Source organism: Musca autumnalis, unplaced genomic scaffold (assembly GCF_047663935.1).
Source record: "Musca autumnalis isolate F117 unplaced genomic scaffold, ASM4766393v1 scaffold_3, whole genome shotgun sequence".
In the NCBI taxonomy this organism is placed as follows: Eukaryota; Metazoa; Arthropoda; class Insecta; order Diptera; family Muscidae; genus Musca; species Musca autumnalis.
Window position 1 is genome coordinate 74,991,051 of NW_027411866.1, and position 1,141,397 is coordinate 76,132,447.

Here is a 1,141,397-nt window from a genome sequence, read left to right on the forward strand (position 1 = left end):
AAACCGTTAAAATATATTGAACAGGGTGATCCCATTGTATGAGGTCTAAACTAAAACCTTGACCTATATTTATCATTTTTGGTGCGAAGGGTTCATATCTGTTAAGAAATCAAAATGCAAAATTACAGCTAAATCGGCTTAAAAATATGGCTAAAATAGTCAAATTACCTTAAATAGGAGGTACCCTTATATGGGGGCTATACCCCAACGTGGACCTATGTCAACAATTTTTGATCGAAATATTCTCTGGACTCTCAAAATAAAAATACCAATTTTTCAGGAAAATCGGTTCAAAATTGTGTTTCTTAGAATTAATTTTGTACCAGCCGAATATGAAATATTTCGGAATTTGATGTAGCCTGAAAAAAATTCTGCATCATTTATCGCAACGAATCGCACCTTGAAATGATTTTTTTATTAAAGTATACACATCAAAGTATTTTTGATTTTTTTCTAACATCGAACACAAGCCATCAAAATTATTTCGGTCCATAACAATTTTACCATTGAAACAAAATGTAAAAATTGAAGAGTGTTCCAGAAATATCTTGATAGCTTTGTTCTTAGACCGAATTTTTCTTCTGTTCTTTTTGGAAAATAATTCTATTTACATCCTTCTTTCTTCTCCATATTTTAGTTTTACCTTTACACTTTTACTAATTGCGATTTTATAACCCAAAATACTGAGGGCACCTTTCAGGTGCATGTGATACATTTCAGCTTTTTAAATATATAGAAGAGACATTGTGCGGTTTAGTTATATGTAAAATTCAGCCATTTTGATTTATTATTACGGCTAGAACCCTAAAAATACCTAATATTAGGCGGTACCGATTTATGGGGACAACATCAAAGGCGGGACCAACATTAATCGACAATTTTCTGGGGGTAACCTATCTCCAGGAAGGATTAAGTGGCATTTCGTCCATTTCGAATTAATAACTTTGCAAGAAGGTTTTCTAACACTAGGGAATACCGATAGCCAAAGTGTAGCCAATTTCATTGAAAGATATGGTCAAGACCCCCAAAATGCCAGAAATCAGGGGTTCCGTTCTATGGGGGCCATACCTAAAGTTGGACCTATGTTGCATTTTTTGCTTCTTTTTATTTGTGTTGCTAAACTAGCCTTTACTGAAATTTTTGTATTGATACCTGCTCAGGAAATATTTTTGACCGCTCTTCCCATACAAATTCGACCACAGTGCAATGCTACATCTTCGCGTCAAAATTATGTTTCGAAAAATATATACACATTAAAAGATATGATCTTTTTGTACATGAAAATAACATGCGGGCAAAATGATTTTGATAATCACGCGAATTACATTTATGCATATAAATTAAAATGGTTTATTTGACCTCTATTTCCATTTAAGAAGCCTTGAGATATATCCTCAGCAATCCAATTATCTTCCTTAATGGGAAAATATGAATGTCTATAAAGCAAAATCCGTCTATTTTATTGGGAGATTTAAGCAAAAAGAAGGAAGTATTCCTATAGATTTTTCCAATATTTTCTACTACATAATGCATGTGAAAAAATATTTTTTTAAACAAAGAATTATTTTTTTTTGGCTGTAGCATTGAAACTATAATACCAATTTGTATGATTTTAGTCTCATTTGATTAGCCGTGAAGTTTTGATCCACAACAAATTTTGTATGTAATTTTATGACCCGTAAATGAACCTTTATTTTGAAAAAAAGTTTACTTATATTCAATAATTTAGCAATTTTATGTATATTCCGATATACACGAACAGCCACATGTTACTGGCTTATGCCGACGACATTGACATCATGGGTCGATCGGTAAAGGAAGTAACTGACACCTTTGCAAAAGTCGAAAGAGAATCTGCTAAAGTTGGTCTGGCAGTAAACGGCGTAAAAACCAAGTTGATGGTATCGACGCGTAATATGTCCATAAACACCGCAAATTCTTCGAAAGATCTACGGGCCAATCTGTGTTGACGGCGAATATCGGCGTCGTATGAACATCGAGCTGTATCAACTATACAATGACATCAATATAGTTGAACGAATCGAGATACAACGATTGCGATGGCTAGGCCATGTTATAAGAATGAGTGATGATGAACCCGCTAAAAAGGCGTATAAATACGGGCCGCATGGAGGTTCTCGCAGATCTGGAAGGCCAAAGCTTCGTTGGAGCGAACAAGTGAAACGAGATATCACAAAGCTACATATCCCAGATTGGGAAAATACAGCAGAAACAGAGAGGATTGGAGATTTTTTCTTAGTTCGGCTTATGGAACAAATGTTCTGTAAAAGGCCAGCTAAGTAAGTAAGTAAGTAAGTAAGTATATTCCGCGTTTTCTGAGTAACATTTTACATGTATTATGCAATATACTCGCTGAAGTTGCTTCGAGAGAAGTTTATAGTAACAATTGTGCTCATTAAAATAATTAGCGTTTTTATACCCTCAGCATTTATACTATCGAGGGAGTATACACTTTCATACGGGCAAAATGTGCCTCATCGAAATAATGTTTTTAGAACCTAATGCCTTGTTCAGACTGACGGTAATTCGCTCTCTATTCGTTGTTCGACCCCAAATTACGATGTAATTACTTCATTTCCCATACAAAATTTTGAGAACGAACAACAATTTGTGTACATTGTTCAATTTAAATTATTCTCAGAACGACGATAAAATATGTCCCATCTCTAACAAATGAGAGAATTTATCGAAATAAATTAATTATGACAGGAAAAATACAAAATTTAAAAATTTATTAAAAACCCAAAACATTTTAGAAAAACTGCAAAACGTTAATGAAAAGTAAGCAGTTTAAAGGCTAGTGCACATTCAAATCATAGCAAATTTTGTCTTCTCTTTCATTGCAGTTGCATTTCTTGTCCATCGTTTCAAATTCGCGTACAAATTTAGAAACAAAAATCAAATGCCTGCCAGAAAGTCTGTATACCAAAAAGTTTTTTTTGGCAGGCCTCTCTCTCGTTAATTTTGAAAATAGAAAAATAAAAATGTTCTGAAAACACCAAAATTGTGAGAAAAAATAGAAAACATGAATGAAAATAATATAATTTAATATTAAATAGATATCCGAAAGAAGGGAAAATATTTTTTCAGTTCATATTAATAAATTTTTCTCATCTTTTGGCTGAAACTTTCTTTAGAATCAGTAAACAAAAACTATGAAAATATGAATCATGTTGCTATGAATTGTGTACCATGTCGTATGAACGGGATAATTCGTGTACGTAATTATGAGAACGAACGACGTTATTCAAATGCTGGTATGAACATGGTATAAGTATGTGTGGACGAAATCCGTTTCAGACAATTTGGAGTCGATTTAGCAATGTGTCTGTCTGGTGCGCACCAAATTTTGGGTATCGTAAAATTTTGCCCAAATTTAGTTGAAATTCGAAGATGGGCCATATCGGTTCACTCCTTCGGGTACCTCCCCCACAAAAGTACGAAAATGTTCGGAAAATTTGTGCGCACGATAACTCTTGAAGGGAGTAACCGATTTAGTCCATACTTTGCACATCGTGAAATTTCTGCCAGACTTAATCGGTCCACTCCTTCGGGTACCTCCCACACAAAATTTCGGAAAAGTTTAATTTAGAACCAGCTCACGAATCGCTTTGATTTTTGTTGTATCAACTTGTATTCACTGGCCCCCATACAACGGTATAAGTTTCATCAAGGGCAAGTCCATACTTCCTGAGAAAATAGCCTGACAGGTACAAAAAACCCTTATGGAAGCGTGTGTAGTTGTTGGAGCGCAAGATAACTCTCGAACGGATCTGCCGATTCGGTCCAACATTTGGCCTTCGTAATAGTTTGTCCAAACTTAGTTTAAGTTCGAAGATAAGCCATATCGGTCCACTCCTTCAGGTGCCTCCCCCAAAAAGGTTCAAAAATGTTCGGAAAAATGGTGTGCACGATAACTCTTGAAGGGAGTGACCGATTTAGTCCATACTTTACACATCCTAATATATCTACCAGGTATAAATCAGGTTCGAATGTGGACTATATTTGTCCACTCCTTCGGGTACATCCCACACAAAATTTCGGATAAGTTCATTTTAAGACCTGATCTCGAATCAATTTGATTTTTGTAGAAGCTACTTAAATTCACTGACCCCCTTTACGATGGTATAAATTTTTTTCAGAGGCAAGTAAATACTTCCTGAGAAAATAGCCCGAAAGTTGTAAAAATACATATGGCACCATGTGAAATGGCTGGAGCGCACTCGAACTAGTCAACCAATTTCATCCAAATTTGGCCTTCGTAATATTTTGTCCAAACTTAGTTCAGTTAGAAGATGCGCAATACCGGTCCACAACTTTCAGTGCTTCAAACCCCCCCCCCAAAATTAAAAAAAAATCACTAAAATGGTATGCACGATACAATTTCTTGAACAAGGTATCTAATTTGGTCCAAACTTGAAATCTTCTAATATTTTGTCCAAATTTAGTTTAACTTCTAAAATGGCCCATATTGGTCCTCTCCTTAAGGTACCTCCCCAGCAAAACATCAAAATTTTTGTTTAAGTGCAGTTTAGGGTCTGTTCGAAGATCCTTTGGGAATGTATACCGATGCTATTGGCTGTGGTCCTGTTTACAGCGATATTATGTTTTCCGTCGACAAGTTCATGCTTCCTGGCATACTGGTCCAAATGTTATACTATGACCCACTGAAATTACTAGTGGGTGCGATATCTATCGAAAAGATATGACACTCAAAATAAGATCCAATTCCATAATGGACTATGTCGGTCCATTCCTTCAAGTAGAACTTTAATCCTAATCCACATTTTGTCTGTAAGTTCAAACGTTCAAAAAGGGCCACAAAATTCTAAAAAAAACCCTAAATATATTGATCTGCCCTTATATGAAAGGTTCAATTCACATAGGCTGAGTGTATATCTCTGTCGGCAAAGCCGACTGATACTTTTTTACTTGTTATAATACTTTCTTTCTTAAAGCCGAAATAAAACCGCCATAATTTTTGCCAGCAAGAGTCAAAAATTGGCTAGCGAGCAGATTCGTACTGGGTTATTTTTTCTTAACCTGTATACCGAACGTCTTTAATGTAGCGCGAAAAAATGTATCCTTTTTGTTGAATTGGAATATGAAATAATTGATATACACTTATATATTTGTGATATACACTTTCATACGGGCAAAATGTACCTCATCAAAATAATGGTTTTACAGCCCAAGTATGCTTGGACGAAATGTGTTTCAGACAATTTGGAGTCGGTTTAGCCGTGTCCATCCTTCTGTCGGATGAACCGATTTGGTCCAAAATTTGGCGTTAGTAATATTTTATCCAAAGTTTAGTTTTTCAAGATGAGCCATATCGGTCCACTCCTTCAGATACCTCCCCCACAAAAGTTCGAAAATGTTCGGACAAATTGTGCGCACGATAACCGATTTGATCCACACTTTGCACAATGTGAAATTTCTACCAGACATAGATGAAATTCTAATATGGAATCTATCGCTCCACTCCTTCGGTACCTCCCACGCAAAATTTCGGAAAATTTCAGTGTAGGACCTGCTCTCGAATCGCTTTGATGTTTGTAACAACTTGTATTCGTTGCCCCCATTACACCGGTACAAGTTTTATCAGGGGCAAGTCCATACTTCCAGTGAATAGCTTTAAAATACCCCTATGGCACCATGTGTAGTGGTTGGAGCTCACGATAACTCTCAAAGAAATCAGCCGATTCGTTCTAAAATGTGGCGTTCATAATAGTTTGTCCAAACTTAATTTAAGTTCGAACAAAGATTATATCGGTCCACTTCTTCAGGTACCACCCCACTAAAGTTTGAAAATGTTCGGAAAAATTGTGCGCACGATAATTCATGACAGGAGTAACCGATTAGCTCCATATCGTAATATCTCTATGGGACATAGATGAGATTCCAACATGGACTCTATCGGTCCACTCCTTCGGTACCTCCCACACAAAATTTGTGAACAGTGCAGTTTAATGTCTGCTCTCAAATCGTTTTGCTTTTTTTGTAACAACTTGTATTCGCTGCCTCCATTACGACAGTACACGTTTTCCAAGAGGAAAGTCTATACTTCCTGAGAAAGTTTTCGAAAGTTTTAAAATACCCCTATGACACCATGTGTATTGTGTGTTACTTCTTTTCTTTAGGTCCGAGCCTAAGGCATATCTCTGTCAGGCAAGCCGACTGATACTTTTTTACACGTTAAATAATTTTTTTCTACAAAATTAGTCATGTTTGTAAGCATTTTTCTCCCTCAGAACCGCTAAAAATGCCAAAACAAGTTGAGTGTCGAAAATTTTGGAATGTTTACAAACGATTTGCATCTTTAAAGTCTTAAAATTAATTCCAAATTTCAGGATAAAACCTCTATCCGTTCACCCAAATCCAAATTTAGTACCATTTAGTACTTTTCATACCCATTAGTACGAATCCAAAACTTCCTCAATCTTGCACTCCAAAAATAATCTAAATTCGAAATTTCAGGATTCCACCTCTATCTGTTCATCCAAATCCAAATTGTACCAAATTTAGTACCATTTAGTACTCTTCATACCCATAAGTACTAATTTCCAAAACTAACTCAATCCTACAGTCTAACAGTAATCATAGTTCCAAATTGCATGATTTCAGCTCTATCCGTTCACCCAAATCCAAATTGTTCCAATTTAGTACCACTTAGTAGTTTTCGTATCCATAAGTACGAATTCCCAAAACTTCACTCCATCAGTAATTTTAATTACAAATTTCAGGTTTCCAGGTCTATCCGTTCATCCAATTCCAAATTTAGTACCATTTAGTACTTTTCGTACACATAAGTACAACATTTTAAAATCATTTCCTTATATTAACACCACAACCCCAACTTGATTTCCATACCAAATTTTAAAATTCTAGCTATAACCGTCCCAAATATACAATTTGTACCAAATTTAGTACCATTTAATACTTTTCGTACACATAAGTATAAATTCCCAAAAAATACCTTCATATTTCAATCCTACACTTTAACAGTAATGTTAATTACGAATTTGAGTTTTCCAGCTCTATCCGTTCACCCAAATTCAAATTGCACCAAATTTAGTACCATTTAGCACTTCTCGTACACATAAGTACAAATCTCCAAAATCATTTCTTTATATTAGCACCCCACCTCCCAACCTTGATTCCCATACTAAATTTCAAAATTCTAGCTATAAACGTTCAAAATATACAATTAGTACCAAATTTAGTAACTTTTAGTACTTTTCGTACACTTATAGGGTGAATTTCCAAAAACGCTTTGGTACATCTTTCCAACTCTCCATCAGTGACCCTCATTTCAAATTTCAGAATTCTAGCTCTTCCCGTTTGCCTAATAAAAAGGGTACCATATTTAATACCTTTTAGTACTTTTCGTACCCTTAAAGGTCGAATTTCCAAAAACCCAGCCTTATCTCACCCCTACGTACCGACAGCAACCCACAGTCAAAATTTCAGCTTTCTAGCTTCAGCGGTTTCGTCTGGGCGATGATACACATGTCACTCACTCACTCACTCACTCAGTCATCACTAAGCTCTTTTATATATATATATATATATATATATATATATATATATTTTTTTTTTTCTTTCAAAATATGGTGGCATGAATCATATTTTTTCTCTGCGTGTGGTCACGCTGCAATTGAACGACGATCTTGTATTGCTTGTATATCACAACAGCTGAAGTTCGACTAAATTACATACCTTACAAGGACGTCTGGATCCGCAAATCCCCATCTCTACTCAGGAATAGAGGTACGAGTAGTTGCCAATGGTTCCAATATGTAAACGGGAACAGACAGTGACTCCCTGAACTTACGGCTCTCGTACAAGTTGAACGAACATTTTTATTTTTTTCGATAAAATAAAGGAACAATTGTTATCGTAGTAAAAATCTGTAGATTTTTGCACAATATGACAAGTAAGAAAGTATCAGTCAGCTGTGTCGACAGAGATATCGCTAGACGGGAAGAAAAGAAGTAAACACATTTGGTCTGTTCCTTTACTTTTGAAAATGGTTAAACCGACAAAAGTAGTAAAAGTTGTAAACTGTTCCCATATGAAGTGCATGGTGTCAGAAGTAAAGGAACGCTTTACGAGTAAAAAGTGGTAAAACTTGAAGATTCTTCCACGTAAAGGAACAGAGCTATTACTTCTCACGTCCGTAGGGTTCTTCTGAGTAAACGAGCCAACAAGCCTGCTTCTTTCTACATCGTGTATTAGTAAGACCAGGGTTTCGGAGTCGAGGTATTTTTGGCTCGACTCCGACTCCGACTCCAGACCAATTTTTTTTCACGACTCCGGCTCCGACTCCGGCTCCGGCTCGACTCCGAGTGTAAATTCCTATACCGCTAAAATTAATTAAATGTGCACAAATTTTTAACTTTTTCGTATATTTGGGCCCATACCAGTTAATCTGTTGATTTTTCTTAACATATTATTTAGAAAGGGCATCCGTTCGAATATAATACTCAACTGCAGAACATTAATATGAAATAAAATTCATATCTATATTGTTTCTGCTGAATCTTACATTGGAAAATAGCAACAAAATACATGTTAGAAAGTATTTGTCGGTTTTTCCTGTTTTTTGCACGAGAATATTATCCGTCAGAAAATATGTGAAAATGAAGGGGCAATACAAATCATGAGGACTACACGCAGTAAAAATTATAAGCAATTCATGACCCGGTTTTAAAATGTATATAAACCAACAGTTTAGAGTTCTTCGAGAGCCTTAAGCCCAAAAATAGCCCAATAAAAATCCTTTTTCATGATTTTTTTCGAAGAATACCACGAACATTTTGTGGTAGATTTTTTCCTTCATCTGAAAGACTTACTAACTTAATCTGCTTTCTGATTTTTTGTTGAAAAATATTAAGGGCCTGTTTATGTATGTATGTAGATAAGAAAATGAATGAGTAAGAAACACTAACAAATTTGAGTGTGTTTTTCAAATTAGTTTTTAGTTTTGAAGCAAAGGAACCAAAATTTGGAAAACTTAAGTTTGGGTGCGTTTCATGCGCACACATTTTTGTTTCGAAATACATAAACAGGCTGTAAGAAGTTTCGTGGCAAATGACCGTCTACGAAACACTGTTTCTATTAAAGCGTTTTGCAGTGCCAACTCTAGCTCGAAAATTAATAATGCGATTGTTATACATTTTTGTGGGCTTATCAAGGACATTAAATTCTAGGCTTTCATCGATCGAATTTGTAAAAACTATTAGATTTTACGGAAATGGAGGACCGAAAAAGACATCATTTCAATTTTTGGCTTTACAAAAATGACGTTTTTGGCCATAAAACGGGCAAAAAGATTTGAAAAATAAAATGGTACATTTCTGTACAAATTTTTAATTATACCCTACACCACTATGTGGGGAGGGTATTATAAGTTGGTTTTGGCCAAAAAGTTTGTAACGCATCGAAATAATGGTCGTAGACCCATACTTATATATACCAAAATGAATGTCTCGACGAGCTGAGTCGATCTGGCTATGTGTGTCCGTCCGTCAGTCCGTCCGTCCGTCCGTCTGTCCATCTAAACCTTGTAATCACGCTACAGGTCGCAATTTTGATCGGATCATCACCAAATTTTGGATGTTGATGAGGGTCCCGGAGGGGAAGAAGCCTATTGTTTTTGGTGATGGTCGGATAATATTTAAGGTTCGAAATGGGCAAAAAACTTATTTGCGGAAAAAGTCAACGTTTTATTTCAAAGCGAATATCTCCGTATCTATAAGGGGTATATTAAAGGCAAAGCCTGCTAATGAAAGCAGAAAATATCACCTTTACAGCGATGTATGGTAGGTTGTCGTAGGTGATCAAACAACGAAGATATCGCAATAGTCGCTTATAGACCCCAACTTTTCATTTATTCGATTTTAATTCTAATGACGAATAACACAGCTTTTGTTGGATACTTTCCAAAAACAAAACCTGGCTATGAAATGTCTTTACAATGATGCAAAGTAGGTTAGCGTAGGTGGCCAAATAATGGAGATATCACAATAGTCGGTAATACATCCCATTTTTCCACTTTTAAAGAAATCACGCTACAGGTCGTAATTTTGATCGGATCGTCACGAAATTTTGGGGGTTAATGGGAGTCCTATATAGGAAGAAGCCTATTGATTTTGGTGATGGTCGGATAATATTCAGGGGTCGGAATGGGCAAACAACTTATTTGGAGAAAAAGTCAACGTTTTATTTCAAAGCGAATATCTCGGTATAAGAGGTATATCAAAAGCAAAACCTGCTGATGAAAGTAGAAAATATCGCCTTTGCAACGATGTAACGTAGGTGGTAAAACAATGAAGATATCGCAATAGCCGCTATTGAAACACAACTTCTCATTTTTGCGATTTTAATAATAATGACGAATAGCTCGGCATTGGTTGGGGACCTTCCAAAAGCAAAGTCCGACTTTGAAAGTAGAAAATCCCATCTTTACATGTTGCATGTTGGCGTATGTGGTTAAATAACGGAGATATAGCAATAGTCGGTAATACGTCCAATTTTTTAATTTTTTGTAATCACGCTACACGTCGTAATTTTGATTGGATCGTCACGAAATTTTGGGTGTTAATGGGGGTCCCACAAAGGAATAAACCTATTGATTTTGGTAATGGTCGGATATTATTCAGGGGTCGGAATGTGATGGTTGATGGTTGGCATACATCCCACTTTTCTATTTTTTTATTTGAGTTATTCTGACGATGCACTTAAACGCGTTTCAATAAAATTGACCTGTGTCAATGAAGACATTCAGAGCAAAGGCGCTAAGCTATCCCAATTTTAATATTTTGAATTTTACCAGTCCAAAGCTTATGCACAGGGGAAGTGGTGTAGGGTATCACATAGTCGGCCCCGACCCGACTATAGCCTTGGCTCACTTGTTTTTTAATTCTATTTATCTAAAAACATTTCATCTCAAAATGATGAATCAATATCGCCAAACAAAGATATAAAGCTACTTACTCAAGCATTATTTTGGGTCAATAAAAAGTAGAATTTCCCATAGCGAACACATTGTCCTTCATGGGAGTCCAACATAAAAGACGTTAAATGTCCAATTATAATTAGATTGTCATAGAACTTTACTTTTGCTTAATTCTTTAATGGGTCAATTGGACCAAAAATTATTCTGGACATGCATTTTGTAATCAAAATAGAGATGAAAAGAATATACTTCAAAGGACAGTTAATATCCTGTGAATTGTCCTCTAAATTTGTATAGTAGTCCTTTTTAGAATAAATAATGATTAAGTCATTTTTAAAATAAATAATGATTTTTGAAAAAAATTGTGGAAAAAGTTGCCCGGAGTCGGAGTCGAATTATTTTTTTTTCGACTCAGACTCCGGCTCCGACTCCAGCAAAATTGCTCGACTCCGACTCGTACACTCCGACTCCGAAACCCTGGGTAAGACACTCTCCCCATTGCACTATAGGTAATCTGCCCAGTTTTTGAGTCAAATTTGCAACATTTAATAATAATAATTTTTTAGTTGGCATTGAAAATAGAACATGTCAAAGTTTATTAATATGAATGATATTTTTCAAAATAGCGCCATTATCGCGGTTTAAATTGTCGTCAAAGTGAGAATTTCGAAGAAAAACTAAAAAAATATATTTTGTAAGACATATTTCAATGTATTTAAAATCGCGGAAAAATAAACCAAATATAAATATATGTAAAATGGAATAGATTGGCAATTGCGAGAGGAATTTATTTAATATATAATATAGCTTAAACATATTGGGTAGCGACCAAAAAACACAAAAAGGTAGAAATAAATATTTTATTTTTCTTAAACTCACTTCATATAGACTTATACTAAATTGGCAGTGTTTGGCCGTGATTTTGCCACCTAGAAAACATTATTGAAAGTCTCCTGTAATGGTATTACTAGGTTTCAAAACCCGATTTTGCCCGTTTTTTGATATTTATGAGATTTTATTAGGTTACTTCTCAATAAAAAGTCCTAAACTTGTGAAAGTTTGGATTGAGGAAATAAACAATAAATGTAAAAATGTTGTTGTTTACAATTTCATTGCAAGTAAAATAAGTAATGGCGACAAATTGTTCGGCATATCCGTGGTTTTCTATAAACGGTGAGGCAGTAGTAAGCTTTATTTTATCTCTCTATTACATATTAATCATTGATACGGTTTAAGGGAGTACTAAACTCGTCTTTATTAGCGTATATTCAAAATATATACAAAACTGTTAGTAACAATTCATTGGAAAACCTACTCGCGGGGACAAAATTTCAACAGTTTGTTGTGTATAAGAAAACTAATAAAAATTGCATTGGAAAAAATAGCTTTGTTCGTTATATACGTAGTTGCTTATAACCGTTGTTCGTTATATCCGAATTTATCTGTAAAAATCTTTCTTTTATCTCACTTTTACACATAAATAATTTAAAAAGTTAAAAAATCCTTTAATTCCGCTGTTATTAATTTTTGTCTCAAAAACAGGGCAAATTACCTATAGTGCATTGCTAAGCAATGACAAATCAGAAATAAAGAGAGAATACACGTGGTTTGTTTTTACGCTACCGTAAGGAAGCGAGCACCAATGTTGTACATATGTACATATGTACATATGTAATTACAGATAACATAAAGGAAAAAATCGTAGTAAGAATTAGTAGTTTCTTGCAGGTTCTGGAACAGAGTACAGAGAAATATTCCTTCTCTTGTCAGTAATTTTTTTTTTCTGAAATAGAGAACCTTGCTAAACCATCAACCGACACACATATCGCTCATTTACTCAAAGAGTGACACATCTCGAAAAATCAAGTTTCGAGAAAAACGCGTTTTAAGTTGGCGATTGAAATTTGACTTCCCAATTTAAAAAGATTATTACACTAAAACTAAAATAACTACTTGGGCCATATTTTGCAACCAGAGAGCCAGATGTCAGTTCTAATTTTCTGTGCATGATCAAGCATGATATAAAGTGTTTTAGTGCTTCAGAAACTCAAAAAACTTTTGTGTTGAATTTCGCGAAACTCGTATTAAATGAGCTGTAACTCGTCTAGTTTTAGAGATATCAGCATGAAAATTTGACACAAAATGAAGTATAAGTCGTAGAAAAAATAGAAATTGCTAACTCAGAAAACGCATTTTTTGAGTTATGTCACTCTTTGTGTAAATGAGCGATATGTACACACCTTAGCATACATTTTAGTAGGTGGAATAAATATAAATTGGATAAAAGTAGTTTCAACACTAAAATGAAACGTTGACTTGTATGCAACAACACAGTACGTAGTATATGTGACCACATTAGGTATTCCGCTTATCTATTTCTGTTGGTGCATGAAATATAAATATTTTTGAGGAAAAGTTGTTTTGTAGTTTATATAAAATGACAATGAACTCAACGAATTCGTATCAGTTTCAGTTTTAACAAAACACAAAAACAACCATAAAGGAAATTCTTCAACCCCCCATTAAAACTAAGCAAGCAGTAGTGCGATTCTCTAACTCATTTTTTGAGTAACCAACAAATGTCGGTAAAATTAAAACGCAAAATTATGAATGAAAAGTTCCAAAAAAAGTTGACAACACTGTTGCTATCGGTAGAACTTTACGACTACTTTCTTTTGGTCGCTAACTTACCGAAAAATATCGTTAATTACCGAATTTATAAGCATTTTAATTTTACCAATTTTTGTCGGTAACTCAAAAAATGTGTTAGAGAATCGCACTACAGAATCCTAAAATGAAGGTAAGGATTACTGGGGAAACATCGAATATTCCAAATGGGTGGTCATGGCCGTGGCGGTCATCATGGTGGTGATGTTAAAACTATTAAAGTTATTCATGCCGATGGTGGTCACCAATCTCACGCTCCTGAAGTCAAAACCATTAAAGTTGTTCACCAACAAGCCGCTACTGTCAATGCTGAAGGAAAAATCATTAAGGTAGTTCACCAACAAGCTGCTCCAGTTCATGCCCATGTTGAAGAAAAAATCATTAAAGTAGTCCATGAACAAGCTGCTCACGGAAGACACGGTCATGGCGGTGCCGATGAAGTCAAAACCATTCAAGTCATCCATGAACAAGGTGGTGCTGCTGCTGGCGGTCATGGTGGTTACTCTCATGGCGGTGGTGCTGAACAAGTAAAAACCATCCAAATTGTCCATGAACAAGGTGGTTATGCCGAAGAAGGTTATGGCAGTGATTACTCAACCGGTGGTTATGGCGGTGGTGCTGCTGCTGGTGGTGTCGATGATGCATTTGAAACATTCAAATCCCTTAAGGTTATCGGTGCATTGGGAGGTAGTGTAGGTACTGCTGGTGGATATAATGGTGGTCACTCCGGCGGCTGGCAATAAATTTATCCACCTTTAAACCATATGTAGCTTTAAGACACACTCAAAATGCCAATATTTTACTTTAACTAGTTTTAAGTAGTCCAAATTGAATTTAGTTAAGATCCACTGTAAATAAAACATTAAAATATTAAAAAAAACGACTACATTTTTTATCTAGCTGCGCAAATCTTTCAGAAGCACAAGGGTGGACTTTTTAAAGGACGTTCTGAACCAAAAGCGTGGACTTTTAAAGGAAATTCTGAAATAAACTAATTAAAATGTGGACTTTTATTAATATTTTTAGAGGACTTTCTCAATCATAAGCGTGGATTATATTTTTGAAGGACATTCTGATCCATAAGCGTTGATTTTTTATTAATATTTTTAAAGGACGTTCTGAGCCATAAGCGTGGACTTTTTGTTAATACTTTTTAAAGGACGTTCTGAACCATATGCGTGCATTTTTTATTAATATTTTTTTTAAAGGACGTTCTGAACCATAGGCCTGATTTTTTGTTAATATTTTTTAAAGGACGTTCTGACCCATAGGCGTGGAGTTTTTATTAACATTTTTAAAAGACGTTCTGAACCATAGGCTTGGATTTTTTATTAATATTTGTTAAAGGACGTTCTGAACCATAGCCTTGGATTTTTTATTAATATTTTTAAAGGACATTCTGAACCATAGGTGTGGATTTCTTATCAATATCTTTTAATAACGTTCTGAACAATAAACATGGATTCCACATGCGTCAGTTATCATTTGAGGTGCCCACTGAATATCTTCTCAGATCAAATAAGACTAATACATTTTCTAGTAATATTCAAATGGTTTATTTACAATGGATCTTACAAAACTATAATGAATTGAAACTACTTAGTAACTAATTAGAGAATGATGTTGGCGTTTTGTTAGAGTATCCTAATACTATGACTTAAATTAGCATGGATCTATTGCCAGCCGCCAGCAAGGCCACCATCATAACCACCAGCAGCACCTTCATTACCACCCAAAGCTCCTATGACTTTAAGGGATTTGAATGTTTCAAATGCATCATCCACACCACCAGCAGCAGCACCACCATAGCCTCCAGCTGAGTAACCGCCGCCATAACCACCTTCGGCATAACCACCTTGTTCATGGACAACTTGGATGGTTTTTACTTCTTCAGCACCACCGCCATGAGAGTAACCACCATGACCGCCGGCAGCAGCTCCACCTTGTTCATGGATTACTTGAATGGTTTTGACTTCTTCAGCACCACCATGGCCGTGTCCGCCGTGGGCAGCTTGTTCATGAACAACTTGGATAGTTTTGACTTCTTCAGCACCACCACCATGACCGTGTTGTGGGGCTTGTTCATGGACAACCTTAATGATTTTTTCTTCAACATGGGCATGAACTGGAACAGCTTGTTGGTGAACTACCTTGATGATTTTTTCTTCAGCGTGAGCATGGATAGGAGAGGCTTGTTGGTGGACAACTTTAATGGTTTTGACTTCAGGAGCGTGAGATTGGTGACCACCATCGGCATGAATAACTTTAATAGTTTTAACATCACCACCATGATGACCGCCATGGCCATGACCACCAACAGAACCACCTTCAACATGCACAACTTTTATAGTTTGGGCAGCACCTTGACCACCTCCATAACCTCCATGTCCACCACCATAACCTCCCTGACCACCGCCATAACCACCATCTGAATGAATTACATTAACGGTTTGAACTGATCCGCCATGACCATGACCACCGCCGCCATATCCTCCGTGACCACCGCTATAACCGCCACCAACACCCCCTCCACCAATAAATCCAGCAGAGCAGGTTGCTACCAAAACTGCCAACACACAAACGAAAGCCTACAATTCAAAACCAACAAATTAAAATCCATTTGGAATATTATTTTTTCTCTTTAGCAATACATACCTTCATTTTAGGAATCTTCTTGCTTAGTTTTAATGGGGAATTGAAGATATTCCTTTACGGTTGTCTTTGTGTTTCGTTAAAACTGAAACTGATACCAATTCGCTAAGTTTATTGTCATTTTATATAAAATGCTAAATACGAATTTTTCTTAAATATTTAAATTTGATGCATTCGCAATTAATGTTCGCAATACCTAATGCCATTTGCCATTAGCTACATTGTTGTTGTCTAAAGGTCAGCGTTTTAGTTTTTATTTAATTTTTCTTAATTCATAAGTGGGTGAATTAATATAATGTGTATCGTTTTAGATATATTGGCTAATGAAATTAAATATAAATTAAAAAACAAAATAAATATGTATTAATGAATACAAAAATTAAATACAAAATTTGTTTGGCTATATATACATACATACATGTTTTTTTTTCAAAAATTAACACTTTTATAAAGAAAGAAATATCAAAAAACATTTAGAAGCAGTTTTCTCTGATTATTACCCAAACATCCAATTAAAACACCAAAAATGTTTTAGGTATTACATTAATTTTAAAATTTTACATTAAAATTAAAATTTTGACCAAAGGTAGCACAAAAATTTCAAGACTAGTATATCATTGCAATTTGCATCAATTTAAATTGTGGGAATTTCGCTCGACATTTTGTGGCATTGCAACTAAATGTGGTTCGTTACAAGCAAACCAAAACAATAAAGAAACCCATTTATATGTTAGACAGTGCTTCCGTTATCTAACCGCTACATTGATATATATTTCATGAAGAGAGAGGTCACGAGCTGGTTTTCTAGTTTCGTTTTCGTAATATGTCTGAATATGTCCCCCAGAAATTGAAATGTTGAGCCAAAATTAAATTTTTATATCTTTCTCACAAAAGTTTTGGCTAATTTTACCAGCTAAATATTATCCGATCATTATCCAAAATTATTGACATCTTCCTTCACCAAAACTCTTATCTCGTGAATAAATTTGTCAGTATTGAACTATAACTGCGATTTTTAGCATGAATATAATTACACTGCATACAATTAAAAATTTTAGGTCCTTCTATATAATAGAGTGCAACTGTGTTATCTGTTAATGGAAAGGTTAAAGGCTCGTCTTCCAAATGTAACTCACGTTATCATTCAGGATATAATACAAATTTTTCACAAAAGTTTTGGTAACCCGCTAAATATTATATGATCATCATGTTAAATTGCAAGCTTCTTCTTCGTCGTAAACCCAAACCTTACTTAAAATTTCGCGCCGATCAGATTATTATTGCAAATTTGTAGCATCGGAGGAAAATATGGTTCTATACACAAAACCCATTATATAATAGGCAGTACGCCCGATATGTAGCACACACATTATTTGCAATTTGCATCAGGGGAAAGATCAGTAGTTCTTTTTACCTATGTAGGCTACTTTGCCGGTATATGCCAACCAGGAATTAAAATATGGACCAAAAATAATGATATTTTTCAAACCAAAGTAATGGTCCAATTCATCCGCTAAATAATATCAGATCATTATCCAAAATTGCAGGCATCTTCTTCGACCTAAACTCTTACCTCGTGCAAAATTTCGTGACTATTGAGCTATAACTGCCACCGCTAGCGCAAACAAATAACTGGATATATTAGGTTGTAACTCTGTTATCTAATCATGTACACCAGCACAATTGGCATCAATAGAAAGGTCAACAGTTCCTTTTCCATACATAGATTACTTGCGCGGAGAACACCATCTCAAATTGCAAACTTTTTCTTTGTACTCTTATACTCTTACCTTATTTAAAATTGCGAGGCGATCGGACTATTATTGCGACCTACAGAGCAGCAACAAAATCGGTTAAAAATTTGTTTTTGGTCCATTTCATCCGCTAAATATTTCACGATCATCACCAATAACAATAGGTGTCTATTCTGGTCTGAATCCGAAATCCATGTAAAATTTCGTGACGATCGGTCCATAATTGCGGCCTGGAGTTTGATTATAATTTATAATAGACAGACGGAAGGACGGACACACATCTCAAAATCGCTTTATCTCATCGAGATATGAAGATTGGTATACCACATTGGGGGTCTCTGACGAATATTTCGCGGTGTTACATGTATTTTTTCCAAAACAAACCTATAATACCCTTTCCACATAGTGGTGTAGGGCATAAATAGCTCACTTCGTGTAAACGCAACGGTAATTTAATAAAATTAATTAATTACAAAAACAATGAACACAATATCTGTAATAGTTTCCGAGAAATAGCTATTTCCTTCTCCAGAAATTTGCAAAAATTACTTATTTTCCGAAATTGGGAACAAATTGCCTTAAGGAGCACATCCGCGCCTTGTCGATTTCACGCAAAATCGTGAAAACCTAAAATAAACCTAAAAATGTGAACTTTGACTTTAAAATTTTTTTTTTTAAAAATCCCTCCAGCGATTTTTTCTTGTTTTTGGATTTTTCTCATCTATGAACATTGTTGTTTCAGAATCCGCAAAAACTTCCCAGGTGTAAGCGGATTTTATTTAAAGTTAGTTAGGGCGTACCGTACAAGACATTGTTTTATAAGGAGGCGATGCAGTCAGTGCATTGTCCCAACTTGAACTTCTATTGGTCTGTTCCAGTACTGCAAGAATCTACTAATTTTTATTATTTTTATTTTTCAATAACATAAAGGAAAAAATGTTATCGTAGTAGAAAATAGTAGCCTCTTGCAGGTGTTGGAACAGATCAAATATCTCAAAATTGGTAAAACCTACTAAAATATCGTAAAAATCAATCTTATAGAGAAGTTTCCAATTGTTGGACTGCAGAATTTTACATCTTTGTGTTTATTTCAGCTTTAGTCCATATTTTGTTGTATTCAAGTATTTGAATAACAACAAAATGTTTTACAGTGGATATGAAATTGATTAGTTGCGGGCGGAGGGTAGGGAATACTATAGTTTCAGTTGTCACCAAACAACTTCATCAGTTCCCTTTTCCGCCGACTCTGTATCGATAAACAGGTCAATAAGCCCATCCAGCAAATTAAACAAAATGAGAAATTTGCTATATGGCCCTAAAACTGATTACCCTACAATTTGAGTCGAACTAAAGAATTTCATATCCACCACTGTTTTTATGTCGTCTTTGCTTTGCAAAGAATACGAACATAGGAGTGTTGCTTCAATAAGCGGGGGTAAAACAACGAGAAAGTTGTTGTTTTTGCATTACGCATTGATCAACAAGGCCGTGCTGATGCCTATTATTGTTGTTGGCGTTTTTTATTGTTGGACTGCAGAATTTTACATCTTTGTGTTTATTTCAGCTTTAGTCCATATTTTGTTGTATTCAAGTATTTGAATAACAACAAAATGTTTTACAGTGGATATGAAATTGATTAGTTGCGGGCGGAGGGTAGGGAATACTATAGTTTCAGTTGTCACCAAACAACTTCATCAGTTCCCTTTTCCGCCGACTCTGTATCGATAAACAGGTCAATAAGCCCATCCAGCAAATTAAACAAAATGAGAAATTTGCTATATGGCCCTAAAACTGATTACCCTACAATTTGAGTCGAACTAAAGAATTTCATATCCACCACTGTTTTTATGTCGTCTTTGCTTTGCAAAGAATACGAACATAGGAGTGTTGCTTCAATAAGCGGGGGTAAAACAACGAGAAAGTTGTTGTTTTTGCATTACGCATTGATCAACAAGGCCGTGCTGATGCCTATTATTGTTGTTGGCGTTTTTTATTGTTGGACTGCAGAATTTTACATCTTTGTGTTTATTTCAGCTTTAGTCCATATTTTGTTGTATTCAAGTATTTGAATAACAACAAAATGTTTTACAGTGGATATGAAATTGATTAGTTGCGGGCGGAGGGTAGGGAATACTATAGTTTCAGTTGTCACCAAACAACTTCATCAGTTCCCTTTTCCGCCGACTCTGTATCGATAAACAGGTCAATAAGCCCATCCAGAAAATTAAACAAAATGAGAAATTTGCTATATGGCCCTAAAACTGATTACCCTACAATTTGAGTCGAACTAAAGAATTTCATATCCACCACTGTTTTTATGTCGTCTTTGCTTTGCAAAGAATACGAACATAGGAGTGTTGCTTCAATAAGCGGGGGTAAAACAACGAGAAAGTTGTTGTTTTTGCATTACGCATTGATCAACAAGGCCGTGCTGATGCCTATTATTGTTGTTGGCGTTTTTTATTGTTGGACTGCAGAATTTTACATCTTTGTGTTTATTTCAGCTTTAGTCCATATTTTGTTGTATTCAAGTATTTGAATAACAACAAAATGTTTTACAGTGGATATGAAATTGATTAGTTGCGGGCGGAGGGTAGGGAATACTATAGTTTCAGTTGTCACCAAACAACTTCATCAGTTCCCTTTTCCGCCGACTCTGTATCGATAAACAGGTCAATAAGCCCATCCAGCAAATTAAACAAAATGAGAAATTTGCTATATGGCCCTAAAACTGATTACCCTACAATTTGAGTCGAACTAAAAAATATGGACTAAAGCTGAAATAAACACAAAGATGTAGAAGTTTCCAAGCTAAATCGTGAAAACCTAAAAACCCCTAAAAATGTGAACTTTGACCGCGATTTATTTATTTATAAAAGTGAGTTTTATGCTTCTTTTTGAAACTGGTACCAGATCTAACATTTTTTCGTTCCTTTACTTTTATTGTAAAACTGGTTAGAGAGAGCAATTTTGACAGTGCAGCGGCAGAGACAAGTCCATAGTTCCTGAGATTATGGTCTAGTAGCTGTAAAAGCCCCATAAGGTCACCATGTGTAGTGGCTGTGGTTTACGACAAATAGCAATATTTCTGCGAATCTTACATAAAGTTCGAAGATGGCGCTTATCGGTCCACTCCATCCGGTACTTCGCTAAAATGGTACGCGCGATATTTCTTGAACGAAGCAACCGATTCGATCCAAACTGTGAATCTTTTGTCCAAACTCCACTCCTTAGACACCTCACTCACAAAAGTTCTAACAAAAATGACTGGGGGTGCCTATATCTATTGGACGGTTTGGTATCTATAGACCGGAACCCGAGAATGAAAAATAAACATTTAGAATTTTTCCAAAACGTGGACCTATAGCAACAATTTTTGGTGGAGACGTTTTTTAACTTCTCGGAAATATAAATGTCAAATAATATCGAAATTGGGCAGAAAATGGCTTTAAAAGCTACAAAATACCTGAAAATCGGGCGATACTGCCCATATAGGGGCTATATAAAGTTTTTGTGAAAATATTTTCTTACCGTTGGAAACACATAATCCCAAATTACATCAAATTTAATGGTAAAAGGGTTCAAGTACATAATACTCACACGGTGGGTAAATACTGGGTAAATACCCATTTGTGGGTATTTATTTTGGTATTTACTATATTGAATCGACAATACAACATCTTACACCTTATTTCTGGGTTTAGGTTGTGAAATCGTTTCAAAATGGATAGTTTTACAATACTTTATACAAGTGGGTAAATACTTGTGTAAATACCCGAGTATTTACCCAAATGTCTTTAACTGCGAACCACTTGACGTAAGCTGACGAAATTTGGCTCAAATCTTACTTATGTCAAGAGAACATCTGGTATTGAAAATGGGTCCATGTTTTGATATAGCCCCCATATAACCGTACCTCCCGATTTAATGTATTTTTTACCTATTAGCCACATTTTACTATCATATTGGTTGTAAGATGTTGTATTGGCGATTCATTATAGTAAATACCCAAATAAATACCCACAAATGGGTATTTATCCGGTTTTTACATACACAGGGCTTTCGAGTCAGTTGTCACAGGGCCTTCGGGTCAGCTGTTCCACAGGGCCTTCGGATCAGCTGTTCCACTGATCATTCGGGTCAGCAGTTCCACAGGGCCTTCGGGTCAACTGTTCTTAGTTAGAAACCTAAAGCGCATGGTAGAAATTAGACTAACTAGACACTGCCGAGGATGTTGATCTGGTTGGCTGGGATGACATGGCAGATAGGATGTCAGCACGAACTGTCAGCAACAAATTATGCCTGACAGCATCCTGGTCTCCTCATGAACTGCTTAATTCGCTCACCAGCTGGGTTTTAAGCACGAAATTGTTCGCGTAGTTGTGCCAATGCACGATGGAGCCAATAGCAGGTTTTCGAGGCAAAAAGTCAATTTTTGAAGTTAACAATTTGAAAAAAATAATAACGGATTTCGATTGCCAACACTCTGAATCACTAAAAATAAAAAAATAAATCAATCTGGTAACATCACATAGCGACATACTGATCTGGCAATGGTGACATATTTTCTTATGCATCATTTTCCGACATTCATTATAAATAAGTAGTGAAAGCATTTTAGGCGCCAAAAGGAACATTTCAACATTTTTATATTTTTTAAACATGGAAAGCTCTTCAATGGGTATGTAAAATAAGATAGTGTTAACAAATAATAAAAATGTTATGCGTGGTAAATGTATTTTTGAGTTAAGATGTTATGTCTTTTTTGGAGTATTTTGCTTTGTTATCCATGTGTTCTCTGGAGTATAACTTTTGAGATCTAGGTAGATCTAGGATATTATATATATGTGGTGAAATGTATTAATGTGTACTATCATTTTGTGAAAAAATTAGCTGCGCCCAGCTGCGCCCTTTAATAAAAAGCTGATTTCAGATGTCGTAATAGTTAAAAATGTGGACATTTTTATTTTTTGGTTGGAGAATAATCGGAAACCCATTAATGTTATCAATTGGATTTCGGAAAAATTTAATAGATGTATATAATAATAATATATAATTTGCAAGATATCGCAGACAAACTTTGGCTTTTGTAGCGGAATCTTAGCCGATTTTTACTAAATTTGGAACCTTGTTTTATTAACTTATAACAAACCACAGACAAAACCATGAAATTTGAACATATGTATATAGGGGAGCTATTTCTATATCTGAACCGATTTCAATATAACTTGAAAAACTTATTTGTAGTCCGAATTCAGTAACATTTTCCAAATTTTATTGTAATTTGATGGAATTTGCATGCTTGGTCAATCATTTGCCTGAAATCGGGCGAACATATATATGGGAGCTATATCCAATTCTGAACCGATTTCAATATGATATGCCAAAAATGTTTCTATATCAAAATCCGTCACACATTTCAAATTTCATCAAGATTGGACATACATAGCGGGATTGGTGACCAAATACCTGAAATCGGGCGAAAATATATATGGGAGCAATATCAAAATCTGAACCGATTTCAATATAACTTGGCAAACTTATTTGTAGTCCTAATTCCGTGGTATTTCCCAAATCGCATAAAAATTGGGCAGAATTTGCGTGTTTGGTCCATCAATTGCTTGAAATCGGACGAACATATATACGGGAGCTATATGTATATATGAACCGATATGAACCAAATTTGGCATATTAGTTTCTAAGCCCATTATAAACATCTGTACAAAATTTGGAAGGTCTAGCTTGCCCCAGTGATTTGTTGCCTCGAAAACCTGTCATTGGCCCCATCGTGCAATGGATGGAAAATTGATGGTCTCATAGGAGGAATTGTGCCGCTGGAATGGAGCGCTTAAGCGCTTTGAGAACTGTTTTCCTGAATATTAGCACACCCCTTTTTGGTGCATGAGGGTGGCGGCAATGGGTTCAGGTTGTCCTTAATGAATTTTGTGAAGCCATGCCAATACAGCCATTATAATTCATAAAGGCCTCAACGAAATCGCAGAGTTTATCTGTAGTGACCAGGATTGGAATAGGGCCTTAATTTAATGCGACGTTTGTTTGCCAGGAAGGAGCGATGGATTGACGATGAAATGTCTGGGGATCTCTAACATCAGGCAGTAACTCTTGTAGAGAAATCCTCACTGATGGATGCGTAATCGGATTCATATATCTGGTTCACAATAAACACATCACGTGGATCGTAGAATAACTGGCTGGTCTACTATCATGGACACTAGCTCTAGATGGAACACTAGACGGAATACAAGTTATAGTACTGGATGGAAAGCTTGTAGAATAACTAACTGGACTATTAGCATGGACACTAGCAGTCGCACTACCCAATGGTAAACTAGAAGGAATGCCAGTTGTAGTACTGGAAAAATGGCTAGATGAAATACTGAAAGTTTCTTCTTTTTTGTTGTTAATTACTATATATGTTTTTTATTTACAATAAAATATACAAATGAATCTTAAACATCTAAATTGGCTTACTTAGCACGGCTAATGTTGTGAAGTTTGGTAGTGCAATGACAATTGGTCTATATTAAATGAAAGGTGTGGGTTTATTTTTTATCACAGATCCTAAGTGACTTATTGCCAGCCATGAGAGTAAGAAGCACCAGCATAACCGCCGGTACTTCCATAACCGCCATGACCTCCTAAAGCACCGATAACCTTAAGTGACTTCAAAGTTTCCAAAGAATCGTCAATACCACCAGCACCATCATGGCCATAACTACCAGCAGAGTAACTGCCGGCATAACCGCCATGGACAGCACCTTGTTCATGAACAACCTGAATAGTTTTAACTTCTTCCGGACCGCCACCATAGGAGTAACCTCCATGACCTCCGACTGCTGCTGCACCACCTTGTTCATGAATAACTTGGATGGTTTTGATTTCTTCGGCACCACCGTGACCGTAATGACCGTGACCATGTCCCCCGTGGGCTTGAGCTTGTTCATGTACGACTTGGATGGTCCTTACTTCTTCAACACCGCCTTGGCCATGTTCGACATGACCTCCTTGTTGATGTACAACTTGAATTGTCTTTACCTCTTCAACGTCGCCATGACTATGATGACCATGCTCGACTTGACCAGCTTGTTCGTGCACAACTTGGATGGTCCTTACTTCTTCAACGCCGCCATGACCATGATGACCATGCTCGACATGACCAGCTTGTTCGTGCACAACTTGGATGGTCCTTACTTCTTCGACACCGCCATGACCATGATGACCATGTTCGACATGACCTCCTTGTTCATGTACAACTTGAATTGTCTTTACTTCTTCAACGTCGCCATGACCATGATGACCATGCTCGACATGACCAGCTTGTTCGTGTACAACTTGGATGGTCTTTACTTCTTGAATACCGCCATAACCATGATGACCATGTTCGACATGACCAGCTTGTTCGTGCACAACTTGGATGGTCTTTACATCTTTAACACCGCCATAACCATGATGACCATTTTCGACATGACCATGTTCGACATGACCACCTTGTTCATGTACAACTTTTATTGTTTTGACAGCAGCACCGTGATCATGACCACCATGTCCAGCATAGCCTCCGGCTTCACCTGCAGCATGAATAACTTTAACGGTTTTGACAGCAGCACCATGATCATGACCACCATGTCCAGCATAACCTCCTGCACCACCTTGTGCATGGATAACTTTAACAGTTTGTACTGAACCGCCATGATTATGAGCATGACCACCACTATAACCACCGTGTCCAGCAGAACCACCGGCAACTTGAATTACCTTAACAGTTTGAGCGGAGCCACCATGATGATGACCACCACTATAAACGCCACCACCACCGCTGCCGCCAATGAAACCGGCGGAGCATGTTGCTACCAAAACTGCCAACACACAAACGAAAGCCTAAAATCCAAATAAAATGTTATTAGTATTCTCCTCCATTTGTTCCTTGCACTTGAAATTACCTTCATTTTAGGATTCTTCCTGCTTAATTTAATGTGGAGATCGAAGAAATTTCTCTAAGTTGATTAGCGTTTCGTTGAAACTTGAAACTGATGTCGTTTCTTCAGGTTCATCGCAGTTTTATATGAAATAAAGTCATTAAATTCAATGCATCCACAACTATGCAAGGCAACAATATCCAATATACAATTTTGGTTTTACTTTACACGAACTCAACCGGGGGAGTGGTATCCCATCAATTGTTGGTGTGAACATTACTGAAATTTGCCTAAAATATTCATCATAAAATTTTATATCTTCAACTTGTGCGTTGAGAATGCAAATGTGTATCGGCTTTGGCATCAACATGATTTGTAACACAAACGGCAACTTCTTATTTTAATTGGATCAACGCGATCATGATTTGTGGGTTCATCGCGAAATTGTGTTCCAACGTATAATGTTTATATGGAAAATAAATATTACATGTCCATTGTATCACGTTGGTTCAGATAGAATAATAATCCTTTCGGAGGATAGGAAATAATTCAACAAAAAATTATTAAGATCTTTTGAAAGGTAATTACCGATTTGTATTAGAAGACCAGGGCCCTATTCCACGAAACAACTTATCAACTTTTCATTTTGCACTTATCAATATTTTTGACAAAGTTAAGTGTTCCACAGAACCATTATTTTTTGATAAATGATAAGTTGTAAATTATAAAGTGAGTTTGCTTACTTTTCAAAATAATGTAGCTCTTTTTTTGATTTCTGTTCCACAAACGTTATTTCTGCTAAGTGAAAAGTTGTAACGGCAAAGCGTATTTTGCTAAGATTTTGCAAAAAAAAATTTTCTCTTTCGTTCCACAGAAAGCTCTGCATTTTGATTTTGCAGATCAAATTTTGATAAGTTTGCCTTAAATTTGCGAGGTAAACGTTCTCTTTGCCAATGTACATTGTTAAAGCGAGATTTTGTTCGGAAATACTGAAAACACGGTTATGACAAGAAATTGTAAAGATTTTTCCGAACTTCTACCCTCTGAATCAACCATCCTACTTCCACCCTGCGAACATCCTCACAAATCGATGTTTCTCGATTTTACATATAGACTAAACTCTATTTGAGAGACTATTTTTATTTATTACTATACCCTCCACCATAATATTTCATTTGTAACTCATCGAAATAATCATTTGCGACCCTATAAGGTATATACATATATTTTTGATCAGCGTAAAATTCTAAGTTGATTTAACCACATCCGTCCGTCTGTTGTAATCACGCTATCTTCCGAACGAGTTGAGATAGGGGGATGAAATCCTGTTCACACGTGTCTTAAATCAAGTTGGAAGTTGAGCTTTTTTATAGCCCCCATATAGCAGTGCCGTCGATTTCAGCTATTTTAAGGCTTTTAGCTACATTTTCAGAACGAATTAGTTTTAATATGCTTCCAAAACTTACCGACATAGGCCCATCTTTTATTGTAGCCCCCATATACCGCCCTATTTCAGCTAATTTGTGGTTATTAGCTACATTTCCAGGCCGAATTAGGTATAATTCAGTCAATCCACAAAAAATTATGGATATAGGTCTACGTTTTTTTATAGCCTCCATATAGCAGTACCGTCCGATTTCAGCTATTTTAAGGTTTTTAGATACATTTCTAGAACGAATTAGTTATAATTTGACAAGTAATGGGTACCTTACACGATATGTTTTTTACATATGAGTTGTCACTTCTCCCGTAGTAAATGTATATGAAAAGTGACAACTCATATGTAAAAAACATATCGTGTAAAGTACCCATAACTTCTCTACTTTGTGGAGGAAGAAAACTAATTACTCTATGCCGAACATAACGCTTTTTACTTGTTTGATTTCGCTTAATTTTATTGTATTTTATTTGTATTTCCCTTCATTTTATTTTAGATTATTTTATTTCACTTAATTTTATTTTACTTTATTTTATTTATTTTTTAACTTTAATTTTATTTAATTTTATTTTATTTCACTTCATTTTATATTGTTTTATTTTTTATTTTATTTCATTTTATTTTTTATTTTATTTTACTTCATTTGATTTATTTTGATCTTATTTTAATTTATTTCGTTTAATTATTATTTAATCTTTATTAAAATTATTTTATTTTATTTTTATTTCATATTAATTTATTTTGTTTTATTTTATTTTTTTTTAAATTTTATTTAATTTTACTTTATTTCATTTTATTTTACTTCATTTCACTTAATTTTATTTTATTTTTTTTCACTTTATTTTGTTTTTTTTTTTAATTTATTTTATTCTATTTTATTTTACTTCATTTTATTTTATTTGATCTTATTTTACTTTATTTTAATTTAATTTTATTTCGTTTAATTTTATTTTATATTATTTTATTTTATTTTATTTTATTTTATTTTATTTTATTTTATTTTATTTTATTTTATTTCATTTCATTTCATTTCATTTCATTTTATTTTATTTTATTTTATTTTATTTTATTTTATTTTATTTTATTTTATTTTATTTTATTTTATTTTATTTTATTTTATTTTATTTTATTTTATTTTATTTTATTTTATTTTATTTTATTTTATTTTATTTTATTTTATTTTATTTTATTTTATTTTATTTTATTTTATTTTATTTTATTTTATTTTATTTTATTTTATTTTATTTTATTTTATTTTATTTTATTTTATTTTATTTTATTTTATTTTATTTTATTTTATTTTATTTTATTTTATTTTATTTTATTTTATTTTATTTTATTTTATTTTATTTTATTTTATTTTATTTTATTTTATTTTATTTTATTTTATTTTATTTTATTTTATTTTATTTTATTTTATTTTATTTTATTTTATTTTATTTTATTTTATTTTATTTTATTTTATTTTATTTTATTTTATTTTATTTTATTTTATTTTATTTTATTTTATTTTATTTTATTTTATTTTATTTTATTTTATTTTATTTTATTTTATTTTATTTTATTTTATTTTATTTTATTTTATTTTATTTTATTTTATATTATTTTATTTTATTTTATTTTATATTATTTTATTTTAGTTTGTTTCATTTTATTTCAGTTTAATTTAATTTATTTTATTTACTTTTAATAATATCAGTTTCATTTCATTTTTTCGCTGGTCTCAATTTTACATGTCTTATTTATTATTGCCAAAAATAATGCAAAGATGATAAAACGTTCTGTGGAACAAATATCATTCACACTTTGCAAGAGAACTGAGAGACTTACCAATATGGCGGAAAAATTGAGCAAGAGAGCACAACAACTGTGCTAAAAGAACAGTGATAGACAAATTTGCTAAGTGCAAGCGAAATTGAAAAGTAATTTTGTAGAACAAAAAAAAGGTTATCATTTTTCAAAATAACTACTTTTTGATAAATGCAAAATGAAAAGCGATAAGTTGTTTCGAGGAATAGGGCCCAGATATAACCATCGTTTCACCTGATCTGAAAAATGACGTCACCTGACAACCCGTCGTTTTTCTTGGGTCTGATAATCTCCTCACCTATGAACGCCACAATTTGATCAATCCTGCAAAGCTAATTGGCCGAGTTTTAGAGAGTTCACAAATTACCGCTTCAGAGATCTGCCCAATCCTTCTGATGCTCGGGTAGCAGAATGGACGTTCTGCTACATCATCGCTGCTGCAGAAGTTCGCCATTTACCTGCTGGTCGAATACCAGAAGTGAGAGCAATTTTAACAGATGATGCGACGGGATTACCAAAAGGGCGTAATTACCAGAGCCTCAGAGTTAGGCAACTGGCACTAGAAGTGAACATAAGAGGAACAAGTGGGTAAATCATCTGAAGAGTTACAACATTGGAGCCTGAATAAGTGATCGGTTAAGTCACTCTAAGTCTACAATGAGACAGTCACATTTGGCGACGTTACGATGACTAATTCGATCTTTGACCATTTTAGCGACTGCAATATCCCTAGCGTAGTTGAGCCAAAACTACACTGGTTTGTCGTGGCAGCTGACGCTCCTCAGCTGCGATAGATGGGGGATGTACTCCGAGGACTTTATTTACACTATATTTGCTTATGACTTTAGCAACTGCGTCTTGTAACGCTGGACCTATCTTTTTAGATTATGAAGATCTCTCCTGACATGCCTGGGTGGGGGAGGTCCTATCCACCATATGATGATGAGGGTGCTTCTTACGGTAACACCCAAGCAAGTCCTAATGTAGATGATCCACTGAAGACTTGAGGAGGCACCCTGTTGCTGTTCTCAGGGCGGCATCTGACAGGTTTGAATCTTTTTCCAATTCGTATCACATAACTCCGGAGACCAAACTGGAGCCGCATGGCTTATCACCGACCGACCAATCGCGTTATATGTGGTCAACAAGGTTTCTTTATCTGCACCCCGAGTGCTGCCGGCTGGAGACTTGAGGATCTTGTTTCTACTTTTCAGTTTGTCGCAGATAGCGGTCGCGCACGGCATGAACGTGGTGTCGAATGTGACCACTAAAATTATGGGACAGTTTGTGGTCGAAATTCTGCTACCGTCGACCTAAACATTCGACTCTGTTCCAAACTGCGCTGTCCATGTGGTGAACAGAGTGGCTGTAGATTTTGTGGCGGAAATCTGCATATTCCTCGCGTGGAAAAAGGTGGTGAGATCGGTTAAATAGGAGTTCAGTCACGCCAGGATCGTGCAATCATGAGCAGACGTTACGATCTCGATGCCGTCGGGAGGGCATATCACCCCACCTTGGGGAACTTCCTGTTTCACTCTACGGGGTTTGGACTTATTGTTCCTGAATTCCACGTACGACTGGCGTCCACACAACGTTTCAAACTTGGCCGGAGGGTTGTCTGCTCAATGTCCTCCAACAACGTGGAGTGCCCGACTGTATCAAAGGCTTTTGATAAGTCAAGCGCCACCATCGGCCTGCGCTATTTACTTTTGCTGACATCCTTGCCTGACTTCAGTAGCGGGAACGCCCCTTTTTCCAGACTTCGGCAACAATAAGAATGACTAGGGACACGTTGAGAACTTTAGTGAGATACTCCACTCCCGGCTCATCCAACTGCTTCAGCGTTACCATGGAGATTCCATCCTGATGGCATTCGCAACATCATCCATTGTAAACTGTGGTGGTTCATCCTCGTAATACTCTTTTTTTCGCCCTGTAATTCTCGGGGTGCTCGACAAACTGTCGATTGAAATAGCTTGCGCATCTCTTCGCGTCAGTCAATGTAACGTCGCCAAACGTGACTGAGGTCCTATCTTCCTTCCTTCCGGGGTTCAAGAGTGCCTTAACCGTTGCCCACAATTCACTTCTACCGGCTCCAATGTTGCAAATTTTCAGATGATTTAATCACTTGTTCTGCATATGCTCGCCGACCAGCCTATTAACTTCCAGTGTCAGATCCCTGACTCTGGGGTCATTGGGGTTGGCTCGACGTAGTTCATCACGTTCATTTCCAAATCACGTTGCCTCTGCTGGGAAGTTTGGTTTTATTTCGGGTATTCGACAAGCAGGGACATGGCGAGCGTATCCATAAGTACGAGTTTCCAAAACTATCTCAATCCTCCACTCCAACAGCAGCTTTAATTCCAAATTTCAGGGTTTCAGCTTTATTCGCTCACCCAAATCCAAATTGTACCAAATGTAGTACCATTTAGTACTCTTCGTACACATAAGTACGAATTTCTAAAACTACTTCAATCCCACACTCCAACAGTAATCTTAATTCCAAATCTCATGGTTTCCAGCTCTATCCGTTTACATAAAATTGTACCAAATTTGGTACCATTTAGTACTTTTTGTACCCATAAGTACGAATTTCCATAACTACCTCAGTCCTACACTCCACAGTAATCTAATTTCCAATTTTCATCATTATAGCTGTATCCGATCACCCAAATCCACATTGTACCATATTTTTGTACCATTTAGTACCTTTCGTACCCATAAGTACGATTTTTCGAAAATATCTCAATCCTCCACTCCAACAGCAGTCTTTGTTCCAATTTTCAAGTTTCTAAATGTATCCGATCACCTAAGACCAAATTGTACCGTATTTGGTACCACTTAGACTACCTCAATCCCACACTCCAACACTAATCTTAATTCCAAATTTAATGATTCCAGCTCTATCCGTTCATCCATATCCGTATTGTACCAAATTTAGTACAATTTAGTACTATTCGTACACATAAGTACAAATTTCCAAAATTACCTCCATATCTCAATCTTATGCTTCAACAGTAATCTTACATCCAAATTTCAGGATTTCAATTCTATGCGTTTACTCAAATTCAAGTTGTGCAAACTTTAGTACCATTTAGTATATTTCATACACATAAGTACGAATTTTCAAAACTACATCCATAGCTCAATTCTACACTCCAACAGGAATCTTAACTCCAAAATGCAGATTTCCAGCTGTATCCGTTCACCCAAAACCACATTGTACCAAATTTAGTACAACTTAGTACTTTTCGTACACATACATCGACACCTCCAAATAATAGTATGCTAAGTCTAAAAAGTGAGTTTTGCAGGAGAAGCTCTCAAAGTTAGGAAATTTTTTTGAACTTCAGTACTATGCTAAGTCAATATTTGTTTATAACTTCTGTTCGGATTGACCGATCAATACCAAAATTAGGCAGAATTTAAGTTAAAGGACGTTCGACACCTCCAAATAATAGTTTGCTAATTCTGAAAAGCGAGTTTTGCAGGACAAGCTCTAAAAGTTTGGAAATTTCTTTGACCTTCAGTACCATGCTAAGGAAATAATTGTTTATAACTTCTGTTCGGATTGTCCGATCATTACCAAAATTTGACAGAATTTAAGTTAAAGGACGCTAAATATAAAAATGCAAAGAGCTTGAAAACATGCTAAGTCGACTTAGCATACTATTGTTTGGAGGCGTCGACATATGTACGAATTTTAAAAAATGCCTCCATATGTCAATCTTACATTTCAACAGTAATCTTAAATTTAAATTTCAGGTTTATAGCTCGAATTTCCAAAAACCCTCTGGTACACCTTTCTAACTCCCCAACAGTGATCCTCATTCCCAGTTGCAGAATTCTAGCTCTACCGGTTAGCAAAATACAAATGGTACCATATTTAGTACTTTTCGTACCGTTCTAGTTCGAATTTCCAAAAACCCAGCCTTATCTGACACCCTCTCCATGAGTGACCCTCTCCCAAAATTTCACGATTCTAGCTCCAGCGGTTTAGGCTCGGCGTTGATTATCAGTCAGTCAGTGAATCATTACTCAACTCTTTTATAAGTATAGATAGATAAACATCCAATGGATTATCTGTGTCAGACCTCACTTCCTTTCAATGGATTTCTTGCAGGAATGTATTGTTATTAGCCCTCTTTGGGCTTATTTCGCGACATTTATTTTCCACGTTAATTTGTAGTTCCAAATTATGCCGAGGCACTTGGTTTCAAGAGAGATCAGCATTGATAAGGTGAATGGTTTGATGTCGCTCTTCTTTGTGAATAGAATCAGTTCTGTCCTTGATGGGATCACCCCAAGATTATTATGGCGTTTCAATCTCGATAGTTTGAAAGTTTGAAATTAATGAACGCCTTCCCGGTGAAATGCGAGAGCGGTCCCGGGGTGGTGGTTCCTGTGTAGGACAACTATTGATAGTGTGCTATCATTAAATCCATAAAAAATAAAAAATGTCGAAAGTGTTTGTAGGAACTTTCCTCTAATCATGACGACTATGTCTTCAGCATATGGGATGGTTTTAATTCGTAGTTTATCATATTCCTCAACTAGTCCAGGTGACAGATTTCAAAATCGAATTCTCACCGATGAAGGCACATTCTATGTCATGATTTACAGCAGTATTCAACAGCTTTGATCTTATTTTAAGGTGAAACAACCTTTCTAGAGGTGACATAGTTGTGCCCGGAAAACTTATTAAAAACCCAAAAAATTGGAATGTAAATATAATTTATTTTCTTAAATAACTAAAGTGACTTTAGAACTACAGTGACAAAATGAAGAGACGGTTAAGGAATGTGTTATCGGAATATTCGATTTATTCCCAACCATTCCAACCACCATGGCCACCAACAGATCCTGCGTTGATTACTTTTACAATTTTAACTTCAGCACCACCATGATGTCCATGGGCGTAACCTCCATGAGCATAACTTCCATGGCCATAACCACCATGTCCTCCTGATTGACGAATAACCTTAATGGTTTTTACTTCCTCAATGGCGTGACCATGGCCATGACCATATCCGTGGTCAATGGGATGATCTTCGTGAATAAGTTTAATATTGTGAACATGATGACCTACATGACCATGTCCGTATCCATGATTATGTCCTTGATCGTGCGCTTTAATAACTTTGACAATTTTAACTTCAGGCTGGGGTTCTTCGTGAATGACTTTCACCGTTTTTACATGAACATCACCATGTCCGTGATCGTGGCCATAGCCGTGACCATGTCCATGACCACCATCAGCCTGAATAACCTTCACAGTTTTGACATCAACATCACCATGGTAGTGACCATGTCCACCGCCACCATATCCACCAAAGTCACCACCAACAGCTCCACTACCTAAGCCAATAAAGCCAGCTGAGCATGTAGCCACAAACAATGCCAAAATGCAGACAAAGGACTGTAGAAGAAAGGCACATTAGTTATCTTTAAGGACTTCTACGCTTATCCAAATGGTAAAATTGATACTCACCTTCATGTTAGGAATCTTCTTGCTTAGTTTCTTCTGAAGTTTATTGGAAATTCCTAAAGATGTGTTGTTTCGTTAAACAGAAACTGATGCTCTCCCCAATGGATCATTGTCTTTATATATTGAAATCAAATATGACATCGAAAGTCAATTTTGAAACAAATCAATAAAAATAAATATATTCACATAATTGTTTATTATTCCAAATCAGTGAATCTATTCCAATTTCCAACAACAAAATGTTTAGTGGGTGTGCGAGGTGATACCTTTTTCACACTAAGTTGAATGAATTTTTGGCAAAATTTACATATAAATAGTTTAATGTGAATTGGGCGGGTGTTTAAATGGTATATTTAAAATTACATTGTTTATGGGTTAATCGTCCTATTAAACAGAAACCATAATGTTATGTAGTTTTTGGGCAAAGTTAATTTAATGTCGATCAGTGTTCAGTTCAGAAAGATGATAATACATACATATGTAGTCCGTTAGACATGCATATAAGGGGAAAATAGCAAAAATGCCCACAAAATTGAAATTTGGCGGAGAGCTAGGGTGTGTCATTGGAAGCAATGTTCTAAGATCGGGAGGTGCCGTTATATGGAAGCAAAACCAAAACATAGTCCATGTTAAAAATTTTTGGCGGAAAAGTTTCGTAACCACTGGGAACCTCAAATCTCAAATAGCAGGCAGTTCATAAAAAATAGTTAAAATTCTCGAAATACCTATAGGTATTTATTCCTATTATATATAATAGGAAGGTACCGTTATATGGGGGCAATACCAAAACAAGAGCCCATGTTGACATTTATTGGTGGATACATTTTGTGACCACTGAGAACGTCAAATGGCAAATTACAGCTAGTTCGGTTAACAATTTTAGCTAAAATCCCAAAAAACAGCGAAAATCGGGAGGTACCGCTATGTGGGGTCTATACCAAAACATGGACTATGTTGACAATTTTTGGTGGAGATGTTTTATGAGGTTTGGGGACCTCAAATGTTAAAGTGCAGATAATTCGATGACAAAATGTAGCTAAAACCCACAAAATATCGAAAATCGGGAGGTACCGTTATGTGGAGGCTATGCCGTTGCATGGACCTATGTTGAACAATTTTGGTTGGAGATGTTTTGTGACCTCTGGGAACCTTAAACGTCAAATTACAGGTAGTTCGGTAAAAAGAGGAAACTAAAATACTCAAAATACCGAAAACCGGTAGGTAAGTTATATGGGGGCTATACCAAAACCTATGTTGACAATATTTGGTGGAGATGGTTTGTAACCTCTGGGAACCTCAAACGACGAATTACAGGTTGTTCGGTCAGAAAATGTAGCTAAAATCATCAAAATACCCAAAATCGGGAGGTACCGTTATATGGGGGCTATACCGAAACATGGACCAATATTCACAATGTTTGGTGGAGATGTTTTGTGACTTCTGAGAATTTCTAACGTTAAATAACAGGTTGTTCGGTCAACAAATGTAGTTAATATCATCAAAATACCGAAAATTGGGAGGTTCCGTTATATGGGGGCTATAGCGAAACATAGACCTGTGTAAAAATTTTGGTGGAGTTGCTTTGTGATCACTGGGAACCTCAAATGTTAAATTACAGGTAGTTCTGCCAAAAACTGCAGCTAAGACCATCAAAATACCGAAAATCGGGAGGTGCCATTACATGGGGGCTACACCGAAATGTGGATCTATGTTAATTTTCATGTAGCGTAGTTTTGTGACAACTGGGAGCCTCAAACGTCAAATTACAAGTACTTTTATCAAAAAGGTAGCTAAAATCCTCAAAATACAGAAAATCCGGAGGTACCATAATATGGGGGCTACGCCAAAACATGGACTCATGTTGAAATTTTTTGGAGAAGATAATTTGTGACTTTTTGAACTTCTAACGTCAAATTGAAAGTAGTGCGATGCGGTCAACATTTTTTGATAAAACCTTTAAAACACCGAAAATGGGGAGGTATCGTTATACGGGGGCTATACCTAAACATGGACCTATGTTGACAGTTTTTGGTGTTGTGATCCCTAGGATCCTTAAATGTCAAATTACAAGCAGTTCGGTCAAAAAATGTAGCTAAAATCATCAAAATACCGAATATCGGGAGGTACGGGGGCTATACCAAAACTTTGACCGATATAGCCCATCTTCGAACTTGACATGCCTATAGAAAAAATATACCCGGTGCAAAAATATAGAGCTCTAGCGCAATTTTTTGCGGACGCTTGAGTGATTACAACAGACAGACGGACGGACGGACAGACTGACGGACATGCATAAATCGACTCAGAAAGTGATTCTATGTATATCCCTCAAAGGATCTATATGTCTATCTCGCTTCCTTTTGCACGTTACATACAAATTCACAAAGACATAATACCCCTTACCACATAGTGGTGTAGGGTATGAAAATGGAAAAGTGGGATAAAGTGAATTTCGAAATTCGGATAAAGTGAATTTTAAGAACACCTCGGATCGTGTTGAAATTTTATTCAGTTGGTTGAGCTTGCGGCTCCCTTTACGACGGTACATGAAACTCTGACGGCACCAACCAAAATGTCAAATCCGCAAGATAATTCTCGCAGAGATATTCTGATTGATACATACTTTGCAAATCATATTACATATTTCATCTAGTGCACTCCTTCGGGTACCTCCCACACAAAATTCGGAAGCAGTGAAGCTTAAGAGCTCCTTTCGCATCGTTTTGATTATTTTTTCAGTTGGATATTCTAGCAGCCTCATTTACAATGGTACAATTTTTTCCAGGGTAAGTCAATACTTCCTGAGATAATGGCCCAGAAGCTCCAAAACCCTGCCTGCACATACTAAATGGCTATTGCGCAAGATAACTCTAAATCTTTTTCAAAAATTTCTTCCAAACTTAGTTTAACATTATTTAATATTTCCAGTCCTTTATGAAAATGGTTGTTTACTAAAAATATATTTTACATACGGGTTGTTTTTTTTTTGTCATTGGCTGAGGGTTTATCTCCGTCAGCACAGCTGATAGCTCAGTCAAAATAGACATTGAAATAGCAAAAATTCCCACAGAGCTGAATTTTGGTGGAGAGCTAGGGTTTGCCATTAGAAGTAACAGTTATTCTGGATCAAAGGTCAAATTTTAAGGGTTTTTAGGTTTTGGTATTTATTTTTTGAAAACGGTTTATCTAATCAAAAAGTGACTAAAGTAAATATTGTAGACAGAAAAATTGTCTACAAGTTTGATTTTTATAATTTTTTTCCTAGAAGGAACCATTCTTGAGATATAGCTGTTCTAAAAAAACACATGATTTTTATGCACTTATAAGGGAAATATGCACATGTTCAGACGAACCGGCTAAAATAAGCGAAGTAATCGGGTCTGTCTCCCCAAAAATATATATTTTCTTGAAGAGCGAAATTATACCTATCTTTAAAAAAATCCAACAAAATCGGAGCGTGTTTAATAGAGTTATTCAATGTTAGAGTAATTTTATGCAAAAATAGCCCATGTAACCCACATATGTAATCGAAAGCCTAACGGGAACGACCCCAACGAAAACTTTCCGATTTTTATACCCTCAGCATTTATGCTAACGAGGGCATATACACTTTCATACGGCCAAAATGTGCCTCATCGAAATAATGGTTTTAGACCCCAAGTATGTTTGGACGAAATGTGTTTCAGACAATTTGGAGTTGATTTAGCCATGTCCGTCCGTCTGTCTGTCTGGCTGGCTGGTGCGCACGATAACTCTCGAACGGAGCAACCGATTCGGTTCAAAATTTGACTTTCGTAATATTTTGCCCAAACTTAGTTTAAGTTCGAAGATGGGTTATATCGGTCCACTCCTTCCGGTACCTCCCCCACAAAAGTTCGAAAATGTTCGGAAAATTTGTGTGCACGATAACTCTTGAAGGGAGTATTCGATTTGGCCCACACTTTGTACATCGTGAAATTTCTACCAGACTTAGATGAAGTTTAAATATGGACTCAATCGGTCCACTTCTTCGGGTACCTCTAACACAAAATTTCGGAAAAGTTCAGTTTAGGACCTGCTCTCGAATCGCTTTGATTTTTGTTGTAGCAACTTGTATTCGCCGTCCCCCATACGACGGTACAAGTTTCATAAGGGGCAAGTCTTCCTGAGAAAATAGCCTGAAAGGTGCAAAAAAACCCCTATGACACCGGGTGTAGTAGTTGGAGCGCAAGATAAATCTCGAACGGATCTGCCAATTCGGTCCAAAATTTGGCCTTCGTAATATTTTGTCCAAACATAGTTTAAGTTCGAAGATAAAACATGTCAGTCCACTCCTTCAGGTACCTCCCTCACAAAAATTCAAAAATCTTCGGTAAAAATATGCGCACGATAACCCTTGAAGGGAGTGACTGATGTAATCCATACTCTGCACATCCTAATATATCTACCAGATATAGATCAGGTTCGAATATGGACTATATTTGTTCACTTCTTTGGGTACCTCCCACAAAAATTCCGGATAAGTTCAGTTTAAGACCTGCTCTCGAATCACTTTGATTTTTGTTGAAGCGATTTGCATTCGCTACATCCATTACAACGGTGAAAGTTTTTTTCAGGAGCAGGTCCATATTTCTTGGTGAAAGGTGTAAAAAGCCCTATGTCACCATATGTGGCACTCGAACTGTTCTACCGATTTGGTGCAACATTTGGTCTTCGTCATATTTTATCCAAACTTAGTTTCATGGGGCAATACCGGTCCCCAACTTCCGGTACTTCTCCCCAATATTTAAAAAAAATGTCACTAAAATGTTAGCAAGATATCACTTGAATGGTGCAACCAATTTGGTCCAAACTTTGGATCTCCTAATATTTTGTCAAAATTTAGTTTAACTTCCATAATGACACATATCGGTCCTCCCTAAGTACCTCCCCCACAAAAGTTCAATACATTCTATCTGTCCGTAGATGAAAGTTTCAATTCACATTAGCTGAGGGTATACCTCTGTCGGCAAAGCCGACTGACACTTTTTTACTTGTTTTTTTTTTCAATTTTTGTCCGAAGGTAGGGTTTGTTGCGCTGATTATGTATAATTTTCAAGGTTGGCGGATCCGGTTCGCCGGTTATTCGACCCGAAAGCAAAATTTAAAAACCGGTTAGACCCGGTTCTACTGTACCGATTATAGCAAAGTGGACATCGTTTGAAATCTTATAGAAGTACCTAACACATAGTGTCGTTACTTTAACCGGTTCGCCTCATAATGTACTTACGCGGCTAATTTTTAATTTGACCTTTAGATCCCGACATCTCGAAAATGGTAAAGTCCTTTTAAAAATCATAAAGGCCATTCTTGTAGACAATTATTAAGTCTACAACTTTTACTTTAGGCGGCTTTTGCTAAGTCTTACCGTCTTAAACTGAATAATGCCTCCAAAAATGACCTTTACCCCGAATATCTTGTTTTGCACACATGGGATCGATGGTGACTTTTAGGACGTTACTTCTAATGGTGAACCCTAGCTCTCCACCAAAATTAAGCTCAGTGGGAATTTTTGCTATTTCCTCCTTATACGCATGTCTATTTTGACTGGGCTATGACTGATACTTTCTTACTTTTTTTATATAGTAACGATTTTCACAACTTTTGTAGGATTCGTTTTTTAACCATAGCAATGAACTGGTAAAAAATGTTTACCGATTGGACCTTAAATGTAGGTTTTAGAGAATTTTCGTGAAAATAGACCTACAAACTACTATGGAAACTAAAGAAACAAGGATCGCCCTTAACCGATCGTCATAAATTATTAAGTTTTTGTGTCAAATAGAAAAAGTTTAGGGGGTAGGAGTTTTAATCAAAAAAATTTGTTTTTGGATGGGTTTATTTATTGTACACCCACCCATTGGCCCAATGGAATGACTGTAACTTGGTATTTCGGTCTTCTTACTTGTTATACCCTATTATAAGTTTGTTTTGGTAAAAATTCATGTAACACCGCGAAATATTCGTCGGAGACCCCCAATGTGGTATACCAATCTTCATATCTCGACGAGATAAAGCAATTTTGAGATGTGTGTCCGTCCGTCTGTCCATTATAAATTGTAATCAAACTCCAGGCCGCAATTATGGACCGATTGTCACGAAGTTTTGTATGGAGGTCGTGTTCATACCAGAATATATCCCTAGTTTTATCGGTGATGATCGTGAAATATTTAGCGGGTGAAATGGACCAAAAACATAATATTTATCCAATTTTGTAGTGGCGAAATTTTAAATAAGGTAAGAGTATACGACAAAGATGAAGCTTGCAATTTGAGATGACGATCACATAATATTTAAAGGGTTAAATGGACCACAACTTTTGTGTGAAAATTGTGAACATTTTTAAAATACAGCTTATATCTTTATTCCTGGAATAGACATTCCGGGTAAGTAGGCTATACCTGGGAGAGGAACGCTTGACCTTTCTATTGGTGTCAATTGTGTTAGTGTACATGATAAGATAACAGAGTTACAGCCTAATATACCCAGTTATTTGTTTGTAGTGTAATCATAAAAACGCTAGAGGTCGCAATTACAGCTCAATAATCCGAAATTTTGCACGAGGTAAGAGTTTAGGTGGAAGAAGATGCCTACAATTTTGGATGATGATCTGATATTATTTAGCGGGTGATATGGACCATTACTTTTGTATGAAAAAAATAATATATATTTTTGGTCTATATTTTATTTCCTGGAGGGCATATACCGGCAAAATAGCCTACATATGGAACAGGAACTACTGGCTACTGCAGATTGCAACAACGTGCTAGATAACGGACCTACTGCCTAATATATAATGGGTTTTGTGTAGAGAACCACATTTTCCCATTCCCAGTTTTTGCATTATTGCAAATTACATGGTGCCCTAGCGTACAAATTGTCCAATTGGATTTTTATACATACATTGCAGTATGGGTCGCTTTGCCACCTATTTTTCAAAAGGATTCCCCAGCCAGGCAACATCAAATTTTCAACGGTGGCAAAATACCCTTCAGTAATGTTGGCGATATTTTCGGAGTATTTTAGTATGTATGTATGTAAAACTTCTCTACAAGCGGTGTCTTAGGACACACCGTTCGGACTCGGAGATAAGCTGTGGGTCCCATATCATTGAGCGAATGTGAATCGGGCTACACTCACTCATTGATATGAGAGAAGTCCCCTTGTCCCTTCCGGGATGTTTGTGAAACAATTATTACATTATTACTTTGGCTTGGTGTGATACGGTGCCAGAATCCAGAAAGTTATTTCTTACACACGGTGCGCCTTAACTAACTTTAAATTAAAGGTACTTACACCTGGAAAGTTTTTGCCAATTCTGAAACTACAATGTTCATAGATGAGAAAAATCAAACAACAACAAAAATCCTTCCTGGAATTTTTAAATATATCGCGGTCAAAGTTCACATTTTTAGGTTTATTTTACACGCAGAGAATATATATTGTAGGAGCAATCATATTTTAAGTACAAAATAGTGTATTTTAAAAATCTCAAAATATGTATTGTTGTTTCAACAATATATTTTGTGTCAGGAAATATAATGACATTAAGTATATTGTTGCTTCAACAATATATATTGTCAGATTTTTAAAATACAGTCGAACTTCTCTATAAGAGAAAATTCGTTATGGAGAAACCAAGGCGAAATGGTTAATTTGGCCTACATACATGAGTTATAAAGAAACAAAAGTGTGTATATGAATAAACATAAATTGAAATTGTATTTATGAGCGAAATAAGAAGTGATTTTCAAAGTCTGTACAAGTTGCAATGGAAGAAAAAATATGATCGGGTACAATGTTGCGAGACTCCCAAAAAGGGATAATTAAAAGTTAAACTATCGCAATCGACATTAACATGGAAATATTATTTTCTTCAATATCAGCAGCTACTTTAACTGTACTATGAAAACCAGCCTTTATAAAACAATGGTCAGTTATTTCCCTTTAGATGTATGATTTCAGAGCAAATAGACACTCTAGTAATTAAGAATTTAACTTATTTTGGGGAGCAACTTTCATTCTAAAAGCGCTGATACTCATTAATCAGTTTGCATCTCTTTTTTAGTGTACACTTCAATAAAAAGAGCGTTATGAATGTGTTTTGTTTCTCATTTATTTTGCTAACATCAATGCGAAATAGTTTGACAAAAATTCGTTATAGGGAGGTTATTTTCAGTGATAATTTCCAATTGTGCAATAAAAACACTTCGTTATAGAAAAATATTCGTTATAGGAAAGTTCGTTCAAAAGGTTAAAATAGATGAAAATGGGCTAAAAAAGTTGTTTTCAAATTTTCTTCGTTAAAAATTGTACACTATATTGTTCTTAGAATATGATTGCTGCTACTTCTCTGCGCGTTGGTTTTCAAGATTTTGCTTGAAAACGAAAAGTCCTATCGAAATGCCACTAAAGAGAATGCTGTAGACGATTTTCAGCACTATAACATTTTCTCTAAGCCGTTTCCAAGCAAAATTCTGAAAACCTAAAATAAACCTAAAAATGTGAACTTTGAACTTTATATTTATGAACATTGATGTTTCAGATTCCGTAAAAAACTTCCCAGGTGTAAGCGGTTTTCATTTGAAGTTAGTTAAGGGCACCTTACATGACATTGATGCAGTCAGTGCATTGTCCCAATTTGAACTTCTATGTTCAAAAATGGAAAAACTTCGAAAATATCATAAAGTCCAATCTTGTAGATAATTTGCTCTAATCTAATTTAGATAGAAATTGCGGTTTCCAAGCCAAAACGTGAAAATCATTAAAAAACTCTAAAAATGTGAACTTTGACTGCGATTTATTTGAAAATCCCTCCGGCGATTTATTTACTTTACTCATCCACGAACATTGTGGTTTTAAAGTCCTCAAAAAAATCCTAGGTTTAAGCACCTTTCATTTAAAGTTAGTTCAGTCGCAACATGTGCAATAAGTTTATTTGTTGCATAAAGAAATTTTGATTTGTGGAAAGCTACTTCCCAGGGGTAGTGGTGTAGGGTATCACAGCTTACTTGTTTTTTATTATCCGAGAAATATTCACTTTATTTTGTACATAAGGTGAATGACGGATTTTATATGCGTTACCTTTTTCAGACGAATATTTCAGTACAACATTCATTCATTTTCAATCTGTGTGGCCTTTTCCAATTTTTAAATAAATGCCTTATATTGATGTATAAAAATTCGGATTTATATATTTAAGAATTAGAATTTACAACGAAAGGTACATAAGGACATTTAACTACACTATACTATACTTAACCCCGGTTCACGGTAACTAAATTTAGGCTTTAATGTGAATTCTGGAGACCACTGGCAAAAGCGCCACCAAAGGCACTAAAGAAAATCTTAAATTGCTTTAGGAACTGAGCATGGGGATCATCCTCAGAATCAACTGCATTTGCTGTCCTTCCTTCCTCATCGACAGCATCCTTATCGAAATCAATATAGCCACCAGAATATGTCGAGGGTTTAACACCAGCATAGAAACCAATCTGTTTTTTGCCATGAATGCCGTTTTTCTTGGCATAAATACCAAAATATTTCTGGGGAAGTGGTCGAAATTGGGGCACCTGCACTTGTTGTTTCGGTTGCTGTTGTTGTTGTTGCTGCGGATGATGTGCAGCGTGATGTATTTGGTGTAGTTGATGGAAAAGATTATGAGGATGTTGATAAAGTGGTGCAGATGTAGTTGGCACAACTGCCTGTTGCGTGGGATAACCTCCATATGAATAACCATTATTGTAATGAGATCCATAACCATCAGCGGCGGCTTGTCGATTATCTCCCTCGTGAAGCACATTGACAAAATTCAATTGCTCATTTGGTTGCACAGGGTGTGGTTGTTGTTGATGTATAACCTTGATTAGATTGGGCTGCACCGGTTGTTGTTGTGGTTGTTGTTGCTGCTGATGTATAACCTTGATTACATTTGGCTGGGCTTGCTGAGCGACATGCGATGGTTCTGGTACTACCTTGATAATTTTGTAGTTATTTTGATGGTTAACCGGCGTCCCATAATGACTTCCTTGAGGTTCATGATAAACACGAAACGTATAAGCCTTTGGATTATTATCAACGGTTGCAGTACTGAACGGCTGTTGTGGTTCACTGTCGTAGTTATGCACATCTCCCAAAAAACCTGCTGAACATTTTGACACCAAAGCGGCAAATAAAACGAAGAGCAGCTAGAAAATGTTATGAGTTATAAGAGATTTTTGCGAATGAAAGAATTAATTTTAATTTACCTTCATTTTTCTGGGCATTCCCATGTGTCTTCTTCAACGTCTGCACAGAAAGATTACCTTCCGCTCCTAACAATGTTACCAAAATAAAACTAAAATTAGTTTGATGATCCCATCGCCACTATACCTATAGGTGGTAACTAATATAAATTTCAAATTTTATTTGGGATGACCGGCTAACCACAATCGCATCATCTTTAACATCATCAACAACCTTCAAACATTCAAATAATGCAACTGACTGTCTGTCTGTCGCGCCATAGCCGCCGATTCAATTTGTTTTTTTGTGTTTTGAGGTCGATTTTATGGTCGCATTTTGTAAATGGGTCCAAACGGGCATTGTTAATGAAATACATGTTTTGTGTTTTATGTTTGAGCATCAAATACCGCTCTCTGAATATGCGATTGTGTTATTTATCTTTTTTGAGATGGCCATTTACTATCGATTTCGTAGTAGACAAGAAAAAACTGGAATTTCTTCTAGCTGTTTTGTTGGGCCAAACCAACAACAGCAGATTATATTTTGTTATTTATTTATGATATTCAATTTGGTAGTTTGGGGTAGGTTAGTTTTGTTTGGTCATCGCAGTCTAAATTTAGACCAATATGGAAATTGTTTAACAAGCAAAATCTAGGTATATAAACAAATATTGTTGTTACGATTTGTATGGTGGAAGTAAAAACCGTAATTTTAATTGTTGTCATCATTAAGAGATTTAGATATTCTTTAATTTTAATTTGACTTGAGACCTTTAATGAGCCGAGAACAGTGCTTTTGGAAGCGATTTGTTTACTACCATGGCACAATAAGTAAGGAAGATGCCTAGGCGAATTTCTACAACAAAGCAAGGTATTAAATTCAATTTGGTAACAAAGTGGATTTTAATCAATTGAAATAAATATTTATGGTGTCTAAACGCTAAAACAATTTTTTATTTGTTCATTAGATACCATTAAAAGTCTAATTTGCAATAATTTTCGACATGGAACAATAAAGTTCAAATTCGCGAATGTTGTTTGCGAATAATTCAAATTACAACAACTTGTTTTGACAGTTCCTGTTCGACCAACTGGGCTGATGCATCTACCTTGTTAACCGATTTTTTTTTGAAAATGTATTTTTTTATTGAATACAGTTTAATTTTCATTTTTTATAAAGTAATTTTTTTTTCTTAAAACTTATAGTGTTCCTGGATGTTCTTTTAAACGGACCGTGGCAAAACCACTACCGTACATTTGTATGGGAAATTGGTGTTTTTATACCCTACACCACACTGTGGTGAGGGGATATTATGTTTTTGTACATTAGTGTGTAACATGGAAATGGAAACGAAATAGATCCATAGTTCCTTTTGATGATTTGCATAGAATCACTTTCTGAGTCGATTTACGCATATCCGTCCGTCTGTCCATATATGTATTTGTGTAAACAAAGTACAGGTAGCATTTATTATTCGATTAGCATAAAAATTAAGGAACTTAATTTTTTGCACCAAGGACGAACTTTATTTAATTTGGTAAGAATCATCAATCCATTCTTGATGAAATGTGGAATGTGTGACGGAATTTGGTCTAGAAATAAATGTACCAAGTTATATGGAAATCGGAACAGATTTGGATATAGTTCTAATATATATTTTACGTATTCAGGGTGTTGTAGGGTATCATATAGTTGGCCATGCCCGACTTTGATCCTTTTCTTATTGGTTTACAATTATGGATAAGGTAAACTTCATGTTTAGTCGTACCTACAATGACAAAGATACCCTCTATCTCTTTTATCCTATAAAATATTTTTCATCATTGACACGATTAAATTGTAAGTTGAAAATAGTAAGTAAAGGCTATAGTCGGGAGGGCGCCGACTATGTGATACCCACATCACTACCCCTAAACATAAGCTTTTTACTGGTAAACATTTATTTTATAAAGACACTAGCCCAGCAAGAAAATCCTCCCTAAATATTGGGTTTTTATAGTACTTTTTGGTAGTCGAAACCACCCTAGTAACACGTAACTACTTACGAAACCCCCTACTAACCCATTATTTTAACAAGGGCATGTCGCACTGAATATCTAGTTCTGTGGTTTTCTTGGAAAATGACAATATTTTTTTGTACTTGGCGATGATTTTGTTTTGGTTTTTTGTTACATATTCCCAATGTGAAATGTATTTAACAAATTATTACCCAATCTCCATAGAAGTAAAAAACATTGGATAAAAATGTAAAGAACAATTTTTTAACAAAATCAAAATATTCTTCGTACCAATGTTATTTAGAAATAGTAAATTATTCATTATAATAATTGTTCCACAAACATCCCGGAAGGGACAAGGGAGACTTCTCTCATATCAATGAGGGCACCCCGATTCATATTAGCTCAATGATATGGGACCAACAGTTTATCGCCGAGTCCGAACGGCGTGTCCTAAGACACCACTTACAGAGAAGTTTTACATGGCTGAAAAACTCAGGAAATGTCGCCAACATTACTGAGGGGTATTTTGCCACCGTTGAAAAATGTTTGTGTTGCCTCGCCGGGGAATCGAACCCACGACCTTCAGCATGCAAGGCGGGTGTTCATACCATTGCACCACGGTGGCATACAAATTACGTAAGGAGGCTTGTGTTAGAGAGTAAACTACATAAAAACAGAAAAGTAATATAAAATAGCATGCAAAAGAGCACATTTAGTTTTACGTCGTTTTCACTTAAAAGAGAATGAATAAATATTTTATTTTTATCCAAAATGACCTAAGTCTGTTTTCATTCCTGTGCCCTCAAAAGTACTTGTGCAAACATTAATCAACCTAGGTCAACGTTAAAACTGAACAGGGGCCTGAGGCAATATCCCATGTTAAATTCGAATTGAAAATTGAACGATTTATAGCAAAATCGGGGAAAGATATATATGGGAGCTATATCCAAATCTGAATTTTTACGAAAATCAGACCAAAATTGATATTTTTCATTCCTGTGCTCTCATAAGTACTTTTGCAAAAATTCTTTAACCCTGGTCAATGCCTTCTATTTTTGTCCACTTTTGTATGGAAGCGGCAACACTGTGCCGCGCTCAGTGGTTCAGGAATCGATTTTCCTGGCCAAACCCCCAATTTTTTCTAGTCACCGATTGTAAATTTCTATAAAGGATTCGATAGTAAACAAATTGAAACTAAGGAAACCAAAAAATTAGGTCAAAATATTGGAAGGTGTGGGCGTGGCGTGCTCCTAAAGACGACCATTTTTCGCAATTTTGAAAAATAAGTAATTTTTACACTTTTCTGGAAAAAGAAATAACTATTTCTCGGAAACTATAACAAATATAGTGTTCATTGTTTGTTGTTTCGTAGGTAGGTAGAACTGTTGCCTTTAGTAAATTACCGTAGCGTTTTTCTCAGGTACTAAACTTTAGTGAAATTTCAAATTTAGTGGACTACAACTTTTAGGGAACAGCTTGGAACAAAATTCCGTTGTCACATAATGATTCCCGAAAGTGTCCTCTTTAACACTTTTTTTTCAAAATTTTTGAAATTACATGGGTAAATATGTCTGTGTTTTTCCATACCGTTTCTCATATAAATTATAGCTTTTTTACACAAATGGACATTTTTTAATATATGAGTTTTTTGACAGTTATATCGGACTTTTTGTAGAAAATGTACTTATGTTGAAACTGAGGTATGGGGTATTGTAACTCCCGAATTTTTGTAATATACCATAACTTTTGAACGCATTTAGGTAAAATAAATAAATAAAATAGGAAAAACCGTTGACGGAAACTAGTTTTTTTAAGTCAATTTTCAATTAGTGGCTTTACAATACAATACAGAGTATAATGTTCAAAGAAGAAGTTAAAGAATACACATCAGAGATGAAGTTTTGAAAACTGAAAAATGTGGTTTTTTGAATTTTTGCTCTAATCGGGACGCGCAACTGTACTCGTTTAAAAACTGATTATGAGATTGTAGTACTTGCTATTACGCATTTTTTGATGTATAACTCGAATTTTTTTATGTATAACTCGAAATTTTTGTGCGTAAATTTTTATAAAAACCCTGTTTTTTTATTCAAAATTTGCAACTGCCATTAAATTGTCGGTGAAACCCGCGTGAACTATGTTTTTTTACGTTCTGAATATAATAAGCCATTACGTGTCCAAATCCGTCCACTAGATCGGCGGATATGATACCCGTCAAATTTCGAAAACCTGCAAAAATGTTTTTGAAAATTGCGCGCATTGAAACGCGTTTTGGAAGTGTACTTTTTACTGAAATAAATAGAGCTATATGCCTGTTTATAATGTGCGAAAACATATATTTCAAAACTATCCTAATTCGGAGATACAATTGATTTTTTCTAAAAATTAAGTGCGATGCTACATCCACGGTTCTTGATGGATTGCAATAAAACGACATCAAATGATGTATTTTTTAAAGGTTATCATCGAAATCGAATGCGCATAAAATGTAAATGAACTTCGAGGAAATTATGATCATCTCGGATGCGCATCATATCATTTTCACTATTACGCGGTTTATATGGGTTTTAAATGTTGTAATATTCAATATAACATTATTTTAATATTATGCCACAATTGGAATTCCTTGTGATTTAATATAATGTTCTAAAAATATTCGCCAATAGGAAAACTATAAGCGAAAAATTTTTTGCAACGGAATATCTTCATTATTGCGTGAAATCTGGACGAAAATGACGAAGAACTCAAACATTTTTCTTCAACCTTTCGTATAAAACCACAAAAAAAATTAGAATAACATGATTTTTATTTTTTTTTCGTCATATTTTCTTTGTATTTTTGCAAATAACATGAAAACTATTGCTCCAAACTTCACGACTTAGGTTTCATTTTATTCCTCACAATGTCTGAATGCTGCTATAATTTGTTTATATATTTTTTTGTAAGTATAAGCGATATTGTTTCAAAAATATGTTTGTAAATACGTGAAATTATTTAACAAATTTAATATTTCGCGAATCCATTGAAACTTTTCGAATTTTTTTTTTGCATATTCGCAAAGGGTGCGAATTCAGTTAACGATAATAGGATATAACAGCTTATTATATTAAGCCGTGATTTTTTTTAGAATTTTTTCTAATTAGCATAATTAAAAGGTCATATCTTTTGCGCCCAACGATCAAAGTTGGTAACGAAATCAGATTTGGAATGACGAGTTTTTTTCTTAATCTATGTACCAAAAATCATAGATGTAGTATCAATTTTTTTTGATTTTTTTGAAATGGAAAAGACGATTTTCGACATTTTTTATGTCGGTAATTACCGAAAATCATCGATCAGTTACCGACGAAAAAAAGCAGTCCTAAAGTCTACCAACATAAAAAAAAATCATATTTTAAACAAAAAATCTATGAAAGTCAGATTTTTTAATTGCAAATAAAAAAGTAAGCAGAGATACATTTCTGTACATATAAAAAAGAAAATTCTGCGACATATGGATGATTCTTTCGATCTAAGTGATAGTAAGTTTATGCCACTTTGCAAATTGGAGATGGATACATTTGTAAAATAATGGATGAAATCGGGGGAAATTTGGAAACCACCAGAATTGCGTGTATGAACGAAATATTTTTAAAACGCCTGTTAGACTATACCCTTATAACATGTTTAGCTGCATGTTCTACATTTATGTCACATATATTGTATGAAAATGACAGCTTAATCGACTGGATCTGCAAATCCACCATAAACGTACTATTATAGTAGGATACATTTCGCAACAGTTAAATTAAATTTTATAGGCAAGGGTCATTCGTGCAACAGGAAATATTTTTTTGAGATTTTTTTCAGTTCATAGTATTTTTTCAAAAAAAAAAAAAAAAAAAAAAAAAAAAACATTTTTAAGTGGAATGAACGTGATTTATGGCATTAATAGGCGAAAGTTCATTCATTCTCACTGCAGGAAATCATTTTTTGAGAACTAGCGTCAAAAAGTCATAACCCTACTACCCGTATAAAACGGTATTGGTGGTATCGAATGTACGCAATACTAGCAGCAACAACAAAAGAAGTAAGAATATCACCATGATCGTCATATTCCCTGATAATACCTACTTCTGAAATGACTGATCCATATACCCTACGAGGGTCACTAAAAAACCGTCTGGCCTAGGCAACGCGCAGTGTCGTCAGACGTCATTTGACATTTTTTTTGAAAGTTTGACACTATTTAGCCTAAGCGTACTCAGGACAGTTTCACATACGACCATGTGCAGAGTTGACTTACAGTGTCATGAGTTTGAGTTTACAGTGACTTGAAAAAATCACATTGCAAAACAATGGAATTTAGTTGTGAACATTTTCGTCCGATAATTTTTCACAACTTTCGACGTGGATAATCACGGCAAGAGTGCATCGATCAAATTAAATCTTTGTATGTCAATAAAGGACCATTCTATAGCACTATGAAAAACTGGTTTAATGAATTCAAATGGCCGATGTGCCAGAAAAAATTAAGCCGTGTGTGAACGGATAATGCAAGAACGCAGTGAGATAGAGGCATCCTTGGGCATTTATTCCATCAAATAACATTTGATATTGCATGAACACTTGGCGGCAAACATGGGATTTTTCTCGTTGGTTTCACAGTCGATCTGTGCATGAAATTTCGAAAAATACGAGCTCGGCGCTTCAAAAGACGTTTATAAGATGAATCCAGGTGACGAATCATGGAACTAGGACTGGCCTAGGCCAGAAGGTTTTTAGTGACCCTCGTATACACACATATATTCGACCGAATAGAAAATATCCCCTATCGTATCTTTCCCCTCCACATCATCAAAATTCTAAAAAAACAATTCAACCATATTTACATTATACCTTTTTAGGGTTTGCCGGCTTATCCTCCTTAATCAGAATATACACGTATACGCAATTCACAAAAACAATCATATGTAAACGTAAATTTATAGTTATAGGCTTGTCATTTTGAAATAACGTGCATCTTCTTTACATTCTTTGAGTTACAGAAGAGCATTTTCGGTATTTCAACCGAATATTTTCGTTAATTAACGATATCGTTTCGGTAGAAAAATAAATCGATTCACTCCCTCCTGTACCTTCCCACAAAAGTTCAACAATTTTCGCTAAAACTTTCGCCACAACTCTCGAAGGGAGTATCGATTTGGTTCCTACTTTGCGCATTGTAATATTTCTTTGAGACATAGATATGATTCGATAGATATGATTCGTCTTGTCCATCGATAGATATGATTCGTCTTGTCCACACACACACACAAAATTTCAAATTTTTTCGCAAAAGTGCAGTTTAAGGACATATGTATCTTGGATCGTTGTGTATTTTTCAACATGTTGTATTCGCGGCCCCTAATACGAGGATATTTTTCAGGGGCAAGTATTTACATCGCGAGAAAATTGGCCCAAAAGTTCTATGCCTGATGAACAGGAAAATTTTATTTCAAACGTACATCAAGGTTCAAGAAGGTCCGTATAGGAAAACATCTTCGGGTACTTCCCTCACAAAATTTAAAAATTTATCCTTAAGTGCTGTTTATTGGCTGTTCAAGGATCGTTTGGAAATGTCAACCTTGTGGTCCTGTGAACAACGATAACATATCTTTTCGTGGGAAATTTCATAATGGTCCAAAATAGTGATTGACACCGGTTCAACATTTGCCCATGCAATATTTCTCTCACACTGAAATCAAGTTCGAATATGGACCACCTTCGAGTGCCTTCCGCACAAAATTTTTTAGCAAATGTGAATTTTCATGACATATCTAAGATTGTTTTGACATTTTTACCGTAGGTTTTGCTCGCAGCTCATATTACGGCAGTATATATTTTTAGGGTAAGTCCGCACTTCCTGAGATAATATATAATTGTTCCACAAACATTCCAGACGGGACAATGGAGACCTCCTCATATCAATGAGTACACCCCGACTCATATTAGCTCAATGATATGGGACCTACTGTTTATCGGTGAGTCCGAACGGCGTGTCTTACGACACCACTTGTAGAGAAGTTTTACGTGGCTGAAATAATCAGGAAATGTCGCCAACATTACTGAGGGATATTTTGCCACCGTTGAAAATTTGATGTTGACTGGCCGAGTAATAGAACTCCAGTCCTTCTGAGTGCAATGCGGGTGTGCATACCACTGTACCACGGTGGAGCCCAAGAGATAATTACCCTACATTTTTTGACGGAACACCCACTATTTGACATTTGAGGTTCGCTGCAGTCACCAAACCTCCATCAGGTAGGGCAACTTATGATGAAGCGAATATTGAACGAATTGAAAAGTTTTTTATGAAAGGAGCTTTGAATTTTATGGACAGAGCACAAAACCTTGAGAATGATCTGGTTTATGATTGTCCGTATCACGCAGAGGCACTACGTTCCAAAAAAAAAAAAAAACATCTCCCACCTGGGTCTCTATTGAAATTGCTAGATCAAGGGCTATTATATGATGATGATAACCTGTTATTTTACCACAGAAGGTATAACACAATGAATATTGCAAACAAGGTATATATCACTACACAGTAAACATTATATTACTTGTTTAAGTGCCTTAGTTTTAATATTTAGTCTTTAATTTTGATTGTAAACAGAACGCGCCTTTTTATATTGATTTTTATGGGCGTATAGACGTATGTTTATTTATTTGTTTATTAGCAGTAAGTCATGCTGTTAAATTGTAGATATTCTATCAATAAAAATGGCCACAGCCAAAATGTTTATGTTAAATGTCCAACAAAAATTGTCAATATAGGACCATGTTTTGGTATAGCCCCAATATAGAGCTATATACCGATTTTAGGTATTTAGAGGATTTTATCTTTATTTATTTATTAACCGAACTGGCTGATATTTAACATTTGAGGTACCTTGTAGACACAATACCTCTTCACCAAGATATATTTTGATATAGCTTCATATAACGGTACCTCCCGATTTTCAGTATTTTGAATATTTTAGCAAAACCAGATCTAATTTGACATTTGAGGTTCTCAGTGGTCACAAAACTTTTCCAATACAAATTGTCAATATAAGTCCATGTTTTGGTATAGGCACCACATAACAGTACCTCCAGATTTTCGGTATTTTGAAGATTTTAGCCAAATTTTTTAACCGAACTAGTTGTAATTTGCATTGGAGGTTCTGTGTGGTCACAACACTTCTGAAAAAAAATTTTCAATACAGGTCCATGTCTTGGAATAAACCCCATATAACGATACTAGCTGTTATTTGACATTTCAGTTTCTTAGTGGTAGCGACACTTCTCCACCAAAAATTGCCCATGTTTTGGCAGAGGCCCCATATAATGATACCACCCAATTTTCGATATATTGAGAATGTTAGCTACAATTTTTAACCGAACTATCTTTAATTCGTCAGTTGAGGTTCTAAGTGGTCACAACACTTCTTCACCAACAGTTTTACAGTTAGAACTCCCACTGATCCAAAAACGTCTGCACCATAAATTGTGAACATAGACCCAGGTAATACGGTAACTCTCGATTGCAAGTATTATGAAGTTTTCAGACCAAAGTAGCTATTGCTTGGTATTTGGGGTTTTGAGTGGTCAAAAACGTCCGATTCCGCCCGATTTCAGGTATTTTTAAGGTTTTATCTAAATTTCGGACCAAATTTGGTGTAATTGGTAATTAGTATTCCCAGAGGTCGGAAACTTCCTATTTATTTTAGTTCATAATATTTCATAGTGTAGGGTATAAAAAGTTCGATCCGGCCGAACTTTACACTTTTTACTTGTTAATGTTTAGATACATTTCATTTCAATATTTTTTCTCGAATTTGAAATGGAAAATTATTTGCCCAAATACTCATAATATTCTATTTATATGGAATTCTGTAGCCATAAATAAGCAGAAAATTACATCCCGAAATATTACATGAACCTTGAATGTTTATGATCTTGATCTGCTACTGGAATTTTTGTTTATTATTGTATGCAATTTTTAGGCACATAACAGACATGGGTGACAAATAAAACGTGTATCTCTTGAAAAAATAATAAAAACAATATGGGGACAATGACATTTTGATGGAGATCAGCTTAAGGCAAAAATTCTGTTTATTTAAATTGAGATGCGATGACATTCAATATTCGTTTCTTTTTACGAAATGTGGACCAAGTGAAAGGCCCGGTATTAATTACACATTGTGTAAAAATCGAAAACGTCAGTCGATTGTTGACTCTGTCGTTGTTGAGGTGGACGGTGGTATTGCCAATATTTAAATATAAACAGTTTTTTAGTGGCAAAAATCAACTAAAAGTGAATTTTTGTGTTTTATAAAAGTATATTTTAAGATCATAAAAAAGCATAAAATGAAGGTAAGTTATTTCGATCAGTAGGTTATTTTTCCACAAGACATCAGAAACGTAAGACATTTCAAAGCAGATATAGTGAATTTCCCTGGTAAGATTAATTGGGGTTTCACAGCATTTTCTTTATCTGACGCCATTATATGACATGACATGTGTAGACTAAAAAGAAAAAACTTTTTAAGAATAAAATAAACAATTATAAAAAAAATTTAATTTAATTTATTATACAAGTTTGAGTCAATTTATTTTGCTACACTAACATATTTTTGCTAATTTCGTTGCAGGTCTTTCTCGGTCTGTTGACAATCTTCATTGCAATAGCATCTATCAATGTTTGTGGAATAAATTGCCAAGACGTGCCATCAGATGATCAACACAAAAATATCGATGTTCTACAGCAATTTGAAGCACTTCCAGTTGCCGATGAACATCCAATTGATCAATACAGCACGGTTCGAAGAGCTCGCAATGACGCTGATAATTTCGTAGGCTATATTGGTGGCGGTAATGGCGAGGGTTTTGAAGAAGGTGCTGGTTCTCATGATGCTCTAAAAATCATCGATGGGTTTGATAGAAATCAAGGTCTATTTGACAGTTACGGAGTTCCAATTGCAGTGTAATAATAATTCTAATGTAATTTTAATATAATAATTGTAGTTTCTAAATTAAAATAAATTAGGTAATAAAAATTAAAAAAAAAAATAATAAATTGTTAAGCTGAGATACATTGTACGAATGAATGAAGGTTTATATTAATTCATTTCAACAATGACTGACTCGTTACCTATTTACGTTGGTCGATACAGAACCTTTCCTAAATTTCCAGTCGCAACCATCATTTGCTTTTTTAGGTTTTTAGGCTGACTATACGCCCAAAATTTGTCTCATTGAAATAATGGATTTGGACCCCAAGTATATTAGGACGAAATCCGTTTCAGACAATTTGGAATCGATTTGGCCATGTCTGTCGGTCTGTAAAGCGGATCAAGATCCAAAATTCGTTTACTTCTTCCGATACCTCCCACACAAATTATCAACATTTTTGGAACAAGTTCAATTTAGATACCCTTGTCGGATCGGCATGAAATTGAACAGGTTGTGCTCGCAGAAAAACGGTGCATTTTTTCGGGGACAATTCCATACTATCTGACTTATTGTCCCAAATATGATGTCCAAAAAACACGGTTTTCAGAACAAAACGGTTTTGGGTTAACCGAAATTTTCAACTTACTACTAAAATTTTCAAAAACCGGTTAACCCGGTATTCTAATATGTACAAAATTGTTTATACTTGATAAATATTTTTTTTAAATGGGCGGCAAGGCGTAGAATAAGTATAACGACTTTGTGCCTACACGCAGAGAAAAAATATGATTAATCCAACAATATTCGAAGAACAAAATATGTATTGTAAAGATATTGTTTGAGTCCGTATGCAGTATTGTGAATCCAACAATCGTTTTTGTTAATTTCAACAATTGTTTTTGTTAAATCCAAAAATAGTTTTTTTTCAACTGGACAATATTTTTTTCTTTCCTTCGACAATTTGTTTTTCTCTTCTGTCAGTATTCGATGCCGTGGTGAAAAACCCATTGTGCAGAGTCTTGTTTGTATGACAGGATGACTTTATCTTGTTTTTTTTTTTTTTGTGTATGTATGAGATTCTTGTTTTAATTTGTTTCGGCCTAGTAAACCAATCGTACCGACATCGCACATACATAGGTTTCAATCAGGAAATTTTTGGCCAAAACCCTATTTTTGAAGTTTCGAAATTTTAATTTTTTTTTGCACAGAATAATAAAAAACACATCAAGTCATCTGAAAATAATTAGTTTTTGTAAATAACGTTCGTATTCGTTGATTGGCGCAGTACCAAAGTTGACACTTTTTTTATGTAAAAATAAAACAGACTTTGTGCTGTAAAATATACAATTTTTGTTGTATTGCGTCGCTGCATAAATATACTGAAGTGAGACCAGAGTTATTATGAATCAGGAAGCTGTTAATGAGTACTTTCATAATATTTACAAAAAGAACGATGAAATTTGTAAAATTAGCGTAATAAAATCAATGTTTTTATATATATTAAAAATGATTTTTTACAAATATATTTTAAATATACTTAAACTTTAAAAAAAAATGTCCAAATATGTCCACCTCCAAATCGAATTTGTAAGATAGCGGGGGGTCTGTACTAATAAATTCAGAAGTCAAATCGTGCTCAAATTTGCCACAGTTAAAATAAAGTGGATTTTTCTATTTTAAGATGGGAGAATTTTTTGTAAATACCTGTTGTGACTGTTCGTAGTATCCAATTGAAATAGAACGGTAATACGCACATCTATCAACCGATTTTCCTTAAAATTCATATTGAAGGGTTTCAGGATGTAGAAAACAAGTATGTACATTTTTTTGAAAATAGGTCCATTTTTGCCATAGCCCCCACATAAAAGTACCGTCCGATTTTAGATATTTTGTGCATTTTAGCGACACTTTATGACCGATTCGGCTGAAATTTGGTATTTTGACCTCTTGGAAGATATGAATCCTTCGTACCAAAAATTATTAACATAGGTCAATGTTTTGGTTTAGACCCCACACAACGGGGCCACCCTGTTCAACAAATTTTGGCAGTTTTTGGTCATTTTGGTCGATAAAACGTACGAATTAGTGTTTGTACATATTTATTATAAATAATAATTAATTTCAATACAAAATGGACGATGAAATAGTTTTGGCCAGAAAATTTCGATTTGGGACCATTGTGCATCGTAACGACATCGGAACAAAATTCGGACGTTACGTCCGGTTTCGGATCCGAAATCGTAACGAAATTTCGGAGCGAAATCGGATCGGTTTCGTTTAGAATTCGGAAGAAACTCCTTGGGAAATTCGGAATGCGAATTTTTTGCTCCGAATTTTCGTACAGATTTCTGAACGATTTCGGAATAATCTCGTATGAAAATCTGAGTGACCTTCCGAATGTTCGTAAAGATTTCTAAACGATTTTTTAATATTGTCATATGAATATCGAAGGAAAAAATTTTTCTCTGACGCCTCTCTTTTTTTTATTGATCAATTTTTCTTTGTTATGTTTTTTTATTGGAATATTGTAATTTCAAACGTATCTAATGATTTTCGCTGTTGGTATCATTTTGTAATTATAGTAGAACAATGTAAACTTTGTGTACGAATATGTTGAGTCTATCAGCACTAGCTTGAATTATTATATGTTGCACTTATATTTAAAATATTTAAAAATTGTTTATGCGAATTTTATAACCAACTGTTTTGTTTTTCGATAACAAACTAAAATGTTTCTTGTTAGATATATACCGTACCGATAGATATATATTCGTACCGAAATCGGAAGAAAAACATTAGCATATTCGAAGGGAAATTTACTTCCGACATTCTCTCCGAAATCTGATCCATTTCCTCTCCGAAGGCATCGTTTAGATATCAGAACGAAATCTGAACGATTTTGCATCCGAAATTGTTCAGATGTGTCGGACATCCAATATTTGGTTTGATGGGTGCTTTGTTTCATTCTTCTTTGTGTTTTGATGGTTGAGTTATACCGGCACAATCTGAGAAGTGGTCGTAATTTGGGTTTCCTCTTTTCATGTTTGTTATGGTTTTTAATTATTCTTTATGTTGTGGTGGCAAGTTGTTTTTTTTTTTTTCTATGTTTGGAGCAAAAGGTGGTATTTTTGGATTTGCATTACAATGCTTGGACAAAACAATTTTTGGAACAAAAATAGATATTTTTGTCCCAACAAAAGCGAAAAATATTTTTTCTCTGTGTGTAAACTATCTTTAAATGGGAAGTTTTTGTGGATTCTGAAACTACGATGTCCATAAATGAGAAACATAAAAAAAACGCTGGAGGAGTTTATAAATAAATCGCCGCCAAAAATTCATATTTTTAGGGGTTTTGCTTGAAAATGACAAGTTGTATCAAAATGGGGCAAACGAAAATGTTGTAGCTGTGAAAATTCTTTGCAGGATGACCTCTATAATTTTTTAAAAAACAATGTCATGACTACAATGTCCCAATTTAAACTTTGGTCTGTTCCAGTACTGCAAGAATCTCCTAATTTTTACTATTTTTTTTCGATAACATAAAGGAAAAAATGTTATCGTAGTAAAGAATAGTAGCTTCATTCAGGTTCTGGAACAGAGCACTTATATATCTCAAAAATGGTACAACCTAGGAAAAATGACAACAGCGAATCTTGTAGAAAATGTTCACAACTATAAGCCCCATTTCGATGTTTCCATATATTTATTCCTTTAAACTCTTCCAACAATTATATGTTTGGATTCAAACAAATATGCAAAATCCAAAATTCTTTTGAAATTCCATTTGAACAAATTTAAAAATTTTTTTGCGAGCAAATCGTTTCGCTTTCACAAAATTGGCCGATTCGTGCAAAAGTTATAGCGGTTTTTATTCTCATTTAAATAAAAGATTTAAAAAAGTCTTATTTATTTTTATGAGAAAATATATACATAAATCACTAACAGCACTCCATATCTATTCGTAGATGTTTATATATTTACTAAATTTATTTTGATTTTCGCGAAAAGTCAACAAATAATAAAAAATCTTGAAGTAAATCCGAATTATCCTGCCTCAGAGTCCGTACAAACCTCTAAACAATAAATTAAAAATATCTACGGAATCTAGACAATGCATAGACAAGTATAAACCCGAAGTTATAGATATTGGGTATATAAATTGCATACATATTATAGCAAAAATAAACTAGAAAAACTTATTGTTAAAATATTATTCGAAATATATTTTTTGGTTCGATTAGAAAAAAATATATGGGAGTTCTCCAACTATTTCGCTAAAATCCCATACAATAATTTATGTATACTGCTAAAACTTAATCAAGAAATATGGTTTACCATTGCGAAAGCTCAACTGCTTACGGTGATGGTGATAATTTATAAGGATAGGAAATTAAGAGAATTATTCATCTTACAATCATTCCAAAAATTATGGAAATCAGTTGATGCACATCCGCTTTGGGATACAGCGAATCAATCACTTTCAATATTTTCTCATATTTCGATGTTTCACTCAGTGGCCAAAGTGTGCAGTCAGCTGCATCACACAATGCATACGATTTTGAGGCGCATCCAAATATTCTTCAAAAATGTTGCTCAGAAGATTTTAGGTACTGTTCTCTTTGGCAACTAATCAATATTTTCCCGTTTCCATTGTCCTTTTTGATGTTTACTCGGTCTTTGTTCAGAAAAAAAACTATGTTTGGTTTTTCTGTATATTCGATATTGGTTATTTATTAGAATGTAGATTTATCAATTGGTTATTGCTTATATAGACATCTGGGGTGCTTTTGAAATATTTACCAAAACAGCTCATGTAATGAAGAACATGTTAATAACAAATTTTCGTAGAGGACAGATCCGGTTATCTCAATTTTTGAACCGGATATTGCGACATTTATTAGAATGTAGATTTATCAATTGGTTATTGCTTATGTAGACATCCGGGGTGCTTTTGAAATATTTACTAAAAAAGCTCCTGTAATGAAGAACATGTTAATAACAAATTTTCATGGAGGGAAGATCCGGTTATCTCAATTTTTGAACAGGATATTGCGACATTAAAACCTATTAACCGATTAAGTTTATATGCATACCATTACAAAGCTTGTAGAGTTGTCAATCAAACGAAATTAATTCGCTGATTGAAACATTGCTAGTTGCAGTGCTAGAACAAAAAACGCGTTTTATTGAACCGATTTTAAGGTTAAAAAATCGGTTTTAATGTCGCAATATCCGGTTCAAAAATTGAGATAACCGGATCTGCCCTCCATAAAAATTTGTTATTAACATGTTCTTCATTACAGGACCTTTTAGTGGTAAATATTTCAGAACAACTCTAGATATCTAGCAGTAACCAATTGGCAAGTCTACACACCAATAAATTTTTTCTGAACCAAGACGAGTAAATATCAAAAAGGACAATGAAAACGGGAAAATATTGATTAGTTGCCAACGAGAACCGTACCTTAAATCTTCTGAGCAACATTTTTGTAGAATATTTGGATGTTGAAAAATCTCATCTTGTGGTACATCTACTACGGTTCAAGAAATTAAGGACGAAAAGGATATGAAAGGAATTGAGTTAAAAGAATGAAATATTCTACAAAAAGATTCGCCAATCGATTTGATTGAAGACATGTATTTTCAAAACGAAGCTATAATAACGCCAATGAGAGATATGAAGCTATTTCCCAAGTATTATAGGAAAAAAAATTCATCACGCGATATCTCAGAAACTTGACCTATGGCGAAAATATCCTTTTTGGTTCTTAATATACTCACCAAGGGTTTTCATCTCCAAAAGGAATTTTCCACCCCCCCAGACTTTGAGTTCCATGAGATATACATTAAACGACATAAATTCGCGGGTTATATAATCTTATTATGAGTTTTGGATATTATAAAAAAAACCCGAAATTCCGGATTCAAAATGCCAGCATCAATTTTAGTTGGATGCAGTAAGTATATCGAAAAATCTTTCACCCGAAAGGGAGACGCTCGAATTCATCGATTGTAAAACATTTTTGGTTTTTACCATATATGTTTGCAACATTTTGTAACATATCTCAATTTTATATGTTTGGGTTCAATATATTTTTATACCCTACACCACTATGTGGGGGGGGGGGGGGGGGGGGGTATTATAAGTTGGTTTTGGCCAAAAAGTTTGTAACAGATCGAAATAATGGTCGTAGACCCATACTTATGTATACCAAAATGAATGTCTCGACGAGCTGAGTCGATCTGGCTATGTGTGTCCGTCCGTCTGTCCATCAAAACCTTGTAATCACGCTACAGGTCGCAATTTTGATCGGATCGTCACCAAATTGTGGTTGTTGGTTTTTCCGCAGGGGAAGAAGCCTATTGATTTTAGTGATGGTCGGATAATATTCAGGGGTCGGAATGGGCAAAAAACTTATTTGGAGAAAAAGTCAACGTTTTTGTCAAAGCGAATATCTCCGCATCTATAAGGGGTATATCAAAAGCAAAACCTGGTAACGAAAGTAGAAAATATGGCCTTTACAACGATGTTTAATAGGTTGTCGTAGGTGACCATACAACGATGATATCGCAATAGTCGCTAATACAACCCAACTTTTCATTTTTGAATGGTTGGGGAGCTTCCAAAAGCAAAGCCTGACTATGAAAGTATAATATCCCACCTTTAAAATGACGCAATGTAGGTTGGCGTAGGTGGCAAAATAACGGATATATAGCAATAGTCAGTAATACATCCCATTTTTCATTTTTTCAAAATCGCGCTACAGGTCGCAATTTTGATCAGATCGTCACGAAATTTTTTGTTTTAGTGTGGTCCCTCATAGAAAGAAGCCTATTGATTTTGATGATGGTCGGATAATATTCAAGGAAAGCAGAAAATATCACCTTTACAACGATGTAAAGTAGGTTATCGTAGGTGGTCAAGCAATAGAGATATCACAATAGTCGGTAATGCATCCCATTTTCCGAGTATTTTGTAATCACACTACAGATCGGGAGTTGATGCGGGTCCCTCTGAGGAAGAAGCCTATTAATTTGGTGATAGTCGGATAATATTCTGGAGTCCGAATAAGCAAAAAGCTTATGTGGAGAAAAGTCAACGTTTTTTCTTGTGCGAATATCTCCGCTTCTGGTAGGAGTATTCCAAATGGAAAGCCCGTCCATGGAAGAAGAAAAGATCTCCTTTATATTGATGCAAAGTATGTTGGCGTAAGTGGGCAAACAACCGAGATATCGCAAAAGTCAGTAATATATCCAATTTTTCCATTTTTTGTAATCAAGCTACAGGGTGAAATTTTGATCGGATGAAATGTTGGAGTTTGATGGAGGCCCCACAGAGGAAGAAGCCTATTGATTTTGGTGATAGTCGGATAATATTTTGGGGTCGGAATGGGGAAAAACTCATGTGGAGACAAATTCAATGTTTTATTCTTCGGGAATATATCGGCTTCTAGTAGGGGTATTCCAACGGCAAAGCCTGTCAATGGAAGAAGAAAATATTACCTTTACATTGCACAGTGGATCCACATATATGGAGAAAGTGGAAAAAATATTTCCAGTGCAAATATCGAGCTAATGCACTGGTTACAGCTTTGCGAATATTGTTTTAATAACCATGGGCGTAGCATTCTCCACTCTTTCCCCTCTGGAGGGGGTATAAGGTATGAATTGTTTTATGCCGTTAATACAAAATGTCATGAACAAAAGTAGAGATTATCTTATGATCAAAAATAGGCATGGGAAAAAAGAATAAAAACCCATAAAATAGCATAAAAACCCACCAATATAGCGGTTTAAAAAGACCGATATTTTTGTCTGAAAAATTGTAATTTTTTAATGTAGATGTTACAGCGTTTTTCCTAGAGGACATATACCGTAAGTCATATTTGAAAGAAAAATTCTTGACCTTTCAATTGATGCCAGTTATATTAATATACGTGTTCATATAACAGAGTTATACCCTAATATATCCGTAGAAACCATATTCTAGGGCAGCCTTAGTCTGCACTGGTACTAGATGGCAGCTCATATTAATACTGGAGAATCTTAAACCGATGACCTACATTGGAAAATTATTTCCGAGGTGGGCACTAGTGGGTATCATGGTTAAAACCTTAGGTCTAATTTAAGAATATGAGAAATATGATCGAAGTTGCATTAGAAAATACAATAAGAAAACATACAGCTCACTGGAATTCCACAAGAAGTAAAATCGTTTTTTTAATTAAGCTCTTACTTCCTTCTTCAAAATCCATTATAATATTTTGCAATACGTATTAATTTCGGGATATTATGAATATATTTACATGCATGTATAATGTAAGTTGTACTCACTACAAAAAATATTAATCAAATGTTCCGACTTTTGTAGCTATTCGAATAAAACAAAAACTAATATATTTTTAAAGAGGTCCATGTCCTAGGTTTCGGGTTTGCCAGATGTTTTACCAACAATTTGATATTCATTTTTTTATTTTTGGCCAATGTGCATTGGTGTAAAGTAGATACCACAATAGTCGGTAATGCATCCAATTCGTCCATTATTTTTGTAATCACGCTACCGGTCGCAATTTTGATCGGATGGTCACGAAAGAGGCATACTATGTTTAGTGGTAGTCAGTTTATATTCCCTAAAAGAAATGTTTACCAGTAAAAATCTTATGCACAGGGGTAGTGGTGTAGGGTATCACATGGTCGGCCCCGTCCCGACTATAGCCTTTGCTCACTTGTTACAAATATAGAACCCTTTATGCGAGATTATAATATTTGCGAAAAAGCATGTCATCGATTACAGAGATACGCGAGTAATATAGGTATTTTACCAAAAATAGAATGTGGAGGCACATCCGCGGTTTTTGAAGAATCTATTTAAAATAGGTGAATATATTGACGTATTTTTGATGGGTGCTACTGAAATCGGATGCGCATCCAAATCGTATGTACATTGGGCGAATTTTACCCTCTTTAATATTTTTTTTCATTGTGTGATGCAACTGACGGCACACTTTAACCGCTGAGTGAAACATCAAAATATGGGTAAATATTGAAAGAGATTAATTCGCTGTATCCAAAAGCCGATACGCAAAACAAAAATATATTTGGAATAATATTTTAGCAATAAGTTTTTTCACTTTTGTTGTTGCTATAATATGCAATTTATATACCCAATCTCTATAAATTCGGTTTCATACTTGTCTAATCATTGTCTAGATTCTGTAGATATGTATTTTTAATTTATTTTTTAGAGGTTTGTACGGACTCAGGGGCAGGATAATTTTGATTTACTTCAAGATTTGTTAAATATTTGCTAATTTTTCGCGACAATAAAAATAAATTTAGTAAATATTTAAACATCTATGAATAGATAGGGAATACTGTTAGCGATTTATGCATAGATTTTCTCATAAAATTAAACAAGAAATTTTGAAATATTTTTTTCTTTAAATAAGAATAAAAAGCGCAATATCTTTTCCGCGCATCGGCCAATTTTGTGAACGCGAACGAATTTGAAACCAACAATTTTTCTAATCTCTACCTAAAATCGTAGATGTGCTCGCAATTTTTATACCCTCCACCATATGGAGGGTATAATTAAATTTGTCATTCCGTTTGTAACACATCGAAATATTCGTCGGAGACCCTATAAAGTATATATATTATTGATCAGCATAAAATTCTATGTCGATTTGACCATGTCCGTCTGTCCGTCCGTCCGTCCGTCCGTCAGTCCGTCCGTCTGTCTGTCTGTTGAAATCAAGATACAGCTCGCAATTTTAAAGATAGAGAGTCAAAATTTGGTACAGAAGTTTTTATTACTTGCAGGATGGTTGGTATTGAAAATGGGATATATCGGTCTACACCTTCATATAGCCCCCATACAACGGTACCTCCCGATTTTCGGTATTTTTAAGGTTTTAGCTTCATTATCCTACCAAAATGGCTGAAATTTGGTACGTAGTCTTCTTTATGGGTATAAAACTTTCCCCCAGAATTTTGTCGGTATCGGTCCACACCTTTATATAGCCCCCATAGAACGGTACCTCCCGATTTTCGGTATTTTTAAGGTTTTAGCTTCATTATCCTACCAAAATGGCTGAAATTTGGTACTTAGTATACGTTGGTGGTATAAAACTTCCCCCAGAACTTTGTCGGTATCGGTCCATGCCTTCAGATAGCCCCCATAGAACGGTACCTCCCGATTTTCGGTATTTTGAACGCTTTGGCCTCAATATTCCACCGAAATGGCTGAAATTCGTTATTTCGTCTTCGAAGAGTTATAAAATATTCCAGAAGAGTATTATCAGTATAGGTCCACATCTTCCTATATTCCCATAGAAGCGTACTTCTTGACTTTCGGTATTTTTTAAGTTTTAGTCACATTCTCTTACCGAAATATAGGAAATTTAGTATTTAGTCTTCATTGAGCCTAAAAACTTTCCGTCAGAAATTTGTCGGTATAGATCGACATTTTGAAATAGCCCCTATAGAATGGTGCCTCACATTGTTTTACCTAAATTGCTGAAATTTAGTATTAAGTCTTCTTCATACACGAAAGGAAACTAATTATTCCAATTTACTTCAATACAACTTGTGGTGGAGGGTATAACAAGTTCGGCCCGGCCGAACTTAACGCCGTTCTTACTTGTTTTTTTTTTTCAAATGGAATTGCAAAACAAATTTGGTTTTTACCATAAACTCAAAATGTCCCTAAAAATTAATTTAATGTGAAATAGGTATCTGAGTTGCAAATGTTTTGATCAACACTGTATGTCTTAAAATTTCGAATACATACGTCAATGATCAATTCGAGAAGAGACAAACATCGTGGCCATACAAAAATAAATAAAAAATGATTTATTTACAAAATGTTGTAATAATTTAGTGAAAATAATAATTTAAACAATTTAGTAATAATCCTATGAAATTTATACATATATTAAGATTTTTGCCAACTTTTGGCAATGGGCTTGCCATAACTATCCACTAAACTAATATGGCCGTTAAAGGCGCCAAATGCTTGAAGCGATTTGAAAGTTTCAAATGCATCTCCAAAACTGGGGTAACCGGCATCAGTGACACCATCGCCGATACGAATTGTTTGCAATGTTTTAATACGTTCTGCCTTATGTTCACGTATTACATTTATCGTTGCAGGTAGTTGTCTCTCTTCAGATTGCTGGTGAAGTAGTTGCATTTGAACGACTGGTGAGGAGGAGGGTTGTTGATGAATAACCTTATATGTAGAAGTAGTAGACGAAGAAGAACTGGCATGTGGACTGTAGGCGTAATTTTGATGGTTATCATTTGAATGTTCAAAAACTCGAAATGTTTTCAATGCTGTATTGAAATTTGGTGATGCTGCAGATGATGGCAGTTGATGAATTACTTTGACCGTGTGAACTGGAACATCATTAAGTGTTTGAGTGAAATAAACGCCAGCCGAACAGGTTGTTGGTGTTGTCAGCATCAGCATTATTAGAAAAGTAAACAACAACATTAAAACAACCTATAAAATAAATAATAAAATAAATTATGTTAAGTCGTGTTGCGTGTTTTTCTTTTTTACGATTACATTACCTTGTTTATGACGAATTTCATATTTGTTGTTTTATTTGCTTTTAAAAGAGGAGATCGCAGGAAACTCCTACCAACCAGCTGCCGTCGTATTGCTTGTTACTCTAAACTGAAGCTGATTTAAAGTTTCAACGTTGTTTTATATGTCTCACATTTAATTGACAGTCAACTCTGGATAACTGTAATGGGTAAAATTGAGTTGTTTGATTAGGAGGAATGGACGGAGAAATATGTTAACTACCCCCGTATGAATTCTGTAGATTGTTATACTAAAATTTTATTTTATGTGTATATAGTGTGAATCTGCCGAGATGTAGTTGTTTTCCAGGAATAAATAGCAGTCTTGTAGTACGAATCTGTAATGACAATGATCAGAATTGTATAACATCATTCGTAAGAACATCTCCACCTCTCCATCAGTATAACGCTCGAACAGGTAATCTCTGAACGTAGAACTTTGATCTATCATGGGAAATTAACTGGCAAATATCTTGGGACGTGATTTCTATTGAGAGATACCAGTTCAAGATGGATGTTGTTATAAATGCAATTCTAAACGAAAGTAAAAAAAACCTTTAGTTCGGCCAGGTCGAACATTTCATACCCTCCAACATGAATATCCTGAACTAATATAAAATAATAAGTTTGTTTCCACCTTAAGTGCCAAATTTAAGCTAATTTGGTCTAAAAATGTAACCAAAATACCTGAAATTATATTATATTCGGTCTGAAAATGTAACTAAAACCATCAAAATACCCAAAATCGGATGGTATCGCTATGTGGGGGGGTTATTCCCAAACGTGAACCTCTGTTCACAATGTTTTGTGGAGAACCTTAATGGCAAATTATAGGCTGTGCGTTTAAAAAATTTACCTAAATTTCTCAAAATAACGAAAATTGTCAGGTGCCGTTATATCAGACCTATACCAAACACAACAGATAGCCACAGCATATTCCACTCAACTGGCCCAATTTCTTAATCAAAGCACTCCTCGTCCCGATAACATATCAGCAAAGGGCAAATTATTGCCCACTCGAGGCAAACAGCCGCAAAATCCATACTTGGATTTCAGAGACCTCCATGGAACCCATGGTATGACTAGGAGTGTTGTGGTGCTACTGAAGGGAAAAATGCAGCATATAGGGCTACTCTACAATTAACCGCAACGCGTATCGCTCGAGAGAGGTATCAGGAGAAAAGGAGAGATGAGAAACCTTTTTCCGCAGGAAAAAAAGAGAGATTGAAAAACGGGAGTGTGAAAAATCGAGATGTGCAGGAGCCAAAATGAAGTCCGTAAATTCTACCAAAGAGTGAAACATCAAACTGATGGCTTTGGTACAGGCTCATCCTCCTGTGGCGACACGCTAATAAGGTATATGCATCAGCTAGTTAGCAGCATCTGGCAGGAAGAACGCGTACCCGACGATTGGAACCTGAGCATCCTGTGTCCTGTCCACAAGAAAGGAGCTAAGATTGTATGCTCTATCTATAGGGGCATAAGTCCTCTTCCTTTTGCCTACAAGATAGTGTCAGGGATATTGTACGAACGACTAAATCCTATGGTCAATGAAATAATTGGACCATACCAATGCGGCTTTAGACTTGGCAAGTCCACCATTGACCAGATATTTACTCTGCGGCAAATCCTAGAGAAGATGCAAGAGATGCAGATCGACACCTAACACCTTTTTGTCGTTTATAAAGCAGCCTTCGACAGCCCCCTATGTTCAAAGGTATTCCATACCATGTCAGAATTTGGTATCCCCGCAAAGCTCATACGGCTTTGTAAAATGACCTTATCTGACACAGGTTAAGGCGGTAACGAACCCTGGCAAAAAGATTGATCGGACTTCTGTTATGTTAAGCGGCGTGGTTGTGACAAATCCGAAGTGATGATTTCGATAACTTTTGGAGCACCCCGATGGCAACTGGGTGAAGAGAGTTGCATTGTGACGTTTGTGAATTTTTCCAATCGAGAAGGTTTCCTAGTCGCAAAATCGAAAGCTGTATAGTACCACAACAGCACTGCACGTCATTTCCACATATATTGACCAGGGCACATCAATGAGTACTAGTACTACCCTCTAACATTGGGTCAGCATCTATGCAGTCATACGTGGCATTCAGGAACAAGAAGTCCAAACCTTCAGATCTCTACAGGCACAATATCTGCAGCCACATTATGCGGAGATGAAGCTCCCACTGAACGCACAGGTCAAATGTAATACACTCCCACCTTGCACGCTGAATGCCCCGGTTCGATTCCCTGGCAAGGTAATATCGAATCTTCAACGGTGACAAAATACCCTTCAGTGTAATGTTGACACCATTTCTTGAGAAATTCGTTCATGTAAAACTTCTCTACAAGTGGTGTCGTAAGTCATTCCGTTCGGACTCAGCGGCAAACAGTAGCTAATGCGAATCGGAATGCACCCATTGATATGAGAGAAGTCTCCCTTTTCTCTTCTGGGATGTTTGGGAAACATATATATGTATATACCTATATACCTGCTATAAAATGAGATATAGAAACAAGGTTTTCAGGCATGTTAGGAAAGATCTTCATGATCTAGAGAGAGAGAGAGAGGTGTAAAGATAAAAAAGGGAACCTCTAGATCAGCAGGTTTAAGTAGTATTGGAACCATATGAACACCGTCCTCGGAGATCACCCACCATCCCGGCAACGGATGGACAACAGATGCCTCTACAAATGTAAGTAGTTTGGTGCCACTAAGATTCCGCTGGTGCAGCAGCCCCAATTCCTATTGCGCCACGATTAATGGTGTAATGCAGCAACTTGCTCAACATACAATAACCTATCCTCGTTATTGAACTTGGATTTGGAAGCAGAACAAGTAAAATCGCTGAGTTCGACCGGGCCAAAGTTTTATACCCTGCACCTTTATATGGGGCCTATATCAAAGTGTGGATCTATGTTGAAAATTTTTGGTGGAGCACTTTTGTGACCACTGGGAAACTCAAACGTCAAATTACAGATAGTTCGCTCCTCAAAATACCGAAAACTCGGAGGTACCGTTATGTGGGGGCTATACCAGAACATGAACCTATTATGACAATTTTTGGTGAAGAAGTTTTGTGACCACTGGGAATATCAAGTGCCAAATTACTGATAGTTCGGTCAACAAATGTAATTAAACTCCTAGAAACACCTAAAATTCTGAGGTATCGTTATATAGGGGCTATGCTAAAACATGGAGCTATGTTGGAAAGTTTTGGTGGAGAAGTTTCGCGACTGCAGGGAACCTCATATAGCCAATTGCAGCTAGTACTTTAAAAAATGTAGCTAAAATTTTTAAAATACCGAAAATATGGGGTATACCAAAACATGGACCTGAAAATACCGAAAATCTGGAGGTTCCGTTAAATGGGGACTATAACAAACCATAGAACTATGTTGACAATTTTTGATGAAGAAGTTGTGTGACCACTGGGAACCTCAAATGTCAAACTATAACTTGTTCGGTTAAAATTTGTAGCTAAAATCCTAGAAATATAGAAAATCGGGAGGTGCCGTTATATGGGGGATATGTCAAAACGTGGGCCGATATAGTGCATTTTTTAACTTGACCTGTCTATGGAAACTTCACCTACCGGTTGTTCTATCTGCGATAAAAAAAGAAGTAGGAATAAAGTCTTTAAATTCCAATCCGAGGTATAAGTAAATCTCTTATTATGTGATAGGCCACCACAACGCCACCTTGGGAACTATAACTGTGATGGCTTAGGCGTGTCAGGAAGGAACTGAATGATGTAGAGCGGTGTAGGACACTAAGCAGGGCCAGTGTTAGTGGCTTCCTAACAGTTAAGCAGCTAATTGGCTCCATGAACATCTAAACACCTCATGTTCCCAATCGTTGTAATGCTCGGCTGCTTCCGCTCATAAGCAATTATGTCTTCGACTGCGATGGAGGCAACATTTTACACTTTTGAAAATTGTCATCCGATATTAGGACTAATTTCCACCTAACCCACACTACCTTGAGTATCACAGAGGTAAACACTATATCTCACTTGCTGATGATTAAATTGCGAACAAAAATAACCAGTATGAAAACTTACTTAAACTTATTGCAATTACCCGGAGTCGACTGTAGTATGGATTTAATTCGAATGTTCCAAATTTTTTGACAGATTAGAGAGGAGCAGCTTCTAATTGCATATTAAATTATGTTTTGGATAAAAAATTCCGTTCGTCGAAAAATTTCGAAATTATTTTTTATTAGAATGCTTAGCTAAAATCTTTCTCGATACATTTATTTGTATGTTTAACTTAAGCCGTTGTTTATTTATTTACTTCTTCTCGACATATCCATGGCAGATGTGTTTAATTAATCGTCAATTCGATTTGCATTGTAATCGTTCGTTAAGATTTTATTTTTGACCTTCCTTTTGCGTTTTTTATTTTTTTTTATTTTGCGAACTGACCTTTTCTGCGCGAGCTTATGTAGCTGACTAAAGTGTAGGCAAATAAACTCGAGTGCTACGCAATATATTTTTCCACGAATTGTATGATGTTTTTGATGAAACATTGTCGAAGCATCTTCAATTTTGATCCCCTTAGCTTGAAGCAATTATAACACGAGTTTATAATTTGAAACGCACATCTTGTAATGTTATTATTTTTGTTTGAAGACACTATCACCTACAGCTGTAGGTACTTGATATAAAGTGTTTTTTGTTTGGTTTTTGGAACGATTGCAAACTTATGTGGTAATGGTATCAGGGGTTTCCCCTGAAACCACAAACAAATTTTTGAAGCAAGGCAAATAACGAAAAGCGGATAATGTTATCTAATAGGCAAATATTAATATTTATTTATTGTTGTTGGCGTTTTTTATTGTTGGACTGCAGAATTTTACATCTTTGTGTTTATTTCAGCTTGAGTCCATATTTTGTTGTATTCAAGTATTTGAATAACAACAAAATGTTTTACAGTGGATATGAAATTGATTAGTTGAGGGCGGAGGGTAGGGAATACTATAGTTTCAGTTGTCACCAAACAACTTCATCAGTTCCCTTTTCCGCCGACTCTGTATCGATAAACAGGTCAATAAGCCCATCCAGCAAATTAAACAAAATGAGAAATTTGCTGTATGGCCCTAAAGCTGATTACCCTACAATTTGAGTCGAACTAAAGAATTTCATATCCACCACTGTTTTTATGTCGTCTTTGCTTTGCAAAGAATACGAACATAGTAATGTTGCTTCAATAAGCGGGAGTAAAACAACGAGAAAGTTGTTGTTGTACCCCCGTAAACATCGTTGACAACGCCTTTTTTCTTGATATGCTGGAATCAAATAAGGTCAATGGATTCCCAGTCAGGGCTGTACGTTGGATGACCATCAATTCCACGTTTTGTCCGGTCAAACAGGCGCTGGTTTGAATCGGTGTGTGAGAGCTCGCATTGCCATGATGCAGAATGATTCGTCTTCTCTTGTTCGTTTTTCAAATTTCTCAGGAGACTTCTGGCAAACAAATTGTAGTGTACCACTCAGATTTAACCGTCCTACATTTCTGAAGCAGTATTGTCGCCAAATGGACAGTTTTGCCAAAGAAACAGGTGACGATTTGCTTCAAAGTGCTTCTTACGCGAACAACCTTCGTTGGATTTGACTCGCTCTCGAAGACCTAAACGGTCGATTCCTGTTTTGTTTCGGGCTCCTAAGTATAGATCCAAGATTCGTCGCCTGTGACGATCTTATAAACGACATTTGAGGCACAACGATCGTTTTTATTCACAATTTCTTTGCACCAATCCATAAGAGTCTCTTTTTGAGGGATTGTCAAAATGTTCTGGACATACGAGAATAATCCATTTTTGCGGCCAGGCGTTCATGCAATATCAAATGTTAGTTGGTGGAAGAAATGACCAAGAATGCCTCTATCTCACGGAATATAACATGGCGATCTTGCATTATCTGTTCATGCACGGCTTCATTTTTTTCTGTCACAACGGCCGATTTTGGTCGAACCTCACTACCTACCTCTTTTTGGCTAGTGTCGGCCACGATTGAATTCATTAAACCAGTTTTTCATACTGCTATAGGATGGCCCTTTATCTACATACAAAGATTTAATTTGATCTGTGCACTCTCGCCGTGATTATTCACGTCAGGGACGTACATAAATACCACGATGGGGCCAATAGCAGGTTTTCGAGGCAAAAAGTCAATTTTTGAAATGAACAATTTGAAAAAACAATAATAACAGATTTCGATTGCCAACACTCTGAATCACTAAAGCTCTGTTCCTTTACGTTCAAGAATCTTCAAGTTTTACCACTTTTTACTCGAAAAGCGTTCCTTTACTTCAGACACAATACAATTCATATGGGAGCAGTTTACAACTTTAACTACTTTTGCCGGTTTTACCATTTTCAGAAGTAAAGGAACAGACCATAAAAATTAAAAAATAAATCAATCTGGTAACATCACATAGCGACATACTGATCTGGCAATGGTGATATATTTTCTTATGCATCATTTTCCTACATTCATTATAAATAAGTAGTGAAAGCATTTTAGGCGCCAAAAAGAACATTTCAACATTTTTATATTTTTTAAACATGGAAAGCTCTTCAATGGGTATGTAAAATAAGATAGTGTTAACAAATAATAAAAATGTTATGTTATATGGTAAATGTATTTTTGAGTTAAGATGTTATGTCTTTTTTGGAGTATTTTGCTTTGTTATCCATGTGTTCTCTGGAGTATAACTTTTGAGATTTAGGTAGATCTAGGATATTATATATATGTGGTGAAAGGTATTAATGTGTACTATCATTTAATGAAAAAATTAGCTGCGCCCAGCTGCGCCTTTTCATAAAAATCTGATTTCAGATGTCGTAATAGTTAAAAATATGAAAATTTTTATGTTTTGGTTGGAGAATAATCGGAAACCCAATAATGTTATCAATTGGATTTCGGAATAAGATGTATATAATAATATATAATTTCCAAGATATCGCAGACAAACTTTGGCTTTTGTGGCGGAATCTTAGCCGATTTTTACTAAATTTGGAACCTTGTTTTATTAACTTATAACAAACCACAGACAAAACCATGAAATTTGAACATATGTATATAGGGGAGCTATTTCTATATCTGAACCGATTTCAATATAACTTGAAAAGCTTATTTGTAGCCCGAATTCCGTAACATTTTCCAAATTTTATTTTAATTTGATGGAATTTGCATGCTTGGTCAATCATTTGCCTGAAATCGGGCGAACATATATATGGGAGCTATATCCAATTCTGAACCGATTTCAATATGATTTGCCAAAAATGTTTCTATACCAAAATCCGTCACACATTACAAATTTCATCAAGATTGGACATACATAGCGGGATTGGTGACCAAATACCTGAAATCGGGCGAAAATATATATGGGAACCGATTTCAGTATAACTTGGCAAACTTATTTGTAGTCCTAATTCCGTGGTATTTCCCAAATCGCATAAAAATTGGGCAGAATTTGCGTGTTTGGTCCATCAATTGCTTGAAATCGGACGAACATATATACGGGAGCTATATGTATATATGAACCGATATGAACCAAATTTGGAATATTAGTTTCTAGGCCCATTATAAACATCTGTACAAAATTTGGAAGGTCTAGCTTGCCCCAGTGATTTGTTGCCTCGAAAACCTGTCATTTGCCCCATCGTGCATACGCAGGATTTCATTTCGGGGGACCCAATTTGACCAAAAATTATGAAATTTTAAAATATTGTGTAGCGTCACGTACTGCTATTTTAAGGTGTAGTTAGTTGATTTTATATGAATTATTGATACAATGTATATAAAGTCAATAACGAAAGATCACAATATTTAAGATACAAATTTGAAAATTAGTACATAGTAGAAAATGAACCATATCGGACCACGGTACACTATGTCGCGAGTTCATATAAACGGTGGCCAAAAATAGAAGGAATTTTGTTACAAGTGCTTGTTGTTGGCTTGCAATGTCGAAGCAAAAAATTGGAACGGTCTGTCGAAGTTTTTGTATAACCCCCATATAACGGTACTTTCAAATTTTCAATATGTTTAATTTTTTAGCTACATTTATCGACCAAATTGGCCGAATTTTGAGGTGCAGGGTTCCCAGTTGACAAAAAAACTTTCCTGATAAAAATTATGGATATAGGTCCACTTTTTGATATAGACCCCATAAAACGGTATCACCGATTTTCTGTATTTTTAAGATTTTACCTATGTTTTTCGACCAAATTGGCTGAATTTTTACATTAAGGGTTCCCAGTGGACAAAAAACTTTTCTCATAAAAATAATTGCTATCGGTCCCCGTTTTAATATAACGCCCATAGAACGGTATCGCCAATTTTCGATATTATTAACGTTTAAGCCACATTATCCAACCGAAGTAGCTGATAATTGGTACTTAGTCTTCGCCAGGGCTGCGAAATATTCCTATAGAATTTTTTTGTTATTGGTCCTCGTTTTGATATAACCCCTATAGAACGGTACCACCCGATTTCCGGTATTTTAAAGGTTTTAGCCAAATTTCAGTCATTATCAATTCGGAATGACTGAAATTTGGTGTTCAGTCTTCATATGTTTTTGTGGGCTTATTGTTTACAACAAAGTACACGGTGTAACTTAACCAAATTTAAATGGAAGGTGCTTACACCTGGGAAGTTTTCGCAGATTCTGAAACTACATTGCTCATAGCTGAGAAATATCAAGAAACAAAAAAAAAAAAAAAATGCCGGAGGGATTTTCAAATAAATCGCAATTTAAGTTCACATTTTGAGGGGTTCTTTAGGTTTTAGTCCTATGTAAATGGGCCTAAAGAAAATGTAGCTGTGAAAATTCTCCACAAGATTGACCTTTATGATTTCGCGGATTCTGAAACAGCAATGTTCATAGATAAGAAAAATAAACAACTAAGAAAGGCGTTAAGTTCGGCCGGGCCGAACTTGTTATACCCTCCACCACGATTTATATTGTAAAATGGAACAATTTCCCTTCGTGTATGAAGAAGACAAAATTTCAAATTTCAGCAATTTCCGTAAAAAATGTGGCTAATTTTCACAATAACCACATTCGGGAGGTACCGCTCTATGGAGGCTATAATAAAATATGGACTTGTACCGACAAATTTCTGGGGGAAAGTTTTATATATCCAACGAAGACTAAGTACCAAATTTCAACCATTTCGGTGGATTATTTAAAATACCGAAAATCAGGAGGTACCGTTCTATGAAGGCTATATGAAAGAGTGGAGCTATACCGACAAATTCCTGGGAGAAAGTTATATACCCCCAACGAAGACTAAGTACCTAATTTCAGCCATTTTACTGGATTATTGTTGCCACAACCTTCAAAATACTGAAAATCGGGAGGTACCGTTCTATGGGGGCTATATGAAGGCGTGGACCTATACCGACAAATTTCTGGGGGGAAAGTTTTATACCACCAATGTTATACTAAGTACTAAATTTCAGCCATTTTGGCGGATTATTGTGGCCACAACCTTCAAAATACCGAAAATCGGGAGGTACCGTTCTATGGGGGCTATGTGAAAGCGTGGACCTATACCAACAAATTTCAGGTGGAAAGTTTTATACACCCAACGATGACTAAATACCAAATTTCTGCCATTTTGGTGGGATAATGAAGCTAAAACCTCAAAAAATACCGAAAATCGGTAGGTACCGTTCTATGGGGGCTATATCAAAACGTGGACCGATGTATCCCATTTGCAATACCAACCATCCTGGAAGTAAAAAAAACTTCTGTACCAAATTTTGACGCTCTATCTTAACAATTGCGAGCTGTATCTTGATTTGGCGTGTTTAGATCGACTTAGATTATTTCGATGTGTTACAAACGGAATGACAAATTTAATTATACCCTCCATATGGTGGAGGGTATAAAAAACCGAAAACATCGCCGGAGGGATTCTTAAATAAATGGCGATCAAAATTCACAATTTTAGGGTTTTTTAGGTTTTCACGATTTTGCTTGGAAACCGCAAGTCGTATCAAAATGAGTCTAAAAAAATGTTTTAGCTGTGAAAATTCTCTAAAGACTGACGTTTAGGTTCTTTCGTAGGTTTTACCATTTTGGAGATATAGAGGTTCAGTTCAAATTTTTAGGTTTTTATCTTAAGTCTTCAAGATTTTGATTGGAAATCGCAAGTCATTAAAAACGGGACTAAAGAAAATGTTGAAGCTATAAAAATTCTCTACAAGATTAGATGATTAATTTTTTCCTAGGTTGTCTTATTTTCAAGCCATATAAGTTTAATTTGGGACATTGATTTAAAAGGAGGCGATACAGTCAGTGCATTGTCTCAATTTGAACTTCTATATCTCAAAAACGGTAAAATCTACGAAAATATTATAAAGGTCAATCTACAACATTTTCTTTAGGCCCATATATGTACATAGGACTCGCAGTTTCCAAGCAAAATCGTGAAAACCTATAGAACCCTTCAAAATGTGAACTTTGACCGCGATTTATTTGAAAATCCCTCCGGGATCATCTATGAACATTGTAGTTTCATAATCTGCAGAAACTTTCCAGGTGTAAGCACCTTCCATTTAAAATTAGTTAAGGCGCACCGTGAGTACTGTATTTAAATGAGAGAATTAAATAAAGAGTTTTTTGATTGATTAATGGACAAAAACGGCACTTCATTCGTTTAAAGACAAGATTATTAGTTACTTGATAAGCATAAACAAATATATGATGGTCGGTCCATTCTCGAGCTTCAGTCGACACCGCAAAACGCTTTGTTTAAAAAGGGGTAAACCCTTAATGATGTGGTCACTGAAAAAGATATTTAACATGTTCGTTTGCAAACCTCTGCAGCTGGTACTTTTATACATTTAAAGTAATCACTTTTCACAACACAAACAGCAAATAATATCGATATACACTTTTATACAATATATTCCACTCCACTAATTTTAAAATTTGCTTCACAAAGTTGCTGAACTAGGAACTGCCGGCCTGGGTAACTTTAAACAAACAAATGTGAAGCCACGTTTATTACATCAAAGCAGCCTAAAAAATCAGTTGCCCGTTACTATAAGTATTCAAATATTTGAAGATAATAAATATTTTATTTTTGCCTTATTAAGGCGAGGGTCATTTATAGTGAATTTTTTATTTAATTAATTAATTCTCTTTCGAGCTGAGCTTTCACGACCTAAGACATACATTGAAAACTTAGGAGTCTACCGAAGTCCCACGCATCCAACCATTACGCTAAGTTTCACGGGTGGTTAAGTCGACCTTCAGGCGTATTAGGATGTTGTTTTTGTGGCAGACGAAGTCAAAGCTTGGTAACTAGTATATATATCGCACTTCATTAGAAAAATGCATATATATACTAGTTACCAAGCTTTGCCTTCGTCTGCCACAAAAACAACATCCTAAAGTCGACTTTGCTGACAAAGATTTGCTCTCAGCATGTGTGTGAATTAGGACCTTAATCAATGTCAAATCGATACTTTGGATATATGTATTTTTTCGATATTTATAAGGCCCACCAGCCACTTTATTTGGTCACTTAGAGTTTTTTACCATTATGCCAGGAAGTATGGACTTGACGGCGAAAACTAGAATATCCCTGTAAACAAGACTACAAGGAGTACTTTGTTCAAAATGCCCAAAGCATCCTCGAACAGCACTTAAACTGCAGTGATGTTGCAATTGTGTGTGTGAGGTACTTGAAGGAATGGGCCGATATAATCTACATTCGAAACTAAATTTTGAACCTGAAGGAGTGAACCGATAGGACTTAAACTAAATTTGGACAAAACATTGCGAAATTCAAAATTTGGACTAAATTGGTTGATTCGCACGAGGATTTGCTAAATGCCACCAAATTGTCTGAAACGGATTTCACCTACTCTTTAACAAAAAATTTGTCAAAAATACGACTACAAAATGTTGGCGAAGGCAGTGAAAGAAATTTCTAATTGGTTTTCGAGATATACTCCACGAATAACTGATATATGGTACATTTTGTCCAATAGACATTTCATTTCATGCACGTCCATTGATAAAAGGAAAGTATAAAGCATCGACACCTCTATAACGATCGAATATAGTATATCAAATATGAAGAATATATTTCTTGGGAATTCCGCGTTCCATTATTAATTGGAAATGGAATAAAATGTCATAAAAATGTAATTCAGATTTTATTGGCAGTTTCTCTCCAGTTTACTGGTCCCCTATCCCCCTCCTTCGTACGTCCCTGATCCACGTCGAAATTTGTGAAAAATTATCGGACAAAAATATTCATAAATAAATCCAATTTTTTTGCAAAGTGATTTTTTCAAGTCACTGTAAAAAATACAACACCCCGTTGGATGACAAACTGTTCTGAGTACGTATAGTCTAAAAACTGTCGAATTGTCCAAAAAATATATCAAATGACGCCTTGCAACACGGAGTTTTGCCTAGGCCAGATAGTTTTCGTGCAGCCCGAACTGATCCCTGTCGTAATTTTGCCACGTTCTTTTATAGTATATCCAATTGTATGTTGATGTTTGTTGTTTACTTCGCCGGAATGTACTAAGTTTCCCTGTGCATGCATCGTGTTGTTGGACGTTTACAAGCAAGTGGAGCTCAAAATTTGAATATAAAGGTTACTTTACGCTGAACAATGAACGGAAACAAACAAAACGATTCCCGTACCAATCACACAAAGCCACAAACTTTTCAGCTTCTCTGAATCGTTTCATTCTCACAACCAAAACAAAAACACAAACTTTTCAATGTAAAAAGATAGAAACCGTACGATTGCTGTATTGTAACTTCGGCTATGCTTTGCCGAGTTGTTTCATTCTCCACCGAAACAAAAAGTATTTTTGGGAAACGTTTCCCGTGCGTATTGTCAATGACACACTCAGCCACACGCACATGTGATTGCTTAACAACCCTATAAGTTAGCATCAGCATACCACAGTGAATTTTATCAACCACCAAACGTTTTTGATTTATTCACATGTGTTTAGTACTATTCCGTTTTCTATCTGCTCTTGTGGAGTTGAGTACTTTTCGCTTTTCGTTTTGTTTGCACTCACGAATGTAATCAAAACAAAACTAAACAGCGAGCTCGACCAACGTGGGTTATGTTTCGTTTTGTATTGTTCCTATGGAAAATACGAAACGAAACGATTGGAAATGTTATTTAAAGTATTTTTACGTACGCTGGCGCTGAAGCTATGATCGGAAGGTACCGTCCTATGGGGGCTATATCGAAACGTGGACCTATACCGACGAATTTAAGTCGGAAAGGTTTTTACCTCCAACGTAGACTAAATACGAAATTTGAGCTGGCTTATTTTCGGTATTTTGAAGGTTGTGGCCAAACCTACAAAATACTGAAAATACCAAATTTCAGCCATTTCTGTGGAAGTTCAAAATATCGAAACTTGGGATGTACCGTTTTATGGGCTATATGAAGGCACTGGACCTATGCCGACAAATTTAGAGAGGAAAGTTGAATATTCCCAACGAAGACCAAATACCAAATTTAAGCCATTTCGATGGATCGGTGGTCACAAAAATACCGAAAATCCCTTCTATGGGGGCAATATTAAGGCGTGCACCAGTACCGAAAAATTTCTTGGGGAAAGATTTATACCCCCAACGAAGACAAAATACCAAATTTCAGCCATTTAGGAGAAGGCCACAACCTTCAAAATACCGAAAATAGGGAGGTATTGTTCTATGGGGGCCATATGAAGGCTCAGAGGTTAAGTTTTATACTCCAAATAAAGACTAAATACCAAATTTCAACAATTTCGGTGGAATATTGGTGCCAAAAACTTCAAAATACCGGAAATCCAGAGGTATATTATATGCGGTTATATGAAGGCGTGGACCTATACCCACAAATTTCATATGGAAAGTTTGATACCCCAAATGAAGGCTAAGTACCAAATGTCAGCCATTTCATAGGAATATTGAGGCCACAACCTTCAAAATACGGAAAATCGGGAGGTGCCATTCTATGGGGGCTATATGAAGGCGTGGACTTATACCGACAAAATGCTGGAGAAAGTTTTGTACCAAATTACAAAGCTTAGACTAAGAATTTTTTCCTGCTCAAGAATATACATACTTTATAGGGTCTCCGATGAATATTTCGATGTGTTACAAACGGAATGACAAATTTAAATATACCCTCCCTATTATGGCGGAGGGTATAAAAATAGATTGTGAAATTTGAAATCGAGTTTTTATGGTTGCGCATAAAAAGTGTAAATTATAAGTGTCATACATTTTTTTGATCAATTAACTTCAGATGATGCTACATAATAGACCCCAAAATAAATCTTGGTAAATGTATACAACCAGTAAGGAAAGGATCAAAGTCGGACGGGGCCGACATATGATACCCTACACCACTGTGAATATGTAAAATATAAATCGGAGCTATATCCAGATCTTAACCGATTTCGATATAATTTAGCACATTTATTTTCAGACCGAATTCAGTCACACATTTCAAATATCACTGAAATCTGACTTTTATAGCGTGTTTGGTGCAGCAAATACGCGAAATCGGCTGAAAATATATATGGGAGCTATATCCAAATCTGAACCGATTTCGATATAATTAGGCACATTTAATTCTAGACCGAATTCAGTCACAAATTTCATCGAAATCGGAAATATATAGCGTGTTTGGTACAGAAAATACGTGAAATCGGCCAAAAATATATGTATGTATATGGGAGCTATATCCAAATCTGAACCGATTTCGATATAATTTTGGACACATATTTCTAGACCGAATTCAGTCAAACATTCCAAATTTCATCAAAATCGGACGTATATAGCGTGTTTGGTGCAGCAAATACGTGAAATCGGGCGAAAATATATATGGGAGCTATATCCATGTCTGAACCGATTTCGATATAATTTGGCACATTTATTTCTAGACCGAATTCAGTCACACATTCCAAATTTCATCGAAATCGGACATATATAGCATGTGTTGTACAGAAAATACGTGAAATCGGCCGATAATATATATGGGAGCTTTATCCAAATCTAAACCGATTTCGATATAATTTGGCTCACTTATTTGTAGACGGAGTTCAATCACACATTCAAAATTTCATCAAAATTGGACGTATATAGAGTGTATGGTGTGTAACGCTCCAAAAGTCGTGATCTCGGATCACTCGTTTTTGGCTACAGGAATTTGATTATGTTCTAAAAAAATTAAATTTAATTCAAACGACTTTTGAATTAAATTTTAAATTAACGGCCGAACGGCATATACTAGTGCCAACTGGTATGACTACAGCAATGAACCCCCCTAGTGGGAACAGTGTTTTAACCTGAAGTTGGTCGCACTTGGTTGGCGCAGCCACCAACGCCACGCTATAAAAGGAGATGCCTGGCCGTCACTCGGGACAGTTGTCTGTTGACCGCTGTTGAGTTAACTGGGGTATGATAAGTACCAATCTTTTAACTCTGTGGGATAGTAGTGAGTTAACTGGGGTATGATAAGTACCGATCTTTTAACTCTGTAGTGTAGTTATTGTAGTGAGTTAATTGGGGTACTGAGAGCAATCGACGTACCAATCTCTTAACTCTTTGGTGTTGTGTGTGAGTCATAGATGGGCTTTCTTGCACGCCAGCGTTGCTATGTTTTGTTTCTCTTTTTCGTTGTTACAACATAAATAAACATTTACGAGTAATTTTGCAAATTTGTTTTTAATATAATATTTTTTGGACTTGTTAAGATACCGTCTGTGTTTAAAAAATATTAAAAAGGCAAAGAAATTTTAACAAAAACCCCGTTCTAATTTTCCCTTAAATTCTATTTAAGAGATATTTTGCCCATCTATGGTGTGAGTTAATTGGGGTACTGAGAGCAATCGATGTACCAATCTCTTAACTCTTTTGTGTGGTGTGTGAGTTAATTGGGGTGCTGAGATCAATCGACGTACCAATCTCTTAACGCTTTAGTGTGGTGTGTGAGTTAATTGGGGTACTGAGAGCAATCGACGTACCAATCTCTTAGCTCTTTAGTGTGGTGTGTGAGTTAATTGGGGTACTGAGAGCAATCGATGTACCAATCTCTTAACGCTTTAGTGTGGTGTGTGAGTTAATTGGGGTACTGAGAGCAATCGACGTACCAATCTCTTAGCTCTTTAGTGTGGTGTGTGAATTAATTGGGGTACTGAGAGCAATCGATGTACCAATCTCTTTTGTGTGGTGTGTGAGTTAATTGGGGTACTGAGCGCATTCAACGTACCGATCTCTTAACTTTGTGCAGCGGTTAATTGGGGTACTGAGAGCAATCAACGTACCGATCTCTTAACCTACTTCGACAGTTGGAGATATTGATGTCATCGCCCTCACGAATGATTATTAAGCCATCAGCATATGATACTGAACAGAGATAGTGATTCGCCAAACCACGAGTTACCGTCGGAAAATAAGAATGATTCGCAGAACTGTGAACAATTAAAACTACGATTGAACAAATGTGCTGCCGAAGATTCCGGAACTGTACCTAAACGAAACCAAATAATAAGATTTCGATAAAGTGTTTAATGAAATGTAATGTGAAGTGTTTTTGTATTAAAGATTATAACGTTTATGAAAAAAAATTAAACTTGTGTTTTCTCTCTCTCTAAAGTTCCCAACAAATAAATTCTTGTGACGACCCTGGCCCCCACTGAACTACCCCAGCTTCAAAGTGAAAACACGTCGTCACAGGTGCAGCAAATACGAGAAATCGGGCGAAAATATATATGGGAGCTATATCGAAATCTGAACCGATTTTCACCAAAAGCAATAGCGTTCTTCCTATGAATAAAAAATTGTAGTCCCCCATTTTCTATTTCGTTTCCTTTGGATGTTACATACAAATGCACAAAGACATAATACCCCTTACCACAGTGTGGTGTAGGATATAAAAAGAATTCGATGTATTGGTAGACCGGGTGCGCATCATATGATTTTGAGGATTTCGCGACTTGCACGCATTTTATGATGTGTATTATCCGACCCATTTTTATACCCTCAGCATTTATGCTAACGAGGGTATATCAGGAATATTGCCAATTATTTCATATTCCATTTCAGAAAAAAAGGATAAATTTTTTTCGCGCTACATCAACGATTTTTGATATGTAGTTTAAGAAAAAGATTCCCAGTACGAATCTGGTCGCGAGCCAATTTTTGGTTGTTGCGGACAAAAGTTATGGCGCTTTTATTTCGCTTTTTAAGAAAGAAAATATTATAAAAACGCTAATTATTTTAATGAGCACAATTGTTACAAAAAAGTTCTCTCGAAGTGACTTCAGCGAGTAGATTGCATAATACCTGCAAAATATTACACAGAATTCGCGGAATGTACATAAAATTGATAAATTATTGAATATAAGTCAATTTTTTTCAAAATTAAGGCCCATTTAGTGGTCATAAAATTACATAAAAATTTGTTCTAGATCAAAACTTCACGGCGAATCAAATGAGACTACAATCATACAGACTGGTGTTATAGTTTCGATGTTACAGCCAAAATAAGCACATATTTTGGTCAAAAAAATTATATTTTGTTTGAAAAAATATTTTTTCACATGCATTATGTAGTAGAAAAAATTGTAAAAATCTATAGGAATACTTCCTTCATTTTGCTTAAATCTCCCAATAAAATAGACGGATTTTGCTTTACTGACATTCATATTAAAGCTTTTCCATTAGGGAAGGTAATTGGGTTGATGAGGATGTATCTCAAAGCTTCTGAAATGGAAATAGAGGTCAAATAACCCATTTTAATTTATATGCATTTTAAAATACGTGTAAATCGCGTAATTATCAAAATCATTTTGTCCGCATGTGATTTTCGTGTACAGCAAGACCATATCTATTAAGTTGTATATATTTTTCGAAATATAATTTGGACTCTAAGATGTAGCATCGGCTGCATCTTAGCATTAAAAAACCTATAAAATATCGCTAATTTGCGCAAAGTGCATACAATTTTTGTCCGCATCCGATTTCAATGTCAACCATGAAAATCTACATCGATATATATTTATTTGAAGGCGATCAATCAAGAACCGCGGATGTAGCATCGCACACTATTTTTTGGGATAAAATGAATGTAGCTTCCTTATCAGTAAAGTTTTCAAATCTCTGTTTCCGCTAAAACGAAGATGTTGCACTAGTTTTTTCATTGCAGTGGAAACGATGCGCAGAAAACGCGATAAAATACGCGATATTTTCAAAAACAATTTTAGGTGATTTTTCTACTTTGGAATTTCTCGTAACTCGCGTTTTAGTAGATAGATTTTCACGAGGAATGATTTATTGGATCCGAAACGTAAAAAACTAAAATGTGCAATGGAGTACGAAGTATTCTAGAGACAATTGCAAATATTAGACCCGAAAAATATGATTTTTAGAAAAACGTTCACACAAAATTTCCGCATTTGGATGCAGATTTCTATGAAGCTGTGCAGACTACATTCACAATATACATATCAAATAACTCAGAATCGCAAGTATTACAATTCTATATATGATTTTTTGAAAAACCTGTTTGCGGAATGATATTAGAAGAAAATTTCAAAAAACACTGTAAATCTGGCTTCAAAATGTCAGCATCTTTTAATGGTAGAAGCAGACGAAATTTTGAAAAGTAATACATTAGTGAGATGATCCTTATTTAGTTTGCTTCTGCTTTTACTTTGACAGGAAACTCGAGAGAAGTGTGGTTTACTCACAAATCGAGATATAACAAAAAAAGACATGGTGGCTTCAACCCATTTTCACCAATTTTTTAACATAAATGTAGCCACAGCTTCCACGCAAATTATCTTTTAAGGCTAATATTTTTTGCCACGACCAAAAATATTTCATTTTATCCAAAAGTATTTAATTTGTATAATATACAATCACGAGTCGCGTTTTCTAAAAGGGTAAACCTTGGCTTCAGCTATGTTAAATTTTCAAAAATATTGGTGATATACACTTTCATACGGGCAAAATGTGTCTCAACGAAGTAATGGTTTTAGACCCCAAGTATGTTTGGACGATATGTGTTTGAGACAATTTGATTTAGCCATGTCGACCCATATTACTCGCGCATCTCTGTAATTTATGATGTGCTTTTTCGCAATTATTATAATCGCGCATTTAGGTTTCCATATATCTAAAAATTTGCAAAGAAAATCGCTGCATAGGACGCGGATTTGACAAAATATATTTTTGCAGATTTTCCTATTTTCAAGGAATGTGTATGGATTCGAACGCGGAAGGGCTCATTAGATCCGTCGCGTAAAAAAACTAAATTCACCCGGGGTTCAATGAAAATTTTAATGACACTTGTAAATTTTACACGCAAAAAATTGGTTTTTTAAGAAAATTCAAGCATCAAATTTTGGCCTTTAACTCCAGTTGCTAAGAAGCACACTCATGAGATATATATTAAACGACGTAAAAACACGAGTACTATAGTCCGGATTATAAAAAAAACCGAAATTCTGGCTTCAAAATGTCAGCATCAATTTTGGATTGATGCAGTGGATATATCGAAAAATGATACACTAGTACCATGTTGCCAATGGAGTCTTCTTTGAATCTTGCTTTGGGCATAGATCTACAAAATGTAAGGACAAGCCAGAAATCCGAAGGGAGCATAAAAAACTTGTTGGCTTCAACCCATGTTTACCCATTTTTCTACATTGATGCCGACATAGCTTCCATGTAAATTAATTTTAATGATCGACATTATGGAATCACTCCTAAAACACTTCATTTTAATATAGAATATGTGAACTGTTCGCGAATTCTGAAAGGGTGAAACTCAGATTCATCGATTGTAAAACATTTTTGGTTTTTACCACATACACTTGGACGAAATCCGTTTCAGACAATTTGAGGTCGATTTAGCAATGTCGGTCCGTCCGTATGTCTATCTGGCTGGTTAGAGCGCACGATAACTCTCGAACAGATGAACCGAATTGGTCCAAAATTTGTCCTCAGTAATATTTTGTCCAAACATAGTTCCAGTTCGAAGATGAGCCATATCGGTACACACCTTCAGGTACCTCCCCCTCAAAAATTCGGAAAAATTATGCGCACGTTAACACAGGAAGGGATAACAGAATTGGTCCATACTTTGCACATCGTGAACTTTGTACCAGACATGTGAACTCTCTCTCTTTGTCCACGCTTTCGGGTTTTTCCCACACAAAATTTCGGAAAAGTTCAGTTTAGGACCTGCTCTTAAATTGTTTAGATTTTTGTTGTAACACCTTGTATTTGCTGCCCCCATTAAAAGTTTTACCAGGGGCAAGTCCATAGAAAATATTTCAAAAGGTTTAAAAAATACCTATGGCACCATGTGTAGTTGCTGGAGCGCATCGTAATGTTTTCTCCAAACTTAGTGTAAGTTCGAAGATGAGCCATATTGGTCCACTCCTTTAGGTACCATCCCCACAAAAGTTCGAAACTTTTGACCAAAATGGTGCACAAGATAACTTTCGAAGGCAGTGACCGAGTTGCTCCATACGTTGCTCATCGTAATATTTCTGCGAATCTTAGATAAATTTCGAATATGGACTATTTCCGTCCACTCCTTAGAAATGTGTACAGATGTTACTCCTTGCAGTCCTGTTTACAGCGATATTATGTTTTGGGCATGCGTAATAACATAGTGATCCAAACGGTGACCAACTGAAATGACCTTAGGATGCACTATCTATAGAAAAGAAAGCAGTAGAGGAGCATAATTCAACAGGCATTGCAAGATGCTTCGTTATAAACTCAAAGCTGTCGTCCCACCAAGCACCAACGGTATGCCACCAGTTATCCGCTGAGGGCATTCAAATCCCAACACCATTTTAGTCAGGAATCCACAAGGAATATGCTCGGGTGAAGGTGTACTTTTTAAGCACACTTTATCTGGAGAAGGGGAGTATGTATATTGACGACAACAACTTGAGAGCTTTGAATATCAGATCGTGGTCCAAAAGAATGAATATATAGAAATTAAGTTGGCTGCACTGAAATTGAAAGATGGATGATAGATGAGTCCAACTTCTAGAGATTAATTTTGATGATTGTTGCCGATACAATAATGGCTGGCGTTGTAGTTCAACTACTGCAAATGTTCCAAGAAAAAGATTACCCCACACCCAAGTGCTGGATCGCGTTCTTCGCGATGCTATGGAAGATTAGAAAAAGCATGCATTTTCAATGACTGGCAAAAATAAAGGGTCGCACTGTTGGTGTGTACCACGCTAAAACCATAACGATATATGTATGCATTTTTTGATATATGATTTTTTGGTGTAATTTTCCAATTTAAAGAATTAAATTCTTTTTTTTTCTAAAATTCTATTTACATTTATTAGACGGATGCAAATGCAACCAATAAATTCATGTAAGGCTTACAAAACTAGCGAAAAATTCTGGTCTACTTATAAAACTAATAACAACAGATTTTGGAGCAATCATACCAAAGCGATGGGGCAATGTGGGTAAATAACGATGAGTTGTGGTATGATTGAAAGATCACAGATTGCTAGGCGCGAGAGCTTATTGCCAACCACCAGCTGAGGCAGCGCCAGCGTAGGCACCGGCGCTACTGCCACCATAACCACCGGCAGCACCACCATCAGCACTTAAAGCACCGATAACTTTGAGAGATTTTAAAGTTTCAAGTGCATCGTCGAAGCCACCAGAGCCAGCAGAAGCAGAAGCGCCAGCATCAGCATAACCGCCATAACCACCAGCAGAGTAACCTCCAGCAGATTGTTCTTCATGAATAACTTTAATAGTTTGTTCAGCAGCGGCGCTAGCACCGCCGGCCGAGTAACCACCAGCTGAGTATCCCCCGGCTGAGAAACCCCCAGCCGAGTAACCCCCGGCCGAAGCACCACCTTGTTCATGGATAACTTGAATGGTTTTGACATCTTGAGCAGCACCAGCACTGGCACCACCATATGAATAACCACCTTGAGCACCACCGGCAGCAGCACCGCCTTGTTCATGGATTACTTGGATGGTCTTTACTTCTTCAGCAGCACCACCATGTCCGTGACCGCCAGCAGAGTATCCTCCGGAGTAGCCGCCAGCTGAAGCACCAGCACTTTGTTCATGGACAACCTTAATAGTTTTTACTTCTTCAGCGGCACCACCATGGGCATGGCCACCGCCATGAGCAAAACCTCCAGCTGATGCACCACCTTGTTCATGGACAATTTGAATGGTTTTGACTTCTTCAGCCCCGGCAGAAGCACCAGCACCGCCATAGGAATAACCACCATGACCCCCAGCAGAAGCACCTCCTTGTTCGTGGACAACTTTGATGGTTTTAACGTGTTCAGCACCGCCATGACCTCCAGCAGAGTAACCGTGACCACCTTGCTGTTGTTGTTGTTGATGGATAACTTTAATGGTTTTGACTTCTTGGGCACCAGCGGAAGCAGCAGCACCACCATAAGAATATCCTCCTTGTTGTTGTTGTTGCTGATGGATCACCTTAATTGTTTTGACTTCTTGGGCACCACCAGAGTAGCCACCATGAGCAGCGCCACCAGAGAAGCCACCATGTTGTTGTTCCTGTTGTTGATGGATAACCTTAATAGTTTTGACTTCTTGGGCACCACCATAACCTCCAGCAGAAACACCACCATAACCACCGGCAGAAGCACCGCCATAACTACCAGCTTGTTGTTGATGGATAACCTTAACAGTCTTTACTTCTTGGGCACCACCATAACCACCAGCAGAAGCACCGCCATAACCACCAGCTTGTTGTTGATGAATAACCTTAATGGTTTTGACAGCAGCAGCACCACCTCCAACGGCAGCACCATGACCGCCACCATAACCTCCACCGTATCCACCTTGAGCGCCACCACTTTGTTGGTGGATTACTTTAACTGTTACGGCGCCACCAGCTGCAGCACCGCCTCCATAAGAGCCACCATGTCCACCGTGACCGCCACTGTAACCGCCAGAGGCATGTCCACCACCGGAGCTACCACCCAAGAAACCGGCTGAGCATGAAGCTACCAAAACTGTTAAAACGCAAACGAAAACCTATAAACAAACAACAATCCATTAGTTTTCCAGATGTTATGCCATTATGAATCTCCTCTCACTACCCACCTTCATGTTAGGAATCTTCTTGCGTAGGTAAAAATTGAAGGGTGATTCCTATGAGTTGCTGTCTCCAAATGAAATGAGACTGATGATGTTTCGCCGATGCATTGTCGTTTTATATGAAAATTGAAAACAACAGATTTTTACGATTTCTATTGCAGCAATCCATTCATTCGTGGGCAGCCCGTTTTTTCGAGAGCTGCAGAGGCAAAAGTTCAGTAATTAAATTACATATCATCTTCAGCTTTCGTTTTCATTGGTCTTCTTCTATTTTTGGCCATAATCAACACCTAAAGGTAAACCCCCAAAAAATGGATAATTGCTGTTTGTCCAACAAAGCTACGAGCAACAACAACAAAGTTTGATTAAGTGGATACCACTTTGTGCATTACCTACCTCAAACTCAAACAAACAGCAACAACAGGCATCTTCGTTCCAATCAGAACTTGTTTTCATCTGCTTAAACGATTTGATATTCATGTTTTGCATGAAGCCAATCTCTCGAGTGGCATCTTGACCCCCAATTTCTCATTAGAGAGCAAAGATTGTTTAGCAATATCTTTTCAGCTACCTGAGGTATTCCAATGTCTGTATTAGAAATAATATCCACTAATTTATTTTTTTCATCTACTGTCTGACGCCAAATGTTTGGTGTCTATACCCCTAGAGACTTCCCTTTGGTTATTACTTAATTTCCATATTTTATTGCCTACATTATAAATAAGCCTATGGAATGATGAATATTCACATTTTGATTTGGGCAAAAATGTTAATATTTCGAAAGATGAAAGTGACCTTTATAGGATCAATATAAGTTTTGTAAATTCCTAGAAAAGCGAGTTGAATCAAAATTAGAAAGAAATTTCAGCCTTCGTGCATTTTAAAGACAAATCAACAACTGAATAATAAACATGTGTGAAACTGATTCAGTGATGGGAATACCAGTAATTGATTTTTTGTGCATTTGGGGATCTTAGAAGCGAAGAAGTCTTTTCATTTCGATGAATACCAGGATAGTATCCCTCGAAGTTTCTGTCCTAGACTCCACCTTTTATTGTCAGGCGCCATTTGACATTTCCATCGAAAAGTTTGAAACGTACTCAGTACGGTTTGAAGAACGATCATGTGCTGTGTTGTTTACAGTGGCGTGAAAAAATTAATTTGCCAAAAAATGGAATTTACTTGTGAACATTTTCTTCGGATCAATTTTCACAGCATTCGGCGTGAATAATTACGGCGAGAGTGCATCGATCAAATTAAATCTTTGTATGTCGATAAAGGACCATCCTATAGCACTATGTTATCATGGTTTCAAACGACGTCGGGCGTTTGCGCCCGAAACAAAACACCCATCGACCGTGGGGGTCTTCGGAGGCGAGCCAAACACAACGAATGTTGCTCATGGAAGAAGCACATCGGAGCAAATGGTCGCCTGCTTCTTCGGCAAAACTGACCAATTGGCTACTATACATCTTGAGCAACGTAGGATGGTTGGATTCTGAGTGGTGCACTTTATTTTTTTTCTGAAGTCTCCCGAGAAATTCAAAAAAATGAACAAAGGAAGACGAATCATTGTGCACCATGACAACGTGAACTCTCTCACATCGTTTCAAACCAGCGCTTTTTTTGACCAGACAAAACGTGGAATTGTTGGGTCATCTGCCGTACAGCCCCGAATTGGCACCCAATGACCTCATTATATTCTCGCACAGCAGGAAAAAGGTGTAGTCAATGATTTTCGTCGCCAGAAGATGCTGTTTTGGATGTGTATCAATCGGAGTGGAAAAATTGCTTCAACAATTGGTCTGAGCTCATGCTAGAGAATACTTACCCAGCAAAAATTTGGATCCGGTAGTCATTACGTAACCCTTTACAAAGTAATGTAAACAAGCTTCTTTTCGCATTACAAGTAATCTGAAAAGTAATGGGTTACTTCTTAAAAAATTTACAAGGTAAACATACTTCCTTTACTCCTCACTAAGTAATGACGACGACGGCACAGTGAGTGTGTGTCCGACTATAAATCCTAGGGTTGTGTGTTCAACGCTCACTGTCGGCACGCGAGTTTTTTTTAATTAAAAAATAACAGTTCGTGGTATACATGTGCACTGCACATTTAAGTTCTTAAGCAACCCTTAATATTCGTGTGCGTGGCATATTGTGTAGTGTCTTTGGCTAGAAATCAGAGGGTTCGTGGGTTCAATTCGGGCAGACAGCGAAAAAAATAAAGTAAAATAAAAATAAGAAGTGTGATGAAATTAAAAGCAAATTCTCTACATCAACTGTTCTAAATATAGAATTTTTTCACCTTACTTTTCAACATCTAGTTGCCACAGAATAACTAGTTATTCTAGTGGTCATAAAATAACTATAAACTGAGTGTGACATGCCCTTGTAAAAATAATGGGGAAGAAAGGGGGTTTGAGAGTAGTTACGGCTGCCAAAAATCCCTTACGAAACCCATTATTTTGGGTGGAATTTTTTTGCTGGGTAAGAATACAATAAACCTATTTTTGATCGGAAATATTCGAGTTTTCATTTTATTTCATTCCAGAAAGTTATCGTATTTTCAGATAGATCGATTATTTTTGAACTAAACAAAATAATAAAGTTTAAGCAGTTGCAAAATTTCTTATGGATCTGATGGGAACATTTATTATGATTCTGCTCATAATCAGGTCCTTAAATAAAAACAAAATATAATGGTTATCACAGAATATTGCTCGATATTCAAATATGCTGCGAACAAAAGATACGTAAAGATGTTTGGTGACTAGATTGCCCACATCGTTTCATAAATCCCAGTTGAAGGTGTGGCAATAATAATACTAAATAATATATCGAACAGAAAACTGTTTATCAATTGGTCATAGTGATCTAAAAATACTGTAACAAAAATATTGCAGTCCTAGGTCCAAAGTTTCGCGTGGTCCCCATGTGACGAGTCTTTTCGAATTAAAGTATTCTACTGTTACCAACATATTATTCAACCGTATTTGCTGTAATTCGGTACCAAGATTTCTTATTACCTAGTAAACATCCCCGAGAAAAATTGTTCCTATATGATTTATATCTTACAGGTATGTATTTTATATTAGGGAGTTATCCCTACTTGTCAATTTCAAAAAACCGAAAAAATGTTATTGGCTTATTTTGAAGTACAGGTAGTATAGAGTGTGCCGCAAATTTCAAGTCGATCGGAACAAAATTGGCTGAGATATCACCTTTCAAAGTGGAGAACCCGTAGTGGTTTGTGTGTTTAGGCGTACTTTATTGGTTTATTATACCACTTCTTTTTGCATAATTTTAATGTACCTCACAATGACTACCTGTTGGGAATTTCCAGAAATGAATTCACTTGTAACCTATGAATGAAACATGTGGAGGTCATTCATTCATTTCCAGGTACAGGTATAGAACTATTGTATCTGTGAATGGGCGTTTTCATATTATAAAGCCACTCATTCATTATTTTTTGACAGGAAAATTTATTGACAGGCTCACTGTCCACTATGGACTTGCAATTCGACGCCATTCGAATTCAATTCACGATATGCATGAGGCAATATGAGCGACATTTGATCACTACAGTTCAAGCGATACAAATCCACGTCACGAGAGATGTCCAACCGGTGAAGACTAGTGGTGTTCATATCAACAGGCTGGGGCAAGAAAAGAGGCTTTCATACACGACTACAGACCACTTCCATCAAATGTTTTGGATGCTTTTAGACCTATATACAACGATCTAAGTAAATAGTCTTTACTCGAAAGATGCGTCGGCGGCTACAATCAAAATAGCAATGGAAGCTTCAATCAACTTATTTGGAAAATTTGCGAATAAGTTCAGAGTCCAAAACTTGACCATATAAAGAAAGAAAGTCCAGTTTTGGCTACAGCCTCCATATATCATCCACTTTCTTTACTTTATAAGATTTGCTGCAGAATTTCCTGTGTTTCTGGTTCTCCGGGCGAAGAAAACCCAAAAAAGGAGATACCCCCGCAATCGCTAATAGAATCCAAAGTATAATTATTAAAATATAATAAACACAAAACACACTTTAGTCACATACATATGCGGATTTCTGAGTGAAATCGGACACTTTTTCAAAATGACGTTTTTGATTTCCTTTATTTTTTGTATGGTGATGCTGCTCATCAGCAAAACATTTTAGTATATTTTCAGATTGTCTTTGACTAAAAGTTCTAGAGATATCGCGCGTTGCAAAAGTCGAATTCGTTTTTTTAATCACTTAGGCAGTTTTTTTGAGATGTGTTTACTTATTATTTGTAAATGCAAATGTAAATTTATGTAAATTAAAATAGAATAAATTAGCCATTACGATTGGAATTTATTTAATATATAATTAAATATGCCATAAACATTTTGTGTAGCGACCAAGAAGCACAAAAAGGAAAACAAAATTAATTTTCCCAAAACTCACTTCATATATACTTTTACTAAATTGGCCGTGATTTTGCCACCTGAAACACATTACTGAAAGTCTTCCGCATTGATTATAATAGGTTTCAGAACCCGAATTCGCCCCTTTTGTATGGGTCACTTCTGCAGAAAAAACTCGTAAAATTGTCGAATTTTGATTTGTTGGAATAAATAACAAACATAAAATTGTTTATGTTTACAATTTCATTGTAAGTAAAATAAGAAATAGTAACGGTTCGTCAGTAGTGAGCTTTAGTTTATCTCTCTTTAACATATTAATCATTGATACGGTTGAGTACTGAACTCGTCTTTATTAACGTACTATATTTCAAAAATATACAAAATTATAATTAGATTCACTTTGGCAGTTTTGTTGAGATGTGTGTTTTACTTACTATTTGTAGGTAAGTCAAGCTTAATCTTATATTTGTTGGTTTCAAATCACTGTTGGGCAGAAATGCTCGGCCTCATACACAAAAGTGTAAAAAATACATGAGTCTCTCGCAATTTGCCCACCATTGTTTCAAATTTAAAAACAACAAGTTTAAAATGGGATGTAGTTAAAATTTATTACTTTAGGGCACAGACGCGCTTCTTTGCAAAGAAGTATAGTGGGGGCGCCCACTGAGTTGTTTTTGCATTTGCTTCTCTCTCTCACTTACAGTGTACGCGAATAAAAACAAACGATAAACATAATGTGGTTGTTTTCTTCACACATACATGCACACATACTAAAACATTGATGGGAATTCTTGGGCGACGCTGCTTTAGGGCAGCATCCGGCAAAAAGGGGCACACGTGCCCTTGATGAGAATAACAACAGAACAACCACCACTCAGTCTTCATTCAGAAGTCAATGAAGAAGGTTCTGCTGTCGGTTGTTTCAATGATTTTTAGTTTTAGCAATGCATTAACGCACACGCTGTTTGTGGAGAGAGAGAGAGTCGTATGCGTGACGCCGCAAACAATGCGTTTGTATTGGTGCCGATACCTGCTTTAGGGCATGTGTGACCAAGAAGAGAACAAGCCAAAATGAGAAAGTATTCAAACTATTGGCAACTTATGACTGTGTTAGTGTGTTTTAATCAATGATCGGCTCACAACAACAACAATTTGCGCAAACACTGTTGTTAGTGCATGGTTTTTCCAGCCAAGATCACCCATATACGTTAACGTGACTGCAACAACAACATATGTTCACTCTATTCTCATCTGTCGTGTTTTAGCAAAGGGAAGACTCGCTCAGAGAGACTAATGCACAAAATATTTTGAGCACCACCGATGGTTTTTCAATTAGTGAGTGGAGAGAGAAGCTCTCTTTGCTTGCTCGCGAGTAAAGGGCTGCGGAATGTTGGTTTTAATGCACGCACGCTACAAAACAAAAACAAATCAAAACATTATCTCTCTTTCGTACGCTCTTTCTATGCATTCGGGTCGTATGTGTGTAAATTGGTGAAAAACTTCGGCACCGCCGTGCCAAAGAAGAACACATTTGCTTTAGGGGATGGCAGAGAAGACTAGTCACTTGGACTCATCAGATCTCTTAGTTCTTTGTATTGAAACAAATAACCATTTCCAATTGTATGACGACTCGAGGTCAAGAATAAGTGTGACTGATGAATTCGTTTAAATGCGAATTCAACCAAAACACTCTCGTAGCTGCATTTGTAAACCAAATTAACTACTCCCACTGCCATGTGTCTCCACATTGCAGAGAATGCACATAACTATTTTGATAGTTGTCGAAACATAGCAACAATCAATCGTCCACTGTGCTTTGTGTGTCTATTTTTTTTTTAGATTCACTATGGCAGTTTTGTTGAGATGTGTGTTTTATTTACTATTTGTAGGCAAATCAAGCTTAATCTCATATACATATGTTGTTTTCAAATTTAAAAACAACAAGTTTAAAGTGGGATGTAGTTAAATTTGATTGGGGATGGCAGAGAAGAGGATTGTGGATGGGTTCTTTGTTTCAATACATATAACTAATAGTAAGCAAAATTATAATAACAATTCATAAAGAAGCCTATTCGCGGGGTCAGCATCATTGTTACTTACGACCGTGGCGGTTTTCAATAGTTTGTTGTGCATAAAAAACTAATAAAAATTTCATTGGAAAATATAGCTGTGATTGCTATATACGTAGTTGCTTATAATCGTTGTTCTTTATATCCGAATTTATTTGTAGAAATCTTTGTTTTATCTCACTTTTACACATGAATAATTTATAATATAATTGTTCCACAAACATCCCAGGCTGGACAAGGGAGGCATAAATAATTTAAAAAGTTAAAAGATTCTTGAATTCGCCCGTTACTAATTTTTGTCTCAAAACAGGGCAAATTACCTATAGTGCAAAGTGGAACATTTGTTATTTTACAAAAAATTAAAAAATATATATTTTTTAACATTTGTTTTTTTTGTTTTATTTAGAAATTTATCTTAAACATCTTAAAAACTGAGTTATTTTTCGATTTTGAAAATATATTACCAATTATTGTACCAGTCGGACAATAAATTAACTAAACTGATGATCGAATAACTACAGCTCGGGAATTATATGACTGGGTATCCCAGCCAAATAATCTAACAAATTTTAAAGTGATATTTTCTTCAGAAGATGATTATTTACATACGAAAAAGATTAAACCTATCGCGGACACAAAAAACTTCATTCAATAATAGCCATTAATGATGGTACACTAAGTGCTAAACCATTCTTAAAATCGCTAAATAAAGATGTTTTAGGATGTAGATAAATTCCTAAATAAAACAAGAAAACAAATGTTAAAGAATGTAATTTTGTATTTTTTTAAAGGAAAATTGGTATTGAAGATTTTTAAAAAATTAAGAAAAAATAGTAATCATTCGAATCCCACTACCAAATAGAACTTAAAAAAACTCATAGTAAATGGCCTATAACTCGTTGAGTTTTGGAGATATCAACATTTAAATTTGAATAAAGATAGAGTAGAAGGGAGCCACCGTAGTGCAATTCGATTCCCCGGCCAGGCAACATCAAAAATTTCAGAGGTGGTAAAATACCCCTCAGCAATGTTTGCGACATTTTCTGAGTATTTCAGCCATGTAAAACTTCTCTACAAGTGGTGTCTTAGGACACGTCGCACACAGTCGCGAGTTCACATAAACTGTGGCCAAAAATAGAAGGAGTTGTCGTAGGTGAATCAATTTTGGTACACGTACCTATTATTGACTTACAATCTTCAGGACAAAAAATTGGGATGGTCGGTCCACGTTTTGATATAGCCCCAATAGAACCGTACCTCCCGATTTTCGGTATTTTGAAAGTTTTAGACACAATGACCAACCGAAAGTATTCAAATTTGCTGGTTAGTCTTCGGCAGAGGTATCAAACATTCCAACAGAGGACTGTGGGTGTAGGTCCACGTTTTAATATAGCACCCACACAGCGGTACCTCCCGATTATCGGTATTTTGAAGATTTTAGCCTCTTTATTACACCGAAATTGCTGAAATTTGGTATTTAGTCTTCGTTGGGGGCATAATACGTTCACCTTGAAATTTGTCTGCATAGTCCACGCCTTCCTATGGCCCCCATATGACGGTACCTCCCGATTTTCGGTGTTTTAGAGGTTTTAGACTGATTACCACACCGAAATGGCGGAAAGTTGGTATTAAGTCTTCGTTGGGGGCTTATAACCTTCCACCAGAAATCTGTCGGTATTGTTCCCCGTCTTCCTATAGCCCCATAGAACCGTGCCTCCTCATAAATCTTCATATTGTTTGTGTGCATATTAAATATATCAAACTCTTGTCTTTAAATATGAGAAATTTCCTTTAAAATTTTTTTTTACCGATTAGTGGTCAAAAACGCTATTTTTTTTTTTAAATCGAATTTTGAATTTTTCTGTTCACCATTTTTTTTTTAAATTGGTATTTTTAAAATTCTATCATTTTAAAGCAAGATTATTAGGTACTTAATAAGCCCACAAAAATATATGATGATCGGTTCATTCGTTTTTGCGCTATAGCCAACACTGCAAAACGCTTTGTTAAACAAGGGGTATCCTCTGAGTGAGGTGGTCGCTGAAAAAGAGAAATGACATGTTCGTCTGCAAACCTCTACAGCTGGAATCTTTATACGTTCGAAGTATGGGATGTTTGTGGAACAATTATATTATTAGTGTTATTATTATTATTATTATTATTATTATTATTATTATTATTATTATTATTATTATCATTATTATTGTTATTATTATTATTATTATTATTATTATTATTATTATTATTATGATTATTATGATTATTATTATTATTATTATTATTATTATTATTATTATTATTATTATTATTATTATTATTATTATTATTATTATTATTATTATTATTATTAATATTATTATTATTATTATGATTATTATGATTATTATTATTATTATTATTACTATTATTATTATTATTATTATCCTAGGGCTTCATGCTCAGAGTTACTATGGTGGGTCAGTCAGTGGCGGATAACTGAATGGCCTACATTTATGTAGGTTAGCTGCGAATTAAATAAGCAGTCCCAGACCACTGAGCGGTGATAGCTGAGGATATGTTACAAATGAACATCAACGTCCGATAAGGCTTATCACGACATGGCGAACGGAAGCCGCCATCTAACTAAGCATCCACCCACACGGGGTGCTCTAATGATAGAGCAAACAGGAGAGTGATGCCTCCGTGGTTCCCCTAATCAAAACAACGGCACGCTGACAACATTGCTACGAATATGGAAAACGATCCGGATACATTACGACATGATTGCTTCGGGCCGGCAGGCACGGCATTCTGTTACCTCAGTAAGTGAAAGTGACATTTTACCGAAATGGCTTTCAGGCTAATGTCGTGTCTGTCTTCCGTCCCAATAAAACCTTGGCTAGGATTCAGAGAACGCTCCTTATCTTCGCGTCATTAAATTGGCCTTGCAGGTTCAGTTGATTTAATCCTGAACACTCTGAACACAAGTGCTCATAAGGCCTTGTGTCAACCCTCGCGAGGACCTCACTGCTCGCAAAGGCACCCTCGGGGTCAAAGAAGGACAACTGCATAACGAGTAAGGATAACGGCTCTGACTTGGGACCCACCAACCTAATGATGAATCTAGAAACCCCCAAAACCGCAGAAGAAGTAGAACTTGCGTTCCGCAAGAGTTCTAAAACCAGGCGCATACCAGTGAGTTCGCATGCAGTAGCAGTAGAAGCAGTGGAATGTTCACAGAGTCGCGAACAAACCCCGCAGCAAAACACAGCAGTACCACCAACAGCAGCAACCTATAACTCACCTAAACAGGAGTTCATCCTTCAGATGAGAGCATCAGAGGAGGAAGCCCTCGCAAAATGCCATATTGTGCTCCGGAAAATGAGAGAGGCAATTGGCAAACAACGGAACATCAGCAGAGACTTCCAAAATGGAGTATCGGAACTAGACGAGCTCCTAGACGTAATCTCCAATTATCGACGAAATTGGAAAACAGCTGAAACAGAGCGACAATCGAGCAAGCCCAAAACAGCAGACGACGTGTGTTTAATTACACCAACACCTCAAACGTCACAACACAAAAGAAGCGCGTCTAGCCCAGCTGAGACTAACCCGGGGAAGAAACATAAAAAGAAGGCAGCAGAAGCCCGCCTGGAAGTGGCACCGGTTATACCACAAACAGCAGAAAAGTCAAAATGGCATACTGTAGTCAAAAAGAAGAAGAGACCGAAGAACCGCCCAGATGCTGTAATATCAAACCTAGTGAAGGTACATAATGGTCCTTCACTAGGTTTGATATTACAGCTGAACACGGCTGGAAAACTTTATGAGAGGTTACTTAAACAGCGAATAGAAGATGCTATAAACCTGAAAGGCGGGCTTTCAGCCAGGCAACATGGTTTCAGACCTGGAAAATCCACCATTGGGGCAATAAAGGAAGTGGTTGATGTGTTCGCCGCCGCCCAGCGGCGAAACAACTATAGTAGGCCTGTGGTTTTATTAGCCACCCTTGATGTTAAAAATGCCATGGAGGCAAATTTTGATGTCCCAGCATACCTCATGAAAATAATCAGGAGCTATTTCAGCGAAAGAGTACTAATGTACAAAACCAGCGAAGGCACACGGAATGTACAAATAACATCTGGCGCCGCACAGGGTTCTATCTTAGGCCCTGATCTTTGGAACATCAGTTATGATGCGATTCTCAAAATAGACATGCCTAAGAACACATTCCTAGTGGGGTACGCAGATGATATAGCCGCAATTATCCAGGCCAGAAGCACAGATGAAGCTAGACGCAAACTCAGCCAAGTAATGATACGAACCAGAGCGTGGCTGGAATCACACGGACTGGAGCTGGCCAAGCACAAACCCGAGCTGGAACTCCTGTCAAGGAGGCATATTCCAGCAGTTGTCGACATGAATGTAAATGACATAGTCATTCGCACACAGGAAGCTGTCACATACTTGGGAATACGACTGGACACTAAAATGTCATTCTCTGCGCAGATGAAATATGCAACTGAAAAAGCTACGCATATCACAGCCCAACTCAGCAAATTGATGGCAAATGTCGGAGGACCTCTACCCAATAAAAGGAAGCTACTGATGGAGGCGTGCAACAGCATTCTCCTATATGGATGCGAAATATGGGCCCGGAGTCTGTTAACTGCACAAAAAGCCAAGAAATTACTAGCAGTACAAAGAACAGCGGCATTGCGAGTTGCTTCTGCATATCGCACGGTATCAGGACCAGCTGTTAAAATAATAACGGGCATGATACCCATCGACCTGGTAGCAGAAGAACGGTCGAAACTGTTTGAGGCAAAACTCTCACATAATGCATATGCGAACGCAGAACAAGTGCGAGAAGAGACATATGCAAAATGGCAAAGGCGCTGGGATGAAGAAACCTATGGACGATGGACTGCGAAGCTTATTCCGAACATAAGAAGATGGGTGAATAGAAGACACGGATATGTGAACTATTACATCACACAGATGCTCTCCGGTCATGGATATTTCCGAAAATATTTGTTTAAACGAGGAAAGTGTAGTTCCGCATTTTGCCTGTACGAGGAAGAAGAAACAATAGACGATGCGGAGCACACGTTCTTTTCGTGCAATCGATGGCTCGAACTCCGAGTAGAAATTGGCGATATATCTGTCGAAAATATAGTGGAGAAAATGGTAACAGATCGAGAGCAGTGGAATGCAATCGCAAGATACTGCGAAGAGCTGTTAAGAAAGAAAAAGGTAGACCTAGATAACGCTTAGAGTAAGCAAACAGCGGTGCTTGGACACAAGCAAACAAGGAGAAGAAGGCCACAAGGGCCTGGGAGCCACCTCGAAGTAATACGAAAGTGGTGCCGAGGTGGACGCAGCTCCCAGAGGTGATCAGGTGGGTTTTTAGTCGGTATAAAGATCGAGCCCGACATACCACGATGAGTGACGACTCGCCGTGAATGCGCAAAAGCATTTTCCCATCTGAGCCGCAAAAAAAAAAAAATATTATTATTAGTGTTATTATTATTATTATGCATGTCATTTACACCATACACCAAGCATGTCATTTACATCACTGCTTTGACATGTCATTTTCACCAATGCTTTGGCATGTCATTTTCACCAACCCTTTGAATGACATTGTCATTACAACGAGAGTTTTAACAACTTGGTTGTGATTTCGAGTCTCCGACAACATCAATCCTATTGTAAATAATTAATCTTATATATTTAGAAAAAAATTATAAATAAAAACACAAAATTCATCTATATTGGATCGATGGAATGTTGATGAAAAGATCTGATCTTTCACGACTTCCTTTGCATTGGTTCAAATGCTAATGAAAAGATCGGATCTTTCACGACTTCGTTTGAACCAACGCAAAAGATGCCATGAAATCACGTCATCGCATGGAAGCCCTTCCTTCAAATTTTGCTGGGACGTAGACAAAGTAACAATTGCTAGCACAGAGAATGCATTTTTTGTGTTATGCCACTCGTTGAGTAAATGATCGAAAATCTCAATGGTTTGGCCGGTATGGTATGCCAAAATATGCAAAAACGTGGATAAAAACTTCAAGGCTCAATTTTCACCGTAGACATATGGTGGACGTTTTTACTCGGTACAATCCCAGCAATCAGAATCGCGACGCGCCCGTTGAGGTTTTTTCGTTCCATACAAATCGCCGCTCCCTATTGGAGACCCATATAATTGATATTGAACATTCATAAGTTACTGAATCTGCATTCAAACAATTTTTAACAAAAGTCCATGTTTTTGCCCTCCCCACTCACGAGACCTATGTTTTTATGTTTTATCACATAATGACTTAATTGACCTATACAATTTGATCTTTCAGCCTACCATCAACATCATCATCAGTTAATCAAAATTAATCTTCATAAAAAAATAAGCAATACGAATATATGGCTACTGTTGTCATAATACCCATCGAATAAATAACAACCACTAATTTAACAATACGAAGATGTTAATTTTTCATAATTAATGATTTTTGATGTAAAAACCAGTTGGATTAATAACATCTTCGGATAACATGTCTACTTAAGTATTGGTTAATCTAACAAACACAATAATAGCAGCAATGCAATCGAAATGATTTTCATTCGAAATACTCGGAATACATTAACACCGTTTATATAAATCATTAAAAAATCAAAGTGTTGAATAAACCAATAATAAGAAATTTACATATCGTCACCATAAATGCCCGAAGTCGTATTTCCAAAAAAGTCAAAATTAGTTTTTGATTGAATCTAATACATACGACTAAAATACATTCTCTTGCAAAATTTCAAGCTTCTACGTTAAAAAATAACGATCCTATTCAAGAAAAGGCATTTCGGAAAATGGGATAAAATTGCAGATATTGTTGTAATGACGGATTCCAAAATCAAGCGTTTCCGCGGTTTTGGTTTCATTACTTACTCCCATTCGTATATGATTGATAATATCCCATATACTCGCCTTCATAAGATTAATTTTCCATAAAACTGTTTTTCATTTTATGACGTTTTTTGCTTCTCCTGTAAAATTATTATTTTGTTAGTTACGACTTTTGGCATTTGTGGTGATGACATGCAATTAATTTTTTTTTGAAAAATATGGTAGTATATTTTTGTATCTTGTTATGTACCTTTTTTTCTATTCGAGAAAAAATGGTGTGTTGTTTGTATGCTGTCTGGAGTACAGTGGTTAAGAAATTATAGGCAGCAAGAGTAAAACTTATGAACTGTAAAATATAACCTAGGAGAGTTATGAGTCTTTTAGAAAAATTATAGTTAGGAATAATCGTCTAAAACTCAACGCTGTAAATTTTCCGAAAGACCAGTAAATTAATTTATAATATTTGATAACTCGTTTAAACCGGGTTATAACCGAAGTCGTGCATTACTTTGTTCCATTATGGTTTAATATATAATTTGGAAAAAAAATATTTTAACACACTGTTGTTGATGTTGTGAATAAATTGACAAAATCAAAAGTTTTTTGCAATGTTAATATTCAGTTGAATTTTAACCACAAAAGACGAAGGATCAAAACAGCAAAATATAAACCTAGACAATAAAAATAGTTGTTCAATAAAATTATTTTACCATGGGAAAGGCATAGCAAAAATAGTGAGAAAAGGAGCTATATTCCGCGATGTCGAACTTTTGACACGTTCCATAATTAATAAAACGTAAAAGTGTTGAGTTATTTTCAATTCCGGAAGCAGTTTTCTCAAGCAGCTCTTCCGTTTTTGAGATATAGCTGTTATAATTTCTAACAAGATTTTCTTAAAATGTGGTCACCAACAAGTTTTTGGTTGTTTTTTTTTTTTAACAGCGTGTGCTCGTTCTATACAGTTTTTGCTATTTATACCCTCAGCCTTTAGGCTAGAAGGGGTACATATATATACACTTTGATACGACCAAAAATATGACTCATCAAATATCCGTTTTAGACCCCAAGTATGTTTGGACGAAATTCGTTTCAGACAATTTGGAGTCGATTTAGCCATGTCCGTCCGTCTGTCTGTCTGGCTGGTGCGCACGATAACTCTCGAACGGATCAACTGATTCGAACCAATTTTTGGGTATCGAAATGTTTTATCCAAACTTAGTTTAAGATCGAAGATGAGCCATATCGGTCCACTGCTTCGGCTACCCACCCCACAAAAGATCAAAATTTATCTGTAAAATGGTGTGAACGATAACTCTCAAAGGGAGCAATCGATTTTGTCCAAACTTTGCACATAGTATTATTCTTTTCAGATATAGATCGGGTTCGAATATCGGTCCACTCCTTCGGGTACTTCCCACACAAAATTCGGATAAAGTGAAGTTTAAGAGCATCTCTCGGGTGCACAGAGTGCCTCATATTGTATGGCAAACTGCATGGGATGTCTAGGCATATCGTCCACTGAAAATAATGGTTTTTCGAGGGTTTTGAAAGTACAATGATAAATGCCACATCTACGTTGAGAAATGTTAAATAATTAAGACAGATCGACAAACGATATCAATGTCTTCGGCGTAAGCATGTAACATGTGGCTATTGGTGTATATTGTGTCATTTCTTCTCCCCTTGTTAGGTGGTGCTAACTAGCTGATGCATACACCTTATCAGCGTGACACTTCCGATCTTGAACAGCATTAGCCCTTGGCGCGTTATTATTCTTCAACCGGTTTATTGCTGTCTTTATCTGATGTTTGGGAAAATGTTCTTTCTGTAACCTGAGCACTAGGGCTATAACCAAAAAAAAAAAAAATAAAAAAAAATATGGTCCTTATAACGAAAACGCGAGTTTTAGTTCGATTCGGTGAAAAAAGTTTCTGCACCGACAGAGATTTTTTAAGCCCCTTTGATATTTTTTCTATTTACAAATTTAAATCAGCACCACACTCCTGAAAATAACATGGGTTCCTTGGTAAAGGTCTCTTGTATCCAAGTATTGATTCTGCGGCTGCTTGCATGAATGGGTAATACATTGCCACTGTGCAGATATGTTACAAGTGTTCTTAGAGAAGTTTCTGGCCTAGGCAATACTGCGTGCTGCCAGGTGCCATTTGACATTTCCATTGGAAATTTTGACATTTTTAGCATAAACATACACAGGACAGTTTTACATTCCACCCCGTGTTCTGTTGTTTACTGTGGCTTGAAAAAATTATTTCGCAAAAAAACCAAGTAAGAAAAAACCAAACCAAACCATACCGTATACTAACTATATCGATTTTGAATGAATAGTCCGCTTTCAAATCTGCAGGTACCGTTATGTGGGGCTATACCAAATCACTGACATATACCAAACATTTTTAGTATCCAAACTTCTTCATAAAGGACTAGAAATATTAAATTAGTTTTAGAGTTATCTTGCACAATATCCATTTTAGTATGTGCCGGCAGGGTTTTGGAGCTTTTGGACCATAATCCGAGGAAGTATTGACTTACTCTAGAAAAAAATTTACTGTTGTAAATGAGGCCGCTAAAACAACCTTCTGAAAAAAGAATGAAAACGATGCGAGAGGAAATCTTAAACATCACTTTTTCCTAGGGAGGTACCCGAAGGAGTGGACCGATATATTCCATATTCTAACCTGATACAGGACTGGATGAAATAATACGATGTGCAAAGTCTGCACCAATCAAAAACTCCCTGCGAGAATTATCTTGCGGATTTGCATTTTGGTTGGTGCCGTCACGGTTTCTTGGAGCTTTTAGTCCAATATCTCAGGAAGTATGGACTTTCGCAAGAAACAAATTGTACCGTCGTAAAGGGAGCCGCAAGGACAACCTACAGAACGATCCGAGAGGAGCCCTTAAACTTCACTTTATCCGAATTTTGTGTGGGAGGTATCCGAGAAGAGTGGACCGATAGAGTCCACATTCGAACCCGATATATATCTGGAAGGAATAATACGATACCCTCGAGAGTTATCGTTAACACTATTTTAAGGAAAATTTTGAAGTTTTGTGGACAGATATGGCTCACCTTCGAACTTAAACTAAGTTTGAAAAAAATACTACCATACCCAATATTTGGGTATGGGTTGATCCGTTCGAGAGTTATCGTGCGCACCAGCCAGCCAGACATACAGGCAGACGGACGGACATGACTAAATCGACTCTAAATTGTCTGAAACTAATTTCGTCCAAACATACTTGGGGTCTAATACCGTTATTTCGATGAGGCACATTTTTGGTCGTATCAAAGTGTATATGACGAAAAGTCAAAAAAATTAATATTGATGAAGCCACGGTCTGCAATATTATAATACGCGAGATATTGGAATGTACCATGAAATATGACGATAGTTGGACCAAACGGAGTGTTTTTCATCAAAGCTCAAAAATGTGCCTAAAAACGTTAATTTGCGCGGAGGGTATGACCGCGTAAATGAATAAAAATAGGTAAAAACACGTTGAAGCAAACGGGCTTTTTTACGTTTTTATTCATATGCCGGTCAAACCTTTTATATTACGGTTATCTGCCCAAAGTAAAAGTCGAAGAATACAAAGTGAACATTACACTTTTAATGTATCATTTTTGAAAATCTCCACTACATCCACCTTTTATGGATGCTGACATTTTGAAGCCATATTTTAGATGTTTTTTTGTTTTTTGATCTAACTGCGACGCAAATTCTTGTACTCAAAAAAAAAAATAATAATAGTATTAAAGTAATTGCGATTGCGCATAATTTGATGTGAATATTGACTATGTAGCCCCCACAGCATCAAAGTAATCTACTGCCAAAGGCCAAAACTTAGTACGATGTTTTTTCTAAAAACCCTATTTTTTGGGTACATTATTTAGAAAATCCTATTCAGTGTGCTGGGACCCCAAGATATTTTAGTTTTATGACGGCCCGGATCATATAAATCATAGATCGTGAAAATCCATCCACTAGAACGGCGGAAACGGAGAAATGAGTTTAGATCGATGTATTTTTCATGTTTGATAGTGAAATCGGTTGCGCATAAAAAGTGTATGCACTTTGTGCAAATTATAAGCGTTATACTGTTTTTGCACAATAAACTGTAGACGATGCTACACCTTAGCGGCCAAAGTAAATCCTAGCAAATGTGTACAAATTAAAAGAAAAGAATTCGCTCTATTGGTAAACTGCATGCACATCAAGTGATTTTGAAGATTTCGCGACTTACAAGCATTTCAAAATGAACATTACCCGATATAGTTTTATTTCAAGATTATACCCCATTTATAGCAACCCAAAATTTGTGCGAATGTTCTCTATATCTTCCGCTAGATGTTAGCGTGTATTCGAGAAGTGATTAGAATAAAAATACCAATATTTTATAAATGAGTGACATAGGGGATGGAAGTTACCAAGGAACGGTGCTGACCGGCTTTAACATGGCATAGCCCAGGATTTATCTCAAGTGGACACTGACCTCCCCGTGGTGTCACCTGGGGAGCTGCCTTTAACACCCGTTAAAGGTAGAGAGCTAACATGTAGTTGTTCGGAGATTAAAACATCTGGTCTCCAGCTTCACCCCAGTGAATGAAAGACTCGCTGCAATTCGAATAAAAGCAAAACTCTTCACCATCAGCTTTATTTGCGCTCATGCTCCCACTGAAGACATGGACGAACACACCAAAGATATATTTTACGAGCGCTTAGAAGAAACTTATTACCGTTGCCCTCACCACTATGTGGAAAGGATATTATAAATGTGTTTTTCAGAAAATTCATGTAACACCGCGAAATTTCGTCGTAGACCCCACATGTGGTACACCAAAATTCATATCTCAATGAGATAAAGCGGTTTTGAGATGTGTATTGTAGTTTCAGAATCTGCAAAAACTTCCCAGGTGTAAGCACCTTCCATTTAAATTTGGTTAAGGCACACCGTGAACAGAGATGGAAGTTTCCAAAACACTTAACTTTTTTCTGTTTATACCGCGCTTTGTGTGCTAGGCTAAGAGGTTTCCGAACTGCCCTCGTATGTAAGTATGACTTGAGGGCTAAAATATGTATGTAGCAATCGTGAATTTTCACAGCTATAAGATTTTCTCAGGTCCCATATCGATAAGACTTACCGTATTCAAGCAAAATCGCGAACCCCTAACAAAAAACCTAAAAATGTAAACTGAGCTTCTTTATCTCAAAAATGGTACAGGCTGGGAACAAGTGGTAAACGTCAATCCTCTAGAGAATTTTCACAGGACTTGCGGTTTCCAAGCAAAATCGTGAAAAGTTAAAAAACACCTAAAAATTTGAATTTTGACCGCGATTTATTTAAAAATCCCCACAGCGATTTTTTCTTGTTTTTGGATTTTTCTCATCTATGAACACTGCTGTTTCAGAATTCACAAAAACTTTCCCTGTGTAAGCGGTTTTCATCAAAAGTTAGTTAAGGCGCACGCTTCATGACATTGTTTTATAAGGGGGCGATACAGTCAGTGCATTGTCCCAATTTGAACTTCTATATCTCAAAAATGGTAAAAACTACGAAAATACCACACAGGTCGATCTTGAAGAAAATTTTCATAGCTACAACATTTTTTTGTAGTCCCATTTTGATAGGACTTGCGTTTTCTAAGCAAAATCGTGAAAGCCTAAACATTCCCTAAAAATGTCAACTTAAATCGTGATTTATTTAAAAAGCGCTCCAGCAATTTTTTTGTTTTTTGATTTTTCTCATCTATGAACATTGTTGTTTCAGAATCCGCTAAAACTTCCAAGGTGTAAGCACCTTCCATTTAAAATTGTTTCAAGAGCACCGTGATAGCTGATAAAAAATACACAATTTTTTTCCTTTTTGATCAATATTAAAGAAGTTATGAGTATTTCTTTGCATATAGTTTTTACAGAATTCTACTTTCACCACAGCAAAAAATAAAGGGAATCAAACCCACATTTTGAAAAAGTGTCCGATTTCACTCAAAAATCCCCGTATATTGTTTTAATAAATAAATATATATTTTTTTTATAAAAAAGTTGTCGTGCGTGAGTGTGGGTGTTCATGTCTCCTCGAAGAACACAGTGTTTGTGCGTGAATGTGCATAATCATTTTGGTCCGTGTTTGTGCATGTTCGTGCCTAATTTTTTAGGCACGCGCCCATTTATGTTAAAATAATCTCTTAAAATATTGCGATTTCACGAAATTTAAGTATTGGACGTATGTATGTAGAATTTTCCGATATTGAAGATTATATTCAATTTCAATAATAAATATAATAATATAATGGAAAATATATAAGAAAAAACTGCAACTTTTTAACGGTAGGGGAAAAGTGTTAATGCATTTGTTAATATTTTTCCATGCTCTATACTGCTATGTGGTGGTATTTTTGATATTTGCATAAAATGCAAAAAAGTTATCAACCTAGTGTGCATGTTTAATGGAATTAATAAAATGAGAAAAGAGAAGGAAAATCTATATATACTAATATTGATTTCTTGAATGTGTTATCGAATCAGATGATGATTATTCTAATGTAGGAAAATAAAAGTAATGAGAACTAAAAGCCTTTTCAACTTTTTTTTTAAATTCGCCGTAAATATTTGTCTTGTTTTCATAATCAATATATAAAATCTGAGGATTGAGGGATCTCGAAATCGCCGTATTCTATCGACCTTTTCGCCACAACTGTCAAACACATGTTTTTACATGGATGCTACCGAAATCTCAATTTCGATCTTTGTCCAGTTATTTTGAAATAAAAATGCATATATAAGCTTATTTTTTATACATAATTCTTATTTATTTCATTATGCAATGTTTATATTTATATCATTCTTTTTTATTTGTGTGGATTACATAATATTACTTATTGTTAAATATTTTGTTTTCAATTTTTGTATATATAATTTTGTTAATGCTAATTTTTTCTGTTTCATTTATATAATAAACTCTAAGCAATATCAATAAATTGTTTATTTGTTCTGTTCTTTGTTCAATATATATTTTTTTATTAGTACTTTTTTCGGTTTACTGCATTGTTTTATATAATATTTTTTTTTTAATTTCAATTAATGTATTTGCGTAACTAGCGTGTTTTTTTTGGTTTTTATTGTTTATTCGGTTTCATGTTTAACCATTGATAAATAGTCAAAGATTATTACATGTTTTTGTCTAGATTTAATATTTAAAATTTGGATCTCAAAGTGATTAAAAAAAAGAATATCATTGGATTAGGACTTGGTATTATTAAAAAATAGGAGACATATTTTTCTTAAATTTTCAATGGATTTTTTTTTATTAAGTTTGTAAAAGTTTTGACATATGCGAATTCGAATATGCCCAAAATGTCATTCGGTTACTTTATGGGAGTTACGAGAATATGTAGGCCAATTATAGTTTTATTTTTTCCAAATGTTTGCAGCATACACTTACAATCATTTCGATATCTCTCTTTGGACTCTGCTATAATATGTCATGTCATTGCGATAAAAATTTAATCAAAGTGTACTTTTTAATATAAGAAAAGTTCTCTTAGAAAACTCTCTCCTTGCCCTTTCTGCGAAACAGTCTTTCATGACTTCTAACCCACAAACATCTAAAAATTTTAAATGGGAACTTCTTTTGTGAAAACTTCTTTAGCGAACTACGAAAATGCTATTTATTTTTAAAATTATCGATCTTTTCAAAGTACTTTTAGATCTACCACTCCATAATTGTTTTGTACAGTTATAGGCTGAACACCTTTTGAAATGGTCTCCAGGAATGTTTTTTTTTTTCGAATTCAATACCTTAACTGTATTATTTGAGTTCAAGTCCTGTATCTAATGTAAATACTTTCATTATTGTAATGAAATTGTTTCATAGCATTAATGAAACCGTTTCATAGCAATACTGAAACACTTTCATTAATTTAGTTTTAGTACTTTATTACTTTAACGAAAACATTTCATATTTCTTAATTTTACATTAATAAAAGCCAAGAAAACATTTTCATTAATGCAATGAAGATCTAACTTGGTTCAAAATCAATGAAAAATTTCATTAATATCACGTAAAATTTCATTTATGCTATGAAGCTTTTTGCTTCAATGCGAGCGTATTATTGTTTCTTACTTCTTGTGGCTACTTTTACAAAGAGTTCTATACTTGGAAAATTTCTAAAATTCTAGATATTAGGGTGCAGGGTGTTCTGATGGTACTTAGTTGGGTATTAGGACAGCTGTTAATTTTTATGAAATGAATTTTAATTATCATTTAAATGTCTTTATTTTTTATAATGAAATGCAGTGCATGGTTTACAAGGCGGAAGATTTTTTAATTCAATATGTCGAAATTGGAAAGAAAAGTAATACGTTATCCGCATTTATATCTAGTTTTTCTATAAATATATATTTTACACATTTCAAGTCCCTCTAAGTTTGTATTGTATTTAAGTAACAATTATTATTAGTTTTTTGGTTTATTAATTTTTTTTTACTTTTATATTTTAAATAATATATAGAAAAAGCTTTTAAAAAATAGTTTATTTTATTGATTATTATTATTAGTTTTAACGTTTTGTGTTTCTTTAATTTTTGTTTTATATTAATAAATTTTAATGTTAAACAACATTGACATTTTATAATACAGGCGACTTATTATTGAAATTTATACATGTTCTTTTTAATATTTGTTATGTATTTGTGTGTATGTGGTGTCAAAAAGGTTTATAGAACATACTTTTTTCAAAGTAGAAATAAGTGATTTTTTCGAGAATTCTACAGGGAACCAGAAATGTATCATAGCCATTGGAAATAACATTTTGGTGAATCATGCCATTCCTAATATGTATTAACTGTTATATAAATTTTTTTAAAAGTTAAAAAACAAATTTGAGACATCGACCATAGTGTTACTATTGATTTTTAGGCTTGAATCTAGCTAGTCCACAATGTGGACTAAGTCAACATTTGCTCTGCTCCAGAACCTGCAAGAATCTACAAATTTTTACTACGACAAAAAATTTTCTTTTATATTCAAGATCTAAACGATGTCATCTAGTTTTAAACCTACGATAAACACCAACAAGAGTTCTGGTTTCAATATTCACAGTGATAATATGTGGTCTAATGTATATCAAAGTCTGAAAACCATGTTATGATTGTCGTTAATCATCCGACATCTACTTTTCAACCGGTCATGCCAAATAGTTTACCCTTTTAGCCATATGCCAATAAACTTGACCTATATTTTTTCACTTAAAAATTTATGGAATTTTTAATGAAACCAAAAGTAATTAAAAACAATAATAAATCAGCATTAGAAAAAAAACCGGTAATTTGATAGTTCAAATTGTTGGCGTGATTTAAGACTTTTAGATATTGATTTTTAAAATGCATGTCTCAGGAAAGTATCTTAGTATGTGTGAGAGTTGAAGTCATTGTGTGGCGTCATATCCGGTATGTTTTAGCATCATCGTATTGTTGAAGAAGAGGTTAGTAACTTGTATCAAATATCGATAATGTAATTATTGTAAAATTAATAAAAAGTATCAGTCGTGTTTGTCAAGTATCACGGAATCGAGGTCGACTGACTAACACGTCTCTAACATAGTCGACTACTAACATAGATTTTCTCTTTGCAGAGGTGTTGATCCACTGATCGAGCCACTAAACTTCTGCGATTAAGGCGGGCAGGGCATATGCAGGGATGAAGTGAATCCTGCCTTTCATTCAGGAGGACTTGCGTTTGAGCCTTCCTCCAGAAAATATTAATTTTTCATCGCTACTCTACAATCAATAGTGCAAGAGAAAAGTAGCTTGAGATATGAAGAAGAACGAAATGAAACAAAGTGGGAATGGAAAAATTATATTTATATTTATAAGATTCAAAGTGAAATTTATGGCATCCTCCTATACCTGACAAATCCTCAATCAAATCCTTCATAATCGTCGAACCTCAGTACCAAACAAACCAAGTTGATATTTTCAACATCCCATTGTAGGTTATGCGGAAGTATTTAGAAGTAAAACACCGTACACAAACCAACGCAGATTGTGACCAAATTCAATATTTAGTGAAAAGGTGATACATTTTGTTTTCAAAAATTCCCAAATATGTTACATGAAGTGACATTAAACAAATTTGGTAAAAAATAACGGTTTAAATTTCCTTATTTCGTCTTTTTAAAAGTAACAAAGTCTAAAACGCGATCCTTTTCCATTCAAAAAATAATAAAATTACATGCAAATTTGTCGATTTTGTTTGGACTATTTTAATATTTTGATATTCCTTTTTTGCTATCAAGCTTTTTCATAGTTACATTATTTTTATAAAAAGAACGCAACGGGACGGAACCCCGTGATACCTACACTGCCTACTGTACCTTTTTAGAGATTTCATTTATCATGGTAACTTGGAACCGCTCTGAAAACTCGTGTTAGAAAATATTTTGGAAGTTTTCACTTTAATAAAAAAGTTCACTATTAAATCTTATTTAGTTTGAATATTTGGTTAATATCTGCAAATACCTTAAATCGAAATACATATATCATATACCAAATCATGGACTAATATGGAATATTTTTTGCGGGGAGGTTTACTATGCTATAAGAACTCATGGTAACGGATTACAACAAATTCGGTTGAACAATGTGTTGGTAGCAGTAAAATACCTCAATTCATGATAATTCGTTATATGGGAATCACGCGAAAAATTGGACCTAGTATTTCAATAATTCTGTACGAGTATTTTCAGGTCACTAGGCCCCATTGATAACAATTGGATATATTATCTAGAATTATTTTTGTCACACCTTCCCATGTAAGTGCCACTACTGTGCAATGGGAATATCACCACTGACTGGAAATTCACCTTAGGTCCAATCCTGAAAACCCCGCATTAGAAATAGGTCGATACTTACCACACCTTTGTCAATAAAAAGTCCAACATTAAAGAGATTATCATTGTTATAAATGCATTATTCTACAACTAACTACAAATTGGTTGAAAAGTCATCTATAGATCAACCAGATTGAAAATTAAAAAAAAGGAGAACTGACTATCTCTGCATTACTTTTCAACTAGTTATTAACCAGCTGGAAAATAGTCGGTTACAAAGCAATTTTTCAATCAACTATAAATTAGTTGAATAGTGTGTTTCGACGCAAATATATGCAACTATACAATTATATAAGCTAATTTTGATAGACTCGACATACCAAAAGAGGAACAACAAGGGAACACAAATGAGAAACATCTGGTGTCAAAATGAAAAGTCAAAGATAAAAGCAAAAGAAAGAATTAAAAGAAATAAAATATAATAAATAAAAAAATACTTTTTTCTCTCTCTTTAAGACAAAAACAAAATTTTTAAACTGACTATAAAAAGTCAAAAAATAGTTAGATATAAATTAGTTAAAAATAGTTGGTTTATAACTAGTTAAAAGTAATGTAGAGATCGACAATTGTCCACTGCCTAGCATAGTTAGTTCGCGTAATGGAAAATAATCGAAAAATAACCGCTTGTAGTTATTTTTAAACTAGTTATAAACTATTTTTAAACTAATTTATTTCCCCGCAGGGAAGTAAGGAAGTAATTAGTTATGTGTAAACCATTATATATGTACTGTCTGATAATGCGGAGTGTAATGAACACTCATTACTCGGTAATGCATGAAGTAATGACATGTGCTTACCAAATTTTTGCTGGGTATTATACGTCCGAGCAACTCTAACAAGAAATGATCGCTACAAAAGCGGAGCAAGCATAGGGATTGGCAGTTGAGGGTTACACAGAGATCTAGTAAAATTAAACAATTTTGTTAAATACAGTGGGGTTTGCCTTTTTAAAGCATTTATAAAACAGGAATTCCGATCGCAGATTTATAAAATCTCGAAAAATGCAGCCAAGAAATCCAGTGTAACATGTTGTCTAGGAATAGACATGAAATCAAATGAATAAATGAACCTTAAATATAGTCTGAAGCTTCTCCACAATATAGCCAAATGTCCCTGAAAAAAAAACTTCAACACTATATAGGATCACTTACATTATTAAAGCCCGAGCAATGTATTCCTTCATTAGCAGCGAAAGAGAAAACACAGTGTTATATATATTTATAGCCGGCCCGCTATTTAGTTGATACAATAAAGATCAGGTTAGGGAACACTATTTCCCTTCACATGTTGCTTATTGTTGCATTTATATTTCTCTCTCACACACATGGTATGTGAACAAAGCAAAGGTTTAGTCTAACACAATACGGAAACTTGAAGTCGGATATTGCGACGTAAAGAATAAACCTGCTCTCAGTAGGTGTGTACTATTTTAAAGATTACCGGTCTAAATCATTGCCGACCAAGAAGAGTGCAGACAAAAATGTGAATGTATTAAAAACATTGGCAATTTATGACAGTGTGTTGGTATGTTTGCATGCAACATAGTTATTTTTTTTTAATCAGGCGATCCCTGTGGTCCTTACTACAACGGTGTATGTTTTATTGAGGAAAAGCCATACTTCAACCACATAATTTCGAGAAAACGCTGATTGATATATCAGACGAATATTTAAATGATCAAATTATGAATTTACAATACAACATGAGAATTAGGGTTATGACTGTTTTACAACATCATATCCCTGTATGATATTTTGATGAGTTTTTACCTAAGATTGCATAAAATCTTAAATATAAAGTGATTCGATGAAAAAAGCTTCCACACAAAAAGATTTTAAAGTTGTTATTTTTCAAAACTTTTCACAATAAGTCACTGTAAGTAGATGTTAAACTGAAAATAAGGTATAGGGGCACACGGCATAACCAAAATGACTTGATCGTTTGTTTCTCACTTCATATATATCATTTTATATTATATAAAACTTTATTTCATATATCATACAAATTAAAGTGGTTTGTGCGGGACCTTTTTAAAATTTAAATGGAATAAATGTTATTTTAGTCATTAATAGTCAAAAGTTCATTCATCCTCACTACAGGAAATCATTTTTATGGAAGAATAAAAAAACAAAAAAAAAAGCAATTGGAAATCATTTTTGAGAAAAAAGGTCAAAAAATTATAACCCTAATGAGAATGCATTAAAACTTCATTATTTAAACAAATAAAAAAATTATAATATTTGAATATACAGACAAGATCTACTGTACTCTTGTCTGTATATTCAGAGATGGTATTTATCCGGTAAATACCCACACGGTGGGTAAATACCAGGTAATTACCCATTTGTGGGTATTTATTTGGGTATTTACTATATTGAATCGCTAATACAACATCTTACACCCTATTCCTGGGTTTAGGTTGTGAATCGCTTTACAAAAATTTTAAGTCCTATTTGGTAGTATAATTACTAATAATTAAAATTTTTTCTTAATTTTTTTTAAAATTTGTCAATACACTTTTTCCTTTAAACCAATGTGAAACATTTGTTATTTACCAAAAAATTATTTTTTTTTAACATTTGTTGTTTTAGTTAGGAATTAATCTTAAACATCGTAAAAACGGAGTTATTTTTCAATTTTGAAAATGGATTAGCAATTATTCTACCAGCCGGGCAATGAATTAATTAAACTGATGATCAAATAAATACAGCTCGGGAATTATATGACTGGGCATCCGAGCCAAATAATATACCAACGGTGTATGCTTTATTGGGGAAAGGGCATACTTCTGAGATATGGGCCCGAAATATCCCAAAAGGTCTAAGCCACCAACCGCATAAATTCTAGAAAATGCTGTTTGCTATAATAGACGAATATTTAAATGATCAAATTATGAATTTACAATACAGCTTGATAATGCATTAAAACTTCATTATTTAAAACAAATAAAAAATTATAATATTTGAATATACAGACAAGATCTACTGTCATCCGAGCCAAATAATATACCAAATATTTAAGTGATATTTTTTCAGAATGTGATTATTTAAATACGAAAGAGGATTTCATTCATTCAGTAATACCCACTAATGCTGGTGTACTAATTGCTAAACCATTCTTAAAAGTATTTTTAAGATGTTTAGGAAAAATTCCTAAATAAAACAATAAAACAAATGTTAATAAATGCAAGGTATTATTTTTTTTGTAAAATAACATATGTTGCGCTGTGGTATATATCAAAAACTTTGACAAATTAAAAAAAAAAGAAAAATAGTAATTATTCGAATCCCACTACCAAATAGGACTTAAATTTTTTAATTAATCATTGTTTAATTCAAATTAACTTCAATTAAATCGAAGAGTACAATCATTGATAACAATTGATTTTAAATATTAAATCGCGAAAATTGGATCCAAGACCACTGTGCAATATTTTTCTATTTTTTATTAGATAACTGATAGAAAAGTAAAAAATACAAAAAAAAAATTCTATTTGGAGCAATATAAAATAAGTTATGAGTATTTCTTTGCATATGATTTTTACAGAATTCGACTTTCTCAAGGCGCGATATCTCTGCGACCTTTAGTCAAAAAATCTGAAAATATACTAAAATGTTTGGCTGATGAGCAGCATCGCCACAGCAAAAAATAAAGGACATCAAAAACCTCACTTTTTAGAAAAAGTGTCTGATTTCACTCAGAAATCCCCATATACATATATCGTTCTAATCAGATTCACATGAAAATTTCATAACAAAATTTCGAACAGCCCTTAAATGCACATGAGCTAAAAGAAAAAATGACAAACACTAGGCTGACTTTGATGGAAAAAAGGCATCAAAAATACTTCATACCCAGCAACAATTTGGGAGCCACAGAGCCGAATAACCCATTACCAAGTAATGTAAACGAGCTACTTTCTGTAGGCTAAAAAGTAATCGTTTATTTCATAAAAAAACTACAAGGCAAAAAATCATGTACTTGCTTTACTCATTACTAAGGCATAGAGCGAATATGTCCGACTACAAAACAGAGAGTTGTGTGTTCTACTCTCACTGTCGGCACAGCAGTCTTTTATTAGCAAAATTGCGAAAAGATGTTAATGTGCATGCACGTGTTCAAACAACAACCAATGTTCGTGCGCATGGCATGGCATACCAATCAGAAGTTCAAAACCAGCATAGAGAAACCTCAACTGTTCTAAAAATAGAATTTTTAACTTTCGACTATCGATGTGTGGTTAAATACATGTACTTAAAAACATCTTTTGGAAGTACTTCCTTCCTATGGGTACCCCATGCAAAAATAACGACTTTGACTGTCGTCGTGTAAGTAGTAGTAGTAAAATATGGAACAAAACTAAATTTTGGATTTTCTACACAAAAGCTATGGTCAACTTCAACCACCAAATACTATCCGATCATCATCCAAAATTATTGGCAACTTCCTCGACCTTAACTCTTACGTCGTGCAAAATTTTGTTAGCATTGACCTATATCTACGACATTTTCGGGATTATAATACACTACGTTGTGAGATCCCTTTATACATTAGGCTGTAACTCTGCCATCTGACCACCTACGTCCACATTATTGAAATCAATGGAAATGTCAAGAGCTCCTCTTCCAAATATCAATTAGTGGACCGAAATTGGTCTTCCAAGAATGAATATACATTCTGTACATTACAATTTTTTACAAATTTCACACAAAAGTTTTGGTCCATTTAACCTGCTAAATATTTTCTGATTATCTTCTAAGATTGCTAGCTTCTTCTTTGTCGTGAACTCAAACCTAATTTAAAATTTTTTTTTTATATTATGTTTTATCGACCTTTCAATTATTTATTTGTATGTATCAGACTTTGTCTTCTTGGGCTATAAGGTCTATTATTGATCAATGAAAATAAGAAACGTCGTGTAGAAAAATGGAAAAAAAGGGTAGAAAAATGGAATAAATAGTCTTATTTTCATTGATCAATAATAGACCTTATAGCCCAAGAAGACAAAGTCTGATACATACAATAATTTAAAATTTCCCGTCCATTTAACCCGCTAAATACTTCACGATAATTAAGAATTAAAATAGCGATCTATTCTGATGTGAAACTGACCTCCATACCAAATTTCGTGACGATCGGTCCATAATTGCGGCCTAGAGTTTGATTACAATTTATAATGGACACACGAACGGACGGACGAGCACACATCGCTGTATCGCTTTATCTCGTCGAGATATGAAAAATGGTATACCACATTGGGGGTCTAAGACGAATATTTCGCGGTGTTACATGCATTTTTAGCAAAAAAAAATTATAATATTAATTAATTAAAAATTTTGATCGTGTGTGAGGGAGGTACCCGACGGTGTTGTCCGATAGGAGAAATTTTATGATATGTAAAGTTCCGGCCAAATCGAATATTCAATTGGGCCATTATCTGTCCACAAAAAATTGCACCGTTGCACTGTGGGGCCAAAGTCAGGGTTTTGAGGCAAAAAATCACAGGGGCAAGCTAGACCTTCAAAATTTTGTGCAAATGTTTATAATCGGCCTAGAAACGAATCTGCCAAATTTGATCTCATATATATGTTCGCCCGATTTCAAGTAATTAATGGACTAAACACGCAAATTCTGTCCAATTATGATGAAATTTGGACAATGCTACCGAATTGTGACTATAAATAAGTTTACCAAGTTATATTGAATTCAGTTCAGTTCAGTTCGGTTCAGAATTGGATATAGCTACCATATACATATATATTCGCCCGATTTTAGGTATTGGGTCCACCTATCACGCTATGTCTGTCCAATTTTGATGAAATTTGGAATGTATGACGGAATTTGCATTAGAAAAAATTTTGCCAAATTAAACTAAAATCGGTTCAGATTTGGATATAGCTCCCACATATATATTCGCCCAATGCACCAAATGCTCAAATTCTGTCTAATTTTGATGCAAATTGGAAAATGTCGCGGAATTCGGACAATAAATAAGTTTTCCATGTTATATCTTAATCCGTTCAGATTTGAATATATCTCCCATATAATTGTTTCATCCGAATTGATGTGTACAATAACTAAATTCGTAAAATAAGTCCGATCCGGATTAAATTCGGTACTTCTGACCGAAATCAGCCAATAGTAGAGTCGGTTTTTGTTATATTCAGTTCAGAGTTAACTATAGCCCGCTTATATATTTTCATCCTATTAATTGTTAAGTTGATAAGATGGGGTATCACATAGTCGGCCCCGTCCGACTTTGGTCTTTTCCTGCGCACAGAAGTTTTTTATTTGGTTAAGGCGTTCACAAATATTATTAATTTGTTGTTTAACTCCCGTCATGCAGTTGTCTATAACGCCTCTATTAAATTTCGCAGAAATCCAGTCTATAACATGTTTAGGTTTTCGCTGGTTTTCCAACCAAAAATGAAAAATATCCAAAATGTTAAGTTTTACGAAATCTGGAAATTGATTTCTTTTTAATTCGCAAGTATACCCAAAATTTCTTTTCAAAAACTGTTAGCTGATATCGTCACCTTTCACCAAATATATATATTTACGAGAATACGCCCCTATACCGAAATTTCTACTCTAAAGAAAACATGGACGATACAGAGCTCCGATTTGCTCGTTTTTACTCGCGAGTGGGAGGTCTCATTGAGTGCGAGCAAAAAGTCCGATTTGCTCATTTTTACTCGCCCCTAACCACAACTTGCCCCCCCCCCCCCCCCCTCCCTCAGCTTACCACACCCCACAACTTACCCAAATTTTTTTTTTGGTTTTGGAGGTTTGGAATTGTTAAGAACTTAATTCCGTTATTTTTGATTTCAATCACGGACTTAAAAAAATGACTTTTTGCCTCAAAAACCTGTCATTGACCCCATAGTGCGTTGTCTGATGCAAAAAATATCAAAACGATCCAAAACATGTCCTAAAACTGCACTTGCGCGAAAATTTTAGTATTTTTTTGTGTAAGGTGCAGGAAAGAGTAAATTAAATTTGAACACACCATTTTGTGGGGGAGATACCGGAAGGTATATCTTCTCTCTTAATCTAAATGTGGACAATATGTTATTTATTTTGGACCAAATCGGTTGATCCGTTCAAGAGTTATTGTGCGCTCCAGCTAGCTAGACAAACAGACGGACATGGTTAAATCGATTCCAAATTGTTTGAAATGGATTTTGTCCAAGCATACTTGCGGTCTAGAAACATCTTTTTGACGCGATTCGTATCAAAGTGTATTTACCCTCTTTAACCTTAAGCAGGGACGAGCTTCTTTGCAAAGACAGTATAGTTAAGGCGTCCACTGAGTTGTTTTTGCATTTGTTTTTCTCTCCACAGTGTAAATGAATGAAAACAAGCAATAAACATCATGTTGTTGTTGTTTTCTTCACTCTACATATACACATACTAAAACATCGATGGCAATTCTTGGGCTACGCTGGCCTAAAGGCTGAGGTTGTAAAAAAATCTTCGTTTTCAGGGTTAAAAAATTCGGAAATGTGGAAAATTCACATTTGTTCACTTTTTTTGAAAATAAGTCAAAATTTTAAATAGTTTGCTAGCGAAAAATTTCTATATATTTTTTCACTGTATTAAAATTATTATTGTTGTAAATTCTCCAACAACGCACAGTGCGAAATATGGGCACTTTACTCATAACTTTTAATGTGAAGAACGTAGGTTACTAAAACTTTCCCCATTGAACGGTACCGGCCAATATAACATATTTTGAAGATTCCAAGCACATTTACCAATCTATTTGTTTGCATTTTGGTATTTTATGTTCTCCGTAGGTAGAAAACCGTTTTGCGAAATATTAGCAACATATTTTCTTGTTTTGCTATAGCCCCAATATGAGGGGGGCACCCCATTTGGGATATTTAAATCGTGTTAGGTAACTGCCAACCGAGTTTGGTTTACTTTAAAATTTGTCTTAATTGAATTGAAAATATTCTAAAAAACAATTCAGAGCATAGATCCTTGCTTTGGCCCTTCCCCTGAAGCATCCACATACGTTAGTAAATGAAAAAAAATTTATTTTTAGTATAAAGTCATTGATATAATATAAATTTTACAAATTGAACGTTTCGACTGAGGATATGTTTATCTTATTACACGGTTCTGCATATGAGTATATCACCTAAAAGCATCTGGTGCAACTATGCTTTGTTTTAGGTACTTAACGACGTCCTGAGAAAACTGCTCAAATTTGACCATTTTGTCTATAAAATGTGAATGAAATTCGCAAGAATTGCCATAAAACTATTAAAAACAACATTTCTTAGTAATGGTGAACCCATTTTGGGATAAACGAAACCAACATTGACGTCTAATGCCGGTTCTTCTATCAAATTTTCAAAAATATAGGTATAGAAAAGGTCGCTTATCTCGCAAACCTGCGAGAACCTGCAGCTAATTTTTGGTTTGTCTATAGAAAAATATCCTACATCTCAGAAAATGTGCGATTTATTCTGCAATTCACCACAATACATTAAAAAAACCTCCAAAACTTATAAAAAATATATAATTTAGTAGACTTTTAAAAGAGCACATTTTCGAGGAACGAATAGCAACCAATTTAAATTAGATATTACAAATGGTGCCGTGACATAACTCCCAACGGACATAACTCCCAAAACGATTTTGGGAGTTATGTCCGCCTTGGTTTGCGGACATAACTCCCAAATTTTTTGGGAGCTATGTCCGACCCCCCTTAGCGGACATAAGTCCCAATGGGAGTTATGTCCGTTTTTAAAATTTAAGTGATTTTTATTTAAATACAATTTTTATTTCAAATGTATAAGGAAAAAATTAACTTTAAGTTCATATGCATTTTTCATTTCATAAAATAATTTATAATTGATTTAAAATTTTTAAGACAATTAAGTACAATATAAGTAGTAGCCATCTCAAATCGAACTATATTCAAAATTTGCCTTCCAACATAAACGAAAAATGCTGCCTACAGGAACATAAAAAGTTTTTGTTAAAATTCGCAGATACTTTATGGAAAAAAGATAAGCGCCGCAGGCGAAAATATATTTGAAAAAAAAAATCGCGCGATTTTTTACAAAAATAATTTCACAACTTAAGAAAATAAAAAGTTTTTGCAAAAATATTCAAACACTTTCTGAAAAACGGAAAGCGCCGCAGGCGAAAATATTTTTGAAAAAAATCGCGCGATTTTTTACAAAAATATTTTCACAATTTAAGAAAATAAAAGGTTTTTGTAAAAATATTCAAACACTTTCTTAAAAACGAAAAGCGCCGCAGGCGAAAATATTTTTGAAAAAATCGCGCGATTTTTTACAAAAATATTTTCCCAACTTAAGAAAATAATTTTTTTTTGCAAAAATATTCAAATAATTTCTGAAAAACGAAAAGCGCCGCAGGCGAAAATATTTTTGAAAAAATCGCGCGATTTTTTACAAAAATATTTTCACAGTTTAAGAAGATAAAAAGTTTTTGTAAAAAATATTCAAATACTTTCTGGAAAACGAAAAGCGCCGCAACCGAAAATATTTTTGAAAAAATCGCGCGATTTTTACAAAAATATTTTCACAATTTAAGAAGATAAAAAGTTTTTGCAGGAATATTCAAATACTTTCTGAAAAATGAAAAGCGCCGCAGTCAAAAATATTAAAAAAATTGCGCGAGTTTTTACAAAAATATTTTCACAATTTAAGAAGATGAAAAGTTTTTGTAAAAATATTCGTGATTTTTTATAAAAATAAATTCACAATTTAAGAAAAAGTTTTTGTAAAAGTAATTTAAAAAGATAAAAAGTGTTTGTACAAATATTCAAATACTTTCTGAAAAACAAAAATATTTTTTAATAAATAGCGCGATTTTCTTATCGAGTATTTGTTCAATCATTTCGGGCATAATTTCGTTTTTAACTAATTTTATGAAATCAGGAGGATTTTGTGAATACTTCGGTATTGTTTGGCACTTAGGTCTTCTCAAATGTATAATTCCGCTTACATTCTAACTTCTGCTCTAAAATTGAAAAAATGTATAACTATAAATTTCAAAATTAAGCAAAGAAATAATTTATAAATTAAGAAAAAATCGTTGGGAGTTATGTCCGCATTTTTTTTGGGTGTTATGTCCGCTTTGCTTTACGGACATAACTCCCAACGAATTTTGGGAGTTATGTCCGCAAAGGGCAGCGGACATAACGCCCAAAATCATTTTGGGAGTTATGTCCGTGGGAGTTATGTCCGTGGGAGTTATGTCCGGGCACCATTACAAATCTATAAACGCCAAATAATCAAAAAATTGTCGAGAATTTTAACAGCTACAAAAATTATAGTCAACTAACGTACAATTCGTTTGTATCACTATATTACTTAAGCAAAGCTAGAAGCAATTTTTTAAGTGCATTTCTAGTTGTTTCGCGGGGTAAATCGCAAAACCGAATATGAGGCATTAGTCATGGGATACTTAGCAATAGAATTCAACAAGAATCTCATTAGTTTTATGTACTTCAATTTTTTAGTAAAGTTCCACTAAAGTTCCCATATTTCGCACTGTGCAGCGTAAAGAAAGTTTTGACATAAAATATTCCAAATATGCCGATGTCACTACCTATTTAGAATTCCTTTGACCCAATGTACATTAAAAATTACCGTCACTAACCACACGAAGAAAATGATATATCAGTCAAATATTCAAGGTATCTACTCCGATACATCCCGCACAAATATCGAATGATTTTAAAGTTTGCACCCTGCTACAGTGGTATAATTTTATTACAGGGGAAGACAATTCTTCCGCAATCGAGCGAAGTGTCAGTTTATAAGTCTAAAAGCATTTGCATGTTAAACAGACGAATATCCAATGACTTCTACACTAGCGGTCATCTGAATAGGTTTGAATTTTTTTCTTTTTATATGTTAAGGTATCTTCTGATGTGTTCGTGTTGCAGATCCATACTATTTAGTTTTTGAGAGTCCTATACTATGCCAACATTCCCAAGAAAAAACTTGACGGTGTTGCCATATTTTCGGAAAATATCTCAATTATAATAAAAAATGTACAAAAAAGTGACCAATTTTTGCGATCATCAGAATAGGTTTGAATCAAATAAAATTGAAAAATTGTACTATCCAAGCAAATATTGCGCAGTTTTTTGGTTTAGTTTAGTAAAATGGAACATTCTGATAAATCCTACAACAAATTTGACCCGCTTTATTTGGAACGTGGGTTCAATTCTCAACATTGAAAAGTTACCAGGAACTTTCAGATAAAATCAAGAAATATTCAAACCAAAACGTTTTATATACTTGCTTTAAATGACTTTTTGATTTCGTTAGATCTCTTCTGAGCTTCGAAAATTGTCTGAAAGCAAATACCAAGTGTAGCCATATTATTAGGATCGATAGAATAGAAAGGTCATTGCAAATAGTTGGTATTTTAGTACAAGTTTCATTTTTTAAATATCCTTGCAGTACAAATTTAAGTATTATTATGCTCACAAATCCACCATAGTTGACCACATGTATCATAACTGTTTGAAAATTGGTCTGGAAGAATGTTTTATCGACGACAATAAAGTAGAAAATTGTAATTCAAATTTAAGTCAAAGGGGCATGATATCACCGACTGTTATAGTGCTGTATAACCTCAGTAGTCCATTCTTTTGTACTTATTCGTGTTTGTTTTATGATTTGTGAACAGAAAAAAACTTTTTGACCTGACTATATAGGTATTACAGCACTATAACAGTCGGTGATATCATGCCCCTTTGACTTAAATTTGAATTACAATTTTCTACTTTATTGTCGTCGATGAAACATTCTTCCAGACCAATTTTCAAACAGTTATGATACATGTGGTCAACTATGGTGGATTTGTGAGCATAATAATACTTAAATTTGTACTGCAAGGATATTTAAAAAATGAAACTTGTACTAAAGTACCAACTATTTTCAATGACCTTTATATTCTATCGATCCTAATAATATGGCTACACTTGGTATTTGCTTTCAGACAATTTTCGAAGCTCAGAAGAGATCTAACGAAATCAAAAAGTCATTTAAAGCAAGTATATAAAACGTTTTGGTTTGAATATTTCTTGATTTTATCTGAAAGTTCCTGGTAACTTTTCAATGTTGAGAATTGAACCCACGTTCCAAATAAAGCGGGTCAAATTTGTTGTAGGATTTATCAGAATGTTCCATTTTACTAAACTAAACCAAAAAACTGCGCAATATTTGCTTGGATAGTACAATTTTTCAATTTTATTTGATTCAAACCTATTCTGATGATCGCAAAAATTGGTCACTTTTTTGTACATTTTTTATTATAATTGAGATATTTTCCGAAAATATGGCAACACCGTCAAGTTTTTTCTTGGGAATGTTGGCATAGTATAGGACTCTCAAAAACTAAATAGTATGGATCTGCAATACGAACACATCAGGAGATACCGTAACATATAAAAAGAAAAAAAATCAAACCTATTCAGATGACCGCTAGTGTATATTTATTATTGCATCCGTTGATTCTTATCAAGCTATGAATTAACAATACAGCTTAGGAATGAATAAAAACTGTAATCTTTGGAGAAAATAACAGCAATCGAATATACATAAATGGTAATAGATGTAGTAGTATTCCGATAATTCAAAAGCTTCATAAAACTTGTAATAAACTGACGATCCCTTGAAGCCGTTACCTACTTATTTTTATGCGCTAAATTGAAAATCGTCATAATTTGTGAGAATTCCCTCTCAACTAAGAATTATTATTCAAAAAATATTTTTTTTTTCGGAATATATAGACAATGTTAATATATTTAGTTAAACGTGGGATTCGGATTATATGGTGTGGAAATACTAATAATATACATATTTATTTTTGTAGTTTATGCAAATTTTTGTAACTAAATAACTAAGCTAAGCTTTCAGTTTTGTTGTTGTAAAGGACGCTAAAATTTTCCATTTGCAAAAGGTCATCTTTATTGGTTGGGGTTTGTTTTTTTTTTGTTTTGTTTAAGTGTTGTGGCGGATTTGATTTATGTTCAATAAATTGTAAAGTTGTTGTAAATTTTTGTTGTAAATATAGATATTTTGGTATAAATGCTAAATTGATCATTTAAACGATAGATAGATAAATATAGTATATGTTTAGTTGTTTGTCATGGTAAAGAGTTTAGCCCCTTCATGAAGGCTAACGGAACACAAATAAAACAAGGATGAAACTAAATGTATTTTTTTGTTAAATATTTATTTATTAATTTTTAATATAATTAATTATTTATATATAATTATAATCAAGCGAGTGTTTATTTGGTTGGATTTTGTTTGATATTTAGTTTATAGTTTTTTTCTTTTAGTTGAATACAAGTTTAGTTGTGTGTGTGGGTGTGTTGAAGTCAATTTTAAGACAAAATAAATTTCCATTTGTTTATCTCTTTTTCTCTTGTGGGGGAGGTGTAGTTAAGTTTGCTGCTGTGTTGTGTGTGGAATATAGAACCGGAACTACCTAATAATAAATCGTTTACATTTTAAATTTGTTACTAAAGCATATTCAATCAATTCGGTTTTTGTTGTTATTTTGGGGGGAGAAGGAGGGTTTTTGTTATATAGTTTTGTGTTATTCTAGCTCTATTTATGGACGTCTAGGTATTTAGATTTTCTTTTTAATACATAGTGTCCAAAATGTATGAAAGTTAACTTTTTAAATTTCGAAGATATTCAATAATGTTTAAAATCTAATTTCTTTAATAATATCTGTACGATGTTACTATTTGATTTATTAACATCCATACATTTTGAGACACCGTGTACATATTTTCTTAAATATTTTTAATATATATTTTTTTAAATTTGAAATTGTTTTTCCTTCATCTTCTTTGTAATATGCTGGTGATTTTTCAACACAAGAATATATTTTTACATAAAGAAAGGACAATATAAGGAGATAAGAGAGCTTCGTATGCAAATAAACACACATAACGCTCCGTTAAAGTTTGCAATACAATTTTTAATTTGGTAATACTAAAGGGGTGGTTATTCAATTTCCAATCTGCAATTGATTTTAATCAATTTCTTTTAATAGTTAACAGTTTTTGTTTAATTTTTTTGTTTTATTTTTCTGCATATGTATATATAGTATATAATTATTTATATAAATTTATAATTTCTTTGTGTATATATACTCGTAATATATAAATCATATATAATTTTTTATATATTTTTAAGATTTACAATTTTTTTTATTATTTTTAAATCCTTTTTCTTTAATTTGTTAATAATATTATATGTCTTCTAAAGAAAGTGGTTTTTAGCAAATCATAAATAGTTCTTTTTGTTTGTTTTAAGACAGTTACTATAGTTGTTTGTTTAATTATATATATAAATTATATTTATTTTTTTTTTGGTTAAGACTAGTTATAGATTCGAGATACATTTGTTTTGGTTGTGTTTTTTACGCTTTAGGTTTTTTTTGGTATTTTCGCTTATTTGTTTTATAGTTATATATGTTTTTTTTTTCGCTTAATATTAATTATTTAATTTGTTACGTTTCTAAATGTCTTCTTATAATCTTATTTATATATAAATTGGATTCTCCTGACCGGTTAACAGGCGGAACATTGATGTAGGCATTGTTTTCATTAGAATCTGAAATAGAAATACAAAAATTAATATTAAAATTTGTGGGCAAAAGAACATAGATTTGTATGTATCTGCGAATAAGCTCCGGGAATGTTGGGACCCTTTACAGTTTATACACCAGCGTATGTACTTGGGAAATGATAACGAAGTCTGGTGTCGATAAAATAGAACACACGTGCTCTCAAAGAGGGGTTCTCTCTCCACACAAGCAATTTATTTCATTGAAAAACACAATAAAAGTTAGTTAAGATATGAGCGTTAGAAAGAAAAAATTCATTGTGATTTGGAAGTAACATCGAGGTTGTAAACACGGTTTTCTCGAAATGAAATTTTTGAATGCGGTGCCTACTGTAGCTCGAAAAATTTCCGAAAGTAGCTCAAGGTCTGATCTATCAGATAAAAACAAAACTTCTAAAAAATTTGGTAGATTTCTTATAAACAAAGAAAAAAGTAACAGTCGGCATTGCCGAGAGAGGTATACCCTCAGCCTATGTGAATTGAAACTTTTCAGAATTTTGTGGCCCTTTTTGGACATTTGAACTTGCCGACAAAACTGTAAATTAGGATTAATGTTCAAAAGTGTTGTGGAGGAGGTACCTGAAGGAACGCATCGGCATAGTAAATTTTGGCAGTTGATCTTATTATTGGACTCATATCTTTTCGATAGATATCGCGCCCACTAGTCATTTCAATGCGTCATCGTATAACTTTTGGACCAGGAAGCATGGAAAACATAATGTGAACGGAAAACATAATATCGCTGTAAACAGGACCATAACGAACAGCCTCGGTATACATTTCTAAAGGATCTTCGAACAGACTCAAACTGCACTTAGACACAAATGTTGAACTTTTGTGTGGGAGGTACCCTAAGAAGAGAACCGATATGGGCCATTTTATAAGTTAAACTAAATCTGGACAACATATTAGGAGATCAAAAGTATGGACTAAATTTGTTGCCCCGTTCAACCTTCGTTCAATATCGTGCCACGTTTAGTGAAATTTTTAGATATTGGGGGGAAATACCGGAAGTTGTGGACCGGTATTGTTCATCTTCGAACTGAAACTAAATTTGAACAAAATATGACGAAGGCCAAATTTTGGACCAAACTGGTTGAGCAGTTCGAGCGTCATCGCCGTGTCATAAGGTGCCATAGGGATTTTTACACCTTTCGATTCGTTTTCTCAAGACGTATGGACTTGTACCTGAAAAACCTTTAACGTCGTAAATGAGGCATCGTATGCAAGTTGCTTCAACAAAAATCAAAGTGATTCGAGAACAGGTCTTAAAGTGAATTTATTCGAAATTTTGTGTAGGAGGTACCCGAAGAAGTGGAACTATTGAGTCAATATTCTACTGAACCTGATATATACCTTGTATATATATTAGGATGTGTAATGTATGGACTTAATCGGTCACTCCCTTCAAGAGTTATCGTGCACACAATTTTTCCGAACATTTTTGAACTTTTGTGTGCGAGGTTCCTGATGGAGTGGACCGACAAGGCTTCGAACTTAAACTTTTCCGAACATTTTCGAACTTTTGTGGGGGAGGTACCGGAAGGAGGGGACCGATATAACCCATCTTCGAATTTAAACTAAATTTGGACAAAATATTACGAAAGCCAAAGTTTGGACCGAAACGGAAGATCCGTTCGAGAGTTATCGTGCGCTCCAGCCAGACAGACAGACAGACAGAAAGGCGGACGTAAATGGCTAAATCAACTCCAAATTGACGGATTTCGTCCAAACATACTTGGGGCCTAAAACCATTAGTTCGGTGGGGCACATTTTGCCCGTATAAAAGTACCCTCGTTATCATTAATGCTGAGGGTATAAAAATGTAAAAAAGTGTTATATGTACGTCTGCTTAACACTTTTTTACATTTTTATTTCTTTTATGACCTAAAAGAGGACACACTTAGGCATCTTTTTGCGAAAACGAAACTTTGTTCCATTCTGTTCCATAAAAGTTCTAGTCCACTAATGTTGGAATTTCAACAAAATTTAGTACCTGAGGAAAAATAAAATAGCCCACTTTGGGTAAACGCTACGGTAATTTATTAAAACGTTTCTTAAGAACAGCAATCCTACCTTCCAAACAAAAAAACATTCAACACGATATCTTTTATAGGAATAGGGAGAAATAGCTATTTATTTCCAAAGGAATTTTTAAAAATTACGTATTTTCAAAAATGAGGTAAAAATGGTCGACCCCAAGCCAAAGGCAAAAAGAACGCAACAAATGGCGTACTGCATATTAACTAAATTTGTCATTCCTTTTGTAACACATAGAAATATTCGTCTTAAACCCTATAAAGTATATAAATTTTTGATCAGAATAAACTTCTATTTCAAAATAGTCATGTTCGTCTGTCCATCTGTCTGCTGAAATCAAGATACAGGTCGCCATTTTTAAGATAGAGCTTTACAATTTTGTATAAATGTTTCTATTAATCATAGGATGTTTGGTATTGAAAATGCTATATCGGTCCACGGTTTCATGTAGCCCCCGTAGAACGGTACCTCCCGGTTTTCTGTATTTTCAAGGTTTTAGCCCCAATATCCACCGAAATGGCTGAAATTTGGTATTCAGTCCCCATTGAGGGCATAAAACATAATGCCTGCCGCAATAACAAGGTTATGATTTGTATCTTATTGAAACATGTCGACATAAGGACAAGGATTTTTGTGGCTGCTTTGATGGGTTGTAATCACATAGCAGCTGGAGTTAGTTGAATTGGTTTAGCAGGGCTGTTGAAAAGATGTAGTTTTTCGTAAAAGCCTGTACAACATGCTGGGTAGATGTTTTGCCGGGTGTTAAGAATTCTTGTCGACCTTCTAAGTCGCTTCCTTCAATGTCCTTTTCGTCCCTTATTTTAAGAACCGCTATAAAGTCACTTCCTTCAATGTCATTTTCGTCCCTTATTTTAAGAACCGCTATAAAAGTACCACATGATGACGTTTTTCAGCTTCGAAATATTCTGCAAAAATGTCACTCAGAAAATTTTAGGTACGGCTTTCATTGACAACTAATCGATTTTGTCGCGTTTTCATGGTCATTTTTGACATTTACCCTCATAAATAAGCTAAAACAACAGTTAACAAAGATATAACGTTAATTTCAGATGCCTTACAGGGTCTTCTTCAGAAACTACAGCACGCCATAACTCGGAAGTTCGACTCACGGCGGATCTGCCTTTCGGGATTCCTAATATACTCACCAAGGGCTTTCATCCCCAAAAGCAATTATCTCTGCCCCAAAATTTCAATTCACAGTGTAATAGAACGCATATTTTATCTACAAAATTCTACAGTTGGTCTGTATTTAATTGGTCCATCAGGAAAGATAGTCCCCTACCTCAACTTTTGGCGAGATCCTTCCTCAGTGCGTTATTATCATAAATACGACGTAAGCTGCAGTTGTTGGTTTCCTGCACAGCAGACCATGATATTTTTCCGACTTATAAAGACCACTTTTCCTTACCTCGGATTCCTTTGGAATTAAATTGCAAAGGACATGCATTTTCAGGGATTGGTACACAACGGCAGTTTTTAAGTGATGCGTATGTGGTTGCTGTGTGGAGGACTGCAAGTGAGTCAGTTGGTGCCGCGACAAAACTCCCAACGGACTTAACTCCCAAAATGATTTTGGGAATTATGTCCTTCTTGGTTTGCGGACATAACACCAAAATTTGTTGGGAGCTATGTCCTATGTTATGTTTTTAAAATTTAAGTGATTTTTATTTAAATTAATAACACTGTGTGACATTTTTTTGAGTCATGATTTATTAACCACATTCTGACACCACAGCGTGATAGAAAACCAAAAATAAGAAGACACGTGTCTCGGTGGTTTTCCCTATCACTTCAACTTTCGCGGTTATGGGCCCACAAAAACCTGAGACTTTGATGTCAAAAGGGATCACTTTGTCAGGCACATATCTTCTAAACCGCTTGGAATTTGGAATTACTCGTGGAGGCAAAGTTGTACCTCTCGTCCTAAAGAATAATAATTAAGAACCGTTTATAGACATTTCGTATGTTCTAGAAAGTTGTTTGCTGATATCTTGGCTACATTATTGTTGTTAATTGTTTTCTTGAATTTTGAAAGGTTTAGTATTTATGGAGCGGATAGCCGGAAGAGAGGATATAAATCAGATTTGTTTTTTGCTATTTTGGCCATTAAGAACCGTATCTACAGAGTTCGTATGTTTATTGAGATTTAAGGAACATTTGACTAGTAGGTTGTTTGCTTCAATTTTGATCGGTTTGATATCTGCAGACTAAAATCCGAGAAAAAAAATGTAATGGAAATTTGACCTTGACAATTTTGACCTTGATGATGAAATTGAACGGATTTTATGTGTTCACAATTATTATTCTTTAGGACGAAGGCTACAACGTTGCCTCCACGAGTAATCCCAAATTCCAATCGGTTTAGAAGATATGTGCCTGACAAAATTATCCCTTTTGACATCAAGGCCTCAGGTATTTGGGGGCCCATAACCGCGAAAGTTGAAGTGATAGGGTATAACGCCGGGACACGTGTCTTCTTATTTTTGGTCTTCTATCACGCTGCTGTGTCAAGATATGGTTAATAATTGTCGTGTCGCATAGTGTAATTAATAAAATTAATTAATTAAATTAATTTGAAAATACTTTCTGAAAAACAAAAAGCACCGCAGGCGAAAATATTTGTAAAAAATCCTGCCATTTTTATTTAAGAATATAAATAATTTTTTTTTTAAATGTTCAAATATTTTCTAAAAAGCTAAAAGCGCATTAGGCGAAAATATTTCTGAAAAAATCGCGTTTTTTTAAAAAATATTTTCACAATTTAAGAAGATAAAATGTTTTTTGTAAAAATATTGAAATACTTTCTGAAAAATGAAATGCGCAGCAGGCGAATATATTTTTGAAAAATTCGAGTGATTTTTACAAAAATATTTTCACAATTTAAGAAGATAAAAGTGTTCAAATACTTTCTGAAAAGCGAAAAGCACCGCAGGATTAAATATTTTGAAAAAAATTGCCGGATTTTCTTAATAAATATATCAAAATTTAGAAATACCGTAGTATGGTGAAACTTCTTCGAACCTACGTAATTTCGGGCATTATTTTGTTTTTAAATAATTTTATAAAATCAGGAGGATTTTGTGGTTACTTCGGCATTGGTTGGCACTCAGGCCTTCTCAAATGTATAACTCCGTTTACATTCTAACTTCTACTCTAATTTTTTTTTTAAATTATAACTATAAATTTCAAATTTAAGGAAAGCAATAATTTTGAAATTAAGAAAAACTCGTTGGGAATTATGTCCGCGATTTTTTTGGGTGTTATGTTCGCTTTGCTTCCGGGCACCGAGTCAGGTATTCTAATGACGATGAAGACGACCCACTGAGGGTTGGGTTCACGCAGCAACAGGGCCCTGGTCGAAGTACCCACTTGGACAAGTCAGTCCAAGCCCTGAAATGCATCACACCGAAGCTTGAGTGTATTGGATGTGACAAACCAAACACATTCATAATGGCCCTGCGTTTCCCTCCGTCCCGGCACAGACCATAATAATTCGCAGCAGACATTTCGGGATATGCTGCTCGCAACACAGAAAACGGTATAAGGACAAACATATGTACGCTGAGGTGGCAGTCGATGGCGAGAACAGGGATATTGTGGGGTTCCTGGTCAATCCGGTGTCGAAGAACCCGTCCGCCCGCTTGTTATGGTTGAGTACCAAAACCAGCAAGAGCCTGAATGAAGTCCAAACATTTTACTTGAGAGTAAAATGTTGATTTATCGGTGAAGGTACATTCACTTCCAAAGATAATGAAGGGAATCTGGTACCTGATACAAATAGTGTACTGAGGTTCTGGAAAAGAGTATTCTAACAAGCTCTTTTCATCAAATAACGGTCCAAGGGTCAATTATAAACGTCGATATGTTTTGCATACCTGTTGTATTTAATTGGCTTAATCACAATGAGGTTGCAGGACTTAGACGTGTCTATATATCCCAACAAAATATGGTCTACCAACTCACCACTCATTTACGCTTAAAGTGCGATACGAATACATACATATATGGATTACTTATATGAATTACTTACCTCACCAACAGATGTGGCTAAAAGATTAACAATTTTCTCATGAGGTACTGCCACTACACTTTGGTTATTTATTTCAATGATTCGATGGCCAACTCTGACGCCACCTCTTTCAGCTATACCGCCTCTTAGTAAACTACAAATCTGCAAAAACAAAGGAAATGAAATTTATGTTCCGAATGGTTTTCATCGTCCTTCAGATACATACCACACCATTTTGTACACTGAAACCAAGCTGATATTTAGTTTCGGGTCTCTTGATTTTCACCTCCACCACTGGGGGACATGGCACCACGGTGAATTTGACAACAGTCTGATTTTTGGTATTTTTGATATAAGTCTGACACGTGGACAGTGGCAAACCGACCAAACTTAAACCATTAATGGCAATCAACTGATCGCCAATATTCAATTGGCCACAACGGGCCGCTGCACCCGAGGACATTAGATTTGCTATAACAACGGTCGGCAACATTGAACCCCAACCCGATTCGACAATGACCACACCCAGTATTTCACCTTTCGCCTTGGGTACGACCACTTCTTTTTGCAATTCTTTTTTGGCAAAAATTTCCAGCTCATCACCGAAAATCTCTTGACTATTCAACACCTCCTGGTAGTCCATTTCCTTAACAAAACGATGATCTTCAATTCCATTCGCTTTAAGGAACTCCATGTAGGCCACCTGGAAGGCTTGCCCAATCGATTGGGCTATAAATTGGGCTTCGTCACTTTCGAAAACGTGACAAATCATTTTGGGTGTTCGATTCGGTTTGGGGGCATCATCGATGTCCTGAGGCACAAATCTGCGGCGGGCCATTAAAACGACTAAATCTCCGATATCGGCTATATAGGAAATTGTGCGTAGTGCATGATCCATCATGATCTCTTTGAGGTCGGTGTTCAAGACCATAATTTTTTCAGTGGATATAAATAGATCCACCTCAGTGCTGGGTTGTACGTCGCCATCGGGGGCCTAAAAGAATAAATGTGCAACAGGTTATAGCAGATGGATAAAGAAGAAATAAAATAATATTTAATATACTTTTTTCGGAACCAAAAACAAAGCGTATGCACAGTGATTCAAACAGAAAATAAAACGTTATGCATACAAAATGAAAAAAAAGAATAAATAAATCCCCCAGTTTCATCATCCCGGTTATGGTTTATATCCACATGATTTGAGACATAACCGAAGATGCGGAAAATGGAGTTTAATGTGAAATAACTTCTTTGTTTACTTACCAGAGCCTATACAAAAGTATGTGTGGGCATTTCAATAAGTTATGGGCCAGGGAGTTTAGTTCCAAGTTTTCATTTAGAAAAAGAGTATTAAAAAGAGATATTTGGAAATTGTTTATTTGTTTTAAAACATTGCAAGTGTTATTTATTTAACAAAAAATATATTAAAAAGAAAAATCTACAGACATTTATTGGGTTCGGACAGTATAACATTTTTCAAAGAGGAGTAATGCCATTGAAGAGATGGAATTGAGAGGGACAATTTTTATTTACATATGTTAGTTATCTATATTGGATATGGTTGTGGATGGTTAGCATAAGCGCCTTACAGGGAGAAAATGTTGGGTTCGAGCTACTGGCCAGACATAATATTTTTCACGGTGACAAAGCCCTTCAATGATGTTTTGGCTAACGTTCAGACATGTTAATTTTTTCACTAAGTGATACATGCCGATAAGCAGGAGGTGTCATATTATTGTCATAATTGAATTTAGATTCAGCCTTTTATATCCCCTTGTCCGTTTGTGTTTATTACAAGAAATTGAGTTTAACGCAGATGCTATCGAATCGTGATTGATTCCGGACGTATCTATATTGGATGGCGACATATAGCTCTCTATCTACATAGAAGAAATACCGAGCATATAGTTTTCTGTTGAAACTGAGAAACTCATAGGGACGTTCAATCTCTAGTTGCCTCACAAAGTGATGTTGGCTCAGACTCTAAAGCATAGAGTAGAAACGTAACTTAAACAGAAACAAGTTTAGTTCGGCCCGCCCGAACATGTTATACCCTCCTCCTTTCCTTTCGTTTATGAAGAAGTCTAAATGCCAAATTCCAGCCATTTCGGTAAAACATTGTGGCCAACTTTCAACATACCGAAATGCGGTAGGTACCGTTCTATGGGGGCTATATGAAGGCGTGGACCTGTACAGACAACTTTTTGTCTCAGAAACCTGCGATTGAACCCATAGTGCAAGGGCTTGGATCAATTTCAATCATCAGCATTAAGGTTAAGCCATAAGATTCAGGGTGATGGGTGATCAATAGGCCATGTTGTATCAGACGGGATCTCCGAAAGACAGGATCGATGAAACCTTAGGAAAAATTCCCTCTAGAAACCAAGGCAGGACAATTAAAAACAGTATTGGATAGGAGACGAAGCGTTCAAATATTTTCTCTGTAATTTCTCCTGGAAAACGACACAATTAAGGAACTAGGGATAATCGATATTTCGACTTTTTGATTTTGGTCTAAAACCGAAAATGCGATTTTTCGAACTGACATCAAAAACGTATAGGTATAAAGACTAGAAGAAATGCATTTTCCAAAAACATATGCTAATAGTTCCACATTTTGGTTGCAGATGGCTACACAACTCACTGGAATTGATAACAGCAATGTCAATCGCTTTTGACTCCCATTTTTCTCGACAGAAAACATAAACGTCGTGTTTTGTGGCTGAAATTTATTTCTTTACTTGTTTATTGTTTATTTAATAAAAAAATCAAAAGCGAATGCCGTCAAACTTGAGTTTTATTGTCAATATTCCAATGAGTAACAGTTTTCGTTTAACAGAATGTTGTTATGATATCGTAGCAACAGAGGTTAACTCCCTCTACAGTTAATTTTTAACAATTGACTTTTCCTATCTTATAATATTGACATCTTTGCTGACATTTGTTTCAGTTGTCCTAAAACTTGACTTTCGACTTTTTGGTAAACGCTTCTTTTGGTCCTTTTCACAGATGATTTTGTTGTTATGAGATAAACGTAAAACCGTCAAAGTACCTTATCTTAAATAAACTAAACCACATTATATGATATAGGCCCATAAACGGTACCTCCCGATTTTCCGTAATTTAAAGGTTGTGACCTCACTGTGGCTCTGAAATGGCTGAAATTAGTTATTTAGTTTTCGTTGGGGTAAGAGACATTCAACCTGAAATTTGTCGGTATAGGTCCATGTCTTCATATACCTCCCGATTTTCGGTATTTTTAAGATTGTGGCCTCATTATTCCACGAAAATTTCGTATTTAGTCTTCGTTGGGGGTATACATTTTTCCACCTGAAATTTGTCGGTATAGGCCCCCAAAGAACGGCACCTCCCGATTTTCGGTATTTTAAAGGTTGTGACCTCACTATCGCACCGAAATGGCTATGAAAGGTTCTGGCCTCATTATTCCACCAAAATTTGGTATTTAGTGTTCGTAAGGGGTAGATAATTTTTAATCAGAAATTTGTCGATATAGTTCCGCGTCTTCATATAGCCCTCAATTTTAGATATTTTAAAGATTGTGACCTCACTATCGTACTGAAATTTGGTTTTTACAGGCTCAAGTTTTGATACCGCCCCCACACAACAGTACTTCCGATTTTCGGTATTTTGGAGGGTTTTACCCTCATTAATTAACCAAAATTACTGAAATTATGTATTTAGTCTTCGCTAATGGTACAAAAAATTATAACAGGCGACATTTCTTAAGTATTTCAGCCATGTAAAACTTCTCTACAAATGGTGTCTTTGGACACGCCGTTCGGACTCGGCGATATACAGTAGGTCCCATATCATTGGGCTAATAGGAATCGCGGTGCACTCATTGATATGAGAGAAGTCTCCCTTGTCCCTTCTGGGATGTTTGTGGAATAATTATATACATCTATATGTATATTATATTTGCTTCAATACAGTTCGTGGTAGCGAGTATAAAAAGTTTGGCCCGGTCGAACTTAATGGCGTTCCTACGTGTTAAATTTAGTATTTAAAAAAAATTGATATTGAAAGAAGAAACGTTCGGTGACAGAGAAGCCGCTCCACAGCTGATATGTCTGAAGAGACTCTACCAATGTCGAAACATGCATGTCACATAGTGGTGGTTGTGTGGGTTCGAATCTTCGGCTTTCCTTTTTCACTTGCAAAAGTAAACGGTCATTAAGCTCGATTCCAAAGGGAAATTTAATATTCATGTTTCAATCCAATTCTATTTTTATGGTGACCAATCTACTAATGTTCACTATTTTTCCGATATCATAAAGGAAAATTATTATTGTATTAAAATTTTGTATTTGTATTTATTAGAGATTAGGAAGTCTGTTGGAAATAATATTAATCTTGTATTTTTTTCTCTTCATACTTTAATATATTTAAATTAATGTACATAAATACAATGTAATTTTAAATTTTCATTAATAAAAACTGTTGCACAAGGCCAACAAAATTATTTTCTAGAATAACCAAAATAAAAAACCAATATAAAACAAAACAGTAATGAAGGTGAAAGAAATATAAAATTTCTTAAGCAACAAATGAAGTGACCTTTTTTTAGAACAACAAAACACATTTCTATCCTAAATAGATAAAAATACTAACCTTAATTCTCGAGACTGCTTCTTCCGCTTGCATCATACGAGTGGATTTTGTGGGCTGACCCTCGCACACCAATTGGGTAGAGCCTAAATATTTGGCTCGAAATAGGACACCTTCGATAAGCACTGCACCGCCTGTTGATTTCAAATTGAAGATTGTATTGAGTGGGTTGTAAAAGAAAGATAATCGCAAATTAGTAAATGGTTTTGATTGCATCGTGTAGCGTGTTGGGGGGTGAAAAGACATTGAAAACCAAAGAAAAAACCCAAATTACTACAAATGAAAAATGTTTTTGTTTTTATTTGATTTTTTGTTTTTTTGAATATGAATTTAAATACAATTTTAGCTAGTTACTACAAATTAAAAAAGTTACGAATTTTATTCAACCAAACAAAAACGAAGAACTAATGAAATGTAATGTTGTTGTGTTTGTATTTAAAATATGGAGTGGTTGTTGTTGTTATATTAAAAAAGAATTTGTAGCTTACAAAGTATAAACGAACGAACGAACGTAGACATCGAGATGGAGTAGTTAAGCGATTACACATTTAATTGTTTTGATTAAATATTGGATTTGGTTTTTTTATTATTTGAACGCAAAACGTAACGTAACGGAATGCATGCAAAAGTAAATATATATTTCATAAAGAAAAAAAAAACAACATATTATTTGCAAATTAGTTCACATATTTCATCTAAAGTTCATATATGTATGTATATTAATGGGATGCAGTCGAATGAACGGTTAGGAGGAAATTTTCAAGATATGTATATACTAAACACCAATGTAGATCTTTAAATGTAGTTCTTTAGTTTGTTTATAACCGCATTCAACTGCATGTACTATATTGTATATTAAGTATACAACACTTTCAAATATATAATTCGAATTAATATTCATCTGTAATATTACAAATTATAATTTGAAACAACATCTAAAATTACTTTTTACTTTAAAACGCTATTGACGAAGAGAAGTTAATGGAAATTTGCCACCCCTACTTTGAATTGACGTTTGTTTCAAAAGGGCAATAGTAAAATTGTAAATATCCCAACAGCTGTTTTCGGAGCCTCAACCGTTTAAAAAATGAGTGATAAATAAGAAAATCCAGAGGAGAAATTTGAAAACAATAACGAAGTGAAATAATGTTAAGTTCAAAGCCGAGCAAATAAGAAAGGATCGAAGTTGTTCCGATGGACGATTTATTATGTTTCTTACTGTAAGAAAATGGTTACAAAAATTTACGTAAAACTCGGGTATTTCCGCATATTTTTGGTTTTTTGCAGTTTCTTATAGTATTGTCTGTTGTCTATCATTCCACGCTTATAAAGTTTCATTTGGCCTACGCATTGCCACGCATTTGGTCAAAAAGGCAAGCAATATAAAAAATCGACTTTCTTGTAATTTTCGAATTTTGATGAAAAATTTAAATATACGATAAAAATTTAATCATAAATGTTACATTCACATAAATTCAGGTATTTGTTAAGGGGAGTACACACTAACAGTCAAAACTGACAGTCAACGTACTTTAAGGACAATTTTCCGGCAAATAACAACTTTTATTTCGCTAAAAACGTTTGAAATACAATATTTACGGTATTATTTAGAGAATATAAAAGAAATTTTTAAATTAGGCTTTGATATTCACGAAATAGACCTCGATGACTGTCAGTTTTGCTTGTCAATGTGTACTATACTTTAGGAATGTAGTAAGAGTTCTTTCCCAATCAAAAATTAAGGGATTGTCCTGTAAGAACACACCTATATTACTCTTTTTGGCATTTTTAAAAGAAAACCCGATTGCAGGAAAACTATTCGTTTTTGAGCAAAAAGTTATTTTTATGAAATGCTTAAAAAATCTCAGAAATATCATTTTCATATAAAATTTTAAGTTTTCTCGCAAAAAAATTCTCGGCTCTGAGTGGGTTAAAACAAATAGCTTTAGCAAACGTCATAAACTATAACTATATAAACTTCCTGTTATAAAGGTTTCGCGGTTTTAGTTGGGGATGAGGTGAACACAAAGGGAGCATTTGTATGGTGAATCGTACGAAAACGTAAAGACGAGTGCTCATCGTGTTCATCTATGCCTTAGGTCCAACCATATAATGAGGTGATTAGACTAAACCAATGTATACTCCATCAGTGCAACACTCTCTTAGATTCCATAATGAATTCCAAAAACAGGTAGAAACTTCGACTAAGAATTTGAAGCCTCATTCCGTTCCTACGATATTTAGAGTCAGCCAGGTAGTAAATATAGCATTGTTGGTTGCAACGGGGAGTTCCTTGTTTTTTTTTCAGATTTTCTGATACTCGTAGTGTGATTGTGCACCGAAATACTATTACCATCTGGAACTGGGGGTGTCAATGGTCATTAGAAATGGCTAGAACTGAGTGGCTGAGCACATTGAATACTCGAATTTTAGCACGGCCAATAAGGATGTCCCATAATTATGGATGTTTTCTATAAGTTGCCAGACACCACTTTGACGTGACATTGCAATGCACAATGTCGCTTGGATTCCATATCCATAAATCCAACTGAAATTAAGGAACTGCTACCAGAAAGCTCTTGTCAACGAATAAATCGCTTTCTAATCCTGATAGATGGAATGTTTGGCGGCCACATTATGACACATATGAGGAATTTCACTTGCTTTTTATACCCTCAGCCTAATGAAGGTATATACACTTTGGTACGTTGAAAATGTGCCTCATCGAAAAAATGGTTTTAGATCCCAAGTACGTTTGGACAAAATCTGTTTCAGACAATTTGGAGTCAATTTTGCAATATCCGTTCGGCTGTCTTTTATACCCTCAGCCTAATGAGGGTATATACACTTTGGTACGTTGAAAATGTGCCTCATCGAAAAAATGGTTTTAGATCCCAAGTACGTTTGTGCAAAATCCGTTTCAGACAATTTGGAGTCAATTTTGCAATATCCGTTCGGCTGTCTGACTGGCCAGAGCGTACGATCACTGTCGAACGGATCAACCGATTTGCTCCAAAGTTTGGTTCTCGTAACATTTTGTCCAAATTTAATAATATTCGAAGATGAACCATATCGGTCCACTCTTTTGGGTATCTCCCTAACAGAAGTCCACAAAATACCCCTCAGTAATGTTGTCAACATTTCCTGAGTATTTCAGCCTTGTAAAACTTCTCTACAAGTGGTGTCGTAGACACGCCGTTCGGACTCGGCGATATACAGTAGGTCCCATATCATTGGGCTAATAGGAATCGGGGTGCACTCATTGATATGAGAGAAGTCTCCCTTGTCCCTTCTGGGATGTTTGTGGAACAATTATTATTATGGCTTCTAAAGGGAGATCTCGATTTTGTCCAATCTTTGTACATCATTATCGTCGTTCCAAACTTACGTCAAATTCGAAGATGAACTATATCGGTTCACTTCTTCCGCTAACTCCCCCAAAAAAGTTCAAACATGTAGGCTTAAGAACAGGTTCTGATATGTTAGCGGATAAAACGACCCTTATTTGGTTTGTTTCATTCATAATGTCACAGGTTGGGGGAATATTTCTGTCGGCAAAGTCGTCTGACACTTTTGACTTGCTAAAATGGCATTTGTCGAGTAACAGAAACAGGACACAAAAGCGATGGGACAAAAAAATAGTCTTACGTCGCATACTTGGCTAACACAAGCGAAACCAATAGCTACAACTGCAGCTAAAGTACTGGAAGAGGAAGCTGTGATCAATGGTTAAATCACACGCCATGTTCCTGACCTCTAATACAAACATAGGTGACATTTCGACACGCATGATTCTTGACTTGTCGAACATTTGCGAACATTAACAACATGTTTGAAACGTTTGATTTTAAATATTCAGGAAAGTGATGTCAAAACCACGTAGAGTCATATCGGAATTTGCCATTGGTGGTGCGATATCTTTTCAATCTCTAACTCTATGGACTCCCAGAAACCTCCGGACCGACAGACGACATTTTCTGACTAATTCGGACATGTAAAACTTTTCTACACGTGGTGTTTTACACGTCGTTCGGACTCGGCAATAAAAAGAAGGTATCATATCAGTGAGGGAATATGAATCGAGAGCACTCATTGATATAAGAGAAGTCTCCTTTGAACCCTCTGGGATGTTTTTGGGAATATTCGTATTTATTCGTTAGCCTGAATAGTTCGTTAGTTCATCTGACTCAAGGAATTTCGGTTCTTCGACGCCGGATTGATCCGGAACAACACTAAATCAGCGTTTCGGTCAGCGAGTGGCACCTCAGTGTAAATATGTTTGTGCTTGTGTCGTTTTTCTATGGAGCATATCCCGGAATATGTGCTCCGGATTCCTTTGGCCGGGACTGAGGAAAACCCAGGTCCAATATGGATGTGCTCGCTATATTACATCCGCTTCCATCATACGCAGCGATCTTTGACTATGCCTGATCTAGGAACACAAGTTTGAAAATACGAAAAAATACGACGAGACCTTATTATTCTGCATGTAACAATTTTACAAATTTTCCCCAAAACAATTCTAAAACTTCCTTAAAAAATTTCCATTAACTTTAATCCTCGTCACAACTACAAATAAAATACAAATATATATGTTTATATATATTTTCTCAGATATATATGTATATAAATAGTTTATATATAATTAATTAATTTGTACTAAAATTGGTTTTACGACTTTTCAAACGACAACACTGAATGTTTGCCACGAAGATAAACCCAATAATTTACCTTCTTTGTTCTTACTCTTTTTAACTTTTTTCTCGCCGGTTGTACTGCCGGTGGAACCGACACTGCTGCCCGTACCACCACCTCCACCTGCATTGCCACCTGTTCCGCTATTGACAATATTACCGCTAGCTGTACTGCTGTTACCACTCGCAGGACCACCACCACCAATACCATTGTCCAGATCCTTTTTCATGCAACCGGAACCTTCTGAGCCACCTGGTGAACCCAAAGTTAAGCCACAATCTTGTATGTCAATTGATTTGATTGGTGATTTATCACTATGTTCCGGCGAGGACATTGACCCACCTATGTCCAGCAATTTATTGGAGGAATTTTTCGGCGGTACTGGCGGTGGGATTTCCGGTGTTGAGGATAACAGGGCATTATAACCGTTACGTGTTTTGGTGCTTGGCACCTGTTTGGGAGAGATTTTCGAGAGCAAAGATCTCGCGGGTTTACGGTCCCATGTCTTATTTTCATCATAATAACCCTGGTCATCGAGTCGTTGATGACCTAGCAAACGATCTGTTTCCAAATCGGTATCAACATCATCTTCATCGGCACTTAGATTTTTGGAGTGGTTGGCCGAAGGCGATTCCAGCAGGCCCTTTTGGGAATTTACTTCCAAGTGACGTGTTAGCCATACTGGAGAATTCATCACAGGCGATGGAGAACGTGCCGGTGCATTACGTTCTGGCAATGGTGGTGGTTGCTGTTGTTGTTGTTGTGCTGCCCTTTTTATACTTTGAGCTTGTTGGGTCGGCGAGGTATTCGATTGCAGTGCAACACCACTGCCATTACTGCTGCTGCCATTGTTCAATTGTGTGGTGGTGGTGTTGTTGGCTTTTGTAGGTGAACCTAGGTTATTGGAACCTGAACGCCCATCCCTATAAGGTGTGGGTTGTAAAATATCCGGCTCCGCTGAAAGGACATTGGGTTTACGGTGTGGAGCCGGAGCTGGGGGTGGTGGTGTCATTTGCACCATGTCATTGCGATGGAAAACACCTGCAAAAGAATGAATCTTTTAAGAAAAACTTCTCTGCTTAAATAATGTAAACTTACTTATCGAATAAAGTGAATCAAGATCCGGATCAATATTCTTGAAAACTTTATTATTGCTTATGGCATTGGGACTTTGTCCAATTATTTCCCTGGCATCACGAATTTCATTTTTGGTTCTTACAGTTGTTGTTGTTATTGGCTCTCGCATACCTTCATCCACCATTAGACCATTAATGGGGCTCTCATTTTTCCTTAAATACGAATCATGTAATAGATTCGGGGACATGGTTGTATTACGTTTATCATTTACAACACTTCCACCGCCACTAATACTACCGCCGCCAACACCATCTGTTGTTGAAATTGTGGTATTATTCATGCTATTGATGCTGTTGTTGGTGGAGACACGTTTCATGTCCATCAACATGGAGATGCCACCACCCAGCGGAGTGTGATGAATACCAGAATTTTGTTGATTCAATAAACTATTTTGGTTATTATTTTCCGTATCGGATGTGTGACCCGACGATAGGCCATCCTCCAGAACTGGCATGCTGGATGCATAGTATTTAGCATAGTTGGAGCATGATGTTGAAACACCGCCATTCATTTCACCCGAGAGACCTGCAAAGGAGAAATAGAAATTGGAAATAAGGATATGCTGCTCAATGGTGGAGGAGTCCTTAAGGTATCCCGCAAAACTGACGACCCAAGTATGCAGAAGAAAATGAAAATGACTAATTATTCAATCCAAGGTGAACGGACGCAGCGCACTTTGATTGTAGAGGTAGCTAAAGTATAAGCCTAATCAAATAGTCTACCGTAAAAAGTCATAGTTCTTTTTATCTCGTAAGAATACCGCTTGGGCGGGGCTTTCGGAACATTGCCGAGAGAATATGGGGAATAAAATTATAGCGTTGTAACAAAGACTACTACTCTTTAGTACGAGGGACATTTTGTGGCTCATATCTCAGTAAGCAATGGGGAAGGCCATAGCAAAAAAAAAAAAATAAAACAAATAAAAAAGTATCAGTCAGCTTTGCCGACAGAGATTTTCCTCAGACTTTGTGAATTTAACTTTCATCTACGGACAGATCGAATGTATTTAGGGTCTTTTCCGAAGTTTCCAGCAAAGTTTGAAGCAAGGGGTTCCATGCGATGACGTGATTTCATGGCATCTTTTGCATTGGTTCAAACGAAGTCGTGAAAGATCCGATCTTTTCATTAGCATTTGAACTAATGCAAAGGAAATCGTGAAAGATCCGATCTTTTCATCAGCATTCGAACCCACGCAAAGGCCGTCGTGAAAGATCCGATATTTTCATCATGGGAATGGGTACAAATCATTCCATCGATCCAATAGAGATGAATTTTGTGTTTTTATTTATACACATTTTTCTAAATATATCAGATTAATTATTTACAATAGGCTTGATGTTGTCGGAGACTCGAAATCACAACCAACGTTGTTAAAACTCTCGCGTAATGATAATGTCATTGCAAAGGGTTGGTGAAAATGACATTGGTGGAAATGACATGTCAAAGCATTTGTAAAAATGACATGTCAAAGCATTGGTGTAAAGGACATGCTTTGGATCCAAAAATGAATAGCATCTTTTGGGGTCCACGCTCATATGAAATTCATCGACGAAGATGCTAAAAAGATGACACGCCAGATCACTTGCACCCATGATTGAATGGCAACATTGGCATCGAATATTTTGCTGGGTTGTTGTTCTTTTTGGACATTTTAACTTGCCGACAAAAAATGTGTATTGAAGGAATGTACCGACATTGTCCATTATGGAAGTGGATCTTATTTTGGGAGTCATATCTTTTCGATATCTATCGCGCCCACTAGTCATTTCAGAGGGTATTTGTACAAATGTTGAACCAATATGCCACGAAGCATGGACTTGTCCACGGAAAATATAATATCGCTGTAAACAGGACCACAACGAACAGCATTGGTATACATTTTCAAAGGATCTTCGAACAGACCCTAAACTGTAATTACACACAAATGTTGAGAACTTTTGTGGGAGAGGTACCCTAACGAGAGGACAGATATGGGCTATTTTAGAAGTTAAACTAAATTTGCACAAAATATTAGGATATCCAAAGTTTTAACCAAATTGGTTGCCCCGTTCAAAAGATATACCATTTTTTAAATATTAGGGGAAGGACCGGAAGTTGTGGACCGGTACTACCCATCTTCGTACTGAAACTAATTTTGGACAAAATATGACGAAGATCAAATTTTGGACCAAATCGGTTGAAATCGGACCAAATCCGTTCGAGAGTTATCGTGCTCTCCAGCCACTACATATGGTGACATAGGGCTGTTTTCTCAAGAAGTATGGACTTGCCCCTGAAAAAACTTTTACCGTCGTAATTGAGGCAGCGAATGCGAGTTGCTTCAACAAATATCAAAGGGATTCGAGAGCAGGCCTTAATGTGAATGTATCCGAAATTTTGTGTGGGAGGTACCCGTGGGAGTGGACAAATATACTCCACACTCGAACCTGATTTATATCTGGTAGATATATTACGATGTGTAAAGTATAAACCAAATCGGTTTTCCGAAATTTTTTTAACTTTTGTGGGGGAGGTACCTGAAGGAGTGGACCGATATGGCTTATCTTCAAACTTAAAGTAAGTTTGGACAAAGTATTACGAACCCAAATTTTGGACTAAAACGTTAGATCCGTTCGAGAGTTATATTGCCTACAACCACTACACACGGTTTCATAGGGTTTTTTGCAACTTTCAGGCTAATTTCTCAAAAAGTATGGACTTGCCCCTGATTGAACTTGTACCGTTGTATGGAGGGCAGTAATTTTTACAACAAAGATCAAAGCGATTCGCTAACAGGTCCTAAACTGAACTTTTCCGAAATTTTGTGTGGGAGGTACCCGAAGTAGTAAATCGATTGAGTCCATATTGGAACCTCATCTAAGTCTGGCAGAAATTTCACGATTTCCAAAGTATGGACCCAATCGGTTACTCCCTTCAACATCAAAAATGTTCAACGGTGGCAAAATATCCCCCAGTAATGTTGGAGACATTTCTTTAGTATTTCAGTCATGTAAAACTTCTCTACAAGTGGTGTCTTAATACACGCCGTTCGGACTCTGTGATAAACCGTAGGTCCCATATTATTGAGCTAATGTGAATCTGGGTGCACTAATTAATATGACAGAATTCGCCCTTTTCCCGTATGGCATGTTTATAGAACAATTATAATTATAGAAAAAAATTGCCCTGATTAGGAGTCGAGTTATTTTTTTTTTGATCAGACTCCGACTCCAGCGAAATTGCTCATCTCCCACTCGTAGACTCTGACACCTGCTCCGAAACCTTGGTTGTAATAGCCGTTCGGACTCAGCGATAAACAGTAGGTCCCATATCATTGAGCTAATGTGAATCGGAGTGAGAGAAGTCTCCCTTGTCCCATCTGGGATGTTTGTAGAACAATTATATTATATTGTTGTTGTAGCAACGCTTATATGCTTTCAGTTATCTGGTTCCTGTTCTTTTGTGCCCAGACCAAAAACTCTGCAAAGTGGACTGGCTGCGTACAAAAAGAATTAGGAGACATGTGAGTGAGATTAGCCGGGAAGTTAAACAGTTGTAGGCGTTTCGTGCGGTCCAATCCAAATGCAGGGGGTGTGCTCGATATCGTGCCATCAATTCGGGCCCAATATGAATTGTGGTGGCTGCCCAATTTTTAAATGGGCTAAAACCGCTCGTGTTTGCATTGACAGCTGGCGGGGGCAGTGTTGGTCTACCGGTTCTCGCCTGCACCTTTGGACCTCTTTCTCTAGATCATGAAAGGCACTCCTGACGAGCATGGGTGGGAGATGAAGATGATCCACTGGTGTCATGTATTAACACCACAGGCTTTGAGGACCTTGTTACTGGCTGTCGAACCGAATATTTTGGATAGATTGTGGGCACCACTGAACAATATGTTCTGGGGAGCCTCATTTCAATCGTCCAATAGGGTGAATAATGTGGCGGTGGATTTAGAGGCGAATACTTTCCTATTCCTCAGATGAAAGACCTGCACTAAGCCAGTTATGTAGATTTTTAACCTATAACATATGTAATCGACGATAGGACCCGCCGTTAAGATCGCACAAGCATCTCCCTACATTACGATATCTCTATGCCGTCTGGAGGTTGTAGAATTTTAGAAAGGTAAAGCTTAAACAGCTCCGGAGATATCAACTCGCCTTGGAAAACTCCCTGTTTCACTCTACAGGTCTTGGACTTCCTATTTCTGAATTCTTATCAGGTTCAGTCCTCGACTGATATGTGTGGATATGTCATGTAATGCTGCAGGAAGTCGTCCTGATTTTGGGAAACTGCTTCTCTTCATGAGAAGGGCTAGTGTCTCTAAAATATTCGCTACAGTCGACAGAAGGGAGATCTGTCTTTACGATTCGCCTCTACTGACATCCTGGTTTCAGTAGCGGGACAATCCTACCAACTTTCCAGGCTTTGGTAAAATATGTGTGGCTAACGGTAGATTGGGAACACTTGCCAAGTACTCCGGGTTCATCCAGTTGCTTAAGCATTACCATTGCGGGCCCAACGCTTTTCGCGTTTCAGATGACATCTGCAACATCGATCATCGCAAATTGTGGTGATGTCTGCTCTGCTGGAGGGTCCTTATACAGCGTATCTCTTCATCGCCTATCACTCTCGAGGTGTTCTTTAAATTATCGGTTAAAATAAAACCTCCTCGGATCTGTCACGCCATTGAAGGCTACAGGCGTTCTATCATCTTTCTTTTCCGAATTTGAGAGTGATTTAACCGTTGCCCACAATTTACTTATTCCTGTACAACTTTTTAGGTAGTCTAGCCAATCTTTCCGCTTATGTTCACCTACTTACCTCTTGACTTCAAGACTAAGTTTCCTTACTCTTGGGTCCTTAGGAAGCTCATCGCGCAAATTTGCTAGTCCCGTACCTCTGCTGGGAAATTTGTTCTAATTTCGTGTATTCGACCAGCAGGTATGTAGCAAGCGGCTGCAGCATTATGAAGTCACTAAAAGTTCTCTCAGCTACCCGAGGATCTGAGAGAATGAGCAGCTCTCTAATTGGTAAATTCTCTGAACACTTTCCAATCGGCTTGAACCAGAGGGTATGAAGCCTGATGTTCTGTTAACGGAGACGATGATAGGGTGGTGGTCTGAGTCAAGTGAAATGAAATGGCTGTCAGGGCACGTCAGTTATCAGACAGGGAGCCGCAATGGTGATATCTGGTGAGCTGTGGCACCGTGCAAAATATAAATTTATTCGGCCAGCGATACTCCCTCTGGTCATTCCCCATTACGGAATGTCAAAGTCCTTGATGAGCATTGAATTTCTCTAGCACCAGATGGTTATCCCTTCCTAAAGCGGACTAATATCTGGCATATAACGAAGGGTACAGCTATGTATCGGCGGTATGTAAGCAGTCCCACACTTTACAGCTAGCCCCATGTATTCCAGCCATGAGTCACTAGAGTCAAGCTCAAGTGAGATAGGTCTGTACAGGACTGAATTGTGTATAAAGAAGGCAAAAACCTCCGCACCTCCTCCTCCGCTGCTTGTACGATCCTTCCCCAAAACTTTGTAAGCTACGGGTGACGGTGAGCTTTGTTTTCTGGATCGCAGCTTCGTTGGGAAACCGTTGCTAATGAAATGCAGGAATGATGCATTTCCGGGGCGTTGAACAACGACATCTATCCTGGTCGATGATTCCTCCGAGTCAATCTGGTGCTCAAGACCGGTCGCCATGTCGAAGTTGCGTTCCAATATAGACCTTCATGGACCATAATGTATGTTTGGAAGAAATTTAATGATTTCGAAAGATATCATTTTATTTCTTGCCGGGAGGTGTTTAGAGCATTATTAAATTATTTTGGACCATTATTAAAATAAGTTATTCTACAAGCATAACCTGTTAAAAATTTTAAATTGAAATTTTGCGATTTTTTTTAAGTTTGTGTGGGAGTTACCCGAAGAAGTGGACCGATGTAGTCCATATTCGGACCTGACCTGTTTCTTAAAGAGTTATTATAAAGTGGAAATAGTTTTCAAATGGGTTGTAGTTGTCTTCGCGGACCATAATGGTGGCAAATATCTGCTCTCGGCAAGAAACTTGTGGTGTTTGTTTCTACTTCTCAGCTCAGACGAATTGTCGGAATTGTTTTAAAGTTGAACTATAATGCCATTGAATAACACTGTGCAACACTGAAAATGAAAACAACTTATAATGGGAATTTTAAGACTACAAAAACCCTAGTTGGGTTTTGCATTGTTAGATCGGGTTTGGATTTTACAGCTTCATCTAAAGTGGGCTAAAACGACCCTTTTTTCCATTGTTCGAGGTTTTATCTCAAAAACAGATAAGATAATTTTGCTTTGTGGTCTTCAGCAATATTATAGCCCTAAAGTAGTAGAACTTATGTGTCGAACAGTTGAACTAGGGAAAACAGCATCTAGCGGGTGAAAATCGATAAAATATATGAATGTCTACATAATTTCTGGAACTCTGGTCAGTATCAGCTAAACTATTGGGAGTCGAACCAACTAACCTTTCGCAAACAGTTTCCAAATAATGTTCTCAGCATTTCTCCAGAACATTCTGAAACTCTAAAATACTTATTTCATGATCTTTAGTCGGTATTTCATGTTATACTTTCAACAAAATATATTTCAAACAATGTTCACATTGTCTGTTTATTTTCATATTTGGGATTTCAATGCATTGTTGATATATTTATTTGAAAGAGGCATTTTACAAGAATGGAATTTTCTGAAGACTTGTGAATAACATTCCAACGGCGAAATTTTCCAAAGATAAGTCAACGAATAATATAACAGTTTTGGAGATATTGTGCGAAATATACAAAATAATGGAGTTTTCAGATATATAATGCATTTTGAGGCAATAAATGCAGTTTTTCGAGTTAATTATTTCTTCAAATATTTTAGTCATTCTCTTATCTACAATTTTGCTTCGGAGGTTTTAACAAGATTCGAATTGGTTTCAGAGATATTGCCTCGATTTGCTGTAAAAAGTCAATATTTAGCCATGTTTAGATGAGGCCATAAAATCTAAACCCGATCTAGCAACACAAACCCCAAATATGGTTTTTGTCAATTGGGTCTGTACTTTCATAAAATCCGTATTAGAAGTTGTTTGCACACAATTATCTTCTTAGGTAATATTTCTTTTTAAGTTCCGGATATATTACATCCACCAGTTTCATTATACCCTACACCACGTTGTGGTAAGGGGTATTATGTCTTTGTGCATTTGTATGTAACATACAAAAGGAAACGAAATAGACCCATAGTTCTTTTTGGGGGTATACATATAATCACTTTCTGAGTCGATTTATGCATGTCCGTCCGTCTGTCCATGTATTTTTGTTCGCAACGTACAGGTCGCATTTTTTGTCTGATTCAGCTGAAAATTGGAAAGTACAGTTTTTTAGCCATAGGAAGAACGCTATTGCTTTTGGTGAAAATCGGTTCAGAATTGGATATAGCTCCCATATATATTTTCTGCCGATTTGACGTATTTGCTGCACCAAGCACGCTATATACGTCCCATTTTGATGAAATTTTGAATGTGTGACTGAATTCTGTCTAGAAATATATGTGCCAAATTATATCGAAATCGGTTCAGATTTGGATATAGCCCCCATATATATTTTCACCCGATTTCACGTATTTGCTGCACCAAACACGCTATACATGTCCGATTTTAATGAAATTTGGAATATTTGACTGAATTCGGTCTAGAAATAAGTGTGCCAAATTGTATCGAAATCGGTTCAGATTTTGATATAGCTCCCATATATATTTTCGGCTGATTTCACGTATTTTCTGTACCAAACACGCTATATATGTCTGAGATCGATGAAATTTGGTATATGTGACTGAATTCGGTCTACACGCTGAGAAAAAAATATGATTGATCCAACAATATTCGAAGAGCAAAATATGTATTGTAAAGATATTGTTAAATTCCAAATGTAGTATAGTGATTCCAACAATTGGGTTTTGTTAAATCCAAAAATTGTTTTTGTCAACTGGACAATAGTTCTCTCTTTTCTTCGACAATTTTTTCTCTTCTCTCGCTATTCGATGCCGTGTTGAAAAAGACAATTATGGTGAGGAGTTTTGTTTGTATGACATGATGCATTTATCTTTGTTTTTGTGTGTATGTATACCAACAAGGAGACTCTTGTTTTTATTTGTTTCTGTTTTGTTTCATTCTTCTATCTTCATTGTGCTTTGAGGTTTGGTGTTATACCGGAGTTTGTTATGGTGTTTAATTATTCCTTATGTTGTGGTGGGTGCTTGTGGCTTTTTGTTTGTCTTTGTTGTCAGCCAATGCAGCAAACCATGTATTGTGTTCATCAATGATGGCAATATTATACGCTACATTTATATCCAAGTTATGCGAAAAGTGTATATGAGAAGTATATACACTCAAATCAAAAATTTCTGGGCTGGTTTTCTGGGTTTACAATACTTTTTGTAAACAAAATTAGATTATGATAGTTCCTACAATCGGTATTGTTAACGATTTTTACAATATTGCGGAAATTCGAAAGTTGTTTTTGTTTTCTATGTTTGGAACAAAAGATGGTATTTTTCGATTTGGATTACAATGTTTGAACAAAACAAATACGTTTTTGGAACCAAAACAGATATTTTTGTTCCAACAAAAGCGAAAAATATTTTTTTTCTGCGTGTAGAAATTAGTGTGCCAAATTGTATCGAAATCGATTCATTTAGTTACAAAATACAGTTTAAAATCATCTTTGGAAATGCAAAACTCTATAAATTTACAGTATTTCTTTTGAAAATTTATGTTAGTATCATTTATGTAGCGAAACGCTCTCATTAATGGGCTATGGATGGCATAATTTACGCGATGAATAGGGATGTTAAAAATATTAATATACCTCATCTGCCTCGGAGGAACATATAATGGAATGTGTGAAAGTAATTCATCAGAATCTATTGTATTGTTAATCAAGTCGAAGACAAAAAGAGCAGACTGCATTAGCCGACGATGCTCAAGGGTTTGCAGACCCAAAAGTAAACATTTAAAATCATATGTGTGAGAACCGGATATAGGAAAAGATCTTAGAGCGTAATTCACAAACTGTCGTTGGACTCTTTGTACGCGTGACGCATGAATTTTGCTGGGCGGATCCCAAATAATGGACGCATATTCGACCTTAGAACGAACAAAAGCATTAAAAAGAGTCGTTAGGGTATGAAAATTGGAAAAATCTTTGCCATTCCTTTTAAGAAAAGAAAGCCTTTTATATGTTTTAGGTAGAATATAATCAATATGGGGTATGAACGACATACCAGCATCAAAAATTATTCCAAAGTCTCGAATTGAACCAACAGTTTTCAGAGCATATTCTCCCAAATAGAAATTACATTGAATAGGATGATAGGATTTGTAAAATGATAAATGGAAACATTTAGATAAATTGAGAGATAGTTTGTTATTAATGCACCAGTTTAAAACATTATCCAAATCTGATTGCAAGTTTGCCACATCTGCTAAAGAATCGACTTTAGAAAAAATCTTAAGATCGTCAGCATACAGTAAAAATTTAGATTTATAAAAACAGAATGATATGTCATTGATGAAAAGATTAAAGAGCAAGGGCCCTAACACACTCCCTTGTGGAACACCTGAAGTTTGTAGATATTGATGGGATATGAAACTCCCTATCCTTACTCTACAATATCTCTGAGATAAATACGAAGATATCCAACGTAGGATGTTTGAATGCAGACCAAGACGTTGCACTTTGTATAGCAATATGGAATGTGATACTTTATCAAACGCTTTCGAGAAATCTGTGTATACTGACTCCACTTGACTTCCTTGTTTTATTGCAGATATACAATATTCGCTAAATGTTACTAAGTTAATGACTGTAGATCTCCCAGCAAAAAATCCATGTTGTTGGGTAGAAATAATTGATTTTGTTTAAAAAAATAGATTCTTAGATATTATATGTTCACAAATTTTAGATACCCACGGTAATTTAGATATAGGTCTGTAACATGTCACGTCATCTTTTCTCCCATCTTTAAAAATTGGTGTAATATAAGCGGACTTCCAACCAGGGTTTCGGAATCGGAGTCTACGAGTCGGAGTCGAGCAATTTTGCTGGAGTCGGAGTCGGAGTCTGAGTCGAAAAAAATAACTCGACTCCGACTCCGGGCAAAATGTTTTCCACGTTATAGAAATATAACATTAAATTTGGAACAAGAATATTTTTTTAAAAATCATTATTTCTTTGAAAAGGAATATTATTTCTTTGAAAATAATATGCAAACGGTATATGGAGTCTCAGTCTGATTGCTTTGCTATTCGGTTGTGTGCTATGGATCCTCCGCCAAAAAATCTGTGCGCGAAATGTTTCAATGCGCTTAATAACAAATTTATCTCATGTCATTTATGTAGAGCCAGATATCATCTTTTCTGTGCCAGAGTTGATGAAAAATATGGTGAACTATTCTTATCGAATCCGAATATCGTTTTTAATTGCAAAGATTGTTTACAAGTAACATCTAATTTAATTTCCCATGTCTCTTCTTTAACTGTTGAAGTGAGAGAGCTTAGAGAGCTTATTAAATCAACAATCTCTGTTCAGTTGCTTGAATTGCAACAACATATTGTGGATAATGGCAAACAAGAGAATCAAAGAAATGTCAATAAAAAAGACACTCATCAAAATAGTGCTCAATCATCAAAAGATAGCGATGCTTTTGTTGTACCACAAACAACAAAAAAACCTCAAGCTAAGTCTGGTGAACAAGACAGGAGAGTTATTATACCTGCTTTGTCGTGTTCTTCTTTGTCGTCAACGCATACTGAAGGAAACAATGCAAATCACGTGGGTGAAGAAATGTTTGATGCTCGTGATGTTCAGAATGACATGTTTGATACTGTCTCTCACCAAACTGACGGATTTACCCAAGTGCAGAGACGACGCACACGTAGAAGGCGCAACGTTGTTTTTGGTTCGAGCTCGGAGCCGACAGAGCTGGAAATCATAAAGTCTAAAAAATGGGTGCATTTATCATCTTTCAAGCCAAGTGTTTCTGGTGAACAAATAATTAATTATGTTGCAAATAAATCAAAAATTGCTAAAGAACACATGCAATGTTTCATGCTCATAAAGAAAGATGTTGATACAGCTAATTTAAAAAAAGTGAACTTTAAATTTGGAATCTCCGCCTGCTTTTATAATAAAATTTTGGATCCAAGTCTTTGGCCTATTGACATCAAGGTGCGGCCTTTCGTAAATTTTCAGAAGAATCCAATGCAACAGCAGCAAACATAGTTAATGCCAATCAAGGAATATCAATATACTATCAAAATGTATCTGGTATGCGCACAAAATCAAAAGATATTTTTGAGTTTTCATCACAAGTCGATTATGATGTCATTGTTTTGGTTGAAACGTGGCTAAATCCTGATTTTTTCACTGCTGAATTTTTTGATGTCAATCTATACAATGTTTATCGAAAGGACAGAAATGCTTATATTACTGGTTGTTCAAGAGGAGGTGGAGTTCTTATAGCTGTAAAACGCAATTATACGTCTTCCCTTCAAGCATTGGATACTGATGACGGTTTACTCGACCAGCTGATTGTATGTATTTGTGGAGCTAATATCAAGTTTTATTTATGTGTTTCGTATATTCCACCTGGTAGTCCAGGAAGTATTTATGATAAACATGTTTTAAATATCTCGGCATTGGATGGGGATATTCATCAGAAATCTTTTATATGCGTTTTAGGGGATTTCAACCTGCCTAATGTTAGTTGGACTCAATTCGATAATAGTAATTTTTTATCTTCTATTAATATAACCAAAGAGCATGAAATTAATCTCATAGACACATTTCTTGGCATGAACTTAGTTCAAATAAATTACATTTTTAATCAATTGCACAGACTTCTTGATCTTGTTTTTGTTTCTATTGATTGCAAATATAAACTTGTTGAGCCATTAATTATGATCTCCCCACCTAATGCCCATCATAACCCACTTGCTATTGAAATTGATTCTTTTGAATATCTACAATTTACCTCTTCATGTAATTCTCCAAATTTCAATTTTAAGAACTGTAATTTTGACATGCTAAACACTATATTAGATTCTCTTAATTGGGATTCATTATTCGCTGATTATCCTTTGGAACAGTGTTATAATATCTTTTTAAATACAACAGTGAATATTCTTTCTCAATACGTGCCTTTAATGGAATGTAAGAAGTACAGACAGCCGTGGTACAACAAAAATCTTAAGAAATTGAAAAATCTCCGAAACAAATTTCAAAAGAGATTTAAAAAGTTCAATGACCCTCGGGATAGGGATATGTTTGTTCACTATCAGCGTGAATTTAAATTCCTGAACAATTTTCTTTATAAGCAATTCCTTCTTAATAAGGAAAATGAAATCAAATCAAATCCTAAATCATTCTGGTCTTTTATAAAGTCAAAACTTCAACATACTGATATTCCAGCGAGTGTTAACTTCAACGGAAAAACTTCGCAGTCGGGTGTAGATACAGTGAATTTTTTTGCAGAATTTTTTAAATCCAACTTTGAGCCTCCTTCGTCAAATTATGATGAAGGTCATATAATTGAACCTAATATTAACTTAGGTTGCATGCAGATTTACAAAGATGAGGTCCTTGATGCAATAAATGAAATTAAGTGCAGTTTTAAATCTGATTCTGACGGTTTATGTTCTTATTTTTTAAAAAATTGTTCTAATAGTATTAGCTATGCTATTACTCATATATTTAATCTTTCGCTTAAAGATGGTTTATTTTTATCATGTTGGAAAACATCACTAATAACACCAGTTTTCAAAGATGGGGAAAAAAGTGATGTCACTTGCTATAGGCCAATATCAAAATTGCCTTGCATTTCTAAAGTTTTTGAGCATATTATTTACAAAAAAATATTTTTCTTAACTAAAGCTATTATTACGCCTAATCAGCATGGTTTTTACTCTGGTAGATCTACAGTTACTAACCTTACAGTGTTCAGTGAGCATTGTATTTCTTCACTGGAGCAAGGTAGTCAATTGGATACAATATACACGGATTTTTCAAAAGCTTTTGATAAAGTGCCGCATTCTATATTAATATCTAAATTAAAATGTTTAGGGTTTCACTCGACATTCCTACGTTGGGTTTCATCATATTTATCCGGCAGAATTTGTAGAGTTGATGTTGGTGGATTTATATCTAATCCTTATCTACAAACATCAGGAGTGCCTCAAGGAAGTATTCTGGGGCCTCTGTTGTTTAATTTATTTATTAATGATATTGCACTATGTTTCCAAAATTCCAAATTTCTACTATATGCTGATGACCTTAAGATTTTTCGTCAAATAAATTCTCTGTCTGATGCTGTTGGTTTACAACTAGACTTAGATAATCTTGTTTTATGGTGCCGGAATAATAAATTATCGCTTAATATTACAAAATGCTTCCACATTTCCTTTCATAAAATTAGTCATCCTATTCAGTGTAAGTTTACATTGGGTAATTATACTTTGGCAACAGTTACATCAATTCGAGATCTGGGTGTTGTTTTTGATTCGTGCATGTCTTTCCAACCTCATATAGACTATATTCTGCCGAAGGCCTATAGAATGTTGGCCTTTTTTAAAAGAAACTGCTATAACTTTTCAGATCCATATACTCTGAAAGTTATTTATACATCTTATGTTAGATCTAAAGTTGAATACGCCTCTATTATATGGGATCCACTGTTTAAAACTCAAATATCTCGAATTGAAAGATTGCAACGTGTTTTTATCAAATTTGCTCTAAGAACATTTACGTTTAATGATCATGAAGCATATGCATCAAAATGTTTACTGCTGGGCTTGCAAACGTTGGAGCAGCGACGGAACTTGCATTCTGCTCTTTTTGTTTTTGATATAATTAACAACGCTATTGACTCGCCTGATTTGTTGTCGCTTATACCGCTGTATGTACCTCCTAGGCAAATGAGATACATCAATGTATTTAATGTTCCACTTCATCGCGTTAACTATGCTCTTCACAGTCCACTGACAAGAGCTTTTTGTTATATTAATGCTATTGGCATAAATTTTCAAAAGAAATATAAACAATATATAGAGTTTAGCATTTCAAAAGAATCTTTCAAATTATATTTTGCTACAAAATTTGATTAAATTTATTTCTCTACTAAATTTTAATTAAATGTATATAACACTTAATATATTCAGGCATAGTCTGTAAGGAATAATTTTATAATATTCTTAAGACTGAAATAAATAAATAAATAAATATTATACTAAGTTAAAGGACAATTCACAGGATATTATTTTCTTGATCCAATTGATCCTTTTACATTTTTGCAACCTCTTTCGTCAGAAGTCTTACTGGTCTTCTCACAAAGGTCTATTGGTATTCTCATCTTGGTTTTTATGAGAAGTTATCCTTATCTTCTATTAAAGACATGTCCTTTTTGTTCTTGAACTCAAAAAGTAAAACAATATGAAATTTTCTACAAAAATGTTCCACCGAAAATTATATGGTAGGTTTCCCATATCCAAGAAATCTATATTGTCACGTTGTTATTGTCCTTTATCAGTTTTACCCGGTACTTTCTCAAAAAAAAAACCGTATGTTTATGTATTTCGGTAAATTTCGCATAATTTATTAACTACATATGTATGAAATTCGGATGATTACGCTTTCAAATTAGGGATTCATCCCACCATAACTCAGACAAATGGCGAATCTTTCTCCTAGGATTCATCATATACTTAATGAGGGTTTAGATGTAGACATTCAAATAACCGGATCTGTCCGCTAGGAACAGATATAGTTCATGTGTATCCGAGTTTTCTACACAATCATCGGGTAAAAGTGATAAAGGACACTGAAAACATTACAATATCGATTTCTTGCCCTAGTGGACCGACCCTACATAAAGTTTTCCTAGCAACATTTTTGTAGAATATTTTCACGCACGAAATCTCCTCGTGGTGGTCAAACAACAGAAACATTGCAGTAGTCGGTAATGCATACCTTTTTCCATTTTTTGTGCAATCACATCACAGGTCGGAATTTTGATCGGATCCTCACCAAATTTTGGGGGTTGATGGGGGTCTCACAGAGAAAGAAGTCTATTGATGGTTGGCGTACATCCCACTTTTCCATTTTTTATTTGAGTTGTACTGACGATGCACTTAAATGCGTTTCAACAAAATTGACCTGTATTAATGTTTAATTTTAATATTTTGAATTTTACCAGTCAAAAGCTTATGCACATGTGTAGTGGTGTAGGGTATCACATTGTCGACCCCGACCTGACTATAGCCTTGGCTCACTTGTTTTCTCTTTTTGAAGAAAAAAATCTGCCAAAAAGTTACGTAGTTTTCTCGGAAAAAATCATGAAAAATGGCTTTTATTGAGCTTTACAACTGGTGGTCTCTTTTTAAGACTACGCACACTGAAATGTTGGCTTACATCCAGTTTGAAACTTGGTCATGAATTGCTTATAATTTTTATTGCATGTTGTCCTTATGATTTGTATTGCCCCTTCATTTTCACATATTTTGAAAGCTTAAAGATTTTCTCACGCGGGAGAATTCCGTCCAGAAAACACTCGTGCAACAAAAAAAACGACAAAGTTTGCTATTTTTCAATGTAAGATTCGGCAGAAACAATATTAATATGTTCGAATGTATTCGAATGAATGTCCTTTCTAATGAATATGTAAGGAAAAACAAACACATTCGCCTATATGGGCCAAAATATAGGAAAAAGTTACAAATTTTTGCACATTTTATTCATTTTGAGTGATATAGGAATTCACTCTCGGAGTCGACCCGGAGTCGGAGTCGGAGCCGGAGTCGTGAAAAAATCTCTTCTGGAGTCGGAGTCGAGCCAAAAATACCTCGACTCCGAAACCCTGCTTCCAACAATTCAAGAATACTCCCTCTTTTAGAGACATATTAAATATGTGAGATATAGCACAAACAATGCTTTTAGAACACTTTTTTAGAAAAAAAGCGCATATACCATCAGAATCACATTTAATATCATATTTTAGCTCATTAATGGCTTCTAACACTTCCTGTGTACTAATCATAATATTGCCAATGTTCAAGTTTGTTTCTGGTGTATTAATTGCAACATTATTAATTGATGGAATTTCAAAATTAGACTTAAAATAATCTGCAAAAAAGTTTACGGCTTCCGCGCCCGATAGTGAAGTTCTTCCATTGAACCTAACAATGGATGGAATATCGCTTTGTTGCTTCTTTGATTTAATGAAGGACCAGAATGCCTTAGGATTTGATTTAATTTCATTCTCCTTATTGTGTAAAAATTGTTTGTATAGAAAGCTGTTAAGAAAATTGAACTCACGCTGATACTGTATAAACATTTGTTTATCCTCTTGACATTTAGATTTATTAAATTTTTTATGAAATTTGTTGCGAAGATTTTTTAATTTTGTAAGATTGCTATTGTACCAAGGTTTCTTATACATTCTAGATTTCTTTTTTGGTACATTTTCAATGAGAACATTGGAAATTGTGTTTAGGAATATATCATAACAATGACTAGTCGAAAAATTAGCAAATAATGACATCCAGTTCACCGCATCAAATATAGAGTTTAGCATTTCAAAGTTACATGCATAAAAATTGAAATTTGCAAAATCATTATGCGAATTATTTTCAATATATTCGAATGAATCAATTTGTACAGCCAGTGGCTTAGATATAGTGGATATAGATCCCATATATTTTTTCGTCCGGCTTCGCGTATTTGCTGAACCAAACATGCTATATATGTCCGAGATCGATGAAATTTGGAATGTGTGACTGAATTCGGCCTGGAAATAAATGTGCCAAATTATATCGAAATCGGTTAAGATTTGGATATAGCTCCCATATATATTTTACATATTTACAGTGGTGTAGGGTATCATATAGTCGGCCCCGACCGACTTTGATGCTTTCCTTACTGGTTTTTAACTATATATGGTTTAATCCATTCGAATTGGTCCACAGATATTTCTACGATTTTTGATTCTAGTTGGAAACATTCTTACTATGTCTCTCAGAGTAATGAAAACACTCTTAAGAAAAGGACCTTACAACACTGTGACCTACGCGTTTTTACTCCACAAAGATTTAAATTTGATTTAATAATTCATTTTCCACACTTTTCTTTTTTTCCTTCTTATTCAATAAATGGGTCACTATCAATAACCAAGAAATTGTCTAATTGACCCGATTGCCCCCAAAAACAATTTTACGTCGACAGAATGTCATTGAAATTGAAATGCAGCATTTTAATCATTTCACGACAATGGTCAATTAAATTATACACTCCAATTGCGGCTGTGGTGGGGCTGTTGACAATCTATCATTGGATCGTTTTCTTCCTTCATCTTTCGCCTTTTTGTTTTGTTTTTGACACTTAATTAAACTCTAACTTTCGATTTGTGTGTCTTCTAGTTTTCTTCGTTTTATTTCGTTTCGTTGTGGGAAATTTCACTTTAAATGCTATTAAACCAACAGACTGACCTAAAAATTTCAACCACAGCAATTCAACCCTTCTCCATTACACCAACAACTGCTTGCCATAGTTATTGGAAATATTGAAAAAGAGTCAAAGAATAAAGGGAGAAAGAAAAGCCCGAATAGGTAACATTACGAAGAAAAGGTAACACGTAAGTAACGTAAGTGTTAGGGCGGGAAACGAGGTAGAAAAGTTTGAGAGCAAAGTTAATGAAAGAAATCATAAATGCCAACCATTTGAAAGCACAAAGAAAGAAGGAATCTTTCTTTCATTAGACAAGACATTACAATATTTTGTTTTGAAGTTTTCTTGCGGAATCAAATGTGAATTCATTTTTAAATTTTAAACCATCGATTCATTGTAAAATAGATAGTATACTTTTAGGCGGAAATATAGATAACATATATCAGTTTGGGAACAGTAAAGTCGAAAACCATTACTCTTTAAAGTTAAGAACTAGGGAATAACTAGAGAGAATAAGATAAGATAAATCGATTTTCATGTTGGACGTCCGCTAATTCTTTAACTATTAAACCAATAAGACAAAAACTATGATGTTTGGGGTTTCTAAAATAATTTATCCACCCATAAATATAGTTCTACTTAATAATGATGTAGAATTTGTTACACACCATAAGTGCTTAGGTCTTGTTATTGATAATGAACTATCTTTTAAAAACCATATGGATATTTTATCTGGTAAGGTATGGTCTTCTCTTCGAAGAATACACTCAGCAAACTTCATATCCCTCTCAATATCTGGAAAAAACTTGCCCATGCCTTATTGATGTCCATGGTATTATATGGTATTGAGATAGTTTCAGGATCAGCTGGAGTAAACATCACGCGACTAAAAAGAATAGTAAACTCAATTGTGCGATTTGTTTATAATGTCCGAAGAAGAGATCATATTTCGAATTATGTGAAGCAATTTATTGGCTGCTCTTTTGATAGTTTTATCTCCTATCGAACCCTTTTGTGATTTTATAGCAATGGTGGGCAAATTGCGAGAGACTCATGTATTTTTTACACTTTTGTGTATGAGGCCGAGCATTTCTGCCCAACAGTGTTTTATAGTATAATTAATATATCCTTTGAGGAGAATATTTAGTTTCTCGCATTCATCAAGAAACCCACAAATCATTATACCGAGAATCTTTAAGGATTGTTCTCATTCCAATAATGTGTTTAGGCTTAAACTTCTCCGACATTTTGCTCAGTTATAGTTCTTATGCCCGTAATTTCAACGTCTGGGTAAACGGGTAGGTAGCTATCTATTAGTTATCTTTACCTACGCGTTTGTTAATTTCTACATACCATTTACCACGGCGTGTAAATTTTGAAATCATGTGGTAATATTGGTGACTTTCATTCATGATTTCGCAAAATCATTGCCACATAGAAGTGTTTTACAACTTTGAACACATTGGCAACGATTAACCAGGTAAAATCCTTGGTGTAAGTAACACGGCCGTTTTTGACTCGGTAACGTTACCTATGCGTTGAAATTATAAAATGTTGCTTACACGGGAGATATCTGTGAACTCATAGATAACTACGCGTTGAAATTACGGACATTATTTTACTGATATTTTCTTCTTTTGTCTCTTTTGAAGTGTTTTTATTATTATTTATTTTTTGGACTATTGCTAACCGGGACGTGTTGTAATAATAATTATAATCATTTGCAAATATATTGATGGCTGGGGAGCCCAGGAATATTTTACAATGAATGTTTCATTTAGTTTGTAAGATTTTATTACTACTCAGATTTGAAGAGCTGTGTAATACTTATATATGGTCATTAGGTCTTGTTATTACAGAAGATAATGAAAAAATAAATAAATAAATGTGTAGACAGAGAAATTCTCTCAGTGAGTATGTTCGAATTGAGTCTGCTTAATATGCACTCAATTTTTAAAATGGCAACAACTATACATTCTTAAACTATTTATTTTGGTAAAATACAATATTTGGGTAGTCTTTGGCCTGATCTGTATCCTCATATAAAAATTATGAAAAATATCTTGCAATTAACCCGCAAAACTTGTCTTCGAAAAATTATGAGTTATTTGGTTTGATTCACAATGCCGCGTATAACTATAGACTAATAAATGTATTGACAGAGAAATACTCATGTTATACGCGGTGTTGTGACTCAAGCCAAATAACTCATCATTGATGTTCTACAGTCTCAAAATTTTTGTAATTAATCGTAGTTTAATACAAAAAAATTTCAAGAAAATCGAAGAGTACAATCATTGATTAAAAATTGATTTTAAATTTTAAATCGCGAAAATTCCGTCCAAGCCCACTGTGCAAATTTTTTTTATATTTTTTGTTAGACAGCTGATAAAAAGACAACAAAATAGAATAAAAAAGATAAAAAAAAAGATTTTTTTCTATTTGGACCAATATTAAAGAAGTTATGAATATTTCTTTGCACATAGTTTTCACAGAATTTGACATTTTCAAGACGCGATATCTCTGGAACCGTTAGTCAAAAACATTTTGAAAATGTACTAAAATATTTTGTGGATGAGCAGTATCACAACAGCAAAAAATAAAGGAAATCCAAAAGCTCATCTTGACTGTGTCCGATTTCACTCAGAAATCCCCATATGTACTTGGTACCTAAAACTATTATTTCGATGAGGCAAATTTTTGGTCGTATTAAATTGTATATATCCTCTTTAGCCTAAAAGCTGACGGTATAAAGATAAATAATTAAATTTTAGTCAACACTGTGTCTGTTATCGATGCAATGAAACATATTTTTCAATAACACACAGTGGTTCATAATATTTTCTTTCCTGGCTAAAATTCTATAACTTTGAAAAATATAATTAATATTTTAATTGTTCCATAGGTAACGCCTTTTAATTAAAATTTCATCGAAATCAGACAAAATGTTCCTAATATTCTTTTGATTTTTTTTAAATTTTTGCATTATAGTGTTGCGTTGTGTTAGTGATAACACTGCTCAACAAAATTGAAAAAGTTGAATGTTTCAGACGAAGTTGCAGTTGTTTCTAGATGAAATCGGCGAGATATTTTCAAATCCGGTCCCGGGTTTTCTCCATCAGCTCTTGTTTTTGAGATATAGCTCAAAATCGGTTTTTACGAGTTTTACCCAGACTTTCGTTATTTTCGGATACAAACAAATATTTTTTGTGGGTTTTTCTATATATATATATATATATATATATATATTAAGGAGATGTTGTACGCTCGATACAAATCGTTTTTGAAATAATTATGGTGAGTATATATCAAAAAATATAGAAAATATACGACGGACCTTGTAAAAATTGCATATTTTGAGTACTTTAAGCTGTAATTACGTCATCAGGGGAAGTCATAGGATCTTCATATGGTACTCCGGATATGCTTAGGGTGTTTACTATATAATCCGGTATTCAAATGTATAATATAAAGTTCATAGCGCCCATGATTCCGCCATAACCTATAAACCATCAAATTTCCTCAAATTTCAAAATATATGCAAAAATTCCACAATTTTTATACATTTCGCCCCGTATCTCCAAAACCGTTTTTCTGAATACTTTCTTTTTGTAAAATATACCCTGGAATGTAATACACAACTCTTCAGAACATGTCATTGTTGTAAAATGCCTCTATGCCGTTTTTTTCTGTAAATTTTTCAACGACAATTTAATAAAAATGTAAATAATGTAGTGAAATCCGAAATGCGAGAATAAACTGTTGGTGTAAAGAGTGTTTGAAATACATGTTGTAAGATATACACGGTGCTCTTGAAACAATTTTAAATGGAAGGTGCTTACACCTTGGAAGTTTTTGCGGATTCTGAAACTAAAATGTTCATAGATGAGAAAAATCAAAAAACCATTTTTGAGATATAGAAGTTAAAATTGGGACAATTCAAATTCAATTCAATTCTGTATCGCCCCCTTATAAAACAATGTCATGAAGGATGCGCCTTAACTAACTTTTGATGAAAACCGCTTACACAGGGGAAGTTTTTGTGAATTCTGAAACAGCAATGTTCATAGATGAGAAAAATCCAAAAACAAGAAAAAATCGCTGTAGGGATTTTTAAATAAATCGCGGTCAAAATTCAAATTTTTAGGTGTTTTATAGGTTTTCACGATTTTGCTTGGAAACCGTAAGTCCAATCGAAATGGAGCTAAAAAAAATGTTGTAGCTGTGAAAATTCTCTAGAGGATTGACGTTTATAATTTGTTCCCAGCCTGTACCGTTTTTGAGATAAAGAAGCTCAGTTTAAATTTTTAGATTTTTGTTAGGGTTTCGCGATTTTGCTTGAATACGGTAAGTCTTATCGACACGGGACCTGAGAAAATCTTAAAGCTGTGAAAATTCTCTACAAGACTGGCTTTAGTAACTTATCCTAAGTTGTACCATTTTTTTAGATATATGAGTTTAAGTTGGGAATTTGCAGTCATCACATTGTTTTATAAGGGGGCGATACAGAATTGAATTGAATTTGAATTGTCCCAATTTGAACTTCTATATCTCAAAAACGGTAATACCGACGAGAATACCATAAAAGTCAATCTTGTAGAGAATTTTCATAGCTGCAACATTTTCTTTAGTCCCATTTTGATAGGACTTGCGGTTTCTAAGCAAAATCGTGAAAACCTAAACAACACCTAAAAATGTCAACTTAAATCGCGATTTATTTAAAAAGCGCTCCGGCGATTTTTTTTGTTTTTTGACTTTTCTCATCTATAAACATTGTAGTTTCAGATTCCGCAAAAACTTCCGAGGTGTAAGCACCTTCCATTTAAAATTATTTCAAGAGCACCGTGTATATGATGCAAAATTCCGCTGAAACAACATGAAGTAAGCATTTTAGAGTTTCAGAATGTTCTAAATAATTGTTGAGAACTTCATTTGGAAGATTTTTGCAAAATGTTAATTGGTTCAACTCCCAATAGTTTAGCCGACCGATACTGACCAGAATTTCAGCAATTATGTAAAATGTTCTATATTTTATAGATTTTGATGCCCTAGATGGAGTTTTTCTTATGTGGTTTTTTAAAAAGATAAGTTCTACTAGTTTAGGGCTACAATATTGCTAAAGACAGCAAGGCCAAATTTCTATTCGTTTCTGAGATAAAGGTCTGATAAATGCAAAAAAGTGTAGATTTAGCCCGGTTTAGATGAGGCCATAAAATCCGAACTGGATCTGACAGGACAAAACCCTACTAGGGTTTTTGTAGTATAAATGTGTACTTTCAAAACATAGATAGTAAAAGTTGTTTGCATTTTGCGGCGCGAACGTCAAAAAATTGAACTATAAAATTGCGAAATATTTTCCATTGTATCGATTACAGACACTTTGCAGACAAAAATTTTGTTTTTTCATTTTTGTTGTTGTAAATATTCACTCAGTTATTCACTATCAATTACAAGAGTTTTTGTTGCATCAGATTTTAAACAATTTTTGCAAAAAAATTAACTTCATATTTGTTTAAATGTTAAATAAATTCGTAATGAAACTGGACAAGATTTATTTTTAATTAATAGCAGAGGGTGTGATTTAAATTATAAAAATTAGTTTGGGGTCTGGAGGTACTTAATTATATAGCAATAAATATTCAAAAAATTCAATTTTTAGTGTTTTTATGGGTTGTACGCGCTTGTTCCATAGAGTGCATCTTGTAAACTTGGCCGAACTTAGGTTCGATTATTTTTTAGGGAATGAGATTGGACTCTCTGGATACGGAATAACCACATTTGGGCTGCAAATATTTGCAAATCTTCTGATGACTGCACTTTTAAAATAAGGGATTTTGCACGAAATTAACATAAATTTAGCGGTGCATTTGTATGGGAGCTATATCAAAATATGCACCTATCTTGAGAAATGTTTGCCAGGAGGAGTTTAACCCCCGGAGACACTAAAATACCATATTATACCTAAATATGGTTAAAAATATTGGATAACAAGTAAAAATTCAACGAATCGGGGGTACCATAAAAGGGGCTACATCGAAACATAAATCTGTGTTGAAAATATTTTGTAACGCAGTGAGAACACGGAATGCAAATTTACAGCCAAGTTGGTTTAAAAATGTGGTCATGATATTCAAAATACCTTAAATTGGGAGGTACGGTTACATGGGGGCTATATCAAAAAGTACACCTATGTCCATAATTTTTGGTGAAAATATTTTGTGACCACTAGGAACCCTAAGTACCAAATTACAGGTAATTTGCTACGAAATTGTGGCTTAAATCATCAAAATACCGAAAATCTTAAGGAACCGTTATATGGGGGCTATACCAAAACATCAGCCGATATAGTTCATATTTGGCCCATTATTACCCACAGGTACAAGTTAAGTTTGTGCCAAATTTCAGTGACGTATCTCAATTCGTTTGCAAGTTATTAATTTTGCGCCGCTAGATCAGTGCTTTCGACTACCGTGCACACTGGTCGAAACCACTGATCTAGCGGCGCGAAAGTCAAAAAATCGAACTATAAAATGGCGAAATATTTTCCATTGTATCGATTACAGACACTTTGCAGACAAAGATTTTGTTTTTTCATTGTTGTTGTTGTAAATATTCACTCAGTTTTTTGTTGCAAAAAATTAACTTCATATTTGTTTAAATGTTAAATAAATTCGTAATGAAAATGGACAAGATATATTTTTAATTAATAGCAGAGGGTGTGATTTAAATTATAAAAATTAGTTTGGGGTCTGGAGGTACTTAGTTACATAGCAATAAATTTTCAAAAATTCAATTTTTTAGTGTTTTTATGGGTTGTACGCGCTTGTTCCATAGAGTGCATCTTGTAAACTTAGCCGAACTTAGGTCCGATTATTTTTTTGGGAATGAAATTGGACTCTCTGGATACTGAATAACCACATTCGGGCTGCAAATATTTGCAAATCTTTTGATGACTGCTCTTTTAAAATAAGCGATTTTGCATGAAATTCATACAAATTTAGCTGTGCATTTGTATGGGAGCTAAATCAAAATATGGACCTATCTTGAGAAATGTTTGAAAGGAGGAGTTCTACCCACGGAGACACTATAATACCATATTATAGCTAAATATGTTATTAAATATGGGAAAACAAGTGAAAATTCAACGAATCGGGGGTACCATAAAAGGGGCTACATCGAAACATAAATCCTTATTGAAAATGTTTTGCAAGAAGATTTTATACGCAATGAGAACACGGAATGCAAAACTACAGCCAAGTTGGTTTAAAAATGTGGTCACGATATTCAAAATACCTTAAATTGGGAGGTACGGTTACATGGGGGCTATATCAAAATGTGGACCTATGTTCGTAATTTTTGGTGGAAATATTTTGTGACCACTAGGAACCCTAAGTACCAAATTACAGCTAATTTGCTACGAAATTGTGGTTTAAATCCTCAAAATACCGAAAATCGGAAGGTACCGTTATATGGGGGCTATACCAAAACATTAGCCGATATTGTTCATATTTGGCCCATTATTACCCACAGGTACAAGCTGAGTTTGTGCAAAATTTCAGTGACGTATCTCAATTCGTTTGCAAGTTATGAATTTCGCGCCGCTAGATCAGTGCTTTCGACCACCGTGCTATGGTTACGTTTGACAGACAAGTATGCCGAAAACAAGACATGTCTAATTTTTTTTTTGCTAAAATGGTTTATTTTTGAAAATGGTGGATCCAAAGAGGTCCAAAAATACACATAGGAACAGCGCAATATCTAAAGCAGTGTTGGATACACCTTAAATAACTAAAATCGCCATAAGATGGGAAGCAGGTGTAAGGACAACAACATCTCCTGCAGGGTATGATCAAATAATTATACGAATTTTTAAGCAAATCTCTCAGAGGTCCTAAGAGAGGTTAAACATTCCTAGGAGTAGTTAAATATGCTAACAGAAGAATATCACTTTCTCTTAAACAAGCCCAGCAAAATTTGACGGAAGGGGTTCTTTGCAATGACGTGATTTCATGTCATCTTTTGCATTGGTTCAAAGGAAGTCGTGAAAGATCCGATCTTTTCATTAGGACTTGAACCAATGCAAAGGAAGTCGTGAAAGATCCGATCTTTTCATCAGCATTTGTACCCATTCCATCGATCCAATAGAGATGATGTTTGTGTTTTTATTTACACACCTGTTTATTTTCATTTTGGTATGTTTCAGTACTGCAAAAATCTACTAATTTTTACTATTTTTTTCCGATAACATAAAGGAAAAATTGTCATCGTAGTAAAAATAAGTACATTCTTGCAGTTTCTGGAACAGACCAAAGTTGTTAGAACTGTCGTCGTGATGTTGTCTTACATTTCCTGCATATCAAACAACTAAAATTTCTAAACAATTGGTATTATATCGACGCCTCCAAACGATAGTATGCTAAGTCGACTTAGCATGTTTTCAAGTTCTTTACATTTTTACATTTTACGTCCTTTAACTTAAATTCTGTCAAATTTTGGTAATGATCGGTCAATCCGAACAGAAGTTATAAACAAATGTTTACTTAGCATTGTAAAGAAGGTCAAAGAAAACTGTAAACTTTGAGAGCTTCTCCTGCAAAACTCACTTTTCAGACTTAGCATACTATTATTTGGAGGTGTCGATATGAAGTCCCAACCATCGAGCTAAAAATAGAATCGGACTGCACACATTGCTATTTTAAAAGTTCCCTTGTCTGTTCTAAATCTGACATAGAATGAAATCAATCAAATCTCGCTTCGTGGAATTTGAAAAAAAAGTCCGAAACGAAAAGGAACAAGAATCTGAAAATAAAGAAGAAACTACTTTTGGAAAGAAACAATTAAAAATAAATTAATTAAGCATAAATGGTATTTTCCATAAAAAGTCTCCTCCCCGTTCGTTACATTTTGTTCTTAGAGATCCCTAAAGCAAGCCGGGTTGTAGATCCCTACATATTTCCGTCACTAAACAAAAGAGTATAAATTACCAAAATGTTGTTATAAAATAACAAAATTATAAAATAAAAGTAATTTACGAAATAAAAATACTTAAAGGAGTGCATTTGGAGTCCATGTTGAAATCTGAACTGGTGATGGGAAGATAATTGAAAAAACCTTTTGTAAGATGAAAGAATATCAGTTGCGGAGAACGGAGGAAGTAATCTTTTTCGTTGCAGCGGTGGTGATTACATTGCAATTTTGGATGTAAACTTTTGAAAAACTAAACTTATAAATAAATTGTAGCTATTTCATGAATTCGTTTGCATTAATAAAGAGTTTTGTTTTTCATGAAAACCATATTTCAATACAGCATTTCCATTTTCCAAACAAGACATGAAAATTTCATGCCAAGGGGTTGGTGAAAATGACATGCCAAAGCATTGGTTAAAATGACATGTCAAATCATTGGTGGAAATGACATGCCAAAGCATTCGTGGAAATGACATGTCAACGCATTGGTTAAAATGACATGCTTAGGATCCAGAAAAGAACGTCATCTTTTGGGGTCCACGCTCATATAAAATTCATCGATGAAGATGCTAAAAAGATGACATGCTAGATTACTTGCACCCATGATTGTATGTCATCTTTGGCATCGAACATTTTGCTGGGAGGTTTCATTTCAATTCAATTTCAGAATTCAAGATACCATGTTAGCGTAATTCAATTTGAACTATGTGTGTATAATTAAGCGACCCAACAAAAAAACAATTTTTTTATTGTATTTCCTACCCCGTAAAATTTGTTTCATTTGACCCAAAAACCTTGTATTCTTGTGGCTAAAAAACGATTTCTCCAAAAATATATGACGATCGGTTTTTTTCCATAGTGCTTTTTATGGGGCCAATTCCCACGACAGGAAACTATTTTTTTCCATTTTACTTCAATACAACTTGTGTTTAATGGTGTAAAAACTTAACGCTGTTTTTACTTGTTAGCATTTAAAAATATCCCATAAAACATAAAAAAATCAACATCATACTTACTATCCAAATCACCACAATTAGAATCATAATCGGTTGTCTCCGGTGAATAACGATAGTTTTGCCTATTCGCGGCATTCATTTGATTATGATTGATGCCATCAATTTGTTGATCAATTTGTTCACAACTGCTGCGACTTGCCGAATCCAAAAAGAAATCAAAATCTCGCATTAATGGACTGCCGGTAAAATGACGCCTTGAATTGTGTTGGCGAGTGTTGCTGCTGGTGGCGTGACGATTGTTTAACAAAGAGAAATTATGATGATTTTCTTGTTGTTCCTGGTGATGTTGCTGCTGCTGTTGATGTTGATGTTGTTCGTAATGGTGTTGCATTTCATTGTGCCGAGCCTCATTGTCCAAATCCATGTCGTCATCTTCATCTTCGTTATATGGGCGATACGTAAATTGGGTGGGTGACTGTAAGTGATTGCGAAAATTGGAATGATGATTTAGGCCATGATGGTTGTTTTGTGTTTGCATAGAAAGTTGCTGTTGTTGCTGATGCATTTGATGTTGCCCCAGATGTGTTGGCGGCTGATGGTGTTGTGGCGTTTCAACATCCTCATCGTCATCATCCACATCGTTATCAATATCCTCATCATTGTCACCATCCAATTGTATTTCATCGTCATCATCATCGCCTTCGATATCACCATCACCCTCATCCTCTTCAATGTCACCACGATTCAGATTGGTATGGAATTCGTATTGTATATCCTGTTCATAGAAAGAAATAAAAGAAAACAATAGAGGAAGGAAAAGAGAAAATGTATCAATAGCTTCTAGTGTTTTCCTTTTTAGTGTTGTATTTGTAAAATTGTGGCTAAGAGGCAATATGAGGAGCAATTCAGAAAGGCATTGTGGTGATGTGATACATTACCAGGGGCTTTGTTTATCCTATGTTAGTTGTCAGTCGGTCAGGACTTAATCATATAGAGTCTAGGTATACCCCAGTCGGTACAAATGTCCCGAATATTTTTTAAATAATAGATTTCTTAGATGGCATGCAGGCGATGGTTGCATGGGTCAGACCTTTGACGAACACATTAACATTTTAAGGGATGTTCTCCAGCATCTACCGTCTTCAGGCCAAAAGCTGAACCCAAAAAAAGTGTAGCCTCTTGTAGCGAGAAATAAAGTTCTTGGGACACCATCTGACAATGGAGGGCATATCGACGGGTAGCGAGAAAATCAAAGCCGTCAGAGACTGGCCACAGCCACGAAATCTTCATGAGTTTTCTTGTTCTCTGCATCTACTACCGTCGATATGTGCCAAATTTTGCCAGCAAAGCCGCAAGCCTTTACTGATTAACGAAGAGGGTTCAGTGGAGCAAAGACCAGAAAGAGGCATTAAAAAATTCAAGGAAATGTTATAAACAGCCCTCTTTTGGCCCTATACCAGATGGGAAATTTTTCGAGACAAAGACGCTAGTGAATACGATATCGGTGGTGTCCTTTCCCAAGAAATCGACCTTCAGCCGAACGATGTCGAAAAATGAGAAAAATTGCGTATATCGTCATACACCATCACAAATACCTGTATGGTCAGCATTTCCTCTTAAGGACCGATCATTCAGCTCTGCGATGGTTGCTTCGATCCACCGACGTAGCCAGGGGGGGGGGCCCGGGGGGCCCGGGCCCCCCCCGAAATGATTTTCGTTCCCATATTAGCTTATGTGTCACATTTTTTTAATTTTTGAGTAAAATTTTAAAATGTTTTAGATTTTTAAAGAAATATGTAAAGTATTTGGGTCCACTACATTGGTTTACTTATTGAAAGTATGAAATAATGAAGAAGTTAGGTTTTTTGAGCAATTTTCTGCTTAGTTGTTGGTAAGTTTTAAGGTGTTGTTTAAGCGTTTAATAGTAATTTTAGGCTGACTCTAAGTGTTGTTGAGTTCAGAACAAGATGTTTACTGGCTTGTAAACAATATATAGAAAACAAGTGAGCCAAGGCTATAGTCGGGTCGGGGCCGACTATGTGATACCCTACACCACTACCCCTGTTCATAAGCTTTTGACTAATAAAATTCAAAATATTAAAATTGGGATAGCCTTTGGTCTGAATGTCTTCATTAACACAGGTCAATTTTTTTTGAAACGCATTTAGGTGCATCAACAGTACAACCCAAATAAAAAATGGAAAAGTGGGATGTCTGCCAACCATCAATAGGCTTCTTTCTCTGTTAGACCCCCATCAGCCCAAAAAGTTCGTGAGGATCCGATCAAAATTTCGCAGTGTGATTGCACAAAAATGGAAAAAGGGATGCATTACCGACTATTGAGATATCTCTGTTATATGACCACCTAAGACAACCTACTTCACATCGTTGTAAAGGTGAGATTTTCTACTTTTATTAGCAGGTTTTGCTTTTGATATGCCCCTTTTAGAAGCGAAGATATTCGCTTTGAAATAAAACGTTGACTTTTTCTCCAAATAAGTTTTTTGCCCATTCCGACCCCTGAATATTATCCGACCATCGCCAAAATCAATAGGCTTCTTTCCCTGTAGGATCCCCATTAGCCCCCAAAATTTCGTGACGATCCGATCAAAATTGCGACCTGTTGCGTGATTACAAACAAATGAAAAAATGGGATGTATTGCCGACTATTGTGATATCTCCGTTATGTGGCCACCTACGTCAACCTACTTTGCATCACTGTAAAGATGGGATTTTCTACTTTCATAGTCAGACTTTGTTTTTGGAAGATCCCCAACCGAAGCTGTGATATTCGTCATTATTATTAAAATTGCAAAAATAAAAAGTTGGGTTCTATTAGCGGCTATTGCGATATATTCCTTGTTTGATCACCAACGAGAACCTACTTTACATCATTAGAAAGGCGATATTTTCTACTTTCATAGCCTGGTTCCGCTTTTGGTATACCCCATACTGAAGCTGAGATATTCGCTTAGGAAAAAAACGTTGTCTTTTTCTCAAAATATGTTTTTTGCCCATTACGACCCCTAAATATTATCCGACCATCACCAAAATCAATAGGCTTCTTCATCTGTGTGACCTCCATTAACCCTCAAAATTTCGTGACGATCCGATCAAAATTGCGACCTGTAGCGTGATTTCCAAAAAAGTGGAAAAATGGGATGTATTATCGACTATTGCGATATCTCCGTTATTTGGTCACCTGCGCCGAACTAGTTTACATCATTGTAAAGATGGGATCTTCTACTTTCATAGCCAGGCTTTGCTTTTGGAAAGTCCCCAACCAAAGCTGTGATATTCGTCATTATAATTAAAATCGCAAAAATTAAAATTTGGGTTTTATTTGCGACTATTGTGATATCTTCGTTGTTTGACCACCTACGAGAACCTACTTTACATCATTAGAAAGGTGATATTTTCTACTTTTATTGTCAGGCTTTGCTTTTGGTATACCCTGTATAGAAGCTGAGATATTCGCTTTGAAAAAAAACGTTGTCTTTTTATCCACATAAGTTTTTTGTCCATTCCGACCCCTAAATATTATCCGACCATCACCAAAATCAATAGGCTTCTTCCCCTCCGGGACCCCCATCAATATCCAAAATTTCGTGACGATCCGATCAAAATTGCGACCTGTAGCGTGATTACAAGGTTTAGATGGACAGACGGACAGACGGACGGACGGACGGACTGACGGACGGACACACATAGCCAGATCGACTCAGCTCGTCGAGACATTCATTTTGGTATATATAAGTATGGGTCTACGACCATTATTTCGATGCGTTACAAACTTTTTGGCCAAAACCAACTTATAATACCCTCCCCACATAGTGGTGTAGGGTATAAAAAAACATTCTTGTGGTCCTTACTCTTTATTATGTTTCAAATTTGCAAAAAAAGAACTATACCAACCATTTTTTATGATAAAACTTCTGTTCCACCGCAGTCTCGTTCGTTGAGATTATTAGAAACTGGTCTCTTGTTACAAATTAGTAAATGTCTATTGTACAAAAAAGGATTTTTCTGTCGTACTTTTATGTTTTGTTCTACCTTCCAAATGTTAATAAAACAAAGATTAATGAACTTGAGGTCAATATTTATATTTTATTTATTGCATATTATTTCCAATATTTCGAATTTACATTGAATTTCAACTTCAGAGATTTTTTTCTGTCGATTACACTGTGCAACATTTTGAATGTGATCTTGTGCAAACAATTAGAACTGATGATTTTTTGAAAGTACAGACCCAAACGACAAGAAACCTTAGTTGGGTTTTGTTGTGCGAGATCCAGCTCGGATTTTATGGCCCCATCTAAACATGGTTAAATATTGAGTTTTTAAAGAAATTCGGAGATATATCTCTGAAACCAATGCGAATCTTCTTCTGACTGAGAATAAAATATTTGGAGAAATAATGAACTCGAAAAACTGCATTTATTTCAAAATATATGCAAAAATTTCACAATTTTAATACATTTCGCACCGTATCTCCACAACCGTTAATTTTCCTGAATATTTTCTTTTGGAAAAATATTCCCTGGAATGTAATACATAATTCTTCAGAACATGTCATTGTTGTAAAATGCCTCTATGCTGTTGTCTTCAGTACATTTTTCAAACGACGATTTAATAAAAATATCAATAATATAGTGAAATCCGAAATGCGAGAATAAACTGTTGGTGTGAACTTTGTTTGAAATACGTGTTGTAAAAGATATGATGCAAAATACTGATGAAACAACATGAAGTAAGCATTTTAGAGTTTCAGAATATTCTAAAGAGTTGTTGAGAACCTAACTTATTTGGAAGATTTTTGCAAAAGGTTACTTGCAGTTATGTAAAATTTTCTATATTTTATAGATTTTGATGCCGTAGATGGAGTTTTTCTTATGTGTTTTTTTCAGAAGATAAGTTCTACTAGTACAGGGCTACAATATTGCTAAAGACAGCAAGGCCAAATTCCTATTCGTTTCTGAGAAAAAGGCCTGATAAATGAAAAAACGTGTAGTTTTAGCCCGGTTTAGATGAGGCCTTAAAATCCGAACTGTAACTGTAAATATGTATTTTCAAAAAATTCATACTAGAAGTTGTTTGCATTTTCAGTGTTGCATAGTGTTACTCTTTGAACTGTATTTTGGGAATTATGGATGCACATTTGTAGAAATGTTCCTTTTTCCTGCTTTGACAAAGGACTTTGTGACGACAAACGAAATAAAAAAAAAACTGACCGGAAACAGATTCTCTTCTTCGTCAAAATCTCAACAAGAATCAGTCGGCTTTGCGGACAGGTTTCCAGAGAGGTCTTTTTGCTTATTAATTTATTTATATCATATTTTTACTTATAACTAAATTATTAGCAAAAAGGAAGTGAAGCCATGACTACTTAGGTCTTCAGCTTACACGTATCCACTTATTTATTGTCAAGAGAGGTCTTAAACTGCACATCTCTGAACATTTTTGAAATACTCTGTGGAAGGTTACCGAAAGAATGGATTGATATTGTCCATCTTCGAAGTTGATCAAAATTTGGACAAAATAAAACGAAGCCCAAATTTTGGACCGATCTGTTCGAGACGGACGAACATAGCTAAGTCGACTTCAAGTTTTCTGAAACTGATTTCTTTCAAACATACTTTGGCCCTAAAACCATTTTTTCGATGAGGTTTATTTTGACTAAAGGCTGAGAGTATAAAAAATGTAGATTGGGAAACATTTTGTTCATGGATTTTTGCTAAAAGAATGTATGCATGTATTGATCTTGGATTGGACGCCAGAATTTCATTTTAAAAGAATTCAAGACTGGTTGCCAGTGTTTTCCTAGTTCCTGGCCAACTTATGAGAAGATCCACGATCGGAAACCAGAATTTCTATAAGAGAAGTCCGACGATTGGACGCCAAAATAGTTTATTTACATGCACGATTGGGCAATAGAATTCGTCATTTACATACCCGCGATTAGGTGCTAGAATTTCATGATTGATAGACTCACTATTGCTCAGAATATTTTTTTTATCAAGAAAACCGCTATCGGCCTTCAGAAATTCTTTGTGATAAGATCTACGATTGGACACCAAAATATCTTTAGGGAAATAACGATAGTTGGTTTCTTTATGACAATAAAAACGATTGGACACCTGAACTTCCGACCATACCATGACCATACTCTGGAGTGGAAAATTGAAGCCTGAAACAAGGGGAAATTGGCCAAGAAATCTTACGCCATTTTAATTAAAAAATAGTAATGAAAATTATTTCATCAGTAAAATAAGCCTAAAATAAAGTTTAAATCATTGCTAAATAATAAATTTTCGCTAACATTAACTTTAAAAATTTTGGTCAGGTAGGCCCCCCCCCGAAATGAAATCCTGGCTACGTCCCTGCTTCGATCGAAAGGCTTCAGAGTTATGTCTTCAGCATCGAGGAAAGGTGGAAAACACGATTTGTTATTATGCAAACAGCATTTAAACTGCATTTAACCTAAAAATGTTGAACTTTTTTGAAAGAGGTACCAAAGGGGATTGACCGATATAGACCATTTTTAAACTTAGTGTTATCTTCATACCTTAAATCGGGAGATAGCGTTATGTGGGGCTATACCAAAACGTGGACCTATCTTGACAATTTTTAGTGAAAAAGTTTATAGTCCATTAAGAACGTCAAATATCAAATTTCAGCTAGTTTGGTCAAAAATGTGAAAAAAAAACACTCGGTTGCAAAATTTTACCGTTCTATCTCAATTATTAAGGACAGAGTGATTACAACAGACGCACATGGCTAGATCGTCATAGAAGTTTATCCTGATCAAGAATATATATACTTTAAAGGGTCGCAAATGATTAGTTCGATGTGTTACAAACATAAACACAAACTTAATATACCCTCCATACTATAGTGGAGGGTATTAAAATAGAGTGCAAAGACCGCATTGGTTACTCCAGCGGCAAACCTACTGGTGCCAATACCATCCACCCAACTTACATGTACCTGTTTGTTCCGAAAGTAGCACGGCCTTATCCAACAGTAGTGCAAATAGACCTTGGGAGGATGACAATGCTACATTGTGCAAAACGTGCAAAAGGAATATTAACTCCCCGGACATTACAAGATGGTTTGTCATGTCAGTCGGGAATCCACAGGGATATCTACAAGGAAGCTTCTCGGGTGAAAGAGTACTTGGGAAGCAAGCATTAAGTAACTCACAACATGCTTATGTTATTTATTTATTTACTTGTTCCTTACATTGTGTGTAAATCGAATATTTTCAAAAGTTTTTGGCTATTTTCACATTTAAGAACCGATCAAAGACATTTCGTATATTCCAGAAGTTGTTTGCTGATATCTTTGCCACATTATTGTAGTCCATTGTTTTCTTGAATTTTCAACGGTTTAGTATCTAGCAGCAGTAGGAACCGAGAAAAGAGGATAAACATCACATTTGATTTGCTATTTTGACCATTTAGAACCGTTTCTACAGAGTTCGTATGTTCTAGAAAGTTGTTTACTAAGATCTAGGGTATATTGTTCTAGTTGGTTGTTTGCTTCAATTTTGCTTCCCCACAGGGAGGAGTCTTATCTCCTTTGCGATGGCTTCTGTTGTTGAATGTGATACTTAAGGAATTCGATAGACTAGGAACTAGGGCAGTTGCCTTTGAAGTAATCAGAGGAAAATCCTTGTCTACTCTGCCTGAATTGATGAAAGATGCATTAGTAAAAAACACACTTTATCAATTCACACCAGCACAGGCAGAATTGGTTCTACGAGGGCAGTTCGGAAACTTCTTAGCCTAGCACAAAAAGCGCGGTATAAACAGAAAAAAGTTAAGTGTTTTGGAAACTTCCATCTCTGTTATGAACACATGTTGTTTCGATCTGGCAACTCTTTCATATAGAAACAGGTGTTCAAAAAAGACGCATCCGCAATTTTTTTACGATGGAAAAATTAGAAATGCGTGCTGTCATTAAATATTTACATAAAAAAGGTTTATCGGGACAAGAAATTCATAATGATATGGTGAATGTGTTAGGTGAAAGTGCTCCTTCATATGCAACAGTAAAAAATTGGGTTACTGAATTTAAACGTGGTCGTACAAGCATTGAAGTACATGATATGGTATTAAATGATCGACGAATAAAAGTGCGTGAAATTGCTAACATCATGGGCATCTCAAATGATCGAGTCCATTTAATTTTGCATGAAGAACTACAGATGAAAAAGCTTTCTGCAAGATGGGTGCCGCATTTGTTAACAGTCGATCAAAAACGCATAAAAATGAACATTTCTCAAGCTTGTTTGGATCGTTTTAAGCGAAATAAAATGGATTTTAAGCGTCGTTTTATAACTGTTGATGAGAAATGGATCCACCACTATACTCCAGGGACGAAAGAACAATCCAAACAATGGACTGAAGCTGGAGGAAGTGCCCCAAAGAAGGCAAAAACAATTCAATCGGCTGGTAAGGTTATGGCAACGGTTTTTTGGGACTTCAAAGGTATTTTATTGATTGACTATCTACAAAAGGGTAAAACAATAAATTCAGAGTACTATTGCAACCTTTTGGATCAATTAAATGTACAAATTCGAGAAAAACGTCCTGGCTTACAACACAAACAAATAATAATTAGCGGCTATTGCGATATATTCGTTGTTTGATCACCAACGAGAACCTACTTTACATCATTAGAAAGGCGATATTTTCTACTTTCATAGCCTGGTTCCGCTTTTGGTATACCCCATACTGAAGCTGAGATATTCGCTTAGGAAAAAAACGTTGTCTTTTTCTCAAAATATGTTTTTTGCCCATTACGACCCCTAAATATTATCCGACCATCACCAAAATCAATAGGCTTCTTCATCTGTGTGACCTCCATTAACCCTCAAAATTTCGTGACGATCCGATCAAAATTGCGACCTGTAGCGTGATTTCCAAAAAAGTGGAAAAATGGGATGTATTATCGACTATTGCGATATCTCCGTTATTTGGTCACCTGCGCCGAACTAGTTTACATCATTGTAAAGATGGGATCTTCTACTTTCATAGCCAGGCTTTGCTTTTGGAAAGTCCCCAACCAAAGCTGTGATATTCGTCATTATAATTAAAATCGCAAAAATTAAAATTTGGGTTTTATTTGCGACTATTGTGATATCTTCGTTGTTTGACCACCTACGAGAACCTACTTTACATCATTAAAAAGGTGATATTTTCTACTTTTATTGTCAGGCTTTGCTTTTGGTATACCCTGTATAGAAGCTGAGATATTCGCTTTGAAAAAAAACGTTGTCTTTTTATCCACATAAGTTTTTTGTCCATTCCGACCCCTAAATATTATCCGACCATCACCAAAATCAATAGGCTTCTTCCCCTCCGGGACCCCCATCAATATCCAAAATTTCGTGACGATCCGATCAAAATTGCGACCTGTAGCGTGATTACAAGGTTTAGATGGACAGACGGACAGACGGACGGACGGACGGACTGACGGACGGACACACATAGCCAGATCGACTCAGCTCGTCGAGACATTCATTTTGGTATATATAAGTATGGGTCTACGACCATTATTTCGATGCGTTACAAACTTTTTGGCCAAAACCAACTTATAATACCCTCCCCACATAGTGGTGTAGGGTATAAAAAAACATTCTTGTGGTCCTTACTCTTTATTATGTTTCAAATTTGCAAAAAAAGAACTATACCAACCATTTTTTATGATAAAACTTCTGTTCCACCGCAGTCTCGTTCGTTGAGATTATTAGAAACTGGTCTCTTGTTACAAATTAGTAAATGTCTATTGTACAAAAAAGGATTTTTCTGTCGTACTTTTATGTTTTGTTCTACCTTCCAAATGTTAATAAAACAAAGATTAATGAACTTGAGGTCAATATTTATATTTTATTTATTGCATATTATTTCCAATATTTCGAATTTACATTGAATTTCAACTTCAGAGATTTTTTTCTGTCGATTACACTGTGCAACATTTTGAATGTGATCTTGTGCAAACAATTAGAACTGATGATTTTTTGAAAGTACAGACCCAAACGACAAGAAACCTTAGTTGGGTTTTGTTGTGCGAGATCCAGCTCGGATTTTATGGCCCCATCTAAACATGGTTAAATATTGAGTTTTTAAAGAAATTCGGAGATATATCTCTGAAACCAATGCGAATCTTCTTCTGACTGAGAATAAAATATTTGGAGAAATAATGAACTCGAAAAACTGCATTTATTTCAAAATATATGCAAAAATTTCACAATTTTAATACATTTCGCACCGTATCTCCACAACCGTTAATTTTCCTGAATATTTTCTTTTGGAAAAATATTCCCTGGAATGTAATACATAATTCTTCAGAACATGTCATTGTTGTAAAATGCCTCTATGCTGTTGTCTTCAGTACATTTTTCAAACGACGATTTAATAAAAATATCAATAATATAGTGAAATCCGAAATGCGAGAATAAACTGTTGGTGTGAACTTTGTTTGAAATACGTGTTGTAAAAGATATGATGCAAAATACTGATGAAACAACATGAAGTAAGCATTTTAGAGTTTCAGAATATTCTAAAGAGTTGTTGAGAACCTAACTTATTTGGAAGATTTTTGCAAAAGGTTACTTGCAGTTATGTAAAATTTTCTATATTTTATAGATTTTGATGCCGTAGATGGAGTTTTTCTTATGTGTTTTTTTCAGAAGATAAGTTCTACTAGTACAGGGCTACAATATTGCTAAAGACAGCAAGGCCAAATTCCTATTCGTTTCTGAGAAAAAGGCCTGATAAATGAAAAAACGTGTAGTTTTAGCCCGGTTTAGATGAGGCCTTAAAATCCGAACTGTAACTGTAAATATGTATTTTCAAAAAATTCATACTAGAAGTTGTTTGCATTTTCAGTGTTGCATAGTGTTACTCTTTGAACTGTATTTTGGGAATTATGGATGCACATTTGTAGAAATGTTCCTTTTTCCTGCTTTGACAAAGGACTTTGTGACGACAAACGAAATAAAAAAAAAACTGACCGGAAACAGATTCTCTTCTTCGTCAAAATCTCAACAAGAATCAGTCGGCTTTGCGGACAGGTTTCCAGAGAGGTCTTTTTGCTTATTAATTTATTTATATCATATTTTTACTTATAACTAAATTATTAGCAAAAAGGAAGTGAAGCCATGACTACTTAGGTCTTCAGCTTACACGTATCCACTTATTTATTGTCAAGAGAGGTCTTAAACTGCACATCTCTGAACATTTTTGAAATACTCTGTGGAAGGTTACCGAAAGAATGGATTGATATTGTCCATCTTCGAAGTTGATCAAAATTTGGACAAAATAAAACGAAGCCCAAATTTTGGACCGATCTGTTCGAGAATCATCGTGTCCTCCACCAAGACGGACGAACATAGCTAAGTCGACTTCAAGTTTTCTGAAACAGATTTCTTTCAAACATACTTTGGCCCTAAAACCATTTTTTCGATGATGTTTATTTTGACTAAAGGCTGAGAGTATAAAAAATGTAGATTGGGAAACATTTTGTTCATGGATTTTTGCTAAAAGAATGTATGCATGTATTGATCTTGGATTGGACGCCAGAATTTCATTTTAAAAGAATTCAAGACTGGTTGCCAGTGTTTTCCTAGTTCCTGGCCAACTTATGAGAAGATCCACGATCGGAAACCAGAATTTCTATAAGAGAAGTCCGACGATTGGACGCCAAAATAGTTTATTTACATGCACGATTGGGCAATAGAATTCGTCATTTACATACCCGCGATTAGGTGCTAGAATTTCATGATTGATAGACTCACTATTGCTCAGAATATTTTTTTTATCAAGAAAACCGCTATCGGCCTTCAGAAATTCTTTGTGATAAGATCTACGATTGGACACCAAAATATCTTTAGGGAAATAACGATAGTTGGTTTCTTTATGACAATAAAAACGATTGGACACCTGAACTTCCGACCATACCATGACCATACTCTGGAGTGGAAAATTGAAGCCTGAAACAAGGGGAAATTGGCCAAGAAATCTTACGCCATTTTAATTAAAAAATAGTAATGAAAATTATTTCATCAGTAAAATAAGCCTAAAATAAAGTTTAAATCATTGCTAAATAATAAATTTTCGCTAACATTAACTTTAAAAATTTTGGTCAGGTAGGCCCCCCCCCCGAAATGAAATCCTGGCTACGTCCCTGCTTCGATCGAAAGGCTTCAGAGTTATGTCTTCAGCATCGAGGAAAGGTGGAAAACACGATTTGTTATTATGCAAACAGCATTTAAACTGCATTTAACCTAAAAATGTTGAACTTTTTTGAAAGAGGTACCAAAGGGGATTGACCGATATAGACCATTTTTAAACTTAGTGTTATCTTCATACCTTAAATCGGGAGATAGCGTTATGTGGGGCTATACCAAAACGTGGACCTATCTTGACAATTTTTAGTGAAAAAGTTTATAGTCCATTAAGAACGTCAAATATCAAATTTCAGCTAGTTTGGTCAAAAATGTGAAAAAAAACACTCGGTTGCAAAATTTTACCGTTCTATCTCAATTATTAAGGACAGAGTGATTACAACAGACGCACATGGCTAGATCGTCATAGAAGTTTATCCTGATCAAGAATATATATACTTTAAAGGGTCGCAAATGATTAGTTCGATGTGTTACAAACATAAACACAAACTTAATATACCCTCCATACTATAGTGGAGGGTATTAAAATAGAGTGCAAAGACCGCATTGGTTACTCCAGCGGCAAACCTACTGGTGCCAATACCATCCACCCAACTTACATGTACCTGTTTGTTCCGAAAGTAGCACGGCCTTATCCAACAGTAGTGCAAATAGACCTTGGGAGGATGACAATGCTACATTGTGCAAAACGTGCAAAAGGAATATTAACTCCCCGGACATTACAAGATGGTTTGTCATGTCAGTCGGGAATCCACAGGGATATCTACAAGGAAGCTTCTCGGGTGAAAGAGTACTTGGGAAGCAAGCATTAAGTAACTCACAACATGCTTATGTTATTTATTTATTTACTTGTTCCTTACATTGTGTGTAAATCGAATATTTTCAAAAGTTTTTGGCTATTTTCACATTTAAGAACCGATCAAAGACATTTCGTATATTCCAGAAGTTGTTTGCTGATATCTTTGCCACATTATTGTAGTCCATTGTTTTCTTGAATTTTCAACGGTTTAGTATCTAGCAGCAGTAGGAACCGAGAAAAGAGGATAAACATCACATTTGATTTGCTATTTTGACCATTTAGAACCGTTTCTACAGAGTTCGTATGTTCTAGAAAGTTGTTTACTAAGATCTAGGGTATATTGTTCTAGTTGGTTGTTTGCTTCAATTTTGCTTCCCCACAGGGAGGAGTCTTATCTCCTTTGCGATGGCTTCTGTTGGTGAATGTGATACTTAAGGAATTCGATAGACTAGGAACTAGGGCAGTTGCCTTTGAAGTAATCAGAGGAAAATCCTTGTCTACTCTGCCTGAATTGATGAAAGATGCATTAGTAAAAAACACACTTTATCAATTCACACCAGCACAGGCAGAATTGGTTCTACGAGGGCAGTTCGGAAACTTCTTAGCCTAGCACAAAAAGCGCGGTATAAACAGAAAAAAGTTAAGTGTTTTGGAAACTTCCCTCTCTGTTATGAACACATGTTGTTTCGATCTGGCAACTCTTTCATATAGAAACAGGTGTTCAAAAAAGACGCATCCGCAATTTTTTTACGATGGAAAAATTAGAAATGCGTGCTGTCATTAAATATTTACATAAAAAAGGTTTATCGGGACAAGAAATTCATAATGATATGGTGAATGTGTTAAGTGAAAGTGCTCCTTCATATGCAACAGTAAAAAATTGGGTTACTGAATTTAAACGTGGTCGTACAAGCATTGAAGTACATGATATGGTATTAAATGATCGACGAATAAAAGTGCGTGAAATTGCTAACATCATGGGCATCTCAAATGATCGAGTCCATTTAATTTTGCATGAAGAACTACAGATGAAAAAGCTTTCTGCAAGATGGGTGCCGCATTTGTTAACAGTCGATCAAAAACGCATAAAAATGAACATTTCTCAAGCTTGTTTGGATCGTTTTAAGCGAAATAAAATGGATTTTAAGCGTCGTTTTATAACTGTTGATGAGAAATGGATCCACCACTATACTCCAGGGACGAAAGAACAATCCAAACAATGGACTGAAGCTGGAGGAAGTGCCCCAAAGAAGGCAAAAACAATTCAATCGGCTGGTAAGGTTATGGCAACGGTTTTTTGGGACTTCAAAGGTATTTTATTGATTGACTATCTACAAAAGGGTAAAACAATAAATTCAGAGTACTATTGCAACCTTTTGGATCAATTAAATGTACAAATTCGAGAAAAACGTCCTGGCTTACAACACAAACAAATAATTTTTCATCAAGACAACGCACCAGCGCACTAGAGTGTTTTAACAATGGCTAAAATCAACGAATTAAAGTACGAGTTGCTTGACCACCCACCTTATTCTCCTGATTTAGCTCCCAGTGACTTTTACTTGTTCCCAAATCTAAAAAAATTCCTTGCTGGCAAGCGTTTTACCTCAAATGAAGATGCAATTACAGTTGTAAACCACTATTTTGAAGACCTTGAGGAAAAATATTTTAATCAAGGGATAGAATTGCTAGAAACTTTGACACAGCTGAGGTAATAATCCCTGATAGGAGCGAGTAGTCCATCCATCCTCACAGATGGGTCGAGGATGGAAGAATGCGCAGGAGCTGGTGTGTATTTTGAAGAATTGAACATTAGTGCTCGTACAAACTTAACGACAATTGCCGAGTTTTTAAAGCAGAAGTTTTTACAGAAAACTCGATAAGCTCTTGGCAGAGAAAACAGTAAGGATTTGACAGAACGTACCAGGTTGTAAGGCATCGAAGTCAATTAGACCGTAAAACTGCCGCCCTTCTCTCACTACGTAAATCAGAGATCATAATCACTGTATGTGTCATTATAAGAGATTGATTGCAGTATTAGATCTATGACAAGCAAGTGAGAGGACAACCACATGGAATACTGCAGGATATGTGCCGATGAAGAAGAAGGTCCTAATATGACCTGTCAAAAGACAAAGGCTGTTTTGGGTGCATTAGACGGTATCACATTCTTATTTTACGCAGTGCTCTTAAATAATTGCAGGAGCCTTGAGGGCCTAGACTCAGTAAGTTCTATTAACATGGAAGTGTCTTACAGCGGATAGTTAGTCAGATAGATCTAAGTGACAGGGGGTGGTAGTGAAATCTACTACATTTCGCCAATCCCGGACTTGGACACAGTTGGGCTAATAATCCCTGATGGGAGCAATTGGGCGTCCTTAAGGTTGAGGCAGGGCACTGAAATGTTGAGGGAAATGATACAGTTGCTGAATTGAATCCTAGTCCGCTGACCTATGGGTGGAGGAATGGTCAAACCACCGCATTGCTTCTTCCGCAATGGTAAGCTATAGCCCGTAAGGATTTGGCAAGACGTACCTGTTTACAAGGTATCGAAGCCAATCTGGCCGGTAATCTCAGGGTGTAGAATTACGTAAATCTGAGATCAGAATCTCTGTAGGGTAATGACCCCTACAAATATATGACAGGTATATTCTTGATCGGGGTAAACTTCTGAGTCGAACTATGCATGTCCATCCGCCCGTCGGTTGTAAACACTCTAGCATCCAAAATAATGGAGATAGGACGGTGAAAGATGCATCACATTTTGGTATAGCCCCCATATAACGGTACCTCCCGATTTCAGGTATTTTGACGTTCTTAGTCACATTTTTAGACCGAATTAGATATAATTTGACATTTAGGGTTCCTAGTGACCAAAAAGTTTATATTCCAAAAATTATGAACATAGGTCCATGTTTTGATATATGCCCCCTTTAACGATATTTCCCGATTTGCTGTATTTTGAGGATTTTAGTTATAATTTTTAATTGAACTAGATTTTTTACTTTTAGAGTTCTCAATGGTCACAAAACTTCTCCACCAAAAAATCGTCAACATAGATCTATGTTTTGATACAGCCCCCATATAACGGAACCTCCCTACTTTTGGTATTTTAAGGATTTTAGCTACAAATTTTAACCGAACTAGCTGTAATTTGACATTTGAGGTTCTCAATGATTGAAAACAATTTTAGAGTAGATAATTTAGGCATATGGGGTATCCGTGGTCGAAAAATTTTTGCAAGTAAAATTGTAGACAGGAAAGGAAACTAATTATTCCACTTTAGTTAAGAATATTTTTATGGTGTAGGGTATAAAAAGTTCGGCCCAGCCGAACTTAACGACTTTTTACTTGTTTCAGGATGAGCATAATGGACCGCTGGTCACCGAGAGAAGTGGCTGCCAAAATCAGCGGCAGCTGTGCATATTATAACCTAACCTAACTATACCTAAGCACATTTTATCTGAAGATACTGAGATCAAGTGAGCGTAACAACATGGGTCCTCCAACAAATCTTAAACTGCACTTAAACGAAAATGTTGAAACTTTGTGAGGGAGCTACCCTAAAAGAATAACCCTCTCCATACTTCCGAGGTTATAGAGCATAACAGGTATACGCTGGCTTAAGTGTATGTACATACGGACATGTGGCGCTCTAACACTTGGACAAAACATCCAAAGTTGGGCCAAATCGGTGGCTACGTTTAAGAGATATCGCCCGTAACATTTATGCGAATGTTTTTGAACTTTTGTGGAGGAGGCACTGTAAGGCGTGGACCCTAACTTCGAACTTAATCTGAGATTCGCAGAATTATTACAGTATGTAAAGTGCGGACCAACGCAGTATACGGTTCGAGAGTTTTCATGCGCACCAGCACTACATATGGTAGCCATAATGTTTTTTTTACCATTTTCTCATTTTGTCCCTTAAAAAACTTGTACCGCAGTAGTAGGTGCACCTAGGACTGGACTTTTCTGTGTGAACCACCCGAAGTAGTGGACCCATATAGTCTATATTCGAACCTGATCAATGTCTGGTAGAAATATTGCGATGTGGAAAGTATGGACCAAATCGGTTATTCCTTCGAGAGTGGTTATGCCAGAAAATAACTACAAACACATTTCTGGCAACATACTTTTGTTAAAATAATGGGTTAGTAAAGAGATTTGTAATGAGTTTTTTTGATGGGTTCAATAAAATATTTCACTTACATATGCAATCTAAGCCAAAATGGATAGGTTTCTCATTAAGGATACTTTCATCCTCTTTCATGTCTCGCGCTTTTTGCATTCTTCCTTTAAACCTTAGACAATAAATATCTGTCCGGATTTTTTCAAATTGTTATGTTACGTACATACATCTATGTATATAAAAATAAACTCTCATATTTTCAATTTATCTGTAGATCCCTTTTAAAAAAGATCTTCTCCATCACCACAATCCTTGTAATAATACGCATTTAGTCGTATTGGAAAAGCGAAGAAAAATACATATAAATAATTTCATTTCTTTGTTCTTCGCCAGAAATACATAAGGAAAAACAACAACAAGAAGAACGACATAAAAACTTACAATGCTATCAACGTCACTGCTATTCTCAATGATGGGCTTGTCATCGCTGGAGGGACACTTGAAAAACTCTTCGAGCACCTTGCGTGTTTCTGAGAACTCATAGAGGTAATCAAAGGTTGATGACTTGGTCGGTATAGTCAAGGGATTGCTGCTGACAATATTTGATGGCAGCAATATGGACGAGGATGGTGTTGTTATTGTTGTTGCTGATGGTGGTGACACTGTCGCCGCTGCTGCTGTCGATACATTGACACCAGTTGTCGGCGACGACGTTGATGCGGCCAGATTATTTAGCGATGTCATTGTTGTAGCCGATGTATTGGGTGGCGTTGTTGGTGTACTACATTTGGAACTAACTGTCATAGATGTTGTAGCAGTTGGTGCTGCTGTTGTAGTGGCTGATGCCGATATTGATGTGCCTGCTGTTGTCTCCATGTCCAGATTGGCAGAAGAAGGCAGTAGTGGTGGCGATGGGGATGTGGTGGCACGACTATCACAGGTAGCACGACTACCGCTGCCAGTTCCCGTGACTATGCCAGCTGTCCCGGCTGGATGGATAATAGCCTCTGGCGTTGTCAGGTCAGAGATTGTGCCAATTTCCGATACATCATTGCTGGTATCTTCGGCATTGTTGTCTCTAGTTGGAGACTGTTGTTGTGAACTCAATTGTTGTTGATGGTGTTGTTGTTGCTGCTGCTGTTGTTGACTTTTGCCATTGTAATTTAGCAGCATAATCGGTGGTGTTGTCTCACGTTGTGGAGATATGATACGCTGCGTGATTGTATATTTCCGAACAGGACAATGGCATCACAAAAAGGAGAAAGAGAGCGAAAGAACAGAAAGAAGAAAGAAGAAAATGGAAATAATATTTATTTTTAATCTTATGCTAGTGTCATCAAACGGCAGAATACAAAATATTGAATTTATTTCTTTGTGGCTTTCTAACTTAAGCTGCCCATTGTCAATGCATTTGGTTTGATTGCAAAAAGGATTTTCAAACGTTGAAAATGACTTTCTTACCTGTGGAAACCCTGGTCTTGCTGTATAATGTTGTTTTGGAGAATTATTTGAGATATTAGCAGCTGCTCCAACACCGCCACCACCTCCGCCACTGACAACTGTCGTCGACGTTGTGGTGTTATTGCTGCTCGAGATAGCATCCCTGTGATGATTGGTTTTATTTGTGGCATTCCCTTGAATTTTGTTGCTGTTTGTCCGATGATGTTGCTGATGATGATGATGGTCTTCATCGTTGTTGCTATTGTTGCCCATTTGTCCAATGCGTCGTGGTGAACCTTCATATTCTGCAACAAAAAGGTAGAGAAATGTAAATAAATTTGTTGTAATGTAAACAAGAGAATGTGTCGTCAATCAATAATCGGAATTAATGCAAAGTGTGGTTAAGGATTTCTGTTGACAAAAAGTGCTCTGGGGGGTTTTGTTATTGTAAATAAAGGAATAATAATAAAAAATTGGTAAAAAAAACTTTTTAAGTTAAACGGTTTTATGTTAAACATACATTGCAATGTTTAAGATAAATGTACTAAAAACCAAAAAATAATAAAATAGATACAGTCGTGGGAATTATAAACATATGCATAGACTAGACTAAAATAAAACCGTGGGGCACGTCAATTGTCTACAAATTATCGACTTAATGTGCGATAGATGAATCGTTTAATTCGTCGTTAGGCAGTTAGCCCGCAGACGGTGAGGAAATTACTTACTATTTTCTTGCTCATGGAAATTCCAATAGTTATACACTCCATGTAAATAAAAGAGATGTTTCAACTAGTTTATCACCACTATGAAACCCTAAAACTCGCTTATAATCGAGCTTGCTAGCTTGTTTCCACATTCTAGCCCTACTTATCACACGTCCATCGTTGTCGGTTGAACAACTGCCTAATTATAGTGTAACATTACAAAACAAACATTTTAATTTTAATCAACGACTGTAGACAATTGACGTGCCCCACGGTTTTATTTTAGTCTAGTCTATGCATATGTTTATAATTCCCACGACTGTATCTATTTTATTATTTTTTGGTTTTTAGTACATTTATCTTAAACATTGCAATGTATGTTTAACATAAAACCGTTTAACTTAAAAAGTTTTTTTACCAATTTTTATTTTCTAGTTTTTAGTTTTTATTTCGCATTCTGTTTAATTCATTTAGTGTTTCATTATTGCAAGGTTTCTTATCCGTTAGTTTATTGCAGTCCAACTCCTCTATGCGTAGTCCCTGCAAAGATCTTACTCTACTAAGAGCCACGTAGGCTTGACCTTCTTCAAACTGTTTCGCACCTAAGTATACGACTGCGTGATCCACAGTGCTGCCCTGCATTTTGTGTATTGTAGAAGCCCATGATAGTATTAAAGGCAACATTGTTCTTTCAGCCGTCCCGTAATTGTACTTAGCTGGAAACTGTATGGCTTTCGGGTGTATAAGATGTACTCCGTCTCTTGCGAAATCAATTCGGACGGAAGGTACATCTGTTGCATACATCTGAGTTCGACGAAATTGAGGTTGAGGTTGTATAGTGCACTGTATTCTTCTTGTCAAGCCCTTTTATTTCATACCCATATTGGTGGGATTGATAAAAAATTGTTATCAGCCATTTGGTAGCGGCGACCATCTTAGATTTCAATTTTTCATAGTAAATTGTATTCTACTTGTTGAGACCTTTCATTTGATACCCATAGTGATGGGATTGATAAAACCTACGTTATCCGCCATTTTGTAGCGGCCGCCATCTTGGATTTAAATTTTTTATAGTATATTGTATTCTGCTTTTTGAGCCCTTTCATTTGATACCCATATTGATGGGATTGATAAAACCTACGTTATCCGCCATTTTGTAGCGGCCGCCATCTTGGATTTCAATTTTTTATAGTATATTGTATTTTGCTTTTTGAGCCCTTTCATTTGATACCCATATTGATGGGATTGATAAAACCTACGTTATCCGCCATTTTGTAGCGGCCCCCATCTTGGATTTCAATTTTTTATAGTATTTTGTATTCTGCTTGTTGAGCCCTTTCATTTGATACCCATATTGATGGGATTGATAAAATCTACGTTATCCGCCATTTTGTAGCGGCCCCCATCTTGGATTTCAATTTTTTATAGTATTTTGTATTCTGCTTGTTGAGCCCTTTCATTTGATACCCATATTGATGGGATTAATAAAACATAAATTTTCCGCCATTTTGTAGCGGCGGCCATCTTGAATTTATAATGATAATGAATAAACATAATTGTATTGTCACCAAAATCCAAAGTGTATACAAAATTTCAGATTAATCGGTTGACAGGAAGAGGGTGAAATTTTAATTATTAAATTTGACCCAAGAATAAATAAAACAAACGGGGTGAGCTAAATAAAACCATTTAAAAACGAAGCAACATACTCGTACACAGATATAAATGGATTTTTGTGGAAAAAAGAATATTAACTCTTAAGGGAAATAATCAGAATCTTCCGCCCAATAAATCGGCGAACTATTACTTGAAGATATGCAATGATATGGAATGATAGAACCTAATAACAACACTGCTTGATCCAGGATCTATTATTTTTTATCTTAAGTGGACACTAATCTTCCTCTAGAGCAACGCGTATAAATTTATCTGCGCCACTTGTTAAGCTATATGATTCCAAAAAGGGTTACAAAATTTATAATCTGTTGTCAATAGATGGACGTTTCAATTCACACAGGCTGAGGGTATATCTCTGTCGGCAAAGCCGACTGATACGTTTTTAATTGTACATTCGTATTTTTTTTGCAAATATAGCGTTTTTTTAATATGGCATAAAGGAGGTACCCCGCCACCTTGGAAATTCAACATAATATATTGTCTATTTTTACCGGGGGCATTCCACGCATTTCCCGAAAATTTTAGGAAATTCGGTTCAGTAGTTTTGTAGGTATAACATACTATTTGAAAGAGTGGGCGTTATCAAATCTTTTGGTCCCAAATAATTAAATATTGTTCAAACCAATACATTCATAATTATTGTAAATATAGCGTTTTTTTCTTAATGTTGTATAGGGTAAATGTAACATATTTAGAAAAATGAAAGGTGTCAATTTTTCTTTCCATATAAATCTAAGTTGGGCTACGACGCACATTAAAAAAATTATCCAAATCGGCCCAGATGTTCTCAACTGATGAAATTATCAATGATCGGCATTTGATTTTTATTTATAAAGAAAATCAGTTTAAAGTTAATTTAGTATTCTCATTACTAACATTTAAAAAAATAACTCTCATCCATCTACTGACTCGGTCGAAAAATATTGTTATAAGCATGTTAACACATGCTGCGATGAAGATTTCTGATGACCCGACTAACCGGAGGCTAAAACATCTTCACAGATGATGAACAGAACAGATTCATTACGATGGGTTAAAGATTCGGCTAAAAGTTTAATTCTCTCTTTTCTGGGGCCATACCACGACTGTGAAATGGTATGGCAATAGAGCGAGGCTGGTGCGCATCGCTGCGGCAATAACATGGATGTTACCTTTATACAAACATAAGACCACTTCTCTGTCACCAGACAATGTGGGAGGAAACCACCGAAGGAATAATGGTTAAGATTGGACAAGTATAAAGAGAAAAATTAAAAGAAGAAATGTTTTTTTTTCCTCAGGAAAACATAAGAAATGAAACAATGAAAACCTTTTATACCCTCCACGATAAAGTAAAATTAGTTGATTTTCTTTCCTGTCCACAATATTAAGAGTAAATAATATCAGAAAAAATATCAAAAAATTTCTTTAATCTTCCGCCAACTTTATACGAGGGCTATATAAAAGTGTGGACATATGTATATTGGCAATTTTTGGTGAAGGAATTTTATAACCACTAACAACATTAAATGTCAAATTACAGATAGTTCGGTCAAAACATGTAGCTAAACTCCTAATAATTGAAATTTTTTGGTGGAGAAGTTTTGTGACCACATTGAATCTCAAATGTCAAATAACAGGTAGTTCGCTCAAAAAGTAGTTAAAATTCTCAAAATACCTAAAATCGGGAGGTACAATACATGTAGCTAAAATCCTGATAATTGACAATTTTTGGTGGAGAAGATTTGTGACCACTGGGAACCTTAAATTTCAAATAACAGAACAACCTGTTCAAAAAGTTGTTAAAATTCTAAAACTACCTAAATACCTATAAATATAATATATACCAAAATATGGACACATATTGAAAATAGAATAGTTTTGTGACCTCTGGAAAATTAAACGTCAAATTACAGGTACTTCAATCGAAAAAGTAACTAAAGTCCTCAAAATACCGAAAATCAGCAGGTACTGTTGTATGGGAATATACCGAGACATGGACCTATCTAGCAAACATTTGATAAGCACATGTCATTACTACAAGCATTACCGAGTAATGAGTTGTCATTACATTCCGCATTATCAGGCAGTACATATATAATGGTTTACATATAATTAATTACTTCCTTACATATTAAGTAATGAGTATGGTGGCACAAAGCTAGTGTGTCCGAATACAAATCCTAGGGTTGTGTGTTCAGAGCTCACCGTCGGCATGGGATTTTTTATTCACAAAAATATGAAGAAATTTTGATGTACATACATGGATGTGTTTAAAGAACCCTTACTGTTCGTTCTAGTGGCCTAGTGTGTAGTGTGTTTGGCTACAAATCGGGAGTTCGTGTGTTCAAAACCAGAAGGGAACGAAAAAAAAAGAAAAATAAACAAGTAAAAAAGCTTTAAGTTCGGCCGGGTCGCACTTTTTATACCCTCCACCATAAAATATTCTGATCTAAAACGGAATAATTATTTTCTTTCCTGTCCACAACTTTAGGCGGAGATATTTTGTATGTATAAATGTATTCAATCGGTCGGGAAACTTATATGGGTCTATATCAAAGGACTTATGTTGTTGATGGAGAAGTGACCACTGGGAACCTCAAATGTCGAATTTCAGATATTTGGGTCAAAATTGTTGCTAAAATAAAAAAAAAACTAAAATCGGGAGGTACCTTTATATAAGGGCTCTACCAAAACATGCACATATGGGGACAGTTTTTCGAATTACAGATAGTTCGGTCAAAAATACCGAAAATGGGGAGGCACCGTTATATGGGCGCTATACCAAAACATGGACCTATGTTGACAGTTTTTGGTGGAGATGTTTTGCGATTACTAGGAACCTCAACAGTCAAATCACAGGTAGTTGTTTTGTGACCACTGGGAATCTCAAATGTTCAATTACAGGTAGTTTAGCCAAAAAATTTAGTTAAAATCCACAAAATACCGAAAATCGGGAGGTACCCTTATATCGGGGCTATACCAAAACATGGTCCTATGTCGACAGTTTTAGTGGAGGTATTTTGTGACCACTGGGAACCCCGTACGATAAATTACAGGTAGTTCGGTAAAAAAATCCCCAAAATACCGAAAATCGAGAGGTACCGTTATATGAGGGCTATGCCAAAAAGTGGTCCGATATAGCCCATCTTCGAACTTGACCTGCCTATGGAAAAAAGACATCCGAGCTCTAGCTCAATTATTGCGAACGCTAGAGTGATTACAACAGACAGCCAGACGGACATGGATCATGGATCCTGATCAAGAATATATATACTTTATATGGTCGGAGGGTATAAAAACAAAAAAATATGGAGTGTTGAATTTGAATATAATTTCACCTCAATTGTTCTAAAAATAGAACAACATATGTTGCTAAATATGTTCTTAAAAATGGAATTTACTTGTGAACATTTTCGTCCATGAATTGTTCCCAACTTTCGACTTGGATAATCACCGCAAGAGTGCATCGATCAAATTAAATCTTTGTATGTCGATAAAGGACCATCTTATAGGTATATGAAAATCTGGTTTAATGAATGAATTTAACCGTGGTCGGCATTCGCCAAAAAACAAAGGTCGTGAGGGTCGCCCAAAATCGGTCGTTGTGCCAGAAAAAAATATGCCGTGCATGAACGGATAATGCGAGATCACCATGTTAAATACCGTGAGATAGGCATTTCTTCCACCAACTAACATTTGATATAGCATAAACACACGGATTTTTCTCGTTAGATCCCGCAAAATTGGACAATCGCTCAAAAAAGCCTGTGAATTGGTTCAAAGAAATTGTGCATACAATCGATCGCGGTGCTTCAAACAACGTTTATAAGGTCGTCACAGACGACGAATCTAGCATCTATGCTTTGGAGGCTGAAACAAATCAGGAATCGGTCGTTTGGGTCTTCGAAAGCGGTCCAAATCAAATGAAAGTTGTTCATGTAAGAAGCACTTCGAAGCAAAAGGTTGTCTGTTTCATCAGAAAAACTGGCCGTATGGTGACTATACTGCTTGAGAAATATAGGACGGTTAATTCTGAGTGGTATGTACATTATAATTTGGTTGTCCTGAGAAATTCGAAAAACGAACTAGAGAAGACAAATCTTTCTGCATCATGACAATGTGGGCTCTCACAGATCGATTCAAGCCAGCGCATGTTTGATCGGACAAAACGTGGAATTGATGGGTCATCCGCCTTACAGCAGAGCTATAGGTTTCGCCCTGAGGCAAAAATATAAATTTTTTGACACTTTGTTCCAATATGGTGTACAAGATTTCACATTTGTGTCAAGTGTGGATGTGGAACAAATCGACAAAAATTCTATTTTTAAAAAATTCTAAATTAATTGTATATTCCAATACATATTCCTCTATAATTTTAAAAGTATGTTCTATATACTATTATTAATAATTAAAGTCAAAAATTTAAATATTTTCTTAAGTTAGCTCCACGCAGTTATAGGGCAAAACATTTAAATGCGATTATCTCAAAAAGGCAGGTGGCGTATGGAACACTTAAGCATGACACCGACAATATGTTAAAAAATTAGCTTTTTCCCAACATATTTTACTTTATGGACGTAAGTCTTGTAAAGCTTTAGGATAATACTCTCAGGAAGTAGGGCATTTATCTTTAGAATTTAGCTTAAGGCCTAGTAGCCAGAGCTTCCCCGTTATATTTGTAATTTACTTATAAATATAATTGTATGGAAAATACTTATACTGTCTTAATATGAGCGGGGATGAAACTATCTGAGAAATGTCGAAACTACCTGAGAAAATCCTTAAGCTGCACTTATGCGAAAATTATTCGAACTTGATTTAATAGTGTAGTAGATGATATAGATGGTACCAAAAGACGCTTTCCGATAAAGATTGTACGATGTGCAAAGTTTCGGCAAAAGAGTGAACCGGCATGGCCAATCTTTTCTAATTTTAATTTTGAAACATATATTACGAGGAGCAAAATTTGACCAGGTACATTAATAGACGAATGGACAGGGCTAAATTGTCCCAAAATAGTCTAATATGTATATCATCCAAACATTCTTAGGGTCTAAAACCATTATTCCGATGAGGCGCCCTCATTAGCTTGGAGGATGAGGGTATAAAATGATGTGCTGAGTTGGAAATATATTCTTAACCCTTTCGGGGATTCTATGCCATATGGCATAACCAGTTTTTGAAGGCCGTTTTAAGGCAAAATACTTATGGGCACTCTTTTTTTAATAATTTTGTATTTTTCCCAGAAGTGTTATCTAAAAATAATTCGACAAAAATTTTTGATTGGTGGAACCTATACATTGTTATGTCTCAAAGAGAAAGCGCTCCTCGTTCGATTTAAAATTTGCATGAAAATACCATCTTATAATTTTATATATTTTATTAACAAAAATATTTTTTTTGTTAACTTTTTGTATTTAATTTAGTAGATAATCATTGCCTTAATAATTAAAACGAAAAAAAGATCCGAAATATAGTTCAATGGAGCTGCCAGATTTTTTATATTTCATACTATGCCATATGGCATAGATTTTTCCCAACGGAAATGTTTCACTTTGTTTGACTCCCAGATCTTCTATTGTAAAACCCCTAGATCTTCTATAAGAAGACCTCCAGATCTTGTATAAATAGACCTCCAGGTCTTCTATAAGAAGAACTCCAGATCTTGTATAAGTAGACCTCCAGGTCTTCTATAAGGAAACCTCCAGATCCACCATAAGAAAACCTCCAGATGACGTATAACAACTCTTGCAGATTTTCTAAAATAACTCCTCCCGATATTATATAAGATGGCCCCTACGTCTTCTACAAGCTGACCTCCAGCCCTTCTATAGGATGACATTCAGGTGTTCTATAAGAAGTCCTTCAGATCTGCTATATGAAGACATTCAGGTCTTCTATAAGAAGTCCTCCAGTTTTTCTATAAGAAGGCCTCAAATCTTCCATAAGAAGACCTAGCTTTTCTATAAGTAGACCCTAGGTTTTCTATAAGAAGACCCTAGGTCTTCTATAAAAGGCTTTAAATGTTCTAAAAGAAGACCTCCAGATATTCTATAAGAAGACCTTCTATGTGAAGACCCCCAAATCTTCTAATAGTAGACCTCCAGATATTCTATGACAAACCTTAATGTCTTCTATAAGTAGACCTCCTGGTCTTCAATGAGAAGATCTTATGCTTTTCTATAAGAAGGGCCCCTGCTCTTCTGTGAGAAGACGTCCTGCTCTTCTATGAGCAGACCTCCTGCTCTTATATAAGAAGACCTCCTTCTCTTCTATAAGAAACCTCCTGCCCTTCTATATGTAAACGTCCTTCTCTTCTATGAGCAGACCTCCTGCTCTTGTATAAGAAGACCTCCTTCTCTTCTATAAGAATACCTCCCGCCTTCTATAAGCAAACGTCCTGCTCTTCTATGAAAAGACGTCCTGCTCTTCTATGAGCAGACCTCCTGCTCTTATAAAAGAAGACCTCCTTCTCTTCTATAAGAATACCTCCTGCCCTTCTATATCCAAACGTCCTTCTCTTCTACGAGAAGACGCCCTGCTCTTCTATGAGCAGACCTCCTGCTCTTGTATAAGAAGTCCTCCTTCTCTTATATAAGAAGACCTCCTGCCCTTCTATATGCAAACGTCCTGCTCTTATATGAAAAGACGTCCTGCTCTTCTATCAGAAGACGTCCTTCCCTTCTATATGCAAACGTCCTGCTCTTCTATGAAAAGACGTCCTGCTCTTCAAGAAGAGGACCTCCTGCTCTTCAAGGAGAGGACCTCCTGCTCTTCTATAAGAAGACCTCTTGCTCTACTATAAGAAGACCTCCTTCTCTTCTATAAGAATACCTCCTGCCCTTCTATATCCAAACGTCCTTCTCTTCTACGAGAAGACGCCCTACTCTTCTATGAGCAGACCTCCTGCTCTTGTATAAGAAGTCCTCCTTCTCTTCTATAAGAAGACCTCCTGCCCTTCTATATGCAAACGTCCTGCTCTTATATGAAAAGACGCCCTGCTCTTCTATCAGAAGACGTCCTTCCCTTCTATATGCAAACGTCCTGCTCTTCTATGAAAAGACGTCCTGCTCTTCAAGAAGAGGACCTCCTGCTCTTCAAGGAGAGGACCTCCTGCTCTTCTATAAGAAGACCTCTTGCTCTACTATAAGAAGACCTCCTGTTCTTCTATAAGAAGACCTCCTGCCCTTCTATATGCAAAAGTCCTGCTCTTCTATGTGAAAACATCCTGTCCTTCTATGAGACGACCTTTTGCTCTTCCAGGAGAAGACATCCTGGCCTTCTATGAGAGGACCTTCTGCTCTTTTAAGAGAAGACGTCCTGCTCTTCTATAAGAAGACCTCTTCCTCTTCTATAAGGCCTCCTGGTCTGCTATAAGATGGAATTTAATTAAAAACTTGAATATTTTAGTTTTGTTTTTTTTTTCCTTTAAATACATTCTATGCCATATGGCATAGTGTCCAAAAACCACTTTTCCAAACAAAATGTTAAAAAATTAGTTTTGATTATTCATATAGTGGACTTAAGTATATATAAAATTGGAAAAATATATTTTTCAGATCAAAAACAAAAAAGAAGCACCGAAAGGGTTAATCACATCATTAAATAGGAGCAACCCAACATGTACAGCTGCAATTTGTAATTCCTGAAGATACATCTATATATATGTGTGTATATTTACACAGTTTCTCAAATATCATGCTGTGTATTCCAAGCAATTTCTTTCGCACGACAATGTCATTTAGCATATTTACGCATTTATTCTTCCTTTTTCAAATGAATCCCGAACACTTCAAGGTAAACACTTCAACATATCGTTATGGGTTATTAGTCACATAGCTGGTGAAAAACTGAAACATGCAAACTGGGCCAAATTTTCAAATCTCTATTTCGACTCATTCTTTTGTTGACAAATCTTAAGGTAAACGATTGCAAATGGACACATGCACTACTGGTTTCCTCTAATTCTAGAATCTAGACGAATGGATGGATGGTCATTGGAAATGCATTTCTAAATATGTTGTTGCATACTGAGCTAGCTGTATGCTGAGGACTGGATGATAAATGGTATTTACACAAAACTTACCAATAATGCCATGACGTGATTCTACACTAATTCCATGATTTTTCTCTGAATATTTCTTGTTGTGATCCTTAAAGGAGGACGATGACGACAATTCAATGTCGCTACTGTTGACCACTACAGATGCTGAGACATGATGTGGCGGCTGGGATGTTTGTGAATGTGACTGATGTTTATCGTCTTTGCCATCGTTGGTTGTCGACGTCGTCGTCGTTGTCGTTGAGGACATCAATAGATGGGACTTCTTTGGAATACTACTCAATAAATGGTTGGAGGATGAACCAACACCAACACCACCACTACCAGTTGTGGCTGACATCTGGTTGTTGGAGGAGACATCATGATGGTGAGCTTTTACCTCACCCGCTAATAATGAGTTACGATTCTGGTTGATTTGCGATGATGAATCAGTTGTTACACGTAAATCTAGAATGACAGTTACAAAACATACATGGAAGCATGAGAAACAAGAGAAAAAAAAGTATGAATGAATTGATGATAAAACAAAACAAAACAAAAAAAGAGAAATACAAATATAAAATGCAATAGCGGTTAAACGATTAGTTTTACAAATGTATCACAAACTACATGTCTCGTTAAAACGCTTATGGACAAAACTGAGCTACATGAAATGAACTGAACGAACACGGGATAATTCATCATCATGGCGTATAGCGATGTGGATGACTTCCAGAGCAAAAAAAAACAAGGTCCAATATCATTGATTGCCTTTTTGTTCTGTGTAACTCATCTGTCACGTTGAGCAAAGGAGTGTGTGTGTGTATCTGTGTCTGCCAATCATGTGGAAATCGATTTGTGCTTAACATGACCTTCCTTACCTTATGGAAATAACATTGAATTTATTAACATTTAATAACAAACTCATACAGAATATTATACATATTTTATAAATAGATTGAAGATTACATATGTAGATGTGTATGTGGGTGCATATGGGGTTGTATGGAAATTGTGGGAAATATTTAATGAATCTTGACAAAATGTAAGGTTAGGTTAGGTTGAAAAGAGGGGCGAGCAATCACCACATGTCCTGGTGGTGATACACTTAAGCCAGAAGTAGGCCTGCTCTAGACTAGATTTGTTTGAAGAAGGGGACTATACAGTATTTTATTTAAGGAATTCTGTGCTCTTAACAAAATCCCTAAATTGTTTCAGGTCGTTTACCATTACCTGATTAAGATTTGGTATTGTGTCGTTCCCTAAAAACTGGGATCCGATGTTTGCGAAAACGGGGCATTGGCAGAGAAAATGTTCCAGTGTTTCGTTATCTTCTCTGCATCCCCTGCATATGCTGTTATCTGCACAATTGTTTTGTTTGTGCAGATAAGCTTGTAAACCCAGGTGACCTGTAGGGACACATGTAAGCCTACACAACTCTGCCTTACCTAGCAGTAATAAGTTTTTAGTTTTTTCCTTATTTGGGTCTCCCCATAGAACTTTTGTGGCTTTCCCTATTTCCTCTTTATTCCATAGGGATAAGTGGGCATTTTTTGCCATAGTTTTTAACTCTAGAGAGACGCATGTAGTAGTTTTACGTTCTCTAAGTTTACTCTTGCTAATTCCCTTCCATTTTTGGCAGAGAATTTTCTATTTCATTACGCATGTCCCGGTACCCATATTATACGCACCGAGCCATGTTGAGAATAGCTGCTGATCGAATTTTTACAATCCAAGACTGTTTGTGATTTTACTGTTGTGGATATTATTGCTTTGATTGCAGTTTTACTGTCCATATGTACGTTAACAGTAGTTGGTCTCGTGTTAGCATTAAGGGGTGACCCCCACTTGTAAAGCCCCAATAAAGAACGAGTCCTTCATCGATCGATTTTTTTAAAATATTCGATTTTACTGAAATGGTGGACTAAAAAAATCAAAATTTCAATTTTTGGCTTAAAAAAGTGTTTCTATCGATAAAGGACTAGTTTTTGATGTCCTTGATAACCCCACAAAATTTTATGATAATCGGTTTGTTAGTTTTTTAGCGAGAGTTGGCACCGATTTCAAAATGTCATTTCGAGAAAAGCACGAGATCTCCGCTTGATGGACCGTACTGTGATAAACGAAGAGATATTTTGGTCTCTGGTTCTTCAATGATAAGACCCAGTCCCGTTCTCCCACCTAGCATAGAGCCATCTGTATAACAACAGTTTCCAGTCGGCATGTGTGCTAGAGTTCCATCGATCCACGAATCTCTGTCTGGAATTAATGCCTCGAAAGAGGCAGCTACAATTGTTTCAGGTATACCGTGCGAGAGTTGGCACCGATTTCAAAATGTAATTTCGAGAAAAGCATGATTTTAGTTTATATGTTACATACAAAACACAATGAATTTTCCCTTCCTTGAGAATTTTACCACATTTTAAACGCTACTTCTACTTAAAAATAGGCAATTAAACATTTTTTCGATTTTCTAAAATTTACAAGTGGGGGTCACCCCTTAAGCCAGTTCAGAGACTCTGTAATCGCTCGAAACGAAGAGATATTTTGGTCTCTGGTTCTTCAATGAAAAGACCCAGCCCCGTTCTCCCACCTAGCATAGAGCCATCTGTATAACAACAGTTTCCAGTCGGCATGTGTGCTAGAGTTCCGTCGATCCACGAATCTCTGTCTGGAATTAATGCCTCGTATGAGGCAGCTACAATTGTTTCAGGTATACCGTGCGATACAATGTTATCCATTGACTATCCCGTTGTTATCCGTAAAATGTTTTGATGGTATGTTACGTGACCCTTTCTGATCTACTCGTCCATCGCTTTAAGTCGTATAGTTGCGACTGCCGCTTCATACCTTATCCGGATTTCTATTGGGTGTATATATAGAATAGTTTCTAATGCCATCGTTGGTGTTGTCCTCATAGCGCCGCTTACACTTAAGCAGCACATTCGTTGGACTTTCTGCAGTATTTTATACCCTCAGCATTTATGCTAACAAGGGTATATGGTAAAAAACAAATTTCCTACGCAATTCCATTTAAAAAAAAATTAAAAAAATTTTTGCGAGCACATCTACGACTTTTAAATAGAGGTGAAGGAAAAAATTCTGGTTTCTGTTCGCGTTCACAAAATTAGACGATGCGCGCAAAAGTTATATCGGTTTTTATTCTCAAATAAAGAAAAAATATAATAATTAATCTCTTCGTAGATGTTTAAATATTTATTAAATTTATTATTATTTTTGCGGAAAAGCAACAAATAATAAAAACAAATTTGAAGTAAATCCAAATTATTCTGTCCCTGAGTCCGTACAAACCCTCAAAACCAAATATGTAAAATAAAACAACAGAGAACAACTTATAGTTGGAAAATATTGCTGCAAATATATTTTTTGGTTTGATTCGAAAAATTAGAAAAAATATTTGGGAGTTCTCCAACTATTTCGCTAAAAGTCCATACAATAATTAATAAACTTCATAAAGAAATATGGTTTACCATCGTGAAAGCTTAGTTGCTTACTGTGATAACTTATAAGGATAGAAAATTAAGAGTAATATTGAAATTACAAAACAAAAAACGTTGTTCCACAACATCCCATGCGGGAAAAGGGAGACTTCTCTCATATCAATGAGTGCACCCCGATTCATATTTAGCTCAATGATATGGGACCTACTGTTTATCGCCGAGTCCGAACGGCGTGTCTTAAGACACCACTTGTGGAGAAGTTTGTCAAGGCTGAAATACTCAGGAAATGTTGCCAACATTACTGAGGGGTATTTTGCCACCGTTGAAAAATGTTTGATGTTGCCTGACCGGGGAATCGAACCCATATTGAAATTACAATCATTCAAAAAATGTGAAAATTAAAAAGCCTGTTATTCGCGAATTAGTTAAAATCAGTTGATGCGCATCCATTTTTGGATACAGCAAATCAATCTCTCTCAATATTTATGCATATTTCGATGTTTCACTCAGCGGCCAAAGGGTGCCGCCAGTTGCATCACACAATGCAAAAACCTTAAAATGGGTAAAAGTCGCGCAATGTTTATACGATTTTGATGCGCATCCGGTTTCAGTAGCACCCATCAAAAATTCGTCAATATACACATATTTCAAATAGATTCTTCAAGAACCGCGGATGTGTCTCCAATTTCTATTTTGCGTAAGATACCCACATTACTCGCGTATATCTGTAATTTATGACACGCGTTTTCGCAAATATTATAATCGCGAATAAATGATTCCATTTACGTAAAAAATTTGAAACAAAATTTAGTGGATGGATTCGATCGCGGAAGGACTCATTAGATCCGTCGCGCAAAAAAAACTAAATTCTCGCGGGGTTCAAAGGAAATTCAATGACACTTGTACATTTTACACGCAAAAAATAGGTTTTTTAAGAAAATTCACGCATCAAATTTTGGTCTTTAGACGCCAATTAATAGGCTGCTGTATGGAGCACACTCATGAGATATACATACATTAAACGATGTAGAATCACGAGTTCTATAATCATATTGTGACTTTTGAATATTATCTCGTTGCGCGTCTGGATTGTTAAAAAAAAATTCAAAAAAAAAACGAAATTCCGGCTTCAAAATGTCAGCATAAATTTTAGGTGGATGCAGTGGATAAATCGAAAAATCATACACAAGTATCATGTTGCCCATGGAGTATTCTTTGAGTCTTTCTTTGGGCATAGCTCAATAAAATGTAAGGTTAAGCCATAAATCGGAAAGGAACATAACAAACTTGTTGGCTTCAACCCATTTGTACCCATACTTCATTTTAAGGATTTACAGTCATACTGCATAGAATATGTTAATAGTATGCGAATTCTGTAAAGGTTAAAACTCGGATTCATCGATTGTAAAACATTTTTGGTTTTTACCATATACACTTTCATACGGACAGAATGTGCCTCATCGAAATAATGGTCTTAGACCCCAAGTATGTTTGGACGAAATCCTTTTCAGACAATTGATTTAGCCATGTTCGTCCGCATGTCTGTCTGGCAGCCTGGAGCGCACGATAACTCTCGAACGGATCAACCCTTTCGGTCCAAAATTGGCCTATCGTAATATTTTGTCTCCCACAAAAGTTCGAAAATATTCGGAAAATTTGTGCGCACTATAACTCTTGAAGGAAGTAATTGATTTCTACCAGACTTAGATGAGGTTCCAATATGGATTCAATCGGCCCACTCGTTCGGGTACCTCCCACACAAAATTTCGGATAAATTCAGTTTAAGACATCCTCTCGAATCGCTTTGATTTTTAATGTATCAACTTGTATTCTTTTTTTATTTTTGCCGAATGTCATTTATAGTAATATTTAATTAATTATCTTTCGAGTTGAGCTTATTAGACCCATTATATACATTGAAAAATTAGGAGTCTACCGAAGTCCCACGCATTCAACCATTACGCTACGTTTCACGGGTGGTTAAGCCGATCTTCAGGCGTATTGAATGTTGTTTTTGTGGCAGACGAAGGCAAAGCTTGGGAACTAGTATATATATCGCACTTCATTAGATAAATGCATATGCGTCGTTGCCCCCATTACGACGGTACAAGTTTTTTAGGGACGAGTCCATACTTCATGAGAAAATAGCCCAAAAGGTGTTAAAAACCCCAATGACACCATGGGTAGTGGTTGGAGTGGCTTTCCTAATATTTTGTTCAAACTTAATTTAAGTTCGAAGAAAGGCCATATCGGTCCACTCCCTCGGGTAACTCCCTAACTAAGAAAATGTCCGAAAGCCGTAGAGCTTCATGTGTAGTTGCTTCGGCCATAACCCCGGACGAATCAGCTGATTCGATCCAAAATTTGGCATCCGTAACATTTTGTTCAATTTAATTTAAGTTAGAAGAAGGGTTATATCGGTCCACCCACTCCGGTACCTCCTCCTCAGAAGTCTAACAAAATTCACTAAAGTGGTACTCGCGCCTATCTTGAAATTATCTTCAAATTTGGTTTACCTTCGAAAATGGCCCATATCGGTCTAAGAAAAAGAAGATGGTACCACCCATGTTTTTTTAAGTTCTGTTTAGAGTCTGTTCGAAGATCCTTTCGAAATTTATACCGATGCTGCTCCATGTGGTCCTGTTTACAGAGATAATATCGTTCAAAATACGTCTAAAAAAGGCCACAAAATCTGAAAACCCCTAATACATAACTATCGTGAAAAAGGATTTTGGTTGCGTAGCCGGTATTCGATTCGATATTGTCAATATATGAAAGTTCCAATTCATACAGGCTGAGGGTATATCTCTGTTGGCAAAGCCGACTGATACTTCTTTACTTGTATCATTACACTTTTTATCCATAGCTGTCCACCAGACTACTGAAGCGTATGTAAGAATAGGTCTAACTACGCTTTTGTATAGCAGATGTGTCATCTTAGGTTTAAGGCCCCACTTGGAGCCTATAGAGCTTCTACAGGTTGACCAACATCTATAAGTTTGAATGACCCATAGGAGTGGGGATAAGATCCCCCCTGCGGCGTTCCCTGTCCAACTTTGCCCCTTACTGTTACGTCAAGTAGCCCGTAGCTTATCCACCTAAGGGCCCGGCTCACCTGAAATTTATCTTGGATAACGGTTTCGGTGCTGACGTTATTGAAAGCACCCTCGATGTCAATGCATACGGCTTGTGTATTTTCCTTGTATACCTTTAACGTATGCATGTTGTTTGTATTTAAGCATATCGTTTGGGATCTTGCTCTTACGTTCCATGGTTTTAAGCAGGAAGGATGTTGAGCTAATCGGACGATAAGACTTAGAATTGTAATTTGCCTTCCCAAAATGTAAAATCTGCAAAGTACGTTCTGTCGCTATTTACAGGTTAATAATTTTTGTCAGAGAAAATATTTTACCCAGTAGAGAGCTAAAAAATGTTTACAATTTTCTGTTTTATTAATCTAAAAAATAAAATTTTTTAAATAAAAGCATCACAAAAATTCGACACACTATGTACATCAAAACAAACACCTAAAATACCATAGACCACGATGTTTCCCCTGAATTTTCAGTCATCTGTCGTATTTATATAAACATTATAGGCAGTTCATTTGTAACCATTATAAGCAGATGACCATTGAATATTGCACAATAAAGGGAGTAGGTGGAGAGAGAACGCATTCATTGTTGGCGCATATGTTTCGTGCAGACATTTTATATGGCAAAACTTAACAACATTCTGGCGTCGTCATTGTCGTTGCCGCAGTTCTCCTATGTTCCATTTTCATCCAAACATCTGACATATACCCACACGCAATATCGGCACAGACAAACAAACGATTGAACATATTGTCCAATGATTTTTCAATTAATTTCATTCAATTAACCAGACAGCCAACTATGTGTGGTTATCGGTCGGTCTTACTCCCAATGGGGATTGGCTATTTTATACACTTAAATTTGGTTGATTATTTGGTTCATTCATTGGATTTTATGCGGACAAAAATGTATAGTGCCACCGACAGACAGTTCATGACAATTAAAATAAAAAATAATTATACAATACAAACAAAGGAGAACAGCGTTAAGTTTGGCCGGACCGAACTATATTGAAGTAAAAAAGAACAATTAGTTTCCTATCGTTTATGAAAGTACTAAGACCCCGGTTCGCGCTGCGTAATGAGTTTTAATGAAAACTTTTAATGGACTTTATGCTTGACAATTCAAAAATAGGTATTTTCTATCTAACTCCTTCGGCCCATGGTCAAACCGAGGAGGATTTTAAATTTACCAACAGATTTTGTCTGTAACCTTTCTTTTCTCTTACGGACTATCTGATTTGTTTATCGTCCATTTTATTATCGTCCATGTCCCCTGTATTTATCCTAAAGCGTTATAATTATAAAAGTTAATAAATGGCTAAATCGAATTCTCCCGCATATTTAGACTTATATGTTTTTGTTTTTCATGGCTTATAGACCGTTGAACCTCACCATTTATGGAAATTTGTATATAATTTTCTGAGCAACATTTTTGTAGAATATTTGGATGCTGCTCATCTTGTGGTACTTTCACTACGGTTTAAGAAATAAAGGACGAAAAGGACATGAAAGCCATTGAGTTAGAAGAATAAAATGTTCTACAAAAAGATTCGTCATTCGATTTGACTGAAGACATGTCACCTCAAAATGAAGCTACAACAACGCCAAACAGAGATATGGAGCTATTTTACTAAGTATTATAGGGAAAAAATCAAAAACTTCATCGGGCGATATCTCAGAAACTTGACCTATGGCGAAAATTTCCTTTTGGGTTCTTAGTATACTCATCAAGGGCTTTCATATTCAAAAGAAATTTTGCACCCCCCTGACTTTGAGTTCCATTTTGTGTCACAGTGTAATGAATGATATTAACCAAATCCTAATTATATTGAAAACGTTGATTAACAATGTCCAGACATCTTCAAACCAAATAAAACTCCAATTCCCCCTAACCAACACTGCCTCATCAAATGATGTTGAAGTGACAATATGTTTCTAATTATTGGCGTGCTCCGTGTGACTGTCTGTGATATTGTCATTGACTGATGCCATGTCCTTGTCGTTGGGTGCCCAAAACCGGTACATATTTACCTACATTTACCCCCCAACGGGGGAATTGTGGTAATTGGTGGTGCAGCATATGAAAGTGACAGATAGATCGGTCATTAGTGTGTGTGTCTATCTGTTGGATATGAATTACGACGACGATGTTGGTAGGTAATCTACTGTCTTATGGGAGGTAAAATGTTGCAGTAGATATTTTATTTAAATAGCCTTTTGATGATGTGTCAATATGGAAAAACAAGAAAGCCCCCTGCAAGGATAAGTGGATAATAAAAGTGGATGATGCAGACAACTACCATGGAGACAAAAGTGACAAATGAATACTGTGATAACGAGAAGAAAATTAAAAAGGGGTCATGTTTATGTACCTACATCGGTGAGGTAGGTTTTAAATGAAGAATACTAAGAGCCAGGGGACATTTGTGGGGAAATGTAAAATGTCGGTACTTTGTTTTAGTTGTATGAGTAATTTTATTTTGTTATAGCAAGTAAAAAAATATCAGTCGAACTTTTGTGTTCAACATTTGTGTCTAAGTGCAGTTTAGGGTATCTTCGAAGATCCTTTGGAAATGTACACAATGCTGCTAGTTCTGGTCCGTGGAGGACCGGACCGATATGGGCGGGATATGGGAGATATCGTGCATACCATTTTAGTGACATTTTTTAATATCGGGGGAGTTCCGGAATTTGTGGACCAGAGTTGCCCATCTTCGAACTAAGCTAAGTTTGGACAAAATATGACGAAGGCCAAATATTGGACCAAATCGGTTGATCAATTCGAGAGCTATAGTGCTCTCCATCCACTACATATGGTACCATAGGGTTTTTTACACCTTTCGGGCTTTTTTCTCAAGAAGTATGGACTTGCCCTGAAAAAACTTTTACCGTCGTAGTAAAGGCAGTGAATGCAAGTTGCTTCAAAAAAATTAAAGTGATTCTAGAGCAGGTCTTTAAGTGAACTTATCCGAAATTTTGTGTGGGAGGTAGCCAAAGGCTTGGACAAATATTCGAACTTGATCTATATCTGGTAGACATATGTGGATATGTAATGTATGTATCAAATCGGTCACTTCCATCAAGAGTTATTCCGAACACTTTCGAAATTTTGTGGGGGAGGTACCAGTGGGAGTGGGTTCGATATAACCCATCTTCGAACTTAAACTAAGTTTGTTTTTTTGCAACTTTCAGGCTATTTTCTCAGAAAGTATGGACTTGCCCCTGATAAAACTTGTGCCGTCCTTTGGAGGGCATTGAATACAAGTTGTTACAACAAAAATCAAAGCGGTTCGAGAGCAGGTCCTAAATTGAACTTAAGCGAAATTTTGTGTGGGAGGTACTCGAAGGAGTGGACCGATTAAGTCCATAAGTCTGGTAGAAATTTCACGATGTGCAATGTATGGACCAAATCGGTTACTCCCTTCATGAATTATCGTGTGCACAAATTTTCCGAACATTTTCGAACTTTTGTGAGGTAGGTACCGGAAGGACTGGACCGATATAACCTATCTTCGAACTTAAACTAAGTTTGGACAAAATATTATGAAAGCCAAATTTTGGACCGAATTGGTTAATGCGTTCGAGAGTTATCGTGCCCTTCAGCCAGACAGACAGGCAGACGGACGGACATGGCTTAATCAACTCCAAATTGTCTGAAGCACATTTCGTCCAAACATACTTGGGGTCTATATACCCTCGTTAGCATAAATGCTGAGGGTATAAAAATAAAGGAAGTACACAGATTTTTCTAATATTTTCAACTCTAGAATACATGTGAAAACTATTTTTTCAAACCAAAATTTACTTTTTGTTACCAAATATGTGCTTATTTTGGCTATAACATCCATACTATTATCCCGATCATTATAATTTTGGTTTCATTTGATTTCCCGTGAAGTTTTTATTTAAAACTATTTTTTGTAATTTTTGACGGGTAAATTGACCTATATTTTGAAAAATGTCCGATTACTGATTAAATTTTTTAATTTTTTTGCAAATTCCGCGAATACTGTGTAACATTTTACAAATATTATGCAATCTTCTCACTGACGCCGCATCGTGATAGCTATTTAGTGATAATTGTGATCATTAAAATAATAGGCGTTTTTATAATATTTTATTCTTAAAAGCAGAAGTAAAACCGCGATAACTTTTGTACGCAACAACCAAAAATTTGCTCGCGAGCGGATTTGTACTGGGGAATTTTTTCCTTATCTAAATTTCCTTATTTTAATTTTTTGAAAATGGAATATGAAAGAATTGGCAACATTTCCCATATACTACCGTTAGCAGAAATGCTGAAGGTATAATAAATGATCATATAAAAGTAAAAATTTATATTACTTTGGCAGGATTTTAATTCAAATGCCTCTCTCTCCAACAAAGACAAAGGTTTGCTTTCACTTATTCTTTGGAATGAGTTTAAATGAACGCTGGAATATGTCATTTCAATTAACTGTTGTTGAGTCGAACTATAGTCACCGGAATCGAGGTCGGAGTGTATGCCTCAAGACGAAATCTGAACGTATTATGAATTTATTATGGCTACATAGAAAAACGGAACCTATCAACTTCGGCTTGAGTTACAAACTTGGAACATGACTCCGGACTAGATTCTCCAGGCTTGTTTTAGAAAGGAGCAATATAGCACAATAAATATTAGTACATGAGCTAATAAATCAACTATCCTTTAAGCAAAAATTTAGTTAAATATCAATTCAACATATCGTCACCATAAATGCCCGAAGTCGTATCTCCAAAAAAGTCAAAAATAGTTTTTTTTTAAATGAATCTAATACATACGACTAAAATAAATGCTCTTGCAACATTTCAAGATTCTACGTTAGAAAATGACGATCCTATTCTAGAAAAGGCATTTCGGAAAATGGGATAACATTGCAGATTTTGTTGTAATGACGGATCCCAAAACCAAGCGTTTCCGCGGTTTTGGTTTCATGACTTATGATTGATAATATCCCATATACTCGCCTTCATAAGATTAATATTCCATAAAACAGTTTTTCATTTTATAACGTTTTTAGCTTCTCCTGTAAAATTATTATTTTGTTAGTTACGGCTGTTGGCATTTATGGTGATGACATGTATGTTTTTTGTCCCCTAGCAATATCACAGCATGTGCTGCCAATCTCAAATCGTTATGACGTTCAATACATGCGATTATCTAAGCCAAACACCTTGAATCTGCGGGATATTTTGGCTTTGTTTTAAGTCCCGTAAATGTACCAAACGTGCCCGCAGTGTGGACATGACAAAAAATGCTATCACAAAGACACCATCTTTTAATGAAAACGTGTTGGCTGTTTTTGGATGCTGAATCATTGTTGTCCAAAAGGATTGCTGTTGTTGTTGCAGCAGTAGCAAAGTGCCCTGATTGCGGTCTCAAGAAATATTGCAAAGATATGAGAGTGGCACATTGCACAAAAAGAAAGATAGAAAGACAGATGGCGATAATGTGAATTGTGTGGATATTGGCATTTCGAAATGCTTCTTCATGTTCACATGCATACTCGTACATATCTGGATGAAGGTCAAGGATAAATCAATGAATCGGATGAAACATTTTAAAGACACATTTTGGGCAATTTATTTTAGGCTTCTTAAAGCACGTGCCCAAAAAGGGATCAAAATGGGTTCCTAAGCACTATTTGTTGAACAGAAATTTGCTGCTGCTAAAACGAAGAAATTATAGGATTTAATATTATCATAGCATTGTTGTTGTTCATTTTTCATAATAAGTTCAAATCCCCCCACGGGAAGCTGCTTTTAACACCCGTTAAGGGATGACCCCCACTTGTAAATTTCAGAAAATCGAAAAAAATTTTTGACTTATTTCAAAGTATAAACAGGATGGAATATGGCCTGAGTTATGAGCGAAGGAAGGGAATTATTTATTTTTTTATGTAACATAGAGACAAACAAGTGAGCCAAGGCTATAGGCGGGTCGGGGCCGACTATGTGATACCCTACACCACTAACCCTGTACATAACACCCGTTAAGGGATGACCCCTACTTGTAAATTTCAGAAAATCGAAAAAAAAAATTTGACTTATTTCAAAGTATAAACAGCATGGAATATTGCCTGAGATATGAGCGAAGAAAGGGAATTATTTATTTTTTTATGTAACATAGAGACAAACAAGTGAGCCAAGGCTATAGGCGGGTCGGGGCCGACTCGTCAGTACAACTAAAATAAAAATGGAAAAGTGGGATGTACGCCAACCATCAAAAATTCGACCTGTAGTGTGATTGCACAAAAAATGAAAAAAGGGATGCATTACCGACTATTGCGATATCTCTGCTGTTTGACCACCTATGATAACCTACTTCACACCGTTGTAAAAGTGATATTCTCTACTTTCCTTGTCAGGTTTTACTTTCGATATACATCTTACAGAAGAGCGATATTCGCTTTGAAATTAAACGTTGGCCTTTTCTCCAAATAAGTTTTTCTCACATTCCGACCTCTGTGGGATCCCCATTAACACCCAAAATTTCATGACCATCCAATCGAACTGAAGCGTGATTACAAAAAATAGAAAAATGGGATGTATTACCGACTATTGCGATATCTCCGTTATTTGGCCACATACGCCAACCTGCGTTACATCATTGTAAAGATGGGATTTTCTACTTTCATAGTCATGCTCTGCTTTTGGAAGGTCCCAAACCAAAGCTGTGATATTCGTCATTATTATTAAAATCGCAAAAATGAAAAGTTGTGTTCTATTAGCGGCTATTGGTGTATCTTCGTTGTTTAACCACATACGACAACCTACATTACATCGTTGCAAAGGTGATATTTCTACTTTTATTAACAGGTTTTGCTTTTGATACACCCCATATAGAAGCGGAGATATTCGCCTTGAAATATGTAGATCGTTGACTTTTTCTCCAAATAATTTTTTCCCATTCTGACCTCTGAATATTATCCGACCATCGCCAAAAGGCTTCTTCCCCTCCGGGACCTTCATCAACACCCAAAATTTGGCGAGGATCGGATTAAAATTGCGACCTGTAGCGTGATTACAAGTTTTAGATGGACAGACGGATGGACGGACACGTACTCGTATAGCCACGACTCAGCTCGTCGAGACATTTATTTTGGTATATTTATGTATGGGTCTACGACAATTATTTCAATGCGTTACAAACTTTTTGGCCAAAACCAACTTATAATACCCTCCCCACATAGTGGTGTAGGGTATAAAAAGCTTAGGTGTAAAATACGAAATAAGCAAAGATGAACAAAAATAAATATGCGTTCGTTTGCTTATTTAGCTGTCTCTGTCAATGTTGTGTAGCAGTTGATGTGCACAGCTAATGCTGGCTTATAAACCCTGGTAAAAATGTAACCACATGATGTAAGGATCCTAAAGTGAGTGGACAGTCCAAGAAACCAGTGTCTTCTGATAGAAAGGAAAATCAATCTCCACAGTTCAAAATTCTGAAACGTTCTTCGAAGAGTCCACAGCTTTCACCTAAGAAGGCTATGGTTTCCCAGATTTTGCGACCGTTCTTGGACATTTCGCAATTTTTACATACGCCACAAACATTTCTGAATATATATTGATTTATTTTACATAAAAACACAATAAAAATTCCTACTTACTCTGCCAACTTTCCGTTATATCATCGAATATCACTTCATTGTTACTAGACAAACGATCCTCGGCCAATTGACGATGTGACTGATTATGTTGCTGTTGTTGCGTATGATGCTGCTGCTGCTGAGACGATCTCTGTTGATGATGATATTGATGTGAAGCCTTTTGTTGATATTTTTGCATTTGTGCCTGTGATGGTGGTGGATACGATTGGCGATCACGTTCACGCTCTCGTCGATCGCGTAACTCCAATGTGGCAGGTGTATTTGGTTCACCCACTGATTCTCTGACCAATGCTGCATTAATATAACGTTCCGTTTTGCCGCGTTGTTCGCGTTCACGTTCCCGCATCGACACTGCAGACCGCTGTTCATGGGATTCTCGTTTCTCAGGCCATTCCGTGTGGGAGGTACCACCATGCTCCTGCAGTGAAGTCTTGCTGCCATATAAGTAGTGTTGGGCAAGAGTTTTGAGACCACCAGTTTCAGAATTTGCATAGGATTTTTGATTGGAATTCTGATGTGGGCCGGCATTTTGAGCTTGAGCCGAATTATAGCTGTTACGTTTTTGTGTAGTTTCCGAATATGTCGCCGACTCACTATTTGGACTACGTCCTAGACGTATGTGTTGCCGTGTATTCATATAAGATGATGGCGTGTTTTGAGTTTGATGCTGTTGTTGTGGTGTTTGTTGTCCTCCCGCCGTTTGTTCTTGTTGGTACATCGATCGCCTATGTTGTGATCGGGAATGCTCCATTTCCGGTAAGTTGTTGCCGCCATGGCCACCATATTCTGGGGAGTTTAATACCGTGCTTGTGGGTGTGTTGTTGCTGTTAGTGGTCTGCCTTGAATTCTCCCAATAATTATCTTTTACGAAAGGGTTTTGATTGGGATGACCATTTTGTTGTGAATTTGAGTTGGCCTCCGTGGCGGGAGCCATTCCATGATTATAGGCCTTCTCACTTGGATAATTTTGACCATTCATGTGATGATACCGCTCATATTGTGAGCGTTTTCGCGGCATTTCGCGTATGTCTGCTGTATCTGTGTTATGCTGGCGTTGATGTTTCTCTCTTGGGGCCTTGGGACTGGTGGTGGTGGTATTGGTGTGATAGTAAAATGGTGCGGTAATAGGTACCGGCAACTCGTCGTCTTCGTTGTGCGAGTTGTCTCTGTGTAATTTGTTTTCTTCTTCTCGGATGAGCTCGCTATGCTTTGGCGGTGGCTCTTCAGCCTCCTCTGTGGTCAGCAATTGATTGCAAAGAAATGGATTTGTTGAAATTCTGGGTGTTACCGATGACAATGATTCCGAAGATAAAGAAGAAGCACTGTGCGGTGGTGGTGATTGGGTAATGATATTCACACTGCGATAATAGTGACTGTTGTTGCTGGACCTTTCTTTGTTGTCGTTTGTTTCAGTTTTGTTGCTGTGCCCTTTGTTGGAATGATGTTTCACTTTCAGACCTGCGGCCGCTGATGTTGAGTTATTCAATTGATCCTCTTTGTTACAATTCGAATTAGCATCTACTGTTGTTGTAGTCGCTTCTAGTTGTGCACCGGGGGAATTCGACTGGTGCTGCTGCGACTGATGCTGACTGACAGATGACTTTGGTCTACACTTGGGAAAGAGAAGTGAAATCTGATCACTTATTGGTGGTGAGGAGCTTATCAAAGCCTGTGACAAGTCTAATGTGTGTGTGCTGCCGGTGCTGGGGGTGCCGCTTGTGGTTGTTTCAGCTTTTGTGGTTTCACCATTCACCACCTTACCGTTCACCAAATATTTCTGTTGTTCTCGCTGATAGAATGTTAGGTTATTGTGGTTCTGCTGTTGGTATTCGGCTGTGTTGTCGCTTTCGTTTCCATTCAGTTTGCTGTGGTGCTGCTGCCCATTGTCATTGTTGACATTTAGACGATTACTGTTGTTGTAATAATATGAACGCAAGTTGGCTTTATTGTTTTGGGGCGATGTAGTTGAGTTGGATGTATTATTGTGAGTGGAAGCGGAGGTGGTGGTGCCGGACGATGATGATGATCTGCTTGCTTGATAATATATCGAACGATTTGTGGCTTCACCGGTGGTGGAGTTTGTATTGTGATAACGTCTTTCGGGTGATACACTGGAATTGTTGATGGTTGTTGTCGAATGCAAATTGTTAATGCCACTTGTTGTTTGTCCCGGAGCAGCAGCAATTGTTTGCAGTGTTGTGCTGACCATTATTGTTGTCAATTAACTGTAATGACAATAAGAACAACAACAAAAATAGATGATGAGCAAAAAGAACAAGTGTTATAAATTTCATTTGGTGGCTGATAATGTTGGTTAATCGTTTTTTTATTAAAATTTTTTAATTAAAATTAAAGACCTCGAAAGCGGTGCATTGTTGTGGAATGGCCACGGCTATCAACGGTTATATTGGCTTTAACCACAAAGAGAAAATATTTTTCATTTACATTTCTTCGTGGCAATTTATGAGCGCTTCTGTCTGTGTTGGTAGATAAAAAAAATAGTCATGAATTTATTGCAGCAGGGCAGGAATTCGGCCCTAGAAGAACACATTTATCGAGTGTTAACAATGGAACGCCGACCACGGTGCTCTTGAACCAACTTTAAATGGTAGGTGCCTACACCCGGGAAGTTTTTGCGGATTCTGCAACTACAATGTTCATAGATGAGAAAAGTCAAAAAACCAAAAAAAAATATAGCCGGAGCGCTTTTTGAATAAATCGCGATTAAAGTTGACATTTTTAGAGGTTTTTAGGTTTTCACGATTTTGATTGGAAACAATAAATCCTATCGAAATGAGACCTAAAACAATGTTGTAGCAGTAAAAATTCTCCACATGATTGACCTTTATGATATTTTCGTAGGTGTTACCATTTGTGAGATATAGAAGTTGAAATTGGGACAATGCACTGACTGTATCGCCTCCTTATAAAACAATGTCATGCAGGATGCGCCTTAACTAACTTTAAGTGGAAACCGCTTTCACCTGTGAAGTTTTTGCTGATTTTGAAACAGCAATGTTCATAGATGAGAAAAATTCACAAAGAAGAAAAAATCACTGGAGGAATTTTTAAATAAATCGCAGTCAAAGTTCACATTTTTAGGTTTTCAGGATTTTGTTTGGAAACGGAAATACCTATCTAAATGGGACCAAAGAAAGTGAGGTAGCAGTGAAAATTCTCTACAACATTTTCTTTGGTCTCATTTCGATAAGAATTTGCGTTTCGCCTTAAACCCTGCATGGCATTGTTTTATAGGGAGGCGAAACTTCTCCACCAAAAATCGTCCACATAGGTCCGTGTTTTGGTATAGCCCCCATATAACGGTACCTCCCAATTTCCGGTATTTTGAGAATTGTGGCTACAATTTTTAACCGAACTAGCTGTAATTTGATATTTGAGGTTCTCAATAGCCACGAAACTCCTCCACAAAAAATCGTCAACATAGGTCCATATTTTGGTATTGTCCCCATATAACGGCAACTCCCGATTTTCGGTATTTTGAGAATTTTGGCTACAATTTTTAACCGAACTAGCTGTAATTTGATATTTGAAGTTCTCAGTAGCCACGAAACTTCTCCACCAAAAATCGTCAACATAGGTCCATATTTTGGTATAGTCCCTATATAACGGTACCTCCTGATTTTCGGTATTTTCAGAATTCTAGCTACAATTTTTAAGCGAACTAGCTGTAATTTGACATTTCATGTTCTCAGTTTTCACGAAACATCTCCACCAAAAATCGTCAACATAGGTCCATGTTTTGTTATAGTGCCCATATAACGGTACCTCCCGATTTTTGGTATTTTGAGAATTTTAGCTACAATTTTTACCTCCCGATTTTCGGTATTTTGTGGGTCTTAGCTAAATTGTTTGACGAAACTACCCGTAATTTGAATTTTGAGGTTCCCTGAAGTTATAAAACTTTTCCACCAAAAATTGTTAAGATAGCTAGACACTTTGATATAGCCCCATAGTGGTACCTTTCACCTGGCTGAACACATTTTTTAGATTAGATTATATAATTTAGACTAATTATTCCATTTTAATTAAGACTTTTTTGATGGTGAAGGATAAAAAAGTTCGACCCTGCCGAACATAACGTTTTTTTCTTGTTTAATTTAACAATAAATCACTATTTGGATAGGTGTTATGTTAGGTAAATCAATATTGGGTTCGTTGTACAGCAGCATATTTTTCCCATTTTTCAATCAAACCTTAAATAAAAAACATTGTAATAAAATTGCAAAATGGCCTTAAAGCTTTTAAATTTCGCATTTATTAACAAAATTTTCTGCACACTGACATTCTCCTTCACACGAAAATATGATAAAGATATTATGACATTTTTATCTTCACATTTGCTCGGTCACTCTGTAAAGCGAACATTATTTTTCTTTGGCGAAATGAAAATTTATCATTGTCCCTGAATGCTGGTGATAGAGATCTTTCGTTTCGGTTTTATTCGCTTCCATTAAACATTAAATGATGTAAATTTTGCATTGCTCATCTACCCGACACAATCATCGTTCATCTTTTTTTTTGTGCCAACTTTTTCTATAACCCACAGACTCGATGTGTTCGTAGAATTCCAATTTTTGTTAGTGAAATGGTTGATGGGAGTTATCATTTACGTAGTTACCGAATAGGCGACAAAGGACATAAATTTTGACATTTACAATAAATTATGTCATTAGGGTAACTGTGTGTCATTAGTATTAGCGAGCGGCGACAGTAACAACGACAATTTGTGAAAGGAACAGTAAAGTGATGTTGAAAAATTAAAGTTAGAAATATGGGTTGAGATGGATGGACAATTTTGAACCAGGTATGAACTTTTGATTTCTTTCGAATAATTAATACACTCCGACATGTTATCAAATCAAACTCATGTGATCTCTGCCATGAACTTTTGATTTCTTTCGAATACTTCATACATTCAAATTGTTTTTAGTGTGAAAAATGCGAAATAAAAACGGGTTGTTAATAAGACCGACTGATGGGACGATATTTGTGGTTTGTTCCAATTAAAATATCATTAGATCTATATAATATAGAACTCATAAAACATCCGAGAGTTATTAAATTACGAACCTCAGCATTAAGGTCTGCTTACCATTTCAAATATTGCATGAAATTTGTGAAAATGTTTTTCACAAGTTAGCAAAAATATTTTTTCCATACCACATTGCGTCGTCTGCCTATAAAAGTGGTAGGTGGGTGCGTTCATTGCCCCAACATTATTTACTGAAGTGACAAACGATTATTGTGCGCTTCATAAATTGCTGTAAAAATTCGTTGCTGAAATATTGCTTAAATGTCATTTGTAACACATTTACGTTTTACGTTCACGCGTACGCTTGTTCACATTCATTTGCCACCGAAATGTTTCCTTCCTCTTTTGAATTACATTTTTGCGGTTTATGGTTGTAGAGATCCAGTTAGATAGATAGACGAAAGTGTGTGCGATAATATATTTGATTTTTCTAAGGTGAGCGAGAGTAGTACATTTAGAGTTGTAATGCTGTAAGGTAGGTAATGTTCGTAATGATTTCATTGTCTAGATAAGATGTTATATATGAGTATACGAAGTGAAATATACTGGACATGTAGTCAACATTCTAGTGAAAGGTTTAACCAGCGATGGTCGTAGGGTTAACTGTCCACCCTTAGAAAAAATGGTTATTTACTAGGAATGAACAATTTCCCCCGTTATATTCACAAGCTTTAAGGACATGATCTATTCCTGAAATATATGAACTCTTCACGAAAAGGTTCAGTTTACGGAGTGGCGCATGTACACGAGGACCTGTAGTGGAATACTGTAACTCATTTTTTGAGTTACCCACAAAAATCGGTAAAATTAAAACGCAAAATTATGAATGAAAAGTATCAATAAAAGTTGACATCACTCTATCTATCATTAGAACTTTTCGACCACTTCTTATTGGTCGTTAACTAGCCGACATATATTGTTAATTAACGAAATTATAAGCATTTAAATTTTACCGATTTTTGTCGGTAACTCAAAAAATGAGTTAGATAATCGCGCTACTGATATGCCTGCAGATTCTGTTCTGTTTATAAAATACTAGCGACATTTCTATCTCTAACATTAGTCTTACATACATACATCTATGTTTCAACCGAAGACAAGGGCGCGCAGACCAAGAATAGAACGCATAAAAAGACCACATGTCCTTGTGTCCATATCCTAGGCATGACATTAAAATTTTTCCGACATTGAAAAAGACAAGAATAACTATTTTGTTGCCACAAATGTTCAAGAAATGGGTACGGGTCTACTGTTACAGTTTCGCGAAAGCTCAGATACGAACCAAAAGACTTATGACATCTTAATAACACGTACATGCACGAATCATGTGTTTAGAAAATACATATCGGTATAATCTGAAAAAGATTTAATTACACGTTGTTATCAAAAACCAGTTAGAAAAGAACCAATATTCCGCGGGACTGACAATATGACAAACTACACCACTTCTGATATTTTTAATATATTCATGATGCAGATTATGGTATTTTAAATATCTTCAATCCAAGCTTCCATTCGCAAGAACCAATTTAAACCAAACTGAAAATAGAGAGAAGAAGCACATTTTCATATTAAATAAAGTTCTGCCGGGCCGAACTTTTATACCCTCCACCATAAAATAGTCTTAAATAAAATTGAATAATTAGTTTCCTTTCACAATTTTAGGTGGACACATTTTTCGACCATGTGAAAGGTCAAAGTGTATCAATCAAAGTGTACCTATCTTTAAAATATTTGGTAGAAAAGTTTTATAACTGCAGGGAACCTAAAAAGTCAAATTACGGGTTGTTCTGTAAAACAATGTAGCTAAGACCCTCAAAATGCTGAAAATCGGAATGTACCGTTATATGGGAGCTATACCAAAACATCGACCTATGTTGACGATTTTTAGTGGGAAAGTTTCGTGGACACTGAAAACTTAAAATGTCAAATTACGGCTAGTTCGGTTAAAAATTATAGCTAAAGTTCTCAAAATACCGAAACTCGGGAGGTACCGTTATATGGGGGATATACCAAAATGTCAACCTATGCTGACAAATGTATCTAAAATCCTCAAAACACCGAAAATCAGGAGGTACCTTTTTATGGAGGCTATACCAAAACATGGGCCTATATCGACGATTTTTGGTGGCACAGAGTCGTCATTACCGAGAACCTTAAATGCCAAATTACAGATAGTTCGGTTAAAAATGTTAGCTATTATCCTCAAAATACTGAAAATCGGAAGGTTCCGTTATGTGGGCGCTTTACCAAAACATGGACCTATGTTAAAGATTTTTGGTGGAAAAGTTTTGTGACCACTGGAAACTTCAACTGTCAAATTGCAGGTAGTTTGGTTAAAATTGTAGATAAAAGTATATATAGAATATTGGTATAAATTTAACTTCTTTTTATATCCCAGAGTCCTTTTGGTGATCAAAAACTGATTAACTCACTTGTACGATCAGAAAGGGACCCGAAAGTGACTCCCTCTAATGATTAAAAGGAATTCAATTTAAATTACAATCAAAAACTTTATAACAATCGAAAATAAATCATGGAGGCCTGTAAACTTCGACTATTTTTTCGTTTTTTATTGTCACATTTTGATCATCTGAAGATTGAAAAATGCTTAATCAAAAAGGATCATGCAATTGTTTGAAAAGTGATTAGAATTATGGGTCTTCTGATCAGATTTTGAAAATATATATGATTAAACACTTATTGTTTTGTTTGGATGTATGTAATTCTCATATACACTTTCTACTAAAATTTGATATACAATATTAAGAGTATTGTCAACAACAACACATGTCCAGGTTTTTCCAAGTGAAATGAAGAAACAGTATACTAACCACCGCAACATAAACAAGTGAGCAAAGACTATAGTCGGGACGGGGCCGACCATATGATACCCTACACCACTACCCCTGTACATAAGCTTTTCTCTGGTAAACATTTATTCTAGGGTACATAATCCGACTACCACCAAATATATTTTGGTTTCTAATCAAAAAACATATGCCTCTTTCTCTCTGGGACCACCATCAGCAAAATTTTGTGACCATACGATCAAAATTTCGACCTGTAGAATGGAAGAATTGGATGCATTACCGACTATTGTGGTATATCCCTTGTTTGACCACCTTCGCCAACCTACTTTACACCAATGTACAGGTAATATTTTCTTCTGCCATTGACAGACTTTGTCGTTGAAATAACCCTACTAGAAATCGATATATTCACAAAGAATAAAATTTTGAATTTGTCTGCACATCAGTTTTTCCCCATTCCGATCCATAAATATTATCCGACTATCACCAAAATCAATAGACATCTTCCTATGTGGGGCCCCTTAAACCCCCAAAAATTCGTGACTATCCCATCAAAATTCCAACGTGTAGCGTGATTACAAAAAATGGAAAAATTGGATATATTTTATAATATATTTTGCGATATCTCGGTTTTTTGCCCACTTACGCCACCGTGCTTTGCGTCAATGTAAAGGACATATTTTCTTCTTCCATTGGCGGGCTTTCCTTTTGGAATACTACTACTAGAAGCGGAAATATTCGCATAAGAAAAAAAAACGTTGACTTTTCTCCACATAAGCTTTTTGCTTATTCCGACTCCTGAATATTATCCGACCATCACCAAAATAAATAGGCTTCTTCCTCTGTGTTACCCGCATAAAATTCCAAAAACTTCGTGACGATCCGACTAAATTTGCGACCTGTAGCGTGATTACAAAAAAATCGGAGAATGGGATGCATTACCGACTATTGCGATATCTCTGTTGTTTGAGCAGCTACGACAACCTACTTTACATCATTGTAAAGGTGATATTTTCTACTTTCCTCGCCAGGTTCTGCTTTTGATACACCTCTTAAAGAAACAGAAGTATTGGCTTCGAAACAAAACGTTGACCATTCTCCAAATAAGTTTTTGCCCATTCCGACCATGAATATTATCCGACCATCATTAAAATCAGTAGGCTTCTTCCTCTGTGGGAACCCCATTAACACCCAAAATTTCGTGACGATCCGATCAAAATTGCGACCTGTAACGTGATTACAAAGAATCGGAAAATGGGATGCATTATCGGCTCTTTCCATATCTCTGCTATTTGACCACCTACGACAACCTACTTTACATGGTTGTAAAGGTGATATTTTCTACTTTCCTAGCCAAGTTTTGCTTTTGATATACCTCCTAAAGAAACAGAGATGTTGGCTTTGAAATAAAATGTTGACTTTTCTCCAAATAAGTTTTTTGCCCATTCCGATCCCTTAATATTATCCGGCCATCACCAAAATCAATAGGCTTCTTCCTCTGTGAGACCCTCATTAACCTTCAAAATTTCGTGACGATTCGATCAAAATTGGGACCTGTAGCGTGATTTCCAAAAAAATGGATAAATGGGATGTATTACCGACTACTGCGATATCTCCGTTATTTGGTTACCTACGCCGACCTTGTTTACATCATTGTAAAGACCGGATCTACTTCTTTCATAGTCAGGCTTTGCCTTTGGAAAGTTTCCAACCAAAGCTGTGATATTCGTCAAAATAATTATAATCGCAAAAACGAAAATTTCGGTTTTATTTGCTACTTTTGCGATATCTTCGATGTTTGATCACCTACGAGCACCAACTTTACATCATTAGAAAGGTTATATTTTCTACTTTCATTGACATGTTTTGTTTTTGGTATACCCCATATAGAAGCTGAGACATTCGCTTTGGAAAAAAAAACGTTGTATTTTTATGCAAATAAGTTTTTTGCCCATTATGACCCCTAAATATTATCCGACCATCGCCAAAATCAATAGGCTTCATCCTCTGTGAGACCCCCATTAACCCTCAAATTTTCGTGACGATCCGATCAAAATTGCGACCTGTAGCGTGATTTCCACAAAAAAATAGAAAAATGGGATGTATTACCGACTATTGCGATATGTCCGTTATTTGGTTACCTACGCCGACCTAGTTTGCATCATTGTAAAGATGGGATCTTCTACTTTCATAGTCAGGCTTTGTTTTTGGGAAGTTTTCAACCAAAGCTGTGATATTCGTCATTATAATTAAAATCGCAAAAATGAAAATTTGGGTTTTATTTGCTACTATTGCAATATCTTCGTTGTTTGATCACCTACCAGAACCTACTTTACATCATTAGAAAGGTGAGATTTTTTACTTTCATAGTCAGGTTTTGCTTTTAGTATACCCCATATAGAACCTGAGATGTTCGCTTTGGAAAAAAACGTTGTCTTTTTATCCACATAAGTTTTTTGCGCATTCCGACCCTTAAATATTATCCGACCATCACCAAAATCAATAGGCTTCTTCCCCTCCGGGACCCCCATCAACATACAAAATTTCGTGACGATCCGATCAAAATTGCGACCTGTAGCGTGATTACAAGGTTTAGATGGACAGACGGACAGGCGGACGGACGGACGGACGGACACACATAGCCAGATCGACTCAGCTCGTCGAGACATTCATTTTGGTATATATAAGTATGGGTCTACGACCATTATTTCGATGCGTTACAAACTTTTTGGCCAAAACCAACTTATAATACCCTCCCCACATAGTGGTGTAGGGTATAATTATAACAAAGCAGAAAGAAAACAAAACATATAAAGGAAACAAAAACAAAACAAATAAAAGAAGCAGAAAGAAGAATAAAACAGAAATTTCCTTTAATTTTTTCCTCTTCGTCTGAAAAAAGACTGATAAATGATTCTCTAAGGAGTTATAAACGCTTATAAACATGACTGAAAAAAGACTCGAAAAAGATTCACAAATTAATCAACAGATCACCAATAAATACAATAAATATACCATCAGAAAGAGGATTTGCTTAGAAGAGTCGTTACGTTTTTCTCCCGACAAAGGAGTATTTTATGATTAGAAAATGTGTTCAAATTCCAGTTTTTTAATCGCGCAGTCGTATCAAAAAGGACTCGAATTTGATTAAAAATTTTAAAAAATGCTGGCTGGGATGGATCGGATTCATGGGTGCAAAAAGTGTGAGGCAACGCTGTAAGTGATTGAGAGAAAAATTCTTTAAAAGCTATGGATCAGGTTGTAGTTACGTTGGTGTAGTTATGTGGTCCACTTAAAACGGTGTTTGTAATCGAAACCTTTGACGGTACACCCAGAAAGATCAAACGTAGAGTAGAGCAGAAAATCTAGGCACATTGAAGACTAGCTTACGTTTGCCGTCGAGAACACACATTATTTTATATCTACATACAGTAGTAAGTCCACAAATGTAAAGACGAACTTCAAATAAAGTGGACATTACCAGCATAGGTTAGTATTAAAACTATTTGATATTTCAGCAACAATGTAGTCTCTATCGATGGTTACAGTATGACGGTCTTTCCTTAGAAATGAAAATTTTCTGTTATTTTCTTTGACTTTGAATGAATTTTTAATTTCATTCACTTTTTAATTTCATTCTCTTCTACAAAGTGTCAGAAATCATACCCACGCCATATATTCACATATGTATTAAAATGTAATAAATTATATTGCCACTTAAAAAGGGCTTAACATGTGTAAATAGTTGAAATAAAGAGGGTCTGACAATGGATTAGCATACCAGACATATGTGCAAATTTAACAAATCCAATCAACATTTCTAAATGCATGGCAAATTGACAGTGCAGAAAATACTCGTATACAAGGGTTACGTTTTAACTATTTTTAATAGAACAAATCAAAATTGATAAAATTTTTAAATAAAATATATCTTAGATAGAAGAAAGAGTCTAAATAATGACCTAAAAGGATATTATAAAAATATTTCTATATGAGCAAAAATTGTGGTAATGACATCCTCTAGATTTCTCAAAACTCAACCAAACTCTAATTCCTTTTCTTACTTCTTTTTATTACCTCCACCATAAAGTGGAGGGTATAATAAACTTTGTCATTCCATTTTTAACACACAAAAAATATTCTTGATCAGCATAAAATAAGTTCATATAACCATGTCCATCCGTCCATCTATCTGTTCGCAATATTTAAAATAAAGCATTAAAACTTGGTACAGAAGTTTCTATTACTCTTAGAATGTTTGGTATTAAAATAGGCTATATCGGTTCAGGTTTTGATATAGGTTGGTTTTTCGGTAATTTGAAGGCTTAGTCACATTTTCTTATCGAAATGGCAGGAAATTCAAATTCAGTCTTCTTTGAGGCTACAATACTTTCCCTCGGAAATTTTTCAGTATATGTAGGTCCAGGTTTTGATATGGCTCCCATAGAACTGGAGGTACCATTCGGTATTTTGAAGATTTTAGCAATATTATCTCTCCAAAATTACTGAAATTTGTATTTAGTCTCCTTTGTGGCTACAACATCTTTTCCCAGAAATTTGTCAGTATAGGTCCACGTTTTGATATAACCCCCATAGAAAGGCACTTCCTGATATTCTGTATTTTTAAGGTTGTAATGGCATTATCTAACTGAATTGACTAAAATTTTAGATTTCTTGGGGGCTTCAAAACTTTTCCTCAGAAATTTGTCGGTATAGGTCCACGTTTTGATATAGGCCCCATAGAACAGTACCTTCTGATTTTCGGTATTTCCAATGTTTTAGTCTCATTATTACACCGTGGTGCAATGGTATGCACGCCCGCCTTGCACGCAGAAGGTCGGGGGTTCGATTCCCCGGCCAAGCAAAATCAAACATTTTTCAACGGTGGCAAAATACTCCTCAGTAATGTTGGCGTCATTTCCTGAGTATTTCAGCCTTGAAAAACTTCTCTACAAGTGGTGTCTTAAGACACGCCGTTCGGACTCGGCGATAAACAGTAGGTCCCATATCATTGAGCTAAATATGAATCGGGGTGCACTCATTGATATGAGAGAAGTCTCCCTTGTCCCGTATGGGATGTTGTGGAACAATGTTTTGTTTTTTTTTTTTTGTTCACACCGAAATGGCTGAAAATTTGCATTTAGACTTCTTTGGGACTATATTACGGGGGTTATATCAACATTATCACACCGAAATCTTTGGTGCTACAAAACCTTCTCCCAGGAATTTGTCGGTTCGGTTCGATGGGACTAATATAGCCCCATAGAAGGGCTAATATAGTTCCATAGAAGGGCTCATATAGCCCCTTTCTATGGTACCTCCTGATTTTCGGTATTTTCATCACACCGTAATTGCTGAAAGTTGGTACTTAGTCTTCTTTGGGGCTACAAATCTATCTCCCAGACATTTCTTGCTTAGGTCCACGTTTTGATGTAACCCCCAAAGAACGGTACTTCCCGATTTTCGGTATTTTGATGGTTTTAGCCATATTATCGCCATAATTGACTGAACAAATGATGACATATGAGCAAGTTTTAATATAAAGCCCATATAAGTGGTCCGATTTTCGGCATTTTTGGAGGATTTTTGCTATTTTAAGGATTTTAGAGTTGTGCAAATGAACTATATAGAACTATCTAGTTCACTATGCAGTTCCAATGGCTCACATCATTTCTATGCGTTTTCGTAATATCATATATTGGATTTTATGATGTTTCTCATACGTTTTGGAACTAGAACAGTAAAATAGGAATTAGATTACCCAACTGTAGAGGATTTTTTAGCCAGTCATTAAAGTAGCTAAAATCGTGAGCTACATTTTGCGACCAAAATAGCTCTAACTTGAAATTGAAGGTAGTTGTAAAACTTATACACCAAAATGCAAAAATTGAAAAATCTGCGAAAAATGTTTTTGAAAATATCGCGGACTAACTCACGTTTTATGTGGATCGTTTCATTTCAATGAAGAAACTGATACATCTCTCGCGTTTTTGCGAAAACAGCGGTTTAAAAAATTTATTGGCATGGGAGTAGTATCCGATTTATCCCTAAAATACTGTGTGATGGTACATTCAGGGTTCTTGATGGATTTTATTGAAATAGTTTTACATCCATGTATTTTTTCACGGTTGATTTGAAATCACTATGAGTTTCAAAATAAACCATAAATCTATGTACACTATTTCCTTAAAAAATAGATTACAAATTTATATATATTAGGATGAAATTATATGTTTTAGTTTTGGACCGTTAATTTTACATAATTCCATCTTCTTCTTTCTTCTTTATTTACTCATCCGTTATCCGGATATAAGTGATCGTACAATTCATTTTGTTTTTTAATATTTATCGCATTATATTTATGTTATAGTATAGTGGTTGTCAGCTCTCTGTGTCTTGCAGCATTCAGCAGATCAGTTTCGTCGGTATAACCTGTCCAGTCCATGATGTTTTTGAGCCAAGATGTTTCTTTTCTTCCTCTAGCACGCCTTCCATCAATTTTTCCTTTTAAAATTGCTTGTAAAATGTTGTATTTATTGTTCCTTAATACATGTCCAAGATATGCTATTTTGCGACTTTTTATTGTTGTTATTAACTGCCGGCTTACATTCATCCTTCTTAGTACTTCGTCATTAGAAATTTTCGCAGTCCATGGTATTTTCAGTACTCGCCGGTAAATCCACATTTCGAAGGCTTCCAATTTTCTTTCATCAGAGGATTTGAGCGTCCAAACTTCTGTTCCATATAGCAGCACCGACCAAACATAGCATTTTATAAAACGTACTTTCGTTGTTACGTTTATGTCATGGCTTTTCATAAGTTTGTTGTATTTACAAAAAGCATCTCGCGCCATCTCTATACGACTTTTAATCTCTTTCGAGGGATCCCATTGGTCGTTTATTAGTATCCCTAGATATTTAAAAGATCGCACTCTTTCAATTTCTGTACCTTGAACTTTTAAGGTCACATCTGCATGGGGATTTTTTCTGCTTATGACCATATATTTCGTCTTCTTCATGTTTATTTTAAGGCCATATTTCTCACTTACACGTGCAAGTTTCTCCACAAGTTTCTGGAGACCGGATATACTTCCAGCTAGTAACGTGGCATCGTCCGCATACCTTATGTTATTAATTATTTTCCCATGAATTTTTATTCCGACGTTTTCTCCTTCTAGCGTTTCTTGGAATATTTTCTCTGAATATACATTAAACAATAAGGGAGATAGAAGACAGCCCTGTCTAACACCCCTTGAGATGCCAATTTCTTTTGTTGGTTCTCCACTTACTTCAATTCTTGCCGACTGATTCCAATAGAGACTTTTTATGCACATAAGTTCATTGTCTTGCATTCCTATATCATGTAATATTTCCATTATTTCCATAATTCCATACTGGATCAAAATCTAGCAAAATTCTTTACTTTTTGGGAATATTGTTAAAGAAAGAAATGTTTCAAATGAAATTTCATTGTGAGTGTCTGAATAAAAGAAATCTGTAACCATAACATATAACATTCTTAGCAGCACTTGTTTTTGATATATAGGTTTTAGGGCCATATTTTCCAATTTTCATACAGATTGTCGTTGTGATTGAAAAATATAAATATCTTATTGATGGTTTTTCGTTATAAATTCATACAGAATATGTTGTGCGTTCAATTTAAACAGCTTTAAACACATTTGTGGTGAATATATATTTGAAAAAAAAAAACCAGGTCGGGTTGCTAGGGTTAATTCCGAAATGCCAGCAAAGTAGGAGTCAGTCCCATCATTGTAGGTTTTTTGGACCACACCAAATTGTGCATGTGAGAGCCCATATGACACCTATATTTTCACTGGACCATAGCCGTAGACCTCTAGCGTATTTTCGCATGCAATATACGCAACCAATGGCTTATCCAAACTACGGAATTTAAGTTGAAAGTACTAAAAATACGCAATTTGGGCAGGACCAATGTGGGTTTTTTATATTCCAAACTAGGTGACCCGGCGAACTTCGTCTCGCAGTCTGTTAGGTACTGAACTTGATGTATTTGGCTCAAACTTATAATACTATTATTGCTATCACCTTGTAGAGTTCAATTGCAAATATTTCTTTGTTATGAACTGTGTAAGACCATCTATGAAGCAAATATATATTAAACCAATTTCAGTTTGTCGAAGAGAGAAGGTGCTGAGAGGCAAAGTGTTTCTATTTTCCTCGGCTCTCTCCATACTATAAACTGACAATTGTCGCGAGAAAATTAGGCAACTGCAAATAGGGACTAAGATGTTTTTTAAGCCAATAACACATTTTGCGATGTAAATAAAAATTTTCGTTAACACAGTTGAAGCAAAGTAATATCATAACGCTCATATTCGTTTCATAATCGACGGTTTTCTGAAATCCTCGTTTTCACCACTGTACGTGATATTTTACTCATGCAATTGAATACGAAGGAAGGAATACAATCGTAGGGAATAATCATTTAAAGTTGAGTTTTAATCAATAAACCTATTTTGAGCAGAGGGATCCGATCGTTATCAAGTAACCACCTTCGTCTGCTTTTCTTTCTAACTTCTATGTTTAAAGTGATCTACCGAATTATACTTGCTTTGCAAGTTCGGAATTAAATGCCAATGGCTCTGGCAAAACGGACAACTGCGGTAATTGTATTTTCACTAAGACTGCGCAATCCAGTTCTTGGTACATTTCTCCTTGTTAGCAGAGCTATTCTTTCAGTTGTCGTTCTTTGTGTGTTTCGGATGCTTGAAGTCTGGTCACACTAACACGTTACTGTTCTCATGCGATACTTGGTCAAACTGTATTTAATTTCGAGTTCCTGTTACATTACGGGTTTTGTGCCAAAGATGAAAATTCTGACTCGCAGAATTGTAAATAACATAGTCAATTTAATATCACAAACTAATTATCGTTTAAAAGGTATTCGCCCGATACAGACTACAGACAGACCACTAATAAATTAGTTGTTTTAAAATAATAAAACAACAACAATGGGATTAAGCCAGACTATTTTGAAAAAAAAAAAACATAAACATATTTGACACATAATTCGACCAAAAAACCTCCAGTACCCCTTGCTTTGTTCTTTCCAATTTTGAATATCATACTTTTTCGATATACATACATATGTATGTAAGTATTTGGCCATTTGTAATTGCCTTCCAGCTTTGCGGGAACTAAACTGATTGAATTCATACTCCTTTTCAGTGGGGATATCATTTTTTAGCATCATGACAGGACCTAGATAATATCAATATATATCTGTAATACTCAAATTTTATACGACATAAATCGGAAGTTGATGTTTCGAAGATGTTTTTACTTACGGTTTAGAAGTATGCATATATGCCGCAACCTCACTTCCAATGAAATTACATCCAAGGTCTTGATTTTTCAATAATCAACCACTTTCTGCCTTATCATCTTCATCTTTTCAATCGGAAACTGACCGAATACACTGCTAATATTTACAAACTCTAAACTAAAGTCTATCCTTTTTTCGCGGTTAATTTCCTGAAAAGACGCTTGAAAATAAATGAAAGTCGGTCGGTGCATATACAATTTTCGCCATAAACTGTCTAAAAAGTGTCCCGGTATACTCCAAACGTGAAGCTTGATAGAAATGTGTGGAAACATTTACTTTCTTCAAAAAATATTTTTGCAATTTTTTCAAAGATTTTCGCGATTTTTTTAGGTTTTATCCTTTTCTGCCATGAGGCGATTCCGAATTGGTAAGAATTGTCAAAATCAGTTCAGCGGTTCTTGAGTTATAAGCGTAGTAACTAACATCATCCTTTTTTATATATATAGATATTTCAAAAGCATTATGAATGGAACGTATAACATCTTCTGTATGAATTCAAAACGAAAAACCATTAATATGATATTTACAGTATCCAATAACAACGACAATCTGTATGAAAATTGGGAAATATTGCCCTAAAACATATATATCAAAAACAAGTGTTGCTAAGAATGTTAAATGCTACGGTTACAGATTTCTTTTATTCAGAGACCCATAATGAAATTTCATTTGGAAAATTTCCTTCTTTAACAATATTCCCAAAAAGTAAAGGATTTTGCTAGATTTTGATCCAGTATGGAATTATGTAAAATTAACAGTCCAAAATTAAAACATATAATTTCATCCTAATATATATGAAGAAAAGACAAAATTTTTTAGTTTTCCATAAAAAAAAAATTAAAATTTTTTTTTTAAGCTACATGAAAGATTTTTGGTACATAGATTGGGAAAAAAATGCCATTCTTAAATCTGTTCGTGATACTAATTTTGGTTGTTGCGCGCAAAAGTTATGGCGGTTTCAATTCTGATAAAAAGAAAAAAATCTTTAAAAGACTCTAATCATTATATTGAGAAACTCTCTTAATTAGGGGCTCCCTACATACTATATGTTTACTGAGGTCCCATAACTTTAGTGAAAAAGTTGTGCATTTTCGCGGAAATTAGGAAAGAATTCCAAACAATTGGTAGTTTGCAATTTGTTTTAATAAAATTCAACCTGCTTATGCCTCTGAAAAATATATAAAAAATATGTACGTAATCTATACATCGCGAAGATTCAAATGAAACCAAAACTATACAAATCCGTTTAGTGGTTTTCATATTATAGCGAAAACAAAAAAATATATTGAGGAAATTTATAAAATTTTTGTAAAAGAAAATATTTTATTAATTTTCTCGTTTAGAGTTAAGCTTAATGATCTGAAATTATTTGCAAGTGAAAAAGGAAAGCCATGGACTCGAACCCACATAGTCACCAAATTACGTTACCTGGTTTCATTGGTGGTAAAGCAAATCTTCGGACGTATCGACTATGTAATGGCTTCTCTGTCCTAGAACTTATCGTTTTTCAAATGCAAATGTGTTTTTATACATTAACGGATATTTGGCCGTTGAAATGTATTTTCTTCACAACAACCGCTTTTTGCGATGCCTTTGAAGTTATGAGTTTTGGCTTTGAACGCTAACACGCCGTGACAACATTTTTTTTATATGTTTTCAAGGACGTGGGTTCAAATCCCAGCCGGGCTCAGCCTATTTTTTATTTTTTTATTTTGTGAGTTAGTTGAACAAAATGTAAGAAAAATACGTCGGAGTTTTTCTTCTATTTTAGTTAAATTTCACGCAATAAATCACATTTTTTATTCTAATCACTTCTCGAAAACACGCTAACATCTAGCAGAAGATATGGATATCTTTCAAATAAATGTTGGGTTCCTTTAAATGGGGTATAATCTTGAAATAAAATTGTATCGGGTAATGTTCATTTTGAAATGCGTGTAAAACGCGAAATCCTCAAAATCACTTGATGCGCATGCGGTTTACCAATACAGCGAATTCTTCTCTTTTAATTTGTACATATTTGCCAGGATTTACTTTGGCCGCTAAGATGTAGCATCGTCTGCAGTTTAGTGTGCAACAAACTGTATAACGCTTATATTTTGCACAAAGTGCATACACTTTTTATGCGCATCCGATTTCACTATCAACCGTGAAAAAATACATCGATCTAAACATATTTCAATAAAATCCATCAAGAACCGTGGATGTAGCATCACACAGTATTTTTTGGATAAATCGGATACAGCTCCCACGCCACTAAATTTTTCTAACCGCTGTTTTCGCACAAACGCGAGTGATGATTCACTTTCTTCATTGAAATGGAAACGATCCACATAAAACGCGAATTAGTCAGCGATATTTTGAAAAACATTTTTCGCAAATTTTTCAATTTTTGCAGTAGCCATTTCCGCCGTTCTAGTAGATGGATTTTTATGATCTGTGATTCATATGATCCGGATCGTCGAAAAACTAAAATATCGCGGGGTACCAGCACACTCAAAAAGATATTGTAAATACTGTACCCAAAAAATAGGTTTTTCAGAAAAAATATCACACTAAATTTTGGCCTTTGGCAGTAGATTACTCTGTTGCTGTGTGGGCTACATACTCAATATACATATCAGATTATGCGAAATCGCGAGTTCTTTAATCCTATAATTGGTTCTTCGAAATATCCGAATGCGCGTCCCAGTTACATAAAAAATACAAAAAACACCTGAAATCCGGCTTCAAAATGTCAGCATCCATAAAAGGTGGATGCAGTGGAAATTTTGGAAAGTGATACATTAGAAGTGTAATCTTCATTTTGAATTCTCCTACTTTTACTTTGGACTGATGTCTGTCATTTGAATGGTTTAATCAGAAATCGAATAGCAATGTAAAAAACCTGTTTAGCTTCAACGTGTTTTTACCTATGTTTTTTCCTTTACGCGGTCGTAACTACCACGTAAATTAAATTTTTTTGCTAAATTTGTGAGCTTTGTACAAAAACATCTAAATTAATCCAGCAATAGTCATAGTTACTGGTAAACTACAATAGTTCGCGTATTATAATAGTGCAAACCTTGGCTTCATGGAAACTAAAAAATTTTGACTTTTCCTCATATACATTTGTAATCTAATTTTGTAAGGAAATAGTATACATAGATATATAGTTTACTTCGAAACTTATAGTGAAATTTTGTGTAGAATTTTTCATCCTTTCACACTTTTCACCTATAACCAAGTTTCATATTACTTCCATGTACCAACTCGAAAAAAGAAGGAAAATGTTTTCCTCAAAAAAATTGGGAAATATTTTCATGTTTTTTTCAGCAAAATTGATACTGATATTTTCATGATACAAAATATAAATAGACATTTCACTTCTTTTGTGGCCCATAGTGAAATTTGACGAAGAATATTTTTGTCTTTGATATCATCTCTCTAAAATTATGTTTTGTGGGACAATTTTGAATAAACTCATATGAAGTCCGACTTTAACCCTAAAACGTGTTTTTCATTTTTAGAGATTTGTGGCGATTAGACAAGAGTTACAGATTTGGTGTATTCTGAGACCTATAGTAAAATTTTATGGCGAATAATTTTGTAGAATATTTGGATTTGATACGATGACATTTTTAATGAGTTTTTGAAAGATTTTTGAAAAAAGGACAAAAAAGACCCCTTTGATGAACCGCATGAGGGTTAAAATTTTTAACAAAAATATTGCCCACATACTCCTCTGTAAAGTTGCCAAAGACACTATATACCTAAAATGCAAGGATTCAAAGATATCTAAACTCGAATATTTCGAAAAAAATAAAAATGGGCGGATCTTGCCCCGCCTATTTTGGTTACTTTCCGACGTAAACTTTTAAAACGCCGATACACGTGTCTCATATTTTTAGCTCTACTTTCATAATCTAATCGGGTTTTCCCATCATTTTGAAAAAATTGAATTTTGTTGCATAGTGTTATAAGCGTTATACATTTTTTGCACACTAAACTATAGACGATGCTACATCGCAGCCGCCAAAGTAAAACTTGCTAAATGTATACAAACGAAAAGAAAACCTTACTTTTTATCGGGAAACCGTGTGCGCATCAAGTGATTTTGAGGATTTCGCGATTTTCATGCATTTCAAAATGTATATTACCCGATACAATTTTCCTTCAAAATTTTTCCCCATTTAAAGGAACTCAAAATTTATTTGAAATTCTTCCATATCTTCCTCAAGATGTTAGCGTATATTCGGAAAGTGATTACAATAATAAATGTGCGTTTTCGCACATTCACCTGAAATAGATGGAATTTACCTGAAATAGATGAATATCTCCGACCTATTTTTTCTACATTGCACATTGGATGCGTCCAACGACAAAAATCAAAAAATGCATGTCATCATTTTAAGAGTTTAAACGGAATTTTCTGAATCAAAGGATTATTATTTACGCCTTAACTTAAGTTTAATATTTTAGAAGATTGTCTAAGCTCCGATTTTCAACTTATAGCAATTCCTCTAACTTTCAAGGTTTGCCACATATTTTGGTTATAATATTGGGCAAAACGAAAATATTTATATAGATTTATGAATTTCCTTAATGTTTTAAAAAAGTTTTTCCTTTTTTCCTTAAAGCATATGCAAAAATCGCCACTAGTACCAAATTAAATCCAAGGGTCTGTAGATTTCAAAACTGTTTAGACTTTTTGCGGACATTTGCATTATGGAAGTTATGGCCAAAAATTTAACTCTGTTTTGATTATCCTTTCTTGCATTAATGTTCAATATATTGTTTTTTGTACTATTAGTGATTTATTTTATCATGATAACTTGGAACCGCAACTCGTAAAAAATCGTGAAAGCAAAATAAAAGGTTTTGGGGGTATACACTTTAATAAATATTTTTCTGGTTTGCAACACGCCAAAACGCGGAAAATTACCGAAACAAAAATACGTTTGAAAATTTGATTAATACATGTAATGTACATTAAATGGAGATAGAAATCATGTAAGGAGTATAGCAAATCATATAGACAATTTTTCTCGGGAAGTTTTACTATGCTATAAGAACAGCTAGTACTGGTTTACAGCGAATACGGTTGGACAATGTGTCCATAACAGTAAAATACTACCATTCAGGACGGTTCGTTATATGGGAACCACAGGAAAATGTGGACCTAGGACTACAATATTTTTGTTAGAGTGTTTTTAGGCCACGAGGACTCATTGATAATTGAAATTTCAGTTCGATATATTATCAAGAAGTATTTTTGTCACACCTTCCCTTCTAAGTGCCACCACATTTGTGTCTAAGTGCAGTTTAGGGCCTGTTCGAAGATCCTTTGAAAATATATACCGATGCTGTTCGTTGTTCGTCGTTCGTAATGTTTCCAGCGACATTATGCTTTCCGTGCACAAGTACGTGCTTCATGGCGTAATCGTCTAAAAGTTATACGATGGCCCACTGAAATGACTAGTGGGCCCGATATCTATCGAAAAGACATGACTCCTAAAATAAGATCCACTTCCATAATGAACTATGTCGATTCACTCCTTTAAGTACCTCCACCAAAACACATTTGAATTTTAATCCTAATCCACATTTTTGTCGGCAAGTTCAAATGTCGAAAATGGGCCACAAAATACTGAAAAGACAATAAATACATTCGATATGACCGTAGATGAAAGTTTCAATTCACATAGGCTGAGGGTATATCTCTGTCGGCAAAGCCGACTGATACTTCTTTACTTGTTATCAGTAAATTCTGTTTCAAGGTAACGTGCAACCAAATACAACTTTTTTTTATAATCTGCAGGTCCAAAGTTTCAAACAAATGTTAAATTGACCGCAAAACCAGTTGGCGTTAATTCTATTTTTTTAAGAGCAAAACTTGTATTAATGACATCCTCTAGAAATCCCAAAAATAAATCTTTCCTTATTTCCTTTTTATTGATTTCAGAAAAAACTTCTAACATCCATGGAAAAACTAAGGAAGGAAAGCATCTTGAAATTCGGTGTCCGTTAGAGTAGTAGAAATCCGAGCCAATTCGAAGTCTATTCTGAGTTTGGGTGCTAGAAAAAAGTTTCCAATGCACATAAGTACGGATACCAAAGCCATATTGTTCACTGTTGATTTTCTAATTCTGTTTTTATATCGCAATATCTTACCGAAAAGACCATCAAGTGGTAAGAAGCTATTTGCAATTTTGATTTTTGTAATATTCGAACACATAATTGATTTCATGTATGAATTAAATCAATATATATTGATTTTCATTTTAATTGTGTCCTTCTAGAATTTCATGCTTAAATATCATGCATACATTAACATATAGATACATGGCCACATATGAACATACATACATTTACAAATTTTACAGCATGAACTCATGCAAAATCAATGCCAATATCCTTGATGACAGACAATGACAAAAACAGCTTTGTGTCTGTCTGTTGTGGTGGAAATATACCACAAAACTTGGTGGTCTTAGCATTGCGTATCACTGTGACATGTCAAAGGTTAATATGCAAATGATTTAATAAATTCCCGTGACACCTTTGGGGTGGAACTGATTTTCAGAAGGTTTTGAAAGTGAATTGAGGATACAAAAAGTTTTTGATTGTTTTTGTAACACATATGAAAGAAAAAATGAAAAAGGGCGAGTAAAGAAGAGATCTGTTTGTGATGTCTCTGTGATGACATTTTATGTTGGTGTCACACGCATACGAACCTATTAATATACATGTTACCCCATGGAAAAACGCTGTCTGTTAAGAAATCACAACGATTGATACTTGACTTGAAAGGTTGTCCACCGATTTGTGATTCCAAACGAATTTGTCGTCCTTCACATACAAAATAAAATTGTGGCATGTGTTTTATATTTCCTATTGCTCTTCTTCTGTTCTTCGCTTCAATTTGTTTGTTGTCTTTTGCATAAGGAAAAGCTTTAACAAATATGTCATCAAGTAAATGTGTACGTATGTATGTAAATTCGTGTGCATGTGTGTTAAGCAGGATAATATTACATTTGAATTATACTAAAGTGAAACATTCATTATTCGTTTAAATATTGTGTTCTTCTGAAATGCGACAGTTTTGTAACAGTAAATCCTGCTTCCACCGCTCAAATAAACCAGGGGGAAGTTTAAATAATAAAACCCAAAGGATTTTGTTTTTATTTTAATTGCTCTTAATGGAGAAATAAATGAATGGATTGTCGGGTGGGCGGGCTGTCATATATTCACTTGCACTCATGTAAGGCATATGAGGGACTCTTGACGGTGAGATGATGATGCTGCTGCCTGCTACTGTTGCGTATGCCAGAAGAGTTAATGTCCCACATAAGACAAGGGAATATGTAATGATATGTAAAGCACACATTTAAATTATACCCCTTTTGTAGCATTTGTGAGGATGCTTGTACTCTTATAAACTACTTTCATGTACCAACATGTTATATATTTGAAACTTCTTTTATAAGTGAAATTTAATTATTCATTATTCGCATCATATCATCTTCAATTAATACGTATACAAATAAACTTTTTCATACAACTTAAGTTTTGTAAAATTTCTTAATAAATAACCCTTTTATTAATTTGAGTGTGCGGAATGTATGAAACAACATTATGAGATTTTGTGGTAGAAAATTTAATTAAGGAAACATTTGAGGGAGTTGTAATAATTATAGGATGCGAAGCATGTTAAAGGAGGCAACTAAAGAAAAACTTTGATTTGGATCACAAACTTTTTGAAAGAATATAACCATTAAAGTTGATTACCAATTTTATTAATACCACTTTGTACCCAAAGCTATTTTAATACCCAGCCTTCGTTTTAATAACCTAAGAAAATCTTGCTTTAATGTCATTAGTATATATATAATTGTTCCACAAACATCCTATACGGGACATATCAATGAGTGCACCCCGATTCATATTAGCTCAACGATATGGGACCTACAGTTTATCGCCGAGTCCGAACGGCGTGTCTTAAAACACCACTTTGTAGAGAAGTTTTTCATGGCTGAAATACTCAGGAAATGTCGCCAACATTACTGAGTGGTATTTTGCCACCGTTGAACATTTTTATGTTGACTGGCCGGGGAATCGAACCCACGACCTTCAGCGTGCAAGGCGGGTGTGCATACCATTGCACCACGGTAGCACCCTTGATGTCATTAGTAGGCAACGGAATTTTATGCAACCCCTATTTTTGGTCCGATTCATGTCAAATTTTGGGAAAATGCATAAATTTTTCATATGCAAAAAATAATATGTGCATATGCAAAATTTATGCATTTATTCGCACTAGCCATACACATGCTGGTCGTAGGAGTTTTTTTTACAGTTTTCAGCTCATTTTCTCAAGAAGTATAGACTTGCCACTTAAAAAACTTGTACCATCGTAATAGTAACCTTGAGTGCAACATGCTGCAAGAAAAATCAAAACGATTCGAGAGGAGGTTCTAACCTTCACTGTTCCGAAAATTTGTGTGGGAGGTACCAGAAGGAGTTGACCGATAGAGTTTATATTGGAACACGATCTATGTCTGGTAGAAATACAACGATGTGCAAAGTATGGACCAAATCGGTTACTACCTTCAATTTTCCGAACATTTTCAAACTTTTCTGGGGGAGGTACCCAAATGAGTGGACCGATAAGGCCCGTCTTAGAACTTGAATAAACTTTGAGCAACATATTACGATAGCCAAATTTTGGATCGAAACGATTTATTCGTTCGAGAGGTACAGCGCGCTCCATCCACAACACATGGTGCAAATGCGGGTTTTTAGAGCTTTTAGGTCATTTTCTCAAGAAGTATGGACTTGCCCCTGAAAAACTAACACGTCGTAATGGGGGCAGCGAATCAAGTTGTTACAACAAAAATCGAAGTGATTCGAGAGCAGGTCCTAAAGTGAACTTTTCCGAAATTTTGTGTGGGAGGTACCCGAAGCAGTGGACCGATAGAGTCCATATTGGAATATCACCTACGTCTGGTAGAAATTTCACGATGTGTAAATTATAGACCAAATCGGTTACTACCTTCAAGAGTTATCGTGCGCACAGTTTTTCCTAACATTTTCGAACTTTTGTGGGGGAGGTACCTGAAGGAGTGGAGCGATATGGCACATCTTAAACTAAGTTTGGACAAAATATTAGGAATGGACCAAATCGGTTCATCCGTTCGAGAGTTATCGTGCGCACCAGCCAGCCAGACAGACAGACGGATGGACATTGCTAAATCGACTCCAAATTGTCTGAAACGGATTTCGTTCAAACATACTTGTGGTCTAAAACCATTATTTCGATGAGGCACATTTTGCCCGTATGAAAGTGTATATACCCTAAAGGCTGAGGGTATAAAAATTTGAGTTTAAAGTCGAACATTTGATGCGTAAATTTTCTTTGAAACCCCTGTTTTTTGCGTGTAAAATTTTGAGTTGTCATTTAAATTCCTTTGAAATTTGAATAAGTAGTTTTACGCGCCGAGTCTAATAAACCCATTCGCGTTCCGATCCATCTACTAAATCGGCGGATGCTGTCACCTTGAGAATATAGAAATCTGCAAAGCACATTTTGACAATTCCGCGCTGCAAATCGCATTAGGAACAGGATTGACGTATTTTTGATAGGGGATTACTTTAATCGGATGCGCATTAAATTATTTTGGACATAGCGCAATCTGTAGCCACTTGAAGGTCTTTTTCATTATGTGATACAACTGGTGGCACACTTTGGTCGCTGAGTAAAACATGCACATATATTGAATGAGATTGATTCGCTGTATCCGAAAATCAGATGCGCATCATCTAAGTTTTTAATTTTCAAATTTTTTGCTTAATTGCAATTTTAAAACTACCTTTATTTTCCTAACCATAATGTTATCTAGGTTCACGATGGTAAATCAAGTGTCTTGATAAAGATTTACCAGAATTAATTAATTATTGTATGTAATTTTAGCGAAATAGTTGAAGATCTCCCAAATATTGTTCTTCAATTTTTCATATTTGACCAAAAATATATTTTTGAAATAATATTCCAACAAAGAATGTATCTCCTTTGTTCTTGTTGTAACATTTCGGTTTCATATTTTTCTTCGCATTGTCTATGTTCTGTAGGTATTTTTATTAATTTTTGGAGGTTTCTATAAAACCTCCATAACTTTAAAACCATTTTTTTCTTAACCTGTGTACCAAACAATGTTGATGTACTCGTAAAAAATATTTATATATTTCTTGTGAAATTGATGAAGAATTTTATATTTTCCCATATGTACTCTAGTTTCATCCAAAAATATTGGTCACCATAGTAATATGAAGACTTGAACCTATACCGTGAAATTCCTGGTGGAAAGTTTTATACCACCAACGAAGACTAAATACCAAATTTCAGCCATTTCGGTGGAATATTGAAGTCACAACCTTCAAAACACCGAAAATCGGGAGGTACCGTTCTATGGGGGCTATGTGAAGACGTGGACTTTTACCGACAAATTTCAGGTGTAAAGTTTGATGCCCCAACGAAGACTTAATACCAAATTTCAGCCATTTCGATGGGATTTTCATAGCATATGCTCATTTTATGCAAATATGTAAAAATATGTCAAAATATACACGATATGCAAAAAATACAAAAATTTCTGGGCCTAATTCGTTTTATTTTGTCATAGAAAGGGTTTTCTCTACCATGCATTTGCATGGGATTAATCTGTCTAGTTATTAGTTAAAATTTAAATAATATTTCTAGTATTCCAGTATCATTCCAACAGGAAATTCTAATTAAAAAATTACAAATTAGTGGAAGTAATTTCTGTTTGAAAAATGTCTCAAAGTCGTGACCCCACAGCTCTGACTTCGAGAAACATATTTGACTATTTTATGGGAACCAATATGAAAACGTTTTAAAAAAAAATAGTAATCATCTATACAACGGATTGCCTCGAAGGACTCATCGACCCTCGTCGACCCCAACAATTATGTGTTTGTGTTCGTATATTTTTTCACGATGGGAGCGGAAATATATTCCGGAATGCCTTCTCCGAACTCTGTTGTTCCGGGATAAAGGAGATACCCGGGCCATGGATCTGTTCCGTTTGACAGATCCGCATCCACCATATGTCAACATTAGTGAGGTGTAATGGATGAAGGAACTGCATTTGCGAGATTGCTCTGGTCTTAGTCACCAGGACTACTGCAATATGAGAAATGTAGCTACTTGCAGCGCCAAAAATCCCCCAGCGTGCCCCCAACTTTGTCGTCAGAATATGATAAACCTTCGCAATCTCATCAACAACAACAAACGCAGCATCTAGCACTACATGTTGTTGTTCACAGTCCGGGAAATGCATTATACCTGCAATTCAGTTAATACGGTCTCCCCAACAAAGTCAGCGAAATAGTAGACTTTATGTGTTGATAGAACATTATGGTCGCCGTCATCCAGGAAACTAAGCTTACCGTCACCTGTAGCTTGCAATGTTGCGATGGTTACAACGTTTTGCGGAAGGATAGTACAAGAAGCGGAGGAATATTACTTGCCTTTCTCGCTTGAGCTTGACTCTAATGACCCATACATGAAATGTATGGGGGTAACAGTATGCGGAGGTAGAGTTGGAGGGGAAAAACGGTGTGGAGCTAGGGGACGTCAATGCCCACCATGAGCTTTGGCATTCCGTCCTAGACAATGACCAGAAGGGCAAATTGCTAGCCCCACATTTTGCACTCTGAATGAAAACGCTCCTACGAGAATAAGAGGCGATTGTCACAGCTCGCCAGACATCACTGTTGTGGCACCCGGTCTGACAAATGACGTGTCCTGGCAACCTGCCATTTCAGTTGGCTCAGACTATCTTTCGATAATCGTCTCCGCAAACAGACCACCCGACTTCATAACCTCTGACCGCCGTACTTTTCTAAATCATGGAAAAATTGATTGGCGACGGTGCAGAGAGTTTACCACCGCCTCAGAGAGCTGTCCATTTCCTTAAATTCTAGGGCAACTGAGATAACTTTCCGGGACATCATCACTGATGCAGCCACTCGCTACATACCTGCTGGTCGAATAACTGAGACCAAATTTCCCAGCAGAGCCGACGAAACTAGTAAATGAGCGTCATGAGCTTCGTCGTACGAACACTGAAGACCCAAGAATTGCAGAACTTACCCTTCATGTCGACAACATAAACGAAAAAATGGGTAGGCCACCTAAAGAAATGCAACATTGGTACACGATTTAGTCAACAACACCTGAAGCAATCCACCATTCGTACAGGATTAAGAAAATTGTAGGCAACAGTTAAACAGATACGATGAGGTGCGCTTGGTATTTAAACCGGTAGTTTATAGAGCACCCCGAGAGTGATAGAGCGAAAAGGGGGAAAAGCCCTCTTAGCCGAGGAGTTACCACCACAATTTACGATCTCCCTTTTATCGCCAGTAGCAACGGTTCTGGAGGCCCAGTTGCCCAACATCAGCTTGGATTCCGGAAAATTCACAGCACAACAACAGCATTGCACGCCATATCCATACATATTAGCCGAGGACTGAATCAGAGCAGGACATGCGACCGAACAGTCATTGTTGCTCTTGAGCTATCGAAAGCTTTCGATACCGTCAACCATGCCAAGTTGTTCTTGGATATAGAGAAGACATCCCTCCAGCCGTTCTTGATACGTTGGAGTGTGAACTCCAATCGTTAATAGAATTCAGAAATAAGAAGTAAAAACCCCGTAGAGTGAACATATATATGGGAGCTATATCCAAATCTGAACCGATTTCACTATAATTGGGCGCACTTTTTTCTAGTTTGAATTCGGCTACATTTTCCAAATTGCATCAAAATTGAGCTGAATTTGGGTGTTTGATGCACCAAATAGCTCAAATGGGGCGAACATATAGATGGGAGCTATATCCAAATCTGAATCGATTTCAGTATAATTTGGTACAGTTATTTCTAGTCATAATTCGGTAAAATTTTCCAAATTCCACCAATATTGTACGGATTTTGCGTCTTTGGTACACGAAATACTCGAATCGGGCGAAAATATACACGGATGATATATCCAAATCTGAACTGATTTTCATCAAAAGCAATAGTGTTCTTCCTATGTTTAACAAAAATGATCTTCCCCAATTTTCATCTGAATCGGACAATAAATGCGACCTGTACTTTGATCACAAAAATACATGGACAGACGGACAGGTGGACAGACGCACGGACGGATATGCATAAATCGACTCCGAAAGTGATTTTATGTACTATGAACTATGGGTCTATCTCGTTTCCGTTTGCATGTTTCATACATATGCACAAAGACATAATACCCCCGACCATAATATGATGTAGGGTATAAATATTATATATATTGTAAAGCTTTTCGCTTTTTGATTTTGTGGCTAGTAATAACTTTTTCATTTGAATTGAGACACAGTATTTTACTTAAAATCGTAATAAAACTAGAAATAACCTTGTTATGTTCTTTAACCAGAAACAATACTTCCCACTTTTTTAGGTGAATTCTGAAATATTCCAAAATACAAACCATCTTAAATTTAACAACAACAGAAGCACCACTCAATTCCCTTACTTTGCTTTCATAAAAATTCCTCAACCATTTAAATTCTCATCTCATTTGTTATGCTATACATACGAATGCTGCTCAACTCCATGGATGATGAATGTATTAGAGGAGGAATTTCTCGTTAAGTCATTTTCTGGCGTTCTTTCTTGCTTTTTTGCCGGAATTCTTTGTTGTTTATTATTTCGCCTGCTATTTATTTCCACCAATTCAATTTCAATGAAAAGACACTTAAAGAAACGCAACAAGACTACTGCATTTAAGAGGAAGAAGGAAAACTCTCTCTTCTGTGAATAGAGTGAGAAGAGAAAAAGGAATAAAGAGGCATTCATGTGTCATTCATTTATTCAATGGGAACACTTATTGGGCACAAATGAATGTGGAAATACATTCAGGAGTCTCAATGGCTGTGGAAATTGTTGGGAATGGGAAGGTTACATTAGTTTTTTACCGGAAAAATAAGATGAATAAGACAACTTTAATATAAATTTCCATATAATAATATCATTACAGTCGTAGATATTGACAAATATAATTTTATCTCCGAATGTATGAGGAACGATTCCGTGAAATGAGCCAACGGAACCTGAAATTGAACTACTACATCTAATGAATAAGCACTGATGCAGCGCGTTGCACACTTCCTATCTTGGCTACTAAGTACTTGCCGTTTTCGAGCGCTTTCCATCAGACAAGACATCTATAGATTTAAAGAGGACAGACCACAGTTATATACACTCCCGCTCATCTGAATAGGTTTGAACATTTTCTCTTTATATGTTAAGGTCTCTTCAGCTGTGTTTGGATCACAGGTCCATCCTATATAGTTTTTGAGAGTCCTATACTATGCCAATATTCGCATGAAAAATCATTACGGTGTATTTACGGAAAATATCCCTGTTATAATAAAAATGTACCAAAAAAGCGCAAAATTTTTTGGCCCATTTGAATAGGTTTGAGTTAGTAAAATGGAACATTATCATACCCCTTCGTGTTAAATGTGAATTAACATTTTCTACGCTATTCGTCGCCGAAGAGGCACTTTTCCAGAACAAGTTTCGAGCATTTATGATACATGTGGTCAACTGTGGTGGAGTTCTGAGTATGATACTGCCGGGATAGTTAAATAATGAAACTTGAGCCAAAATACCAAATATTGTCAATGACCTTTGTAGTTTATCGATCCTAATATTATTGCTAACACTTGGTATTTGCTCTCAGACAATTTTCGAAACTTATGAAATCAAAACGTCATTGAAAGTAGGGTTATATAAAGTTGTTGTTGGAATATTTATTTATTATTTATTTTATATGAAAGTTCTTGGTAACTTTTCCAGGTTGAGATTTAAACTCACGTACCTAATAAGGTGGATCAAACTTTTTGTAGGATTTACAGGAATGTTATATTTTACTAACTCTAAAAAATTAGCGCTTTTTTGCTACATTTTTATTATAACAGGGATATTTTCCGTAAATATGGCAACAGTGTTATTATTTTTCTTGTGAATGTTGGCATAGTATAGGACTCTCAAAAACTATATGATATGGACGTGTAATCCAAACACAGCTGAAGAGACCTTAACATATAAAAAGAAAAATATTCAAACCTATTCAGATGAACGGGAGTGTACAATAGGGTTATGACTTTTTGACCTTTTTTTCTCAAAAATGATTTCCTGTAGCAGGAATGAATGAACTTTTGCCTATTAATCCCAATGGTAACGTTCATTCCATTTAATTATTAAAAAAGGTCACGCACAAACCATTTTGAAATTATATTTTTGTGACAAATTTTAAATTTTTTTCTTTTTTGTTCGTTTTATAAAGCCAAAACGGAAAAACTTGAAAATTTGTATTACTCCCACAAAAAGCCACATAACCTATGAACAAAATGAGACATTGATCATAAAAATCGATGAACATCTCACGTTTTTATGTACAATTAAGTGAAGGTATCACATGTTGAGTCGAATGTATCTCTCGGGAAAAAACTTTGACGAATTTTTATGATTCTCACAATTTGCAAATTAGTGAAAAAAGGTTAACTCATTTTAATGATTGCGGTAGGGAGATAATAAACTCTCATAAATTTATGACTAATTGCTCTACTGGTTCATTTATGGGGTTTCTCCTTTACATTCAATGTATGAAGAAAAGGATATGCATTTTTTATTGATGTGTGTTTTCCGCTGACTGCAGAAACCACATTTATTAGCCTTATTTTTTGGAAATTTTTTAAAATTTTACAACGCACACGTGCTGAATCAGGTATAATGTCGCCATAAATAAGCCCATTTACCTGTCAGAAAATTATTGAAAAAATCTTGTATAAATAGGTGTTCATTGATAGTTTTGTGTCATTCAACAAGTGTCGAAAACCCCGAAAAGAACAACTATAAGAAGTGTATAGTGAAAAGTGAATTATAACATGTCATTCAAGAAGAGTGCTTAACATGGAGAAGAACAAAGAAACCTGGACAAAGAACATAGTCCAGTTTCAAGCGCCATTAAGAAGAGGCATAGTGGCAATTGTGGAAACAGCACTGAGTGAAAGGAGTCGCATGCCCCTGAAGATACACGTCATTGCTCTCATCAAATTTCTTCAGTCTACAGCAAAAGGACGTATAGAGAGGATCGCTCTAATTGCTGTAGAGCTTAAGGTTCTATGGAGTAAAGTATTGAACTTTCCGCATATATCGGACCAAGCCATTCAGGCAAAACTAAGAACTCTTCTGAAATACTACGAGGGAACTGTTTGACATCACTAATGTAAAGGGCGAGTGGATGTGCAAAGAAGACGAGAAAATCTACAAACTGCAAATTGAGAGCAAAGGCCGCGTTGGTTATTCAAGCGGCAAACCTGCTGGTGTCAGTACCATTCATCCGTCCAAGCGAAAGAAGACAATAGAAGCGAGTGCGCCCACATTTACCAGTTCAGCGATACATGATTGTTCCGAAAGTGGGTCGGATTTTTACGACAGTAGTACAGATAGTCCCTGGGAGGATGAAAATGCAGCATCAACGAGCAAAACCAAACAGGCATTGCAAGACGCCTTGTTACAAGTTCAAAGATTTCGTCCAATAAAGCAGCTACGATGTTCCAGCAGCATTCCGCTGAAGGCATTGAAATTCCAACCCCATGTCAGTCAGGAATTCACAGGGCTGCTCGGTTGAAGAACCACTTGGTAAACACCCTTTATCTGGATAAGTGGAGCATGCATTTTGACGGCAAACACCTGAGAGCTATGAATATCAGGCAGTGGTCCTCAAGAACGAATTTAAAGAAATTAGATTGACTGCGCTCAAATTGAAATATGAGCAAGCTAAAACAATCGCAGAAGGTCTCCAGAATGTGTTAGAGGAGTTTAACCTCTGGGGATCAATTATGATGATTGTTGCTGATACAACAAGCGTGAATGCCGGCAAAAAGAGAGGCGTTGTAGTACGACTGCAGCAAACGTTTGAAGCGAAAGGTTACACCACACCCAAGTTCATCAGTTGGCAGCACCATGTGCTGGATCGAGTTCTTCGGGTTGTCATGGACGATGAACTCCATGCGTCTGCAACATCACCAAACATCGAATACTTTTTTTGTGAAGGGTTTGATGAAAAACTATGCTCAATTGAAAGCAGCCCTCAGTAATGCTTGAGTACTCATTGGAAAAAATATGAATCTCCAATCAACATTGCCCGAAGCAACCAGTGTTGTGAGCGGGCGATCAAAGATATGCAAGACTTATACAACTCCTGCCGTAACAAGGACAACCTCCAATTAAGATTCATCCTCTCCAATGACAATGTGAATATTTTTAACTTTCTTTTGTGTTTTATGATCCTTTTTATGTTAGTATATTTATTTTAGTTATTATTTTCTTTATTATTTATATATTTTTTAATATCTACTTATAGTTACTCCAAAAAATGTAAAAAATGCATAAATAAAAATTTTCAAATGATTTTGTGCGTGAGGTTTTTTTATCCAATCACGTTAAAATTTAGATTTTATGTAATCTTATGTAAAAGTTCATCCCAATATGATACAGGAATATGAGGTTGTAAAAAAGTCATAACCCTAGTGTACAACCAGTGTGTAACGTGTAGTTTGAGTCCCCAGCTTTTACAGGAGTACTATGCAATTAAGGAACGGGCTAATCCCTACAGTTTTTATCTTAGCTGGTGGCCAAGAATTATTCCAAACTACTTGTCTTCAAGGGAAATACTTAATACCACTCCATCTAAGAAAAGAAGAGGAAAATCGACAGTCTTACTGTTTCTGGAGATGAGAAAAAGCTTTGCTTTTGCCGGATCTATGCCTAGACCGTTTCGATGATCTATATACTGGCTGACAGATCAACGCCCAGACGAAACCTCTAAAGCTAGAAACTATGGTTATTGTTGATGTGTGGTGGTGAGAGATAAGACTGATATTACTTACTCTTCACAATTTGGACTAAAAATGTACGAACAGTACTCAAAGGGCTGCACCATTCAAGATTAATTTCGCTAATTCTTGATTTGGGCTATACCAAAAAATTGACCTATGTTGACAAATTTTGTTGGCGAATTTTTGTGATCCCTTAGAACCTTCAATGTCAAATTACGGGTAGCTCCGTCGAAAAATGTAGCTAAAATCCGCAAAATACTGAAAATCGGCAGGTACCGTTATATTGGAGCTATATAAAAACATGGATCTATGTTGACAAATTTTGGTGGAGAATTTTTGTGACCACTGGGAACCCCAAAAGCCAAGCAATACGTAGCCCATCTTCGTGCTTCCTATTAAAAAACACAAATCCTTCGGGTACCACCTTTACAAAAGTTAGAATTTTTAGCTTAATTACAGTTTCAGGGCCTGTTTGAGAATCGTTTCGAAATTTTCACCGAGCGTAGTCATTGGGACTTCCTACTTTTTTGGTAGATAAATGACAGCAAGGAGTCATCGCAATAGTTATTGTTCTCATTGAGCGTTTCTTCGGACCTCCTCTTTATAACATCAGCCAATACATAGAACTTCAATTTCAATTACTCAAAACGCCATATGTGGTTTATGATCGACCGGTAATTCTGTTTCCCTTAAAAGATTGTTTAAGAATAATGTTCATTTGTCCAATACAAGAGAAAATTTATATTTAATTGATGGCGAATAATTGTCAGTTGTCGGAAAAAAAAGAAACATTAACGGACACGGACATAAACTGCAGGACAAGTAAAGTTCATTGAACTCACTGAAAGGCTGTTTCCAACAGACACAAATGCTGTTGTTCTTGTGTGTTTTCTTCTTCTTATTCTTCTACCAACATTAGTTATTTTTCTATTCTATTCTCAGTTTTGCCCTTCGTCCTCCTCTCCTTATCTATGAATACTTACATATATCTGTGTTAATGATCTAGTTGCCATAGCATGGGGAGGCATGACAAGGAAAGAATTTACGTTCACGTTCCACACTGAGTGAGGGTTGTAGTGAAATTCCAGAAAACTTAAGTATGTGCCAATCGTTGGGCCAACTGACATAGCGAGTAAGTGGGTGGGTGTTCAATTGTTGTTGTGGCGGAGGGAGGTGGTGGGTGGTTCAGTGGTGTATATATTGTAAAATAATAATAGGCATTGTTCCGCTCTCAAAGTCACACCAGAATAGACTGATAAATATATTGAAGAGTGAAATAGAAGTAAGCAACAACCAACCACCTTCAGCGTTGTTTATCCTTTTGACAAAGGAGGAAGACATTCAACACTAGAAGAAAATGTTGTTGGAAATAAGTTGATATCAGGGGGAAAGTTGCTTGCAAGGAAATTTCTTGGCTCATCTTTAAAAGCAGAAAAAAATGAAAATAGATAAAAACATAACCAAGGGAGGAAAATATAAACTTTGTGCCAGTCAGTCGTCGTACACATCCAACCGTGGCCATAAACAACCATTAAAACTTTCTTTACAGCAACAAGGGTGTTTTGTTAAGAAAATATGTATGTACATATTAGTTTGATATCTTATGGAAGTTTTTTTTTTTGTTGTGTTCGTGCCAGTATGTGTGTTCATTTCAACAGCTGACTTATGTTCGTGTGTCTATCTATATTTGCTTTTATTTTCGAGTAATTTTTAGTGATTCATCGATAACATGCAACTATTTGGATTTTTGGTTTGACTAGGAGAACAGTGGTTTTTAGAAAAAACTAGGCCGCCATAACAAAAATTGACAACAAATGTTTTCCTACATTGCCTTAGAGACCAAAATTAGCGCTAGATTTGCCTTAATACGAACTAAAAGCAGGAATTTGCTTTCAATGTCTCTCAAAATGGAAGAAAATCTCCACCATTAAAAAAAAACATTAACAATTGCGAAATACACAAATGGAAAAACAAGTAAAAAAGTATTAGTCGGCTTTGCTGACAGAGATATGCCCTCAGCCTATGTTTATTGAAACTTTCATCTACAGACAGATCGAATGTATTAAGGGTCTCTTCAGAACCTTGTGGCCCTTGTTGGACATTTGAGCTTGCGAGAAAAATGTGGATTACAATTAAAGTTCAAAGGTGTTGCGGAGGAGGTACTTAAAGGAATGGACCAATATAGTCCATTATAGAAGTGGATCTTATTTTAGAGTCATATCTTTTTGACAGATATCGCGCCCACTAGTCATTTCCGTGGGTTATCGTATAACTTTTGGACCAGTATGCCAGGAAGCATGGACTGGTCCACGGTAAACATAATAGGGCTGTAAACAGGACCACAACGAACAGCATCGGTATACATTTCCAAACAGAACAGACCCTAAACTGCACTTAGACACAAATGTTGAATTTTTGTGGGGGACGTACCCTTAGGAGAGGACCGATATTGGCCATTTTAGAAGTTAAACTAAATTTAGACAAAATATTAGGAGATCCAAAGTTTGGAACAAAATTAGAGACATTTTTTAAATATTGTGGGGAAGTTGAGGAACGGTATTGCCCATAGGGGTTTTTTACATCTTTCGGGCTGTTTTCTCAAGAAGGATGGACTTGCCCCTGGAAAAACTTTTACCGTCATAATTGAGGCGCGAATGCAAGTTGCTTCAACAAAAACAAAGTGAGAGAACAGGTCCTATAGTGAACTTAGCCGAAATTTTGTGTGGGAGGTACCCGAAGGAGTGGGCAAATATAGTCCATATTCGAACCTGATCTATATCTGGTAGATAAATTAGGATGTGTAGAGTATGTACCAAATCGGTCACTCCCTTCAAGATTTATGGTTCGCACAATTTTTTCGAACATTTTTGAACTTTCGTGGGGGGTACCTGACGGAGTTGACCGATATGGCTTATCTTCGAACTTAATTTATGTTTGAACAAAATAGTACGAAAGCCAAATTTTTGGAAAAAATACCTGAATGAGTGGACCGATAGGGCTTTTCTTCGAACTTAAACTAAGTTTTTCTTTTTTTTTCTTTTCTTCGAACTTAAACTAAGTTACGAAGTTAAAATTTTTGAACTGAATCGGCAGATCAGTTCAAGAGTTATCTTGCGCTCCAACCGCTACACACAGTGTCATAGGGGTTTTTGCACCTTCCAGGCTATTTTCTCAGGAAGTATGGAATTGCCCCTGATGAAACTTGTACCGTCGTATGGTGGGGCAGTGAGTACAAGTTAATACAATAAAAAACAAAGCGATTCAAGATCTTGTACTAAACTGAACTTTTCCGAAATTTTGTGTGGGAGGTCAGCTATTTCTGGCAGAATCTTCACGATGTGCAAAGTATGGACCAAATCGGTTACTCCCTTCAAGAGTTATCGTGCACACAAATTCCCCGAACATTTTCGAACATTCGTGGGGGAGGTACCGGAAGGAGTGGACCATGTTCGTACTTAAATTACGTTCAGACAAAGTATTACGAAAGTCAAATTTTGGACCAAATCGGTTCATCCGTTCGAGAGTTATCGTGCGCACCAGCCAGAGAGACAGACGGAGGGACATTGCTAAATCAACTCCAAATTGTCTGAAACGGACTTCGTCCAAACATACTTGGGGTCTAAAACCATTATTTCGATGGGCAAAATGTGCCCGTATGAAAGTGTATATACCCTGCAATATAGCCAGGGAAGCTGCTCCCGGTCTTAAAATGGTCGCAGTCCGTAAAAAATGTATATGTTTTTCTTATTACTCTGTAATCCGGTGTATTTGAAAGAGGAACTCTTGACCCTTCCATTGATGCCAATTATGCTGATGTACGTGCTCAGATAACATAGTTATTGCCTAATACACACAGGGATCCCACAGTTTTAATTGTGTTTAGGGTAACCATATTCACGCTAGAGATCGCAGTTATATTTTAAAATGCTAAAAATTTTGAAAAATTATTGGATAGTATTTAGGTGGCGAAATTGACTATTGACCATTGCACAGTGGTGGCACTTACATGGGAAGGTGTGACAAAAATACTTCTAGATAATATAACGAACTGACATTTTTATCAATGGGTCCTAGTGGCCTAAAAATTTACTAACAAAAATATTTTAGTCCTAGGTCCAAGTTTTCGCGTGGTTCCCATATAACGAATCATCGTGAATTGAATTGTTTTACAATTACCAACACATTGTTCAATCGAATTTGCTGTAATCCGGTGCCTGGAGTTCTTAATGCATGGTAGACCCCCGCGCGAAAAATGTTCAGTATTCGTCCATGATTTGGTATACTCGCATATGATTTATATCTTGATTTATTTCGGAAGATATTTAGCAAATATTCAAACTCAGAGTTCAGAAATGTGATATCGGTTTATAATATTTAATCGGCTTTTTCTGCAGAATTAACTGTAATAACGTATTTTTGGTTCTCAATGCGGGGAAAATTTCCATGTTTTGGCGTGTTGCAACATTATGGTGTCCTAAACACGAAAAAGTATTTATTAAACTATATTCACCCAAAACCTTTTATTTTTCTTTTACGAGTTTTCACTGCGGTTCAAAGTTATTATTATAAAAGAAATCACTAATAGTACAAAAAACATTATATTACATAAATGTAAGAAAGGATAACCAAATTACTTAAAAATATTCTAATAAATATAAATTTAGCACCCATTAAGTTTACAAAAATTTGAAATGTTTAGAAGTGATTTGAATCTTTAAACTTTTAAAATGATGACATGACTTTTTTGATTTTTGTCCTTGTGCGCATTGAGGGGAAAATATCCAATTTAAATTTTTGGTCCAAATTTTAAATACTGGGGGCCATATTCCGACAAATGATGAACATGAAACTTGAAAACCAACCTTCGATCTCTCCTTCGATGCAAATTATATCAATAATAAAGGATGGAAACATATCAATTAAGTATATCAATAACGTGTCGCAATCATATGAAATATATTCCGTGGAAAACAGTGCTCGGAGGAAGCGGTGTAGGGTGTCACAGGGTCGGCCCCGTCCGTTTATAGCCCTCTCATACCTTTTTCAATTAAATTAATTAAAAATATCACAAATAATGACCTTTGCCTTAATAAGGAAAAATTAAATTAAACAAGAGCCCGTTTGAACCTGAGTCCAACTAACAAAAGTGTTCGGACAATTTGGCATTCTATATTCTTGTGATGGGTTCAACTTTCAAAGCTAACTTCGATTTACTTCCTATTCAAACACACCGTGCCTTTATGGACTGCATTTAGTGACTATTTGTTGTAAATATTGATGTATGTATGCGTGTGGATAATAGGGCAAGAGAAAGAGAGTCAATTTGAAAGTGGTTGATTTTATGTTTTTGTGCCCACATTTAGGCAATGGCCTCCTAAACATATAAACACCACACGATATGGCCTGGATGAATGGCTAAAACAGTCATTCCAAATGCTGGCGTTTAATAACACATTCAATAAAAACACACAAATACCACAACTTCACTCCCTATGCCAGGCCGCACAAAGGAGTGTTGCAATAGCCAACTTCAATAACATGTTCACCATAACGACGAAACTGACGCCAACGCCGCCGTCACCGCCCTTTTTGCCGGTTAATATGTACGTACTGTGTAGTCTCTGTATATTGCCGAGGCAATCGATTTTGATTTCCAAATCGATTTCAATGATGATAACAAGTTTTGTATGTGTAAAAGCATTTTATGTTCGATACGATAATAACGACGCAAGGACACACGAAAAAAACAGAAAACAAAAGCGTAACTAACTAAAATGCAATGCAAGTCAGACAAAACAAATCCTTTGAGGAAACTTAATGCCAATAAAAACAGAAAAGAAGAATGAACGAAAAAAAAGCAAAAATACCGTTAACACCCACCCTACGCTCTCCTTTTCGAAACGTAACCAAACGTTTAAAGAACGTCAATGGAAGTGTTTCAAATAATCGTTTGCCTCTGTGTGTGTGTGCGTGTCCGCAATGTCTGTTACAAATCATCCCCCACGTGTCCGGGACACACACAACAAGGATATCTATGAAAATGTTTATTCTCTGTGTTGAATGTTTCTTTTTATCTGTTATCCAACAAAGTTGCTGCTTTTTGTGCTGCTCTGGAAATGCTGAAGGCCAGAACGTTGAAATTTAAACGGCAGGCGAAATTGTATACCGACTTTCCCTACGACAGAATGTAGTCATGTTGTGCTTTGGTCTTTTGGCTTGTGTAGGAGTCCTTGTTGTGTTCGTTTTTTCCGTCTCTCCAAAATGCCATAAAATGTTTATTTCACTCGTTTTACGACACTGCGATTGTCATGAACAGACTTTGTAAACGATCCATTTTTATAGGCAACGGCGACAGCTTCGGCGGCTGACCTAAAATCAACATCAACATTGGCGTTGAAATGTTCTGTTTTTGGCACTTAAAAGTTTTAGAAGGATTACAAAAATGTTCTTTGTAAAAATATAGTTCGCTCTCGTTTTTTTTTTGCAAAAGAAGTTTTGACAGACTGACCAAAAATTAGATGGTACAACATGACCGGATTAACTGTCTTAGACAGTTAAGCATCTCAGTTTAAAAAACTTTTGTGCAATATTAAAATCGTTCTCTTGTCTGATAGTAGAAATTTTTAACGCATTATACAGCTGTCATCACCAGTTGCCGAGGAAAGTTTTAGCCTTGTACCCAATTAGCGATAATACCACAGAAGTATAGAATTGTCACATAAATAGCATAAACAGAAAGAAACAAAACAGTTATTAGAAAACAATTGTCTCAGTAATGAATGTAGAAACTCAAAACAGTATAAAAGAAGAGAAGATAGTGAAAGCTTTTAAAACAGAGAAACCTATATATAATAATTGTTCCACAAACATCCCATACGGGACAAGGGAGACTTCTCTCATATCAATGAGTGCACCCCGATTCATATTAGCTCAATGATATGGGACCTACTGTTTTTCGCCTAGTGTGGGAAATTATGTGCCTACCTGTTTTTCAATATTGATATCTTTCTAAATAAGTTTGCTGGGACGTAAATATATTTTTAGAACCAAACCATAAATCTAGTGTCTGTTTGTATATCCGCTTATGCAAATTAGTTCCTATAGGAATCAAAGAACAATGCCTACAGTTACCCTAGCCTTCAACCCAACAATGCCCAACCTGAAATGATGTAACTATTTAGCACAACCCCCATAGCTCCTCTAATAGCACAGAGGAGACGTGCTGGATCTTCACTCCTGAGGACCCAGGTTCTATTCCTGGTCGGTGCAAACTTTTTTATTTTTTTTATTTTTAACTTCCTCTGTGTTTACGATATTTCCTCTATCTCTCAGATAGTTCCTCTTTTTTTCTCCCAATAATAGGAGGGGCCAAATCAATTTTGGATAATTGTGTTAGTTGACGAATATTATACAAGTGAGCAACATTGTCCAGTTAGTGGTGAATATTAAAGCAATTGTTCAGCCTCCCATGCATAATTGTAAATTCGAGGCGCTTCATTCTTTTGCTTTCCTAACGTTAACAAGACAACACGAAATAAAAAAGTGATTTTAATAACGCATGTAGACAATCGTTATACTGTTGCCTTATAATTGCATAATAACTAAAGCAAAAAAATTAGTTCTCCAATTTGACCTACAAGTAAAATCGTTGTAGTAAGAACTGCTATTAAATTGATTGCTACCGTAGTCTATAAAAATCTAAGGTAATTGTGGAATTTAATGAAAAGAATTGAGTTAAACCTTATCCCAATTTCGGTTAAAGGAGTGTGGTTTAAAAACGGATGAACCCAAAGCAAAAGTGGTCAAAGGAACAATAGTATCCACCTAAAGTCTTTAAATTGATTGTGGCTCCGTCCCACCAAAAGCTCTAGGTAAGACGAACCGACAAATTATTGAAACCAATGGTCAGTTTGACATATTTTTCGTCTAGGTTTTTTTTTACGAATTCCTCATTTTGCGGCTTGAGATTCCATTGGCCGTAAATGAGGAACCATTTTTCTCTATCGTCGAAAAAACTTCCTAAATAACTACACCAAATCAGCCAAATTTTATTGGAAACGGAAAAAATCACGAAAATCTGCCTTTTAATCTATTAACCACAGAGCAGTGAAGACCCCTTAAAAGGTAGCTTCGCGTTAGCACAAGCGTAATTTTTGTCAAAATCGGAGACTGTAACCTACTCCACGTGTTCACGGTTAACTTGGCGATTCCCATTTCCTCAGTTACGAGTCGGCAAATGATGTGCTAAAAATAGATGGGTGATTAATCACCAAAGAGTCAGTGTACACCAGTCATTGGGGAATCCGCATTACATTCAACTGAACACACAAAACCCAACTTTAAGCAAACACAGATAAGCACCGTCAGTAGCCCAGTGCGTTAAGGGGCACTGCGCAGAAGATCATCAACATCAGCAACGCGGGTTCAAATCCGCCTTCGGCCGTTTTCATTAAAAATATATTTAATAATAAACCTAAGCAGCTAAGCTTGAATTAGGACTAAGTATATCGCCCAACAACAAAATCACTACTACTACTCATCCTTGAAATATGCAAGTCTTTTAAATAAATAATAATCTATTCCACAGCTTTACAGCCGCCACCGAAACCATTGTATAAGAAATCGTCGAGGCCTCGAGGATCCAATTATCCCAATGTACGTGAAAAGGATTCTTCAAGAAAAAGAATACCAAAAGTGAGTGAGTGGTAATTGTGCGTATGTGTTAGTAAACTAAATTTGAGTTAAAAATATTTGCATTTTCAAGGATAATACGAATTAGGAAAAAAGGAAAGTGTTGGAATAGACAAAAAGGATCGTTGTCATAATAATCAAAGGAAAGCAAAAGTTTTCTTTTTTTTTTCAAAAAAAAAAAAAAACAAATGTTTATTAAATTTACTAAAAATTCCAATGAAAACGATCCTGTTGTTTATGATAGTACATCCTTTAACGTTAGATTTAAGTACATAAAAAGAAGAACGCCTTAAACTTATATTTTCTACTCCTGAATTTATAAAGCCTTCTACAGATTCCAAAATAGTCAAATCAAATTCTGTATTTTTTCGTGTTATACACAATCATTCAAAAATCTGCATTACTACTATCCTTGTCATTTTTCTTATCTTTAACAAATATACATTCTCAGCCTATTATAACACATCTCTATTTCGAGTTGATAATGCATACTCTTATACTGAATGAAATTCCCATTATACGAATATTTGTTAAACAATTATCTTGAATTTATTATAGATACCGTTTAAATGAATTCTTTATATAATAAATAATTATTGTCCTGTACAAGATGATTAACTAATTATCCCATACTTCTTTTCTTACGTGGTGTAGGGTAGCCTAGAGAGGTAATGTTAGGTTTGGGGTCCCTACAAATCAAGCCTTGGGGACCACGGTAGGGTAGGGTTACGAGGCTCAAACTCCTTCCATCTGGAGTTTGCATTATTGTAAATCTAGGATTGATCTCGATTTCTTTTTCCTTCTCAAAGTTGGACCGACAGTGGGTACAGAGTTAGTTCAACATTCAGCACCCTTACACTTGATTCATTATTCTTTTATCGGGAGTCTATAACAATTTTTTTTTGTTTATGTACAGAAGTCGCACGACAGAGCTTACTTAGGACCCGATCCCCCCACATCCCGGCTGTTTGCTAGTTGTTATCAATGGCTCCCTTTTGTCCTAACTTAGCCACAATTAAAGTGTTCCATTTTTTTTAAACATCTGTGTGATCTTCTGGGTTCAATTTGAATATCGTCCGGAGAATGGCTGTCTACCTCCTCTCGTTAAATTTTCATTATGGCTCAACGATTGAACATTACATAAATAGAATGGCGCCCAGCGTGGGGCATATGATCGAATCCTTCAGGACGAAAACGCATATCCTTAAAGCCAAATCTCACCTTTTTCTGCGCAAGATCTGATTTTTTTTTGGTTACATCTGATTGCAGATTCTTTTCGGATTAATAGGTTAATGTAAGTCGAGAAGAATGTGTAGTCATATGTCGCTAAAAAAAATCATATTCATCAAATATATGTTTAAAATTGATTTGTTTTGGCATTCTGTTAGCTAGAATACTGGTTGAACCGGTTGGGATTTTTTTAGATATTTTTGGTGGATGCGAAAACTCTAACCCAACTACCTTTTATCCATATTTTCTACTATCTTCGAATGTTTGCAATTCGGTTTTATTTCTATTTTTAGAGTTCGTATCTTAGCACAGGAGTTATGTAGTGACTTAAGTCTGACTATTTTCTGGTTTCACTTTATTCGTGCTATAAGCAGAGTTAAGTCCGAAAATATCAGTTATAAGATCACAATATTCGTATATCGGTTTGTCTAGTATATCAACCTTGTGTGAGAAATACTTACTCTTAATATTGGTCTTTGAATTTGGCAGATGGAAATTACATTTTGCATATAACATACAACATATAATTGTGGTTTTTACAAAACTTAAGTTTTTTGGAATCTACAATTGCATGGCATTAAGTCCTGGTAGAAGTTATGCTCCAATTATCTGATTTCATAAAACTATTTAAACTTCTTTCACAAGTATTTCTTCAAAATATCTGGACTTTCAAAACTATGTCCAGAATACTTGCGGCAGGCCCCATGGATTTTCGGACTTCTGATCGTTTCGGTAATTCTGACCTGGATGTCCTGTTGTAATATTTTCTGCCCTAGTGAAATTGTTAGTCAACGTATTTTTGGAAATACGGCAACGACTGTATTTAGCTTATTCGAAAGACATCAATCTGGCTTAGGTATCGTTATCCTTTTTTGGTCCTGGAATTATTTCATTATTGCAAGGGCGAAATGAAATCCGCCAAATCAGTTATAGATTTGTGTAGCATAATGGTTTGCCATTTAAAAATCTTTTTGTAAGCTAAATATACGTTCAATAGCTCGTTTTGTTATGTCTAATCAGTCCTAAGATTTTAACCTTTTTTGTCTACCTCTCCACTACCTCACCCACAAAAGTAAGAAAAGTATATTTTGAACTTTGAACACAATTACCATTCCTATATTGTGGTGTAATCACAGTAAATTTTAAAGATACGAAAATATTTTGTTAATCACTATTAATCTCAATTATTCGACATGGCATTAGCACGAAGTCCCGTACGAAATCCTAATATGGATTCTGAAAATATAAGGGAAGATGCACCTAAATGTCATCATTGTAATGAAATTATACAATGTCAAAATCAGGAATGTTTCATTTTGGATACATGCCAACACACATTCCATCGAGCTTGTATTGAGGAAGCATTGGCAAATTCCTCCCAGTGCCCTTTATGCAAAAACGAGTGTGAGCTTTCAAATTTGAAAAAATTTCCAATTGCTAATATGGACACTGCCGAAATGTCCACGCAGACGGGAACTACTAAGAAAAGTTATTCATCCTATCGAGGAAAAGGACGTGGTGCAGCGGCAAATCGTCCTATTACTCGCAATTTCAGCAAGAATTTATTTTCCGACAACCTTAATGTCAGTAATAGTTTTGAATTTCCTCCCCAATATTCCACCGAAATGCCTGGCGATGCTAGTAATCAAAATTCACAAAACAGTAATAATAACGCCGTGGAACGAATTGATAACAATTCTAAGGAAATTGATTACTTACGAATAAATCAAATGATCGAATGTAGTATATCAAAAATGCTAAAAAAACTCAACTTAAACCCTAATCAAAACAGACCTCTTTCAACCGAAACAAGTCAACCTAAGCAGGATAAAACTAATAATCCTCCCACCCATTCCATCCAAGAAAAAATTAGCTCTTTTAACCCACCAGGAGAGCAATCCTCATATCGGCCAGATCGAGTGACCTGCATCATTCAAAATTGGAATCTCCAATTTGATGGCTCCAATAATAGTTTATCTGACGGTTAACTTGGCGATTCCCATTTCCTCAGTTACGAGTCGGCAAATGATGTGCTAAAAATAGATGGGTGATTAATCACCAAAGAGTCAGTGTACACCAGTCATTGGGGAATCCGCATTACATTCAACTGAACACACAAAACCCAACTTTAAGCAAACACAGATAAGCACCGTCAGTAGCCCAGTGCGTTAAGGGGCACTGCGCAGAAGATCATCAACATCAGCAACGCGGGTTCAAATCCGCCTTCGGCCGTTTTCATTAAAAATATATTTAATAATAAACCTAAGCAGCTAAGCTTGAATTAGGACTAAGTATATCGCCCAACAACAAAATCACTACTACTACTCATCCTTGAAATATGCAAGTCTTTTAAATAAATAATAATCTATTCCACAGCTTTACAGCCGCCACCGAAACCATTGTATAAGAAATCGTCGAGGCCTCGAGGATCCAATTATCCCAATGTACGTGAAAAGGATTCTTCAAGAAAAAGAATACCAAAAGTGAGTGAGTGGTAATTGTGCGTATGTGTTAGTAAACTAAATTTGAGTTAAAAATATTTGCATTTTCAAGGATAATACGAATTAGGAAAAAAGGAAAGTGTTGGAATAGACAAAAAGGATCGTTGTCATAATAATCAAAGGAAAGCAAAAGTTTTCTTTTTTTTTTCAAAAAAAAAAAAAAACAAATGTTTATTAAATTTACTAAAAATTCCAATGAAAACGATCCTGTTGTTTATGATAGTACATCCTTTAACGTTAGATTTAAGTACATAAAAAGAAGAACGCCTTAAACTTATATTTTCTACTCCTGAATTTATAAAGCCTTCTACAGATTCCAAAATAGTCAAATCAAATTCTGTATTTTTTCGTGTTATACACAATCATTCAAAAATCTGCATTACTACTATCCTTGTCATTTTTCTTATCTTTAACAAATATACATTCTCAGCCTATTATAACACATCTCTATTTCGAGTTGATAATGCATACTCTTATACTGAATGAAATTCCCATTATACGAATATTTGTTAAACAATTATCTTGAATTTATTATAGATACCGTTTAAATGAATTCTTTATATAATAAATAATTATTGTCCTGTACAAGATGATTAACTAATTATCCCATACTTCTTTTCTTACGTGGTGTAGGGTAGCCTAGAGAGGTAATGTTAGGTTTGGGGTCCCTACAAATCAAGCCTTGGGGACCACGGTAGGGTAGGGTTACGAGGCTCAAACTCCTTCCATCTGGAGTTTGCATTATTGTAAATCTAGGATTGATCTCGATTTCTTTTTCCTTCTCAAAGTTGGACCGACAGTGGGTACAGAGTTAGTTCAACATTCAGCACCCTTACACTTGATTCATTATTCTTTTATCGGGAGTCTATAACAATTTTTTTTTGTTTATGTACAGAAGTCGCACGACAGAGCTTACTTAGGACCCGATCCCCCCACATCCCGGCTGTTTGCTAGTTGTTATCAATGGCTCCCTTTTGTCCTAACTTAGCCACAATTAAAGTGTTCCATTTTTTTTAAACATCTGTGTGATCTTCTGGGTTCAATTTGAATATCGTCCGGAGAATGGCTGTCTACCTCCTCTCGTTAAATTTTCATTATGGCTCAACGATTGAACATTACATAAATAGAATGGCGCCCAGCGTGGGGCATATGATCGAATCCTTCAGGACGAAAACGCATATCCTTAAAGCCAAATCTCACCTTTTTCTGCGCAAGATCTGATTTTTTTTTGGTTACATCTGATTGCAGATTCTTTTCGGATTAATAGGTTAATGTAAGTCGAGAAGAATGTGTAGTCATATGTCGCTAAAAAAAATCATATTCATCAAATATATGTTTAAAATTGATTTGTTTTGGCATTCTGTTAGCTAGAATACTGGTTGAACCGGTTGGGATTTTTTTAGATATTTTTGGTGGATGCGAAAACTCTAACCCAACTACCTTTTATCCATATTTTCTACTATCTTCGAATGTTTGCAATTCGGTTTTATTTCTATTTTTAGAGTTCGTATCTTAGCACAGGAGTTATGTAGTGACTTAAGTCTGACTATTTTCTGGTTTCACTTTATTCGTGCTATAAGCAGAGTTAAGTCCGAAAATATCAGTTATAAGATCACAATATTCGTATATCGGTTTGTCTAGTATATCAACCTTGTGTGAGAAATACTTACTCTTAATATTGGTCTTTGAATTTGGCAGATGGAAATTACATTTTGCATATAACATACAACATATAATTGTGGTTTTTACAAAACTTAAGTTTTTTGGAATCTACAATTGCATGGCATTAAGTCCTGGTAGAAGTTATGCTCCAATTATCTGATTTCATAAAACTATTTAAACTTCTTTCACAAGTATTTCTTCAAAATATCTGGACTTTCAAAACTATGTCCAGAATACTTGCGGCAGGCCCCATGGATTTTCGGACTTCTGATCGTTTCGGTAATTCTGACCTGGATGTCCTGTTGTAATATTTTCTGCCCTAGTGAAATTGTTAGTCAACGTATTTTTGGAAATACGGCAACGACTGTATTTAGCTTATTCGAAAGACATCAATCTGGCTTAGGTATCGTTATCCTTTTTTGGTCCTGGAATTATTTCATTATTGCAAGGGCGAAATGAAATCCGCCAAATCAGTTATAGATTTGTGTAGCATAATGGTTTGCCATTTAAAAATCTTTTTGTAAGCTAAATATACGTTCAATAGCTCGTTTTGTTATGTCTAATCAGTCCTAAGATTTTAACCTTTTTTGTCTACCTCTCCACTACCTCACCCACAAAAGTAAGAAAAGTATATTTTGAACTTTGAACACAATTACCATTCCTATATTGTGGTGTAATCACAGTAAATTTTAAAGATACGAAAATATTTTGTTAATCACTATTAATCTCAATTATTCGACATGGCATTAGCACGAAGTCCCGTACGAAATCCTAATATGGATTCTGAAAATATAAGGGAAGATGCACCTAAATGTCATCATTGTAATGAAATTATACAATGTCAAAATCAGGAATGTTTCATTTTGGATACATGCCAACACACATTCCATCGAGCTTGTATTGAGGAAGCATTGGCAAATTCCTCCCAGTGCCCTTTATGCAAAAACGAGTGTGAGCTTTCAAATTTGAAAAAATTTCCAATTGCTAATATGGACACTGCCGAAATGTCCACGCAGACGGGAACTACTAAGAAAAGTTATTCATCCTATCGAGGAAAAGGACGTGGTGCAGCGGCAAATCGTCCTATTACTCGCAATTTCAGCAAGAATTTATTTTCCGACAACCTTAATGTCAGTAATAGTTTTGAATTTCCTCCCCAATATTCCACCGAAATGCCTGGCGATGCTAGTAATCAAAATTCACAAAACAGTAATAATAACGCCGTGGAACGAATTGATAACAATTCTAAGGAAATTGATTACTTACGAATAAATCAAATGATCGAATGTAGTATATCAAAAATGCTAAAAAAACTCAACTTAAACCCTAATCAAAACAGACCTCTTTCAACCGAAACAAGTCAACCTAAGCAGGATAAAACTAATAATCCTCCCACCCATTCCATCCAAGAAAAAATTAGCTCTTTTAACCCACCAGGAGAGCAATCCTCATATCGGCCAGATCGAGTGACCTGCATCATTCAAAATTGGAATCTCCAATTTGATGGCTCCAATAATAGTTTATCTGTCGATGAATTCCTGTATCGGGTAAATACCCTAACAAAGGAACATTTAAACAATAACTTTGTTTATATATGCAAAAACCTACCAATTTTATTGGCGGGAAAAGCAAAGGAATGGTATTGGAGATACCACAAAAGTGTCGATAGTATACAGTGGATAGAATTTTGTGGCGCATTACGCTGCCAATTTAAGGATCTCAGGTCCGATTTTGATTTAATGGAAGCTATTAGGGGTCGTAAAATGAAACCAGGAGAGTCCTTTGACACGTTTTACGATGCCATATGTTCCATAGCCGATAGATTGAAGCAACAAATTCCTGAAGAAGAAATGGTGGAGCTTTTAGTAAGGAATTTACGTCAAGAAATTAGACACGAGTTGCTTTATGTCCCTATTTTCACTATAGCCCATCTTCGGAACTTAGTTCAGAAAAGGGAAAACTTGCTAAACGACGATCCTTTCAGAAAAAATTTCACTCAAAACCCCAAAATCTCCAATGCTAACTACAATGTTAAAAGAAATGTAGCTGAACTTGAATATCAAGAAACAGCTGTAGAAGGAAATAGTCCTGATGCATTTGTGGATGCTTTAAAAAAAGATCCCACACTAGTTAAGTGTTGGAATTGCGACGAAATTGGACATTACTGGGATGACTGTACCAATGACCGCACCGTATTCTGCTATGGCTGCGGAAGTAAAGACGTGTACAAGCCACAGTGTATCAAATGTGCCAATAGGAAATTCTCCTCACTGTCAAAAAACTGCTTGAGTTCAACCCAGTCTCGAAACCATCCATAACTGTTAGCACTCCGTGCCAAAATTCACAAGAGACTAACAAAATTACCATACTCAAACGCGATTTAACCTCCATTACTCAACCTAGTCCAATTTTGTACCCTATACGGCCATACCACGAGCGTTACAAAGCTTATCTAGAAAAAAGAAATGAAATATTTGCCCTCACTGAAACCTCTGGAATGAAACCAAAATTGCCCAAAAGATCCACCCGGCGACTCAGAATGTATTATAAAAGACGGAAGTTAGCCTCCAATTATGTTATCTCTACCATAGTCAACAATCCTTCAGATAAACGTTACTATGCCAAGGTGGCCTTCTTAAACTTTACGGAATATGGTTTGTTAGATACGGGGGCTAACATATCCTGTATCGGAGCCGACTTAGCAACACAAGATTTCTCCAAATACACTGAGTTTACTGCTGGGAAAACGGTAGTCAAGACGGCTGATGGTTCCATTCAAAGGACCTTAGGATCCTTGGAAGTTGAAGTCATTTTCCGTGGGGAGACTCATGAATTGAAAATACTTATAGTCCCTACTATAACCCAACGCCTAATTCTTGGTTTAAACTTTTGGAAAGCTTTTTCTCTTGCTCCCCATATTTTGGATAATTCCATTACCACTAACCCCCATAATTCACCAGAGCATCAGTCTGCGGTATCTGCTTTAAATACGTCCGGATGTGTAGCCCCTTCAAATGAACCTTCGTCTGTTGGGCCGTCCGACCAAAAGACGTCTTCTGATGAAGATAACTTTAAATACCCATTAACACAAAGCCAACGAATGCAACTGCAATCAATCGTGGAACTTTTCCCTAGTTTTTCCAAAGAAGGGCTAGGACGAACAGAATATCTGACCCATACCATCGATATAGGAGATGCCAAACCAGTAAAGCAACGGTTCTATCCCGTGTCTCCGGCTGTAGAACAGTTGATGTACAAGGAGATAGACCGTATGCTTTCACTTGGGGTAATCGAGCCATCTGTATCGGCATGGTCTTCGCCGATGCGTTTAGTCGTTAAGCCTAATAAGGCTCGCTTATGTTTAGACGCTAGGAAGCTTAACTTAGTTACCAAGAAGGACGCTTATCCTCTACCTAGCATAGAGGGAATATTTGCTAGGCTGCCCAAAGCGAATATTATAACTAAGTTAGACTTAAAAGACGCCTATTGGCAGATAGGTCTGTCTGAAGAGTCCAAGGCCCTTACTGCTTTTACAGTGCCCGGAAGGCCACTGTATCAATTTGTAGTGATGCCGTTCGGGCTCTGTACAGCACCCCAAACCATGTGTCGTTTGGTAGACATGCTTATACCCCCCGATTTACGATACTGTGTCTTTGGATATTTGGACGATATCGTCATCGTCTCCGAAGACTTCAGTACTCATTTAGGGATTCTCGTACGCATAGCTCAAGAGCTTAGAAAAGCTAATTTAACATTAAATATTGAAAAAAGCCAATTTTGCGTCACCAAGACAAAGTATCTTGGCTATGTGATCGGGAATGGTGGTATACAGACCGACCCAGAAAAGGTTGAGTCAATTGTCAACTGGCCAGTCCCGAAAAATATCCGCCAAGTCCGAGGCTTCCTAGGTCTCGCGGGTTGGTACAGAAGGTTTATTGAAAACTTTTCCTCGATTACCTTCCCCATTTCTGAAACTTTAACTACCAAACAAAAATTCAAATGGACTCCAGAAGCGCAAAAGTCATTCGAAACGATAAAAACCCTCCTCACTACAGCTCCCGTATTGTCGAATCCAGATTTTTCAAAAAAATTTTATTTGCATTGTGATGCATCGGATTTCGGCATAGGGGCTGTACTTGTCCAACTCGACGAGGAGGGCAATGAACGTCCAATTGCGTTAATGTCGAAAAAGTTAAATACAGCGCAAAGAAATTATAGCGTAACGGAACGCGAATGCCTCGCGGCTATAGAGGCAAATAAAAAGTTCCGATGCTATCTTGAACTACAAAGTTTCGAAGTGGTGACAGATCATTCGTCTTTATTATGGCTTATGAAACAACCAGATCTGAGCGGGCGACTAGCTCGCTGGGTCTTCAAATTACAGTCCTTTAAGTTTACAATAAGCCACCGAAAAGGAAAGGACCATGTTGTCCCGGATGCCTTGTCCAGGGTTCATGTTGACGAGGTATCGGCCTTGGAACAAATAGAGCCTGAAATAGACTTAACCTCACCAGATTTTGAAGACTTGGACTACGTAAATCTCCGCAATAAAATCAAGGATAATGCCTCTAAATTTCCGGATATAAAAGTTTTAGATAATTTTGTTTATATTAGAACTGAACATTATTCCGGAGATAATAATCAAGAGAGTTTGGCTTGGAAACTTTGGATTCCTAGCAAAATGAGGAAGGCCCTTATAGTTCGGTTCCACAATTCCCCTATAGCAGCCCATGGGGGTATTGCAAAAACCCTCGAGTTAATTCGCAGACAGTTCTTTTGGCCTGGCATGGTTACCGATGTCAGGGAATATGTACGCAATTGTGCAACCTGCAAATCGACCAAACATCCCAACTACATACTTAAGCCCGAAATGGGAAATTTTGTTCCGACCATACGTCCTTTCCAGAGATTATACGTGGACATCCTGGGACCATACCCACGGTCCAAAAATGGATTCATAGGAATTTTTATTGTGTTAGACCAACTAACGAAATACCACTGGTTATGTCCACTAAAAAAATTTACTTCAGGTCCAATGCAAGAATTCCTATTGAAGACTATTTTCCATGGATTTGGAGTTCCTGAACAGGTTATTAGCGATAACGGCTCCCAGTTCAAATCTAATGAGTTTAACTCATTTTTGACCAAATTTGGAGTTCAACATGTATATACTGCGCTATATTCACCACAGGCGAATGCCTCTGAACGGGTGAATCGTTCAATAATAGCCAGTATACGAGCCTATCTCAAATCGGATCAACGATTATGGGATGAGCATTTGTCTCATATCAGCTGTGCGTTAAGAAATGCATTCCACCAATCCCTCAAATGCTCCCCATATTTCGCTACCTTTGGGCTAAATATGATAACACACGGGGACACTTATTCTCTCTTAAAGAATCTGAACCTGTTAGATGAGCCCATTAGTGTTGTTAACCGAGAAGATCAACTGCAACTTATTCGAAAAGAAGTCAGAAAAAACATTGCCGAAGCCCATAGTACCAATAAGAATCAGTATAATTTACGAACCAGACCCATTTCTTACTCTGCTGGTCAACTCATTTACAGAAGAAATTTTGCTCAAAGTTGTGCTGAAAAACGATTTAATGCCAAACTAGCCCCAATATTTCTCCCGGCAAAAGTTCGTAAGAAAGTGGGCAACGTATACTATGAATTAGAGGACTTAGATGGGAAGCTCGTAGGAATATTCCATGCCAAAGACATGCGACCATAATTTCTTCTAATTCCGATTAATATCGTAATTCAACGATCGATATTACTCGGTTTTGTGGGAAATTATGTGCCTACCTGTTTTTCAATATTGATATCTTTCTAAATAAGTGTGTTTACGATATTTCCTCTATCTCTCAGATAGTTCCTCTTTTTTTCTCCCAATAATAGGAGGGGCCAAATCAATTTTGGATAATTGTGTTAGTTGACGAATATTATACAAGTGAGCAACATTGTCCAGTTAGTGGTGAATATTAAAGCAATTGTTCAGCCTCCCATGCATAATTGTAAATTCGAGGCGCTTCATTCTTTTGCTTTCCTAACGTTAACAAGACAACACGAAATAAAAAAGTGATTTTAATAACGCATGTAGACAATCGTTATACTGTTGCCTTATAATTGCATAATAACTAAAGCAAAAAAATTAGTTCTCCAATTTGACCTACAAGTAAAATCGTTGTAGTAAGAACTGCTATTAAATTGATTGCTACCGTAGTCTATAAAAATCTAAGGTAATTGTGGAATTTAATGAAAAGAATTGAGTTAAACCTTATCCCAATTTCGGTTAAAGGAGTGTGGTTTAAAAACGGATGAACCCAAAGCAAAAGTGGTCAAAGGAACAATAGTATCCACCTAAAGTCTTTAAATTGATTGTGGCTCCGTCCCACCAAAAGCTCTAGGTAAGACGAACCGACAAATTATTGAAACCAATGGTCAGTTTGACATATTTTTCGTCTAGGTTTTTTTTTACGAATTCCTCATTTTGCGGCTTGAGATTCCATTGGCCGTAAATGAGGAACCATTTTTCTCTATCGTCGAAAAAACTTCCTAAATAACTACACCAAATCAGCCAAATTTTATTGGAAACGGAAAAAATCACGAAAATCTGCCTTTTAATCTATTAACCACAGAGCAGTGAAGACCCCTTAAAAGGTAGCTTCGCGTTAGCACAAGCGTAATTTTTGTCAAAATCGGAGACTGTAACCTACTCCACGTGTTCACGGTTAACTTGGCGATTCCCATTTCCTCAGTTACGAGTCGGCAAATGATGTGCTAAAAATAGATGGGTGATTAATCACCAAAGAGTCAGTGTACACCAGTCATTGGGGAATCCGCATTACATTCAACTGAACACACAAAACCCAACTTTAAGCAAACACAGATAAGCACCGTCAGTAGCCCAGTGCGTTAAGGGGCACTGCGCAGAAGATCATCAACATCAGCAACGCGGGTTCAAATCCGCCTTCGGCCGTTTTCATTAAAAATATATTTAATAATAAACCTAAGCAGCTAAGCTTGAATTAGGACTAAGTATATCGCCCAACAACAAAATCACTACTACTACTCATCCTTGAAATATGCAAGTCTTTTAAATAAATAATAATCTATTCCACAGCTTTACAGCCGCCACCGAAACCATTGTATAAGAAATCGTCGAGGCCTCGAGGATCCAATTATCCCAATGTACGTGAAAAGGATTCTTCAAGAAAAAGAATACCAAAAGTGAGTGAGTGGTAATTGTGCGTATGTGTTAGTAAACTAAATTTGAGTTAAAAATATTTGCATTTTCAAGGATAATACGAATTAGGAAAAAAGGAAAGTGTTGGAATAGACAAAAAGGATCGTTGTCATAATAATCAAAGGAAAGCAAAAGTTTTCTTTTTTTTTTCAAAAAAAAAAAAAAACAAATGTTTATTAAATTTACTAAAAATTCCAATGAAAACGATCCTGTTGTTTATGATAGTACATCCTTTAACGTTAGATTTAAGTACATAAAAAGAAGAACGCCTTAAACTTATATTTTCTACTCCTGAATTTATAAAGCCTTCTACAGATTCCAAAATAGTCAAATCAAATTCTGTATTTTTTCGTGTTATACACAATCATTCAAAAATCTGCATTACTACTATCCTTGTCATTTTTCTTATCTTTAACAAATATACATTCTCAGCCTATTATAACACATCTCTATTTCGAGTTGATAATGCATACTCTTATACTGAATGAAATTCCCATTATACGAATATTTGTTAAACAATTATCTTGAATTTATTATAGATACCGTTTAAATGAATTCTTTATATAATAAATAATTATTGTCCTGTACAAGATGATTAACTAATTATCCCATACTTCTTTTCTTACGTGGTGTAGGGTAGCCTAGAGAGGTAATGTTAGGTTTGGGGTCCCTACAAATCAAGCCTTGGGGACCACGGTAGGGTAGGGTTACGAGGCTCAAACTCCTTCCATCTGGAGTTTGCATTATTGTAAATCTAGGATTGATCTCGATTTCTTTTTCCTTCTCAAAGTTGGACCGACAGTGGGTACAGAGTTAGTGCAACATTCAGCACCCTTACACTTGATTCATTATTCTTTTATCGGGAGTCTATAACAATTTTTTTTTGTTTATGTACAGAAGTCGCACGACAGAGCTTACTTAGGACCCGATCCCCCCACATCCCGGCTGTTTGCTAGTTGTTATCAATGGCTCCCTTTTGTCCTAACTTAGCCACAATTAAAGTGTTCCATTTTTTTTAAACATCTGTGTGATCTTCTGGGTTCAATTTGAATATCGTCCGGAGAATGGCTGTCTACCTCCTCTCGTTAAATTTTCATTATGGCTCAACGATTGAACATTACACTAGCCCGAACGGCGTGTCCAAAGACACCACTTTGTAGAGAAGTTTTACATGGCTGAAATACTCAGGAAATGTCGCCAACATTATTGAGGGATATTTTGCTACCATTGAAAATTTTGATGTTGACTGGCCGGGGCATCGAACCTACGACCTTCATCGTGCAAGGCGGGTGTGCATACCATTGCACAACGGTGGCACCAATGACGGTCTTAATTTCAGACTGTCGGAATTTTATATATAGACCTACTGATCGAAAAAGCCGAAATAAGTTATGATATTGAATGCAATTAGATTCGTGACACGAACCTCGGAAATAAAAAAGTAAGGTTGCTGTCACTTGAAGTTAAGAGGGACATTACCATTGTGACTATTAAGTCCCATTGAAACCCCTAATATGAAGCATGACATTAGGCATTTTCATGTTCAACGACGTAACATTGACAGACCTATAAACATGTTCTTCAATTTAAATAATAGAATACCTTGCAAGTATCAGAAAATGTGGGAGGTTTAGAGCTGAGGAGGGATTACCACAATATAGGATGCGTTATATCCCAGATGTCACCCGAAATGCTCAATAAGTTAGTTGAGGTCCGGGCAGTACCAGTTACATTCGTAACGTTACATCCCGCTTAAGCCTGTTTATCCCGAATATAGACAGCTCCCGTTCCATAGAGGGCCAACCACTCTAGGTGTACGACTTTCATCTTTGAGCTGGGTCTATAGTTTCGCTGGATGCGTCGTTTATCCTCATGATTACCTTGTAGGGCCCTTCACAGTGCGTTTGTAGTTTGGGGCAAAGTCCTTTTTTTTCTGTTGTAGTTTGATCAGTTGTCCTTCAATAATAGCACCCATCAGTATTCGCCGCTCAGTCGTACCTTGCCGGCATTCGGTTGCTGGCTTAAACTTCCGGCCATTTCAGTTCACAGAGTCGCTTATTGGAAACAGTCCAGCCACACCATTGCTATTCTTTCAAATGGTCTTCCCGAGTTGTACTGCTGTATGTGGTCTCGGCTATTTCGTGTTGTTGTTATTGGTTTTGTTGCAACACAAATATGTTCGATCGTGTATTATTTCGCTTAACAGCTTTCTCTTTATCCAGACTCAAAACATCTGCAACTTGGACTGGTTGCGTCCATAAAGAATTAGGAGGCAGGTGAGTGGTGTTAACTGGGCAGCAATCCACATGCCAAGCTTGTGTTGGGTATCGTGGCATCAATTCGGGCTAGATACGGATTGAGTCGGCTGCATCGTCGGGATCTTAACTGGGCTTAAATCACTCGCGTTTACCTTGACAGCTGGCGTTTTGCTGCTGCGATGGATGGGGGTGGTCCCCATGTACGGCATATACACTGTATCTCTGTACTGCCTGCGCGACTGCATTGGTGTGAATGCTATCCAAGCCTGCATGATAGGCTCGTTGGTCTAGAGGGTCTCGTTTATACCTTTGTTCCTTTCTAGATCATGAAGATCTTTCCTGGGGTGCCTGGGTGGGGAAAACCTGTACATTAAATCCTGACCTTGGCGCTCACTGCGGTAACACTCATACAGGTACTGACTGCATCGACAATATCCTGTGGTGTTGTGGCACCGGCAATACCTTCTCCTCGTTATGAAGATGGTCCACTGGTATCATGAGAAGGCACAATGTTGCAATCCTCCAAGCGGCATTCGGTCAGGTTTGAATATTCTTCCACTGCGTAGCGCTAAAATTTGCATACCACTCTGACACCGCATAGCTTACCACGGACCGATCTATTGCTTTGAAGAGGTCAGCAAGGTTTCTTTGTCAGCAACCTAAGTGCTGCCGGCCAGCGACTTGAGAACCTTGTTCCTACGTTTAATCGTGTCGCAAATAGCTGTGGCTTGCACGGACGACATAAAGATGCTATCTGTCGAACGTTACACCCAATATCAGGGCACCATCGACTAATATGTTTAGGGGAAGCCTCATTTCAGCCGTCCAGGTGGTGAACTGTTTGGCAGTGGATTTAGCGGTGGATATTTTCATATTCTTCATATATTTAACCAACCACATATGTCCCTGACGACAGATCGGACACCAAGATCGTACATCATCCGCATACATTACGATCTCTATGCCGTCAGGAGGCTGTGAAAGATTACCCGTCCAGGGGAACACTACGTTTCTCTCTACGGGTTTTTGGCTTCCTATTTCTGAATTCTGTGGACACATATATTTAGTTGATTATCCAACATTTCAACACGCTGATAAGGTGTATGCATCAGCTAGTTAGCACCATCTGGCAGGAAGAACGCGTACCCGACGATTGGAACGTGAGCATCCTATGTCCAGTCCACAAGAAGGGTGATAAGACTGTGTGCTCCAATTATAGGGGCATAAGTCTGCTCCCTATTGCATATAAGATAGTATCTGGCATATTGTGTGAGAGACTAAAGCCTATGGTCAATGAAATTATTGGACCCTATCAGTGCGGCTTTAGACCTGGCAAATCCACCATTGACCAGATATTTACCTTGAGACAAATCCTGGAAAAGACCCAAGAAATGCAGATCGACACCTTCCATCTTTTCGTCGATTATAAAGCAGCATTCGACAGCCCTATACGTTCAAAGGTGTTCCAAGCCATGTCTGATTTTGGTATTGCTGCAAAGCTCATTCGACTTTGTAGAATGACATTAACTGAGACGAGATCCTCAGTTAAAATTGGAAAGAACCTCTCCGAAGAGTTTACTACCAAAAGAGGTTTCAGACAAGGAGACGGCCTGTCGTGTGATCTATTTAACATCCTACTGGAAAAGGTCATACGAGACGCGAAGGTCAAAAGAAATGGAACAATATACACGAACAGCCACATGTTACTGGCTTATGCCGACGACATTGACATCATGGGTCGATCGGTAAAGGAAGTAACTGACACCCTTGCAAAAGTCGAAAGAGAATCTGCTAAAGTTGGTCTGGCAGTAAACGGCGTAAAAACCAAGTTGATGGTATCGACGCGTAATATGTCCATAAACACCGCACCATCTGTGAATGTTGGTACCTATAATTTTGAGGTAGTAAAGGACTTCGTCTACCTCGGCACCGCCATAAACACAACAAATAACATCAGTTGTGAAATACGAAGAAGAATAGTGTTGGCTAACAGATGCTACTTTGGGCTGAGTAAGCAGTTTAGGAATAAAGCCACCTCTCGTCAAACAAAAATAACACTGTACAAAACACTGATACTACCCGTGCTAATGTATGGTTCCGAAGCATGGGTACTTGCTCAAGCAGATAAGGCAGTGCTTTGTGTGTTTGAGAGAAAAATTCTACGAAAGATCTATGGGCCAATCTGTGTTGACGGCGAATATCGGCGTCGTATGAACATCGAGCTGTATCAACTATACAATGACATCAATATAGTTGAACGAATCGAGATACAACGATTGCGATGGCTAGGCCATGTTATAAGAATGAGTGATGATGAACCCGCTAAAAAGGCGTATAAATACGGGCCGCATGGAGGTTCTCGCAGATCTGGAAGGCCAAAGCTTCGTTGGAGCGAACAAGTGAAACGAGATATCACAAAGCTACACATCCCAGATTGGGAAAATACAGCAGCAAACAGAGAGGATTGGAGATTTTTTCTTAGTTCGGCTTATGGAACAAATGTTCTGTAAAAGGCCAGCTAAGTAAGTAAGTAAGTATCCAACATTTCAAACACGGCTGGAGGGAAGCCTTCTATATATCCTCTAACAGCTTAGCATGGTTGACGGTATTGAAGGCGTTCAATAGATCAAGACCCATCACAACTGTTCGGTGGCATGTCCTGCTCTGGTTCGGTTCTCGACTTATATGTATGTGTGGATATGGTGTGTAATACTGCTGTTGTTGTGATGTGCTCGTTGAAAGTAACAGCCGATCTATCATCCTCCTTTTCCGGATGCGAGAGCGATTTAACCTTTGTCTACAATTTACTTAATCCTGGCACTTTTTCCGCCAATGTTCGCCTACTAAGCCGTTGACTTCAAAAGTAAGTTCTCCAACTCTTGGGTCATCAGGGTTCGTACGACAAAGCACATCACGCTCATTTGATAGTCCCTTCGCTTCTGCTAGAAAATTTGGACTGATTTCTGGTATACGACCAGCAGGTATATAGCAAGCGGATGTGACAGTGATGACGTACCGAAAAATTCTCTCAGTTACCCGAGGATATGAGAGAATGGTCAGCTCTCTGAAGCGGTGATTGGTAAATTCTATGAACCCCTGCTAATCAGCTTTTCCATGGTTCAGAAAAGTACTAGGTCAGAGTTTATGAAGTCGAGTGGCCTGTTTACGGAGACGATGATCGGAAGATGGTCTGAGCCAAGGGAAATTACTGGTTGCCAGGACATGTCATTTATCGGACCGGGTGCCACAATGGTGATATCTGGCGAGCTGTGGCAATCTCCTCTTATCCTCGTAGAAGCGTCTTCATTCGCCGTGCAAAATGTGGATCTATCAATTTGTTCGGCCTCCACCAGACGGTTATTGCACTCGAATAGTGAGCTAATGTCTGGAATATATAGCAATACACAGCTATTCTTAAGCGGTATGTACTAAGATGGTTTTAAAAAATCGATGTCGGATTTTTTTAGGCGGCGCACCACTAAAATGTTTAGTTTTGTTAGATTTTAAGATTGCCAAAGTTTGAGCACAATCGGAATATGTTATATATGTTAACAAGTGCCATTGCGGTCTCAAAATTTCCATGGGCTCTATATATAGCTAATATTAATGGCCTGTTTCACTAAAACGATTCGAATCCAAATTCGCTTAAACTACTACCAACCTTCTTGGTTTTGAAAAATAGTTCATTCATTATACCCTACACCACTATGTGATCGGATCGTCACGAAATTTTGGATGATGATGGGTGTCCCGGAGGGGAAGAAGCCTATTGATTTTGGTGATGGTCGGATAATATTTAGGGGTCGGAATGGGCAAAAAACTTATGTGGATAAAAAGACAACGTTTTTTCCAAAGCGAATATCTCAGCTTCTATACGGGGTATGCCAAAAGCAAAACCTGACAATAAAAGTAGAAAATATCGCCTTTCTAATGATGTAAAGTAGGTTCTCGTAGGTAATCAAACAACGAAGATATCACAATAGTCGCAAATAAAACCCAAATTTTCATTTTTGCAATTTTAATTATAATGACGAATATCACAGCTTTGGTTGGGGACTTTCCAAAAGCAAAGCCTGGATGTGAAAGTAGAAGATCCCATCTTTACAATGATGTAAACTAGGTCGGCGTAGGTATCCAAATAACGGAGATATCGCAATAGTCGGTAATACATCCCATTTTTCCACTTTTTTGGAAATCACGCTACAGGTCGCAATTTTAATTGGATCGTCACGAAATTTAGGGTGTTATTGGGGGTCCCACAGAGGAAAAAACCTTTTGATTTTTGATAATGGTCGGATATTATTTAGGGGTCGGAATGTGACAAAAAAATATTTGGAAAAAAGGCCAACGTTTTATTTTAAAGTTAATATCTCCCTTCTGTAGGAGGTATATCGAAAGCAAAACCTGGCAAGGAAAGTAGAAAATATCACCTTTACAACGATGTGAAGTAGGTTGTCATAGTTGGTCAAACAACAGAGATATCACAATAGTCGGTAATGCATCCCTTTTTCCATTTTTGTGCAATCACACTACGAAATTTTGATCGGATCCTCACGAAATTTTGGGGCTTGATGGGGGTCTAACACAGAAAGAAGCCTATTGATGGTAGGCATACATCCCACTTTTCCATTTTTTATTTGGGTTGTACTGTCGATGCACTTAAATGCGTTTCTAAAAAATTGACCTGTGTTAATGAAGACATTCAGAGCAAAGGCGCTAAGCTTGCCCAATTTTAATATTTTGAATTTTATTAGTCAAAAGCTTATGAAAAGGGGTAGTGGTGTAGGGTATCACATAGTCGGCCCCGACCCGACTATAGCCTTGGCTCACTTGTTTTTTTTAATTATCAAACAAAATTTTTCTACAATAACAGGAGTTTGGTAGTAGTTCGAACGAATTTGAATCGTCTTCAAAAAAAAATGCCATAAAATCCGAGCCAATTTTCAAAATTTTTTGTAGGATTACTTTTTCAAACAACAACAAAGAATATCGTCTGTAGGGTGATTTAGTGAAAATTCGCTTTTGGCCCTATCCAAATTACTATGGAAACTTCGAGGCCCGAGTGGCACGTGTTAACATATTTCGATTATGCTCAAACTTTGGCATTCTTATCATATAAAAAACTAAAAAATTTTGGTGGTGCCGCCTAAATAAATCCGACATCGATTTTTCCCTTTGTGTTAAAACTCCCTTAGTATGTACACATTCAGCAATTTTACCTCGGGTGTTATATGCTGCGTTTATTGTTGCTGGGGAGACTACGACGACGTCGATGATTCCGAAGACGAACTTGAAGACACGCTAGGAGATGCTCTGGCGCAGCAACATAACTCCTATCGCAGTAGTCCTGGATGCGGCTAAGACTTGAACAGCCTCTGAAGGAGAATGAATGAAGTTTTCCCTATTAATGCCAAAAATAACATTAAATCCATTTTATTATTAAAAAAGGTTTCCCACATAACACTTTAACAATTTTTTTTTGAAAAAATCCTATGAAACGAAAATTTTTTTTCTCAAAAAATTATTTCCTTTTGCACGAATGAATGACCTTTTGCCTGTTAATGACTAAAATAACTTTTATTCCATTTTAATATTGAAAAAGCTTCCGCACAAATCACTTTTAATTTTTATGATATATGAAAAAAATTATATATATTATAAATTATATATATGTAATGATATGAGGATAAAATTGGTGAAAAACAAACTGTTATGTAATTTTGGTTATGCCGTGTTCCCCTATATAAAAAAATTTCCAAAATTCTGAAAAAATAAAAACTTTAAAAGCTTTGTATGCGTAAGCTTTTTTTATCGAATCACTTTCCCAGCAAAATTTTAAGGAAGTGGTTCCATGAGATGCCATGATTTCACTGGATCTTTCGCATTGGTTCAAACGAAGTCGTGAAAGATCCGATCTTTTCATCAGCATTTGAACCCATTCAAAGGAAGTCGTGATAGATCCGATCTTTTCATTAGCATTTGAACCCATTCCATCGATCCAATAGAGATGAATTTTGTGTTTTTATTTATACACATGTATATATTTTTTCTTTTACTTATCTAAGATTTATTTAAGCTATGTAAGATTTATTACGCTAGGAAGTCCCAATCATTGAGCAAAAAATAGAGTCGGACTGCAATCTTTGGTATTATAAAATTTTTCTTGTCTGTTCTAGAGAGTTGTAGATCCCTACATTGCCAAAATGTTCTTAAAATAAAATTCACGAAATAGTAATTTGCAGTTAGAGTCCATGTCGAAATCTGTACTGGTGATGGGAACTGAAAAACCTTTTGTAAGATGAATCAATCAATCAGTTGCGAAAGAATTAAACTATGTTGCGAGTAGCGGTGCTTAAACTGCAACATCTGGACGGCCGAATGTCAAGTATCTCAATAAAGTTCTCAACCTGTCGCTAGCCACACACATCGTTCCCGAAGTCTGGAAAATATACCAGCTACTGAAGCCAAGCAAGTATGCCAGCAAAGGTAAATCGTGCAGACCAATTTCGCTTTGGTCGCCCGTAACAAAGACCCCAGCATCAGAAATAACTGTCTGGTTGCCGATCAATAACATGAGATCCGCAAGCAGCACAACAACTGCGCTACACGCAATCTCTACTCATATTAGTCGAGGACTCAATCAAAGTAAGCCGTGCGATAGAACAGTGATAGTAGTGATAGTAACCCTTTGAGATTGTCAAGCACTCCACGCTGTTTGAGTTCATCGAGCAGACTACGCTCCGGCCAAGTTTGAAACGTTGGATAATAAATTATATGTTTGGACGCCTGTCGTGCGCAGAATTTAGGATCAAGATGTCCGAGAACCGTAGAGTGGAACATGGAGTTGTCCGAGGTGATATTGCAGGAACTGTCTAACCTATAACGTATGCGGATGATTGTACGATCTTGGTGTCAGGTGCCTTCCCTGATGACATTTGTGAAGGGCTGAACTCATTTTTGTCTGGTCTTACCACCCTTTTCCAAGCGAGTAATATACAAATATCAGCCAATAAATCTACGGCCACTTTGTTCACCACCTGGGCGGCAGAGTTGAGAACAATACAGTTTAATGTCATGGTCGCTGGGAGCAGAAACAGGATCAACAAGCCTATCAAGCAGGTTTAAGAAGTATTCACATGAATGCAGTCGCAGATTCAATAAACAACTATCTATCGTCTGCATGCGGTCCTTGGAGAATGTCAACCATTTATCTCAGCTGAGGAGCGTCAGCTGTCAGGACAAAGCAGAGTATTTTTGGCTCAATACGCTCGGGATGGTACTGCCGTTTAAACTTGTATAGAGCAAGGTTTCATGACACAAAAGATCTGCTCAGCATAAAATCTACTAACAAACTTCAATATGTAGCCACATTCATTAAGCAGAAAAATTAACATGTAAACTACTGTTACTACAACAAACTGCAATTATAATTAAGTTATAGTTATTTCATAAATTGCTTTGAATAAATATAAAAGCCATAAAAATCACATTTCAATACAGCATTTTCCGAAAAAGACGTGAAAAATTCATGCCAAAGGGTTGGTGAAAATGACATGCCAAAGATTAGCGAAAATGCTATTCTAGGGAATTAATTAAGATGACATGCCAAAGAATTGGTACAGATGCCATGCCAAAGATTTGGTATAGATGCCATGCCAAAGAATTGTTGAAGATGCCATTCCACCGAGTTAGTGGAGATGACATGCTTAGGATCTGAAAATGAATTGCATCTTTTGGGGGCCACGCTCTTGCTAAAAAAATGACATTCCATTTCACTTGCACCCATTCTTGAATAGCATCTTTGGCATCGAACATTTTGCTGGGTTATTATTAAGATTTTATGTAATCTTAGGTAAAAACTCATCAAAATATCATACAGGTATACGAGGTTGTAAAAATGTCATAACCCTACTACCCATTATTTACATCAGTAACATCTAACCGTATTTGACATATGGTGGATGCGGTTCTGGGAAACGGAAAATATCTATAGCATTCCGCTCCCATTATGAAAAAAGTATACACGAACACATAATGGTTGAGGTGACCGCCAGTGGTATAGAGATTCCTTTCATAGCATCAATTAGTATGTTTAATACACCACTTGTGTAAATAGCAACCATTGCTATTCCGTAATAATTTATTCTATCCAGCCTAATGAATTGAGAAACTGTACGTTTCCCAGACCTAGTTCGGTTGCCTCAGCGCACAGTGGCCCCACTTGTATGGAAAAGAGCGCCAAAAATAGTTCTAATCGAGCTACCGCCTCCAAATTTTAAACGTAGTTTTATAACAAGCCAAAAATATAGAAAACCATTTTTAGTGGATGTAGGTCCATATTTGGGCATAGCTCCCATAGAAAGGTACCGCCCGATTTTTGGTATTTTGACGATTTTGGCCAAATTTACCAACCGATTTGGATGTTATTTTGCATTTTGAGTTGTGGGTGAATAAACTACCTCCTTACAAAAAATATTCAATATAGGTCCACGTTTAGGTATAGCCCCCATATAAATGTACCCTCAGATTTTCTGTATTTTTTTAATTTTATCGAAATTTCCCAACTGATTTGGCTGTAATTTGGCATTTTGAGTTCTGAGTGAACCAAAAAAATGTTCAGTATATTTTCGGAATTTTGACGATTTTACAGGCGTGGTATAAGAGGAATAACTTAGCGGGTGGGGCAGCTGGACTTTTTTAAATCGTAAAATAGAGACTTTCCCCTGCATTTAAAAAAATCGAGACTTACAAATGCTCACAACAATAGTAAAACTCAACAAAAATTAATAGTAATTATATTAAAATAACAGAAAAAGTCATTTATAAAGAAACTATTTTTAATGAAGTTAGAAAACGATTTATGAGTTTGTTTTTTCGTAAAAACATTGTCAATGCCATCATCTATAAGTTTCATTTTGAAAATTGCACATTTACTTCTCCTATTTTTTTATAATTTTACTCATAACCTACGAATGCTTTGCGGATGTATTTTTCGTTTTTAGGGCCTCACATTAAATTTACAACTTCGTCGACTTAACTTGGCATATAACTGCTGTAAATTTACAAAAATAATGCTGGAAGTTAAAAATTTGATATGTTTAGAGAATATTTATTTCAATCGCAATCAAGAATAACCATATGTAGTGAAGAATAACTATATGTAGTGAACTAGTGAAAATTATAAATAAATCCAAATTCTGGATAAGAAAAAGAGCTGCTAAATCTTCCCCTTCTCTTAGCAGCTACATATTAGTCATAGGAGCTCTCTACAATTCTCATAGGGTGATTCTCCATCGAAAAAAAAAATCAATCAATTTGTTCTACTCCGCAAATTCTTAATTGATAACGGCACCATGACATCTGTGCAAACAAATCAGCCATCTGTAGTTTCTGCACAATGGCCAGAGACACTAATTGACAGATAACAGAACATTGAAGCTTGCCCATAAAATTAACAACCCTCATTTATTGTATCTTTCTTTGTTTTTTTTTAATTAACAGAAAAATGTATAGACGTAATCCAATTGTTATCAGCACAGAAATATGACAATTTCCTTTGGTGCGGCCATAAAGATTACAACATACCAGCCATGGACGATTACAATTGTCCTTTAGTGCATTTAACGTAACGCTAAAAGTGTATGCCGTTAAAATGCTAACTCGCATTGCGTGTCCTTTTTGGCTGTAATAGTAGGACAATGTACTTTGTGGTCAATAGACCAGCAACGGCAACAACAACAACGAAGAGATAAATGAACCCTTTCTAGTGAAATGAGAGCAATTACAACAATGTCGACAACAAATCGCAAATGAAAATGAAACGAAACAAAATGAACGAAGGAAATGGAAGTAGAGCGAATAAGTTAGAATGCCATGGCAGCAGGACCGACCAAAGGTATAAGCCTTAAAAGAGAAATGAAAGAAATACTAAATTATGTCCATTTATATTAAAATTCTGCAAAGCAGCGTAAACGTCGCATGGCATGTCGGTGGCCATACTGATATCCGCCTCTTTGGCCAACCAAACAGTCATCATCATTATTAAGTGAATGTGATTTAAACACCAGGATCAACTACCACCGCTAACACCACCAACTTTAATGCTGTTAACTTATATTATGACCAAGTTTGTCGTGTGCTCCGTTTTTTTTTGTGTTTTATGCTACCCTCGAGGTCGTATTTTTTTGTTCTTTTTGGTTAAAACTGTCAACCACTTCCTTTACAAGAACAGCAATAACATATACGTCAACCACAATTGAAAGCTTACAAATCACATTCGCAGCTAGGGACAGGTTTCCATTAACAGCGGTGTCTACATACACACCAAGCCACTCAGCCGCACTTTCTCCCCAACGACCACTTTTGCCTGGGGGTTTTAACCGTGTAACATAAGACTTTCCAATGGACAGGCGACAATAAGGTTGATTAATTTTGTATTTATTGCCAAGACTTTTGTCTTCGTTTCCTTGTTTCTCTCCACCTTCTTCTTCGCTTACTTCTTTTTGGTATTCTACTTGATTACATTGCCGTTTGGCTTGTTTCCTTGATTTTATTTAACGAATTCTTTTGGCATTTCATTTTATAAGGAAGTGTTAATTACTTTTGGGTAACATGGCCGTAGAGAAGTTTGGGTAGAGAATTTTGTCAGAGTATTAGTTGCAGGTTATTATTCCCGTAGTTGTTGTTGTTGTGGTTTCAGTTATAGTTTTCATTGATGATTTTTCCATTTGGCCCATGCCAAAAATTCGTTCAACAACATTAAATGCCAATCACATCATTATTACCACCACTAAACATCGTCTAAGGTATTGCATGGAAAAGCACCTCACCAGCACTTCATATTTTTGCACTTCATTAAATATCCGGAATAGATGTTGTGGATGGACTGTGGTTTGTCATAGGCATTAATTGCTTTTTGTTTTACAAAATAACTTTTTGTATGTGGTCATTAACAAACTCTTTGGTCTTCCGGTAAAGGTAAGGCCATTAAAACTAACTGAGTCTGTGGCTGTGAAAAATTTGTCCTTCATCATAGAAATAACAAAAGTAGAAACTCTGTGGAACTACGACCGCAAAGGGTTTTAGGAATTGAGTTGGTCTGAAATCACAACAATGGAGAAGTGGTTTGCATAATTTACACTGAAAACAACGATAAAATCTCTAAATACCATAAATCGGGTGGTAACGTTATGTCGGGTATATATCCAAATAGACAATTCATTGTGAAAATATTCCTTACCTCTGGAAACACATTTTATAGTGTGGGGGGGGGGGGGGGGTAAAAAAGGAAAGTTTATTTTTTTACTGATTTTTACAAAAACCACATATTATTTAAAGCCCTCCTTAGCGACTATGTCTGCGCTTACCAGTTCAGCGATACCTGATTGTGCCGAAAGTAGCATGGACTCATCCGACAGCAGTACAGACAGTCCTTGGGAGGATGGCAATGCAGCATCAACGAGCTAATGAAGGCTATAAGCTCAAAGCTCAAAGTTGTATGAAGGAAGGAAAACTTTTTTCTCTGATGCCTCTCTTTTATTGATCAATGTTTCTTTGTTATGTTTTTTATTGGAAGATTGTAATTTCAAACGTTTCTAATCACTTTCACTGTTGTTATCATTTTGTAGTTATAGTAGAACAATGTAAACTTTGTGTACGAATATGTTGAGTCTATCAGCACTAGCTTGAATTATTATATGTTGCATTTATATTGAAAATATTTAAAATTTATACATGTGAATTTTATAACCAACCATTTTGTTTTTCGACAACAAACTAAAATGAAACCAACCCCTTGCTGTTATATATATACAAAAAGTGGTTGTTGTGCGAAGGGAAATTTGTTTCCGACATATCGATCCGAATTCGTGCCGAAATCGGAAGAAAAACCTTGGTATACTCGAAGGGAAATTTACTTCCGACGTTCTCTACGAAATCTGAACGAATTCCTCTGTCAAAAATCGTATAGAAATCGGAACGAAATCTGAAAGATTTTGCTTCCGAAATTATTGAGATATGTCGGACATCCGACATTTGGTTTGCTGGGATGTTAGTCAGGAATCCACAAGGCTATCTACATTCATGCGCCTAATTGCATGTGTGTACTTGTGAATAGATTGCCATTTCGACATCCTATATTGAGGATACAAGAACAGCATATGTATCAGTGAGCGAGTATAAATACGGGAGAGTAGCTTAGGGGAAGTTTACACTATATGTAAATGTCACATGACATGACATTTTCCATCATTATATAGTCGCTAATATGTGCAATATTGGGGATTTTCCTTACGCCATTTACTTTGTGCGTCCACACCAGCAAAAATGTAATAAAATTACGTCTCCACATTGCCTGCGTGGGTAGATATGGAATGTTTTTATTTCGTGTCATATGACATTTACATATAGTGTAAACTACCCCTTAGTAGAGTTCAGCTGTATGCTTAGTGAAGTAAAGTCAATAAAGCATTGTAGAATTATAATTTAAACGGACACACGTTTTATTTGCACAAATCGTATTTGACAATAGAATAAATTATACGCGGAGTTAAACACTGATACTACCCATGCTAATGTATGGCTCTGAATCATGACTACTTGCCCAAGCAAATAAGGCAGTACATGGTGTGTTCAAAAGAAAAATTCTCCGAAATATATACGGTCCAATCTCCGTTGGAGGTTAATATCGGCGTCAAATAAACCACTAGCTTCACCAGGTATGTACTGACATCGAAATTGTTAAGCGTATTGAGCTACAACAATTGCGTTGGCTTGGCCATATCATAAGAATGAACGATGATGGCTCTGCTAAAAAGGCGTATGCATGTGACTGCAAATGAAAAGCATGTAGGCCAAGACTTCGATGAAAAGAACTGGTTATAAATTACCCTGAAGATCTTGGTATGCCCGTAAGCTGGACAGATAGTTAAAGAGATCGGGGAAGGTGGCAAACTATCCTTAGCTCGGCTTATAAAACAACATGTGAGTAAATTCTCAATCTGAATGTATGTCAAAGTGTTTGAACTTTTGATTGGGATGGAATGAGTAGACCGATACCGGAAGGAGTAGACCGATACGGTATATATTCAGACCTGATCTATTTTTAGATTATCAAGAAATATCGTGCATTAATATAGCTTTTGAAAGGCACTAACTATTTTACGAGAGCTAATCGAAAAAAGGTTTAACGTCAAAAGTAGTTTTATTGTTTTCTTAACCAAGCCGGTTTCTTAACCAAGCCGTCAAAGTAGTTTTATTGTTTTCTTAACCAAGTCGTGCACATAGTTTAGTTTATCGTCGACCACGATTGAATACATTCATCGACATACAAAGATTTAATTTCATCGATACACTTTTGCCGTGATAATCCACGTCGAAGGTTGGGAAAAATGATCTGACGAAAATGTGCACAAGTAAATTAAATTTTTTTGGCAAATTGCCTTTTTTGAAGTCATTCTTAACAACGCAACACATGGTCGTACGTCAAACTGTACTGAGTACGTTTGTGCTAAAACATATCAAAATTTCCAATGGAAACGTCAAATGTCGCCTGCTTTTAAATTTTAAACGATATAAGACCTTCTCTTATACTTATACTGCACTTAAGCGAATATTTTGATTTTTTGTGCGGGAGGTACAAGAAATTGTTCTATAAAGACCTTCTTGCAACTTGATATTCGTTTAGACTAAAGATTTAAACTTTCTGCCAAATCTGAATTTCAATTCTTAAGCTATCGTGATCATCAGTAATTTAGTTAATACCGGTAGAGCTTTTTGAGCTTTTGCCCTTCAAATAATGGTACAAAAGTTCTAAAAAAATATAGACTTGTCCCGATAAAAAAATGTACCGTCGTAAATGGGACCGCAAGGATTTAAAATATCAAAACGATCCCAAAGCATGCACTTTTGCTAGAAATAGTGCATGAAATATTCAAGTGTGTAAAGTTTGAACCAAATCGGTTACTCCCTTCGAAAATTATCATGCGCACAATTTTAGCGAAAAACTGTGAACCATGTTTTGATATTTTGAAGATAGCACACTACCTGTAATTTGACATTTGAGGTTCATAGTGGTCACAAAACTTATCCACCAAAAATTGTCAACATTGGTCCACCTTTTCGTAGTTAAAAGATTTTTCCACTAAAAATTTTAGACATAGGTCCACGTTATGGAATAGGCCCCATAACGAATGATCGAATCACCGAATAATTCGGCATTTGTGACTCCCAATAGTCAAGAAATTTTTCCAACATGATTTGTGGGCTTAAGTACACGTTTTTTTATAGCCCTCATATAGCGGTTGCGCTCAATTTCAGGAATTATGAAGTTTTTATCGATGTTTTCGATATTTAGCGTTCGAAGTGGTCAAAAACATTCTCCACTACAAATTGTAGACACAGGCTCACGTTGTGGCATAGATACCATATAACAGTACCTCCGGATTTTAGGTATTTTATTAGCTATATTTTTTTCACCGACCTGCCTGTAACTTGGTCAAAAAATTTCTCCACTAAAAATTGTAGACATAGACTAAAGTTGTGGTATAGGGTACCATAACAGTACCGCCTTATTTCAGATATTATCAAGACCCACTGGTCAAAAAACGTCCCCACCTAAAATTGGGGGCATTGATAGAACCAATTAGGCACTTTCGTAATAGAAGGAAAATAAATTATTCCATATAGGTTAAGAATATTTCACGGTGGAGGATATAAAATGTCCGGCTCAATTTTTACAGTGTTTTATTTAACTTGCTTTGGTGCCCGTTTAATTCAAATCTAGTAACTCATTTTCCACACAGTTTCTGTTGACCAGTCGAACTAAAACTTTGCACACTTCTCAGATTTGGATGACAATACATGAATATGAAACCAAAACTAATATGGGTCCATTTTTTCTTATATCCCCTATATAGCGGTAGCACCCGATTTAAAGTACTTTAAGGATTCTATCTTCATTTTTAGGCCGAATTGACTGTATTTAGGGTTCCCAATGGTACAGAAACTTCCATACCAAAAATGTTAGACACAGGTCAAGTTTTTGGTATAGCCTCCATATAGCGGTGCCACCCGATTTTCGGTATTTTGAGAACTTTAGCTACATTATTTGACTAAACTACCTGCAATTTTTCATTTGAGGTTCTCAGTGGTCACATCACATCTCCACCAAAAACCGTCAACATAGGTCCATGTTTTAGTATAGGTCCCATATAACGGTACCTCCCGATTTTCGGTATTTTGGGGATTTAAGTTACATTATTTGACCAAACTACATGCAATTTTTCATTTGAGGTTCCCAGTGGTCACAAAATATCTCCATCAAAAACCGTCAACATAGGTCTATGTTTTGGTATAGCCCCCATATTACGGTACCTCCAAATTTTCGGTATTTTGGGGATTTTAGCTACATTATTTGACCGAAATACCTGCAATTTTACATTTGAGGTTTCAAGTGGTCACAAAACATCTCCACAAAAAACCGTCAACATAGGTCCATGTTTCAGTATAGCCCCCATATAACGTTACCTCCCTATATCCGGTATTTTGGGGATTTTAGCTACATTATTTGACCAACTTCCTGCAATTTTACATTTGAGGTTCCCAGTGGTCACAGAACTTCCTCCCCTAAAATTATTATGGTCCATGTTTTGATATAGCTCCATATAAATTTGCCGCCCGATTCAAGACATTCAATGCATTTTTTTACTAGCCGATGTTAGAGTTTTTGATGAGTACAGCTACATTTGTTAACCGAACTATCTGAGATTAGACATTTGAGATTCTCAGTGGTCACAAAATTTCTACACCAAAAAATTTCAACATAGGTCCATACTTTGATATAGCTCCATATTAAGGTGCCGCCCGATTGCAGACATTTTCAGATGCATTTTAGGTATCCGTGGTCACAAAATATTTCCACCCTTTATTGTGGTCAGGAAAGAAAATAATATTCCATATGTAGTATCAGAATATGTTATGGTGGAGTGTATAAAAAGTTCAACCCAACTTTTTTACTTGTTTTAATTATTTTTTATTTACTTCATAATTTTTAGTTTGTTTGCCGAAGTTGTATGTCGAGCTCACAACTGGAGGGTTTGTAGTCGGAACACTCATACACTGTGCCAATTAGTGGACATTACTTTGTAATGAGTAAAATAAATATTTTTGCCTTGCAAGTTTTTTTTTTAAATACCCAACTATTTTTTATTTACCGGTAATGAAGAAGATAGCTTGTTTACAATACCTATGTGATAGGTTATTCGGTTCCGGTGGCTCCCAAATGTTTGCTGGGAAGTTCTGACCTACTATGTACGACACCTCAGGGACTTCTTTCGGACACCTCGATAAAACAGAAGTCCCATATCACTGATATTAAACGTAGACTCGACCATCTTTTTCAGTATGTACTTTACACATACCGAAAAAGATGGTCGAGTCAACGTTTAAAATCAGTGATATGGGACTTTCTGTTTGTCCCTTAAAGATTGTAAAATAAATTTAATATTACAACTATATAGCCCTTTTGTCTAATTCTTTTCAGACGTTGTTTGTTTCCGCTTTATTTTTTGATCCTTTAGCGTTTAATTCAATACCACTTTAACATTCATATCAATTTATTCATACACACAATTAAAAAAAAAACAGTTTTAGTCGGAGTTATTCAATTAAAAAGTGACTGTTTAATGCGGTCTAGAATTTTTGATGAAAGCATTGGAATAGAAAATGTTTTTATTTACTAACATTCAACTCAATTAGTTATCTAAAATATAGCAGTTGTTATGTCAATAGTTTTGAAAACAATTTAAATGTTTTGTAGTTTAAACTATTTTATTTTATTGTGGTTGAATTACAAAACTTTTTATTCCATTTGAAGTTTGGTGTTTAGATGATGATTCAACAGTTTTAGATTTATTTCATTTCTTTTTTTGTATTCCACAAAGAGCGTAAAAGTGATTCATCATCAATTCAAATCTATTTTTCTTTGTTAACTTTATCTGACATCTGTTTTTTTTTTTTTTTTTGTATGACAAAGACAGTTTTTTGGTAAACTCAAAGATCATGGCTAAGTATTCTGGCAAAAGGCATTGACTCTCTTTGAGAGTGCCCAACTAAACCACTGTTATCCTTTATTTGGTATGCCGCTTAATTGTTTAATAGTCTCTTGGCAACAGGGCAACGAAAGAAAAGGAACTTAACTTAATGTCCATTTAAAAGTTTCCTTTTCATTTCATTTTTGGCTTTAAATAAAAATGGGGAAATGATTTCATTGTGAGGCCAATTGATAGAGACTCGATTTTATGGCCTCAAGCCACAAGGATACAGGAAAGAAAGCAAAATGGTTTTTGGCTTGGATTTCTATTGTGTCAGGATATAAAGGCACTAAACAGTAGTCGCTATAGGAAAAGTGGGAGAAGGTGGAGAGGGAAGTAAAGGAAAGGGGTTCTTAGCAAGAACAACATGCAGTTAATTTCTTTGTTCTTTTTCTATCTTTCCAAGCTATTATCACTAAAGTGTTGAAAACATTGACCATAATCGTGTGTCGTGTACTTTCATCATTTTCATTTTGGTTCAGATTGCTGGAGGCTATTTTGAGTTAAGTGTCCAAACAGGATGTAGTCATACATACGTATGTACATATGTGGTGGCGTGTGTTTAGGTTATTAGTTTTTATAGCAGTTGTTAGTTTGCAGAGGTTTTTATAACTACTGTGGTTAGTTTGTTCAAATGGAAATGGAGGTAGGTGGTTTATTTTTGTTTTATATTGTATGTATATATGTATATATATTTTTTTTTAATTTTGAAACTTTCCAGACAAATATTTACACAAATCAAATAGTAGAGGCTGTTGTTTGTTATTGGTTGACTACTACTGAAATGTCACCCCTAAACAAGACCGAATTTTGGTCATTTTAAAATTATCAGCCAAATACTCGTTTGTTCAGGTGTGCCACTTCAGCCAAGGGTAAAGGGTTTGCGGGATTTCATAGCACTACACTAAAACTTGTTTACTTTTTTAAGGTTTTACAATATTGTCTACGAAGCATGCTTTTATTTGCCGGAATAAATAAAATATGTGTATATATTTATATAATTTTACATGTATATATTTAGGATCAAGCATTTCAAATGTCCTTTAATTTCTTTCGAAAGCAATAAAATTTTGCATAAATTTAATTTAACAAAAATAATACGATTAATATCCACCGGAAGCGAAACATAAAATTTGTAAAATACTTATTTACATTAGGGTTGTAGAAATTAAAATTAGCAGGGGCTGACGGACTACTATTCGTAGTGTTCAAGACCAGTATTGCACCACTGGCTAAGGATAATGCAGCCGACATTAAGAACGCTGATCAATCATTGAATTTATATTAGCCTTTTATGTCTTATGCCTTTTATGTCCTATGCAACGAAGGAGTTTCTCGAGAGAATTGTGTGAATAAATAAAAAATAAAATAAGAGATTTTACCACTTACTATAGACCTGAACTTCCTTGCAAAAAATACGCCCATCGACACCTTTACCCTATTTGTTGACTATAAAGCCACATTCGAAAGCCCAATAAAATAAAAGTTGTCATAGCTGTATCTGAGTTTGACATTCCTGCGAAATTGATACGATTATGTAGGATACGCGTTCTGAGCTTTTCGAGATGATGTGATACGAGATAGATATGTGCATAAAAATAATGACACTAGCAAGAAAACAAAACAAAAATTAAATATCAGTCGGTTCGCGCTCAGTCTATGACAGTAAATGACTTCGACTTATGACAAGGAGAACAAAATTCTCTTTTTCATTTACGAAATCACAGCAACATGGTTTGACTGTAGATGTAATTGAAATCAAAAGTTCCACATTATCCCGGCCTAAAGACTTGCTAATATAACTTTTATTTTCCAATTTTTTTAGTTGGATTAGCCGTCTGCTAAATACAATCAGCCTATGATTGTGCAAAAACAGCAAATATGTAGAATAAGCGCCACGAACTTTACGAGATGAGGTAATACGAGATGGATATGTGTTGAAAAAAAAAAAAAAACAAATAAAATATCAGTCGGTTTGCGCTCAGTCGATGTCAACAAATGACTTCGACTTATGTCAAGGAGAACAAAATTCTCTTTCTCATTTGCGAAATCACAGCAACGGGCTTTGACTGTAGGGGTAATTGAAATCAAAAGTTCCACATTATACCGGCCTAAAGACTTGCTAATATAACTTTTATTTTCCAATTTTTTTAGTTGGATTAGCCGTCTGCTAAATACAATCAGCCTATGATTGTGCAAAAACAGCAAATATGTAGAATAAGCGCCACGAACTTTACGAGATGAGGTAATACGAGATGGATATGTGTTGAAAAAAAAACAAATAAAATATCAGTCGGTTTGCGCTCAGTCGATGTCAACAAATGACTTCGACTTATGTCAAGGAGAACAAAATTCTCTTTCTCATTTGCGAAATCACAGCAACGGGCTTTGACTGTAGGGGTAATTGAAATCAAAAGTTCCACATTATACCGGCCTAATGCCTTGCGAATACAACTTTTATTCTCCAATTTGTTAAAGTTTGCCTCAAGTGTCGTCTAGTTGTTGTGAATTTTCGAGGTAAAGAAGTATTGTATCAGCTCGCAATATTTATGACGGCGCTTTATAATTCGGTACAGAAATTTATATTACTCCTAGGGGGTTTGGTATTGAAAATAGGTACCTCCCCATATTCCGCATTTTCAAATGGCTTAAATTTTGTAATTAGTCTTCGTTGGGAATACAAAATTTTCCCCTATAAATTTGTTGCTATATATCCACGTTTTGATACGGCTCCCCTAGAACGGTACCTCACGATTTACGGTATTTTCAAGGTTTAAACCTCACTATCACATCGTATTGGTTTAAAGTTGGTATTTGTTGCTCTAGGTCCACGTTTTGATATAGCCCACATAGAACTGTACCGGCAGAATTTTGGTATTTTCAAGGTTTTAGCCTCTTTATCGAACCGAATTGGCTTAAATAAATATAGCCCACATAGAACGGTATCTCCCGATTTTCAATATGTTCAAAGTGTTAGCCTCATTATTACACCGAAATTACTGAAATTTTGCATTTAAACTTCGAAATTTGTGGCGGTACCATGCCGAAATGGCTGAAGATTCGCTGCAATTTCTCGCAGGCATTTTTTGTTATAGGTCCACGTTTTAATATAGCCCCAATAGAACTATGCTTCCCGATTTTCAGTACCTAAAAGGATTTATCCTAATTATCACACCGAAACGGCAGAAATTTGGAATGTAGGCTAGGGGTATAAAACATTCATACAGAGAATTGTAATGGTACCGCCAGATTTTTTGTAGTTCGTGGGTTCTTTCTTACATTTTCCGACCGAAATGTGGATTCAAAGTTATGTTCCGAAAATTGTTAATACAGGGCAATTTTTTGGTAGGGACACCGTGGAGGAGAAGCTACTCGTGGTGTAGGTTTTAAATTTCGGCACGGCCGAACATAAAGCTTGTTTTACATGTTTTTATACCCTCAGCATTTATGCTATACACTTTCATACGGGCAAAATGTGCCTCAGCGAAATAATGGTTTTAGAACCCAAGTATGTTTGGACGAAATCCGTTTCAAACAATTTGGAATTAATTTAGCCATATCCGTCCGTCTGTCTGGCTGGCTGGAGTGCACGATAACTCTCGAACTGATCAACCGATTTGGTCCAAAATTTGGCCTTCGTCATATTTTGTCCAAACTTAGCATCAGTTCAAAGATGGGCAATATCGGGCCACAACTTCCGGTACTTCCCCCAAACATTTTAAAAATGTCACTAAAGTGGGTGCCACCGTGGTGCAATGGTATACACACCCGCCTTGCACACATAAGGTCGTAGGTTCGATTCCCCGGCCAGGCAATATCAAAACACTTTTCAACGGTGACAAAATACCCCTAAGTAATGTTGGCGACATTTCCTGAGTATTTCAGCCATGTAAAACTTCTCTACAAAAGTGGTGTCTTAGACACCACGTTCGGACTCGGCGATAAACTGTAGGCCCCATATCATTGAGCTAATATGAATAGGGGTGCACTCATTGATATGAGAGAAGTCTCCCTTTTCCCTTATGGGATGTTTGTGGAACAATTATATACATATATACACTAAAACGGTATGCACGATATCCCTTGAACAGGACAACCAATTTGGTCCAAACTTTGGATCTCTTAATATTTTGTTCAAATTTAGTTTATCTTTGAAAATTTCCCTTATCGGCCCTCTCGTTAGAAAACCTCCCCGACAAAAGTTCAACATATGTGTCTAAGTGCAGTTTAGGGTCTGTTCGACGATCCTTTGGAAATGTATACCGATGCTGTTCGGTGTGGTTCTGTTTGCATCGATATTATGTGTTCCGTGGGCAAGTCCATGCTTCCTGGCATGCAGGTCGAATAGTTATTTGATGATCCTTTGGAAATGTATACCGATGCTGTTCGGTGTGGTTCTGTTTACATCGATATTATGTGTTCCGTGGGCAAGTCCATGCTTCCTGGCATGCAGGTCGAATAGTTATTTGATGATCCACTGAAATGACTAGTGGTCGTGATATCTATAGAAAGGATTTGACACCAAAATAAGATCCACTTCCATAATTGACAAAGTCGGTCCATTCCTTCAAGTACCTCCTCCCTAACATTTTTGATCTTCAATCCTAATCCACATTTTCGTCGGCAAGTTCAAATGACCAAAAAGGGCCACTAAATTCTGAAATGTCCCTAAATACATTCGATCCATTCAATTTACATAGGCTGAGGGTATACCTCTGTTGGCAAAGCCGGCAGATTTTTTTTACTTGTTTCATTTGAGCTTGTGAAACAAACATTATTTGTCCTTCCACCCCTGTATGCAAGTAATCTCTGTTCATAACTGATAAACAAAACTTCTCAATGCTACTAAACTTAGATATTTTACAGAATTGCTTAAATTTAAAACTCTTTTCCATCATTTGCATTCAACGAATATCAAAAATGGCATTTATCTGCAAATTCGAACCAATGGTGAAGAAGGAATGAAAAAGAAAATGGAATTAAAGACAGTTATATATTTTTTTAAATGATTTCTTACGATACATGAATGTCTTATCAAATTGTTATTTTTCACAACAAAATATAATCCCAGACATCAATAATTTTACATATCCTCCCTCAAGAATTACAGCTTAAAGTCATTTCTGTTTCGAATTCGTCTTAAAAATTTCCACTCACGATTTAATCGAACATTATCCATTTTAATTGTTTACCAGTTAGGGAGAATAATAAAGGAAATCTAAAGAAACGAACATACACTTATATGTATGTTTATTTGAACAAAAGAATAACTCCAATAATACGTTAATGAAGCAGAAGGCACGTTCTACTTCTTACCTTTTAAGCAGCAGTAACAAAATATCCTTTTTCAGAGGGTTGATTTTTAGCAAGAAAACGAAACGAAAAAATATGAGAACCAACAATAAAAAAGGACGCCAAAATAAATCCCTGGAAAATTGGCAAAATATATTTCTATTCGAATTAGCTAAAGAAGCTTATCGACAAACACACAAATATACCCCCATATGTACATTCATGAAATAAAGTGTAATGTGTATTGGGAATTCGCAATGCAACCATCCATCCATAGCCAGCCAAAAAGTAATACAAAGCGATTTTTGTTGGCGTGACAATGGCCAAATGTCTGAATTGTATCGTATTACAACAACGTTTCCTAAGAATAAACACAAACCCAAACAAATAAGCCGAATATGTTGTATTTGTGTGGGAGGAGATTGGAGGGTGGTAGGGTTGTTTAATTTTTGTTTAGGAAAAATTTCATCTACCAACTGGACTTTCTCGTAAGGAACGAAAAGTGCCATTGTTGTTATTTTGGTCGTGGTAATTATGTTATGGAATATGATTTTCCGTTATTAAGTTACATTTTCATTTATTAAGATAAATTTATGTAAAATGTTTTCAAAAGAAAAATGTAGCCATAAAGATAATTGTGGGCATTTGCAATGAGATCGCACATTTTTATTGCTCACAAGATAACGTTCTTTTACACGTGATTATTGTGTTTAATTAAAAAAAATCGTCAATTCACTCAAATATATTTATGGATCAGTATTTAGGTTTTTTTTACAAATTTCAGAAATACTACCACGTGGCCGTGTAGAGGACAAATATGAAGAAGTGCATTTCTCTAAAGTCAAAATAGTTCCCGCACCGATTGCATTCAAGTTCTGTTATGTAGTTATTTCTTTTATTTAGTTATTTTTTACGCAAAATATTTTTTAAATAAGCTAATTCCTATTGAAATTTAATATAATCTGCAATATCAGAAAATACATACGACTAATAAAAAATTTCTTCAAATCGCGATATATTAAGTGTTTATTTTAACTTAAATAAAGCAATGTATACATATAAATATTTGTCCAAAAATTAAAATCAAAAATTTTTTATAAAAATTATTAAAAGGCCTTTAGAAATTGCTTTCTGTGCGGGAAAAATTTCCCACATGGGACTGGTGTGGTATTTTTGGTTATAGCCCTAAAGGTGACGTAGGGGATGAACGATACCAAGGAACGGTTCTGACCGGCTTTAACATGTTACCTGGGGAGCTGCTTTTAACACCCGTTAAAGTAGTGAGCTAAAATGGGCCGCGCGTTCACCCATAAGAACGTTAAAAACTTGGGTTTGGGCGCAGTGTTAGTAACCCTCCCCTAAAAAAAGCAGCCTACTATAAAAAAAACAAAAGAAAAACGAATCTCTCAAAAGTTGACAACCCCAGCAAACGTTTTAAGGGCCATGATCTGCGAATCTGCACCTGGAATGTTCGCACTCTTTATAGAGAAGGTGCAGTTTACGCATTGGCAGATGTACTTGAAAAGTACAAGGCCGACACTACTGCCATACAGGAAATACGATGGATTGGAAAAGGCGTCACAACATCTAAAGGTACTGTATTATAACTGCCATGACACAAAGCATGATTTTGGTTGTGGATTAGTAGTTGGTCGGAGGTTAAAACATCTGTCTCCAGCTTCACACCAGTGAATGAAAGACTCGCTACAATTCGATTAAAAGCAAAATTCGTCAACATCAGCTTTATTTGCGCTCAGGCTCCCACTGAAGACAAGGACGAACAGACCAAAGATATATTTTACGAGCGAAGAAACTTATGACCGTTGCCCTGCCCATGACATTAAAATTATTCAAGGCGATTTTAATGCCAAAATTGGAAAGGAGAATATCTTTGGCCCAACAGTCGGGAAATTCAGGCTCCACTGTGAAACATCTGACAATGGTATGACGCTGATAGACTTTGCAGCCGCAAAAAACGTGGTAGTTAGCAGCACCAGATTTAAGCATCTCGATATTCATAAGGGTACCTGGCTGTCTCCAGATCAAAGAACAAGTAATCAAATCGATCAGGTTGTTTAAGATGGGAGACATTCATCGAGCGTGTTGGATGTACGCTCGTTCCGAGGAGCAAATATAGATTCGGATCACTACCTTGTTGCAGCAAAGGTACGTACCCGTATAAAAGTTGCAAATAAAGCCAAACAGATAAAACGCGGAAGTTGGCTGCAAACACAACAGATAGCCACATCATATTCCACTTAACTAGCCCAATTGCTTAATGAAAGCACTGCTCGTCCCGATAACATGTCAGCACAATGGCAAAATATTGCCCACTCCATGCAAAACAACCACAAAATCCATACTTGGATACCAGAGACCTCCACCAAGGAATCCACGGTATGACCAGGAGTGTCGTGCTGCTACCGAAGAGAAAAGGCGGCATATAGGGCTACTCTACAATCAGTAGCAACGCGTAGTGCAGAGGTATCAGAAGAAAAGGAGAGAAGACAAACGTCTTTTCCGCAGGAAAAAGAGAGAAATGGAAAGGCGGGAGTGTGAAGAAATTGCTATGTACAGGTGCCAGAATGAAGTCCGAAATTTCTACCAAAGAGTGAAACATCAAACTGATGGCTTTGGTAAGGCACATCCGCCAGCAAGGTAATTTGCTAACTGATACAGATAGTGTGCTCGTGATATGGAAAGAACATTTGTTGAAGAACTGTTGGTATCCGATAGTAGCGAAGACGGCGAAAATACCACAGATCCAATCCCAGAAGATGGTATTGAATGTATACCGCCCAGGCAAGATAAGGTAAAGACATCAATAAACCGGCTGAAAAATAATAAGGCAGCAGGAGCCCATGACTTACCAGCCGAGCTGTTCAAAACAGGAGGCGACAAGTTCATAAGTTGTATTCATCAACTAGTTAGAACCATCTGGCAGGAAGAACGAGTACCCGATGACTGGAACCTGACCTTCCTGTGCCCTGTCCACAAAAAAGGAGATAAGACTGTATGCTCTAACTATATGAGCATAAGTCTTCTCCCTATTGCCTACAAGATAGTGTCAGGGATATTATGCGAACGACTAAAGCCTATGGTCATGGGAATAATTGGACCATACCAATGCGGCTTTAGACCTGGCAAATCCACCATTGACCAGACATTTACCCTTGAAAATCCTGGAGAAAATCAAAGAGATGCAGATCGACACCTACCACCTTTTTGTTTATTACAAAGCCGTCTTCGACAGCCCCCTATGTTCAAAAGTATTTCAAGCCATGTCTGAATTGTATCAATGCAAAGTACATTCGGCTTTGTAGAATGACATTGACTGATACTCGGTCCTCAGTTAAAATTGGAAAGTACCAAAAGAGGTTTCAGGCAAGGAGACGGTCTCTTGTGTGACTTATTCAACATTCTGCTGGAAAAGGTTATACGAGATGCGAAGGTCAAAAGAAGTGGCACAATATATACAAACTGCCATATGTTACTTGCTTATGCCGATGACATTGACATCATGGGTCGATCGGTAAAGGAAGTAACTGATACCTTTGCAAAGGTCGAAAGGGAATCTGCTAAAATAGATTAAGAACAAAGGAAATTAGAGATTTCACTCTGTGTTGCAATCTCAAGTAGATGTGTTTCCAGAGGAAAAAAATCTACCAGGGGGTAAATAATTTCTATAGTATTGACAGTTCTGCCCTTTTATTTTCACGTTTTATCTATCGGGCTAAATTGGCTGTAATTTGGCATTAACGGTTCTCAGTGGTAAAGAATTTATCCACATAAAATTGTAGACCGATATAAAATTTCAAGCATCCCCATATTTTTAATTTGGTTCAGTAGTTTTGGATATATAGCATATTTCAAAAAGAAGGCGGGTGCCGTCAGGGTTTCTGATAGCTTTTAGGCCAATATCTCAGGAAGTATGGACCTGCGCAAAAAATTGTGCCGTCGTAAACGGAGGACAACCTACAGAAAAATATTTCAAAACGATCCGAGAGGAGGTCTTAAACTTCACTTTATCCGAATTTTGTGTAGGAGGTACCCAAAGGAGTGGACCGATATAGTCCATATTCGAACCCGATCTATGTGTAATGTTTGGACCAAATCGATTGCTCACTTCGAGAGTTATCGTTCTCACCATTTTAGAAGATAAATTTTGATCTTTTGTGGGGTGGGTAGCCGAAGCAGTGGACCGATATGGCTCATCTTCGATCTTAAACTAAGTTTGGATAAAACATTTCGATACCCAAAAATTGGTTCGAATCAGTTGATCCGTTCGAGAGTTATCGTGCGCACCAGCCAGACAGACAGACGGACGGACATGGCTAAATCCACTTCATATTGTCTGAAACTAATTTCGTCCAAACATACTTGGGGTCTAAAACCGTTATTTCGATGAGGCACATTTTTGGTCGTATCAAAGTGTATATACCCTCTCTAGCCTAAAGGCTGAGGGTATTATTATCCAATTCGGTCCAGCCGTTCTCAACTGATGCACTTCCCAACGAACGACATTTGATTTTTTAAATTAATTCTCTTTGGAGTTCAGCTGTTATGACTTAAAAGTGGAACTTCCTTGGATTCCAAATTTTTCATTGTACCTCTTTGGTCAAAACAGCTCAACTCGAAAGAGAATTAATTCAAATATCACCATAAAATGGCCTTCGCCTTAATAAGGCAAAACAAAAAATGATTTCAGCATGAGCCAGACTGAGATTCGAACCGGGGACGCCGACAACCAAACGTTCTAAGCCACCATCAACATGTCAAAGCTTTCGATTACAAATATTGATGATCAAATCTTTCGATACAGAAGGACAATGCAAATAAAGGTGGAAAAAGCTGCCATAGTATTTGTAATAAAGCATTGAAAAATAGGGTTACCAGCCAAGTCGGACTATAGTAAAGGTTTGGAATTAAATAACTAACATTAAAATAAATAATTTGTGGTACATATGCTAGTTTCCAATCTTAGCCTTCGTCCAGCCACTAAAATAACATTCTAATTTGCCTGATGGTCGGACTTAACCACCCGTGAAACGTAGCATAATGGTTGAATGTGCGGGACTTCGGTGGATTCCTAATTTTTCAATGTACCTAACAGCTCAACTCGAAAGAGAATTAATTCCAGTATCACGATAAAATGAGACCTTCGCTTTAATAAGGCAAAACAAAAAACGTTTGATTTTTATTTATAAAGATTTGCAAAATATTTGTAGTACAACATTTTTTGAGAACAAAAAAAAAAACGATTCCTACAAAAATTTGTGAAAATCGAATCGAATTTTTGATATTGCTCCGGTATGCATATTTGACCGATTTTGTGTATTTAAAGCCCTATATAGCTACATATATCAAAATCCTACCGATTTTGTACAAATTTTTGTGGGATTCGTTTTTAGCCACAACAATGAACTAGTAACGTTTTTTCATTGAGGCCTTTAGAGAATTTTCGGGATAATTCACCTTTGATCCCATAAAAATTGCTGTGGAAATAGAAATCAGTAGGTTTGCAAGGGTTAAGGTTTTTGGATCAAATGGAAAAAATAGGGTTAGGAGTTCCCAAAAAATAAATTTCTTTTTTTTTTTTGAGTCGCTCTAATGCCCCTAGTTCACCCCTTGCGAATATCCCTGAAGGTGTTTGTTAGTTTCACGTAATTTAAAATATTTTTAATATAGAATGAGAGTTTTCTTTACATTCCTCCAAATGTATGTTTCAAAACATTTTTTTTCACTTTATTAAATGGGGTTATGTAACTTGATTGCACTATAATATAATTTCGCTATTTTATATAAAATTGTAGCAATTTAATTATTTGCTATTAAACGTGAAAAACACTGATATTTATTTCGACATTCCAAATAAAGCCCCCAGTAAAATTTTTAACAACTTTTCTTTTACAAATTAAAAAAAAAGTTTTATACTTTTTTGTGTACGAAAACACACACATACTCACTAAATTACACCATTTCATAATTGGTTACCACAAAAAAATATAACCTCGAGGCAAATACAAAATTTTACAACAATAAACCAATTTAACGCTAAACTAATTTAAAGTTATTAAATATTTATTAATAATTGATACGATTCATTTCAATTACTAGTTTTTTTTTTGGGAAAATATACATACACACTTTAATTAGTACGAAATTGGTCCTCAGGGAATTTACTGGCAATCTAATGTTTATAAATATGAGAAACTTTTTACAATGACGTGGAAGAAATATTCTCTCCCCCCATGCAATTCATTTACTATAACATTTTCCTACGAAATCGTTATTAAATGTTTCAATTTAAAAATTTCAACGAACTAACATTTAGTTTTAGTGTGGAAAATATAATGCAGACAACTCTTAACCCCTCCAAGAGAAAATGTTTTTGCTCCACCAATGTTTAAAACATTAATTAATATCGCCTAAAAACTTGAAATTTAATATTACAATAGAATAATATATTAAATATATTTAACATTTTTGTTTGTAATTACCATAAATTACTTTATGTCAATTAGTAATCCCAGTAAGTTCCGCACCACGTTAAGCTATTAATATTTTTTGTTTTGTTTGTAAAATTGTTTGAAAGCACTTAATTGTGTTGTTTTTCCATTAATTATTATTATAATTTTTAATAAATATTTTTTGTTTAACACTTCACTCACTAGTGCATCCCCTCTCTCACTCTCCCTCTTGGTAATAACAAAGAGAAGTTTTATTCTGATTAGTTGGGGGGTTGAAACAGTAGCACCACTACAGCTGATTAAAATTCAACATTTAATTAATATTTTGCAACTTGTCCAGGCACTAAAATACAATTATTTCTTCTCTTTGTAACTTTTTAGATTTTTTGTTGTTGTTGTAATTTATTACAATTACAATTTATTGAAAATTTATTCTTGTTAATGCTGACGAGGATATATTTTTTGCACTTTTTTGTATTATTTTTTTATTTAATGAAATTTAAACACATTGTCAGGCAATAACTGAATACCATACAAAGTATTTATGTATGTAATAATGGTGTATGTGTTGTTTTTGGTGTGGAAACAATTAATTAAATTTATTTCATTTTAAATTCTTTTTTTTTTTCGATTTATTAACTTTTTTATTTATTTCTTCACTTCAGTGGTTGGTTAAAAAACACAATATTCTTCTTCGGCGATGACAGAAAGCCAGAAAAAAAGCTTAAAATATAAACGAGAAATTTTGTTGGTATTTCCACAACAACGTCACCAACTAACTACCCACCGATAGACTGACTGATAGAGTTTCAGCGTAAACTGTTCTTCATATTGGGCTCGAAAAATAACAAATACCAAAAGCAGAAAAAAAGTTCCAATCCAAAAAATTTTACCACCCCCTCTCACAAACAGTTAAGGTTGTTTTGTTGTTCTCTCTTGGGTGGCTCTGTGTCACGTTTGTATGAGAGTAACATTAACAAATAAGTGTGAGTGAGTGTGTGTGTGTGCGTGGTTTGTTTGGCTATGTGAAAGTATGTGTATGTCCTTAAGCACAGTGGTATAAAAGATTGCAAATTGAAGATTTTGATAAAATTTGATCATGTGGATGAATACAAAAATGTGTTTCCTTTGAGGCAGTTATTCTGTCCACAGAGGTCTAATTCTTGGAATGCAAGTAGGTATGTATGTATCAGTCGTTTTTGCTCATGGTAGAAATGGAAAGTAGCCGCATCGATAAAATTTGACATAACAAATTTTGTTTTTTTAAAGTGCAAAAATGTGAAATTTCATTCATAAATTTCAATTTGAACAAACATTTGTTGTTTGTACCCTCCACTATAGTATGGAGGGTATGTTAAGTTTATTTTACAGTTTGTAACGCATTGAATGGTGAATCATTCGTGACCCTATAGATAATGTATATATTCCTGATCTGGATAAAATTGAGTGGGTTTAGCCATGTTCATCTGTTCTAATCCATCTAGCGTCCACCATAGTTTAGGTGTAACGCTATATTTTTCCAACAGAGTGTATTTTTGGCATAGGCAGGTAAAGTTCGAAGACTGGCTATATCGGCCGACGTTTTGGTAAAGCCCCCATATAAATGTACCCTCCGATTTTCGGTGTTTTTAGGATATTTTCTACAATTTTTAGCCGAACTAGCTGTAATTTGACATTTGAAGTTCAAAAACCTTCTTCACTACAAATTCTCACAATAGGTCTATGTTTTGGTAGAGCCCCCATATAACAGGTACTGTTATGTATGAATTTATGTATGTTGAGGATTTCAGCTTAACTTTTTAACCAAAGTATCTGTTATTTAACATTTTTGGTTCCCAGTCGTTACAAAACTTTAAACCATGAATTATCAACCTAGGCACTTTTGATATAGCCTCAATATACGTTTACCTCTCGATTTTATGTATTTTCAGGATTTTAGCTAAATTTTTATCGAAATACCTGTTATTTGACATTTATGGTTAACAACGGTCGCAAAACTTCTACATCAAAAATGTTCAATATAGGTCCATGTTTTGGTATAGCGGTACCTACCGATTTGCGGTGTTTGAAGAGTTTTAGCTACATTTGCTGACTGAACTACCCGCAATTTTACATTTACGACCAGAATTTTTAAAAGATCTTTTTTCATCTCGAACCAACCCAGAAAGCTTTCAATAGCACTAAAACTTACTTTAACATTGAGAAATGGATTGATGATGTTAAAAAGTTAAATCATTTTTTCATACATAGGAGAGAGTTTCGCGAAGTAATCTGTTCGCACCAGTCTTTCTCCTATATCTGTTGTAATAAATCCTTAAGTTAAGGTTATAATTAAGATCAATCTACACTTAAATTATTAAATATAATAAAAACAATTAAAAAATCGTTAAGTTCGGCCGGGCCGAAATATATTCTGAACTAAAATGGAATAATTAGTTTTATTTACTGTTCACAATTTTAGGTGGAGGTATTTTATGACAACTGATACCCCAAAAGCTTAATACCTTCAATCGGGTGGCAACATTATATGTGGCCTATATCAAAGTGTTGTTGTTGGGAACCTCAAATTACACATAGTTTGGTTCAAAGTTGCAGCTACAATCCGAAAATCGGCATGTACCGTTATATATACCAAAACTTGGAGCCATATTGACAATTTTTAGTGGTGAAGTTTTGTGACTGCAGGGAACGTCAAATGACAAATTATCCATGTCTTTGGTGTAGAAGTTTTGCGATCATTGGGAACCTCAAATGGCAAATTAAAGGTAGTATAACAAGGTCGACTCAGAATTTTAACCTGATCAAGAATATATACATTTATAGGGGCTCAAATGATTATTTCCATTACAGTTACAGTAGAACCTCGATATCGAGGATTTGGAATTAACGGGGTTAAACTGCGAAGGAAATGGATTCAAGGGACCGATAATTCGTATATTATCGAGATTTTCGATTTATCGAGGTACGAATTATCGCGATTCTACTGTACAAATAGAAAAAGAAACTTAATATACCCTTAATACTATGGTGGAGGGTACAATAAAGATAAATAAATAAATATTAAAAAAATATTCTGCTGATGATGTGATGAATATCCCAATTGTGGATTTGTGTAAATTTCTCGGAACGAAATTAAATTAAAAAAAGGAAAATCCATTAACGGCTAAGAAATACGGCATTAAGGCTTCGTTATTGTGGAGCGAATCTTAGAGTTTAACGTAATTATACCAAGCAGAGATATTTGGCTTGGAGGTAAACATCCTCTAGACGGTCTAACAATATACGTATTGGAATGTAAGAAGGTGCAATGAACTGTCGCCGGAGTTTACTTCGAAAAAATACATATTAAAAACAGCAAAATGTCATATTTGGTTAAGTGCTAGGTATCATATACTCAGGCTCGATTCAAACTATTTTAGCTTTTTGGTATCTACTTGAAGCTATCAAGCGTGCAAATGGGATGCCAATTTTAACGAATCAATGAGAACATAATTTAATCGCCAACTGAATATGCATTTCCTCTCATTTAGAAAATTAAACAATGAACAAAATATGGTTGGTCGGACAATATTTGAAGAACAAATTCGTATTTTAAAGATATGGTCAGATTCAACAATAGTATTTGCCATAGTGGGTAAAATAAATAAAATATGAACATGTAATATAATTGTTCCACAAACATCCCAGACGGGACACTGGAGACTTCTTTCATATCAACGATTCTACACTTAGTATCGACTTTGTTGCCGTTGAAGTTAAACACAATGTTCTTATATTCCAACTTCGTCACCCCATAAATGGCGTAGCCAAGCGTTTGTAGCTGTTTTGCAAAAGGCTAAATCAGAAGATTTAATTTTTGTACTGGGTGATTTTAATATGCCAAGTATTTCTAGATTCCATTGTACCCAGCAAAAATTTGGATCCGTTAGTCATCATGTAACGCATTACAAAGTAATGTAAACAAAAATAACTACATACATATGTTACTCCTTACTAAGTTATGAGTACGGTGGCACAGAGAGTGTGTGTCCGACTACAAATCGGAGGGTTGTGTATTCAACGTTCACCGCCGGCCGGCTACTTTTTGTTGAGCAAAACAAAGAACAGTTGGTGGTGCACATGCACGCACATGTAAGCTTTTAAACAACCCTTAATGTTCGTACGCGTGGCCTAATGTGTAGTGTGTTCGGCTACAAATCAGAAGATCACAAGATTAAATCCAGCAGACAGCGGAATAAAATATAATGAAACAAGTAAGAAACGGCTATAGTCGGACGGGGCCGACCATGTGATACCCTACACCACTACCCCTGCAATTAGCTACTAGCACAAAAACTCCTTTATTAAACAAATAAACTTTATAAAACAAATAATTTTTCACAAACTTCGACATGAACAAGATTGCATCGATCAAATTAAATCTGTGTATGTCGATAAAGGGCCATCCTATATAGCTATGAAAAATTGGCATATTGAATTCAATCGTGGCCGACACTCGCAAAAAAACAAAGATACACTAGCGGTCATCTGAATAGGTTTGCATTTTTTTCTTTTTATATATTAAGGTATCTTCTGATGTGTTCGTATTGCATATCCATACTATTTAGTTTTTGAGAGTCCTATACTATGCCAACATTCGCAAGAAAAAACTTGACGGTATTGCCATATTTTCGGAAAATATCCCAATTATAATAAAAAATGTACAAAAAAGTGCCCAATTTTTGCGACCATCAGAATAGGTTTGAATCAAATAAAATTGAAAAGTTGTACTACCCAAGGAAATATTGCGCAGTTTTTTGGTTTAGTTTAGTAAAATGGAACATTCTGATAAATTCTACAAAAAATTTGACCCGCATTATTTGGAACGTGGGTTCAGTTCTCAACATGGAAAAGTTACCAAGAACTTTCAGATAAAATCAAGAAATATTCAAACAAAAACGTTTTATAAACTTGCTTTAAATGACTTTTTGATTTCGTTAGATCTCTTCTGAGCTTCGAAAATTGTCTGAAAGCAAATACCAAGTGTAGCTATATTACTAGGATCGATAAAATAGAAAGGTCATTGAAAATAGTTGGTATTTTAGTTCAAGTTTCATTTTTTAACTATCCTTGCAGTACAAATTTAAGTATTATCATGCTCACAAATCCACCATAGTTGACCACATGTATCATAAATGTTCGAAAATCGTTCTGGAAGAATGTTTCTTCGACGGCAATAAAGTAGAAAACTGTAATTCAAATTTAAGTCAAAGGGACATGATATCACCGACTTTTATAGTGCTGTAAAACCTCAGTAGTCCATTCTTTTGTACTTATTCGTGTTTGTTTTATGACTTGTGAACAGAAAAAAACTTTTTGACCTGACTATATAGGTATTACAGCACTATAAAAGTCGGTGATATCATGCCCCTTTGCCTTAAATTTGAATTACAATTTTGTACTTTATTGTCGTCGAAGAAACATTCTTCCAGACCAATTTTGGAATATTTATGACACATGTGGTCACCTATGGTGGATTTGTGAGCATGATAATACTTAAATTTGTACTGCAAGGATAGTTAAAAAATGAAACTTGAACTAAAATACCAACTATTTTCAATGACCTTTCTATTTTATCGATCCTAATAATATGGCTACACTTGGTATTTGCTTTCAGACAATTTTCGAAGCTCAGAAGAGATCTAACGAACTCAAAAAGTCATTTAAAGCTAGTTTATGAAACGTTTTTGTTTGAATATTTCTTGATTTTATCTGAAAGTTCTTGGTAACTTTTCCATGTTGAGAATTGAACCCACGTTCCAAATAATGCGTGTCAAACTTTTTGTAGAATTTATCAGAATGTTCCATTTTACTAAACTAAACCAAAAAACTGCGCAATATGTCCTTGGGTAGTACAATATTTCAATTTTATTTGATTCAAACCTATTCTGATGATCGCAAAAATTGGGCACTTTTTTGTACATTTTTTATTATAATTGGGATATTTTCCGAAAATATGGCAACACCGTCAAGTTTTTTCATGGGAATGTTGGCATAGTATAGGACTCTCAAAAACTAAATAGTATTGATATGCATAACGAACACATCAGAAGATACCATAACATATAAAAAGAAAAAAATTCAAACCTATTCACATGACCGCTAGTGTATGTAGGACGGTTAATTCTGAGTGTTGCACTACAATTCAATGACTTCATTTGATTGCAGCACATCAAGAAAAAGGCGTGGTCAACGATTTTCGTCGCCAGAAGATGCTTTAAAAGCGTTTAAAAACCATGTTTTGGAGGTGTCTCAATTACACCACAGGAAACAACCCAACACATGGTCGCATGTCAAACTGTCCTAAGTACGCTTAGGCTAAAAACTGTCAAACTTCAAAAAAAAAAACAAAAAATATCAAATGACGCCTGGTGACACTGCGTGTTGCCTAGGTCAGAAGGTTTTTAGTGCCCCTAGGATGCTCTTCAAGAATTAAAATATGGACCAAAATTATTTTTTTATATCTTTCAAACAAAAGTAATGGTCCGTTTCACGCGCTAAATAATATCAGATCATCGTCCAAAATCGAAGGCATCTTCTTCGACCTAAACTCCTACCAATTGCGACCTCTAGCGTCTTTATAATTATACTACAAACAAATAACTGTATATATTAGGATGTAGCTCTGTTATCTGACCTCGTATATCAACATAATTGTCATCAATGGAATGGTCGAGTGATCGTCTTTCAAATATAACTCACGTGGGCGAAATGTGTATTCCAGAAATAATGATTTAAGCTGTATATAAAAAATTTTCACAATTTTCAAACAAAATTTTTGGTCCATTTAACCCTCTAAATATTATCTGATCATCATCTCAATTTGCAAACTTCTTCTGTGTCATATACTCTTATTTTATTTAAAATTTCGAGGCGATCTATTATTGTGACCTACAGAGCCACTACAAAATTGGATAAAAATTACGTTGTTTCACCCGCTAAATATTTCACGATCATCACCAATAATAATAATAGATATTCTGGTCTGAACCCGACCTCCATGTAAAATTTCGTGGCGATCGAGTTTGATTACAATTTATAATGGACAGACGGAGGGACAGACGGACACAAATCTTAAAATCGGTTTATATCGCCGAGATATGAAGATTGTTATACCACATTGGAGGTCTCCGCGGTGTTACATGAATTTTTACCAAAACAAACTTATAATACCCTTTCCACATAGTGGTGTAGGGTATAAATATGAAGTGTGTTGAAATTGAAAACAAATTTCACCTTAAATATTCTAAAAATAGAACATATTGTTTTTAGCTTATTTTATAACTTCTAGTGGCCATAGAATAACTAGTTATTTTTGTGGTCGTAGAATAACTAGTTATTCGGTGCGATATGCCCTTGTTAAAATAATGAGTTAGAATAGGGTTTTGTAAGTAATTACGACTACCAAAAATTACTATAAAAACCCATTATTTTGGGAGGATTTTTTGCTTGTACTTGTTCTTTATTAACTTTATAGTCTTTTAAGTTATAACAGCACTTTGGAAATATCTATGAGAAATACATACATACATGTGTATATCCCACCAATATAAAAATATTAGTAATTCAGTACTTGCCACGTTTTCTGTTCGTTTGGAATCCATTTTTTTACCTGAAAAAGAGACGATAAGAAACGTTAAATGCAATTTTAGAAATATTTAAATTACGATCTATTATAAATGCGGTACTTTTTATACCCTACACCACTATATGGATATATTAAATATAATAAAGTTGGTTTTTAATTAAAAAAATGGTTTTTAATCAAATGTTCGTAACAAATCGAAATAATGGCCGCAGATTCACCTATATGTATAAAAATGAATACATCGGTGTGCGGATGTATGTATGTATTTCCATCCGTCCGTCTGTCCATCTAAAGTTTGCATTCACACTACTGGCCATAATTTTTATCAGATTGTCACGAAATTTTTGGAGGGAGAATGGGGTTTCACTGAAAATAAAGCCTTGTGATTTTTTACATAATATTTAGATGTCGAAATTGACAAAAAAAAAAAGTTTTATGGAGAAAAAGTCAACGTTTTATTCATATGCGAAAATCTCTGCTTCTATTATGAGTATTCCTAATCTCACCTAAAAGTATAAAATCTCCCCTTTGCAATTATGCAAAATATGTTGGCGTAGGTGGTCAAACAACAGAAATATGATAATAATAGTCGCTAATCCATCCCATTTTTTATTGGTGATACGATCCTATTCTAACTACGTCCCTGTATCCCAATATTTATTTTTTAGGAAACCTAAGGAAACCTCCATGGCCGGACTGTTGTAAGTCTATATCTACATTAGGTAATTTTCCTTGCGGCAATTGTCAGTTTGATGGAAAGACAGGTGAGGCATATGGCAACCCTTTGCTTCTCAACACCCTTTCTCACCAACAAACTGACAATTGCCGCTATAAAAATTGCCTAATGTAGATATCGACAAAGCTAGGCGGAGTCATTGTGACTGGGAGTACAACTGCAACGCAATATGAGGGTATTCAGACTTGTCAGACTGTCGGTATTATAACTGAGCTACACACACTACAATGGACTATCTCAATGATGAGATGCACATTCTTTCGGTACATCGTGATAATCATAGCCTTTCGGTCCAGTGCATATAATTAATAGCATAATAAATATAACTCCTCTATCAGAAAGAATTTCTTGGTGTTAGGGGGATCATCCTGATGAGAGAGATCAAAGATTAGAAGGTAGATGCTCCAGATCAACAAGCATTTCAAACAGTAACTATGTTGGTAAAAGGTCAAGTTCGTAGATGGGCTATATCGACCCACCTTTTGGTATAGATTCCTTCAGATTTTACGAAATTTTAAGAAATTAGCTGCACTTTTTGTCCGATCTAGTAGTAATATGCCATTTGAGGTTCGCAGTGGTAACCAAACTTCCCCTTAAAAATTTTCAACATAGATCCATTTTTATACCCTCAGCGCTTATGCTATCGAGGGTATATGGTAAAAACCAAATTTCCTTTATAATTCCATTTGAAAAAAATTAAAAAACATTTTTTTGCGAGCGCATCTACGATTTTTGGTATAAACTAAAAAACTAGAAATCTAAATTCACGCTGGGTTTAAAGGAAATTAAATGACACTGGTAAATTTTAAACGCAAAAAATAGGTTTTTAAGAAAATTCACGCATCAAATGTTGGTTTTTAGACCCCAATTACTAGGAAACTATAAGGAGCACACTCATGAGATATACATTAAACGATGTAATATCACAAGTTCTATTATCTCGTTGTGCGTCCGGAATATTAAAAAAATTCAAAAAACCCCGAAATTCCGGCTTCAAAATGTCAGCATCAATTTTAGGTGGATGCAGTGGATATGTCGAATCATACACTAGTATCATGTTGCCCATGGAGTATTCTTTGAGTCTTTCTTTGGGCATAGCTCTATAAAATGTAAGGTTAAGCTAGAAATCGGAGGGCACATAAAAAACTTATTGGCTTCAACCCATTTTTACACATTTTTCTACATGCCAACACAGCTTCCACGAAAATTTATTTTAATGTAATTTTAAAGAATTTCAGTCATACTATATCGAATATGTTAACAGTTCGCGAATTCTGAATGGCTGAAACTCGGATTCATCGATTGTAAAATATTTTTGGTTTTTACCATATAAACTTTCAAACGGGCAAAATGTGCCTCATCGAAATAATGGTTTTAGACCCCAAGTATGTTTGGACGAAATCCGTTTCAGACAATTGTTGATTTAGCCATGTCCGTCCATCCGTCTGTCTGGCGGGCTGGAGCGCACGATAATTCTCGAACGGATCAACCGATTTGGTCCAAAATTTGGCCTTCGTAATATTTTTCCAAACTTAGTTTAAGTTCGAAGATAAGCCATATCGGTCGACTCTTTCAGGTACCTCCCTCAAAAATGTTTGGAAATATTGTGCCCACGATATCACATGAAGAGAGTGACCGATTTGATCAATACTTTACACATCCTAATATATCTACCAGATATAGATCGGGTTTGAATATGGTCTGGATTTGTTCACTCCTTCAGGTACTTCCTATACAAAATTTCGGATAAGATCACTTTAAGCCCTGCTCTCGAATCACTTTGATTTCTGTTAAAGCAACCTGAATTCGCTGCCTCAATTACGACCGTAGAAGTTTTTTTTTTCGGGGGCAAGTCCATACTTCTTGAGAAAACATCCCGAAAGGTTTAAAACCCCCTATGGCAACATATGAAGTCGCTGGAGAGCACGATAACTCTCGAACTGATCAACTGATTTGGTCCAAAATTTGGCTTTCGTCATATTTTTTTTTCCAAACTTAGTTTCAGTTCGAAGATGGGCGACAACTTCCGGTACTTCCCCCCAATATTTAAAAATATGTCACTAAAATGGTATGCACGATATCTATTGAACGTGGCAACCAATTTGGTCCAACATTTGGATCTGTTATTATTTTATCCAAATTTAGTTTAACTTATAAAATTACCGATATCGATCTTCTTCTTAGGGTATCTCCCCCACAAAAGTTCAACATTTGTGTCTAAATGCAGTTTAGGGTCTGTTCGAAGATCCTTTGGGAATGTATACCAATGATGTTCGTTGTGGTCATGTTTACAGCCATATTATGTTTTCCGTGGACAAGTCCATGCTTCCTGGCATACTGGTCCAAAAGCGCGATACCTGTAAAAAGTATATGAATCTCAAAAAATGATTCACTTCCATAATGGACTATGTCGGTCCATTACTTTAAGTAAGCAACACTTTTGAACTTTAATCCATCGGCAAATTCAAATGTCCAAAAATGGCCAAAAAATTCTTTAAAGACCCTAAATACATATATACATAGACTGAGGGTATATCTCTGTCTCTTCCATATAAAAGTACCTCCCGATTTTCGGTATTTTTAGACTTTAGCTACATTTTTTGACAAACTATTTGAGGTTCCCAGTGGCCACAAAACAAATCCACCCAAAATGTTCAACATAGGTACAAGTTTTGGTTTAGCCCCCATATAAGGGTACCTCCCAAATGTTCGGTATTGTGAGGATTTTATCTATTTTTTACCGAATTACTATAATTTGACATTTGAGGTTCCCAGTGGTCAAAAAACTTTTCCACCAAAAATTGTAGACATAGGTCCATGTTTTGGTACCTACCGATTTTATGTATTATGGGTTTTTGCTAAATTTTTAACCAAACTACCTGTTTGAGGTTCCCGAAGGTCACAAAACTTCTCCACCAAAAATTGTTAATGTAGGTGCATATTTAAGTATAGTTTCCATATAATGGTACCATTCGATTTCAAGTATTTCAGGGAAAAAGATACATCTATGTCTCTTTTAAACTAACATTAATTCGACATTTGAGGTTCCCAGTGGACCTTTGAAGTTCGCAAAGATGACACAACTTCTTCACCATATTTTTTTTTATTTTAAGTTTTGCCTTTTTAGGGCGAAGACCATTATTTGTGAGGTTTTTAATTAATTTAATTAATCGAGCTATATGGCCTAAGGAGAATTACATTGAAAAATTGATATCTAGCGAGGTCCTACACACACATCAACCGCTATGCGTTGATCGTTTCGTTAACTGGTTAGGTTAACATCCTCAGGCATATTAGATGATGTTGTTGCTAGACAATTTTCGCCACTTGGAGCTCCTATTTATACATCCAAGATTGCAAATTTGTATTTGCATTGTGCAAATGGCGGTTGATGTGTGTGTAGGACTAGATATCAATTTTTCAATGTAATTATCCTTTGGCCACATATGTAGCTCGATTAATTAAATTAATTTTCAATATCGTTACATATTTTGGTATAGCCCCATATAGCGGTACGATTTTACTTATTTTGAAGATATTAGCTACAGTTAAGGTTCCCAGTGGCCACAAAACTTCTCCATCGAAAATTGTCAACATAGGTCCACGTTTTGATATGACCCAATAAAATGGTACCACCAATTTCAGTTTTTTTTTGGTAAGATTGGATGCCTTTTTGCATTTATGGTTCCCAGTGGTCGAAAACTTCACCATCAGCAATTATGGATGGGCTATATCGGCCCATATTTTGGTATAGCCTCCATATAAGGGTACCGTGCGATTTCAAGTTTTTATCTGACTGATTTAACTAAAATTAGATATTTTGGTTTCGCAGTGGTAAATAAACGCTTCTCCACCTAAAATTGTGGGCGTTTGTTCTTTCGTAATAGAAAGAACATAATTTATTCCACATAAGTTCAGAAAATTTCATGGGGGAGGGTATACAAAATTCCGCCCTGCCTGACGCGTTTTCTACTCTCTTTACTGTTCAATAGAAAAAATGGCAATGGACCGACCGATAACCCTATTAACCCTATTGTCAATGGCCAACTCCATACTGCTACGTCTACAGACTGATCGTCGGGTCGACATGCCGAAATTTAATTTTTTAGGATTTTTAAATATTTTAACTTCTTTTAAATAAATTTCTTATAAAGGATACCACAGTGCATGGCGGAGTAGTGTTTTATATTAACTTAGTGACGACACCAACACACACACAAACACCAATCCGCTAGAATGAGAGCATGGGGGCAACCAAACAATTTGAATCGAATGTCGCTAGTTCGTGCTGCTGTTGTTGTTGATGTTGGTGCCGATGGCGGTGGGGTAGTTGTTGTTTTTACATATTAAGGGTTATTCACGCACCGTACACCAAAATATACCCAAACACGTACTACAACTCACGCACACAGCAACATTTTCAACCCTCAACATTGTTGTCTGGCTAAACTAACTGGCAGGCTGGATGGCTGGCTGAATGGTTGACTCGCTGAGTATTATTATGGAATGCCTGGTTCAATAGACGGGACGGAATGGATATTTGGATAAACGGATGGATACATTCTATTCATTCCACTTTTATTCCAGTGTGAGCGTTGTAAGCAATTTCGATGACGATATATGGTGAGTTGGGTTGTTGTTGTTGCCTTTGTTTGGGGAGTTTTAGGTTTATGAGCGAATTTTTTTGTTGTTTTTCCTTCTTGTCGAGGTTGAACGTGTTTGTTGTTGTTATTCGCCTTTGAGGGTTGATCGTTGACAAATTGAGAGCTGTTTTTGGTTTTGTTTAAAACATATTGGCATTGCTGCCGTTGTTATTGTTGTTGTCGATGATGAATAGTGAATTTGTTGTGTGTTGAATAACCCAAAATATTGTAGCAAGTGTCTGTCGAATTGACTGAGTCAATATACACAGCGCGAACGTACAACGTACCAAATAAATATTCCTTGTTCGTCCTTGCTGTTCAATGGAAAAATGTTGTTGTTGTTGGTGCCGTTGTGTGGATATGAAATTATGTTTTTGAAGGAGGAAAAGACACACGCACTCACGCAAACTTATACCCAACCATGAAGCCAGCCAGCCAGTCAGTCACTCAGTCATAAATTTTATGTAAATATTCCAACAAAGGACCAAACAACAATATTAAAATAGTGAGTAAGCAAGTGAATGAGCAGCGGCGGCGGGTTGTTAACTTGGTGCTGGAGAGCAAGCGTTCAGGAATAAATATCTGTATGACGAAACAATGGCAAAAACTTTGAAATCTTTATTATTTTTATAACTGTAAAGGGACTGTTTTGTTTGAATAGATATTTATTTGGTGGGGGAGGCTTTTAGAGGGTTCATTAGTGGTAAGCGTCTGAATCAGCAGCTCTGGCTGGCATTCATATGCATGACGGAAATTGTCATCAAAGGATATGTTATGGAAATTTGTCTTTTTCTTTGTCAGACACTGGTAAATTGGAATTTTTTAAAAATTTATCTCTTAATCTGCATTTTTGCTGGGAAGATCATGCCATCATGCAATGTTGTAATAAAGTGGCTGGTAAGGGTTGCGACGGGTATTGCAGAAGAGGAAGGGTTGGTTATGTGGACAAATATAGTTTGTATTATGGAAAAATTGAAAACTTCAACTTTTAAATTGTTGGTTACATCAAAATTGTTGGTTTGCCTATTAGAAAATTAGACAATTTCTCTGGTGACATTTTTCATCCACAATTGCATGATGGATGGGATGACAAATTTTGAAAACAATGAATATAAATGTGGCATGTTGGTTAGTCAATTATCTAAATCTGTGTGAATGACGGGGGTGTTAAGACCAATATTTATTAAATGCTGTGTATTGGTGGAAAGAAGTACAATCGATATAATTAACACGCACAGAATAGAACTTTTTATATAAATCAGAATGAGGACACTAAAAATACTGTTCAGCTACTAAATATTTGACAAAGCTACGCCAAAGATTACACCAAAAATAGTAATTATTGCTTATTTGTGGTAATGTAATATTGTGAAAAATTTGGATTTTTGCTTTTCATTTATTCACGATTTAAAAACTGTGATTCTTATCTTCTTTGCGGTTGCAAAGTAAAGCCACAAAATTGCATGGCAAAATATTTTAAATGAAAGGGAAGTTCTTGTGGATTTTGAAACTACAACGTTCATTGATGAGAAAAAACAAAAAACTTGCTAGTGGGATTTTTAAATAATTCGCGGTCAAAGTTCGCAATGCTTAGAAACTGCAAGTCCTATCGAAATGGTATTAAAGTAATTTGGAGATGTGAATTTTCTCTACAAGATTAACCTTTATGAAATTTTCGTGGGTTTAACCATTTTTGAGATATAGGAGTTCAAATTGAGACAATGCAATGACTGCATCGCCTCCATATAAAACAATGTCATGTACGGTGCGCCTTAACTAACTTTAAATAAAAACCGCTTACATCTGGGAAGTTTTTGCGGATTCTGTTACAGCAATGTTCATAGATGAGAAAAATCCAAAAACAAGAAAAAAACGCGGAGGGATTTTTAAATAAATGGTCAAAGTTCACATTTTTAAGTTTATTTTAGGTTTTCGCGATTTTGGTTGGAAACCGTATGTCCTATCGAAGTGGGGCTAACGAAAATGTTGTAGCTGTGAAAATTCTATAGAGGATTGACCTTTATGATTTGTTTCTAGCCTTGACCATTTCTGAGATATAGAAGTTCAGGTCAAATTTTTATGTTTTTTGTTAGGTTTTCACGATTTTGCTTGAAAACGGCAAGTCTTATCTTATGGCTTCGAAAATTCCCTACAAGATTGGCATTTTGAACTTTTTTCCTAGGTTGTACCATTTTTGAGATATATAAGTGTAAGTTGGGAAATTGCAGTCATGACATTGTTTTATAAGGAGGCGCTATAATCAGTGCATTTCCCAATTTGAACTTCTATATCTCAAAAATGGTAAAACATACGAAAATATCAAAAAGATCATTCTTGTAGAGAATTTTCAATGCTACATTTATTATTTTATTTTCTTAAGTGCCGTTAACATAGGACATGCGGTTTCCAAACAAAATCGTGAAAACCTAAAAAACCTAAAAACGTGAACTTTAACCGCAATTTATTTAAGAAACCCTCCGGCGATGTTTTTTGTTTCCTTTCCTGACCACAATTTTAGGTGCAAACATTTTTCGACCTCGGATACCCCAAATGCCTATTTATCTAATATAATCTAAAAAATGTGTTCAATCAGGCAGTACCATTATATGGGGGCTACAAAAAGTGGGGACCTATGTTGACAATTTTTGGTGTGTAAGTTTTTTGACTGCAGGAAACCTCAAACGGTAAAATCCGGGTAGTTCCGTTAAGAAATATTGCCAAAACCCTCAAAATACCGAAAATCGGGAGGTACCGTTATAGTGGGGCTATATCAAACAATGGACCTATGTTCACGATTTTTGGTGAAAATATTGTGCTTAATAGAAGCTTTAAATTTAAATGTAAAATTACAGGAAGTTCGGTCAAAGAATACAGTCAAATTCGCAAGAAACCGAAAGTCGGCAGTGAGGCCTATAACAAAAACTTGAAGTATATTGAACGTTTTTAGTAAGTACTATGGACCTATGATGACTATTTTTGGTGAAGAAGTTTTATGACCGCTACTAACCTCAATTGTCAAATTATATAGTTCGGCTAAAAATTTTAGCCAAAAGCCTTAAAATACAGAAAATCGGCAGGTACCCGTAAAGCCCCCTTGGGTATACCAAAACTTGGACTAATGGTGACGGTTTTTAATGAAAAATATTCGTGGCCATTGAGAACTTCAAATGTCAAATTACTGATGGTTCAGTTAAAAATTTTATGTAAAATCCCCAAGGTACCGAAAATTGGGATGTACTGTTATATAGGGGCTATATCAAACCATTGACCTATGTTGACGATATTTGGTGGAGAAGTTTTGTGACCAGTGGTCACAATACAATACCGAAAATCGGGAGATACCATTCCATGGGGGCTATATACGAATAATTAAGGACATAGATCAATGTTTTGGTGTAGCCCCCATGGAATGGTGTATATGGACTATACCAAAACGTGGACCCAACATTGAATTTGACCTGCCTGCAAACAAAAGACCCATCTTCCCGAAATCCCAGCGTTCTAACTCCATCTTTGTGGATGCCAGACGGAAGGACATGCAGATATCGGCTTAGAATTTTACCCTGATCAATAATATATGGTAAAAAATAAATTTCTTCTGCAAATCCATTTGAAAAAAAAAATTAAAAAAAAATTGAGAGAGGTTACTGTACCCTGAACATTTATGCTAAGAGGGCATATATGTACACTTTTATAACGGCAAAATTGGCCTCATTGAAATAATGTTTCTAGGCCCCTAGTATGTTTGGACGAAATCCGTTTCACTCAATTTGGAGTTGATTTAGCCATGTCCGTCCGTCTGGCTTTCATAATGTTTTGTCCAAACTTAGTTTAAGTTCGAAGATAGGTTATATCGGTCCACTCCTTCCAGTAGCTCCCCTACAAAAGTTCGAAAATGTTCGGAAAATTTGCGCGCATGATAACTCTTGAAGGGAGTAACCGATTTGGTCCATGCGTTGTACGTCGTAAAATATCTAACAGACTTAGATAAGGTTCCAATATGGACTCAATCAGTTCACTCCATCGAGTACCTCCCACACAACATTTCAGAACAGTTCAGTTTAGGACATGCAATCGATTCGCTTTGATTTTTGTTGTAGCAACTTGTGTGTTCACTGCCCCCCATACAACGGTGAAAGTTTCTTCAAGGGCAAGTCCATACTTCTGGAGAAAATAGCCTGAAAGTTGCAAAAACTCCTATGACACCGTGTGTAGTGGCCGGAGCGCAAGTTAACGGAAAGGATCTGCCGATTCGGTCCAAAATTTGGCCTTCGTAATATTTTGTCTAAACTTAGTTTAAGTTCGAAGATAATCCTTCAGGTACCACCCCCACAAAAGTTAAAAAAAAAAAAAAAATAAAAAAATAAAAGTTGTGGGCACGATAGTCTTGAAGGGAGTGACCGATTTGGTCCATAAACTTAGTTTAAGTTCGAAGATAAGCCATATCGGTCCAAACCTTCAGGTACCCTCCCACAAAAGTTCAACAAAAAAATTAAAATTGTGCGCACGATAACTCTCGAAGGGAGTGACCGATTTGGTCCATACTTTCTACATCCTAATATATCCACCAGATATAGTCTCCTTCGGTTACCTCCCACTTTCATTTTTGTTGAAGCAACTTGCATTCGATGCCTCAATTACGACGGTAAAAGCTTTTACAGGCAAGTACATACTTAATGAGAAAACAGCCCGAAAGGTGTAAAAACGAAACTTAGTTTCAGGTCGGAAATGGACAATACCGGTTCACAACTACCTGTACTTCCCCCCAATATAATGTAAAATCTCACAAAAATGGTATGCACGAGATCTCTTGAACGGGGAAATCAATTTGGTCCAAATTTAGTTTAACTTTTAAAATGGCCAATGTCGGTCTCCTTAGTGTACCAACCACACAAAAGATCAAAATTTGTCTCTAAGTGCAGATTAGGATCTGTTCGAAGATCCTTTGGAAATGTATACCGATGCTGTTCCTTTTGGTCCTGTTTCGTGAACAAGTCCATGCTCCTGGCATACTGGTCCAAAAGTTATACAATGATCCACTGAAATGACTAGTGAGCGCGATATCTATCGAAAAGATATGACTCCCAAAATAAGATCCACTTCCATAATGGACCATGTCCATTCCTTTAAGAATATCCAAAAGGGCCACAAACTTCTGGAAAGACCCTAAATACATTCGATCTGTACGTAGATGAAAGGTTCAATTCAAGTAGGCTGAGGTTATATTAGGCCCATAGTTCTTATTGGCGATATACATAGAATCAGTTTCCGTCCGTCCATTTCACGTTTCCAGCTCTATCCGTTCACCCAAATCCAAATTGTTATAAATTTAGTACCATTTACTACTGTTTGTACACATAAGTACGAATTTCCAAAACCATTTCTTTACATCAACACCACTTCCCAACCTTGAATCCATACCAAATTTCAAGATTCTACCTATATCCGTTCAAAATACACGATTGGTACTAAATTTAGTAACTTTTAGTAGTTTTCGTACACTTACAGGTCGAATTTTCAAAAAAAAACCCTTTGGTACATCTTTTTAAGTCGCCATCAGTGACCCTCATTCCAAATTTCAGAATTGTAGATCTTCCCGCTTTCCTAATACTAATGGTACCATATTTAGTAACTTTCAGTACTTTTCGTACCGTTCTAGTTCGAATTTCCAAAAACCAAGCTTTATCTGGCACCTTCGGACCAAGGGTGACCCTCACCCAAAATTTCCAAGATTCTAGCTTTAGCCGTTTAGCCTGGGCGTTGACAGTCGCTACGCCCGACTTTAATACTTTCCTTACTGATTTTTGTAATAAAAATTAAATAAATTCCTCTATTATTGCTTCTAACAAGTTGTGAGCGAATCATAAACTTTTTTAGCAAAATAAACTTACATGTACAACCAGCAATCTTTCCTCTTACATATTTTACTTAAATGTGCTTCTCCAAAAAAGAATATGTACATAAAAAATTCCCTCTGGGTTAAAAGTTTTGTTTATATTTTAAATGTAAATGTACAAAAATTAGATTTTATTTTCTCTTGTTATTGAACAGACTCTTGGGGGCAAAAGGGAGAGAGTGTTGCATAAACATTGTTTTGCAATTACTTCAGATGATGTACACAAATCACAACAATTGCAAACTTTTTCAAATTGAGGGATTCTTGGAACATTAATTGCAATTAAAGCTGAATGAAAGCTTTTAGAAAATTTATTATATAATTGGGGAAAACATTATTTCCTTGCATTTTAGAATTGCTTGATGTAAAGCCAATCAACAAATAAATACAGTAACATATATAAGACTGGAAAAAAGCTTGTCGAGAAGAGAAAGCCTTCCATTAAATTGTGGAAATGAATATATTTCCGTTTTTATAATCTTGAAAAATTAACCAAACTCGGCACCAAAACATACTAGGCGTTGAAAAACATTGTATAATCATAGTCGATTTTATAATTTTTCAGATTTCATTATAGGTGTTACCAGACTTGGTTCTATGTCGAGTTGAGTAGCAGTGACAATTCTCTGCAACACTTTCTTTAGTCCCATTTCCATAGGACTTGCGGTTTCCAAGAAAACATAAAAACCCCTAGAACTTTGACCGCGATTTATTTAAAAAGTCCTCCGGCGATTTTTTTGTATTTTGATATTTTTAGTATAAATTTTATACCCTTCACCATAATATGGAGGGTATAATTAAATTTGTCATTCCGTTTGTAACACACCGAAATATTCATCGGAGACCCTTAAAAATATATATACTCTTGATCAGGGTAAAATTCTAAGTCGATATAACCATGTCCGTTTGTCCGTCCGTCCGTCCGTCTGTTGAAATCAAGATACACCTCGCAATTTTTAAGATACAACCTTGTAATTTGGTATAGAAGTTTCTATTACTCCTAGGATGTATGGTATTGCAAATGGGCTATATCGGTCCACGTTTTGATATATCTTCCATAGAACGGTACCACCCGATTTTCGGTATTTTGAAGGTTTTAGCTTCATTACATACATACATATGTTCCCACAACATCCCCGAAGGGACAAGGGAGACTTCTCTCATATCAATGAGTGCACGCCGTTTCATATTGGCTCAATGATATGGGACCTACTTTTTATCGCCGAGTCCGAACGGCGTATCTTACGACACCACTTGTAGAGAAGTTTTTTCATGGCTGAAATACTCAGGAAATGTCGCCAGCATTACTGAGGGGAATTTTGCCACCGTTGGAAATTTGATGTTGCTTGGCCTGGGATACGAACCGCAGACCATCTGAGTGCAAGGCGGACGTGCACACCATTGCACCACGGTGGCCCCAGCTTTATTATCACACCGAAATAGCTGAAATTTGGTACTTTATCTGCGTTGGATGTATACAACTTTTCCCCAGAATTTTGTCGGTATAGGCCCACTCCTTCATATAGGACCCATAAAACGGTACCTCCCGATTTTCCGTATTTTGAAGGTTGTGGCTTAATTATTCCTCCAAAATGGCTGAAATTTTGTATTTAGTCTTCATTTTGGGTATTCAAATTTGTTAGTATAGGTCCACGCCCTCATATAGCCCCCATAGAACGGCACCTACATATTATTTCTTTGAAATGGTTGAAATTTGGTATTTAGTCTCCATGTATATTAGAGTTGTGCCAAAGGAACTATATGGAACTATCTCGTTCACTTCGCAGTTCCAATGGCCCACATTTTTTCTTTGAACAAACTGCGTACACTTACTATCACACGTTATATTTCATGATGTTACTCATACGTTTTGGACTAGTACAAGGAACTAGGAACTAGATTACCCAACTCTAATGTATATGTATAAAACTTTCCATATGAATTTTGCCATTATAGGACTACGCCTTCATGTAGCCCCCGATTTGAGGTATTTTCAAGGTTGTGGCCTCAATATTCCTCCGAAATGGCTGAAATTTGGTATTTAGTCTTCATTTGGGGTATAACACTTTTCATATGAAATTTTTCGGTACACGTCCACGCCTTCATATAGCCCCCATAGAAGTATACCTACTGATGTGCGGTATTTTGAAGGTTGTGGCTTCAATATTCCACCGAAATGGCTGAAATTTGGTATTTAGTCTTCATTGGGGGTATTCAACTTTCCTCTATATATTTGTCGGTATAGGACCACGCCCTCATATAGCCCCCATAGAACTGTGCCTCCCGATGTTCGGTATTTTAAAGATTGTGGCTTCAATATTCCACCAAAACGACTGAAATTTGATATTCAGTCTTCGTTGGTGGTATAAAGCTTTCCCCCCGAAATTTGTCGGTACAGGTCCACGTCTTCATATAGCGCTCATAGAGCGGTACCTCCCGAATTTCGGTATTTTGAAAGTTACCCACATGGTTTTACCGAATTTGCCGGAATTTTTTATTTAGTCTTGTTTATAAACGAAACTCGTGGTGGAGGGTATGACAAGTTCGACCGGGCCGAACTTAGCGCCGTTCTTACTTGTTCTCACATATGAACATTTTAGTTTCAGAATGCGCAAAAGGTGTAAGCACCCTTCATTTAAAGTTTGTTCAGGCGCACCGTGTTTATAAAGAAACAAGTGGGAAAAGCGTTAAGTTCGGTCGGGCCGAACTTTTTATACCCTCCATCACAAATTTCATCCATTTCGGTGGATTAATGTGGCCACAACCTTCAAAATACCGAAAATCGGAAGTTACCGTTCTATGGGGGCTATATGATGGCGCGGACCTATACCTACAAATTTCTGGCGGGATGTTTTATACGCCCAACGAAGACTAAATACCAAATTTCAGCCATATCGGTGTGATAATGAGGCCAAAACCTTCAAAATGCCGAAAATCGGGAGATATCGTCCTAAGGGGGCTATATCAAAACGTGGACCTATAAAAACATTTTATGGTAGAAATGTTTCTTAGCCTTTGGAAACACAAAATACAAAGTTGCAGCCGATTCTATTGTCAAATGGGACTAATACATTCAAAATATATTAAAATGACGCGTATTTTATATGGGGCGTTATATGGGGGCTATACCAAAACGTGGACCTATATAAACCAACTTTGGTAGGAATGTTTTTTGGCCTCTGGAGACACAAAATACCAAATTACAACCATTTCGGTGGTAAAATGGGACAAATATCTTAAAAGTTCCTTAAAACGACGACACCTCACGCGTCATTTTGTATGGGGCTATACGAAAGCGTGGACCTACATAGCCCGCTTTCAATACCAAAAGTCCTACGTACAAATAATAGATTTTCTCATAATTTCATCCACCTACGTCAATCCGTTCGGACGCTAGAGTGATTTCCACAGACGGACGGACATGGCTATATCGATGTAGAATTGCACGCTGATCAAGAATATATATAGTTTGTGGTCTACAATGATTATTTCGAGTAGTTGCAAACGTAGTGACAAACTTAATATACCCCCACCCTATGGTGGAGGGTATAAAAAATATATATTTTTTAATTTTGATTTTTTGTTTACAGACGCAGTATGGACAAAAATTATTAATTATTTATCTTTATACTTTAAGCTTAGAGGGTATATGGGGATTTCTGAGTGAAATTGGACACTTTTTCAAGATGAGTATTTTGATTTCCTTTATTTTTTGCTGTGGTGATGCAGTTTATCAGAAAAACATTTTAGTATATTTTCAATTTTTTTGGCTAACTTAGAACCGTTAGCCCTTAGATCTCGCGCCTTGAAAAGGTAAAAATCTGTAAAAACTATGTGCAAAGCAATACTCATAACTTCTTTAATATTGGTCCAAATAGAAATAATCTCTTTCTGTTTTTTGTCGTTTTATCAATGATAGTACTTTTAGATGTTCAGGAAAACTTTTTGTCCGAATGATTACTATTTATTTAATTTCTTAAAATTTGTCTATACAATTTTCTTTATAACAGTCTGAAAAATTTGTTATGTCACCAAACAATTTAAAAAAAATATACATATTTTTGAACATTTGTTTTGTTTTTTTTTTATTATTTTGAAAATGAAAATTGACTAAACTGATGATCAATTAACTGCAGCTCGGGAATTATAAGACTGGGCATCCGAGCCATATAATGTACCAAATATTAAAGTGATATTTTCTTCCGATAAGAAAATTCAAAAAAGGTTTCTTTCTATTTGGACCAATATTAAAGAAGTTATGTGTATTTCGTGACGGAATTCGACTATTTCAAAGCGCGATATGTTTGAAACTTTTAGTTAAAAAAATATACGAAAATGATTTGCATCACCAAAAAGTAAAGGAAATCGAAAACCGCATTTTGAAAAAGTGTCCGATATAAAATCTCATATACATATTTAAAAAATGTCCATTTGTTTAAAAAATCTATAATTTATATGGGAAACGGTATGAAAAAACAAACATTTTTACCCATGTAATTTCAAAAAATTTAAAAAAGTGTTAAATGGACGGAACGTGACTGGTACAGAAGTATATATGGGCTGAAAGAGGACACTCTCAAGCATCATTCAGTGAAAACGGAACCATTCAATATTTTTAACATATTTTTTGGTTTCCTTAGTTTTAATATGTTTACTATCGAAAGGACAAAAAACCACTGTGCGTCGGCATTGGAGTTTTTTGTGTTCAAACGACCCTTACTTGTTCGTACGAGTGGCATAATGTGTAGTGTGTTTGGCTACAAATAAAAAGTACGTGTGTTCAAAATCTGCCGAGAGCGTTAAGTTCGGCCGGGCCGAACTTTTTATATCCTCCACCATGAAATACTCTGAGCTAATATGGAATTATTAGTTTTCTTTCTGTTGCGAAAGTACCTATGCCACAAATTTAGGTGGAGAAGTTACTTGACCATAGAAACCCTAAATGTCGAATTATAGCTATTTCGGCCAGAAAATGTAGCAAAAACAATAAAAAATACCTGAAATCGGGCGGTATCGTCATATGGGGGCTATAAGAAAACGTGGACCCTTTCTTGGTCACTTAATGTCAAATTATAACTATTTCGGCCTGAAAATGTGGCTAAAAAGTTTGTATTCGTCGAAGACCCCCTCCCCTTGCCATTTTTTTATATATTGACGAGATAAAGCGATCTAGCTATGAGTGTCCGTCCTTCTATTAACAATTGAAATAAAACTCCAGGCTTCAATTATGGACCGATCGTCACGAAATTTTTTGGGAGGTCTCCATTAGATGTTGGTTATGATCGTAAGGTGTGAAATGGACTAAACCCAAAATTTTTTCCCGATTTTGTAGCTGTCCTGTAGATCGCAATAATATTCCGATCGGCGCGAATTTTGAAGAATCATTTGAGTTTAAGACAAAGAAGAAGCTTGCAATTTAACATGGTGATCAGATAATAATTAGCGGGTTTAATGGACCAACACTTTTGGGGTGAATATTGTCAATTTCTTTAATATGGTGACTATATATTTATTCCTTGTATACACGTTTCACTCACGTAAGTTATATTTAGAAGAGGAATTCTTGGTCTTTCCATTGATGCCAATTATATTGATGACCATGGTCAGATAACAGAGTTTCAGCCTAATATATACCGGGTTCCCACAGTTTTAACTGTTTGTTGTGTACCCATAATCATGCTAGAGGACATGTCTATAAGATTATAATAATTTTGGATTATGATCGAAAAGAATTTGGGGGGTGAAACTGACCATATGGTGACAAATTTAATTTTTGGTGCATATTTTAATTTATGCAGGACAAATTTCGATAAAATAGCTTATAAACGTATAGAAAAAACTGTTTACCTTACTACTGATGCAAATTGCAATAAGGTAGCTGTTAAATAACGGAACTGCCTAATATATAAGTGGGTGAGAACTCCAATGCAGTTATTCCATTATTAATTGTTTGAGATTAACTCTGCCAATGATCCCAAAAGTTCAGTTCAAACAATTGATCTCCATTTGGCGTGTATTTAAAACTGCGTCATCGGCCAGATGGTTCGGCTTGCAAATGACAATATAATCAGCGGAAACATCAACGTTTTTATTTTGCAAAGAAGAAGGGACGCATTACATATAAACACATCATATTGCATAAAATACTTGATTTTTTTAAAAAAATGCTATGTAAGATATCAACAAAGGGTGACGTAGGGGATGGATGATACCAAGCAACGGTCCTGACCGGTTTTAACATGGCAAAGCCCAGGATTTATCTTGGTCCCTCTTTCATCTCAAGTGGACACTGACCTCCCCGTGGTGTCACCTGGGGAACTGCCTTTAACACCCGTTAAAGGTAGTGAGCTAACATGTGCCGCGCGTTCTCCCATAAGAACGTTAAAAACTTGGGTTTGGGCGTCGGGCTAGTAACCCTCCCCTAGAAAAAACAGCATACTATGAAAAAACGAAAGAAAAGAAAAACAACCCCTTCTAAAGTTGACGAACCCCGCAAACGTTTTAAGGACCATGATCTGCGAATCTGCACCTGGAATGTTCGCACTCTCTATAGAGAAGGTGCAGTCTTCGCATTGGCAGACGTACTTGAAAAGTACAAGGCCGATATTACTGCCATACAGGAAATACGATGGATTGAAAAAGGCGTCACAATAACACCAAAAGGTGACGCACTGTATTATAGCTGCCATGACGTAAAGCATGAGTTTGGTTGCGGATTTGTAGTTAGTCGGAGACTAAAACATCTGGTATCCAGCTTCACTCCAGTGAATGAAAGACTTGCTGCAATTCGAATAAAACCAACAGTCGGGAAATTCAGCCTCCACAGTGAAACATCTGACAATGGCAAGAGGCTGATAGACTTTGCAGCTGGTAGTTAGCAGTACCAGATTTAATCATCTCGATATTCATAAGGGCACCTGGCTGTCTCCAGATCAGAAAACAAGAAATCAAATTGATCATGTTGTGATAGATGGAAGACATTCATCGAGCGTGTTGGATGTACGATCGTTCCGAGGCGCAAACATTGATTCGGACCACTACCTTGTTGCAGCAAAGGTACGCACCCGCTTAAACATAGCAAACAAAGTACGAACAGACACAACACGAAAGTTAGACATCGGTAAGCTGCAATCACAACAGATAGCCACAGCATATTCCACTCACCTAGCCCAATTGCTTAATCAAAGCACTCCTCATCCCGATAACATATCAGCGCAATGGCAAAGCATTGCCAACTCCATGCAAACAGCCGCAAAATCCATACTTGGATACCAGAGAACTCCACCAAGGAATCCATTTTATGATCAGGAGTGTCGTGCTGCCACCGAAGAGAAAAATGCGGCATATAGGGCTACTTTACAATCTGTAGCAACGCGTAGCGCACGAGAGAGATACAGGGAGAAAAGGAGAGATGAGAAACGTCTTTTCCGCAGGAAAAAGAGAGAGATGGGAAAGCGGGAGTGTGAAAAAATCGAGATGTACAGGAGCCAGAATGAAGTCCGAAAATTCTACCAAAGAGTCAAGCATCAAACTGATGGCTGTGGTACAGGCACATCCTCCTGTAGAGACCAGCAAGGTAATTTGGTAACTGATACAGATAGTGTACTCAGGATATGGAAAGAACATTTTTCAAAACTGTTGGTATCCAATAGCAGCGAAGACGACGAAGATACCACAGTCCCAATCCCAGAAGATGGTATTGAATGTATACCGCCCAGCCAAGATGAGGTAAAGACAGCAATAAATCGGCTGAAGAATAATAAGGCAGCAGGAGCCGATGGCTTACCAGCCGAGCTGTTCAAAACCGGAGGCGACACGCTGATAAGGTGTATTCATCAGCTAGTTAGCACCATCTGGCAGGAAGAACGAGTACCCAACGATTGGAACCTGAGTATCCTGTGCCCCGTTCACAAGAAGGGAGATAAGACTGTATGCTCTAACTATTGGGGCATAAGTCTACTTCCTATTGCCTACAAGATCGTGTCAGGAATATTGTGCGAACGACTAAAGCCTATGGTCAACGAGATAATTGGACCATACCAATGCGGCTTTAGACCTGGCAAGTCCACCATTGGCCAGATATTTACCCTGCGGCAAATCCTGGAGAAGACCCAAGAGATGCAGATCGACACCTACCACCTTTTTGTCGATTATAAAGCAGCCTTCGACAGCCCGCTGCGTTCAAAGGTATTCCAAGCAATGTCTGAATTTGGTATCCCCGCAAAGCTCATCCGGCTTTGTAAAATGACTTTAACTGACACGAGGTCCTCAGTTAAAATAGCAAAGAACCTCTCCGAAGAGTTTGGTACCAAAAGAGGTTTCAGACAAGGAGACAGCCTTTCGTGTGATCTCTTTAACATCCTGCTGGAAAAGGTTATACGAGAGGCAAACGTCAAAAGAAGTGGCACAATCTACACCAATAGTCACATGTTACTTGCTTATGCTGATGATATAGACATCATAGGCCGATCAGTAAAAGAGGTAACTGATACCTTTATGAAGGTCGGAGGAGAATCTGCTAAAGTGGGTCTGGCGGTAAACGGTGAGAAGACCAAGTTGATGGTGTCGACGCGCAATGCGTCCATTGAGCTCGGACCGACTGTGGAAGTTGCTTCCTATAATATTGAGGTAGTAAAAGACTTCGTCTACCTCGGCACCTCCGTAAACACAACAAACGACATCAGTTGTGAAATAAAAAGAAGAATTGTATTGGCCAATAGATGCTACTTTGGTTTAAGTAAGCAGTTTAAAAACAAAGCCACATCTCGTCAAACAAAAATAACGCTCTACAAAACACTGATACTACCCGTGCTGATGTATGGCTCCGAAGCCTGGGTACTTGCGCAAGCAGACATGGCAGTGCTTGCCGTGTTTGAGAGAAAAATTCTTCGAAAGATCTACGGACCAATCTGCGTTGACGGTGAATATCGACGTCGCATGAACCACGAGCTGTATCTGCTGTACAACGACATCAATATTGTTAAACGTATCGAGATGCAGCGATTGCGTTGGCTAGGCCATATCATAAGAATGAGCGATGATGACCCCGCTAAAAAGGTGTATAAACACGGACCGTTTGGCGGTGCACGCAGAATTGGCAGGCCAAGGAATAGATGGCGCAAACAAGTGGATGATGAGATGAAAAGGCGCGGTATTCCAGAAAGCGAAGCAACGGCCTATAGAACAAATGTTCTGTAATGGGCCAGCTAAGTAAGTAAGTAAGTACAAACGGAATGACAAATTTAATTATACCCTCCATATTATGGTGGAGGGTATAAAACAATAAAAAAAAACAGATTCCATCCAAATGTGTATGATAGTTCTTTGCGGGGTACATTGCAAAGCGTGGATGATGTTAAACATTATATCTGAACTACATTAGCCGTAGTATTATTTTAAAATATAAATTTTCCTGTGGACTAACGACATTTTCCTACTCAAATTTCTACATTTTGTGGACTTACTACCATTTCCGACAGGGACAACATATAAAGAAAAACGTGACATAATACCATTTTCTTTATATCATACGACGTGTTTTGACTTGCACTAGCACTCTGTAACAAAAACGCGATTTTCAAAAACGTATAGAAAAACGCGACATACTACCATTTTCTTGTATCATACGACGTATTTTGACTTGTACTATTAATCTGTAACAAAAGCGCGATTTCCAAAAAAAGTGGACTTACGATCTTTTTCGACGATACAGACGATGTATTTTATAGGGTCGCAAATGATTATTTCGATGAGTTACAAACGGAATAACAAATTTAATATGCCCTCCATATTATGGATGGTATAAAAATGTGGAGTGTTGAATTTGAATATAGTTTTACCTGAATTGTTCTAAAAATAGAATACACGCTTTTTAGCTTTTTTCGACTACCAGTGTGTGGCTAAATATGTACTTTAAAACATATTTATGGAAGTACTTCCTTCCTATGACATCCCCAGCGAAAAGTTTTCCTCCAAAGAGGCAGTTAAATGATATGTACAAGTGATTTGGAAGTGCATCAAATTATGCATTTTCACTCATGATTTTTACAAGGGAGTGACCCCGGAAAGAGGCACTCCATTGCACCGCATTTTAACTGACCCTTTGGCATTGCATTTAAACTGAACCTTTGGCACTGCATTTAAACTGACCCTTTGGCATTGCATTTTATCTGACCCTTTGGGGTAGAATAGGAGGCAGTCAAGAGCACGTGTTTTGAATAACAAAATAAAATGCATTTATTATTTGTGTAAAACAAAAATATTAATAACTTTATTAAATTAACACAAATTATGAAAATTCTCTATTGAATTCAATCGCAAACATGTGTGTTTCCTCCGCTCTTCATTTAATCCAAGCTTAAGTGCTTTTGCTTCATCTGCTAAATGAGTTTGATATTGTCGTCCCATCACCAGTTAAGATTTCGACATGTACTCCAACAGCACTCCATTGGGAAATTTTCTTCTCGTGAGTTACCGGAAAAATGTTCACAAATTAAATATTATTTAGTTTGTATTAACAAATGTTTGGAAATGTTAACACGATTATCTCTTTTCGGAAATGTATTCCGCTGCCTGTAGAGATGTACAAACTGATTTATATACATGTAGGGATCTCTAACAACTGCTAATAAAATGTAGTGAACGGAGTGCCTTTTTATACCCTCCACCATAGGATGGGGGTATATTAAGTTTGTCACTACGTTTGTAACTACTCGAAATAATCTTTGTAGATCCCACAAAGTATATATATTCTTGATCAGCGTGCAATTCTACATCGATATAGCCATGTCCGTCCGTCTGTCCGTCTGTTCGTCTGTGGAAATCACTCTAGCGTCCGAACGGATTGACGTAGGTTGATGAAATTTTGGGAAAGTATGTTATATTTACGTAGGACTTTTGGTATTGAAAGCGGGCTATGTAGGTCCACGCTTTCGTATAGCCCCCATACAAAATGACGCGTGACGCGTCGTCGTTTTAAGGAATTTTTAAGATATTTGGCCCATTTTACCACCAAATTGGTTGTAATTTGGTACTTTGTGTCTCCAGAGGCCAAAAAATATTCCTACCAAAGTTGGGTTATATAGGTCCACGTTTTGGTATAGCCCCCACATAAGGCCCCTTATAAAGTACGCGTCATTTTAATATATTTTGAATGTATTAGACCCATTTGACCACAGAATTGGTTGTAATTTGGTATTTTGTGTCTTCAGAGGCCAGAAAACATTCCTACCAAAGTTGGGTTATATAGGTCCATGTTTTGGTATAGCCCCCACATAAGGCCCCTTATAAAGTACGCGTCATTTTAATATATTTTGAATGTATTAGACCCATTTGACCAACGAATCGGTTGTAACTTTATATTTTGTGTTTCCAGAGGCCAAGAAACATTTCTACCATAAAATGTTTATATAGGTCCACATGTTGATATAGCCCCCATAATACAATATCTCCCGATTTTCGATATTTTGAACGTTTTAGCCTCATTATCACACCGAGATGGCTGAAATTTAGTATTTAGTCTTCTTTAGGCGTATAAAACTTTCCCCCAGAAATTTGTAGGTATAGGTCCACGCCATCATATAGCCCCCATAGAACGGTACCTTCCGAATTTCGGCATTTTGAAGGTTGTGGCCACATTAATCCACCGAAATGGCTGAAATTTGTGGTGGAGGGTATAAAAAGTTCGGCCCGACCGAACTTAACGCTTTTCTTACTTGTTCACGACTCCGTTTGCACTGCATCCGGATGCTGTTAAATTGTGAGGAATTGGAGTGCCTTTTTCACGACTCCGTTGAACTGCCTCCGGATGTTGTTAAAATGTGACACGTGGATGTGATTCTTTGGATTGCATCCAAATGCAGTTAAAATGTGAGGAATGGAGTGCCTTTTTCACGACTCCGTTTGAACTGCATCAAAACATGCCGTGACAGAACTAGTCCACATTGCACTACTTCCAATTTATTTTGCTGGGATCCCCGTGTAAACTGACTTTTACGGTCAACTTGTAAGTGCATAGTTACTACTGCCAAACTTTACTGAAAATAGTCATTACTTGGTAATGACTTTTTTGCTGGAAAGTATATCATATAGACAATTTCCTATGAGTGGGTAAAACCACCAAAAAGAATTAATATACATTATTCTTTAAAATCATTGTGAAATAAATAACTAAGTTACCCAGTATGCAGCTGTTTGTTTCTTATTAAAGACTTTTTTCTCTCGCACATATGGAACAATTTTAATCCAAATTATAAAATGATATCATCCATGTGTCAAATATTTAATCACAACAAAGATAAACAAGACACACACATACTCATATACACACTTCACCATCAGCAGAGAGTAACAGGTGCAAATAAATAATCAAAATCGATTTGTTTTACCATGTGAAAAACTTTACAATCTTGTTGTCTTGCTCTTTGTTAAAAACAAACAACAACAAAAATAAAGATTACTGTATACACCATAAATTCCCAGGGGTTCAGGACAATAATGATAATGGAGGTGCCTGTAGGTGGCAGGCGACGGCGTCGGCAGCGGGAAGGATAAGTTTGAGTGGCAATTGTGTTGCGATTTTCAATTTAAAATGAGTTTTTCATTGTAGCATCCATCGTTGAACACAAAATGAATGGTTATCTGTTCTGAGTGTGTGTGTGTGGAAACTCATGTTCCACGGCACTGCAGTGTTGTTAGATGATGGGTAGCTGAGTGTTCATTTCAAAAAAGGATACGCTAAAGTACGAAATACGTTTGCACCTTTTTTCGTTTAAAAGTTTTATAAATGATTTTTTTTCTCTGCTCAATAATGAAAATCGGGATAAAGCTGTTGTGTGTGTATGGAGGTGCAAGGTAGAGAGGATACAAATAATGTTCAAGTAAATACCACAGTCACACAAATACATACTCTGCTTAAATACACAGGTGGAGGACGACGAACCTTTTGGATATGTAACTGGCTATGTAGTCGAAATATTTTCAACAAGGCTGCAGGGATTTCAGAGCCAAAAGTATAATATTCGTATGCACCAGGTTCTGCTTTAACTTCTCTTTAAGTAGTATGAAGTTGATGTGATGTTGTTGCTGTTGTTGTTAAAATTTCGTTGTAATGAAAATATTGTTCATTTCGATTATATTGTATGTACCCTACAGACATATGCTGCCAAGAAAACCCTGTGCAATACAGAGTGAGGGGATGGAGAATAATAAGATCAAGGGAAAACATATTATTATTGTCTGTTGCTATATACTCTTTATCGAAACAGACTTAGCTCACCGGGGCATATGAATGTAAAAGACATTCCAAGGAAATTCTTTACATAATATATGTTTCATCCTATCATCAGAATAACATAAGGCTTTTAACATAATTTTAATTAAACATTTCTTATGAAATGTTGTCTACGTAACTGTAATACTATATGTAACACTATAAATGGGGAGAGAGTGGACTAAAGTTATGCCTATGAATGTGAATGCTATGTCTTTGGTATCACTCAAAAGAATTCCAAAGGGTTAAAGACTCTGCCGCTCAACTAAATAGGCTGCAATGTGTTTCTATTCATCTATATACATATGTTTATCTTTAGGTTCTTTGGAATCTGTTGCAACAATCATCCATATTTTCATATTATTAAAGACTGTTTAAAATATACCAACAATTTATTGGTCGTAACAATACATTTAATTTCTTACAGAACATAAAACACCGTTATTCTATAATCGATTGAATAACATAACAGTGCATAACATAATAAAAATAAAAATAATTTAATAAAGAGATCAATAACCTACAATTTGAAGTGTGCAACTAGATTCAGAAATAAAATAATATTATAAACGCAGAAAGATATGTCTTAGAAATATGTTTGGCCCAAACAAATATGTGTTTGCAACATTTTGTAACATATCTCAATTTTATTTGTTTGGGTACCAACATATTTTTAATGTTAGAACATATTTTTTATGGGTGGAGAGATGATTTTTGTCAAAGAGCGTAACAACAGGTCTCTCGATTACTTTATAATAAAGAGCTGTATGCAATAGAAGACGCTGACGACGAGAGGGTAAAAGTTTGTTTTTGCTTTGGTTTAAGAAGAAAAGAAAAAAAAAATGGTTTGAATTATTTTTGTTCTTTTTGCGAGAAAGGCAAAGATAATTTTTTCTTCAGTTTCCTAAACACAGCCGTTGACTAAGGACGGTAAATGAGTGAGTAAGAGTGTTTTGGGTTTTCTTAAAGTAATAAGGCTTTTTAGTAAAATGCCCAATATATTTAATAATTGGAAATTTTATAATTAAATCAAAAAGGTGCTATTCACCTATTTTATTGGACAAAGAAGAAATCGCATTTAATATTGGCAATAACATTAATACATTTTTCATATACATGCATATATTTGAAATATGGATGTACCTATTTATTACATTACCCAGAAAAATTTTATGGAAATGGTTCTATGAGATCTTTTGCATTGGATCAAATGAAGTAGTGAAAGATCCGGTCTTTTCATCAGCGTATGAACCCATTCAAAAGAAGTCGTGAAAGATTCGGTATTTTCATCAGCATATGAACCCATTCAAAGGACGTAGTGAAAGATCAGATACTTTCATCAGCATCTGAACCCATTCCATCGAACAATAGAGATTAATTTTGTGTTTTCATTTATACACATGTATATTCCCTTTTATTTATCTAAATACGTTGAAAGCTACATATGATTTATTATGCTAGGAAGTCCCAATCATTGAGCTAAAAATAGAGTCGGATGCACTCTTTGGTATTATATTGGTATATTTCCATGCTTGTTCTAGAACTCTGCTCTACAGAACCTTGTAAGTCGATTTGTGGATCCCTACAAAACAAAAGAGTATACATTTCCAAAATGTTGTAAAATAAAATTCACTAAATAGTAGTACTTTGCAGTTTGAATCCTTGTCGAAACTGGTAATGGGAAGTAAACAACCTTTTGTAAGATGAATCAAAATCTGTTGCCGAGGAAGTAAACTCTGTTGCCAGCAAAGGCGGTGCTTAGACTGCAACAGCTGGACGGCCGGAAGTCAAGTATCTCACTAAAGTTCTCAACCTATCGCTACCGACCCACATCTTTCCAGAAGTCTGGAAAATAGAACAGGTACTGAAGCCTGGCAAGGATGCCAGCAAAAGTGAATCGTGCAGAGCGATTTCGCTTTTGTCGCCCGTAGCAAAGACCCTTGGGGCTTTAGTACTCCCCAGCATCAGAAATAACTGCCCAGTTGCAGATCAATAGCAAGCGATCCGTAAGCAGCACAACAACTACGCTGGGGCCATCTCCACACATATTAGTCAATCAGAGCAAGCCGTGTGATAGAACAGTGATAGTGGCGCTTGATTTATGAAAACCCTTTGATACTGTCAAGCAATCCACGCTGTTTGAGGTCATATAGCAGACTACGCTCCGGCCAAGTTTGAAACGTTGGATAACACTGTGCAACATTTTTCAGATGATCTTGTGCAAACAATTCGAACTGAGGATTTTTTGAAAGTACAGACCCAAACGAGAAGAACCCCTAGTTGGGTTTTGTTGTGTCAGATCCAGCTCGGATTTTATTGAGTTTTTAAAGAAATTCGGGGCTATATCTCTGAAACCAATGCGAATCTTCTTCTGACCTCTGAAGCAAATTTGTAGATAAGAACAAGAATAAAGTGTTTGGAGAAATAATAAACTCGAAAAACATCATTTATTGCCTCAAATTTCAAAATATATGCAAAAATTCCACAATTTGTATACATTTTGCACCGTATCTCCAAAACCGTTAATTTTTGCTGAATATTTTCTTTCGGAAAAATATTCCCTGGAATGTAATACACAACTCTTCGGAACATGTCGTTGTTGTAAAATGCCTCTATGCCTTTGTTTTCAGCACATTTTCCAACGACGATTTAATAAAAATGTCAATAATGTAGTAAAATCCGAAATTCGAGAATAAACTGTTGGTGTGAACTGTGTTTGAAATACGTATTGTAAAAGATATGATGCAAAATACCGCTGAAACAACATGAAGTAAGCATTTTAGAGTTTCAGAATGTTCTAAAGAATTGTTGAGAACTTTATTTGGAATATTTTTGCAAAAGGTTACTTGGTTCAACTCCCAATAGTTTAGCCGATACTGACCAGAATTTCAGCAATTATGTAAAATTTTCTATATTTTAAAAATTTTTGTGCACTAGATGAAGTTTTTCTTATGTGTTTTTTTTTTTTTAAAGATAAGTTGTACTAGTTTAGGGCTACAATGGTGCTAACGACAGCTAGGCCAAATTCCTATTCGTTTCTGAGATAAAGGCCTGATAAATGCAAAAAGTGTAGATTTAGCCCGGTTTAGATGAGGCCATAAAATCCGAACTGGATCTGACAGGACAAAACTCTTCTAGGGATTTTGTAGTCTAAATATGTACTTTCAAAAAATTCATACTAGAAGTTGTTTGCATTTTCAGTGTTGCATAGTGTAATAAATGGGTGTATGCCAGTCGTACGTAGAATTTAGGATTATGAAGTCCAAAATCCGTAGAGTGAAACAGGAAATTTTCCAAAATGGGAAGCGTCAGCTGTCAGAACAAAGCAGATTAGTTTTGGCTCAATACGCTCGGGATGGTGCAGCCGTTGATGATACCGTGCAAAACATCTGCCCAGCATGCGGTACAGGCTCGCGCGACTCACTGCACCTTTTCAACCGCAATTATGGATGTAAACTTTTTTATGATAATTAAATTAGAACTATTTCATAAATTCTTTTGAATTAATAAAAAATCATGAAAATCATATTTATATACAGAATTTTTCATATTCCGAACAAGACGTGAAAATGTCATGCCTAAGGGTTGGTGAAAATGACATATCAAAGCATTGGTGTAAATGACATGTCAAAACATTGGTGAAAATGGCATGTCAAAGCATAGGTGAAAATGCCATGTCACAGCGTTGATCAAAATTACATGCTTTGGATCCAAAAATGAATAGCATCTTTTGGAGTCCACACTCATATGAAATTTATCGATGAAGATGCTATTGAATGGCATCTTTGGCATCGAACATTTTGCTGGGTATATAATCATTTTATTCCAGATGTCGATTTCCCGTTGATGATTTCAATTTTGAGGAGAATGTGTTTATTTCACAACTAACGAGAAGCGTTCAACGATGTTTTTATATTCTATTATTAATAGTTTTTATTATCTCTTCAGTCTTTAGGCTAGTATATATGTACACTTTGATACGACCAAAAATGTGTCTCATCCAAATAACGGTTTTAGACCTCAAGTATGTTTGGACGAAATTCGTTTAATTTTAAAGTCGATTTATTAAATTAAATTTAAAGTCGATTTAGCCATATCAAATTATGGGTTTCGTAATATTTTGTCCAAACTTAATTCAAGTTCGATGATGCCATATCGGTTAACTCCTTCCGGTACCTCTTCCACAAAGTTCAAAATTTGTCTGTAAAATAGTGTGAACGATAACTCTCTAAGAAAGCAATTGATTTGGTCCAAATACTTCGTGTTACTCCTTCCAGATATATATCGCGTTCGAATATGGAATATATCGGTCCACACCTTCGGGTACCTCCCACACAAGATGCGGAAAAAGTGAAGTTTAGGAGCTTCTCTCGCATCCTTTTGATTCTTTTTTCAGTAGGTTGTTCTTTTTTTCCAGAGTAAGTCAATACTTCCTGAGATAATGGCCTAAAAGCTCCACTGCCGGCACATACTAAAATGGCTATTGTGAAAGACAACACTAAAACTTTTTCCAAACTTAATATAACGTAATTTAATGTTTCGAGTCCTTTATGAAGAAGTTTGGTTACTAAAACTGTTTGGTATATGTCAATGATTTGGTATAGCCCCACATTACAGTACCTACGAAATCAATATATTTTATGTACGGCATACTTATTGTGTTTGGTTTTGTTGCTTTTTTTCTTCTCAGTGGCTGAGGGTATATCTCCGTCAGCACGGCTGACTGATACTTTCTTACTTGTTTTCCTTTCTAAAAGTGTGACACTATTTCTTGTATTTGAAATTTTGAATGTACCTATGCGTATGTTGTTGCTTTTGTGTTTAGTATTTCTATGCATTTCAATAATAGAAAAACCACCACCATGCGTCAATATGTTTATGTTTATATTTTTTGTGGATTTTGGGTTTATACAGTAGTTTTGCAGAAATTTTTGTGCACCTAAGAAAAATGCAGTTATTTTAAATAAATTTGATAAAAAATAGCATATTTGTTCTACACAAAAAATGAAATTGGGCAGCTAACGCCAAAACGCAGCTAAAACTAATACAGTTAAGTGAAAACTACTGTATTTATATTTCATCCAAACAAATATTTGTTTGGGTGCAAATATATTTTTGTTTTGCAGCTTTTAATTAAGTCGGTTTTTGTGAAGTCTCGCTGTTTTTTTGAGATAAATAAAAAAACTGAATAAAAACGACTTTTGAACCCGAATAACTTTGTGGAAATATATGCTATTTCCGCTTTATACGCATGTCTATTTTGACTGAGCTGTATCCTCAGCCTACAACTGTACAAAAAGCTGCTAAGAGTAGAGTTTAACTTGCTAAGAAGAGATCCCTTAGCTTATATGCCAAACAGTAAGTCTATGTTGGCCCTGCAACAGTATCACAGAACTTAGTCATAGTAATCAAGAATCAAAACAAGTATAACAGTATCAGTAGGCTTTGCCGACAGAGATATACCATCAGTCTGCGTGAATTGAAACGTTCATCTATTGACAATATGGAATCGAATGCCAGCTACGTATCCAATAATTATGTATTAGTGAGTTTTTATATTTTACGGACGTATGAACTTGCCAAAAAATATATATTTCGATTAGAACTCAAAAGTATTGCAGGGGAGTTACCAGAAGAAATGGATCCACATAGTCCATTTTGGAAGTGGATCCAATTTTGAGAGTCACTCATTTTCGATAAATATCGCGCCCATCTGTCATTTTAGTTGGTCACCGTATAATTTAGAATTTTTGAACCACTAGGTCAGGAAGCGTGGACTTTTCCACGAAAAACATAATAACGCTGTAAACGGGATCTTTGAACAGAATTTTGAACTTTTGAGGAAGAGGTACCCTAAGGAGATGACCGATGTGGAGTATTTTCGAAGTTAAACTAAATAAGGACAAAATATTTCGATGACATAGGGGATAAAAGATACCAAGGAACGGTCCTGACCGGCTTTAACATGGCATAGTCCAGGATTTATCTTGGTCCCTCTCTCATCTCAAGTGGACTCTGACCTCCCCGTGGTGTCACTTGAGGTACCTGCCTTCAACACCCGTTAAAGGTAGTGAGCTAAAATGTGCCGCGCGTTCACCCATAAGAACGTTAACAACTTGGGTTTGGGCGCAGTGTTAGTAACTCTCCCCTAGAAAAAACAAATCCCTCTAAAGTTGATGAACCCCGCAAAGGTTTTAAGGACCATGATCTGCGAATCTGCACCTGGAATGTTCGCACTCTTTATAGAGAAGGTGCAGTTTACGCATTGGCAGATCTACTTGAAAAGTACAAGGCCGACATTACTGCCATACAGGAAATACGATGGATTGGGAAAGGCGTCACAACAACACCTAAAGGTAACGCACTGTATTATAGCTGCCATGCCACAAAACATGATTTTGGCTGCGGATTCGTAGTTGGTCGGAGGTTAAAACATCTGGAGTCCAGCTTCACCCCAGTGATTGAATGACTCGCTGCAATTCGATTAAAAGCAAAAGTTTTCAACATCAGCTTTATTTGCGCTCATGCTTATGACCGTTGCCCTGCCCATGACATTAAAATTATTCTAGGCGATTTTAATGCCAAATTGGAAAGGAGAATATCTTTGGCCTAACAGTAGGGAAATTCAGTTTCCACAGCCAAACATCTGACAATGGTATAAGGCTGATAGACTTTGCCGCTGCAAGAAACATGGTGGTTAGCAGTACCAGATTTAAGCGACCCGATATTCATAAGGGCACCTGGCTGTCGCCAGATCAAAGAACAAGAAATCAAATTGATCACGTTGTGATAGATGGAAGACATGCATCGAGCGTGTTGGACTACCACTACCTTGTTGCAGCAAAGGTACGTACCTGATTAAACGTAGCAAACAAAGTGCGAACAGACACAACACGGAAGTTGGACATCGGTAAGCTGCAATCACAAGAGATAGCTACAACATATTCCACTCAACTGGCCCAATTGCTTAATCAAAGCACTCCTCGTCCCTATAACATATCAGGACAATGGCAAAACATTGACCACTCCATGCAAACAGCCGCAAAATCAGTAATTGGATATCAGAAACCTCCGAAGAGAAAAATGCGGCATATAGGGATACTTTACAATCAGTAGCAACGCGTAGCGCATGAGAGAGGTATCGGGAGAAAAGGAGAGAGAGGAGAAATGTCTTTTCCGCAGGAAAAAGAGAGAGAGATGGAAAAGCGGGAGTGTGAACAAATCGAGATGTACAGGAGACAGAATGAAGTCCGAAAATTCTATAAAAAGAGTGAAACATTAAACTGATGGCTTTGGCACTGGCACATCCTCCTGTAGAGACCAGCAAGGTAATTTGGTAACTGATACAGATAGTGTGCCAAGGATATGGAAAGAGCATTTTTCCAAACTGTTGGTATCCGATACCAGCCGAGCTGTTTAAAACCGGGGGCGACACGCTGATAAGGTGTATGCATCAGCTAGTTAGCTCCATCTGGCAGGAAGAACGCGTATCCGACGATTAGAACCCGAGCATCCTGTGTCCCGTCCATAAGAAAGGAGATAAGACTTAATGCTTCAACTATAGGGGCATAAGATTTCTCCCTATCGCCTACAAGATAGTGTCAGGGATATTTTGCGAACGACTAAAGCCCATGCTCAACAAAATCATTGGACCTTACCAAAGCGGCTTTAGACCTGGCAAGTCCACCATCGACCAGATTTTTACCCTGCGGCAAATCCTGGAGAAGACCCAAGAGATGCAGATCGACACCTACCACCTTTTGTTCAATTATAAAGCAGCCTTCGACAGCCCGCTACGTTCAAAGGTATTCCAAGCCATGTCTGAAATTTGTATCCCCGCAAAGCTCATTCGGCTTTGTAAAATGACTCTAATTGACACTAGATCTTCATTTAAAATAGGAAAGTACCTCTCCGAAGTGTTTTGTACCAAAAGAGGTTTCAAGCAAGGAGACAGCCCTTCTTGTGATCTTGGGGTGCAGATAAAGAAACCTTGTTGACCACATATAACGCGATAGGTCGGTCTGTGGTGAGCTCTGCGGCTTCAAACCTGTCAAAATGCCGCCCTGAGAACAGCAACAGGGCGCCTCTTCAAGTCTTCAGTGGACCATCTACATGAGGAGGCAAAGATTCTTCCAGTACAGCAACACAATGAGATGCTTTCGTTGCAGTAGTTGCTTGGGTGTTACCGTGAGAGCAATCCCAATCACCATCTGGTGGGTAGGCCCGACACATTCAGGCACTTCAGGAAGGATATCCACGCTCTAGACGGAGAGGTACAACGATACAGGAGAGAACCCCTAGATCAGAAGGCATATCAAGCAGGTTTAAGTAGCATTCACACGGCCATAAGCAAATATATTGAGAATAAAGTCCTCGGAGTACATCCCCCATCTCTCGCAGCTGAGGAGCGTCAGCTGCCATGACAAACCAGAGTAGTTTTGGTTTAACTACGCTCGGGATTTTCAGTCACCTAAATTCTTATTGGGCAGAAATCGATCGCGCCGTGCAAGACATCTGCCCAGTATGCGGCATGGGCCCGCACGACACAAAGCACCTTTTCAACTGCCCCGCCAAACCTACTCATCTAACTCCAGTAGATCTGTGGCTACATCCCATCGAAGAACAAACATACAAACATAATAACTACTTTTTAATAGTAAAAGTAGCAGAATTGTCAAAATTGCTCTCACGTAACAAATTTTGCACAAAAGTAAAGGAATGGAATAATAGTAGATCTGGCAGCAATGTCAAAAAAACATGGCTGCTTAAAAAATAACAACAAACAAAATAAATTTCACTGTTTTTTATTTTTTATTTCGCTGGTTTAAATTTTTATTATTAATTATGTGTTTATTTTATTTTATTTCGCTTTGACAGTGCGCGTTGTTTTCTTTTTTTCTTTTACCTTAATTGTGGAATAAATGTCAAATCACCAGTTTGACAGATTTTCTATTTTTTACTCCACGAAATTTGTCGAGCAGAATGTAGTAAAAGAGAAAGTCACTTGGCATGCTCTCTCTTAAATTTTGCTTCAAGTTTTACTATATTTTGGCGTTAAGGAACGCTTTCCGAGTTAAAAAGGTAAAACTGGTGAAACTTTAAGAAACTTTAACGTAAAGGAACAAAGCTAATAATAAACACTGTTACAACAAGAAAAACATAAACTATGTTTTTGCCACTGCGAAGTCTATCACCCTCATCTGGCAATGATGTTTCATTGTGGAGACTGAATTTCCCTACTGTTGGGCCAAACATATTCTCAATTTGGTCACTAAATCGCCTGTGCAGTTCACAGGTAATATGTTTTTAGGCACTGGTAAAATATATCTTTGGTGTGATCGTCCTTGTGTTCGTTCGTGGTTTATTTAAAAAAAAACTACTTTACCCGAATTGTAGTAAATCTGTCATTCACCGGGATGAACCTGGAGATTAACTGTGTTAACCTCCGACTAACTACAAATCTGTAACCAAACCCGTGTTTTATATCATGGCAAATAATAGAATGCGGTAGGTTTATGTGTTGTTGTGACGTTTTCCCCAATCAATCGTCCCACCCGATTTAAGGAATTTTGAGGATTTATGTAAATTTTTTTACCAAACTACATAGCTTAAACTTCTCCACTAGAAACCCCACTAAAAATTGTCAAGATAGGTCCACGTTTTGGTATAGCCCCCATATGTATAACGGTACCTCCCGATTTAAGGTATATGTAGGATTTTAGCTACATTTTCCTCCTAAATTGTCTCCAATTTGGCGCTTGGAGTTTCAAGAGATCAAAAAATGTCTGCACCCAAAATGGTGAGCTAGGTCCGCGTTTTGGTATAGGTCCCATAAAACGGTACCTCCCGATTTAAGGTATTTTGAGGCTTTTAGCTCCACTTTTTTTTACCGAATTAGCTGACATTTGAGGTTCCCAAAGTCAATGTCTACTTTGGATGAAAGAGGGACCTGGACTTTACCATGTTAAAGCCGATCAGGACCGTTCCATGGTATCTTTCTTCCCCTACCCATCACACAGTACATAAATACTACCCCATTAAATTCGACAGCCGTAGCTCTCCTTTTCATCCTTTTCAACACAACGAAGAATTTTGTTATTTAAATAACTTTTGTTTGATGGGCATATTTAAGAAACAATGGAACGCTTCTTAAGCATCAGGATTGGAAATAAAAAGAAATTTTCCAGTGGTTAACCATTCTCATTACAAATGATAAATTACACTGCTCAACAAAATTGAAATGTTGAATGTTTCAGACGAAGTTGCAGTTGTTTCTAGTTGAAATCGGCGAGTTATTTTCAAATCCGGCCCCGGATTTTCTCCATCAGCTCTTGTATGTAAGATATAGCTCAAAATTTTTAGGTTATGGCCGAATCATGGGCGCTATGAACTTTATATTATAAATTTGAATACTGGACTATATAGTAGACACCCTAAGCATATCCGGAGTACCATATGAAGATCCTATGACTTCCCCTGATGACGTTATTACAGCTTAAAGTACTCAAAATATGCACTTTTTACAATGTCCGTCTTATTTTTTCTATATTTTTTTGATATATACTCACCATAACTATTTCAAAAACGATTTGTATCGAGCGTACAACATCTCCTTAATATATTAATGTCGAAAAACCCACAAAAAAATATTTGTTTGTATCCGAAAATAACGAAAGTCTGGGTTAAACTCGTAAAAACCGATTTTGAGCTATATCTCAAAAACAAGAGCTGATGGAGAAAAACCGGGACCGGATTTGAAAATTACTCGCCGATTTCATCTAGAAACAACTGCAACTTCGGTTGAAACAAAAGTGCTGTTGACCAGTGTTATTGATTATATTTTGCTTAAATGGTGTTTTACTTTAATTTGAACCTTCGTTAACTAAATTGTCAGTCTCAGGATTTATTTGCTCACTCAATAAAGACACACGCGCCAACACTTTATGGCCGGCCTCTCCTGCACATAATTTTTAAATCAAATACATTTCATAAAAGAATATAAACAACACTATGTTGACAGGTGAGGTTTGTTGTTTTCATTTATAAATCCTTGTACGTGTCTAGCTTTCATTAATAGGACCCATGTAAATTTATGTGTACCGCTCTTGGTTTTTTTTCTTTCGCCGAATTACACAAACTTTTACAAGGTTGTTTGGTTAATTGGGAATTTTAGGACTTTTTATGGGAATTATTTTATGGCCTAGTTGTTGGTTGGCATAGACGGCTATCATCTATGTATATAGTATGAATTTTTATGTGGAGGGGCTGTTAATGGACGGATATGATTTTCCGGCACGTAGCGCTGATGTTTTTTATTCTGTCATTATTGTTGTTGTTTTTGTTGCTGTTAATGTTATGGCCAAAACTGTTTTAATTATAGAGCTGAACAGTCCTCTGACGAAAACAAAAAGTATCCATTAATGGTTCATTTCGTTTAATTTCTTGCAAAAATATTTTCTCTTCCCAACATTCTCCACCTCACTCTCTCAGATGTTCCTTGAATGCTGTTAGAAACATGCAAACTGGCATAAGAAATGTTCAAATAACAATTTCTACAATTTCCATCAGAGAAAATGTAAGTACGTGTTGGTGCATATTTGAGTGTGTCTGCGTGTTTTTATGACTGTCATAGACGTTCGTATAAAGTAAAAGATTGTTTCAAAAAAAAAAAAAAAAATCAACCACATGTTAACAAGATGAGCACAGCTGTTGTGTATCCAAAACAACAAAGTGAACGCCACTACAAAAACCTCAATTCGCAATAGCAACAGGGATGGCTGCCGCTCTTGAGATGAGTTGTCTTATCTCCGACCAACAATAAGTTTTTACTTGCTGAACCAGCCATCAATGCCGGGGTGTCGCTGGCAATGCCTCGGTGTTAGTATGCAACAAATTTATGTTGTATGTATTTGAAGGTGTATTTATGTATGTGTGCGTGAGTGCGATGTTCATTGGTATTTTGAAACTTTATAATTTTCTAACAAAATCACAATTTCTTTCGAGACTAAAAAGAAAACAAAAAATTAATGGAAATTTATGTGTTCGGTAGGTAATATACATACAGTTTGGCAAGGAAATGTTTTCAAACTGAGAAAACGAACACTTTCCATGCATTAATTAGTAAAAATGACAAATACTTGTGATAAAAATGACCGGTTTTTTGCAAAAATTAATTGGTCGACTTTTTTAAGACCAAATTGAATGGATAAATAAAAAATTACCCTAAAGAATAATTAACATGTAATGCAAGGTGCCAAGAAAATGTTTTCAAAATGTAATTAAGGTTCCAAAATACCCCATGTTTTCAGTAAAACAAACCAAAATATATCCAAGAAGTACAAAAATCTTTTAGAAATACATATGGAAGATATTGCTAGATTATACTGAGCTTACTATAGACATCCGATTTTATCTATTAAAAGCCAGATTGGGGAATTCTTTTGGTTATTATTGTTGAACTAAGTGGGTTAATTTTTTATTTATCCATTCAATTTGTTCTCAAATAAGTCGACAAACTATTTTTTGCAAAAAACCCGACATTTTTATCACAACTATTTGTCTTTTTTACTAATTAATGCATGAAAAGTGTTCGTTTTCTCAGTTTGAAAACATTTCCTTGGCAAACTGTATATGTATTTATAAGTACAATGTAGGCAAGGACTGCGTGTGCAGACGTATACGCTGGGAATACGCCACGAGCAACCAGAGAATGTAGTTTCAAAAATCCTTGAAGTAGATGTCCGCAAGATTTAAAAGAAAAGCAGTGTCAGGATTACATCAAAGAGAGGAAATCATACTGGCCCATTCTATAATCTGCAGTTTTTGAAGCCAGGGCATGATGCAACCAAATATAAGTCATACGAACATTCACAACACAACAATAAAATTATACGATCGGTCCGCCACGGCCCTACTATCTACTAGACTACTACAGGAAACCAAGCTCAACAACTTACTAAGAAAGATCGCACCAGATGTGGAGGTAGGGGATTAGCTTTCCTTTCCACCAGTCTCTTCAGTACAGACCTATCTCGCTTGAACATGGCGACGATAAATAGTTGTATTCCTGGTTATAGGAGCAACATTAGCTCGCTTTTGGAAGGTCATAACCGCTTTGTGGGATTCGGAAACAACCAGAGGGGTATAGTGCTGGCTGAGCAGATTGATAGCTCTACGTTTTGTACGGTCAACGAGGACACCCCTAACATAAATAGCGGAAACTGTCACAATTCACCAGACATAACCATCGTGTCACCTGGTCTGACAAATGACGTCACCTGGCAATCCGTCGATTCTCATGGATTAGACTATCTCCACATAATTGTCTCTATCATCACACAGCCCAATTTCATCACCTCTGAATCATGGAAATGCTAATTGGCATAGTTTCAGAGAGTTCACTAATCACCGCTTCAGAGATCTGCCCAACCCGTCTGATGTTCCGAAAGCAGAAAGAACTTTCCAAAACATCGTCGCTGCTGCAGCCCCTCGCCACATACCTGCTGGTAGACTACCCGAAGTGAGACCAAACTTCCCAGCATTGGCGACGGGATTAGCAAATGAGTTTCGTCGTACCAACCCCAGTGACACAAGAATCAAGGAGCTGTCACTGGAAGTTAACAGGTAGGTCAGTCAGCATAAGCGCAACAAGTGGTTAAATCATCTGAAGATTTGCAACATTGGAGCCGGAGTAAGTGAATTGTGGCAAACCTGGAAAGAAGGAAAATAGGACCTCAGTCACGTTTGGCGACGTTACGCTGACTGATCCGAAAAGATGCGCAAGTTATTTTTATCGACAGTTTCTAGAGCACCCCGTGAGTGATAAGGAGTAGAGAAGATTACTACGTCGCATTAGACCTCTTCCTGCCGAGAATTAACCACCACAGTTTACAATGGATGATGTTGCGAATGTCATCAGGAACGCCAAATCATCCAAGGTGTTGGGCCCTAATGTAATCTCCATGCTAATGCTGAAACAGCTGGATATGGCTGGAGTCGAGTATCTCATTGAAGTTGTCAAACCTGTCTCTAGCCACTCACATCGTGCCCGAAGTCTGGAAATGGGCAGGGTGGTCCCGCTGCTAAAGCCAGGCAAGGATGACAGAAAAGGTGGATCACACAGACCGATTTAGCTTTTGTCGCCCGTAGCAAAGACCCCTAAGGCTTAAATCCTCTCCAGCGTCAGAAATAGCAGTCCAGTTGCCGAACATCAGCATGGGTTCCGTAAGCAGCACAGCATGACAACAGCACTCTACGCCATCTCCAACCATATTAGTCGAGGTGATGGTTGCGCTTGACTTATCAAAAGCCTTTGATACTGTCAGCCACTCCACGGTGTTTAAGGACATTGAGCAGACAACCCACCGGTCAAGTTTGAAACGTTGGATAATCAGTTTTATGTGTAGACGCAAGTCGTTCGTGGAATTCAAGAATAAGAAGTTCAAGCCCCGTAGAGTGAAACAGTGATTTCCCCAAGGTGGGTGATATTTGCGGAACTGTTTAACATCTAACTCTCCTGTATTCCGCCCACTCAAGACGGCATAAAGATCGTAACGTATGCGGATGATTGTATGATCTTGGCTTCAGGTGCCTTCCCTGACTTGACTGATCTTACCACCTTTTTCCACTCAAGGAATATGCAAATATCTGTCACTAAATTTACGGCCAATCTGTTTGCCACATGGACGGCAGAGATGAAATCAGGGTTGAATGTCATGGTCGATGGTAGCAGAATTCCGACCACAAACAACTCCTAAACACTAGGGGTCACATTCGACAGCATTTTCACGCCTTTTCCGCATGCAACAAGCTGATATGTAGGAAGAAAATCCTCGAGTCCCTAGCGGACAGCACTTGGGGTGCAGATAAAGAAAAATTGTTGGAAACATATAACGCGATAGGTCGGTCTGTGGTAAGCTATGCGGCGCGAATATACGTGCAATGCAATAGAAAACTAATCTAAACTGTCAGAATGCTGCTCTGAGAACTGCAACGGGTCTACATGAAGAGACAAAAATTATTCCAGTACAGTTACACAATGGTATGATTTCGTTGCAGTACTTGCTTGGGTGTTATCGTGAGAGCCATCCTAATCACCATATGGTGGGGGTCCTTCCGCCCAGGCATGTCAGGAGCGATCTTTATGATCTAGAAAGAGAGGTCCAACGTTACAGAAGAGAACTTTTAGATCGAGAAGCCTATCAAGCAGGTTTAAATCGTGTGAATGCGGTCCTCGGAGAACATCCCCCATCTGTCGCAGCTGAGGAACGTCAGTTGCCGCGACAAAGGAGATAGTTTTGGTTCAACTACGCTCGGGATGGTGCAGCCGTCTGAATTCCTGTGTGGGAAAGGATCGAAGACACTGTGCAAAACATCTGTCCAGCATGCGGCACAGGCGCACACCTTTTCAACTGCTCTGTCAAGCCTACTCCATTAACTGCAGTAGATCTGTGGTTATATCCCATCAAAACCGCCACATTTACCGAAAATCGGGAGATTCCGTTCTATAGCAGTTATATCAAAACGTGGACCGATATAGCCCATTTTGAATATCAAACATCCTTGGAGTAATAGAAACTTCTATACTAAGTTATAAAGCTCTATCTTTATTACACCCTCCACATTATGGTGGAGGATATAATAATTTACACCGTCTCCTTGATTGACACCTCAATTGGTACTGAACTGTTGTTCAGTAATTGCGTAACATCAATGTCATATTGCTGTCAAAGGCAATGTTTTACTCGGGAGTAAGATAGTAAATATCGATCTGTTTCACTTACGTATTCTTTAGGATTTGACGTAAGGGGAAGATCAGATGGTTTACCAGGCCTAAAGTCTTTTCAACAAATGAAATCATTTCTATAATATTCATTATGGGTCTAAACAAGCCAACGATTTCTGCTACTCCAAGAAATGCTTCTGCACTCATACCGTCACCCGATTTTCAATTAAAACTATTTCTTTGTTTACATTTATTTATTTCTTCTTCTTGCTTACTTTTTCAGGATGTCAAAAAATAATCTTACACCGGATTATCTTTAGCCTCCAACAACGAAAAAAGGATGTTTGTTTAGGTCCTTACAACATAATACATATCAATTTCGTTTTTTTTTCACGGCCCTAAAGTTGTTTTCTTTGATATGAAATTAATTCAACCTTGGCATCTGCCATAAGAATATGCCCCGCTTATCCTTCGTTTCTGACTATGGCAGTTTTTTCAGAGATGTTTGCCTTACAGTTTTGCGTTTAGCTTAGTTTTATCACCTGTGACAACGGTTTATTGTGTTGTTCATCCTGTAAAAATCCTAATGAGAATTTACCCAAATAATGTTAACCAAGTGTCTTTGTGAGTGAGTGTGGGTATGTGTATGTGTGTGTGTGTCTGTAAGTTTGGTTGTAGTCAAATAATTTTGACTTTGAAACAAAACTTTTGGCTAAATCAATTTAAGTTTTAATCTAAATTTCATACAAGATTAAGAGGTTTTAATAAGATACTTTCTGCGGGGGGATGGAGGCGTGGGAAGGGAATAAGAAATTTCAAACAACATTAATTACGGCATTAAGTGGAGGTAAAAGGATTTCTTAATTTATGGGTTTTACCACAATTAAGTAAAGCTCTTAAATAAGTTTGATAAACGAAGGTTGTTTCATTATTTTTTGGATAATAAATGTGCTTGGTTCAAAGTGGGATGAAATGGTGAGACCAAATGAGGGATTTACATACATTTGTACGTTAAATACTGAATTTTGAAAAAAAAAATTGGTTTTTAATGACTATTTTTGTTTTAGCAACTGTTGTTAGGGAATTCACTGAAGTAAGTACATGCATATTAGGGTTTTGACTGTTTTACAACCTCATATTTATGTATTGATTCATGTATTTGATGCGTTTTTACCTAAGATTGCATAAAATCTTAATTAGAAAATGATTCGACTAAAAAAGCTTCCGCACAAAAAGCTTTTAAAGTTTTTATTTTTCAATTTCTTAAAGTGTTTTTAAAATTTAAATAGAATAACAGTTATTTTAGTCATTAAAAGCCATTCATTAGTGCAACAGGAAAACATTTTTTGAGAAAATTGTTTTCCACTTCATGGAATTTTTTAAAATATGTTTTTTTTTTTTTAAAGTGGTTTGTGCGGAACCTTTTTTATTATAAAACAAGTGAGAAAAGGTTATAGTCGGTACTGGGCCGACTATGTGATACCCTACACCACTACCTCTGTGCATAATCTTTTCACACGAAAACATTTCTTTTAGGGAGATACGAATGTTTTCACCTATCTGGCTTTTATACCAAATGACTTAAGGAGAACTGAACCAAAATAAATAATATTTAATTTTATATTGGACTACTATCGACATCACCAACATCAATATTCTTCAATCTCTGTGAGAAAATTTCGTGATGATCCGATCAAAATTCCGACCTGTAGAGTGATTGCAAAAAAGTGGAAAAAAGGGATGTATTACCGACTATTGCGATATCTCTATTATTTGACACCCTACGCCAACCTACTTTGCAGAATTTTAAAGATGGGATTTTCTACTTTCTTAGTCTGGCTTTGCTTTTAGATGGTCCCCAACCAAAGGTGTGATATGCGTCATTATAACTAAAATCGCAAAAATGAAAAGTTGGGTTCTATTAGCGACTATTGCGATATCTTCGTTGTGTTATCGCCTACGACAACCTAATTTTCATCGTTGCAAAGGCGATATTTTCTACTTTCATTGCCAGGTTTTGCTTTTTATATACCCTTTATAGACGCTGAGATATTTGCTTTGGAATAAAATGTAGACTTTTTCTCCAAATAACTTTTTTGCTCATTCCGACCCCTGAACATTATCCGACCATCACCAAAATCAATAGGCTTCTTCCCCTCGGGACCCTCATCAACACCCAAAATTTCGTGACGATCCGATCAAAATTGCGACCTGTAGCGTGATTACAAGGTTTAGATGGACAGACGGACCGACGGACGGACGGACACATATAGCCAGATCGACTCAGCTCGTCGAGACATTCATTTTGGTATATATAAGTATGGGTCTACGATCATTATTTCGATGCGTTACAAACTTTTTGGGCAAAACCAACTTATAATACCCTCCCCACATAGTGGTGTAGGGTATAACAAGTGAAATAGCATCAGTCGGTTTTGACGACGGAGATATAAACTCAGCCTGTGTGAATTGAAAGGTCCATCTATTGACAATATCGAATCAACGGATTAAGGATTTTGTAGCCGTTTTTAAAATTTGCCGACAATAAATTTATTTGATTTGAAGCTCAAAAGTGTTGCGGAGAATGTACTTTAAGGAATGGACCGACATAGTCCATTTTGGAGTTTGATCTTATTCCTTTTGATAGATTTTGTGCAAACCAGTCATTTCAATTGGTCACCACAAACTTAGAGATTTTGGTCCACGATGTCAGGAACCACGAAAAACATAAAATCGCTCAAACAGGACCACAAAGAGAAGCATCGGTATAATTTTCCAAAGGGTCTTCGAACAGATCCTAAGCTGTGCTTTAACAAAAATGTTGAATTTTTCTGAAGTAAAACTACATTTGGAAAAAATATTAGGAGATCCAAGGTTTGGACGGTTGATCCGTTCAGCAGATATAGCGCGTATTTTTTTAGTGACATTTTTTAACTTTTGACAAAACAACAAACACAACAATTATTTGAAAAAAATTTGAAAATTATCTTGCACAATAGCCGTTTTAGTATGTGCCGCCAGGGCTTTGGCGCTTTTGGGCTATTATCTTAGGAAGCAATGACCTACTCCGGAAAAAATTTACCGTTGTAAATGAGGCGTCTGGAACAACCTACTGAAAAAAGAATCATAACGATTCTAGAGGAGCTCATAAAGCTCACTTTATCCGAATTTTGTGCGGAAGGTACCAGAAGGAGTGGACCGACAGTCTATATTCCAACCTGACATCGCAAAACTCCCTGCGAGATTATCTTTCGAATTTGCCATTATGGCTGGCACCGTCAGGGTTTCTTGGAGCTTTTAGACCAATTTCTCAGGAAGTATGGACTTGCGCAAGAAACAAATTGTACCGTCGTAAAGGGCGAGGCAAGGATAACTTACTGAAAAAAATTTCAAAATGATCCGAGAGGAGCTCTTAAACTTCACGTTATCCGAAGGAGTGGACCGGTACTCGAAGGAGTGGACCGATATGGCCCATCTTCGAACTTAAACTAAGTTCGGACAAAATATTATGACACCCAAAATTTGGTTCGAATCGGCTGAAACGAATTTCGCAAACATACTTGGGGTCTAAAACCGTTATTTCGATGAGGCACAGTTTTGGTCGTATCAAAGTGTATATGGCGAAAACCAAAAATGTTTTACAATCGATGAATCCGAGTTTCACCCATTCAGAATTCGCGAACTTTTACCATATTCTATATAGTATGATTGAAATTCTTTAAAATGAAGTGTTTTAGGAGGAATCCCATAAGGTCGACCATTAAAATTAATTTACGTGGAAGCTGTGTTGGCATCAATGTAGGAAAGTAGGTAAAAATGGGTTGAAGCCAACAAGTTTTTTTATGCTACCTTCCGATTTCTGGCTTATCCTTACATTTTATAGACATATGCCCAAATAAAGACTCAAAGAATACTTCATGGGCAATATGATACTAGTGTGTCATTTTTCGATATATCCACTGCATCCACCTAAAATTGATGCTGACATTTTGAAGCCAGAATTTCGGGGTTTTTTGAATTTTTTTAATAATTCGGACGCGCAACAAGATAATATTCAAAACTCATAATTGGATTATATTACTCGTGATTTTACGTCGTTTAATGCATATCTCATGAGTGTGCTCTTTACAGCATTCTAGTAATTGGAGTCTAAAGGCCAATATTTGATGCGTGAATTTTTTTTAAAAACCTATTTTTGCGTTTAAAATTTACAAATGCCATTTCATTTCCTTGGTATCCCGCGTGAATTTAGTTTTCTTACGCGACGGATCTGATGAGACCTTCCGCGATCGAATCCATCCACTAAAACCGCGGATATAGATAGATACCTTGGAAATACGAAAATCGGCTAAAATGTATTTTGACAAATCGGCGTATTAAACCGCGATTTTCTTTAAAATTTGTTACATAAATGGAATTTTTTGTACGCTTTTATAATTTGTGCGAAAATGCATGTCATAAATTACAGAGATTCGCGAGTAATATCGGTTTTTTTTACCAAAAATAGAATGTGGAGGCACATCCGCGGTTCTTGAAGAATCTATTTGAAATATGTGTATATAGACGTATTTTTGATGGCTGCTACTGAAACCAGATCCGCATCAAAATCGTGTGCAAATTGCGCGATTTTTGCCCACTTTAAGGTTTTTGGCATTGTGAGATGCAACTGAGGGCACATAATGGCCGCTGAGTGAAACATCGAAATATGCATAAATATTGAAAGAGAGTGATTCGCTGTATCCAAAAACAAATGCGCATCAAGTGATTTTAACTAATTCGCGAATAATAGGCTTTTTAATTTCCACATTTTTTAATGATTGAAATTTCAATATTACTCTTAATTTCTTATCCTTATAAGTTATCAAAGTAATCAAATAAGCTTTCACGATGGTAAACTATATTTCTTGATGAAGTTTTAGCAGTACACATTAATTATTGTATGGGATTTTAGCGAAATAGTTGGAGAACTCCCAAACATTTTTTTTCTAATTTTTCGAATCAAACCAAAAAATATATTTGCAATAATATTTTCCAACAATAAGTTTTTCTCTTTTGTTGTTGCTATATTATGCAATTTATGTACCCAATCTCTATAAATTTGGTATCATATTTTTCTACGCATTGTCTAGATTCCGAATATATTTTTTAATTTATTTTTTGAGGGTTTGTACGGACTCTGGGACAGGATAATTTGGATTTACTTCAAAATTTTTTTTATTATTTGTTGATTTTCCGCGAAAATAATAATAAATTTAATAACTATTTAAACATCTACGAACAGATATGAAATGCTGTTAACGATTTATGCCTACATTTTCTCATAACAACAAATAAGATATTTTTAAATATTTTTTCTTTATATGAGAATAAAAACCGCTATAACTTTTGCGCGCATCGTCCAATTTTGTGAACGCGAATAGATTTGAAACCAGAATTTTTTTCTTAACCTCTATGCCAAAAATTGTAGATGTGCTGGCAAAAATTTTTTTAATCTTTTTCAATTGGAATTGCAAAGGATTTTTGTTTTTCGCCATATACCCTTTCTAGCCTAAAGGCTGAGGGTATAATGAAATTAATGTAATTTTTGGCATTAATAGGCAAAAGTTTCTTACTACAGGAAATCATTTTTGAGAAAAAAATTTCAAAAAGTCATAATATATAATATTTTGTTGGGTCTTTGATTTTCAGATTAAGAAACTCTGTGAACAATTTGAGCTACTACAGGACATCGTGTGGTAGCAATCCACATGCGTATGCTTGCATCTGAGAAATACTAAAATCAGTAGAGCTTGTTCTGTCGTAACGGCTGGGTTCTTTTGATTATTGTTCAAACCAGCAAAGCGTGTCTGCGTTTATACCGAGCAGATCAGCCAGTTTAGTCCAAAATTTGGTTCTCGTAAAATTTTCTTAAACTTAAATCAAGTTCGGAGATGGGCTATATAGGTATACTGCCTCGAGTACCTCCCTCAAAACAGGTAACATTTTTTCTATTATGTAATTTCTCATTACAGTTAAGCTGAATGATCCAAGATGTTTGCAAATGAAAAAGGAAGGCCGTAAAGATTCCAACACAACGCTGTTAGATACGCAGCTCATCTGATATATCGAATGTGGAAGTAGTTTCTCTTGGAATTCTTTGCATCGTATACTTATATCGAAGTTATTGTAATATTGTAACTGCATATATCGTAATAACCAGACGAAGCTGGTGATTTTTCCTAAGTAATGTGTTTTTGCAGCGACAATGATTTTCTCGTTTCAATGTGCAATGGATTGGTGACAAACGATTTATCACCGCAGCCTTGGGAAATTATGGGTTTTTGGTTCTAACACGTCGCCATAAAATCTTCATATGTCTTCGAAGACGTGGATGGAAGTCCCAGTCAGGTCATACTGGTTACACCCTCAGCATTTATGCTAACGAGGGTATATACACTTTCATACGGGCAAAATGTGCCCCATCGAAATAATGGTTTTAGACCGCAAGTATATTTGGACCAAATCTGTTTCAGGCAATTTGGAGTTGATTTAGCCATGTCCTTTCTTCTTTCTGTCCGTCTGGCTGGCTGGAGCGCACGATAACTCTCGAACGGATCAACCCGTTCGGTCCAAAATTTGGCTTTCGTAATATTTTGTCCAAACTTAGTTTAAGTTCGAAGATGGGTTATATCGGTCCACTCCTTCCGGCACCTCCCCAACCAAAAGTCGAAAATGTTCGGAAAATGTGTGCACACGATAACTCTTGAAGGGAGTAATCGATTTGGTCCATACTTCACACATCGTGAAATTTCTACCAGACTTAGATGAGGTTCGAATATAGACTCAATCGGTCTACTCCTTCGGCTACCTTCTACACAAGATTTCGACACAAGATTTCGGCAAAGTTTCATCAGGGGAAAGTCCATACTTTCTTAGAAAATAGCCTGAAAGGTGCAAAAAACCGTGCGTAGTGGTTAGAGCGCAAGATAACTCTCGAACGGCCTTCGTAATATTTTGTCCAAACTAAGTTTAAATTTCAACATAAGCCATATCGGTCCACCCCTTCAGGTACCTCCCCCACAATAGTACAAAAATGTTCGGACAAATTTTGCGCCAGATAACTCTTGAAGGGAGGGACCGATTTCGTCCATACTTTACACATCCTAATATATCTACCAGATATAGATCAGGTTCGAATATGGACTATATTTGTCCACTCCATTCCTTAACAATTCGTAAGTATACACAATATTTCTTTTCAAAAATTGTTAGCAGATTTCGTCACCTCTACCAAATATATATATACATATATATATATTTGGTAGAGGTGACGAAATCTGCTAACAATTTTTGAAAAGAAATATTGTGTATACTTACGAATTGTTAAGGAATCAATTTCCAGATTTCGTAAAACTTAAAATTTTGAATATTTTTAATTTTTTGTTGGAAAACCACCCGACAGCATTTCTAGAATTGCTTAAGACTGGAACACCCAAGGCAGTAGACGACCAGGTCGGCCGAAGAACACTTGGCGCAGAACAGTTTTCATGGAATTAAACAGAATGAACAAGTCGTGGGAAGAAGTTAAATGTATTTATAACAATATAATAGAATGGAATTTTCTTGTAAATGCCCTATGTTCCCAAGTGGAATGAATAAAGGAAAAAAAACACCAAATCGGAATAAAAACTGTATATGGGAGATATATTCAAATCTGAACCGATTTAGATATAACTTTGCAAACTTATTTAATGTCCGAATTCCGCGACATTTCCCAATTTGCATCAAAATTAGACATAATTTGCGTATTTGGTGCACCGAATACCTCGAAAACTGAACCGATTTCAGTATAACTTGACAAACATTTTTCTAGTGCAAATTCCGTCATACATATACATTACAAATTTTGTCAAAATTGCACAGACATGGTGTGATTGGTGCACCAAATACCTAAAATCGGGCGAATATATATATATATATATATATATATATATATATATATATATATATATATGGAGCTATATCCAATTCTGAACCGATTTCAACACGGTAAACTTATTTATTAATTGGTAGCATTGTCCAAATTTCACCGTAATTGGACAGAATTTGCGTGTTCCATCAATTACTTGAAATCGGGCGAACATCTGTATGAGAGCTATGTCTATATATGAACCGATATCAACCAAATCTGGCAGATTCGTTTCTAGGCCGATTATAAACATCTGCAAAAAATTTTGAAGGTCTAGCTTGCCCCTGTGATTTTTTGCCTCAAAACCCTGACTTTGGCCGCACAGTGCATTGGTGCACAACTATTCATTTCTTCTTGTTCGTTTTTCGAATTTCTCCAAAGACTTCAAACAAAGTGTGATGTACCACACAGAATAGAGCATCCTACTTTGTTCAAGCGGAATAGTCGCAACGTGGCTGGTTTTGCCGAAGAAACAGGTGACCATTTTCTTCCAAGTGCTCCTTCCATGAACAACTTTCTTTGGACTTGGCTCGTCTTCGAAGACTCACGCGGTCGATTGGTGCTTTTTTGCGGGCTCATACGCCTAGATCCATAACTCGTCACCTGTGACGATCCTATAAACGTCTTTAGAATCACACCGATCCTATTTGTATACCCTTCACCATAATATGGATGGTATAATTAAATTTGTCATTCCTTTTTTAACACATTGAAATATTCATCGGAGACACTATAAAGTAAATATATTCTTGATCAGCATAAAATTCTAAGTCGATATAACCATGTCCGTCTTTCGGTCCGTCCGTCCGTCTGTCTGTTGAACTTAAGATACAGCTCGTATTTTTTCAGATAGAGCTTTATAATTTGGTATAGAAATTTCTCTTACAACTAGAATGTTTGGTATTACAAATGGGTTATATCCTTATATGTTATGATATAGCCCCCATAGAACGGTACCTTCCGATTTTCGGTATTTTGAAAGTTTTAGCCTCATTATCCCACCGAAATGGATGAAATGTGGTATTTAGTCTTCATTGGGTACATAAAACGTTCGACCTGAAATTTATCGGTGTAGGTCAACACCTTCATATAGCCCCCATATAATGGTACCTCCCGATTTTCGGTATTTTGTAGGATTTAGCCTCAATATCCCACCCAATTGCCTGAAATTTGGTATTTAGTCTCTGGTTTCCGGTATTTTTAAGGTTTTGGCCTCAATATCCAGTCGAAATGGCTGAAATTTGCCATTTAGTGTTAGTTGTGGGTATAAAATTTTCCTCCTGAAATTTGTCGGTATAGGTCCACGTCTTTATATAGCTCCCAAAGAACGCTACGTCCCAATTTCGGTATTTCGAAAGTTTTTTCCTCAATATCAAAATGAAGTGGCTGAAATTTGGCATTTAGTTTTGTTTGAGAATAGAATACTTTCCACCATAAATTTGTCGGAATAGGTCCACGTCTTTATATAGCCCCCAAAGAATGGCACCTACCATTGAATTCACCGAAATGGTTGAAATTTGGTATTTAATCTTCTTTGGGGCTAGGAAGCTTTTACCCAGAAATTTGTCAGTTCAGGTCTACAAATCGGTATGTCCGCTATAGAACGGTCCCTTCCGATTTTTGGTATTTTGAAGGTATTAAAACTTAAACTTAAAACTTTCCCCCAGAAATTTGTCTGTAAAGGTCCACGTTGTGATATAGCCCCCATAGAACGATACCCCTCTATTTTCGTTATTTCAAAGGTGCTGACCTCACCATCGCACCGAAATGACTGGAATTTGATGTTTAGTTTTCGTCGTCATATAGCCTCAATGGAACGGTACCACCCGTCCATAGTGCTACAAAATATTTCCTAAGAAACTTTTCAGTACATATTCACGTTTTGATATAGGCCCGATAGGACAGTACCTCCCGATTTTCGGTATTATAGTGTTTTCAGAGTCATTATCAAATCAAAATAAATGAAATTTGTTATTTAGTCTACTCAGTATAGGTCCACGTTTTTATTTAGCCAATCATAGAACGGTAACTCACGATTTTCGGTATTTTGAAGGTTGTATCTTCAATATCCCACCGAAATGGCTGAGATTTAGTATTTAGTCGTCGTTGGTGTTACAAAACATTCCTCCAGAAAATTCTCAGTACAGTTGACGTTTTGATATAGAAGGATACTGCCCGAGTTTCGATACCGCCCAGAAACTTGTCAGTACATGTCCACGTCCACAGAACGATACCTCCCGATTTTCGGAATATTGAGGGTTTTATCTTCATTTTCAAATCGAAATGGGTGGAATTTTGTATTAAGTCATCATTGAGGCTACAAAGCTTTACCCCCCAAAATATTTGTCAGCACAAGTCTACGTTTTTATATAGCCTCCATAGAACGGTAACTTCCGATTTTCGAAATGGCTGAAATTTCGAATTTAGTCTTCTTTGGGATCTACAAAACATTCTCCCGAAAAATTGTCCGTACAGGTCCACGTTTCCATAAAGCCCATATAGAATGGTATATACCGATTTTCTGTAATGTGTTTCAGCGTCATTATCAAACCAAAATATATGATATTTGGTATTTAGTTTTATTTGGGGCTATGAAACTTTCTTCCAGAGATTTTTGGTTTTTTGAAGGTTGTGTCCACAATTCCACCGAAATGCCTGAAATTTGGTATTTAGTCGTCGTTGGTGTTACAAAACTTTCCTCCAGAAATTTCTCAATACAAGTCGACGTTTTGATACAACTCCCATGGAACGTTACCACCCGATTTTCGGTATTTTTAAGGTTTTTGCCTCAATATCCAAATGAAGTGGCTGAGATTTGGCATTTATTCTTGGTTGAGGGTAGGAAACTTTTCACCAGAAATTTGTCGGTATTGGTAGACGTCTTCATACATGGCCCCCTAGAACGGTACTCCCGATTTTCTCTGTTTGAAGATTTTAGCCACAATATTCGTAATTGAAATTCCGAATTTAGTCTCCGCTAGGGGTACAAAAAATTATAACATCCCTTGAAAAAAATCAGACATTTTTTATTTTTTTTTTATTTTATGTTGTATTATAGTTGACCTTTGGACTTATTTATTCTTGGAGTTTTGGTTTGGCTTGAGGTCATGCAAAACATAAAAAACAACAATTTGTAGTTGGTTTTAATGTATCACTTTATTTTACCGATATTTCGATCGTCCTCGACGATCATCATCACACAACACAAAAGAGAATGGTTCGTCAACATAACCAACACCAACATACCCACCAATGTGGAGTGGTTGCTTTCGTTGGGACCAAAATTCGCACTCCCAACAACAAAGACAACTTTCCCACTGTTCAATGTTATTGCTGAGGGAGAAGATTGTATCCAGACTCTAAAGAGTAGAGAACAACAGGAGAACGCGAGAATGAACTTTGTAACTCTAATTAACGACCACATGCGTAACATCAAATTGAGCAAAAGAGATCGCTTTGTTTTAAGTACAGTGGTGCAAACTAACAAGTTTCTCAAGGAAAATAAGGAGATATTAATCCTAAACTCAGATAAGGGTAGAAAAACGGTTGCAATGCTTAAAAGCGAATACGAGTTAAAAATGCAACAATTACTAATGGATATGTGCACATATAAACGCATAAGAAAAGATCCCACAACAACCTTACAAGAAAAGTGCAACAAATTAATCATGCAACTTTTCGAATTAAAAGTCATTAATGAAAATGACAAAAATAAACTCATAAACAGGACTTCGGTAGTCACAAAAATCTATGGACTACCGAAAATTCACAAGGACGGGACTCCATTACGTCGTATTTGCTCCTTTATAAATTCACCATCATATGAGCTATCAAAATACATCGCTAATATTTTGAAGTCTTTGACAAAAGACTCAAAATACAATCATAGCGATCATGAATACTCACGTAGGGAGCTTCTCACGAGTGAGTTGCAGCTCACTTCTCACGTCTCGACCTATCACAAATGACAAGGGAGGAGCGAAAAAAGTGAAGAGGGGTTCACAAGTTTGAAAATTGAAAATACTGCCGCATTTTGTGAACCCTTGAAAATATAATTTGCGTTGCCATATCGTTATTTTATTTACAAATAATTTTGAAATAACTAAATTCGTAATTTTTTTTATAAAACATTACTTTATTTTAAATTAAATTAATATTTCTAAAACGAAAAATAATTTTTATCAACAATCCACTTTAAAAATACTTGGTAATTGATAAAAATATTAAATGTTTGATATGTGGCAACATCTGTAACAGCTGTTTTTGTTTTGTTTTGACAGATACATACATATGTAAAAATTGTTTATTTACGCCCGAAGAATTTCTGCAATTTGCAAAAAAGTGAGCAAAAAACGTTTAAAGGTCATTAAATGGCTAAAAGAAATGAAAATGTTTAATATTGCATTTTGAATAATGTGCGAAACGACAAACGCTGAGGAATACAAAGAAAACCAAGCAAAATTTTGTGGAAGTCGTTCCATGCGATGCCAATATCTCACTGGATCTTTTGTATTAGTTCAAATGAAGTTGTGAAAGATCCCATTTTCAGCATTTGGAAGGAATTTCAAGAATTGTAAATAAATACAATACGTGAAACATCCGATCTCTTCTCCAGCAATAGGACCAATCATATGAATGCTAAGTACAATTCGTGAAATTCGGATCCTATTCAACATTTGAACCAATTTCATGGATTTTAAATACAATTTCTCAATTTTCAAGAAGGTTAACCCTGCAAAAGGCTATATAATATAAACATGCCCTTTTTTATGAATTTAATCCTTCCTATTGTGGCTTGTTCGTGGAATATGCCATGCCAAGGTGGTTGTTAAGATACCATTCCACTGGGTTATTGAAGATGCCATCCAAAATGATTTGATTGTAAAAAGAATGGGCGAAGGTGGTAAAAAGGTGACATATAACTTGCACTCATGCTTGAATAGAATCTTTGGCATCGAATATTTTGCTGGGAACCTTAGCGAACAAAGAACAATACAAAGGCACTTAAGATATGTCACTTATCATCTTGAGTGGCCGCAAAGTTTGGCTCCTGATAGGATCCTCTTCCATTCCTGTTTTCATCATATGATTCTGAACCGCTTCCCATATCTGAAAAATTTTGGCCAACTTCAACTCCACCTCCAAATTACGCCAAACTCGATTGAGGTCTTCCTTGCTTCATTGTTACACGGATGAACATGTATAGTTGCCAAAAGAATTTCTAATTGTTTTTTATTTGTTACCTTTAACGTAAAACACAAATAAATACAATTGATTATCATTGCAAAAGATTCGTTCTTGTCGATTTTTTCTATAAAAAATGTCCATAGTTACATTTTTTTGTTCAACTCACCTTGATTTCTGTGGTGAGAGAAAATTGCCTCACATTCTCACTTTTTTGACATTTATGATAGCTACTTTTCTCACGAACGTGAGTTTTGTTCTCCCTTATGATGTTTATAATAAGGGAGGAGGCGAGAGTGAGAAAACTCACGGTGAGATGATGTTCATGATTGGGCTGTATATAAAAGATGCATGTGAATTTAAGTCTTTGGTCAACCAACAATTTATAGATGACGACGAAATGTTGATTTCCTTCGATGTTGTTTCTCTATTCCCCAGTGTGCCAATAAACCTTGCGATCAATGCAATAAAAGAACAGTGGAATATAATTAAGGAACACACACAAATTCCAATGCATTTATTTATAGATATACTAACCGTATGTATTAAGGACTCGCGTTACTTCCTATATAATGGCAAAATTTACGAACAATTAAAAGGCGTGCCAATGGGTTCACCAATATCCCAAATAATCGCGGATATTATCATGGAAAAATTACTTGACGAAACCATGCAAAAATTGACTACAAAACCAAGGATTTTGACGAAGTATGTCGATGACATATTTTGCATTGTGAAAAGGGATGAAGTTGACGCTACCCTCAGTCTTTTAAACTCATATAATCAGCAGCTACGTTTCACAATGGAGGCTGAGAAAAATAATAAGTTACCATATCTTGACTCACTTGTAATTAGACAAGGAAATATACTGTTGCTAGATTGGTATCAAAAACCAACTGCGTCGGGAAGAATTATAAACTTTAATTCAAAACACCCACGACGCATAAAAATAAATACTGCTACAAATTTCATACGCAGAGTACTCAATATAAGTGATAGCAAATTCCACGCGAGTAATGAAATCAAAATAAGGAAGATTCTGGCCATGAATGACTTCCCAAAAAAGACTATCAATGAATTAATAAAGCAGGCTAAAACCAATAAAATTTGTCACACAGAACCAAAATCAGAGAAGATTTACAAGAGAGCAACGTATGTGCCAGGTTTCTCTGAACGTTTCTCGAATTCAAATCTATACAGCAGAGAAAAATACCAAATTGCATTGAAAAGCAACAATACCAACAATAACTTTTTCAGCCGCACAAAAGTGAAAATTCCAAACGAAGAAAAATCGAACGTAGTTTACAAGATCAAATGTAATGGCGATATTTCTAATACATGCGAAAAGGTTTACGTCGGGACAACCAAAACAAAATTAAAAACAAGGTTAAGTGGGCATAAATCTGACCAAAGAATAAAGAGCAAACCCATAGAACAAAAAACTGCACTAGCAGCACACTGTGCAGTAACAGGACACACACCTGACTTAAATGATGTACAAATACTGTCACAAGAAAATAACTACAGACGGCGATATATGTTGGAAATGCTCCACATCATTAATGTACCATCAAAATATCGCATTAATTACAAGACAGATACTGAAAATTGTGCTCAAATCTACCGAAGCACTATTGAGAAACACAGAAATTCTTCAGTTGGAAAATACCTTAGAACATGAGTGGAAGTAGAATTTTCGCCAATTTCTTAACGTAAAACAACAAAATGTAATTATTGCTAAATTTATATTTTTGTTATTTAAAGTTTTTCATGTAACAATATGTATTGTTTTTTCTATTTAAAGTCAAAAACCCTGATGATGATCGTCGAGGACGATCGAAATATCGGTAAAATAAAGTGATACATTAAAACCAACTACAAATTGTTGTTTTTTATGTTTTGCATGACCTCAAGCCAAACCAAAACTCCAAGAATAAAAATCAGACATTATAGGTCCACGTTTTGGTTTAAAAAGTTTCAACATATATAAGCTTTTTGAGGACTTTAGTCACCTTTTTCTATCGAATTGGAATGTTGTGTTCCCAGAAGATAGAAAACGTACTTACTATAATTCTTCATATATATATCCAGGTTTGAGTCTACCCACCATGAAGCAGTATTGCGTAATTTTATGTATTTCGAGAGGTTTTGTGTCTTGTCAGAGGATAAAAAAGCTCAAATCGAAAAATTTTAGCTATTAGTCCATGGTTTGGAAACAACAACCATGACGTTCCATGTGAGAATATTTAAGGGTTCTGCAACATCTTCCTTCTCAAGTCCCATATCACTGTTGTCGCCTTTTGGGAAACTTTTAGAGATGGCTATCCAGCAACGGATGAATCGAGATATTGAGGACAGACATATCCTGAGTGATTGCCAATTTGGGTTTAAACCCTGGCACTCTACAACACACGCACTTGCCTGCTTCACAGACTATGTCTATGAAGGGCTCAATAGGAACAATGGAACATTTGGCTGTAAGCCTAGACTTTGCTAAGGCCTTCGATAGAGTATGGCACCAGGTTATTGTGTACAAGCTGCAGTCTTTCGACTTCAGCGAGCACATCTGTAGACTGGTGGCAGGCTTTCTTGAGGGGCGTTACTTCACAGTAAAGGTGGGTGATAAGCAATCTAGTCAGAGACGGGTATTGTCAGGTGTGCCTCAAGGCTCTATCCTAGGGCCCCTGATATACAATATCTACGTAAGTGATATCCCCGGACCCCCTCAGGGGGGCTTGCTACTAATCTATGCGGACGACGTCCTCATAGCATTTAACGGGGCTGTGGCAAATACTCTTAATAGGAAAATGAACACCTATTTGGAAGAATTAAGAGTGTATTTTGATCGATGAAAATTGCGACTAAATGTTGCGAAATGCCAATCCATTGTGCTCACGGGCGCAAGGGGTCTGGTTTATAAAAATTTCCGACAATTTATTCCCAATTTACAAATAGAAAATGGTGTTATACAAACATATAACACGATGAAATATCTTGGAATATTATTCCATGATAGGTTCGATTTTTGCAGACATATAGACTATATCTTAATAAAAGCTAAAAAGATTTATTTTATGTATCACCGTACACTGAATATGAGTGGCGGACTACCTATCCAGGTGAAACTTTTGATACATACCCAGGTCATTAGGCTTATAATTTCATACGCCTTTCCATCATGATTCGGAATTTCGTCCCACCAGATGGAAAGGATACGTATATGGGAAAGAACGGTCTTGCGTGCTTTACGCGGATATCCAACTTACGATGGCACATTTAAATGCCCATCTAACAAATTCGTTTCTGAGAGATCTGGCCTTCGACGAATCGACGGTTTTATGGTCAAAAGTGGTCTAAAATTTGTTGAGAAAATGAAATGATTAAGAACGCATTGAGTAACAACGACAACCGTTTCATTGAATATAAAAGACATCTTTCTCCTGCCGATCTTTTAACACTTCAGGAGGAGGGATTACTTTTTAACAATAATAATCTATTATTCTACCATAGGAGATATAGATCATATAATATTATTGACACTGTATACATTACATCACAGTAATGCATACTTACTTTTGTATATATTTGTAAATATTTGTATATAGTTAATTATAAGATAGTTTAAGTTTAGTTTTAAGATAAGTTTAAGTAACAATAATTTTGAGAGATAGCCTTTTTAATAATCCTATTTTTTGGGCAACATTTAACATGAATTTTAAAAGAAATCAAAATGTGTGAAGATGTACAAGCAGCAAGTCTACTGTACCATTATAACAATAACATAATTGTTATACAACCTGATGTATCTAGGCTTAAGAGATTTTTCTATAATCCCAAGCATTATATTTACTGATTTAAAAATAAGCCAATATTTTTCTTTGTATGAATGAAATGGATTTAATAAATAGCACAATAAAAACTTAAACTTAAAAACTTTCCTTCTCAAGTGCATTTAACTCGGTAAGAAATTTTCAATTTTAAGGGATTTTCCAAGGAAGAAGCCTTAACGTTGATGAAGAACTTAGTTCCTATTTGCTTCGGCCCAGCCGAAACTAATGCCGTTCTTTGTTGTTTACGTGGAAAATTTGCCAAGCCCCTTACATGGCTTTGCAAAAACACATAAATACTCAATTTACCTCTCTATCCATTTAATACATGGTCCACACTTAAAGTTGAAAAGGACCAATGCAACTACCAGTTTTCAACATTCCGGTGTTTAAGGTTATATTCCGACGACATTGACATCATGGATCTAAACTTGAATTTCGAGGTTGTTAATGAGTTTATGTGTCTCACTGAGATTTTGGCCTGATCGAAGAAACTAACCAAGGAACCTTATTTAATTTAATTAATCCAGCTCTATGACCTAAGGAGATTACATTGAAAAATTGATATCTAGCAAAGTCCTACACACATCAACCGCTATGCGACGATCGTTTCGTTAGCTGGTTAGGCAATTTTCGCCATTTGGAGCCCCTATTTATACATCCAAGATTGCAAATTTGAATTTGTGAATTTCAAATTGAAACTTTTTATTTCCAAAGACGACTCATTTGTCCCCCTTCTACTCCAGAAATCAATTTTTCAATATTACATTGATATTACAGCCAATGGTTTTTTCTTACTTAGCGAGATAAAATCAATTAAAAATGATTCCGTATACGATAAGTTTCTATACATTATAAATGAATAAAATTCCAATTAGGATCTTTCCATTTATCGCCTTTTATATACATTTTTTTCTTTTACCCAAGCGTGTCCATTACGGATCATAAAAACTTCATGTTATGGTTATGAATGGCAAAACTTAAATGATTTTATTTTCTCTTTCTGAATTATCTTAACTTTCTATAAATCATTTTTAATGTAACATATTTTGTGGTAAAGCATATGTATATAACTTTGGGTGTTTTTTTTGTGATATGTGTACGTAATTATTTGATTTGTTAAAGCATATTTACACCGCAGTGGCAAAATATTCACGCAGTGAATTTAAAAGCATTTCTATTTATTTTTTTTTATATTTATTATTTTGTAATTTTATGTCAAATATTTATTCGCCACCAACTGAGCTAAGTAAATTTTGCCAATATGTAATTCTCCCATCCATGTGTAAATAAATCACCAAAATGTTTGAGGTAGGAGTAGTAGTTATAGTTGTTTGAACACAAATTATGATTTGGTTAACTATGATTTATTATAGTCATGTAATACACAAATCAAAAGCAGAAACAACCATTACAACAACAACGCCAAAAATTGTGAAACCTCAGTTCAATAATAATTGGAATTGGAAACAAAAAATTGCACAAAAATGCCATTGACGTTGTAATCATAGGAACGGACCGTGGCGCTTCCGTCGTCGCCATCGTTATTAAACCGTCAATAACAATAATTCCATTTATGGCAAAATATAATTCATTTATGGCCAGCGAAAAATGATTTATGTTTCGTAAACGACTTTGTGTGGCATTGCGAATTCATTGGCTACCGCGCGGCGCTTTGGTCTTTCCCAAAGAACATAAAATGTTGTGACATTTGACTTTTTAAGTCAATTAAACATAAAATTATTAAAGTGAATTGGAAAAATTAGTTGCAAACGATTTTTGGGAAACAAAATTTGAATAAAATACGTGACGTATGATACATATATGATTGATGGCAAAGAAAGGTTCTGATTTGCTTACTTAGGCAAAGTCATGGACCTCTCATCTCATCTCAGGAGTTACCATTAACCATTAGTATATACACTTTCATACGACCTAAATGAGCCTCATCGAAATAACGGTTTTAGACCCCGAGCGTGGTTGGACGAAATTCGTTTCTGATAATTTGGAGTCGATTTAGCCAGGTCCGTCCGGCTGTCCGTCTGGAGCGCACGATTCGGTCCAAAATTTGGCCTTTGTAATATTCAATCCACCGTGGTGCAATGGTTAGCACGTCCGCCTTGCACTCAGAAGGTCTGCGGTTCGAATCCCAGGCCAAGCAACATCAAATTTTCAACGATGGCAAAATTCCCCCTCAGTAATGCTGGCGACATTTCCTGAGTATTTAAGCCATGCAAAACTTCTCTACAAGTGGTGTCGTAAGGCACGCCGTTCGGACTCGGCAATAAAAAGTAGGTCCCATATCATTGAGCCAATATGAATCGGCGTGCACTCATTGATATGAGAGAAGTCTCCCTTGTCCCATCTGGGATGTTTGTGGAACAATTATATATATATATATATATATATATATATATATATATATATATATATATATACATATATATATATATATATATATATATATATAATATTCAATCCAAACGTAGATCAAGATCGAAGATGAGCATATCGGTCCACTACTTCAGGTGACTCACCCTCAAAAGTTAAACACTTTAAACACTAAAATTATGCGCAAGATAAATCTTGAAAGCAGTAAACGATTTGATCCATACTTTTCCACATCGTAATATTTCTAAGGGACATATACCGCGTTCCAATATAAACTCTATCGGTCCACTCCTTAGAGTACTTCCCATACAAAATTTTGCAAAAGTTAAGTTTAACAGCTGCTTCCGATTTGCTTTGATTAGTGTTGCAACATCGTGTATTCGCTGCCCCTGTTACGAATATGCAAGTTTTTGCAGGTACAGAACAATACTTCCTGGGAAAAAAGTCCAAAAGCTGTGAAAAACCTCTACGTCCACAATGTGTAGCGCTTGGTGTGCACGACAACTTTGAGTTGGTCCTAACTTTGCATATCTTAATATGTATGAAAATCTTCGATTAAGTTCGAAGATGTTGCTTATTAGTACACAGCTTCCGGCATCTCGCTACAAATGTTCAATTTTTTTTGCCAAAATTGGACACGTAATATCTTCTTTAAGGCTGGTCTGTAATATTTGAAACTCCGAAAGGTTGAATCTCGCAATTATTGTGAAAACCCTTAAATATACTTTGGTACATAAGTTTATATTACTCCTAGGATGTTTGGTATTGAAATGGTTTCACGTTTTGATACCGATTTGCGGTATTTTGAGGGTTTCAGGGTCATTATAGAACTGAAATGGATGAAATTTGGTATTTAGTCTTCGGAGGCGGTACTATCTGATTTAAGATTTTTTGAAGATTTTGACAAATGTGACTTTTTTATAGACTTGGTTGTTTATGTTCTGATGTTCTGACGGAGATATACCCTCATCCATTGATTTTGTATCACGAGTATGCTTTAAAATCTATATGTACCGTAATGTGGGGCTATACCAAATCATTGACATATACCAAATATTTTTAGTAACCAAACTTCTTCATAAAGTACTCGAAATATTAAATTACGTTAAACTACACCTTTTTCAGATGTAATTCGAAACATTTTAGTTGTAATTCGTAATATTTATTTGTAATTCGAGAGTTCCATTTGTAATTCGAATTATTCCCTTTGAAATTCGAATTATTCCATTTGTAATTCGTATTATTTTATTTGAAATTACAAATAAAATAATTCGAATTTCAAATGAAATAATTCGAATTACAAATGGAATAATTCGAATTTCAAGTGGAATAATTCGAATTACAAATGGAATAATTCGAATTTCAAATGAAATAATTCGATTTACAGGTGGAATAATTCGAATTACAAATGAAATGTTACGAATAATAAATAAAATTCTGGCATTACAAGTAAAATAATTTGAATTACATACGAAAAAGGTGTAAGATTGAAGAAAATTTTGAAGAAGTTTCATGGTTATCTTGCCATTTTAGTATTATGCAGGAGACTGTCGCAAACCAATACAGTGCACTGAAAAAAAAGTGTATCTCTGGAATGTGTGACACATATTTGGTAGCGATCTCCTATCAAATAAAAAATTGTTGAGATCCCCTAACACCGGGGTGTTAAGCGACCACGTGCCCATTGGTGTTCTCAAGGTTTGCAGTTAGGGTACCAACTGTATTTGAACGGAGCCTCGTTAATACCTGGGCGACTCCACGAGTAATTATCATGCCCTTTCCGTGGTAAGGAGGCTATGCCACGGTAGCTCCTCCATAACTCAATATCCCATGGGCATTCGAACTAATAATAAAAACCCAAAACCCTCAAAATAAAATTTCGACTGATGTAGGTGTGGATGCCTTGGCACCCTCAGTCTTTTCACTCACAAGTGCAACCTCCTCTTTATCCCTGACAATCACACATATGGACATTGACAACGATTCCCAAAATATTACTGCCAGCAGCTCTAAAGGCGTGGGTACATAAGATACCTCGCCTGCTTGCCTTGCTTGTTTCTGATAAAAGAATAAAAAAGAAAAGGGCAACCCAGTTCGGCCATGCTCGGCCTTGCCAACAGCAAGTCACAGTCAAGTCCGAACTGTCGAAGATGAACAGATGATTGACAGAATAACTAATCACACAAGAATTCGGTGGGCGATCAAGAGTTTCCAGCCTTAAGCCTTTACCTAATTAACTGCGTGCTGCGTGTGCGTTCAAAAAAAAAAAAAAAAAAAAAAAAAACAAAAACAAAAACCAAAACACATGTATTTGTTTTTCTTTTCAATTTGAAATACATGTATTTTGTTTTTGTACTTTTGAACGCACACGCAACACGCAGTTAATTAGGTAAAGGCTTTATAAATCACCGGGACCGGATGGTTTAATACCGGCAATGCTACAGAATGTGGATGAGCCGGCGCTATCAGTCCTGGTAGAAATTTTCAAGGCTTGTTTATTGTTATCGTACACACCTGGTGTGTGGAAGGAGGTAAAGGTGACCTACATCCCCAAAGCGGGGAAGCCAAGTCACACTCTACCAAAGGACTACAGACCAATTAGTCTTTCTTCTTTTCTTTTAAAAACGTTAGAAAGGTTACTGAATCTTGAAATTAGAACACAATTAAACCTCAATAACATCAGCAAATCACAACATGCCTACACTAAAGGCAAATCAGTGGAGACTGCCCTGCATCAGGTGGTCGGGCATGTTGAATAGCATCTGGAAAATTCAGGCTTCACGCTGGCGGCCTTCCTCGATATAGAGGGGGCTTTCAATAACGTGAAGCTTGAATCAATCCACAATGCTCTCAGCAACACAGGTATTTCCTCCATCCTTGTGGAATGGATTGATGAGATGCTGAAAAGTAGAATCATCAACTCATGCATAGGAGAGAGTTCCGTGAGGAAATCTGTTAACAGAGGCACTCCGCACGGAGGAGTTCTCTCACCCCTGTTATGGCTTCTGGTAATAAATTAAATACTTGTGTGCTTCGACCGGCTGAAGATCAAGGTGGTTACCTATGCTGATGATGTGGTTGTGCTGATAAGTGGCAAATTCCTGCCAACCCTGTCTGAGCTCATGCAAAGAGCCTTAGTACAACGTGCAAACTGGGCCCAGAAAAACGGCCTGGGAGTTAACCCGAAAAAACAGAGCTTGTACTATTCACTAAGAAACGCGAAATTCCCAATTTCCAGCCTCCAGTCCTGGACGGGGTGGCCTTGGAACTTTCTACGGAAGTTAAATACCTCGGCACTATTCTGGACCATCGCTTGTCATGGAAAAGAAATGTAGAGGAGCGAACGAAGAAGGAACTCATGGCACTCTACTCCTATAAGAACTCCATTGGGAAAAGCTGGGGATTGAGTCAACAGATCATACACTGGCTGTATGTAACCGTGGTCCTGCCCATACTTACCTATGGTGGACTGGTCTGGTGGCAAGCTCTTGGGAACAAAGCGTTACTCTCCAAATTGTCAAGTGTACAAAGAACCGCGTCACTGCTGATTACACTGTGCAACATTTTTGAGCCAATCGCGTGCAAACAACTTCTGCCCAGAATCTTATGAAAGTAGAGGACCAATAGGCAAAAACCATATTTGGGTTTTGTTTTCTTAGATCGGGTTCGGTTTTTATGGCCTCATCTAAACATGGTTAAAGATCGAATGTTTAAAACAAATCGAGGCTGTATCTCTGAAACCAATACGAATTTTGTTTTGACATCTGCAGCAAACTTGTAGATAAGAGCAAGAAGAAAATATTTGGAGGAATAGTGAACTCGAAAAACTGCATTTATTGCCTCAAATTTTATTATATATCTAAAAATTCTATAATTTGTGTATATTTCCCAGCGTATCTCCCAAAATGTTAAATTCTTTTTAATGTTGCCTTTTGGGAAAATATTCTTTGGAATGTAATACACAACTCTTCAGAACATTATATTGTTGTAAAATGCCTCTATCGCCTTGTTTATAGCACATTTTTCAAGAAAAATTTGGTAAATATTTCAATAATTCATTGAAATCCCCAACATGAGAATAAACAGCTTGTGTGAACATTGTTTGAAATAAGTTTTGTAAAAGGTATGTTATGAAATACCCCTTAAACAAGGTGAAATAACCATTTTAGAGTTTCAGAATATTCTGAAGAATTGATGGTCACATTATTTGGAAAATTTTTAGAATGGTTACTTGTTGCAACTCCCAACAGTTTAGTTGTTAATGACCAGAATTTCAGAAATTATGTAAACTTTTCTATGTTTTAATGAGTTTGATGCGCTAGATGCAGCTTTTCCTAGTTCATCTGTTTGACACATAAGTTCTACTGTTCTACTTTAGGGTTACTTTAGGGCTACAATATTGCTGAAGACTACAAAACAAAATTCTTATTAGTTTCGGCGATTCTCTAACTCATTTTTTGAGTTACCGACAATTGTCGGTAAAATTAAAATGCTTATAATTTCGGTAATTACCGATGTTTTTCGGTAAGTTAGCGACGAACAAAAAGTAGTCGTAAAGTTCTACCGATAGCAAGAGTGTTGTCAACTTTTATTTGAACTTTTCATTCATAATTTTGCGTTTTAATTTTACCGATTTTTGTCGGTAACTCAAAAAATGAGTTAGAGAATCGCACTACCGATCTAAGAACACAAAACCCAATTAAGGTTTTGTAGTCTCAATATGTACTTTCAGAAAATGCCCATTAGAACTTGTTTGCATTTCTAGTATTGCACCGTGTTACCGGATCGATTAAAAGCACTCCTCAAGCTTCTTTAAACATCATCCTGGATCTCTAACCTTTGGATATCTGGGAGTCAGGGTGTTGGCGTGGTTCACACTTTGGACACTCGAATGTCCTAAAACTAATTGATAGTCGACTTGAATTAGGTGACAATGGTTGCGTAAACGATTATATGCCTACCTCATTCAAGTTTGACTCCTTAACCGTTATCTTCCCAAGCAGAGACGCATGGGCTGAGTGCATATCTCCTCTGGACGGTCTGCCAATTTACACAGACGGGTCCAAGATGGAAGAAGGTACTGGTGCTGGCGTCTACTGCGAGAATCCACTAAGTGGCATTGACTACTGCAGACTATGTGAAGATGCGAAGGAGAAAGAGACTGTCGATCATCTGCTTTGTAGGTGCCCCTTGCTTCAGTACGTTTTGACATCACTCGATAGTGCTTATAATAATACCTTATATGCAAAATTTATTTAATCAAAATCGTCACATTTTTAAATGCAATCGAGACTGAATTTATGGTCCCTAATTAGCTGTCCGCCACTGTATATGTATGGGTCTACGACCATTATTTTGATGCGTTACAAACTTTTTGGCCAAAACCAACTTATAATACCCTCCCCACATAGTGGTGTAGGGTATAAACAACAACAATGGGATTAAGCCAGACTATTTTGAAAAACAAAAGGAAAAACTCAAAAGCAAGGATCCATTGAAATGCTGCAGTTTTTGCAATTAAAAAACCAGTATGAAAGGGATGATACCCTACACCACTGTGAATAATTTCGATATAACTTGGCACATTTATTTCTAGACCAAATTCCGTCAAACGATCCAAATTTAATTATACCCTACACTATGTGGGGAGGGTATTATAAGTTGGTTTTGGCCAAAAAGTTTGTAACGCATCGAAATAATGGTCGTAGACCCATACTTATATATACCAAAATTAATGCCTCGACGAACTGAGTCGATCTGGCTATGTGTGTCCGTCCGTCCGTCCGTCCGTCTGTCCATCTAAACTTGTAATCACGCTACAGGTCGCAATTTTAATCGGATCGTCACCAAATTTTGGGTGTTGATGGGTGTCCCGGAATGATTTTGGTGATGGTCGGATAATATTTAGGGGTCGGAATGGGCAAAAACCTATTTGGGGAAAACGACAATGTTTTTTTCCAAACCGAATATCTCAGCATCTATAGGGGGTATACCAAAAGCAAATGGGTATAACTGACAATGAAAGTAGAAAATATTACCTCTTTAACTATGTAAAGTAGGTTGTCGTAGGTGGTCAAACAACGAAGATATCGCAATAGTCGCAAATAAAACCCTACATTTCATTTTTTCGATTTTAATTATAATGACGAATAACACAGCTTTTGTTGGGGACTTATCAAAAACAAAGCTTGGCTATGAAAGCAGAAAATCCCGTCTTTACAATGATGCAAAGTAGGTTAGCGTAGGTGGCCAAATAACGGAGATATCCCAATAGTCGGTAATACATCCCATTTGTCCACTTTTGAGGAAATCACGCTACAGGTCGTAATTTTGATCGAATCGTCACGAAATTTTGGGGGTAAGTGACTACTGATTTTGGTGATGGCCGGATAATATTCAGGGATCAGAATGGACACAAAACTAATTTGCAGAAAAAGTCAACGTTTTTTTCCAAACCGAATATCTCAGCTTCTATAAAGAGTATTCCAAAAGCAAAACCTGACAATGAAAAAGGAAAATATCACATTAACAACGATGTAAAGAAGGTTTTCGTAGAAGGTCAAACAATGGAGATATCGCAATGTCGCTAATCCAACACAAGTTTTAACTTTTGCGATTTCCATTATAATGACGAATATCTCAGCTTTGTTTGGGGACCTTCCAAATGCAAGGCCTGGCTATGAAAGTAGAAAATCACACCTTTACAACGATCAAGGTAGGTTCGATTAGGGGGTCAAACATTTGTCCATTTTTTGTAATCACGCTACAGGTAGCAATTTTAATCGGATCGTCAAGAAATTTTGAGATAACAAGGGAGATATCACAATAGTGGGCAATGTATCCAATTTGTCCATTTCTTGTAATCTGTAGCGTGATTAGAAAAAATGAAAAAACTGGTCGCAATTTTGGATCGGGGCTAATGGGGCTCCCAGAGGGGAATGAGCATATTGAGTTTGCTGAAAGTCAGGTAATATTCCCTAAAAGAAATGTTTACCAGTGAAAACCTTATGCACATGGGTAGTGGTGTACTGTATTACGTAGACGGCCCTGTCCCGACTATAGCCTTTGCTCACTTGTTAAAATTCAATTGTGAGTGTGGGTTGTTGTTGGTGTGTAGTGGTAGGATAAGGTCGGGTTTTAGGAAATTGGAACTAAAGGCAATGAACAGGATACCCTTTGTATTAGGCAAACGGAAAGAGCTAAATTTGGAATGAGGTAACTGATAAAGGGTCAGAACGTTGTACTAAAGGGTTTTTGGAAATTCGAACTAGAAGTGTACGAAATGTACTAAAATTCACTAAATTTGGTACCAATTGTATATTTTGAACGGGTATAGCTAGAATCTGAAATTTGGTGTCGGAATCAAGGTTGGGAAGTGGTGTTTATATAAGGAAATGGTTTTGAAAATTCGTCCTTGCGTGTACGAAAAGTACTAAATGGTACTAAATTTTGTAGAACGGATAGTAGAACGGATGGAGTTGTGTGAACGGATAGAGTTGGAAGCCTGAAATATGGAATTAAGATTACTGTTGAAGTGTAGATTGAGATATGAACATAGTTTTGGAAATTCGTACTTATGTGTACGAAAAATACTTAGTGGTACTAAATTTGGTTTTGGGAGAACGGATAGAGCTGGAAACCTGAAATTTGGAATTAAGATTACAGTTGGAGTGTAGGATTGAAGAAGTTTTGGAAATTCTTACTTATGTGTACGAAGGGTACTGTTAATTTCACATATAGATATGAGAGAAGTCTACATTGGCTCATAGGGAACAATCGAGGAAAATTGTTTTTGTGCATGCCACTAGTTAATGGTTGCTGTCTTCTCTTGTAGATATTATCAGTAACATAATACTCACCACTAAACCTTAGTTGTAAAATTATCTGTAGACGTCCTTACCTATAATGAAAAGAAATATGTTAAGGGCTTAATAAATTGATATTATTTGATCTTTACAGAAAGAAACAAATTTTAGCAGAATATGTAAGCTCTCAAAAAACTTCACTTATGTTAGAAAGTATTTTAATATAACTTCTTAGTAAATGAATCACATTCCACCTCGGCAAGAAGTATTTGTTTACTCTGTATACATACATAAGTATGTATGTATGTATATGGGCAAAATTTTTGAAAATTTAACATAATTGACGCCAAGGTTTACCCTTTTATAACTCGTGAACTGTGGTTGTATATTATACTAATTAAATGCTTTTGGATAAAAATAAATCTTTTTAGACTTGGCAAAAAAATATTAGCCTTAAAAGTTAATTTGCGTGGAAGCTGTGGCTATATTTATGTTGAAAATTAGGTAAAAAAGGTTTGAGCTAAAGTGTCTTTTTTTGTTTTCTCTCTATTTCTGATTAAACCACACTTTTCACGATATTCCTGTCAAAGTAAATGTAGAAGCCAACTAAATAGGGATCATCTCACCAATGTGTAACTTTTCAAAATTTGACCTGGGTCTACCATTAAATGATGCTGACATTTTGAAGTCAGGTTTTAAGTGTTTTTTGAAATTTTCTTCTAATTTCGTTTCGCAAACAGGTTTTACAAAAAATCATATATATGTTTGTAGAACTCCCGATTCTGAGTTATTTGATATATGTGGCGTGAATGTAGCATACACAGCTCCAGAGAAATCTGTACCCAAATACGAAAATTTTGTGCGAACAATTTTCTAAAAATATTTTTTTCGGTCCTAATTTGTACAATTGTCATTTGATTTACTCGTACTTGATTGCAGATTTTAGATTTTTACGTTGCGGATCTAATAAATCATTACTCGTAAAAATCCATCTACTAAAACGCGGGATACGAGAAATTCCAAAGTAGGAAAATCACATAAAATTGTTTATAAAAATATCGCGTATTTTTATCGCGTTTTCTGTGGGTCGTTTCCACTGCAATGCAAAGACTAGTGCCGCATCTTCCTTTTTGCGAAAACAGAGATTTAAAAACTTTACTGATAAGGGAGCTACATTCATTTTATCCCGAAAAATAGTGTGTGATTGATGGCCTTGAAATAGATATACAGTCTGACCTCGATTATCCGTTATGGTCGGGACCGGAGGCATTATTATTTATTAAATTTGTTACAGTAATCCACCAACTTTTAGGAGGATAAATAAATATCATCATCATCATATTCATCTGAATTGACTTTGTCCCATGGTTTTTGTGATACCATAAATACACAAATTGTTTAATACGGTAGAATTTCCAGTTTTCGTTTGTTTACCTTTTGTTTGCTTAATCAGATTCATTGTATTAAGTGTATTTTTACTCCCGAGTAATGAAGTAATGAAGTTTATAACGAAAAAGAGAAGAAATGGAAAAATGTCCAACATTTCTTTTCTATCACGGATAATGGAGGTTCCCGGATAATCGATTCACGGATAATCGAGGTTCAACTGTATATCGATATAGATTTTTATGGTGAACACTGAAATCGGATGCGGACAAAAAATGTATGCGATGTTTTATAGCTTTTTGAACACTAAGATGCAGCCGTTGCTACATCTTTGCCTCCAAATTAAATTTCGAAAAATATATACAACTTAAAACATATGGTCTTGCTGTACATGAAAATGACATCGGGCAAAGTGAGTTTGATAATTACGCGATTTACACGTATTTTAAAATTAATATAAATTAAAATGGGTTATTTGACCTCTATTGCTATTTCAGAAGCTTTGAGGTATATCCTAATCAACCCAATTATCTCCCCAATGGGAAAGCTTTAATATGAATGTCTATAAAGCAAAATCCGTCTATTATATTGGGAGATTTAAGCAAAATGAAGGAAGCATTCCTATAGATTTTTCCAATATTTTCTACTACAAAAAATATGTGCTTATTTTGGCTGTAACATCGAAACTATAATACCAATCTGTACGGTTTTAGTCTCATTTTATTCGCCGTGATGTTTTATGACCGGTAAATGGGCCTTTATTTTGAAAAAAGTTGACTTATATTCGATAATTTATCAATTTTATGTACATTCCGCGAATTCTGACTAACATTTTACATGTATTATGCAATCTACTTGCTGAAGTCCCTTCGAGAGAACTTTTTAGTAACAATTGTGCTCATTAAAATAATTAGCCATTTTTATAATATTTTTCTTAAAAGACGAAATAAAACCGCCGTAACTTTTGTCCGCAACAACCAAAAATTGGGAATTTTTCTTTACCTATGTACCAAAAATTGTTGATGTAGCGCGAAAAAAATTTAACCTTTTTTTGAAATAGAATATGAAATAATTGACAATATTTTTTGTGATATACCCTCGTTAGCATAAATGCTGAGGGTATAATTACTTCGGAGGAGAATATCCACAAACAAAAAAATAAGGGATGAGATTCTGTGGATTCCCCACTAATAATTTCGTTCTTTCAAAATATTAAAACAACAACAATGGAATTAAGTCAGACTATTTTGAAAAATGAAAGAAAAAACTAAAATGCTGTAGAGTTTTTGCAATTAAAAAACGATCATAAATACCCAGAAAAAAAGACATTACCAAATAATGACATTATTCAGTAAATTTTGGCAGTAGTAACTACTTACAAATTGACCGTCAAAGTCATTATTTTTACATGGGGATGTCATAGGAAGGAAGTACTTCCTTAAATATGTTTTTTAAGTACAAATGTGGTTAACCCACATACCGGTAGTCGAAAAAAGCTTAAAAGTATATATTCTATTTTTAGAGCAATTGAGCTGATTTATATTTAAATTCACCACTCCACATTTTTATACCCTACACCACTATGTGGTAAGGGGTATTATGTGTTAGTGCATTTGTATGTAACATACAAAAGGTAGCGAGATAGACCCATAGTTCCTTCTAGGGACATAAATAGAATCACTTTCTGAGTCGATTTATGCATGTCCATCCGTCCGTACGTTCGCAACATACAGGTCGCATTTGTTGACCGATTTCGCTGAAAATTGGGGACTACAACTTTTTAGCCATAGGAAGAACGCTATTGCTTTTGGGGAAAATCGGTTCAGATTTGGATATAGCTCCCATATATATTTTCGCCCGATTTCACGTATTTGCTGCACCAAACACGCTATATACGTCCGATTTTGATGAAATTTTGAATGCGTGACTGAATTCGGTCTAGAAATAACTATGCCAAATTATACCGAAATCGGTTCCGATTTGGATATAGCTCCCATATATAAGTTCGCCCGATTTCACGTATTTTCTGCACCAAACACGCTATATACGTCCGATTTCGATGAAATTTGGAATGTGTGACTGAATTCAGTCTAGAAATAAATGAGCTAAATTATATCGAAATCGGTTCTGATTTGGATATAGCTCCCATATATATGTTCGGCCGATTTCACGTATTTTCTGTACCAAACACGCTATATATTTCCGATTTCAATGAAATTTGGAATGTGTGACCGAATTCAGTCTAGAAATAAATGTGCCAAATTATATCGAAATCGGTTCAGATTTGGATATAGCACCCATATATATTTTCCGCCGATTTCGTGTAATTTCTGCTCCAAACACGATATATAAGTCCGATTTCAATGATATTTGGAATGTGTGACTGAATTCGGTCTGGAAATAAATGTGCCAAATTATATCAAAATCGGTTAAGATCTGGATATAGCTCCGATTTATATTTTACATATTCACAGTGGTGTAGGGTATCATATAGTCGGCCCCGCCCGACTTTGATCCTTTCCTTACTGGTTAGGTATATTTTAGGTTTTCACGGTTTTTCTAGGAACGTGCAAGTCCTATCGAAATGAGACTAAAGAAAATGTTTTAGCAGTGAAAATTCTCTACGTTCTGAAAGGACCCTGAATACAATCGATCTGTTTGAGTAGATGAATGTTTCAATTCACATAGGTTTAGGGTATATATCTATCGGCAAAGCTGATACTTTTTTTACTAGTCAATACCAAACCTCATAGAAGTAATAGTAGCTTTAATATCAAATTATAAATCTCTATCCTAATTAAATATTGTGAGCTGTATTTTAATTTCAACAGATGAGCTTGTCCATATTGTCTTAGAATTTTATGCTGACCAAGAATATATATAATTTATAGGGTCTCCGACAAATATTTTAATGTCTTACAAACGAAATACAGCCTGTGTTAAATGAAACTTGCATCTAGGGACAGATCGATTACCGGTTACACAACCAAAATCGTTTTCCCCAATAATTATGCATTTTGTGAGTTTTCGTAATAGGGTATATAAGGTATATAAGAGTATAACCTGTTACGAAAAACCAAAGCGATTTGACAAGAGACCTAAAACTGAACTTTTCCGAAATTTTGTGTGGGAAGCATTCGAAGCAGTGGGCCGATATTGTCCATGTACGAACCTAATCTATGTCTGGAAGAAATATTACACATGTGCAAAGTATGGAACAAATACTTTTGCGAAAATTTTTTAACTTTTGTGGGGGAAGTACCCAAGAGAGTAGATCGATATGGCCCATCTTCGAACTTAAACTAAGTTTGAACAAAATATTACGAAAGCCATATTTTGTGCCGAATCGATTGATTTTATGGAGATAAACAACTCCAGGAAGTTATGTGGCAGAGCACTATGAATAGCAGGTACCAAATCCATTTACTTACATGCATCGGATGTTTTTAATTAAGTATTTCATTAAGCCAATTAAACTCCACACCAACACCACAACTTCGATGTGAAAAATTTTTTGATTTTTTTGGGATGTTATAAAAATGAAACGTTTGGTTTTTGGCCTGTATCTTTATTATAAAACTTTATTACAAAACAATTATAATTAAAGCTTTATTATAGGCAAAATAAATTATGCTGAAATGCTGTGCTAATTATGTGACAGACACTGTACATATAAATAATTCAATTATAAACATTTCCGATATACATACATGTGTATGTATAAGAAAAACTTTTTAATTAAAAAATCTCAACAAATACAAAACAAAGCAACAGCAAAAAAGGACAAGCTACCAACCAAATGAAAGTGTCCATTACAATTATTTGTATTTGAGTAGAAAATAACGAGAAGGGGCGGACGAGATTGGTGGCAACATACTGGGGCTATGTCTTAAGCATCATGTTGTGCCAACAATTCAAATGATATTCGCCGCAGCAACACTATATCGAACATATGGTTGAATAAAACTAAAAGCATCATATTGCTACAAACACATTCACACTTTGAGATTGAAAGAGCCTTGAACTGATTGCTGGTGGTTTTTCCATAGCAATCACAGCAATACACAAACAGCCAGCTAGCTAGCTAGCCGGTAAGCCAGCATGCATCGTCGTCATCATCAGCATCACTGTATTGTTCAGCAGGGATACTATACTACCTTCTGTTTTTATTATCAAAACACATATCGGCATCGTATTGACTGAAAACATTTCAAATACACACTGACATACACAAAAGCCGTTTTGGTTTAAAAACAAAGGACAGGTAGGGGCCTTTATTGTAAAAATAAATAAATTCCAAAAACTACATATTCACACCATTTCTTTTGTCCAAGGTCCAATCTTTATATCTGTACATTTCATTGAAATAGGTCAATTTTTAATTGAAAATCAGATTAGTTGATGCGGACAACGAAGAGGCAGCATTTTTTTCATAAATTTGGGTAATTTCTAACAAAACAAAATTACAATCATTTAAAAGCTTTTGATTAACATTGCCTTCTATCCGCTGATGAGCTGCACTTGATGGTGTTTAATTTAGATGTTGTTTGCTTAAACAAAGTACATAATGAACTGCAAAAGTGGTTGCCAGGCTATGAAATCTACTAAAGCCACATTAGTTAATTTGGCACAGTGTTCGGTCCAATGCTGTTCGATTAAGAATCTGTAGTATGTACATAGTAATATCAGGCATAACGTCTGAAAGTTGTCAAATAAATACTTTTCTAAGAATTTTTTGAAATACCTTGGGGAAAACGAAACGATATTATTTTACAAAATGCTGTTCGATATAAACTTGTTCAGTAAAAGAGAAATGAGAAGTAGTTGCAAGAACTTGCAAATACTTTTTACTTGCAAAGTTATCCAACAGGTCAACTATGTGTTGTTTTCTATCTTTATCAGTTGACTCTACTCTACTAAATCGCGGTCAAAATTCACATTTTTAGGGTTTTTTTAGGTTTTCACGATTTTGCTGGGTAACGGCAAGCCCTATAAAAATGGAACAAAAAAAAATGTTGTAGCAGTGCAAATTCTCTACAAGATTGTTTTAAGATTTTTAGATATAGGTTTTAACATTTATAGATATAGAACTTCAAATCGGGACACTTCACTGATTATATCGTCTCCTTATAAAACAATGTCATGTACGGGGCCTTAACAAACTTTAAATAAAATGCTTTCCTCTTAAAAAATACGCAATTTTGATAAGGCTTGCGGTTTCCCAGAAAAATCGTGAAAGCCTAAAAAACCCTGAAGTTGGTTCAAAAGCACCGGGAATATGAATCCTTATATTGAGGTGAACCAAAATGTGGAATTTTGATTCCTTATTTTTAAAGATTCTCTCTTTTTTAAAAATATTTTTTACCCAACATCGCGTCACAAAATCTGCATTTTTAAGGAATATTCTTTATCTAACATCAGACCAAAAGACGTAGATTTTTCAAAGAATATTTTTTCTTCCAACATTAGGACCCAAAACGTGGATTTTTGAAGAATATTTCTTTTATCCAACATCTGAACACATAACGTGAATTTTTAAAGAATATTTTTTCCTCCAACATCATACCATAAAACTTGAATTTTTTAAAGAAAATGTTTTCTTCCAATACCTGACCACAAAACATGAATTTTTAAAAGAATATATTTTGTTCCACACAAGACCACAAAACGTGGACTTTTTAAGGAATATTTTTTCTTCCAACATCTCATCACAAAACGTGGGTTTTTAATTCAATATCAGGCCATAAGACATAGATTATTAAGGAATATTTTTTATTCCAACGCCAGATCACAAAACGTGGAATTTTTAATTCAATATCAGACCACAAAACGTGACTTTTTACTTTTTACATCAGCACACACAACGTGGATTCTTTAAAGAATATTTTTCTATCAAATATCAGACCACAAAACGATGATTCTTTAAAGAATATTTTTCTATCCAACATCAGATCACGAAACGTGGTTTCTTTAAAGAATATTTTACTATCCAACATCAGACCACAAAACGTGGATTCTTTAAAGAATATTTTTCTATCCAACATCAGATCACAAAACGTGGATTCTTTAAAGAATATTTTTTTATTCAACATCAGACCATAAAACGTGGATTCTTTAAAGAATACTTTTTTATTCAACATCAGACCACAAAACGTGGATTCTTTAAAACATATTTTTCTATCCAACATCAGATCACAAAACGTGGATTCTTTAAAGAATATTTTTTTATACAACATCGGACCTCAAAACGTGGGTTCTTTAAAGAATATTTTTCTAACTAACATCAGACCACAAAACGTGGATTCTTTAAAGAATATTTTTCTATCCAACATCAGATCACAAAACGTGGATTCTTTAAAGAATATTTTTTATACAACATCAGACCATAAAACGTGGATTCTTTAAAGAATATTTTTTATACAACATCAGACCACGAGACGTGGATTCTTTAAGGAATATTTTCTATCCAACATCAGACCACGAGACGTGGATTCTTTAAAGAATATTTTTCTATCCAAAATCAGACTACGAGACGTGGATTCTTTAAAGAATATTTTTCTATCCAACATCAGACTACGAGACGTGGATTCTTTAAAGAATATTTTTCTATCCAACATCAGACTACGAGACGTGGATTCTTTAAAGAATATTTTTCTATCCAACATCAGACTACGAGACGTGGATTCTTTAAAGAATATTTTTCTATCCAACATCAGACTACCAGACGTGGATTCTTTAAAGAATATTTTTCTATCCAAAATCAGACTACGAGACGTGGATTCTTTAAAGAATATTTTTCTATCCAACATCAGACTACGAGACATGGATTCTTTAAAAAATATTTTTCTATCCAACATCAGACTACGAGACGTGGATTCTTTAAAGAATATTTTTCTATCCAACATCAGACTACGAGACGTGGATTCTTTAAAGAATATTTTTCTATCCAACATCAGACTACGAGACGTGGATTCTTTAAAGAATATTTTTCTATCCACCATCAGACTACGAGACGTGGATTCTTTAAAGAATATTTTTCTATCCAACATCAGACTACGAGACGTGGATTCTTTAAAGAATATTTTTCTATCCAACATCAGACTACCAGACGTGGATTTTTTAAAGAATATTTTTCTATCCAACATCAGACTACGAGACGTGGATTCTTTAAAGAATATTTTTCTATCCAACATCAGACTACGAGACGTGGATTTTTTAAAGAATATTTTTCTATCCAACATCAGACTACGAGACGTGGATTCTTTAAAGAATATTTTTCTATCCAACATCAGACTACGAGACATGGATTCTTTAAAGAATATTTTTCTATCCAACATCAGACTACGAGACGTGGATTCTTTAAAGAATATTTTTCTATCCAACATCAGACTACGAGACGTGGATTCTTTAAAGAATATTTTTCTATCCAACATCAGACTACGAGACGTGGATTCTTTAAAGAATATTTTTCTATCCAACATCAGACTACGAGACGTGGATTCTTTAAAGAATATTTTTCTATCCAACATCAGACTACGAGACGTGGATTCTTAAAAAAATATTTTTGTATCCAACATCAGACTATCAGACGTGGATTCTTCAAAGAATATTTTTCTATCCAAAATCAGACTACGAGACGTGGATTCTTTAAAGAATATTTTTCTATCCAACATCACACTACGAGACATGGATTCTTTAAAGAATATTTGTCTATCCAACATCAGACTACGAGACGTGGATTCTTTAAAGAATATTTTTCTATCCAACATCAGGCTACGAGACGTGGATTCTTTAAAGAATATTTTTCTATCCAACATCAGACTACGAGACGTGGATTCTTTAAAGAATATTTTTCTATCCAACATCAGACTACGAGACGTGGATTCTTTAAAGAATATTTTTCTATCCAACATCAGACTACGAGACGTGGATTCTTTAAAGAATATTTTTCTATCCAACATCAGACTACGAGACGTGGATTCTTTAAAGAATATTTTTCTATCCAACATCAGACTACGAGACGTGGATTCTTTAAAGAATATTTTTCTATCCAACATCAGACTACGAGACGTGGATTCTTTAAAGAATATTTTTCTATCCAACATCAGACTACGAGACGTGGATTCTTTAAAGAATATTTTTCTATCCAACATCAGACTACGAGACGTGGATTCTTTAAAGAATATTTTTCTATCCAACATCAGACTACGAGACGTGGATTCTTTAAAGAATATTTTTCTATCCAACATCAGACTACGAGACGTGGATTCTTTAAAGAATATTTTTCTATCCAACATCAGACTACGAGACGTGGATTCTTTAAAGAATATTTTTCTATCCAACACCACTATGTTGGGAGGGTATTATAAGTTGGTTTTGGCCAAAAAGGTTGTAACGCATCGAAATAATGGTCGTAGACCCATACATATATATACCATAAAATGAATGTCTCGACGAGCTGAGTCGATCTGGCTATGTGTGTCCGTCCGTCTGTCCATCTAAACCTTGTAATCACGCCACAGGTCGCAATTTTAGTACGATTGTTCTTTAAGGAATATTTTTATATCCTCCACCATAACATAAGTTTGTCATTCCGTTTGTAACTCATCGAAATACTCATTTGCGACCGTATAAAGTATATATATTCTTGATCAAGTTCGAAGATGGGCTATATCGTACACAATTTGGTATAGCCCCCATATAACTGAATCCCCGATTTTTGATATTTTGACATTTTTAGCCACATTTCCAGACTGAATTAACTATAATTTGACATTTAGGGTTCCCAGTGAGCAATAACTTCTCCACCAAAAATTATGAAACTAGGTCCACGTGTTCTTATAGTCCCCATATAGCGGTACCGCCCGATTTCCGGTATTTTGACTTTTAGCTACATGTTCAGGCCGAATTAGCTATAGTTTGCCATTTAGGATTCTTAGTGATCAAGAAATTTTTCCACCAAAAGTTATGGCCATAGGTCCACGCTTTGGTACAGCCCGCCAAAGTTAGTTTTAATCCACGGGTTGTTACCAACCCATTGCAAAATTGCCTTATCTTTCGAAAGTGTTCGAAAAACTTGCGCATAGTTATATCGTCTGTTCTGTCGATGTCGGAACTGAGCTCTTGGTTTTCATAGAGGAATCTCATCTATGGGCTTTATTTCTTATGCTCATCAATAAATAAATAATTTCCGCCTCGAAAGCAACTCGCAGTTCTGCCGGCCCGACCTGGCCTATCAATCAGGCATTATTCACAGTTAGGACGTGAATGCATCCTCAATCTTCTACTTCACAATATTAAGAGTTTTTGATAACATTACTAACATTAAATTTGTGTATGTAAGTTCGGTTATGAAAATCTCCTCTATGTTTGGTATCGACTATATGCGACACGCCGTTCGTACTCGGTGATAAATAGAAATTCTCACATCTCTGAGCTAAAAATAATATTTGGCTGAACTCATTGATATGATATAAGATAAGTCTCCTTTTGTTGCTCCGGGGATGAGTGAGAAAAAGGTCTATGTTTAGTACCTATGAGTATTGGGGATTTCCACGTGGAAAGGTCATCGCCACCTTTAGGCTTCTCAGGGACTATAGTCCCCCATAAGACGAAACATATTATTGTGTTTCATTTAATTTGTAAAATAGAATACGGTATCCAGCTAATATCCATGAAATGTAAGTTTATTTCATCGCTAAGTTCTGTTTTAGAATACTGTCCGAATACCCTTTTAACAACCAAAGGCAAAGTTTACACATGACATGTTTTCTCAATGCCGAACAAATGTTGAGTTATTATTGTTGTTGTTCAAACGAATGGCTGTGTGGTCCGATGTTTGTAAATGGAAAACTATGCTCCATACAATTATTGCTGACTTTAAAGCAAATTTAATGCGCTTTAAATTTGTGATTTATTAAAGTTAAAAATAAAATTAATTTTAAGTGTTAGTATCCCTATAGATGTTTCAAAGTGCCATACTACATAGTATTATACATTGAAAATTTCGTTATCATTGTTAATTTGATATAGGATATGATGTTGAATTTACAATTAAAGTTAAAAGATAATAAATATAAAACAAATGAAACAATAACATATACAATGTCTCTCTTTGCATAGACATTATAGATACATTGATATAACAAATTAAAAAAGTGACATATTTATATTTTTCATTAACATTCTCGGAGGGACTATCTTTGACCTAGGACGACAAAGGTCGTCCACGAAATCTTGTGGTATATACAAGATTCCGGACATTGCGTTGAAGAAACCAAAGTCTTCAATTATTACCTAAACATGGGTGACTTTCCTTCGGCTTGGAAGGAAATTACGAAGCCGAACCGACGCTCACCTATATGTGAAGCTACAGGCTCAAAACCGATTTTTCGCCCTTTCGGAAATTGTATAATCGATTTCTCTTAATCCGTTCAATCGAGTTATCGACAGAGGAAGAATACTGAGGGACTGTCACTTCGGATTCATAGCAGGATACACAACCACTCATGCCTTGTCTGCCTTCCCTACATATGTGACAGACGGCTTCAAAAATAAATGGGAACGATTGCTGTTGACTTAGACTTTGCCATAGCATTGGACACCGTTTGGTAACATTATCTATATATATATAAAAGAGCTTAGTGATGAGTGAGTGAGTGAGTGACTGACTGGCATATCATCGCCCAGACGAAACCGCTGAAGCTAGAAAGCTGAAATTTTGACTGTGCGTTGCTGTTGGTGTGTAGGCGTGAGATAAGGCTGGGTTTTTGGAAATTCGACCTAGAAGGGTACGAAAAGTACTAAAAGGTACTAAATATGGTACCCTTTGTATTAGGCAAACGGGAAGAGCTATAATTCTGAAATTTGGAATGAGGGTAACTAATGGAGAGTTAGAAAGATGTACCAAAGGGTTTTTGGAAATTCGACCTATAAGTGTACGGAAAGTTACTAAATTTGGTACCAATTGTATATTTTGAGCGGATATAGCTACAATCTTCATATTTGGTATGGGAATCAAGGTTGGGAAGTGGCGTTGATATAAGGTCATGATTTTGGAAGTTCGTACTTATGTGTACGAGTAGTACTAAATGGTACTAAATTTGGTACAATTTGGATTTGGGTGAACGGATAGAGCTGAAAACCTGAAATTTGAAATTTAGATTACCGTTGAAGTGTACGATTGAGATATCGGGGTAGTTTTGGAAATTCATACTTATGTGTACGAAAAGTACTAAATGGTACCAAAATTTGGTACAATTTGGATTTAGATAGACATGGAAACCTGAAATTTGGAATTTAATTACTTTTGGAGTGTATGATTGAGTTAGTTTTGGAAATGCGTACTTATGGGTACGGAAAGTACTAAATGGTACTAAATTTGGTACAATTTAAATTTAGTTGAACGGATAGAGTTGGAATCCTGAAATTTCGAATTAAGGTTACTGATGGAGTGTAGGATTGAGGTAGTTTTGGAAATTCATACTTATGGGTACGGAAAGTACAAAATGTACTAAATTTGGTACAATTTATATTTGGGTGAACGGATAGAGTTGGAATCCTGAAATTTGGAATTAAGATTACTGATGGAGTGTATGATTGAGGTAGTTTTGGAAATTCATACTTATGGGTACGGAAAGTACTAAATGTACTAAATTTGGTACAATTTGGATTTGGGTGAACGGATAGAGTTGGAATCCTGAAATTTCGAGTTAAAGTTACTATTGGAGTGTAGGATTGAGGAAGTTTTGGAAATTCGTACTTATGGGTACGGAATGTACTAAATTTGGTAAAATTTGGATTTGGGTGAACGGATAGAGGTGGAATCCTGAAATTTGGAATTTAATTACTTTTGGAGTGTAGGATTGAGTTACTTATGGGTACGGAATGTACTAAATTTGGTACAATTTGGATTTGGGTGAACGGATAGAGCTGGAATCCTGAAATTTGGAATTTAATTTCTTTTGGAGTGTAGGATTGAGTTAGTCTTGGAAATTCGTACTTATGGGTACGGAAAGTACTAAATTTGGTACAATTTAAATTTAGTTGAACGGACAGAGTTGGAATCCTGAAATTTCGAATTAAGGTTACTATTGGAGTGTAGGATTGAGGTAGTTTTGGAAATTCATACTCATGGGAACGGAAAGTACTAAATGTACTAAATTTGGTGCAATTTATATTTGGGTGAACGGATAGAGTTGGAATCCTGAAATTTCGAATTAAGGTTACTGTTGGAGTGTAGGATTGAGGAAGTTTTTTGAAATTCGTACTTATGGGTACGAAAAGTACTAAATTTGGTACAATTTGGATTTGGGGGAACGAATAGAGCTGGGATCCTGAAATTTGGAATTAAGATTACTGTTGGACTGTATGATTGACTTAGTCTTGAAAATTCTTACTTATGGGTACGGAAAGTACTAAATGGTACTAACTATGGTACAATTTAAATTTAGGTGAACGGATAGAGTTGGAATCCTGAAATTTCGAATTAAGGTTACTATTGGAGTGTAGGATTGAGGAAGTTTTTGAAATTCATACTTATGGGTACGGAAAGTACTAAATGGTACTAAATATGGTACAATTTAAATTAAGGTGAACGCATAGGGTTTGAATCCTGAAATTTCGAATTAAGGTTACTATTGGAGTGTAGGATTGAGGAAGTTTTGGAAATTCGTACTTATGGGTACGGAATGTACTAAATTTGGTACAATTTAAATTTAGTTGAACGGATAGAGTTGGAATCCTGAAATTTCGAATTAAGGTTACTATTGGAGTGTAGGATTGAGGAAGTTTTGGAAATTCGTACTTATGGGTACGGAAAGTACTAAATGTACTAAATTTGGTACAATTTGGATTTGGGTGAACGGATAGAGCTGGAATCCTGAAATTTGGAATTTAATTACTTTTGGAGTGTAGGATTGAGTTAGTATTGGAAATTCGTACTTATGGGTACGGAAAGTACTAAATTTGATACAATTTGGATTTGGGGGAACGAATAGAGCTGGGATCCTGAAATTTGGAATTAAGATTACTGTTGGACTGTAGGATTGACTTAGTCTTGGAAATTCGAACTGATGGGTACGGAAAGTACTAAATGGTACTAAATATGGTACAATTTAAATTTAGGTGGACGGATAGAGCTGGAATCCTGAAATTTGGAATTAAGATTACTTATGGAGTATAGGATTGAGGTAGTTTCGGAAATTCGTACTTATGGCTACGGAAAGTACTAAATGGTACTAAGTTTTGTACATTTTGGATTTGGGTGTACAGATAGAGCTGGAATCCTGAAATTTATAATTAAGATTACTTATGGAGTGAGGTAGCTTTGGAAATTTGTATTTATGGGTACGAAAATTAATAAATGGTACTAAATTTGGTAGAATTTAGTTTGGGTGGACGGATAGGGTTGAAATCTTGAAATTCGCAATTACTGTTGGAGATAGTTATTGAAATTCGTACTTTCACACGAAAAGTATTAATGGTATTATGAATGGAAGTGGAATTCGGAAATTTGGTATTATAGCCGCTGTTGGTGTGTAGGGTTGAGATATGGATGTGGTTGTGGATTTACGTACAACAAGTGTACGAAAATTACTAAATGGCACAGAATTTGGTCCAAATTGTTATTGTGTAAAGGGATAGAGCTGAAATTGTGAAATTTGTATTAGTATAGCAGTTGACGTTTAGAGTGGAGATAGAGGGATAGTTTTGGAAATTCGTACTAATGTATACGAAAAATACTAAATCGCGGTTTGGATATAGTTTTTGATAAAAGGAAGTAATTTTTGAAACTTATACATACTATAAGTTCTAAATTTGGTACCAGTTTGGTGTTGCGTGATGAGATATAGGTGGAATTCCGAATTGTTGTATGAGGGATTGTGTTGGTGTTTAGATAAGGATTTTTTGAAATGCATACAAATTCTAAAATTAGGCTGAGGGCTGGATGATTTATTGAGAAATACGAAATGTACTAAATGCTATTAAATTCGGTGTAGCACTGAAGATGGAATTATATCATTAGTGCGTGAAAATTACAAAATTACAATAAATTTGGTATAGATGTGAAATTCTGATATATCTTTGATTTGTCAGGTTCATTGTTAGAGGTGGTCGTACAATAAGTGTACTAGAAGTATTAAATAATACTAAATATTGAAGCACTGGTACTGGGTGTATCGATAAATGAAATTTGTTATGAGGATAACTGTTGAGATTGCATCAGAATGTTTATTTAAATCCACCTTTAAATGTATGAAAGGTTTCTACATGTAATACCATTGACATTGGGTGAACAAGTAGAGCTAAAACTGTAACATTTGAGCTAAGGTCCTGGATTTTAAAAATTGTACAGAATAATGTACTATTGTTTCTAGGTTAACCCGAATTTGTACTGAAATCAAAAAGTCAAACGTACCTTTTTAACAAAATTGTTTTTATCTTTGTTGTCTATTCTAAACGTTATTGTAAGTTCACTTGAAAAGGTAGATCTATGCGGCTAATGTTTTACTAGAAGTTTTTTACATCCTGAGAAAAAAGGCCGAAAATAAAATGTCTCAAAAATTAACTGTTATATAGGGTAACATCTTATGAATAATGGTTTTCTACATTATGATATCACAAATTCCAAAATTCGGTTGGAAAATATGGATAAAATTTTCAAAATACCCATACCGTTCTAATAAAACATGGACTGAAATTTAAAATGTGGGCCGCTGTTGAAGTGTAGAGGTCTTTTTTTGAAATTCGAACAAAACGTATACGAGCAGTACTTGAAATAAATTAAATTCAAATAGGTATTAGTACATCAAATTTTTCAGTGTTCTCCATACTAAATATTGCTTATTTGTATATTATTCCTTTTTCGCTTACGAAGTAGCGGGCATTTTGCTAGTATACTATAAAAGATGCAGTCATTCAGGGTCGATAAACAGACTTGCTGCATGGTGGAAATTTTCCTTAAAAATTGGAGTTGGTGATGCTATGTCGGAACTGCGTCCTGTCAAACGATCACTGTTCCGACCAGTGTTATACAAACTGTTCATCAGCGACGTACCAGGGCCACCTGAAGGAGGATTGCTACTGCCTTACGCAGATGATGTTCTGTCAGCGCTACGATTTTTGCTTAATTTTGCTTACGAAAGACGAGGGGACTATCCTCGGAGGTTGAACTGCTTATCTACAAGCATGTAATCATACCTACTATGCACGATGGGGCCAATAGCAGGTTTTCGAGGCAAAAAGTCAATTTTTGAAGTGAACAATTTGATAAAAATAATAACGGATTTCGATTGCCAACACTCTGAATCACTAAAAATAAAAAAATAAATCAATCTGGTAACATCACATAGCGACATACTGTTCTGGCAATGGTGACATATTTTCTTATGCATCATTTTCCGACATTCATTATAAATAAGTAGTGAAAGCATTTTAGGCGCCAAAAAGAACATTTCAACATTTTTATATTTTTTAAACATGGAAAGCTCTTCAATGGGTATGTAAAATAAGATAGTGTTAACAAATAATAAAAATGTTATGTGTGGTAAATGTATTTTTGAGTTAAGATGTTATGTCTTTTTTGGAGTATTTTGCTTTGTTATCCATGTGTTCTCTGGAGTATAACTTTTGAGATCTAGGTAGATCTAGGATATTATATATATGTGGTGAAAGGTATTAATGTATACTATCATTTTGTGAAAAAATTAGCTGCGCCTATCTGCGCCTTTTCATAAAAATCTGATTTCAGATGTCGTAATACTTAAAAATATGGACATTTTTATGTTTTGGTTGGCGAATAATCGGAAACCCATTAATGTTACCAATTGGATTTCGGAAAAATTTAATAGACGTATATAATAATAATAATAATATATAATTTCAAAGATATCGCAAACTTTGGCTTTTTTGGCGGAATCTTAGCCGATTTTTACTAAATTTGGAACCTTTTTTATTAACTTATAACAAACCACAGACAAAACCATGAAATTTGAACATATGTATATAGGGGAGCTATTTCTATATCTGAACCGATTTCGATATAACTTGACAAACTTATTTGTAGTCCGAATTCCGTAACATTTTCCAAATTTTATTGTAATTTGATGGAATTTGCATGCTTGGTTAATCATGTTCCTGAAATCGGGCGAACATATATATGGGAGCTATATCCAATTCTGAATTGATTTCAATATGATTTGCCAAAAATGTTTCTAGACCAAAATCCGTCACACATTTCAAATTTCATCAAGATTGGACATACATAGCGGGATTGGTGCACCAAATACCTAAAATCGGGCGAAAATATATATGGGAGCAATATCAAAATCTGAACCGATTTCAATATAACTTGGCAAACTTATTTGTAGTCCTAATTCCGTGTTATTTTCCAAATCGCATAAAAATTGGCCAGAATTTGCGTGTTTGGTCCATCAATTGCTTGAAATCGGGCGAACATATATACGGGAGCTATATGTATATATGAACCGATATGAACCAAATTTGGCATATTAGTTTCTAAGCCCATTATAAACATCTGTACAAAATTTGGAAGGTCTAGCTTGCCCCAGTGATTTGTTGCCTCGAAAACCTGTCGTTGGCCCCATCGTGCTATGGTTTATTCTTTCGCCGCTTAAGCTGACATATCGTCAGCTCCAATGGAACGTATAAACATATGGGAGCAAAGAGTATTGGGGTCACACCTAGGACAGAGGCCAACGATGGGTACTGATGGATCTTTCAGAAGATCCGTTAACAGGAACATATACTATACATGCATAGAAGAAATCATTTAATATTAAAACAGATTCCTCCGATTATGTTACATCGAAAAACACCGATCTCGATCATCTACAAACTAGAACAAGAACAAAACGTGGACTTATACAGACAAATTTCAGGGGGACAGTTTTCTGGTCCCAAAGAGTACTAAGTACGGTTCTATGGGGGCCATATGTAGACGAGGATCTATACTGATAATTCTGTACTGGATATTGAGGCCACTACCTTCAGAATACCGAAAATCGGGATCTGCCGTTCTATTGCGGCTATATGCAGACATGGACGTATTTCTGATGGACATTTTTTTACCACAAATGAAGGCTAAATTCAAAATTTCAGCCATTGCGGTTGGATATTAAGGTCACAACCTTCAAAATACCAATAATCGTGGGTATAAAAACGTAAACCTATACAAACAAATTTCAAGTGAAAAGTTTTGTACCCAAACGAATAATAAAAACCAAAGTTAAGCCATTTCGGTAAGATATTGAGGCCATGACTTTCAAAATACCGAAAATCGGGGGTATAAAAACGTGGACCTATACATACAAATTTCAAGTGGAAAGTTTTGCATCCAAACGAATAGTAAAAACAAAAGTTAAGCCATTTCGGTAGGATATTGAGGCCATAACTTTCAAAATACCGAAAATCGGGAGGTGCCGAGGCTAAAACCTCCAAAATACCGTAAATCGGGAACTATCGTTTTATGGGGGCTGCATTAAAAGGCGAACCGATATCGCCTATTTTCAATACCAAACAGCCTGATGGAAACTTATGCATATACCAAATTATCAAACTCCATCTTAAACAAGTAAGAACGGCGTTAAGTTCGGCCGGGTCGAACTTGTTATACCCTCCACCACGAGTTGTATTGAAGTAAAATGGAACAATTAGTTTCCTTTCGTTTATGAAGTAGAATAAATTCCAAATTTTAGCAATGTCATAATATCGAAATTCGGGAGGTACCGTTCTATGTGGGCTATAACCAAACTTTTATCTATACCGACAAATTTCTGGCGGAAAGTTTTTAGACTCACATAAGACTAAATACCAAACTTCCGATATTTCGGTAAGATACTAAGGCTAAAACCTTCAAAATACCGAAAATCAAGAGGTACGCTTCTATGGGGGATATAGGAAGACGTGGAGCTATACTAATAATTCTTCTCTGGAATATTTTATAACCCCATGGGAGACTAAATAACAAATTTCCGTCATTACGATGGGATATTGACGTCACAGCTCTCTGAATTACGAAAATCGGAAGGTACCGTTCTATGGGGGCCATATCGAAACGTGGACCTATACCGACGAATTTCAGTCGGAAAAGTTTTTACCTTCAACGTAAACTAAATACCAAATTTCAGCAATTTCGGTGGAACATTGGGGCCACGACTTTCAAAATATCGAAAATTGGAACGTACCGTTATATGGGGATATATGAAGGCGTGGACCTATACCGACAAATTTAGAGGGGAAAGTTGAATACCCCAAACGAAGACTAAATACCAAATTTCAGCCATTTCGATGAATTATTGTGGTCAAAATCTTCAAAATACCGGAAATCCGGAGGTACCGTTCTATGGAGGCGATATGAAGGCGTGGAACTACACCGACGAAATTCAGGGGCAACAAACTTCAGAATACCGGAAAGCAGGAGGTACCATTCACTGGGGTCTATGCGAAGGCGTGGACCGATACCTACAAATTTCATATGGAAAGTTTTATACCCCATATGAATACTAAATACCAAATTTCAGCCATTTCAGTTGATTATTGTGGACACCACCGACGTAGCCAGGGGGGGGGGCCCGAAATGCTTTTTGTTCCCATAAGAAATTAGCTTATGTTACACATTTTTTTAATTTTTGAATAAAATTTTAAACAGTTTTAAATTTTTCAAGAAATATGTAAAGTATTTGGAGGAAGTATTACAGAGAATTATTTAACTACATTGGTATACTTATTGTCCAACATATTGGAAAGTATAAAAATAATAAAAACTTTCGGCTTTTCGAGCAATTTTCTGTATAGTTGTTGTTAAGTTTTAAGGTGTTGTTTAAGCGTTTAATCGTAACTTTAGGCTGACTCTTTTGTACTGAGTTCAGAACAAGACGTTTTTTTATTTATTGAACGTTTGTAGCATATTACGTCCAATACTTTGGCTTATAAACAACATCTAGAAAAATCTGTTTTTGCAAATTTTGATAAAAGCAATAAGTATATCAGATTAGTCAAAATCTCAAGAAGTATCAGTCCGCTTTGCGGACAGGGATATACCCTGAGTCTGTGCGAACTGAAACATTAATCTATGAACAGATCGAATAGCGGCTACACAACCAAAATCTTTTAACCCAGAGTTATGTATTAGGAGATTTTTAGAATTGTGTAGCAATTTTCGGACGTATGAACTCACCAACAAAATATAGATTTTATCATTGATTACAAATGTTACGGAGAAGGTAACTGAAGAAATGGACCGGACCGGCATAGTTCATTTTGGAAGTATATCTTATTTTGGGAGTCATTCATTTCAGTGCGTCACAGTATAATTTTCAGTTTTTTTCAAGAAAAAAAATATAGATTTGCCCACGAAAAACATAATACCGCTCTAAACATAAAGAATACCGTCTTTAAACTGCATTAAACAACTATTTTGAAGGTTTGTTGACATGTACCCATTTTCGAGTTAAAACTAAGTTTGGAGAAAATATTACTAAAACCAAAGTTTGGAACAAATCTGTTGCTCCGTTCAAGAAAAGTCGCACTTACCACTGTAGCTAAAATTCTTGAATTTTGAGGGGGAAATACCAGAAGGAGTAGACCTAAAATCACCATCTACGAACTTCATATAAGGCTCGCAGAAATATTGTTATAAAGAATGTTTGGACCAACGCAATATCCGGTTCGAAAATTGTCGTGCACACCAGCCATTACACATGATGGCCGTAGGTGTTCCTTACAGCTTTCGGGCCATTTTCTCTGGAAGTATGGGCATGAAAAAACTTGTATTGTAGTAATAGGGGCTCCGAGAACAATTGTTGCAAAAAGCAAACCGTTTCCAGAGAGGTTTTTTTAGTTATTAATTTATTTATTTCATATTTTACTTATAACTAAATTATTAGCATAAAGGAAGTGAAGCCATGACTACTGAGGTCTTAAGCTTACACAGGTATATTTACTAATTATCCAGAGAGGTCTTAAACTGTACTTCTCTGAACAATTTTCAAATACTCTGTGAAAGGTATCGATAGGAGGATCGAATCGGTTGATGTGTTCGAGAATTATCGTGTTCTCCAGGCAGCCAACCAGATGGACGAACATAGCTAAGTCGACTCTAAATTTTCTGAAACAGATTTCTTCCAAACACACTTTGGCCCTAAAACCATTATTTCAATGAGGCACATTTTGACTAAAGGCTGAGAGTATAAAAAATGTAGATTGGGAATTGGCAATTGTGTTCATGGATTTTTGCTAAAATTCTGGGCTCCAGAATTTCATTTTAAAGGTATTCAGGACTGATAAGACAGGAGTTTTCTTGATTCGTGATCAATTTATGAGAAAATCCTGGATAGGAAACAAGAATTTCTATAAGAGAAGTCCGACGATTTGAAGCCAAAATAGTTTATTGACGGATGCCCAATTGGGCACCAGGATTTGTCATTACATACCCACGATTGGGTGCTAGAATTTCATCATAAATATGACTCACTATTGCTCAGCATTAGTTCTCTATCAAGAAAACCACTATCGGCCTTCACAAATTCTTTGTGATTAGATCTACGATTGAACACCAACATATTTTGAGGGAATAACTTCAATGACAGTAACAGTAACAACGATTGGACACCTGAATTTCCGGAATTGAAAAAACTGACCATATTCTGACATTGCAGCATGATAAAAGACAAAAAAGAAGACACGTGTCTCGGCATTTTTTCCTTTATTTATATAACTCCTAAATTATCCTGCAAATATTTAAAAAAATACTAGTGGATAACGCCATGATATCCGAACGTTCCCTCAGCATAAATCAATTCTCTACTAATCCCATTTTCCTTCCATAAATTACTCAATTAAATTGGAGTGGAAACAAAGGAAAGGTTAAGATATTTCTAAGGTTTTTCGATTTTATACTCTTTCTTTTGGTCTTACCGAAGAGATATCACTGAATTACACAACATTCACTGTAGTTGTGAGTTATTTGATAAATGATACACCCGAAAGTATATGCGACTATTAATATATCTATTGTTTGGACATATCTTAACTCTGCTATGTTGTCAAAAAAGTTCTGAAAACAAGGGAAAATTGGCCAAGAAGTCTTACGTCATTTTAATAAAAAATTGGAATTAAAAATTATTTAATCAGTAATATAAGTATAAAATAAGGTTTATATCATTGCTAAATAAGAAATTTTTGCTAACATGAACTTTCAAAATTTTGGTCAGGTGGCCCCCCCCGAAATGAAATCCTGGCTACGTCCCTGGTGGACACGTTCTATGGAGGCTATATGAAAGCGTGGACCTTTTCCGACAAAAATCTGGGGGAAAGTTTTATACCCCCAACGGAGACTAAGTACCACATTTCAGCCATTTCGGTGTTATATTTAAGCTAAAACCTTCAAAATATCGAAAATTGTTGGCTATATCAAAACGAGGACCGATATAGGCCATTTGCAATACCAAACATCCTAGGAGTAATAGAAACTTCTATACCAAATAACAAAACTCTGTCTTAAAAATTGCGGGCCGTATCTTGATTTCAACAGACGAAGAGCTCAGTACATTCATAAATGGAAGGAAACTAATTGATCCATTTGACTTTTCAATGATAGCTGCTGTTGCTGTTCCGTAATAAGTTAGTAATAGCGCATTCCTTTTGACTAAAAAGCTGCGCAAATACTTTCTTCATATCCCTTTTTGTGTCGGAGATATGGTAATATTCAAAAAAGTTTTACAATCGTTGAAGTTGAGGTTCACAATTTAATAAATCGCGAACTGTTAATATATTTTATAAAATATGATTATATTTATATTAATTGAAATATTTTAGCCACGATCTCATAATATGGACCATAACAAATAATTTTCGTGGAAGCTGCGTTGGTGGTAATATAAAAAAATGGGAAAAATGTGTTGAAGTAAACAAGTTTTTTTGTGTTCTTTCTTGATTTCTGGCCAAACCACGCAAAACTCAAACCTGTGCTCAAAGAGAGAACTAAAGAATACCCATTGGGCAACATGGTTCTAGTGTATGACTTTTCGATATATACACTGCATCCCCCTAAAATCGATGCTGACATTTTGAAGTTATAGGGTGCAACTAGATAATAATGGAAACTAGTTTATAGGATTGTAGAACTCGCGATTCCACGTCGTTCGATGTATATCTCATGAGTGTGCTCCCTACAGCTTCCTATTAATAGGAGTCCAAAGGCGAAAATTTGGTGCGTAAATTTTCTGAAAAAACCTATTTTTTGGCTTTAAAATTTACATCTGTCGTACAGGTACCTCTGAACCCCGCGTGATTTTAGTTTTTTTACGTGCCGGATCTAATAAGCCCTTCCGCGTTCGTATCCATCCACTAAAACGCCGGATATAGATACCTTGAAAGTAGGAAAATCTGCAAAAATATATGTTGACAATTCCGCGAATTGAACCGCGATTTTCTTTGCTTATTTTTACATAAATGTAATCCTTTATACGCGATTATTATATTTGCCAAAAAGGTGTGTCACAAATTATAAAGATTCGGGAGTAATATCCCTATTTATCCCAAAATAGAATGTGGTGGCACATCCGCAGTTCTTGACGAATCTGTCTAAAATAATTTATATTGACGTATTTTTAATAGGCGGATATTGAAATCGGATGCACCTTATAATCATATGCACATCGCGTAATTTTTGCCCACTTGAAGGTTTTTTGAATAGTAAGATGCAACAGATGCCACACTTTGGCTGTTGAATAAAACATGGGAAAATCCATGCATATTGATAGACATGGACTCCCTGTATCCGAAAAGCACATGCACCTCAACTGATTTAAACGGATTCGCGAATTACACGCTTTTTAATTTTTGTGTTTTTTCTTTGGTTGTAATTTCATTATTACGCTCTACTACTTATTTCTATTGCTTATCGCAAAAAGCAAATATACATACTTTCACGATGACACATTATTTTCCTTGTAATAGTAATAGCAAAATACTTCAGGTTTTGTATGGAAAATTAGCGAAATAGTAAAATAACTCCTAAAAATATTTCTCCAATTTTTCGCATTAAACCAAAATATATATTTTTGAAATAAATTTCAACAATAAGTTTTCGTCTTTTGTTGTTGCTGTAATATGCATGCAATGAACCCAATCTTTATAATTTTGGTCTCACATTTGTCTATGCGTTGTCTAGATTCTGTACGTGTTTTTAATTTATTTTTTAGTGATTTTTATGGACTCTGAATTAGAATAAATAAAATTTACCCCAAGATTTCTTCATTATTTTTTTATTTTCCGCGAAAATAAAAATAAATTTTGCAAATATTTTAGCATCTACGGATAGATATCAAATTCTGTTAACGATTTATGTATACATTTTTTTATTACAACCCAAAGGGAATTTTTAAATATTTTTTCTTTATAAGGAAACAAAATCCCTATAACTTTTGGGTGCAGCATCCAATTTTGTGAACGCGAACATATTTGAAACCACAATTTTTTTCTTAACGTAAGTACCAAAAATCGCGGATGTGCTCGCAAAAAAAATTAATATTTTTTTCAATGGTATTGAAAAGGAAATTTGAAATTTACCATATAAGTCATTTAAATAAATTTCATTAGGCGTACGACTTTCGCTTGGATCCACTGTATATGAGAATTATATGCAATCAAATCAAAATTTTCAGTAACAGATTTTCTGGGCTGACAATATGTTTTATTAACTTTCTGGATTATTATAGTTCCTACCATTGGTATTGTTAATGTTTTTTACAATACTTCGGAATTTGGCAAGTTGTTTTTGTTTTTTTTTTATGTTCGGAGCAAAAGATTGTATTTTTGCTCGAACAAAACAAATAAATTGTTGGAACAAAAATATATATTCTTGTTCCAACAAAGCCAAAAATATTTTTTCAGAAATTTATTTCTAATATCATTTAAACATTATGTAAAAGATAAAACTAGCAAATACGTGTGGTTTATACAACCATAGATGAAACCCCCCACCTTAACTATTTATTAAAGTTTTGTTTGTTTGTTTGTAAAGTTTACTAATGTAAATCATGAATATGTTTTTATACCACAAAAGTTAAAGGGGAAATGTGTTAATTGGAAATAAAATACAATTACAATTTGTTGTACATATTGTTTTAGTTTATTTGTACTTTAATTGGAATTGCAATCGATTTTTATTACCACCCGTTCACTATTCGATACAATTTACAATTTGTGGCATTGTGTAACAAATATCTTGTATAAAAAAGAGAAAACACACACACACTGACGCAAAACCAAAACGAAAAATGTAATAAATAATTGGAAAAGTTTCGTGGTTGATATTTTGGGCCAACTGATTATATTGTCACGTTTAAATATTTATTTTATTTATATATTTCGGATTATGTTGTATAAATAATTGCTAATTTTGTACTTTTTCTTTTTAAAAATATATTGCTACAAGTAAACAAAAATGTGTCAATTTAAAATTGATTTATGTTTATTAAAACATGTCAATTTGATATTGGTCATATGCAAATACCAGTGAATGTTGAAATTGAAATATTAACACCAAATTAATTAACAAAAAATATTTAATTTTGCCAGCATAATATTTGCGGAATAAAATTTCTGTTAAAGAAATCGACACAGACACACACTAGCAAGTAAGACATACATATTTTAAACTTGTTTGTTTAAGGGAATCAATACGAGGGTTGCTTGATAACTTTCTGGCCGATGCACCCACAAATTTTGGGCATAGGTCTAAAGAAATTTCCAAAGACCTCAAAAGGCCAAAGGCGTGGATTTTCTAAAGAAATTTTTAGAGACCTCAAACGGACAAGGCGTGGATTTTCTAAAGAAATTTCTAGAGACGTCAAAAGGCCAAAGGCGTGGATTTTCTAAAGAAATTTCTAGAGACCTCAAACGGCCAAAGGCGTGGATTTTCTAAAGAAATTTCTAGAGACGTCAAAAGGCAAAAGGCGTGGATTTTCTAAAGAAATTTCTAGAGACTTCAAAAGGCCTGGATTTTCTAAAGAAATTTCTAGAGACGTCAAAAGGCCAAAGGCGTGGATTTTCTAAAGAAATTTCTAGAGACCTCAAAAGGCCAAAGGCATGGATTTTCTAAAGAAATTTCTAGAGACCTCAAAAGGCTACAAAGGCTTGGATTTTCTAAAGAAATTTCTAGAGACCTCAAAAGGCCAAAGGCATGGATTTTCTAAAGAAATTTCTAGAGACCTCAAAAGGCCAAAGGCATGGATTTTCTAAAGAAATTTCTAGAGACCTCAAAAGGCCAAAGGCCTGGATTTTCAAAAGAAATTTCTAGAGACCTCAAAAGGCCAAAGGCGTGGATTTTCAAAAGAAATTTCTAGAGACCTCAAAAGGCCAAAGGCGTGGATTTACTAAAGAAATTTCTAGAGACCTCAAAAGACCAAAGGCGTGGATTTTCTAAAGAAATTTCTAGAGACCTCAAAAGGCCAAAGGCGTGGATTTTCTAAAGAAATTTCTAGAGACCTCAAAAGGCCAAAGGCATGGATTTTCTAAAGAAATTTCTAGAGACCTCAAAAGGCCAAAGGCCTGGATTTTCAAAAGAAATTTCTAGAGACCTCAAAAGGCCAAAGGCGTGGATTTACTAAAGAAATTTCTAGAGACCTCAAAAGACCAAAGGCGTGGATTTTCTAAATAAATTTCTAGAGACCTCAAAAGGCCAAAGGCGTGGATTTACTAAAGAAATTTCTAGAGACCTCAAAAGGCCAAAGGCGTGGATTTCCTAAAGAAATTTCTTAAGACCTCAAAAGGCCAAAGGCGTGGATTTCCTAAAGAAATTTCTTAAGACCTCAAAAGGCCAAAGGCGTGGATTTTCTAAAGAAATTTCTAGAGACCTCAAAAGGCCAAAGGCGTGGATTTACTAAAGAAATTTCTAGAGACCTCAAAAGGCCAAAGGCGTGGATTTACTAAAGAAATTTCTAGAGACCTCAAAAGGCCAAAGGCGTGGATTTACTAAAGAAATTTCTAGAGACCTCAAAAGGCCAAAGGCGTGGATTTCCTAAAGAAATTTCTAGAGACCTCAAAAGGCCAAAGGCGTGGATTTACTAAAGAAATTTCTAGAGACCTCAAAAGGCCAAAGGCGTGGATTTACTAAAGAAATTTCTAGAGACCTCAAAAGGCCAAAGGCGTGGATTTCCTAAAGAAATTTCTAGAGACCTCAAAAGGCCAAAGGCGTGGATTTACTAAAGAAATTTCTAGAGACCTCAAAAGGCCAAAGGCGTGGATTTACTAAAGAAATTTCTAGAGACCTCAAAAGGCCAAAGGCGTGGATTTACTAAAGAAATTTCTAGAGACCTCAAAAGGCCAAAGGCGTGGATTTACTAAAGAAATTTCTAGAGACCTCAAAAGGCCAAAGGCGTGGATTTACTAAAGAAATTTCTAGAGACCTCAAAAGGCCAAAGGCGTGGATTTACTAAAGAAATTTCTAGAGACCTCAAAAGGCCAAAGGCGTGGATTTACTAAAGAAATTTCTAGAGACCTCAAAAGGCCAAAGGCGTGGATTTACTAAAGAAATTTCTAGAGACCTCAAAAGGCCAAAGGCGTGGATTTACTAAAGAAATTTCTAGAGACCTCAAAAGGCCAAAGGCGTGGATTAGAAGAGGCCAAGAAAAGCGTGAAACTTCGCACGCAAAAAATTTGACCTTAGGTCTAGATTTTGGTATAATCCGCATTAACTGTACGAGCCGATTTCAGGAATATTAAATTTTCTGCTCAAATTGACTTTAATTTGGTATTTAGGATTCCCAGCAGTCGGAAGTCTTCTGCAACAAAGTTTGTCGACATAGGTCCAGATTTTGGTGTGACCTCCATTCGATTTCTGATATTTTGAAGTTTTTATCAGCATTTGCGGCCTAAATTGGCTACAATTTGGTTAAAGGGATTTCAGTGGTCGAAAAAATTATTTACTAAAAAAATTAAATTTAAAAAAGGTATAATTAAAAACCAGTAAGGAAAGGATCAATGTCGGGCGGGACCGACTATATGATACCCTACACCACCACGATTTTAATATAATTTGGAGAATTTTTTTCTACATGCAGAAAAATTTATGTTAGAAATATGTTTGGATCCAAACAAATATATGTTTGGGACCGGTTGCAAACAAATATATGTTTGGATCCAAACATAATATGTTTGGGTCCAAACAAATATTATGTATTCCAAATTTCATCAATATGCCTGTCCAATTTTGTCTTTGGTGCGAAATACCTATGGGAGATGTATCCAAATCTGAACCGATTTTAATATAATTTGGCAAATTTTTCTAGTGCAAATGTCGTCTACCATTCCAAATTTCATCAAAATTGGACACACATAGCGTGATTTGTGCACCAAATCCCACAAATCGGTTGAATGTGCATGGGAGCTATATCCAAATCTGAACCGATTTTCACCAAAAGCAATAGTGTTGTTACTATAGCTAAAAAATTATGTTCCCTAATTTTCATCTGAATCAAATAATATGTATATGCGACCTGTACGTTGCGAACAAAAATACATGGTCATACGGACAGACGGATGGACACACATAAATTGACTCAAAATGTGATTCTATGTATATCCCCTAAAGGAACTATGGGTCTGTCTCGTTCCCTTTTCCATTTTACATACCAATGCACAAAGACATAATACCCCTAACCACAATGTGGTGTAAGGTATAAAACACAACTTACAGTGTTTTACTTATAAATGCAGTAAAAACGACGAAATAATTTTTCTCTTAACCTCAATAAGTGCATTTTTCTTCATGAGGGGATATCTTAATTAAACGCTTGCATTAAAATTAAAAATGGTGACAAAAATTAAATGGCAATAAACGGCCACCGTTTTATTTGAGGGATCGCATCCTAAAGAAGAATGTAGTTTTTAGTACATTTATAAATAAAAAAACAATGTAACTTAATTTTTCTTTAATTGTATCTTATTTATTATATTTAACTAGGGGACCCGGCGAACTTCGTCTCGCAGTTTGTTAGGTACAGAACTTGATGGCTTTGGTTCAAACCTATAATACTATTATTGCTATCACCTTGTCCAATGGCAAATATTTCCTTGTTTTGAACTGTTTAGGACGATATTTGAAGCAGATGCACATTAGACAATTGTACTTTCGATTGTCAGTTTGACGAAGAGAGAAGGTACTGAGAGGCAAATTGTTTCTATTTTCCTCGACTCTCTCTCCGCGAAAAAATTAGGCAACTGTAAATCGGGACTAAGATATATTTTTTAAGCAAATAACACATTTTGCGACGTAAATAAAAATATTAGGTAGCACAGTTGAAGCTAAATAATATCATAACGCTCCAATTCGTTTCATAATCGATGGTTTTCTGCAATTCTTGTTTTCGCCACTGAACACGATATTTCACTCAAGCAATTGAATACGAAGGAAGAAATGCGATCATAGGAATTTGAATTTAATGCTTATTTAAATTCGCGTTTTAATCAATTAACCTATTTTGAGCAGAGGGATCCTATCTGTTTAACGTGATCTCCCGAATTCTACTTGCTTTGCAAGTTCGGAATTAGATGCAATGGCTCTGGTAACACGGACAAATGCGTTAATTGAATTTTGACTGAGATTGTACAATCCAGTACTTGGTATATTGATCCTTGTTAGCAGAGCTATTCTATTAGTTGCCGTTCTTTGTGTGTTTCGGATGCTTGAAGTTTTGTCACACTAACACGTGACTGTTGTCGATTACTTGATCACCCTATATTTAATTTCGACGTAAATAATATAATCAAATAAATATAACAAACTAATTAACGTTTAATAAGTATTTACCTATTTATGTCGCCCGATAAAGAATATTTGTCAGATAATTCGACCAAAAAATCTCCGTACCTCCGTTTTCTTGTTTTTTTTTTTTTTCTTTCCAATATTGAATATCATACTTTTTCAATGTATATACATAGAGTGCACCAATAGTGCCAGTGTACAAATGAATTTATTTGGCCATTTGTAATTGCCTTCCAGCTCTGCGGGAACTAAACTGATTGAATTCATACTCCTTTTCAGTTTTCAATATATATCTGGAACAGCTTAAATTTTATACCGCATAAATCGGAAGTTGATCTTTTGAAGATATTTTTTCTTACGGTTTAAAAGTATACATATATGCCAAAACCTCACTTCCAATGAAATTACCTCCGAGCTCTTGAGTTTTCAAATAATTTTGTGGATTTGTACCTTTTTCCTCAAAGCTGTGGAAACCACTTTCGGCGTTAATATCTTCATCTTTTCAATCAGAGACAGACCAAAACCACCAGTAATCTTTACAAACTCCTAACTATGCCCTCTCCTTTTAATTGCCAAATAAGTGGCAAGGTATAGTCCAAACGCGAAGCTCGATAGAAATTTGTGGAAAAATTAAATTTTTTGAAAAAATTATTTTGCAAATTTTTCGCAAATGTTCGCGATTTTTTTAGGTTTTATCCTTTTCTGCCATTAGACCATTCCAAATTTGTGCGAATTGTCAAAATCTGTTCAGCCGTTCTTGAGTTATAAGGGTAGTAACTAACATCATCCTTTTTTATATATATTTAATATTTTCTATTTTTCACGTTGGATCTTGGGTGGCGTATTTTTTTCTCTCAGTAATAAGAATCATACTCCTTATGGTTTCCAACTTTAAAATAAATATATATAAAAAATTATATTTATAAAAAGAAGTAAGAAAGGCGATACGTTCAGCCGGGCCGACCCTTTTATACCCTCCATCTACGTTAAGGCTTTTTCATTTCTTTAACTGATGATAATCAATTTATATTGATAATCTTCTGCGTAAAAGTTTTCTATCCATTGAGATTCCTAAATTCCAAGTTACATCCCCTTTAGAATAAATATGTAGCAAACATCTTTTAAAGTGCTCACTCACAGCTCCACAGCCGTTATCGTTGTTCTTTCCAAAACATGGACCAATATTTGCAATCTTCTGCGAACACAACATTCTAATTAACAGTCAACTCGGTAGAAAAATGTGGCAAAATCTTAACTCACTTATATGGGGTCTATACCAAAACGTGGACCTATACTGCCTGATTTTTTGAAGGGATGTTTTCTACCAGTTATAATGTTTTGTACCTCTACCGAAGACTAAATTCCAAATACCAGTAATTCTGGTTAAATAATGTGGCTAAAACTTTCACATAACTTAAAACGTGGGGCTATACCGACAAATTTATAGCGGAAATTTGTATATCCTCAACGAAGACTTTCAGCCATGCGATATTTCAGCCATTTGCTCGAAAATCTGGAGGTACCCTTCTACTTATATTGATAATTCTCATCTGGGATAGTTTATATTCTCATTGAAGACTGAATACCAAATGTCATCCATTTTGGTTGAGAATGACGGTGAAACACTCAAAATACCGAAAATCGCTCTATGGGGGCTATATGAAGGCGTGGACCTATTCCAACAAATTGCAGGTGGAAAGTTTTATGCCCCCAACGAAGAATAAATACATACATAATTTCCGCCATTGAGGCCACTTTCAAAATATCGAAAATCGGAGGGGGTACAGTTCTATTGCGGCTATTTGTAGACGTGGACCTAACGTTTGACAACATATTTAAGACATTCGCGCAAGCCGAAGGTATTTGCGACAAGATCAGAGTAAGAAACAAGTTTCTCAAGTCCCTACCCGGCAGCATTTGGTTGCTGACAAAGAAACTTTATTGATCTCATAAAAGCAATAGGCCGGCCTGTGGTAAGCTAGTCGTAGTGGAAGAATATTCAAACATGCCAGAATGCCGCATTGAGGACTGCAACAGGGTGTCTCTTCATGATAGCATCTTCACGAGGAGATGAAGATTTCAACGCTTTCCCACCCAGGCACGTCAGGAGAGATCTTCATGATCTGGAGAGAAATGTGCAAAGGTATAAGTGTGAACCTCTATGAGTCTAGTAGGCAGGAAGACAGGCACTATAAGGTACAGTGTGGATGCCGTACTCGGATACAATCACCCATCCATCACAGCAGAAAAACGCCAGGAAACTCAAGTGGTTTTTACACCGGACGATGCAGCCGCCTCAATTTATATTAGGCCCGAATTGATAGCACGAAACCTAATACATGCCCTGCATGTGGTGTAACGTGGTTTTGTCACTAGCTGCGGTAAGTCTATTCGGTTCGCCATAAAGACCCACTAAACCTTACGGAATAAAAATACGAGCAATATCCCTTTCCTGGGGGCTATATCGGACATTTATTGGCGTAAGACTAATTTACGATAAGGTGTGTGCAGATACGATAAGGTGTGTTTTATTAGCAAAGGTAGATCAGATAATTGACGCTATGGGGTTCAGCACCTTGGATTGAGTATTGACGATTAGAAGCTTCGTACGGAATATGTGGCTAATGGAGTGATAGAACTCAACGACTCGTTCCAAGGCTCCGATGTAGGCGATTTGCAGATGACCTGCCACTCTATGAATTGGTCCTCGGATGCGTAAATGGTCCGGAACTGGGTGATCCGCTGTAGTAGACGATTTAAAGATAACCAGGATACTTTGTTATTCGCGTTTCGGCCACGCGGCCTTTCGGGCCGATTCGGCGCTTCGTGTTGTTATTGCTCGGCCACTAGGTGTTCGTATTGTTTGCTCGGGCCGTCGGCTCTCGTGTTGTAGGTGTTCGGTCAATTGGTGATTCGTGTTGTAGATGTTCGCCCACTCGGTGATTCGGTGTTCGTATTGGTGGTTCGGCCACTGGGTGATTCGTGTTGTAGATGTTCGTCCACTTAGTGCTCGTAATGTTTGTATTCGGCGCTCGAACCGTCGCCGTTCGTTAGTACTAGTGCTACTCTAACCTCTAAAGTACACTAAGAGTACACCCGACTAGCCGGACTACGAACACTCAATGTGCTCAAGCCTGTGTGGCTAGCTCACTGAAGTAGCAAGCCTCCCATTCCCATAACAAACAGGAATACTTTGTGTACAGTCAAACCAAGCGATTGAGAATTACTCCGCAGTTGTTATCCTGACAATTAACTCAGATTGCACTGTAACACACCCATCCCAAAGAAATGCACGTTATGCACAATGTGTACTGGTTGGCTGGTATTGATGTTGTTGAGTAGTGGGGCATTGCTGTTGTTGTTTTTATGTACGTGATCATTTTGTCACGTTACAGTGGGTTTGGGGCTGGCCGATACGCTGCATTTATTTGGCTACCCAGCTGACCCCACTCATCTGTCTTCTGATTCTCTATTGAAGCAGATAGTCCAGGTTGCAGAATTTTTGAATTTGGATACTGAGGAACCAGAACCATATAACTGAATAAAATATACGAACGAGCATATTTGCGTTGCTACAACAATAACAAACTGTTAAACATTTTGTTGTTTTTAAAGAAACAAAATACGAATTTTAACTGAAATAAGTCATTACATCTTTTAAATAAAATTCTAATCTGTGTTTATTTGGTACGAACAGTTAAATTTTTACATGTGTTGAACAATGCAATTTATCATTTTTTCCTTGCACCAAATTCGGATTATGATGACAATGATGACTGCCAACTGCTGAATGGCGTGATTGTGGCATCAAAGTGAGTGCTGATGCACACAAATCCGCTTATTTACACCAAATTCTTTTGGCATTTAAAGATAATAATGTGACCTTTGTCAATAAAAAAAAAACACAACAAGAAGAAACATACATGAATAGCAATAACAACAACAATGGATAAAAAGTTTGTTACAAAAGTTGTGTTTAACGCCTTTGTTTTGTATAATATTTGAAAACTGACAGTAAGGTGGTACGTTCGTAATGTTGGGAATATGACAAGCACACCAATTCGTTAGCTCTAATATTAGTTTGCTTCAATTCCCATGCTAAATTTTCTATGAATATTTTTCCTAAGAATCCATTATGAAATTTTTGCGACCACCCCTAATATATATGTATGTATGTATACCGCCCATTGAAAACATGTTATTACATTGAAACACTCTAAAAAGCTTTTGTCACAAAAGAATGCAATGAATGACTGAATTATGCAAAGCATGCAATTTAAATTACACACACACCTATGCAAATACACATGAACAGAACACACGCACACACACACCACTACGTCACGTACACTACACAATGTGTATAGCTAATTCGTTCGTTATATGCGAAAATGTTTTCTTTTCTCTTATTTTGAGTTTCTCTATGTTTACGCACACACACCGACATACATTTATATGAATATATAACCCCTTCATTTGACATGTGTATCACATAATCCTTTGTAACCTAAATCCTATGGTTGAAATAAAAACAAACGTTCAGATCGACACACACACTTGAAGATTTTAATAACTGTTTTTGTTTTTTGTTTGTGTCAGTATGTGTAACAACTAAATTAAGGTAGTAGTAGTAGTGTTAATATTTGTGGGCATTGAGAGTGTGTTAATATAATTTTGTTGCCATTGTTGTGTTTGTAATTTATTTCATAATTATTTTAACATTCTCGAGTTGTTTATTGTAGGAATATAATTTACAGGATATTCTTCATCACCGGAACTCTAAGCTTTGAGAATGCAATGCTTGTGACACTTCCTGTACAACATGTAAGCTAATAGAATTGCATATTCATATGTATGCATGTACATACATGCATATATATGTATTCAGATATGGCACTAACGGAAGATTTATACAATTAATTAAGTTATGCAGGCAATTCTTAAGAAGGATATGCAGAGCCTTAGGCAATTTAACACCAGTAGGAAACTTGCTGTCACATTGAAATATACAGCTCACTATTTGAATGAAATAAACATACATACTGTGTGTTATAACCGAAAGAACACCACGCCACGCAGTGTTGCCGCTTCCATACAAATGTGGACAAAAATAGAAGGCGTTGACCTAGGTTGATGAATTTTTGCACAAGTACTTATGAGGGCACAGGAATGAAAAATACCAACTTTGGTCCATATCGGTTCAGATTTGAATATAGCCCCCATATATATCTTTTCCTGATTTTGCAATAACTCGGTCAATTTTAATCGAATAGCCTTCTAATTTAATATGTGATATTTTCTTAGGCTCCTGAGTAGTTTCACAAATTTTCGTAAAAATCGGTTCAGGTTTGGATATAGCTCCTATATATATCTTTCCCCGATTTTGCTATAAATCGCTCAATTTTTGATGAATAGTCTTCAAATTTAACATGGGACGTTTCCCCAGGCCCCTTTTCAGTTTTACCGATTTTGATTTGATTTCGCCAAAATCGGTACAGATTTGGATATAGCCTCCATATATATCTTTCACCGATTTTGCTATAAATCGGTCAATTTTTGAAAAATAACCTTCAAATTTAACATGGAATGTTTTCTTAGGCCTGTGCCCTCATAAGTACTTGTGCAAACATTCATCATTCCAGGTCAACGAAAAACTGAACATGGGCCTGAGGAATCCCATGTTAAATTTGAAGGCTATTCATCAAAAATTGAGCGAATTATAGCAAAATCGGGGAAAGATATATAAAGGGGCTGTATCAAAATCTAAACCGATTTTTGCTAAAATCGGTGAAACTACTCAGGAGCCTAAGAAAATATCATATATTAAATTTGAAGGTCATTCGATTAAAATTGACCGAGTTATAGCAAAATCGGGGAAAGATATATATATATATATATATATATATATATATAGGGGCTATATCTGAATCTGAACCGAGTGTTGTAATAATCAGTGTAGCTACTCAGGGTCCTAAGAAAAGAACACATACTAAATTTGAAGGCTATTAGATCAAAATTGAAGGAGTTGTAGCAAAATCGGGAAAGGATATATATGGGGGCTATATAAAATCTGAACCGATATATCTCAGAAGGTTGCAGGGATGGGCAGAATGTTTTTACACATTTTGATTTGGAAGAGATGTTCAATTATCGGAAAACAGGAGCCAAGGTGGCAATAGGTGGCAATCAAAAGATCTGCTCTACTAAATATTAACAATTTTTAATTTTTTTTTTTTCAAATTTTAATTTTGATTTCTTAATAACGGTACATTGCCCATATGCAGTTAATGTCAACTTTTTGTACTAAAACGTTATATTTATAGCCCACTCATCAAATCCCCACCCAAAACTTTTAGTATTATCAACAAATTTTTGAGAAAATGTTATTTTGAATGTCGTCTACTTTTCATATGAATATCGCCTTAGATCACCTGGGAAATATTTTTCATGTTTAAATAGCTATAACTTCAATATGGATGCAAATATCGACAAAATTCTTTCAGATTCCTTTATCGGATGTGTTTACTGTAAGAAGAAAACATAAACATATGTAAAAGTTAACATCACATTTTTTTATTTTTGTCCAGCGGCAACACTGTGCGCCAGTCCTATGTGGGGAATACTGTCATGACAATAAACACCCTTTTCTTTGGTGGGTTCTTTTGTCTTAAGGCCATTTGATAGTTTATTTTCTTAGCCTAGCACAAAAAGCGCGGTATAAACAGAAAAAAGTTAAGTGTTTTGGAAACTTCCATCTCTATTACGAACACATGTTATGTTTTGTTTCGATCTGGCAACTCCTTCGTATAGAAACAGGTGTTCAAAAAAAAAAAAACGCATACGCAATTTTTTTACAATGGAAAAATTAGAAGTGCGTGCTGTCATTAAATATTCACGGTGCTCTTGAAACAATTTTAAATGGAAGGTGCTTACACCTTGGAAGTTTTTGCGAATTCTGAAACTACAATGTTTATAGATGAGAAAAATCAAAAAACGAAAAAAATCGCTGGAGCGCTTTTTAAACAAATCGCGATTTAAGTTGACATTTTTAGGTGTTGTTTAGGTTTTCACGGTTTTGCTTAGAAACCGCAAGTCTTATCAAAATGGGAATAAAGAAAATGTTGTAGCTATGGAAATTCTCTACAAGAGTGACCTTTATGGTATTCTCGTCGGTTTTGCCGTTTTTGAGATATAGAAGTACAAATTGGGACAATTCAAATTCAATTCAATTCTGTATCGCCCCCTTATAAAACATTGTGATGACTGCAAATTCCTAACTTAAACTCATATATCTAAAAAATGGTACAACTTAGGATATGTTACTAAAGCCAGTCTTGTAGAGAATTTTCACAGCTTTAAGATTTTCTCAGGTCCCATATCGATAAGACTTACCGATTTTAAGCAAAATCGCGAAACCCTAACAAAAAAATCTAAAAATTTCAACTGAGCTTCTTTATCTCAAAAATGGTACAGGCTGGGAACTAATAATAATCGTCAATCCTCTAGAGAATTTTCACAGCTACAACATTTTCTTTAGCTCCATTCCTATTGGACTTACGGTTTCCAAGCAAAATCGTGAAAACCTATAAAACACCTAAAAATGTGAATTTTGACCGCGATTTATTTAAAAATCCCTACAGCGATTTTTTCTTGTTTTTGGATTTTTCTCATCTATGAACATTGCTGTTTCAGAATTCACAAAAACTTCCCTGTGTAAGCGGTAAAGCCAGTCTTGTAGAGAATTTTCACAGCTTTAAGATTTTCTCAGGTCCCATATCGATAAGACTTACCAATTTCAAGCAAAATCGCGAAACCCTAACAAAAAAATCTAAAAATTTCAACTGAGCTTCTTTATCTCAAAAATGGTACAGGCTGGGAACTAATAATAATCGTCAATCCTCTAGAGAATTTTCACAGCTACATCATTTTCTTTAGCTCCATTCCTATTGGACTTACGGTTTCCAAGCAAAATCGTGAAAACCTATAAAACACCTAAAAATGTGAATTTTGACCGCGATTTATTTAAAAATCCCTACAGCGAGTTTTTCTTGTTTTTGGATTTTTCTCATCTATGAACATTGCTGTTTCAGAATTCACAAAAACTTCCCCTGTGTAAGCGGTTTTCATCAAAAGTTAGTTAAGGCGCACCCTTCATGACATTGTTTTATAAGGGGGCGATTCAGAATTTAATTGAAATTGAATTGTCCCAATTTGAACTTCTATATCTCAAAAATGGTAAAAGCTACGAAAATACCAATAACGTCGATCTTGTAGAGAATTTTCATAGCTACAACATTTTCTTTAGTCCTATTTTGATTCGACTTGCGGTTTCTAAGCAAAATCGTGAAAACCTAAACAACCCCCAAAAAATGTCAATTTATATCGCGATTTATTTAAAAAGCGCTCCGGCGATTTTTTTGTTTTTTGATTTTTCTCATCTATAAACATTGTAGTTTCAGAATCCGCAAAAACTTCCAAGGTGTAAGCACCTTCCATTTAAAATTGTTTCAAGAGCACCGTGTATTTACATAAAAAAGGTTTATCGGGACAAAAAATTCATAATGATATGGTGAATGTGTTAGGTGAAAGTGCTCCTTCATATGCAACAGTAAAAAATTGGGTTGCTGAATTTAAACGTGGTCGTACAAGCATTGAAGATGAACCACGTAGTGAACGTCCAAAAACAGCAACAACAACAGAAATTATAGCCTAAGTGCATGATATGGTATTAAATGATCGACGAATAAAAATGCGTGAAATTGCTAATATCATGGGCATCTCAAATGATCGAGTCCATTTAATTTTGCATGAAGAACTACAGATGAAAAAGCTTTTTGCAAGATGGGTACCGCATTTGTTAACAGTCGATCAAAAACGCATAAGAATGAACATTTCCCAAGCTTGTTTGGATCGTTTGAATCGAAATAAAGTGGATTTTAAACATCGCTTCATAACTGTTGATGAGACATGGATCCACCACTATACTCCAGAGACAAAAGAACAATCCAAACAATGGACTGAAGCTGGAGGAAGTGACCCAAAGAAGGCAAAAACAATTCAATTGGCTGGTACGGTTATGGCAACGGTTTTTTTGGACTTCAAAGGTATTTTATTGATTGACTATCTGCAAAAGGGTAAAACAATAAATTCAGAGTACTATTGCAACCTTTTGAATCAATTAAATGTACAAATTCGAGAAAAACGTCCTGGCTTACAACACAAAAAAATAATTTTTCATCAAGACAATGCACCAGCGCACAAGAGTGATTTAACAATGGCTAAAATCAACGAATTAAAGTACGAGTTGCTTGTCCACCCACCTTATTCTCCTGATTTAGCTCCCAGTGTCTTTTACTTGTTCCCAAATCTAAAAAAAATTCTTGCTGGCAAGCGTTTTACCTCAAATGAAGATGCAACTACAGTTGTAAACCACTATTTTGAAGACCTTGGGGAAACTATTTTAATCAAGGGATAGAATTGCTAGAAAAGCGTTGGACTAAGTGTATTGAAATTTCAGGAGATTATATTGAAAAATAAAAATATTTTTGAAAAACGAACTATTCTCTTTTATTGATAGGCTAAGAAGTTTCCGAACCGCCCTCGTAAGTATGCAAGTAAGTATCAGTTTGCTGATACTGATAGAGATATACACTTAGCCGGTGTAGTATATGTACATGATTTCCTGTACCGAGAATGAATGAACTGTTGCCTACTAATGCCAAAAATAACAATCATTCCATTTAATTATCAAAAAGGCTCACGCACAAACCACTTTAAAAAAATATTTTTTGAAAAAAATACTATGAAAAAAAAAAATTCTCAAAAATATTTCCTGTTACACGAATGAATGGCCTTTTGCCTATTAATAACTAAAACCGCTTTCAATTGATATGATATATAGAATTAAGCTATATATGATACAAAATGATATATATGTAATGATATGGCAATAAAATTGGCGGGAATGAAAAGCCCTACCAATTTTTGCAACATCCCATAGTATGGAGGTTATATTAAATTTGTTTGTCTGTTTGTAACGCATTGAAATATACATTTCCTACCCTTTAAAGTCATTATATATACTTGATTCTCAATATAGCCATGTCCGTCTGTCCGTCTGTTGTAATGACTCTAGCGGCCACAATAATTGAGAAAGAGCGCTGCATTTTTGCACCCGAGTGTTTTTCTCCATAGGCAGGTCAAGTGCGAAGATGGGATATATCGGCCAAACCAAAACGTGGTATAGCCCCATATAACGGTACCTCCCGATTTTCGGAATTTTGAGGATCTTAGCTATATTTTTGACCGAACTAACTCTAATTTGACGTTTGTGGTTCCCACTGGTCAAAACACTACTTCACTAAAAATTTTAAAGATATGTCCAGGTTTTGGAATAGCCCCCATATAACGGTATATCCCGATTTTCGGTATTTTGAGGATTTTTTGACCAAACTACCTGTTTTTTAATATTGAAAGTTCACAGTGGTGACAAAACATCTCCACCAAAAATCGTCAGCATAAGTATACGTTATGGTATAGCCCCCATATAACGGTACCTCTCGATTTTGGGTCATTTTAGGATTTTAGCTAAAATTTTTAACCGAACTACATGTAATTTAACATTTTAGGTTCCCAATGGTCACAAAACATCTCGCAAAAAATTGTTTACATAGGTTCACGTTTTGGTATATCACCCGTATAACGGTACCTCCCGAGATTCGTTATTTTGAGAATTTTAGCTATAATTTGTAACCGAACTGGGTGTAATATGACATTTAAGTTTTTTAGGGGTCACAACAGTACTCCATAAAAAACTGGCAACATATGTCCACGTTTAGGTTTAGCCCCCATATAAAAGTACCTCCTCATTTTCGGTATTTTGAAGATTTTAGCTACAATTTTTAACCGAACCAGCTGTAATTTGACATTTAAGGTTCTTAGGGGTCACAACACTACACCACTAAAAACTGTCAACATTAGTCCAGGTTTAGGAATAGGCCCCATATAACGGTACCTCCCGATTTTCCACAAAAAATTGTAAAGATAAGTAGACACTTTGATGTAGTCCCATAGGTGGTAACTTTCACTTGGCTGAATACATTTTTTAGAATATATTAGATAATTTAGGCATTTTGGGTAACCATGGTCGAAAAATGTTTCCACCTAAAATTGTGAAAGGAATTTCCATTTTAATTAAGATTATTTTTTTATTATTTTCCACAAAAAATTGTAAAGATAAGTAGACACTTTGATGTAGTCCCATAGGTGGTAACTTTCACTTGGCTGAATACATTTTTAGAATATATTAGATAATTTAGGCATTTGGGGTATCCATGGTCGAAAAATGTTTCCACCTAAAATTGTGAAAGGAATTTCCATTTTAATTAAGATTATTTTATGATGGAGGGTATAAAAAGTTCGGCCCGGCCGAACATAACTTTTTTTTAACTTGTTTATATTTTGTTTCATGTGCTTGGAGTAAACTTAGTCACTTCCTTGTATTCAATTCCGATTTTTATAAGAATTATACAACGAAAGCAAAATAAACAAAAATGCAAGTAAAAAATTTGGCTCATTTGAATATAATCCCCTTTCAAACTTTGGTATACAGAAAAATTTTATTAGAATATCGATGTACATTAACCCTATATTGAAAACGAAGTACTTTCAGTAATATACAATGTAAGTATTTCGCTCCTGATTAAGAATACACTCGTATATCATGCTTTGGCATGGATTTGTTTAATGATCAAGTGTAGTGCTTAACAAGGCTTGCCTTATACCTTCAACAAGTCAATTTTTGGAAGTATACTGTCTACTAGAGCCGTATTTTACGCATAAGCAATTCCCATACATTTTAGAGAAAAAATACCACTGTAGAATATGGCGGAACCTGTAGAATATCCGCATTTATTCTGAAAAAAATAAGTTTCAATGCCTCGAAGTGTATAAAAGTTTACAAAATCGTAATGGAATTATCACTCCGAATATCCGAAAATGCTTCTCACTACTGGAAATGCCTGCTTTAGAACTCATGATATTACGACGACGTTAATCATACGCCACATAACTTTTTAACCTATAATAATGCAGTAACTAAAGATTTTTTGCGAATGCCTGCTAAACAGTAACAGGATACTTTTTAAAGACTTTTTCCACATCATCACTTGTATGTCTCGCCCAAAGACATGATCGAAAAGACTAAGTATACGAGGGTCACTAGAAAACTATGTGGTCTAGGCAATACGCAGTGTCGCAAGGCGTCATTTGACATTAGCCTAAGCGTACTCAGGACAGTTTGACATACGACAATGTGTTGGGTTGTTTACAGTGGCTTGATTGAGACACCTCCAAAGCATGGTTTTGAACGCTTTTACAGCATCTTTTGGCGACGAAAATCTGGATCAATTCATCAATTTGAATTGATGTGTGAGAGCTTGCATTATCATGATGCAGAACGATTTGTCTTCTTTTGTTCGTTTTTAGAATATCTCAGAAGACTTCAGGCAAACAACATGTAATGTAACACACAGAATTTACCGTCCTACATTTCTCAAGCCGTATAGTCGCCACACGGTCCGTTTTGCCGAAGAAACAGGCGACCATTCGCTTCGAAGGTCTTCTTCCATGAACAACTTTCGTTGGATTTGGCTCGCATTCGAAGAACCAAATGGTCGATTCCTATTTTGTTTCGGGCTAATAAGCATACATCCAAGATTCATCGTCTGTGACGATCTTATAAATTTCGTTTGAAGCACCGCGATTGTTTTTATTCAGAATTCCTTTGCACCATTCCACAAGAGTCTTTTTTGAGCGATAGACCAATTTTGTTGGATTTAGGGAGAAAAATCCATTTTTGCGACAAGGTGTTCATGCAATATCAAATGTTGGTTGGTGGATGAAATGTCCAAGAGTGCCTCTATCTCACGTTATACAAAATGGCGATTTTGCATTATCCGTTCGCTCACGGTTTTATTTTTTTCTGGCAAAGTTGTGAAAAATTATCGAACGAAAATTATTTTTTTCGAGTCACTGTAAACAACCCAACACATGGTCGTATGCCAAACTGTTACTAGTACGCTTAGGCTAAAAACTGTCAAACTTTCCAAAAAAAATGTCAAATGACGCCTGGCGACACCGCGTGTTGCCTAGGCCACGAAGTGCCCTTCGTGCCTTCCCTCAAGTTTCGAGATCTGCCACACCTTAATCTTACAATGGAAAGTTTGCCTTAACAATTAACTAAAGGCGCAAGAGCCACTAATGGAGTAGACCCATTATTTAAGTTGGAGCTATGTTGAGTTATGACAAAGTAAAAGATTTTTCCACATGTTTTGAAGATGCGAGGTTCACCAAAATCTGTTGATTGTAGAACCCCCGAAAATCCGGAAAATGGCTTGTTAATATCAGGTCTTGTCATTTTCCAAAATCTGAGAGTGTAAAAATGTGGAGGTGTCTTAAAAACGTAAAATACACCCGCAAAGCATTCGTGGTTTATGTGCAAAAAAATTGAAGAGGTAAATGTCCAATTTGCAAAATGAAACATATAGTTATAGTATTTTACGTTTTAAGACACCTTATACAAATTGGAACGTCTTCGACTTTACAAGGTGTATTATCGCTGTAAATTGTCAGAAATTTATTTCCATCACAATCAAATTTATCTCCATAAAATTTTCGATTTTTGTCCACGGGCGGAACCAGTGTGCGATGTCGTTGTTTAGGGGATTCTAACAGAGCTTAATGGGGGCTACAGGAGAATATCTGTGGTCAAACATGCAATTTTTGCGAAGAGTACAAGGGTTGTATAGCTGACGATGTTAGTCATACGCCATATAACTATTTGAACTATAATCATAAATACATTTCGAAGGTTGTTTTTTGAAGAATGAATTAATTTTAAAATAAAGCTGGTGTTTTTACGATAAAACTTATTCATAATTCTTTTTTACTTCGTTAAAAATAAATTCATTGTAAATGGTCATTAATTTTGTGTTGAGTTTTACCAATGTTGGCCCCATTTGGGCAACTCCATATATTTTTTTATTCCAGGGGAAAGTCTCTATTTACGATTAACAAAAATTCAGCTGCCCGCATCTGCTAGCCGGTAAGTTATTCCGTCTATATGCGATCGATTTAGGTATACACAGAAAAAAATCAAGAATTTTTAAATACTTTCGTTTGTCATGTATTTTTATGCTGTACAGGCTCCTCACATAAAATACATGTGCGTTTTCTTCTATCCATCCGAAAGCCACTATTTTTTACAAAATATGTAAGATTTTCATGAGATGCAAAATGGTATGAATGGTCTCATCGTCTCACCATCGCATTGACACTGTATCAACAAACAATCCCATCATCGTCTCACCATCACATTGAGGCTATATCAATAAACCACAACAACACACAACCTGACCGAAATACAAATAGACGCTTTACGCTAAACTACCACCGTCGTAACAATTGTCAGTTAACTTACAAATCAAACAACTACAGTGCGTCTGGTTAAAAAAAAAAAACAACAACAACATTTAATATCTCAACCTAGTGCTGATAGACTCAACATGTATGAACATATGGTTCATATTTTTCTGATATGCTCAGAAGACGATAACAACTAGAAGAAACGGTAAATTACAATAATACAAAATAAAATCATTAAATAAAAACTCTCCAAACATTTCTATTCTTTGTGATGAATCCCTTGAGCGCCCTACTTTACATCAAAAAAGCGATTCTTTCCATTTATTTATTTTGTACAACGTTGAACATACGAGGGCGGTTCGGAAACTTCTTAGCCTATCAATGAAAGAGAATAGTTAGTTTTTCAGAAATATTTTTATTTTTCAATATAATATCCTGAAAATTCAATACACTTAGTCCAACGCTTTTCTAGCAATTCTATCCCTTATTTAAAATAGTTTTCCTCGAGGTCTTCAAAATAGAGGTTTACAACTGTAATTGCATCTTCATTTGAGGTAAAACGCTTGCCAGCAAGGATTTTTTTAGATTTGGGAACAAGTAAAAGTCACTGTGAGCTAAACCAGGAGAATAAGGTGGGTGGTCAAGCAACTCGTACTTTAATTCGTTGATTTTAGCCATTGTTAAAACACTCTTGTGCGCTGATGCGTTGTCTTGCTGAAACATTATTTTTTTTAAGCCAGGACGTTTTTCTCGAATTTGTACATTTAATGATCCAAAAGGTTGCAATAGTACTCTGAATTTATTGTTTTACCCTTTTGCAGATAGTCAATCAATAAAATACCTTTGAAGTCCCAAAACAACCGTTGTCATAACCTTACCAGCCGATTGAATTGTTTTTGCCTTCTTTGGGGCACTTCCTCCAGCTTCAGTCCATTATTTGGATTGTTCTTTTGTCTCTGGAGTATAGTGGTGGATCCATGTCTCATCAACAGTTATGAAACGACGCTTAAAATCCATTTAATTTCGCTTAAAACGATTCAAACAAGCTTGGGAAATGTTCATTCTTATGCGTTTTTGATCGACTGTTAACAAATGCGGCACCCATCTTGCAGAAAGCTTTTTCATCTGTAGTTCTTCATGCAAAATTAAATGGACTCGATTATTTGAGATGCCCATGATATTAGTACCCAGCAAAATAAATTGGAAGTAGTGCAATGTAGACTAGTTCTTTCACGGCATGTTTTTATGCAGTTCGAACGGAGTCGTGAAAAAGGCACTCCATTCCTCACATTTTAACCGCATTTGGGTGCAATCCAAAGAATCACATCCATTCGTCACATTTTAACAACATCCGGAGGCAGTTCAACGGAGTCGTGAAAAAGGCACTCCAATTCCTCACAATTTAACAGCATCCGGATGCAGTGCAAACGGAGTCGTGAAAAAGGCACTCCGTTCACTATATTTTATTAGCAGTTGTTAGAGATCCCTACATGTACATAAATCAGTTTATACATCTCTACAGGCAGCGGAATAAAAGAGATAATCGCGTTAACATTTCCAAACATTTGTTAATACAAACTAAATAATATTTAATTTGTGAACATTTTTCCGGTAACACACGAGAAGAAAATTTCCCAATGGGGTGCTGTTGGAGTACATGTCGAAATCTTAACTGGTGATGGGAAGACATTTAGCAGAAGAAGCAAAAGCACTTAAGCTTGGATTAAATAAAGAGCGAAGGAACACACATGTTTGCTATTGAATTCAATAGAGAATTTTCATAATGTTAATTTAATAAAGTTATTAATATTTTTGTTTTACACAAATAATAAATGCATTTTATTTTGTTATTCAAAACACGTGCTCTGGACTGCCTCCTATTCTACCCCAAAAGGTCAGTTAAAATGCAATGCCAACGGGTCAGTTAAAATGCAGTGCCAAAGGTTCAGTTAAAATGCAATGCCAAAGGGTCAGTTAAAATGCGGTGCAATGGAGTGCCTCTTTCCGGGGTCACTCCCTTGTAAAAATCATGAGTGAAAATGCATAATTTGATGCACTTCCAAATCACTTGTACATATCATTTAACTGCCTCTTTGGAGGCAAACTTTTCGCTGGGTAATTTCACGCACTTTTATTCGTCGATCATTTAATACCATAACATGCACTTTGGCTACAATTTCTGTTGTTATTGCTGTATTTGGACGTCCACTACGTGGTTCATCTTCAATGCTTGTACGACCACGTTTAAATTCAGCAACCCCATTTTTTACTGTTGCATATGAAGGATCACTTTCACCTAACACATTCACCATATCATTATGAATTTCTTGTCCCGATAAACTTTTTTTATGTAAATATTTAATGACAGCACGCATTTTTAATTTTTCCATTGCGGATGCGTCTTTTTTGAACACCTGTTTCTATATGAAGGAGTTGCCAGATCGAAACAAAATTTAACATGTGTTCATAACAGAGATGGAAGTTTACAGAACACTTAACTTTTTTCTGTTTATACCGCGCTTTTTGTGCTAGGCTATGAAGTTTCCGAACTGCCCTCGTATAACGGTCATTAGTCCATATGAGTATTCTATTGAAAGGTAGTGCAATCCCGGCCCAGGCGGCAGACATCAGATTTTAAAAATGGTTAAATTAATGTTGACGACAGTTCCTGGGTAATTCAGCTAAGTATGTAAAGTAGAATAAAATATACATAAGTAAAAAAAGTAAAAATGCCAATTTTATCGCTTTTAAAACTTCCAGTTGTGACGGAAGCGACAAGCCAGTTAGGGCCGCAAAAGTGGAACAGTTTCTTTAGTCATTTTTATCTTTTCGGATAAAAATGCAACTGTCGCAGCAGACACCACAATCACTTTTAAGTGACCTTTCCGTCAAGAAGGCGATAGAAAATGTTTGCAGGTTTGGTTTGGTTGGTTGTGTGTTAGTCAATAACAACAAAACAACTTGCCAAAATTGTTTTTTTTTATACCCTCCACCATAGCATGGAGGGTATATTAAGTTTGTTTTTCCGTTTGTAACGCATTGAAATACTCATTTGCGACCCTATAAAGTAAAATTCTAAGTCGATCTGAGCACGTCCGTCCGTCCGTCCTTCTGTGGTAATCACTCTAGCATCCACAAAAATGGAGATAGGACGCTGAAATTTTGGGAAAGAGCGTCTTTTGTTTGCAGCAGGTCAAGTTCGATGATGGGCTATATCGGCCCACGTTTTGCTATAGCCCCCATATAACGGTACCCCCGATTTACGGTATTTTGACGTTTTGAGCTACATTTTCAGACCGATTTGGCTATAATTTGACATTTAGGGTTCTTAAGTATCAATAAACATATACAACAAAACTTGTGGACATAGGTCCACGTTTTGGTATAGCCCCCATATAACGGTACCCCCCGATTTGCGGCATTTTGACGTTTTTAGCTACATTTTTAAACCGATTTAGCTATAATTTGACATTTAGGGTTCTTAAGTATCAATAAACTTATATATTAGAAGTTGTGGACATAGGTCCACGTTTTGGTATAGCCCCCATATAACGGTACCCCCCGATTTGCGGTATTTTGACGTTTTTAGCTACATTTTCAGACCGATGTAGCTATAATTTGACATTTAGGGTTCTTAAGTGTCAATAAACATACGTAACAAAACTTGTAGACATAGGTCCACGTTTTGGTACAGCCCCCATATAACGGTACCCCCGATTTGCGTTATTTTGACGTTTTTAGGAACATTTTTAGACCGATTTAGCTATAATTTGACATTTAGGGTTCTTAAGTATCAATAAACATATATGACAAAAGTTGTGGACATAAGTCCACGTTTTGGTATAGCCCCCATATAACGGTACCCCCGATTTGCGGTATTTTGACGTTTTTAGCTACATTTTCAGACCGATGTAGCTATAATTTGACATTTAGGGTTCTTAAATGTCAATAAACTTATATAACAAAAGTTGTGGACATAGGTCCAAGTTTTGGTATAGCCCCTATATAACGGTACCCCCCGATTTGCGGTGTTTTGACGTTTGTAGCTACATTTTCAGACCGATTTAGCTATAATTTGACATTTATTGTTCTTAAGTGTCAATAAACTTATGTGACAAAACTTGTGGTCATAGGTCCACGTTTTGGTATAGCCCCCATATAACGGTACCCCCCGATTTACGGTATTTTGACGTTTTTAGCTACATTTTCAGACCGATATAGCTATAATTTGACATTTAGGGTTCTTAAGTGTAACTAAATTTATATAACAAAAGTTGTGGACCTAGGTCCACGTGTTGGTATAGCCCCCATATAACGGTACCCCCGATTTACGACATTTTGACGTTTTTATCTACATTTTCAGACCGATTTGGCTATAATTTGACATTTAGGGTTCTTAAGTATCAATAAACATATACAACAAAACTTGTGGACATAGGTCCAAGTTTTGGTATAGCCCCCATATAACGGTACCCCCCCGATTTGCGGCATTTTGACGTTTTTAGCTACATTTTTAAACCGATTTAGCTATAATTTGACATTTAGGGTTCTTAAGTATCAATAAACTTATATATTAGAAGTTGTGGACATAGGTCCACGTTTTGGTATAGCCCCCATATAACGGTACCCCCCGATTTGCGGTATTTTGACGTTTTTAGCTACATTTTCAGACCGATGTAGCTATAATTTGACATTTAGGGTTCTTAAGTGTCAATAAACATACGTAACAAAACTTGTAGACATAGGTCCACGTTTTGGTACAGCCCCCATATAACGGTACCCCCGATTTGCGGTATTTTGACGTTTTTAGGAACATTTTTAGACCGATTTAGCTATAATTTGACATTTAGGGTTCTTAAGTATCAATAAACATATATGACAAAAGTTGTGGACATAAGTCCACGTTTTGGTATAGCCCCCATATAACGGTACCCCCGATTTGCGGTATTTTGACGTTTTTAGCTACATTTTCAGACCGATGTAGCTATAATTTGACATTTAGGGTTCTTAAATGTCAATAAACTTATATAACAAAAGTTGTGGACATAGGTCCAAGTTTTGGTATAGCCCCCATATAACGGTACCCCCCGATTTGCGGTGTTTTGACGTTTGTAGCTACATTTTCAGACCGATTTAGCTATAATTTGACATTTATTGTTCTTAAGTGTCAATAAACTTATGTGACAAAACTTGTGGTCATAGGTCCACGTTTTGGTATAGCCCCCATATAACGGTACCCCCCGATTTACGGTATTTTGACGTTTTTAGCTACATTTTCAGACCGATATAGCTATAATTTGACATTTAGGGTTCTTAAGTGTAACTAAATTTATATAACAAAAGTTGTGGACCTAGGTCCACGTGTTGGTATAGCCCCCATATAACGGTACCCCCGATTTACGACATTTTGACGTTTTTATCTACATTTTCAGACCGATTTAGCTATCAATTGACATTTAGGGTTCTTAAATGTCAATAAACTTATATAACTAGTGGACATAGGTCCATGTTTTGGAATAGCCCCCATATAACGTTACCGCCCGATTTCAGGTATTTTGAGAATTTTACCAACAAGTTTTAACCGAATTATCTGTAATTTGAACATTTAACATTTGAACATACGAACATAAGTAACAAAACTTGTAGACATAGGTCCACGTTTTGGTACAGCCCCCATATAACGGTACCCCCGATTTGCGTTATTTTGACGTTTTTAGGAACATTTTTAGACCGATTTAGCTATAATTTGACATTTAGGGTTCTTAAGTATCAATAAACATATATGACAAAAGTTGTGGACATAAGTCCACGTTTTGGTATAGCCCCCATATAACGGTACCCCCGATTTGCGGTATTTTGACGTTTTTAGCTACCTTTTCAGACCGATGTAGCTATAATTTGACATTTAGGGTTCTTAAATATCAATAAACTTATATAACAAAAGTTGTGGACATAGGTCCAAGTTTTGGTATAGCCCCTATATAACGGTACCCCCCGATTTGCGGTGTTTTGACGTTTGTAGCTACATTTTCAGACCGATTTAGCTATAATTTGACATTTATTGTTCTTAAGTGTCAATAAACTTATGTGACAAAACTTGTGGTCATAGGTCCACGTTTTGGTATAGCCCCCATATAACGGTACCCCCCGATTTACGGTATTTTGACGTTTTTAGCTACATTTTCAGACCGATATAGCTATAATTTGACATTTAGGGTTCTTAAGTGTAACTAAATTTATATAACAAAAGTTGTGGACCTAGGTCCACGTGTTGGTATAGCCCCCATATAACGGTACCCCCGATTTACGACATTTTGACGTTTTTATCTACATTTTCAGACCGATTTGGCTATAATTTGACATTTAGGGTTCTTAAGTATCAATAAACATATACAACAAAACTTGTGGACATAGGTCCACGTTTTGGTATAGCCCCCATATAACGGTACCCCCCGATTTGCGGCATTTTGACGTTTTTAGCTACATTTTTAAACCGATTTAGCTATAATTTGCCATTTAGGGTTCTTAAGTATCAATAAACTTATATATTAGAAGTTGTGGACATAGGTCCACGTTTTGGTATAGCCCCCATTTAACGGTACCCCCCGATTTGCGGTATTTTGACGTTTTTAGCTACATTTTCAGACCGATGTAGCTATAATTTGACATTTAGGGTTCTTAAGTGTCAATAAACATACGTAACAAAACTTGTAGACATAGGTCCACGTTTTGGTACAGCCCCCATATAACGGTACCCCCGATTTGCGGTATTTTGACGTTTTTAGGAACATTTTTAGACCGATTTAGCTATAATTTGACATTTAGGGTTCTTAAGTATCAATAAACATATATGACAAAAGTTGTGGACATAAGTCCACGTTTTGGTATAGCCCCCATATAACGGTACCCCCGATTTGCGGTATTTTGACGTTTTTAGCTACATTTTCAGACCGATGTAGCTATAATTTGACATTTAGGGTTCTTAAATGTCAATAAACTTATATAACAAAAGTTGTGGACATAGGTCCAAGTTTTGGTATAGCCCCCATATAACGGTACCCCCCGATTTGCGGTGTTTTGACGTTTGTAGCTACATTTTCAGACCGATTTAGCTATAATTTGACATTTATTGTTCTTAAGTGTCAATAAACTTATGTGACAAAACTTGTGGTCATAGGTCCACGTTTTGGTATAGCCCCCATATAACGGTACCCCCCGATTTACGGTATTTTGACGTTTTTAGCTACATTTTCAGACCGATATAGCTATAATTTGACATTTAGGGTTCTTAAGTGTAACTAAATTTATATAACAAAAGTTGTGGACCTAGGTCCACGTGTTGGTATAGCCCCCATATAACGGTACCCCCGATTTACGACATTTTGACGTTTTTATCTACATTTTCAGACCGATTTAGCTATCAATTGACATTTAGGGTTCTTAAATGTCAATAAACTTATATAACTAGTGGACATAGGTCCATGTTTTGGAATAGCCCCCATATAACGTTACCGCCCGATTTCAGGTATTTTGAGAATTTTACCAACAAGTTTTAACCGAATTATCTGTAATTTGAACATTTAACATTTGAAATTCTTAGTGGTCACCACACCTCTCCACCAAAAATTGTCAAGAAAGCCCCCATATAACGGTACCTCCCGATTTTCAGTAATTTGATGATTTTAGCTACAATATTAAACCGAACTAGCAGTAATTTGACATTTGAAGTTCTTAGTGGTCACAACACTTCTCCATCAAAAATTGTCAACATAGGTCCATGTTCGGATACAGCTCCCATGTAACGGTACCTCCCAATTTTCAGTAATTTGGCCATTTTAGCTACAATTTTTAACAGAACTAACTGTAATTTGACATTTGAAGGTTGTAGTGGTCACCAAGCATCTGCATCAACAATTTTCAACGTAGCCCCAATATAACGATACTTCCCGATTTTCGGTACTTTGAGGATTTTACTTAAAATGTTTAACCGAACGTAGGTCCATGTTTTTGTATAGCCCCAAAACAAACCTCCCGATTTTCCGTACCTTAGCTTTAGTTTTGGACGAACTTTCTGTAATTTGAAATTTAAAAGTCAATAAAAATTCTGCACCAAAAATTGTTCATTTAAATTCATATTTTCGTATAGCCCAGATACCTCCGAACTAGCTGTTAATGACATTTGAAGTTCACACGTTATGTACCGATTTTCGATATTTTGAGAATTCTAGCTAAATTTTTTAACCGAATTAGGAGTTATTTGACATTAAAGGCTCCCATCAAAAACTCTCAACATAGACCCATGTTTTATTATAACCCCTATATAACAGTACCTCCCAATTTCTAGCCCACCAAAAATTGTCAACAGTTAGATATAGGCACCATAAAAAAGGGCCTCCCGAATGAAGCATTTTATGTACATTATCTGACATTTTAACGTACTCACTTAAAGTTGGGGACAGGAATGAATATTTTATGGTGGAGGGTATGAAAAGTTCGGCCCGGCCGAACTTAATGCTTTTTTACTTGTTTTTCAATCTCTCAGAAGAAACCAGCATTTTTTTTTTTTTTTGATTTAGGTAAGGCGTTCCTGAAATGCAGAAATTTGAACCTTGGCAAGACCTTCGAACACTATTCCTAAAATGCAGTAATTTTTTCTGTGTATTACGATATCCAAAATTTTAGATGTTAGTCAATAATAGTTAGTTAGTCAATAGTTCGTGTGTCCGTCTGTGCATTATAAATTGTAATCAACATCCAGGCCCCAAATATGGACCGATCAGCACGAAATTTGATATGGAGGTCGGTTTCACATCAAAATAGATGGTGATAATTGTGAAATATTTAGGGGGTGAAATGGACCAAAAACAAAATTTTTATCCGAATTTGTATCTGCTCTATAGGTCGCAATCATAGGCCGATTTTAAATGAGGTTTGAGCGTATGACAGGGAAGAAGCATGCAATTTTACATGATGATCAGATAGTTTTTAGCGGTTGAAATGGACCGAAACTTTTGTGTGAAAATTGGAAAAAATGTAATTTTTATATATTTATTTCTGGTAGACACTTTCCGCCCACGTGAGTTATTTTTGAAAGACGATCCCACTACCTTTCCATTGATGCTAATTATGTTAATGTACGTGCTCAGATAACAGAGTTACAGCCTAGTAACAATAACCGCGTTAGAGTTAGCAGTTATAAAGGGTGTTAGATAGAACTTTAAATTGTAAAAAGTAACACAAAAAATTAAATTTTGATAAAACTTTTTTTATTTGTTTCAGTATACTCTGACAAATCATCATGAATAGACTCACGCTTGAACAACGCTACGAAATTATCCAAATTTACTTTGAAAATCAGTCGTCGATTCGCGCAACTTATAGACGACTTCGTCATTTGTATGGCGTACATAATCGTCCATCTGAACAAGCCATTCGTCGAACTGTGGGTTTGTTAATAAGCAAAATTGCCGCATATGGAGTGAGACCAATCCGCAAGAGATCCTACAGACTCCATTACATCCAGAAAAATGCACCGTATGGTGCGGTTTTCACGCTGGTGGCATCATCGGACCTTATTTTTTCAAAAATGAGGCCGGAGCTCGCGTTACGGTCAATGGAGATCGTTACCGCACCATGACCAATGATTTTTTGTTTGAAAATATGGATGACATTGATCCGGAGGAGATGTGGTTTCAACAGGATGGCGCTACTTATTGAAATCAAAATTTGGCGATAAGTTGATTTCGAGAAGTGGACCTGTCAATTGGCCTCCAAGGTCGTGCGATTTGACACCTCTCGATTATTTCCTGTGGGGCTACGTGAAGTCACTGGTTTATGCTGATAAACCAGCAACAATTGATGCCTAGGAGGCCAGCATTGTTCGTGTTATTCGTGACATACGGCCAGCAGTGCTCGAAAAAGTGGCCAAAAATTGAACGTCCAGAATGCACTTCGTCAAAAACAGCCGCGGTGCCAATATGCCCGAAACCATTTTCAAATGTTAATGTCAGGTATTGATCTTTCGAATAAAAAAAATTTTTGATTACAATTTAATTTTTTGTGTTATTTTTTACAATTTCAAGTTTTATCGGGCTTAAAAAACACCCTTTAGTTTAATACTGGCAAATTTTTCCCCGAGGTAAGAATTTTGGTCAAGGAAGATGCCAACAATTTTGGATAATGTTCGGATAGTTCTTAGCGGGTGAACTTTTGTGGGAAAAATATCAAAATTCAATTTGTGGTCTATATTTTATTTGTAGGTCTATATTTTATTTCAATCTAAGAAAATAAACTTGAAAACCAACATGAATATAGCGGTTAGATAACTTACCTACTGCCTAGCATATACATAAGTAGTTATTTTTATTGTTTCGATTTTCTTGCATAGAACTACACTTACATTCCATGTTGCAAAATGTCGCAATCATGATAGAAAAGTTTTCAAATCATGAAAGAAGGATTCCCAGGTTTTTAGCCCTCGAAGGGAGAAACCCTTTTGGACTTAATTTTGTACACGGTGCCACCGTGACACGCCGTTCGGACTCGGCAATAAACAGTAGGTCCCTTATCATTGAGCTAATATGAATCGGGGTGCAATCATTGGTATGACAGAAGTCTCCCTTGTCCCGTATGGTATGTTTGTGGAACAATTATATATTTCTTGGAGACTTGGATTACGTCCGAATATGGACTACATCGCCCAAAATTAAAAAAAAAGATAGAGACGTTTATAAGTATTGAGTTTACTTATTTTCTTTGTTTCCGGGGCTGAGGGTATATCTCCGTCGGCACAGCTGACTGATACTTTCTAACTAGTTTTAATAATATGTAGCAAAAAAGCCCCGATTGGTCATTATAAAATACGGAAAATAATACCTTACGTTTTCAGTAATGACGGCGTATATATGTATGTATGTCCTACATCTCTGGTATGTTACCATGTACATCAATATATGTATGTATGACCGGACGGCTAAAATATGTCCCAATTATATAAAATACATTTCTTGGAAAATAGTGGCCAGTAGTGGGATTCTGTAACTCATTTTTGCTGTTACCGACAAAAATCGGTAAAATTAAATCGCAAAATTATGACTAAAAACATAAAGAAAAGTTGGCATCACTGTTTGTGTCGGTAGAGGCTAGCGACTACATTTTATTCATCGTTAGCTTACCGAAAAATTTCGTTAATTATCGAAATTATAATCATTTTAATTTTACCGACAATTATCGATAACAGCAAAAATGAGTTACAGAATCCCACTACAGGAGTACTGGAGTGGGGTATCGCATGGTCGGCCCTGTACGACTATAACCCTCTCTTAATTGTTTTTTTATGAAAGGCGTTCATGAAATGCAGAAATTTGAACCTTGGCAAGACTTTATGAACACTATTCCTAAAATGCAGTAATATTTTTCTGGGTATTACAATACGCAAAATTTGAACCAAATATGTTGATCCGTTTGCGAGTTTCGTACGCACCAGCCAGACAGACAGACGGACATGGCTAAATCAACTCCAAATTGCCTAAAACGGCTTTCGTCAAAACATACTTGGGGTCTAAAACTATTATTTCGATGAGGCACAATTTTGATCGTATGAAATACACTGTGCAACATTTTTGGGCCAATCACGTGCAAACAACTTCTGTCCAGAATTTTATGAAAGTAGAGGACCAATAGGCAAAAACTATATTTGGGTTTTGTTTTCTTAGATCGGGTTCGGTTTTTATGGCCTCGTCTAAACATGCTTAAATATCGAATTTAAAAAAAAATCGGGGCTGTATCTCTGAAACCAATACGAATCTTGTTTTGACATCTGCAGATGTAGATAAGAGCAAGAAGAAGATTTTTGGACGAATAGTGAACTCGAAAAACTGCATTTATTGCCTCAAATTTTATAATATATCTAATAATTTTATAATTTGTGTATATTTCGCAGCGTATCTCCCAAAATGTTAAATTCTTCTTAATGTTACATTTGGGAAAATATTCTCCGGAATATAATACACAACTCTTCAGAACATTATATTGTTGTAAAATGCCTCTATCGCCTTGTTTATAGCAAACTTTTCAACAACAATTTGGTAAATATTTTTATAATTAATTGAAATCCCAACATGAGAATAAACAGCCTGCATGAACATTGTTTGAGTAATTTTTATAAAAGGTATGCTATGAAACACACCTTAAACAACGTGAAATAACAATTTTAGAGTTTCAGAATGTTCTGAAGAATTGATGGTCACACTATTTGGAAAATTTTTAGAATGGCTACTTGTTTCAACTTTCAACAGTTTAGTTGTTACTGAAATTATGTAAACATTTCTATATTTTAAATAGTTCGATGCGCTAGATGCATCTTTTCCTAGTTCATCTGTTTGACACATAAGTTCTACTACTTTAGTGCTACAATATTGCTGAAGACTGCAAAGGAAAATTCTTATTAGTTTCGGGTATAAAGGTACGATCACTGGAAAATAGGGTTATTTTAGGTCAGTTTAGATGAGGCCATAAAATCTAAACCCGATCTAAGAACACAAAACCCAATTAAGGTTTTTGTAGTCTCAATATAGACTTTCAGAAAATGTCCATTAGAAGTTGTTTGGATTTCTAGTGTTGCACAGTGATATACCCCCTTTAGCCTAAAGGCTATAGGAATAAAAATCGATTATTAATATCCATTAGACCATAGGAATTTAAATTGAATTTTATAACGTCCAAAGGTGCGATTTTTCAAAGGATTTTTTAAATATTGGAAAACATTAATATTCGCTGTCACATATTTTGTTGCCAATAAATGAATATATGGGAGCGTAAGGAATGCTATTATTTATAGCATAACAAACTACATAGCTTTTGTATAGCAAACGTAAAAAATTTGCTAAGCTTTTTGCTTTTTAATCGTACAAAAATAATCGATTAACATTCCACACATTACGATTTATGGAGTGCACAATATTTGCAGGGAAATGTTTGTATTGTCCTCCTTTTTCACCTTCTCTCTCTCACTCAATATGTGCGTTGTTACCTCCATATGGCCACAGTGGTAATCCTTTCGTTTATATACTGATTAAGTTGCCTTAATCTCCCAACCGACCATAACAATAAATACTCCAATGCATTGGAGTTTTCTTTTTTCCTGTTGCCCGTTACCTCTTCCTCTGGAAAGAGCGAACGACCACCAAACAACTCAATGAATAAAAATTTGAATAAAATTCACCTCAAAAGTTGGTAAAAACGCCAGATGCCACAGTTTATTGTCGTTTTGGGTAAAGTTTTGGAAATGTGGCCTTATGCTGCTGAGCAACAGCACAGCCCAGCAGCAACAGCGACTATTATTGCAATACATTGCGACATTTTGCAACAACACCGGCAACTTTACGCCACTTTCAGCTGCTAGCATTCAACCGCACTAACAAACATTTACAATAAATTTTTTTGCAACATCAGCAGTGAAACGCAGCAAAGCATAGCAAATCTTTGGCTTGGTTATGTTGGTATTTAAACGAGTCCAGCAGCACCAGCAGGAATGTTCCCTTATTTGCATAACGGGTGGAGATTTCCGACCGGCAAACAATAAAATTATTGCAACGTTTATAATTTGCATTACTTGCTATATAGTTTTGGGCCAAAAGGACGAAGAGAAAAAAGGTAGTTGGTAGGGTTAAATGTTCGCTTTGAACTGCTTCTTAATAATAATGTTGTTATTTTTCTGCATAAAGCCATTACCTTAAGCCAACATTAATCACCCAATACATTCGGGCATTCGCCCTTCAATCTGATTTTGTTCCCAAACTTTTAGCGCCATTTGTTCTTTAAACTGTCTCGCGAATCCTGAATGTGTGTTGTCTATCTCTTATATCCTGCTGCGTATGCACTTCTCAGTCGGTGCATTCATTGTGTTCAGTGCGATTATGATGTTGTTGATGAAGACAACTAAAGCTCTGTGGTCAGTATGTGGTTACCAACTGTTGGGCGATTCAAACGTGTTTGCCAACCAAAATTATCCTACCAACCAACAAACACCGACACAAATGTTTTAAAATAAACAGAAACGAGGGTTGATGGAAAATGTTGTGATTCATAACGGAATAAAATGCTATAGTAAGCGAAGAATTGTATTTATCCATTGCTATGAAATCGGGAAGTTTTGGTGTACAGTCATTTTGAGCGTTTATCTCAAACAAAAATTAATTAATTAAAAAAATCGTTGTTGTTGTTTCTGGAGGATGACATGGGGATATGTATTTGACTTTGGGTGTCTGTCGGATTGGTCTGAGGCTGCAAAAACTTGTCTCTAGACTCACCACTGTTAATAAAAGCATAGCAATAAATCGGTAGAAGCTACATTTTTCAAAATCAGTCTTATCTGCGTCCATGCTAATCGAGGAAAAGGACGAGCAGACGGATATCTTACTAGGCATTTTAATACCAATATTGAGAAATTAAGAAAATTTTGCCAAATGTAGGGAAATTTAACCTGATTCAAAATATAAGCCCACGTGGCTCTGGAAATAGTCATGTTTAAGTCACAACATATCAAATTGCTTAGGTTGTGATAGATGGAAGGCACTTATAACACATGTTGGAGCAAACGTTGACTATATCGATCCTATGAATTAGCCAGTAGTCTGCTGAATATATCTTAACTCTATTGGACCCAGGCCAAGGTTGTAGCATTACTACCTATTCTTTTTTTTAGGCTGAGAACAGGGTTGTCCCAATATCCTCTATTCTTAGGGCTGTGTTGACGCCGACTGAGAGCAGGGCAAAGTGGAAGTTTTTGCAATATCACCTATATTTATGGGTGAGTTGATGTCGACTGATCGAAGGGTGAAGTGAGTGTTCTAACAATACTCCCTTATTACAGACCGAGCACAGGGCCAAGTGCAGGTTGTAGTAATACTGCCTATTTTTAGGAATTCGTTGACACTAGCTGATTGAGGACCGACCATTTGAAAGTTGTAACAATACTCCCTATTCTTAGGACTACATAAACGACTCATATTAATAGAACCGATGATGTGTTAAGTGGCCGCTACCATAACTTGTCCTCATATTTCTCATAAAACTAGCCCTACAAGGCAGGTCGCTATTGAGGATGGAACTCCAACCAAAACCTTGGCCCAAAAGGCTCCCACTGCCTCAACTAGCTCTGCGACTCGTTTGTCTAAGGAGAAGAGAGACTATCGCTGATCGATGAAGTACCCCAGGAAGTTAATCGGCAAGGATCCCTCGTCCATCTCGTTGGGAGAAAACTGATTAATCTAGGTTAATCTCAGGGGGGTGATAAAGTTTTAAAGGAAACATCCTCTCTTTCCCAAGAGAAACCCTTAATTTAATAAGCTTTCAATCACCCCGATGACCGAAGAGGCCAAGCTGGGTTCAGTGCCAACATCGATCCCTATAGCCAAATTGGGAGCGATGGTGGCTCGACTCAGCGAGTTGCGAAAGATTCACCTCTCTTGGCTTCAAATCCCTCTTCAAAGGCAGGACCTCCCTTTGAAGCAGAGTCCGAGAACCCTATTTATACAAAATTAGTGTTGCTGGGCTATGCGACGACAACTAAACCACCGTCGCCACATACACCGGAGGCAAGACTATAACTTCTACAGTCACCAGAAAGAATCTGAAATTAAGGTGTTTCTCTCATTTATTGTATATCTCTGTCAGAAAAGATTGAAGGCAGCCAACGGAAGGTTACCATCTTCTCATCCATGTACCTGTCCACCAGGCCAAGATGTGGTGAGACTCATCAGAGAGATAGCGAGCTCATGCATAATAATTCTAGGATGTGGCATCAATGCTCACCATTTCCAATGGGGAAGTAGCGACACAAATGAGTCCGTATTCGAATTTAATTTTGGGACGTAATCTTAGAATATGTAGCAGGGGTAATGAGAGTACTTTTCAAAATAAAACCAAGGAGGAATTTATTGATATAACCCTGAAAAGACGAATTCCCCATTATTGATTAGAAAGTATCTGAAGACTGAAAGATACTACTCCAAGTCTCTATTGATGGAATTCGACATTCACCACATAGAAATCTACGGAATACTGATTGGAAAAAAATCAATGAACTAATGAAATCCAAGCTAGGGGTATTGAATCATGTGACCAAGGTTCTTTTGGACAGCGATAAGGCCATTTGCCCCTAGAAAGTCGTAGGAATATTAGCAGAAGACTTTACAATAAAGCCAATATACAAAGTTGTCCACAGATTTGGATAACTACAAAGAGTCTTTCAATAAATACAACAGTGAAATGAGTCTACAGATTAAGTAAATGATGTAGTCAGATTCCGTAGGATTCTCTCCAATATCCAATATCCACTTCCCCGAATGCACGGAGCGTTCAAGGGCTCCAACCGTATGCAATCAGGTCACTGACGAGGTGAGAGACATCGAGGAGATCATAAGTCTTCCAAAGATAGCTTGGTTATGAATACCTCCAAGCCATTTAAATACTCTGGAGCAGACGGTATCTTTTATGCAATGCTACAAAATGCACATCTCACATCTGGACCATTTTTTCAGAGCTTGTCTGTGTCTATTGCTTACTCTGACTCTATGGAGGGTGGTCACTGTGACATACAACCCTAAAGCGGGGAAGTCAAGCCCCATACTTTCCAAAGATTATATAACGATCTTCCCATCTTCTTTTTTATTATGGCGCAGATAATATGGAGGGTATAATTAAATAACACAGCGAAATAATAAAGTATGTATATTCTTGATCAGCATACAATTCTATGTTGAAATAGTCATGTTCACCTGTCCGTCCATCTTTCCATCCATTGGAAAGATTACTCCTAGGATGTTTGGTCCCCATAGAACGCTACCTCCCGATTTTTTGGTATTTTGAATGTTATGGCCTCATTATCGCACCGAAATGGCTGAAATTTTGTATTTAGTTTTCGTTGGGGTATAAAACATTCCGTCTGAAATTTGTCGGTATAGGTCCACGTCTAAATATAGCCCCCACAGAAAAGTACCTCCCTATTTTTGTCGTTTTGAATGTTGTGACCTTAATAAACCACTCAAGTGGCTGAAGTTTGGTGTTTAGTCTTGGTGGGTGGCATTAAACTTTCCACCTGAAATATGTCGGTATAAGTCCGCGTCTTGATATAGCCCCCATAGAACGGTACCTCCCGATTTTCGGTATTTTGAAGGCTGTGGCTTCATTATCCCACCGAAATTTAGTCTCCGTTGGGGGTAGTAAACTTTCCACCTGAAATTTATCGGTATGGGTCCACGCCTTTATACAGCCCCAATAGAACAGTACTTCCCGATTTTCGGCATTTTAAAGTTTGTGGCCTCAATATCCCACCAAATTGGCTTAAATTTGGTATGTAGTCTTTGTAGGCGGCACAAAACTTTCCACTTGAAATTTGTCGGTAAAGGTCTACCTCTTCATATAGCCCCCATAGAACGCTACCTCCCGATTTTCCGTATTTTGAAGGTTGTGGCCTCATTATCCCACCGAAATGACTAAAGTCTTGTATTTGGTCTTCGTTGGGGGTATACAACTTTCCCCCTGAAATATGTCGGTATAAGTCCACGTCTTGATATAGCCCCCATAGAACGGTACCTCCCGAGTTTCGGTATTTTGATGGTTGTGGCTTCAATATCCCAAAGAAATGGCTGAAATTTGGTATTTAGCCTTCGTTGGGGGTATAACATTTTCCAACTTAAATTTGTCGGTATAGGTTTTCATATAGCCTCCATAGAACGGCACTCACGAATTTTCGATATTCTGAAAGTTTTAACCAAAGGTATAAAACATTATAACAGGTACAAAGCATCCCTTGCAAAAAATTAGACAGTATACGTCCACGTTTTTCCAATAGCCCCATGTAAGAGTATCACCTGATTTATATATTAGGTTTTAGTCTTACCCTCAAGAACCGGTATTGTCCAATTTTATGTATTTCGAGGGTTTTTTTGTAAAATTTTTGACACGAGATTGCTGTAATTTGAACAACGATGAGCTCATTTTAAACTCTGAAGGCAACAAAAGTTCTATTTTGTTACATGCCAGAGCCCTAAAGTTTTTACAATTTTTTACTAGAAACTTGTTCCCTTATTTCGAACGGACATACGTAGACCTTGGTAGGAATACAAATGTCAACGAAAAATATCATTCATTTATTTTATATCAAATAGTGATAAATATCTACATTTCAATATTTCGATGTGTTGCATACGGCATGACAAATACTCTTAATTATATTATTATTGTTTAAAAATAAAAAAATTTATATGAAACGGCTTCATCAAAAATTCATATGGCCTTTGAACGAAAAAAGTGTAAAAGTGTTTATTGTTTGCTGAAAACAAGGCTAAGCTGTTGAAACTATGTTGCTTATTCTCTTTTCTAATGTGTGTTGATCGTGTGTGCTGGAAAATATGAGTATGTTCGTTCGGTGCTATTTTATTATAGCAAAAATATCAAACAGCATTAGCATCGCTAGCAATATTGTTGTGTAATGTAATTCATTGTTGCTAAACATATTTCGAAGAAATTTTAGCAGGCAAAGATGCAAATGTTCGATGCCTTTGCTAATACGACGTTAGCATTTTAAACCCTGGTTAAAAGTCCTGCCCAACATGTCTGCATCGAAGGCAAATCGGTGGAAACCGCACTGAAGATGTCTTTGGTCTTAACGAGAGGAATATGGAATGTTCTAACTATACGTTAGCAGTCTTTCTGGACATAGAAGGTGCCTTTAATAACCTTAACTTGAATCAATCCATAATTAACCCTCTTACATAAATGTTCCTCTACACTGATGAATTGGATCGACGAAATGCTCAGAAGCAGAATAATCCACTCAAATATCCATTCGAAAGACTGTAGCCAGAAGTACTCTACAAGGTGGCGTTTTATCGCCACTGCTGTGGCTTCTGGTGATTAACGATATACTTAAGGAATATGATATCGATCGCTTATGCTGACAACGTGGCCATAATGATTAGCGGGAAGTTCAAGCTAACACTATCAGAACTCATGCAAGAAGTGCTAGTCAAACAATAGAGATGGGCAAACAACAAAGGTCTCTTTAGAAGCCAGGTACCTCGACATAGTCCTGTACTACCAATTAAAAGGTCCTGGACTCCCAAGAGAAGACTAATAGACCTTTATTCATCCAAGAAGTACATTGGATATTCACGGCCATAGTACACCCAATTCTTACTTATGGTTCTCTGGTATGGAGGAATGCTTTGAGCAAGACATCGTTTCATCCTAAACTAAACAATGTCCACGCTGCAATATTTAAACGATCGGAACTATTACTGGGATCGGAGGAAATCGGTGATTACTTATCAGCACAACTACACGTCGACGAGATTAATGTACAAATACACGATTAAGAGGCCTGGACCCACAACTCCCCACCTCTACCCGGTAAAGATGTTTACACCAATAACTCCAAGATGGAAACGGAAACATAAGCGGGCGTCTAGAGCGATACCCTCGATTTACTGGTCGCAGCTGAAATCTTCACAATCAAAAAAGCAGCAGAGTTGAAGAGTAACAAGAAAATTGTCATAGCTGGTCCGGTGACTACCTATATGGATAGTCAATTGGCCTTTATATAACGCAGAGCCCACTCTATCAAGTATGCAGCGGTTTTGGATTGCAAGAACACCTTGCGGTTGAAATGGTGCGTTGCGAATCGGAGTCCACTGATATTGAAGTCAATAACTCAATCAAGCCACCCTTTTGCCATTTCATACGGCAGATATCGTGACAATGCTTGCCAGATTTGGCACAACGAACCTAGCTGTAACGTATCCAAGGCGGGACAGATTGCCTTGGATACGTTACACTTGAAAGGAAGAACTACATCTCTATTTTCCATTAAGAAGTCCGACCTGAAATTAACGGTAGGAATAATCACGGGTCGCTGCAGAATAAGATCACTATTCTGCAGATGGGAAAGACTGAAACTGTTGACTACTGCAGGTTATGCGAAGATGAAGAAGAAATAGAAACAATCCGGCACATATTATATACTCACGACACGGATACTGCGAATCATGGGTGAACACTAGGGTTACGATTTTTTACAATCTCATATCCTTGAATGATATTCTAATGAGGTTTTACCTAAGATTACATAAAATCTTAATTATAAAGTAACTCGATAAAAAAGCTTCCGCACCAAAAGCTTTAAAAGTTTTTATTTTTCCGAACTTTGGATAATTTTTTGAAATCACTGTAAGCAGATATTTAACTGAAAAGGAGGTATAGGGGCAGACAACATAACCAAAATTACATATCCGTTTCTTTTTCCCCCTAATTTTATCACCGTATTATTACATCTATATCATTTTATATTATGTATAACTTTATTTCATATATCATAAAAATGAAAAGTATCTTTTTCAATATTTAAATTGAATAAAAGTTATTTTAGGCATTAATAGGCAAAGGTTCATTCATTCTCACTACAGGAAATCATTTTTGAGAACAAATGTCAAATAGTCATAACTCTAGTAACACACGACCCAGGTGTGTTTCGATAAAAAAAAACCTCACGCACAAAATCATTTGATTATTTTTATTTATGACCATTTTTGATAGTCGCTGTAACCGAATATATATCTGAAAGCAAGCTTTAGGGCCACGCGACATAGCCAAAATGACATAATCTTTGGTTCTACTAATCATATCATTACATATGCATATATCAATATTATTTCATATATAATTTTATTTCACATATCATCTCAATTAAAAGAGATTTGTGCGTGACCTTTTTATATCCTCCACCCTAGTATGGAGGGTATATTAAGTTTGTTTTTCCGTTTGTAGCGCTTTGAAATAACCATTTGCGACTTTATAAAGTATATATATTCTTGATCAGGGTAAAACTCTGAGTCGGTCTATGCCAGTACGTCCGTCCGTCTGTTGTAATCCACAGAAATGGAGATGGGACGCTGAAATTTTGGGAAGATGCGTCTTTTGTTTGCAGGCATGTCAAGTTCGATGATGGACTATATCGGTCAACGTTTTGGTATAGCTCCCATATACTTGTACCGCCCGATTTCAGGTATCACAAAACTTGTTCACTAAAAATTTCCATTTTTTAGTAGTTTAGATACATGTGTTGACAGAGCTATATGTAATTTTAAATTTAAATATCTCTATTTATAATTGTGGACAGAAAGGAAAATTAAGTAATATGTGTTTCATTGTGGAGGGTATAAAAAATTCGGTCTTATTTTCCATTATTTAAAGAATACTGTACTGTAGAGTGATGTTGTTCATGAACGAACTAGTTCAATGGGACTATTCCGTTAAAATGAATGAACAGAACTATATCCAGCTCATTCTTTTATATTATTCATTTAGCTCTCCTCGTTCATATAATTCTTCTAAAAATATCTTATTTTCTTAAATTAAAGACTGAGAAAACAACTATTGACTATTGATAATGAGAAAAAGCGTGAAAGATATTCACATGAAAACGATAGACTGAAATATAATATTGAACGAAAATGAGTCAACGACGAAATGATCTATCTTTATGGTGGACGGAACGAAAAATATCGATCCGCTCAATGAACGAAATTTCCCAAACTACACATTCTATCAAGGCCTACAGAAGGTTGGCCATTCAGAGTTCTGTTAACAACTTTTGACAGCAAACATAATAGATTGTTCATTATTGTGATTTGATTTCCTTTGTATTTTATGTCACAATAATGTATTTGACAGCAAACTAAATAGTCAGGGCTAACTAGTTTGGGCTGAGTGTCCAACTGTATAAACTGTGCATTCTATTGAATTTTTTAATGTAATTCCACAGCTATGTTAGCATTGAATTTTCGTGAAACATCTGAATTAAAGAGTAATAAAAAATCCAATTTATCTACAAAGTTACCAAAACATTATACTCCCATGAATTTCATTCTATACCTCACACGTACACATACATACATACATACATACGTTTATAGAGTTCAACGCCGTGTGTGATACCTGAATTTATTTTTTGATTTTATTATGTGCATTTTATTATTTTTTGGAGAAAAAACGTACACTCACCTTAAATGTTAATTCCAAATGATGACAAAAATATGCAATTTTATTTAATGCAATGTCATTCGGTGCTGTTTTCTCTGCATTTAAACCATGTTCGTTTGTCTCGTTTTTTTTGCTTTGCTCCGTAGAATCATGTGAAAATTGGAGTACGATATGCTTTACCACAAGGATCACGATGCCCGGTTGTTTATGCAGTGGATTATAGGTGCGAAAAGAACAAAAAACCGAATTATTCAAAAAATAAATGCATGACTTTTATCATTAAACTTTCAGTCAGCTGACATAAATAACAATGTTTTCGGTTTTGTTCTGTCTTTTAAGTCGTGAAGTGATGTTAATGTTAAATTAAATGGGGATGATGGTTTTTCCACATTTAAAAGGATGGTTTTATAAAAACAACATTATTATTTCGGCTTTTAATGCTGGTATATGAAAGGAAAAATAATTGACAACGCAAAAGAAGGTGCAAATTAACGAACATTTCCAAATATATTTGTATACCCTCCACCATTGTTGGAGGGTATATTAAGTTTGTTTTTCCGTTTGTAACGCATTAAAATACTCATTTGCGACCCCATAAAGTATATATTTTCTTGATCAGGGTAAAATTCTGAGTCGATATGTGCACGTCCGTCTGTGGTAATCACTCTAGCATCCACAAAAATGGAGATAGGACAAAATTTTGGGAAAATGCGTCTTTTGTTTGCAGGCTGGTCAAGTTCGATGATGGGCTATATCGGTCCACGTTTTGGTATAGCCCCCATATAACGGTACCCCCCGATTTACGGTATTTTGACGTTTTTAGATACATTTTCAGACCACTTTAGCTATAATTTGACATTTAGGGTTCTTAGGTGTCAATAAACTTATATAACAAAACTGGAGGACATAGGTCCACGTTTTGGTATAGCCCCCATATAACGGTACCCCCCGATTTACGGTATTTTGACGTTTTTAGCTACATTTTCAGACCGATTTAGCTATAATTTGACATTTAGGGATCTTAGGTGTCAGTAAACTTATATAACAAAACTTGTGGACATAGGTCCACGTTTTGGTATAGCCCCCATATATCGGTGCCCTCCGATTTACGGTATTTAGACGTTTTTAGCTAAATTTTCAGACCGATTTAGCTCTAATTTGACATTTAGGGTTCTTAAGTGCGAGTAAACTTATATAACAAAACTTGTGGACATAGGTCTACGTTTTGGTATAGCCCCCATATAACGGTACCCCCCGATTTACGGTATTTTGACGTTTTTAGCTACATTTTCAGACCGATTTAGCTATAATTTGACATTTAAGATTCTTAAGTGTCAGTAAACTTATATAACAAAAGTTGTGGACATAGGTCTACGTTTTGGTATAGCCCCCATATAACGGTACACCCGATTTACGGTATTTTGACGTTTTTAGCTACATTTTCAGACCGATTTAGCTATAAATTGACATTTATGGTTCTTAAGTGTCAATAAACTTATATAACAAAACTAGTGGACATAGGTCCATGTTTTATAATAGCCCCCATATAACGTTACCGCCCGATTTCACGTATTTTGACGTTTTAAGTCACATTTCTAGACCGAATTAGCTATAATTTAATATTTAGGGTTCTTAGTGACCAAAAAACTTATATTCGAAAAAATTATGAACATAGGTACATGTTTTGGTATAGCCCCATATAACGGTACCTCCCGATTTTCGGTATTTTTAAATTTGTACCTACAAGTTTTAACCGAATTAGCTGTAACATTTGACATTTGAATTTCTTAGTGGTCACCACACCTCTCCACCAAAATTGTCAACATAGGTCCATGTTCGGATACAGCTCCCATATAACGGCACCTCCCAATTTTCAGTAATTTGGCAATTTTAGCTACAATTGTAGTGGTCACACACATCTGCATCAACAATTTTCAACAAAGTCCCAATATAACGATACTTCCCGATTTTCGGTACTTTGAGGATTTTACATAAAATGTTTACTCGAACGTAGGTACATGTTTTGGTGTAGCCCCAAAACAAACCTTCCGATTTTCCGTACCTTAGCTTTATTATTTGGACGAACTTTCTGTAATTTGAAATTTAAAAGCCAACAAAAATTCTGCAACAAAAATTGTTCATTTAAGTTCATATTTTCGTATAGCCCACATACCTCCGAACTAGCTGTAAATGACATTTGAAGTTCCCACGTTATATACCGATTTTCGGTATTTTAAGGATTCTAGCTACACTTTTTAACCGAATTAGGAGTTATTTCACATTAAAGGCTCTCATCAAAAACTGTCAACATAGGTCTATGTTTTATTATAACCCCTATATAACGATAGCTCCCAATTTCTACCCTACCAAAAATTGTCAACATACATAGTTAGATAAAGGCACCATAAAAAAGGGCCTCCCGAATGAAGCATTTTATGTACATTATCTGACATTGCCACCGTGGTGCTATGGTATGCACACCCGCCTTGCACACATAAGGTCGTGGGTTCGATTCCCCGGCCAGGCAACATCAAAACACTTTTCAACGGTGGCAAAATACCCCTCTGTAATGTTGGCGACATTTCCTGAGTATTTCAGCCATGTAAAACTTCTCTACAAAAGTGGTGTCTTAGACACGCCGTTCGGACTCGGCGATAAACTGTAGGTCCCATATCATTGAGCTAATATGAATCGGGGTGCATTGATATGAGAGAAGTCTCACTTGTCCCTTATGGGATGTTTGTGGAACAATTATATATCTGACATTTTAACGTACCCAATTAAAGTTGGGGACAGGAATGAAAACTAATTATTCCATTTTAGTTCAGAATATTTTATGGTGGAGGGTATGAAAAGTTCGGCCCGGCCGAACTTAACGCTTTTTTACTTGTTTTTATGTAAGCCGATAGCCTTGTTGCCAGTGCTTTGTAATTATAATTTTATTATAATTTGTTATTAAATTAACATTTAAATAAATAAAATAAAATTTTTTTGTGATATGTCTATATTTTGTAAACAAATTGTCTATATTACTCGTATGGTAACCCTTTTCGACTTTGATGCTTCTTCGCTATTCATATTTTTTAAGTTTCGAAGATTTATGTTTTCTTTATAAGCCTCTTTTCATTTAAAAGTGTTATTAAAATTTATAAAAATCTATAGAAAAAACACCCCTGAGGCTAATATGTAATATAAGGTAAATGCAGGTCTGTGTTATTTTCCTGGCCATTACAAATAATATTTCGTTTTAGCACTTAAGCCATATTCGTATAAAACAACTTTTCATGTGGAGTGAAAATCCTATTAAAAACACATATTGAAATCCTCTTAAGACCTATGAACTGGCAAACAAATACATTCTGTAATGGAAGATTATTATATTGTCTATTTGACACAATATTAAAACATAATCAATAACATGGGCTTTGTCTGTTTTTGCATGCAGCATTTGGCAAAGATAATTCTTCAATTTAAAATCTGTTGCTTCACTTCATCGGTGTGATAATGGAAAGCAGTGACGTAGAAGTTAATTGGGTTTGCCTTTCCAATCAATGGCAAATGTTTAGCACTAAACATTTTTTATTTTTAGAGGGACTTCATCATCCCTTGAGGTGTCTTCCTACGCCATTGATGCGAAACGTAAAAATGTTTAAAATCTCTCAATAAAAAACTGAATAATTTTTATCAGGGCTGTGCCATTGTTTCAGCCTATTCGAATGCCTAATGTGCCTTCTTTTCCATTCCCGGTTCTTTAACAAATTGCACGAAATGATATATTAGCAAATGACATCGTTATATTGCAAATTTATGTAAAACTCGACAAGCCTAAAATGTTAAATAAACGACGTTATTTAAAATATAAAATCGAAAATGTATAAAAGTAAATTTATTTGTCTACGTGTTTAATGTGAATGAAACATTTACACACACATTCAATTTTAGTTGGAGTGGCGCGGATACAACACCAATGTACTTGAGAAAATATCAATAAACGAAATGTTCAAACGTTTCACCTATTTTATGCTGCGTCTATATGGAGGATAATTCAGTGGAATTCCAAATTTTCATTTTCACACGTACACTAATAAATTGTATACAATTAAACTCGTAAACATTTGCCGGTACACGCACGCTCTCATCTGGACCACCATTTGAAATTAGATTGGATTTATTCACCGATATAGGCACCGTGGTATAATGATAATGAAATGCGACAACTACCCAATGGTATACGTGTGTATACAATTTAATCTCAGCAAGTGAAAAGTACCAATCGATTTTGCAGACAGCAGCATAAACTGAAAGCAAAATAATAACTGTCTATCGATTATGAATTCAAAATGAAGAAATTCACCAAATAATTCACCAGCTTTAGAAAGACTCAATTTTAGATAAAATATAAAGTCTACATAAGGTTCAATATTAGGCCCAGGCAATTTTAGGAGATGTTTATCAAATGGCGATCTTTTTCTACAGAGTTATAAAAAATTATTCATTTACAAGTTTCAAATATCAAAGCGGGAGGTACTATTACAATCTACCAATTTGGCTCCCAAATGCGGCCAGAAACAATTAAAAACCTTAAAATTGGCGGTAATAACATTATAAAAAAATATATTTCAATGTTTATATCAATGTGTTATTTACACTGTGCAACAAAATGGAGCTCAAAGTCTGGGGGTGGAAAATTCCTTTTGGGGTTGAAAGCCCTTGGTGAGTACATACAGAACCCCGAAGAACAGACCCGCCGTGAATCGACGTGATGAACATTTTGCTGGAGACCCTTTGACCCATGGAACCAGCGTTATATCTTTGTTCGCTGCTGTTTAAGCTTATTTTTAAGATGACATGTCTTCAGTCAAATCAAATGAGGATTTTTTTCGTACAGCATTTTGATCCTCTAACTCGCTTCCTTCAATGTCCTTTTTGTCCTTTATATCAAGAACCGCAATAAAAGTGCCACAAAATGACATTTTACAGCTTGGGAATGTTCTGCAAAAATGTGGCTCGGATTTTAGATACGGCTCCCAAAGACATAAAATCGATACCATCTTGTTTAAGTGCTCCTTTTTCACTTTTGACCGAATCTACTACGCGAAAAAATTATGATCTGGGTCTGGGGGGTGAACAATTCCTTTTGAGGTTCAGATAAAATCTTGAGTTTATTTAGAAACTCGAAAGGCAGATCCGCCGTGGTCGATCTTTTGAATTATGGCATTTAATTTTCCGGCACTTCATTTTTTGTAATCACAGATTTCGCTGGTGGCCAAAATTCTGTCGTATACACACAGAGAAGAGATATTGTTGGAATAATCATATTCCAAGAACAAAATAGAGTATTTTAAAATTCTGAAAATATATATTGTTGTTTCAACCATATATTTTTATTAGGAAACATGATGACACAAAATATATTGTTGGGCCAATAATACATATTTTAAAAATTTTAAAATACACTATTTTGTTCTTGGAATATGATTGTTCCAACAATATTTTTTCTCTGCGTGTACATGAGGGATATTTTCCCTCTTAAGCAATCTTCGGACCGATCTAACTTTAGCTACACGAAGAAAATTTCAAAGTTCCTAATTTGGTAAAAGAATAAACCTAAAAGAATAACACAATCTTCTTTAGTGACTGTATGGGTTCTGAACACTTTTGGGCCCATATCTTATTGAAACACACGAATTAAATTTCAAAACTATGTCAAGTCATTTCTACACTGCAGTTAGAGAAAACTTTTCAACTTCAGGGGTGGAGGCTCTGGAAAGAGTGAGCTTATATAGTCTAGCCGGACTTCGACCATCAGGCTTAGACAAAATTTTAACTATGCCTTCAAAAATACCTTATCCTTTGAACGACTTTATGCGCGCCATAACGCCCAAAATTGATTTGAACTCAATGACCATGGTTAGGACGGTCAACTGCCCAGAATTTATTTGGACCCTATGTCTAATGACCGTTATTTCATGTTGCCATTTAGCCAGGACCATCAAGACCAACAGCGGCCAGAATTAAAGAAAACAATTTTCGAACAGGACTTTAACTAAACTTCACCGAATAAGTCCATCTTGGAACTTGACATATGTTTGGAAGAAGTGTAACAATATGCAAAGTTTGAAATAACAAGCAAAAAATGAATCAGTCGACTTCGCTGTCAGAGGTATACCTAGAGCCTGGGTGTATTGTACACAAACAATCTTTTCCCCAAATAATATGTATTTAGGAAGTTTTCAGAATTTTGTGGCCTTTTTATAGACTCAGTCTTTAAGCTGAATGCCAAAATGCCAAATATGTTCGGCTTAAATGTGCCTCCTCGAAATAATGCTTTTAGACCCCAAGTATGTTTGGACGAAATCCGTTTTAGACACAGAAAAGTTCAGTTTAAGGTCTGTTCTCTAATCGTAGTGATTCTTTTTGCAACAATTCGTATTCCCTACACGCATTAAGGCGGTTCAAGTATTTTAAGGGGCAACTCCATTAGGCCGGGGCGATTTGAAAACAAGATGCTCGATTTTCACCGTAGACATACACTCCGGTTCATCTGAATAGAACCAACCAATATTTTCCTACAAATACCGTTATATCTGACGATATGAGAGGAATTGTAAATTATATTTTTGTGGTCTTGTAGAGTATATAGAAGCCGATATTTTCAATACCTATCATGTTTCACATATGCGTTATAGCGGTACTCTTTACTCGCTTTATGAAAAAATTTGAAAATATTAGTATGTTTTAATGGTTCACCAGAATAGAACCACCCAAAGAATTTACACAAATCATTTGTCAGATGTGGTAAATTTTAACAAAAAACTATTTGTAATTATAAATAAAGGCCGTGAGTGTCGATTGCCAACAAATATTGTACAAATATTTGTATTAGGGTCTTGGAATTTGATGAAAATCCATGCTTAGAGCTCCAAAAATATTTATATGAAGAAATCGGTAGAAACTATTTCTAAAGCCAAAATGTTATACTGAATTATGTTCATAATTTTCAAGTCTACAATAAAATTACAAAAAAGTCACATTAGATAGGTTTTTGAGTCCGAAACAGAGGAAATATGGTAAAGATAACACAAATTTCTACCTTTCCAAAAATTGATATTTTACCTCAGAAAAATGAATGCATATCCATGGTCTTCACCCAGTTTCGTTGGCTGTCAACATCTATAGGTCCAAAAAATAAAGAAAATCACACCGCCGAACGCTCCATGTCACCATCAAGGACTCTCATTTAGAAGATATTGCGTAAGTTGAAATGCAGAGGAACAAACGTGCTCGTTCTTGTGTAAAAGCGGATCAGAAATATTTTTTTCGGTACATAAACCATGTGTAAAAGATGTGTAATCATCTACACTATCAAAAAGAAAAACTTTCCTTCCGATAAAATTAACCTCTAAATGTCCCTATCATTAAGTTGTTTGTACACATCAAACGTCTTGGGATTGTTTGGAATTTCAAGGCCTTAAGGGGTTATCCCTAGTTGTGCTGGCCAAAAAACTCAATTTTAATTATTTTTCTGAGAAAACTACCAATGTTTTTAGGTCAATCTTTTATTCCTATGAAAGAGCACATTTTAAACTACCTTTGGATTTTTTGTTGTTAAAAAATATTGTACAGTTTATTTAATAAGCTCGCCAACATATACGAAGATCGGTATATCCGTTTTCAAGCTATCGTTGGCACCGAATTCAAAAATGGCATTTCGAGAAAAACGCGTTTTAAGTTTTTTTTCGGTTTACATGAATAAACAAGTAAGAAAAGTCTATAGTCGGACGGAGCCGACCATGGGATACCCTATACCACTATCCCTGGATAATCGCTCTCCACGGAAGTTCTTTTCAATGATTGTGAAAATTTAATTATCAAATATCAGAGATGTAATGTATAATACTTATGACCAAAATCAAAATAGTTATCTAGCATGACAAAGACCTTTTTGTAGCAGGAAAGGAAAATTTTGTTCACACAAACTAAAATGTAATGAAACCCACTTATGTAGTACTACTACTTCCGTTGTTTAACCGCTACGTTATTGAAATTTTTACCAATTTCACACATAAGTTTCAGTCCATTTAACCCGCTAAGTATTATCTGATCTTCACGTTGGTTTGTACGCTTCTTCTTCATCATAAACTCAAACTTTGTTTAAAATGTTGCGGGTTATTATTTTGACCTACAGAGCCGCTACAAAATTGGCTAAAATTTTGTTTTTGGTCCATTTCATCCCTTGAACATTTTCCAAAAACTAATCATTTCTATTCTGTCCGAACCCAACGTCTTAAAAAAAATCGTTACAATCGGTCCTTAATTGCGGCCTTAAGCTTGTTTACAATTTTTAATGGACGGACACACATCGCTAAATCGCTTTATCTCGTCGAGATATGAATTTTGGCATACCAAATAAGTGGTCTAGGACGAATATTTCGTGGTGTTACATAAACTTTTGGAGAGACAATATGTAGCATGGGATAAAAATGTGGTTTTCTACACAGAACCCTTAATATATTAGGCAGTAGGCCCGTTATCTAGCAAACACTTTATTGCAATTTACATCAGAGGAAAGGTCAGTAGTTTTTTTTTTCCATATGTAGGCTACTTTGCGAATATATGTCCTCAAGGAATTAAAATATCGACCATAAATAAAATTTTTATATTTTTCATACAAAAGTAATGGTCCATTTCACCCGCTAAAGAATATCAGATCATCATTCAAAATTGTAGGCATCTTTTTCGACCTATACTCTTACCCGGTGCAATATTTCGTGACTATTGATGTATAATTGCGACTTCTAGCGAGTTTATTATTACACTACAAACAAATAACGGAATATATTAGGCTGTAACTCTGTTATCTGATCATGCACACCAACATAATTGGCATCAATTGAAAGGTCAAGCGTTCCACTTTCAAGTATATCTCACTTGTCCGGAATGTCACTTCCAGGAATTAAGATATAAGCTGTATATTACAAATTTTCAAAATTTTCACACAAAAGTTTTGGTCCATTTAACCCTCTAAATATTATCCGATCGCCATCTCAAATTGCAAGCTTCTCCTTTGTGATATACTCTTACCTTATTTAAAATTACGCGTTGATCGGACTATTATTGAGACCTACAGAGCCGCTAGAAAATTGGATAAATATTATGTTTTTGGTCCATTTCACCCGCTAAATATTTCACGATCATCACCAGTAAGAATAGGGATCTATTCTGATCTGAACCCGACCTCCATACAAAATTTCGTGACGATCGGTCCATAATTGCGGCTTGGAGCGTGTTTACAATTTATAATGGACAGACGGACGGACGGAAGGACGGACGGACACACATCTCAAAATCGCTTTATCTCGTCGAGATATGAAGATTGGTATACCACATTGGGGGTCTCCGACGAATATTTCGCGGTGTTACATGAATTTTTACCAAAACAAACTTATAATACCCTTTTCCACATTGTGGTATAGGGTATAAAAATGTATTTTTGGTAAAATTACAAGGAGTCATCTATTCCTAGTCCATACAGGAGCTCTTCCGCCGACGATGCAGTTTGTAAAATGGAAATTTGGTGTTGCCTTCGCAACATTCTTCCTTCACGAGTGCAATCGACCGCACATCTCTCTGCCAGTGCAATTCGTGCTTGGTCGATTTTTTAGCATATTCGTGTGCGTTTTGTCCACAGTTCACTCCGATCGAGCTCAAATAAAATAACAATGATTTTGTACCTTCGTTTAAAAGGCCAATCGCAATGTAAGCTGCTAAATTTACAACGAGTGCTCCACTTGAAAGGGTTTTGGCCAAATTTTCCAAATAAGTTGATTGAAGCTTTCGTTGCTATTTTGATTGAAGCTGCCGACGCATCTTTCGAGTAAAGACTCTTTACTTAGATCCTTGTATATAGGTCTAATAGCATCCAAAACGGAAGTTGTCTGTAATCGTGTATGAAAGACTGTTTTCTTGCCCAAGCCCATTGATATGAACACCACGAGTCTTCACCGGTTGGACATCTCTCGTGACGGGGATTTGTATCGCTTGAACTGGAATGATCAAATGTCGCCCATATTGCCTCATGCATATCGTGAACTGAATTCGAATGGCGTTGAATTGCGAGTCCATAGTAGACAGTGAGCTTGTCAATCAATTTTCCTGTCAACATTCCTTTGCCTCCAAGCTTTTTGTTACTTTTTAATAAACTTCGAAGGCGGGACCCCATACGCTTTTGACTTCTACCTCGCCATATGGATTGGAATTTAATAGAATTCATTTAAGGGAATTCCCAACAGGTAGCCATTGTGAGGTACATTAAAATTATGCAAAAAGAAGTGGTATAACAAACCAATAAAGTACGCCTCAACACACAAACCGCTACGGGTTCTCCACTTTGAAAGGTCATATCTCAACTAATTTCTGGCTTCTGATTACATTGCAATCGAAACATGTGACATATTCAAAATTATGCAAAATGCATAAATTTATGCATTTTACATATTTTCTTGTGCAACAAATATTTCAATAATAGGTATTCGAATTATTCCATTTGTAATTTGAATTATTCCCTATGTAATTCGAATTGTTCCATTTGTAATTCGAATTATTCCATCAGCAATTCGAATTATTCCAATTGTAATTTGAATGATTTCCTTTGTAATTTCAAATAAAATAATTCGAATTACAAATGGAATAATTCGAATATTAAATGGAATAATTCGAATTGCAAATGGAATAATTCGAATTATAAATCGGCTGAAATACATGAAATAGGCTGAAAGTATATATATCAGCTATATCCAAATTTGAATACATCAAATCGGCCGTCAAATATCCAAAATTGGCCGAATATGTATATACATCCTAGGTATATCTAAATTTGAAACTAGTTCAATATAATGTGGCAAATTTATTTTAAGACTAAATTCCGTTACAAATTTAAAATTTCATCAAAATTGGACATGCGTAGCGTCAGTGAATCACCAAATACTTCAAATCGAACCTATATCCAAATCTGAACCGATTTAAATATAATTTGACAAACTCTATTCTAAATCTAATTTCGTTCCACGTTTAAAATTTCATCAAAATTGGACATATGTATGTATATAGCGTGATTGGTGCACCAAATACTTTAAACCGATTCTCACAAAATGCAATAGTGTTATTCCTTATGCTACAATCCACAATTTTCAGCTGAATCAAACAACAAATTCTTCCTGTACGTTGCGAACGGACGGACGGACAAGAAAAAACCTTTAAGAAAGTAATTCTATGGATATCCCTAAAGGACCTATGGGTCTATCTCGTTTCCTTTCGCATGTTACATTCAAATGCACAAAGATAAAATAACCGTTACTACAATATGCTGTATGGTATAAAAATATGTCACAAGGGTCAGCGAAAAAAATTCAAATCGATCCGAAAGTAGTTATAATGTAACGAAAATTTTTAACATTTTTAGGAAAGTCTTCACAAGGATTTTGTTTACCTCTGAACTTAGTTAAGTATGGAAAAAGTATTAGGATACGTAAATCGAGCTCGCAAGTCATTTTAGTTTGTGGCTCTTGGATTTATTGCAGGAGTCTATATGCATATATGTATGTATACACGCAGAGAAAAAAGTATTTTTCGGTTTTGTTGGAACAAAAATATCTATTTTGGTTCCAAAAATTTGTTTGTTTTGTACAAACATTGTAATCCAAATCCAAAAATACCATCTTTTGTTCCGAAAACAACTTTCAAATTTCTGCAATATTGTAAAAATCGTTAACCGATTGTAGGAACAATCATAATTTAAATTTTTTACAAAACATAGTATTGTCAGCCCTGAAAACCAGATTTGAGTGTATATACTTCTCATATACACTTTCCACACAACTTTGATATAAATAACGCGTATAATATTACGAGCATTGATGAACGCAATACATGGTTTGCTACTTTAGCTGACACAAAGCCATACAAAAAGCCACAAGCAGTCACCACAACATAAGGAATAATTAAACACCATAACAAACATGAAAAGGAAAGAAGAATGAAATAAAAAAGAAGAATAAAACAAAACAAAAACAAATAAAAACAAGAGTCTCATTGTTGGTATACATACACACAAAAACAAAGATAAAGGCAGCATGTCATACAAACACCACAACTCACCAAAATTGTTTTTCCAACAAGGCATCTAATAGCGAGAGAAGAGAAAAAAATTTCGAAGAAAAGAGAGAAATATTGTTCAGTTGACACAAACTATTTTTGGATTTAACAAAAACGATTGTTGGATTCACAATACTACATAAGTAATCCAACAATATGTTAACAATACATATTTTGCTCATGGAATATTGTTGGATCAAACATATTTTTTTCTCTGCGTGTATGATAGTCCTAAATATTGTCTCAGGAAATATCGACTTCTAGTCGAAAGAAATCTCATCGTTGTAATCAGGACCAGAAGAAAAATCTGGGTAAATTTTAAAAATAATCTGAGAACTGCTCCCACCTTGAGAGTTATCCAGGAACTATACTATAGATGACGAAATACAATCTCCTATCTATAAATATTTTCGATGTAATCTATATATATAAAAGAGCTTAGTGAGTGAGTGAGTGACTGAGTGACTGACATATCATCGCCCAGACGAAACCGCTGAAGCTAGAAAGCTGAAATTTTGACTGTGGGTTGCTGTCGGTGTGTAGGGGTGAGATAAGGCTGGGTTTTTGGAAATTCGACCTAGAAGGGTACAAAAAGTACTAAAAGGTACTAAATATGGTACCCTTTGTATTAGGCAAACGGGAAGAGCTAGAATTCTGAAATTTGGAATGAGGGTAACTGATGGAGATTTAGAAAGATGTACCAAAGGGTTTTTGGAAATTCGACTTATAAGTGTACGAAAAGTTACTAAATTTAGTACCAATTGTATATTTTGAGCGGATATAGCTACAATGTTCATATTTGGTATGAAAATCAAGGTTGAGAAGTGGTGTTGATATAAGGAAATTATTTTGGAAGTTCGTACTTATGTGTACGAGTAGTACTAAATGGTACTAAATTTGGTACAATTTGGATTTGGGTGAACGGATAGAGCTGAAAACCTGAAATTTGGAATTAAGATTACCGTTGAAGCGTACGATTGAGACATGGGTGTACTTTTGGAAATTCATACTTATGTGTACGAAAAGTACTAAATGGTACCAAATTTGGTACAATTTGGATTTAGATAGACATGGAAAACTGAAATTTGGAATTAAGATTATTGATGGAGTAAAGGATTGAGGTAGTTTTGGAAATTCTTACTTATGGGTACGAAAAGTAGTAAACGGTACTAAATTTGGTACAAATTGGATTTGGGTGAACGGATAGAGCTGGAATCCTGAAATTTGGAATTTAATTAGTGTAGGATTGAGTTAGTCTTGCAAATTTATACTTATGGGTACGGAAAGTACTAAATGTACTAAATTTGGTACAATTTATATTTGGGTAAACGGATAGAGTTGGAATCCTAAAATTTGGAATTAAGGTTACTGATGGAGTGTAGGATTAAGGTAGTTTTGGAAATGCATACTTATTGGTACGGGAAGTACTAAATTTGGTACAATTTATATTTGGGTGAACGGATAGAGTTGGAATGCTGAAATTTCGAATCAAGGTTACTGTTGGAGTGTAGGATTGAGGAAGTTTTGGAAATTCGTACTTATGGGTACGAAAAGTACTAAATTTGGTACAATTTGGATGTGAGTGAACGCATAGAGATGGAATACTAAACTAAATAATAAATAATGAATACTAAATAATAAATACTAAATAATAATAAATAATAAATAATAAATAATAAATAATAAATAATAAATAATAAATAATAAATAATAAATAATAAATAATAAATAATAAATAATAATAAATAATAAATAATAAATAATAAATAATAAATAATAATAAATAATAAATAATAAATAATAAATAATAAATAATAAATAATAAATAATAAATAATAAATAATAAATAATAAATAATAAATAATAAATAATAAATAATAAATAATAAATAATAAATAATAAATAATAAATAATAAATAATAAATAATAAATAATAAATAATAAATAATAAATAATAAATAATAAATAATAAATAATAAATAATAAATAATAAATAATAAATAATAAATAATAAATAATAAATAATAAATAATAAATAATAAATAATAAATAATAAATAATAAATAATAAATAATAAATAATAAATAATAAATAATAAATAATAAATAATAAATAATAAATAATAAATAATAAATAATAAATAATAAATAATAAATAATAAATAATAAATAATAAATAATAAATAATAAATAATAAATAATAAATAATAAATAATAAATAATAAATAATAAATAATAAATAATAAATAATAAATAATAAATAATAAATAATAAATAATAAATAATAAATAATAAATAATAAATAATAAATAATAAATAATAAATAATAAATAATAAATAATAAATAATAAATAATAAATAATAAATAATAAATAATAAATAATAAATAATAAATAATAAATAATAAATAATAAATAATAAATAATAAATAATAAATAATAAATAATAAATAATAAATAATAAATAATAAATAATAAATAATAAATAATAAATAATAAATAATAAATAATAAATAATAAATAATAAATAATAAATAATAAATAATAAATAATAAATAATAAATAATAAATAATAAATAATAAATAATAAATAATAAATAATAAATAATAAATAATAAATAATAAATAATAAATAATAAATAATAAATAATAAATAATAAATAATAAATAATAAATAATAAATAATAAATAATAAATAATAAATAATAAATAATAAATAATAAATAATAAATAATAAATAATAAATAATCTATATATATAAAAGAGCTTAGTGAGTGAGTGAGTGACTGACATATCATCGCCCAGACGAAACCGCTGAAGCTAGAAAGCTGAAATTTTGACTGTGGGTTGCTGTCGGTGTGTAGGGGTGAGATAAGGCTGGGTTTTTGGAAATTCGACCTAGAAGGGTACAAAAAGTACTAAAAGGTACTAAATATGGTACCCTTTGTATTAGGCAAACGGGAAGAGCTAGAATTCTGAAATTTGGAATGAGGGTAACTGATGGAGATTTAGAAAGATGTACCAAAGGGTTTTTGGAAATTCGACTTATAAGTGTACGAAAAGTTACTAAATTTAGTACCAATTGTATATTTTGAGCGGATATAGCTACAATGTTCATATTTGGTATGAAAATCAAGGTTGAGAAGTGGTGTTGATATAAGGAAATTATTTTGGAAGTTCGTACTTATGTGTACGAGTAGTACTAAATGGTACTAAATTTGGTACAATTTGGATTTGGGTGAACGGATAGAGCTGAAAACCTGAAATTTGGAATTAAGATTACCGTTGAAGCGTACGATTGAGACATGGGTGTACTTTTGGAAATTCATACTTATGTGTACGAAAAGTACTAAATGGTACCAAATTTGGTACAATTTGGATTTAGATAGACATGGAAAACTGAAATTTGGAATTAAGATTATTGATGGAGTAAAGGATTGAGGTAGTTTTGGAAATTCTTACTTATGGGTACGAAAAGTAGTAAACGGTACTAAATTTGGTACAAATTGGATTTGGGTGAACGGATAGAGCTGGAATCCTGAAATTTGGAATTTAATTAGTGTAGGATTGAGTTAGTCTTGCAAATTTATACTTATGGGTACGGAAAGTACTAAATGTACTAAATTTGGTACAATTTATATTTGGGTAAACGGATAGAGTTGGAATCCTAAAATTTGGAATTAAGGTTACTGATGGAGTGTAGGATTAAGGTAGTTTTGGAAATGCATACTTATTGGTACGAGAAGTACTAAATTTGGTACAATTTATATTTGGGTGAACGGATAGAGTTGGAATGCTGAAATTTCGAATCAAGGTTACTGTTGGAGTGTAGGATTGAGGAAGTTTTGGAAATTCGTACTTATGGGTACGAAAAGTACTAAATTTGGTACAATTTGGATGTGAGTGAACGCATAGAGATGGAATACTAAACTAAATAATAAATAATGAATACTAAATAATAAATACTAAATAATAATAAATAATAAATAATAAATAATAAATAATAAATAATAATAAATAATAAATAATAAATAATAAATAATAAATAATAAATAATAAATAATAAATAATAAATAATAATAAATAATAAATAATAAATAATAAATAATAAATAATAAATAATAAATAATAAATAATAAATAATAAATAATAAATAATAAATAATAAATAATAAATAATAAATAATAAATAATAAATAATAAATAATAAATAATAAATAATAAATAATAAATAATAAATAATAAATAATAAATAATAAATAATAAATAATAAATAATAAATAATAAATAATAAATAATAAATAATAAATAATAAATAATAAATAATAAATAATAAATAATAAATAATAAATAATAAATAATAAATAATAAATAATAAATAATAAATAATAAATAATAAATAATAAATAATAAATAATAAATAATAAATAATAAATAATAAATAATAAATAATAAATAATAAATAATAAATAATAAATAATAAATAATAAATAATAAATAATAAATAATAAATAATAAATAATAAATAATAAATAATAAATAATAAATAATAAATAATAAATAATAAATAATAAATAATAAATAATAAATAATAAATAATAAATAATAAATAATAAATAATAAATAATAAATAATAAATAATAAATAATAAATAATAAATAATAAATAATAAATAATAAATAATAAATAATAAATAATAAATAATAAATAATAAATAATAAATAATAAATAATAAATAATAAATAATAAATAATAAATAATAAATAATAAATAATAAATAATAAATAATAAATAATAAATAATAAATAATAAATAATAAATAATAAATAATAAATAATAAATAATAAATAATAAATAATAAATAATAAATAATAAATAATAAATAATAAATAATAAATAATAAATAATAAATAATAAATAATAAATAATAAATAATAAATAATAAATAATAAATAATAAATAATAAATAATAAATAATAAATAATAAATAATAAATAATAAATAATAAATAATAAATAATAAATAATAAATAATAAATAATAAATAATAAATAATAAATAATAAATAATAAATAATAAATAATAAATAATAAATAATAAATAATAAATAATAAATAATAAATAATAAATAATAAATAATAAATAATAAATAATAAATAATAAATAATAAATAATAAATAATAAATAATAAATAATAAATAATAAATAATAAATAATAAATAATAAATAATAAATAATAAATAATAAATAATAAATAATAAATAATAAATAATAAATAATAAATAATAAATAATAAATAATAAATAATAAATAATAAATAATAAATAATAAATAATAAATAATAAATAATAAATAATAAATAATAAATAATAAATAATAAATAATAAATAATAAATAATAAATAATAAATAATAAATAATAAATAATAAATAATAAATAATAAATAATAAATAATAAATAATAAATAATAAATAATAAATAATAAATAATAAATAATAAATAATAAATAATAAATAATAAATAATAAATAATAAATAATAAATAATAAATAATAAATAATAAATAATAAATAATAAATAATAAATAATAAATAATAAATAATAAATAATAAATAATAAATAATAAATAATAAATAATAAATAATAAATAATAAATAATAAATAATAAATAATAAATAATAAATAATAAATAATAAATAATAAATAATAAATAATCTATATATATAAAAGAGCTTAGTGATGACTGAGTGAGTGAGTGAGTGAGTGAGTGAGTGACTGACTGGCATATCATCGCCCAGACGAAACCGCTGAAGCTAGAAAGCTGAAATTTTGACTGTGGGTTGCTGTTGGTGTGTAGGCGTGAGATAAGGCTGGGTTTTTGGAAATTCGACCTAGAAGGGTACGAAAAGTACTAAACGGTACTAAATATGGTACCCTTTGTATTAGGCAAACGGGAAGAGCTAGAATTCGGAAATTTGGAATGAGGGTAACTGATGGAGAGTTAGAAAGATGTACCAAAGGGTTTTTGGAAATTCGACCTCTAAGTGTACGAAAAGTACTAAATATAATACCAATTGTATATTTTGAACGGATTTAGCTAGAAACTTGGAATTTGGTATGGGAATCAAGTTTGGGAAGTGGTGTTATTATAAAGAAATGGTTTTGGAAGTTCGTACTTATGTGTACGAGAAGTACTAAATGGTACTAAATTTGGTACAATTTGGATTAGGGTGACCGGATAGGGGTGGAATCTTGAAATTTTGAACTAAATTACTTTTGGAGTGTAGTATTGAGATAGTTTTGGAAATTCGTACTTATGGGTACGGAAAGTACAAAATGGTACTAAATTTGGTACAATTAAGATTTGGTTGAACAGATAGAGCTGTAATCCTGATATTATCTATATATATAAAAGAGCTTAGTGAGTGAGTGAGTGAGTGACTGAGTGACTGACATATCATCGCCCAGACGAAACCGCTGAAGCTAGAAAGCTGAAATTTTGACTGTGGGTTGCTGTCGGTGTGTAGGGGTGAGATAAGGCTGGGTTTTTGGAAATTCGACCTAGAAGGGTACAAAAAGTACTAAAAGGTACTAAATATGGTACCCTTTGTATTAGGCAAACGGGAAGAGCTAGAATTCTGAAATTTGGAATGAGGGTAACTGATGGAGATTTAGAAAGATGTACCAAAGGGTTTTTGGAAATTCGACTTATAAGTGTACGAAAAGTTACTAAATTTAGTACCAATTGTATATTTTGAGCGGATATAGCTACAATGTTCATATTTGGTATGAAAATCAAGGTTGAGAAGTGGTGTTGATATAAGGAAATTATTTTGGAAGTTCGTACTTATGTGTACGAGTAGTACTAAATGGTACTAAATTTGGTACAATTTGGATTTGGGTGAACGGATAGAGCTGAAAACCTGAAATTTGGAATTAAGATTACCGTTGAAGCGTACGATTGAGACATGGGTGTACTTTTGGAAATTCATACTTATGTGTACGAAAAGTACTAAATGGTACCAAATTTGGTACAATTTGGATTTAGATAGACATGGAAAACTGAAATTTGGAATTAAGATTATTGATGGAGTAAAGGATTGAGGTAGTTTTGGAAATTCTTACTTATGGGTACGAAAAGTAGTAAACGGTACTAAATTTGGTACAAATTGGATTTGGGTGAACGGATAGAGCTGGAATCCTGAAATTTGGAATTTAATTAGTGTAGGATTGAGTTAGTCTTGCAAATTTATACTTATGGGTACGGAAAGTACTAAATGTACTAAATTTGGTACAATTTATATTTGGGTAAACGGATAGAGTTGGAATCCTAAAATTTGGAATTAAGGTTACTGATGGAGTGTAGGATTAAGGTAGTTTTGGAAATGCATACTTATTGGTACGGGAAGTACTAAATTTGGTACAATTTATATTTGGGTGAACGGATAGAGTTGGAATGCTGAAATTTCGAATCAAGGTTACTGTTGGAGTGTAGGATTGAGGAAGTTTTGGAAATTCGTACTTATGGGTACGAAAAGTACTAAATTTGGTACAATTTGGATGTGAGTGAACGCATAGAGATGGAATACTAAACTAAATAATAAATAATGAATACTAAATAATAAATACTAAATAATAATAAATAATAAATAATAAATAATAAATAATAATAAATAATAAATAATAAATAATAAATAATAAATAATAATAAATAATAAATAATAAATAATAAATAATAAATAATAAATAATAAATAATAAATAATAAATAATAAATAATAAATAATAAATAATAAATAATAAATAATAAATAATAAATAATAAATAATAAATAATAAATAATAAATAATAAATAATAAATAATAAATAATAAATAATAAATAATAAATAATAAATAATAAATAATAAATAATAAATAATAAATAATAAATAATAAATAATAAATAATAAATAATAAATAATAAATAATAAATAATAAATAATAAATAATAAATAATAAATAATAAATAATAAATAATAAATAATAAATAATAAATAATAAATAATAAATAATAAATAATAAATAATAAATAATAAATAATAAATAATAAATAATAAATAATAAATAATAAATAATAAATAATAAATAATAAATAATAAATAATAAATAATAAATAATAAATAATAAATAATAAATAATAAATAATAAATAATAAATAATAAATAATAAATAATAAATAATAAATAATAAATAATAAATAATAAATAATAAATAATAAATAATAAATAATAAATAATAAATAATAAATAATAAATAATAAATAATAAATAATAAATAATAAATAATAAATAATAAATAATAAATAATAAATAATAAATAATAAATAATAAATAATAAATAATAAATAATAAATAATAAATAATAAATAATAAATAATAAATAATAAATAATAAATAATAAATAATAAATAATAAATAATAAATAATAAATAATAAATAATAAATAATAAATAATAAATAATAAATAATAAATAATAAATAATAAATAATAAATAATAAATAATAAATAATAAATAATAAATAATAAATAATAAATAATAAATAATAAATAATAAATAATAAATAATAAATAATAAATAATAAATAATAAATAATAAATAATAAATAATAAATAATAAATAATAAATAATAAATAATAAATAATAAATAATAAATAATAAATAATAAATAATAAATAATAAATAATAAATAATAAATAATAAATAATAAATAATAAATAATAAATAATAAATAATCTATATATATAAAAGAGCTTAGTGATGACTGAGTGAGTGAGTGAGTGAGTGAGTGAGTGACTGACTGGCATATCATCGCCCAGACGAAACCGCTGAAGCTAGAAAGCTGAAATTTTGACTGTGGGTTGCTGTTGGTGTGTAGGCGTGAGATAAGGCTGGGTTTTTGGAAATTCGACCTAGAAGGGTACGAAAAGTACTAAACGGTACTAAATATGGTACCCTTTGTATTAGGCAAACGGGAAGAGCTAGAATTCGGAAATTTGGAATGAGGGTAACTGATGGAGAGTTAGAAAGATGTACCAAAGGGTTTTTGGAAATTCGACCTCTAAGTGTACGAAAAGTACTAAATATAATACCAATTGTATATTTTGAACGGATTTAGCTAGAAACTTGGAATTTGGTATGGGAATCAAGTTTGGGAAGTGGTGTTATTATAAAGAAATGGTTTTGGAAGTTCGTACTTATGTGTACGAGAAGTACTAAATGGTACTAAATTTGGTACAATTTGGATTAGGGTGACCGGATAGGGGTGGAATCTTGAAATTTTGAATTAAATTACTTTTGGAGTGTAGTATTGAGATAGTTTTGGAAATTCGTACTTATGGGTACGGAAAGTACAAAATGGTACTAAATTTGGTACAATTAAGATTTGGTTGAACAGATAGAGCTGTAATCCTGATATTATGTATAATAAATAATCTTGAATTTTGGAATTAAATTAATTTTGGAGTGTAGGATTGAGGTACTTTTGGAAATTCGTACTTATGGGAACGGAAAGTAATAAATGGTACTAAATTTGGTACAATTAAGATTTGGGTGAAATGATAGGGCTGGAATCCTTAAAAGTGGAATTATGATTACTGTTGGAGTGTAAGATTGAGGAAGTTTTGGCAATTCGTATTTATGGCTACGTAAAGTACTAAATTTGGTACAATTTGGATTTGGGTGAACAGATGGAGCTGGAATCCTGAAATTTGGAATTAAGTTTACTATTGGAGTGCAGGATTGAGATAGTTTTGGAAATTCGTACTTATGGGTAACAAAAGTACTAAATGGTACAAAATTTGGTACAATTTGGATTTGGGTGAACAGATAGAGCTGGAATCCTGAAATTTGTAATTAAGATTACTTATGGAGTGTAGGATTGAAGTTGTTTTGGAAATTCGGAATAAGTACTAAATGGTGCTATGTTTGGTTCAGTTTGGAATTGGTCGAACATATAGAGCTGGAATCCTGATATTTGAAATTAAGAATATTGTTGGAGTGTAGCTTTGAGGTGGTTTTGGAAATTCGTACCTTCGTGTGCGAAAAGTACTAAATGGTACTAAATACGGTATAATTTGGATTTGGGTGAACGGAGATAGCTGGAATTTGGAAAATAGATTACTGTTGGAGTGTAGGAGTGGAATAGTTTTGGAAGTTCGAATTTTATGGTTACGAAAAGAACAAAATTGTACTAAATTTGGTACAATTTAGATTTGGGTGAACGGATAGAGGTGGAATCCTCAAAAATTCGGAATTACTATTGGAAATAGTAATTAAAATTCGTACTTTCATACAAAAAGTATAAATTGTATTATGAATAGAGCTGGAATTCAGAAATTTGGTATTATAGCCGCTGTTGGTGTGTAAGGTTGAGATATGTAGTTGTGGATATACTACAATAAGTGTAGGAACACAACTAAATGGAAAGCTCAATTAATTCAATTAAATGAAAATTATTATTGTGAAAAGGGGTAGAGCTGAAATTGTGAAATTCGGTATTAGTATAGCAGTTGGCGTTTATAGTGGAGATAGAGAGAAAGTTTTTGAAAAATACTAAATCGCGGTTTGGATATAAGGAAGTAATTTTTGAAACTTATACATATTATAAGTACTAAATTTGGTACAAGTTTGGTGTTGGTGAATTTCGAATTGTTGTATAAGGGTTTGCGTTGGTGGTTAGATAAGGATTTTTGAAATGCATACAAATTCTGAAATTAGGCTGAGGACTTGCTGAAGCACTTGAAGCACTGGTGTTGAGTGAATCGATAAATGAAATTTATTATGAGAATCATTGTTCAGATCAGAGGATCAGGATCAGAATGTTTATTAAAATCCACCTTTAAAGGTTCCTACATGTAATACCATTGACATTTGGTGAACAAATAGAGTTAAAACTGTGAAATTTGAGCTAAGGTCCTGCATTTTAAAAATTGTACCGAATAGTGTACTATTGCTTTTATGTTAACACGAATTCGGTTTCTAAATAATGTACTGAACTCAACAAGTCAAACGTATCTTTTCAACAAAATTATTTTTATTTTTGTTGTCTATTCTGAACGTTATAGTAAGTTCATTTGAAAAAGGAAAATCTATGCGGCTAATGATTTACAAGAAGGTTTTTACACACTGAGAACAAAACGGCCTAAAATAAAATGTCTCAAAATTATCTGTTATATAGGGCTACATCTTTTGAGTAAAGGTTTTCAACATTTTGATATCACAAATTCCAAAATTCGGTTGGAAAATGTGGATTACAAATTGTGGATAAAATTTTCAAAATACCCATACCGTTCTAATAAAACATGGACTGGAATTTAAAAGGTAGGCCGCTGTTGAAGTGTAGAGTTCCTTATTGAAATTCAAACAAAACGTGTACGAAAAATACTTAAATGAAATTAAATATCAATTCAAATAGGTATTAGTACATCAAAATCTTCACTGTTCACCATATTATATATTGTTTATTTCTATATTATTCCTTTTCCGCATACGAAGTAGCGGGCATTTTGCTAGTAAATAATAAATAATAAATAATAAATAATAAATAATAAATAATAAATAATAAATAATAAATAATAAATAATAAATAATAAATAATAAATAATAAATAATAAATAATAAATAATAAATAATAAATAATAAATAATAAATAATAAATAATAAATAATAAATAATAAATAATAAATAATAAATAATAAATAATAAATAATAAATAATAAATAATAAATAATAAATAATAAATAATAAATAATAAATAATAAATAATAAATAATAAATAATAAATAATAAATAATAAATAATAAATAATAAATAATAAATAATAAATAATAAATAATAAATAATAAATAATAAATAATAAATAATAAATAATAAATAATAAATAATAAATAATAAATAATAAATAATAAATAATAAATAATAAATAATAAATAATAAATAATAAATAATAAATAATAAATAATAAATAATAAATAATAAATAATAAATAATAAATAATAAATAATAAATAATAAATAATAAATAATAAATAATAAATAATAAATAATAAATAATAAATAATAAATAATAAATAATAAATAATAAATAATAAATAATAAATAATAAATAATAAATAATAAATAATAAATAATAAATAATAAATAATAAATAATAAATAATAAATAATAAATAATAAATAATAAATAATAAATAATAAATAATAAATAATAAATAATAAATAATAAATAATAAATAATAAATAATAAATAATAAATAATAAATAATAAATAATAAATAATAAATAATCTATATATATAAAAGAGCTTAGTGATGACTGAGTGAGTGAGTGAGTGAGTGAGTGAGTGAGTGAGTGACTGACTGGCATATCATCGCCCAGACGAAACCGCTGAAGCTAGAAAGCTGAAATTTTGACTGTGGGTTGCTGTTGGTGTGTAGGCGTGAGATAAGGCTGGGTTTTTGGAAATTCGACCTAGAAGGGTACGAAAAGTACTAAACGGTACTAAATATGGTACCCTTTGTATTAGGCAAACGGGAAGAGCTAGAATTCGGAAATTTGGAATGAGGGTAACTGATGGAGAGTTAGAAAGATGTACCAAAGGGTTTTTGGAAATTCGACCTCTAAGTGTACGAAAAGTACTAAATATAATACCAATTGTATATTTTGAACGGATTTAGCTAGAAACTTGGAATTTGGTATGGGAATCAAGTTTGGGAAGTGGTGTTATTATAAAGAAATGGTTTTGGAAGTTCGTACTTATGTGTACGAGAAGTACTAAATGGTACTAAATTTGGTACAATTTGGATTAGGGTGACCGGATAGGGGTGGAATCTTGAAATTTTGAATTAAATTACTTTTGGAGTGTAGTATTGAGATAGTTTTGGAAATTCGTACTTATGGGTACGGAAAGTACAAAATGGTACTAAATTTGGTACAATTAAGATTTGGTTGAACAGATAGAGCTGTAATCCTGATATTATCTATATATATAAAAGAGCTTAGTGAGTGAGTGAGTGAGTGACTGAGTGACTGACATATCATCGCCCAGACGAAACCGCTGAAGCTAGAAAGCTGAAATTTTGACTGTGGGTTGCTGTCGGTGTGTAGGGGTGAGATAAGGCTGGGTTTTTGGAAATTCGACCTAGAAGGGTACAAAAAGTACTAAAAGGTACTAAATATGGTACCCTTTGTATTAGGCAAACGGGAAGAGCTAGAATTCTGAAATTTGGAATGAGGGTAACTGATGGAGATTTAGAAAGATGTACCAAAGGGTTTTTGGAAATTCGACTTATAAGTGTACGAAAAGTTACTAAATTTAGTACCAATTGTATATTTTGAGCGGATATAGCTACAATGTTCATATTTGGTATGAAAATCAAGGTTGAGAAGTGGTGTTGATATAAGGAAATTATTTTGGAAGTTCGTACTTATGTGTACGAGTAGTACTAAATGGTACTAAATTTGGTACAATTTGGATTTGGGTGAACGGATAGAGCTGAAAACCTGAAATTTGGAATTAAGATTACCGTTGAAGCGTACGATTGAGACATGGGTGTACTTTTGGAAATTCATACTTATGTGTACGAAAAGTACTAAATGGTACCAAATTTGGTACAATTTGGATTTAGATAGACATGGAAAACTGAAATTTGGAATTAAGATTATTGATGGAGTAAAGGATTGAGGTAGTTTTGGAAATTCTTACTTATGGGTACGAAAAGTAGTAAACGGTACTAAATTTGGTACAAATTGGATTTGGGTGAACGGATAGAGCTGGAATCCTGAAATTTGGAATTTAATTAGTGTAGGATTGAGTTAGTCTTGCAAATTTATACTTATGGGTACGGAAAGTACTAAATGTACTAAATTTGGTACAATTTATATTTGGGTAAACGGATAGAGTTGGAATCCTAAAATTTGGAATTAAGGTTACTGATGGAGTGTAGGATTAAGGTAGTTTTGGAAATGCATACTTATTGGTACGGGAAGTACTAAATTTGGTACAATTTATATTTGGGTGAACGGATAGAGTTGGAATGCTGAAATTTCGAATCAAGGTTACTGTTGGAGTGTAGGATTGAGGAAGTTTTGGAAATTCGTACTTATGGGTACGAAAAGTACTAAATTTGGTACAATTTGGATGTGAGTGAACGCATAGAGATGGAATACTAAACTAAATAATAAATAATGAATACTAAATAATAAATACTAAATAATAATAAATAATAAATAATAAATAATAAATAATAATAAATAATAAATAATAAATAATAAATAATAATAAATAATAAATAATAAATAATAAATAATAAATAATAAATAATAAATAATAAATAATAAATAATAAATAATAAATAATAAATAATAAATAATAAATAATAAATAATAAATAATAAATAATAAATAATAAATAATAAATAATAAATAATAAATAATAAATAATAAATAATAAATAATAAATAATAAATAATAAATAATAAATAATAAATAATAAATAATAAATAATAAATAATAAATAATAAATAATAAATAATAAATAATAAATAATAAATAATAAATAATAAATAATAAATAATAAATAATAAATAATAAATAATAAATAATAAATAATAAATAATAAATAATAAATAATAAATAATAAATAATAAATAATAAATAATAAATAATAAATAATAAATAATAAATAATAAATAATAAATAATAAATAATAAATAATAAATAATAAATAATAAATAATAAATAATAAATAATAAATAATAAATAATAAATAATAAATAATAAATAATAAATAATAAATAATAAATAATAAATAATAAATAATAAATAATAAATAATAAATAATAAATAATAAATAATAAATAATAAATAATAAATAATAAATAATAAATAATAAATAATAAATAATAAATAATAAATAATAAATAATAAATAATAAATAATAAATAATAAATAATAAATAATAAATAATAAATAATAAATAATAAATAATAAATAATAAATAATAAATAATAAATAATAAATAATAAATAATAAATAATAAATAATAAATAATAAATAATAAATAATAAATAATAAATAATAAATAATAAATAATAAATAATAAATAATAAATAATAAATAATAAATAATAAATAATAAATAATAAATAATAAATAATAAATAATAAATAATAAATAATAAATAATAAATAATAAATAATAAATAATAAATAATAAATAATAAATAATAAATAATAAATAATAAATAATAAATAATAAATAATAAATAATAAATAATAAATAATAAATAATAAATAATAAATAATAAATAATAAATAATAAATAATAAATAATAAATAATAAATAATAAATAATAAATAATAAATAATAAATAATAAATAATAAATAATAAATAATAAATAATAAATAATAAATAATAAATAATAAATAATAAATAATAAATAATAAATAATAAATAATAAATAATAAATAATAAATAATAAATAATAAATAATAAATAATAAATAATAAATAATAAATAATAAATAATAAATAATAAATAATAAATAATAAATAATAAATAATAAATAATAAATAATAAATAATAAATAATAAATAATAAATAATAAATAATAAATAATAAATAATAAATAATAAATAATAAATAATAAATAATAAATAATAAATAATAAATAATAAATAATAAATAATAAATAATAAATAATAAATAATAAATAATAAATAATAAATAATAAATAATAAATAATAAATAATAAATAATAAATAATAAATAATAAATAATAAATAATAAATAATAAATAATAAATAATAAATAATAAATAATAAATAATAAATAATAAATAATAAATAATAAATAATAAATAATAAATAATAAATAATAAATAATAAATAATAAATAATAAATAATAAATAATAAATAATAAATAATAAATAATAAATAATAAATAATAAATAATAAATAATAAATAATAAATAATAAATAATAAATAATAAATAATAAATAATAAATAATAAATAATAAATAATAAATAATAAATAATAAATAATAAATAATAAATAATAAATAATAAATAATAAATAATAAATAATAAATAATAAATAATAAATAATAAATAATAAATAATAAATAATAAATAATAAATAATAAATAATAAATAATAAATAATAAATAATAAATAATAAATAATAAATAATAAATAATAAATAATAAATAATAAATAATAAATAATAAATAATAAATAATAAATAATAAATAATAAATAATAAATAATAAATAATAAATAATAAATAATAAATAATAAATAATAAATAATAAATAATAAATAATAAATAATAAATAATAAATAATAAATAATAAATAATAAATAATAAATAATAAATAATAAATAATAAATAATAAATAATAAATAATAAATAATAAATAATAAATAATAAATAATAAATAATAAATAATAAATAATAAATAATAAATAATCTATATATATAAAAGAGCTTAGTGATGACTGAGTGAGTGAGTGAGTGAGTGAGTGAGTGAGTGACTGACTGGCATATCATCGCCCAGACGAAACCGCTGAAGCTAGAAAGCTGAAATTTTGACTGTGGGTTGCTGTTGGTGTGTAGGCGTGAGATAAGGCTGGGTTTTTGGAAATTCGACCTAGAAGGGTACGAAAAGTACTAAACGGTACTAAATATGGTACCCTTTGTATTAGGCAAACGGGAAGAGCTAGAATTCGGAAATTTGGAATGAGGGTAACTGATGGAGAGTTAGAAAGATGTACCAAAGGGTTTTTGGAAATTCGACCTCTAAGTGTACGAAAAGTACTAAATATAATACCAATTGTATATTTTGAACGGATTTAGCTAGAAACTTGGAATTTGGTATGGGAATCAAGTTTGGGAAGTGGTGTTATTATAAAGAAATGGTTTTGGAAGTTCGTACTTATGTGTACGAGAAGTACTAAATGGTACTAAATTTGGTACAATTTGGATTAGGGTGACCGGATAGGGGTGGAATCTTGAAATTTTGAATTAAATTACTTTTGGAGTGTAGTATTGAGATAGTTTTGGAAATTCGTACTTATGGGTACGGAAAGTACAAAATGGTACTAAATTTGGTACAATTAAGATTTGGTTGAACAGATAGAGCTGTAATCCTGATATTATGTATAATAAATAATCTTGAATTTTGGAATTAAATTAATTTTGGAGTGTAGGATTGAGGTACTTTTGGAAATTCGTACTTATGGGAACGGAAAGTAATAAATGGTACTAAATTTGGTACAATTAAGATTTGGGTGAAATGATAGGGCTGGAATCCTTAAAAGTGGAATTATGATTACTGTTGGAGTGTAAGATTGAGGAAGTTTTGGCAATTCGTATTTATGGCTACGTAAAGTACTAAATTTGGTACAATTTGGATTTGGGTGAACAGATGGAGCTGGAATCCTGAAATTTGGAATTAAGTTTACTATTGGAGTGCAGGATTGAGATAGTTTTGGAAATTCGTACTTATGGGTAACAAAAGTACTAAATGGTACAAAATTTGGTACAATTTGGATTTGGGTGAACAGATAGAGCTGGAATCCTGAAATTTGTAATTAAGATTACTTATGGAGTGTAGGATTGAAGTTGTTTTGGAAATTCGGAATAAGTACTAAATGGTGCTATGTTTGGTTCAGTTTGGAATTGGTCGAACATATAGAGCTGGAATCCTGATATTTGAAATTAAGAATATTGTTGGAGTGTAGCTTTGAGGTGGTTTTGGAAATTCGTACCTTCGTGTGCGAAAAGTACTAAATGGTACTAAATACGGTATAATTTGGATTTGGGTGAACGGAGATAGCTGGAATTTGGAAAATAGATTACTGTTGGAGTGTAGGAGTGGAATAGTTTTGGAAGTTCGAATTTTATGGTTACGAAAAGAACAAAATTGTACTAAATTTGGTACAATTTAGATTTGGGTGAACGGATAGAGGTGGAATCCTCAAAAATTCGGAATTACTATTGGAAATAGTAATTAAAATTCGTACTTTCATACAAAAAGTATAAATTGTATTATGAATAGAGCTGGAATTCAGAAATTTGGTATTATAGCCGCTGTTGGTGTGTAAGGTTGAGATATGTAGTTGTGGATATACTACAATAAGTGTAGGAACACAACTAAATGGAAAGCTCAATTAATTCAATTAAATGAAACTGGCACAGAATTTGGTTCAAATTATTATTGTGAAAAGGGGTAGAGCTGAAATTGTGAAATTCGGTATTAGTATAGCAGTTGGCGTTTATAGTGGAGATAGAGAGAAAGTTTTTGAAAAATACTAAATCGCGGTTTGGATATAAGGAAGTAATTTTTGAAACTTATACATATTATAAGTACTAAATTTGGTACAAGTTTGGTGTTGGTGAATTTCGAATTGTTGTATAAGGGTTTGCGTTGGTGGTTAGATAAGGATTTTTGAAATGCATACAAATTCTGAAATTAGGCTGAGGACTTGCTGAAGCACTTGAAGCACTGGTGTTGAGTGAATCGATAAATGAAATTTATTATGAGAATCATTGTTCAGATCAGAGGATCAGGATCAGAATGTTTATTAAAATCCACCTTTAAAGGTTCCTACATGTAATACCATTGACATTTGGTGAACAAATAGAGTTAAAACTGTGAAATTTGAGCTAAGGTCCTGCATTTTAAAAATTGTACCGAATAGTGTACTATTGCTTTTATGTTAACACGAATTCGGTTTCTAAATAATGTACTGAACTCAACAAGTCAAACGTATCTTTTCAACAAAATTATTTTTATTTTTGTTGTCTATTCTGAACGTTATAGTAAGTTCATTTGAAAAAGGAAAATCTATGCGGCTAATGATTTACAAGAAGGTTTTTACACACTGAGAACAAAACGGCCTAAAATAAAATGTCTCAAAATTATCTGTTATATAGGGCTACATCTTTTGAGTAAAGGTTTTCAACATTTTGATATCACAAATTCCAAAATTCGGTTGGAAAATGTGGATTACAAATTGTGGATAAAATTTTCAAAATACCCATACCGTTCTAATAAAACATGGACTGGAATTTAAAAGGTAGGCCGCTGTTGAAGTGTAGAGTTCCTTATTGAAATTCAAACAAAACGTGTACGAAAAATACTTAAATGAAATTAAATATCAATTCAAATAGGTATTAGTACATCAAAATCTTCACTGTTCACCATATTATATATTGTTTATTTCTATATTATTCCTTTTCCGCATACGAAGTAGCGGGCATTTTGCTAGTCTATATATATAAAAGAGCTTAGTGATGAGTGAGTGAGGGAGTGAGGGACTGACTAACATATCGACGCCCAGACGAAACGGTTGAAGCTAGAAAGTTGAAATATTTACTGTAGGTTGCTGTAGGTGTGTAGGGGTGAGATAAGGCTGGGTTTTTGGAAATTCGGCCTAGAAGGGTACGAAAAGTACTAAAAGGTACTAAATATGGTACTCTTTGTATTAGGCAAAAGGGAAGAGCTAGAATTCTGAAATTTGGAATGAGGGTAACTGATGGAGAGTTAGAAAGATGTACAAATTTACAAAATTTAGTACCAGTTATATATTTTGAACGGATATAGCTAGAATCATGGAATTTGGTATGGAAATCAAGGTGGTGGTGCTTCTAAAAGGAAATGGTTTGGAAAATTCGTAATCATGTGTAAGAAAAGTACTAAATGGTACTAAATTTAGTACAATTTGGATTTGGGTGAACGTACAGAGCTGGAATCTCGAAATTTAGAATTGAGATTACTGGTGGAGTGTAGGATTGAGGTAGTTTTGAAAGTTCATACTTATGGGTACGAAAAGTACTAAATTTTACTAAATTTAGTACAATTTGGATTTGGGTTAACGTACAGATCTGGAAACCTGAAATTTGGAATTAAGATTACTGTTGAAGTGTAGGATTGAGATATGGGGAAGGTTTTGGAAATTCGTATTTATTTGTACGAAAAGTACTAAATGGTACTAAATTTCGTACAATAGGGATTTGGGTGAACGCACAGAGCTGGAATCCTGAAATTTGGAATTGAGATTACTGTTTGAGTGCAGGATTGGGGAAGTTTTGGAATTTCGTACTTATGTGTATGAAAAGTACTATGGGGATTTGTGTGAACGGATAGATCTGGAATCTCGAAATGTGGAATTGAAATTACTGGTGGAGTTTAGGATTGTGGATGTTTTGGAAATTCATACTTATGGGTACCAAAAGTACTAAATAGCACTAAATTTAGTACAGTTTGGATTTGGGTGAACGGACAGAGCTTGATTCCTCAAATTTGTACTGAGGGTCACTGACGAGGAGTAAGAAAAATGTAACAAAGGGGTTTTGGAAACGCATAGTACGAAAGTACTAAATTTAGTACAATTTGGATTTGGGTGGACGGATAGAGCTGGAATCCTGAAATTAGGAATTGATATTACTATTGGAGTGTAAGACTAAGATAGTTTTACAAAAGCATACTTATGGATATGAAAATACTAAATGGTATTAAATGTGATACAATTTGGATTTGGGCGACGGAAAGTACTAAATGGTACTAAATACGGTATAATTTGGATTTGGGTGAACGGAGATAGCTGGAATTTGGAAAATAGATTACTGTTGGAGTGTAGGAGTGGAATAGTTTTGGAAGTTCGAATTTTATGGTTACGAAAAGAACAAAATTGTACTAAATTTGGTACAATTTAGATTTGGGTGAACGGATAGAGGTGGAATCCTCAAAAATTCGGAATTACTATTGGAAATAGTAATTAAAATTCGTACTTTCATACAAAAAGTATAAATTGTATTATGAATAGAGCTGGAATTCAGAAATTTGGTATTATAGCCGCTGTTGGTGTGTAAGGTTGAGATATGTAGTTGTGGATATACTACAATAAGTGTAGGAACACAACTAAATGGAAAGCTCAATTAATTCAATTAAATGAAACTGGCACAGAATTTGGTTCAAATTATTATTGTGAAAAGGGGTAGAGCTGAAATTGTGAAATTCGGTATTAGTATAGCAGTTGGCGTTTATAGTGGAGATAGAGAGAAAGTTTTTGAAAAATACTAAATCGCGGTTTGGATATAAGGAAGTAATTTTTGAAACTTATACATATTATAAGTACTAAATTTGGTACAAGTTTGGTGTTGGTGAATTTCGAATTGTTGTATAAGGGTTTGCGTTGGTGGTTAGATAAGGATTTTTGAAATGCATACAAATTCTGAAATTAGGCTGAGGACTTGCTGAAGCACTTGAAGCACTGGTGTTGAGTGAATCGATAAATGATATTTATTATGAGAATCATTGTTCAGATCAGAGGATCAGGATCAGAATGTTTATTAAAATCCACCTTTAAAGGTTCCTACATGTAATACCATTGACATTTGGTGAACAAATAGAGTTAAAACTGTGAAATTTGAGCTAAGGTCCTGCATTTTAAAAATTGTACCGAATAGTGTACTATTGCTTTTATGTTAACACGAATTCGGTTTCTAAATAATGTACTGAACTCAACAAGTCAAACGTATCTTTTCAACAAAATTATTTTTATTTTTGTTGTCTATTCTGAACGTTATAGTAAGTTCATTTGAAAAAGGAAAATCTATGCGGCTAATGATTTACAAGAAGGTTTTTACACACTGAGAACAAAACGGCCTAAAATAAAATGTCTCAAAATTATCTGTTATATAGGGCTACATCTTTTGAGTAAAGGTTTTCAACATTTTGATATCACAAATTCCAAAATTCGGTTGGAAAATGTGGATTACAAATTGTGGATAAAATTTTCAAAATACCCATACCGTTCTAATAAAACATGGACTGGAATTTAAAAGGTAGGCCGCTGTTGAAGTGTAGAGTTCCTTATTGAAATTCAAACAAAACGTGTACGAAAAATACTTAAATGAAATTAAATATCAATTCAAATAGGTATTAGTACATCAAAATCTTCACTGTTCACCATATTATATATTGTTTATTTCTATATTATTCCTTTTCCGCATACGAAGTAGCGGGCATTTTGCTAGTCTATATATATAAAAGAGCTTAGTGATGAGTGAGTGAGGGAGTGAGGGACTGACTAACATATCGACGCCCAGACGAAACGGTTGAAGCTAGAAAGTTGAAATATTTACTGTAGGCTGCTGTAGTTGTGTAGGGGTGAGATAAGGCTGGGTTTTTGGAAATTCGGCCTAGAAGGGTACGAAAAGTACTAAAAGGTACTAAATATGGTACTCTTTGTATTAGGCAAAAGGGAAGAGCTAGAATTCTGAAATTTGGAATGAGGGTAACTGATGGAGAGTTAGAAAGATGTACAAATTTACAAAATTTAGTACCAGTTATATATTTTGAACGGATATAGCTAGAATCATGGAATTTGGTATGGAAATCAAGGTTGGGAAGTGGTGCTTCTAAAAGGAAATGGTTTGGAAAATTCGTAATCATGTGTAAGAAAAGTACTAAATGGTACTAAATTTAGTACAATTTGGATTTGGGTGAACGTACAGAGCTGGAATCTCGAAATTTAGAATTGAGATTACTGGTGGAGTGTAGGATTGAGGTAGTTTTGAAAGTTCATACTTATGGGTACGAAAAGTACTAAATTTTACTAAATTTAGTACAATTTGGATTTGGGTGAACGTACAGAGCTGGAAACCTGAAATTTGGAATTAAGATTACTGTTGAAGTGTAGGATTGAGATATGGGGAAGGTTTTGGAAATTCGTATTTATTTGTACGAAAAGTACTAAATGGTACTAAATTTCGTACAATAGGGATTTGGGTGAACGCACAGAGCTGGAATCCTGAAATTTGGAATTGAGATTACTGTTTGAGTGCAGGATTGGGGAAGTTTTGGAATTTCGTACTTATGTGTATGAAAAGTACTATGGGGATTTGTGTGAACGGATAGATCTGGAATCTCGAAATGTGGAATTGAAATTACTGGTGGAGTTTAGGATTTTGGAAGTTTTGGAAATTCATACTTATGGGTACCAAAAGTACTAAATAGCACTAAATTTAGTACAGTTTGGATTTGGGTGAACGGACAGAGCTTGATTCCTCAAATTTGTACTGAGGGTCACTGACGAGGAGTAAGAAAAATGTAACAAAGGGGTTTTGGAAACGCATAGTACGAAAGTACTAAATTTAGTACAATTTGGATTTGGGTGGACGGATAGAGCTGGAATCCTGAAATTAGGAATTGATATTACTATTGGAGTGTAAGACTAAGATAGTTTTACAAATTCATACTTATGGATATGAAAATACTAAATGGTATTAAATGTGATACAATTTGGATTTGGGCGACGGATAGCCCTTGAGTCCTGAAATTTGAAATTAGGGTTACTGTTGGAGTGTATGACTGTGGTAGTTTTGGAAATTCGGAGTTATGTGTACGAAAAGTACTAAGTGGTACAATTTGATGATGAGGTAGTTTTTGAAATTCGTAGTTATGGGTACGATATGTACCAAATGGTACAATTTGGATTTGAGTGCACGGATAGCGCTGGATTCCTGTTATTTGGAATTACGGTTACTGTTGAAGTGAAGGGTACGAAGAGTACTTAATGGTACTTAGTTTGGTAAATTTTTTTATTGAACGAACGGAAATTAATTTTACTGTTATTATTTGGTATTAATGTCAGTGTAGGTTTGATATACATATGTGGTTGTCGAAATACGTGCCATATGTATATGAAAATTACGAAATGACACTCAATTTGTTATTGGAGTCAGGGAGAGTATTGGTGTGTAGCGTTGGTATATGGAGGTGGTTTAAGAAATACGTGTATACCATAAATATACGAAAAGTACTAAATCGTTCTAAATTTGAGCTGGAATTCTACAATTTGTTCTTAGAGCCATTGTTTGTGTGTGGGGTAAATATATGCAGATAGATGACTTTGTAAATACGTACTATGAAAAGTACTAAATGGTACCGAATTTGGTACAATTTGTTTTTGTGTAAAGGGGTTTTTTGCAAATTTGTTCTAGATAGGTACGAAAAGTACTAAAGGGTGTTAAATTCTGAAATTTTGAACGAGCAGTCACTGATGGAGAGTTATAGAGATGTACCAAAGGGTTTTTTGAAATTCGACCGATAAGTGTACGGAAAGTACTAAAAGTTTCTAAATTTGGTTCTAATTGTACATTTTAAACGGATATAGCTACAATCTTCAAATTTGGTATAAGAATCAAGGTTGGGAAGTGGCGTTGAAATAAGGAAATGGTTTTGGGAGTTCGTATTTATGAGTACGAGCAGTACTACTATTGTAAAATTGAGGTAGATTTGGAAATTCGTGCTTATGGGTACGGAAAGCACTAAATTAGGTACAATTTGGATTTAAGTAAACGGATAGAGTTGGAATTAGGAATTAAAATTACCGTTGTAGTGAAGGATTGAGGAAAAGCCGCACGTATGGATACGAGTAGTTCTAAATGTTACTAAATATGGTACAATATGGATTTGGGTGAACGGATAGAGCTGGAATCCTGAAATTTGGAATTAATATTACTGTATATGTGTAGAATTCAGGTATTATCGGAAATTCGTACTTATGGGTACGAAGAGTACTGAATGGTACTAAATTTTGTGCAATTTGGATTTGGATAAATTACTGGAGCTGGAATCCTGCCGAAGAGTAGGATTCCGGTAGTTTTGAAAAAATCATACTTATAGGTACGAAAAGTACTAAATGATACTAAATTTAGTTCAATTTGGATCTAGGTAAACGAATAGCGGTGGAATCCTGCAATATGAAATTATGATTATTGTAGCCCTGTTGCACTAAGGAAGTTTTGAAAATTCGTATTACGGGTACGAAAGTTCTAAATTGTTCTAAATTTGGTACAATTTGGATTTGGATCTATCCGTTAGATAGAGCTGGAATCCTGAAATTTTGAATTATAATTGCTGTTAAAGTGAAGGATTGAGGTAGTTTTGGAAAATATTACTTATGGGTACGAAGGGTACGAAATGATACAGCTGGAATATTGAGATTTGAAATTACGATTACTGTAATTATTATATATTAATGTCAGTGTATGGTTGAAATATATCGTCGAAATACGTACCATAAGTATACTAAAAGTACTTAATGGTACTCACTTTGTTTTTGGGTATAGGGACAGTGTTGGAATCTGTATTTTTTGGAGTTAGAGTGAGTATTGGTGTGCAACGTTGATCTCGCTTCTAATGTGTAAGAGTGAGATACGGCTGATAATAAAAATAAATATTGATTAAAATTGGTATTAGTGCAACAAAATTTTCTGTGTTTGCCATTTCCATATTATATATTGTTTATTTGTTTTTTATATCCTTTCCGCATACGAAGTAGCGGGCATTTTGCTAGTCATACATATAGTTATAGGGACTAATGACAATCTTGACTCTACATTTTAAATTGTCTAGGTGATAATAAACATACATACGTATATTTGGTCCTATAATATTACGTGCATACTACGGAATTTGAAAGACCTGTGCGATCTATGTCCCTACGAGTATGTACTAATGAGTTACCCAATACGTCAATTGTTCGAGTTAACCGACATTTCTGCACTTCTTGGAAAACATGTTTGAACAAGTGCAAAGAGTTTTTTAGCGATTTAGTTACTTTTGTTTATCTCACTGCACAGCAGCTGTATCTTAATTTTTTTCTCCTGTTCACTGTGCTTCATATCCCACTGGGCTGTAAATTCAAATAAATATTTACCCACAAACATACAAATGTTAGTTAATTGTGATTGCTCCATTCGCATACACACGAATTCTTCTACACACTCAGTCACAATTGTATCTGGGGGCACATTATTGCATATGTGGCCTTATTACTTTTATTACAAGGATGTACTTGGTATCCTTGGTTCCAGTTATTGCCAGTGGCTTCTTTCTCACATCTCTGGGTTCATAAAATTATTAGGCTCTTTTTTCGTTTGTGTTCATCTGCAGATATTTGATAGAAATTTGAATTTTAAATTTGTAAAGTGAAATTTGGTTTTTTTGTATGTGTGTGTGTATGTTTTGTTACGCTTGTTTGTTGTTCTTATTAGATGTAACAATAGAGGAAGGAAATAACTTTTTGAAATACATTTGCATTTTTATCAACAAATAAAATAATTTGATGATGATGATGTGATGATAGTCAAGATTCATTCTGTTATTTATTCAAGTTCCTTGTTTTTTCTTGCATAGTATGTTTTTACTTCTTCATTTACTTCCCTGTTTCTACCAGCCTTAAAAATAACATGCAAAATTGGTGTTTATATTGGATTGTTTAATTTTGAGACTGTTATCATTTCCATTTAGATTTGCTTTTCAGAGTAATATTTAAATTAAATTACTAGCATTTTAACTTTACTTTGAAGCAGTAATGTTAATAATATATTCGCTAATTTAGAGAATTGTTCAGAAATTTTCAATTCCTTCAAGAAAGTTTTGTTTCGGAAAAATTTCGCTCATGCATAGCGCATTCCCCTTAGGAATAATGGGCAACAACGCAGACGCAGACTGCGTGCGCCGGTCAACAGCTGAGCACCTCACGTACGCTATGGGAAACCCAACTACACAATTTATTGCTGCCAGTCTTATCTTTAAATAGATGTAAACCCTAATCACAAAATGACCTCATGCGTCGAAGACTACCAAGACAGATAATACAATTGTACAAAATTGTCTATACATATATATATATATATATATATATATATATATATATATATATATATATATATATATATATATATATATATATATATATTTTACAATATTTTTAATATTTATGAAAATCGAATTTGTTGTTGACTCCCCAGCCGTCAAAAGAAACATTTAAAATACATACTAAAGTTTATACAAATGTCCTGTGAATAGTAACCCAATCAAAATCAAAGTACTGGAAATGTGCAAGAAATATTAAGAAAATAGCTCTTAGCTTTCAAACGAAATACATTAATGCTATGTGAAAAGATACGCAATTCAAACTGCAAGAAATTCTAACACCTTGCCACACGCACTAAAAATGACCTGGCGTATATCGACGCCTCCAAACAATAGTATGCTAAGTCGACTTAGCATGTTTTCAAGTTCTTTACATTTTTATATTTAACGTCCTTTAACTTAAATTCTGTCAAATTTTGGTAATGATCGGAAAATCCGAACAGAAGTTATAAACAAATATTGACTTAGCATAGTACTGAAGTTCAAAAAAATTTCCAAACTTTTAGAGCTTCTCCTGCAAAACTCGCTTTTCAGAATTAGCAAACTATTATTTGGAGGTGTCGAACGTCCTTTAACTTAAATTCTGTCTAATTTTGGTAATGATCGGTCAATCCGAACAGAAGTTTTAAACAAATATTGACTTAGCATAGTACTGAAGTTCAAAAAAAATTTCCAAACTTTGAGTGCTTCTCCTGCAAAACTCACTTTTTAGACTTAGCATACTATTATTTGGAGGTATCGATATGTCTTTCCAAATCATAGTAATAAAAATCTGAGAATTTCTGGAGAAGTGTGCAAAAACAAACATTTGTCTCAAAGCAGGAGGTATGTCATTCTTAATCAAGTTTTTCTATAACAAACATCTCGAAAAGAACATCCAAGAAAGCGAATAACGTGAGGAGAAATGTGATTAACTCGAGGCCATTTGTACCCGAATACACCTCAAAACCATATAATACATTTGATAATAAGAGTGAATTTGCTAAATTTAGTTTAACACGCTGAGGAAAGTATAAATTAGACCGATAGATTCTTCGCAAAGTACCCCAGACTTGGCCTGTCAAAACATCGCTGTGACTTTTAAAAGAAGGGGTTGTGATGCATAAATTCGGTATTGTGGGAGTCCATGGAAGACGAAAATACTATTGGTTTCTTTTGGTCACTTCGTTTTTTGATTTTATAACGGAAAATGCAGTGAAAAAGGGTTTCTTGGATCACTATATGTTAACCATTTGTTACCCAAAATTATCGCTTGTTCGAAAGACATGATTCTCACCTTTTAAATAAAAAATAAGGTGTAAATGTCCGTTGTGGAAAAAAGAAGTTATGTGCGTTTTAAATTGAAAATCCAAGGAACTCCGTTTTTCACTACATTTACCGTTATAAAATCAAAAAAAAAACGAAGTGACCCAAAGAAACCAAAGGTATTTTCGTCTTCCATGGACTCCCACAATACGGAATTTATGCATCAGAATCCCTGCAAATTTTCACTGTAGCACAGTGTAATTAAGCCTAAGCATTTCTGTTGTAGCACAAAATCAATTTTATCTTGGCCCAAGAATATGTCAAAAGCTGGCAAAGTTCGGTTGCCACTATTAAACGTTAATGCCTTAGTCTTTGATGGATTGACATGTAATGAATTCCTAGAGGCCCAATTAGCCCTTTGAACCCCGAATTTTTTTCCGTAGATATAAAAATATTTTTCATATTTATTATGATTAGTAGTAGCAAAAATAAATCATTTATGCAAAAAAATCTTATAAATTTTTTGCGGTTAGGGAGGTACCAAATGTTGCCTGTGGGCAACATCGGGCCATTGTGGTTACAAAAATGAACAAAGTTTGTTTCTTAAATCTTTTTATTATCGCTATATTTTTCATTATTCATGATGTGGAAAATGTGAAGAGTTTGTTTAATTCTAGAAGAAAATTGATGGAAATGGAATGGAAAATTGGTCTATATTTATCATAAATAGTTCACAAATTAGCCAATTTTGACGTATATGGTGGTATTCATATAACCTGTAATGTTCATATTGACATTTTTCAGAGTAGACGCATTTGAAAAATATTTTCTATTAGTAGTATCACTTTATTTTTTCTTCATTTGACTACATAATTACATTTTAATACGTATATTATTGAAAATAAAGGAGTTACGACTATGACATTATGTCGTCAGTCGGTTATGAATTACATATTGAGTACATATTTTGCATATATATTAAGAAGAATTTACGTATATTATTGAAATTCGGTAATAATTAATTTACGATTTTGAAGTGCAACTTTAATATAAGCAACTAGTTTTTTTTTTCAATCATTCTGTTCCTCTCCATTTAATATTAATAATACCGCTTGGTGCTGAAGTATTGGATGGCCAAATATTTTTAATCGGTATTCTCTAAATACTGGACAAATTCCGATGAAGTGCGGCAGGATTTCTCTTTCGTGAAGGTTGCATATCGTACAGTTATTTGCGTCCGAATCTGATATATTGCGACTTACATTCAGAAAGATAAGGTCACATCTAGCCTTAAATATCCAGGAAATCTCTTCGCGACTGTAATTCCCATCAAAATAGAATACTCCTCGTGTTAGGTCTAAGTCTTGTATATACGGGAATTGCTTTGAAGAGCCCTTTGCAAATCTTTAGCTTTATTATTTGATAGTAATCGGTCTATCAAAGTTGATTCCATAATATTCCAAGCATTTTGTGAAATATATTCTCCTATTGACTGCATTTGCACTGAATTAAGACGATAGTTTAAAGATTTGACCCAGAAGATTTCTTTTCGCAACAATATTTTACTGAGTTCACTTGGTAATCTGTCTTGGCTATATCGGAACAAAGTCCTCCAAATATATCTCAGATGCAATTTGAGTATGTGGATATGCCCAGCCTCAAGGCCTGTTTCGATCGTAAGCGCATAGATTGGTGTGGAATCTGGCAATTTAAAGACTCGTTTGAGAAAGAAGCGCGTTGAAGCTTATCAATCTCTTTAAAGTGTAGGTGACCCCACACTTGCGCCGCATACGATTGAATTGCTCTACAAACTGCTTGATATACATTCCATTTATGAGGCAATCCAATTTCATTTTTGTTTATAAAATTCTTCCATATCACTTTCAACGCACTTTTTGCTTGGTTGTTACGATTTTGTATATGTTTCAAAAAAAGACATTTGCGGAGTAACAATAACACCAAGGTAATTGTATTGTGAAACGATTTCAATCTCTTCACCACGGTAGGACCATTTTTCCTGTGTAGACAATCTGCCTCCTTTTCGAAAAACCATTATTTTTGACTTATTCATTTTCACAACTAGATTCCATTTTGAACAGTACTCTTCTAAATTCAATATCATACATAGTTTGAAGTACTTGGATGTCCTCCGCTAAGATAACAATGTCGTCTGCGTACAACAGTAATTTTATATTCAGATCCTCTATAGTAACTCCTCCATTCAAACAGTCGTGCAGGTCATTTATGTATAGTGCGAAGAGCAGAGGTGATAACAAGCAGCCTTGTTTCACACCAGATACTGTATCAAAGTAATCTGATCTTTCCTTACCAGTCAATACCGCAGATTTGGTTCTTTGATATATACTGTCTATCATTTTAACAAACTTGTAAGAGATTCCCATTTCATGTAGTTTGTAAATTAATAAGTTCCGACTAATACTATCAAATGCGGCCTTGAAATCCACGAAAAATGCATACAATTTCCTTTTTTCAGATATTTTGATGTTAACAATTGAAGACAGGTTGTACACATTATCAGCTGTTGAATAATTCCTCCTGAATCCAGACTGGTATTCGAGTAGTATTATTCGATTCTCAACCCATGTTATGAGTCTTTCACTGAGAACTCCCATAAATATTTTAGCCACACTGTTCATAAATGATATTCCCTACAGTTTGACACCTCTTTTAGGCTTCCTTTTTTGTTGATCGGAAAGGAATCTTGCACGTCTCTATTTTCGTAGACTATGTTGAACGTTTTAGCTAATTCAGTGAGAAAGTCATCAGTGGCGTTTATAAAAAATTCGTAAGGAATTCCGCCTTCACCCGGAGAGATTGCTGTATCCGAGGATGCCACAATAATGTCAGTTAAGTCTTTCAAACAAATGCTTTCTTTCGTTTCCCGAAGATTTTGAAGACTGAAATTAAGCTTATTTTGATACAAGCTTTTATCTGATTCTTTCCATAGCAATTTGGGTAACAGTTTTAATTTATTTGAATATTGAGAAATATTTTTTATTTTGTATGCAGACTCTAAACCTGATAATATTGACCTTCATCCAATACATACAATTATTCATTTCGTTTCACATTTAACGGCATTTTATAAAATCCCTAACATATTTCATGTCCAAATTTGTACTCGACTACTTATACTTAAACAAGCATAACTTTGCCAATCTAGCTATTAATTTAAAAGTAATTCCATTTTTTTATTCTTCTGAAATCAATCTACCGACATCCACTTAGTATTTATAAATATCTCAAACGGTGTGGGAAATACGCATACACAAACTTGCTAAATTGCCCACAGGCAACACCGGGGCACAAAGGGTTAATAAATGAATGTAATTTGGAGTTTATAACCGTTTCAAGCAAACGTGGGTCATCACGGCTACCATTAAAAAGCTGAAATATATCGTCTGCAAACAATAACGTGGAACATGCAGGTGAATCGATGATAGATGTCAGATCATTCATATATAAAATAAATAAGAGTTGGCCAAGAACAGAACCCTGTGGAACCCCAGAGAATAATGGAAGAGTATCAGATTCAATGCCATTTAGTGCGACAAATTGCCTTCTATCGAAAAGAAAAGAATAAATTTGCTTACAAGCCGATTTTGAGAAATTGAAGTGATCTCTTAGCTTAGCGAATAAGTAGCGAATGGCTAATTGAATTGAAAGCTTTAGACAAGTCCAGAGATACCAGAACACAAAGCTGATCATTATTAATATTCTCACGAATCGAGTCTGTTAGCTTGAGAAGTAAATGTGTTGTGTTATATCCTTGATGAAAGGCATATTGGGACTCATTAATCATACTCTCCAGTATCTTTGAAATGATAGGTAAAATAGAAATAGGTCTAAGGTAATCCGCACCACGGACCGTACGACATTTAGGAATGGGTACCACCCGAGCCACTTCCCATCCTTCCGGAAACGTCGAAGTAGTCAAAATACCGCAAATCTGGAGATACCGTTATATGGGGCTTATACGATAACATGGACTTATATTAAAAATTTGTGGTGAAGTTCGGTTAAAAAATGTAACTCAAAATACCGAAAATCGGGAGGTACTTTACACTTTTTGTTGGAGAAGTTTTTGTGACCACCGGAAATGTCAAATTATGCGTAGTTCGGTCAAACAATTTGCTAAAATCCTCAAAATACCGAAAATCGTTAGATACCGTTATATTGGGCTTATTCCAAAACATGGACTTATAATGGCAAATTTTGGTGGAGAAGTATTGCGACCACTGGGAATCTCAAATACTAAATTGCAGGTAGTTCGGTCAAAATATAGCTAAACTCCTTATAATACCGAAAATCGGCTGGTAGCGTTATATGGGTACTGCACCAAAACATGGACCTATATAGGTAATTTTTGGTGGAGAAGTTTCCTGACTGCAGGGTAAACTCAAATGTCGTATTGCAGCTAGTGCGGTTACAAATTTTAGTTAAAATCCTCAAAATACTGAAAATCGGGAAATACCGTTATATAGGGGCTATAGCAAAACGTGCCTACTGCACTTAGGTGCAGAAATATGGCGTTCTATCTATTGTGGTCTCTAGGGTGATTACAATGGACGGACAGACGGACATGTGTAGATCGACTCAAAATCTTTTGATGATCAAGAATTATATACTCTATAGGGTTCAATGAGTTGCAAACGGAAAAATATACCCTCCATTCTATGGTGTATTATATTTGTTTAACTTTTATTTTAATTAACTTAATTTTTTATTATTTTGTTTTATTTAAATCAACTTGTGAAAATATTTGTATTGTATAAGTTCAATTTAAAAAAGGATATTTTTGTTTTATATCTTTTAACCTACACTGTAATTATAAGATTAAATATCTTGTTGTGTAGGTGTTCCAATAAATAAATAATTAAAAATAAATAAAAAGAACTTACAAACATATCATGTGCTCTTACAACAACAAGCTCTGAAAATATAAGCACAACAAATTGGAGTAGTAAGTCCAAGAAATAACCTAGTAGAGAATAATTTAACAACAATCGCCGGAAACAAAATAGAACCGGAAAGAAATAGAATAAATGAAAGAATCGCTTTAAAAATCTACTTTAAGATTTCGACAAATAATATATTCATAGCATAACATGATATACCTTCCTACGTAATACAGTAAAGCCTACTAACCCTAACGTATCTCAACGATTAAATCAATTTCTATTTGTATGAATTATTCATTTAATCTGCAATCTCTTGGTTGACATTAATTCAGTGGCAAACCTGGCACCTGCCTCTCCAAAGAAAAGAGCAAGAAGTAAATTATTTTCATTTTGATAAATGTCCATTGGATTAGTTTTCTTTTCACTCCATTGAGGCTTTTCGTTTGTCTTCATTCTCAAGTACTTTTGTTACTCTGTAACATCTCAGCCACAAAATAAATAAATTGCTCTGCTCAGGTTAATACTCTCGAAGGCTTGTTTATGCGGAAATCTTGACATTTTCATGGACAAACGCTGATGATGAGCTCGCCGCGTTGTCATTGTCGCATTATGGCTTGCTTTGTTGTCCTCGGCACATTGACGAACCATTATGAGAAGAGATTCTATGACATAACCTCGAGACAGAGTAGCACAAAAAAAAACGGAAATTGATAAATTACATTAGACGAAGAGAACGGCAAGAATACATCAAAAATCGAGTGAGTGTATAAAAATACCAACAAAATCATACCATTTTGAATTATTAACATGCATTTGTTGTTCTACTTGTTGTTGCTGTTGTTGTATCGTTCTTTCTTTTGCCATATCTCTTGTTGACATATTGTATTGCTTTATGCTCCACTGCTAAAAGGTGAAATGAGATAATTCTTTTAGCGAATTCGCAGAATGCCGCCGCCATACCCTTAAGGTGAGATATTCATTTAGCTTCCGTTGAATGTGACATATTGTGCGATTCAAACGGGGCAGAAGAGGAAGAAGAAGAAGCAGATGAACAGAATGCGAATAAAGGCATAATGAAACATTTGTTTGTTCGTTAAGCATTGTGGATTTTTTGCAAAGGCATTGTTATGGCATTATGGGCTTAAAGGAATAATAAACCAGGGAAAATTGGATATTTTAAAAAGCTTTAACATCCAGCTGCGGATACAATTTTATGTGCTTTGATATGGTAGATTTTAAATTAGGCTAGGCTGAAAATAGGGGCGAGAAATCTAAACTAGAAAGATACTAGATCTAATTTGTTACTTTTAGAATTCTATGTTCTTAACAAAGCCCCTTAATCATCCCTGATGTGATTAATATCTGGTATGATGTCGTTTCCCACATAAAAAGGATGTAAGACTATATGTTCCAATTGCTGGGACACAATTCCCCATCGACTACAAAGTCGTACTGTATGAACGATTAGAAAAAACAAATAAAAAAGCATTAAGTTCGGCGAGGTCGAACTTTTTTTACCCTCCACCAAGAAATACTCTGAACTTTCATGAAATAATTAATTTTTACAATTTTATGTTTTTTGGAACCCCAAGTACCTAATTGTAGCTAATTCGGTCAGCTAAATCGAGCGGTATTGTTATATATGTATACAAAAACGTGAACCAAAGTTCACGATTTTTAATAGAGAAGTTTTTAAACACTGGGAATCATATATGCCATCTTGTCCGATAAAATCCTAAAATCTGTGCTACCCATTTATAGGGCTGTACAAAAACTTTGACCTATGTTGGCAATTCTTGGTGGAGAAGTTTCGTGATTGCAGAAATCTCAAATGTCAAGTTACGGGTAGTTCAGAAAAAATACCGAACCTGGGAATGTACCGTTATATGAGAGCTTTAAAAAAAATATGTTGACAAATTTTGGTGGACAAATTTCGTGACTGCAGCGAACTTCAAATGTCAAATTCACTCCAAACAAGTAAAAAGTATCAGTCGGTTTGCCGACAGAGATATACCCTCAGCCTATCTGAATTGAAACTTTCATCTACGGACAGATCGAATGTATCCAGGGTCTTCTGAACTTTGTGGCCCTTTTTGGACTTTTGCACTTGCCGACAAAAATGTGGACTAGGAATGAATCGAAATAGTCCTTTATGGAAGTGGTTCTTATTTTGGAAGTCATATCAGTCATTTCGGTGGGGCATCGTATAATTTTTTGGACCAGTATGCTAGGAAGCATAGACTTGTCCAAATTACCGCCAGCTCGGTTAAAAATTGTAGCAAAACTCGTCACAATAAAGAAAATCGGGAGGTACTGCTATATGGGGGCTATACCTAAACATGGACCTTTTTTGACAATTTTTGGTGAAGAAGTGTTGTGAACCCTAAGAACCTTAAATGTCAAATTACAGCTAGTTCAGTTAAAAATTTTAGCTAAAACCCTCAAAATATTGAAAATCGGGAGGTACGGTTATATAGGAGATATACCAAAACATGGGCCGATATAGCACATATTTCAGAAATATTATCGGTTGCAGTCCTCGGTTAAAATAGCAAACAACTTTTCCGAACAATTCGTATATTTATTCCCTCAGCCTTCAGCGTAAAATTCTAAGTCGATTTAGCCATGTCCATCCGTCTGTCCGTGTGTTGTAATCACGGTATATTCCGAATGAGTTGAGATAGAGGGCTGACATACGAGGGCGTTTCGGAAACTTCTAAGCCTATCAATGAAAGAGAATAGTTAGTTTTTCAAAAATATTTTTATTTTTCAATATAATCTCCTGAAACTTCAATACACTTAGTCCAACGCTTTCTAGCAATTCTATCCCTTGATTAAAATAGTTTTCCTCAAGGTCTTCAAAATAATGGTTTACAACTGTAATTGCATCTTCATTTGAGGTAAAACGCTTGCCAGCAAGGAATTTTTTTAGATTTGGGAACAAGTACAAGTCACTATGAGCTAAATCAGGAGAATAAGGTCTGTGGTCAAGCAACTCGTACTTTAATTCGTTGATTTTAGCCATTGTTAAAACACTCTTGTGCGCTGGTGCGTTGTCTTGATGAAAAATTATTTTTTTGTGCCAGGACGTTTTTCTCGAATTTGTACATTTTATTGATCCAAAAGGTTGCAATAGTACTCTGAATTTATTGTTTTACCCTTTTGCAGATAGTCAATCAATAAAATACCTTTGAAGTCCCAAAAAACCGTTGCCATAAATTTACCAGCCGATTGAATTGTTTTTGCCTTCTTTGGGGCACTACCTCCAGCTTCAGTCCATTGTTTGGATTGTTCTTTTGTCTCTGGAGTATAGTGGTGGATCCATGTATCATCAACAGTTATAAAACGACGCTTAAAATCCATTTTATTTCGCATAAAACGATCCAAACAAGCTTGAGAAATGTTCATTCTTATGCGTTTTTGATCGACTGTTAACAAATGCGGCACCCATCATGCAGAAAGCTTTTTCATCTGTAGTTCTTCATGCTAAATTAAATGGACTCGATGATTTGAGATGCCCATGATATTAGCAATTTCACGCACTTTTATTCGTCGATCATTTAATACCATATCATGCACTTTGGCTACAATTTCTGTTGTTGTTGCTGTTTTTGGACGTCCACTACGTGGTTCATCTTCAATGCTTGTACGACCACGATTAAATTCAGCAACCCAATTTTTTACTGTTGCATATGAAGGAGCACTATCACCTAACTCATTCACCATATCATTATGAATTTCTTGTCCCGATAAACCTTTTTTATGTAAATATTTAATGATAGCACAAAACAAAAAACATTGTTCCACAACATCCCATACGGGACAAGGGAGACTTCTCTCATGTCAATGAGTGCACCCCGATTCATATTAGCTCAATGATATGGGACCTACTGTTTATCGCCGAGTCAGAACGGCGTGTCTAAAGACACCTCTTGTAGAGAAGTTTTACAAGGCTGAAATACTCAGGAAATGTCGCCATCATTACTGAGGGGTATTTTGACACCGTTGAAAAATGTTTGATGTTGCCTGGCCGGGGAATCGAACCACCGACCTTCTATGTGCGAGGCGGGCGTGCATACCACTGCACCACGGTGGCACCCATGATAGCACGCATTTCTAATTTTTCCATTGTCACTGTGTCAGGAAGCATGGACGGTTTAATTTTCCAACGGATCTTCGAACAGATCCTAAACTACACCTAAACAAAAATGTTGAACTTTTGTGAGGGAGGTACCCTTAGGAGAAGACTGATATGGACAATTTTTTAAGTTAAATTAGGATTTTGAGTTAACATTTGGAGACAATATTAGGAGATCCAAAGTTTGGACCAAATCGGTTGTTCGGTTCAACAGATATATCGATAAGGCAAATAAGGCAAAACCAAACTTTTTTTTTATGTTATTGACAATAGTATTAAAAATAGGAAGGGGGTTAGTTAAGAATTTAAGCTTTGCTGACATCAAAAAAGGGAATAGGGTAGTAAGTAATGTGGTGTAATCTAAATTGATTGACATAGCACGACGGACAAAAGCCAAGAACATACTCCTAATAACTAAATCAAACGCAAGGTTTATATTTTAAAATACCGTCAATCTGATGCTGTCATTGGCTTAATGATAACTCTCAGTCCATGTGTAGGGTTTCAGTTTCTTCAAGCTGTATAACAATTCAGTTACTATATCAATTTAAAAGAATAAATTATCTCCAAAGTGATTTTTTACAAACACTTAAAAAGCGATCAATAATTTTATTATTTGTTATGAAAAATAATGAAATGTACCACAAATTTAATATTATTGTTGTCAATCATTTTCATTTATACCTTTGCAATTTATTCACATTGCATTTAATTAAATATTTTTGTTGTTGATTTTTAATAATTAAAATTTTAATATTTCATTTGTTTAATGAGACATCAACTGGATGTCATGCCAACTTGTCCGATGATGGCGATGAACCGTCGGGACGTGTTGGTGCTGTGCTGTTAATTACGCAAGGCAAAAAAAAAATCAATCATTTTTATTATGATTGAAAATGATAAATCGATAAAATTGTTAGCCTTAAAGTCATTCCCCCAGCAGTGTGTAGCGGTTTTGTTTAATTATTTGAATATTCTTTCTTCATGTATAAATGTTATTATTATGTTTATTAATGTGGAGAAAGAAAGCAGAAAGATGTGGAGAAAGAAAGGTACTGGACTGGGACAATATCGAAGTATTTTTGTTTTGGTAAGGATAATTCATCAGTTATTCCTTTGAAAACAAAATGATTATATTTCCAGAGATAACGTTCATATTATGTAAACAACTTTCATCACATTTTTTATTGGCATTCTATTAAAATTTTGCACATGAACTGTGGGCCTAATTATTCCACAGTCAAATTCAATCAATCAAATTCCATTTTCAATCATTCAGCTCAACTCCAACGAAAAAAATAGTAGAAATTAACATTAAAATGTTCTTCGCCTAGTAGCCAAAATCTTTATAAATAAAAATCAACATGTTGAGAAAAACATATTTTCAGAAAATTCAATTAAATGAACTTGAAGTTATTTTCGTACTAAATGGTGGTGAAGATAATTCCTGGTATCGACTATACAATTATTTAAATGAGGCTTTAAAATACAGAAAATTTTTAATAAACGAATTTAATTACTAGTTATAATTAAAAACTCAAACTTCCAGCAGACGATTCATAAGAATCATGCTGTAAAAATATTATTTTTTCAAAACCAAATATTTACTTTAATGTAAGATTTTCATTTGTAACGTTTATGAAAAAATAAAGATACAAATACATACATCTATATCAGGGTCGCGCTGTCTTTGCAAAGAAGTATAGTGAGGGCGCCCACTGAGTTGTTTTTGCATTTGCTTCTCTCTCTCACGTACAGTGTACGTGTAAATAAACAAACGATGAATATCATGTGGTTGTTGTTTTTTTCACCCATGCATACACATATGCTGTAGTATTGATGGAAATATTATGGGCGACGCTGATCTATATATATAAAATTGAAATTTGTTTGTACGTTTGTTTGTTTGTGCCTTATAGACTCGAAAACCGCTGAAAAGATCTTACTGAAATGTTTAGGGTAACATTGCTACATGGCATGGAATGAAAATAGGCTATATCATTTTTTGAAATTTCGCGTTGATCTGGAGATATAGCATCAAAACTGGAGGTACCTCCAAAAAATTTTGATTTTGTATGCAAATATCTTTAGAACTATTACAGATACAATATCCAAATTTTGTATGTGTAACGGAATTTGATGTAGAAATAAATGTACCAAATTATATTCAAATCGGTTCAGATTTGGATATAGCTCCCACATACATATATTTTCGGCCGATTTCCTTATTTTATGTACCAATCATGCTATTTATGTCCGATTTGGAATGTGTGACGGAACTTGGTCTGGAAATAAACGTACCAACTTATTTCAAAATCGGTTCAGATTTGGATATAGCTCCCATACACATATATTTTCGGCCGACTTCCCTATTTTATGCACCAAACGCGCTATATATGTCCAATTACGCTGAAATTTTGAATTTCTCACGGAATTTGTTCTAGAAATAAATATGCCAGATTATATTGAGATTGATTCAGATTTGGATATAGCTCCTATACACATATATTTTCGGCCGATTTCCTTATTTTATGCACCAAACACGCTATAAATGTCCAATTTCGCTGAAATTTGGAGGGTCTGACGGAATTTGTTCTAGAAATAAACGTGCTAAATTATATAGATATCGGTTCAGATTTGAATATAGCTCCCATATATATTTTCGCCGATTTCCTGTATTTTATGCACCAAGCACGCTATACACTAACGGTCATCTGAATAGGTTTGAATTTTTTTCTTTTTATATGTTAAGGTATCTTCTGATGTGTTCGTATTACAGATCCATACTATTTAGTTTTTGAGAGTCCTATACTATGCCAACATTCCCAAGAAAAAGCTTGACGGTGTTGCCATATTTTCGGAAAATATCCCAATTGTCATAAAAATTTGCAAAAAAAGTGTCCAATTTTTGCGATCATCAGAATAGGTTTGAATCAAATAAAATTGAAAAATTGTACTTCCCATGCAAATATTGCGCAGTTTTTTGGTATAGTTTAGTAAAATGGAACATTCTGGTAAATCTTACAACAAAGTTGACCCGCTTTATTAGGAACGTGGGTTCAATTCTCAACCTGTAAAAGTCACAAAGAACTTTCAGATAAAATCAAGAAATATTCTAACAAAAACGTTTTATAAACCTGATTTAAATGACTTTTTGATTCCGTTAAATCTCTTCTGAGCTCCGAAAATTGTCTGAAAGCAAATACGAAGTGTAGCCATATTATTATGATCGATAAATGAGAAAGTTTATTGAAAATAGTTGGTATTTTAGTTCAAGTTTCATTTTTTAACTATCCTTGCAGTACAAATTTAAGTATTATCATGCTCACAAATCCACCATAGTTGACCACAGGTATCATAAATGTTCGAACATTGGTCTGGAAGAATGTTTTTTCGATGACAATAAAGTAGAAAATTGTAATTCAAATTTAACTCAAAGGGGCATGATATCGACGATTTTTATAGTGATGTATAACCTCTGTAGCCCATACTTTTGTACTTATTCGTGTTTGTTTTATGCCTTGTTAACAGAAAAAAGCTTTTTGACCTGACTATATAGGTATTACAGCACTATAAAAGTCGGCGATATCATTCCCCTTTGACTTAAATTTGAATTACAATTTTCTACTTTATTGTCATCGAAGAAACATTCTTCCAGACCAATGTTCGAACATTTATGATACCTGTGGTCAACTATGGTGGATTTGTGAGCATGATAATACTTAAATTTGTACTGCAAGGATAGTTAAAAAATGAAACTTGAACTAAAATACCAACAATTTTCAATGACCTTTCTATTTTATCGATCCTAATAATATGGCTACACTTGGTATTTGCTTTCAGACAATTTTCAAAGCTCAGAAAAGATCTAACGAAATCATAAAGTCACTTAAAGCAAGTATATAAAACGTTTTTGTTGGAATATTTCTTGATTTTATCTGAAAGTTCTTGGTAACTTTTACAGGTTGAGAATTGAACCCACGTCCCTAATAAAGCGGGTCAACTTTGTTGTAAGATTTATCAGAATGTTCCATTTTACTAAACTATACCAAAAAACTGCGCAATATTTGCATGGGTAGTACAATTTTTCAATTTTATTTGATTCAAACCTATTCTGATGATCGCAAAAATTGGACACTTTTTTGTACATTTTTTATTATAATTGGGATATTTTCCGAAAATATGGCAACGCCGTCAAGTTTTTTCTTGGGAATGTTGGCATAGTATAGGACTCTCAAAAACTAAATTGTATGGATCTGTAATACGAACACATCAGAAGATACCTTAACATATAAAAAGAAACAAATTCAAACCTATTCAGATGACCGCTAGTGTATATGTCCAATTTCGCTGAAATTTGAAATGTGTAACGGAATTTGGTCTAGACATAAATGCGCTGAATTTTATCGAAATCGGTTCAGATTTGGATATAGCTCCCATATATATTTTCGGCCGATTTTCCGCATTTGATGCACCAAACACGCTATATACGTCCAATTTCGCTGAAATTTGGAATGTGTAACGGAATTTGGTCTAGGCATAAATGTGCCGAATTATATCGAAAACGGTTCAGATTTGGATATAGCTCCAATATATATTTTCGGCCGATTTTCCACATTTTATGCACCAAACACGCTGTATATCAGAGAAATGCGTAAGTAGCTGATTTTAACACTCATAAGCCGCATGCTAAAAACAAGCGTATGTACGACTTGCTACTCTAAAAAATAAATGGAAGTGTTGCTTGCTATTCTCAAAATATGTACGAGTGTGGCTAGCCACTCACAAAAAAAGTTGTTTAAAAATGAATATTTTTTTACACTTGTGTATGCTTTGCCAAGTAGTTTTAAATACGCAATTACATTTTCTGTTTTACTTTCTTGCTCATCGCACATCAAGTGTTGTTTTCAACCCTTGTTATTCAACCGTTTGTCTTATGTTCTCCGAGATAGTGAGAACAAAAATCATTTTCTAACACTGATTTTCAAACGTTAGAAGAGCATGCAAAAGCACGCATAACATTCCAAGCAAATAAAGAAATCACACACAAACGAAACAACAAAAAATAAAATTAGAAATGTTTATTTTTTGTAATGTTGTGTGTGTGCTTCCACTTGATAAGTCACTTGGCAAACTATCTGCGATTGCGAGTTTTATATCAGTGCAAAATATGATGAATACTTGTTTTACTTATTACGCACAAGCAACGGTCTTGATGCGTCGCAAGTATTTTTGGTGGTGGTGGAAAAAATACAGAGTGCAAGAAAACACACGCATTAAAATAGCAAAAGGCCCAAAAAACTTGTGCGTGCACAATTGGCTTACGGGGACAAGTAACTCATTGATGATCTCTGGTACATATGTTCAATTTCAATGAAATTTTGAAGACTTAGCAGTCAGTGAAAGTCATCATTATTTACAGAATTACTTGTAGTTGGGAAGGAATTGGCCAAGGCTGTTAAGTATCATATCTTTGAGAGACTTCTTAAGATTTATATTTTATTATGATATATCTATATCATTAGGAATACTTATAGGCGGAAAGGCTTTCGAAGGAGTGTTACCTCCTGAAACTTAAAAAAATACCATAGTAGCTCCTTCATATCCTTCATATCTCCTATATTTATTCGTTAAAATATTAAAAACGTTAATATAATTATGGCATTCCATTATATTTTATCGTAGTCGGGGCAGCAAAGCGCACCGGGTTCAGCTAGTTATAAATAAAAATCAAATGTCGTTCGTTGGTAATGGCATCAGTTGAAAACGGCTGAACCGATTTGGATAATTCTTTTTGTGACTTAAATTTTTATGCAAAGAAAATTTGACCACGCCCACTTTTACGCCTACTTTTTTTTCAAATTTCAATTTTTATCTTTTCTACTGAACCGATTTTTCTGAAACTGTCAGGGAATATACAGGGATGGCCCCCTGTTAAAATATGTTACAAATTTTGTTGAATTTCGGAAGAGGTGGGACACTTCCCCTATACCCTATTTTTAAAAAATGCTATATTTACAATAATTACGAATATGTCGGTTTGGAAAATAATTTGCGAGACAATTGTTATTGTGTATCCAACTTACGTACTTATTTGGAACCCAAAGACTTGACAACGCCCACTTTTTAAAATATGTTGCATCTACAAAACTACGGAACCGACTTTACTGAAATTTCTGAAAGTCCGTAAGAGAAAAGAAAGGTTGCAGACAAAATCTGTTGATAAATTTAAAATCCTCAATGAATATATTGGCCGACAATTATGGATTAGGAATTAACTGCACTAAGACACAAATGTTGAACCTTTGTGGGAGAGATACCCTTAGGGAGGACCGATATGGGTCATTTTAGAAGTTAAACCAAATTTTGACAAAATATTAGGAGACCCAAAGTTTGGACCAAATTGGTTGCCGCATTCAAGTGATATCGTCCTAGCATTTTAGTGACATTTTTTAAATATTGGGGGGAAGTACCGGAAGTTGTGGACCGGTATTGCCCCATGAAACTAAGTTTGGATATAATATGACGAAGACCAAATGTTGGACCAAATCGGTTGAACAGTTCGAGAGTTATCGTGCTCTCCGACAGCCACATATGGTGACATAAGGATTTTTTACAACTTTCGGGTTGTTTTCCTAAGAAATATGGACTTGCCCCTGAAAAAACTTTTACCGTCGTAATGGAGGTAGCGAATGCAAATCGCCTCAACAAAAATTAAAGTGATTCGAGAGCAGGTCTTAAAGTGAACTTATCCGAAATTGTGTGTGAGAGGTACCAGACACATATAGTCCATATTCAAACCTGATCTATATCTGGCAGATATATTAGGATGTGCCAAGTATGGATTACATCGGTCACTCCCTTCAAGAGTTATCGTGCGCACAGTTTTTCCGAACATTTTTGATCTTTTGTGGGGGAGGTACCTGAAAGAGTGGACCGATATGGCTTACCTTCGAGTTTAAACTATGTTTGGACAAAATATCACGAAGGTCAAATTTTGGACCGAATCGGCAGATCCGTTCGAGAGTTATCTTGCGCTCCATCCACTACACACGGTGTTATAGGGCTTTTTGCATCTTTCAGGCTATTTTCTCGGGAAGTATGTACTTGCCACTGATGAAACTTGTACCGTCGTATCAAAGCGATTCGAGAGCAGGTCCTAATCTGAACTTATCCGAAATTTTGTGTGGGAGGTACCCGAAGGAGTGGACCGATTGAGTCCATTTTGGAACCTCATCTAAGTTTAGTAGAAATTTCACGATGGGTCAAATCAGTTACTTCCTTCAGGAGTTATCGTGCACACAAATTTTCCGAACATTTTCGTACTTTTGTGGGGGAGGTACAGGAAGGAGTGGACCGATATAGACCATCTTCGAACTTAAACTAAGTTTGGACAAAATATTACGAAAGCCAAATTTTGGATCGAATCTGTTGATCCGTTCGAGAGTTATCGTGCGCTCCAGCCAGACAGACAGACAGATGGACGGACATTGCTCAATCGACTCAAAATTGTTTGAAACACATTTCGTCCAAACATATTTGGGGTCTAAAACCATTATTTCGATGAGGCACATTCGTTAGCATAAATTCTGAGGGTATAAAAACTATTCGGAACCACGGTTTGTTAGTTTAAAATCCATGACAAATTTCATTGATGTAACGTACGATTTCATTCACGTTATGAGGTTTTTCATTAAATTACCATAAGTCCAACTGAAAGATGTTGTAACGCACTTCGATTTTTTTTAAATTTTTCAAAGATAGGTATTTTTAAGCTGATAATGACAATGTATTACATTTTGAGAACGGATCTTGTTACCTGGTTAAATGTGATCGTGATATCTCACGATCGCAATATTTCAAGAATGGCAATACATGTGATTATGTTTATGTATACAACTTTTACTTTGGTCACTTGCCGTTTTAATGAAAAATAAGAACACTAAAAATCCAAAAAAAAAATACATTTTAGGGTATTACTTTTCACACTCGGTTTTATGTTTAGTTTTTAAATTAACGTTTTTATTGTTCACACTGTGTGATATCCTTACTAAAGTACTTTTTTACTTTTTTGTCAGCTGTCGAATTATACTTTCGTGCTTTGGCTAACTCTTTTGGGTGCTCTGGACAATATTCTGGCGGTTGTTTTGAATCAAATTGGGAGATAACCCATTATTGGAATATAACCTGGCCTTTGAATCCTTGGGTTGTCAAGTTTTATTTGCTGTCTCTTTGCTGTGAAAAGGAGACGCGTACGAGAGTCAAAAAATGTATTACTTCTAATGACAAACCCTACCTTTCCAGTAAAACTCAGCTTTGTGGCAATTTTATCTATTTCCCTCCTGTACATATTGTTATGAATGGTACTGGTGTATTTACGCTAATTTAGATAAATTTCCGTGAATATAATTTTTAGCTTGAACTAAACATATAGCTATGTATTACTTTTGTATTACTTAACTTACAATTTTTTATTACTGTGGAATTGTTCGTTGCTCTAAGAATTTATTCTGTATTTACCTGGAAATAGAAAAATAATAAATTTGTTAATACAATAAATTATATTTTTAGATATTGATCTGGTTGTGTGAAAATTTTAAATGACATTTTTCTTTACTGAAATTTACTTTCAGGTATTGTTACGAAATCGTTCATTGTTTGTTGTTAATTATATCTCTTTCGAAGCGAGTAAGAAGTGCATTTTTGAAGGCAAACATTTCTTCTTGGATATGAACACGTTAAGTAGAAGATATAATATAAAATTCTAGCAAAGTGCCCGCCACTTCGTATAGGGAAAGTGCTATTCGTAACACTTTAGTTAGATTTTCCAAAAAATCGGCCGTATCTCATCCCTAAAAAATTATCGCATTGGTCTACGTTTCTAAGCGTTCAGAATAAACAATTAAGAAATGAGTTAAGATCGGCGGGCCGAACTTTATATACCCTCCACCACGAACTGTATTGAAGTGAAAAGGAACAATTAGTTTAATTTCGTTTATGAAAGTACTAAACTCTTCCTTTTATTGCAGTACATATCGACACCTCCAAATAATAGTATGCTAAGTCTAAAAAGTGAGTTTTGCAGGAGAAGCTCTCAAAGTGTGGAAATTTTTTTGAACTTCAGTACTATGCTAAGTCAATATTTGTTTATAACTTCTGTTCGGATTGACCGATCATTACCAAAATTTGACAGAATTTAAGTTAAAGGACGTTCGACACCTCCAAATAATAGTTTGCTAATTCTGAACACTGAGTTTTGCAGGACAAGCTCTAAAAGTTTGGAAATTTCTTTGACCTTCAGTACTATGCTAAGTATATATTTGTTTATAACTTCTGTTCGGATTGTCCGATCATTACCAAAATTTGACAGAATTTAAGTTAAAGGACGTTAAATATAAAAATGTAAAGAACTTGAAAACATGCTAAGTCGACTTAGCATACTATTGTTTGGAGGCGTCGATATATCCTAACTGATAATACTCCCTTCAAAATAGCTTATAAGTAACTAAAATTCAGTTACTCCGGTTGAATAATGTGGCTAAAATTTTCAAAATTTCATCCATTTTGGCGGGATATATAAGCCACAACCTTCAAAATACCGAAAATCGGGAGGTACCGTTCATGGGGACTATACCGACTAATTTCAGGTGGAAAGTTTCGCACCCCCAGCTAACGCTAATACCTAACTTCAGCCATTTCGGTGGGATGTTGAGGACACGACCTTCAAAATACCGAAAACCGTTCTATGGAGGTTATATGAAGACGTGGACCTATACCGACAAATTTCAGGTGGACAATTTTGCACCCCAAACGAAGACTAAATACCAAAGTTCAGCCATTTCGGTGTGATAATGAGGCTAAAGCCTTCGAAACACCAAAAATCTGGATGTACCGTTCTATGGGGGTATATCAAAACCTGGACATATACCGACAAATTTCTGAGGGAAAGTTTTGAAGTTCCGAAAACGACTAAATACCAAATTTCAACCATTTCGGTGTGATAATGAGGCAAAAACCTTCAAAATACCGAAAACCGGGAAGTACCGTTCCCGATACCAACAAATTTCTGGTAGAAAGTTTTGTAGTCACACGCAAGACTAAATATCAAATTTCAGCCACTTCGGTGTGATAATTAGGTTAAAGCCTTCGACATACCAAAATACCGTTCTATGAGGGGTATATCAAAACGTGGAATTATACCTACAAATTTCTGAGGGAAAGTTTTGAAGTTCCGAAAACGACTAAATACCAAATTTCCACCACTTTGGTCAAGTAATGAGGCTAAAACTTTCAAAATGCCGAAAATCGGGAGGTACCGTTCTATGGGACTATATCAAAATGTGGACCTATATAAATATTTTTTGGTAGAAGTGTTTCTTAGCCTCTGTAAACACAAAATACAAAATTACAACCGATTATGTGGTCAAATGGCCAAACAATGTTTGGTAGAAATGTTTTTGCCTCTGGAGATACAAAATACCAAATCATTTTGGTGGTCAAATGAGACAAATATCTTAAAAATTCATAAAAAAAGACGACGCGTCACTTTGCATGGGGGCTATGCCAAAACGTGGACCTACATAACCCGTTTCAATACCAAAAGTCCTACGTACATACAACAGATTTTTCCAAAATTTCATCCACCTACTTCAATCCGTTCGGACGCTAGAGTGATTTCCACAGACGGACAGACGGACGGACATGACTATATTGACATAGACTGATCAAGATTATATAGATTGTAGGGTCTAAAATGATTATTTCGAGTAGTTATTGAACGGAATGACACATTTAATATACCCCCATAGTATGGTGGAGGGTATAAAACACACTTTTGTTGACAAATAAAAACAGCCTTCGCGTTCACATAATACCAATGCTACAATATTCAGTACAATTTTTCAAACTCAGGACCTTATCTTAAATTGTACAGGCATTACATGTAGACACATGCCATACATTTTAAGTGTGAATTTTCATAACTATTGTTATCTAATCCCAACAGTGACTCCCATGACAAATTTCATAGCGCTGGATTTATCGGTTGATTCATATCAGTGCTTCAATGTATAGTACTATTTAATAATTCTAAAACACGTATTTTATATTACCCTTTAGAACTTTGTGTACACTAATAGTATGATTCCAAATTATATAATTTAGCTTTAATCCTACACTCAAAACCAAATTTAGTAATTTTCTTAGCCTTACAGAAAGTATTTCCAACACCACCTCCATAGGAGGTATTTCCAATACCAGCTCCAAAGTTAGTGATTTTCGTATATCTGGGTATAAATTTCAAAAATTACTCCTTATATCAACCCTCCTTACTTTATTTACCAACCGTGATTCTCATTGTCAGCTCTATCTGTTACCCCACCATGTCACCAACAGTGACTCTAATTTAGGAATTCGAGCTCGACCCCTGCACCAAATGCCAAATTTAGAACGATTTAGTACTTATCGCATATTTATAAAAAGTATTTCTTAAACAACCTCCATATAACAACGCTACGCACCAACACTTACCCTGACACCAAATAAAATAGAGTACCATTTAGTATTTTTCGTATACTTATGTTACGTATTTCTACACCATACATATATTAACCCTACCTAAAAACACCGAAATTAATACCAAATTTCCGAATTCCCCTTTTTTCCTACACCCAATATCAAATTTATTACAACATAAGTACTGATATCCGAGATTTCTTTCTTATCTTCATTTTTTACACCAACAGTGAGCACTAAAATTTGAAAGTTCAAAATTTTGTTTCACTTGTTTCTGAACACATAAGTACGAATTTCCAAAATTACCTCCATATCTAAATACTACACTCTAATCTTAATTCCAAATTTCAGGATGACAGCTGTAACCGTCCACCCAAATCCTAATTGTACCAAATTTAGTACCATTAAGCACTTTTCGTACCAATAATTTCGCATTTTCGAAACTATCTCAATCTTAATTTCAAATTTCAGGTTTCGTTTGCCCAAAACACTGTAAAATATATACAAAATTTAGTACCATTAATACTTTTTGTACCCATATGTACGACTTTGCAAAACTACCTCAATCCTTCAGATTTCCAGCTCTATACGTTCATCCAAATGAAAATTGTACCAAATTTAGTACTTTTCGTACCCATAAGCATGCATTTTCAAAACTACTTCCATTCTACACTCATACAGTAACCTTAATTCAAGTTTCAGGATTGCAGCTTTGTCCGTTCCCCCATATCTAAACTATTTCCACTCTACACTCCAACTGTAAGCTTAATTTAAAGTTTCAGGATTCTAGCTCTATCCGTTCACCCAAATACTAAGTGTACCAAATTAAGTATCATTTAGTACTTTTTTTGTTTTCAATTTCCAAAAACAAAGCCTTATCTGACAACTTCGGACCAAGGTTTACCCTCAACCAAAATTTCAAGGGTCTAGTTTTAACTGTTTAGCATGGGCGTTCATTATCAGTAAGTCAGTCACTCACCATTACTGATCTCTTTTATAAGTATAGAAGATGTCTGAAACTCATTTACTATATATAAAGGTTCCACAAACATTCCATAAGGGACAAAGGAGAATTCTCTCTTATCAATGAATGCACCCCGATTCATATTAGCTCAATGATATGGAACCGACCGTATATCGTCGAGTGCGAACGGCGTGTCCTAAGACACCACTTGTAGAGAAGTCTTTCATGCCTGAAATACTCAGAAAATGTCGCCAACATTACTGAGGGGTATTTCGCCACCGTTGAAAATTTGATGTTGCTTGGCATCGAACCCACGACCTTCAGCGTGCAAGGCGGGTGTGTATACCATTGCACCAGGGTGGTGATAGTCGGACAATATTCAGTTGAAGAAGTTATTGAGAATTAACTTTGGTGTAGAATATCCACAAAAAAGAAACAAGGACTGATGAGATTCTGTGGTGAGAATCGAAACAATATTCTTCTCTGCCTTACCCTTGGCGAACAATGCCAAATTTTCTTCACTAATAAATTCCCTGTTTTAAAAAATTAACCGAAACGCCACAAAACATGGCTGCAAAAATTTACGTTAAACTCGGGTATTTTCGCAAATTTTTGTGGATTTTTTTAATTTGGGAAGCAATTAAAAATAATGACTTTTTGTAATATTCGACTTTTGATAAAAATTTAAATGTAGGATAAAAGTTAATCATAACTGTTACATTCATATAAAATCAGGGATATGTTAGGAATGTAGTAAGAGTATTTTTTAATCAAGAACCAAGGAATTGGCATGTAAGAATACACCTATATTACCCCTCAAAGTTTGCGGTAATTTTAAAAGAAATGCCGATTGCAACAAAGCTATACGTTTTAGAGAAAAGAGTTATTTATTAAAAAATGCTTATTTTAAGTTTTCTCGCAAAAAATTTTCGGCGCTAAGTGTGTTAAAACAGCAATGGGATTAAACCAGACTGTTAAAAAAACCACAAAATTGCAATAGCTATCCCAACAAAAACGCCACCAATATTTTGACTGAGAAACACTGGAACGGTTACATGTTTGGCTTTTGCCGTGATAAGCAGACCAACAAAATTTTGTTATAATGCCTTCAAAATGCGTTCGTTCCCAAATATCTTTAGTTTATGCATTACCAAGTAATGACTTACTACTTACTTTGCTCATTACTAACATAGAGAACGAAAAAGTTCAAAACACAAAACCATTTGCAACCATGCATGTTCCAAGTATGTTTATGTTAGCTGATAGGGTTGTTCCCTACAAATATTTGCTATATCAGGAAAAATGTCTAAAATTGTCTTTTCCATTTCAAAAAAATCAAAAAAAAAATTTTGATACTACATCAATGATTTTTGGTACACAGATTAAGAAAAAAATCTGCATTCCAAATCTGTTCTCGTTACTAACTTTGATCGTTGCGCGCAAAAGATATAACCGTTTTAATTATGATAATTAGAAAAAATTCTAAAAAAATCGCGGCTTAATATAGTTAACTGTTATATCCTATTATATCCTATTATATATTCGTAACCTTTGCAATGATGCAAAAAATAATCGCAAAGTCTCAATGGATTCGCGAAAAATCAAATTTGTTAAATAATTTCACGTATTTACAAACATATTTTTGAAACAATAGCGCTCATACTTACGAAAAATATATAAAAAATTATAACAGCATCCAGACATTTTGAGGAATAAAATGAAACCTAAGTTGTGAAGGTTGGAGCTTAGTATTCATGTTATTTGCAAAAATACGAAGAAAATATTAGGAAAAAATTAAAATCATATTATTCTAATTTTATTTTTTTATGGTTTTATAGGAAAAGCTGGAGAAACATTTTTGAGTTCTTAGGCATTTTCGTGAAAATTTCACGCAATAATGATGATATTCCCTTGTAACAAATTTTTCGCTTATAGTTTTCCTATTGGATAATATTATTAGAACCTTATATTAAATCACAAGGAATTCCAATTGTGGCATAACGTTAAAATAATGTTATATTGAATATTATAACATTTGAGACGCATATAAACCGCGTAATTATGAAAATGACATGATGCGCATCCGATTTTCCAACACAGCGAATCAATCCCTCTTATTTGATGTACAGTTTGTCAAATTCTATTTGGCGGCCACGATGTAGCATCTGCTGCATATTAGGGTGCAAAATACTATAAAATGGTCATAATTTCCGCGAAGTTCATTTACATTTTATGCGTATCCGATTTCAATAATCACCATTAAAAAATACATCATTCTATGCCGTTTCAATGCGATCCATTAAGAACCGTAGCATCGCACTAAATTTTTAGAAAAAATCTATTATATCTCTGGATTTACGAAATTTTTAAATATCTGTTTTCGCACAGTTTAAACACGCGTATCGATCTATTTATTTAAGTAGAACTGACACATCCAAAACGCGTTTTAATATGCGATATTTTCAAAATAATTCTTTGCAAATTTTCGAAATTTGAGGGGTATCATATCCGCCGATCTAGTGGGTGGATTGTTAGATTCAGAACGTAAAAAAACTAAATTTACACGGGTTTTCACGGAAATCGAATGACGTTTGTAAATTTTAAACCAAAAAAATAGGTTTTTGAGAAAAATTTACGCACAAAAATTTCGTGTTTGGGCGCAGATTACTGTGATCCTGTGAGGGCTACATCCTCATGTTATACATTAAAAAATGCGAAATCGCGAGTTCTACAATCAAATAATAAGCTTTTAGGGAAATCCAGCTGCGCGTCCCGATTAGAGCAAAAATTCAAAAAACCCCATTTTTCAGGTTTCAAAATGTCAGCATCCGTTTGAGGTAGATACAGTGGATATATTAAAAAATCATACATTAGAAACTTCAACTCTGAAGTGTTCTCTTTAACTTCTCCTTTGAGCATTAAGCTCTACAATGTGTTGTAAAACCACTAATTGGAAAATAACATAATGAAACTCGTTTAATTCAACAATTTATTCCGATTTTTTTCCATTAGTACGACCACAGCTTCCGCTCAAATTATTATTTTAAGAAACCCCTCGGTGAATCGGGCTAAAACAGTTTATTTTACCGAAATGCGGTCAAAAGTTATGGTATAGTAAAACTGATCGCGAGTTACAATACCCCATACCTCAGTTTCAACATAAGTTAATTTTCTACAAAAAGCTTGATATGTTTCCTGTCCAATAAGCCACTTGAATACGACTGCATCAACTAATGCGATAGTCGCATTCTTATCCAAAAAAGATCACGCTCTCGGGAAGAGGTGTTCCACTCATTAGATACTTCTTGTGAGTGTTTCATTGGTCACTGCAGAAAGTTATTAAATAATATGGATAAGCATGATCGCTTTGCAATCTGAAGGCCCGGGTTTGATTCCCAGGCCAGTCGACATCTTTTTTCAAATGACAAAATAATGTATGCTAAAAGACATATGTACGTTGATAAAATAATAATAAAAGAGTAAATTAAAAAAGAATAATAATTTTTTTTTAATTTAGTTTCTTTTTTATTTTATCTACCTTTTGTGTTATTGTTGACCTCTTGTGGAGTTAATTCTTCGTTTGGGTTATTTGGTCTTAAGGTGTTTTATTATTTAATTATTTATTTTATCAACGTATGTTTTAGAAATACTCAGGAATTGTCACTTATGTTAATTTGGTCATCTGAAAAATGTGATGTTGTTTGACCTGGTAATCGAACCCCTGGCACTCAATTTGCAAAGCGAGCATGCTTACCATTGCATCACCGTCGCATATAATCCTATACAGACAAATGTCTTAATTGTTCAATTTACTACAATTCTAAAAATAGAGGTAAGCCATCTCTTTTGTATCTAAATCAAGATGAAAATTAGTTAGTCGTAGTATGGTCATAGAATTGTTATTTGTCTGCATTACATTTTGCAAGCTGTTTCTAGTGTATTTTGTTTTTGCAAAACATTGAGAGTCGTATTTTTATCTAAATGCAAGTCCCCAAATGGTGACTGGGTACGATGCAAATGAGATAACAATGTAATTGTTATTGTATATTAGACAATCATCTATTTTTTACAGAAAAAGTGTTACTAAAAAGTCACTCATTGCTGAGAGAAGATAAAACTTACTTCAAAATGCTGGCAGGGTTAAGCAATCAAATGTGTGTGTGTCTGAGGGTGGCATTAATCATTTTGCACAGCAAATGTTTACCAAAAATTTTTTTTGTTTCGGTGGTGAATGCAACAACTCGGCAGAGCATAGCCGAAGTACATTTCAGTAATCGTACGGTTTTCGTATGGTTTTGGTTTGAGAGCTAAACGATTCAGGGAAATTGAAAAGTTTGTGACTTTGTGTGATTGGTACAGGAATCGTATTGTTTGTTTGCGTTCATTGGTTTAAACAATTCTCAACGTTCGCAAGTGTGGTCTAGTGTGTAGTGTGTTTGGCTACAAATCGGAAGTTCGTGTGTTCAATACAATATAAAGCAAAGAAAGAAAAGAAAAAATAAATACAACGAAAATGTGGAGTGTTGAAATTGAACATAAATTCACCTCAAGTGTTCTAAAAATAGAACGTATGTTTGTTTAGCTCATTTTTGACTATCGGTAAGTTGTCTAATTAATGTATGTACCTAACAATATATTTTAGGAATGACTTACGGTCAATTTGTAAGTAGTTACTACTGCCAAAATTTATTGAATAAAGTCATTACTTAGTAATGGAAAAATCTAATCCATACCACTTATCCAAATCTTATGGTTTGAAAACACCTTTGTTGGGGTTATATGAGAGTACCATAGAAAAACTTCATGCAGTTTGTTTCTTTGTTCACCCTTATATTTCAAGCCGACAATTGATGGTTGGGTATATTTATACCATCCACCATAATATGGAGGGTATAATTAAATTTGTCATTCTTGATTAGGGTAAAATTCTAAGTCGATATAACCATATCCGTCCGTCTGTCCGTCCGTCCGTCCGTCTCTTGAAATCAAGATACAGCTCGCAATTTTTAAGATAGAGCTTTGAAATTTGGTATAGAAGTTTCTATTACTCCTAGGTTGTTTGGTATTGCAAATGGGCTATATCGGTACACGTTTTATATAGCCCCCCGGTATAGGTTCACGCATTCATATAGCCTCCATAGACGGTATCTCCCGATTTTCGGTATTTTGAAGGTTGTGGCCCCAATAACCCAACGAAATGGCTGAAATTTGGTACTCTCTCAGAAAATGATCGTTATAGGTTCACGCCTTCATACCGGTACCTAACGATTTTCGTTATTTTTAAGTTTGTGGTCACAGAAATCCACCGAAATTGCTGAAATTTGGCATTTGGTCTTTGTCGGAGGTAAAAGCCTTTCTGACTCATTTTTTTCTTTTTTTGAGTAAGTTATTGATGTTACCTTCGGTAGAGAATCGAAACTATAGTCTTCCCTGCCTTACTCCTTACATAAACAATGTCGTATGTTAAATGTGTGAGTCATACTATATTGATGGCTCGTCTGAACTCGCCTTTAGTCTCAATTTCCTATGTTTATTACATATATCGACTGTTACCTGGTATTTCGGATTCTGAATGGGTAGAAAACAACGATGTCTTATTGGTATGTAAATATCCTTACGGATAGCAAAGCAGCCATTAGAGCTATATCAACCAAGACAGTGAAATCTAGAACTGTCTTGGAATGTATTAAATCTATAAATAATTACTCCCAACACTGTAAGGTAAACATTATATGGGTACCAGGGCATACCGGGATTAGGGGTAATGAAATAGCAAACTCCTTGGCAAAACAAGCCAAGAAGCAACCCACGGTAAGTCTAGAAAACGCTAAGCCGTTTAAAGCTACGCGACATGGGCAAAAATGCACATGTATCCCTCTGGAGTAGTGAAGAGAAGGGAAAAACACAAAAATCCTATGGGGAAACCCAGACGAGGACAAAACAATAGAATTACTTTTACTAAGTAAAAAAGATATTAGTAGACTGACAGGAATCCTTACAGGTCACCTAGGTCTAAAAGCGCACCTGCACAAAATAGGTTGTGCAGAAAACAGTGAATGCAGAGCATGCGGAGAGGACGACGAAACGTTGGAACATTACCTCTGCCATTGTCAAGCCTTCACAAATCTGAGAACCCAGTTACTAGGGAATGACATTATACCAGGACTCGACCAAATTAGGACAATCGAGTTCAAAAAGATCAGATACTATGTAAATAGGACAGAGATCCTAGACTAAGTGAAAAAAAGATAATCCTCCATAACCCAAAATTAGAGCGCACAACAGGCCTACTTATGGCTTAAGTGTATGTCCACATGGGCATGTGGTGATCTAGGATCACCCTCTTATCAACCTAACCTAACCATTGGTATTAAACCTTTTTAAAAGAAAGCGCTATTCTTCCGTTAGTGTGGCGGAAAAATTGGGGATGCTAGAACAGTCTTTTGATCAGAGAGCGAGTATAAATACGAGTGAGTTGTAATTCAGAGCGCGAATAAAACCGTAAGCTAAGTAAAGTGTAACCTAGGTATAGTAAGACTGTGTGCATAGTAAAGTCTTGTGTGCATAAGTGAATGAAGCTAGTAGAGCATTGTAGAATCGTAATCTAAACGAACCCGAGTTTTATCGAAGAATCAAACGACGTCTACACGGAGTTTTGTTAAGCCTAATTCCGTAACAATGTCTATGGTATTCTTTATCCATCAGTTACAGATTTCTACTAAAGTCTTCACAAGCGCCACCTCCTTTCTCTGCTACCACTTGCTTCTCTGCTAAATCCACCGATGCAAAACTGACAATTTCCTTTTTTCATATTCATAGAAAAGGGTTAAACGATGTCAGAATTGGAGCACTTTTAATACTCCTGTGTAAACTGGAAACAGCTTCGTATAAACATTAAGCAGTGGTAAATGAGAAAGGAACCTGGTGCTTTATTCTTCTTTAAATTAGAAGGTTGTGTGTACGTACCAGTTCTGTCCAATCGACGAAGGGGAGGAGCAAATATGTGTTGAGAGCTTGTATTTAATTATTTTTTTCTCTTAGAATTCCTGAACATGTTCTTCACATCATGTTTGTTATTTTCTCTATAGCTATGACATATAAAAAGGGGAAAGAACAAAAGATTCAAGAAGTGTAAAAAGCGGAAAAGTTAAAACAAATGTTCGGTGTTTTTCTTCATATCGTTTTTTTGTTTTGCTGATTCCACCTTTACATATGTCAGTGTGTTAGTGGCAACAACTGCTGTTGCTGCTGCTAGAAAATTGTGTTCGAAATGCCATCCAGTCTCAAAATACGGAAAAACATCTGCAGTAGCTGCAGCTACACCATATGCAGTAAAACATTTTAAAAGTTCAGGGTTAGAAGTTTTGTTCTCCTGTTTTTCTTTTTTTCTGTTCTTTTTATGCAGTTTACACATTGCTGTTGTTGGTTTCATTTGACTGGGTGGCCCAAGGCTACAAAAACAGCATCTCCTTGCAAAAAGTGTTAAAGAATTTTTCATTAAATTGCAAAGTCGTAGTGGCAAGGGGTTGGTTGGTGGCTGTCAAAACCAAGATTAAGCCAAGGAAGAATTTCAAGAGAAAATTTGTTTACATTAGGTCTTGATTGTGCTTTGATTAGCCGCCGCCTCTAATCGAAAATGGGGCGTGAGTATGAAAGGCTTAAGATTGTTTGTTTTATGCAGCCGGAAAGATAAATTTAATGGGAATGTAGTTTGAAGTAAAGAATAATTTAAATTTAAATGGAGCCAATAATTTGTTTTATAAATTACGTTGAGGCTATAAATCGTGTAGTAATAGCCAGGGTTTGAATTTGCTACGAGTTTTTCACAGCACATCACTGGGTTTATGCTGACGCTCTGAAAGTGTTGCAGCATAGCACATAGCCATAACATCAAAAACAAAAACCAATGATATTGCTATGCTGTGCTATGCACAACAAAGCAAAAGTTTTCGGTTTTGTTTTTGCGATTACAAGCATCTGCTTGCTAAGCTTCCGAATATATCCAAAGCACACGTAGGACACATCAAGAGCTTAGATTTTTGCTAATATATCTGCCTCTTTGCAAAGCTGTTGCTGCTCCTGCCAATTCTCACGCCTATAGACGTCGTCATCGTCCTAGTCCAGGAAAATTATTTGTATTAAAACCAGTAAGAAGGGCGTTAAGTTCGGCCGGGCTGAACTTGTTATACCCTCCAGCACGAGTTGTATTGAAGTTAAATGGAACAATTAGTTTCATTGCGTTTATGAAGGGGTTATATCAAAACTTTGATCTTTACAGACAAATTTCTGGCGGAAAGTTGTTAGACTCAAAGAAAACCAAATACCAAAGTTCCGATATTTCGGTAAGATAATGTGGCTAAAACCTTCAAAATACCGAAAATCAAGAGGTACGTTTCTATGGGGATTAGGAGGAAGGAAGGATTAGGAAGACGTGGACCTATACTGATAATTCACTTCTGGAATATTTTATAACCCCATGGAAGACAAAATAACAAATTTCAGTCATTTCGATGGGATATAGACGTCACCACCCTCAGAATTACGAAAATCGGAAGCCACCGTTCTTTGGGGGCTATATCGAAACGTGGACCTATACCGACGAATTTCAGTCGGAAAAGTTTTTACCTCCGAAGTAGACTAAATACCAAATTACGGTGGCTGATTTTCGGTATTTTGAAGGTTGTGGCTACAAACCTTCAAAATACCAAAAATCGGGATGTACCGTTCTATAAGGGCAATATCAATGCGTGGACCTATACTTAAAAATTTCAGGTGGAAAGTTTTGTACATTCAACGAAAACTAAGTATTAAATTTCAGCCGTTTCCGTGGAATATTGAGGCCGCAACCTGCAAAATACCGAAAATTGGAATGTACCGTTGAATATTCCAAACGAAGACTAAATACAAACTTTTAGCCATTTCGGAGGAATATTGAGGCCACAACCTGCAAAATAGCGAAAATCGGGACCAAATTTCAATAATTTCGGTGGAATATTGATGCCAAAAACTTCAAAATAACGGAGGGGCTATATGAAGGCGTGGACCTATATTGACAAATTTCATGGAAAGTTGTATACCCCAATTGACGACTAAATACCAATTTTCAGCCATTTCAGTGCATTATTGTGGCCACGACCTTTAAAAACCGGAAATCGGGAGGTACCGTTCTATGAGGGCGTGGACCTATACCGACAATATTCTGGGGGAAAGTTTTATACCCCCAGTGAAGACCATGTACCCAATTTCAGCCATTTCGGTGTGATAATGAAGCTAAAACCTTCACAATACCGAAAATCGGGTGGTACCGTTCTAGGGGCCATATCAAAACGTGGACCGATATAGCCCATGTACAATACCAAACATCCTAGGAGTAATAGATACTTCTTCAAAGCTCTATCTTAAAAATTGCCAGCTGTATCTTTATTTCAACAGACGGATGGATGGACGGAAAGGCGGACAGACGGACATGGCTATATCGACTTAGAATTTTACCCTGATCATGAATATATATACTTTATAGGGTATCTGATGAATATTTCGATGCGTTACAAACGGAATGACATATTTAATTATACCCTCCATATTATGGTGGAGGGTATAATAAGGTAAGTGGACTAGGCGGCAAGACCTATGTAAAGTTCTCCGCTTCAAATGGGGACAAGTTGAAATGTGTAAAGTTGCTTAATTTAATATTTCTATTTAGTTATAGTAAGAGTGACTTTACTACAGGCCGCATGGAGGAAGGATGTAATAGGCACAACCTGCAAGGTCAGGCAGGAGCTGCTGGATGAACTAGGGAGCATGCTTCCCCACTGGGAAGCAATTTCTAATTTTTATACCCTCAACATTAATATGAAGGGAATAATAAAAAAAGTGGGATACTAGAAAAAGTTTAATATTTCTACGCTTTAATTTAATTTATATGTATTAGCAAAACCTTTACATTTATTCGGAAAGTCCACAATCGTTAAGATAAATATCCCAAAAGTTGCGATAATTTTATTGGCAAGTTTGTTCGTCTAAAAAGGCCACAACATTATACAATTCCCTCAATACATATTTTTGGGGAAAATATTTTGGTTGTGTAGCCGGTATTCGATCTGTTCATAGTCAATTCACACAGACTGAGGGCACATATTTGTCGGAAAAGGCGACAGATACATTTTTACTTATTTTCCAGAAATTAAAGTTTACGATTTTTAGTTCGTTTCCAACCGTTTACATGATCACAAGTGGTCAATAGGCAATGGTGGAGTTCTTGTTGTTTAGCGAATAATTATGTGGGGTTCAATAAGGATCGATTGTTATTTGTCAAAACTATGTAACGTTTGAAGCAATACATTTAACTTAGGAAATATTTATATTCTAGTTAAAATAGGTTGCAAGAACTGAGTTCAGCAACGTGTTTAATGTCATCGAGTCCAAAAACTTCTACTCGTACAATTCATTTTTTTTTTTAATTTTTCCGGCCTTATAACATTTTGTCAGGATTTAAATAATAGTTTGCCGATTGGTTTCTGAGTTCAACAATGCTTTGGCAAAGCCCAAACATGAGTTTTGTAGTCTTAAACAGTACTGCAAGAAGGATTCGGAGTCTATGAGTCGTAGTCTGTATCGTCCATTTTTAAATTTCTGAAGTTTTTAATTGGCTTTATTCTTAGGTTACCGACACACTAGCTGGGTATAGAAGTCCAATCTGTACTCGCGGATTCGAGTTATCCTTCGTTTTGGGGTTATGTAATTCATAGAAGTCGGGTTGTGTTCGGGTGGAACTGTACCCTCAAACACATTAAACCCCTGTATATCTCTATTCGACATACTGACAAATAGAGTTCTATAGGGATTGGAGTAAAGCGTGGATATATGTATACATATTAACCACTTTCTGCATGGAGCTTCTCCAACTAAAAGGAATCCCGATATTCTTAAAATTTTGGCTAGGACGTAAGAAATTCTGAAAATCTCAATGGCAATTATTTGTGCTTGTAAAAATGTGCGATATACCAGAACGTGTACCTATATGATTAAAAACTTCAAAATACTGAAAACGGGGGCTAAATTTTACATGGCGACTATACCGAACGTGGCCCCTATGGTTTATTTTTAATTCTAAATATCCTAATTTGTAAATATATGAAATTGTATCCTAAATAATTTGAATTTATATACTTTGAAATATTGGTATTTCATATAAAATCAACTAACAACAACCTTTAAGGAGTTATAGCCATTTGCAAATTTTTACAAATTGAAATTTATTTTATTGGCTCATTCATATATTGCAAAATATTTCGAGTCGATCGAACAAAAATTGACTGAGATATGAGCGTTGGAAGGGAAACATTTATTGTGTTTTGTATGTAGCTTAGAAACTAAAAACGTTTTTTCCTCGAAGTGAATCTTTTTAAAGCGTTGCCCACTGTAGGTCGAAAACAGATGCTACGATCTTCATATATTTCATATATTTCGTTAAAATCGAAATATTGATTTTAAAAGCTCACAATTTTTTTGAATCGATTTTTTTAAATTTCCCTGCAAAATGTTGGCTTACAAAGAGGCAGTTAAATCATATGTACAAGTGATTTGGAAGTGCATCAAATTATGCATTTTCACTCATTCTTTTTACAAGAGCGTTACCCCGGAAAGGGGCACTCCACTCCATTGCACTACATTTTAAATAACCCTTTGGCACTGCATTTTAACTGACCATTTGGCACTGCATTTTAACTGACCCTTTGGCACTGCATTTTAACTATCCCTTTTGCATTGCATTTTAACTAACCCTTTGGGGTAGAATAGGATGCAGTCCAAAGCATGTGTTTTGATTCAGGCATTTTGCGGAAAGTGTGTAAGCCATTGCAAAATATCCCAGAGCAAACAAAATGCATTTATTATTCGTGTAAAACAAAAATATTAAGAACTTTATTACATTAACACAAATTATGAAAATTCTCCATGGAATTCAATCGCAACCATGCGTGTTTCCTCCTCTCTCCATTTAATCCAAGCTGAACTGTTTTTGCTTCATCTGCCAAATGGGTTTAATATTGTCTTCCTATCACCAGCTAAGATTTCGACATGTAGTCCAAGAGCACTCCATTGTTTTGCTTTGAATTATTTTGCTGGGTTCGTTTCGCTAAAGGACAAAATTATTAGGTTCGTAATGATCCCACGAAAATATATGCTGATCGGTGGGCACCGCAAACTTCTTTAGTAAAAACAGTATTTTGTAGGCGGGCATTTGTCACAAAACTATGCAAGATTTTTCAACAGAAAAAGTTCAGAAGGTAGCTCAAGGTGTGACCTTTGAGGTGAAAAAATCTTCTAAAAAGTTTGGTAGATTTCTTGAAAAAAATTCAAGAAAAATGACTTTTTGATGCTCAATACCTCTTAAAAAAGTTCACGTAACGCTACACAACATTTTAAATTTTCATGATTTTTGGTCAAGGTGGGCTCCCTCCGAAACGAAATCCTTCGTACGCCCTTATCCACGTCTTCATGTAGCCCCCATAGAGCGGTACCTCCCGATTTTCGGTATTTTGTAAGTTTCAATGCCATTATCGAAATGGATGCAAATTGGTATTTAGTCTTCGATGAGGGTATAAAATATTCCAGGAGAGAATTATGACGTTATCATATAGCCCCATAGAAGGGTACCTTCCAATTTATGGTATTTTGAAGGTTGTGGCCTCAAAATCCAACTGGAATGGTTGAAATTTGCCAGTTAGTCGTCGTTGGGGATATAAAACTTTCCACCGGAAATTTGTCGGTATAAGTCCACGTTTTCATATAGCCCCTATAGAAGGTGTTTCAGCGTCATTATCAAATCGAAACGGATGAAATTTGGTATTTAGTCTTCGAAGCGGGCATAAAATTTTTCAGAAGAGAATTATCAGTATAGGTCCACATTTTTATATAGCCCCCATAGCACGGTACCTCCCGATTTTCGGTATTTTAAAATTTTTGGCCTCAATGTCCCACCGAAAGGCTTAAATTTGGCATTTAGTCTTCGTTCTGGGGTATAAAACTTTTCACCATAAATTTGTCGGTATAGATATATGTAGGTCTGCAAATAGCCCCCATTATCGGCATTTTGAAGGTTGTGACTGCAATACACACCCAGAATGGCTTAAATTTGACATTAAGTCTTCGATGGAGTATAAAATGTTCCAGAAGAGAATTATCAGTTTAGGTCCCCGTTATAATATAGCCCCCATAGAACGGCACCTCCGGATTTTCGGTGTTGTGAGGGTTGGGGCTTCAATATCCGACCGAAATGACTAAAATTTGGCATCTAGTCTTCGTTAAGGGTACAAAAATATCCACAAGAAATTTGTCAGTATAGGTCCACGTTTTCATATAGGCCCCATAGAATGGTCCCTCCCGATTTTCGGTATTTAAAGGTTTTTGACCTCAATGTCCCACCGAAAGGCTTAAATTTGGCATTTAGTCTTCTTTTTGGGGTATAAAACTTTTTACCATAAATTTTGTCGGTATAGGTCTAGGTCTTCAGGCTGAAGTTTGGCATTAAGTCTCCTATGGGTTATAAAATATTCCAGAAAAAATATCAGTATAGGTCCACGTTATGATATAGCCCCCTTGTTATTTCAAAGTTTCTTGACATAAAACGGCTGAATATTAGCATTTAATCTTTGTCGGAAGTGTAAAATTTGTCGGTATATGCCTACGTCTTTATATAGCCCCCCACAGAACGGTACCTTACGATTTTCGGTATTTTGAAGGCTTGAGTCTCATTATCAAACCGAAATTCAGGCAATTTGGTAGTTGGTCTTCGTTGGAATTACAAAACTTATCTCCAGAAATTTCTGGGTACAGGTCGACGTTTTGATACAGCGCCGTATAACGATAGTCCCGATTTTCGGTATTTTAAAAATGTTAGCAAAATTGTTCATCCGGAATAAATGAACATTGGCATTTTGTCTTCGCTAGGGGTACAAACCAATCCTTACAAAAAATCAAACAGTATAGGTCTATTATTCGGAACTTAACGTCGTCCTTACTTTTATTTTTTATTTTAATATTTGTAACAATTGATTGTGATAAGAAATTCCACACTTTTCAGATATACGAAAGTGGGCGGCATGGGCCCACTTCTGTAAACCAAATTAACTACTCCCACTGTTATGCGTCTCCACAATACAGAGAATCATCATAACTATGTTGATAGTTTGTCGAAAATAACAACAGACAAATCATCCACCGTGCTGTGTGTCTATTTTAGATTCACTTTTGCAGTTTTGTTGTTTAAAAGCTTGTTGTTTTTTAAAATTTGAAAACAACAAATCTGTGATTAAGCTGGGCTTACTTTAAAAATAATAAGTAAGCACACATCACACCGAAACTGCCAAAGTGAATCTAAGAAGAAAATCAAATGATGCACTCAATTTTACGATATTCAAATATAAATATTTGTCTACAATTTAATTTGAACTCTATATCCGATGTATGTAAATAACACACAAACCCCTTTTCTAGCCACTACGCTACACTTAAAACTGATTACAAAAGTTTTTTGGCCAATAAAAATAGAGTAAAGCAAACTCGTTTAAAATTCCAATAACATTTAACTGGAAATAAGAAAAAATTCCTACGAAATTATTTGAATAAAATTAACAATAACACAAACAAATACCCATTTATATGGTATAAACTCCACCATTTTGTAGCAAGTTTGTTAGTATGCGAGAGTGTGTGTGTGTGAGCGACAGTATCCTGTAGCAGCAACTCACTCGATTCCTGCATACATTTTGGAATATTCATAGCAAAAGTTGCGACTTACTTTGAATTATGTCTAAAAAAAAGTTTCCCATCGAAACATACGACACGATATACATGCTGATATAAAAGCATATGTGTAGGTATATTGAGGTGGGGAGGATTTATAATTTATTTTACATTAACTTTAAGTAGGAAACCATAGACATTAATGTGTCACTTAAATCTTGCAATTTAGTATAAATAAAGTTTCACAAATATCCAAATTTTGAAGAAATTGGTGAGTCGTGTTTTAGCAAGAAGTTCCAACCGTATTTTGCGAATTGAATTAAATGTGTATAAATCTTTCTCCATTTCAAATTGGACAACTTGAAACTATTGTATTTTTTACAATTTTTTTTCGAAGTTGAGCTTTGAGCCATATCAGATTACTCTTCTAAAAATCCAAATATATTGGAGTTAATCCTTCAGTAGAAAAATGTGGAATTATAAGTTAATTTCTGGAATTCAAATGCATGTGAGCTTCGGAAAAATAGATGAAAGCGTCATTGTTTGCATAACTAACGGAAACTAATTTTTTTCAACCGGAACAAGTAAAATTTGCCGATATGTCCTCCTGACGACAATATTAATATATTGATAATATTTGGATGGAGGGTTTCTACCCATTGAGAGTCCAAACATACATGTTGAATTCACTTCAGAAAGAAAATGTAGCAAAACATGGGGCGTCATTGTAGTTATTTCCTAAACATGGACCAATATTTACTATTTTCAAAATTGAGCTTTTGTATCCTCTGGCAACACATAACACTGAATTACAGCAACCTCGGTTTGAAAATTTGACAAAGAACCCTCGAAATACATTAGGTAATACCGGTGGGTCAGACTAAAGTCAGAATATACATAATACAGTTCTGATTCTGGTCAGTTATGATTTTCTGTGCAGGATCAAGCATGATTTGAAGTTTTTTAGTGCTGCATAAACTCAAAAAAACATTTTTGCTGAATTATGCCAAACTCGTAGTAAATAAGGTGTAACTCGTTGAGTTATAGAGATATGAGCATGCAAATTTTAAACAAAATAAAGTGAAGTCTTAGAAAAAAATGGAAATTGCTAACCCAGAAAACGCTTTTTGCCGTTATGCCAGTCGTTGAGTAAATGAGCGGTATTAAAGTTTATTGACACTCATAAAAAATATTTAAAAGGTAAATGTTAGTAAACATGAAATTATCCAAATCGTTCAAAATGTTATTTTCATCCTTGAATGTAGTAATTGAGTGTGAGATTGGTTCCAAAGTTCTTGCAATTGATACCTCGACATCTTCCACATATCTGATGGAAGATGTACAATTGTAAATAGATTGAAAATGACACTTTAAATGCTCTAACTGACGATCAGACCCTTCGATTTCCTGGTCGTTCACAGAAACTGTTTTAATAGTGGAACGATTTGGTCTTTCATTGATTTTATAAACCTCTTTATATGTTGATGGTCCTGCTTTAATCTTACTAAGACGGTCATTAAATGTCTTTCCTTGATTGATATTAATTTGCTCCCTTATTATAGATATTAGCTCGATTTGTTTGGAAATCAGCAGATAATTTGGATCCCTACGGTTCAATGTCCTCGCGTAAATGGTCTTTAAATCTTTTTGCCATCTATACTTTATTTTTAAAAGATGTTTCACTTTTTCGAAAGTTCTGAATTTTTTAGAGTTGAATTCGATCTGATCAGAGTGCAAATATGTAACACGATTGACCGTCAATTCAAAATTTTCTATGTATTCATCAATTTCTACATTTGACAAGTTCCTATTTCCTGGCGGAGAATTCTCCGAAATTGCATTACAAATATCATCTCTAAAGTTGGTCCAAGTCGTGTTTTTAAAAGAAGTTGTTTTACTTGGAATTCTATAAATGAAATCAAAATCAGCTAAAGAAATGATCACGCATAGAGGCAGATGATCAGAGAATGTCGGTAGAGTAGATGTATTATAATTTGTGTTTCGGAAGGTACCGTTTTTTTTTTTATATATAAATACGAGATCCGATAAAATACCAATTGTCCAAGGAGTAATATAAACTTCTATACCAAATTATAAAGCTCTATTTTAAATATTGCTGTATCTTGATTTCAACAGAAAGTCGGACGGACAGGCGTACATGGTTATATCGACTTAGAATTTTATGCTGATCAAGAATACAAAAATTTTATAGGTTCTCCGACGAATATCTTGATGTGTCAAAAATTGAATTTAATTGTAACTACATATTATGGTGGAGGGTATAATACGGGCTAGTTTTCTCCTTTTCTTGGTTTAAGTTAGGTGTTTTTTGTAGTAGCAGAGACCAAACATGTACCTACTACACCATTTTCACATGTAATTCGAAGAATTTCAGTTGTAATTTGATTATTTCATTTTAAATTCGAAGCATTTCACTTGTAATTTGAGAATTCCAATTGAATTTCGAATTATTTAATTTGTAATTTGAGAATTACATTTGATATTCGAATTATTTCATTTGTAATTTGAATTTTTTCATTCGTAATTCGAATTATTTCATTTGTAATTCAAATTTTTCCATTTGTAATTTGAATTTTTCTATTTGTAAATCGAAGTTTTTCATTAGGAATTTCAAATGAAAACAGTTCAATTTACAAATGGAAAAATTCGAATTACAAATGAAATAATTCAAATTACAAATGAAATAATTCGAATATCAAATGAAATTCTCAAATTACAAATGAAATAATTCGAATTCCAAATGAAATTCTCAAATTACAAATGAAATAATTCGAAATTCAATTGGAATTCTCAAATTACAAGTGAAATGTTTCGAATTACAACTGAAATGATTTGAATTACATGTGAAAATGGTGTAGTTGTCTAAATAAAACTCAGCAGCAGTTTCTTTTCCATTTTATTCTTTATTTAATTTATTAGGTGTTTAGGTTTTTACTGGTATTTTCTTGGAATTGTGTAAAACTAAAGGTGAAATGACTTCTATACACTAACGAAATTCCATTTAATTTTTTCTGTGTAAAAACATATCTAAAAGACTGAATTGAAGTGCATTGTAAATTGTAAATCTGTTTGTATTTAAAACTGAATTTTAAAACAAATTGCTAAAATATTTTGCAAGTAAACATTTTAACAATCAAAATAATACCGTAGCATCTAGTAAGATAGAATTTAATATTCAGGGGTATTAAAAGGATACTAAATATAAATTGTCGAACAAGGACATAAAGAGTTTAATATATTTTTTTAAATCTATTAACAACAAAATGTTCTATACAATTTACAATGTACGTTAAATTGTAATAATAGGGAAATACATATTAGAATTATGTTATCCTGTAATCCTTTAAATTTGTTGAAATTAAGGTCAAAATATGAATAACATATTGTATAGCCCGCCACTACTAGTGACGTTTTCTTATTACTTTGTCAACGAGACAAACATACAATATGTTTGTATATACTTACATACTCGTATACATCCTACTTCTAGCTATAAACATACATAGTTTTTTTCATTCATCCCTTAGACAACTTTAAATTATAAAGTTAAGTAATTTTTCAAAAACAGTAAGAACTTTGGGGATTTGTTCAACTGCAGTTGCAATTTCCTTTGAAATATTGCACCAATCCTCCAACTGACATGGATTTGTACAGAAAATAAGTACAAAATGAGTTTATATATTGAGATTATGAGGAAAAGAGTTTGCAACACTTGGAACCATTGAAAATCTTAGATTTCGAAAAGATAACATTTATTTGACACAAATAAATCATTTTTAAGCATTGTTTTTATCAATATTATTTAAAGGCTATTGACATAATAATATCTCCTAAAATACCCCAGAAAGGACAAAGGAGACTTCTCTTATATCAATGAGTGCACCCCAAATACTTGTATCAGGTACAATAAAATTATATAAAAAATAGCACTTGCATCTAAGGCTATCGTCTATATTAAAAAAAATAAGTTCCTATGTTTTTGTTATAAATGCACATAAAACTAGAAAATAAATTGTCGCTTAGCCTCAATAAGTATATTCTTTCTCATGATGGAATCTCTCAAATAAAGCGCTTGTATTAAAATTCTTGGCAAAATGTTCTTCATGAGAAAGAATATACTTATTGAGGCTAAGCGACAAATTATTTTCTAGTTTTATGTGTATTTATAAATAAAGCACTGAAACATACTTTTTTTAAATTATTTTTTATTAATTTTTTTTAAATTTTTTTTATTAAATTTTTTTTTCAAAGTGGTTTGTGCGAAACCTCTTTTTCCTAATAACATGGAATGACTGTTATTTAAGGCATTAGTAGGCAAAAGTTCATTCATTCTCACTACAGGAAATCATTTTTGAGAAAAAATTTCAAAAAGCCGTAACCGTAATATATATATATATGCATATTATTTAGTCTGAAAAGATACTTGTATTATCTATAGACTTAATAAAAAATAATAAAATATTAAAAAAATTAGATAAAATTAAAAGATGGGCCATATCGGCAACCGGACGAAGGAAGTAACCGATTTTCTTTGCTAATCACAATACATAGATCAGGTTCTAACATGGACTTTATCGTACTATCGCGATTTAAGGACATTCCTTGGATCATTTTCAATTTGTTTGCATTAGGTTGTCCTCGTGGCCCCTATTACAACAGTATAATTTTTCGGGAGCAACCCTGCCGGAACCAACTAAAATTACTAATGGGCACGATTTCTTACGAATTGAGTATCTGATTTGGCCGAAAGTTAATATTTCGCAGATTTTATTCCAAACGCATATGAAGTTTCTAGATGATCCATATTGTGTCCCATCACAAAATTTTAAAACCTTCGCTTTAGTGCTGATTAAGGACTATTCGAGGATTGTTTTGAAATTTTTACCGAATGTACTCCTTGTGGTCCTGGTCCAAAATCCTCTAAAAATCTTACAGTGACCAACATAAGCACCGACGTAGTCGTTCCCATAAGCTATTTGCTTATGTTACACATTTTTTAATTTTTGAGTAAAATTTTTAAACTGTTTTAAATTTCTTAAGAAATATGTAAAATATTTACAATAAGTATTACAGAGAACTATTTAACTACATTGGTATTATTGTCCAAAATATTTGAAAGTATAAATATAATGAACAATTTAGGTTTTTTGAGCAATTTTCTGCATAGTTGTTGTTAAGTTTTAAGGTATTGTTTAAGCATTTAATCGTAATTTTAGGCTGACTGTAAGTGTTACTGCGTTCAGTACAAGACGTTTATTTGTATTTATTGAACGTTTGCAGCATATTACTTCCTATTCTTTGGCTTATAAACAAAAAACATTCTTGCGATGTTTTGTTTTTGAAATTTTTTATAAGAGCAATTCAACAATTAAAGATAAAATCTCTTAATTTTTGTGGTTTTAAACTTTTGAACATCAATTGAATTACAATTACAAATTCTTTATTATGTTTGAAATTTGCTAAAAAACTATATCAACCATTTTTATGGTATGATTTCTGTTCCACCGCAGTGTCGTCCGTTGAGATTATTTGAAACTCTTGCTAAAAATTAGTAAATGTCTATTGTAAAAAAAAGGTTTTCTGTCGATTACTCTTTGAATTGTATTTTGGGAAGTACTTTCAATGGATGCACTTTTCTAGAAATATTCCTCTTTCCTTCTTCGGCAAAGGACTTTGTGACGACAAACGAAATAAAAAAACAGATTCTTCTTCGTCAAAATCTCAGCAAGTATCAGTCGGCTTTGCCGACAGGAATATACCCTGAGCTTGTGTGAACTGAAACTTTTATCTATGGATAGAACGAATAGTGGCTACACAACCAAAATCCTTTAACCCAAAGCTATGTATTAGGAGATTTTCAGAATTGTGTAGCCATTTTCGGACCATGGTACAATTACCCAGGTAGTGGCATCTTAAAATTTTGAATATGTTATGTCAAAACTTTCTTTATGTTGTTGGGAAAATTACAACAAAAAAAATATTTATAAAGGGATTTGACTTTTCATATTCGATCAGCTGGTGTGATACCACTACCTGGTAGTTCTGCCATGTTTCGGACGTATGAACTTGACAACAAACGGACGGATTTTATCATTGATCACAAGTGTTGCGGAGGAGGTGTCTGAAGAAATGGACCGGAAGTAGATCTTATTTTGGGAGTCGTTCCTTTTAAGGGATATTTCGCCCACCAGTCAATTCAGTTCGAAGGTCTGTGAGGGATGTACCAAGTATGGTCCATTTTCGAGCTAAAACTAAATTTGGACAAAATATTACTTATTATCCAAATTTTAGGCCAAATCTGTTGCTCCGTTCAAGAAAATTCGCACATACCACTTTATCTGAAATTCTTGAAATTTGGGGGAAAAATACCAAAAGGGGCGGGTGACACCGTGGTGCAATGGTATGCACACCCGCTTTGCTCGCTAAAGGTCTGCGGTTCAATTCCCAGGCCAGGCGACAACAAATTTTCAACGGTGGCAAAATACCCCTCAGTAATGTTGGCGACATTTCCTGAGTATTTATGCCATGAAAAACTTCCCTACAAGTTGGCGACATTTCCTCAGTATTTATGCCATGAAAAACTTCTCTACAAGTGGTGTCTTAAGACACGTCGTTCGGACTCGGCAATAAAATGTAGATCGCATATCATTGAGCCAATATGAATCGGGGTGCACTCATTGATATGAGAGAAGTTTCCCTCGTCCCTTCAGGGATGTTTGTGGAACAATTATATATATTATATATACCAGAGGGAGCAAACTGAAAATCACCATCTTCGCAGAAATATTGCGATAAACAAAGTTTGGACCAACGCAGTATCCATTTCGAAAGTTGTGCGGATCAGCCACGCATGATGGCATTTTCTCTGGAAGTATGGACTTGCCCCTGAAATGTTGATATTTACAAATTATCCAGAGAACTCTTAAACTGCACTTCTTTGATTTTTGAAATACTCTGTTGAAGGTTACCGGAAGAGTGGATCGATGTGGTCCATCTTGGAAGTTGATCAAAATTTTGACAAAATATCACGAAGGCCAAATTTTAGACCGAATCGGTTGATCGGTTCGAATTATCGTGTTCTCCAGGCAGCCACCCAGATGGACGAACATAGCTAAGTCGACTCCAAGTTTTCTGAAACAGATTACTTCCAAACACACTTTGGCCCTAAAACCATTATTTCGATGAGACACATTTTGACTAAAGACTGAGAGTATAAAAGAATGTATACGAGTGTAGACCTTGGATTGGGCGCCAGAATTTCATTTTAAAAGAATTCAAGACATGTTGCCAGAGTTTTCCTTGATCCTGATTCTTTTATGAGAAGAACCACGATAGGAAACCATAATTTCTATAAGAGAATTCAAACTCCAAAATTAGTTTATTAACAGATGCACGATTGGGCGACAGAATTTGTCATTTACATACCCGCGATTGGGTGCTAGAATTTCGTGATGGACATCCTCACTATTGCTCAGCACTAGTTCTCTATCAAGAAAACCACTATCGGCCTTCAGAAATTCTTTGTGATAAGATCTACGATTGGGCACCAAAATATCTTTACGGAAATAACTACAACTGGGTTCTTTATGATAATAACAACGATTGAACACCTGAATTTCCTAAATTGAAAAATTTACCATATTCTGACACCGCAGCGTGATAAAATACCAAAAAAAGAAGACACGTGTCTCTGCATTTTTTCCTTTATTTATATAACTCCTAAATTTTACCTGTAAATATAAATAACACTAGTGGATAACGCCATGATATCCAAACGTTCCCTCTGCATAAATCAAATCTCTACTAATCCCATTTTCCTTCCATAAATAATAATAATAATATAATAATATAATAAATACCCCTCAGTAATGTTGGCGACATTTCCTGAGTATTTCAGCCTTGAAAAACTTCTCTATAAGTGGTGTCTTAGGACACGCCGTTCGGACTCGGCGATAAACAGTAGGTCCCATATCATTGAGCTAATATGAATCGGGGTGCACTCATTGATATGAGAGAAGTCTCCCTTGTCCCGTATGGGATGTTTGTGGAACAATTATATTATTATTATTATTATATTATATTATATAATAATAATTGTTCCACAAACATCCCACAAGGGACAAGGGAGATTTCTCTCAGAGAAGAAGTCCTTCCATAAATTACTCAATAAAATTGGAATTGAAAATTGAAGCCGCGATTTTGGACTTTTGTGAAGTAGGAAACAAAGGAAAGGTCCTCAACATTCCATGTAAACAAAAAAATTAAATGTTAAGATATTTCTAAGGTTTTCCGATTGCATACTCTTTCTTTTGGTCTTACCGAAGTGATATCACTTAATTACATAACATTCACCGTAGTTGTGAGTTATTTGATAAATGATACACCCAAAATATACATATATGAGATTATTAATATATACATTGTTTTGAACATATATTAACTCTGATATATTGACACCAACGCACTGTGGGCGAAATTCAAATCTAGCGGAGCAAAAGTCCGAAAACTGACCTTATGTTATATGGAAATAATTAATGGCGTCCTGTTCTAAACATCTTGCGGCAACCGAAAACAATAAACAAATTTATATTTTTTTTTGTAGTTGGCTGTTATAGCGGTACATACATTGGGAGTTTTTATTCGTGATTGCTAAATCGACTTTTTGGTATTTGTTTTGATTGTCAAAAATTGTGGGAAAAATTAAAGTAAAGAGTGCATAATTGAATTTTTTCCAACAGTTTGGATGTGCTGCTTTAAAAAGAAAGTGATTGCTTAATTATTTACTGTTGTAAATATTCAAAAAAATAATCTTTAATTATTAAGACAAAACTTTTCGACTTTAAGTATCTTATATAAAGTACAACTAACCGGGGATAACCGGGGATCACTTCCGAATATTGTTTTTCTTAAAATACATACTCCGAGGTAATTACTCCGAAAATTTCGATTGCTACTATTTGCAACTCTTCATTTTATCGCCATTTTATTTTGAAGTAAAAAAGTCGTTTAGTTTGGATATCATTACATGGAACCTATACCAAAACGTGAAGCTATGCCTCCACTTTTTTGGGAGAAGTTTTTTTGGCCACTGGTTACCCTAAATGCCAAAATACAGCTAAGTCAGTCAGAAAAATTTTTTAAAAACTTTAAAATAAGTAAAATCGGACAATACCTATATATGGAGGCTAAACCAAAACGTGGATCTATGTCCACAATTTTTGTGGAGAAGTTTTTTGACCTCAGGGAATCCGAAATGTCAAAATACAGTTGATTCGGCCAGAAAATTTTGCAAAGTTATTCAAAACGCCGAAAATCGGGCGGTACCGCTATATGGGATCTACACCAAAATGTGGGCCAATATAGACCATATTCCATAACATGGGGCCTACGGTCATAAAAAACAAATGATCAAAATTTCTATAGTCTATCTTAACTAGTTTAAAAGTTATTAATTTTTCCCCGCTAGATTTGGATTTCACCCACAGTGCAACGTTCTGAAAACGAGGGGAAATTGGCCAAGAAGTCTTACGTCATTTTAATTAAAAATAGTAATGAAAATTATTTCATCAGTAATATAAGTCTAACATAAGGTTTTAATCATTGCTAAATAAGAAATTTTCGCTAACATGAATTTTCAAAATTTTGGTCAGGTGGGCCCCCCCCCCCCCCCGAAATGAAATCCTGGCTACGTCCCTGAACATAAGTGATGGTTGTCTCAACAATCAAAGGGTGTGATTGACATTGATTACTATACTAAGTTTCGTTCACAAAGAAGAAGAGAATGTTTAAATTAATTTCAATTAGATTACGTAAATAACATCGTGGTTTGTTTTATTGTAAATATTATTTAAAATTATCTATACATTCCCTTTCTCTATTCTCACAATTTAATGAACAAATATTTTACCTCACATTATCCTATATATTTACGTTGCGATTAGAAACACCTTTTCAGCAAATTATCGCACTGAAGCTAAAAAAATATATTTTAAATTTAATGAATATTTAATGAGGAAGCAAACACAAAAATTGTGGCCGCATAGAAAACGATGTTGTTGTTATTGTCTGTGTTGTTGCTGTTGCTCTTTTGTAAATTGTTAGTTAAATGTTGCCTACACTTAGGCGGCATTTGTATTTATTAAAACTGAAAATATACTTGTAGACTTTTGGCTTAAGGCTCTTTTCATGGATGGAAGAGATTTGTTTAACAACTTTTAAAGATAATGAGACAGACAGACAAACAGGCAGGCTGGCTGAAAGGATTAATGGTTTTTGTGTTTGTGTGTGTGTCTGTACAAAACAAACAATATTAAACCTTTAAAGTGTGGTTCAGTGCTTTATATTCACTGTCTAAATCAAAATCAAATTACATTTGATGGCGTTTTTTATGTCTTTCCAACTTTAGACGAAGGTTTTCGTTTTATTTCAAAAGAACGGACGGAGAATTTATTTTTATATTTCATAGATAAAGCAGAACATAAGAATGCTAGAAATGTTATTTATAGTAAAAGTTGTTTTCAGGGCAAAACCATGTCAATGACTGTTACACATTTCTTTGGAAAGCTTGAAAGCTGTATCTAGTTTATGTTGCATTTGTTTTAGTGTTGTATTTGTACTGAAATTGTAGCATATCCCCCAATGGAGGAGTTTTTTAGTCGATCAATCACAAATATGTTAGAAATACTTTTCGCTCTCTTCATAACCACGTAACTAAATCTATGTGAAGTTGTTTATTTGCTAAAGCACTTACTTGTGTTTCAATTTCATTCGTTCGTTCAGCTGCTATTGAATACATTTATCTTTACTAATGGACTTTGCAAAGTTCTATCTTTTTGTTTTGTTTGTTTTTACTCTTCACTTTCAAGGAATTCACTTTAATTGATGATATTTCGTGTCTTTCTACATTCTCAATATTTTCAATTAAGTTTCATTTATCAATTGTTTAACAAATGTCAGATGGTGTTTTAAACGCCATCTAATGGTGAAAAATGTACGGAGGAAGTCGCTGGTTGGTATGTGTTTGATTTTTATTTATTTATTTTATTGAAAATAATTGTTTTTTGTAACAGTAAAAAAGTAAAATTTTAGAAGGTATGAAATATTATGTAGATTCAGTGGGAATGGTAAGAGCGTGGCATGTTTTCCCATTTACTTCCGCATAATGGCGGGGAAAGTGATATGGTTTAATAGACTTTTTTCGAATACTGTGTCAGATATCGGTATAATTGGTAATTTGTTAGATGGGTAGGGTAGTTGTATTTAACAAATAAAGACTACTGTGGACTACTCTGCATGTAGTTGCCGAAATTTTCAATACCAAACATATTTTACATATACGTTATAAAGGTACTTTTTACTCGCTTTATGAAATGTTAAGATACTAGTACACGGAGGAAAAAGCCTCTCAGACATATTTTGCATAACATATGTATGTTTAGGTCATGCAAACAAATATTTGTTTGGGCGCAAATAAATATTTGTTTGGGCGCAAATAAATATTTGCATACAAACCCAACATCCACAAAAACATACACATACATACATAAATGGCAGTGGCGTTTCTTTTATTGAAATGCAATGAAATACCAAACAAAAAAGCAACAACAGACGCAGGCATATACAAAATTCCAAATACAAGAAATACACACTTTTAGAAAGAAAAACAAATAAAAAATTTTAAATATAAACTGTAGAAACACAGTTGAATGCTTCTCGTTATTTGTAGAATTGAAATCATCAACTGGAAATAGGCATCTGAAAGCAAATGTTTATATAATGTAATAAATAGGTACATCCATATTTCAAATATATGCAAGTATGTGAAAACTGCATAAATGTTATTACCAATTACACTGTGAACCGAAATTTTGTGGGGTGTAAAATTCCTATTGGAGATGAAAGACCTTGGTGAGTATATACAGAACCCCTAAGGACAGATTCCCCGTGAGTCTAACTTTCGCGATATTTCGTGATGAAGTTTTTGCTGGAGACCCTGTAAGCCATCAGGTATTAGCGTTATATCTTTGTTCACTGTTGCTTTAGCTTATTTTTGAGATGAAATTTTTTCAGTCAAATCGAATGAGGATTATTTTCGTAGAGCACTTCGACCTTCTAACTTGCTTCATTCAATGTCCTTTTCGTCCTTTATTTTAAGAGCCGCTTTAAAAGTACCCCAAGATGGCGTTTTTCAGCTTCGAAATGTTCTGCAAAAATGTCGGCCAGAAAAGGTACGGCTCTCATTGACAACAAATCGATTTTGTCACGTTTTCGTGGTCGTTTAGTGCATTTACCCTGTTTTTGTTCAGAAAAAGGCTATATTTGATTTTTTGTATATTTGTTACAGAGCATACAAAAACACAAAACACAGTTTTTTTCTGAGCAAACAGGGATAAATTTAAAAAATTACTATGAAAACGCTACAAAAGCGATTAGTTGTCAATGAGAGCCGTACCAAAAATTTTCTGGCCGACATTTTTGCATTTCGAAGCTGAAAAACGTCATCTTGGGGTACTTTTATAGCGGCTCTTAAAATAAAGGACGAAAAGGACATTGAAGGAAGCGAGTTAGAAGGTCGAAGTGCTCCACGAAAATAATCCCCATTCGATTTGATTGAAGACATGTCATCTCAAAAATAAGCTAAAGCAACAGTGAACAAAGATATAACGCTAATACCTGATGGCTTACAGGGTCTCTAGCAAAAACTTCATCACGCCATATCGCGAAAGTTCGACTCACGGCGAATTTGTCCTTCGGGGTTCTGTATATACTCACCAAGGGCTTTCATCTCCAATAGGAATTTTCCACCCCCCAGACTTTGAGATCCATTTTGTTGCACAGTGTTATAAATGCGATTTCTTCCTTGGCCAATTAAATATTTCCATTCACCTTTTTGATTCAATTATAAAATGGTTAATGATAAAATGTATTGGGCATTTAATTTACTAAAAAGCACAACTTCTTTAGGAAAACACAAAACACTGAATTATTAACTCACTTTACCCTCTTTTCTCAACGACTGCCTTGGGGAAACTGAAGAAAAAATTTCGTTCTCGCAAAAAGAACAAAAATAAGTCATACCATGTATGAAAAAAATATACTGCTTGTGGATGAATAAATCGCAACAAAACCATCAAAGCAAAACCAAGCTTTTTATTGCAACATACACACAATTGCAACAATTATGAAATAAGCAAGAACCATGTTGTTACGCTCTTTGACAAAAATACTCTCTCCACCCATAAAAAATATATTGGTACCCAAACAAATAAAATTGACATATGTATGTTACAAAATGTTGCAAACATATATTTGTTTGGATCCAAACAAAATTTTTGTTTGCAACCAGTCCCAAACATATATTTGTTTGGATCCAAACATATTTCTAACATATATTTTTCTGAGTGTGTGTATTTTTATGTTTCATCAGATAGAACCACCCTTAGAATTTACTAAAATCCTTTGTCAGATGTGGTAAACTTTACCAAAAACTGCGTGTAATTAAAAATGAAGGCAGAAAATTTTACACAAAATTATGTTCAAAATGTTCAAGAAAGACCTCAACAAAATTACAAAGAAGTCATATCATAAGGCCAATAGATAGGAAATACGGTAAAGACAGTTCCAATTTGTGCCTTTTCAATTCAAAGATTAATATTTTATCACAGGAAAATGAATACAAATCGATGGGATTCTCGCAGTTTAGTTGACTGTAGACATCTACAGTTGCAAAAAATAAAGAAAACCCTAAGCGGAACTCTACATGTCACCATCAAGGCCTTGAAATTCCAAAAGATCCCAAGACATTTGATGTGCTGAAACAACTTACTGATAGAAAAAGGCAGACGTTAATTTTTTCTGAGTGTGCATTTTTTATTTTAATAGTAATGATGTTTACTCAGAGAATACGTACCGAAAAAATATTTCTGATATGTTATTACATAAGAAAGAGTCCTTAAGTTTCTATGCATTTCATGCGATATTTTGTAAATCAAAGGCATTGATGTTGACGTGAAGCGTTCAGCGGTGAGATTTTAATTATTTTTCGGAGCTGTAGATGGCCACACCTACCGAAACTGCGGGGAACCCATCGATTTGCATTCATTTTCCTCAGATGGACTATTAATTATTCCCTCAGCATTTATCACAAATATTGTCAATTATTTCATATTCCATTTACAAAAAGGTTAATGTTTTTTCGAGCTACTTTTAAAGATTTTTGGTACATAGGTTAAGAAAAAATTGCACAGCACGAATCTGTTCGCGAGCCAATTTTTGGTTGTTGCGCACAAAAGTTATGGCGGCTTTATTTCGGCTTTTTAGAAAAAAGTATTATAAAACACCAATTATTTTAATGAGCTCAATTGTTACTAAAAATTTCGCTCGAAGTGACTTCGGCGAGTAGATTGCATATTACATGTAAAATGTTACTCTGAATTCGGGGAATGTGCATAAAATTGATAAATTATTGAATATAAGTCAACGTTTTTCAAAATAAAGGTCCATTTATTGGGTGCCACCGTGGTGCAATGGTATGCACACCATTCATTTATATTAAAGCTTTCCCATTGGTTGGGTTGCTGGGGATATATCTCAAGGCTTCGGAAATGGAAATAGAGGTCAAATAATCCATTTTAATTTATATGCATTTTTAAAATACGTGTAAATAGCGTAATTATCAAAATCATTTTGTCCGCATGCGATTTTCCTGTACAGCAAGACCATATCTTTTAAGTTGTATAATGATTTATTGGATCCGAAATGTAAAAAACTAAAATGTGCAATGGAGTACGAGGTAATTGAATGACAATTGCAAATCTTAGGCCCGAAAAATAAGATTTTTAGAAAAATTTTCGCACAAAATTTCCGCATTTCGATGCAGATTTCTATGAAGCTGTGGAGACTACATTCACACTATATGTATCAAATAACTCAGAATCGCAAGTACTACAAACCTATGAATGACATGTTGAAGAAAATGTCAAAAAAAACTGTAAATCATGCTTCAAAATGTCAGCATCATTTAATTAGAACCAGATCAAATTTTGAAAAGTTATTCATTGGTGAGATGATCCTTATTTAGTTGTCTTCTACTTTTACGTTGACAGGAAAATCCTGAAAAGTGTGGTTTACTCAGAAATCGAGAGAAAACAAAAAAAGACAAGTTGGCTTCAACCCATTCTTACCCATTTTTTCACATAAAGATTGGCACAGCTCCAACGCAAGTTATCTTTTAAGGCCAATATTTTTTTCCAAGTCCAAAAATATTTCATTTTATCAAAAAAAGATATTTAATTTGTAAACTCGGCGATTGGATTTTCTTTATTTTTTGGACCATAGATTTTTATTATTTTTCCCCACATAAAATATCAATCACTGAATTGGAAAGGCATAAATTTGAACTATCTTTGCCATATTTCTTCTGTTCTTTTTACTTTTGTTGTAGTCTTGGAAATATTGAACCCAATTCAGTATACAATTTTGAGTTTGTAAAATGTTTTCATCGATTTCTTCGTAAGAATCCTTTTTGAGCTCTAAGCATCGATTTTCATCATATTCCAAGACCCTAATACAATTTATTTTGCCCAATTTTTGTTGGCAGTGGACACTCACGGTCTTTATTTTTAAATATAAGTAGTTTTTGGAAAAGTTTTCCACATCTGACAAAGGATTTGTGCAAATTTTTATGGGGGTTCTATCCTGGTGAACCATTAAAACATGCCAATATTTTGACATTTTTTCATAAAGCGAGTAAAAAGTACCGTTATAACGCATGTATGAAACAGGTTAGGTATTGAAAATATCGGCTACTATATACTCTACATGTCCACAAAAATATAAGTTTTAATTCCTCTCCTATCGTTAGATATATCGGTATTTGTAGGCAAAATTGGTTGGTTCTATTCAGATGAACCGGAGTGTATAATACGCTATCACAAGTCACGTGGTCTAAAAAGGTAAACCTTGGCTTCAGCTATGTTAAATATTCAAAAATATTGGTGATATATGTATGTATATAGATAGAGATGGGAAATGGGTAAATACCCAAATGGTAAATACTCATTAAAATGGGTAAATTCGTTAAAAATGGGCAAAGAAATTTACTCAAAATGTAGGTAGAAACTATGCAACCAACAATGCTCAACTTAGGGTAGAAAACACGTTATTTTAGCAAACTTTAGTTTCAAAATAATTAAGATTATCTGATTTGTATATGAAAACAGTTTAAATATGACCTATGTTGGTCCATATTTTGATAAAACTCCCAAAAATAGTAACAGCATAATTTCTGGTATATTAGATTATTTAGAGCGGTTGGTTACAGTGCTCCTTGCAGGAAAACATCAATGTTGAGCCACGCTTCATCATATCCCATATATCCAATGGTTTTATGCTCGATTTCAGTTGATTATCTTGAAATTTGGTCTTCTACATGTTTTTCCCTCACATACAAGAGCGGATTTCAACCGTTTTTCTTGTCTTTTTTGTTGAATATTTTATTTTTATATGACAGAAAAACAAAATGTTCATTTCAAAATACATTTTGAAATACTCAAAAAATACCCCTAAAAGGTATTTACCCATGTTTTGGTTTTGGTGTTTGAAAAACACAAGAAAAAAGGTGTTGTCACGGCGTGTTAGCCAAACTCATTATTTTCAAAGGCAGAGCTAAGCGTTTGCCATGAAAGCACAACTAAATGGGCAAATACCCATTGTTGTTGTAAAAAAAATGCATTTGAATGAAGAAAAGTTCGAAGACAGAGAAGCCGCTCCACAGCCGATATGTCTGAAGAGCCTCTGCCAAAGGCGAAACATGCATGTCACATAGTGGTGGTGGTGTGGGTTCGAATCTTCGGCTTTCCCTTTTCACATGCATCATCGGTCATTAAGCTCGATTCCAACGAGAAAGTAATTAAAAATTAATAATTTTTTTCCTCAGCACATTTTATCCAAGGTATAAATTATTCCACCATAATATGGAGGATACAATTAAATCTGTCAATCCCGGTGTAACACACCGAAATATTCGTAGGAGACTCTATCACATACATATATATTCTTTATCAGCATAAAATTCTAAGTCGATATAAGCATGTTTGTCTGTCGGGCGTCCATTGAAATCAATATGCAGCCCGCAATATTGAGGATTGAGCTTTGTAATTTGGTACAGATGTTTGACATTGAAAATTGGCTATATCGGACCACGTTTTGATATAGCCCCAATAAAACGATAGCTCTCGATTTTCGGTATTTTAAAGGTTGTGGCCTCACTATCGCACCGAAATGTCTGAAATTTGGTATTTAGTCTTCGTATGGGGATATACAGCTTTCCACTTGAAATCTGTCGGTATAGGTCTACGTCTTCATATAGCTCCGATAGGACGGTCTCTCCTGATTTTCCGACTTTACATTTGGTGTTTAGAATTCGATGGTAAAATATTCCAAAAGAAAATTATCAGTATAGGTACACATTTTCATATAGCTCCCTAAGAATGGTACCACCCGATTTTCAGTATTTTAAGGTTTTTGCCACATTATTTTACCGAAATGGCGAACATTCGACATTTAGTCGTCTTTTTGGATTCCAAAATGTTCTCCAGAAATATGTTAGTATGGGTCCACGTTTTGATACAGCTCCACGTAGAACGGTACCTCCCGATTTTCGGTGTTTTGAAGGTTTTAGCCACATTATCTTACCGAAATGTCAAACATTTGGAATTTTGTCTTCTTTGGGGCTACACAATCCCCCCACCTGAAATTTGTCGTTTTGATTTAGGCCCATAAAACGGTACCGTTTCAAGGAGTAACCTCATTATCATAGAGGAATGGGTAAAACTCGGTATATAGTCTTCGTTGTGGATATATAACATTCCTGCGTATGCCTGTCGTTATAAATCTAATTTTGGATATAGCCACCATAGAACGGTATCTCCCGCTTTTCGGTATTTTGAAGGTTTTAGCCACATTATGTAAACCAAATGCCTGAAATTTAGTTTTTAGTATTCGTTGGGGTACAAAACTTTCGCGATTAGCCCCCATAGAAGAGGTATTTTGGGTCCCAATCTGTGAAGGTGTGTTTCGGATTATAAATGGGTAGAAAACCTTCAAACAGAAAAGGATCAATATAAGTTCATCTTTTGCTTTATTCCTGATATGAAGGTACCCCCAGATTTTGCGTAGTTTGAAGATTGTACTTTATTGGAACTCCTAGGACCTAAATTTTGTTCCATTTGATCCAAAAACCTTATATCTGAAATTTTATGACGATCGATTAAGATTAACACGTTGATCTTTGTTATTATTGTAATTTGTATGTGGCCATAGGTGAATTTTCACGAAAATTCTCTAAAAGCCGAATTTATGGTCAATTGATGAACATTTTTTACTAGTTCATTGTTGTGGCTAAAAAACGAATCGTACAAAAAATTGTGAAAAGTTCATAATATACATGAATCTGAAAATTGGCAAAATTTGGTGGTCACCATTTGCAATAAGAATGAAGTACTTATGTATTTCTGTGTACAGTCAAAATTGCTTATAACGTCATCGTTTATAACGACATATCGATTATAACGAAGAAATCCAAAAGTTCCAAATGTCTGCGGCCTTCTCATAGACCATACGAAACGAATGTCGTTTTTATAGCGGTTATACACAAATTCCGTCGGTCGCTTGACCGACGTTATAAACTATTTCGGCTGTCTATGGGTCAATTTGCATGGTTGTAGACACAATTATTACTATTACATATAATGTGTGTTCCCGTGCTTTTTAATGGTAAATGTAGTAAAGAGCGAACTGTGAAAAATGAGATACACATACAACTTTATTCAAATTGTACGGGAACGAAAAAAATTGTAAACACGTAAAAAACTGAAACAAATGTCAAAGACGACATACCCGCCAATTAGAAGCCGGTAACCACGTTACTATTTTTTACTCGCCCAAATTTGTAGTGTAAAAAGTTTTTAAAGACAGCGCTTTTCAGCGCCATCTTTGTTTAAAGAGAAGTGAACATTTTACTAATTTTTGGTTGTTGTTGTAACAGAGTTTATTATTGTGTTTGCGTGTTCGTTCTTCTGCTCAATCTGGCTCTGGGTCTATCTCCAGTTCCAGGAAAGTGGCTGTTTCGATGGGATGTTACCACAGATCCACCGGAGTTATATTAGTAGGTTTGGCAGGGCAGTTAAAAAGGTGCAGTGTGTCGTGCGGGCCCACGCCGCATACTGGGCAGATGTTTTGCACGGTGCTATCCATACTTGCAATATCCTGAGTGACTGCAATATCCTGAGCGTACTCTGGTTTGTCGTGGCAGCTGACGCTCCTCAGCTGCATTAGATGTAGAATATACTCCGAGGACTTTATTCACGCTGTATTTTCTTATGGCCTTAGCAACTGCATCCGTGTGAATGCTATTCAGACCTGCCTGATATGCCTGTTGATCTAGGGGTTCTCTCCCATATTGTTGGACCTCCCTCTCTAGAGCATGAATATCCTTAATGATATGCCTGGGTGTGTCGGGCCTAGCCAGCAGATGGTGATTGGGATGGCTCTCACGATAACACCCCAGCAAGTACTGCAAGAAAAGCATCTCATTGTGTTGCTGTACTGGAAGAAGCTTTGCCTCCTCATGTAGCTGGTCCACTGAAGACTTGAGGAGGCAACCTGTTGCTGTTCTCAGTGCGGTATTCTGACAGGTTTGAATCTTTTTTCAATTCGTATCACATAATCCCGTGGACCAGACTGGCGCCGCATAGCTTACCACAGACCGACCTATCGCGTTATATGTGGTCAACAAGGTTTCTTTATCTCACTCCAAGTGCTGCCGGCTAGGGACTTGTGGACCTTGTTCCTACTTTTCAGTTTGTCGCAGATAGCTGCAGCATACGCTACGACGTGAACGTAGTGTCGAATGTGACCCTAGAATTTTGGGGCAGTTTGTGGTCGGAATTCTGCTACCAACGACCATGACATTCAACTCTCTTCTATACTGCGCAGTTCATGTGGTGAACAGTGTGGCCGTAGATTTAGTGGCGGATATCTGCGTGGGAATAGGTGGTAACATCAGCTAAATAGGAGTTCAGTCTCTCACAGATGTCATCAGGGTAGGAACCTGACGCCTGGATCGTACAATCATACGCATACGTTACGATCTCAATGCCGTCTGGAGGTGGCGGAATACAGGAAAGGTAGAGGTTAAACCTTGGGGAACTTCCTGTTTCACTCTACGGGGACTTCTTGTTCCTGAATTCTACGTGCGACTGGCGTCCACACATATAATTGCTTATCCAACGTTTCAGACTTTTCCGGAGGGTTGTCTGCTCAATGTCCTCAAACAGCGTGGAGTGCTTGACAGTATCAAAGGCTATTTATAAGTCAAGCGCCACCATCACAGTTCTATCACACAACCTTGCCTGGTTGAGTCCTCGACAAATATATGTGGAGATGGCGTGCAGCGCTGTTGTCGTGCTGTGCTGCTTACGGAATCCATGCTGATGATCAGTGATAGCTATTTCTGATTCTGGGGAGGACTAAGGGCTCAAGAGTCTTTGCTACAGGCGACAAAAGCGAAATTGGCCTGTACGATTCACCTTTGCTGGCATCCTGGCTTCAGTAGCAGGACCACCCTGCAAATTTTCCAGACTTCGGGACCAATAAGGGTGGCTAGCGACAGGTTGAGAACTTTAGTGAGATACTCCACTCCCGGCGCATCCAGCTGTTTCAGCATTACCATGGAGATTCCATCAGGGCCCAACGCTTTGAATGATTTAGCGTTCCCGATGGCATTCGCAACATCATCCATTGTAAACTGTGGTGGTTCATCTTCAGCAGGAAGAGATCTGATGCGACGTTGTACTCTTCACGTGTACACGTGTTCGTACTACTTTTTGGTGTACGGGAACGCTTTGTGGTAAAAAATGTGTAAAAGTGGTAAAAATTGTAAAAAACTTTTTAGTTCGGGAACAAAGCTATAATATAAACCATTCAACGAAAAAGTCATCTAAAAGTTCTTAAGACGGTTCAGGCAGAAGCGGGAATGCGAAAGCAACGATGAAAAGTGGTGTGGAGAATGCGTGCTTCAAATTGGAGAATCAGCGCGAAAGACTGGTGCGTTTGGAAACATGTTTTAGTTGGACTAGAAGGACATATATATGGATTTAGGAGCTACCGACTAAGTAAAAAAAGACAACAAACACAGCTTTCTTACATATTTATTTCAAAAAAGAAACACAACTATGTTCTTAAGTCGTTTGCAGACTTGACAAATTGATATTAGCCTCCCTAACATATATTATTTGGTCAGAAAAAGAATTTCCGGGTTTGTTGTTTGTTTAACGGGTACAAACAACAAACCCTGTAAACAAAGTTATACATTTATTAAGCAATAAAAAAGAACTCCGTAAGGATAGTGAGTGAGGTGGCGAAATCAAATCCTAAAATGAAAACTTTACATTTATAATTAATGAAGATTTCCTTTTTCATCTAACGGAATGGATGAATGAATAAATGACTAAGCAACTTGATGTTATTTGCACCACCATCTTCATCATCATCATTGCTAACACCACCACTGCCTCTTAGCAAATGTCCAGATATCAACCAGTTAGTTGGTATCCATTAAACATTTTACCAAGCTCTAAAGTGTAGTTTTTCTCTTTTCTTGCTTAAAAGTACTTTTGTTACTCAAATACAGTCACACTCAAATACACACACTTGTACTTGAACATTAGCTCGGGCAAGAATAAGTGAACACTTTTGAAAAGGGTAAACAACGAAAAAAGGAAAAAAAGTATATAAAATAAACGAAAAATATAAATCTAAAGAAGAAAAATGGAGATAGAGAAGAGAGATGGAAATGAAAGCTCTGTGAAATATGACGAAGAAGAGTGTAAATTAAAAACTTCTGCACTTTATAAATGTATAATAAAATAACGATGATGTGGATATGGAAACTGGTCATGATGATGATGTTGATGATGACAACGACAATGATGACGATTGAAGATAAAAGGATAACAACACTAAACTGGATAATTGGAAGAAAAATGGAAACTTTATTTGATTGTCAACAGTGCGAGTGTTTTGGAACAGTGGACAAAAAATTGTGACAATGTTTTTAGTTATTAAGCTCTACGTGCTTTTTCTTTTATTACAAATCATCCTAGAAACACTTTAGTTATAGTGGAAGGATTGTTTCTTTTAGCCACTCAGTTATTTCACATTCCTATTAGGGAGTTCATATAATGCCCATATGAATCTGCAGATTTTACACGCAGTGCTTGAAAGTTCAGCAAGAAATATCTGATTTATATTAATTTGACTAAAAACTATTTCCTATGAATATCCCTGAAGAAATACGTTTATCCTTCCCTCACATCAGTGAGTGCTCGCCGAGTACAAACTTAGCACAGTGATATGCGACCTGCTTTTATCGTGGAATCCGAACAGCGTGTCTAACGACACCACGTGTATTTGATGTTGTGTAGAAATTCAGTGTGCAAGATATCTCATATATTGATTTGAATTAAATTTTGACTGGCACTTCGTATTTTACATTTAATACATTTTTTTCTATTATTCTTACTATTTATGAAACTGTCTTCGTTGTATTTATTTTCAGAACTAGTGGCCAGTAGAAAACTTCCTGGAAAATTTGATAAACTAAAGCGTTGACAATTAACAAGTTTTCCACCGTTGAAACACTTCATTAAAATGCACGCAAGAAAAACACGATAAAGGGAAACATGATATTTACAAAAATTAATATTCAGAGATTACCTTTTTGGATTTTATGTTATGCTAACACATTACAAGGACACCCAATTTTGTTGTTTTCTTTGAATAAAATTTTTGTTTGTTCATAAAGCTTCTCTTTGTATTGAAATTGTGTTTGCTAAAAGAAGAAAAGTTGTTCTTTCTTTGTTGGAAAATATGTTGAAGATAAATAGCTTTGTATTGCTATATACGCTCACTTTGCACACTGCATGGCAGAGTTCGATTGCCAGGCTAGGCAAAAATCCAAAGGAATTAAAAAATAACCGAAAGGACATAGGATATTTCATATAATTATATCTTACGTTAAGACTTGCTATTAGCAATGTCCCGCCGAACTTCATGGCTCTTTAATAAACATCGTATAACATCGGTTTCCTAACTACCAATTGAATAAACCGAAAGGTTGTGAAAAGTCGCCACAACTGAGTTTTATATAAAACAAGTAGAAAAATACCAGTGCCGACAGAGATATACCCTCAGCATATGTGCGATGAATACCGGCTAGGCAACCTTAATTCTTTTCACCAATATTATATATAATAGGTTTCAAAATTGGAGGCCCTTTTCCACGTATGAACTCGCCGACAAAAATATATATTGAGGTTTAAGCTCAAAAGTGTTTCGGAGGATGTACATGAAAGAATTCGAGAGGAGCTTTTAAACTGCACTTTCCCGAAATTTTGTGTGGGAGGTAGCCGAAGGAGTGGTCCGATATGGCTCATCTTCGAACTTAGACTAAATTTGGAAGAAATATTAAGAAGGTCAGCGGTTTTTTACGGGTCACTTTCTCAGGAAGTATGGACTTGCCCCTGAAAAAACTTGTGCTGTCGTAATGGGAGCAGCGAATACAAGTTGTTACAACAAAAATCAAAGGGATTCGAAAACAGGTCTTAAACTGCACATATGCGAAATTTTGTGTGGGAGGTAGAAAAAGGAGATGACATACATAAACCATATGTATCGTAGAAATATAACGATGTGCAAAGTATGGATCAAATCGATTACTGCATTCGAGAGTTTTCGTGCACGCCATTTTAGCGAAAAATGTTGAACTTTAGTAGGGGAGGCACCTAAAGGTGTGGACCGATATTGCCCATTTTCGAACTTAAACTAAGACTGGACAAAATATTACGAAGACCAAATTTTGAACCGAATTGGCAGATCCGTTCGAGAGTTATCTTTCGCTCCAACCAGTACACACGGTGTCATAGGAGTTTTTACAACTTTGAGGCTATATTCTCAGGAAGTATGGGCTTGATCCTGATGAAACTTGTACCGTCGTATAGGGGACAGTGAATAATAGTTGCTACAACAAAAATCAAAACGATTCGGGAGCAAGTCTTAAACTGAACTTTTCCGAAATTTTGTGTGGGAGGAACCCGAAGGAGTGGACCAATTGAGTCCATATTGGAATCTCATCTAAGTCTGGTAGAAATTTCATGATGTGCAAAGTACGGACCAAATCGGTTACTTCCTTCAAGAATTATCGTGCGCACAAATGTTCGGAAACATTTTCGAACTTTTGTGGTAGAGGTACCGGAAGGAGTGGATAGATATAACCCATCTTCGAACTTAAACTAAGACTGGACAAAATATTTCGAAGACGAAATTTTGGACCGCATCGGTAGATCCGTTCGAGAGTTATCGTGCGCACCAGCCAGCCAGCCGTCTGTCTGGACATGGCTAAATCGACTCCAAATTGTCTGAAACGGATTTCGTCCAAACATACTTGGGATCTAAAAACATTATTTCGGTGAGGCACATTTTGCCATATGAAAGTGTATACACCCTCGTTAGCATAGAGGGTATAGAAATATGCGATCCCACCTTCTGCGACGAGGAAAATACGTTATAGTTGGCAATATTTATTTAACCCTTACAGTGAAGGCGATATAATGTAGTGAGACTGGAAGTAGGCTCGAGTAGAGCTTTAGTGCAAAAATCGGTCTACATACCGTATGAAGTACCAGAGACGCCAAGTCAATTGTTGCGCAAACTAATGCATGGGAGATCGGACATTTGCAGTTTGATAATAGACTGTGTGTTCAACACTTCCACGGGCGATGCAGTGACACCAATGTGAAAGGTGAGTCCATATTCGATTTTATTTTGACTAAATTATTAGCCAGTATATATTAGGGGAAACTAAACCTTCCAGAATATGGTAAGAGACGAGGTGGTAGACTCCACTCTTACGAATATGTAGTGGATACTTTTATATCAGATTGGAGGGTATCGGAGGAGTGCCACAGGTCCATTCACTTTCATCCCTTATAGATGTAAAAAGCAAGCGCCTCATAGGAACCTCAGAAAGACCAACTGGCAGGAATTCAACTCTCTAGATTCTTCAAGCCTGCAGAAGAATTTCACACAGGGGGGAGGGGGGGTGGGTAGTTGACAGGCAAGTTGAAGAACTCACAAGTGTTCTTCTGGATTGCCCGTTAACTTATCCAGCTAGTAGAGCTCAACCACCTTAGAAAAGTCAGCAGGAAGGCATATAACAAGATTAGCAGGACCAAACTTAGTACAGCTTGGGACCTATACAGGAATACTTTCAATATGTATAAAAGCGAAGCCAGGAAAGGATTCTTGGATTAATCTTAGTGAGGCAATAGAGGGAGTTAATGCAGCGACAAAATTTCGTAAGGTGATCTCAAAGTACCCAAAACCTATTGGGAGCACCAAACGGTGAAGTGATGGCATGTTGACCTACTGGCATAGACCCCTTTTCCAGAGTGCAAAATGTTTATTCTAATCCTTGTTTTGGGTACTAATAAAATCTACACTCCTGGCGAGAGGGTCTTTGTTGATGGGTATATAAGTGATCCAAAGATTTCTTGGACGACCAATACTTTTCAAACTCATAAATCTCCTGGACTGGATGGTGTCATTCCGGCGATGCTTCAGAAGTCACCGCCTGTCATGATTATCATATTGAAGGTGATTTGTGGGACCTATTTGCTCTTGACGCACATGTATTAGGGACTTTTATTTACAAGACTGGGAAGCCGAGGCATTCGTTAACGAAGGACTACATGCCGATTAGTCTTGCCTCCTTTGTAGTAAAAACTTAAGAAAGTTTGATCTTAGATAAATTGTAACCTTATATTCAACTCACATGCTTATGTAAAAGGGAAATTTACAGAAAGAGCGTTACAATATCTCTTAGGTTATGCTGAAAAGAAGATGAATTAACTTTGGCCGCCTTTCTAGACAGAGAAGGAGCTTTCAATAATGTGACCAATTGGATTAATAGAATGCTGATAAGCAGACTAATCAATTCTAATATTGGAGAGAGCTTCGTAAGGAACTCAGTCACTAGAGGCCCCAAGAGGGAGGAGTTTTATCTCCTTTACTATGGTTTCTGGTAGTGAACAGAACACTCAAGGAATTTGATAGACTAGGGAATAGGATAGTTGCCTGGTCGGGGCAGCCATTGTCCAATGAAGACAGTGTATTACATGCGGTCTGAGACCACAACTTTTTCCTAACTAGTATTGTTGGCACAAAAATCAGCGATACTTTCTTTGCTCGTGAATAGTAGCAACTCCGTCTTTGGTATTATGGTGAGCCCAGCGTGAGAGTTTAAAATGCACCTCGCATCAGTTCAGTCAGCGAAGACAAAAATTTGCCACTGATTAGAATGACTAATTATACTTTTCACGAGCAAAGGAAGTATCGCTGATTTTGTGCCAACAATACTAGTTAGGAAAAAGTTGGAGTGTCAGACCGCATGTAATAGACTGGCTGTATTGGACAGTGGTCTGCCCCGATCCTGACCTCTGGCTGCCTCGTCTTGTGGATGGTCCTTATAAATTTATCCAGGTTAACTACTGTGCAACGAGCTGTGTCAGTTCTTATTACTGGAGTAGTAAAAAACACCCCTCATACAGCACAGAGTGCCATACTGAAGCTCAATCTGTGGTGTTGGTCACGGCTTGGATATGTTAGCGTTCTACGGCTAACTAGCAATCCTGGACTTTGACATAGCGGTTGTAATAATTCCTGGTAAGAGTGTATTTCAGTATTTTCACCGATGGGTCGAAGATGGAAGAAGGCACTGGATCTTGTGAAGAATTGAACATCAGACGTTCGTTCAAACATAATGACAAGTATAATGACAAAACATAATGACAAAAAAGCGTTTTTCAGGCAGCACTTTATGCAGTGCTGAAAAACTTATAACTGCCAGTAGGAATGACAAAACTTACAGTCAGGATGGTCACGGTTTACGTGGATATACATGCTATTCTAAAGGCGTTAGAGTTCTATACTATTATATCTATGACGGTTCAAAATTGTAGGTCCATCTTAAAAAATTGTAAGTAATATAGTCGTTAAATTTTGTTGGGTACCAGGACACTACAATTTTGAGGGAAATGGGACAGTTGATGAACTGGCAAGGCGAGTCTCCCAGTCCTCTGACCTTCGGTGTAGGACTGTCTCAAGCCACAGCTTTGCTTCTTTCTCAACAAACTCAGTAAGCCCTTCGCAGAGAAAACCGTAAGAATTTGGTAAAACCGGGCTGTAAGAAATCGAAGTCAAACTGACCGACAATTTCAGGGCGTAGAACTGCTCCTTCTCCTCCTCTCCTTCTATCACTACGTAAATCAGAATCGTTGTAGTGGTCTTTACGGGTCGCTTCGGCATCAGATCATCAGATAAACAATTGGAGGACAACAACATTGAGTATTGCAGGCTACGTGAGGACTGGAAGAGACTGAAACAATCGTGCAACTTCTCTGAAGGTGCCCCAGACTGGCAGTCAATAGGCTTAGGCTGTTTGGTCTGCATGAGATGGTATCTCTCTCTTATTTGTCCTCCATTGCGTCGGTTATGGGCCTGGGCATCCTAGACTACGCAAGTTCAACTATCTACCTTCTCTTCCTACCGCTCTGTTATATCTACGCCCCTTCTACCTCTTTCCAGTCCTTCTGACCACCCTTCTACTCCTGGACAGTTAAGGTCGATATCCGAACATGCGTCACTATGTCAGGAAATATCAATTTGCCCACGAAATATTACCTTCAATAAAAATTCAAAATTATTTCCAAACAATCCTTAAGCGAACAATTTTGAATTAATGGGGAAAGAACCTGAAGAAATTAACCGATATAGTTCATCTTCGAACTTGATATAAGTTTTGAAGAGCAGTGGGACCATGTTGGTTACTGCTTTTGAGAGTAGTCCACGAACATGTTATACATTTGTAATCAGAATCACAAGGAACAAGTAAGAATTATCAGTCAGCTGTGCTGACGGAGATATACCGTCAGCCTATAAAAAAAACGAAAACACAATTGTTATTTCGTATATAAAATATATTGGTTTTGTATCAAAAGTTTGCTTCAAAATACGTGGAATCTGTAGGTATCGCAATGTTGGGCCTAGTCTGGTTTTAACTCAAAGGAAAAAAAATCGATGTCGGTTTTTTTTAGGCGGCACCCGCCTAAAGCGGTAATTTTGTTAGATTTTAAGATTGCCAAAGTTTTAGAACAATCGGAACATAAAAGTGAATTTTCACAAAATTGTTCTAAAGACCACATTTAATGTCCAGACGATGAGAAATTTTTACCAGTTCATTTCTGTGGCTAAACAAGTAATCCTACAAAAAATTTTGAAAATCGGGTCGGATTTTATTATTAGCAATATATAGAGCCCAGTGGCATGCGTTAATATATTCCGATTGTGCTCAAACTTTGGCAATCTAAAAATCTAACAAAAGTAAACACTTTAGGGGGGTGCCGCATAAAAAAATCAGACATCGATTTTTTTTAAAACCACTCTAGTGGTTATTGACATATAGTGCAAACTTTTTAGTAAGAAAAATTCTGATTTTTAGAAAAATCGAAATTTTGAATTACGTTAAACAGAAAGAAAATTGTTCCGTTGTAATAGAGACCGTGAAAAAAAAAACATTCTGCAAAAAATACAAATAGATCAGATCAATTACAATAGATCGTCTACACTTTCCCCAAATTTTGTGTAAGAGGCACCCGAAGGACGGGACCGATATAGTCCCTATTCCTACCTGATACATGACTGTAAGAAATAATACGATGTGCAAAGTTTAAACCAATCGAAAGTCTGTGCGAGATTTATCTTGCGGATTTGCCGAGAGGTTCTCTTAAACTTCACTTGTTCCAAATTTTGTGTGGGAGGTACATGAGGCTTTATACTCATCTTTGTTCCAAAAAAAAGTTACTCGTTCAGTATTTTATGTGCATGGAATGAAATGTATATTGGACAAAATGTAACATATATATATTTTTTTCAAGCTAGTTTTATCTTTATTGAATATATAAAAGTTACATTTGTTGGGTCCCGCGAAGATTTAGGCTTGTCTGCAGGAATAACTTATAAATGTATTTATGGTATATACAAAGTATGTTATTCATTTAATTTTGATTTTTTTCTGTGTTCTACTTTTTCAGCTCAGTTGTATTAGTTTAGGATATTTTAAGGAATTATTATTAGCGAGTTATAAAATATTAATTATCAGTATAAGCTTATTAGATATTCCTTTACACATTTTTTTCTCTTAATTTTATTTTTTATGTTAAATAAGTTCATAGGCAGTTCATTTAAATCTGTTGGTAGGCTGACTGACAGAGCTCTTTTTCCATATTCATTTTTGAATTTCGGGATCTTGTATCTTCTTTCGGACCGACTTCTAGTATTCAGGTTATGGCTGATGGGCTGAAGTAACTCATTATCATTTGGAAATTCATTTATGATGGTTGATTTATAAAGGCCGTTGATGGTTAGGATATGCAGTTGTTTGTGTATTTCGCTGTAATTGTTGTTTGTGTTGTGCAGACTATTTCGGTTATTTGTTGTAGTGTTGATAGATATATGCCGTTGTCGTTGGTGTCCTTCTGATTTATTAAAGCTTTTTAAAAGTGTTTTTAGTATACTGTTGTGAGCCGTTTGCAATGTTCTGCAATATGTTGCGTTTCCCCAAGCTGTGATTCCATGCCTTATGTACGACTCAACTAAGGCAAAGTAGGCTTGTCTTAAGACATGGTATGGGGCGCAGTTACTGAGATGATAGATGGCGTAGGCTGATTTTCGAAGTTTCTTTCTAACTTCATCGATGTGTGATTTCCATTTAAAGTGGGTGTCTAAAATTACACCAAGATACTTATATGTATCTACAACTTCAATTTTTGTTTCGCATTTTTCTAATTGCTCTGTGTTTATGATTCTACTAGGGGACCCGGCGAACTTCGTCTCGCAGTTTGTTAGGTACAGAACTTGATGGCTTTGTTTCAAACCTATAATACTATTATTGCTATCACCTTATTCAATGGCAAATATTTTTTTGTTTTGAACTGTTTAGGACGATCTTTGAAGCAGATGCACATTAGAGAATTGTACTTTCTACAATTGTCAGTTTGACGAAGAGAGAAGGTACTGAGAGGCAAAGTGTTTCAATTTTCCTCGACTCTCTCTCCTATAAACTGACAATAGCAGCGAAAAAATTAGGCAACTGTAAATCGGGACTAAGATATATTTTTAAGCAAATAACACGTTCTGCGATGTAAATAAAAATATTTGGTGGCTCAGTTGAAGCAAAATAATATCATAACGCCCCTATTCATTTCATAGTCGATGGTTTGTTGCAATTCTTGTTTTCACCACTGAATACGATATTTCACTCAAGCAATTGAATACGAAGGAAGGAATACGATCGTAGGAATTTGAATTTAATTCTGAATATAGTGCTTATTTAAATTTGCGTTTTAATCACTTAACCTATTTTGAGCAGAAGGATCCGATCGTTATCAGGTAACATCTTTCGTCTGCTTTTTTTCTGACTTCTCTGTTTAACATGATCTACCGAATTCTACTTGCATTGCAAGTTCGGAATTAGATGCAATGGGTCTGGTAACACGGACAAATGCGGCAATTGAATTTTGACTAAGACTGTACAATCCACTACTTGTTACATTGATCTTTGTTAGAAGAGCTATTCTATTAGTTGCCGTTCTTTGTGTGTTTCGGATGCTTGAAGTCTTATCACACTAACACGTGACTGTTGTCGATTACTTGATCACCCTATATTTAATTTCGACGTAAATAACATAAAATTAATATCAAAAAGTAACTAACGTTCAAAAAGTATTTACCTACTTATGTCGCCTAATAAAGAATAATTGTCAGATAATTCGACCAAAAAATCTCCAGTACCTCCGATTTCTTGTTTTTTCTTTCCAATTTTGAATATCATCTTTTTTCGATGTACATACATACAGTGTACCAACAGTACCAGTGTATATATGTATGTATTTGGCCATTTGTAATTGCCTTCCAGCACTGCGGGAACTAAACTGTTTGAATTCATACTCCATTTCACTGGGGACATCATTTTTTAGTATAATGACAGGATCTGAACATTATCAATATATATCTGGTACAGCTTAAATTTTATACCGCATAAATCGGAAGTTGATATTTTGAAGATATTTTTACTTACGGTTTAAAAGTATACATATATGCCACAACCTCACTTCCAATGAAATTACCTCCGAGCTCTTGATTTTTCAAATAACCCACCAATTTTGTGGATTTGTACCTTTTTCCTCAAAACTGTAGAAACCACTTTCGGCGTTATCATCTTCATCTTTTCAATTGGAATCCGGCCGAAACCACCTTTAATCTTTAAAAACTCTAAACTAAACCTATTAACCATTTTTCGCTGTTAATTTCCTAAAAAACGCTTGAAAATAAATGAAAATCGATTTGATTGTGAATAAAAAATTCTATACAACTTTGAAAAATTGACAAAACAGTTGGTGCATATACAATTTTCGCCAAGAACTTTCCAAATAAGTGGCAAGGTATATTCCAAACGCGATGCTCGATAGAAATATGTGGAAAAATTGACTTTCTTGAAAAAGATTTTTTGGAAAATTTTCGCCAATTTTCGCGATTTTTTTAGGTTTTATCCTTTTCTGCCATGAGACCATTCCGAATTGGTGCGAATTGTCAAAATCTGTTCGGCCGTTCTTGAGTTATAAGCGTAGTAACTAACATCATCCTTTTATATATATGGGGAATTCCAAGTGAAATCGGACAGTTCGGAGAAAAGTAATTTTTGATTTCAATTGTTTTTGGTTCAATTAATGCTCCTAGCCAACAGAACATTTTAGTATATTTTAAAATTTTTTTTTGACCAACGGTACAGAGATATCGCCTATTGAAATTATCACATTTTTAAAGAACTATGTCCAAATAAATACTCATAACTTCTTTAATATTGGTCCAAATGGGACCATTTTTTTTTGAATTTTTTGTTTTTTCATCAGCAATCGAAAGAAATACTTAAAAGAGAAATGCACAGTGGGCTTCAATGCAATTTTCGGGATTTAATATTTAAAATCAATTTTTAAATATGATTGTACCCGTCGATTTGTTCAAAAAAATTATATGTTAAACTACGTTCAATTACAAAAATTTTAAGCTCTAAATCGTAATGGGATGCGAATAAATACTACTTTTTCTGAATTTTTTAAAATTTGTCAATACAATTTTTCCTTTATACCTTTGTCCAAAATTTATTATTTAATTAAAAAAATTAAAAATTTCATTTATAAATATTTGTTTTGATTTTATATTTATAAATTTATCTCAAACATCTTAAAAACTGCGTCATTTTTCGATTTTGAAAATGCATCAGCGAAAATTCCATTAATGTCCACTGTGGATTTTTTTTTCTATTTTTTATGATAAATATATAATATATAATGATAAATATGTACTCTTAGCTTCAAAAATACATTAAATACAAATTTCGGACAAAGGTATTAAGGAAAAATTGTATTGACAAATTTTAAAAAATTCAGAAAAAATAGTATTTATTCGCATCCCATTACGATTTAGAGCTTAAAATTTTTGTAATTGAACGTAGTTTAACATATAATTTTTTTGAAAAAATCGACGGGTACAATCATATTTAAAAATTGATTTTAAATATTAAATCCCGAAAATTGCATTGAAGCCCACTGTGCATTTCTCTTTTAAGTATTTCTTTCGATAGCTGATGAAAAAACAAACAATTCAAAAAAAAAGATGGTCCCATTTGGACCAATATTAAAGAAGTTATGAGTATTTATTTGGACATAGTTCTTTAAAAATGTGATAATTTCAATAGGCGATATCTCTGTACCGTTGGTCAAAAAAAAATTTAAAATATACTAAAATGTTCTGTTGGCTAGGAGCATTAATTGAACCAAAAACAATTGAAATCAAAAATTACTTTTCTCCGAACTGTCCGATTTCACTTGGAATTCCCCATATATAGATTATTATGTAGGCATTCATAACTGTGGAAATGACTGACAATTCTGTGGACGGTGAGTGTCTCGATCTGAAATGCATTAGTTTAGTTTTGTTTGCGTTAATAACAAGCCCATTGTCGTGGCACCATCTGACTAGTTTATTCATTTCAGCTTGCATTCTACCTTCCGTCGATCTAATAAATTTATCGGATACTATTAGCGCCGTATCATCTGCATACGAGAAAGATTTAACCATGTTATTCGTGTAGATTATAAACAGAATGGGCCCAAGTTTGGATCCTTGCGGTACTCCATATTCTGATGTGTATTTACCGCTGTCATTTAAGGATTTAACCGTGTTATTCGTGTAGATTATAAACAGAATGGGCCCAAGTTTTGATCCTTGCGGTACTCCATATTCTGATGTGTATTTACCGCTTGTGGAGCTATCAATTTTAACTTTAAAGTTACGACCTGTTAAATAGTTTTCAAACCACTTTAGTCCATGTCCCCTAATTCCGTTCCTTTCTAGAATACATAGTAGTTTTTCATGGGACAATGTATCAAAGGCTTTGCTAAAGTCAATGAACATTGCCAGACAATGTTTTTGTTGAGACAAGTTATTGTTAATTTCATTTGTGAAGTGTCCCAAAAGTTGATTAATACTCTTTCCTTTTTGGAAGCCATACTGATTTTTATTGATGATGCTGCATTTTGATAAGAAATTATTTAACCTTCTTGTGATTATTTCTTCTAGAACTTTTTCAGCACTTGGAAGTATGGATATTGGTCTATAGTTTTCATAAAGTAATTTGGTTCCGCTCTTATATATAGGACGTATAATTGACATTTTGAGCATATCAGGGATGATAGATTCGACCAAGCTTTTGTTTATCAGGTCTGTGAGCAGTGGTGGGAAGATCTCGGCGTTATTTTTGAGATCAATTGGTCGTATGCCATCGCAACCTGTGCTTTTTCTGGTGTTTAGATTGTCTAGTATATTTTTTTACTTCAATCACATTTGTATTTTCGAGAAATATTGACTGTAAAATATTATTTTGTGTATGTGGCATTCTTATCTTTTCACATTTATGTATGTCCCAATTTACATTAGGCGAGTTTACTTGCGGCAATTGTCAGTTTGTAGGTGAGTGAGGGTGCTGAGAGGCAAAGGGTTACCATATGCCTCACCTCTCTCTCCTACAAAATGACAATTGCCGCAAGTAAACTCGCCCAATGTAAGTTGGGACTATTATTTTATCAATATTAGTTTTAAATTGTTTAGCAAAGGTTTCTGCGAGTTCTTCGGTGTTTTTGTCCACAAAATTATTTATTATGGTTTCGTTTATGCTGCAATTTTTCTTTCCAATTTTTTGATTTATCGTTTTCCAAGTTTCTCTCATATTATTTCTATTTTTTATGAACTCCCGATAATAATATGAATTTTTGGCAAATATAATCTTTTTATTTAACTGGTTATTAAAGCTTTTATAAATTTTCTCATTAGCCGAGGTCTTGCTTTTGCGATATTTTTTATATAATTTATCTCTTATGGCACAGCTGTCAACCAGGGATGTCCATTTCTGTTTTTCTTCTTAATTTTTTTTCATTTTTAATGATTTATCATATATTTCACAGAAAGTTTTGTATATTTTGTTGAATAACTCGTTTGCACCATTGGTTTCATGAAGGATATTATTCCAATCAGTACTTCTTATAAAGCTATCGACTTTTTTATTGTTAACCTTTGTTATTTTCGTCGTTTGGTCGCCGGTATTTTCTACTGAGGTATTGGTTATGATGCTTCCAAATAGTGTGTAATGGTCGGATATACTATTGACTATTGAAGATTCAATATGGTATTTTGAGTCGCACCTAATGAACAAGTGGTCAATGCATGTTTTACTACCACTTCGTTCATTTTCTCTTGTTTTCCCCGTAATAAAACAGTCGTTAGCAGAACACATATCCAAATAGTTTTTTGTTGACGTGGTATTGGTGTTAATATCAAGGTTCATGTTTCCTACTAGTATGAGCCCCTGCTTGGTGTTGATTTTGCTAATACATTGTCCTAGCTCCTCAATGAAGTGTTTTATGTTTAGATTTGGAGGGCGATAACAAGGAATTATTGTAATAGATTTGTAATTTTTTGTTGAAATTTCTATAAGCAATAATTCGAAAAATTTTGTATTTGTATTCGTTGCTTTAAATGCGATTTGATTATTTATATATACCGCTATTCCACCACCTCTTTTTTCTCTATTTAGAAAAATTGAGTTGTAACCATTTATCTGGTAAAATTGTGTGTATAAGTTCGATACATTGGTTACGCCAATGTATATGTTCGATACATTGTCTCCCCTTCCCAGCATTCCAATTAACTACGTTAATTGGTCGCTCGTTCGAGCTCTATGGGGAAATCTTCTCTGCACTTCTTCCAGGAGCCTTCTTTGTAGGAGAGAGTTCGCTCTTTTCTACTACCTCTCCTGGAAAGCTTATTTGCATAGTTCGGATGCAGAGGGGCGCTTTCCAATGCTGCGTCGTAGTTGATGTTCACGGCCTTATTATCGTTATTCTGCCCACCTGCAACTACACTTGTTCTTTCGCTTTCATTAACGACACACGCATAAAGGTAAAGTTTTGTTTCTTTGAAACCCACCAACTTTACAACAAAGATTTGAAAATAAACATACATAAAATTACATACATAAATTGTTTTTATTTCTTTTCTTTTTGGGTTTCGCAAACACTGGTATCACGCCAACATTTTGATCCAATCGAGCCGGATCAATAACCTGCATATTGAAGTTGTTGCTAATCTTGGTTTCTTTCCCTATTTTTAAAAGGAGAAAAATCATCAACACCATCATCCCCCCTCATCAGTGCGCATCGTCTTATCATCAACCACATCAAAAATCATCCACATAACCAAAACATCAACAAACAACATCATTTACTAAAAGGTACGTAGTTCAGTTTCTTTTATATTGAGCATACCGCGAGTGTTGTTGTTTTTGCATTTTTCGGTTTTTAAAAAAAAGTGATTTTTTGATATTTTGTTCGCTACGTCGCGTACTAGTCGCCCTACAATTGCCTTAACGCGTGTGTTATTACATAGAAATCATCCTACAGTCCACTAATCGTCGTACAATTTGCTAAATAATCGTATTAAAATAAACCAATAATCCCAATATTGTGCCTTTATTTTAATACATTCGCTGATTATTTACAAAAATCGAAATTATTCTAATTTAATTTCTGCCTAATTTGCATTTGTTCGCATTCTATTGCTTTAATTTGTTTGCCGGTGATCGATTCTGTAGTGCTTTTTTATTATTTCTACCTAAGGGCTTACGTACCCACATTCCCTTTATCGTTGACATCGTCGGCCACTAGTGAGAAAAAACAATAACAACACTACTATTATCCACCGTGCCCTTTTTCTTGCATTTGCAAAAAATACCAACAATTTTCTAATCGTTCCAACGTTTGGGTTTTTTGTCGTGCAATTGCAACAATAATAATACCCAAATATTCCAAACAACATCGTTCGTCGATCGGTCTATTCATATACAAGCTACCAACAAATTATTCCTCTCCCCACAACTAGTGCTGGTTCGTTGTCGTTGGTTGGTCTGTAGTGTGGTGGCTGACGTTGATAATTTGCTTGTGTTTTATTTTCTTTTGTTATTTATATTCGTTGCTGGTTGTCGCACCTTGGGCACCAGTGTAAAAAATAATATTTTTTGTGATAAATTTTTAATAAATTTTTTTGCTATTTTTTCTCGAATATAATTTCGTGTCGCGATTCAATATTGATTGTTCGTGATATTATTCGGATAAAGCACCCTACAATCGGCATTATTCCTATTATTTATATATTAAATTCGTATTTTTATTAATTTTTTGGAAATTATTAATAAATATTAATTTATAAATTCAATTTTAATTTTTTTTCGAAACATTTTTGGATAAATTCGTTTTTACCACATAGTGTGACGTGCACCCTACTGTCGGTAATAAACGATTTTCTCATTAATTTGTCAAAAACTTGTGATTTTTCGAATTTTTTCGTACTTTTTTTAGCTTTTCGTTGCTATTAGCCATCGTGCTTATTTCTTTCGATCTTTTTCTGAAAATTAGACCGTGTGCACCCTACATTCGGTTCTAATTGACTTTCTAAAATAGTAAAAAAGTGATTTTTTGAGGATTTTTCGAATTTCTGTCGATACTTTTTGGTTTTTTCTTGTCTTAAATCATGTCGGTCACTCCTGTCACACAATTTATTCGTGCTTCTGACAATGTTGTCAAATTCATTGCTGGCTTTAATCTGATTAGGCCGGAAAATCACACCGTTTTCAATCTTGAGATTCGTAACACGGAACTACAAGATTTGTGGAATAAGGTGAAGGATACTTATGACAAGTATCTTGATCATTTGCTTTCCGTCGAGGGTACTAATTCTGAGGACATTTCTTCAGCCGACGCAAAGTATCAAACTACTTGCGAAAGCTACGACGCTTGTTTGTCGACAATTAAAGAAAAACTGGAGGAGCTTAAGTCAGTTAAGTCTCCCCCTGCTTCCCCATCTGCTTTGCTCGTTACTACGCCTCAAAACAGTCAATCTCAAAATAGTCATCGCTTCAATTCTGCGATTCGTGGGTCCAATATACCCAATATTGGTCAACCACCAGCATCTAATGGTGGCAATATCTCTATTCATAGTTCTATTTCTCCACATTTATCGAATACTGCTTTTCCAGATATCCAAAACCCTTCGGACATTTCTATTTCTAATTGGAGCTTACCACCATACGTTTCGAATAACATGCATCATCTTCATTTACCACCATGTGACATTGAAGATTTCCATGGTGACTTTTTATCGTGGCCCACTTTCCGGGATCTTTTCTCAGCCATGTTCATTAATAACGCTGGACTTAGTGACATTGAGAGGCTTTGTCACTTGGTACAAAAAACAAAGGGGGAGGCTAGGGAAATCGTGGCAAAGTTTCCGCTCACCCATAGAAGTTTCGCTTTAGCTTGGAAGTCGTTAAAAGATACGTATGATAATAAACGCATTCTGGTCCATAACCATCTTAAGCTCCTATTCGACCTTCCGGTGTTCGAAGCTGAGACTAGTTCTAACTTGAAAACCTTGCAGCGTGGAATCAATAATTGTATTTCTGCTATGTCAGTCTATGATGTAGTCACGGATCACTGGGATCCAATTTTGGTTTTTATTTGTCAACAGCGTTTGCCTAAATTAACTGCAACTTTGTGGAAACAGAGTATTAGAGATAAATCTTCTTTATCCTCGTGGGATGAATTAGATAAGTTCCTAACAGAAAGAATCCAAACATTAGCTTGCTTGAGAGACATGAGAGGCTCGTCTTCTAGTTCAATTCCGAAAAGTAGATTCAAAACCAATGTAGCTACTTCTTCGGTTAAAGATAAATCTAAATCGGCCTGCATACTTTGTAGAAAAGAATTCCATTCACTGCGTTCTTGTCCTAAATTTAGAGCACTTTCTTTTGAAAAAAGATTTGAAGCTGCTAAAAAGCAGGGTTGTTGTCTAAATTGTCTTTCGGTGGGACATTCAGTCAAAGACTGCTCTAGTACCCACAATTGTAATATTTGTAATAGTCGCCATCATACTATGCTGCATAGGCCTTCTTCATCTAGACCATCCACATCTCTTTCGTCGTTGACCAATAGCCATCCTCCACAAGTAGATGGAAACATAGCTTCTACTTCCACCGGCACTAATCCTAGAGCCATGAATAGTCAAGTGTTCCATACATCCCAAGATCGGAGTGTACTGCGATGGTCAACATTGTTCATTTAGGAGTTTCGTATCGTGCTCGGGCTCTTATAGACCCAGGTTCAGAAGCTTCTTTTATTACTGAACGTTTGCAAAAGCGACTTAAATTACCCACCCAGTCAATCACTGCTACTGTTTCTGGTGTTAATAGTTCAACATACGCCACTTCGAAGAAAAATTGTTCGCTTCGCATTGGTTCTCGTTTCGATTCCTCCTTAATTGTAGAAACTTGTGCGTTTGTTCTTCCAAAAATTTCCGGAAGCCTTCCCTCATGTCCCCTCAGTGCAAACATCACATCTCGATTGCCTAATATTAGTTTAGCCGATGATCGTCCTTTTGATTCACGACCTGTCGATTTATTGTTGGGGGCAGATTTGTATCCACAGATTTTGCGGGAAGGGACGCAAAGAAACATTCTGGGTTCTATGTTAGCCCAAAACACGATATTTGGCTGGATTCTGACTGGTCCCATGCCTTCTTCCTCAGTCCAGGTCTTCACGACTGTGTTGGATATAGCTGAGGAGGAATCTCTCAGCGAAACACTACTCCGGTCACCATCGGACATGTTTCGTGAGAGGAATTATCGTGCCACGACCGTGCGAGATTCGGAGGGTCGTTACGCAGTAACGCATCCCTTTAATTCCGGATTTCCGCAAACATTGCAACTGGGGGATTCTCGTAGAAACGGTTTGAAACAGTTTTGTCGGTCGAATAAATCTCTTCTTCGAAGACCTCGGTAAAAAGTCGTTTATGTTCAACCCCCAAAATCTTATTTCAATTCTCTCGCTTGCTGCATTCCACATTCATTAACCTCGACAAACCGACCACAAAACTCGTAGTATTTTATTTTTTTTAACTTTCAATGGTATTATTCTGAATCATCTTCTTCCAACTCTTCAGGTAGATGTAGTTCTATAGATAGTGTCGATCCCAAGCATTTTCCTTTCCAAATCATTTGGTGTAGAACTTCTCCTTCTGACCCTATTCAAAATTTAAGTTGCAAACGGTCACATGTGGGATACACTGTGCGCCCTTCCTCGCCATTCGTACACCTTGTCAATTAGTAGATGACACTCAGTATCATTATTCACTCGAAGCTCACATTATTCGTCGATGATTATCCATCACAAACTTTGAACTGAGGAAGTGGACATCAAATCATATTTCTCCTTTGTCTCGCTTTTCTCCTGGTAAACTGGTTATATCCACATTCTTCCTTTGTATAATTCAACAGTTTCAAGCCATTAGGACTTCGATTAAAAGCTAATTCCGATTCTTTCATTTCCTAGATACTTCCGAAATTAAAGCGACCAAGCTTCGTTTAGTAAGTCTTGCCCAACAATTATATTTTGCTGAGGATAAAAGCTCACTTCTGTCACTAAACCTTCGTTTGGACTAAGACCCTCGTTTGCGTCTTGTTAAGTTTCCAACACGGTCCTACACTGAGCGCCACCCGATTTTATTGCCGTATCGTTGTCGATTTGTTCGTCTTATTGCAGAATTCGTTCACGCTATTTCCACTCATGGTGGAAATCAGTTGATGTTTCGTATACCTCGTATCGCATTTGATATGAAGACATTTACGGGTAAAGCGTGTCGAATTACCCAAGGTTACGTACTTGTCTTCACCTGCTTTTTAGCTAAAGCAGTTCACTTAGAAGCCACTTCTGACCTATCTGCTGCTTCATTTCTGGCATCTTTCGGTTTTATTTTCATCGTGGTTGCCCTAGGACATTGTTTTCTAATAAAGGAACCATTTCGTCGGAATTTCTCGTATCATTGAAAATTTATTTCTTCGCACAACGAACAACCAATATCCTTCCAATGCCGTGTAAAATGCAAAATCGCGCGTCATGGCTCAACCTTGTTAGCCCACCTCACAATATACTTCGTTTTCCTGGGTTATTTTAGTCGCAGTACACCCCTAAATTGAAAAAATCGTGCTAGTCGAATTAAGTAAAAATTTAATTACACCTAAAATGCTCAATAGAAACTGAACTACGACACCTCTCACTTGCAACATACTCCACTACTAACTCTAGTTTAAGTTTGCTCGCGAATTAGTCTAACCCTGTTGCCTTGCAGATAGCGCGTCAAGGTGGGCGGCAAATGTATAAGTTCGATACATTGGTTACGCCAATGTATATGTTCGATACATTGTCTCCCCTTCCCAGCATTCCAATTAACTACGTTAATTGGCCGCTCGTTCGAGCTCTATGGGGAAATCTTCTCTGCACTTCTTCCAGGAGCCTTCTTTGTAGGAGAGACTTCGCTCTTTTCTACTACCTCTCCTGGAAAGCTTATTCGCATAGTTCGGATGCAGAGGGGCGCTTTCCAATGCTGCGTCGTAGTTGATGTTCACGGCCTTATTATCGTTATTCTGCCCACCTGCAACTACACTTGTTCTTTCGCTTTCGTTAACGACACACGCATAAAGGTAAAGTTTTGTTTCTTTGAAACCCACCAACTTTACAACAAAGATTTGAAAATAAACATACATAAAATTACATACACAAATTGTTTTTATTTCTTTTCTTTTTGGGTTTCGCAAACACTGGTATCACGCCAACATTGTGTTTCTACATCATTTATGTTTGTTTCTGTTAGAATTATTATTTTTATTTTATTGGTTATGTTATTTATTCTTATTAAAAACTCAGTAAAATGCTTTCTGAGTGATCGTATATTCATACATATTATTGATACAGGTTGATCTACATAATTTTCTTCCAATTCATTGAAGTTATTGTAGATTTTGTTTTGAGAATTCATTGTAATGTTTTTTATTTTATGAAAGTTTTTGTCGGGTTTCGTAAAGTATATCTCGAAATCTAATTAGAAATTTGTTTCAAAATGTTGTAATCTTATTTAAGAAAAAAATTTTGTTAAACAGTAGGAGAAATCCGTTTCAGACAATTTGGTGTCATTCAGCTCCGCCTGGAGGGCATGATAACTCTTGAACGAATCAACCGATTTAGTCCAATTTAGGATTTCGTAAAATTTTGTGAAAACTTAGTTTAATCAGTTAGTGATATCAGTTCACACTTTCAGGATCAAAATTTATTTTTTTTGGGTTATTTCAACAACATTTTCGAGTACTTCCCTCACAAGAGTTCAACATAACTGCAGTTTAAGGGCTGTTGGAAAAGCCTGTGGACATTTTGATCCTTGTGGTCTTTTTTACAGCGATACTCTATTATTCATAGCCATGTCCATGCTTTCTGACATAATGATAAAAAAAAAAATATACGGTGATCAACTAAAATGGCTGGTTATATGGTGTTGTGACTATCGAAAGAAAAGGTTCTCAAAATAAGATCGACCTCCTAAATGGAAATGTCGGTCAATTCCTGCAGGTACCTTCCCGTGCAAAAGTGCAACCCTTTTTCTGTTTAATCCAAATAAAATTTATTAATAACATAAGCATTTATTCGGAACTTTCACAGTCATTAAGATCAATACCCTAAAAGTTTTAATATTTTTGTCTGTCTCTAAATGCACATTTGATGGGGAAAATATTTTGGTTGTGTGGCCGGTACTCGATCTGTCGTGGATAAATATCTCAATTCACACCAAGGCTGGGGGCATATCTTTGTCGGCAAAGTCGACTGATATTTCCTTACTTGTTTTCCAGAAAATAAAAGTCATGAATTTGCTTCCAACCGTTTACAGGCCATGACAAATTAAAAACGCTTTTGGGATCAAGTGATTATTCCGTGTGGGCAGAGTCTTTGTTGATATATTTGCTTATTGTTATATGTCAAAACAATGTTACTTTTGAAGCAAAAGCATGGAGTCAAACAGTACTGCGAGTAGGATTAGGAGTCTATGAACCGTAGTCTGTATATCCCGACTCCGTGCATAAACACTTTCCTATTTTCTTAATATAAATTTCTGATTTTTTTAGTTGGCTTGCACGGACTCTATCAATTCAGGTAAAATAGCAATGTCTTGGTGTTTTCTTTTGTTGTCGGCACCATAGCTGAATTGGAAATATTCGATACAAGTCCAATCTGCAGTTGCGGATTCGAATTATTGATATTTTTGGAGATACCTAAATCAAAGAATTCGTTTAGGTTGCACTCTTGAATTAACGAAAACCATGCAGAGTAGGGTGGGGCGATTTGAACACCTTATTGAGCCCTTCGCGTTTCTGATTTCTGGGATTGTACTGAGCAAAACAGTTCGCTAGACCACGGTGAAAATTGAGCCTCCCGATTTCGACTTAAAGTTTTTTATCCTCAAGGCCAAAACTGCCTGAAGGGGCGTTCCAAAACTTTTAGAAAATTATTATTTTTTGTCTTAGCGTTGGATCGAAAATCTCAAAGGTTTGGCTGTTGCATGCTAACATATCCAAAAAAAGTGGATAAAAAACTGCATAATCAAGAGGCTGTGATAATTGGATAAGAACTTTAAAGAAAACAAGTGAGCAAAGGTTATAGTCGGGAAGGGGCCGACTATGTGATAACCTACACCACTACGCCTGTGCATCTAACACGACATCTACTTAGTACTGATTAAAAGCTTTGCTGGTCTTCTTGATTAGTATTTTACATGTCTTTAATACACCAAAATGAAAGAAGCGGAGGTATTTGTCATTAAAGTAAAGACTTCAAAATATTAAAATTGTAAAAGCTTGACTCCTTTTGCAATAACTCTGTACCATATATGCCACATTTTATATTAATTTAAAGCTCAGATGTTTAGTTTCATTATTAAGTTCTCCCCTTGGAATATGTCCAACAGAAGCAGAATACAATTCCATAAATTGGACATTGATATATCCCAGCGTCTGTAGAAGGTACCTAATCAGAGCTGTGATATTCGCCATTATAATATAATTGACGTCTCAAAAATGAAAAGTTGAGTTTCATTAGCGACTATTGCGATATATTCGTTGGGAGCGTGATGTTTTCTACTTTCATTGTCAGGTTTTGCTTTTTATATAGCCCTTAAGAAGCTGAGATATTCGCTTTGGAAAAAACTTTAACTTTTTTTATTTAATTGTTGTCTTATTAGAGTTATTTGTGAGAGTTTTATTTAATTGAATTAATTGAGCTTTCTTGATCTAAGAAGTTTTATATTGAAAGTGATATCTTGCGAAGTCCACACACATCCAACCAAAATGCTACGATCGTTTCGCTGGTGGTTTAGCTCAACTCATCAGGCACATTTCGATGTGGTGCTGGACAAAGGCTGAGTTTGAAAACTTGTATATATACTAAATTTCCTTCCGGCAAACCCATCAACACACAAAATTTCGTGACGATCCGATTAAAATTTCAATCTGTAGCGTGATTACAAGGTTTAGATGGACAGACACACATAGCCAGATCGACTCAGCTCGTCGAGGCATTAATTTTTTGGTATATATGTATAAGTACGACCATTATTTCGATGCGTTACAAAATTTTTGGCCAAAACCAACTTATAATACCCTCCCCCGTGTAGGGTATAAAAACCGAACTTTTTATAACCTTTATGACATTTATTCCCTTTGTAACTCTATTCGACATATTCGCGAATGGAGTTAAATCGGGATTGCATTGAGATTCGCAAACCGAAAGGAATCACAAAATTAATGTTATAGCCGATGTTCTTAAAAAATAGTTTAAGATCTTCGAAATACATGGTAAATGTTTCAAAATTGTATCTGAAATATTGCGAACTTTCTCTCTATTGAACTTATACACTTTGTATCAATAGTTTATATAAAATCAACAAACTACACCTTAAAGTAGCTTTAAGTAACGCTACACAACATTTTAAATGTTCATAATTTTTGGTCAAGTCATAATATGGCCCATCTTTAGACAAAGTATTTTGGACCGAATCGGTCAATTCCTTCGAGAGTTTTAGTGCGCACCAGGCAGACATACGGACAAGGCTAAATCGACTTCAAATTGTCTGATTTCGTCCAAACATACTTGTGATCTATATCCATTATTTCGATAAGGCAAATTTTTGGTCGTATGTACCGTCGTTAGCCTAAAGGCTGAAGGCATAACAACTTCGGTAAAAATGTCCAAAAAGAAATTTCACAAAACATTCCCTTCCGTGTTGTGCGGCATATTTTGTCTAGGCTTCTCCTGGACGGGTGTATCAGGTTTTATTTTAATAATTTAGAGTTAAACTTTATGATCGAGATATTTTTGCAAGTGAAAGAGGAAAGCCGGAGACTCGAACCCACACAACCACCAAATTATGTGACTAGTTTCGCTGTTGGTTTGACAGCTCTCCAGACATATCGGCTGTGGAGTGGCTTCACTTTTATCGAACTTTTGGTTTTTCAAATGCAAATGTGTCAGTTTTTAGCTTGATGGGACTTGGCTGCAAGGCAGATTCCTGTGCTCAGTCGTGTTTGGAAGCCTCAAAAACATGTGAAATAAATTTGTACATTTTCCCATTTTACTATATGTTTTCTTAATGAATCTGAAAAATTTTCATTTTTTTTTTTTGATACAAAGCCATACATAATATTTCATTTCTTTACAATGACGCATTATATTTCATTGCATGGTCACCAGTGTCCACTGCGTCTATATGCCATAAATTGAACCATCCTAAGAATATTCTAATAGAAAATTAAGATTCACTTAAATGAATAATAGAATCTACTAAAATGATTTACTGGATTATATCCAATATCTATGGCAAATTTGTTGATACATTACTTTTACTGCTACTATTTGTCCTCCTCTGGCCAACAGCATGCCAACCGGTATATGTTAAACTTATTTCTTGTCCAGTGCTTTGTGAGCATGTTTCTTTTTTTTTTTTGCTTGTTGTTGCTTGATTGTAAAGAGCTTAATGGATTTTCATTTATGTTTCATCCTGCATCCTTGGGTATTCTTCATTCGTTTGTTCATTCATTCATTTGTAGGGGTTTTGTAGTTTATCACTGTAACTATATTTTAATGGGTTATTAAGTTACTCAACTCGCCCCGCTTGCATGGTGGTCCCAACCCATTTCCGCCTTTGCCATAAAGTCTCATCTTGCAAAGTAAATGATTTATGATTGTCGTGCATTTAACACTACCTCCGCTTGTGTGTTCTTTCTTAAACCCGCCCAGTTCAGCCTACATTCCATAGCCCACAGCTCGCTCTTACTCTGGTTATATATTATATACTGGAATATTTTACGACCAGCTAGTTCTAACCACATGAGATATTAAGAAAGTGTGGCAGTGGTAAGGTGCTGCTTGTTCATACCTTAAATTCATCATTATCACCGGTAAGGTAACGTAGAGCAGTCACTCCTTTTGCTGGGTTGAACATTGCATCCATCCCTTGTGTGGCATCACAGAGTTCGTTCACTGGCTTAATGACACATTACTAACCTGAATATGACATTCTATACTAATAGAGGACGCTGCAAGAATACCGAGAAGGTAAGGAAAGGGACAAACAAAAAGCAAAAGAAAATGAAACACATTTAAAGAGAGGAATTGCTCCACCAAAGGGCTACAAGGTGGAGGGGGTTGTGTTGTTTATTATTTATTACATTTTTATGATTTTTATTTTAATTTTCTTGAAGGTGGTAGGTCTCTCCCTTACATTAATTTAAATGTAGAGTATGTAGGTAGGCATGATTGTGTGAGCATCTATCTGTATGTCCTTGTGTTAAAACAAGATTTCTTATCTACATTTTAATTAACGACATCCTCTTTCATTTAAATTCCAAATGATCATCAATTTGTGTCTGCCCTTTTTACTGATATTCTTTAAAACTTCGTTAATTACAAACTGAGTATGAGAAAATAAAAATCAATTAAAATAATTTGTAAATTTGTTTATGATTTCACCACGCGGAATATGAATATGTAAGTGGGTGATGCTAATGAGATGATGAGAGAAATATCACAACCATAGGTGTAAGAAAATAATGAGCAATATTGTGTTTAAAATAAACTTTAATAAAATATTAGATAAAATATCTTTGTGGGAATTATGTAGACAAGTCCTTGTTTAAAGAGGTTTGAGCCAAATAGAAACAAGCTTTGTCGTAATAGAAAAAATTGGGTGAAGTCGTATTTGTGAGACGACAGTGGTCATTTAGTTTATGACCAATAGATGCTTATGGGAAGATATAATAAAGACACTGGAAATTAATTATTCATTCTTTCAGGTACGTTATATGCGTGGTTTACCAAAACAAGAACCATGCATGCTGACAATTTGTTTCAGAAATTTTCTAATCACCGGTAAGGCTATTATATGTATTAGCCACCAATATCCTAATGTAAACTTAGACAATAATATTTCCCAGGGATATTTGTTACCCACTGGCCTGACTTAGGGTTTGGAAGATGCCAAACAACGGTCTGGTTCGGAGTTAACATTGCAAAGTGCTGACTCTATATATAGCTTCCAGCAACACCCGTTAATGGTAGCGAGCTAACTTGCAGGGCCGACCTTTTTATATCCTCCACCACGAAATGTTCTGAACTTATATGGAATAATTCGATTTCTATTGTTATTAAAGTTCCAATGGCCACAATTTTCGGAGGAGAAGTTCTTTGACCAGTGAGAATCCCATAAACCTTATTTTAGCAAATTCAATCCACTAAAAACTTAAAAATACCTGAAGTCTATCGGTACCGTCATATGAGGGCAATAACACAACGTGGACCATTGTCCAAAATTTTTATACTCTCAGCCTTTAGGCTAACGAGGCTAACGATACACTTCGATACGACCAAAAATGTGCCTCACAGAAATAACGGTTTTAGACCTCAAGTATGTTTGGACGCTTCGATACGACCAAAAATGTGCCTCATAGAAATAACGGTTTTAGACCCCAAGTATGTTTAGACGAAATTCGTTTCAGCCAGTTTGGACTCGATTTAGCCATGTCAGTCCGTCTGTCCGTCTATCTGGCTGGTGCGCACGATAACTCTATAACGGATTAACCGTTTTGGGTATCGTAATATATTGTCCAAAGTTAGTTTAAGTTTGAAGATGGGCCATATCGGTCCACTCCTTCGGGTACCTTCCCTACAAAAGTTCAAACAATTTCTGTAAAATGTGACTGATAACTCTCGAAGAGGGCGATCGTTTGGACCAAACTTGGCACATGATATTATTCCTTCCAGATATAGAATGGGTTCGAATATGGATTATATCGGTCGCTACCTCCCATAAAAAGTTCGGAAAAAGTGAGGTTTCATAGCTCGTTTTGAAAAATTTTCAGCAGGTTGTCCTTGCAGCCCCCTTTATAATGGTATATTTCGGGCGCAAGTCCATACTTCCTGAGATAATGGCCTAAAAGCTCCAGAAACCCGGACGACACCAACAAAAATGGAAAATTCAAAATATAACTCTTGCAGGGAGTTTCTGATTGGTCCAATCTTTGCACATCGTATTAGTTCATCCATTCATGTATCAGGTTGGAATATGGACTAATCGGTCCCTTCCTTGCGGTACCTCCTACACCAAATTTGGGAAAGGTGCAGTTTGAGGACTCGCCTCGGAACTTTTTGAAATTTTTTACAGAAGGTTGTTTTCACGGTACCTATTCCAACGGTACAATTTTTTCCGGAGTAAGCCCATACTTCCAGAGATAATGGGCTAAAAGCTCCAAAACGATGCCTGCACATATTAAAATGGATAGAGCGCATCATAACTCTCACCATTTTCAAAAATTTCTTCCAAACTTAGTTTAACGTAATTTAATATTTCGAGTTCTCTCTGTATCAGAAGTTTGCTTATTGAAAAATGTTGGTATATATATGCCAATGATTTGGTATAGCCCCACATTACCTTACCGACAGATTCCACGTTTTTTGAAGCAAACTCGTGATACAAAATTAATATGTTAGTTTATTTTTTTGGTCATAGGCATATCTCTGTCAGCACAGCTGACTGATACTTCAGTTAAATATATTCCCGGAAAGAAAAGATCGCCTTTATAATGATGCGAGGTAGGTCGGCGTAGGTGTCAAACAATGGAGATATCTACGGTGACCAATATTTTTGGATTTAATATGTGCAGGTAGCGTTTTTTGGAGCTTTTGGGCCATTATCTCAGGAACAATGGACTTACTCCAGAAAAAATTGTACCTTTGTAATAGGGACCGTGGAAACAACATTTTGCAAAAAATTTCAAAAAGATCCGAGACGAGTCCTCAATCTGCACATTTCCCAAATTTTGTGTGGGAGGTACCGCAAGGAGGAGACCGACATAGTCCATATTCCAACCTGATACATGAATGGATGAAGTAATACGATGTGCAAAGATTGGACCAATAAGATACTCCCTGCGAGCGTTATCTTTTGAATTTTCCATTTTAGTTGGTGTCGTCCTGGTTTCTGGAGCTTTTAGGTCATTATCTCAGGATGTATGGACTTGCTCCCAAATTATACCATTGTAAACGGGGCTGCAAGGACACCTGCGGAAAATTTTTCAAAACTATCCGAGAGGAGCTCTTAAACTTCACTTTTTCCGAATTTGGAAGGCATGTACCCGAAGGAGTAGACCGATATAATCCATATTCGAACCCGATCTATATCTGGAGGGAATAAGATCATGTGCCAAGTTTGGACCAAATCGATTGTTCCCTTCGATAATTATCGTTTACACTATTTTACAGAAAAGGAGTGGACCGATATGGCCCATCCAAATATATTGTATCAAAAATCAGCAGAAAAATGAGTGATTTCCTTTTATCGAAGACAACGTTTTGTTTAACTTCTGCCTAGGGTTCTCCGATTTTATTGGATTACGTATGTATTCACACGTGTTTGTAAAAGAAATAAAATAACAGAGGACATAGAGTACGTTAAAAAATAGGGCACGGGCACCAAAAATAGACTACTGTACTCTATAATGGTCACCGTAGATATATCGCAATATTCGCTAATCCAATCCTTTATTTTTATTTTTGGAATTTGAATTATAATGACAAATATCACAGTTTTGGATAGAGCCTTTCAAAAGCAAAGCCTGACAAGGAAAAAAGAAAATTTCATCAATACAATGATGCAAAGAAGGTTGACGTAGGTGGTCACAGAAGGCAGATATCGCAGAATTCACTAATCCAATTTTCCATTTTTTGGATTTTAATTATAGTGATGAATATCGAAGTTTTGGTTTGGGGAAATTTCAACCAGTATTAAAGAAGACGTTCTGAGCTTTAAATTGGTATCAATTTTGTTACTAAAAGGTATAAAATTCTAGAGATACAGAAAAAGTCGCTCGCCTAACCCAATTTTCAATTTATACAATTTAATTACCATTGCGTATATCTCTGCTTCTGTTTGATATATTCCAAGAAGCATCTAAGCTTTAAATAAATATCAAAGGCTTTGATGGTCAAATATAAGAGTAATTACAAAATTGCAATACTATCCTAATTTCAATATTTTAAAACTTGGATTTGAATGACAAATGTCTCTGCTTTTATTTAGTGCACTATAAACATATAATCTGCTAATCAAGAAGACCAGCAGAGCGTGGAGTCAGTCAGTACGTTGTAAAAGATGTCATGCTATTCCAATATTCCACTTTTAACTTTTATAGTAATTACATTTTTATTGACTATTTTAAATGATTGTGCATTGCTCATTACATGGTCTTTGACATAGTTGTATTTCATAGGGTCGAAGAAACCCATTAAACACGAAACAAACAAAAGAGATTGTGTGCAACCTTTCAGTCTTTAGTTCTAGTTTTCAGATTGTGTCGATGCTGTTGATCAAATCCTTCTAATGTTCTATAGGACTTACCGATATACATTTATGAAAATCCTTTGAATTCGAATCTGGTTTCAAAACCAGGGTGGCTGATAACTTCAGTATCTCCCAAAAACAAATATTTACCCGTGAAAAGCGTATACATATGGGTAGTGGTGTAGGGTAACACATAGTCGGCCCCGTCCCGACTATAGCCTTTGCTCACTTGTTTCATTTTGCTTTTACCAAATGAAAAACCCGGATTTTAAATTATGTTATACAGTTGCTTTTCCAGATATACTTATAAGTCCGTCTCTATGCGAATAAAGTATATGTAAACATTTATGTACTTTCAAGATATATAATTTATTTGACTTCATTTTATTGTACTAAATTAAATGGCAAAATTGACATAACATGATGAAATAAAAGCAAATCTCTTATATAATAAAACAATATTAATTTGTTAACCTAACAAAAAACATCTAAAATTAGAATAAGAATATCATTATCCAAAAAAATTATAATCACTTTATGAGAAAAGAAAATCTAGACGTTATATCCATTAAAAAAGTAAGCAAAAAGAAGCTAGACAACATGAACACATTAACACGTGTCAATGATGTGTATGGGTGTGTGTATTTGTTTGCTGCAATAGAAAAAATATGAACAATAAAACTGAAGCGCCTGAGTCCCTAAAACACAGTTATTTATGTGGCTTTAAGGGGAGACATAGCATTTTTATGGAACAAAGGAAAACCGAACATAAATTTTATAGAAGAACAAAAAAGCAAATAGAGAACAAACATGAAATTACCTCGTGAATTACGAAGTTTTTACGTTTTTTGTCTATCGTTGTTTTCTCAATGGTGGAAGCATAAATTTTCATGTTTGTTCTTCCATTTTGCTTTCTTTTTCTTGATATTGTGGCGATGCTTAGAGTTGCAGTATGTAGTCGGTAGATACATACATGTGTGCGGATACATAATATTTGTGAAATAACATTACGTACATATCACGGTGCGCCTGAACTAACCTTAAATGAAAGTGCTTATTGGGGTTATGACTTTTTGAATTTTTTTCTCAAAAACGATTTCCTGTGGCGAGCATGAATGAACTTTTGCCTATTAATGACAAAAATAACATTCATTCCACTTTAAAAAAAAAAATACATACTATGAAATGATAATTTTTTTCCTCAAAAAATTATTTCCTTTTGCACGAATAAATGACCTTTGTCTATTAATAACTAAAATAACTTTTATTCTATTTACCTATTGAAAAAGCTTACGCACAAACCACTTTTAATTGATACGATATATGGAATAATGTTATATATGATATAAAATGATATAAATAAAATTGGTGAGAAACAAAAGCTTATGTCACTTTGATTATGTAGTGTGGCTATAAGGCTTGTTTTGAATTACACTGGTAAACACGACTTTTGTTTCAACCGAAATTTTTGTTGTTTCTAAATGAATTCGACGAGTTATTTTCAAATCCGGTCACGGTTTTTCTCCATCAGCTCTTGTTCTTGAGATATAGCTAAAAATCGGTTTTTACGAGTTTTTTTTTGGCGATTTTTAGGTTATGGCCGAATCATGGGCGCTATGAACTTTATATTATATTATCCTATGACTTCCCCCGATGACGTAATTACAGCTTAAAGTGTGCAAAATATGCAGACAATTTGGAGTCGAATTAGCCATGTCCGTCCGTCTATCTGTCTAGCTGCTGCGGACGATAACTCTCGAGCGGCTCAACCGATTCAAACCAAATTTTAGGTATTGTCATATTTTGTCTAAACTCAGTTAAAGATCGAAGATGGGCGATATAGGTCCAATCCTTTGAGAACTTCGCCCACAAAAGTTAAAAATTTTTCTGTAAAATTGTGTGAACTATAACATACGAAGGAAGCAATCGATTTGGTCTACACTTTGCACATCGTATAATTCCTTCCAGATATAGATAGGGTTAGAATATGGACTATATCGGTCCGCTCCTTTGGGTACCTACCACACAAAATTCGGTTAAAGTAAAGTTTAGGAGCTCCTCTCGGACCTTTCGGCTCCCTTTAGGACGGTACAATTGTTTTCTTGCGCAAGTCCATACTTTCTGAGATATTGGCCTAAATGCTCCAAGAAACCAAACCCAAACAAAATGGCAAATCCACAAGATAATTCTCGCAGGGATTCGTGCAGACCTTGTTCTAGCGGCCTCATTTACAACGGTACAATTTTTTTCCGGAGTAAGTAAATACTTCCTGCGATAATGGCCCAAAAGCTCCAAAACCCTGCCGGAACATATGAAATTGCTATTATGCAAGATAACTCTAAAACTTTTTAAAAAATTTCTTCCGTAATTTAATATTTCCAGTCCTTTATGAAGAAGTTCGGCATAATTATTGTGTTTGGTTTTGTTGTTATTCTTTTTATGTCAGTGGCTGAGGGTATATCTGCGTCAGCGCAGCTGATTGATTCTTTCTTACTTGTTTTTCTTTTTTTCTTGATATTATGTCGCTGTTTAGAGTTGGCGTAGTATGTAAGTACATGTGTGCGAATACTTAATAAATGTGAAGTAACACTATGTACATATTATGTATACGTCCACATGTATGTACAGTATATTAGGGTTATGACTTTTTAAGGTTTTTTCTCAAAAATGATTTCCTGTAGTGAGAATGAACGAACTTTTGCCTTTTAATGCCATAAATAACGTCCATTTCATTTAAATATTAAAAAATCCACACCCTCCAGACGGCATAGGGATAGTAATGTAAGCAGCTTATTGTACGATCGTTGCGTCGAGTCCTATCGCCTATGACGTATGTGATATGTTAAAATATCTACTTAGCTGAATTAGTGCAGTTCTTCCATCTGAGAAATTTGAAAATATACGCTGCTAAACTTTCTGCCACACTTTTCACAACCTGGCTGGCTGAAATTAGGCTCCCCCGAACATAGTGGTCGATGGTGGCTAAGATATTGGGTGAAACATTCGACGCCAAGTTTAAGTTGTTCCACAAGCCACATCTATTTGTGACAAGATCAGATGTAGCAACAAGATTCTTAAGTAGCTGGCCGACAACACTTGTTGTGCTGACAAAAAAAGTTTTGACTACTTACAAAGCAATAGGCCGGTATGTTGTAAGCTTTGCGGTGCCAGCGTGGTATGCAAATGTTAGCGCTACTCAGTGGAAAAATATTCAAACATGCCAGAGTGCCGCCCTGAGGACTGCCACAGGGTGCTTTCTCATGATATCTCATCTTCATGAGGAAGTGTAGGTTTTACCAGTTCATCAACACAACATGATGTTGTGGATGCAGTACCTCCTTGGGTGTTATCGCCGTGAGCATCCCTATCACGATTTAATGGGCAGGCTTTCCCCACCCAGGCAAGTCAGGAAGGATCGTCATTGTCTAGAGAGAGAGAGAGTGGTCCAAATATATAAACGAGAACCTGTGTGAACAGTGTGAATGCCGTACTTGGGGACCACCCCCATAAATACCAGCATAAGAACGCTACCTTCCAAAACAAACACGGACCGTTTTAGCCAAGTTAAGATCAGGACGATGCAGCCGCCTCAATTCGTATCGGGTCCGAACGCATCCAGTCCAAGTTGCAGAATTTGAATCAAGTTACAGAGAAAACAGAACCTGATAACTGAAATAATAAACGATCGAACATATTAGAGTTGCTACAACAACAACAAGGATGCCAGCAAAGTGCAATCGTAAAGGCCAATTTTTTTTGTAGCCAGTAGCGAAAATTTCAGAGGCACTACTCCACTTTATGATGACAAGCTGTTTCCCAGTGGCCCAACATCAGAATTAATTACGGAAAATGCATAGTACCAAACCAGCATTACACGTCATATCCACACTTAGCAGTCGAGGACTGAACCAGGACTGACCTTGCAAACGAACAGACGGGGTGGCTCTTGACCTATCAAAGACCTTCGATACCGTCAACTATTCCAAGCTATTCGAGGACATAGTCGTTTCTAGAAGACTAAAATAAGAAGTCAAAGATTAGTAGAAAGAAACAGGGAGATCAAAGGCACAATATCAAGAGTAGGAACAAAGTCTTCAAGATGCTGGCGGACAGCACTTGGGAAGCTACCAACGAAACCTATTATAAATAAAAATCGCTTACTAAAATAGGACACGTCAGGAGGGATTTTTACGATCTAGAGAGGCAGAACCAAAGGTTCAAATGGGAATCTCTATAATAACGAGTCTATCAGGCATATTTAGATAGAATTCACACCGACTCAGTTGTCCAGGCTGTTCATTAGGGTTATGACTTTTTTACAACCTCATCGTAGCGTGATGAGTTTCTACATAAAATTTTAATTATAAAGTGATTCGATAAAAAAAGCTTCTGCACAAAAAGCTTTCAAAGTTTTTATTTTTCAGAAAATTTGACCATTTTTGAAGTCACTATAAGCAGATATTTAACTGAAAACAAGGTATAGGGGCACACTACATAACCGTTGGTTTCTTACTTTTTTTCGTCGCTTTATAACATATATGTATATCACTTAATATTATATTAACATTATTTCATATATCATAAAAATAATAAGTGGTTTGTGGGAGACCTTTTTCAATATTTATGTGAAATAAAAGTTATTTTAGTCATAAATAGGCAAAAGGTCATTCAATCGTACAAAAGGAAATAATTTTTTGAGAACAAATTTCATTCCATTTCATAGAATTTAAAAAAAAAAAAACAAGTAGGAAAAGCGTCAAGTTCGGTCGGGCCAAACTTTTTATACCCTCCGCCACAAATTTCGGTGGATTAATGTGGCCACAACCTTCTAAATACCGAAAATCAGAAGGTACCGTTCTATGGGGGCTATATGATGGCGTGGACCTATACCTACAAATTTCTGGGGGAAAGTTTTATATCCCAAACGAAGACTAAATACCAAATTTCACCCATCTCGGTGTGATAATGAGGCCAAAACCTTCAAAATACCGAAAATCAGGAGATATCGTCCTATGTGGGCTATATGCAAACGTGGACCTATATAAACATTTTATGGTAGAAACCGATTCTTTTGTCAAATGGGACTAATACATTCAAAATATATTAAAATTACGCGTACTTTATATGGGGCGTTATATGGGGGCTATACCTACGGTGACCAATATTTTTGGATGAAAATAGAGTACACATACGAGGGCTACTACAGAATTTTCTGGGCTAGACAACAATGTCAGGCGCTATTTACCATTTCGATTGGAAAGCTTAACATTTTCTAGCATAAGCGTACTCAGTGCGGTTTGACGTACCACGTATTGCGTTTTTTACAGGACTTGAAGGATTAATTTGCAAAAAATGTGGAATTTACTTGTGAATATTTTCGTCCGACCATGTTTCACAATTTTCTACGTGATGACGACGCGATGAAGCAACATTCTATAGTCAGTAGTCAATAGGGTTTCGTAGTCTGCGTTGGAGTCGAGCAATTATGCTGTAGTCGGAGACTGAGTCGAAAAAATAACATGGCTCCAACTCCGGGCAACAATTTTTTCTACATTTATCAAAAATGAATTTCAAGAACTTTTGCGGTCCAATTAATACTCTAAAGCAAACTTAAAATTCCATGACAATCGAATTAGAGTTTCAACTTAAGCGTGAATTTGTAAGCTGGGTCGATTTCTTAATATACGATAAGAAATGTATACATATTTTGGAATATTTGTTTTGGATCAAACACATTCTATATAAGATTATGATCAATGGTATTCCAAGAAGATAATGATCTCAAACTGCTCATATTCCCTGCCCACTTCAGACAAAAGTTATTTTCAAGGAACACCGCAGAAAATGGCCAACATATAGGAAAAAATCGTAAACTTGTGTATATTTTATTCATTGAGTGCTATTAGAAATTGTCTTCAGAGTCGACTCCGGAGTCGGAGTCGAAACAAAAGTGGCTCCACTCCGAAACTTTGGTAGTCACACGTGAAAGGTTTTCCTTAAAGTAAATTCAGTTTTTGTGAAATTGATTGTAGGGAAGCTCTATCCTTCCCGCTCTCTACCAAACACTCAATATATTTTACGGCAAACTTTGTACGTCCAAGAGAAACGACATCATTTGTCAGACCAGGTGACACGATGGTTATGTCTGTGACACTTGCCGCTAATTCATGGGCTTACATCCCATACTGCATGAAAACCTGGCCGTAAAAAAGATTTCGTATCGGTGGACCCCGTTCAGATTGGTGCAAGAAATTTCAAAAAAATACGATCGCTCTATAAACCTTATACGGTGCGTATAAGCCCGAAACAAAACAGCAATCGAGAGAACATGCTGTTGACACGTTCAAAAACCACGTTTTGGAGATGTTTCAACAATTGGCTTGAGCGCGTGCAGAAGTGTTTAAATCAATAAACAGTGATTTGAAACTGATTTCATTTCAACAACGACAATATTTGGCCAAATTTCTGCCTAGGTCTCTCGGATTTCATTGCATTACCTTGTAAAACAAATCATGTATTTGTAAAACAAATTAAAAATAGAGGACATAGAGTACATATGATGAAAATAGAGGACAAATAGAGTACGTTGAAAAAATAGAGTACGGACACCTCAAATAGAGTACTGTCCTCTATAATAGAGTACGGTTGGTCACCGTAGCTATACCAAAACATGGACCTATATAAACCAACTTTGGTAGGCATGTTTTTTCGCCTCTGGAGACACAAAATACCAAATTCAATCAATTCGGTGGTAAAATGGGACAAATATCTTAAAATATCCTTAAAACGACGACGCGTCACGCATCATTTTGTATAGGGGCTGTACGAAAGCGTGGACCTACATAGCCCGCTTTCAATACCAAAAGTCCTACGTACATATAATAGATTTTCCCAAAATTTCATCCACCTACGTCAATCCATTCGGACGCTATAGTGATTTCCACAGACGGACAGACATGGCTATATCGATGTAGAATTGCCGCTGATCAAGAATATATAGTTTGTGGGGTCTACAATGATTATTTCGAGTAGCTTCAAACGGAATGACAAACTTAATATATCCCCATCCTATGGTGGAGGGTATAAAAAAGTGTCAAAGTGGTTTGTGCGGAACCTTCTTTACAATAAAATTGAATGAATTTTATTTTAGGCTTTTGTAGGCAAAAATTCATTCATTCTCACTACAGGAAACCATTCTTGAGAAAACATTTCAACAAGTCATAACCCTACTGTTCATATATAATCTGAATCATGTTCTCTGAAACCAACAACATCCGTTGCAGCAGAAAAGTGGCAGTTTCGAAGGCAAACATGGGTAGTTTTAGCTCAAGATCCACCGACTTAATTCGTATTGGGGCCGAATTGACAGCACGATATAACCCAGCACATACCCTGCAGTGGATCTTTTTAACTATCCAGCTGCTGATTAAGATGGATCAGCCTGAATTGCGTGGCATGTATCTACGTAATATGCAAGCAGGTTGGTAAAAAAAAAAACACAATTTAAAGAAATTATGGTTCAGTATGTTCCAGAACCTATGACGTACATTCCACAATAAAGCTAGTAGTGCATAGGGGATTCATACAAACCACACAGCCAATAACACATTACTAATCCTACCACGAACAATGTGCTTGTTCTCCCCTCTTCGATATCTGTGTGTGGAAACATAACACAATTCCATTGTTTATAATTCATCTTCACATATTGGCGGAATTTTAGAATTTCAGGAACAGTAAAACAAGAACACCATTCATTTGTATATTTATAACAATCACAATTCATGCATTCATTCACTCATTGCATTCATTCATTCCATTCATTCAAGTATTCTTTCATTCATTTCTAACATCAGTCAGTGTGCCTTTTCATAATTCACTAAGCCAGAAGAGGAAAATGTGAAACTTGACAGTTTTCTTCTCCCTTTGCTGTGTAACGTCATTTTTTTATTCTTTCCTTCTACTGTTTGTTTCGCTGCAACACGTAACACTTCCCTTCATTTGATGTTCAAGGAAAGTAAAGTTCGCAATTGGATGTGTGTTTAGATGTGGGTAAATCATTTTCAATGCTGTTTTTGTTTTCCTGACTTCACTCACTCGCTCGATGTACGACCTTCTTCTAGCTGCTACATCAAATTTCCTTTTCCGCTATTTTATGCTTCAGATAAGAAGGCATGATGATGATGATGACGGCGATGTGGGAGGAGGAATTAGCGAACACTAGAGTAAATGTCAGTTTCTTGCAAAAATTGAAATGGAAGAAGAAGAAAAAAACACACAACCAGGAATTTAAACGAAAACCCATTTCTCCATTTCTGTGTGTATCACCGCCGTTGACTTACAAAAAAAACCAACATTAGTTCTAGTCAAAACCCTCAAATATGCTATTTCAAAGAAGTACTTGGCCACAAAGCTGCCAGTTGCATCTCAAAGGAATTCAGTTTTTGTTGTTGGATTTTTCCAGTTTGCTCTCTAAGCCAAAATAAATATTAAAGAATTTGCAATGTTGAACTGGAAAAAGATTTACTTCGTCTTAAATTTTCGACAAAAATTTAGGTCTTGCGCTTTTAGAATTTTTATATTATTTCCCTAGCAATTTTTTATCCCATCGAAAATTAAAGAAAAATATTTAATTTTTAAATGAAATGGAAGCAATTTTTTGGATCACCACATGTAATAAAAACAAGTTAAACTGACAAAGTTCGACAGCGATGAATCTTGTTTTTTGCAGAGCAGGAAGTAAACTGAATCCATGAGAAAACAAGTAAGAAAGTATCAGTAAACTGTGCCGATAAAGATATATCCTCAGCGTCTGAAGTAAAGAAAAGAAGCAAACAAATTCTGACGTCCATATAATTTTTTTTTTTTTTTTGAGTTATTGGGGCAATTTCTAAGGAAGTATAGATTTGTCCCTCTGAAAAGAAGTGTACCGTCTGATCAAGGGTCGGATACAAAACATGTTGCCAAAAATTTAAAAAAGATTCTAGACGAGTCATTAAAGTAAACTCTTTCTAAGCTTTGTGTGGGAAGTACACGAAAGAGTAGACCGATGTAGTCGATATTCGGCCATAATACTACGATGTACAACGTTTGGACCAAATCGGTTTCTCCCTTCGAGGTTTATCTGACGTACTTCCTAGTTTAGTTGGTACAGGCAGGTTTTTTTTGAGATTTTCGATCACATCAGACCTATATGGAATTGCCCCGAAAACATTGCTCCGTCGTAACAGGACCCGAAAGAAGAACATTTTGGAAAAAAATTAAAAACGATCCCAGTTGAGCTGTTAAATTGCATTTTACCCAAATTTTCTGTGGGAGGTACCCGAAGGACGGGACACACATTGTGCATATTCCAACCTGATACATGACTAGATGAAATAATACGATGTGCAAAATTTGGACCAATCCAAAACTCCCTTCGGGAGTTATCCTGCAAGTTTACCGGCGATCTATGCCTGGAAGTAATATTACCATGGCCAATTTGGTTACTCCCTTCGAGAATTATCTTGCGTGGAGGTACTAGACCGATATGGCCCATCTTTTAACTTAAACTAAGTTTGGATAAAATATTACGAATGCCAAATTTTGGACGAGAATGACAGACAGAGGACGGATATTGCTCAATCGACTCCAAATTTCGACTTGCTGGTGCTATAACTAAAGGTATAACTATGTAAAATCTTAGGCTATTACTATATGAAGCTTTACTTGAAATTCATATTTTAGCCACGAGCCTTTTTTTATACCCTCCGATTCGAAGATGAGCTATATCGCCCTATGTTTTCGAATAGCTCCATATAACGATTCTTCCTAATTTCAAATATTTTGGAGTTTTTATCTACATGTTCTGACCGAATTAGTTGTAATTTATAATTTCAGGTTCAAAGTGGTCGAAAGACTTCTACATAAAAGTTATGGACTTGCGGCATATAACAGTACATCCCAATTTTTGGTATTCTGAGGTTTTACTCGATATTTTCGGTCCAAATAATATGTAATTTGGAATAAAGTGTTGCAGTGGACAAAAAAATTCTCCAACACAAATTGTAGACATAATCCCACGTTTTGGAATAACTTCCATTTCAGGAATTTTAAAGTTTCGGTCCATATAGGATTTAATTTTGCATTAAGGCTTCCGAATATTGTGGATATAGGACCACCTTGTGGAATATCCTCCATATCGCGGTACAAGATATTTTGAAGTTTTAATCGACATTTTCGGCCCAAACACTATGCAATTTGGCCTTAGGGTTCAAAGTGGTCAAACATTTTTCCCACCTGTTGGACTAGTGTCCATATTATGGAAGATATCAGATATTTGTAAGTTTTTATCTACATTTAGCTTCTAAAGTGGCTGTAGTTTGGCATTTAGAGTTCAAAGTGGTCAAAATGTTTCTTCACCAAAAATGGAGGACCTAGGACAATCTTCTGGTAACTATCACGGTATCATCCGATTTTATATAGCTTGAAGTTGATATCGATATTTTTGGCCAAAATAGAATGTAATTATACTCTGCACCACTATGTGGTGCAAAGTTTGTAACACATCGAAATAATGGTCGTACACCTATACTTATATATACCAAAATGAATATCTCGACGAGCTGAGTCGATATGCTACAGTTAGCAATTTTGGTCGGATCGTCACGAGCATTTGGTGTTGATAGGCGTCCCCTCCGGGAAGCCTATTGATTTTGGTAATGGTCGAATTATACTCAGAGGTCGGAATGGCCAAAAAATTTACTTGAGGAAAAAGTCAACGTTTTATTCCAAAGCGAATATATCCGCTTCTCTTAAGAGTATTCCAAAAGCAAAGCCTAATAATGATCGGACCGTCACGAGCATTTGGTGTCCCCTCCGGGAAGCCTATTGACTATGGTAATGGTCGAATTATACTCAGAGGTCGGAATGGCCAAAAAACTTACTTGAGGAAAAGTCAACGTTTTATTCCAAAGCGAATATCTCCGCTTCTCTAAGAGTATTCCAAATGCAAAGCCTAATAATGAAAGTGGAAAACTTCACCTTTAAAGCAATGGTTGGCTTAGGTGGTCAAACAACGGAGATATATCTGTAGTTGGTACAACATCCCATTTGTCGACTTTTTTTTTATATCACGCTATAGGTCGCAAATTTAATCGGATTGTTACTAAATTTTAGGGGTGGATTTGGGTACCAGAGAAAAATGCTATTGATTTTGGCGATGGTCAGATTCATGCAGGGGTCGGAATGGGCAAAAAGATAATGTGGAGAAAAATTCAACGTTTTTTGTACCCCTAGCATTTAGGCTAAAGATGGTATATACACTTTGATACGACCAAAAATGTACCTCGTCGGAATAATTAGGTTTTAAACCCCAAGTATGTTTGTACGAAATCTGGTCCAGGCAATCTAGCCATGTCCGTCCAGCCGTTTGTCGGGCTGGCACGATAACTCTCGAACGGATCAACCGAATCGCTCCAAAATTTGGCATTTGTAATATTTTGTCCAAACTTGGTTTAAGTTCGAAGATGGGCCATATCGGTGCAGCCCTTAAAAATTGTGTGAACGATAACTCTCGAAGGGGCTATCGATTTGGTCCGATCTTTGTACATTGTATAACTCCATCCAGATAGATAGGGTTCGAATATGTGTACCTCCCACAAAAATTCGGAAAAAGTGAAGTTCGAGACTTTCTCTCGGATCATTTTGTGGTGGGGTACGTCACACACAAAATTTGGGAAAAGTGCAGTTTGAGGACCCGTCTCGGATCTATTGGATTTTTTTGCATAAGGCTGTTTTCACGGTCCCTATTACAAAGGTAAAATTTTTTCCACCGTTGCTTTTGGGCCTAAGATAATGACCCAAAAGCTATTAAAATTCTGCCAGTATATATTAAATGGTTGGTTGTTTCTTCCGAATTTAGTTTATCATTATAATATTCTCGATTTTGGCATAGCCCCACATTACTGTACTTGCAGATTCCGCCTATTTTGAAGCAGACTTGTGATGCCAAACCAAAATATTTTTTATACGGCATTATCATTGTGTTCTTTTTCGTCAGAGGCCGAGGGTATATCTCCGTCAGCACAGCTGAGTCGGAGTCTAAGTCTACGAGTCGAAGTGGAGCAATTTTGCTGGAGTCGGAGTCGGAAAAAATTACTCGACTCCGATTCCGGGAACATTTTTTGTACATTATAGAAATATAACATTAAATTCGGTACACAATTTTTTTCGAAAATCATTACTTATTTTAAAAGAAAGTTATAAGAAAATGGTACATATATTACTAGTCTTTTCGTCACCAAATGTATGTATGTCGAGAATATTTTTGGTCCAACTGATCCGTTAATTTTTTGCAATCAAAAGTAAAGTTCTATGACAATCAAATAATAATTGGACATTTAACGTCATCTATATACGTCCTACAAGTCTTCCGATAGAAGACCTACTGGTCTTCTCACAAAGACGTTGACTTCCATTTTGTGTCATCTAATAGAATGCAAGGATGACTTCTCTACAGGACCTGTTGGACTCCTATGAAAGACATTGTGGTCTCTATGGGAAATCCTACTGATTACACTGTAACACACAATGGAAGACTACGTTTGTAAAATTCCCTTTGGGAACGAAAGCCCCTATCCAGTAAATTAAGAACACCAAAGGATTCCATAGCTGGTGATTCTGAGTTATGACGTAATGATTTTTAGATATCTTTGTTTGGCGATATTGTTTCATTATTTTAAGATAACATGTTTCCAGTTAAATAGAATGAGGAATCTTTTTATAGAAAGTTTTATCATTCTAGCTCAGTTCCTTAATGTCCTTTTTTCTTGAATTGAAAAAGTAACAGAAAATCAGACTTACTAGATGAAAAAAATTTACAAAAATGTTCCTCCGAAAATGTCATGTAGGTTCCCCACATCCAAGATATCGATATTGTCACGTTTTTATTATCCTTTCTCAATTTAACCTGTTTCTTTATCAAACAAGTAAGAAAGTCTATAGTCGGACGGAGCCGACCATGGGATACCCTATACCACTATCCCTGGACAATCGCTCTCCACGGAACTTCTTTTCAATGATTGTGAAAATTTAATTATCAAATATCAGAGATGTAATGTATAATACTTATGACCAAAACCAAAAAGTTATCTAGCATGACAAAGACATTTTTTTAGCAGGAAAGAAAAATTTAGTTCGCATGAACTAAAATGCAATGAAACCCACTTACATATGTAGTACTACTACTTCCGTTGTTTACCCGCTACGTTATTGAAAATTTTACCAATTTCACACAAAAGTTTCAGTCCATTTAACCCGCTAAGTATTATCTGATCTTCACGTTGGTTTGTACGCTTCTTCTTCATCATAAACTCAAACTTTGTTTAAAATTTTGCGGGTTATTATTTTGACCTACAGAGCCGCTACAAAATTGGTTAAAATTTTGTTTTTGGTCCATTTCATTCCCTGAAGATTTCATTTCTATTCTGGCCCGAACCCAACTTCCTTAAAAAAATTCGTTACAATCGGTCCATAATTGCGGCCTTAAGCTAGTTTACAATTTTTAATGGACGGACACACATCGCTAAATATGTAGCATGTGATAAAAATGTGGTTCTCTACACAGAACCCATTATATATTAGGCAGTAGGCCCGTTATCTAGCAAACACTTTATTGCAATTTACATCAGAGGAAAGGTCAGTATTTTTTCCATATGTAGTCTAATTTGCGAAATATATATGTCCTCAAGGAATCAAAATATCGACCAACAATAAAATTTTTATATTTTTCATACAAAAGTAATGGTTCATTTCACCCGCTAAAGAATATCAGATCATCATTCAAAATTGTAGGCATCTTTTTCGACCTATACTCTTACCCGGTGCAAAATTTCGTGACTATTGATGTATAATTGCGACTTCTAGCGAATTTATTATTACACTACAAACAAATAACGGAATATATTAGGCTGTAACTCTGTTATCTGATCATGCACACCAACATAATTGGCATCAATTGAAAGGTAAAGCGTTCCACTTTTAAGTATATCTCACTGTATATTAAAAATTTTCACAATTTTCACACAAAAGTTTTGGTCCATTTAACCCTCTAAATATTATCCGATCGCCATCTCAAATAGCAAGCTTCTTCTTTGTCATATACTCTAACCTTATTTAAAATTACGCGTTGATCGGACTATTATTGAAACCTACAGAGCCGCTAGAAAATTGGATAAATATTATGTTTTTGGTCCATTTCACCCGCTAAATATTTCACGATCATCACCAATAAGAATAGGGATCTATTCTGATCTGAACCCGGCCTGATCTGAACCCGGCCTCGTGACGATCGGTCCATAATTGCGGCCAGGAGCGTGTTTACAATTTATAATGGACAGACGGACGGACGGACGGCCACACATCTCAAAATCGCTTTATATCGTCGAGATATGAAGATTGGTATACCACATTGGGGGTCTTCGACGAATATTTCGCGGTGTTACATGAATTTTTACCAAAACAAACTTATAATACCCTTTTCCACATTGTGGTATAGGGTATACAAACCCGTATGTTTATGTATTTCGGTACATTTCGTATGAATTAACTAAGTATGAAATTCGGATGGACATAACACAGTAGACCTTTTTACAACCCCATATCATATTTTGATGAACTTTTACATAAGATTAGATAAAATCTTAATTATTAGGTGATTCAATGAAAATCTAGTTAAAGCATCAAAATCTAGTAATTCATCGATCAATTTTTTTCAAATTGTGTATGCCCGTTTATGACCAAAAACTTCCATTTTAAACCAACAATTGAAAATTTGACTTTTTCTATCCATTACTTCCCTAAAATCGAATATTTTTTACACAATCGATCGATGAAGAACTGGTCTTTGCTGTCCTTGTTATGAAAACACAAAAGATTTGGCTATATGGGCCGAAACATAGGAAAAAGTTAAAAATTTGTACACATTTTATTAATTTTTAGTGGTATAGGAATTTACACTCGGAGTCGACCCGGAGTCGGAGTCGGAAAAGCCTGGTTTGGAGTAGACTCCGAAACCCTGCTTTATAGGGTCGCAAATGATTAGTTCGATGTGTTATAAACAGAACAAGTAAGAACGACGTTAAGTTCGGCCGGGCCGAACTTGTTATACCCTCCAACACGAGTTGTATTGAAGTAAAATGGAACAATTAGTTTCCTTTCGTTTATAAAGAAGACAAATGCCAAAATCTCTGTAAGATGTGGCTAAAACGTAGAAAAGACCAAAAATCAAGAGGTATGCTTCTATGGGGGATATAAGAAGACGTGGACCTACACTAATAATTCTTTTCTGGAATATTTAATAACCCCATAGAAGACTAAATAACAAATTTCAGTCATTTCGATGGGATATTCACGTCACAATCTTCAGAATTACGAAAATCGGGAGGTACAGTTCTATGGGGGCTATATGAATGCGTGGACTTATACCAACAAATTTCAGGTGGAAAGTTTTATACAACCAACGATAACTAAATACCAAATTTCAGCGATTTTGGTAGGATAATGAAGCTAAAACCTTAAAAATACCGAAAATCGGGAGGTACCGTTCTATGGGGGCTATATAAAAACGTGGACCGATATATCCCATTTTCAATACCAACCATCCTGCAAGTACTAAAAACTTCTGTACCAAATATTGACTCTCTATCTTTAGAATTGCGAGATGTATCTTGATTTCAACAGACAGACGGACGGACTGACAGACGGACATGGTTAAATCGACATAGAATTTTATGCTGATCCATAATATATATACTTTATAGGGTCTCCGACGAATATTTCGATGTGTTACAAACGGAATGACAAATTTAATTATACCCTCCATATGGTGGAGGGTATAAAAACAAACTTAATATACCCTTCATACTATGGTGGAGGGTAAAAAAAAACTTGTATAGTCGTGATAAGGGACCTGAGTACAACCTGTTGCAAAAATCAAAATGATCTGAGAGGAGGTCCTAAACTGCTCTTTTCACAAATTTTCCATATTCGAACTTGATCTATGTCTGGTAGAAATATTCTGTCTGGTATTGACCAAATCGATTATAGTGCTCACCATTTTAGCGAAAATGTTCAAACTTTTTGGGGAGGTACCCCATGTTACCCACCTTCGAAGTTGATTTCAGTTTTCTCCAATTATTTTGGACCGAATCGGTTGATCCGTTCGAGAGTTATCATGCACTTCAGCCAGACAGAAAGACGGACGGTCATGACTAAATCGACTCAAATTTCTCCGCAACAGATTTCGTCCAAATATACGTGGGATTGCAAACCACAGTGGTGCAATGCTTAGCACGTATGAATCGGTGTGCACACATCGGTATAAGAGAAGTCTCCCGTATTCCTTCGGGGATGTGTATGGCAACATATGTATGTATACTTGGGATCCAAAACCATTATTTCGATGAAGCACATGTTGGTCTTATGAATATGTGATTATCCTCTTTAGCCTAAAGGCTGAGGGTAAAATGGTTATACTTATAATTGTACCCATGGAAATTAAATGTTCATTCGTATTCAATTTCCTTGCATTTCCAGGCATTTTCAATTTACATTCCCATACCAAACTTTACACAATTGTCGTATAGAGCAACGGTATGAGAATATGTTACAATAAAATTTATTCCTCTTGCCTGACAATTTTAAGAAAGTATTTCTACAATAAATATTTCACACACAATGAATAAAATACTACTTCCTTGAATTTTGTTTCTGCTATTCGTTATGTTGACAATGAAAAACGAAAGAGAGATATGCCGGAATGCTGGCGAATAAAGGAAGAACATTTCTTAATATACACCCACATCCATGCACGCACGCGGACATTTCAAAGTGTGCGTGTTGGTTAGTGTGTCAAGAAAATTTTATTTTACTTTACTTTAAAGTAACAAAGTTTTATAAGTTGAAACGACTCTTAATCTTCGGAGGAAGAAAAAAAAAACAGAATTTATTTGATGCACATAAGTTAGTGTTTGATATGGTAAAGGCGGGTTATTTACTTGAGTGCATAAATATTTGGCACTTACAAATGAGAGAAAATTTCTTTACTTGGCAGTAGCTTTTATCTGTTCCTTTATATCTTCTTTTTTTAAAAGTGGATAAAAGTTTGGGTATATCAAACTTCTAGTGGATTTTCAAATTTCAAAGTTGATGATTTGTTTAGCGGTGGCAATATGGTTAGTAGCGTTATCTATAGTCAAATAATGAAACTGTTATTTTGCAACAGTTCGATTTTTATTTTAGAAGGAATTTGGGCGGCTGTCCTATAAATATTTAAAGAATTTGCGTTTAAAACTAAATATAAATCTAAAATAAAGATCACCTATTTGTCTTAAAAATCGTGAAAAAATCTCCATTCGGAGACACATACTGAATTTTATTTCTCTTTTTCAGTTTTGCAACAACAACTGTATGGAGTTTACTACAATTATGAATTTATCGCTTAGTTTTAATTTGCACTGTTTACTTAGCTCTTGTTGTTATAATCTTGTTATATCCTCCACCATAATATGGAGGGTATAATTAAATTTGCCATAGAACGGTAGCTCCCCATTTTCGGTGTTTTGAAGGTTGTGGCCACAACAACCCACCGAAATGGCTGAGATTTGGTATTTAGTCTACGTTGGAAGTAAAATCCTTTCCGACTGAATTTCGTCGGTATAGGTCCACGTTTCGATATAGCCCCTCCCGATTTTCGTAATTGTGAAAGATGTGACGTCAATATCCCTCCGAAATGACTAAAGTTTGTTATTTAATCTTTCATGGGGTTATAAAATGTCCCAGAAAAGAATTATCAGTATAGGTCCACGTCTTCCTATATCCCCCACAGAAGCATACCCCTTGATTTACGGAATTTTTTAGGTTTTAACTACATTATCTTACTGAAATTCAGGAAATATGGTATTTAGTCTTCTTTGAGCCTAAAAACTTTACTCCAGAAATTTGTCGGTATAGATCGACGTTTTGTGAATGCCCTCATAGAACGGTACCTACCGGATTTAGTTTTTTGAAAGTTAGCCACATTGTTTTAACGAAATTGCTGGAATTTGGTATTTAGTCGTCTTCATAAAACAAAGGAAAATAATTTTTCAGTTTTATTTCAATACAACTCGCGGCCATCCGGCCGGCCGAACGTAACGCCGTTCCTACTTGTTTTCTATTTATTTTGGCTATTCAATTATGCTTCTGCATTGTGACATTGTAACACCTTCTCTTCTAACTTATTTACTACCACAGCCCCATTAGTTGTTTGCACTCACCGGTCTGTATGTGCCTACATGTATATATTTGCCAATCGGTTAGCATTTCGCATGAACATTGTAGAACCTCCCAGATTCAGGGGACTAGCACAGTCTATAAAGCATTGGGGCACATATACATAAATACGGGAAAGGAGCGGCTGGGAGTTTAGTTGTGAATTATAACGCGATCTTAAACCGTAAGTGTAAGTAAAGAAGTAATGTGTAAACTAACTGAAGTCTTGTGTGAATAACTGAAGTAAAATCAATCGTGCATTAAATATATTATTAGCAAATAATAAAAAATCACAAACATCTATATGTCGCTGAACTAACAAATGAATGCGCAAGAAAAACTACCAAATTTGAGTGTGTTTTTCAATTTTTTTGTTTGTTTTGAAGCAAAAGCGAAGGAAATAATATTTCTAAAACTAATGTTTGGGTGTGTGTCGTGCGCACACATTTACGTTTCGAAATACATAAACAGGGGGTAAGGGAATCTTGCAGCAACATCACTGGATGCTCGTGTACACGTCTGCCTTAAATCCGGAACAGGTTGTTACACATCTCTTCATTCATTTCTTACTCATTGGATGATCACTGGCAGAGCAGTCAATTGTTCCACGCTGAAAATTTTGTGGCTCTGAATGACTACCAAAATGCTCTCTAATGCTTGAAACCCCACTGAAGAAAAGACGAATCTCCAATCAGCATTGTCCGAAGCAACCAGTGTTGTAAGTGTGCGAACAAAGTTATGCAACACTTATACAACTCCTGCCGCAAAAAGAACTTTCCGTATGAAATTTGTCGGTACAGATCCTTGCCTTAATATAGGCCCATTAGAACGGTACCTCCCGATTTTCGGTATTTGTAAAGTTGTGTCCACAAACACCATTCCGACTGAAATTCGTCTGTATAGGTCCACGTTTTTCTATAGTCCCCATAGAAACGTACCTCCCGATTTACTTTTTTCTGAAGATTTTGTAGTCAATATTCCGCCGAAATGAATGAACTTTTTTATTCTTCCATGAGCTAATTTTAGTTATTCCAGAACAGAATTATCAGTATAGGTCGTTGTATATCCCATATAGAAACGTACCTCTTGACTTTCGTTATTTTGAAGATTTTAGTCACATTATCTTACCGAAATATCGGAAATTTGATATTTAGTGTCATTTGAGTCTAAAAACTTTCGGCAAGAAATTTGTCGGTATAGATCGACGTTTTGGTATAGCACGCATAGAACGGTATCTCTTGGATTTCAGTATTTTTAAGGTTAGCCACATTGTTTTACCGAAATTGCTGAAATTTTGTATTTAATGTTCTCGATTAACGAAAGGAAACAAATACAACTCTTGGTGAAGGCCGAACTTAACACCGTTCGTACTTGTTTGCTCATAATTATTGGCCTCATTCTGTCCTCCAAATATTTTTAAAAATCCGATATTGGCCTTCCTAACTACCTATAAATTAAACAGGTTTTGTTCCTCTTAAAATACAAAACATCCACATTTATTGATCTTTTCACACTAGACCCGCTATTCTTTACAAAATCCATGGACATTGAACTCATTCGGTCCTCCTAATAATCTTTATGAATAGAACAGCTTTTTTTAATCCTATTACGCCCTTCTCTTTTTTGGCAAAAACTTGTTATGGAAAAAATATGAAATTATGTTTCCCTTTGTGTATTTTCTTCTTAAAAACGATTATATCTCACCTCACGTATGCAGCATTAAATCTTTGTTATAATTTGGGAATAGTTTGTATTCATCAAAGTAATGTAAGTAAGTGTTCTGATATACATCTCCCTTTCCCCACAACTTTCACTGAAGGTAAAATTATTCTAATATCTCACCTGAGTATTTTTCACTTTATTTTCATTAAAATGCATAGATCAACACAATTGTGGATAACAAAACAAACATCGACTCAATAACACACTTTCTTTCGCACACACCCACACTCATTTTCACAAACCATTGGTATGTTTGCTCGTTTGTTCGTGTATACTATGTCAAGTGAAAAAAACGCTTTACCCCAAAGAATTTGGGGGAAGTGGGTGAATTTTCGAAACCCCAGCAAAAAACCTTAACAATGGCCTCAAGATTAATGAATATGTATGTATGTATGTAACGACATGGAGCTGGGGTAATATATCCTTGGGTTTTTTAAGATAATTATGGATGTGTGTAACTGTCTTAGGAACACAGATAAACACCTTTAAATGTACAGAACACACACAAACGAACACGCTGTTCACATTGTGGGTGTGCAAATTCACCTGTTTTGGAATTCTTTTCCATATCGGTAGGATGTTGAAGTAAACTAAGAAGAAGGAGCATCAAACATGTTTGTTTGCCACTTTCCACACCCACCTCCTACCTACCCCCCGCTTTAACCACACTCGGTCAGATAACAAACGCATCAGCATTCAAGTGTGGATCCATGCAATCATAATGTGGTTTTGCGTTTCTAAAATACTTCCCCACTCCTGCCCCCTTAATTCATCTGCCGAAAGGTGAGGAAATAGCATCCGGTGTTGGGTATGAAATGTATTCTTCGTTTTCAAAATTTGAAATACCGAAAAATAATGGCATTGGCATTAAATAGCAGTAGAAGATTCTTGTTGAGCACAGTGGTAACTGGGAACAAATTTAGGCCAATATTTAGGATGTTTTTAATAACAAGAGATTCAATAAAATAAGTTAAACAAGTAAGAACGACGTTAAGCTAGGCCGAACTTGTTATACCCTCCATCACGAGTTGTATTGAAGTAAAATTAAACAATTAGTTTTCTTTCGCTTATGAAGAAGACTAAATTCAGCAATTTCGGTAAAAAAGTGGCTAAACTTCAAAATACCGAAATTCGGGAGGTACTATGGGGGCTATATCAAAACGTCGATCTATACCAATCTAAATACCAATTTTCACCCCTTTTGGAGTAATATTAAGGCCACAACCTTCAAAAAGTTAAAATTTTGGTGGATTATTGCGGCCAACATCTTTCAAAATTTCGGAAATCGGGAGCTACCGTTCTACGGGTGCTATATGAAGGCGTGGACCTATACCTACAAATTTCATATGGAAAGTTCTATAACCTAAATGAAGACCAAGTGCCAAATTTCAGCAATTTCGGTGTGATAATGAGGCTAAAACCTACAAAATACCGACGATCGGGTATTACCGTTCTATGGGGGCTATATCTACACGTGGACCGATATAACCTTTTTGCAATACCAAACATCCTAGGGGCAATAGAAATTTCTATACCAAATTATAAAGCTCTATCTTAAAATTTACGTGCTGTATCTTCATTCAAAAGACGGAAGGACAGACGGACATGGTTATATCGACTTTGAATGTTACCCTGTTATAGGGTCTCCGATAAATATTTCGATGTGCTACAAGCGGAACGATAAATTTAATTATACCTCCATACTATGGTGGAGGGTATAAAAAGTATCAGTCAGTTTTGCCGACAAATATATATACACTCAGACTGCGTGAATTGAAACTTTCACATATTGACAATATCGAATCGAATACCGGCTACGCAACGAAAATCCTTTTCTCCAATAATTATTTATGTTTTCAGACTTTGTGGCCCTTTTTGTGGCGACAAAATATATATTAGTATTAAAGCTTAAGAGTGTTGCGCAGGTGGTACCGCAAGTAATGGATCGACCAATTAGGAAGTGGATTGTAGTTGGGGATTCATTTCTTTTCGTTAGATATCACGCCCACCAGTTATTTCAGTTGGTCACCGTATAACTTAGAGCTTTTGAATTACTATATTATGAAGCGTGGACTTGCATACGAAAAACATAAACAGGACCACAAGGAGTGGCATAGACATAAATTTCCAATGGGTGTTTGAATATACCGTAAACTGCACTTAAACAAAAATGTTGAACTTTAAAGATAGAGGTACCCTAAGGAGAAGACCGATATGGACCATATTCGAAATTAAATTAAATTTGGACAAAATAATACGAGATCCAAAGTTTGAACCAAATCGGGTAGTTCAGTGAAAAAATGTATCAAACTCCAAAACACATTGGGGATTTTTGGTGGAAAAGTGTTGTGACCACTTGGAACCTCAAATGTCAAATTACAGTTAATTCGGCTAAAAATTGTAGCTAAAACCCTCAAAATAACCAGAATCCGCAGGTACCGTTATATGGGAACTATACCAAAACATGGACTTATGTACCTGTGTAAAGGAGCTGTTCCAAAACATGGACCTATGTTGACAACTTTTAGTTGAGAAAATTTGTGAACACTGGAAACTTCAAATGTTAAATTATAAGCAGTTCGGTTGAAAAATGTTGCAAATTACACCATCAGCATTTATGCTACACTTTCATACTTGCAAAATGTGCCTCATCGGAATAACGGTTTTAGACCCCAAGTTTGTTTGGACGAAATCTGTTTCATATTATTTGGAGTTGATGTCCGTCCGTTTGTCTGGTTGGTTGGTGCGCACAATAACTATGGAATGGATCAACCGATTCGAACCAAAATTTGCACTTCGAAATAACTTGAAAGGTGCAAAAAGGTCCATACATCCTGAGAAAGTAGTCTGAAAGGTGCAAAAAACCCCTTGACACCGTGTGTAGTGGTTGGAGCACAAGATAACTTTCGAACAGATCCTCAGATTCGGTTCAAAATTTAGCCTTCGTAATATTTTGACGAAACTTAGTTCAAGTTCGAAGATGGGACATATCGGTCGAAGGGGTATCCTTATCAGAGCTGAAATCTCCTCCCATCGTCACCTCTTTGGAGTTTTCGATGGGGGTTACTCCCGCTCTTGACGTAGGGATTTTACTGCCACGCACTTCCCCTTTTGGTACGTGAGGATATTCACTTTCAAATTTCCTCACGTACTTGAGGTTAGACCGTATCATCTGAAATTCCCTTACGCTGATGGTATTGGGGTCCTTATTGGCATACTGATTGCAATAATTAGTTGCCCTTCGATATGATTTTCTGTCTCTTGTTTCCTTGGCTTTTGCAGAAGTGGAGGTCTGTGGATTCAGCAAATCGTCCATTTTTTCGACAGGTTCTTCGCTCGCGCTGCTTTTTGCCTTATAAGCAGAGGTTTGTCGGAATTGTCCGACACCAAAGCATCACCGGATGGGTGGTGATTAGCTAGACTAGAGGTAGGGACATGGATCACTGTCGCGTCCATATCTTCCTCCTCCTCAGTCAGCGATAACTTTTCCCAAATTGAGTGTCAAGGGAACGCTTCCTCAATTAAATTGAGAAGTACAAGGCTCTGTCTGTTCAAACTGTCGTTAAGATGGTCCAGTTCCGGAGCGTCGTCCCCGCCCATAGATATAACCATGTCCGTCTGTTGAAATCAAGATACAGCTCGCAATTTTTAATATAGAGCCTAGTAATTAGGTATAGAAGTATCTATTACTCCAAGGATGTTTGGATCGGTAATATCGGTCCACGTTTTGATATAACCCCCACAGAACGGTACCTCCCGATTTTCGGTATTCTTAAGATAGTGGCCACAATAATTCACCGAAATGTCTGAAATTTGGTATTTGGTCTTCATTTGGGGTATAAAATTTTCCATACAAAATTTGTCGGTAAAGTTCCGCGCCTTCATATAGCCCTCACAGAACGGCATTTCCCGATTATCGGTATTTTGAAGATTTTAGCCTCATTGTCAAAACGAAATGGCTGAAATTTAGTAATTAGTCTTTATTTGGGATATTAAACTTTCCATATGAAATTTTCCGGTATAGGTCCACGCTTACATATAGCCCCCATAGAAAGATACCTCCCGATTTTCGGTGTTTTGAAGGTTTTAGCCTCATTATTACACCGAAATGGCTGAAATTGGGTACTTAGTCTTTGTTGGAGGTAAGAGCCTTTCTGATTGAAATTCGTCGGTATAGGTCCACGTTTCGACAAATCGGTGCTTCCCGATTTTAGTAATTCTGAAGGTTGACGTCAATATCCCACCGAAAGACTGAAATTTGTTATTTTGTCTTCCATGGGGCTATGAAATATTCCACGAGAGAATTATCAGTATAGGTCCACTCCATAGAAGTGTACCTCTTGATTTTCGGAATTTTTAAGGTTTTGCCGAAATATCGGAAATTTGGTGTTTAGTCTTCTTTGAGTCTAAAAACTTTCCGCCAGAAATTTGTAGGTATAAAAATTTGTAGAATTTCGGTATTTTGAAGGTTAGCCACATTGTTCTTCCGAACTTTCGGAAATTAGTCTTCTTCATAAACGAAAGGAAACTAATTGTTCCATTTTACTTCAATACAACTCGTGGTGGAGGGTATAACAAGTTCAGCCTAGCCGAACTTAACGTCGTTTTTACTTGTTTTCTTTAGCTCCGAGGCTGAAGGTAATACATATCTCTGTCGGCACTGCTGAGTAATACTTTCTTACTTGTTCGTATTATCACCGAATTAAGACTTTTCAATAAAAACTGAAAATAATAAAGTAAAAAAATAATAACGGATTTTGAAGGAATTTAAATCGAAGGAAAACTTTTGATATTGCTTTCAAACGAGGAAAAATTTTAAAATATGTAAAATCGCTAAAGAGTTACAGTATTTCGCCCCAGATTCGGAATCACGTTACATGGTATCAAACAACCGTAGTAATGTAATGCTAAAGCGCTCCTAAAAGGCACATTTACTGAGACATAAGCCACGCATGATATTCAGATAAGACAAGTAGTGTAAAGTATCCGCGTGCTTATACATACTTCCACCTAAGTAAATAAAGTTTCCATCACACCATTCCGTACATATCTCTAGTCACTATTCTCGTCTAATAGTCCAGTCAAAATAGACATTGAAAAATCAAACATTTCCTCAAAGCTGAATTTTGGGGGAGAGCTATGGTTTTCCATTAGAAGCAATGTCCTAAAAGTCCCCATCAATCCCCTGTATGCAAAAACAGTTATTCAGGGTCAAAGGTCAAAATTTGGGGATTTTTAGGTTTTCGGATTTTTGCTTGAAAATGGTGGGTATAATCAAAAAGTGACTAGAGCAAATATTGTAGACAGAAAAAATTCTCTATATCTTTTTTCTTTAAAATTTTTTCCTAGAAGGAACCATTCTTGAAATATAGCGGTTCTAAAAAACACATTATTTATATGCACTTATGAGGGAAACGCATATAACTTTCATGGGCGGCAGATTTAAAACCGGGTTAGACCGGGTTCTAATAAACCGTTTAAAAGCTTATAGATATACGTAACACATGGCGTCCGCCTCATGATGTTCTTACGTGACTTACTTCTTCACATGTGTAATTTGACACCTATATCACAATATCTCAAGAACGGTGGCTCCTACTGAAAAGTCATAAAGATCATTCTTGTAGAAAATTGTTAAGCCTATATCTTTAACTTTAGTCGATTGCTGACAAGTCTTACCGTTTTTGAGAAAATAAAAAAAAACAGAATAAGGTCTCAAAAAATTACCTTTCATCCTGAATAACTTCGTTTGCACACATAGGATCGATGGGGACTTTTAGGACGTTACTTATAATGGCAAACCCTATCTTTGTGGGAATTTTTGCTATTTCCATGACTATTTTGACTGGACTACAATTTGTATCCAATTTCATTAAAGCCAGTCGATACTTTACCACATTGGAAAATTGTCACCAAACTTTTCGTTACAAATTATAATAATGACAACCTTTTCCTTCAATATGCCTGCAAAAACCACAATTCTTTTCTATGATTTCATTAAAAATAATGAGCATCCTCATCGTTTCTATTATTCCAATTCTTCCTACCCCAAACCACAAATGTTTAATAAATTTAAACCACACCAAACGGCTGTTGTGTCTTTCAGGTTACAACACCTGCATGGAATTATAAAATGAAATCAAATATAAAGGACAATACGACAGAGGGGTTGGTCAAATGGGAATTGTCATCAATAAATATAGAAATATCTCACAATGCATCTGTAACCTCAAATTGAAATGTTGGTATCCCAACTATATCCTTTTCCTCAGTGCAGGATGTCCTTTTAGAACATTTCAAATATGGTTAATATTGATATTGCATTCATTCATTACAAATGCCCAATGGCAAAGAGGAAATGTCCAGGTATGCAGTCACACAATGACAATGGCAATAATTTGTCTGTTTGTGTAATTTGTTCTTATCCTTTAACAAGGACATTTGTTTGACATTATCTTGTGTGAATGGGTTCTTACCGGTATTTAGTTTAACAATCACTCCCAATTGTGTGAGTGCACGTGTCTCGTACATTTGCAAAATAATGAATGGTCAGTTTGGATTTCGAACATAATCTCTTTGATAATAACCAGCATCAAATTTACCTGGAAAGAGACAAAAGGATAGAAATAATCTATGAATATAATTATCATATTAAAACGAAGGTAATTTCTATATAAAAATGGGGGGAGGGAATGAGTTTGTGAACTGAATAAAATATTTACTAATATTTATAATATTTTATTAATAAATTAAGACATTATTGCAAAACACACATTGGAAGGTTAGATGTCCATACTTGGGAAGCTCAATCTATAAAGGTCTACAAATATTGGCTAAAATTTATGAAAAGAGAATTGAATAAATTAAGATCAAAGATATGAAACTAAGGACTAGACAAATTGTAGTTTGCGAAACTAATGTTCATAAACAAACGCAGAGGCATTGCTGTATAACTGATAAATCTATAACTATAAAGTAGCGGTGAGGTGAGTGACTCACTGACAGCTTGAAACTTGAAATTTTGAGTGGGTGTTGTTGTTGATGTGTAGGGGTGACAGAAGGCTTGGTTTTTTGGAAATTCGAACTAGAAGGGTACTAAAAGGTACTAAATAAGATACCCTTTGTATTGGTCAAACGGGTAGAGCTAGGTCCCAATTTACATTAGGCGATTTTCCTTGCGGCAATTTTTCTCGTTCTCTTTTAAACTTGCCTCTTGAGTTTATACAGGCAATTCAGTTTCGGCATGTTTTGTTTTGAAAACATTGGAAATAATGTAAAAAACGAAAAATATAAAAATTGCCGGTACGAACAGCTTTTTCCAATTTCCATTCCCCTAACGTGTCTCTCCCACAAACTGTGACACGCCGCAAGTAAACTTGCCTAATGTAAATTGGGACTAAAATTCTGAAACTTGGGGTAACTGACGGGGAGTTAGAAATATGTACCAAAGGGGTTTTGGAAATTTGACTTATAAGTGTATGAACAGTACTAAATGGTACTAAATTTAGTACAATTTGGATTTGGGTGAACGGATAGAGCTGGAATCCTGAAATTTGCAATGAGGGTCACTGATGAAGAGTAACAATGAATGGTTGTTGGAAATTCGAACTATAGGTGTACGAAAAGTACTAAATGTAGTACAATTTGGATTTGGGTGAACGGATAGAGCTGAAATCCCGAAATTTGGGATGAGGGTCACTGATGAAAAGTAACAATGAAAGGAAACTCGAACTATAAGTGTACGAAAAGTACTAAATGGTACTAAATTTTGGATTTGGGTGAACTGATAGAGCTGAAATTCCGAAATTTGGATTGCTTTTGGAATTTCGAACAATAAGCGTACGAAAAGTACTAAATTTAGTACAATTTGGATTTGGGTGAACGGATAGAGCTGGAATCCTGAAATTTGGAATTAGGGTCACTGATGAAGGGTAAAAATGAAAGGCTTTTGGAATTTCGAACTATAAGTGTACGAAAAGTTTTAAATGGTACTAAATTTAGTACAATTTGGATTTAGGTGAACGGAATGGAATGAGGGACACTGATGAAAAATAACAATGAAAGGAAATTCGAACTATAAGTGTACGAAAAGTACTAAATGGTACTAAATTTTATACAATTTGGATTTGGGTGAACTGATAGAGCTGAAATTCCGAAATTTGGATTGAGGATCACTGATAAAGAGTAACAATGAAAGCTTTTGGAATTTCGAACAATAAGCGTACGAAAAGTACTAAATTTAGTACAATTTGGATTTGGGTGAACGGATAGAGCTGGAATCCTGAAATTTGGAATTAGGTAACAATGAAAGGCTTTTCGAATTTTGAACTATAAGTGTACGAAAACTACTAAATGGTACTAAATTTAGTACAATTTGGATTTGGTTGAACGGGTAGAGCTGGAATCCTGGAATTTGGAATGATTGTCACTGATGAATAGTAAGAAAGGTCGAAATGTCCTAAAGTGTACTAAATTAATACAATTTGGATTTGGGTGAACGAATAGAGCTTGAACCCTGAAATTTGGAATGGGGGTCACTGATGAAGAGAATACAAGATCCATGAAACGGTTTTCGGAAATTCAAACTATAAATGTTCGAAAAGTACGAAATAGTAGTAAATTTAGTACGATTTGGATATGAATATTGTAGGCAAACTTGAAGTATCATAAAAAATTTTGTTCTGAACGCTTAAGTATGTTAATTTGAAAACCATGCAAGAAACATCCGAAATAAAACGGGTCTTAGTGTGTTCTTAAGCCTGAATGTTTGTACTTTTTTGGTGGAGAAGTGGACCGATATAGTCCATCTTTGGACCAAATCGAGGACTTCCCTAAATAGCCAGATTAGTTGGTACACCATGGGATTTTACAACATTATGTCAGGAAGCATGAACAACAACTAAGAACGGCCGAGCCGAACTTTTTATACCCTCCACCACGAACTATGTTGAAGTAAATAGGAACAACAATTCTCTTCTAGAAAGTCTTATACCTCCATCGAAGACTAAATAAAACAAGTAAAAAAGTATCAGTCGGCTTTGCCGACGGAGAAATACCCCCAGCCTGTGCGGATTGAAATATGTTTTTTTGCCAAAAAAAAAAAAAAACTTATATATTAAGGGGGTTTTTCAAAATATTAGGCATATGAACCGACAAAAATATGGATAGGATTAAAGCTCAAAAATTTGCGGGGATACCGATAGGTAGAGAGGTACCGGAAGGAGTGGCCCTATAAGCACCACCTTCGAATTCCATCTTATACCTATGGTGCCATAGAGGTTTTTTACAACTTTCTGGCTGTTTTCTCAAGAAGTATAGACTTGCCTCTGAAAAAACTTCTACTGTCTTAATTGAGTCAGTGAATGCAAGTTGCTTCAACAAAAACCAAAGTGATACGAGAGCTGGTATTAAATTGAATTTATCCAAAATTTTGTGTGGGAGGTACCCGAAGGAGTGGACAAATATAGTCCATATTCGAACCTGATCTATATCTCGTACATATATTACGATGTGTAAAGTATGGACCAAATCGGTCACTCCCTTCAAGAGTTATCGTGGGCACAAATTTTCCGAACATTTTTGAGGAGGTACCGGAAGGAGTGGACCAATATAACCCATCTTTGAACTTAAACTAAGTTTGGACAAAATATTACGAAAGCCAAATTTTGGACCGAATCGGTTGATCCGTTCGAGAGTTATCGTGAGCACCAGCCAGCCAGACAGACGGACGGACATTGCTAAATCAATTTCAAATTGTCTGAAACACATTTCGTGTAAACATACTTGGGGTCTAAAACCATTATTTCGATGAGGCACGTATGAAAGTGTATATACCCTCGTTAGCATAAATGCTGAGGGTATACAAATCAGCAATTTTGGTTTGATAATGACGCTAACCGTTGCCACCGTTGCACAGTGAAAAAATACCGATATAGCGCGCCCAAAATGAAAAAAATCACATACGCCAATTTAAAAATTATTGATGCAGTATTGATCCAAGTTGTCCACAGAATCTAACGGCATTTAAAATAATTTGTTTTACATCAGCCAGAGCGGAATAACGTTTCATTTTTTGTTCACAATTTATGGACTGGTTTTTATACCCTCAGCATTTATGCTAACGAGGGTATATACACTTTCATACGGGCAAAATGTGCCTCATCGAAATAATGGTTTTAGACCCCAAGTATGTTTGGACGTATGTCTGTCTGGCTGGTGCGCACGATAACTCTCGAACGGATGAACCGATTTGGTCCAAAATTTGGCTTTCGCAATATTTTGTCCAAACTTAGTTTAAGTTCGAAGATGGGTTATATCGTTAAACTCCTTCCGGTAACTCCCCCACAAAAGTTCGGAAATGTTCGGAAAATATGTACGCACGACAACTCTTGAAGGAAATAACCGATTTGGTCCATATTTTGCACATCGTGAAATGTCTACCAGACTTAGATGAGGCTCCAATATGAACTCAATCGGTCCATTCCTTCGGGTACCTCCCACACAAAATTTCGGAAAAGTTCAGTTTAGGACCTGTTCACGAATCGCTTTGATTTTTGTTGTAGCAACTTTCATTCACAGCCGATAACTCTTGATGGGAGTGACCGATTTGGTCCATACTTTACACATCCTACAATATCTACCAGATATAGACCATAGGTTCGAATATGGACTATATTTGTCCACTCCTACGGGTACCTCCCACACAAAATTTCGGATAAATTCACTTTAGGACCTGCTCTCGAATGACTTTGATTTTTGTTGAAGCAACTTGCATTCGCTGCCTTAATTACGGCAGTAAAAGTTCTTCAGGGGTAAGTCCATACTTCTTGAGATAACAGCCCGAAAGTTGTAAAAACCCCCTTATGGCACCAAATGTAGTGGCTGGAGAGCTCGAACCGAATATAGCTATATTATGTTTTTCGATATCCCCGCAAATACTTTTGTCCGTGCATATGGCCAAAATTTTGAAATCCCCCCTAATAGGTACATAAGATTTTTTTGGGGAAAAAAGTACTTCAATCCACACAGGCTGAGGGTATATCTCTGTCGGCAAAGCCGACTGATACTGTTTTACTTGTAATAATTTAGTAGTAAATTTGCGATCGTAGCGACGTATATATACGTATTTTTGCGTGCAATACCGAAATTCCAAACTCAAGAACATCGGGACTTATCTCATTCTTTTTGCTTAAATTATTGAAATCTTTGGAAGTGACGCCACATACATATATAGCATCGGCTAGTTGAGGTCGTGTTGGTTACAGCATTGCAAACTTTGCCATCAACCATGGTCATTTTTAAAATGTGATTATAAGCAAATTCTTTTCCATCTATATTTACTTTTGTAGGAATGAGGTTCTTAATTTCATTTTGCACATAACTTATTTCCTCTTTTGTTACATCTGTAGTTTCTTTCACATACCGAAATCTGATGGGGCGGCAAAATCGTGGTGATGATGGTGTTGGGTTTTGTCACAACACTTTATTGTTTTCTTTACCACAAATAATTTGAAGTGGGACAAAAGAACTCAAAAATATACTAGCATCGGATTCGGCGTCTTCCGAGAATTTTTGTTTGTACCGTGCTTGTTGTGACCCGTCGCACCCCCATTTATAAATTATCGTTAATGAATTTCTTTCAATTTCGTTAAGGGTTGATAACACTTTTCCAGATAGATTGATAACCGTAGAATAGTATGATCCATTAGGCATTGTAAATTAATTTCTGCGCAGGTAGCTGTTCAAAGGTCAAAGGAGCAATTGTTTCATTGGTCTTGGAATAAGCTTTTCTATATTTACTAGCCTTTGTTGGTGATTTTTTATTTCTTTGAACAATTTTGAGGCAGTTCTTTTTCCATTCGTTTGCAATACGACTTGTGCGGCATGTATAATCATTTCATCATCAACATTTGATCGAATTTCCTCAGTTTTTCTTCTCTTGCTTCGTTCACTCGAATCCGAAAATGATTTACTCGGACGACCTGGTTGATTAAGCGAATGCACTGGTATTTCAAAAGTGCCTTCCAGCCACTTCTGGTTGTTTTTCATAAAAACTTCTTCAAATTTATAAGCTTTTAGCCATCTCCTTTTAAATTCGTGTTTGATGTAGGAAAATTTATGCTTAAGGTTCTTTTTTCTTTTCACAGTATCTCCGCAAGACAATAGCAAGTGGTTTTCTAAAAACTCCAATTTCTCATCCAAACATTGTAAATTTTGTAGTTGCATTTGCTCAAACAGACATTTACGGGTCACTAGTTTCACCCCCGAAGAACTAGGTATCTCCATAGTTTAAAAAACAACATAAAATAAAAAAAAATGTTTTTTTTTTTAAATTTTTTAACTAACTTTGAACTGCTGTATTTAAGGAATAGGCGGGATTCGGCGGCTATTTTTTTTTATAGAAAAGCTGAATGTCTAACGTATTTAATAAACAAAAAAATATGACCCGGACGAATCCTGATCCATAACAAAATTGCTTTTGAAATTAAAAAAATTAAATTTTTTTCTGTGAAAAAAGAGGTTATGTTCAACTACCGAAGATTTTATTTATTGTAACTCGGATTTTACACTTTAAACATGTGACATCCGATTATCTTTCAACTTGTGTACTTTGTTAAAGCTATTTAGTAGGGGGTGTCGCAAGATGGCGCGTAGATTTTTTATTTTATCTTGAGTACATATAGTTTATAACAAATTTGTAAATTTTAGCTGCAACAACCTGCAACAAAATATTTTATAATTGTTTTTATTATTATTTTTTATCTAAAATTAGCGGAATTCGGGTGGTACCTTTCTATGGGGACCATTAAAAACGGAAACCTGTGCCGACAATTCTCCGCCGTAATATTTTATACTCCCAACGTAGACCAACTGGCAACTTTCAACTAATTCGGTTGGATAACGTGGCTATAACCTTCAAAGTAACCGAAATCGGGTTACCGTTCTATGGGGGCTATATAAAACGTGGACTTATACCGAAAATTCTTACAGGAATGTATGTATAACCCCAACGGAGATTAAATACTAAATCTAAGGCGCATTTTGGTTGGATAATGTAGTAAAAATCTTTAAAATACCGAAAATCGGCAGGTACAGTTCTATGGGTGAAAATACAAATTTACTAAATATAATAATGAATGAAGTACAACTGTCAATCTAGAGATGTTATTATCCAAAGTATGGACAAACAAACATCGACTTTTATTTTTGGCGCGCTCAACCGGTGCCACCGTGGTGCAATGGTATGCACCCCCGCCTTACACGCTGAAGGTCGTGAGTTCGATTCCCGGCCAGTCAACATCAAAATTTTCAACGATGGCAAAATACCCCTCAGTAATGTTGGCGACATTTCCTGAGTATTTCAGTCATGTAAAACTTCTCTACAAAGTGGTGTCTTAAGACACGCCGTTCGGACTCGGCGATAAACAGTAGGTCCCATATCATTGAGCTAATATGAATCGGGGTGCACTTATTGATATGAGAGAAGTCTCCCTTGTCCCGTATGGGATGTTTGTGGAACAATTATTATAAACCGGTACCTTTTTCCATTGTGAGTTGTGCAATGGTATGCTCACTAGGGTTATGACATTTCGAAATTTTTTCTCAAAAACGATTTCCTGTAGCGCGAATGAATGAACTTTTGCCTATTTATCGCTATAATAACTTTTATTCCATTGAAAATTAAAAAAAGTTCGCGCACAAATCGATTTAAAAAAATAGTTCTTTGAAAATATATATGAAATGAAAACAAAAAATTGTGTTAAAAATTATTTGCTGTTCCACGAATGAATAAACTTCAACCCACTAATAAATAAAATACAGTTTATTACATTCAAATATTGAAAAATGTCATGCACAAACCACTTTAAAAAAATTTTGAATTTAATTTTTTGTTAAAATTATATCTCTCAAAAAAGGCGTTTCTGACGTTTTTATGATTCTCAGATTTAAAGAAAATTAGTGAGAAATAAATGTTATGTCAGTTTAGTTATCTCATGTGAATCTAAAGTTTATTTTCAATTATATACCTGCTTAAAGTGACTCCAAAAAATTGGCCATAATTCTGATAAATTCAAATTTTTAAATCATTTTGTGCGTGAGGTTTTTTCACCGAATCACCTTTTTATTAGGATTTTATGTAATGTTATGTAGAAACTCATCACGCTATGATATAGGAATATGAGGTTGCAAAAAAGTCATAACCCTAAAGCACACCTTGTACTAAGAAGGTCTGCGGATCAATTCCCAGACCAGGCAACACTAAATTTTCGGCAGTGGCAAAATACACCTCAGTAATATTTACGACATTTTCTGAGTATTTCAGCCATGTAAAGCTTTTCTATAAGTGGTGTTTTTAGACACGCCGTTCGGACTCGGCGATAAACAGTCGATCCCTTATCATTGTGCTAATATGAATCGGGGTGCACTCATTGATATGAGCGAAGTCTCCCTTGTCCCTTCTGGGATGTTTGTGGAACAATTATTATAATGACACTAAAATCTTCAAAATACCGAATTTGGTTCGAAACAGGGCAGGTGCTCAGAAATAAATATTTGTTGGATGAGGGATTTTAATGTTGTAATTCGCAATTTTATTATACCCTACACCACTGTGTGGGGAGGGTATTATAAGTTGGTTTTGGCCAAAAAGTTTGTAACGCATCGAAATAATGGTAGTAAACCCATACTTATATATACCAAAATGAATGTCTCGACGAACTGAGTCGATCTGGCTATGTGTGTCCGTCCGTCTGTCCATCTAAACCTTGTAATCACGCTACAGGTCGCAATTTTGATCGGATCGTCACGAAATTTTGAGGGTTAATGGGGGTCTCACAGATGAAGAGGCATATTGATTTTGGTGATGGTCGGATAATATTTAGGTGTCGGAATGGACGGGGTGCCACCGTGGTGCAATGGTATGCACACCCGCCTTGCAGACAGAAGGTCGTGGGTTCGATTCCCAGGCCAGGCAACATCAAATTTTCAACGGTGGCAAAATACCCCTCAGTAATGTTGGCGACATTTCCTGAGTAGTTCAGCCTTGTAAAACTTCTCTACAAGTGGTGTCTTAACACACGCCGTTCGGACTCGGCGATAAACAGTAGGTCCCATATAATCGGGGTGCACTCATTGATATGAGAGAAGTCTCCCTTGCCCCTTATGGGATGTTTGTGGAACAATTATAATGGACAAAAAACTTATTTGGATAAAAAGGCAACGTTTTTTCCAAAGCGAATATCGCAGCTTCTATATGGGGTATACCAAAAGCAGGACTGCCAATGAAAGTAGAAAATATCACCTTTCTAATGATGTAAAGTGCATTCTATTAGGTGATCAAACAACGAAGATATCACAATAGTCGCAAATAAAACCCAAATTTTCATTTATGCGATTTTAATTATAATGACGAATATCACATCTTTGGTTGGGGACTTTCCAAAAGCAAAGCCTGACTATAAAAGCAGAAGATCCCATCTTTACAATGATGCATAGGTGACCAACTAAAGAAGATATCGCAATAGTCGGTAATACATCCCATTTTTCCATTTTTTGGAAATCACGCTACAGGTCGCAATTTGGATCGGATCGTCACACTACAGTTCGGAATTTTGATCGGATCTTCACGAAATTTTCTCACAGAGATAGAAGCATATTGATGTTGGTGATGTCGATAGTAATCAAATATAAAATTAAATATTTATTATTTTGGCTCAGTTCGCCTTAAGTCATTTGGTATAAAAGCCAGATAGGTGAAAACTTTCGTATCTCCCTAAAAGAAATGTTTTCGAGTGAAAAGATTATCCACAGAGGTAGTAGTGTAGGGTATCACATAGTCGGCCCCGTACCTACTATAGCCTTTGCTCACTTGTTTCTTAATTGGTTAAGCCTAGACGTTTCGGAAAGAGTACGCACGTTCCATGTTCCAATCAGTATCCGTTGTTTACAGCCAAAAGTCATAGTCGTATGGGGATGTTCCAGTTTCATTTGTTGACGTTTCATTGATAAAGTGATTTCTTACGAGATTGGCCAAAGCCAACCTATTACGGTGATGGCAAGGGATCATGGGTGAAGTCGGCCTTTCAAATGACAGGTGTTCGTTAACCTCCTAGTTCCCAAGACGCCCAGTCTACTGCAGCCATTTAGAATTGATCGGCTTTCCCTCTTAGGACCGGCTAGATACGTGATGGACCTAGGCGGAGTTCAGAAATCCATCCAAACTAACCTAAAAATGCCAGTTACTTTCGTAACAATACGTAAACATTTAAATCAATTTATGTCCATGATAATTAAAATTTGGTATCTCCAAGAAAAAAATAAGTACATGTGTCCCATCTTTTGGGACTAACAATGCTGTTTTATTGACGTCCAAAAATCTCCCTGGACTCATGTTAGAATTACCCACAGTTGTGATTCGGCCGTATCTTTATCACTACATTTTCACTCTCTCTCAATTTGACTCATCTGCATTTCCATTTAATTAAACAAATGTAGCAGGAGGGAAGCTTAAGCAATTCAAAGAGAATAAAAACTTGCTATTTGTCTGGTGTATATTTTGAAGTTTTTTTTTTTCGATGCAATTGCTCGACAATAAAGAACTGAGACTAACAACGAAAGTTAGATGTTCTTTGTGTTTATTTTGAAACTTCTTTTCTGTTCTTTTTTAACAATATCTCCGCCCGCCTGCCTGGGTGTGCTGTCGCAACATTTTTTTGACATAATCGTTGCTAAAATTGTTTGCAAAAACAAAAAACTGATTTACTCTATTGTTGTTGTCAATGACGTCTCCGTCACTTTGACTGTTTTGTTGATGTCCTCGTCGTAATGTTAGAAACATTTCTTTAGTCTCGAAGCTCCATAACATTGGAAAAACCCCGAGGGTGTGTGTTTGTTGCAGGCACTTAAAAGTTAAATATTTTTTATTCGAATTTCATTTTTTTGCTTTCGTTTTCTTTTGAAATGAAAAAGTTTTCGTTTCTCAAAAAAATTTAACAAATGTTGGAATTTCTATACAAGACAAATAGCAATTCGAACCAAGCCCATTATCGAGGCGTGTGTAAAGGGATAAGAAGAGTATGGCAAACTTGGGATAAATTTGTTCGTTGAATAAGTAACAAAATATTTTTTATTCTTGTGTTATGAAACTTCCAACTTGCCCAATTGAACAGACAAATGTTTCAAATTGCCACAATCAGAACATTAATAGGCATCATGCAAATGCATATACATACATGCATATGTATGTACCCAGCAAACCAATCGTACCGATATCGTAACGAAATCGGAACAAATTTCGGACGTTACGTCCGATATCTGATCCGAAATCGTAACGATATCTTAACGAAAGTTGTATGAAGTGGTTGACATAATTTCGGAACGAAATGTCGGAGCGAAATCGAATCGATTTCGGTTAGAATTCGCAACGAAATCGGAAGAAAATCCTTGGGAAATTCGGAATTCGAATTTCTTCCTTCGAATTTTCGTACAGATTTCTGAACGATTTCGGAATAATGTCGTATGAAAATCTGAGGTACCTTTCGAACTTTCGTAAAGGTTTCTGAACAATTTTGGAATAATTTCGTATGATTATCGAAGGAAAAAATTTTTCTCTGATGCCTCTTTTTTATTGATAAATTTTTTTTATTGGAAGATTATAATTTCAAAGATATCTAATGATTTTCACTGTTGTTATCATTTTGTAGTTATAGTAGAACAATGTAAACTTTGTGTACGAATATGTTGAGTCTATCAACACTAGCTTGAATTATTATATGTTGCATTTATATTTAAAATATTTAAAAAATGTATATGCGAATTTTATAACCAACCATTTTGTTTTTCGACAACAAACTAAAATGTTGCTTGTTAGATATATACAAAAGGTGGTTGCTGTGCGAAGGGAAAATTGTTTCCGACATATCGATCCGAATTCGTAACGAAATCGGAAGAAAAACATTAGCAAATTCGAAGGGAAATTACCTCCGACATTTTCTCCGAAATCGGAACGAAATCTGAACAAATTCCCCTACGAAAAATCGTATAGAAATCGATACGAAATCTGAACGATTTTGCTTCCGAAATTGTTTCGATATGTCGGACATCCGACATTTGGTTTGCTGGGTAAGTGCATAAGATAATATCATGAGAATAGTAAAGGAAGTTACTTTCAAGTTAAGTGATTTTAACTTTTAATGATGAAACTCAGGGTTCGGTTCATTATCAGTATTGAATAGAAATAATGTAGTGCTTTTAGAAAAAGATACGAAAATTCCAAAACTAGTACATACAAATTTAGATTATAATGACAAAAAAGCTTTAACAAATACATATTTCCCACATATGTGCATGTGAAATAGAAAATTTCATATTCACTAATGGTTTTCTCAATCGGAATCCACCTTCCTCCTCAGGCATAATAAAAATCTGTCGTAGTCTGAAAGTACTACCTACCATTAAAAATGAAACATACTCTGTATTTTTTTGCATTTTAGCCATTTTTCATATATTCTGTGTCATAGTGGTTTCCGGTGGTGGACTAGTAATCATTAATCATCGCATTTTAGAAAGGTTTTCTTCTTTCCAACTTACATTATCATATGAGTACTACTAATACACATTCACATGTAGAGAAAATAAGTAATTAAAAATTCCTTGAGATTTTTAATTAGTTTTGTTAGACACGTGTTGGGATTTTTTTCTGCGCTACGTCCTGATGATAATGATGAAAGGCGTTAACTAATTACCCGTGGTTCTAAGAAAAATATTCTTATGTATAACTTTTAGGGTTTTACGATGAACACCACTGAATACAAACTTTTTTTTATTTCCTCCACGATAGTATTGAGTGTATATTAAGTATGTTTTTTCTACTTGTAACGCATTAAACGAGTCATTTGCGAGCATATAGTATGGTAAAAACAAAATTTCCTTTACTATTCCATTTGAAAAAAAAAAAATTAAAACAAATTTTGCGAGTACATCTACATTTTTGTTATAGATATTAAGGAATAAATTCTGGTTTCAAATCTGTTCGCGTTCACAGAATTGGCCGATGCGCGTAAAAGTTATAGCGGTATTCATTCTCCTATAAAGAAAACATATTTTAAAATTTCTCATTTGTTGTTTTGAGAAAATGTATGCATATTTCAGTAATAGCATTTGATATACATCCATAGATGCAACATAATTTCTTAAAAATGTTTTTATTTTCGCGAAAAAATCAAAAAAAAAAATTAAAAAATCTGGGAGCAAATCTAAATTATACTACCTCAGAAAGAGTCCGTATAAACCTCTAAAAAATAAATTGCATATTATAGCAACAACAAGAGAAAGAAAAAACTTATTGTTAAAATATTATTTCAAATATATTTTTTGGTACGATTCGAAAAATTAAAAAAAAATATTTAGGAGTTCTTCAACTATTTCGCTAAAATCCCATACAATAATTAATGTATACTGCTAAAACTTCACCAAGAAATATAATGTTGGCGACATTTCCTGAGTATTTCAGCCATGTAAAACTTCTCTACAAGTGGTGTCGTAGGACACGCCGTTCGGACTCGGCGATAAACAGTAGGTCCCATATCATTGAGCTAATATGAATCGGGGTGCACTCATTGATATGAGAGAAGTCTCCCTTGTCCCGTATGGGATGTTGTGGAACAATGTTTTTTGTTTTTTTTTATTGAAATTACAATCATTTGCGGATTAGTTAAAGTCGGTTGATGCGCATCCGATTTTGGATACAGCGAATCAATCTCTTTCAATATCTATGCATATCTCGATATTTCCCTCAGCGGCCATTGTGTGCCGTCAGTTGCATCTCACAATGCCAATAACCTTAAAGTGGGTAAAAGTCGCGCAATGTGCATTAGGGTTATGACTTTTTTACAACCTCATATCCCTGTATCATAGCGTGATGAGTTTTGCCATAAGATTACATAAAATCTTAATTATAAGGTGATTCGGTGAAAAAACCTCACGCATAAAATGATTTTAAAATTTGAATTTATCAAAATTATGGACAATTTTTTGAAGTCACTGAAAACTGATATATAATTGAAAATATACTTTAGACCCACATGAGATAATTAAAATGATATACAATTTATTTCTCACTATTTTTCTTCAATTCTGAGAATCGTAAAAATGTCGTAAACGCTTTTATTCAAAAATAAAATTTTTTAACAAAAAACAAAAAATTTTAATTTTTTCAAAGTGACTTTTTTCGCGACTTTTTTAATATTTGAATGAAATAAACGTTATTATAGTTATTAGTAGGCTTATATTTATTCATTCGTGCAACAAAATAATAATTTTTTGAAAAAAAAATTTTTTTCTTTTCATATATGGTAACATGGGGCGCCTTCGCCACTGGGGCGGCTACCCCATCGCTGATTTTCTCGCAAACTACAAATGATAGAAAAACTCCGTCAAAGGAAAATTTGTGAGTTTAATGTAGGTCTACCATCTCCCAAAAGTTGGCAGTTGTGTCATAGGTATGATAGCGGATGCACGCGGTTTTGTGTTTTCAGGGTATTGGGAAAAATAATTATGGTAGGTATGTTATGTGATATCTTCTTTACCTTTTGTGATATGAAAAACATATTTTATGCCGTTAAAAGACAACTACTGAAGATTATAAATCCAAATAATTCGCATGAAAAAATCAATTACAAATGTCAATATAGTAATATGTATTATGAAATACGTAAGGGGTGGGGCGCCTACGCCATGATAGGGGTGTGGTGGATTAATGTTAGAAATTTTTAATGTTTAACTTAAATTCTTTATGCCATAGATATACCACATATAATGTGAAGTTAAAATCAATTATTATCCTAAACGTATCTTGTTTTAGTACTATTATGACTTTTGTACCTAAATTCAAGGTACCTACTTCAATTAAGTACTGACTCTGGTTCTTTTTGTGAATTTTCAAATTATTTTTGATTATTCAATAGAAAACATGTTCCTTTTTCGCATAATGTTGATATTTAAGGAAGAAGTATGGTATTTGCAGTTTTAGAGCCCGTTGGTGAATGTCCCATATCGATGGCGAAGCTGCCCCATGGGTGGGGAGGCTTCGCCACTTTTTAGACATTTTGTAAATTCTCAAAAATAATATTTTAAAAACAAAATTATAACCACTCATATATCAGAACATATAGTCAAGATATGCTAAAATTTTTAACAAAAATAAAATTTGAAAAAACTATAACGGTGTCGATATGAGAACATTTTGAACAAAAACGTGGCGAAGGCGCCCCATGTTACCATATATTTTCAAAAAATTATTTTTTTAAAATCGATTTGTGCGTGAACTTTTTTTATATTTCAATGGAATAAACGATAGCATAGTGATTAATAGGCAAAAGTTCATTCATCCCTGCTACAGGAAATCATTTTTGAGGAAAAATGTCAAAAAGTCATAACCCTAATGTGCATACGATTTTTATGCGTGTCCGGTTTCGTTAGCGCCCATCAAAATATGTCAATATACACATATTTCAAATAGATTCTTCAAAAACCGCTGATGTGCCTCCACATTCTATTTTGCTTAAAAGACCCATATTATTCGCGTATCTCTGTAATTTATGACAGGCGTTTTCGCAAATATTATAATCGCGAATAAAGGATTCCATTTGTGTAAAATTTTTTTTAAAAAATCGCGGATTAGTACGCGAATTTGTCAAAATATATTTTTGCTGATTTTCCTATTTCCAACTTTGTAAACTTTAAACGCAAAAAATAGTTTTTTTTAAGAAAATTCACGCATCAAATTTTGGCCTTTAGACTCCAATTACTAGGATATTGTACGGAGCACAATCATGAGATACGACGTAAAATGACGAGTTATGTAATCCTACTATCAGTTTTGAATATTATCGAGTTGCGCATCAGGATGATTAAAAAAAGTCAAAAAACACCGAAATTCCGGCTTCAAAATGTCAGTATCAGTTTTAGGTGGGTGCAGTGGATATATCGAAAAATCTTACACCAGTATCTTGTTGCCAATGGAGTATTCTGTCATTCTTTCTTTGGGCATAGGTCTTTAGAATGTATGGTTAAGCCAGTAATCGGAAAGGAACATAAAAGAACTTGTTTGCTCAACGCATTTTTACTCATTTTTCTACATTGATGCCAAATGATCTTCCACGAAAATTAATTTTAATGTTCGACATTATGGGATCCCTTCTTAATTTTAAAGAATTTCAGTCATACTCTATAGAAAATGTGAACAGTTCGCGAATTCTGAATGGGTGAAACTCGGACTCATATATACCCAGCAAAAATACTCATTACAAATTGGCCTACTTTCTCATTATTTTAACACGGGCATGTCATAGGGAGTAAGTACTAATTTTTTGGCCACTAAAAACTAGATAAATAAGTAGTTACTACCTGGTTACTTCAAGTCGTAACTACTTATTCAAGTACTTATTTATTTACTTTTAAGTGCCAAAAAATAAGTACTTACTCCCTATGACATGCCCGTGTTAAAATAATGAGAAAGTAGGCCAATTCGTAATGAGTATTTTTGCTGGGTATTCTTGATCAGGATAAAATTCCAAGTCGATATAGCCATATCCGTTTGTTGTAATTGCGTCCGCAATAATCGAGCTAGAATACTATATTTTGGTACCCGAGTATATTTTTCCCATAGACAAAACAACTTCGAAGATGGACTATATCGGCGCACTTTTTGGTATGGCCCCCATAAAACGGTACCTCCTAATTTCCGGTATTTTTAGGGTTTTTGTTGCAATTTTTAATCGAATTAGCTGTAATTTTGCATTTAAGGTTCCCAGTGTTCACAGCACTGTCAACAAATATCTAGGTTTTGGTATAGCCTCCATATAACTGTAACTTCCTTTTTCGGTATTTTGAGGATTTTAGTGACATTTTTGTAATTTGCCTTTGAGGTTCCCAGTGGTCACAAATCTTCTCAACCAAAAATTGTCAATATAGGTCCATGTTTTTGTGTTGCCCCAATATAACGGTACCACCCGAATTTCGATATTTTAAGAATTTTAGCTACCTTTTTTTGACCGGACTACCTGTAACTTAACATTTGAGGTTCCCAGTGGGCCCAAAGCATCTCCACCAAAAATTGTTAACATATGGTTTTGGAGCACCGCGATCGTATTTTTCGAAATTTCTTGCGCCGATCAACACGTTATCCAAAGACAAAACATCCATTTTCCCCGCCAGGTGTTCATGCAATATAAAATGTTAGTTGGTGGAATAAATGCCCAAGGATGCCTCTATATCACGGTATACAAAATGACGATCTTGCATTATCCGTTCGCGCATGGCTTATTTTCTGACACGACGGCCGTTTTTGGATGAGCCTTACGATCTTCGTTTTTTGGAGAGTGTCGGTCACGATTGAATTCACTAAACCAGTTTTTCATAGACCTATAGGATGGTCCTTTATCGACATATAAATATTTAATTTCACTGATGCACTCTTGCCGTGATTATCCACGAAGAAAGTTGTAAAAAATGATCGGACGAAAATGTTCCCAAGTAAATTTTTTTTTGCAATGTGATTTTTTTCAAATCCCTGTAAACAACACAACACATGGTCCTATGCCAAACTGTCCTGATTACGTTTAGGCTAAAAACTGCCAAACTTTCCAAAAAAACATCCCAACACTGCGTGTTGCCTAGGCCAGAAACTTTTTTAATTTCCCCCGTATAACTCGCCCAACTTCAGGGATATTGAAGTTATTATCCACTTTTCAGTGGCTACAAATTGGCCCCAGTAAAATAAATTGGAAGTAGTGCAATGTGGACTAGTTCTTTCACGGCATCTTTAGATGCAGTTTAAACGGAGTCGTGAAAAAGGCCCTCCATTCCTCACATTTTAACTGCATTTGGATGCAGTCCAAAGAATGCAGTCCAAGTGGATGACTTGTCACATTTTAACAGCATCCGGATGCAGTCCAAACGGAGTCGTGAAAAAGGCACTCCGTTCGCTACATTTTATTAGCAGTTGTTAGAGATCCCTACAAATACATAAATCAGTTTGTACATATCTACAGGCAGCGGCAAACATTTTGCAAAAAGAGATAGGAGTGTTAACATTTCCAAAAATTTGTTGATAAAAAATATTTAATTTCCGAACATTTGTTCGTTAAGAAAATTTCCCAATGGAGTGCTGTTGGAGTACATGTCGAAATCTTAACTGGTGATGGGAAGACAATATCAAACCCATTTAGCAGATGAAGCAAGAACAGTTTAGCTTGGATTAAGTGGAGAGCGGAGGAAACACGCATGGTTGCGATGGAATTCAATGGAGAATTTTCATAATTTGTGTTAATGTAATAAAGTTCTTGTATTTGTTATGGGATATTTTGTAATGGCTTGCACACATTCCGCAGAATGTATCAAAATACGTGCTTTGGACTGCATCCTATTCTACCCCCAGAGGTTTAGTTAAAATGCAATGCCAAAGGGTCAGTTAAAATGCAGTGCCAGAGGTTCAGTTAAAATGCAGTGCAATGGAGTGCATCTTTCAGTAGTCACGCTCTTGTTAAAATCGTGAGTGAAAATGCATAATTTGATGCACTTCCAGATCACTTGTGCATATGATTTGGACTTCGTGGGAGGCAAACTTTTTGCTGGGGCTGTTCCCGCGCTAATTGTCTACGTGTCAATATTTTCGCTCTGACTCAAAAACGTCTGGTATAATGGTTTAAGATATTGTGAAGTTTTCCAGCGAATTAGCTAGTACATGGTACTTGGGGTTTCAAGTGGTCAAAAAACTTCGCCCCATGAAATTTTTGACATAGGATATAGACCACATATAACCACACCGCACAGTGTGGGCAAAGTGTTTTTTTTTTGTTTTTTTTTTTTTTTTTTTTTTTGACATAGGATATAGACCACATATAACCACACCGCACAGTGTGGGCAAAGTGTTTTTTATACCCTCAGCATTTATGCTAACGAGAGTATATACACTTTCATAGACCCCAAGTATGTTTGGACGAAATGTGTTTCAGACAATTTGGAGTCGATTTAGCAATGTCCGTCCGTCTGTCTGTCTGGCTGTCCGTGTGTAATGCTTAGAGCGCAGCATAACTATCGAACGGATCTGCTGATAAGGTCCAAAATTTGGCCTTTGTAATATTTTGTCCAAACTTAGTATAAGTTCGAAGATATACCATATCGGTCCACTCCTTCAGGTACCTCTCCCACAAAAGTTCAAAAATGCTCGGAAACATTGTGCTCACGGTAACTCTTGAATGGAGTGACCAATTTGGTGCATACTTTACACGGCCTAATATATCTACCAGATATAGATCAGGTTCGAATTAGGACTATATTTGTTTACTCCCTCGGTTACCTCCCACACAAAATTTCGGATAACTTCACTTTAAGACCTGCTTTCGGATCACTTTGATTTTGTTGAAGCGACTTGCATTCGCTGCCTCCATTATGACGGTAAAAGTTTTTTAGGGGCAAATCCATACTTCTTGAGAAAACAGCCCACTTCTTGAGAAAACAGCCCGAAAGGTGTAAAAAACCCCTATGGCACCATATGTAGTGGCTGGAGAGCACGAACTGATCAACCGATTTTGTCCAAATTTTGGCTTTCTTCATATTGTGTCCAAACTTAGTTTCAGTTCGGAGATAGGAAATACCGGTCTACAACTTCCGGTTCTTCCCCCCAATATTTAAACAAATTTCACTAAAATGCTATGCACGATATTTCTTGAACGGGCTGAGGGTATATCTCCGTCGGCAAAGCCGACTGATACCTTTTAACTTTTTACTTTTTTTCTTTTTTTTTGTAATCACGTCGCAATTTTGATTGAGTCGTCACGAAATTTTGGGTGTTAATGGGGGTAACACAGAGGAAAAAACCTACTGATTTTGGCAATGGTCCTATATTATTCAGGTGTCGGAATATGAGAAAAAAACTTAAAAAAACTTAAAAAACTGGAGAAAAGGCCAACGTTTTATTTCAAAGGGAATATCATCTGTCTTCTATAAGAGGGATATCGAAAGAAACCCTGGCAAGGAAAGTAGAAAATATCACCTTTACCTTTACAGTAGGTTGTCATAGGTGGTCAAACAACAGGAATATCGCAATAGTCGATTTATCTACATGACTACTCAACTTTTTTCTCTTTATCTGTTTCAGTATAACCATTGATCAACTACACTGCAATATCTCCGAAAGTTGTTCACCTCCATTCTCAATTCAACAATTGGGCCCGAATTTGACGAATTTTTTGAATTTGTACAGAGAGAACCAGAATCTGAATAGAACCAGAACCAGAACTAGATAATCGAAAAAGATATACGAAAGAACATATTTGCGTTGCTACAACAACATCTTGTTCCTGGCCCACCATCCTTTCGACAATTATTTTGGCTCCTGTCCGTATTAGTTTTCCTATGCTGCGCTTAACCAACAACATAATTGCCACTGTATTTAAAATAAATTGAAATCATAATTAAGCTGCTCTAAACATTTGAATAGAAGCATACAAAACTCTCTTGCTTTCTCCTCCACCTTCATGTTCCGTGAATATTTCTACCAAAGGTAAGCAAGGCATTAATGGTGTGCGTGTAATTAACGCCAATTCAGCAACAGTCACCAATGCAACCATAACAGTATCAAATATTTATTTATGTAAATTTGAAACTTACAAAGGTGGGCGATGATTACAGTTGTTGGCTCTGAAATAGTGCAGAGGGGTATGGGCAGCAAGCAAGCAACAGGCTTTTATTGCCACATTATAATTTTTTAATGTAATTTTTCTTTCACACTAATTATGACATTAAAGTCCGCTTGGCACTAATTATACTAATGTGAATTTTATTAGAATTTGCGAATGAATGCACGAAAAACCGACCGAACCACACGCCACCTACCCATACTCAACCCCAACACATAAAGTTTTTGGCAACGTCAACCACAAATATTTGCTGGAAGTAATTATCAAATATTTGCTGTAAAATATTAAATTTTGTATCCAAATTTTAAATGAAATATTTAAGGAGGAGGCGAGAAATAGGTTTGTTTGTATAGGTAGGTTATACCTAACCTTACCTATTAGCAATTCGAGGACGAGTTAAATGCATGCCTATTTAGGGGTGTGTTCATTCTGCAAATGCAACCTATCGTTCGTTCGATGCACTATAGAGAATGTGTTGAGGGGTTGATTTTAATTTTTGTAAAAGCATTTCATTGATGACTACAAACACATTTGTCCGGACCACTGTAACGATTTTCACTCACCTCTATTTCGATATTCATAGTCAGGCTCGAAAATACCCACATGACTTTCATATGCACGGATGTCGGTATGGAAACGACACACTGACACATAAATAATCTAGATAAGTTGATTGAAATTAACATTTTCATATGCCAATGTGGTTGGGTGTGCGTGTGTGAGTTTCAAAACCTATATTTCTGTTCAATAGCTTGTAATCGATTATATGTGGGGCACACAGGTAAAGTCCTAAATTTACAATTGTGTTATATTTCTCGGCATACGTTCATAATAAAAATGTTTTTACATTTTCTGGCAACTATTGCGAAAATTTAGAATTTGGTCAAATATTGATTTGATTTGAAAGTTAATTTATTTCAGGGAGTTCCGGTCATATCATTGCCATTTAATTGGCATGTCAGAGAATCCTTTTAGTATATATGTAGCTGAGAGCAATTTCTGATCATTATACCGTGGAACGAGTTATAAGAGTAAAACGTGAATAGGGTTATCTGAGTAAATTGGTGTTATCACGATTTTGCTTCAAAATACGTGGAATCTGTAGGTTACTGTACCTGTGGGGCTATAGCAAATCATTGGCATATACCAAACAATTTTAGTAGTCATTCTTCTGATTCATAGAGAAATATTAACTCCAAATTTTAACTTACGTTGATCCAAGTTTGGAATATTTGTTTTAAGGTTTGAGAATTATCCTGCACACTAGCAATTTTAGTGTGTGCTGGGAGTAGTACAGACCAACTCCGGAAAAAACTGTTCCGTTGTTAAAAAGGGCCTGTAAGACAATTCACTGGGTGACGTAGGGGATGGAAGATACCAAGCAACGGTCCTGACCGGATTTAACATGGCAAAGCCCAGGATTTATCTTGGTCCCTCTTTCATCTCAAGTGGACACTGACCTCCCCGTGGTGTCACCTGGGGAACTGCCTTTAACACCCGTTAAAGGTAGTGAGCTAACATGTGCCGCGCGTTCTCCCATAAGAACGTTAAAAACTTGGGTTTGGGCGTCGGGTTAGTAACCCTCCCCTAGAAAAAAACAGCATACTATGAAAAAACTAAAGAAAAGAAAAACAACCACCTCTAAAGTTTACGAACCCCGCAAACGTTTTAAGGACCATGATCTGCGAACCTGCACCTGGCATGTTCGCACTCTTTATAGAGAAGGTGCAGTCTTCGCATTGGCAGACGTACTTGAAAAGTACAAGGCCGATATTACTGCCATACAGGAAATACGATGGATTGGGAAAGGCGTCACAACAACACCTAAAGGTGACGCACTGTATTATAGCTGCCATGACGTAAAGCATGAGTTTGTTTGCGGATTTGTAGTTAGTCGGAGACAAAAACATCTGGTATCCAGCTTCACTCCAGTGAATGAAAGACTCGCTGCAATTCGAATAAAAGCTGAATTCTTCAACATCAGCTTTATTTGCGCTCATGCTCCCACTGAAGAAAAGGACGAACAGACCAAAGATATATTTTACGAGCGCTTAGAAGAAACATATGACAGTTGCCCTGCCCATGACATTAAAATCATTCTAGGCGATTTTAATGCCAAAATTGGAAAGGAGAATATCTTTGGCCCAACAGTCGGGAAATTCAGCCTCCACAGTGAAACATCTGACAATGGTATGAGGCTGATAGACTTTGCAGCTGCAAAAAACATGGTAGTTAGCAGTACCAGATTTAATCATCTCGATATTCATAAGGGCACCTGGCTGTCCCCAGATCAGAAAACAAGAAATCAAATTGATCATGTTGTGATAGATGGAAGACATTCATCGAGCGTGTTGGATGTACGATCGTTCCGAGGCGCAAACATTGATTCGGACCACTACCTTGTTGCAGCAAAGGTACGCACCCGCTTAAACGTAGCAAACAAAGTACGAACAGACACAACACGAAAGTTAGACATCGGTAAGCTGCAATCACAACAGATAGCCACAGCATATTCCACTCAACTAGCCCAATTGCTTAATCAAAGCACTCCTCATCCCGATAACATATCAGCGCAATGGCAAAACATTGCCCACTCCATGCAAACAGCCGCAAAATCCATACTTGGATACCAGAGGCCTCCACCAAGGAATCCATGGTATGATCAGGAGTGTCGTGCTGCCACCGAAGAGAAAAATGCGGCATATAGGGCTACTTTACAATCCGTAGCAACGCGTAGCGCACCAGAGAGATACAGGGAGAAAAGGAGAGAGGAGAAACGTCTTTTCCGCAGGAAAAAGAGAGAGATGGAAAAGCGGGAGGCTGAAAAAATCGATATGTACAGGAGCCAGAATGAAGTCCGAAAATTCTACCAAAGAGTCAAGCATCAAACTGATGGCTTTGGTACAGGCACATCCTCCTGTAGAGACCAGCAAGGTAATTTGGTAACTGATACAGATAGTGTACTCAGGATATGGAAAGAACATTTTTCAAAACTGTTGGTATCCAATAGCAGCGAAGACGACGAAGATACCACAGTCCGAATCCCAGAAGATGGTATTGAATGTATACCGCCCAGCCAAGATGAGGTAAAGACAGCAATAAATCGGCTGAAGAATAATAAGGCAGCAGGAGCCGATGGCTTACCAGCCGAGCTGTTCAAAACCGGAGACGACACGCCGATAAGGTGTATTCATCAGCTAGTTAGCACCATCTGGCAGGAAGAACGAGTACCCGACGATTGGAACCTGAGTATCCTGTGCCCCGTCCACAAGAAGGGAGATAAGACTGTATGCTCTAACTATAGGGGCATAAGTCTACTCCCTATTGCCTACAAGATCGTGTCAGGGATATTGTGCGAACGACTAAAGCCTATGGTCAACGAGATAATTGGACCATACCAATGCGGCTTTAGACCTGGCAAGTCCACCATTGACCAGATATTTACCCTGCGGCAAATCCTGGAGAAGACCCAAGAGATGCAGATCGACACCTACCACCTGTTTGTCGATTATAAAGCAGCCTTCGGAAGCCCGCTGCTTTAAAGGTATTCCAAGCCATGTCTGAATTTGGTATCCCCGCAAAGCTCATCCGTCTTTGCAAAATGACTTTAACTGACACGAGGTCCTCAGTTAAAATAGCAAAGAACCTCTCCGAAGAGTTTGGTACCAAAAGAGGTTTCAGACAAGGAGACAGCCTTTCGTGTGATCTCTTTAACATCCTGCTAGAAAAGGTTATACGAGAGGCAAACGTCAAAGGAGTGGCACAAGCTACACCAATAGCCACATGTTACTTGCTTATGCTGATGATATAGACATCATAGGCCGATCAGTAAAAGAAGTAACTGATACCTTTATGAAGGTCGAAGGAGAATCTGCTAAAGTGGGTCTGGCGGTAAACGGTGAGAAGACCAAGTTGATGGTGTCGACGCGCAATGCGTCCATTGAGCTCGGACCGACTGTGGAAGTTGGTTCCTATAATATTGAAATAATAAAAGACTTCTTCTACCTCGGCACCTCCGTAAACACAACAAACGACATCAGTTGTGAAATAAAAAGAAGAATTATATTGGCCAACAGATGCTACTTTGGTTTAAGTAAGCAATTCAAAAACAAAGCCACATCTCGTCAAACAAAAATAACGCTCTACAAAACACTGATACTACCCGTGCTGATGTATGGCTCGGAAGCGTGGGTACTTGCGCAAGCAGACATGTCAGTGCTTGGGGTGTTTGAGAGAAAAATTCTTCGAAAGATCTACGGACCAATCTGCGTTGACGGTGAATATCGACGTCGCATGAACCACGAGCTGTATCTGCTGTACAACGACATCAATATTGTTAAACGTATCGAGATGCAGCGATTGTGTTGGCTAGGCCATATCATAAGAATGAGCGATGATGACCCCGCTAAAAAGGTGTATAAACACGGACCACTTGGCCGTGCACGCAGAATTGGCAGGCCAAGGAATAGATGGCGCAAACAAGTGGATGATGAGATGAAAAGTCGCGGTATTCCAGAAAGCGAAGCAACAAATAGAGAGAATTGGAGATCTTTTCTTAGTTCGGCCTATAGAACAAATGTTCTGTAATGGGCCAGCTAAGTAAGTAAGTAAGACAATTCTCTGACAAACATTTTTTTACGAATTTTGTATTGGATGTACCCGAAGGATTGGACCGATAATGTCCTTATTCCAACGTTTTAAATGGCTGGACGAAATGATACGATGTACAATGTTTAGACCAATCAGAAAATCGAATGCGACAGTTATCTTGTTGATTTGCCTTTTTAGTTGGTGCCGTCACGTTTCTTGGAGCTTTTAGGCCATTATCTCAGAAAGTATGGACTTGCCTCGAACAAATTTTGCCGTCATAATAGGGACGGTTAAAACAACCTTCTGCCAAAAGGAGTTCTTAAACTTCACTTTTTCCAAAGTTTGTGTGGGAGGTACCAGAAGAAATCGACCAATATAGTCCATATTCGAATCCGATCTCTATCTGGAAGGAATAATACAATGTTTGGACCAAATCGTTTGCACAGTGGTCCCAATGTATGGAAAGGTGCGACAAAAATATTTCTAATGGTCGGATCGATCTAAATTTTTCAGTGAATGCTTAAAGTAAGTAAAAATACTTTAGCCAACAAATTGTAAATATGTTTCTAGTTTTTCCTGTAGTCCCCATATAGCGGTACCACCCGATTTCAGGTTTTTTGAAACATTTATCTACATTTTCGCCCCGAATTGGCTACAATGCGATATTTGGAGTTCTCACTGATCGGAAAACATTCCCACCAAAAAGTGTGCACATAGGTCCAGGTTTTGGTATAGCCCCAACATAACGGTACCTCCCGATTTCAGGTATTTGAAGTTTTTATCTACATTTTCGACCCGAATTGGCTGTAATTTGGTGTTTGAATTTCCCAGTAGTTAGAAACAATCCGCACAAAAAATTGTGGAGATAGGTACCTTCCGATTTCAGGTATTTTGAAGTTGTTATCTACATTTTCGGCCCGAATTGGCTGCAAATCGGTTTATGGAGTTCTGATTGATCGGAAAACTTTCCATCCAAAAAGTGTGGACAAGTTTTGATATAGCCCCCATTGGTAGAAAAAAGTTCGTTCCGGCTGAATTTAACATTTTTGCTTGTTTTTCATTATACCCTCTGCATTTATGCTAACGAGGGTATATAATATACACTTTCATACGGGCAAAATGTGTCTCATCGAACTAATGGTTTTAGACCCCAAGTATGTTTGGACGAAATGTGTTTCAGACAATTTGGAGTTGATTTAGCCATGTCCGTCCGTCTGTCTGTCTGTCTGGCGGGCTGGCTGGAGCGCACGATAACTTCCGAACAGATCAACCAATTCGGTGCAAAATTTGGCTTTCGTAATATTTTGTCCAAACTTAGTTTAAGTTCGAAGATGGGTTATATCGGTCCACTCCTTCCGGTACCTCCGCCACAAAAGTTCGAAATTGTTTGAAAAATTTGTGCGCACGATAACTCTTGATGGAAGTAACCGATTTGGTCCATACTTTGCACATCGTGAAATTTCTACCGCAAAGCTCATCCGGCTTTGTAAGATGACTTTAACTGATACTAGGTCCACAGTTAAAATTGGAAAGAACCTCTCCGAACAGTACCAAAAGAGGTTTCAGACAAGGAGACAGCCTTTCATGTGACCTATTCAACATTTTACTGGAAAAGGTAATACGAGATGCAAATGTCAAAAGAAATGGCACAATTTACACCAATAGCCACATGTTACTTGCTTATGCTGATCATGATCATGAGACGATCAGTAAAAGAAGTAACTGATACCTTTAGGAAGGTCGAAGCAGAATCTGGGAAGGTGGGTCTGGCGGTAAACGGCGAAAAGACCAAATTTATGGTGTCGACTCGCAAAGCGTCCATAGAGCTCGGACCAACTGTGAAAGTTGGTACCTTTAATTTTGAGGTAGTTAAAGACTTCGTCTACCTCGGCACTGCCATAAACACAACAAACAACATCAGATGTGAAATAAGAAGAAGAATTGTATTGGCCAACAGATGATACTATGGTTTAAGTAAGCAATTTAAAAACAAAGCCACATCTCGTCAATCAAAAATAACACTATACAAAACGCTGATACTACCCGTGCTAATGTATGGCTCCGAAGCATGGGTACTTGCGCAAGCAGATAAGGCAGTGCTTGGTGTGTTTGAGAGGAAAATTCTTCGAAAGATCTACTGGCCGATTTGCGTTGACGGTGAATACCACGAGCTATATCAGCTATATAAAGACATGAATATAATTAAACGTATCGAGATGCAACGATTGCGTTGGCTAGGCCATATCATAAGAATGAGCGATGATGAACCCACTAAAAAGGCGTATGAATACAAAACAGAGAGGATAGGAGATCTTTTCTTAGTTCGGTCTATGGAACAAATGTTCTCTAATGGGCCAGCTAAGTAAGTAAGTAAGTAAGTTTTTGGGAAAAAGGTGTTACAATTCACACAGGCTGAGGTTATACCTCTGATACGCTTTTACTTGTTTTCATTATATTTTGATTTTCCGCGAAAATAAAAATAAATTTAGCAAATATTTAAGCATTTACGGTTAAAGATTTATGCGTGCATTTTCTTATAACCATTCAAATGGATTTTTAAAATATTTTCTCTCTATATGGGAAAAAAACCCCATAACTTTTGGGCGTAGCATCCGATTTTCTGAACGCGAACTTTGAAACCACGATTTTTTCTTAACCCATGTAACAAAAATCGAAGATGTGCTAGCAAACATTTTTTTTTAATTTTTTTTCAATGAAATTGAAAAAGAAATTTGAAATTTGCCATATCACGAAAAATTTCTAAAAAAAATCTTTTCCATTTCTAAAAAAAATGATACTGCATCAATGAGTTTTGGTACATTGTAATTGTTCCGCAATCATCCCATACGGGACAAGGGAGACTTCTCTCATATCAATGAGTGCACCCCGATTAATATTAGTTCAATGATATGGGACCTACTGTTTATCGCCGAGTCCGAACGGCGGGTCTTAAGACACCACTTGTAGAGAAGTTTTACATGACTGGAATACTCAGGAAAAGTCGCCAACATTACTGAGGGGTATTTTGCCACCATTGAAAATTGTTTGATGTTGCTTGGCCGGGGAATCTTTAGCGTGCAAGGTGTGCATACCATTGCACCACGGTAGCATAGATAAGGAAAAAAAATCGCCATTCCCAATCAGTTTATGTAATTAACTTCATTCAATTCTAATAGTTAGAAAAAATTCGAAAAAAATTGCGGTCTAATATGATAAGCTGGTACAAGTCATTACCGTTAACTGATTTTGTACCCTTTGCGATGATGCAAAAATACTCCTGATTCGCTAAAAATCGAATTTTTTACGAAATTTATTTACAAACATATTTTTTTCAAATACTGATGTTAACACTCCCAAAGTATATATTAAAAATTACAACAGCATATAGACACTGTGAGAAATGAGGCCTAAGTCGTGATGGATGGACTTATAATATTCATGTTAGTTGCAACATGACGACGTAACTATTTATACCCTACACCACTATGTTGAAAGGGTATTATAAGTTTGTTTTGGTAAAAATTCATGTAACACCGCGAAATATTCGTCGAAGACCCCCAATGTGGTATATCAATCTTCATATCTCGACGAGATAAAGTGATTTTGAGATGTGTGTCCGCCCGTCCGTGTATTATAAATTGTAATCAAACTCCAGGCCGCAATTATGGACCGATCGTCACGAAATTTTGTATGGAGGTCGGGTTCAGACCAGAATAGATCCCTATTTTTATTGGTGATGATCGTGAAATATTTAGCAGGTGAAATGGACCAAAAACATAATATTTATCCAATTTTAGATAAGGTAAGACTATATGACAAAGAAGAAGCTTGCAATTTGAGATGGCGATCAGATACTTAAAGGGCTAAATTGACCACAACTTTTGTGTGGAAATTTTGAAAATTTTTAATATACGTCTTATATCTTTATTCCTAGAAGAGACATTCCTGGCAAGTCAGCTATACTTGGAGAAGGAACGCTTGACCTTTCTATTGATGTCAATTGTTTTGGTGTACATGATAAGATAACAAAGTTACAGCCTAATATACCCAGTTATTTGTTTGTAGTGTAATCATAAACACGCTAGAGGCCGCAATTATAGCTCAATAATAACGACATTTTGCATGAGGTAAGAGTTTAGGTAGAAGAAGATGCCTACAATTTTGGATGATGATCTCATATTATTAAGCGGGTGAAATGGACCATTACTTTTGTACGAAAAAATAAAAAAAATATGTTTGGTCTATATTTTATTTCCTGAAGGGCATATACCTGCAAAGTATCCTACATAAGGAAAAAGAACTACAAACCTTTCCCTATAATGCAAATTGCAATAATGTGTCTGCTAGATAACGGTTCTACTACCTAATATATAATGGGTTTTGTGTAGAGAACCACAATTTCCCCCAGTTCCCAGTTTTTGCATTATTGCAAATAACATTGTGCCCTAGCGTTTTAGTTGTGCAATTGGATTTTTATACATAAATTGCAGCATAGGTCGCTTTGCCGCCTTTTTTCAAAACGATTCTCTAGCCAGGCAACATCAAATTTTCAACCGTGACAAAATACCCTTCAGTAACACCCTGAGTATTTCAGCATGTAAAACTTCTCGAAAAGTGGTATCTTAAGACACGCCGTTCGGACTCGAAGATAAGCTATGGGTCCCATATCATTGAGCGAATATGATATCACTCATTGATATGAGAGAAGTCTCCCTTGTCCCTTCTGGGATGTTTGTGAAACAATATATATATACACTCCGGTTCATCTGAATAGAACCAACTAATATTTGTCTACAAATACCGTTATATCAGACGAAAGGAGAGGAATTGTAAATTATAATTTTGTGAACATGTAGAGTATAGAGTAGCCGATATTTTCAATACCTAACATGTTTCACATATGCGTCATAACGGTACTTTTTACTCGCTTTATGAACAAATGTCAAGATATTGGCATTTTTAATGGTTCACCAGGATAGAACCACCCTAAGAATTTACACAAATCCTTTTTTAGATGTGGTAAACTTTAACAAAAAACTATTCATAATTATAAATAAATGGCGTGAGTGTTAATTGCTATCAAATATTGTGTAAAAATTTGTATTAGGGTCTTGAAATTTGATGAAAATCGATGCTGGAGCGTTCGGCGGTGGGATTTTCTTTATTTTTTGGAGTAAAAAGCGAGTAAAAAGTACCGTCATGACGCATGTGTGAAACATGTTAGGTATTGAAAATATCGGCTACTATATAGTCTACATGTCCACAAAATTATAATTTACAATTCCTCTCCTTTCGTCATATATAACGGTATTTGTAAAAATATATTGGCAGGTTCTATTCAGATGAACCGGAGTGTATATATATATATATATATATATTATTTAAGCTTGGTGTGATACTGTGCCAGAATCAACAATGTTATTTCTAAAAATAAGATAATTTGTTCCATAAAGAAATTTTGATTTGTAGAAAGCTAATTCCCAGGGGTAGGGTATCACATGATCGGACCGTCCGACTATAGCCATGACTTACTTGTTTTATTTTATTTATTTATTTATTTATTTATTTATTTATTTATTTATTTATTTATTTATTTATTTATTTATTTATTTATTTATTTATTTATTTATTTATTTATTTATTTATTTATTTATTTATTTATTTATTTATTTATTTATTTATTTATTTATTTATTTATTTATTTATTTATTTATTTATTTATTTATTTATTTATTTATTTATTTATTTATTTATTTATTTATTTATTTATTTATTTATTTATTTATTTATTTATTTATTTATTTATTTATTTATTTATTTATTTATTTATTTATTTATTTATTTATTTATTTATTTATTTATTTATTTATTTATTTATTTATTTATTTATTTATTTATTTATTTATTTATTTATTTATTTATTTATTTATTTATTTATTTATTTATTTATTTATTTATTTATTTATTTATTTATTTATTTATTTATTTATTTATTTATTTATTTATTTATTTATTTATTTATTTATTTATTTATTTATTTATTTATTTATTTATTTATTTATTTATTTATTTATTTATTTATTTATTTATTTATTTATTTATTTATTTATTTATTTATTTATTTATTTATTTATTTATTCACAGAGACTCAATCCGTTTTATTTGATATTCATATTGTGAAATTCATTTTGGCGACCACGATTTAGCATCAGTTGTATATTAGAGTGCAAAAAAAACACAATTTCCACGAAGAACATTTACATTTTATGTTTCGGAGGATCAGATGAGGTTTTTCGGAGATTCGTTCAGAGGTTCGGATGGTAACCATAGGTAACCGAACCTCTGAACAACCTCTTCCGAACCTCCGAACAACCTCATCTGAACTACCACCGAACCACGTCCTCCGCACAACATGCTCGGAACAACACCCTCGGAACCACCGAACAACCTTCTCCATGCGAAGCATACGCATTAAACAAACTAAAACAACAATGCCAAAGCAGTGTCACGTCAATACACAAAAAAAAGGAATAACAAGCGAATGTACAACCAAGTACAAACTAGCACTCTTATTTGTGTCCACTCCTTCTTGCCTAATGTTGTTAGGTCGTGTTACGTCACGAAACTTCTCATCAACAAAATTGTCAACATAGCCCCCATATAACGGTACCTTCCGATTTTCTGTATTTTGAGGGTTTAAATATCTTTTTTTAACCGAACTATCTGTTATTTGACATTTGAGTTTCCCAGTGTTCACGAAACTTCCCCACCTAAAATTGTCAACATAGTTCCATGTTTAAGTATAGACCCCATATAACGAACTAGTTGTGATTTCAGATTTTAGGTTCGTAGGGGTCACAACACTTCTTCAACAAATTTTGTCAACATAGGCCCATGTTTAGGTATATATATTCCCCATATAACGGTACCTCCCGATTTTCGGTATTTTTAGGGTTTTACATTTTTTTTAATGACATCTGATGTTCCCTGCAGTCAAGAAACTTCTCCACCGAAAATTGTCAACATTAAAAACTTCTCTACCAAAAATTGCGGTCATTGGCCCACGTTGGCCCAATATAACGGTACCGGGCGTTTTTAGCTGAACAAATTAGCGGTATTATTAGGTATTTGGGGTTCCCGGTGCTCAAAAAAACCTCTTTATAAAATCGTGAAAGTTAATTATTTCATATAAGTTCAGAATACTTCATGGTGGAGGTTATACAAAAATCGGCCCGGCCGGAGTTATGGTATGTTTCAGTAGGACGATTAGAATTCCAATTCGTTCGACTTACTACCAAACTCATATTGTTGTTGTTTGTTTGATTGAAAATAAAAACAATTAAAATATTAAAAAAATACAGAAGTTTGGTAGTAGTTGGAACGAATTTCAATTCGAATCGTTTTGGTGAAACAGACCATTCATTTTTTTACTAGTTTTATCGTAGAAAATGGCCTGTTTCTTTGCCAAACTCCTGTTGTTCTAGAATATGTTTGTTTGATTGAAATAAAAACCATTAAAATATTTTTCCAAAAAATAGGTGGTAGTTCGAACGAATTTGTATTCAAATCATCAAGCCATAAATTTCTTTGTATCAATTGACACTTGTTGCTTTCAAACTGCTTTCGCTGTCAGGCTCGTTTAAAAACAAGTCTTTATAGCTTTGTCAATCACCCACATCGCTTTGGAAATTTGTTCGGAGGTTTAATTTTGTTCTTCGAAGATTTCCATTGAGGTGTCATTGTTAACTTCTTCGTTAGAACGTTGACATGTTCCACGCTCAATAGCTCTCCTCCATACTTTCAAAATTGAATTGTCTTGTTTAATTCGAAATTGCATGTGCATCACATATTAAGGCTGTAGTATGCGCTAAGATGGTTTTATGGCCTTTCCTACAGTCTAAAATGGAATTTCTATAGAACTTTTTCAAAAACTCAAGAATTGTGTGGAAAATATGACATAACTGTTTTTACTTATATACCGAAATGTTTCAATTATCTATGAATTTAAGCCTTTTTACACTGTTATTTCAGGGTCCGCTGAAATATTTGGAGGTTTTCTTTGGTGGAAAATGATTAGAATTATATCGACTGAAGCAAAATTGCGCATTAACAACAATTCAACTATTCGCTAAAATAAAATGTTTGTCCAATCCTGCTGTAGTGGAATTCTGTAACACATTTTTCGAGTTACCGACAAAAATCGGTAAAATTAAAATGCTTATAGTTCCGGTAATTAACGACATTTTTCTGTAAGTTAACAACCAAAATAAAGTCGTCGCTAAGTCCTACCGATAACAAGAGTGCTGTCAACTTTTATTGATACTATTCATCCATAATTTTGTGATCTAAAAAATTTATATTTTCCACATTACTATCGGCAAAATGATCAGAAAAATATTTTTTTCTGTGTTTGATACGGAAGATCATAGATTTTAATTCTGTACACGATTAAAGGCATAGATTCATTCGATGGGAAACATAAGCTAAGAATAACAAAATTTTGGGTGTTCTATTCTGATGAACTGGAGTGTATATCAGGTTCGAATATGGACGACTATTCGGTCCACTCCTTCGGCTTTAACCTAGAGCCTTTTCGATATTAACATTTTAACGTAAAAATCACACAGTTTCTTAAAGAGTCAATACTTACACATACACAAATATATATATTGCCAACACCCTCTAAAACACGAATTACTGGGAAGCAAAAAATAATAATAACCTCCCACATACAACAGATTGGATTAAAACCCTAAAATCTTTATAAATTAGCTTGCTGTAACAAACCATCCAACACTCTGAAAGCCTTTCATTCAAAATATGGGACATATGCATGCATAGATGTTAGAACAGCAGGTTCTACTAGCATGTAGTGTTTTACAAACAGCGTCAACAACGACAACAACAACTACGGCAAGCAGGCAGGCTGCAACACTTGAATAAATGTTATGTATGGTAATACCTTCTCACGAACATGTTTTCCAATAAATTTCAATTCATTTCACATTAAACCTTCACAGATCCCGCCTCCGTTCCATCGCTCGCTCTCCTTTCCCACTAATGACAATGATAAGCAATAACAAAATATAACGAAAGCATGAAAATGAATCGGAACGAATGCATGCGAATAAATGAAAATGGGGAATATAATGAAATGCCACTAAAAATATGTGTCACAAAAATACAATGTAAAAGTAGGTACTACATTGGGACAAAAAAAATCACACCCTCACCCGTACACACAACAAATGGAGCAAAGTACTTCCGTTACTTGCACACTGACACTCATTCAACATACCCAACATTCGGGAATCCAATAATGGTTGTGTGGTTTGGAATATTTAGAGCGGAACAGGAAATGTTTATATGGATGTAAAATGTAATGTGCACAGAGTTCGAAAATAAACAGTACACTAACATAGTGTACCGCTCCGAGAACAGTATCACTAAAATATTTTTAGCGTTAGTGTTCCGGAACACAAACACTAAAAAATGTTTTAGTGATACTGTTCCGGAGCACAACGATAAACGTAGTGTACCACATTTTGGTACACTAAAAACGTTGGGTACCGCAGTCGGAACACTAAAAATCGTAGTGCTCCGCAGTCGGAACACTAAAAATCGTTGTGTTCCGCAGTCGGAGCACTAAAAAATCGTTGTGTACCACATGTCGGAACACTAAAAAATAACGTAATGATAATGTACCACAGACGAGTTTATTATGATTTGCGAGGAAAATTAAATATTTATAATTTTTGAGATAAGCACAAATTAAGACATAAAAACTCAGATACACCTCTTAAATCCATGTGTGTATACATATTAATTAATAACGTCGGGAACTTAAGTAGAAAATATGAAAAACATTGATTCGGTTGTTTTACAATGGCGCACTACAAATTGTAGTGTTCTGACTGTGGATACATGAGTTTATTATGATTTGTGAGGAAAATTAAATATTTTATAATTTTTTTTTTAATAAATACAAATTAAAAAATAAAATTTAATAGAACACGTGAAAAACGCCTGATTTGATTTTTGGGCAATGGATCAATAAAAATCGTAGTGTTCGTCTGCGGAGCACTAAAAATCGTAGTGTTCAGACTGCCGGATCACTAAAAATTTTAGTGTTCCGACTGCCGGATCTCTAAAAATCGACTGCCGGATCACTAAAAATTTTAGTGCCGGATCTCTAAAAATCGAAACAATGGAACAATAAAAATCCTAGTGTTCGGCTGCGGAGTACTAAAAATCGTAGTGTTCCGACTGCCGGATCACTAAAAATCGTAGTGTTCCGACTGCCGGATCTCTAAAAATCGAAACAATGGAACAATAAAAATCGTAGTGTTCGGCTGCGGAGCACTAAAAATCGTAGTGTTCCTACTGCCGGATCACTAAAATTCGTAGTGTTCCAACTGCCGGATCTCTAAAAATCGAAAGATTGAACAAAAAAATCGTAGTGTTCGGCTGCGGAGCACTAAAACCGACTGCCGGATCACTAAAAATTTTAGTGTTCCCACTGCCGGATCTCTAAAAATCGACTGCCGGATCACTAAAAATTTTAGTGCCGGATCTCTAAAAATCGAAACAATGGAACAATAAAAATCCTAGTGTTCGGCTGCGGAGTACTAAAAATCGTAGTGTTCCGACTGCCGGATCACTAAAAATCGTAGTGTTCCGACTGCCGGATCTCTAAAAATCGAAACAATGGAACAATAAAAATCGTAGTGTTCGGCTGCGGAGCACTAAAAATCGTAGTGTTCCGACTGCCGGATCACTAAAAATTTTAGTGTTCCGACAGCCGGATCACTAAAAATTGTAGTGTTCCGACTGCCGGATCTCTAAAAATCGAAACGCTGTTAATTATAATTTCTGAGGAAAATTAAATATTTTATGGGTTGTGTGGGACGAGTAAAAATTAAAAATAAAAATTAATAAATAAAATGCACGTGTTTTAAATTATTTACAAACGTTGCGAGCTTTAGTAGAAAATTAGAAAAAGATCATCATCATTAATCGATGAATATTGTTTCTTGTACAAATGGCAACAGGTACAATTTCTTCAAAATAATAAGTGTGTGGTTGTATTTATCCCGAAATCATAAAGTTGACTTTAAATGTACATTCCTACTTGCGGAAAATCAGCACATTCTCATTGAGTGATATTTTTTGTTGTACAAATATCAACAGGTACAGTTTCCCCAAAATAATAAGTGTCTTCAAATGTACAAGACTACTTGGGAAAATCCACATACTTTCTTCAACTGCATTCAATGAGGAATTTTGTTTTTGATACAACAAGTTACAGGTACAATTTCCGCAAACATTGTGTTGTTATCAATATTTTCCGTTCCTTATTTCTTTTGTTCACATTAAGAAAAATTAAGTAATTCATGAAGATCAAGAAGACAATTTTTATACGAATATGTACATCTTTATGACACTAAGTATTGTTATTCTGATACGTATATACTGAGCGTCTAAATGTGCAACCACAGTAACGTGTAATATTTTAGATTATATGTAACAAAAAATATAATAAATAGTGTTTTATAAAAATTTGTACCGCATTTATCTTGCTCATCTTAATTTGTATTTATTAATTTTTACTTGACCCAAAAGCCATCACATATTTAATTTTCCTCATAAATCATAATAAACAGATGATTACCTAAACGTCGAGCAGTACAATTTTTACTGCTCCATTGTCCAAAAACCAGTCAGATGTTTTCACATTTCCTACTAATTTTTATTTCTTAATTTGTATTTATTAAAAAAACATAAAATATTAAATTTTCCTCACGAATCATAATAAACTCATGTGTGGTACATTACCTTATTATATTGCACGTGGTACACTACGATTTTTAGTTATCCGGCAGTCGGCACACTACGATTTTTAGTGATCCGGCAGTAGGAACACTCCGATTTTTAGTGCTCCACAACCGAACACCACGATTTTTATTTTTAGATATCCGGCAGTCGGAACACTACGATTTTTAGTGCTACACAGTCGAATACTACGATTTAGTGCTCCATTGTCCAAAAATCAAATCAGATATTTTACACATTTACTTCTAATTTTTATTTATTAATATGTATTTATTTATCCTAAAAACATAAAATATTTAATTTCCCTCATAAATCATAATAAACAGACGGTTACCTTAACGTTACTTTTTAGCGTTTCGGCTCGTGGTACGCTACGATTTTTAATGTTCCGACAGTCGGAACACTACGAATTTAGTGCTCCGACAGTCGGAACACTACGTTTTTTAGTGCTCCGACAGTCGGTACACTACGATTTTTTGTGATCCATTGTCCAAACCCCAAATCAGATGTTTTTCACATGTTCTTGTAATTTTTATTTATTAAAAAATAAGGATAATATTTTATTTCCTCAGAAATCATAATAAATTCATGTATGGTTCATTACCTTATAGTTTTAAAACGTGGTACAAAACGATTTTTAGTCCTCCGGCACGACGATCTTTGTGCTTCATTACACAAAAACTAAATATTGTTTTTTCATAATTTTGACCAAATTTCGCAATGTGTTTAACTAATTTAAACATACATGGATGTAACAGTTTATCTTAATTTTTATTTGATCAAATTTAACCAAATATTTAATTTTCCTAAGAAAACATAATACCTTTATTATTTTTTAGTGTTCCAACACGTGGTGCAGTATGATTTTTAGTGATCCGGCAGTCGGAACACTAAAATTTTTAGTGCTCCACAGTCGGAACACTAAAATTTGTACTGCTCCGCAGTCGGAGCACTACGATTTTTAGTGCTCCGGCAGTCGGAACACTAAAATTTTTAGTGCTCCGCAGTCGGAACACTACGATTTTTAGTCCTCCGCAGTCGGAGCACTACGATTTTTAGTGCTCCGGCATGCGGTACACTACGATTATCGTTGTGTTCCGGTACAGTATCACTAAAATATTTTTTAGTGTTTGTGTTCCGGAGCGGTACACTATCGTAGAGTACCTATCCACCTTGGTACGGTACAGAACGGTACGGTACGATACCATAGTGTTTATTTTCGAACACTGAATGTGCATGCCTGTATGTATATCGTACAGTAGAACCTCCTGTGAATTACAGCCATGTGGGAGCTTTGAAAAAAAAAACATTCTTCAGTGAAAAATTTGTGGTAATGTGATTCATTGATTTTTGCTTCTTCTTTATCTGCTTCTTCCTTTCGAAGGCAAATGCATTGTTGGGGAAATGAATGTGCTCGTTAAAATATTCTGGCACGGAGGTTAAAAAGAGAAACGGCAAAGATGTTGCTTCATGTGTGTAAAAACCACACATACTCACATAGTATTGCTGTGGCTTTGAAGTGCTACTGCAATCTTGTAATAAGAAGTGAATGAACAAATCATTTGACAAAAAATAGTCCAACTTCTTTCATTCTTTGTACACGATTGTGATTTTTAGGATCTACCATGTTGCAGTGGATGCACGTCCGCCTTGCTTTCAGAAGGTCTGCGGTTCAATTCCTGACCACAACATCAAAATTTTCTGAGGTGGCAAATCCCCTCAGCCTAATGTTGGCTTACATTTCCTGAGTATTTCAGCCATAAAAAAACTGCTTTACAAGTAGTGTTGCAAGACAGACCGTTTGGACTCGATATTAAAAAGTAGGTCCCATATCATTGAGTCAATATGAATCGGCGTGCACTCACTGATATGAGAGAAGTCCCTTCGGGGATGTTGTGGGAAAATATCCTTTAAAGTTATTCAAGTATTCTCATTTAGTCAGTTATTCAAGTATTTTGAACTAGTTATTTCGGTGACAAATTATCCATTTTCTTTTCGATGGATATATGTAGTTGTGGACCGGTATTGCCCATCTTCGCACTGAAACTAAGTTTGGACAAAATATGACGACGGCCAAATTTTAGACCAAATCTGCTAGCTACTATATATGGTGACATAGGGATTTTTTACACCTTTCGGGATGTTTCTTCCGTCGTAATTGAGGCAGTTGCTTCAACAAAATTTAAAGTGACTCGAGGGCAGGTCTTAAAGTGAATGTGTCCGAAATTTTGTGTGGGAGGTACCCGAAGGAGTGGACAAATATAGTTCATACTCGAACCTTATCCATATCTTGTAGATATATTAGGATGTGTAAAGTATGGAGCAAATCGGTCGCTCCCTTCAGAGTTATCGTGCGCACAATTTTTCCGAACATTTTTGAACTTTTGTGGGGGAAGTACCCGAAGGAGTGGAGCGATATGTCTTTTCTTCGAATTTAAACTAAGTTTGGACAAAATATTACGAAGGCCAAATTTTGGACCAAATCAGCAAATCCGTTCGAGAGTTATCTTTTTTTTGCAAACTTCAGGCTATTTTCTCAGCAAGTATGGACTTGCCCCTGATGAAACATGTACCGTCGTAAGCGGGGCAGTAAATACAAGCTACTACAACAAAAAACAAAGCGATTCGAGAGCAGGTCCTAAACTGAACTTTTACGAAATTTTGTGAGGGAGGTACCCGAAAGAGTGGACCGATTGAGCCCTTATTGGAACCTCATCTAAGTCTGGTACAAATTTCGCGATGTGCAAAGTATGGATCAAATTAGTTACTCCCTTCAAGAGTTATCGTGTGCTCAAATTTTCCGATTCGTTTTCGAATTTTTGTGGGGAAGGTACCGGAAGGAGTGGACCAATCTAAAACCATTATGTCGGTGTGGTACATTTTGCCCGTATAAAGGTGCATATACGCTCGTTAGCATTAATTCTGAGGGTATAAAAATCTGTCAAAACCCTCTAAATACGAGTATATGAAAACTGGAGACACCCTTATACTGAGGCTTCATTAAAACGTTGACCAAGCAATTCACAATTTTTGGGAATATAATTTTTTAAGTTATTATTGAACACTTTAGCTTAATCCAATAAGTAATGATCAAAAAAGCGTAAATTCACTTCTTATTTTGATGGTACAAATTTATGAGGGCTTCGAAAAACTCTCTTCTATGCTTTAATATGTACTTAAACTGTGTTCCGTTTTGTTAATTGATGCCTAAACATTTGAAGACTATTAACACTAGAGCACCCAAATGCTACCTTGGAATTCCATTCCACTGTGCGGCGGCCGGTTCTATGCACAGGCCTGACACGGGATAATCTTAGGCAATGGGTCGTACTTAAACTGTGTTCCGTTTTGTTAATTGAGGCCTAAACATTTGAAGACTATTAACACTAGAGCACCCAAATGCTACCTTGGAATTTCATCCCGCTGTGCGGCGGCCGGTTCTATGCACAGGCCTGACACGGGATAATCTTAGGCAATGGGCCGTCCCCTCAACTGTTATATTTTGTGTTCTTCTATTTCTTTCACCATGGGAGCGGATGTATATCCCGGTATGTCTGCTCCTAGCAAGTTTGGTCTGTGCCGGTATACAGAAGAAGAACGCCGGACATGTATCCGTTCTGTTTGCCATATCCGCATCCACCACATGTAAACATCGATGAGATGTAATGGATGTAGGAAATGAGTGCACTCACGAGACTGCTCTGATCTTAGCTAGCTCTAGGACTACTAGGATAGAAGTTATGTTGCTCCTTTCTGCGCCAGAACATCTCCCAGCGCGCCTCTATCTTTGTCGTGGGATTCACAATTGGCCCGCAGTCTCCAACACCAACAAACACAACGACTTACACTCCATGTTGTTATTGAGCACCCCGGAAATGTTTTATTCCTGCAATTCAATTATAACGGTCTCCGCAACAAAGTCAGCGAAATTGTAGACTTTATGAGACGACTCTCCATCACCTGTAGCTCGCAAAATTGCGAAGGTTACAAAATTTTGCAGAAGGATCGTATAAGAAGGGAAAGAGGAGGACTTTTGTTTCTGCAAACAAGATGCCTATTTGGCTTGAGCTTGACTCTAGTGACAAGGAATGTATGGTGTACCAATAAAGTGTGGGACAGCCGAGTTAGAGGGTCTAAATTATACATACCACCGGTGAAGAGTTGTGTCCTGCGTTATATGATATTAGTTCGCTTTTAGAGGACTATACCCATCTGGTGCTAAGGGACGTCAATGCTCATCATGAGCTTTGGCATTCCGTCACAGGTAATGACCAGAAGGGTATAGCTCTGGCTGAGCAAAGTGCTAGCTACACACATTTTAACGAACACGCTCTTTCGGGCAGAGTTCAGCTTCACCAGACTTCTCCATTGTGGCACCAGGTTTGATAAATGACGTGTTCTGGTAACCCGCCATTTTACTTGGCTCAAACCACCCTCATATCATTTGCATCGTTAGCAGTCCATTCGATTTCATAACCCCTGATTGTTTTACTCTTCTAAACTATGGAAAAACTGCTTGACAGGGTTTCAGAGAATTTACAATCAGAGGGCTGTCCATTCATAACATCGACATCACAGCTGCCGGAATATCGTCATCAAAGCTATAGCCGATCGCTACATACCTGCTGCTCGAATACCCTATATTAGACCAAATTCCCAACAGAGACGACTGGACTAGTAATTGAGTGTGATAGCTTCGTCGTACGAACCCTGAAGACTCAAGAGTTAAAGAACTTAACCTTAATATTAATAGGCTAGAAGTCGAGCATAAGCGGGAAAAATAGATAGCCAGCTGAAACAATGTAACATTGTTGCAGGATTAAGAAAATTGTTGGTAACAGTTAAATCACTCTCGAATCCGGGAAAGAAGATGGCTGCTAAATGCAACGGGGAGAACGCGACAAATCCGAAAAGATGTATTTACAGAGAGTGACAAGGCGACGAAGAGTGTGCTACGCCGTGTAAGAGCCCTCTCAGACGAGTAGGTACCACTAATTTGTGACGTGCAATGTTGCATATATCATCCGAAACTCGAAATCAATGACAGTGTTGGGCACGCACGGAATCAAAATTGTAATGTTTAAGCTAATGGATGAACCCCCGGAGTTGATAATTTGACAAGTTTTCTCAAATTTCCAATCGTTTCGTTTCGTATTTTCCATAGGAACAATACAAAACGAAACAAAAACACAAACATTCGTGAGTGCGAACAAAACGAAAAGCGAAAAGTACTCAACTCCACAAGAGCAGATAGAAAACTAAATACTACTAAACACATGTGAATAAATCAAAAACGTTTGGCGGTTGATAAAATATTCACTGTGGTATGTTGATGTTAGCTTAACCCAGCTAACACTTTTTTCCGATTTTTTTTCCAAATTCGGAATGAAACTCTGCACAAGTATCCGATTCTGATGCCGAATTCTTTCCGAGTTCGGAACAAAATTGTTTGAAGGTGTCCACGAATTCGGAAAGTTTTGTCGAAAAAAAATCGGAAGGACCATTTGAGGTTCTTTCCGAATTCTAAACGAATTCGTAAAAAAAAACTCGAATAAAAAAGGGGAAATTTTGAGGGAATTTTCGATTCTCTGCACAATTTCGGACAAAACTCTAAAAGAACATTCGAAAATGGGCAGAAAATCGGATGACTTTCGGATAGTTTTTCAGAATATCGAAAAAAATCGGATGTTTGATCCGAAATTCGGAAAAGGCTTCGAATATTTTCGAAAATTGTATCCGTTTATCGGATGTTTGATCCGAAGATTGGGAAAAAATCGGAAGGTTATCGGATGTTTGATCCGATATTCGGAAAAAATTCGTATGTTTGATCCGAAATTCGGAAAATTATCTGACGTTTGGTCCGAAATTCGGAAAAAAACTCGGATATTTTATCCGATATTCGGAAAAAACTTCCGGGGATTGATATTTCGGAAAATTTTCGGATGTTTAAGGCGAATTTTTTTATTCTTTATTTCATCATCTTCACAAGTTGGATTTAAGAGTATTCATTGCTGCTGCCCGCTGATATTGTATGTTTGCAAAATTATAAAACACAACCTTTCCTATTAAAGTTTCCATATGTCATCACACTGTTGTTCTTTATTTAGCGTATCTAAAATAGAATTAACAATATTTGTTATTATAAACAGCTTTTTACAAAATGTGTATGCAAACTTCCAATTTTAATTTGTTTTAAAACACACAATAATTTTTTCCGCTACGTCTTACTCAATTAACTGCTGCGAAATAACTAAAAAAAACAAGCTACAGCATGCAAACAAAACAAAGAAATTTCCCTTGCCGTTGGCGTTGTTTGTATACAATCAACTCTCAACCATAGTTCGGGATTTTTGCTCGCGAGAAAAATAAACAGATCAAAGATTCTTTCAGATTATGTGCAGAGTACTCGGAAACTAATCGGAAAAATCGAATTAAAATTTCCCTTCAGAGTATGTGCAGAGTACTCGGAAATTATTCGGAAAGAAAACGAATCAAAATTTCCCTTCCGAGATTGTGCAGAGCACTCGGAAAATAATCGGAAAACAGGGTACGAAATCTCGGAATCTGATATCAGAGCCACCGGTAAAAATTTTTGGCTGGGTTATAGGGTTGTTAAGCAATCACATGTGTGTGTGTGCCTGAGTGTCATTGACCATAACGCACGGCAAACGTTTGCCAAAAATTCTTTTTATTTCGGTGCATTTCAGCAATCGTACTGTTTTCATCTTTTTACATTGAAAAGTTTGTGGTTTTGTTTTGGTTGTGAGAATGAAACGATTCGGAGAAGCTGAAAAGTTTGTGGCTTTGTGTGATTGGTACGGGAATCGTTTTGTTTGTTTACGTTCATTGCTTAATTTATCGTTTGCCACCCATATTTTTTTAGAAACCCAGGAAGTTAGCAGGCCGACTTCCCTCCTGTCGCCAATAGCGAAGATCAGCATGGATTTCAGAAAATGCACATTACCACAACAACATTATACTCGATATTGAAACATATCAGTCGACGACTGATCCAGAACTGGCCGTGAGCTCGAACAGTCATGGTAACTCTTGAACTATCAAAGCTCGTCATTCATGGAAGCTATTCGAGGACATTGCGACATAGCTATTCGAGGACATCCGTATTTGAAACAGTGGAAATGAGGTCTCCCCTGACCATATTGCCCGATGGCGTTCTAATTCCGACCACTGACTATCCCAAGTTATTGTGTATAACATTTGATGGCATGTTTAATTCGTCCGCGCAAGCCACCGCTATTTGCTACAATATCAGAAGTAAGAACAAAATTCTCAAGACGCCGGACGGCAGCATTTGGAGCGCAGACCGTGCTGTCCTCTTACAAAGTAATAGACCGAACTGTGGTAAAGTATGCAGCGCCAGTGTGGTGTGCGAATATTTGCTATACGCAGTGGCTCGCCTTCGAAGACCCCCACGGTTGATTGCTGTTTTGTTGCGGTCTCATACGCATAGATCCAAGATTCGTCATCTGTGACGATCTTATAAACGTCGTTTGAAGCACCGCGACAAGGGCTTTTTTGAGCGATTGTCATATTGTGCTGGATCTAACGAGAAAAATCCATTTTTATGACCAGCTGTTCATGCAAGGATGCGTCTATCTCACTGTGTATAACATAACGATCATACATTACACTGTGCAACAAGGTTTCTGTGCGGTGGAAAATTCCTTTTGGAGATGAAAGCCCTTAGTGAGTATATTAAGAACCCAAAAGGAAATTTTCCCCATAGGTCAAGTTTCAGAGATATCGCGCGATGAATTTTTTGAATTTTCGCCTATGATGCTTGAGAAAATAGCTTTATATCTCTGTTTGCCGTTATTGTAGCTTCGTTTTGAGATTACATGTCTTCAGTCAAATCGAATGGCGAATTTTTGTAGAACATTTCATTCTTCTATCTCAATTCCTTACATGTCCTTTTCGTCCTTTCTTTCTTGAACCGTAGTAAAAGTACCACAAGATGAGATTTTACAGCATCCAAATATTCCACAAAAATATTGCTCAGAGAATTTTAGGTACGGTTCTCATTGACAACTAATCGATATTGTCACGTTTTCATTGTCCTTTTTGACATTTACCCGGTTTTTGTTCAGAAAAAAACCTATGTTTTGTTTTTCTGCATATTTGTTATTTGTTATGTATTGTTAGGTAGACATACCCATTGGTTATCGCTTATATTGACATCAGGGATGTATCTGAAATATTTACCATATATAGCTCCCGATATGCTGAACACGTTAATGAAAAATTTTCTTGGAAAATAGATCCGGTTATCTAATATTTTGAACCGGATATAGCGATATAAAACCCGGATTTTGTACCGATTTTAAGTAACCGATTAAGCTTATATGTATACCATTAGAAAGCTAATAAAATTGCCAATCAGGGAAAATAAATTTTTTGACAGCATCTTACCTGAGTTCGGTGCTAAAACACAAAACCCGTATTCTTGAACGGTTTTTAAGGAAAAATATCACTGCGCGTCAATATGAAGATCAAAGCTTGGTGGGTGAAATATTCTTTTTGCCGATGAAAGTGGATGAAGTTAATATTATGAACCCGGAAGGACAGTTATGCCGTAGGTCAAACTTCTGAGTTATGGCGTGATGTATACATTCTTGATGAACTTTAAGAGCACGACAATAAACCCGTAACATAAATTCCATTTCGCTATAACTCATTAACATAGGTTTTTTTCTGAACAAAAACCGGGTAAATGTCAAAAAGGACAATGAAAACGTGACAATATCGATTAGTTGTCAATGAGAACCGTACCTAAAATTCTCTGAGCAATATTTTTGTGGAATATTTGGATGCTGTAAAATCTCATCTTGTGGTACTTTTACTACGGTTCAAGAAAGAAAGGACGAAAAGGACATGAAAGGAATTGAGTTAGAAGAATGAAATGTTCTACAAAAAGATTTGCCATTCGATTTGACTGAAGACATGTAATCTCAAAACGAAGCTATAATAACGGCAAACAGAAATATAAAGCTACTTTCTCAAGCATCATAGGCGAAAATTCAAAAAATTCATCGCGCGATATCTCAGAAACTTGACCTATGGGGAAAATTTCCTTTTGGGTTCTTAATATACTCACTAAGGGCTTTCGTCTCCAAAAGGAATTTTCCACCGCACAGACCTTGAGTTCCAATTTGTGGCACAGTGTTATCAGTTCACGCAGGGCTTATTTTTTTTCTGGCACATCGGCCGTTTTTATACGACCCTAACGGCCTTCGTTTTTTAGCGAGTGTCAGCACCGATTGAATTCATTAAACCAGTTTTTCATAGTGCTATAGGATGGTCCTTCATCCACATACAACCCGTGACGTCGAAAGTTGTGAAAAATAATCGGACAAAAAAAATCAATTTTTTCAAGTCACTGTAAACAACGCAACACATGATCGTATGTCAAACTGAGTACTTTTTCTTTATTTGCCCATTCGAATTTTGGCAATCAATGCAATTATATACATATTAAATCTGTAACATTATATGTACATTCCATTTGGTGTTTAAAAATGGCTTATTCATTCAGCAGATGACTCTCTGTTTCGGCATTCACTGAGAAGATTTCCAACATCTTGGATACCATTTCATTCCTGTATGTTATAAATCCATATCTTTTCCTTTCTTCCCCAAGTGGGTTTTCCTTCAATTTTTATTCGGATTATATTTTAGAGTACCTTATATGGCCAAGATTAAGCTGTTTTTTCGGTTTTTTTTATATGCATTATTTCCTTTTTCTGTTGTAGCCTTTGTAATACCTAATTGTTTGAAACAAACTTTGTCCATGGAATTTTCAATATTCGTCCGTAGGTCCACATTTCAGAAGCTTCTTCCTTAAGGGCCAAACTTCGACAGCATATAACAGAACTGACCATACATATGTTTTCATGTATTAAAGCTTGGTTTTTATGTTTATATCATGGCTGGTAAAGATTTTTTGTACTTGATGTAGGGTTACCTCGCCATTTCAATTCGGCCTCATATTTCGGACGAGTTATCCAGCTTGTCATTTATCACTACACCGAGATATTTAAAACTGTATACTCTCTCTACTTTTGTATCTTTTATTGTTAGTGTGAAATGGGGAGAGCAACGGTTTCCTTTGCTTACAATCATATATTTTGTTTTTTTTTTTTTTAATATTGATTTTTAGTCCGTACAACTCGCTTTGTGCTACCAGCCTATTTAAGAGATATTGAAGTCCTGAAATGCTGTCGGCTAAAATGTTGGTGTCGTCTGCATATCTGTTATTGTTGAGGAAAGCGCCATATACAAACATTTCTTTCTGAACATCTTTAAATGACTCCTGAAATATTCTTTCGGAGTATACATTGAATTGTAATGCTAAGTTTACATTTACGAAATCCACTCGATTTCAACTGTCAATTCCATAGCTCAAACGTCAAATGAAATCTCATCTGGACTTCATTTGACGTTTAACATATGGATTTGACAGTTGAAATCGAGTGGATTTCGTAAATGTAAACCAAGCATAAGGGTGACAATTTACATCCTTGCCTAAAACCTTTTGATAGTGTTATATCTTTTGTCATCTCTCCTTTAACATCAACCTGTGCTGTCTATAGCACATGAACGTGGATATTTACCGGTTTCATGTATGCAATTAAATTAATTATTAAATTATTAATTTTTTATTTATTTATTAAATAATTAAAATATTATCGCTTTCAATTAATTTAAAAATTTCGGATGGAATTTTAGCAAGACCATACACTTTCTTCACTTTAAGAGATTCAATAGCTGCTTTAGTTTCTTGTTTGGTTATCGGGGTTCCTACTTGTGCTTTGCGTTCCATTATATCGTAGTTTGATATGTTTTCATCTGTAAAAAGATAGGTTATTTAATTCGGCCATATAACTTTTTTCTCCGAAATATAAGTGATTTACGATATATACCGGCTGCTTCCTTAATTTTTTCGTGGAGATTAAAATCGTCATGAAGTTCTTGTAATCTTTCGATCTTCTGGCACTGTTTATTATGGTGGTAATTTTTCGCGCCCCTGATTGCGGATTATACTTCTTTTTTTAATTAATGGTATAACTCGTAATTGGAATTCTTATATTTCCGGCGTTCTTCCATTAGGCCCAGTATCTCTGTAGTCATCCATTCCGTGTTCTTGGCTGATTTTTTTCCTGACTCCCATATGTTTTCACCAGGGTTTGGGAGTCTGTAGTCGCAGTCTAGCAAATTTTGTTGGAGTCGAAGTCGTGAAAAAAAGCTCGACTCTAAATTTATCAGAAGAATTTAAATTTTATTTTTATATGGTAGAGAGATGAAAATAATTAAATTTTTAAAATCGTTTATTAATTTTTTAAGAAAACTATGAGAAAACGTGTAAGCAAAGGCTTTATGATAATTATTTTATGGCCCAATTGGTCCACTTAATTTTTACAAAAAAAAAAAATTAAAGTTCCATGAAAATATTATAATAATATCTTTGCGTAAGTGTTCTAGCTGAATCGATTTCTTAACATGCCGCCTACAAAACTTATAAACACTGGTTGTAGATCCCACTTATTTATAACTTCACTATAATGTGGAAATTGTATTACAAATTTGTTTTGATCAAAATCCATGTATCACTTCGAAATCTGGAATATTTCCTAGACCTTTATTTAGTATACCAATTTTAATTTATTTTTATTTCCATCAAACTCCATTAAAAAAATATTTTAAATACTTAATATTTGTAAGTTTTATCGATAAGGATTACACTTCGATCCAAATATATAACGAAAACTTATAAAGGAGACATTTCACAGAGGTTACAGTCGAAGTGAACCAATTTAAGGAAACCTCAATTTGGGTTACTATTGAACATTCTATAGGATTACTTTTTGTTAGAAAACTTAATAATGCATATTAGAAGTGACAGGTTGCCAATATTCTTACTAAAGTTGTTAAAGGCTTTTATTGAAAGAAGAAAACACTACCGGCGTCATTCCAGGATCATTACTGAAGTTAGGTGGGCTTTACATAATATTTTAATCACATGATTGAGAATTCCCGATAGAAAAAGTCAACTATACAAGACGGATTGGGTAATAATGTTGTTACATATACATATCCTGACTGCAGGAAATGCTACAAATGGTTCGTAGATGACGGTCCGGTCATTGCCGTAATGGTATAAAAATCAAAAACCTTCTAAAATGTATATGTTGTATGTGGTTTTTAATTGCGAATTTAACTAATATTGACCAAAACTTTATTATATTTTAAGGGAACTGAAAAACTCAGAGATCCAGCCTTAAGGTCTCAGGTCCAATATGAAATACCGCTGTAATAACATCGAAGACGAATACTTAGCGGCAAAATTTGTATTCTGCCTATAGTGATTTTTAACAGGAAAAATCTTTTCATATAAAAGGAAAATGACAGATTTTTCTGCCGTCAGGATATGTATTGCAAATTTATATAAAATATTACGACCCAATCCTTCGTAAATAGTTGATTTTACCTGTTCGCAATACTAGGGCATGTGCTCAAAATATTATGTAAAGTTTTCAAGCACCTTATTGGAATTCCAAAAATTAAGACGATAATATATATATTCCTGTCAATAAGGACCTGTAACATGTATAGCATGGCAATCGCCTCTAATATGCAACATATCTATTAGAATCGATGTCAAATGAATAATATCCAAACATTCTAACAAAAAGTATTCCTGCCGAATTATTAATAGTACAAAATTTGAAGTATTATTAAAGTGGTTCATTTTGACTGTGTGTCCTTTATAAGATTTCGTTATATATGTATGTATCTTCCTACATAACATTGACATTATGGACAATATATTGCGATCAAAATGTTGACCTTAAGATTTAAGTTAGAAATATAAAGCATTTAAAATATACTTTTTAAAATAATTTAAATTTAAACATTTCGTTTAAAGTTAATGTCCAGGAGTAGTGGTGTGGGATATTACATGATCATCCTTTTCCTTATTTTTCCTTTTGACTTATTTGTTTTTTTTTTTACAGAAGTCATGCAAGTCTTCTGCCATCTTATCTTATCTTCTAGGGCCAATAGGCCCTGGACTACAATGAGAAATTCTACTGATCATCAACATGAATACCAACATGTTTTCTACATAAGTCCTAAGATATTTTATGAGGAAACATACTGGACTTCAAAGAAGAGACTAGAACAATTTCTATGAAAAGAATTATTGGTCTACCTATGTGTTGGCTGGTGTTCTCGATAAATCTGGAATATTTCGATAAAATTTTTCATTCCACTCCTTCGGGTACAATTCCAAAATTTTCAAATTGTGTGGACTTATGTTAAGTACTACAAACGTTTGGATTGGATCTAGTGTAAGATCTGGTCTTGAATTGCTTACCTATGTAGTACTTATGATCCGGATTCCACTTACATAAATTTACAAGTTTTGTCATTTGCATTAAACAATCCAAAGAAGATTTTTTTATCATATCCCACATTCTTGAAAAAAGTTTTTCTACATCAGAACCTCTTATTCAAGCGTTAAAATTTAGATGAAAAATGTATGGGGAGAAATGCTATTACATCATGTGTTAAATTATATGTTAAATTTTCGACATTGCCTTCATTCACCGGCCACCATCTATCTGTGAAATCTATATACAGCTTCAAGGTAAGTAGTTTAAATTTAACACAGAATTTTTATCCAAACTAATTTTAAAATGATAATCTGGCCGTATATACCCTTATATATTTCGATAAAACCGACTAAATCTTTCAAACTTGTATCTGTTGCTACTCTTCGATGTAAGATACAGCAGAATCAATATGGAAGATGCATTACAAAATACCTTAGGGAAAGAAACATATAATCATATAGGGTCCAAGTATAGGAAAAGGTTAAAAATTGTGCATATTTTATTTATTTTCAGTGGTATATGAAATTACACTCGGAGTCGTGGAAAAAACTGGCCTGGAGTCGGAGTCGAAGGAAAAATTACTCCTAGGATGTTTGGTATTGCAAATGGGCTTTATAGGTCCACTTTTTAATATAGTTCCAACGAAATGTCTGAAATTTGGTATTTAGTCTTCGTTGTGGGTGCAAAACTTTCCAACTGAAATTTGTTGGTATAGGTCCATGCCTTCATATTGTCCCCATACAAGTGTACATCCCAATTTTCGGTATTTTGAAGGTTGTGGCCTCAGTATTCCACCGAAATTGCTGTAATTTTGCTGCCGATTTACGGTATTTTGAAGGTTTGTGGCCACAACCTTTAAAATACCAAAAATCAGCCACCGAAATTGCTTAAATTTGGTATTTAGTCTACGTTAGAGTTAAAAACTTTTCCGTCTAAAATTCGACGGTATAGGTCCACGTTTCGATATAGCCCCCATAGAACGGTACATTCCGATTTTCTTAATTCTGAGAGTTGTGACGTCAACATCCCAACGAAATGACTGAAATTTGATATTTAGTCTTCCATGGGGTTATAAAATATTCCAGTAGAGAATTATCAGTATAGGTCCACGTCTTCCTATATCCCCCATAGAAGCGTACCTCTTGATTTTCGGTATTTTAAAGTTTTAAGCAAAATTATCTTTTCAAAATATCGGAAGTTTGGTATTTAGTCTTCTTTGAGTCAAAAAACTTTTCGCCAAAAATGTGTCAGTATAGATCGACGTTTTGATATAGCGCCCATAGAACGGTACCTCCCGAAATTCGGTATTTTGAAAGATTGCCACATTGTTTAACCGAAATTGCTGGAATTTGGTATTTAGTCTTCTTCATAAACGAAAGGAAACTAATTGTTCAGTTTTACTTTAATAAATCTCATGGTGGAGGGTATAATAAGTTAGGCCGGGCCGAACTTAACGCCGTTCTTACTTGTTCCCATTCTTTTTGCCGTTGCTCATGGCAATTGCGAGGTTTTCCTTAAAGAGTTCGTTGAAGGGACATTTTCAGTAGAGTTGGTAGGTTCTTCCAAGAAGAGTTTCTGTTAGGTTCCCCCGGGCCAGACAACATCACAATTTCAACGTCGGCAAATATATCCCTTAGCGAAATATTGGTGACATTTCCAGCTTATTTAAGCCATGTAAAACTTCTCATATGAAATGCCGTTCGGACGCGGTTTTACAAAGTAGACCCCATATGACTGAGTTAATGTGAATAGTGGTGCCCCCATTAATATGAAAGAAGCTTCCCTTGAGTCCCTATAAAAGAAGTCTCTCTGTTGAGTCTATTTATTTCACAAAGTTTGTGTAAGATTAGTACGAGTCGACCTAGAAAAGTTGCTGGCCTAACAATGAAAATGCGAATTTTTACCTCCACAAATAGTTTTATTGTTTTTTTGAGTAGTCTCAAGCGTTACTTATACACTTTTTCATGTCGAAGCACTTTTTGTCAGTTGTCGAAGCACTTTTTCCACTCCGATTGGGAGACCTCCAAAACTTCGTTTTTGGTCGCTTTTACACCATCTTCTGGCGATTGCTACTATTTCACGGGCTCATACGCATAGTTCCATGATTCGACACCTGGATCCATCTTATAAACGTCTCTTGAAGCACCGCGATCGTATTTTTTCGAAATTTCTTGCACCAATCAACACGGAATCCAACAAAAAAATCCCCATTTTCGCCGCCAAGTGGTCATGCTATATCAAATGTTAGTTGGTGGAATAAATGCCCAAGGTTGCTTTGGTATTGAACATGGCGATTTTGCATTATCCGTTCAGGCACGGCTTAATTTTTTCTGGTATAACGGCCGTTTTTGGACGACCCTCACGACCATCGTTTTTTAGTGAGTGTCGGCCACGATTGAAATCATTAAACCAGTTTTTCATAGCGCTACAATGTGGTCCTTTATCGACATAAAAAGATTAAATTTGATCGATGCACTCTTGCCGTGATTATCCACATCTAGATTTGTGAAAAATAATTGGACGAAAATGTTCACAAATAAATTCAATTCAAATTCAAAGTAATTTTTGTATGTCACTGTGAACATCACAACACATTGTCGTATGTCAAACTATCCTGAGTACGTTTAGCGTAAAAACTATCAAACTTTCAAAAAAATGTCAAATGGCGTCTGGCAACACGGCGTGGCCAGAAACTTTTCTAGTTCCCCTCGTAGCATTCATATCAATCTTGCCCACCATGAATTTTGCCTTTTGGTACACACCTTTCAAACTTCGGACGGACTTCTCTTGCCCTTTGTGTTTGTCGAATGCCCATATTTCGTTATGGATAGGCCTGTTTGTGGTTTAATTGTGTGTGAGCCAACACTGTTTCCAAAACTGACTCATTTCGTTTGCTAGCTTCCAGTTCCTGACTTGAGTGGAAGAGTTTCTCTGCAGAAGAGTAAATGGAACCTTTTTAAACGTTTGCCCCTTGTTAGCTTAAAGTAGTAGGGTATTAGTAGTCGATCTCCAATAATAATGATAATAGAGGCATTTTTCAGTAGTCTTATGTACAGAATAATCAACCTTGCTTCCCCCTTCTTTTGTTCGAAAAGAATTTCGTTATACCATATTGCTATTAAAATATAAACGTCATTTGCCATTCCTGACGATTGCAAATTTAAGTGGTTATTCAGCCTTTTTTATTATTTCAATTCGTTCTCTCTTTGAGTAAATGGTCCACGAAAATTCCAGTGTAGTTTATATTCAGGGTACTACTTGTGAAAACATGCGCCCCCCAATAAAGCATGGCAGTAGTAAGGCCATTCAACCACACTGTAAATTATTCACTTTCCCATGGAACAAACACTTGCCCCTAACTACATACATACAAACTGGGCAGACAAAAAAATCTACCTAGAACTAGAGAGCTGTCTTCCCATTATCCTCCCTAGCCAACTTTTGTGATAATAATTCCAACACTTGAAATACCATAAAAAATAAAAGTATGGCAGCTGACTTTTGAATGAAACTCTATAACTGAACTCTTCACTGCTACTGAGGGCTGCGTGCTTCGTATAATCTTCATGCAATTTGAAAAAAATATTTTGCGTAATGAAAAATGCAAATCGCAACATGGCAACGCAATAAATGTGTAAAATATACTGATAATGATTAAAATATGCATAATGTAATGTAGGGAGGGACATGGGAAGTGGGGGGAGGTGAAAAGAGTAGATGATGATGGTAGCGATTTAAATTTTAATTAAGTAAACACATACCAACATTCTGTGGTCTGTCTCTTTCTTTCTCGCTTGCCACGTTTAGGTTTCGTGCTGCTTGATGTTTGAAAAGAACGGCAACTGTGCTTGTGACGGTGCTATCGGTCATAGCCCAACAATGTTGTTTGAACACAAGTTCAAAAATAATCAAATAATCAGCTCTACAACGGTTACAGATGTTAGAAATCTATTGCAGTTCAGAGATATTGGGACTAGTCCATTATGTACTCGGCACATCCTTTTAATGGAGTAGATAATCGCCTTACTGGTTGACACTAGGTTCATTTCATTCATTTCATTTATTTACTATGTAATATAAACAAGCCAATATGGCCAATATCTAATATTAACAATATACAAATTCAAATAAAATTAACAACAAAAAATAGAAATTAAAAATTAAATTAACTGCCAATCATATATATAAAAAAATATTCATTTAACAAAATAGGCATCCTGAGACTATCCCAACACCACTGTACCTTCCTAAGCAAATACTTAGAAAAGTAGAGCAAGAGAAAGGATCAGGAAGAAATGATCATTCCCTATAATTCGCTCCCATAACGGCCGGACAATTTTTTTAGTGTAGGGTATTTTATTGTCGTTATTTGTTAAAAATTATTTTTTAGCGATTTTTATACCCTACACCACACTGTGGTAAGGGGTATTATGTCTTTGTGCATTTGTATGTAACATGCAAAAGGAAACGAAATAGGCCCATAGTTCCTTTTGGGGGATATACATATAATCACTTTCTGAGTCGATTTATGCATGTCCGTCCGTCTGTCTGTCCATGCATTTTTGTTCAGCTGAAAATTGGGGAATATAATTTTTTAGCCACAGGAAGAACGCTATTGCTTTTGGTGAAAATCAGTTCAGATTTGGTTATAGCTTCTACAAATAAGTGTGACAAATTACATCGAAATCGGTCCAGATTTGGATATAAATCCCATATATATTTTCGGCCGATTGGACGTAATTGCTGCACCAAACACGCTATATACGTCCGATTTTGATGAAATTGGGATTGTGTGACTGAACTCGGCCTAGAAATAAGTGTGCCAAATTATATCGAAATCGGTTCAGATTTGGATATAGCTCCCATATATAGCTCCCATAGAAATTGATATATATCTCCTATATATATTTTACATATTCACAGTGGTGTAGGGTAACATATAGTCGGCCCCGCCCGACTCTGATACTTTCCTTCCTTTTAGTTTCTTTTTCTGTGTTCTTTAAAATAAAAAAAAAACTAGAAAAAAGGACAACAAATTACACTACACCCGAGAATTATTTGCATAGCTTTGAATATGCAATATTAGATGCAATATTGTGTTATTCGGTCCCCAACCTCACCCTACTTAAACCGTAGCATGGACTCGAGTATTTTTGCCATGAATAGTTTCATTGCAAATTTCCACTCAAATATCGATTTGGTGCAAATGAAAAACCTTTTGCTGCAATTATTTTACGCTGCAATAAACGCTACAGCTCATTCTCTAAAAGTATATAAGTATGTGTGTGTTCGACTGGTTTGTGGATATGTGAGTAGATGTATGTATAGAATGGATTGTTCAATTGCACGCATACTTGATGGCGACTTGATTTATTGCTTATACGCACGTCGGTGCTACACGTTGGTTCGTTTGTTCATTTCAACATAAACCGCACACTTCAATTCGACGAGCGACTGAGAGAGTGCATTCAATTGAAATATTTTATACTTTTCATTCGTGGAAAATGAGACATTTTCCATTTGGCCACTTCACTTGTTCTGTTGATTAGTTGTGATTTTCATAAAATGCCGGAGGAAATATTTTTATAGTCACAAATGATAAGAGTTAACAAATGACTGCATTTAATTGTGCCAATTTCATATGATCTGGGCTTTTGATTACTTCTACAGAATATCACATTTGTGTTTGTACGATATTTACTAACAAAGTGTATAAAACCATATCTTAGATTATTATACGACCAGTAAGTGGCTCTCAACTACGGAGTACTCATAATATCTTATTCGCTGTAAAGAAACTCGAACTTAAATGAAATACAAATAGTAGTGCCGCTTGCAGCGAATTCAGGAATATTGTAAAAGTATTCGTTTTAATTCAGTATTGTTTTATTTTCCTCTTAACATTGAAAGGGGTTTAAAAAGATTTCAGCGTACCTTTGTTTGGTCTATTTGTGGGGTAGGTATCGTAAATTGTGGCTCAATCACGATCTCAATTTGTGACATCTTCCGGACATTATTGAGGAAAGTATAAAGTTCAAAACAAGTAAAAAAGAGTTAAGTTTCACTGGGCCGAACTATTTATAAACTCCGCCAAAAAATAATCTGAATAGAAATAATTGGTTTTTTCATGTACGAACGTACCAATGCCCACCACAGGGATTCCAAATTACCGCTTATAGCAATTATTGGCCGAAAATGTAGATAAAAACTTAAAAATACCTGAAATCGGTAGCAACGCCTAAAATTTTTGGTGAATACTTTTTTAACCATTGGCAACTATAAGTGCCAATTTGAAGTTAAGACCTTCAAGACCACATTATCTAACCGAAAGGGCTGAAATTTGGTATTTAGTCTTCGTTGGTGCTGCAAAACTTTCCCCCAAAGATATGTCGATATATGTAGATCCAAGTTTTGATATAGCTCCCATACAACGATACCTCCTATTTTCGGTATTTTAAAGGTTTTAACCACAGTATTTTACGTAAATGCCTGAAATTTGGTAGTTGGTCTTCCTTGTGTCCACCAAAATTTCCCCTTGAATTTTGTAAGTATAGGATCACGTTTTTATAAAGCCTCCATGAAACGGAACCTCCCGATTTTCGATATTTTGATTGTTTTAGCCACTTTATATAGCCACAATGGCTGAAATTTTGTATTTAGTTTTCGTTGGTGGAAAAAATAATCCGCGCTGTGAATGGTCGATACCGATCCACGATGCACGTTTTAATATAGCCCCCTAGAAGAGGTATTGAGGGTTCTCAGATTTATCTGTTAACACATTCAACTTCTCCTGGGAATAAGCCTTGACATGGCGGAAAGCCTAGTACGTTCATAAACGACAGGAAACTACTAATTGTTTAATTTTGATTCAATACAAGTCGTATGAAAGGGTATAAAAACTTACCCTTATACCCTAGACAGACGGCAGCGTTAATTTGCATTAACTGCCTTAATTCAAATTAATTCGTGTATAATCCACATTCTTAATGCACAAAATCAAAGGAAATTTAAACTGAATTTAGGTATTTCAATATGGCAATGCTGTAAAATAGAGCCCATATTCATGTAGGAGAGAGACCATATTCATGCTCTGAGACACAATTTGCATTGAAAATCAATTGTCTTTTGTCAAATTTCCATGTTACGAAAATAAAAAAGGAAAACAAATCAGAAATTTTCGCGTTTCTTTCAAATAATTAGTGGTCTTTCCCGAATAGAATAGCAGCTAATCGTTTTTAGCTCCTTCTGTCCAATCTATTTTTAACATTTTTATTTTCACAAGCATTTCATTACCCACCATACCAATTCTATCGAAAATAATATCTTCTTCAAATGTTCCTTTAGAGTTTTGCGACAATTTTTAATATTAAAGACTCAAAAATATCGCGAATAAATTAAATTTATTTTTGCATTATCGTGGTGAAAAAGTCTATGGTAAAAAGTATATTTGTTTCGCATATTTTGGCGAACTTTTGTAAAATTTTATGAAATGGTCTGCTGGGTACAAACTACACAAACAGCTGTTTCATAAATGCAGAAACTATCGTCTGTCAGGGTAAAAAGTTAATTCAAATGAAGGAATTTTTAATGCAAATTAACTCTGCTGTCTGTCTAGGGTATTAATTAACTTCGCCCTTGCTTTTTATACCCTCCACCATATGATGGGGTGTATATTAAGTTTGTCATTCCGTTTATAACTCCTCAAAATAATCATTTTAAAACCCACAAAGTATATATATTCTGGATCAGCGTGCAGTTCTACATCGATTTGCCATGTCCATCCGTCTGTGGAAATCACTCTAGCATCCGAACGGATTGAAGTAGATGGATAAAATTTTCATAAAATCTATTGTAGGAATGTAGAATTTGTGGTATTGAAAATGGGATATTTAGGTCTACGTTTTATTATAGCCCCCATACAAACTGAAGCGTGACGCATCGACGTTTTAAGGTATTTGTCCCATTTGACCACCGAGTTGGTTGTAATTTGGTATTTTGTGTTCCTAAAGGTTAAAAAACATTTTTAAAAAACATATATCCCTTATATAACGTCCCGTATAAAGTATGCGTCATTTTAATGAATTTTGAAGGTATTAGGCCCATTCTACCACTGAATGGCAATTAGGAATTTTATATTTTCAGACGCTATAAGAAATTTTCACCAAAAATTGTTTTTATAGGTCCATGTTTTAATATAGCCCCCATGGAACGGTACCGCCCGATTTTCGGTATTTTCAAGGATTTAGCCACACTTTATCTAACCGAAATAGCTAAAATTTGTTATGTAGTCTTCATTAGTGGTATGAAACACTTTTGCACGAAATTGTCGGTATATGTTTACGCACATAGAACGGTAACTCACGATTTGGCTGAAATTTGGTATTTGGTCTTCTTTGGGGCTACAAAAATTGCCCGTAGAAATTTGTCAGTGTAAGTCCAAGTTTTGATATAGCCCTCATAGAACGGTACCTTCCGATTTTCGGTATTTTTACGTTTTAAGCCACATTTTGATTATTAGCTATAAGTTGGCTTAGGGTTCTTACACAAAACGTATCTACTAAAAATCATGGGCATAGGCCATATTTTTGTATAGCCGCCATGTATGTATATAACTGGCGTTTTTAGCCTCATTTTCTGACCGAATTAGCTATGATTCGTTCGGCATTTAGTGTCCTTACCTTCAAAAAATTGTGGACACGTATTGATATAGCCGCCATATAACAATACCGCCCTATTTCAGGATATTAGACGTTTTTAGCTACATTTTCATACTGATTTAGATATAGTTGGCATTTAGCGTTCATAGAGGCCATGAAACGTACCTTCCAAAAATTGTGGACATAGGTCCATGTTTTCGGTATACCTCTATATAACAGTACCGCCAGATTTAAGGTTATTTGAAGTTTTTAGACACACTTTCCGAACGAATTAACTATAATTTGGCATTTAGGGTTCTTTGTGGTCAAACAATTATTTACCAAAAATTGTGGACATACGCCCATGTTTTGGTATAGCACACATGTAACGGTACCACCTGATTTCAGGTATTTGGAAATTATTATCTACATTTTCGACCTAAATTGGCTATTTACTATTCCAAATGGTCAACAAACTTTTTCGCCGAAAGTTTTGGGCATTAGCCCACGTTGTGGCGTATCCCTTATGAATAACAAATAACGGTAACTCCCAATTTCAGGTACATATTTTAAAATTTTTTAGCTGACCGAATTGGATAAAATTAGACATTTGGGGTTCCCAGTTGTCAAAACACTTCTTCCCGTAAAAATATGGGCGTTCGTACTTTCGCTAACAAAGAAATGTAATTATTCCAGTTAATTCAGAATATTTCATGTTGAATTTGGGTTTGTTCTTACTATGCACAAAGTAATACTTTTTTCATTACTTCCAAAATGCCTTCTCGAATCTCCTCAATAACCATCGGCGTCATGCGTATGCGTTCCGTATGTCATTTTTGGTTTTAGATTTTTACCCGCAATTTGGTGGAATTTTTTCTCGCCAAACAAAAACAACCCTTTACAAAATAATACTACCCTTGCTAATATGTTTTTCCGACACATGGGTACTCGAGCAACCGTCTCGAAATTTTAGTATAAGAGAAACAAGTATAAAAGTATCAGTCGGCTTTGCCGACAGAGATATACTCTCAGCCTATGTGAATTGAAACTTTCATCTACGGACAGATCGAATGCATTTAGGGTCTTTTCAGAATTTTGTGGCCTTTTTGGACATTTGGACTGGCCGACAAACAAGCGGATTAGGATTAAAGTTCAAAACTGTTGCGGAGGAGGTACTTGAAGGAATGTACCGCCATAGTCCATTATGGGTGTGGTCCTTATTTTCGGAGTCATATCTATCTAGATAACGATATAACTTTGGACCAGGAACAGACCCTAAACTGCACTTAGACACAAATGTTGAACTTTTGAGGGTGAGGTACCCTAAAGAGAGGAACATTACGGGTTATTTTAGATGTTAAATTAAATTTGGACAAAATATTTGCAGATCCAATATTTGGATCAAATTAGTTGCCCCGTTCAAGACATATCGTGCATAGTTTAATGAAATTTTTTATATATTGGGGGGAAGTGCATGATGCTGTGGGCTGGTATTGCCCATCTTCGCACTGAAACTAAGTTTGGATAAAATATGACGAAGGCCAAATTTTGGACCAAATCGGTTGATCAGTTCGAGAGTTATCGTGCTCTCCAGCCAATACATATGGTGTCATAGCGGGTTTTTACACCTTTCGGGCTGTTTTCTCAAGAAGTATGGCCTTGCCCATGAAAAACCTTTTAACGTCGTAACTGAGACAAAAATCAAAGTGATTCGAGAGCAGGTCCTAAAGTGAACTTATCCGAAATTTTGATTTGTTAGGATGTGTAAAGGATGGACCAAATCGGTCACTCCCTTCAAGAGTTATCGTTTACATAATTTTTCCGGATATTTGTGAACTTTTGTGGGAGAGGTAACCAAAAAAGTGGACCGATATGGCTTATCATCGAACTTAAACTAAGTTTGGAAAAAATATTACGAAGGCCAAATTTTATTATTTTTATTAAATTAGAGACTTCCTCTTAAATAAAAAAATGCGAAGTCTCCCAAATGCTCCCAACATTAGTAAAACTGAACATAAATTAATAGTAATTATTATTCGATTTTTGGCGGAACCACTGTCCATTGTGTACCTTGCTATATAACTTTTAGTATAAACGTTTTTCCTGTTACACACCTATTATTGAGGAAATGCGTTTAACATTTTATTTCCATATTTAAGTAACAAAGTAATGGCGTGAATATTTTACCGGTGATAAAATCATAAAGCAAAATACGGATATGGGTGTAGAAGGCAAACCAACAAACAGGAGATACTACAAATAAATGGCTTTTCAAAGTACAACAATGATGAGTTTTATATTATAAACCCCGTTGGGATTGGAAAAGTTTACACATTCAACCTTCAGTTTCCATTGAAAAAAGGTAAAAATTTATGGCTTTTAATTTTATGTTTTGCAAATACGACGACGAACATTACTTTTATGTTTGTCTATTGTTGTTTATCCTAAAGGATGCCCCATTATCACTTCCATTGTTAACTGGTTGCTGTTGCTTTTGCAGCTTTAGAAATTGTTATACAATATTTTTGACTCAAATATTTTCTTGTTTGTTGAAAATGTCTTCATCTTTCAGCAGATTTATTACCAAATGTTCCTTAACCCTTAAACGGATAGAAACGAAATCAACGCTGATACTACCTTTAGCAATCATCACATAGATGAGTTAGAACACCTAACAAGATCTCAGATTGATTAATTGGAAAAAAGGGTTATATTATGTCTATTATAGTTTACTTTAAAATGTCATGGCATTTGAGGGTTAATATTTTTACTCTGTATGAACATCATGTGGTTTGCATATCATTCTTGTTGTTGTTATTGCCTTTGATATTCCATTTGGCTATTTATAGTCATGTCTTAATCTACAACAAAATACAATGTTCCGCCTACATGCTGAGAGATACATCTGTGTGTGGTTTAAAATTAGTATCTTTCGGATATTTGCAGAATCGTATTTGTCATTGCAACTTAGAAGACAAATAAGAAAAAATTGCCAAAAACAACAGCAACAACCATTGGCAATATGTCTTTATTTATTACAAAATACCCAACCTTTAAACTCTAAAACAACATATTTTAAATAAAAAAGATGTTGCAATACACCAAATATGAACTATATATTTCATGTACGCATTATCCTAAGTCAGTATAGGGATAGATTTTTTAGAAGGGAATGATGAGAAATGAAACAAGTAACAAAACGTACTATTCGGCCGGGTCGAACTTTTTATAACCTCCATCATGAAATAGTCTTAATTAAAACGGAATAATTAGCTTCCTTTCACAATTTTAGGTGGAAACATTTTCCGACCATGGATACCCCAAATGCCTATATTATCTACTCTAATCTAAAAAATGTGTTCAGCCAGGTGAAAGGTACCGCCTATTTGACTATATCAAAATATCCACCCATCTTTAAAATTTTTGGTGGAAAAGTTTTATAGTTGCAAGGAACCTCGAAGATCAAATTACGGGTAGTTCCGTCAAACAATGTATACTAAAACACTCAAAATAGAAGAAGTTTCGTGACCACTGAAAATTCAAATGTCAAATTACAGCTAGTTCGACTTTTGGTGCTAAGTTTCATGACCACAGACAACCTCAAATTACAGCTAGTTCGGTTAAAAATTGTAGCTAAAATCCTCAAAAAACCGAAAAACGGAAGGTATCATTATATGGGGGCTATACCAACACATGGACCTATGTTGTCGATTTTTGTTGGAGAAGTTTCGTGGCCACCGAGAACTTTAAATGCCAAATTACAGATAGTTCGGTTAAAAATGTATCTAAAATCCTCAAAATACCGAAAATCGGGAGGAACCCTTATATGGGGGGCTATACCAAAACATGGTTTTAGTGGAGAACTTTTGTGACCACTGAGAACTTTAAATGTCATATTACAGCTAGTTCGGTTAAAAACTGTAGCCAAAATCCTCAAAATACCGAAAATCGGGAGGTACCATTACATGGGGGCTATACCAAAACATAGACGATTTTTGGTGAAGTAGTTTCGTGGCCACTGAGATCCTTAAATGCCAAATTACAGATAGTTCGGTTAAAAATTTTAGCTAAAATCCAAAAATGGGGGCTATATCAAAACATGGACCTATATTGAAGATTTTTAGTGGAGAAGTTTCGTGACCACTGAGAACGTCAAATGTCATATTACAGCTAGTTCGGTTAAAAATTGTAGCCAAAATCTTACACATATTGAAAATCGGGAGGTACCATTATATGGAGGCTCTTCCAAAACCTGGACCTATGTTTAAAATTTTTAGTGAAGTAGTTTTTTGACCACTGGGAACCCCAAACGTCAAATTAAAGGTAGTTCGGTCAAAAAATATAGCTAAAATCTCCAAAATACCGAAACTTGGGAGGTACTGTTATAGGGGGGCTATACCAAAACGTCGGCCGATATAGCCCATATTCGAACTTGACCTGCCTATGGAGAAAATACACTCGGGTGCAAAAATACAGCGCTCTAGCTCAATTATTGTTTACGCTAGAGTAATTGCAACAGACAGAGGGACATTTCTACATCGAACCAGACTTTTATCCTGATCAAGAATATATACTTTATAGGGTCGGAAATATATATGTCAATGCGTTACACAAAGAAGAAAAAACTTAATATACCCTCCATACTATGGTGACCCCCAAATTGATATGACCCCCAGGGGTAAATAGTGGTCGGAATTACTGACCGATCGATAAAATGACAACTTTATCTCCGCAGTCCAAGTGGTTAACCAAGTAGCTGTTGACTTAAAGTTAAATATTTTCGTCTTGTCTCTATATTGTGGAAAAACTCAGTAAGATTGTGCAAGCCTGACATAACTCATTTTTTGATTTACCGGCAAAAATTCGAAAAATCAACATGCGTACTTATGAATAAAAAGTTCAAATAAAAAAGTTCAAAAACAACACTGTTGCTATCGGTAAAACTTTACGACTACTTATTTTGGCCGCTATCGTTATCGCCTCACTCTATGGGATTTGGACTTCTTGTTTCTGAGTTCCACGAATGACTGGCGACCACACATATAGTTGGTGACCCAACGTTTTGACATCCTCAAACTGCTTAGCATGGCTAATTTATCAAAGTCATTACTCAAGTCCAACACTACGATCAAGTTCTGGCCAAGATCTCGGCTAAGAATTTTAGCGACTGGTCGTAAATGTGTGATTGGCCTGGTTGATTCACCTTTGCTGGCATCCTTGCGTGACTTCAGAAGGGGAACCATCCGATCCATTTTTCAAGCTTCGGGAACTATGGGTTGAGGACTTTGATCATGTACTCTACTCCAGGATAATACTTAGTTAGAATTCTGTCAGATCCAAGCGCTTTAGATGATTTTGCGCCTCGGATAACATCTGCAACATCACCCATCGTATATTCTAGCCGAGGAGGAACCACCAACGATATCGAAAACGACTCAAAACACTTATATTCACTGCTCAATAAAGTGTCGCCTAAAATAACCCGCGAACCTCCTCCGATCTGCCATAAGCACGACGTTAAATATCAGAAGTCCGATCATTTTTTTCAAAGGGTTCGACGCCTTAACCATTATCAACAAATTGCTACTACCGGTTCCAATGTTGCTAGACTTCAGATAACCTAGCTTCTTCTACGTTTGTGCTCATCGACTGACTTCCAATGTCATATCTCTGATTCTGGGGTTGATGCGGCGAAGGCCATTCGCAATTTCCGTCGCTTTTGCAACGAAATTGGGAATATGGTGCGGCTGGGCTTATAATGGTATCTAGGAAATTCCTCTCAACTACCCAAATATCAGATGAATTCGACAGTTCTCTATAGGGTTGGTTAGTGAATTATCTGAATCCTTGCGAATTAGCTTTGTCATGTTTAGGGAAATTGCGGCGTGCAGAGGCTTCTGAAGTTTTGGAAACTATGCAAGTCTCCTTTACTTCTAGAGGGATCTTCTTAGTTCATGGTGCAAGATGAGGAGCTATCTGCCTGTTCAGCCATTTCCTGGTAATTTCCTAGGATTGAATGCCATAGCTCATGATGCGCATTAAAATCTCCTAGGACCAGCCAGTTATCGCATTCCAACAGTTGCCTGATGTTAGGTGAATAACGCGGGAAATAGGTTTTTATAGGCGGGGTATATATTTCTATCTAAACTGTTTAACAATTGACCGCAATCGCCATACGCATCAAGTATATGTCACTATAGTCAGGCGGGATAGATCTGTAGGTCCGGTTCTATGGAGGGAAGTTGCGGTGACTTAAATCCCCAAGGCGCCTTTAGACCGATTAAGAACCCTAGAATGGTTGTGGTACCTTAAAATCTAGGTCAGCCTTCGACTACTGATATAGGTACTGTGCAACCTGCATATTTAAAATGCAAATCTGTAGAAAAGGCTCTGACTGAGGTCGTTGGGTATACCGAGACATATATCAAAAGTATTAAACTATATGTTGGCAACATTCCTGACATGGATGGTGCCTTCAATAACGTCATCAATATATATATATACATCCCATATGGGACAAGGGAGACTTCTTTCATATCAATGAGTGCACCCCGATTCATATTAGCTCCATGATATGGGACCTACAGTTTATCGCCGTTTCCGAACTGCGTGTCTTAAGACACCACAAGACACCACTTGTAGAGAAGTTTTACCTGGATTTTGATAAGCTATGTACGAGTCAAAATCATCGCATATGCCGATGACTAGTCATTCGGAATAACGGAAAGTTCCCACAAACTCTATCGTAACTTTAGATCGTATAACGTACAAAGAGCTGCATCAAGAGCAAGAGCACTCTATGTCCTGCTTGATCTCCATCAACTGGATTTATTTCTAAGTGTGCACTTCGACTAAATTTATAGCGCAGCTCCGAATAAAGTTACGCTGCGATCCTACGGGGAATAAAACTACCACTAAGCAATCCCACGGCGGCAGGTTCGGCAATGACAAAAGGGGTATAATGCTGGATGAGCAGATTGATAGATCTATATTTTGTACAGTTAATGAGGAGGCCCCTACCAGAATAAGCGGATATTGCCATAGTTCGCCAGACATAATCATCGTGACACCTGTAGTGGAATTTTGAGTTACCGACAAAAATCGATAATATTAAAACGCAATATTATGAATGAAAAGTATTAATAAAAGTTGACAGCACTGTTGCTATCGATAGAGATACAACATTTTCTTTTGTCCAATTTCGATAGGACTTGCGATTTCCAACCAAAATCGTAAAAACCTAAAAAACCCTTAAAATCGCGATTTATTCAAAAAGCGCTCCTGCGATTTTTTTGATTTTTATCATCTATGAACTTTGTAGTTTCAGAATCTGCAAAAACTTCTCAGGTGTACGCACCTTCCATTTAAAGTTGCTACAAGAGCACCGTGTTTGATAATGTCAGGTACTCCACACTGTTTGAGGACATCGAGATGACAACCCTCCGATCAAGTTTGAAACGTTGGATAATCAATTATATGTGCGGACGCCAGTTGTACGTGGAATTCAGGAACAAGATGTCCAAGGCCGGTAGAGTTATCCAAGGTGGGGTGATTCCTCCGTAACTGTTTTACCTCCACCTTTACTGTATTCCACCACCTTCAGACTGCTTTGAGAACGTTTAGTATGCGCATGTTTGTACAATCGTGGCGTCAGGTATCTTCTCTGATACCATTTGTAAAAGGCTGAACTACTACTTGATTGCTCTTACTAACTTTTTTCGCGCGAGGAATCTGCAAATATCTGCCACTAAATCTACGGCCACTCTGTTCACCACATGGCACAGTGGTTTAGCTTGTATGGGGGAGAGCGACAAAAATATTTCTAATCAAGATATCGATCTGAAAATTTTACCGGAAACTCGTACTGACTAGAAGATAATTCTCCCCAAAAGTAGTCAGGATTGGTCCATTTTTAGCTATAGACCCCTCATAACGGTACTTCCAGTTTTTTTATTAGTTTCAAGATTTTGTCTATATTTTCAAAGTGAATTCGCTGTAATTTGACCATTTGTGTTCTTTGGTGGTATTAAACCTCTTGCGTAAATCGATGGTCGATAGAGGTCCATGTTTTGGTATATCCCCCATATAGACGTACCTCCCGTTTTTTTTATAATTTCACGATTTTGGCCATATTTTTCAACTGAATGTACTGCAATTTGACACTTCGAGTTTGTAATCTGTATCAAACATTCTTGCCAAAATTCATCAAAATATGTCCACATTTTGGTATAGTCCTATATTATCTTAACTCGCGATATTTGGCATATTTAAATATTTGGCCTAAATTTTCTACAAAAACGTTTGTAAGAATCATGACATTATTAGGCACAGAATATTCTTACTAAGTGGGTTAACATATGGACCAAGGGCGTACCAGATTATATTAGATGTAAACAATGTCTTATAGGTCTCAAACAGGGAACATGATGTTTAATGAGATTTTTAGTTCGCGAGAATGGGTTGGCATCTATTACAATAAACGCTAGCTACAGGATATCTCGATTAGGAGAGTTCCCGGATCGTCTAAAACTGTACCAAGATATATCAACAGTAAACAAGACCACACAGGTGGTCCAGCTTGCCAATTTGTGTGTTCTGTTTGGAGCTTCAATCTACGGCAGGCCTTCCGCGTTTTTACTTTCAACGGCAGATAATGGTGTCTTTAATAACAAGCCAATTTGCATGATGTTTTTCATTTTTTTTATTTTATTTGGGTGGCAGAGGTGAGAAGAGAGTTGAATGTCATGGTCGATGGTAGCAGAATTCAAATTACCAGCTACCCCAAAATTCACAGCTATCTGCCACGGCAGTGGGTTCTTTCGTATCGGATTGACTCGAAACCATAGTGTTTCGGCCAGCGGCTGCAAACCCAGCATCAAACATATGCTTGTACGTAGGTTTCTATGCTGCTACAACGAAAACATTTGACTGCTGAGACGAGCACCGAGCTAAATGTCATGGTCGACATTTAACTCAGTGCCGCTCCAAGAAGGAGATTAAGATTCTTCCAGTACAGCAACACAATAGCATACTCTCGTTGCAGCACTTACTTAAATCACCCAGGTCCTACTCCGTCAAGTCTGAGGCAGTTTCGAATTGCAAGAAACCCTAAAATCGCGGCTTGCAGCAACCCGATGTTACAATCGAAAACTTGATCATGTCACCTCTGTCCAATTACGGTTCACTGCAAAATCAGATCTGTGAATCGAAAAAGAAAAAGAGATGAAATTCCTGACTACTGCAAGGTATCAGAAGGCGAATAAGAAACAGGGAAAATCGAGCTCGCGACCAAAAGAATCATGGCTGAACATATATGCGTTCCAATCTGTGTAAAAAGTTTGCTACTCCTCGCCATGGATATCAGATGATGCAACGAGAAAAAATCGTCACACCACGATACACGGCAAATACGTCCTCTTCTTAATGCCTATAAATATAGACATTCTTTAATATTTTTTCCTACAATATCTATTTTCTCTAACTTCGGATTCAGCACTTTTCAGGATGAACACATCTATTCGCAACGTCCACATTAACAAGATAATGACCCCAAAATTGCAAAATTTACTAATCTTTCAAACTTCCCGACAAAAGTTCACAAAATTCTGAAAATGTCGGTTGTCTTATCGGCACTAGTACTGTCTATAGTTGAAATCAGGCGTGAACAAGTAGAAAAGTATCTCTCAGCATTGCCGACAGAATAAACCCTCAGCCTATGTGAATGAATCTGTCATCTCCGGATAGATCGAATGCATTTAGGGTCTCTTCAGAATTTTGTGGCCCTTTTTGGACATTTAAACTTGCCGACAAAAATGTGAATTAGGATTAAAGTTCAAAGGTTTTGCGGAGGAGGAACTTAAAGGAATGGACCGACATAGTCCATTATGGAATTGGATCTTATTTTGCGAGTCATCGCATAACTTTTGGACTAGTATGCCAAGAAGCACGGACTTTTCCACGGAAAACATAATATCGCTGTAAACAACACCACAACGAACAGCAACGGTATATATTTCCAACGGATCTTCGAGCAGACCCTAAACTGCACTTAAAATATTGCGGTCTGGTATTGCCCATCTTCAAAATAAAAATAAGTTTGCACGACGAAGGCCAAATTTTGGACTAAGTCGGTTGATCAGTTCGACAGTTATTGTGCTCTATAGCCACAATGGCACCATATGGGGTTTTTAACACCTTTCGGGCTGTTTTCTCAAGAAGTATGGACTTGCCCCTGAAAAAAACTTTTACCTTCGTAATTAAGGCAGCGAATGCAAGTTGCTTCAACAAACATCAAAGTGAATCGAGAGCAGTAGTGCGATTTTCTAACTCATTTTTTGAGTTACCGATAATTGTCGGTAAAATTAAAATGCTTATAATTTCGGTAATTACCGATGTTTTTCGATAAGTTAGCGACAAATAAATAGCAGTCGTAAAGTTTTACCGATAGCAAGAGTGTTGTCAACTTCTTAACTTAACTTAACTTCGGTAACTCAAAAAATGTGTTAAAGAATCGCACTACAGGTCTTAAAGTGAATTTATCCGAAATTTTGTGTGGGTGGTACCCGAACGAGTGGACAAATATAGTCCATTTTCGAATCTGGTCTATATTTGGTAGATATATTAGGATGTGTAAAGTATGGACCAAATCGGTCACTCTCTTCAAGAGTTGTCGTGCGCACAAATATTCCGAACATTTTCGAACTTTTGTGGGAGAAGTACCTGAAGGAGTGGACCGATGTGGCTTATCTTTGAACATAAAATAAGTTTGGACAAAATAATACGAAGGCCAAATTTTGGACCGAATCGGCAGATCCGTTCTAGAGTTATCTTGCGCACTAACCACTACACATGGTGTCATAGGGGTTTTTTGGTCCTTTCTGGCTATTTTCTAAGGAATTATGGACTTGCCCCTGATAAAACATTTAACGTCCTATGGGGTACAGTGAATACAAATTGCTACAACAAAAATCAAAGCGATTCAAGAGCAGGTCCTAAACTGTTCGTATGAAAGTGTATATGAGGAAAAGAAATTTTTAATTTTCCATCGAAAAAAAATGAAAAAATATTTTTAAGCTACATGAAAGATTTTTGGTGCATTGATTGAGAAAAAATTCCCATTCTCAAATCTGTTCGAGATATTAATTTCGGTTATTGCGCGCAAAAGTTATGGCGGTTTCAATTCTGATAATAAGAAAAAATCTTAAAATACGCTACTCATTATATTGAGAAACACTGTTAATTAATGGCTTCCTATGTACTATATGATTTGAGAGTTAGTTGAAGAAAATATAGGAAAAATAGGTCGGAGATATTCATCTATTTTAGGTAAAATTCATGCGAAAACGCACATTTATTATGGTAATCACTTCCCGAATACACACTAACATCTTGCGGAAGATATGGAAGGCTTTCAAATAAATTTTGGGTTACTATAAATGTAGAATAATTTTGAAGGAAAACTGTATCGGGTAATATACTTTCTGAAATGCATGTAAGTCGCGAAATCCTCAAAATCACTTGATGCGCATGCGGTTTCCAGATAAAAAGAAATGTTTTCTTTTCGTTTGTATTAGTCCGGTCAAAATAGACATTGAAATAGCAAAAATTCCCACAAAGCTGAATTTTGGTGGAGAGCTAGGGTTTGCCATTAGAAGCAACGTCCTAAAAGTCCCCATCGATCCCATGTGTGCAAAAAAAAATTATTCGGGGTCAAAGGTCAAAATTTAAGGGTTTTTAGGTTTTCGGATTTATTTTTTGAAAACGGTTGATCTAATCAAAAAGTGACTAAAGTAAATATTGAAGACAGAAAAATTATCTACAAGTTTGACCCTTATAATTTTTTTCTTAGAAGGAACCATTCTTGGGATATAGCTGTTCTAAAAAACACATGATTTGTATGCACTTATAAGGGAAATATGCACATATTCAGACGAACCGGCTAAAATAAGCAAAGTAATCGGGTCTGTCCCCCAAAAAAATCAGTGTTCGAAAATAAACACTATGGTATCGTACCGTACCGTTCTGTACCGTACCAAGGTGGATAGGTACACTACGATAGTGTACCGCTCCGGAACACAAACACTAAAAAATATTTTAGTGATACTGTACCGGAACACAACGATAATCGTAGTGTACCGCATGCCGGAGCACTAAAAATCGTAGTGCTCCGACTGCGGAGGACTAAAAATCGTAGTGTTCCGACTGCGGAGCACTAAAAATTTTAGTGTTCCGACTGCCGGAGCACTAAAAATCGTAGTGCTCCGACTGCGGAGCACTAAAAATTTTAGTGTTCCGACTGCGGAGCACTAAAAATTTTAGTGTTGGAACACTTAAAAATAATAAAGGTATTATGTTTTCTTACGAAAATTAAATATTTGGTTAAATTTGATCAAATAAAAATTAAGATAAACTGTTACATCCATGTATGTTTAAATATTTTAAACACATTGCGAAATTTGGTCAAAATTATGAAAAAACAATATTTAGTTATTTGTGGAATGAAGCACAAAGATTGTCGTGCCAGAGCACTAAAAATCGTTTTTTACCACGTTTTGAAACTATAAGGTAATGAACCATACATGAATTTATTATGATTTCTGAGGAAATTAAATATTTATATATATATATATATATTTTTAATAAATAAAAATTAAAAAAAAATGTGAAAAACATCTGATTTGGTTCTTGGACAATGGAGCACTAAAAATAGTAGTGTTCGTCTGCGGAACACTAAAAATCGTAGTGTTCCGACTGTCGGAGCACTAAAAATCGTAGTGTTCCGACTGTTGGAACACTAAAAATCGTAGCGTACCACGAGCCGAAACGCTAAAAATAATGCTAAGATAATCGTCTGTTTATTATGTGAGCACATTGTTTCGATTTTTAGAGATCCGGCAGTCGGAACACTAAAATTTTTAGTGATCCGGCAGTCGGAACACTACGATTTTTAGTGCTCCGCAGCCGAACACTACGATTTTTATTGATCCATTGTCCAAAAATCAAATCAGGCGTTTTTCACGTGTTCTATTAAATTTTATTTCTTAATTTGTATTTATTAAAAAAATTTAAAAAATATTTAATTTTCCTCACAAATCATAATAAACTCATGTATCCACAGTCAGGACACTGCAATTTGTAGTGCGCCATTGTACAACGACCGAATCAATGTTTTTCATATTTTCTACTTAAGTCCCCAACGTTATTAATTAATATACATACATGGATTTAAGAGGTGTATCTGAGTTTTTATGTCTTAATTTGTACTTATCTCAAAAATTATAAATATTTAAATTTCCTCGCAAATCATAATAAACTCGTGTGTGGTACTTTATCATTACGTTATTTTTTAGTGTTCCGACATGTGGTACACAACGATTGTTTAGTGCTCCGACTGCGGAACCCAACGATTTTTAGTGTTCCGACTGCGGAGCACTACGATTTTTAGTGCTCCGACTGCAGAGCACTACGATTTTTAGTGTTCCGACTGCGGAGCACTACGATTTTTAGTGTTCCGACTGCGGAGCACTACGATTTTTAGTGTTCCGACTGCGGTACCTAACGTTTTTAGTGTACCAAAGTGTGGTACACTACGTTTATAGTTGTGCTCCGGAACAGTATCACTAAAATATTTTTTAGTGTTTGTGTTCCGGAACACTAACGCTAAAAATATTTTAGTGATACTGTACTCGGAGCGGTACACTATGTTAGTGTACTGTTTATTTTCGAACTCTGAAAAAAATATATATTTTCTTGAAGAGCGAAATTATAGCTATCTTCTGAAAAAAATTCCAACAAATTCGGAGTGTGTTTAGTAGAGTTATTCAATGTTAGAGTCATTTTATGCAAAAATAGCCCATTTAACCAACGGGAACGACCCCAACAAAAACTCTCCGATTTTTTTCAAGTTTTGTCAGAAGGTAGGGTTTGTTGCGCTGATTACGGAAATGTATAATTTTCAACGGTTGCGGATACGGTTCGCCGGTTATTAGACCCGAAAAGCCAAATTTAAAAACCGGGTTAGACCCGGTTCTACTGAACCGATTACTGCAAAGTGGATATCGTTTGAAAGCTTACGGAAGTATCCAACACATAGTGTCGTTACTTTAACCGGTTCGCCTCATAATGTACTTACGCGGCTAATTTTTTATTTGACCTTTAGATCGAGATATCTCGAAAATGGTAAGTCTTTATTAAGAATCATAAAGACCAATCTTGTAGACAATTATTGAATCTACAACTTTTACTTTAGCGAGCTTTTGCTGAGTATTACCGTTTTTGAGAAAAATTAAAAAAACTGAATAATGCCTCCAAAAATGACCTTTGACCCCGTATAACTTGTTTTGCACACATGGGATCGATGGGGACTTTTAGGACGTTGCTTCTAATGGCCAACCCTAGCTCTCCACCAAAATTCAGCTTTGTGGGAATTTTTGCTATTTCCCCCTTATACGCATGTCTATTTTGACCGGACTATATACATTTAGCAAGTTTTACTTTGGCGGCTGCGATGTAGCATCGTCTACAGTTTAGTGTCCAAAAAACTGCATAACGCTTATAATTTGCACAAAGTACATATACTTTTTATGCGCATCCGATTTCACTATCAATCGTGAAAAAATATATCGATCTAAACCTATTTCAAAAACAATCGATCAAGAAACGAAGTTGTACATTCTCAATCAATTTTTTAAACCTCTGTTTCCGCAAAAACCAGAGTGGTGTGTCGGTTTCTTAACTGAAAAAGAAATGATCCACAGAAAACGCGAATTTTTTAGAAAAACTATAGCACTAAATTTTGGCCTTTGGCAATAGATTACTGTGCTGCTGTGTGGGCTATATAGTCAATATACATATCAAATTATGCGTAATAGCGAGTACTTTAATCCTATTAATCCTGGTTTTTTGAAATACCCGAATTCGCTTCCCAGTTAAATCAAAAATACAAAAAACACCTAAAATCCGGCTTCAAAATGTCAGCATCCATAAAAGGTGGATGCAGTGCAAATTTTGAAAAGTGATACATTAGAAAGGTAATCCTCATTTTGTACTCTTCTACTTTTACTTTAGGCAGATGTCCGTAATTTGAATGGTTTAACCAGCAATCGAATACAAACGTAAAAAAACTCGTTAGCGTCAACGTGTTTTTACCCATTTTTTCATTTACGCGGTCATAACTTCCACGCAAATTAATTTTGTTTTTGTCAAATTTTTGAGCTTTGTTCAAAAACATTTAATTTGATCGAGCAATAGTCATAGTTACCGGTAAACTACAATAGTTCGCGTATTATAATAGTGCAAACCTTAGCTTCATTGAAACTAAATTTTTTGTCTTTCACTCATACTTGTATACATCCGTTAGCATAAATGCTGAAGGTATAAAAATTCAGTACAATAGTACTTTTTTCAGTACTTTTTCATTTATAAACTATCGAAGAACCCCCGCGACTGATTAAGTACCTTATCAAAAGAGGCATCGGTGCAGAAGAAAGGCCTCCAATTAAGTTAAAGAAATCGGATTTGGGGGACTGCGGATTCAAATAATGTAACAGGCAAGGGTGTGAAAATTTTACAGTGCAAAATTTTACATAAAACGGGTCATGAACACATTGTGAGGACACAATCAATCCAAAAGTGGCACACAATAAACTTCTTATAACCTAGATTCCAAGAAAGAAAATGTGTACCCCCAACGAAGACTAAATACCAAAATTCTGCACATTCGGTGTGATAAAGAGGCTAAAACCTTGAAAATACTGATAATCGGGAGGTACCGTTCTATGAAGGCTATTTGAAAAAGTAGACCGATATAGCCCATTTTCAATACCAAACCTACTAGGGGTAATATAAACTTGTATAACAAATTACAAAGCTCTATCTTAAAAAGTGCATGCTGTATCTTGATTTCAACAGACCGATGGACAGACGGACATGGCTATTTCGACTTATAATTTTATGCTGATCAAGAATAAATACTTTATGGGATCTCTGAGGATTATTTCGATGTGTTACAAATGGAATGACAAATTTAATTATATCCTCCATATTATGTTGGAGAGTACACACATCATGTCCTTCTACTTTTTGTCATTCCAAAATGTATTTTCCATTAGTTTATGTTAGGTTTGAGCCGAAAATTTATGCAGAATTTAATAAAGTGCTCCTGTGTGTTTCCAAAAAATGTAATAAATTAAAATTTTCCCAAGAATGTTGGAATCAGACACACATATTTTTCAATGTAAACGTATGTTTTATGGTTACACTCACATATTTTCGTTAAAACTAACATCAACATCAACATCAACGTTCATACCTACTCCGAGCCCAAGGATATAAAGTTGTTTGAAGAGTAAATAATCGCATAATTCTCAATCGTATTCTCTGCCATTGTTATCAAATAAATCTCTACTCACACTACTGCAAGTGCCTTTTAAGACTCTTTAATTGTGTGCAGGTGCAGGTGTGCGTGCATGTGTCTGTGAACGTAAAACCAAATTTAATTCCTTATTATTCTCTTAAAACGTGGCAGTGAATATTTATTCAAGTGCATATTCGACAAATGAAACAAAGTGTTATGGATTATGGTTGTATATAGTTCGGCTAAGCGTCTTGTATATTTACAAAATTTTGCAAAGGGAAAAAGAGGAACGATAAGTTTTACTGTTTATATTCATTGTGGAATTTTTGATTACAAAGTATGGAGAATGAGACATGAGAAAAAAGTATGCTCAAATAGTTATTTTAATTATATTTTGGTAGTTGTATAAGACATTCGAATTAATACTAAACTTATATTTATTAAAAAATATTTGATAAATTTATATTTTTCCACCTTATTAGGATGATACACAACGTACAGGTAACATTCCTGCAAATCATTGTCAACGTGTTACCACTTCAGTATGTAACTTGTTATGCTGTGGAAATAACTACAAAATACTAATCTATTGTTTCCAAACTAATTGATATCGACTGTATTTGACTTCAAGTATTATTTGAAACCAAATAAATAGAATTCAATTTAATTAATTAGGAATAATATTCAGTTTAAGCCTTTCTAACGCTGACAGTCTTATCCATGAAAGCATTTGATTTATTATAATTTCAATATTATACTTGCCATTCATTTGCATAATTGGATTATTTTTATTGATTAGATGGATAAATTGTTGTATTACCTGGAAGAAAATGAAGAAATTATATATTATTTTAATGGCTCAAAATTGTGACAAAGAAAAATTAATTTATATAAATTTTGCATACAATTAACATTGGCAAGCTACATTTTATTTAATCAATTATATAAATAAATCAATTATGTCTTAATAGTCCAGTAAAAATAAACCACATGTGTTTATGCTTGTTCTAATGTAGAAGTTATAAAAAGTTTCTTTGAGAAGATATGTTAGAATCAGGGTTTCGGAGTCTACGAGTCGAGCAATTTTGCTGGAGCCGGAGTCGGAGTATGAGCCGAAAAAATAACTCGACTCCGACTCCGGTCAATTTTTTTACATTATAGAAATATAACATTAAATTCGGGACACCAATTTTTTCGAATTTTTTTCTTATTTTAAGAGAAGGCTATAAGAAAACATGGTCTTCACACATTGTCTTTTGTGAGAATTCATCCTTGTCTTCTATTAAAGGACCTGTTGGACTCTTATGAAAGACATAGTGGTCTCTTTGTTAAATCCTACTGATAACTCTGTGACACAAAATAGAAGTCAACGTCTGTGGACCCCTATTGAGCATATTAAGAACCCCAAAGGATCCATTAGCTGAAGTTTCTGAGTTATGGCGTAATGATATTTGAATATCATTATTTGGCGTTATTGTTGCATCATTTTGAGATAACATTTTTTCAGTAAAATAGAATGAAGGAATATATTTTCCTACTAGCTCAGTTCCTTCCATGTCATTTTTGTCATTGAATTGAAAATGTAACAAAGATCAGATTTACTACAGGAAAAAATTCTACAAAAATGTTCTCCGAAAATTTTATGTAGTTTCCCCACATCCAAGATATCGATACATACTGTCACGTTTTTATTGTCCTTTCTTAGTTTTACCCGCTCTATTCTCAAAAAAACGTTATGTTAATATATTTCGGTACATTTCGTGTTAGTTATTAACTATGTATGAAATTGCGATGGTTACTGTGTAATGATTATTTAGAACCCCTTATCCCTGTATAATATTTTGATGCGATTTACATAAGATTAGATAAAATCTTAATTATTAGGTGATTCGATAAAAATCTAGTAAATATGTACATCAAAATCTAGTAATTCATCGAACGATTTAATTCTTCAAATTGTGTTTGCCCGTTTATGACCAAAAATGTCAGTTCTAAGCCAAAAATTTAGAATTTGAATTTTTCTATCCATTATTTCCGTAAAATCTAATATTTTCTTACACAATCGGTCGATGAAGGACTGATCTTTGTTGTCCTTGATAAGCCCACAAAAATATTTTTTATATACCAACGAATGCTTTTCTAAAGAATATTTTAAGAGAAACCAACAGATTAGCCTATATGGGCCCAAATATAGGAAAAAGTTAAAAATTTGTGCACATTTTATTAATTTTTAGTGGTATTGGAATTTACCCTCGGAGTCGGCCCGGAGTCGGAACCGGAGTCGTGAAAAAATATGGTCTGGAGTCAGAGTCGAGCTAAAAATACCTCGACTCCGAAACGATTTAATTCTTCAAATTGTGTTTGCCCGTTTATGACCAAAAATGTCAGTTCTAAGCCAAAAATTTAGAATTTGAATTTTTCTATCCATTATTTCCGTAAAATCTAATATTTTCTTACACAATCGGTCGATGAAGGACTGATCTTTGTTGTCCTTGATAAGCCCACAAAAATATTTTTTATATACCAACGAATGCTTTTCTAAAGAATATTTTAAGAGAAACCAACAGATTAGCCTATATGGGCCCAAATATAGGAAAAAGTTAAAAATTTGTGCACATTTTATTAATTTTTAGTGGTATTGGAATTTACCCTCGGAGTCGGCCCGGAGTCGGAACCGGAGTCGTGAAAAAATATGGTCTGGAGTCAGAGTCGAGCTAAAAATACCTCGACTCCGAAACCCTGTTTAAAACTATAATAGTTTATTCAAACCTTTATTCACACCTTTAAAAGGAAGAAGGATCAAAAGAAATCCGTTGTGGAAAAAATAAGATATGCCCGTTTAAATTTGAAAATATAAGAAACCCAGATTTTCACTGCTTTTACCATTATAAAAAATAAAACGAAGTGACCCAAACGAACTAAAGGCATTTTCGTTCTCCATGGATCCCAACACGATGAAATTTTGCACCAGAACGCTTGAATAATTTTCTGGTCAACTTTTGTAGCACAGTGCCATTTATCGACATTTTGCACCTTCTTAAGACCAAAACTGCCTGAAAAATCGTTCCAATGCTTTTGAGATGTATTAGAGAGGTCTTAATTACTGTCTTGGCTACAATTTTTGTCTTTGTGTTGGCTCAAAAATCTCAATGGTTTGGCTGTTATATGCCAAGAAGTCAAAAAAACGTGGATAAAAAACTTGAAGTCAAAATCGGGAGGCTCGATTTTCATCGTAGACATATGGTCCAGTAGACTTTTTTGCTCAGTTCAATCCCAGGAATCAGAAACGCGAAGGGCCCATTAAGGTTTTCAAATCGCCCCGGCCTAATATGTATATTGACCAAAAATCATGAAACTTAAAAATATTGTGTAGTGCTACGTAAAACTATTTTTGGATACTTAGAATTGAAAATGAATCATATCAGACTACGTTCGGCATAGTCTCCATACATAGGTTTTTAACTAAATTCTCCAACAGAATTGACGCTATAACTACAAAATCTTTCAAATGAAAATTACACATATAGGTTTACGTTTTGGAGTATCCCATTTGACATTTTGGGGTTTAAATCCCGCAGAGAATTGCTTTGGAAAGATTTTCTATAATTCGAGGCTATCAGCATAATTTAAAAAAAAAAAAATCATCTGTAATATGGATTTTGGAAATCCTTTTGGTGGGAGAACCTCCATGCAAAAATTGGTGAAAAAGATCCACGTTCGAATACAGGAAATGCATTCGCGATTATGTCGAATAGAGATATACAGTGCTTCGAGGATATAAACAGTTCGACCTGAACATAACGCTTTTTCTTCTTTAAAGTACATATACAGATATCACACACTACCTTCAGTCCCACTAAAAAAGTTTTATATTATAATATGAAAAATTATAATTTTACAATTTATTTAAGATGTACATGGTGTAACTTTGGGTGCCACCGTGGTGCAATGGTATGCACACCCGCCATGCACGCTAAAGGTCGTGGGTTCGATTCCCCGGCCAGTCAACATCAAACACTTTTCAACGGTGGCAAAATACCCCTCAGTAATGTTGGCGACATTTTCTGAGTATTTCAGCCTTGTACAACTTCTCTACAAGTGGTGTCTTAGACACGCCGTTCGGACTCGGCGATAAACAGTAGGTCCCATATCATTGAGCTAATATGAATCGGGGTGCACTCATTGATATGAGAGAAGTCTCCCCTGTCCCGCCTGGGATGTTTGTGGAACAATTATTATATATATAACATCGAAATAAGAAACTCATATTTGCATAAGGACCACAATATGCCAAGAGTTTCAGAACAAATAAATTCTTTGACATTTTTACCTTGACAATATTACTTATGTCTATGCCTTGAAAATAAACTACTCATATTAATTCGCATTTGTTCTTCTTGAAATATTTCCTAAAGTTCAAGGCAACATACATCAAAATAACAGCGAAATATACTTGGCCAAATTGCACGTATGCAATTTCCTTGAAAAAATCTAAGGCTACTGTACGCCTTAGTTTCTACTCCGACTTTTGTTTAAATGAAAAATTCTAGGAACAATTTTACAAATTTCCCCAAAAACAAAAAGATCACATCAGTACCACAAGGCCATCGTATTTTGTTTAACAAGTCGTCACTGCATAAATTTATACATACATACATATGTATGTATACATTCATGTACAGGGCATATAATATTCCATCTCGATATGCCGTTGATTGGCATTCTTGGGAAGAGTAAATATTAGATTGACTGGCATCTATGATATTCAATGGTACTTATGGCATTGCCATCATAGAATGATGCACTTAAAGTAAAATGGGGCGGGAGACTGCAAAAAATATATATTTAGATAAATATTTAGAAACCAAATCGATTCTGCAAGCACACATCAAATTAAAAATTTCTTAATGGAGATCCAACGAAAATGGAATTTTGCCACAACACCACATCAATGTGATGATAGATAATGCATACTTTCATAAAACAATATACAATATTCATATATGATAATTATTTAGTACTCTAACAAAACCTTCCAGAAATTTCGAAATATCCTACTGATAATTTCGGACAAAAGGTTTTCAGCTGGGTCTCCCGTTATCAACTAGGAAGAATTAACATACTCTTCTTCTCTTTGTCATTTCCTGCATGCATGGACTATGGCTGCAACAATGACCAATACTATTGTAATTTTTTGTTGTTTTCTTTCATCAATATTCTCACATAGTAATGTATTTGAAAAAAGGTATAGGTATAGACTATACAAACATCTACAAAAATCCTGCAAATGCATTCATATTATGCAGTCCTAGAGGGGATACACGCAACATTGACACTTTCTATTGAAATACTGTTGTCAATGTATGGACATTTCCGATTAGGTCCCTGTTGCTGTTGTTGCTGCTACTGCAAGATAATACATTTTGTATAGAATGCGGAACAAAAACTCAGAACGTGCTCGTGTATGTAACAGCTGCCCTAGTCATGAATGATGCTGCATTAAACTGCATTCTAATGGAATATTAAAAAGAGCCATGATATCACAAAGTTTTTGTTGTTTTTGAGCAAACAGGCAATAAGTCAATGATTGAAACGGGTATTATGACACATATATTGACGTGAAGGGTGAATATTAGGCTAGAGTTTGGATTTTTTTTTTTTTAATTTGGAATGAAAATATAGTAAGTAGGTTAAGTTGGGATACAAAACAGTTGTTTCGCTTAAAGCTAACACAACTAATCCATATCTGATTACTACGCAGCAGGGACGTACGTGGGCCCTGGGGGCCCGGGCCCCCCCGAAATGGTTTGGTCGACTACAATTGTTTGAGCTACTTAAACAAATTATTACGTTTTTTCTCTAAAATATTTTTTATTTTTGAAATTTTGAAAAGAAAACTTAGATTGTTCTGAAAGTTATGTACTAAAAATGTACTTTATGAACAAGTTGTCTAGAAATATTTAAATTTTTTTTTTTTGAATACTCTTTTTCAGAAAAACTTCCAGTAAAATCTGAATTACTTCTATATGTCATGTAATTTCATAATCAAATAATAAAGGCTCGAGGAATTCTGTAATGAATATAAATGTCTTGAGGCTTTAAACTCATTCTGTATTCAAAAAAAAAAAATTAGTATTGTGCGGATTGAAAGTGCTTGAAAAGACATGTTTACTGGACAAAATGTACGATATATCAAGTGTTTTCCGTGGAGTATATCTCTAAAACCAATTAGAAAATTCTTTTTCTAAAAAATTCTTTTTCTTAATGGAGAAAAATTTATTGTTTTTCGGCATAAAGTGCTAATATCTGCTATAAGTGGCATACCCAGCAGATTTTTTTCCCTATAATTAACAAAGTTGTAGCTGAAAACAACCGTAAACGAAATTAATGCTCAAACATTGCACTATAGGTAATTTGCCCTGTTTTTGAGGCAAAAAGTCGAGTTTGCAACTTTTAATAATAATAATTTTTTAGTTGGCATTAAGAAAAGAACATGTCAAAATTTATTAATATGAATGATATTTTTCAAAATAGCGCCATTATCCCGGGTTAAATTGCCGTCAAATTGAGAATTTCGAAGAAAAACTAAAAAAATAGATATTATAATGCATATAGATAGATTGGCAATTGCGAGAGGAATTTATTTAATATATAATATAGCTTAAATATTTTGGGTAGCGACCAAAAAACACAAAAAGTCAGAAATAAATATTTTATTTTTCTTAAACTCACTTCATATAGACTTATACTAAATTGGCCGTGTTTGGCCGTGATTTGTCACCTAGAACACATTACTGAAAGTCTTCTGTTTTGGTATTACAATGTTTCAAAACCCGATTTTGCCCAATGCATTGGTTAGTATTAAAATCTGCTGTAATTTCGGTCTTTAGGCTGACGATTAAAATGTAATAATGGCCTTTGACTTCTCATATGTTTCGACAAAAGCCGCTTCAAATTATTTGGCGTCGATTTAGCCCACTTCGTTCGTCTGTCTGGCTCGAGCTCTTGAGAAATCTCAAATGGATCAACCGAACTTTAAGTCATATCGGTCCACTCCTTTTTCCCACAAGACTACAAAATGTTTCGCTAAAATGGTGCGCACTATAAATTTCGAAGGTCCAAATCGGTTTCTTCGAGACATAGATTTCGTTCGGATATGGATTATATCGGTTCACTCCTTCAGGTACCTCCCACACAAAATTTCAATATCCGATTCCACCGAAACTTTGAACATCCTAAAATTACTTCCGGACGTACATATGTATATCAAGTACCAAGGGTGTCCATATGCGACAACATCTTCGGATACCTTAAGGGCTGTTCGAGAATCCATTAGATATTTTGACCAATACTACTGCTTGCGGTCTTGTTTAGAGCAATATTCTATTTTTCGAGGGTAAGTCCATGCTTCCTGACATAACGGTTCAAAAGCTATAAATCTTACCACACCAACTAAATTACGGCTTGGCACCATAACTATCAAAAGGAATGACTTCCAAAATTAGGTCCAAAATGGGCTATTCTTTCAGGTATCTTCTCCACAAAAGTGCAAAACTTTTGCGCTCTAATTGAAGTCAAATTTATTCGCAACGCCAACAATTGTGACGTTTTATACCCAAATGTTTCGATATTTTTGTCGGAAAGTTTATACGTCCAAAAAAGGCCATGAAATTCTGAAACTCCCTGACTACACAATTTTTAGGACAAAGATTTTGGTTATGAAGCCCGTATTCGATCTGTCTATAGATTAAAGTCTCAACTCACACAGGCTGAGGGTATATCTATGTCGGCGAACCCGACTGATACGTTTTAACTTGTTTTCCAGAATTTTTATTAGTTTGCCTCCGCTGTGCCGACAGAAGTCATAGTCCTTGGAAAGTTTTAAATGTCATCGAGTTCATAAACATCTAATTGTACAATTAAGATAGAAATAAGGCGGAACAACAACCATTGGGATATCAGTTGATGGAGTTTTTCGACTTTTTTGTCAGGACTAAGCTAAATTTATGCCGAGACCTAATGTGGATTTCGTAGTCTCAAACAGCACTGCGAGTAGAATTCGGAGTCTATGAGTCGTAGTTGGTGTCGCACGACTTCTGATAAAAATGTTTTCTGTTTTTTTAATGCCTGTAATGTACAAACAATAGTTAAGGCAAAAATTGAAGGAAAACGTGGAAGAGGTAGGAGAGAAACAACATGGCTCAAAAATATCCTGACATGGACTGGCTATAATGATGAATACACACTTTTACATGCCGCTAAGAACAGGGAGCTGAACATCATTGTGTAACAACAAATAATTATAAATATGTATTTAATATTATGCATATATGTAGCATTGAAATATTATTGTACGATCACCAATATCCGAATAACGGATGAGTAAATAAAGAAGAAGAAGAATGCCTGTTCCAGAACCAGCAAAAATGTGTAGTTTCTTGCAGTACTGGAAAATACCATAAATGTAATTTTTTGAATTTTTTAGTTGTCTTGCATGGACTCTTTCGCTTCTGGTAAAATAGCAAAGTTTTGGTGTTTTCATGACATAAATCAATATTATTTTCTTTCAATAGTTCGGTACAAGTCCAATCTGCACTCGCGGATACGAGTTATTCTTTTTTTGGAGTTATTTATTGCAATTAATTATTTGTATACAAATAACATTAATAGGGTTTTTAGATAGATCTTCTTATCAGAATAACTCCTCGCGGTAAAAATGTGTTCAATTGATAACTTAATAAGACAAAAATAAGACAAAACTTTTTTGATGGGACTGAAGTTAATGTGTGATATATGGATATGTACTTTAAAGAAGAAGGTCTACTAAAAATCTATGAAATAGAAACTAAAATGCCAAATAAGAGCTACTGTGGTTAAAAATTCTGGGATACATTAAAACGTAAACCTACATGGGTAATATTCATTTGAAAGATTTTTTAGTTATTGCGTTAATTCTGTTGGAGAATTTGGTTAAAAACTTCAAAATACCAGGGGGAATTTTTGTATGGGGACTATACTGAACGTGTTCTGATATGGTTCGTTTCAATTCTAAACATCCAAAGACTATTTTATTATACTATATTCCAAATTTCAAAGTTATATCTAAAATATTATATAATATTATATATAATTTGTGCCAATATTTCATATAAAATCAACTAAACACCCCCCCCCCCCCAAATTAAATCCTGCGTACGTCCCTGCTACGCAGTATAATCCAAATTGTGGACATAGGTCCACGTTAGGAGTAGGCCCAGGTACCTCCTGATTTTCGGTATTTTGGGGAATTTAAGTTGTATTTTCCGCCCTAACTATGTGTGTTTTGGCATTTGGAGTTTTCGGTTTTGTTATGGCCTCCATATAATGATACCTGCGAATATTTGTTATTTTGATAATTTTGTCCACATTTTCCGACCAAATTTTTTTTTCCGGAATTTTGGCATTGGAGGTTCTCGTTGGTTATACATCTTCTCAACTAAAAATTGTGAACATAGGTCAACGTTTTGAAATAGCCCCCATATAACTAATGTACCGCCCGAATTTTTGTCATTTTGAGGATTTATGCTTAATTTTTCAAGCATTTATAAGCAAGAGTTGCAGCTAGTTTATCGAAAAAGAATTGGACTGGACTTTAGAGAACATATATGGTTATGCTCCATTTAAAAAACGTTTATTCCACTAAAAACACAAGACAAATAATATTTTTTGAAAATTTATTGCTATATAACTATGTACTTCCAGGCCCAAACAATGTTTTATGCTAACGGTAACGATGGTATATACACTTTCATACTGGCAAAATGTGCCTCATGGAAATAATGGTTTTAGACCACAAGTATGTTTGCACGACAGCTCTCGTGGTTCACATTTTACATATTTCTTCGAATATTAAATGAAATTCGAAGGTGGTGCTTATAGGTCCATTCCATCCGGTACCTTCCCACAAAAGTTCGAAAATATTCGCTGAAATGGTACACGCGATATCTCATAAACACAGCAATCGATTTGGTCCAAACTTTGGATCTGGAAATACTTTTTCCAAACTTAGTTTATGTTCAAAAGTTGGCCAGAATTTTTGTTGTAGAACATTTGTGCTTTAATCCAAATCCATATATTTGTTTTATTAAGAATTTACTTAACAATAAAACAAGTAGGAAAAGCGTTAAGTTCGGTCGGGCCGAACTTTTTACACCCTCCACCACAAATTTCAGCCATTTCGGTGGATTAATGCGGCCACAACCTTCAAAATACCGAAAATCGGAACGTACCGTTCTATGGGGCTATATTATGGCGTGGACCTATACCTACAAATTTCTGGGCGAAAGTTTTATACCCCCAACGAAGACTAAATACCAAATTTCAGCCATCTCGGTCTGATAATGAGGCCAAAACCTTCAAAATACCGATAATCGGGAGATATCGTCCTATGGGGGCTACATCAAAACGTGGACCTGTATAAACATTTTATGGTAGAAATGTTTCTTAGCCTCTGGAAACACAAAATACAAAGTTACAACAGATTCTGTTGTCAAAAGGGACTAATACATTCAAAATATATTAAAATGACGCTTACTTTATATGGGGCGTTACATGGGGGGCTATACCAAAACGTGGACCCATATAAACCAACTTTGGTAGGAATGTTTTTTAGCCTCTGGAGACACAAAATACCAAATTACAACCAATTCGGTGGTAAAATGGGACAAAAATCTTAAAAATTCCTTAAAATGAAGACGCGTCACGCCCACACAGCCCAGACAGCAGCAGAGTAATCTACTGCCAAAGGCCAAAATTTAGTGCGATATTTTTTCTAATAAACATATTTTTTTGGTCCAGTGTTTACAATATCCTTTGAGTGTGCTGGTACCCCGCGATATTTTAGTTTTTCCGCGGTCCGGATCATATAAATCATAGATCGTGAAAATCCATCCCCTAAAACGGCGAAAACAGCAACTGCAAAAACCGAAAAATGTGCGAAAAATGTTTTTGAAAATATCGCAGATTTAGTCGCATTTTCTATGGATCGTTTTCTTGTCAATGAAAAAACTGACACACCACTCGCGGTTTTGCGAAAACAGCGGTTTAAAAAATTTAGTGGCATGGGAGCTGTATCCGATTTATCCCAAAAATAGTGTGTGATGCTACATCCACGGTTCTTGATGGATTTGATCGAAATAGGATTAGATCGATGTATTTTTCCACGGTTGGTAGTGAAATCGGATGCGCATAAAAAGTGTATGCACTTTGTGCAAATTATAAGCGTTATACAAATTGTTGCACACTAAACTGCAGACGACGCTACATCTTAGCGGCCAAAGTAAATCCTGGCAAATGTGTACAAATTAAAAGAGAACAATTCGCCGTATTGATAAACCGAATGCGCATCAAGCGATTTTGAGGATTTCGCGATTTACACGCATTTTAAATGATACAGTTTTATTTGAAGATAATACCGCATTCAAAGGAACCAAACATTTATTTGAACGTTACCCATATCTTCCGCTAGATGTTAGTGTGTACTCGAGAAGTGATAAGAATAAAAAACGTTATTTTTTGCGTGAAATTTAACTGAAATAGAAGAATAACTCCGCCCTAATTTTCATACATTTTCTTCAACTAACTTACAAAAAAAATTTTTAAATATTTTCTCTTACAAAAATTTTATAACTTGCCTCAATATATTTTTTTTGTTTTTGCTAAAATGTGCAAACCGCTAAACAGATTTCTATATTTTTGGTTCCATTTGAATTCACGCTATGTTTAGATTACGAACATATTAAAATATTTTTCCGATGCATAAACAGCTTAAATTTTAATAAAACAAGTTGCAAGCAAGCAATTTTTTAATTCTTTCTTAATTTCCGCGAAAATTTACAACTTTGTCACTATTGTTATGGAACCTCAGTAATCATATAGTACGCAGGAAGCCCTTAATTAACAATGTTTCGCAATATAATGAATAGCGTTGTTTTAAGATTTATTTCTTACTAGCAGACCCCGGTCCGCGTTGCTGGCCCGTCGTAATGAGTTTTCATGACAACTTTTTATAGACGTTATGCTTGAAAACTATTTTCTACCTCACTTCTTCGGGCTATTGTCAAACCGAGAAGGATTTTTTGTCTGTAACCTTTCTTTTCTCTTACGGACTTTGTAGGATTTTTTCGCCAATTTATGCTTTTTAGGATTTATTATCGTCCATGTCTTTATCCTAAAGCGATCTAATTTTAAAGGTAAAAAAGTGGTTAAATCGAATTCTCCCGCTTATTGAGACTTTTCATGGCTGATGGACCGTTGAACCTCACTATTCTAGTAAATTCGTAAATACATATATAGTTTTTCTTTATCGGGGGCGCAACCACCGTTGTCTCGAAAACTAATTTGCAACCCGATGCACTCATAAGTTTAGCAAATATAGCGATTATAAAATAATAGGCCCCGAAATATAACGCATTTTGGACCACGGGACATTTCTGAACATTTTATGAATATTACGTTCAGTAGTTTTGGAAAAATAATGTTTTGAAAAGAGTGGGCGTCAGTTTTTAAGATATAACATATTAAAAAAAGTAGGCCTGGTCCGGTATTTTTGCTCCAAATATGTACCTAGGGTGCACACAACTTCATTGCCTACCAAAATGTATGCTGAAACCGATATAATCATACATTTGGCTTATATATAGCGTTTAACAGAAAGGCATGGGGAAGGTGCCACACCTCTTCCGAAATTCATAATATATACATAACAACGGCAAACATTTAGCTTTTGTCGCAAATTTTATGGAAATCCCTTCAGTAGTATTGGAGTTATGACATATTAAAAAAAACAGGCGTGGTCGGGCCTATAGGCCCTAAAGAAGTACCTAGATTGTAGATTAATCCGTAAAATTTTAATCCGTTACATGCATAATTTTTGCAAATATAACGTTTTTTAAAAATATCGCATAGGGGAGGTACCCTCTGGAATTCAATAAAATATGTAACCTGTTTTCTGGGGGCGTGGTAAACTTTTCTTTCCAAAAAACCTAAGTTGGGTTATGACAGCATTTGATTTTTATTCATAAAGGTAAGGCGTTTTTTTCAAATATGCCCCCTTCAAAATTCAAGAAAATATACATTCCCTGACATTTTCAGGAAAATCGGTTCAGTAGTTTTGTAGATGTAACATATTTTAAAAAGTGGTGTGGTCAAGGCATTGGTTCCTAAAAAAGTGGGTAAGGTCTTCCGAAATAGATACATATGTAATTAATGTAAATATAACATTTTTAAAAAAAGTATATCGCCCCTACCGAAATTCAACTGAATTTGTAGCCTATTTTAAGCGGGGGCCATCCTTGTACATTCCCTGGCAATTTCAGGAAAATCGGTTCAGTAGTTTTTGTAGAAATGATAAAAATTGAAAATTTAAAAAAGTGGGCGTACATTTTCTTTGCATAAAAAATTTTGAAATCGGTCCAGCCGTTCTCAACCGATGCCATGACCAACGAACGACATTTGATTTTTATTTTTAAAGATTTAAAAGTTTAGACAAATTGCGATTTCCTTGAAAATTCCTTCAGTAGATTTGTAGATATAACCTAATTAGAAAGTGAGCGTGGTCGGATCTTAAGTCCCAAAATAAGTACGTAAGGTTGGAGACACAATCGCCATTTTTATCGGGGACCAACCCTGTACATTCGCTGAAAGTTTCAGGAAAATCGATTCAGTAGTTTCGTAGATATAACATATTTAAAAATGTGGGCGTTGTCCAGTCTTAATGCCCCAAATAAGCACGTAAGGTCGAAGACACAATCGCCATTGACTCGGAAATTAATTTTCAAAGCGATACATTTGTAATTGTTGCAAATATTGAATTTTTACAAAAATAGGGCATAGGGGAGGTACCCCGCCCGATCCGAAATTCAACCAAATGTGTAGCCTATTTCAACAGGGGGCCATCACTCTACGTTCCCTGAAAATTTCAGGAAAAACTGTTGAGTAGTTTCGTAGATATAACATATTTATAAAAGTGGGCGGAAAAGTGGTCGTGGCCAATTTTTCTTTGCATAAAAACCTAAACTGGACTATGACTAACATTTCCACAAAAAATTATCCAAATCGCTCTAGCCGTTTTCAACTGATTCAATTACCAACAAACGACAATTGAGTTTTATATATAAAGATTATCAGAATTAAAACCGCCATAACTTTTGCGCGCAACAACCAAAATTAGTATCTCGAACAGATTTGAGAATCGGAATTTTTTCCCAATCTATGTACCAAAAATCTTTCATGTAGCTTAAATTTTTTTTTTAAATTTTTTTTTTATGGAAAACTAAAAAATTTTGATATTTCCTCATATACCTTTATAGCAACAAGGTGTACAACTACTTCCAAAACTTTGGTCCGGTAGGCCCCCCTCCCGAATTGAAATCCTAGCTACACTTCTCTGATATAATGGGTGGGTCTACAACAATTATTTCGACGTGTTACAAACTTTTGAGCTACAACCAACTTATAACACCCTCCAGACATAGTATTTTCTTTAGCTGTACTTTCAATGTCAGTCACCACTTCACATTCCTGTTCAACTGTAAGCTTCATTGGTGAAGGCAGAGATATCTCCAGAGTCAGATGTAGAATACTATTAATTAGTGAAATTATTCTAATTCACACTTTAAACAAAAGCTGTGTTGTCCCTTTTCAGGAACTGTCGACCACAATGAAGACTTAATGTACAAGTTTAATTTGATTTTAATGGTATTTGTTAAGATGTAACCACAATGGGAAAAATAACATGCAACCGGTTACCAAAAGAGACAGTTGTTATATTAAACTCTTGCACACATACATTCACACACCCATTGGTGTTATCCTTAAGCCAAATGTTATGTTTGGCAAATGAACGATAAGAAAATGAAGAACAAAAATATTCTGATTCCTGTTTTTGAAATGGAGAAAAAGGCTGCTGTGAACGAAAACGGAAAGTGCATTTAAACTTTTGTCTGAATTAAATTTTGGTTTAATGGAAATAGGATTGTGGGGAAAACTGTAACCACTGGAACCACAACTCAGAGTGTATTCGGTTAGTTTGATTACAAAATTTCATTCACATAAAAATTTATTACAATTGTCATTCAACCAACCAACCAACCACTCACTGATGCTGATGCAAATATTACAGATGTTACAAATGGCATCCTGTGCTTGTGCCGTCGTAGTAGCATCTTAATGAAAATTAATCCATGACATATTTTTTAATACTATTATTCGGTGAAATATTTTAAGGAACTGTATGATAAGACGATTATGGGACAGCCATGTTGGATAAAGAATATAAAAATTTAAATGAACAGATCTCCTGACTATTGGTGGGGATGGAAGTGACTGATACTAATTTTAAGATTGGACAGAGAGAAGATATAGAGACTGGAATATTAATTTTATTAAATACATTTTGTTGTGAATATGTTGACAGATATTTCAGTGTATTGATGAAAACAGTTCTTATCTAAGTTATCGATACTGACCGCTACAGTTCAGGATGATCTGGCCACCGGTGGGCCTTGATGATTTCAATGGAATTTTAAAGAACCGTGTGGTTTGAAAATGGAAGGCAATTATACAAATAAAAGTCAGGATTTCTTTGAGGCCAGATTAAGTGTAAACAATTAAAAATGCGTTAAGTTCGGGCCGGGCCGAACTTTTTATATCCTCCGCCATAATATAATATATTAAATAAGGTAAGAAATGCATATAAAAATATCTTCAATCGATCGGCACCTTCATATGGGGCTATATCAAAGTGTGGACCGATGTTGACAATTTTTGGTGGAGAAGTTTTGTGACTAATGAGAACTTCAAAAGGCAAACTACAGGTAGTTCGGTCATCAAATGGGAACCTCAGACGTCAAACTGCAGGTAGTTTGTCAAAAAAAAAATTAGCTAAAATCCTTAAAATACCGAAAATCGGAACGTACCGTTATATGAGGGCCATACCAAAACGTGGACCTATGTTGACAGTTTTGGGTGAAGATTTTTGTAACCACTGTGAACCTCAAATGTTAAATTACAAGTAGTTCGGTTAAAAATTGTAGCTAAAATCCTCAAAATACCGAAAATCGGGTGGTACCGTTATATGGGGGCTACATCAGAACGTGCACCTATGTTGACGGTTTTTTGTGGAACCTCAAATGTTAAATTACAGGCAGTTTGGTAAAAAATTTTGATAAAATTCTCAAAATATCGAAAATCGGGATGTACCGTTATATGGGGACTATACCACCTGGATCTATGTTGACAATTTTTGGTTGAGACGTTTTGTGGCCACTGGGAACCCCAAACGTCAATTTATAGGTAGTTCGATCAAACAATTTAGCTAAAAACCCCAAAATACCGAAAAACGGGATGTACCGTTATATGGGGGCTATATCAAAACGTGGGCCGATTTAGCCCATCTTCGAACTTCGACCTCCCTATGGAAAAAAGACACTCGGGTGCAAAATATAGCGCTCTAGCTCAATTGTTGTATACGCTAGAGTGATAACAACACACGGGCATGCCTACATCGACTCAGAAATTTATCCTGATCAAGAATATATATACATTATAGGGTCGCAAATGTATTTGTCAATGCGTTACAAATGGAAAACAAACTTAATTTATTCTCCATACTATGGTGGGGGTATACAAGTTAAAAGCTGAGTAAAACACAGAGAATATAAGGAGCTAGGAAAACATTTTGAGGTTCGGCCGTTCAGCATAATGATAGCTTTTAAACAGTCACCTGTACGACTAAATAAACGTTCAATTAAACTCAAAAATACATCACCTCCCTCACCATTTCATATAAAAGAAAAACTTGTTTGCTCGTTATGCTTTTGGCTGACACACACTATCCCACAATTACCAACATACAAACACCCCACCTACTCCCATACTTAAAGTTCTTTGGTACAAAATGTATGGAAAATGCCTGGAAATGAAAGTGGAAACCGCACAGCATATAAAATGACACAAATTCTAGCCTCAGAAAAATAAAACCGGCATATGGAAATAATAACAAGCCGGAAATGGCTTACTTTACGAAGGACTTTCTATGGTTAATGATGAACCGAGGAAATGACAACAGAATGAACGAGCGAACGAACATCTTTTAACTAAAAAGCCAGGCAATTGCCACTTAACGCTTTCAACATTTTCCAGCTTTTGTTCTTAATGAGGCTATTCTGTTTTGGTTCTCTTGTCTATTCATAGACTTTTTGCCCTTTTTATAACCGTTGTCATTTGTATATTTATCCTTTTGGCAACTCAAATAACACAAATGCCAGAACAAATATGCTTGTTGTTTTTCTTGTGGATTTTATTCGCTCTGTTGGCCGCTCAATTAAAGCTTGGACACGAATACAAATTTAATTCATTTTGCACCAGCAGCAGAATGCAATTGACATAAACTGTCATCGCAGTTAATGACAATTGCATCGGAAACGATGGTCATAGCAATGTGGTCAAAGTACGTAATAGCCAGGCTTTGACGTAAATCCAACATTTAAACCCAACATTTCCCCGTTATTGTTCATACTATTGTTCATACTATAGAGACGGACGGATGGACGGACAGACAGACAGGACTATAATGACGATAATATTTTATTTGACCAGCTACACGTTTGCTGTGTTGCTGACAATTATACTGCACATTCAATTGTGGTTACGTCCATGTCGTGCCTTTGAAATGATCTGTGACGCAAGGAATTGTAACGGAAATATCGAAGAACTTCCATACAATCGATTTAAAAATATTCAAATTCATTATCTTTATAAAAGGGAAAATAGAAATGAAAATCGCAAAAATTAAATGAATTTTTTTTTAAGACAAATTTAAGTTCCCTCTTGTTAAATTCTGGTGGGCCACCGGACAGCCACAAAAAAAAAATGGACAAAGCAGGAAGCCACAACATCAATACCAATTCCTAAAAGAGCTTGTCTCTATGTAGTTAAAACACCGAAAGATGAAAGACTTCGGACAGAAGCTATATTCTTTAACATCAGCCATATCTACACTCATGCCCCGACCAACGACAAGAACAAGAAAAAACAAAGATTTTTCTTACGAACTGAGAAAACATATCGGAAAACTACAATTTCGGCAGACAGTCACAGCATATTTGACTCAACGAACTCAATTGTTGAATATTGATTGTTGTTGGGATGATCTGGCAACCTTTGAAGTGAAAACACCAATTATAAGCGCTCTCTAAGTCTCATATAAAAAAATCGCAAAATCTGTACTTATTAACCAATATACTGTAAAATAGAACTGTGCGGAAGTAAAATTGGAGTGAGCAGTTTTTGAATTCTATGAAATATGCCACCAAGTCGTCGCAGTGTAACGAAAACAACAATAGTTTGCCAAAAATGTAAATTGCCAGTGGATGAAGAAGAAGATGAAAGCATTCAATGTGATAGATGCTCTAATATATACCATGCTCAGTGCTCAAACTTGGATAAACGTCAATTCAATCGTTTATTGAAAAATAAGAGCGAAGAGTATGTCTGTTATGTTTGTGACAACAAAAGTGGAAACGATATGAAGAGCGAGCTAAACGAAATAAGAAAACAACTAAACAAACTAAATCAGCTGGATGAAATGAGAGAATCAATGAATTTCATGTCAAAACAATTTGATGAAATAATAAGGGGAATTGCTGAGAATAACAAGAAAGTCGAAGCAGTCCAAAAAGAAAATAAAATGCTAAAATCGGAAATAAACGAACTGAAAGAAACTGTGAGATTTTTGAATAACAATAGAGTAAAAAATGATTGCATATTTAGTGGCGTAGAGGTACTGGATAATGCGACCCCAGTTGATTGCGTGATTAAAGTAATGGAAAATGTAAATGTTTCGTTGGAAGCCAATGAATTCGACGATGCTTACTTTATTGGAAATAATAAAAACTCTGAAAAAAAGACAATAGTTGCAAAATTTAATAGCAAAAATTCAAAACAAAAAGTTATGGCTGCAAAAAAAGTAATGGCTTCAAATGAAAAAACTAAGTCGGTTTATATTAACGATTTTCTTGGAAAAGAAACAATGAATATTTTGAAGTATGCGCAAACCCTTAAATCTGTAGGATATCGAAGAGTTTATTCTGTTGGAGGAAAGATTTTTGTCAAAATGAGTGAGTTATCTAGGCCAAAACTGATCAGAAATAAGGATGATGTGGACGAGCTTCTGTTGAATGCAACCAAAAACTCGATGAACCGATCACGTACAAACGATCATAGCGCCCCGAATTCTGATGATGAAAACGTCAATGATGATTATTTATCACCTCAATAATAATTTAATGTTAATTAATACTTTCGATTATTTTAATTTAATAATTCTTTATGAGTAAATATTATAAATCTTTTGAATCCTTTCAAATTAGTTTAAATGATATATTACAGAATAATAAATTACAAATTTTGTCTATTAATATTAGGAGCAATTCCTCCCTTGATAAATTCAACAAATTTAAAATGTTAATTTCAACATTTTCCAAACTGCCGTCAATAGTCTGTATTCAGGAAACTTGGTTTGAACGTAATGTAGTGGACTTGTATCAAATGCCTGGCTATAATAATGTACACTGCTGTCGGAATGATGGATACGGTGGAACATCTATATATATACACAGAGATATTCAGTACACTATTGAAATGTGTGAAAGTGTGAACTTTGTTGATGCAATAGTTATATCTCTAAATAATCATAAGATACATGGATCACCTATGAAACTGATGTCATTCTATCGCTCACAAAAATGTAGGGTTACCATGTTTTCTAGTTACATGGAAGATGTTCTAACTAGATTTGGTCGCAGCCCATGTATATTAGTAGGTGACACAAATATGGATTTTCTTCAACATCATAATGTTTCCAACTTTACTGCATTACTTGATTCATTCGATTTAGTAAACTGCCATAGTTTCGTTACAAGACCGTACAGTGGGACATCGATAGATAATGTTTTCAGCAATTTACGTAGTGATCTTTCAATAGATGTAATTGAAACAGAATTATCTGACCACAATTTTATATGCTGTACTCTACATTCTGCAATAAAAACTAAGGATATAAATAGAGTAATGAGGAAAGTCTGTGATTACAGTAAGTTAAAACATGTCTTACAGGACAAACTCAATACTTCCAGGTTTACTGGTGACCCTACTGCTGACACATCTGCTTTAATATCCTGTTTATCTGATGCAATGTCCTCTGCTACAACAACAACTACAAAGACAACGAAAGTAAATAGTGATATCACACCGTGGGTAAATGGAAACCTGCAAGCTTTATTGAATAGAAAGAAGAAATTATTAATAAAGAGAAGGAAAAATCCCACCACAGAAACAGAAGATCAACTGAAGCGCCTGAGCAAGGTAATTAAAAAAAGTACACATGAAGCTATGAATAGTTATTACCAAGATAGTCTTTCAAAGATAAAACAAGATACAAAAAAATGCTGGCAGTTTCTCAATGCAAATCTAGGACGGAAGAAAGGTACTGAAATTACTTTAAAAAATGAACAAGGAGATTATATATCTCAAAATATTGATAAAGCTGAAGAACTAAACAACTACTTTCATAAATCAGTTACTGACTTAAAATCATTAATATGTTCCTTTCCTGGAGAAAGTTGGAATGATTTTAGATCCCTATGTCGTAATCGCGATGTCTTTCGATTCCAACGAGTAAATGATATTGATGTAACGCAGATTATAAAAACCATGGAACCGAACAAGGCTCCAGGTTCTGATCAAATAACCGTTAAGGTAATAATGGAATGTTGTAATTTGCTGGTTCCAAGGATTGTTAGCATTGTTAACAATGCATTAAATACAGGTGTTTATCCTGATTTATTGAAAATACAAAAGATCGTACCAATTCCAAAAGAAAAACATGCTACTGTAGCTTCAAAGTATCGGCCGATAGCTCTGTTATCTGTATTGGACAAGATTTTTGAAAAATTGTTATATAAACAGTTGGATTCATTCTTAGAGCGGAAGCAGCTTTTATCAGCGAACCAATATGGTTTTAGAAAGGGGAGTGGAACTGAAGAGGCAGTGGCCAATGTTGTGAACTATGTTTGCAAAAGTTTAGATAGTGGTTACTCTGGAGTTGGTGCAATGTTTTACGACTTCAGTAAAGCATTTGATTTAGTTGATCATACAGTTTTAATTGAAAAATTATGGTTCTACGGAGTTGTGGACAAAAGTCTAGCCTTAATTAGAAGCTACCTTAGTAACAGAAAACAATTTGTCGAAGTAAGTGGAAGCAGAAGCTCAATGAAGAATGTAATGTATGGAGTGCCACAGGGTAGTATACTCGGTCCCCTACTGTTTAAGCTATATCTGAATGACATAAACAATATTGGTCTTATTGGTAAAATATTTATGTATGCCGATGATTTGGCAATGTTTTATCCATACAAGCAAGATTACACCATAAAGTCAGACATTGAATACGATTCCGACCTGCTTTGTAAATATGTACGAATTAATAAATTGGTTCTAAACGGTGACAAAACGAGGTTTATAAAATTTGCACCACGTCACAACACGACTAATGATTCAGTTACTCTTTCTAATGGTACATTGGTGAATGAAGTAACAGTAGTGAAGTACTTGGGGATATTCATGCAGAATAATCTTCAATGGAAAACACAAATTGATTGTCTGAAATCTAAAATATCTCCTGTTGTTGGAATTTTGTACAAGGTGCGGAATAAATTTGACTCAAAAACAAAACTAATGATCTTTGAATCGTTAATTCAGAATAATTTGAACTACTTATCATTTATTTATGGAAACAGAAAAAATGCAGATTTAAAATCTTTACAAATATTGCAGAATAAGGCGCTTAAAAATGTATACAGGCTACCTAACATGTATCCCACTTTAACATTATATCGTGATATCGCAAAAACTGTCCTTCCAATATATGGTCTATATAAAAATCAGCTCCTGTTATATGTGTACAAAATCTTGAATAATATTGGATATCATACGATTAATATTGAAAGAATGGTAACTAATACTCGGCAAAATTCTGATCTATCAGTTGTCAGGTGTAGACTGGAACTGACAAAACAACGTGTTGAATATAGCGGCAGTTTGGAGTTTAATAATCTACCTTCTTATTTAAAAGAATCGCAATCAATTTCGATATTTAAAACAAAATTAAAAGAATATTTATTGCAGAATTTAGAAATGCTCTTAATATAAAATAATATATATATATATATATAAATTTTTTTTTTTTTTTAATATATTTGATTGTAAATATGTTTGGTAATATAAATCGAGTATTATGTACGTTGCCAGATCGCCTCTATAATGCCATTTGGCGCAGAGGCATTTTGTAAATTGAAATACTACAAATTTGAATAAAGATATAAATACAAAAAAAAAAAAAAAAAAAAAAAATATAAGCACTAGGGTTATGACTTTTTTACAACCTCATATCCCTGTATCATATTTTGATGAACTTTTGCCTAAGATTAGATAAAATGTTAATTATAAGTTGAGTCGACAAAAAAAGCTCACGCACTAAAAGTTTTCAAAGTTTTCATATATGAGCTTTCTTGAAAAAAAATTTGGAGTCACTTTAAGCACATATATGGCTCAAAAAAAGCTTTAAAACACACTACTTACCAAAATGACATAAGCTTTAGTTCCTCGCCAATTTTATCGTCATATCATAACATATATATATCATTTTCTATCATACATAACTTTATTCCATATATCATATAAATTGAAAGTGATTTGTGCGTTACCTTTTTTAATATTTAAATAGAATAAAAGATGTTATAGTTATTAATAGGTCAAAGGTCATTCATTCATGCAACAGGAACTTTTTTTTGAGAAAAACAATTTTTTTTATTTTATAGGATTTTCCAAAAATTATTTTTTTCGAAGTGGTTTGTGCATGACCTTTTTTTAATAATTAAATGGAATGAATGTTATTTTTGGCATTAACAGGCAAAAGTTCATTCATGCTCGGTACAGGAAATCATTTTTGAGAAAAAAGGTCAAAAAGTCATAACCCTAATAAGCACTCCGGATAACATACCAGCCCAATGGCAAAGGATTGTTCATTCCATGCAAAAGGTGAGAACTAAAGGGAACAAGTATAAACGGCGTTAAGTTCGGCCGGGCCGAACTTTGTATGCCATCCACCATAAAATATATTGAAACCAGATTTAAGCCGAAAATCGAGCGGTAAAGTTCTTCAGAGACTATATTAAAATGAGGAGAAAAGTTTTGTTGTCCAAGCGACGACTTAATACCAAATATCACTTATTTCGTTTAGATAATGCGTTTATAACATTAACCCCCTGTTTATGTATGTCAACCGAAAGGTTTCTTTCGCTTCCGAAGTGGAAAAAATCATTTTCTGTTCATGTAAACACCTTCGAAACGAAAATCTATGCGACCGACAAGCCATACGAAATAACACGTGAACGTACACTTTTTGTATTTTGTATTTCGAGAGGACTGTCTTTTATAGAAAGAGAGTGTCAAAATCACTCACGTGCTTTGTAGCTGTCGAGTAGAATGTAAACTCGCGAATAACACCGAAAATCTTAAAACAAATTTATGCAACACATTCTTGAAACAAAAAAATTTTTATAGACACGTTTTAAAGGCGGTTTCATTCATTATTTTGAAGTGATCAATTAAATAAAATAATTCAAAATACCGACACATTTTATTTTCTCAAACAAAACAAATCACACATATTCCAATATTTGTATGTATATGTGGATTTTGTTTTCATTTCTCATTTGGCTCTCATTTATGGAACATAGTTGTACAAATGTACATTCAAATTAGTAGTATTTCGCATAGTATACGTAACGGCAGTCGCACGATAGTTTGCGAAATACATGAACGCATTTGTAGACGGAAGTGAGTGACGGCTTTCCTTTCGTACGGGTTTTCGTGCGACATACATGAACAGGCGGTAAAAATTCCCAAAATTAGAGACCATTGTTCTATGAGCGGTATATCAAAACGTTAACCTGCTTCTATAAATTTCTGGAGAAAAGTTTTGTAGCATAAGCGAAGACTAAATGCCAAACTTCAATCCTTTCGAAAGGATAATGAGACTAAAACCTTAAAATTACGGAAAATCGATAGTTACCGGGCTATACCTATGCTCACAAAATTTAGTGGAAAAGGTTCTAAACCACTGAGAATAATAAATGTCAAATTAAAGTCAATTTAAGTCGAGTAGATAACTACGTGTTGTCAGGCGCCATTTGATTTTTTTGGAAAGTTTGACAGTTTTTATCCTAAACGTACTCAGGACCGTTTGACATACGACAAAGTGTAGGGTTGTTTACAATTACTTTGGTTGTTTACACTCACTTTGCACAACAAATGGAATTTACTTGTGAACATCGAGTGCATCGATGAAATGTAATCTTTGTATGTCGATAAAGGACCATCCTATAGCACAATGAATAACTGGTTTAATGAATCAAATCGTGGACGACACTCTAAAAAAAAACAAAGGTCGTGAGGGTCGTCCAAAAAAGGGCGTTGTGTCAGAAAAAAATTAAGCCGTTGTGAACGAATAATGCAAGATTGTAATGTTAAATACCGTAAGATAGAGGTAACCTTGGACATTTATTCCCCCAACTAACATTTGATAATGCGTGACCACTTGCCGGCAAAAATGGGGTTTTTCTCGTTGGAACCCGTGTTGATCGGTACGAGAAATTTGGAAAAAAACGATCGCGGTTTTTCAAAAGTCGTTTATGAGATGGATCCTGGAGACGAATCATGGAACTATGCCTATGAGCCCGAAAAATAGTAGCAATCGCCAGAAGCTGTAGAAGCGATCAAAAACCATGATTTGGAGCTGTCTCAATCGAAGTGGAAAAAGTGCTTCGGCAATTGGTTTGAGCGCATGAAGAAGTGTACGAATCATGCTGGAGACTAATTAAGAAAGCAATAAAAATATTTTTGATGTTAAAAATTTGCGAAACTTTTCTAGTTCCCCTCGTAGATAATATTGTATAATTTTTTACTCTGGTGTAATGAGATAAGTTTTATTAAATAAAACATTTTTAAATGGTCTTATGCCAGTATGTTCAATGCTATCATTGTATATTTTTTAAATAATGTAATTTCTAATTCGATTCCTGAACTTATCGTATATTATTTCAATTGGAAAATTATGTTGAACTCTTTTTTATCCAATCATACAAGAACAACAAAAAATAATATAAACTTAACTTTTGTAAATGGGTAATGGTACTAATGCCAAACAAAGTAGCTTTCAACTTTTTTTGGTCATGTTATTGGAAAAAATTCCTCCACCACCATCTGCGCCATAACAACATCCTCCCCCAATCACAACAAAACCTTTAAAATCGACCACTACCGACAAAAAAAAAACAACAAAACTTTTTCTTACATTCTCTTAGAACTTCAAAGTTTTCTTAGAAAAGTTCCGTTGGATTTGTTGGTTTTCATTTTGCCCTCCAGAAAAGGGTCATAGAAAGTAGGAAACTTCTAACTGCCATTGTTATTTTCTTTGGGGACATTTCAGACCAGTTGTGTCTCTGTGAGTGTGTGAGTGAGTGCTACTTTATTGTGTTTAGTTGGTATGTAGCTCAAGTAAATCTATTGTTTTAAAACAATTTTGTTTTTTTCTCTTTTGCTTTTGTTATTTAGCTTTCGGTGTTGTTGTTTGTTTTTGTACTGTATTGTCCTTTCATGTGCAGGACGGACATTGTTGTCCTTAATCAATTCTGTTTCTGAACCTTTTATAGAATACAAATTATTTTTGCACGGCAAAAGAAAAAAACGAAAATTTATAAGTTTCACGTAGCAATAAAGCAACCGTAAAATTACAATGCATTACCTATCCCATGCGGCAGCAACCTGCAAACATACACAGAGACATACAACACACAATGAAGTCAAACTGGAAGCAGCACCAAAACAAGGACATTTTTGTGGCTTCATTCAATGCGCTTGCAAAAAGGGATAACTCACTACAAACACAGACACAGACACTCAAACATAAGTCACCGGGAATGGGGTTGCAGCAACATCACCACTTGTCCACTCTCTTCTTCCTGTTGTGGTAAGTCCTAGTGGGGGCCCTGTTTGGCACTTGGCCGTTCGTTCGGTCGGTCATTCGCTTTGTACTTCTGAGGTTTGCCTTAACATAATGACTGCAGTATCTGTGGCCAAAGAGAAAAACTACAGAGAAAAAAGGACATCCTATCGAACGACACAACAAAACGGCAAAGTCAACATTGCACCGCAAGGATACCAACTAGACCAATATCCAACTAAACGCAAAACCACACCGACATCTGCAATCATATGCAGAAAATGAAAAGAAGACAGATAGAAAATGGTGGCACAGATAGGATTGGATTGGCTGTGCAATATGGGAATGAAGCAACCAACTTCCGCTTTAGAAAATACAATTTCAAATATCTACCTGTTTTATATTTAAATTGATATTTTTATCTCTAAAAGCTGGAGATGGTATGTAATATAATTACTAAACATTTCCAGAATGAACGGTCAACTATGCCTTTTTTAATACAAATTTTATTAATAGGGAAAAGTTCAGGATCCTAAAATACCTTGCTAACTATTTTATATAATTAGGCTTTTTTATACCCTCCACCATAATATTGAGGGTATAATTAAATTTGTCATTCCGTTTGTAACACTTCGAAATATTCATCGGAGACCTTATAAAGTATATACAGGGTGTTTTTTTAAGCTAGATAGAACTTTAAATTGTAAAAAGTAACACAAAAAATTAAATTTTGATGAAACTTTTTTTTTATTTGTTTCAGTATACTCTGACAAATCATCATGAATAGACCCACGCTTGAACAACGCTACGAAATTATCCAAATTTACTTTGAAAATCAGTCGTCGATTCACGCAACTTATAGGCGTTGTTTTATCGCAAAATTGTGTTCAGCGATGAGGTGCGGTTTTCACGCTGGTGGCATCATCGGGCCTTATTTCTTCAAAAATGAGGCCGGAGCTCGCGTTACGGTCAATGGAGATCGTTACCGCACCATGATCAATGATTTTTTGTTTGAAAATATGGATGACATTGATCCGGAGGAGATGTGGTTTCAACAGGATGGCGCTACGTGCCATACGGCGAACGCAACCATCGACTTATTGAAATCAAAATTTGGCGATAAGTTGATTTCGAGAAGTGGACCTGTCAATTGGCCTCCAAGGTCGTGCGATTTGACACCTCTCGATTATTTCCTGTGGGGCTACGTGAAGTCACTGGTTTATGCTGATAAACCAGCAACAATTGATACCTTGGAGGCCAGCATTGTTCGTGTTATTCGTGACATACGGCCAGCAGTGCTCGAAAAAATGGCCAAAAATTGGACGTCCAGAATGCACTTCGTCAAGAACAGCCGCGGTGCCCATATGCCCGAAATCATTTTCAAATGTTAATGTCACGTATTAATCTTTCGAATAAAAAAAAATTTTGATTACAATTTAATTTTTTGTGTTATTTTTTACAATTTCAAGTTCTATCGGGCTTAAAAAAACACCCTTTATATTCATGATCAGGGTAAAATTCTAAGCCGATATAACCATGTCCGTCTGTCCGTCTGTTGAAATTAAGCTCGCAATTTTTAAGATAGAATTTTGTAATTTGATATAGAAGTTTCTATTACTCCTAGAATGTTTGGTAATGCAAGTGGGCTATATCGGTCTACGTTTTGATAAGCCCCCATAGAACGGTACCACCCGCTTTGCGGTATTTTGAAGGTTTTAGCTTCATTATCACACCGAAATGGCTGACATTTGGTACTTAGACTTTAATGGGGGTATAAAACTTTCCCCCAAAAACGTTACATATGAAATTTGTCGCTATAGGTCCACGCCTTAACATAGCCCCCATGGAACGGTATCTCCCTATTTCCGGTATTTTGAAGGTTTTGGCCTCAATATTGCAAAGTTATGGCTGCAATTTGGTATTTGATCTTCATTTGGGGCATTAAAAGTTTCGTATGAAATTTGTCGGTATAAGTCCACACCATAGTACAGCGCCATAGAACGGTATCTCCCTATTTCTGGTATTTTGAAGGTTGTGGCCTCAATATTTAACCGAAATGGCTCAAATTTGTTATTTGAACTTCATTTGGGGTATTAAACGTTCCATATGAAATTTGTCGGTATAGGTCCACGCCTTCATATACCCCCCATAGAACGGTACCTCCCGATTTTCGGTTGTGGCCACAGCAACCCACCGAAATGGCTAAAATTTGGTATTTAGTCTTTGTATGGTACCTTCCGATTTTCGTAATTCTGAAGGCTGTGACGTCAATATACCACCGAAAAACTGACATTTTTCATTTAGTCTTCCCTGGGGTTATAAAATATTCCAGAAAAGAATTATCAGCGTAGGTCCGCGGGTTCCTATATCCCCCATAGAAGGGTACCTTTTGATTTTCGGTATTTTGAAGGTATTACCGAAATATCGGAAAATTGGGATTTAGTCCTCTTTAAGTCTAAAAACTTTCCACCAGAAATTTGTAGGTATAGATCGACGTTTTGATATAGCCCCCATGGAACGGTACCTTCCGAATTTCGGTATTTTGAAGGTTGGCCACATTTTTTTACCGAACTTACTGAAATTTGAAATCTTCCATTTTACTTCAATACAGTTCGGCCTGGTGGAACTTAACGCCGTTCTTACTTGTTTGTACTAAACTAAGATTAATTACAAAAATTGTATGTCCTGTTTGGTACTGGGATTCGAATAATTACTGTTTTTTTTTTCTTTTTTTAATTTGTCAATACAACTTTTCCTTACGTTTTTAAAATTTGTTTTGCACTACAACAGCGTAACTCACCATCTCCACACTTGTTAGCTGAGAACTCAATCAGAACAATAAGTTGAGCAGATAATCAATTAGATGTATGGACGCCTATCGTGCGTGGAATTCCGGAAAAAGAAGTCTAAGCCTCGTAGAGTGAAAGCTTGCTAAAGTGGGGTGACATCTTCGGAACTGTTTAACCTCTACCTCTCCTCTACCTCTCTGAGCTCGTTATGTATGCGGATGATTGTACGATCTTGGCGTCGAGTACTTATCTAATGTCATTAGTGAATGGCTGAGCTTCTATCTGAGTGATCTTACAACCTTTTTCCAAACCAAAATTCTACTTGCTTGGATGTTGCCGTGAAAGTCATCCTAATCTCCGTATGGTAGATAGGGCTACCCAAACCAGGCATATTCGTTATCCAGAGAGAGATGTCCAACAATATAATAGTGAACCCGTAGATGCGCAAGCCGATCACACGGGTATGGCGGTTATGAAGAACCTACCCAGGCATGCCCGTTGGACCTCTCACTCTCTAGTTTATGGAGACAATCTAGAGAGGAAGAGAGGTCCAACGATATAAGGGCGAACCCCTTGGTGCGCAAACCTTTTGATAGCATTCACACAGAAGCAGTCGCAAATACCTTAAACAACTATGGCCCTGGAGCGCGTCCCCATCACGGCAAACTTGAATAGGTTTGACTCAACTACGTTGTGGATATTGCAGCCGTTTACATTCCTTTAGGACAAGGATGAATGATACTGTGCAAAACATCTGTCCAGCAAACTGTACAGGCCCGCATGACGCAATGTTCCTTTTCAACTACCCCGACAGATCTACTCAACTAATACCTGGAGCAGCATCAATGAGTTACGAGGGCGGTTCGGAAACTTCTTAGCCTATCAATGAAAGTTTTTTCAAAAATATTTTTATTTTTCAATATAATCTCCTGAAACTTCAATACACTTAGTCCAACGCTTTTCTAGCAATTATATCCCTTGATTACAATAGTTTTCCTCAAAGTCTTCAAAATAGTGAATTACAACTGTAATTGCATCTTCATTTGAGGTAAAACGCTTGCCAGCAAGGAATTTTTTTAGATTTGGGAACAAGTAAAAGTCACTGGGAGCTAAATCAGGAGAATAAGGTGGCCATTGTTAAAACACTCTTGTGCGCTGGTGCGTTGTCTTGATGAAAAATTATTTTTTTGTGTTGTAAGCCAGGACGTTTTTCTCGAATTTGTACATTTAATTGATCCAAAAGGTTGCAATAGTACTCGACGCTTAAAATCCATTTTATTTCGCTTAAAACGATCCAAACAACCTTGAGAAATGTTCATTCTTATGCGTTTTTGATCGACTGTTAACAAATGCGGCACCCATCTTGCAGAAAGCTTTTTCATCTGTAGTTCTTCATGCAAAATTAAATGGACTCGATCATTTGAGATGCCCATGATATTAGCAATTTCACGCACTTTTATTCGTCGATCATTTAATACCATATCATGCACTTTGGCTACAATTTCTGTTGTTGTTGCTGTTTTTGGATGTCCACTACGTGGTTCATCTTCAATGCTTGTACGACCACGTTTAAATTCAGCAACCCATTTTTTTATTGTTGCATATGAAGGAGCACTTTCACCTAACACATTCACCATATCATTATGAATTTCTTGACCCGATAAACCTTTTTTATGTAAATATTTAATTACAGCACGCATTTCTAATTTTTCCATTGTAAAAAAATTGCGGATGCGTATTTTTTGAACACCTGTTTCTATATGAAGGAGTTGCCAGATCGAAACAAAATTTAACATGTGTTCATAACAGAGATGGAAGTTTTCAAAACACTTAACTTTTTTTTTGTTTATACCGCGTTTTTTGTGCTAGGCTAAGAAGTTTCCGAACTGCCCTCGTACTTGCCCCTGTAAACCAATTGAGCACGCACAAGTTGTTTGGGCCTTTTGCTTTTTAACGCATGTGTTTTCTTGCACTCTGTATTTTTTCCACCACCACAAAAAACACTTACGACGCATCAAGACCATTGCTTGTGCGTAATAAGTAAAACAAGTGTACATCGTATTTTGCACTGTACTCGTATATAAAATTCGCAATCGTAGATAGTTTGCAAATTAGCTTATCAAATGGAAGCACACACACAACACTACAAAAAATAAACACTTGTAATTTTATTTGTTGTTGTTTCGTTTGTGTATGCTTTATTTATTTGCTTGGAATGTTTTGTGTGTTTTTGCATATTCTTCTAACGTTTGAAAATCAGTGCTAGAAAATGATCTTTGCTCTCACTCTCTCGGAGAACATAAGACAATCAGTTAAATTATAAAGGTTGAAAACAACACTTGATGTGCGATGAGCAACAAAGTAAAACAGAAAATGTTATTGAGTATTCAAAACTACTTGGCAAAGCATATCAAAGTGTCTAAAAATATCCATATTTAAATAACTTATTTTTTGAGTGGTTAGCCACACTCGTACATATTTTGAGATTGACAAGCAACACTTGCATTTATTTTGTAGAGTAGCAAGCTTGTTTTTTTAGCATGTGGCTCGTGTGTATCAAAATTAGCTACTTACGCATTTCTCTGACCTGGAGATAGAGCCAGTACCAGATTAAGCAGGAAACAACATACCAACATGTCATATGACGTTACAACAAAAATGAGGAGGAGTATACAAATCGCCAGCCACTAACTTCCATACAAGCATAGGAAGCTGAACTGTACTTCTCCACTCAAACGAAGAAATGGAAGAACTTACAGTAATGGATTCAACGATATGTGGGAAATATTTAATGGAACTCGTAGTAAAGGATTCAGGTATTGCTACATGATTGTTAGACGGATTCTACAGATTTCCAAATGGCCCTGTCCACTGTGACGAATTTCGTAAGCTTCACGTCTGCTATTGATAACACCAACTCGTTCAGTTTCAGATCTGCTCTAAACATCATTGTGATCTACCAGCCGTGATCCAGAGGGAGATGGAGAATAATAGTGTTCACCACATGATTGAGTTAGTGAATTTGTTTCATGAAATCTTTTTTATAGTGCACAATGGGACTACTCTGGCTTACGTGTATGTCCACCTGGACATGTGGTGATACATCGCCCCTCTTTTCAACCTAACCTAACCTAGTTAATTTGCCTGTACCGTAAATTAATGAAAATATATCTAAAACATGGCCAAAGTAGTCCGTGTAACACTTTATGTCAGCGCTGGCACCTCGACTTTTAGTTGAAAATTCGATGTTCTTTTAGTAGGTCAAAAAATATTCGACATTGCTGACATTTTTGTTGCAATATTCTTCTTCCTTTTCCATAATACCACAAAACTCGCCCATCGCATACATACATTATTGTCTTTTCATATGTGGCGTTAGCAAGAAATTGCCAGTATTTCGCCATTCCACAAAGCTGTGATGTGGTAAAATTACTATGCCAAGATGAATGTGTGGTTTTGTAACGAAAAAAGAGAAGAGGAGATTAAAAATCCACGTCTATTGATGGCTCTTATTTCACAATATAACCGCATAGCAGGCAATATCACGTTATATTGTGCAGCTTGCTTTCCCCCCACCAAAAAACAAGGAATGCATTTTCGCCAAAATTAGCCTCATCGCCACCATCATCATCGTCATATGTCAGAAAATCATCATGAGCCTATTATCACAGAGTCAGTCATACGGTATACGTTGGGGTAATTTCCCTTCTTTGAATTGCCGTTTGGAAAGTCTTCATTAGCGAATTTCTACCTCCTTTCCTCGCCCAACTTAAATCAAAGCCAACAAAAAAGAACTCTTTACGCTCCAATTAACTAAAATGCAATAAACAGCTAAAAATTCGCTGACGTTCAGTTAATGCTTTACGAACAATTTTGAACTGGGACTACTGGCAGCAACAATTGTCGTGGTAACCGACAGCAGTAAACAATTCTCAGATGTTGGAAAAGCTGCAGCAACAATACAACAACAAATAAAAGTCATTTAATGTTCAACAATTTTGTTTGGTTTTATGGTGACGTTTAATATTGGCTGCTCTCATTTGTTTTTGTTGTTTTTTAATTTACTTTTACAATTTACTACTGAAAAGCACAAACCATAAACCATGTGGCCTCATACGGCAATTTATCTGCGTTGAAGCCATGGAATGATATGTTGATGGAATTTTAGTATAGCAACAGGATCAACAGAATTTCGGCACTATCATAATAATAATAATAACTAACAATAGTGCTATAAGCCACATAAGAACAACACAAAACCGTTTGGAGTGCATGAAAAAATGGTGCACAGTGTTCACGTTTGCGCCAAAATTTACATTTTTAAGGTGGCAATAATCACTTTTGTAATCAAAAAAGAATATTGCAACCGTAGTGCAAACGTTTGCTCACCTTGCACTATGAAGGTCGTAAATAAGACCTCCCAACAATACAACATAAAAATTTAACTTAGAATTTCTGCAACGAAAAGCATCTCTATAATTGGTGGTACGCAAACACACAGTGGTTTAGAATCGTTTTTTCCTTGTCAACATTCTGTAACTTTTGAACGGATAGAGACATTTTCATAATTGTTCGACAAATAAAACAATCATCCATTCCCAATCCCGCGACGGCCGGTTCTATGCACCGGATTGACTCGGAGGAATCTTCGACCAGGGGCCGTCACCTCAACAATTATGTGTTTGTGTTCGTGTATTTTATTCACCATGGGAGCGGCAATTTATCCCGGAATGCCTGCTCCGAGCTCTTCTGGTCCGTGCCGGGATAGAAATGAACCCCGGGCCAGTATGGATCTGTTCCGTTTGCCAGATCAGCATCCACCACATGTCAACAATGGTGAGATGTAATGGATGTACGGAATGGGTGCATTTTCGTGGGTGCTCTGGCCTTAGTAGCACCCGGGATTACAGCGACAGGTATGTTGCTGCTTGCTGCGTCAGCACATCACCCAGTGCTTCTTCTACGTCGTCGTCTTACTCTTCGTCGTCGTCGGAATACGAGACGCCCCCGCAGTCTCCCCAACAACAACAATAAATGCAGCATCTAACACCACATGTTGTTGTTCAACGGACCGGAAATGCATCATTCCTGCAATAGCAAATGAACGTGATGAGCTTCGTCGTACGAACCCCGAAGACCCAAGAGTTAGAGAACCTTCTCTTGAAGTCAACAGGCTAGTGGGCGAACATAAGCGGAAAAAGTGGCTAGACCATCTGAAGCAATGCAACATTGGTGCAGGAATAAGTAAATTGTGGGCAACGGTTAAATCACTCTCGAGTCCGGAAAAGAAGGATGACAGAACGGCTGTTACTTTCAACTAACTGACCCAAAGAGGTGCGCGTGTTATTTTAACCGGCAGTTCATAGAGCACCCCGAGAGTGATAGGGCGAAGAGAAGTGTGCTACGCCGTATAAGAAGAGCACTGCCAGCCGAGGAGGTACCACCACAATTTACGATGAGCGATGTTGCAGATGCCATCGGAAACGCTAAATCATCCAAAGCGTTGGGCCAGCACCGAATATCGATGGTAATGCTTAAGCAACAGGATGAACCCGGAGTTGAGTATTTAACAAGTGTTCTCAACCTATCGTTAGCCACCCATGTTGTACCGGATGCCTGGAAAGTTGGCAGGGTGGTCCCACTACTGAAGCCTGGCAAGGATGCCAGCAGAGGTGAATCGTACAGGCCGATTTCACTCCTGTTGCAAGTAGCAAAGATCCTAGAGGCGCTACTCCTCCCCACGATGAGAAGGTGTTTTCCAATTGCCCAACATCAACATGGATTTCGGAAAATGCATAGTATTACAACAGCATTAGACGCTATATCCACACATATCAGTAGAGGACTGAACCAGAAAAGGCCGTGCGACCGAACAGTCATGGTGGCTCTTGACCTATCGAAGGCCTTCGATACCGTCAACCATGCCAATCTGATCGAGGATATAGAGAAAACTAATCTCCAGCCATGTTTGAAACGTTGGGTAATCAACTAGGCGACCTGACTTAACGCCCAACGGACATAACGCCCAAAATCAATTTTGGGCGTTATGTCCTCCCTGACCCCGGACTTAACGCCCAAAATAAAATTGGGCGTTAAGTCCGCTCCCATAGCGGACATAAGGCCCATTGGGCTTTATGTCCGTTTTCCGAAATTAATGATTTCCCCACTTCATAAGTAAAATTCAGATTTATTTAGAAATAAAGTTGATTTATATATGTATGTAATAAATAAAAAATAAGCTTACTGAAATCATATTTAAATGTATACGGATTTTCCAACAATTTGTGGACAAATGGACCCAACATTACAGTACTGTGATCGTTATGATTTACTTGAGTTTCCTCGAAACAAGATTTAAAAGCATGCACAATTTTGCAAACCTGCAATTTTATTTTTTAAAAACATATTTCGTATAAAAGATTTGTCTTGCTTGCGATACATCTACAACGCCATAAATACAATATTGAGTCATAGAAAATCAAAATCAAAATTCAAACCTGAATATGCTGGAAGCGATGGAGCAAAAGTCAAAAACGGTATATTTTACAAAAATTCGCGCCCGCGTTTTTTTTTAAATGTACGGGTTTTGACTTTTGCTCCATCGCTTCCAGCATATTCAGGTTTGCTCTATGACTCAATTTTATTTTCAATGAGGAAACAATTTTAAATACTTATTAACATTTAACTTAACAACTTACGAAAGCGATCGAGCAAAAGTCGAAAACGGTATACTTTATAAGAAATCGCGCGCGCGATTTTTTATAAAATAGACCGTTTTCTACTTTTGCTCGATCGCTTTCAACATCTTTAGGTTTTTTTGACTATGACTCAATTTTATTTTCAATGAGGAAACAATTTTAAATACATATTAACACTTAACTTAACAACTTACGAAAGCGATCGAGCAGAAGTCGAAAACGGTATATTTTATAAGAAATCGCGCGAGCAATTTTTTATAAAATAGACCGTTTTCGACTTTTGCTCGATCGCTTTCAACATCTTTAGGTTTTTTTGACTATGACTCAATTGTATTTTCAATGAGGAAACAATTATAAATCCATATTAACACTGAACTTAACAACTTACGAAAGCGATCGAGCAAAAGTCGAAAACGGTATATTTTATAAGAAATCGCGCGCGCGATTTTTTATAAAATATACCGTTTTCGACTTTTGCTCGATCGCTTTCAACATCTTTAGGTTTTATCTATGACTCAATTTTTAATTCACAATAAGAAATAAATCACTCAACACGCTGTTAAACAATCCGTTTTGTCAGTGTTCGTTATTTGGAAATGTGTTAATAAATTCCTGAGGAGATTTCGATTTTTTCGGAGCTCCTTATTCGTGCAACTAGTTTAAAATCAACTGAATGATGTTTGCTATTTTAGGAATCAATCAAATCATTTTTAAAATCTACTTAACCATAATATAACCAGAAAGAGTCTACCATTTTGAAAATATTAAAATTTTTTTATAATAAAATTAGACAGAATAATAAATAGTTTATTGTAGGTTTTGGAACACAGCAATTGAAACCGGCCCTGCATTACAAATATTAATTTTTAATCATTAAAATATGAAAAAAAACACAACATAATATTTTGGGCGTTGTGTCCGATTATTTTTGGGCCTTATGTCCGGAGTTAGGGCGGACATAACACCCAATTTTATTTTGGGGGTTAAGTCCGGGGTCGGGGCGGACATAACGCCCAAAATTAATTTTGGGCGTTATGTCCTTGGGCGTTAAGTCAGGTCGCCAATCAACTATATGTGTGGACGCCAGTCGTTTGTAGAATTCAGAAACAAGAAGTCCAAACCCCGTAGAGTGAAACGTCTACCTTTCTGAAATTCCACACCCTCCAGACGGCATAGAGATCGTGATGTATGCGGATGATTGTACGATCTTGGCGTCGGGTCCTATCGTCGATGACATATGTGTCATACATATGCCGCTAAATCCACAGCCACGCTGTTCACCACATGGACGGCTGAGATGAGGCTCCCACTGAACATATTGGTCGATGGTGCACTGATTCCGACCACTAACTACCCTAGAATACTGGGTGTAACGTTCGATAGCATGTTCAAGTCGTCCGCGCATGCCACAGCTATTTGCAATAAGATCAGAAGTAGGAACAAGGTTCTCAAGTCGCTGGCCGGCAGCACTTGGGGTGCTGATAAAGAAACATTGTTGACCACCTACAATGCAATAGGCCGGTCTGTTGTAAGCTATGCGGCGCCAGCGTGGTCCGCAAAGGTTAGCGCATCGCAGTGGAAGAAGATTCAAACCTGCCAGAATGCCGCCCTGAGGACTGCAACAGGGTGCCTCCTCATGACACCAGTGGACCATCTTCATGAGGAGGCGAAGGTTTTACCGGTGCGTCAGCACAATAAGATGTTGTCGATGCAGTACCTGCTTGGGTGTTACCGCAGTGAGCATCCCTGTCACGATTTAATAGACAGGCTTCCCACACCCAGGCACGTCAGGAGAGACCTTCATGATCTAGAGAGAGAGGTCCAAAGGTATAAAAAAGAACCGCTAGATTAACGAGCCTATCATGCAGGCTTGAATCGCATTCACACCAACATGGTTGCGCAAGAAATACGAAGATACAGTGTGAATGCCGTACTTGGAAACCATCCCCCATCCATCGCAGCAGAAGAACGACTGCTGCCAAGGGCCAGAATTGACGCTACGATACCCAACATATGCCCAGCATGTGGATTGGGACAACACGATACTCTGCATTTATTCAACTGCCCAGCTAACCCCACTCATCTGTCTCCTCATTCTTTATGGACGCAACCAGTCCAGGTTGCAGAATTCTTGAGGAACTTGATAACTGAAATAATACACGAACGAACATATATGCGTTGCTACAACAACAACAACATCATCCATTCCGGTGAATAAAAAACGGTCAAATCCGGTCTAGTGGTTGCATGTTTGGACGATGTCCGTTTCAGTCAATTTGGAGTTGATTTAGCCATTTTCGTCCGTCTGTCTGTCTGGCTGGTTGCAGCGCACGATAACTCTCGAACAGATCAACCGATTCGGTCCAAAATTGACTTTCGTAATATTTTGTCCAAACTTATTTTAAGTTTGAAGATGGATTACATCGGTCCACTCCTTCCGGTACCTCCCTAACAAAAGTTCGGAAAATTTATACGCACGATAACTATTGAAAGGAGTAACCGATTTGCGCCATACTTTGGACATCGTAAAATTTCTACCAGACTTAGATGAGGTGTGAATATGGACTCAATCAGTCCACTACTTCAGGTACCCCCATACAAAATTTCGGAAAAGTCAAGGTTAGGACCTGCTCTCGAATCGTTTTGATTTTTTGTTGTAACAACTTGTATTTACTGCCCCCTTATGACGGTACAAGTCCATACTTCCTGAGAAAATAGCATGAAAATTGCAGACAAACCTATGACATCGTGAGTAGATAACTTTCGAACGGATTTGGCGATTTGGTCCCAAATTTGACCATCGTAATATCTTGTCTTAACATAGTATGAGTTCGATAATGAGCCATATCAGTCCACTCCTGTGGGTACCTCCCCCACAAAAGTTCAAAACTTTTCACAAAAATAATGAGCACGATAACTCTCGAAGAAAGTATCCGATTTGATCCGTACTTTGAACATCGTAATATTTCTTCAAGAGATAGATCAGGTTCGAATATGGACTATATATGTATATCAACTCCTTCGGGTAACTCCCACACAAAGTATTGTTGCAAATATATTTTTTGGTTTGATTCGAAAAATTAGAAAAAATATTTGGGAGTTCTCCAACTATTTCGCTAAGATCCCATACAATAATTAATGTGTACTGCTAAAACTTCATCAAGAAATATGGTTTACAGTCGTGAAAGCTTAGTTGCTTACTATGATAACTTATAAGGATAGGAAATTAAGAGTAACATTGAAATTACAATCATTCAAAAAATGTGAAAATTAAGAAGCCTATTATTCGCGAATTAGTTGAAATCAGTTGATAAGCATCCGGTTTTGGATATAGCGAATCAATCTCTTTCAATATTTGTGCATATTTCGATGTTTCACTCAGAGGTCAAAGTGTGCAGCTAGTTGCTTCACACAATACAAAAAACCTTAAAGTGGGCAAAAGTCGCGCAATGTGCATACGATTTTGATGCGCATCCGATTTCGGTAGCACCCATCAAAAATATGTCAATATACACCTATTTCAAATAGATTCTTCAAGAACCGCGGATGTCTCAAATAATATAATCGCGTGTATAGGATTCCATTTACGTAAAAAATTTTTTTGCTGATTTTCCTATTTTCAAGCTATCTATATCCGCGTGGATGGATTCGATCGCGGAAGGGGTCATTAGATCCGTCGCGTAAAAAAACTAAATTCACGCGGGGTTCAAAGGAAATTCAATGACACTTGTAAGTTTTGAACGCAAAAAGTAGGTTTTTTAAGAAAATTCATTCATCAAATTTTGGCCTATAGACTCCAATTACTAATATGATGTATGGAGCACACTCATGAAATATACATTAAACAATGTAAAATCACTAGTTCTATAGTTCTATTATGAATTTTGAACATTATCTTTTTGCGCGTCCATATTATTAAAAAAAATCAAAATACCCCGAAATTCCGGCTTCAAAATGTCAGCATCAATTTTGGGTGGATGCAGTGGATATACCGAAAAGTCATGCACTAGTATCATGTTGTCCATGGAGTATTCTTTGAGTCTATCTTTGGCGATATGTCTATAAAATGTAAGGTTAAGCAAGAAATCGGAACCATTTGCACCCATTTTTCTACATTGATGCCAACACAGCTACCTTACTTAGCTGGCCCATTACAGAACATTTGTTCCATAGACCGAACTAAGAAATGATCTCCAATTCTCTCTGTTTAGTGCTTCGCTTTCTGGAATACAGCGCCTTGTCATCTCTATTCTTTGGCCTGCCAATTCACCGCCATGTGGCTCGAATTTTTACGCCTTTTTAGCGGGTTCATCATCGCTCATTCTTATTATAACACACAGCTACCACATAAATTAATTTTAATGGTCGACATTATAGGATTCATCGCAAAGCACTTCGTCAGTCATATTAAATAGAATATGTCAACAGTTTGTGAATTCTGAAAGGGTGAAACTCTGATTCACCGATTGTAAAACTTTTTTTGGTTTTTACGATATTTTTTTTTTCCTTTATTCATTCCACCTGGGAACATAGGGCATTTATAAGAAAATTCCATTCTTCTCTATTATTACATATAAATTTAACTTCTTGCCAGGACATGTTTAATCTTTTAAGTTCCATAGAAACTGTGTTCTTTTTACGATATACTTAAAAAAATGTAAAAAGCTGTAATTAATATGGGAAACGATATAGAAAAAACACACGTTTTTACTTAAATTTAAAATTTAAAAATGTGTTAAACGTACGGAACGGGACCGGCACAAAAATATATATGGGCTGAAAGTGGATCCTCTCGGTGAAACTCTCTTGTTCCATATTGTTCCTTAATAGATCTACTCCATTAAAGTTGGAATTTCACTAAAATGTAGTACCAGATAAAACATAAAATGGCTCACCATGTGTAAACGCTATAGTATTTTTCAAGCGTTTCCTAAAACAACAATCTTACCTACCCACTATAGGTAATTTGCCCTGTTTTTGACGAATTTAGTACTCCTTTAAACCGTATCAATGATTTATATGTAAAAAAGAGAGATAAAATAAAGCTTACTACTGCCGCACAGTTTATAGAAAACCACGGATACAACGAACAAATTGTCGCCATTATTTCTTTCACTTGCAATGAAATTGTACTCAACAATATTTTTGAATATATTATTTATTTGTCCACACCAAACTTCCACAATTTGAAGAGTTTTTTATTGAGAAGTAACCTAAAAAAATCTGATAAATATCAAAAAACGGGCGAAATTGGAGTTTGAAACCTAATAATTGCAATATAGAAGACTTCAGTAATGTGTTCTAGGTGGCAAAATCACGATCAAACACGGCCAATTTAGTAAAAGTCAATATGAAGTGAGTTTAAGAAAAATAAAATATTTTTTTCTGACTTCTGAGTTTTTTTTTTTTTTTTTTTGGTTGCTACACAAACTTTTTAAGCTATTTTATATTTTAATAAATTCAACTCGCAATATTCAATCTATTATATTTTACATATATTTTTATTTGGTTTATATTTCCACGTTTTTTAACACATTGAAATAGTCCTTATAAGTTTTTTTAGTTTTTCTTCAAAATTCTCGCTTTGACTGCAATTTAAACCGTTTATATTAATAAATTTTGGCATGTCCTTTTTTCCATGTCAACTAAAAAATTGTTATTATTAAAATTGCAAAACTAACATTTTGCCTCAAAAACTTGCGGCAATTGTCAGTTTGTCAAAGAGAGATTTTTGACCAAATTTTTTGGTTTCCTTAGTTTCAATATGTTTACTATCGAATCCAATATAGAAATTAACATTCGGTGACAACAAAACGTTGAGGTTTTGGCCAACAAAATCGATTTCTGAGACATAGTGCGCCACGCACAAATAACATCTTAGTCTATTACTCTTAGTACGCTACCAAGATGTTCATACTTCCTTGTTGTTATCATCACAATAACAAATATAGTAACTTATGGTAGACATTCATATAAGGGCAAGTAGCAAAAGTCCGCATCGACCATACATATATGTGTAAACAAACATTTTTGGGTAAGTCTTATCAAAAAGGTACTAAAGTCTAATAGCGAAGTAATAGTTAATAAACTAGCTCGATCTACCAATTATTAACCTGTTAGGGCACCCATGATCCAACAAAAACGTCGACTTTTCGATCTTACGATTATGATCAAAGTCGACTAAAATCGATTTTTGATCGATTTTATGGCTTTTTTGATACATATTGCTGTAAACAGAGGGTTTTACTACAATATTTGTCATATGAAAATGTTGGATAAGAAAATCGAAAGTCGACAATGAATGGTCGATTTTTTGATTTCTTCATAACCAAAGGTCGACTTCGATTTTTAGACTTTTCAAAGCAAAAAGTCGACTAATCGATTAATCGAAAGTCGACTTGCCTATCCCTAGCACGAACACGGACCAATATTTTTATGCACATTCACGCACAAACACGGCGTTTTTCGAGAAGGCACGAACACGCACACTCACGCACGAAATTAAAAAAAAAGAGAAATCGATATACAGTGGGACAGCTAATTAGGGACAATAAATTCAGTTTAATAGATTACTCGATTCCATTTAAAAATGTGTAGATTTTGATGAAATAAATTTTGCATATAAAGGTATTGCTAGAAGCACTATCGAGTTATGTCAAAACGTACTGAAATTAACCAGATATGGGGGAAGTATAACCTGCTTTTCTAACCATGGTCCATATTAGACTGGCCAGCTAATTAGGTACATTAGTAGTAAAATTCACTTTAAGGTTAATTGATGTACATTTTATACAAGAATAGCTCGTATTGGTTAGTTTATAGTGTATTCCAATGATTTCATGCTTTACCCCCGCCGAGAGTCCTTTAGTGGCCGAAGTATTACTATAATCCCTAATAATGTGTTTTAAGCCTCCTTTTCCGCTAAGCCTTATTTTCCGTTATAATGGCATTTTATAACAAAAACTATGATTTTAGTAACCCCAAACATCATTCCGAACCATTCACTACAATTACGCCCCATACGGGGTGTACAATTATCCTTGAATTAAATTTTTTTAGGGGTCATTGTTAAAAATTGATTTTAAAAATGAAATCGCGAAAATTGAGTCCTTTCCACTGTTCTAAATTGTTTTAAACACAACAAAACATACAAAAAAAGATTTTTTCAAATTGGACCAATATTAAAGAAGTTATGGGTATTTCTTTGCATATAGTTTTCATAGAATTCGACCTTTTCAGTTCGCGAAATCCCTGGAGCCGTTAGTCGAAAAAAGTCAGAAAATAAACTGAAATGTTTTGTTGATGATCAGAATCACCACAGCAAAAAATAAAGAAAATAAAAAACCTCTTATTGAAAAATTGTCCAATTTCACTCAGAAATCCCCATATGTACTTCTAATTTTTCTACTCTTATTTAATTTCTATTCTTATTTAAAAACATTATTTTGTCCAAGTTAGAACTCAAAAGTCTAGTACGTCTTTCATTGTGAATATTTCCATATGCAGAAAAATCTCCCGCTCGTTGCTGACCTGACGGGTATAGCCAAAAATTTCCTGGCTAATTGTTTTAAATATTTTAGATTAGACTGTTTCCAAAAGAGTAAAACATCAGTCTGGCTTGATACGGCACTCGATAATATGAATCAATTTCTGTATCAATTGGAGACTTTTTCATTTTTCGTCTTTTTGCCATTTTGATCCAAAAACTCTGAAAATTATTGTAAATGTAGCATTGTAATTTCCTGCTCATCATTAGAAAACTATATATTCTCATTTTGTATATCAAGTAACATTGCTTTTACATTAGCTAATAAAAAACTCGTCACCTTAGACGGCGGAAATAAAAATGTCCCTATAAGATGTGCCATTTTTGGTACAAATCGTTTAAGAAATGATTGTTTAGTTTTAGCTTTAAAATCTTTCATGAATTGAGTCAATGGTATCAATTGAGCAGACTTTCAAAAGTTTTTTATACCAAAGGGCAAAGTAGGGTACTTTTCCTTAATATTTCGTTACTTACTTACTTACTTAGTTGGCCCATTACAGAACATTTGTTCCATAGACCGAACTAAGAGAAGATCTCCATTCCTCTCTGTTTTTAGCTTGACTTTTTGGAATACCGCGCCTTTTCATTTCTTCATCCACTTGTATTCTCCATCGAAGCTTAGGCCTGCCGATTCTACGTGCACCGCCATGTGGCATGTATTCATACGCCTTTTTAGCGGGTTCATTATCGCTCATTCTCATAATATGGCCTAGCCAACGTAATCGTTGCATCTCGATACGTTTAAATATATTAATGTCTTTGTATAGCTTATATAGCTCGTGGTTCATACGACGTCGATATTCACCGTCAACGCAAATCGGCCTGTAGATCTTTCGAAGAATTTTCCTCTCAAACAAACCAAGCACTGCCTTATCTGCTTGCGCAAGTACCCATGCTTCGGAGCCATACATTAGCACGGGTAGTATCAGCGTTTTGTATAGTGTTATTTTTGTTTGACGAGATGTGGCTTTGTTTTTAAATTACTTACTTAAACCATAGTAGCATCTGTTGGCCAATACAATTCTTCTTCTTATTTCACAACTGATGTTGTTGGTTGTGTTTATGGCAGTGCCGAGGTAGACGAAGTCTTTAACTACCTCAAAATTGTAGGTACCAACTTCCACAGTTGGTCCGAGCTCTATGGACGCTTTGCGCGTCGACACCATCAATTTGGTCTTTTCGCCGTTTACCGCCAGACCCACTTTCGCAGATTCTGCTTCGTTACACTCTTTGAATATTTTATGAAAACCCAATAGAGGTTCTAGCAAACTTTAAGTCAGATATACGATCCAACTCATTATTTTGTAGGAAAATACTCTTAATCTCATTATGGACTTGGTATATGCTCTCAAGCAACGTGTTTAGCTCCGAGTGTTTAAAATATTTTAACAGGTTTTTTGGGCAGTCAATCAGTTTTCCCAATTCGGGAGGAAGATGTTTTTCAATAACATCATCCATAACAGATAATACAGTCAGATAAACATCCGATTTGCAATGAGAGTATATTGCGTTAACCCTCTGGGTAGTTTTTGTGTTTGCTTCTCTCATGAACAAAACAAATTGCATACAAACATAATCTGTTTTACTCATACTCTGCCTCTCCATAACAAAACGGCAATAAGTACCACACTACAAAAACGAAACAAATAATTTTAGGCATTTTTTGGTCGGTTTTATATTCTTGTTCGATTTTCGTGTTTTATATGGTCTCTTGCACGACTTCTAAAGGGAGACCAAAAATTTAGCACGATCGTGTCACATAGTGCAGGTCGTGTTTAGTCGTGTCGTGCAAAATCGTGTCGAACAAAAAAACACGATCACGCACGGACAAAAATTTATTCCGGCACGACACGCACAAACACGGCGTTTTTCGAGAAGGCACGAACACGCACTATTCACGGCACGACACGCGCCCACCTACAGCAGACAAAATGAAAGTACAGAAGAGATTGAGACGCTTGAGGGACATTACAGGTGCCCCTTGTTGAAAAAATGCGCATACTATTTGATAAATACGAGATCGATACTCTTAACTTCTTATCAGGCATAGATACCATGAACCTTTATAATTTTTTTAAAGACCGCAGTGGCTTAGTAAAAAAATGTTGACGACATTGTTACGATTCACACGCTTTAAGAAAATTAGTGAGAAACAAATTTTAATTTAATACCCTCCACCATAGCACTATAGGTAATTTAACCAGTTTTTGAGACAAAAAGTCGATTTTGCAACTTCTAATAATAATATTTTTTTAGTGGGCATTGAAAAGATAACATGTAAAAATTTATTAATATGAATGACTTGTTTCAAAATAGCACCATTATCGCGAAAAACTAACAAATATAAATTAGAAGGCCTATTTCAATGCGTTTAAAACTGTGGAAAAATAAACCAAATATAAATATATGTAAAATAGAATAGATTAGCCATTGCGAGTGCAATTTATTTAATATATAAGATAGCTTAAACATTTTGTGTAGCGACCAAAAATACAAAAAGTCGGAAATTAATATTTTATTTTTCTTAAACTCACTTCATATAGACTTTTACTAAATTGGCCGTGTTTGGCCGCGATTTTGCCACTTGAACACATTACTGAGAGTCTTCTGCATTGGTATTACTGCATTTCAAACCCCGATTTTGCCCGTTTTCTGATATTCATCTGACCTTGTTAGATTACTTCTCAATAAAAACTTTTAAAATTGTGGAAGTTTGCTTTGTGGAAATTAATAACAAATATAAAAATATTATTGTTTACAATTTCATTGCAAGTAAAATAAGTAGTGGCGAGAAATTGTTCGTTATATCCGTGATTTGCTATAAACAGTGCGGTAGTATTAAGCTTTATTTTATCTCTCTTTTACATATTAATCATTGATACGGTTTAAAGGAGTACTAAACTCGTCTTTATTAACGTATATTTAAAACATATCAAAAATTTTGATAGCAATTCGTTTGAAAATCTACCCGCGGGGTCAAAATTTTTGTTACTTTATATCGTGATCATTTTCAACAGTTTGTTGTGTATAAGAAAACTAATGAAAATGGCATTGGAAGGAATAGCTTTGTTCGTTATATACGTACTTGCTTATAACCGAATTTATCTGCAGAAATCTTTGTTTTGCCTCACTTTTACACATAAATAATTTAAAAAGTTAAAAAATCCTTTAATTCCGTCGTTATTAATTTTTGTCTGAAAAAACATAGCAAATTACCTATAGTGCATATTATGGTATATTAAATTTGTTTTTTGTTTGTAACGCCTTGAAATAATCACTTGCGAACCTATAAGGTATATCTAGATCGCTATATTTTTGCACCTGAATTTCTTTTTTTCCATAGGCAGGTCATATTCGGATATGGGCTTTACAGGCCCACGTTTTGGTATAGCGCCATATAACGGTACCTCCTGATTTTCGGTATTCTGAGGATTTTATCAATATTTTCTGACCGAACTACCTGCAGTTTCAGTGATAACAAAACTTTTACTCCAAAAACTGTAATATAGGTCCATGTCTTTGTATAGCCCCCATATAACGGTATCTCACGATTTTTAGCATTTTGAGGATTTTATCAAAGTGTTTGATTTAGTTCGAATTCAGTCTTAAATTTGTTTCTGTATAAAAATCACATTACCACAGGATTGGTTTATATATTACTTTCACTGATAGCCTTAACTTCTTATATACCAACCTACTAACCAATTATTTTAACATTTATAGAACGGCCATTAAAATTCGATGAAGTAGTTGCAAAAATAAATTTCTTCTATTTTAAAATTTTGTTTTGTTTTTTGCCACATTTTTAGATTTTTTCCAAATGACTGTGCGTATTGGCGCACGATAAGTTGCGATCTTTTGATTTCTAGTTCAATATAATGTCCGCTGTTCCACTGTTAGGAACATTAAGGGTTGTTTACTTCAAAACCTCTTCGTATTTGTTAATGCTTTTATTTGTTTGTCGGAGTTTCGAATTCACAATACTTTTGTCTTTAGGTTAAAACAATAATTCATTATATGTATTTTAACTATTGGTAATACATAAGTATATTAGTTTACATTACTTTGAAATAGGATGCTAAGTTTAGGGATTTGACTTTTGTCTACCTACAAGAACCGAATGCGGCTTTATATCCAGAAACCCGGCCGTTAATTTTTATACCCTCAGCATTTATGCTAACGAGGGTACATACACATTCATACGGGCAACAACTTGTATTCGCTGCCCACATTTCTACAGTATAAGTTTTTAAGGGGCATGTGCATACTTCCAGAGAAAATGGTACAAAGCTATGGCACCATGCGTAGTGGATTGAGCGCACAATACCTCTCGAACGGATCAGCCGAATAGGTCCAAACTTTTGCCTTCGAATCCCTTTGATTTTTGTAGTAGCAACTTGTATTCGCTTTGCTCATTACGAGGTACAAGTTTTTTTCAGGGGGCAAGTTATTACTTCTTGACATAATGAACAAAAGCTCCAAATAGCCCGCCTCGAAGGGAGAACTAATTATATAGACGTTAGAAGTATTGTGTGTTACTTCTTTTCTTTAGGTCCGATGCTGAGGGTTTATCTCTATCGGCCAAACCGACTGATACTTTTTTACTTGTCATAAGACACATATGTATATCAACCAGCCACCAAACATCTTTAAAAAATCTTCTGATACGTATTGTAAACACAACGAAAAGCCATTCAGTCACCTATTAGAGAAAAATTCATAAGGAAGTGATGCGTATCTTCGCCAAGTTCCACCAAACTGTAAACAGAGAATAGAGCTCCTAACATAGCAGGAATTGATTAAAACCAAAACATTGTTTACACAAACTACATAGTACTATGTACTGTTGCTTAAAGGGAAGCTGCCTTTGGCATAGTTATCATCACTAACCGATTTCAATTCAATGATTTCGATGACATAAGAGCAAAAGGGACTCTTTTCACATCACAACCCGCCCACAGCGTAACCAAGGCCCTTGTTAATATTATGTTTTTCTATTTGGTCTGAGTGGTTTGTTTTTCATTACAAATATGTTACTTTGAGCAGATTCACACAAAACAACAACAACAAAAATAAACAACCATAAAACAGCGACGACTATCATCATCATCGGCACCATATACCACATCAACATTTAAATTTGTTTAGTAAATTCTGACACAAAGCTTGAATAGATGAATGCTGTTCAAAGGTAAAACATTTTAACGTCAGGTTAACAGAACGCATGTTCATGTTCATGCTCAGCTGAGACATACATTGCCCGCCACACAAATGTCAATGTTTATAGCGTAATTTGACAAAACATGTCATGAATTGTCATCGTCGCTCACGACAATTGCTATATTTTGTAGGTTATTGCATTAGCATGGATTACATTTTATTCTGTTGAAGAAGTGAAGTAAAATGTGAAAATAGAAAAAATGTTACAAACATATGTATCTGAATATTTTGTTTATTCAGACCTCAACACAACAAGACATGAGCTAGGTTTTGGATTTATGATAAAGCGAAGAACAAGTGAGCTTGTTTCCAGATGTGCTCTCACATCAGTCTCATCTTCGCACATGCTCTGACCGAAGAGAATGTGGAATGTTTACGAGCGCCAGTGATGCCAGATTTGCCGATTTATCGGCATTTTGCCGATTTTTAGTCCAAAAAAATAGAAATGCCGATTTGCCGATTTTTACCCCTAAAATGCCGATTTTTAGTTAAGGCAACTTTTTCACATAAAATTTCCGTTTTGTATGAAAATTGTGGCTGCTAGCACTAATTTGGTACAATAACAAAGACAACTATATCGTCAAGAGTAGTTTGATTAATAATAATAAATTTTTTTAACATATTATAAAAACAGTTTGAATTTTCTTGATTACCAAAACGTGTACTTCAGTATATTCATCAAGAAAATTGTTAAAAAAAAAAAACCAATTTGTCGAGAAGTGGGTTAGTGGAAATAATTAAAAACTGCACAAACTTTTACATTGAACTTTGTGATCAGATTTTGAAGCGGTTTAATTTTGAAAATAAATTTAAGTGCCTTTCTTCAATAAATCAAAGTTTTATAATAAATGGCACAGAAGATTCATTTTGACATTATAAAGGAATACGAATGCGAACGAAAAGCAAGAATCACGCGAACTTTCACGTTTTAATTTCAGAAATTTGTTTAAAGATAAAAACGTGGAGTTGCTAGAATTATGGAAAACAGTATGTGAATTAATATGTGCAAATTCTGAACCATTATTTCCTATTTTGTCCAAATTTATTAAACATATTTTAGTCTTGCCACATTCTTCAGCAAATGTGGAAAGAGTTTTTAGCCAAGTGAATTTAAATAAACACAAGTGTCGAAATCGATTAGCTAGGGAGTCGATGGAAGGAATTCTCTTTACTAAAGACTACTTAAAATTAAATAAGTCCAACTGTTATGATGTTGTCATTAAAAATGATTTGTTACGAAACTTTAATTCAAATATTTATGAATGAAATTGAATTTAATTGTAAACCAACATTTCACCTTATTAGTTAACCTTTTAAGATAATATTTGTATAAGTTTTGTTTAGCTTGACTGAATTGAAAATATATTGATCTCACGTACTTATATGGTAAAACCATTTATATTCATACATATTTTGAATTGTTGCCTTTTTTGCCGATTTTAAAAAATGTTTGCCGATTTTGCCGATTTTGGTAACCGAAAAGTGCCGATTTTCGACCAAACTTATCTGGCATCCCTGACGAGCGCCCATAAAATATTTACAAGCGCCTAGAGATAGAGAGCTTGCAAACTATTGATAGTGCGATATCGATAGACTATAAATGGTTCTCAGCGCTTATCTTCGAACATTTTTGAGCAATAGATGTCGCAGATAGTTACTTCACTTAAACCAAAATTCCTAAAATATACACATTTATGAAGTTATTTATTCACCGAAAAGGGCATTTTATGTTCACTTGCAGAGTACTCGATAAAGTCGAAAATGTACAAAAACAGCCGTCAAATTGTAGAAAAACGAATACATTGTTATCGAAGTCGAGTGATTTCACTAGCCTCAGTTAGTCGTGAGTCAGACGACTAGCCCCAACATCATTTTATGTGACATCTGTTACGGACAGAAAATGAAAGCTTTTGGTGTCTATACTTTTCTTTGTCTATGGTGCGACACGGTGCGCCCATTAAATGAAAGGTGCGTACACCTGGGAAGTTTTTGCGGATTCTGAAACAGCAATGTTTATAGATGAGAAAAATCCAAAAACAGGAAAAAATCGCTGAAGGGTCTTTATAAATCACTGTCAAATTTAGGTTTATTTTAGGTTTTCAGGATTTTGCTTGGAAACGGCAAGTCCTATCGAAATGGGACTATAGAAAGTGTTGTAGAGGATTTTCACTGCTACAATATTTACTTTAGTCACATTTCGATACGTCTTGCCGCTTCCAAGCAAAATCGGGAAAACCTAAAATAAACCTAAAAATTTGAACTTTGACCACGATTTATTTAAAAATCCCTTCAGTAATTTTTTGTTTTTGGAATTTTCTTATCTATGAACATTGCTATTTCAGAATACGCAAAAACTTTCCAGGTGTCAGCGGTTTTCATTGACTTCACGACATTATTTTATAAGGAGGCGATACAGTCAGTGCATTGTCCCAATTTGAACTTCTATTTCTCAAAAATGGTAAGACCTACGAAAATACCATTAATGTCAATCTTATAGAGAATTTTCACTGCTACAACATTTTCTCAAACCCAATTTCGTCGATAGAAGTTTCGGTTTCCAAGCAAAATCGTGAAAACCTAAGAAAGTCCTAAGATGTGAACTTTGACCGCGATTTATTTGAAAACCCTCCTGGCGATTTCGTTTTCTGATTTTTTTCCTCTATGAACATTGTAATTTCAGAATCCGTAAAAACTTCCCAGGTGTAAGCACATTCCATTTAAAAGTAGTTAAGGCGCACCGTGGCGACTATTATTTTATCTGTTCCCTCAAATTCATATTATTCTCTTCTAGCTGTTCTTAATGCTACGGTATTGAATAGGAAATTTTTTTAAACACCAAGTAACCTATTCATTAACTCGAACGGATCAATCAATTCGATCCAAAATTTGGCCAAACTTATATCAAGTTCGAAGATGGGTCGTGTCACTACACTCACTACACTCCCGGGTACCTGACCCACAAAAGTTCAAAATCGTACGCTAAAAAGTGCATAGGATAACCCAGAAAGTACACCCTTTTCAGATGTAATTAGAATTATTTTAATTGTAATTCGAGAATTCTATTTGTAATTCGTAACATTTCATTTGTAATTGGAATTATTCCATTTGATATTCGAATAATTCCATTTGTAATTCGCACTATTCCATTTGAAATTCGAATTATTCTATTTGTAATTGGAATTGTTCTATTTGCAATTCGAATTATTCTATTTGTAATTCGAACTATTCCATTTGAAATTCGAAGTAACATCGTAATTCGAATTATTTCATTTGAAAATCGAATTATTTCCTTTGAAATTCGAAGTATTCCATTTGTAATTCGAATCATTTTATTTGTAATTCGAAAAAACCAGGTATAAAATCAATTAAAAAAATATTTTGAAATTTTTTATTTCGAATTTTAAATAAAATAATTTGAATTACAAGTAGAATAATTCGAATTACAAATGGAATAATTCGAATTAAAAGTGAAATGTTGCGAATTACAACTACAATGTTTCGAATTACATCTGAAAAAGGTGTAGTAACCGATTTGATGCATACTTTGTACATCGTAGTCTTTCTTCTAGACATTGACCAGGATGGAATATGGACTATATCGGTCCAATACTTCGGGTACCCACCACAAAATATTTCAAATTTGTAGCAAAAGTGCAGTTTAATTCCATATTCCTGAAAAATGACCCGTAAGCTGTAAAAAACCCAGAAGTGGCTGGTACGCACGAAAATATTCGAAACGGATACTGCTTTTGAAAGGAGTAACCGATTCGGCCCATTCCTTTGTGTACCACCGCACAATATATAATATTATCCGTAAATTGGTACGCAATATAAATCTCGAACAGAGCAACCGATTAAGTCCATACTTTGCGCATCATAATATTTCTTCCAGATATACATCAGGATAGAATATTGACTATACCGGTATAAATCTTCAGATACGTCCCTCATAAAATTTCAGAATTTGTCGTTTTCACAGTATGTTACGATGCTTAAAATTCATAGTATGTTACGATGGCTGAAATTTTATACATCATAATATTTCTTTCAAAATTAAATCAGAAAGGTCTATACCGGACAACAATTTCGGATATCTCCCTCGCAAAAGTTCAAAATTTTGTAGCTTAAGTTCAGTTTTAGCTTAGTTCCAAAATCTTTTGGAATTTTTTAGCGAAGGAGCTTCTTGTGTACCTGTTTACAGCGAAATTATGTTTTTCGTGGCCAAGTTTATGCTCCCTGACATAAAAGATATTTATCCTGAAATCCGGGAATGTAAATGGCAGTAAATGAGACATATTTTTCTTCTAATTCCCCTAATTTTGAGTACCCTCGCATATACTTTAAGAACCCCATTCTACGAATCTACTAATTGTTTTCCATAATAACATTTGATAAAATACACAATCGCTCACCTGTATAGAATCCCCCTTTCAAACGTGGGTATACCGAAAGATTGTATTAGAATATCGATGCATATTCATTCAATATTAAAAACATAGTACTTTCAGTAATATTCAGTATAAGTATATCCTTCCTGATTATGAATACACCCGTATATCCTGCTTTGGCAATGACTCTTTTTATAATCAAGCGTAATGGCTAACAAGGCTTGCCTTTTTCCTTCGATTAATTTTTCTTAAGGCCTTTTTCAGTTTCACCGATTTTGAAAAAAATCGGTTTGGATTTGGATATAGCTCTTATATATATTTTCACTAATATATATTTTCACTAAATTAGGAAAATATGACGTAATTATCCGTAATTGAGTGATATCGGGCGAAATTATATATCGAAGCCATATTCAAACCTGAACCGATATGGACCAAAGTAGAAGTTGAAAAACATTCATCAACCTAGGTAAAACTAAACAGGGGCCTGAGGAACTTCCCATGTTAAATTTGAAGGCCATTCATCAAAAATTGAGCGAAGTATAGCAAAATCGGGGGAAGATATAAATGGGGACTATATCGCTTCGGAAGAGATGTCCAATTAACGGAAATCAAGAGCCAAGGTGGCAATAGGTGGCAATCAAAAGATATACTCGCACATATCGACACAATTCTTTCAGATTCGTTGTATCGGATGTGTTTACTGTAAGATAAAAATATAAACACATGTAAAAGTTAACATCACATTTTTTGATTTTTGTCCACGCGGCAACACTGTGCGACGTGTCGTAGGACACCACTTGTAGAGAAGTTTTAAAGGACGATTTTCCAATATTACCTCAATCCTCCACAACAGTAATCTCAATTCTAAATTTAAGGATTGCAGCTCTATCCGTTGACCCAAATCCAAATTGTACCAGTTATTTGGTATTTTTCCTAACCATGAATTTGACTTGTATACGTATTCCAGGATTCCAGCTCATCCGTCCGCCCGAATCCAAATTGTACCAAATTTAGTAGCACTTAGTACTTTTTGTACCCATAAGTAGGAATTTCCAAAACTATTTTAGTCCTATACTCCAACAGTAATCTTAATTTCAAATTTCAAGATTAAAATGTTATCCGTTCACCCAATTCCAAATTGTACCCAACTTACTACCATTTAGTATTTGTCGTACCCATAAGTACGAATTTCCATAACTACCTCAATTCAATCTTAATTCCAAATTTAAGGATTCAAGCTCTACCCGTTCACCCAAATCCCCATTATACGAAATTTAGTACCATTTGGTACTTTTCTCACCCGTAAGTACGGATTTTCAAAACTACCTCAAATCTACTCTCCAACATTAATATCAATTCCAAAATTCAGGATTCTAGCTCTATTCATTCACCGAAATCCAAGTTGTACCAAGTTTAGTACCATTTAGGATGGTTCGTACACATAAGTACGAATTTTCAAAACTATCTCAATCCTACATTTCAACAGTAGTCTCAATTCAAAATTTCAGAATTCCAGAATCCAAATGCCCATTGTATCAATTTAGTACCATTTAGTACTTTTCTTACCCATAACTACGAATTTCCAAAACTACCTCAATGCTATACCATTTAGTACTTTTCAACCCTACTTCTCAACTGTTACTCTTCAAATTTCAAGCCTTTAGCTATATCCGTTCATATAAATACAAAATGGTACAACATAATGCCAAATGGTAGTTCAAGTTTTTAAAAACCGTTCGGAACGTCTATCCTATATTCCGCCAGTGACGTTCGTTCCAAATTTCAGAATTCCAGGTTCGCCAAATACAAATGGTACCATATTTAGTACCTTTTCGTAGCCTTCTAGTTCGAATTTCCAAAAACCTTGCCTTATCTGACCCCTTCGCACCAAGAGTAATCCTCGCCCAAATTTTCAAGATTCTGTATTCGGCCGTTTAGTCTGGGCGTGGATTATCAGTCAGTCATCATTACTCAACTCTTTTATAAATATAGATTGTTTTTGCGTTTATTGAATGGAACACCACTTTCTAAATTGTTTCTGTAGAGATGAAGCTGTTTTTATGTTGTTGGAACACATTACTACTTATGAAGGACTTGAGCGTCAATGTCTTTCGCCCTAAATGCGCACGACAAATTACAAAGGAGTTCTAAATCAGGCTTTTCCTGTAGTGAGAAGCATTTTCAGATGTCCAGAGTGGTAATTTCATCAAGATTTTGTAAACTTTTATACACTTCGAGGCATCAAAACTTAAATTTTTGAAAAGAAATGCGGATAACCTGAAGGAGCCGCCATATTCTACAGTGGTAAATAGTCTCAAAATGTATTTGAATTGATGTATAATTTGATATTTATTTTATTTATTTATTATTATATTAACTTGTAGTAAATACCATCAGCTAATAATTTGACATAATTTGATTTAATGTGTATAATTTGATACGAGCTAAATATAAATCAAAGTAAGTAATAAATAATATTAAATTTAAGCATTCATATGACGACGAATGCACTTAAATGAAACATTTTGATTGTGTGTTTATCATACTTGCCGTTTATTTGCATAATTGGATTATTGCCAATTGAGCGAATAAATTGCTTCATTACCTGAAATGAAAGAAATATAAAAATTATTAATTGACTATCATAACATTCAATATCTTTATAATATCAGATGTATAAGTAATTTAATTAGAATATACAAGTAAGAAAAGCGTTACGTTCGGTCGGGCCGAACTTTTTATACCCTCCACTACAAATTTCCGCCATTTGGGTGGATTAATGTGGCCACAACCTTCAAAATACCGAAATTCGGAAGGTACCGTTCTATGGGGGCTATATGGTGGCGTGAACCTATACCTACAAATTGCTGGGGGAAAGTTTTATACGCCTAAAGAAGACTAAATACCAAATTTCAGCCATATCGGTGTGATAATGAGGCTAAAACGTTCAAAATATCGAAAATCGGGAGATATTGTATTATGGGGCCTATATCAACACGTGGACCTATATAAACATTTTATGGTAGAAATGTTTTTAGCCTCTGGAAACACAAAATACAAAGTTACAACCGATTCTTTATTCAAATGGGTCTAATACATTCAAAATATATTAAAATGACGTGTACTTTATAAGGGGCCTTATGGGGGGGCTATACCAAAACGTGGACCTATATAACCCAACTTTGGTAGGAATGTTTTCTGGCCTCTGAAGACACAAAATACCAAATTACAACCAATTCTGTGGTCAAATGGGTCTAATACATTCAAAATATATTAAAATGACGCGTACTTTATATGGGGCCTTATATGGGGGCTATACCAAAACGTGGACCTATATAACCCAACTTTGGTAGGAATATTTGTTGGCCTCTGGAGACACAAAGTACCAAATTACAACCAATTCGGTGGTAAAATGGGCCAAATATCTTAAAAATTCCTTAAAACGACGACGCGTCACGCGTCATTTTGTATGGGGGCTATACGAAAGCGTGGACCTACATAGCCCGCTTTCAATACCAAAAGTCCTACGTAAATATAAAATATTTTCCTAAAATTTTATCAACCTACGTCAATCCGTTCGGACGCTAGAGTGATTTCCACAGACGGACAGACGGACAGACGGACAGACGGACGGACATGGCTATATCGATGTAGAATTGCACGCTGATCAAGAATATATATACTTTGTGGGGTCTACAATGATTATTTCGAGTAGTTACAAACGTAGTGACAAACTTAATATACCCCCATCCTATGGTGGAGGGTATAATAAAGCGACAAGTGTGAATAATACGAAGCGATTTTTAAGAAACAATTAAAGACATGCTATAAAAACGTTTTCCATAACATCTATAAATTCTTCAGGTAACGTAACGTTTAATAGAAAAGTATTTGAGTGATTCATATGCAAAAGCCGAGTCCAACAAATCAAATGAATACCGACATCGTATGAACCACGATATGTACAACCAGACAAAAAACGATATAGTAACGTATCAAGCTACAACAATTGCGTTGGCTGGGCCAAGTCAACAGGATGGATGAAGATGCCACAGCCAGAAAGGCATATGAATACGAGCCAATTTCCAATATACGTCCCAAGGGAAGGCCAAAATTCCGATAGAAAGACCAAGTTAAAGATGATATCACAAAACTGTTTCATGTTTGGAATAAAAATCATCTAAGAAAGTCATTAAGTGAAAGTGAATTATAATATCGTCGGTGTCATGCTTAAGTGTTCCATACGCCATTTTCCCGTTTTGAGATAATCGCATTTTAATGTTTGCGTCACAACTGCGTGGAGACGACTTAAGAAATTATTTATATTTTTGACTTGAATTATTAATAATATTATATAGAATATCTTTGCAAAAATTTAGAGGAATATTTGTTAGAACATAAAAGTCATAGAAGATTTTTTTTAAAATAGAATTTTTGTCGATTTGTTCCATATCCACCACACTTATGACACAAATGTGAAATTATTTATATCACACGGAACAATTTAACAAACAAAAATTCGCATCTTTGCCTCAATAAATTCAAAACTTCTAAAACGAGAATTAAAACTCTGATTTTTTAAATGTGTTTTTAAACTTGGAGGTTATTAAAATATTAATCTTATGCTTCCTCGTCGAAACGTAGATATCTCGGAAACTAGAGCAGATAGGAAAATGCGGACCAAAAATTCTGGACGAGCATACGTTAAAAACCTTAGAAACCACCCATATGTTAAAAATGGCATATGGCGTAAAATCTGTTCATTCATTTCTTACTCAAGGGCTGATCATTGATTCAGTAGTCAATTGTTCCGCGCTGAAGATTTCCACGAACAGTTTGTTGCTCTGGATGACTACCCAAAGCTTTCAAATGCTTGAATATTCACTCGAAAAAGATAAATCTCCAATTAACATTGCCCTAAGCAACCAGAGCTGTGAGCGTGAGATGAAAGATATGCAATACATATACAACTCCAGCCGTAACAAGGAAAACCTATCACCGATATTCTTCCTCTCCAATGACAACGTGAATATTGAACTTCCTTGTGTGTTTGATGATCCTTGTAATGTTATGAATCGATTCTCAGGGCAGGCAACACCATATTTCCAACGGAGGCAAAAAAGCCCTCAGTATTTGTGTCATGTAAAACTTCTCTATAAGTGGAGTCGTAAGACACTCATTGATATGACATAAGTATCCTTTGTCCCGTCTGGGAAGTGTGTTAGAACATATACACAGAAACAAATTACTGCATTTTAGGAATAGTGTTCATAAAGTCTTACCAAGGTTCAAATTTCTGCATTTCATGAACGCCTTTCATAAAGCAAAAAATACTGGTTTCTTCTGAGAGATTGAAAAAAAAAAACAATTTGGCCAGTTGACTAACAACCCCCACACACCACCAACCAAATCAGAGGACAAATTTTGCTGCTTTTTATTTAATGCTTTTATTTTGTATTATTCTAATTTACCGTTTCTTCTAATGATTTTTACTGTAGTTGTTATCTTCTTGTGAGCATAGCAGAACAATATACACCATATGTACATACGTACATGTTGAGTCTATCAGCACTAGGTTGAGATATTAGATGTTGTTGTTGTCGTACAGCCAATCACTCTGTTTCCGACACCAAACGCACTGTTGTTGTTTGGTTTGTCAGTTAACTGACAACTGTTCGACGGTGGTAGTTTAGCGTAAAGCGTTGATTTGTATTTCAGTCAGGTTGTGTGTTGTTGTGATTTATTGATATAAGCTGTGTTCCAGAACTAAAAAGCTTTCAGCATTTTTACGACTTTTACACATTTTACACGAAAACCCGTTCCCGTACACAAAAAAGTTGTAAAATGTTCACTTCTCTTTAAACAAAAATGGCGCTGAATAACGCTCCCTTTAAAAACGTTTTACTCGACAAATTTGAGCGTGTAAAAAATAGTAAGATGAATGCCGGCGTCTGATTGGCTGGTACGCCGACTTTGACATTTGTTCCAGCTTTTTTGACGTTTTCTCAATTTTTTCGTTCCCGAACTTTTTGAAAAAACTTTTGTGTGACAACAATTTTGCTATCTTTCTCTCTTTTACGAGTTTTACTATTAAAAAGTACGGGAACAAAGCTATAGTCTCAATGTGATGGTGAGAATATCGTCTCACCATCACATTGAGACTATAGCTTTGTTGTTGTGTTGTTGTGGGTTGTGTTGTGGTTTGTTGAAACAGTGTCAATGTCATGGTGAGACGATGAGACCATTCAAAAGAAAACAAAGTTGAGAGCATTTACCAAACAAGAGAGAAAATATGAAAGCAGATAATGGCAATGTAGGGAAAAATAGGAATGTGATTTTGCATCTCAAGAAAATCTTACATATTTTTGGAAAAATTGTGACTTTCGGATGGGTATAAGAAACTGCACATGTATCTTATGTGAGGTACCTGTACAGTATGAAAAAACTACATCACATATGTAAAAATGCTTGAAATATTTTTTTCTGTGTAGATTTGTCAACATTTTCAGCGACTGCTACGGCGAGGAACGAAAAAGGTACTGCGATTCTTTAACTGGATAACGACGAAATTGGCGGAAATGATCAGTATAGGTAAATTTTTAAATGTCTCTCTCCAATCACCGCTTCAGAGAACTGACCAAACCTTCTGATGTTCGGGTAGCAGAACGGACGTTCCGAAACAACATCAGATCTGAAAGCGCTCGCTATATATCTACTGATCGAACAGCCGAAGTGAGACCAAATTTAGCAATTGAGCGTGAAGAGCTTCGTTTAACCAACCCTAGTGAACGCTAAGTCATCCAAAACGTTATGCCCTGCTAGTATCTCCATGATAATGCTGAAATAGCTGAACGAGATCATCAGCAGTGCTACACGCCATCTCCATACATAATAGTCGAGGACTGCACCAGAACAAGCCGTGCGATTAAACAATGTTGGTGGCTCCCGACTTTTCAAAAGCCTTTGTTACTGTCGGGCAATACACGCTGTTTGAGAACATCGAGCCGACTACCTTTCCGTCAAGTTAGAAACGTTGGAAATTAAATATATGTGTGAACCCCAGTCCTACGTTGGCTTCAGGAACAAGAAGTCGATGATCTGTTTTATCTCTGCCTCTAATGTATTCCACACACACCCGCCTCATCTATTGCTTCTACGCTCGGCATGTTGACAAAGTACAAATCATTTGTCCACCATGCGGTAGAGGCCCACACGACACACTGCACCTTTTCAACCCTTTTCAACTGCCCTTCCAAACCTACGCAACTAACTCCACATACTTTGCTGTTTTAACTTAACATCGAAGCATCCACATTCCTATACCTGGAGATACAGCCAGAGCCGGATTAAGCAGTTACAATCAGGTTTTCGGAGTCAGAGTCTACGAGTCGGAGTCGATCAACTTCGCTGGAGTCCGTGTCTGAGTCACGGACTCGACTCCGACTTCGGGCAATTTTTTTTCAAAGTGCATGTACAAAATGCATGTCGAGAATATTGTTTTGCCCAACCGAGCCTTTATTTTTTGCAAGCAAAAGTAAAATTCTATGACATTCGAATTATAATTGGACATTTAACGTCTTCCATGTTCTACAAGTCTACTAGTTTTCTCATCTTATCTTTTGTGAGAAATCATTTTTGTCTTATATTAAAGGACCTCTTGGACATTTTGGTCTCCATTGAAGTCCTACCGCTAACACTGTGACACAAAATACAAGTCAAGGTCTGCAGATGGAAAATTTCCTCTGGGAATGAAAGCCCCCTAAAGAATCTTTTTGTAGAAGAATTTGTCTTTGCAAGTTCCTTCCATGTCCTTTTTGTTCTTAAACTAAAAAACAAACACAAGATGGGATTTACTACATTAAAAACATCTACAAATATGTTCCTCCGAATATTTTATGTAGGTTTATCGTTTATAAGTTTTACCCGGTCCTTTCTCAAAAAATCCGTGTGTTTATGTATTTCGGTACATTTCATATAAGTTATTAACTATGTAAATTCGCATGGTTACTAGGGTTATGATTTTTTTAACAACCTTATATTCTTGTATAATATTTTGAAGAGCTTTTACATAATATTAGGTATAATCTTAATTATTAGGTGAATCGATAAAAATCTTGTATATCCTACACCACTGTGAATATGTGAAATATATATGGGAGCTGTATCTAAATCTGAACCGATTTCAATATTATATGACACATTTATTTCTAGACCAAATTCTGTCTCACATTGCAAATTTCATCAAAATTGGACAGATATAGGGTATTTTGTGCATCAAATACCTCAAACCGGCTGAACATATATATGGGAGCTATATCTAAATCTGAACCTATTTTCACTAAAAGCAATAGCATTCTTTCTATGGCTAAGAAAATGGTATTCCTCAATTTTCAGCTGAATCGGACAATAAATGCGACATGTACGTTGCGAACGGATGGACGGACATTCATAAATTGACTCAGAATGTGATTCTATGCATATCCTCAAAAGGAATTATGGGTCTATCTCGTTTCCTTATGCATGTTAAAAACAAATACACAAAGACGTAATAACCCTTACCACAGTGTGGTGTAGGGTACAAACACTTTTACAACAACAACAATTCAGATTAGTTTTGACTGAACTACGTTCGGGATGGTGCAGCCCTCTAAATTCCTATAGGACAAGGATTGATGACAAAGTGCAAATCATCTGCCTAGCATGCGGTAGACAACAAACCACACCTTTTCAACGGCACTGTCAAACCTACATAACTAACTCCAATAACTTTGTGGTAAAAACTTATAGCCCATCCATCCGTGGTAGAATAATATAAGGTAACAGCAATAACCAGCTGACTGAACTGGGCTGTATTGTTAGTGTCAAATCCCGCACGGAATTTCATATTTTTATTTCTATTTTCGATGTATATTAGGTTATATACTTTTTGAGGAATAAAAAATCATTCAGAAAAATAATATTTCTAATTAAGCCTTCTTCATATCAATGTTATCTCTACTCCTCCAACATCGCTACTCCTATAACACCGCTTATAAAGCGGTACATCATTTGTTAATATGTGTGGTATTTTGTTAAATTTGAAAAAATAAAGCCCCAATGAGCATGAGCACAAAAAAAAATATTTCAAGAATTTTTAAATATTTTCGTTCGTGATGTAGTTTTTCATACTGTACAGGTACCTCACATAACATACATGTGTAGTTTTTTTATATCCATCCGAAAGCCACTATTTTTTTCAAAAATATGTAAGAATTTCATGAGATGCAGAATCACTTTCCCATTTTTCCCTACATTCCAATTGTTTACTCTTATAGTTCCTCTCTTGTTTGGTAAATGCTCTCAACTTTGTTCTCTTTTTCTTTTAAATGGTCTCATCGTCTCACCATCACATTGACACTGTATCAACAAATCACAATACAACAACCTGACTGAAATACAGCTAAATGTGGTTTATCCTCCCCACCATTGTCTCACCATCACATTAAGACTATATCAATAAACCACAACAACACACAACCTGACTGAAATACAACTGAACGCTTTACGCTTAACTGCCACCGTCTTAACTGAAAAACCAAACAACTACAGGGCGTTTGGTGTCGAAAAAACAAAGTGATTGACTGTACGATATAGTTCGCATCTACATTTTTTTAATTTCTTTAATATAAAGGCAACATCTAATAACTCAACCTAGTGCTGATAGACTCAACATGTACGTATATATGGTTCATATTTTTATGCTATACTTACAAGCAGAGTTCGAAAATAAACAGTACACTAACATAATGTACCGCTCCGAGTTAGTGTTCCGGAACACGAACACTAAAAAATATTTTAGCGATACTGTTCCGGAGCACAACGATAAACGTAGTGTACCACATTTTGGTACACTAAAAACGTTGTGTCCGGCAGTCGGAACACTAAAATTTTTAGTGCTCCGCAGTCGGAACACTACGATTTTTAGTGCTCCGGCATGCGGTACACTACGATTATCGTTGTGTTTCGGTACAGTATCACTAAAATATTTTTTAGTGTTTGTGTTCCGGAGCGGTACACTAGTGTACCTATCCACCTTGGTACGGTACAGAACGGTACGGTACGATACCATAGTGTTTATTTTCGAACACTGCTTACAAGACAATAACAACTACAGTGAAATCATTAGAAGAAACGGCAAATTACAATAATACAAAATAAAAGCATCATAAACAGCAGCAAAATTTGTCTCTGGTTTGGTTGGTGGTGGTTGTTAGTCAATAAAAACAAAACAACAATTCGCAAAAATTGTTGTTTTTTCAATCTCTCCGAAGAAACAAGTATTTCTTTGCTTTATGAAAGGCGTTCAGAAATTTAAACCTTGGCAAGACTTTATGAACACTATTCCTAAAATGCAGTACTTTTTCTGTGTCCCTTATTTATTTTTTTTTTTTTTTTTAATATTCAAAATATTTAAATATTCGATCAAATGTTGAAAAATATGAGTTGTTTAAGTTCCAATAATTTATAGACATTTTCTTGTTTTGTTTACATCAGGCTTCGGCAATGGGAGCCCCTTTTGCAGAGGTCCGTGTAAACATTTTTTACAGCGACAATAAAATAGAAAACATCCCACCATACCATTGCTATCGAACATGATGTCGTTTTCGTTTTTCGAATTGTTCGAGAACGACACACGAGAGTGAATTGAAAACGATTCATTCGTCGCTCATTTTCTGGCAAAAAACCTTCGATTTCGAATATCGGTAATAATATTATAAGCGATTTTGGCGAAAATTTTTTGGTGGAGTTTCTTGATGTTTCTGTTATGTACCTTTTTCGTCTTTATTTCTTTGTTATGTTTACGATACTGTTGATAAACATTGTTGTCTTGTATTTGGTAACTTACACATATCGCTCATTTACTCAAAGAGTGTCACATTTCAAAAAATCAAGTTTCGAGAAAAACGCGTTTTAAGTTGGCGATTGAATTTTGACTTCCCAAATTAAAAAGATTATTACACAAAAACTAAAACAACTACTTAGACCATATTTTGAAAACAGCTAGCCAGATACCAGTGCTAAATTAATGTGCAAGATCAAGCATGATTTGAAGTGTTTTAGTGCTTCATAAACTCAAAAAACTTTTGTGTAGAGTTATGCCAAACTCGTAGAAAATGAGCTGTTACTCGTCGAGTTTTAGAGATATCAGCATGAAAATTTGACACAAGATAAAGTAGAAATCGTAGAAAAAATAGAAATTGCTAACTCAGAAAACGTATTTTTTGAGTTATGCCACTCTTTGAGTAAATGAGCGATATGTTGTCTTTATCAACACTTATTGTTTATATTATACGTAGCATTTATTTGAAAAAGCAAATGAGAATTTTATACGAAGTAAAAGATGTCCCTTGAAACAATTTTTCTAGTGAAGAATAAACATTTGCCAAATATTCGAAATATATCAGCAACTGGTGTGGTGGGTTTGTTTACATCAGGCCTCGGCAATGACCCAGCTAGCGTTTGGAAGATTGTTTTTTTCAAAACATTGCGGAGTTTTTAAAGAGTCCTTTTGGTGATCAAAAATTGATTAAGTCGATTGTATGATCAGAAAGAGACTCGAAAGTGACTCCCTGTAATGATTAAAAAGAGTATAATTTAAAATACAACAACAAATGTGGTGCAATCACAAATAAATCATTGAGGCGTTTAAAATTTGACTATTTTTTCGTTATTTATTGTCATATTTTTATCTTCATGAAGATTGAAAAATGCTTAATCAAATAAGGGTCATGCAGGTGTTTGAAAAGTGATTATAATTATGTATCTTCTGATCATATTTTGAACAGATAGGTGATTAAAAACTTATTGTTTTGTTTTATTTTTGTTTGGTTGTAAATAATTCTCATATACACTTTCTATAAAACTTTGATATAAATGTAACGTATCATATTAAGTGTATAGACAAACACAACACATGTTCAGGTTTTGCCAAGTGAAATGAAGAACCAGTATACTTACGGTGGCCAACCGTACTCTATTATAGAGTACAGTACTCTATTTTAGGCATCCGTACTCTATTTTTCTAACGTACTCTATTTGTCCTCTATTTTCAGCGGACGTACTCTATGTCCTCTATTACTAAATTGTTTTACGAATATATGTGGATACATACAAACGTAATCCAATAAAATATAGCAGAAATTAAACAAAATATTGTCTTTGATTAAATGAAATCACTTATTTTTCTGATGATTTTAAATCTTTGGAGGGTATGTTTTTAATAACAGCATTATTGAGAGCAAAAAAAATTTCACTAATTTTTTACAAGAATTCTACCAAACTTTTTAGATTTTTTATCTTAAAGGTCACAACTTGAGCTAATTTCGGATTTTTTTTTAATGTTGCATTATTTTCTGACAAATGCCGGCCTACGAAACACAGTTTTTACTGAAGCAGATTGCGTTGCACACTGTAGCTCAAAAACGAATAAACCTATTAACATATATTTTTGTGGGATCATTAAGAACCTAATAATCGTCTCTTTAAGCGAAACGGAATTAAAAATATCCGTTAAAAAATTGTGAACTGTCAAAGTCAAAATTTTGATTTTTATGGAAAAATGTATAGTTTTTCGCATACATCCGTCAGAAAATTAGAAAAGTCTCTCACTTAAGGACAAGATTTGTATATTTATAATACAGTATTTTTTGCTTACCTGCACAATCAAAAATTGCCCAATCCCCAAAATGCAGGAAGCTTAAATTTGCTTACCTGCCCAACAAGGCCGATATCTTCAATATTACTTACGTGCATATGATGTGCAGCTATAAGCAATGTTGAAATATTAAAGTGAGAGACATTTCAAGTTCGGGAGAGAAAACGTAACAATTTTTTGCAATTCATTATTTTTTCTTGTGTTGTATTTGTTTTACACACTTCTTATCAGTACAATAGCAGAGTGGATGAATTCTATCCTTGTTTTGAGTTCGCAAAAAAATTTCAAATTTTTCTTGTGCAGATATATGTACATTTTACAACCAAATTGAAGTAAAATCACCAAAATTTTGATGCAGCTATGCCGAAAATGCAGCTATTGGATGTGCACTAAAACATAATATATTGAACGGAATCTAGAGAATAGTTGCCTATAAGCAGATTTTTGGTCAGGTAATGCCAAAATGCAGCTATGAGTAATGCAGGTAACCAGAAATTACTGTAATTCAAATTAGCTGAAGGTTTTGTTAAAGTATGACAAAATTCCCGTCCTCTTTTCGGCCTGTAACTTTTCATCATGTGTATATATTGGTAATTGTGAGTGAAATCGGAAATTTTTCAAAATTTTTTCTGATTTCCTTTATTTGTGTTGATGCTGCTTCTCAGCAAAACACTTCAGTATATTTTCCGATTTTTTTACCAATGGTTCCAGGGATATCGCGCCTTGAAAAAATCCAATGCTGTAAAAAATATATGCAAACTTCTTTAATATTGGTCCAAATAGAAAAAAATCTTTTTTGTGTTTTTTTATTTATCAGCTATCTAAAAAATAAAAAAGTTGAGCACAGTGGGGAGTTTGGGCGTAATTTTCGGGATTTAAAATTTAAAATCAATTTTTATCAATGATTGTGCTCTCCGATTTTCTTAAAATTGTTTGTATTAAACTGTGCAAAATGTCTTCTTTTTTTTTGATAGATAGCGGAAATAGTAGAAACTTGCCTACGAGCGAGGTTGTTGATTAATTAAAAAAATCTTAATTGAATTAGTAAATATATATTGTCGGCCGATGATTCCTTTGTAGCTGACATTTAAAACAACTACCATGGGTGGTGGCCCCCTCGGACGGCAGGGGCGGTTGTCAGAGACGTGGGACCGAACGTAAAAAACAAAAAAATTCAAAAAAAAAAACGATTTTTTCTATTTGGAACAATATTAACAATATTTCTTTGCATAACAAGGCGCGATATGCCTGGAACCGGTGGTCATAAAAATCTGACTCTGGATAAAAACTCCCCGTGAGTTTCCTCACTTTTTCCTCTAGGTTGAAACGGCAGAGTTGCAAAATTCACGGGGAGTTTTCATTCAGAATAACCCCCGAAATGTTTTGCTGAGGAGCGGCAACAAATAAAGCAAACAAAAATCATAAATCCTCATATGTACTCTATTTCCATTCACATGTATTGGTCACCGTAAGTATACTAACCACCTCGCAACATAAAGGATAATTAAAAGACATAACAAAGCATAAAAGACAAAGGAAAGAAACAAAAAAGAATAAAAAGAAAATTCTTTTAATTTATTTCGTCTAATAAAAAGACTCATAAATGACTCCCTAAAGACACGTAAACGATTATAAACATGGCTCAAAAAAGACTCTAAAAGAGTCCCAAACTAATCAACAAATAACCAATAAATGATTGAAATACGACTCGAAAAAGACTTTATATACCATCAGAAAATGGGTAAAAATGACTCAAAACTAATACAGAGGAAGACTCATTTGTAATTTTTTTAGAAGAGTCGCCTGAGGTTACGTTTTCCTCCCGACAAAGGAGTCATTTATGATCAGAAAATGAGCTCATATTCCAGCTTTTTAATCGTGCAGTCGGATCAAAAAAGACTCGAATTTGATTAAAAATTTCAAAAAATGCTGGCTGGGCGAGAGCCGCTTATGCAGTAGTGTGTGTAAACATTTTTTACACCGACAATAAAAAAGAGAACATTTGTTTCTCAAAGTTGAATTTTCAAAATATTTACTCATTTTGTTTGCAAAAACAAACCCAACATACCATAATTATAGAATATTCTTCCAAACATTTATTTGTAATTTAAATATCTACGAGAAAATGGTAAATTGGTAAACTTACAAATTGTTTATATTTATGTATTCGGTGCCGAGGGCTGGCTTACACATACCGGTGACACTAACATTGCAAACAAAAACAAATTTCTATGTGGTCGTTGTTGAGTTGTATTTGTTGTAGTATTTACTTTACCTTACATTGTTGTACCATGTAACCCCAGCCACATTCATGCACCTGAAGATACAGTTAAACCAAGATTAAGCTTTTACAAATATAACAACCAATCTCAATTCTGGAATAGTGAAAACACTCTTAATTATAACATTTTCCTTGACTTTTATTACTTGGGACTTAAGCTTATTTTCCTTACTAACGTAAGTGACAAACTTTAATTTACTGCCATTGTATTGAAAACTGCGCAAATCTTATAATTTTCCAATAGATTTTGAGGTGTACACCAAACTTGCAACATACGACATAAATTTCCATGTCATTTCCCTTAAAACTATACCTTTCCTTATCATACTTGCAGTGATTTATCAGCTTTCATCGTTAGCGCCATTGTGCTCCAAATTTATTTCTTCTATAGCCATTCAATTACATTTTACATACTTATAAGATTTGTATACAAATTATTTACAACACCATCATCTCAATATAAGCAGATATCGAATAATGCTATTTATTGGCTAGGTGGCTGGCTGAATGGCATCAATTGAGAGGAAAATCAATGCAATAAGTTCAAGGATATATTCAGGGAATAACAAACGAACGAACTACCGAACGAACGGAGAAACGAACCTACAAACCAACCAACAACCTACCAACTTTAAATGGCTGCAGCATGTACTTTAACCGAGAGTTGCTGTTCTTGTTACCGATTGCCATGTACAGAATGCTGAGCATTTTTACAAGGTCATTTCAATACAAAATATGACACAATTCAATTTTGTGATTTGAGCATAGGGCATGAAAGTTTTGCAAAGTTTTAGCACTTAAGTTGTCAACAGCAAAACCCATGGAGGAAATATTTTAAAGAAAGCAGGGCATTCTTTCAAAGAGAACTATGCATGATAAATTACTTTATTGTAATACAAATTGAGGTCAAACTGAAAAGGGTTTGGCAATGACAGAAGATTGCCAAATTGCCTGTATTCTATTAGAAAGTAATTAAATTGAAGAGGGTGAAAGTAATAAATTGGACTACGTAATCCACTTGAGATTTTTATGACATTGAATTGCCTCAATTGGAAATTTCCAATAATTCAAATTCTGATGTCCTGCTGATTTATCTTTAGATATCTTTCAAATTTTCTAACGGTGACAACATTTACCAAATTTTATAGCGTGGCAAGCTATTGCCATTGTTTAATAGTATTTTTTTTTTTTTTTTTTTTTTTTTTTTTGAAACCATGCAAGTTTTGACTATTTTAGTTTGAGTTATTCTCAGGCAAATAAATTTTAACGTAACAGTTTTAAATTTCCGCAAAAAACATTATATCACCCACATTTGTAAACCACAGGTATTCCAAAAAGGATTTACTTTTCCTCGTGGCTTTTAAAATATTTGACAAGTAAACACTTTTCACAGTACTTTAGTTCTGTTGTTGGTTGGTGGTCATTCATTGCAGACATTCATTCTCATTGAAGTTGTTTCACAATTTGTTGGCTTTGTTGTTGTTTGTTATTATTGTTGTTGCTGTTATGAACATTTGCTGATCTGTCGTCAAAATATTGGTATAACAGCTGCTGCTGCCTGCTGTTAGTTGAGTAGCTTTTGTTTGCGTCAAATTATTTGGCTTTCAAATGGACACTTTAGTGGTGGTGGTGGCAATAGTAACGTTTAGCTAAAGAGCTCTTCACTTTAAATACTCTGGCCGTACTTCAATGTATCTAACGGATTTTTTATATGCCGGCCATAAAGTTGCCTGTAGCTGAATGACGTTGGCAGTTTTTGCAATCACATTCAGTTAACAAACAATAACAATAAACAACAAATGGCCCACAAATGCAATGGCTAAAGGCAAACAACGACAACAATAATAATAATTTTCATGCTTGCGGAAGTGTAGTTTAACAATTTCATAAGGAAAAAAGAAAAACTTTCAACTATTTTACATATTGAAAGGAAACATTCATTCAACATTTGCAAGTGGAAAACAATTTAAAGTGCCGTGCTGAAATTATTGCTACAATTGGTCAACTATAACTAAAGTAGCACCACCTACACGTGTTGTGGACAAAATCAATTGCTAAACAAAAACTTATGGAGAAATTTAAATGTCACATAATAGCAAAGTGGGTTAATAAATATGGAATAAATAAACAAATGGGCTACAGAGAGTAAAACGAGTAAGAAAAGGATATATTCGGATGGGACCAACTTTGTGGTACTAGTTTTCCGCGAAACTTGTTTTTATATAGCAAATGTTCGATAGTGCACTGAAAACCCACAGTGTATCACCGGACTGAATGGCACATATTTGGTAGCCATATCTTACCAAAATAATTGTGAGATCCCCTAACACCGGGTTTTTAAACGACCACGTGCCCATAAGTGTTCTCAAGGTTTGCTGTTAGGGTACCAACTGTATTTGAACGGAGCCTCTTTGATACCTGGGCGATACAACGAGTATTAGGTTTAGCTGTCAAGTCCTTGCCGTGGTAAGCAGGCTATGTCACGGTGGAACACAGTCCCTCCACAAATCAATATTTTATAGGTATACCAACTTTTAATAAAAAACCAAAATAAACCTTCGACTGATGTGTGGATGCCTTGGTACCCTCGGTATTTACACCCACAAGTGCATCAGCCTCTTTGTCCCTGATAATCACAAATATGGACATTGACAACAAATCCCCCAACGTTGCTGCCAGCGACTCAAGCTCTGGTAATGCAGATAAACGGACTGTTAATAAGGGCGAGGACGACACTCCCGAACTGGTCTACATAAATGACAGCCTAAAACGACACAGTCTCTTACTCCTCAATCTTATTGAGGAAAGCATTCCCTTGACTCTCAAGGAGGAGAGTATCCCGAATGGCATTTCGGAAAAATGTATCGCTGGCTGAAGAGAAGGAAGCCATGGACACGACAGTGATTCATGTCCCAAACTCTAGTCTCGATACTGATACCTCATCAGAGGTCAAAGCTGCTAAAACGACCTGCCCAGATGTTTTAGTGTCGGAAAAATCCGACAAACCTTTGCTTCTAAGGCAAAAGACAATGAAAGAGGAGAGAGGCAGGAGTGAAGTATCTATAAATAAGACGGATGATTCACTTAATCCGCAAACCTCCAAAACTGCCAAAGCCAAAGAAACAAGAGATAAAAAAGCACATCGAAGGGCAACTAACTATTGCAATCGGTATGCCAATAAAGACCCAAACATTAGTGTAAGGGCATTTCAGATCATACAATCTAACCTCAAGTTCATGAGGAAATTCAAAAGAGAATATCCTCAAGTGACCAAGCGTATTATCGAAATTCCCACATCAAGAGCGGTTTGCTCCCATCGAAAACCCCAAGGAGGTGACGAGGGAAGGAACCTCCAGCTCAAACAAGGAAACCCCTTCATACATTACGGCTACGTCGCCCTCAAAGAAGGCTGAGAAGAAGCCAAGTCCTCCGGTAAGGTTTCGACTGAGTCTAAAGCTGTCTCAACTTCCAAACCCCACCAAATGGTGATGGAAGTGAGTCAGCAGGCGGAAAAATTATGTGTCTAAGATGACATCCACTTCTTCTAAGGACAACGGACCTCGTTCGACCAATCCAAAATCACAACCATTGGTTGTGAAAAGCATGAAGTCTACGCTGTCACAGCCGGTCTATTCGTCTGCTTCGTATATTACGGTGACAATACCAAACTCTCTTCAATAGGTGCATCTTCTTCGAAGGCTTGTACGTCTGCTAAGGTGAGTACGGGTAACGCAAAGCCTAGTGCTCTGCAGACTCTCTTTTCGTCTAACGCGAAGCAAAATAAGAATATTGCTGGACGGATTGTCTCGGACAAGATACGGTTGGCAATCATCGACAGGGCTAACCCACATTTGCGCATCAGCCACTGTCCTTGGTTGCTAGTAGGAGGTCGACTTAGGGACATCCTCATCTCTGAAGTGGTTAACCAGAGCAATGTACGTCTTGTCCAGGCTGCTCTTTTTAAGGGAGTCAAGGTGTTCAGACAGTTAAGGACATTGGCTCTCTATGGGAAGGCAACAATCTGGCAGTTGTGCCTCTGGATGAGATACCATGTGGGATGGTGACTCATCCTTCAATGGAGCTAGGACGAATACTGAAGTGGGTTGAGAAACAGAACGTCGGTCTTCAGATGGGGAATTGGAGAATTCTCAACACCTTCAAGACAAACGAAAACCTCTGATCTGCTATCAGGGGTTAACTTTCCCAGTTGCGAAGATTTCGATTGTGTCTGCTCTCAGCAACACAGGCATTTCCTCTATCCTGGAGGAATGGATCGGTGTGATGCTGAAAAGTAGAACCATCAATTCATGCCTAGGAGAGAGTTCCGTGAGGAAAACTGTTAACAGAGTCAGACCGCAGGGGGAGTTCTCTCACATCTGCTATGGATTCTGGTAATAAATGAAGTATTGGTGTGTTTCGACTGGCTGAAGACTAAGGTGGTGGCCTAAGCTGATGATGTGTCTGTGCTGATAAGTGGCAAATTCTTACCAACCCTGTATGAACTCATGCAAAGCGCTTTAGTACAACTTGCAAGTTGGGCCCATGACAATGGTCTTGGTGTTTACCCAGAGAAACGGAGCTTGTACTATTCACAAAGAAACGCAAAATTCCCGATTTCCAGCTACCAGTTCTTGACGCGGTGGCCCTGGAACTTTCTAAGGAAGCAAAATACATCGGCACTATTCTGGACCATCGCTTGACATGGAAAAGAAATATCGAGGAGCGAACGATGAAAGGACTCATAGCACTCTACTCCTGTAAGAAGAACTCCATTGGGAAAACCTGAGGATTGAGACCGCAAATCATACACTTGTACGTTAGCGTTGTTCTGCCCGTACTTACATACGGGGGTCTTATATGGTGGCAAGCACTTGGGAACAACGAGTTACTTTCAAAACTATCAAGTGTACATATATTTCGCACCATATCTCCAAAACCGTTAATTTTTTCTTAATATTTTCTTTTGGGAAAATACACAACTCTTCAGAACATGCCATTGTTTTAAACAGGGTTTCGGAGTCGGAGTCGGAGTCGAGCAATTTTGCTGGAGTCGGAGTCTGAGTCGAAAAAAATAACTCGACTCCGACTCCGGGCAAAATTTTGAACAAGAACATTTTTTAAAAAATCATTTTTTATTTTAAAAGAAATGTATAAGAAAACATATATGCAAACGGTATATTATACTAAGTTAAGGGAAGATTCACAGGATATTTGCTATCCTCTGAAGTGTAGTCTATTCATCCCTATTTTGTTGATTCAATTGATTCTTTACATTTTTGCAAACAAAAGTAATGCTCTATGACAATCGAATTAAGATTGGACCTGTAACATCTTTCGTCAGAAGTCTTACTGCTCTTCTCACAAAGGTCTATTGGTATTCTCATCCAGTTTTTTATGAGAAGTCATCCTTGTCTTCTATTAAAGACAGTGTGGTCTCTATGGGAAATCTTACTGAATACCCTGTGGCAGAAAATGAAATTCAAGATCTAGGGGTGGAAAAATTCCTTTTCGGAATGAAAGCCCCAATTGAGAACCCCAAAGGATCCCATAGCTGAAATTTCTGAGTTATGACATAATGAATTTTTTCATTGATCCCCATCCCTCATTGAGAAAATAGCTTTATATCTCAGTTTGGAGACATTGTTTCATCATTTTTAGATGACATGTTTTCAGTGAGGAACCTTTCTTTCTATATACTCGATGAGGGCTTTAGATGTAGACATTCAAATAACCGGATCTGTCCGCCAGGAACAGATATAGTTCATGTGTATCCGAGTTTTCTACACAATCACATACGAAATTCAATGAAATATATAACCATAGTTTTCATGAGAAAGGATCGGGTAAAATTGATAAAGAAGTGAAAACATGGCAATATCGATTTCTTGTCCTAGTGGACCGACCCTACATAAAATTTTCCTAGCAACATTTTTGTAGAATATTTTCATGCACGAAATCTCATCGTGTGCTAATTTTTCAGTTCCCGAAGACTTCCATCTGCCTACGTGTTGGGTAGAATACACACTATACACTCCGGTTCATCTGAATAGAACCAACCAAAATTTGCCTACAAATACCGTTATATCTGACAATAGGTGAGGTATTGTAAATTATATTTTTGTGGACATGTAGACTATATAGTAGCCGATATTTTCAATACCTAACATGTTTCACATATGCGTTATAACGGTACTTTTTACTCTCTTTATGAAAAATGTAAAAATATTAGCATGTTTTAATGGTTCACCAGGATAGAACCACCTTAAGAATTTACACAATTCCTTTGTCAGATGTGGTAAACATTTACAAAAAAAAAAAACTAATTATAATTATAAATAAAGGCCGTGAGTGTTGATTGCCAACAAAAAATGTGCAAAACATGTATTAGGGTCTTGGAATTTGATGAAAATCGATGATTAGAGCTTCAAAAATTATTCATATAAGGAAATCGGTAGGAACAGTTTATAAAGTCAAAATTGTATACTGAAATATGTTCAAAAATTTCAAAACTACAATAAAATTACAAAAATTTCACATTTGATTGGTTTATGAGTCCAAACCAGATGAATTATGGTAAAGATAACTCAAATTTCTGCCTTTCCATTCCAACAATTGATGTTTTATCTCGGGAAAGTGAATGCAAATCCATGAGTTCAACTCAGTTTCGTTAGCTGTGGACATCTATAGGTCCAAAAATAAAGAAAATCCCACCGCCGAAAGCTCCATATCGCAATCAAGGGCTTTGATTTAGAAGACATCGCATGATATGAAAAACACAGAAACACAGGCGCTCTTTTTTGTGCCATAACGGATAAGAAATATTTTTTCGGTACTTATACTATGAGTAAAAGATGTGTGAACACTATATTCATCAAAATTAAACACATTTTTTCGAAAAAATTAACGTCTGCCTTCCCTTATCGCTAAGTTGTTTCTTCACATTAAATGTCCTAGAACCTTTTGAAATTCCAAGGACATGATGGTGACATGGAAGGTTCGGCGGTGGGATTTTCTTTATTTTTTGGACCTATAGAAGATGTCCACAGCTAACGAAACTGGGTGGAACCCATCGATTTGCATTCACTTTCCCGAGATAAAATATCAATGTTTGGAATGGAAAGGTGGAAATTTGAGTTATCTTTACCATAATTCCTCATAAACCTATCAAATGTGACTTTTTTGTAATTGTATTGTAGTCCCGAAAATTTTAAACATAATTCAGTATAAAATTTTGACCTTGTAAATTGTTTCTACCGATAAATTCATATGAATATTTTTTGGAGCTCTAAGCATCGATTTTCATCAAATTCCAAGACCCTAATACATTTTTTGCTAGCAATCAAGACTCACGGCCTTTATTTATAATTATAAATAATTTTTTGTAAAATTTACCACATCTGACTAAGGATTTGTGTAAATTCTTAAAAAATGCTAATATTTTGACATTTTTTCATAAAGCGAGTAAAAAGTACCGTTATGACGCATATGTGAAACATGTTAGGTATTGAAAATATCGGCTACTATATACTCTACATGTCCACAAAATTATAATTTACAATTCCTCTCCTTTCGTCAGATATAACGGTATTTGTAGACAAATATTGGCTGGTTCTATTCAGATGAACCGGAGTGTATCTCAAATATTTCCACACCAATGTTCAAAATATGTATAAATTTCAGAAACAAGTAGAATGTATAAATATCATAGAATAGGTAGTCAAATTTTTAAGTCGATCGGAACAATATTGCCTTAGTGCGAGCCTTGGATGGGAACAATTTATATTGTTTTGTTTGCAGCATAAACTGTGTTTTTCTCGAAATCGGCCACAAAAATATATGACAATTGGTTTATTAGTTTTCGAGCTAAAGTTTGCACCCCACAATGCTTTAATTAAAACAGGGTTCGTAGACGGCCTCAAAACTTCGTAATATTTTTCTCTTTCAGATGAAGAAAACAAAACTGCCAAAAAGTTACGTAGTTTTCTCGGAAAAAATCAAGAAAAATTGCTGTTATTGAGCTTTACTACTGGGGGTCTCCTTTTGAGGCTAAGCACACTAAAATATTGGCTTACATCCAGTTTGAAACTTGGTCATGAATTGCCCATAATTGTTTTGCATGTAGTCCTTATGATTTGTATTGCTCCTTCATTTTCACTTATTTTGAAAGCTTAACGATTTTCTCACGCGGAAGAATTCCGTCCAGAATATACTCGTGCAAAAAAGGAAAACCGACAAAAACGTTCTAACTTTGCTATTTTTCGAATGTCCTTTCTAATGAATATGTAAGGAAAAACTAACACATAAGCCTATATAGGCCAAAATATAGGAAAAAGTTAACAATTTGTGCAAATTTTATTCATCTTTAGTGGTATAGGATTTTACTCTCTGAGTCGACCCGGAGTCGGAGCCGGAGTCGTGAAAAAAACTCGTCTGGAGTCGGAGTCGAGCCAAAAATACCTCGACTCCAAAACCCTGGTTTTAAAATGCCCCTATTACGTTGTTTTCAGTATATTTTTCAACGACGGTTTAATAAATACATATGTCAATAATGTGCTAAAATCCGAAATGCGAGAATAAAATTGTTGGTGTGAACTGTGTTTGAAAAACGTGTTGTAAAAGATATAATGCAAAATACCGCTGAAACAACATGAAGTAAGCATTTTAGAGTTTCAGAATAATCTGAATAATTGCTTAGAACTTTATTGGGAAGATTACTTGTTTCAAAGAGTTACTTGTTTCAACTCCCAATAGCTTAGCTGATACTGTCCAGTAGATGGAGTTTTATGTGGTCTGTTCAAAATATTTATTCTACTACACCTTTTTCAGATGTAATTCGAATCATTTTAGTTGTAATTCGAGAATTCCATTTGTAATTCGTAACATTTTATTTGTAATTCGAGAATTCCATTTATAATTCGAAACATTTCAATTGTAATTCGAATTATTCCATTTGTTGTTCGAATTATTTTATTTGTCATTCGAATTATTCCATTTGTAATTCGAATTATTCCATTTGAAATTCGAATTATTCCATTTGTAATTCGAATTATTCCATTTGAAATTCGAATTATTCTATTTGTAATTCGAATTATTCTATTTGTAATTCGTATTATTTTATTTGTAATTCGAATTGTTTTATTTGTAATTCGAATTATTCCATTTGAAATTCGAATTATTCCATTTGTAATTCGAATTATTCTATTTGTAATTTCAATTGGAATAATTCGAATTACAAATGGAATAATTCGAATTACAACTAAACCAATTCGAATTACAAATGGAATAATTCGAATTACAAATAGAATAATTCGAATTACAAATAGAATAATTCGAATTTCAAATGGAATAATTCGAATTACAAATGGAATAATTCGAATTACAAGTAGAATAATTCGAATTACAAATGGAATAATTCGAATTACAAATGGAATTCTCGAATTACAAATAAAATTTTACGAATTACAAATAAAATTTTACGAATTACAAATAGAATAATCGAATTACAAATGAAATGTTTCGAATTACATGTGAAAAAGGTGTAGTTTATAATAATTGTTCCACAAACATCCCAGATGGGACAAGGGAGACTTCTCTCATATCAATGAGTGCACGCCGATTCATATTGGCTCAATGATACGGGACCTACTTTTTATTGCCGAGTCCGAACGGCGTGTCTTACGACACCACTTGTAGAAAAGTTTTTCATGGCTTAAATACTCAGGAAATGTCGCCAGCATTACTGAGGGGGAATTTTGCCACCGTTGAAAATTTGATGTTGCTTGGCCTGGGATTCGAACCGCAGACCTTCTGAGTGCAAGGCGGACGTGCTAACCATTGCACCACGGTGGCCCCCCATTCTTTCTAGTTTAGGGCTACAATAATGCCGAAGACAGAAAGGCAAAATACCGATACGTTTCTGAGATAAAAGACCGATAAATGTAAAAAAGATGTACTTTTAGCCCGGTTTAGATGAGACCATAAAATCCGAACTGGATCAGACAGGACAAAACCCAACTAGGGTTTTTGTAGTCTCACTATGTATTTTCAAAAAATGTATACTAGAAATTGTTTGCACTGTCAGTGTTGCATAGTGTTATTAAGTTGTATTGGTTAGGTTTGTTGGTTCGTGGGATTTGAGTGGGGAGCTGCAGAAAGGTTGTCACTGCCACAGGTCGACACTACAGACCGGTTGACGATTTTTGTTCGAGTTGGGATAGAGTCGTTCCGGAGCATACTCGGAAGGTGTAGATGCTACTGGCAAATTCCTTGGTACACTTTCGGAACTTGTGCAGAGTGTCCTATCAAAGCTGTTTCCATGGGTCAAAGCTAATTACCTTAAAGTTGATCCAGCGAAAACGAAACTGGTATTGTTCACTAGAAATCCCGATTTCTATGATTTAGTGCTATCAGGACTGAATGGAGTGAAACTACACTTATCTACAATTCTGGAATGGAAAAAATATGTTGAGGAGCAAACGAATAGAGGGTTAAATACACTATATTCGTGTAAGAACTCGATTGGGAAAAGCTGGGGACTGAACGTCGTTTATACAATGTATCTAGAATAATGTGGTAAGGCCCATCCTATCCCATGGATTTATTATCTGGTTGCACTGATTACGCTATAAATAAATATCGGGTAGGTAAGAAAAGATGTAGAGTGTTGTCTCAATTCTAATAACCGAAGCTTATAGAAATATTCAAAATCAGATAATGATCAATCGGGGCGTATTCAAAATTTGTCTTCAAACATATTTTAGATGAAAATTTCTGCCTGCAGGAATTTGCAAATATTTTCTGAAAAAAAGCGCCGCAGGCGAAAATATTTCTGAAAAAATGGTAGATTTTTTACAAAAAATTATTCACAATTTATGAAGATAAAATATTTTTGAAAAAAAAATCGCACGATTTTTTACGAACATATATTCACTATTTAAGAAAATAAAAAGTTTTTGTATTAGTGAATATCGTGGTATGGTAAAACTTCTCCGAACTAATTTCAGGCATAATTTGGTTTTTAAATAATTTTATGAAATCAGGAGGATTTTGTGGATACTTCGGCATTGGTTGGCCCCTAGGACTTCTCAAATTTATAATTCTGCTTACATTCTAACTTCTAGTCAAAAATTTATAAAAAAAAAATTTATTTTTGCCTTATTAAGGCGAAGGTCATTTATACATTGAAAAAATAGGAGTCTACCTTCGCATATGCATTTATCTAATGAAGTGCGATGTATATACTAGTTACAAAGCTTTGCCTTCGTCTGCCACAAAAACAACATCCTAATACGCCTGAAGATCGGCCACCACCCGCGAAACGTAGCTTAATGGTTGGATGCGTAGGACTTCGGTAGACTCCTAATTTTTCAATGTATGTCTAATACCCTAGACAGACGGCAGCGTTAATTTGCATTAACTGCCTTAATTCAAATTAATTCGTGCATTATCCACATTCTTAATGCACAAAATCAAAGGAAATTTAAACTGAATTTAGCATTTTCAATATGGCAATGCTGTTGAAAATCAATTGTCTTTTGTCAAATTTCCATGTTTAAGAAAATAAAAAGGGAAAGCAAATCATCTGTCAGTCAGTTTGTCAAATTTCCATGTTTAAGAAAATAAAAAGGGAAAGCAAATCATCTGTCTGTCAGGGTGAAAAATTAATTCAAATTAGGACATTTTTAATGCAAATTAACTCTGCCGTCTGTCTAGGGTATAAGGTCTAACAGCTCAACTCGAAAGACAATTAATTTTATAACAATTTTTTAATTATAAATTTCAAAATTAAGCAAAGAAATAATTTTGAAATTAAAAAACCGTTGGGAGTTATGTCCGTGATTTTTTTGGGAGTTGTGTCGGAAAATCAAAGCGGACATAACGGGCACCATTTTTTCTACATTTTCGAACAAAGTTTTGATGTCATATGACATTTATGGTACCCAGTGTTTAAATACTTCTACATCTACATTGTGGACATATAACGTGTATGGGTTGGTGAATATTGCGAAAAGACTTGTTTTGGGGGTCGAAAAAGGTCAAAGTGCGAAAATGGGTTTAAATACATATTTTTCAGCTGATACTATTTTATAAGACAATTTTGGGAATAAATTTTTCCTCTGCATTTATACTTTTTTCTTTAGAGTTCCATGTTGTATTTAATGGTTTGTTTAAAAATCCTATGATAAATTTATTTAATAATTATCATAGATTGACTAATCTCAAATATACATACTTAGAAAAGAAACTCTTGACCTTCCCAGCTAACAATTTTTTCCGAGGGCTCTGATATCAGATTTTTTCTGAGATTTTCTGATTTTTTTTTAGAAATGTGGCCGATTTCTCTAATATTTTCCTAGAAATTGGACTGATTTTCTATAAGTTTATTTTAAGAATCTCTGCACATTTTCTAAAGAATCTTAAGAATCGTCATTCCGAATTCGTTCCGATTTCTAATGGATTTTCTAAGGGAATTTTTTACAATTTTTTAAATATAAATGCAACATATAATAATTCAAGCTAGTGTTGATAGCTTCGACTTACTTCTGCACATTGTTCTACTGTTAATCATAAAATGATAACAACAGGCAAAATCATTCGAAAATTTGAAATTATAATCTTCCATAAATAGTACATTAAAAGAAAATTGTCTCTGAGTAGGGGTTGTTCAGTACAGTACACGTGTTGTGTCAATATCAAAGGCGTCAGCGTCAGAATTGTTTCCTATTTTTTTCAGAAAATCTGAACTTTTTTCCGAATTTTTCCAGAATTTCCTTCCGAATTCGGACGGATTTTCTTAAGAAAATCTAAATTTTTCATCGAATTTTCCAGAATTTTCTTCCGAATTCGGACCGAATTCTGTCAGAAAATCTAAATTTTTCTCCGAATTTTCCAAGAATTTACTTCCGAATACGGACCGAATTCGTCGCGAAACTCTAATACTTTTTAAGAATTTCCTTAGAAAATTCTTTCCGAATTCGGTGACCACGTCCATACAACTTTCGTACCGAATTCGGTACAAATTCGGCATCAGAATCGGATATTTTTTCAGAAATTCTGTCCGAATTCGATACGAATTCGGAAAAAAATGTTAGCTGGGTTTCTATGGATGCCAATTATGTTGGTGACATGATCAGATAACTGAGTTACAGCCTTATATATCCAAATATTTGTTTGTAGTGTAGTAATAAACACGCCAGAGGTCGCAATTATAACTCAACTGTCAAGAAATTTTGTACGAGGTCAGACTTTAGGTCGAAGAAGATGCCTACAATCTTGAGTGATGATCTGATATTATTTAGCGAGTGAAATGGACCATTACTTTTGTATGAAAAATACAAATATTTTATATTTGCTCCACATTTTAAATTCTGGAGGGCATATACCGCCAAAGTAGCCTACATATTAACAAAGAACGACTGACCTTACCTCTGATACACATTGCAATAATGAGTTTGGTAGATAACGGGACTACTGTCTAGTATAAAATGGGTTTTCTCTAGACAACCACATTTTCCTCCCATGTTATAAATTGAAGAGAAATTCCCAGTTTGTGCATTATAACAAATTACTTGGAGCCCAAGCGTATTAATCGTCCGATTGAATTTTTTTATACATATCGCACCTGTACAACAAAAGGGTACTAATTAAAAATTTTAACTTTATATTAAGAAAATGATTAACCCTACCCACTGTAAAAATCTGGCATTTCTTTCGTCAAAAAATAACGGTATTTCATTTTTCATGTCTTCAGAATTACTACCCAGCAAAATATTTGTAGCCAAAAAAGTAGTTGAATCATGAGTGCAAGAGCTTCTGGACTACATATTTTTACGTGAAAGAAGTCATGATTTTTACAAGAGCATTGTGCATCGAAGATGCAGTCTAATTTGCATCTTCATCACATATTTTGCATGACTCTATGGAAGTCAGTGAAGAAGCATTTCTTAAGAAGTTTTCGAGTATTTTTGAGCAATAAAAGCGAATTCTCTAGGATAAAAAGTAAGAAAATAAACATAACGGATCATGCTTTTTGCTGTTTAAAAGTAGTTTTGTAAAAAACTCATAAATTTTCCATGTACAATAAATTCGATTATATGGATACAAATCGGATAAAGAAGCAGAAGCATTTCTTAAGAAGTTTTCGAGTATTTTTGAGCAATAAAAGCGAATTCTCTAGGATAAAAAGTAAGAAAATAAACATAACGGATCATGCTTTTTGCTGTTTAAAAGTAGTTTTGTAAAAAACTCATAAATTTTCCATGTACAATAAATTCGATTATATGGATACAAATCGGATAAAGAATAGACTGTATCTATCATGACTCCCTGTGGACTGCTTCGGAAAGAAGTTGTGAAAGTACTACTTCATCATGAAGTAGTTCAATTTTATTTTGCTGGGTACTTATGTATCAACAGTTTTGTCTCTCCTGAAAAATAGAAAATTTTGAGTTACTATACCCGTTTGCCACCGTTGATCGATTCCCCGGCCAGGTATCTTTAAATGTTCAACGGTGGGAAAATACCCCTCTGTAATGTTGGCGACATTTTCTGAGTATTTCAGTCGTGCAGAACTTCTCTACAAATGGTATCTTAGAGCACGCCGTTCGTACTATGCGATAAACTGTAGGCCCCCATATTAGGAAGTATGAATCGGGGTGTACTCATTGATATGAGAGAAGTCTCCTTTGTCCCTTATGGGATGTTTGTGGAACAATTATATATTATCATTTAGGCTTGATGTGATAAGATAGCAGAATTCACAGTATTATTTCTATTTGTCCCATAGAGGAATTTTGATTTGCTGAAAGCTAATTCCTAGGAGTAGTAGTGTAGGGTGTCACATGGTCGGCCCCCTCCGACTATAGCCTTTGCTTACTTGTTTTAACCCAAAATGGGTCGGGACAAAGAAACAAGTATTTCCGTAATATTCACTCATATAACGATACAGCCAGTTATTAGACATCTTTATGATTTTAGCAGACCGAATTAGCAAATATTAAGTAATTGGGGTTCTCAGTGGTCAAAGAACTTTTCCATCTAAATTTATGCACATTGGAACTTTTGTAAAATTTTTCCCTCCTACAGAAATGCATACCTCAGGGCGACATTGTTGCACTCTCCACGTGCCGCATATGTATATGGCATATTTTTATATGTTGGTAAAATTAAATTATTCACTCGTTTATAAAGGAGCCACCAAATAACACACCTCACTACGAAGTGGCAGTGGCACAGTTCAAAACAAAACATTTCAACATTTATTCAGTTAAAAGAAAAACACTCTCCGGGAACAATGTTTGCATTTCATTTATTTACACTTGCCTGTTTCTGGTTTTTGTTGTTTAATTCAATAAGTTTTTCATCATTTCATTCATTCATTGTTGTTTAGTTTGTATTGCAAAGATGGATGGATGGATGATGGTCGAATACGAAATTAAAATTTTACATTCATTTACACAGTCAACGAGAAAAATAACAACAATGCTGGTGGCTGGTATTCCAGATCATTGCCCCACATTCCACCCCCCACTAACGGAGTCTGGCATAAACTCATGCATACAAATGTAAATAGAATGTGGGATTGTGTTAAGGTACTATTTAACATACATACAAATACATACGTAAGATCGCATGAATGGAGGTTAGCTGCAAGTGTAAATATACCAATTGAAAATCATCATTCGCGAACACACCTAGAAATGAGATTTATATTTGTATTGGCCCTCACTCACGAATACATTTACACAATTTATTTACAATGAATTCGAAATCCAATTCGAATTCATTGCCTTCAATCACTTGAACTTTAAATTTAATAAAGAAATTGCAATGCAATAAAATATTCCAATAAAATTGAGAGATGAATTTGTTGACTATATACAAAATTAGTGATGAAAGATGAGAGATTCAATTAAAATATTAAAATCGACAATGCACTATAGGTAATTTGCCCTGTTTTTGAGTCAAAAATTAATAACAGCGGAATTAAAGGATTTTTTAACGTTTTAAATTATTTATGTGTAAAAGTGAGATAAAACAAAGATTTTTACAGATAAATTCGGATATAAGGAACAACGGTTATAAGTAACTACGTATATAACGAACAAAGCTATTTTTTCCAATGCCATTTTCATTAGTTTTCTTATACACAACAAACTGTTGAACACGATCACGGTAGTAAGTAACAAATTTTTTGTCCCCGCGAGTAGATTTTCCAACGAATTGTTACTACAGTTTTGTATATTTTTTAAATACATGTTAATAAATACGAGTTTAGTACTCCTTTAAACCGTATCTATGATTAATATGTAAAAGAGAGATAAAATAAAGCTTACTACTGCCGCACCGTTTATAGAAAACCGCGGATATACCGAACAATTTGTCGCCATTACTTAATTTACTTGCAATGAAATTGTAAACAACAATATTTTTTATATTTTTATTTATTTCCTCAAACCAAACTTCCACAATTTTAAGACTTTTTATTGAGAAGTAACCTAACAAAATCTCATAAATATCAAAAAACGGGTAAAATCGGGTTTTGAAACTTAGTAATACCAATGCAGAAGACTTTCAGTAATATGTTCTAGGTGGCAAAATCACGGCCAAACACGGCCAATTTAGTATAAGTCTATATGGAGTGAGTTTAGGAAAAATAAAATATTTATTTCTGACGTTTTGTGTTTTTTGGTCGCTACCCAAAATGTTTAAGCTATATTATATATTAAATAAATTCCTCTCGCAATTGTCAATCTATTCCATTTTACATATATTTATATTTGGTTTATTTTTCCGCGGTTTTAAATACATTGAAATATGCCTCACAATATATATTTTTTTAGTTTTTCTTCGAAACTCTCATTTTGATTGCAATTTAAACCGCGATAATGACGCTATTTTCAAAAATATCATTCATATTAATAAATTTTGACATGTTCTTTTTTCAATGCCAACTAAAAAAATATTATTATTAAAAGTTGAATAATCGACTTTTTGCCTCAAAAACTGGGCAAATTACCTATAGTGCAATGTAGAGTTTGTCAACAAATGGGAAATGGTGTAGGTATAATACATTTAATGAGATCAGAAGCTGAGATTAAGAACTAATCTATCTATTAGGCCACAATTTTTATACCCTCAGCATTTATACACTTTCATACGGGCAAAAGGTACCTCATCGAAATAATGGGTTTAGACTCCTTGGATGTTTGGACGATATCCGTTTCAGAATATTTGGAGTTGATTTAGCCATGTCCGTCCGTCTGTCTGGCTGGCTGGAGCGCACGATAAATCTCGAACGGATCAACCGATTCGGTCCAAAATTTGGCTTTCGTAATATTTTGTCCAAACTTAGTTTAAGTTCGAAGATGGGTTATATCTTTCCGGTACCTCCCCTACAAAAGTTCGAAAATGTTCGGAACATTTGTGCGCACGATAACTCTTGAAGGGAGTAAATGATTCGGTCCATACTTTGAACATTGTGAAATTTCTACCAGACATAGACGAGGTTCCAATATGGACTCAATCGGTCCACTACTTCGGGTAGTTTATGAGCTGCTCTCGAATCGCTTTGATTTTTGTTGTGACAACTTGTATTCATTGTCCCCTATACGACGGTACAAGTTTCACCAGAAAATAGCCTAAAAATTGCTATGACTCCGTGTGAAGTGGTTGGAGACCAAGATAACTCGAACGGATCTGCCGATTCGGTCCAAAATGTGGCCTTCGTAATATTTTGTCCAAACTAAGTATAAGTTCGAAGATAAGCCATATCGGTACACTCCTTCAGGTACCTCCCCTACAAAAGTTCCAAAATGTTTGGAAAAATTGTGCGCACGATAACTTTTGAAGGGAGTGACCTATTTGGTCCATACTATAGATATCCTAATATATCTACCATATATAGATCAGGTTCGAATATGGACTATATTTGTCTACTCCTTCGGGCACCTCCCACACAAAATGTCGGATATGTTCACTTTAAGACGTGCTCTCGAATCACTTTGATTTTTCGAAGCGATCAACCGATTTAATCTAAAAATTTGGCCTTCGTCTTATTTTGCCCAAACATAGTCTCAGTTCGAAGATGAGCAATACCGGTCCACAAATTCCGGTACTTCCAATATTTAAATAATGTGACTAAAATGGTATGCACGATATCTCTTGAACGGGGCAGCCCATTTGGTTCAAACTTTGGATCACCCAATACTTTGTCCAAATTTAGTTTAACATCTAAAATGGCCCACATCGGTCCTCTGCTTAGGGTACCACCCCCACAAAAGTTCAATATTTGTGTCTAAGTGCAATTTAGGGTCTGGTCGAAGATCCTTTGGAAATGTATACCGATGCTGTTGGTTGTTGCAAATTTGCAGATATGAAGTATTTTTGAAGCCCTTTTTTTATCAAGTAAACCTAGTGTCTACACCATTTTCACATGTAATTCGAATAATTTCAGTTGTAATTCGAAACATTTCACTTTAATTTGAGAATTCCAATTGAATTTCGAATTATTTCATTTGTAATTTGAGAATTCCATTTGAAATTCGAATTATTTCATTTGTAGTTTGTATTTTTTCATTTGTAATTCGAATTATTTCATTTGTAATTCAAATTTTTCCATTTGTAATTTGAATTTTTTTCATTTGAAATTCCAAATGAAAATCTTCGATTTACAAATGAAATAATTCGAATTGGAAATGAAAAAATTTAAATTACAAATGAAATAATTCGAATTTCAAATGGAATTTTCAAATTACAAATGAAATAATTCGAAATTTAATTGGAATTCTCAAATTACAAGTGAAATGTTTCGAATTTCAAATGAAATAATCAAATTACAACTGAAATTCTTCGAATTACATATGAAAATGGTGTAGTCTAGAATTATTTCTCAACACATACACATGTACAATTGAAGGGGATTTTCCTTCATGAATTGTAATGCCTTTCATTTCGGAAGTTTGATAGAATGTCTGTTTGTTGTAGAGGACCCAGGTTCAAACCTAAGCCGGAGCAGCCAGGCTCTGCTGTGATTTTTATACCCTCCACCATATGGAGGGTATAATTAAATTTGTCATTCCGTTTGTAACACATCGAAATATACGTCGTAGAATCTATAAAGTATATATATTATTGATCAGCATAAAATTCTATGTCGATTTAACCATGTCCGTCCGTCCGTATGTCTGTTGAAATCAAATGCTCGAAATTTTAAAGATAGAGAGTCAATATTTGGTACTGAAATTTGTATTACTTGAAGGATGGTTGGTATTGAAAATGGGATATATCGGTCCACGTTTTGATATAGCCCCCATAGAACGGTACCTCCCGATATTCGGTATTTTGGAGGTTTTAGCTTCATTATCGCACCGAAACTTCTAAAACTTGGTACTAAGTTTACGTTAGGGGTATAAAACATTCCCCCAGAATTTTGTCGGTATCGGTCCATGCCTTCATATAGCCCCCATAGAACGGTACCTCCCGATTTTCGGTATTTTGAAGGTTTTAGGTTCATTATCACACCGAAATGGCTAAAATTTGGTACTTATTCTACGTTGGGGGTATAAAACTTTCCCCCAGAATTTCCTGACTTTTCCTGCGAAATGGCTGAAATTTGGTATTTAGACAACGTTGGGGATACTCAATTTTCCTCTTTAAATTTGTCGTATAGGTCAACGCCCCCATAGAACGATATTTCCCGATTTTCGGTATTTAGTCTTCTTTGGGTCTAAAAACTTTCGGTCGGAAATTTTTCGGTATGGATCGACGTTTTGAAATAGCTTTCATAGAATGGTGCCTCACATTGTTTTACCAAAATTGCTGAAATTTAGTATTAAGTCTTCTTCATACACGAAAGGAAACTAATTATTCCATTTTACTTCAATATAGTTCGTGGTGGAGGGTATAACAAGTTCGGCCAGGCCGAACATAACGCCGTTTTTACTTGTTTTATTTAAGGTTGTCTTATTAGAGCATTAATTCAATTTATTAAACACGTTCATGAATTATGACCTTCGTCCTAATAAGACAACATTAAACGAAGATTTTTTTATTTACAGTCACTTGCAGATCCCGACTAATTAGCTATGCAAAAAAAATATAACTGATTTAAGAAAAGGTAACATAAAACTGTTTCAAGGGCCAGAAACGCGGACCGGGTCGGCTAGTAATATTATAAACGATATTCGAAATCGAAGGTTTTCCTGTCACAAACTGAGCGACGAATGAATCGTTTTCAATTCATTCTCGAACAAAATATCTGCAAAACTATCAGAAACATTCGAAAACGATATCGTTTTCGATATCAATGGAATGGTAGGAAATTCTTTCTATGGCAAAAGACAACCCAACATACTAAAATTACCTAAAATAATATTCCAAAAAATTTTAAAATGCATGTGTAATATCTGGGAAATTATCTAAACGGTATCCTAAGGAAAATATTTAATATGCACGCTTATTGTAGGTTTATCTTTGTAGAAGAAGAATATGTTTATAAACATTTTTTGTTATTTCATGACACAAAATGGTATGGTGGGAAACTATGGAAAGTGTTTGTGTTTTCAAACAAACCCAATCTCGAAGTGTGTATGTATTTGTGTGCACAGGCCTGATTTAAAGCCACTTCCAACTATCGATATCCAAGAATCTCGAGTAAATAATGCACTAAACACTTTACCAACAGTTGATTATAACAAACTAATACATTTAGCTACTCCATCTGTTTCAAATATATCCTATTCTCCTGTGACCTCACGAAAATCTCCTATTGCTGTGAGTATCCCGAAATCCTCTGGTCGAAATTTGAAAGTATTTGCATCTCAAATAACTATATTTGTTGCTCGTTTTTCATCCTATGTAACTAAAGAAGTTTTTTATCTGACATTCTGAGCAACATGAACAGAAATCTCGATATTAAAATACACAAATTACACTGTAGTAGAAGTATCACAAGGTGAGTTTTTCCATAATCCAAATATTCTACATAAATGTTGCTCAGAAGATTTTAGGTAAGGTTCTCTTTGGCAACTGATCAATATTGTCCCGTTTTCATTGTCTTTTTGATGTTTACTCGGTCTTGGTTCAGAAAAAAAACTATGTTTGGGTTTTTTGTATATTCGAACACTAATTTTGGGCCAGAGATAATTCCTTTTGGAGATGAGAGCCCTTGGTGAGTATATTAAGAATCCCAAAGGACAGATCCGCCGTTAGTCCAACTTCCGAATTATGGAGTGATGAAGTTTTTGATGAAGTTTAGAGATCCTGTAAGCCATCAGGAATTAGCGTTATATCTTTGTTCACTGTAGTTTTAGCTTTAGTCAAATCGAATAAGGATTATTTTCGTAGAGCACTTCGACCTATTAACTCGCTTCCTCGTCCATTATTTAAAGAGCCGCTATAAAAGTATCACAAGATGACGTTTTTCAGATTCGTAATGTTCTGCAAAAATGTCCGCTCTCATTGACAACTAATCGATTTTGACTGAAGACATGTAATCTCAAAAATAAGCTAAAACAACAGTGAACAAAGATATAACGCTAATTCCGGATGCTTTACAGGGTCTCCAGCGAAAACTTCATCACGCCATAACGCGTAAAGTTCGACTCACGGCGGATCTGTCCTTCGGGGTTTTTAATATACTCACCAAGGACTTTCTTCCCCAAGAGGAATTTTCCGTGCCCCAGACTTTCACCTCGATTTTGTTGCACAGTGTTATTTATAGGTATGCCGACTTACCAATTGGTTATTGCTTATGTAGACATATGGGGGGCTTCTGAAATATTTACCAATAAAAACCCCTGTAATGAAGAACACGTTAATAACAAATTTTCATGGAGGACAAATCCGGTTATTTAAAATTTTGAACCGGATATTCCGACATTAAAACCGATTTTTGAACCGGTTTTAAGTAAGCTTATATGCATACCATTTATATGCAAAGCTTATAAAGTTTTCAATCAAATGAAATGAATTCGCTGATTAAAACTTTGCTAGGTGCAGTGTTAGAAAAAAAAACCCGTTTTCTTTAACCGAATTTAAGGAAAAATATCGCTACGCTCAAATATGAAGATCAAAGGCTGGGGGCGAAAAATTCCTTTTGGTGATGAGTTTTAATATGAAAGTCGATGAAGATAATATTACGAACCCGGAAAGAAAGTTATGCCGTAGGTCAAAAAATGATATTATATAGATATGTTATCTTCAAAAAGGTTTTTTGCGTATTTATCCTAAATTTACATATTAAAAACTCATATTATTGCTATTAATATTATTTAAATAATTATAAAGTAGAAATGGAGTTGCTAACCTCTTGTAATAAGCTCTAATAAAACTGTTAAAAACTATTCTATATATTACGTGCAATAAAGAAATTGAAATTGAAAATTATATAAATATGTATGTATTAAATTGTAATAAGTTTTCAAACATTATAAATGTCTATTGTGTATTAATTGCGTTTGTTGAATAGTGTGCATCGTGAAAAGTGCAATGAGTTCCGCAAATTATTTTGGTGAATAAAATTGGACCTATTAGATAACGAATAACCAAATTATGGCAGCCGCTATCGGGCAACCTTCTGATAAATGCATCGGTAAATGATAGGTTTTTGCTTGAAACTAGTACAAATTTAACAAAGAATTTGTATGGAGCTGTATCAAAATATGAACCTATCTTCACAATTTTTTACAATGAGTATTTCTATCTGCGGGGACACTAAAATAACAACTTATAGCTAAATCTATTAACAAATGTGGGATAACACGTAAAAATTCAACGAATTCAGGGGTACCTAAAAGAGAACTATACCAAAACATAGATAAATATTACAATAGATTTTCCAATTTCCATACAAAATTATAGACAATTCGGTTGGAAAATGCGGCAAATACATTCAAGACAAGTAAGAAAGTATCAATCGGCTTTGTCGACAGAGATATACCCTCAGCCTATGTGAATTTAAACTTAGGTTCTTTTCAGAATTTTGTGGCCCTTTTTGGACATTTGAATGTGGATTAGGATTAAAGTTCAAAAGTGTTGCGGAAGTGGATCTTATTTTGTGAGTCATATCTTTTCGATACATATCGCGCCCACTAGTCATGGGGTCATCGTATAACTTTTGGACCGATATGCCAGGTAGAATTGACTTGTCGCTGTAAACAGTACCACAACGAACATCATCGGTATACATTTCCAAAGGATTTTCGAACAGACCCTAAACTGCACTTAGACACCAATGTTGACATTTTATGGAGGAGGTACACTAAGGAGAGGACCGATATGGGCCATTTTAGAAGTTAAATTAAATTTAGGCAAAATATTAGGAGAACCAAAATTTTAACCAAATTAATTTCCCCGTTCAGGAGATATTGTGCATACCACTTTAGTGACATTTTTGTAAATATTAGGTGGAATATTAGGAATATTGTGGACCGGTATTGCCCATCTTCGAACTGAAACTAAATATGAAATTTTGGACTAAATCGGTTAATCAGTTCGAGAGTTATCGTGCTCTCCAGCCACACATATGGTGCCATAGGAGGGATTTACACCTTTCGGGCTGTTTTGTCAAGAAATATGGACTTGCCCCTGAAAAAATTTTACCGTCGTAATTGAGGCAGTGAATGCAAGTTGCTTCAACAAAAATCAAAGTGATTTGAGAGCAGGTCTTAAAGTAAACTTATCCGAAATTTTGTGTGGGAGGTATCCAAAAGAGTGGAGTGGACTGGTAGATATATAAGGATGCGTAAAGTATGGTCCAAATCGGTCACTTCATTTTGAACTCTTGTTGTGGAAGTACCTGAAGGAGTGGACCGATATGGCTTATCTTCGAACTTAAACTAAGTTTGGACAAAATATTATCTTGCGCTGTAACAACTGCTCATGGTGTCATAGGGGTTTTTTTTGCACCTTTCAGACTATATTCTCAGAAAGTATGGTTTTGCCTCTGATGAAACTTGTATCGTCGTATGGGGGAAGTGAATACAAGTTGTCACAACAAAAATCAAAGCGATTCGAGAGCAGGTCCTAAACTGAACTTTTCCCAAACTTTGAGTGGGTGGTACCCGAATATTAAAATTACAAATGAAAAACTTCATATAACAAATAGAAAAATTCGAATTACAAATGAAAAAAATTCGAATTACAAATGAAATAATTCGAATTTCAGTTGGAATTCTCAAATTACAAGTGAAATGTTCGAATTTAAACTGAAATTATTTGAATTACATGTAAAAATTGTGTATTTATAATTCAAATTATTTCATTTGTAATGCGAATTATTGCTATTGATATTCGAACTATTCCATTTGTAATTCGCATTATTCCATTTGAAATTCGAATTATTCCATTTGTAATCCGAATTATTTTATTTGTAATTCAAATTATTCTCTTTGTAATTCGAATTATTTTTTTGAAATTCGACACAAAAAATTCAAAATATTTTTTGATTTGATTTTATACCTGTTTTTTCGAATTACAAATAAAATAATTCGATTTGCAAATGAAATAATTCGAATTACAAATGGAATGCTTCGAATTTCAAATGGAATAATTCAAATTTCAATTGGAATATTTCGAATTACAAATGGAATAATTCGAATTACAAATGGAATAATTCTATTTACAAATGGAATAATTCGAATTACTAATCAAATGTCACGAACTACAAATAGAATTCTCGAATTACAATTAAAATAATTCGAATTACATCTGAAAAAGGTGTATATTCGGTCAAAGATATTCACTGCACATTTTTTTAAATTTCAGCAATATATCTTCATTCGTTACGATGTTATTTAATTGTGGCAGCTGGATCAGTGATTTGAACCACTGTGCATTGGTCCAAGTTTTAGTGTACCCCACATCTAACAGTATCTTCCGTTTTCTGACATTCCAAAGATTTTTGCGTTACCCTTGTATCAAATGGAAGTTTCCATTTATCTACCATCCAAAAATTGTATACTATCTTTAGGAGGTTCTTCAAGTATAGTAATATAGTTATATTTGGAAATTAAAATAAAATAAGATCCCTAGGTTTGACAGTAGAAATCGGCTCATTTCATCGTTTACTGATACACAAATTGATTTCTGTAGCCACGCTCTCTTGTATTAATTAATAACTAAGGTTAACTAAATTAATTAGAGACATACTTTGTTAATCAAAAATGCCAAGAAATGTCTCGGGAATTACAAAAATCCGGTTCTAGTTTCAAAACCTAGTCGTAAGTTATATTTATAAGGTATCCTAACAACTAACATCATATCTTCTCAAAGCTCACATCCCATCCCTTTAGGTGCAAACTGAGTTTAGGAATTTGAAAAGCATTGAAATAAAACCCACAAGAGGTAGATGTATGTATGTACATATATGTCATTACATTAATGTATGGAAAAAATAAGTAAAAGGGTCCACAGTAATAAGGCATTCAAATATCCTCCTACCCACCCTGCCTTATGCACCAACATGTTACCACCAATGTACCAGGAACCACTATACACATGTCAAGTGCGCGGAAACTCAAAAACAACATTAGCGAATTCAATGTGGTTGCATTTGGCCCACAAACAAAAAACAGGATTTTACTTCAAGCTATTTGGGACACTACGATGATGAAATACAAAGAAAAGTACCCTCCGCTTTCAACAACATTATTTGCTTGGTAAAATACTTTACTTTCCCACCCAAAAAAATCGTTATGGCTTCCAGGCATTGAATCACATGAAAAAACCCCACGTTGTCTCACTTATGACGGTGTACTGTTGTCCACAGCATCAGTGGCAAGTAAAAGCCAAGGCCATGTTGTGGTGCTGATGTTGGTGCAGTGACATAAACTAAAATTGCTAAAGGTGCCACTGGAGCGAACTTTCATTCATTTATTCCAAAGTCGACCAGGCGACACTTAAATCGGTTTTTTGAAAATTTAATTCGGTATGCATTTGGGATTCGAACAAAAAAGTTTTTGTTTGTTTGTTTGTACGGTGGTAGAAGGCCAAATACCAAACACACACATACACATGTGTGGATATTCACAACACATTAACGCATGCTGATAAAATGTAAAAGGTATCTTAATTAGCCCGTATGCTAACGGCAGCAGCAGTGGCAGTATTTGGATGGATTGCGTGTACCCCCATTTTGAATGTAAATTTTTAGTTTGTTAACAATTGTTGGTTGGTATATTTGTTTTTGTTGTTGTTGTTGCCATGGAGCAAAAAATCAAAAACCGAACAAGTTTTCACTAGATATTGTTGTTGCTGTTGTTAGTTTTATGGCGGTTGCTTGTTGGCGGTTCGTAGGAAGCCAATTATTATGTCATAATAACAGAGAAAATGCCTGGGCAAAGTTTCCACAGGAATAGCTAAAAACTATAGCAACTTTTATTAGGTCACTACTTCAAGTATAAAAACATGTTTAAACCATACACACACCTCATCCTCATACATACAGAGTCATTCTAAATGAAACTATTGCGAACAAGGACAAAGTCAGCAGCAACAACAATCAACCAACATACCTAGAAGCTGGCATTAAATCCTCCCCGTTTTAGCAATTTCATGTGCTTTGAATAATTCCCATTCGTAAAGTTGTCGTAATTTCGAAACGACAACGACGACGACTTTGAATACTCTATGGGGATTATTCAAATGAATTACAGTTATTTTCCAAGTTTTAAGCTTAAACCAAATCAAAAATATATGGAGGAGAAAATTTCATGCATTTTTATTTTATTTAAATACGTTGGTTAATTGTTCACTCGTTACCATATCAAGATATACACTGTGAGATAATAGAATAAGATCAACGACAAAAGTGATGCCCATAGAATTACACATATAAAGCTGTGGCAAACCAATAAGCAACATTTTGTGACAAAAATGCTAAATTTTTTAAGTTCTCAAAAATTGTACATGTAGTGATAAAAAACAAGCTAGCTCGTTGATTGTACCGGTATCTTTGAATTCACGGTATTTACAAAATTATCTTTTTTCGTTAAAAAACAAGTAAAAAAGTATCAGTCAACTGTGATGACGGAGAAATACCCCAGCCACTTACTGACAACAAAACCAAACACAATCATTATGCCGTATATAAAATATATTGATTTTGTATCATGAGTTTTCCTAAAAATCTGTGTGTACCGTAATGTGGGGCCAAATCCAAACCAAATCAGTGACATATACCAAAAATTTTATTAACCAAACTTCTTCATAAAGGACTCGAAATATAAAATTTCGTTAAACTAAGTTTGGAAGAAATTTTTGCAAAAGTTTTAGAGTTATCTTGCATAAAGCCATTTCAGTGTGTGCCGGCAGAGTTTTGGAGCTTTTGGATAATTATCTCAGGAAGTATTGACTTACTCGGGAAAGAAATGTATCGTTGTAAATGATGCCGCTAGAACAACCTTTCAGTAGGTTGTTCTAAACTATGCGAGAGGAGTCTTAAACTTCACTTTTTCCGAATCTTGGGTGTGAGGTACCCGAAGGAGTGGACCAAAATAATACGATGTGAAAAGTTTGGACCAATCAGAAACTCCCTGCGAGAGTTACCTTGCACATTTGCCATTTCATTTGGCACCGTTAGGGTTTCTTGGATCTTTAAGGCCATTATCTCAGGTAGTATGGACTTGCCCCCGAAACAAATTGTATCGTTGTAAAGGGAGCAGTCAAGTAAAACCAACTGAAGAAAAGTTCAAAACGATCCGAGAGTCGCTCTTAAACTTCACTCTTCCGAACCCGAAGGACTGGACCCATATAATCCTTATTCCAACCTATACATGACTGGATGAAGTAATACGATGTGCAAAGTCTGCACCAATCAGAAACTCCCTGGGAAAATTATCTTGCGGATTTGCCATTTTCGATGGTGCCGTCAGGGTTTCTTGGAGCTTTTAGGCCAATAACTCAAGAAGTATGGACTTGTGCAAGAAAAAAATTGGAACTTCTTAAAGGGAGCAGCAAGTACAACCTACCGAAGTACCTATCAAGACGATCAGAGAGTCGCTCTTAAACTTCACTTTATCAGAATTTTTGTGTGGGAGGTACCCGAAGGAGTGGGCCGATATAGTCCATATTCGAACCCGATCTGTATCTGGAAGAAATAATACGATGTGCAGGATTTTACCTACAGTAACAGATTTAACTAAAAATTGAAACGTCACGTTTTCTTCGAGTAGAATATAACCTTACCAAAAATTATCATTATAGGTCCACATCTTGATATATCCCCAATATAACGGTACCTGCCATTTAAATTTTTTTTAAGGTTTCTGGCCACATCTTGGAACCAAATTGAATGAAAATTGACATTTTGGGATCTTAGTGAGTAAGGAGCATCACTGCAAAAACCTTTCATGTAGGTCCACGTTTTGATATAGCCCTCCATATAACTGTACCGCCGCACAGTGGTGGCATCTACATGGGAAGGTTTGACGAAAATATTTCTATATAAGATATCGATCTGAAATTTGTATCAATGGGTCCTAGTGACCTAAAAACACTATAACAAAAATATTATAGTCCTAGGTCCAAGTTTTCGCGTGGTTCCCATGTAACGAATCATCCTGAATTGAATATTTTACTGTTACAAACACATTGTTCAATCGAATTTGCTGTAATATGTTACCAGGAGTTCTTATGGATAGCAAATCTTCCCGGTATGGTATATTCCCATATGATTTATATCTCGATATATTTCGAATATTCAAACCCAATGGGTTTTAATAATGAACTCAGAGTTCAGAAAACCACCTTATAAAGAAATGTGATACCGGTCCACTTTTGACCAAAGCCAAAGGGGACCAAAAGGGTTACCATCCAAAGTACCGAAACTTTATAAGATTTAATCACCTTTTTCTGCAGAATTACCTGTAATTCTACTGGCCAATATGCGTTGACGGTGAATATCGACGTCGCACATTGGTTCAGGATCGCTTTTTTCCTGGTCAAAACTCTGTAACTTTTGAACGGATAGAGATATTTTCATAATTGTTTTTTTGTTCGACAGATAACACTTTCATCTGAAGCCACCAAATTCGGTCTAGGGGTTGCAGAGGAATTCAAGGTCAAAATTAAAAATTTGTGTTTTTCATATTTTGCATCAAAATATGAGTGTTTTTTATTTTTTCATATGTTCTAACTATCTAAAAAAGTCATACTCCAAGAAACAAACCATAAAAATACAAAAAATTAAAAAAAATGTAGGACATTTTTTTTTTTAAATTTAAATTTTTTCCGAATTTGAAAAAAATACTCATTGTGGTTTCATAAAACTCTTATAGCTCTTATAAAAACACATATGTTAAAAAATGTCCATTTGTGTGAAAAAGCTATAATTTATATGGGAAACGGTATGGAAAAACACACATTTTTACCCTTGTAATTTCAAAAAATTTAAAAATGTGTTCAACGGACGCAACGGTAAGGGTGCAATAGTATATATGGGCCAAAGAAGGACACTCTCTAGCATCATTATGTGAAAACGGAAATTTGTTCCAAGCTGTTGCCAAAAGTTTTAGTCCACTAAACTTGGAATTTCACTAAAATTTAGTTCCTCAGGTACCAAATTTGAAATTAAATTTAAAAATAAAATAGCTCACTTCGTGTAAACGCTATGGTAATTTATTAAAACGACTCTTAAAGACAACAAGCCTAGCTGCTTCACAAAAAACAATGAACTCAATATCTGTTATATTTTCTGAGAAAAATCTGTTTCTTTCTTCAGAAATTTGCAAAAATTACGTATTTTCCCAAATTGGGAAACATTTTTCGTCTTTAGGAGCACGCCACGCCTACACCTTCCAATATTTTTATCTAATTTTTTACTTCCATTAGTTGCATTATGTTTACTATTGAATCCCATTTAGAAATTAACAATCGGTGACAACAAAAAATTGGGGTTTGGCCAGGAAAATCGATTTATGAACCGCTGTGCGTCGTATGAACCACGAGCTGTATCTGTTATATAACGACATCAGTATAGATAAACGTATAGAGATGCAACGACTGCGTTGGCTAGGCCATTTCAAGTAATGAGCGATGATGAACCCGCATAAAAGGCGTAAAAATATGGGTCACATGGCGGTACACGCAGAACTGGCAGGCCAAGGCTTCGATGGAGCAAACAAGTGGAAAAAGAGATGAAAAGACGTGGTGTTCCAAAAAGCGAAGCAACAAACATAGTGACATGGAGATCTTTTCTTAGTTCGGCTTATGGAACAAATGTTCTGTAATGGTCCAGCTAAAGTAAGTAGATACTCGTAATGTATTTTTGTTCTTAGTGCAGGGAAAATTTACACGTTTTGGCGTGTTGCAACATTAGAGTGAAAGAACGCAATATTTATTAAAGTGTATACCCTCAAAATCTTTTATTTTCTTTTACGAATTTTCAGTGCGACTCCAAGTTACCATGATAAAAGAAAGAAATAGCACAAAAAACATTATATCGAACTTAAATGTAAGAGAGGATAATAACATTACTTAAAAATATTCCAAAAATATAAATTCAGCACATAAAAACCGGTCTAAACTTTTGGACATACATAACTGCTAAAACCGCAAAAAGTCTAAACACTTTTGAGACCTGCAGACACTTGGCTTTATTTTGGTACTAGTGACGATTCTTGCATATGCTTGGAAAGTAACTAAAACTTTAAGAAAATCCATACATCTATATTTAATAGATTCATTTTCACCAATATTATAACTATAATAGTTGGCAACCCTTGCAAATTAAAGGAATTGTAATAAGTAGGAAAACGAAGCTTAGGAGATTTACTAAACCATTCAACTTAAGTTTTGTCGTGAATAATAGTCCTTTGTTTCAGAAATTCGCTTATAATATAAACATTTTTTTTCATTTAAAAAAAATTCTGCAAAATTAGTCATGTTTGTAAGCCTTCTTCATCTTAAGAACCGCGAACAAATGGCAAAAAAGTTGAGTTTCGAAAAATTTCAAATGCTAAGTAGCTATTTGCATTTTTAAAGTTTTTAAAAGTTTACATGAATTTTTTGATTTTTGTCATTGGGCGCATCCACTGTGCGCCACTTTAAGGTTATAAATTTAAAAAATATATGATTTTTAACTCTGCAAAATAAAAGATCTCCATTTGATAAACATCTTCTCCAAATATCAACGCTCAAGTTCATCCGTTTAGAAGATATAGATTTTTGACACAAAAATCCCATTTTGGACACACTGCGCGGTGCCAGGAAATACGTTTTATTAGGCTGTGTCTATGTGGGCCCCAGGATGACTTCAGTTTTGGCAACATCAAACCCTCGCCACAGCATCTTACGCCACATAATGGTGTGAGATGGCTCTCAACCGTCATACGATCCTAAATGCATTTTAGTTATGTTATTCGCGATTTATACCACTTTTGCCACGTTGCCATTTTGAAAAGACATAAATTATTAGTACCATTCCATACCAGAACTAAATTATTAGTACCATCCCATAAACTACTGTCTGTCTAAGTTGTAATTTTCCCTTCAATGGCCTACAGGTGTTGTTGCTTCTTATCTGAAGGCAATAATTCATTGATTGACAGTAACATATCTTTTCATATCGCAGTGTACTCATGTGTGCTCTTATGTGTATGTATGTATGTGGTTGTAGAGGTGGAAGATTATCTACCGGAATTTGACTTGAGGCTATGTGTATTCTCATTGATTTCTTTATCTATAAAAACTTAAGTTTCCTTAGTTGGTTAGCGAAAACTTTTGATTGCGGTCTATACAATAAATCGGGTAAAAGGAAAAGTTAACATCAAGAAGAAAGTCAAATATATTTTGACGTGATGGATTACTTTTAGTGAGATAGATGTCAACGAAAAGTTTATGAAGCGTATGTGTGTTATTATTTCGGCAAAAGTTTGCTATGTATATCATACGCTCCACCGCACAGTAATTTTACTGGCCAAACTCTCCATTACCCATTACACATTTTGACTTTTTCAGAAAATTTTACTGAATTAACTATTGCCTATTAATTACTAAAATTGCGTTTATTCCATTTAAATATTGAACCAGGAAAGAGGGGATCAAAGTCGGGTGTGGCGAATACAGAGGGTATCACATCACCACCACTATTTCAATATACATAAACTAGCAAAGTGCCCGCTACTTCGTATGCGGAAAGGATATAAAAAACAAATAAACAATATTGGAAATGGCGAACACTGAACATTTTGTTGTACTAATACCAATTATAATCTATATTTATTTTTATTTAAGAATTGTCCGAACCAGGGTTTCGGAGTCGAGGTATTTTTGGCTCGACTCCGACTCCAGACGAGTTTTTTTCACGACTCCGGCTCCGACTCCGGGTCGACTCCGAGAGTTAATTCCTATACCACTAAAAATGAATAAAATATGCACATATTTATAACTTTTTCCTATACTTTGGCCTATATAGGCTAATGTGTTAGTCTTACTTTACATATTCACTAGCAGACCCCGGTCCGCGTTGCTGGCCCGTCGTAATGAGTTATAATGACAACTTTTTAAGGACTTTATGCTTGACTATTAAAAAATTGGTATTTTCTACCTCACTTCGCCGGTCCATTGTCAAACAGAGAATGATTTTAAATGTATCTACCGATTTTGTATGTAACCTTTCTATTCTCATACGGACTTTGCCGAATTTTTTCGCCCATTGATGCTGTTTAGGTTTTATTATCGTCCATGTCCCCTGTCTTTTTACTAAAGCGATCTAATTATAAATGTTAAAATAATGGTTAAGTCGAATTCTCCCGCTTATTGAGACTTATATGTTTTAGTTTTTCATGGCTGAAAGGAAATTTGTAAATATATTGTTTTTCTTGGTCGGAGGCGCAACCACCGTTGTCTCGAAAATTAATTTGCAAGCCGATGCACTCATAAGTTTAGCAAATATAGCGATTGTAAAACAATAACCCCTGGAAATTCGTCTATAAATAAAGGGCATTTTGGACCACGGGACATTCCTGAACATATTCTGAAAATTGCAGTAGTTCTCAAAAAAATGTATGGAAAAGAATGGGCGTGATCATTAGTTTTCAATATATAACATATTTAAAAAGTGGGCGTGGTCCGGTAATTTGACTCCAAATATATACCTAGTATACACACAACCCCGTTGGCTCCTAAAATGTATGCTGAAACTGATATAACCATAGGTTTGGCTTACACATATAGCGTTTAAAAAGGCTGTGGGGTACCTTCCCCAAGCCTTCCGAAATTCATAAAATATACATAACATCGGCAACCATTGAGCTTTTGCTGCAAATTTCATTGAAATTGCTTTTTTTTAAATATTGTGTATCTCATATTTAAAAAAAGCAGGCGTGATCGGGTCTTTAGCCCCAAAGAAGTACCTGGCTTGTAGATTAATTCGTAAATTTTTAAACCGATACATTCGTAATATTTGCAAATATAGCCTTTTTTAAAATATCGAATAGGGGAGGTACAGGCCCCCCTCTGGTAGTTTTCTAGATGTAGCATATTTTAAAAAGTGGGCGTGGTCAAGTTTTTGGTTCCAAATAAGTAGGTAAGGTCGGAGACACAACGCAAATTAATTTTCAAACCGATACATTCGTAATTATTGTAAATATAGAAATTTTTAAGAAATAGGGTATAGGGATAGGTGTAACATATTTTAAAAAGTGGTCGTGGTCAAGTTTTTGGTTCCAAATAAGTAGGTAAGGTCGGAGACACAACGCAAATTAATTTTCAAACCGATACATTCGTAATTATTGTAAATATAGAAATTTTTAAGAAATAGGGTATAGGGGAAGTTCCCCGCCCCATTCGAAATTGAACAAATTTTGTAGTCTATTTTCACGGAAGGCCCTCCCTGTACATTCCATGACAATTTCAGGAAAATCAGTTCAGTGGTTTTTGTAGAAAAGAATAAAAGTGAAAATTGAAAAAAGTGGTCGTAAAAGCGGTCTTGCATAAAACCTAAGTCGGGTCATGGCGAACATTTCACAAAAAGAATTATCCAAATCGGTCCAGCCGTTCTCAACTGATGCCATTACCAACGAACGAAATTTGATTTTTATTTAAAATAATTACACAACAGAAGCACAAAAACGTCATTTACTATTGGTGCATCTACAATTTTCGCCAAACTCTGTCCAAAAATAATGTCACGATATCCTCCAAACGCAAAAGCTCAATAGAAATGTGTGGAAAATTGACTTTCTTCAAAAAATATTTTTGCAAATTTTTAGCAGATTTTCGCGATTTTTTTAGGTTTTATCCTTTTCTGCCATGAGACCATTCCAAATTGGTGCGAATTGTCCAAATCTGTTCAGCGGTTATTGAGTTATAAGCGTAGTAACTAACATCATGCTTTTATATATATATATATATATATATATATATATATATATATATATATATATATATATATATATATATATATATATATAGATATAGATTAGAAAAGGCAAAAAATAGCAAAGTTAGAAAGTTTTTGTCGGTTTTTTTGCACGAGTATATTCTGAACGGAATTGTTCCGCGTGAGAAAATCTTTAAGCTTTCAAAATTTTTAAAAAAGGAAGGGGTAATACAAATCATAAGGACTACATGCAATAAAAACTATTATGTAAGCCAACATTTTAGTGTGCTTAGCCTTAAAAGGAGACCCCCAGTTGTAAAGCTCAGTAAAAGCCATTTTTCATGATTTTTTTCCGAAAAACTACATAACTTTTTAGCAGATTTTTTTCTTCATCTGAAATAGAAAAATTTTACGAAGTTTTGAGGCCGCCTACAAAACTCTGTTTTTATTAAAGCATTTTGCGACGCCAACTCTAGCAAATTTTCATATATTTTTGCATACAAAATAAAAGAAATTTTTCCCATCCAACGCATCATTGTTCCGATCGACTTAAAAATTAACAACATATTCTATGCTATTTATACTTTCTACTTTTTTCTGATACTTATAAGTAGGGATCACCCCTTAAACTAAAATTCAGCGCTCACATTTTGAACTTTGGTGTGGAGTGGATAATTTTATTGAAATAATTGAGATATATTGTGTACACCACCCAGCACGTAGGCAGATGTATGTTTTCTGGAACTGAAAAATTAGCACACGATGAGATGTTGTGCATGAAAATATTCTACAAAAATGTTGTTAGGAAAATTTTATGTAGGGTCGGTCCACTAGGACAAGAAATCGATATTGTCATGTTTTCATTGTCCCTTATCACTTTTGTATAAAATTTCATTTTGTTTTACTTTTTCAGTTCATGAACAAAAAGGACATGGAAGGAACTGATTTAGAAGGACAGCATATTCGACAGAAAGGTTCCTCATTCTATTTATCTGAAAACATGTCATCTAAAAATGATAAAACAATATCTCCAAACAGAGATGTAATGCTATTTTTTCAATGATTGATGGGGGTCAATCAAGAAATTCATTATGTAATAACTCAGAAATTTCAGCTACGGGATCCGTTGGGGTTCTCAATTGGGGCTTTCATTTCGAAAAGAAAATTTTCTAATCCCAGATCTTGACTTGCATTTTGTGTCACGGTATTCAGTAAGATTTCCCATAGGGACCACAATGTCTTTAATAGAAGACAAGGATGACTTCTCATACAAAAAATATGAGAATACCAATAGACCTTTGTGAGAAGACCAGTAAGATGTCTGACGAAAGAGGTTAAATGTCCAATCTTAATTCGATTGTCATAGAACTTTACTTTTGTTTGCAAAAATGTGAAGAATCAATTGGATCAACAAAATAGTGATGAATGGACTACACTTCAGAAGATAGTAAATATCCTGTGAATTGTCCTTTAACTTAGTATAATATACCGTTTGCATTTATGTATGTTTTCTTATATCTTTCATTTTAAATAAATAATGATTTTTAAAAAAATATTCTTGTTCCAAATTTAATGTTGTATTTCTATAGCGTGCCCGGAGTCGGAGTCGAGTTATTTTTTTCGACTCAGACTCCGACTCCGACTCCAGCAAAATTGCTCGACTCCGACTCGTAGACTCCGAACACCTGGTCCGAACAACTTTAGTCCGTCTTTCATAAAAACTTCAAAACCCTTTACAGCATCGTATATTACATCAATTAAAAAAACTTGGAATTCCTCTATCATGATTTTAATGCCTTTATATCATGGTTGCGAAATTTTGTAGCATGGAAGGTAAACGTAGTTCTTTATAGAAAAACCAACACTTTAAAGGAAAACACACTTATGTATATGTAACGCGCGCCTGAACCAACTTTAAATGAAAGGTGCTTATACCTAGGAAGTTTATGCAGATTCTGAAACTACAATATGTTCAAAATTAGAAAAATAAAAAAATCGCCGGAGAGCTTTTTAGATTAATCGCAATCAAAGTTCACATTTATAGGGTTTTTTTAGGTTTTCACGATTTTGCTTGGAAACAGCAAGTCCTATTGAAAAGGGATTAGAAAAAATCTGTTGTAGCTGTGAAAATTCTTTACAAGATTGACCTTTATTACTTTTTCCTAGGTTTTACCATTTTTGAGATATAGATGTTAAAATTGGGAGAATGAACTGACTGTATCGCCTCCTCACAAAACAGTGTCATGCACTGTGCTCCATATCTAACTTTATGTAGAAGGTGCTTACACCTGGGAAGTTTCTGCAGATTCTTAATCTACAATGTTCATATTTGAGAAAAATTAAGAAAAACCAAACTATAGCTGCGATCTCTAGCGTGAAGGTTGCACTACCATAACTAAAACTGAGGGATCCCTGCATATACTAGGAAACTCTGTTATCTGACAACGTACATCAACATAATTAACATCAATGGAAATGTCAAGCGTTCCTCTTCTAAAAATAATACACATCGGTTTAACATAGTTTCTAGGAGTAAAGATATAGTCATTTCACTAACAACTTTCCATTTTTCACACAAAAGTTCTGGTCAATTGAACCCGCTAAATATTAACTGATCATCACGTTGAATTGCAAGCTAATTCTCTGTCGTAAACCTAAACCTTACATAAAATTTCGCGTCAATCAGACTACCATTGCGAGCCGCTACAAAATTAGATACATAATTTTGTTTTTGGTCCATTTCACCCCCTAAATATTTCACTATAATCGCTAAAAACTATAGGGATCTATTCTGGTCTGAACCAAACCTTCATACAAAATTTCGTTATTATTGGTCCATAATTGCGGTCTGTAGCCTGCGTACAATTTTTTAATGGACGAACAGACGGACAGAAAGACATCTCAAAATCGCTTTATCTCGTCGAGATATGCATTTTGGTATACCACATGGGGATGTACGATGAATATTTCGCGGTGTTACATGAATTTTTTGAAAAAACAAACTTCCGCATTGTGATGTAGGGTATAATTATTAGAAAAAATATTTTTGGGGGGGTTAGTCCTTACTGTCCTCGATTTGGTCCAATCTATGCACATAGTAATCGTTCTCCCAAACTTATATCAAATTCGAAAATGGTCACATCCCTCCGTACATTCTCAACAAAAGATCAAAGATTTGGGCTTAATAAACAAAATAAAATTTTAATTTAATGTGTTGGGAAAGACGTGTGCATACATACTATGTAGGTTTGCTTCATTTCGTTATATCAGAGACTCTTTTCTACTTGCTTTCATTTCGCATTAAAATCTTTTCCATTTTTAAGGGTTTTTTCAAAATATTTTTTAACTAGTATTCCTTTATCCTTGTAATGTTACTATGTAATATTCCCCCTGGTGAGAACAGATTTCATGACGACTTCTATGTTCTCGTAAGTTTTTCACAACATTCAAAGCTATGTAAATTGAAACGGGATCCCCTAAAATGTCCTTAAAACGAAAAATGTATCATGTTTTGCATATCTTTATTTAATCGAATATTTTCTTATTTATAATACAATATGGCGTCAAATGTCTTGTCATCAGCACCAGCACACTGCAATAAAATTAACCAGCAAAGGAAAACAAAGAGGACAATACATGCAACCCCCGGCACAAGCTTAAAAAAAATATGGAAACATATGTTGCAAATATTGAGTCAGAAGTTTCTTCTTTTAACAGTTACATTGAATATTATTTAAATAAAATCAACATTTTGTTTAGTAAAACAAACAACAGTGGCAATGGCAACAATGATAACAACGAGACGACAAGAAAAACCATCATCAACAGCAACAACAAAAAAACCAGGATAACAATGAGAAAATTAAACCAATTCCACAAGTTTTTTTTTTGCTTTCTATATTATCATTATTGCGTGTGTTTGTCCTCTTTATATGCAAAATCTTTGGTATGTACATGATTCTTCATTATAAACACATATGTACATACACATAGCGATACACACACATACTCTTTTAAAACAAACATTTCCACATGACATTTCATTGACATCCGTTTCCATTATTGTTGCCGCAACTAAATAAAACCGAGGACATACCGGCAAATAGAAAAAGAAGGACGTTAAGGACAAAACATGGTATTCTCTAGTTTGTATTTCTCTGACAGAGTGTATATGTACATATGTGTATATGTTTGTGTGTATTGTCAATCTGTTTTATTTCATTTACAGTCAGTCATTCAGTCAGTTACAAATGTTAACAAACGTTTTTCCGTTTGTTTTTTTCTCTCTTTTTTTTTGCTTTCATTTTATGTTTCATTTTGTGTTTTTGTTTTTATTTTAATACGGCCATTTCCTTTTGTCTTTTTTTCTGTTTTTGTTTCAAGGGGCCCTTTATAGAAACATTGACGTTATCTGTTCATTTGTTTGTCTGTCTGTCAGTCCATTTACTTGTCCATTCTCATTTAGGCCTACTTTCTATTGCAGGTTTTCATTTCAACTAAAAACAAAGTCGACTGTAAGGGACGTAACAAACTCTTTGTCTTGTTTTTAGAGAAAGGGAAGAGAAGAGAGAGAGAGAGGTAATAAAATGAAACAAAAGCATCTGATAAATACCAAAACAATGACACATACTGAACTATTTATCTGAGAAGGGGTCAATAAATTCTCAGCTATTCTATTGCATGTAGCAAAGGTCCGAGTTAAGGCCTCAAACGAAGAGCCTTTTAAATTGCCCCCACTTAATTGCGAATTTTGATAAGAAGGCCAAAATAGACTTCCGATTACATCCCTCTTACTCTCGAATAAATTTTCCAACATTCCGAAATAAAATTCAACAGAATTATTTGACCGATAAGGATGCCTGTATGAGCACAGTACTCTATGGCTGAAATTAAGTCACGGGTAACATATTCGAACTATTAACACAACCCGGTTTGCATGTGTTATTTCGACAGGAATGACAACAATAACAACAACAAACCGGTTATCTACACTGGATTGACACACCAGAAGGTGCACCTCCGAAGCTGCTCTGGCCTAATCCGGCTTCAGGACTTCTGCGAAAGGAGTTATGTTGCTGCTTGGAATACGAAAGCTCACCGTCACCTGCAGCTTATAAGGAGCGCACAAGAAGATCAATACAGAAGACGCTTCTACGAGGATAAGAGAAGTTTGCCACAGCGCGCCAGACATTACCATTGTGGCACCCGATCTGATAAATTAAGTATCCGGTCTGATAAATCCGTCATTTCCCTTGGCTCAGGTCATGTTCCGATCATCGTCTTTGTTTTTGGAGGGCAACAAGCGTCTGCTGCTGGGGGACTCCAATGCTCTGGCATTCCGACCGTGGCAATGACCAAAGGGAAAAACGCTGGTCGAGCGATTTGATAGCTCCACATTTTGCGCTGTGTATGAAGACGCTTTTATGTTATCGTCTCCGATAACAGACCACTCACTTTTATAACCTCTGACCGCCATATTTTTCTGAACCATGGAAAAGCTGATTAGCAAGGGTTTAGAGAATTTACCACTCACCGCTTCAAAATCTGAACATTCCCTCCTCGGGTAACTGAGTATACTTTCCGGGACGACATTAATTCTCTATTGTATGGCAATAATCTTCTAGTGCTAGGGGACTTCAAGGTTCTGGCATTCCGACCTTGCAACCCATCATTTTCCTTGGATTAGGCCATCTTCCGACCATCGTCTCCGTTAACAGACCACACGACTGCATAACCTTGACCACCGTAATTTTTTAAACCATAAAAACCTGATTGGCAAGATTTCAGAGAATTTACCAGTCATCGCTTGTGAGGCCTGTCCATTCTCTCAGACTCTCGGGTAGCTGAAAGAACTTTCCGGGACGACATTAATTCACTCTTGGAGGGCAGTAATCGTCTGGTGGTAGGGGACTTCAATGCTCTGACATAGCGAGCTTTGTAACCCGTAATTTCCCTTCGCTGAAACGATCATCGTCTCCGTTAACAGACCACCCGACTTCATAAACTCTGACCGACGAACTGTTCTAAACCATGAAAATCTGATTGCAATGGCTCAGAGTAGTTACCAATCTCAGCTTCAGAAAGCTGTCCATTCCCTCAGACACTCGGACAACTGAGAGTACCATCACAGCCGCTTGCCACATACCTGTTAGTCGATTACCCGAAATCAGACCAAATTTCCCAGCAGCTAAGAGTAATGAACTTCGTCGTACGAATTCTTAAAACTTGGTTTTTAGGTTTCAGGGAACTTACTCTTGAAGTCAATAGGCTAGTAGGAGAACATCAGCGAAAGAGTGACTAGGACACCTGAAGCACTGCAACATTGGACCAGGATTAGGCGAATTGTGGGCAGCGGTGAAATCACTCTCGAATCCGGTAAAGAAAAGTGAGACAACGACTGTTACTTTTATTGGCGTTACAGTAACAGATCCGAAGAGGTGCTCATGTTATTTTGCCCGCAATTTATAGAGCATTCCAAGAGAAACGTAATGCTTAAGCAACTGGGTAAACCTGGAGTTATGTATTTAACAAGAGTCCTCAATCTCAATGAAACCAGGTAAGCGTGGCAGCAGATGTGAATCGTACATTCTGATCTCCCTCTTGTCGCCAGTACCAAAGATTCCAGTCGCACTACTCCTCCCCATGATGAGAAGTAGTTAGGTTGGCTCTTTACTTATCGAAGGCATTCGATACCGTCAACCATGCCAAGCTCTTCAAGGATATAGAGACGACTTCCCTCCAGCAGCGTTTGAAACTTTGGTTAATCAACTATATGCTTGGACGCAAGTCGTTTGTGAAATTCAAAAATAAGAAGACGAAGACACTTAGAGTGAGACAGGGAGTTGCCCAAGGTTGGGTGATATCTCCGAAACTGTTAATTACACTCCTCTACCCTTCTGAAATTACACTCCCTCCACACGGCATAAATGTTATAATATATACGGATCTAGGCGTCGGGTCCTGTCGATGACATGCATACATATGTGATAGTTTAAATATCTAAATGGCTGACTTAGTGCAGTTGTTCCATCTGAGGACAAGTAAGAAAGTATCAGTCAGCTATTCCGACAGAGATATACCATCAGCGCCGAACCTAAAGGAAATAATTAAACGCAATATTTCTAACATCTATAGGTGTTTTTTGAGATTTTGGACCAATTTCTCAGGAAGTATGATCTTTCCTCCAAAAAGAATTCAACCTTCGTAACTAGGGCCGCATACACAACATTTTTCCAAAAATTAAAAAAACGATACCACACGAGTCCTTAAACTACAAACTTTGAATTGCCGGTACGGGAAAGAGTGGCCCAATGTAGTCCGTATTCAGACATAATCCGAGTCTGTAAGAAAAAATACCATGTCCAACGTTTGGACCAAATCGGTTTCTCCCTTTAAGGGAGTATGGACTTACCTCAGAAAAAATGGTTCAGAATCGTTTGTTTTTTTTTCGGCAGATAACATAATCAGCTTTGCAGAGGAATTCAAGGTCAAAGTTAAAACATTGAGTTTTTTCATATTTTGCATCAAAATATGAGTGTTTTTGAGTTTTTCATATTTAAACCAGTAAAGAAAGGATCAAAGTCGGGCGGGCCGACTATATAATACCCTACACCACTAAGAATATGTAAAATATATGTATATGGGAGCTAAATACAAATCTGAACAGATTTCGAAATAATTTTTCACATTTATTTCTAGACCAAATTCCGTCATATATTCCAAATTTCATACAAATTGGACATATTTAGCGTGCTTCGTGCATCAAATATCTAAAATCGGCCGATAATATTATGGGAGATACATCCAAATCTGAACCGATTTTGACATGATTTGGCACACTTATTTCTAGACTATCAACCGTCACACATTCTAAATTTTATTGAAATCGGACAAATATCAAATCAAATCAAATCGGACAAATATAGATCAAATAGTTAAATTCGGCCGAGAATATATATGGGAGCTACCGATTTCGATATACTTTGGCACATTTATTTTTAGACTAACTTCCGCCGTACATTACAAATTTCGTTGAAATCGGACATACATATATAGCGTGTTTCGGGGATCAAATACCTAAAATCGGCCGAAAATATATATGGCAGCTATATCTAAATCTGAACCGAGCGTTCGTCCTTTGGCCAAAAAGACTATCTTCCCCAATTTTCATGAGAATCGGACAATAAATGCGACCTGTACTTTGTTTACAAAAATACATGGACAGACGGACATGCGTAAATTGATTTTATATGTATATCCCTAAAAGGAACTATGGGTCTATCTCTAACACCAATAAACAAACCATACAATAAAAATGAGTTACTAGATTTGAAATAAACGGACATCAAAGTATAAAACTCGTATAACTCTTATAAAAACTCATATAATAAAAAATTACTTTTTGCGTAAAAAAGCTTTAATTTACATTGGATTGGTATGTCCATATCTACATTAGGCAATTTTCCTTGCGGCAATTGTCAGTTTGATGGTGAGAGGGTGTTGAGAGGCACAGGGTTACCATATGCCTCACCTCTCTCCGAAAAACTGACAATTACAGCAAAGAAAATAGGCTAATGTATATATAGAGTATGGAAAAATACACATTTTTAACGGGACGGAACGGGTACAAAAGTATATATGGGCTGAAAGAAGACACGCTCGGGCATCATTCTGTGAAATCGGTACTTTGTTCCAAGCATTTCCCTAAACGTTCACGTCCACTAAATTTGGAATTTCATTAAAATTTTGTACTTGAGGAAAAATGAAATAGCTCACTTTGTGTAAACGCTACGCTACCTACCTTACAAAAAAAAAAAAACAATGAACACAATATCTGTTATAGTTTCCGAGAAATTTGCAAAAATTACATATTTTCCAAAATTGTGAAAAAACTGTCGTCTTAGGAGCACACCACGCCCACACCTATCATTTTGGCCCAATTTTTTGGTTTCCTTAGTTTCAATATGTTTACTATCAAATCCCATATAGAAATTAACAATCGGTGTCGACAACTATACTTTTTTTCAAAGTAGCATATTTTTCGAATACCGTTTACTTGACTTTCTCTTTTTCTGAATATACCGTCTATGTTACACACACAACAATTAATTTATGATCAAAAATTATGGATATATGTATGTACATGTCCACATACCATAAAAGTCATAAAAATCTTTAATTGCAAAAAGTCGCGGGGAAAATCTCACGATTTTACTGCGCATTCATTCATTTTGCAATTACTTAGTTGACACCACAAAAACCAGTTACATATCCTTTTTGCCCGTAGTTTTTGTTATTTCCGACCAATTTTTGAATTTATTGTCTTGATGTTGTCATTAACAGGTAACTCAACAGATGTGTACAAAAAACCAAACATTATTGAACGAATTTCTTGTAGTAATTCCTAATTAAAAATAAAAATTTTTAAAAATTCATCGTTTGTAATAAATTAGTTGACTAACTGCATGTATTTGCGTTGCTACAACAGCAATAAAACATCGTGGATTTCGATAAAATATTCAATTTAGTTCAAACATGAAACACCATTTATATCTGCGATTAGGATGAAATTAGTACAAAATTTATTTTAAGATCATATATTTAAATACATATTTTTGTATTACTTTGGAATGTAACCCCTGGAGCTAAAACATGTCGCATTTGTATGTGTACATAACTTATTGCTCTGTTCCAGAACCTGTAACAGTCAATTTTTTTACTTGATAAATTCAAAACTAGTAGATTCCTGCAGGTTCTTGTACAGAGATTTAACTACATAATAAATATAATATCCATTTAAACACACATACATACATCCGACACATAACCATAATAAATATTATTATGACTTAAATAATTTTTGAAAGGACAAACGCATTACGTTCATATCTTTCCTGTGGTTATTCACAAAAGTCTATTTTACTTTAATGCACAGGAAATGGTTTTCTCTTTGTCTTTGAGGTTTTCATTTTTTTCGACCATGTCTCCCTTCCTTTTGAGGTTAATGTGTGTTTTTCTTTCGCCACCAATGTCATCATCATCGCTCACACACACACGCACACTAATGAAATCCTTAATTGAATGTTAATGTTTGTACAAGCACTGACCGTAACTTCAATCATTTTCTTGTTACCGTCCATTCTCATTTGTTTCACTTTGGATAGTTTTCTTCCATATATTTCCCTCCCCTTTTTTATGTTTGAAATCCTAAACAAGGTAAAAAAATATACAAATCGTAAATGAAACAAAAAATATTTGTGTCAAATTGCATGAAAGGTGACAAAATAACATTTAATAATGTTCGCATTATTCGGTCTATTAAATTTTAGTGATGAGAAAAATGTATATAATAGGGAGGAATGAGTGAAATGAGATTAAAATATACATTTTTAAAAAATAACAATTTTTAATGTTGTTAATATAAAGGTCGTCATACATATCGCTCATTTACTCAAAGAGCGGCATAAATCAAAAATTGTGTGTTTCCGAGGTGTTGAGAAGATTTGGGTATAAGCAAAGCATCTGCATGGGAAATACAACAACACACAAAGAAAATGCAAGGCATCAACAAAAAAACCAAAAGTGTAAGCGGTTGAACATTCCAAGCTACGGTCCTGACCGACTTTAACATGACAAAGCCCAGGATTTATCTTGGTCCATCTTTCATCTTAAGAGGACACTGACCTCACCAAGAAAACGCCTTTAATACCCGTTAAAGGTAGTGAGCTAACATATGCCGCGCTTTCTCCCATAAGAAGATTAAAGACATGGCTTTGGCGTCAGGTCTCTCACTTAAGAACATTCTACTATGAAAAAACAAGGTGAAAGAAGATCAAATCCTCTAAAATTGATGAAACCCGAAAATGTTTTAAGGATCATGATATGCGAATCTGTACCTGGAATATCCTGACTCTTTACAGAGCAGTTGTAATTTGCTAACAGACGAATTTACATAGTAAGTACAAAGTTGATATTAGGGACTTACATGAAGTGCAATGGAATCAGGCAGGCGTAAAAATCACAAAAGGGCTGCGCACAGTGTTATAGTTGCCATGAAACGAAACCCGAGCTACATAGGTGTTGGATTAATGGTAATTCGCAGACTTGAAAGCCTGGTCTCCAGATTCACTCCGGTGGAAAATTGCCTATAAGCGCAAAGTTCTTAAATATCAGTATTCTTGTCCAACCAGCTCCCACCGAAATGGAAGATGATCATAACCAGGATATATTCTGGTAAAGCTTATGGTCAGCATATGTTCTTGGAAATTTTTATGCTAAAATTGAGAGGGAAAATATCTATGGTCAGACGGTCGACAAGTTGAGCCTTCATCGGGTAACATCCGACAACGTAATGAGAACGATCGATTTTGTAGCAGCAAAAAACATGGTATTGAGCAGCACCAGGTTACAACATGTCCACATACACAAGGCTTGCGGGTGTCCCTAGATGAAAAAACCAGAAACCAAATCGATAGATCATGTTGTAATTGACGGAAGACAGTCTTCTTGTGTTAAACGTTCGATCGTTTCGAGCTACGAACATCAATTCGGATTGATGATGGATGTCGGGAAGCTGCAAGCACAACAGATTACACGCTCTCGGAAATCGGCATTACTTGTCCCAATAATGTGGAAGCGCAATGGTAAAGTAAAACTCATTCCCCCTCAAATTTCCACAAAAACTGCATTCGGGTACAAAAATCGACCACCCAAAAAATTCTTGGTACGAACAGATATATCAGAAGACTTCTGAAGAAAAGAGTGCGACATTCAGGGTAACTCTGCAGTCAACAGCAACACGAAGCACCAAAAAACAAGTTAAACAAGTAAAAAAGCATTAAGTTCGGCCGGGCCGAACTTTTCATACCCTCCACCATAAAATATTCTGAACTAAAATGGAATAAATACTTTTCATTCCTGTCCCCAACTTTAAGTGGGTACGTTAAAATGTCAGATAATGTTTATGTACATTTATGCTTCATTCGTGAGGCCCTTTTTATGGTGCCTATATCTAACTATGTATGTTGACAATTTTTGGTGGGCTAGAAATTGGGAGGTACTGTTATATAGGGGTTATAATAAAACATGGGCCTATGTTGACAGTTTTTGATGGGAGCCTTTAATGTCAAATAACTCCTAATTCGGTTAAAAAATTTAGCTAGAATCTACAAAATATCGAAAATCGGTACATAACGTGGGAACTTCAAATGTCATTAACAGCTTGTTCGGAGGTATCTGGGCTATACGAAAATATGAACTTAAATGAACCGTTATATGGGGGCTATACCAAAACGTGGACCTATGTCCACAAGTTTTGTCATATAAGTTTATTGACATTTAAGAACTTTAAATGTCAAATTATAGCTATATCGGTCTGAAAATGTAGCTACAAACGTCAAAACACCGCAAATCGGGGGTACCGTTATATGGGGGCTATACCAAAACGTGGACCTATGTCCACAAGTTTTGTTATATAAGTTTATTGACACTTAAGAACCCTAAGTGTCAAAATATAGCTAAATCGGTCTGAAAATGTGGCTAAAACTGTCAAAATACCGAAAATCGGGGGGTACCGTTATATGGGGGCTATACCGAAACGTGGACTTATGTCCACAACTTTTGTTATATAAGTTTATTGACATTTAAGAACCCTAAATGTCAAATTATAGCTACATCGGTCTGAAAATGTAGCTAAAAACGTCAAAATACCGCAAATCGGAAGGTACCGTTATATGGGGGCTATACCAAAACGTGGACCTATGTCCACAACTTTTGTTATATAAGTTTATTGACACTTATGAACCCTAAATGTTAAATTATAGCTACATCGGTCTGAAAATGTAGCTAAAAACGTTAAAATACCGCAAATCGGAGGGTACCGTTATATGGGGGCTATACCAAAACGTGGACCTATGTCCACAACTTTTGTTATATAAGTTTATTGACACTTAAGAACCCTAAATGTTAAATTATAGCTACATCGGTCTGAAAATGTAGCTAAAAACGTCAAAATACCGTAAATTGGGGGTACCGTTATATGGGGGCTATACCAAAACGTGGACCTATGTCCACAGCTTTCGTTATATAAGTTTATTGATACTTAAGAACCCTAAATGTCAAGTTATAGCTAAATCGGTCTGAAAATATAGCTAAAAACGTCAAAATACCGCAAATCGGGGGGTACCGTTATATGGGGGCTATACCAAAACGTGGACCTATGTCCACAAGTTTTGTTATATATGTTTATTGACACTTAAGAACCCTAAATGTCAAATTATAGCCAAATCGGTCTGAAAATGTAGCTGAAAACGTCAAAATGCCGTAAATCGGGGGTACCGTTATATGGGGGCTATACCAAAACGTGGACCGATATATCCCATCTTCGAACTTGATCTTCCGACGGCTAAAAAAATGGTATTCCCCAATTTTCAGCGAAATCGGTCAACAAATGCGACCTGTATGTTGCGAACGGACGGACGGACGGACGGAAATGCATAAATCGACTCAGAAAGTGATTCTATGTATATCCCTAGAAGAAACTATGGGTCTACCTCGCTTCCTTTTGTATGTTACATACAAATGCACTAACACATAATACCAGTTACCACATAGTGGTGTAGGGTATAAAAACTATAAGTCGCCTTTACCGACAGAGATGTACCCTCAGTCTGTGTGAATTAAAAAAAAAAAATGAATTAAAACTTAAGATCGACTACCAGTTACACAATCTAAATCATTTTTTCAAAAATAATTTAAGAACTTGCCGACAAAAAATGTGGATATGGAGGAGGTACCTAAAACCGACGGACAAACAGACAGGCAAACATACAGTCTAAAACGGTCTGAAATCATTATTCCGATGAGACACATTTTTATCGTATCAATGTATGATTAGCTTACAGGCTGAGGGTATAAACATCACTTTTGAAATAAACAAAAGAATTATATTGCCATCAGAAGCTACTTTGGTCTAAGTAAACAGTTTAAAAGCCAAACAACCTCTCGTAAAAAAAAAAACATGGAAAAACATTCTCCAAAATATTTATGACGTATGTATGTATCCAGCTACAACGATTGCGGTGGCTGGACCTTGTCAATAAGGTGGATAAATGGCAATTATGGATGGGTATGACAACAAGTAAGAACGGCGTTAAGTTCTGCCGGGCCGAATTTGTTATACCCTCCACAATGAGTTGTTTTGTAGTAAAATGGAACAATTACTTTCCTTTCGTTACTGAAGAAACTAATTACCAAATTTCAGCAAATTTTGTCAATCTATACCGACAAATTCCTACGGACAGTTTTAAGACTCAAAGAAGACTAATTAACAAATTTCCAATATTTCGGTAAGATAATGTGGCTAAAACTTAATAAATTCCAAAAATCAAGAGGTATGCTTCTATGGGGGATAAAGGAAGACGTGAACCACTACTAATAATTCTTTTCAGGAATACTTTATAACCCCCTGGAATACCAAATAACCAAATTCAGTCATTTCTGTGGGTGAGGTATCGTCCTATGAGAGCGTATTATACCCCAAATGAAGATTAACCACCAAGTCACTTCGGTGGAATATTGACGCAACAACCTTCAAAATACCGAAAATCGGGAGTTACCGTTCAAAGCGTGGACCTATATGAAGGCATGGACCTATACCGACAAAATTAGAGGGGAAAGTTAAATACCCCCAACGAACACTAAATGCCAAATTTCAGCCACTTCGATGGATTATTGTGGCCATAATATTCAACATACCGAAATTCCGGAGGTACCGATCCATGGGGCTATATTAAGGCGTGGAAATAAACTTTAAAATGTATGCTTAAGCCAAATTGTGGGGAGGGTGGCTAAAGAAGTGGATCCATGTAGTCCATCATCGAATTTTGGAAGAACTATTACGATGTACAAAGTTTGGAGCAAATCAGGCACTTCCTTTCATCTTGCTTTAAAAAATTAAAAAAAAAAAAAACACAAGTAAAAAAGTAACTATCAGTCGGATTTGCCGACAGAGATACACCCTCAGCCTATGTGAATTGAAACTTTCAGTATGAACTTGTCGACAAAAAATATATTTGGTTTGAAGCTCAAAAGTGTTGCGTAGGATGTACTGCTCATCTTCAAACTTAAACTTATTTTGGACAAAATATTACTAAGGCCAAATTTTAGACCGAATCGGCTGATCTGTTCGAGAGTTATCGTACGCATGGTCCACAGGGGTTTTTACAACTTTCGGGAAATTTTCTCAGGAAATATGGACTGGACCGATATGGTTCATCTTCGGACTTAAACTAAGTTCGGACAAAATATTACGATGGCCAAATTTTAGACCGAATCGGCATATCAGTTCAAGAGTTATCGTGCGGTCCAACCACTACATATGGTGCCATAGTCGATTTTTAAAATTTTCGGGCTATTTTCTCAGGAAGTATGGGGGCAGCGAATACAATTTGTTACAACAAAAATCAAAGCGATTCAAGAGCAGGTCCCAAACTAAACTTTTCCGAAATTTTGTTTTGGGAGGTAACCAAAGAAGTGGATCGATAGAGTCCATATTGGAACCTCATCTACGTCTGGCAGAAATTGTACAATGGCAAAGCATTTGACAAATTGTTTACTTCCTTCAAGAGTTAACGAACATTTTCGAACTTTTGTGGGGGAGATACGTGAAGGAGTGGACCGATATGGCTCATCTTCGAACTTGAACTAAGATTGAACAAAATATTACGAAGTCTAAATGTTGGACCAAATCGGCTCATCCGTTCGAGAGTTATCGTGCGCGCACCAGCCAGACAGACAGCCGGACGGACATGGCTAAATCGACTCCAAATTGTCCGAAACGGATTTCGTCCAAACATAGTTGGAGTCTAAAACCATTATTTCGATGAGGAACAAATTGCCCGTATGAAAGTTGATATACTAGGGTTTGACTTTTTGACATTTTTTCTTAAAAACGATTTCCTGTAGTGAGAATGAATAAACTTTTTCCTATTAATGCGTAAAATAACATTTATTCACTTTTAAAAAAATTTGAAGAATTCTATGAAATGATTTTTTTTTTTTTTTCAAAAAATTATTTCCTTTTGCGCGAATGAATGGCCTTTTGTCTATTAATGACTAAAATAACTTTTATTCCATTTAAACTTTAAAAAAGGTCCCGCACAAACTACTTTTAATTGTTATGATATATGAAATAAAGTTATATATAATATAAAATTATATATATATGTTATGCGGTGATAAGATTAGTGAGAAACAAACGATTATGTCATGTTGGTTATGTCGTGTTCCCCTATACCTTGTTTTCACTTAAATATCAGCTTACAGTGACTTCAAAAATTTTCAAAAGTTCTGAAAAATAAAAACTTTAAAAGCATTTTGTGCGGAAGCTTTTTTATTGAATCACTTTATAATTAAGACTTTATTCAATCTTATGTAAAAACTAATCAAAATATCATACAGGGATACGAGTTTGTAAAAAAGTCATAACCCTAGTGTATATAGTGTAATGTGGGAAGAACCCAAAGGGGTGTGGACCGATATAGTCCATATTCAGATTTAATTATGATGCGGATCATAGTATGTACGCGAATCCTACGAAAAGAAGGTCGCCCCCTCGGTCGGCAGAGGTGGGTTGGAACGTTCGAATAAAATCTATTTCTGGAAGAAATCGTACGATATGTAAAGTTTTGAATCAGTTGCTGCATTCAAGCGTTATAGTGCACACCATTTAAGCAAGAAATTTTGTAGAGATTTTGAAGAGGAAATTTTGTTGTAACAACTTGTATCTGAAGAAGTGGTCAGATTGTGTCATTATCAAACATGACCTAATTTTGAGCAAAATGTTACGAGATGCAAAGTTTGGACTAAACCTGTTTATCCGTTTGAGTGTTATAGGGCGCACCAGCCACCCAGATGGATGGACGGACAGGACTAAATCGACTTTTTTAAATATATTCGATTCTGCTTTGTTAAAAAAGTTTATAATATCTTTTTTCTAATATTTGAAATTTCAAAAGGTTCTGCTTATGTCGAAACTTTTATGGCATGCCATTTCGGATTCGACCGGTAACGCCTGGCTTAACCACATTATTTTCCAATGCTATCGCTCCTTTACACTAACTGACTAGACATTAGGTTTTAGATAATAAGCTATTATTTCTTGCTTCACTACAAGACCCTAATAAATCAATATTATATCATAACGATTTCGTATTGTCTCATGTTATTATTACGCACTAGCAAACACACTAAAACGTATACGCACTCAGACACAATCACAAAACACAAAAGATCAATTATTTGATATAATTTGTACCATGGCCGCCGTTTCATCATTTCACCGACAAACCGTCGGTGTCATGCATAAGTGTTCCATACGCCATTTTCCCGTTTAGAGATAATTGCATTTTAATGTTTGTATTACAACTGCTTGGAGCTGACTGAAGAATATATTTAAATGTTTGACTAAATTTATTAGTAATAGTATATAGCATATCTTTGCCAAAAGTTAGGGGAATATTTGGTAGAATAAATTAGTTATCGAGTTGTGCCATATCCACACTTATGATACAAATGCAAAATATTGTAAATCACATTGAGCAAAGAGACAAAACAATTTTCCCATCTTTGCCTCAATAAATTCAAAATATCAATTTCATACCTAAAAGAACGTATGCTTTCGGGCCGAAACGTGGATATCTCGGAAACTAGATAAATTCAGAAAGAGCATACGCGAAAACCCTACAAACTGACTATATCTCAAAATGTCAAAAAATGGCGTATGGAACACTTAAGCATGACACCGACGAAACGTGAAAGTATCTTTGTGTTTTTGCTTATATAGTAAATGTGTTTGTAGACGTCATTAAATATAACGTAATTGTACAATTACATGCATATGTAATGGGCTTTTGTATCACACACATAATCATCCTCTTTACACTTACCTTAAAGAATACTGGATAACATGAACCTGTAACGAGAGTTTGAAGTGAAAAAAAGAGAAAGAAAAAAAAACAGAGATAATTAGATTCGAATGTCAATCACCACGAGGCTTAAGGGGGAATTATAAATATTTAATGAAAACAAAATTCCACAGATTAGTTTGTAGAGACAAAAAACACAATATTATGAATTATATACAAACCTATTTTCTTTGTATTTACATACACATGTATAGGTAAACAAAGTTATATTTGTCAATAATAATAATCTGTCAATAATAATAACACCAAGAACAAAAACATATTACAACAATTATATGTAATTAGGCTTCCTGTGTTACTTTTTTTCATGCTTTTATAGGAACCTACACATTTTTGTTGTACTTGTAATTAGTAGGTATAAGGTAACATGAGAAACAGGCCGGTATAACATAAAGAAAATGAAAATGTTTGAAAATTAAAATTATAGAGAACATTTAGGTGCATACATATGTACATATATAATATTACATGGTTATATTGAAAATTTCCTCAAAAAAGAAATTCCTTTTCTTCGATAATCGAAAGTATTAAATAACAGGCATTTCGGTGGTTACATACTTTCTTACTTTATCACAAACGTAACGCATATAACATTTAATTTTAGTCACCATTCTTTTGAATATAAACTCACGGATTATCAAAATGATAAAGAAATATACTATGTAAAGTTTGTTTCACTGGCAGAAGTTGCAACTTCCTAGGTTATATAAGTCTGTAAATGGAAGTAACTCGGCTATTAAGATTAGGAAATGTTGGTCACGGTGCGCCTTAACCAACTTTAAATGAAAGGAGCTTACACCTGGAAAGTTTCTGCGGATTCTGAAACTACAATTTTCATAGATGAGAAAAATAAAAAAAACTGAAACAATCGCCGGAGGACTTTTTAAATAAATTGTGGTCAGAGTTCACATTTTTAGGGTTTTTTAGGTTTTCACGATATAACTTGAAAACCGCAAGTCCTATGGGAATGGACTAAAGAAAATGTTGTAGCAGTAAAAATTTTCTACAAGATTGATCTTTACGATATTTTCGTAGGTTTTACCGTTTCTGAGGTAAAAAAGTTGAAATTGGGACAATGCACTGAATACATCGCCACCTTATAAAATAATGCCATGACTGCAATTTCTCAACGTAAACTTATATATCTCAAAAATGATACAACCTAGAAAAAATTAAAAAAAAGCCTAAAAAATTTTCATAGCTATAAGATTGTCTTTAGCCACATTTCGATAGAACTTGTGGTTTCCAAGTAAAATCGCGAAAACCTAACAAAAAACCCTAAAAATGTGACCTTAACTTCAATATCTCAAAAATGGTTAAATTTAGGAGCAAATCATAAGTGTAACTGCTCTAGATAATTTTTACAGCTACAACATTTTCTTCATCCGCATTTCGATAGGACTTGCGGCTTCCAAGCGAAAACATAAAATAAACCTAAAAATGTGAACTTTGACCGTGATTTATTTAAAAATTCCTCCAGCGATTTTTTCTTGTTTTTGGATTTTTCTCATCTATGAACATTGTTGTTTCAGAATTCGCAAAAAGTTCCCAGGTGTAAGCGGTTTTTGTTTAAAGCTAGTTAAGGCGCACCGTACATGGCATTGTTTTATAAGGAGGCGATACAGTCAGTAAATTGTCCCAATTTGAACTATATTGAACATTTTTTGCAAGGATCTTAAAAGGCAAAATTACAGCCAAATCGGTTGGAAAATTTGGCTAAAATAGTCAAAATAGCGAATATCAGGAGATACGTTTATATGGGAGCTATGCCTAAACTTGGACCTATATTGAAAATTTTTTGCACGGACGTATGATCTTCCCTCCGAAGACAAAATACAAAATTACAGCCAACTCGGTTAAAAAATCTGGTTAAACTCGTCAAAATACCGAATATAGGGAGGTACGTTTATATGGGAGCTATACCTAAACGTGGACCTATATTGAACATTTCTTGCAAGGTGGTATGTTGTTCCCTCAGAACACAAAATGCAAAATTACAGCCAAATCGACTGGAAACTGTTGCTAAAATCGTCAAAATACAAATAAAAATCGGGGGGTACTTTTATATGGGGGCTACACCCAAATGTGGGCCTACATCCATTAAATTAGTTTTTCTTCCTTCTGGTCTCGTTATAAAACTATGTTTAAAATTTCGAGGTGTTTACTCGATTAGAACTATTTTTGGCACTCCTTTACATACAAGTGGGACCACTGTGCGTGGCCGCAAACTTTTCTAGTTCCCCTCGAATTCGCAGTATCATCTACAAAACCAATCTATGATGGGCCAAATTTCTCAGAGTGAAATTGCCACAATAATATTAGATGTATGCACGTCCTTAAACCTAACCTAATGTAAATCCCTTTTAGACAGTTTGGATTCGATGTACATGTGATCATTCCACAGTGGTGGCACTTACATGGGAAGGTGTGACAAAAATACTTGTAGACAAGATTGAATGTGTAAATAAGCAAGTAAGAATGGCGTTACGTTCGGTCAGGCCCAACTTGTTGTACTCTCCACCACAAGTTGTATTGAAGTAAAATGGAACAATTAATTTCCTTTCGTTTATTAAGAAGACTAAATACCAAATTTCAGTTCGGTAAAACAATGTGGCTAAACTTCAAAATACCGAAATTCAGGAAGTACGGTTCCATGGGGGCTATATCAAAACGTCGATGTATACCTACAAATTTCTTGCGGAAAGTTTTTAGACTCAAAGAAGGCTAAATACCATATTTCTGTAAAAACCTTCAGGTAAAACCTTCAGATAATACCGAAAATCAAGAGGTACGCTTCTATGGGGATATAGGAATCCGCGGACCTATAATGATAATTCTCTTCTAGAATATTTATAACCCCATGGAAGACTAGAAAACAAATTTCAGTATTTCGGTGGGAAATTGACGTCACAACCATCAGAATTACGGAAATCGGGAAATACCGTTCTTAGAGGGCTATATCTCGAAACGTGGACCTATATCGACGAATTTCAGTCAGAAAGTCTTTTACCCCCAACAAAGGCTAAATACCAAATTTCAGCCATTTCGGTGGGTTGCTGTGGCCATAACCTTTAAAATAACGAAAATCGGGGGTACCGTTCTATGGGGGCTATATAAATTTCTGGGAGAAAGTTTTATATCCCGAATAAAGACTAAGTACCAAATTTCAACCGATTTGGTGGGATACTGAGGCCACAACCTTCAAAATGCCGAAAATCGGGAGTTACTATTCTATGGGGGCTATATGAAGGCGTGTAACTATACCTACAAATTTCAGACGGAAATGTTTATACCCCCCACGAAGACTAAATACCAAATTTCAGGCATTTCGGTAGGATATTGAGGACACAACCTACAAAATACCAAAAATCGGGATGTACTATTCTCTGGGGCTATGTTAAAACGTGGACCTATACCGACAAATTTTAGTTGGAAAGTTGTACACCCCCAATAAAGACTATGTACCATATGTATGTACCTATGTACCTTCCAAATACAGAAAATCGGGAGGTACCGTTCTATGGCGGCTATATGAAGGCGTGAGCCTATACCCACCAATTTAAGGTGGGAACGAAGACTATACCAACAAATTTCAGATGAAATTTTTATACCCCAACGAAGACTAAACACCAAATTTTAATCAACAGCCTTCAGAATACCGAAAATCGGAAGGCACTGTTCAATGGGGGCTATATGAAAACGTGAACCTATACCGACCAATTTAAACTAAGACTAAACCCAACGAAGACTAACTACCTAACTTCAGTCATTTTGGTGGGATATTGAGGAAAACCTTTCAAGATACAAAAAATCGGGCGGTACTGCCCTATGGGGACTATATGATGGCGTGGATCTATACCCACCAATTTAATGTGGTGAGTTTTATGCCCCAACGAAGACTAATTGCCTAATTTCAGTCATTTCGGTGGCATATAGAGGACAAAATCTTCAAAATACCGAAAATCGGGATTTCAGGGGGAAAATTTTGCACCCATTTTTCGGTACTTTATAAGATTTAATCAATTCTTTCTGCAGAATTACATGTAATAATGTATTTTTGGTTTTCAGAGCACTGAAAATGCCCACGTTTTGGCGTGACCCAACATTAGGGTGTCTCAAAAACAAACAAAAAAACATGTTTATTAAAGTGAATACCCCCAAAACTTTTTATTTGTCTTTCACGAGTTTTCAGTGCAGCTCCAAGTTACCACGACAATATAAATCTCAAATAGCACAAAAAACATTATATTGAACATACATAGAAGAAAGGACATCAAAATTACCTAAAAATGTTCAAAAAATATAAATTCAGCACATAGAAACCGAGCTAAACTTTTGGTCATAACTGCCCAATGTCAGCAAAAAGTCTAATCAGTTTTGAATGCTACAAACCCCTGGCTTGGAAAGGAATTAAAACTTTAACTACATTAATTATTTTCATTTTGACCAATATTATAACTAAACAAGTAAGCCAAGACTATAGTCGGAGTAGCTATAGTAGTAGCTTTACACATATCAAAATTTATTTATGAATCAAATAAACTTATTGTAAGAAGTAAATTTGTGGATTCAGGTACCGTATCACACCAAGCTTAAATAATAACATAATAATTGTTTCACAAACATGACGTAGGGGATGGAAGATACCAAGGAACGGTCCTGACCGGTTTTAACATGGCAAAGCCCAGGATTTATCTTGGTCCCTCTTTCATCTCAAGTGGACACTGACCTCCCCGTGGTGTCACCTGGGGAACTGCCTTTAACACCCGTTAAAGGTAGTGAGCTAACATGTGCCGCGCGTTCACCCATAAGAACGTTAAAAACTTGGGTTTGGGCGTCGGGTTAGTAACTCTCCCCTAGAAAAAAACAGCCTACTATGAAAAAACGAAAGAAAAGAAAAACAAACCCCTCTAAAGTTGACGAACCCCGCAAACGTTTTAAGGACCATGATCTGCGAATCTGCACCTGGAATGTTCGCACTCTTTATAGAGAAGGTGCAGTCTTCGCATTGGCAGACGTACTTGGAAAGTACAAAGCCGATATTACTGCCATACAGGAAATACGATGGACTGGGAAAGATGTCACAACAACACCTAAAGGTGACGCACTGTATTATAGCTGCCATGACACAAAGCATGAATTTGGTTGCGGTTTTGTAGTTGGTCGGAGGTTAAAACATCTGGTCTCCAGCTTCACCCCAGTGAATGAAAGACTTGCTACAATTCGATTTAAAGCAAAATTCTTCAACATCAGCTTTATCTGCGCTCATGCCCCAACCGAAGACAAGGACGAACAGACCAAAGATATATTCTACGAGAGCTTAGAAGAAACATATGACCGTTGTCCTGCCCATGACATTAAAATTGTTCTAGGCGATTTTAATGCCAAAATTGGAAAGGAGAATATCTTTGGACAAACAGTTGGGAAATTCAGTCTACATAGTGAAACATCAGACAATGGAATGAGGCTGATAGACTTCGCAGCGGCAAAAAACATGGTAGTTAGCAGTACCAGATTTAAGCATCTCGATATTCATAAGGGCACTTGGCTGTCTCCAGACCAAAGAACAATAAATCAAATTGATCATGTTGTGATAGATGGAAGACATTCATCGAGCGTGTTGGATGTACGATCGTTCCGAGGAGCAAACATAGATTCGGACCATTACCTCGTTGCAGCAAAGGTACGTACCCGTCTAAACGTTGCAAATAAAGCACGGACAGACACAACACGAAAGTTGGACATCGCCAAGCTGCAAACACAACAGATAGCCACAGCATATTCCACTCAACTGACCCAATTGCTTAATGATAGCGCTTCTCGTCCCGATAACATATCAGCACAATGGCAAAATATTGCCCACTCCATGCAAACAGCCGCAAAATCAGTACTTGGATACCAGAGACCTCCACCAAAGAATCCGTGGTATGACCAGGAGTGCCGTGCTGCTACCGAAGAAAAAAATGCGGCATATAGGGCTACTTTACAATCAGTAGCAACGCGTAGCGCACGAGAGAGGTATCGGGAGAAAAGGAGAGAGGAGAAACGTCTTTTCCGCAGGAAAAAGAGAGAAATGGAAAAGAGGGAGTGTGAACAAATGGAGATGTACAGGAGACAGAACGAAGTCCGAAAATTCTACCAAAGAGTGAAGCATCAAACTGATGGCTTTGGTACAGGAATATCCTCCTGTAGAGATCAACAAGGTAATTTGGTAACTGATACAGATAGTGTGCTCAGGATATGGAAAGAACATTTTTCCAAACTGTTGGTATCCGATAGCAGTGAAGACGGCGAAGATACCACAGATCCAATCCCAGATGATGGTATTGAATGTATACCGCCCAGCCAAGATGAGGTAAGGACAGCAATAAACCGGCTGAAGAATAATAAGGCGGCAGGTGCAGATGGCCTACCAGCCGAGCTGTTCAAAACCGGAGGCGACACGCTGATAAGGTGTATGCATCAGCTAGTTAGCACCATCTGGCAGGAAGAACGCGTACCCGACGATTGGAACGTGAGCATCCTATGTCCTGTCCACAAGAAGGGTGATAAGACTATGTGCTCCAATTATAGGGGCATAAGTCTGCTCCCTATTGCATATAAGATAGTATCTGGCATATTGTGTGAGAGACTAAAGCCTATGGTCAATGAAATTATTGGACCCTATCAGTGCGGCTTTAGACCTGGCAAATCCACCATTGACCAGATATTTACCTTGAGACAAATCCTGGAAAAGACCCAAGAAATGCAGATCGACACCTTCCATCTTTTCGTCGATTATAAAGCAGCATTCGACAGCCCTATACGTTCAAAGGTGTTCCAAGCCATGTCTGATTTTGGTATTCCTGCAAAGCTCATTCGACTTTGTAGAATGACATTAACTGAGACGAGATCCTCAGTTAAAATTGGAAAGAACCTCTCCGAAGAGTTTACTACCAAAAGAGGTTTCAGACAAGGAGACGGTCTGTCGTGTGATCTATTCAACATCCTGCTGGAAAAGGTCATACGAGACGCGAAGGTCAAAAGAAATGGAACGATATACACGAACAGCCATATGTTACTGGCTTATGCCGACGACATTGACATCATGGGTCGATCGGTAAAGGAAGTAACTGACACCTTTGCAAAAGTCGAAAGAGAATCTGCTAAAGTTGGTCTGGCAGTAAACGGCGTAAAAACCAAGTTGATGGTATCGACGCGTAATATGTCCATAAACACCGCACCATCTGTGAATGTTGGTACCTATAATTTTGAGGTAGTAAAGGACTTCGTCTACCTCGGCACCGCCATAAACACAACAAATAACATCAGTTGTGAAATACGAAGAAGAATAGTGTTGGCTAACAGATGCTACTTTGGGCTGAGTAAGCAGTTTAGGAATAAAGCCACCTCTCGTCAAACAAAAATAACACTGTACAAAACACTGATACTACCCGTGCTAATGTATGGTTCCGAAGCATGGGTACTTGCTCAAGCAGATAAGGCAGTGCTTTGTGTGTTTGAGAGAAAAATTCTTCGAAAGATCTACGGGCCAATCTGTGTTGACGGCGAATATCGGCGTCGTATGAACATCGAGCTGTATCAACTATACAATGACATCAATATAGTTGAACGAATCGAGATACAACGATTGCGATGGCTAGGCCATGTTATAAGAATGAGTGATGATGAACCCGCTAAAAAGGCGTATAAATACGGGCCGCATGGAGGTTCTCGCAGATCTGGAAGGCCAAAGCTTCGTTGGAGCGAACAAGTGAAACGAGATATCACAAAGCTACATATCCCAGATTGGGAAAATACAGCAGCAAACAGAGAGGATTGGAGATTTTTTCTTAGTTCGGCTTATGGAACAAATGTTCTGTAAAAGGCCAGCTAAGTAAGTAAGTACATACAAAAGGGTCAACCCTCAATGATATGGAACAGCTAATCTCCGAGTCCGAACGGCGTGTCCTAAGACACCATTTGTAGAGTAGTTTTACATGACTGAAATACTCAGAAAAGGTCGCAAACCTTACTGAAGGGTATTTTGCAACCGTTGAAAATTTGATTTTGCCTGGCTGGGGAATCTCTTGAAGAAAGGTGGCAAAGCGACCCATGCTGCAATGTATGTATAAAAATCCCATTGGACAATGAAAACGTAAGGGCGATTGGACAATTAAAACGGCGTGTCCTAATACACCATTTGTAGAGTAGTTTTACATGACTGAAATACTCAGAAAATGTCGCAAACCTTACTGAAGGGTATTTTGCAACCGTTGAAAATTTGATTTTGCCTGGCTGGGGAATCTAATGAAGAAAGGTGGCAAAGCGACCCATGCTGCAATGTATGTTTGTATGTACATTACAAACAACTAACAGGGTATATTAGGCTGTAACTCTGTTATATTATCATGTACACCAACACAATTGACATCAATAGAAAGGTCAAGCGTTCCTCTTCCAAGTATAGCTTACTTGCCCGGAATGTCCCTTCCAGGAATAAAGATATAAGCTGTATATTAAAAATTTTCACACCAAAGTTTTGGTCCATTTAACCCTCTAAATATTATCTGATCGCCATCTCAAATTGCAAGCTTTTTCTTTGTCATATACTCTTACCTTATTTAAAATTTCGAGGCGATCTACCTATTATTGCGACCTACAGAGCATCTACAAAATCGGATAAAAATTATGTTTTTGGTCCATTTCACTCGCTAAATATTTCACGATCATCACCAATTAAAATAGCGATTTATTCTGATGTGAAACCGACCTCCATACCAAATTTCGTGACGATCGGTCCATAATTGCGGCCTGGAGTTTGATTACAATTTATAATGGACAGACGGACACACGGACGGACGGACGGACACACATCTCAAAATCACTTTATCTCGCCGAGATATGAAGATTGGTATACCACATTGGGGGTCTCCGACGAATATTTCGCGGTGTTACATGAATTTTTACCAAAACAAACTTATAATACCCTTTCCACTTGTGGTGTAGGATATAAATAGTTGGTAACCCCCGCAAATTAGAGGAGTTGTTATAAGTAGGAAAACGATGGGAATTTACTAAATCATTTAACTTACATATGTTAAGGCGTGAATAATACTCCTTCATTTCAGAAATTCGTTTACAATATAATATATAAATTTTTCTAATTTAAAATAATTTTTTCTCCAAAATTAGTGATGTTTGTAAGCCTTTTTCTCCTTAAGAACCTTGGAAAATGGTAAAAAATTAGAGTTTCGAAAAATTTGCAAAGTTTAGAAGCGATTAGCATCTTTAAATGTTTAAAATGATGACATGATTTTTTCGTTGGTCTCATTCACTGTGCATCCGTCTATCTGACTGTCTACACCGGCCCAAACTTTGTACAGTTCAATATTTCATCAATTTCTTCCATCTGACAATGTTTAATTGTAGCTCCCACATCTTTGCGAATTAGCTGTAATTTTACATTTCGAGTTCTCTATCAGCCAAAAGGATAACAATTTTTCCCTTGGGACATATGGATATTTAGGTATGTTCAAATTCATTCGTCGTAGATATACCGGTTCTAAGAATCAATTTAACAAAACAAAGAAATAAAATTTAAATTTAAATAAAATTAAAATTTTTGTGTACTCGAAATTAATTAAACTAAATATTCTCCATCTCTCTTGCATTTTCCTTTATCTGCTACATGACCTAAAACCTTGGCCGTAAATATATGAAAATGTTTAGTATTCAGCTCAAACTTTAAATTTGATGTCTCTTCTTAGCAGAATAATAACGAATTGCGACAATGACAAAGTCTAAGGTCGTGTAGATTTTTATGTCATCTTTGTCAGGACATCATTAAGACGAAGTAGGATTCTTTTTTGCTCTCCCTTTCTCTGTCTTTAAAATAAACTAAAAATTCTGTCTAATATTTGCCATAATCCTGAAGACATGACAATGCTACTAAATGCTTGTTGATACAGCATGAAAATACAAAGTCACAATGAAGCTGATGTTGTTAAGATGGTGGGGACGCGAGAAAGGGAGAGAGCGATGGTGATGATATGCAAAATATCTAATTAAATAAAATGTCAGATTTGTGTGTCATCAATTTCTGTTGTTCTTCTGTTTCTTTCAACAAAGCAACAAAAATACAAGTTGGCTATTTAAACACAACAAACACGCTGCATTGTCATACAGTTTATATGAAAATACATTTCACAGATTATAAACTGTAAGAAATTTTAATAATAAAGTTTTGAAAGATATTTAATTAGTTTTTACTACCACTCAAAAGAATGTTTTTCTCGAAATTTTAATAAAGCTGGAACTTTAGAGAGGGGTAGAAAATATAATAAAGGTGGTATGAAAAATCACCGCCATGAAGTGATATTCTGAAAATAATTGTAATAAGGGGGAAAACGTTTGGTCAGTTGGCATTTTTGAATATCCACGATGAACAATAGAAAAATACCAAATACGAGGTAAAAGACACACAATACTGAATGCGGGGGCCACATTTCAATATAAAGTTTTTAGTCTATTCAAATTTCCCCCCGCCAGGGATAAGAATTTTGACGCCATCCGGGGTCTTAATCCACAATAGTCTGCAAGCGTTGAGTAGGGGAAATTGTGTCTGCGCAAAAGTTATCCACGTAGCGGTGCCTTATCTATTTGAGTTCCCCTAACTCCGAGGTGTCAAGTGAACTCGTGCCCACCGATGTTTCAAGGTTTGTAGTAAGGTTACCAACTGTATTAGAAAGGAGCTTCGTTGATACCTGGATAACTCAAACCCAGCCTACAGAAGACAGGATGGTACTTTTGGGAGCGGAAGGACAAAATGTGCCCTCTCTTGTAGTTTTCAAGGAAAGTGTGGGGTAACAAAGCAGACAACTTCTAGACCTACTGGAGCGGACGGGCCCTGAGCCTTAGCAAAGGCAGTGGGGGCCGAGGATGGCTTATCGGATGACGATCTTGTCACCAGAGTAATTACAGCGGCTGTAGTCGACGATAATCTGGTCTCAGCTTTAGGGTAAACAAACAACATCTTGAAAACAGGACTATATGACGCACCGAAACGCTGAGTTTGTTGATCATGGAACTATGACCAAAACATTATCGACAACGTTCCGACCACCTCACCTAGCTCTACAAGTCGATTAGCCAGTAGGTTAATTCACTTCCTGAGGAAGTATATGGGCAGGGAACTCTAACCCACGCGATGAGAGAATGCAACTAAAAAGGATTAATCTCAGGATGGTGAACAATCTCGAAAGAGCTCACCCTAACTTACCCAAGAAAAATTCTAAAATAAAAATGCTTTCTCCCACCTCGATGGCCGAAGAGGAAAACTCGAGATCCACGTCACCAACGACTCCCGTAGCACCCAAAAGACAAACCCGGAGCGATGTTAATTTGACCCTGCGACCAATAAACGATGCACCTCTTTCGACCACAGCACCTTTATCAAAGGGAGGCCTACCGTCCAGACAAAACAACCTTTAAAGTGCAAGGAGCTCGAAAGAGTTCAACCTCACTTATCCAACAAAAATCATAAAATAAATGAGCCTTCTTTCGGCTGCCATAGCGGCCAAAGGGCAAACCAGAAGCAATGCTGACTTGACCCTGCAACCTATAAACGATTCACCTATTTTGACCACAGCATCTTCTTCAAAGGGAAGTCCTACCACCAAGACAGAACAACCCTCAATGTAGAAGGATATCATGTCAAAGGGGACGAATCCAAAAGCAGATCAAACCAGAAATCAAGAAAACTGGAAAGTGCTTCAAAACCAATCCTCTTCATCAAACACACCCCAAGGCTAAAAGACTCAACCCAATCCAGGAACCCAAACAATTAGCCTAATCTACCGGTGCATCAACACAACAGGCTGTTGTCGATGCAGTACTTGCTTGTTGTTATCACCATAAGCATCCCTGTCATAATTTAAAGGACACAGAGAGAGAGAGAGGTCCAAAGGTCTAGACCAACGAGCCTAGCAGGCAGATTTGGATAGCATTCACACTGACACAGTGGGGCGAGCAGAACAGAAATACAGTGTGAATGTCGTGCTTGGGGACCACCACCTATGACAGCTCTGACAGAGCCACTATATTATGATTCATCTATATGCCGTTTGAAAGCCCAGGCCAAGATGTGTTAAGGCTCGTCAAAGAAATTCTCATAATTTTAGGGTGCCTCAATGCTCGCCATTTCATCAGGGATAGCAGCGACACAAATGCCAGAGGTGAGTCCGTATTCGAGTTAAACACCTTTCAAAATAGAAACAGGGCCGAGGTTAATGATATAACCCACATTACTAAAGGCAAATCCCTCATTATTTACAGGAAAATATATGAAAAGTGCTCCTTTTCGAATCACAGGAAGATATCTTTCCTAGACGCTAAGGACAGCATTCGACAGCCACCACGGAAAACCGTTGGGAACAAATTCATTGAACAAGTAAACTCCAAGCTGGGGGTATCACATTACCATACAACAGCCATCGAGGTTGATAGCGCAGTGAATGATGTGACAAAGTTTCTTGTGGAAAGCTATGAGACTGCCTGCCAATTACTCACTCACGCAGAAGATGACAACCAAGCTGGTGGTCGAAAGATCTAGCAAATTTTAGTAAGATTAGCAGCAGGCTTTATAACAAAGCTAATAAAACAAAGTTGTCCGCAGAAAAAAAGAACTGCAAGGGTTATTTCAATAAGCACAGCTTTCGATGATTTAGCTTCACTTTCGAAGGATACCATCATCCATCCATCAGCAGTATCAATGGGCAAGACACAAATGGACTAATTCCGCTTAAAGTTCAACTGCATGTATATGGCTCAAGGGCTCCAACCGTACGAAACCACCCACATCTGGAACAAATTTCCTATGAGGGAGATCACTGTAACATACATCAACAAAGCGGGGAAGTCAAGTCACACACTTTCTAAAGACTATAGACCATCAGCCTATTATCTTTCCTATTGAAAACCTTAGAGAAACTGCTGGACATTGGAATCAGCGCAAGACTGTCAAGTACTGTTATTAGTCCTACCCAAGGAATATCGGTAAAAGCTGCAATGAATGAGATCGTGGGTTTTATCGACAGGAATATGGTAGGCTTAAAGTACGCGTTAGCAGCTTTTCTTGACACAGAAGGTGTTTTTATTAACGCTAAGCTTGAATCCATCCAAAATACACTGTCTATCGTAGGTGTTTCCTCTACACTGATCAATTGGATTGACGAAATGCTCAGCAGCAGGAAAATCAACACTTACGTCGGTGAGAGTTCCATACGGAATTCTGTCCCCAGGGCCACACCATAAAGTGGCTTTTTATCGCCGCTGATTTGGCTTCTAGTGATAAACGAAATACTTAAGGAAACTACGAATAAAAACCAAGGCTTATACTGACGACGTGATTGTAATGATCAGCGGGAATTTCCCACAAACACTAACGGAAATGATGCAAGGAACTCTAGTCAAACTATCGATATGAACACACAACAATGGTCTTGGAATGAAACCATGAAAGGCAGAGCTGCTTCTGTTTACGAAGAAGAGGAAAGTCAAACCATTCACTTGATGAATTCAACCTAGAACTGTCTTTAAAAGTCAAGTTGCTCGGCACTATTCTGGACTACAAATTAAAGTGGGTAAGGAATGTTGAGGAAAGTGCATAAAGAGCTCTAATAGGCATATATTCCTGTAAGAACTCGATTGGCAAGATTTGATTACTGAAACCACAGGTCATCCAGTGGGTCTCAACGACCATAGTACGCCCATTTATTACCTAATATTCTCTGATATGGTGGAATGCTTTAAGCAAGACATCCCATCTTCGCAAGATACACAATGTCCAAGAGTGGCAGCATAACTAATCACCGGTGCCATAAAAAGCACTCCACAGACGGCTCTACTTGACATTTACCCATTGAGTCTTGTAGTGCAGAAACTGCCAGCCAAGAGTACTCTCCAACTCAAGAAGTTAAAGTTCATGGTGCAGCTCCGAATATTGCCATGCTGCAATTCTACGACGATCGGGCCAACCACTGAACAAACAACCGTCGCATTAGATCTCTTTCGGCCGAGGATCAACCACCACAATTTGCAATGGATGATGCTGCGGATGTCATCCAAAGGGTTGGGCCCTGATAAAATCTCCATAGTAATGCTAAAACAACTGGAAGACCCGGGAGTCAAGAATCTCACTAAAGTTCTCAACCTGTCGCTACACAGAAAAAAAAAAAACATTTCCGATAAACAGCTTTATCAACATTTGTATTTTGTATCTAACTAAAATGTATTTCACCAATATTTTTGAAAATTTAACATAGCTGAAGCCAAGGTTTATCCTTATAGAATACGCGACTTGTGATTGTATATTATACAAATTAAATATTTTTGGATAAAATGAAATGTTTTTGGACTTGGCAAAAAATATTGGCCTTAAAAGATAATTTGCGTGGAAGCTGTGGCTATATTTATGTTAACAAAAATTAAAAATGGGTTCAAACCACCATGTCTTTTTTTTGCTTTCTCTCAATTTTTGAGTAAACCACCCTTCTCTCGATTTTCCTGTCAAAGTAAAAGTAGAAGCCAACTAAATAAGAATAATCTCACTAATGTATTTCTTTTCAAAATTTGATCTGCTTCTACCATTGAATGATGCTGACTAGAGTTTCTGGTCGGGAATTCCCGACCCGGGATTTCTCGATTTTTTTCGGACGGGATTTCCCGGGATTTTTTTTTTTTTTTTTTTGAAATTCCCGGGAATACGGGTATTTGTATTTTTCGTATATAAGTCTTATATTATTTCTCCTATAGTTATTTAATGTTGAAAATATAGTGGAATAGCGATTATTCATGTCCCGATAATTCGTAGTTCCCGATCATTTGTAACAAACTTAAGGTCCATAGTAAAAATCTCGATAATTCGTGTAAACTACATACATTTTGGTCCTCTCAATAATTATTGTTTTTTCTGGAATTCGAAGTCTGTATAACCTAAATAATTCTGAACTTTTTGGAGCCATTTCCTTGTTGTTCTAGTCCACATTTTTATTAATGGCATTCTTGAAGTATATTAATTTGCTAAGATATAGGCTCTGTGATCGATCCGAATTGTTGTTTTCTCCAAAATTATTGTATGTAATATTAAAAACTGTATAATGTGCAAGTGGCAAATCGTGTATATTAGGAATGGAAGTCTGTAATAACTATAGTATGTATGTTCATATAAATACGCCTCTATATCTTTGGTGCCACCGTGGTGCAATTGTAAAGCTTTGTACACAAAAGGTCAACCTTGTAAAAATCTATTATCAACGGATTTATTCTATGATCGACACGCCCTTCGAACCATAAAAAGAACTCCCCATATCATTGACCTAAAAAATAGAGTCGCACAGCACTCTTTGATAAGAAGGAAGCCTTTGCGATGATGGTCGTGGGAAACAGCAATTTATATAAGCTTTGTTCCTTTACGTTAAAGTTTCTTCATGTTTTACCATTTTTAACTCGGAAAGCGTTCCTTAACTCCAAAAAGTAGTAAAACTGGAAGCAATTTTTAAGAGAGTGAGAGAGAGCCAAAATGGCTTTCTCTTTTACTACTTTCTGCTCGACAAATTTCGTTGTGTAAAAAGTGAAAAAATCTGTCAAACTGCTGATTTGACATTTATTTGACAATTAGGGCAAAAGGAAAGTGTGCAAAGTTTAAAAATTGTGCAAAGTTTTAGTTCGCTTGGTCAATTACAACTGTGTTAAAAATGAGTTACCAGATTTGAAAAGCATGTAAAATTAAACACTGTACAACACTGTAAAAATGGACCAATATTGGTTTTGATTTCATATTCATGTATTGTCATCCAAATCTGAAAAGTGTGCAAAGTTTTAGTTCGATTTCTTTACTTTTGTGCAAAACTTGTTACGTGAGAGCAATTTTCACGGTTCTCTGATAGAAGAGAGAACTTCCCTCTTTTGCTACTTTTACTATTAAACAAGTAAAGGAATAAAGCTATAATCTCCGCAAATTAGTCAGGAAGAATTGGTTGGCTTGAAAAGCTGCCATATATGATGTATTAGGTACTTTCAAGATTTTGGCGTATCGTCTTAATATTGTTCCATATTGTTCCAAAGAGATAACTAATGATACAACTATACATATAAGGAGTATTTATTTCCTTTATGTTTGCTCTCTGTCACGTCTATGCCCCACAAACTCGATTTCTCATAGTCCCGGGAATTCCCGGGTTCCCGGGAATGAGAAATTTGTATTCCTGATTTCCCGGGCATAAAAAAAATTCGGGAATTCCCAAACTCTAATGCTGACATTTTGGAGCCAGATTTACAGTGTTTTTTGGAATTTTCTTCTAATTTCATTCCGCAAACAGGTTATTAAAAAAATCATACATAGGATTGTAGAACACGAGATTCTGAGTTAATTGATATATGTGTCGTGAATGTAATCTACACAGCTTCATAGAAATCTGCATCCAAATGCGGAAATTTTGTGCGAAAATTTTTCTAAAAATCATATTTTTGGGTCTAATATTTGCAATTGTCATTCGATTACCTCGTACTGTATTGCACATTTTAGTTTTTTACGTTGCGGATCTAATAAATTTTCACTCGTGAAATTCCATCTACTAAAACGCGAGTTACGAGAAATTCCAAAGTAGAAAAATCACCTAAACTTTTTTTGAAAATATCGTGTATTTTATCGCGTTTTCTGCGGGTCCTTTCCACTGCAATGAAAAAACTAGTGCAACATCTTCGTTTTAGCGGAAACAAATATTTGAAAACTTCTTTCAAAAGGGTTCTACATTCATTTTATCCCCAAAAATAGTGTATGATGCTACATCCACGGTTATTGACTGATCGCCTTGAAGTAGATACGAGTATATATCGATATATGTAGATGTTCATGGTGAACACTGAAATCCGATGCGGACAAAAATTGTATGCACTTTGCGCAAATTAGAAATATGCTGGGATTATTCCTATAGATTTTTCCAATATTTTCTACTACATAATGCATGTTAATACTGTCTAGCACTCCACGCTGTTTGTGGGCATCCCTTCTGCCAAGTTTGAAACGTTTGATAATTAAATTAAAAGTGTGGACACCTGTCGTGCTTGGAATTCAGGAACAAGAAGTTCAAGCCCCGTAGACTGAAACAGGGAGTTCACCAAAGTTGAGGTGATATCTCCGGTACTGTTAAACCTCAACCTCTCCTGTAATGCGCACCCTCTTGACGGAATTGAGACGGTAACGTATGTGGACTATGATACGACGTTGGTATCACATACCGTCCCTGATGTCATTTATGAAAGGCTGAACTCCTATTTTACGGATCTTATCACCTTTTTCCACGCGAGAAATACGAAAACATCCGAAAACAGAGTTAAATTTCATGGTAGATGATAGCAGAATTCCGACCACAAACTACAAAGCTATCTGTGATAAACTGAGATGTAGGAAGAAGGTCCTCAAATCCCCAGCTGGAAGCACTTAGGATGCATATAAAGAAAGCTTGTTGATTACATATAACGCGATAGGTCTGTGTGTGGTAAGCTATGCGGCGCCAATAGGTGCGCGAATACAAATGCAACGCGATGGAAAACCTGTCAGAATGCCGCCAGGGTGCCTTCTCTCGTCTTCAATGGAACACCTACATGAGGAGACAGAGATTCTCCCAGTACAGCAACACAATAGCATGCGCTCGTTGCAGTTATTGTTCGGGTGTTACCATAAGAGACATCCTAATCACCATATGGTGGAAAGGGCCCCCCACCTTGGCATACGAGTAGGATCTTCATGGTCTAGAAATAGAGGTCCAACGTTACAAGAGAGAACCTCTACATCAACAAGCCCATCAAGCAGGTTTAAATATTATTCAAACGGATGCAGGCGCAGGTGCCATAAACAAGTATTGTGTGAATGAAGTCCTCGGCAAATATCCCCCCTCTATCGCAGCTGAGGAGCGTTAGCAGCCACGACAAACCAGAGTGGTTTTGCCTCAACTATGCTCAGGATGGTGCCGCCAAGGATCGATAACACCATGCAAAATATATGCGAATTTAAGATTGTCCTGCAAAACCCAATCAACTAACTGCAAAAGATCTGTAGTTACATCCCATTGAAGCAACCACATTCCTAGACTCGTATGAAAACGAGCATACAAACATGTCGGGATGGCCTGGCCTATAAATTCCCCACCTTTACTATAGAGGTATATAACGATGTCTCCAGGATACCAATGGGAAAAAGAACAGGCGTCTACTGTGATACGCTTAACTTGAGGCTCTCATACAAGTTGAACGAACATTATAGTGTCTTCCAAGCTGAGATCTTTGCTTTCAAAAAACTGCAGAGTTGATAAGTAACATGAAAAAGGACATGATTGGCCCGGTGACTATCTATGTGGATAGTCATGCGTACCTTAAATTACTTAGTTCTAGGTCTGCGACGGTTTTGGACAGCAAGCGTTACTTTTTGGTTGGGCCCAATCACGGGTCAATGTCCTGCAGATGGGGAAGAAAAACTATTGTTTACTACTGCAGGTTATGCGAAGATAAAGAAGAAACAGAAACAATTGAGCACTTTTCATGCCGCTATCCAATGCTCACAACGCGGAGACTGTGAATCATATGTGAACACACGATTCAACTTTTGACAACCTTCTGCCACAGAAAACAGTTTGTTATTGCCAATTATTTGAAGTGGTTTCAGCGTGGACAAAATAATGTATCATAAAATGGCGAACCCTCTCTATTCTCTACTCTACACCTAAAATCCTCAATATCGTTTCAATACGTCTCTCAATTCTCTGTTATACATATTTTACCTTCTATTACCAACAGATTTTCAGGATCAACACGATGGACCACAAAGTCTCCGAGTGAAGTAGTTGCCTAATACGACAGCTGTGACTCCTTCAACCTAACCTAACATAACCTACATACCAAACTGCGTTGATGCTAAATATCGGTATCGTATGAACCACCTGCTGTCCCAGCTATATAAAAACATTAACATTGTTAAACCTATCGAGCTACAACGTGTACGTTAACTAGGTCATATCATGGAAAGGAAATGTATTGTTATGTCCCAAAACAAAGCAAAACATATGTCCAATTAAGTTATCAATTTAGAATAAGCTTATTGAAATTTTTTATTAGCTTCATAACACATATTCCTCCGGCAATTAAGCAGAGCAATTTCTTATCCAAAGTCCATAATTAGAGAGAATATTAAATTTTATTATCATCCCAACAACAATATTGAAAACAAAATTTTATTACACTGGACTGAATTTTCTACAATATTTCAACTTTTATGGCCGGCCGATGAATTCTTACACCCATCCTATGTCATGCCATGCCCTACCCACGTTTGCACACAATTCCTACATGGTAACGATTTCATTATCCTTAAACATGATGATAATGAAGATGGTTGTGCGGGGCAATGCTTTCCACATATTTTTTGCTCCTTCTTTTGGAATATTTTTTCTGGCTTTTGTTGACCATAAAAAATGTCACCATAAAGGCAATGAAATTGACAATTTTATGTGACCTTTTGCCTCATTTTGTCTTGCCAGTGAGTTTGCGAGAGTTGGACAACATCACCATCGTGTTGCTGTACGTTCCCTTTGACTGCTACATCCCATTTTTATCCCATTTTATGTAGGGTAACGCGAATATGGTAGATAGGAGCAGATAGACAGACGTACATAAACATGTAAGAGACAAGGGTTTTATTTAATTTGTTCTTTTCGAAAGAAATGTTGTATAGCACCAAAACGTGCTTTCATCTACGCTTGGGGAAGAAGAGAGCTTAAATATTGCTACATGGATTCATATTTTATAATACAGTGAAACAGAAGAATATTTAAAATTGTGTGCTATATCAAAACGCTATATATCCCCATCGAAGACTATATATCGAATTTTAACTATTTCTGCAGAATAATTGAAAATACCGAAAATCCGTCGGTACCGTTCTATGGAGTCTATATCAACATCTGAGAGAAAGTTTTGTAGCCTCACAGAAGACTAAATACCAAATTTTATACATTTTGGTAAGATAATGTGGCTAAGACCTTTGAAATACCGAACATCGGAAGATACCGTTCTATGGGGACTATATCGAAATGTAGACCGACAAATTTTTGGGAGTAAGTTTTGTAGCCACAGAGAAGACTAAATACCAAATTTTAGACATTTTGGTAAGAAAATTTAGCTAAAACCTGCGAAATGCCAAAAATCGGAAGGTATCGTTCTATGGGGACTATATCAAAATGTAGACCTATACCGACACATTTCAGGAAGTAAGTTTTGTAGCCCCAAAGAAGACTACATACTATATTTCAGCCATTTCGGTATCATAACGTGGATAAAGACTCCAAAAAAAAAAAAAAAAATACCAAAAACCAAAAACCGGCAGGTACCGTTCTATGGTTGTAATATCAAAACGTAAACCTATAACGACAAATTTCTGGGCGTAAGTTTTGTAGCGCCAATGAAGACAAAATCCCAAATTTCAGCGATTTCTGTAATGTGGCTAAAGCCTTTAAACCCCGAAACCGTAAAGTACCGTTCTACCATTTCGTGAGAGAATGTGGCCAAAACCTTCAACATACTGAAAATCGTGTTCTATGCGGCTATATCAAAACGTGGACCTGTACTGACAAATTTCTGTGGAAATGTTTGGTAGCCCCAACAAAGACTAACTACCAAATTTCAGCCATTTTGGAGAGAAAATGTGGCTAAAAACTTCAAAATACCGAAAATCGGTAGGTACGGTTCTATGTGTGGACTTATACAGACAAATTTCTGGGTGAAAGTTTTGTAGCCCCAAAGTATACCAACATCCTGGGAGTAATAAAACTTCTATACCATAAGCTCTATCATAAATATTGCGAGTAGTATCTTGATTTCAACAGACAGGCGGAATGACAAATTTAATTATACCCTCGGGTATAACAAGTAAAAAGTATAAGGTCGGTATTGCCGATTGATATACCCTAACGGTAGCGGTCAGGTTATAGGCCTAACATTCGGAAGGTCATAGGCTCCTGGTCTATGGGGCCTTAATGTTCATCGTAAGTTGTGACTCGGATACGACCAGAGGGGTATAGTGCTGGCTGAGCAGACTGATAGCTTGCATGGTCAATGAGGACGCCCATACTAGAAATAGCGGACAGTGTACAGATATAATCTAGACATAAGCGTCGTGTCACCTGGATTCAGAGAGTTCCCTAATCACTTCCGGTTATCGGGTAGCAGAAAAGACGTTCCGAGACATCATCGCTGCCACAGCCTTTCGCCATTTACCTGCTGGTCGCATACACGAAGTGAGACAAATTCACAGATGCGGCGACGAGAATAGAAAGTGAGCGTGATGAGCTTCGTTGCGCCCCAGAGTCAGGGAGCTGCCACTGGAAATTAACAGGTTGGTCGGTGAGCATAAGCGGAACAAGGGGCTAAATCATCTGTAGAGTTAAAACATTGGAGTGAATTGTGGGCTACGGTTAAGTCTAGAACCCTGCAAAGGAAGGAAGATGTGACCTCAGTCACGTTTGGCGACGTTGCGCTGACCGATCCGAAGAAGTGCGACAGTTTGTCGAGCACCCGGTAGTGATAGACGAAAAGAATAGATCTCCTCCTGTCGAGGATGAACCACCACAATTTACCATGCATGATGTTGCGAATGTCATCAGTAACGTTAAATCATATAAGGCGTTGGGCCCTGATACAATCTCCATGGTAATACTGACCCAACTAGATTAGCCGGGAATCGATTATCTCACTTAAGTTCTCAAACTTTCGCTAGCAACCCGCATAGTTATCGAAGTCGAAGTTATCGAAGTCGAAAATGGACAGGGTGGTCATGTTACTGAAGCCAGGCAGGGATGCCAGCTTAGATGAATCATACAGACCAATTTTTCTTTTGTGCCCGTAGCAAAGACCTTGGAAGCTTTAATCATCCCCAGCATTAGAAATAGCTATCTGATCATCAGAATGGGTTCCTTAAGCGGCAAAGCACGACAACAACGTTACACGCCATCTCCACACCTATTAATCGAGGACTCAACCAGAGCAAGCAGTGTGACAGAACAGTGATGGTGGCGCTTGATTTATCAAAAGCCTTTGATATTGTCAAGCACTCCACTCAGTGTGAGAACATCGAGCAGAGTACCCTCTGGCCAAGTTTGGTTCAGTCATAGCCGTACGTGGTATTCAGGAACAAGAAGTCCAAACCCCGTAGAGTGAAAAAGGGAGTTCTCCCAGGTTCTCCGCCGCTTCAAGACGGCACTAAGATCGTAACGTATGCGGATGATTGTACGATCTTGGCATCAGGTACCTGTTTCTCATTTGTGAAAGGCTGAACTCCTATTTGATTGATTTTACCACCTTTTTCCACGCGAGGAATATGCAAATATCCACCACTCTGTTCACCACATTGACTGCACAGGTTAGCGCTGAGTTGAATGTCAGGTCGATGGTAGCAGAACTTCGACCACCAACTACCCCAAAATTTTAGGGGTCACATTCGACAGTATAACCTTGCACATAAAGAAACCTTGTTGAACACATATAACACGATAGGTCAGACTTCGTCGCCAGTGTGGTCCGCGAATATTAATGCAACGCGATAAAAAAAATATTCAAACCTGCCAGAATACCGCCCTGAGATCTGCAACAGGTTGCCTCCTCATGTCTTCTGTGGACCATCTACATGCGAAGGCAAATATTCTTCCAATACAGCAACACAGTAATTGCTCAGATGTTATCATGAGAGCCATCCTAATCACCATATTGATAGAAACGATCCATGACATGTCCCTGAAATGCACATTTGCGAAAAAAATGGAAATTTTGTGTGGGAGGTACCAGAAGGAGTGGACCGATATAGTCCATGTCAGAATATGATTTAATTGTGAAATAAATATTACGTTGCGCAAAGGTTGCACCAATGTCAATCACTTTAGTGGTCACAGTAGATCGCTGTAAATAGTACTAAAAGGAGTAATTTCGTTAAAAATTCCAAAGTATCATCGAGCAGTTTCTAAACTGCATTTAAGCGAAAATTTTTAATTTTTCGGGTACAGCCGAAGATGTTGTCCGATATAGACACTCTTGGAACTTGAAGTAAGTCTGAAATAAATTTTCGATGTGCTAAGTTTCAGTTAAGTTCAGAGCTTTTGGCCCATTATCCCAGGAAGTATTGACTTGGCCAAGTAGTGATAGGGGTCGTGAGGATAACTGTGAGAAATTCGAAAACGATCCGAGACAATCCTTAAACTGCAGAAGTGTATAAACTGTGCGAAAATTTTGACATTTTGTGTGGGATATGCCCGAAGGAGTGCGCCAAAATTTTCGGATGGGCAAAGTTTGTATCAAATCGGTTTCTCCCGTCGAAAGTTATCGTACAAACCATTTAATCCAATGTTGAACTTTTTTTGGGTGGGAGGTACCCGAGGGAGTGGAGCTATGTGGACTAAGTTTGTACAAAATATTATGAGGACCACATTTTGTACCAAATCGATCGAGTTATCGTGCACATGAGACACATTTTGGTCGTATCAAATTGTATTTACCCACCTAAAGGCTGAGACTATTAAAATATTTTCCACAATTTCCACAAAAAGTACTGTAAACCTCGCATGACATTAAGAATTAAAGTTAACGGTTATTTACAATGCAGTTGTTGTTGCTGCTCTCGCTTCTGCTATTTTTCTTTCTTACCTTTGGAGTGTCGTAAAGCCAGACTTTTTGCTGATGTCGTTTAAGTTTTTAAAACAGAAAACGGGGGAGCAATGGGAAGCCATACGCATGACATGTTTGCGAATTACGTCAAGTTCGCTTCATTGTTATGTTGGCTGTTATGGTGGTACCTTTGTGTCTTGTTACCATACCTTGTATTAATGTCGTTTGTTTTTCCTTTTGCTTTTTCTTTCTATTTCTTTACTTTTTTCTATAGAGTCTGAAGCCGATTTAGTGACAATGACAGGATAAGATCTGAAGGGAAAAAATTATACAACTGCAATGCCGCGCACACATATGTGTGTTAAGGATTTAACATTATTAAATAGGGGCCACTAGACCCATTTGCAAAGAAAACAGCTTATGCCAACCAACATGGTTGTAGAATTTCCGCTCACACAATCACCCGCACTCACACACATACTAACACGAGCGTGCATTGCCCATTCATAGAAAAGTCAAGTGTTTTAAGTTAACTTTTACCTTGTTTCCGAACATTACAACTTCCCACTGCTTAAACGTTGTCGTGTTTATTTGCTCCCAATCCTCCCCTCTATTTTGCTCGACCCACAACCTTCCAGGCTATGGCAGTTAAAAATTAAATAAATACAGGGAGAGAAATTGCATTCGTCATTCTGGCCTTTTGTTTTTGCAATTTCCTTTGTTGTTGTTTCAAAGTGTTGCAATAATTAAGAGAGAACAGAGCACAGCACAAAAAAACAAGTTAAATAAACAACAACAGAAACTGTATATCCTGTATCCTTTGCCAACAACCACCATAAAATAAATAAATAAACAAACGAACAAACGTATACAAGAGAACAGAAGCGGAAACAAAAAAAAACAAGAAACTTACATTCACATTTTATGAACGTATGTAGGTTTTTCTAATGAAAAGGCAGCGGCATACTTTTCTTTCTAAAGGTGCTGTTGTTTGTTCAGTTTCTTTTCGAAAACACACCATTGTGCACTATTAGCACATTAGCGTATTACATGAACGTGAGTGACAAGGAAATCGCATAGAGTGTCATTGTTAGGTTCACATTTTCAAAATATTTTGATTTCAGTAATTCTGCTTACACTTCCACTAATGAATACAAACCAATATTGTTGAAGATTGATTTTAATAGGGTTTCAGTTAGGTTTCTTTTTGAAACCGATAAGGTCCATCCACTTTTAATTATCGTTTTATCTAAAGTGGCTGATTCATGCGTTCTTCTTTTCCCCAAAGATACTAACCTTTCTTATATTGTCAATAATTATATTTACCTAGCGGACCCGGCGAACTTCGTCTCGCTATTAAGGAATAAAATTTCATACAAAAACTCAATTTTCGATTTTTCAAATTTCCGATGGCAGATGGCAAGCACTTAGAAGCGTATCCGTTTTGTTCGTGAATGCTGAATTCGAATTCATAATTTTTAGCGAGCTGTAGCTAACTAGTGTCAAAAGACAAGACATTGTGGATTAATGATAAAAAGGAGGTCCCACAAGGAGGTTCTCACAATGTATTTCAATCATATATCATGTACCATCTTTAATTACATAATTGAAACAGAAAAATAGGTAAAGAAGTATCAGTCGGCTTTGGCGACAGAGATATACCCTCAGCCTGTGTAAATTGAAGCACTTTTTTTCAAAAAAAAAAAAAAAAAAAACTTATGGGCGTATGGATATTGATTAAAGCTCAAAAGTTTTACGGGGAAGGTACCTAGAGGAATGAACGGACATAGCCCAATTTGGATTTGGAAGTGGATCTTATTTTGGGAGTCATTCCTCTCGATAGATATCACGTCTCATTTCACTTGGTCACCATATAATTTACAGCTTTTGGACCATTATATCAGGAAACACGCATTTGCCTACGAAAAAACATAATATCGATGTAAACAGGGCCACTAGGGGTACCTTCGGCAAAAAGGATCGTCGAACAGACCATTAACCGCACAAAATTTTGGACATTTATGTGGGTGGTACCCCAAGAAGTGGACATAAACTAATATTGGACAAAATATTTCTAGCTTCAAAGTTTGGACCAAATTGGTTGCTCCGTTTATCCGATTCCAGAAGAGGTACTAAACTTAAATTTTACGACATTTTATGTGGGAGGTTCCCAAAGGAGTTAACATATATAGTTCATATTCTAACCGGATCTATGTCTCGTAGAAATATTACAATGTGCAAAGTATGGATCAAATCGGTTACTGGCTTCAAGAGTTACCGTGCGCACCATTTTACCCTAAAGTTTTGAACTTTAGTGCAGGAGGTACCCGCAGAAGTGGACCCGGAGGTGTGACCCATTTCAGAACTTGTTTTAATTTTGCGCAAAGCAATACGACTGCCAAATTTTGGATCGAATCGGTTTAACCGTTCGAAAGAACTTGAGGTTTCCAAGCAAAATCATGAAAACTTAAACAACCCTAAAAATTTGAACTTTGACCGCGTGATTTTTTCTTGATTTTGGATTTTTTCTCATCTATGAACATTGCTGTTTCCAAATCCGCAAAAACTTCGCAGGTGAAGCGGTTTTCATTTAAAGTTAGTTAAGGCACACCGTGCACGACTTTGCCAGTGCATTGTCATAATTTGAAGAGAATTTTCACTGCTACAACATTTTCTTTAGTCAAATTTCCATAGGACTTGTGGCTTCCAAGGAAAATCGCGGAAACCTAAAAAATCCTAAAACCCGCGAAAGCCTTTAAACGATTTTTTGTTTTTTTTTTGTTCTTTTTATTCCCTCAGCATTTAAGCGAACGAGGGTACATACACTTTCATACGGGCAAAATGTGCCTCATCGAAATAATGGTTTAAGACCCCGTTTCAGACAATTTGGAGTTGATTTAGCCATGTCCGTCCGTCTGTCTGTCTGGCTGGATGACTGGAGCGCACGATAACTCTCGAACGGATCAACCGCTTCGGTCCAAAATTTGGCTTTCGCAATATTTTGTCCAAACTTAGTTTAAGTTCGAAGATGGGTTATAACGGTCCACTCCTTCCGGTACCTCCCCAAAAAAGTTCGAAAATGTTCGGAAAACTTGTGCGCACGATAACTCTTGAAGGGAGTAACCGATTTGGTCCATACTTTGTACATCGTGAAATTTCTACCAGACTTAAGTAAAGTTCCAATATGGGCTCAATCGGTCCATTCCTTCGGGTACCTCCAACACAAAATTTCGGAAAAGTTCAGTTTAGGAGCTGCTCTCGAATAGCTTTGATTTTTGCTGTAACAACTTGTATTCACTGCCCCCATACGACGGCACAAGTTTCATCAGGGACAAATCCATACTTCTTGAGAAAATAGCCTAAAAGGTGTAAAACCTCTATGACACCGTGTGTGGTGGTTGGATTGCAATATAACTCTCGAACGGATTTGCCGTTTCGGTCCAAAATTTGGCCTTCGCAATTTTTTGTTCAAATTTAATTTATGTTTGAAGATAAGCCATAGCGGTCCACTTCTTCTGGTACCTCCCCCCAAAAGTTCAAAAATGTTCGGAAAAATAGTGGCCACGATAACTCTTGAAGGGAGTGACCGATTTGGTCCATACTTTACACATCATAATATATTTCCAGATATAGATCAGGTTTGAATAGGGACTATAATTGTCCACTCCTTCGGGTAGCTTCCACACAAATTTTGGCATAAGTTCGATTTAAGACTTGCTCTCGAATCACTTTGATCTTTGCTGAAGCAACTTGAATTTGCTGCCTTAATTACGACGGTAAAAGTTTTTTTCAGAGGCAAATCCATACTTCTTTAGAAAACAGCCCGAAAGGGGAAAAAATTCTATGGCTGGAGAGCACGATAACTCCTGAACCGATCAACCAATTTGGTCCAAACTTTGGATCTCCTAATATTTTGTCCAAATTTAGTTTAACTTCTAAAATGGCCCATATAGGTTCTCTTCTTAGGGTACCCCTCCCACAAAAGTTCAACGTTTGTGCCCAAGTGCAGTTAAGGTTAAAATTAAGTTAAAGTAAGTTCAAGTGTCCAGAATGGGCCACAAAATTCTGAAAAGACCTCTCACATAGGCTGAGGGTATATCTCTGTCGGCAAAGCCGACTGATACTTCTTACTTGTTTTTTTTTAATTTTCTCTTCTACGAACATCAGAGTCCGCAAAAACTTTCCACATGTAAGCACCATTCATTTAAGTTAGTTCAGGCGCACCTTGCGTATTCCAAGAAAAACTCTGATGATAAAAGTAGTTCGTCTTAGCTTTATACCAATACCATTTGTGTTGATGACCAAATATCAAATATGTTTTAATATTTTGAAACTTTTATTTTATTAACAAATATGTGTGCGGATTTTTTTGGACCAGGCCTTCGAGTTTTCTATAGGGTATATTTATGAAAATACCTTGATTTCGATAGTGTGATTTTAATTATTGTGGTTTAGTTAGCCTTAGGCAATGTGATATCTCGCTTCATGAAATGTTGATCCGTGGTGCAGAGTGTAATATGGCCGGCCCCGTCCCGACTGTAGGCTGTGCTTTTTATTTTGAATAAAATGCCTATTAGATCTCACACAATTTCTACAATCGTATCGCCCAATTTCTTTCAAAACAACAGGGCGTATAATGAATGTAAGTTCACACTGACATAGATCATACGTCACCATGATCTCTGCTGTAATTAACTTCCAGGAATCACATTAAAGTAATAAAAGAAGTTAATCTAGTAGAATGTTTGCGGAAATTCTTTTTCGAAATTTACCATAAAAACAACTTTTAATTACTTTGCAAAAGTCACACAAACACACACATTCGCATACATTCATTCGTCTGCACACGTATGGAAAGAGTAATAAAACAACTTTCATTAAATGAAATTTGTTTTGTGTCAATAACATTTTGTTTCTCCCCCGCTCGTTCATTCAGTCTTTATTCGCAATATATTTAATTTTAATCACATGATTCAGCACTTGGCTCGCATGAATATGCAATATATTTGTTTTCTGTGGTAATGTCCGTCCAGCAAACTTTTTTTATTTCAATTCAATACAATTTTCATGCCTAGCTTTATTTTGCTTCTCTAGGTTTTTGTTTGTTTTCTTTTTAATTACATTCATGATGAACTAAACTCACAAAAAGAAGAAACCTCATATTCTTTCAAAAGTATTTTTCGTTTCTTTTACACAATTTTGTTCAATAGTTTCGGTTTCAGTTGCTGTGTAGGATTGTGATTATGCGAAATGTTGTTGCTTAAAATGTAAAGCGCGTGTAAATACAACTGTTGACTGTTCTTTTCATCTCGGCTGACATTAATGAATATTTGGTACAGTGTGTGCGCTATCATTCTCTTGCTGGCCTTTTTATAGCCTCTCAATTGTCTTTCTTATCACTAACCGCTGTTGCGAAAGTTTCGAACAAAGAGAGGAGATACTCAACTGGTGACAAAATGACATGTCATTAATTTTAATGAGCATCGCTACGAAAAAAAAAAACAAAATGTGTAAACATTTCTTTATTCGCCCCCAATACGAGTCGCGAATCTCACTGCAGCTTTAACGTAAAATTCAGTATTGGTGTTATTCAGATTTTGGCCATTTCATTTTAGTTATCATTCAAGTAAATAATTTCAATGGGCAAACAAATAAATTGTGTGGAAGGTGAGTCAAGTGTGATTCTCATTATCATCCGAATGAATGGGTAATGAACAGAATGGTGATAGTTTTGCTGTATAGAACACTATATTATAGTACTATGAATAGCTGCAGCCTTGAGTTATACAACTAGAGCCTCAGCACAAGGATTTTTTTTATGTTGCAGTATGGCGCTTAATGCAAATGATAGCAGGTCATTTTTTAGAGAATCAACTGATTCTAAAATTGCTTATTGGAGATAATGTAAAAAATATGCTATCGGTATATCCCTACATTGGTTACTAAATTGCATGGTAAGAGTAAAGAGGTAGATCTAGATAAAAAAATTTATAGAACCCTGGTTTTTCCTGAATTCATATAACTTCAAAATTACTAAACGCAAAAGCAGCAAGTGAGTTTGTTTATAAAACTTTTTTTGGCATTTTAAAATACTCAGGTTCCAATCGTCGTGTACGCGTTCTTCCCGCCAAATATCAGCGTATCGCTTCTGGTTTTGAACAGCTCGGCTCCTCTTGCCTTATTATTTTTAGCCGGTTTATTACTGACTTTACCTCATCTTGACTGGGCGGTATATATTCAATACCATTTCTGGGATTGGATCTGTGGTATCGTCGTAGTCTTCGCTACTTTTGGATAACAGCAGTTTGCAAAAATGCTCTTTCCATATCCTGAGCACAATATCTGTATCAGTTATCAAATTACCTTGCTGGTCTCTAGTGGGCAATACTTTGCCATTGTGCTGACGTAGACCTATACCGACAAATTTCAGTTGGAAAGTTTTTATCCCCAACGAAAACTAAATGACAAATTTCTTTGGGGTATTTAGACCACAACCTTCAAAATACCGAAAATCGAGCACTTTTTTCGGAACATTATTGAACTTTTGTGGGGGAGGTACCTGAAAGAGTGGACCGATATGGCACATCTTCGAACTTAAACTAAGTTTGTACAAAATATTACGATGGCCAAATTTTCGACTAAATCTGTTCATCCGTTCGAGAGTTTTGATAAATTTTGATAAAATTGATTTTAAATATTAAATCGCGAAAATTGCATCTATGCCCACTGTGAAACATTTTTTTCTATTTTTTTTATTATATAGCTGTATAAGAGGGGTTTGCATAGATTTATCGGAGACAAATCTTATTTTAACATGTATTGATGAGCTCTGAGATATCTGCTTAATAATTCGTATAATTACTTGATAATCCCCTGCAGGAGATGTACTTGTCTTTACACCTCCTTCCCATTTTATTGCGATTTTAGTTCTTCTTACGTGGTATCCTGTTTCAGATATTGTGCTGTTCCCATGTTTATTTGTGGACTTCGAGGGATCCACAATTGTCAAAAATTATCATTTTAGCAAAGCTTTGATATAAATTAAGTTTCACACATTTTTGCAACATAAGTTTCATAACTGAATAATAATTTTTAAATCTTGAAAATAGAGTCAAAAAAGAATCAAATAACAAAAACAAATATATTTCAAAACTCAAAATGTCGCTAAAAATTGATTGAACGTGATATAGACATCTGAGTTGAAAATGTTTTGAGCAGCACTGTGGATTGATCGACTCCAAATTGTCTTAAACCCGACTATTTTATGTAGCCATAAGGCTGAGGGTACAAAAAGATAATTTATATAGAAATTTCAATAATTTTTTTACAAGGATAGGTTAAGAACTCTACATAAGTTGTTAAAGTTGTTTGCGGCACATGTTTGCCACTACCTACAACTAGTGTTAGAGAAAGCTTTCCAGTTGTCACCTCGGATAGGCCAGTATCCGTTTGAGATGGAAATAAACCATGATAACTCCTGCTATGTGCCATCTCATGCTGGACATTATAAGCAAAGTTGCTTGGCCTTACGGGTATAGGTAAGGCTCCACACGGTTTGCCTATAATAAATTTTAGAATATGCCTCTGAATATATTGAAACTCATTGCATTTTCCCGTAAATGTCTTTATCTTTGTGTAAGATGTTAATCTAATTATTGCAAGAAAAGTCCCAATCTTTTCACAAAAACAAAAACTTAACTCAATTAACTCTCACAAAAAACACCTAAAGCCCCCAGCATATCTCGTTAGTAAAATTTTATGGTAAATATCCCAATGAAAACCCCCTCATCATTAACCATAAAAACAAACAAGGAGTTCATAATGCCATGACGCAATAGTAATAACAAAAATTGTATGTGTATACGAGAGATTACAGAGCAAAGCAGTCCAATGACGAGACAATAAATGTCAGTGAGGCTATAAAACGGAAATGGGAATGGTTAAAATTGTTGTACTTGGCGCCGTCAATATGTAGTCGTTTGTTGTTTCTTTCTTTTTTTTCGGGGACATGGTTTTGTGGCATGACACGGTTACAGAAATAGGCGTGAGTATGTGCAAAAGTTAAAAAAAACAAGCCTAAGTGTTATGCTGTGATTCACCTCATAGCCAAAAGTTACCATTTCGTAACAAATTACCAAAAAAAAAAACAACAACGAGATTTCCACCTTCAGTTCCAAACAATTACTGATGGATGTAAGAGGCGGCAACGAGCCTATGATGAAAGACCATGATGGCTACATTTGTAAATTGTTGGCACAACAAAAAGACTCATTCATAACAAGTGAGCAAAGGCTATAGTCGGGACGGGGCCGACCATGTGATACCCTACACCACTACCCCTGTGCATAAGCTTTTCACTGGTAAACATTTCTTTTAGGAAATATAAACCGACTACCACCAAAAATAATATGCCTCTTTGTCTCTGGGACCCCCATAAGCAACCAAAATTTCGTGACCATCCGATCAAAATTACGACCTGTAGCTTGATTGCAAAAAAATGGAAGAATTGGATGCATTACCGACTATTGTGGGTTCTCCCTTGTTTGACCACCTTCGCCAACTGCTTTACACCAATGTAAAGGTAATATGTTCTTCTTCCATTGACAGGCTTTGTCGTTGGAATACCCCTACTAGAAACCAATATATTCACAAAGAATAACACTTTGAATTTGTCTCCAAATGAGTTTTTCCCCATTCCGACCCCTAAATATTATCCGGCTATCACCAAAATCAATAGGCTTCTTCCAATGTGGGACCCGCATTAACTCCCAAAAAATTCGTGACGATCCGATTAAAATTGCGACCTGTAGCGTGATTACAAACAAATCGGAAAATGGGATGCATTACCGACTATTGCGATATCTCTGTTGTTTGAGTAGCTACGACAACCTACTTTACATCGTTGTAAAGGTGATATTTTCTACTTTCCTTGCCAGGTTTTGCTTTTGATATACCTCTTAAAGAAACAGAGATTTTGGCTTTGAAATAAAACGTAGACCTTTTCTCCAAATAAGTTTTTGTGTGGTACCCCCATTAACCCCCAAAATTTCGTGACCATCCGATCAAAATTGCGACCTGTAGCGTGATTACAAAAAAATCGGAAAATGGGATGCATTATCGGCTATTGCCATATCTTTGATATTTGACCACCTATGACAACCTTTACACCGTTGTAAAGGTGATATTTTCTACTTTCCTTATCAGGTTTTGCTTTTGATATACCTCTTAAAGAAACAGAGATATTGGATTTGAAATAAAATGTTGACTTTTCTCCAAATAAGTGTTTGCCCATTCAGACCCCTAAATATTATCCGACCATCACCAAAATCAATATGCTTCTTCATCTGTGAGACCCCCATTAACCCTGAAATTTTCTTAACGATCCGATCAATATTGTGACCTGTAGCGTGATTTCTAAAAAAATAGAAAAATGGGATGTATTACCGACTATTGCGATATCTCCGTTATTTGGTTACCTACGACGACCTAGTTTGCATCATTGTAAAGACGGGATCTTCTACTTTCATAGTCAGGCTTTGCTTTTGGAAAATTTTCAACCAAAGCTGTGATATTTGTCAATATAATTAAAATCGCAAAAATGAAAATTGGTGTTTTAATTGCTACTATTGCGATATCTTCGTTGTTTGATCACCTACGAGCACCTACTTTACATCATTAGAAAGGTGATATTTTCTGCTTTTATTGTCAGGTTTTGCTTTTGGTATACCCCATATAGAAGCTGAGATATTGGCTTTGGAAAAAAACGTTGTCTTTTTATCCACTTAAGTTTTTTGCCCTTTCCGACCCCTAAAAATTATCCGACCATCACCAAAATCAATAGGCTTCTTCCCCTCCGGGACCCTCATCAACATCCAAAATTTCGTGACGATCCGATCAAAATTGCGGCCTGTAGCGTGTTTACAAGGTTTAGATGGACAGACGGACAGACGGACGGACGGACGGACTGACGGACGGACACACATAGCCAGATCGACTCAGCTCGTCGAGACATTCATTTTGAAATATATAAGTATGGGTCTACGACCATTATTTCGATGCGTTACAAACTTTTTGGCCAAAACCAACTTATAATACCCTCCCCACATAGTGGTGTAGGGTATAAAAAGGATTTTTCTCGAAATGCACAATAATAATTTCAAGGTTACAGCTCATGTCATTTCAAAGCGGCTACAAAAAGTTTCTTAACAAATGAACTAATAAACCTAAAAGCTTCTTACTTAATTTGTATATGGACGACAAAAGAAATATAGTGTTGCAACCATTATTCAGTGGACCACACATAACCTATAAAAATCGGAAAGTTATGGTCCCAATTGGTAATGCGAATAACAGTGTTAAAATCGACAATTACCGAAAAATTGTATTTATCCTTTATCATGAACTTAACACCTGCACAATAATAATGCACAATAATAATTTCAAGGTTACAGCTCATGTCATTTCAAAGCGGCTACAAAAAGTTTCCTAACAAATGAACTAATAAACCTAAAAGCTTCTTACTTAATTTGTATATGGACGACAAAAGAAATATAGTGTTGCAACCATTATTCAGTGAACCACACATAACCTATAAAAATCTGAAAGTTATGGTCCCAATTGGTAATGCGAATAACAGAGTTAAAATCGACAATTACCGAAAATTTGTATTTATCCTTTATCACGAACTTAACACCTGCACAATAATAATGCACAATAATAATTTTAAGGTTACAGCTCATGTCATTTCAAAGCGGCTACAAAAAGTTTCCTAACAAATGAACTAATTAACCTAAAAGTTTCTTACTTAATTTGTATATGGACGACAATAGAAATATAGTGTTGCAACCATTATTCAGTGGACCACACATAACCTATAAAAATCTGAAAGCTATGGTCCTAATTGGTAATGCGAATAACAGAGTTAAATTCGACAATTACCGAAAATTTGTATTTATCCTTTATCATGAACTTAACACCTGCAAGATATTTTATTTTTTTATTTATTTATATTATATTTAATTAAAAATATTTATTATAATTATAAATTACTAGCGGACCCGGCGAACTTCGTCTCGCTATCAAGGAATAAAATTTCATACAAAAACTCAATTTTCGATTTTTCCAATTTTCCGACTTTTCCAGAGAGATTTTCCAAAATTTTCTTCCGTAAAGACCTTCTCCTCGAAAATACGAATAACTGACAAAAATTTTTACAGAAATCGGCCTAGCCGTTCTCATTTTATGAATTACTATACATTTTTTACACCATTTTTATATATATATAGATAATATGGTAATATTAATCCTATAACTGCTTAAAAAGGACATTTCTTACTAAATTTTCTTACATCCCTTTATAACCATTTAAACTGAAAATTACTTTTTTTAAATCTCACTGGGAACAATAACAGTCCACAAAACGCACAACCACCAAAAAAGTATAAATTTAAACCCAAAGATATGTTTTACTCTTACAATTGTGCGGGCTAACTGGCATACAATATCATTCCGCGCCCTTCCATTCAGAAACTTTGTCAGCAGCAGTAACATTTTTCCTCTCTCTTGAAACAATCAAACATTGTAAACTTATGCGTCTCTGTAACATGACCACGTTCATGTTTTTCAGATGAGTGGCAAATATATTCGAAAGCATCAACAGAACAAAATCGTGATGAACATTCCAATGTTGTTTTTAACAACAACAAACACAACGACAACAATAACAGCTGTCTACAATATACCCACGTCTTGGATGAAGACACTTTCATATTTTCTTCAAGAACTGCAACAATAACAAACTAGCTGTGAAAATGCAGAACAAAAAAAAATGAAGAAGAAATAATATTGTATAAAATATACGAATGTAAAACAAAGTGCTTTCCTTCATAAACTTTATATTGCACTCTTGCTTTAGCCATTTACTGTTGCATTTCAGAAGCTAAGTTCGAAAAAGTAATGGGTGGTCTAGTTCATAAGTTTACATTACTTATGATGCTACTATAGAATACAGTAGACCCAATAGGAAAACTATTTTACTGTTATCTATTCACTGACATATGTGTATGTGTTTATTTAATGTTTCCTCTTTTGGAAAGAGGATATACCAGAATGACTTACTCGGATCCTAGTGATCCGTACCAGAACTCCAATTCTGGATCTAATTCCACGAAATAATCATTTTAGATCCCACCACTTATTTACATTAGGTTATGATTTTTTACAACCTCGTATCCCAGTATAATATTTTGATGAGTTATTACTTAAGATTACATAAAATCTTAATTATAAGGTGATTCGATAAAAAAAGCTCACGCACCAAGTCATTTGAAATTTTTTATACCCTCAGCATTTATGCCGACTAGGGTATATGGGCAATATTTTTGAAAATTTAACATAGTTGAAGCCAAGGTTTATCCTTTAATAACTCGCGAAATGTGGTTGAATATTATACAAATTAAATGCTTTCGGATAAAGTGAAATGTTTTTAGACTTGGCAAAAAATATTGGCCTTAAAAGTTAATTTGTGTGGAAGCTGTCGCTACATTTATGTTAAATAATGGGTAAAAATGGGTTGAAGCCAGCGTGTCTTTTTTTGTTTTCTCTCGATTTGTGATTAAACCACACTTTTCACGATTTTCCCGTCAAAGTAGAAGTAGAAGGCAGCTAAAAAAGGATCACCTCACTAGTGTATACAAAACAAAAACATTGTTCCACAACATCCCATACGGGACAAGGGATACTTCTCTCATATCAATGAGTGCACCCCGATTCATATTTAGCTCAATGATATGGGACCTACAGTTTATCGCCGAGTCCGAACGGCGTGTCTTAAGACACCACTTTTGGAGAAGTTTTTCAAGGCTGAAATACTCAGGAAATGTAGCCAACATTACTGAGGGGTATTTTGCCACCGTTGAAAAATGTTTGATGTTGCCTGGCCGGGGAATCGAACCCCCGACCTTCTGCATGCAAGGCGGGCGTGCATACCATTGCACCACGGTGGCACCCACCTCTCTAGTGTATAACTTCTCAAAATTTGAATTGTGTCTACCATTAAATGATGGTGACATTTTGAAGCCGACCTGCCCTCGAATCCCTTTGATTTTTGTGTAGTGCCTTGAGCGCACTATAGCACTCGAATTTGGATTTGGTCCAAAATTTGGCCTTCGTCGTATTTTGTTCAAATTTACCAGTCCACAACTTCCAGTACTTCCCCCCAAAATTTAAAAAAATATCACTAAAATGGTATGCACGATACACTTTCTTGAACAGGGTATCCAATTTGGTCCAAACTTGAAATCTTTTCATATTTTGTCCAAATTTAGTTTAACATTTAAAATGGCCCATATTGGTCCTCTCCTTAAGGTACCTCCCCAGCAAAACTTCAACATTTTTGCTTAAGTGCAGTTTAGGGTCTGCTCGAAGATCCTTTGTAAATGTGTACCGATGCTATTGGCTGTGGTCCTGTTTACAGCGATATTATGTTTTCTGTGGACAAGTTCATGCTTCCTGACATACTGGTCCAAATGTTATACGATGGCCCACTGAAATGACTAGTGGGTGCGATATCTATCGAAAAGATATGACTCTCAAAATAAGGTCCACTTCCATAATGGACTATGTCGGTCCATTCCTTCAAGTACAACTTTAATCCTAATCCACATTTTTGTCTGTAATTTCAAATGTTCAAAAAGGGCCACAAAAATTTGAAAAGACCATAAATACATTTGATCTGCCCTATATAAAAGATTCAATTCACATAGGCTGAGGCTATATCTCTGACGGCAAAGCCGATTGATACTTTTTACTTGTTTTTTATTGGAACTCCTACCCGCTTAATTTTTCCATTTGACCGAAAAACCTTATACATGAAGAAAATAATAATTGTTCCTACAACATCGCCGAAGAGACAAGGGCGACTTCTCTCATATCAATGAGTGTACGCATATTTTTTTTTTTTTTTTTTTTGGGTCTCAATGATATGGGACCTACTTTTTATCGTCGAGTCCGAACGGTGTAAAATACGAAACCACATGCAGAGAAATTTTTCATGACCGAAATATTCAGGAAATGTAAGCCCACATTACACAGAGGGGGATTTGTCAACACCAAACATTTTGACAACAATTTGACATACTTGACCGATTAGATCTGTGCTATAATATGAAGGATTTCAATATTACATTCTGAGTCTATAAGAACTTTAAAAATCTTCGTTATGACCCCACGCAAAAACTCGCTTCATTTTCATATTTGTAAGACAAAACCGGAAAAAGGGTTCATTTGTATTTTGTGTATAAACTGTTTGGGGTCTATTCTACACACCCACACATGCAATCTTTGCTCGAAAATGGCATTATGGTGGAAAATGTGAATTGTTGTGGTGTTGCTGGTTTCTTTCTTTTGTTTTAGGAAAATACGTTTTACCATAATTCCCAATTTGAGATCTAAAATAATTCTTTCGGTTTCTTTTCCTGTACTTCCTCTTCACCTCGTCTCTAGAAAGAAATTTTTAATTTCCCCAACTCCCTTGAATGGAATTTCAACGCTAGTCCTAAAATGCTTTGTCTTCGTTGGAGTTCCTTTACTTTGTTTTTCTTTCTTTTGTGTGTGTTGTTTTTTTTCTAAAATTTTTATTTGGAATTTTTCACTTCAAGCATTACGTTCTACGTGCCGTTTGTTTTGCTAGTTTGCTTTGTCTGCCAGTAACCATTTTCAGACAATTGTTGTTGTTTGATATTGTTATTGTTGTTCTTAGTGTTGCTGCCATATTTTACTATAAAAATATAAGAAGGTTTTCTTTATGGAAATAAGAACAACAAAAAAACCTCAAGAAACTAGCATTCAGTGTACATACATATGTACACATATCCATTTGAAATATGTAGTAGAGCAGTTTCTAGAGTTATACACGTATTATTATTCTCAGATATGAAACTACATACTTACATATGTACGCTCATACATATGTATATATGTAGTTTCACATAACCATAGCAAAGTGTTTTGCATATGTTCTTTTTTTGGATTTTACAAACACCCAAACCCTAGGAAGGAACACTCACTCATTCAGATTCCTTGGCATGTTTGCCGTTAAAAATGATGAGGTCAGAGGCTGAGGCTTATTTGCAGAGTGGGAATTGTTAATGATTTGTCAGGCTCCTGACATCTTGGAATTTTAAACGATTCATGAAAAGGACTCCGGGTCGTTAACTTAAATTGTGTTTTAGTTGTATTTAGGGTTTTTCCTTTTATGGCCAGAAAAGGATATTCATGTTTATGAGCAAGACAAGAATTTTTATATCCCGCATAGTCAAGGATAACGATTACCATAAGGATGTAACATATATTGAAAATATTTAAAGTAGAAAATAAAATTCGGTTCTTTACCTTAAAATACCACTGATATATTTAAGAAGGTTTCTTTAAAAGGTCACTTGCTCTGAAAGTCATGTGAATGTTTGTGGTGTTACCTTTTAAAGAAACAACATGAACACACTAGCGAATGAATAATATCTACCATAAAATAAACAGAAAAGTTTGTCATAATTAAAGAAGATAGTAAAAAGAACGTAGCGAGTTAATTTCGCAGCGATGCATATGACAATCCCGTATGTAGATTCAGAGCAAGTCGAAGAACCGCAACTTCAAAATGGGTCATCCATAAGGCGGAGTCATTTCGCCCCTGCTCTTCAACTTTTATTTTTTCAAACTCACCACTTCTCCAAAAGACTTTAAATTCGGCACCTATGCGGATGACTGTATCATACTGGCCACTGGAGTCGATGTCGGTGAGACACACTTTAACACCTACATAGCCACAGTCACCATTTTCCTTCAGGGAAGAAATTTTTAGCTATCGCCACATAAATCCTCTACAACATTATTTACTTCACGGACTAAGGATGTGAAGTAACTCTAGATCGGGGATGAGACAAAAAATGTTCGGGGTTACCTTCGACAGCTTGCTTACATTACCCAAGCATGCATCAGTCAGAAACGGGACAAGGTGCTCAAAGCCATCTCAGGCAACATGTGGGGTAAAGGTAAGGATATCCTTTTGGCTACATATACGCAGTCAGCAGATCGGTCCTTAGCTATGCTGCACCCGTATTGACTTCCTTCGTGCTGCACCCGTATTGACTTCCTTCATAAACGACACCCAAAGGAGAGGGTTGCAGGCAACGCAAAATAATGCACTGCGAACTGCAACGGGATGTGTCCAGATAACGAATGTGGACCATCTATGGCATCAGGAGGCAAGGATACTGTAGGTGCGGCAACATAATGTGTTGCTCACTCGACATTTTTTGTCGACATGCCATCTGCCCACGCATCCCAACCAACATATTATGGTTCAGGATCCAATCCCTAGACACATCCGAAAGTACATCAAGTGGTACAGCCCCGACATACAGGATGTCATACCATCGCACATCGACCGATTGACACTGGCTGCTTTACAGCCTGCTATAGTTATATTTACAGGCAAGCGTTGAAGATATCTGCATACAGTGCAGACAAGGACCGCACGGTACAAAGCATATATTTCCATTCCCATCTCAGCCCATAGACCTCCGCCCCATAGATCTGCGGTTCATTTACTTCGAACAGGACCGGGTCACATCAACAATTATGCATGCGTGTTCGTACCCCATGGGAACAACAACATATCTCGGAATGTCTACTCCGACCTTTTTTGGTCCGTGCCGGAGTAGAGAAGAACCCCGGGCCATGGATCTGTTCTGTTTCCCACATCCGCATTCACCACATGTCAACATATAGGGAATGAGAACACCTCCGAGGCAGCTCTGGTCTTAGTTGCTGCTTTCTGCGCCAGATCATCTCCCAGCGTGTCTCCAACTTTCTCGGATTCATCGTCGTCGTAAGAATATGAGAGACGCTTACAGTCTCCCCAACAGCAACAATCGCAGCACCTAACACCATTTGTTGTCGTTCAGGACCCGGAATATGCAACGTTTTTGTAATTCAATTGCCACGGTCTCCGCAATAAAGATTGCCACAGCTCGTCAGACATAAACATAGTGACATCCGATCTGATAAACGACGTGACCTGCTAACCCATCAGTTTCCTTGGCTCAGACGGCTCAATGATCACTGCAACAAGGTAGCAAAATTGTAGAATTTATAAGTCGGAAAACCATCATGCACCTGCAATGCAGAAAGTAGTCTGCAAACGTTGCGATGTTTACAAAGTTTCAAGGAAGGATCATACAAGAAGCGACGGAGAAGGACGTACCTTCCTCATACACCAACCAGTCTGTCCAGCACACACCTATTTCGCTTCAGCTTGACTAGAGTGACCCATGTCGAGGTGGAGTTGCTTTAGGTTAACATACCGTTATACACCGCCTTATTGACCAAAACTAGTTCGCTTTTTGAGGGCAATAACCGTCTTCTGCAAGGGGACTTCAATGTTCATCATGAGCTTCGACATTCCGTTCTAAACAATGACCGATAGCTTCATATTTTTTACGATGAACGAAGACATTCACACGTGGATAAGAGAAGATTGAAGACATCAGCATTGTGGTACCCTATTTGATAAATGAGTGCCCTGGCAACCCGCCATTTTAGTTAGACCACCTTCCTATCATAGACTCCGTTAACAGTCCAGCCGTAATTTTCTGAACCAAACAAAAGCTAATTGGCAAGGTTTCAAAGAGTTTACCAATCATCGCTTCGTAGAACCGCCCATTCCCTCAGATGATCGGCTAGCTGATAGAATTTTCCAGGACATCAACACAACTACAGCGGTTCGTATCTGTTGTATAACCGGAAACAGATAACATTTCCGGCGCCTAGCAAATGAGGGTCGTACGAATCCTGAAGAGCAAAGTGTTAGATAAATTAGTCTTGAAGTCAACGAGGTAGTAGGCGAGCATAACGGAAGTGGCTAGACCATCTGAAGCAATGCAGCATTGGTACCGGATGAAGTAAATTGTGAACAACGGTTAACAATCTTGAAAGTAGGAAAATCAGCAAAAATATATTCTGACAAATCCTCGTACTAAACAGCGATGTTCTTTGAAAATGTTTACATAAATGGAATCCTTTATACGCGATTATAATATTTACGAAAACGCGTGTCATAAATTACGGAGATACGCGAGGAATATGGGTCTTTTACCCAAAATAGAATGTGGAGGCTCATCCGCGGTTCTTGAAGAATCTTTTTGAAATAGGTGTATTTTTACTTATTTTTCATGGGTGCTACTGAAACCGGATGCGCTTCCAAATCGTATGCACGTTGCGCGACTTTTACCCATTGCATTGTGCATTGTGTGATGCAATTGGCGGCACACTTTGGCCGCTGATATATGTATAAATATTGATAGAGATTGATTCGCTGTATCCAAAAACGGATGCGCATCGGACTAATTCGCGAATAATAAGCTTTTTAATTTTAACGTTTTTTGAATGACTGTAATTTCAATATTAGTCTTAATTTCCTATCCTTGTAAACTATCACAGTAAGCAACTAAGCTTTCGCGATGGTAATCGATATTTCTTTATGAAGTTTTTGATTTTTCGCGAAAATAATAATAAATATAGTAAATATTTAAAATATGAAAATATAGAAATATGGAATGCTGTTAACGATTTATGCATAAATTTTCTCATAACAACAAATAAAACAATTTTAAAAATTTTTTCTTTATATGAGAATAAAAACCGCTATAACTTCTGCGCGCATCGGCAATTTTGTGTTGGTTGCAATCTGTGATAAGCTCGACTCCTCGCTCTGCTCTGTCGTTCACCACTTTCAAGTCGTTTACCACATAGCTTTAACCATTCCGGAGATATGGGTCGCCGAAGTCGCCAAACTGATGGCTTTGGCACTGGCACATCCTCCTGTGGCGACCACCAAGGTAACTTGGCAACTGATACAGATAGTGTACTCAGGATATGGAAAGAGCATTTTTCCAAACTGTTGGTAGTAGCGAAGTCGACGAAGGTACCACAGATTCAATCCCAGAAGATGGTATTGAATGTATATCACCCGGCCAAGATGAGGTAATGACAGCAATAAACCGGTTGCAGAATAATAAGGCAAAAGGAGCCGATGGCTTACCAGCCGAGCTGTTTAAAACCGGAGGCGTCCCGCTGATAAGGTGTATGCATCAGCTAGTTAGCTCCATCTGGCAGAAAGGACCTTACCAGTGCGGCTTTAGACCTGGCAAGTCCACCATCGACCAGATATTTACCCTGCGGCAAATCCTGGAGAAGACCCATGAGATGCAGATCGACACCTACCACCTTTTTGTCTATTATAAAGCAGCCATCGACAGCCTGCTACGTTCAAAGGTATTCCAAGCTATGTCTGAATTTGGTATCCCCGCACAGCTCATTCGGCTTTGTAAAATGACTCTAACTGACACAAGATCTTCAGTTAAAATAGGAAAGAACCTCTCCGAAGAGTTTTGTACCAAAAGAGGTTTCAGGCAACGAGACAGCCTTTCGTGTGATCTTTTCAACATCCTGCTAGAAAAGGTTATACGAGAGGCAAACGTCAAGAGAAGTGGCACAATCTACACCAATAGCCACATGTTACTTGCTTATGCTGATGATATAGACATCATGGGACGATCAGCAAAAGAAGTAACCGATACCTTTATGAAGGTCGAAGGAGAATCTGCTAAAGTAGGTCTGGCGGTAAATGGCGAGAAGACTAAGTTGATGGTGTCGACGCGCAATGCGTCCATTGAGCTCGGATCAACTGTTGAAGTTGGTTCCTATAATTTTGAGGTAGTAAAAGACTTCGTATACATCGGCACTGCCGTAAACACAACAAACGACATTAGTTGTGAAATAAAAACAAGAATTATATTGGCCAACAGATGCTACTTTGGCTTAAGTGAGCACTTTAAAAACAAAGCCACAACTCGTCAAACAAAAATAACGCTTCACAAAACACTGATACTGCCCGTGCTGATGTATGGTTCCGAAGCCTGGGTACTTGCGCAAGCAGATAAGGCAGTGCTTGGCGTATTTGAGAGAAAAATTCTTCGAAAGATCTACGGACCAATCTGCGTTAACGGTGAATATCGACGTCGCATGAACCACGAGCTCTATCAGCTATACAACGACATCAGTATAGATAAACGTATCGGGATGCAGCGATTGCGTTGGCTAGGCCATATCATAAGAATGAGCGATGATAAACCCGCTAAAAAGGCATATAAATTCGGGCCGCATGGCGGTGCAAGCAGAATTGGCAGGCTAAAGAATAGATGGCGCAAACAAGTGGATGAAGAGATGACAAGGCGCGGCATTCCAGAAAGCGAATCACTTAACAGAGAGAATTGGAGATCTTTTCTTAGTTCGGTCGATGGAACAAATGTTCTTTAATGGGCCAGCTAAGTAAGTAAGAAGTCGCCAAATAGACAAAAAATCTAGATTTTCATAACTTCGAAGCCCCATTGCTCAAACTTTGACAATCTTAAACTCTCACCAAATTAAAAAGTTTAGGCGGCACCCCCGTCTAAAAAACAAATTAGGACAAAGAAAATATTGAATTTTAATTTTACATAAGATATTTGACAATTTAACAAATTTTATATTTTTGCACTGTTTAATAATAAAAAATGGTGTTATAATATACTTAAAACAGGTCTCAATAACATAATAATCTGCTAAAATTCTACGTTAAACGGCAAACAATCTTAATTTAGAACACTATGAAGATTTTTGATGATTTTCCAACTTTAGTTGACAAAATACAAAATACGAATTTTACAAAGAACGAATTTTGGTCCAATCAGAATCTTCGTATCTTTATTATTAAAAAACAAGTAAGAAAAGTCTATTGTCGGATGGAGCCGACCAAGGGATACCCTATACCACTATCCCTGGACAATCGCTCTCCATGATACTTCTTTTCAATGATTGTGAAAATTTAATTATCAAATATCAGAATGTATAATACTTATGACCAAAATCAGAATGACCAATCAGAATCTTCGTATCTTTATTATTAAAAAACAAGTAAGAAAAGTCTATTGTCGGATGGAGCCGACCAAGGGATACCCTATACCACTATCCCTGGACAATCGCTCTCCATGATACTTCTTTTCAATGATTGTGAAAATTTAATTATCAAATATCAGAATGTATAATACTTATGACCAAAACCAAAAAGTTATCTAGCATGACAAAGACATTTTTGTAGCAGGAAAGGAAAATTTAGTTCACACAAACTAAAATGTATTGAAACCCACTTATGTAGTACTACTACTTCCGTTGTTTAACCGCTACGTTATTGAAATTTTTACCAATTTCACACAAAAGTTTCAGTCCATTTAACCCGCTAAGTATTATCTGATCTTCACGTTGGTTTGTACGCTTCTTCTTCATCATAAACTCAAACTTTGTTTAAAATTTTGCGGGTTATTATTTTGACCTACAGAGCGGCTACAAAATTGGTTAAAATTTTGTTTTTGGTCCATTCATCCCCTGAACATTTCACGATCATCACCAAAAACTAATCACTTCTATTCTGGCCCAAACTCCTTAAAAAACTCATTACAATCGGACCACAATTGCGGCCTTAAGCTTGTTTACAATTTTTAATGACACACATCGCTAAATCGCTTTATCTCGTCGAGATATGAATTTCGGCATACCAAATAAGGGATCTAGGACGAATATTTCGTGGTGTTACATAAACTTTTGGCGAGACAATAAGTAGCATGGAATAAAAATGTGGTTCTCTACACAGAACCCATTATATATAAGGCAGTAGGCCCGTTATCTAGCAAACACTTTATTGCAATTTACATCAGAGGAAAGGTCAGTAGTTTTTTCCATATGTAGGCTACTTTGCGAAATATATATGTCCTCATGGAATTAAAATATCGACCAAAAATAAAATTTTTATATTTTTCATACAAAAGTAATGGTCCATTCCACCCGCTAAAGAATATCAGATCATTATTCAAAATTGTAGGCATCTTTTTCGACCTATACTCTTACCCTGTGCAAAATTTCGTGACTATTGATGTATAATTGCGACTTCTAGTGAGTTTATTATCACACTACAAACAAATAATGGAATATATTAGGCTGTAACTCTGTTATCTGATCATGCACACCAACATAATTGGCATCAATTGAAAGGTCAAGCGTTCCACTTTCAAGTATATCTCACTTGTCCGGAATGCCACTTCCAGGAATTAAGATATAAGCTGTATATTAAAAATTTTCACAATTTTCACACAAAAGTTTTGGTCCATTTAACCCACTAAATATTATCCGATCGCCACCTCAAATTGCAAGCTTCTCCTTTGTGATATACTCTTACCTTATTTAAAATTACGCGTTGATGGGACTATTATTGAGACCTACAGAGCCGCAAGAAAATTGGATACATATTATGTTTTTGGTCCATTTCACCCGCTAAATATTTCACGATCATCACCACAGGGATCTATTCTGATCTGAACCCGACCTCCATACAAAATTTCGTGACGATCGGTCCATAATTGCGGCCTGGAGCGTGTTTACAATTTATAATGGACAGACGGACGGACGGACACACATCTCAAAATCGCTTTATCTCGTCGAGATATGAAGATTGATATACCACATTGGGGGTCTCCGACGAATATTTCGCGGTGTTACATGAATTTTTACCAAAACAAACTTACAATACACTTTTCCACATTGTGGTATAGGGTATAAATATACAAATATGCAAAATCCGATGTCTAGTAATAAGTTGATATGTAGTTTCATGTGTCAACTAGGGTGATGAATTTTCAACCTTATTTCTCAAAATGTTTTTCCTGTAGCAGAAATTAATGAACTTTTTCTTACGCATTTTGACGACAAACACCTTAAGATCTCTAAATATTATATCTCTAAACATCATATCTCTAAAGTTGGTTGCGCTCACATTGAAAGATGAGAAAGCTCAAATAATTACAGAAGGACGCCAGAAGGTGTTGTATGGTTACCCCACACCCAAGTTCATCAGTTGCCAGCAATAATAAAACTGTGATTATGGATACGATGCTCGAACCACGTCTACAAAAAATATTTAGGTTTGCTTCTTTTCTTTATGCCACATGCTGACGGTATATCTCTGTTGGTAAACCCGACTGATACATTTTTACTTCTTCTCATAGTAATGAGTTTTCAACTGGTTTTAACATGACAAAGTCGAGGACATGTCATCGCCCCTTTCTTATTTAAGATGATGCATACCTCTGCTGTCATCGGAGAAGCAACTACTAACAATCGTGAGTAAACTGTGTCCTTTGTCGATAAGATATAGTTTGAGGAACTGTACTTGGAAAAAAACAAGCCAAACATCCCAGAAGGGACAATAAGTCAAAATTATGTGAAGCTGTTTAATCACTATTGAAAATTTGATATTATCCTGCGGCAACCCTAGTTCAACCTATTTTTTTTTTAAGACTGGCATACTAACCATTACACCACGTTAAAGTGAATCGATCAATATTCTCATCATTTATATGTTTCTTAGAGCGAAACCGTGTTTTACAATTATATGAATATACATATCTTACGATTATCATTATGAGGTTACATTAATACATTAGTAGTAATTCCATGAACATCCCAGTACTTTAAAATGTTTGCAAAAAATGTTAACTTAAAAATTGCTCATTACTCTCTGCAGTCACGTAACTTGTTTCGTCCAAAAGCTTTATGTGTGAAGTGCACTCATTGTTTGCTCACACTTGCTCTTCACTCGCCGCCTGAACAGTAAACCAAACAAAACAGGTATTCAGGTTGCCTCTATAAATGACTTAGTTGTAGATTTTTTCCTATCCCGCACAGGCACACACCTCAACAACCCTAGGCATGCAACAAACTACTCCTAACTGAACACACAAATACAGCAATAACAACAACAACGACTACGATGTTAATGGCAACAACGGCAGCAATAAACAAGAAGGCAACTAGTATCATGTGCCATTGTCCTGGTTCGTCATCATTCTTGTCAGGGCTCTTCAAAACATTTGTCGTACCTCTCAACTGGCAAAAACATGAGCTATACGCTGTCGTAATTTTTGTGTTGTATAACTTTACGAGCACATACACACACACGTATGCATGAGAATATACTCACATCGCTTACTTGACGAGTGAACACTGTAAGGTCCGTTCTCCTTTTCACATTTTTCTATGAGCTATGTGCGCGCATTTGTGATGTTGCATTTCATGTGATATTAACGTGACTTTAACTGACAGCTAACGGTAATTGCGCGAGCCGAGAATGGTGGCTTGTATCCACTTTTAACCAATCCACGAAACTAACAGGCATTTAGCTATTCGTTTCGCATTATTTCTTTGTTTTTGCAGAGTTCTTGCCATTGCGGCCGTACGAACGTACATTGGGGTGGTGTGATCACTGAATTTTTTTTATGAAGCATTAAATTGGATTTAGATAATGCATTTAAGGAGTAAAATATGGATACACCTACGTGGTATTATAAATGTTCTTCAGTTGAAATGGTGTTTGGTGTCGTGCGGGCCCATGCCGCATACTGGACAGATGTCTTCCACGGCGTGGTCGATTTCCGCTCAATAAGAATTTAGGCGACTGCAATATCCCGACCGTAGTTAAGCCAAAACTACTCTGGTTTGTCGTGGCAGCAGACGCTCCTCAGCTGCGATAGATGGTGGATGCACTCCGAGGACCTTATTCACATTATATTATGGCCTTAACAACTGCATCGGTATGAATGCTCTTTAAAACTGCTTGATATACCTGTTGATCTAGGGGTTCTCTCCTGTATCGTTGGACCTCAATCTATAAAGCATGAATATCCTTCCTGATATGCCTGAATGTGTCGGGCCTAGCCAGCAGATGGTGATTGGGATGGCCCCCACGATAACACCCAAGCAAGTACCATAACGAAAGCATCTCATCGTGTTGCTTTACTGGAAGAATCTTTGCCGTCTCATGTAGATGGTCCACTGAAGACTTGAGGAGGCTCCCAGTTGCTGCTCTCAGGGCGGCATTCTGACAGGTTTGGATCTTTTTCCAATTCGTATCACATAATCCCGCGGACCAAACTGGAGCCGCAAAGCTTACCACAGACCGACCTATCGCGTTATATGTGGTCAACAAGGTTTCATTATCTGCACCCCAAGTGCTGTCGGCTAGGGACTTGTGGACCTTGTTCCTACTTTTCAGTTTGTCGCAGATAGCTCTGGCGTGCGCGCACGACTCGAAAGTAGTGTCGAATGTGACCCCTAAAATATTGGGGCAGTTTGTGGTCGGAATTCTGCTACCGCCGACCACGACATTCAATTCTCTTCCAAACTGCGCTGTCCATGTGGTGAACAGAGTGGCTGTAGATTTTGTGGCGGAAATCTGCATATTCCTCGAGTGGAAAAAGGTGGTAAGATATGTTAAATAGGAGTTCAGTCTCTCACAGATGTCATCAGGGAAGTTACCTGACGCCAGGATCGTGCAATCAGCCGCATACGTTACGATCTCGACGCCGTCTGGAGGGGAAGGAATACAGGAGAGGTATAGTTTAAACAGTTTCGGAGATATCACCCCACCTTGGGGAACTCCCTGTTTCGTTCTACAGGGTTTGGACTTCTTGTTCCTGAATTCCACTTCCGACTGGTGTCCTCACATATAGTTGACTATCAAACGTTTCAAGCTTGGCCGGTTGTCTGCTCAATGTCCTCAAACAGCGTGGAGTGCCTGACTGTATCAAACTCTGTATGTGGAGATGGCGTGCAGAGTCGTTATCGTGTTGTGCTGCTTACGAAATCCATGCTGAGGATCAGCAACTCATCCAGCTGCTTCAGCATTACCATGGAGATTCCATCAGGGCTCAACGCTTTGGATGATTTAGCGTTCCTAATGGCATTCGCAACATCATGCATTGTAAACTGTTTTGGTTTATCCGCGGCAGGAAGAGATCTTATGCGACGTAATACTCTCCTCTTCGCTCTGTCACTCTCGGGGTGCTCGACAAACTGTCAATTAAAATATATCTTGCGCACTTCTTCGGGTTAGTCAACGTAACGTCGCCAAACGTGATTGAGTTCCTATCTTCCATCCTTCCAAGGTTCGAGAGTGACTTAACCGTTGCCCACAATTCACTTATACCGGCTCCAATGTTGCAACTCATCAGATTCAGATGAACGCAACACGTTCCTCAATCATAGGAAAGCTGACTGGCCGAGTTTCAGAGAGTTCACCAATCCCCGCTTCAGAGAACTGCCCAATCCTTCTGATGTTCGGGTAGCGGAAACGACGTTCCGAAACATCATCACTGCTGCAGCCGCTCACCATATCCCTGCTGGTCGAATACTCGAAGTAAGAACAAACTTCCCATGATGAGCTTCGTCGAGCCAACCCCAATGTTTTCGTTAAATGTTTGTCCGCTTATCCTTGTCAATGTATGCCACACTGACGTTAGGGCAAGTCAAAACCATGTTACGAAAACCTGACAAACCTGTGTAGATCGGTGAGATGTAATGGATGTAGGAAATGGGTGCATTTACAAGGGTGTCCTGTTCTTAAAGGACTTCAGTACTGCTGCAGCGCCACAACATCTCTCAGGGTGTCCCCAACTATGTCGCCAGATTCATAATCGTCGGCATAAGAGACACTCCCGCAACCTCATCCATAGCAACAAACGCAGCATCTTATATCCTACGTTGTTGTTCAGCACCCCGGAAATAAATCATTACGCAACAAAGTATGCGCAATCGTAGACTTTGTAAGTCGAAGAAACATAATGGTCACCAGAAGCTTGCAACATTGCGATGTTACAATGTTTTGCGGCTACTTCAATGCTCATCATTAGCTTTGGCATTCCGCTCTAGGCAATGAATATGGGGCCGAGCAAATTGGTAACTCCACATTTCACATTGTCAACAAAGACGCTTCTATGAATATAAGATTAGATTGCCACAGTTCGACAGACATCATAATTGTGAACCCGGTCTTGGCAATCCGTCATTTCGCTTGGCTTAGACCAGCTTCAATTCATCGTATCCGTTAAAAGACCACCCGACTTCAAAATCTCTATCCTCTGCGCTTTTTTGAACCATGGAAAAGCTTATTGAAAAGGGTTCAAAAGATTTTTAAACTCGCCGCTTTAGAGAGTTCTCCATTCCCATAGATCCTCGGTTAGCTAAAAAAAATTCCGGGACATCATCATAAATGCAGCTGTTCGCTACATAAATGATGGTCAAATACCCGAAATTATACTAAACTTCCCAGCAGAGGTGGCAACGCTCGCAAGTGAGAGTGATGAGCTTCGTCTTACGAACCTTGAAGAGCTAAGTTAAGCTAGTTAGGGAACTTACTCTTGAAATCAAGAAGGTAATAGGCAGGCATAATTGGAGAATTAAGCAATGCAACATTGGTACATGATTGAATAAATTGTGGGCAACGGTGATAGAACGGCCGTTACTTTCAACAAAGTCACAGTAACAAATCCGAAGAAGTGCGAGTGTTATTTTAACCTGCAGTTTATAGAACAACCCTAGAGCGATTGGGAGAAGAGGAGTGCAATACACCACATATGAGCCCTCTCAACCGATACACACAATTACGACGAGCGATGTTGCAGTTACCATCCGCAACGCAAAATCATCCAAAGCTTTGGGCCTACTCTGAATTTCAATGGTAATGCTTAAGCAACTGGAAGAACTAGAAGTTGAGTATTTGACAAGTGTCTTTAATTTATCGTTAGCCACCCTTATTGTACCAGAAACCTTGAAAGTTGATAGGGTGGTCCCTCTACTGAAGCCAAGCAATGATGTCTGCAGTGGCGAATCGTAAAGGTTACCTTCTGTTCGCATTAGCCAAGATTCTAGAGGCCATGATCAGTAGCGGTTTCCCAGCATCAGCATGGATTCCGTAATATACAACAAAGTTATATCTACAAATATTAGTCGCGAGCTGAATAATACCCTACAGTCATGAAGGCTTTCGATACCGTGCCAAGCTATTCTAGGACATAGAGAATACTTTCCTCAATATAATCGATAATCAACTATATGTGTGGGCACCAGTCGTTTGTGAAATTCAGTAATCAGAAGTCGAAGACCTGTAGAGTGAAAAAGAAAGTTCCCCAAGAAGGGGCGATAGCTCCTAACTATTTGAAATTCTATACCTTTCAGACGGCGTAGAGGTGATAATGTATGCGGATGATTGTACGATCTAAGCGTGGGGTCATATCGTCGATGACATACATATGAGATAAAGTTTTTATATAGGGCAGGTCCCTCCAGATTTTCTGTATTTTAAAAGTTTCAACATCATAATCAAACTAAAATGGATGACATTTGTAATTTACTCTTCATTGAGGGTATAAAACCTTTCACCATGAATTTTTTGGTATACGTCCAAGCCTTCATGTAACCCCCATAGACCGTTCCCTACCGATTTTCAGTATTTTGAACGTGCGTCATTATCAAAGAAATTGCTAAAATTTTGTATTTATTCTTCGATGGGGATAAAAACATTCCTAAAGAAAATGATCGGTACAGGTCCACGATTTTTGGGCTTTCCGGGCCACAACCTTGGCCTCAACATTATAAAACTAAAATTGATGAAACTTGTTCTTCGAATGGGATATAAAACAGTCTAAAAAAGAATTGTCGGTATAGGTCCATATTTTCGGTATTTTGAAGGTGGTGGCCTCAATATCCCATCGAAATAGCTGAAATTTGTAGTTTAGTCTTAGTTGGGGTATTTAACTTTCCACCTCAAATTTGTTTGTATGTCCACGTTTTCATATAGAGCCCATAAAAAGGTCCCTCCTAATTTTTGGTATTTTAAAGGTTGTGGCCTCAACCGAAATCACTGAAAGTTTGCATTTAGTCATCTTTAGGACCACAAAACTTTCGCCCAGAAATTTGACAGTACAGGTCTACGTTTTGATATAGCACCCATAGGACGGTACGTCCTGATTTTTGGAACTTTTAAGGTTTTAGCCTCATTATCTCGCCGAAATGGCTGAAAATTGGTACTTAGTATTCGTTAGGAGCACAAAATGTTTACCTAGGAATTTGTAGCTATAGGTCCCTCATAGGATGCACAGTGGATCCACTTGTATGGAGAAAGTGGCCAAAAATATTTAGGGTGTAAAAATCAAGCCAATTCGCCGGTTATAGCTTTGTGCTGGTGCTAAGAGTGTTTTAAGAAACACCGAGCGTGACATTCTCCCCCCTTTCCCCTCTGGAGGGGGTATACGGTAAAATTTGTTTTGGGCGGTTGATAAAAAATGACATGAAAAAAGGTCCCGATTATCTTATGATGCAAAAATGGGCTTAGGGAAACAAAACAATCTCCAAAACAGCATAAAATCCTACCAATTTAGCGGATTAAAAAAAATCAATATTTTTGTCTGAAAATTGGCAAAATTTTTAATATAGATCTTATAGCGTTCTTCCTGGAAGGCACGTACCGCCAACGTAAGACTAATTTGGATGAAGACTTCTTCATCTAGCCTCTGATGTCAATAATGTTAATGTACGCGGTCAGATAACAGAGTTATACGCTAATATATCCATAGAAACTCTATTATAGGGTAGCTTTAGTCGGCGACCCACCATTTATAGTCTGGCACTAGATGGCAGCTGATTTTAATACTGAATAATCTTAAACCCATGACCTACTTTGGAAAATTATTCCCGAGGTGGGCACTGGTGGGCATCATGACTAAAAACTTAGGTCAAATTTAAGTATATGATCGAATAGACATTACAAAATACACTAAGAAAATATGCAGATAACTAGAATTCCACAACACGCTAAAACACTATTTTTTAATGAAAATTAAGCTATTACCTCCTTCTTCAAAATCCACTATAATATTTTGCAATACGTATTAGTTTCGCAATGTTTTGATGATATTTACTTGCACTTAAAATATGGGTTGTATTCACAACAAAAAATATTAGTCAAATGTTCCGTCTTTTGAAGCTATTCTTAAGAAGATCGCGTTCGAATGAAACAAAAACTAATATATTTTTAAAAAGGTCCGCGTTATAGCTGTCAGAGTTGGCAGATGTTGTACCAAAATTTTGACATTCACTTTTTTATTTTTGGCCAATGGGTGGATCCACTGTGGGATGGTACCATTCGATTTTCGATGTATTTAAAGTCTTAAACATATTATCACACCGAAACGGCTGTAATTTGGTATTTAGTCTTCGATGGGGGTATTAAACATTCCTACAGATAAGTGTCGAAATAGATCCATGTAACGGCACCATCCAATTTTTTTGTGTTGTTTGTCAAATTTGCGAACCAATAAAAAAATTGTTAATGCAGGGCAATGTTTTGGTAAGGACACTGTGGCGGAGCAGCTTAGTACTTTCATGAACTAAAAGAATCTAAATATTATAAATATATTGATTTTGTATCACGAGCTTGCTTCAAAAATTTTTAGTAAGGAAACTTCTGATTGATAGAGAACTCGAAATATAAAATTACTTTAAACTATTTTTGGAAGATATTTTCGAAAAAAGTTTAAGAGTTATCTTGCACAATAGCCATTTTAGTATAAGTCGGCACGGTTTTTTGGAGATTTTGGACGTTTATCTCGGGAAGTATGTACTTACTTCGGAAATAATAGCACCACTGAAATAGGGATCGTGAATACAACTTTCTCCCAACAAATTCTAACAGATAACAAATTTTGTTTGGGAGGTACTCGAAGGACGGGACTGCTGTAGTCCATATTCCAACCTGATACATGACTGGATGCAATAATATAATGAGCAAAGTTTGAACCAGGGCTTCGGAGTCGGAGTTGGAGTCGGAGTCTAGCAAATTTAGCTGGAGTCGGAGTCGTGAAAAAAAGCTCGACTCCGACTCCGGGCAACAATCTGTTCTAGATTTATCAAAATTTGTCAAATCAATTTAAATTAATTAAATGATCATAGTTTAAAAAAAAACTCGTAATCTCTATTTTGACTACAAAATGCATATCGAAAGCATTTTTGGGTCAATTGATTGGAATAATGTTTGCATGCTCCAAATATATTTGGGGAAGATCTTTTAGAAGATTTACAGGTCATTTTAAGGAAGACTGGCTGGTCTTCTCTTGTTTTTTATTAGAATTCATTTATGTCTTCTGTAAAAGAACCTGTTGGACTTCTATGAAAGACCTTGGGCTTTTTAAATAAATCGCGGTCAAAGTTCACATTTATAGGAGGTTTTAAATTTTCACGATTTTGCTTGAAAACCGCAAGTCCTATGGAAATGGGTGTAAGGAAAATGTTGTAGCAGTGAAAATTTTCTACAAGATTGACCTTCATGATATTTTCGTAGGTTTTACCGTTTTTGAGATATAGAATTTCAAATTGGGACAATGCACTGACTTTATCGCCTCTTTATAAAACTATACCATGTCTACAATTTACCAACTTAAACTTATATATCTCAAAAATGGTACTTCTTAGGAAAGTATTGCAAAAGTAAGTCTTGTAAAGAATTTCCACAGCTATATGATTTTCTCCAGTCTCATTTGTTTAAGACTTGACGTTCCCAATCAAAATGGTGAAAACCTAACAATAAAAACCTAAAAATGTGACCTAAACTTCTATATCTCAAAAATGGTAAAACCTACGAACAAATTATAGAGGTCAATCATCTAGTGAATTTTTGCAGCAAAAATATTTTCTTTAGCCCCATTTGGATAGGACTTACCGTTTTCAAGCAAAATCGTGAAAACATAAAAAACCATAAAAATGTGAACCTCAAGTAACCTTAACCACGAAAGTGTATGTTAAGGGAAAATAGGCTATTTTGGTCTTCTATCACGATGCGGTGATAAAATATCGTTAATTTTCCATAACTCAAAAAATTACAAAGGATGTTACCGGACAGTAATTATGAAATGACTGTAATTTAAGTTGTGAATTTTATTTTATCTTTTTTCGGGTTCGACTCCGGAGTTGGAGTCGGAGTCGGAGTCGAGAAAAAAATTGGACTAGAGTCGGAGTCTGACAAAAAATGGCTCGACTCCGAAGCCCTGGTTTGAACTAATTAGAAATTGCCTGCGAGGATTTGGGGATTTGCCATTTTAGTTGGTGCCGTCATGGTTTCTTGGAGATTTAAGGCCATTATCTCAGGAAGTATGGGCTTGCTCTCGAAAAATATTATACCCTCATAAAGGGGACAGCAAGGAAAGCATGTCGAAAAAAAACTTTAAAAAACGATCCGAGAGGAGCTCCTAAACTTCAGTTATTCCGAATTTTGTGTGAGAGGTACTCGAAGGAGTAGACCGACGTACGAACATGGCTAAATCGACTCCAAATTGTCTGAAACGAATTTCGTCCAAACACGAATTTCGTCCGTTATTTCGAGGAGGCACATTTTTGGTCGTATCAAAGTGTATATGGTAAAAAACAAAAATGTTTTACGATCGATGAATCCGAGTTTCACCCATTCAGAATTCGCGAACTGTTAACATATTCTATATAGTATGACTGAAATTCTTTAAAATGAAATGTTTTAGGAGGGATCCCTTAATGTCGACCAATAAAATTAATTTTCGTGGAAACTGTGTTGGGGTCAATGTAGAAAAATGGGTAAAAATGGGTTGAAGCTAACAAGTTGTTTGATGTTCCTTCTGGCTTAACCTATGCCCAAAGAAAGAATGACAGAATACTCCATGGCAACTTAATACTAGTGTATGATTTTTCGATATATGCACTGCATACACCTACAATTGATGCTGACATTTTAAAGCCGGAATTTCGGGGTTTTTTGAATTTTTTTTAATAATCAGGACGCGCAACAAGATAATATTTCAAACTCATAATAGGATTATAGAACTCGTGATTTTACGTCGTTTAATGTATACCCAGCAAAATGTTCGATGCCAAAGATGCCATTCAATCATGGGTGCAAGTGATCTGGCGTATCATCTTTTTAGCATCTTCATCGATGAATTTTATATGAGCGTGGACCCCAAAAGATGCTATTCATTTTTGGATTCAAAGCATGTCATTTACACCAATGCTTTGACATGGGATCTTCACCAATGCTTTGGCATGCCATTTTCACCAACCCTTTGCAATGACATTATCATTACGACGAGAGTTTTAACAACGTTGGTTTTGATTTCGATTCTCCGACAACATCAAGCCTCATATATATTCATATACATATATTTAGAAAAATGTGTATAAATAAAAACACAAAATTCATCTCTATTGGATCGATGGAATGGGTTCAAATGCTGATAAAAGGATCAGATCTTTCACGACTTCCTTTGCATGGGTTCAAATGTTGATAAAAAGATCGGATCTTTCACGACTTCCTTTGTGTTGGTTCAAATGCTAATGAAAAGATCGGATCTTTCACGACTTCGTTTGAACCAATGCAAAAGATTCCATGAAATCAAGTCATCGCATGGAACCCATCCTTCAAATTTTGCTGGGTATCTAATGAGTGTGCTCCTTACGGTATCCTAGTAATTGGAGTTTAAGGCCAAAATTTGATGCGTGAATTTTTTTAAAAAAAAAAACTATTTTTGAGTTTAAAATTTGCAAGTGTCATTCAATTTAGTTTTTTTACGCGACGGATATAATGAACCCTTCCGCGATCGAATCCATCCACTAAAACCGCGGATATCCATCCACTAAACCGCGGATATATATTTTGACAAAACCGATAACTAAAATTTTTTACATAAATGGAATCCTTTATACGCGATTATAATATTTGCGAAAACGCGTGTCACAAATAACACAGATACGCGAGTAATATGGGTCTTTAACGCAAAATAGAATGTGGAGGCATATCCGCGGTTCTTGAAGAATCTATTTGAAATACATATGTGTATATTGACGTATTTTTGATGGGCGCTAATGAAACCGGATGCGCATCAAAATCGTAAGCACATTGCGCGACTTTTACCCACTTCAAGATTTTTGGCATTGTGAGATGCAACTGACGGCAAACAATGGCGCGACTTTTACACACTGCAAGATTTTTGCAATTGTGAGATGCAACTGACGGCACACAATGGCCGCTGAGTGAAACATCGAAATATGAATACATATTGAAAGAGATTAATTTGCTGTATCCAAAATCGGATGCGCCTCAACCGACTTCAACTAATTCAGTCTTTTTAATTTTCATATTTTTTGAATGATTGTGATTTCAATATTACTCTTAATTTCTTACCCTTATAAGTTATCACAGTAAGCCTTTAAGCTTTCGCGTGGTAAACCATATTTCTTGATGAAGTTTTAGCAGCATATATTAATTATTGCATGGGATTTTATCTAATTAGTTGGAGAACTCCCAAATATTTTTTTTAATTTTTCTAATCGAACCAAAAAATATATTTGGAATAATATTTTAACAATAAGTTTTTTTCTCTTTTGTTGTTGCTATAATATGCAATTTATAAAACCAATGGTTACAATGTTGGTTTTATATTTATTACGCGTTGTCTAGATTCTGTATGTATTTTAATTTATTTTTTAGAGGTTTATACGGACTCTGAGGTAGTATAATTTATATTTGCTCCCATATTTTTTTTTGAATTTTTTTGATTTTCCGCGAAAATAAAAACAAATTTTAGAAATTATGGTGCATTTCTTTATAAGTGAATAAAAACCGCTATACCTTTTGCGCACATCGGCCAAATCTATGAGCGCGAACAGATTTGAAACCAGAAAATTTCCCTGTGATCGCAAAAAAATTTCAATTTTTTTAAATGGAATTGTGAAGGAAATTTGGTTTTTGCCATATACCCTTTCTAGCCTAAAGGCTGAGGGTATAACAAGTAAGAAAATATCAGTCAACTGTGCTGAAAAAAAAAACAAAACCAAACACACATGCTATTTTAGTATGTTCCGGCAGGCTTTTGGAGCTTGTGGGCAATTATTTCAGGAAGTATTGACTTACTCCAGCAAAAAATTGTACCGTTGTAAATGAGGCCGCTAGAACAACCTACTGAAAAAAGAATCAAAACGATGCGAGGGGAGCTCTTAAAGTTCATTTTATCCGAATTTTGTTTGCGAGGTACCCGAAGGAGTGGGCCGATATAGTCCATATTCGAACCCGATATATATCTGGAAGGAATAATACGGTGTGCGAAGTTTAAACCAAATCAATTGCTCCATTCGAGTGTTATCGTTCACACCATTTACCGGAAGGAGTCGGCCGATATGACCCATCTTCGAACTTAAACTAAGTTTGGAAAAAATAATACCATACACTAAATTGGGTTCGAATCGGTTGCTCCGCTCGAGAGTTATCGTGCGCACCAGCCAGACAGACAGACGGACGGACATGGCTAAATCGACTCCAAATTATCTGAAACGAATTTTTTTCCAAATATATTTGGGATCTAAAACGGTTATTTCGATGAGGCACATTTTTGGTCGTATCAAACTGTATATGAGGAAAATAATTTTTTTTTTCACTTGCATAATAAATAGATCATAAAGCTCGATTAAAAAAATTAAAAAATTAATCTTAAAAAAATTATCTTCGCCTAAAAAGGCAAAAATTTTCAAAATAAATAAAATCAGCTGAGCCAGGCTGGGGTTTGAACCCACGTCCTCGAAAAACACAGGAAAAAAGTGTTGTCACGGCGTGTTAGCGTTCAGAGCCAAACTCATAACTTTCAAAGGCAGCGCTAAGCGTTTGTCATGAAAGCACAACTAAATGGGAAAATCCTCATTGTTGTTGTAAAATACAAAACAAAAATGCATTTGAAAGAAGAAAAGTTCGAGGACATCGAAGCCGCTCCACATCCGATATGTCTGAAGAGTCTTTACCGAAGACGAAACATGCATGTCACATAGTGGTGGGTGTGTGGGTTCGAATCGTCGGCTTTCCTTTTTCACTTGCATAATAGATCATAAAGCTCGATTAAAAAAAAATTAAAAAATTAAAATTTTTTTTAATTTTCCATAGAAAACAAAATTTAAAAAAATGTTTTTATAAAATTCAGGCTGTTTATGCATCTTAAAAATATTTAAAAAGTATGTACGTAATGTAAACATTGCGAAGGTTCAAATGAAACCAAAACTTTACAAATCTGTTTTGCGGTTCGCATATGATAGCAAAAACAAAAAATATATTGAGCAAATTTAAAGAATGTTTGTAGGAAAAAATATTTGTTCAAATTTATTTTGTGAGTTAGTTGAAGAAAATGTGGGAAAAATAAGTCGGAGTTATTCATCTATTATAGGTAAAATTCACGCGAAAATTCACATTTATTATTGTAATCACTTCCCGAATGCACGCTAACATCTTGCGGAAGATGTGGAAGACTTTCAAATAAATTTGGATTCCTTTAAATTGAGAATAATTTTGAAGGAAATTTGTATCGGGTAATATACATTTTGAAATGCATGTAAATCGTGAAATCCTCTAAATCAGTAAATGCGCATGCGGTTTCCCGATACAACGAATTGTTTTCTTTTAATTTGTATACATTTACCAAGATTTACTTTTCATGATCTATGATTTGTGTGATCTGGGCCGCCGAAAAACTAAAATATCGCGGGGTACCAACACACTCAAAAGGATATTGTACCCAAAAAATAGTTTTTTAAGAAAAATTATCGCACTAAATGTTGGCCTATGGCAGTAGATTACTGTGATGATGTCAACATACATATCAAATTACGCATATTCGCGAGTACTTTAATCCTAATATCGGTTTTTCGAAATACCCGATTGCCCGTCTCAGTTAAATGAGAAATACAAAAAAAAACCTAACATCCGGTTTCAAAATGTCAGCATCCATAAAAGTTGGATGCAGTTGAATTTTGAAAAGTGATGCATTAGAAGTGTAATCTTCATTTTGTATTCTTCTACTTTTACTTTGGACAGATGTCCGTCATTTGAATGGTTTAACCAGCAATCGAATAGCAACTTAAAAAACCTCGCTATCATCAACGTGTTTTTACATATGTTTATTCATTTACGCGGTCATAACTTCCACACAAATGATTTTTTTGCTAAATCTTTGAGCTTTAATAGCCATAGTTACTGGTAAACTACAACAGTTCGCGTTTTATAATAGTACAAACCTTGGCTTCATGGAAACTATATTCTTTTGTATATATATTTCGAAACTAGGATCCAAAAATACGACCTCCACAAAATTATACTGCAGTCGATATCTCCTAAAGTGACAACCGGAAGTAAGAACACATAAAAAAGTAATCTCTGCTCAAAACCCAACCAGCTTAAAATTGTCAATTAAAATGTGGACAACTTTTATAAGCTTTACTTTCTATGCTTGCTTTGTCCTACAACCAACTTTTTCTCTTTTTCAATGACAAATCCTATTTATTCCCAATTGATTTGTTTTATGTCTCAATTTGTGGTTTAAAACAAACACAAAAATTTCCAATAATTTGGATATATGTACCAGTATATATGTGTGTGAGCCTGTGTGGTATAGAATTACAACTGACAACGTTGCAGTTGTATTCCCACATCTTTGTAAACTACATATATGGCTAGAAATTGCTCTAGTCCTCACTATATGTTTGTACGTGTATATAACGAAGAGCAAGGCAAGACAAACGGCAATGCTGCCTTAAAGGAAATTGTAGACAAATATTGTTGCTAATCGAATTGTCGTGTTAATGGTAAAACTTTTAAAAGTAAAACTTCTACAAATGTACAAACATACATGGATACATATGTATGTACTGTATGTACATACAAATATGATACATGTAAAGCATAGCATGATATCTATGCAAGTGACAACACATGTCCCTATAAGAATTCCTACAACATCTATATCCAAATCCAACTATGATGTTGTGTGGTAATATTTGCTTGAAGATTTATGCAGTGAATCCTTGCATTATCCTATTTCATATGAGCTACGAATGTCGTCTCTTGCCTTGCATTTCAAACTAACCGAGCATTCAATATAACCTTCTATCTATCTATCCTTCTAACCATCCATCTATCCATGAATTCGTTCATATGTCCGTCTGTTTGCCTGTCTGTCTCTCGCTCGGTGGATACATGTTGTCTATGAATCATGTTTTTCTCCTTCAATGTAAATGTCTGCAACTTGAACTGTAAGTGAGAAATTTGTCTTCCGGTTAAATACAATGGATGAATGATTTTTCTCTCTCGCTTTTCTAGGGTGCATGCATATGTCTGCTGAGTATGAGCGTTTGTTTGTTTGCCTTAATGTTGAATTGTTTTGTAACTATCAGTATGTATGGAAACTTATATGGCAGTATATATTTGCCATTAGCTTAGTATAGCTTTGACGTCATTTTATTTTATTTTATGTCATTATATTTTATTTTCCTATTAAATAAAGACATATTGTGTGAGATTAGGAGAAAGGAAGGGAATGTATGGCGGCGGCTAACCAAGAGACTGTGGCAAGATGTAATTGTAGATGGAACGGAATGCCAGATGTTTATAAAAATAATAAAATATTATTGCATATATCAGCATTTTATTGACTCTTTAATTGCTTAGGGAACAATTCTTCTTCAAAGATTAAAAACTGACATAAAAAATTTGGTGTTGCGTTAAATTTTAGACTATGCATCTAATGTAAGGGTAACCATGGTCCCTGTTGTCCAGGATCTATTTTGGTATCTAGGGGAAACAAATTTACCATACCTTCTTCTGATACCTCCCCACAAAAGTTCACAGCGTTTCGCAAAAATTGGGGCCTTCGTAATATTTTGTCTAAACTTAGATCAAGTTCGAAGAGGGATCATATCCGGTCGACTCCTTCCGGTATCTCCCCCCTCAAAAGTGCAGAAATGTCGCTAAAATTCCAAGCACGATTTTCTTGAAAGGAGCAAACGATTTGGTCCAACCTTTTGATCCTAATATTTTGTCCAAATTTAGTTTAACTTCGGAAATGGTCCATATCGGCCTTCTCCCTAGGGTACCTCCTTCACAAAAGTTCAACATTTTTGTTTAAGCGCAGTTCAAGGTCTGTTTGAATATCCTTTGGAAATTTATAAAGATGCTACTCCTTGTGGTCCTGTTTACAGCGATATTGCGTTTTAAGTCTATTCTTTCTAACATAGTAATCCAAAAGCTCTAAGTAATATGGTGATCAACGGTTGATCAAAGAAGAACAATGATCGGAAGATTCTATGGAGGCTATATCAAAACATGGACCAGTACTGACACATTTCGGTAAAACATATTATGTGTCATGTATATATCCGAGACATCATCACACCTGCAGCCACTCCCCATTTACATGCTGGTCGAATGCCCGAAATCAGACCAAATTTCACAACAGACGGAACTAGCAAATGAGCGTGAAGAGCTACGTCGTACGAACCCCGAACTTACCCTTGAAGTCAACCGGCTAGTAAGCGAACATAAGCGGATAAAGTGGTTAGACCACCTGCAGCAATGCAACAGTGGTATAGGATTAAGTAAATTATGGACAACGGTTACATCACTCATGAATCCAGAAATGAATGACGCCAGAACGGCTGTTACTTTGAATGGCGTGACAGTGACAGATCCAAAGAAGTGCGCATGTTATTTTAACCGGCAATTTATATAGCACCCCGAGAGTGAGAGAGCGAAGATGAATATGCTATGCCATAAAAGAGCCCTCCCAGCCGAATAGACATCATCCAACACTCGAAATCATCCAAAGCCTTGAGTCCACACGGAATCTCAATGGTAATGCTTAAGCAACTGGGTTAAACTAGAGTTAAGTATTTAACAAGAGTCAAGCATTACCCACCCACATTGTACCAGAATCCGGGAAAATTGTCAGGGTGGTGCGCTACTCAAGCTCAGTAGGTCCCGTTACTGAAGACAGACCAGGATGCCAGCAAGGGTGAAGATTTTATATGAACTACTTGTTCCTTGTTACAGATTCCGGAAATTGCACCACTAGGGACATAGTCAGAAATGCATCTCGACCACATTTCGGGAGTGGGGCGGCCCAATGAACAAAACTTGAACTTTTGTAAGTAAAATGTACAAAAATATTTAAAAATTACCATTTCGGGAGAGCCGGGCCCCTCTTAATACGTCGGTGCACACCACAACAGCATTACACGCCATATCCACAGATATCAGTCGAGGACTGAACGAAGAACAGTTATGGTGACTCTTGAGGTATCGAAGACGTTCGATACCGTCTACCATGTCAAGCCATTCGAGGATATAAAGATGACCTCCCCCCGTCCGTGTTTGAAACTTTGGATAACAAACTATTGAGCGGATGCCAGCGGTTTGCGGAATTCAGAAATAACAAGTAAAAAGTATCAGTCGACTTTGCCGATAGAGTTATTCCCTCAGCCTATGTGAATTGAAACTTTCATCGACAGACAGATCGAATGTGTTTAAAGTCTTTTCAGAATTTTGTGGCCTTTTTGGACATTTGAACTTGCCGACAAAAATGTGGATTAGGATTAAAGTTGAAAAGTGTTGCGGAGGTGATACTTAAGCAATGGGCCGACATAGTCCATTATGAAAGTGGATCTTATTTTGGGAGTCATATCTTTTCGATAGATATCGCGCCCATTAGTCATTTCCGTGGGTCATCGTATAACTTTTGGACCAGTATGTCAGTAAGCATGGACTTTGGACCAAATTGGTTGCCGCGTTCAAGAGATATCGTGCATACCATTTTATTCAAATTTTTAATAGTGGGAGGAAGTACCGGAAGTTATAGACCGGTTTTGCCCATTTTCTAACTGAAACTAAGTTTGAACAAAATATGACGAAGGCGAAATTTTGGACCAAATCGGCAAATCCGTTCGAGAGTTATGTTGCGCTCCAACCACTACACACGGTGTCATAGAGGTTTTTCACCTTTCATGCTATTTTATCAGGAAGTATGGATTTGTTCGTGATAAAACTTGTACTGTCGTATGGGGGGCAGTGAATAAAAGTTGCTACAACAAAAATCACAGCGATTCGAGAGCAGGTCTTAAAGTGAACTTATCCGAAATTTTGTTTGGGAGGTACCCGAAGGAGTGGACAACTATAGTCCATATTCGAACCTGATGTATGTATATCTGGTTGATATATTAGGATGTGTAAGTCCCTTCAAGAGTTATCGTGCGCAGAATTTTTCCGAACATTTTTGAACTTTTGTGGGGGAGGTACCTGAAGGAGTGGACCGATATGGCTTATCTTCGAACTAAAAATAAGTTTAGACAAAAATAGTACGAAGGCCAAGTTTTGGAGCGAATCGGCAGATCCGTTTGAGAGTTATCTTGCGCTCCAACCACTACACACGGTGTCAGGCTTTTCACAGGCTACTTTCTCAAGAAGTATGGACTTGCCCCAGGTGGAACTTGAACCGTCGTATGGGGCTATTGAATACAAGTTGCTACAACAAAAATCAAAACGATTCGAGAGCAGGCCCTAAAATTTAACGATGTGCAAAGTATGGACCAAATCGGTTACTCCCTTCATGGGTTATCGCGCGCACAAATTTTCCGAACATTTTCGAACTTTTGTGGGGGAGGTACCGGAAGGAGTGGACCGATATAACCCACCTTCGAACTTAAACTGAGTTTGGACACAACATTACAAAAGGCAAATTTTGGACCGAATCGGCTGATCCGTTCGAGTGTTATCTTTCGCTCCATTCAGCCAGACAGACAGACGAAAGGACATGGCTAAATTAACTCCAAATTGTCTGCAAAGGATTTCATCCAAACATTCTTGGGGTCTACAGCTGTTATTTCGATAAGGCACATTTTGCCAGTATGAAAATTAGCATAAATGCTGAGGGTATAAGAAGTCAAAGCAGAGTGAAACAGGGAGATCCCAAGGCAGGATGATATCTCCGGAACTGTTTAACCTCAACCTTTGTGAAATTCCACAGCATTCATAGAGATCGTAATTTATGCGGATGATTGTACGATCTTGGCGTCGGGTACTAGTCGGTGACATATATGATAGGTTTAATGTCTACATAGTTTATTTTTAGCAGTTCTTACCGCCTAGACGGCCGAAATGAGGCTGCCAATGAACATATTGGTCGATATTGTCCTGCATCCGACCACTAAGTACCCCAAGATATTGAGTATAAGGTTCGACAGCATGTTTAAGTCGTCCGCGCAAGCCACGGTTCTATTGCTACAACAACAACATAGAGATCTTGGCTTTCAGTCTTCGGCTGGCTTCTAGCCCTCATAGAAACGAAAGAAAGATGGACAAAATCCGTCAAAATTCTTTTAAAATACCTATAACTCTAGTGGGTGGACAGACAAGCCTGCTTGGGTAGCTCAGGAGGCCGAATAAAATTTATATGTTAGTCCTAATATAAAAACAAACATCTGAAAGTTTGAATATGTACCAAGTTTTAAAGTTCGACTAAATTCAAACCAACTTTTTTTAAACTGCTACCTTAAATCGAAAAGTTCTTACCTTCAAGAAGTTGAGTAAGTTTATTGCATTACAATCTCAGCACAAATTTTCGTTTAAATAAAATCGAATAGCATCAATATAATCTTTATTTATCCCATAGCCCTACTCAAGCCTCCCTGTCTACAATGTCGGGAATATTAAATCCGCCATCAAGTGCGAAGAAATTTGTCTTTCTTATTTGCTTGTGCGGTTTTTTTGCTACGTTCGTGTAGCAATGTGTTCAAAATACAAGCCACATAAGTATGGAGCTGTTGCTGATGGCTTTGTTGATATCACAGAGAAGTAATGTTTCATGTGACAACGAAAAGAAAAAACTAAAAATGTCTGTCTTTTATACAAATAATATTGGTTGTAATACACAAATACATATATACATACATATATTATGAAAAATTTATAAGATGTAAAAAAAGAAAAATCACTGCTTTGCCTGCATTTCCGTACAGCCAATAGCAAAATTCACAGTAGCTGGAATTTAAGTAGAAGTAGAACAAGAAGAAAAACGGAAGCAAGGCAAACATGCATAGAGAGATAGACAAATGGACAAACGACAGCTAGATAGACAGACAGCCACCCAGCCATACTGTCGAAAAGGCATTCTTATGAAAAATTCCAATTTTTCCAAGCGAATAAACCAACGAGAGAGCGAACAAATTCAACAGCGTTAACTTTCAAGCCTGACGTGATTGAGTTTTTATTTTCTTCTTGTTTTTGGTGACAAATACTGGTTCCATGGCAACATAATAGCTTATATATTAGGGTGGGGCGATTTGTGTGGAAGGAAAAAAACCTTAATGAGCCCTTCACGTTTCTGATTCCTGGGATTGAACTGAGCAAAAAAGTCCACTGGACCATATATCTACCGTGAAAATCGAGCCTCCCGATTTTGACTTTAAGTTTTTTATTGACGTTTTTTGGATATTTTGCCATATAACACCAAACCATTGAGATTTTCGATCCAACACAAAGACAAACATTGTAGCCAAGACAGTAATTGAAAACTCTCTAATACATCGCCAAAGCATTGGAACGCTCCTTCAGACAGTTTTGGCCTTAAGAATGTGCAAGCTTTTCGGAAAATGTCGATAAATGACATTGTGCTACAAAATTTGACCCGAAAAATATTCAAGTGTTCTGATGAAAAATTATATCGTGTTGGGATCCATGGACAACGACAATGCCTTTATTTCGTTTGGGTCACTTCGTTTTATTTTTTTATAACGGTAAAAGTAGTGAAAATCTGGGTTTCTTACATTTTCAAATTTAAACGGGCATATCTTATTTTTTCCACAACGGATTTCTTTTGATCCTTCTTCCTTTTAAAAGGGTGAATAATGTCTTTTGAATAAGCTATTATTGTTTTACAAATGGCTAAGTTATAGTGGTTTATGTCTGAAAAACCCCACAAAAAACCTATAAAGGAATTTCTCATAATTTTCAAAAATATAATGTTTTTTTGTTTTGTTCAATATTTATTTTGAAAATTATGAGAAATTCCTTTGTAGGTTTTTTGTGGGGTTTTTCAGACATAAACCACTATAACTTAGCCATTTGTAAACCGATTTAAAACAATAATAGCTTATTCAAAAGACATTATTCACCCCTTTAAAAGGAAGAAGGATCAAAAGATATCCGTTGTGGAAAAAATAAGATATGCCCGTTTAAATTTGAAAATGTAAGAAACCCAGATTTTCACTACTTTTACCGTTATAAAAAAATAAAACGAAGTGACCCAAACGAAATAAAGGCATTGTCGTTGTCCATGGATCCCAACACGATATAATTTTGCATCAGAACACTTGAATATTTTTCGGGTCAAATTTTGTAGCACAATGTCATTTATCGACATTTTCCGAAAAGCTTGCACATTCTTAAGGCCAAAACTGTCTGAAGGAGCTTTCCAATGCTTTGGCGATGTATTAGAGAGTTTTCAATTACTGTCTTGGCTACAATGTTTGTCTTTGTGTTGGATCGAAAATCTCAATGGTTTGGCTGTTATATGCCAAAATATCCAAAAAACGTTAATAAAAAACTTAAAGTCAAAATCGGGAGGCTCGATTTTCACGGTAGATATATGGTCCAGTAGACTTTTTTGCTCAGTTCAACCCCAGGAATCAGAAACGCGAAGGGCCCATTAAGGTTTTCAAATCGCCCCGGCCTATTATATATATGTAGTAATATTCACACATACATATCGTCACTATAAATGCCCGAAGACGTAACACACAAAACCAAAATTTTACAGAAGAAGCAAAAATGAAAACTGTTTTATAGAATATCAATCTTATGAAGGCGAGTATTTGGAATATTATCACTCACGTACGAATGGGAGTATGTTAATGAAACCAAAACCGCGGAAACACTTAGGTTTGGGATCCGTAATTATAACAAAATCTGCAATATTATCACATTTTCCGAAATGCCCTTTCTTGAAATTGATATTTTGCCAGAGCATGTATGTATTTGTATTTAGCTTTATGTATCAGATTCCATAAAAAACTAATTTAGATTTTCATGTGGGTTACGTCTTCGGGCATTTATGATAACGATATATCAAGCTTTTTGTAGAAAATTAACTTATGTTGAAACTGAGGTATGGGGTATTGTAACTCGCGATCAGTTTTACTATACCATAACTTTTGACCGCATTTCGGCAAAATAAACTGTTTTAGCCCGATTCACCGAGGGGTTTCTTTAAATAATAATTTGAGCGGAAGCTGTGGTCGGACTAATGTAAAAAAATCGAAAAAAATCGTTGAAATAAACGAGTTTCATTATGTTATTTTCCAATTAGTGGTTTTACAACACAATGTAGAGCTTAATGCTCAAAGGAGAAATTAAAGAGCACACTTCAGAGTTGAAGTTTCTAATGTATGATTTTTTAATAAATCCACTGTATATACCTCAAACGGATGCTGACATTTTGAAACCTGAAAAATGGGGTTTTTTGAATTTTTGCTCTAATCGGGACGCGCAGCTGGATTTCCCTAAAAGCTTATTATTGGATTGTAGTACTCGCGATTTCGCATTTTTTAATGTATAACATGAGGGTGTAGCCCTCACAGGATCACAGTAATCTGCGCCTAAACACGAAATTTTTGTGCGTAAATTTTTCTCAAAAACCTATTTTTTTGGGTTAAAATTTACAAACGTAAGTCGATTTCGGTGGAAACCTGCGTAAATTTAGTTTTTTTACGTTCTGAATCTAACAAGCCACGACGCGTAAAAATCCACCCACTAGATCGGCGGATATGATACCCCTCAAATTTCGAAAATTTGCAAAAAATTATTTTGAAAATATCGCATATTAAAACGCGTTTTGGATGTGTCAGTTCTACTTAAATAAATAGATCGATACGCGTGTTTAAACTGCGCGAAAACAGATATTTAAAAACTCTCGTGAATCCAGAGATATAATAGATTTTTTCTAAAAATTGAGTGCGATGCTACATCCACGGTTCTTGATGGATCGCATTGAAACGACATAGAAGGATGTATTTTTTAATGGTGATTATTGAAATCGGATGCGCATAAAATGTAAATGAACTTCGCGAAAATTATGACTATTTTACTGTATTTTGCACCCTTAAATGCAGCAGATGCTACATCGTGGCCGCCAACTAGAATTTGACTAACTGTACATCAAATAAAAGGGATTAATTCGCTGTGTTGGAAAATCGGATGCGCATCATGTCATTTTCATAATTACGCGGTTTATATGCATCTCAAATGTTGTAATATTCAATATAACATTATTTTAACGTTATGCCACAATTGGAATTCCTTGTGATTTAATATAAGGTTCTAATAATGTTATCCAATAGGAAAACTATAAGCGAAAAATTTGTTACAACGGAATATCATCATTATTGCGTGAAATTTTGACGAAAATGCCGAAGAACTCAAACATTTTTTCTCCAACTTTTCCTATAAAACATAAAAAACTAAAATTAGAATAATATGATTTTAATTTTTTCGTAATATTTTCTTCGTATTTTTGCAAATAACATGAATACTATAGCTCCAACCTTCACAACTTAGGTTTCATTTTATTCCTCAAAATGTCTGGATGCTGTTATAATTTTTTTATATATTTTTCGTAACTATGAGCGCTATTGTTTCAAAAATATGTTTGTAAATACGTGAAATTATTAAACAAATTTGATTTTTCGCGAATCCATTGAGACTTCGCGATTATTTTTTGCATCATCGCAAAGGTTACGAATTCAGTTAACGATAATAGGATATAACAGCTAACTATATTAAGCCGCGATTTTTTTAGAATTTTTTCTAATTATCATAATTAAAACGGTCATATCTTTTGCGCGCAACGATCAAAGTTAGTAACGAAAACAGATTTGGAATGCTGATTTTTTTCTTAATCTATGTACCAAAAATCATTGATGTAGTATCAACAAATTTTTTTGATTTTTTTGAAATGGAAAAGACAATTTTATACATTTTTCCTGATATGTATATGTATGTATGTATGTATGTATGTATGTGAAATAGTATATAGTCATTGAATTAGTAAGTCTGGCAAATATTGACGAAAAGTATTTAATATATTTTGTTGTAATCGTTGTCGAATTAGTGATAAACTTTCATAAATATTAACTATTGCCTACTAATCATATAACTGATTGCACTGTACAAAATTTTTAAGGTAATCTTGTGCAAACAATTTGAGGTGAGGATTTTTGAAAGTACCGACCCAAACGACCAAAACCCTAGTTGGATTTTGTTGTGTCAGATCCGGCTTGGATTTTATGGCACTATCTAATCATGGTTAAATATTGAATTTTTAAAGCAACTATGGGCTATATCTCTGAAACCTATGTGAATCTTCATCTCACCTCTGAAGCAAATTTGCAGACAAAGACAGGAATAACATATTTGGGTAAATGTTGTGAAGAGTCTTGTTTCTGTGTCCCGACGCATTTAGGGTTGAAAATATTGAAAACCTTTAAATTCTTAGAAACGGAATAAGTAAAACAAAATGTCCTTTAACGAGGCTCGAAAATCAAAACAAAAAAATTCTACATATTTATATGAAAACAAGTTAAAAAGCATCAGTGGGCTTTGCCGACAGAGATATACCCTCAGCCTATGTGAATTGAAACTTTCATCTACTGTCAGATCGAATGTATTTGGGGTCTTTTCAGAATTTTGTGGCCTTTTTGAACTTGCCGACGAAAATATGGATTAGGATTAAAGTTCAAAAGTGTTGCAGAGGAGGTACTTAATGGAATGGACCGACATAGTCCATTGCGGAAGTGGATCTTTTTTCGGGAGTCCTATCTTTTCGATAGATATCGCGCCCACTAGTCATTTCAGTGGGTCATCGTGTAATTTTGGACCAGCATGCCAGAAAGCATGGACTTGTCCACGGAAAACATAATATCGCTGTAAACAGGACTACAACAAACAGCATAAGTATACATTTCCAAAGGATCTTCGAATGGACCTTAAACTGCACTTAGACACAAATGTTGAACTGTTGTGGGGGAGGTACCCTAAGGTACCTCAATTTTAGAAGTTAAACTAAATTCAAATTTGGACAAAACAAAGTTTGGATCAAATTTGTTCAAGAGATATCGTGCATACCATTTATGTGACATTTTTTAAATATTCGGGGGAAGTACCCGAAGTTGTGTGCCGGTATTGCCTATCCTCGAACTAAAACTATGACAAAATATGACAAAGGCCATATAGTTCATATACGAACCTGATCTATATCTGGAAGATATATTAGGAATCGGCCACTCCCTTCAAGAGTTATCGTGCGAACAATTTTTCCAAAATTTTTGAACTTTTGTGGGGGAGGTACCTGAAGGAGTGGGCCGATATGGCTTATCTTCGAACTTAAACCATGTTTGGATAAAATATTACCAAGGCCAAATGTTGGACCAAATTGCTTGATCCGTTCGAGAATTATATTGCGCTCTTTTTCCAAAATGTTTGAACTTTTGTGGGGGAGGTACCTGAAGGAGTGGGCCAATATGGCTTATCTTCGAACTTAAACCATGTTTGGATAAAATATTACCAAGGCCAAATGATGGACCAAATTGCTTGATCCGTTCGAGAATTATCTTGCGCTCCAACCACTACACACCGTGTCATAAGGGTTTTTGCATCTTTCAGGCTATTTTCTCAGTTATTATGGACTTGCCCCTGATGAAGATTGAACCATCGTATGGGCGGTAGTGAATACAAGTTGTTACAACAAAAATTAGAGAGATTCGAGAGCTAGTCATAAACTGAACTTTTCCGAAATTTTGTGTGGGAGGTACTAGAAGGAGTGGACCGATTGAGTCCATACTAGAAACTCATCTAAGTATGGTAGATATTTCACGATGTGCAAAGTATGGATCAAATCGGTTACTTGCTTCAAGAGTTATCGGCCGCACAAATTTTCCGAACATTTTCGAACTTTTGTAGGGATGGTACCGGAAGGAGTGGACCGATATAACCCATCTTTGAACTTAAACTAAGTTTGCACAAAATATTACGACATCCACATTATGGACCAAATCGGTTCATCCGTTTGAGAGTAATAGTGCGCACCAGCCAGACGGACGGACATTGCTAAATCGACTCCAAATTGTCTGAAACGGATTTCGTCCAAACATACTTGGGGTCTAAAACCATTATTTCGATGAGACACGTTTTGCCCGTATGAAAGTTAGCATAAATGCTGAGGGTAAAAAATTTGTCGCAAGGTGCAAATATTCATTACCGTGGCGTGATCCCAGTCGTTCTCAAAAAACACTGATATTCATTAATATTTCAAAATATATTATATAAATGAAGTACGCAACGTTATTCTAGAAGATACGTCATCCCATACGGGACAAGTGAGACTTCTCACATACCAATGAGTGCACTCCGATTCATATTAGCTCAATGATAAGGGACCTCCTGTTTATTGCCGAGTCCGAACGGCGCACAGTGTTGCCGCTTCCATACAAAAGTGGACAAAAATAGAAGGAGTTGACCTAGGTTGATGAATTTTTGCACAAGTACTTGTAAGGGCATAGAAATGAAAAATGTCAACTTTGGTCCATATCGGTTCAGATTTGGATATAGCCCCCATATATATCTTTCTCCGATTTTGCTATAACTCGGTCAATTTTGATCGAATAGCCTTCAAATAGCCGAATTACACATTTTGATTTGGAAGATATGTCCAATTCACGGAAAACAGGAATATTAAGAATTTTGATTTTTTTTATCAAATTTAAATTTTGATTTCTTGATAACGGTACATTGCCCATGTGCAGTTAATGTCAACTTTTTGTACTAAAACGTTATATTTATAGCCCACTCATCAAATCCCCATCCAAAACTTTTAGTATTATCAACAAATTTTTCAGAAAATGCTATTTTAAATGTCGCCTTATTTTCATATGATTATCGCCTTAGATTACCTAGGAAATATTTTTCATATTTAAAGAGCTATAACTTCATTATGGATGCACATATCGACAAAATTCTTTCAGATACCTTGTATCGGATGTGTTTACTGTAAGAAAAAAACATAAACATATGTAAAAGTTAACATCACATTTTTTGATTTTTGTCCACGCGGCAACACTGTGCGGCGTGTCCTAAGACACCACTTGTAGAGAAGTTTTACATGGCTGAAATACTCAGGAAATGTCGCCAACATTACTGAGGGGTATTTTGCCACCGTTGAAATTTTTGATGTTGCTTGGCCGGGGAATCGAACCCACGACCTTTAGTGTGCAAGGCGGGTGTGCATACCATTGCACCACGGTGGCACCCATTTTATTGTATTTTACCGTTATTTATATTATAATTTCCAAATTTATGGTACCGGTATGTTCGTTGTTTTAGTCTGTATTAAATTATTTTATATTTTACATCTTTGTGTTTATTTCAGCTTTAGTCCATATTTTGTTGTATTCAAATATTTGAATAACAACAAAATGTTTTACAGTGGATATGAAATTGATTAGTTGCGGGCGGAGGGTAGGAAATACTAAAGCTGAAATAAACACAAAGATGTAAAATTCTGCAGTCCAACAATAAAAAACGCCAACATTTTATATTTTATAAAAAAATTTGTAAGATTTGCACATTTAAATCCAAGAATAGTCACGTTTCCATAATCACCGTGTGCTCATTACCGTGGGTATTTTCTAACCACGGTAATGACAAAAGGAACATGGGAATGACATTTTCAATATAAATTTGAGATTATTCAATCTATGATAATTATTTAATAAATAAATATACCATCAAATACAACAAAGCACCCTCAAAAAATTGTTAGAAATGCAGAGAAAAAATGTCATTTCCGTGGGACTACTTTCATTTCCGTGGTTTTTAAAAAATCCTTAAATTCCATAAATTAACATGTAGTCTTTCCCCTACAGAGGTTTTGTAGTCTCAATATGCAAAAAATGCATACTTTTTGTTTACATATTCAGTGTTGCATAGTGTAGTAGAATGAAATACGATCAATAAAAAGGATATTAAAAATTATTTACAGATACGAGCGCACTAAAACTAAGCGTGCTCAGGACACTTTGACATACGACCATGTGTTGTGTTGTTTACGGCGAGTTGAAAAAACCCTTGCAAAAAAATGGAATTTACTTGTGAACATTTTCGTCCTATAATTTTTCACAATTTTCGACATGGATAATCACGGCAAGAGTGCATCGACCAAATTAAATCTTTGTATGTCGATAAAGGGCCATCCTATGTCACTATGAAAAAATGGTTTAATGAATTCAATCGTGGCCGGCACTTGCAAAAAGGACGAAGGTCGTGAGGGTCGCGCAAAATCGGACGTTGTGCTAGAAAAAAATTAAGCCGTGCGTGAACGGATAATGCAAGATCGCCATGCAAGATACCATGAGATAGAGGCATTATTGGGAATTTCTTCCATCAACTAAGATTTGACATTGCATGAACACCTGACCGCAAAAATGGATTTTTTTCGCTAGATCCAGCAATCGCTCAAAAAAAGCTCTTTTGGATTTGTGCAAAGAAATTGTGACCTTCAAAGAAAATGGTCGCCTGTTTCTTCGGCAAAACTGAGCGTGTGGCGACTATACGGCTTGAGAAATGTAGGTTAATTCTTAGTGAACATGAATCGTTCTGCATCATGACAATGCGAGCTCTTACACATCGATTTAAACCAGGGCCTGCTTGACTAGACAAAACGTGAAATTGATGGGTCATCCGCCGTACAGCACTGACCGGGGGTCCAATGACTTAATTTTATTCCAGCATATATAGAAGAAAAGCCGTGGTCAACGATTTTCGTCGTCAGAAGATGCTGTAAAAGCATTCAAAAACCTTGTTTTGGAATTGTGTAAATCGGAGTGGAAAAAGTGATTCAACAATTGGTTTGAGCGCAAAAAACTGTATATAAAACATGCTGGAGACTACTTAAGAAAACAACAAAACAATTTTTGATGGTAAATATTCGCGTTTTCATTGTTAGGCCAGATAGTTATCGTGCAGCCTTCGTATTACGACATAAGTGCCTATATTGGGTGCCAGCATACATTCGAAATTGCATGAACACCTGACCAAAAAAAATTGTTTGTTCTCGTTGAATCCAAAAAACGTTGACAATCGGAGTGAAAAAAGTAGAGTTGTGCCAAATGATCTATATGGACCCATCTACTTCACTACGCAGTTCCCATGGCCCACATTATTTGTATGAAAAACTGCGTATACGTAATATCACACCTTAGACTTTATGGCGTTACTCATACGTTTAGGAACTAGTACAGTGAACTAGGAACTAGATTTACCAACTGTAGAAAAAAGTACTACAACAATTGGTTTGAGCTCATGCAAAAGTGTATAAACTATGTTAGAGAATATTTTAGAAAACAATAAAACTATTCTTCATAATAAATATTAGCGATTTCTTATTAGGTCAGAAACTTTTCGAGTAGCCCTGGTATGGCAACAATCCTACCTAGCTAACAAAAAAAATGAACACAATATCTGTTATAGTTTCCGATAAATTTGCGATTGAATTCAATGGAGAATTTTCATAATTTGTGTTAATGTAATAAAGTTCTTAATATTTTTGTTTTACACAAATAATGCATCTTATTTGTTCTGGCATATTTTGTAATGGCTTGCATAATTTCCGCAGAAGGCCTGTATCAAAACACGTGCTTTGGACTGCCTCCTATTCTACCCTATGGGGTTAGTAAAAATGCAATGCCAAAGGGTCAGTTAAAATGCAGTGCCAGAGGGTCAGTTAAAATGCAGTGCCAAAGGGTCAGTTAAAATGCAGTGCACGTAGTCACGCTGTTGTAAAAATCATGAGTGAAAATGCATAATTTGATGCACTTCCAGATCACTTGTACATATAATTTAACTGCCTCTTTGGAGGCAAACTTTTTGCTGGGTAGTTCGTCATATACAAAAATCCCACAGTAATTAACCTATACAAAACTGAAAAAAACACAAAATATTGTACTCATTCTATTTTCGTTATTTATATTTGTTTAAGATGAGTACTTTATTACAAATCTTCCGTCTTACATAATTTTAATTTGAAATTTCTGCTGTCCTTAGCAAAGTTCAGCAATTCAAATTCAAGACCTATGGCCACAATTTCATTAAAAAACTGTCAAGTAGCCTATTATCTAATGTAATTGAGTACTACGATTTTCATTTGCCTCTAAATTACTTGAGCTCCAACTAACGAACACTGATATAAAACTCCAAAGGCTGTTTTCACATTCATTTATATAAACTTACAATAACAACACACACATTTACACAAACACAAATTTAACACAACTCATTTCGTGCCTTGTTGTCTTTCGTTGCTTTTGGGGTCAGGGACATTTTCGGTCTGTTGACACAAATGAATAATGATTACTTCACAACAACAGCAACAACTTCTACAACAAAACAGAAAGAGAGCAAGTGAATAAGTAAGAATGAGAGGGAGAGCGGAATAGAGTGTGAAAGCCAAAAAAGGACCACAAGCTTCAAAAAAATGGAAAGAAACAACAATGACGTGTTTTGCTTGTAACAATTCTTTGGATGTCAGAAGTATTCTGCGTTTATATCGCAAAAGTCACAAACACACACGTACTTACATGCAACCAGGATATGCAAATGATGCCAACGGCGAAATTAACAACATTGCAGTGCTATTGTTGTTCTCACCGATGTTGGTGTGAAGTGTTGGCGTAACACTAAAAAACACCATCAGCAGCAGCAACAGCAGTGTTGATGCTTTTAAAAGTCATCTTAATTGCATCTGATTTGCTGCCTCAGTTGCATTTGTTGCTAATTTGTTTATGATGAGACGACATTCTGACTCCTAATTATATTCTCTTATCTCATGAATTCATTCTCCAACTGACAGACTGGCACACTCACACACAAAATGCAAAACGCAAAAAAACAATATCACACTCAAATATTGTGTCATGTGGCAACACCACGCTTAGCAACCAAACGGGGGCCACTTCAGCAATACTCAAGAAGCGTGTGAAGTGTGAATACAACCAACCAATTGCCAAAAACTGCAGTAATGGGCACAAAGCATTACAACAGAGACAGATAGACAGACAGACAAAATTACAATTAAATGCAACAATGACTCTCTGTCAACGACATGCATGTGGGGGAATGATTTATGACTTTACCCCACATTGCCAGGACAACATTTGTGTGGTGAAAAGATTTAATAACGACATCTCGGGTATTCCACATATTTTAAATATATGTACATATATCATACATACATATGTTCGTTCCCACAAGATCCCCGAAGGCAAGGAGAGACTTCTCTCATATCAATGAGGGACCTACTGTTTATCGCCGAGTCCGAACGGCGTGTTTTACTACTTTTAGAGAATTTTTTCATGCCTGAAATACTCAGGAAATGTAAGCCAACATTATGCTGATGCCTGGTCTGGGATTGAACCGCAGACCTTCTGAGTGCAAGGTGGGCGTGCTTAACACTGCGACAAGTAGGAAATAAAATATCCACAATAGTCCCATAAGTCGAACTTGAAGGACGTATGCGTAATAGATGTAACCCGATACGTTTAACCCCAGTAAAAAAAATCCTCCCAAAATAATGGGTTTTGTAAGGGATTTTGGCAGCCGTAACTACTTACAAATCCCCCTACTAATCCATTATTTTATCACGCTCGAACATTAAGGGTTGTTTCAATGTTTACATGTGCACCACAATGTGTTAATTGTTTTTTTTTTAACAAAAAGTACCCGGGCATCGCACAGAGGGGAAACATAGGCCAACAATTGCTCAAAACACAAAATATAAAAATCACATTTTTGTGAAAAAAGTGTTGATAATCAGCAACCTGATTCTTTTCTTCATTCGCTATTACCATCAGCAACTTTCTGAGGTTAACCAATCCAACGCAGTAGTCGATTGAACTCGGCCATGATGAAAGCAAAAAGTACATGTTCTAATACTACGAAATAAGGTGAACATTAAAATGTTATTATTTTCGGGAAAATGAATATTTTTCAAAATTTATTGTTTTTGTAAAGTCTTGGAACAATATAATATATAAGTCTTGGAACAATATATTCAAATTGTTTCAATAGTGGTGGTACATCTTCTTTTCATGGATATTTTTTATGATAATTTTTAAGATAACTCAAATTTCAGAATTGAAAAAGTCTATTTCCCCGTCGTTTCCGGACCATAGTTCCTTCTGATGTTTTATGCCCTTAAGTCTCAAATATCAGATTCAATCATAAAAAATTGCGCATGTTTGCGCCATTCGGAACAAATCTATTTTTTTAGGCTCCAAGTAAAAAAAATTAGGGTAAGGCATTTTTCAAGATATAAAAATATTTTTTTTCAGCGTTCGCAAAAACTTTTTATTTTATTCATCATAAAAATCTACATTTTTTATATATGTATGTTTCCGCCATTCAGCAAAATTTTTTCCCAAGAAGAATATGAATTATGAATCCAGTGGGAATATCGAAATATTTTGGATTTTGAAAACATAAAAGAGTAAGAATGAACTGTCGAACGTAAAATTAGCAAGTAAAAAAGTAGTAGTCGGCTATGCCGGCAGAGATATACCCTCAACCTGTGTGGATTGAAATACTTTTTTTCCAAAAAAAAAAAAAAAAAAACTTATGCATACTTATGTATGCACCGACAAAAGTATGGATACGATTAAAGCCCAAAAATTTGAGGGGATATCGATAGATACGGTTTGTATCGCACTAGCCTGCAAAAAACATAATATCGCTATAAACAGGGCCACTAGGAAAACCTTCGGTAAAAATGTCCAAATGATCCTCGAACCACACAAAAATGTTGAAAATTTTTCCACAAGGATTGGACAGATATTGCCAAAATTTGAACATAAACTAAGTTTCGACAATATTTAGAGATCCAAAGTTTTGACCAAATCGGTTGCTACGTCTATGAGAGGAGTGGACCTATAAGCACCACCTCCGAATTTCATCTAATTTTCGAAGAAATATTACAATATCCAAAGTGTGGGCGAACGCAGTATTCGGTTCGAGCCCTCCAGCCGCTACATATGGTGCTATAGGGGTTTTATAAAACTTTCGGGCTGTTTTCTCAAGAAGTATAGACTTGCCCCAGAAAAAAAAAAACTTTTTGCTGCAAGTTGCTTCAACAAAAATCAAAGCGATTCGAATTTCATCTAATATTCGAAGAAATATTACAATATCCAAAGTGTGGACGAACGCAGTATTCGGTTCGAGCCCTCCAGACACTACATATGGCGCTATAGGGGTTTTATAAAACTTTCGGGCTGTTTTCTCAAGAAGTATGGACTTGGCCCAGAAAAAACTTTTTGCTGCAAGTTGCTTCAACCAAAATCAAAGTGATTCGAGAGCAGGTCTTAAAGTGAATTTATCCAAAATTTTGTGTGGGAAGTACCCGGGAGGGAGTGGAAAAATAAAGTCCATATTCGAACCTGATATATATCTGGTAGCTATTTAAGATGTGTAAAGTATGGACCAAATAGGTCACTTCCATCAAGAGTTATCGTGCGCACAATTTTTCCGAACATTTTTGAACTTTTGTGGGGGAGGTACCTGAAGGAGTGGATCGATATGGCTTATCTTCGAACTTGAACTAAGTGATTTTGACAATTCGCACCAATTCGGAATGGTCTCCTGACATAAAAGGATAAAACCTAAAAAAATCGCGAAAATTTTGCAAAAATATTTTTGACACATTTCTATGTAGCTTCGTGTTAGGATATACCGCGACACTTTTTTGACAGTTTTTGGTGAAAATTGTATATGCACCAACTGTCAGGGTCCATTGTACAATTTATTTTGCCAATTTCCAAAAGTTGTATAGACATTTTTTATTAACAATCAAATCGCTCTTCATTTATTTTTAAGCGTCTTTTTAGAAAATTATCAGCAAAAACTTTGTTAAAAAGAGAAAGTTTAGTTTAGAGTTTGTAAAAATTAGTAGTGGTTTCGGTCATATTCCGATTATAAAGATGAAGATGAAAACGCTGGAAATGGTTTCCACCGTTTTGAGGAAAAAAGTACAAAATCCACAAAATTGGTGGGTTATTTGAATAATCTAGAGCTCAGAGGTAATTTCATTGGAAATGAGGTTGTGGCATCTATGTACATTAGGGTTATGACTTTTTGACATTTTTCCTGAAAAATGATTTCCTGTAGCAGGGATGAATGAACTTTTGCCTATTAATCACTATGCTATCGTTTATTCCATTGAAATATAAAAAAGTTCACGCACAAATCGATTTTAAAAAAATAATTTTTTGAAAAAATATATGAAATCAAAAAAATTTTTTTCAAAAAAATATCTTCTGTTGCACGAATTAATAAATATAAGCCTACTAATAACTATAATAACGTTTATTTCATTCAAATATTAAAAAAGTCGCGAAAAAAGTCACTTTGAAAAAATTTTAAATTTTTTGTTTTTTGTTAAAAAATTATATTTTTGAATAAAAGCGTTTACGACATTTTTACGATTCTCAGAATTGAAGAAAAATAGTGAGAAATAAATTTTATGTCATTTTAATTATCTCATGTGGCTCTAAAGTTTATTTTCAATTATATATCTGTTTTCAGTGACTTCAAAAAATTGTCCATAATTTTGATAAATTCAAATTTTAAAATCATTTTGTGCGTGAGGTTTTTTCACCGAATCACCTTATAATTAAGATTTTATGTAATCTTATGGCAAAACTCATCACGCTATGATACAGGGATATGAGGTTGTAAAAAAGTCATAACCCTAATGTACATATGTATACTTTTAAACCGTAAGTAAAAACATCTTCGAAAGATCAACTTCCGATTTATGTCGTATAAAATTTGAGCAGTACCAGATATATATTGATACTTTCTAGGTCCTATCATGTTACTAACAAATGATATCCCCACTGAAAATCAGTTTAGTTCCCGCAGAGCTGGAACGCAATTGCAAATGGTCAAATACATACATATGTATGTATATCGAAAAAGTATGATATTCAAAATTGAAAAGAAACAAATAAGAAAGTTTCAGTCAGCTGTACCCTCAGCCTTTAACCAAAAACAAAAAAGAAGTAAACACAAGTTTAAACATCGAGTTTAAACCAAGTTTGGAAAAAATTGTTGGAAATTTTGAGAGTTATCCTTCATACTAGCAGTTTAATCATGTGCTGGCAGGGTGTCATGGACTTACTGTGGGAGGTATCCGAAGGACTGGACCGACTGGATTGGGTGAATTAATACGATGTGCAAAGTTTGGACCAATCAGAAACTCGCTGCGAGAGTTATCTTCAGGATTTGGCATTTTAGATGATGCCGTCAGGGGTTCTTGGAGTTTTTAGGCCAGTAACTCAGGAAGTATGGACTGCTGAAAAAATTCAAAACTATCTGAGAGAAGCTCCTAAACTTAATTTATGGTGTGTGGTAGGTACACGAAGGCGTAGATTGAAACCCGATCTATATCCGGAAGGAGTAATAAGATTTACAAAGTTTGGACCAAATCGATTGCGCCCTTTTGTGGGGGAGGTACCCGAAGGGATGGACCAGTATGGGTCAACTTCGAACTTAAACAAAGTTTGGGCAAGGTTTTACGAAGTTTAAAATTAGGTTCGGTTGATCCGTTCGACAGTTATCGTGCACACCAGCCAGACAGACGGCCAGACGGGCGGACAGGGCTAAATCGACTCCAAATTGTCTAAAAGAACTTCGTCCAACAACCTTGGGGTCTAAAACTATTATTTCGATTAGGCACATTTAGCCTAAAGGCTGAGGGTATCAAAAGCAAGAAGTAGGAGATACTGATAAGAAGAAAACCATCGATACTACTTTGTTTCAGTTGTGCGTCGCAAAATATGTTATTTGCTTAATAAATATATCTTAGTCCCGATTTATAGTTGCCCAAATGTCAGTTCATGGGAAAGAGATTCAAGGAAAATAGAAACACTTTGCCTCAGTAGCCTCTTTCTTCGACAAACTGACAATTATCGAAAGTCCAATTGTCTAATGGGCATCTGTGTCAAAGATCGTCCTCAATAGTTCAAAACAAAGAAATATTTGCAATTGAACTCGACAACAAAGCCATCGACTTCAGTATTACGACTTCTAACAGACTGCGAGACGAAGTTCGCGGGTCCCCTAGTAACAATATGTATTTTTTTAAATTATAGTTTTCCAAATTAATAATTTTAATAGTAGTACATTTACTTCCAGTTTTTGGATGAGCTTTCAGGACGATTACCAACCACTGTTTAATTAATTTTACCTTAACAATTCAGCAAATCCCAAATAAACAAAAAATTATCACTAATGTAAGGATAAAAAAAGAACACAAATAAAAATAGCTGATGTTATCTCAATTTTATTGCAAAATAATTACTTTCTCACATGCCCAAAACAAAATAACGCAAAATGTAGGAGGAGGACACAAATTATAAAGGCGCCAAGGCGTCCTTGTAAGGCCGAAAAGAGCCTCTAAATCAAGCCAAAAACAACTTCCACAAACAATATACACAAAGAACAAAATTTGTTTTTTTTTTTTTTTGACAATAATGATGAGTCATGTTTAATTTATTAAAACACAACAAATGAAATGTGAAAAGCCGACAAAAATGAAAACAAAACAAAAACGAAGAATACGATAAAATATATGTGGTATATTCCACAGAAATTGATGACTTCCTTGCTACAGTTTGTAGAGGATAATATATGAAAACAAATACTATCTACAAAGTAAAGGGGAATAACAAATCAGCAATATTTTACGTGGGCAATTAAATTGTAGTTTTTTTCTCTCTGTCACATTAGCTAAATTAAATAACTTGTTCAACACAAATCAATCTGTTTATGACGAAACTCAGTCTGCTTCGGATGGAAATGTTTGTTCTGATTACGACCAACAATTGAGAAATTTATATAAAATTAAAGATAAGAATAAGAAGCTTGCTCTTGGCAACAACGATCTTATGTTATACATGAAAATTTGCAAACTTTGTACAACGTTATAGTATTTCTGAAAAAATAGTTTTGAATCGTTTTTCAAAATGTAAAAATGTAGGATTTTTTAAAAAAAAAATTGACAGGATCGTTTTCGAAAAAAAAAATAAAACGGCGGTCTATTGCAATAACCAAACACAACAAGTAAAAACGCACGGATCGCATTGTGTATTCAAAGGGTTTTCAGAATTGTGAGGTATGATTTTTCCGACAAAAATATATAAATTTTGCGGAATTTATCTTAGCTATTTTGGATGTTCCTTATAAATGCGGAGATTTTGCTAATAAATTTGATTTGGATTAAGGGTCAAAAGTATTGAACTATTGCAGGTGAGCTAAATACCTGCAGGAATGCACCGACATAACCCATTTTTAAAGTGGATCTAATTTGTAAGCCCTTTCAGATGGTTTTGTGATATTTAGAGCTCCTGGAGGCAGACTTGTATGCTAAAAATTATAAAATTGTAATCATTGGGGGCTTTTTAGCCCCAAGGAAGACTTAATACTAAAATGAACTATGTAAATCCTACAACCTTTCAAATGCCGAAAATCCTGGACCTATACCGACAAAGTTTGGGGGGATGTTTTGTAGCCGCAAGGAAGACTACATACTGAATATCATAAGGTACCGTTCTAATGGGCTACAAGAAAACGTGGGAGGATAGTACAATCATTAACAAACATTGATTTTAATACTTTTCAAAATTTTTTTCTATTTTTTATTAATAAACTAATAAAAACAAAAAATACAAAAAATACACAAGTGCAAATTTGCAATAAGTTTAGTATATATACACGTTTTCAAACTCAGCCTTTGTCTAGCACCACATATAAATATGCCTGATACCAGCGAAACGATCGTAGCATATTGGTTGGACTTCGCTAGATATCACTTTTCCAATACAACACTCCTTAGGTCATGATAACCTCAATTAATTCAATTAAATAAAAACTCTCACAAATAAATGACCTTCGTCCTAATAAGACATCAATTAAACAAAAAAAAAATCTGTTTGGACCAATATTAAAGAAGCATTTCTTTACATATAGTTTTTACAGAATTCGACTTTTTCAATACGCTATATCTCTGGAACCTTCACTCAATACTCAATCACTCAAAATATACTGAAATGTTTTGCTGGGGAGCAGCATCAACACAGCATAAAACAAGTGAGCCAAGCCTATAGTCGGGTCGGGGCCGACTATGTAAAGGTTATATTTTCTACTTTTCTTGCCAGTTTTTGCTTTCGATATACCTCTTACAGAAGAGAGATATTCGCTTTGAAATAAAACGTTGGCCTTTTCTCCAAATAATTTTTTTTCAAATTCCGACCCCTGAATAGTAGCCGAACATTACCAACATCAACAGGGTTTTTTCCTCTGTGGGACCCTATTAACACCCAAAATTTCGTGACGATCCAATCAAAATTGCGACGTGTAGCGTGATCCGACTATTGCGATATCTCCGTTATTTGGCCACCTACGCCAACCTACTTTGCATCATTGTAAAGATGGGATTTTTTACTTTCATGGTCAGACTTTGTTTTTGGAAGGTCCCCAACCAAACCTGTGATATTCCTCATTATTACTAAAATCGCAAAAATGAAAAGTTGGGTTCTATTAGCGGCTATTGCGATATCTTCGTTGTTTGACCACCTACGACAACCTACGTTACATCTTTGCAAATGCGATATTTTCTACTTTCATTAGCATGGATTTAGTTTTGATATACCCCTTATAGAAGCGGAGATATTCGCTTTGAAATAAAACGTTGACTTTTTCTCAAAAAAGGTTATTCCGACCCCTGAATATTATCCGACCATCACCAAAATCAATAGGCTTCTTCCTCTGTAGGACCCCCAATAGCACCCGAAATTTGGTGACGATCCGATCAAAATTGCGACCTGTAGCGTGACTAAAATGTTTAGATGGACAGGTGGACGGACGGACGGACACACATATAGCCAGAGCGACTCAGCTCGTCGAGACAAACATTTAGGTATATAAGTAGGGGTCCATTATTTCGATGCGTTACAAACTTTTTGGGCAAAACCACCTTATAGCACCCTCCCCACATAGTGGTGTAGGGTATAAAAAGAAATCGAAAACCACTTTTTGAAACAGTGTCCGATTTCATTCAGATATCCCCATACACTTTATAGGGTCTCCAACGAATATTTCGATGTGTTGCACACGGAATGACAAAGTTAATTATACCCTCCATATTAGGATGGAGGGTATAAAAATACGAAAGTAGGTCCATAGATCCAATGAAAAATAAGTAATGTCGATTTAGCAGCTGAATTTATCTAGACCCCCAGACTTAAAGCAGAAGGTCTCCTTTTTCAAACGCTTCCATTTTCATTTCATTTATTTACCATTATATAATCAAAAGCCGGCTGAAGCCAAAACGATTACAAAGTTTTATATAAAAATGACGCAGTATAACATTAATGACAAATGATATAACATAAATGATAAATATCTTAAAAACACTAAATAACATATTATATTATATAACAAATTTTACAATCGTTAATTTTTAACACGATAGATAGAACTGTGCCGAACTAATATGGGACAGATAAAATATATTTGTGCTATTGGCAAGAAAATTCTTATTTTTAACATTATTAATAAAAAAACAGGATATGCGCATTAGGGTTATGACTTGTTTACAACCTCATAACCCTACATCATATTTTGATGAGCTTTTACCTTAGTTTAGATAAAATCTTAATTATAAGGTGATTAAGGAAAAAACTCTTCGCACAAAACAATTTTAAACTTTGTATTTATCAACACTTTGGATAATTTTTTTAAATCACTTTAACTATTACTGAAAACAAGCCTTGGAGCCACACGATAAAACCAAAATGACATAGCCTGTGTCTTCTCACTAATTTTATCATCAGATCATTACGTAATACGTATGTATCATTTTATATCAAATATAATTATATTTCATATATCATATCAATTAAAAGTGGTTTGTGCGTGACCTTTTTCCATATTTAAATGGAACAAAAGTTTTTTGTCATTAGTATGCAAAAGTTCATCAATTCCTGCTACAGGAAAACATTTTTGAAAAAGACAAACGCAAAAAACCATAACCCTAATGCATATTGCTTTAAAACGATTGCAGGACGTATAATTCCACAGAAAGAACTTTGGAAAGAACTTTGCATTGGAGCATTACGAAGTTTTGACATCTCGCACAGTGGTCCCACTTGTATGGAAAGTTTCTTATTTTGACGAATTTAGACATATTTTCCAACCGATTTGACAGAAATTTTGCATTTTGAGTTCTGAGTGAACAAAATACATCCTCGCAATGTAGGTCCATGTTTAGGTATAGCCCCCACATAAAGTTACCGCCCGATTTTCGGTATTTTGAAGATTTTAGCCAAATTTTCCAACCGATTTAGTTGTAGTTTAGCATTTTGAGTTCTGAGCAAACAAAATACGTCATTGCAAAAAATGTTCAATATACGTGTACGTTTAGGTATAGCCTCCATATAAACGTACCTCCCGATTTATGGAATTTTGACGATTTTAAAGGGGAATAATTCACCGGGGCCGGATGGGGGAAGCTGTATTTTTTATCGTAAACTACCCAGCAAAATTTGAAGGAAGGGGTTCTATGCGATGACGTGATTTCATGGCATATTTTGCATTGGTTCAAGTCGTGAAAGAACCGATCTTTTCATTAGCATTTAAACACATGCAAACGAAGTCGTGAAAGATCCGATCTTTTCATCAGTATTTGAATCATTTGTACAGATCACAACAAACAAACAAGTCGATTTGTACATCCCTACAAGTATCGACATCAAAACAAAAGAGTATACATTTCCAAAATTTTTGTTATAAAATTACAAAATTACAAATTAAATGTAGTTCACGAACTAGAAATTCTTAAAGGAGTCCATGTCGAAATCTGAACTAGTGATGAAAAGATAATAGAAAAGCTTTTGTAAGATGAAACAAAATCAGTGGCAGAGTGTGGACGAAGTAAACACTGTTGCGGTGCAGCGGCGGTGATTAAATTGAAATTTTGGGTGTAAACTTTATGCTGATTAATTAGTTCTAGTTATTTCATGAATTAGTTTGAATTAATAAAGAGTTTGGTTTGTCATGAAAATCATATTTTAATACGGAATTTTCCATTTTCCAAACAAGACAAGAAAATGTCATGCCAAAGGGTTAGTGAAAATGACATGTCAAAGCATTGGTCAAAATGACATGCTTAGGATCCGACAATGAATGTCATCTTCAGATCCGAAAATGAATGTCATCTTATGGTAGTCACGCTCATATAAAATTCATAAGTGAAAATGCTAAAAAGATGACATGCCAGATCACTTGCACCCATGACTCAATAGCATCCTTGGCATCGAATATTTTGCTGGGTAGAGACTTCCCCTATATTAAAAAATATGGAGTCTCCCAAATACTACCAACATTAGTAAAACTCAACATAAATTTATAGTACTGATCTTGAATCAAATTTAAATGGAAGGTGCTTACACCTGGGAAGTTTTTGCGGATCCTGAAACTACACTGTTCATAGATGAAAAAAATCAAAAACCAAAAAAAATCGCCGGAGCGCTTTGCTTGGAAACCGCAAGTCCTATCGAAATGGGACAAAGGAAATTGTTGTAGCTATGAAAATTCTCTAAAACGATTGACCTCTACGGTATTTTCGTACCGTCATGAAGGGTGCGCCTTAACTAACTTTTAATGAAAATCGCTTACACAGGGGAAGTTTTTGTGAATTCTGAAACAGCAATGTTCATAGATGAGAAAAATCCAAAAACAAGAAAAAATCGCTGTAGGGATTTTTAAATAAATCGCGGTCAAAATTCAAATTTTTAGGTGTTTTTTAGGTTTTCACGATTTTGCTTGGAAACCGCAAGTCCAATCGAAATGGAGCTAAAAAAATGTTGTAGCTGTGAAAATTCTCTACAGGACTGACGTTTATGATTTGTTCTCAGGCTGTCCCATTCTTAAGATAAAGAAGCTCAGTTTACATTTTTAGGTTTTTGTGTTAGGGTTTCACGATTTTGCTTGAATACGGCAAGTATTATCGGCATGGGACCTGAAAAAATCTTATAGCTGTGAAAATTCTCTACAAGACAGGCTTATGTAATTTTTCCTAGGTTGTACCATTTTTTTAGATATATAAGTTTAAGTTAAGAAAATTGCAGTCATGAGACGATACAGAATTGAATTGAATTTGAATTGTCCAAATTTCAACATCTACATCTCAAAAGTTGTAAAACCTACGAAAATATGATTAAGTTCAATCTTGTAGAGAATTTTGATAGCTACAACATTTTCTTTATTCCCATTTTGATAGGACTTGCGGTTTCCAAGCAAAATCGCAAACACCTAAACAAACCCTAAAAATTTCAACTTGAATCGCGATTTATTTAAAGAGCGCTTCGGCGATTTTTTTTTTTTTGTGTTTTGATTTTTCTCATCTATGAACTTTGTAGTTTTAGAATCTACAAAAACTTCCCAGGTGTAAGCACCTTCCATTTAAATTTAATTCAAGAGCACCGTGAAAATTCAAGAAAAAGTAGTTTAAAAAGAATTTATTTTTAAGGAAGTAAGAAAACGATTATTGAATATTTTTTTCGTAAAAACATTGTCAATGCCATCAACTATAAACTTCATTCTGGAAATTGTACATTTACCTCTTTATTTGTTGATAATTACAATATGTACATTTTTACGATTTAACTTGACATATTACCGCTGCAAATTGGCAACAGTTTTACTGGACATTAACAATTTGATGTGTTTAGAAAATATTTATTTCAATCGAAATCAAATTTGTTGCCATAGATTTTTCGATTTTTGTCCAAGGGCGGAACCACAGTGTCTCGGTGGGCGAATATTTCGAGAATTTACAAACGGAATGATAAATCTATATAAATAAAGAATTACGAACGTATCGGTTTGTAAATTATTTTGCGAAACAATTGTGGTTTTGTCTTCAACCTTGTTTTGTCATCAACCCACTTTTTTAGGACCCAAAGGTTTGACCACACCCTTTTTTACAATATGTTACATTTACAAAACTACTGAACCGATTTTCCTGAAATTTTCAGGGAATGTACAGGGATGGCCTACGGTGAAAATAAGATGCATATTTTCAAGACTTTCGAAGGGGCGGTTTACTTCCCCTTATTATATTTAAAAAACGCCATATCTGAATAAATAAAAATCAAATGCCGTCATGACCACACGTAGGTTTTTATAGAAAGAAAAACTTAGCACGCCCACTTTTTTTCAATTCTAGAAATTGTCAGGGAATGTAAAGGGATGGCCCCGAACATATTTTATTGAATTCCATAGAAGGCGGAAAAACGCTATATTTGCAAAAATTACGCATGTATCGGTTTAAAAATTTCCAGATTTATCTAGGTACTTCTTTGGGTCGGGCTGTTTTCTAAAATATGTTATATCTCCAATAGTACTGAACCGATTTCCATCAAATTTGCAGCAAAAGCTCAGTGTTTGCCGTTGTAATACATTTTTTATGAATTTCGGAGGAGATGGGGTAACTTCCCCTCGCCTTTCTTTTACACGCTATATATCTAAGCCAACCTTGTGAGTATATCGGTTTCAGCATAAATTTTGGGAGACAATGTGGTTGTGTGTACCAAAATACCGACCCACACCCACTTTTTAAATATGTTATATCTTGAAAACTGATAACCACGCCCACTCTTCTTAATACATTAGTTTTTCCAAAACTACTGTCCCTAATTTCATGCCATTTTCAGAAAATGTTCAGGAATATCCCGTGGTCAAAAATGCTATATATTTGTAGACGAATTTCGGGAGCCTATTGTTTTATAGTCGCTATATTTGCTAAACTAATGAGTGCAGCGGCTTGCAAATTAATTTTCGAGACAACGGTGGTTGCGACCCCGATCAAGAAAAACGATATATTTACAAACTTCCTTAAATGGTGAGGTTCAACGGTCCATCAGCCATGATGGTAGAATTCGACTTAACCATTTTTTTAACTTTTATAATTAGATCGCTTTAGGATAAAGACAGGGGACATGGACGATAATAAATCCTAAACAGCATCAATGGGGGAAAAATCGGACAAAGAGAAAAGAAAGGTTTCAGACAAAATCTGTTGATACATTTAAAATCCTCCTCGGTTTGACAATGGGCCGAAGAAGTAAGGTAGGAAATACCTATTTTTGGATTGCCAAGCATAAAGTCCATTGAAAATTGTCATTAAAGCTCATTACGACGGGCCAGTCACGCGGACCGGGGTCTGCTAGTTTAATATAAATATAATATTTAATAGCACTATTTGTGCATATTAAATCCAAAAAACGTTCTACTCATCAATGTTCCCAATAATATACATACATACATAATATGTATACGTTTGTGTAATACTTACCTACATATCTGTGATAGTTGTTGAGCTATTTTAAATACTATAACCAAATTTAATGTAGTTTGTAATCGTTGTTGTAATTATTTTATTTTAGTAATTTTTGTAAACAATTTAATTGATTTCCATTTCAATTGTATGCATTAAAATTATTAAACTTTCAAAAGGCAATAAAATTTTTACAAAGAAAATATTAAATTTTCAAGTGTTAATTTGTCTTCAAAGAGAGTAAAGGGACACTCGCACACATACACACAGAAGAAGACAAACAACTGGGCATACACAGAAAAACTAAATGGAAAACAACAACTATGAACTTATATACGTATTTATATACAGTTATTTTCTCTGTTTATATATTCATATAAATATTATATATGTTTATATAGTATAAGTTTCATAAATTTACAAAAAAAATGTCTGTTTGCTTGGATAGGAAAAGTAGAGGAGGCATTTACCTGGTTAAGAATGTATGAAGGTTTTTTTGTTGGTTTTGGTTGTTGGCTTGATTTGTTAGTTGCTGTTGGATTGGTTTTAGTTGGTTGTTTAGATGTTTTGCTGTTGTTGTATTGTATATTTTGTATGTATTTCGGATATATAAATATGTATAGTAGTTATTGGTTGGTTAGTTATTCAATAACAAAAAACTTAACATCAAAATTGGAAATTCAGTATTTTTTTGTATTGAGAAATTTTTCTTCTTTTTTTGGTATTTTTTATGTTCAAATTCTTTTCTTTGTGTAGTTTTTTTTTCTTTATAATTTTGTAACACTCAACGCTCTACAGAATGAAGGAAATAGAAATAGAGAAGAAGGAAGAAATAGTTGAATTGGGTTAACAAACAGGAACATTATTTCAAATTTTTTATTTTTATTTTTAATTTTCTTTTTGCACATATTCCACGAAAAGTTGTGATAATGGTTATGGAATGTTATTGATTTTCTATGGAAATAAATGTATGCAGTGCAACTGTGAAAGATGCATCTATTTATGGGGGGTAATTGTACGTATTGAACCTCAAATGTAGAGAAATTGAATTTTTAATAAAAGCAAAATTGGAAAGTAATCTTAGCTGATAACGAAACTCGGAAAAACATGGACCACGGGTGATGAATACATATAAAAAAAATAAAGTATCTTCAGTAGGTGCTATAATGTAATATTTACATCCCCAATATACCGTTAGTATTAAAATAAAATAAACTACTGGCATAAGCAAATAATTGTGTTAAACACAAAACTTTCTCCCCGAACTTTGCACATTAACAAATTACATTCATTTGGGAAAGATTGACAATGAAAATCCACTTCTCCACAAATAGAAAAAATTTCCGAATACTTGCAGTTAAAGGCCTAGTCTTAATATTTTAGTTCAAATACTACAGATTTGTATCACATTTGCATAGTTACTTTTTAGAGAAAATGCACATTTCCCAAAAGAAATGGACCCGAATACATACTGCCACAAGCCAAAACTTTGGCTGCGAACGGGCAGTAGAATAGATGTTGGGTGTCGTGAAGGCTTTGATGGCAGAGGGGCACCTGTTTAGATTAACGGCGACAATGGGTTTTCTATAAGATTTAAAAATGCTACTGTAAAAATGGAGTTCCCCAAGGTGGGGTGATATCTCCGGAACTATTTAAGCTCTACCTCTCCTGTATTCCGCCCCCTCCAGACGGCATCGAGATCCTAACATATGCGGATGATAGCACGATCTGGCGTCAGGTACCTTCCCTGATGACATCTGTGAGAGACTGAACTCCTAACCGATCTTACCACCTTTCTCCACGCGAGGAATATGCAGATTTCCGCCACAAAATCTACAGTCACTCTGTTCACCACATGGACAGCGCACTTTGGAAGAGAATTGAATGTCGTGGTCGACGGCCACAAACTGTCCCAAAATTTTAGGGGTCATATCTGCGACAAACTGAAAATTAGGAACAAGGTCCTCAAGTCCCTAGCCGGCAGCACTTGGGGTGCAAATGAAGAAACCTTGTTGACCACATATAACGCGATAGGTCGGTCTGAGGTTAGCTATGCAGTACCAGAGTGGTGCACGAACCGCAACAGGGTGCCTCCTCAGGGTGCCTTTTTCCAGTGGCAGAACTTGCTCGGGAGAGAGGTTCAACGATGTAAGAGAGAACCTTTAGATTACGAAGTCTATCAAGCAGGTTTGGATAGCATTCTCAAAGATGCAGTTGCAACTGCCATTAACAACTATCGTGGGAATGCATGCTGTCCTCGGAATACATCCACCCATCTATCGCAGCTGAAGAAAGTCAGCTGCCACGATAAACCAGATTTGCTTTGGCTCAACTACGTTCAGGATGGTGCGGCCGCCTAAATTTCTAATTTGCAAGCCCTCACTGCACAGTGGATCCACTTGTATGGAGAAATTGGCCAAAAATATTTCCATTTTAAACAGCAAGCTAATTCGCTGGATGCAGCTTTGTGCTGCTGCGAAATTTTTTTTATGAAACCGTGAACGTAGCATTCTCCCCTCTTGCCTCTCTGGAAGAGTTATACGGTATGAATTGTTTTATGCTGTTAATACAAAATGTCATAAACACAATGCCGATTACACCGTCTGACAACTTTCAAAAATATTCGTTGCACTATATACGTCTGAAACTATAGGCAAAATGGAGTAAAAAAGTATCAGTCCGCTTTGCCGACAGAGATATATCCTTAGCCTCTGTGAATTGAAATATTCATCTACGGTCAGATCGAATATTTATGGTCTTTTCATTATTTTGTGGCCTTTTTGTGGACATTTGAACGTGTCTACGAAAATATGGATTAGAATTAAAGTTCAAAAGTGTTGCAGAGGAGGTACTTAAAGGAATGGACCGACATAGTCCATTATGGAAGTGGATATTATTTTGGGAGTCATATCTTTTCGATAGATATCGCGCCCACTAGGCATTTCAGTGGGTCGTCGTATAACTTATGGAACAGTATGCCAGGAAGCATGGACTTGTCTACGAAAAACATAATACCCTAAGGTACCTACATTTTAGAGATTAAACTAAATTTGAACAAAATATTGGGAAATCTAAAGTTTGAAACAAATTTGTTCAAGAGATATCGTGCATATCATTTAAGTAACATTTTTAAACATTCGGGGGAAGTACCGGTATTGCCTACCTTCGAACTGGAAGTATGACAAACTATGAAGAAGGAAAAATTTTGGACCAAATCGGGTAGTTCGAGAGTTATCGTGCTCTCCAGCCACTACGTATGGTGCCATTGGGTTTTTACTCCTTTGGAGCTATTTTCTCTAGAAGCGTAAGCGAGGCAGCGAATACAAGCTGCTACAACAAAAACCAAAGAGATTCGGGAACCGGTCCTTAACTGAACTTTTCCGAAATTTTGTGTGGGAGGTACCCGAAAGAGTGGACCGATGGAGTCCATACCAGAACCTTATCTAAGTCTGGTAGAAATTTCACGATGTGCAAAGTATGGATCAAATCCGTTACTCCCTTCAAGAGTTATAGTGCGCACACATTTTCCGAACTTTTGTGGGGGAGGTACCGGAAGGAGTGGACCGATATAACCCATCTTCGAGCTTAAACTAAGTTTGGACAATATATTACGAAAGCCAAATTATGGACCAAATCGGTTCATCCTTCGAAGGTTATCGTGCGCACCAGCCAGCCAGACTCCAAATTGTCTGACACGGATTTCGTTCAAACATACTTGGGGTCTAAAACCATTATTTCGACGAGGCACATTTTGCCCGTATGAAAGTGTATATACCCTCGTTAGCATAAAAGCCGAGGGTATGATGACACTTAAGATTTTTCGTTTTCTCATTATGTTGACCTTTTAAAGGATATTCAAATTTGAAAGTAGAACATTTTTTTAAAAAAAATTTTTTAAATACTTGTACTCATCGCATGATGCTGTTGTTGGTGTCATATTAATGTGTAGAATATTGGCTTAACTGAAGATGAGGTTTGGTGGATTTTATGGGTTCCGAATTAGTTCTTTAAGACAAGAACTACAACTTTTCCTACGAGAGCAAATTAAAATTCTTAGCAGTTTAGATGTATGGCTCCGAAGCCTGGGTACTTGCGCAAGCAGACATGGCAGTGCTTGGTGTGTTTGAGAGAAAAATTCTTCGAAAGATCTACGGACCAATCTGCGTTGACGGTGAATATCGACGTCGCATGAACCACGAGCTATATCTGCTGTACAACGACATCAATATTGTTAAACGTATCGAGATGCAGCGATTGCGTTGGCTAGGCCATATCATAAGAATGAGCGATGATGACCCCGCTAAAAAGGTGTATAAACAAAGATCGCTTGGCGATGCACGCAGATTGGCAGGCCAAGGAATAGATGGCGCAAACAAGTGGATGATGAGATGAAAAGGCGCGGTATTCCAGAAAGCGAAGCAACAAATAGAGAGAATTGGAGATCTTTTCTTAGTTCGGCCTATAGAACAAATGTTCTGTAATGGGCCAGCTAAGTAAGTAAGTAAGCAGTTTAGAAGATGAGCCTGGCAAAATGATCAAGGCCTTAAACCTTTGGGCCAATAACCGCGAAAGTATAAGTGATAGGAAAAAAAAGACGGGACACGTGTCTTCTTATTTTCGGTCTTCTATTATGCTGCTGTGCCAGAATATGGTTGGTTCTTGATTTAATTTTATTCGTGCGCACGGTTATTTTGAATAAAAGGTTTTGTTTTTTAATGAATTTCATGCATATATTTATTAAAGAATAACTTACAAAGCTAGGATATTGAAATAGTGCACTACTGATCACCACCGGATGTGTGTAAATGGCCGAGGTGGACAATATGCATGGGACGCTAAGGCATTCTTAATAAGCAGCATAAAGAGCTGCTCGTTAAACAGTTCTTATTAGCATGAGGTATCAACTTATACTTTTCTATGGAGTTTTGACTTTTCTTTGTTGGATGAATATCCATTAGACTCGTTGTTATATGCGCTAGTCAGCGATGTAACTCATAACCCCGTTTTTACACCAACTACTTTTTGTTTCCTATTATTCCACCTTATTCGGCCTCCAAGCCATATTTCATGTTGCACTTACCTAAATAATTTCCCTGAAATAATTTCGTTTTTTTTTCTCTCTCCCTCTCGAACATTTGAGGTCTAATACTTTAATACAATTTTAATGACATTTGGGATAGATGATTGAATGAATGGATGGATATTCGAAACATGCAATAAAATCAACAGCTAATTAAACAAATTCTAGTGTTTAATCCGATATAATTTAAAAATGTAATCTATGTTAATGACATAAATCTGTGTGTATGATGGAGAATGTTTGTGTGCGTTTGTGTGCATATGTGTGAATTAGAATAAGTATGAATTTGCATAATTTCATCGACATATTTACAAACGATATATTTTTCGACTAATTATAATAATTAATGATTTTATTATTGATGATAAACATGGTGTGATAAGTGCGCTGTACTGTGTGCTAAAAAGTGTTTAGGGACGTGGGGAAAAGTATGTAGAGGGAAATGTTGGTTTAGGCCAAGGCATGTACATAAATGACATATTGAATAAAATATGTGACAAAAATCTGAGGGCAAACCATTTCAATTCGTTGGAACGTGTTCAGATGATCCCGTACTACAGAGCTTACATGGATGCGGACTACACAAATTGATATAGAATAAGCCCTGCTACGGATGGTATTACAAACCAGTTATACAAAGGAATGCAAGATAGGAAATTTTAAATCATACAAAATCCGGTCTTAAGTTAGTGCAAAATACAAATCTTGAGAAACAAAATGGACATAAACACTTTCTTTGTAGAAGATCATGAAGTGTGTCACAAAGAAGCAAGGGAAGGGAAGATAAGAAAATATTGCCAAGGAGAAAACGTACACTGACGCCGATAGAGCAAACAGCTTAAACAACAAGTTAAGTTCGGCCAGGTCGAACTTCTTATACCCACCACCACGAACTGTATTGACAATTAGTTTCCTCTCGTTTATGAAAGTACTAAGCTCTTCCTCTACTTTAAGGCGTATTCACAGAAAAAATTACTGCATTTTATGAATAGTGTTCATAAAGTCTTGCCAATGTTCAAATTTCTGCACATCATGAACGCCGTTCATAAAGCAAAAAATTCAGGTTTCTTCTGAGAGATTGAAAAAAAATTTTGGGAGTTGTTGTTTTGATTTATTGACTAACAAACCAATGTAGATGCGAACTATATCGTACAACCAATTACTTTGTTTTTTTTTTCGACAACAAACGCACTGTAGGTGGTTGGTTTGTTAGTTGTTGCGACAGTTAGCGTAAAGCATTGGTGCTCACTTCATTACGGTAGCGTAAAAACAAACCACATATATTCTCTCTTTATTTCTGATTTGCATTGCTTAGCAATGGGGAGAGTGTCTTACCACTACTAATACACCAACTGTTCTGAGCACCCCTGGCGTAAAGCGAATAGCTGTATTTCATTCAGGTTGTTGTGTTGTGGTTTGTTGATACAGTGTCAATGTGATGGTGAGACGATGAGACCATCCAAAAGAAAAGGAGAGCATTTACCAAACAAGAATGGAAATATGAGAGCAAATAATGGGAATGGAGGGAAACAGGAAAGTGATTTTGCATCTCATGAAAATCTTACATATTTTTGAAAAAAATAGTGGCTTTCGGATGGATATTAGAAACTGCACATGTACTTTATGTGAGATACATGTACAGTATGAAACAACTTCATCTTGAACAAAAATATGTAAAAATTCATGAAATATTTTTTTCTGTGTTCCTTGAAGGAGGAGAATATCTCAACTGGTGAAAATCACTTTATATTGACAAATTTATGCATTGCAGTTTTCTACCCATTGAGATTCCAAAATACCAAGTAACATCCACTTCATGTGGCGCCAACGTTGTTCTTTCCAAAAAATGAGCCAATATTTAAAATTTTCCGAATTAAGCTTTTGTATCCTCTGACAACACACAATACAAAATTACGGTAACCTTCAATAAATCTTAAATCGGGTGGTACAGCTATATGGGGGGCTATACAAAAACGTGGTCTTATATTGTCTGATTTTTGGAAGGTTTTGTGCCTGTTATAATGTGTTATATCTCTAACGAAGACTAAATACGAAATTTCAGTTATTCCGGTTGAATAACCCGGTTGAGTACCATCCTATGGGGGCTATATCAATACGTCGTCCTGTACCGAGAAATTTCTGGAGGAAAGTTTTGTAACTCCAACGAAGAATAAATACCAAATTTCATTAATTTCGGTTGAATAATCTGGCTACTCCTAAAACCAACAAATTGCTGACAATCGGTAGGTAGCGTGGAAAATGTTCAAGTGGTAAGTGTTATACCCCCAAAGAAGACTAAATGCCAACTTTCAATTTCCACCATTTGAGTGGGCAATGAGGCCACAACCATTAAAATACTGAAAATCGGGAGACACCACTCTATAGGGACTATTTGAAAACGTGGACCTATACCTACTTGACCTATGCTGGTGGAAAGTTTTATACCCCCAATGAAGACTAAATACCAAATTTCAGTCATTTCGGTGGGATATTAAGGCCACAGCCTTCAAAATACCGAAATCGGGAGGTACCGTTCTATAAAGTCATGGACCCAAGCCGATTAAATTCATGTGGGACGTTTTATACCAGCAACTAAGACTAAATACCAAATTTTAGCCTTTTCCACTAGGAAACTCAACTGTCAAGTAACAGGTAGTTCGGTCAAAAGGTAGTTTCAAATTCTCAAAATAAAGAAAATACTATTATGTGGGGGCTATACAAAACATATGTATGTTGACAATTTTTGGTGGAGATGTTTTGTGACCACTGGGAACCGTAAACGTCAAATTACAAGAACTTCCATCAAAAAAGGTAGCTAAAATCCTCAAAATACCGAAAATCGGGAGGTAGCGTTATATGAGGGCTATACCAAAATATGGATCTATGTTGACAATTTTTAATGGAGATGTAGTTCGGTGATAAAATTGCTTTAGGGAGTTATACCGAAAAATAGACCTATTCTTAAAATTTTTCGTGGAGTGATTCTGTGATCATGTCATTGTGGTGGGTACAACAAATTTCAAGAAAATCGAAGAGTACATCTTCTATATATATTAAAGCAAATGGTGTTAGTTACTATGCTTATAACTCAAGAACCGCTGAATTGATTTTGACAATTCGCACCAATTCGGAATGGTCTCATGGCAGAAAAGGATAAAACCTAAAAAAATTCGAAAATCTGCGAAAAATTTGCAAAAATATTTTTTGAAGAAAGTAAATTTTCCACACATTTCAATGGAGCTTCACGTTAGGAGTATACCGCGACACTTTCTTTAGGCAGTTTTTTGCAAAAAATTTTATATTCGCCAACTGTGAGCGTCTGTTGTACGACTTTGTTTTATTAAGTTTTTGAAAGTTGTATATGCATTTTTTATTCAAATCGGTTTTCATTTATTTTCAAGCGTATTTTTGGGAAATTAACTGCGAAAAAGGTTCAAAGGAGAGAGTTTAGTTTAGAGTTTATAAAGATTAGTATAAGTAGTGGTTTTGGTCATGTTCCGGTTGAAAAGATGAAGGTGATAACGCAGAAAGTGGTTTACACAGTTTTGAGGAAAAAAGTACAAAATCCACGAAATTTGTGAGATATTTTAAAAATCACCAAACCCTTAATTTAACATGAACTCGAAATTAAATACAGGGTAACCGAGTAATCGCTTGAGAACAGTCACGTGTTAGTGTAACAAGACTGCAAGCATCCGAAACACACACAGAACCACAACTGATCGAATAGCTCTGTTAACAAGAAGAAATGAGGCGCTCAGCGCCAAAACGGCCTAACCCACATTTTCAAAAAAATCAAACTGACTATGCTGGACGAACCGGAACCTTTTGTAATATATACTAAAAAAATCCCCAATTGCATAGGTTAACCCTATGTTATTCTACATGCCGTAAACTGTTTTTCCTTTACTGAAAGTTTGAAAAAATGTGGACGCCAAAATGGCCTAAGCCTCATAGGCAAAATCGAATACTGGAAATAGTCAGGAGTATATTTGAAAAATAATATAAAAAGAATTGTAAGTAAAGAATTTGTAAGTAAAAACCAAAGGTTATGTGTAACATAAGAATGAACACTATTTGCACATACATGGTCAATAATTCGGCCTTCTCAGTGGAACGGATAGAACACAAATTTTTAGTGTCTGGCCATTCATGCCTACCATGCTATCAAGATTTTGGTCTCATTGAAAAGGAAAAAAAAAACATATTATAAGGGCATTTTTACGCCTGATGATTGGGATCGTGTAATCCTCACGGTAAAAAGAGAACCATGTCACTTGGTAAAGATAACGACAGATGAAATAAAAAGCATATCCTCAATTTAGAAACTAGTATCAAACAGAAAAATCTCCGAAGACAAGACTTCAAAAGTTGAATGGCTTGATTCAGTGCCTTCGATTCCAAAATGCGAAGTCATTTTTACTTCAATACAAATATTCAAATAACATAAATGTTTTATTTCAAGAAGTTAATACCCCAAAAAGGAACTCCAGCAAGTACGTAAATTTTGAATTGGAACCGCTTTATCCGGGAGGACGATTCATTAAAGCTGCAAAGTTTAAGGATTTACAGAAACTCAAAGGGTAAATCATGCATTTTATAATAATTTAAAAACAAATTCGAGAGCCGAAGATGAAGATATTCAGGAAGAAGATCAATAATTTTTATTAATATGTATCAATTAAAACGCTCACAGTTATTTTTATTATTCATCTGCATAACTTTTGTTTTAATAAATGGAGACAAAATGGCCTAACCCTCAGTTCCTATCAATATATTTTTTTAAATGGATGCCAAAACGGCCTAAGCCACTTTAATTTTTTTATTAACTGATTAAAACAGTCTTTATGTATGTAAACTAATACCTAATGATTAACCTAAAACAAATATTACAACTAATATGTGTTTATGATTAATAAAAACATTATAAAAATATTTTAAAAACTTGTTTTCTTTCAACTTCGTTTTTCTCAGAACCATTTCTATGTGGGTTAGGCCGTTTTGGCGCTGAGCGCCTCAAATATACAAAGTCTCAGTGAAAATACAATTACCACAGTTGTCCGTGTTACCAGAGCCATTGCATCTAATTCCGAATTCTGGAGAAGGTGGTTACTTGAAAACTATCGGGACCCTCTGCTCAAAATAGATTGATTAATTAAAACGCAAATATAAATGAGCCCTAATAAATCAACATAAATCTCACAAAAAAGTATTAATAGTAATTTCACGTTCATTACTTTTTGCTACTTACATGATATGTTTTTACATATGTGTTGTCACTTTTACATATGTGGTGTCCCACATACACAAAGTGACAACTCATATGTAAAAAGCATATCGTGTAAAGTAGAACTAAAATTTTCTATAATTTCTATCACAATAATAAATAACCAGATGATAAGAAGTCATTAATTGACTTAAATTGGAGAAAGTATTGCAAATTATCATTGACTCAAAACGAAATTTAACTTAAACAACATCAATTTAGTTCTTCATCTTCTTTCGAGAAAATCTTTGATTCAAAAATTTTAAATGGGACAATAAAGACCCCGCTTTTCGAATTTAACCAATTCGCCATGGAAATTCAAATATTCGGTACTAAATTAAAATCCCTAAGATCGTATTCGTTCCTTCGTATTCAATTGATTGAGTGAAATATCACGTCCAGTGGTGAAACAAGGATTTCAGAAAACCATCGATTATATTTTTATTTACATCGCAAAATGTGTTATTTTCTTAAAAAATATATCTTAGCCCCGATTTACACTTGCCTAATATCCTCACGGTAATTGTCAGTTTATACGACAAAGATTCGAAGAAAATAGAAACACTTTGCCTCTCAGTACCCTCTATCTTCGACAAAGTGACAATTGTCGAAAGTACATTTGTCTAATGTGCGGCTGCTTCAAAGATCGTCCTAAACAGTTCAAAACAAAAAAATGTTTGCAATTGAACTCTACAAGGTGATAGCAATAATGTTATTATAGGTTTGAACCAAAGCCACCAAGTACCTAACACACTGCGAGACGAAGTTCGCCGGGTCATTGATAAAAAATGATTTTAAATATTAAATGGTGAACATTGCATCCAAACTAGAGTTGGGTAATCTAGTTCCTATTTCCTTGAACTAGTTCCAAAACGTATGAGTAACGCCATGAAATGTAACGTGCGATATTAAGTATACACAGTTTGTTCAAAGAAAACATGTGGGCCATTGGAACTGCGAAGTAAACGAGATAGTTCCATATAGTTCATTTGGCACAACTCTAATCCAAACCCATTGTGCAAATTTTTTATTAGATAGCTGATAAAAACAAATAATACAAAAAAAGATTTTTTCTATTTGTTAAGTTTGTTTTGGTAAAAATTCATGTAACACCGCGAAATATTCGTCGGAGACCCCCAATGTGGTATACCAATCTTCATATCTCGACGAGATAAAGCGATTTTGAGATGTGTGTCCGTCCGTCCGTCCGTCCGTCTGTCTGTCCATTATAAATTGTAAACACGCAATTATGGACCGATCGTCACGAAATTTTGTATGGAGGTCGGGTTCAGATCAGAATAGATCCCTATTCATATTGGTGATGATCATGAAATATTTAGCGGGTGAAATGGACCAAAAACATAATATTTATCTAACTTTCTAGCGGCTCTGTAGGTCTCAATAATAGTCCGATCAACGCGTAATTTTAAATAAGGTAAGAGTATATCACAAAGGTGAAGCTTGCAATTTGAGATGGCGATCGGATAATATTTAGAGGGTTAAATGGACCAAACCTTTTGTGTAAAAATTGTGAAAATTTTTAATATACAGCTTATATCTTAATTCCTGGAAGTGACATTCCGGACAAGTGAGATATACTTGAAAGTGGAACATTGACCTTTCAATTGATGCCAATTATGTTGGTGTGCATGATCAGTAGACATCGGATTTTTGCATGTTTTTTATATCTCATCCGATTGGGCTCAAATTTTGGATCTAGGGGTTTTAAGGGTCAATTTGAGGTCATATCAAAAACATGCAAAAAATATGCAAAATATATGCAAAAAATATGCAAAAAATATGCAAAATATGCAAAATATGCAAAAAATATGCAGAATATGCAAAAAATATGCAAAATATGCACTCAGATTTTGGCCGAAAATCGTCATAAAAGTCGTAAAATTGACATTTAAAGTTGGGAAAAACCATCAAAAAATACATAACAGTGTTCTAAACTAAGACTGTTGCCGTTTAACGTCGATTTTTTCAGCAGATTATTATGTTATTGAGACCGTTTACGACAGTGTGGTGTTGGGTATAAAAATATGGTATCGTAATACAATTTTTTTTATTATTAAACTATGTAAAAATAGAATCTTCTATCTATATATATAAAAACGGATGATGTTAGTTACTACGCTTATAACTCAAGAACGGCTGAACAGATTTTGACAATTCGCACCAATTCGGAATGGTCTCATGGCAGAAAAGGATAAAACCTAAAAAAATCGCGAAAATTTTCGAAAAATTTGCAAAAATATTTTTTCAATAAAGTCAATTTTTCCACAAATTTCTATCGAGCTTCGCGTTTGGAGTAAATCTTGGCACTTATTTGGACAGTTTTTGGCGAAAATTGTATTTGCACCTACTGTGAGGGTCCATTGTACGCATTTGTCAATTTTTGAAAGTTGTATAGAATTTTTATTCACAATCAAATCGATTTACATTTATTTTCAAGCGTCTTTTTAGGAAATTAACAGCGAAAAAATTTTAACAGGGCTTAGATTAGAGTTTGTAAAGATTAATGGTGGGTTCGGTCAGATACCGATTGAAAAGACTAAGATGATAATGCCAAAATTGGTTTCCACAGTTTTGAGGAAAAAGGTACAAATCCACAAAATTGGTTGGTTAATTGAAACATCAAGAGCTCCGAGGTAATTTCATTGGAAGTGAAGTTGTGGCATATATGTATACTTTTAAACCGTAGGTAAAAACATCTTCGAAAAATAAACTTCCGATGTATGCGGTATAATATTTAAGCTGTACCAGATATATTTTGATACTGTTAAGATTCTGTCATGATACAAAAAAGGCAATTACAAACGGCCAAATACATACATACAAACATACATATGTACATTGGTACTGTTGGTACACTGCACGCAGAGAAAAAATATTGTTGGAACAATCCTATTCTAAGAACAAAATAGTGTATTTTAAAATTCTTAAAATATATATTGTTGGCGCAACAATAAGTTTTGTGTCATTATGTTCCCTAATAAAAAATATATGGTTGAAACAACAATATATATTTTCAGATTTTTAAAATACACTATTTTGTTCTTAGAATATGATTGTTCCAACAATATCTCTTCTCTGTGTGTGTATGTATGTCATTCGAAAAAAGGATGATATTCAAAATTGGAAAAAACAAGAAATCGGAGGTACTGGAGTTTTTTTGGTCGAATTATCTGACAAATATTCTTCATCGGCGGCATAAGTAGGTAAATACTTATTAATCGTTAATAAGTTTGTGGTATTAATTTGACTATGTTATTTACGTCGAAATTAAATATTGGGTGACCAAGTAATCGACAACAGTCACGTGTTAGTGTGACAAGACTTCAAGCATCCGAAACACACAAAGAACGGCAACTAATAGAATAGCTCTGTCCATGTTACCAGAGCCATTGCATCTAATACCGAATTTGCAGTGCAAGTAAAATTCGGGAGATCACATTAAATAGAGAAGTCAGAAAAAATAAGTAAAAAAGCGTTAAGTTCGGCCCGGCTGAACTTTTTATACCCTTCACCATAAAATATTCTGAACTAAAACGGAATAATTATATTCTTTCCTGTCCACAATTTTAGACGAAGATATTTTGAGACCTCCGATACCTAAATAAGGTAAAAAACATAAAAAATTATTCAATCTGTAAGGAACCTTATATGGGGCTATATCAAAGTGAAAATCGGGAGGTACAGTTATACAGGGGGTTATACCTAAACATGGACCTATGTTGACAGTTTTTGGTGGAGATATTTTGTGATTACTAGAAACCTCAACGGTCAAATTACAGGTAGTTCGATCAAAAATTTTAGCTAAAATACTCAAAATACCAAAAGTCGGGAGGTACCGCTATATGGGGGCTATACCAAAACATGGACCTTGACTGTTTTTAGTGGATATACTTTGAGAACCACTGGGAACCCCAAACCTGAAATTACAGATAGTTCGGCCAAGAAATGTAATTAAAATCCACAAAATACAGAAAATCGGGAAGTACCATTATATAGGGGCTCTACCAAAACATGGACCTATGTTGACAGTTTTTGGTGGAGATGTTTTGTGATTACTAGGAACCTCAACTGTCAAATTACATGTAGTTCGGTTAAAAAATTTAGCTAATATCCTCAAAATACCAATAATCGGGGGGTACCGTTATATGGAGGCTATACCAAAACATGGACCTATGTTGACGGTTTTTGGTGGAGATGTTTTGTGACCACTGGGAACCCCAAACGTGAAATTACAGGTAGTTCGGTCAAAAAATGTAGTTAAAATCCCCAAAATACCGAAAATCGGGAGATAGCGTTATATAGGGGCTATACCAAAAAGTGTTCCGATATATCCCATCTTCGAACTTGCCCTGCCTATGGAAAAAAGACCCTCGAGTGCAAAAATATAGCGCTCTAGCTCAATTACTGCGAACGCTAGAGTGATTACAACAGACGGACAGACAGACGGTCATGGCTAGATCGTCTTAGAATTTTATCCTGATCAAGAATATATATGCAGATGATTAGTTCGATGTGTTACAAACAAAAAACAAACTAAATATACCCTCCATACTATGGTGGAGGGTATAAAAACAGACGAAGGTGGTTACCTGATAACGATCGGATCAAAATGGGTAAATAGGTTAAAATGGGTTAATTGATTAAAACGCAAATTTAAATAAGCACTATATTCAGCATTAAATTCAAATTCATATTTAATTGCTTTAGTGAAATATCGTGTTCAGTGGTGGAGAAAACCATCGATTATGAAACGAGTAGGGCGTTATGATATTATTTTGCTTCAACTGCGCTACCAAATAGTTTTATTTACATCGCAAAACGTGTTATTTGCTTAAAAAATATATCTTAGTCCCGATTTAGAGTTACATAATTTTTTTTCGCGGCTATTGTCAGTTTATAGAAGAGAGAGTCGAGGAAAATAGAAACACTTTGCCTCTCAGTACCTTCTCTCTTCGTCAAACTGGCAATTGTCGAAAGTACAATTGTCTAATGCAATGTTGGGCAAATTGCGAGAGACTCATGTATTTTTTACACTTTTGTGTGTGAGGCAGAGCATTTCTGCACATCAGTGGTCTAATGTGTATCTGCTTCAAAGATCGTCCTAAACAGTTCAAAACAAATATTTGCCATTGAACAAGGTGATAGCAATAATAGTATTATAGGTTTGAACCAAAGCCATAAAGTTCTGTACCTAACAAACTGCGAGACGAAGTTCGCCGGGTCCCCTAGTATTTGATAAAATATCAAACGTTCTATGTAAAATTCAATATTTCTTTGTCATAATTTGTAGCATTGGGCTGGTTATTGTTCAAAGGGAACAAATCGATGTCGGATTTTTTAAGGCGGCAACCGCATAAAGTTTTTGGTTTGCCTGATTTTAAGCCTGTCAAAGGTTTTGAGCACAATTGGAATATGTTAACATGTGCCACTGGGGCCTCGACATTATGAAAATCTCGAGTTTTTGGCTATTTAGCGATTTCGGCGACCCATTTCTCTGGAATGGTTAAAGCTTTTTGTCCATATTAAGCATTAAATTAAAGGCCATTCTGTTCTTAACATTTCTTGCTGAACACAAAATATAAGTATATATAATAAATCTAATACTGAATAGGTATTACAGAATTCGAAGTAATAAAGCCAATGTCCCGAAAAACGTGACTAGGTACGCCTTTGTGCGAAAATGGAGACTATTAAAAAACATTTTTTCTTAATTTTTATCAATTTTTGGAATGAAAACAAATGTCTTTTACATTTTGTTCTAAATTAAATTTATTCCAGAGTCAGACATCATGTGGTTTTGGAGCTATCTGGGTACAGCTGACTACTTGAAGAACGCTCTGCTATGTAGTTCGCAACTTTCAAGTAGTTTACCATCTTTTGCGCCTCCTGGAAATTCGGAGTTAATGTTTAATCTCTTGAACAACAAGAATTATGCCAGACCTTTTTCTAGGATTTTCGGCAGTTGCTCTTTTGGAAGTTTCGATCGAATATTTCTGAAGAAATTTTAATCTTTGCTTTGTTAAGATTTTTGTCGCCTTTTGGCTCTTTACGGCGTTTTGCACCGTTGCAACGGTTGGATCAAACATTGCCAGGTCAGCAAGTTCAGGAATAAGACACCACAGATTATTAATTATGTTGTTATTTCCTTTTTCTGAAATTTGTGTGTCAATGTTTTCATATTTCAATACATTTTCAAAGAGGTCTAGGTCTTGTTTTGATGCTAAACGTATCGCAGAATCTGAAGAACCATCTGTCCCGAAAACAATCAAACGTGGCTTCAAGAAAATCGTAACTATGCAATTGTCATTGCTGGACCCCTGTAAGGTGTATAGGAACGTTACTAGTATCATTATGGCTACAGTAGAATCTATCGGAGAGGATCCCTACAAATATAAGATCTCTAGAAGCTTTATCCGTGAACAGCTTCAAGGAACGAGGCTATTTGTTAGCACTGGCATGGAAAACTATTACCAGATATTCTCAAAACAGGGAAGAAAAATCACATGGCGGTAAAGAACCACTCCTAGTTGTTCGTGAAACTGACAGTAGCTCATGGGAGAAACAAGAACTAGCAGTGTACAAATGCCTAAAAAAATGGGGTCTCACCAGCTCGAGCAGATATTAAGTCGAGAGCTTCTGTACCATGTAATGAGCATCAAAATTACATAAGCTTAAAAAAAAACAAAAAAATTATGACGGTTAATTTTTCACTAATCGAATTGTATGCTGGGTAAGGTCTCTATCAGCCCACCCATACCACCTCCTAATTCACATTTTGTTTTATTCTTCCCTCTTTTGACTTTACTCTTTATTTTAGATTCGTGTCTTTTTTTTAGACCATACTGACCAAGTGATATTGGCGCCCTAATACTTTCCCCTAGTGTGTTACAATACATTGCCTAGGTGTGTGTGAGCGCTAGCTACTTTGTAATAATATGTTCTACGAACCAGACTCGCTGTAGCCCAGAGGGTAGCAACGTGGCTTCATACACCCGAAGGCCCAGGTTCAAGCCCAAGTCCGGGCATAAAATGTTTTTATTTTTTTTTTCTCACATTTTGTTTTTTCTTGTTATGTTTTGAGCGTTTTCTATTCAATCTGTTATGCATAATCAGAAATCTTAATATCGTATTAGCCCAAAGTTGTTTTAAATAACCGTAAACAGTCCAATTTTGAGATGTTCCTCTGATAATGTTGGGGTGAATTTTATCTCTGCTTTCAAGATTGGTTTCAAGAGAGGTTCACTGATTTCTCTGTACCAATCATCGATCTTTCTGTTCGTGTTTCTTGATCAGTACACATTAATTGCAGTAACCAAATCAGAATTTCCGAAGTTACTCCGCAAATAAAGTGAATTCAATAATTAAGGTTATTGTCAACCTTTTTATAACCAATTAATAAACTACAATAGCCAGAGTAAAATTGTAATAGTAATAAATCTTAAAAAAAAAAATAACCAAAACTTGGTGAGGTAATTTAAACATACATTTCGAGATTAAGGAAACTCGATTTAATTTATTGATTTTAATAGAAATATTACTTTGGCCATTGTAATAATCAAGTGAAGAAAGCAAACACGTTACGGAAGAAAATTAAATACCTTAAAGAAATCCTGTGCAGGTAAAATCAGATTATTTAAGAAAAAAGTGGGGTTGTTAATAAATTTGATTTTTTTGTGTTCACAGCCCTCTGGCCCTTGGTTTTTACCAAAGCCTGTGTTTGTGGCTAATCACATGGCGAAAGAAGGGCTGCACAAATATTTCAAAGGAAATCTTTATTTATTCAAGAGCTACATTTAAATTAATCGTGCTAATTCATCAGCATTACGCCAATCCACGAATGAAAGGAACCCAGCAATTGAATTAGTTATTCTCACTACCTTCAATGAAACAGATATCGACAAAAAAAATCATAACTTCAATTGGTATTTTGTCGAAAGATCGCCATTACGTCATACTGATTTTTTGGACAACTTAAAAATCACCACCTTCAATGAAACAACCTCAATTACCCTGGAGCACTCAATTACATCATAAAATTTTACTAAGCTAGCCTAAGTTTGATCATGGATATAAGAACGAGATCTCTTGTCTCCAAGCAAAGATTTTAAATTGCAATTGCATATTTGAAGCATAACCTTTTCATACATTTTATACAGCCACGAATGTCTGCAAAAGTTCAACGAGGCCTCGGAGTTCTACAAAAAGCAACAAAACGTGGTAAGTGAAACTCATCATCTGTAGTGCTATTGCAAAACCAAATGTTTTAAATGTGTATCTTTTTTTTTTGAAATCTTTGCTGAAAAAATAGAAGTTTTAAAAAAGCTTATTCATTTTAAGAAACACAAATTCAATTCATATTGGTATTTTTGAACCTAAGTATACTATTCTTTAAATCAGTTTACACCCTACATAATAAAATCCTAAGTCGCAAGAGATCCAAAATCTAAAGATATTTAAGAGATTTAATCTAAGATTTCATTCTTTCTTTGAATTACTAAATCTCAATGCTTTATTTTGTGATTGGTAAATATTTGAAATTAACCTGATCCAAATCTGTTTAGAGAATGCAAGAACAATTGTGGAATTGATTATGCTCCATAAAAAGTAACCTCTAAATCGTGAATTAATATAAACGCAATAACTATCATAGACTAAGTTTTCAACATTTTCAATTTCAAATTGTTTCTTGAAGTACTTAGTATGCAATTTTAATTTTATGATTGATAAGTTTATTTGAATTTCATCTACTACCTGCCTACCTAATTATGCAATAAGCAATCTGGAATTGATTCTGTTCTATACCCTATCTCCATTAACTTCGTTTAATTCAAAGCGTATTTAACTTCAAACCTATCCACATTGTTGTAGTAAACCTAAGCAATCGGCAAAATGCCAGTTTATCTCTTCATACATGTTCGAGTGTGAAGCGAACATAAATAATTTACAATTACTTTAAGTTAGAGATAAAAGTGTTATTGATCATTATTATGAATAAATGAATTTCTTGTTAAATTAAATTTAACCATGCATCTATAAATAGAGATAATTTTACGGCGGTGATGTGTAAGTAGAGTAAGTATTGTCCGAGTAAGGGGTCTTGTTTAAAATGATCAGGCCAATAAGACCAAGGATGGGTAGGGTTATGAGGCAGATGTTCCATACCATCAGGAACTAAATTGTTTTCAGTTAAGAATATGATAGATATACTACCTTACTAAATGGGGTTTACTGTTTACTGTTACGCACATTCAATCCATCTTCTTTTATTTTTTTCTTTCGTCAATTGATAGATACAGATATATGGGAGTCTTAAAATTTTTTTTGTTTATGTAGAGAGTAGGTGTTTTGTGATTACAAGGGGACACGAACCCCCCAATCGGCTGAAGCTAGCATATCATGGCTCCCAGTCCTCTTGTAGTTCATTGAACTTCAGAAATTAAATTTTATTAGTAATTACCCTACTACTCATACAGAGAGTTAGTTAGGAAACTCCTAGCTTCTCGATTGTTCATTACATAAATGAATGGCGCCTGGCGTGGGGCAAAGAGAACCTAAATTTTGGCCACAAAAAATTTAGGTATATATTCCATTATGGAAATGTATTTATGAGCCAACTTTTAAGTCTTTAATGAGCCCTTTTTCAATAGACCAATAATAAGATATAGATTTCAAATACGTAAACGGTTGCCAGAAGTAGGTTGTTAAAACGGAACTGCGGATTGAATAAATATTAGACTTCTGTGGAAATTTCAATGCTCTGATTGTTTCGGATCTTGAACCCGGAATTAATCTTATATTTCTTTCAATGTGAGTTACATTTCAACAGGCTCCTTCCTGCAATCGGTTGGTGACTATTTTCTGGAACTCTGCTAGATTTTTCTGACTTAGTTATTAGCCTCCTGCTTTCTACCGGATTTACTTTATTTTAGCTTGTTGCACTATAAAGTCCGTAGGAAACAGTTCAAAGGGATAAAGTGAATTGAAGGCTGGTTTGTCAAAATTTAATCAGTTTTTATAGAGAGTAGTCACTCCATAGCCAGGTTTTGTTTTTTGTTTATCAGTCATATTCTTATATAACATGCTACTTACTTATACATCACCGATAGCCGTAAAAATTTATGTTTGATTTTTCTTCTGTGACAAAACAAACCCGTTTTTATACCAGGAAAACTTGGTCATAAAATAAAAATCTTTGGAAAATAGGTTGTAAAATCTTGATTTTGAACCACCATTTTTTTTTTTTAATTTAAACTTCGTTGCTTAAGACCTTTAAGCAAACTTTAAATTATTGTTCAAAAATGACCCAACGCAGTCCTCCACCGCCGTCCTTAGGGGCACATTCACTTGCGTCAAATCAAATCGATGAAAATTGTAGTATTTGTGAAGCAGCTATGCTTTTCGACTCAGAAGAATGTTATACAATTACCACTTGTTGTCACATCTTCCATCGCGCATGCGTGGAACAAGCATTGTCCACTTCGGGCGAATGTCCCCACTGCAAGCTACCATGCAATTTAAGCGATTTGAGAAAATACACTGGTAAGGTAATCACAAATATCAATACCTCAGAAATATCAACTCAAACCATCCCTGACGCAAAGTCTCGACCAGCTACTCGAGGTAAAGGTAGAGGGGCCATGGCCAACCGACCAATTACCCGTAACCTTAGTAAAGCTCTCTTTGCTGACAATTTTGACCAAGAAGGAACTCCAAAACAAAGTTCCGAGAGTCTTATAGATATGAGTGAACCATTTTCGCCATTGGGAAATAATGCTTTGATTTCCAATCAAACTCAAAAGACTTTAAATAATCATAATTCGAAACCTTCGTCTCAAAAAGTAGAGATTAATTATACGAAAATAAATCAAATGATCGAACGCAATATCTCGAAGTATTTCCGAAACTTAAATTTGCACAATAACCCTCCATTGGAACTTCCCACAAGCGTAGGTTCACAACAGAACCAACCGGATCAACCCCCAAACGTAGGTTCACAACAGAATCAACATCTACATGAAAATTCGCCACAGCCTAACCTTAACGGTTGTCGGCCAAGTTACAGTCAATTTGATCAAATGATCACCTCACGGCCAGAGAAGCTGACCGCGATAATCCAAAACTGGAACGTTAAATTTGACGGCTCTAGTACAGGGCTATCGGTCGAAGAATTCCTGTATAGGATCAAATCCTTGACCAAAGAACACTTTGAAGACAATTTTTCCATAATTTGCAAAAACCTTCCAGTACTACTAACTGGAAAGGCTAGAGAGTGGTATTGGAGGTACCACAAACAAGCAGACTCCATTGAGTGGACCTCCTTTTGTGCTGCTTTAAAGTGTCAATTTAAGGATATGCGGTCATGTTTTGAAATCAAAGAGGAGATTAGAATTCGTAAAATGAAACCAGGCGAAAACTTTGAGGCATTTTACGATTCCATATGTTCCATTGTTGACCGCTTAGAGCAACCAATGCCAGAAGAGGAACTGGTCGAGATATTAATGAGGAATCTAAGACCAGAAATTAGACATGAGCTTTTGTATGTGCCTGTATTTACAGTTGCTCACCTCCGCAATCTGGTACAACGAAGGGAAAAATTATTCGGTGATGATTCCTATCGCAAAAATGTCCCAACTAAACCCCAATTTAACACCAATTCAAATATTAGACGTAATATAGCAGAATTGAATCAATCCGAATTAGAAGTAGTTTCCGTTCCAACCTCCGAAGTTTGTGTTGACGCCGTCAATTACAATTCCAGCCCACCTAAGTGTTGGAATTGTGACCAAAGTGGTCACTTCTGGGATGATTGTGTGCAACAACGCACAATATTTTGTTATGGTTGTGGCACGAAAAACGTGTATAAACCACAATGTGTGCGGTGTTCTGAGAAGAAATTGGGGCTATCAAAAAACTTCTCACGCCAGAACCTGCAACAGAAGCAACCCTAACTGAAGCTAACTTCTCAAACTCAGATACTAGCCCTGATGTTTCCTCTCCTATATCCATTCTAAAACGCAATAGTTCAAATGCCATTGACACAGCTAAAATACTGTGGCCCATTCGTCCCTATCACGAGCGTTATAAGGACTACATAACCAAACGTGACAAAATCTTTAACATAAACTGTACTTACAATACAACCCCAAAACTTCCAAAACGTTCCACTGTTCGGTTAAGATCGTATTTTAAACGACGAAAACTTACCAGCAAGTTGGTCATTTCTTCCATAATTAATAATACCAATGACAAAAGGTATTATGCAAAAATACAATTTTTGAACTTTCATGAATGTGGACTTTTGGATACAGGAGCAAACGTCTCTTGTATCGGGTCCAACCTTGCCCTGGAAGACTTTTCCAATTATTGCCAGTTTACCGCCATCAAATCAGGGGTCAAAACTGCGGATGGCACCATCCAAAAAACTCTAGGGTTATTAGATATAGATGTCACATTTCGTAATGAGAAAAGACGCTTAAAAATGTTAATCGTTCCATCAATAACTCAAAGAGTTATTTTGGGCCTTGACTTCTTCCGAGCATTTAACCTCGCTTCAGATATTTTTGAACCAGCAATTGTCACAGAACCCTCGTTCTATCAAAATTTTGACCATGACCCTACTCATATCGCAAAACCGGAAGTAAGCAATCTCGCTTCCGTAAAAACTACAATTGACAATCAAAAATACCCCTTGACTAGCAGTCAACAGAACCAACTCAACTGTATAGTTGAGTTATTTCCCAATTTTTCCAAGCAAGGCTTAGGTCGAACCAAGCTTATAGAGCACGAGATAGACGTCGGGGACGCGAAACCCATAAAGCAGCGTTTCTATCCGGTTTCCCCCGCCGTGGAGAACTTAATGTTCCAAGAACTCGATAGGATGCTCGCTTTAGGGGTAATCGAACCCTCGTCATCCCCGTGGAGTTCTCCAATGCGTTTGGTTTTAAAGCCAAACAAAGTCAGGCTGTGCCTAGACGCAAGGAGACTCAACCAGGTCACCTCCAAGGATGCATACCCTCTTCCCAGCATCGAGGGCATATTCGCTCGCTTGCCTAAAGCCAACATAATCACCAAACTCGACCTCAAGGACGCGTACTGGCAAGTTGGATTAAGTGAGAAATCAAAAGCTTTGACTGCGTTTACGGTACCAGGTCGTCCGTTGTACCAGTTCACCGTAATGCCTTTTGGTCTGTGCACAGCACCACAGACTATGTGCCGTCTGATGGACCAGATAATTCCGCCAGACCTTAAGCATTGCGTGTTCGGGTACCTTGACGACCTGGTTATCATAACCGAAGATTTCCCCACTCATTTATCCATACTTGCCAGAATCGCCCAAGAGTTCAGAACCGCCAATTTGACCTTAAATATTGAAAAATGCCAGTTCTGTGTGACCCAGGTCAAATACTTGGGTTATGTCATAGGGCATGGTGGCATTCAGACAGACCCGGAAAAGGTGGAATCGATTGCACAATGGCCTGTACCCAAAACCATAAAACAGGTTCGAGGATTCTTGGGTTTGGCTGGTTGGTACAGACGTTTCATCGAGAATTTCTCTTCACTCACATTTCCCATCACGGAAACCTTGTCCACAAAAAAAAGATTTAAGTGGACTCCCGAAGCTCAGAAGGCTTTTGAAGAAGTGAAGAAACGTCTGACCACCGCCCCCGTTTTGGCTAATCCCGACTTCCAAAAAAAGTTTTATTTGCACTGTGATGCATCTGATTATGGGATTGGTGCAGTCCTTGTGCAATTTGATGAGACTGGGGAAGAAAGACCGATAGCCTTTATGTCAAAAAAATTGAACACCTCCCAACGCAACTACAGCGTAACCGAAAGGGAATGCTTAGCTGCCATAGAGGCTATCAAGCGCTTTCGGTGTTACTTGGAGCTCCAAGACTTCGAGGTTATTACAGATCATTCCTCCTTAAAGTGGCTTATGAGCCAACCGGACCTCACCGGCAGGCTGGCCAGGTGGGTGTTTAAGCTCCAGCCATACAGGTTTACCATAAGCCACCGTAAGGGGAAGGATCATGTAGTGCCCGATGCGCTATCTCGAATCCCTTCTGAGGATCTATCAGCCCTAGAACTCGCCGAACCAGAAGTGGATCTTAATTCACCATCTTTCGAAGACCACGATTATCTTTCACTGAAATCCAAAATTTCCGAAAATGGCTCTAAATATCCAGATTTGAAAATTGTGGATAAATTTGTTTACATCCGTACAGAGCACTACTCTGGTGACCCCCAGGAGGAAGAAAGTACGTGGAAACTTTGGATTCCCAAAAGTCTACGCCAAAGTATTATATCCCGTTTCCATTCTTCACCTATAGCCGCTCATGGAGGCATGCATAAAACGGTTGAATTGATACGCCGGAATTTTTATTGGCCAGGACTTTTGACAGATGTAAGGAATTTCGTTAGGGATTGTGATATATGCAAGACCACAAAACCGACAAATGTAATTCTTAAACCTGAAATGGGAAAACAAGTTTTCACTACGCGGCCGTTTCAACGATTATATGTCGACTTTCTTGGTCCTTACCCAAGGTCCAAGAACGGCAATATCGGACTCTTTATTGTATTAGATCACCTGACCAAATTTCATTGGTTGCATCCTATTCGCAAATTTTCCTCGGCTAGCGTACAGAAATTCCTGTTGGAAAACATTTTTCATGTGTATGGAGTTCCCGAGTTCTTGGTCAGCGACAATGGCTCGCAATTTAAAGCCAATGAGTTCAATGCTTTCTTGACTAAGCTCGGAATTAAGCACATCTATACTGCGTTATATTCCCCCCAAGCTAACGCATCGGAGAGGGTCAACAGGTCCATTATTTCGGGAATTAGGTCCTACTTAAAACAAGACCACAAATTGTGGGATGAACACATTTCCTCTATTAGTTGTGCCCTCAGAAATTCAGTCCACCAGGCAATAAAGCATTCTCCCTATTTTGCCACTTTTGGCTTTAATATGATCACCCACGGCGAAACCTATCAGCTCCTTCGGAATCTCCAGCTTTTGGATGAACCAATAGCTCAAATCAGTCGTGAAGATCATCTTACCCTGTTAAGAAAGAAACTGAAAAAAAATATCGCACACGCATATGAGACAAGTAAACATCAGTACAACTTGCGTAGCAGACCTGTATCTTATACAGTAGGTCAAGTCGTATTTCGTAGGAATTTCTCCCAGAGCGATGCGTCAAAAAATTTTAATGCCAAACTATCTCCACTCTTTCTCAAGTCGGTGGTTCAATCTAAAGTCGGCAACAACTATTATATACTAAGAGATGCCCTTAATAATTCGACGGGCACTTATCATGCTAAAGACATCCGTCCCGCATAACACAGTTTGGCTCCGGTTAATATTGTTATCCAGCGGATCAATATTACCCGGTTTGTAATGAGCATCAAAATTACATAAGCTTAAAAAAAAACAAAAAAATTATGACGGTTAATTTTTCACTAATCGAATTGTATGCTGGGTAAGGTCTCTATCAGCCCACCCATACCACCTCCTAATTCACATTTTGTTTTATTCTTCCCTCTTTTGACTTTACTCTTTATTTTAGATTCGTGTCTTTTTTTTAGACCATACTGACCAAGTGATATTGGCGCCCTAATACTTTCCCCTAGTGTGTTACAATACATTGCCTAGGTGTGTGTGAGCGCTAGCTACTTTGTAATAATATGTTCTACGAACCAGACTCGCTGTAGCCCAGAGGGTAGCAACGTGGCTTCATACACCCGAAGGCCCAGGTTCAAGCCCAAGTCCGGGCATAAAATGTTTTTATTTTTTTTTCTCACATTTTGTTTTTTCTTGTTATGTTTTGAGCGTTTTCTATTCAATCTGTTATGCATAATCAGAAATCTTAATATCGTATTAGCCCAAAGTTGTTTTAAATAACCGTAAACAGTCCAATTTTGAGATGTTCCTCTGATAATGTTGGGGTGAATTTTATCTCTGCTTTCAAGATTGGTTTCAAGAGAGGTTCACTGATTTCTCTGTACCAATCATCGATCTTTCTGTTCGTGTTTCTTGATCAGTACACATTAATTGCAGTAACCAAATCAGAATTTCCGAAGTTACTCCGCAAATAAAGTGAATTCAATAATTAAGGTTATTGTCAACCTTTTTATAACCAATTAATAAACTACAATAGCCAGAGTAAAATTGTAATAGTAATAAATCTTAAAAAAAAAAATAACCAAAACTTGGTGAGGTAATTTAAACATACATTTCGAGATTAAGGAAACTCGATTTAATTTATTGATTTTAATAGAAATATTACTTTGGCCATTGTAATAATCAAGTGAAGAAAGCAAACACGTTACGGAAGAAAATTAAATACCTTAAAGAAATCCTGTGCAGGTAAAATCAGATTATTTAAGAAAAAAGTGGGGTTGTTAATAAATTTGATTTTTTTGTGTTCACAGCCCTCTGGCCCTTGGTTTTTACCAAAGCCTGTGTTTGTGGCTAATCACATGGCGAAAGAAGGGCTGCACAAATATTTCAAAGGAAATCTTTATTTATTCAAGAGCTACATTTAAATTAATCGTGCTAATTCATCAGCATTACGCCAATCCACGAATGAAAGGAACCCAGCAATTGAATTAGTTATTCTCACTACCTTCAATGAAACAGATATCGACAAAAAAAATCATAACTTCAATTGGTATTTTGTCGAAAGATCGCCATTACGTCATACTGATTTTTTGGACAACTTAAAAATCACCACCTTCAATGAAACAACCTCAATTACCCTGGAGCACTCAATTACATCATAAAATTTTACTAAGCTAGCCTAAGTTTGATCATGGATATAAGAACGAGATCTCTTGTCTCCAAGCAAAGATTTTAAATTGCAATTGCATATTTGAAGCATAACCTTTTCATACATTTTATACAGCCACGAATGTCTGCAAAAGTTCAACGAGGCCTCGGAGTTCTACAAAAAGCAACAAAACGTGGTAAGTGAAACTCATCATCTGTAGTGCTATTGCAAAACCAAATGTTTTAAATGTGTATCTTTTTTTTGAAATCTTTGCTGAAAAAATAGAAGTTTTAAAAAAGCTTATTCATTTTAAGAAACACAAATTCAATTCATATTGGTATTTTTGAACCTAAGTATACTATTCTTTAAATCAGTTTACACCCTACATAATAAAATCCTAAGTCGCAAGAGATCCAAAATCTAAAGATATTTAAGAGATTTAATCTAAGATTTCATTCTTTCTTTGAATTACTAAATCTCAATGCTTTATTTTGTGATTGGTAAATATTTGAAATTAACCTGATCCAAATCTGTTTAGAAAATGCAAGAACAATTGTGGAATTGATTATGCTCCATAAAAAGTAACCTCTAAATCGTGAATTAATATAAACGCAATAACTATCATAGACTAAGTTTTCAACATTTTCAATTTCAAATTGTTTCTTGAAGTACTTAGTATGCAATTTTAATTTTATGATTGATAAGTTTATTTGAATTTCATCTACTACCTGCCTACCTAATTATGCAATAAGCAATCTGGAATTGATTCTGTTCTATACCCTATCTCCATTAACTTCGTTTAATTCAAAGCGTATTTAACTTCAAACCTATCCACATTGTTGTAGTAAACCTAAGCAATCGGCAAAATGCCAGTTTATCTCTTCATACATGTTCGAGTGTGAAGCGAACATAAATAATTTACAATTACTTTAAGTTAGAGATAAAAGTGTTATTGATCATTATTATGAATAAATGAATTTCTTGTTAAATTAAATTTAACCATGCATCTATAAATAGAGATAATTTTACGGCGGTGATGTGTAAGTAGAGTAAGTATTGTCCGAGTAAGGGGTCTTGTTTAAAATGATCAGGCCAATAAGACCAAGGATGGGTAGGGTTATGAGGCAGATGTTCCATACCATCAGGAACTAAATTGTTTTCAGTTAAGAATATGATAGATATACTACCTTACTAAATGGGGTTTACTGTTTACTGTTACGCACATTCAATCCATCTTCTTTTATTTTTTTCTTTCGTCAATTGATAGATACAGATATATGGGAGTCTTAAAATTTTTTTTGTTTATGTAGAGAGTAGGTGTTTTGTGATTACAAGGGGACACGAACCCCCCAATCGGCTGAAGCTAGCATATCATGGCTCCCAGTCCTCTTGTAGTTCATTGAACTTCAGAAATTAAATTTTATTAGTAATTACCCTACTACTCATACAGAGAGTTAGTTAGGAAACTCCTAGCTTCTCGATTGTTCATTACAACCACCGTACAAACTTGGTAGAAAATCGTAGGGAGGGATTTTTGACTGCAAGTTTGGAAACACATCCGGACATCAACCAAACATATTTAAGCGATTTCTATAAGAATTGTCTGCGATTGACAAATCCAAGTTCGAAGTAGGCGAGAGTGTTTTAAAACTACTGCCCAACCCACTTCCCAAAAACAAGAAGCTGTAGAAGCACCTTGCGTTTAAATCGTTCGAGACTGGACGCCCCAGAATGTTTTTTCTATTTTATTTATTTATTTGGTATCCCATATGACAACAACTGAGTGTTATAAGTGAGAGTTTGGGTTATTGATTTTACAAAACGTATAATGAACAAGATAATGTTTATATAGATATAATATAGGATATATTGGGTAAATATTCGAAATATTCGATCCAAACTTACAAAAAATCAACTGCCGAAATTCCTAGAAAAAGGTTTACCAGGCATAATTACAAATGAGACTTAATTGTTGTTCGAGAGATTAAACTTTAACTCCGAATTTTTTGAAGAAGATCCTGCAACTTGACCACAGAACATCAATTACCAGGAGGGGTAAAGGATGGTAAATAACTTGAAAATTGTGAGCGACATAGCAAGGAGTCGAGTTCATCGCCAAGTTGTCATCTGTACCCACTCATAGATAGCTACGTGTTGAAATTAGGGCGTTAAGGGACTGACATAATGTGGTTTTGGAGCCAACATTATGTCAGTCCCTTAACGCCCTAATTTCAACACGTAGCTATCTATGAGTTCACAGATATCTCCCGTGTAAGCAACATTTTATAATTTCAACGCATAGGTAACGTTACTGAGTCAAAAACGGCCGTGTTACTTACACCAAGGATTTTACCTGGTTAATCGTTGCCAATGTGTTAATAGTTGTAAAACACTTCTATGTGGCAATAATTCTGCGAAATCATGAATGAAAATCACCAATATTACCACATGATTTCAAAATTTACACGCCTCGGTAAATGGCATGTAGAAATTACGAAACGCGTAGGTAAAGATAACTAATAGGTAGATACCTACCCGTTTACCCAGACGTTGAAATTACGGGCATAAGTAAGTTAAAATATGTATGAACAAAATGTAAGCGTTTGTCATTGAAGCCATACAATGAATGTACAAATGTCCATCTTTGTAAAAACAAAATTGCATTTGAAAAAGGAAATGTTTGATGGATAGCGATGCCATTCCACGGCCGATATGTCTGATGAGTCTCTACAAAAGGCGAAACATGTCGCATAATGGTGGTTGTGGGAGTTCGAATCTTCGGCTTTTCTTTTTCACTTGCAAACATCATCGGTCATTAAGCTCGACTCCAACGAGAAATGAATTAAAATTAATATTAAAATAGATCTTCGCCCTAATATGCAACATTTTCAAATAAAGTAAAATATATTCGTTTTCATTCGCAAAAATATTATAATATAGGAAGAAAAAGTTGTTTTTTTAATAGACTCCATTTTTGCCCTAAGGCCTTTTTCGGGACATTGGGTTTATTATCACGAATTCAGTAACACTTACGTACTTAGTTGTTCAGCAAGAAATCTTAAGAACAGAATAGCTTTTAATTAAATGCGTAATACGGGCAAGTAGCTTTAACCCTTCCACATATATGGGCCGTCGAAGTCGCCAAATAGCAAAAAAAAAAATAGATTTTCATAACGTTTTAACATATTCCAATTGTGCTCAAACTTTGGCAATCTTAAAATCTAACAATACTAAAAGGTTTAGGCGGCTCCTCGGCTAAAAAATCCGAGATCGATTTCGTCCTTTGAGTTAAAACCAGCCCAATGCTACAAATTAAATTAAGATGCTACAAAAAAGAAACTATTGAATTTTACATAAAACATTCGATATTTTATCAAATTTTATATTTTCACATAGTTTAATAATAAAAAAATTGTATTACGATACCATATTTTTATACCCTACACCACACTGTCGTAAATGGTCTCAATAACATAATAATCTGCTGAAAAAATCGACGTTATACGGTCAACAGTCCCAGTTTAGAACACTGGTATGTATTTTTGATGGTTTTTCCAACTTTAAATGACAATTTTACGACTTTTATGACGATTTTCGGCCAAAATCTGTTTGCATATTTTGCATATTTTTTGCATATTCTGCATATTTTTTGCATTTTTTGCATATTTTTTGCATATTTTGCATATTTTTTGCATATTTTGCATATTTTTTGCATATTTTTTGCATATTTTGTGCATATGCAAAATATGCAAAATAAATATGAAATATGACCCTGCCATTGAATTTAGATTTCTCTGAAACGAATTTTGGTCCAATCAGAATCTTCGTATCTTTAATATTAAAAACAAGTAAGAAAAGTCTATAGTCGGACGGAGCCGACCATGGGATACCCTATACCACTATCCCTGGACAATCGCTCTCCACGGAACTTCTTTTCAATGATTGTGAAAATTTAATTATCAAATATCAGAGATGTAATGTATAATACTTATGACCAAAACCAAAAAGTTATCTAGCAGGACAAAGACATTTTTGTAGCAGGAAAGGAACATTTAGTTCCCGTAAAATGTAATGAAACCCACTTATGTAGTACTACTACTTCCGTTGTTTAACCGCTACGTTATTGAAATTTTTACCAATTTTACACAAAAGTTTCAGTCCATTTAAACCGCTAAGTATTATCTGATCTTCACGTTGGTTTGTACGCTTCTTCTTCATCACAAAACTCAAACTTTGTTTAAAATTTTGCGGGTTTTTATTTTGACCTATAGAGCCGCTACAAAATTGGTTAAAATTTTGTTTTTGGTCCATTTCATTCCCTGAACCTTTCACGATCATCAGCAAAACTAATCATTTCTATTCTGGCCCGAACCCAACCTCCTTAAAAAATTCGTTACAATCGGTCCATAATTGCGGCCTTAAGCTTGTTTACAATTTTTAATGGACGGACACACATCGCTAAATCGCTTTATCTCGTCGAGATATGAATTCTGGCATACCAAATAAGAGGTCTAGGACAAATATTTCGTGGTGTTACACAAACTTTTGGAGAGACAATATGTAGCATGGGATAAAAATGTGGTTCTCTACACGGAACCCATTATATAGGCAGTAGGCCCGTTATCTAGCAAACACTTTATTGCAATTTACATCAGAGGAAAGGTCAGTAGTTTTTTCCCATATGTAGGCTACTTTGCGAAATATATATGTCCTCAAGGAATTAAAATATCGACCATAAATAAAATTTTATATTTTTCATACAAAAGTAATGGTCCATTTCACACGCTAAAGAATATCAGATCATCATTCAAAATTGTAGGCATCTTTTTCGACCTATACTCTTACCCGGTGCAAAATTTCGTGACTATTGATGTATAATTGCGAATTCTAGCAAGTTTATTATTACACTACAAACAAATAACGGAATATATTAGGCTGTAACTCTGTTATCTGATCATGCACACCAACATAATTGGCATCAATTGAAAGGTCAAGCGTTCCACTTTCAAGTATATCTCACTTGTCCGGAATGTCACTTCCAGGAATTAAGATATAAGCTGTATATTAAAAATTTTCACAATTTTCACACAAAAGTTTTGGTCCATTTAACCCTCTAAATATTATCCGATCGCCATCTCAAATTGCAAGCTTCGCCTTTGTGATATACTCTTACCTTATTTAAAATTACGCGTTGATCGGACTATTATTGAGACCTACAGAGCCGCTAGAAAATTGGATAAATATTATTTTTTTGCTCCATTTCACCCGCTAAATATTTCGCGATCATCACCAATAAGAATAGCGATCTATTCTGATCTGAACCCGACCTCCATACAAAATTTCGTGACGATCGGTCCATAATTGCGACCTGGAGCGTGTTTACAATTTATAATGGACAGACGGACGGACGGACTGACGGACGGACACACATCTCAAAATCGCTTTATCTCGTCGAGATATGAAGATTGGTATACCACATCGGGGGTCTCCGACGAATATTTCGCGGTGTTACATGAATTTTTACCAAAACAAACTTATAATACCCTTTTCCACATTGTGGTATAGGGTATAAATATGCAAATATGCAAAATCCGATGTCTAATGATTAGATAACAGAGTTACAGCCTAGCGGGTGAAATGGACCATTACTTTTGTATGAAAAATATAAAAACTTTATTTTTGGTCGATATTTTAATATATATTTCGCAAAGTAGCCTACATATGGAAAAAAGGCTACTGACCTTTCCTCTGATGTAAATTGCAATAAAGTGTTTGCTAGATAACGGACCTACTGCCTAATATATAATGGGTTCTGTGTAGAGGACCACATTTTTTTCCAATGCTACATATTGTCTCTCCAAAAGTGTATGTAACACCACGAAATATTCGTCCTAGACCCCTTATTTGGTATGCCAAAATTCATATCTCCTGCTACAAAAATGTCTTTGTCATGATAGATAAGTTTTTGGTTTTGGTCATAAGTAGACATCGGATTTTTGCATGTTTTTTATTTCTCATCCGATTGGACTCAAATTTTGGATCTAGGCGTTTTAAGGGTCAATTTTTCGATATTTGGGGTCATATCAAAAACATGCAAAAAATATGCAAAAAAAAATGCAAAATATATGCAAAAAATATGCAAAAAATATGCCAAAAAATATGCAAAATATGCAAAAAATATGCAAAATATGCAAAATATGCAAAAAAAATATGCAAAATATGCAAAAAATATGCAAAATATGCAAAAAATATGCAGAATATGCAAAAAATATGCAAAATATGCAAACAGTTTTTGGCCGAAAATCGTCATAAAAGTCGTAAAATTGTCAATTAATGTTAGTAAAATCGTCAAAAATCTTCAAAGTGTTCTAAACTAAGATAGTTGGCCGTTTAACGTCGATTTTTTTAGCAGATTATTGTGTTATCGACACCTCTTACGACAGTGTGGTGTAGGGTATAAAAGTATGGTATTGTAATACAATTTTTTTTATTATTAAACTATGCAAAAATATAAAATTTGATCAAATTCTATGTAAAATTCAATATTTTCTTTGTTATAATTTGTAGCGTTGGGCTGGTTATTGTTCAAAGGGAACAAATCGATGTCGGATTTTTTTAAGGCGGCAACCGCATAAAGTTTTTATATGGTCAGATTTTAAGACTGTCAAAGTTTGAGCACAATTGGAATATGTTTACATGTGCCACTGGGACCTCGACATTATGAAAATCTGGATTTTTTGGCTATATAGCGATTTCGGCTACCCAATTCTCTGGAATGGTTAAAGCTTTTTGTCAATATTAAGCATTAAATTAAAGGCCATTCTATTCTTAAAATTTCTTGCTGAACAACAAAATATAAGTATATATAATAAATCTAATACTAAATAGGTATTACAGAATTCGAGATAATAAAGCCAATGTCCCGAAAAACGTGACTAGGTACGCCTTTGTGCGAAAATGGAGACTATTAAAAAACATTTTCTTCATTTTTATAAATTTTTGGAATGAAAACAAATGTCTCTTACATTTTGTTCTAAATTAAATTTATTCGAGAGTCAGCAGACATCATGTGGTTTTGGAGCTATCTGGGAACAGCTGACTACTTGAAGAACGCCCTGCTATGTAGTTCGCAACTTTCAAGTTGTTTACCATCCTTTGCGCCTCCTGGAAATTCGGATTTAATGTTTAATCTCTTGAACAACAAGAATTATGCCAGACCTTTTTCTAGGATTTTCGGCAGTTGCTCTTTTGGAAATTTGGATCGATTATTTCTGAAGAAATTTTAATCTTTGCTTTGTTAAGATTTTTGTCGCCTTTTGGTTCTTTACGGCGTTTTGCACCGTTGGATCAAACAATGCCAGGTCAGCAAGTTCAGGACTAAGATGCCACAGATTATTAATTATGTTATTATTCCCTTTTTCTGAAATTTGTGTGTCAATGTTTTCATATTTCAATAAATTTTCAATGAGGTCTAGGTCTTGTTTTGATGCTAAACGTATCGTAGAATCTGAAGAACCAAACAATCAAGCGTGGCTTCAAGAAAGTCGTAACTATGCAATTGAAAATTTTTGAGAAGGATTTTTGACTGCAAGTTTGGAAGCACATCCGGACATCAACCAAACATATTCAAGCGATTTCTATAAGAATAGTCTGCGATTGGCAAATCCAAGTTCGAAGTAGGCGAGAGTGTTTTAAAACTACTGCCCAGCCCACTACCCAAGAACAAGAGGCCGTAGAAGCACCTTGCGTTTAAATCGTTCCAGACTGGACGCCCCAGAATGTTTTTTCTATTTTATTTATTTATTTGGTATCACACACGACAACAACCGAGTGTTATAAGTGAGAGTTTGGGTTATTGATTTTACAACAAGATTAAGCTTACTTACTTACTTAGTTGGCCCATTACAGAACATTTGTTCCATAGACCGAACTAAGAAAAGATCTCCATTCCTCTCTGTTTTTCGCTTGACTTTTTGGAATACCGCGCCTTTCCATTTCTTCATACACTTGTTTGCTCCATCGAAGCTTAGGCCTGCCGATTCTGCGTGCACCGCCATGGGGCATGTATTCATACGCCTTTTTAGCAGGTTCATCATCGCTCATTCTCATGATATGGCCTAGCCGACGCAATCGTTGCATTTCGATAGGTTTCTCTACATTCAATATAATGTTTATATAGATATAATATAGGATATATTGGGTAAACATTATCAATAGGTTAAAAAGAAGTAGAGACAATAGTTTAATACAAAAAATAGTGAAAACGATATTCAGAAATATTTTAGGTTCAAAACAAGACCTAATCCGCATTGAAGATTTACTTAATACGAAAGGCATTCACAAACAAATATCAGATAAAGGAAATAACAAAATGATAAATCATATGTGGTACCTTAGTCCTGAACTTATTGGTCTGGCATTGTTTGATCTGATAGTGCAAAACACCGTAAAGATCCAAAAGACGACAAAAATTTTAACAAAGCAAAGATAGAAATTTCTCCAGAAATAATCGATCCAAACTTACAAAAATCAACTGCCGAAATTCCTAGAAAAAGGTTTACCAGGCATAATTACAAGTGAAGCTTAATTGTTATTCAACAGATTAAACTTTAACTCCGAATTTCTTGAAAAAGATAATGCAACTTGACCACAGAACATCAATTACCAGGAGGGGTAAAGGATAGTAAATAACTTGAAAATTGTGAGCGACATAGCAAGGAGTCGAGTTCATCACCAAGTTGTCACCTGTACCCAGATGGCTCCAAACCCACATTGTGTCAGTCCCTTAATGCCCGTAATTTCAAGACTTAGCTATCTATGAGTTCACAGATATCTCCCGTGTATGCAACATTTTATAATTTCAACGCGTAGGTAACGTTACCGAGTCAAAAACGCCCGTGTTACTTACACCAAGGATTTTACCTGGTTAATCTTTGCCAATGTGTTAAAAGTTGTAAAACACTTCTATAAGGCAATGATTTTACGAAATCATGAATGAAAATCACCAATATTACCACATGATTTCAAAATTTACACGGAGAAATTACTAAACGCGTAGGTAAAGATAACTAATAGGTAGCTACCTACCCGTTTACCCAGACGTTGAAATTACGGGCATAAGTAAATTATAATATGTATGAATTGAAGTCATACAATGAATGTACAAATGTCCATCTTTGTAAAAACAAAATTACATTTGAAAAATGAAATGTTTGATGAATGGCGATGCCATTCCACGGCCGATATGTCTGATGAGTCTCTACAAAAGACGTAACATGTCACATAATGGTGGTAGTGGGGGTTCTCCGGCTTTCCTTTTTCACTTGCAAACATCATTAAGCTCGACTCCAACGAGAAATGAATTAAAATTAATATTAAAATAGATCTTCGCCCTAATAGGCAAAATTTTCAAATAAAGTAAAATATATTCGTTTTCATTCACAAAAATTTGATAATATAGGAAGAAAAATGTTGTTTTTTTTTTTTAAATAGACTCCATTTTTGCCCTAAGGCCTTTTTCGGGACTTTGGGTTTATTATCTCGAATTCAGTTTTTAATTAAATGCAAGTAGCTTTAACCGTTCCACATATATGGACCGTCGAAGTCGCCAAATAGCAAAAAAAAAATAGATTTTCGTAACTTCGACGCTCCAATCTTAAAATCTAACAATACTATAAGGTTTAGGCGGCTCCCCGGCTAAAAAATCCGAGATCGATTTGGTCCTTTGAGTTAAAACCAGTCCAATGCTACAAATTAAATTAAGATGCTACAAAAAAGAAAATATTGAATTTTACATAAAACGTTTGATATTTTATCAAATTTTATATTTTTACATAGTTTAATAATAAAAAAAATGGTATTACGATGCCATATTTTTATACCCTACACCACACTGTCGTAAATGGTCTCAATAACATAATAATCTGCTGAAAAAATCGACGTCATATGGTCAACAGTCTTAGTTTAGAACACTGTTATACATTTTTTGATGGTTTTACCAACTTTAAATAACAATTTTACGACTTTTATGACGATTTTCGGCCAAAATCTGTTTGCATATTTTGCATATTCTGCATATTTTTTGCATATTTTGCATATTTTTTGCATATTTTGCATATTTTTTGCATATTTTGCATATTTTTTGCATATTTTGCATATTTTTTGCATATTTTGCATATTTTGTGCATATGCAAAATATGCAAATATGCAAAATAAATACGAAATATGACCCTGCCATTGAATTTAGATTTCTTTGAAATGAATTTCGGTCCAATCAGAATCTTCGTATCTTTAATATTAAAAAATATGCAAATATGCAAAATCCGATGTCTAGTCATAAGTATTACACATTACATCTCTGATATTTGATAATTAAATTTTCACTTTTCATTGAAAAGAAGTTCCGTGGAGAGCGATTGTCCAGGGATAGTGATATAGGGTATCCCGCTCCGCCCGACTATAGACTTTTCTTACTTGTTTTTGAATAATTCTACTTATTCAAGGCGCAATATCTCTGGAACAGTTGGTCGAAAATATCTGATGACCGGCATCAACAAAAAATAACGGAAACAAAAAAAAAAATGTTGGTTTGCTTTGACATATTAATTTCGTGCCATTGAAATTTTAGTTTTTGTCGCAGGCAGGGACCACTGTGCACTGGTTGAATTTTAATGGAATTTTAATTGATGTTATGTCAAATAAAATTATTAAAATATCTCCATCCGTTACAGAATTTTGACCAGGAAAGAGCAATTCTGAATCATTATTCGCCGTTTAGATATTTCGCTAATATTATTCAATTCAAATTATGATTTTTCCAATGAATGAGACATCTATGAGATGCAGAATAAGATTCAAATGCTCGTAGTAGCCAACTTTCTAAGAATTCATCGTTTCATCATTCTGTCGGATATTTTTTATTACAGATATAAAACAGTCAATGCGTCACAAAAAATGTTTGATGGAATTGTAATTTCCTATCCAAACTTTCAATTCTGCGATTCATTACATGCCCGACCAGTTGCATGGGGTTATCAAATTAAGGATACAAATGTGTCTACTTTTTAAAATATAAAAATGTGTTGTAAAATTGTTACAAATTTAAAAACAAAACAAATGTAAAAGTCTGGTGAAGATATGTATGTGTGCGTGGGTGGGATGAAAACTGAAAATGAACAGAAAATATTTCAGTTATTTTTTTTATTATTACTAGTATTGTTGTATTTTTTAAACAAATTACACTAGGATATTGTATGTTTTTTTTTTCTGGGTTAAGAACACAAAACAAAAAGAACTGTTGGACAACGTACAAAATATGTATGTAGGTTGGTATGTATGTAGTAACGCAATCAATCAAACAAACGAACGAACAGGTAATTAACTTGAATTCTCACATTTGCTGAAGCGATTAAGCGGAGACATTTTTGCTTGGTTTTATTTGGCCCGTGTGATGTTGTTCTTGTTGTTGATGTTGTTGTTCAAATATCTAGTTGTTGTTATTTGAGTTGATTTGGTGTTGTTGCTGGATCAAAAAACGAATTTTGTTTTACATGCAAACGCATTTGTGGCGATTAAAAGCTTGTTAAGCACAAAAACAGTAAATTATTTTTATTTAACAATAATTGTTTGTTGTGATTTTATTTCTTTTACGAACTCGCTAGATTTGACGACACTAGTTTCCGTTTCCGTTTTTAGTGGTGACGACACGTTTTTACACTGGAAGTTTTCGGTGCAAGGCAATTTATTTGCTTGTAATGGTTAATTAAATTTTCTCAGTTTGATTTTGATTTTTATTTTCTTCTGTATTGTTGTTGTTTATTAAATTTATTAATTTGTTGTTGTTTTATTTTTTTAGTTTTCAAAAATATGGGCTTATTATTCTTCTTTATTTATTATCTGCCATTAATTCACACACATCCGTACACAATGGCACTAATACACTCACAATATTTCCTAGCTTCTTGCTTGAGAATAGATTATTTCTTAGTATATTTTCTTTTTTATTTTTCTTGTTATTACTGTTGTTGTTTTATATGAGAGCTGTGTAAGAGATGATAAAATAGATAGCATTATTATTATATTTTGTTAACATATTGTTGTTGTTGCTTTTGTTTTATTTTATTATTATTTTCTTTTTTTGTGAGTTTATTTGATTTCTTGTTTCTTTATTTTCGACAACCTCTGTTATGAGGCGTTTATTTTTTTTTTTCTTTTCAAGGAAGTGGGCAAGTAAGGAGCAAGTGAGAGATTAAATGTTGTTGTATAGTTGCGTGTAGTTGTTGGTTACGAAGGCGCCATAAAAAGCCAGAACACAAACTATGAAACACTTACTCAGACCCATACACACGCACAAACTGGCACTTATTTCAATACAAGATACAGTGATGCTAACTTGGAGGTTTTTCCACGGCTATAAATATTTTCCGCTTTCAACACCTGTTCATTTCAAACTTAGTAGATATGGAACAGTACCTCTAAGGGAAGTTCCTGTTATCACATGTTATACTATCGAGATTCATCTTATGTATAACGAGATCTCAGGGTCAGTTGTTCGATAATTCTCACGACTATAATTCCCACGACAAGGTTTCCTAGGAATTCCAGAAAATTGTATCCCTCGGGCACAAGAATTCAACGGGTACGACAAACAGTGGGCCTAATTATTCACCCCAGACAGACCCTAAGAATGCAGTCCATCTTGCAAGAATAGCCCTTAGGCGGAGTTTTCGGAACATTCGGGCCATTAGATCTATGAGGAATAAAATTATAGCGTTGTAACAAAGACCACAAGGATTACAAAAACTTTAGAGGAAAACATCGCACCCCACATTTCTGGTAATATTGGTTTCTTTAGAAAAAAACAAAAACAAGTAAAAAGTATCAGTAGGCTTTGCCGACAGAGATATACCCTCGGCGTATGTGAATTAAAACTGTCATCTACAAAGTTCAAAAGTGTTGCGGAGGAGGTACTTGAAAGAATGGACCGAGATAGACTATTATGGAATCGGATCGTATTTGGGATTCATAACTTTTCGACAGATATCGCGCCCACTATTCATTTCAGTGGGTCATCGAGAACATAATATGGCTGTAAACAGGACCACAACGAACCGCATCTGTATACATTTCCGAAGGATCTTCGAATAGACTGTAAACTGCACTTATATACAAATGTTGAACTCTTGCGGGGGAGGTAGCCTAAGGAGAGGACCGATATGGCTAAGAAGTTAAACTAAATTTGGACAAAATATTAGGAGATCCAAAGTTTGGAGCAAATTGTTTGCCCCGTTCATGAGATATCGTGGATACCATTTTAGCAACTTTCTTAAAGATTGGGGTGAAGTACCGGAAGTTGTGGACCGGTAATGAAATTAAATTTGGACAAAATAGGACGAAGGCCAAATTTTGGACCGGCAAATCCGCTCGACAGTTATCTTGCGCTCCAACCACAACACACGGTGCTATAGAGGTTTTTAATATTTCAGGCTATTTATTCAGGAAGTATGCACCGTCGTATGGTGATTCGAGAGCAGGTCCTAAACTGAACTTATCCGAAATTTTGTGATTTGAGATTCATCTTATGTATAACGAGATCTCAGGGTCAGTTGTTCGATAATTCTCACGACTATAATTCCCACGACAAGGTTTCCTAGGAATTCCAGAAAATTGTATCCCTCGGGCACAAGAATTCAACGGGTACGACAAACAGTGGGCCTAATTATTCACCCCAGACAGACCCTAAGAATGCAGTCCATCTTGCAAGAATAGCCCTTAGGCGGAGTTTTCGGAACATTCGGGCCATTAGATCTATGAGGAATAAAATTATAGCGTTGTAACAAAGACCACAAGGATTACAAAAACTTTAGAGGAAAACATCGCACCCCACATTTCTGGTAATATTGGTTTCTTTAGAAAAAAACAAAAACAAGTAAAAAGTATCAGTAGGCTTTGCCGACAGAGATATACCCTCGGCGTATGTGAATTAAAACTGTCATCTACAAAGTTCAAAAGTGTTGCGGAGGAGGTACTTGAAAGAATGGACCGAGATAGACTATTATGGAATCGGATCGTATTTGGGATTCATAACTTTTCGACAGATATCGCGCCCACTATTCATTTCAGTGGGTCATCGAGAACATAATATGGCTGTAAACAGGACCACAACGAACCGCATCTGTATACATTTCCGAAGGATCTTCGAATAGACTGTAAACTGCACTTATATACAAATGTTGAACTCTTGTGGGGGAGGTAGCCTAAGGAGAGGACCGATATGGCTAAGAAGTTAAACTAAATTTGGACAAAATATTAGGAGATCCAAAGTTTGGAGCAAATTGTTTGCCCCGTTCATGAGATATCGTGCATACCATTTTAGCAACTTTCTTAAAGATTGGGGTGAAGTACCGGAAGTTGTGGACCGGTAATGAAATTAAATTTGGACAAAATAGGACGAAGGCCAAATTTTGGACCGGCAAATCCGCTCGAGAGTTATCTTGCGCTCCAACCACAACACACGGTGCTATAGAGGTTTTTAATATTTCAGGCTATTTATTCAGGAAGTATGCACCGTCGTATGGTGATTCGAGAGCAGGTCCTAAACTGAACTTATCCGAAATTTTGTGTGGGAAGTTCCCGAAGGAGGGGGCCGATTCAGTCCGTATTGGAACCTCATCTAAGTCTGGCAGAAATTTCACGATGTGCAAAGTACGATCCAAATCGGTTACTTCCTTCAAGAGTTATCGTGCGCACAAATTTTCCGAACATTTTCGAACTTTTGTGGGGGAGGTTATAGAAGGAGTGGACCGATATAACCCATTTTCGAACTTTAACTAAGTTTGGAGAAAGTATTACGAAAGCTGGACCGAATCGAGAGGTATCGTGCGCTTCAGTCTGCCAGACAGACGGACATTGCTAAATCGAATTGTCTGAAAGGGATTTCGTCCAAACATAATTGGGGTTTAAACCCATTATTTCGATGAGGTACTTTTTGCCCGCATGAAAGAGTATATCGCCTTGTTAGCATAAATGCTGACGGTAATGACCATAATGGACTTAAATCTAATTTGTGAGTTTTTTTGCCTACAGTTATTGTGACTAATCAGACATTTTAGTTTGTCGCCGTATAATTTTATTAGAACTCGTGGACCATTATGTCAGAATGCATAGACTTGTCCACAAACAAACATTATATCACTGTAAACTGGAAAACAAGGAGTACCTTCGGTAACTATTTCAAAACAATCCTCGAATAGTCCTTAAACTGCACTTAATCGATAATATTGAACGTTTTAGAGGAAGGTACCCGAAGGTGTTGTCCGACACAGTCCCTATATATATATATATATATATATATATATATATATATAAATTGCATGTGTGCAAAAAAATTTGAGTGTGAAGTAAGGAAAAGACTGATAGACATAATACTACGATGTGCAAAGTTTGTACCAAATCGATTACTCCCTTCGAGAGTAATTGTGAACAGTGCGCACCATTTTAGCGTTAAGAAATGTAGGACCGATAATTCTGAGTGTTACACTACAATTTGTTTGCCAGAAGTCTCCTGAGAAATTCGAAAAACGAACAAGAGAAGACGAATTATTCTGCATCAGCATTAGCAAGCCCTCACACATCGATTCAAATCAGCGCCTGTTTGACCGGACAAAACGTCGAGTTAATGTGTCATCCGCCGTACAGCCCTTACTAGGAAGCAATGACTTTATTTGATTCCTGCATATCAAAAAAAAAAACGTGGTCAACGATGCTGTAAAAACGTTCAAAATCCATGTTTTGGAGGTGTCTAAATCGGAGTGGAAAAGGGGATTCAACAATTGGTTTGAGCGAATGAAAAAGCATATAAATCATGCTGGAGACTACTTAAGAAGATAATAAAAATATTTTTGATGGCAAATATTCTCGTTTTCGTTGTTATGGTTCAGCTCTCGTATTACAGAATAAATAAAGAAAATACTTGTGGACTTTCCCTTGAAAATGAACACTATACGAACAGACATAGCGAAACCAACAGGCTTCCACACATTTCGGGTCACATTAAATTAAATAGGAACAATTAGTTTCCTTTCGTTTATGAATGGCAATGAGCAGAAAATCTTAACTGATACTGAACACTGATACTCAATCCTGAATAGAGCTTCTGTATCCTCTGGCAAAACACAATATTAAATTACAGCAATCTTGGTTCGAAGACTTGACAAAAACCCCTCGAAATAGATGAAACCTTCAACCCCAACATAGGCACACAAACCATATATAAAGACAGTTTGTTTGCGAGTAAGTTTTCTATCTTCTGGGAACACAAAAATCCAATTACCGACCAATTCCGTAGGAAAACCAAAAATCTTTAAAAAAAAACTTAAATGGTGGCTACGCTTATATGGGGGCTGTACAAAAACGTGGACCTATACTGTCTAATTTTTGTAAGGCATGTTTTGTACCTGTATAAATGTTTTGTACCTTTAGCGAAGACTAAATACCAAATTTTAGTTATTCCAGTTAAATAATGTAACCAAAACGTTCAAAACACCGAAAATCGGAGGGTACCGTTCTATGGGGGCTATATGAAAACGAGAACCTATACCGACCAATTTCAGGTGGAAAGTTTTATACCCCCAATGAAGACTAAGTACCAAATTTCAGTCATATCGGTGTGATTTTGAGGCCACAACCTTCAAAATACCGAAAATCGGGAGGAACAGTTCTGGGTGTCTAAATGAAAACGTCGAGCTATACTGACAAATTTCAAGTGGAAAGTTCTATACCCCCAACGAAGACTTCAGAACAAATTTCAGCCATTTCGTTGTGGTTTTGAGACCACAACCTTCAAAATACCGTAAATAGGGAGGTACAGTTCTGGGGGGTTAAATGAAATCGTGCACCTATAGTGCAAATTTCAGGTGGAAAGTTTTGCACCTCCAACATAGACTAAATTTCAAATTTCAGCCATTTCGATGTGTTAATGAGGCTAAAACCCTCAAAATACAGAAAATCGGGAGGTATCGTTCTATGGGGGCTATATGAAGGCGTAGACCTATACCAAGCAATTGCAGGTGGAAAGTGTTGGACCATTTTCAATGCCAAATATCCTAGGAGTAATAGAATCTTCTATACCAAATTACAAAGCCCTATCTTATAAATTGCGAGCTGTATCTTTCAACAGACGGACAGACGGAGGTAGTTATATCGACTTAGACATTTATGCTGATCTCGAATATATGTATATACTTTATAGGGTCGCCAACGAATATTTCGATGTGTTACAAACGGAATGACAAATTTAATGGTGGAGTGTATAAAACGGGCGATATTCCACACATTGTTGATAACACTGGTAAACACGATTTTTGTTTCAACCGAAATTTGTGTTGTTTCTAAATGAATTCGACAAGTTATTTTCAAGTCCGGTCACGGTTTCATCAGATCTTGATCTTGAGATATAGCTCAAAATCGGTTTTTACGAGTTTTACCCAGAATTTCGTTATTTCCGGTTACAAACAAATATTTATTTGGGGTTTTCGACACTAGTATATTAAGAAGATGTCGTACGTTCGATACAAACAGTTTTTGAAATAATTACAATCAATATATAACGAAAAAAATATAGAAAACATACGACATACCTTGTAAAAATTGCATATTCAAATATATAATATAAAGTTCAGAGCGTCCATGGTTCGGCCAAAACCTAAAAAAAAATCATCATGATGTAAAGCAGGTTGCCGTAGGTGGCCAAATAACGGAGATATCGCAATAGTCGGTAATTCATCCCATTTTTTATTTATTTTTTTTTTTTTTTTTTGTAATCAAGCTACACGTCGCAATTTTCATTAGATCGTTACGAAATTTTGGGTGTTAATGGGGGACCCACAGAGGAAAAAACCTATTGATTCTGATAATGGTCGGATATTATTCAGGGGTCGGAATTTGAAAAAAACTTACTTGGAGAAAAGGCCAACGTTTTATTTCAAAGCGAATATCTCTCTTGTGTAGGAGGAATATCGAAAGCAAAACCTGGCAAGTAAAGTAGAAAATATCACCTTTACAACGATATGACGTAGGTTGTCAAACAACAGAGATATCGCAATAGTGGGTAATGCATCCCTTTTTCCATTTTTGTGTAATCACACTACAGGTCAGAGTTTTGATCGGATCCCCACGAAATTTTGGGGGTTGATGGGGGTCTCACAGAGAAAGCAGCCTAGTGATGGTTGGCGTACATCCCACTTTTCCATTTTTTTATTTAAGTTGTACTCACGATGCACTTAAATGCGTTTCAACAAAATTGATGAAAACATTCAAATTAATGAAGACATTCAGAGCAAAGGCGCTATCCAAATTTTAATATTTTGAATTTTACCAGTCAAAAGCTTATGTACAGGGGTAGTGGTGTAGGGTATTACATAGTCGACCCGACTATAGCCTTGGCTCACTTGTTTTACATATACATCATTTTATATTATATAACTTTATTTCATATATCATAAAAATTAAAAGTGGTTTGTGCGGGACATTTTTTAATATTTAAATGGAATATAATTTATTTTAGTCATTAACAGGCAAAAGGTCATTCATTCGTGCAACGGGAAATAATTTTTTGAGAAAGATTTTTTCGTTTTATTGTTTTTTATTTCAAACAAAAAAAAATTGATAGTGGTTTGTGCGGAAACTTTTTTATACCCTCCACCATAATCCGAACGGATTGAAGTAGGTGGATGAGATTTTGGTAGAATCTATTAGGTCACTGTAATAAAACGAAATTAAACTAATTGTTCCTATTCACTTCAATACAGTTCGTGGTGTAGGGTTTAAAAAGTTCGGCCCGCCCGAACTTAACGCTTTTCTTACTTATTTTATAATCAAATGAAACTACCTGCAATTTAACATTTAAGGTTCCCAGTGGTCACAAAACATCTCCACCAAAAACAATCAACATAGGTCCATGTTTTAGTATAGCCCCCCCATATAACGGTACCTCTCGATTTTCGGTATTTGGAGGATTTTAGCTAGAATTTTTGACCGAACTACCTGTAATTTGACAGTTGACACAAAAAAACTGTCAACGTAGCTCCATGTTTTGTTATAGCCCCGTATAACGGTACCTCCCGATTGTCTGTATTTGGAGAATTTTACCTAAATTTTCTGACCGATTTACTTGTAATTTTATATTTGATATTCCCAGGGTCACAAAACATCTCCATCAAAAATGTCAACATAGGTCCAGGTTTAGGTATAGCTAAAATTTTTGACCGAATTACCTGTTATTTAACATTTGATATTCCCAGTGGTCGCAAAACATCCCCAGCAAAAATTGTCTACGTAGGTCCATAACTTGGTATAGCGCCCATATAACGGTACCTTCCGATTTTCGGTATTATAAGGATTTCAGCTACATTTTTTACCTGTATTTTTACATTTCATATTCCCAGTGGTCACAAAACATATACACCAAAAATTACCAACATAGGTCCAGGTTTAGGTGTAGGATTTTGAGGATTTTAACAGATTACCGGTAATTTAACATTTGATATTCCCTATGGCCACAAAACATCTCCAACAAATATTAACAATATAGGTCCAAATTTTGGTATAGCCCCCCCAAGCAAACAATACCTCGCGAGTTTCGGTATTGTAAGGATATCAGATACATTTTTGTATTTTATTTTTTAACATTTCATATTCCCAGTGGTCACAAAACATATCCACCAAAAATTACCAACATAGGTCCAGGTTTAGGTGTAGGATTTTGAGGATTTTAACCGATTACCGGTAATTTAACATTTGATATTCCCTATGGCCACAAAACATCTCCACCAAAAATTACCAACATAGGTCCAGGGGATGAATGATACCAAGCAACGGTCTTGACCGGCTTTAACATGGCAAAGCCCAGGATTTATCTTGGACACTGACCTCCCCGTGGTGTCACCTGGGAAACTGCCTTTAACACCCGTTAAAGGTAGTGAGCTAACATGTGCCGCGCGTTCACCCATAAGAACGTTAAAAACTTGGGTTTGGGCGTCGGGTTAGTAACCCTCCCCTAGAAAAAACAGCCTACTATGAAAAAACGAAAGAAAAGAAAAACAAACCCCTCTAAAGTTGACGAACCCCGCAAACGTTTTAAGGACCATGATCTGCGAATCTGCACCTGGAATGTTGGCACTCTTTATAGAGAAGGTGCAGTCTTCACATTGGCAGACGTACTTGAAAAGTACAAGGCCGATATTACTGCCATACAGGAAATACGATGGATTGGGAAAGGCGTCACAACAACACCTAAAGGTGACGCACTGTATTATAGCTGCCATGACGTAAAGCATGAGTTTGGTTGTGGATTCGTAGTTAGTCGGAGACTAAAACATCTGGTATCCAGCTTCACCCCAGTGAATGAAAGACTTGCTGCAATTCGAATAAAAGCTAAATTCTTCAACATCAGCTTTATTTGCGCTCATGCTCCCACTGAAGAAAAGAAAGAACAGACCAAAGATATATTTTACGAGCGCTTAGAAGAAACATATGACCGTTGCCCTGCCCATGACATTAAAATCATTCTAGGCGATTTTAATGCCAAAATTGGAAAGGAAAAGGAATTCATGGTATGACCAGGAATGTCGTGCTGCTACCGAAGAGAAAAATGCGGCATATAGAGCTACTTTACAATCAGTAGCAACGCGTAGCGCACGAGAGAGATATCGGGAGAAAAGGAGAGAAGAGAAACGGCTTTTCCGCAAGAAAAAGAGAGAAATGGAAAAGCGGGATTGTGAAAAAATCGAGATGTACAGGAGACAGAATGAAGTCCGAAAATTCTACCAAAGAGTGAAACATCAAACAGATGGCTTTGGTACAGGCACATCCTCCTGTAGAGACCAGCAAGGTAATCTGGTAACAGATACAGATAGCGTGCTCAGGATATGGAAGGAACATTTCTCCAATCTGCTGGTATCCAATAGTAGCGAAGACGATGATACCACAGATCCAATCCCAGAAGATGGTATAGAATATATACCGCCCGGCCAAGATGAGGTAAAAACAGCAATCAACCGGCTGAAGAATAATAAAGCAGCAGGAGCCGATGGCTTACCAGCCGAGCTGTTTAAAACCGGAGACGACGCGCTGATAAGGTGTATGCATCAGCTAGTTAGCACCATCTGGCAGGAAGAACGCGTACCCGACGATTGGAACCTGAGCATCCTATGTCCCGTCCACAAGAAAGGAGATAAGACTGTATGCTCAATAGGGTTATGACTTTTTGACATTTTTCCTCAAAAATGATTTCCTGTAGCAGGGATGAATGAACTTTTGCCTATTAATCACTATGCTATCGTTTATTCCATTGAAATAGAAAAAAAGTTCACGCACAAATCGATTTTAAAAAAATAATTTTTTGAAAAAATATATGAAGTGAAAAAAAAATTTTTTTCAAAAAATTATTTTTTGTTACACGAATGAATAATTATAAGCCTACTTATAACTATAATAACGTTTATTTCATTCAAATATTAAAAAAGTCGCGAAAAAAGTCACTTTGAAAAAATTTTAAATTTTTTGTTTTTTGTTAAAAAATTATATTTTTGAATAAAAGCGTTTACGACATTTTTACGATTCTCAGAATTGAAGAAAAATAGTGAGAAATAAATTTTATGTAATTTTAATTATCTCATGTGGCTCTAAAGTTTGTTTTCAATTATATATCTGTTTTCAGTGACTTCAAAAAATTGTCCATAATTTTGATAAATTCAAATTTTAAAATCATTTTGTGCGTGAGGTTTTTTCACCGAATCACCTTATAATTAAGATTTTTTGTAATCTTATGGCAAAACTCATCACGCTATGATACAGGGATATGAGGTTGTAAAAAAGTCATAACCCTAATGCTCAAACTATAGGGGTATAAGTCTTCTCCCTATTGCCTATAAGATAGTGTCAGGGATATTGTGCGAACGACTGAAGCCAATGGTCAACGAAATAATTGGACCGTACCAATGTGGCTTTAGACCTGGCAAGTCCACCATTGACCAGATATTTACCCTGCGGCAAATCCTAGAGAAGACCCAAGAGATGCAGATCGACATATTTCACCTTTTTGTCGATTATAAAGCAGCATTCGACAGTCCCCTCCGATCAAAGGTATTCCACGCAATGTCTGAATTTGGTATCCCCGCAAAGCTCATCCGGCTTTGTAAGATGACTTTAACTGATACTAGGTCCTCAGTTAAAATTGGAAAGAACCTCTACGAAGAATTTTGTACCAAAAGAGGTTTCAGACAAGGAGACAGCCTTTCGTGTGACCTATTCAACATTTTGCTGGAAAAGGTAATACGAGATGCAAATGTTAAAAGAAATGGCACAATTTACACCAATAGCCACATGTTACTTGCCTATGCTGATGACATAGACATCATGGGACGATCAGTAAAGGAAGTAACTGATACCTTTAGGAAGGTCGAAGCAGAATCTGCGAAAGTGGGTCTGGCGGTAAACGGCGAAAAGACCAAATTGATGGTGTCGACGCGCAAAGCGTCCATAGAGCTCGGACCAACTGTAGAAGTTGGTACCTACAATTTTGAGGTAGTTAAAGACTTCGTCCACCTCGGCACTGCCATAAACACAACAAACAACATCAGTTGTGAAATAAGAAGAAGAATTGTATTGGCCAACAGATGCTACTATGGTCTACCACACATCTCGTCAAACAAAAATAACACTATACAAAACGCTGATACTACCCGTGCTAATGTATGGCTCCGAAGCATGGGTACTTGCGCAAGCAGATAAGGCAGTGCTTGGTGTGTTTGAGAGGAAAATTCTTCGAAAGATCTACGGGCCGATTTGCGTTGACGGTGAATATCGACGTCGTATGAACCACGAGCTATATAAGCTATACAAAGACATGAATATAGTTAAACGTATCGAGATGCAACGATTGCGTTGGCTAGGCCATATCATGAGAATGAGCGATGATGAACCCGCTAAAAAGGCGTATGAATACATGCCACATGGCGGTGCACGCAGAATCGGCAGGCCTAAGCTTCGATGGAGCAAACAAGTGGATGAAGAAATGGAAAGGCGCGGTATTCCAAAAAGTCAAGCGAAAAACAGAGAGGAATGGAGATCTTTTCTTAGTTCGGTCTATGGAACAAATGTTCTGTAATGGGCCAACTAAGTAAGTAAGTAAATAAGGTCCAGGTTTAGGGGTAGCCCCCATATGACGGTACCTCCCGATTTTTGGTATTTTGAGGATTTTAGGTACATTTTTTGGCCGAACTATCTATAATTTGACACTTGAGGTCCCCGGTGGTGACAAGACGTCCCCAACAAAAATTTTCACGATAAGTCCTTATTTTGGTATAGATCACACCCATATAACGGCTCCACCCAATTTTTTGGCACTTTAGAGATTTTAGTTTCAATTTTTAATCGAGCTAGCGGTAATTTGCCTTTTGAGGTTCCTTGGTATAAGCCCCCATATAAAAATACCTCCCGATATTAGGTGTTTTGGGGATTCTATCTACATTTTTCGACCAAACTACATGTAGTTTGACATTTGACCAAAAATTGTCAACATAGATCCATGGTTTTGTATAGCTCTATATAACGGCACCTCTCAATTTTAAGTATTTTGACAATTTAAGCTATATGTTTTTACCTAACTATGTGTAATTTGACGTTTGAGGTTTCCAATGATCACACAACTTCTCCACCAAAAATTGTCAAGATTGGTCCATGTTTTGATATAGACCCATATAAAGTTACTGCCCGATTTTAAGTGTTTTGAGGAGTAACGCTACATTTGTTAACCGAACTATTTGTGATTCGACATTTGAGGTTCTCAGTGGTTGATATAGCCCCATATAAAGGTGCCGCACGATTGAAGACATTTGTAGATGCATGTTATGCCATAGTTAGGTATCCGTGGTCACAAAATATGCCCACCTAAAATTGTGGACAGGAAAGAAAATAATATTTACTATCAGAATATTTTATGGTGGAGGGTATAAAAAGTTCGGCCCGGCCGAACTTAACTTTTTTTACTTGTTTTTATTTCTTTCCATATTGCTACGCAAACATCAAGTAAATACCAAATAAATCCAGAAAATATTTCAAAATCTATTGGAAAACTTTTGGCCTGCTTCTCTAAGACGTTCGAATTACTAACAAACTTCTGTTTTTGAACAATATATTTATATACAGTAGAGTCTCGATAGTATAGACAATGCGGTAATGTAGACACTAAAATTATCCGGATTATCGAGATTTTCATACTCGACATCACTATTTTTTAAAACTTAGATCATTTTTTACTTCTATATTTCATTTAAGTGTTCTGTTTAGCAATTAAAATTGAAGAAGTATTATTATACGCCCATCACGATTAATTTGATCATCGGACACCTCCGAAACATGTGGTGTTCGGATTATCGAGATAATACTGCATATACAATTAATCTTATATTTAATATAAGTTAAATAAAAATATTTGATATACGCTAAATTGTACAAAATATTTGATTCATTTTTAACCAAATTCAATTTCAAAGTAATTTGATTTCCAATCATCTTAGAACACAGTCCATGGTATTAACCTATTTGCCGCCCGCAGTGTCTCCCTGATAGCTTCTATACAAATGTTGATTTTTGTGTCGAATACATAATTCATTTGCAGCTATAGGCAGTGTGTATATTTTTGTTGACCGCAGCACCTACTGTTTAGTTTTTACTTGTTATTCAGTGCTAAAACTATATTTTCCACATATAACTGAAATCAGTCCGAATTACATATTTATAGTTTCCATATACACACGCATACACTCATATATGAAATTGATTCTTTCCCTACTGGTTTCTTAATATAACTATTATTGATTGATTATGACTCTCCACCAAGATAGAGTGTGAATTTCCAATATTTTTATAAAATTTTGTTAAAGTTGTCAACACTGAATATATCCGCAGTAAGACCTCTGCTATGCGTATTAATGTAATCTGAGGAAAACATGCGTATCTTTCTGTCTGTCTGTTTATGAGTAATAATTGCAAAAAGAAGAAATTGTCGTAAACATATAACCATAGGATGTAACGAATATGAAGTACATGTGCAACTTTAATAAATTGAATACAAATTTTCATGTCTTTTTTTTAAAGAAAGGATTCCACATAAATTTTATAATTTAGTAATCTTCTCCCTTGCACTTTACCAACAATCCCTAAACAACAAAAGTCCTTCAAAGTATATAAAGCTGTGTGCGTGTATAAGTGTCAAATAAATTGATATATTTATATGTATGTATATATTTGTGTGTGTACTAAACACGCTTTTCATCCATGACACGCACAACAAACTAAAAAAAGTCGAAAAATTACAAAAACATTGCACGCACGTACAATGCCACACGCATATTGACACACATACAAACAACAAATACTCCATCAGTTCATTGTTAAAAACGTAGAGTATAAAAACAGGATTTTTCTTTCTTTAGGCCAAATTCATAAGAAATTTTCTTTGTTATTCTTTGTTTTTTTTTTTACTATTGTATTCTCACGTTGAGGACTTATTATCTCTCTCGCTCATTTTCCGACCAAACTCTATTTGTTTTTCTTTTTCTTTTCTTTTTTCAAGTTCCCAGTGGAACTCTACTTTCACAAGATTTAAATTTCACATAATTTTTTCCACAAATATAATTTTTTTGTTTAAATTGCTTTAAATTATTTTGTTGTTGTTGTTTCTTTCTTCTCTCTCTCTTTTGCTCATTCACAATTTGTATCCACTTTATGCAATAACGTTTTTTGTCATCACTTGCTTGATGGCTGGCTAGCGCGCTAGAATACGTTTTCTAAGGGAGTACAATGAAGGACTAAATACTCAACGCAAAAAATATTGCCAAATTGCATGGATGATGATTCTCCTTTGCTTTAAGGATATTCTCATGTTCGTAATCAGAACAGAATAGTATTGAACGTTTCGCAGCTGAATAAGTTTTGTAGAGGGAGCTTTTCATTTGAAAGTTAAGCTTTTCGCGTCAATTGTCAAAATGTGTAAAGCTTTTCATTTATCTCTGTTTTGTTTTAAATGTATTGGGTAAAAGCTTTTGCCACATAGTTTTTGACATTCCCTTCTCAATGACATTCCCTTCTCATTCTAAAGTGAACTGTGCGGGTAAACCTTTTGTACTTGTTATATACGTACAGTAGTGGAATTAAAACTGTTGCATGTAGTGTGGGTTATAAACTATTTATTGGGGAAGGTCTAAATATTAATTTTAGCATATAACAAGTCGTTGTATACCCTCCACCATAAAATAGTCTTTATTAAAATGGAATAATTAGTTTTCTTTCACAATTTTTCGACCATGAATACCCCAATTGCCTAAATTATCTAATCTAAAATGTGTTCAGCTCAGTAGAAATGTGAAACGTACAGGGCTATATCAAAGACTCGTCCTTTCTTTAAAATTTTTCGTGGAAAAGTTTTATAACTGCAGGAAACCTCAAAAGTCAAAAAATACCGAAAATCGGGAGGTACCCTTATATGGGAGTTATACCAAAGCATGAACCTATTTTGACGATTTTTCGTGACCACTGAAAATTCAAATGTGAAATTACAGGTATTTCGATTTTTTGTGGAGAAGTTTCGTGACCACATAGAAATTGCCTGTAAGTTCGATTAAAAATTGTAGCTAAGACCCTCAAAATACCGAAAATCGGAAGGTACCGTTATATGGGGGCTATACCAAAACATTTACCTATATTGACGATTTTTATTGGAGAAGTTTCGTGCCACTGAGAACCTCAAATTTCAAAATACAGCTAGTTCGGCTAAAAATTGTAGCTAAAATCCTCAAAATACCAAAAATCGAGTGTTACCGTTATATGGGGGCTATACCAAAACATTAACCTTTATTGACGATAGTTAGTGAAAAAGTTTCGTGGCCACTGAGAACTTCAAATGTCAAATTATAGCTAGTTCGGTTAAAAAATGTTGCTAAAATCCCCAAAATATCGAAAATCGGAGGTACCGTTATATGGGGGCTATACCAAAACATTTATCTATATTGAAGATTTTGATTGGAGAAGATTCGTAACAACATGTGGTATCTCGACGAAGTTGGAGACGCGCTGAGATATGTCCTTGATATGTCCTACATCCATTACATCTAACTGATACTGAAAAGTAGTGGATGCATACCTGGCTAACGCAACAGATCCATGGCCCGGGGTTCTTTTTATCCCTGCACGGTTTAATAGAACTTTGAGGAGGCATTCGCTGCCCTGGTGAAAAATATGCAAACACTAATTATTGAGGTGACGCCCAAGGTAGAAGATTTCTCCGAATCAATCGGGTGCTCATCATTTATTTTAGTTTGTGTTAACGAAGTATGGACTTGCCCCGCAAAAAATTGTACCGTTCTACAAATAGTTTCAAAATGATCCGAGTCAAGCTGCACTAAACAAACAAAATATTACGAGGACCAAATTTTCGGTTAATTCGTTCGAGAGTTATCGTGCGCACTAGCCAGACGGATAGGGCATGATAGATGTTAAATTCTATAAAGCGGATTTCGTCCAAACATGCCTGGGTTCCAAAGCCATTATTTCAATTAGGCATATTTTTTTGTAGTATTAAAGTGTAAATACCCTCATTATCCAAAAGCTAAGGGTATACAAATTTGCGATCTGCTTTCAGCTGCCCCAATAAAATATTGGGAAAAACACAAATATCTATAACTCCATACTTCCAAAGCCAACAAATGGTTTTGTACTGAATGTTAATTTGTAAGGCTTTTGAGTGATAGAAAATTGCTCTTGGTTATGAAATTTTGGAACCCGAAAGAAAAAGTTTGCCGTAGGTAATGTTTTAGAATAGATGATTTGTTTGGTGTCCTCCTATACTGCTTGAAAAAACAGCTTTATGTCTCTTTATTTGAGATTACATGGCTTCAGTCAAATCGAACAGCGGAATTTCGACATTCTTACCCAGTGTCATCCATATCCTTTTCGTCAAATATATTAAAAGTACCAAAGGATGGGATTTTTTTAACAACTAAATTTTATACAAAAATGTCCCGCAGAAGATTTGGGCTAGTGTCTTCTAAGTCAAGAAATTGATATTGTAGTGTTTTATTTATTTATTTAATTATAGCCCAGCAAAAATACTCATTACAAATTGGCCTACTTTCTCATTATTTTAACACGGGCATGTCATAGGGAGTAAGTACTTATTTTTTGGCCACTAAAAAGTAGATAAATAAGTAGTTACTCCCCGGTTACTTCAAGTCGTAACTACTTATTTAAGTACTTTTTTATTTACTTTTAAGTACCAAAAAATAAGTACTTACTCCCTATGACATGCCCGTGTTAAAATAATGAGAAAGTAGGCCAATTTGTAATGAGTATTTTTGCTGGGAGTAAATATAAGGATAATTACCAAAGTGGTAAAAGCATTAGCTACAAAGGTCATCAGCTAATTGTAGTGTTTTGATTGCGCCTTTTCACTTTTACCCGATCCTTTTTCCGAATCTTATTATGTTTATGAATTTGAGTCATTTGGTATAAGGTTTTGTAACTGGTGGATTTAAGTTAATTTAGACGTTGATTTAAAAATCTGTTTTGTAATGTAAATTTTTATTAAGCATTTACTTTATTTAAATCAAATTTACAGCAACAACTACTGTATAGAATTCCACACACTATTTTCCATGTTCATTATACCCTACACCACCTTGTGGTAAGGGGTATTATGTCTTTGTGCATTAGTTTGTAACATGCAAAAGGAAACGAGATAGACCCATAGTTCCATTAAGGGATATACATAGAATCACTTTCTGAGTCGATTTACGCATGTCCGTCTGTCTGTCCGTCTGACCGTCTGTCCATGTATTTTTGTAAACAAAGTACCGGTCGCATTTATTGTCCGATTCGCATGAAAATTGGGAAGATAGTTTTCTTGGCCAAAGGACGAACGCTATTTATTTTGGTAAAAATCGGTTCACATTTGAATATAGCCCCCATATATATCTTCGCCCGATTTAAGGCATTTGGTGCACGAAACACGCTATATATATCCGATTTCAATGAAATTTGGAATGTGGGACGGAATTTAGTCTAGAAATAAGTTTGCCAAATTTGGATATAGCCCCCATATATATTTTCGCCCGATTTAAGGAATTTGGTGCACGAAACACGCTATATATGTCCGATTTCAATTAAATTTGAAATGTGCGACGGTATTTAGACTAGAAATAAGAGTGCCAAATTATATAGAAATCGGCTCAGATTTGGATATAGCCCCCATATATGTATATCTTCGCTCGATTTAAGGCATTTGGTGCACGAAACACGCTATATATGCCCGATTTCAATGAAATTTGGAATGTTTGCCGGGTTTTGCCAAATTATATCGAAATCGGTTCAGATTTGGATATAGCTCTCATATATATTTTCGACCTATTTGAGGTATTTGATGCACGAAACACGCTGGTATATGTCCAATTTTGATGAAATTTGGACTATGTGACGGAATTTGGTCTACAAATAAATGTGGAAAATTACATCAAAATCTGTTCAGATTTGGATTTACCTCCAATATATATTTTGCATGATCACAGTGGTGTAGGGTATTATATAGTCGGCCCCGCCCAACTTTGATCCGTTCCTTACTGGTTTTGTTATTGCTTTAGTTGTACTCTTTCTCTCTCTCTCTCTCTTTCCTCCTCCTCCTCCTCCTATTTACTTTGCTCATTCCGTTATGCTTCTACATTATGACGACATTCATAGTAATCCCTTCTACTCTCTCTTATTTATTACTAGACGTCTGATTTTACATATTTTTCAAAAAGTCCAGAAGAAAAATTCTGGAATTTTTGGATGATTTTCTATATATTTTTTGCCATATTTGTACACAGCATAATGAAATGAGTATAAACGTAAAAATTTTAGAATTTGTTTATTTCAATTTTTGAAAATATGCAACATCTGATGTCTATTTATTGCCTTTGCCCCAATTGTATGTGTATTTGGGAATCGGAGAACATTTGAGAACAGCCTAGATCGAAGAGGCTAGAACAGCGAATGAGTATAAATACGGGATAGTAGCAGGTGGGAGAGTTGAGTTGTAATTCAGACCGAGAATTAAAGCCGTCAATGTAATCTAAGTAAAGAGTAATAGGAATAGAGTTAAGCTGTGTGCCTGGTAAAGTCGTTTACGAGTAGTTAAAGTAAAGTCTTGCACGATAAACTGAATAACGTCAGTAAAGAAAGCATTGTAGTATCGTAATCTAAAATTGTTGTCACTGCGTGTTAGAGTTCACAGCCAAATTCGTAATTTCCGAAGTCTGCGCTAAAACAGCGTTTGTCGTGGAAAGTCATACAGGTTGAATGAGAACAGGTAAAAAAAGTTAAGTTCGGCCGGGTCGAACTTTTTATACCCTCCAACATAAAATATTCTGATAGTAAATATGAAATATTAATTTATTTCCTGTCCACAATTTTAGGTGGAAATATTTGGTGACCACGGATATCTAACTAAGGTAAAAATGCATCTAAAAATGTATTATTGTATTCCATTGAGAACATCAAATATTAAATTACAGCTAATTCGGTCAAAAAATGTAGTTAGAATTTTCCAAATACCGAAAATCGGGAGGTACCATTATATGGGGGCTATACCAAAATTTTGTTGGAAATGTTTTGTGGCCATTGGCAACGTCAAATGTTAAGTTACAGGTAATTCCGTCAAAAATGTAGATAAAATCCTCAAAATACCGAAAATCGGGAGGTACCGTTATATGGGCGCTATACCAAAATTTGGACCTATGTTGACAATTTTAGGTGGAGATATTTTGCGACCACTGGGAATATCAAATGTTAAATAACAGGTAATTAAGTCAAAAATTTAGCCAAATGTAGCCGTTTTAAATGTTAAATTACAGGTAATTCGGCCAAAAAATATACCTAAAATCCTCAAAATACCGAAAATCGAAATTTTGTAACCACTGGGAACTTCAAATGTTAAATTGCAGGTAGTTCGGTCAAAAATTGTACCTAAAATCTCCAAAATACCGAAAATCGGTAGGTACCGTTGTATGGGAGCTATATAAAAACGTGATATAGACTATATTCGAACTTGACCTGCCTATGGGAAAATGATACACGGATGCAAAATATAGCGCTCTAGCTCAATTATTGCGGACGCTACAGTGATTACAACAGACGGACAGACGGACATGGCTATATCGATGGTGGTTCAAAGGTGGATATGTAAATATGTACATATTCACAACATTCGTAACTTTTAGAGTTTTACATAAGAACATAATTTTAATTCATCGTATGTAATCCATACATATGTACCTTTACTTCAAATGTTGGTCATCTCTGACATGAAAAGGCATGTTGTCATTTTCCAAACAGCCCTCCTTGCCCACTCCAGTTGAAAAAAATATGTAGTTTAGTTTTTTATATTGAGCTACATAGTTATTAACAACTGTCACCAGTCACAAGTTATGAATATGTAAAATAATACATGATATAATTTAAAAAAAGTACTTTTTTAATACAATCACAAATATTTCCATACATAAATTATTTCACCACAAACTGCCCATTTACTAACACTGTTTTCACAATAAATATTTATGTATTTGCACTTTTTTCATGAAACCACAACATATTTTCTATTGGTATTTTTTTCGCATGAATTAATTCTCTTCACCACAGTAGAAGTAGTAGCAACATGTTTTCTTCTTCCATTGTAGATTGTTTTTATTTTTTGTTTTATTTTCACAATGACGTTATTTTGTGGAACTTTCTATTCTGGCTCCAGTATATAAAGTTGAGTTATAAATTTGTAATAGGATATTTCTTGTTTTCTTAGCACTCTCACAAATATCTTTAATATCTTTTTTTTAATTTCAACACTCGTCTGTCCGAAGTTGTAGTATTGCTAGTGACTACGACGACAATCATTGTGTGTCAGATAATTGCTTTATTTCCTACTTCTTCCTATTCTTTCCACTTTAAATGTACATACATAGATGTTCGTGTTTCGTTTTTCTACGCTCTGTCTGTCATATATTTCAACTTTTTTATATTTTTCTGTTTTTGTTTTTTGTTGTTTTCCGTTTTCTACGTCATGGTTTTAGAGCGCAACCTTCATGGTTTGATGTCATTCCCTAAAGCTTTTAAGCTTTGAAGTTTTGAATGGCAATAACATGGGCTGAATAAGCTATGGAACTTTTATAATGACATCTACATGTCATTTGTGTTATCAAAAGCTTTGGAGACTACGTAAAACGGGGTTGTTTTTCCATGTTGGTAAGGATTCTGTAAATATTTCTCCAGGATTCTGTAAACATTTCTCCAATACTTCTCCGCAATGGTAACACTCTTGACAGCAAGTCTCTAAACCACACAAAATTACAATAAAGAAATTCCTATGGTTGACTTAGGGAAAATAATTATCTGAAATGCCCAACTATAAAATCTTTGTTTGGAAATCGGGTTAATAACCCATCCATATAAAAACTCCTTACCAATAAAGAAGAAGAAACAAATAAAAACCATTTAATTTGGGCCAGGTGGAACTTTTTATACCCTTCCTTTCCTATGAGGTCTATACCAAAACATGAACCAATGTTGACATTTTTTAAGGAGAATGTTGGTGACCACTGGAAACTTTAATGTCAAATAACAGGTAGTTCGGTTAAATAATGTAGTCAAAATACATAAAATAGGGAGGTACACTTATATTGGGGCTATACCAAAACATGGACCTTTGGTTCCAAATGCGAATTCTTTGGCCAAAAGTCAATTTTTTGACATTCTCCTTTTTTGCGTTTTTCTTCGTAAGAAAAGAGTGTACACTGCAAAACAACAAAAACAATGTTTATTTGTACTAAATTTGCATTTACCGTTAAACGAGAAGTTGTCATACATAGTTGATGTTTATTTACTGTGCTTTTAATAAAGTTATATATATAATCCATTGAGGGTTACGTTTTTGGACATTTCAGGTGACGATATGGAAGTTTCTGATTGAAATCGCACACTTTTTCAAGATGAGGTTTTTGATTTCCTTTGTTTTATGCTGTGGTGATGCTGCTCATCAACATAACATTTTAGTATATTTTCACAATTTTTTTTTCGCGCCCTGAAAATGTCAAATTGTGTAAAAACTATGTGCAAAGAAATTATGAGTCATTTATCTACTACATCGCCTGAAAGTAACATAGGCTATAAAAACTTTTGAACTTCCGCTCTGATCCGGATATATAGCATCAGAATCGGAGGTATGTACCTCCAAAAAATGTAAACTTTGTATGCAAATATCTATAGAACGGTTACAGATACAGTCTACAAATTTGGAATGTGTGACGGAATTTGGCCTACAAATAAATGTGCTAAAATATATCGAAATCGGTTCAGATCATCATTCATCAACATGGCTCAAAGTGTTAGTTTAAACCACACATAATGGGTTCACCCTGTTCAACGCATTTTGACGACTTTTTTTTCAAATTTTGACTGAAAACCATTCTGAATCAATATTTTGTAATAACTATTATGAATAATAATAAATGTCTATACCAAAATTACATAAGAATAGTTTTGGCCAGACAAATTGGATTTGGAACCATAGTGCTATGTTAAAAATTTGTGATGGAGAAGTTTCGAATGTGAATGTCAAATGTCAAACTACAGGTAGTTCGGTCAATAAACTTAGCTAAAATTCTCAAAATATCGAAAATCTGGAGGTACCGTAATATGGGGACTATACCAAAACATGAACCTGTGTTAACATTTTTCGTGCAGAAGTTTTGTGACTGTACGAGCACGTAGTTTAGTTTAAATATTTTGTTAAACCCTCAAAATACCCACAATCTGGATGTACCGTTATATGGGGGATATACCAAATTTTATACCCTCGGCATTTATGCTAACGAGAGTATATGAGGAAAAGTCAAAATTTTTTAGTTTCCATGAAGCCAAGGTTTGCACTATTATAATACGCGAACTATTGTAGTTTACCAGTAACTATGACTATTATTGGATTAATTTAGATGTTTTTGTACAAAGCTCAAAAAATTTAGCAAAAAAATTTAATTTACGTGGTAGTTACGACCGCGTAAAGGAAAAAACATAGGTAAAAACACGTTGAAGCTAAACAGGTTTTTTACATTGCTATTCGATTTCTGATTAAACCATTCAAATGACGGACATCTGTCCAAAGTAAAAGTAGGAGAATGCAAAATGAAGATTACACTTCTAATGTATCACTTTCCAAAATTTCCACTGCATCCACCTTTTATCGATGCTGACATTTTGAAGCCGGATTTCATGTGTTTTTTGTATTTTTTATGTAACTGGGACGCGCATTCGCATATTTTTCCAAAAACCAATTATAATCTGATATGTATATTGAGTATGTAGCCCACACAGCAGCAGAGTAATCTACTGCCAAAGGCCAAAATTTAGTGCGATATATTTTCTAAAAAACCTATTTTTGGGTACAGTATTTACAATATCGTTTTGAGTGTGCTCGTACCCCGCGATATTTTAGTTTTTCGACGATCCGGATCATATGAATCACAGATCGTAAAAATCCATCTACTAGAACGGCGGAAATGGCTTCTGCCAAAATTGAAAAATTTGCGAAAAATGTTTTTGAAAATATCGCGGATTAAATCGCGTTTTCTGTGGATCGTTTCCTTTTCAATGAAGAAACTGACACATCACTCGAGTTTTTGCGAAAACAGTGGTTTAAAAAATTTAGTGCCACGGGAGCTTTATCCCAAAAATAGTGTGTGATGCTACATCCACAGTTCTTGATGGATTTTATCGAAATAGGTTTAGATCGATGTATTTTTTCATGGATGATAGTGAAATCGGATGCGCATAAAAAGTGTATGCACTTTGTGCAAATTATAAGCGTTATACAGTTTGTTGCACACTAAACTGCAGATGGTGCTACATCTTAGCGGCCAAAGTAAATCCTAGCAAATGTGTACAAATTAAAAGAGAAGAATTCGCTGTGTTGTTAAACTGCATGCGCATAAAGTGATTTTGAGGATTTCGCGTTTTACACGCATTTCAAAAAGAACATTACTCGATACAGTTTTATTTCAAGAGTATACCCCATTTCAAGAGTATAACCCAACATTTATTTGAACGATACCCATATCTTCCGCTAGATGTTAGTGTGTATTCGAGAAGTGATTAGAATAAAAAATTCGATTTTTTGCGCGAAATTTCTGTAAAATAGAAGAATATCTCCGACAAAATTTTCCTACATTTTTTCAACTAACTCACAAAATAAATTTTAATAAATATTTTCTCTTTCAAAAATTTTATAAATTTCCTCAATATATGTATCTTTTTGTTTTTGCTATAATATGCAAACCATTAAACGGGTTTGTATAGTTTTGGTTTCATTTGAATCATCGCTATATTTAGATTACGTACATATTTTTTTTAAATATTTTTAGGATGCCTATACAGCTTGAATTTTATTAAAACAAGTTGCAAAGTACCAATTTTTTAACTCTTTCTCAATTTCCGCGAAAACTTAAAACTTTTTCACTAATGTTATGGCCTCAGTAATCATATATTACGTAGGGAGCCCCTAATTATGAGAGTTTCTCAATATAATGATTAGAGTCTTTTAAAGATTTTTTCTTTTTATCAGAATTGAAACCGCCATAACTTTTGCGCGCAACAACCAAAATTAGTATCTCGAACAGATTTAAGAATGGGATTTTTTTTCCCAATCTATGTACCAAAAATCTTTCATATAGCTTAAAAAAAATTTTTTAATTTTTTTTTTTATGGAAAACTAAAAAATTTTGTCTTTTCTTCATATACACTTTTAGACAATTTCGAGTCGATTTAGCCATGTCCGTCAGTCTGTCTGTCTGGCAGGCTGGAGCGCACGATAACTCTCGAACGGATCAACCGATTCGGTCCAAAATTTGGCTTTCGTATTATTTTAGTTTAAGGTAGAAGATGGGTTATATCGGTCCACTCTTTCGGGTACCTCCCACACAAAATTTCGGAAAAGTTCAGTATAGGACCTGCTCTCAAATCGCTTTGATTTTTGTTGTAACAACTTGTATTCACTGTCCCCCATACGATGGTCCAAATTTCATCAGGGGCAAATCCATACTTCCTGATAAAATAGACTGAAAGGTACAAAAAATCCTATGACACCCTGTGTAGCGGTTGGGGCGGTGGTTCTTGAGAAAACAGTCCGAAAGGTGTAAAAACCCACCATATGTAGTGGATGGAGAGCACGATAACTCTCGAACTGATCAACCGACTCGGTCATATTTTGTCCAAAATAATTTCAATTCGAAGATGGGCAATACCGGTCCACAATTTCCGGTACTTCCCTCCAATATTTAAAAAGTGTCACTAAGATGTTATGCATGATATCTCTTGAACGGAGCAACCAATTTGGTCCAAACTTTGGATCTCCTAATATTTTGTCCTAATTCCATCTTCTAAAATGGCCCATAATGGTTCTCTCCTCCCCCACAAAAGTTCAACATTTGTGTCTAAGTGCATTTTAGGGTCTGTTCAAAGATCCTTTGAAAATGTATACCGATGCAATTCGTTTCCGAGGAGAAGTCCATGCTTTCTGGTATACGGGTCCGAAAGTTATACGATGACCCACTCCTAAAATAAGATCCACTTCCATGATGGACTATGTCGGTCCATTCTTTTAAGTACCTCCTCCGCAACACTATTGAACTTTAATCCTAATCCACATTTTTGTCGGCAAGTTCAAATGTTCAAAAGGGCCACAAAATTCTGAAAAGAAAAGAAAATTTCAATTCACTTAGGTTGAGGGTATATCTCTGTCGGCAAAGCCGACTGTTATTTTTTTACGCATGAACTTGGAGTACCCGAACGTCAGCAACACGAACAACGACTGATCGCTCATTTTCAAATCGTCTACTACCGAACAATGAGGCATTTAGTTCTCGATCACCTTCAAATCATCTACTACCGACCACAGAATCATCGAGTACCGGTCATTTTCATAATTGTACTAACGATCTATTGATGCAATATTTCGAAGTATTTCATGTGGTCCAAGTCCATATGAAGGGTATGTGTTGTCAATTCGGACCCAATAGGAATTTGGGCCACTGCACTGCACTGACCTTAACTGTACTAAAACTATTGGTGTTTAGCTTGACAGCTAAAGTTCTTTTGCTGCGATTTCCCAGTGAATAGATATAATTCCGTTTCTCCGGGCTAACATTAAGACATTTCGGTTTGGTCAAGTTAAAGTCCGTTCCAACCCTTTTATAAAGCAAATGTTGATACTTTCCCCTTAGATATATTCAAATCCCACGTCGATTGAAGTTTTTAATAGACTGTTAATTGTAGAAACCCACATTAGATGTAATAAAATCCCCCTGTGGCATTCCTTGGGCAACTTTGTCCTCTTTGTTAAGTCAGCTTATCCACATATTCCTTAGCATATGGTTTATCCTGATCCTCACGGCCCGGTCAACCTTAAAATCATCGATGTCGATGCAGACACCAAGTGCTTGGGGATTTCTAAGTGAAATCGCAAAGAGTGGTTTTTGATTTCCTTTAGTTTTTGCTGTGTTGATGCTGCTCCTCAGCAAAACATTTCAGTATACAGTATAGTCTCGACAATCCGGACGCCAGAATTTTTTACAATGTAGTCTCTATAATCCTGACATTTTTTCATTCTTAGCAATAACGACTCGGCACTTATGCTAAAGGGTATATACACTTTCATACGGGCAAAATGTGCCTCATCGAAATAATGCTTTTAGGCCCAAGTATGTTTGGACGAAATCCGCTTCAATTTGGAGTTGATTTAGCCATGTCCGTCCATCTGTCTGTCTGTCTGACTGGCTGGAGCGCACGATAACTCTCGAACGGATCAACCGATTTGGTTCAAAATTTGGCTTTCGTAAACCAAACTTGGTTTAAGTTCGAAGATGGGTTATATCGGTCCACTTCTTCCGGTACCTCCTCCACAAACGATACGATAACTCTTGAAGGGAGTCATCGATTTGGTCCATACTTTGCACATCGTGAAGTGTCTGCCAGACTTAGATTAGGTTCCAATATGGACTCAATCGGTACACTCCTTCGGGTACCTCCCACGCAAAATTTCGGATAAGTTCAGTTTAGAACTTGAATCGATTTTTGTTGTAACAACTTGTATTCATTGCCCACCATACGACGATACAAGTTTCATCAGGGGCAAGTCCATTCTTCCTGAGAAAATACCCAGAAATGTGCAAAAAAAAAACCTTTGACACCGTGTGTAGTGGTTGGAGCGCAAGATAACTCTCGAACGGATCTGCCGATACGGTCCAAAATTTGGCCTTCGTAATATTCTGTTCAAACTTAGTTTCAGTCGAAGATAAGCCCTATCTGCGTACGCCTTCAGGTACCTCCTCACAAAAGTTCAAAAATGTTCGGAAAAATTGTGCGCACGATAACTCTTGAAGGGAGTGCGGTCACTCATTTGGTCCATACTTTACACATCCTAATATATCTACCAGGTATAGATCATTTGTCTAAATTTAGTTTATCTAGGCCCGTATCGGTCCTTTCCTTACAGTTATTCCCCACAAAAGTTCAAAGATCGAAGATCCTTTGGAAATGTATACCTATGCTGTGGTCCTGTTTACAGCGACAAAACCATGCTTCCTGATATACTGGTCCAAAAGTTGTACGATGACCTACTGAAATTACTAGAGTTCCAATTCCAAAATAGACCAAATTCAGAAAAGACTCTAAATACATTCGATCTGTCAGAAGATGAAAGTTTCAACTCACATAGGCTGACTGATACTTTTTTACTTGTTATATTGTATTCTCGTAAATTCTGAAAATCAAATGTAAGGCTATTGAACAAGATGAAGTCATAAGAGGAGTGCATTTGAATTATGATGTTTTATCGCGAGTCGTAAGAGGCTCATGTTCCATGGACACGGGAAATGAATGTATATTCATGGGCTACGATGTTTATATCCTTGACAAAAACTGTGAAAAGAACTCGGGATATGTATGTTACCTAAATTACGCTGTAGGAATATAGGAAATAATTTGGTAGAAACCTGCTCCCAGTCTTAAATGGTCACAACCCGTCACAATTGCTTAATATGATTTCGTTTACCCTCTATGTCAAATAATTATCTAGTATACTTCCGTTAATAATGATTTAAACATATAAAGTTATATGTTTTGTTATTACTCGGTAATCCGGATAATTCGATAATTCTAATACCGCCGAAACATGTGTATCCTGTATACTGTATTTTCAGATTTCTTTTTTTTTTTTGACTAAAGTCTCCAGAGATATATATGGAAAGAAATAACCATACTTCTTTAATATTGGTCCAAATAGAAAAATCTATTTTCACAGCCTTCTAATAAAAAATAGAAAAATATTTGCATAGTGGACTTGAGTGAAATTTTCGCGATTTAATATTAAAAATCAATTTTTATCAATGATTGTACTCTTTAATTTCTTGAAATTTGTTGTATTAAACTACGATTAATTACAAAAGTGTTAAGTCCTATTTGGTAGTGGAATTCGAATAATTACTATTTTTCTCATTTTTGTTTAATTTGTCAATACAATTTTTTCCTTTATAACAGTAGGAAACATTTGTTATTTTACTAAAAAAAAGTAAAAAAATACGTTTTTTTTAACATTTGTTTGGTAGTTTTATTTAAAAATTTATCTTAAAAACTGCTTAAATCGAACATTGGTGGCGTCGTTTTTTATTGGGATAGCTACTGCTGCGAAACTGCTTAATTTTTCGATTTTGAAAATGGTTCAGCAATTATTGAACCAGCATTAGTGGGTATTACATTAGTGGGAATTACGATAGGTTTAGCCATTGCATATCAAAAAATTCAAATCCTCCTTCGTATTTAAATAATTTCCTTCTGAAGAAAATGTCATTTTAATATTTGGTATATTTTTCGGCTCGGATACCCATTCATATAATTCCCGACCTGTTAGTCAGTTTATTGTTCAACTGGTACAATAGTTACTAATCCATTTTCAAAATCAAAAAATTAAGCAGTTTTTAAGATAAATTCTTAAATAAAACAACAAAGCAAATGTTAAAAAATTTAATTTTTTTATTTTTTGTAAAATAACAAATGTTTCAAACTGCACTATAGGTAATTTGGACAGGGTTTTTGGCAAAAAGTCGATTTTTGCACTTTTAATAGCGTAAGTTTTATCATCTGATTTAAAGAAAGAACATGTCAAATTACAGGGATATGCAGATTGTTTTCAAATTTATTAAAAATTTGAAGTCAAAGTCAAAATTTCGAAGGCGAAAGAAAAAATATTAACATATAGATCAGAATTTAAACGCAATTTTTTAGAGTTTGTAATAATTATATACATATATATGATATTCAGTGGAATTATATACATATATATGACATTACGATATAATTTTCTTCACAATGTTTGACCTTCAAAATGTATGATACAATCTAAAACTTTTTTTTACAAAATTAAAATTACAAAGTTAATTAATTAAATAAAAAAAAATTGTTTTTTGTGGTTATGCCTAATGTGGTGTAGTTAGTATTAGCTATCTTGGTTAGGCGCATTTTTTCCTTGAGGGAGGATAATTATTGTTTTTTATAGTTTAAGTATATTTTTATTTAATACAATAATATTTTAAGAAATTATTTTAAGAATTTTTAATGTTTACTTATAAAAAATGGAGTAGTTTTTCCTGTTTAAGGTTTAGCTTAATGCGTACATACATATATTGTAATTTTTTATTTATGGGCCGTGGTCAACATTCGTGTTAATTATGTCTATAATACGTTCAAACTAGGGACCATGATCGCGCGGCTTATTTGGTCGTTTTAAAAAAAGATATTTATAAAGATCTCTTCGGGAATCAATATTTTAAACATACCAATGTTTATAAAACTCTTTTGGCGGGGCAATATTTTAGTTAATTATAACCGTTTTTGTTTAATTGTTGCCTTATTAGGACGAAGGTCATTTATTTGTGAGAGTTTTTATTTAATTTAATTAATTGGGCTTATCATGACCTAAGGAGTTTTGTATTGAAAAAGTGATATCTAGGGAAGTCCACACATCCAACCAATATGCTACGATCGTTTCGCTGGTGGTTTAAGCCAGCTCATCAGGCATATTTAGATGTGGTGCAAAGACTGAGTTTGATAACTTGTATATATACTAAACTTATTGCAAATTTGCAGTTGTGAAGTATTTTTGAAGCCTTTTTACCAGGGTTTCGGAGTCGAGGTATTTTTGGTTCGACTCCGACTCCAGACGAGTTTTTTTCACGACTCCGGCTCCGACTCCGACTCCGGGTCGACTCCGAGAGTGAATTCATATACCACTAAAGATGAATAAAATGTACACAAATTTTTAACTTTTTCCTATATTTTGGCTTACTCGTAATGTGTTCAATATTGTTTCTGTCGAATCTTACATTGAAAAATAGCAAAGATAGAAAGTTTTTGTCGGTTTTAATTTTTTTTTTGCACGAGTATATTCTGGATGAGATTCTTCCGCGTGAAAAAATCTTTAAGCTTTCAAAATATGTGAAAATGAAGGGGCAATACAAATCATAAGGACTAAATGCAATTAAAAATTATAAGCTATTCATGACCAAGTCTCAAACTGGATGTAAGCTAACATTTTAGTGTGATTAGCATTAAAAGGAAACCCGCAGTTGTAAAGTTTAAGTGAAAGAGAAAAATATTACGAAGTTTTGAGGCCGTCTACGAAACCCTATTTTTCTTAAAGCATTTTGCGGTGCCAACTCTAGCTCGAAAACTAATAAACCAATTGTCATATATTTATGTGGCCGATTTTGAGAAAAACACTGTTTATATGCTGCATACAAAATAAAATAAATTGTTCCCATTCATCGCTCATAACAAGGCAACATTGTTCCGATCGACTTAAATATTCGACCACATATTCCAAGTTATTTATACTTTCTATTTGTTTTTTCTGAAGGAACTGAGGTAGAAGCTAGAGCAGAAATTCCAACTTGGGATCCTTTGGGGTTCTTATTTTGTGCCACAGGGTATTCAGTAAGATTTCTTATATTCTTATACCTTTCTTTTAAAATAAATAATGATTTTTAAAAAATTGTTCTTGTTCCAAATTTAATGTTATTTTCTATAACGTGGAAAAAATTTTGCCCGGAGTCAGAGTCGAGTTATTTTTTTCGACTCAGACTCCGTCTCCGACTCCAGCAAAATTGCTCGACTCCGACTCGTAGACTCCGACTCCGACTCCGAAACCCTGCTTTTTACTATCAAGCCAGCCTAGTGTCTCTGGTCTTCCTAGAATCCTTCTTCAATACACACACATAACAAATCGAACAGATTTTTCTTCATGAATTGTAATGCCTTCCAGTTCAGAAGTTTGATGGATTGGCAGTGGATTTTTTTTTTTGTTTTACCGCGTTCATTGGGTTGTTTGAATAAAACAGGTAAAATAAGAATATGGCGTAGGAACAACAAGATTTGTTCGTTATATCCGGCGTTCGTTATAAACGTATTCGTCTGTAAAATTCTTATTAAAGCTTTCTTTTAAATATTATATATTAAACTATTTAAAACAGTGCTTAAATTCGTCCCTATCCGCTTGTGCCTAAAAGCGGGCCTGTAACTCCTAACAAATTGTAAGAAACTCTACTCGGAGGGTGACAATTTTCTCGTTATAATCGTGGTCATTTTGAGAAGTTGAATGTGTGTGCAAATATTAAAGAAAATTCTTTGGGAACACAAATTTTTGTTCGTTATAACCGTAGTTTCTTATAACCGGTGTACGCTATATCCGAATTCCACTGTGTAAATCTTTGTTTTAGCTTACTTTTGCATATAAAGCATTAACAATGTATAAAAAGTCCATATGTCCGATGCTATTAATTTTTGCATAAAAAACAGGCCAAATTATCTAGTGGTATAAAGGAAAAATTCTTAATATTCTTAATGTCTGTCTGTCGAGTGTATTTTTTCCATATGCAGGTCTGGTTCGAAGATGGGCTATATCGACCCATGTTTTGGTATAGCCACCAATAACGGTACCTCCCGATTTTCGGTATTTTGAGTGTTCTAGCTACAATTTTTAACCGAAATAGCTGCAATTTTACAGATACAATTTTTAACCGAACTAGATGTAATTTGACATTTGAGATTCCCATATCATACGGTACATAAAACCGTACAGCCCGACTTTTGGTATTTTAAGGAATTTAGCTATATTTTTGACCTAACTACCTGTAATTTGACATTTGAGGTTCTTGGGGGTCACAAAACTTCTTCACCAAAAAATTGTCAATATAGTCCATGTTTTGGTATAGCCCCCACATAACAGTATCTCAAAATTTTAGGTATTATGAGAATTTTTGCTCCATTTTTCCCCCGAACAACAAAACACAAAACTTCTCCTAGAAATTTTGTTGAGATTTTTTGTTTTTATCTACATTTTCGAGCAAGATTCAGCATTTATGCTAACGAGGGTATGTATATACACTTTCATACGGGCAATATGTGCCTCATCGAAATAATGATTTTGACCCCAAGTATGTTTGGACGAAATCCGTTTCCGATAATTTGAAGTTGATTTATCCATTACCGTTCATCTGGCTGTCTGCCTAGCTGGCTGGAGCGCACGATAACTCTCGAATGGATCAACTGATACGGTCCAAAATTGGGCTTTCGTAATAGTTTGTCCAAACGTAGTGTAAGTTCGAAGATGCGTTATATCGGTCCAATGCTTCCGGTACCTTCCCCACAAAAGTTCGAAAATGTGTGTCGTGTTTTGTACACACGACAACTTCCTGATAAAATAGCCTGAAAGGTGCAAAAGTCCCCTATGACACCGTGTTTAGTGGTTGGAGCACAAGATAACTCTCGAACGGATATGCCGATTCGGCCCAAAATTTGGCCTTCGTATTATTTTGTCCAAACTTAGCTTATGTTCGAAGATAAGCCATATCGGTCCACTCCTTCATGTACCTTCCCCACTAAAGTTTAAAAATGTTCGGAAAATGTGTGTGCACGTAATATATCTACCAGATATAGATCAGGTTCGAATATGAACTATATATACCTCCCACACAAAATTTCGAAAAAGTTCACTTTAAGACCTACTCTCGAATCACTTTGATTTTTGTTGAAGCAATTTGCATTCGCTGCCTCAATTACGACGGTAAACGTTTGCTCAGGAGCAAGTCCATACTTCCTGAGAAAACAGCCGGAAAGGTGTAAAAAAACCACTATGACACCATATGTAGTGGCTGGAGAGCACGATAACTCTCGAACTGATCAACCGATTAGGTCCAAACAAATTTTGGCCTTCCAAAAACTTCGGTTTCAGTTCGACTTCCGGTTCGACTTCCGTCACTAAAGCGGTATGCACGATATCTCTTGAACGGGGCAACCAATTTGGTCCAAGGTTTGGATCTCCTAATATTTTGTCCAAATTTAGTTTAACTTCTAAAATTGCCCATATCGGTCCTCTCGTTAGTGTACCTCCCCCACAAAAGTTCAAAATTTTTGTCTAAATGCAGTTTAGGATCTGTTCGAAGATCCTTTGGAAATTTATACCGATGCTGTTCGTTGTGGACCTGTTTACAGCAATGTTATGGTTTCCGTGGACAAGTCTATGCTTCCTGGCATACTGGTCCAAAAATTATACGATGACCCACCGAAATGATTAGTGGGCGCGATATCTGTCGAAAAGATATGAGTCACAAAATAAGATCCACTTCCAGTGCATTCCTTTTAAAACCTCACCCGCAACACTTTTGAACTCTAATCCTAATCCCCATTTTTGTCCGCAAGTCCAAATATCCAAAAAGGGCCACAAAATTCGGAAAAGACCCTAAATACATTCGATCTGTCCGTGGATGACAGTTTCAATTCACATAGGCTGAGGGTATATGTATCTTTGTCAGCAAAGCCGACTAATGCTTTTCTACTTGTTTCATATAAGTTTAGAATATTTCATGGTGGCGGGTATAAAAAGTTCGGCTCGGCAGAACCTAACTCTTTTTTACTTGTTTTTATACCCTCCACCATAATATGGAGCGTATAATTAAATTTGTCATTCCGTTTGTAACACAGCGAAATATTCATAGGGATATTGATCAGGGTAAAATTCTAAGTCGATAAACCATGTCCGTGTGTCCGTCCATCTGTCACTCCGTCCGTCTGTTGAAATCAAGATACAGCTCGCAATTTTTAAGACAAAACTTTGTAATTTGGTATAGAAGTTTCTTTTACTCCTAGGATGTTTGGTATGGCAAATGGGCTATATCAGTCTACGTTTTGATATAGCCCCCATAGAACGGTACCTCCCGATTTTCGGTATTTTGAAGGTTGTGGCCTCAATATTCCTCCAAAATTGCTGAAATTTGGTATCTAGTCTTCGTTGGGGGTATTAATATGTCCACCAGAAATTTATCGGTATAAGTCCATGCCTTAATAAAGCTCCCATACAACCGTACCTCCCGATTTTCCGTATTTTGAAGGTAATCCTTTGAAATGGCTGAAATTTTGTATTTAGTCTTAGTTGGGGGTAGTCAAATTTCCCCTCTAAATTTGTCGGCATAGATCCACGTCTTCATATAGCCCCCTTGGAACGGCACATGCCAATTTTCGGTATTTTGAAGGTTGTGGCTACAATATTCCACCGAAATGGCCGATTTCCGATTGAGGTTGTTACCTCAATATCCTACCGAAATAACTGAAATTTGTTATTTAGTCTTCCATGTGGTTATAAAATATTCCAGAAGATAATTTACAGAGAAGATCCACGTCTTCCTATATTACCCATAGAAGCCCACTTCTTGATAATCGGCACATTCTCTTACCGAAATATCGGAAATTTGGTATTTAGTCTTCTTGGAGTCTAAAAACATTCCGCCAGAAATTTGTTGGTATAGATCGACGTTTTGATATAGCCCACATAGAACGGTACGTCCGAAATTTCGGAACTTTGAAGGGTGCCACATTGTTTTACCGAAATCGCTGAAATTTGGTATTTAGACTACTTAATACACGAAAGGAAATTAATTGTTCCATTTTACTTCAATAGAACTCGTGGTGGACGGTATAACAAGTTCGGCCAGGCCGAACTTAACGCCGTTCTTACTTGTTATTCATATATATTTATCTTTATATAGCATTTCTTTCTTATGTCCGAAATTTTTTTGAATTTCAGATTTTCTTTCATTAAACACTGTACTTGTACATCCAAATTTGGTTAAATTGTACAAGAATTAGTACAATTCCAAATTGTAGAAGATTGCAAAGATGGGAACAGAAAACGGTTTTTCGAGTTTAAAAAGTTAAAAGCCCAAATGACAACAGACCAAAGCAACGAATGGAAAACCGACAGCAGGAAACTTGCAGCAAAAAACTCCACGCACTGCCATTGCACGAAAAATATAGCAAAGGACAACTGAGGAAAATCAGCAGTAAGCAAAAAGAACAAAACAAAAAAATCACCCTTAAGGCTGATAGCGAAAAACGCCTGACAATGTGTGGCAAGTAAAGAACCATGAACGAATGAATGCCCAAAAAATAAGAAGATTCAAATCAAATGGAAATCACCAATCCACCACCCACTCATTTCAACTCATTTTGGGGGATACTAACCGACTGAACACAAGCGAAACACAGTTATGATTGCGAAATGTTGTACGGAAAATTAAAATTACAGAGAGCGAGAGAGTAGTCGGTTATTCTCCCATCCTCTCTTCTTCCAAAAACAGAGAATATATTATGAATGTATCCCAATTTAAGTGCTGTGGGATGTGGGTGTGTAGAAATGTATCCAAGTACATTCGTATTCGCTACCCTTATGCGAACGCTGAAACTACACAAACAGACACATTGCAAGGCACCACAACAAACCATAAAGCATCGCGTAAAGGACATTGTACAGGGGCACATTGATAAAAGGAATATAGCATACACTTGCTATACTCCTTACGGGCATTCCTTTTGTAACCTCACTTAGTAATGTCATTAAGAGCATGGAACAAGACAGGATCAACAATAAAGGATAAATAACAAAAGTGTGACGACAGCAGTGCTGCACGTTGATCCATTTTTCGATCATGTTTAATATTCATTAAACTTTTCAGCGACAATGCAAAAACAGTGGAATGTGTACTATGCTTTTTTAATAAACATTTAAATTTATATAAACATAACGGACAGTTCTGAATAAATATAATTGGTCTCAGTACCGCCTGAAATTTATAGTTGTTCTATAAGGTTCAAAGTGAACCATATCGGGGATTTCAAAAAAAACCAACTTTCCTTGCTTAGAAAACTATCAAATCGCTTTAACACTGTATAAACAAGCACAAGACAAGCTACCGATGGACAGACAAAACAGTAGCATAAAGTAAAATTCGATTTATGACCAACACATGGAAAACGTAACGATTTTTTCGTGTGTTCCGTTGGAGAGTGAGAGAACTCTATGTGAGTGCGTCTCTACTACAACTACATTGGTCACAGAGAGGACGACGTCAAATATGAGGCGAAAAATAAATATTCGTACTTGTTTAAGGATTTGTTAGAGGACACACACAAAGAGAAGATATCGTCATCACAATGGGAAAACTCATAAAGAAATGTACACGCGACCACATTGAGTGCGAGGGGGTGAACAAGGAAGGGAGGAATGATGAAATTGGGGAGCTACAGCTGTAACCACGATACAATACATGGTCATTGCAGGGACGGGAATTTAAAAGCTATTTATACCCTATAACACACAGTGGTGTAACGGAAGCAAGATAGACCATCCATAGTTCCTTTTAGGGATATACAGTTAGACAACAAATGTATTGCAAAGGCCAAAATTGTAAAAAAATTCTTATTAATTGTTCGTTTATGGGAACAAATTCTGTAAAAACTATACGGGTTTTTGTTCAAAACTCTAAATATACAAAGTTTATTTGCAAATTATAACAAATACGTACTAAAATAAGAATTACCTACTACTTTGAGGTGACAAAAAATGTATTGCAACAGGAAAAGCAGTGCTATAAAACTAATCATTTTTGCAAATTTTTGTAGTCCTTATGCATTTTTATGACTTTTGCGGCTAATAACGGGCTAACAGTATTGAATGTGATTATGTTCAGTGATAATAAAAGCCGTCATTGATTTTATAAAATGCCCTTAAATGTCAAATGAAATGAAAAATTGCAGCCAACATTTTTTGAAAAATTTTACTAAGTTGTTGATCTAATAAAATAAAAACAAAAACAAACATAAAATTTACAGTCCTAATCAGTATGTATAATTTTTTGAAATTTGAAAGCTGCCTGTGGGCAACATTGGGCCATTGCGGCAATAAAGTGGTTACATTAGTGGAAGATGAAAATGCTGAATAGTGTTATTCAATCAAGCACAAAAAAGTTGTATCTATATCATTATTCTAAGATTGGACATATTATGGATTGTTTTTCAAAATAGTCAGGCTTAACCCCATAGTCGTTGTTTTAATATTTTATTAAAACTACTATAATTTATTAGTGGGAAAAAATTTCAGATCTTGCCACAGATCTTCATCATTTCCCTTGTTTCTTGTTTTTCAACAAGAAACTTTTTATACCCAACTGTCAATTGCCCGCTCAAATAGAAACACTCTTGCACGCAAAACCAAATCTTTACCACTGCTATGCGTTCGTTGATCGCCAATTTTTTCCCACTAATAAATTATAGTTGTTTTAATAAAATATTAAAACAACGACTATGGGATTAAGCCTGACTATTTTGAAAAACAAAATAGAAGTCGTCATCCCAAATAAAAATCGCCAACCCTCCATATTAGGGTTTTATAAGATATCAAGCGAATATCTGTTCACATATCGATTATGATTATTTTATGTATTGGATGAAGGGCAGTATTATCAGGTTTAGAGTCTGCATAAAAAATAGAAAATATTTTTCAAACGCTTCTTCTCCGAAAAATGTCAATATGAGCATTTCAAATTATATGAACACCACCATATACGTCAAAATTGGCTAATTTGTGAACTATATATTATAGATAAAGGCCAATTTTCCATTCCATTTCCATAAATTTTCCTCTAGAATTAAAAAAACAAGTGAGCAAAGGCTATAGTCGGGACCGGGCCGACCATGTGATACCCTACACCACTACCCCTGTGCATAAGCTTTTCACTGGTAAATATTTCTTTTAGGGAATATAATCCGACTACCACCAAACATAATATGCCTCTTTCTCTCTGGGACCCCCATAAGCAACCAAAATTTCGTGACCATCCGATCAAAATTACGACCTGTAGCTTGATTGCAAAAAATGGAAGAATTGGATGCATTAGCGAGATATTTTCTTCTTCCATATACTCCAACCAGAAGCGGAGATATTTGCATATGAAAAAAAACGTTGACTTTTCTCCACATAAGCTTTTCGCTTATTCCGACTCCTGAATATTATCCGACCATCACCAAACTAAATAGGCTTCTTCCTCTGTGGGACCCGCATCAACTCCCAAAAAATTCGTTACGATCCGATCAAAATTGCGACCTGTAGCGTGATTACAAAAAAATCGGAAAATGGAATGCATTACCGACTATTGCGATATCTCTGTTGTTTGAGCAGCTACGACAACCTACTTCACATCATTGTAAAGGTGATATTTTCTACTTTCCTCGACAGGTTTTGCTTTTGATACGCCTCTTAAAGAAACGTAGATATTGCTTACTTACTTACTTAGCTGGCCCATTACAGAACATTTGTTCTATAGGCCGAACTAAGAAGAGATCTCCATTCCTCTCTATTTGTTGCTTTGCTCTCTGGAATACCGCGCCTTTTCATCTCAACATCCACTTGTTTGCGCCATCTATTCCTTGGCCTGCCAATTCTGCGTGCACCGCCATGTGGCATGTATTCATACGCCTTTTTAGCGGGTTCATCATCGCTCATTCTTATGATATGGCCTAGCCAACGCAATCGCTGCATCTCGATACGTTTAACAATATTGATGTCGTTGTATAGCAGATACAGCTCGTGGTTCATGCGACGTCGATATTCACCGTCAACGCAGATTGGTCCGTAGATCTTTCGAAGAATTTTTCTCTCAAACACACCAAGCACTGCCATGTCTGCTTGCGCAAGTACCCAGGCTTCGGAGCCATACATCAGCACGGGTAGTATCAGTGTTTTGTAGAGCGTTATTTTTGTTTGACGAGATGTGGCTTTGTTTTTAAACTGCTTACTTAATCCAAAGTAGCATCTGTTGGCCAATACAATTCTTCTTTTTATTTCACAACTGATGTCGTTTGTTGTGTTGACGGAGGTGCCGAGGTAGACGAAGTCTTTAACTACCTCAATATTATAGGAACCAACTTCCACAGTCGGTCCGAGCTCAATGGACGCATTGCGCGTCGACACCATCAACTTGGTCTTTTCGCCGTTTACCGCCAGACCCACTTTCGCAGATTCTGCTTCGACCTTCCTAAAGGCATCAGTTACTTCCTTTACTGATCGTCCCATGATGTCTATGTCATCAGCATAGGCAAGTAACATGTGACTATTGGTGTAGATTGTGCCACTTCTTTTGACGTTTGCCTCTCGTATAACCTTTTCTAGCAGGATGTTGAAGAGGTCACACGAAAGGCTGTCTCCTTGTCTGAAACCTCTTTTGGTACCAAACTCTTCGGAGAGGTTCTTTCCTATTTTAACTGAGGACCTCGTGTCAGTTAAAGTCATTTTACAAAGCCGGATGAGCTTTGCGGGAATACCAAATTCAGACATGGCTTGGAATACCTTTGAGCGCAGCGGGCTGTCGAAGGCTGCTTTATAATCGACAAAAAGGTGGTAGGTGTCGATCTGCATCTCTTGGGTCTTCTCCAGGATTTGCCGCAGGGTAAATATCTGGTCAATGGTGGACTTGCCAGGTCTAAAGCCGCATTGGTATGGTCCAATAATCTCGTTGACCATTGGCTTTAGTCGTTCGCACAATATCCCTGACATGATCTTGTAGGCAATAGGGAGTAGACTTATGCCCCTATAGTTAGAGCATACAGTCTTATCTCCCTTCTTGTGGACGGGGCACAGGATACTCAGGTTCCAATCGTCGGGTACTCGTTCTTCCTGCCAGATGGTGCTAACTAGCTGATGAATACACCTTATCAGCGTGTCGCCTCCGGTTTTGAACAGCTCGGCTGGTAAGCCATCGGCCCCTGCTGCCTTATTATTCTTCAGCCGATTTATTGCTGTCTTTACCTCATCTTGGCTGGGCGGTATACATTCAATACCATCTTCTGGGATTGGGACTGTGGTATCTTCGTCGTCTTCGCTGCTATTGGATACCAACAGATTTGAAAAATGTTCTTTCCATATCCTGAGTACACTATCTGTATCAGTTACCAAATTACCTTGCTGGTCTCTACAGGAGGATGTGCCTGTACCAAAGCCATCAGTTTGATGCTTGACTCTTTGGTAGAATTTTCGGACTTCATTCTGGCTCCTGTACATCTCGATTTTTTCACACTCCCGCTTTTCCATCTCTCTCTTTTTCCTGCGGAAAAGACGTTTCTCCTCTCTCCTTTTCTCCCTGTATCTCTCTCGTGTGCTACGCGTTGCTACGGATTGTAAAGTAGCCTTATATGCCGCATTTTTCTCTTCGGTGGCAGCACGACACTCCTCATCATACCATGGATTCCTTGGTGGAGGTCTCTGGTATCCAAGTATGGATTTTGCGGCTGTTTGCATGGAGTGGGCAATGCTTTGCCATTGCGCTGATATGTTATCGGGATGAGGAGGGCTTTGATTAAGCAATTGGGCTAGTTGAGTGGAATATGCTGTGGCTATCTGTTGTGATTGCAGCTTACCGATGTCTAACTTTCGTGTTGTGTCTGTTCGTACTTTGTTTGCTACGTTTAAGCGGGTGCGTACCTTTGCTGCAACAAGGTAGTGGTCCGAATCAATGTTTGCGCCTCGGAACGATCGTACATCCAACACGCTCGATGAATGTCTTCCATCTATCACAACATGATCAATTTGGTTTCTTGTTTTCTGATCTGGAGACAGCCAGGTGCCCTTATGAATATCGAGATGATTAAATCTGGTACTGCTAACTACCATGTTTTTTGCAGCTGCAAAGTCTATCAGTCTCATACCATTGTCAGATGTTTCACTGTGGAGACTGAATTTCCCGACTGTTGGGCCAAAGATATTCTCCTTTCCAATTTTGGCATTAAAATCGCCTAGAATGATTTTAATGTCATGGGCAGGGCAACGGTCATATGTTTCTTCTAAGCGCTCGTAAAATATATCTTTGGTCTGTTCGTCCTTTTCTTCAGTGGGAGCATGAGCGCAAATAAAGCTGATGTTGAAGAATTTAGCTTTTATTCGAATTGCAGCAAGTCTTTCATTCACTGGGGTGAAGCTGGATACAAGATGTTTTAGTCTCCGACTAACTACGAATCCACAACCAAACTCATGCTTTACGTCATGGCAGCTATAATACAGTGCGTCACCTTTAGGTGTTGTTGTGACGCCTTTCCCAATCCATCGTATTTCCTGAATGGCAGTAATATCGGTCTTGTACTTTTCAAGTACGTCTGCCAATGCGAAGACTGCACCTTCTCTATAAAGAGTGCGAACATTCCAGGTGCAGATTCGCAGATCATGGTCCTTAAAACGTTTGCGGGGTTCGTCAACTTTAGAGGGGTTTGTTTTTCTTTTCTTTCGTTTTTTCATAGTAGGCTGTTTTTTCTAGGGGAGGGTTACTAACCCGACGCCCATAACGTAGATATTGGCTTTAAATTAAAACGTTGACCTTTCTCCAAATATGTGTTTGCCCATTCCGACCCCTGAACATTATCCGACCATCATCAAAATCAATAGGCTTCTTTCTCTTTGGGACCCCCATTAACCCCCAAAATTTCGTGACGATCCGATCAAAATTGCGACCTGTAGCGTGATTACAAAAAAATCGGAAAATGGGATGCATTTTCGACTATTGCCATATCTCTGCTATTTGACCACCTACGACAACCTACTTTACATCGTTGTAAAGTTGATATTTTCTACTATCCTTGCCAGGTTTTGCATTTGATATACCTCTTAAAGAAACAGAGATATTGGCTTTGAAATAAAATGTTGACTTTTCTCCGAATAAGTTTTTGCCCATTCCGACCCCTAAATATTATCCGACCATCACCAAAATCAATAGGCTTCTTCCTCTGTGAGACCCCCATTAACCCTCAAAATTTTGTGACGATTCGATCAAAATTGGGACCTGTAGCGTGATTTCCAAAAAATGGATAAATGGGATGTATTACCGACTATTGCGATATCTCCGTTATTTGGTTACCTACGCCGACCTAGTTTGCATAATTGTAAAGATGGCATCTTCTACTTTCATAGTCAGGCTTTGGTTTTGGAAAGTTTCCAACCAAAGCTGTGATATTCGTCAATATAATTAAAATCGCAAAAATAAAAATTGGGGTTTTATTTGCTAGTATTGTGATATCTTCGTTGTTTGATCACCTACGAGCACCAATTTACATAATTAGAAAGGTGATATTCTCTGCTTTCATTATCAGGTTTTGCTTTTGGTACACCTCATATAGAAGCTGAGATATTCGCTTTGGAAAAAAACGTTGTCTTTTTATCCACCTAAGTTTTTTGCCCTTTCCGACCCCTAAATATTATCCGACCATCACCAAAATCAATAGGCTTCTTCCCCTCCGGGACCCCCATCAACATCCAAAATTTCGTGACGAACCGATCAAGGTTTAGATGGACACACATAGCCAGATCGACTCAGCTCGTCGAGACATTCATTTTGGTATAGATAAGTATGGGTCTACGACCATTATTTCGATGCGTTACAAACTTTTTGGGCAAAACCAACTTATAATACCCTCCCCACATAGTGGTGTAGGGTATAAAAACTCATCGGATTATGCTTTTCCACATCATGAACAATAAAAAATATAACGGTAATACAAAGACTTAAGAAACAAACTTTGTTAATTTTTATAACCACAATGGCTCAATGTTGCCCACAGACAACATTTGGTAACTCTCTAACCACCCTAGGCCTGGGAAAAAAGCAATCTCCACTACAAAAAATATTAGTCAAATGTTCCGACTTTTGGAGCTATTCTTAAGACCAACGCCTTCGAATGAAACAATACGTAATATATCTTTAAAAAGTTCCGTGTCATAATTGTCAGAGTTGCCAGATGCTGTACCGAAAATTTGACACTCAGTTTTTTTTATTTTTGGTCAATGGCTGGAACCACTGTGCGTTTGTCGGAAAACTGTGCAATATTTTTCAACGACAAAAATTCCGAAAGTAACTGAAGGTGTGACCTAGGACATGAAAACAACATCTTCTAACAAAAATTTGGTATATTTCTTATAAAAACTTCATGAACATTTTCGTTTTTCGTGCTCAGTAAGTGGCAGCAACCCCTTAAGGGCCATAATCTGCACCTGGAAAATCCGGACACCTTACAGAGTAGGAGCAATTTGGGTACTGAAGGATGTACTTTTTATGTACAAAGCGGATATAATGGCCAGGATTTGCGATGGAATCGGGTAGACTTAAAGACAACAAACGATTTCGCACTGTATTATAACTGCCATGAAACTTAACATGAGACAGGTATTGGATTTATGGTAAATCTGAGGCTTAAAACCCCGCTCGATGAGAGAATTGTAACAATCCGTATAAAAGCAAAGTTCCTTAACATATGTATGTAAGTCTCATCATCGCCGAAGAGAAAGATACACAAATCAAGGATATTGTTATGGAATTAGATTTAACTAATCTCCGTGTAGACGTACATACATATTTCGAATTTTGAGCAACTTTTAACGTATTTTATGCATGTGCAGTCTGTCGAACACAATGCGATATCACATTTGTCATAGTAGAAATACTCAGGAAATGTGGTTAGAATTTTACTGAGGAAATTTGGAATCCCCAGAAAATGTGATGTTCTGGCCAGGGATTGAACCACATGCCTAATGAGCACATAGCACTGCATCATTTCGTTAGCCTTCTTTCAATCATTCATATTTTTTCCATCCCTGGCTTTGGGGGCACAGCAACGGCAATTGACAGTAGCAACAACAATTCACGTTTCTTGCAAACACACACACACAGACCTAAGGATGTTTTTCCTCTATACTCGCAATCACACACACACACATGAATACACATAGAAATGGTATTATTTGTTGTTGCTGTTGTTAGTAAATTGTAGTACATTTTGTTGTTTATGGCGAAATGGCGAAAGAGGGAGCGAATGAATCCTGGTTGGCTGGCGACTGAGACGTCAACAACAACGATGGGTGGCAAATAAACTTTCGTTTCGTTTTCGCACATACTGACAGCAACTTTCAAACCAACCATAAATAAAAAACTTTTTCATTCCGACGACTGCGAAAACGGCGAATGACACGAAATACCGAAAGAAAAAATTCACGCTAAACGGTAAATACAACCGACGACCAGCCAACAGCCATAAAGAAAAAGTCCTTTTTTAGTTGGCTGCTCCGAGTAAACTGTGCGTGTGTGCGATTTTTTTCCAATACGAAATGAAATTTCAATAAAAATTAATTATCAATTAATAAAAATAACGGTAAAAAGTGTGCTTAAAAAAACAACAACACCGAATAATTGCCGAATATTGTGAATGGTGTGACAATTTTTAATAAGAAAAACGAGTTGTGAAAAGTGTAAAAAAGAAAGCTGGCTCTGGTGTATGTAGAGGTGTGTGTGTGGTGACATTTTAGGATAATTTTTAAAGAAAAAGTTTGGAAATATTTTTGTAAAGTATTCTAGAGAAATTCTCCAGAAGAATGGATTCATTGAATATTGCCACGTCATGAAACAGAAGCAGAATCTGCTGGAAAACTGCTGCTGAGTGTTCAAATTTCCGGTAACAGGAAATGGGCGTTGGATGATGGTACTCCCCAAGGAGTCTACATTCAAATGAATAAATTTTCTGCGAAAATTCAATACACAAGATTTTTGGAAATTCATAGAAGGAATTTTGCGAATCCAGTTTTTGAAAATTTTGGATTTTTCTTGGTTTGAATGGGGAGTGTTCTTGGTGAAAAAAGAATAACAAGGGAAAATCCGAAAAAGGCTGGAGGAAACAAATCTTCTTCATGGGACAAAGACGACAAAGAAATTTTGTACACACACACATCAATACAAGTACGCACTCAAACATACAAAATATCAAAGACCAAACAGCCATAGCCATATAGCCAGCCAGCCATCCATCCATACAGCTAACCAACAATAAGCGTAGTCTTCTTTCTCAGCAGCCGGAGTCGTTCGCGTTAAGCCATGTCGCGTATTGAAACGTCTCGCGGGTGTATATAGAGAAAAACGAACGAATATGAGTACAAAAAGTAAACGCAATCAATTACAATAACACAACAGTAACAACAACAACAAAAATCAGGCAGCGAACAAATAAAGTGTACTCATCGTTTCATCCGCATCCTTAGCAAGTTTGGTTGTAGTTATCGCCGCCGCCGTCGTGGTTTCTAACGTGTCCTCGCACACTAACTCACTCAAATCCAAATTGAATTCGCTGCAATGTGAGAAATGTGAAAATAACGGTAAAGGAAAATAGTCGAAAAAAACAACATTGAAACGGAATGTCAAACAAAATGAAATGAAAATCAAAGAATAACGAGTAAAAATAACAAGAAGAAGAAATTTCCAATAATGCTAGAAAAAAATAACAACAAACCCCCCTCCCACCAACAGGATATATCCTTCTTGGAACATAAATTCAATAAAACCTCTGTCTGACTCTCGCTCTCTTTCTCTTTTTGTAAGCAAAGTGCGTAAGTGAAAAGTTTGCAAAAACTCCAACTTCTTCTCAGAGAACGAGAGTCACAGAGAGCCAGCAAGTGTCCTTTCTCACCTTGCATACACACAGAGCATGTCAGTGGTGGTATTGTGAAAAGGGTGTTTTGATTTGTTGTATAGGTATGAAGGACCAGGAGGTGCACTTGAAGTTTATATTACAATTGAGAGTGTGAGGGTGTGTGTGGGCAAAGGCAACGCATACAATTTAATCACAGGAAGAAAATTTAAACAAGAAAATTTTGGTATTGTAGTGAAGTTTTGACAATATTCTTTTTTAATTTTCGTGAAAAATATTTTCAAAATTTTTTAAAAGAAATTTATAATAAAAATTCATTTAAAAAATATTTTGCATTCCCCTTCCAATGGCTGATAATAACAAAAAATAAACAAACCCCCTCCCAACCACAAAACAAAGTTTAAAGGAGAGCAAAAAAAGAGGAAAACAAAAATAAAAAATAAATTGTGACAGACACAATTATCATAAAAAATATTTTAAAATGAAATTCTATGAAAACAAGAGAGAAAATAAGTGAGAGAGAGAGCGTATGAAAAAGCCGCTCTATATGAGAAAAGTTTGTGTAAACAAAGTAATAAATTCTAAAGAATTATCACAACTAATTAAATAATAATAACAACAACAACAACATGAAAACAAAGTAAAAACACAATGTTTAAATAAAAGAAATTATAATAAAATGTAAGTGCTTCGAAGAAAATTAAATGATATTCCACAAAAAATATTTTTAATACAAAGAACGACAAGTGCCGTACATATTCACATTGTTTGTGTTTTGTAGTTTTTTGCAGTTCAAAAAGAAAAAAAGTTTTTAAGGCTAAATTCGTATTTCACCGGTCATTTAATATGAAAAACATGTGAAAAGTTTTTAACTTTCATTATTTTTTCCTTATGATTCCTTAAGATTCCAATTTGAATTTAGGATTTTTTTAAAGTATAGAAGACCCAAACGACAAACACCCTAGTTGGATTTTGTTGTGTCAGATCCGGCTTTGATATTATGGCCATGGTTAAATATTGACTTTTTAAAACAAATCGGGGCTATATATCTGAAAGCAATGGGAATCTTCTTCTGGCCTCTGAAGCAAATTTGTATATGAGGGCAAGAATAAAGTATTTGGAGAAACAGTGAACTCGAACAACTACAGTTATTGCCTCAAATTTTAAAATATATGTATATAAAAATTCCACAATTTGTATACATTTCGCACATATCTCCCAAACTTAAATACAGTATAATCTCGATAATCCGGACACCACATGTTTTGGTGGTGTCCGGATTATCGAATTGTCCGGATTACCGAGTAGTTACAAAAAACACTCAATTTTGTGTTTAAATTATAAATAATGCAACATTTGATCAATATAAACATTTTATTTAACATTAAATATACCGTATGTTAAGATTTTATGCCTGGGTTCGATTCCCTGGTGAGAAAACATCACATTTTCAACGGTGGCAAAAATACTGCTCAATGTGATGTTGGTAAAATTTTCTCAGAAAATTTGCAATTTATCTAGAAGTGGTGTCGTAAGACTCGCTGCTGGGACTCTTCTATAAAAAGTAGGTCCCTTCTCATTGAGCTAATATGGATCGGGATGCACTCAATAATATGAGAGAAGTATCCCTTGTCCCTTCGGAGATGTTTTTAGTAACATATGTATATAAAATTTCGAATGACTTTAAACGACAAGATTTGTTACCCAGAAGTTAAAAAAATTATTGAAAAAAATTCCTTCCTAATATTCTTTTAGAAAACCCCTTGAAATATTTAGCAAATAAAATTTGGAACTACTTTTTTAGGCTTGAGGATAGTAGATTGGCAAATTTACATTTTTAAAACATTTTGGACCCTTTGCTTTTCTATTTCTATAACAGAGCTGCAAATTTGGGAATATATTATTGTCATCTGCCACATTTTCACGCAATTTTAGGATAAATAGCTAGACAAAAGCATCATTCGGACGATTTTCTCTACAAATTAAACCAACCTCTCGCTAATTAGAACCCAAAAAAACTCTAAAGAAAGTTGTTTTTTTTTTTTTGCCTTATTAAAGTGATATTTTAATTAATTCTCTTTCGAGTTAAGCTGTTATGGCCTAAGAGGTACTTGGTAAATTAGGATTTCTACAAATTAAGTTCGAGCATTATCTTGCTTTTGGCTTTTTAAGCCACTTAAGTCAAATTATATTCGGCACTTCACGTTGCAAATACCACTCTTAGGGCGCACCTTCAAAGATAAGACTAATTTTTGCTCACAACGAATGAATTTTGCATAGAATTTATTTTTTATTAATAAAAAACCAAGTAACCACTGCAAACAATAAAATGAATAGCAGAAATAACTCAATGTAGAAGAAAATGAATGAGTGCCGGATTATTGAGGTAAAAAATTGCCATGTGTCCGGATTACCGAGTCTACAGTGTAAATATTTTTAGTGTCCGGATTAACGAGTGTCCGGATTATCGATACTATACTGTATTTATACCCTACACCACTATGTGGAAAGGGTATTAGAAGTTTGTTTTGGGAAAAATTCGTAGATCCCCAATGTGGTATACCAATATTCATATCTCGATGAGATAAGGCGATTTTGAGATGTGTGTCCGTTCGTCCGTCTGTCCATTTTAAATTGTAATCAAACTCCAGGCCGCAATTATGAACCGATCGTGACCAAATTTTGCATGGAGGTCGAGTTCAGACCAGAATAGACACCTATTGTTATTAGCGATGATCATGAGATATTTAGCGGGTGGAATGGACCAAAAAACAAACTTTTTAACCGATTTTGTAGCTGCTCTGTTGCTCGGTCGCAATAATAGTCCGAAATTTTAAATAAGGTAAAAGTATATTACAAGGAAGAAGTTTGCAATTTGAAATGGTGATCAGATAAGATTAAGAGGGTTAAATGGACCAAAACTTTTGTGTGAAAATTGTGAAAATTTATTATATACAGTTTATATCTTTAATCCTGGAAGACACATTCCGGGCAAGTAAGTTATGCTTTAAAAATGAGCTCTTGACCTTTCTATTGATGCCAATTGTGTTGGTGTACGTGATGAGATAACAAAGTTACAGCCTAATATATCCAGTTATTTGTTTGTAGTATAATCATATAAACACGCTAGAGGTCGCATTTAAAGCTCAATAGTCACGAAATTTTGCACGAGGTAAGAGTTTAGGTCAAGAAGATGCCTGCAATTTTGTATAATGATCCGACATTATTTAGCGAGAAATGGACCATTATTTTGTATGAAAAATGTCAAACTTTTATTTTTGGTCCATATTTTAATTCCTGGAGGGCATAAACCTACATATGGAAAAAGAACTACTGACCTTTCCCCAGATGCAAATTCCAAATAATGTGTCTGCTACATAGCGGGCCTACTGCCTATTATATAAAATGCTTAGTGTAGAGAATCATATTTTCCTCCGATGCTACAAATTTGCAATAATAGTCTGATCTGCTCGAAATTTTAAGTAAGTGTGGGTTTACGACGAAGAAGAAGCTGCAATTTAACATGATGATCAGATAATATTTAGCGGGTTAAATGAACCAAAACTTTTGTGTAAAATTTGTATTATATCCTGAATGACAACGTGAGTTATATTTAACCTTTCATTGATGTCAATTATGTTGATGTAGGTGGTCAGATAACAGAGTTACACCCTATTATATACAAGGATATCACAGTTTTAATTGTGTTCAGTGTAATTACATTCACGCTAAAGGGCGCAGTTATAGTTCAATGCTGACAAATTTATGCACGAGTTAAGAGTTTTGATTAAGGAAGATACCAATAATTTTGGATAATGATCGGATGATAATTAGCGGGTAAAATTAACCAAAACTTTTGTGGGAAAGATATAAAAATTTAATTTTGGCTCCACATTTTAATTTCTGGGGGAAATATTCAGACAATTTACAAAAACGAAACTAGAAAATCAACACGTGACCTCTCTCTTGATGCAAATTATATCAATGTTGCAGTTAGGTAACGGAAGCACTGTCTAACATATAAATGGGTTGTTTCTTTATTGTTTTGGTTTGCTTGTAACGAACTACATTTATTTGCTATGCTACAAAATGTCGAGCGAAATTCCCACAATTTAAATTGATGCAAATTGCAATGATATACTAGTCTTGAAATTTTTGTGCTACCTTTGGTCAAAAGTAATGTAATACCTAAAAATTTGTCGTTTTTTCATTAGGAGATTGGGTAAAAATCAGCGAAAACAACTTCTCAATGTTTTTCGATATATTTTTCTTTATGTATGTATGTATATTAGGCAGGGGCGATTTGAAAACCTTCATGGGCCCTTCGCGTTTCTTATTCCTGGGATTGAACTGAGCAAAAAAGTCCACTGGACCCTATATCTACCGTGAAAATCGAGCCTCCCGATTTTGACTTTAAGTTTTTTATTGACGTTTTTTGGATATTTTGGCATATAACAGCCAAACCATTGAGATTTTCGATCCAATACAAAGACAAACATTGTAGCCAAGACAGTAATTGAAAACGGACACAAACAGCCAGATCGACTCAGCTCGTCGAGACAATCATTTTGGTATATATAAGTATGGGTCTACGACCATTATTTCGATGCGTTACAAATTTTTTGGGCAAAGCCAACTTATAATACCGTCCCCACATAGTGGTGTAGGGTATAATAATGTGGTGAAACCCAAAATGGGAGAATAAACTGTTGGTGTGAACTATATTTAAAATACGCGTTGTAAAAGATACGATAAAAATACCGCTGAAACAACATGAAATAATCATTTTAGAGTTTCAGCATTGCCTAAAGAATTGCTGAGAACATTATTTGGAAAGTTTTGCAAAAGGTTACTTGGTTCAACTCCCAATAGTTTAGCTGATACCGACCAGAAATTATGTAAAATGTTCTATATTTGATCGATTTTGATGCCCTAGATGGAGTTTTTCTTATATATAAGTTCTACTAGTTTAGCGCTACAATATTTACAAAGACAGCAAGGCTAAATTCCTATTCGTTTCTGAGATAAAGGCCCGATAAATGCAAACAACGGTTTAGAAGAGGCCATAAAATCTGGATTGGACAGGACAAAATTCTACTAGGGTTTTTGTAGTCTCAATATGTACATACTTTTACAAAATGCATATTAGAAGTTGTTTGTATTTTCAGTGTTGCATAGTTTTATTTTTGATACTTACCACGCCACAAACATTTTGAAATCAAGAAAAGACTAAAAGCCTCGGTGCATACGCAACTGGACTTTCTTTATTCTTTTGCGAGGCCTTAGGGCCAGAATTTTGCGTTACTTTATAAATGAACCGCATTGTCCCAGTGTGAGCTTCTATATCTCAAAAATGGTAAAACGTACGAAAATATTATAAATGTCAATCTGGTAGAGAATTTTCACTGCTACTACATTTTCTCTAGTCCTATTTCGATAGGACTTGCGGTTTCCAAGCAAAAGCGTGAAAACCTAAAAAACCCTAAAAATGTGAACTTTGGCCGCGATTTTTGATTTTTCTCATCTATGAACATTGTAGTTTCAGAATCCGCAAAAACTTCCCAGGTGTAAGTACCTTCTATTTAAAGTTGGTTCAGCCGCACAGTGAATATGAGCCAAGGGAACTAACTGATGTAAAATTTTCTAAACGTTCCTAGACATGTTCTTAAACTGCACATTTGCGAAAATTTTTGAGATTTTTTGAGGAGTACTCAAAGGAGTGGATCCATATTGTCGAACTTGATTTAAATATGAGAGGAATATTAGGATAAACAACAAGTATGGGCTTGCCCCTCAGAATATTTTACCGTTTTATTAAGGGCCGCGAGCACGAATTGATGCAAAAAAGTCCAATCAATTTATATGAGATGCCGGAAGGAGTAAGCCGATATAGTTCATATTCAAGCCAGATATACATGGAGAAAAAAATCGGCAAACAAATAATATGTTTGGTTGCAAATATATAATATGTTTAGATCCAAATACATTATTTGTTTGCAACAGTCCCTAACATGACATATGTTTGGATCCAAACAAATGTTATATTTGGATCTAAACATATTATTTGTTTGCAGAATTTTCTTCTCCGTGTAGTTAGAAATTAACGAATATACAAAAAATAAACAAAATATAGTCTTTTTCTGAACAAAAACTGGGTGAATGCACAAAACGACCACGAAAACGTGACAAATTCGATTAGTAGGCAATGAGAGCCGTACCTAAAATTTTCTGAGCGCCATTTTTGCAGAACATTTCGTACCTGAAAAACGTCATCATGTGGTACTTTTATAGCGGCTCTTAAAAAATGGACGAAAAGGACATTGAAGGAAGCGAGTTAGAAGGTCGAAGTGCTCTACGAAAATAATCCTCATTGGATTTGACTGAAGACCTGTCATCTCAAAAATAAGCTAAAACAGCAGTGAACAAAGATATAAGGCTTATTCCTGATTGCTTACAGGGTCTCTAGCAAAAACTTCATCACGCCATAACGCGGAAGTTCGACTCACGGCGGATCTGTCCTTCGGGGTTCTAAATATACTCACCAAGGGCTTTTATCTCCAAAAGGAATTATCTCTGCCACAAAATTTGTGTTCACAGTGTTATCATTTGAAAGAACATTCGATGACATTTATTGTTTGGAGATTATATTTAACAAATATTGGCCGAGTCTACGTCTCAGGTGGTCCATCCGCTGAGTCCAATTTTCAATGACTCGTTCAAGCTTTTCGACTGGTAACTGGCGAATGGCACGTCTGATGTTTTCCCCCAAGACCGGAATCGAAGCGGCTTTATCCGCATACAATTTTGACTTTACATATTCTCACAGGTAAAAGTCTAACGGAGTTATATGAGACGATCTTGGTGGCCAATCGACTGGTCCAAAAAGTGCTCACCGAAGTGTTCTTTGATTGATGCAGTTTTGTTGAAACCAAATGTCGCCGAGATTACGAGCTTCAATTTCATACATCAAATAGACGGTTATCACGGCGCAATAACGGTCGCCATTGACGATGAAGTCCTAACCGGCATCATTTTGAAGAAATAGGGTCCGGCGATTCCGCCGACTTGAATCTCTTTAATTTGCTCTTCTTATAAGTTGGTTTTTGTCAAAAAGTTTGTAACGCATCGAAATAATGGTCGCAGACCCATACATATACATATGTATGGGCAATATTTTTGAAATATAACATAGTTGAAGCCAAGGTTTAGCCTTTAATAACTCGCGAAATGTGGTTGAATATTATACAAATTAAACGCTTTCGGATAAAATGAAATGTTTTTAGACTTGGCAAAAAATATTGGCTTTAAAAGTTAATTTGCGTGGAAGCTGTGGCTACATTTATGTTAAATAATGGGTAAAAATGTGTTGAAGCCAACGTGTCTTTTTTGTTTTCTCTCGATTTGTGATTAAACCACACTTTTCATGATTTTCCCGTCAAAGTAAAAGTAGAAGGCAACTACATAAGGATCGTCTCACTAGTGTATAACTTCTCAAAATTTGATTTTAAGTGTTGTTTGAAATTTTCTTCTAATTTCGTTCCGCAAACAGGGTTTTCAAGAAATAGTATATAGGATTATAGAACTCGCGATTCTGAGCTATTTGATATATGTGTCGTGAATGTAGCCTACACAGCTTCACAGAAATCTGCATCCAAATACGAAAATTTTGTGCGAACTTTTTTCTAAAAATCATATTTTTCGGGCCTAATTTTTAAATCTTTACTCGTGAAATTCCATCTACTAAAACGCGAGATACGAGAAATTCCAAGGTAGGAAAATCACATAAAATTGTTTTCGAAAATATCGCGCATTTTATCGCGTATTCTGGGGGCCGTTTCCACTGCAATGAAAAAACTAGTGCAGCATCTTCGTTTTTGTGGAAACAGAGATTTAAAAACTTCACTGATAAGGGAGCTATATTAATTTTATCCCAAAAATAGTGTGTGATGCTACATCCACGGTTCCTGATTGATCGCCTTTAAATAGATATATATCGATGTAGACTTTCGTAGCGACACTGAAACCGGATGCGGAACAAAATTTATTGTACCGTGCGCAAATTAGAGATGTTTTATAGGTTTTTTAATGCTTAGATGCAGCCGATGCTACATCTAAGCATCCAAGTTATATTTCGAAAAATATTTACAAATTAAAAGATATGGTCTTGCTGTACATGAAAATCGCATGCAGACAAAACGATTTTGATAAAAAATTTCGCGATTTACACATATTTTAATAATGCATCTAAGTTAAAGCGGTTTATTTGAACTCTATTTTCGTTTAAGAAGTCTAATAATTTATTTCATCAACCCGATAACTTTTTTCAATGGGAAATCTTCTAAGTGAATGCAGATAAAGCAAAATCCGCCCATTTTCTTAGGAGTTTCAAGAAAAATAGTGCTCCTATAGAATTTTTCAAATATTTGCAACTCTAGAATGCATGTGAAAACTATTATTCTAAACCAACATTTGTTTTTTGTAACACAGATATGTATGTGCTTATTTTGGCTATAATGTTCTAACTACTATCCCGATGATTATAAGTTTGGTCTCACCTGATTCCCCGTTGAGTCTTTATTTAAAACTGTTATTTTTTGTAATTTTTGACGGGTAAATGGACCTATATTTTCAAAAAATTCGCATTACATTTAAGATTTTGTAAATTTTTTGTAAATTCCGCTAATGCTGAGTAACATTTTACAAATATTATGCAATCTACTTAATGACGTCACTTCGTGATAACTTTTTAGTGACAATTGTGCTCAATAAAATAATTAGCGTTTTTAAAATATTTTTTTCTTAAAAGCAGAAATAAAACCGCGATAACATTTGTCCGCAACAACCAAAAATTTGCTCGCGAGCGGATTTGTACTGGGGAATTTTTTCTTAACCTATGTACCAAAAATCGTTAATGTAGCGCGAAAAGAAAAAAAATTCATGTTTTTGGAAATGGAATATGAAATAATTGGCAACATTTCCCATATACCAAAAATTAATGTCTCGACGAGCTGAGTCGATCTGGCTATGTGTGTCCGCCAGTCCGTCTGTCCATCTTAACCTTGTAATCACGCTACAGATCGCAATTTTAATCCAATCGTCACCAAATTTTGGGTGTTGATGAAGGTCACAGAGCCTATCGATTTTGGTGATGGTCGGATAATATTCAGGGGTCGGAATGGACAAAAAACTTATTTGGAGAAAAAGTCAACATTTTATTTCAAAGCGAATATCTCCGCTTCTATATGGGGTATATCAAAAACAAATACTGCTAATGAAAGTAGAAAATATCACCTTTGCAACGATGTGAAGTAGGTTGTCGTAGGTGGTCAAACAAGAAGATATCGCAATAGCCGCTAATAGAATAATAATGACGAATATCACAGCTTTGGTTGGGGACCATCCAAAAACAAAGTAGAAAATCCCATCTTTACAATGATGTAAAGGAGGTTGACATAGGTGGCCAAATAACGGAGATATCGCAATAATCGGTAATACATCCCATTTTTCCATTTTTTTGTAATCAATCGGATAGTCACGAAATTTTGGGGGTTAATGGGGGTTCTACAGAGGGAAAAACCTATTGATTTTGGCAATGGTAGGACATTATTCAGGGGTCGGATTTTGAAATAAAACCTATTTGGAGAAAAGGCCAACGTTTTATTTCAAAGCGAATATCTCTCTTCTGTAAGAGGTATATCGAAAGCAAAACCTGGCAAGGAAAGTAGAAAATATCACCTTTACAACAATGTGAAGTAAGTTGTCATGGGTGGTCAAACAACAGAGATATCGCAATCGTCGGTGCAATCACACTACAGGTCGGAATTTTTATCGGATTCTCTCGAAAAAAGCCTATTGATAGTTGGCGTACATCCCAATTTTCCATTTTTTATTTGAGTTGTACTGACGATGCACTTAAATGTGTTTCAACAAAATTGACCTGTATTAATGAAGACATTCAGAGCAAAGGCGCTAAGCTATCCCAATTTTAATATTTTGAATTTCACCAGTCAAAAGCTTATGCACAGGGGTAGTGGTGTAGGGTATCACATAGCCGGCCCCGACCCGACTATAGCCTTGGCTCACTTGTTGCTTCTTTACATATCAATAAAGCCATAAATGTGCCTCATCACTGAACAAAATTAGTCTCGAAACACACTCCCCAATAACGCGAATTTTCACAATAAAGTTGAACGATTTGTAAAGGTTGTAGAGACGTAAGCTTTTCCATGATAAAATGTCAAACAGTACTAAACAAAAATAATATGAACACGTGACACGACTTACGCGTGATCTGCCAAAAAAAAGACTGTTGAAAAAAAGTCTTCTTGTTGGATCACCCGTTAGATAATATTATATTTTCAACGTTTGTTAAAACCATCATCCCAGTATTAGATTACATTCCCTGCGTATTTCAGACATGCATAAATTCTCCCAGAAAATATCTAAAAATATAATCGATTTGTACCCACTTACATATCGTCACCATAAATGCCGGAAGACGCAACCCACAAAACTAAAACTTTACTGGAGAAGCAAAAAAACCATATAAAATGAAAACGGTGTTATAAAATATCGAAAAATTTTAGTATGGTGTTTTAAGACAGCGAAAAGATATATATTTTTGGAAAAAAAATTTTCCGAATTTCAGAAGCTGTGTGGGTTACGTCTTGGTATTGTATTTTTCTGAAATGCCAAAAGACTTAACCCACAATTTATTGAGTATACATGTAAAGAAACTAGTATAAATGAAAAAATATAATCAAATTAGAACTGACTTATTGGCCTACGCGGCTAAACGAATTTTAAACTAGCAATCTGAAGGTGTTGGGTTCAATTCCCAGTCTTAACGGCGATATTTCAATGGACCACAATTAGGTGAACTGTCAATTCCAACCAGCACTACAATTACTTATAATTTCAAGTGTTTCCGGTCAACGTCTCATAAGACTTGCCACGTACATTAGTTTTTGTTGTCATTTGTCTTCAAAATAACCACTTACTTTTGTCCGTTTACCTTATATTGTTTTCATGTTTTTTGTTGTTCTTGTTCTTTAAATCATGGCATAGGTCGATCTTCAATTAGACAGTTCAATCACTTTTTTATTAAAACTTTCGACATTTTACCTAACCTGAGTTTTGGCTATGACATGCGCATAGGGGGAAATATAAAACCGATAATATTTTAATAATTTTTAAAACGGAATCACCATTCATGAGGTATCTGAGAGTCAAATTAAACATATGGAGAAATAATCGCATAAGAGGCGAACCAGTTAAAATAACCACGCCATGTGATAGGTATTTCTATAAGCTTCCAAACGACACCCACTTTGTAATAATAGGTTTAGTAGAACCGGGTCTGACCCGGTTTTTGAATCTGTACTTTCGGGTCAAATAACCGGATCCGCCCCAAAGGAAATTATAAATTTCCGTAATCAGCTCAATATACCCTCCCTCTGACATTATAATTGCTGCAAAAATCAAAGACTAAATTGTTTATACTGCTGTTTAATTTTCAAATAATTACATTATGCTTTTACGTCTTTTGGCATTTCTTGAATAGGATCGCTATTTTTAAACGTAGAACTTTGAAATTTTGCCAGAGCATGTATTTTAGCTTTATGTATCAGATTCCTTCCAAAAAAACGAATTTTGATTTTCATGTAGGTTACGTCTTCCTACTTCTTCCGTCTTCTTTATTGTAACGATATATAAAAGGATTCACCCATAGACCTTTTGTATATTTATATATGGTATTTTACTTACAAATTGCGGTTAGATTTTTTGCAGTTTTAAAGACACATGTATTTTATATACATTTATATATTCATGAGTTAGGAGAAATTGATTTTGCCATGATTAATTCCTCCGATCAATCGGATGGATGAATGCATCCTTTCTATCACAAACTGAACAGGTTTTTGGTTTCTTCATCTGGCGACGTCAAAGAAGCCTTGTGCATGTCAAAATATTTAAATCTGGTTACGCTCACTGATTTTTTTTTTTTTTTTTTTTGACGTGAACTCATTATCCTATGTCACCTCATGTAAACCGACCTTACCGATCATTGAACCATTGATATTCTCCTTCTAATTTTGTAATAAAATCCCCTAAATTATCCTACGTGCCAAATAATATATGACACTAAAAAAGTTTCAACGTTTTAAGAGCCAGATTCCACCTTATTTCCACATTACATTTGTGTTTCCATTCTAATACTTCTTACATATTTTTTTAATCGAAATAAATTTAAAACAAATAGAATAACGAATATGATTTAATTTACATTACAAAGTGATGAGGAAAGAAAATTATTTGAACGCCGTCTACAAACTACAAAACACAAACGACGTGATTAAAAATAGAAAAATAGATAGATATTCCAATCTAATCCAAAGCCATTTCAACTCACCTTCCAAATAGAATGAAATCGGTTATACGAAGTAGTTAATTATTTTTCCTGGTATACGATTTTATAAATAAAACCGCCAACATTACGGAAAGAATTGTAATTAAACTCTCGAAAAAGAGATACGAAATGTCCAAGTCGAACGCCGATTTTAGTGCGTTCGACTTTAATGAGAGCTCTGATAATTCTGATGGGGAAACGCGTGGACCGTTTGTGAGACGGACTACTGCTGCTGCAAACAGTAGCAATAGTAACAATAAAAACAGCATAACAAACAAAAACAGCAACAATAATAATAATAACAACAACAAAAGCTCAGGACATAACAACAATCAGCATAACAATGTCAAGCCCACCACCAATAATACCAGAAGCAACAACAACAAGCCTAGCAATAAAAACAATAATTCCAGTCAAATGTCCAGTAGCGCTTCCAACAGCAGTGCTTCAAGCAGTGAAGATGAGGGTGAAGAGCCTAATGAGGATGATGATGACGATAATATTTCATCAACAGTGGAACAGCAACGTCAACATAACCAGCAACAAAGCCAACAGCAGCAACAACAGAAACAACTGCACGAGGCTCTCACCAATGGAACACAACGCATCACAGAACCTCCTGATGATGAGGACAACAATAGCAACAGTAGTGCCAGTAGTACCAGCTCTAGTGACAGCAGTACCAACGATACTCGCGGTAATGCAAATGGAACGGCACTTGGTGCCAATGGCAGCAATGCTCAACAGTCACATAACTCAGAGGCCTTGTTAATGGCCGCCATAGGTGCCAGCAGTGTTCCGCAAAACAAGTCACCAACGCCTGTAACACAAACGCCGGGAGTAGAGGCATCAGCATCAGCACCACCACCCACAGCATCTTCACCATCATCTGTGTCACCATCGGGGCAACAACATTCAAATGGTTTACCAGATTCTTCGGCAGCCACCGCTAATATTGATGGCAATGCTCGAGATGGTAGTTGTGTCGGTGGCAGTGGTTTAGCCTCCGGCCTGACAAACGAATCGAACAACTCATCGCACTACCAAAACAATTGTAATGTGAACAGCTTACTTGATTCGGCCCTGGCTGCAGCCACCAACAATCATAGCCAGAATAATGGTCACTCCAATGCGAGCAACAGCAATTGCAATGAATTGATACGCAGCAATAGCAGTGCCAGTTTAAGTAATGCCAGTCATGTTGGCCTAAATACCGCCATTAGCGGAGTGAGCCAAGGCGGAGGTGGTGTTGGTAGTGGGGGCGTGGGAGGTGGTAGTATTGGTGCTGGTCTAAGTCTTAGTGGCATTGGTGGAGGATCAAATAGTGGAGCTGGTGGCATTGGTAGTCTTGGTGGTGGCGGTGGCGCTGGATCAGTTGGTGGAGGCGGCAGCCTTTGTGGTGCCCCTACATCGTTGGGTGGTGGTGGTGGTGCCTCCAATTTCCCCATGTCAGCAGCCGACCGCAAGAAATATCGCCATCAGAACTTCAGTAAAAACATCTACATTGGCACAAAAAATGCTGAGAAATGGGAATACATGCGAACGAGACTTCAATTTAAAAACGATGTGGAATTTGTGGCATATCTTCTCAACTTGGCCAATAATGATACGGAACGTTTGGCAAAGTAAGTACACAAGAGAAAATTCATTTATTATTTTTTTTATATAAATTTAAGCTTAGATGTATTGGTTTTTTAACGTTTTAAACAAAGATTAAGGTAATCGGCATGACTATCATTATTTGCTTACGTGATTCTAAAGTTATTCAAACCCATTCGAATATAATGATTCAGATATCCATTAAAAAAATCATTTAAACGTTTCAAAGCCGTGAACAACGCCATATAGTAGAAACCCTGAGCTTCATATCGCATCGGGATGCTTGATACTGAACTAGGATATTCAATATAGCAGTGAATGCTGCCCGAGGGAACTTCTTACTGCTTCTGTAATGAGAAGAAAGAACCTAACCTGGAGAGGTTTGAAGTATTACAGGGCCTGTCAGCAGACGAGGCTGCCATAGGTTAAGATATCCCAGACCACTGCCGTATACAGCCGGACTGAGACCCCAGCTTTTACATATAGAGTTCTTACAGGTATAAATTACAGTTAGGCCACTCTTGTGGCGCTTCTCAGTTGTCCTTTTCCATCCAGATCCACCCCAGGTATCTCGCCTTTGTAGAAAGAGAAAGAGAGTTTGAGATCTCCTACCAGAATATGTTAATGGGAATCACGGAGAAAACTTGTGAGACCTTTGACTTGACTGTCAACTGTCCTTACTGTGTGGAGTTCTGAAATAATTCGAATTACAAATGAAAAATTCAAATTCGAATTCCAAATGAAATTCTCAAATTACAAATTAAATAATTCGAATTTCAATTGGAATTCTCAAATTACAAGTGAAATGCTTGGAATTATAACTGAAATTATTCGAATTGCATGTGAAAATGGTGTATATTGGGAGCCACCGTGGTGCAATGGTAAGGTAAGCACGTACGCATTGCATTCTAAAGGTCTGCGATTAAATCCCCAACCAAAACATTAACATTTTCGGCGGTGGCAAACCCCTCAGTGTAATGTTGGCTTACAAACTTCTGTACAAGTGTTATCGTATGCAGGAAGTAGGTAAGTAGTACCGCCCATCGTTTAGCCCAGAAACCTTATATTTTATGCAAATAAGGTTCCCGAACCAAAGCGATGTCTACTTCGGATCTTGTAAGGGGCAAAAGAAGATCAGTAGGCGCCGCTGCACCAAGCAATGTCAATGCTCCCTACAATTCTTACTACGACTGCGAAAAGCGCAACCCATTCCAATCCAGCCCAAAGTACAGCTCTCACTTACATGCCTTAATATAGTTTGCGCTCGTACTATCATATTGTGAACTTCAGCACCGTAGCAAATAGGTAAGTAGTATCGCCCATCGTTTAGCCCAGAAACCTTATCTTTTATGCAAATAAGGTTCCCGAAACAAAGCGATGTCTACTTCGGATCTTGTAAGGGAGAAAAGGGGATCAGTAGGCGCCGCTGCATCAAGCAAAGGCAATGCTGCCTAAAATTCTTACTACGACTGCGAAAAGCGCAACCCATTCCAATGCAGCCCGAAGTATAGCTCTCACTTACATGCCTTAATATAATTTGCGCTCGTACTATCATATTGTGAACTTCAGCACCGTACCGCCCATATCACGGGGGAGTTGCTTACTTTCCAACTTTCGGTCTGGAAGACTCTGTTTTATTTCCGGATCAGTTTCATAACAGGATTTCCTTATTGAGGTTGTTTTACCAAAGTTTTATCGTTCTTAGGGCTTAATCAATGGTTCACTGCCCATTTTTTAAGAATCCTTTTTAGACAATTTGGAATTGATTTACCTATGTCCGTCCGTCTGTCTGTCGGTTTGCCTGGCTGGAGCGCATGATAACTCTAGAATGAATCAGCCGATTCGGTCAAAAATTTGGTCTACATAATAATTTATTTAAACTTAGTTCAAGTTCATATCGGTGCAATCTTTCGGGTTCCTTCCTCACAAAAATTCAAAATTTGTCGCTACAATGATGTACACGGTAACTCTCGAAGGTCGTAACAGATTTGGTCCATACAAGTTCGAACATGGGCCATATAGGATCACTCCTTCGAGTACTTTCCACACAAAATTTGGGAAAAGTGCAGTTTAAGAGCTGCCCTCAAATCTCTGGGATTTTTTGTTGTATCAACTTGTATTCGCTTCCCCCACAACGAAGGTACAAATTGTTTTTCAGAGGCAAGTCCATACTTCCTGAGAAAATGGCCCGAAAGCTGTAAAAACTCCTATGGCACCATGTGTACTGGCTGGAGCGCACGATAACTCTCGAACGGATCAGCCGTTTTAGTCAAAAATTTAGCCACAAAAATTCAAAAATGTTCGCTTAAATTGTACGCACGATAAATCTCAAAGACAGTAACCGAAACAACCCCCATACAAATATATATTTGTCGGTAACTTTATACGTCCGAAAAGGGCTGAAAAAATTATACGGGAAAAGATTTCGGTTGCGTAGCTGGTATTCAATTCGGTATTGTCAGTAAACGGAAGTTTCAATTCACACAGGCTGAGGATATATCGCTGTCGGCAAAGTCGAAAAATCAAAGCTCGATAGCATAGCTTGGTTTCTTAATTACAGTATTGCAGTTACTGTATTACAATAACTTCAGTATCGAAGCATTGCCAGAGAAGCCACAGCCGATATGTCTGATGAGCTGCCTAATTAACAGCGAAACCGGTCACATAATTTGGTGGTTGTGTGGGTTCGAATCTGTAGTAGAAGATAGTGAGGTAGATATCGTTTACATATTGAAGAGAATGAAAAATTGAAAACTTGTAATATTTTTTTGTATCATAATCACCCATTAAAACGACACACTCGATTTTGTGTGGGTATTGCACTATTTTCCCAAAGCACGACTTTGAAAACCCCAATAGTCACCCAATAGTCTCTGCCTAGTGTTACTAAGCACTGGACAGCGACATAGCAGATGCTGAATCGTCTCTAACTCTCCCTCATCATCACAAAGCCTACAGAAGTCAACGCCGGTACCATCCCACTTGCAAGACAGTGTCCCGTGATTACACCTATCGCGATTCTGATCTCGGACTTACTAAGCAAGAGTAGGGATAGATTTCTGCGTGCCGATATAACCGGCCAAATAAGTTTGGCCACCCGACACTTCTGTTCCTCATACCAAGCTCGACCGGATAAATCCGAGTAGAACTTTACGGGCTCCCCAATGAAGTGCTACAACGGCGACCACACACAACATTCTGTCTGATTGTTTTCAGATTGTGAGCATGTTCGATCCAGTTCGTCAGCGATTTCATTTCCCCCAATGTTGCAATGTCCGGGTACCCAGCAAAAGACAACTGAGTTTTGAATGTTGCCAAGTAAACGTCAACACTTGTGAACAATTTCCGATTTTATTGTGCAGGATTTAAGAGCTGTTAGCGCAGCCTGGCTGTTAACAAACAGAACTACTTGCCTATCCGCACAAACTAAACCGCTGCCGATCAACTCATGGGCCTTCACTATTGCAAAGATTTCCGCTTGAAAAACTCTACAGTTGTTATTCAATTTATATGAAAATCCAATACCAAGCTCCTCACAGTATATTCCTGATCCGGTGCACCCCTCCATTTTTGAGCCATCAGTATAGATGACCAATTTATCCGAAATGGGTTCACCACGCGTCCATTCACCTCTCTCTGATAGGTAGATTTCCGTCATATTAAAGTCTAACACTGGCGCAATATAGTCGCTAACTTTAGAACCGACCTGTTGACCGGTCGCTTGTAAAATTCTTGCGTGTTCTACTTATGAAGATCGCCATGCCTGAATCTCATTTAGTCTTATAGCACTTCAGGTGGCCTGCAATTAAACCACCGCATCCAGAGGATGGAGATTTAGGATTGTTAAAACTTAATTAATGGCCTATTTCGCTAAAAGTTTATTGGTGTACTTAAGTCCCGGTCTCACACTAAGAATAATTTCACTGACATTTTGACATGAAACTAAAGTAAGATGTAAAATAAAACGGACTGTTTGTTTCATACGAATATTGCAACAAAGCAACATGGACGACCACATGAAACCGTGTACACTAGTTTCTTGAAATTATGTGTTTTTCCCAAAAAAAACGCAAAATTTCATGTCAAAATTTCAATAATAGCGCACTTAAAACCATAGTTTGTGGTCTATACAGTACAAGATTCTCAGGTTGTCATCTACTATGAGGTGTGATTTATCAAATATTCGCACATGTCTCCATCTACATTCATTTAAAAGAAAAAGGCTCTCCTCCACTACAAAGCAATTTCTAATTTTAAGAAATATTTCACATTCAATCCAATTTTTGACACTTCCAAAAAATACAAAAGGAACCTCTATTGTTTTTGTTTATTTAACGCACAGAAGAAACCTAACTAATGAATCCAATTGAAAAACAATAGGCATACGCCATTCTCATGCCCAACCATAGTCATATATAAAACGTGTAAGGATTTTTTTCTCCGAATTAAAAACAAAATCAAAAAAGAAAAAATCATAAAATACCAAAATAAAGTCACTCACTCATGCGTTTGTTTGGTTGGTGATGTAGAGTATGGGTTCACATGATACGGATCATTGCCGCCGACACACAGCTTTTCGTTGCACTTTATTTGGTTCTTCTTCACAGGCATTGTAAATTACATGCTCCCATGACGATAGAGAACGATAGCAATGGCGACGTTAATAATGATGTTGACAATGACGCTGGCAATAGCAACGATAGGCTAAAGAAACAGTGCAAACATTGCTACATAGATCATGGAGTAATTAGGGTATAAAATTCTGAATTGGTTAAGCATTCGCTGGTTTTAGACTGAAATAGAAAAACAGCCATAGGTCTGAAGTTTTTAACTATTTTTTTGAATGAATTACCTTCCTTTATGGAATCCAAACGGTTCAGAAACGTCTCTACCTAAAATTGTGGTAATAGATACCGCCCGACTTTAGGTATTTTACAAATTTTAGCTGAATTCCCTGACCGAATTAAAAGTAATTTGATATTTAAGGCTACGAAGCTTTTGCTCGTCATATGTACCAGATCAATGTCGGGCGGGGGCGACTGTATGATACACTACACCACCACGATTTTTATATAATTTTGCGAAATTATTTCTAGACCAGATTCTGTTACATTTTCCATACTGTCGAAATCGCATATAACGTCATACGCTTATAACGACGAAATCCAAAATCTCGAATTTCTGCCCTTTATATCCCACACCAATAAATACCGTTTGTAACGACATCGTTTATATACACCCGAAAACATGTCATTTTGGCACATTTTTGGATTTTCCTATCTGTTAAAACGGCGAAACATACGAAGAAGAAACATTTTGCTCTTCTTTTTGTTGGATTTTTCAAACTCAAACAAGCGGCCAGGAATATGTACTCGTAAAATTCGAAGATGGGGTTGAACTACTGAATTACGACCAACAACCTATAACTGATTTATAACAAACAAGTTCGAGTCAGGGTTTCAACAATGATTCGATTCCGACTCCGAGGATAATTTCCTATATCACTCAAAGTGAATAAAATATACAAAAGTTTTTAATATTCTTTTCCTATACGTTTGTTCGAATTTAATACTCAACTACAATGTTTGCCCGGTATCTTACAGCGAAAAGTTGCTTACAAATTAAAAAGTTGCTTACAAATTAAAAAGTTTCATTCATTCATTTGATAAATTTAAAAATGTTTTGCCCGGATTCGAGTTATTTTTATACCCATAATATGGAGGGTATACATAATTAAAATTGTCATTCCGTTTGTAACACATCGATATATTCATCGGAGACCCTATCTTCTATATACATATATAAAATAGAAATTTGTTTGTACGTTTGTTTGTTTGTGCCTCATATACTCAAAAACCGCTAAACCGATCTTCCTGAAATTTTTAGGGTATACTGCTACATCGCCTGGAATGAAAATAGGCTATATCATTGTTTTAAATTCAGCGTTGATCTGGAGATATAGCATCAAAACCGGAGGTACCTCCAAAAAATTTAGATTTAGAACTGTTACAGATACAATCTCCAAATTTGGTATATGTGACGGAATTTGATGTAGGAAGGTTCAGATTTGGATATAACTCCCATTTACATATATTTTCGGCCGACTTCCTTATTTTATGCACCAAACACGCTATGTATGTCAAATTTCAATGCAATTTGGAATGTGTGACGGAATTTTCTTCTAGACATAAATGTGCCAAATTATATCGAAATCGGTTTTGATTTGAATATAGCTCCCATATATATTTTCGGCCGATTTCCTGTATTTGATGCACCGAACACGCTATATATGTCCAATTTCGCTGAATTTTGATATGTGTGACGGAATTTAGTCTAGACATAAATGTGCCAAATTATATCAAAATCGGTTCAGATTTGAATATAGCTCCCATATATATTTTCGGCCGATTTCCTGTATTTGATGCACCAAACACGCTATATATGTCCAATTTTGCTGAATTTTGAAATGTGTGACGAAATTTAGTCCAGACATATACATATGTGCCAAATTATATCGAAATCGGTTCAGATTTGCATAAAGGCCCCATATATATTTTCGGCCGATTTCCTGTATTTGATGCACCAAACAAGCTATATATGGCCAATTACGCTGAATTTTGTGATGTGTGACGGAATTTAGTGTAGACATAAATGTGCCAAATTATATTGAAATCGGTTCAGATTTGAATAAAGCTCCCATATATATTTTCGACCAATTTGAGGTATTTGATGCACCAAACATCGGGAGTACCGTTCTATGACTAATTTAAATTTAGAATGTGTTAAGGAATTTGTTCCAGAAATAAATGTGCCAAATTATATCGAAATCGGTTAAGATTTGAATATAGCTCTCATATACATTTTCGGACGATTTCCTGTATTTTATGCACCAAAAACGCTATGTATGAATGTATGTTAAATTTCAATGAAATTTGAAATGTGAAACGGGATTTGGTCTAAAAGGAAATGTGCCAAATTATATTGAGATCGGTTCATATCGGAATATGGCTCTCATATATATTTTCGGTCGATTTCATATTTTTGATACTCATGTCCAATTTCAATGAAATTTTGAAGAAACTCAGAAGTCAGTAGAAGTCATAATTATATACAGAAGTACATATAGTTGGGAAGGAATAGACCAAGTCTACAGCTATTAAATATGATATATTTTAGAGACTTCTTAAGAATACTTTTTATTATGATATATCTAAATCATTATTTGAGTAAAAATTATAAATAAAATGGGAGTTACACTGTGCGACACGAAAAAAATTAACCACATTCTGACACCGCAGCGTGATAGAAGACGAAAAATAAGAAGACACGTGTATCGGCGTTTTTTCCTGTTACTTCGAATTTCGCGGTTATGGACACCCAAAGAACTGAGGCCTTGAAATCAAAAAGGACCATTTTGTCAGGCTCATATCTTCTAAACCGCTAAGAATTTTGGTTTACTCGTGGAGGCAAAGTTGTAGCTCTCATCTTAAAGAATAATAATTGTGAAGACATAAAATCCATTCAACCTTATCTTCAAGGTCAAAATCGTTAAGGTCAAGTTTCCTTTATAATTTTTTCTCAGATGTTGGCCTACAGATATCAAACCGATCAAAATTGAATCAAACAACCAACTACAAAAATGTACTTTAGATCTCAATAAACAACTTTCTAGAACATACGAACCCTGTAGAGATGGTTCTTAAAGGTCAAAATAGCAAAACAAATGCAATTTTTATTTTCTTTTTTCGGTTTCTGCTCCATAGAAATTAAACCATTCAAAATTCAAGGAAACATTCAACCACAATAATGTAGCAAATATATCAGTATAAAACTTTGTGGAACATCAGATCCCACTACGAACTGTTCTTAAAGGTCAAAATAGCAAAAAACTTTAGAAAAATTCGATTTTTATACTTTTTTCTCCGATTCTGGTCCATAGATACCGAACCGTTTAAAATTCAAGAATACAAGCAACTACAAAAATGTACCTAAGATTTCAGTTAACAATTTCCTAGAACATATGAACATTCTAGGAACGGTCCTTCATGTTCAAAATTAAGAACAGTTCGTAGTGGGATCTGATGTTCCACAAAGTTGTATACTGATATATTTGCTACATTATTGTGGTTGAATGTTTCCTTGAATTTTGAATGGTTTAATTTCTATGGAGCAGAAACCGAAAAAAGAAAATAAAAATTGAATTTGTTTTGCTATTTTGACATTTAAGAGCCATTTCTACAGGGTTCGTATGTTCTAGAAAGTCGTTTATTGAGATCTAAAGTACATTTTTGTAGTTGGTTGTTTGATTCAATTTTGATCGGTTTGATATCTGTAGGCCAACATCTGAGAAAAAATTATAAAGGAAACTTGACCTTAACGATTTTGACCTTGAAGATAAGGTTGAATGGATTTTATGTCTTCACAATTATTATTCTTTAAGATGAGAGCTACAACTTTGCCTCCACGAGTAAACCAAAATTCTTAGCGGTTTAGAAGATATGAGCCTGACAAAATGGTCCTTTTTGACATCAAGGCCTCAGGTCTTTGGGGGCCCATAACCGCAAAATTCGAAGTAACAGGAAAAAACGCCGATACACGTGTCTTCTTATTTTACGTCTTCTATCACGCTGCGGTGTCAGAATGTGGTTAATTTTCCATGACACAAAAAATTACACACTGTGTTATCCTAAGAGTAATTAAAGATATCACAATATGTTAATATGTATATGACCAGAAAAAAATAAGTTCCCTGTATATATAAAAGAAATTAAAACTATCCTCAAACTTAAGGTTTTCAAACCTGGTTCTATTCTTAAATTAATTCAGTCAGGTAAATCTAAATCCAATCTGTAGAAATAAAGAGAAATTAATAGTGTAAGATTATAAGGCTTTCATAGGAGTGTTACCCACTGAAACATACAAAAATACCATAGTAGCACCATGACAGCCATGATGGACTCTCCTATATTTATACGTTAAAATATAAAAAAAGTTAATATAATTCTAGCATCCCACTATATTTTATTTTAGTCGGAGTAGCGAAGCGCACCGGGTTTAGCTAGTAAAGTATATATTCTTGATCGATACAACCATGTCCGGCTTTCCGTCCGTCTGTTGAAATCAAGATACAGCTCGCAATTTTTAAAATAAAGCTTTGTAATTTGGTATAGAAGTTTCTATAACTCCTAGGATGTTTGGTGCACGTTTTGATATAGTCACCATAGAACGGAACCACCCAATTTTTGGTATTTTGAAGGCTTTAGCTTCATTATCACACCGAATTGGCTGAAATTACTCAGTTTTCGTTGAGGGTAAAAAACTTTTCCCCAGAATTTTGTCGGTATAGGCCTACGCATTCATATAGCAGGAAGGTTGTGGCCTCAATAGTCCATCGAAATGGCTGAAATTTGGTATTTAATCTTCATTTTGGGTATAAAAAAACTTTCCATATAAAACTTGTTGGTACAGGTGTACGCCTTCATATAGCCCGATAGAACGGCACATCCCAGTTTTCGGTATTTTGAAGTTTGTGGCCTCAAAATTGCACCGAAATGGCTGAAATTTGGTATTCAGTCTTTGTTGGGTTGTGGCCTAAATATTCCTCCGAAATGGGTGAAATTTGGTATTTAGTCTCCATTTAGGGTATAAAACTTTCCATATGAATTTTGTCGGTTTAGGCCCACGTCTATATATAGCCCCCATAAAACGGTACCTCCCGATTTGCGGTATTTTGAAGATTGTGGCCTCAATATTCCACCGAATTGGCTGACATTTTTTATTAAGTCTTCGTTGGTGGTATAAAACTTTCCCACAGAAGGTGTGTACAGGTCCACGCCTTAATATGGCCACCATAGAACGGTACCTCCCGATTTTCGGTATATTCCATTTATGGCCGCAATAATCCATCCAAATGGCTGAAATTTGGTATTTAGACTTCGTTGGGGGGTATTCAACTTTAGTCTTCGTTGGGGGCGCAAAACTTTCCACCTGGAATTTGTAGGTCCACGCCTTCATATTGCCCCCATAGAAGTGTACCTCCCGATTTTCCGTATTTTGATGGTTGTGGCTTTATTATTCCACCGAAATGGCTGAAATTTGGTATTTAATCTTTATTGGGGGTATTCGACTTCCCATCTTAACATGTCGGTATAGTCCACGCCTTTCACCTTTTTTAACTTTTTATTTAAACAAAAGTCAACATATTTGTCCCCAAAAATCACAATATAGTACAATGTCACCACATTTTACTAATATCGTTTAAAACGATTATCGTTTATAGGTTCCGAACTGACCGACGTTTTAAACGATTTCGACTGTATTTTGTTATGAAAATATTGCTAAAGACAATAAAGTAACTAAAATCGTGAGGTACAGTGATATGGGGTTATGCCAAAATGTGGACATATCCACAGTAGGTTTAAGATTTGTAGACCTTTTTCTCAAAAATGATTTCCTGCAGCGTAAATGAATGAACTTTTGGCTATTAATGACTAAACTAACGTTTATTCTTTTTAAGTATTAAGTAGTATTAAGTATTAAGTACGTTACGTACAAAGCACTATGAAAAAAATTAAAACAAATACTATGAAACGAACCAATTTTTTTCTCAAACAAATATTTCCTGTTACACGATTGAGTGACCTTCTGCCTATTGTTGACTATAATAACTTTTATTACATTTAAATATTGAAAAGGGTCCCGCACAAACCACTTTTAATAGATATGATATATGAAATAAAATGAAATTTGGTTATGTCGTGTGGCCCCAAAGCTTATTTTCAGTTATATATCTGCTTTTAGCGACTTTAAAAGTTTGTCAAAAAAAAGCTAATTAGAAAATTTTCAAATGACTTTTTTTATCAATGGGTCCTAGTGGCCAACACTCTAACAAAAATATTTTAGTCATAGGTCCAAGTTTTCGCGTGGTTATCATATAACCAATCAACCTGAATTGAAGTATTTTATTGTTACCAACACGTTATTCAATCGAACAATAATCAGGTACCAGGAGTTCTTATCAGGGATGCCAAGTTGGTGGTTTTCCCGCTACTTATGGCGATTTTTGACGTATAAAAATCGCTACAAACCTATGGTACGTATGTGATACGTAGCGACTTTTACCTCGGAACAGTTGACATCCCTGGTTCTTATTGCATAGTAAAAATTGTCAGAATTGGTCCATGATTTGGTATACTCCTATACGATTTTTATCTCGATTTATTTCGGCAGATGTTAACCAAATATTCTAAGCTAATGCGGTTCAATAATGAACTTAGAGTTCAGATATCGATCAGTGATATCGATCCACTTTTGACCACAGCCTCCATATAGGGTTACCATCCCTTTTTCGGTACTTTATAAGATTTAATCGCCTTTTTCTGCGGAATTATCTCTAGTAACGTATTTTTGGTTCTCAGTGCGGGGAAAAGTAAAGTAAGTAAGTAAGTGATGTAGGGACCATATCAAAATTTTCCGACCACTGGCAACCTTAAAGTTGAAATTACAGCTAATTGAATTAGTAAAATTAGTGGTAAAAACCTAAAAAGAAACACCCGATGGTACCATTATATGGGACAGTACCAAAATTCAGCTGTGCGAACGGAGATATACCCTCAGCCTCTGACCAAAAACAAAAGCAAACACTATGATTATGCCGTATATGATTTTGTATCACGAGTTTGCTTCAAAATAAGTGGAATATGTAGGTACAGTAATGTGGGGCTATACCAACAAATCACTGACATATGTATATCAAAATATTTTTTATTGAGCAAACTTCTGTTTCTTAGAGAACTCGAAACAGTGAGTTACGTTAAACTAATTTTGGAAGAAAGTTTTGAAAAAGTTTGAGAGTTTTCTTTCGCACTAGCCACTTTGTATGTGTCGGCAGCGTTTTTTGGGATCTTTTTGTCCATTATCTCAGGAAGTATGGACTTACTCTGGAAAAAATTTTACCGTTGTAAAGAGCGTCTCTGCGACAACCCACTGAAAATTGTTCAAAACTATCCGCGAGGTGCTCTTAAACATAACTTTTTCCGAATTTTGTGTGGGACGTACCCGAAGGAGTGGACCGATATAGTCCATATTCCAAATTTATACATGACTGGATGAAATAATACGAAGTGCAAACTTTGGACCAATCAGAAACTTCCTGCCAGACTTGTAATGCGGAATTGCCATTTTAGCTGGTGCCGTCAGGTACCGTCAAAAAATGGTACCGGCGTAAAGAGAATAAATCAAATCTAAATCACTCCAAATTGTCTGAAACGAATATCGTCCAAACATACTTGGGGTCTAAACCATTATATCGATGAGTCACATTTTTGATGGTATCAAAGTGTTTATAGCCTCTTCAGCCTAAAGGCTGAGGCTATAATTTAGCATTTAGGGTTCAAAGGGGTCACAAAACTTGCCTACCCAATTTCGTTACGGAAATTATTTCATAAAAGTTCAGGGTGGAAGGTATAACAAGCTCGGCCCGACCCAACTTAACACTTTTTACTTGTTTTTGTCCATTCTTAACAAATATGCATATTATTTGACCATCACCAAAATTAATAGGCCTCTCTACACCCACCTTAGATCGTGACGATATAATCAACATACGATCTGTGGCGTCATTTAGATGAACAAACGATCGCCTCAGTTCATTCAGACATTCATTTTGGTATATAACGGTACATTTGGATATAAAGGGTCTACGATGATTACACTGCCCAACAAAATTGAAGAAGTTGAATGTTTAACTGAAATCGCCGAGTTATTTTCAAATCCGGTCTCGGGTTTTCTCTATCAGCTCTTGTTGTTGAGATATAGCTCAAAATTGTTTTCTACGAGTTTTATTTTCGTATACAAACAAATATTTTTGGGGTTTTCGACACTAATATATCAAGGACATACAACATGGACTCGATAAAAAAAAGTTTTTAAAATAATTATGGTGAATCAAAAAATATAGAAAACATACGACGGACCTTGTAAAAATTGCCATACCGGATATACCAACGAGATGTAAATTTATTGATATTTTCATATAAAGACTTATGTGGTAATGATATCACTGGTAAATTAGCAGACTTCGTGACGATTTTTAGGTTATGGCCGAATCATGGGCGCTATGAACTTTATATCATATATTTGAATACTGGACTATATAGTAGACACCCTAAGCATATCCGGTATGCCATATGAAGATCCCATGACTTCCCCCGATGACGTAATTTCAGCTTAAAGTACTCAAAATATAAAAATTTTTACGAGGTCCATCGTATGTTTTCTATATTTTCTTTGATGTATATTCACCGTCATTATTTCGTGTTGGCCAGTGTTATTTTTATGTTTTACAAAGTTTTGAGACAAAACCATCATTATGATCGTTCTATGTTTATAGCTACATATAAAGATATGGTCCTGGAAAATGGTAAAAATTAACAAAGGATGCCATTGAATATTATAATTAAGAAAGAGCTTCATCCAAATAATGGTTTTTCGATTGTCATTTAAGTCTGGTTGGAGCGCACAATCACCCTCGAACGGAGTAACGCAGGCCTCCGATTTGCAGTGGTTAGCCACACCACCTGAAAGGCCGAAGTTGGTTCGCAGGCCAGATAGCATCAAATTTTTAACAGTGGCAAAAATACCACTCCGCGTAATCTGGACAACATTTCTATTTCAGCATGCCGTTCGAATAGCAACCCAAATTTTTAATACCTGACATGGTTCAAATATGGTTATAACGGTACTTTTTACTCGCTTTATGAAAAAATATCAAAATATGGCTGCTGTAATTCACCTTTTCAATTTCTCCTCTTAAAAGAATTGTTGTTATTGGTACCTAGCGGCGGCATTTCGAGATCTCTATGGACAGGAAATACGCCTATTCAAATTTATTGGCAAAGGACCGCATTTATTAGGAACGTAATAAATTGTCAAGATAACGATTTTTTCGTAATGTCATAATATGAGATAAGGTTGGATTTTTTAACTTCGGCTGGAGTTTTCATAAAAAAGTTTTCTCTACTCAAAAAAAATGGGAAATTCCAAATTACAGTCGGTTTTTATCATTTCCCGTGGGTAATTTCATTCAAATGAAAAAAAGTTTAAAGAAACAGGTATTTATGGGCGGAAAGACGACACTCTCAGATATCTTTCTACGAAAATATCACCCGACCTTACCGGGCATCATCTTGTGGAAACGCTACTGCAATTTATTCTACTTACCGAACAACAAAGAAACGTTTATCCATAATAGTTTTCGAGAAACGGCTATGAATGGAGATAAACTCCAGGAAATAGCAGTACAAAGTACGTTAAGAAAAATGTATATTAGAAATATGTTTGGATCCAAACAAATATATATTTGGGACTAGTTGCAAACAAATATATGTTCGGATCCAAACATATGTTTGGGTCCAAACACATATATTTTTGCAACCTTTTGTAAAATATCTCAATTTTAATTGTTTGGGTACCAACTTATCGCTCATTTACTCAAAGAGTGGCATAAGTCAAAAAATGCGTTTTCTGAGTTAGAAATTTCTATTTTTTCTACGACTTCCACTTTATCTTGTGTCAAATTTTCATGCTGATATCTCTAAAACTCGACGAGTTACAGCTCATTTACTGTGAGTTTCGCATAATTCAACACAAAGGTTTTTTGGGTTTATGAAGCACTAAAACACTTCAAATCATGCTTGATCTTGCACAGAGATGTAACACTGATATCTGGCTAGTTGTTTACAAAATATGGTTCAAGTAGTTATTTTAGTTTTTGTTTAATAATCTTTTTTAGGTTGGGAAGTCAAATTTCAGTCGTCAACTTAAAACGCGTTTTTCTCGAAACTGCATTTTTCGAGATGTGTCACTCTTTGAGTAAATGAGCGATATTTCTACCCTACACCACTATATGGGGAGGGTATTATAAGTTGCTTTTGGCCAACAATTTTGCAACGCATGTGTGTCCGTCCGTCTGTCAGTCTGTCCATCTAAACTTTGTAATCACGCTGCATGTCGCAATTTTGATCGGATCGTCACGAAATTTTGAGGGTTAATGGGGGTCCATAGAGGAAGAAGCCTATTGATTTTGGTGATGGTCGGATAATATTCAGGGGTCGGAATGGGCAAAAGCGGATGTGGACAAAAATTGAAAGTTTTATTCTTATGCGAATATGTCCGTTTTCCAATTTATGGAATTTGATTTCAATGACAGATATTTCTGCTTCTGTTGGACATATTCCAAAAAGAGAGCTTGAGAATGATTCTAAACCATCTGAGCATTAAATAAATACAAAATGTGGCATTGATGGTAAAATATCAGAGTTAGTGCCTTTTGCAATACATTACAATTTTAATATTTTGAAATTTTTACTTTAATGACAACTACCGGTGCTTCTATTTGGTGTATTAAAGACATTTAAATTGCTAATCAAGAAGACCAGCAAAGCTTTCAACCAGTACCAAGTAGATATCGACAGTAGTCAAATATGAAATTAAATATTAATTATTTTGGTTCAGTTCGCCTTAAGTGGTTAGTTATAGAAGCCAGATAGGCGAAAACTTTAGTATCTCCCTAAAAGAAATGTTGACGAGTAAAAAGCTTATGCACAGGGGTGGTGGTGTGGGGTATTACATAGTCGGCCCCGTCCCGACTATAGCCTTTGCTCACTTATTTAAGGGTTATTAGGTTAATGTCTTAGTTAAGTTAATGTTTACCGCCTTCTTGATTCAGGGATCCCATGACCACAGACATTTACATCAAGAAACTCTGCGATTGATTCTATGATTCGTAGATACAATCACATGCTGCCTGTGCGTGTTCGGTAGAACTCAGCTATGCTGTCCCCGAAGGATGATGATCAGCTTACAATACAATCTAGATGCTACCGTGGTACAATGGGTAATATGTCCGCCTTGCACGATTCCCAGGCCTGGCAACATTAAAAATTTCCAATGGTGACAAAAAACTGACAAAATCTCAGTGACTATGTTCCATAAAATGCAATGTACATGGGAGATGATTACATCATATTGAAGTCAGTACTCGCATTTAATCCGTGGACTCGACCCCTTGTATTATATTAACTCAGACTCACTAGGATATATAATTGGCTTCCTATGAAACAAACTTGCAATGTGTTCCACTTGAATGTGTAGATCAGTGCCTCCTACTCCAAGAACCACTGTTTAAATAAATAACCGTAACATTGGATTACATTAAGGTGTTCGATATGCCGTTCGGAAATGATACGAACGGAAATGTATCTTACTGATATAATGGTTACAGACCAAACATATGCAAGGACTACGCTGGCTGGTACATACGAGAATTCTCGAACTGAGTCAGGACCTGAAGTCCTTCGCAAGTGTTTGTGTAAAGTCAATCTTAGGTATTTTGTTTTCTTAAATAACCACCCGCCCTCCTTTCTTTTTTCCAAAATAAACTACGATTCGCACGACAAATACAACCTCTCACCACTACAACATATATTAATGTTTTATGTCAAGTGTTTTCAGCCATGTCAACAAATGTCTTTGACAGAATTATGTCTTTGTCAATCTCACACAGTGCGGGCCACTGTGCGTCGATACAACACAACTGATGATGTTGATGTTGCCATGTTAGCGGAAGCGGAAATAAAAACACAAACGTAACGAACGAACAAAAAGAAATTCGCAAAACGAAAAAAAAACAACGAAATCAGCAAATAAACAACTACCACGGCAATAACAACAACAGCAGGAGCAACAAAAGTAAACGTTCTTTATGCCACTTTCAACATGCAGGATATAGTATGCCGCACATAAAAACACATTACAGTTTTTATATACATATGTACATACAGATATACCAAGAAAACCTTGCACATACAGTGGACAAATTAAATTGCTGCAAAACGCAAAAAATAGTTCACAATTTTATATCAAACACCTTTTTATTCTTATAAATAATATTATAAGATTTGTATGGCCTGTTTCTCTAAGATGATTCCAAATCGAAATCGAGTCACAAGGAGCCACAATGAGTACATTCGGTAAACATTTCAAAACAGTCCTCGAACAGCCCTTAAATTACATTTAAACGAAAATGTTGTACTTTTGTGAAGGAGGTACACGAATGTGTTGTCCGGTATAGAGTCTATACTATAGACCCTCATGAAACTTAATTAATCATTTTAGTTGGTACCGACAGGAGTCATTTTAGTTGCGGATGTCGTTAAACAGCACTTTTGCGAAAAATTATAAAATTTTGTGTGGGAGGTACCTTATCTATTTCTTGACGAAATATTGCAATGTGCTAAGTTTGGGTTATTTCGGAAATTAATGCACAATTTTATCGAATAATGTTAGTGCAGTAGCATAACAATCATCTCCTACCTACATAAATCCCGCAACGGCCGCTTCTATCTATGCGATTGCCCGAGGAAACATAACCTCGACTAGAGGCTGTCACACCAGCAACTTCATGTTCGTGTCCGTCTGTATTTTTATACCCTACACCACTATGTGGGGAGGGTATTATAAGTTGGTTTTGGCCAAAAAGTTTGTAACGCATCGAAATAATGGTCGTAGACCCATACTTATACATACCAAAATTAATGTCTCGACGAGCTGAGTCGATCTGGCTATGTGTGTCCGTCCGTCTGTCCGTCTGTCCATCTAAACCTTGTAATCACGCTACAGGTCGCAATTTTGATCGGATCGTCACGAAATTTTGGATGTTGATGGGGGAGGGGAAGAAGCCTATTGATTTTTGTGATGGTCGGAAAATATTTAGGGGTCGGAATGGCCAAAAAACTTATGTGGATAAAAAGACAACGTTTTTTTCCAAAGCGAATATCTCAGCTTCTACACGGGGTATACCAAAAGCAAAACCTGACAATAAAAGTAGAAAATATCACCTTTCTAATGATGTAAAGTAGGTTCTCGTAGGTGATCAAAAAACGAATATATCGCAATAGCCGCTAATAGAACCCAACTTTTTATTTTTGCGATTTTAATTATAATAAAGAATATCACAGCTCTGGTTGGGGACTTTCCAAAAGCAAAGCCTGGCTATGAATGTAGAAGATCCCATCTTTACAATGATGTAAACTAGGTCGGCGTAGGTGACCAAATAACGGAGATATCGCAATAGTCGGTAATACATCCCATTTTTCCACTTTTTTGAAAATCACGCTACAGGTCGCAATTTTGATCGGATCGTCACGAAATTTTGAGGGTTAATGGGGGTCACACAGATGAAAAAGCCTATTGATTTTGGTGATGGTCGGATAATATTTAGGGGTCGTAATGGGCAAAAAACATATTTGGAGAAAAAGACAACGTTTTTTCCTAAGCGAATATCTCAACTTCAATATGGGGTATACCAAAAGCAGAACCTGGCCATGAAAGTAGAAAATATCGCCTTTCTAATAATGTAAAGTAAGTTCTCGTAGGTGATCAAACAACGAATATATCGCAATAGCCGCTAATAGAACCCAACTTTTTATTTTTGCGATTTTAATAATAATGACGAATATCACAGCTTCGGCTGGAGATCTTCCAAAAACAAAGTCCGAATATGAAAGTAGAAAATCCCACCTTTACAGTGATGCATAGTAGGTTGCCGTTGGTGGCCACATAACGGAGATATCACCATAGTCGGCAATACATAAATTTTTTAATTTTTTTGTAATCACGCTACAGGTCGCAGTTTTGATCGGATCGTCACGAAATTTTGGGGGCTAATGGGGATCCTACAGAGAAAGAAGCCTATTGATTTTGGTGATGGTCGGATAATATTCAGGGGTCGGAATGGGCAAAAAACTTATTTGGAGAAAAATTCAACGTTTTATTTCAAAGCGAATATCTCCGCTTCTGAAAGGTTATATCAAAAGCAAAACCTGCTAATGAAAGTAGAAAATATCGCCTTCGCAACGATGTTACGTAGGTTGTCGTAGGTGGTCAAACAACGAAGATATTGCAATAGCCGCTAATAGAACACAACTTTTCATTTTTCCGATTTTAATAATAATGACGAATATCACAGCTTTGGTTCGGGACCTTCCAAAAGCAAACTCTGACAATGAAAGTAAAAATCTTATCATTACAATGATGTAAAGCAGGTTGGCGTAGGTATTCCAATAACGGAGATATCGCAATAATCGGTAATACATCCCATTTTTCCACTTTTTTGGAAATCACGCTACAGGTCGCAATTTTAATTGGATCGTCGCGAAATTTTTGTTGTTATTGGGGGTCCCACAGAGGAAAAAACCTTTTGATTTTTGATAATGGTCGGATATTATTCAGGGGTCGGAATGTGAAAAAAAATATTTGGAAAAAGACCAACGTTTTATTTCAAAGTTAATATCTCCCTTCTGTAGGAGGTATATCGAAAGCAAAACCTGACAAGGAAAGTAGAAAATATCACCTTTACAACGATGTGAAGTAGGTTGTCATAGGTGGTCAAACAACAGAGATATAGCAATAGTCGGTAATGCATCCCTTTTTCCATTTTTGTGCAATCACACTACGAAATTTTGATTGATCCTCACGAAATGTTGGGGGTTAATGGGGGTCTAACAGAGAAATAAGCCTATTGATGGTTGGCATACATCCAACTTTTCCATTTTTTATTTGGGTTGTACTGTCGATGCACTTAAGTGCGTTTCAAAAAAACTGACCTGTGTTAATGAAGACATTCAGAGCAAAGGCGCTAAGCTATCCCAATTTTTATATTTTGAATTTTATTAGTCAAAAGCTTATGAACAGGGGTAGTGGTGTAGGGTATCACATAGTCGGCCCCGACCCGACTATAGCCTTGGCTCACTTGTTATTTTTTATTTCTGTACAATCCGGAGTTCCGCAGGGAAGCCATCTAGGGCCTGTCTTATTCACGTTATTCATAAACGATTTACCAAGTGTTATAAATCATTCAAATATTTTAATGTATGCAGATGATGTCAACATTTATTATTCGTTTAATAATTCTACAAGCCACACTTTCCTACAATCTGACTTAAACAGATTTTATGAATGGTGTCAAACTAATTTATTAGAATTAAACTTACTGAAATGCAAACATATGTCATACTATAGGCTAAAAAAGATAAACACAACTTATTACCTACATGATCGTAAAGTTCAATACGTACAGTCTTTTAACGATTTGGGAATACATCTAGATCACCGATTGGATTTTAGAGAGCATATCTCTTTAATTACTAACAAAGCTTATAAAACGTTGGGATTTATTAAGCGATATAGCAAGGAATTCGCCGAGCCTTTAGTAACAAAGCAATTATATATATATCGTTTGTACGTTGTACTTTAGAGTACGGATCGATTATATGGGACCCACCCTATATCATTCATTCAAATGCAATTGAATCAGTACAGAAGAAATTCCTTCTATTTTGCCTCAAAGGTCAAGGTTGGAATCCACAATCTCTACCTTCCTACGAAGATAGACTGAGCATAATTAAATTACCTACACTAAAGAGTCGCCGTGTTATGCTGAATGTAACATTCCTTTTAAATATTCTACAAGGAAAAATAATTTCGGATTTTATCTTAAACGAAATCTTTATAAATGTCCCTTTCAGACCATCACGAAGCTACCAGCTATTGCAAATAAATTATTATAGATCAAACTATGCAAATAACGACCCGCTACGTCGAATTTTTGTTGATTTTAATAAATTGTACGATCTTTTCGATATTTCTGATAATCGCAATACTGTAAAAAGAAAAATTATATTACATTTAAATACCTAATGAAACATATATTTGTTGTAAATATTTAGTTGTAACTTAGTCTGTAAGGATTATATAATCTATAGACTTAATAAAAAAAAATGGGTCTAATTTCAGTGATGAACTCTCGGAAACTTATATCTGCTACTCGAACTTCGGACGGATTGGGCAGGTCTCAAAAGCGTTGGTTGATGAATTCTCCGAATTCACGGTTTCCCATGGTTATAAAATTGGGTGGTCTATTGATGGATATGAGTATAGGGAAATGGTCCGACCTAAGGCAAAGGACGGTTTACCAATTCACGTCATTTGTCAGATGGATATGTCTAGCGATCTATGGCAATCTCATCTAATACTAGTGGGCCGTCCTCTTTATGGGTGAAACATTTGGAGCTATCTGTCTAATTGATCAGCCAGCACCATGCCTCTCTGGTAAATTTTCTAGGAAGTCATGAAGGAAGTCACGATGCGCACTCCAAATATGCGTTACTAGAGTCAAGCTAAAGTGAGATAAGTCTGTACTGGACAGGCTGGTGCAACAGGATTGTAAGACCACCGCCTCTTCCTCCTTGTACGATCCAACCACAGTGCCTTGTATCCATCACAACTCCAAAGAGTGCAGGTGTTTTTCCTCTTCGTTTTTTAAATCGCCGAACCATTTCCGTATCAAAGAATCCAAAATCTCATTGCTCTTTCCACGAAGACATCAACGCTCGGAGTTATCAACTGCGGCTGGAACTGCTGTTGGGTAGATTGCAGGGAGTTTCATAATCTGAGGACGAGGACGTCTCACTGTGGGTCAATTTGGCGCAGCAAATGCAATCCCCATTGCTATACTGCCTTAGGAAGGTCAGGCCTGAACAATTCATGAAATGTTTAGGAATCTCACCGACACATACCTATGTTGGTTTTAAACGTCGTGGCTGTGGCAAATCTGGAGAGGTGCGCGGATTATTTTAGCCGACAACTTATTGAGCACCCCAATAGCGACCAGACGAAGAGAAGTTTTTTTACTTAGTTTGAGATCTTTTCCAGTCGATGAGAAAACACCACGGTTTACGATGGGTGACGTTTCAGATGTTATCCTAGGCGCAAAATTGTAATGAGCGCTTGAAACTGGCGATGCTAAAGAAGCAGGATGAACCAAAAGTCGAGTATCTCAGCAAAGTTTTCAGTTTATAGTTAACCATGGTATTAGTTCCGGAAACCTTGACAATGGGCTATCCCAATAAGGGATTATTAACATGAGTTCCGGAAGTATCATTGTACCACATCAGTATTGCAAGCAATTTTCACACATATTAGCCGAGATCTCAACCAGGACAGGCCGTGTCACAGAACACTGATGGTAGCATTGGACCTGAGTAATACATTTGGTACGGTTAGTCATGCTAAGCTAGTCGATTATGTCGAAAGTACTTTGTTTTAAACGTTGGGTAACCAACAATATGTGTGGTCGGCACTGATATGTGGAATTCAGAAACAAGAAGTCTCGAAAGTACAGAAAAAATTACCCTGAGTTTTTGACGATTATTTTTTGTTTTCTAATTGAAAAAATGGTCCTCAACTCTGAGTATTTTTTTCTATATAAAAAATTGGTCCTCAACATCTAAGTTTCTTTTTCAAGAAAATAACTTGTTCTCAATTTCGGAGGATTTTTTTTCCATAAGAAAATTGGTCCTCAGAGTCTGATCATTCTTTCTATAAAAATTGTTGGTCTTCAGCTTCTGAGGATACTTTTTCTATAGAAAAAATTGGTCCCCAGCTTCAAAGGCTTTTTCTTTAGAAAAAAATTGGTCATCAGCATCAAAGGATATTTTCTATAAAAAATTGGTCTTCAGCTTCACAGGATTTTTTATAGGAAAAAATTGATACTATGCTTCTGAGGATATTTTTATAGAAAATATTGGTCTTTAGCTTCTGAGGATATTTTTTCTATAAGAAAGAAAGAAATCCTCAGAATCTCAGGACCAATATCATCAGAAGCTGAGGACCAATAGCTTCTGATGATATTGGTCCTGAGATTCTGAGGATTTTTTCCAATAGAAAAACGTTTGTCCTCAGCTTCTGAGATTTTGTTCTTTTATAGACAAAAATTAGCCCTCAGCTTCTGAAGATTTTGCTCTATAGAAAAAAATTGGTCCTCAACTTTAGAGGATTTTCTTCTGAAGAAAAAAATGGTCCTCAGCTTCCGGGGATTTTTTTCTATGGGAAAAAAATGGTCCTCAGTTTCAAAGAATTTTTTTCTATAGAACAAATTGGTCCTCAGTTTCAAAGGATTTTTTCATTGAAAAAAAAAAACATTTCTTCTCAATTACAGAGGATTTTTTCTATAGAAAAATTGGTCTTCAGCTTCTATTTTTTCCCCATAGAAAAAAATTGGTCTCAAATTTTTTTACAGAAAAATTAGTCCTCTCCATCAGACGATTTTTTTCTATAGAAAAAAAATGTACTCAGCTTCTGAGTATTTCTTTCTATTGGACAAACATGTACTCAGCTTTTGAGGAAATTTCTTTCTATAGAAAAAATTATTCCTCAGCTATAAAGGATTTTAAAAATGGTCCTTTTTCTATAAAAAAATAGGTCCTCAGATTCTGATTATTCTGATTCTATAGAAAAAACTGGTCCTCAGCTTTTGAGGATATTTCTTTCTATAGAAGAAAAATTGGTCATCAACTACGGAGGATTTTTTTTCTAAAGGAAAAAATGGTCCTCAGATATAGAGAATTTTTTCTATAGAAAAATTGGTTCTTTGGTTCTGAGGATGTTTTTTTTTTGTAGAAAAAATTGGTCCTCATCATCTGAGGATATTTTTTCTATAGAAAAAATTGGTTCTCAGGTTCTTTGAAAATTTCTTTCCATAGAAAAAAGTTGGTCCTCGGATATAGAAGATTTTTTTCTATAGAAAAAAATCTGAGGATATTTTTTATAGAAAAAAATGGTCCTCAGATATATAGATTTTTTTTCTGTAGTTTTCTGGTCCTCAGGTTCTGGGGATATTTTTTTCTATAGAAAAAAATTGGTACTCAGCTTCGGAGGATATTTTTTCTATAGAAAAAAATTGGTCCTCAGCTTCTGTGGAAATTTCTTTCCACAGAAAAAATTTTTCCTCAGATATAGAGGATTTTTCTATAGAAAAAGTTGGTCCTTTGGTTCTGAGGATATTTTTTCTATATAAAAAAATTGGTTCTCAGATTCTGAGGATATGTTTTCTATAGAAAAAAATTGGTCCTCAGCTTCTGAGGATATTTTTTTCTATAGAAAAAAATTGGTCCTCAGCTTCTGAGGATATTTTTTTCTATAGAAAAAAATTGGTCCTCAGCTTCTGAGGATATTTTTTTCTATAGAAAAAAATTGGTCCTCAGCTTCTGAGGATATTTTTTTCTATAGAAAAAAATTGGTCCTCAGCTTCTGAGGATATTTTTTTCTATAGAAAAAAATTGGTCCTCAGCTTCTGAGGATATTTTTTTCTATAGAAAAAAATTGGTCCTCAGCTTCTGAGGATATTTTTTTCTATAGAAAAAAATTGGTCCTCAGCTTCTGAGGATATTTTTTTCTATAGAAAAAAATTGGTCCTCAGCTTCTGAGGATATTTTTTTCTATAGAAAAAAATTGGTCCTCAGCTTCTGAGGATATTTTTTTCTATAGAAAAAAATTGGTCCTCAGCTTCTGAGGATATTTTTTTCTATAGAAAAAAATTGGTCCTCAGCTTCTGAGGATATTTTTTTCTATAGAAAAAAATTGGTCCTCAGCTTCTGAGGATATTTTTTTCTATAGAAAAAAATTGGTCCTCAGCTTCTGAGGATATTTTTTTCTATAGAAAAAAATTGGTCCTCAGCTTCTGAGGATATTTTTTCTATAGAAAAAAATTGGTCCTCAGCTTCTGAGGATATTTTTTTCTATAGAAAAAAATTGGTCCTCAGCTTCTGAGGATATTTTTTTCTATAGAAAAAAATTGGTCCTCTGCTTCTGAGGATATTTTTTTCTATAGAAAAAAATTGGTCCTCAGCTTCTGAGGATATTTTTTTCTATAGAAAAAAATTGGTCCTTTGCTTCTGAGGATATTTTTTTCTATAGGAAAAAAATGGTCCTCAGCTTCTGAGGATATTTTTTTTCTATAGACATCTGTTCAGCATGCAATAACGATCCGAATGATACGTTGCACCTGTTCAACTGCCCATCCAAAGAAACCCACGCAACTCATATTTCATTATGGACAAAGCAGGGCATAACAAGTGGTGTCGTAGGACACGTCGTTCGGATTTGGTTATAAAAAGTAGGTCCCATATCATTGAGCCAATATGAATCGGCGTTCACTCCGTAATATGAAAGAAGTCTCCCCTGTCCCTTTGCACATGTTGTGGGAACATATATATGTATGTGAAGCTGTTGTTGTAATTTTTAATTGAAAACATATTTAGTAGACAAAATCATCTTTGCAAACATTTAGTTGTCTTACTGTACTTACATATTTATGATACCGTTTGTTGTGTATGTGTGTGTGGTTGTTAGATTGTGTGTTCTGGTTCCCGAGTCATATTGGATTTCTTACTCATTTTTGGCTCTACTTGTTTTGTGGCACCAACATAGTGCGAAATAACAAAGAAAAGGCTGGGCAAAGGTGTGCAGGGAGGGCACTGGGTATGCACATGCAATGGCATCAACCCTACATTGGTCAAAATGGAAAAACAAACGAGGTATTCGCAGCTTATGTCTGACTGGGTTTACTGCTGGGCCTTATGCCAAACAATACAATGGCAAATTCTTACGCATCGGCACAACCCTGGCATACCATCAAGTCCCTGTACCACTTTCTCTGGGTTTTTCATATACATACATGTAAATATGTACATACACATGCACCCCGGCAGAAACATCATCTCCTGCTGTTACTTCCAGCCAAAATCAAATGCAACAAATGCCCGCACACACACTTTTCCTTTGTGAATTTTCGTTGAATTCGGTGATTCCGTTGTACATTTCTTCATCACTTGGTCCGTTGTTCATTTCACATGTTCCAACAACACAGCTTACGTATGTATGTATGTTCATATGAATATGAGTATGGGGCGGGTGTGTGCATATGGGAGCCCTGGTGCACCATTATTGAGCGCATTGCATTGCATTGCAGGAGGTTCGTTGCTGGTTGGTTGCTAACGAAACATCAAATCCAACCAAAAGTGAAAAATTATTCAAGTGCAATTACTTCAGAGCACACACACGAAATCTAAGAAGAAGCGGATGTGAAAATGTCGAGGAAAAAAGGGGGAGGTGAGGTAGGAGGCTGTGATAAAATATTGTGCGGTTGGCTAAATTTACAAGGCATGAATGCATTTGCATTGAAGTGTTCCTACATATGTACATATGTATGTATTTGTGTACGTGTGTGTGAATATGTGCATTTTTGGTACATCCGAATATGTGTGCAAATGTTTGATGCATCAACGATTGTTGAGGGATTAGGCTAGCGCATTTAAAGTGATGGTACACATCCGTACAGTGGTGTCACGAGATGTTCGAGGTGGAATGTACAATGTTGTTGTACCCGGGAGAACCAGGTTATTCGGATTCCAAAGTAAAGGAAAAGAGACCTGTATTGGCAGTGATCATAACAATATTGGGAGTAACTGGGTAGCGAATGCATATCCACCGTATAAGCGAAATAATCTGACCATACGCCAACATGTACTTCGATGTCCATAATTTGTTTGCACGGGCATTTTCTGATCACTTAGAACTCCGAATGCCAAATTAAAAATAATTTGATAGTCAAACGTAGAAATAACCTTCAAAATGAAATCGGGAGCTATACCAAAACGTAGACCTATGTCTATCCTATCGAAATGGGAATAAAGAAGATGCTATAATAATAATAATTGTTCTGCAAACATCCCAGGGGCGCAAGAGAGACTTCTCTCATATCAATGAGTGCACCCCGATTCATATTAGCTCAATGACATGGGACCTACAGTTTATCGCCGAGTCCGAACGGCATGTCCTACGACATCACTTGTAGAGAAGTTTTACATGGCTGAAATACTCAGGAAATGTCGCCAACATTACTGAGGGGTATTTTGCCACCGTTGAAAATTTGATGTTGCCTAGCCGGGGAATCGAACCCACGACATTCTGCGTGCAAGGCGGGTGTGCATACCATTGCACCGCGGTGGCACCCAAAGAAGTTGTTATAGCAGTGAAAATTCTCTACAAGATTGATCTTTATGATATTTTCGTCGGTTTTACCGTTTTGAGATATAGAGGTTGAAAATGGGATAATGCACTGACTGTATCGAATCCTTATAAAACAATGTCATGTCTGCAATTTCCCAACATAAACTTATATATCTCAAAAATGGTACAACTTAGGAAAAAATTACAAAAGCCAATCATGTAGAGAATTTTCACAGCTATAAGATTTTCTCCAGTTTGCATTTCGATAAGACTTACCGTTTTCAATCAAATCGTGAAAACCTAACAAAAAAACTAAAAATGTGACCTGAACTTATATATTTCAAAAATGGTAAAACCTAGGAACAAATCATAATGTTCAATCCTCTGCAAAATTTCCTTTTTCTATTTCTATAGGACTTGCGGTTTCCAAGCAAAATCTCGAAAACCTAAAATAAACCTAAAAATGTGAACTTTGACCGCGATTTATTTAAAAATCCCTCCAGCGATTTTTCTTGTTTTTGGATTTTTCTCATCTATGAACATTGTAGTTTCAGAATCCTCAAAAACTTCCCATTTAAAGTTGGTTCAAGAACACCGTGACATTTTATACCCTCCACCATAATATGGAGGGTATAATAAAATTTGTCATTCCGTTTGTAACACATAGAAATATTCATCGGGGACCCTACAAAGTGTATATATTCTTGATCAGGGTAAAATTCTAAGTTGATATAATAATGTCCGTCTGTTGAAATCAATATGTATACAGCTCGCAATTTTTAATATCGAGCTTTGTAATTTGAAATGACTGAAATTTGGTACTTAGTCTTCGTTGAGGGTATAAAACTTTCCCCCAGAAATTTATCGGTATAGGTCCACGCCCCCATAGAACGGTATCCCCTAATTTTCGGTATTTTGAAGGTTTTAGCCTCATTATTACACAGAAATGGGTAAAATTTGGAACTTTGTCTTCATTTGGGGAGTTAAACGTTCCATATGAAATTTGTCGATATAGGTCCACGCCTTCATATAGCCCCCATAAAACGGTACCAGCCGATTTCCGGTATTTTGAAGGTTTTAGCCTCATTATTACACAGAAATGGCTGAAATTTGGAACTTTGTCTTCGTTGGTGGTATAAAACATTATCTCAGAAATTTGTCGGTATAGGTCCACGCCTTCATATTGCCCCCATAGAGCAGTACCTCCCAATTTTCGGTATTTTGGAGGTTGTAGCACAATAAGCGACCGAAATAGTTGAATTTTGGTATTTGGTCTTCATTTTGGGTATAAAACTTTCCCCCAGAAATTTGTCGGTATATGACCACGCCTTCATATTGTCCCCATAGAACGGTACCTCCTGACTTTCGGTATTTTGAAGGTTGTGGCCACAATAATCCACCGAAATGGCTGATATTTAGTATTTGGTTTTCATTTTAGGTAGTAAACGTTCCATATGAAATTTGTCGGTATAGGTCCACTCCTGAGTATAACCCCCATAGAACGGTACCTCCCTATTTCCGGTATTTTGAAGGTTGTGGCCTCATTATCCATCGAACTGGTTGAAATTTGGTATTAAACGTTCCATATGAAATTTGTCGGTATAGGTTCACGCCTTAATATAACCCCCATAGAATTGTATCATCCGGTACAATATTTTTGAGCGCGATTTATTTAAAAATGCCTCCAGCGATTTTGTCTTGTTTTTGGATTTTTCTCATCTATGAACATTGCTGTTTCAGAATCCGGTTTTCATGTAAAGTTGGTAAGGGCACACCGTGCATGACATTGTTTTATAACTTCTATATCTCAAAAACTTCTATAGCTCAAAAACCTATGAAAATATCATATTTCTAAGCAAAATCGTGAAAACCTAAAAAAACACCTAAAAATGTGAACTTTGACCGCGATTTATTTAAAAAGCTCTCGGGCCATTTTTTTGTTTTTTTTTTTTTTTTATTTTTCCCATCAATGAACATTGTAGTTTCAGAATCCGCCAAAAACTTCCCAGGTGTAAGCACCTTTCATTTAAAGTTGGTTCAGGCGCAATCAAAACATTTTTGGCTAAAACTATTTTCTGGAGGTTTCAACATTTTAATTTTTTGAGCAGTAATTATATAGCGTACTTTCATAATCAAGGCAATCATAAATAAAACCCCTTGCGGAATTTGTTCCCTTTCAAAAAATTGACAATTTTTATACCCTCCACCATAGTCTTTATTTTTATTTTTCTGTTTTTAACACATCGAACTAATCATTTGCGACCATATAAAGTATATATATTCTTGATCAGTATAAAATTCTACGACGATCTAGCTATGTCCGTCTGTTGTAATCAGCTATGTTGTATAAGCGCTGTATTTTTGCAAACGAGTGTTTTTTTTTCAATAGGCAGGTCAAGTTCGAAGATGGGCTATATCGGACCACTTTTTGGTATACCCCCATGTAACGGTACCTCCCAATTTTCGGTATTTTGGAGATTTTAGCTACATTTTTTCGACCAAACTACAGTTGAGGTTCCTAGTAATCACAAAACATCTCAACCTAAATCAATCAACATAGGTCCATGTAGCCCCCATATAACGGTACCTCTTGATTTTTGGTATTTTAGGGGTCCCAGTGGTATATCCACTAAAAACCGTCAACATAGGTCCATGTTTTGGTATATCGGTACCTCCCGATTTTCGACATTTTGAGGATTTTAGCTAAAATGTTCGATCGAATTACCTGTAATCTGACAGTTGAGGTTCCTAGTAATCACAAAACATCTCCACCAAAAACTGTATAGCCCCCATATAACGATACCTCCCGATTTTCGGTATTTTGTGACAGTGTGGCACCAGCTGAGGACATTGAAATCCAATCCCCATGTCAGTAAGGAATCCACAAGGCATATTTGTAGATCCGCTCAGATGAAGGAGTACTTAGCAATCACGCTTTATCTGCAGAAATGAAGTATGCACTTTGACGACAATCGTCTTGAGGTCTTTGAATATCAGGATGTTATCCTCAAGAATGAATCTACAGAAATTAAGTTGGCTGCGCTCTAATGAAAAATGAGAACAATTGATCTCTGGTGATCAATTGTTGTTGTTGTAACAGTATTTATATTTTATGTTTGTAAGTTGATTCTTCTGCTTAATTTGGCTCTGGGTCTATTTCCAGTTCTAGAAATCTGGCTACTTCGATGGGATGTACTGAAATAAGTTAAGTAGGTTTGGCAGGGAAGTTGAAAAGGTGCAGTGTGTCGTACGGGCCTGTGCCACATGCTGGGCAGATGTTTTGCAAAGTGTCATCGGTCCTTGCCCTATAGGAATTAATCCCGACCGTAGTTGGACCAAAACCATTTTGATCTCTCGTAACAGCTGGCGCTTCTCAGCTGCAATAGATAGACCTTTCTTTTTAGATCCCTCCTGACATGCCTGGGCGGTCATTAGATCGAGGCTCAAGCGATATAGGTCTGTATTTATCATACTGGTGCAATAGTTGTTGAGCTTGGTTTCCTACACCGTTGCGATCATAATATTCTTCCGACTCATGAAACCCATCACTTTCTCGATCTTATCTCTGCTGCTGCTGTTGAGGGGACTGCGGGGTAGTTGTATATTCAGATTACCACTGGAAGCTGTGTTTACGCAGCATGCAGTAACATAGTCTCTGTCGTAGTCCCTCGCATGGACGAGTCCACAACAACGCCTGAGATGCACCCACTCCCGGCATCTATTGTATCTCACCATGGCTTGAGTGTGGTGAATGCGGATGTGAAAAACTGAGGATATAAATATTGGTCCTGGGTTTTCCACCGTCTCACAGTGCGAAATATGGGCACGTTAGTGGATTTTTACACATAACTTTTAATGTAAAGGACGTAGCTTACTAAAATTTTCCAAAAATGTTTCTTATATTTGTGGGTCATATGTGGATAAATATGGGCCACATAGACCTGCGGTTTCCTATAGCCCGCACATATCGGTGGTTGCCGTTTTTACGTATTAGGTTCATTTTTCAACCGATTTTGCTGCAAAATGGTGTATTGGGGTTTCAGTGGATGGAGAACATATGTACAAAATATTGTCAATATCTGTTCGCGTATAGGTATAGCCCCCATTGAGCAGTACCGGCCAATATAACATATTTTAAAGATTCTAAGCACATTTACCAATCTATTTGTTTGTATTTTGGTATTTTATGTTCTCCGTAGGTAGAAAACCGTTTTGCGAAATATTAGCAACGTATTTTCTCGTTTTGCTATAGCCCCAATATGGGCACCCCATTTGGGATATTTAAATGGTGTTAGGTAATTATTGCCAACCGAGTTTGGTTTTCTTTAAATTTGGTCTTCATTGAATAGAAAATATTCTAAAAAACAATTCAGAGCATAGATCCTTGCTTTGGGCCCTCCCCCCAAGCATCCACATACGTTAGAAAATGAAAAAATTGAGATTTTTTATTTTTAGTATAGTGTCATTGATATAACATAAATTTTACAAATTGTACGCTTCGACTGAGGATATGTTTATCTTATTACACGGTTCTGCAAATGAGTATGTCACCTAACGGCATCTGGTGCAACTATGCTTTGTTTTATGTACTTAACGATGTACTGAGAAAACCGCTCAAATTTTACCATTTTTTCTATAAAATGTGAATGAAATTCGCAAGAATAGTCATAAAACTATTAAAAGCAACATTTCTTAGTTTGTGAACCCATTTTGGGATAAACGAAACCAACATTAACGTCTAATTACGGTTCTTCTATCAAATTTTCAAAAATATAGATATATGAATATTCCAATAACTTTCTGAAAAAGTCGCATATCTCGCAAACCTGCAGCTAATTTTTGGTTTGTGTATAGAAAAATATCCTACATCTCAGAAAATGTGCCATTTATTCTGCAATTCACCACAGTACATTAAAAACCCTCCAAAACTGATAAAAATAATTTAGTAGACTTTTAAAAAAGCACATTTTTGGGGAACGAATAGCAACCAAACAGGAACAAAAACTATAGTCAACTAACGTACAATTCGTTTGTATCGCTATATTATTTAAGCAAAGCTAGAAGCAATTTTTTAAGAAAATAAATATAGTAAAACGATAGTGCAACTTTTAAGTGCATTTCTAGTTGTTTCGCGGGGTAAATCGCAATACTGAATATGAGGCATTAGTCATGGGATACTTAGCAATAGAATTCAACAAGAATCTCATTAGTTTTATGTACTTTAATTTTTGAGTAAAGTTCCACTAAAGTTCCAATATTCAGACAGACATTCTAGGTGGCAGCCGCTGGCCGAAACACGAGTGTTGTGTGGATTCGGGTCAATCCGGTGTCGAAGAACCCGCTGCCCTGGGATTGAGAAGGCCATTTTAGGCCTAACTGCCGTTGGACGTTCTGTTATGTACCATCACCAACTTCGACTCCAAAGGCTGGAATGGTGTAAGTTGAATGCCATCTGGATGAGCAAAAACGAAAGTTAAGGAGCGAATACAAGAACATCTGCATCAACGCGTTTTAGGGATGTTATCTGTTCTGAAACTATTTTTCTAATAATAATAATTTGAAAATTTTGCTATTAAAACGAAGATGATTTTAAAAATAATTTTAATTAATTTCTCGTTGCAATCAAGCTTAATGATCGAAGTTTTTGGTGGAAAAGGAACCCACACAGCACCATTAACTGACCTGGTTTTGCTTTCCTTTTTCACTTGCAAAAAACTTCGATCATTAAGCTCAACGCCAACGAGAAATTAATTAATTTTTTTTTAAAATGATCTTCGCCCTAGTAGGCAAAATTTTCAAATAAATAAAAATCAGCATAAGCCAGGCAGGCGTTTGAACAGACGTCCTTGAAAAACATACATATGAAAAGTGTAACTTCCGAAGGCTAAGCTAAAAAGCGTTTGTCGTGCAAGTTATACAGTTTGAATAGGATAAAAAGCTTACCACTGTCAAAAACACATTAGAAATGAAAAGTTCGATGATAGAGAAGCCACACTAACGCCGATATGTCTGCTACCAACAGCAAAACCAGGTCACATAATGGTAGTTGTGTGGGTTCGAATCTTCGCCTTTCTTTTTTCACTTGAAAACAAATCTTCGATCATTAAGTTCAACTCCAACGAGAAATACTGATAGCAACAGCACTGCCACCTTTGGTTGTTGTGTTCCCTATTTTCCTCCAGTTTTTTGTCCATCTATCTTGAGTTATAATTAAGATTGGAAAAGTAATTGTTAACAGTTCGTTCACTGTCAACGTACGTGGTGGAAGTTTCGTACATTTTGAACCTGAAAAAATATCATGTCGATATCGGAAAGATAACGGCGGGGAATATTGACTTAATCTCATTTTATTACCTCATTTTATTATATGAATTTGAAGCGATATGTGTGTGAGATTAAAAGGTCAATATTCTACCGGAGAATTCTAAAAAATCGTTTTCGGGAACAGAATTTTATTTGGAAAAACATTCTAGCAACCTAAACGCTTTCTGTACCACAGTTCAAACAATAGTTTATACTTAAGAATGCCTACCTCATTCATGCCAACTCACAAAGGAATTGTGTTTTGAAGGATGTACGTACATAGATGTGTGTGTGTGTTTGTGCATGTGATTCTGTATTAGAAGAACTAAAACCAGAATATGAATGGAAGAAGATGATGATGATGAAAACTGCACAGGAAATTCATCAGTGGAACTGCCACCATCACCACAGCAACAACAGCGATAGCAAAAACATTCAACCGCAACATAAATATGGCCAACATTAGAGTTGCCGTTGTCGATGTCTTTCTTGTTGTTGGTCTTGTCCACATCGTCGTTATTAACGTTTTCTTCTTCCACTACTATAGATTAGAAGAGGGTGGTTGGTTATAGGTGGTTAGTAGCTAGCGATGATAATAATAGTAACTAACAGTGTAATAACAACAACAACAACCAACTACTACTGCTACAACAACAACAGCAGCAAAATAAACGTCATTATCAACAATCACATCATTATCCTGACTCATACATTGTATTAGCTAAAGAGGATATGAGTCGTACAAACAAACATCACCATATGTACATACATATATGCATTAACATATACTGTGTACACTCTTTCAAATATACCATGACTTATAGATATTCCCATATACATATAAACAATTTTCTCACTACGATTTGTCATGAAATAAGGCAATTGTTGATTTGCGCGAATTGTAATTTAAACTCAAGTTAATCATTTTCATAGATTTTCCTTCGTCGAAATTTTATTGAACAACAAATTACGACAGCCCCTCTTTACAAAGCGTATAAAGTGAGTAATTCGTTTTGCACGAAACCAAATTCCCAATGGTATTTACATATCATCCAAACCGGATATATTCTGCGCTATTAAAACTACTACTTTTTGGCTTATCTAAAATCATATCGTACTAAACCCAGCAAAAATTTGGATCCGCTAGTCATTACGTAACCCATTACAAAGTAATGTAAACAAGCTTATTTTCCCATTACAAGTAATCTGAATAGTAATGGGATACTTCTTAAAAAATTACAAGGCAAACCTTCTTACTTTGCTCCTCACTAAGTAATGAGGACGGTGGCACAGTGAGTGTGTGTCCGACTAAAAATCCTATGGGTGTGTGTTCAACGCTCACCGTCGGCACGCGAGTTTTTTTAATTAAAAAATAACAGTTCGTGGTGCAGATGTGTACTGCACATTTAAGTTCTTAAGCAACCCTTAATGTTCTTGTGCGTGGCATGGTATGTAGTGTCTTTGGCTAGAAATCAGAGGGTTCGTGTGTTCAAATCGCACAGCGAGCGAAATAAAATAAAGTAAAATAAAAGTAAGAAGTGTAATGAAATTAAAAAAACTCTACATCAACTGTTCTAAAAATAGATTTTTTCAACTTACTTTTCAACTTCTAGTGGCCACAGAATAAATAGTTATTCTAGTGGTCATATAATAACTACAAACTGAGAGCGTCATGCCCTTGTAAAAATAATGGGGAAGAAAAGGGGTTTACGAGTAGTTACGGCTGCCAAAAATCCCTTACAAAACCCATGATTTTGGGAGGACTTTTTGCTGGGAAAGTCTTTGAAATACATTCAAATTAATATATGATATAATCAACAATCACGTTGATTGCCCAAGTATATTGGCAAAAAAAAAATATATATATATATATATATATATATATATATATATATATATATATATATATATATTATAAATTTATATGAATTGTATATTATTAAAAATCGCAGTCTGAAAGGGAATTTTTCCCATAGACGTTAAGAATTAAATAAATAAATAAATGCTTACTTAAACCACCGTGGTGCAATGGTATGCACACTGAAAGGATGTCTCCTTGTCTGAAACCTCTGTTAGTACTAAACCCTTCTGACAGGTTATTTTCTATTTTAACTGAGGACCGGGTATCAGTCAAAGTACATATTACAAAGTCGAATGAGTTTTGCGGGAATACCAAATTCAGACATGGCTTTGAATACCTCTGAAAGTAGGGGACTGTCGAAGGCTGTTTTATAATCGACAAAAATATGATAGATATTGATCTGCATCTCATGGACCTTCTCCAGGAATTTTCGCAGTGTAAATATTTGGTCAATGTTGGATTAGCCATGTCTAAACCAGCATTGGCCATAAGCTTTAGTAGTTCGCACAATATCCCTCACACTATCTTGTAGGCAATAGGGAAATGACTTATGCCCCTGAAGTTAGAGCATAGAGTCATTCATCTCCTTCCTAGTGGACGGGACACAGGATGCTCAGGTTCCAATCGATGGGTACGCGTTCTTCCTGTGAGCGTGTCGGCTCCGGTTTTGAACAGCTCGGCTGTTAGGCCATCAGCTCCTGCTGCCTTATTATTCTTCAGCCGGTTTATTGCTAGACGGTCTAAATTCAATATCATCTTTTGGGATTGGATCTGTGCTATACTCGTCGTCTTCGCTACTATTGCATACAAACAGTTTGGAAAAATGTTCTTTCCATATCCCGAGCACACAATCTGCATCATTTACCAAATTGCCTTGCTGGTCTCTACAGGAGGATGTGCCTGTACCAAAGCCATCGGTTTGATGTTTCGGACATCAGTCTGGCTCCTATCCATCTTGATTTTTTTCACACTCCCACTTTAGAGGGGCTTGTTTTTCTTTTTCTTTGTTGTTTTCATAGTATCCTGGGGCGGGAAGTTGAGTGTCCACTTGAGATAATAGAGGGACCAAGATAGGTCATTGATTTTCCCATGTTAAAGCCGGTCAGGGCCGTTGTTTGGTATATTTCATCCCTTACGTCGCACTATCATATAAACTGCTGGAAGGAAGGAGTTGGAGTAGATGGATGAATTTTGGTACAAGTACTTATTATTGAGAGAAGTCTCCCTTGTCCCATATGGGATGTTGTGGAACAATGTTTTTTTTTTTTACTTATTGTTGGTTGACAATGTCGAGAGCAAACAATTGGGAAGGTGGTCCACGTTTTGATATAGCCCCCACAAAACGGTACCTCCGATTTTAGTTATTGTGAACATTTTACCTAATTTTCTCGATCAGATTGGAATTTTTGCTCTGAGGGTTACCAGTGAACAAAAAACTTTTCTGATAAAAATTATGAGCATAGGTCCATGTTTTGATATAGCCTCCATAAAACGGTACCTCCGATTTTCGTTATTTTGGACCAAATTGGCAGAATTTTTGCACTGAGGGTTCCCAGTGGACAACAGATGAAATTATGAGCATAGTCTGATGAAAATTATGAGCATAGGTCCATGTTTTGATATATCCCCCATAAAACGGTACCTCCTCGACCAAATTGGCAGAATTTTTGCACTGAGGGTTCCCAGTGGACAAAAGATGAAATTATGAGCATAGTCTGATGAAAATTATGAGCATAGGTTTATGTTTTGATATAGCTCCCATAAAACGGTACCTCCGATTTTCGTTATTTTGGACCAAATTGGCGGAATTTTTGCACTGAGGGTTCCCAGTGGACAAAAGACTTGTCTGATAAAAATGATGGAACGGTACCGCCCGATTTTCGGTATTTTGAAGGTTTTATTTATATTATCCACCCGAAATGATTCAAATGTTGTGTTCAATCTTCATATATTTTTGTGGGCTTATTGAATACATCAACATTTTGATTAGCTTATTGACCTTTTCCAACGTTTCTTTACTTTTTTGGTGACGTCATAACGTAATTGTCCACCGACAACATAAGCTCCAGTTATTGAATAGCAATAAAGTAACCCGTGTTAATTGTCTTTTATTTTAAATATTAGATTCAATGTAAACACGATTTAAATAATATTACGATTTACCCTGATTATGTCACCAAAAAAGTTGGGGAGAAAATCAATAAATCTCATTGATTCATGTGCTAAATTACAAAAGGTCAATAAGCTAATGAAAATATACAAAAATCAAAATTTTGTCTTTAAATAAGAGAATTTTCCTTAAAAAGGTTTTTAATCGATTAATGGTCAAAAAAACGGTCAATTTTTTGTTAAAAATCGAAATTTCGAATCTGACTGTTCACCATTTTATTTTTAAGAATGATATTTTAAAATTCCCTCGTTTGAAAACAAGATTATTAGGTATATAATAAGCTCACAAAAATATATGATGATCGGTCCATTCGTTTTCCAGCTTTAGTCGCTTAAAAGGGGGTAACCCCTTAATAAGGTGGTCACTGAAAAAGGTAAATACAATTTTCGTCTGCAAGCCTCTGCAGCTGGCACCTTTATACATTTGAAATACACCCTTTCAACAACTCAATCAGCAAATTAAATCGATATACACTTTTGTGCAATTTTTTTCGCACTCCACTAATTTTAAAATTTGCTTCACAAAATTGATGAACTAAAGATTAAACACATCCAACGTTTGGGTAAAGTTTTGTGTCGTTTTGGCCGTTTTTACACTGCTCGGTCTGATGCCGAAAAATTCAAATTCATTTAAAATATATGCCGCAAACATATAAACGCTGGACTTTGGTGTCAGCGTCACCCTGTTGTTGTTGTTTTTTTCTCAACGCCCAACACAAAATTTTAATCAAACGTTGGATGTGTTTTCAGCTTAACTACAGGCCTGGGTAACTGTAAACACCATATGATCATTATTTGCTTTCAAACAAATGTTAAGTCATGTTTATTACATCCAAAACAATTTAAAAAATCAGTTTTATAATGACCGTTACATTAAATATTCAAAAATTTGAAGATAATAAATATTGTTAATTTTGGGAGAAACTGGTGAAAAATGCACATTGCCAACAATTATCGGATTTGAACCCTCACATAGACAAAGCTACTTGACGTATCAATACCAAAATTAAAAAACTTCTAATTGCGAAATGTTTTCCATTGTATCGATTACAGACACTCTGCTGACTAGAATTTTGTTTTTACATTGTTTCAGTTGACCTAAAACTCGACTTTCCACTTGTTCATAACCGCAGGACATCGATTATAATCGATTATTCGTCGATTTTCGACTTTTCTTTTGAAACTGTAAAACCGTAAAGTCAACAATCAATGGGCAAACTCGAAAATCGATCACAAAATAGTCGATTATGTAGCTGATATTTGGTATTAAGTCTTCGCCAGGTCTTGCGAAATATTTTTACAGAGAATTGTTAGTATTGGTTCACGTTTTGAGGTTTTAGCCACATTATCCACCCAAAATTACAGAAATTTGGTGTTCAGTCTTCATATATTTTTGTGAGTTTATTGAATACATCAAAATTTTGTCTTCAAATAAGAGAATTTTCCTTAAAATTTTTTTGGACCGATTAATGGTCAATAAACGGCACATTTTTTGTTAAAAATCGAAATTTTGACATTGTATTCTTTTCATTGACGGTGTATTCTTTTTCGGGGACAAGTCCATACTTTTTAAGATAATGGCCCTGGAGCTCCAAAAAAATCTGCCGGCACTAACTAAACTTGGTTGTGCCTAACATAACACTCGCGTATATACTTGGATTACGTCCAAATATGGAACGTACATGGCACCAATCCTTAGGGTATCTCCCACACAAAATTTGGAACATGTAAAGTTTAAGGTTTTTTATACCCTCAGCATTTATGCTAACGAGGGTATATACACTTTCATACGGGCAAAATGTGCCTCATCGAAATAATGGTTTTAGACCTCAAGTATGTTTGGACGAAATGTGTTTCAGACAATTTGGAGTCGATTAAGCAATGCCCGTCCGTGTGTCTGTTTGTCTGGCTGGTGCGCACGATAACTCTCGAACGGCTGAACCGTTTTGGTCCAAAATTTGGCTATCGTAATATTTTGTCCAAACTTAGTTTAAGTTCGAAGATGGGTTATATCGGTCCACTCCTTCCGGTACCACGCCCACAAAATTCGGAAATGTTCGGAAAATTTGTGCGCACTATAACTCTTGAAGGGAGTAACCGATTTGGTCCATACTTTGCACATCGTGAAATCTCTACCAGACTTATATGAGGTTCTAGTATGGATTCGATCGGTCCACTCCTTCGGATACCTACCACACAAAATTTCGGAAAAGTTCAGTTTAGGACCTGCTCTCGAATCGCTTTGATTTTTATTGTAGCAACTTCTATTCACTGTCCTCTACACGACAGTATAAGTTTCATCAGGGGCAAGTCCATACTTCTTGAGAAAATAGCCTGAAAGATGCACATGATAGCTCTTGATGGTAGTGACCGATTTAGTCCATACTTTACACATCCTAATATACCTACCAAATATATATCAGGTTCAAATATGGACTATATTTGCTCACTCCTTCGGGTACCTCCCACACAAAATTTTGGATAAGTTCACTTTAAGACCTGCTCTCGAATCACTTAAAGTAAAGTTTTTTCAGGAGCAAGTATATACTTCTTGAGAAAACAGTCCGAAAAGTGTAAAAAAACCATCTATGGCACCATGGCTGGAGAGCACGACAACTGTCGAACCAAATACTGAGTTGATCCACACTTTACATATCGTAATATTTCTTCGAATATTAGATGAAATTCGAATGTGGCGCTTGAAGGTCCACTCCTTCCGGTACCTCCCAAACAAAAATTCGAAAATATCATAAACAGAGCAACCCGGTTGGTCTGTGCGAGGATCCCTTGGCAAAACCGACTGATCCTTTTTTACTTGTTTTTTAATAAATTACATTCAAAATAAGAAGTAAATAAAAAGTCAATAAAAATTTTAACAAAGTGTTTAAAAGCAGAAAAAGTAGACATACATATATATATATACTGTTATTAGAATTTTAATTAAATAAATTAAATAAGTTATATTTTCATATAAATAAAACAATTTTTTCTCCGTATTCAAAATTTATTAAAAAAAAGTGCGTTAAATTACAATAAATTGTGTCTAAAATCGCAACTCAAAATGTGTAAATTTTAAACACATTTTGCGTAAAATCTTACAACACAAAGCTGTTGAAAACTACGCATTTTTATGACGCATCTTGTTGCCTATCATTATCATTGTTAAATTCAACAGAAAATGTACATGTTGAGTCAATCGTATCAGCAGCAACAATTTGGTAAGCCGCAACACTTGTTGATAATTGCATGAAAAATTTAGCTTAAATCCTCAAAATACCCAATATCGGGCAGTACAGTTATATGGGGGCTATGTCAAAACGTTGACCTATGTTCACAATTTTTGGTGGAGAAGATGTATAACCAACCAGCACCTCCAATGCCAAATGTGGACAAAATCCTCAGAATACCAAATATTGAGTGGCACCGTTATATGGGGGCTATATTAAAACGTAGACCTATGTTCACAATTTTTGGTGGAGAATGTTTGTGTCCACTGGGAACTCCAAATACCAAATTACACCTAATTTGGGCGGAATATAAAGCTTAAATCCCCCAAAATACTGAAAATCGGGAGGTACCTAAAAAGGGGCCTATACCCAAACGTTGACCTATGTCTACAATTTTTCGTGGGCAAGTTAAGTGACCACTAGAAACCCCAAGTACCAAATTGCAACTAATTTGGAACGATAGAGTGGCTTAAATCCTCAAAATATCGAATATTAGGAGGTATCGTTATATGGGGGCTATACCAAAATATTAGCCGATGTTGTTCATATTTAGTCCATTATTACCCACGGACACATACTGAGTTTGTGCAAAAGTTCAGAAACATATCTCCATTCGTATGCAAGTTATTAAGTTCGCGCCGCTAGGTCAGTGATTTCGCCCACAATGAGACTTTGAAATGTTGCGTCAAATATAACGCCAGAACTACTTTTCGTTTGTAGAAAAACTGAGTACCGGGGATTTTGATCTAAGCCTCAGATTTTCCTATCATGAATAGGTATTACTTTCATCCCTTCGTTATGTGTTTCAACAATTCGTTTGATGTAGTGGTTATTTTGGTACCTTCCATTTCAATTTCAATAGAGATAAGAAAACGAAAATATGTCAAAAGAAAACAGAAGATAAATAAAAAGCACTAAAGCGCACTTGGCCAACAACTGTAACGAGAACACATTCAACATCTTATAGAAATCATAACAAAAATTCTGTATTTTGTTTAAGGATGTGGGATGTATTGCACGGTGTTCGCTGCCGTTGGCCAAAGATGTGTCATTAACAGCATCTACGGGATCCGGTACACTATTAAAATAGCTTCTAAAATGAGATATTGAGATTATTTTTGAAAAACGATTTTTATTTTAAAATTGGATGCTGCACTTACAACAAATTAAATCCTCAAATTTCAGACAAATCAGTTTAGGAATTTGCAAAAATATTTGACATACTTCTTTGTGGGAGGGACCTTTGTATGGGGGATTCCCTTAAAGGACATTCATTGATAATTTTTTTTAAAGCGCAGTCGGCCAATATTTTTCTCGCACACTCGGAACATTAGACGAATTATGGAAATACGTTGTATGAGATCTAACCAAAACATGGAATATCTACATCCATTTTATCGATGTTTCCAACACATTGCGTAACTGCTTGTGGTGGTGGTGATTTTCATATTCGAACAAGTATACTCAAGAATACATGCAAACATACATATCGTCACCGTAAATGCCCAAAGGCGTTTCTCCAAAAAAAATTAAAATTCGTTTTTTTATTGAATTTAAAACATAAAAATAAAATACATCTTCTTTGCAAAATTTCAAGCTTCTACGTTCAAAAATAACGATCCTATTTTACAAATGGCATAACATTGCAGATTTTGTTGTAATGACGGATCCCAAAACCAAGCATTTTCGCGGTTTTGGTTTCATTACTTACTCCCATTTGTATATGATTAATACTTACTTACTTAGCTGGCCTTTTACAGAACATTTGTTCCATAAGCCGAACTAAGAAAAAAATCTCCAATCCTCTCTGTTTGCTGCTGTATTTTCCCAATCTGGGATATGTAGCTTACTGATATCTCGTTTCACTTGTTCGCTCCAACGAAGCTTTGACCTTCCAGATCTGCGAGAACCTCCATGCGGCCCGTATTTATACGCCTTTTTAGCGGGTTCATCATCACTCATTCTTATAACATGGCCTAGCCATCGCAATCGTTGTATCTCGATTTGTTCAACTACATTGATGTCATTGTATAGTTGGTACAGCTCGTTGTTCATACGACGCCGATATTCGCCGTCAACACAGATTGGCCCGTAGATCTTTCGAAGAATTTTTCTCTCGAACACACCAAGCACTGCCTTATCTGCTTGAGCAAGTACCCATGCTTCGGAACCATACATTAGCACGGGTAGTATCAGTGTTTTGTAAAGTGTTACTTTTGTTTGACGAGAGGTGGCTTTATTCCAAAACTGCTTACTCAGCCCAAAGTCGCATCTGTTAGCCAACACTATTCTTCTGCGTATTTCACAACTGATGTTATTTGTTGTGTTTAAGGCGGTGCCGAGGTAGACGAAGTCCTTTACTACCTCAAAATTGTAGGTACCAACATTCACAAATGGTGCGGGGTTTGTGGAAATAATACGCGTCGATACCATCAACTTGGTTTTTTCGCCATTTACTGCCAGACCAACTTTAGCAGATTCTCTTTCGACTTTTGCAAAGGTGAGAGTTACTTCCTTTACCGATCGACCCATGATGTCAATGTCGTCGGCATAAGCCAGTAACATATGGCAGTTCGTGTATATCGTTCCATTTCTTTTGACCTTCGCGTCTCGTATGACCTTTTCCAGCAGGATGTTGAATCGATCACACGACAGGCCGTCTCCTTGTCTGAAACCTCTTTTGGTAATAAACTCTTCGGAGTGGTTCTTTCCTATTTTAGCTGAGGATCTAGTCTCAGTTAATGTCATTCTACAAAGCCGAATGAGCTTTGCAGGAATACCAAAATCAGACATGGCTTGGAACACCTTTGAACGTATAGGGCTGTCGAATGCTGCTTTATAATCGACGAAAAGATGGGAGGTGTCGATCTGCATTTCTTGGGTCTTTTCCAGGATTTGTATCAAGGTAAATATCTGGTCAATGGTGGATTTGCCAGGTCTAAAGCCGCGCTGATAGGTTCCAATAATTTCATTGACCATAGGCTTTAGTCTCTCACACAATATGCCATATACTATCTTATATGCAATAGGGAGCAGACTTATGCCCCTGTAATTGGAGCACACAGTCTTATCACCCTTCTTGTGGACTGGACATAGGATGCTCACGTTCCAATCGTCGGGTACGCGTTCTTCCTGCCAGATGGTGCTAACTAGCTGATACATACACCTTATCAGCGTGTCGCCTCCGGTTTTGAACAGCTCGGCTGGTAGGCCATCTGCTCCTGCAGCCTTATTATTCTTTAGCCGGTTTATTGCTGTCCTTACCTCATCTTGGCTGGGCGGTATACATTCAATACCATCTTCTGGGATTGGATCTGTGGTATCTTCGCCGTCTTCACTGCTATCGGATACCAACAGTTTGGAAAAATGTTCTTTCCATATCCTGAGCACACTATCTGTATCAGTTACCAAATTACCTTGTTGGTCTCTACAGGAGGATATGCCTGTACCAAAGCCATCAGTTTGATGCTTCACTCTTTGGTAGAATTTTCGCACTTCGTTCTGTCTCCTGTACATCTCTATATGTTCACACTCCCGCTTTTCCATCTCTCTCTTTTTCCTGCGGAAAAGACGTTTCTCCTTTTCTCCCAATACCTCTCTCGTGCGCTACGCGTTGCTACTGATTGTAAAGTAGCCCTATATGCCGCATTTTTTTCTTCGGTAGCAGCACGACACTCCTGGTCATACCATGGATTCTTTGGTGGAGGTCTCTGGTATCCAAGTACTGATTTTGCGGCAGTTTGCATGGAGTGGGCAATATTTTGCCATTGTGCTGATATGTTATCGGGACGAGAAGCGCTTTCATTAAGCAATTGGGTCAGTTGAGTGGAATATGCTGTGGCTATCTGTTGTGTTTGCAGCTTAGCGATGTCCAACTCATTCCATTGTCTGATGTTTCATGTAGACTGAATTTCCCGACTGTTTGTCCAAAGATATTCTCCTTTCCAATTTTGGCATTAAAATCGCCTAGAACAATTTTAATGTCATGGGCAGGACAACGGTCATATGTTTCTTCTAAGCGCTCGTAGAATATGGTAACATGGGGCGCCTTCGCCATGTTTTTGTTCAAAATGTTCTCATATCGACATCATTAAAGTTTTTCCAAATATTATTTTTGGTAAGAATATTAGCATATCTTGACTTGAAAATATTATTATTGAACATTTACAAAATGTCTAAAAAGTGGCGAAGCCTCCCCACCCATGGGGTAGCTTCGCCATCGATATAGGACATATATCAACGGACTCTAAAACTGGCATTTACCATACTTCCTCCGCAAATATCAACATTTTGCATAAAAGGAACATGTTTTCTATTTAATAATCAAATATGATTCTAAAATTTACAAAAAGAAACATATTCTAGCCGTTAATTGAAGTAGGCTCCTTGATTTTAGGCATAAAAATTAAATTTTTGCCAAATTAGATAGGTTTAGCACAATATTTGATTTCAACTTCAATAGCATAAACAATTTAAGTTAAACCTGACATATTTCTCACATTAACACACTACATCCCTATCATGGCGTAGCCGCCCCACCCCCTACATTGTTCATAATATGAATATATTGACATTTATAAATACATTTATCATGCAAATTATTTGGATTTACATTATTCAGTAGTTGTCTACTAACGGTATAAAATATAATTTTGATATCACAAAAGGTATACAAGATATCACAAAATATACCTACCATGAATATTTTTGGCAATACCCCAAAAACATGAAACCGCGTGCATCACCAATCATATATTTGATAGAAATGCCAATTATTGGGAGATGAAAGATCTTCGTTAAACTCACAATTATCCCTTTAACGGCATTTTCCTAGCAGTTATAGTTATCAAGAAAATCGGCGCTGGCGAAGGCGCCCCAGTGGCGAAGCCGCCCCATGTTACCATATATCTTTGGTCTGTTCGTCCTTGTCTTCGGTTGGAGCATGAGCGCAGATAAAGCTGATGTTGAAGAATTTTGCTTTTAATCGAATTGTAGCAAGTCTTTCATTCACTGGGGTGAAGCTGGAGACCAGGTGTTTTAACCTCTGACCAACTACAAAACCGCAACCAAACTCATGCTTTGTGTCATGGCAGCTATAATACAGTGCGTCACCTTTAGGTGTTGTTGTGACATCTTTCCCAGTCCATCGTATTTCCTGTATGGCAGTAATGTCGGCCTTGTACTTTTCAAGTACATCTGCCAGCGCGTAAACTGCACCTTCTCTATAAAGAGTGCGAACATTCCAGGTGCAGATTCGCAGATCATGGTCCTTAAAACGTTTGCGGGGGTCGTCAACCTTAGAGGGGTTTGTTTTTCTTTTCTTTCGTTTTTTCATAGTAGGCTGCTTTTTTCTAGTTTTTAACGTTCTTATGGGTGAACGCGCGGCACATGTTAGCTCACTACCTTTAACGGGTGTTAAAGGCAGCTCCCCAGGTGACACCACGGGGAGGTCAGTGTCCACTTGAGATGAGAGAGGGACCAAGATAAATCCTGGACTTTACCATGTTAAAGCCGGTCAGGACCGTTCCTTGGTATCTTTCTTCCCCTACGTCACCCTGTATATGATTAATATTATTTATTGTATATGATTAATAATATCCCAAATACTCGCCCTTATAAGATTAATATTCCATAAAACAGGTTTTCGTTGTGTAACGTTTTTTGCTTCTCCTGTAAAATTATTATTTTGTTAGTTACGTCTTTAGGCATTTATATAAGATATACGTAAATAAATGTACGTTAAGCAACGCTCTGAGTCTTATAACAGTTTCCGCAATACGCAAAAGTAATAACAACAACCATCTACCCTATAGAAAAACCCCTACAAATATGTGCGAATTTGTGTTATTAATGCAACCGGGGAAACAAACAAACACTATGTTTATTACAAACACACATAGAGAGTAATTGTTCACCTGCGCTCAAATGTACATATGTGTTTTGTGCATATGTATGTACGTTTAACACACGCATTTTCGTTAACATATCTACGAGGAAGGCAAAATGGACAAACGAAATATCTGAATTTGTATCCACAAATCCCCATCTCATTGCATCGAGGATGTGATGAGTTGTTGTGTGTTTCACGCACTTTCTTTTTTTGCGATTTTAAGAAAAGAAATTCATAAAATGTATTGAATGTCAACAAAACAACTAAAAAGTATCAGTCAGCTTTGCCGACAGAGGTACACCCTCAACCTCTGACTTAAAAAAAACAGTAAGGAAAGAATCAAAGTCGGGCGGGCCGACTATATAATACCCTAAACCACTGTGAATATGTAAAGTATATATGGGAGCTAAATCCAAATCAGAACAGATTTTGATATAATTGTTCACATTTATTTGTAGGCCAAATACCGTCACATAGTCCAAATTTCATCAAAATTGGACATATATAGCGTGTTTCGTGCATCAAATACCTCAAATCGGCCGAAAATATATATGGGAGCTATATCAAAATCTGAACCGATTTCGATATGATTTGCCACAGTTGTTTCTAGACTAACCACCGTCACGCATTCCAAATTTCACTGAAATCGGACAAATATAGCGTGTTTCGTGCATCAAATACCTCAAATCTGGTTAAAATATATATGAGAGCTATATCCAAATCTGAACCGATTTCGATATAATTTGGCACATTTATTTCTAGTCCAAATCCTGGCAAACATTCCAAATTTTATTGAAATCGTACATATATAGCGCGTTTCGTGCATCAAGTACCTAAAATCGACCGAGAATACATATAGGAGCTATAGCCAAACTTGAACCGATTTCTATATAATTTGGCACACTTATTTCTATACTAAATACCGTCGCACATTCCAAATTTAATTGAAATCGGACATATATAGCGTGTTTCGTGCATCAAATACCTCAAATCGGCCGAAAATATATATGGGAGCTATATCAAAATCTCAACCGCTTTTTACCAAAATAAATAGCGTTCGTCCTTTGGCCAAAAAAGCTATCTTCCCCAATTTTCATGCGAATCGGACAATAAATGCGACCTGTACTTTGTTTACAAAAATACATGGACAGACGGTCAGACGGACAGACAGACGGACATGCGTATATCGACTCAGAAAGTGATTCTATGTATATCCCTAAAAGGAACTATGGGTCTATCTCGTTTCCTTTTGCATGTTACAAACTAATGCACAAAGACCCTACCCTTACCACAAGGTGATGTAGGGTATAAAACACGTAAAAAACCTTAAGTTCGGCCGGGCCGAACTTTTTTTAACTTCCAACATAAAATAGTCTTAATTAAAATGGAATAATTAGTTTATTTGCACATTTGGTGGAAATTTTTTTCGACTAAATTCCTAAATTATCTAATCTAAAAAATGTGTTCAGCCAGGTGAAAGGTACCGCCTATAGAGCTATATCAAAGTGTCTATTTATCTTTACAATTTTTGGTGGAAAAGTTTTATAACTGCAGAGAACCTCAAAAGTCAAATTACGGCTACTTCCGTCAAACAATGTAACTAAGACCCTCAAAATACCGAAATCGGGAGGTACCGTTATATAGGAGCTACACCAAAAGATGGACCTAAATATGTTGACGATTTTTAGTGAAGAAGTTTCGTGACCACTGAAAATTCAAATGTCAAATTAAAGCTAGATAAGTTACAAATTGTAGCTAAAATCCTCAAAATACCGAAAATCGGGAGGTACCGTTATATGGGGTCTATACCAAAACGTGAATCTATGTTGACAATTTTTAGAGGAGATGTTTTGTTACCACTGGGAACCTCAACTGTAGTTCGGTTAAAAATTGTAGCTAAAATCTTCAAAATACCGAAAATCGGGAGGCACCGTTATATGGGGGCTATACCAAAACGTGGACCTATGTTGACGATTTTTGGTGAAGATGTTTTGTAACCACTGTGAACCTTTAATTTTATATTACAGGTAGTTTGGTCAAAAAATGTAGATAAGATTTTCAAAATACCGAAAATCGGGAGGTACCGTTATATGGGGGCTATACCAAAACATGGACCTATATTGACGATTTTTGGTGGAGAAGTTTCGTGCCCATCGAGAACCTTAAATGCCAAATTACAGATTGTTCGGTTATAAATTTTAGCTAAAATTCTCAAAATACCGAAAATCGGGAGGTACCGCTATATGGGGGCTATACAAAACGTGAACCTATGTTGACAATTTTTGAAGGAGATATTTTGTGAGCACTAGGAACCTCAAATGTCAATTTACTGGTAATTCGGTTAAAAATGTTAGCTAAAATCCTCAAAATACCGAAAATCGAGAGTTACCGTTATATGGGGGCTATATCAAACCATGGACCTTTGTTGGCAATTTTTGAAAGTGATATTTTGTGACTACTGAGAATTTCAAATGTCAAATTACAGCTAGTTCGGTTAAAAATTATAGCTAAAATTCTCAAAATACCAAAACTCCGGAGGTACCGTAAAATGGGGGCTATACCAAAACGTGAACCTTTGTTGACAATTTTTGAAGGAGATGTTTTGTGGCCACTGTGAAAATTATAGCTAAAATTCTCAAAATACCGAAACTCGGGAGGTGCCTTTATATGGGGGCTATACCAAAACGTGGACCTATGTTGACGGTTTTTGGTGGAGATGTTTTGTAGCCACTGCGAACCTTAAATATTAAATTACAGGTAGTTTGGTCAAAAAATTTAGCTAAAATCTTCAAAATAACTACCCCACCCCCTATGGTGATTAAAATGGCTATCAGGGTATGTATCACCCGAGGAAGTACTGCAAGAAAGCATGCCACTGTGTTGCTAAACTGAACGAATCTTTGTCTCCCCATGTAGATGGTCCACTGAAGACATGATGAGGCACCCTGTTGCAGTTCTCAGGGCGGCATTCTGACAGGCTTGAATACTTTTTTTCCATTACGTTGCACTTACATTTGCATAGCTGACCACAGACCGACCTATCGCGTTATACATATGTGGTCAACTAGATTTCTTTATATGCACCCCAAGTGCTTGTTTCTACATCTCAGATAGCTTTTGCATGCGCGGAGGTAGTTGGTGGTCGAAATTCTGATGTTATCGACCATCGCATTCAACTCAGTACTCGACTCTGCGGATCATTTGGTGAATAGAGTCGCCGTAGGTTTAGTGGCGGATATTTGCATATTACTCTCCTTGAAAATGGTGGTAAAATCAGTCAAAAAGGAGTTCAGCCTTTCACAAATGACATCAGGGAAGGTACCTGACTCCAAGTTCATACAATCATCTGCATACGTTACGATCTCATTACGGGGTTTGGACTTCTTGTTCCTGAATTCGGCGTACGACTGGAGACCACACATATAATTGAATATCCATCGTTTCAAACATGGTCGGAGGGTAGTCTGCTCGATATCCTCAAACAGAGTGGAGTGCTTTACAGTGTCAAATGCTTTTGACAAGTCAAGAAGCGTCACCATCACTGTTCTATCACACGGCTTGCTGTGGTTGAGTCTTCAACTAATAGGTATAGAGATGGCATGCAGCGCTGTTGTCGTACTGTGCTGCTTACGCAACCTATGCTGAGAAGGATTAAATCCTCAAATGTCTTTGCTACGGGCGACAAAAGCGAAATCGGTCTGTAAGATTCACCTTTGCTGGCATCCTTGCTTGGCTTCATAGCGGGACCACCCTGTCCATTTTCCAGACTTCGGGAATGATATGTGCGACTGGCGACATCGAGCCGTTTCAGCATTACCATGGAGATTCTATCAGGGCCCAACGCTTTGGATGATTTAGCTTTCCTGATGACATTCGCAACATCATCCATTGTAGTAGTACTCTTCTTTTTGCCCTGTCACTAACTTGAGCACCTATTCGGATTAGTTACCGTAGCGTCGCCTAACGTGGCTGACGTCCTATCTTCCCTCTTTCCAGGGTTCGAGAGTCACTTAACCTTTGCCCACAATTCACTTATTCCGGTTCCAATGTTGCAACTCTTCAGATGATTTGACCACTTGTTCCTCCTATGTTCACCGACCAACCAATTAACTTCCAGTGTCAGCTCCCTGTTGCCAGATGTCAGGCGAACTGTGCCATTATCATCTTATCCTGTAGGGGCGTCCACATTGACCGTGCAAAACGTAGAGCTATCAATCTGCACAGCCAGCACTATATGCCTCGGGTCGTATCCGAGAACCGAATGCCACAACTAATTAAATTCCCTTGAGACCAGACGGTTACGACCTTCCAATTGTGGGCTAATGTTGGGGCTATAACCTGGAGAATAGCTATTTATCGGCGGGATATATACATTCAGTAATTCTACCTCGGCAGTTGCACAGCTGACTGCTACCACCAGGCTCAAGCGAGATAGGTCTGTATTGAACAGAGTGGTGCAATAGGAAAGCTAATCCCCCACCTCCACTTCTGGTGTGATCCTTCCGCAGTACGTTGCAATCATCACAACACTGTACGCTGCAGTTGTTGTTGAGCTTGGTTTCATGCACTGCGGCGACTATTATATTCTTCCAACTCATGAAATCCCCTATTTCCTTGGTATTACCTCGGAGACCATTGCAATTACATTGAAAAGGATGCATTTTCAGGTATTGAAAAACCAAGACTGGTGTTTGATGCTGCGTGTGCCGCTCCTTTTGAGGGGACTGCGACGAAGTCGGGTATTCTGATGACGACGACTCACTGGGGCATGTGTTCACGCAGCATGCAGCAACATGGTTCCTGTCATAGTCTCTTGCATGAACGAGTCCAGAACAACCCCTGAAATGCACCCACTCCCTGCATATATTGCACCTAAATTAATTAGCGGTTAAAAGGTTGTATTCGCCTACCCCACGGTGCTCCTGAAGCAACTTTAAATGAAAGGTGCTTACACCTGGGAAGTTTTTGCGGATTCTGAAACTACAATGTTCATAGATGAGAAAAATAAAAAAAAGATCGCCGGAGCGCTTTTTAAATAAATCGCGATTCAAGTTGACATTTTTAGGGGTGTTTTAGATTTTGACGATTTTGCTTAGAAACCGCAAGTCCTACCGAAATGAGACTAAAGAAAATGTTGTAGCTATGAAAATTCTCTACAAGCTTGTCCTTTACGATAATGTCATACACGGTGCGCCTTAACTAACTTTAAGTGAAACCGCTTACACCTGTGAAGTTTTTGCGGATTTTAAAACAGCAATGTTCATAGGTGAGAAAAATCCAAAAAACAAGAAAAAATCGCTGGAGGGATTTTTAATTAAATCGCGGTCAAAATTCACATTTTTAGGTTTATTTTAGGTTTTCGCGATTTTGCTTGGAAACCGCAAGTCCTATCGAAATTGGGATGAAGAACATGTTGTAGCTGTAAAAATTCTCTAGAGGATTGACTGTTATGATTTGCTCCTAGGTTTTACCATTTTTGAGATATACTCGTATAGATATCAGGAAAAATGTCTAAAATTGTCTTTTCCATTTCAAAAAAATCAAAAAAATTTTTTGATGCTACATCAATGATTTTTGGTACATAGATTTAGAAAAAAATCTGCATTCCAAATCTGTTTTCGTTAATAACTTTGATCGTTGCGCGCAAAAGATATGACCGTTTTAATTATGATAATTAGAAAAAATTCTAAAAAAATCGCTGCTTAATATAGTTAGCTGTTATATCCTATTATCGTTAACTGAATTCGTACCCTTTGCGATGATGCAAAAAATAATCGCAAAGTCTCAATGGATTCGCGAAAAAATCAAATTTGTTAAATAATTTCACGTATTTACAAACATATTTTTGAAACAATAGCGCTCATAGTTACGAAAAAAATATAAAAAAAATTATAACAGCATCCAGACATTTTGAGGAATAAAATGAAACCTAAGTTGTGAAGGTTGGAGCTATAGTATTCATGTTATTTGCAAAAATACGAAGAAAATATTACGAAAAAATTAAAATCATATTATTCTAATTTTATTTTTTTATGGTTTTATAGGAAAAGTTGGAGAAAAAATGTTTGAGTTCTTCGGCATTTTCGTCAAAATTTCACGCAATAATGATGATATTCCGTTGTAACAAATTGTTCGCTTATAGTTTTCCTATTGGATAATATTATTAGAACCTTATATTAAATCACAAGGAATTCCAATGGTGGCATAACGTAAAAATAATGTTATATTGAATATTACAACATTTGAGATGCATATAAACCGCGTAATTATGAAAATGACATGATGCGCATCCGATTTTCCAACACAGCGAATCAATCCCTCTTATTTGATGTACAGTTTGTCAAATCCTATTTGGCGGCCACGATGTAGCATCTGCTGCATTTAAGGGTGCAAAATACAGTAAAATGGTCATAATTTGCGCGAAGTTCATTTACATTTTATGCGCATCCGATTTCAATAATCACCATTAAAAAATACATCCTTCTATGCCGTTTCAATGCGATCCATCAAGAACCGTGGATGTAGCATCGCACTTAATTTTTAGAAAAAATCTATTATATCTCTGGATTAGCGATAGTTTTTAAATATCTGTTTTCGTACAGTTTAAACACGCGTATCGATCTATTTATTTGAGTAGAACTGACACATCCAAAACGCGTTTTAATATGCGATATTTTCAAAATAATTTTTTGCACATTTTCGAAATTTGAGGGGTATCATATCCGCCGATCTAGTGGGTGGATTTTTACGCGTCGTGGCTTGTTAGATTCAGAACGTAAAAAAACTAAATTTACCCGGGTTTCCACGGAAATCGAATGACGTTTGTAAATTTTAAACCAAAAAAATAGGTTTTTGAGAAAAATTTACGCACAAAAATTTCGTGTTTAGGCGCAGATTACTGTGATCCTGTGAGGGCTACACCCTCATGTTATACATTAAAAAATGCGAAATCGCGAGTACTACAATCCAATAATAAGCTTTTAGGGAAATCCAGCTGCGCGTCCCGATTAGAGCAAAAATTCAAAAAACCCCATTTTTCTGGTTTCAAAATGTCAGTATCCGTTTGAGGTAGATACAGTGGATATATTAAAAAATCACACATTAGAAATTTCAACTCTGAAGTGTGCTCTTTAACTTCTCCTTTGAGCATTAAGCTCTACATTGTGTTGTAAAACCACTAATTGGAAAATAACATAATGAAACTCGTTTATTTCAACGATTTTTTCCGATTTTTTTACATTAGTATGACCACAGCTTCTGCTCAAATTATTATTTTAAGAAACCCCTCGGTGAATCGGGCTAAAACAGTTTATTTTGCCGAAATGCGGTCAAAAGTTATGGTATAGTAAAACTGTTCGCGAGTTACAATACCCCATACCTCAGTTTCAACATAAGTTAATTTTCTACAAAAAGCTTGATATTCAAACAACACTTTTAGCTTTTTTGTTAGGTTTTCACGATTTGCTTGAAAACGGTAAGTCTTATAGAAATGGGACTAGAGAGAATCTTTTAGCTGTCAAAATTTTCTACAAGATTGACTTTCGTAATTTTTTCCTAGGTTGTATAATTTTCGAGATATATAACTTTAAGGTGGGAAATTGCAGTCATGACAATTTTTATAACTTCTATATCTCAATAACGGTAAAAGCTACGAAATTATCATAAAGGTCACTCATGTAGAGAATTTTCATAGCTACAACATTTTGTTTATTCCCATTCCGATAGGACTTGCTTGGTTTCTAAGCAAAATCGTGAAAACCTAAAAAACCTCTAAAAATGTCAACTTGAATCGCGATTTATTTAAAAAGCGCTCCGGCGATTTTTTTTTTGTTTTTTGATTTTTCTCATCTATGAACAATTAGTTTCAGAAACCGCAAAAAATTCCCAGGTGAAAACACCTTCTATGTAAAATTGCTTCACGTCTCAAAATAAATTTATTGGTTTAGATAAATATTCTCAATATTTTTGAAACTGACTTCAATTACAACTAATCTCCTATTTTCTTTCTCCAAATTTCCCCTTCCAGCTTACCCCCACCATCGGCGTCTAACACACCAACAAAATCTTTCGATAGCAACTTCAAATTGGAACCCAATCTTAGTGCCAAAGATTTCGGAAGCAACAGTCAAACAGGAGAAAATGGTCCTGGTCTTAGCGCCACCACCCCAGGTCCCGGTAGCAGTAAAGCACCCAGTTTGGCCGGTGATGCTCCACCAGCACCAACAAAACGTAAATATCGAAAACGAGTGCAATTCAATGACAACCTTAATGGCCTCAATAAGCTAAAGAACTTTTCCAACTTTGCATTGAAAGCCAAAAAGCAATTAGCAGGTGGTGGAACTGAAAATGCAACCACCGGGGATGCCGTACCAGAGGTATTGGATTGTCGCATAGCTGAGAAAATCAAAAGTGAGCTGGAAGAGAAGTCAGCGTCAAAAGAGTCCCTAGCCTTGTGTTTGAAAAAAGGCGATGGTTTCGGCGGTGATGATGAGGAGGAAGATGATGAAGATGCCGGCACAGCCTCCATGACTGGGGAGACAACAGTCGATGGTATGAACAGTGGGCCCAATGGTAACTTCCATGTTCGAGTCAAGGGTAAAAAGGGTGGTGCGAAAAATATGAACCCACCACCACCATCTTCGTATATCGATGAAGATGAAGACTGTGGTGCCGGACTGGAGGCTAGCGATGATGACGAAGAAGATGAAGAACCCGATGAAGAAACTTTGGCTCGAGAAATGAAAAACGAACAGAATTTCGTGGAAGAAGAAGATGAGCTGGATATAGCTTTCAGGTCACATCAATCGTGTCGTGAGTGTTCCATTGGCCATGATTATAAAGTTTGTCCCTTGCGTACTGCCATTGGAACCGTTACGGATGCGGTTGATTTGGCTGAATGGTTGGAACGGAAAAATCTTGAGGCATTGGCAAAACTGAAAGCCGATGCTCAACGTCAGGCCAAACAGTTGCATGGTGATGATGATGAAGATATGGATGATTCGTCACAACTTTCTGAGCTTGAGACAAAGCCTTTGATTACATTTGCTGAGGCTTCGGTGCCGGCTGAATTTGAACTGCACAATGTTGAACCTCATGTGACGGGAGTATTTTGTCGCACCGAGGTAAGGGCTTTCACCAAATTGGGCCCTCTACGTGGACAATCGGTGCAGGCAACGGAAATTCGTGAGGCCAGCGATATGAAATGGATATTCGAAATTTGTGAGGCCGGTGCTGAGAAGTCCCAATTTCTGCTGTGTGATAATCCCAATTCATCGAATTGGTTGCGCTATATACGACCGGCGCCAACCTACGAAGAGCGTAATGTGAATTTGGTCTTTATAGAATCTCAGGCATTTTTCGTTACTTGTAGAGACTTGAAGAATGGCATGGAGTTGCTGTACTGGAGCGATGATTGTAATACCATGTGGCGTAAGAAGCATTGGTCGGAAAAGACAAGTAAGTAGATTCAAGTTTTCTCATAAAAGCCATTTTTTTTAATTTAAATCTCTCTATTTTTCTTCCAGATTGTGGTGGCTGCAATTTGAAATTCGATCACCCCCTTTACTATCGCACCCATTGTTCCATATTCCATGATCCCACAATGAGTTTGACAATACGTAAATATCATTGCAAGGTTTGTGGTGAAGCGGTGCTGGGTAAGGACAACATCATGAAACATGCCGCCGAGAAACACGATGGCAAAGGTGCCCACCAGTGCCAATTCTGTAATAAGTTCTTTTTACGCATCAGCTATTTGGATATGCATCGAACCTATGGTTGTGTCGCCAATCCGAATCGTACACGACCTATTTGTGATTTTTGTGGTCGCAAATTCTATCGACCGCAAAAACTCAAAGCCCACATACGACGAATGCACAGTGGTAAGATTTTCAAGAACATTAAAATTGTTCGCCCATCATTCGCATCATCAATAACAAAAAATAACAACAACAACTGCAACTACTACTACTACAACTACTAACAATTTGTATATTTGCAATGACAAAAATAAGATTGTATGCCGCAAGCCACTCTAAATGCAACTCTTTAGTAGTCGAATAATAATGAACAGATGCATATGGGATGCATTTAAACGACCACATACTAAACTACTGTATACATACATACAAATGTTTATACATATATTGGAATAGATGTGTTAGTTGCAATGACCGATGCTCGTCTGAATGTGTTAGCATCGATATAGATCCCCATATTATGATTTTAAGTGCAGGATGGGATTTTGGGATACTCGTACAAATGAGTTACTCCTGGCACCGTCGCTTCGCTTAATACCACCACAATTTTTTAATAGTCAGGGCTCTGAATTTATCCCAATTCGGTGTCCTGGGAGTTCTATGGAGACTCTGTATGGCTCCAAGTATAGAGATTTGGAAAGGTATCATCCTGTGATTCCAGATTGAACACATTTCAGAAACCCTCCAATTATTTATATCAGTGTCGTTCATGTGAATGAGGGTTATACAGTTCGGGCATTCTCTTGAGAATGCTACTTAACCGGACCTTAGTTGTGCCAGCATGGAACGAATTTGCTTGGGAAAAGCCGCGCACTATCCGAAACTGCTGGGAGATTCTGGTTAGCACTTTGATGCATCTGCAGGCATTTATGGCTTCGGAGGCCGTGTTTAGAGACTTCGCCGTCGACAGTCGGTCAACGTCCGATGGAAAGACATCTTTGATGTCCTCACGATAGTAACTTAAGTCCTTACAGTGGGTCTTCCACCTCGGCTGATAACTGTCTTGCTTGCAACGCATTATTTTGCTTGACTGACAGCATCCTGGTCTCCTTGTGAAGATAATACACTTGTGAATTATTTTGGAGCATTCGGAGGATCCTCCATTGTATTTCACTCAGGAAGGAAGTCAAAACCGTGGCGGCATAATTGAAAATAGACAGACCAATGACCTTATATGTCGCTTCCAAAGTCATCTTATCTTTGACCCAGGAGGTGTCGGCTAATGCTTTTAGGACTTTGTTACTGGAGTGCAAAGAGAAGTGAAGAAGATTATAGAAGTATATAGGGTATACGCCTGTCTCCGACGAATATATCGAGTGCTAGGGTTACTTCTCGCGTCTAGGATGTAAAAGTGAGACGGATTGCGTCCCCGGAAGAAATTATCGACGGTGATTAGATAGTCGGAAATTTAAGCACATACGTCGTGAACTAACGCGTACGATAGCATCGAAATATTTGCTGGTGAATTGGGGAGCATCGCAAGTTAAAAGTTGACAAAATGGGTGAAAGGACCGGAAAGTTTGGTCTCGTAAGAGTAATTCTGTCAACTGGAAGGAAACGCTTAGCCGCTTTGAGAACTGTTTTTTGTTTTTAAATATTTTCTTATGCTTTCTGGCGCACGAGGGTAGGGGCAATGGACTCAGGGTGTCTGTCCTCAATTCACGGACGTTTGACATAAGAACATCGTTCGGAAGCTTGGAGTGTGGTATGTCGCGATCAGCAGAGAAATGGATGGAATGCTCTGAGGTGCATGAGGTTTCGTGCTTGATGTTATTGGGTGCTGACATTGCTGGCTATGGATTCTTGTTATCAGTCGCGGTGTGAGTTTGAACTGGGGCACCTTTCCGGTTACACCAGTTATGGCATACCCTGAACAAGTCCAGACCGGGGTTTGCGCAATTAGGTGGATGGAGAGCAAAGTTCACGGCATATTTTGTTTACCTGTAAAAAAAACTTCAGGCCGAGTGGACCATAGTCGTTCCGGATCGTAGATCCAATTGTCGTGTTAAGCGTAATAGTTTTCGGTCATCTTGGTGATGCCACAAGTTAAATATATGGAGGATACCTTTATTTCATTAATCACCAAACATGTATGCATAGTAGTTATGGTCTAAATGCTAAGTATGCTGTCAGTTACACACACATGTACGTCAGTCCTGATATTTTTACAGCATTTAAATTAGCCCTAATAAAACAGTTTCAATAAATTTCTATCATTTATTCAATAACGAAAGATGCATAACCACTTAATTGCCGTTATAACAGTCATATCAATGGGCGATTTTAGTTGAAATTATTGGCAATGCCTAAAATTACCCTCACTCATGAAGCCTGTGTTGAATTTGTGAAAGGGAAAATTCCCTGAAATAATTATCTCAAAACAAAGAATAATTTCATATTGAAACAAAGATATTAAATTACACTGACGTACGTGTGGGTGTGTGCGTATGAAAAATTTGTAATTAAGTAATTTGTAAATTTGAATTACAACATAACAACTATAATTATAGACATTTGAATGCGTGTGTGTGCATAAATGAATGTGATATCATAGCGTTGTTGTAATTTAATACAATCAAATTCAACATCATTTATTATATTTGTATGTATGTGCGTATTTGTACTTATAAATGTAATTGTAAATTAATATTATTATAATTATTTACTAACAATTGATAAGCCATTGATAACCCAGCTCATTATTCATTTAGTCATTCATTCATTCCAATCGGCATTCATTAATTGCAATCATTCATTACTAACACTACCACAAAGACAGTTATAATAATTTCGTTTTCTGTCATTTTTCATCTGTATATTTTGCTTTTGTTATTATTGAACACTCACAATTGCAATTGTTTAGTTAATTTATTTTATTATTATAAAGGTCCTTTTCTTAATGAATTTCTGTTGCTACGATGATACAACTAGAAAGGTAAACTGCGCCATATTTTATACGCCGGGAAATTTCAAAATTACATCCCATCTTGATACATTTATTTAAAACGAATAACAAGAAACGCTATTATTCTATTACCTTCTTCCTTTGTTCCTACATCTATCTGTATTTATTCTCAGACTAGTTTTGATATCGAATGTAGAAATTGAATCGAGATTTTTTCGCCATAAATATCAGTATCATAATTTCCCAATATATTACCCATAATGATGCTGGTCACGCGTAATTCAAAAATGTTCTACTCTACTACCGATCAAAGTTGCAAGGGGTATACAGGTGTTTAAGAGCCACCACCCATGTGTTCAGTTGAATATCTACATATATTAGTGTTAAGTTTTTCCCTGCCTATAGCATCGCGAGTTCAACTCTCAATGCCGACAAACCAAAAATACGAAAAGTTCTTCATGTATAAGCATGCGTTTAAACAATCCTTTCTGTTCGTAAGCGTAGCTCACTGTGTAGTGTGTTTAGCTACAAATCAGAAGTTTGCATGTTAAATCCCATCAGAGGGTAAAATATACCTATTTTCGTTATTTGAAGGCTGCAGTGTCAATAAAAACCCGAAATGGATGTCATTTTGGTATTTAGTCTTCGCTGGGGTAATGAAAGATTCCGGAAGAAAATTATCAGTATGGGTCCACATTTTCAGATGCCCCCCATAAAACGGTGCCTCCCGATTTTCGGTATTTTGAAGGTTTTAGCCTCATTATCTTACCGAACTGGCTGAAATTTGGTATTAAGTATTCATTGGCCTTCCAAACTTCCCGCCAGTATAGGTCCACGACTTTCTATAGCCGCCATAGAACAGTACCTCCCGGGTTTCCATATTTTGAAAGGTGAAGACCGGCTGGTCGTATATTCAGGTCCAATTCACTGTTCTGTGACACGACCGGTTCTGGTTGATAACTTGCCTCATATGTTTGTAAATGGCGTGCAGTGCTGTTGTGGCATCATACAGCTTCCAGAATCAGTGTTGATGATCCAAAACTGGATAGCACACTCTGGCGCTGGGGAGTAGTGACGCCTGGAGAATCGTCGCTACTGGTGACAAAAGTTATATCGGCCTGTATGAATCACCTTGCCTTCCAGGCGGGACCAGTAGCGGGACTATCCTACCCATTTCCAGTCTTCGGGAATGATGACAAATGATATGATGGTTTTGATTTATCTGGCTGCTTAAGCATCACCATTGAAATTCCGTCAGGTCCAAGCGCTTTGGATGATTTTTCCCCCTCGGATAACTTCTGCAACATCACCCATCGTAAACTGTGATGGTTTCTTGTCGGCTGGAAGAAATCATACACGACCCAAAAACGTTTCTCTTCGCCGAATCGATATCGGGGTGCTCAATAAATAATACCTGCACCTTTAAGATTTGTCACAACTCTACTGTTAAACATGACAGATATCCGATCATAATTTTTCTAAGGCTTCAAATTAATACTAAAGGTTTAGAGGCTGCAGCACTTCAGACACTCTAGTCACTTTTTCTGTTTGTTCTGACCGACTAATCTATTGACTTCCAATGCCAAATCTCAGACTCTGTGACCGCGATAGGGTTCGTATGTCGAGACTCATTACGCTCATTCGCTAACACCTTTGCTTCTGCTGGGAAATTAGGTCTTATTTTAGGTATTCTACCAGCAGGAATATGGTGAGTGGCTTTAGCAGTGATGATCCCTAAAGGTTAATGAATACTCTGAATCCTTGCCATTAGGTGTTCCCAAAGTCAAAGAGGGTACGGCGTTCAGAGGTGATGAAGTCGGATGGTCTATTGATGGATATGAGGAAAGAGAGGTGGTGGTCCGACCCAAGGGAAATGACAGATTGCCAAATCACGTCATTCGTAAGACCAGGTGACACGATTCGACTGGCATGAGCTATGACAGTCTCCTCCAATCTTGGTGGGGTATCCTCGTGCACGGTGCAAAATGTTGAGCTATCTATCTGCTCAGCCGACGCTATGCCTCTCTGGTCATTTCCTAGTGTGGAATGTCATAGCTCATGATGCGTATTAGAATCTTCTAGTACCAGCCAGTTATCGTCTTCCAGTTGTCTGATGTTAGGTGAATAACGCGGGATACAGCTGTTAATCGACGGGATATACACATTCAGCAGTTCTATCTCGGAGGTTCCACACTTGACCACTGCTCCCTACTAAAGTCAAGCGAGATAGGTCTGCAAGTCCACCGTCTCCACTCGTTGTACGACCCAAGCGCAGTATGTTGTGTCCATCACAACTCCGAAGACTTCAGGTGTTGTTTAGCCTCATTTGTGAACCGCCGCGACCATTGCCCAACTCCGACTCATAAAAGCCACAATCTCTTAGATTTTTTGACGAAGGGAACTGCAGCAGCAATACTAGATGCCAGTAACTGCAGTAACTGCGACTGGTACTACTGTGGCGGGGATTGTGCAGTAATTTCATAATCTTAAGACAATGACGAAGACTCACTGGGGATGAAGTCGGTGAAGCACGATGCTACGTAATCCCTATCACTTTACTCCATCGGGAAGGTCTGGCCTGAACAATTCCAGAAAGCTACGGCAAGTACCACGTTGTAACTCACCGACACCGACCTATGGTGGATGAAACATTGACAAACGGAGCAAAAGTATGGTCCGTGGTCGCACGGACCAAAAGAATGCGGTATTCCAGGATATACCGCTCCCAAAATAGGAATATAGACGAACATGAACTCTTATATATCAGTCGAACTACTGCAGTTTCCTCTAATCCTGGTGTGGCATTCTCGTGGGACATGCTCTGCCAGCGCTTTCCGGCCGTTTTCTAGGACTGAATGCCATAGCTCATAATGTGTATTAAAATATGCTAGAATCAAACGGTAATTACATTCATACAGGACCCTGGCGAATAACGCAGGACACAGCAGTTAATCTGTTAGATATATATGCATTCCACCGCCTCCACTTCTCGTACAATCCAATCGGTGTTACTCTCTATTCCAACACGGACCAAAAGAACGCTGATCAGGCATTCTGGGACATGCATGTCCCAAAATAACATAGGGCGGTCATATTTACCAAATGGGCCAAATTTGGCAGAGGCAACAATGGTGAGTTTACTTAAGACACTCTCTCCCGGAATCAAGCTGCAACAGGATTTTTGAGCTTCAAAACAATCTGCTAAAATCATATCGGTAACATGCGCAAGTTCAAGCCTGGGTAGGGCGGATATAACTTTTCTTTACTTTTTCTTATTTTTAGGGCTCTTCATTTGATATTGCCTTGTAAGAAGGTTTTCTAGGGGTTCTATTTCAGCTAATAAGTTTCTTATTTGTTCTACAAACAGAAATCAATCTGATTTTAACAGAAGTTAGTATCTTCAAAGTGTTTAAAAGTGAGGTTAGGTTTGGCAAACTAAAATCATTTGTATGCGCATGAAATCATTAACCATAGAATATAATAAGTAAATTAATCTACCTCCCCCCAAAAACTAAAACAGCTGCTGTATAAAAAGATTACTTACTAACCACGCATCTGAGCAAAATAACAAAAATAATAAAAACCAACAACTAACTGATAATGCAACTAACCCGCCTTAACAGCCTGCTCTTGATTTTTTTTCTCTCGGTGACAACATTGAGTTTTTCATTTCCGTTCCACACCAAAATCGCCACAAATCCAAAATTTCATTTTCTTCATTCCAAAATTTTCATTTTAGATATGGCTGATTCTTTACGAGATTTTCAGTGTAAATTATGTTCCAAACTTCTAGGCTCACGTGCAGCATTGCAGCGTCATGCCAAGGAGGTGCATAGTCGTAATTCCACTGTGGTTAGTTGTCCAAGATGTCAGAAGTTATTCCAGAATCGTAGCAATTTGAAGATACACATGTTGACCCATTCCGGTGTGAGGCCGTTCAAGTGAGTTGGAGAGAGAGGAGAGATTTTCTAAAATAGCTTCTTTACTTATTTGTTTTTAAATGTTACAGATGTGCTGAGCCGGAGTGTAATGCCGCCTTCACCACCAAACAATGCTTGCAGTTCCACTATAAAAAGGTACACAACTATACCCAGGAACAAATGCCGAAAATAGAACGCAGTGTGGCCTATACCTTTGATGCCTATTCGGGTGGTATGAAAGTTGATTTCCTCGGTGAGTTTTGGAAGAGACAACAAAAACCGCCATTGTAGCCGTAGGGAAATTTTCTAGAGTCTCTTTTATTAAATTGTACCTCTCTTTTACAGAACAAGCGCCACGCCGCAGACGAAAGAGTCTGGAGGATCAAAATTCCGTTATGAGTTCCAGCATACAAAGCGATGCTGAATTTTCAGATGATAACATTTTCGAAGCCATCAAAAAGTCAGGCAAATCAATTAAAGATTTGTGTCGAAATGAGCCAAACCTTTCTTTGCTGTCGTCAAAGATTTCCAGCATTTTTGGGGAAAAACCACCACCGCGCAAACGTGGTCGCAAACCCAAAGACTACCACCTGATGGAACAACAGGAACAGGAGCACTTAGAGCAAATGCGCCGCAAACAAAATGCTCAATTGAGTTTGGTGGAAACCTTCTTGACCACTACAGCTCAACGTTTAACTGCCCAGCAACAGGTGCAACAGGTGGTGGCTGCAGCAGCTGCAGTTTCGGCAATGACAGGAGCTGCCGCCAATGAAGATGTAACAAATAAAATGCACATGATGTCAGGATTGAATCCAACACATATGGGTATGGGTGCTCATCATCATCTGCACCAGCAACAAGAGCAGCATCAGCAACAACAACAGCAGCAACAACATCAGCAGCAGCAACAGCATCAAGCCAGCTCTATGAGTCATGATGAAGACGACGATGAAGAGGATGACGACGATGATGATCAAAGCCATCATGGTGGACATCAGGGTGCACCCCACATGGGCCATGACAATAATGGTTATCGCCATCACCCAGGCATGAATGCCCTGGGTCAAAATTTGGTTGTGAGTAAAGGTAGCAAAAAATGGATCAGTGGCGATGATCGCCATTTGAATCGAGACTGTGCAGTGGGTGATATGTCAGCGTCGGGAATGAACAGCAACGCCAATCAATGTGGTATGTCGGGTGACAATGATATGCCATTGCCACCGTTCGCTGTGCCTCAAAGTAGTGCCGAAGATCCCAATAAGTTAATGGGTTCCAATCGTGATTTCTTATCGCGTCTCATTAACTCTGCCAATCCCACACATCACCATAATCATCATGGTTCTAATGCCAGGGAGGAGGATGAAAATACCTCTTTCTTAGATGTGGTGGAATCAAATAATGCCGCAGCTGCTGCCGCGGCTGCTGCAGCTGCAGCAGCAGCCAATAGTCAAATGTCCCAATATCACCACGGTGGCGGACAAAACAATGAACAGGCCAACAATGGAGCAGCTTCTGTGGCCGCCAACAATGCCAATGCCACTGGTCTAACCGGTGCTGGGTCGGCCCATACCGGCAACAACAGCCAGGATGACACTGATCAAATGTCTATGAGTTCTTTAACCCAATCCCAAGCCTTTATGAGTTCTTTTTATAACAATGCAAATGCAAGACTGAGCGGCACAGCCACCGGATCCTCTTCCTCGGCCAGTATGCTGGTCGAAGCGGCGCTTAATTCGGTCGGCAATATGATCGACAATGATAACAATGACATGAAAGTCCCCACCGAAAGTAACATAAACACCGACAGCCCCATGAGTTCGCATGTTGATGCCAATGAACCGAATCGTTTCGCCGGCTCCCACAATCCCATGGACAACTTGGAGAGTGAATTGAAAATGATGAAAAATCTCAACAACTTCCCCATGCAAATTCCACCACTGCCAATGTTTCCGAATGCGGGCAATAACCTTAACTCCTGTGACATATCGCCAAGTGCTTCGACACCAACGAATCCGCGTAGTAATCAAAATGATGTAGATGTTGATGCTGGGTCCACGCCTCGAGGCCAGCATATAGGTAACTCATCGGTAAATGAGTCGGAAGCATATCCAACAGCATCCCAACATCGAACACCACCAACACCACAGCCCATATCGCCGGGTAGGGATTATGGTATGTTTGGAGGGGGTGGTGGTGCTGGTAATCAGCCAGGTTCAAATGGTGGAACGCCTGGTGGGCCAGGTACGGCGGGTAGCAACAGCAGTGCCAACAGCACAGGTGGTAACAGTAGTAACAACAACATATCAGCTTCATCTCCTTTGCCTGCCGCCCTGGTACATCGCCGCAATGCCCCCAGTGTGGGTAGTGTTTATCCGGAACATGAACTTATATCACCGGCATCATCACCCTCAATACCGCGTTATAATTTCAACAACGGTGATGTTATGCGTCACAAACAGAGAGCGGATTCGGAGACGGATAGGCGGCATGTCCTGGCGACGGGTCACAATCACCATCATCATCTCTCCAGTGATGAGGAGAATAGTATAATGCCACAAAATAGGTAAGTTAAAGGGCTAAGGCGTCATATGAACCTTCACAGCAATAATGTTTTCTTCTCTCGCTTTCAGTGTTGGTCAGGATATGCGCATGAAATTCCCTCAATCCCAAATGGATCTGATGTATTCGAAATACGAAAGTCTGGCCAATCAAACAGCTTTAAAATACAACAATCAAAACATGGATTCACCCTCGGAATATCGCAACACAAACTCAGCTGCCAGTGTTGCTGCCACCTCAAATGACATTTCCGACTTACAGGGTCTCGATATGTCATCCCGCTCTAATGTCAGTGCTGCAAATTATCATCACAATTTCCAATTGCCAAGTAATAGCTCAGCTAATTTGCCCGGCATTGGTCGTTATCATCATCACATTTATGACATACTCTCGGAACGAGAACAAAATCAACAATCACAACAAAGTCAACAACATCATGCGGCCTCATCGGGAGGTTCAGCAGCAGCGGCCCAACATCAACAACAGGATCACCCCAGCCAATTGGCAATGCAGCAACATCAATCGGCCATGCACAGTATGCTATCGGATCAATTGAGTGAGCAAGATCATGATCAGGCCACTTCAGTGGATCTTAGTCGTACCGCTAACTACGTGGTACCCTCACCACCACAACTTCCCTACAATCATCCTCATCATGATATGTTGCGTATGGCATCACTTGATCTTACACCCAACACCAATATGTCAGTGGGCAATAATCGTTCCTTCCTCTCGTCCCAAATGCAACATCAAAGTCGTGAAAGTCTGGAACATCATCGTTTGCTGTCAACCGTGGAACAGCATCGTATCTTAGCAGCATCTAATGCAGCCGATCAACATCGTTTGCTAGTCGACCCCACAGCTCATTTGTTAATGGAGCAGAACAATCGCCTATTGGGTGGTCCAGATCAATCACGGCTGCTGGGTGAATCAGCGCAAAATCGTCATATGGCTCGTGGTTTTGGTGCCTATCACCAGGTGGCATCAAGCAACTATCATCCGGGTGTTCGAGCACCTGTTCTACCCTCAGCAAATCATCATGCTTCCAATCCTTCGAATTATCATCCATTCCCGGCCTATTATTAGTTAAGGATATAAATTTGTTGATTTATTGTAAAGGAATTCGCATTGGGAATTTTTATTAGGGTAACGAGGTTATTGTCTAGGGAGAAGCTTTTCGCGATACTTTTGTTAGATTCTAATGATAGAAGTTACTCTCATACCAATTCACTCTTCACCCACACACATAATGCATTCAAAAGAGCGGATCGACCAGTTGAGTGCACCAATTTATTGATAAAATTCGCAAATCAACTTGCTATAATCGCCGCTTATCCATACACAGACCTATGGAGAATCTTTCTCAACTTTTTTCAAATATGTTACCACTCGCAGTGTTTGAGTGGTAGACCCCAGCCAAGTCCGTGTTTATCTAACTTGAAAACAACGTGGAAAGATTTTTATGAGACAGAATGTCACCTTACCAGAAACCTCGCTTGTTGTTGATCTGATTGTATATCTTAAGGTTTCCCGGTAGATTAGGTTAGGTTAAGCTGCACATCCCGCCTCTTGTGCGACTATGCCAACCAGAGACCTTTCAGCACATTGTGATCATCCAAAATATAAGGAAAGAAGAGGTGGAATAGAGTACCCGGAAAAGCATAAAAAGCCATGAAGACAAATTTATTTATTTATTTTAACAGTTTACGGTCCCATGTAGCGCCGACCCAGCTATTTAAACAACTTGGAGGTATGTCATGCCGCTTGCGGGCTAGCATTGGACAACGACATAAGAGATGTTCTATCTCTTCGTTACATATTTTTTCTATTATAATTTTCAAAAATTATAGGTTCTGGAACAGATAAAAAATGCTTCTCAACCTTAATGACACATACCATCACACAACAATTTAGTTCACCACATTCCTAAGGCTGTCCTGGTCACGACCAGGGCTGCGGAGTCGAGCAATTTTTCCTTCGACTCCGACTCCAGGCCAGTTTTTTTTCACGACTCCGACTCCGTAGTCGACTCCGAGGGTAATTTCATATACCACTGAAAAAGAATTAAACATGCACCATTTTTTAACTTTTTCTATACTTGGACCATATACACTTATATGTATGTTGTTTTCCCTAAGGTATTTTGTAATGCATGTTCCATATTGATTCTGCTATATCTTACATCGAAAAGTAGCAACAGAAACAAGTTAGAAAGTTTTAGTCGGGTTTGCCGAAATACGGGTAAATACGCTCAGATTGTCATTTTAAAATTCGGTTGTAGAAAACTTCTGTGTTAAATTAAGTAACCTACATTCAAGCTCTCTATTGATCACACAGATTGATGGTGGACGGCGAATGAAGGCAATGCCGATAATTTAACATGCAAGGAGAGATCACCACGAAGTAATATCATTTCTCTGCATACATATTTCATTTTAATTTTAAGGTTCTTAAGTAGAAAAACTTTGTTCAAGAATGTGGAATATGACAACAAAATCTTCCTCGGATAGTTTAATGCAAATGACAAAATATGTAAATGTATGTAAGTGTAATCTGGATCATAAGTACTACATGGGGTAAGCAATCCAAGACCAGGTCTTAAATTGGATCCAATCAAAACGTTTTTAGTACTTAGCATAAGCCGTCGTAATTGATACAGCGAATGCAAGTTGCTTCAACAGAAATCAAAGTGATTCGAGAGCAGGTCTTAAAGTGAATTTATCCAAAATTTTGTGTGGGAGGTACCCGAATGAGTGGACAAATATAGTCCATATTCAAACCAGATATACATACATATGGCAGATGTATTAGGATGTGTAAAGTATGGACCAAATCGGTCACTCCCTTCAAGAGTTATCGTGCGCACAATTTGTCCGAATATTTTTAAACTTTTGTGGGGGAGGTATCAGAAAGTGTGGATCGATATGGCTTATCTTCGAACTTATACTAAGTTTTGACAAAATATTACGAAGCCCAAATTTTGAACCGAATCGGTTGAGTTATCGTGCGCTCCAGCCAGCCAGACGGACAGACAGACGGGCAGTGCTAAATACACTTCAAATTGTCTGAAACGGATTTCGTCCAAACATACTTGGGGTCTAAAACCATTATTTCGATGAGGCACATTTTGCCCGTATGCTGAGGCTATAAAAACCACAACATATACATTTTAGAAGGTTTTTTGATTTTTATACCATTACGACAATGACTGGATCATCTTCTACGAACCATTTTCAGCCTTTCTGCAGACAGGATATGTATATGTAACAAAATTATTACCAAATCCGTCTTATATAGTCGACTTTATCTATCAGGAACGCTCAATCATGTGGCTAAAATATTATTAAAGTTTTCAAGCACCAAACTTAAGTAAAGACATATTTTTTCTTCTTTCAATAAAAGCCTTTAACAACTATAGCAAGAACATTGGCACCCTGTCACTTCTAATATGAACCTTATCTCTAAAAATCGAGGTCAAATGAATAATACTCAAGTTTTCTAACCAAAAGTCATCGTATGCAATGTTGTTGATTATTTCGCAGTGTTACATGTATTTTGGTCAAAACAAATTTGTAATACACTTTCCACATTATAGTGACGTTGTAAATCAGTGGGATCTAAACCCAGTGTTTCAAAGTGTATATAAGTTTTGCCATAAGTGTGGCGGTATGTTGAGGAATCGATTAAGCTTGAACACTAACGCAAAAGGTGCAAATATAAATATTTCCACTGAAATTTACATTTTGTTGCAAAAAATAAGTGCATCATTTGGACCAATAAATAATTATAATAAAGCCTTTGCTTACACGTTTCCTCATAGTTTTCTAATAAAATTAATAAACGATTCCCAAAATTTATTAATGTTCATTCTTCTACTATATAAAAATAAAATAAAAATTCTTTTTTTCACGACTCCAGCAAAATTTGCTAGACTCCGGCTCCGCAACCCTGGTCAAGACAATACGCAATCTTACCATTTTCATCCGTTTTAAGCATGAGAGATTTTAATCTCAAAATAATAATTGTTCCGCAACGTCTTTGGCACTTACCTCTGCTAAATAACTAAAAACAAGCAACACAACCAACACTCACCCTTGTCGTTGTATTTTACAAAGTCAACTCTCAACAAAAATTCATGAATTTTAGTCGCGCGCAATATAATCTCGTCAGAATATATGATGATTATTCGAAAACAATTCTTAAATAAATAATGTAGGAAATCGGTTCAATTTATAAGAGAAATTTAAGAACCTCCTAAAAGGATCTGATATAGGAGCCCTCGACAAAAATTGTTTAGGGAAAATCTATTTACAGTTATTGTCTGTGTCACACAAAGTGTGTGCTAAGTAGTGTAATATGAGATTATAATAATAAATCTCTCGCATTTATAACCTTCCTTTTTAAAAACTCCCAATGAAAATAGGCATATCCATGCCATGATCCACGACCCTTTCCGTTAATAAATAGTGCAATAATTTTTCTAATTGTTAAATATAGTTTTATACTAATTTTGCACACACACATACATAATTTTTAGCAATTACTCTGTAATGCAATAGCAAAGTTATCCAAATAACCAAATTATACTAGTCAACCAAACAGTAATATGTTTCAAATTTGTGTTTACAGCCTTTTGTTAACTATAAACAAATAAATATTAAAAAAAACGAAATAATTTAGTAAATTTTTAGCAAACATAAACAAAGTTTTAGTTCCTTATTTTCATATATAAGCATTAGCACTTGAGACTCCAAGTGGTCTTATATATGTCATCATAGTCTATATTTTTGATTAGTTTCTCAGCTTTTGTTTTGTTTATTCAGATTAAATCATTGTGTTGTGTACTATCAAAAACAAAAACATGCATATTTCGTGTATAATGTAAAATATCATATAGGTATAAAAATAAAAATAAACATAACTTAAGAATAGTCATTTAGTAATTATAAAAGAAACATAGCATATGAATATATTTATGTATACAATTACAAAAAAAAACAAAAATTTATTCTTTTATAAGAAAATTGTGCCAAGCTGTCGTCTAAATGTTTCTCTTTTCTTCTTTTGATTCGAATAAAAGAGTAACATTGTGTAAATAATAAAAAATATGATACTGTAAGTGTAATAAATATTAGAAAATAATTAATCGTAAAACAAAATTATAAAACCAAGAATTGTTTGTCAAAAATTGTCTCCCCTCTCCTATCAAAACTTTAACATTTACCAAAATTACACTGTGCTACAGTTCATAATACAATTTAAATCGACTAATTTAACAACAGAGAAATTCTCAATGAAGATATTTCGCAAATCTTACTTTTTTCGATCAGAAAATACTTGTGTTGAACAACTTATTTAAACACATTATTACTAAAGGTGACAAGTAGTACACAAACTTATTCTTGACATATGGTGCTGACCAGCAGATGCAGAGTGTGCAGAGTGTCGCAGTCGGTATTTTTAACAGATCGGCTTGCTCGGAATGCCAACGTAATGAATGCAATTGTTAGCTTTTTCACAATGCACACAGACGACATCAAATCTATTCACTGCTATTCATGAACTGCTATTCATGAGAATGAGAGAAGTTTTCCGTTATGCCGCCTGGGATGTTCGCCCGAAGTCGTTACAGCGTCTACAGAATAAAGCCTTGAAAGTTGTAGCAAATTTGCCTTTAGATTTTGCCACAAATGCTCTTTATACAGACATATTTCCGAATATTTTGCCCATACATGGTATATATAAGCGCCAAATACTCACATATGTCTACAAATGTATCCAGAACATTGGGTACCATACAACAGAGTTTTTGCGAACTAGTCATACATTCAATACAAGATATAGTCATAATTTAAGAGTAGCGTTATGTCGAACAGAAACCACTAAACAAAGAATTGATTACTCTGGCAGTCGGGAATATAACAATTTGCCAAACCATGTAAGATCTTGCGTTGGTCTTTCTGAATTTAAAAGAACTTTGAAAGCATACCTTTCAACATGTATTAATGAAATATTATCTTAATTTGATATATGGTATTTGATCTACTTCTGATATATGTCATTATTTTTCTTTTTTATACATATACATATGTAAGATGTTTTAAATTTCCAACTTGCCTCTTTTAAGCCTTCCGGCGCTGAGGCCCAAACTGAATTTCTGTAAAATTGTATATTGTATTCAAAATAAAAAAAAAAAAAAATAGCTTTTGTTAAACCAATCATTCATTCAATGGTTGGCATTTGTCTCCTTTATAAAAGTTTTTATTTCACGTTTGAAACATGCCCATGACATTAAAATTATTCTGGGCGATTTTAATTCCAAAATTGGAAAGGAGAATATCTTTGGCCCACCAGTCGGGAAATTCAGTCTCCGCAGTGAAACATCTGACAATGGAATGAGGCTGATAGACCTTGCAGCTGCAAAAAACATGGTAGTTAGCAGTACCAGATTTAAGCATCTCGATATTCATAAGGGCACCTGGCTGTCTCCAGATCAAAGAACAAGTAGTCAAATTGATCATGTTGTGATAGATGGAAGACATTCATCGAGCATGTTGGATGTACGATCGTTTCGAGCAGCAAACAAAGACTCGGACCACTGCCTTGTTTCAGCAAAGGTACGTGCCCGTCTAACGTTGCAAAGAAAGCACGAACATATTCAACGCGGAAGTTGGACATCGATAGACTGCAAACACAACAAATAGCCACTGCATATTCCACTCAGCTAGCACAATTGCTTAATGAAAGCACTCCTTGTCCCGATAACATATCAGCACAATGGCAAAATATTGCCCACTCCATGCAAACATCCGCAAAATCAATACTTGGATACCAGAGACCGCCATCAAGGAATCCATCGTATGACCAAGAGTGTCGTGCTGCTACTGAAGAGAAAAATACGGCATATAGGGCGACTCTACAATCAGTAGCAACGCGTATCGCTCGAGAGAGGTAGGCAAGGAGAGGGGAGAAACGTCTTTTCCGCAGGAAAAAGAGAGAAATGGAAAGGCGGAGTGTGAAAGAATCGAGATGTAAAGGAGCCACAATGAAGTCCGAATGTTCTACCAAAGAGTAAAACATCAAACTGATGGCTTTGGTACAGTCACATCCTCCTGTAGAGACCAGCAAGGTAATTTGGTAACTGATACAGATAGTGTGCTCAGGATATGGAAGGAACATTTCTTCAAACTGTTGGTATCCGATAGTAGCGAAGACGGCAAAGATACCACAGATCCAACCCCAGAAGATGGCATTGAATGTATACCGCCCTGCCAAGATGAGGTAAAGACAGCAATAAACCGGCTGAAAAATAATAAAGCAGAAGGAGCCGACGGCTTACCAGCCGAGCTGTTCAAAACCGGAGGCGACCCGCTAATAAGGTGTATTCATCAGCTAGTTGCACCATCTAGAAGGAAGAACGAGTACCCGACGATTGGAACCTGAGCATCCTCTGCCCTGTCCACAAGAAGGAAGATAAGACTGTATGCTCTAGCTATAGGGGCATAAGTCACCTCCCTATTGCCCACAATATAGTGTCAGGGATATTATGCGAACGACTAAAGCTTATGGTCAATGAAATAATTGGACCATACCAATGCGGCTTTAGATCTGGCAAATACCACCTTTCTGTCGATTATAAAGCAAAGGTATTCCAAGCCATGCCTGAATTTTGTATCCCTCCATAGCTCATTGACCAGATATTTATCCTGCTGCAAATCCTGGAGAAGCCCCAAGAGTTGCAGATCGACACCTACCACCTTTCTGTCGATTATAAAGCAGCCTTCGACAGCGCCCTACGTTCAAAGGTATTCCAAGCCATGCCTGAATTTGGTATTCCTGCAAAGCTCATTCGGCTTTGTAGAATGACATTAACTGATAAATAGGAAAGAACCTCTCCGAAGAGCTTAGTACCAAAAGAGGTTTCAGTCAAGGAGACGGCCTCTCGTGTGACAAATTCAATATTCTGCTGGAAAAGGTTATACGAGATTCGAGGGTCAAAAGAAGTGACCATATGACATTGACATCATGGGTCGTTCGGTAAAGGAAGTAACTGATACCTTTGCAAAAGTCTAAAGGGAACCTGCTAAAGTGGGTCTTGCGGTAAACGGAGAGAAGACCAAGCTGATGGTGTCGACGCGCAATGCGTCTATAGAGATTTGACTAACTCTTGACGTAGGTTTCTATAATTTTGAAACGTTGGTTTTTATAATTTTGTGGTAGTAAAAGACTTACTCTACCTCGGCACCGCCATAAACACAGCAAACAGCATCACTTGTGAAATAAAAAGAAGAATTATATTGGCCAACAGAGGACCGCATTACCACAATATATGTTTATGGCAACTGCGACCGCATCCGTGGGAATGCTATTTAAACCTGCTTGACATGCCTGTTGATCTAGGGGTTCTCTCTTGTAACGTTGGTCCACACTTTCTAGATCATGAAGATCCCACCTAATATGCCTGGATGCCGGAGTCCTATCCACCATATGGTGATTGGGTTGGGGAGGAAGTACTGCAACGAAAGCCTGTCGTTGTGTTGCTGTACTGGAATAATCTTTGTCTCCTCATGTAGACGGTCCACTGAAGGGCGGCATTCTGACAGGTTTGAATATTTTTCCATTGCGTTGCCCTTATATTCTCGGACCTTAGTGGCGCCGCATAGCATACCACAGACCGACCTATCGGAATTGTTCCGGAGATATCACCGCACCTTGGAGAACTCCCTATTTAACTCTACGGGGCTTGGACCACTTGTTCCAGAATTTCACGTTCGTCTTGCGTACGCACATATAATTGATTCTCCAACGTTTCAAACTTGGGGAGGGTTGTCTGAGAGTATTAAAGGATTTTGATAAGTCAAGCGCCATAATCACTGTTCTATCACACGGCTTGCTCTGGTTGCATCCTCGACTTATATGTGTGGAGACGGCGTGTAGCGCTGTTGTCGTGCTGTGCTGCTAACGGAACCCATGCAGATGATCGGCAACTGGATGGCTATTTCTCAAGGACCTTTCCTAAGGGCGACAAAAGCGAAATCGATCTATACAATTCACCATTGCTGGCATCATTGCCTGGCTTTTATAGCGGGACCAACCTACACATTTTCCAAACATCGGGAACGATGTGGGTGGCTAGCGACAGGTTGGGAACTTTAGTAAGATACTCTACTCCCGGTGCATCCAGCTGCCTCGGCATTACCCTGATGATTCCATCAGAGCCCAACGCTTTGGATGATTTAGCGTTCCTGATGACGTTCTTTATAAATTGTGGTGGTTCATCCTCGGCGGGAAGAGATCTAATACGACGTAGTACTATTCTCTTCGCCCTATCACTCCCGGTGTGCCCAACAAACTGTTGACTGAAATAACTTGCGCTAAAGTCAAGGTTTGAGAGTGACTTAAACGTTGCTCACAATTCACTTATTCCGGCTCCAATGGTGCAACTCTTCAGATGATTTAACCTTCCAGTGTCAGCTCCCTGACTCTGGGGTCACTGGGATTGGCACGACGAAGCTCATTTGCTAATCCCGTCCCATCTGCTGAGAAATTTGGTCTTAGTTCGAGTATTCGACCAGCAGGTATATGGCGTGCGGCTGCAGCTATTCTGCTACCCGAACATCGAAAGGGTGGGGCAGATCACTGAAACGGTGATTAGTGAACTTTCTGAATGTAGGTCAAATAGCTTTCTATTTGTCAGAAATCCAAGTACTGCCGGCCGGCGATTTGAGGACCTTGCACTTCTGATCTTGCGGCAACATAGACCAAAGTTTATTCTCGATTATAGAATAACGGACTTAAGACCCCGGGAACACCAATCTAACAAGGGATCAGTCGCCCGGTCACATGGGGACGACACGTCCCTTATACTTTCGGAAATACCCATGCCATATTAAATATCGTATTTTTCGGAAGGATATTCTATAAAACTCCGGAGATATAACCCCGCCTTGGGGAATTTTTTTTAGTTTATTTATTTTCAAGTAACAAGTTATGTACAATTCATAGTTTGTTTTCGCCTCAGAGCTATTTAAGCTTTATAGAGGCTAGTTCAACTTCCTGTCCCATTCTACGGGTCTGCGAATCCTAATTTCCGATTTCCACAAACGACTGGCATCAAACACGGCTAGAGCTCTATGGGGTGGGTTAGTGCCTCTACAATCTTCACTACTGGCGACAGGAAGAAAATCGGCCTGTGCCATTCGCCTCTATTGGCGTCCTTTCCTGGCTTCGATAGCGTGACTACCCTACAAATTTTCCTGGCTTCTGGTACAATATGAGTAGCTAACGACAATTAAAAAATCAACTTCTGGTTTATCCAGTTGCTTAAACATAACCATTGAGATCCCATTTGGGCCCAACACTTTGTATGATTTCGGGTTTCGGAGGACATCAGCGCGACATCGCTCATCGTAAATTGTGGTATCACTCTCGCGATGCTCTACAAATTGCCGGTTGAAATTACAAACGCACCTTTTCGGATAAGTTACTATAACGCCGTTGAAAGTAGCAGCCGTTCTATTATCGTTCTTTCTCAGATTCAAGAGTGATTTTTCGTTGCCCACAATTTCCTTAATCATGTACCAATGTAGCATTGCTTAAGGTGGTCTAGCCATTTCTTCCGCCTACGTTCGCCAATTGGTCTGTTGATTTCAAGAGTGAGTTCCCTACCTCTTGGGTCTTCAGTGTTCGTACGATGAAGCCGGTCACGCTCAATTACTAGTCCCGTTGCTCTGCTGGGAAATTGGTCTGATTTCATATATTCGACCAGAAGGTATGTAACGAACGGCTGCAGCAGAGATAATGTCCCGGAAATTCTCTCAGCTGCCCGAAGATCTGAGTGAATGGGCAGAGGTATGTACACATTATGCAACTTTACCTTGTCAGTTCTACATTTCATGTATGGATCATTGTAGTGTAGCTCCAGCGACATAAGTCTGTTCTGGATAGATTGGTGTATTAGGAAGACCAGACCTCCTGCTCCGCTTCCTGTACAATCCTTTCGCAAAACGTTGTACCCATCGCAACGTTGTAAGCTAAAGGTGACGGTAGCTTTGTTTCCTGGATCGCGACGACCGTGATGTTTTTTCAACTCATAAGGTCTACAATTTCGCAGGCTTTTTTACGCAGTCCGTTGCAATTGAATCGCGGAAACGATGCATTTCCGGGGCGTTGAACAAGAACATGTGCTGTAAGATGTTGCGTTTGTTGTTGTTGGATAGACTGCGGGGGTCTCTCGTCTTCCAACGACGAAGTTGGAGACACACTCTAGAATGTTCTTTGGATACACGGGGATGTTTAAAAATGAGTAAAAATTGTCATGCCGTTTGTATTTCGATTTCAATGGTTTTCATATCTGTTTAATATTCATTTATTAAATTGTTCCCCATAGATTTGTAGCACAGTGTAATTTTCAGAGATGTATTTTTTCTTTTTAGAACACCAATTCAAAAGCAAAACATTATGTTCACGTCTTGTATAATCGTAAAAATTGCTAAAACTAAAACAAATAAAAATAAAAATTTCAAGTACAAAACAATAACAGCATTCATTCCACCCAAATTATAATTTTCAACTATTCGAAACACCTTGTGTATTACGATAAGAGGTCCATTTAGGTGTCCTTGAATAATAAACATTGATTTTCACAGGCGACGCCTATCTGACCTTCTTGACTTTCCCCGGTATAAAAATTCTATTTTTTCACAAGATAAAGAAAAAATCATCAACAAAAGGCAAATGGGATACGATTATAAATAGCCGTAAAAATAATTAAAAATTTAATTGGACACCAAAAACAAAACAAAAATAACAAAAATAAGTACATATGTATATAAATATACATATATTTACTTATAGCTGGATATAACACATTTTGGTATAACAATTCTTTCTTCTTTTCCACATTTTGTTTTAGCATTTCTTGTAAAATATTATTATACATATAAACAAAATTTGGCATATAAGAACATAAGGTAAATAATAATAATACATAAATACATATATTTAATACCATTATTATATACTAATATAATTATATAATAATAATATTAATAATAATAATTAACACATAACTATATACATATGAAAATAAAAATTTACCAAAAATAAATAAAATCAAATTTATAAAGAACATTTATTTTTGATTGTGTTAAAAGATGGGGGTTAAGTAAATGGTAAAATTTGCTGAGCTACTTTAATACCCCGTTTATATATAACCTGATTTAACAAACCGACTGGGTTTTAAATGTCAATTCCCTTGCTTATATTTCAAACAAATCCTTATAAAGAAGGTTAACCCTGCAAAAAGCTCTAATATAAATATCATACATATAACAAATTATTACCTTTTTGTTTCACATAAATATTTTTTAATTTTTGGAGATTTTAAATTAAATTTGGTTTTGAATATTCACTTCATTTAAAAGTTTTGTAAGAAATATTTTCAATTTTTTTTGTGGGAAATTTTCAAATATTTCTGAAATACTTCTTTATGTCATATCGTTCCAGTATCAAAAAATAATCGAAGTCTGAGTTACGTATTGAATATACTTCATATTTTTTATGTTATTTTCGAGTATTGTGCTATCTTTTATCAAAAAAATATTACGGGTTCAATATTGTTGGAGTGGAGTGAATGAAATATCTATTGGACAAAATGTACCATATATCAAGGGGTTTTCTTGGACTATGTCTCGAAAACCAAATAGAAATTTATTTCGACAAATTTGTGTTTCACATTATTTATGGTATTTCGGTTATACTGGATTCCACACACTGGGTATAGACACTACGGTTATGGGTTTTTGAAATTTTTTCTCAAAAATGATTTCCTGTAGTGAGAATGAATGAACTTTTGCATATTAATACCTAAAATAACAGTCATTCTACTCATTTATTTATACATATTTTTTTTTTTTTTTTTTTGAAAAATTACTTTGATGTGAAAATTTTTTTTCTCAAAAAGTTTTTTCCTATTGCACGAAAGAATGGCCTTTTGCCTATTAATTAAAAAAACTTTTATTCCATTTAAATATTGAAAAACTGTTAGTTTTTATGATATATGAAATAAAGTTATATCTATATTAATTAATAATTAAAAGAGTAAACTGACTGACTTAATGATTTATCAACGCCCAGACCAAATAGCTGAATCTAGAATCTTGAAATTTTGGGTGAGGTTCAGTCTTGATCCGACGGTGTCAGATGAGGGTAGATTTTTAGAAATTCGAACTAGAACGGTACGAAAGGTACTAAAAGTTACTAAATATGGTACCCTTTCTATTAGCCGAACCGGTAGAGCTAGAACTGTGAAATGAGGGTCGCTGATGGAGTGTTAGAAAGATGTACCAAAGGGTTTTTGGAAATTCGACCCACAAGTGTACGAAAAGTACTAAAAGTTACTAAATTTAGTACCAATTGTATATATTGAACGGATATAGTTAGAATCTTGAAATTTGGCATGGAAATCGAGTTTGGGAAATTCCGGGGAAATGGTTTGGGAAATTCTTACTTATGTACTAAATCCCATCTAGCATTTTTTTTTCAAAAATCACATTGCGGAGTCTTTTTAGTTTCCTTTTAGTGACCAAAAACTGATTAAGTCGCTTGTATGTTCAGAAATTAATGATTAAAAAGAGTTAAATTTAAAATACAACAACAAATATGTAGCAATCATAAGGGACGTACGCAGGATTTCATTTCGGGGGGGGCCCACATTGACCAAAAATTATGAAATTAAAAAATGTTGTGTAGCGTTACATTAAGCTATTTTAAAGGGTTTTTAGTTGATTTTGTATGAAATATTGACATAAAGTATATAATTTCAATAGAGTGAGTTTACAATATTTTAGATATAACTTTGAAATTTGGAACAGAGTATAATAAATTAGTCTTTGGATGTTTAGAATTAAAATGAACCATATCAGAACACGTTCAGTATAGTCACCATGTTTGAAGTTTTTAACCAAATTCTCCAACAGAATTGACACAATAATTAAAAAATCTTTCAAATGAATATTATGTATCCCAGAATTTTTATTAATGTATCCCAGAATTTTTAACCACAGTAGCTCTTATTTGGCATTTTCGATTCTATTTCAAAGATTTTCAGTAGATCTTCTTATTCTTCTTTAAAGTACTTATCCATATATCAAACATTAACTTCAGTCACATTAAAAAAGTTTTGTCTTGTGTTTGCCTTATTAAGTTATCAATTGAACACATTTTTACCTTGAGGACTGATTCTGATAAGAAGATCTATTTAAAAACCCTATTAATGTTATTTGTATACCAATAATTAATTGAAATAAATAACTCCAAAAAAAGAATAACTCGAATCCGCGAGTGCAGATTGGACTTGTACCGAACTATTGTAAGAAAATAATATTCTTTTATGTCATAAAAACACCACCACATTACTATTTTACCAGAAGTGATAGAGCCCATGCAAGACAAATAAAAATTTCAGAAAATTACATTTATGGTCTGTTCCAGTACTGCAAGAATATACATATTTTTAATAGTAAAAATGTGTAGATTCTTGCAGGTTCTGGAACAGGCATTTAGAAAAAAAAACAGAAAACATTTTTATCATGAGTCGGGCGATACCAACTACGACTCATAGACTCCGAATTCTACTCGCAGTACTGTTTGAGACTACGAAATCTACATTAGATCTCGGCAAAATTTTAGCTAAGTCTTGACAAAATAGGTTAAGTCGAAAAACTCCATCAACTGATATCCCAATGGCTGTTCTTCCGCCTTATTTCTATCTTAATTGTACGATTAGATGTTTATGAACTCGATGACATTTAGAACTTTCCAAGGACTATGACTTCTGTCGGCACAGCGGACCCAAACTTATGAAAATTTATAACTTTTGTTTTCTCGAAAATAAGTTAAAAAGTATCAGTCGGGTTTGCCGACAGAGATATACCCTTAGCCTGTGTGAGTTGAGACTTTTATTTATACACAGATCGAATACGGGCTTCATACCCAAAATCTTTGTCCTAAAAATTGTGTAGTCAGGGAGTTTCAGAATTTCGTGGCCTTTTTTGGACGTATAAACATTCCGACAAAAATATAAAACTTCAAGATTGTGGGCGTTGCGAATAAATGCTTATGTTGAGCTCATAAATTTGAGTTCGATAAGAACGCAAAAGTTTCGCACTTTTGTGGAGAAGATACCTGAAAGAATGGTGCATTTTGGAAGTCATTCCTTTTGATAGTTATGGTATCCAGCCGTTATTTTAGTTGGTCATGGAAAGATTTAGAGCTTTAGAACCTAATATCAGGAAGCATGAACTTACCCACGAAAAATAGAATATCGCTGTAACCAAGACCGCAAGCAAAAAGTCAAATGGATTTTGTGGTCAAAAAGTCCAATGGATTTTGTGAGGGAGGTATCCGAAGATGTTGTCGCACTTGTTATACATACATATGTTATACATACATATGTACGTCCGGATGTAATTTTAGGATGTTTAAAGTTTCGGTGAAATCGGATATTGTGTAGGAGGTTCCTGAATGAGTGAACCGATATAATCCATATTCGAACCTAATCTATGTCTCGAAGAAACCAATTTGGACCTTCGAGAGTTATTGTGCTCACCATTTTAGCGAAATATTTTGTAGTCTTGTGGGAAAAAGGACTGGACCGATATAACTTAAAGTTCGGTTGAGCGCTCGAGACAGAGAGACGAACGAACTGGGATAAATCGACGCCAAATTATTTGAAGCGGCTTATGTCGAAACATATGAGAAGTCAAAGGCCATTATTTCGATGAGGTACATTTTTATCGTTAGCCTAAAGGCCGAAATTACTGCAGTTTTTAATACCATTTAACCAATGTTTGAGCTTTAATTTCGTTTACGGTTGTTTTCAGCTACAACTTTGTTTATGATAGGAAAAAAAATTGGTAGGTATGCTACTTATAGCAGATATTATCACTTTATGACGCACAACAATATATTTTCCTCCATTAAATAAATAATAAAAAATTGAGGTAGTAAAACAATTTTCTAATTGGTTCTAGAGATATACTCCATGGAAAACAATTGATATATCGTACATTTTGTCCAGTAGACATGTCATTTCATGCACTTCCAATCCGCACAATACTAATGTCGTAATTTTTTGAATACAGAATGAGTTTAAAGCCTCAAGACCTTTATATTCATTACAGAATTCCTCGACCCTATATTATTTGATAATGAAATTACATGAGACAAAGAAGTAATTCAGATTTTACTGGAAGTTTTTCTCAAAAAGAGTATTCAAACAAAAAAGTTTAAATATTTCTTAGATAACTTGTTCATACAGTACATTTTTAGTACATAACCTTCAGAACAATCTAACTTTTCTTTTCTAAATTCCAAAAATAATAATCATTTTAGAGAAAAACGTAATACTTTGTTAAAGAAGCTCAAAAAATTTTAGTCGACCAAACCATTTCGGGGGGGCCCGGGCCCTGGCAATCATAAATAAATCATTGAGGCGTTTAAAATGTGACCATTTTTTTTCGTTATTTATTGTCACATTTTGATCATCGGAAGATTGAAAAATGTTTAATCAAAAAAGGGTCATGCAGGTGTTTGAATAGTGATTATAAGTATGTACCTTCTGATCATATTTTGAACAGATAGGTGATTGAAAACTAATTGGGGTTTTGTTTTATTTGTTTAAGCATTATGGTTTGGTTGTAAATAATTCTCATATACACTTTCTACAAAACTTTGATATAAATGTAACGTATAATATTAAGAGTAAAGACGAACATAACACATGTTCAGGTTTTGCCAAGGAAAATGAAGAAGCAGTGTGCTAACCACCGCGCAACATAAGGGATAATTAAAAGTCATAACAAAGCAGAAAAGATAACGAAACAAAGGAAAGAAACAAACAGCAAAGACCCAGCTAGCATTTGGAAGATTGTTTCTTCAAAAATCACATTGCGGAGTCTTTTTAGAGTCCCTTTGGTGATCAAAAATTGATTAAGTCGCTTGTATGATCAAAAAAGGACTCGAAAGTGACTCCCTGTAATGATTAAAAAGAGTTCAATTTAATGAATCATTGAGGCGTTTAAAATGTGACTATTTTTTCGTTATTTATAGTCACATTTTGATCTTCATGAAGATTGAAAAATGCTTAATCAAAAAAGGGTCATGCAGGTGTTTGAAAAGTGATTAGAATTATGTATCTACTGATCATATTTTAAACAGTTAGGTGATTAAAAACTGATTGTTTTGTTTTATTTTTGTTTGGTTGTAAATAATTCTCATATACACTTTTTATAAAACTTTGATATAAATGTAACGTATAATATTAAGTGTATAGACAAACACAACACATGTTCAGGTTTTGCCAAGTGAAATGAAGAAGCAGTATACTAACCACTCGAATTTGACTAAAATTTTCAAACAATGCTGGCTGGGATGTGACTATAAGGATAATTAAAAGAAATAACAAAGCAGAAACGATAACAAAACAAAGGAAAGAAACAAAAAACAAAAAAGAATAAAGAGAAAATTCTTTTAATTTATTTCGTCTAATAAAAAGACTCATAAATGAATCCCTAAAGACTCATAAACGATTATGAACATGACTCTAAAAAGACTCGAAAACGAGTTCCAAATTAATCAACAAATCACCAATAAATGATTGAAATACGAGTCGAAAAAGACTTTATATGCCATCAGAAAATGGGCAAAAATGACTCGAAACTAATGCAGAGGAAGACTCATTTGTGATTTGTTTAGAAGATTCGTGTAGGATAGATTTAGTTGTAGTTTTTGGAAGTAGTTTTGGAAATTCGTACTCATGTATACGAAAAGTAATAATTGGTACTAAGATAGGTACAAATTCGATTTGGATCAACGGATAAAGCTGGAATCCTAAAATTTGGAATAATGATTACTCTACAGGATTGACATATGAAGGTAGTTTTGGAAATTCATACTTATGTGTACTAAATGGTACTAAATTTGGAAACCTGAAACTTGGAAAAACATTTCTGTTGGAGTGTTGGATTGAGATATGGATATAGTTCTGGAAATTCGTACTTATGTGTACAGAAAGTATTAAATGGTACTGAATTTGGTATCATTTGGTATTGGGTGAACGGATAGAGCTAGAATCTTGAAATCTATCCCTCTTGGTCCTAAGGTGTCAGATAAGGTTGGGGTTTCAGAAAGTCCGACTAGAAGGGTACGGGAAGTACTAAAACGTACTAAATTTGATACCATTTGTATTGGACGAACGGGTAGAGCTAGAATTCTTAAATTTGGAATTATGGTCACTGATAGTGTGTTGGTGCCGAAGGGTTTTCGGAAATTCGAACTATAAATGTACGAAAAGTACTAAAATGTAGTAAATTTGTTACCATTTGGTAAAAACTTGAAATTTGGAATTACAATCAAGTATGGCAATTAGGGCTGATATAAGGAGATGGTTTTAGTGGTTTGTGTACGAAAAGTACAAAATGGTACTAAATTTGGTAAAAATTGGATTTGGATTAGCGGATTGGATTAGGATTACTAGATATGGAGGTAGTTTCGAAATTCGCAATTATGGGTACGAAAAGTACTAAATAGTGCTAAATTTGGTACAATTTGGTTTTGGGTGAACCGATAGAGCTGGAATCCTGAAATTTGGAATTAAGATTGCTGTTGTAGTTTGGGATTGAGGCTAGAGGTAGTTTTGAAAATTCGCACTTATGAGTACGAACTTACTAAATGGTACTAAATTTGGTACACTTTGGATTTGTAGGAACGGATCCTGAAATTTAGAATTAAAATTACAGTTTTAGTGTAGAATTGGAATATGGAGGTAGTTTTGGAAATTCGTACTTATGAGTACTAAATGGAATTTGGGTGAATGGATAGAGCTGGTCATTTTGGAAATTCGTACTTATGTGTACGAAAGGTACTAAATGGTACTATATTTTGTATTGGTTTTAGGGAAAGTTTTTTGAAATATGTACTATATTATTACGAAAAGTACTAAATAGTATACCCAATACAACGTTAGTGTGTGGGGTTGTGATATGACCCAGCCAGCATTTGGGAGATTGTTTTTTTTAATCACATTGCGGAGTCTTTTTAGAGTCCTTTTGGTGATCAAAAACTGTTTAAGTCGCTTGTATGATCAGAAAGGGACTCCCTGCAATGATTAAAAAGAGTTCAATTTAAAAAACAACAACAAATATGTACCAATCACAAATAAATCATTGAGGCGTTTAAAATGTGACTATTTTTTTCGTTATTTATTGTCACATTTTGATTGAAAAATGCTTAATCAAAAAGGGGTCATGCAAGTGTTTGAAAAGAGATTCGAATTATGTATCTTCTGATCATATTTTGAACAGCCAGGTGATTAAACACTGATTGTCTTGTTTTTTTTTTTCTCAGCAGATTTTCAAAAACATATTAATCAATTATTTCAATGAACTACTTCTGTCATCATTGGAAATTTTTCACAGTTTGATTTGTACGTTTAGACGATGTTATAAGCTTGTCACTATTTATTGCATATATAGAAACATATAGTCTTCACAGGCTTAGCTTAAAAATAATTAATTGTTGTGCTTCAAAAACTTCTAAAAGCTGATATATGTAGCATATCCACTTGAATTTTTTTCTATTGCAGGTGTATAATTTAACTCTAAGTCATTAGGCTAATAAGGTTATATACACTTTGAAACGAAACAAATGTCCCTAATCGAAATAATGGGTTTAGACTCCACATATGTTTTGGACGAAATCCGGCCAGACAATCTTAGTTTAAGTCATATTGGTTTATCCCTTCGTGTACATCCCGCACAAAAGTTAAATATGTTCGATTAGAAGCATTGTGGCGTTTTTTTTATTGGGATAGCGTTTGCAATTTTGTTTTTTCAAAATAGTCTGGCTTAATCCCATTGTTGTTGTTTTAATATTTTAAAACAACTATTTTATGAGTGGAAAAGATTTGGCATTGTTCGCCAAGGGGTAAGGCAGGGAATACTATAGTTTCGATCCACGCCACTGGATCTCATCAGTTCCCTTGTTTCTTGTTTGTGGATATTCTCCACCGAAGTTATTTTTCAATAACTTCTTCAACAAGAAACTTTGTATATGTATGTATGGTGTGTGCATTCGTTGAAATTCGACGACACATACTAGTGGAAGAGGTTTGAATTGTTTTCGCAGACACTTTCGTCGGAGTTGTATGAGGTTGCCAAGGAAAAACTTCTCATTGAACTTTTTTCTTTGCTTACCTTTATACTTTGAGCTGACGATTGATGTTTGGGTATAAAAAGTTTCTTGTTGAAGAAGTTATTGAAAAATAACTTCGGTGGAGAATATCCACAAACAAGAAACAAGGGAACTGATGAGATCCAGTGGCGTGGATCGAAACTATAGTATTCCCTGCCTTACCTCTTGGCGAACAATGCCAAATCTTTTCCACTAATAAAATAGTTGTTTTAAAATATTAAAACAACAACACTGGGATTAAGCCAGACTATTTTGAAAAAAACAAAATAGTTAAATATGTTCGCTAAAATTGTGCGCAAATATCCAATTTGGACATGCTTCCCGATATAACGGTATGAAAACTATAAATCCTACGGTGACCAGCTAAAATAAGACCCACATGCTTAATGGACTAAGTCGGCACAACAAACATTTTCTTCACTTCAACTTTTGCGGTTATGGGCCCCCAAAGACCTGAGGCCTTGATGTCAAAAAGGATCATTTTGGGTATACTCGTTGTAGCTCTCGTCTTAAAGAATAAAAATCGCATTTGATATGCTATTTTGACCATTAAGAACCGTTTCTACAGAGTTCTTGAAAGTTGTTTACTAAGATCTAAAGTACATTTTTCTAGTTGGTTGTTTGCTTAAATTTTGATCCGTTGATATCTGTAGACTAAAATCCGAGAAAAAATTAAAAGCGAAATTTGACCTTGACGATTTTGACCTTGAAGATGAGGTTGAATGGATTTTATGTGTTTACAATTATTATTCTTTAAGACAAGAACTACAACTTTTCTTCTACGAATAAACCCAAATTCTTAGCTGTTTAGAAGATATGTGCCTGACAAAATGATCCTTTTTGACATCAAGGCCTCAGGTATTTGGGAGCCCATAACCGCGAAAGTAGAAGTGATAGGGAAAAACGCCGGGACACGTATCATCTTATTTTTGGTCTTCTATCACGCTGCGGTGTCAGAATATGGTTAATAAACCATGACTCAAAAAATTACACACAGTGTTATCGTAAACAATGGGCCTAATTACTTCACTGACAAACCGTTTTTGTGTCTGTCCATCTATACCATATACACATAATTTTTTTTTTTATATTGCAAAAATACCCTGGAAGGAGTTTTTTGAAACTTTTGTGCTAGAGGTGTATGAAGGAATGGCTCTAAATATTGAGACATTTCGGTTTCATATCTTGGAAGAACAGGCAAAAAAATATAAAATTTCAACTCGATCCGACAATTGGCCTTAAACTGGATTAAAGCGCAAAAGGGGGTTCCTAAAGCACATACTCAAACTTGGTACTGGATCTTATTTCTGCGGTCATTTCTTTCGACAGAAGTCATGCCATGGAAGAACAGGCAAAAAAATATAAAATTTCACCTCGATCCGACAATTGGCCTTAAACTGGATTAAAGCGCAAAAGGGGGTTCCTAAAGCACATAATCAAACTTGGAACTGGATCTTATTTCTGCGGTCATTTCTTTCGACAGTAGTCATGCCAAACAGCAATATAGTTGTTTACCGAAGGATTCATTAGAGCTTTTCGGTCATAACATCAAGAAGTATGGACTGCCCACGAAAAATTATATCGTGGGAATCAGGATAACAAGGACAAATTTTGAACTATTGTGTGAGAGGTAACAGAAGGAGTTGTCTGTACATTTATCGGACAACTTCCTTTTCGAAGTTGCTTTAAGATTATGATAAATATTAGGATGTGCAAAAGTTGAATCAATAGCATCAGTCACTCTTTCGATAGCTATCGTCAACTCCGCGGCAGCCGGTTCAACGTACTGGATTGACTCGTATTAAGCATCAACCAGTAGTGCGATTCTCCAACCCATTTTTTGAGTTACCGACAAAAATTGGTAAAATTAATATGCTTATAAATTCGGTAATTACGATATTTTTCGGTAAGGTAGCGACGAATAAGAAGTAGTCGTACAGTTCTACCGATAGTAACAGTGTAGTCAACTTTCATTCATAATTTTGACTGATTTTTTTGAGTTACCGACAAATGTCGATAAAATAAAACGCTTATAATTTCGATAATTAAATTTTTCTGTAAGTTAACAAACAAAAGAAAGTTGTCGCTATGTCCTAGCGATAGCAACAGTGTTATCTACTATTACACCGTCCCACAATTTTGTTACACTTGGACCGGACTATATACGTTTGAAAGTATAGGCAAAATGGAGTATAATGGTATTTTCAATTTTTCTTTTTCTCAACGTTTTGACCTTTTAGAGGTCAAACAAATTTCATAGGTCAACATTTTTCAAAAAAATTATTTTAAATACTTTTACTCGTCGTACGATGCTGGTATTGGTGTCATATTAAAGAGAAGAGTATAGGCTTGATATAATAATTATAAATTATTGCATTCCAGAATAAAAAGGACATTAAAAATGTCCTAGAAAAATAAAATCAAAAGTGAGCATTTTGGCAGGCGCATATCTCCTAAACCGCGAAGAATTTTAATTTGCTCATGGAGGCGAAGTTGTAGCTCTTGTCTTAAGGAACATCAATTCTGGACAAATGAAATCCACCAAACCTCATTTTCAAGGTCAAAATCGTCAAGGTCAAACCCCTAGAAAAAGTTATAGAAGATGATGAAGATGAGGTTTGGTGGATTTCATGTGTTTATTCTTTATGACAGAGCTACAACTTTGCCTCCATGAGCAAATTAAAATTCTTAGCGGTTTAGAAGATATACGCCTCCCAAACCAGAAGTGTACAGCGCTGGCAGAGCAAGAGGAGATTGTCATAGCTCACCAGGCATCACCATTGTGTGACATGTTTTGGCAAATCATTGAAAAGCTGATATCCAAGGGTTCATATCATGGTACAATCATTAGAAGGTATATTGATGAATTTCACTTCAATAAATGTTGTAATAACAATTTTCATTACGACTTAATTTTAGGGCCTGTTTATGTATGTCGATAAGAAAATGAATACGCAAGAAAAACTACCAAATTTGAGTGTGCTTTTCAAATTTGTTTTTTGTTTTGAAGCAAATGCAAAGGAAATAATAGTTCCAAACCTAAGGTTTGGGTGTGTTTCATGCGCACACATTTTCGTTTCGAAATACATAAACTGGGGGTTAATATGTATAAAATATTTTGTCATATTTTTCAAAACAGTGCACATCCATACATATACAATTTGTGTATACTGATTTGAAAGAATAAGCAAACCAATAGAAAAAAATGTAATCAGGTGTTTGCTATGCCCTACCTTCTAGTGATTGTACCATGATGGCGGAGGGTATAAAAAGTTCGGCCCGGCCAAACTTAACGACTTTTTACTTGTTTCTCTTACTTCTGTTGGGAGCATTGGGCATCCACCAAAGCACAAAACATAACCATCTTACAAGAGTACATGCCATGTTTTTTCGCTTCTTTCCATGTATAGTTATATGTCTTATAGGCCATTGAGATATGACATCATTAGTCGGATTTATCGCATTATCAGGTTTTATATGCTAAATCCGGCCAAAATCTACCAGATTTCCCATAGAAAAATAAATCCTCGTATTGAGTGGATTTGTTTTAAATCCGGCGTAAATCCTCGTATACAACTCTTTTTTTTTGAAACATGTTGCTAGAAAATACAAAAAGTTGCAAGCTGGCACAAGAAACAAGGTAGATGTATCGGTGAATTGCTATAACAAAAATAATTTAAAATGTTAAAATTTGTAAACAAGGGGAAAAAAATTTAATTTACTTTGATATACAAAGTTGATTTTAATCAACCAAGACTAATATCTACGATGTCTAAACGATAACATTATTTTTTATTTGCTCATTAGTTAGCATTATGTGCTAACATTTTTAATATTAAACCATAAATTTGTAATTTGCCGTATGTCTTTTTGAAACAAATTCAATTTACAACAACTTATTTTGACGTTTCAAATTCGATCAGATGGGCTGATGCCTTGGTAATTGTGCTATGATAGTCCGGTCAAAATATACATTGAAATAGCAAAAAAATTCCCACAGGGCTGAATTTTGGTGGAGAGCTGGGGTTTGCCATTAGAAGCAACGCCCTAAAAGTCCCCATCGATCCCATGTGTGCAAAAAAGTTATTCGGGGTCAAAGGTCAAATTTTAATGGTTTTTAGGTTCTCGGATTTATTTTTTGAAAACGGTTGATCTAATCAAAAAGTGACTAAAGTAAATATTGTAGACAGAAAAATTATCTACAAGTTTTATCTTTATAATTTTTTCCTAGAAGGAACCATTCTTGAGATATAGCTGTTCTAAAAAACACATGATTTTTATGCACTTATAAGGGAAATATGCACATATTCAGACGAACCGGCTAAAATAAGCGAAGTAATCGGGTCTGTCCCCCAAAAAAATATATATTTTCTTGAAAAGCGACATTGTAGCTATCTTCTAAAAAAAATTCCAACAAAATCGGAGCAAGTTTAATAGAGTTATTCAATGTTAGAGTCATTTTATGCAAAAATAGCCCATTTAACCCACATGTATAATCGTAAGCCCAACGGGAACGACCCCAACGAAAACTCTCCGATTTTTTTCAAGTTTTTTTCGGAAGGTAGGGTTTGTTGCGCTGATTACGGAAATGTATAATTTTTAACGGTTGCGGATCCGGTTCGCCGGTTATTCGACCCGAAAGGCCAAATTTAAAAACCGGGTTAGATACGGTTCTACTGAACCGATTACTGCAAAGTGGATATCGTTTGAAAGCTTATGAAAGTATCTAACACATAGTGTCATTACTAATTTTTTATTTGACCTTTACATCGCGACATCTCGAAAATGGTAAGTCTTTTTTAAAAATCATAAAGACCACTCTTGTAGACAATTATTAAATCTACAACTATTACTTTAGCCGGCTGTTGCTAAGTCTTACCGTTTTTGCTTCTAATGGCCAACCCTAGCTCTCCACCAAAATTCAGCTTTGTGGGAATTTTTGCTATTTCCCCCTTATACGCATGTCTATTTTGACCGGACTATGAATAAAAATCAGCTGACTGCCATTTAAATCCTCCAAAATGTATATCTAAATGCAATGAGATCTGAGCTATTACTTCTTGGGATTTCGTTCGTCACCACAAATAAGGATTGGAAAACTCAATTGTTAACATTTGTCAATAGATGGAGTTAAGCTCAGTTGTTACGATATCATAACAACATTCTGTTAAGTAGTTAACCATTTCAGGCGATTTCAACCGCTAAGTTCATATTCATTGAACTGGAAACTATGAAACTATTGCTATGGAATACAATCCTGAGTCCAACTTGTTGCTTTCCTACAATTTGTATAAGCCGAATTGCGCTTTAATGGGGTTATGTTCGTTTTCTCAATAATTTGTACAAATTCGTACAAGTCCAGTAGCTTCTTGTAAACGACTAGGATATTTTGCATTGTACTGTAGAGTAAACGAACAACATCCAGTAACAATTTGTACAAATTTTGAGTAAACGAACACACATATTAGCTGTGTCTTTTTACGTGATAATTAGTAAGAATTATTACTAATGATGCAGATTTTATAAATATATATATATAATTGTTCCACAACATCCCATAGGGACAAGGGAGACTTCTCTCATATCAATGAGTGCACCCCGATTCATATTAGCTCAATGATATGGGACCTACAGTTCATCGCCGAGTCCGAACGGCGTGTCTAAGACACCACTTTTGTAGAGAAGTTTTACATGGCTGAAATACTCAGGAAATGTCGCCAACATTACTGAGGGGTATTTTGCCACCGTTGAAAAGTGTTTTGATGTTGCCTGTCCGGGGAATCGAACCCACGACCTTATGTGTGCAAGGCGGGTGTGCATACCATTGCACCACGGTGCAGATTTTGACTGTTGTATAAAGAAAAAGTTGCTGAAAAAATGTTTCAGCAACATAAAGACACCAATTAACATACCCCTGTTGTTGGTAAAATGTTTATATACTTTGTTTCATAAACATGTGTGCATTATGCATCTTTTCCAGTCTTACAGTTCTATGTCTTTGCATTTAGTATGTAAAAAGATACACCAATACCCAGCCAGCCTTAACAGTTCTTCTAATTTTGACTGCATGTTAGATAACTTGTGCGAGAGAAGACAGATGTAATTCGCATAGTCTAAGTCTTCGAGTTGTCGTAAGACACTTCATGTTATGCCTCTACACACAGAAAAAAAGAGGCCTCTCTAACATATGTCCCAAACATATTTTGCAGCAAATATATATTTGTTTGCAAGCAGTACCAAACATAACATATGTTTGGGTCCTGCAAACAAATATATGTTTGGTTGCAAACAAATTATATGTCTGGGTGCAAACAAATTATATGTTTGGATGCAAACAAAAACAAACACATGCACCAATGGGCGCTTTCTGAGAGCAAGGGAGCGCAAATGTCAATGTGAAACACATTGAAATGTATGCTCAATTGCTCTCAGCACATTTATAAATGGTGATGTTTTATTGGAAGACACAGAAAAAAAGCAAAAGCACAGCAGACCAGTGTTGCCGTTTTGGGCATTTCGGCCCAAATTTGGGCCGAATAAAAAATAATTTTTAATTTTGGGCCGATGGGCGGCCCAAATCCATTTTGGGCTGTTTTCATGCTAATAATTTAAAACAATATTTTATAAAATATCAAATATTAGTTTTTGGGCTATCTATTACATGCTTACTTTTGCTTTTACCATTGGATGAAAACGTAAAATAAAGCAATTTGGTAGCATTAAAAATATAATTTTCACATTAAAACTTAACGCCAAGAAGGTCTTCCTAGTAGTTTAATTGTCACTTTTAACTTTTAGTTACCCGGGTTTTGAAATATATATTTCATGATACTTAAGTATTTTGGTAAAGATTCATGCATTGTGTTCATAAATAAAAAAAGTTCATAATAATTTGGTGGCAACGGAATCATGCCAAGCTATAGTTTTTTTTTTTTATTTTTGGCATATATTTTACCTATAATTAACAACTTTAAGACTGAATTTCAAGCAGATAGTTCAGGTTTAACCTATTTATATCCGAGTGACAACTCAAATTGTCTTTTTTTATAAAAAAAATAAATAAAAAACTAAAAAGGAGCATCTATATATTGACATTGACTACAAAAATAAATCGTACCAGCTCGAAACTTCATACATATTTGTAGGCACAAAAGCAGACAATTACATTTATGCACTCTTACTTAACAGAAAATGAAAAGTTTGAAATAAAATTTGCTTCTTTGGAGTTTTATATTAAATTACTAGATCAAAATAATAAGAGAATAGACTAACAACTCTTCTTTTGTTATAGTTTGGATTTTGCGTACAGATTTATAGCGTTTCGGCTAACTTAAAGTTGAAAGTAATGATTAAAATTGAAGGAGGACTTTCTTTGTATCAAAGTTTATGGGTGTTTTACACGATATGTAATTGTACATATGTGATGTCATTTTGCGTATATATTTTGTATATAAAAAGTGACAACTCATATGTAAAAAACATATCGTGTAAATTACCCATTAGTGTTAAAATTACACTTTTAATGCATCCAAATTGTTTTTTTTTTTTGCGTTTTCAAATCCATTCAATAGTAAAAGAAAGGATGTAATAATGGCCCTTAAACTACTAAATACAATAACTCCATATAAGGTAACCTCAAACGAAGTTTTGCTTAATATGAACCAGGTATTACATTTTCCCAGACTTGTAGAATGTGACCCCGATTTAATAGTAACAGATTGGAATTTGCTAAGACTCGGTGAAACTAAACTATCTTTCATCTCACGGACCACATCTTATAATACGTTTGGAATCTGCGAAACCAACTTTTTGTAAAAGCGTTTTGCAGTGCCAACGATAGCTCGAAAACGGATGGGAACCTAATAAAACAGAATTAAAAAAAAATATTAAAACAAAAAAATTGAGCTGTCAAAGTCAAAATTTCGATTTTAACGAAAAAAATTAACTGTTTTTGTCAAAAAATTGAGCAAAATATTTTTTTATCTGTCTCGCTTAAAGGCAAGCGTTTTATGTATTTAATAAGCTCACATGAATAATATAAAAAGGTCATATGAAGATCGGTCAATTCGTTTTAGAGCCATCGCTGGCACCGACTTCAAAAACGCCGTTTCGAGAAACACGCACTTAAAGTTTATATGCTACATTCAAATCACAATAATTTAAATTATACAATAGTTGCTTTCCAATCATTATATCTCAGACAATTTTTTCGACATTCTACCTTTACTTACAAATAGACAATATAAAAGGTATCTATAAGAAATATATGCTTTTGTTTTAATTTTTAATGTTGGGCCGTTTTAGATCGTTTGGTCCGTTTTTAGGAAAATTTTGGGCCGAAAAAATGTTTTCGAACGGCAACACTGCAGCAGACACATATGCTCTGTTCCAGAACCTGCAAGAAGCTACTATTTTTTACTACGATAACATTTTTTCCTTTATGTTATCAGAAAAAATAGTAAAAATTAGTAGATTTTTGCAGTACTAGAACAGACCAATAGGTACATAGAAAATTCCAAAGAAAGACAAAACAGACTTTAATAAAAGAAAAACTGAATGAAATAACTTATAAAAAGTCGCACTTTTAAAAAGAAAATTATATAGAAACATCGTTGAACGCTTCTCCTTAGTTGTGATATAAAACACATTTTCTTCAAAGTTCAAATCATCAGCGGGGAATCGGCATCTGGAATCAAATGATTATATAATGTAATAAATAGGCACATACATATTTTAAATATACATACATATATGTATGTATGTATATGAAAAATGTATTGATGTAATTCTTCTTCTTCTTTATTTGCCTATTCGTTTTACGAATTTATGGCGATCAGTGCAATTACATAAAATATATTACATTACATTAAGTGATTATATGTATTTATAAGTTGTTTATTATTTCAGCAAAAGATTGTCGATTTCTGCACCTGCTGAGTAGAGTTGAGGCATCATTTATGCCGGTCCATTCCTGAATATTGTTAATCCAAGACTTCTCTTTTCTTCCCCTGGACTGTCTGCCTTCTATTCTGCATCGGATGATGTTTTGGAGTAGTTTGTATTTGCTGTTTCGCATGATGTGTCCAAGATATGCTGTTTTTCGTTTCTTTATTGTACGTATAAGCTCTTTTTCTTGGTGTATTCTTCGCAGTACTTCATTGTTCGTTACAAACTTGGTCCATGGTATTTTGAGAATTCGCCTGTAAGTCCACATCTCGAAAGCTTCAAGTTTTTTCATGTCAACTGCCTTCAGGGTCCACATTTCGACTCCATATAGCATTGATGTAATTACCAATATTAAATAAGATTTCTTCCATGTCCAATAAAATATTTCCATTCACCTTTTTGATTCAATTATAAAATGTATTGGACTTTTAATACATTTAATTTACTAAAAAGCACAATTTCTTTAAGAAAAGACAAAACACTGATTTATTCACTCACTTTACCGTCTTTAATCAACGATTGTCTCTAGAACACTGAAGAAGAAAGATTAATACAATTTTTTTTCTTTTCCTCTTCCCTTGCTACGTTGGTTAACAACACCAAAGCACGAAACACACGTGTTTTACGCATGCACATCACAAAACTTCTGCGTCTCCTATTACACCATACACACAGCACTTTATTATAAACCGGCATTCCGCAGCCGCGAGAGCCCTCTTGTTACTTTCTTTGATAAACATCCTGTTACACGAATGGATGGTCTTTTACCTATTAATGACGAAAATAACTTTTATTCCACTTAAATTTTAATTTTTATGATATATGAAATAAAGTAATATGTATATAATATAAAATTATATATATGGTATAATACGATGATAAAACTAGTGAGAAACAAACGGTTATGTAATTTTAGTTATGTCGTGTGCACCTATGCCCAGGGTTTAAAATGCTAACGCCATATTAGCAAAAGCATCGAATATTTGCAGCTTTGCCTGCTTAAATTTCTTCGAAATATGTTTAGCAACAATGAACAACGGCAACATGTAGCAACAAATTTCACAAAAATATTGCTAGCGATGCTGATACTATTTGATATTGTCGCTTTCATAAAAAAACTTCGCACACGCATACTCATATTTTGCAGCAAACAAGATCAACACATATCAGAAAAGGAAATAAGCAACAAAGTTTCAGCGGCTTAGCCATGTTTTCAGCAAGCAATTGTTTTTGAGACCAGAGTTACCAGTGTAATGCATTAAAAATCACGATATAATTAATTCCACGTTTTCGTTCCAAGGACATGTGAAGTTTTAGTGAAGCTGTTCAATATATATTTTTTTATATTTAGCCAATAATAATTAGTATTCTTTAGGTTCTACCATATGATGGAGGCATTTTGACATTAAATGACACCTTTTTTATTACTGCGTTGGCAACTCTAATCATAAAACCACCCTGGGATGCTAATTCGTTCTGACGAATGGTCAGCCGACTGCTAAATATGTAGCGTGGTTGTTGATTATGCCTAACGCAAAAAAGATTAGGCGTAAAAAACGAAATAAGCAAAAATGTACAAAAATAAATATGCGTTCGGTTGCTTGTTTAGCCGTGTGTGTCAATATTGTGTAGCAGTTGAAGTGTACAGCTAATGCTAATGTTTTTAGATGCTGGCTTTTAAACCCTGCCTATGCCTTATTTTCAGTTAAATATCTGCTTACAGTGACTTCAAAAAATTTTCAAATTTCTGAAAAATAAAAACTTTAAAAGCTTTTTGTGCGGAAGTTTATAATTAAGATCTTATGTAAAAATCATCAAAATATCATACAGGGATATGAGGTTGTAAAAAAGTTATAACCCTAATATACATTGCGCAAAGTTTGGTCGAAATAGTTACTGCCATTGAGAGTTATCGTGTTCACCTTGATTCGCTCGAGAGTTAACGTGCAAACAAGCAAGCCAAACGAACAGACGGACCTGTCTAAATGGACTCCAAGCTTTTAGAAACAATTTTGTTCAAACGTACTTGGAGTTCGAAACAATTATTTAGATGAAGCACATTGTTGGTGGTATCAAAGTATATATACCCTCGTTAGCTTAACGGCCGTTCCGAATCATCTATAAAATATAAAATACATATCTTGTCCATTCTGTAAATAAAACAAAACGAAACTTACACAAGTTGACCGAAGTCGCTATTTAGTTTCGTTTTGTTTACATTCGTGAGTGCAAACAAAACTAAAAATGAAAAGTTCTCAACTTCACAAATACTCAACTCATAGAAAACAAAACCGTACAATACCCACTGAAAACGTTTGGTGTTTGATTGAAACATCTACCGCAGTATACTCCAAGTATGTTGACCCCGCAAACATTTTTAAAAAATTTCAATCGCTTAACGATAATCTGGGATTCGCGTGGAAGATCAATTCAATCGCGAAAGAGCGCACCTAAAGTTCTTCTGCGAGTCTCCAACATAAAGTAACTGTGTCCTGGAAGCTAATCCCGAGGAAGAACCGCAGATAAATCCCATGGAAGATCTTTAGAAGATTAAAATATAAAGAAAAATGTAAAAAAAAAGAATAAAGGGGGGAGTTTTTTCATTCTTCTTTGGGTTTTGTTCTTGTTTCTTTTTGTTTCATTTATTGTCGTTGAGTTTTACCCCTTTAGTTTCTTTTCTGTTTTGTTATGATTTTTAATTATTCCTTAATGTTGGTGATGGTAGTTGGTGTAGTTATACTGTTTCTTCATTCACTTTGTTGTCTTTCTAGTTAAACTTTGCAAAACGTGGACATTCTCATAATATTATATTATATGAGAATTATATACAACCAAATCGAAAATGACAGTAACAGTCATCTGTTGCTCTTCCAAAAGAGTATTCTGTTATTCTCCAGGACAATCATTTGAGAAATTTAAGAAGAAAAATGTAAACAATCTTCAAATGATTGACGTTGGGAATCACAGAAGATTAATCTGAGCGAACAATCTTCCACAATTTGGAGAAATGTTTGCAGGGGATGCTAGATTATAGGGTTGTTAAGGGGTAGTTTACACTATATATAAATGTCATATGACACGAAATAAAAACATTCCATATCTACCAACGCAGGCAATGTGGAGACGTAATTTTATTCCATTTTTGCTGGTGTGGACGCACAAAGTAATGAAAATCCCCAATATTCCACATATTAGCGACTATATAATGATGGACAATTTCATGTCATATGACATTTACATATAGTGTAAACTACCCCTAAGCAATCAAATGTGTGTGTGTGTATCTGAAAGTGTCGTTGATAATTTCGCAAGGCAAACGTTTGTAAACGATTCATTTTGTTCCGTTCGTGAATGAAACAACTCGGAACAGCATAACCGAAGTACATTTCAGCAATCGTACAGTTTTGTTCTTCTTCCGTTGAAATGTTTGTGGTTTTGTTTTGTTTTGAGTATGAGTATGAGACGATTCAGAAAAAATTAAAAGTTTGTGATTTTGTGTGAATGGTACGGCCATCATTTCGTTTGTTTGCGTTCATTGATTAACAATACACCTCACACAAATGAGGCACACCCTATAGTTTCTAACTTCAAAACAAACAACATAAAAACAAAATAAATTATGGGTTCTTGTAATGCCAAATATAAAAATATAGAAAATCGTATTGAAAGTAACCATGGAGTCGAGGAGAATCCCTTGGAGATCGATACAGAAATAAGCATTCAATCTAAACAAGCAGAGGATGAGCTGAAACATCGCTTAATCGGTAAGCCACCTCAAAGTTTTCGTTATTAAAATGTTATGATAAAATATTCTATGGACTGCCAGCTGGAGTAGCTCAGGTTTATGCCACCCAACCTTTCGACACGGTCAAAGTCAAACTTCAAACATTCCCCAATACCTATAAATGTATGTGGCAGTGTTTTAAGATAACCTACGGTAAGTATGGCATATATCGCGGTCTCTATCCCGGTGTAGTACCTGCTGTGGCGACGAATGTTGTCGAAAATACCGTACTCTTTGGTGTCTATTCCAAATGTCAATCCTTAGTAGCGGATTATAGAAATATTCAAGATATACAAAATTTATCTTTGTTGGAAAATTCTTGTGCGGGAAGTTTATTAGCTGTAGTTACAACCCTTGTTCTGTGTCCTTGTGAGGTATTGAAATGTAAGCTGCAGGCAATCCAAGAGGTACGGTGTTATAATAAAGACGATCATTGAAAACGTTAACTAGTTTTCCTTTTATAGGTGAAACGATACATAGATAAAGGAAGCTCCACAGGAGTAGTAACTCCATATGAGTTGACAAAACGGATTTATCTAAACGATGGTGAGTTTCTAATGTTTGGGTTCTGAATTTGGTGATTGAATTTACAAAAATCTGGTTTGACAGTCCGACCTTCTAAAAATGCTAATAATTCAAAACATCAATCTTTAGGTATAACTGGCTTCTATCGTGGTTTAGGGTCTACATTTTTAAGGGATGTACCTGGATTTTTCGTTTACTTTAGTAGCTATGAAATTGCTAGAGATTATCTTGTCAGGTACATAAGTTGAATGTCACAGGTGCTGAAATGCTGCCCAACATATATACACATCGTCACCATAAATGCCCGAAGTCGTATCTCCAAAAAAGTCAAAATTATTTTTTTGATTGAATCTAATACATAAGACTAAAATGCATGCTCTTGCAAAATGTCAAGCTTCTACGTTAAAAAATAACGATCCTATTCATGAAAAGGCATTTCGGAAAATGGGATAACATTGCAGATTTTGTTGTAATGACGGATTCCAATACCAAGCGTTTCCGCGGTTTTAGTTTCGTTACTTACTACCATTCGTATATGATTAATAATATCCCATATACTCGCCTTCATAAAATTAATATTCCATAAAAGAGTTTTTCATTTTATAACGTTTTTGCGTCTCCTGTAAAATTATTATTTTGTTAGTTACGACCTTTGGCATTTATGGTGACGATATATAGTTAACGCATTTTTGGATTATCTTTTCAGAGATCTCGAATCCAAGGATAATATTGAAACGTGGAGAACAATGTTAGCTGCAACAATGGCTGCTGTGATCCAAAGTATAACGACATTTCCACTGGATGTAATGAAATCTCGCATACAAATTGAAAATCTGAAAGGAAGCTTTCGTAAAATATCCAAAGATATTTTACGCAAAGATGGTTACCTTGCTTTTTACAGCGGCATATTACCGTCCATATTTAGAACCATACCTTCAACTGGAGCCCTCTATTTAGTATACGAAAACTTAAAGAAAACGAAAGAGTCACCTGCCGATTCTATAAAGATCACTGCCGAAACTGAGGATTCCTCAAGTCGTGATTAGTGATTATTAAAAGTGTGATGTGTATATGAAAATTGTAGTAAATTAAAGAAAATATGTTACCTAAGGATAAGAAAAATCTCTCTAATTTCATCGGTTTGGGATGTATTTAGAAGGGAAGAAAAACGAACATTGGTTGTATCAGTGTCGGAACTATTTTGAACAATTTGGTACTATGTATTTGGAACTAGCTTTGCCAAACTCTACTTAAGACCCTGTTGACAAAAGTGAACGTAGATAGAGTAGCTTTGCCGAACTCTACTTAAGACCCTGTTGACAAAAGTGAACGTAGATATAATGGAGAACATAAGATCGGAATCCTTATTAAATGTCCCTCCGTTTATTACAATCGAACTACAAAGATCCTGTCGTAGGCTCAAGAATAGATATCAAAAAATGGCAGAAAATCGTTCAATGCACAGTGATCGCAGTTATTTGGAAGAGTGACAAAAACAATTTCAGTCAGTCCATGTTTTGGCACAGACGACGTAAACCGTTCATAACAAGATGGGAAAAGCCAATTGTGCAAAATTATCGAAAGGAGTTAACCATTGTTGTTACGATATCATAACAACATTCTGTTGAGTAGAGAATGTACGAGTACTGTTATACTCAGAAATGCATTGGAATACTGACAAATTTAAACTCAAATTTACCCCCTGTTTTTGTAACTTATTTTTGTTCGTTTGTCTATATTCGTAATAATTTAGGCATCCATAGCTCTGCCCCCAGAAGACATACACATCTAATTTTTCGTATTCCCGTTCCATGTATCGTTAAGAATTCCTCATTTAAAAATCAGCGCTCTACAATTGCGCTAAAGCGAGTAAATCGGTCTACAAAATTTGACAATTCGTGTGAGAAGAATAAAAATTGTTACAAAAACTGGGGGTTAAAAGCATTCATTTTCGTTTTTATTAAATAAAAAAACAAATCGTCACCATAAATGCCCGAAGACGTAACCCACAAAACTAAAACTTTGCAGGAGAAGCAAAAAACCTTATAAAATGAAAACGGTGTTATAAAAAATTGAAAATTGTTAGTATCGTGTTTTAAGACGGAGAAGAAATATATTTTTGGAAAAAATTAGATTTTTTTCAGAATTTTAGAAGCTTTGGTATTGTATTTTTCTGAAATGCCAAAAAAACGTAATAGTTTATTGAGCAAACACTTAAAGAAACTAGTAATGATAATTGTTCCACAAACATCCCAGGTGGGACAGGGGAGACTTCTCTCATATCAATTAGTGCACCCCGATTCATATTAGCTCAATGATATGGGACCTACTGCTTATCGCCGAGTCCGAACGGCGTGTCTAAGACACCACTTGTAGAGAAGTTGTACAAGGCTGAAATACTCAGAAAATGTCGCCACCATTACTGAGGGGTATTTTGCCACCGTTGAAAAGTGTTTGATGTTGACTGGCCGGGGAATCGAACCCACGACCTTTAGCGTGCAAGGCGGGTGTGCATACCATTGCACCACGGTGGCACCCGATAGTATAAATTAAAAATTATAATCAAATTATAATTATATAAACTTTAAACTAGCAATCTGAAGGTGTTGGGTTCAATTCCCTGTCTTAACGGTGATATTTCAATGAACCACAATTAGGTGAACTGTCTATTCCAACCATATCTATAATCTATTGTATATTTGAGCTTGGTAATAAGTGACTGACTGACTGACTCATCATCAACGCCCAGCCAAAACGGCTAAAGCTAGGAGCTTGAAATTTTAGCAGTGGGTCACTGTTGATGCAAATGTGCGAGATAGGGCCGGGTTTTAGAAAATTCGTCCTGGAACCACAAAAATAACAACAAAAAAAACCCTTATTTTCATTATTATTACGTACTTATGCACTTAGTTGGCCCTCTGCAAGACATGTGTCAAATTAACGATGCTATAACTGCTTGATACCGTAAAAGATCACACATAATTTCAAATTTTGTAGTTTACTTCTAGGCGCACTTATTTTATCGTAAACCACTAAATAATAGAAAGACAAGACATTTGTTGGTGATAATGGTATAAACATCAAGTACGCAAAAATACAAACCGATCCTGATTTAGTTTTCACATAACAGGTGTCGCACAAAAGATTTTCATTCGTTAAAATCCAGTTAGAAAAAATGATTACAAACGATGCATTTGTAAAAATTTTAATTTTCAATTTAAAATTAAAACAAAAATTCTTTCAATAAATGATGTTGGGTTTGTTGAACAAATGAGTTGCTGTTGAAGACAACATTAGGGGAATAAATTCAGAAATCGGCCAGAAATAACAACAACTAAAAACTGTATGGACCTGACTTTTGCACTTTGTTCAATGAAAGTGCAATAAAATTGTGCATATTACCACGATTTATTTGCAATTAAGAATTTTATCGTATATGGAGATGTACAGTCATAACTATTCAATTTTCAATTTCAAAATTTGTAATTTGAAGAAATCGCTAAATAATTAATGAAATCAATAATAGGCACCAAACCAGAGACAAAAGATTGGTTCTGTAATTGAAAACGATTTTGGAGTATGTGTGTTACATGAAAAAGGCAGAAAAGTATTACATAACAAGTATTCATCACGAAGGGTTAGGAAAAAGTTCTCTCCCCGCAAAATATAAAGCAACGAATCAGATTTGCTTCTAAGAAGATTTCAAGCCCGTTAAAGTACTTTGATGACGTTATATTTTCTGATGAGATGAAAATTATGTTGCACTATTACGACGGAACCCAAAAAATATGGCTCAACCCTCTCACAGCCCTGGAAAATAAAAATGCAATACATACTGTAAAGTTCGGAGAACTGTAAGTTATGGTATGGGCATAGACAAATGAAGTGTATAGACAAAGGATCCCCCCATACCATTGCTATCGCAAACGATTCGTTTTCGAATGTTTTTCGATAGTTTTGCGGATATTTTGTACGAAAACGACACACGAGAACGAATTGAAAACGATTCATTCGTCGCTCAGTTTGTGGCAGGAAAACCTTCGAATTCGAATATCGTTAATAATATTATTAGCGAATGAAAGATGATAGTTTTTACGATAGTGGCGAAAAACATTTTTGTGGTGTTTCTTGATGTTTCTGTTATGTACCTTTTCCGTTTTTATTTCTTTACGTTTGCGACTCGATATATAACTGTTGATAAACATTGTTGTCTTGTGTTTGGCAACCTACCCATATGTTGTCTTTATCAACACTTATTGTCTTATTATACGTAGCATTTATATCGAAATTATTTGAAAAAAGCAAATGGGAATTTTTTACAAACAATATATTTTTTTTTTGAAACAAAAAAATTTTCAAAGTAAAAAATGTTTCTCGAACCAATTTTTCTTGTGAAGAAAAAACATTCGCCAAATGTTCGAAAACGATATCGTTTTTAAACTTTTGACGAACAAAAGAACAACGTGCTTGTGTACACCCGAAAAACATTTGCCAATTCTTCGAATGTGATATCGTTTTCGAAAGTTGTGCCGAACATTCGAATAATATTCGCACTTGGTATGGGGGGATTACTCATGTTGAGTGCTGTCAACAGACTCAAACAAAAATACTCTACATTTTTCGAAGTCGATTTTTGAGAAAAGTTGTTAGAACAAAATGTTTTTAAAATTGCGTTTTTAATTGAGTTGTTCTGAAAACGAAATCGATGTTAACAAATGAATCGTATAGACAAAAGATTACTCATTCGATTTGTTCCTAGGTTTTACCATTTTTGAGATATAGAAGTTCAGGTCACAGTTTTAGGTTTTTTGTTAGGTTTTCGCGAGTTTGCTTGAAAACGGCAAGTATTGTCAAAATGGGACTAAAAAAATGTGAAAATCTGTGAAAATTTCGTAATTTTTTCCTCGGTTGTACCATTTTTGCGATATATAAGTTTAAGTAGGGAAATTGCAGTCATGACATTGTTTCATATGGAGACGATACAGTCAGTGAATTTTCCTAATCTGAACATCTATATCTCAAAAATGGTAAAACCTACGATAATATCATAAAATACAAATTTGTAGAACATTTTCACTGCTACAACATTTTATTCCATTTTGATAGGGCGCGAAAACCTAAAAAACTCCAAAAAATGTGAACTTTGACCGTGATTTATTTAAAAAGCGCTCCTTTCATTTAATATTGGTTCAAGAGCACCGCATCATGTTATATGCTGTTAACCGACCCAAACAAAAATACTCAACGTTTTTCGAAGCCAATTAAAAAAATGCAAGATTTTCATTTATACATTTATCTGAGGATGTAGATTTCGTCAAAAACTAACCCCATACAGTTTTTGTTTAAACAAAATATGATTACAATTGTATTTTTAATTCAGTTGTTCTGTGAACAAACTCAATGTTAATAAAATTGGTGAGAGCAGTCCTTTGTCTATACAATCCGTTTTTCTGTGGCATGGGGTTGCATATAAAACAAGGACTTTGGTAAAATACGGATTTCGGAAGAAACATTGAAAAATTATTTAATCGACAACGTCAAAATTGGGTTTTTGGATACTGAAAATTATAAATTATAATATAAACTCTACCAAGACAAGACAGTCTAGAAAGACGTAAATCTTTTTTACGTAGTACTTGCTTATACAACTACAACGAAGACATCGACACTAAAGTCCAAAGTCCAAATATTAACCCCATTGAAAATGTATGGATTCATCTGAAGACAGAAGTCGGGAATAAGACAGCCCACTAATATGAGAGACTTAATAAAGATCAATTGCACAAATACCAATAAAATATGACATGTCGAATTGTATTTTTTAAATCCCAGGAGTTTACAAGCTGTAATTGATGCCCAAAGTAGGTATACGTTATATTAAGACCAACTTTTCCTGAAAGTCCCGATACGATAAATGTTATACAAAAAAAATTGTATAACATTTAGATAACTAAAACAGTCAAATGTATACATTTTTCGCAGAATGCTTTCTTCGGACATCCTCAATGTTCATGTGAAAAAGAATGACAAAAATCTACCAACCCTAAATATGTACATACAAAATGCATATACATAAGTTTAAACACATATATAAAAACATATCGTGTAAAGTATCCATCAATGTATATTTATTATAAGGTATATGCATGAATTACAACAACTAACAAATTTACAAAAACAACATTGTTGTTATTGAAAATTAATTGTCATAGAAAATATTGAATAATAGGGTCGTTCCAAAATTGTTTTCAGGAAAAACATAAATGCATTTGAAAATCCTCAAGAATAGAACAAATTTGAAGCAGAATGTAAATATAAAGCATTCATAACTCTCGTAGGTCATTTTTATTACACGTTTAGGATGAAAAGCTGTATTTTATGGTAGCAGATTTCGAAGTTTCAAATTCCATGAGTAGGCCCTATTACATTTTGAAAACTAAATTTCCGAAAAAAGTAAGAATACAGCTGATTGTCACTTCTACCTTGTATAAATATGCCTTGGTATCCATTACATATGTATATATCACATATTTAAAATTACAACGAAAATAAATACATTTTTGCTCTGCAGAAAAATTACAATTTTCAATACATTTACTATTCAGTGAAAAAAACTGCGTTTTTGAATAATAGATTTCTATTAACACTGACTATTTTAAGACAAAATAATTAATTAATGGCCTGTTTCTCTAAGATGATTCGAAATCAAATCCGTTCGAATTACTACCAACCAAACTCCTGTTGTTGTAGAAAATATTTGTTTGACTGAAAACAAACATGACTCATAAATTTTTATATATTTTTCAAAAAAAAGTTTGGTAGTAGTTTAAACGAATTTGTATATGTATCGTATTAATGAAACTGGTCATAAATCTTCTTATGATAAAGTTTGTCGATTTTAGAATTTTTTGTTATACCCTACACCACACTGTGTTAAGGGGTATTATCAATTTGTGCATTTGTATGTAACATGCAAAAGGAAACGAAATAGGTCAATGGTTCCTTTCGATGATCTACATAGCATCACATTCTGAGTCCATTTATACGTTCCCGTCCATCCGTTAATGCACTTTTGTCGCATTTATTATCCTATCCGGGTGAAAATTTATAATGGTCGCAATTTTGACCAAAGGACTATAGCTATTGCTTTTGACGAGAATCGGTTGAGATTTGGATATAGCTCCCATATATTCTCCCGATTCCGTATAATCTATCCACCAAACAACTATTTTATAACAAATGTGTAATGAAATCGGTTCAGTAGTGCGATTCACTAACTAATTTTGTGAGTAACCGACAAGTGTCAGTAAAATTAAAATGCCTATAATTTTGGTAATTACCGACGTTTTTCGGTAAGCGATGAATAAAAAGCAGTCGTAAGGTTATACCGATAGCAACAGTGTTGTCAACTTTTATTTGAACTTTTCATTTATAATTTTGCGTTTTAATTTTACCGATTTTTGTCGGTAACTCAAAAAATGTGTTAGAGAATCGCACTACAGAATTGGATATAGCTCCATACATTTGAATTCCTAATTACTGCTTGATATGTTTAAGACATTGTCATTGTTTGCACTTATTTTTAATGCTAATAATACTGTAAGTAAGCAGATAATCGAGCCATGTTTAATAAAATACTGCTTTGTGTAGTACAACTCAACTGTTTTTCCCCACCGAGGAACATTGAAGTGACGGTTGAGCTAAGTACTTTCAATACTAAAGGGATTTAGTTATGCCATATTCGAAGTAGTGTAGGGTACCAAATGTTAAAGGAATATGTAGTTTTAACAACAGTCGTTGAGAATATAGTTTTAAAAATACTACGGCCCACATTTTTTGAAAACAAAATTTTGCCGTTGATAGCTTCTAGCTACTTCTACGCGGCATCAATAAAGCAAAATTAACACAAATCGATTAATCGATTTATGTAGTTCTATTTGAAAACCACAGGTATGATTTTTAGAAAGAATATGTGGTAAAACCTTAAACTGTCGTACTTTACTGGATAAAGAATTTGTAAATAGGAACGGGTGAAACTATACTCCGCATTTCAATTTATTTATATATTATCGTCCTTCACATTCGTGTGAATTCTCCGCTAACGAAGTAGCGGGCACTTGCTAGTTACTTATAATTTCAATTGTATTAGACGATATTTAAATCTGGAATAATATATTTATTGTTGTAATTAAGTCAATTTATGGACAAAATATAGTTAATATAAATTAAGTGATCTGTAACTATTTAAATGTAACTTTAATTCTGATAAGGAATGTTGTCATAAAAGTAATGACAATCACTTGGAATTAAGCGTTTTAAGTCTTGCCGGTTTTGAAATTTCTTTTTTGAAACTTTTAGCCTTTGTTTGTACATCTGAGGAGGTCCACTGCCTCAAAATTTCCGGAACTTCTCTCTGGTAGAATCTGATAGTCATCTTTGACATCAGTTTTAAAAAAGATTATACTGCTAGGATCAAAAACCAATGCTCGCAGTTTATTGACTGTAGCATCTCCTGTCTCTTTGTCTAAGTAAACCAATACAAAAAATTTGCGTTTTTCTCTGGACCGATTTGATTACTACAATCAGTTGAATTTATCCAATTATCTCTATTATAACATGGGTTGGTTGACAAAACCATTTTTTTCAAATTTACAGCCTAATCGTATCCGTCTTTAAAGAATACATCTTGGTACTAGAACGACGTGAATTTTGAGCATATACACGTTTTCGTATCAACGCCTCAAATTTTGAATATTTCCGTTCGTTCTTTCTCTTGGAAAAATTAGCAATATCGAGACGACCTGCTTTATATCCGGGCTTCATTTGTTTTGCATTGCCTTTCGAATAACCACTTCCGGTTAACATATTGTTTTCCATATGTGCGTTTTAGATGTTTATTTAAATGAGGGCATAGGTCTTCTGTCATCATCTTCAATTATTTCAATTATGAATTTTGTTCTGTAAGACCATTAAAAACCGTCTAAAGTCAAAGTTGTTGATTTAAAAATTAACTAATAGAATGGTCTTTGTGATTTTTAAAAAAACTACCATTCTTAAGATATCGTCACCTAAGAGTCAAATTACACATATGGAGAAATAAGCCGAGTATGAGGCAAAATTGTTAGAGTAACCACACCATGTGATAAGTATTTCCATAAGTTTTCATACGTTATCCATTTTGTAGCAATCGGTTCAGTAGAACCGGGTCCAACCCGGTTTTGAACCTGGACATTTGGGTCAAATAACCGGGTTAACAGATCCGCCCACTTGGAAGTTATACATTATACTCAATAAACACTCCATCTGGCATTATAATTGCTGCAAAAATCAAAGACTACATTGTTTGTACTGCTGTTTAATTTTCAAAAAAAACAATTGTGGGTTACGCCTTTTGTGTTTTATGAAAATTACAGTATGCTGTTACGTCTATTGGCATTTCTTGAATAGGATCCATGGCACAATTACCCAGGTAGTGGTATCACACCAGCTGTTCGAATATGAAAAGTCAAATCCCTTTATAAAAAATAAAAATATTTTTGTTGTAATTTCCCCAACAACATAATGAAAGTTTTGACATAACATATTCAAAATTTTACGATGCCACTACCTGGTAATTGTGCCGTGATAGGATCCATTGTTGGGAAAATTACAACAAAAATATTTTTTATAAAGGGATTTGACTTTTCATATTCGAACAACTGGTGTGATACCACTACCTGGGTAATTGTTCCATGATAGGGTCGTTATTTTTAAACTTAGAAGCTTGAAATTTTGCCAGAGGATGTATTTTAGCTTTATGTATCAGATTCCATCAAAAACGAATTTCGATTGCCATGTGGGTTCGTCTTCGGGCATTTGTGGTGACGAAATAAAAGTAAAGAAACAAATTTTTACTACAAACGCGATTTTGATCGGATCGGATCGTCACCAACATTTTGGCTGTTGATTGGGGTGTCGGAGGGAAAGAAGCCTATTGATTATGGTGATGGGTCGGAAAATTGTCTGATGTCAGATTGGGCAAAAAAACTTGTTTTGAGAAAAAAGTCAACGTTTTATTTCAAAGCGCTTCTGTAAGGGTTATACCAAAAGCAAAACCTGGCAATTAAAGTAGGATGTCGTAGGTGGTCAAACAACGGAGATATCGCAGTAGTCGCTAATCCAAACCAACTTTTTATATCCTACACCACTATGTGGAAAGGGTATTATAAGTTTGTTTTGGGAAAAATTCATGTAACACCGCGAAATATCGGTCGTAGACCCCCAATGTGGTATAACAATCTTCATATCTCGACGAAATAAAGCGATTTTGAGATGTGTGTCCGTCCTTCCGTCCGTCCGCCCGTCTGTCCATTATAAATTGTAATCAAACTCCAGGCCGCAATTGTGGACCGATCGTGCATGGAGGTCGGGTTCAGACCAGAATAGACACCTGTTGTTATTGGTGATGATCGTGAAATATTTAGCGGGTGAAATGGACCAAATACATAATTTTTATCCGATTTTGGAACTGCTCTGTAGGTCGCAAAAATGGTCCGATCGCCTCGAAATTTTAACTAAGGTAGGAGTATATGACAAAGAAGAAGATTGCAATTTGAGATAGTGATCAGATAATATTTAGCGGGTTAAATGGACCACAACTATCTTTATTCTTGAAAGACATATCCCGGGTATGTAAGCTATACTTGGAAAATAAACTTTTGACCTTTCTATTGATGCCAATTGTGTTGGTGTACATGATAAGATAACAGAGTTACAGCCTTATATATCCAATTATGTATTTGTTTTTAGTGCAATAAACACGCTAGAGGCCGCAATTATAACTCAATAGTCACGATATTTTGCACGTGGTAAGACTTTAGGTCGAAGAAGATGCCTACAATTTTGGATGATGATTTGATATTATTTAGCGGGTGAAATGGTCCATTTTGTATGAAAAATGTAAACATTTTGTGAAATTTTGCCTGTAAGGGCGAAGATAATTTTTAATGATTTTTTTATTAATTTTCTCGTTTAGAGTTAAGCTTGATTATCGGAAATTATCCGCGTAAATGTACAAAACACATTTCCATTTGAAAAACGATAAGTTCTAGAACAGAGAAGCCATTACATAGTCGATACGTCCGAAGATTTGCTTTACCACCAATGAAACCAGGTAACGTAATTTGGTGACTATGTGGGTTTGGTCCATATTTTACTTTCTGGAGGGCATATACCGAAAAAGTAGCCTACATATGATACAAATTGCAATAATGAGTTTGGTAGATAACGGGGCTACTGCCTAATATGAAGTGGGTTTTCTGTAGAGAACCAAATTTTCCTCCCATGCTATAATTGTCTCTATCATGACAGAAAAAATTCCCAGTTTGTGCATTATTGCGAATTACATGGAGCCCAGGCGTATTAATTGTCCAACTGTTCAACAGAAGGGTAGTAACTAAAAATGTTAATTTTTTATTAAGAAAATGAATTACCCTACCCACTGTAAAAATCTGTCATTTCTTTGTCTTTCTTTCGTCAAAAACAATGAACGGAAACAAACAAAACGATTCCCGTACCAATCACACAAAGCCACAAACTTTTCAGCTTCTCTGAATCGTTTCATTCTCACAACCAAAACAAAAACACAAACTTTTCAATGTAAAAAGATGGAAACCGTACGATTGCGGAAATGTAACTTCGGTTATGCTTTGCCGAGTTGTTTCATTCACCACCGAAACAAGAAGTATTTTTGGGAAACGTTTGCCGTGCGTATGTGTCAATGACACACTCAGACACACACACATGTGATTGCTTAACAACCCTATAAGATAGCATCAGCATACCACAGTGAATTTTATCAACCGCCAATCGGCATACCACAGTGAATTTTATCAACCACCAAACGTTTTTGATTTATTCACATGTGTTTAGTACTATTCCGTTTTCTATCTGCTCTTGTGGAGTTGAGTACTTTTCGCTTTTCGTTTTGTTCGCACTCACGAATATAAACCAAACTAAACAGCGAGCTCGACCAACGAGGGTTATGTTTCGTTTTGTATTGTTCCTATGGAAAATACGAAACGAAACGATTGGAAATGTTATTTAAAGTATTTTTACGTTCTCTGGTCAAAAATACCGGTATTTCATTTTTCATACTACTACTTATGTACCAACAGTTTTTGTCCCTACTGAAAAATAGAAAAGTTTGAGTTACTACCTTTTTGTTGAACAGGTGCGATATATTGCAGCATGTGGTCGCTTCGCCAAGTTTTTTTTTCAAAATGTACTCGGTGTCGCTACCGTTAAAGTTTTTTTGAAATATTAATTTTGGTGAAGGTGAAGGCACCCACTGACCTCCTCCTGGGGTATAATTTTGAGATTTATACATACAAAAATTTACCGCCAAGTCCGAACAGCGTGCCCTAAAACACCACTTGTAGGGAAGTGTTTCATGGCTGAAATACTCAAGAAATTTCGTCAACATTACTAAAAGAAGAACCACCATAGATGTTCAGTGGCACGGCCTGTTCTGGTCCAGTCCTCAAATGATATGTGTGGAGGATATGTCGTGTAATTCTGTTGTGGTGCTGTGAATTTTCCGAAATCCATGCTGATGTGGAGAGAGAAACATTCACTGAGAGCCCGTTTGCGCTATCTTGGGCATCCATGATCTAGAATCTTTGCCACGCAAGAGGGAGATCCGTCGGTACGGTTCACCTTTGCTGGCATTCTTTCCGGGCTTCAGTAGCGGGACCACCCTGTCAGCTGGTAACGACAAATTGAAGACATTTGTCACATACTCAACAGCGGGTTCATCCAGTTGCTTAAGCATTAACATTGAGATCCCGTGAGCGCCCAACACTCTGTATGATTTTGCGTTTTAGATGACGTTTGTGTGACATTACGCATCGTAAATTGGGGTATCATACTGCTCTTCGCGCTGTTACATTGGGGGTGCTCTATATATGTTGCCGGCTAAAATAACACGTGACCTTTTCGTATAAAGTAACTGTCGTTCTAACCTCATTTTTCCCAGATTCGATAGTTATTTCCCAGCAAAATTAAAAGGAAGTGATTCCATGTGAAATCATGATTTCACTGGTTCTTTTGCATGAGTGCGAAAGGAGTCGTGAAAGATCCAATTTTTTTCATCGAATTTTCATGAGTGCAATTGAAGTCGTGAAAGATTCGATCTTTTTCATCGAATTTTCATGAGTGCAAATGAAGACGTGAAAGATCCGATCTTTTTCATCGAATTTCCATGAGTGAAATTGAAGTGGTGAAAGATCCGATCTTTGTCATAATATTGTCATGAGTTTAAATAAATTGATAAGTACACGCACATCAAATTATCAAATACTCATGTACCCGAATAGTTGTGTACTTGCAAAAGTAATTGTTAAAATGAAAAAAAAGTCTGATGAAAGTGATCGATAGTGGCAAAATTTATATATTTTAATTAAAAACACAATGTAAATTGATTAAAATAAAAGAAAAATATATTTTGTGTTTGGAAACCTGTTTCGGTTTGTGGATATTAAAAAGAAGTATGAAAAAGACCCGGTCTATAAACCACGAGCTCCACCAGCCGACCAACACCGATATAGTAAAACATATCGAGCTGCAATTATTGGGTTGGCTGGGCCATATCAACAGGATGGATAAAGATGCCACCGGTATATTAATACGAGCCATTTGACGTTACGCCACCCGAGGAAAGAACAAAACTCCTATGGAAAGATCAAGTGCAATATATTATAAAACATGGCATCCAAAGTTAGAGAAGCAAAGTAGAAGATCGGTTAAATAAATATAAAAGAGACCATAACATGGTAACTATTACAGGATAAGTTTTTTTTCTTTTGAAATTACATAACAGAATTCAAATTTATACTAGATTTCCCAAATGATGAGCTTGGTTCAGAGATTGAGATTGAAATAATTATAATAATACAATACTTAAGACATTTTCGAACATTTCCAAAGCAATAGACGTTTCGGAAATCAGCCTATGTAGCGAGCGGCTGCAGTTGTGATGATGTCTCAGCTACCCGAGAATCTCTGGGAAACAGCAGCTCTCTGAAGCGATGATTGGTAAATTCTCTGAAACGCTTGAAAATCAATGTTTATATGTATAGTTCAGGAAAGTACGGCGGACAGAGGATTTGAAATCGAGTGTTCTGTTAACGGAGACGGCAATAGAAAGGTGATCTGAGCCAAGAAAAATGACAGATTTCCAGGACATATCATCATTATCAGATCGGGTGCCAAAATGGTGATGTCTGGCGAGCTGTGGCAATCTCCTCGTATCTTCTTCGTCTTCGTTCACCGTGCAAAATGTGGAACTATCAATTTGCTCGGTAAGCGCTGTACCCCTTTTAGTCATTACCAAGGACCGAATGCCAAAGTTCATGATGAGCATTTAAGTACGCTAGAAGCAGACGAAATAATATCAGACATATAACGCAGCACTCAACTATTCGGCGGTATGTACAAATTAAGCAACTCTACTCGGCAGTCCCACACTTTACTATTACAACCATACATGCTCCACTAGAACCAAGCGAGATATGTTGGTCTGTACTGGACAGACAGTATATAAGAATAGCTCTAAAAGGATGTAACCGATTTGGTCCAAACTTTGCACATCGTAATATTTCTTCCACATATACAGTGGCGCCCAATTAATTAGACAGACACTACTTCTGTCCCTGGCCAGGCTAGTATGGAAATTTTTTAGAAAAGTGTGATGTTCTACCCCACAGAAGGAAAAAATTGTGAATGAGGTGCTTCGAGACCATCATCGCAGCAGAAGAATGCCAGCTGCCTAGGCAAACTCGAGTAGTTTTAGTAGTTTTAGTTTTAAAATCCGGACAATGCAGCCGTCTTCATCCATATTGGGCCCGAAATGATGCCACGGTACCCAACAAATACCCTGCATGTGGATTCAACCCCATTCGTCTGTCTCCTGACTCTTTGTGGACGCAGCCAGTCCAGGTTGAAGAAATTTAATCTTCCTACGGAGGAACCGGAACCGATTCTCTAAATCAGTTTTTGAGTTACCGACAAAAATCGGTAACATTAAAACGCAAAATTATGAATGAATAATTGAAATAAAAGTTGACAGCACCGTTGCTAATTACCGAAATTATATCCAATTTAGTTTTACCGATTTTTGTCGGTAACTCAAAAAATGAGTTAGAGAATCGCACTACGGTTAACTGAATAAAATATACAAATAAACATATTTGCGTTGATAAAACAACAACCAACTTAAGGAGCAAAATTTCCTTTGAATCAATATTGCATATTCTTAACTTTATCCACAATCACATTTCCCTTCTGTATTATCCAAGTTTTCGTATCAGAATCCCAATATTTTTTGCAATGATTTAATGCTGGTTTCCCGAAATCACGCGATTTGGGCTATCCAGTCTTAATTTTTACCAAATATACTTGGTCTAGCATCAGAATTTTCTTACGTTTCCGGTTCAAAACGCACGAACATAAAGTTACTTATCTCTTAAGATTTATATTTTATCTCTTAAGATTTAAATTTTATCTCTTCAAGCATGTGGGATGCATGAACTCTTCCCTTCCATATGTACACAAAATGCCGATAAAAGATCAATCTCTGGAAATCATAAACCACTTAGTTCAATGAATTCTTGCTTAGAACAAAACACAACTAGCTGATAACGCTGGGAACCAACTAACGCTGCGTCCAATGAAAAAACGTGTTCACTCTTCTGACGCAATTGTTCTGATAACAGATGTAAATTATTTCCAAGAGAACTGCTGGCATAGAGAAAGAGTTTCAGTTTCAGGGTGAAATACCAACAAAACCGAAAAAGAGAAATCCAAGCGTGTGCTCTCCATTTGAATAGCAAACAGTTTGTTTATTTCAGCTCTTCAGTCTTTTCAAGTTCAGTTCATTGATTAGTTGTGTGCCAAAAGTGTTCTGGGGGAGTAGTTTGTTTTCCCAAATGTAAAGGCAAAAAGTGTATTGTGATTTTGAATGATAACTAGATTGTGTCGTCGTCGCTGCTGACTGTTGTTATTGTTATTCCCAAAAGGAAATTGTAGTGCAAAAATACAATACAAATATTTTTTTAATTTATTTTCTTATTAATACAAAATAGAAGCAAAAAAGTTGTCAAAAATGTTAGGTATGTATGTCAACAATTCAGTTTATCTTATTCTATATTCAATTATTAATTATCCAAACCATTGTCTATCCCACAGATCCAAATGTTCCAGCTTCGGATAGCAAAGTGCGCCAAGGCTTCATCGATTTCACAGCTGGTTCTTTAGGTAAGTACATTTGCGAATTACTCTTTTTATTGGTTTTTGTAATTGTTAGCCGCAAAGGCGTTAATAAGCTATGGAATTCGCACCCCTGAGACCGACAGATACTTGATTTTATAGTTAATTTGCTGATTCCTCAAGTATATTTGAGACGTTTTCTAAAAGAGTTGTAAAGCTATTGATGTATTCATGTGAATGTGAATTTGAGAACAACTACTTAGTTTGATTGCTGACTTGTTGTTAAGAGAATTATTAGTAATTTACACAATTTCCAAACGAATAAACTATTTAACAATTTCTAAAGTTGATGAAACCAGAAGATCTATGTGGTTTAATATAACAAGATAATGGAGTCTTCAGTTTCTTATTAATAAGAAAAAATATGTGTGTTAAAAACGTTATAGGTAACTAGATTTTCCTCAGAACTTAACCAATACAAATCAATAGGTCGGCTCAGTGCTTAATAATAAAAGAATATAGGTACCAAGTAACGTTCTGAAGACTACAAAAGATCATAGGTACATCAAGAAGAGAACTGACGAAAATTTGAACATGTTGTAAAAATGCTAGTTTTGAAGAAGTACCTGCTAGTGAGTTGGTAAGTCAAAACCAAAAGAACGGCAAATCTACAATTTCACGGCGTCCGCGAATGCACCATTCCTGCAATTCAATTACAACCATCTCCGAAACAAATTCAGCAAAATTGTAGAAATTATAAGTTATTGATGTAGTACAACGATACTACCAAGTACAACGTCACTTGTACTGGAACTCCGTCCTAGAAAGTACCCGCGCTTCGTCAACGTGCTCCGACGCTGGTACAGAGTTTAAGATGAGATTGTCAGATATCACTATTGTGGAATTCACTTACAACTTTCTATCATCGCCTACTGTGTGTCTAGAACTACCTCCACAAACATCCCTTCTACAATCTTATGGACATGGGAGGTCTAAAGGTTAATTATCACCTATCAGGCAGGCTTGAGTAGCATTCACACTGATGATAATCGACCAACCTTCCCCCATAGCAGTAAAAAAGCGGCGGCTTCCAAACGAGAGTAGTTTTAGCCCAAACAAATTGACAGCGATACAGTCGCCTCAATTTGTATTGGGCCCGAATTTAATTGCGCAGCTAAACCTACTCATCTGCGATTACATCAATTATAAGAAAGCCACATGCCCCAATTTCAGAAACAAACTGCTATGCCCTTTTTTGGTCGGGTCGTAGAACGGATTTTTTGGGACATGATAATTGCTGCATATGGTCGCTAAATACTTATCTAATATACGAAGTGTGAAAAAAAAAACATTCTCAGCAGAGGTGGCACCACAGCGTTGTTAACTTCTTCGAACCAACCTCAAAAACCACAGCTATCCGAAACTTTTGTATCATCCAAATCGATGATCCGGATGAAATTTTAATGGTAATGCAGAAACAGCTGGATGTGTCGGTGGTCGAGAACCTTACAAAAGGCATCTGCCTTCTACTACCACCTTCTGCTTTCCCAAAGTCAACTGCCGATGCAAAGAAAGGATGGCAGCAAAGGCGAATGATGCATGAAGTGGGTATGATTAACATAGGTACCTGCCTTGAGGGCGTAACCTCACGGTGTTCTCAGCACTGGGTTGAATACAAGCAGGCCACCAACGACCCTAATCGACTTTAGTGGACAATCTACATGATTCTACCATTACAGCAACAATGGCATGTGTCCCAGGTATGTCAGGAGTGATCTTCATGATCTAGAAAGGGAGGTCCATCGTTAGTAGAGAGAGACTCCCTAGAACAACAAGCCTATCTGTCGGAAACTCATTTTTTTAATATTGGTACTAGGTCCCGTCCATATCTACAACTATATGGAAATAATTATTTGGAAAATTAATTAACTGTGGACTGTGGGTATTAGTTCAATCTTCAAAAATTACAGAGTTTGTCAAATCACCACCTAAAATTCACATTAATTTATCGGCATCTTTCTTTTATAGGTGGCGCAGCGCAAGTATACGTATCCCAACCTTTAGATACGGTAAAAGTAAAGCAACAATCATTCCCACAAATGTACAAAAATATGATCGACTGTTTTGTCAAAACTTATCGTAATGATGGTATCTTTCGTGGTCTGTATGCCGGTTCTGTGCCAGCTGTAATTGCAAACGTTGCCGAAAATTCGGTACTGTTTGCTGCCTATGGTGGTTGTCAAAAAGTCGTTGCCTATGGCATGAAAATTGAAGATGTCAAAGATATGCCCACTGTGGGTCATGCATTTGCTGGATTTTTAGCAGCCTTCTTTTCAACATTTACCCTTTGTCCAACGGAATTGGTAAAATGTAAATTGCAGGCTTTAAGAGAGGTAAGTTATTTAAAAAAGGTATACATATTTGATTTCAACATAATTTAAATATTTTTATATATTTGCAGATGCAACAACATAATCCCAAAGGTAGTAATAATTTGCCAATAACACCTTGGAAATTAACCAAACATATTATGGCTACTGAAGGTAATGTCAATGTATTTTGTTGTTATCAAAAATATACGAGATTTTCAGTTGTTTGAGAAGTGAGTTAGTATCAGTTTGCAAAAAACAAAAAAGGAAAACAAATCTTGAGATTAGATATGGCGTATTATAGGAGAAGTGCACAACGGATTTTGTAGGTGTGTCTAGTCCGTTAGCTACAGTTTGATAGATTAGAATGCCACTGATATTTAAAATTGCTACTCTAAGTGGTGTGCTTTTTTTAGATGCTTAACATGAATTAAATACAATATACAGACATATATTTTTTTATAAAAATTATTCATATTCATATTAGGTTTAGGCGAACTCTTGCAGTAACAATAAATCAAGTGACAACTAACATTTTTAAAGTCAAATCATGTTTCCGAAAATTTAACTTTTTCCTATGGTAGAAAGTATAAAATCTCTTGGCCAGCCAAAGTTAGGTCTCATTTACATGAAACAAGTTTTAATAAAATGCATCATTTAAGTTATAAATTCCATTGAATGTCCGTCAAATAGATGACAAAGTAGCCCCGAATTCTTGTTTTAGGTGCCTGCGTAAATCAGGCTTTAACTCGCTTTTTACAAATACATACAGTGACACAGAAAAGTATACATACACCCTATAAAAATGCAGTTTTGGCTAAATCGTTAGGTTTTTTACAGCAACAACTGCACTGTGTGGCTCCTTGGTGACAAAATAACCATAATTACACAAATTTATTTTAATCTAATGCGTATATTTAATACAATTGAAGAAATTCAATTTTCACAATACAGAAAAGTATACATACACCCCAAGGAAATTCGCGCATTATCGTAAAATTCATGGAATTAATAGCAAAATTTATACATTTTTTAGTTTTGGCGAATGTCTCTGGGTGTCTGAGATATATTTTAGAGAAAAGAAAATAATTTTTGGGGGTCAAATGCCGTTATTTAGGGTCAAATTTCTTATATACCTCGTTAAAGCTGACCCTTGCTTAATTTTTTGCGTTTTTTAGGTATTGTACTTATAAAAAGCACAAAATTAGTTTCAGATTGCAAATCTTGAGACCCAAGAAAGCTTTGGAGTTGTTATTGAGCAAAATATTCCTTCCTGGACGTCGATTAATGCACTTTTTTCCTCAAATTTCTCAGGAAATTAATATATTCCGCTGAATTCCTGGCGCAAATTACATACAAAATGCATTGAATTGCCTTGTAATATGGTCTGATACAATCCTTGGGCATTAATTGAATCAGAAATGAGACATATTTTGTTACAAACCTGTTCCCAAAGCTTCTAAAGCAACAAAATATAAGCACTACGAAAAAAGCATGAAATTTGTACTGTGAACAACGTCGTTTTCGTATTATGATCATTACCGTTACTATAGGCGCGAAACGTTTCGTATAATTGTACATTTCTGAGTCAATTTATGCCCAAGGATTGTATCCGACAATATTACAAGCCAATTCAAGGCCATCTATATGTAATTTGCACCAAGAATTCCGCGGAATCTATTCACTTTCTGAGAAATCTGAGGGAAAACGTGCATTTATCGACGTTCAGGAAGGTATATTACGCTCAAAAACAACTTCAAAGCGTTCTAGGGTCTCAAGATTTGCCATCTGATACGAATTTTGTGCTTTTTATAAGGTACAATACCTAAAAACGCAAAAAATTAAGCAAGGGTCAGCTTTAACGAGGTATATAAGAAATTTGACCCTAAATAACGGCGTTTGCCCCCCAAAAATTATTTTCTTTTCTCTAAAATATATCTTAGACACCCAGAGACATTCGCCAAAACAATAAAATGTATAAATTTTGCTTTTAATTCCATAAATTGCACGGTAATACTCGTATTTTCTTGGGGTGTATGTATACTTTTCTGTGTTGTGAAAATTGAATTTCTTCAATTGTATTAAATATACGCATTAGATAAAAATAAATTTGTGTAATTATGGTTATTTTGTCACCAAGGAGCCACACAGTGCAGTTGTTGCTGTAAAAAACCCAACGATTTAGCCAAAACTGCATTTTTGTAGCGTGTATGTATACTTTTCTGTGTCACTGTATATAAAATATAAATACATTTCTTTTACAGGTATACCCGGTTTCTTCCGTGGCCTGACATCAACGTTTATGCGAGAAATGCCTGGTTATTTCTTCTTCTTTGGTGGTTATGAAGGAACAAGGGAGTTCCTCAGAAAGTATGTAAATTTTTTCCCATTTCCATTTCATTCTACATTTTTATTTCTAATAATCCATATTCATTTCCATTACTACAGACCTGACCAAACCAAAGAAGAAATTGGTGCACTCAAAACAATGTTGGCCGGTGCCATTGGCGGCGTTACACTGTGGGTTAGCATTTTCCCAGCTGATGTCATCAAATCACGTATACAAGTTAATAATCTAAAACGTTCAATGACTTCAGTGGGTTTGGAAATTATGCGCAAAGAAGGATTTTTGGCTTTATACAATGGTCTACTGCCGTCAGTGTTACGTACAATACCAGCTACTGCAACACTCTTCTTAGTTTATGAATTTACCAAAAAGACCCTGAATGAAATTTTGTGACCTTGAGTTACCAAATAATGCATTTATTTAGTTTTTTACGTATGTATGTATATTTGTTTTTGCAATTGTTTTTATTTTTTATACACTGACTATATAAGTTAATAAATGAAGAAACACATCTATCTATATATAAAAGAGCTTGGTGATGAGTGAGTGACTGACAGATCATCGCCCAGACGAAACGGCTGAAGCTAGAAGCTTGAAATTTTGAGTGTTTGTTGCTATTGGTGTGTAGGGGTGATAAAAGGCTTGGTTTTTGGAAATTCGAACTGGAAGGGTACGAAAAGTACTAAAAGGTACTCAATATGGTACCCTTTGTATTAGCAAACGGGAAGAGCTGGAATTCTGAAATTTGGAATAAGGGTCACTGATGGAGAGTTAGAAAGATGTACCAAAGGGTTTTTGGAAATTCTCCCTATAAGTGTACGAAAAGTTACTAAATTTTGTACCAATTGTATATTTTTAACGGATACAGCTAGAAATTTGGTATGGGAATCAAGGCTGAGAAGTAGTTTTGATGTGAAGAAATGGTTTTGGAAAGTCGTACTTATGTGTACGAAAAGTACTAAATGGTACTAAATTTAGTACAATTTGGGTAATCGGATAGAGCTATAAACATGAAATTTGGAATTAAGATTACTGTTGGAGTGGATGCTAGAGTTATGGAGGTGGTTTTGGATTATGGAACTTATATGTATGTGCGAAAAGTACTAAAATTGGTACAATTTGGATTTTAGTGAACGGATAGAGCTGGAAAGCTGGGGCCTAATTATGTGATTCGATATCGAGTTGTTTCGAACCGAGTACTCAAAGTTGGGATGACAACATTCGTTATCGAGTAAAATGATCGAGTTATTGAGCATAAATTTGCGAAAAATTACTCTTTGCTAAATTGCCTATCGTAAACTTACAAACAGAAAGATTTCATATTGTCTTTTTGTTTAAAATGTAAAAATGGTTGTTTGTTGTCGGTTTATAAAAGAAAAATAAAATTAGTGATTTATTTACATTATTTTACACAATATACATACAAGAAAAATTGGGAAAAGTCCTCTGCACTCGTTTAAAAAATAGAAATAAAATTAGAATTAAAATAAATATACAAATGTATGCATTCATTAGCCAAAATTTACTGTTTGCAGTCTTTAAATATAATTAGAAAAAAGTAAGCATTTCAGCAAAAAAATTAATATCAATAACCTTTTTTATAATAGAATACATCCGCCGTTGTTTAAACAAGTAATTACTAAATGAAAGATTCTCTCAGAAAGGTATGTAAAAACCCACCAAATTCTCTCTCATTTATTTTGAGAGAGGACCATTAAGGTAGATAGATGTATTAGCAATCTGTTACAACAATGTCAAAAAAGTTTTGTAAACATAGACAATATTCTTATTTCATCATTTCAAAATTATTATTTAATGTATTGTTCAACAAATTCCACAAATATTTACATTTTTAATTCAAAATTTTGGTTTTTAGTTGTTGTTTTAAAATAAACATCATCTACCTTCATAATATTTCAAGGTTTTGCAGCATATTTGTGCAAAATGCCAGGTTGCTTCTTTGAGATGTATACGGGAATGACACAGATCCTTAGGAACTATTATTTTTTCTTTTTATTTCATTTCACTTTTTTTGAACCAAAGAGGAAATTCTTTTGGTTGTGGTATTATATTATAGAATAGCCCTTTCACAGCCGATGTAATAACATCTCGTAACAATTTAAAATGTCCCAGGACATCGGTATGTCTGTAAACTATACTCACCAAAGAAGTTTTGGCTCTTTACAATATCTTAAACTGCCACTCTTTTTTTAGTTTAAAGATGTAACACAAAGACTAGATGAAGTTTCATGATCCTAAGGAGAGCAACAGAAAAGTATTTGTTTAGTGTTTAAACATATTTTTTTGTATATCTTGCTTACTATATTTTTATAACAGAAGATAAGCGCCTTTTCACAAATTGTATACGATCCTGTCGAGTTTCCAATGCCCGCCATTCATGCCAATATATCTGAAATTAAAGAAATGATATCGATTAAAAAAGGAGAAAGCTACTATTAAGGGACAAATAACGAAAACAAAAGTCCTCAGGGTTGGAACAATATCCAGACTAATTAATGTTAGAGAAAATATAGAAATCATGATAAAAGTTATACAGTGAAGGCATTACTAATAAGATAAATTTATTAGCAATTATTTGTTGACAATCGAATTATTATTTATCTAGTAGCTGACAAAGATACAAATACTTCCAAACTCCGAGCTAATAGAATAAACCATTATGGATTGATGTAAGGTTAAATCACAGCGAGGAACATGGTATATTTTAAAATATGTAGCCTCAATGACTTTTTTGTAATATACTCACCACAACCGGTTTATGGCCCAAAATTTCCAATTGTTTTAATTTCATATCAAATAAGCCAGTATGTCGATCCTTTCCTCTAACCACATTATTCCAACCAGCAATAATCAAGGCCACCGTTTCAATATCCTTATGCAATTTATCACCTAACAGCTGTTCCCGGGTCAATATAATACCTATAAAATACAAAGTTTTAACCTGAATAACACCACTTGCACCAAAACATCAATATCACACTTACCACTATAATCCTCGGGACATGTTTCGGCCAGCGGAACTGTCTTACGATTCAATCGATTATAACATATCACCACATCAGCTCTTTCGTAATTTGGTAAGATGTGTTTCAATTCACAGTGGGGTAAAAATCCAGCTGTCATTTCTTTCATTTGCAATAAAATACGATCGGTTGCATTTAATTTGTACTTTGGGTTATTGTCGGGTATGTAATGTGTCAACATTTTACCCATTGTTTTGCGATATTTATCGGCCAATTGATTGCCCACATAATTATCATTGGCCAAATTAACCTTTACAAAGGTATCCAAATTGAAAACTTCTCTGCTTACTGCAAGACTTGAGCCCACAGCATGTTTTAAAAATCTCCGATCCAATGCTACCGAAAGCATTTCCTTGTCATAGAAACCTCTTAAACTAAGAAAATGAAGACAATTTGTAAAACATTTGGGATGTTTCATTATTTCATCAATGCGTTCCTTGAGAGAATCTAAAATTGTCTGACACAACAAATCCTCAATTTTGTTGGGCGTTTTTATATTGAACAAGGCAACAGCTAGGGAAATTCTTTCCAAATCCTTAAGGCGGGTATTAGACATTTCACTGTGAAATTTATTGAGGATTTTCTCAATGATTTCCTCATGGCAGCATTGCAATTCACAGCCAAGCAGGGCAACATGCAGACTTGTGAGTAAATTCATATCATCAAACTTTTCTTTGCTAATTTTATCCAACAATTTCATCATAATATCGACTTGAGGTAGTTTGGAACTATAACGTAAAACCTATAAACAAATATATTATCATTTGTAGATACTATTTAAAGTACATATCATTTTTTTTACTTACCTTTAGTATCGCCACAAATGTTATTTCATCCACGGTGTCCAGTTCATTCATTAATCTTTCATATATGTAATTGACTAGCTCAGGATTCCTTATAGGTGTTTGAGTTTTAAAGAAACCCATTGACATAACTCCCAACTCTCCCAGAGTCATGTCTTTGGCACACTTGGCCAAGTTAACTTCAAAATCAAACATATCGAAAACTGTGCGACGCATTACATTACAGAAGAACATGGTCTGGACCAATTGTGAAGGTTGCATTTTTATAACTTTTCGGCCCAATTTACGCAGCGCTTCCCAAACATATTCACAAATGCGAGCTAAATTCAAAGCATACCATGCATCGCATACCATCAGCAACTCATCCGTTGACCACTTTTCAATTCGACGACAACATTCTATATCCAAAATATTCCATAACTCCACAAAATTTTGTTCCCGAACAGTTTCCTCTTGTGGCAGCATGGTCAACGCTTTAAGAGACTCTTTCAGCTGGTCATCGCTCAGCAGATGGATGCGATCACAAAATTGTTGAACAAATGCCGTCAATGCATTATTCGAAATCAAGGTATTGGTTTTATGGCAGTAGTGGCACACTCGTTGGAAATGTTGAAATATTTCTGTTGTACTGGCATTCTCGGGCAGGCATTTTACAACTTCATGGAGTTCAAACGATGAGAGATCTTTGCTGAGAGTAATCGCAGTGGGGAATATTTGATAAGGCTTTAGTGAATCCTCCAACACTTGATGTGCATGTAAATTCTCTCGGTCCATGTACATTTTGGCGAAGTTTAACGGCGCCAAATGCATTCCCCTCGCGACAATTAAAGGTGTTGTTATTCGATGACATTGCTGAAAACGCAAATTATTCGTAAAAATACTTTTTAATAAGTGTCTAGGAAACATATTTGCACTTTTATATTTAATTTTTAATTCATTATTTCAAGTAAAACTGCGGTATTAAAAACAATCTCATCTCATGCTGAAACGACGATTATGTGGAGAACAGCTGTTTTAGTTGTAAACAGAGAATAGCTGGAAATGGAATGGAGCATGGTACAATTAGAAAGGTAGATGCCTCAGCCCAGCTGATCGAATCTAAAACGTCAAAAAAACTAGGAATTCGCCATGAAAAATCAAAACAAAAAACCATATGATTCAGTAAGAAAGAGATAGCATGTCTACACTTATATAGACAAAGAACGTTTTCACACGATAAGGTTTGCCTGCTCAAAAACGTGGTTTCCGTTTTGACTCTCATTCGTAATTTTCACATCTAGTGTTGCGTTTTTGAAGTCATTGTATACAAGCGTACTTTTTGAACAAAAAGAAGTACGGTTTTACATAAATGTACCAAAAAGGTTTATGTGAGTATTGTCACTTCTTACAGCATTTAACACAAAAATGAGTATTTGTTTACATTTTTTTTCTTACACATTTCGCACACACACATTCTTAATTTTATAAAAATATGTGAGGAAACAGTAATTACTATACCATGATCAGATTTACATTAGGCAATTTTTCTTGATGGATTTTTTCGTCCCCTTTTATACAAACAATTCTGTTCGAACATTTTTCTTTCAAAACATTTAAAATAATCTCAATTACGAAAACTATAAAAGAAATTAATTAAAAATCATAACATCTTCTTGAAGTAATGTTTGTATTATTATTAATATCCAGGTTCCTAGGTGGAACATAGGGCCAATGTTTGTATAATACAAATTAAATAAAAAGTATTTCTTGAACGAATTTATCAAAAAAGTACTTTATGTACGTTTTCGTTCACTTACTTCCACATTTTGTTTCAACACTGACACAATTTACGAATGAGAACCAAAACGGACAACGCATTTTTGAGCAGGCAAACCTTATCGTGTGAAAACGTTCAAACACAAGCGATAAAACGAGACAACAAGAGACCATTTGTCGAAAATTTTGACAGTTTACATTACAAAAAAGTTGCTTTGTTGTAGCAATTCGCCGATGCACCTACCTTTCTAATTGTACCATGCGTGGTACAATTAGTCGGCTTTCACACAGTGTCGTTTTGACGACACCATTTCGCAGTTTCCGTTTTGACGTTCATTCGTAGATGTTGTCAGGGTGGGAAAATGTAGTGCAAGAAAACGTACGAAAAATAACTGTTGATGTGAATTCATACACAATATAATAATTTTATTGTACTCATTTATTATTTATTTTACCTGCAATGATGTTTTTCATCAGAATCAATCAATACACATATTTTGTAAGCTCTATTTCAAAATATTTCATTAAAACATTTTTGTACATTCGGTACCTGAATAGTACGCTTAGGTAAAGATGTACGATTGGTACAAAAATTCCGCAAAAATGCAACCCTGCTTACAAAAAAATACGAATGAAGCTAAAACGGAAAGCAAGAAATGACGTCGTCTCCGTGACGAAAGTACACTGTGTGAAAGCCGACTTACTTAGGTAGAAACATCGGCGAATTGCTACAACAAAGCAACTTTTTTGTAACGTAAACTGTCAAAATTTTCGCCAAATGGTTTCTAGTTGTCTCTTTTTATCGCTTGTGTTTGTACAGTGAAGTGAACACATGCTATCTCTTACTTACCGAATCATATGGTTTTTTGTTTTGATTTTTCATAGCGAATTCCTACGTTTTTGACGTTTTAGATTCGATCAGCTGGGCTGAGGCATCTACCTAAGTAATTGTACCATGAACCCGTATGATTCGGTAAGTAAGAGATAGCATTTCTAGAGAACTTGTTCTTCTTCGTATGGTTCGACGTTATAACCGATAGCAAAATTCAAATATTTCACAAAAAACCGACGTTACAACCGATATGACGGTATAAACGACGACGTTATAAGCAATTTCGACTGTATTTGTTTTATTTTTTCGAGATACATCTACCTGTTTATTTACAGTTTGACATTTTGTTGCGTGTGGCACTCAATTAAATATGTTGTTTATAAATTTAATAAAAAACCCAGCAGCATGTCTCAAAGGTGTTGTGTGTTGCTGCCGGCGAATAAAAAAATGAGCAAACCGGATACAGTAGGCGGCCGGTTCATTGGTAAAATCCGTAGTGTTGCCAGCGTAAAAGCAATTGACGAAAAAATGCAACACTGAAGGGGCCTATAGGTGTCTATAGATTCACAGTGGGACGTAAATGTTGGGTTGAAAATGGAAACGATAAATGTCGAATAATCCGCGAAAATGGGAAATGTGGAAAATCGGCATGGGTTTTGGCAGTATAAAAGGCGTAACGGGGAAAATATCTCTCCTATTTGTCTTTGGTGTTGTGGTAAAGAATCAGTTTTATTATAATTAATAAACATAAAGTCAACCTCCAAAATAAAAGAACAGTGTAAACAGTTTAATTGTTACACCAAAGTATTGGCGTAGTTTTTATTGTGTTTTGGTGGTGCCTGTTTTGATATAGGCTTTGATGCGAATAAATACAAGTAAGAAGATTGTTTTGCCATTGTAAGGCTTATGTTTGAATGTGTCATTTTGTTTTATTAAAGATATCGCCAACTCCAACGGCAACCAAACGCAAAGAAACTCTGTCCCCTCCAAGTATATGCCTGGAGGAGGTCAGAACAATTTAATGAGGAGTCTTTTTAAGTGCTCCGAAATAGTACAATATTTATGGCGAGATCTTTAATCTGTTAATGGAAATTCATACAAATCTTAATGGTAAAAGAATCTTGGTGTGATCCGAAAAATATTGATGAAAGCCTCCGTTTGGAAATCTACCAGTTGTTGATGTAAATCTGACGCAACAATTTATTAGAGAACTCGGCCGCCATTGCATGATTATTTGTGGATGAAAGGATTTAAGATTCCTCTGTTTATATTTGGTGGCGAAAATTCCTGGTGTTTTTGGATGATGCCCTTGTCGTAAGAAAGCAAAATACACAGCAACGCCTGAAAACAAGAAGTATTTTAAAAATTAAATTCAAGTAAACCAGGTAAAATTGTTTGTTTTTATACCAAGTGTTCTCGGATGCCAAAGTGAGATAATGGTTCACCAACAACCTTTGCGCCATAATAAGTAAAAAAGAAACTGCAAAGAAGAAATAAATTTATTAATTATTGATGACGTAAATTAACATAAAATGATAAAAAAATCATAGAAAAAATATCTAATCCAACTAAAAATATAATTTAAGTGTGTATGTCCGTAGTTAGTTCTTTAGAGTATAAGTGGTTAAATTAAAGAATTTTGTGAGAGTTTCTAATGCCAGGAACAGTGCGTGGGTGTAGGGTTGCCCCGAACATGCAATAGGACTATTTTTTTTACATTCTTGTGTGGACATATGGTAACGTCCAATTTTCCTCCGCTAAGAGAGCTCTTTTAGGAAGGTATTGAGATAATTAAAGTGGCCGGAATTGGCAGAAAGAGAAATAGTCTGATGGTAAAAATGGCGGTAGCCTGAGTTATTGACTCACGAAAGAAAAGGCAGTTAGGAATTCAGAGCTTGACATATTTATTGTTTTTTTTTATGTTACTTTAGAATAAAAAAAATCATTATCAACTATGAGAATAAATATTTTAAATGTTTGATTGTTTGTAAAAATGAGTCTTTAAGTGTTTTCTGTAAGAGAGGAAGATAGGGTTATGTTGACGTGAGGTAAGTGTGTGTGGAAATTGGGGCCCTTTAATATTATGTTTTGTTTTTATGCCAGGATGAAAGGGTCAAGGCAGGGTGGGCAAAGTGGGGGAACGATAACACCAAGTTCCTTCACCATGTTTGTATGTAGTGTAGTGTCGTTTTGTTTGTTTTTATATTGAGTCCCTTTTCATTTATTGTTCGACCCCTAGGGCTGATGGTGGCAGGGTTGGGAATCCCCCTGAAAGTGATGCCCCGGACTGAGCAGCTGGAACCCCACCATAGCGCCGCATTAGGCGGTATGTACCAGTATGGCGCCCAAACTAAAAGTAATTGTCCTATCGTCCAATAAATAAAAGTGCAATGTAACACCAGCACCGCTTCGAAAAGAAAATTTTTTACGACGAAGGACATTAAATGTCAATTTTGTGCAATTACACCGAAGCGCAAACCCATAGACCGTAGGGTGAAATAGTTAAAACGTGAGATCGCATTTTCTATAGTCTAACGGATATTGCATCCACTTTTTTTTATTAAAAATTGTGTTAATTGTGCAATATTTAATTTAGGTCATTAGAAAATTAGGATGTCTCGTTCCATTTTATAGGGTCTATACAATAGCTCTTGTTCGTCAATTGTAACAAAGATTGTATTGTGTTTATGACCTGTGTTTTATGTCTCCGTGTTTTATTTATAATCAAATGCAATAGACTAGGGTTAACATGGGGGTAGTGCAATATCTGCTGCGATGAGTAGGTCGCAGACTGTATTGCACCAATAACTCTTAACGCGAGATCTTTTTTCGACAAAATAGGTAGAAAAATGCCGCGGTGTTATCCTTTAGAAGTTTAGTGTTCAATTTCATGTGTAAGTCCAGTCTATCAATACAACGTGATGACCTATTTAGGACACTTAAATAATTCAATGCGTATTTAAAATTGAAAAAAAAAAAGAAACCACACAATTTACCTCACTAGCAGCTGAAAATATACCCTATTACCTCATATATGTATGTAGTCTGTATTCGTAAAAAGAAAATAATTTAGTTTGTCTTAGCTTGTAACTTATAAACTCATTATAACTAACCTATTTAATTTAAGTTTTCTTTGTCCTAAAAATTAATCCTATTAACCAATATGAAGTAAGCTAAAGTTGCTAGTTTATTAGTAACCTTCAATTGCGCTTTTAAATATTTCCACTATTACTGTGCTTTGATATTGATCTAAATTTAATTACCCCACGATTATGATCATTAACTTTAAAAATGCAGAATACAAATAGCGATCCCACAGTTTGGGTTTTATGTGGCGCCGTCATAAATAATGAAGCGTATACTAGTGCGGAAGCTAGTTTTGCCCAACCGATTTTACCAATAAATATGGTTTCTAATCAAGAAGACTTTGTGAGAAGTGTGGTTCAAGAAAGCCTGGAACAGTTCAACGCAAACATCCAGACTTTAGTACAAGACAGCATGTCCAAAGAGATGGAAAAGTTATATAGTGTCCTTGATAAACTTTGTGATGCTATTAACACATTGTCTGGTGATGATCACATGGCTCCCCAAAAGGTGACACCCCAGTCGTATCCCAATGAAATTCAGACACACCAGATGGAACCTAATGAAAATAATATATATCCCAGATACATAAAAATCCAAAAACTCAATTGGTACCAATTGGCAACACTGCACCGCAATCATTGCCGGTTAACAAGATCATACCTCAACCCCAACACAAGGACAACGTCCTAAATCCAAATCAGGGGACTAGAATTGAGTTACTAAAGAAAACGAAGTCACGAGGGAAATTAACAGATACATTTTTTCATGACAGCAAAATGATTCGTTCAAAATTTGAAAACCCAGTTTTCGAATTGATTTCTCTAGTTAAAAATAACTTTGCTAATAGTGTTTGTATTTTGAAGGCACCATATCGGTACACCTTAAAAAAAAAAAAAAAAAAAAAAATATTTTGCTATTTGTGTAGTTTGGGTTTTAATCAACAGAAATCAGAAACTAAATATTTTTATTATCTTTTGGTGAGCCATAGAAACGTCCTAAATTATTTACTGGTAATTGTAACAAAGCCAATAATTCTGTGATATAGTAATATAAGTGCAATATAGGTTAAGAAAATGAATGTTTGTGAACGTCCATTTTTTGCCTTTTTGCATTAATTTATTATTAGTAATTACTGACTTTGTTATATTATACACATATCTTTTATTAGGCTAAGAAGTATCTATGAGTGCCCGGCTTTTTGAGACTAACAGGGTGTGGGAGTTCCCCACGTTGGGACAGAAACAAACAAAACGACACCCATAAATGTACACCAAAAAGTCTTGCAGCTAAAACTGTTGAAAAACACATTTTGAATAAATTTCTGGAATCTTCATTCATCTGGTATTTTTAAATAGCATCCCCAAACGTGTAATAACAAAATGCGGTGCAATCAATTTTGGTAAATGGCTATACACCTTCAAAGTCACAACTAATAGAATTAATAACTCTTCATATTTGTAATTATTGGGTGTATAATTCTGCATAAATGTATAAATAATAATAATAAAGGTATAAAAAGAATAATCCAACAATAATCAAAATTAATTGAAATATTCCTCGAGTTAATTTCCCACAGATATCAATTACTAATATTTGCTTTACATAAAATAACCATAACCCACTTCAAACAGACGAAGTCTTTGTTTATGTTTGATTCGTGAGCACGAATTGCCTATCTATTACTACATGTACAATCACACACAAAAAACGCATCCACAATTTTTTTGTTGTGTATGCTAACCAATGCGCCGCAGTATTCTCGCAAGCAGTTGCCCACACATTTGTTTATGCCATTTAGTTCCTTCTTATGCGTTTCAAATATTCCATTATATCAGACACCGACAGCAAATAATCAATTTGAATGTGTGCAAAACAGATGAAATCATTTAATTAAGTTTATAACCACCTATGAACAATACATATGCCTATCCATTTTACTGTGTGTTCAAACACACGAAAAAACATCCACAGGCAGATGAATCAGGTACCAGTTTTTTGCTAACCACCGCATTTCAATATTCGCGCACACAAGTGTACATAAATTTTCTAACCATTATTCATGGCTACAACAATAAACACTGTTTTTGTAAACACACAACATAACTCTCTTTGAGACGATCTTTTGAATTCATAAACAACACAAAATACCCCTGTTAAATACCTAAATGTTCAATGAGGGAACTAAATGTATTCTCATAGACACTATTGTTCACAATTGTTTTTATTACCCCATAACACATCTGCTCAACATGACCGGTTGTATTAAGAAGTAACTTATTCACAAAACAACCCTATTCTTATCACCAGTTTTACAACTCAAATTCCTATGGTTTCTGTTTATTTTTTTAATTAATGGTACCACAATTGTTATACCACTCTGGAGCACTCATATAAATACACACACCATAATTAACAATACAAAAAAGACTCACCTGAAATCTATTGATATGTTTTGCCTCCATTTAAAAATGTCCTGCTATAATTCCTTGACATACTGAATTAGGCACTGATGGAATCCAGAAACAGAGACAAATGATGAAAAATTATCCACTGTAATTTTTATGAAAGTCTCGCCAATGGTAGAAACAGGTAGATTTGTTATGATAGGCCAAACAAAAACACACAGATGGCTGCAAATAAACAAACATATCAGTACATTTAAAAATATATTTAAATCAGTCACCGCACAAACTACAGAAAAGAAAAGTTGTCCTACCTGTCCTTTACTATTCTCTCGCGGACGTAACTCCACAAAACATCCTACATTCCCTCCAAGCTGGAATTTGTCCGGTTGAAAAAATTACAAACAGGTAGTTTTGTTGGTGGTCCAAGTGTGGGTGAAAGGCAAGGCTAGAAATTATTCCGTGTGTATGCATCACAATTGAATGCCTTTTATAATGATCAAATGGTCGTTGTATCCAAACAAATTATAGAGAAACTGGCTTATAATTCGGCCTTTCATAAAAGAAGTATGGTATAGTAATCCATAATAATGCGAGGTGTTCATGAGATGAAGAAAAAAAACCTGAAAAGAAACAAACAGATTAGTATAATGTAAAACACAAATCACATCACTGAACAAACAAAGAAACAGGCAAATCATCTACCTGCAATTTTTGGCATCTCTCGTCAGAGTACACACCGCGAAACATCCTCACAAGCCCATTGGGAATATCTCCGGTTGTTAATATTTGTGTCATCCATTTTTTGGGCGAAAGCAATGTTAGCCAAAACTATTCCGTGTGCATACACACAAAGCAGACAATGGGCAAGAAGTTTCATAATTTGCATATGGTCGTTTGTTCAAGCGGCTGTAGAAAAGGCAGGAATTCCAAAATAAATTACAAGTTAGCATTCCATACAATGCGTGTGAGGCGGGATTCTATAAAAGGTGGAGGTGACCATCGCATGAAAAAGGGAAATCTAAAAGAAAAAAAAAAATATTTGTTGAATAAAATTAATAATATATGAACATTCTTTACTCACCATCCCGAGCCATCAATTAGTTTTTGTTAAACTTGTTGAGCAAGAGTATTAAAAGTGTAGCATATATGGAGGCGCACAAGTAAAATGTGTGTAGATATGTGTATAAAGGTTATGCGTTGGAATGAATGGTAAAGTATGCACACACATTCATAAGATCACCGGTAAAGTCATTGCAAATCTGCAAAACTGTCATCAATGAGTGCACAGACACAAACAAATTCACATATATATGTGTGAATGGTGAGACATCATTTTTTTGGTATACCCACGCTACTTTTGTGCGTACACAAAACTGCAAACAGTAAATTTTCATTCAGCAGGAATGGCAAATTTGTAGCTGAAAAGGAAATCCATGTTATTAATATTCATCAAATAATTGATATGCACATGCTTACTTTTATTCCAGAATCCAAAACTGGGTTTATGTTGTCCACATGGTTTCATGGTCATTTGAAGGGTGTTCTCACCCGTTTATTTCAGGTTATTTTAGCCATCCTGCAGGGAAATTTTTTAGGAACACTTCCATATTCACGCACATCACCATTTCCATCGATGAACTCGGGAATGGTGATGTTTTGTTGCGTGTGGCACTCAATTAAATATGTTTTTTATAAATTTAATAAAAAACCCAGCAGCATGTCTCAAAGGTGTTGTGTGTTGCTGCCGGCGAATAAAAAAATGAGCAAACCGGATACAGTAGGCGGCCGGTTCATTGGTAAAATCCGTAGTGTTGCCAGCGTAAAAGCAATTGACGAAAAAATGCAACACTGAAGGGGCCTATAGGTGTCTATAGATTCACAGTGGGACGTAAATGTTGGGTTGAAAATGGAAACGATAAATGTCGAATAATCCGCGAAAATGGGAAATGTGGAAAATCGGCATGGGTTTTGGCAGTATAAAAGGCGTAACGGGGAAAATATCTCTCCTATTTGTCTTTGGTGTTGTGGTAAAGAATCAGTTTTATTATAATTAATAAACATAAAGTCAACCTCCAAAATAAAAGAACAGTGTAAACAGTTTAATTGTTACACCAAAGTATTGGCGTAGTTTTTATTGTGTTTTGGTGGTGCCTGTTTTGATATAGGCTTTGATGCGAATAAATACAAGTAAGAAGATTGTTTTGCCATTGTAAGGCTTATGTTTGAATGTGTCATTTTGTTTTATTAAAGATATCGCCAACTCCAACGGCAACCAAACGCAAAGAAACTCTGTCCCCTCCAAGTATATGCCTGGAGGAGGTCAGAACAATTTAATGAGGAGTCTTTTTAAGTGCTCCGAAATAGTACAATATTTATGGCGAGATCTTTAATCTGTTAATGGAAATTCATACAAATCTTAATGGTAAAAGAATCTTGGTGTGATCCGAAAAATATTGATGAAAGCCTCCGTTTGGAAATCTACCAGTTGTTGATGTAAATCTGACGCAACAATTTATTAGAGAACTCGGCCGCCATTGCATGATTATTTGTGGATGAAAGGATTTAAGATTCCTCTGTTTATATTTGGTGGCGAAAATTCCTGGTGTTTTTGGATGATGCCCTTGTCGTAAGAAAGCAAAATACACAGCAACGCCTGAAAACAAGAAGTATTTTAAAAATTAAATTCAAGTAAACCAGGTAAAATTGTTTGTTTTTATACCAAGTGTTCTCGGATGCCAAAGTGAGATAATGGTTCACCAACAACCTTTGCGCCATAATAAGTAAAAAAGAAACTGCAAAGAAGAAATAAATTTATTAATTATTGATGACGTAAATTAACATAAAATGATAAAAAAATCATAGAAAAAATATCTAATCCAACTAAAAATATAATTTAAGTGTGTATGTCCGTAGTTAGTTCTTTAGAGTATAAGTGGTTAAATTAAAGAATTTTGTGAGAGTTTCTAATGCCAGGAACAGTGCGTGGGTGTAGGGTTGCCCCGAACATGCAATAGGACTATTTTTTTTACATTCTTGTGTGGACATATGGTAACGTCCAATTTTCCTCCGCTAAGAGAGCTCTTTTAGGAAGGTATTGAGATAATTAAAGTGGCCGGAATTGGCAGAAAGAGAAATAGTCTGATGGTAAAAATGGCGGTAGCCTGAGTTATTGACTCACGAAAGAAAAGGCAGTTAGGAATTCAGAGCTTGACATATTTATTGTTTTTTTTTATGTTACTTTAGAATAAAAAAAATCATTATCAACTATGAGAATAAATATTTTAAATGTTTGATTGTTTGTAAAAATGAGTCTTTAAGTGTTTTCTGTAAGAGAGGAAGATAGGGTTATGTTGACGTGAGGTAAGTGTGTGTGGAAATTGGGGCCCTTTAATATTATGTTTTGTTTTTATGCCAGGATGAAAGGGTCAAGGCAGGGTGGGCAAAGTGGGGGAACGATAACACCAAGTTCCTTCACCATGTTTGTATGTAGTGTAGTGTCGTTTTGTTTGTTTTTATATTGAGTCCCTTTTCATTTATTGTTCGACCCCTAGGGCTGATGGTGGCAGGGTTGGGAATCCCCCTGAAAGTGATGCCCCGGACTGAGCAGCTGGAACCCCACCATAGCGCCGCATTAGGCGGTACGTAACAATTTCTCTACCTCACAGCGAATTCAAATGACAAATATGAATTTTGACAGATCAAATCGAAATCATCTGGTTTTGCTGGAGGACTAAATTTACGAATGCTATCTCTTACTTACCGAATCATACGGGTTCATGGTACAATTACAAAGGTAGATGTCTCAGCCCAGCTGATCGAATCTAAAACGTAAAAAAAAACTAGGAATTCGCCATGAAAAATCAAAACAAAAAACCATATGATTCGGTTAGTAAGAGATAGCATGTGTTCACTTCACTGTACAAACACAAGCGATAAAAAGAGACAACTAGAAACCATTTGGCGAAAATTTTGACAGTTTACGTTACAAAAAAGTTGCTTTGTTGTAGCAATTCGCCGATGTTTCTACCTAAGTAATTGTACCATGCATGGTACAATTAGAAAGGTAGATGTACCATGCATGGTACCATGGTTGTAGCAATTCGCCGATGCATCTACCCTTCTTATTGTACCATGAATAGGGAGATGAACCAAAGATATAAGCCCTGTTCTTTACGTTCAAGAATCTTCAAGTTTTACAACTTTTTACTCGAAAAGCGTTCCTTTACTTCAGACACAATACAATTCATATGGGAGCAGTTTTCAACTTTTACTACTTTTGCCGGTTTTACCATTTTCAGAAGTAATGCCATGTTCAGACTGACGGTAATTCGCTCTCTATTCGTTGTTCGACCCCAAATTACGATACAATTACTTCATTTCCCATACAAAATTTTGAGAACGAACAACGATTTTTGTACATTGTTCAATTTAAATTACTCTCAGAACGACGATAAAATATGTCCCATCTCTAACAAATGAGAGAATTTATCGAAATAAATTAATTATGACAGGAAAAATTAAAAAATTAAAAATGTATTAAAAATCCAAAACTTCTTAGAAAAACTGCAAAATATGAATGAAAAGTAAACAGCTTAACGACTAGTATACATTCAAATCATAGCAATGTTTGTCTTCTCTTCCATTGCAGTTGCATTTCTTGTCCATCGTTTCAAATTCGCGTACAAATTTAGAAACAAAAATCAAATGCCTGCCGGAATGTCTGTATACCAAAAAGATATGTTGGCAGGTCTCTCTCCCGTTAATTATTGAAATAGAAAAAAATTGAAAATATACTGAAAACACCAAAATTGCGAAAAAAATGGAAAACATGAATGAAAATAATAGAATTTAATATTAAATAGATATCTGAAAGAAGGATAAATATTTTTTCAGTTCATATAAAATAATTTTAACCGTATTTTGGTTGAAACTTTCTTTAAAATCAGTAAACAAAAACTATGAAAATATGAATCATGTTGGTATGAATTGTGTACCATGTCGTATGAACGGGTTAATTCGTGTACGTAATTATGAGAACGAACGACGTTATTCAAATGCTGGTATGAACATGGCATAAAGGAACAGACCAATAAATGATCTGTTCCTTTACTGTAAAAAATGGTAACAGTGGCAAAAAATGGTAAAAGTGGTGAACTGGTCTCATATAAATGGTATGTTTGTTAAAGTAAAGGAACGCTTTGCAGGTTAAAAATGGTAAGAAATGGTAACCTCAGGCAGGTAAAGGAACAGAGCTAAATACAACAAGATGAGACATTTTTTGCTATCATTCTTCAGTGAATGGCTTTTGAATTTAACATAATTGGCCTGTTCCCGTACTTTATAAAGTGGTAAAATTCGTAAAAGTTGTAAAAGTCGTAAACGATTTTCATATAAATTTTGTGTACGGGAACGCACAATGTGTAAAAGTGGTAAAAATTGTAAAAACTTTTTAGTTCTGGAACAGAGCTAATGTTATATTACGATATGTGGTCTGTTCATTTACTTTTGAAAGTGGTAGAACCGGCAAAAGTAGCAAAAGTTGTAATCTGCTTCCATATGAATTGTATGGTGTCTGAAGTAAAGGAACGCTTTTCTAGTAAAAAGTTGTAAAACTTGAAGATTCTTGCGCGTAAAGGAACAGAGCTATGGTGATATAACATTTTTTTCTTTTATACATTTTTACGTATTTAACCGAATTTCCCGATCCAATTGACATAGAATTATTCTTGAATAGATCCTTGAATTCATAAATTTCGTTTCTGATACCATTACATGAAATGTTCCTCCTTGGTTGCGATTTTGAATTAACTGCAACCTGTTAAGGGTAATGTTTCTATACAAAGTTTCGTAAACATTTTTTTGTTGCATGCATTTTGTCTAGTCTTATGTCCTGTTTCTGTATGTCGAAAGAAAGAAAGAATACTTCCAAACGCGTGTGTGTTTTTCAAATTTGTTTTTGTTTTGAAGCAAAAGCAAAGGTAAACATATTTCGAAAACTAAAGTTTGGACGTGTTTCATTCGCACACTTTTTCGTTTCGACATACAGAAACAGGCTGTTAGTTGTATTTATGTCTTTGGATGAACTTCACACAATAGGTCTGTACGATAACCCAAAAGTTTGTACAAATTTGTAAAAACTTTTACAAAATGCTGTTCGATAACAAACTTTTTCAGTATAAGAGAACTGAGAGAACTTGCAAGTAGTTGCAAGAACTTGCAAATACTTTTTACTTGCGAAGTTATCGAACAGGCATAATTACTCGTGACGCACTGCCGACGCAACGTATACCAAGATTGTGAATTAGCAAGTACGTTTACATTGAACTAGATTTACTAAATTAAGTTGTTTTGCAACAGTGTTTTACTTCATGTTTGTATGTTCTAGAAATGTAGCTGCTGCGATGAGATTTACGGGCATGTTCTGGTATTCACCTCTGCACCTCACGTGTATCGAACACACCTAAAGCTGTTCAGGAACACACCTTACACCTAGTTGGGGTGTATTCCTCACACTGTAATTGTGATGGCGAGAGCTGAGTGTATCCTTATTTTTTAAAGAATCTAATTAAAAATTTCTACAAAAAACTGCATATGTTTTAAAAATATATTTTTCTCAAAGTACCAAATTCAACATGTAGATGTTCGTTTCTTTGTATACGTCTGTTTCGTAAACAATTGGTCCGTTCCTTTACTTTTGAAAGTGGTAAAACCAGCAAAAGTAGTAAAAGTTGTAAACTGCTCCAATATGAACTGCGTGGTGTCAAAAGTAAAGGAACGCTTTTCGAGTAAAAAGTGGTAAAAATTGAAGATTTTTGTGACAGTTCTATATCACATAGAACATAAAGACTAAAAAAGATGCATAATGCAAAAATGTTTATGAAACAAAGTATATAAACATTTTATCAACAACAGGGGTATGTTAATAGCTGTGTCTTTTTACGTGATAATTTGTAATAATTATTACTAATGTTGCAGATTTTGACAGTTGTATAAAGGAAAAGTTGCTGGAAAAAATGTTTCAGCAACATTTAGTAAATAAAAAGACATCCCTAATATTAAAAACCTTATTAAAGCGCAAATCGGCTTATACAAATTGTAGGAAAGCAAAGATTTGGACTCAGGATTGTATTCCATAGCAGTTTCCAGTTCATTGAGTATGAACTTAGTGGTTAAAATCGCCTGAAATGGTAAACTACTTAACAGAATGTTGTTATGATATCGTAACAACAGAGCTTAACTCCATCTATTGACAAATGTTAACAATTGAGTTTTCCAATCTTAATGAATTTACATCTTTGAATTTCATGAAATTAGGCGTTCTTAGATCGAGTTCCATACTAAATTAATTTTATGAAATTGCTGTAGTGGGGAACTCGATCTATGACGCCTAATTTCTTTAAATTGTTTCATTGAAATCGCTGAAGTGTGGACCGGGACTAAGGAGATCGAGCAATTCTCTGCTCAAAACTGATCGCGTGTACCTCGCTTAAAGAGAACGATAATAAGGAACACACATATTTACATACGTCGGCGTACAAAAAAGTCCAACTTTGGTGGGAACGTAGACTCGTGTAGGTTCTGGAATATAGATGTAATAAAACGCCCGAGCTCTATCAAATATAGCTGACAATTTGTAAAACTCTTTTTCGTTAACGTTCATAGTTTAACATTTATTTAAGTAGTGATCATTAAAAAGATAGCTGCAATTTTTGATTTCGTAAACCGAAAGTACACGATCAAAAATTCAATTTTGTATTAATGAGTATGTATAGAATTAATCTATGATGTATACAAACAATTTAGATAAAACTGTTGTAACAGAGAAATGTTACTGCAACATGTTGCAAACAAAAATAAAACACTATCCGAAATATGTTTCTGCAACAGATTTTTTCATTAACATTCCAAGTGTTGCCAGCTAGAAAATTTCACTGTTTTTCTGTATACATAACATACTCTCAAGCTTTGTTCCAGAACAAAAAAGTTTTTACAACTTTTACACATTTTACCCGAAAAACCGTTCCCGTACACCAAAAAGTTGTAAAATTTTCACTACTCTTTAAACAAAAATGGCGCTGAATGGCGCTCTCTTTAAAAACTTTTTACTAGAAAAATTGAGCGTGTAAAAACTAGTAACATGGTTGCCGGCGTCTGATTGGCTGATACGCCGACTTTGACATTTGTTGCAGTTTTTTTACGAACTTGTGTGAGAAAACATTTTTTAGAGTTCTCTCTTTTACGAGTTTTACTATTAAAAAGTACGGGAACGAAGCTTCAGTTAATGTCATGTTCAACCGAGCGTTTCAATTACGTTGTTCGCCTGTCGAACGACGTGCAGGAATTAACCCGTTTCCACGACACCATTCGTAATTAACAGAAACATAAACAAAATTTCCTTCATTTTTGTTTCCTTGTTTTCACGAAAATTTGAACCGAAAACACATAAAATATACAATAAATGAATAGGAAAAGCAACAGACTTTCCTTCAAATGTATCTTCTATATTTAACTACACACATTTCATTCATTTTTTCAATAAACTCTGAATAATTTTGTATTTTCAATATATTTTTATATGTTTCTATTTTCAAAATTAAAGAGAGAGAGACATGTCAAAACAATGTTTGTGTATACAGACTTTCAGTTATTTGCTTCCTTTTTGTTTCTGATTTTGTACGCGATTTTAAACTAATGTACAAGAAATGTGTGTGGAATTAAGAAGGAAACACAACCATCATCCTTCTGAATCTATATAAAAAGTTTAGTAAGTAATTTATTCGTAGTTATGGGTCGAACAACGAATAGAGAACGAACGACGTACCGCGGAAACGGGCTATAACTCATTCGTGAATCAAGTGTCTCCCTAGTTGTGCTGGGTCATCAGCGTTTTTACGTTGGAAAATAAAATAATTCTACAGTTTGACAAGTAGTTGTTTTCAAACTAAGAAAACGGACACTTTTCATGCATTAATTGGTGAAGAGGGTTAACAGTAAACGTATTTTAAAACCTTAATTACGTTTTGAAAACATTTGTTTGCCACCTTGTATAACATGTTAATTATTAGTTTTTGTTATTATTGTCGAATTACATGGGTTAATTTTTTATTTATGAATTTAATCTGGTCTTAAACAAGTCGATCAACTGATTTTTTTTTTTTAAAACGACATTTTTATCACAACTGTTTGTCATTTGTCACTAATTAATGCATGAAATATGTTCGTTTTCTTAGTTTGAAAACAATTACTTGTCAAACTGTAAAGAGGTGAGTACATAAGCTGCCTTGCCTGCTTATGGGTACTTTACACGATATGTTTTTTGCATATGAGTTGTCACTTCTCCCATACAAAATGTATATGCAAAGTGACAACTCATATGTAAAAAACATATCGTGTAAAGTACCCATAACCTTGCTAACTTTTGATAAAAGTTATTTTTATTATGTCAGAAATGAAGCAGGAAAGCAAGGCAATCAGGCAAGGCAGCTTATGTACGCAGACCTTAATTCATAACACAACGATCGAATTAGGGATAGGTAATGGAAAGCAATAATCGATTTTTCGACTTTTCGGTTTTAGTCTATAACTAAAAATGCTATTTTTCGGTCTTGGGATTAGTTGTGTCTTTTTACTTACTAAATGTTGCTGAAACATTTTTTTCGGCAACTTTTACTTTATACAACTGTCAAAATCTGCAACATTAGTAATAATTATTACTAATTATCACGTAAAAAGACACAGCTATTATTTCAGTTGTCTTAAAACTCGACTTTTTCATAACCGCAGAAAATCGATTATAATCGACTATTCGTCGATTTTCGATATGGGCAAACTCGAAAATCGATCACAAGATAATCGATTATGCGATTTTCCCTCCAGACAAAAGTCGACTACGATTGTTTAATCGATTAGCATATTAAGAAGGTAGGCACATTTTTTATTTGTTCGTTTTCTTTTTGTATATAAAAATACATATATGGATGTCTAAGTACCCACACGGAATGTATGTACCAGGGATGCACAAAACAGTATATGTGACTGTACCCAGTTTGCATCCGCGGATGCAGTTAAATCACTAGAACAATTGCCGCTGGAGTACATCTTTTCCTATGAATTCACCTATGAATTTTACAAGAGAGCGCGCAGCTAGAATGCACTCCATTTTGCTTCCACGGCACACAGCTAGGATGTACTCTATTTTTGATCCAGATCACAGCCTTTGATGTAGTATTTTCGATTGAATTTAAATGCAGTCTAAAGACGCTATAAAATGGAAGCCATTGCAAATATCCCAAAATAAATAAAATACATTGCTTATTGGCGTAAAACAAGAATATGAACTTTATTACATTAACACAAATTATAAAACTCTCCATTAAATATGATCGTAAATGTGTTTACTTCCTCTGCTCTGCTTTATATGACACCGAAATTGATATTGCTCCAAATGGTTTTTCATTTTTCCTCCTACTCCAGTTAAAATTTCCAAAAAAAACTCCAACTCCACTTCAAAAATAATTTGCGTTTGGTGAATTACAGGAATGTTCGTAACTTTAGTTTGTATTTCTTTATTTTTGAAAACAAATTCTTATAATTTTAGATGTTCAGAAAAAAAAGACTGCGACTTTAGGGATCAAAAAATTGGCTTGCTTGGCTAGGGATCTTTAAGCGAGTGCTTCCAAAATAGCTTTGTTCCTTTACTTTTTTAATGGTAAGAGTGGTAAAAGAGAAAAGTGTCAAAATTGTTCAAAATTGCTCTCTCATGAACATTTTTACCAGAAAAGTAAAGGAACGGAAAAATTGTAGATCCGGCACCAATGTCAGAAAAAAACATAAAAAATCAATTTTCGTCTTTTATTTCACAGTTTTTAATTTAGTGTTGTCAGTGTTCGACTTTTTTTCGGTCAATCGTCAAACAAAAGTCGAAAAATCAGTTCTGTCATTTTCTACCTGCAGAAATTTTGCTGGTAGCCTGTGGTAGAAGAGAAAGCCATTTTCGCTCTCTCTCCCCTCTCACTCTCTTAAAAATTGCTTCCAGTTTTTCCACTTTTTGGGATTAAGGAACGCTTTGCAGGTTAAAAATGGTAACAAATGGTTAAAATGGTAACCTCTGGTAAGTAAAGGAACACAGCTAATGTATCGAGCGGAGTGCATTTTCATAACTCCGTGTGGATGGCATCGAAAGATGTATTGAAATCATAACTCTGCATTGCACGCTTTGCAGGTTAAAAATGGTAACAAATGGTTAAAATGGTAACCTCTGGTAAGTAAAGGAACACAGCTAATGTATCGAGCGGAGTGCATTTTCATAACTCCGTGTGGATGGCATCGAAAGATGTATTGAAATCATAACTCTGCATTGCACTACTTCCAAACTTCTTTGCTGGGTAGTAGTAAGAGTACCAAATTTACTCTCCGATTGAGCACAAAATTTAAAACTGTTATTTTTAATAGATTTTCTTTATTTGTTTGATATGGTCATATTCAAGAAGTCATTTTAAAATTTATTTAAAATTTAAATAACAAACAATAATGTTTGGTTTACATTCGGCGTCTTTTCGTGATTTCGAAGGCGTTTCGTGATTTCGCGCGGAATCAAGCAAAAATTATCATGATTTCGCATACAAAAATGAAATCATCTCATTTCGTGATTTCAGCGAAATCAACATCGAAATCACAGTACACATGATATACAACCCTGCTTTTGGCTGAAAAAGTACCAAAAGTTGCAACACTTTTTACGTATCACAATAAACAAGGTAGATGGTTAATTGTGCAACAAAAAATTTTAGTATAAAAATTTGTAAACAACGTGAAAAAAATATTAAATTACTTTGTTACAATGCTATTTTTCATTGTGTTCTCGTATTTTTTTAATGGTAATGTGAGAAAAAAGAGCAAATTGCCAAAAATTGCTTCCCCATACAAATTTCTTACTATGCCAAAATTGTATGGCAGAAAACAGGAGAATAGGGAGTTATTCGGCGCTATTTTTGCTTAAAGAGAATTGCAAGTCTTGCTAGACTTCAGATTACGGGAACGCATTTTTAGTACTAAACGGGAAAACTGCTGCAAGTTCGAAACACAACTTTTATCTATCAAAATTTATTAGTAATCATTATTAGTAAATCATTAAAATCATTTTTTATATTTTTTCATTTGTTAGTACTATACACAATTAATAATTTTACGATAATTTTCGAAATAAAGTTGTAAAGTTCTATATTGCCGTATATTTTTGATGACTAATTCAATTTACAACAACTTGTTTTGAAAATTCATTTTCGATCAGCTGCGCATATGCATCTACCTTGATCATTGTGATATTTTGATGTAAACATCGGGATGTATTTGAGGATTTTGTGAAATCCAGTGGATTTTAGAGCGCAAGTGTAAACTTGGCATAAATTACAAGTGTTAATTCCCAGCAAAATGTTTGCCTCCAAAGATGCAGTTAAATGATATGTACAAGTGATCTGGATGTGCATCAAATTATGCATTTTCACTGATGATTTTTACAAGAGCGTGACTACTGAAAGATGCACTCCAAAGCACTGCATTTTAACTAACCCTTTGGCACTGCATTTTAACTGACCCTTTGGCATTGCATTTTAACTAACCCTTTTGCACTGCATTTTAACTGACCTTCTGGCACTGCATTTTAACTGACCCTTTGGCATTGCATTTTAACTAACCCTTTGGGGTAGAATAGGAGGCAGTCCAAAGCACGTGTTTGGTACAGGCATTCTGCGGAAATTGTGCAAGCCATTACAAAATATGCCAGAACAAATAAAATGCATTTATAATTTGTGCAAAACAAAAATATTAACAACTTTATTACATTAACACAAATTATGAAAATTCTCCATTGAATTCAATCGCAAACATGCGTGTTTCCTCCGCTTGCATTTGTTCCAAGCTGAACTGTTTTTGCTTCATTTGCTAAATGGGTTGTCTTCCCATCACCAGTTAAGATTTCGACACGTACTCCAACAGCACTCCATTCGGAAATTTTCTTCTGGTGAGTTGCCGGAAAAATGTTCACAAATTAAATATTATCATGATGAAATTATAAGGTGGCGTAAAACGGCCAGCTGATTGGTTTCAATCTGTCAAATATTTTGTTATTGTGAATAAATTGTATGAAAACGTAAACAAACATTTTGACATATTGAAGTATTTTCGGCCAAAATAGAGTTGTTGTTGTGCTACTTACGTGACCTGTTAAATAGATCTTGAATATTATTTAAATATTAAATATTATTTAGTTTGTATTAACAAATGTTTGGACATGTTAACACGCTTATCTCTTTTTGGAAAATAAAAGCCGCTGCCTGTAGAGATGTACAATCTGATTTATGTACATATAGGGATCTCTAACAACTGCTAATAAAATGTAGCGAACGGAGTGCCTTTTTCACGACTCCGTTTGGACTGCATCCGGATGCTGTTAAATTGTGAGGAATTGGAGTGCCTTTTTCACGACTCCGTTGAACTGCATCCGGATGTTGTTAAAATGTGACAAGTGGATGTGATTGTTTGGATTGCATCCAAATGCGGTTAAAATGTGAGGACTGGAGTGCCTTTTTCACGACTCCAGTTGAACTGCATCAAAACATGCCGTGACAGAACTAGTCCACATTGCACTACTTCCAATTTATTTTGCTGGGTTCTAATGTACAAACACTATTTAAGTAAAACATAAAGAAAACAGTTCGTACGTCCGTGTTTGTGTGCATTCGTTGATGTCTCACCAACGACTGAGCGTATTCAAACGAAATGAAATTGACGCTAGAGCATTGATGCTCAGAAAAGTTGGTGTTATAGTAGTGGTAAGATACTCTTTCCATTGCTAAACAATGGTAAATTAAAAATAAAGAGAGAATACGTGTGGTTTGTTTAAAAGTTTAAGTATGAGGGCAAGCATCGCTGCGCTAGAGTACTGTTTTGTTCATCCCTGGTCTACACTGTAGACTAGAGCTGGCAAAAAATCGATGGCACTATCGATAATATCGATTATTATTTAAGAATTCAATATCGATAGATAGTTTTGCCTATCGTTATTATCGGAATAAAAACCCCTAACCTGAAATCCAGTGAAATAAATAGAAATTTCGCTGCTTTTCGGTTATGTGTGTGTAAGAAAGTTAGTCCGTAGTCACACGTACACATTTTTCGGTAAAATGAAATGTATTTTTTTACATTTTTTATAAAATTAAAGTAGTTTTTTATTCTCCTTCACATTTCTGTGAACTACTTTCAAGAAAATCATTGACATTTCCGCCACTTTATCTCCAAATTAATGGCGATGACAACTTAACGATTATATCGATAGCAATCGATATTTTAAAACATTATATCGAAAATATCTAATGTTGGGAATATCGATGGTTTGCCAGCTCTACTGTAGACCAGTGTTAATCACCACTGGGCTCGCCAGCCGTGTCTGTGTGAACACACACAATCTCAATTGTGGTGAGTTTGAACGCACACGATGTTTATCTATCCCTCTATAGATAAACATCGTGTGCTTTCATGCATTGCTAAAACAAAGAAGATGATCTGTGGTGAGAGCAACGTTCAAACTCACACAATTGAGATTGTGTGTGTTCACACAGACACGGCTCGCGAGCCCAGTGGTGATTAACACTGCTCTACACAACACTAAAATATTATTTCCAATATATTGCATATTATCAGGCACATTGATTATTTGATACATGTTCAGCAGCGTCAGACACCATACTTTTCTATTGCATACTTTAACAACATTTATTTTCATATCCCTCTCTAGATAAACATCGTGTGCTTTCATGCATTGCTAAAACAAAGAAGATGATCTGTGGTGAGAGCAACGTTCAAACTCACCACAATTGAGATTGTGTGTGTTCACACAGACACGGCTCGCGAGCCCAGTGGTGATTAACACTGCTCTACACTACACTAAAATATTATTTCCAATATATTGCATATTATCAGGCGCATTGATTATTTGATACATGTTCAGCAGCGTCAGACACCATACTTTTCTATTGCATACTTTAACAACATTTATTTTCATATCCCTCTCTAGATAAACATCGAGTGCTTTCATGCATTGCTAAAACAAAAAAGATGATCTGTGGTGAGAGCAACGTTCAAACTCACCACAATTGAGATTGTGTGTGTTCACACAGACACGGCTCGCGAGCCCAGTGGTGATCAACACTGCTCTACACTACACTAAAATATTATTTCCAATATATTGCATATTATCAGCCGTATTGATTATTTGATACATGTTCAGCAGCGTCAGACACCATACTTTTCTATTGCATACTTTAACAACATATATTTTCATATCCCTCTCTAGATAAACATCGTGTGCTTTCATGCATTGCTAAAACAAAGAAGATGATCTGTGGTGAGAGCAACGTTCAAACTCACCACAATTGAGATTGTGTGTGTTCACACAGACACGGCTCGCGAGCCCAGTGGTGATTAACACTGCTCTACACTACACTAAAATATTATTTCCAATATATTGCATATTATCAGGCGCATTGATTATTTGATACATGTTCAGCAGCGTCAGACACCATACTTTTCTATTGCATACTTTACGGGGCGTCATTGTGTGAGTGCATGCTTTTTCAATGGGTTGAATTGTGTGTGTGGAGAGAGCAACGTTAAATGAGCGCACACGGGCGCCTTACTGCCTGACCTGGATGTTGAGTATTCACGAACGGTGTTGCCAGTAGCATGTCACCACATTTACATTTGTGTGTTGTTTAGCTACTATTTAATGTTAACGCGGCTTGTTATTCACGATTTAGTTACTCTCAGACTTATGTGTTATTCTTTTCTAGCAATTGTTTCGCCGTCAGTTGTGTTAAAAATTTGTTAAGCTTATTAAAGTAATAATAAGTAATACCATGGTACAAATACACAGGTAGCCGCATCGGCAATTGTTGGCAACATAAGATGTCAAAATTTGACATTAATTCAATGCAATTGACACATTATGTTACCATCAGCTGGCATGATAATGCTACCTGTATTATTGTACCATGAGTAATACGAACAAGGTATGTTAAAATACTCACAGCAATATAAGAATAATAACATGTATGTATGTATGTATGTATATAATTTTAAGTAAAGCAATGGAATTAAATTTGATATTTATTATAAAGACGAAAACATTTTCGTCATACAAATGCTAGGTAGGCACGAGAGAAGATGGCAACATTTTGATGGAATGATAGTCTTATGCCAGACTATGAAATTTTTCATTAACATGAAAATGAGTTTATAGCATGGTACTATTACAAAGGTAGATGCCTCAGCACAGCTGATCGAATCTAAAACGTCAAAAAAAATTAGGAATTCGCCATGAAAAATCAAAACAAAAAACCATATGATTCGGTAAGTAAGATAGCATGCCTACACTTTATAGACAAACACAAGCGATAAAAAGAGACAACAAGAGATCATTTGGCGAAAATTTTGACAGTTTACATTACAAAAAAAGTTGCTTTGTTGTAGTAATTCGCCGATGCATCTACCTTTGTAATTGTACCATGGTTTATAGGTAAGGGGTGTGTAGGGGGTGAAACTCTGTACACAAGTTTCTGTAATCTGAAATTATACTTTGTGTTTAAATTCGTAACTCTCAAACCAATGCATGGCAGAACTACCAGGTAGTGGTATCACACCAGCTGATCGAATATGAAAAGTCAAATCCCTTTATAAAAAAATTATTTTTGTTGTAATTTCCCAACAACATAACGAAAGTTTTGACATAACATATTCAAAATTTTACGATGCCACTACCTGGGTAATTGTGCCATGAACCAATGCAAAGCTATGAAGATATCAACATTTTCATATGATTTCATATATGTGTGTGGACGTCAATGAAAATTTAAAAGAGAATAACAAAGAATTTTCTAATGAAAATTTGTATAGTCTGGCATAAGAGAAACAGATGTTATAGGAAAGAAAGAAAAAATAATGACAGGGGTTGCCAAGTCATTTTCTAATAGGAACGATCACAGATACAATTTTCTCTAAAATGGAACACTTTTACAATGTTTTATTTAACTTGCTTTGTTGTCTGTTTAGTTCAAATCTAGTAACTCATTTTTCACACAGTTGCGGTTGACCAATCGAACTAAAACTTTGCACACTTTTCAGATTTGGATGACAATACATGAATATGAAACCAAAACCAATATGGGTCCATTATTTCCTATAGCCCCCATTAGCGGTACCACCCGATTTTAGGTATTTTGGGAATTTTATCTTCATTTTTTGTCCGAATTGGATGTACTTTGGCATTAAGAGTTTCCAACGGTACAACCCGATTTCAGCCAAAAAGTAATTTACTAAAAAGTTAAAAATAAAAAGTAATTTAAAAAAATTAAGATACAATGTTTTATCTATAAATGCAATAGAAAATAATTTTTCGCTTAGCCTCAATAATTATATTCTTCTTCATGATGGAATCTTTTAAATAAAACGCTTGCATTTAAATTAAAAATGGTGACAAAATAAAACGGCAAGCGTTTTATTTAAAAGATTCCATCATGAAGAAGAATATAATTATTGAGGCTAAGCGAAAAATTATTTTCTAGTGCATTTATAGATAAAACATTGTATTTTAATTTTTTTAAATTAAAATTTTAAATGTACGCCAACCATCAATAGTCTTCCTTCTTTATGAGACCCCCATCAACCTCCAAAATTTCGTGAGGATCCGGTCAAAATTCCGACCTGTAGTGTGATTGCACAAAAATGGAAAAAGGGATGCATTACCGACTATTTCGATATCTCTGTTGTTTGACCGCCTATGACAACCTACTTCACATCGTTGTAAAGGTGATATTTTCTACTTTCCTTGCCAGGTTTTGCTTTCGATATACCTCTTACAGAAGAGAGATATTCGCTTTGAAATAAAACGTTGGCCTTTTCTCCAAATAAATTTTTCACATTCTGACCCCTGAATAATATCCGACCATTACCAAAATCAATAGGGGTTTTTCCCTGTGGGACCTTCATCAACACCCAAAATTCGGTGACGATCGGATTAAAATTGCGACAAGTAGCGTGATTACAAGGTTTAGATAGACAGACGGACGGACGGACACACATAGCCAGATCGACTCAGTTTGTCGAGGCATTCATTATACCCTCCACCATATGGAAGGTATAATTAAATTTGTCATTCCGTTTGTAACACATCGAAATATTCGTCGGAGACCCTATAAAGCAGTGTTAATCACCACTGGGCTTGCGAGCCGTGTCTGTGTGAACTAGTGATGCACAAATCAGTACTCTAGCGTAAATTTGTTTTTTATTCTCTTGCGCTCAGTCGTTGGCGGGACGTCAACGAAAGCACACAAGCACGGATGTACGAACTGTTTTCTTTATATTTTACTTAAATAGTGTTTGTACATTAGTATTAACACTTGTAATTTATTGTTTGTTATTTAAAATGACTTCTTTAATATGACCATATCAAACAAAGTAAATTTGGTACTCTTACCACTACAATCACATATATTGTTTTGTGCATCCCTAGTGTAAACACACAAAATCTCAATTGAATCTCACAAGTTTGTTTTAGCAATGAATTAACTCACACGATGTTTATCTAGAGAGGGATAGATCTATCCCGTGTTATCGATAATCTCGTGTGTGTGCCCAACACAAACGCAGCGGTTGAATTTGTTGTTGCTGGTGAACACTGCTATAAAGCCAGGTCAGGCAATTAGGCGCCCGTGTGCGCTCATTTAGCGTTGCTCTCTCCACACACACAATTCAACCCATTGAAAAGCATGCACTCACACAATGACGCCCCGTAAAGTATGCAATAGAAAAGTATGGTGCCTGACCTGGCTATAAAGTATACATATATATTATTGATCAGCATAAAATTCTATATCGATTTAACCATGTCCGTCCGTCTTTTGAAATCAAGATACAGCTCGCAATTTTAAAAATAGAGAGTCAATATTTGGTACAGAAGTTTTTATTACTTGCAGGATGGTTGGTATTGAAAATGGGATATATCGGTCCACGTTTTGATATAGCCCCCATAGCACGGTACCTCCAGGTTTTTTGTATTTTTAAGGTTTTCGCTATTTAAGAGGTTTTAGTTTCAGTATCCCACCAAAATGGCTGAAATTTGGTATTTAGTTATCGTTGGGTGTATAGAACTTTCCACCTGAAATTTGTTGGTATAGGTTCACGCTTTCATATAGCCCCCATAGAACGGAACCTCCCGATATTCGGTATTTTGAAGGTTTTAGCTTCATTATCCCATCAAAATGGTTGAAATTTGGTAATTAGTTTTCGTTGAGGATATAAAACGTTCCACTTAAAATTTGTTGGTATAGGTCCACGCCCTAATATAGTCTCCATAGAACGGTACCTCCCTATATTCGGTATTTTGAAGGTTTTAGCTTCATTATCCCACCAAAATGATTGAAATTTAGTATTTAGTTATCGTTGGGTGTATAGAACTTTCCACCTGAAATTTGTTGGTATAGTTTCACGACTTCAAAAAATGTTGGTATAAAACATTCCTGAAATTTGTTGGTATAAGTCCACGTGTTCATATAGCCCCCATAGAGCGGTACTTCCACATTTTCGGTATTTTGAAGATTTTGGCCCCAATATGAACCCGAAATGGCTGAAATTTGGCACTTTGTCTTTGTTTCAGTTAACAAATTCTACTCTTCCCAGGAATAAGCATTGGCGCGACGGCGGAGCTAAGTACTTTTGTAGATGAAAGGAAACTAATTATTCCCTTCTCTTTCAATTTAATTTTGGTGGAGGGTATAAAAAGTTCGGTCCGGCCGAACTTAATGTTTTCTTACTTGCTTTGGTATATATATGTATGGGTCTACGACCATTATTTCGATGCGTTACAAACTTTTTGACCAAAACCAACTTATAATACCCTCCCCACATAGTGGTGTAGGCATGGTTGCGTTACACCCTATTATTCCACCATGGGTGTAGGTTATAAAAATTGTTGCCATAACATAAAGATTGTCGTATTAGTAAAATAACTAAAAAGCACGCACATTTAGATATATTTAAATGTATATTTTTATTAAAAGAAACATAAAATATATACTCAAGTTAATAAACATGTTTTTACTTCTAATAAGTAAATTAAACAAGAAAGTTATTTCTTTTATAAATAAATATGTAAATAAGCATTTCGACATTTATTAAATCATTAATTTTGTATATAAATATTGTACTTTATCATTTTCAACAAGAAAGAAACAAAAATGAATGGCAGGGGTTGATAAGTCATATTCTTTTAGAAATTATCAGAGATGAAATTTTGTCCAAAATGGAACATTTTGCTGCCAGATGATTTTTATGAAAAATCGTCAAAACGTTGATAAATTGACAAATGATTCTAGTCAAGAAATTAGGTGGACTTGATTAGAAAAAGGCTTAAAAAGTAATGTCTGTAAAAATAGAAGTTATCAAACTCCGCCTTTGTCCTCTAGCCATTCACATCAGATATGCCAGAGGAGCTGAATTAACCACCAGCGAAACGACCGTAGTATATTGGTTGGGTGTGTGGTACTTCGCTAGAATTCACTTTTTCAATACAAATTGCTATTTTAAAATTTAAAATATATTACATAAATGAAGTACGTCGAGTTATTTAAGAATAATGAAACAAGTCAATTTTAATTTTATAAATATAATTTTATTTTTAAATTATGAATTTGAGACATTTTAGTCAATGTTTCCATTTTTCATCAGTCCCGTGGGCCAATTTGTTTATTAATAAAAATGCTTAAAATTGGTTTTTTGATTATTGCTCTGTTCCTCTACCTTCAAGAATCTTCAAGTTTTACCACTTTTTACTCGAAAAACGTTCCATTACTTCAGACACCATATAATTTTGCCGCTTTTGCCGTTTTCAGAAGTAAAGGAAGAGACCATATATGTAATCTGTCAATGTAACGACAATTCCCGTTAATTTTAAAGATAATCGACATAAAAAAATTAAAAATGTAGTCAGTTGTTTGAGAACTGTTGAAATTTTTAGTGTTTTTGTGCATTTTTGAAATTTGTCATTCCCGTGGTGGGTATATTTTTCCGTTATTATACCCTCCACCATAGTTTGGAGGGTATATTAAGTTTGTTTTTCTGTTTGTAACACATCGCACTAATCATTCGCGACCCTATAAATTATACATATACATTCTTGATCAGGATAAAATTTTAAAACGATCTAGCCATGTCCGTCCGTCTGTTGTAATTACTCTAGCGTCCGCAATAATTGAGATAGAACGCTAAAATGTTGCACCCGAGTGTCTTTTTTTCCATAGGCAGGTCGTTCGAAGATGGGCTATATAGGTCCACGTTTTGGTATAGCCTCCATATAACGGTACCACCGGATTTAAGGTATTTTGAGGATTTTTTGACCAAACTAGCTGAAATTTGATATTTCAGGTTCTTAATGGACTAGAAACTTCTCCACTACAAATTGTCAAGATAGGTCCACGTTTTTGTATATGGGGGCTATCACGGTACCTCCCGATTTAAGGTATTTTGAGGATTTAACCTACATTTCCTCCCAAATTGGCTCCAACTTGGCACTTGGAGTTTCAAGGGATCAAAAAACTTCTGTACCAAAAATGGTGAAGATAGGTCCACGTTTTGATATAGGACCCATATAACGGTATTTCCCGATTTAAGGTATTTTGAGGCTTTTAGCACCATGTTTTGACCGAATTAGCTAAAGTTTGATATTTGAGGTACCCAATGACCAAAAAACTTCTCCACTTAAAATTACCAACATAGGTCCACGTTTTGGTATAGCCCCCATATAACGGTACCTCCCAATTTAAAATATTTTAATGTTTTTAGCTACATTTGCAGACCGAATTAGCTATAATTTGTCATTTAGGGTTCCCAGTGATCAACAAACTTCTCCAAAAAAAATTATGGGCATAGGTCCACGTTTTATTGCAGCCCCGATACAACGGTACCGACCGACCGATCAGAGTATTTCATGGTGGAGGGTCCGACTATATGATACCCTACACCACTGTGAATATGTTAAATTGTATTTGAGAGCTATATTCAAATAAACCGATTTCAAAGTCAAGGCTATAGTTAATAAAAACAAAGAAAGGACAAATAAATCTTATAAAATTTAATATTTAAATATAATTTCCATGGGACTATGTCATTCCCGTGGGTTGAAAAACTCCTTAAAATACATGGCCCGATGCTAATTTCTACGTAAAATTGTTTTATAAAATAGTATCTAACGAAAAATACTTATATTTTTTTTTTCAAAATAGTCAGGCTTAATCCCATAGTCGTTGTTTCAACATTTTATTAAAACAACTTTAATTTATTAGTGGGAAAAATTGGCGATGTTTATCAAGGGGTAAGGCAGGGAAGACTATAGTTTCAGATCTCGCCACAGATCTTCATCAGTTCCCTTGTTTCTTGTTTTTCAACAAGAAACTTTTTATACCCAAGTGTCAATTGCCAGCTCAAATAGGTACGTGTGCAAGGAACACTCTGATCGAGAATTCCTTTGGCACTACCTAAACTCGAGCAACTTCACTTGCAAACAAAACCAAATCTTTCCCACTGATATGCGTTCGTTGATTCTCAGCGAAAAACACATAACTAATTTTTTGGTATTGCATACTACAGCAATAGACAACATTTCGACGGTGCCCGGTCTCACGATTAGGAGGGTTCGCGTTTTTTATTTAGGATGCCGACTTCTATTTTTTTTTTATTCAAAATAGTCAGGCTTAAACCCATAGTCGTTGTTTCAATATTTTATTAAAACAACTTTAATTTATTAGTGGGAAAAAATTGGCGATGTTTACCAAGGGGTAAGGCAGGGAAGACTATAGCTTCAGATCTCGCCACAGATCTTCATCAGTTCCCTTGTTTCTTGTTTTTCAAGAAGAAACTTTTTATAACCAAGTGTCAATTGCCCGCTCAAATAGATACGTGTGCAAAGAAACACTCTGATCGAGAAATTCTTTGGCACTACCTAAACTCGAGCAGCTTCACTTGCAAACAAAACCAAATCTTTCAAAATGCTATGCGTTCGTTGATTCTCAGCGAAAAACACATAACTAATTTGTTGGTATTGCATACTACAGCAATAGACAACATTTCGACGGTGCCCGGTCTCACAATTAGGAGGGTTGGCGTTTTGTCTATTGCTGTAGTATACAATACCAACAAATTAGTTATGTGTTTTTCGCTTGTTTGCAAGTGAAGCTGCTCGAGTTTAGGTAGTGCCAAAGAAATTCTCGATCAGAGTGTTTCTTTGCACACGTATCTATTTGAGCGGGCAATTGGCACTTGGGTATAAAAAGTTCCTTGCTGAAAAACAAGAAACAAGGGAACTGATGAAGATCTGTGGCGAGATCTGAAACAATAGTCTTCCCTGCCTTACCCCTTGGTAAACATCGCCAATTTGTCCCACTAATAAATTAAAGTTGTTTTAATAAAATATTGAAACAACGACTATGGGATTAAGCTTGACTATTTTGAAAAACAAAATAGAAGACGTCATCCCAAATAAAAAACGCCAACCAGTCAACCCGAAACCAGTCATACCACAATATTCACCCATTGTATTCACCATCACATTAAAGAATTACTTAATTTTTAAAATCTGAAACAATAGTCTTCCCTGCCTTACCCCTTGGTAAACATCGCCAATTTTTCCCACTAATAAATTAAAGTTGTTTTAATAAAATATTGAAACAACGACTATGGGATTAAGCTTGACTATTTTGAAAAACAAAATAGAAGACGTCATCCCAAATAAAAAACGCCAACCAGTCAACCCGAAACCAGTCATACCACAATATTCACCCATTGTATTCACCATCACATTAAAGAATTACTTAATTTTTAAAATCACAGATTTATGCAATTAAATTAAAAACAATTAATAAAAAAATTATAAATTGTTCTGTATGTTTAATTTGTATAGAATCAATGTATGGAGCCTTAATACTTTGACGTCATGTTTTTAAGTTTTTTGGCAGGTTAACCTACTTTAAGAGGATTTCTTTGACGTGTACGGATTGAATTTGACAATTAAAATCCAATGGACTTACAGCCTGTTTCTGTATGTCGAAAGAAGAATGTGTGCGAATGAAACACGCCCGAACTTTAGTTATCGAAATAATTTTACCATAGCTTTTGCTTCAAAACAAAAAACAAATTTGAAAACCACACAAAAGTTTGAAGGTGTTTCGTTCGCACTAGAGTTTGGGAATTCCCGACTTTTTTTCATTCCCGGGAAATCGGGAATACAAATTTCTCATTCCCGGGAACCCGGGAATTCCCGGGACTATGAGAAATCGAGTTTGTGGGGCATAGACGTGACAGAGAGCAAACATAAAGGAAATAAATACTCCTTATATGTATAGTTGTATCATTAGTTATCTCTTTGGAACAATATGGAACAATATTAACGACGATACGCCAAAATCTTGAAAGTACCAATACATCATATATGGCAGCTGTTCAAGCCAACCAATTCTTCCTGACTAATTTGCGGAGATTATAGCTTTGTTCCCTTACTTTTTTAATAGTAAAAGTAGCAAAAGAGAGAAGTTCTCTCTTCTCTCAGAAAACTGTGAAAATTGCTCTCATATAACAAGTTTTGCACGAAAGTAAAGAAACGGAAAAATAGTAAATCTGTCAGCATTGTCAAAAAACATACATGGCTGTTTAAAAAAAAAAATAACAAACAAAATAAATTTCACTGTTTTTTTATTTTTATTTCGCTGGTTTACATTTTTATTATTTTATTTTATTTATTTTTATTTTGCTTTGAAAAAGCGCGTAGTTTTCTTTTTTCCTTTTGCCTTAATTGTCAAATAAATGTCAAATCAGCAGTTTGACAAATTTTCCACTTTTTACACAACGAAATTTGTCGAGCCGAAAGTAGTAAAAGAGAAAGCCATTTTGGATCTCTCCCCTCACTCACTCTCTTAAAAATTGCTTCCAGTTTTACTGCTTTTTAGGGTTAAGGAACGCTTTCTGAGTTAAAAATGGTAAAAGGCTTCCTTCTTATCAAAGATTGCTGTGCGACTCTATTTTTAGGTCAATGAAATGGGGAGTTCTTTTTATGGTTCGAAGGGCGTATCGAACATAGCTTAAATCCGTTGATAAAGTATTTGTACAAGGTTGACCTTCTGTGTACAAAGCTTCACAATTGCACCACGGTGGCACCAAAGATATAGAGGCGTACTTATATGAACGTACATACTATAGTTATTACTGACTTCCATTCCTAATAAACACGATTTGCCACTTGCACAATATACAGTTTTTAATATTACATACAATAATTTTGGAGAAAACAGCAATTCGAATCGATCACAGAATTTATATCTGAGCAAATTAATATACTTCAAGAATGCCATTAATAAAAATATGGACTAGAACAACAAGGAAATGACTCAAAAAAGTTCAGAATTATGTGAGGTTATACAGACTTCGAATTCCAGAAAAAACAATAATTAATAAGAGGACCAAAATGTATGTACTTTACACGAATTATCGCGATTTTTACTATGGACCCTAAGTTTGTTACAGATGATCGGGAATTACGAATTATCGGGACATGAATAATCGCTATTCCACTATATTTTCAACATTAAATAACTATAAGACAAATAATATAAGACTTATATATGAAAAATACAAATACCCGTATTCCCGGGAATTTCAAAAAAATTTCCCGGGAAATCCCGTCCGAAAAAAATCGAGAATTCCCGGGA

General features: G+C 35.5%; 8 protein-coding genes and 2 long non-coding RNA genes across 30 annotated transcripts; 4 read left to right on the forward strand and 6 right to left on the reverse strand.

Moving 5' to 3' along the window:
* Window positions 1–15,324: 15,324 nt before the first annotated feature.
* On the reverse strand, window positions 15,325–16,399 carry LOC141398231 (uncharacterized). Its single transcript, XM_073975503.1, has 2 exons — window positions 16,307–16,399; window positions 15,325–16,239 (listed from the first exon to the last, which is right to left on the reverse strand). The coding sequence occupies exons 1-2, from the start codon at window positions 16,310–16,312 to the stop codon at window positions 15,325–15,327; spliced, it is 921 nt and encodes a 306-aa protein (XP_073831604.1). The 5' UTR covers window positions 16,313–16,399.
* A 50,469-nt stretch (window positions 16,400–66,868) lies between these two features.
* LOC141398232 (uncharacterized) lies at window positions 66,869–67,637 on the reverse strand. The gene is made up of 2 exons (XM_073975504.1): window positions 67,510–67,637; window positions 66,869–67,438 (listed from the first exon to the last, which is right to left on the reverse strand). The coding sequence occupies exons 1-2, from the start codon at window positions 67,528–67,530 to the stop codon at window positions 66,869–66,871; spliced, it is 591 nt and encodes a 196-aa protein (XP_073831605.1). The 5' UTR covers window positions 67,531–67,637.
* A 21,457-nt stretch (window positions 67,638–89,094) lies between these two features.
* LOC141398233 (uncharacterized) lies at window positions 89,095–90,678 on the reverse strand. Its single transcript, XM_073975505.1, has 4 exons — window positions 90,673–90,678; window positions 90,289–90,603; window positions 89,989–90,120; window positions 89,095–89,925 (listed from the first exon to the last, which is right to left on the reverse strand). The coding sequence occupies exons 1-4, from the start codon at window positions 90,676–90,678 to the stop codon at window positions 89,095–89,097; spliced, it is 1,284 nt and encodes a 427-aa protein (XP_073831606.1).
* Window positions 90,679–129,323: 38,645 nt separating this feature from the next.
* X11Lbeta lies at window positions 129,324–944,809 on the reverse strand. 19 transcript variants are annotated; one of them, XM_073971793.1, is made up of 17 exons: window positions 944,321–944,809; window positions 924,126–924,771; window positions 886,064–886,385; window positions 794,578–794,603; window positions 379,452–379,492; window positions 311,963–311,997; window positions 216,717–218,941; window positions 202,573–202,995; window positions 192,142–192,425; window positions 191,122–191,892; window positions 173,614–174,328; window positions 146,085–146,648; window positions 145,023–146,027; window positions 140,295–140,425; window positions 135,889–136,656; window positions 135,684–135,824; window positions 129,324–129,580 (listed from the first exon to the last, which is right to left on the reverse strand). In XM_073971793.1, exons 7-17 carry the CDS (start codon window positions 218,923–218,925, stop codon window positions 129,509–129,511), a joined length of 7,083 nt encoding a protein of 2,360 aa, XP_073827894.1. In that variant the 5' UTR covers window positions 218,926–218,941; window positions 311,963–311,997; window positions 379,452–379,492; window positions 794,578–794,603; window positions 886,064–886,385; window positions 924,126–924,771; window positions 944,321–944,809; the 3' UTR covers window positions 129,324–129,508. The 19 variants fall into 19 exon arrangements, with proteins under 19 accessions (XP_073827894.1, XP_073827905.1, XP_073827904.1 ...); XM_073971804.1 differs by lacking the exons at window positions 311,963–311,997; window positions 379,452–379,492 and having other exon boundaries at window positions 140,295–140,416; window positions 145,038–146,027; XM_073971803.1 differs by lacking the exons at window positions 311,963–311,997; window positions 379,452–379,492 and having other exon boundaries at window positions 145,038–146,027.
* Window positions 944,810–968,215: 23,406 nt separating this feature from the next.
* LOC141396382 (uncharacterized) lies at window positions 968,216–1,053,097 on the forward strand. Of its 2 annotated transcripts, XM_073971808.1 has the most exons (9): window positions 968,216–969,421; window positions 970,093–970,374; window positions 982,092–983,727; window positions 1,038,085–1,039,514; window positions 1,039,583–1,039,939; window positions 1,046,515–1,046,662; window positions 1,046,731–1,046,894; window positions 1,046,987–1,049,204; window positions 1,049,272–1,053,097. In XM_073971808.1, exons 3-9 carry the CDS (start codon window positions 982,232–982,234, stop codon window positions 1,050,284–1,050,286), a joined length of 6,828 nt encoding a protein of 2,275 aa, XP_073827909.1. In that variant the 5' UTR covers window positions 968,216–969,421; window positions 970,093–970,374; window positions 982,092–982,231; the 3' UTR covers window positions 1,050,287–1,053,097. The 2 variants fall into 2 exon arrangements, with proteins under 2 accessions (XP_073827909.1, XP_073827910.1); XM_073971809.1 differs by lacking the exon at window positions 968,216–969,421 and having other exon boundaries at window positions 969,831–970,374; window positions 982,117–983,727.
* Window positions 1,053,098–1,081,999: 28,902 nt separating this feature from the next.
* Window positions 1,082,000–1,083,810, forward strand: LOC141398928 (mitochondrial ornithine transporter 1-like). The gene is made up of 5 exons (XM_073976742.1): window positions 1,082,000–1,082,163; window positions 1,082,226–1,082,590; window positions 1,082,648–1,082,729; window positions 1,082,838–1,082,943; window positions 1,083,415–1,083,810. The coding sequence occupies exons 1-5, from the start codon at window positions 1,082,019–1,082,021 to the stop codon at window positions 1,083,752–1,083,754; spliced, it is 1,038 nt and encodes a 345-aa protein (XP_073832843.1). The 5' UTR covers window positions 1,082,000–1,082,018; the 3' UTR covers window positions 1,083,755–1,083,810.
* A 14,791-nt stretch (window positions 1,083,811–1,098,601) lies between these two features.
* Window positions 1,098,602–1,104,197, forward strand: LOC141398930 (mitochondrial ornithine transporter 1-like). Its single transcript, XM_073976743.1, has 6 exons — window positions 1,098,602–1,098,856; window positions 1,098,933–1,099,001; window positions 1,100,982–1,101,346; window positions 1,101,415–1,101,496; window positions 1,103,587–1,103,692; window positions 1,103,771–1,104,197. The coding sequence occupies exons 1-6, from the start codon at window positions 1,098,850–1,098,852 to the stop codon at window positions 1,104,060–1,104,062; spliced, it is 921 nt and encodes a 306-aa protein (XP_073832844.1). The 5' UTR covers window positions 1,098,602–1,098,849; the 3' UTR covers window positions 1,104,063–1,104,197.
* Window positions 1,104,198–1,105,718: 1,521 nt separating this feature from the next.
* Window positions 1,105,719–1,108,630, reverse strand: LOC141398935 (FAST kinase domain-containing protein 5, mitochondrial). Of its 2 annotated transcripts, XM_073976751.1 has the most exons (5): window positions 1,107,520–1,108,630; window positions 1,106,675–1,107,455; window positions 1,106,437–1,106,609; window positions 1,105,991–1,106,079; window positions 1,105,719–1,105,924 (listed from the first exon to the last, which is right to left on the reverse strand). In XM_073976751.1, coding segments are annotated over exons 1-5 (1,947 nt in total). In that variant the 5' UTR covers window positions 1,108,423–1,108,630; the 3' UTR covers window positions 1,105,719–1,105,923. The 2 variants fall into 2 exon arrangements, with proteins under 2 accessions (XP_073832852.1, XP_073832851.1); XM_073976750.1 differs by lacking the exon at window positions 1,105,719–1,105,924 and having other exon boundaries at window positions 1,105,990–1,106,079; window positions 1,107,520–1,108,545.
* A 2,148-nt stretch (window positions 1,108,631–1,110,778) lies between these two features.
* LOC141396384 (uncharacterized) lies at window positions 1,110,779–1,112,100 on the forward strand. The gene is made up of 3 exons (XR_012411149.1): window positions 1,110,779–1,110,978; window positions 1,111,042–1,111,213; window positions 1,111,277–1,112,100. It is a non-coding gene; the product is annotated as an uncharacterized lncRNA (long non-coding RNA).
* LOC141396383 (uncharacterized) lies at window positions 1,110,885–1,117,365 on the reverse strand. The gene is made up of 7 exons (XR_012411148.1): window positions 1,117,072–1,117,365; window positions 1,116,677–1,117,013; window positions 1,116,298–1,116,613; window positions 1,115,907–1,116,215; window positions 1,115,623–1,115,820; window positions 1,111,511–1,111,583; window positions 1,110,885–1,111,444 (listed from the first exon to the last, which is right to left on the reverse strand). It is a non-coding gene; the product is annotated as an uncharacterized lncRNA (long non-coding RNA).
* Window positions 1,117,366–1,141,397: the final 24,032 nt, after the last annotated feature.

Excerpts from the sequence above, each read along its gene's own strand:
- LOC141398232 (XM_073975504.1), bottom strand. The coding sequence starts at position 67,530 with ATGAAATTCGTCATAAACAAG. Across the intron at positions 67,439-67,509 it reads TGAAATTCGTCATAAACAAG|GTTGTTTTAATGTTGTTGTT; the intron begins GTAATGTAATCG and ends TTTATTTTATAG.
- LOC141398233 (XM_073975505.1), bottom strand. Across the intron at positions 90,121-90,288 it reads GTGGTTATGGCGGTGCTTCT|GAACAACAACATGGTGGCTT; the intron begins GCTGGTGGTTAT and ends CATCAACAACAG. Across the intron at positions 89,926-89,988 it reads GATATTCTTATGGTGGTGCT|CAAGGTGGTCACGGTTACTC; the intron begins GCTGCTTCCGCT and ends CAACAACAACAG.
- X11Lbeta (XM_073971787.1), bottom strand. The coding sequence starts at position 218,925 with ATGGTCAGCACAACACTGCAAACAATTGCTGCTGCTCCGGGACAAACA. Across the intron at positions 191,893-192,141 it reads CAAGACCAGGGTTTCCACAG|CGTATCATATCTCCACAACG; the intron begins GTAAGAAAGTCA and ends ACAATCACGCAG. Across the intron at positions 146,028-146,084 it reads TGATTCACTTTATTCGATAA|GTGTTTTCCATCGCAATGAC; the intron begins GTAAGTTTACAT and ends ATTCTTTTGCAG.
- LOC141396382 (XM_073971808.1), top strand. The coding sequence starts at position 982,232 with ATGTCCAAGTCGAACGCCGATTTTAGTGCGTTCGACTTTAATGAGAGC. Across the intron at positions 983,728-1,038,084 it reads GATACGGAACGTTTGGCAAA|CTTACCCCCACCATCGGCGT; the intron begins GTAAGTACACAA and ends TTCCCCTTCCAG. Across the intron at positions 1,046,663-1,046,730 it reads TCCGGTGTGAGGCCGTTCAA|ATGTGCTGAGCCGGAGTGTA; the intron begins GTGAGTTGGAGA and ends TAAATGTTACAG.
- LOC141398928 (XM_073976742.1), top strand. The coding sequence starts at position 1,082,019 with ATGGGTTCTTGTAATGCCAAATATAAAAATATAGAAAATCGTATTGAA. Across the intron at positions 1,082,164-1,082,225 it reads GCTGAAACATCGCTTAATCG|CTGGAGTAGCTCAGGTTTAT; the intron begins GTAAGCCACCTC and ends ATGGACTGCCAG. Across the intron at positions 1,082,730-1,082,837 it reads ACGGATTTATCTAAACGATG|GTATAACTGGCTTCTATCGT; the intron begins GTGAGTTTCTAA and ends ATCAATCTTTAG.
- LOC141398930 (XM_073976743.1), top strand. Across the intron at positions 1,099,002-1,100,981 it reads TTTCACAGCTGGTTCTTTAG|GTGGCGCAGCGCAAGTATAC; the intron begins GTAAGTACATTT and ends TTTCTTTTATAG. Across the intron at positions 1,101,347-1,101,414 it reads AATTGCAGGCTTTAAGAGAG|ATGCAACAACATAATCCCAA; the intron begins GTAAGTTATTTA and ends ATATATTTGCAG.
- LOC141398935 (XM_073976751.1), bottom strand. The coding sequence starts at position 1,108,422 with ATGTTTCCTAGACACTTATTAAAAAGTATTTTTACGAATAATTTGCGT. Across the intron at positions 1,107,456-1,107,519 it reads CATTTGTGGCGATACTAAAG|GTTTTACGTTATAGTTCCAA; the intron begins GTAAGTAAAAAA and ends ATTTGTTTATAG. Across the intron at positions 1,106,610-1,106,674 it reads ATGTCCCGAGGATTATAGTG|GTATTATATTGACCCGGGAA; the intron begins GTAAGTGTGATA and ends TGTATTTTATAG.